The sequence below is a fragment of the Triturus cristatus genome, chromosome 2_2 (genome assembly GCF_964204655.1).
Source record: "Triturus cristatus chromosome 2_2, aTriCri1.1, whole genome shotgun sequence".
Lineage (NCBI taxonomy): Eukaryota > Metazoa > Chordata > Amphibia > Caudata > Salamandridae > Triturus > Triturus cristatus.
The window spans coordinates 567,531,180-568,684,612 of record NC_140582.1 but is presented as its reverse complement, the minus strand read 5'-3'; the positions used below and the strand labels follow the sequence as shown (position 1 = coordinate 568,684,612).

The window sequence follows — 1,153,433 nt, the reverse complement described above, 5'->3', positions numbered from 1 at the left end:
TATCTCAGCCCCTGCTTGACGAATCCCCCCGAGACTTTCAGGGTAGGAACGGAGCGTAGCGCCCCACCTATTTTGAAAAATTCGCGAGGATTCGTCGACCGGCCCCAAAGTTATTCAAAATAGAATGTTGCGGATTTCCTATGGAAACGTGGTCCTAACTATAACTACCTACTGGCGACCGCCAGTAGGTAATATATGTATATATATATATATATATCAGAAATACCACTTCCAACAGCCTTGAGGATCCTTCAACTGCTACAGGAAACAGTACACGAGCCTGGAATCTGTGCTGGTTACTTTATTTGCCCAGAGCGACGGCCATAATTTTTTTTACTCAAAAAAAGCAAAGGTAACAATCCAATACATGGTAACAAGATGCCTTTCAATGTTTACACTAGAATATCAATAGGATAATAAATGTTGGCAGGTTTGATGCTATTGACAACGTGTAGCGCAAACAGTGCATAAGTTGTGGTGAGGATCACTTAGGTCACAAAGTTTCATAATGTGTCTCCACAGTGCCTAAAAAGATTGAGCGTGCACAATTGTAATATAGATGTTGATGCATTCCTGCTTGCTAAGGTTTTTGCATTTTGAAAGAAGTACCTTTCCTATGTCTATGATTTGTGGGGGGTATTTAAGCTTCTGTTAATTTGGTGACTCACTGATTGAGAAAGGCTGTGCGCAGCCGAAACAAGTCTCAGTGATTTTTCTAGGTCCGGAGAGACCACACTTCATTAAAGCAACCAACTTGGAAATCCTTGTGTGCGTGCCCCTTTTTCGAGGGTGAAGTTGGGACTTTGGTTGATATATATATAAACATATATATATATATATTATTTATATGATTATATTATTTATAATAATAATGATTATTATTATTTTCACTAAAAAAAAGCAAAGGTAACATGGACGTTATAGTTAGGAATTAGTATTTAAAAAACCTTAAAACTTCACTGAAAACAGCAAAGGATGTTATAGTTAGGCTGCGGTTTCACTCGTACAAAACCATTGAAATACAACCATTATAGCAATGAGCTAACTATAACTCGCCCCCCCCCGCAATGCACTGCTTATAACCTTACATATTACTTCACTCATGACATGGTCAGTGACATCACTGATAACATCACTGTTGACATCTGAAATGACATCACTGATGACATCATCCACAGAATGACTGATGTACCCACTCACACCCCATATAACCTTTCCTACACCCACTCCAACTACCGCACTACCATTCTCAAACCCTTTCACACACCCATAGCAGTACTTACGCACCCACTCACTGATTCATAGGTCTACACACACATCCTCTCAGTCACCCAAACAGCCACTTATACACTCACTTACTCACTAATACAGCCACTGACTTATCTACTCATTAACCTATACAGCCATTCACACACTGATTTAGCCACGCATATAGCTACTCACACATCTACTCACTCACCTCTATAGTCAATCACACAGCCACCCACTCACCCATACACACCCATGCACTTACTCATACAGATACTAACACATATTTACTCTCCTATACAGTCACTGACATAAACACACACTCATCCATGCAAGCCTTCTCATATACACTCACTCAACCATACAGTTATTCATATACCCCATCACTCACCTATACTGCCTTTCACATATCCAATTACTCATCCACACATGCACCCCCTCACCCTCCCACACTGATACTCAGACACCCATACAGGTAGGCACATAACCAATCACTCACCCATACAGCCACTTACACATGAACTGACAGACTGATACAGACATTCACGCAAACAGTAACTCACCCATACATTCACTGAGACATCTAATCAGTCACTTGTATAGTAAGTCATGCCCCCACTGATTCCTTCATAAAGGCACTCACACACCCACTGATTCACCAATACACGTTGGTATATATATATATATATATATATATATATATATATATTATCTACTGGAGGTCGCCAGTAGATAGTTATAGTTAGGACCCTGTTTCCATAGGAAATCCGCAACATTCTATTTGGAATAACTTTGGCGCCGGTCGACGAATCCTCGCAAAATATATATATATATGTACCCAAATGTCGCTCCTTCCAACCGCCAGGGACCCAAGAAAGGTGGCGCAAATGCCGGCGGAGCTAGCCGGCTGAAATCTCCAAATGTGAATCACAATTCGAAGCGCTCTCAGAAATGCAGAACTCGGCACTCAGATTAATCAGAGGTGTTTATTACAATGCGTTTCAGCTCCCTGCGGAGCCTTGGTCGCGTATACAATGTGTAATGCAAGACCTAGTGACTGATAAAGTTTTTGTACAACATAAACAAAGGACTAGACTGTTGTTGTCAAATTGTCAGACATATTGGAGTGGTTAAATCAACATTGAAAACAAAATATACACAGTTTTGTAAGTACTTTTTGCAAACTGCTCCGTGCCAATATGTCACATTTATATACATATATTATGTACAATTGCAAACTCAAATATTTGGGACCAATGTAGCGACCCGAAAACATGAGGCTAGTGCATATAAATCAACCGACTGCATGGGGTCAAGGCTTCAGCAAATGAAACAATCCTCACATTCTATGGCTAATAATAGAACCATGTCCGGAGCAAAATTACAACGGAAGGCAACTGCAGTTCACCAAAATAAGCGACCTCCAATTAGGGCATCGGCAAATGTAACCCCGTAAAAACTGACAAGGTGAATCTTGTGAGGAAAATGCGAGAAGACAATAATCGCCAAGTGGCCAAAATCTAAAAGAGAGTGCAAGTGCATAAAAAGCTACGGACAAGTGCCCCGACTCCTAACACGCTAGAGTAGCCCCAATACAAAACAGTCATATAGAGTCCAAGTGTTGTGATGTACTGTACCCATCAGGCGCCCGGTATAAGTGATGAAAAGGGGAAAAGGGTAGGTTGCCCGTGAAGCGTGTGTGACGGTGGCTGGGCCCCTTCCTTTCCTCCTAAAAAAATGAAAAAAAGAAAAAATTGTTATAAAGATTAAAAACATAGAGAACGGATAGTACAAAATAATAGCAAATACAATGAAACCTCACGTTCTCTGTCCACCATACACATAAGCAACAAGAAACGAGCAGAGTCAGAAAGAAAACAGTTAATGATACGAGAAAGTAAGGCATACACAGGAAGTTAAATACAGGTCCTAGGATGTTACTCTCTAAGATGTATTGCCAATTCCTCATCCTGATTAAGGCCCCCCGGATGTTTCATTTGGAAATTGACAATATATTTGGATTCCTTTTGTCTCAATTTCAGAGTGCGATTCCCACCCCTGGGACTTTGGTAAATTTGTTCCAAAATGAAAAATCTGAGGAGGGCAGGATTCGAGAAATGTAGAACTCTGAAATGGCGCGCCACAGGATATTTGTCATCGTGGTGTATGATAGCCCTGTAATGCTCGAGAATGCGTTTCTTGGCCATGAGAGTGGTACTCCCAATGTACCACAACTTACACGGGCATTCAATAACATAGATGACAAACGTGGAGCTGCACGTAACAAACTGGGTAATTTCCTTGTTGATCCCATTGTTGTGGGCACTCTTGCAAAAGATGCTGTTTTTGCAAGCCTTGCAGTGGCCACAAGGGAAGAAACCTTGGAGACCATGATCATGTCTGCTAGGATAGATGGTGACATCGCTCTGTACTAGAAGATCCCTGATGTTCTTCCCTTTTCTGTAGGTGATGCTGGGTCTAATGGGAATGTTGGCACCAATGACATTGTCACATTTTAAGATATCCCAATTTTTGGCCAAAATGTGGTGTATCTTGCTCGAATCAGAATTGAATGTCGTAATCAGCCTGGTCTTATTACCATCTTCCTCATTCGTATTGTGAGGCTTGTCTTCGATGGTAGAGGCTCTGCTGATACCATCAGATCTTTCTTTAGCCCTGCGTAATACCCAATTGGGGTATCCCCTGGCCTTGAAACGATCTAGCATGTGGACACATTCCAGTTGATAGGCTTCTGCAGTGTTGCAATTTCTTTTTGCCCTCAGCAATTCTCCAAACGGGATGCTCCACTTGAGCGTGTCTGGATGACTGCTGAGGGCATGAAGAATGCTGTTCCCTGCGGTGGATTTCCTAAACAGGGCAGAGCAGATGGAGTTCTCTTTGATGTCAAGCCTGACATCCAGATATTCAGCCATCGTACTACTGATGTTACTGGTGAGAGCAATGTTATAGGGATTGTTATTCAGCTGTTCAATAAATACAGTGGCCTCGGATTCCGTGCCTTTCCATATGATGAACAGATCATCAATGTATCGTACCCAGGTGTTAACATGTTCCAGATGAGCTTTCATATCAGGGTTCGCAAAAAGTTCTTCCTCCCAGCGTCCCATGAAGAGATTCGCGAAACTGGGAGCGAAGCATGAACCCATTGCAGTACCGATGTTTTGTCTGTAGAGGGCGCCATTGAACAAGAAAATGTTGTTATTAAGACAAAATTCAACAATCTCAAGAATCATGGCAGTATGTTGCTCTCACCAGTAACATCAGTAGTACGATTTAAAAATCGCGAGTCGACTCACGCCTCATTTGACTGACATAGTGCACCCGGACCAGGCGAGCTTCATGCCAGGGAGAAGTACCTCACACAATCTACGACGCTTACACAGTGTGCTGGCCCGTGTGGACCGGTTGCAAGAACCGGCTGTCATTCTATCTCTTGATGCCCGCATGGCGTTTGATTTGGTGGAGTGGCCCTTTCTCTTCGCGGTGCTGTCACACCTGGGGTTTGGGCCGAAATTTTGTGCCTGGATCCGACTCCTCTACACCAAGCCGCTGGCCCATGTCGTGGCCAATGGGCATATGTCTGAGGATTTCCCTCTGGGGCGGGGTACGCGTCAGGGGTGCCCGCTCTCGCCGCTGCTTTTCGCCCTCGTGCTCGAGCCTCTCGCGACTTGGATACGGTGGGAACCTATGATACGGGGCCTCCGCTGGTCGCCGAGCTGGGAAGACCGTGTCTCCCTATACGCGGATGACATACTGCTCTACTTAGCTTCCCCTCGGCGCTCTATCCTAACGTTGCTTAACATCTGCGAGGTGTTTGGCCGGGCATCCGGCTACACGATAAGTCGAAATCGGTCCTCCTGGTGCTGCGGGGCCCCCCCCCTCGACTGCCGGAGGGCTGCCGGATACAGGTGGCGGAGGGGTCGTTTAAATACCTAGGGGTACACATCACACGGGAGCACCAGGAATTTTACAGGCTCAACTTGGGCCCTCAATTGGACCGCCTCAGGCAAGATGTGCAGCACTGGGGAACGTTGCCCTTGACCCTGGTGGGGAGAGCGGCGCTCTTTAAAATGATGGCCCTGCCGAGGTTTCTCTATGTGCTGGAAAATACTCCATACCCGGTGCCCCCGGCCTACTTCCGTGCGGTGGCGGCGCAGGTCTCCAACCTTCTCTGGGGCAACAAACCGGCGCGCATTGCACAAGCAAAACTAGTATGTGGGTGGTACGACGGGGGCATTGCGCTCCCAGATATCCAGCTCTATTACTGGGCGGCGCAGCTTAAGGTGATCAACCAGTGGCTTCATGCGCCCCAGTCAGATCCCGCGTTCAAGGCAGATAGGGACATACTGGGTGAAAGGTGTCTGCTGACTCCACTATATGATGCCCGGTTGGCCCCGAAGCTGATCGGTCCCCTGCGACAGACTGTGTCTCTCTGGCATGCAGCGCAGGCCAGGCTGGGTTGGCGGGGAGTTCTGATGAAACTAATGCCTCTCTGGGATACAAAACGACTGGGGCGACTGAGGGACAGCAAGGGCTTCGATGCTTGGGACGCCATCGGGATCTCGGTGGTAGGCGATGTGGTGCAGAAAGGGGAGGTGATTCAATTCACTCGCCTACAGCAGCAATACGAGCTAGCTCCCTCGGAATGGTTCCGCTATCTACAGATGAAACATGCCCTGACGACGCAGTTAACCCCAGGTGTGCCGATACCGGAGGCCTCCCCACTGGAGGACAGGTTATTGACCGAATACATGCCTAAGAGAGCCACATCCTTTACGTACCGTAAAATGGTCAACAATTTGCCTGACTCTATGGGACTATTGAGGGAGAGGTGGGCAGGCGAGGTCGGCGAATTTGATGACCCAGACTGGCGGGAGGCGCTGGCCTCGCCGCGTGAGGCGGGTATACCCTCGAGGCTGCGGTTGGTGCAACTTCGTATTTTGCACCGCTCATATTACACCAGGAGCTTGCTACATAAACTGGGTAGAGCGCCGCACCCCTTCTGCCAGCGGGGTTGTGGGGAGGAGGGCACCTTCTATCACCTGATCTGGGACTGTCCCGTTCTCCAGCTATTCTGGAGGCGAGTGCTGCGCACGTTGTCACAGGTGTGCGGGGTGTCATTGCTGCCAGAGCCCAAGCGTTGCCTCTTGAATGTGTGGGAGCCCACAGATCTCAATCGTCAGGCGCAGGGCTGGGTGACGCGTGGGAACATGACGGCCAAACGGAACATAGCCCAAAAATGGGGAGCGGTGGAGACGCCGTTGCTATCAACGTGGAAGGGCGAGATGGATAGAGCAATGTTTGCTGAGCGCTCCGTTTTTGTCAGGCGGGGTTGTCCTCGTAAGTGGGCCAGAGTGTGGGGAGCATGGAACAAGTATAGAGGAAACATATGTGATCCACCACCTCTTTCTGATGAGGACTCCTCTGACTCGGATGGCTAGGGAGGCCTTGGGGGTGGAGGGGAGGGTGGGCGGTACGGGTGAATGTCGGATATCCAACCTGGGCCTATTTGAAATAATTTTGACTGTGCACGGTGATTTCCTAATGTACTATATATACGGCCTGATTCTATTTCTGTTGTTTGTCTTTGTTGCAAAAACAATAAAAACGTTTAAAAAAAAAAAAAATCGCGAGGTGCGCGCACCGTGCGCGCACGGTGCGCTTCGCACACCGTGCGCACGCTGTGGGCGCTCGGTGCGCTTCGCGCACCGAGCACCGAGCACCCACGGGTCGCAGTGCGGGCCATGCGCGCTGGGTGAGTGCACCTTGCGATTTATTTGACAAAAAAAAAATGTTTATTTCTCCCTTGGGGGTCCTTCTGGGACCCCCTGACCAAGGCTAGGGGGTCAGGAACTGTCCACTCTGCCCCCTTTTCACGTTCTCCACCTTTTTTTTCACCCACTCAGACTGCGAGAGACAAAATGGCGGCCGACACTTCCTGGTTTCGACCGATTCGAATGTTTATCGACATCTAACAACCAATCAGAATTGCGCTCGCGCACGGCAGGGTGCGCGCACAGTGCACGCACGGTGCGCGCGTATAGATATTGATATGCTTTTAAATGCTATTTTCTCAGGAAATAGTGAACAGATTTACACCAGACCTGCAAAAGGCACTTCCTTGACCTTATGGCTACCTCTCTGCCAAATTTCAAGTAACTCTGTTCAAACGTTCGGGCTGTAGCTGTGTCTAAAGGTCCTATGGAAAAATGCATGGGGAAAACGCGTTTTGGGACCCCCCTTTTTTCTCGGCCCCCGCTTGACGAATTACCCCGAGACTTTCAGGGTAGGAGCTGAACGGAGCGCCCCATTAGTTTTGAAAATTTCGCGAGGATTCGTCAACCGGCGCCAAAGTTATTCAAAATAGAATTTTGAGATTTCCTATGGAAACTAGGTTGTAACTATAACTATCTACTGGCGACCGCCAGTAGATAATATATATTAAATTGGGCCAAACGGCAGGAAGCTACGTTTTGGACTTTTGCCTGAAACTTCACGTACTCCCGGGGAAGGAGCAGCCGTAGCAGCCCCCGGACAGCTGGATTGTTTTTTTCCGGAAGGAGCAGTGAACGGAGCTCGTGTCGGAGGACCCGGGCGAAGGGAATACTACTCCTAAGGTAAGAACCAGCTAGGTAGTCCGGTGAAGGAGTGTGAGCGAGCGAGGTGAGGGTATTGTCCTGCTCACCAGCACGCAAAGTAGATATATTGCCCACACGCATACACCATGTCTGCCGATATGCTGAGGAGTCGGGAGGCAGCAGCGGATGAACTTTTTGATAATTCTCCAAGTGGGGAGACAGCCAATTATACGCAAGTAAACACAGCGTTACCTATGAATTCTATTGCCAAAGAGCTATTAGGAAATTAGAAAAGTTGATGAAAACGGAACAAGCAAAATGGTGGGAGAGTAAGTCTTTGAGCCGCTACTTGGATGCGGGACGGATTCCGAGGGGGCTTTGCATTCTACTGGCCCCAAGTTATGAGAACCCTGACCCCTGTATGTTGGCCGAGTGGGCATATTGTAACTTGGAATCATCACGGAAATTGGTGGTTCTACTAGTGAAATACGCTGACAGCGATCGGTCAGCGCTACAGATAAAAATAGACGAAACCAATGTGGAAATATCAAAATTGGGAGACACGCCCTCAAGACAAAAACTTCGGGAGGATATGCTGGTGCGCCTACGAAGGGAGGAAGATATAATTAAAAAACGCAAAGCATACAAGTTTCAAAGGGACAAGGTAGATTATGAACAAGGCCGCGTGTTCACGTTTGCAAAAACATATGACGCGGTCAATGCTGCCAAACCCTCGGTCGCTTTGAACCTGGTTCAACCAGGGAACAGTGGCACCACACCCCTATCTTCATCTGTCTCTGATTTGAGCTCAGCGGTGGAAAGTGAATCGGAAAATGACCAGCAGGCGATGGCCAGAAGACAGGGGCTTCCAAAACCCAGCCTCGCCCAGGAACTGGATTTTGTCAGGCAAGACAGAATCAGGTCATTACGACCGCGTGCCCAAAATGCAAACATCAACAGGGACTCAACTTTAAAAGACGGGAGCGACGCAAACACCAGCACCTACGTAAAGAACAACAAAAAACCAAATAACAAAAAATAGAAGCGCAAGTGAAAGGACAATCCAATGCGCAGTCAGTAATCAACTTAACGGACTGTGTGCTTAGTGAAAGCGATCGGAATATACTCGCACTTGGATTATCCTTCAGTCCCCCCATTAACTTTGATTACGCGCAGACTAGAATAGAGGTCTACAAATTCGTTCTCAAACTGAAATTGCGGAAATATCATCTTGTCCAAGGCACCCAGAACAAGTCCAAAGAGATCAACCCACAAGTGCAGGGTAGTGGTGCTGCATTAACGGTAGGGGATGCAGACTTCTTTTCCGCCATGCAAGAACTCCAAGAGGAAAACAATGGGGATGATAATGTAATAAGCCCTGAGATGATTCAATCAGGTGGGGGCTCACAAACCAACTTCAAAACTAAATCAACATTTTGCCCGATGATGCTGCGAGACAATGTGGACATTTTTCACGACAATATAACGTCTGAATTGAAAAAACTACAGTGTTCTGTCTCTCATGCCCCCAAGAAGTATACAAAACAGGACAATGCATACTTCCAATTGATGAAGAAATTGCAAGGGGATGACAAGATTATCATTAGACAATCTGATAAAGGGGGCAATGTTGTTTTGTGGCCACGTGCTCTGTATATGGAAGAGGCTCTCTCACACCTCAATGACAGAGAATGTTATAAACGCAGCGACATGCAAGCAGTTAGAACCTCATGGAGCTCGTTTTACACGAAATTGGTAGCCTGGAAATCGGCTGGTTTACTGACTTTGAATGAATTTTAATTTCTAAAAGTTGAACATCCCATCATTCCAGTTATCTACTTTATACCCAAAATCCACAAGCATGCATGTAAACCTCCAGGTAGACCGATAATCTCTGCCCAGGGTAGCATCATGGAGAACGGCTCAAAATTTGTTGATTATTTTCTACAAGAACATGTCAAGAAATTACCTTCATACATACAGGATACGGGGGATTTTCTTGGCAAAATTGAACATGTGAAATGGGACCCCGTATATGTATTAATCTCCTTAGATGTGGCATCTTTGTATACGAGCATTCACTACAAGGATGGATTAAAAGCTGTTGAACATTTTCTGAACACACGTCCCCTAAACAGACTTTCACATAATAGAATGATTTTGAACATGATTACCGATTGTCTGGAAAATAATTTTTTCTTGTTTCATAATCAAGTATATCAACAGGTTAGGGGCGTTGCCATGGGGGCTTGCTTCTCTCCGAGCTATGCTTGCTTGCATATGGGGCTCTGGGAGGAGCAGGTCCTCATGGCAAATCATGGTGACATTGTAAGAAATCAGATTGTTTGTTGGTACAGGTATATTGATGACTTGTTTTTAATTTGGAATGGCACAGAACAGTTAGCACAGGAGTTTATTGTGAACTTAAACATCAACAATTTAAATCTCAAGTTCACGGCTGAGATGAGCAAGAGTAGTATATTCTACCTAGATGTTGAGGTCTTTGTGTTCAATAATAGACTGGAAACACGACTTCATAGAAAACCCACTTCTGGCAATACAGTCCTGCATGCGCGTAGTCATCATCCGCCACACTTAATCAGCAGCATCCCCTACGGGGAAATGTTGAGGATCCGCAGGATTTGCAGCACAGATAAGGAATGTACACTGGCTCAGCGGGAATGCAAAGGGCGGTTCCTTGACAGGGGATACTCAGAGAAGGTCTTGGATCAAGCCATGACCAAGGCAAATAAAATACAAAGATCGGATACATTGAGACGCAAATCCACTTTAAATATCGATCTGGTTCAGCCTACTCGTCTCATAATGACATACAACGTACAACACAAATCAATACGTAGAATTGTCAATAAAAGCTGGCCCTTAGTCTGTAATGATCCTGTTTTGGGCAAGGAAATGAACAAATCCCCTAGTATAGCTTTCAGAAGAGCTCGCTCTATGAGTAATTTCTTGGTCAAGAGCAGCCCAGAGGTCAGGCTTACAAACACTTGGCTCGGGAAAAGAAAGGGATTTATTAAATGTGCTATCTGTAAGGCGTGCAAATATGGTATTAATACACAAACATACCAAGTGCCATTTCAACCTAGCCCCGTGAAAATCAACAAAGCCTTAAACTGTAAAACAGAGTATGCAATATATGTGCTGGAGTGCTCGTGTGGCCTGCGGTACATCGGCAGTACGAAACTACAGGTTCACAAACGGGTGCTCCAGCACATTAGAGCCATAAACAACTGTGATGCGGCATACCCAGTGGCTAGGCACTTCAAGGAGTGCCATGAAAATAACCTGGCACACCTCAAATACTATGTCATTGACTCGGTGTTGCCACTAAGGAGAGGGGGTAACCGTGAACGGTTATTACGACAGATGGAAACCAGGTATATACTCAAATTGGACAGTAAGGCACCACAGGGTTTAAATGCAAGTGAAGACTTTTTTACCTGTCTTTAAAAATGAATATTTATTGGCTGATATCAATATAGAAAATCACTGCTGCTTCTTGATTGTAGATAACTTTCTTTTAATGAAACTGATGATTTTAATTCTGTGTATAAGTTGTGGGAAAATGAAATCATATTCTCATTTCCTTTTTGTATATGTTTACATACCCCAATCACAGCTGTGATAGGATGTAATTTGGTATACTTTGCACAGCACATTTTTGCACTTTATCTTTCCCACGTTTGAAGATCTAGGCCCACTGGGGCAGACAGCTGGACATTCTTTGTATGCAATGAGCTCACAATGCTGTAAGACGGAGACTATTGTTCCCTAATTGTTGGTATTCACAAGGGGCATTCAGGCCTAATAATCGATTCCTTGATAAATGAATACGATGTTTATGTTTAACTGTGCACCCTAGATAGAGATAGGATTGGGCATTATGCTGCCAAACTCTACAAGGTGTAATGGTTTTAACGAGTATAACATTTTAGTAGTGGATCATTTTTAGCATTTTTATGATATTTTATCAATGCTATGATTTTATCCATAAGTATTTATATATATATATTTATCTGTATATATTTACTATGTGCAGCGTCACTTTGCACTTTGGGATTTTATCATGGTACTGTATTACGATGCTTTATTTGCATAATTCTGGGAACACTGCATACTTGGGGACGATCTGTTCTCTATGTCTATGAATCTATGTGGGAGTGTCTAAACACACGTTTTCGCGCACTCGCACTTTAAAAATAGAAAAAAACTCTCTATCAGCATATCATGTGATCAAGGCCTCCGTGAGGCTGAAACGCGTAATGGCGATGGTGCAGGGGCTTTGGAAAATAAATCTCTGAATGAGCACACAAACCTGGGTCTATCTTCGTCTTTTTGGAATGGATATCGACGGAGTAATGGAAATATATATATATATATATATATATATATATATATATATATATATATATATATATATATATATATATATATATATATATATATATATATATGTAACATTCCTAAAAAAATTAAAAAAATATATATATATATACGCACATAAATATAGATGCATATGCATATATTAATATATATACGTGTGTGTGTATACAGGTTACTGGGACATAATAGTTAGGCTCAGATTTCACTCGTACATAACCATAGAAATTCAGCAGTTATAGTTAAATGAGCTAACTATAACTTACATCCAGGTAATGCACTGCTTATGACCTCACATATTACATCAATCATGACATGGTCATTGACATGAGTGATGACATCTCAAATGACATCCCCCTCCTAAATTATTAATAAGCCCTGGGGTAGTGGTGGTCTCCGGCGCTCAAAGAGCCTAAGGGGGGGCCTCAGTGCACCCACTCCTTTTTTTTAAAAATGCCCCTGGGACCTGGCCCATCCAAGGGCCCTTTTCAAAACATGCGTGGGCCCACGCTTGTTTTTTTTAATGTGCTGTGAATTTGTGAATTTCAAGAATTCACTGCAGATTTTTTTTTAAATGCTTTTTTGCGCTTTCAGGGTCTGCATGACCTTTTCATTATTTTCGAAGTCTTTGCAGCCACGGTCTCTCGAGCGGAGGTTAAGGGCACAGACTTCTGTAAAAGCATGGCTTTCATTCTGCTTACAGTATCAAACCGCATTAAAGAAACATTCAGTGAAGGCCATAAGGACGCCTCCATGACTTTATCTGTCGGTGGAAACAATATTTGCATACAACAAGTAACCCTGGAGCTCACGGTTACTAGATATGCGATGCCCGGGAGCATTCCGCAGCAGCCTTGACTGTTCAGCATCAGGTAACTCCCATTCGAAAGTAGCCCAAATGCTGGAGTAATCACTGCAGCTGGGGCGCCCCAAAGATGAGAGGACAAGTTCGCCACAGAAACATTACAAGCCACATGCAGCATTATATCCTGACATATGAGTGATCCACTGAAAGCGTTCTCACAGTTTGTTCCGCTTAGAAACACTTCTCGATCCCCAATGCAGCATTGAAATCTGTATGGTAATTCCCAAGATTCGTTAATGTATTCCTTACTAATTTTTCCATATCTGCCTGCCTGCTTTTGTTCAAGGCAATACTGAAACTGAAAAGTAGTGACCGGTAGAGTAATGTGGCCATGGATTAGCCATTCTGTGAACGGTGATCTACCACTGTAAATGGTAATCTATCCAGTTTTTCGATATGCAGCATTGTACATTTTGCTCCTCTTTGTGCCATTTCTATCTGTTTATCTGTGAGATTGCAATCAGAAAACAGAGACGTGCTGTTGATAAAAGCCAAGGCACATAGCCTGCACGCAAAGATTGTAGCGTCCAGCTTAACAACATAATAGAACGTAATTGAGATTGCCCATGTTTTAATATGGCTAAATCCTCTCCTAGCATGTCTATCGCAGAAGATACAATGTTGCCTAAGGAATATATCCTAGAGGTCAATGTAGTTAACCCACTGTCTACCACTGCTAGAGATGTTTCTAGATTTATACAGTCTATCTACTGTAGTCTCTCTGCGACCTCTTGTTGATATATTTTCCATATTTCATTGTAGGCAGCATAAATACCAGCATAAATGAAACGATTCTGACGTGGCTTCCTGGGACCTAGAAAAAAATCGCTAAGATCCACATCCTGTGTCAGTAAGGATAAGTGTTGTTTCACCAGTGTGAGCGTTGGGGTTTTTAGCCAATCAAAGCACAACTTCCCAACACTGTAGGATGTCACTACCCCTGGATGTTCTCTCTGTACATAACGCGGATCTGGCCTATGGATACTGAACCCTTCGCTCTTACCCATGAATCTAGCTTAACAAATATTGGTGTCTGTGGGCCAAATCAACCATTTCTTCCAATCGGGGTCTGATCTATTGAATTGTATGATGTCATCGAATGTAATCCCTTTGCGTGATGTTTCGTTTCCCTCGGTGTGTGACGGAGTTGGCAGCCGAGGTGTGTTCAAGTCTTTGTTCTTGGCTAGTCCAAGGCAAGACGTCTGCTGCACAGTCTCATTCATAAACATGATCTGTTGAGGGATAAGGTATGCTTTAAACAAAGCTTCCATTCCCTAAACTTGCCATTCTCTCGTACCCCAGACTGGTTTTAAGTCTATAGTGTCTTTCCATAAGTCGTAACCTTGTTCTGACAAGTGAGCAATTAAGAAAGCAGAGTAAATCTGCTTGGTGCTTGTTAACATATTTTTCTGTGCTGATGTTGGTGCAACCTTATAATAATATGAGGCTGGGTCAGACATATTAAACCCTAAAAAATATGGAAACTTTTGTGTAAATGTTTTTGAACTGCCCTTTGGCCGTGTTGGACAATGTTCCCACTGGTGGTATGTTAAGATATTTCTAGGATTAGCAGATTTATGCAGAAAGTGATGACCATAATGTTGATAACAATACATTGTTTCGAAATCTGGTGTGTTTTCCAATGTTTCACAATTAGTAAACGCAGCAGATTTTTCCAAATCAGACATGTTATTTACAGTTTCAAATTCCCAATCATCGGAAAATGTACTTGAGGTAATGATATTACTCAACGATATTTTAAATAAATGTGGAATTTTTTTAAGTTGGGTCGGCCCAATATATCGAAATTAACCTTGTCCCACACTATACCATCCAGCATAGGAACTGCTGTTATGTTCACTGATGACAAGTCTCTTTGTTCTCGATGAGATGATTGATGTGGTTTCAAAATTACATTCACCTTTTGTGCTGCAGAGCTTTGTCGGATGTACTGTCCATTAACAAGCATGCTAAAAACTATTATCAAGCCTACCCAGAAAAGAAAGAAAAGTATCCCGGTGAATACCCATAGTTCTACCCACTGTAAAACCAGGTAAGTCTTTTTAAGACAGGTCAGAAAGTCTTTAACTTGCTACTTGTGTGATTGTTGGACTGGCATTATTTCAGGTTCTCTTGGATCCAAAGAACACATATCAAAGTTTTTTGAAGTAGCCAAAAGCAGTTCAATCAATTGTTGGCATTGCATCAGGATTTGCTAAAATCGTAGTTTGCTCATATTGAGCATGTTGATGTAGAAATCTGTATTTGGTCTTATTGCAATTTGTTTTTCATTTTGAGTCTGAATTTGTACTTCAGGTTCAAGTGGAACGAGTTCCATAGCATTATTGCGTAATCCATCATCCCATGCAGGAGACTCTTCGAATGTGCTGAGTCTTTCCGTTTGAACTTCTTGACTTGTAGTGAGAGGAGTGCGCCTGCTACTTTGGAGTCCACGAGGCCTACTACTTAGTTTTGGTCACATAGTGTGGTTCGATTAGGTCGACTGAGACAAATCTTTTCTCCTTTTTTCCGGCAAGAGGCGGTAGAAGTACAATTCTTGTTTCTTCAACTGCTAGGACCTATACAGGCTTTATGTACGATGGCCCAAATTCTGTCTTGTCCGCTATTTTCTCTCTGACCAGATCCGCGACTTTTGGAATCCAGACAGGCCTTGCCTTGACTGATTTGACTTCCCCAGCGGAGGTAGCTTCAGGTGGACATTACTTTGTTGTGTCCTGGATTCATTTAGATCCTGTAAAACAGCTAAACGATCATGTATGTCAAAATGTTTTCCATCCAACACAGCACCTTCACAATCAAGATCAAGTAGCCACATTAGCCACATTCTTGTCCCAAAAATGACCTCATATGGAGTGATCCCCCTTAGAGAACTTCTTGGCATATTGTATAAAGCTCGCTGCACTCCATACAGATGTTTTACCCAACTCTCACCTGTGCCTAATACTCTAGCTGTTAAAGACTGCTTTAAGTCTCGGTTTTCCCTCTCCACAACCCAATTTCCCTCGGGATGGTATGGAGAGGAGTACCGCAATGCTACACCCAATTCTCGCATGGCCTCCTTGTAAACCCAAGAGCTAAACGCAGGGCCCTGGTCAGAATGTAATGTGCCAATGGCCTATGAAGACTCACATTTCTTTTATAACGGTTCGAGCATCAGCTGAGCATTGGGGCCACACCCATAGGAATCTTGAGCAGGAATCCACTGCAACCATGATATACCTGTAAGCCCCATCTCTATGTAAGGGGCCGCAGTGGCCCAAGTAAACACACGCTAGTGGTTTGTCAGATATTAATAATGGGGTTTGGGCTGGACGTGTTACGGTAGAACCTTTCATCTGCTGGCAGATGTTGCATTCCAAGACATAGTCTTTAGTCTGCTTTGTTAATCCAGGCCACCAATAGTGTTGTTTCAATAATTAAACAGTCGCCGTAACTCCTGCATATGCAGAACCTCACCCTTTGTTTGCAGCTATAATTAAACCGAACCTCCAGAGGCAAGTAAGCCCTGCAGGAGTAGCCAACCCAGCACCAGTAAGAAACCGACAAGAGACCGTGGGAGTAGCCTGGTACCCAGGGGAGCGGGCCGCGGGAGGAGCCAGACAGTCCAGCAGCAGCAGGCACCGCACAGCAGCAGGAGCCACGGCGGGAGGTGCTGCGGGAGGAGCCTGGCAGATACAGGCAGCTACAGGAGCCGGGTTAGACTCCCCGCAGACTCCCTCGCAGCCGTGAAAAGCCACGAAAAAGCCATCCTCACGGCGGCAGAAGCCGCGATACCCACCTCGCAGTCGTGAGTGGTGGCAGCAGTGGTTTGGACTGTTCCCTTCCCTCCAGCAGCCGGGAGCTCCAGCACGGGGGGTGCCAGCGGCGATGAGAGGCTGCAAGAGGCTGTCAGAGGCCGTCGACAGAGAGGCTGCTGTGGTGGGGAGGGCCTTTGTGCAGCGGCCATAAGGAAAAACTAACAGGAGACGAAACAGCCATCGCAGCAGCATTTAGAGGTGCGGGGGCAGCACAACAGCTCAACAGCGGTAGGAGCCGTGATCACCAAACCCCTTGAATCAGTGCCACTGACAGCAACTACCCCTGACAATCCCTGACAATCCCTTGAACCCAACACTGACCCTGTACACCAGCCAGCTTGGGGGTCCTGTGACGTGCTCAAAGTGACAATGCGTTCAGAGCGCGCCAGAACGCGCCCCCAGGCATAAGGCTCATCGTGATTGCAGGAGCTACTCCATTTGGGCGAGATTAAGCACTTCGGCACCTTTGTAACTATCTGTAACCCTCCCTGTTGACCTGAGCAACCAAGACCTGATATGGGGCAGTAGATCTTTGTACTGATCGGAACAGGAGCAAGGCACGGATAATTGGGGACAGGCACAGATTGGACAAGCCCTGAATAGCACTAAAGAGACTCTTTGGTGGAAGCGGAGCGCAGGGGGAGAGTTGGCCACCAACAGATAAAGTAGTATAAAGCACCTGCACTGTGTACCGAGCCACCTCACTCTCACTTCCACCCCTGTTCAGCTCGCCCAGGTAGCTGCCGTACGACATGAAGTCAGGCTGAGTACGGGAGATCGGCCAACCCAAGACTTCAGGGCGGAGAAGAAAGGTCAAGGCAGGTCCCTCTACAGATCAGAACAGTGACGAACCTGCCCTAATTTCGACAGATGGTCACCCAACTGCTGGTGGGTCATTGAGAGAGAAACCCAAAGCCCCCCTAGTTCAACCTAAACTTTTCACAACATTTTATAAAAGACATTGGTGCCGCTCTTTTCTCAAGTAACGCCACGGTGACAAGTCTTCAGTCTCCTTTACTACCAGACCAAGTACCAGTACTGGCACCCACACCAGGTTAGACAATACAGCCAACTCACCAAACCCAGCGGAAACAGCAAATTATAGCACAAGTACTCAAGCATCGGCTGAATTCACAGAGCTTTTTACAACATCCTCATCTACATCTTTATCTACATTTATAACTACACCATTGACAGTGGAATACACCAATGAAGTTCCACACAACAAGACAATACAGAGTAATACTCAGAACAATTCAGGAGCTGAATCCCCTTCAACTAGTCCTTCAGTCAGCCCTATGGTGCAGCATAAAGCGCGGAATAAGCAGCTCATAGGAGACTCGCTATCCCCTGGAGAAATCCAATCCCATTCTGTTTTACCAATAGGCTCACTAGGATCTCAGAAATTTCTGCAAGCAGAAGCTCAGAATTTAATAACAGCAGCCAACTCAATAATTGTAACAACTCCAATCATTACATCAGGAGCACTGCCGACCTTAACAGGAGTAGGCCACTCACTGGCAAAGGAAAAAGGACACCAGATTAACCGGAGCAAGCAGTCCGGGCTAGACGTATCCAGCCTAGAAGATAAGCTGACTAAACATCACTCCCCATGGGCAGCCGAAGGATTCGCCTTTGGATCCCAGGACTTAAAACTCATCTAGTGGCAACTCGATTAATACAGCTAAGTGTGATTTCAGCTCCATCAGCCAAGTCAGTCCTAAGACGACGCCCCGCCAGCCAACCTAAAATCTCCAAAGCAAGATGAAGGTAGGGCTGTTTTATCCTATTTAGGAACACAAGAATGGGAGGACATGCTGGCAGCATACTCCCCAGAACAACAGACGAGTCCTCTCACGGAGAAGATGAAGCACCTGCACCCACCTTCAGCGGTCAATCAGCCCTGGTGGGGTAAGAAGGAAGTGGGTCCAAAGGAGCGGGGGACCCAAATTCGCATGACGGGAGCGCCTGGGCCTCCCTCCTAAAAACCATGCAACTGTCAGTGGAGGTGCTACAATACCAATCAGACAAGATGGACATACAGCTCTCTTTACTAAACACTCTGGCAGTGCTTACATCAGGGATTGACGAAAACCTGGGGGATCTCAATGCACTAATAAGAAGGGCACAGACCGAGACCTATCATCATAGCGGGTGTAGCCAGATTGTGGACAAGCTGGCAACTCTTCCGACTATGCTTTCCACCGTGCTCAACGAGCTAAAGAACAAATCAACCTGCTCCGCCAGCGTTAGTTGCCCTACTGGCGGCTCCACCGCACTCCCGAAAGCGGATAGTAACTTAAAGCAGCTTTATAAAAACACTAAAACCGACATACAACAAAAAGTGGACACCACTGGCAGCAGCGGCAACCTTTCAAAGACAGCTTCAGTTTCTCCAGCTGCGACAAAAACTAATGCCAAACAACGCCGCCAGCTGAAAAGAAAAGGTTGCAATCATAAATTACTCCTTCTCAATCAAGCAGCCACCTATTCAATTTTCAGCAAACAATACCCGAATTCATTCAGTGCACCAAAAGAGGCGGAAATGCAAGATAACGATCTTGCTCAAACAAATAACCATCAAGACACAGCAGTACCCTCCTGTTCCTATCCTATTACCTTGGAGGGCCTCCAGCAGGAACAGAGGAAAGGTTTATGAAGCAAGTTGAGGCGGCCCTGGGTCTGAAAGGGACAAAGTCTCCATCAGTTCAGCTCTCGAACCTCCACTACAAACCACCAGATCTAACTCAAACTGCACGCAGGGCTGGCCGATCATCAAACAATTACGGCCCTAGCAAACGATAGCAACCGGGAGCCCACCAGGCAGGAAATGGGCAAGTCTCCACCTTCCCTCCAGCTGGAAATGACGAAACAGCAACGAGAATGATCTGCACAACTCAGATAGTGGCAACCTCAATGGAAGGGAAGCAAGCGAGGACATTGCTCCTTTCATCCCTGTGGCAACAAAGAACTCAACTAAAGAAGTTGAAATGGAACATTAACAATAATAACAAACAGGACTTCTGGGCAAAACTCTTTTATAATATAAAGCATAAAGCCAGCGATCGTTTCTGGAAAACAGTAAATACTATCATCCACCCGCAGCATGGGGGACGTACTTCCTACATTTTGGAGGAAACCTGGGCAAGCCACTTAAACTCCCACTTCAATAGCCAAAGCAACAATCAGCCCACACCGGAGCAGAGTAGAGCAGACACGTACGGACATTATACCAACATCAGAAGAAGGGAAAGAGGCCAACCAACCAACCAATGGCAAGTGACACATCCAAATCTCCCGACTTAATCTACCATCAGGAGGAAAGGCCACTCATCACTGATAATTTAATACAGATCAGGAAGGGAAGAAAGGAAGGAGCGCCGGGCCCACCAGCAGTATTCAAACAGAGGCCGGAAGAATGGGCAACAATACTCCATCCACTATTTCTGAAAGTAAGACGACTGGGCACCATCCCAGATTCATGGAAAGGTTCAACGATTATTCCGATCCATAAAAGTGGCAGCAAGGCCTTGCCAGACAATTATCGGTTAGTAGCACTGATCGATAATGAGGCCAAATACTTTGAGGGAATACTGCTGGATGAATTGACAACTTGGGCAGAAAATAATGAAATAATCCCGCCAAATCAGACAGGATTCCGAAAAAACTCTGGCACGATATCCAACATCCTGACAATCTCGTTGATAACGGACACGACAAAATTGAGGAAAACACAGCTGCATGTCTGCTTCGACTTCAGCAAAGCATTTGACAATGTGGAGAGGTCCAAACTATGGACTAAGCTAGCCAGATGGGGCATCCCAAACACCCTATTATCAATGATAATGCTTTTACATACTGCTACCTGGGTACAGGTCAAACTAGCATCAGGGCCTCATCTCTCAAGAAAAGTAAAAACAATGAAAGGACTTAAACAGGGCTGCGTGCTGGCCCCTATTTTATTTGACTTATTCATGGCAGACTTATCCCAGACACTTAACACCTCATTGTCCAATTTACTATACGCGGACGACGTAGTACTGCTTAGCCATACGGTAGTTGGCTTGCAACATCTTCTTAACGGTCTGCAGGTCTACGTAGAAGAAAATAGCCTGTCAATAAACTTAAATAAAACCAGGACCATGACAATTAACAGCAAACTAAAAAGAGAGCTACCTATGGCATCTGGGTGGCAAACACATTGAACCAGCAGAGACTTATAAGTATCTTGGTGTCTACTTAGATAAAGAAGGATCATTTATCCGCCAACAAGAAGAGAGCAAAAGGAAAGGGATGATCCTTGCCTTAGCCATGAAAAGTTTATCAGCCAAACTACTGGGCCCTATGCTGAGCCCTCTTTTAGTGGTAGCACGGGCTAAAATTCTACCTAAAATCACCTATGGTAGTGAAGCACTGTGTGGGAGAGATACCAATCTTCTGGATAAAACGCTTGTAATAGCGTACAGAACTATGTTTAGCCTCCCGAATTTTATCTCTCCGACGCAACTCAGACTGGAGTTTGGCCTGATAAAGCAAACTTGGGCCAGATATGGAGCATACATCAACTATTGGAATAAAATCAGAACATCAACCCCTAACTCATTAAACCACCTGCTGTGGCAAGATCTCCAACAGAGAGAGAATTCGCCCGCAAGACTGTATCTTCAGGAGGCACTGGCAAAAACAGGCTTATCACCCTTATGGGATACACAGTGTCACCATTCAACTCTGAAAAGATTAGTGTGGAAGTCGTTGAAAAAACAGTCACTGGTGGAGGATAAAACTGTTTTTTCTGCCAGAGCGCATGCCTGGAGGACTCTGAATTCTTACAAGACCCGAGCCCCGCAACAATATTTTAATCTGGGCTACTCAAAAGCACAGAAACTAAAATTCCTAAAGCTACGACTTGGAGTGATACCATGCACGCAGCATCTTCAACCATGGAAAAGGGTGCAGACTTTCACAGTATGCAGTCTGTGTAAAAACGGCCAGGGGGACATTATCCATAACATTTGTTCTTGCACGGAGATGCTTAAAGAAAGGAGGCAACTGCTAAAAATCCCCTTTAATCAAAGGGGAATTCGGATAAGGAGGCAAGCAGTTTTGGCCTACTTTGACCCAGCATCACCACAATTGAACTCTAGACTAGTTAGATTTCTCGAAGCGGCCAGGGCAAAAATGCCAAACTGTCACTAAAGTTTTTTTTTGGGGCAAAGGAGTCTTTGGACTAATAATTTTTGCAGGGAGAGCATCAATCGATGCATGGGACTGGGTCACTTACATAGGTTGCTCCTGCAGGTTTAAATCTGTATTTTTTAACTTGTAAGCAACAGAAAGTTTATAATATTTTAATTATGATGAAATTTTAACATTGTGGTTGAATATCTTACATATGGTTTTATTTTTTGCACATATTGCAATGGTTTTAAGTAACTCTGCAAAATAAATAAACTGAAACTGAAACCAATCCGTATTTACCAGTGCCAGTATCAAGGATTTTAATTCTGCCAGCTGTGCCGTGCAATCGCCTAGAGACTTCATTTTCGTGCAACTTGGATGGAATTTTCCATCCCACATGCGACCTTTAATTATTGAACATGCCATGCTATATTGTTGCTCACTTCCTATGGCTGGTTGAGCAGATCCGTCAGTTTAAATAATATATTCATACTGATCTACAGGCATTATTTCGTTTGGTAGAGGATATTCTTGTTCTTATTGCAGGAATGCTTGTCTCTTTAGGTTTGGGTCATACCTGTATTTTACATCTGTTGCAGTGAGAGAATTAGCCCATTGTATCCATCTCGGATGTAAGGCTTTATTTAGCGTTAGGAACGCTCGCTTTTGTCTCAGCCTCTAAGGCTGGAACTGGAGTAACTAATATTATTAGTTTCCCGTGAGCCAGTGCCTTTTCTCTCGCTACAGCAGTCTGTACTGCTGTTAGAATCCTTTCTGTGGATGCGAAGCGCATCTCAGCATTTGTGTACAAATGTGATTTGTATGCAATTGGAATTGTTTCACCTTCATTTTCTGTCAGATAGGTTTACCCAGATTGACCCACAACTATATGGATCACCAGGTCGTGTACATTTACGAGTGTCTGTAAGTGATGGACTTACTTTTGATACTATTTACGTCACTTTTTGACCTTACGTTTTTTGGAGACTCAACCTGTGTGCCACGGCATGTGTGTTTAGCATGTCTGTAAGTGCTATCATGTCAGCTTGTTAGGAACAAACTGTATCTGTGTGTTCCTGTGTCCATTGTTTAACTAAAAAGTCAGGTTTTATTAAATCGTAGAAAGGTGTTACTCTTTCTGCGTAATCAAAATGTATGTTCTACCAAAATTTAAGAATCCCAAGATTGATTGTACATTTTAAAATAATTTTGGAGGTTGAAGCAGCACGCATTTTTCAAAAAAATTGTCTGCCAGGCTTTTTTCTTCACTTGAAAGCTCATATCCCAAAAACAGGACACTGAGGTGGGCTATTTTTGGTTTTTTAAAGTTGAATTTGTAGCCCTCCGATGCAAATCCCAAAATTACGGTATTCACTCTGTTTAATGCTTCCTCATCCAAATTCTGAAGTAACTCAGTTACCCTGGCTGAAAACAACCCCAGGCTATTCCTATACCCTTGGGGGAGTCGACAAAATTGAAACTGTGACCTTAGCGCTGAGAATGCTGTTAGATACCTGCTGTCAGGTGCTATATTTTCGCAGACAACATCATTTGAGAAATCAAGTGTTGTTTTATATTTTTTCCGTACAATGTTGCTCATTAATGCGGCACTGTGTGCATTTTAGACTGCAAATGTCTTAGTGCAAGTGTATACATTTCTATAATCAAACACTAAACAATATGAATTGTCAGGTTTCATGACCGGAAAAAAAGGATTGTTCATTGATTAGGTGCAGTTTTCGATCACCCCTTGGTATTCAAGTTCATCTAAGATCTCCCTGACCTGTTTTTTAGCTTATTGCTTTATTGGATATTGCCTATGTGCAATTGGAGTATATTTTACAGGAATTATGTGGTGGGTTGAATCCTCATCCCATCCAGCATGGTTTTGTATAATGCAGGGGCTTAAGCTACCGCCCACTCCTGCGCATATATGTGTTGTAAGTGCCTGGGAATATGGTCTGAGAATGCCGGCAGGATTACCGATTCTCCTTTAGGCAATCCATGACAAATTCTGGTGGCCAATCCTGTTCAGCTAATAAAATGTCAGAGCCAAACCCCAGGTTCTCCCAAAAGAGTCCTCTCACTGTTCCACATTTGTCCCCCTCCATCTGGAGTGTTATTTCCTATACTTTATGTGGGACGCTTACCCTCGCATCGGGTGTTTCTACCATGATATAATTAGTCCGCTGTCACCAGAAATTCCATCAGGTTTTGGCGAACTATTGTTACTTCTGACGCACTGTCTTGCATCGTCAGATCCGATTCCCCATTCAGTAGTCAAGTCCTCAGAATTCTGGGCATGTCTGATCTTTAGACCTGCAACCTTTTTCTTTTTGAACTGTGGCTTTTGCTTTGGTTTCTCTTCTTTTTTGGAAGTGTAATCTTGAGCGTGTTGCTTGTCTCTAGACTTTGTACACTATTCTTGTCTGCCTGACCGTCCTTTCCTCTCTTAGTTTTTCGATGAACTCTTAAAGGAACGAGAGGAACGTGTATCAGTATCCTGATACCTGTCAGGTTTCCTAATATAAACCCTATTCCTAAGGTTGTCCCTGTCTTCGGAGGCTCCTGTTGAGGAGATCTACCTCGAGATTGAGATCTGTTTCCTTTAAAGTTTTGTTGTTTTTATTGTCCCATTTCTTCTCAGTAGAAACAGGTGTCTGCATAGAAATGTCCTTTTCAGGACTGCCCATCAGCTGTGTTTTTAAATCTTTCCCACCCAAACTGTCTCTGCCTAATTCTGCATATGCTGTTTCAATTATTTTAGGTAGTTCGTGTTTCTGTTCTAAAGGACTGAACTCCCTTAGGCGTTGGCGGATAGTCACTGAAGCTGCTTCCCCTTTAATTTGAGCTAATATTATGGCTGATACCTGGGCATAGTTACTCAGTCACTTCATCCCTAAGTTCAGAGCAGGCTCTGCTCCGTACTTGTTTTGTATTTGTCTCAATATATCAGGTATCACTGCTAATGAAGGTATACCATGAGTCGTGGTATAAATGGCAGCAAAGATTGTACCCCAAGTGGTACAATCTTCTATTTGTGGTGTTATCCCATTGGGCAAGCAAATTGTTAGCATTCTGCGTTTTTCATACGGGGTAGTTTTCGGGAATACTGCCCCTACCTGTGTTATTTTCCAAGCTACCCAGAATGGCATTTGTTTACGTTTTTTGGGCATTTTGCCCATCACTGCATGTAATGTGTGTGGTGCAATTTTAGTCACTGTGCCCTGAGCTTGAGTTCCAGTTGTTGCAACTATTGCTGGTTGGACTGTAAGTGTCCTCATGACGAATTGCGTCAGGTTTCTATAGATTTTAATTAAATCTTTGTGCTGTGTGAGTAAGTCTCCTACTGGCATTGTTTCAATGTCAGGATGTGGTGTGTGGGCCGCTAATATTGGCCATGTTGTCCCTTCTCTTCCGAGCGGGCCGAGTCTCACTCTTCTTCTTATGTGGGGTAGGGTGCCTTTAAGTGTTCCTGGTACGTGAGCAGAACCTCAATGTCCTCAAACAGACAATATTCTGCTTGTGCATCTCCTTCTGTGTAGGAGTGAAATGTTTTTGATCTAGCATATGCTGCTGGGAATGTAAGCCAAGAATAAAATACTTCTGTTCTGTGTAATTTGTGTGCCTCAAGCACGAAAACGACTACTCCAACCCTAGGTGTTAAACATGCTCTAGCAGTTTCAGGGTGACCGTATTTCTAAAATTTGGTGCAATGTCTATTGCGTCTGCATCTTCCTCCTCAGAGAGGGGCAGAGCTTGTTGCAGTGGGTCTAATACCTGGTTAGTCATTGTTTTTAGAACACTAAATAACTTTTCAAGGGAACCAAGATAAGGTGTTCATGCACAATTTTTAGGAACACTGTCTCCTTCAAGCTTGATTAACTAACAGCCAATAAATAGGATTTTTTTGCATAACTCGACTGTGGCGGAGTTTGTGCCCACCCACTCCAGACGCCTCTGGTGTTTTGTGAGTAGGGGTCTCTGAGAACAGCACGACTGAACTACTAAGATTTTTCTGTTATATAAGTACCCAACCAATGTTGGCAGCCCCACATTGGGCACCATGGTGTATAGTTCCTATATAACCTGTACAGGATCTGCACATTTGGATAACATAAACTGTGGGTTTGGTGGCAGACTGATTCTGTGCCTCCCCACCGGATACGTTAGCCTGTCTGTATCAGCTGGCTCACAGTGCCACTAGAATCTCCTCTTATCGGGGAAAGAATAGTTCTTGGCAACCTCAGAACATGACAACCCTGATCACGCAGAATTCAGGAAACAATGTACTACTCTTCGCTCAGTCACTCGTGCTCACTTAGTTTATCTCAGAGATACACAGAATAAACATACTGGGAGTTTGTCAATAAGGAGCTATTGAACAGTTGTTATTGTAGTGTAAAATAGATGAGCTGCAACAGCCATTAGGCAGTAGCAGAGATATATAATTAAAAGCACTAAGAAAGTAAATGGATGGTATAGTTCAACCGTCTTGCAATAATTATGAATACGTACAAGTATATAAAACACATGATAAGAAGGTGCGTACTCCTATGATGCCTCCCTAAATGTACCTAGCATCTGTGTAGGTCTTATGCCAAGAATCCCACTAGGATCTAGTCAACACCATTACCTGAGATTGAGAGAATATCGGACCCCGTTCTAGTCTCGAGTTGGACATCCCTCCAGGGATGTTAGACCACTGCGAGTTTCTGCATGCAGGAACCTCAGCGTCTCTGGTCAGTGTGTCAGCGGGAATTCTCTGTCTCCTCTATCATCCTAAGCAAAACATGATGTATATATACCCATCGGTCTCCCCAGGTGTCCTACCTTGCTGTGGTACTGTGTCGGCCTAAAGGATGACGTCGCGCTTGAACTTTATACAGAGATATTATACAGGAGATGTCAGTCCTGCTGTACTTCTAAGAAGCCTCATGCATAATGTATGAGTTTTGAGCTAGGGAAAAATCAGCGCTCAATGCAGTGTCGTATCTAGGTAAAAGGTCAGTCCCTTTGAACCGTTATGCATGTAATGTAGGGAAGGATATAGGTGAAAGGTCGCAATGTTACCTGTGCCTATATAGGGTACCTAGATGGAATATAACAACCTCTGTTAGCGTCAGTTTTCCTGCAAAAACGTCCATTCTAAAGATCGCCACTTCTGTTAGCGATATTGACATGCAAGAGATGTGTTCCCATGCAAAAACGTCTGCTAACCCCACTTCGCGATATTTACAAGGGGTTTCCTGAAGTTTGGAGGCCCAAAAAAACTGTCACTGACTGCAGTTAGAGGCAGTTTTTTAAGACCAGAAAATAGCTGGTCTTAAAAATGGAGATAAAACTTGGGGCCTCTTTTTAGCAGGTTTTGGTTCTGGACAGCGCTGCAAGCAATGTTGCTGCACTGCCCTGCGATAAAACTACAAGGCAGGAATGCACACCATCATCAAGATAGTGCGCATTCCTTGGCCTCAGTCATGAAAAGTGTTGCAGCGCTGCCACAAGACAGCTTTGCAACACGTTTCACTGTGCCCTTCTTGCGACACCATGAATGCGCTGTGTTCACTGGACAGCATTCCATGACGCAAGTAATGACAGACACATCTGGAATCCTGATGTATCTGTCTGCGCCATAGTCACGCATTGCTGCAGTAGTGTAACCAACGTGATGCAACTCCAGTAATGCATGTGGCCAGCCTATCTCTGTGCCACAGGCATCAGGTACTGACGCAGTGCAGTCCTACAATTGTTGCAGTGAAATCTGAGGGATTTCACTGTGCCACTCTTATGAGGTCTTGTCATGTGGGAACGCACACACTGCGTACATCATACCTGATGCAGGTATGATGTGACACAGGTCTTCACAAGGTCACGCATATGCCTACATGCGTCACTTTGCAAATACAGGGTAACATGGTGCTAGATTTGCCTGGTCCATTCTTGAGGGGTGCCAGGGTGTCGGCGCAGTTGGAGATCCTTCGGTGGTGGTTGCGTTCTGTGGTGTCATCATCTTTAAGTATTGGCGGAGTGGTGGTGCTGAGGGAGTTGACGAGACGTTCTTCGGTAACCTTGATACAGCTGCGAAGGGGGGCGATGATGACAGTGGTGTACGGTGGGCATGGTGAAGATGTGATGTATACAATGATGGTCTGTCCAGGAGAGTCCAGTGGTGTGATTGTAGTTAAAGTTCCCGCTGGCGGAGGAGACGTGCTCGACCGTGTGTCCTGCAGTGTGGCTTGTTGTGGTGACTAGCTGCTTGAGTCTGATGTAGGGGAGCTTCCCCAGGAGGGGGTTATGTTCTGGTCTCTGGGGTTGTACAGGTGGAACTTGAGTTCACCGAGTAGGATATCATCGGTGGATGGGAGAGCCTGGGGTGCATTGAGGTCTACAATGGTATTGGAGAATGGGGGTTCATGGAACGGGGGCCTGCAGATGAGGGTGCCACAGAGGATGGGCTTAGGGTTGGTCCGGATCTGGAAGTTGAGATGTTCCATGGTCATCGTTGGGTCATTAGAGTGCGTGGTCAGTCAGAGTGTGCTTCTGTAGGTGATGGCAATACCTCCTCCTGGACGGTCGGGGTGGTCCTTGAAGGTGATTTAGTAGCCATCAGTGATGGTGATGGTGATGTCCGGAGCAGAGGTTGGTCCTGGCAGGGGATGTGGCATCCAGGGTTGATGGCAAAGAGCGTGTTGGTGTCGTATCGGTGGAGTGTCCGAGAGGAAGGGTACCTGGTGCTGAGCGCAGCCCAGGGGCAGACGGACACAAAAGGGCTTGCCCATGGCTTGCCTTTGGCACAGGAGATGTCCATTACCATGCAGGCATTAAATCGTAATGCCTTTACAATGCAACTCCAACAACGCAGGTGCTTTTACATCGCATTCCATTGCAACACATTATGAGGTCAGTAACAGGGTATTTTAAGATTTAGGGTGGGTATGGGTTTCAGGTGAAATTTGGGGTGTATTATGGGGTGAAATTTGAAATTTGGGGTGTGCATTTTAGTTAAATATAAAAATTGGGGTGTGCATTTGGGGCAAATATGAATTTTAGGGTTCAGGGTGTGCTTTGGGGTGCAAGGGTTAGTTTTTGGGTTGCACTCACTAAAGTGGGAATAGTAATTTTTACATCTCCTCTATCCAACACCTTCCCCACTGTTGCCATATGCCTAGTATTAGTATGCTTTGTAATGGAATGCAATGTAATGGTATGCGTTGTAACTTCATATATACCTTTGGTACACCAGTGGTATGCCCGCTGCACATGAGCGCACATCAGCTGCCATTGAGAAGTGCTCCAGGGGGGGACTGGACAGCTGGGAGGTGGGAAATGCCAGAAAGGACACTGGATGGGGCGGGGACGCGGGTGTGTGTGTGGGAGCGGGTGTTGTGAATATTTAAATGAGAGGAACCTTACCTTAAGGCCGGGTCCCCTATCTTCGTTGCTCCTGCTCTCCTGATTCTGCTTCCAGGAACAGAAAGTAGGCAGCCAAGCTCCCTCCCCTAAGCCAATCACAACGCTGCAATGCGGCGTTGGGATTGGTCATTGGCGCTGGGACAAGGCGTCAGCCTGGGACTAAAGGGGTGGGCATGTTCTCCATGCAGGCTGTAATGCAGCCTGCATTGCGAACAGGACAGTGCACATGACTGCTGTGGGTGGCCTGAGCGGGCAGACCAGACAGTTATTGTGCACTTGAGTGGGCATGCCTTTGCAATGTGCTGTGCTGACACAGTATTTGACAATATAGGCAAAGACGCTACAGCTCTACCATATACCCCTAACTTCAAGGAAATTGGCGTGTTTTCCAGTTTATGTTAGTTGTACATGGTATGTGCTGGCATAAAGAGTATTTTTTCCTGTAGAATTAGATGTATCAACAATATATACTGTTCTTTTCTCATTTTGTTTCTCTCCATCACCTTCCATCTTCTCCTATCCATTAGGTGAATGTACATCTCTACATGTATATACCACATATAACTAGGTGATCTTCTTTTGACAAGGGTTTGTGACCAGAAATATTTCTTACATGCACCACACTTCAGGTATTAACACAGGGTACTGTGTTCCTGACTACCATGCACAACATTCTGCACATCAGAGATTGTTTGCACAAGAACTTCCTGGTGAAACTTTGCTCTAGATGACAATACAATGATTTTATGAGCTGAAATCATGAAGACAGTATGCAGACTTTATTTTTTAAAACAATATGATTCACGCTCTATTTTTAGAAAAAAATGTTATTCATATTTTCTGTGAATTTGGAGCCATTGTATGGTTGTCAGAGATAACAGTAAACTGTGCGGAAGAGGCCATTGTTGCTCTCAGTGTTAACAGGTTCCTGTGAAACTAAATAAAGGGCTCTTACTTGAGGTAGATCTGAATCAGTTTGGCCAGAAACATAATCCTTTGTCCAGCTGTGAGGACGTTTGAGATAATCAAACAAGCGTTGACAAAGCCAATATATCTGACATTGACAAACTGTTGCAATGGTTATTCTATTCTTTTATTGCATGTATATATCACACAAAATAAAAAAAAGAAGAAAAAAGAAAGAGAACATGCCACTGCCTAAATATGGTGTCCACGTGTTTGCAATACAAAAAACTTCAATAAAAATAACCTTATCATTGCAAATCATTTTAATAGCTAAAATACGGAGAGAGGGGCCCCACAAACCCAAAGGGACAGGGCACCGAAGAAGACTTAAATGTCAAATGTATAATTCCCTTTGGATGCGCTTATCTTGAAACGCGTCGACACCTTGTTTGTTGTTAAATTTGTATAATACAAAACTAAATTCTGACAAAGAACTGGTTTCTGGCTGCATGTTGGTTTTATGTACTCTTACGAATTAACGTTCTGATGACAAATGCGATTGTCTTTTTTAGAATCCATTCCGACTTTTATATCATCAGATCTGTCTGTTTTATGTTTTTATATCATCAAATCTGTCTGACTTATGTGTTTTAATACTTAATATGATGTACATGTGATTGAAGGCTTTTATTAAATTGAGTTTATAAGTGTTTCGATATCCTACATATCTCTTCTTCTGTTGGGTTTGGCTCCACGTATGTGAGTAGATGTGGAGCGGTTGCAAGATAACCGCATCTAAAGGGAATTATACATTTGACATTTAAGTATTATTTTATAAGAACATCATGAGCAGTGGCGGCTCGCTGAGGGAGGTCTGCGGGACAGTGGGGGCGGGGCAGGTGAGGGGCAGGGTGGGAGGTAGTGGACTCGGACAAATGACGGACAGAACTCAGAGTATGGCTTACTCTGAGTTCTGTCCGTCGTTTGCCCGAGTCCAGTACCCCCACCCTGCCCCTCCCCCGCCTCACCACCCCGCAGCACTCCCTCAGCGAGCCGCCACTAATCATGAGTGAATTCTGACAGGAAGGTGTACTTAGAACAGGTATAGAAACCCTTTTTATAGTTTTAACATAAATCACAAGAAAATACGATTGGTGCAGATAAAAGATACTTTTGACTTTGAATTATAGCAGCCTGAATATATAGTTTAAACACACATGATGATAAAAAAGATGAAGAATGAAAAGGTAATAGCATTGGCAAAGTAACATATTTTCTCGCCAAATCAGACTCTGAAGTACACTAGAATTTAAAGATGTTTAAAAGCAAAATGCCATCACTCACAGTGCAAGAGAGCCAATGGCTGAAGTGGACGGACCAATTTCCCATGCTGCATACTTTGACAGATGGAAGTAAAATGTAAATGACACGGTAACTCTATATATATATGTACGTATGTTTTTTACTTCTGGCTTGAAGGCAGCTTTAGCTGACTTACCAGCCTCAAGTTTTCCAAGTAATATCATTCAAAAAGTACATACACATACAGGGGCTCCCAAATCTCTTTCTCAGTTGGCCTGTTGACAGGTCACTAAAATGATCTCCCTCCCACCCTAGCAGAAGGTATAGATCAACAGACCAGCCCACTCCAGCCATTGGAGGCTTTCTCTTGCAAATGCCCACACACTCCTAAAAAATAGCTCCTCCAAAATAGAAATTGTTAGACACTTGCACTCCCCATTGACTGATAGTCCCTATAAATAGTGGGGTTATATCAACCAATTTCATAATTCTGAAGACGTTTATAGTACACTACAACGTTCATTCCTCACTATGAACCTGCTTTGGTATATTTATTTATCACCCTGAAAATCAGCACAAGTCATTAGAGTAGCTAGATTGTATCTGCAGATTTTTAGGTTGATGCCACACCCCCACGGGTTTGTGATTGACATTTCAAATGTTTGAGAGAACCCTCTAGTAACTACTTGAAGAACTATATTCCCCTATTGTACTTTCAGTATGCAGGAAACACTCCTATCAACACAAAGGCAAAGCTTACACGCCCGAAACATAAACAGCCAAATTAAGTTATCTAACAATACTTTTGCTTCCCAGAGAATAAAAGCTCCTATAAATCGTAAGGTGTGATTACAAACTTTTAAAAAATCAAGAAATATCTTGAAATCTGTAATTTTGACTCATTAGTATGAAACAGCTTTGGCAAATAATTAATCCTATGTAAAACAAGCGCAAATTATTAAAATATCAAAAGTATGTAAGCAAATATATATACTAATGCCATGCCCCCCTTAGCTTAGTGCAGGTCATTTGAAACAGTTGCTTCTGGCTTGAGCCGGACCTCTATTAACAACAAGTGGAACTGCAGCTTCATGAAAATATTTCAATGCTTTATAAAAATATTTAAATGCTTTTGCAGTTGACCTGTGAGGGGCATGTAGTAACAAGTAGTCCAACTGCAGCTTCATGTAAAAATGTTAATGCTTTTGCATTTGACTTGTGAGGAACTCCTAGTAAAGACTACTGGAACTGCTGTGTCATCTAAGAAGTGCAATGCTTTTCCATCTGGCTCAATAGCGACACCTAGCAATAACTTGTGGAATTGCAGCTTCAAGAAAGAACTTCAGTGCTTTTCTTTTCAACTTTTGAGGGATACCTAGTGACAACTAGTGGAGTTACAGCTTAACGAAAGAATTGTAATTTATTTGCATTTGGCTTGTGAGGGACACCTAGTAACGACTAGCGGACCTGCAGCTTTGTGTAAACATATCAGTGCTTTTGCATTTGACTTGTGAGGGACGCTTAATCACAACTAATGAAACTGCAGCTTCATGTAAGAATTTGAATTGTGAGGGGCCCCCAGTAATGACTTGTGGAACTGCACTTTCATGGAAGAATATAAATGCTTTTGTATTTGACTGGATAGGGCCTTGAGGAACTGCAGCTCTGGGTAGGAATTTGGAAGATTCAGCATTTGACTCAAGAGGGACTTCTACTTAGACTTGAGGAATTGCAATTTGAGGTATGTATGTATACACGCACACTCACGCATACACACACATACAGGTTTCAAAGTAATCAAGACATCTATTGAGAGTTACGATTTTGATTAATCAGCATATGCATATATAATTATCCTATTGAAATCAAGCACAATTTATTTGAATTGCTAAAGTGGATATGTACATTTTTAAGGGAAAACGCAGAATGGTTCCCTGGATTTCTATGTGCATCAGGACCATATTTTTTTGTTTTCAGAAACTGCCACACTAAGGGTTTGTTTGCAACAAAAAAAGTGAAGGAGTGGAAGCTATAAACAAGGCACCTGCTCAACAATGCTTAAGTGTCTTCAAAGGAGTCACCGAAGTTGTGGCTCCAGTTAGGGCACAGAGATCCCTGCTTATGTTGTAAGGAGGGTGGTTATCCACAAGGGGAGTAGAGGGCATTTTCTCCTGATCAACCTATTTCTGACTGCAAAAATGCTTCTATGTATGTACAAATGACAAATTACGATTCAGTTTGCCTTATTAAAAAGCAATCACAGACATGTTAGTCTGCTGACCCCAGCAGGCCACCATCCCGGTGATGGCGGAAAGTCCTAATGAGTCGCAAATTGTGACCTACCTCATTAATATTCATGATGTAGGTCTAGTTGTGACTCCATTAATAATCGCCATATGAAATTGATTGTGTTCGAGGAAAAGCAATTTCCTAATTGCGATTTGCAGAATCTGTCAATTAGGTAATCACTATTCCTAAAATCTGTACAAATAGCCCCATTTAATCCCCATTGTTTTTTGAGTGCCCTTTTTAACTACAAAGTTCTTTTCAATCAAGTAGTTTCCCTATTGCATCTACCTTGGCTAGAATGGTATCTTCATAAAAAGAGAAGTGGAAATAGAAATAAAATAATCTGCTTATGTGTGTTTTTGGCTGCTCAAATTGCATTCTTAGTCATTCATAAATTCAAAAGAAGGAAATTTGTTTTACATTCCCTTTTTCAAACAGATTTTCTACACCAACCATATCCCCAAATTAGATATTGGGTTCGTGCAGAGAGCTGCATTTGCTTTCAGAAGACCTTTGCTCTGTCAACAACTGGCTAAGTAAGCCAAACGTTTCCCATATCCTATCAGAACAATACATTTTGCTGACATTTAATAGCATATACTTTAATGTCCAGCATTTGTGGATAATATGCTGCAGCACATATTTTTGGTTGATGATTTAGTGACCAGCAAGAAAAGACCAAGAAAAGACCACTTCCACAGAACTAATGGTGCCCTTTGAGCAATATGTTTAAATTATGTTGATAGAGATTGGAGGAACGCTTTGTTTATGTGGACTTGAGCACAGATGTTTCAGTTGATATCAATGAAGTTGGTAGGTCTTTACATGAAAGCATAATGACAAGGTGTTGATTTATTGAGCCTAGACATATAATTGAGCATATAATTCATTTCTGCCATATTCCCATTTAATGTTATTCATCAGCTGACTTTTCTGAAAGGACAGAAACCTAATGTTTCTTCAAATGAGTGGTTATTGAAAATCCTACAAAATTCATTGAGCTCTGCTGTCTCTGATTTCGACAACCAGTTTCCTGGGACATTTATTTATTTATAATGTTAAATTTATTAATAATCTTATAAAGCACAACAGCTACCCACATAGGGTTTCACGGCGCTAATCAGAAGGTAAGGTGACATAGCTACTGTTTAAAATAACCATTGCAAAAAGAATAGATGATGGACGAAATGCTGAACCATTCAAAAAGTCACTGTCAGTCACAGATCTGGGTTAAATCCATTGATTGTGCACAACACGCCATTCCAGTTTAGACCCAGCCATATGCAAATCAGTCTTGACCCTGCTCCCCATGGGAACAGTCCAGCCCGAATTGTTAGTCCAGGTCCTCCCTTGACCAGAAGCAAGCAAACTAGGACCGCTTTCAGGGTTTTACCCCTCACCAGCCAGGCTAGATCGAATCTGGTGGCGTAGCAAACAAGGGACCCACGTCTAGGGCATACCCTTCCCACTTAGGGTGACAAATGCAAAAAGTGCAGATGATGGCCAGAATGCTGAACCAAATCAAACATTCACCCTCCGTCACAAATCCGGGTTAAATCCATTGTTGTTTTGCATGCCACGCTATTCCAGTTGAGACTCAGTCATATGTAAATCAGTTTTGACCCTGCTCCCCATGGTAACAGTCCAGCCCGAACTGCCAGGCCAGTTCCTCCCTGAACCAGAAGCAAGCATCATGGGACCGGTTTCATCCCTTATCAGCCAGGCTAGCGTGAATCTGGTGGCGTAGGGAGGATCTGGCCTGGCATGTCAGCCTAAGTGACAAAGTGTATGCCCAGACATGGGTCCCTTGCTCGCTGAGCCACTGGATTCAAGATAGTATGGCAGATGAGGGGTGATAGCCCAAAACCGGTCCCAAGATGCTTGTTTCCAGTCCATGGAGGACGTGGACTGGCAGTTTGAGCTGAACTGTTCCCGTGAGGAGCAGGGTTATGACTGATTTTCATATGGCTGGGTCCAAACTGGAGTGGCATAGGGAGCAAAAGAATGATGGAATAAACTCAGATCTCTTGACCGTGGTAAGTGGTTGAAAAGTTTCAGCACTCCGTCCATCATCTTGTTGTGTTTACTGTGTTTGCCTTAAGTGACCAAGTGTATGCCCAGTCGTGAGTCCCATGCTTGCTGTTCAACTGGATTCAAAGTAGCCTGGCTGCTCAGGGGTGATACACCAAAACTGTTTCCAGGTTGCTTGTTTACGGTCAAAGGAGGACCTGGCCTTTGCAGTTGGGGCTGGACTGTTCCCGTGAGGAGCATGGTCAAGACTGATTTTCATATGGCTAGGTCCAAACTGGGGTGGCATAGTGAGCAAAAGAATAATGCATTAAACCCAGATTTCTTTACTTGGGGTGAACGGTTGAAAAGTGTCAGCACTCCGTCCATCATCTTGTGTTTACTGTTTCAAAAAACAAGTCTTCAGGTTTTTTCAAAATGCAAGAAGTGAAGTACACTTTCTCAGGGAATCAGAAAGAGCATTTCACAGTTTGAATCCCAAAACAGTGAAAGAGCAACCACCCATATGGACCTGTCTGAACCTAGGTCTCAACAGGTATTGGTTAATTGATCTTAGCATACATTTCGGCAATAAGGCACCACCAACTCCTGGATATAACGCGGACCCAAACCAGCTTTAGCCCTGTACATATAGCACGAGGCTTTGAATTGAATGCGCTTAGTGATCAAGAGCCAGTAGAGCTAATGGAAAAGAGGAGAAACAGAAGTATGTTTTGGCAGCCAAAACAGAAGTCTGGCTGCTAAGTTCTGGACAAGCTGTAGTTATTGAATCAAAGCCCTAGCAATACTTAAATATGACATATTGCCGTAATTTAGCCTTGATAGAATAAGGGCTTGAATCAGAGTCCTTTGAGATGGTAAAGGGAGTGTGGTAAATAAAATTCCTTTACCTGGACTTAATTTGATACAGAAACATAATAAAATAGCTCAGTAAAATGAGAGGCAGAATCCGTGGTATTAGAGGTTCGGAATGGGCTTTATTCCAGTGATCGATTATAATCGGTTGCTCCAAGTTCAAGTCCTTGAGGTGCGCGTGAGAATTTAAAGCTACGTCCATTTAAACTAAATCCGAACAAATATTGGCTCTCCGGATCTATTGGGACGCTGAAAAAAGCATTCTTGAGATCAATTACAGTAAAGAATGTTGCTTCGGAATCAATGGCTGTCAGTAATGACGAGATATCTGGGACCACAGGGAATTGTGGCACAATGCACTTGTTTAATTCGCGCAGATCAATAACCAATCGATATACTGGCGGGGCCTTTGGATCTGTTCGTTTAAGAATCGGGATTATCGGTGAATTACATACATTGGAGTCTGTTTCCACAACTACTCCTTGGGCAATGAGCTCGTCAATGATTTGTAGTAAAGCCACTACAGCATCTGGTGGTAATTTATATTGTCGCATTCGTGGTAGCACCACTCCTGCCTTTAATGTGACTCGATATGGTGTAATATTCATGCAACCAACATCAGTAGGGCCTTGTGCCCATAGATGTGTAGGTAAAGTCTGCAGTCGGGGATCCATGTCTCTAGACACATAGTGACCTTTAAAATCACGTAAAAACAACCTTACTCCTTCCGGAGAACAACATATTATGGCTCCTAGAGCTTTCAATGTTTTTATTCCTAGCAAATTTTCTGGGCATGATTTAGTAAGCAATAAATCTGTAGTTCGGGTCAGAGGTCCTATCGTAAGTGGAAGAGGCTGTGATACTTCATTAACAATAGGTTTTCCTGAAAAACCAAGGGAAATATTCTGTGAGCCTGAGAGGGGTGCCCCTGGAACTTCACTACGTTTTATAGTTGTTCGACTTGCCCCTGTATCGAGTAAAAATTTTCTATCTTGGCCTAATAATTCACTATGTACATAAGGTCCTTCTTGATCTACAGGAATCTCGATAAGGGGTAAGTCAACTTCCCTCTCTAGGCTAGTTCATGCGTAACGCTGATACTCAGGATATTCATACTGGGCGGTCTGATACATTTGTCGTGTTGTTGTCTGTGTGGCAGCAACAGGCAGCGCTGGTGCAGCTGGCACAAACTGTATTGGCTGTTGTGCGGCTGGCATGGCCTGGGCATGCTGCATAGCTCCTTGTTCATTCTGATCTTGTCTGAGTGGCCGTGATCTTTCTTGTGTTTTACCTATGGCGATATTATGTTTTAAAACTGGACAGTCGTGTACGTAATGACCTGGCTTTTTACAATAATTGCATGTCCCTTTTACAGGTCCTGCTGAATCGGAATGTGTCATACCCTTTTTATGTCCTTCAGCTGGAACTGTCTGGGAAACTAGCATTTTCATTTTCGTGTCTTTCATGCGTCTGTGTTCATGTTCTTGTTCCTCTCTAATTCTATTGTGATGGTACTGTAACATTTGTAACATTTGTGATGGAGTGTTACCTTGCCAGGTACTCTCGAATTTTAATACTCTATTCTTTACTGGGGGCAGGGCATTTTCTACTAATTTTGTTACAAACAGATGTGGGTATGATTCGCTACTTGCTTTTATGCCACTATTTATACCAAAACATTTTTCAAATCGGGCATAGTAATCACTAGTGTCTTCATCTTGCTTCTGTTTACAGGCTGAAATTGTACCCCAATCTTCTTTTTTCGTAGTTAATAAACGTGGCAGTACCTGTACTAATAAACCTGGTAGTGCTTTAGTTTTATCCCCAAGTCCTGCTCCTGCAGTTCGGGCCTTTTCTTCCGCTTCTAACACTGACCATTCTATCTTTTGGTCTCCTACCTCCCACTCTTTTTCCTTGAGTTTCTCATAAATGCCAGCAGGCATCAATACCTTTAATATTGTCATAATGTCGGGATAGGTATACTCTCCCATGAGTAACATGTCTTTAATTTCTCGGTGAAAACCCGCTGGATCTTTGTCATGACTGGGTACCACTTTCTTCATTTGTAACAATTCTATTTTTGATATGGGCGTATATACAAATACGCGCTTAAACTCGTTGTCCTCGCCTTTTATTGGGTGCACTTCTCGTAAGGGATTCTGTCTATCCATGTGATACGTGGTTCTTTCCTTGACGGGCAATGAGACATGCTCTGCGCATACAAAAAGAATATACTGCTTTCTTGATTCTAGAATTTCTTTAATTAATTTAGTACTTGCACCTCTCCATTTATTCATAAGCAATTCAGTCAATATGTCAGGTAAGGGACCAGGGTCCGAATGCTGACTCCGATATAGTATAATGAGTTGTTGAATCATATAAATCCCAGCTAACCTCTGTTCATCTGGGGTGAGATTCAAAAATGTGCGTACTACTGTATCATCACTATATTTTCCGGGACTGTCCACCCAATGGACAGCTGCCCTGGCTAAATCTTGTTCATCCATAGAATCGAGAAAATGATAACCCCTTCGTTCTCGGAGTAGTTTGTCGGCGGTTTGGAACGAATGCTCGTTAGACCTGATGTTAATTATAGGTATTTGGAAATTCCTATTATTATCTGGACATATCGGACGTATCGGGTCAATAGGACATCTATTACTATTACAAGATCTTCCTCTTCCTACATAGGCTAGATGTGCTTGCCGGAACTTGTGACTCGATTTGTTGCTGTAGGGATATGGGTACTGGATCTTGGCGTTGGATCTCCCTGGTATGCGGTCTATGTGGGGCGGAATTAGCATACTCGGGAGCTGCGTCATCTAAATATGAGGAAAGAAAAACATCTTCTGCGGTTCTAGGATGCCCCTTAGGATGTACCTTTATTGGGAATAATGGGGGCGGCAAGTCTTTCGGTATTTCTGGAGTAGCCTTAGGTAATCCTTCGGCCAGAAGGGGATACATACCATTCATAAGGGCATTTCTTTGCCTATCTACTTGTTCTGATTTCACTCGGATACCTTCCTCAATTAATAGATTTTCTCGAACTTTGTTTGAACTCTCTTTACTCTTCTCTTCCTGTCTACGTGCTTTTTCTGTGCGTCTATGAGATTCTTTACGCCATAACTCAACGGCGTCTTTCTGTGACTGTCTGACCTTCCTTTTCCATAACTCTTCCTCGACTTTCATGATGCACTCCGCATCCCAGGTTCCCGCTGTGGGCCACCTCTGACTTTCTGGTAATCCCTTGGTGTAGTCTACCCATAAATCAAGAAATAATATAGCGTCTAAGCCATGTTTGTGATACATGAAGTACCCTGGAGTGTCCCTAGGAGGAATAGGAACGGCTTCTTCGAGTACCCCTTTTCTTGTAGTGATCTGTCTTAGTTTCGAAAAGAGCGGCATATTGAGAACTGACCTTATACTTGATTTTGACCAACTGACCTGATACTTGATTTTGAACAGACTTAATACAATAAACACGATAAAGAACAGTCATTCATACCACAATATGCAGAACGTACTTAAAACATTTAACATTTAACATTAAACCTTTAACTGAAACAACAATGATGATCGTCTGCATAACTAATCACCAAGCTTAATTCTTGACAATAACTAGATACTTCGGAATACTTGATATACTGCTAAACAGTACAGATACACTGCTAAAACAGTGCAGACCGGATTTGTGTACCCAAACCCGTCTTGACCGGCACAACCTATGTGCACGTCAGAAATGCCTCCCCAGTAATGGTACTCACCGGGTAGCTTCGGAAACGGAAGGCCTCGGTAACTTGAACTTGAACCGGACTGGACTCGACTCGATTCGTCGGAAACTGGGCTTGACTTCGAACTGGTGGGTCTCTGTATACCTCGGATCTTGCTCTCTCAGCTAGGCTCTGGTCGGGATACTTCGCACTTCTCACCGCCTCGTCTGGGTGTTGATCGCAGCCTCAGTCGCCCCCGCTTGACCGGAGGGAGATACAGGAAATCCTGCTGGTACGCGTTATTGTCCGTCCAGCTGTGGCAGGAGACCGGGCCTGCAACTCACCGCCGGCGCGTGAGATGAGAAAGTGTCCCTATTCGGGCGCCATTCATGTGGTAAATAAAATTCCTTTACCTGGACTTAATTTGATACAGAAACATAATAAAATAGCTCAGTAAAATGAGAGGCAGAATCCGTGGTATTAGAGGTTCGGAATGGGCTTTATTCCAGTGATCGATTATAATCGGTTGCTCCAAGTTCCATCACCACGGGGGTTCAGGAAGTGAAGTACATACATTATTGACATGAAATGACTTTTATAGTACATACATTACAATGAAGCGAATGCAGTAGGCGTAACAATTGATAAGGAAAATGACGATTTATCTGCGTAACCAAAAATGGGTGGAACAAGGAGTAAAAAGGAACATAATTGGTTATGATGTCATATATAGGTGGATCCATAAGATAATACTTGGCCTAGATGCGCGCGCAGCAGCATGACGTGTAATTGACGTGTAACTAGGGGGTGAAGGGGACTTGACATTTAGCTCTACATGTGGAGACAAGAAGTCTGGGGGGTCAAGTCAACCTAATCCCAAATCATATCTAACATCCTATGTTTAAAGAACTATGTTATCCACAAAAGAAGGACTCTCGGACAGAATCTATTCTATACTGACTGTGCGTGCGTGTACAAGCGTCTAAGTGTCTACACTAAATGCGAGGGGGTAGTAATATTCCATGGTAACAGGACTATGAATTACTTGCATGAGGGCAGAGAAGCCGGGCCTTTTGCTCGGTAACTGGAAGAATGTTTACTTAACTACTAGGCAGGAATGCATCGGCTGAGGGGGAAGCAGATAATTCGAAGGTGAAATACAGTTCTTGGCAGAGAATAGGCTGATGTCAGGCTTCGTGAGCCGCGCAGAGAATGAGACAAAGTTCATGGTCACAAATGCAGGCTCAGACTGGAGCTTTCAGAGGCAGAAGGCAAGAAGAGTTTGATGACAGAATCAGGGCCTACTTGCCTGGACTGCAAAATGGAGTAACTAAGCCATATAAAGCCGGTGGCCTTTCATATTTAGGAATGGAATATCCGGCCTATTCATGGCGGATCTGACAGAGGACATGTTGACGGTGGACGCACATGTGTTTGCGTCTTCATAACTGGAACTGGAGGAAACATACATGTACTTGTAACATGCACATAGAACCGTTGGGGTCCAAGATAGGGGACATAACTGACCAGAAAAATCCATATTTCCACAGGAGCATCCAGAAAATCTTTCTCACCCACTTGAGCTCCTCGGAGCAGGAGGTGACCTTAGCTACCTTAGGCTTCATAACTAGACTATCGCCCAGTAAAAAGTCCAGGTTTTTTACTTTAGATGAAGGATTGGGGAGGGACCCTCAAAAAGATGACCAATGCTGTGGACCCCAAAGAGAAGGATTCTTGTCCACGACCATGACCTCCATATTATCCCCATTGAGCTTGAATCGGTTGTTATACATCAATAAGGAGATTTGTCTCAAGCCGTGGATTCAGTACTGTGGCCTGCCCGAAAGCCCGACTTTGAAAAGTGTAACATATTTTGAGCCTCAGCAACTGAAGTAAGCCATGAATCAACCTGTTTCTTCAAACATTTTGGAAAAAATAGGCAACAACGGTATTGGACAGAACTTTGACCTATTCATCGGGTCAAGATTGGGTTTTTTAAAGAGTGAGGCGATCATAGCATGCTTCCAACTATGGGGTACCCTTCATTCTAAGAGGGAGAGGTTAAGAAGGTCTAGCACCACCTGCAAAGGTTTAGGGTCTATGAGACCAACCTTTTGTGGTGTAAGAGGATCACATGCCGAGCCCGACTTAATCAAATGTAAGATGACCAAGAAGGTCGAGAAATCCAACAAGGGCCAAGAATATTTTAGATATTGAATCCAAAGTGAATAAAATATTATCTTCCACTTCTCAAATGACATGTGAGATGTCCTTACAAGCAGCAGAATCAGTAGAATGGGTGTCGCGCTCATTATCGTTCGAAAAATGGCGATAGATAACTTCCACATTTTAAGTAAAAAAATGGGCAAGCTCATCACTTTGAGACCGCAATAGTAGGAGAAGACATTTTGCTTGAGTCCAAGAGTTCTCTGACCTTATTGAAGAGCATCTTAAGACAATTTTGGGTGTTGGGAATTTTATTCAAGTAAACCATTGTCTGAGCAGTTTTACAAAGCCCATGATAATTTTTGATCACCAACATATAATTTACTTTAGACTCCGCATCTAAGGCGCCAGGAAGTAAAGCCTACCAGAACATTTTGCTGTAGGTGGTAAGACCGTCTCTACAGCATTAGTAATCCACCTATCAACTAGACCCTGATCATCATCAACTATTTATTTTAGAGCAGGCAAAGTGCTCTGAAGTTGAACAATCAAGGGCAGAATGTCTAGTTTGGACCAGTTCCTGGTCTTATTTACAGGGAGCAACAGGTCCCACTCCCAGGAAGACCGGTATACTAATGTGAAAAGGTACCGCTAGATAATCTGAACAAATTCATGGAAAAGGCAGCTCTATACCCAGATCCTTCACTTTAGAAAAGATTGGGTCTAAAAGATGGTCTGCTTCATGTGTAGGTGCTGAGTTACACAGAGGCAAATTCAAAATATCCATATATTCAATTAAAGTGGTAGCATAACCACATTTGGAATCATCCAAATGGACATTAATATCACAGAGCAGGGTGAAATAGCAGATTTTAAAATTTAATGAGCTACTAAGTCAGGAATGGAGGTGCACCAATTCCCAGCATAACCGGGGGGTCAATAAATCAGGGCTCCCGACAGAGTAAACTTATGTGCAAGAGAAAGCAAAAAAAGTAAGTCCTCAAAGACAGGAAGTGGCAGATCTAAAATTTTACATTTATATTCTTTTTTATATGTCTTTTCCTGTCTATCTTTCTTTATTATGGTGTAATTGGAAGGAGTGCCACAATCACATCTGGTGATGACCCATCATGGAGCTATGTCTCCGTCAAGAATAAGGCATCCGGATTGTTATTCCATAAAAAGTTGAAGACATGTTGCAGGTGTCTAGAGAGGAAATAACAATTTATGCTAAAAAAAATGGAAAGTATTAGCACCATCTGCCCCTAGCCGTGACATTCTAGCGCTACTCTCTATTCCTGACACCCCATTGGAACCACTGTCCAGAAATTGGACAGAGAAGTCACATCAGTTGTTTATTAGTGGGTACATCTGTAAGTCTAACATCTGACAGCTTGAACAGCAGATAGATCTCAAGGCTAAAAGTTGAGCGGATGAATACGTCAACCTCTCTGATAAGAAAGAGCCAGGGTTCCAGGCCCCTTGCCCTAGTCGGTCATAGACGGGCTTGCCTTAGGCCTGCAAGTGGCGCGTCCACGCTGACCTGCTCATAAAGTAGGAGTCAGAGCAGAGATCACTAGAGCGCTGACCTGCAAAATGGCAGATACAGGCAGGAAGTGGACAAAGTTGCATGAAGACAACTTCCTCTATGCCCAATCAGCTCCTATTTATGTGGAGCTGCGTTTGCACTGGAGGAAGGTAAGATGACACAATAAGAAAATAAAAGCTAATAAAACACTTCTTCCCAACACAGTCCCCAATCCCCAGACAACTGTAGCAACAGAAGGAATTAACAATTTAAAAAGAAAATGTGCTTTTAAAATGAAGTAAAAACAGGCAGCATGAAGAGCGCCAATACCTGGACATAAGCTCTGCAACTTCCTTGTGACTTTCTCTAGTGAAGCTGCCCTATGGTTGCACACATTTTATTTATTTTGCTCATTCAGCCAATGTGGACATCTTTTTTCTGAGTCCAAAAGAGTCTCATTTTTCATTACTTAACAAATCTCACCTTTCTTGTCCTAGCATTTTTTTTATAATCACTGGCACTTATCTGATTCTACTAATCTGTTTTGTTTCTTATCATATTGGGCCTGCCTTGCCTTCCCATTCAGACTCTATCACCAGGACCTGCTCCCAGTCAACCTGATCCAGGCAATGAGCTGGATGAGATTGCTAAACACTGGACACATCCTTACTCATATAATAATGGTTAGCAGGTTTATGCAGAAAAGGTCATGCAGGGAAGGCTGCATAGCAGGCAATAACAGCGGGCAGGCAATAACCAACCACCTGGGGCCGTATTACAGAAGGTGCTCTGGTGGTGCAATGGGCATTTGAGCCTGCTTTGTACGCCCCCCGGGGCACTTTGGTATTATAGAAAGGGGCGCAGATGCTTGTGTGTCCCCTTCTATAATAACAATTGCGCTGGCACACTTAAAGTGCCACCGCTACCTACAGAGGGTGTTCCCTCATTTGCATAAGGGCGTGCCCTATGCAAATGTGAGAATTCCTTTGACTCTGCGCCTGCGCCCTATATCAGACGCGGGCGCAGAGTCAAAGAAGCTCTCAGGAGGCACACTGACAGTGCGCCATTTAAAAGGTGGCGCACTGTCACGCCCCCTGAGAGCAGCCCCCTTCAGGGGGTTAAGGGGGTCCTATGAACCCCACAGACATCCCCTTACAGGCGGTGCAATCACTGACTGCACCCGCGTGCAAGGAGATCTCTAATCTTTTTGAAAGTGCAGGCGGGTGCCGTCTGCACTGTGAAAACACAGAGCAGTTGCTCTGTATTTTCACATGAGTGCGCTGCACCCAGGGCAGCGGGAGGTCGCGGCTACCCTGGAGGCAGCGCATACACCATAATGGGGCGCATTATCATTGTTTGCGCCCGGCAACCTTTTGAAAGGTGTGCGGAGCGTAACCAATGATAACGTGTAATATGGCCTCTGGTATCCTACTAAGAACCACATTGCTGTATGATCAATTGCCAAAGTTTGATCTTACTATGGTCCACACTTGAACATAACCCTTTTGATACTCCCACGTTTGGGGAATCCAAGCCGAGATATTGGTTTCTATCGGGTCTGTGAGTTTATTTTGCACAGTCTCAGGCAGTTCTCCAATGTGATGCAATGCAGCTGAATAGCATCATTGTCCAGCCTCTCGCACCTCAGACTGACATAATGTGATCGTCCCTCTTCTTTGTTTCAGGGCCACTCTACTTTTACCTTCTGGGGCCATCAACAGGGCTCACAATCCCAGACAGCCGATATCATCAAAGGCTGAAGTTCTGAAGCAGGCTCCTGTAGCTTCAAGTAATCCCTGTATAGACTGTGCAACTTCTAATGTCACATATAAGGATCCACTCAATAGACCTTTCTTTTGTTTACTTTACTTGGCCCTGCTACTAAGGGCTCTTAGCTTGGCCCTCCCGTCTACACTACTGATACACTGCTTCTACAGGCCCAGTTACTACGAGACCCTTGCTTCTTCCATTGTGTAACTACTTGTTGGGAATTCCCACATACCATCATGCTGCTTCATCAAGGTGTTTTCTTCCCGAAAATGTGGGCAACTCTTTAGGATAAACAGAGAATGTATTACGGTTCAGATTCTCATTAAACCTCTGTACATTTTCATCACAACTATTTTTGTGGCAGTCAGTGTTTGGCATATCGTTTATATGATAGTAGAATCATTTTCAAACAGAAACATGAACATTTTATTATAGGCATAGTTTTTTTTTAAAGTATTTAGCTTTTTTAATTATGACTATTTCTTGTGCTGGTGCCAATTATTTAATAACTTTTTAACCATTACTCACGTCATTAGTCCTACCTGAGCCCTAGGAAGCAGTTGTAAACTCAGGGCCTCATTTACAAGAAACTGACGCATCGCAGCTTTAAACCAGCGATGCTTCAGTTGTCTTGCAACAGAAGGAGAAACCCTTGCGCCACCATGGATGCGCCATATTAAAAATACGGCGCACCATGCTGCAGAGTTTTTTGGTGCATTTTTTGGTGCATTGTTGGAGTTGGCGTGAAAACCATTGCAACCACAGCAATGCGTCAAAGTACAGAGGCGATGCATCAGTTTTCAGTGACGCTTTGTCTACTGTATGGGGACCAATATAATGGAGCTTGAAAAGGTGGAAAACTCACCTTGGACTCTATTACCTTGGTCCTGTATGACACGCATACAAATGAGCAGAATGTACTTATGTGTACTACTATGCCCACTTGTACACTTGACATAAGAAAGTAAGGTCGAAAAAATTGACATGTATTGTCTTACCTAACTTATGTATGCACTTACCTGTTGGGGATGTCATTTCCATCGTAGGAACTCATTTCAGCTGGTCAACTTCACTGCAACACCCAAAGCATTGATGTAGCGGGTAGTACAAAATGTTGTATACCCCCCATTCTGCATGTTCATACTAATTAGAATAATCTATTAATTATAATATTATTAATGTGTTTGTGTGAAATGTAATCAACATTACTAATGTATGAAACATACGTGGGATTTGCATTTTGCATGGCTAAAATAATTTGTAATTAACCTATGTATGCATACTAATACTAGAAAATAGAATATCGCATGATATATGTTGCTTTCGTGACGTTATCGTATGTTGCACCAGATTACATCACTGGGTGAGTATGAACGCTTTAAATGTCGCCATATGCTAGATAATTACAAATACATAGGGGAATTAGTGAGGGTTTAACATTTTATTCGTTATTTCTATGTTTTAATTACTTTTTGTGTTTGTTTTGCTTAAGTTATCCTTTGGGCCTAAAGGCAAGATGGCCGCCTGACACACACGACGCGACGGCTACCATTCCACTAGGTTTCAGACCAAGTGCGCATGCACCAACCACTAGTACCAGTAGCTTCAGCCTGACCCCAAACACGATGAGCCTTAGCAAGGTCACGACGGGACACTTGCCAAATGTTCAAACAAAAGACTTATGCAAAGAACCGGATGGATCATGCCTGACAATATGACATCATAGACTGTGTGAAACCGTAAAGGACGATCTCAACCAACCAATCGAAAGAGCCCAAACTAAGCAAATGTTACATTTTGTCATTACTTTTATTATAAAAGATGGTAGAATAGAGAGTGAATAGTTCTGCTGCTGAATGGCATATTTTCATGCTGACGGAGACGACGGTGACGACTGCTGTATTCCTGAATCTTTGACAGACTGAATCGCTGCCCAATTTCTTGATGAACTACAAACTATTGAAAATTCTATGGGCATTGATCGATACTTGCATGTCTCTGGTCCTTGAACCGATCTTTGGGACTGTAGCGTGCTGACGACTAAATTTGATGACTTAGAGGACGAACGATAGCCAGTATAGGTAAATATGGTGTTCTGTGATTTTCGTAATGATTAATAAATTTACTAGAAGGAACTAAATTCTTACATTATATAGATAAACAAAATATTGATTAACAAGAACATGTGTTTGGTCGTTTTTTGAAAGAGAGTAAATCAGGAATTTGAGTATGTTTTAGCTGGACTAAATCACTTCACTCAAAACAACTAATTTGATCCGTCGATCATGTGGAAGGAGTATCTTGATGTTTAGGATGTGCAGTATTAAGGGTATTAGGGTATAGAAGTGTAAATAAGTTTTCTCTCTATAGGTTATAAGGTATTCCTTCCATGTCAGCGCTTGGAAACAGTTATTCTTCCCGTAAGTGCAGGCCAGTGAGAAGCGAAGTGTGAATGTTGGTGTTATGGGCCCCACCAATGATTGTACGAGTGAATGTGTTAATGTGATGTTTGGTCTGTGACGAAGGGAGGATATATTAGGTACGGGGTTTTGTCCTGATTCCCGTTACCCAGGTTTTCCACGCTGCAACAGCATCATTCTTACGCCTGGGTTTGGCAGGCGTAGGGATTGGGACGCATTGGCAGCCCAGCTACAGGCTGCATGAAATAAAGTGGTAAATACCACTGCGTCCGTTTCAAGGTAGCCGTTTCTGATGGAATGCCTACATCGCATAAATTAAAACCCTAGGCGGTGCAGGTGAAAACCAACACAGCCTGTAAAAAAGGGACACATCTGTCTGTATCCATGTAAATATAGAGCAGATGCAGCGCCGCTGTTGCATCAAAAAAAGTGACATAATAGCGGTGCAAGGGGCTTGTAATAAGCCCCTCAGAAGGAGGAATTGGTCATGCTTGTCAAATATCAAAAACTTGTGTTAGTTAATAATAATATGCCAAATAGGAAAGGTCTGGCATTTCTTGGCCTTCCCAATCATCGTTACAAATATCTTTCCAGAGTCATGACCCCCATCCTGAGAAATGAAACAAGCTTCTAGCATTCCTCTATCTTGGAAAACTACTCATTTGATTGTTTTCTTAAAGACTGTAATCTATATCTTTTATTCATTAGGTCAAGGAAATTCAGCTTTCTGAGGATCGTCATATCCAACATCTTACAAAAGTATAAGTTGACTCTGAGAAACTCTACAAGCGACGTCATACAATCCAGGAAGTACATTTTAATAGAAAGATGAGCTAGAGCTTAACAGAAAAGGATCTGGACTGTCATCACCTCTACATTCCAAACTTCCCAATTAGGAATGTCTTAGGAAGAACAAAGAAGTCTAAAGCACAAATGGTCGAGATCACACCCTTTTAACTGTCCTAGCTGAGCTAGGTTTAGATTTTTTAAATAAAAGAACTGCTTACAAAACCGATTGAATTTCTAGCATGGTAAATCCAACAAGTATCATATGACTCCTCAGTTTGAAGGTTTGTAGGAGGCTAGGGGACATGGCTATCCTGAGTAAAACTGAAACGAATTGTGATTTAGGTGGGGAGAGGTTAAAAGTACTAGAAGGGTGTTGTCATGGGCAATAGGGAAACCACTAATAATCAACACTCAAACTGAACAATTTGCTAGAAGTAAGATGCTTGCCTCCTTGTGTTGCTGCTGTGTTGAGTGAAACCTTGCCCTCTGGTCCGGGCCAGCTCTCTCCCCGGCAGCTCCGCATCGCTGTGCTCCTCTCCGCTGCTCCGAGTCCTCCCCTGGTGAGGGTTCGAGCCAGCTATTCGCTCCTGTCTCCTGCCTGACTCCCGCCTGGTTCAAGAAAAAACAGGGGAACCCTACTCACTAAGGAACCAGGGCAATAGTTATATAGGAAAAACAATGGTTCCTGTGGAATAATATACTATGAGGTTATGATACATAAGCACAATCGCGATATAGAGGGTTAGATAATGGCAGAACGCGAAGGAACCACTAACACACCGATTACAGTGTAGTATAATTTATGGATTTTTTAAACAATAAAGTTAGGAGTAAACATTATACATCAAAACAACATTTGTGCATAGTGTCCCAAGTGACAAAGGGAGACTAAACCTAAGTGACAATGTGAATATTAAATACAAGGTTTCCACAGTTTGTACAAGTGAACCATTATCATAATAATTCCATGTGAACAGCAGCTATATACAGTGATATGTGCTGGGGAAATGGTTCGCTTCTTCTGTATGTCGATTTTCAACCCTCAAAGCAATGTGGGGTCTCTTCAGGACTATTGGTGAAGGGACATCTAAATGGGATTGAAATAAAAAGAGAGCATAAGGCCCATATACCGGCACAAATGCGAAAAATAGGAAAAATAAATAGAATAAGGGCATTGGATAAAAGGTACCTGAATATATGGTTGAGCAGCCTTGTGAAAATGATGTGCCACACGTGAAGAAAAGAGGAAAAAGGTTTACTCACATGAGGACCCGTCCGGGTACTGTGATTGTGAGAAGAGAGGTAAAGAAGAATGTTGCAATTACGGATAGTTGGACAATGCGCTATGTATAATAACTTACAAGTTTCACCGAGGTTCTTACCTCAATGTGAGGACAGGCTGTCAATCCAATGGGGTATGTAGATGGGCCAGAGGGGCTCAATTAATTATACACCACAGCCGTAGCGTTGTAGAATCCCTTTGTGGATTAACAGTGATAATGCACTGAGAGTATTTCTGAATATTAAAATAATGAAGGGGTCAGATTACTGAATTAAGGGCTGAGCGCAAGGGCTAAGCGGCCTGGATGTGCCAATTCTTACCTCGGTAGAAGAATGGAAAATCAGGACAGCACTCTGCGTGCAGATTCAGAAAAAGCCGCATCAGTCAGCTTGATCGGGTACAATGACAGAGATCCTCATCCACAGGGTTGCCCGCTCTTTTTGCCAAGGGAAACCGGAAGACCTAATTAGGGCAAACCGCTGCACCGAGCGATCCGGTGCTCCATTTCCGTAATCAGTAAAGAGTGAAAAAAGACCTCAGTGGGAGGTGAAGAGATAGGATGTGTGGCACAAAGGTGGGGCTGTTGCGCTAATGACAGTAGTAAATTCTCTATTAAGGCACAATACCGGTGATGGGTACTAAATAGGGAAGAGCAGGTAAAATGACATATATACTTTATATATTTACAAAATTCCGAATTACACCGGTGTTTATAATATGCAAACACGCATGCTGGGCACTTCATGGAGTGTGGACATTGTATGTGGGCAGCCATTTCACAATTGTAATTCTTAGTTAGTGAACACATATTGCATAAGAGTGATTCTAATATATACAGTTCAAGTGTTACAGCAAATATGAAGCAAATAAAGCAGTTGGAGCAAGCATAGTCGGATGTCAGATGACATACAGGTGTATTCAGGCCACAATTGTTATATCACATGCAATTGTTTAGCGAAGGATAGTGACATATCCTCTCCATTCCTCAGCAGAGTTAAGCCCTTCATTTATTGAATTCACCTTATCTATCCAGCGGCATTCATTCCGTTGGAGTATCTGAAGGATGTCACCTCCTCTTTCTGGAAGAGTGGCGATCTCAATTACTTGCCACTTTAGTTCATCAGCAGTATGACCTTTTACATTATAATTTGACACAAGTGGTGCGTTTTCAACTGATCTGTGTATACGGCTGTGATGTTAGCCAATGCGAGCCTTGACCTGCTGTTGTGTTTGTCCAATATAGGGGATGCCACACGGACACCATATTCAATTAACAACATTCTTTGTATTGCAGTTAGAGAATGATTGTAAATCATGTTTTACACTACCATGTTCAAATGTGTTGGTATTGAACGTGAAATTGCAGGAAACACAATTGCCACATTTGTGGTGTCCCTTCATTTTGGGGAGGCCCCATGCAGTAATCAATGTGTTTGTCCTGTTGGTGATTAACTCTGTAGATGACCTGACCAGATGAAATTGTATATTGTTTCCTCATTTGTAGGCAAACAGAGGTGTGTTTATTGTGGGATCAATACTCTGGATAATATTCCAATTTTTCGTGATCAGTTTGCGGACTTGATTGGTGTGTGTGCCAAAGGTGGTGACACATACAATCTTGTTAAGATTGTGTTTCTCTTTTGTCTTGAGAAGTTCTTCCCTAGGGCAGTGCCAGGCGCGTTTGCGAGACGTTTTTACAAGTCTGTTGGGGTACCCTCTCATGACTAGTTTGGTCCTTAGAATCTCCGCCTCTCGCATGTAGTCTGTTTTAAGGGTGCAATTATAGCGTATCCTAAGGAATTGACTGAAGGGCAGTCCATCCCTTAGTGCACGTGGATGTTGGCTTTGGTATGAAAGGAGGGTGTTCTTTTCGGTGGGTTTCCTATGGAGGGAAGTGTATAGTCTCCCTTTATCATGATTGATGTTTAAATCAAGGAATGCGATGGTGGTTTTGTGTACTGTGGATGTAAATGTGAGATGGGTCTGGATGGTGTTAAGGTACGTAACAAAATTGGCAAAGTCTATCTCACTTCCTGTCCAAATCAGAAAGATGTCATCTATGTACCGCTTCCAACATTTAATGTTGGAGCGGTACACTTTGTCAATGTTGAGAGCAAATGTTTGCTCCACATAGTTCATATAGATATTTGCCAGATTTTCACCCGTCTCCGCTTCTCGCCCCCTTCATTCACTGATCTCATCTCACGCCCTCTCGCTGCCCTCAATTCTTTATTTTCTCTTCCTGCCAGTCCTCTCGCTCCGCCGTTTTTTCCTGCCACTGCGCACCTGCGGCCCTGCCCCCTACTCAGCCCCCGCCTCCCTACCTCTCATCCCGCCCCCTCCCCTTCTTAATGGCAGCCACTGCGCGGTCGCGCAGCAAACGCGTGCAGCGGGCTCGCCAAAGGCAAGCCTGTCCGTGCCCGTCCGCGACCTGACCGCCGCCTGGATCTCCAACCCTCTATCGCTACGACACTACCACCCTCCTCGCACTCAAACCCGGAAGACTCAGAGACTGCCAACAGGCCACGCCGAACATGACCCATGGCCAGTTCTCCTGCCTCCACTGCCACCTGACCTTCACCACCACCCCGGCCTTCAACACCCCAGACTCCAGCACCGGCGACACCCTAAGATGCATCCTTCTCAACGTGCACTCCATACACAAACACGCCATGGAAATCTGGGACCTACTCGACTCTCTCTCGCCCGACATTGCCTTCCTCATGGAGACCTGGACCAATGCCTCCTCCACCGCCACCATCAACACCGCCATGCCGGACGGATACAAGATCCAGAGGAAGGACCGGCCCAACCACATGGGAGGGGTGTCGCCATCACCCACAAGGGCACCCTCTGCCTCACCACCTCCAGCGATGCCCTCCCCCGAACACCTGCACTTCCAGATCCAGACCAGCCCCAACGCCGTGCTCCGATGAACCCTTGTCTACAGACCCCCCTGGCCCCAGACACGCTTTACCACCACCATCACCGACCTCATTGCACCCCACGCCATCGCCTCAATGAACTACATATTCATTGGAGACCTAAACTTCCACCTCGACAACTCTAGCGACCCCAACTCCACCATCCTTCGTGGCAACCTCGCCAACATCGGAGTTAAACAACTCGTCAACACACCGACCCACAGAGCAGGACACACCCTCGACCCCATCTTCGCTGCAGGAAACAGCGTTCACTTCAGCCACACAACAGAACCGCCATGGACTGACCACCACTGTGTACACTTTGCTGTAGACAAACCCAAGGCACCCAAACCAGCCCATTGCCCACCATGAAGAAACTGGAGCAAGGTCACCAATGAGCAACTCAACTTCACCCTCACCCAAGACAACCCCACCTGGGCACCCAACGCAAACATCGCAGCCAGAGTAGTACACACCTGGATCTCCAACTGCGCAGACGAGCTCACCACGCTACGCAACCCTGACAAACAGCACCCTAGGAAAGCCGACTGGTTTACCACGATCTCCAAGTAGCCAGGCGCACCTGCGGACGCCTGGAGAAGAAGTGGAGAAACACCAAGACAACCAAAAACTACTCCACCTAGAAGGACACCATGACGGACCGCCATGAGGAATTTAATTCACAACAAAATCCTCGCCAACTCCACCAACTCCAAGGAACTCTTCAGTGTCATCCAGGAATTCACAAACCCACGCAGTGAAGCAACAGACATCAGCTCATCCCAAGACCTCTGCGACAAGCTTGGAACCTACTTCCACCTCAAGATCAAAAACCTCTTCAACAACTTCGTCAACCATTCACAAGATGCCACAGCAGGACCCCCACTCCCCAGAGACACCAGCCAGCCCACCATCTCCAACTGGACACTGATCACAACCGAAGACACCACCTTGACCGTGAAAGGCATCTACTCGGGGGCCCCCACCGACTCCTGTCCTCCTCACATCTACCACAGAGCCGCGGCTGCCATCGCACCCGAACTACAACGCACCATCAACACCACCTTAAAAACAGGCACCTTCCCAGATGACTGGAAGTGCGCAAAAGTCAGGCCTCTGCTCAAGAAGAACAGGGAACTGGCGCGATTTATTGAAGAGAACGCTGTCCTCTTCCCGTCCCAATCCAGGTACCAAAGCAACCACAGCACTGAGACCGCCCTACTTGCCGCCACAGACGACACTCGCACCCTCCTGGAACAAGGACACTCCGCAGCCCTCATCCTACTCGACCTACCAGCGGCCTTCAACACTGTCTCCCACCGCACACTAGTCACCAGACTACACAACGCCAGCATACAAGTAACAGCCCTGAACTGGATCCGATCATTCCTCACGGGAAGAAGCCAAAGGATCAGACTGCCACCCTTCCTCTCCGATCTCACGAGGACCCCACCAATGCCAAACTCAACTTCCAGAAAGGAATGCAAGATTTGGCAGTCTGGATGACCAACAGCTGCCTGAAACTCAACTCCGAGAAGACAGAAGTCCTCGTCCTTGGAACCACCCCCTCGGCATGGGACAACACCTGGTGGCCAACCACCCTCGGAAGCCCACCTACCCCCTCAGACCACGCCAAAAACCTCAGCATCGTTCTGGACTCATCACTCACTATGAACAGACAGGTCAACGCCGTCACCTCCATCTCCTTCAACACCCACTGCAAGACCTTCAAATGGATCCCCTCTGAGTCAAGGAAGATAGTCACCCACACACTTATCACCAGCAGACTGGACTATGGAAACGCACTCTACGCCGGCATCAAGAGGTCCCTAATCCGCAAACTCGTGACACAACAAAGGACCCAAATACCTCAATGAAAGAATCAACTTCCACGTACCCAAAAAAAACCTCCGATCTACCAACCTCGCACTGGCCGGAACCCTGCGCATCCACAGAGCCACAGCAGATGGAAGATCCAGCTCTCACATTGCAGCCAAGACCTGGAATGATCTACCGGCAGACATCAGACACCCCCTTCCCTGAACACCTTCAAGAAGACCCACAAGACCTGGCTATTCGGTTAAGCAGATCTGCGGACCCACTCCTCAGCACCTTGAGACCCTCACGGGTGAGTATCACGCTTACAATTCCCCTGATTGATTGATTGATTGATTGATTGATTGATTGAATGTTGCCCCAACCTAGCCACCAATCGACGTCACCTGTTAGCCCCTTTGTGCTGGTATAATGGCCTCAGACATTGCAGAGAAGCTTCGGGTCTGTGTTTCTCCACCAACACACCACAGACCATGGCTAGTCTGGGAAAATTCACAGACATTATTCGTTCCACACTGCAAAACGCAACAACAGGGTAAGAATTGCCCACACACTATAGAAAAGCACTGTTTTAAGGTCTCCATGGTTACTTCTGGTTGACCAGGGACACCTACAGATGTAACACAAACCACATGTAGAGTGACTCTGCGGTGGGAATACCCATACTCCTACCAGTTTAAGCACTTTAAATCTGAAACCAAGCTAAGGAAGGCAGCAATGGACAAGCAACAAGACATTTCAATTGAAGTAATACATGGACTGGCCTAGGCTCACAAAGCTCCCAGATGGCCAAGTTCATTAGCAAGAAGGGTTCACGATCAGTAGGGCTAGGGTTCACACGTTTTTATAATAAGGAAGTTTAGAGTACTCTCATTAACGCTACTATATTCTTAAAATCTCATAGATTGTATTGCCTAATTTTTTGCAATTAATAAATACTTTCTAGAAAGGAATACAGGAAGCTGTAGTTCCTGATGCCAACACGCAATGATTTTAAGTATCAATGACAATGGATAAATCACAAATCATTTGAAACACTGTACTACACAGATCACTCCTACTCCACTGAAGCCCCCTGACGGCTATGGTCAAGAGCAATAAGGGCTTACAGACATTAGAGTTAGAATCTGTAATGTCTTTATCATAAGGATTACCAAAGCCGTTTATCAATGCTGCTATCACTTTCCAAAACCTTATAGATTGTTTTACTCAGTGTCATCTATTCACAGGTTTTAGTATGGTATACAGGACACTGTTGTTTTTTCTATCTTTACATGTAATGGTTTTAAGTAATCGAACATGAACAAAACTACTTACTTTCTTACTGCGTTAAGAATATAAACTCAAGAGATATTGACAGCCTTTGAAAACATTGAAGGTAAAATACAAAACGTGTCACTCTAAAAATACAAAATTAATTATGGTGCTTTGATGCCATCCAACTGGAATAATACAAAAAGGCTTACTGCTATTAGTTGAAGATGTAGGTACATCATCAACCAAAATATTAGCTATAGGCAGAAAATACAGGTTTCACATGGTAAAATAAAACTAGCATTGGCAAAGCCAACAGGTACTGCTCTTTGATGTACTGGCTTTGCTAATGCTTTTCTCCAGTGCTGTGCGGCATGCAAAATGCTTTATTGGTGATGCTGTGCTCCCTCAGCAAAAACAAACCAAGAGAGAAAAAATGGCATGATGCTGTGTCATTCTTTTATTACATGCATGGTTGAGTCTATGGAATGACATGAATACTGTAAGAAATTGAAGTGCTAGTTGAGACATGGACTATGGAAATTTCTGCATCTGTTTTCCCATGCCCCACCTCTTCTCTTCTTGACAGGCACCTTGGCCCCTCTATAAGGGTCCAGGTCTATCTGATTCCCCTGACGGGCTGCCATGGACCTCTGGAACTCTCATTTTTCTCTTCCTCATCTTTCTCTTCTGCACCATCTTCCAACATGCAGACCTTCTCCCAGGCTCTGAGGGCTATTAGGTATTCCAGTTTCTTGGAACCTTTAGCTAGTTTTATCACCCGTTCCTTACACAACTTTTTCAGCTATGCCACAGTCAGCTTTCAATATTGACAAGATCTATTTCTACTCCCGCAAAAATCACTGATGAAAAACATGGGGATAGGAGTGAACTTTAGGAATTTAGAGAAAGAATTTACCCAATTAAAAATAAAGGAGAATTTTAAAAATCACAAATTGATTTCCATGTCAGATCATGCAAAGGGATTTTTTGTTTTATACAAATCCCTGAGTAGCATTGCACAAACACAAATACAGAAATCCACTGCTGAACACAATGTAAGAAATTGGAGGATTAGTTGAGTTGGGTGAGAACCCACCTTAATAGGAACAACCATTAGCAGGGCGAACCTCTAGTCACTATATGTAAACTTGTGCTTAATCCTCTGGTAGCTTGGCACAAATCAGTCAGGCTTAATTTAGAAGCAATGTATAAAGTCTTTGTGTAGCACTCAAACAGTAAAAAAACAAAAAGACAGCACAAGGACAATCCCAAGCCAATTTTGAAAAATAGCATAACTTTTACTAAATGAAATGAACCGAAATTACAAAACTCCAATAAGTAGAGACAGAGATATGAATTTTTAACTTTTGGAGTAAAAATATCGCCAAAAAGCGCCAACTCTGGTCATCTGGTCATGCTAGACTAGGTCAAATCAATTGGTAAGGCTGACTAAGATAGCATTCAGGTCAGACATATGAACATGTTTGTTACATCCCAAAGTTTGCCTTCTGGCTTAGAAATCTATGGAGAAAAAGTGGCCATCAATGAGTCTTCAGTCGGGCAACCTGCAAGCTAGATCGAAAGCAAGGCTTGACAAAAGCAGGTTGCTAAAGTTATGTTATTTAAATATTATGTTATTTAAATTTATAGCGCGCACGGCTACTCCAAGGAGTGTCCCGGCGCGAGCAAGGGGCAACAGAACAAAACCTGACTTTAAATAAAGAGATGAGTTTTTAACAAGTTTTTTAAAAACAGCAATATCTTCCACACAGCGAAGAGCCAAGGAAGTGCGTTGCAGGCACGGGCCGCAAGAACGGACAAGGAAGCGCCCCCCAAACGATGCCGCTGAAAACCAGGGATCTTTGCAAGTTTAAGGGATGAGGAGCGCAAAGGCCTCCACGGAACATAAAAGTAGAATTGTTTCTGCAGATAGCCCGGCCCTAAGCCGTGGAGTGCTCGATGGACTATGGTGAGGGATTTAAACACCACTCTCGCCTTGACCGGAAGCCAGTGCAGGGAACGCAGGTAACTCCGCACACTCTCCCTGGGCGGGATGCCCCCCAGGAGGCGGGCGGCCGCATTCTGGATCACCTGAAGTCTATTGAGGGAGTAGGCTGGAATCCCCACATAGAGCGCGTTAGCGTAGTCCAGACGGGACAAGATAAGCGCACGCACCACGGACTCGCGAGCCGCTTGTGGAAGAAAGGGGTAAAATCTTCTCAGGACTCTGAGGAGCCCAAAACAGCAACCTGCCAGTCGTTTCACTTGGCTGGAGAAGGAAAGATTACCATCAAACCAAACTCCCAGGTTCTTAGCAATCTGGCTACTGGACAGAGGGGGCGGAAACTCAGCTGGCCAGATCAAGTCTCTAAACCCAGATGGAAAATCACCAAACAGCAGCACCTCTGACTTGTCTTCATTGCATTTCAATTGGGCCTTCGCCAACCCCTTGAAAACTGCAGAAAGACACGATTGCACAGGGGCCACAGTAGCCATGTTCTTAGTCGTGTAAACAGTAGCTGAGTGTCATCAGCGTAGGCAATCACCTTAGCCCCCAGACCCTCCGCCAACATAACGGGAGGGGTAAGGTAGATGTTAAACAAAAGGGGGCTAAGGGATGAACCCTGAGGAACCCCTGTGCAAACCCGCTGAGGTAAAGAAGCCGCCGGGGGTAGCCAAACTTGCTGAGACCGACCCTCCAAAAAGGACTTAATCCAGCCCCAGGCTGAACCAACCACACCAATCTCCGCCAGTCTGTCCAGCAGTAAGGGATGGGGACTGTATCAAAGGCGGCCGACAGGTCGAGCAGCACTAAGGCTGCTCTCCCGCCGGCATCGAGACACTCCCAAATAGCTTCCGATACTTCCACCAGAGCACCTTCCGTACTAAAAGAAGGGTGGAAGCCCGACTGAGCTGGATGTAAAAGGCCCACCCCCTCCACATACTCTGACAACTGTCTGTTTACTATCTTCTCACAAACCTTAGTAAGGCTAGGGAGAAGAGAGTTTGGTCTATAATTCCCCGGGATCGAGGGATTGAGAGTAGATTTCTTCAAGAGGGGGAGGATTTTAGCCTGCTTCCAAGCACTCGGAACCCTAGCATCATGCAAGGACAGGTTAATGATGTAATTTACTTCAGCATTCACAACCTTTGCCACGGAAGCCAATAATCTTGCCGAGCACGGGTCAGCGGGGGAGCCGGACTTCAAGCCCTTCAATACTATCAACGTGCAGTACAGATCAACCGAGGAGAAATTAGCCAAGGAATGGTTGGAAGAAATAGCCTCCAGGCTGGGACCATGAGATGGGGGCATGCATTCTTGAGCAGCAGAACATAAAAAACTATCTTGTATCCCTTTAATTTTATCCAAGAAAAATTTGGATAGCTACTCGCTCCAAACCACTGAAGTGCGGGTTTCCAGCACCGTCATCAATGAAGATGGGAAAAGTCTGAGCAGGCAAAGTCCAAAGTCTGTGCCCCCAAAGGCCTTGATGTCAATGGGTTGCTGCTCAGCAATGGAAACAATGACGACTATATGTTTGGACTTAAAAACTTTTATGATACTCAGACCTCCTTGTGCGGGGCAAACCAGCAAGCTGAGGCAGTCCAGTGATTTGACGTCAATGGCTGAGGCTTTGATGGTGGTCCAAGTCTTAGATTATTCTCCAGTCAAGAAGATGGTGAAAAGTTTCACTTTTTGTTGTTTGGGGACAGAAGGAGTACACTCTAACACCAGCCGAAAATCCAGGACATGAAAGGATACCACTTGTGAGCTAGGACTCGCTTCAGCAGAAACTAGCAGCATGGTCCAGGGCAGGTTCAGTTGGTACTGCTCAGCTGGGGAATTGCAGGGAAAGGCCTCTGGAAGATTGTTGTGTCCCTGTAGCTCAATCATGAAGTCAGTCAAATGACCCTTGGATTAACATCTGGGGTCCTGGGGTCAAAGCAAGCTGGTCCAGTCTTCCTTCAAGTTGCAAACAGCAGGGCTGTCCTTCTTTTGATCTTCACAGGTCAAGAAGAGTTCTGACGAAAGATCTGTTGGGTTCACTTTTATGCCAGTGCCAGCATGAGGGTGGACATCATGCCTTTCGCTCGACCACCCAAACCTGTTCTGGTCAATTCCTTTACCCCTCCTAGGTTTGGTTGTCATCCTGATTAGAGAGCAAAAGGGGAATCAGGCCTAGGTGTGAGCTTTATCTGCCAGTGACAAGATAGGCATCCCTTGAAGCTCAGGAAGGGGCTAAACACAGCACCTCAGGCCATCCTGTCAGAGGAGGATTCCCCATTCCCCTTCCCAGGACCCTTTGTCAACCCTCCGGGACAACACTCATCTCACTACAGGGGAGCCGTCAGGAGTCAGGTAATAGCTGGACACTGGCAGGAAAGATTTTTGGTTCTAAAAATGTAATTTCCAAAATAGTAAAATAAAAATCCAACTTGATCAAAAGGTTGGATTTTACGTTTTTATTAAAAGGAGCCCAGGAACTATCTTTCTAGCTACCCTCAAACCGAATTTAGCACTAATTAAAGGTAGTAGTATAAACCAGTGTTAACCAACGTTTAACAAACTTACCGGAGAGAAAAACGACTTTATAGGATTCATTATCAAGACATGTAAAACCATAAATGCACATGCCCTACTTTTTGAATGCCAGGCACCATCTCCTATGCATATTTGGGACATGGGGTGACTTATAAGCCTTAAATAGGAAGGCTTAGCCCTGGCAAATGGTTTGTTTTGCCAAACAAAAGGTCAGTTTTAAAACGGCACACCCAGGCTATAGGGGCAGGCCAGGAGACATGTTTTATGTGCTGTTGTAGTGTGTGGCTCGTGGAGTACTACAGCCCACTGGTAGCATTTAATTTACAGGTCCCAGCTGCAGGTCTACCATATACTAGAGAGTTATGTGTAAATTAAATGTGGCAATCACATATAAACAATTCTACCATGTTTATAAATTGAGAGCACAAGCACTTTACCTCTGGGTAGCAAGAGTAAAGTGTGCAGAGTCTTCTCGCTAACAAAAAACTGGTTCAGCAAAAGAAAGCAAAAATCTGGGGTAATGTAACACAAAAGATGGTCATTTCCATCAGACACCATTTTCTTTTTTTTAATTTATGGATCCAAGAAAGCATACAACACTTAGATCGTAAATAATAAAGCTGAAAATCAGCTTTTAAAAAAACGCTTGTTGGAATACAAAGTAGCCCAGCAGCAAATGGCTGCTGCTGGGTCCTCCAAAAAAGTAACATTAAAGCAACATTAATAATTCTTTTGAAACAACTGTGAGCGTTTGGTGGGGCGTGGCCAGGCTGCCGACCGAGATGGCTGCGCAGCACTGAAGCTCCGCCAGACAAACCCAGCAAATGCACCCTATCCGCTGAAAACACGTATTTAGGTGGACCCAGGAACGATGCCATGGAGTTCTAGAAACGTTGTTCCCGGTGAGCCATCGACAGCTGCTAAATTCAAAGAAATAAGCCTGTTTTGATTCCAGCACCAATTCAAGGGAGGAGCTAGCTGTTGTGATGCAGTGAGGCCTGGGAGAGGGCCTGGTCGTTTGCCCATGTTCGAACGGAGGCTCTGGGGCTGCCATGTTGTATGTGCGGTGAACTGCTCTGATCGCGAGCGAGGTGATTGCGCCCAGTGCCCATTCTAAGTGCGCATCTGGCTCGTACTGGCTGGTGTAGGCATGTCCAATCTGCACCTTTCCAGGAAGTCCCGCGTTGGTGGAGGCCATGGAAGAATCTGGAAGGCAGCTATCCGACTGCTTGGAATGGCCCGCTGGGTGGGCACAATTAATAGGGCCCGCACCGCAGAACCTTCCAACACGGGGGCGCATGAAGTGCGAGGTTGTGCCAACAGGAGTGGGGTGGCCCGAGAGACTGATAGCAAAGTTCAGACGCCCCTGGGCAACTCAGGAAGATGGGCCCTGTGTAAAACGACAAGGGTACTCCGGATCGCAGCGCTGAGGGCCTGAAAAATGTGCATGCAGCTGGGCTAGGTAAATGATGATGACCACAGCAGAATAACCTTGTGCAGTACCTGGGACTGTGACACATTACCGTGCAGGGCCTGGATGCTCATATGGTAACCCCATATATCATGCTTTAGCCCAGGGCAGCGGGCTCTTCGCCACTTAAGGCAGAGACTTGTTGTAAGTAGATGCTGTCGCTCACCGGCCATATGCAGGATGACATGGGTCGGAAAGACCCCAAGCAAGTTTGGGAAAGCAGTTTGGGAAAGCCGCAGAGAAAGCGCCAGAAGCAGGCAGCAACATGGCGGAGGGCAGACAAGAGATCACCCCCACAGGCAATCCCTCTTCCCTGCTGCAGGAGCTGAGAGCCAGCTTCAGGGCGTTAGATGGTCGGTTTGATGCCCTGGAAAAGCGCCTGGACAATTTGGGTGCTAAAATAGATGTACATGATAAGAAGCTGGAGCCAGTTGAAGAGAGGGTTTCAGATCTAGAAGATGGGACAGCCCAGTCAACAAAGGACATAGAACGCATGGAAAAGATCCTAGAGGTAGCCATAAAAAGCAAATGATTTGGAGGCACGCAGCAGGTGCAATAACATGCGCATTCTTGGGGTCCCTGAGTCGGCCACCGCCGGCGGAATCGATGGGTTTGTCAAAACTCTGCTGGCTGACATATTTGACAAAGACGCTTTCACTCCTGGTTTTGTCGTTGAGCGTGCTCATTTCCCCCTGGGTCCTCTCCCCATCCTGGCTGCCCTCCCAGACCTATAAGTGCACGCATCATGAACTTTGGAGACAGGAACATTGCTCTGCGCTTGGCAAGAGAGCGATGCGCGATTACTTGGCAGGGATCGACATTGGCCCTGTTCCCTGACTTTACAGTGATGGTTCAGGAGGTGAGGCGCAAATACAATGGCGTAAGCTGCTCTTGGAAATTTGGCGATCAAGTATGGTATGCTTTACCCAGCATACGTGCACATGGATATCGATGGCAAGTCCCAGATTTTCGACATGTCCACTGCAGTACAGGAGTTCTGCAGAGGTTAAAAAGGCAACAGCAGTCAAAAGAGCGCAGACGTATCTAGGGCTTCCCCTCCTCACAGTGGCTTGGTGGCCAGCGTGGAGCTTTTCTCCTCTGAATAATGCGGGGACTACACCATGTGATTCCATGGCACTGTTCCGAATGGTTTCTTCTTATATTGGGATAGGATAATTACTAGGTCATTTCTGTTTAGGGCAATGTTGGGTTTCTGACGGGGCATTGCATCTCCCCTGTGTGTTTAGCACGGAAAAGGTGTTATTAGATTGTAATATATCTTACTAATCTTCTGTTTCTGAATCTAGGATGATTACATGATACATTTTACTTCTGGTTACATGGGGAAGTTCTCGGTGCAGGGTTGCGCAGGGAAGGGTGGAGGGAGGGCGGTGATGTTCCTTTGTTTTGGTTACAGCTATTTGAATACCAGTATAATCACTGTTCAATGAGGAGATTTTGCTTTGATGCACTACATAATTAACTAAAATTTAGGCTAAATGGCAACATTGAATAACCTGCCAACTCACCCCAACCTGACACTTATCACCTGGAATGTCAGGGGCCATAATAATGCTAGAAAAGTGAACACATATTACATTACCTGCAGAGGCATGTGATAGACGTTGCATTTTTACAAGAAACTCATTACCCAAAACAGATGTTAACCAATTTGCGTCTAGCTGGGGCTCACATCTGTACTTCACGAATTACAGCAATTACGCGAGGGGCACTGTGATACTGATACACAAGCATCCCCCTTTCCAACAACACAAAACCCACAGCTCCTCTACCTCCCCTGAAACAAAACCACGAGCACGCCGTGCGCTGTTAGAGCTGTCTGACTCAGTTGGGTTGTGGGATATATGGAGGCGGCGAAATCCGGTTGAGCCTGCATACTCTCACTACTCTACCCAGTATGATACATGGACCAGATTGGATTACTGGTTGAGATCCCCAAGCCTATCTACTTGGTATAAGAGCATTGAGATACTCCCCAGCATGTCCTTGGATCATTCTCCGGTTATGTTGAAAGTACAGGTTCCTAGACCAGAGGGGTGTAAGAGGCATTGGAGGTTCCCAGGGCGGCCCTTTATGGATGACATGTTTAAATAGGAACTTTGTGAAGCAATAGAGGATATTTCGAGTTGAATACCGGATCAGTCAATTCCTGGGCCACACTTTGGGAGGCATTTAAGGCCTAAACACAGGGGGGCAGATTTACAATCCCCTTGCACCACTTATGCGTAATTTTTTATATGGGAAAAGTGACTCAAACGTGGCGCAAGGGGCTTGTAAATCTGCCCCAGGGTGTTTGCATTTCTAAGCATGCTGGAGTGTTGAGGAACCTGAGGGCCACATTTGCTTTCATTGAGCAGAAATTACAACTGATGGACAGGGTGCAGATTGAAATCTTGGATCCTGCCCAGCTTGGCCCACGAATTACACTCTTGACTGAATTCAGGGAAGCTGCGGAGCAGGAAACCCATTTTCTAAGCAAATATGCCATCGCTCGCCGCTACGGAGAGGGCAAAAGACCGGGCTGCATATTGTCATGACTTTTAAGGCCCCCATCTGGACGGTCATGTATTACCGGTATTAGATCTCCGGCTGGTCAGATTTATACAGACACCCAAGGAATTCTAGATGAATTTTTGGCATACTATACCTCGTTATATACGTCCAAAGTGACCCAAAACGCATCTGATCAAGAGGAGAATCTGGCTGAGATAGCCTTGGTCTGGCTGTGGAAATTTATGCAAGAGTTCCCTGCGGAACCATTCTCCACAGATGAGATCATCAGTGCAAGAGATGCAATGAACAGCTCCACTGACCCGGGGCTTGATGGCTTTACGGGTGACTTCTACAAGTCCTACAAGGACCTTTTAGCACCTTGCCTACTAGAGGTGTACAATGAGGCACTTGAGTAGAAGGAGCTGCCTCCCACTCTGAGAGAAGCGGTAATAAATCTTCTCCCCAATCTGGGAAAAGACCCGCTGGCATGCTGGTCATACAGGTCGCTTTCCCTTTTAAATCTAGATTATAAAATCTTGGCCAAGATGATTGTGTTAAGGCTGGCATTGTTGTTAGATAGAATAATCTCCCCGACCCAGTCGGGGTTTGTCCCCCACAGATAAACTTCCCTCAACCTGAGAACTTTGTCCTCGGTGCTACATAGGCTTGCACCTGAGGTCCCAGCTGCAGCAGACCTCCTGGACACCTAAAAAGCCTTTGACTCCTTGGAGTGGCCTTTTTTGTTGCAGTAATGAGGAGGATGGGTATGCCAAGGGGTGTTATTGACCTTACAGCGTTATTATATACCTCCCCAACGGCTAGACTCCGCTTAAATGGCACACTATCGTGTTCATTTAGCCTCTCCCTTGGCACAAGGCAGGGTTGCCCATTATCCCAGCTGCTTTTTAGTTTAGCTATGGACCCTCTGTTCAGACATTTTCAGGAACAACATATGCATAGAGGACTCCAGTTCCGTACCGGCCCTCTCCTTATTTCTTTATATGCGGATGATATCATCCTGTATGTCCAAACCCCACAGGAGAATCTAGAACCTCTTGTTAGAAAGATTATACGGTTTGGCCGGTTTTTGGGCTTGGGCATAAATTGGAGCAAGTCAGTGGTATTCCCCCTTACCAGTAGCACCAAGAAATGGAGCTGCAAATATCCACTTGAGTCGTGTGTGGACTCAGCTAAATATTTGGGCATAAATATCCACAAAGAAATAGAACAAATAATCAGACTGAACTACGGTCCGGCTATTGATAAATTGGAACAACAGTTGGAAAGATGGTTGTGTCTCCCTCTCTTGCTTGCGGGGCAGGGTCGCCTTAATAAAAATGATTGTCCTTCTGAAATTTATGTACTTATTTATTAATATTCCCATTCCACTCCCAAATAGGTTCTTCCTCAGATTGCGCTCTCATCTCGTTAGACTGATTTGGGGAGGCAAGAGGCCCAGGGTTAGCTGGGACATCATGACGTTACCATATGACAGAGGGGGATTCAGTGTTCCGAACATCCATTTATACTACTTGGTTACACAATGCAGTTAGGCGCATTCCTGGAATCACCCTGACGCCCAGATTCCATACATTAGACCCGAGGCAGATTCAGTCTTGCCTGGCTCTCTGAACACGGTGTTGCCGCGAGGTCTCCTGCGGGACCCCCGGGATATTCAAACTGTAACAACTACTAGCTGGGCCTGGAAGAAGTTAACTAGAGTTACAGGTGCTCACATTTTATACTCTCTTGAGATCCTGATTTCCAATAATTCATGGATACCCATCCTGGAGGAGAAATTGGTTCTGCGCACACTTTCCAAATATGTTATAAGTAAAGTTGGGGATCTATTCACTGGGGGCCATGTCTTCTCTAGTACAGAGGATGGGAGATTTAGTGAAGCATCCTTTATGGACCACTTTATTCTAAATAGGGTTCGCTGCGCACTAAGAGCGGTGATTCCAGGATTTCCTCAGGAGGCCGAGCCCTTTGCCCCACTGACCACGGTAATTGGGAGCCCGGGGGGGAGACCATTTTATTTCTAAATTGTACAGAGCGTGCGTTACACTGGTTCCCAGCAGAGATGCTAAGGTCCGAGATGCTTGGGAAAGAGATCTTGGGCACCCCATTCTGGATGATCAGTGGTCCTTTTGCTGCACACAAACTAAAGAGGTCTCCCTGAACAGCCGACGTAAATTGATACATTTAAAATTTTTGCAGAGAATTTATATGACACTTGAGACAATGCACATTATTGAACCAGACAGATCACATAATTGTTTGAAATGTGGGGCTCCACATGCCGATTTTGTGCATCTCGCCTGCAATTGTGTCAAAATCAGGGCCTATTGGCAAGAAGTGTACAGAGTAATTGGGGAAATGACAACTCTAGAGATAACACCAACACCTGAGACTGCACTGTTGGGTTACGTGTTTGCTTTCCAAAAAAGGGGTTTGTAAGTTTATGGCAATTGTGCTACTGCTGGCTAAGAGAGAGATAGCTCTTAAATGGGGCTGTAAATCCTTAAACGGCTGGCTCAACAGTTTAACACATTGCAATACGAATAGTGAATTATATGCTAACATTCAACTGCCGGCGTCCCGGTCGCGAGATATCTGGGGTCCCTCAGGAGCTATCTGATTGCAACAAGCGCATCCCCTGCTGTGCAACAAACTGACGGGATTGTTCCCACTGGAGTGGGATAAGTTGTCCCATGTGCGACTCCGGATGGGTTGCTGATGTAATAGCTCCTTTGATGTTATAGCAGATGCTATGTATGGATTTAGATTGGGTGTGTGAGTTTTGGAATTTTGGGGGGGTCGGGAGACGTGCAGGCTTCACTAAAAATGTAACGGTTTTCAATTGCTGCATCGTGTTTTGTTTTAATGCAAAATTTCAGTGAGCAATCATGTATTGAATATAACTCTTCTAAAACTGGTAAATAAAGTTTTTTTTTTTAAAAGGACCGCAAGAGTGAGTGAATGGGAGTAACAGTCATGCATTGGTGGTGAAAGCAATTGACAAGACTGGGGGTGGGAATTAGAAACTTGCATGTGGAGAGTTGTTTGGTGGATTGAAGCAAAACAAAAAGAAGAGAGTGAGGAAATACTGCAATCTCATGGAATACTGAAATACAAATGAAAAAAGTAGATTGTGAACAGGGTAAAGATCCAAGTAATCCAATCAAAAGGACATAAAAGAAGCTATGCTTTAGGGGATAGGCAAACACAAGAAGATGAAGGAAAGCCATTGAATATAAAGCAAGGAAATGCGAGTAAGAAGCGGTGGGTTGGCTCTAAGCACTGTACATTTTTAATATGATTGACAAGATGTCATTCACACATATCAGCACAACAGGATGATGGACGGAAGGCTAAACATTGTCAAACATTCACCCCCAGTCACAGATCTGGGTTAAATCCATTATTTTTGCTCTCCATGCCACCCCAGTTTGGACCTAGCGGTATCAAATCAGTCTTGACCCTGCTTCCCATGGGCACAGTCCAGCCCTAACTGCCAAGCCAGGTCCTCCCTGGACTAGAAAACAAGCATCCTGGGACTGGTTTCGAGGTATCACCCCTCATAAGCCAGACTACCTTGAATCCAGTGGCATAGTGAGCAGGGGACCTAGTTGGCTGGGTCCAAACTGGAATGGCATGGTGAGCAAAACATAGAATGGATTTCTGCCCAGATCTCTGTACTGGGGGTGAGTGTTTGACATTGTTCAGCATTCCATCCATCAACTGTTCTTTTTGTAGTTGTCACTCTAAGTGGGATGGATATGCCCAGACATGGGCCCCTTGCTCACCAGGACCGGACCTAGGATGCTTGTTTCCAGTCCATGGAGGACCTGGCCTGGCAGTTCTGGCTGGACTGTTCCATGGGGACTGATTTGCATATGGCTGGGTCTAAACTGGACTGGCATGGTGTGCAAAAAAAGGATCGATTTAGGCCTAGATATCTGTACTGGGGGTGAGTGTTTGACATTGCTCATCATTCCAGCCATCATTTGCACTTTTTGCATTTGTCTTTCACAAATAGGCAATGTAAGATCACCTTACCGAAGGCACACCCTACATGCAACTGACCATCAATCACTGTATACTCTCCCTATTCTGTGGCGGTCAGACGAAACACGAGTCAGCTGTATTGCCCAATCAAGAAGACTTCGATTGAACTTACAACAGAACAAAGAATGGACTAAAGATGTAATAACAAGTCTCTATTTGAATCTATTGGCTACATTATATCGCTCGCTCTGAGCTCGAATGAGGTCATTCTATACATGATTAAATCATGGACACTGTTTTTGTTGGACAAATATGAACTTTGAATAAAACATGAAAACAATACCGCGTATGCACCGCCTTCGAGTTCCCAATGTTACAATTTTTGGACATTACACCTTGGTGCGCTCCAGGCCTTTCTTCTATTCAGTACGGCCACTTATTATGCTCTCTTTATGCCATATGTAGGTAACCTGGAAATACCGATTCTTAATTACTGAATTTTACCGAATCGGTATTTAGAATTCGGTATTTCCTATGTACCTAATTTTTCGGTACATTTTACCGATTCGGTAAAAATCGGTAAATGTTTACCGAATCCACAATACCGACCGTAGTTTCAAAATCGGTAAATACCGAATCTGTAAATTCCGAATCGGTAAATACCGATTCGGTAAATACCGAATCGGAGTTAACAAAAAAAGTAATTTAGGAATCAGCCAATTCTGTGCAACCCCCACCCCTCCCAACCAGGAAGTGGCCACACCCAGCCAGGTGCACACAATCAGAACTCTCTGGAGAGGCTGGGAGCGCAGAGGAGAGCAACAGAGCCAGTGCCTGAACTTTCACAACAAATCTTGGCCAGCCAGGACACAGAAAGAGAAGGAGGGGAAAGGAAGAGGAAACTGAAATTCAGTCCGAAGGAACTGCAGGTACTTGTGGAGGAGGTAGTGAGGCAGCACACCAAGCTTTTTGGAAAGCAGTCCATGCAAGTGGCAGAATCTGAAAAAAGAAGGATCTGGCTTGGAATCCAGTCGCAGGTAAATGCCATAGGAGTGACCCCCCGGGACATTGATGTACTTAAGAAGCGGTGGTATGACATCCGGATCATCACCAAGAGGAAGATGGCTGATCTGAAAAACCAGGCCAGCCAGACAGGAGGAGGAAGGAACAGGGCATCTGCCCTGACTGAACTGGAGCAGGTCGTGGAGTCCACAATAGAGCCAGAAAGTGTTGTTGGGATTGGGGATGCAGACAGCTCTGCCAGAGCTGCTCCCAAACAAGGTAAGAAGCATGCGCAGCATTGTGCCCCCCCTTCCCCTATCCCAAATCCCCAATGGGCCATGTGAATCCCACTCCAGTACAGGTTTTTGTGCAGACCAGCAATGCATTATGAGAGATGTAGTCAGTGAAACCTCTATCATGACAGGAATTGCACTGAACGACAAGGCATGTGACACAAATCAGCGATTAGCAGGCAGTGGACAATGAGATAGTGTAGCAGAAATGTATTATGATGTTAGCAATGCAGGGCTGCAGGTTCACTGAGCTAATGTTAAATTTCTGTCCACAGGCGACACATCGCGCAGGACTGCTCAGGGGAAGGGAGAGAGGGCACCCCGGAAGGACATCCCTGAGAAGGCCACCATGAGTGCAGGGCACACAACAGCACCACAGCCAGCCTCACCACCACAGCCAGCCTCGCCACCACAGCCAGCCTCGCCACCACAGCCAGCATCGCCACTACTGCTAGCCTCACCACTACTGCTAGCCTCACCACTACTGCAAGCCTCACCAGCATCAACACCACCTGCAGTGGTTAGACCTAGGAAGCGTGCTGTTGCCTGACTGCATGTGTCCGAGTCCTCCTCAGAAGACTCGAGGGAGGAGAAAACAACAACTGTGCCACTGGATGGTAGCAATGCTGGTTTGCTGTCCACCTTAGAGGGAGCACACACAGGTGCCAGACGCCACCGCAGGGCTCGTGTGAGCAGTCCACCTCCATAGGGTGAGAGCCATGGTGTCTTCGGAGGGCTGGAGGCAACCATGGTGAAGGTGCAGCGACTACAAGGCAAGGCAATCCAGTCAGTACAGCGACAAATGAAGTGCCTCAATGACAAAATGAGCAACATTGACAAGGGCATAAGCTCAATGGCTGAGGGCATGAAGGAGATGGCTGCGGGCATGCGGGACATGTCCCAGTCTGTGATGCTGCTGTGCCGTAAAATGGATGAGGACAGAGCAACACGGCGAAGGGAGAGGCAGAAAATGGAGCACCATACGAGGGCAGTGCACCACCTAGCAACTGCCACTTCTCTGCTCTGCAGGTGCTCAGTGGCCATGCAGGAGGGGCTGTCGCACTGCAGCACTGATGTTTCTAGGGGGCTGGTGAAGGTGACCACTGCTCTTGAGGTGTTGCTTACGAGCCAGTCTGCCACTACTGGTGCTGTGGATGTTGGGGACAGCGAGGACACGACCAGTCGGAGCAGCATTACCCCCCCTGTGACAGACACCCGGAGGAGCAGCAAACGGCATGGGGCTGCCACTGGTTCCACAGCGGCTGAGGACATTCAGTCACTGGCTTCCCGCACTGTAGTGCGTGGCCGCAGACGCTGATGCAGCCCACACTTCCAGGACAGAGTTGGGTGAAGTAACCCATGACTTCCTACTATGGATGTCACATATATGATAGCCAAGTTTGACCGTTTGTGTAGTGGCGTAGTACCCACAAATTAAAACTACGTCATTGCATCCAACAACTGGCTGTGTCTCCTTACTTACTTAAAAATAGTTGCATGTGATCTCTGCACGTCTCTGTCTCCCATCTGTTGCTGCTGGCACTCCTGCTGCGTTGGGTTCTGGCTGTGCAAATTCATCATCATTGTCCTCAAAATCAGTTATTTCCACTTCTGTGCCTTTTTTTGTGGCAAGGTTGTGCAGCATTGCACAAGTAGCAATTATTTTGCAGCAGATGATGGGTGTGTACTGGTGTGCGCCTCCGCTTTTGTGGAGGCAGCGGAACCTGCTTTTCAATAGTCCAAACGTGCGCTCCACAACGTTGCGTGTTGATTTGTGTGCCACATTGTATCGTTTCTCACTCAGGGTTGATGGGTGTAGGTAGGGAGTGAGGATGAATGACCGCACAGCATATGCACTATCGCCTAAGTGAGAAAGAGGCTGCCATTAGTCACATACACCAATACACATTCATCTGCAATAAGTATAAGGGAGTGTCACAGTGATTTACCTAGCAGGTATCCTTCTCCAAATTCTCCCGCAGCCAGGCGTGTGTAGATCCCACTTTTCTGGAAGATGTATGAGTCGTGGGTGCTCCTAGGGAATTTTGCCACAATGTCAGTGATTATATTGCCAGCATCGCAGATTACCTGTACATTTATGGAGTGGGTGGACTTTCTGTTCCTGTAGATATACTCAGTGGCTGCTGGTGGGCAGATTGGAATGTGTGTGCCATCAATACAGCCTATGATATGCGGGAACTGTGCCATCTGGTAAAAGTCTGTCTTGGTTTTCAGCAGTTCCACCTGTGTGTTTGGGAAGCTTATGTAGTGTTGCATTCTCTGCATCATGGCATCCAGGAACTTTCTGAAGAAACGGGACAGGCAACTCTGAGATACCCCGCCTACCGCAGCTATCACCCCCTGGTAACTGCCAGATGCGAGCAGATGTAGGCTACAGAGCACCTGCACATGTGGTGGTATGGCGTGCGCCCTTGTTGTTGGATGGTCCAGGAGTGGGTGCAAGTCCCTTATCAGGTCCATGATGGTTTGGGGGTGTAGCCTGTACCTTTCATGTATCTCAGCCTCAGTCTGTTGGAAGAGTGTGATGCGCTGTCTGTAAATGCGCTCCTCCCGTCTCCAGATCCTCACACCTGCTGCCTGTAGACGTAGGCGCTTGCAATCACATAGAGAGCCACCATGGTGATCACACTGTTGCATTTTGGGATTGCTTATATACACTGTAGCTGATTACCCCCTGCTTTCACTCTGTGTTAATTACCGACTCTTAAATACCGAATTTCGGTATTACCGATTTTACCTACATCTCTTTTCTCGTTTTTACCATTTCTTATTTACCGATTCGGTAAATAAGGATTCGGTAATTCTGATTCGGTCATTTTGAATTCGGTAATGATGAATCGGTATTTACCGATTCATAATTACAGAATCCTTCTTTTTGGCCTCCAACATCTCAATTGCCTAAATACCGGTCGGTAACGGGAAATTTACCGAATTTCGGCCGTTACCGACCGGTATTTAGCTACCTACATATGGCCCTTTGTACCTTATGGGTAGCAATTTTTATTTGTATTTATTTCCTGGCCTCATTTATATTGCCTTATACCTGCCTGGATGTGTGGTTACATTTGACCACTGCTACCAATGGTAATAGTTACAGGCTCGAGTCACTATCATTATAGAGGCGATGGTATAGGGATTTTGCAACATCATCCTGTTTTTAGCACGTTTTTATTGTTGCATTCAATTGCACTGCTTTTTAAAAAAGAGTTTAAAACCTGTCACGAATGCACCATCTCAAGACCTACAATACATGCAGGGAAAAAAGATGTGCTTTTGCAATACATGGCCCTTTGCAGAAATTATGGAGCTTATTTACAAGCCCCTTGCATCGCCGATACTTCACTTTTTGTAACGCACCGGTGGTGCAGTGTGCTACCCCATATTCACAAGGACACATAAAGGCACCCTGCATGGCCTTTTGTGTCCTTGTGAATACAGCCCCTTTTCACGCAGCACTTTGCATGAAAGAGGTGTTCCATGGGTGTTGCTGTGGGTGTTCCCACGCAACACCCATGGAACCTGACACATTCCGAGATTTACGAGAAATCAAAAACCTGGGAATCTGCCAGAATCCTATGCTTCCTCAAGAGAGGCATAGGGAGGGGTAGTGAGGAAAAATGTTTTCATTTCTCCTTGTTTTTTCCTCTTTCTATGCATGCTGCATTATACAAAACACATAGAAAGAGGAAAACGCCTCTTGTGATTGTTTTTGTGCAGGAAGATCTCCCCTTGCATCGGCGCATGGTAGCCAATTGTGCACCAGCGCAGGAGGGAGCACAGGGATACGTCATGTTGCAGATATGACGTATCCCTGTGCTTTGAAAGTGACTCAGTGCGGCACAGCAAAATGGCTTGCGGCACCGAACTGAATCACTTTCTCGTAAATAAGGCCCTTAATCTTTAGGGAATGAACTCTGTGTTTTAGAGAGGAGGAAAACATCAGAAACGGTTTGGAAACCTTCTGGAATGTTCTGTTATGATACTGTAATTGCTAAGGTCATCATTTATCTGCCATCCTCTCCCAGTTTATTAGAAACAAACTATCTATTGATTTCATGCTTACTTAGTAGAAAGGCCTCAAATCATTTGATTGACAATACTTTCAAACAATTTGATATCCAGTTCTTTATTCTCTTTTAATCTATGACCGAAATTTCCTCTCACCACCTCCTTTTTTCGTGTCACCTCTCATCTCCTTACAACCTCCTTTATCCTTCTTACTTCTTTACTCGTCTCAGCTTCCCGGTCCCTCTTCTATTCACGTTTTCCCTCATCTAAGAACGTGTAACTAAGGCTCACCACACCTCATTTGGTTACCCACTCTCATCTTTAAAAAAACTCCGTATCTCAGGTCCCATGTTTCTACTCCCACCTTCCATATTCAAAATATCTCTCATCTGGACCTTTCTGCTATCAACGCTCCCACATCTATGTGCTATCCTCCTCCTCCCCAGTCCCTTTTTTAATGTATCTTTCATTTTCTTGTATCCTAGAACTGCCTCTTACCTCTTTTTCTAGCTCCACTCCTACTCTTTTGATTACCTTTCTGACTCTTATACTGTTAATCTCATTTTCTGTCGCCAGTAGTTTCCCTACTATGTTTATCTCAACAAAATCCCTTCCTTCTGGATCCATCTCATGCTCATAGGCTGCTTAAGATCTAACTTACCAGTTACCCTGAGCCTTCTCCTGAATCAAACTTGAGGAAGATGATTTCCCCTGCCCATTGGACAGGGGATGAAGCTTCTTATTAGTTTCAGCAACTAATGTGTCTCACTAACAGAGCTAGATTACTCTAGGTTTGACATGACAAATCTAAACCACTCACTCTGAGCTTCCTATGACTGACTATCACAATTATCATCATTCTGAGCTACTTGATCTATATCGCTGCTCTGGACATTCCGGCTTACCCTCGTTTATTACATAATGTCAGAACATACATTATTTGCTCAGAATTCTTATCATGACATGATTATCTCCTCCAATATGTGGCACATACAGAAGCTCTCATATTTAATACGATGAATCAATTTTCCTCCAAAGTTTTGCTTTAATGCTGTTTTGCATTGCAATGCTCTCTCTCCATTTTGTAATGACACCAACTGCAAATTGTTCCGAAGACCAGCCTGGACCCTTATCCCAACACAAGGATGCCTTTCCTTTACAACAAGGACATGCTTGCCCTCATTGACTGTCATGACTCCTAGAATCTTTCCGACCTATCAAATCCTTTGTGGGCTACATTGCTGACATATGTGTGGCTGCTTAGTCGGGCACTTGAGGTCTCAGGGATGCTCCCCCCAATGTATTACTCTGTTTTCCTCATTTCGTCTTAACCCCTTCGCTGCGGCAGGAATTCCGCCGCAGCGCTGGGGGGGGGTTGGGGGCAGCGCGGTGGCGCTGTGCTCATGACGGAGCCACTCCGTCATGAGCCACGGTTGAGCTGTGCTCATGACGGAGTGGTTCCGTCATGACTCTGCCCACTGCGCTAATCGCCCGCGCAGGCGGGGAATCAGTGCAGCGTGGGAGGAGCGGCGGCCAACGGCCGCGGCATGACGGAACCACTCCATCAGGAGCACACGGCACCCGTGGCTCATGACGAAGTGGCTCCGTCATGAGCGCTGAAGGGGTTAAACAGCATTTATTGAACTGCAGCTAATAGTGGGTAGTGTTTGCTCTGATGGTTCTCCTTTTAGCCACTTGATGACAGGATACACAATGTCATCAAGCTTCTCTCTCAGCAGTTAGACCAAGTGGACACCTTTGCAACCATGAGGCCTGCGAACGCACCATCTGACTCCAATGTGTGCCTAGATAGCGGGCTGGAGAATAGAATGCTAAGTCCTGCCTCCTTATCCTTAAATCAGGGGCGTAACACAGGCCCCCACATCCCCCGCAGTGCCGGGGGCCCCCATGCTCCATGGGGCCACCTCACCACTGCACTTCAGCCGGGGAGCTCCTGATAGAGTCCGGAGGGTGCCCCTCCACGTACCTTGCAGGGGGCCCCCTCAATTATCGTTATGCCACTGCCTTAAATGCTTCTTTTGTCCAGCTTAAATATGCCCCCACAGACCTGCAGTGCTGGAAGGATCTACTGTCGGGAAACCCTGCACTTCTAACCTGTAAATGTACTATTTCAAATCTATAAATTAAGACCACTATAAACCATGCACGGTACAATTGGCAGAGGCTATCGTTTCCAGTTAAAATATTTAATTTTAAGTACATTGCATTGCACCACCAATTCTTGCAAAGGAAAAACACTCTCAGGGTATTAACAATGGATTTCCCAAAACTGCCATCATCTTTCATTGACTTGTCCCGTGTGTATGTTTGAGTCTCAAGTAGTTCATGCAGAGGTAACAGCATTGTTCGCTTCCCGTTTCAGCTTATGGCCTGTTGTGTGAACGTCACCACTACGTGCTTATTAAAGTGCTTTATTCCTGTTAGATGCTATAAAACAGGAAATATGAGCTAGGCTATCTTCTTTGTTCGAAGTTAAATAAAGCGTGTAATGTTAAGGTCATTGTTATTTAGTAATTAAAAATAATTTACATTCACCTCCTGCAGTTACGGTCATTTTTTGACCTTTGAATTAGGAAACCCCATTGTTATGCACTAACATCTCTATCATGATTAAAATTGCATAGGGACGTCAGAAAACTAATTAGCAAAACACCGAGGAACAGTGGCTAAGAGGACAATCGTTTGCGGTTCTATGTAGTCTCTGTTTCTACACTGAATAGAAGCCTGAGACACAAGTGCCTCTACCGAGGCCCGGAAGAAAAAGAAAGTTTTATTTTGAATTTGTAAAATGACGGGGCACTGCTGCGAACAGTATTTTTTCAGGTCAGCAGATCCAGATAAGAAATGTGAAGAAGTTTACCATTTCTTTGACTCTAAAGTTGAAAGGGTCAAAGCTCTTCTGCCGTCTCTGTCTAGCTTTGCCTGTCCTGCTATGACCAGCAAATATCCAGAACTACTGGTCTCTTCGAAGAAATATATTTAACTGAACCGCTCTGCATTATTTCCAGTTTTAAACTTTGCACCATTTAACTGATGCATTACCTTCCTATTTGCATACACTCTAATCGCGTGCCTTACTTTCCCACCGTTATCAACCTTTCACTTAAACAACGAGTATTTTCAAATCGACTAAAAGTGATAACATTGTTACCCTAAAGATCTTAACAATCTCTGCCCAGCTATCAGTGCTACCCTTTCTCACAAGCATTTTGGAAAGCTGTGTGAATAACCACTTGAAACATTTTGATACTGACAACAATCTGCTACATTATTTCTATTGTGATTTCAATACATAAACCATCACCTTGCAAATGTTTGATGTCGCCTATCATTTTGGACAACATGGAATCAGTGTTTGCTGATGCTTCTGTATCTATCTGCAGCCTCTAATATTATCAACCATGATATCCTTATATGCACTTTGAAGGAATGCATAGATTTTGAAGGCTGATAAAACTCCAATTTAAAAAGTCAATTCCAAATGATCATATTTGTCACTTGGTCTCCACCCCTGCGTAATTCCACTGTATTCCTCAGGACCTGTTTTAGCCCCCTCTCTGTTTAAGTTTGATCTCAAACCTTTGAGTGACGATATTAGAGAGTTTGCCATCTATTCCTGAAACAAATATGCTGATGACACCAGCTATATCTAAATGTCTCTTCTAATTCTGCTTTGGTAGCTTTGACTCTTTTCAACATAAGCTCTTGGATGACTTTGCAAATTGTTGATGAGGCCTATAATTTTGGATAACATATAATCAATGTTTGGTGATGTTCCTGGACCTATCTGCCAGCTCTAATATTGTCAACCATGATATCCTTATATGTACTTTGAAGCAATGCATGGGGTTTGAAGGCTGATATAAGTCCTACGTAAGCAATCAACTAAAAATGATCAAAATGTATCACTTTCTCTTTACTGCTGGTTCATTCCCTTTGTTAGAAATGGGCTTCCTGGTTGTCTGGGGTATTGACCCAGGCCAGGCAAGAACTACCACTCTAGTCAGGGTAAGCTAGACACACACTAAAAGATAAACTGTGCTCACCCTCTAGTAGCTTGGCACAGAGCAGTCACGCTTATCTAAAGAGACAATGTGTAAACTATTTGTGTAACACACTCCACACAGGATTAGAAAAATAGATTATTATATTCTGAACAAAATAAGACCAAAGCTACAAAAATCCAATGTATTGAAGTTGAGATATTGAATAAAACCTGTATTGGAGACACGATGCAAAGCACACAGAGTTATAAGTATAGAGAAATGTCCACTTTCTAAAAGTGACATTTCTAAAATAGTAATGATAAATCCAACTTTACCAGTAAGGAGGATTTATCATTACCATTACAAACATATGAAACATGAAAAATCTGCTCCTCTCTGAGCAGAAATTACAGCTTAAAAGTGTATTAAAGAATTCCCAATGCTAACCTATGAGAGGAGTAGGCCTTACAGTAGTGAAAAACAAAATAGGTTGTTTGTCATTACTAGGATAAGTAAAACATAAAAGTTCATGTTCTACCTTTTACTTGCAGAGCACCCTGCCCTTAGGGCTACCTAGTGCATACTTTTGGAGTGACATAAATGTAATAAAAGGGGAGTGTAAGGCTTGGCAAATAGTTTTAAATGCCGATTTGAAGTGGTAGTGAACTGCACACACTGGCCCTGCAGTGGCAGGCCTGACACAGGTTTGAGGGTACTTCTGTGGATGGCAATCAGGACTGCAGCCCACTAGTAGCATTTAATTTACAGGCCCTGTGTATGCCACTTTACAAGGGACTTACAAGTAAATCAAATATTCCAAAGAGGTGTAAACCAGCTATACCATGTTTAGAGGATAGAGCATGTGCATTTTAGCACTGGTCAGCAGTGGTAAAGTGCCCAGAGTCCTAACGCCAACAGAAAGAAGGTCAGAAAAAGAGGCGGAGGGAGGAAACAAGGTTGGGGTGACCCTTCAGAGAGAGCCATTTTCCAACACCCCTGCATTCCACAGAGACCAGTGTTAGCCCATCCTCTGTTTAATCTTTATCTGAAACCTTTGGGTGACATTATTAGAGAGTCTGTCTTAAACCAGATATGCTAATGACTCCAGCTATATCTGAAGGTGTCTTCTAAATTGTGCTTTAGTAGCTTTGACTCTTGTCAACTTACAATCTTGGATGACTTAAATCATTTCAAATTGAATCAAAACAGCCCAGAGTTCCTGATCATTTTGAATTAACTTGGCTCTACCTCAGTGCAAAATTGGCTGGATGCTTCTACCATCTTACATTGTACTACAAGAATCACTGAGAGCATTTAATACTTGAATTTTACTTTTGCTTCTCAACTCTCTCTCGCTCCAGAAATAAATCAATGTCATGCCAATATTGCCTATCACCAACTCAGACTTAGTCAGGGGATCAAACCATTCCTTACAGATCATGGGCTAAAGGATGTTGTTGAAGCACCATTACTGTCTGGATCAGTCTTGGAAAGTTGTACTCTCCAGCTTTCCAAGTATTTACTTTGCCAATTTCAAGGCATCATTCTATGCAGATTCACGACTGCTGTTAGGGAGGTGCCACTCTGACCATATCACTTCTGCACAACACTCCCTAAATTGTTTTCCTAATGGTAGTAGATCAACATATAAACTTGATTGTTTTGTTCATAAATAGGGAGACAATGAAATATCCCTCTAGTTATCCAAGGCACTGAATCTACATCTTGAAGTAGCATTTCCCTGGTTCAGCTTCCATGTTCTGAAGCTCCCTTCCACCCGCTATTTTCACAAATCCCTGTGTTTCCATCTTCTTGATCACTACTACAGTCCTTCCACTCTTTCATCACCTGATCATTTCAGTTCTACTGTACTACAACTGTGTTCTTTACTATATTGTGATTTGTGGACAATATCAGTATTTAGCTAGACTATTCTGCCCTCTCTTTGGATTTGCTGTCTGCTTGGTTGTGTATATTGGTTTGAGCTTGTTAAATAAATAAATCTAAATTAGGTGTTTGGAAAGCTCGAACTACTCACCTCTAAGGGTCTGAAGGTGCTGGGGGCTATCATGGAGTGTGCTACTGCCCAGTGTCGCATAGTACTGAGCTGAGGTGCCACCGGCGATCAAACCGTAACCCTGTGCTCCGGAGTCAGCTGCTCTGGCAGCTGCGCCACACCTGTCCTATCATTTAGGAATTTTTCACTACCAGGACATATAAAACTTAAAAGTATATGTCCTACTTTTTAAATACACTGGACCCTGCCCTATGGGCTGTTTAGGGCCTACACTAAGGGTGACTTATGAGTATTAAAAAAGTAAATTTTAGGCCTGGCAAGAAGTTTAGAGTTTTACATCAGCACTTTTGTATATCTGGACTCTCTTGATATATATGAGTGTTGTTGTAAATTGGGTTACTGGTTGAGGGGGTGGAACTCTAATCAAATAGTAACCACAATTTGTGTCAGGGTGAAGTCACAAGCAAACCCCAAATTAACCTGTGTTTAACCCTCTGGTAACTTGGCATAGGGAGGTCAGGCTTAACATTTTAGTGCTGCTTAAATACTTGACACATTGCCTCTAACAGTAATAACATGAAATACTACAAAAGAAGGATCCAGCATCCACATTAGAAGAACAGAGTGATGTTTAATAAATAAAACAAGACCAAAACGACAAAGATCCAAATCAGTAAAACCGAAGATATGCAAGTTTAAAGATTTCCACGAAAATAACACCAAAAAGCACAAAAGGGCAACTGTGGATATCTGGTCGAGCCAGGACCAGCTCATGAGTTCAGGCCAAGTGTGACAGAGCACGGATCAGCTACAGGGACCTAGTTAGGCACAGTGAACAAGAGTTCCTTAATTCCTGGTTGTGGAGAATTGGGAGCTACAGCGTCGAGGATGCGTTACGCAGCTGGGGCAACTTGAGGTCCGGGCTGGAGATGTATTGCACAGCATCAGTTACAAGGAGCTGTGAGGCTGTGATGTGAGGTCAAGGATGCCGTCAACAAGGGGATCGCGATGCAAAGTCCTGCTTCGAGGATGCATTGCATAACGACAGAAGTTGCAGTGCTCGATATGCAGAGTCCTGCATTATCATCAAGGATACCTTTGATGGGGGGCTTGTAATGCAAGGGCCGGTGTCAAGGATGCATTGTGCAGCAGCGGTTCCAATGAGGCTGTGATGCTGCAGCAGCTACATGAAGTCCTTGCGGCAGGAAAGTCCACTCAGCAGAGGCAATGCATAGGTTATGCTCAGGGTTGCGTTGCATAGCAGAGAAGCTGTGTCGGTTCTGCTGGGCTTACAGATGAGCTGGCAGATCACCTTCAGGCCCACTTCCAAGGGCCCAGGGCTGGCGTAGGACTCTTAATTGCTTAGTCCAGTTGCTAGGTACAGGAAAATAGCCCTTGGAGTCACTCTGGTGGTCCTGGGTACAAGTTGCAGGACCAATCCTTTTTACCCAGGCAAGAGGGCAGCAGGCCAGCACAGCAGGACTGCAGTCCTTCTTCCTTGCAGTGCCTTCCACAGATCCAGAAGTGTACTGAAGAGTTGGGTCTAAGGTTCCAATATTTATACCTGGTACCGACTTTGAAGTAGAGGAAGCTTTTAGAGGTTTCTACCACCCTGAGGTGTCAGGCATCCCCTTCCTCTCTGTCCCATCCCCAGCCTCTCTGGGTCACAATAGATCAGTGTCAAACCCTTTGTGAGAGTTCTCAAGCAGAGCCTTTGCGATGTACAATTGTGGTAGTTGACTGCTCCTCTCCTTCATTAACTCAGAGTGGCCCACCCTTCCAACACCTTCCATTTGTCACACTGTGTGGGAGCAATATACAAAGACCAACTGCCAGCTACACTAGTCATGTGACCCAGGATCAGGCTACAGGCACCAAATGGTTAGGACAAGAAAATACCAGCTTTCTAAAAGTGGCATTTTCAGAATTGTGACTACAAATCATGCTTTACAATTAGATAGGAATTTTAATTACAATTCTTTAGACACCAAACTCAACATGTCTACCTGCTCCTAATTGGAATTTACAGCTTCTTAAATGTAATAAGGTAACTCCAATGTTATCCTATAGGAGACGTAGGCCCTACAATAGTAAAAAAAGAATTTAGGGGTTTTTCACTACCAGCACATGTAAGACTTAAAAGTACATGTCCTACATTTTAAATACAGTGCACCCTGCCCTGTGGGCTGTTTAGGGCCTACACTAAGGGTGACTTATGAGTATTAACAAAAATGGGTTCAGAAAACAGGAGGGTGAAGACAAAACTTTGGGGATGACCCATCAGAGAGTGCCAAATCCAATAAGTGTATTCCACTTTTGTACTTTTGTACAGCTTATTTGAGTGCTTTTAACCCCTACCCTATATATTGCCCTTATTACTATCATTGTCTCCAGCCACAGTCAGTTTCATTTTAAACACAATCTAACCACTAACATGTGTAGCAGTAAAGTAAAAAACAGAATATAGCCTCTACTATAATACCTGCATGTCACCTAAATCCACAATAAAGCAAACTGTAAATACAAATATAGGCAATATTTGTATGCATTATGTATGTATTTGGTTGACGTACAGCGCAAACATGGCTGAAAGGCAGGAGAGTTCTTTGTAGAGTCAAACACAGAGATGCAATCAGAGAGTGAATATTGGAAGGAGGGTCTGTGGTTTGAGAGAGGAGGTAGACTATTTATTGTGTCATTGTGGGAGGGATGGCGGATATATGGACATGAAGGCAGGTTCAATTTATGAATCTTGCTGTTTTATTTTTATCACAGTACTGAATTAACATGGATGCATGAGATCACACGTAGATATTCTAGGTAGACGGGAGAGAACATCATTATTGATGCAGTTTTCCCCTTCTTCTCTGCAGGTCTTCCATGCGGCTGCCCCCACCAGTAATCTGAGGGAAGGAAAGGGTGGTAAGTATTATAGTCTTCAGTATTTTGGTTTGCATAAATCCATCACCAACACCTGTGTATTTTGAGTCTTCCTGGGTTACTATTGGTCAATGTTTAGGTATTTCCCTGCGACCAATCAAAAAAAAAACGTATCCGTTTCCCCCACATTTTACACCACAAGTCTAACAATGAGTAAATAATAGGTAAAAAAATCCAGAGCGGGTTTACTAAACACATCCCTTTCATGCGTCTCAACCAGCGTACGGATGACTCTTTGTGCATTTTTAAGAAGAAAAACAATGTAGAATGAAAAATAGAGACAATGCTGTGCATCCCATAATTAAAATATTGAAGTGGAACCCAGCGCAAAAAGCATCACATCAGAAGATATGTGCTCCCCACCCACCCATTTTATCACACCCCAGTCAGCCCGTAATAGTACTTTAAAACCTCAGTGTGTTTAAATCCCTCTTCCAGAGTCACCTACCGCGGTGCCACAACTTTCCTGAGTAGTGGGTGGTGAATTAGCATCTTCCAGCAGCGACCACCATTCCTCAGACCACGTCTCTAGAAGCTCCTCAAGGGTGTTGATGTAGCTCATCCGGGCTCCCGACTATCCTTGTCTGGTATCTGAGTATGCCGGCTACTCCAATCCCTCTTGCTGTCTGGTGCTTCCTCTAGATTCTCCACTTGCCTTCTCCTCACTTGCTAGACTCACTTCTATGTCTTCCTGCTGTTCTCCCTTTCGTTCCTGTTGTTAGCCATTTGGAGCTGTAGTGCCGCCCTCCTGCACAGGAACAGAGAAGTCCTTCTTTAGTGTTTGTGTATTTTGACTTAGTCCCCACCCCCCTTACAGTCTGCTTTTCCTTTTCATTTCCATGTTTGCCAGCTATTCCTGCAGACGGAAGATCGGTTAGGGGTGCTTTTTGCCGGTACGTGGTATGGGTGGGGGTGTCTCCACAGTCATTATGTAGTGTTCTTTAAGGAGGTGAGTTCTTCAACTTCTTCCTACATTTAGGAAGGATAGGGGTGCTACTAATCTATATATGGATTTCATTCCAGATCATAGGTGCACAGATGGAGAAAGCTTGTTCCATATTTTTTCTTTCTTACACATCTTGTCCCCAGTCTGGTGGTGTCCTGGCCATGAGTGTGCTGAGAGACACTGGAGTTGGGGAGCTTCCCAGCCAGATTGGTAAGGGTGTTGGTCATGATGGGTTTGTAGGTGATAGGTTTGTGTGTGATGCAGCAGGCTTTAAAAGTGTAGCAGCTAGCAAGGGTAACCAGTGGATTTCCATTAGGCTAAGGTGATGTGGTCATATTTCTTCAGGCCCTTAATGAGGCATTCTGTGGAGCACATCCCTTCCTCATGAGGGGTATGAAGCTCTGTATGAATTCTAAAGTCTAATACAGTACATAGAGGTGTGATTTAGAAGTGACATAAACCACCATATTATTGGCAATAATAAAAATACGCAAAAACATCTTGATATTATACCCACTGAATTGATCTGATTCTTACACACATCTAGATAGAGATGTCTGCCATAACATACATTGACTCATATGGAATTCATTGAAAGCTGGTATATGCAAAAAGAGACTTGCCCAACATCAGCCATTTATCATGGACCCCAGTAATATACATATAGTAATGCACAGCTTCCACTGACATTTTAGTGATCCCATTAGCTACATTCAATAACACTTGTTGATTAACCTACTAGATTGTAGGTGTTATGTTTTTGTGGTTAGGTGAGATGCAAGACGCTCTTTCTTAAGCTGGAGCATATACATCCAGCTCAACAGCTACTTGTAATTAGCTCTCCTCAGTATAGGCCACTCTAGTAAATGAGAAGCTTTCAATTGGCTGACTTAATATATGTAGCAACATTGAAACATATGTATTCAAGACAAAAATGTGTGTTTTTCAGAAATCATAAGGTGATGTTTGGAGAAAAATGGCAGAATTTTCAAAAACAATTTAGGGGTGATATTTGAGAGATAAATCCATTGGAGAGACATATTACTAATATTATTAACTTTTTTACATTACTGCTAGCATCCGTGCCTGATTCACTGTGGTGATCACTGCTGGTAATCTTGCATATGGTGGTTATTATTGTAACACTGTCTGATGGGGTCGCTATTGCAACACTTAGAATATTAGTAGCTCGGGATGAAGCTCATTATACATAAATAGCTCTTATTACAGAAAGAGTTGGAAACCCGACCTAGTATAAGACATTCATCAGTAGTTCCATGATCACTTCATTTTAGGAATTCAAGACCAGTGAAAACCTCCGCAAGCACTTTAGGGTTCAAGACACTTTGTGTCCAAGGGATTGTGTATTGTAATATCCATTGAAATAAATAACGTCCAGCCACTTGGTTGATGGCTAGCCAGAATGAAGCATGCAAAGGCATTGAATACATCCGTATATACCTAGATGGTCAATAGAGGGATCTAGTCGGACAAGTTAAGTGCAGTTTTCTAACCTGAGTCAAGATTGCCATTGCACCTCCGAACAAAAACAAGTAATCTTTTAACTATTTTAAAATCAAATTCATTGGTTGTTTGAATGTTGACATACTCTAGCCTTATAAGTACTTCCATTACTTTTGATGTTGTGAGCAGAGAACAACACAATCCTTCAACTAACAGCATACTAGTGTTCGCAGTTTCCCATGCAGAGTGGGTCTTGTAGTGTTTGGTGTGGTGTGGTGTGTGAAACGCCTTGATAAATACTTACTAGCCATGCAGGCAATTAATATTTTGGGGCCTATCATGATCTCAGTCATAAAGCCTTCGACCTTAGGTGTCGGTTCCAATTCCGACTGGCTGATAACAATACAGACGGTTGGAATTGAAACTGGCCGGTAATTCTGACTGGCTTCTGAAGGGATCCAGGTGCCCCTGCCAGTCAGAGACTGGCCCGTAATCCTCTAGTAAGGCGTTTCCCCCTTCGGGGTTTACGATGCTCGGTTTCCCACAGGATTTCCATGCTGGGCTTTCCGACATGGAAAGTCTGTCAGAAAGTGAGTTTGGGGGCCCCTATCAGGGTCCCCTTTTTCTTGAGGCCTCAGGTTGGGGGCCTAATGCATGCACCATGGCAGGCACCTTGAGGTGCCTGCCACGGACTGCAAGGATTACACATGCTACCATGGGGAAATTTGGGAATGTGACCGCACTTCATGCGTTCTCATCGTAATTACAGTCAGGACCACCGACCAGAGGTCAGTTGGTCCTGTATTCGCCATGGCTTCGGTCAAAGAAAACTTCAGCCGACATCGTTATAAACCCCTAAGTATGTTAAACCAGTTAACAAGATAGATTAATAGAGAAAGTATTGAAAATGAAGGTTCTCAACATGGTCCTAAAATGAGGTATAGCCTGCATCTGTGAACATTAACTTGGAGCATCAGCAAAATAGGATGGATGCTCACAATATAGGACCAGCTTTACTAAAGAGTTGTGTGATTTCAAAGACAACGATTTGCAGAATCACAAGCTTTACAAATCCAAAACACAGGGCACAAAGCAGTTGGTGTACAAAAATACTTACTGCTTTGCAACCATCCATGGCCTGTGCAGGTAAGAGTGGTGAGGCGGAGGGGCAGTAGGGCCGGGTTGGGGAGGATTTAACAGATGACCACTAGTGATAATTAAACAAATAATTATTCCTCATTGTCGTCTGTCGAAACCCCCCTAACAGGCCCCACCACCCCACCAATCTTACCTATACTGGTCGCGGCCGTTTGCAACCCGACCAAGAGGTCCTTAGTTGTTTTCTGTGATGTTCAAGCCATTTTATTCAATTCTTTAAATAGACAGTGATGTTCCGTTGTTGCGAACATTCATATAATTATAAATTAGGTAGAAGCCACAGCTTCATCTCTTACATGAATCTGTGCCGATTCCATTCCCTAACAATGATGAAAAACAATCTGCTCCAAAGAGATTATACAGTTGACAAGATCATTTGTCTTTGGAACATCTGTTTGAGATTATAGAGTCAATGTTATTCTTTTTCTTAAGTGCATTAATTAAAGTTTATTTCAGAATTCTGATAATGAATCTTTCTGTAAATAAACATTGGTAAAGCCACACAGAATGTATTTAGTTGAGTAGTGCATTGCTTGACAGAGTTAAAAGTAGACTGGTCTGGGGGAACAGCTTAGAGCAGACCTAGATGAGCGTTCGCTGTTAGAGCTCTGTGTCAGCCACGTGCCTCCATCCAGCCCTTGACTGACTCACAGATGGTACCTTCTCTCCGGAGATGTGAGCTGATCAAGCAGCCAGCTTTATTGACTGTTCTCAGCACCAGACATGTGTTAAGGCAGCCACCTGGTACTGTGGCCTACCCCTAGTAGCTGTTCTTGACGGTGGCAATTTACCAGTAGGGAGATGTCCCTTTGACATCACCCCGGGGCCTACTCCGTATTTAGCCTGCAGATTCATCAGGGGGTCCGGATTGTTCATGTGAGCCCATTTCTCTAGCGGCCATTTGAGGCGGGAGAGACACTATGCAAGATGGAGACCAAGGTAGGGGAACCAGCACTATGGGGCCCAACTCACACCTAGAGACCACATCGCTGAAACCTGGGGAGAGAGCAGGATTAATATTACAGGTGCCTCCCTGAGAGAGGAACCCCACCCCCTTCCAGATAAGCACCCACCCTCCTCAATGCTAATTCAGCCTCAGGAGATCACAGCAAGGGATTCTGGTTAGGAGTGCTCCCTACCCACCGGGGGGCTCAAACGCTGTTTCTCTGTCTGTTGTCTATAGGGCATAAGAGACTCTTCCATACCACCCTATACCAGACACTCTGTTACCCACTAACCTAGAAGAGACTGACTGTGAGGGCGAGGGTATTTATTGTTGCCAATCCATCTGAGCAGTGTCCCCTCTACCAGGACTCTGGGGCTTTGTATCCCAGGAGGAGATGCAGAGTGGGTACCTCTGCTGCTGTTGTTAAGAGATCCCACCTGGTTGTGTAGAGGCCTACACAAGAGACCTTACCTGCAGCAACTGGTGACATTTTGGTTGGGCATAGATCCTGAGGGGGGTAGCATAAATGTATCAAATGACTCCTACACTGAATTGTCTACTTGTTAGAAATTGGGTTTCTGGTTGACAGAGGTATGAACCCTGTCCAAGCTAGAACCACAATCCTAGTCAGGGTAACTCAAGTGCACACAGTAAATGAACCGAGCCTCACCCCCTGGTAGATTGGTGCAGAGCATTTAGGTTTAACTTAAGAGGCAATGTGTACAGTATTTGTGCAACATTTAAACAACAAAACAGTGCAAACACCACACAAAAAGATATCACACCTGGTTAGAAATAATAGAGCTTAATTTAATTTACAAAACAAGACTAAAACGACAAAAATCCTATAAATAGAAACGGAAGTATGAATTTTTAATAATCTTGAAATGTAGTGCTTAAAAGCTAAAAGTGCCACTGGGCCGATCTGGTCGCGCTAGATCAGTCCAAATCCAAACGTTCAGGCCAACTGTGATGGAGTGCAGGTCAGATACAGGGTCCAGTCTTGGTCCGCTGAAACAGGCCGACCACAACAGAGTGCAGATCGGATACAGGGACCAGCCTAGGCCTGCTGAAATTGTACGTTGGTTCGCAGTTTCATCAACGTCAATGAATGGGATGCAAGGAGCAAAGGAGGTGATGCCTCACTGTCAATCCTGGGTATGTAGGCGATGCGTCGGCTCCGAGCCATGCAAAGTCGAAGACTTATCAGGAATGGAGGCAATGCACAGCACCTTCAGCGATGCAATGGACTCAATCCTTGCAGCAGTGGCAATGCGCTGAGGGAGATACACCGGTTCCGGGCAGCGCAACAGTGTTGATGAGTGGATTACTACTGGAACAGCACTTTATACTCACTTCCAAGGGCCCAGGACTGGACTGGCTCCACTTAGCAGGGCAGTAGTCACTGTTGGCAGAGTCCAAGTCCTATAGCAGGGTTGTAGAGAGATTGGGAGTCTTTTGTGTCCCTGAGACTTCAAACAGGAGGCAAGGCCCTTGGAGTCACTGTTGGTTCAAGTGGTGTAGGTCCATTACTTCTCACCCAGGCAATGTGGACAGCAGGCAGGTCAGCTCGGCAGAAAAACAGTTCTTCCAGAGCAGCAGTCATGCAGAGTGGCAGTCCTCCAGCAACACAGCAGTCCTTCTTCCTGGCAGAGTATCCACAGGTCCAGAAGTGTACTCAGATTGTAGGGTCAGAAGTCCAGTTCTTATAGTCAGTTTTGCCCTTGAAGTGACTGAGACTTCAAAGAAGGGCTTTGAAGTGCACAGAAATCCTCCCTTCCTGCCCTGGCTCAAGACGTACTACAGGGAGTGACGCAGTCCTTGTGTAGAGGCAGCACAGAGCCGATTCAGGTGTAAGTATGAGGATGTGCCCAGTTCCTCCCTCCCATCCTGCCCAGAATGGCCCATCGGGATGTGGATGACCCATCAGTCACACCTGAGCTCCCTTTAGCTGTGACTGTCTATAAGGAATGTACAAGGTCTAGCTGTCAACCATCCCAGACCAATTTTGCAGATAGGCATCAGGCGCACAGGGCTAAGAGCAGAAAAATGGCAACTTCAAAAGTTGTAATCATAAATCCAACTTTACCATTAAAGATAATTTATTATTACAAGTCCATAGGTAGCACACATTATGGATCTACGCCCTCTCAATCAGCAATTTTGACTTATTAGATCTAATAAGAAATTCCAAATGTCAACCTATGAGAGGGGTAGGCCTCACAGTAGTGAAAAACGTATTTGGGAATTTTTCACTACCAGGACATGTAAAACTTAAAATTACATGTCATACCGTTTGGTTACACATCACCCTGCCCTATGGGCTAACTAGGGCCTACCTTAGGGGTGATTTAAAATGCGAGTTTAAGGCTTGGCAAGGAGTTCTAAATGTGAAGTCGACATGGTAGAAAACTGCATACACAGGCTCTGCAGTGGTTGTCCTGAACCATGCTTAAAGGGCTGCTTAAGCTGGTGGCATAATCAGTGCTGCAGTCCCACTAGTAGCATTTAATTTACAGGCCCTGGGCACATATAGTGCACTTTACTAGGGACTTATAAGTAAATTAAATATGCCAATTGTGAATAAACCAATGTCACCAAGTTTAATGGAGTAATCACATGCACGTTAGCACTAGTTAGCAGTGGTAAATTGCCCAGAGTCCTTAAACCAACAAAAACAGTTCAGCAAAAAGTGAGGCAAACAGGCAAAGAGTTTGGGGGAATATCACCCTAAGGCTGACAGGTCTAAAACCACTCATTTTGCCAACTTTGAGGGGAATAAAATCTGGGCCATCCCTTTCTCAGACATTCTTCCTCTGACTTCTGGTGGAACTGAGACTATGGGTATAAATGCCATACTCTGAGTGGATGCAAAGGTTCTGAATATTGTCCCAGAAGCAGCCTGCCTGTCAGCTCCTTTTCATTGTGGCTGTGCAACGCCCTCAACTATCACCGAAATACACCCCCATGGCTTTCTTCAACAATAACATGGACACACACCTTAAGAAGATCTCGACTATTGGCACCACTCTCTCCACGATGGACGCAAAGATTATGAACCTCACGTTGAAGGTGAAATCCATGTGGCAAGGGATGTCTTCCATACATATACGACTGAACTATGTGGATAATATATTGGTTGAGGTAGAGTCTGTGTAATCAACTACCAAACTGGGAGCAAAATATTGGCTTTCTGTACCGCAAAGTTATGGACCTGGAAGATAGAGAGATAACTTCTGGATTTATGGAGTCCTGCAAGGGGCAGAAAAGAATGATATCCTGGGCAACATATTCCAGAACTCTTCCTTCATTTCCAGCTGCATGAACCTCTGGAAATTTAGGGAGCCCACCGAGTCAGGCCTCCCAGTTCAGCACCCCATGACTAATTATAGATTCTGCACTATGCCACCAACACACTAGAGCCTACCTCTTGGCACCCAAAAGGTTAACTGAACCTTTTTGTATTGATGGAAGTCATATCTCTTTCTGTGCAGACTTGTTTACAGACAAATCTCAAGCGCAAGAGATTTCTAGCCCTCTGCAGTCATTTGAAGTGAAAAGATAATAACTACAGACTAATGGAACCTGCACAAATTGGGGTGATCATGGATGGGAAGTGCAGCAGTTTTCTGACTCAGGGACCTCAAGCTTTTCCTGGATACTACAGGAGATAATACATTAGACACCACTGTTGGTGACCCATCAACACTTCAGTACCAGGAGGATCTCTTCCCCTCCTGGAAGACCTCTAGATATCAGCCCAGGCACCTCTGTTTGGGGGTAGCACTGAGGAGAGAATAGGACCAAGCTGGTCTGCATCAAGTGGTGGAAGTACTACAAAAGGACAGAGACAAACCAAGGTATCCCCAGAAGCAGGGAGGGAGCAGTGCCATAAACAGGAGAGACCTGAACATAGCCATTGCTTGCCTGTCCTTTGTGGTGCATTGTGTAATGATTATGTTCCTTACGCATTGTTTTCTTTCCACATTAAATTCTGTTTATGCCAGGTCAACTTTTGTGCCATGTCTTCCTCTTTCCTCGTAGGTCCCACATAGTCTATATAAGCATCCACACAAGGGATCCAGTGCCGGGTGGGCACTCCGGACTGAACTATTCTCTGTCTGAGAGATGGATGGTTTGACTTGCCCTGTGCCTGTCCTGAGGGTCCTGAGATTCAGCCCTGAATGGTCTGATATCCTTCCTTGGTCCCCATGCTGAGTCATACAGGGCCTATTCCTGCCTGCATGGATCCATGATGGTAGGCAATGGTGAGTCCCGCTCTATACCAATAATTCATATAATTACATCTCCTTTCAGTAGAAGATGGAGTTAGTGTCCCATCACCAACGGTACAGGATTAAACCCAGACCCAAAGTTCAGAGGAATATGTTCCCTGGGGTCCATAACCTACTCCACGCTCACTAGATATTCATCCCCCGCAAGTCTCATACATTCCCTCCCTCCCTGATAGTAGCATATCACTACCCGAGCATTCATTGGGTGGAACCTGAACCTTACGGCTATCTGGGAAAGCACTAACTAGTTTGGCACATCATTCCCCTCTTCCTTCACAACCTCTGTGGACTTGGTAACACACCCTTTCTTCTCCTTTCTGGGTGGGCCACCTGTTTACTCAATTCCGGGTCTCCACTGGTCATCTCCGTAGTCTACCACATACTATCACATGTTGCCCACGCCATTGAACCTGATTTCAATGAATGTAAACCGCTTGTCTCACCACATCAAATGGAAGAAGATCCTGAATTACCTCCATATGAAACATGCAAATATAGCCCTGTTGGAGGAGACCCGTCTATCTGAGGCAGAATCATCTAAACTCAAAAAGGGAATGGGTTGGCACAGTCATCAGCAGGAGCAGATCAGCCAATAATCAAGGAAATGCCCTGTCCTTGAGTATTTTCTTGAAAAAATGCAGTGGCTTTCCTTATGGGGAGGTGCTTTCATGCAAAACCTTTAACACTTGGACACATAAGGATGGCCACTGGGTACTGGCTAAGTTATTGATCTTGCACAAGATCATCATTATGGGCTCCATATGCGCACCCACTACAGATAAAACTTGATTTCTTGCGTGACTTCTATCCTCCCTTAGCAAGATACTTTTGCTGTTGGGTGGGATTGGAACTTGGCACCGGAATAAGGATGCGCACAACCAAAATGACATGGCCTTACTCAGAGACCTTTAAAGGACCCGCATTAGTGGACATCTGGTGCTTGATACACCAAAGTGACAAGGAATATGAATTTTTCTCTTGTCCTAATGGAACCCAATATCACATAGATTATTCCCTGGTCCAGGGACAGCTACATTACCCATTGCGATGTCCTGGAGGCAGGCTTAGCGGATCATAACCCAGTTCTACTGAGCCTTGAAAGGGGTCTTTTTGCTCCGCCCCAAGCCAATGGTGAATTAAGACATTTGCCTACAGGTTGTCCGAGAGTAAAGAGCAGCTACACTCTCATTCGGGCAAATCTCTCTGACAACTAGGGTTCAATAGACTCTCAGAGAGTGTAATGGGTTGCCAGTGAAACAACATGATGAATCAAAATGATAGCAGACTCTGAGTAAGAACAAAGACCATTCAGACCTCTGTCTTTTAGAAGCACGCGTGTGCAGCTTTACAGCACAGTACACATCATCCTATTCACCCGCACTTCAGAAGCAACTGGGACTCACCAAAATGCAACTGAATTTGTACATTTTCAAGGTAGCAAGGAATGTCCTGGATAAGCTGAAATGGAGACTGCATGATCCTGGAGAAAAGAAGGTAGACTAGTAGCCACTCTATTGAATCAGAGAGAACTCCACCTGGTCATCTCAGAGATCTGTGACTCGATTGGAAACCCGTTCTATATGACAGAATCAGGAGCCCCACCCACGCAGGTAAGTGCTTTTATGACTCCATGTCACCTGCATGTGTTATCAGAAGAGGGCCAGGCAGTACTGTTGGGGGCATTCACAGAGGACAAGGTGGCCGAATCCATCATAGCTCTCCCAACGTGCAAGTCCCAGAGGGAAGATGGATTTCCTGGGAAATACCTCATTTGACCGAGGTGTCAGAAGCGGAATATAAGGGATCTTTGAGAGCTATACTTAACAAGGCTCCTAAAGAAAACAAGGACCCATTAGAATGCGCCAGCTCTACACCTGACATCACTAGTTAAAGTGGATCTGTGATTCATGGCTATGGTACTGGTGCTGCCCCTGGGTAAATTAACCCTCAATCTTATTTATGAGTCGTTCCAGGATGTAGCTCTCACAACCACCCATGGATGCACATCTTTTATGGCAAATTAAGGAGGACCAATCTGAACGTCTAGTGCTCTCGTTAGATGCTGAGAAGGTGTGTGGACTGGCGTTATCTCTTTCAAGTCATATCTCGCATAGATTTGGGGGAGGACTTAATTTGAAAGGTTTCTCTCCTATGTGATGCACTTGTGACTGACGTTGCATTTGGAGGATTCCCTTGGAACCGTTCCAGATTAGCCATGCCACTCAACAGGGGTGCAAAAACAACAATTGATGGACAGAATGCAGAACAATGTCATACATTCACCCCAGTACAGAGATCTGGGCCTAAATCCATCGTTTTTTTGCTCACCATGCCATTCCAGTTTGAACCCAGCCACATGCAAATCAGTCTTGACCCTGTGCCTCATGGGAACAGTCCAGCCCGAACTGCCAAGCCAGGTCCTCCCTGGACTGGAAATAAGCATCCTAGGACCGGTTTCGGGATTTCACCCCTCTTCAGCCAGGTTAGCTTGATTCCAGTGGCATGGAGAGAACGGGACTCACGTCTGAGCATACCCGTCCCACTCAGGGTGACAAATGCAAAAACAACAATTGATGGACAGAATGCAAAACAATGTCATACATTCACCCCAGTACAGAGATCTGGGCCTAAATCCATCGTTTTTTTGCTCACCATGCCATTCCAGTTTGAACCTAGCCATTTGCAAATCAGCCTTGACCCTGTGCCTCATGGGAACAGTCCAGCCCGAACTTCTCCATTCTCCATTCTTTTTCCTGCTAGCCTTACAACTCCTTACAGTGTTGGTTTATCAGACACAAGAGGTGAAGGATATCCCCCACAAAGCAGGAGGGGTAAAAGCCCTACATTATGCAGTGACATTTTGCTTCTCTTGTTCCAGGCCCGCACCTCCATAGCTGTAGCATGTCAATCATTGAGGATTTCTCTTAGGTATCAGGTTACAAATCAACTGTTCGAAGTGTGAGACACACCCTTTGTCCAGATCTACTACTCACGTGTGCAATCATGGCTATAATAAGTGATGGAACTCTGTGAGGCTCTGCTTTGAGGTCATCAGAATAAGCAGGGGTCTTCCATTATTCAATGGAGGTCAACCTCCTCCCATTGATAGAAAGCATGATTTCCTGGGATGGTTACAGCTTGACCTTTCCCTTTGGGGGAAAGTGCAGACTATTAAAATGACAGTAGGTCCCAGATTCCACTACCCCTTTGGCATGATATCTCTTCAAAACCCTAGTAAACTCCTGGCAGGCATTGAGGCAGATATCCACTCCCACATTTGGAGCGGGCACAGACTGGGGGCCTGAGCATTCCAAATGAGTGCTAATATGGCAACTTAGGGCTTTCAACAACCTCATATGAAATCATACAGCCTAGCCTTTCTTCTCTTGCAGCTGACAGTACTCTTGGGCTGTCCATGGGAGGCCCCCCATGGGTTTGCCTGAAATGACACCTTCTCAATAGTCCACACCTCTCCCTGCCAATGTAGCTGACAATCTGCAACCACGTGCTGGACTCAAATCATATTTTAGCTTTAATGGTGGTGTTCTGGAAAGAGTAATTTCAACTCTTAGGCACCCCACTGTCGCTGAACCATAAAGCACTACTGTGGCACAATGTGAAGGAAAACATTCTTTTGTGCGTCCTGGAATGCAAAGGGCCTCAAGTGGGTGGATCAGATGTATGACAGAACTTCATAACATAGAGTGGCTAGTAATGAGCAGAGTTGGACTGGGACAAAAAATTGGCCGGGCACCAGAATAGAACTAGCCCCTATCAGTAAACCTGAAAAAAAATGTGGCCCGTATTTGCTAATCAAGCCAGTTTTAAACTTGTAATGACACACTGTATGGGTATTTTTGTGGAGTATGGGAGACTGCATGCATTTGTGTTCAGGAAAATCAACAATGAAAAACGGCCCACCTAGCTATAGGGCCTGTCCATAAAGTGCAAAAAATATCTCCACACACTAATCGATAAGGCCAGCCAATCGGGCACGGCCTGATTGCACTATAGGACAGCCAGACCCTCGCAGTGAGTACACCGCATCAGGGCTTTAAATGGGCCAGCTCCTAAAAGCATGTGCTGAGAAGAGTCCCTATCGAGTCCTCCATTTTTCGGCCTCACCCTCAGGGTGAAACAAATATCTTAATTTTGCAGCAGTACCACGGTTCACTGCCTTTGATGTAACTTCAAGGAGACTCGCTATAGTCATCATCATCAAAGAACTTCATTGCGGTCATTTTGATTATAAAAGTGCATGTGCAATACAATACATTTCATTTAATAAAACAATCCATTAGAGCACGGGCCAGAATTGCTCATGAAAGTGTGTGTGCGTTACATTAATATTCCATAAAAACAGTCTGTAATGTCGCATGCCCGAGCCCATTGACCTGGGTGTGGCTTGTCAATACAAGGGGCCATTAAAGTGCATATGCAAGACATGTGCAATGCAATAGCAATATCATAAAAAATTATCCATATGGGCACAGGCCCAGACCCCAAGGCCCTCAGTTAAAGTTACTCGTGAAAAGTGCATGTGCCTTACAATAACATTTAATGTTGCCAAACTAGATAAACATACACCCATGTCCAGAAACCAGGATTTAGGTTGCTAACCCTGGGGCCATCACACCCATGTCAAATTCAAGAAAGTGCACAGATGTAAAACATTCATAACACCAAGTATGCATCATGTTATCATTAATAAAAACATGTTAATAATCATAAAAGTTGGAAACAGGTTAAAATATTCCAAGTCCAGGTAAAAATGTTGTGGGCTAATCAGCCAGTACCTATGGACAAGACTTCAGGAAGGCTCTACGTGCATACCACATAGAAAATAAAAAGTGTGATACTGAGAATACAATGGGCAGATGGGTGTTATATTTCAGTATCCTAAAAGCCTATACACAACTCTTGGTTAACAGGTTTCTGCATGGTTGAATCAACCAACGGTGCCTTGCCTTTTTGTAACCTGAACAGAAACAAATTATGTGGTAATCCATCTCCGCTGCATTGCTACAGGCCTGACAGCCCATAGGGGGTGACCCCACCCATTTGTTTGTAAAAGCATGCAGCAGGAGTACCCCATGGGTGAACTACAGGTATAACTTCCTGGCGAGGACCGGTTGGATATCATTCAGTACAGGCTATGGTCTATATTGATCTTTGATTTCCAAAAACGCTGTGGTAAGTGTGCCAGTTGTACAGCTCCCCTGGAGAAGGGAAAATGTGTTATCCCTATAGCTCCCTATCAAGCCCTGCCTGGATATTGTAGGGCAGGTTTCTTCTGCGTTCTTTCAAAGGTTGGCCCTTCCCATGGCCACACATGTATCCCTGACAATGGCCAACCACAGCAGTTTTCCCACACCCTGGAGGCTCAACACATCTCTCAGCTCTGCCCTGTATTTGGCCAGTTGTGGGGTAACCCACAGCCGACGTCGTAATATGAAAGGTCTAAGGGCAACTTCATCTGCAATTGGTCTAACCCCAAGGTCCAAGCAAAGCGGTGTAAGAGGGGAGCTAGGGGGAAGGTAAAGTAACTATCTGGAAAAGGTATTCTCAATTTTTGCTATATTACCAGATGGACGATGGCCCCAGATTTCAGCCCCGTACATGGCAGCACCCCTGGCTTGCACTTTATATATTTCAACCACAGGGCCAACAGGATTGTGGGTGGAATTCCAGAATACCTTTGTCAGGCCTCTGTTGTCTGAGCCAGCTTTAGGCTAGCTTTCTTGATTTGGGCACCCCAATCCATTTTTTCATTGAGCGTGATCCCAAGATACTCAAATACGGGCACCCTATGTATAATAAGTGCCAGTTCTCAAAACTAGTGGACAATACAAAGGGTGCCAATCCTCAAACTTAATGTGCAATATGATAGGCACTGCCACAAGTGGAATGAGGCACTCTAGTTCCTTATATATATTTAGGGGTACTGAGCCTTCTGGAATTTGGTCAAATACGTACACCCTCTCAAGGGGGCTGCCTTCTAGACAAAGGTTTTGCTGGGTGCTGCTACTTGCATTAAACATCATATATTTTGTCTTCTGAATATTAATCTCGAATTAAATGTATAAAAGGTGTTGAAGTTGTTGAGGGCCCTCTGTCTGCCCATAGGTCTTTTTGAAAGCAAAAGAGTTTTGTCGGCAAACATCATAGCCAGTACTTTGCAATTCGCCAGCTTGGGTGCGTCTATGTCCTTCTCCGCAGTCACAGCTCCACAAGTCCATTTATAAAAAGACAGAAAAGGGTGGGGGCAAGGACGCAGCCTTGTCGAACACCTCTGTCTACAGGTATGGGGGCAGTGAGTTCTCCATGTTTGCCAAACCCTGTTTGGGCAAAGTTGCCTTCATGTAACCGTTTCAACAGGTGGCAAAGATAAGCTGGAGCCCCCAGTACTCTTAAAGTTGCCCACAATTTATCTCTCGGTACCAAATCAAACGGAGATGTTAGGTCCATGAAGATTAGATAGAGGTTGCCGCCCTCAATCAACACTGTTTTCCAATGTAACAGTTGGGGCCCAAAGATTTGGTCTGTTGTGGACATCTTCTCTCTAAAGCCGGCCTGAAATGGGCTAAGGATGTTGTGCTCTTCCATCCAGCTCTGGAGTTGTCCCAACAATACTCGGGTGAATATGTTTTGGCTGACATCGATGAGACTTATATGTTTATAATTTGTGGGGAAGAGTGGTGAGCCCTTTGTATAGACTGGAAGGATTTCTGCTCCAGCCCAGGTACAGGTATCACCATTCCTTGTAAGATAGCATTAAACAGGGTAAACAGATAGGGGGACGAGACAGTAGGTTCGCTTCGAAAGAGGTCCCCCGAGATCTTAACTAGCCCTGGAGCTTTAGATGGTGCTACTTTGCTCCAGGCATCAGTTATCTCCTTGAGGGTTATCACTGGGGCCCGATGCAGTTTGTCTGTGGGGGGTAAACAGATTTGATATTATGCTACCCTAATCCTCTGCCCTTAAATAGACAGTCTCAAAGTGCACCTTCCACACAGTCGCCCCTATGTTAGGCTCTGTAGCCTGTTTTCCTTCAGAGGAATCTGTGTTTACTACATTCCAAAAGGCCCTCATATCATGAGCAGTTAGGGCCCTTCTCAGGGTATCCCACTTGTCACGTTCCCACCTTTTTTTAACCTCTACCATGGTGCTTTTATAGGCCGCCCTCCTTTCTCTAATTAAAAGTCAATCCTTAGCTTTAATGAAAGAGATAAGAGCTTGCTTACACATGTGGCAGCTACCACTAAACCATGACTGCCGGGGGGTTTTGTGCTCCCTTATTCTTTTATTGGGGTAGAAAATGTTGGCCATAATAGTTGTTAGTACTTTATGGTTCTCAGCAACATGCATGAGGGAGAAAGATGTGTATTAACTAAGATAGAATGCTTCGCAGCCATAAAAAACGGAATGACAGTTTGATATAGAGAGGACAGTTTATTCTGAGAATGGTGGATGTCCGTCCATCGGACTCTCTTCCTGCAATTAGTGAGTGTTAATCTATCGTCAGGCTGGGATTCTGGGTCAGAAACACTCTCAGCACTTGGTGTAGCTGCCTCTAAAATCAGAGCTTTATGATCACTATCATGGCGGGGCACAATCTTAAAATCAATCACCCTATACCAAAATCTTGTGTCTACCAGGATGTAGTCTAGGAAGGAGGTGTGTCCTAATCTATTAAAAGTGTGGTTTCCGGGTGAGTCTGATTTAGTTTGGCCATTACATGCCCTTAGTGAATGTTTCAGTGTAAGGGAATTCAGCTGGAGCACCAATGGAGTCCAATCCCTAATTAACGGCATATAAGGTTCGGGGATAGCTCAGTGTACATCCTCTTCACTGGGGTTGCCGCTATTCAGGCCTTCCATGTGCTTAAACTGGCAATTAAAATCACCACCAATAATCACAGACAATTTGTTGGTGGTGGTAGATAAAAAGGTAGTCAACTGTTATAATTACCTGTCTAACAAAGGAATTGTTCAACAGACCGTGTACGGCGCTAATTTACCAAGCGTTTATCAGCATGAGGTATTTTCCTCTCACTGGGAGCACTACTTCACATGGCTAGAATAATAATTATGAATAAGTATTTCCAGAGACCACACCTTAACAAATGATGTATTGTTCCTTATAGATCCAGCTTGCTCACATATGCTATGTCCTGAAGATGATCTCAAGTCACTGAGATCGAATCACCGTCGACCCCCTACAAGAACTCCTTGAATTTTGTATAATTTGTTCATGAGGAGTTCTCTTATGTGTTGTCAATGCGATGTATATATGTAAAAAAGTCACCTTCGCTTATCACATTACGCTTGTTGTCACTGTTTTATGTGAGTACCTGAAAACTTTTTTGCAATTTGTTAAAAATAAATCCCACAGCTTTTTTAATTGAATTTTGTCCCCATGTACACACGTCATTGCTCCCTCTGGCATTAATTGCCTATCCTAAACTCAGACCTAGTGTTCTCACTTCTGATGCAACTCTTGGGCCTTTTTTTGGACCATATGCCCACATAGGAACCATTGTCTTCTAAAAACAAAAAAACTCTAGGACTAACACTGGCATCGCTTTTACCATGTGCGGGGTATGAGGATTGTGAAGCCGTCGGTATGGAAAGGTCAATGGCCTGTGCTATCTCATGGGATGGGTTTAGCGGGAGTGGGCTTGTTATAGCTTAATGCCATTGGTCCCTATCAACTCCTTCCATTGCGTCAATGCACACCTTCCCACCATTTCCCACCAACCTGGGTAACACACTCTGTTGATGGATCTCACTCGGTTGCATGACTCTGCCCAGGACTCCCTCTGACGTTGGAGTTTCCCTACCTGGCGCTAAGGTGGTTTTAGTCAATCAACTGACTCTAAGGCCCCATATATATTTGCTATTGGTATGTTAAAAAACAAAGATCTGGGCTGTTCCTGGCACAAATTGGTAGGATGACAATTCTGCTTCCACATCCCCATCTCCTGTCTGTTTTGTTCTCTAGTTTGCAGAGCTCAGCCTAGAGAATAAAAATAACCCAAAGGAAGGGAACTTATGCCCCCTTCCTGCCTATGTGTTCCCTGTCTAGTAGAGCTCGGACGACCAATGGGTTTCTAAAGTTGATCACAATCCAGTCCCCTTGCACATCTTTCGATTTCTAACCCACCCAGCCAACCCTACATGTCGAAAGTATCTCACCTGCCACTTTATAAGAAAATTACTTGTTTCGCTAGCCAGAACATACATTTATTCTTTAATTCATGGTGTGATTCCCTTTGCCCCCTTTTGAGCTCAGGTACTCCTGTTAGAACAATGACATACCGGGTTGAGGCTGGGGGAGATTAATACATGGCAGGGCTGGTCTCTCTTCACTGGCTTCCATGCAAGTGACGGGACCCTCCCCCTCCAAGTAACTATGCCCCTGGCAATACATATAGACTTGCTCTTTCAGCATATTAGAATGAGCCCTACTTTTGTTTATAACTCCATAGTTAGCCTGGTTTGGAGCAGTGGTGGGAATCTGTCTTTGTGCAGGTAGGGGGTCCGGTCTTATTCTAGGGGGAGGAGCCTGTGTTACAGGGCAACTGGCATGCTCATCCCCCCTTGTAGTTGCTTCCAGATTGCCTCCCCTTGCCTCAAAAAATGTTGCCAGCTTATCCACCCGTGCTATCAGGAAACTGAGCGCATCCTACACAATAGCCTTAACTTGGACCTGAAGATCGACCACCAAGATTGTCACGCATGCTGGGTAATCTATGGCTGCAGGTGAACAACCAACTAAACCCCCCTTCCCAATGTCTCCAATGTCCGGTGACCCATCTGCACACTTTTTCCGTTTTGCCTCAGACCTCACAGCTGGTTTAGATTTCCCTTTTTTGGCAGAGCCTAGTAAAGCAGCCCCCTGGTGCGCGTAGTTTTTAAGAGCCTCCTGGCGCAGGCAAACAACATTGGCGGTGACAGCCACGAAGCGAAGTGCGTGAGGGGGACTGAGTCCCCTTCTGGCGGCTGTGACGGGCTATAGTACTTTCACAGTCTCATCATTTCAAAACTTGCACATTGTTAATATTATATACAACGGAGCAATTGTTGTTGCTTATTTATCTTATGCAACTAACAACCATTGACAAAGCCATTGGTCCTGGCTTGCAGGTATAATGTCACTTGTTGTATTATATAACTGGATGCAATGACAGAAACAGCCAAATGCCAGTCTGGGGGCACACTATGCTAAGCACAGGTTTTTAGCTTAGGTGTTTTGAGCCACACCCTTATCACATAGGCCACCCTTTGAGAGGACACCCCCCCCCACACAGTTTTTTCATCCCACTTAAAGCCCTGCACCGCATACAAATTGAATGACCTCATCGAGGTATGGGGTCCCTTCCTGCCGACGGATGAGACTGCCCCAGAATGAGGCCCTGCATGCATTTCATCCCTCTCGCTGGAAATGAAGCGTTGTCTCTTGATGAATGTATCTATCCTGTATTTGTAAAGCGCGAACGAATCACCCCCAGGGGTCTCAAGGCGCTGGGGGCCCTCAGGGAGATTAAATAAGAGACTGCCTCGTGTCACAGGTTGCTTAGCTGAGCTGCCGCCGGCGCCGGGGATTGAACTGTGAGCCCCGTGCTCTGGCCGCTGCACCACACCTCTCCCCCTTGAATGATTCTCTGACGTATGACTCTACCCTATCCCTTGTCCCGCTCAACCATATGGACCCTACTCCGTCTGGAACCACCCAAACACATACTACCCCTCTTTGTTTACCCCCTGTGGTACTACTCTGTTTACCACTGTTCTTAGTTATCCTGGAAGACAAATGCACCATCTAGAGTCTCCACTTACGACATGTCTTCACAGTGTTATTATTACCAATGATGTACCTCGCCTGTGGCACGGATTTGTTTTCGCTTTATCTTTTCTCTGGTTCGCCGCTCAGGCTGTACACTGGACGTACACGCTCCTGTGACTTGTGACGATTCCAGAAATAAATAAGCAAATGTTGCAAAAACAAAAACAGAACATGGATCTACTTGACCGGAAGTTGAATTGAGATTCAATATGGCACACCTCTCTTCAAATGAGTATCGGCAGGTTGGTCACTATTCCCCAGGCGCACACTTTTTCAGCACTCTCTGTTTGTGGCACCACACGCACGCCGCCCTGCGCCCGCCATCACCCTACTTCTTAAACTCCATCCACATTGTACCTATCTGTATGAGTAATAATGTTCTTTGAAGTGGCAATAGGCAGCATATTGGAATTTCAGAATCCATCGTAAGTTACAAAGTACAGTGCGCCAGATATATTCTTATTAAGTTAGAATATAAAAAAATGGCAGCTGGGTAAAAACTGTTTTATCCGAGATGGTGTTCACTCTATAATGAATTCATAAGATAAAGATCAGTTTCTGATGCTATGGAATCGTTCCCTGTGATAATGAACTGTCTGATATTTGAGATTTTATCATAGGAAAATATTTGTAGAATTTGGCATCGTTCAGACATAGCTCTGGGCTATGTCTTGGCTGTCAACTTTTATATTAATTCTCTCTCGTCATCTTCTTCTGGTCAATCTCGCTGGAAATACCTTAATGTTTTTTGCACTGAAACAAGCAGTGTAGTGAATCACGACTATGCAAATCCAGATGGTTATGCCTTTAACAAAAAGTGGTAACACTGACATGGTCCAATATCTATGATTGGTACTCTGTACATAGGGGCACCCGACAGGGCTGTCCTTTGTCTCTCCCCTGCTGTTTACATTGGTGTTGGAGACACTGACAGCGCAATTATGAGCCAGAGGTAATGGTAACGGTACACGTTAGACACCCAGACACCTCTTCTCCCTCGACCAGACAATATGATCCTTTATCTCCAAGATGCCTACAGTGACCTGATGGACCCATCTGCCATCTTGGTCGCCTTTGGAAAGCTCTCGGGCAAATCAATTACACTAAATCCCTCGTGTTCCCTCTTTCGGAGCATCCTCCCGAGTGGCCGGTCCTGGTTGACTTGGAGTACCTGGCCTTGCGTACCTTTAAATATCTGGGAATCCAGATATACCATGCAACAGACAACCTTCTAGAGGGAAACATCAGTAGGACAATGCGAACGTTTAATTTCCAGATAGCCTCCTGGATTACCCTTCCCCTCTCAGTGGTTGGGCGAGTAGCATGATCTAAAATGGTGACGATCCCCAGACTGCTATACCACTTCGTCAATCTCCCGGTGACAATTCCTGGGCCCACCCTGTTGCGCCTCGACAGGCCCTTGGATGTTACATGGGGCTCCGGGAGACGAAGAGTGGCACTACGCATGCTGTAGTTGCTCCCTGTTGGGTGAGGTCTAGGTGCCCCATAGTTAACACATTACTACTTGGCCACCCAGCTCCAGTGGGTGGCCCGGTGGCTGGCGGGCTACCACATGGACTAAACAGGGATCCCGGGGTGAGTGTAGGGGGTGGCCTCCTTGTTCCACTTCTCCTCCTGGGGGACTGAGTTCTTGCCCCTGCTCCGCCGCATGGGTCTACAGTGCCTGTGGAGTGGTTTCCTCGGAGCCGTCACCACTCGCCCTTAAATTCCACTGCTTCCGCTGCAGAGTATATTCTTGGGGGGAGGGAGCTGACTGGGAGGCATCCAGGGGTGTGGGAGGCAGCGGCAGTTGTGAAACTGGGTGACCTCTTCACGGGGTAGAGCTGATGTCCTTCCAAGAAGTCTGGGAACAATAGGATTTGCCAGAAGGGTAATTATTGAATTCTGGAGTACTCCGGGTGACACTGCAACAATACTGGAGAACGGAGGCCCGGAACTACCACAACATCCACTCCTCCACACATTACACCTTGTAGACCATGGGAGATGCCTCATAACATGGCTCTATAGAGCATACGTGCGATACCCCTGACAGCACACACACACTTACAATCTAGGTGGGAAGACTCCCTAGGACAATCATTCTATGATTCAGAGTAGCTAAGTGTGCTAGAATACCCCAGCAAAATCCCCTGCAAACCTTGCTATAAGCATATACAGTTCTGCCTCCTCATTGGGACAACCTAACCCCCCAATGGCTTCATAGCTCTTATCCCGTGGCCCCAGATGAATGCCCCAGATGCCAAACAGCACCAGTGGATGTGGTAAACATGTTCTGGTCCTGTGTGCCCTTATGAAATTCCGGTGACAGCGCACTTGCTGACGCGACCGACCGGGACCAGGGGCCACGACCGCTGGCCAAAATTCTCCCACACAATACTCCTCCTACACGCTACATCAACTACAAGGCTACACTAATGATCTGTGCCTCGCATCATGGGATCCCACCACAAAACACTTCAACTGCCCACACTGTAAGTATCAAAGCCACCCAGCCACCCCCCCCCCTTCGTTCCGCATGCTTTTGCTTAACTGCAGATCCCTCCCTAAACATGCCACAGAAATATCCCTGTTGATCTCGGACAAAGACCCCGACGCCATTTTCCTCACGGAAACATGGCTCCAAACTGACTCCGACACCGATGTCATTCAAGCACTCCCTGCAGAATACCAAATACTCCGAGCAGATCGCTCTTCTGGAAAGGGCGGCGGTATAGCTATCATTTATAAAAATTGCTACACCTGCCGCTCCTCTCCAACCAACCTATCCAGTTGCGAACACCTCACTTTCTCACTGGACCTCTCCCCCACCTGCACATTTTCAGGGACTCTTATTTACCGACCACCCGGCACTCCAACTAACTTTATAAACCAGCTCGCCCCAGAGGTAGCCAGTGGTATCTGCTCCTCACCTAATTACACCCTATTAGGTGACCTTAATGTGCACCTGGACGACCCCCTGGACTCGGCAGCCGCCGAACTACGTAATAATCTACTAGCACTAGATCTCTCCCAGTTAGTACTGCAACCCACCCATGAAAAAGGGCACCTTTTGGACCCAATTTTTAGTAACTGTACCCATCTCACAGTTAGTCCATCCATCACCCTCCCATGGACGGACCACTTTCTGATCCCATTTTTTTGGGCACCATCAGGATCTAGCCCCACATCACCCCCCGCCCCTGGCAGAGACCGCAAATGGTCGCAACTCAATACTAACTTGTGGACATCCACACTGGAAGCCTCTGCTCCAGAGAACAACCCCGATCCGATTGTCAGCAATGACAACTTTAATAACTGGATCAGCACCTCTTTAGACCTTATTATTCCACTCAAGGACATCAAATCCAAACAGAGACCAAAAAATGCCCCTTGGTACTCACAGGACCTGCGCACTCTTAAGAGAGAATGCAAAAGACAGGAACGGAAATGGCGCCTCGACTATTCACACACCAGCAAAATTGAATATCGGGCGTCCATTAAAATCTATAAAATCGACATAAAAAAAGCTCAAGCCAGTTTCTTCGAAAATAAGATTAATGAAGCAGCATCCAAACCCAAGGAGATTTACCAGATCGCAAAAAGCTTGCTCAAACTCCCCGACAAGCTACCAGATCCTCTGACCGCACAAACTCGTTGCAATGAACAGGCCGACTACTTCTATAACAAAATAGCCACGATCTACTCCTCCTTCCCCCCACCCCCTCACCCCCTATCAGTACAGCAGCACACCAGACCTACCCCTCCCACCTCCCTGGAAACCTTTCCACCTCTGGAACCTACCAGCCTAGAAACTATAATACTACAGGTAAAGTCTGGATCCCCCAGTGACCCAGCCCCAGCTCGTTTCCTAAGAACAATCACCCCCACCATCCTCCCCATCATCCAGAACCTGATCAACAACTCTCTCTCAGCAGGGCTTGTCCCCCCGAAGTGGAAACAAGCTACAGTTAAGGCCCTCCTGAAAAAACCCAATCTAGATCAGATGAACCCGGGGAACTACCGCCCGATCTCCCTGTTACCGTGGATAACTAAAATCGCGGAAAAACATGTAAATCAATGTCTCAAAGAATTCCTGGAAACAAACAACTCTCTGGACTCCTCACAGACGGGGTTCCGCCCCATGCACGGAACAGAAACTGCTTTATTAGGAGTAACAGAAGGAGCTAGAAAGATCGTGGATCAGGGCGGCACTGCGGCCATTATCTTATTGGACCTCACTGCCGCCTTCGACACTGTGAATCATGACATCCTACGCCACAGATTGTCAGAGCTAGGGATAACCTCCACTGCTGCGGCCTGGCTACATTCCTTTCTTTCAGACCGCTCTTTCCGAGTCTGTGAGGGTAATACCACCTCGCCCAGCAAACCTCTCAGTTGTGGGGTTCCCCAGGGCTCGTCCTTGAGCCCCACACTGTTTAACATTTATATGCTCCCTCTTGCAGAAATAATACGCCCTTTTGGCGTTCAAGTCGTGTCCTACGCCGACGATACGCAACTGGTGGTTACCCTGACTCATCCCTCCTCTTACTCCAGCGATCTCAGAGGCTGCATAGAAGCAGTATGCTCCTGGATGAGCCAGTCTTATTTGAAGCTGAACGGCGACAAAACAGAGCTAATGGTGCTGGGCAACTCCCCCCAAAAATCCATTGACTCTTTGTGGCCGCCAGCACTAGGCCCAGCACCCCCAGCCAGGGATACCATCAAGAGCTTGGGTATCTGGCTGGATAACGCATTAACCTTCGGCCACCAGGCAACCAAACTAGCAGCCACCTGCATGGGCATTATTAGACTCATACGAAAGATCCTACCGCTCCTCCCTTTTAAGGCCAGACAGATCATGGTCCAGGGTCCAATCCTCTCCCGGCTGGACTTCGGAAATGCCCTATACCTAGGAGCCCCCGATTCCACCCTGAAAAAACTGCAGGTTATTCAGAACTGCGCTGCTCGCACTCTCCTGCGCATTCCCCGCCGGCAATCAGTGAAATCTGAACTAAGAGTACTTCACTGGCTTCCAGTAAAGGATAGAGTCAACTTCAAAAGCATGTGCATCGCCCACCGTGCTTACTGGAGGATAGGAGCAATCCTGAATCACACCCTGATCACCCCCTACCATCCCAATAGGCAGCTGAGGTCGACCCTCGCCTTCCAAGTCATCAATCCCAGGTTCAAAAGAGAAAGAAGTGGAGGAAGAATGTTCTCAACAAACGCGGCAAGGCTCTGGAACTCCCTTCCACTCTCTATCCGCTCAGAACCTAACATCCTGCTCTTCCGAAAAAAACTAAAAACCTTCTTCTTCAGCCGATAACCTCAACCCGCTTCACCCACCTGTATTCTGCTAAAGCGCTGGGACGCCTGCGGGTAGCTATCGCGCTATACAAAAACCTATTCCATTCCATTCCATTCCATAGTGAGGGCCATGGGTAGGAAGCGTCTGACCACTGCCTGACATTTGCTATTGGGGCTATACCCTCACTCCAAGACTGTGAAGGCCACAAGACGTTTCATGGAGCTGGTGCTCCTCCTGATCAAAAGTAGCCATAGCGATGTGGTGGATGCCTTCCTCTCCCTCCTTCATCCAACATTGGCATGCCGAAGTGTCAAAGGGGGCACAGGCGGAGAACACTGCTCTACACAGAGAGGAATACCGGGGTCTCTGAAAATTACCTACAGCAGATCACTGGGACCTAATCCTCCTTGACCTAATACCCCAGTTAGGAGATGACTCTCAGTCCTCTTAGGCCTGCAGGAGATGATTCTGTGCACCCATCCCCGGCCTTTTACCCATCCCTCTGGTGAGAGTACCAGACCCTGTCCCTACCTGCGCCCCCATCTACCCGGCTGCAGGCATGACGCTTCCCATCTACTTCTGCTCAACCACAGATCCGCTTTCTCATACATTTTCTACTTGACGGTAATCCTTACAACTGTTGCCCTGGGGAGTTTCCAATGGTGGGTGGGGTGGTGTGGTGTGGTGTGGTGCTTTTTTTTTTTTTCTTTGTGTTTGGCTCACTTTCGATACAAAAAAGACACACTTATAGTGGGCACCGAGCTATCCAGACGGAGAGTACACAACTCACTTCTTCCCAACAATTTGCAGACTTGTCCTCCTGCCTACTGTCTGTATGCATAATTCTGATTACTTTTGGATCATGTCTGCTTTTCGATGTATCAACTAAAATTGGTTTTTAAAAAAACACAGTGATATGGTCTAATTGTATTGCAATTGTATTTATATAGTGCGTACTATCCCTAACGAGCCGTTGAAGCACTTTATGATAGATAGTACTTTCCTCCAGTAGTTATTAATTGTTGTAGATTTGTAGTAAGCCTTGCCAAAATTTTAATTATGCTGGTGTAATTGGCACAATTTTTGAAATTCCATGTAACAGAACTTATGCGTATTTACCAAGAATGTCTCATTACTCCACGCTGCACAATGAAAAGCCAGTTCAGGGAAAACGGTAACACGTGATGCACAGAAACAAGACAACAGCGTAAACACAAGTGGCGTCTTCCTAAAGGAAGTGACTGTTCTTTTAACTTGAGCAATTAAGAAACATTTCAAGTTGTTTTTTAGTCAAGCAGACGGTTTGGGTAATTTTTGAGTATGAAACTTAATTTCTGAACACGAGCAGCATTTTTTTAAACTCAAGCAACTGGAAAAAGGAATCCAAAACACATTCGTTAGCTTCAATTTTACCCAAATGGATCGTTCAGGTGTCTTTTTTTTAAACAGGAAGAAAGTACCACTGAGACTGGGAGGCTATTGTACACACAGTAGCAACTTCATATTATTTTCCAGAAGACTCCTTCCCCTGCGTTGTTTAGCCATTAGTCATTTTGAATTCGGATTTTGGAGGGAAAAAAATCACTCATTTTTTTCTGTAATCACTGCTCCGTCGTACTGTAAGAAATGTCAGTATTAGTTGATGCTGATGAGAACCCACCTCAAATAATATTTCACAAGCACTGTCAGGGTGGACCACTAAAGTCACTTATTAAACCTGTGCTTAATATACCAACATGAGAGCACAAATAAGAGAGGAACAAAAGTTGGAGATATTCTAGCAACATCCTTGGGATAATCCACAAACAGCGAAATCACGATGACAGAGGCATTCATTCTTTTTATGTCCTTAATTTCCTTTTATTCATTTTTTGGCACTACACATGTATTTTTATCCCAAAACAGCCAACAAGTTTCGCCCACACTTCAGGCTTCTTCAGGGCGTGGTATTGCAGGATAAACCCCCACTCGGGGTATCCTGGTGTTGACATAAATATTCACTTCAAAATTCGATCCAAATCTTACCACATCTTGTCAATCACTTAATTAATGTTTCCAAAGTATGGGGAAACAAATTAAAAGCGCATCCATGTAGCGCTATACTTAGAGATGCCATGTACGGCCGTCAGAGATTCAGACGCAACGGGGTTACAGCAGATACTCCGAGTGGGGGCTTATCCAGCACAATATCATGCCCTGAAGAATTGCTTGGGGTAGCACTCCAACCCATTGTTCTTTTACTCACCATGCCACCTCTGTTTGGACCCAGCCATATGCAAATCAGTTTTGACCCTGCTCCTCATGGTGTGGCGTGGTGTGGCTTTCATGTGTTCTCCATTTTAGATTCAGCTTCTTGAACTGACATCTCTTTCTTGTGGTGCCCTTTGCCACACTGCTGTGTGTGTATTTGTGATAGGCACTGAAGTCCTGTAGTTTGTACAGTCAGTTCCAGGGTTGCACATGACGAACACAGAGCTGCTGTTTTCTTACTTTTCTATGCTCATTAGGAGGCACTTCATTTTAGCTAGACAAAACTACAAGAGCTGCTCTGCGCCTCTGTCACAGTTGATAAGAATAGCTTTTTTCTTTACATGATCAGCTTCTGTACTAAACCTCTTTGAGAAGAAAATTTCCATGCTGGGAATTATCACGCAACCGCAGCAGACTGTGACTGAGATGCAGCCCTGCTGACTCTGACCTCCATCCTGCTAAGGAAGATAACCGGTGAATTGTGAAAGGCTTCCTGACACCTAAGACCAAGGTTTGGGGATAGACTATCCCAATTGACATGGCAGAATATTGCTATAGCTATGCTCTCTTCGTATAGTGTAGAAACAGATAGGAGTAGGCAAACATTAGCAACTATTAACATGGTTGAATTGTTCATCTTGTTTGCCATTCTAGCAATGCTGATTATGGTAACATGTCTTATCTTTCTGATAATCGCAGCTGTTGCTTTTTATACAAGAATACAATCATTTCAACAAATGTTTGAAAATGCATTGTCGCAGCTTTCTTGTGTTTACCTTGCTTGTGCAAGAGTGACAAACAAAATGATTAGATCTGTTTCCATGGATTCCTTGGGAGTCAGAGTGTCCCATTAGAGGTTGCCAACAACATCTGTTACTCTGTCTGGTTTAGGGATTAGATGTGATATTGTGAACTAGTCAAAACCCACCAACACTCACTGACGATATCTGTGGACTAGGTCCCTAATATTTTGAAGTTCCTCTTGGTCTGATATACAGCCCTGCTATATTTGTAGGAACCGTATAACATGGCACCACCAACGTTTTAGGTCAGAGACTTATTTAATGGGTCTACTGAGTCATTTCCTCACATATATCCAAGGTTCCTTTTCACCTCTACACACAGACATTTGTGGGGAAAGGATCTATACTCCTCAGCTTGATTGAAAATACCCATTTTTGTCTGTAAGTTGCTCAAGGTTGAACCTTTAAAAGGGTTACACCACTATAGTGTTTACCTTCTTTGAATACCAGTCATTAAAATGACACTAGCAGTAAACATTCCTGAAAATTGTAGATAGGCAGTTACTGCACACTTAACTTTACATGCACTTGTTAAGATGGGTGGAGATGTTACTTTCGTTGTTGAGGCACACAAAGGTTACAAATGTGAAGTTTACTATTCCTTGGTAAACTTCCCTGCAGTCAATGCTCAAACATAAACATTTCCCACATGCACTGAAGCAGCAGCTCCCGCTTTATATAGACCTTATCAATACTTAGAAATACCACTAATATACCAGGAACATCAAAATGGGTTCCAAGGTACCCTCCCACATATACCACAAAATGTAAGACTGGATCCTCTCAGGAATGAGGGGGCAACCTTGCCATTTTTAGCCAGATACATAGCATTTTCAAATACAGCAGCACTAAACATTGGTGAAGTGCATGCTATATATAATCACTTAGACTGTATTGAAGACTGATACAATATGTTATGCATACATTGACAACTGCCCCAGCAAGGGCTGCTTATGCTGAGCAGCCACAGTTAGCTGTTCCTGCAATCAGTCCAGTTACTATTAATCCCGTTATGGGTAAAGTACCCACAAAATTTGGGAGGAAATTCCATTTTGGATTACTCAAAAAATTAACCAGCTTGAAGAAGTGTTTCCCTTACGGTACCCAAAGATACATTTAGAATTCTCACCATGTCTTTTCTGTTTGGTAAGGTTTCACCAATTGAAGATTGCACAACATGTGGTACTATAATTTCTGCCATGTATACCCTAACACACTCCACCCAATCAATTGCTTTTTTGCCTAAACTGGAAAAACAAATTCAAAATGAATACAGAACGGCCCCTGCCCGGGACTTGGGGATGAAATTTATTGACAACTTTGCCACAGTATCCTCAATGATTTTAAGTAACATTAAAGGGGAGGTAGCAGTGTTGGCAGTACCCCAGTGACTCACAACTATACCTTCAGCAAATCAGGAACAAGCTACCCCAAAAAAAATTCTGAAACCTATGTTTCTATAGGTTGTGATAACTTGGGAACCAGGCATGGTAAACCACACTTGAAACAAAATCTGATGCAGATACCACCAAGCAGACACCTGTGTCTTCTAAAAAAATGCTGGGATAAAAATACTAAAAAAAGATAAACAGAAAACACGAAGTAGATCTCTGGAACAAGAATCCACTGAAAAACACTATAATTTAAGTTACTTTGATAAAATTACACAGCCTCATATGTATCAGTCTTCTGATGCATGACCCTCTCAGCCTTTCCAGGACTCTTTTGACAGTCAAAGAGAGGAGGACGTGGTGAACAAAGACAGGATGAGTATGTGAAACTGATAAAGGACTCACAAAGCTATTATGATGTCATCATAAAAAAGGAAGAGGCTGGTGAGAACCAAGATGTCATAATGGATGACAGGGGTTCCGCTGCAAGTCAACAGCAAAGTCACATCACAATGAACGTCTGGGCTTCTAAGACATTAAGTTGAATGGTAACTGTGATCCGGCGGTAGGACCCATCCTAGGGGGCATGATCTCCTCCCCATGACAACCAGATGTGAAAAGATTAGGAGCTAAGCGGGAGCAGAGGGAGGCTCTTTTGGTGAGTGACCGAGTCCTGCACCTGGTTTCCTGCCCCATCAACGGTGGGCACTCCGGTCAGACTCCCCTGGATTGAACTGAGAAACTGAGTTGAACATCGGAAGACGACAGAGGCACTCACATAGCGCCACGGGTGTGAGGCGGCAGCTGAGCTGTGTCATTCTGGTGGTGAGTGGTGCAGTGCCTGGAGCACCTTCTCAGCTGTTGGGACCTCAGGTTGGAGGCCCCCATGACACAGTTCAGTAGAGAGGATCGTTGGGGCAGGTGGACTCTTCCGCACTAAACCGTGATCATTCTGGAAATGACCGAGCATGACTGACTTTGAATGGTAGACCCGCAAGACGAAGCCAGCAATAACTGAATTTGGTCTGGAACAAAGATGGGCTAGCCTTACCCACATGCCCTGTGTGAAGAGGTGCCTGAACAGACAATACCTCATTTTAATATTAAAATACATTCTCAAACTTATGCATCACAGCTTCTCCCGGGCCAGTCTGACCCCAGCATGGCGCTGCATTGAGGCACCAGAAAATCTTGTCTGTGAGATGCAGAGAGAACTGCGTGCTGCTACTTCAGTGGCCTATATGAGAAGGCAGACTGTAATTGTTATTCTTTTATACAGCGCTTACTACCCATGACGAGGCTTCAATGTGCTTTTTAGGGGAGTGGCACGCTACTCCGGAACCCAAAAAGAATTAGTGGTGAGTTAGTATAGGGAAATATTACATTAAATTGAGCGGTTATATAGCTCTTGCTACTCCTGATGAGATTTTGAAGCGCTTTTCAGCCGGTAGCACGCTACTCCGGAACCTACCAGGATTGGTGGGGAAATAGTACAGGGGAATATGAAATTAATTTGTGCGGTGGACACGTGAGTTTGTTATTTGAATGGAAAATGGATAGTGGAGTGATAGAAGAGTGAAGGGTTTGCATTTATATAGCACTTGCTACCCCTGTTGAGGTGTTGAAGTGCTTTTCAGCGGGTAGCATGCTACTCCGAAACCCAAACAGGAATAGTGGGAAATTAGTATAGGAGAATATGTAATTAATTTGAGCGATGGACATTTTAGTCTGTTATTTGGATTGAAAAGGATAGTGGAGAGATAGAAGAGGGAAAGGTCTAGAAAGTTTATTTTTGGAGCTCATAGCAGTAGGAGGAGGTTTGGGGTGAGTAAAGGGGAGGTGAAGGGAGGCAAAGTTAGAGGGAAGAGTTTAGAAAGGCTTGTATGGGAGATCTGAATAGTTAAAGAGGTATGAGATGTTGCAAGGAGGGACAGAGGAGGGAATTATTGAGGATCATAGTAGTAGAATGGGGTTTGAGATGAATGGTAGAGTTAGGTAGAGGATATATTAAGAGAGGTATGCTATGAGAAATAAGGGTAGTGCATTGGAAAGAGTAGTTGAATGAGGCTTAAGCAGAGTCAGAGAGTGGAGGTAGAGGATAGACTAAGAGATGTATAGGGTAAGAAATAGGGTAGTGCATTGGAGAGAGTATTAGAATGAGGTTTAGATGAATCAGAGTGGAGGTAGAGGATATATTGCGAGAGGTACAGGGTGAGATATAGGGTAGTGCATTGGAGATGCAAAATTAGAAGCAAAGTAATAAATATAAAGATACATAAGTACATGGAAGGTATATATGTATAAGGAAGGTTATATATTACCTACTGGCAATCGCCAGTAGGTAGTTATAGTTAGGACCTATTTTCCATAGGAAATCCGCAACGTTCTATTTGGAATAACGTTGGCGCCGATTGATGAATCTTCGCGAAATTTTCCAAACTTTTGGCCAGCTCCGGTTCGCTCCTATCCTGAAAATTTCACGGTGATTCGTAAAGCGGGGGCCGACAAAAAAGGGGGGTTCCAAAACGTGTTTTCCCCATGCATTTTCCCAAAGGACCTGTTAACGCAGCTACAGCCCGAACTGCTGAACGGAATTACACCAAATTTGGCAAAGAGGTAGTCCTCAGTTCAGACTCGTGCCATTTGCTTAAATGGTGTAAATCCGTTCAGTAGTTCCTGAGAAAATTAGAGTTAAAAAGATAGATATATCTGGGCGATTGGCTGTCAGTACTTCATCCAAGAAGTGTTGGCAGCCATCTTGGGACCAATATACATGATAGCACCTCATTAAAAAGCATTGCAGTTAATAGAGCGTTTTAAGACTTTAGTTACATTATAAATCATTTGTTGATGGTACCATACTCATTTTAGGAATTGTGGTGTGTTATAAGGTGATTTTACCATGTGCAAAAAGCCTTCTGCTGTGATATCACGAATCATGTTTGAGAGAAAACTATTTTCTCATGCTTTTCCCACAGATGTTTGGAAGGTGATCTATAAGCTAAACTGAGAGCATATTTTCTCTAAATTCACATTATCTTTCTCAGTCATGTGAGAATGAAGTCGGACATTCTCAGTAAAACATGTACATCCAACAAGGGCAGGGACTGTCACTTGATTCCTTTGTCTTCTACTGCAGCTTCCCAGAGTGTTCTAAAGAACAACTAGAGCGCTAACAGTCCTACTTATGACAAACCTATTGCACACCTGAAGCCATCTTGATTGGAATAAAGTGGTAACTCTTAAAACATTTAATTTAAAAAGGAACAAAATGAGGGGGTTCATTTTGCCATAGAAAGTATGATTAGTGCTGCAGAAAGAAAAATTAGGGCACATTTTGAGTGACTTCTCAAATCCTCTTCTATTTCATAAAAAAATTCTGACATGCAGACTGAAACATGCACTTTCAATACCAGCAACAGACTTCCCTGGTGAGCAGTAGCTTTACTACAGCGATCTAATGAGCAACTAGAGTGCTAACATTCTGAATTTATGGCAAATGTGTGACAAATCTGAATGACTTCTTGATGGAATCAAAAGTAAAAAATTGAAAGTATTTCCTACTGAGGAGACTGTAGTAAATGAGGAAATTAGAAAACTTCATAACAAATAAGTCTCCCAAGATGGCCACCAGAGACAAAAGAGCCCAAATGTAGCACAAATATCACCCAGATGTAGCCCAAGTATAGCCCAATTACAGAATGTCCCAGAGTGTTCTAAAGAACAACTAGAGCGCTAACAGTCTTACTTATGTCAAAAGTATTGCACAACTGAAGCCATCTTGATTGGAATAAAGTGGTAACACTTAAAACATTTAATTTGCAAAGGAACAAAATGAGGGGGTTCATTTTGCCATAGAAATTATGATTAGTGCTGCAGAAAGAAAAATTAGGGCACATTTTGACTTCTCAAAACCTATTCTGTTTCATTAAAACATTCTGACATGCAGACTGAAACATGCACTTTGAATACCAGCAGAAGACTTCCCTGGTGAGCAGTAGCTTTACTACAGTGATCTAATGAGCAACTAGAGTGCTAACATTCAGTATTTATGGCAAATGTGTGACACATCTGAATGCCTTCTTGATGGAACCAAAGTAAAGAAATGAAAGTTTTTCCAACTGAGGACGCTTCATAACAAATAAGTCTCCTAAGATGGCCACCAGAGACAAAACTTTCAGGCGCTGATCAAGAGCGCCTACCGGACGTACAGCCGTCAGAGAACTACAACGACCAGAATCCTCGGCTGTACGAAGGAGGGGCCAAAACAGGGTAAATACGCGACTCAGGAGCCAATCGAGGCGCGTAATACTGGATTGTGGAGCACGTTGGTTTCGACGCCCGTCACCAAGCGAGGAAGACGCAAGTGTTCGAGTCTGCGGCATCGGAGTGGAGCTGGTACGTCGCCGTGCAGAGAAAACCGCCGAGAGACACCCGGCTTAGGGATTGTTTGGTTCTGACCTCCCGGAACTCCCATGCGGGACGCTGCTGTAAGCGTCGCCGCGTTCCAAGACCTCAGGATTATCGTAAGGTTCGGGGAGAACGTATTGACCACCGGACTGTGAGGGCGCCGCCTTGGAACGTTTGGATACAGGTATCCCCGGAACGAGAGAGAGAAGGAGGCTGTTCAACTACTGGCAAGTAAGCACGTTAGGCGTGAGGGTTTGCGAGACATTTCCTTTTTCTTCGCCCTCGTTGTTCATAAAAGAAAGAGCGGTAGAAATAGGAAATACGAGACTCTGGTTCTTTATGCTCGCCGTGTGCTGGGAAGAAGGAGAGTTCAAACATTGGTGCCCCTAGTGCTGTCTTTCATATTCTGATAAAGCGTCTACTGGAAATCTGTTCAAGACATTTGTGTTGGAGTACTTAACAGAGAAGGGGACCATAGAGTATCACGGAGGGATTCGCTTGAGTGGGTTTTTGTACATAGGCGAAGGGCAAACCGGGGACAGTAGAGGGAGAAGAGACTGAATAGAAGGTTGGAATTAGAGGGGGAGTGTCCTCTCAGTTTGTGTTGTAATGCTGTGCATGTAACAGTGTGTCTGAGGTGCCACAGTACATTTAGTGAGACCTAATGAGTGTAGGTTGTTATTGTGGTTTATCTTCTTTGTTTTCTCTCTTCCTATCCTTTCAGAACTCCCAATCCCTGCGGTACCCATCCTCTTCCTTTTCCCTCGCCTGATTGTTCTGGTACTCTGTGTTACTATAACCAGAGCCGGAGACGTCGGGAGGTGGAACCCTTGTGCATCACTCAAATCTACTGGAGCGACGGCGGTCGTGACAAAAAGAGCCCAAATGTAGCACAAATATCACCCAGATGTAGCCCAAGTATAGCCTAATTACAGAATGTCCCAGAGTGTTCTTAAGAACAACTAGAGCGCTTACTGTCTTACTTATGACAAAGTATGGCACACCTGAAGCCATCTTGATTAGAATAAACTGGTAACACTTAAAACATTTAATTTAAAAAGGAACACATTGAGGGGGTTCATTTTGCCATAGAAATTATGATGAGTGCTGAAGAAAGAAAAAATTGGACACATTTTGAGTGACTTCTCAAATCCTCTTCAATTTCCTTAAAAAATTCTGACATGCAGACTCAAACATGCACTTTTTATACAAGCAGTGATCTAATGATCAACTAGAGTGCTAACATACAGTATTTATGGCAAATGTGTGACATATCTGAATACCTTCTTGATGGAATCAAAGTAAAAAACTGAAAGCATTTCCTACTGAGGAGACTGCAGTAAATGAGGAAATTAGGAAACTTCATAACAAATAAATCTCCAAAGATAGCCACCAGAGACAAAAGAGCCCAAATGCAGCACAAATATCACCCAGATGTAGCCCACATGTAGCCCAATGAAAGAAGTGTGCAAAACACTTTTTATTTTTTGTGTTTTTGCAGTTTTATATAGTGCAGACTTGTCAGGTATTGGAGTGCTTTACATGAGCATTGGTTACATCACACAAGAACAAATTCATTTTGGTTGTAGACATGGGGAGATAAGTGATTTGACCAGAATCACAGAATGTTGAGCTGAAGCAGAAACTCCAACCTGGTTCCCCAGTTGCAAAGTCTGCAGCTCTGGAAGTAACACCACATCCTCTCCCCTATGTGCAACAGTTAATCAAGTGGTCAACTGGATAAAAAAACATAAAGATAACAAATAATTTAAAAGTGCTTTGTCGCTATTTGAAAACTCCAAAAATATGTCCTCATTTTAGTTTTTTAGAGCACTAACTGTAATTTTGATGCAAATAAGACCCTCTCATATATGTAATTTCTAAAGGAAATGCTCTAGGTATTACAGTTTCGATTACATCAAGATGACGTCAGGCGTTCCACACTTTTGTAATAAATATAGAATGATAGCAATCTAGTTGTTCATTAGGATACTGTTGAGAGGCAGAGGCCAGGGACACGGACTCTGAAAATTGAAGGCAGGTAGGAGGGTGCAGAGGCAACAATTTGACCACACTGGGCAGGCAGGAAGGGCAGTGGCAGCACAACAGACTATGGAGGGCAGTGGAAAGGGGGGCAGGGGCAACAAACCAACAATACAGGACTGGCAAGAGAGGCTGTGGCAATATAATAGACCATTGTGGGCAGAAGGAAGAGGTAGTGGTAGTACAACCATACATGCCAACAGACCCGATTCAGCCAGGAAACTTCCAATGTTTTTAAGCTCAAATGGGCTTTATTTGATCTGTTTTCTGTCTACAATCTCCTCTTTTTCAATGTAACTCAAAGGGGAAAATCAATGCCCCAGTTTTTTTTTCAAAATCTCCCTCTTACCAAGTTCAAAATGTTTGCAAGTATACATTGGATCATGGAAGGCAGGAGGAATTGGGGTAGGGACATGGACCCGGATAACAGAGGACAGGAGGGACATGGAGAGGTGGACCAAACTGACCCTACAGGGCAGGCATCAGGGTTTGCAGCAACACAATACACCACACAGGGCATGCGGGACGGGAGTGCAGCACAACAATCCATAGAAAGCAATAGGGAGGGGACAGGACCATGCACATGGACAACAGACAACAGAGGGGAAGAGGCAATGGTAGCTAGCTGACCATAATAGACAGATAGGAGAGAAAGCTGCAGCATAACAGTCCATAAAGGGCAGGAGGGATGGATCAGGGGCATTACAATGGAACAGACAAGCCAGGAGGGAGGGAATAAGGGTCTGCACATGGAAACAGAGGGCTGAGGGGCAAGGGGGCAGAAGCAGCAAGATGACCATGGAGGTCAGGCAGGATGGGCACTAGAAGCAAGACACACCATGGAGAGCAACAGTGAGACTATGATGGCATACACACAGACCACGGAGGGAAGGTAGGAAGGGGTCAGGGGCAGCAAGCTGACCACACAGGGAAGGCGGGAGGGGCCATGGCAGAACAGAAGACCATGCATGGCAAGCGGGAGGGTCAGTGGCAGCACAATGGCTATGATGAGCAAGAAGGAGTGTGCAGGAGCATGCACAAAGGAGCATGGAGAATAGAAGGGAGGGTCAGGACCTGGGCACAGACAAGAGAGTTCAGGGGAAGGGGCCTCACAACAGACCACACGGGGCAGGCAGGAGGAGCAGTTGCAGCACAACAGACCAGGGAGGGCAGAAGGGTGTGGCAGTAAAATGGACCATGGAGGAAAGGAGGAAGGGGTAGGGGCATGGAGGGCAGGAGGAGTGGACTGGTACATCATGCTAAATGGAGGGCAGTGGCATCACATCAGACCATGCATGGCAGGAGGGAGGAGGCCTGTCCATGGATTCAGACAACAGAGGATAGGGAGGTGGTGGATGGGGCAGCAAGCTAACTGTTCAGAGAAGGTGGTTATTAGGAAATGTATTGTTTTTAAAATGTGTGTCTGTGCGAACTACTTAAAATATGAACATGTATGCAGCATAATCTCACTTTTATTCAGGAAGAAGAGGACGTTTATGACTGTGACTCCGGGCTCACTTGGCAGAAACACCCTCTGACCCTCCACCCCTCATCACAAAATGTAATGCCTGTGAAAAGGGTAGGTGAACGCAGTGTTATATAGAATATAGTCTTGAGAGCATGATTGAAAATGAAAACTAGTTTTCCAGCATTAGGGTATCTTTCATAGATTTACATGCCTGAATCATTCCCCGTCATCGGGATGGGAGTCCCCGGTACATAAATAAAGTAATGTCCCATTAGACATATATAGTAATAGTCCAAGTGCCTCACATTAGTAACTTCTCCATGTCCTTTTGTAAAAAGGACCAAACTCTAGAAAAGAGCCAATCAGCTATCACCACCCTCTGGAACCCTCCTGGAAGGAGTTCTAGTCCCTCAGATTTTCTACCGCACGTCGTGCTAAGGGAGTCTCCCCTGAGTTCTGCTCAGTCTTCCTTGTTTTCTGGATTTCCAGTAATTTTTTATTCAGGATTCCTTCTTCTTTGTGAAGTTCTCAATATCTTCATGGCAGATACTCCTAAGAAAGGCCTTTTTAGGCCCTGTGCTTCCTGTGGTAAAAAGAGGCTTCATGTCGATGACCAACACAAAGACTGCCTCTATTGTCTTTACCCAGACCACTCCTCAAAGGACTGTAAGGTATGTCGTACCTTTTCTTCAAAGACCCTTGAAGATCGGGAGGGATGCCTTCTAATTTGGCTGCAGAGGCTTTAAGATAAGGACCAAGCCTTGTCTTCTGAGGAGAGTGAAGGCTGCTCTACATCTTCAAAATCCTCTCAAAAAAGGCCCAGAGTTGCTTCTCCAGGACCTTCGTCGCAGCCCCCTCAAAAGAAGACGCACAAAAAGTCTTCAGAGGCTTCCCTTAAGGCTTTAACAACAAAGGTTTCTCCACAGGAGATTATACACACCTTTAAAAAGCCTGGTTCCACCTCGTCGACGACGGCTTCGTCGACGGTGAGAAAATCCCCGTCTACAGCTGTAGGGGTAACTTCGTTGACGACGACCGTCTCCACCTCTTTGGCATCTTCTGCCTCGTCCACGTCGACGACGAAGACTTCATCGTCGACAGCTGCTAAACCTGTATCGTCGACGATTAAAATGAAAAAATCATCGTCGACGTCCAAGCCAGCGTCGATGCCACGATCGCTGACGAGTGCATCGACGCCTACGTCGACGATGAGTGTTTCGTTGAAGTCTACACAGTCGACGACAAAGACGACACCCTCGACGAGGGCTCTGTTGACGGGAGCTTTGTCGACGTTTCCTTCCATTTTGCCAGTCGGTGCTTCACCGTCAACGACTACACCGCCGACGGGCTCATCGACGACACCAGAGTCCAAAGTAGAGAGTGCGTTTGTCCATCTCAAAATAACAAAACACACGTTGACACCTGCCCTGACTTCTCCTAGCAGGGTCCTGCCATTACCACGACTCACCTTTTGGAAGAAGAGGAAGATTCAGACGATGGCGGTATGTTCGGAACTGCAACAAGTCCTTCGGAACTCCATGTCAAATACCAAGAGAGTTCGGACTATGACGAACAAGAACCAGAAGATCAGCCATATTATCCTGATGACAGCCATCCTCCCCAACCTCCCATGGTTTGTCTACCCGCGTCTTTGGTTTCTGATCTCCAATTTCTGATTAGTGACTACAAGCAGAGATTTCCTACTTCTGCTACCTCTCCTGCTCCGGTTGTCTCTCCGCCGCCAAGGCTAAAGCCTCCACCGCTTCCTCCACAGTCTGTGTCTGTCACGCTACCACCTCCAACTTCCACAGATGATGAGGATGACGAGCACCAAGAGGAGGGAGAACTCCATGATTCTCAATCGACTCATGATGAGTGGGATGATTATGTTATCCCTTGTCCAGCGTCCCCGGTGCCTACTCAAGCAGATTCGCCTCCTGAGGACATCGGGGGTTTTCATAATGTCTTGGAAAGAGCCGCACAGCGTTTCCAGATCCCTATGCCTTCTCACCAACAGGATTGTTTCCTTTATGACTTTAATGAGCCTTTCAAAAAGTCTGCAAGATCAGTAGCTATTATAGACTACGTCTGGGATCAGGGTGTAAAAATAATGCACAATCCATCTTCGATTCCCCCCAGAGTTACTTCGACTCGACAAAAAATACAGAGCTCCGGACACTGCTCCAGCCTGCCTTACCGGACATCCAAAGCCTGATTCCGTCATCACTCAGGCTGCTCAGAGGAAATCTAGAAACCCTTCTGCCCCGCTGTCCGCTCCTCCTGACAAAGAAGGCAGACGACTTGACAATATTGGAAAACTTTTTACTTCCATGTATGCATTGACAGTGCGTGCGTCAAATTCCTTAGCGTTATTAGGGCACTATAACAGGCAGATGTGGGTGGACATTGCTCCATACTTGGGAGCCTTGCCGGACGACTCGAGGGAAGAAGCGAAGAAGATCTTGCTGGAGGGCGAACGTTCGGCTTCCGAGATCATCGATTGTGCGATGGATATCACCTCTACTGGTTTCCGTCAACTAGCTGGCGCTGCTGTACTATGACGCCAAGGTTGGCTGAAGGCAACTTCATTCCATCCCGAAGTCCAGACAAAAAGTCTGGACATGCCCTATTATGGTCAGCTTCTCTTTGGCATGCATATTGATGAGGCTCTTCAGGGTATAAAAAAGGAAACCAACACGGCTAGGGCTTTGGGTACCCTTCAATTAAAAAAAAAACCTTTTCGTGGCTCAAGGGGTAGAGGTCAATCTTCCACCAGAGGAGGCTACCAAGATTATCGGTCTTCCTATTCCTCCTCCAACCAACAATATCGGCCACAGTACCAACAACGTCAACAACAGCAATCCTCTTACCCTAAAACCTCCTTTCGAGGAAAAGGAGGATGACAAAAGGACGCTGCTCTACCGCCGGACTCCATCTCCTCTCCACCCTTCAAATGGGGAGGAAGGATCTCCCACTTCTTAAGCAATTGGAAACAAATAACAACAGACCGTTGGGTTCTTCAAATGATACAATTTGGACATTCGCTGGAGTTCATTCACAAACCTCCCCAGACCCTTCCTCGACCTATGCTTCACAAAAATCTACGCTTGTTTCTCCTGGAACTTTCCCTCATGCTCCAGAATGGAGCTATAGAAAGGGTTCCTTTTCGTCAACGGGGGAAAGGGTTTTGCTCCAATTTTTTCCTGGTGCACAAAAAGGAGAAGAAATGGAGACCAATCCTGGACTTGAGAAGTCTCAACAAATTTTTAAAGAAACAGTCGTTTTGCATGGTTACCATTCAAGAAGTGCTGCAACTTCTCAATGCAAACGACTACATGGTGTCTTTGGATCTTCAAGCTGCCTACTTCCATATCCCTATCCACAGAAACCACAAGAAATTCCTGAGGTTCGCCGTGGCAGGCAGACATTACCAATTCCGAGTCCTGCCCTTCGGACTCAAGTCAGCTCCACGCATTTTTACAAAATGCCTCTCTCCAGTTGCTGCATATCTCAGGCAGCACCACCATCAGGTCTTTCCCTATCTCGACGACTCGCTCGTCAAGGCACCTTCTCTGGACGGCGCGACCAGGTCTTCCGACGCCTGTCTACAGCTTTTCAGTCGCCTAGGACTCACTCTGAATCAGGATAAGTCCGTCCTCTAGCCTTCTCAGCAGATACCCTTTCTGGGGGCTACTCTCCATACTACCCAGAAAAAGGCTTTCCCATCACAAGAGCGACAGAACAAACATCTTCATTTGGCAAATCACATAAAATCCAAGAAGTCTCTCTCAGTACGCCTCTTCAAATCCCTTCTCGGAATGTTGTTATTCTGTATTCTGCTTGTTCCTTACTGTTGCCTCCACATGCGCCCTTTCCAATAAGCACTGTCGGCTCAATGGATTCAATCCGAAGGATCCTTCGACGATGTCATTCAAGTGACCCCTCAGATGGTCACTGCTCTGCAGTGGTGGACTCATCCATGGAATCTTTCTCAAGGCCTGCCTTTCTTGCTCCAAGCTTCTCCACAGGTCATCATAACAGATGCGTCCCTGGAGGGTTGGGGAGCTTTCCTCCAAGAACTCCGAATCAGCGGGAAGTGGTCTCCTGCCGAACGAAAGCTTCACATAAACCTCTTCGAGCTACGAGCTGTCTATCTGGCTCTCCTGGCGTTCCTTCCCAGGATCAAAGGTTCTCTAGTGCTCGTCCAGATGGACAATACTACGACGATGCACTGCCTGAACAAGCAGAGAGGGGCTCGTTCACTGACACTATCTCACGAATCTCAAAAAATCTGGAACTGGTTACTTTATCACAACATTTCCCTTCGAGCGGAATATGTTCCAGGAACAGACAACGTACTGGCTGATTCTCTAAGGAGGCAACAAACAACATCGGGAGTTGAACCAGCGGACTCTCGACCACATATTCTCCCAATGGGGCACTCCTCTCCTGGACCTATTTGCTACCAAGCAGAACGCCAAATGCCAAAACTTTGCAAGCTGGCATCCCCAACGGGGATCTCTAGGGAATGCATTTCCGACCGAATGTTTCAACAACTTTGCATACGCTTTTCCACTGATTCCCCTGATTCCCAGGGTCCTCAGGAAAATGAAGACAGAACCCTGCACGCTAATCCTGATAGCTCCGGCGTGGCCGCGCCAGCATTGGTTCACGGAGCTCCATCTTCTCTCTCTGGAACCACCGATCTCTTTGAAACCGTTTCCCTCTCTCCTCACAATGAACCGGGAACAAGTCCTGCATCCGGATCCAGCATCTCTCATGATATCCGCTTGGCACCTGAGTTCCGAGAGTTTCATGGCCTAGACATTCCTTCAGGCTGCAGGGCGGTTCTGGCTCGGGCTTGAGCCGACAGTACTAACAAGACATATTCCTTAAAATGGAAGAGGTTCTGCCTCTGGTGTAAGTCATCGAAAATACACCCTCTTTCGTCTTCCCCAGAACAAATACTGCCTTACCTTCTCCATCTGGCAACTTCAGGTCTTGCTCACGCCTCTATTAAAGTTCATCAAGAAGCAATATCCCGTTTCAGAAGATCTTCTGCAGACCCTTCTCTTTGGTCTAATAGGTTGATTAAACAATTTGTCAAAGGCCTATTCAAGACTTTTCCTCCAGTGAAGTCTCTGCCTCCCACTTGGCAGCTCAACATAGTTCTTGCTCAGCTTATGAAACACCCTTTTGAGCCGATACACAGAGCTGATCTTAAATATCTTTCTTGGAAGACGGCACTCCTTCTAGCCCTTACCTTTGCCAGGATGCCAGGAGAGTAAGTGAGCTCCATGCATTCTCAGTTCAAGACCCTTTTCTTCAGTTCAAACATGACAGGGTCATACTGCGGACTAATCCTAACTTTGTGCCCAAAGTCCTGTCAGACTTTCACCTCAATGAACCTATAGTCTTAAGGACATTTTTTCCAAATCCTCAAACGGTGGCAGAAGGAGCTCTACACTCTCTAGACCTTAAACGCTGCCTTAAATTCTACCTTGCCAGGACAAAATCGTTCTGCAAATCCAACCAACTCTTTGTGGCTTACAGTCGACCTAGAAAAGGTCTTACACTTACTAAACAAAGTATCTCTCGTTGGATCTCTGGAGCGATTACTTTCTGTCACCAGCAAGCGGGCCAGTCCTTGCGTTCCACGGTTCGAGCCCATTCCACTAGGGCGATGTCTACTTCCATGGCACTCTATGCGGGTGTCCCTATCACAGACATTTGCAGAGCAGCAACATGGAAGACGCCGCATACATTTACCAATCATTACTGCTTGGATATGGAACTCATGAAGGCTGCTGCAGTGGGACAGGCTGTGCTGCGTCATCTATTTCGATAGAGGTGAGCCCTTTTTTTTTTCATCCCGCCATCCTTTCTTTTATACGCACATTCCTCTATTGTGTTCCATAATGGTTTCTTTGATTGTCCTTTGGTACTTTCTATGTTTTACATTGATATGTTATTATCTGGTGAATTATTATATGCTGTACCATACGAAATGTGCTTATCATTGCTTACTACTCTTATTCAGGCATGTGAATCTATGAAAGATACCCTTATACTGGATAAGAAATGCGTTACTTTCCTGTAACTGAGGTTATCCAGTATTGGTATATTTCATAGATTCACATGCTACCCACCCGCCTCCCCTGGAAGGGCTCACCTAGTTCTCTCAGTGATACACCTTCTTAGCACTGTGCTTACGAAAATCTGAGGGACTAGAGCTCCTTCCAGGAGGGTTCCAGAGGGTGGTGATAGCTGATTGGCTCTTTTCTAGAGCTTGGTCCTTTTTACAAAAGGACATGGAGATGTTACTAATGTGAGGCCCTTGGCCTATTACTATACATGTCTAATGGGACATTACTTTATTTATGTACCGGGGACTCCCATCCCGACGATGGGGAATGATTCAGGCATGTGAATCTATGAAAGGTACCAATACTGGATAACTGCAGTTACAGGTAAGTGACACATTTTATATAGTGTATGGTATAAACTATGCACCAAAAAGTGTGATATAAGATGAACCAGGGCGTGAAATAAAATATGCAATACATTATGCGCAATGACAGATTCATTGGAGAGCGCGAGATAGCATAGGCACTAGCGCGTGCTATGTGATATGCACCTTGGAGTGTAATATGCACAGGGCAGTGTTGTGTAACCTAGCTAGTTTCTAAAGTTGTAATATAAAATATGTACTGGGGAGTGTAATGTTGCATATGCACTGTGACAAAGATATGGATCCCAGATTGTAATATGTATGGCATAGCGCTGTGCGTTATAATATGTGATGGCGGTCGAAAGATGGCAGTTCGAGTAGATGAAGATAACTGCATCTAACATCACGCAGGCTTTATTAAGAAGTTATTTGAAGTCGCAAAAATTCAACAGCCGATCACGAGGCCCCGTTTCATACAAAAACCGTGGATAGTACATCACGCTAAGTATCCAGTACTAGATGATTACCTCGGAAGAATTACACTTCCTTCAGAGAATTCTAAATTTTTTACATCTTGAAAATTTGACAATACCTTGGAGCATCAAATTATTGCAGTGAAGGCCATTTTCCAGTCCCCGTCCTGAGGAGAACCCTAGAACAACTTAGGGTTTGAAACACGTTGACGATACTGAGCTGAAGCCATGACATTTATGGGGCACCCCAAGGAGTTTTAAAACAGATGTATTCCCTTATGGGGTTATGACCCTTTGTACATAGAGTAGCCTTCAGCTCAGCAAGCAGGCATAACGTTTGAATTAAGATACGTCCGCCTGTTTCTTTTGTGTTATACATGGACTGGTCTAAAGACTTGTAGGAGGCAATTGACATTTCATATGGTGTCTATGTATTTGTATATGTGTGTATTAAGTATTTTGTATTTACATTTATATGTATTTTCGTTGTTAAATGTGGAAAATGAGTGTTTCTTTTTTAAGACATGACGAAATGTTTCTATGCATAATAATTTGAAACTGAAAAATAATATAAAATAAATCATGCATGCTTAGGATTTAATGGCTAGGCATTGCTAAATAATTGTTTAACAACCTTTCTGGCCCATTTTTTTGTTTTTTTAAAACTATAGTGGTCTAGGCCAGTAAGTGATAGGACCTCCTCCTTCTTTGTTTTACACGTGCGTTATAACATAGTCATCGAGGAAGGCATGTTAGATGGGGCAATATAAACCGTGCAAAGGCAAGTGTGGCATGACATATTCACGGGGTGGTGTTACAGTGCACATGGGCTAGAGAGTGTCATAGCATACGCACTAGCTGGTGGAATACAACACAGAGGTGTGTGGAACTCAGCGGGCACTGGTGGGTGTAACACAGCATTGGGCTCAGCCAGGAGCGCGCTGTGACTGTCAAGTGAGGTTCGTCTCCTTTCCAGAGAGTAAAATAAAAAGTATTACACATCCGGCGGTGGATATGTGTTTTATTAACTGTGAGGGGGGTTTCTTGCATAGTTTTGGTCGAATTTTTGTCGAATCCCCTTTGAATGGCTTGGTGTGCGTGTGTATTAAATGTGCCATTCAATAGCTACCCATGTTTGTATAAATAAACGACAAGGGTGTCTACTTGGAGAGTACCCACCGGCGGGGGCGCCGGAATTAGGCATGGTAGGGCGTCAGACACGTCAGAGCTTCACTAACGGTGTAAATACATTCCACGTGGATTAATTGTATGCATAGTCGCCTTTTAATGAATATCACGCAAATCGCCATGGTGATAGGTAGGTCCAGCATGTCCTAGGTGTTTCTATAAATCTATAAACAAAAAAAATTATAAAAAACAAAGGCTGGCCACGGGGGATGGGGTCCCCGGGGTCATAAGTGGCCTGAGGAGGGGGGCAACGCAGCCCCTCTCCTAAAAAAAAAAAGAAAAAAGGCAATGCCCCGGGGGTTGGGGTCCCTGGGGCCGATTAAGGCCTCGGGAGGGGGGCCACGCGGCCCCCTTCCAAATTTTTTTTTTCTAAAAAAAAAGATTAGGTGGCAGGCCCTAGGCGATGGGGTCCCCAGGGCCAATAAATTAGTAAAAGAAGGGGGGCCACACAGCCCCCCTTCTTTAAAAAATAAATAAAAATAAAAGTCCGGCATCACGCCGGAGGCCCCGCCCCCTCCTTGCAGCACTCTGCAAACGCGCCCCATGGCGAGTTGTAAGTTGGGGAATTAATTCCCCTTCAATACTGAGGGTCCCTGAGGGCCAACTAGCCCAACAGGTATCTCCAGTATGCGCCAGGGAGCTGCATTGCAGACAGATGTTCTGAGGCCACGCCCCTTTTTTCTCCTCTCTGCAACGCAGCTCTGTGGCGCTTACTGGAGGTACCTAGTGGGCTAGTTTGACCCTAGGGACCCTTAGGATTCAAGGGGACTTAATCTCTCAACTTAGAACGGCCACAGGGCTCGTTTACACAGTGGTGTGACGTGTGCAAACATGCCCTGTGGCGCGTTTTAAGTTGGGGAAATAATTCCCTTTCAATCCTGAGGGACCCTGGGGACCAACTAGCCCACCAGGTGCTTCCAGTAGGTGCCACTGCGCTGCATTGCAGAGAGGTGGTGCAGTCCGTGCCCCTTTTTTACACCTCTCTGCAATGGCGCTTACTGGACGTACCTAGTGGGCTATTTTGCCCCTAGGGACCCTCAGGATTCAAGGGGACTTAATCTCCCAACTTAAAACGGCCACAGGGTGTGTTTACACAGTGGGGAAGGGAGGGGACGGGGCCTGAGATGACTTGTGCAAACACGCCCTATGGCGCGTTTTAAGTTGGGGAAATAATTCCCCTTCAATCCTGAGGGACCCTGGAGGCTAACTATCCCACCAGGTGCTTCAAGTAAGCATCACTGTGCTGCGTTGCAGAGAGGTGGTCCAGGCCGTGCCGCTTTTTACACCTCTCTGCAACACATCTCTGTGGCACTTACTGGAGGTACCTAGTGGGCTAGTTGGACCCAAGGGACCCTCAGAATTCAAATGAACTTAGTCACCCAACTAAAAACGGCCACAGAGCGTGTTTACACAGTGGTGAAGGGAGGGGACAGGGCCTGAGGTGACGTGTGCAAACACGCCCTGTGGCGCGTTTTAAGAGGTAGTTTTAATCCCCCTGCCCTATTATATACTAGGGGCTTACAGAGGAGGTCATGCTAATCACAGGGGGACCCCAACACATAGTGTTCCCTAGTGTATGTAGGTGTTTTCACTGTATTCGAAGTGTCGTTTAACATAACACTGGCTCTAGGACTGGTTAGTCAGACTCAGTTACCACCAGTATCTGTCTGAAAAAGTTGAGGGTACAGGATGATTGTTCAACAAGGCTTCTTTCTGCTCTTCTGTTTGTTCTTTCTCAACGTTATCCTTCTTCCTGCACTTTTCTTCGTCTTTGAGGACTTCTGTTGCTTCTTTTTGCATTTCTTTTTTTTCTTTCTGTGCGTTTTGTCTTCTTTCTTCACATGTCCTATCTCTGTAGACATAGTTAGAAATTAGCATTTAAAAAACCTTTGAAATTCACTGAAAAAACCATAGGTTTCAGGGGAGTTATAGTTAGCTGGACTTTTCACTCGTACAAATCTATTGAAATTCCCCCGTTATAGTTATTTCAGCTAACTATAACTCGCGCGCCCGCAATGCACTAAAAATGACATCACATATTACATCACTCATGACATGGTCAGTGACATCACTCATGACATCACTGATGACATCTCAAATGACATCACTGATGACATCACTGATGACATCATCCTTGTGATAGAGTGGCAGACCTCCTCTCACCCTAATATAACCTTTGATACACACATTCAAAAATAAAAAATACAATTTTCAAAACAATGGACATACCAATACCAGTTACAACAACCTATTCAGTAATCCTAAGATCCACATACACATCTACTCATTCACCAACAGTCCTATACAGTCACTCATACATGTACTCACTCATCATATGTACTCATACACCTATACATCCTGTTACACAACGCCACTCATCCATAGAGTTACTCACACACATAGTCATTCATGCTAATAAAGAATCAAACATCCATTTACTTGCATATACAGTTATACACACACCGCCACACTTACTTCTACAGAAACTTACACATATTTAGTCTTTTAAACAATCACATATAGAAACACCAACTTATTCATACAGGAACTCTTCCAATCTCTCACTCTCACATATACTCACTTATATACACCAATAGTCACATATACTAGTTTAAAACATATGTAGTTACAAAAAAAAACATTGAGACAGTCATTCACACACCCATGCACACACTCATCCACCCATACAGTCCTGCACACATGCTGTCTTCAACACATACAAACAGTGAGTCACTCATTCATGCACCTATGCACTACGTAATACCCCCACCGAACCATACAGACACTCAGACACTCATACTGATACTCAAAAAAACAACTAATAACCTATATAGACACTCATGTAGCTACTCACCAACCCATGCAGCCACTTATACACAAAGTGAGAGACTGATACAGATATTTACATATTTAAACATTACTCACTAAGCCATGTCTTCACTAAGATACACTTAATCAGTGAGTCACGCAATCAATTTTTAAAAACAAAATCATCCCTTTAGACACTTATATACCCATCTATTCTTCCATCGACCTTGGGATATACATATATAGAACAGATTTAATTTTCAGAAAAACGCACATTCACTGGCTGATGTTATCAGTGATGTCATCAGTGATGTCATTGGAGATGTCATCAGTGATGTCATGAGTGATGTCCCTGACCATGTCATGAGTGATGTAATATGTGACGTCATCAGCAGTGCATTGCAGGCACGCGAGTTATAGTTAGCTCAACTAACTATAACCGGGGAATTTCAATGGTTTTGTACGAGTGAAAAGTTCAGCTAACTATAACGCACCTGAAACCTATGTTTTTGCAGTGAATTTCTAAGGTTTTTTAAATGCTAATTCTTAACTATAACGTGCCTGAAATCTATGGTTTTTTCAGTGAATATATATACATATATACACATATATTAGCCAAAATCCTGGAACGATCCCTGGTTAGATCCAAAGCAGGTACGGACCACAACGTGGAGAGAAATTTTCTTTTATTTAATGCAGAATCGAAAGTGCAAGTGCATAATCATTACAAGCTAGTGCCCAGCCTGACGCATTTCGACTGCCCACCGGCAGTCTTGATCACATGACGCGCTGGACCAATCATTGCATATATATAGTGTATCTAAATAAAGGCACAGACTACCATTTAAATGCAGTTCAAACAAAGACATAGGACTGTAAATAATTTAAGCATAGTTGCCACAGTTGTTTCTGCATATTTGTTCGCATCTTATTGTATTTGTTGATTCGTTTTCGTTTATATTATGCGTAACAATGTGCGTTCTTTGTTTCTTGTTGTTACTTGTGAATCCAAGTACAATAATAAGAACCTAGTGTTCCTTATTTTGTGTTTCACAAATACAGATAATCCAAATATGCATAGTAAGCTTTTAGTGTACATTGAACTCCAATACTTAGCATGGTGCTACTAGTCGATAAAAGCTAACTAAAATTGTACTATAAGAGTTGGTCTGATTAAAACAACAACTTTCACAATCCTATTTGAATCATTAACTGCATCAGTTGGCATTTCTGAAATTGTGCAAAATAGTGTAAAAAAAAAAAGTGCTGACATTACAGTGCAAAGTCATATATAACATATATATAAAATAAAATTCATAGCAGCTTATAGTAGACGTCTCTTATGTTTTCCCATGTTCCAATCTCTTTGTCGGTATAATAGTTGTATAAGGTATACACGTCCCAATTTTCAAAGTGTTCAGGTTTGTAGCATCTATTGAGACAAAAAATGTGTGTGTATCATTGGTATTGTTGCAAACCCTAGATGTTGTACTTGATAACAAAGCTTAATGGCAAATAATAAATTTAAAACATTTAAGTACTAAATAGGAAACAACTGTGGAACGATGTCCTACAGTTCCGTGTATATCAACCTAGTGTTTTAAAACCGGCAACAGCCCGGTAACACTCGGCAAACTTGAGGGCAACCCCCCTCAATAAAACCCAGTAAAACCACGGCCTCACCAGGTAAACAAACGCATCCACAACATCTCATAATAGCAGTTAAGTCTCAATAAAACCATATATGTTAGCAGCCATTGGATTAAAGTGCAAAAAATCTTTATGAATTGATGTTAGTAAAATCAGTAAAATCCCAGAACTTAAAACCGGCAGTGTACTCCCCTAAAACCAGATAAAACCTGGAAAACCAGATAAAATATAGCCGAAGATATAGTTAGCTCAACTAACTATAACCGGGGAATTTCAATGGTTTTGTACGAGTGAAAAGTTCAGCTAACTATAACGCCCCTGAAGCCTATGTTTTTGCAGTGAATTTCTAAGGTTTTTTAAATGCTAATTCTTAACTATAACGTGCCTGAAACCTATGGTTTTTTCAGTGAATATATATACATATATACACATATATATGTATAAACCGGCTGGTTGAATAATAAATCTTTTTGAGCCTGGACACAGCGTCGTCATCCTTTGGTTGGTTGCAGAGGACTGGGTGATATATATATATATATATATAAATATATAAATATATAATATATATATATATATATATATATATATATATATATATATATATATATATTTCTTTCCCAGGTGCTCCGGTATGCCTACCACCTCCAAACCAGACGGCGCGTTGACGGGCGGACCGCCAAAGCCCGGCCCGAAAATATCAACAAAAAGGTTCCTTTTAAGAAAGGAAAGTCGACGACTTGTCTGTTGCGCTCAATATTTTTATTGTCAGCACAAACGTTAGACGCGTTTTGCACTCACGGGGGAGTAGTTTTCGCAGCTTCGTTTATTACGGCAAAAACAACAAATGCTAAACCCCTCCCAATTGTGTAAATAATAGCCGTATATCGGCTGAATGTTTCAGAGTCAAATTGCACATCGGTAAAACAGTAAACATTTCAAAAGATATCAGAAAGGATACAACATCATTTGTCTAAATAGTACCACATAATTTGCAGAAAATCTATTTCATTACTATACAATAATGACTACTGGAATACATACTTCTAGGTCCCTAGATGTACTGTTAACATGTGCAATTTGACTCTGAAACATTCAGCCGATATATGGCTATTATTTACACAATTGGGAGGGGTTTAGCGACCTTTACTTCATTGGTTGCTAACTGCCGATCCACGGCTATATCTTTGAGCAATATGGGTTAATGTATTTAAAGCACATGAACGAATTGATCGTTCTATTTGCCTTTAGGAAACCCGGTTCATTTTCTTTGGTATACAACACTTAACGCAAAGTAAGGATTTGACCTTTCCAAGATGCCGCTCGTGATATGCTGGCCGTCATCCCCTCCCCTTTGTTTATGTTTGTTTCCATGTTTATAAAGCGATCATGTGTTTATATAATGGCACCTTGTGATGAATTTGGTAACAACACTGAAAAAGGACTAGCTCCGAAACGCGTTTGTTGGTTTTGCCGTAATAAACGAAGCTGCGAAAACTACTCCCCTGTGAGTGCTCGAGATTCCTTTTTTACAATCTAGGAGGAATTTGGGAGCGATAATGGATATTGCGGGGCACCGCCGCATTTGAAGCACCCACCTCTAGTGTGCCGCGCTTCTGTTGGTGCGGAGGAGCGAGAGATATATATATATATATATATATATATATATATATATATATATATATATATATATATATATATAGTAGGGGTGTGGTATCTGTTAAGTTTGTTGGTGGCTACATAATATGGGACAAGTTATTTATCTTAATTATTAGATAAGAATCCAGTAAGTCTGCTTTGTTTAGATAATACATTGCCACTTTATTGCAGAGGTCTCTTGAAAGTGGGGTGAGTGTTTGATAGGTTTCTGGATTATACATTTCTGATAGAATGCTATGGTTCCTTGGCTAGACATTTTTCATGGTCAACCCTGCCAAAGTAATGCATTTTCTTGCCCTTCTGTAAGCATGATTTGAGCATCCTATTGTGGCTGTGTAGGCATACTTGGTCTTTGGACTGGGCGATCTACATTAAAGTGTTGTTCTTACATTTTTTTCCAGGTCTTTATTCATCCAAGAAGTCCTCTTCTTCATTTTACTTTGTTTCAAATTTGTCTTTTGAATTTGTCAAAGATTGAAAACATCTATTCATAGACATTTTTCACTGAGCTAATGGTTACCAGTTGCGCATTTATTATTTTATTATTAGATGTGTTGCCAACTCCTTCATGTTTAGTTTGCTTGACTCTCCATAGGTTATAGTGGATTAATGGGCTTTGGTTGATATTCTATATGGAAACTTGAATGAGAAGGTGAATCTGTGATGATCTGTCTATGAAATAGGTACATTTTGTTGAATAGTGGTTAGTTTGGGATTGACGAAAATGTCATCCAATGAATAACCTGCTATGTAGGAGGGTCCAAGACAATTCATTGTAAGTTGTGTGTATTTAGACCTAATGTGATAGCATTTGGTTTAGGCACAGTTGGTTTAACAAACTAGATATATAGATCATCATTGGCTCTCATGCTCCATCACTCAAACACTTGTGCTACACTGAAAGGGTGCTTTCCTTCTATAAGGAATAGTTTTTATACTGGAAGGGAATCCTTCCAGTACAAAAACAATTTTTAACACTTTTCATGCTTTTATGCGTACTTTGGATAGTGATTTGCTTCAAAACAAATGGGTGGTTGCATGGGAACACACATGCCCCACCCATTAAACACCATCTTGACACAGTGTAACACAAAGCAGCGTATTGCATAATTTTGTGGTATTGATACAATCCAAATGAAATCTAGATTTGCATTGGACAGTAAATTCCACCGTAACTTTGCTTTGGGATTGTGTTACAAAAGTAACACAAATCTGAGGTAAAGTGTTAGTAAACCTGGGCCACTGTCTGCTTCTGCATCTGTCAGGTGCTTAAATATGTTGCATTTCTTTTTACTCATTGATCAGGCATTCATAAGCAAACAATTTTGATGTGAATAGAAGGGTATGTGTATTGTTAGTCTTCTGCCTTGTGCTCTTTGTGGATATGTGGATGCTATTGGTAAAGATTTGTTCTTTGTGTGTATCGGAAGGTGAGGAGGCACAAAATGCTGCTGAAGTGATGGTGCTGGGATTGTGACATTCATCCTCTTCTTTGTCCGCTCAAATCACTTTATAAGAGATTTGAGGGCTTTATGGGACAGGGAGAACGAGTCAGATTTGTGTGTGAGGTGGCGTTGGGTGCAGGATTTTTTTTCAGTGATGTGTTAAAACAGAGTTGAGTTCCGCTGTGATGTACTATGGGTGACGGGTAGTTTGTGTGATTGGTGGTGTTTATCTTTCTTTTTTGTTTGTTTAAAGTGGAAGGGGTATGTGTAAGAGGAGGTGGGGGAATGTGGTGGTTTTGTTCAAAATCAGCGATTCATAATAGTCAGTGATGAGTGGGTACAAAAGTTGTGGAGGAGTTGTTTTTTGTAGTATTGAGTGGTGTTGAGTTGTGTTAAGTGCTTAAGGTGTTAAATGAAGAAGGAGATTGCAAGGACTGGTTTGTGATATTTTTGGTGCTAAAGTTAGTTAAGCTGTTAGATGAAGGTGGCTGGTGAATAGTAATACATGTGTTTGTGAATGGAAGACATTTTGTTTGTGGGTAAGGGATGTTAAGAATTGAATTAGTCTTGTAGATTAGGTTTAATATTAGGTTTAAATAGGACATGTTAGTGGTAAGTGGAGGGATGGATTATATAAGTTTGAATACGGAGTTGTGGGTTGCGATATGTTAGGATAGGTAAAATCATCATGGGGTGAGTATGGGTGTCTAGGGGTGGGGTTAGCATGCTATGTTGGCAGTCAGATTGGAGAAGGAAAGTAGGAAGCGACAGCAGGGAATCGGAGTAGGATGGGGTTGATTTGATTGGGATGATGGAAAGGGGAGGTGATAGATGGAAGTGATGTATTAGTTGTGGAAATATGGTATAGGTTTGTGGGGCGAGAGTGTGGTTGGGGTACCAGTGAGAGAAACGTTATGGAAGGTGTGAATGTGAATGTGCATAAAGGATTAGGTGGAAAGATTAGATGAGAGATGGGATAAGTAGGATGGGGGAATAGATACATGTCTGTTTACAGGAGATGTGATGTGTTGTAAGGTTATGTAAAGGTATTGAGAGTGTAAGAGGTAGTTGGTTTTACTGTAGGAGTACGTGATTATTGTACATTGTATATGGGGAAGGTATGTTTGCTTATCTGTTGTGAGTAGGGCTTTGGCAGGGTTTCTGGACCTTAGCCCTTTCAGACCCTTAACCTGCCAGCCTCTACCTGGATGCCCAGGCTGCATGCCCTTACCCCTCTGTATAAACAACCCTATTGTTCAGTAAACATGTAGCAATGGAAACCTTAGCCTTAAGAGTCAATAGAAAACCAAGTCCTAAACTCTAACCAAGAGAAACCCTAGTCCTATGGGCCTTTGCCTTGAAGCCAATAGAAACTCCAGGAATGTGAAGCAATACCCAGAGTTAATAGAAGCCTTAGGGCCATATGTAGGAAGCCAAATTGCGATCGCAAATGCTGAAATTCGTTGAATTTAGGCGTGTACTATGTAGCACACAAAAACCCACACGCTAAATAAGGAATCGCAAAATTTGCGATTCCTTATTTTGCTAATGCATTTAAGGAATCCCAAATTGCGATTCCTTAAATGCAATGTAGGAAGCACCCAAGTTGTGCCATTTTGGCTTAAGGAATCGCATATTACCACCAACCTGAATTTGCGATTTCTTTGAAAAATTCACTTTTTTGCATTTTTCAAAGTGCCATGTGGCGCACATACATGCCCTTAGCACATGTATGTGTGCCACATGTGCACACATGTTTATTTCAGGGGTGCAAAAGGGTGTCCTATTGACACCCTTGCAACCTTGAAATTGCATTCTCAATTTGCGATTCTCTAATTGAGAATCGCAAATTGAGAATGTCTTCCTATTCATTCCTAAGGGCCTTCTAGCCCATAGGAATGAATGGCAAGGTATTCCTTATTTGCGAATCTCAATTTGGGATTCGCAAATAAGGAATAGGTAGGAATCGCAAAATATTTTGCTAATCCTACCTACATTCCCTTTTGCAATTCTCTAATTGCGATTCCCTAAAAATTGCAATTAGAGAATCGCAAAACACGTTTTACCTACATATGGCCCATGGTTCTACAGATAAGATGACCTTAAACTTAAGGGGCTGTGCAAGGTAGACGGGGAGGATAAAGGCCAGTCCAAGTGACTCTGAGCTCAGCCCCATCTATGAAACCAAGGTTGTCATTATAAATAGCTGGATGAAGAGATGCAAAATATAGTACAATCTGTGTAAAATCAAGGCAATTCTGGCAAGCTCATCATGAATCTGAAACTACTTTTTTCTCCATTCAGCACCTAGAGCCTCATTATAAGATCTATTTTAATTCAGTTGGCACGGGTAACACAAGTGTCCAGATCCACTGGACTTATGACAACCACGGGAACACAAAGGGTCAGGTTATTTTTAGACTGAAAGCTGCTGCCATGTCCGTGAGAAATTAGCAGTTACATGGAAAATCAGACCTGGTATTATCAATTACCCTGGCTGGTCATGATTGCTCAGTAAACTAAAGGGTTCCTCTACAGGCCTCAGTGTTTGATCCAATGGTCACAGGTCCGAATCCCAATGGGCCCACTCAACTTCTCATCCTCTTCAGGTTGACAAAATGATAACCATTTTTTTGAGATAACAATAAACATCTGTTATTTCAGCACCAAGTTACCCTTTGTGGTGAATGTACATCATAGAAAAACATGTTTTGTTAATTCCTAATTTCTGAAGTATGTATCAGTGTTCCTAAATAATCATGCATCCCCAGAGTTAAAAGAACCATTGGTAATGTTAACTTGAGCAGCGAATATTGGAGCTGGCAACTTTGTGGTGGTCTTCTCCCAAACTTTTTTGCCTACTTACTTCCAATTTTTGCTGGAATTTTGTTTTATGGCCTTAAGACTCTGTCCTCTTTACCACTGGTAACCAGTGCTAATGTGCTTGCGCTCACTCTCCTAAACATAGTTTTATTGGCATATTTAGTTTACTCATACATCCCTTTCAGAGAGGTATACCATATGCCCAGGGCCTATAAATTAAATGCTACCAGTTAGGCTGCAACACTTATTGTGCCACACGCTTAAGTAGCAACTTAAAACATGTCAAAGGCCTTCAACTGCAGCCTGAATAAAGTTTTATACTGCCATGTTGAATTGGCATTTAGACCCACTTGTCAAGCCTTAACCTCTTCTTTTATTACATATATGTCACCCCTAAGGTAGGCATAGGTAGCCCATAGGGCAGGGTGCTGTGTAATTAGGAGGCTGGACACATACTTTAAAGTTTTACATTTCCTGGTCGGGAAAACTCAAAAATTAATTTTTCACTACTGTGAGGCCTACCCCTCCCTTAGAATATAATTGGGAATTTCCTTATTACATTTAAAAAACTGTAATTTCCAATTGGGAGCAGGTGGCTATTTTATGTTTGGTATGTATGGAATTGTAATGATAAACCCTCTTTAATGGTAAAGTCGGATTTCTCATTAAGTTTTGAAAATGCCGCTTTTATAACGTTGCCATTTTCCTGCCCTTTTGTGCCTGGAGCCGATCTTAGGTCACATGACTAGGTGTAGCTGACAGTCAAATTTTGTGAATTCCTCCCAGACAGTCACGCAATAAAGGGATTAGATGTGCCTCAACAGGCCATCTGTTGGCTGGATGGGGCAAAGCTGAGCACAGCCCCACTTGCAACAGAATAGCCTGTGGTCTGCCTCCACACAAAATGCCTATTGATCCCACATTGTCACTGCAGCCAGCTTGGAACCAAGCCAAGCAAGTCAGGAAATTCCGTGCACTTCAAAGAATCTTTCCATAAGCTTCTCCCGCCCTCCAGAAGAAGGGTATAAAATTAAGATCTTCAGACCCACCCTTCAATTCAAGACTGAACCTGCAGAGGGATTCTCAGATGACTGCCTGCTACTGTGACCAGTTGTGCACTCTACCACTCTGCTGCTGTACCTGGAAAGACTGCCTTGAAACCTCAGGGCCAGCCTTGCTGTTGAGCCCTACAACTTCACCTACACCCAGGACTATTAGAGTGACTCAAATGGCTAGCTTGCTGGCCTCCTGTTCAGAGCCACAGGGATATAAAAGGCTCCCACCAACTTGAACCTACACCTAGACCCAGCCGAAGTGAGTATTGAACCTGCAAGAAGTGTCTCACCTGTCCTGGAACCTTAGTTGTGGTGCTAAGATTACCCAGATGGCAAAATCCAATTTTTGGACCCAAAACTGTTCTGAGAACAGGAGGAGACAGGGGCCGACCTGCTCACTTATCCACCCGAGGTGCATCGCTAGTTGGATTGACTTTGTGGCTTCTCCCGCTACATTCTTCTCCACAGCAGCAAATCCATTTCAGCGGTCCTTCACCAAAGAGTTGAAGGTTTTCTGAAGATTTCGACTTCCATTTCGGAGACTAAGTCCAAATGTAGAAATCTTCACCATGGCTTTGACCCAAGATAATCTTACCACAAAGCTCCCTCCTCAGAAACCTCCTGCAGCCTTGCCCCGCTGAACTTTGCCTATTCAGACACTTTGTCTCAGAATTTCTTCCAAGTCCGAAGGCAAGCACTGACCTGACCCAATCCCCTTCTTGAATCCGAACCGCGCTTCATTGCAGTCGGCCATATTTTTCGACCTTGACCCAGTCTCGTGTAAATAGATGTCTGCGGTTGCTGCTTTGATCTTTTGGGTGCTAGTTGTTTGTTTTTTTCTGTCCTCATCTATGCGATTGTTGAGGTATTGGTAGACAAGATCACCTTATCATAAGAAAATTTCTGATTTTAGAAAAAGTTTCTTGTTTTTCCGGTTTTCGGTCTGAGTAGAGACCGCCCTTCTGTGCTATGATGGGATCATGTCTTAAAAACCTCCAAATTCCTTGAAGTGATCAATCTCGGAGCCACCGTGATGATCCTCCCAAATTTGTTGTATCGTGTAGGGTGTAATCATTGGCCATCCCTCCCTACCCTACCTCACGTTCTTATCCCATAGTTCCCAAAATCTGGTCCTATTACTCTTCCCTCTGGACTTATCCGGATTCCTAAACTTCTCTACAGAAAAAAACATTCAGCTACACTAGGAGGAGTTGCAAGTATCCACGTTACGCATATCTCACGTCTGGCCAACAAAATTAACATAAATAATAACTGTTTTTGTTTTTTACTTAATACAGGGGGGAACCATTACTTTCCAAGATACCAAAAATAATAATAAACGTGCTTACCTTAATGTTCACTTCTAAGACTTTATCAATAATCTTACTCACTTCTTCCCAGAATGTGTCAAGTTGCGAACATTGATGGAACATATGAATGTCGTTCGCTTTTGGTTCCCCGCATTTTGGGTGGTTTTTCACCACCTGTTTATTCATTTTGGTTAGTTTTTCTGGTGACCAATAAGACCTGTGTAAAGTAAAAGGATGATTTCTCCTAAAAGGTGCAGAAACTATAATTTGCCATAAAAGAGTGCAGGATACTTGCCATTGATGTTGCAAAACTTGTGCTGGGAAGGGTTTTTTCCATGCATCATCTGGAATGGTGAATTTGTCATCTCCAGTCTGTATCAAATGCCAGTACCACTTCGATATTTCCTTTATTTGGATCCCCTTGTATTTCATTCTCCAATTCCTCTCTATTTTCAAAGATATTCTCTAGGTCCTTTGTCCAACTAGCCAACTGATAGTATTTAAATCTGGATAATTTTCCATTTGTTCCTTCTAGCAATGAGTCCCAACTTTGCAATGCTCCTGATTTAAAAAGTTGTCCCCATTTTATTATACTTGCCTCCTTCAAAGTACCTGCTAAAGAGCCTTTTAAACAATCGGGGGTTCCAGGTGACTTCCAAATAGGTGCTAGTCAACTATAACATGGGATCTTCCAAGCTCTTCTTAATTCATACCATAATTTATAAGCTGTGCGTCGTACCTTTAATTTGATTTCCTTGAAGTATTTTGGATGTCCAAATTTATATAGATAGTGATCTTCCTCTGTGAAGGCTTTCCAATAAGAGGAATAGAAAGGGTGAGCTCTAAAAAGAATTTGTATGTTCTTGAATTGAAAAGCTCTACAGTAGGAGAGAAAATCTGGACTCGCTTTGCCACCTTGATTCTTCCTCCTGCATAGCTTTTTCCAAGCTATCCTCGCGCCTTTCAAGGCCCATATAAACTCAGTAATTTCCCCTTTAATCTTTTTAATCCACTCAGTTTTAAATTCCAGTGGTAAAGCATTAAATAAGAAAGTAAAATTAGGCCGGATGAACATTTTTATAACGTTGGATCTCCCCAGAAAAGAGAGAGATAAACGGCTACTGGATCCTAGGGGCATATTATCAAGCCAGGCAATAAAATTATCGCTGCTTTAGTGGCAGAAAACTGCAGCTAAAATGGCGATAATGGGCTTGATAATATGCTCTATGGAATTCCATTTGAAGCCCATGTTAGATGTCCTTCACATCTAACATGGGCTTCAATTGGAATTCCATAGAGCATATTATCAAGCCCATTATCGCCGTTTTCGCGGCAGTTTTCTGCCCCTAAAGCGGCGATAATTTTATCACCTGGCTTGATAATATTCCCCTTAGTAACTTCCTCATTTCCTTTGCTTTTAGATCCAAATTTACACGAGCAATCTCATCAGTGTTCTTTAGGATCTCTATCCCCAAATATTTGATTATGGGCCATATGTAGGTAAAACGTGTTTTGCGATTCTCTAATTGCAATTTTTAGGGAATCACAATTAGAGAATTGCAAAACGGAATGTAGGTAGGATTAGCAAAATATTTTGCGATTCCCACCTATTCCTTATTTGCGAATCCCAAATTGAGATTCGCAAATAAGGAATGCCTTGCCATTCATTCCTAGGGAATAGAAGGCCCATAGGAATGAATAGGAAGACATTCTCAAATTGCGATTCTCAATTAGAGAATCGCAAATTGAGAATGCAATTCCAAGGTTGCAAGGGTGTCAATAGGACACCCTTTTGCACCCCTGAAATAAACATGTGTGCACATGTGGCGCACGTACCTGTGCTAAGGGCATGTATGTGCGCCACATGGCACTTTGAAAAATGCAAAAAAGTGCATTTTTCAAAGAAATCGCAAATTCGAGTTGGTGGTAATATGCGATTCCTTAAACCAAAATTGCACAACTTGGGTGCTTCCTACATTGCATTTAAGGAATCGCAATTTGGGATTCCTTAAATGCATTAGCAAAATAAGGAATCACAAATTTTGCGATTCCTTATTTAGCGTGTGGGTTTTTGTGTGCTACATAGCACACTGCCCAAATTGCGATCGCAAACGCCGAAATTCGGCGAATTTCAGCATTTGCGATCGCAATTTCGCTTCCTACATATGGCCCTATATTCTTTGTTCCCACTGTTACTGATTTTAAATTCCATTGCATTCCGTTTTCTGATGATTTACTTAGTAGCCGGAGATCTTTCCAAAATCAGTTAACAGCTTTGTAATAATAGGGAGGCACTTGTTTTGGTCTCTTGTGTACAGCATTAGGTCGTCTGTGTATAAAGCCACTTTCTTGAACCATCCTTTGAATTTAAAAGGAATAACTTCTTGAGATCTCCTTATTATATTAGCTAAAGGTTCTATGTTTAAGTTAAATAAGTGAGGAGAAATGGGACAACCCTGTCTCGTCCCTCACTTGATTTGAATTTCTTTCGATAAGTTGCCATTTATGAGTATTTTTGGTACAGGAGCTGCGTATATATTCGTTATTGCTCTTAAAATAAATTCTCCTAGGCCATACTGTGAAATTACTCTCTCTAAAAACTTACCAATTCACTCGGTCAAAAGCTTTTGCAGCGTCAAATGTAAGGACTGCGAGTGGAACATTCTCTTGGGTGGCAATATCAATAGCTCCGATTAACTGGTGAGTGAGGTCATGCAATTGTCTCCCCTTAATAAAGCCTTTTTGATCGAAATGTATGAGTTTATCTGTTCTATTCCATAATCTTGTGGCCAAAAGTCTGCGTGTAAATTTTATAGTCGTTGTTTAAAAGGGATATGGGTCTATACGACTCACATTTTAAAGGGTCTTGTCTTTGTTTCAGAATCAGGCTAATGGTGGCATCATTCCACGATTTTGGGAGTACTTGGCCTTCCAAGAAAATTGAGTTAAAAAGGTCCACTAATCTGGGAGCTAATGTTCCTTTTAAAACCGTATATAGCTCATTTGGGAGGGCGACTGGACCTGCTGCTTTCCCTTTCTTCAATCTTTTTAAGGCACTCAACACTTCCTCAATAGTTATTCCTGCATTTAACCTATCACATGACTCAACCTCCAACTTTGGAATCGCAGATTCCCTAAGATAAGAGTCAACTATAAAGCTAGGGGATACTAAATCTTCCTCATATAAGGATTGGAAGAAATCTGTGAAAGCTTTCTCTATCCCTATCCTATCCTCTACCTTCCCACCCACAGAGCTATTGTATTGCCATAATTATATTTCTGTTAGAGTCTTGATTTTCCATGCGAGGAGTTTCCCACTACCTTCCCTATATTCATAATTAGACAGACTACTGGCTTCACACCTTCTTACTCTTTCATCCAGATAATTGGACAAGTCACACTTCTTTTTGGCTATTTCTTCTTTTGCTCTTTCTTGTTCTGCATTAGAAGCCGTCCCTTCATAAATCTTATATTGCTCTGAGATATCTAACTCCAATTGACTTATTGTCTGTCTGATCTCCTTATTTTTTGTTGCTGATAGGCCAATCAGAGCGCCTCTAACAACCACTTTATAAGAGTCCCATACTACTTGGGTAGAGATTTGTCCATTGGAGTTAATTTGGAAGTATTCCTCCGTTATAGTTTTCAGATTATCAATAACCTGTTCAACCAAAAGAAGTGTACGGTCTAAAGTCAATCTTGCTTCGCCCTGAAGGTGGCCCTGACTTATTTCTATATAGACTAGGGAATGGTCGGAAAATGTGCTGGAACATGTTCTACTTTTATCACTTTTTTACTTAACATTTTATCTATCAAGAAAAAGTAAATTCTTGATGCATGACCGTATTTATGATTTTTATAAGTAAATCTTTTATTTTGGTTACCTTTACTTTTCCAAATATCAACCAAACCCAAGTCTTCTTTAAATCTATTCAACCATTCCTTCATCTTGGGAAGGTTTAAAGCTCTCCCTGGGGGGTGTCTATCCTTTTTGGGGTCTAATAGCAAGTTAAAATCTTCTCCCAAGATAATTGAAATGGATACATTGATTAGTTGGGCATATAAAGATTGAAGCGGAGCTGGGTCATTTGTGTTTGGGCCCTAATACCCAACAACAAAATAAAGATTGCCCTCTAATTTTAACTTAGTCATTGCCCATCTACCCTTTGGATCTACATACTCCTCTACAATAACTATTTTTGATGGTGTTTTAACAATTATTGCCACTCCCTTGATACAACAAGCCTGATTTGTAAAAACATATCTTTCCGCCCATTTTTGGTGTTTTATAATTTCAACCCACTCAGACTTTAAAAGATGTATTTCCTGTAAAATTATAACATCACTTTTTATTATTTTTAGATATTCAAATATTTTTGGGCGTCTTCTCTTCACTCTAAGCCCATTTACATTCCAAGTTATGATCTTTATTTTATTTTTGCCCAGAGATTGAATCATCTTGCCCAGTTATTTCCCCCTCGCCCTCCTTAATGATTACAGCGGTCTTGTGCATTTTATCGGGATCTTGGCTGACCTTATATCTTGATTATCGAACAATAATTTTTTTTGATTCTTTGCCTAATGCTCCCCACCAATGAAACCAACAAAACTGTGTTCTTAAAAAGTAAACTTACACCCCTCACCCTCCCTTGGAGAACCCTCCTTACTATCATTGGACAATACTAATTGCCCTATTTTGAGCTCCGTTGTCGTGAGGCTCTATTTTACACTATAAGTGGCCCTTATTTTTGTGTTTTAATTCGTTCTTGTAGTTTATCTACTTCTTTTGGTCCCCTGATGTTGTATGTTTGGTTATTCCACATGACCCTTAATGAGGCTGGGAATTTCATTTGAACTGTTGCTCCTAGTGACCTCAATTCTTGCATATAGTTCCCTAGCACCCACTGTCTGTCTTGTGTGGTTCTAGATATGTCAGATCGGATTTTTAAAGTTGTAGTCGCCTTTGGAAAAGGTGCCTACTCTTAAAGCATTATTCCGAATTTTTTCTTTCAAGGTATAGGTTTTTAAATTTACAAGTATTCTCCGAGCGTTTTTCCTCAGTTTGTTTAATCTGAATGGGTCTCTATGCACTCTTTGAATGTCTTCCACCAGGGTTTTCTCTTCTATTTCTGGGAAACATTCTTTCAATAAATTTACTATAGAATTCTTTATATTCTGTCCTTCTAAACCCTCCGGGATATTTAATATTCGTAGGTTGTTTCTTCTTGATTGTTCTCCAAAATTTCAATTTTTTCTCTAACCGCTTTTTCGCTTATTCTTAACTTACTGATTTCTCCCTGACAGGTTTTCACCTCCTCCTTGGTTTATTCCACCGTATTCTCCATCGCTGATACTTGGTCCATTAAGGCATTAAACTTAGACTCCAAAGCCTCACAAGTTGCCTGAATTTTTCCCTGCTTTTTTTCTGATTTAGTGAAACTCAGCTTCATTTCTTTCATTAGTGACCCCAGCAAGTCCTCCGTGCCACCCTGCAAGGGTGACTATGAATCTCTTCCCTGGTCACTTGCAGGCGTTGTTTGATATAAATTGTCTTCTATCTCCAGGCTTCCCTGAGCATCTAGAATCCCTTCTTCTTCACAATCTCTCGACATTAGGACTTGAAAACGATTTTGAATCTCTACTCTTTTATCCTTAGGAGGAGATATTGCCTTTTGCATTTTTTGCACCCCTCTATTATCGTTTCCTTCTTTGTGAGTTGAGTTTTTGGCTGACAATTTTTCTTGCACTTTGAAGAAGGAGTGGAAGGAGGGCGTTACTTTTAGGTTAACCCCTTTTCTGCTTTGTTCAATTTTTGCAGCTTTAGCAGCTCTACTTGATACTACGGCTGCGATTCCACCCTTTATTTTCCGAGCCTTCTGCTTCTTGTTATTTTTTATTATGTCTACGCTTGAGGTATTTACTCGTTCTTCCCCCAGAGGTTTAAACCTGACTTCTCTACAGGGTCCGATACAAAGTGTCTATTCCTTAAGGTGTAATTTATACATTGAATTCGGCTTTTGGTAAACTACCAAAAAATGGGTGCTAGTTGTTGCAAAAAACGATAAAGATTCATAACTCCGGTACTACTTATTTGATTTTTGTAATTTTGTTATCAAATAATGTATATACTCTATTTTACAAATTGGTTTGGGATTTTTCTTGTTTTTTATTTTCCCTTCATTAATGTTTGTGTGCCTTATAATATATATATTGGGGGCGCGGCGTATAGGACTATTGAGTCTGTTTCTACGCTAGTGCTTATAATTGATCCGTTAATAATTTAAAGTGTGCCATGGCCGCCGATGCTGATAGGAGCCGCGAGGAGGCGGCGGTTGAAATGTTCGATGACTCACCAGTCACCGAAGAACTTTTGAATGTCAATATGAACCCCACGAAAAATAGAACTGGTGATTCGGAACTTAAAGAAGCATTTAAGCAATTGGAAAAGGCAATGCGTTCGGAGCAGTCAAAGTGGTGGGAGCACAAGTCTCTCTCCCGTTACCTAGAAGTGGGCAGAATCCCACGCGGACTCCGCATTATGTTAGCGCCCAGTTACGAGAATCCGGACCCAAATATGTTATCAGAATGGGCAGAATGTAATTTGGACTCCTCATGTCGACAATTGAGAATACTTGTGAAATATGCGGCGAGCGATAGGGCTGCTTTACAAATCAAAATCAATGACCTGAATGAGCAAATAGCTAGAATTGGTGATTCTGAACAGGAGAAGAAATATTGAGAAGAGATGCATGTCAGACTAACTAAGGAAGAAGACATCATAAAGAAACGCAAAGCGTTTAAATTTCAAAGGGATAAGTTAGATTATCAGAACGGTCAAGTATTCACTTTTGAGAAAAAATACGAGTCCATGAAGAAATCAAGAACACCAGTGCAGGCGCAGCCTATCAGTTCCAATGTGGGAGATACGGTACAATCATCTACATCTGTGTCAGACCTGAGCTCAGCACCAGGTAGTGAGTCCGAAAATGAACAAGCCACGATAAACCCTCGGTTGGGGTTTATGAAATTCTCACTGGCCCAGGAGGTAGATTGCCTACTGCAAGATCGCAGACAAACCCTAAGACCACGGCCAACAAATCGCAGACAAGACAATGAGCCAACATCATACGCCACGAACGCAGACGCTGTCATACAATCAGACAGCAAAAGCAAGGCAAATTACAAAAAGCCACAAAGGAAATGGAACCGCAAATGAAAAGTCCATCAATTGAATCCCTGTCAATCGTCAACCTTACAGACATGCAACTCACCACAAGTGAAAACAACACTCTTTCACTGGGATTATCATACTGTCCGCCCAACAATTTCAACTATGCTCAAACTCGCATTGACTTTTACAAATACATTCGCAAACTCAAACTGCACAAATTCTATCTATTAAACAAAGCCAGACAATGTACAGCACTAGCATCAGCTGCAAACTCCAGTTTTAATCCACCTTTAATTTCTGCTGGTGAATATGAGCTACTATGTGATCTACAGGACCTTCATAAGGAAGGCACACTTGACGATACTATATCGGACATGGGTACCATACCTAAATTAGATATGCCAGGCCTAACAGGCTTTAAACCAAAGTCAACTTTCAATCCCATTTTGTTGCATGATAACATCAACGTGTATAATGATTTAATGACCACTCAACTCAAGAAACTACAGACTACGACTTTGCAGGCCCAACAAAAATGCTGTAAACAAAACAGCTGTTATGGGAGTTTGATGAAAAAACTACAGAGCAACAATAATGTGATAATACGACAGTCAGACAAAGGTGGTAACATCGTCCTGTGGCCCAGGTCCATGTATATGGATGAAGCATTACATCATCTAAATGATCGAGAATGCTACAGATTTAGCGACTGGCAAACAGTTAAACTAGCCTGGAACAATTTCAATACCAAACTATTGTCTTGGAAAAGTGCAGGATTGCTAAGTATTGATGAATTCAAGTTTTTGAAAATCAATCACCCAGTTATTCCTGTTTTTTACTTGATCCCGAAGGTACATAAAGATAAAAAAAAAACGCCGGGAAGACCGATTATTTCCGCTAAAAACAGCATTATGGAAAATACTTTGCGCTACATCGATTTTTTTCTCCAGGAACATATAAACAAATTGTTTACAGGACACGGCCCATTTCTTAAGAAAGATTGATTCAATATCCTGGCAGGATGATTTTTTATTGGTGAAATTGGATGTCACTGCTCTGTATACCAGCATACATCATCTAGACGGTATCAGAGCAGTGGAACACTTTCTACGATCTAGACCTGTAAACATGCTGCAGCATAACAGAATGTTGGTAGATATGAGTTATACTTGTCTACATCATAACTATTTTTTGTTTCAGAGACAGGTGTTTCAGCAAATGCGAGGTGTGGCTATGGGGGCTTGCTTCTCCCCTAGTTATGCCTGCCTGCACATGGGGCTATGGGAGGAGCAAGTCCTCAAGGTCCAGTTTGGCCACATCCTCAGCAACCACATTGTAGCATAGCATCGCTACATTTACGATTTGTTTTTTATATGGCAGGGGTCAGAATCGTCAGTCAACCTGTTCATCGAGGGTATTAATGTAAACAAGCTTAATCTCGAATTTACAGGACATTTGAGTAAAACTTCTGTAAGTTTTCTAGACGTAGAAGTATACATAAACAACCACAATCTGGAGACCCGGTTACACCGCAAGATAACAGCAGGCAATACAGTGTAGTGAAGATTGTTATCTACCTATGTACAACGCTAAGTTAGCATAATCGTGTTAAATGTTAGAAAGCCATCATAGCTGGAATACTGTTGTTGATCTGCGTCCTGCGCTATGGATGCACAACTTGCGTCACACGACAACATGTCCCGGCTGCTCCATCTTCGAAACCGGATGTTTGAATTCTATGGCGCTTTACCGCTGGCGACTCTGAGCGTAGCCTATGGATTGTCCTTCCGGTTTGCCTACTTTACTTGTGTGCAGCCAGTCTTTCATTGCCTAGATTGTCCGTTCCAATGGGCTCTGGATTTGTGTCTGTCAAACTCGGTGTCTCTTGATCCGGATTATAATCGGCTTATGAGCCCCTTAGTGGCTCACGAGTTGGACTGTTCTGGTGTCGGGATTATGGCCTGTGCACCAGCGCATGGAGTTCTTGGGAATTGGGACATCAGAACGGCTGCGATTGACTTCTTAGCGAACAGTTATCTTGAGGAACACGCCAGTTGTCCTCGCCAGGTGCTGGGGGCTCCGGTGGTTGAGGAGCATGTATGTTCCTTCCCCGTTCTGAACTGGATGGCAGATAATTTTGCGGAACGTTCCAATGATTTTCTCTTGGAAGCTGTTGCAACTTATTGTGCCTATACATTGATGGATTGATTTTTTACTTTCATTTCGTCCTACGTCCGTTGATTATGTTTTTTTATACAAATCTACTGGGTTTTTTTTACTCCGTTTTGACTTTTTTCTTTGCTTTTTTTCTTTTTTGAACTTTTTTCACTTCCCTTATATGGACTTATAGTTCATGCCCTTGGTTCCGTTCTATCAAACTTGAACTCTGCGTTCTTGCAAGTGCGCCCCTACTGGTTAGTGGTCCGATCATGGGGGGGTGTAGTGAAGATCGTTATCTACCTATGTGCAACGCTAAATTAGCATAACCGCGTTAAATGTTAGAAAGCCATCTTGCCGCTTTTGCTGCTTTTGCACACGACACTGTAGTCACATGTTATTAAATTGAGAAATGCTTACTCGACTTTGCTTCACATGAGAACTGTCTGTTGTTAACATCCCAAACAGTGAGCAGCGACCTTGGTCTGTACACAGTGTAAAAGAAACAGTCTGGGTCGCTAGATGGTGCATGTTGTTGAGTTCAGGTTGATCGGCCCACTAGTTTAGCCATAACACGCACGCAGCTGCAAATACCTGAAAGTCGAGTGCTTTTAATATTGCAGTGTTACATGTTTTTCATTACATTTGAAAGAAGAGTGTTCCTAGGAGCAGAGCATAGCTGATCCTGTGATGTGAACTCTCTGAGCTGATCTTTACGGTATGGGGTTCCCCATTCAAACCTAGAGACCTTTTATTAGTCTAATAATACTATTAGTGTGTTAGAGAAAGGAAGGTGGCCTAGAGCCACTGTCATTTTAGTATGATTACTCCTTTCATTTTCTATGGTATTGTAACTATGCTGATGGTTTTGATTTTAATCGTTTGTCTGCTAATGTTAGCCAAACTGCTGCATCTTAGGACACGAGGTTTATAAAATAAACACTTTAAACTTTTCCCGTGTCTCTGTTTACTCTGTTGTGGACGGGTACGAGAATAATTACGAAAAGGTATTTCTGATTCCCACCATTCCTGAGAAATATACTAAGTGGCTTGTTCTGGGTTGTCTATACATTGGTACTGCCGAGTTAAACCTCAGATAACGAATGGGACACTGATGCTGGCCGGATGAGGGGTTCTGGGTTCTGAGGTGGGTTTTTTTTACTCCGTTTTGACGTTTTTCTTTGCTTTTTTTCTTTTTTGAACTTTTTTCACTTCCCTTATATGGACTTATAGTTCATGCCCTTGGTTCCGTTCTATCAAACTTGAACTCTGCGTTCTTGCAAGTGCGCCCCTACTGGTTAGTGGTCCGATCATGGGGGGGTGTAGTGAAGATCGTTATCTACCTATGTGCAACGCTAAGTTAGCATAACCGCGTTAAATGTTAGAAAGCCATCTTGCCGCTTTTGCTGCTTTTGCACACGACACTGTAGTCACATGTTATTAAATTGAGAAATGCTTACTCGACTTTGCTTCACATGAGAACTGTCTGTTGTTAACATCCCAAACAGTGAGCAGTGACCTTGGTCTGTACACAGTGTAAAAGAAACAGTCTGGGTCGCTAGATGGTGCATGTTGTTGAGTTCAGGTTGATCGGCCCACGAGTTTAGCCATAACACGCACGCAGCTGCAAATACCTGAAAGTTGAGTGCTTTTAATATTGCAGTGTTACATGTTTTTCATTACATTTGAAAGAAGAGTGTTCCTAGGAGCAGAGCATAGCTGATCCTGTGATGTGAACTCTCTGAGCTGATCTTTACGGTATGGGGTTCCCCATTCAAACCTAGAGACCTTTTATTAGTCTAATAATACTATTAGTGTGTTAGAGAAAGGAAGGTGGCCTAGAGCCACTGTCATTTTAGTATGATTACTCCTTTCATTTTCTATGGTATTGTAACTATGCTGATGGTTTTGATTTTAATCGTTTGTCTGCTAATGTTAGCCAAACTGCTGCATCTTAGGACACGAGGTTTATAAAATAAACACTTTAAACTTTTCCCGTGTCTCTGTTTACTCTGTTGTGGACGGGTACGAGAATAATTACGAAAAGGTATTTCTGATTCCCACCATTCCTGAGAAATATACTAAGTGGCTTGTTCTGGGTTGTCTATACATTGGGACCGCCGAGTTAAACCTCAGATAACGAATGGGACACTGATGCTGGCCGGATAAGGGGTTCTGGGTTCTGAGGTGAGTTTTTGATACACCGCAATTCACTGAGGGCCTGGGTTCCTGCGCATAGTTCTGCGCATATGCAGAATCCCTGCAACAACGGTTCTGCACGCTACCAGCCATCATCCTGAACATCTGATACGCAGCATCCCCTATGGGGAGATGCTGCGTATCAGACGTATTTGTAGTGTAGAATCAGATTGTATAGAGGCACAGCTGTCCAGCAAGACAAGGTGTCTGGCCAGAGGCTATTCTGTGGAAGTAATTGATACAGCAATCAGAAAGGCTAACTTGATTCCTCGCCGTGTAGCACTAGGACTTGCAAATGATCAAGCCAGCTCATTGGAGGGGCCTATGGTAAACACAGAACTACCCAGATTGATAACCACCTACAATCGCCAACATAAACAACTGCGCAGGATTTTTAATAAAAACTGGCCAGTTGTTCAAAATGATTCCATCATTGGTCATCTCTTAATTAAAAACCCTGAGATAACATTCCGTAGGGCAAGGTCTATGAATGACATGCTTGTTAAAAGCAGTCCTGAAGTATGTACCAAAAACACCTGGTTGCAATCTACCAAAGGCTTTATCAAGTGCGCTTCATGCAAAGCTTGCAAATTTGGTAGAAACAAGACATCTTACAGAACACCTTTCAGTGATGACCTTGTGCCCATTTCCAAAAAACTGACATGTAAATAGGATTTTGCGGTGTATGTGCTGGAGTGTACTTGCGGCCTGCAATATGTTGGTAGTACCAAGTTGCAGGTTCACAAACGTATACTCCAGCACATTCGAGCCATCAACAACAACAACACATGGCAGCTGTCTAGAGTTTTTTAGCTACTTTGTGGTGGACATGGTCCCACAATTGTGCCGCGGGGGTGACCGCGAGGCCCAGCTTAGACAGCTAGAAACCAGATATATTCTCGAGTTAGATACAAAAGCCCCGAATGGTTTGAACTCGAGTGAAAATCTCTTTACATGTCTTTAGTAGCAGTACAATTGGGTTCTTTATTGACAGACTTCATATAAACTTAAAAATAATATACCTGCACAGTTCGACTATTCTTGAGAAATCGAGCTCTCAAGATAGTCCGGACAACATTGCAGATGCAACAAAACTCTTTACCACTTTTTTTATCTTCACCAGACCCCTCCCCTCACTTTGCATTTTATGGGGGAGACCTGTGTGGGCAGATTAGACATATATGTAGGTAACACTACTAGGATTTTTTTTAGCAGGGCCAGTATCATTGTGGGTTTCTTTTGGGAGAATGTTGTTATGCCCTTATTTTAGTATCATCACGAGCCACCAGAATATACAAGGCAGTTGTCTTAAACATGCATAATGTGTTGAGTATTTATCCATTACTGGATTAATTATAAGACAGCTTTGGTCTGCCTTGGCTTGAGGAATGACATACACTTGTTGTGGTTTATACACCCTGCAACTAGCAACGGTGCTTTATGGTACTAATATGAATCAGTGAGTTATACAGTAGATTAATTTAGGCATTTAGGTCTAACAAGCGGCTGCAATCTAGTATTTTGCTTGATCAGTTGACTAACTGGATAGTAGAGAGAGTTGGCTCACATGAGCAATATCAAACAATTTGAAAATCTGATACATAAGCTGATCCCACTGTATCCTTATATAACCAATTGCGCAGCCACACATTGCAGTCCAAACAATTTTTAACTATTATGTTTTTAACGTGGATCTGAGTGGCAGATAAGGGAACTCTCAATATGGTTGTGCCTATGTTATTTGCACTTGAATAATTTGCACATTTATAAATGAACTTTATGTATCAGTTTGGGGACAGAAAACTAAGTAAACAGTCAGTATGTATTCTGGACCTTATGCTTATGTCCGCTACATTGTGTATCCTCACTGACTCATTCTGGCGAACAATACATTTTGCGTAACTTTGCACTAATCTAAACCTTGCACATTGTTTTTAGCTGGCACTAAAAAGAGCAGTCTGTTCTACATTAGAAATTCATTTTTTTTTATTTAATTTTAGCCAGCTTCGTTTAAAATCTTTGCCTTGCTAGTTCACCATTTGTTGTTATTATGTGAAATGTGTTTTCTATGTCCATTGGCCCACTGGTCACCTGATTTGCACTATTGCACTTTAAAAGTCATTGGCTGCCTGTATCAGCGTCATGTGATCAAGGCCTTCCTGAGGCCGAAACGCGTCATGGCGGTGTACGACACACTTTTGGATAAAAAATGTATGCACTGATTCGACTGGGTCCGCTTCGTCCTTTCTGCAAGCTTGAATGGTGTGACGAAGTTCCTGCATATATATATATATATATATATATATATATTCACTGAAAAAACCATAGGTTTCAGACAAGTAATAGTTAGCGGAAATTTTACTGATAAAAAACCAATGAAATTCCCCCGTTATAGTTAGTGCAGGCAACTATAACTCACGCGACCGCAATCCTCTGCTGATGCTAATACTGTATTTAGACACTTATTTGCCCATGTCTTCTTCCATAAATTTTTAGCTATACATATATTACAAATATTTTTTTTTCATAAAGACACATATGTCATCAGCAGAAGATTGCGGTCGCGTGAGTTATAGTTGCCTGCACTAACTATAACGGGGGAATTTCATTGGTTTTTTATCAGTAAAATTTCCGCTAACTATAACATGTCTGAAACCTATGGTTTTTTCAGTGAATTTGCAAGGTTTTTTAAATGCTAATTCCTAACTATAACGTGTGTGAAACCTATGGTTTTTTCAGTGAATTTGTACGGTTTTTTAAATGCTAAGTTACTTTACGCCATTCGTGGCGTGCACGCCCACTTAACGCAGTTCGTTCCGTGCGCGCACGGTGCGCTTCGCGCACCGCGCGCCCACTTTATGCAGTTAGTGCCGTACACGCAAGGTGGGCACGCAGTGCGCTACGCGCACCGCGTGCCCATGTTACGCACCGTGCGCACATGGAGGACATATTATGCGCTTCCTGGTGATAGGTAATCTGTTAAATTTAATTTTTAAGTGATGACAATAATATGCCATGCACAGAGAGTGTTTTTTTTTTTTATTAAAATTTTTAGCGTAAGCGTAACTGACGAAATTTTCAAAAAATAAAAATTTACCGTTTTTGGCCTTGGGGGATCTTTGAGGACTCAACTAACATGGCTATGTGCATGGGCGCTGTCTAAACAGCCCCTTTATATGTTTTTTGCCTTTGTTTACAGCCCCCCCCTCAGAGTGCGAGAGAGAAAATGGCGGCCGCCGCTTCCTGGTTTCGACCGATTCGAATGTTTACTTAGATGTAACAGCCAATCAGAATCATGCTCGCGCACGCCACCGTACGCGTACGGTAAGCTTACGGTAAGCGCACCGTAAGCGCACCGTAAGCTGCCACAGATATATATATTGATTTAAAGGCTATTTTCTCAGAATCTACTGAACAGATTTACACCAAACCTACAAAAGGCACTTCCTTGACCTGAGGACTACCTCTCTGCCAAATTTCTAGTAATTCTGTTCAGCCGTTCGGGCTGTAGCCCTGTCTAAAGGTCCTATGGAAAAATGCATGGGAAAAACGCGTTTTGGGACCCCCCTTTTATCTCAGCCCCCGCTTGACGAATCCCCCCGAGACTTTCAGGGTAGGAGCGGAGCATAGCGCCCCACCTATTTTGAGAAATTCGCGAGGATTCGTCGACCGGCGCCAAAGTTATTCAAAATAGAATGTTGCGGATTTCCTATGGAAACAGGGTCCTAACTATAACTACCTACTGGCGACCGCCAGTAGGTAATATATATATATATATATATATTCACTGAAAAAACCATAGGTTTCACACATGTTATAGTTACGAATTAGCATTTAAAAAACCTTGCAAATTCACTTAAAAAACCATAGGTTTCACACATGTTATAGTTAGCTGGACATTTCACTCGTAAAAAACCAATGAAATTCCCCCGTTATAGTTATTGCAGGCAACTATAACTCACGCGACCGCAATGCTCTGCTGATGACGTCAGATATTACATCACTGATGACATATGTGTCTTTCTGAAAAATAAATATTTGTAATATATGTATAGCTAAAGATTAATGGAAGAAGACATGGGTAAATAAGTGTCTAAATACAGTGATGTAATATCTGACGTCATCAGCAGAGGATTGCGGTCGCGTGAGTTATAGTTGCCTGCAGTAACTATAACGGGGGAATTTCATTGGTTTTTTACGAGTGAAATGTCCAGCTAACTATAACATGTGTGAAACCTATGGTTTTTTAAGTGAATTTGCAAGGTTTTTTAAATGCTAATTCGTAACTATAACGTGTGTGAAACCTATGGTTTTTTCAGTGAATTTGTATGGTTTTTTAAATGCTAAGTTATGTATGTCTTATTATTTTTTTTAGATATTTATTTTTCAATAAACTACGTATTAATTTTTTGTAATTTTTTTTATGGTTTTTCACCGCACCCCCGTGATTTAAAAAAAAAAATTGTTTAAATGTTTTTTTCTGCCTTCGGGGTCCTTCAGGGACCCCCTGACCAAGGCTAGGGGGTCAGGAACTCTCTACCCTGCCCCCTTTTCACATTCGCCACCTTCCTTTTCCACTCTCGCACTGAAAACAAACAAAATGGCGGCCGACACTTCCTGATTTCGACCGATTCGAACGGTGACTAACATGTAAAAACCAATCAGAATTACGCTCGCGCACGTAAGGGTGCGGCTATAGATATGTATGTGCTTTTAAATGAAATTTTCTCAGGAACTACTGAACAGATTGACTCCATATATGCAAAAGGCACTTCTCTGACCTGAGGACTACCTCTCTGCCAAATTTCAAGTAATTCTGTTCAGCCGTGCGGGCTGTACCTTCGACTAAAAGTCCTACAGAAAAATGCATGGGGACAACGCGTTTTGGGACCCCCCTTTTTTCTCGGCCCCCACTTGACGAATCACCCCGAGACTTTCAGGGTAGGAGCTGAGCCACGCGCCCCATTAGTTTTGAAAATTTCGCGAAGATTCGTCAACCGGCACCAAAGTTATTCAAAATAGAATTTTGAGATTTCCTATGGAAACACGGTCCTAACTATAACTATCTACTGGCGACCGCCAGTAGATAATATACATATACATATAGCCTAAAAATGGTGTAGGAGTCCTAAAGTTAGGAGTCCTAATTTTACTACTCTTAAACTGAGAAAAATCCTAACTTTAAGACTTTCGGTATTCACAGAAGGCATTTTGGAGTCCTAAAGTTAGGAGTCCTAACTTCTGTGAATACCGAAATGAGTAAGTGCCTTCTGTGAATACCAAAATGAGTAAGTGCCTTCTGTGAATACCAAAATGGTAGTACGTTTAGGATTTTGTCTTAAGTTAGTTCTGTGAATCGGGCCCAAAAAGTCCACCAAATAACTTTATTCCATAATTTTAGTAAAGTAGAACTTTATTCCATTTTTCATGAAAAATCATAAAAGTGGACATGATGAAATTAGGCAAACAAGAAAAATAGGAGGTCTAAATCCCAGCCACCACAGGTTACAGAAACCGATTAATAAAACATGGTATCATTCCAATATCAAAGGATTTTTTTTTCTCATCCAGGGCTGCACAAGGCTAGACTTATGTGGCTTATTCATGGAACTGGAACAAGTGCACCAGTGAGTGACTTTCCTAGCACCCACATGTGAGGCGAATGCAAGTGATTATATGGCTGTCTCAGCGGAAGCACGAAAGAGACACCGAGGGCTGGAGAAGAAAACAGCAGCGTCTCCGGGATCATTAAGTGCCTGTGGGCAGACCCCTGCTGGGGGCCGCATCGACCCTGTAGATGAGCAGTATGGATCACGTATTGGTACAGAGTGCGTACTGCAGAGGCGGCTGGGGGCCTGTGCGTTGGGCACCTGGGCTGTGCTCCCATTCAGGAATACGCTGAGACACACTTAGCCTTGTGCTGTACTTGCATCAAATGAAAATAATAAGTTTTGTTTTCTATACTTTGCTCAAACCCTCCAGTGCCTGAGCCCGGTAATAACAGATGTTAGAATTACCCTCTCTATGTATGCTAATTAGCGCCACACATTTGTTTTGAGTTGCTTCTAATTCATTTTCTTGTTTCCCATGTAGTTCTGTGCCACAATCATGAATGAATGGCTAAATGGGGGCACTTGTTAGCCAGGGGATATGGCCAGAGTTGTCTCATTCTCCCATAAGGCACAAGAGACCACTCAGAAAGAGTACCTGTGTCAGAGTAACAAAGGAGTATAGTTGTTATATAAATGCTGCATCACCCTAACAGAGGAAAATTATTCAGGCATAAGTTGCGAATATAAAAAATACCTATACCAAGAAAATAATTCCTCTTCGGTAGTGGAAAACACCTGTAAACTACCTTATTTGTGTGGGAGGGTGTGCACACACACAGGCTCAGACCAACCATCTCCATTAACCCAGTGCAAGGGCCCAAATGTGCTGAGTCATTTTGTGGTTGCAAACCTTGTGAACCACAAAATTAGATGGTTTGTGGTCACAAAATGGCTTACTTGTATTCCCTAAATGCAGTTTGAGATTCAGTAAAGTCTTAGTAAACTGCAAAAGGGTATTAGAAATGGATAACGAAACACAATTTGAAAGGGTGGCGCTTAGGGCATCCCTTCCAAATTGCAACTCAGTATAAGATGTATCAGTCGTTTGTGAGCGTAATTGAATTGTGACCAGCACCTCAAAGGAGGTGACAACTCATTCGCAAAAGTGAAGGGGTCGCTTGTGACACTTCGAATCTGAGTGAATGCGGCCACCTAAATGGATAGTACACCTGGAACAAAAATTTTAATATAAGAAAATAACTGCAATGGCAAACGTGTTACTTTGGAGGCCTGCACTAGCCCTTATGAATACCAGTGGTACGGAATACCAAGGTTGTGATGTCTTCATACCACTTCATGCCTCTTATTTCTACCCTTAACGTATTGTCTATTTACTCCACTTTGCAGGTTCTTTTTCATCCCTGCTTCTCCCTTTATCACTATTTTCCTCTCCTCCTCCTTCTTCCTCACTTCTTCCTTTTTGCCTTCTCTCTTTTGATCTCCGTTAAAGTTTGATGATGAAAAATAAATCATGGTCCTTACAAATGAGTGCCTGCGCCCCTGACTTGAAACCATTGGCACAAATGAAGACCTTCTTGATACAGGATGGTAACCAAAAAGCATCCAAAGGGGAGAGCTACTTGCTACTGGAGCAAATAGCCAGCAACTGGAGCAAGTAGCCAGCTGGATGAATACATTGTGGCTTAAGCTGAACGGAGCTGAAACTGAACTCATGTTCCTTGGGACCAATTCCTTTCCCTCTAGGGCTCTGGGTTGGCTGGTTTGTCTCGGCCCCCCTCCGACACCGAAACCAGCTATCAAACGTTTGGGAGTGTGGCTGGAAAACACTCTGTCTCTGGAGACCCGAACTACTAAACTTTCTGCCATTTGCTTTGGAATCCAGCATATGCGGTGCAAGATTTTGCCTTTGCTCCCTCGGCGCGCGTGGTTGCTGGTAGTCCAGGCTTTGATTCCCTCCTGACTGGACAATGGAAACTTGCTCTACCTGGATGCTCCTAAGGCAGTTACTCAAAAACAACAAGTCGGGCAAAAAGCTGCTGCATGCACGCTGTTAGGGAACTGTAGGATTGAGTCAGCCTGGCAGGGTTTGATGGAACTCCACTGGCTACCTGTTGCCCAAAGAATTGAATTCAAATCCTGGTGCATAGTTGACAGAGCCCTCCATGCACCTTGCCACCCTATTTCCTGCCAACTTGTTATCCCCTACTCCCCCACAAGGCTTCTTAGATCCACCAACTCATACCTGGCCACCGTCCCACCTATCAGAAGAGCTAGAAATAGAGGATGGTCGTTTTGCTTTAATGCAGCAAAGTTCTGGAGTGCCCTCACTTGGCCATCTGATCCACAATCAATGAGCTGTGTTTTTAAAAATCCCTTAAGACTTTGCTTTTTAGGAATTTGTTTTCTAGGTACCCCAAGCATCATCGCTTAGTCCCATGCATTTCAACATCTACATGGCTCCCCTCGCCACCATTGTCAGACAGCATGGACTCAGCATAGTATCCTACGCCGACGACAGCCTCTCCCTCATGAAGGACCCCGAAGCCACCAGACTCAGCTTCCAGGAAGGAATGAAAGACGTTGCATCGTGGATGAGCAACAACTATCTGAACTCAACTCGAAGAAGACAGAGCTCCTCGTCCTCAGACCCACCCCTCAGCTTGGGACAACACCTGGTGGCCCACCACCCTTGGCAACCCCCAAACTCACAGGCCACGCCTCGAACATTGGCATCATACTCAACTCCTCCCTCACCATGACCCGGCAGATCAACGCTGTCACCTCCATCTGCTTCAACACCATCTGCATCCTTTGCAAGACCTTCAAATGTATTCCCTCCGAATCTAGAAAGATCGTCACTCACACACTCATAACAAGCAGACTGGACTACGGAAATGTCCTCTAAGCTGGAATCAACAAACCCCTGCTATGCAAACTTCAGACCATCCAGAACACCACAGCCAGACTCGTCCTCAGCATCCCATGACATGAGCACATCACCCAACACCTATGAGACCTCCACTTGCTTCCCATCAAGAAAAGAGATTTAGAGAAATATAATGTGCCAATATTACAGTTCCCTTGTAGGCCAGTGCAGGACACTGCGGGGGTTGATGCTGGAGATCGACTGTACTACAATCACCATCCTGGATCAACATCAACATCTTGTCATTACTGCCTTGTATCCATTACAATATGCCTATGAGAGGCTAATGACTTATCGTGCACATTGGTTTGTGAACATCAAGAGGGGATAACGTGGTGTTGCTATATGTATTTAACAACTACAGCCACACAGCGATGGCGGCTGCTAAAATGAAGGTTATGTGGGATGCTGGTAGTCCTCCTTCATTGTTTATTTAAAAAATATGAGCAACTGGAAATGTGCAGTTATAAAGTATAAATGGATCAAGCATTATGGTGCTCATTTTAAATTAACAGGCATTGATAAAGAGATTGCCGAAAGGCGGGTGTCTGTCTTCAATGATAAATGAGTGCAATATTGCCCTGTGAGTGCCCGTCTTTACTGTCAGAATTGTAAAATAAATATTGCGTGAGTTTCACCCTCATGAGCAGTGCACCCATCCTGGAGTTTGGCAGCTTTGGTGAAACTTGTGATATATATATATATATATATATATTACCTACTGGCAGTCGCCAGTAGGTAGTTATAGTTAGGACCTATTTTCCATAGGAAATCCGCAACATTCTATTTGGAATAACGTTGGCGTCGATTGATGAATCTTCGCGAAATTTTCCAAACTTTTGGCTAGCTCCGGTCTGCTCCTATCCTGAAAATTTCACGGTGATTCGTCAAGCGGGGGCCGAGAAAAAAGGGGAGTCCCAAAACGCGTTTTTCCTAATGCATTTTCCCATAGGACCTGTTGACGCAGCTACAGCCCGAAGTGCTGAACGGAATTACACCAAATTTGGCAAAGAGGTAGTCCTCAGTTCAGACTTGTGCCTTTTTCTTAAATGGTGTAAATCCGTTCTGTAGTTCCTGAGAAAATCAAAAGTAAAATCACATATATATCTGGGTGGAGCCTAACCACACATCTCATCGTGAGATCTGATTGGATGTCAGCACTTCATCCAAGAAGTGTTGGCAGCCATCTTACGACCAATATACATGATAGCACCTCATTAAAGCATTGCAGTTAATAGAAGGTTTTAAGACTTTAGTTACATTATAAATCATTTGTTGATGGTACCATACTCATTTTAGGAATTGTGGTGTGTTCTAAGGTGATTTTACCATGTGAAAAAGCCTTCTCCTGTGATATCATGAATCATGTTTGAGAGAAAACTATTTTCTCATGCTTTTCCCACAGAGGTTTGGAAGGTGATCTATAAGCTAAACTGAGAGCATATTTTCTGTAAATTCACATTATCTTTCTCAGTCATGTGAGAATGAAGGCTGGCATTCTCAGTAAAACATGTACATCCAACAAGGGCAGAGACTGTCAGTTGATTCCTTTGTGTTCTACTGCAGCTGCCCAGAGTGTTCTAAAGAACAACTAGAGCGCTAACAGTCCTACTTATGACAAACGTATGGCACATCTGAAGCCATCTTGGTTGGAATAAAGTGGTAACTCTTAAAACATTTAATTTAAAAAGGAACAAAATGAGGGGGTTCATTTTGCCATAGAAAGTATGATTAGTGCTGCAGAAAGAAAAATTAGAGCACATTTTGAGTGACTTCTCAAATCCTCTTCTATTTCATTAAAAAATTCTGACATGCAGACTGAAACATGCACTTTGAATACCAGGAGCAGACTTCCCTGGTGAGCAGTAGCTGTACTACAGTGATCTAATAAGCAACTAGAGTGCTAACATTCTGAATTTATGGCAAATGTGTGACACATCTGAATGCCTTCTTGATGGAATCAAAGTAAAAAACTGAAAGTATTTCCTACTGAGGAGACTGTAGTAAATGAGGAAATTAGGAAACTTCATAACAAATAAATCTCCCAAAATGGCCACCAGAGACAAAAGAGCCCAAATGTAGCCCAAATATCACCCAGATGTAGCCCAAGTATAGCCCAATGACAGAATGTCCCAGAGTATTCTTAAGAACAACTAGAGTGCTTACTGTCTTACTTATGACAAAAGTATGGCACACCTGAAGCCATCTTGATTGGAATAAACTGGTAACACTTAAAACATTTAATTTCAAAAGGAACACAATGAGGGGTTTCATTTTGCCATAGAAATTATGACTAGTGCTGAAGAAAGAAAAATTAGGGCACATTTTGAGTGACTTCTCAAATCCTCTTCTATTGCATTAAAAAATTCTGATATGCAGACTGAAACATGCACTTTTAATACCAGCAGCAGACTTCCGTGGTGAGCAGTAGCTTTACTACAGTGATCTAATGAGCAACTAGAGTGCTAACATTCAGAATTTATGGCAAATGTGTGACATATCTGAATACCTTCTTGATGGAATCAAAGTAAAAAACTGAAAGCATTTCCTACTGAGGAGACTGCAGTAAATGAGGAAATTAGGAAACTTCATAACAAATAAATCTCCCAAGATGGCCACCAGAGACAAAAGAGCCCAAATGCAGCACAATTTTTGTGTATTTGTAGTTTTATAAAGTGAAGACTTGTCAGGTATTGGAGTGCTTTACATTAGCATTGGTTACATCACACAAGATCAAATTCGTTTTGGTTGTAGACATGGGGAGATTAAGTGATTTGACCAGAATCACAGAATGTTGAGCTGAAGCAGAAACTCCAACCTGGTTCCCCAGTTGCAAAGTCTGCAGCTCTGGAAGTAACACCTCATCCTCTCCCCTAGGTGCAACATTCAATCAAGTGGTCAACTGGATAAAAAAACATAAAGATTACAAATAATTTAAAAGTTCTTTGTCGCTATTTGAAAACTCAGAAAATATGTCCTCATTTTAGTTTTTTAGAGCACTAACCATAATTTTGATGCAAATAAGACACTCTCATATATGTAATTTCTAAAGGAAATACACTAGGTATTACAGTTTTGATTACATCAAGATGACGTCAGGCATTCCACACTTTTGTAATAAATATAGAATGTTAGCAATCTAGTTGGTCATTGGGATACTGTTGAGAGGCAGAGGCCAGGGGCAAGGACTCTGAAAATTGAAGGCAGATAGGAGAGTGCAGATGCAACAATTTGACCACACTGGGCAGGCAGGAAGGGCAGTGGCAGCACAACAGACTATGGAGGGCAGTGGAAAGGGGGGCAGGGGCAACAAACCAACAATACAGGACTGGCAAGAGAGGCTGTGGCAATATAATAGACCATTGTGGGCAGAAGGAAGAGGCAGTGGTAGTACAACCATACATGCCAACAGACCCGTTTCAGCCAGGAAACGTCCAATGTTTTTAAGCTCAAATGGGCTTTATTTGATCTGTCTCCTGTCTACAATCTCCTCTTTTTCGATGTAACTCAAAGGGGAAAATCAATACCCCAGTTTTTTTTCAAAATCTCCCTCTTACCAAGTTCAAAATGTTCACAAGTATGGTACATTGGATCATGGTAGGCAGGAGGAATTGGGGTAGGGACATAGACTCGGATAACAGAGGACAGGAGGGACATGGAGAGGTGCACAAAACTGACGCTACAGGGCAGTCATCAAGGTTTGCAGCAGCACAATACACCACACAGCGCATGCGGGACGGGAGTGCAGCACAACAATCCATAGAAAGCAATAGGGAGGGGACAGGACCATGCACATGGACAACAGAGAACAGAGGGGAAAGAGGCAATGGTAGCTAGCTGACCATAATGGATAGACAGGAGAGAAAGCTGCAGCATAACAGACCATAAAGGACAGGAGGGACGGATCAGGGGCATTACAACGGAACAGACAAGCCAGGAGGGAGTGAATATGGGTCTGCACATGGAAACAGAGGGCTGGGGGCAAGGGGGCAGGGCAGGGGCAGCAAGATGACCATGGAGGTCAGGCAGGATGGGCACTAGAAAAAGACACACCATGGAGAGCAACAATGAGACTAGGATGGCATACACAGAGACCATGGAGAGAAGGTGGGAGGGGGTCAGGGGCAGCTAGCTGGCCACACAGGGAAGGTGACAGGGGCCATGGCAGCACAGAAGACCATGCATGGCAAGCGGGAGGGTTAGTGGCAGCACAATTGCTATGATGGGCAAGAAGGAGGGTGCAGGGGCATGCACAAAGGACCATGGAGGATAGAAGGGAGGGTCAGGACCTGGGCACAGACAAGAGAGTTCAGGGGAAGGGGCCTCACAACAGACCACGCGGGGCAGGCAGGAGGAGCAGTTGCAGCACAACAGACCAGGGAGGGCAGAAGGGTGTGGCAGTAAAATGGACCATGGAGGATAGGAGGAAGGGGATAGGGGCATGGCATGTGGACAGGCAGAGTGGAGGTGGCAGGGACAGGTTACAGTCATCTGACAATGCTAGGCAGGTGGGAGGGGAGTAGCAGCTCAACAGAACAATCAGAGTAGATAGGAGTGGCAGGTCCATGGAACATGGTGGGCAAAAAGGATGGAGCAGGGGCCTGCACAAAGACATCGGAGGGCAGGGGGGAGGAGAATAGGGGCAGCAAGCTAAGCACAGAGGCTAAGCAGGAGGTCAATGATGGCCCATAGAATTGGACAATGTAGGGCAGGAGGAGTGGACTGGTACATCATGGTAAATGGAGGGCAGCGGCAGCACATCAAACCATGCATGGCAGGAGGGAGGAGGCTAGTCCATGGATTCAGACAACAGAGGATAGGGAGGAGGTGGATGGGGCAGCAAGCTAACTGTTCAGAGAAGGTGGGTATTAGGAACTTTATTGTTTTTAAAATGTGTGTCTGTGCGAACTACTTAAAATATTAACAAGTATGCAGCATAATCTCACTTTTATTCAGGAAGAAGAGGACGTTTGTGACTGTGACTCCAGGCTCACTTGGCAAAAACACCCCCTGACCCTCCACCCCCCCATCGCAAAATGTAATGCCCGTGAAAAGGGTAGGTAGACGCAGTGTTATATAGAACATAGTCCTGAGAGCACGATTGAAAATGAAAACTAGAAATAGTATATGGTCTAAACTATGTACCAAAAAGTGTTATATAAGATGAACCGGGGCGTGAAATATAATATGCAATACATTGTGCGCAATGACAGAGTAATTGGAGAGCGCAAGATAGCACAGGCACTAGCGCGTGCTATGCGATATGTGCCTTGGAGTGTAATATGCACAGGGCAGTGTTGTGTAACCTAACTAGTCTCTAAAGTTGTAATATAAAATATGTGCTGGGGAGTGTAACGTTGCATATGCACTGTGACAAAGATATGGATCCCAGATTGTAATATGTATGGCATAGCGTTGTGCGTTATAACATAGGCATTGAGGAAGGCACGTTAGATGGGGCAATATAACCCGTGCTAAGGCAAGTGTGGCATGACATATTCACGGGGGGGTGTTACAGTGCACATGGGCTAGAGAGTGTCATAGCATACGCACTAGCTGGTGGAATACAACACAGAGGTGTGAGGCACTCGGTGGGCACTGGTGGGTGTAACACAGCATTGGGCTCAGCCAGGAGCACGCTGTGACTTTCAAGTGAGGTTCGTCTCCTTTCCAGAGAGTAAAATAAAAAGTATTACACATCCGGCGGTGGATGTGTGTTTTATTAACCGTGAGGGGGGTTTCTTGCATAGTTTGGTCGAATTTTTGTCGAATCCGCTTTGAATGGCTTGGTGTGCGTGTATATTAAATGTGCCCGTCAATAGCAACCCATGTTTGTATAAATAAACGACAAGGGTGTCTACTTGAAGAGTACCCACCGGCGGGGGCGCCGGGATTAGGCACGGTAGGGCGTCAGACACGTCAGAGCTTCACTAGCGGTGTAAATACATTCCATGTGGATTGATTCTATGTATAGTCGCCTTTTAATGAATATCACGCAAATCGTCATGGTGATAGGTACATACGGTTTGTCCAGCATGTCCTAGGTGTTTCTATAAATATATATATTTTTAAAATAATAAAAAACAAAGGCCGGCCCCGGGGGATGGGGTCCCCGGGGCCATAAGTGGCCTGAGGAGGGGGGCAACGCAGCCCCCTCCTAAAGAATAAAAAAAACAAAGGCCATGACCTGGAGGTTGGGGTCCTCAGGGCTGATTAAGGCCTTGGGAGGGCCAAATTTAATTTTTTCAACAAAACAAATTAGGGTGCAGGCCCTGGGGGGTGGGGTCCCCAGGGTCAGTAAATTAGAAAAAAAAGGGGGGCCACACAGCCCTCATTCTTAAAAAAATAAAATAAATAAAATACCGGCATCACGCTGGAGGCCACGCCCCCTCCTTGCAGCACTAAGCAAATGCCCCTTCAATACTGAGGGTCCCTGAGGGCCAACTAGCCCAACAGGTATTTCCAGTATGCGTCAGGGAGCTGCATTGCAGACAGGTGTTCTGAGGCCACGCCCCTTTTTACACCTCTATGCAACGCAGCTCTGTCGCGCTTACTGGAGGTACCTAGTGGGCTATTTTGACCCTAGGGACCCTTAGGATTCAATGGGCTTAATCTCTCAACTTAGAACTGCCACAGGGCGCGTTTACACAATGGTGAAGGGAGGGCACGGGGCCTGAGGTGATGTGTGCAAACACGCCCTGTGGCGCATTTTAAGTTGGGGAAATAATTCCCTTTCAATCCTGAGGGACCCTGGGGGCCAACTAGCCCACCAGGTGCTTCTAGTAAGCGCCACTGCTCTGTGTTGCAGAGACGGGGTGCAGGCCGTGCCCCTTTTTACACCTCTCTGCAATGGCGCTTACTGGACGTATCTAGTGGGCTATTTTGCCCCTAGGGATCCTCAGGATTCAAGGGGACTTAATCTCCCAACTTAAAAAACGGCCACCGGGCGTGTTTACCCAGTGGGGAAGGGAGGGGACGGGGCCTGAGATGACTTGTGCAAACACGCCCTATGGCGCGTTTTAAGTTGGGGAAATAATTCCCCTTCAATCCTGAGGGCCCCTGGTGGCTAACTAGCCCACCAGGTGCTTCCAGTAAGCGCCACTGAGCTGCGTTGCAGAGAGATGGTCCAGGCCGTACCACTTTTTACACCTCTCTGCAACGCAGCTCTGTGGCGCTTACTGGAGGTACCTAGTGGGCTAGTTGGACCCTAGGCACCCTCAGGATTCAAATGAACTTAATCTCCCAACTAAAAATGGCCACAGGGCGTGTTTACACAGTGGTGAAGGGTGGGGATGGGGCCTGAGTTAACGTGTGTAAACAAGCCCTGTGGCGCGTTTTAAGTTGGGGAAATAATTCCCCTTCAATCCTGAGGGACCCTGGGGGACAACTAGCCCACCAGGTGCTTCCAGTAAGCGCCACTGAGCTGCGTTGCAGAGAGGTGGTCTAGGCCGGGACCCTTTTTACATCTCTCTGCAACGCAGCTCTGTGGCGCTTACTGGAGGTACCTAGTGGTCTAGTTGGACCCTAGGGACCCTCAGGATTCAAGGGGACTTAATCTCCCAACTTAAAACGGCCACAGGGCGTGTTTACACAGTGGGGAAGTGAGGGGACGGGGCCTGAGGTGACGTGTGCAAACACGCCCTGTGGTGCATTTTAAAAGGGAGTTTTAATCCCCTGCCCTATTATATACTAGGGGCTTACAGAGGAGGTCATGCTGATCACAGGGGACCCCAATGCATAGTGTTCCCTAGTGTATGTAGGTGTTTTCACTGTATTCTGAGTGTCTTTTAACATAGCACTGGCTCTAGGACTGGTTAGTCAGACTCAGTTATCACCAGTATCCGTCTGAAAAAGTTGAGGGTACAGGATGATTTTGCAACAAGGCTTCTTTCTGCTCTTCTGTTTGTTCTTTCTGCACGTTATATTTCTTCCTGCACTTTTCTTCGTCTCGGAGGACTTCTGTTGCTTCTTTCTGCATTTCTTTTTTTTCTTTCTGTGTGTTTTTTCTTCTTTCTTCACATGTCCTATCTCTGTAGGCATAGTTAGGAATTAGCATTTAAAAAAACTTAGAAATTCACTGAAAAAACCATAGGTTTCAGGGGCGTTAGAGTTAGCTGGACTTTTCACTCGTACAAAACCATTGAAATTCCCCTGTTATAGTTAGTTCAGCTAACTATAACAGATATCAGTGATGAGTGATGTCACTGACCATGTCATGAGTGATGTAATATGTGACGTCATCAGCAGTGCATTGCAGGCGCGCGAGTTATAGTTAGCTGAACTAACTATAACGGGAGAATTTCAATGGTTTTGTACGAGTGAAAAGTCCAGCTAACTATAACGCCCCTGAAACCTATGGTTTTTTCAGTGAATTTCTAAGGTTTTTTAAATGCTAATTCCTAACTATAACGTGCCTGAAACCTATGGTTTTTTCAGTGAATATATATATACATATATATGTATATATATATATTATCTACTGGCGGTCGCCAGTAGATAGTTATAGTTACAACCTAGTTTCCATAGGAAATCTCAAAATTCTATTTTGAATAACTTTGGCGCCGGTTGACGAATCCTCGCGAAATTTTCAAAACTAATGGGGCGCTCCGTTCAGCTCCTACCCTGAAAGTCTCGGGGTGATTCGTCAAGCAGGGGCCGAGAAAAAAGGGGGGTCCCAAAATGCGTTTTCCCCATGCATTTTTCCATAGGACCTTTAGACACAGCTACAGCCCGAACGGCTGAACAGAATTACTTGAAATTTGGCAGAGAGGTAGCCATACGGTCAAGGAAGTGCCTTTTGCAGGTCTGGTGTAAATCTGTTCAGTATTTATTGAGAAAATAGCATTTAAAAGCATATATATATGTGGGCGGAGCCTAACCACACATCTCATCCTGAGATCTGATTGGCTTTCAGCACTTCATCCAAGAAGTGTTGGCAGCCATCTTGGGACCAATATACATGATAGCACCTCATTAAAAAGCATTGCAGTTAATAGAAGGTTTTAAGACTTTAGTTACATTATAAATCTTTTGTTGATGGTACCATACTCATTTTAGGAAATGTGGTATGTTCTAAGATGATTTCACCATATGAAAAAGCCTTCTGCTGGGATATCATGATTGAGAGAAAAATATTTTCTCATGCTTTTACCACAGAGGTTTGGAAGGTGATCTATAAGCTAAACTGAGAGCTTATTTTCTGTAAATTCACATTATCTTTCTCAGTCATGTGAGAATGAAGTCTGACATTCTCAGTAAAACATGTACATCCAACAAGGGCAGAGACTGTCAGTTGATTCCTTTGTGTTCTACTGCAGCTTCCCAGAGTGTTCCAAAGAACTACTACAGCGCTAACAGTCCTACTTATGATAAACGTATGGCACACCTGAAGCCATCTTGCTTGGATTAAAGTGGTAACTCTTAAAACATTTAATTTAAAAAGGAACAAAATGAGGGGGTTCATTTTTCCATAAAAAGTATGATTAGTGCTGCAGAAAGAAAAATTAGGGCACATTTTGAGTGACTTCTCAAATCCTCTTCTATTTCATTAAAACATTCTGACATGCAGACTGAAAGATGCACTTTCAATACCAGCAGCAGTTTTCCCTGGTGAGCAGTAGCTTTACTACAGTGATCTAATGAGCAAAAAGAGTGCTAACATTCTGAATTTATGGCAAATGTGTGACACATCTGAATGCCTTCTTGATGGAATCAAAGTAAAAAACTGAAAGTATTTCCTACTGAGGAGACTGCAGTAAATGAGGAAATTAGGAAACTTCATAACAAATAAGTCTCCCAAGATGGCCACCAGAGACAAAAGAGCCCAAATGTAGCCCAAATATCACCCAGAAGTAGCCCAAGTATAGCCCAATGACAGAATGTCCCAGAATGTTCTTAAAAACAACTAGAGAGCTTACTGTCTTCATTATGACAAAAGTATGGCACACCTGAAGCCATCTTGATTGGAATAAACTGGTAACACTTAAAACATTTAATTTAAAAAGGAACACAATGAGGGGGTTCATTTTGCCATAGAAATTATGATTAATGCTGAAGAAAGAAAATGAGGGCACATTTTGAGTGACTTCTCAAATCCTCTTCTATTTCATTAAAAAATTCTGACATGCAGACTGAAACATGCACTTTTAATACCAGGAGCAGACTTCCATGGTGAACAGTAGTTTTTCTACAGTGATCTAATGAGCAACTAGAGTGTTAACATTCAGAATTTATGGCAAATGTGTGACATATCTGAATACCTTCATGATGGAATCAAAGTAAAAAACTGAAAGCATTTCCTACTGAGGAGACTGACTGAGGAGACTGCAGTACATGAGGAAATTAGGAAACTTCATAACAAATAAATCTCCCAAGATGGCCACCGGAGACAAAAGAGCCCAAATGTAGCCCAAAATCACCCAGATGTAGCCCAAATATAGCCCAATGACAGAAGTGTGCAAAACACTTATTATTTTGTGTTTTTGCAGTGTTATATAGTGCAGACTTGTCAGGTATTGGAGTGCTTTACATGAGCATTGGTTACATCACACAAGAACAAATTCATTTTGGTTGTAGACATGGGGAGACTAAGTGATTTGCCCAGAATCACAGAATGTCGAGCTGAAGCAGAAACTTCAACCTGGTTCCCCAGTTGCAAAGTCTGCAGTTCTGGGAGTAACACCACATCCTCTCCCCTAAGTGCAACATTTAATCAAGTGGTCAACTGGATAAAAAAACATAAAGATCACAAATAATTTAAAAGTGCTTTGTCGCTATTTGAAAACTCAGAAAATATGTCCTTATTTTAGTCTTTTAGAGCACTAACCATAATTTTGATGCCAATAAGACCCTCTCATATATGTAATTTCTAAAGGAAATGCTCTAGGTATTACAGTTTTGATTACATCAAGATGATGTCAGGCGTTCCACACTTTTGTAATAAATATAGAATGTTAGCAATCTAGTTGTTCATTAGGATACTGTTGAGAGGCAGAGGCCAGGGGCACGGACTCTGAAAATTGAAGGCAGGTAGGAGGGTGCAAAGACAACAATTTAACCACACTGAGCAGGCAGGAAGGGCAGTGGAAGAACAACAGACTATGGAGGGCAGTGGAAAGGGGGGCAGGGGCAACAAACCAACAATACAGGACTTGCAAGAGAGGCTGTGGCAATGTAATAGACCATTGTGGGCAGAAGGAAGAGGCAATGGTAGTACAACCATACATGCCAACAGACCCGATTCAGCTGGAAACGTCCAATGTTTTTAAGCTCAAATGGGCTTTATTTGATCTGTCTCCTGTCTACAATATGCTCTTTTTCAATGTAACTCAAAGGGGAAAATCAATACCCCAGTTTTTTTTCAAAATCTCCCTCTTACCAAGTTCAAAATGTTCACAAGTATGGTACATCGGATCATGGAAGGAAATGGGATAGGGACATGGACTTGGATAACAGAGGACAGGAGGGACATGGAGAGGTGCACCAAACTGACCCTGCAGGGCAGGCATCAGGGTTTGCAGCAGCACAATACACCACACAGGGCATGCAGGATGGGAGTGCAGCACAACAATCCATAGAAAGCAAGAGGGAGGGGACAGGACCATGCACATGGACAACAGAGAACAGAGGGGCAAGAGGCAATGGTAGCTAGCTGAACATAATGGACAGACAGGAGAGAAAGCTTCAGCATAACAGACCATAAAGGGCAGGAGGGACGGATCAGGGGCATTACAATGGAACAGACAAGCCAGGAGGGAGGGAGTAGGGGTCTGCACATGTAAACAGAGGGCTGGGGGCAAGGGGGCAGGGCAGGAGCAGCAAGATAGCCATGGAGGTCAGGCAGGATGGGCACTAGAAGCAAGACACACCATGAAGAGCAACAGTGAGACTGTGATGGCATACACACAGACCATGGAGGGAAGGTGGGAGGGGGTCAGGGGCAGCTAACTGACCACACAGGGAAGGTGGGAGGGGCCATGGCAGCACAGAAGACCATGCATGGCAAGTGGGAAGGTTAGTGGCAGCACAATGGCTATGATGGGCAAGAAGGAGGGTACAGGGGCATGCACAAAGGACGATGGAGGATAGAAGGGAGGGTCAGGACCTGTGCACAGACAAGAAAGTTCAGGGGAAGGGGCCTCACAACAGACCACACGGGGCAGGCAGGAGGAGCAGTTGCAGCACAACAGACCAGGGAGGGCAGAAGGGTGTGGAAGTACAATGGACCATGTAGGACAGGAGGAAGAGGATAGGGGCATGGCATGTGGACAGGCAGGGTGGAGGTGGCAGGGACAGGTTACAGTCATCTGACAATGCTAGGCAGGTGGGAGGGGAGTGGCAGCTCAACAGAACACTCAGAGTAGATAGGAGTGGCAGGTCCATGGGACATGGTGGGCAAAAAGGATGGAACAGGGGCATGCTCAAAGACATCGGAGGGCAGGGGGAAGGAGAATAGGGGCAGCAAGCTAAGCACAGAGTTTAAGCAGGAGGTCAATGATGGGGCATAGAATTGGGCAATGGAGGGCAGGAGGAGTGGACTGGTACATCATACTAAATTGAGGGCAGTGGCAGCACATCAGACCATGCATGGCAGGAGGGAGGAGGCTAGTCCATGGATTCACACAACAGAGGATAGGGAGGAGGGGGATGGGGCAGCAAGCTAACTGTTCAGAGAAGGCGGGTATTAGGAACTTTATTGTTTTTAAAACATTGTGTCTGTGCGAACTACTTAAAATATGAACAAGTATGCAGCATAATCTCACTTTTATTCAGGAAGAAGAGGACGTTTGTGACTGTGACTCCGGGCTCACTTGGCAGAAACACCCCCTGACCCTCCACCCCCTATCGCAAAATGTAATGCCCGTGAAAAGGGTAGGTGAACACAGTGTTATATAGAACATAGTCCTGAGAGCACGATTGAAAATGAAAACTAGATATAGTGTATGGTATAAACTATGCACCAAAAAGTGTGATATAAGGTGAACCGGGCGTGAAATATAATATGCAATACATTGTGCGCAATGACAGATTCATTGGAGAGCGCGAGATAGCACAGGCACTAGCGCGTGCTATGCGATATGCGCCTTGGAGTGTAATATGCACAGGGCAGTGTTGTGTAACCTAACTAGTCTCTAAAGTTGTAATATAAAATATGTGCTGGGGAGCGTAACGTTGCATATGAACTGTGACAAAGATATGGATCCCAGATTGTAATATGTATGGCATAGCACTGTGCGTTATAACATAGGCATCGAGGAAGGCACGTTAGATGGGGCAATATAACCCGTGCGAAGACAAGTGTGGCATAACATATTCACGGGGTGGTGTTACAGTGCACATGGGCTAGAGAGTGTCATAGCATATGCACTAGCTAGTGGAATACAACACAGAGGTGTGTGGCACTCGGCAGGCAATGGTGGGTGTAACACAGCATTGGGCTCTGTCAGGAGCGCGCTGTGACTCTCAAGTGATGTTCGTCCCCTTTCCAGAGAGTAAAATAAAAAGTATTACACATCCGGCAGTGGATGTGTGTTTTATTAACCGTGAGGGGGGTTTCTTGCATAGTTTTGGTCGAATTTTTGTCGAATCCCCTTTGAATGGCTTGGTGTGCATGTGTATTAAATGTGCCCGTCAATAGCTACCCATGTTTGTATAAATAAACGACAAGGGTGTCTACCGGGATTAGGCACGGTAGGGCATCAGACATGTCAGAGCTTCACTAGTGGTGTAAATACATTCCACGTGGATTCATTGCATGCATAGTCGCCTTTTAATGAATATCACGCAAATCGTCATGGTGATAGGTACGTACGGTTTGTCCAGCATGTCCTAGGTGTGTCTATAAATATATATTTTTTAAAAATAATAAAAAACAGTGGCCGGCCCTGGGGATTGGGGTCAAAAAAATATAATTAGGAGACAGGCCCTGGGGAATGGGGTCATCAGGGCCAATAAATTAGAATAAGAAGGGGAACCACACAGCCCCCCTTCTTAAAAAATTAAAATAAATAAAAGACTGGCATCGTGCCGGAGGCCATGTCCCCTCCGTGCAGCACTCTGCAAACGCGCCCCCAACAGGCATCTCCAGTATGCGCCAGGGAGCTGCGCTGCAGACAGGTGTTCTGAGGCCAAGCCCCTTTTTACACCTCTCTGCAACGCAGCTCTGTGGCGCTTACTGGAGGTACCTAGTGGTCTAGTTTGACCCTAGGGACCCTTAGGATTCAAGGGGACTCAATCTCTCAACTTAGAACAGCCACAGGGCGCGTTTACACAGTGGTGAAGGGAGGGGACGGGGCCTGAGGTGACATGTGCAAACACGCACTATGGCACGTTTTAAATTGGGGATATAATTTCCCTTCAATACTGAGGGCCCCTGGGGGCTAACTAGCCCACCAAGTGCTTCCAGTAAGCGCCACTGAGCTGCATTACAGAGAGGTGGTCCAGGCCGTGCCACTTTTTACACCTCTCTGCAACGCAGCTCTGTGGCACTTACTGGAGGTACCTAGTGGGCTAGTTGGACCCTAGGGACCCTCAGGATTCAAATGAACTTAATCTCCCAACTAAAAACGGACACAGGGCGTGTTTACACAGTGGTGAAGGGAGGGGACGGGGCCTGAGTTAACGTGTGCAAAAACGCCCTGTGGCCTGTTTTAAGAGGTAGTTTTAATCCCCATGCCCTATTATATACTAGGGGCTTACAGAGGAGGTCATGCTAATCACAGGGGGACCCCAACGCATAATGTTCCCTAGTGTATGTAGGTGTTTTCACTGTATTCTAAGTGTCTTTTAACATAGCACTGGCTCTAGGACTGGTTAGTCAGACTCAGTTACCACCAGTATCCGTCTGAAAAAGTTGAGGGTACAGGATGATTTTGCAACAAGGCTTCTTTCTGCTCTTCTTTTTGTTCTTTCTGCACGTTATTCTTCTTCCTGCACTTATCTTCGTATTTGAGGACTTCTGTTGCTTCTTTCTGCACTTCTTTTGTTTATTTCTGTACATTTTTTCTTCTTTCTTCACATGTCCTATCTCTGTAGGCATAGTTAGAAATTAGCATTTAAAAAACCTTTGAAATTCACAGAAAAAACCATAGGTTTCAGGCACGTTATAGTTAGGAATTAGCATTTTAAAAAACCTCAGAAATTCACTGAAAAAAACATAGGTTTCAGGGGTGTTATATTTAGCTGGACTTTTCACTTGTACAAAACCATTGAAATTCCCCCGTTATAGTTAGTTCAGCTAACTATAACTTGCGCGCCCGCAATGCACTGCTGATGACGTCACATATTACATCACTCATGACATGGTCAGTGACATCACTCATAACATCACTGAGTAGTAGAGAGTTGTAGAGTAGTAGAGAGTAGAAGAGTAGTAGAGAGTATTAGAGAGTGAGTAGTAGAGAGTGAGTAGTAGAGAGAGTAGTAGAGAGTAGTAGAGAGTCAGTAGTAGAGTAGTAGAGCATAGTCAGTCAGTGTCAGTCAGTGTCAGTCAGTGTCAGTCAGTGTCAGTCAGTCAGTCAGTCAGTGTCAGTCAATCAGTGTCAGTCAGTCAGTGTCAGTCAATCAGTGTCAGTCAGTCAGTGGCAATCAATCAGTGTCAGTCAGTGTCAATCAGTGTCAGTCAGTGTCAGTCAGTCAGTGTCAGTCAATCAGTGTCAGTCAGTGTCAGTGTCAGTCAATCTGTGTCAGTCAGTGTCAATCAGTCAGTGTCAGTCAGTCAGTGTCAGTCAGTCAGTGTCAGCTAGAGCAGCTCTGCTGACCTGGTTCTCTGGCTCTAAAGCAGCTCTGCTGACCTGGTTCTCTCTCTCTAAAGCAGCTCTGCTGACCTGGTTTCTCTGGCTCTACAGCAGGTCTGCTGACCTGGTACTCTGGCTCTAGAGCAGCTCTGCTGACCTAGTTCTTATGCTACAGAGCAGCTCTGCTGATCTAGTTCTCTGGCTCTACAACAGCTCTGCTGACCTGGTTCTCTGGCTCTAAAGCAGCTCCGCTGACCCAGTTCTATGGCTCTGAAGCAGTTCTGCTGACATGGTTCTCTGGCTCTAGAGCAGCTCTGCTGACCTGGTTCTCTCCCTCTAAAGCAGCTCTACTGACCTGGTTTCTCTGGCTCTGCAGCAGCTCTGAAGACCTGGTTCTCTGGCTCTAGAGCAGCTCTGTTGACCTGGTTCTTAGGCTCTAAAGCAGCTCTGCTGATTTGGTTCTCTGGCTCTAGAGTAGCTCTACTGACCTGGTTCTCTGGCTCTAAAGCAGCTCTGCTGACCTGGTTCTATGGCTCTAAAGCAGCTCTGCTGATTTGGTTCTCAGGCTCTAGAGTAGCTCTGCTGACCTGGTTCTCTGGCTCTAAAGCAGCTCTGCTAACCTGGTTCTCTGGCTCTAAAGCAGCTCTGCTGGCCTGGTTCTCAGGCTCTAAAGCAGCTCTGCTGACCTGGTTCTCTCCCTCTAAAGCAGCTCTGCTGACCTGGTTTCTCTGGCTCTACAGCAGCTCTGCTGACATGGTTCTATGGCTCTAGAGCAGCTCTGCTGACCTAGTTCTTAGGCTCTAGAGCAGCTCTGCTGACCTGGTTCTCTGGCTCTACAGCAGCTCTGCTGACCTGGTTTTCTGCACTCACGATGCACGCACCCGACTTCGCGAAAATATATTTAAAAATAATATAAGTTTATTATAAGTACAAATATATTATTTTGATGAATATCTTACATAATCTCTTGCCTTAACATGTATATTAAAGACACATACATATCATTTTGGAACATAATGTTTTTTTCGCGGGAGTCGCGCACCCAGCACGCCCCAGCACGCCCCAGCACGTATATGATGTTGCGTGGGACCCACAACCGCGCAAATATCTCGTACCAAAATGCGCATGTGTCGCAAATGCGCGGGAGCAGGAGTCGCAGACTGGTCACATACCAATCGCGCATATCACGTGATATTAAATGTATATGATGTACCTGAAAAACACGCAGCCGTCGCACACCATACGCGGATCCTTCATGACTTTTCTAAAATGGCAGCTAGAATGCGCGCACCCACCGTGATGTGTACACTTTGAGTGCACGACTCCAAAAAAAATTGGAATTTTTTTTTTTAAGAAAATAATACAAATATATTAAAATAAAAAATGAAAACTAGAAAATTAATCAATATTTCAGTTTTAATTAAAAACATTTTTTTGTGCAATTTTCTGAAAAATATATAATGTTATTTAATGAATAAAATATTTATAAATAAATAGTTTAAAAAACTGTAGAAAATCATTACAAAAAAATAGATATAACTACTATCACACTTAAAAGTTAGCGTTTAAAAAAAATAAAAAATAAAAAAAAAACCTTTGAAATTTACTGAAAAAAACATAGGTTTCAGAGACGTTATAGTTAGAAATTAGCATTTAAAAAACCTTAGAAATTCACAGAAAAAACCAAAGGTTTCAGGGGTGTTATAGTTAGCTGCCCATTTCACTCATACAAAACCATAGAAATTCCTCCGTTATAGTTAGTTCTGCTAACTATAACTCACGCGCCCACAATGCACTGCTGATGATGTCACATATTGCATCATTCATGACATGGTCAGTGACATCACTGATGACATCACTGATGACATCACTTATGAAATCTCAAATGACATCACTGATGACATCATCCACTTGACAATCTGATACACCTCATCATACACTAGTATAACCTTTCATCACTCACTGTAAAATAAAGAGTACCATATTTGAAACCATTGACACACCAATACCAGTTAATACATACCCACTCACTGATTCCTAAGTCTACACACACAACTACCCATTCAACAACAGAATCTTCTATACATGCAGTCATTAATGAATAGAACACTATCAAATGCACTTATACACATATATAGACATTGACACATCAGCAGTCATCTTAGTCGGTTATGCAGTCATCCTACTCACTCATGAAAAAAATGTATCGCACTTAAATTTACTCACTTACACAATTATCCAATAACACCTCATTTATTCAAACACATAGTAACTCATCGTTAATATGTTAAAAAAGCACCATTACAATTATACACTCATTCATATAGTTACTCTCACAATCACTGACTCTTACACATACTTATTTATATACACCAACTCACACATACAATGCCTTTTATTTTTTTAACTTTGTTGAAGATGTACAGCTAAAACATATATTCGCTCACCAACACACAAATAAATACACTCAATCACCCAAACAACTGTTTCCACATGCACCCTTAAACCCATACTATATATGTAGAAAACAATGGTCCTGAGCAGACACTAAATTTTACATAAAATTAAATATAGACCACAATGGGTTACTATACACATCCAATGTCCAGCCGGATACTAAAGGATATGGTCAAGGATAATGAAAACACTACATTTATCGTGGGGCACAATCCTGCACCCTACAGCATGGGGAACGTGCGGGGGGAAAAAAGGGAATAACAATGCAGACAGTTTAGGACAAACAACAGTTACAGGCAAAGACTGAGAGCCGTTGCAACTTGCAGGCATAAATGAAGTTGTAGCTCGTTTGACAAAATAGAGACCACAACGAGTAAGCACAATGGATATTTGTGGCACTATTTTTAAAAAGTCGACGTTTCGATCCCAAGCTCATTGATTAACGGGATCATCTTCAGGACTAAATTTATAACATTTGCCTGGTTTTTAACGCCTGTCAGAGTAAAGAAAACAAAGAAAATAGCTTGTGTGAACAAGGGAAAACTTAGAACATATTAAGATTACTCGAAAGTTATAGCATGTCAGAAGGTCAAGGTTATCAATTGTGCACATGGAGTTGTGGTTAAAACGACCGTGCTCGGGCCTATTCCGGTCAAGTGAGTGGGGATTTGTTTGTGAGTGTGCTATGGCAAGCAGGATTTAATAAGTGACATTCAATGGGGGAATGATGAATGACTGGAGGTGTTTGGAAGTTTAAGGCATCGGCGGGCTACCTAGTTTCTACGTAAAAAGGTTTAAAAACTAGAACCACGTGAGTTATTAAAGGTGTGTGAATGTGCATTCCGATCGTGAGCAGCATGGGGGACAGTCGTATTTATTAAAAAATAAGAACCGGTATTGGGAGGACGTGAAGTTATGAGGAACACGTAACCGGGGGTGTTAACCATTACGGAATGGCGCGTGACTCAGTGAGAAAAGTAAGTGTAACATGTATGCTTACCCCAATTGAGGACATAGGGGTATCACATATGGCAGGTCAGAGTGGAAACTGACAATGAAGAACAGCGTTGTTGCTTTTGGTTTGGTCGCTGTGAAAAAAGTTACATTGCGGTTGGATTTGGTGTGTCATAATCGATGTGGGGTTGGGATGTAAATGAGTCTAGGGCACATACCTTGCAGTTAAGGTTTCTATAAAACTTAGTGGGCGCTGGAGCGTGCTGCTCCTTGCCTGGATCGGCTGTTGGGTAGTTAGACTGTGGTGCAGATGGGCCACATTTCAATGCGCCAAGGTATTGCTTCAATATACTAATATGTTACAGTCCAAGCTTGAAGGAATTGAAAATAAGGGGAGGTTTCAGTCAAAGGCTGCCTAAGTGAGGAAAAATCCTTAAAACAGTCAATTACATCGGGGTGAGGGGTTGTCTTACCTGTGGAGAGATACAGCAATGGAGATCTCTGTCCTCAGCAACAATGTGCTGTGTAGTAACCGGCTCAATGGCAAACACCTCCAGTCATTCATCATTCCCCCATTGAATGTCACTTATTAAATCCTGCTTGCCATAGCACACTCACAAACAAATCCCCACTCACTTGACCGGAATAGGCCCGAGCACGGTCGTTTTAACCACAACTCCATGTGCACAATTGATAACCTTGACCTTCTGACATGCTATAACTTTCGAGTAATCTTAATATGTTCTAAGTTTTCCCTTGTTCACACAAGCTATTTTCTTTGTTTTCTTTACTCTGACAGGCGTTAAAAACCAGGCAAATGTTATAAATTTAGTCCTGAAGATGATCCCGTTAATCAATGAGCTTGGGATCGAAACGTCGACTTTTTAAAAATAGTGCCACAAATATCCATTGTGCTTACTCGTTGTGGTCTCTATTTTGTCAAACTTGCTACAACTTCATTTATGCCTGCAAGTTGCAACGGCTCTCAGTCTTTGCCTGTAACTGTTGTTTGTCCTAAACTGTCTGCATTGTTATTCCCTTTTTTCCCCCCGCACGTTCCCCATGCTGTAGGGTGCAGGATTGTGCCCCACGATAAATGTAGTGTTTTCATTATCCTTGACCATATCCTTTAGTATCTGAAAAATAAAAATCCCCTGTCCGGCTGGACATTGGATGTGTATAGTAACCCATTGTGGTCTATATTTAATTTTATGTAAAATTTAGTGTCTGCTCAGGACCATTGTTTTCTACATATATAATTGATACCCGTGGTCCTTAGCCATTTTTCGGGTTCCCTTGTTTGTATAAAATACTCTTAAACCCATACACCTAGTCAATCAACCATTCACACATCTATGCATAGAGTTACACACACCCCATCCAACCACACACAAACTCAGTGTCCCATACAAATACTCACCCAACTAATCAATAACTAATATACACACTCATGTAGTTAGTGACCAACTGATGCAGCATGTTATACAACAACAGCGACAGTGCTGCACACATTCACATAGTTTAGTTACTAATCCATGTATTAAGTGAGACACTTTTAATTACTCACTTAAAAAGACAGACAGCTACTAAATCCTCCATCCAGACAGTTATATTTCCACTCAATCTTCAATTCAGATTGGTATATATATAATAAATATTTAAATTTCAAACTAAACCACATTCAGTGGATGATGTCATCAGTGATATCATCGGTGATGTCATTTGAGATGTCATCAGTGATGCCATCAGTGATGTCACTGACCATGTCATGAATGATGCAATATGTGACATCATCAGCAGTGCATTGCGGGCGCGTGAGTTATAGTTAGCAGAACTAACTATAACAGAGGATTTTCTATGATTTTGTATGAGTGAAATGGGCAGCTAACTATAACACCCCTGAAACCTATGTTTTTTTCTGTGAATATATATATATATATATATATATATATATATTACCTACTGGCGGTCGCCAGTAGGTAGTTATAGTTAGGACCCTGTTTCCATAGGAAAACCGCAACATTCTATTTTGAATAACTTTGGCGCCGGTCGACGAATCCTCGCGAAATTTTCAAAATAGGTGGGGCGCTGCGCTCCGCTCCTACCCTGAAAGTCTCGGGGGGATTCGTCAAGCGGGGGCTGAGATAAAAGGGGGGTCCCAAAACGCGTTTTTCCCATGCATTTTTCCATAGGACCTTTAGACACAGCTACAGCCCGAACGGCTGAACAGAGTTCCTTGAAATTTGGCAGAGAGGTAGTCTACAGGTCAAGGAAGTGCCTTTTGTAGGTTTGGTGTAAATCTGTTCAGTAGATTCTGAGAAAATAGCCTTTAAATCAATATATATATCTGAGCCAGCTTACGGTGCGCTTACGGTGCGCTTACCGTACGCGTACGGTGACGTGCGCGAGCGCGATTCTGATTGGCTGTTAGATCTTAGTAAACATTCGAATCGGTCGAAACCAGGAAGCGGCGGCCGCCATTTTCTCTCTCGCACTCTGAGTGGGGATTAAAAAACAAAGGACCAAAACATGTAAAGGGGCTGTTTAGACAGCTCCTAAGCACCTAGCCATGTTGGGGGAGTCCCCAAAGATCCCCCAAGGCCAAAAACGGAATTTTAATTTTTTCGATAATTTCGCCGATTACGCTTACCGTACGCGTACGTTAAAAAATTTTTGTAAAAAAAAATTATCCATACTCTCCCCACCCCATGTGTAAATGGTGCCCGAAGGGCACCATTTGTGCATGGCATATCACAGATGTTAAAAATTAAAATATTACCTTTCACAACAAAGCGCATCATATGTCCTCCATGTGTGCACGGTGCGCGAAGCGCATCGTGCGTACATGGCCCATCTAACGTAACGTGCGTGCACGGCAATAACTGCGTAAAGTGGGCGCGCGGTGCGCGAAGCGCACCGCGTGCTCACTATGCGCGCACGGAACGAACTGCGTTAAGTGGGCGCGCACGCCACGAATGGCGTAAAGTAACTTAGCATTTAAAAAAACGTACAAATTCACTGAAAAAACCATAGGTTTCACACACGTTATAGTTAGGAATTAGCATTTAAAAAACCTTGCAAATTCACTGAAAAAACCATAGGTTTCACACATGTTATAGTTAGCGGAAATTTTACTGATAAAAAAACCAATGAAATTCCCCCGTTATAGTTAGTGCAGGCAACTATAACTCACGCGACCGCAATCTTCTGCTGATGACATATGTGTCTTTATGAAAAAAAAATATTTGTAATATATGTATAGCTAAAAATTTATGGAAGAAGACATGGGCAAATAAGTGTCTAAATACAGTATTAGCATCAGCAGAGGATTGCGGTCGCGTGAGTTATAGTTGCCTGCACTAACTATAACGGGGGAATTTCATTGGTTTTTTATCAGTAAAATTTCCGCTAACTATAACATGTGTGAAACCTATGGTTTTTTCAGTGAATATATATATATATATTCACTGAAACCATAGGTTTCAGGCATGTTATAGTTAGAAATTAGCATTTATAAAACCTTTGAAATTCACTGAAAAAAACATAGGTTTCAGGCACGTTATAGTTAGAAATTAGCATTTAATGAACCTTATAAATTCACTGAAAAAAACGTAGGTTTTAGGGAAAGTCATAGTTAGTTGGACATTGTGAGGAAATTAAAATATTATAAGGCCTATGTGTCCCCGTGTGATCCCCACCACTCATGTGCACATGCATGTAACCTGTGTATTTCCCCTCCATGGCCTGTCTATCATGATGCTTATGCTATAACGTGGCCTGCCATAATCCAGTCTCCCATGAGAGAAACGACAAATCTGCTCTGAGGCCTACACGTTTTGCATCATGTTTTCCCGCATTTCCATTATTGTGGCTCAGCCAGAGCCGAAAAGAGGTTTCAGGCCTCAGAACGCTCTGAAAGCTGCAGCTGCGTATCCTTCGCCTTGCACACTTGGGCCTCAGCCAAAGGGGCCCCGACCGAGGTGCCGAGACAGTATTGAGCACGGTTATCTGCTTACTCCTACCGAAACCACATTCCTGCCTGGAGAAGGAGGGATAAACATGACCCATCTGCAAAGGAGAAAGCCTAGCCTTCCTGTCTCTTTTTGTGCGATTACAAAGCTCACGTCAGTGAAAAGCCCATAGCCCCCATGTAAGACTTCAGCAGTAAACGAAGAAATAAATGCCACATTGGCTCTTGGTGATGGGCAACCTATGTCACGAATCAGTCCCTGCTCCGGACTTTAGATATCAGATAATACAAGATGTGCTGGTCGCCCTGACACTGAAGGCCTCACTTCCAGACTCCAGACTCCCCGGTTGCATAGCAACCCTTTCACACGTCAGTTACACGTCATGCTCGAGTTGAGCACAAGTAAGGCAAAGTTCCAGTAAAGTTCCAGCTGATCACGCAACCCCCTCCAGGCATCCACCCACCTATGACACTTACCTATTATCATCAAGTGGACGCCCACCTTCACGCCTACTTACACACCCACATGCTCTTATCTCATTCTCTCTTGCTCCGCCTGAAGCACTCCTGCTTACGTATATTATTACAAACATATATATATACTGTACTCTGTGAATAAAGTTTGAGAATATATTTTGAGAATCCTGGTCCTGATCCCTTGTGGTGATGGAACTATTCTCCCTATAACTCGAGTTATTTGAATAAAGCCCTTTTGAACCTGATACCACGGACTCAGCCTCTTGCTTCATGCATGATCATATTGATAGATAGAAATTCCGAACGCGTAATATTTTATTTACGACATTAATGGCGCCCGAACAGGGACAAATCTCCTTCCCCATGCGCCGGAGATGAAGGTCCAGTTTTGCCCCCTTCCACAGCCGTGACGGACTTCGAGTGTACACGTCGCGGGTTTTCCCACCAACTCCCTCAGGCCAACGAAGGAGACGGACTGCGACCAGGCATCCATACGAGGCGGTGAGGATTGCGGATCGTCCCGACCCAGAGCCCACCCTACGAGAGAGCTGTGTCCGAGGTTTCTAGAGATCCACCTAAGATACGCCATTCCCTGCGCAGCGTCAAGTGTCCGAGGCCTTCAAGTTCAAGTTCAAGTTCTGCTTCCCGGTGAGTTTCTCATGGGGGTTGCAATAATGACGGGTTCATTTAATGAACACGGTAAAGACGTGTCTCACTTGTGAGACCGGTATGTTCAAGAGCATGCATTCAAGAATTAATGTTTCAAGAATTAAAGTCCAAGTTTTCAGGTGCACCGATATAACTGTATGAATGTTATTGTCTTAGTAAGGTTCAGTTAGGTTTGAATGTGTCAGGTTTTTGTGTAAAGTTTGTTTCATTGTGATTTTTTTTTTTTTTTTGTTCATTGTGATTTTTGTTTTCGGTTACATTCCAACATGCCGTTATTTTCAAAACTGCGTAAGATATGTACCAGAAAAGGTGTACTAGAGGAACCAGTTAACATTCCGCCTAGAGACACACCTGGACATTTCATGTACTGTAAGCATGGTTTAGATGCCGTGTTGTTTTCAGAACTGTGGGTGGATTATACGAAGGATTTAGAGACAAAGTATAAATGGCCCATTACGGGAACGTGGGATGCGGAATGCATTATGAAGGTAGAGGAAGAGATATGGAAGGGAAAATCTAGACCTGCTCAGAAGGATGCCATTGAGTTATGGCGCAAGGAGTCACATAGAAGAACAGAGAAAGAGTTCCACAAAGCAGAGAGAAGTAGACAGGAGTCCGAAAAAGCCAAAGAAGAGAAATTACAGGAAGAAGGGGAGCGGGTAAAAAGAGAGCAGGCTGAAAGAGAAAGAAATACTGTCGTTGCTGGTATTTATCCCGTCCTTTCAGAGGAGCTAGCAAAAGTGGCCCCAGTAGAAAGACCAGTTAGAGTGCCACCGCAAGTACCCCGAAAAATAAAACAAACAGCATCCGAAACGTTCATTAACACCTACCTAGAGGAATCCCCACCAGCATACGTGGACGGATTTTTCCCTGCACCCCCAACGCAAGAACAACTCCAGGAACTCGAGGACGGTGGGGAGGGAGGATCCGGGGCAACATCAGGAGGGGGGCCGACAGTAAAAGTAGACATCTCCGAATGTATATATGACCCAGATCCAGGAAAGGCAGAATGCTCGTGTTTTCACTACGGCTTAGACGAGCAGTCGCAGATTTGGAAAAATTACCAGATATGGATAAACATCTAAAGAAAATGTACACATTCATAAGAACAGGGGAAGGTCCTGAGTGTATAGCAGAAGCTGTACAAAATAGAAAGGTAATTATTAAGAACTATATCCTTCGCTTCCTAATTAATTGTCTGATCAGGGAAAAAGACGAAGGCGACAGGGACGTAGACCGTTGTTATATTGGTTGGAGTGATCGCATAGATGCCGGTCAGCATGATAAATCAGGCCAGACAGACAACATGTTGACCAAAATCCGAAAGGCAATAATAGCGTCACACGAAGGAGGCCCGAACGAAAAAGCTGAGTTATCATCTGATGACGAAGCAGGGGACAAAGACAGAATACATTATGTGGGCCGTGCCCGGCGATTCGAAAGGCCCAAGGGCCTCAATCACCGTAAACAGGGAACTGCCATAAAAAAAAGATATTCCCTTGAAAGTTTGTTCCAGATCACCGAAAAAGCGGTGAATAAATGGCTAGGTAACGATCAGCCCCTCACCCCGACCGAAAATGAATTAGCACGGTCAGCCACCCTGTGGATATCCCAATATGATATATATAATAATGATATCGTAGCACAAACGTTCTTGAGCCTCCCACCAAACGAACAGCGCATAGCTGGTGTTTACATGGTCCAACATTTGATCACGTTATATGAGAGTCAATATTCTAGTCCTGGTCTATTGTATAAGTTGCTGGACGACATAATACTAGACAGGTGGATGAACATGGGTACTGAACTGATTAATGTCATTCTGGATCAGCGACACAAGTATATAGTATACGTGACTAGATCCCTGCTTCCCGCTCCACCACAGGTTAAGGGACAGTCATACGACAAGCTGAACCCCCTACGAGAGGTTCATCCTGTAAAGGATGCAAACAATGAACTGCAACGGGTGTATGTCTACACCCCCTTGTCGAAATAAGAGATACTGGAAATGAAAAAAATGTTACCATCCCATGATAAAGACCCGGGGGGTTTTCACCGAGAACTAAAGGACATTCTTCGCTTAGGAGAATATACATATGCTGACATTCTAAAGTTATTAAAAGTACTATTGCCTGCTGGTATTTACGAGAAGCTGAAAGGACAGGACTGGGAGGTGGGAGAGAAAAGGCTCAGCTGGGATCTGTTGGAAAGAGAGGAAGAGGGAAGAGGCCCGGGGGTTGGTCTGGGTCCCCGAGCTAAAGACCTACCTGAACTCCTTGTACAAGTTTTGCCCAGATTACTAATTACCAAGAAAGAAGACTGGGATGCTATTTCAGCCTGTAAACAGAAACCAGACGAGGACACTAGCGATTTTTACTCTAGGTTTGAGAAATGTTTCACTATCAATAGTGGTCTTAAGCCCGGTAGTGATTCATATCCCCATCTTTTCGTGAGCAAACTAGTAGAAAATTCCCTACCAGAGGTGAAGTATAGGGTACTGAAGGTTGAGAGTACTTGGCAAGCAAACAGCCCTTCACAAATGTTACAGATGTTACAATACCACCAGAACAGAATTAGAGAAGAACACGACCAGGACAAGAGACGCATGAGAGACACAAAGATGAAGATGCTGGTGGCCCAATCGACCCCGGCAAACACAAACACGAACAAGAATAGCACGAAACAAAATAATGGGACCTGTAATTATTGCAAGAAGCCAGGCCACTTCGTAAATGAATGTGCGGTCCTGAAACACAATATAGCGATAGGTAAAACAAAGCCACGTCCTTATCCTCCCAAAGAAAATAACACATCAGACATCAGATACATTTCCACCGCCGCCGCCTGTCCATGCACCTGCACCAGCCCACGCCACAACACAAATGTATGAGCACGCTCAGACTAACTATCCAGAATACCAAGCATATTCGTGAAGAAGCCCTGAGAGGGAATTCGACTTGCCCCTTATTCCAGTTCCTGTGGACCAAGCGGGTCCCTATGTGCATGCACGTTTACTAGGAAAGAATAAAACGTTTTTGATTGACACTGGGGCAAGTAGAACTACCATCAGTCATTCTGAGGTTCCAAGGGCACCCCTCTCGGGCTCAAAGAGTATATCCCTGGGCTTTTCAGGAAAGCCTATTATCAATGAGGTTTCAGAACCAGTCTCTTTAGGAGTTGGTCCACTAATACATACAACAGACTTACTGCTTACTAAATCATGTCCAGAAAACTTACTCGGCATAAAAACGTTAAAGGAACTGGGGGCAATTATCTGTTGCTCGCCAGAAGGAGTGCGACTGTATTTACGTGATTTCAAGGGACATTTTGTTATGAAAGATATTGACATCAGGCTTCGAAATGTACCACAGCACCTATGGGCACAAGGCCCGACTGACGTAGGTTTCATGAACATTACACCATACCAGGTCACCCTCAAGGAAGGAGTGGTGCTGCCACGGATTAGACAATATAAAATTCCACCTGAAGCTGAAGTAGGGTTGCTGAAAATTATCGATGAACTCATCGCACAAGGGGTGGTGATAGAGACAGATTCAAACATATGCAATTCACCTGTTCTTCCTATTCTTAAAAGAACTGATCCCAATGCATCACCTGTCTATAGATTAGTTGTGGACCTGCGAGAATTAAACAAATGTGTGGTGCCACAGTACCCTGTGGTCCCGGACATTTCTTCATTATTGACTGCCATTGATGCGAAGGCTACGTTCTTTACAGTTATCGATCTGAAGAACGCCTTTTTCAGTATCCCAATACATCCGGACAGCCAATATCTTTTTGGTTTCAGTTTAAAAGGCCGCAGCTTCAGATTCACAAGAGCACCACAGGGCTTCACGGAAAGTCCTAGCATCTACAGTCAGGCACTCAAAAGACAACTAGACAGTATTCATATGCCTACCACTACAGCACTGATACAGTATGTAGATGACATTCTCATTACTGCACGATCGGAAACTGACTGTGAAAATGCATCACTCACTGTTTTACATTTCCTAGCTGACAAGGGGCACAAAGTGTCCCCTTCGAAGTTGCAATTCTGTGAACAGCAAGTGGCGTACCTTGGGCACTTGCTATCCAAGGAGGGTAGGCGACTGACACCAGAATGTATTCAATTGATTTCTGGCCTTTCACAGCCCAGGACACAAAAGGAGGTACGTGCATTCATCGGCCTCACTTCATATTGCAGGCAGTGGATTCCCCAGTATGCTCACATAGCCAAGCCCCTAATACAGTTGACGACACAGGAGGTAGCTTCTACTAAAGTCCTCCCTTGGACACAAGAACACACTGTGGCATTTGAAGAATTAAAAAGAGCTTTATGTCAAGCACCAGTTTTAGCGATCCCTGATTACAACAAATCTTTTATGCTTTTTGTGACAGAGCGAGATGGAACAGCACTATCTGTCCTAACACAAGATCATGCAGGAAAACACAGGCCCTGTGCTTATTTTTCTAGTACATTGGACCCAGTAGCACAGGCTTTGCCTGCGTGCCTGAAATCTGTTGCAGCAACAGCCTTAGTCATAAGACAAAGTGACTCGATAGTGCTGGGCCACCCCCTGACAGTACAAGTACCACACGCAGTAGAGGTTCTCTTGAACCGAACACAAACACAACACCTGACTGTAGCGAGACTGACAGGGTATGAGCTGACGTTATTTCAACCACACATAGAGATCAGACAATGCAACATACTGAATCCTGCTACTCTTTTTCCCTCCAGTACAGAAAACGTTTCCCCACATGACTGTGTTGAAGTAATACATACCGTGACTAAACCAAGACAAGACTTGACAGATGTTGCACTCCCAGACCCTGACCTAACACTCTATGTTGACGGCTCATGCATGAGGACGGGGGCGGGAGAATTAGTGGCAGCATATGCAGTGACCACTGCTACTGAAATCATAGAGACTAAAAGAATAGACATACTGTCAGCACAAGCAGCAGAGCTCATCGCTCTGACACAAGCGTGCATAAGAGCTAAGCACCTGAGAGTAAACATTTACACTGACTCACAATACGCATATGGGGTAGTTCATGACTTCGGAGTACTATGGAGGGAAAGAGGTTTCTTGACCTCTCACGGGGCCACGATACAGCATGGCCCCCTTATTCAAGCCCTTCTAGATGCTATACATTTACCAACAGCGATAGCTATCCTGAAATGCAAAGCACACACTAAAGCCACAGATACCATTTCTCAAGGCAATGATCTGGCAGACCGAACAGCTAAACAGACAGCTCAGACCCCACTAGACATGACGAAATCACAGGTACCATCAATGACCAAAGCCATGACAGTCAGGGATCCTTCCAAGGATGTACAAGACATACAGACACATGCTACTCTAGACGAATTGAAGAAATGGTCGGAACAAGGAGGGGTACTGACTGATCAGGGTTGGATGACTAAGGGCAAAGAAACATGGTTTCTTCCTGATGCGATGGTACAAGTGATCATAAATACCGCACATAGTCCTGCACACTTAGGAGAGAAAGCAATGCTAGACAGCTTACAGAATATATGGTTCAACAAGCACCTGCGTGCAGCAGCGAAACAAAAGGTCAGAACATGTATGATCTGTTGCCAATTCAATCCAGGTAAAGGCATTCCAATGGAACAAGGTGGATTCCATCCACCTGACCATCCTTTTGAAGTCCTCCAAATGGATTATATCCAAATGGACAGATGTAGAGGTTACAAATATGTCCTGGTAGTAGTATGTTCACTATCAAGATGGACAGAGGCCTATCCAGTTCCTGATTATACTGCTGTAACTACCGCCAGACAATTGGTACGAGAGTTTTTTCCACGTTATGGATTACAGCGTGTCGTATATTCCGACAACGGTCAGCCTTTCTCCTCTGAACTCATGAAACAGGTGTCCCTTCTGTTAGGGTATACCTGGAAGTTCCATTGTGTACGACATCCTGAGGCAGCAGGCCTTGTGGAAAGACATAATCAGACCTTAAAGATAAAACTAGCAAAGATTTGCGCAGACAAAGGTGTAGATTGGATGGTAGCCCTGCCCGTTGCCCTCTTTTACATGCGAATGGTAGCCCATTCTAGAACAGGCTTATCTCCCTATGAAGTGGTCTTTGGTAGACCACCGAATATGTGGGGCACTCCAATGCCTAAAAAGATCACTGATGTTGATAGTAACATGCTGACAGATTACCTGGCTTCCTTGATGTCTGCACTACTCTCTTGTCGTTCGCAGGTTGCTGCCGCCTTCCCTGACAACACCCAGGTCAAGGAACATTCCCTCGTTCCTGGGGATTACGTAGTCATACGGAACTTTGATAGAACGAGCCCTCTTGAGCCAAGGTGGAAGACGCCCAAGTTGGTATTATTGACCACGAGGACCGCTGTTAAAGTCGAAGGACGGAAAGGATGGGTTCATCTTCATCATTGTAAACGCTACTTTGGAAATAACGATTCGTTTAAAAAGGACATAAACTTTTCAGACTTTGAGCCCCCTTTACTAGAGGAGACTCCCCAGCAGGAGTACAAAGCTAAACTTAGATCTAAAAAGTCAGAACCCGTTTGATCAATTAAGTCCACTAGGTGGTGAAGCGGTTGAACATGTATTCTGGCTTGCATAAGATCTTGGATACTACTGATGAGAAAAAGAGCAAGATGAAAAGCAAATACTGTAAAATATTACGTGGTAGATGTATAGTGACTTTGATTTTTTTTATTTCTTCTGTGCATCACGATGATATGTATCAGCTTAATACTACATGCTATTTTTCCTCCTATTGCCTCACTCTTACACTCTTCTACTAATGATACCATAAAGCACACATTTAGTGATCTGCCATCCCATGAGCTATCATATCGACTTGCCTTACGCAACAATACCTTTATTCAGATGCTGCACCATTCACATCAGACTAGCAATGCTACAGACTGCTGGGTCTGTGGCCGACTTCCCCCGTATCAGAAGGTAAAGGGAGTGTTGCCTCTTTTCCCATTTCCATTCTCCCATAATGGTTCTTGCGGAGCATGGTTTGCCTTAATGACATCCATCAACGGTGATGCCAAAGAATGTCAAGACAAGGAGTGTAGGGGCGACTGGGTATGGGGAAATTTGAATGAAGTCATGAATAAAGCATGTTTCCCAGATGAAGGTTTTCCCCAAAGGAAAGGTACAGATCTAGAAAATGAAGAGTATCTGCAAGGAAATGCGACCCTCGACTTTATAGTGTTGAATGTCAAGCCCATACACAATTTAGGTCCATCCTCAATCACAGTCCTGCCAGTAAAGGGGAACTTGTGTGTCAGAAAAGAAGGCTCTGTACATTTGGGGCACAGCGAGTGTAACACTATACTGGTGTTTAAAGACAAAGGAAAGTCTTACTTCAGAGCATCACGACACACCTACTTTATTTGTGGCCAGACAGCCTATGTACAACTGCCCTTAGACTGGGGTGGGACGTCACACCGTTTTCTTGGCCCCATCGAACTATCATCAAAATCTCCAACTAGCACTTATCAGACACAGACGAGGGCTCGATGCCTCTGGCATTGACCAGACTGAAACAGCTTGGGAGCAATATACAGATTTCAACAAAGGATTCTTTTTCTTCATAGGTCCCGTCCAGAATAGTAAACTTATCCGCAGGCTAACAAGGATTCTAGAAACAGTTGCTAATGAGACTGCATAAGCCCTGGGGAACTTGACCCAGGAACAGTCTGCTATGAGAATGGTCGTTCTTCAGAATCGTCTTGTTCTTGACGTCATCCTAGCGGATAGGGCGGGGCCTGTAGGGTCATCGGTTCCAGCTGTTGCGTTTTCATACCTAATAACGCACCGTCTGTATACAAAGCAATAACAAGACTCCACAAGATTGCCCAAAGCATACACCAAGACCCAGGCACGTGGACTTGGTCCAGTTGGCTCTGGGAAATAATATCAGCATGGGGATGGAAAGTGTTGACAGTCTGTGGACTAATACTACTGATGATATTCAGTTGTTGCCTATGTCTGCAGTGTGGCCCGGCCATTTGCGGCCTGTGTGCTGCTGCATGTGTTCCACATCCCCATTTACAGAGCATTGAAAATGGTAAAATAATGCTGCAAGAACAGATTGACTGTCTCATGAGAATAGATATGACATGAGGGTCCACCAGGGGACAAGGAGGGAATGAGGAAATTAAAATATTATAAGGCCTATGTGTCCCCGTGTGTTCCCCACCACTCATGTGCACATACATGTAACCTGTGTATTTCCCCTCCATGGCCTGTCTATCATGATGCTTATGCTATAACGTGGCCTGCCATAATCCAGTCTCCCATGAGAGAAACGACAAATCTGCTCTGAGGCCTACACGTTTTGCATCATGTTTTCCCGCATTTCCATTATTGTGGCTCAGCCAGAGCCGAAAAGAGGTTTCAGGCCTCAGAACGCTCTGAAAGCTGCAGCTGCGTATCCTTGGCCTTGCACACTTGGGCCTCAGCCAAAGGGGCCCCGACCGAGGTGCCGAGACAGTATTGAGCACGGTTATCTGCTTACTCCTACCGAAACCACATTCCTGCCTGGAGAAGGAGGGATAAACATGACCCATCTGCAAAGGAGAAAGCCTAGCCTTCCTGTCTCTTTTTGTGCGATTACAAAGCTCACGTCAGTGAAAAGCCCATAGCCCCCATGTAAGACTTCAGCAGTAAACGAAGAAATAAATGCCACATTGGCTCTTGGTGATGGGCAACCTATGTCACGAATCAGTCCCTGCTCCGGACTTTAGATATCAGATAATACAAGATGTGCTGGTCGCCCTGACACTGAAGGCCTCACTTCCAGACTCCAGACTCCCCGGTTGCATAGCAACCCTTTCACACGTCAGTTACACGTCATGCTCGAGTTGAGCACAAGTAAGGCAAAGTTCCAGTAAAGTTCCAGCTGATCACGCAACCCCCTCCAGGCATCCACCCACCTATGACACTTACCTATTATCATCAAGTGGACGCCCACCTTCACGCCTACTTACACACCCACATGCTCTTATCTCATTCTCTCTTGCTCCGCCTGAAGCACTCCTGCTTACGTATATTATTACAAACATAGATATATACTGTACTCTGTGAATAAAGTTTGAGAATATATTTTGAGAATCCTGGTCCTGATCCCTTGTGGTGATGGAACTATTCTCCCTATAACTCGAGTTATTTGAATAAAGCCCTTTTGAACCTGATACCACGGACTCAGCCTCTTGCTTCATGCATGATCATATTGATATATAGAAATTCCGAACGCGTAATATTTTATTTACGACAAAACCCATGAAATTCCCCCGTTATAGTTAGTTCATCTAACTATAACTTGCGCCCCCGCAATGCACTGCTGATGACGTCATATATTACATCACTCATGACATGGTCAGTGACATCACTGATGACATCACTGATGACATCTCAAATAACTTCACTGATGACATCATCCAGTGACTGTGTGTTTATGTAAAGTTTAAATATGTTTTATATATATATATACGCCAAGGTGTATTGAAGAATGAGTGGGTGTATAAGTGTCTGAATGGATGATTTAATAGATGCGTGACTGACTGTATAAGTGAGTGATTAAATGTGTCTTACTGAAAGCATGGGTTAGTGATTAAACTGTGTGAATGTCTGTATCAGTCTGTCAGTTGGTGTGTAGGTGGCTGCATGGGTTGGTGAGTAGCTACATGAGTGTCTATATGGGTTATTGATTAGTTGTTTGAGTATCTGTATGGGTGCCTGATTGTCTGTGTGCGTGGGTGGGGTGTGTGACTCTGTGCATAGATGTGAGAGGGTGTTTCACTTGGTGTTTGAGTTCAAGAGTGCATCTGTGAAGGGTTGTATGGGTGGGTGAGTGTGTGTATGGGTGTGTTGGTGAGTGAAGTGATTTCTCAGTGGGACATGTGTGAGTAACTACATATGTAAAAGGCAGTATATGTGAGTGTTGGAGTATATACATGACTATATGTGAGAGTGAGTGATTGTGAGAGTGGCTGTATGGATGAGTGTGTGCTTGTATCAGTGATTGTATAAGAGAGTAAGTATGTGTTAGTATCTGTATGAATACATGAGATGGTGTGTGTATAACTGTATAGGTGAGTAGATGGGAGTGTGATTGATTCTTTGGGTGACTGACTAGGTGTTTGAGTAACTCTATGGATGAGTGGTGATGTGTGAGTGTCTGTATAGGTATATGAGTGCATATGATAGTGCTGTATTGATGACTGACTTTATGTATGAGTGACTGTATGGGTGAATGAGTGGATGTGTGTGTAGACCTAGGAATCAGTGAGTGGGTATGTAGTAATAGGTGTTGGTCTGTCTATGGTTTCGAAAATGGTAGTCTGTATTTTAGAGTGGGTGTATCAAAGGTTATATTAGGGTACGAGGAGGTACATCAGATTATCACATGGATGATGTCATCAGTGATGTCATTTGAGATGTCATCAGTGATGTCACTGACCATGTAATGAATGATGGCGAGAGTTAAAGTTAGCTCAATGTCCTTGAAATCTATGTTTTTTTCAGTGAATTTCGAAGGTTTTTTAAATGCTAATTTCTAACTATGCCGACAGAGGTAAGACATGTGCAGAAAGAGGAAGAAAAGCAAAGAAAGAAGCAATATAAATGCAGAAAGAGGCAACAGAAGTCCAGAAAGACAAAGAAAGGTGCAGAAAGAAGCAAGAGATATGCAGAAAGAACCAACAGAGGTGCAGAAAGAGGCCTTGTTGCAAAGTCATCCTGTGCCCCCAACTTTTTGCTCACTGGTACTGGTGGTAACTGACTCTGACTAACCAGACCCGGACCCAGAGCTATGCTGAAAGACACTTAGAGTACTGTGAAAATACCTACATACATTAGCGTACACTATGAGTTAGGGTACCCCTGTGATTGGCATGACCTCCCCTGTAAGGCACTAGTGCATAATAGGGCAGGGGGATTAAAACTACCTCTAAGTCAGGGGTGCAGAAAGAGCCAAGAGAAGTGCAGAAAGAAGTAACAGAGGTGCCGAAAAAGGCGTGAGAGGTACAGAAAGATGCAAGTGAGGCGCAGAAGCAATCAAGAGAAGTGCAGAAAGATGCATGCGAGGTGCAGAAAATAGCAAGAGCAGTGCAGAACGAACCAACAGAGGTGCAAAAAGAGGCAAGAGGGGTGCAGTTAGAGGTAGGAGAGGTGCACAAAGAGTTAAAAGAGATACAGAAAGAGGCAGGAGGGGTGCAGAAAGAAGGAAGAGAAATGCACAAAGAAGCAACAGAGGTGCTGAAAGAGGCGCGAAGGGTGCAAAAAGAGCAATAGAATTGCTGAAAGAAGCAACAGAGGTGTAGAAAGAAGCAAGAGAAGTGCAGAAAGATGCATGCGAGGTGCAGAAAATAGCAAGAGCAGTGCAGAACGAACCAACAGAGGTGCAAAAAGAGGCAAGAGGGGTACAGGAGGAGGTAGGAGAGGTGCAAAAAGAGGCAAAAGAGATACAGAAAGAGGCAGGAGGGGTACAGAAAGAAGGAAGAGAAATGCACAAAGAAGCAACAGAGGTGCTGAAAGAGGCGCGAAGGGTGCAAAAAGAGCAAGAGAAGTGCAGAAAGAAGCAACAGAGGTACAGAAAGAGGCAATAGAGGTGCAGGAACAGGGAGTAAAGGTACAGAAAGACGGAACAGGGGTGCAGAAAGAGGCAAGAGAGGTACAGAAAGAGAAAAGAAGGGTGTAGAAAGAGGCAAGAGGGGTGCAGAAAGATGCAAGAGAGATGCAGAAACAAGCAAAAGAAGTGTAGAACGAGGCCAGAGAATTGCTGAAAGAAGCATCAGAGGTGTAGAAAGAAGCAAGCGAAGTGCAGAAAGAGTCAAGTAAGGTGCAGAAAGAGAAAAGAGGGGTGCAGATAGAGGCAAGAGGGGTATAGAAAGACACAAAGAGAGGTGCAGAAACAAGCAAGAGAAGTGCAGAAAGAGGCAAAATAATTGCTGGAAGAAGTAACAGAGGTGTAGAAAGAAACAAAAGAGGAGCAGAAAGAAGCAACAGAATTGCAGAAAGAAGCAACAGAGGTACAGAAAGAGGCAAGAGAGGTGCAAAAAGGGATAAAGGGTGCAAAGAGAGGCAAGAGGGGTGCAGAAAGACGCAAGAGAGCTGCAGAAAAAAGCAGGAGAAGTGCAGAAAGAGGCAAGAGAATTGCTGACAGAAGCAACAGAGGTGTAGAAAAAAACAAGAGAGGTGCAGAAGGAGGCAAAAGAACTGCAGAAAGAGGCAATAGAGTTGCAGAAACAGGCAAAATGGGTGCAGAAAGAGGGAACATGTGTGCAGACAGATGCAAAAGTGATTCAGAAAGATGGAAGAGGGGTGCTGAAAGAGGCAAGAGGGATGCATAATTTTGCAACAGGAGCAGAAAGCAGCAATAACAGTGCAGAATGAACCAACAGTGGTGCAGAAAGAGGCAAGAGTGGTACTAAAAGAGGCAAAAGAAGCCGAAGAGGTGCAGAAAGAGGCAAGAGGGGTGCAGAAATAGGAAGGTGAGGTGCACAAAGAGGCAAGAGAAATACAGAAAGAAGCAACAAAGGTGTTGAAAGAGGCAAGAGTGGTAGATAAAGAGGCTTGAGAAGTGCAGAAAGAGGCAAGAGAAGTGCAGGATGAGGGAAGAGAGATGCAGAATGAAGTGAGTGAGGTACAGAAAGAGGCAAGTGGGGTGCAGAAAGAGGCAAGAGAGATACAGAAAGAGGCAAGGGAAGTGCAGAAACAGGCAAGAGAAATGCACAAAGAGACAAGAGAGGAGCAGAAAGAGGCAAGAGAGGTGTAGAAATAAGCAGGAGAAGTGCAGAAAGTGGCAAATGAAGTGCAGAAAGAAGCAACAGAATTGCAGAAAGAAGCAACAGATGTGTAGAAAGAACCAAGCAAAGTGCAGAAAGAGGGCAAGGAAGGTGCAGAAAGAGAAAAGAGGGGTGCAGAAAGAGGCAAGTGGGGTACAGAAAGACCCAAAGAGAGGTGCAGAAACAAGCAAGAGAAGTGCAGAGAGAGCCAAAATAATTGCTGGAAGAAGTAACTGAGGTGTAGAAAGAAGCAAGAGAGGTGCAGAAAGAAGCAAGAGAAATGCAGAAAGAAGCAAGAGGGGTGCGGAAAGAGGGAAGATGAGTGCAGAAAGAGACAACAAGGTTGCAGAAAGAAGAAAAGAGAGGTGCAGAAAGTGGCAAACGAAGTGCAGAAAGAAGCAACAGAATTGCAGAATGAAGAAACAGAGGTACAGAATGAGGCAAGAGAGGTGCAGAAAGGGATAAGGGGTGCAAAAAGAGGCAAGAGGGGTGCAGAAAGACGCAGGAGAGGTGCAGAAAAAAGCAGGAGAAGTGTAGCAAAAGGCAAGAGAATTGCTGAAAGAAGCAACAGAGGTACAGAAAGAGGCAAGAGAGGTGCAGAAAGGGATAAGGGGTGCAGAAAGAGGCAAGAGGGGTACAGAAAGACACAAGAGAGGTCCAGAAAAAACAGGAGAAGTGCAGAAAGAGGCAAGAGAATTGCTGACAGAAGCAACAGAGGTGTAGAAAAAAACAAGAGAGGTGCAGAAGGACGCAAAAGAACTGCAGAAAGAGGCAATAGAGTTGCAGAAACAGGCAAAATGGGTGCAGAAAGAGGGAACATGGGTGCAGACAGATGCAAAAGTGATTCAGAAAGATGGAAGGGGTGCTGAAAGAGGCAAGAGGGATGCATACATTTGCAACAGGAGCAGAAAGAAGCAATAGCAGTGCAGAATGAACCAACAGTGGTGCATAAAGAAGCAAGAGTGGCACTAAAAGAAGCAAAAGAAGCCGAAGAGGTGCAGAAAGAGGCAAGAGAGGTGCAGAAATAGGAAGGTGGGGTGCACAAAGAGGCAAGAGAAATACAGAAAGAAGCAACATAGGTGTTGAAAGAGGCGAGAGGTTGATAAAGAGGCTTGAGAAGTGCAGAACGATGCAAGAGAAGTGCAGAAAGAGGGAAGAGAGATGCAGAATAAAGTGAATGAGGTACAGAAAGAGGCAAGTGAGGTGCAGAAAGAGGCAAGAGAGGTACAGAAAGAGGCAAGGGAAGTCCAGAAACAGGCAAGAGAAATGCACAAAGAGGAAAGAGAGCAGCAGAAAGAGGAAAGAGAGGCTTAGAAATAAGCAGGAGGAGTGCAGAAAAAGGCAAGTGAGGTGCAGAAAGTGGCAAATGAAGTGCAGAAAGAAGCAACAGAATTGATAAAAGAAGCAACAGATGTACAGAAAGAGGCAAGAGAGGTGCAGAAAGAGGGGTGCAAAAAGAGGAAAGAGGGGTGCAGAAAGACACAAGAGACGTTTAGCAACAAGCAGGAGAAGTGCAGAAAGAGGCAAGAGAATAGCTGAAAGAAGCAACAGAGGTGTAGAAAATAGCAAGAGGGGTGCAGAAAGAGGCAAAGGAAGCACAGAAAGAGGCAATAGAGTTGCAGAAACAGGCAAAAGGGGTGCAGAAAGAGGGAACGTGTGTGCAGACAGATGCAAAAGAGATTCAAAAAGTTGAAAGAGGGGTGCTGAAAGAGGCAAGAGGGATGCATAAATTTGCAACATAGGGGCAGAAAGAAGCAAGAGCAGTGCAGAATGAACCAAGAGTGGTGCAGAAAGAGGCAAGAGTGGTACTGAAAGAGGCAAAAGAAGTGCAGAAAGAAGCCAAAGAGGTGCAGAAAGAGGCAAGAGAGGTGCAGAAAGAGGAAGGTGAGGTGCACAAAGAGGCAAGAGAAGTTCAGAAAGAAGCAACATAGGTGCTGAAAGAGGCAAGAGAGGTACTAAAAGAGGCAAAATAAGCCAAAGAGGGGCAGAAAGAGGCAAGAGAGGTGCAGAAATAGGAAGGTGAGGTGCACAAAGAGGCAAGAGAAGTACAGAAAGAAGCAACATAGGTGCTGAAAGAGGCAAGAGAGGTAGAGAAAGAGGCTTGAGAAGTGCAGAAAGAGGCAAGAGAAGTGCAGAAAGAGGGAAGAGAGATGCAGAATGAAGCGAGTGAGGTACAGAAAGAGGCAAGTGAGGTGCAGAAAGAGGCAAGAGAGGTACAGAAAGAGGCAATGGAAGTTCAGAAACATGCAAGAGAAATGCACAAAGAGGCAAGAGAGGAGCAGAAAGAGGCAAGAGAGGCACAGACATAAGCAAGAGAAGTACAGAAAGAGGCAAGTGAGGTGCAGAAAGTGGCAAAAGAAGTGCAGAAAGAAGCAACAGAATTGCAGAAACAAGCAAAAGAGGTGCAGAAAGAGGCAAGAGAGGTGCAGTAAGAGATGTGCAAAAAGAGGCAAGAGGGGTGCAGAAAGACGCAAGAGATGTGTAGAAACAAGCAGGAGAAGTACAGAAAGAGGCAAGAGGGATGCATAAATTTGCAACAGGAGCAGAAAGAAGCAAGAGCTGTGCAGAATGAACCAACAGTGGTGCAGAAAGTGGCAAGAGTGGTACTAAAAGAGGCGAAAGAAGCCAAAGAGGTGCAGAAAGAGGCAAGAGAGGTGTAGAAATAGGAAGGTGGGGAACACAAAGAGGCAGGAGAAATACAGAAAGAAGCAACAAAGGTGCTGAAAGAGGCAAGAGAGGTAGAGAAGGAGCCTTGAGAAGTGCAGAAAGAGGCAAGAGAAGTGCAGAAAGAAGGAAGAGAGATGCAGAATGAAGCGAGTGAGGTGCAAAAAGAGGCAAGTGAGGTGCAGACACAGGCAACAGAGGTACAGAAAGAGGCAAGAGAGGTACAGAAAGAGGGGTACAAAAAGAAGCAAGAGGGGTGCAGAAAGACATAAGAGAGGTGTAAAAACAAGCAGGAGAAGTGCAGAAAGAGGCAAGAGAATTGCTGAATGAAGCAACAGAGGTGTAGAAAATAGCAAGAAAGGTGCAGAAGGAGGCAAAAGAACTACAGAAAGAGGCAATAGAGTTGCAGAAACAGGCAAAAGGGGTGCAGAAAGAGGGACATGTGTGCAGACAGATGCAAAAGAGATTTTGAAAGATAGAAGAGGGGTGCTGAAAGAGGCATGAGGGATGCATACATTTGCAAAAGAGGCGCAGAAAGAAGCAAGAGCAGTGCAGAATGAACCAAACGTGGTGCAGAAAGAGGCAAGAGTGGTACTGAAATAGGCAAACGAAGTGCAGAAAGAAGCCAAAGAGGTGCAGGAAGAAGCAATAGACGTGCAGAAAGAGGAAGGTGAGGTGCACAAAGAGGCAAGAGAAGTTCAGAAAGAAGCAACATAGGTGCTGAAAAAGGCAAGAGAGGTAGAGAAAGGGGCTTGAGAAGTGCAGAAAGAGGCAAGAGAAGTACAGAAAGAGGGGTGCAAAAAGAGGAAAGAGGGGTGCAGAAAGACACAAGAGACGTGTAGAAATAAGCAGGAGAGGTGCAGAAAGAGGCAAGAAAATAGCTGAAAGAAGCAGCAGAGGTGTAGAAAATAGCAAGAGGGGTGCAGAAGGAGGCAAAGGAACCACAGAAAGAGGCAATAGAGTTGCAGAAACAGGCAAAAGGGGTGCAGAAAGAGGGAACGTGTGTGCAGACAGATGCAAAAGAGATTCAAAAAGTTGAAAGAGGGGTGCTGAAAGAGGCAAGAGGGATGCATAAATTTGCAACATAGGGGCAGAAAGAAGCAAGAGCAGTGCAGAATGAACCAACAGTGGTGCAGAAAGAGGCAAGAGTGGTACTGAAAGAGGCAAAAGAAGTGCAGAAAGAAGCCAAAGAGGTGCAGAAAGAGGCAAGAGAGGTGTAGAAATAGGAAGGTGAGGTGCACAAAGAGGCAAGAGAAGTACAGAAAGAAGCAACATAGGTGCTGAAAGAGGCAAGAGAGGTAGAGAAAGAGGCTTGAGAAGTGCAGAAAGAAGCAAGAGAAGTGCAGAAAGAAGGAAGAGAGATGCAGAATGAAGCGAGTGAGGTACAGAAAGAGGCAAGTGAGGTGCAGAAAGAGGCAAGAGAGATACAGAAAGAGGCAAGGGAAGTTCAGAAACATGCAAGAGAAATGCACAAAGAGGCAAGAGAGGAGCAGAAAGAGGCAAGAGAGGCACAGACATAAGCAAGAGAAGTACAGAAAGAGGCAAGTGAGGTGCAGAAAGTGGCAAAAGAAGTGCAGAAAGAAGCAACAGAATTGCAGAAAGAAGCAAAAGAGGTGCAGAAAGAGGCAAGAGAGGTGCAGTAAGAGATGTGCAAAAAGAGGCAAGAGGGGTGCAGAAAGACACAAGAGAGGTGTAGAAACAAGCAGGAGAAGTGCAGAAAGAGGCAAGAGGGATGTATAAATTTGCAACTGGAGCAGAAATAAGCAAGAGCAGTGCAGAATGAACCAACAGTGGTGCAGAAAGAGGCAAGAGTGGTACTAAAAGAGGCAAAAGAAGCCAAAGAGGTGCAGAAAGAGGCAACTAGACAAAGCAGCTATGCGGCTTGCCCAACTATCTGGCGCGATATTAAGAATGGCTAAATATACCACACACAGGGCCCCTGGCCCCGCAGCAGAAATCTATAAAGTGCAAGTAAGAAATGCAGCCCTATATGGGGCAGAGTTGTGGGGCCATTCTCAGTTGAAAGGTCTTTCTCTATTAGAGAACAAGTTTATTAGACTTCTATTGGGCTTACCGCAAAGCACCCCTCTAGTACCGCTACGCCTTGACCTGGCAATACGACCAATAGATGAAGAAGCTGGCCTACGTCCTTTAACATACTGGCGAAGACTTTGGCTGACAGATGAGCTAGGGTCCTATTGTCGTGATCTTAGTTCAATAATTTCAGTTAGCACTTCTAAGAAGTTTCCCTGGCTTGTCTATATTAAGGAGATGTGCTACAGGATTGGTTTGCCTGAACTCTGGACTAGCCCTGGGGTATTCTGTTTGACGCTCTCTCGTGTCAAACTGGTCCAGGTATATAGGCAGCATAAGCTAAGTGCATTACAACAAAACACAACTCTTGGCAGTCTTTCGAGACAGTTTTTGTTAAATAAAGACCAGTATATCTTTGAATCATTCCTGAATGAAGTGCATCCATCTCTGGCAAGGAAACTATATATCCAATTTAGGTTGGGCACCTTACCTCTTAGGGACTTTACTAAGAACTGGTCCAAACAAAGAGAAAAAAATTGCCCAGCCTGTGGAAGGTCGCCTGAGACAATAATCCATGTATTGTTTCTTTGCATTGCATATAGAGCCCCCAGGAAGTATTGGCTCATTCCTTTATGTAGGAATCTAGGATTTACAAGATGTACCGAAGCCTACCGCATCTTAGCCACTGACACAAGTACTGTTGTAGTGTTTGCTGTTTCACGTTTTTTACATGCAATGTGGATTAAGCGTCTTAAGTACTCAAAAATTGTATGCTGCTATGTATATTTTCCATGGTCTATTTTAAAAACAAATCAATATTTTAATCCTTTTTATTATGCTCAAGTTTGCCTTTTATATGTATTTTATGCAACTTTTATGATCTTTTTGATCGAAATAAAGTTTACAAATGGAATGGTACTTAAAGAGGCAAAATAAGCCAAAGAGGTGCAGAAAGAGGCAAGAGAGGTGCAGAAATAGGAAGGTGAGGTACACAAAGAGGCAGGAGAAATACAGAAAGAAGAAACATAGGTGCTGAAAGGGGCAAGAGAGGTAGAGAAAGAGGCTTGAGAAGTGCAGAAAGAGGCAAGAGAAGTGCAGAAAGAAGGAAGAGAAATGCAAAATGAAGAGAGTGAGGTGCAGAAAGAGGCAAGTGAGGTGTAGAAAGAGGCAACAGAGGTACAGAAAGAGGCAAGAGAAGTGCAGAAAGAGGGGTACAAAAAGGCAAGAGGGGTGCAGAAAGACATAAGAGAGGTGTAGAAACAAGCAGGAGAAGTGCAGAAAGAGGCAAGAGGGATATATAAATTTGCAACTGGAGCAGAAAGAAGCAAGAGCAGTGCAGAATGAACCAACAGTGGTGCAGAAAGAGGCAAGAGTGGTACTAAAAGAGGCAAAAGAAGCCAAAGAGGTGCAGAACGAGGCAAGAGAAGTGCAGAAATAGGAAGGTGAGGTACACAAAGAGGCAGGAGAAATACAGAAAGAAGCAACATAGGTGCTGAAAGGGGCAAGAGAGGTAGAGAAAGAGGCTTGACAAGTGCAGAAAGAGGCAAGAGAAGTGCAGAAAGAAGGAAGAGAGATGCAAAATGAAGCGAGTGAGGTGCAGAAAGAGGCAAGTGAGGTGCAGAAAGAGGCAACAGAGGTACAGAAAGAGGCAAGAGAGGTGCAGAAAGAGGGGTACAAAGAGGCAACAGAGGTACTAAAAGAGGCAAAATAAGCCAAAGAGGGGCAAAAAGAGGCAAGAGAGGTGCAGAAATAGGAAGGTGAGGTACACAAAGAGGCAGGGGAAATACAGAAAGAAGAAACATAGGTGCTGAAAGGGGCAAGAGAGGTAGAGAAAGAGGCTTGAGAAGTGCAGAAAGAGGCAAGAGAAGTGTAGAAAGAAGGAAGAGAGATGCAAAATGAAGCGAGTGTGGTGCAGAAAGAGGCAAGTGAGGTGCAGAAAGAGGCAACAGAGGTACAGAAAGAGACAAGAGAGGTGCAGAAAGAGGGGTACAAAAAGGCAAGAGGGGTGCAGAAAGACATAAGAGAGGTGTAGAAACAAGCAGGAGAAGTGCAGAAAGAGGCAAGAGGGATATATAAATTTGCAACTAGAGCAGAAAGAAGCAAAAGCAGTGCAGAATGAACCAACAGTGGTGCAGAAAGAGGCAAGAGTGGTACTAAAAGAGGCAAAAGAAGCCAAAGAGGTGCAGAAAGAGGCAAGAGAGGTGCAGAAATAGGAAGGTGAGGTACACAAAGAGGCAGGAGAAATACAGAAAGAAGCAACATAGGTGCTGAAAGGGGCAAGAGAGGTAGAGAAAGAGGCTTGAGAAGTGCAGAAAGAGGCTTGAGAAGTGCAGAAAGAAGGAAGAGAGATGCAAAATGAAGCGAGTGAGGTGCAGAAAGAGGCAAGTGAGGTGCAGAAAGAGGCAACAGAGGTACAGAAAGAGACAAGAGAGGTGCAGAAAGAGGGGTACAAAGAGGCAAGAGAGGTACTAAAAGAGGCAAAATAAGCCAAAGAGGGGCAGAAAGAGGCAATGGAAGTTCAGAAACATGCAAGAGAAATGCACAAAGAGGCAAGAGAGGAGCAGAAAGAGGCAAGAGAGGCACAGACATAAGCAAGAGAAGTACAGAAAGAGGCAAGTGAGGTGCAGAAAGTGGCAAAAGAAGTGCAGAAAGAAGCAACAGAATTGCAGAAAGAAGCAAAAGAGGAGCAGAAAGAGGCAAGAGAGGTGCAGTAAGAGATGTGCAAAAAGAGGCAAGAGGGGTGCAGAAAGACACAAGAGATGTGTAGAAACAAGCAGGAGAAGTACAGAAAGAGGCAAGAGGGATGCATACATTTGCAATAGGAGCAGAAAGAAGCAAGAGCTGTGCAAAATGAACCAACAGTGGTGCAGAAAGTGGCAAGAGTGGTACTAAAAGAGGCGAAAGAAGCCAAAGAGGTGCAGAAAGAGGCAAGAGAGGTGTAGAAATAGGAAGGTGAGGTACACAAAGAGGCAGGAGAAATACAGAAAGAAGCAACAAAGGTGCTGAAAGAGGCAAGAGAGGTAGAGAAAGAGCCTTGAGAAGTGCAGAAAGTGGCAAGAGAAGTGCAGAAAGAAGGAAGAGAGATGCAGAATGAAGCGAGTGAGGTGCAAAAAGAGGCAAGTGAGGTGCAGAAAGAGGCAACAGAGGTACAGAAAGAGGCAAGAGAGGTACAGAAAGAGGGGTACAAAAAGAAGCAAGAGGGGTGCAGAAAGACATAAGAGAGGTGTAAAAACAAGCAGGAGAAGTACAGAAAGAGGCAAGAGAATTGCTGAATGAAGCAACAGAGGTGTAGAAAATAGCAAGAAAGGTGCAGAAGGAGGCAAAAAAACCACAGAAAGAGGCAATAGAGTTGCAGAAACAGGCAAAAGGGGTGCAGAAAGAGGGAGGGAACATGTGTGCAGACAGATGCAAAAGAGATTCAGAAAGATAGAAGAGGGGTGCTGAAAGAGGCATGAGGGATGCATACATTTGCAAAAGAGGCGCAGAAAGAAGCAAGAGCAGTGCAGAATGAACCAAACGTGGTGCAGAAAGAGGCAAGAGTGGTACTGAAATAGGCAAAACAAAGTGCAGAAAGAAGCCAAAGAGGTGCAGGAAGAAGCAATAGACGTGCAGAAAGAGGAAGGTGAGGTGCACAAAGAGGCAAGAGAAGTTCAGAAAGAAGCAACATAGGTGCTGAAAGAGGCAAGAGAGGTACTAAAAGAGGCAAAAGAAGCCAAAGAGGTGCAGGAAGAGGCAAGAGAGGTGCAGAAAGAGGAAGGTGAGGTGCACAAAGAGGCAAGAGAAGTACATAAAGAAGCAACATAGGTGCTGAAAGAGGCAAGAGAGGTAGGGAAAGGGGCTTGAGTAGTGCAGTAAGAGGCAAGAGAAGTGCAGAAAGAGGAAAGAGAGATGCAGAATGAAGCGAGTGAGGTGCAGAAAGAGGCAAGTGAGATGCAGAAAGAGGCAAGAGTGGTACAGAAAGAGGCAAGGGAAGTGCAGAAACATGCAAGAGAAATGCACAAAGAGGCAAGAGAGGAGCGGAAAGAGGCAAGAGAGGCACATAAATAAGCAAGAGAAGTACAGAAAGAGGCAAGTAAGGTGCAGAAAGTGGCAAAAGAAGTGCAGAAAGAAGCAACAGAATTGCAGAAAGAAGCAACAGAGGTGCAGAAAGAGGCAAGAGAGGTGCAGTAAGAGATGTGCAAAAAGAGGCAAGAGGGGTGCAGAAAGACACAAGAGAGGTGTAGAAACAAGCAGGAGAAGTGCAGAAAGAGGCAAGAGGGATGTATAAATTTGCAACTGGAGCAGAAAGAAGCAAGAGCAGTGCAGAATGAACCAACAGTGGTGCAGAAAGAGGCAAGAGTGGTACTAAAAGAGGCAAAAGAAGCCAAAGAGGTGCAGAAAGAGGCAAGAGAGGTGCAGAAATAGGAAGGTGAGGTACACAAAGAGGCAGGAGAAATACAGAAAGAAGCAACATAGGTGCTGAAAGGGGCAAGAGAGGTAGAGAAAGAGGCTTGAGAAGTGCAGAAAGAGGCAAGAGAAGTGCAGAAAGAAGGAAGAGAGATGCAAAATGAAGCGAGTGAGGTGCAGAAAGAGGAAAGTGAGGTGCAGAAAGAGGCAACAGAGGTACAGAAAGAGGCAAGAGAGGTGCAGAAAGAGGGGTACAAAAAGGCAAGAGGGGTGCAGAAAGACATAAGAAAGGTGTAGAAACAAGCAGGAGAAGTGTAGAAAGAGGCAAGAGAATTGCTGAAGGAAGCAACAGAGGTGCAGAAAATGCAAGAAAGGTGCAGAAGGAGGCAAAAGAACCACTGAAAGAGGCAATAGAGTTGCAGAAACAGGCAAAAGGGGTGCAGAAAGAGGGAACATTTGTGCAGACAGATGCAAAAGAGATTCAGAAAGATAGAAGAGGGGTGCTGAAAGAGGAATGAGGGATGCATACATTTGCAACAGAGGGGCAGAAAGAAGCAAGAGCACTGCAGAATGAACCAAAAGTGGTGCAGAAAGAGGCAAGAGTGGTACTGAAAGAGGCTAAAGAAGTGCAGAGAGAAGCCAAAGAGGTGCAGGAAGAAGCAATAGACGTGCAGAAAGAGGAAGGTGAGGTGCACAAAGAGGCAAGAGAAGTTCAGAAAGAAGCAACATAGGTGCTGAAAGAGGCAAGAGAGGTACTAAAAGAGGCAAAAGAAGCCAAAGAGGTACAGAAAGAGGCAAGTGAGGTTCAGAAAGAGGCAAGAGGGATGCATACATTTGCAACAGAGGGGCAGAAAGAAGCAAGAGCAGTGCAGAATGAACCAACAGTGGTGCAGAAAGAGGCACAAGAAGTGCAGAAAGAAACCAAAGAGGTGCAGAAAGAGGCAAGAGAGGTGCAGAAAGAGGAAGGTGAGGTGTACAACGAGGCAATTGAAGTGCAGAAAGAAGCAACATAGGTGCAGAAAGAGGCAAGAGAAGTGCAGAAAGAGGGAAGAGAGATGCAGAATGAAGCAAGCGAGGTGCAGAAAGAGGCAAGTGAGGTGTAGAAAGACGCAAGAGAGCTACAGAAAGAGGCAAGAGAAGTGCAGAAACAGGCAAGAGAAATGCACAAAGATGCAAGAGAGGAGCAGAAAGAGGCAAGTGAGATGCAGAAAGAAGCAAGAGAAGTGCAGAAAGAGGCAAGTAAGGTACAGAAAGAGGCAAGTGAGGTGCAGAAAGAGGCAAGAGAGGTGCAGATAGAGGCAAGAGATCTGCAGAGAGAAGCAAAAGAGATGCAGAAAGAGGCAAGAGATCTGCCGAAAAAGGCAACATAAGTGCAGAAAGATACAACAGAGGTGCTGAAAGAGGCAAGAGGGATGCAGAAAGATGCAAGAGAAGTACAGAAAGAAGCAACAGAGGTGCAGAAAGAAGCAACAGGGGTGCCAAAAGAGGCTAGAGGGGCACAGAAAGAGGCAAGACAAGTGCAGAAAGAAGCAACAGAGGGGCAGAAGGAGGGAAAAGAACTGCAGAAAGAGATAAGAGAGTTGCAGAAACAGGCAAAAGGGGTACAGAAAGAGGCCACAAGTGTGCAGACACAGGCAAGAGAGGTGCAGCAAGACGGAAGAGGGGTGCTGAAAGAGACAAGAGTGATGCATACATTTGCAACAGAGGTGCAGAAAGAAGCAAAAGCAGTGCAGAATGAACCAACAGGTGCAGAACTGGAGTCAATGGTGCCTGCATCGGTAGGCCAAGGCTGCGGTGCGGGATGAGGGCGGTGCGTCATGTATCTTTACGAGCGGTGCCCTCGAACCATGGTGCAAGCGATTTCGGCGTGGAACGGCATTGTCGGGGATACCAAGGCGTCGTCGTGAAGCGAGGCGGTGCGGAGTGCGGTGCCCACAGGTCGCGGTGCGAGCAGCGGCTCAGTGGCGGTGTCAGCAGGCGTCATCCGTGAGACCAGGGTCACGTTGCGGCGGTGCCCTCTGTGGTGTGGTGACAAGGCATTGTTGTGAAGCGAGGCAGTACAGAGTGTGGTGCCCACAGGTCGCGGTGCGAGCAGCGGCTCGGTAGCGGTGTCAGCAGGCATCGTTGATGAGACCAGGGTCGCAGTGGGGCATTCCAGCAGTGCCCGCTGCGGTACCTTCAGGACACGGAGTCGGCAGCGGCGTCATAGACGTTACTGTGTTGCTTTTCTTCTGTTGCAGCACAAAACACACAGTCCCCAGTGCTGAGGGCAGAAGAGCTTGAAGTCTTTGCTGTTCCTGAGACTTCGTGAACAGGGGGCAAGCTCTACCTCAAGCCCTTGGAGAAATTCACAAAATAGATTGCAGAAAGTTCAGTCCAGTCCTTTCACTGCCCAAGACAGAAGCAGCCACAGTAGGCCAACACAGCAGACCACACAGCAAAGTGGTAGTCCCTCCTCACAGCTTCTCCAGCTCTTCTTCTTGGCAGTCTTCTTGATCCGAAAGAGTTCTAAAGTTCAGGTGTCTGGGCCCCAATATTTATATCCAAAAATCCTCTGGTATCTTAGGCAGAGAGTGTCTGTGCCCATCCAGAACCAGTTCTGACCTTCACTGGTGTGATTTCCTGGCAGGAGGTGGAGATGGCATCGTCAGAGGCAGAGCAGGCCCTTTGAGGTGCAAGGAAATCTCATACCCCTTCCCCCATTGCAGCCCAGGTCTGTTCAGCCCTTTCCTGACCCTACCTAGACTATCTAGAGCCACTCCTGCTCCCCAGCTTCCTGTCATCAGAACCCTAGACAGGAAATCCACATTCCAGCAGAGGCACATGGGATGACTGAGTGAGAAAATACCTACTTTCTGAAAGTGGATATTTTCAAACACAGAATGTAAAAATCACCTTCACCAAAAGATGCATCTTTAGATTCTGAGTTCAGGCAACCTAAACTTTATTTTCCCACCTAGTTCCCAGGACCAGTTATGTTTATAAGATGTTAGAAACAAACTTCTCATTCTGTCCTATGGGGAACAGGTAGCCTTGCAATAGGGAAAAATGGAATGGGTTGTAATTAACTATCAGGACATGCCACACAGACCAGGGTATTTCCTACCTTTCACATATACTGCACCCTGCCCACAGAAGTAACTTGGGTCTACCTTAGGGGTGTCTGACATGTAGAAAAGGGAAGGTTCAGGGCCTGGCAAGTGGTTGCACTTGCCAAGTCGACATGGCAGTTACAAACTGCGCACAGGCTCTGCAAGGGCAGGTCTGAGTTACCTTTTTAGGGCTACTCATGTGGGTGGCACAATCAGTGCTGCAGGCCCACAAGTAACATTTGATTTACAGGCCCTGGTACACTCAGTGCACTTTACTTGGGACTAACAAGTAAATTAAATACCCAATCATGGAAAACAAATCCATAACACAATTTACCACAGAAGCACTCACACTTTACCACTGATCAGCAGTGAGAAAAGTGCGCAGAAACACTACGCCAGCAAAAACCTGGGAGGGCAATAAGCAAATATTCTACGGAAACAAGCCAAAAGATGCCAAGTCTAACAGAATGGAATGGGGTTGCCAGAGGATTCACTTCTAACCCGAGAGGGGATCCAGCTGCTGAGTATGTGAAAACTCTCCAAGCAGGATTATGTGAAGAGCAAGGAGTACAGTCAGTAGCACTAAATCATATTGCATGTAGTTGTCCTGATGTGCTGTATGAGGTTTTAACAGATGTTGCCTGCCATGTCAGAGACCACCCTACCTCCTGTGCTGCTCAAATTAATATTGGGGGTGGGGGTGAATGCAAGTGATGCACAGCAGCCCACCATGAGCCTTTGTCGTATGCAGAGATGGTGTGTGAGCTAGGAGGGTCCCTGGTAGTGTAGTGCCTTGTAGGTGTGACTGAGAACATTGAACTGGAAGTGTGTCTGAATAGGGAGACATTTCAAGGAGGTGAGGTGTTATGTGTGTGCCGCAAGGTAGGCTGAGTAACAGTCAGGCACTGCTGTGTTTGATAGTCTTTCACATGTGTTGCAGCGGTGCAGAAATGCCATAGAAGAGGGTGTTGGTGTACTGCATTCTACATGTGATGTGGGCTATGGCGATGGTGTTGCAGTGAATGAAAAGGAGGGGGATGTGAAACAGGGAATTGCAAAGTGACAGTTTGAGGTAGTTGTCCAGGATAATGGGCAGGTTTTGGGGATAGCTGGAAGGTTACCAGGGTAGGTACATGTTGCAGAATAGCCTCACTACTATCTTGTGAGGTTCAGCATGAGCCATAGCTTTCACAAACAGGTAGGCATGTTGGTCAAGTGCATAATGCAACAAATGTTGCTGGTGTTGGTGTCTCCTGAGAGTTTAAGTGTATAGGAGGGTGGCTTAGTATATGGTGCACACTTATTTAAGTGAAGTACCCTGCACTAATCCAGAATGGGGATTTTTGTAGTCTTTGACAACTCTAGAAAGCTCTCTAAGTGGTAGCTGTGGAGAGCAACCTTCAGGCTTAGTCCAGAATGATTGTTAAGTAGCTAGTTTTACCAGTACTAATCATGTAGTGTAGGTTGACGAAAATAACCACACAGTGTAGTTATAAAAATAGTAATATTTATTATACACACTCATTAACACATTAGTAAATCCCCTACCCTGAGATATAAACACAATACACACACAATTTAAAAAGGAGAGCAGGTAAGCAGCACAAATACCCAGTGGTCTCCAGGGAGAGACCAAACCATTTACTAATAAAGTGGAATGCGAACCATGACCAAAGTCGAGACTTGACCTAAAAGACTTAGAAGCTGCTGGGGACACAAGGAACCACCTAAGGCAAGTACCCAGGAACCCCACGGAGACTTTGTGCAGAGTGGAAACACAGCTGTTTATTCTCAATGCAAGTCAACAGGAAAATCGTGGTTGCCATTTTGCAGAAAATGCACCCTTCCCAGAGGACCTTGAAGTAACCCCGTGGAAGACTGAGGGATAGAGAGTCACCTCACCTGTGGATACCCCAGGAACCAGGATACCTACACCAGGGAAGCCGGGTGCATAGATGCAAAATGATGTTGGAAACCTCCATAGACCACAATGGAGGACTTTAGTGAAGATGCCGCTGGCGAAGAAGGTGAAAGAGCCCGGTGGAATCCAAGGGTGGATTCTAGAAAAGGAGTACCTAGAAGTAGATGGGACGGACTCTTTGCCACTTGGGAGTGACCAGGAGGCACAGAAGACCAATGACCACTGATGTCGGAAGATGCAGGAGGGTTGACAGTGACTTTGTCGCTGCAGCTGTGGGAACCAGGCAATACTGTGGAAGACCAGGAGCTGTTCACGAGCTGTCCCACGTCAAAGGTCAAGATCCAGGGGGACATGTCCGGCGGGAGCGCCAACAAGCCCTTGGCAGCATCAACAGATGTGGAAAACGAGGAAGGTTCAGTGTCGGAACCAACAAGGTCCATGGGACTGTCCAAGTGCAGGAGAGTCAGAGCAGGCCCCGAGCAAGCAGGTGAGCCCACTGGAGCCAAAGAAGACCCTCAAGAGGACCCACAAGCTGAAGGCACAGGAGTCGCAAATGGAACTCAAGCAGCTAACCAAAGATACAGGCCCATGCTGCAGAGGATGTGATGAGGATAAAGATCTTGGCCAAAAGAGATGTTAGAGGTGGGAACTTATGGAGCCTGAAGATCCCTGGAGAAGAGAGTCAACAAGCCTTGGCAACGGCAAGTTGGCGCGGTGCACAGTGGTGCTGTTCCAACAGTTCTGACAAGAGATATTGCCTCAAACTCGGTGAGAAGACAGTGCAGGTCTCGAGGGACGTGCAGAACCACCACCTGTGTTGCTGGGCCTTTTGAAGTCCCGATGACATCAGGAGCAGCAGACCGGTCAGCTTAGTTGCAGAGCCTGCAGATGCTGGGGAGTGACTCCCTCACTCCAAGGGAGATTCCTAAGGTGTCTTGGATGCTCATAGGCCTGGAGAAGAACCTGGATGAAGTGCAGGCACAGACAACACAGAATACTGGCAGCACAATGAGACCAGGAACAGCAGGAGTCTTCCCAAAGCGAAGTCCAATGAAGTCCAAAGTTCCCAGACGGTAGGAGTAGAAGTGGTTTCAGATCTAAATCTGGTCCCGCAACTAATCTGAAGAGCCACCCACAGGTAAGCCCTTAAATACCCCAAGGAAAGGTTTAGGGCGATTTAGGGGTCCCTCCCAGAAGAGGGGCTGGAAGGAGGGGAGGATACTCTCATGTCCTTTGTCCAGTTTCATGCCAGTGCATCTCCCTGAAATGGTTGCAACTGGAGTATGCAAGGAGGGCACCAAATGTGCCCTTACAAGCAGTCTGGTGGCGCTGGCAAGTGTCCCCACCCCAGCCCAATACACTAAGTCCTGTCTGGGATGTGGTCACACCTCCCTGTGACAGGAAACCTATTGTTCTACCTTCCCCTGCTCGAGCCTGGCTCAGCATCAGGAGGGCAGAATGGTGTCTGTGGTCGGCAGCAGCACTAGCTTGATGTAAGAAACTGAAATTCTGGTAACGGGAATACACGGGAGCTCCCTGGGGCAGCCCCCCAGTACATGGCATCCTACTTCCAACACTGGAACCGGTGTTTGGGTGGCATTCCAAATGGTTGATACCAAATATAACTGGTTTCGGTGCAGCCAATATATAGTTAGACATCTCCTAATTGACTTGATGTCCCTTATACGTATAAAATGGCTGACTGCACTTAGAACGCCTGTAGAATCTACTCCTGGGTTTGTAAGGGGTCTCCTGCTCATGCAGGGCACCCTCACACTCAAAACCAGGCACCCTGCCTTCAGGATTGAAAGCCCGACCATAGGGGTGACTTACAGGTTTTAAGCGCCATGACCGCATATATAAGGAAACATATATCTGTTGTGAGCTATGCTAGCAGCATCTCACACAAGCTGCAATGGCAGGCCTGTAGTCTCCGTTTGAGTGGTCTCTCAGGGGTGGCATAATATATGCTGCAGCCCATGGGAGACCCCTAGTGTACCTATGCCCTGTGTTCCTCAGTACCATATACTAGAGACTTAGAAGGGTACACCAATAGCCAATTGGTAAGGTACCAAAATACTTACCATAGTCCAATATAGGGTGAGAGCACAGTGACTGGGGTCCTGATTAGCAGGATCCCAGTCAGACTAGTCAGAAAACAGAATGACACCAGCAAAAAGTGGGGGTAACCATGAAAGCAGGTCCTACTTTCCTACACAGCGTGATCTAGGTGTCATCAGTGTGTGAGATGAAGGAGAGTCCCTGGGTTTGAATTACGTTTGTCAGAGGAGCCATGTATAAAGTGCAAGTGAGTGGGGCTGAGTGAAGCGATTTATGCTACTCTGCAGATGAGCACCTTGGGTCATGAGGAAATGGAATGAGCTTGAGTGGTTGCATATTTCCAAGTGTGATGGTGCCTATCCCCTTCAGAGACAAGTCTCAGTTTCTACTGTCTGGACTCTGGAGATGACTGTGTGTGCAAGGAAACAACTGAATTCCACACAAATAACGTAAACATGGTAAATACATGCCCTTAACCATTTCTGTGGTGTAGAACGGAAGCTTGCTGTGTAGAGTTGTGTAGATGTGTGTCAGATATGAGCCCTTGGCCACAAGATTGAAAAAAGTGCATGCAAGACAGCACAGCAAGGCAGATTGATGTGGTGTACTGTGTGAAAAGCAGAGTGCAGGATTAAATGTAATAGATGAGATAATAACGTTACTTTGTCAGTGCTGTGGGCTAACTGATAGCTGGAGAGAATGCAGGCACCCTGGTGACATGGTGCATTGTTATCAGTAGTGGTGTCAATAAATGAATGTTACATCAAAGTAGCAATAAAAAGGAAGCAAATCAATATGTTCAATGGGGCCCTTACCTGCACTCCCTCTTTCAGGCAGAGCAGGCCAGCAAGCTACCTAGCTGGACTGTATTGTATGGTATCACATAACTAGGCCCCCTTGTCACACAGTGGTTGTGGGAACAATGTAGATATTGCAATGTGAAAGGCAACAACAGTGTAACGTGGACTCATTTACTTGTAGGAAGATATGTTCTACACATCTATGTGTAATACAAAGTGATTTAAAATAAAGTCTGACTGTCCCCTAAATAACTTATGTCAACATCTATCATAGATAATTATTGACATAGTTCTATTTCATTGCAGAGGGATAAACAACACCTTCTGTACAGTAGCTCGACCTTGATGACCAACCTTTTGGTGATGCCATCCTCCCTCCATAGACGATGACTCTTCCAATCACTCCTGGACTCCTTTGACTCTTCTCCTCCGGTCATGGCAAGGGATGACAGCGTTGAAGGGTCTCCAGAGGAACCGCCACCCACAGGACATACCTTATCTGCTAGTCCAAGCTCAGCTGCAGACTCCGAGGACCCCCATGTTGTCTTCCAATGGCGAATGGTAGGAGTCCAGCAACAAAAGACTGCTGAGTTACGGGTGGGCATGGAGACCATAGTGGAAACCATAGAAGGAGTCCATAGTTGTATAATACCTAATAAGGACATGACTCAGGCAATTAGAGACACCTACACTTGACTCCATGGTATGGATGAGTCTCTAGCTAACATTGCTGGTGTCATGAGGCAGAGTCAAGAACAACAGCCCTCCACATCTGACACCAGTGAGATTGATACCCAGGCGGGGGCCATCTGTACGATCTTGGATTCTATGGAGCGCAATTTGGACTTCTACAAAGCAGCAATGGGAGACCTCCATTGTGAGGCTGTTGCCTTGTTGAGAAGCCATCAGACCCTTGTCAGCAATGTGCTGCCTTCCTTATTGGTGCAGAAAAATGCTGGTGGTAACAGGGAAGACTCATCATCTGCCCCTGATGTGTGTGTGCCTCTGATGCCTCCCACAAATACACCATCAACTGATGGCTGTTGTACACATCAGAGGAGGAAGATGTGGAGTTCCCCAGATTCCGTCGGTGAACTGACAGGTAACATTTGTCTGTGCCTCCTGGACATTTTCCTACTGGTCCTGTGTCTATACTCCCACCTCCTTTGTCACCCAGTACTGTACTTTTTTGTTTGTTCACCTGTTAATCCTGTCGACCTTGATGAGGCACACACTTCTCTCTGCTTCAGCGCTACGGGGAGAACGGCGTTTTACAGCAGCTCCTCTCAAGGCGGGTGAAGTCCACTGGTCCTGGGACTTAGTTCAGGGGGCAAGCTCACTCACAAGCCCTTGGAGATCTTTAAGCACAAGTTGGAAAATAAAGTCTTTGTAGTCTTTCTCCTCTCCTTCAGCAGCAAGGCAACTACTGCAGGCCAATCCCCCAGGTCAGGGACAGTATTCCTCCTTACAGCTTTCCCAATTCCTTCTCGTCAGGCAGAGGTTTCTCTTGTCAAAGCAGGATCTAATCTCTTGGGCTCAGGGTCCCAATACTTATACTGCAATTCTTTTGTCCTTTCAGGTCAGGGGGCCTTTGTCCAGTTCAGCCCAGTTCTGGAGTACTTTGTTTACAGGATTCTGGCTTTTCTTTTCAGTGTGCAGGGCAGAGACATCAGACGCTCCCCAGGGGGTGGAGCCAGCATTGTGGTGGAAAGGCACAGCCCTATTCAGAGTCCAGGTGTACTCCTCCCACCCATCTGGATGTAATCTCTCTATTCACCACCTGGCTGCCCAGCCTGTCTCCTGGAATTCCCCAGCCCTGTCACTCACAGAAACCAGACAGCAGATACACATCCTAGCAGAGGCGGGCTGAAATGGTTAGGCAAGCAAAGACCAACTCTCTAAAAGCGGTATTTGCAAACACAGAATATTAAAATAAACCTTACTAAAAGATGTCTTTTCTTATTCTGAGTTCAGGCATACTAAACTCAAATTTCTACCATGTTCTCTGAGTCTGCTGGGATTATAGTGTGTAATAATTCCAGCATCCCATTCTGGCCTATGGAGAACAGGTAGCCTTGCAATAGTGAAAAACGAAAATGGCTGTAATTCACTATTAGGACATGCCACACACATCAGGGCTTGTCCTACCTTATGCTTACAATGCACCCTGCCCTTGGGCCTACCATAGGGGTGACTAACATGAAGTTAAGGGAAGGTTTAGGGACTGGCAAGTGGGTGACTTGCCCAGTCAGCATGACAGTACCAGACTGCACGCAGGCTCTGCAATGGCAGACCTTAGACATATTTTACAAGGCCGCCTCTGTGGGTGGCACAACCAGTGCTGCAAGCCCACCAGCAGCATTTGGATGTACAAGCCCTGGGCACTCCTGGTGCACTGTACTAGGGTATGACAGTAAACCAAATAAGCCAATCATGGAATCCAATCAATACAGCAATTTACAACAGGGAGCACTTGCACTGTGGCACTGGTTGGCAGTGGCACAATGCTCTGAGCAGCTAACAAGAGCAAACACATGAGGCACAACGACAAAAAGTGGAAGGGAGACCCACGCCAAGGTGCCAGGTCTAACAAGGGGTTATTATTTATCTTCTGTAAAAGATTACTGTGGTACATTTGAAAAATTTACCCTCAAGCAAATGCACTGAAATCTGACATATAGCTTCTGGTATACACTTGTAGCAAAACCATGTTGATATTTACTTAAACATATTTCAGTACACTCATTCTCCCAGGGCTGCATTTGTCTGTGCACATTTTAAATAAGACAGTACATGACAGTAGTTTGTGTATGCATGCTGGAGTACTCATCTGTGAAAGAACTGCATGGCACATAATGCAGGGACCCTTGCACCATGATGCAGGTTTACAACATTGGTCCTAGCCAGTCTAACTTAGCCCACCAGAATTTGCATTCCTGCATGTGAACTTTTACATTGGGCAGCAATATTACTATATAACTTGCATTGTATGAATGCCTCCCAGAAAGGGAACATAAGCGATATACGGGGCTTGAGTTTGGCATTTCAATGCCTATCCATGTGCAGACTGTGAAACGTTGGCCTGGTATATGATGTTCACTAATTAAAGTGAGCACCTTGCACCAGTCCAAACAACCCTTATGGCGACCTTAGAAAGCTATCCAGGTGGTATCTGTGGAGAGCAGCCTTCAGGCTTAGTCTTGAAGGAATGTATAGCAGCTTGTTTTACCAGAATGCAATCTTATGGTATTGGTTAAATGAAAGGAGAACCACACAGTAGTTATAAAAATATGTATTTATTAGTATAATACTATCTAGTACGACACAGTATCTCCTAAATGGAGATAATCACAAAGCACCCAATACTTATGTGCAGAAATGACAGTAAATAAAACTTATACACAGTGGGCCCCAGGGGGTGACAAAACCACACATTAAGAAAGTGGTATAAGAACCATGACTCGAGTCAGGACGATGTCGAAAGGACGTAGAATTCTTCAGACCACAAGGAACCACCCAAGGTGAGTAGATAGGGACCCCACGGAGAACGGGTGCAGTGTGGGAACACAACCATGTGCTCCGTACAACTCTATGTGAAAGTCGTGGTCTGAGTTTTAACGGATAAGGACCCTTCCCAGCGGACTACGAAGAAACACCGGGGAAGGCAGAGAGTTAGAAAGCCACCCCACCTGTGGATACCAAAGTACCCAAGTTACCTAACCCAGGGAATCCGGGTGCATAGGTGTGAAGTGACATCAGAAACTGCTGTTGAACCAAATGGAGCACTTCGAAATGTGGATTCATGTCGAAGAGTACCTGAAAGCAGAGGGGACAGAGTCTGGGTCACTTAGGAGTGACCAGGGGCTCGGTAGATGAATACCCACCAATGTTGGGTGCTTCAAGATAGTTGATGGTGCTCTTGACTCTGCAGCCGTGGGGACCAGGTAATGTAGAAGATGACCAGGAGCTGGATGCCAGCTGTCCCGCTAAGGAAGTCAAGTGCTGAGGGGTTGTTGTCCGGTGGGAGCACCAACAAGTCTTGGCAAAAGCAACCCCTGCAGGAAGTCAAGAAAGAGTTCGGTTTGGACGAGCAAGGTCCAGGCGACTCACCAAACACAGGGAAGTCAGGACAAGCCTGGAGCAACCAGCGGAGCCCAAGAAAAGCAAAATTGACCCTTAAATGGACCCACAGGCTGAAGGCACAGGAGTCACAAGAGGACTGCAAGCAATTTCACCAGACAACAGGCCACGGAGCACTTGGTGTGAGGAGGTCGTAATCTTCTTAGGAAATGGTGCCAGAGGTTGGGGCTACTCGGAGCCCAATGCACTTGTTACAGAATTGCCAACAAGCACATGCACTTGCAAGTATACGTGGTGCACAGGGGTTCAGGTACTACAGCCCCCACAAGGGATACTGACCTCAAACTCGATAAGAGGGTAGCTCCAGCCTCGAGGGACATAGAAACCCATGTCCTTTGTTGCTGGACCCTTCGGAGTCTGTAGGAGTTTGGGATCAGCAGATCAGTCAGCAGTTTTGAGGTGCTTGTCAATGCAGGGAAGTGACTCTTCATTCCAAGGGATATTGTCTTTAGTTGTCTTTGATGTTCCACCAGTCCTGTACGGATTCTGTATGGTACACAGGCACAGATGATGCAGCAGACTGAGAGGGAGATGAATTCAGGCCCAAACAAAGTCCAGCGAAATCCAGGGTGCCCAGACGATCGAAGTGCAGTGGTTTCAGTTCTGAATCTTGACCATGACGAATTGAAGGTCCTACAACCAGGTAAGCCCTTAAGTACTCACGGGAGAGGGTTGGAAAGATTCAGGACACCCTCCCAGGGGAGGGTCTGGACAGGGTGGAAGTTACTCCCATGTTCTTTGTCCAGTTTCACTCCAGAGCGGGAGCCAACGGTCCCAAGGACTGGTTTGAACTGGACTATGCACAGGGACACCAAATGTGCCCCTCATGCAGACTTTCAGTCGCTGCCAAGCGCACCCACCCAGCCCTAATACACAAAATCCTGTCTGGGAGGTGGCTGCTCTTCCTTCCTCCTCATCTCTCCTCTGAAGGTACCATGGCGCTCAGCAGACAGCTGATGGGACTCCATAGTTGCAGGCAACAGAAACACACAATTATAAACTTCTCCCTACTGGCAAAATATATTCTGGAGAGGACTTTGGATTCCACAGTACTGTCCAATCATGCATTCATGAGCATAAAAACCATTCTTACTCCTCGGTTGCTAAATAGACAGAGGGAAACCTGCATATGAAATAGAATGGTTTTAATAGTACTGTGCCCAATTACCATTTAGAAGTCCAAATGTTGCCATTCCTCTGTATGAAACTTAATTTGACTGTAGCAAATAGGACATAACTATTTGTCTTTATAGTTTCTTGATTGACAGCTCAAAAGAATAAAGCAGCAGTCCTGCAAGCCACTACTCAGACCATCCCTTAACAGGATTGGCATATATAAAATTTGTAACCACCTCCACACTATAAAGACTCACTGAGGATACTTCTCCAGCTCTGAGAGCCAGAGGACGTGAGGTACTCAAAATCTGGCCATGGCTGATGAAGTTTATTTTGCATGTATCTGTAAGGAAATTCTCATCTGTGTTCTGTCTGCTATGTATAGTCCCACTCTAATCCAAAATGCTGCTTCTCCTCAGCATTGCTGAGGAGGCTTGAATAAGCAGTTTAGAAAAATATTCTGCCCTTTGCTAGTTGGAAAGGCAGTGGACTGATATGACCAGTCATGTGAGAAAAAACTTGAAAGTAGTAAAAATATATGAATGTACTAAAGCCCATCTCTTTGGCAAACACAAAAATAAACAAGAAAGAATAATTTAAAATAATGCTAGGAAATATAATTGACGGGTCCCACCATAGTGAATGCAGAGTCTTTGGAAACCAGACAGAAAAAACAGACTGTTTAAGGGGAAGAAGGATCCTTTATGTGCCAATTTAGGCACAGGTCTAAAATGATTCTGTAAAGAGCAGTGGATACTTTTTTATGTTTCCTGTGTCATGTGATGCATGTGGGGAGGTGGGACACACCTCAGTTTGTATGTACTGGGATGCGGCATGGTTGAGCAGGTAATTAAGTATTTTACACAATGTGAAATACCCCTATTCCAAGGCTGTGTGCTGTGTTTTTTCTCAATTGGAACCCTTCTCTAATTGTCAGATCTGCTTAATTCACACTATTTGATGTTGCAGCAGTGGGAAACAGATGGAAGTGTAGCTCAATTCATTAGGGTTGGGCCTATTATTGGTAGAGTGTAAAACCTGCAGTGCAACCTGTTAAAATAACCCTTTTGATAGGTAAAGACCGCCTTTTAACTATTAGTAAGTCAGGCATAGGAAGGCCTTGCAGCCTACAAAGCAGGATGCATTGTATTGAAAAGTGTGGCATGTAGAAAATGAGTGTTCCCAGGTCCCCACAGTGGTGAGGTCCCAAAAACTATTCTCATTGTGGCAGGTCTAGCTGTCTTATGCAGAAATCAAGAGTACAGATTAAAATAATAATACTGCTATCTCAAAAATGGTGCCAACTTGAAAAATAATTAAACCACTATTTTCAATATTTATTCAATCAGATGTAATGGTGAAGTTGGATTTTTAATAAATATTTAATAACGGTAAGTTTTAAAAAGTTTCCTTTTACGTGCCTAGCTTTCAATGGGCTAAATAGCATTAACCTTTGACAAATGGCCAGCCTGTGTTTGGCCCTAATGAGGTGTGACTGATATGTAAACTTCCTACTAGGATCTACACAGTAGATAAATCTGATTGTCAGGGTGACCTGAATAGTCATGGATGACTTATTGAACTCAGCAGAATAGTCAGGGAGGGTCTGTGGTAACCTCTTGTACACTACAGGGTCAAATGCTGCCTGACAGATCTATCTGAGGCACATGTAAAATGGTTGTGCTCTTGAAAGTGATCAAACAGGAACAGATAAGAATTATTTTGTATCTCTTGTCTGCTCTCTGAGGGACCATGCTTAGATTTACTTGACTCTGTTTCCTGTTTTGTTATGGGTCCAGGGCCTGCTTCAAATTGAATTTTAGTGATAACTGTGGGAGGATACTGATGAGTTCCCTATGACAATCCAATACACACCCCAGCCCTCAGAGCCCAAGATTAGCGTGGCTGAATATTTCAGCCATCTTGTCATTGCTTTGACACTTTAGGGTTTTTTGGCATTTTAGGCGTGTTCGCAGTAAGAAATTACTGCCTGTTTGCGCTATGGCAAATAGGAACTAATGAAAAAGTGGGTCGGGTAGGCCCCTAGGAACTTTGACCCCACTGGTTAGGGAGTGTCCAGGAGTCGCCCTACTACCTAGTGCCAACCAAAAATGTGGCACCCCTATGCTCAATCCTTAGAGAACTTTCTTGACTTGTGGCAGATCAGAAGAGGACTGGAACTGATTTCTGTGACCTGGTAGGAGCCCTGAATGACTGCCATGCTCCCTCGTTTACTAAGGACAAAGAAGTGGGTTCCCAGGGTCAGTTAGCTGCTGGAAATGCTAAGCTGAATAGTGGCAACTTTGCTGTTGTTTCTATCATCTTGATAATCTCTACTTGCCTTTCCTTGAGCTCCTGGGAGTCTTAGACTAGTACTCCTGTGGTTGTTTTGGCACTGTAAACAAATTGGAAACTTTTCCTCCACAGCTCGAGAGTAGCAGTGGGATCTGTGGAATAAATATTTGAATGGCACTTCCATGGCGTGGTATTGAATTCAGTACTTTGGATTGAGCTTCATCCTGCTCAAGGCTCCCAGCACGTTTGTAAAATGCAACTATGTCCTATTTTCAGTGAGAGATCCCCAAGCTCCAATGCACCAATGGGACCAACCTGCTTCAAGTATTCACCATTTGGTTCCATGGCTGCAGCTCCAATTTCAATGCCTGCCCTCTCTGAGAGGAGTTTTCTTCTGAAAAAAGTGACAAAGTTCCTTTCTGCAATGGGACATAGAGGAAATTTCAACACTTTTCTCCAAGATTCCCTACCTGAAATAGGACCGAGAAACGTTTTGGAACTATTTGACTTCCAGACAAATCAATGGGACAAATCCACTTTGAAGATATTTTATCCTAAAACTTTCGAATGTATACCTCTAATTCCCCTTACTGCCTGTTTGCGCTATGGCAAATAGGAACTAATGAAAAAGTGGGTCGGGTAGGCCCCTAGGAACTTTGACCCCACTGGTTAGGGAGTGTCCAGGAGTCGCCCTACTACCTAGTGCCAACCAAAAATGTGGCACCCCTATGCTCAATCCTTAGAGAACTTTCTTGACTTGTGGCAGATCAGAAGAGGACTGGAACTGATTTCTGTGACCTGGTAGGAGCCCTGAATGACTGCCATGCTCCCTCGTTTACTAAGGACAAAGAAGTGGGTTCCCAGGGTCAGTTAGCTGCTGGAAATGCTAAGCTGAATAGTGGCAACTTTGCTGTTGTTTCTATCATCTTGAGAATCTCTACTTGCCTTTCCTTGAGCTCCTGGGAGCCTTAGACTAGTACTCCTGTGGTTGTTTTGGCACTGTAAACAAATTGAAAACTTTTCCTCCACAGCTCGAGAGTAGCAGTGGGATCTGTCGAATAAATATTTGAATGGCACTTCCATGGCGTTGTATTGAATTCAGTACTTTGGATTGAGCTTCATCCTGCTCAAGGCTCCCAGCACGTTTGTAAAATGCAACTATGTCCTATTTTCAGTGAGAGATCCCCAAGCTCCAATGCACCAATGAGACCAACCTGCTTCAAGTATTCACCATTTGGTTCCATGGCTGCAGCTCCAATTTCAATGCCTGCCCTCTCTGAGAGGAGTTTTCTTCTAAAAATGTGACAAAGTTCCTTTCTGCAATGGAACATAGAGGAAATTTCAACACTTTTCTCCAAGATTCCCTACCTGAAATAGGACCGAGAAACGTTTTGGAACTATTTGACTTCCAGACAAATCACTGGGACAAATCCACTTTGAAGATATTTTATCCTAAAACTTTCGAATGTATACCTCTAATTCCCCTTATTGGCTTTTTGTTGTTTTGGAGTTATTTTACTCATAACAGTTTTCTCTTTATGTTAAAATTGGTAGTGGACATCTGTTGCCCGCTTTGTGTCATATTACTAAGGATCAAGCACAGGTTTATTTATATTTAATTTTTATGATATATCTGGTGGTGGTCTTATTCTATTAGGTAAACATTATCTACCTCAACAATAATCCACTTTCCTACATTGGTGGTCAGTGGTGGGATTTGCACATGTGGTTTTGTCGTGCTACACAGTTACAAGAATACATCAAAAATTCCTCTACCAATTTAGAACAAAACATTTCATTATGTGACTTTGAATTGATATTTATGTTTTGGATTGGGTAAATTTTTTCTTCTAAATTTCATTTCTGGCTATGTTTCCACCTTTTTTTCTTTGTGAACATGGAGGTTGATCAGATAATAATCGTTGATCTAACTGTGGTATAGATAAAGGCCATGATAGGGAGAGGGAGATGAAGCAAAGTCACAAGGACAAGAGGGATACTACCTAAAAGCCCTCGAGGCATTGGAACGGCCTGCAAAGCACAAAGCACTCCAGAGGAGAATGAGAGAGAGAATAAAGATGCTCTAGAATAAGAGGATGCAGGTGACAACCTTCCCCAAAATGAAATCTCCAGTGTACATTCTGGGACTGAGAAATGTGTGAGCTCCCCTAGCATTGTCAGCCCCTCAAGCTGGAACTCCACCGGCTGGAGATAAAGGGCAAGCATACAGAAAGAGCACACAAGGCCTAGCTGGAGGAGGGGAGGCTGGCCTTTGAAAAGGAGAACCTTGAAATGGCTCTTGAAAAGTATTAACTGTCTATGGCCGTGGAAAAAAAAGAAGCTAGAACTAGAGATGCAGAAGCGCCTTATAGGAGCAAAAGACTAGTTCAGGGCCTGTGCGGTCTGATAAAGAAGGCCGTAGCAAGGGTGACGTGTATGCAAGTGGGTCTCTCACCCCTCGTTTCAGAAAGATTTACCTTTGTGGTGGGGGTGACATTGGCAAGTAGTTCGTTACTGACCAGAGAGCATTTCAGGTGCAAAAGGGGAGAGCTGTTGTGGGGGTTGGTATCTAATAAGGGGAGATATACCCTCCTAGCTATGGTTGAAGATGTTGCACATTCCTACACATACATGAAGGGCACTTTACTGCACAGGTTTGGTCCAAAACCTGAGCAGTACAGGAAGAAATCGATGGCCCTGAGCAAAACACCACAACAAGCATGGGTGGATTGTGTTGATACCTCACTTAAAGCAATGGTGGGATGTTTTATTTATTTATTTATTTTTGCATATTTATATAACGCGAACTCGACCCGAAGGTATTGGAGCGCTTTACATAGCACCGTATTTACATTACACATTCAGGCACGGGGAGATTACGTGATTTGCCCAGAATCACAGGATGTGGACGCGACCTCGAGGCTCGAACCCTGGTTTCCTGCACCAGAGGCGGCAGCGCAGCCGACGGGCAGTAATGTAAGTTTTTATGCTGGGCTATCTGATTTAATTATGCAAGTGTACCTCTTGAGTAATGGTCCTTTAGAAGTGGACCAGCATCTGCTGGACACGAAGCTGACTGACCCCAGGCAGATTGGTGAGGCAGATAATAGGTGGGTAAGCAATCGGCTGTTTAAAATGTCCATGGCGGGTCACTCCAAGAAAGAGCCATCCAAACCTTACCAGGGAAAGAAGGGGAGTAACAAATATCAAAAGAAGGAGTCCTTTAAAGGGCCAGACATGTCTGAGAAGGGATGGGAATCCACCCACCTTTTACAAACAATAAATAGGTTGGGTACAATGGAAACAAGTCCCTAGACCCCTCAGAGGCCAGGGTGTGCCTAGACAGTCAGAAGCCTGGAGAGAAAAAGGGGGTGTCTGTCTTAGGATACCCCCCTCCTCCCACTGGTGGACAGTCCCAGGGGATTACTTGTGTGGGCATTGAAGTAGAAGTAGGTCCAGGGGAAACCATGGGTAACACTTAAGTCACTTTAGTTTCCATGGGTGGGGCAGAAGTTGAAGCCCTGGCTGTCCTATGTCCTAGCATCAGGAAGTATAGCCGGTGGCCTGTCATGAAAAGGACACCTGTAGAGGGCTTTAAGGGACACTGGGGTCACTGGTACCATAGTAGCTGCTACGTCGGTACCCCCTAGGCAGTTCAGCTCACATACTTTCCATAAGACAACCAACACTAACAATGAAACCATGCCATTGTGATGGACTACTTGGAGTGGGGAGGGTTTACTGGCCCTTGGAAGGAATCTATTAGCCCTTTCATGCCAGTAACATGTCTTTAAGGGAATGACCTGGAAATGTCTGCCTGGTCAGATGTATAAATTAGGACTCATGCTGAAATGTTGAGTCTGCAGAGTGGGTGTGTGAGGTCACAAGGGCCAAAACATCCAGTCAGAGAAGTCAACTGAACTTGGAGTTTTGAACAACGGCCCAAGTACTTGCAGTCAAGAGGAAGGCAAGGAGCACAGGAAACCAGCCCCAAAATTCCCACGGTCCAGGAGCCATCTGAGCTACTTGAGGAGAATCTAAGACCTAAAAAGTTACGTGAGGGATACATACATGGAATCTCATAGTTTCGAGGGGCAGGAGGCCACTGTCGGGAGGAATTCTACATAGAACAGAGAGATAGTGCTCAAACCTATAAGGCATTTGGAGTTAAGTTGAATCCCAAGAACAACCCGATCCAGTAGGTCTCACAAAATCTACTGACAAGATGGTGACCTGTTTAGCGAAGCTAGGAACCCTAACAAGTGAGCAACCAGATGGTTGGTAATTACACAGTGATTCAGAGCCTCCTTGCTAGAGTTATGCCACAACATCCCATTAGCAGGGCATCTGGGACAGAACAAGACTAGCCCCTTATGCATGGAAAGTTTAATGAGTTCTGTCGCTCCTGTGTCATTTGTCAAGCTAGCAGCAAGACAGGATAGCAGTCCAAAGCCCCCCTTACATTACTTCCAGTGGTGAGGACACCATTTTAGAGGGTGGAGATTGACATTGTTGGTCTTGTGGACCCCAAGACTACTTCAGGGAACAGGTTAATTCTGGTTGTGGTAGACCTTTACACTCCATAACCTGAAGCCATACCTCTGAGGATAGTAAATGAGCTCATGGTGGGCAGGGCCCTGATTGATATCTTTTCCAGAATACAGTTCCCCAAAGAGGTGATTTCAGATCAAGCCACAAACTTCATTTCCATATACTTGGAAGCTATGTGGGATGAGTGTCGAGTAACTTGCAAGTTTACTACCCCTTATCATCCCCAAACAAATGGTCTAGTTGAAACATTCAAAAAAACCTTGAAAGGGATGATCGTGGGCTTGGAAGAGATGTTCAGACAGAAGTGGTACGTCTTGCTGCCATGCCTGTTGTTTGCCTCCAGGAAGATACCACATAAGGAAGTGCACTTTATCTGCCTTGTGCTTCTATTAGGACACTCTTTGAGAGGTCCATTGAGTCTGGTCTAATAAAGTTGACAGAAACCTTTAAAAGACACAAACAGGACATTGTGATTTATCAGCCTAGGATTCTGCTCCCAGATGACAGATTACATGAAGAAGGCCAACTACATTTTGGAGGCTAACCAGGAAGTTGTAAAACAGTGACCATAAGAGAACCCTGGTTGAGTACAACCCGGCCAGAACATATGAATGGATGAGCCTGTGGTTTCCAGGCTCTCCAGGAGAAGTCAACTGGGCCCTATCCAATACTTGAAAAAGTGGGAGAGGTCACCTACTTGGTAGAACTGGACACTCCTGGATACCCGCAATTGACTGACGTCCGTATATAAACACAATTGAGGTTGGACATGGGTAAGGCATGTACCTTCCACAAAACCAATAAACACAACAAATTGGTACGGTGTGAATGATACACCAGAAGATGAGGGTGTATCTGAAACGTCAGAGCATGAGCTCTGGTGCAAGTGTGCCCACTATTGGAGCTAAGACCTCGGATGCCTAACTCATGGGGGACTCATCCTTAATGGAAGAGGAAACCTCACACACTTATTAGTGTCATGCTTTATCATAGGAATCCTCTCCCCACCCTGGTAAGACAATGCCACCCAGGTGAACTCAACCTCCTCGAAGACCAACTAGATAGCAGGGAAATGTTGTTTAATGTATTATTATTATGTGCATTTTAAAGGATATTTTATTTTTAATTTTGTTGTTAGTAATTTATATTTAGTAGCAGCTGTTGGCTTTGTAGGGGCATAGGGTGGGAAATGATTGAAGTTGTAATTGTTCTTAATCAATTGTTTATCATATTTAATTAATTAATTGGTAAATATGTATCTTAAATAGTTAAATTATTATGAACTTATTCATGTTTTAATTACTTATTAATTTAGTGGAAATGTTTTGAATAATGATGTTTGTAAATTTAATTTTTTTCATTTAAATTGTATTGGTTTTGTGTAAGAACTACTTTAAATTAAAAAATGTTGTATTTGTTTTTTATTTATTCTTTGGTGTTTGTTGCTTATTTTGTATTTTTAATGTTTTGGTTTATAAAAAAATAAAAAGTATGTCATTTTTATGTACAATATGATTTAATAATGTTCTATTATTATATATTTAAATGTTTTTTCAAAATGATTAGGAGTTTAAATGGTTTATGTAATCCCTCCAAAGTCCAAATCATTCTCTACTGTTACCTATGTGTAATGGGAATAGTAAATCTAAACCTTTCGAAGTCCAACACTTTCCTTACTGTTGTTTACACTGCAGAGGAAATAGTAAATCTAACCTCTTAAAAGTTCACCACTTTACCTACTGTTGCTTAGGTTGAAGTGGGAATAATTCTAACCCCTCTGGAATTCAACACTTTTCCTACTGCTGCTTAGACTGGAGCAGTTGTAGTCAATCTAACCCCTTCAAGCCAGCACTTTTCCTACTGTTGTGGTGACTGGAGTGGGAATAGTAAATCTAATGCCTCTGAGGTCCAACACTTTCCCAACTGTTGTTTAAACTGGAGTAGGAATAATAAATCTAATCCTCTGGAGTCCAAAATGTTACCTACTGTTGCGTAGAGTGTAGTGGGAATAGTAAATCTAACCCCACCAAAGTCCAACACTTTCCCTTTCCTTGTTTGGACTGGAGTGGGATTAGGCTGCTTAGACTAGGGGGGGATAGTAAATCTAACCCATTCAGAGTCCAACAGTTTCCCTACTGTTGCTTGGTTGAATCCAGCCTCCAACCTGGACATCGCTGCAGCCATCCTGCTAACCTAAAAAATCTTATACCAGGAGTAGACCCACAAACCAGGCAGAGGACTCATGGCCGTCTATAAAAACATGATTGACTGCACCACCTCCACAGACACCAACCTCATGGAACACTTCCACTTCAAAATACAAATGGACTATAATACCACTCTTAAGAGAACCCTCACCTACCATTCCCTGGGCCCCTGAGCAGAATTCTGCAACCACATTGCAGACTTCATTGCTCCTCTCTCCATCAGATCAACCAACAACATCTTCCTCAGGGACCTCTATTTCCACCTGAAAGACATCATAGACCCAAACTCCACGGCTCTCCTCGACAGCCTCAGCAACGTCGGACTTACCCAGCCCATCCAAGGAACAACCCACACAGCAGGCAACACCCTCAACCCAATTTTCTCCTCCAACAACAGGATCACCACCACCCATACAACTTCACTAATCTGGTCTGACCACTAATCATACATTTTAAGATACTCACCCACCAAGCCACCCCACCAGGAAAACCCAAAGCACCATCAAGACACTGGGGTAAAATATCCGAAGGAAACTGGACAATTCCCCTTATTGGCTTTTTGTTGTTTTGGAGTTATTTTACTCATAACAGTTTTCTCTTTATGTTAAAATTGGTAGTGGACATCTGTTGCCCGCTTTGTGTCATATTACTAAGGATCAAGCACAGGTTTATTTATATTTAATTTTTATGATATATCTGGTGGTGGTCTTATTCTATTAGGTAAACATTATCTACCTCAACAATAATCCACTTTCCTACATTGGTGGTCAGTGGTGGGATTTGCACATGTGGTTTTGTCGTGCTACACAGTTACAAGAATACATCAAAAATTCCTCTACCAATTTAGAACAAAACATTTCATTATGTGACTTTGAATTGATATTTATGTTTTGGATTGGGTAAATTTTTTCTTCTAAATTTCATTTCTGGCTATGTTTCCACCTTTTTTTCTTTGTGAACATGGAGGTTGATCAGATAATAATCGTTGATCTAACTGTGGTATAGATAAAGGCCATGATAGGGAGAGGGAGATGAAGCAAAGTCACAAGGACAAGAGGGATACTACCTAAAAGCCCTCGAGGCATTGGAACGGCCTGCAAAGCACAAAGCACTCCAGAGGAGAATGAGAGAGAGAATAAAGATGCTCTAGAATAAGAGGATGCAGGTGACAACCTTCCCCAAAATGAAATCTCCAGTGTACATTCTGGGACTGAGAAATGTGTGAGCTCCCCTAGCATTGTCAGCCCCTCAAGCTGGAACTCCACCGGCTGGAGATAAAGGGCAAGCATACAGAAAGAGCACACAAGGCCTAGCTGGAGGAGGGGAGGCTGGCCTTTGAAAAGGAGAACCTTGAAATGGCTCTTGAAAAGTATTAACTGTCTATGGCCGTGGAAAAAAAAGAAGCTAGAACTAGAGATGCAGAAGCCTTATAGGAGCAAAAGACTAGTTCAGGGCCTGTGCGGTCTGATAAAGAAGGCCGTAGCAAGGGTGACGTGTATGCAAGTGGGTCTCTCACCCCTCGTTTCAGAAAGATTTACCTTTGTGGTGGGGGTGACATTGGCAAGTAGTTCGTTACTGACCAGAGAGCATTTCAGGTGCAAAAGGGGAGAGCTGTTGTGGGGGTTGGTATCTAATAAGGGGAGATATACCCTCCTAGCTATGGTTGAAGATGTTGCACATTCCTACACATACATGAAGGGCACTTTACTGCACAGGTTTGGTCCAAAACCTGAGCAGTACAGGAAGAAATCGATGGCCCTGAGCAAAACACCACAACAAGCATGGGTGGATTGTGTTGATACCTCACTTAAAGCAATGGTGGGATGTTTTATTTATTTATTTATTTTTGCATATTTATATAACGCGAACTCGACCCGAAGGTATTGGAGCGCTTTACATAGCACCGTATTTACATTACACATTCAGGCACGGGGAGATTACGTGATTTGCCCAGAATCACAGGATGTGGACGCGACCTCGAGGCTCGAACCCTGGTTTCCTGCACCAGAGGCGGCAGCGCAGCCGACGGGCAGTAATGTAAGTTTTTATGCTGGGCTATCTGATTTAATTATGCAAGTGTACCTCTTGAGTAATGGTCCTTTAGAAGTGGACCAGCATCTGCTGGACACGAAGCTGACTGACCCCAGGCAGATTGGTGAGGCAGATAATAGGTGGGTAAGCAATCGGCTGTTTAAAATGTCCATGGCGGGTCACTCCAAGAAAGAGCCATCCAAACCTTACCAGGGAAAGAAGGGGAGTAACAAATATCAAAAGAAGGAGTCCTTTAAAGGGCCAGACATGTCTGAGAAGGGATGGGAATCCACCCACCTTTTACAAACAATAAATAGGTTGGGTACAATGGAAACAAGTCCCTAGACCCCTCAGAGGCCAGGGTGTGCCTAGACAGTCAGAAGCCTGGAGAGAAAAAGGGGGTGTCTGTCTTAGGATACCCCCCTCCTCCCACTGGTGGACAGTCCCAGGGGATTACTTGTGTGGGCATTGAAGTAGAAGTAGGTCCAGGGGAAACCATGGGTAACACTTAAGTCACTTTAGTTTCCATGGGTGGGGCAGAAGTTGAAGCCCTGGCTGTCCTATGTCCTAGCATCAGGAAGTATAGCCGGTGGCCTGTCATGAAAAGGACACCTGTAGAGGGCTTTAAGGGACACTGGGGTCACTGGTACCATAGTAGCTGCTACGTCGGTACCCCCTAGGCAGTTCAGCTCACATACTTTCCATAAGACAACCAACACTAACAATGAAACCATGCCATTGTGATGGACTACTTGGAGTGGGGAGGGTTTACTGGCCCTTGGAAGGAATCTATTAGCCCTTTCATGCCAGTAACATGTCTTTAAGGGAATGACCTGGAAATGTCTGCCTGGTCAGATGTATAAATTAGGACTCATGCTGAAATGTTGAGTCTGCAGAGTGGGTGTGTGAGGTCACAAGGGCCAAAACATCCAGTCAGAGAAGTCAAATGAACTTGGAGTTTTGAACAACGGCCCAAGTACTTGCAGTCAAGAGGAAGGCAAGGAGCACAGGAAACCAGCCCCAAAATTCCCACGGTCCAGGAGCCATCTGAGCTACTTGAGGAGAATCTAAGACCTAAAAAGTTACGTGAGGGATACATACATGGAATCTCATAGTTTCGAGGGGCAGGAGGCCACTGTCGGGAGGAATTCTACATAGAACAGAGAGATAGTGCTCAAACCTATAAGGCATTTGGAGTTAAGTTGAATCCCAAGAACAACCCGATCCAGTAGGTCTCACAAAATCTACTGACAAGATGGTGACCTGTTTAGCGAAGCTAGGAACCCTAACAAGTGAGCAACCAGATGGTTGGTAATTACACAGTGATTCAGAGCCTCCTTGCTAGAGTTATGCCACAACATCCCATTAGCAGGGCATCTGGGACAGAACAAGACTAGCCCCTTATGCATGGAAAGTTTAATGAGTTCTGTCGCTCCTGTGTCATTTGTCAAGCTAGCAGCAAGACAGGATAGCAGTCCAAAGCCCCCCTTACATTACTTCCAGTGGTGAGGACACCATTTTAGAGGGTGGAGATTGACATTGTTGGTCTTGTGGACCCCAAGACTACTTCAGGGAACAGGTTAATTCTGCTTAGACTAGGGGGGGATAGTAAATCTAACCCATTCAGAGTCCAACAGTTTCCCTACTGTTGCTTGGACTGGTCATGATATTTCACCAGCTAACCCCTAATATGCCATCTCCTACAGTGGAACTAATAAAATAGCTCCATGCCTACCCTGTGTAGCCTGACTGCTGAAGTGTAAAACCTGCACTATAAACTGTCAAAATAACCATATTTGACAAATTACGACCTCCCTTTTGAATATTAGTAAGTCATCCTTATGTAAGGTTTGTAGTCTACAAGGTAGGGTGCATAGGTTGTAAAAGTAGGACATGTAGAAAATGTATGTTCCCATGTCTCTACATGTAGAGGTATACTCTATACAGAAAATGGGGAGTTTGTGAGTGACTGTGTAATTGAACCTTGAGAAGAAATGATTCTCACTGGTTATGCAACCTGCTCTGCAGCAAAAATCAAACATTATTCATAAGAAAGCCTGGAACTCTTGCAACCTGTAGATGAGTGAGCCACTAGAAACCAACTGGGAAAGCCCATCTTCTTCTATATCATATTTTGGTGTGTCCTAACAGGAAGGTGAAGCAGGATCGGACACAGAAAGAGTAGGAGAAGATTACCCAAGGTGTTTTTCCTGGTCACTAATTTTGGCACAGTGAGCACTCCAGTTACAGTCTCTGTCATCATGAACCCAAACAAGCCTTCTGAGGAATTCTGTTAGGGTGGAAACTTCTAAGCCAGACTGTGCTTCTCCTTAACCCAGCCTGCAGTACTAGCAGCCTCATCTTCCCCACTATGGTGTCTCACCAAGCTATGCTCATGCAGTTCTTTGGTGCGGGACATTACCCTGGAAGCATGATTTACACTCAGCATATGAAACGAAAAGCCCATAAAAACGGTGGACAAAATCTCCACACAACAATTTGAGGCCGTCATGCTCAGTTGTGTCACCCCATTCCACTAGTCACTAAAAGAATTCTGCTGCTGTAAAAGTGCACTTGGCAGAATGTCATATGGCCACCTGCTTCCCCATCATGCCAGTGGCCTCCAGTTCCTGCTTGTTCCAGCCTGATCTATTTGCTGTCTTTTGACTAAATGACACCGCTGCTGCCAGGGTTTTCCCGCCTGAGTTTTTCCCACTAACCGTTCTTTCTGACAAAAAAAGCCCCGCCCAACCTAGGACCTACCTAATGCGGGCCGCAGCACAATCTTATCAATGGACACCTGGGCACCTAGCTTGCCACTTGCCAGTGGCCTCCAGTTCCTGATTGTTCCAAGCTGATTTAGTAACCGCCTTTTGACCAAGTGACACCACCATTGCCTGGCTTTTACCGCATGGTTTTTTTTTCGCTCACTGTTCTACCCGCCAAAAGAAGCCTCACCCACCCAAGGACCTACTTAATCCAGGCTAAAACACAACTGCTCCTCTGATATGCCAATGGCATACCATACGCAAGTCTGTCTGTGCTCATCCGTGCCTGGACTGCACCCAGGGCCAGGTAGCCTGGCCCCACAACCATCCAACACAACACCATAACGACAGCTGTAGCCACCACCAGAGCCAACAAATGCAGCCACCACTCCCCCGCCATCCTTCGCAATCTCAACAACACACACCAGCAAACATGCTTCACCCTCGCATCCCCAGCACCCTACAGTAGGACATTTCTACTGCACCCATTGCATTTTCACCTGTAACACCTCAGACACTGACATCACCATCTCCAAACAACCGACACACGCCACCACACCACACCAACTGTCTACTGTACTCCTCAATGTCCGATCCCTCGGGAAACACTCCACCGAAATCTAACACCTCCTCAACAGCAACACACCTGACATTCCCTTCCTGACCGAAACATGGTTGAATCCAGCCTCCAACCTGGACATCGCTGCAGCCATCCTGCTAACCTAAAAAATCTTATACCAGGAGTAGACCCACAAACCAGGCAGAGGACTCATGGCCGTCTATAAAAACATGATTGACTGCACCACCTCCACAGACACCAACCTCATGGAACACTTCCACTTCAAAATACAAATGGACTATAATACCACTCTTAAGAGAACCCTCACCTACCATTCCCTGGGCCCCTGAGCAGAATTCTGCAACCACATTGCAGACTTCATTGCTCCTCTCTCCATCAGATCAACCAACAACATCTTCCTCAGGGACCTCTATTTCCACCTGAAAGACATCATAGACCCAAACTCCACGGCTCTCCTCGACAGCCTCAGCAACGTCGGACTTACCCAGCCCATCCAAGGAACAACCCACACAGCAGGCAACACCCTCAACCCAATTTTCTCCTCCAACAACAGGATCACCACCACCCATACAACTTCACTAATCTGGTCTGACCACTAATCATACATTTTAAGATACTCACCCACCAAGCCACCCCACCAGGAAAACCCAAAGCACCATCAAGACACTGGGGTAAAATATCCGAAGGAAACTGGATCAAGACCTTACAGTAACTAACCCTGGGCGTAATGGGCGTAGTGGGGATATGCGGAGCATCACGGAGTGTGCCCAAACCTACGTGCACCCGCACACTCCGCGTAGCCCCACTACGCGCCCCCCGCCTCCCTCCCGCCCTCATTTTAAAATTACTTAGAACCTTAAAAGTAAAGAAAATTACTTACCTGAGCTGCGGCGTCCCGGGGCTCCATCTTCCTGCTTCATCGCTAACTTCTTCCTCACAAATGTGCATGCGCGGGCGCCCGCGCATGCGCATTTCTTGGGAGAGGCGGGTGGCGGGCAACTCTGCTCCGCCGTGGCGTGTGCGTAGTCTGCCTGCTACGCCTTCTTTGCGAAGCACGAAGTATGCAGCACTACGCACACTCCGCGGGCGGAGCGGAACACTGCGCCCACCCTTAACAGTAACGCCCACTCAACCACACTGAGAACCTCAATGTCAACACCAAGCACTTCAATAAATGGCTCGCCGACTTGTCGCCAACCTCACTGCTTCCAGCAGAAACAAGACCTACAAAAACAACAAGTAACTCAGCTGGTACATGAATTGTCTCAGAGAGTCCATGTGCTGCTGCAAACAACTTGAGAGAAATTGGAGACTCAAACAAAAACACCACCACAAGATCCACATACAAAGTCGCCCTCTACCACCAACACCTATGAGATGCAAACAAATAAGCCCTAACTCCCGGACTCAAGGCCAGCTCCAACAACGGCAAAGAACTCTTCATCATCGACAAGGAGTTCTCCAATCCTGCAGCTGCCATCAATTACATCATGACATCCCTGGCACTCTGCAATGACCTCTCAAACAACTTTGAACAGACGATTAGCAAGATCTACAACACATCTGACCCACAGCATACTGATATGAACTTTTCCCCAAACAGTCGGACAACTCCTTCATCCTTTAACCAGCAGCTAAGTGACTGGATTCCCCTCTGGAACAAAGAAACCACCTCACTGATGAATACCATGCACTCAGGAGTCCCCGCAAACACATGCACCCACCTCATATACAACCTTGGAAGAACTATCATCTCCCCTGCACTCACTGCTCTCATCAACACCTCCATAACCATCGACATCTTCCCCTCTTGCTGAAAAAATTCAAAAGACAACGCCTTATTGAAGAAACCAAGAGTGGACACCAACACCCTCAGCAGCTACAGACTCCTCTCACTATGGCCTTTTCTAGCTAAAGTCATGGAGAAAGACATCAATACCCAACTTGCAGACCACCTACAACTCCATTAACTCCTAGACAGCTCTCAATCAGACCTTTGCACCAAGCACAGGACAGAGACAGCCCTCCTTGTGGCCACTGATGATATCAGAAGCATCCTTGACCAAGAAGAATTGGCCGCACTAATCCTCCTTGACCTCCCCACAGCACTTGACATCGCCTTCCACAAGTCACTTATCAGAAAGCTTCAGCAGCTGGGGATCTATGGACCAGTCCTCAAGTGGGTATCCTCTTGCCTCATGGACAGAACTTAATGAGTTAGACTTCCCCCTACAACTCAAACCCCAAGAAGCTCATCTGCAGCGTCCCTCAAGGATTGTCACTCAGCCCAACACTCTTCAACGTCTACATGATGCCCCTTGCGGACATCGTCAGAGACCATGGCATTAACGTAGTATCCTACACTGATGAATCAAAGCTCATTCTCTCCCTAACTGACTCAACCAGCACCACCAAAGCAAACTTCGCCAACTGCATGAGCAATGTTGCTGCTCGGATGAAAAACAACTGACTCGAGCTTAACACAGACAAAACGAAAGTCCTTATCTTCAGCAACAAGTACTCCCCTGGGATGTCTCTTGGTGGCCCTCGGAACTCGGTCCCCCACCCACCCCTGCAGACCATGACAAGAATCTCAGGATCATCCTGGATACCAACCTCTCCATGAGCAGACAGATCAACACTGTCTCCTCATTATGCTTCCACATCCTGCGCATGCTAAGCAAGATTTTCAAGTGAATCCCACTGAACACCAGACAAACGGTCCCCCAAGCTCTTTTCACAATTAAACTTTATTACGGAAATGCCCTCTACATCAGAATCCCAGCCCATGTCCTACTCTGTCTCCAAACCACCCAGAATGCCGAAAATAAAGTCATCCTGAACATTCTGCGAAATAACCACATCTCTCCACACCTCACCTCCCAGTCCAGGAACGATGGAAGTTCAATCTACTCACCCATGCCTACAAAGCTCTTCACAACAACGGTCCAGTTTATCTCAACCTACAGCCTCATCTTCTACCAACCCACTGGACACCTTCGATCTGAGTCCCGGGCAAGAGCTCACCTCCCTCGCATCAAGAAAACCAGAAGCAGAAGATGCTCCTTCTCATACCTCACAGTCAAGAGCTAGAAGGACCTCCGGCAACACCTCAGAACCTCCCCCTCTGCCATAGACTTCTGAAGCAACCTTAAGACATGGCTCTTCCAGACAAAACAGGCAAGATCTCCTCCACCTCCCTCAGGCCTGCCCTACTCAATGCCTGGATACCCTCACAGGTAATTTGCTGCGCTCTACAAATTCAAGTAACATAACATAACATCGACATGATGCCATGTCCATTACAGTCATCTCAAACCAAGATAGCTGACTCCAATGGGCAGGAGGTCATGTTACTTGGACATTAAAAATGCTGATTTTGCAGACACCAGCATGGTGTGGGATATGGCGATGTTGTGATGATTGACCTCTGCCACATATACTCTTTGTCTCTGCAACAGCAGGCTATGCAGTGATGCCCCAACACTTAAAGGTAGGATTGACTGACTAGGTGTAAAAATATCATCCAACATCTCACTTGGTTGAGCCTAGCACAAACTGAGTGTAGGTCTCAGGCTAGGCTTGATAGGAATTCTAAAGACCAGAACCTGAAGATGTCATAAAAATCCTTCTGGGCTAGTGTTTTCAACCTTCTGTGTTTTGGACAGTAGACAATAGTCCTGCCACCCATTTTATCAACAAGCTGAATGTCAGAAAAACAGGAGAGCTTTAGGAGTTAAAGGAAGAGTCTTCAATAGAACCAACTCATATGAAAAAGGGGAGGAAACTTGACAGCAGAGCAACTGTGTTGAGTGAGGCTTAGTCATTTGGTGGCCATTGCAAATGTGGGAGCAGCACTTTGGCAAAGGGGACAACACAATTTACCCACCCACCCTCTGTCTTTATCTTCTGTGGGACTTATATTTCTCCTGTGTGCCTAGGGCCTAAAACTCATATGCTACTAGTGGGCCTGCAGCACTGATTGTGCCAATCACATGAATAGCCTTGCAAACATGTCTCAGGCCTGCCACTGCATTGCCTGTGAGTGCAGTTTCAAACTGCCTTGTCGACCTGGCAAGTGCACCCACTTTCCAGGCCTAACCCTTCTCTTTTTCTACATGTAAGGCACCCCTATGTTAGGCCCATGTAGTCCCATGGGCAGGGTGCTGTGTATGTAAAGGTAGGGCATGTACTGGTGTGTTTTACATGCTCTGATGGTGAAATATTGCCAATTTCGTTTATCACAATTGCACTACTGCATAGGTTATCATTGGAGCTGTCTTGTAACTTCTAACAAGTGTAACTTTCAACAGGGAAGAGATAGAGATATGGAGTTTGGGGTCCCAAAAGTCACAATATAAAAAACATATTTTAGTGAAGTTTGGGTTTTTAATTGCGTGTTTGGAAATGCCACTTTTCGAAAGTGGGCATTTTCTTGCTTTACTGTTCTGTGCCTTTGCCTGCCTGTAGAATCCACGTCTGAGGCAGGGTGACAGTTGGGCTGTTTGTGCATTCACTCTAGACAGTCATACAAAGGGAGCTGGGGTGTGCCCTGCATACCCTGATGGCCCATCACCAGGCTGATGGGTCTCCGTGAGCTAGAGTGGTGGGAAGAGTTGTCACTGACACCTGAAAAGGGCTGCGTCTGTCCTCACACAAAGCTGTCTCTACCCCCCTGTGGTGTGTGCGAAGCCAGGTCAGGGAAAGGCAGGGTCTTGTGAACTAAAAAGACTTTCCTTTGAAGTTTGCATGCTTTAAAGGCAGAAACTGGTATAAGTACTGGAGCTGTGACACCATAACTTCAGAACACTTCTGGACTAAAGTGAAGATTCTGCCAAGAAGAAGAGTTGGAGAAGCTGTATGAGTGGAATTGCCACTCTACTTGTTGCTGTGTTGCGCTGGTCTGCTGCTTGCTGCTTCTGTCTTGGAGAGTGAAAGGACTGAACTTTGCTTTCTGTATCCTGCTTCCAAGGTTCTCCAAGGGCTTGTGTGTGCTTGCCTCCTGGTAAGAAGTCTCAGGGACTTCAAAGACTTCATCTGCAGCCCCTGAACTCCTCTGCTGGGAGTTCTGACCTAACAAGTGTTACCAATTCCAGTCCTGGGTCCTTGGAGGTATTTTGCTGCAAATAAGCCTGAAAGTCCACACATTGACCTTCAGCACTTGTTTTTCCTGCCACAGTCTTGCTGTGCAGTTGAAAAACCAATGCATTGTGGCGGTGCGGTCGAAGAATTGATGTAGTGCCTGCTGTGAGGCCCAAGTCCTGAGCACTATGTCTCCGAATGTCCAAGGTACTCCCTCTGACTCCAGCGCAGGCCCTGCTGTACAGCTAAAGAAATCAACTCATCAACTGCTTGCGGCTGGAAAATGAATGTAGCGTTTGTTTTGCTGCTGCCGCATCGACCTCAGTGCGTTCAGGTTTTCAATGAATTGCACCTGTGTGCCAAGTTCTTCATCAAACCCCAGCAATAAGGAATTGAGGCCACGTGTCTGGAAACTGATGCATCACCTTCCCTCGCAGTAAGGAATTGACGCATCATCTCCTCTGTCAGAAAGGAATCAAGACATCACCTCCTCCTCGCGGCAGTAAGGAATCGATTCATCACCTCCCCTGGCAGTAAGGAATCGATACATCGCTTTGTTTTCCGTCACTTCACCTCGCCTTCACCTGTTTTCTTTTTTGACTTTGAAGCATCCCCTGTACTTTGTCATAAAAGTGACGCTTCCATAGTTTCCTATAGACTGAACTGTTTTGAACCTTTTAAAAGTGATATCTTTGCTTGTGTATGTTGGACATTTGTTGTTTTGATCATGTTTTATTCAGATAAAGATTGATTCTTTTTCTAAACTGGTGTGGTGTCCATTTGTGGTGCTTTCACTGTGTTACTGTGTTTATGTACAAATGCTTTACACAATGCCTCTGAGATAAGCCTGACTGCCTGTGCCAAGCTACCAAGCAGGTGAGCAGGGGTTATCTTGAGTGTGGAATCCCCTTATGCTGACTAGAATAATGGTCCCTACTTGGACAGGGTGCAAGTCACTGCCAACTAGAGACCCCCCATTTCTAACACTGGTCATCAGCGGTGAGGATAGTACTTGTGTGACATACAGTGATTGATATACAGTAGTACCAGATTGCAGATCATCAAGCAGCCACATACTGTTTTTCTTTTTACCTTCTTGAGTTCGGATACTTTTTGAGCTTTCTACTACAAGCATGTCTCAGTCTAGAGAATCATCAGTTGCCCCTGCAGCTTTAATTATTGAGGAGGACAGATTGGACTCCTACAATGTGCAGCAGCTTAAGCAAATCTGCAGGGAATGCAAGGATCACTTCAAAGGCCTCACCAGAAAGGAGGATCTACCGAAGGTGCGGAGGGCCTGGGTAGCACTCTGAGGATCCTGTTGAGGAGATTGAGGAGCACAACTTGCATGAGGTTGTAGTGATGGTACATGATCTGCCTGGGGGGAAGGGGCCCTCCCTGCAGATAGGGGTATCTCATCTAAGGGGCTGTCCTCAGAGGAGCTGGAAGACAGGCTGGATGCCAGGAGGCATGAGATAGAGATAGAAAGGCTCAAAAGGCAGCCTCAGGAGAAGATCCAGTTGGAGATGGTGTTAGACTTGGCATCTTTGGCTTGGTTTTCCCTGACTTTTTGACTCTATCTCCTGAATTTTTGATGCTGTGCTGGATTTCGTTTTTGTTGGCTTAGATCCTTTGGGCACTTTGCCACTGCTGATCAGTGTCAAAGTGCAAGTGCTCCCTGGGTAAGTTGTTATTATGATTGGTTCTCCCTGATTGGCATATTTGATTTACTGGTCAGTCCCTAGTAAAGTGCACTGTGTGTGCCGGGGCTGGTAAATCAAATACTACTAGTGGGCCTGCAGCATTGATTGTGCCACCCACATGAGTAGTTCTGAAACGGTAAATCAGACCTTCCACTGCAGTGTCTGTGCGCAGTTGTTAACTGCCATGTCGACTTGGCAAGTGCACCCACTTGCCAGGCTCTTACCTTCCCTTTTCTTACATGTCAGTCACCCCTAAGGTAGGATCAAACTACCCCTGGGGGCAGGGTGCAGTGTATGTGAAAGGGAGGACATGCCCTGATGTGTGTGGAATGTCCTGAATTACTGTCTATTTCGTTTTTCACTATTGCAAGGCTACCTGCTCTCATAGGACAGAATGGGGAGGTTTTTTTATAACATCTTATAAACATAACTGCCCCTGGGAGCAGGGTGGGAAAATAAAGTTTAGTATGCCTGGACTCAGAATGTTAAAATGCATCTTTTAGTGGGGGGGATTTTTACATTCTGTGTTTGAAAATACCACTTTTAGAAAGTAGGTATTTTCTTGTTTAGCCATCCAGGTTGCCTCTGCTAGGATGTGGATTGACTGTCTGGGTTTGGAGTATCAGGGGCTGGTGAGGAGCAGTGGCTCCAGAGAGCCTGATGAGTCAGTGCTGGGCTGAATAGACCTGGACTGCATTTAGGGGGAAGAGATTTCCTTTCCCCTGTATGGGCCTGGTCCGCTTTCCACAATGCTGTCTCCACCTCCTGCCAGGAAGCTGCACCAGAGAGGACAGAACTGGTTTTGACTTGGCACAGGGCTTCTCTGCACAAAGAAAACAAAGACATTTTGGGGTATAAGTATTAGACCTAAAACCCTTGAAATGTAGACTACTTCTGGAATCAAGAGGAACCTTTGCCAAGGAGAAGCGCTGGAGAAACTGAGGAGAAGTACTGCCCTTGCTGTGTGTCTGGGGTTGGCCTGCAGTTGCTGTTTCTGCCAAGGAAAGGAGAAGGACTTTTCTAAGTGCTGTGTCCCCTGTTTGAGGAAAGTCTCCAAGGGCTTGAGTAGAGCTTACCTCCTGTTTTAAAGTCTCAGGAACACAAAGACTTTACCCCCAGCTACCCTGAACTTCCTTGCTGGGAGTTCTGACCTGCCAAGAAGTGCCTGTGCGGGCCTCTGAAGGTTGTTTCTGCCGCTGGGAATTGGAAAGCAACGCGACAACAAGAAAATCGACGCATCGCTCTTCTTGCGACAGTTTTCCGGTGCAATGCCGTGGTGTGAGAAGAAGATCCCCAGAACCACCGTGCCGTTGCTGAAAGTGACGCAGTGCCTGTCGCTGCTGCAAGAATTGACGCATCGAGGGATCATTGCTGAAGAAATCGGCACAGCGCGCTCGACGCCACTGCATCAATTGTCGACGCATCTCGGATTTCCACACATCGTTCCTGTGTGGCAAGTTTTCCCGGACGCATCACCTGCAGTTCAGAGTCGTCTCAGAATCGATGCATCGCTTTCCCCCAGAGACCAGACCAGACGCACTGCTCCCCTGTGTCCAGCAGAACTGTTGCATCGCATTGCATCCAGAAAGGTCTCAGGAATCGAGGCAGCTCTTTCTTTTTCAACGCTTCCCATCGCTGCAGCTGTTTGGCTTGGTGAATTTTGTCGCAACGACAGGTAGTTTGCAAGAAATCATGCATCCATAGTTTTCTATGGGCTCAGTTGCTAAAACCTTTCGAAAGTCATTTTTCATAATACTTGTATGTTGGATGTTTGTTGTTTTGGTCTTGTTAACTTTAGATAAAGATATTTTATTTTCTAAACCTGTGTGGTGTCCATTTGTGGTGTCATCACTGTGTTCCTGTGAGAGTTGGTACAAATACTTTACACATTGCCTTTGGGAAAAGCCTGTCTGCTCGTGCCAAGGTACCAAGGGGGTGAGCAGGGGTTATCTAGAGTATGTATCCCCCTTACCCTGACTAAAAGCAAGGGTCCCTATTTGGACAAAAGTACCTACCTCTGCCAACTAGAGAGCCCATTTCTAACAGATGGCCAGGATCACAAGAAGAAACAAAGTTGGCCTTGGATCAGGAATTGAATTTAAAGGAGCTGGATTTGAAGTCCATGTTCAGCACAGATGGTGGCAGTGTTTATTTAGTGCACTTAGAGGGAAAGGTTCATATACCCAAGGATGTAGTGAAGGATTATGTTGTGGGGGTGACATTGACCAGTAGTTTAGGGGCTATGAGGTAGCTTTCAAGGCACACAGGGTCCCTGGGAGAGGTTGGGGAGCTGGTCTGTGGAATTACTTCACTGTGGAGGGAAGGGACATCTTGTTGGACTTACCAATAAAGGATCAGATGAAGTACCCAAATGAAGGAAGCCCTAGTCAGGAGGTATGGTCTCACCCCAGAGACAGGGTAAAGTTTAGGGAGAGTACTAAACTTAGTCCACAAACATGGGTTGAGAATATTGATTTCTACTGCAGAGCAATGGATGGTTGGGTGAAGGGTATTGAGGTAACAGATTATCAGGGGCTCTACATTTGGATTGCATGGAAGCACTTGTCCAATCGTTTTCCAGAGCTGCACCAGCACTTGATTACAATGAGCTTATTGACCCCAGGCAGCTTGCTAAGAGGTGGACCGCTGGATCAGCACCAGGGTACAGAATAAGTTGTAAATGGGTAAACAGCAGGAGTTCTCAATCTACTTCCCAGGGTTAAAGATTCCCGTCCCTCGGGTGATAAAAAATCATGGAACTCTTAAGGGAAGCCTGGAGAGAGGGGGGTCCCAGGATATGTTATGCTTGTGAACAGGAGGGTCACATGAGAGGGGACCCCAAGTATCCCAAGCGGGGACAACCCCCCACTGGTGGGCAGTCATGGGTAATGGCTATTGTAGCACTTGTGTAGGGTTTGGCCCCAGGAGGAGGTGAGGACCCAGTTGTGATGACCCTTGTCTCACTAGGGGACAGTAAGCTAGTCAAGAGAAACATAATGCCTTGTAAAACTAAGAAGTATGATGAGTGACCATCAATGAACAAAGGCTCTGGGAGACACAAGAGCCAGGGTGACTATTGTCAGGTATCACCTGATGTCTGAAGAGCAGTCAGTCCCTGATGTACTTCACCACGTTGTGGTAGTAGACAACAGTGAGTGATTCTGTAAAGTGCCTCAGGTTCCCTTTGAGTGTGGGGGATCTTGAGTGGGGAGGGTTCTCAGGTTCCTTGAGAGTAGCTGTCAGCCCGTCCATGCCTATGGATTGTCTGCTGAGGAACAACCTGGAGCATACCACCTTGAAGGTGGTGTAGCTCAAGTCACACTTGGAGATGTTGGGGTTGCCTGAGTGGGCATGTGTGACCACTCAGTCCATGGCAACCCAGGGTAATCAGAAGGACCTGGGGCCTGAAACAGTGGCCTTGGGGTCTGCCAACAAGAGAAAGGGCAGGGTGCATGGGAAACTCACTCCTGAAATTCCCAAGGTATGGGAGGACGCTGAACCTGAGGGGGACACCCCAAAACCTACAGAGGAAGAGGTGGCTGAACTGGGAGACTTGCCAGAGCTGACCCATTGGCAGCAAAAAAGGGGTCACACCAGGGAAAAGTTCTGCTTGGAGCAGAAGGCATGCCCTACTCTCATGGGTCTTAGACAGCAGGCCGAAGACCAGACAGCTGGCAAAGAGGCCAGATCACCTTTGATTTACTGGGAGAATGGTCTTCTTTATAGCGAGCCTAAGGTTGCAGAGCCTGGGGCAGTACGTGTGCTGGTGGTACCCCTGCATTTCAGAACCTCCCTACTGGGGTTGGCTTATGATGTGCCTATGGCAGGACATTTGGGGCAGGGCAAGACCTTTGACAGGCCTGTCACCTACTTTTAATAGCCCCAAATGAGAAGGCAGTCAGATGCATTTTGCAGGTCTTGTCAAATTGGCTGGGCAAGTGGCAAGAGTGGAGGGAAATGTAAGGTTCCCCTCCAACCATTCCCTGTCATGAGCACCCCTTTCGAGTAGGTGTGCATCAACTTTGTGAACCTCTGGATCCCAATACAGCCATGGGCAACAGGTTCATCCTGGTCTTGGTGGACCATGCCACCTGGTGCCCGGAAGCTATCCCTCCCAGGACAGTGATGGCACCCGTCGTTGCCCAGGCACTAATGGGGATCTTTACCCATGTGGGTTTCCCCAAGGAGGTGGTGTCTGACCGGGGTACAAACTTTATGTCCCTGTAAATGAGGGCCATGTGGAAGGACTGTGGGGTAAACAAGTTCCCCACTCGCTACCACCCACAGAGTAAGGAGTTGGTTAAGAGATTCAACTGCATCCTGAAAGGCATGATTGGGGGCCTGTCAGAACCCATGAGGCATAAGTGGGACGTCCTCTTGTCATGCCTTTTCTTTGCTTCCAGGGTGGTACTGCAGAAAGGGATTGGCTTTAGTCCCTTTGCGCTGCTGTATATGCACTCTGTGACGGGTTCTCTCAGTTTGGTCAAGGAGTGCTGGGAGGAAGCTCCCAGGAATCCACCCCAGGGTGTATTTAGCTACCTGCTAGCCTTCCGAAACCAGACAGCCCACTTCAAGAAACTCGCTCAGGCGAACCTGGAAGCAAGCCAGCAGGACATGAACCGATGGTATGATTCTGAATAAAACTCTGGTAGACTTTCAGCCCGGACAGAAGGAGTGGGTAATTGGGCCAGTAGCTCCCCGTGCTCTACAAGACAAGTGGCTGGCCCATACAAGGTGAAGGAGTGCAAGAGTGGTGTCACCTACCCTGCGAGTGAGGAATCAGCGCATTGCTTTGTTTTCCAGTGCTTCATCTCCCCTGCACCTGTTTTCGTTTTTTAGTTTGACATATCCCAGGTACTTTTTTATAAAGTGGCACATTCATAGTTTCCTATGGACCAAACTGTTTTGAACCTTTTAAAAGTGATAGCTAGCTTTGCTTGTGTATGTTGGATTTTTGTTGTTTTGGTCTTGTTTCATTCAGATAAAGATTGGTTATTATTTTTAACAGGTGTGGTGTCCATTTGTAGCTTTTTTCGCTGTCACAGTGTGTTTCTGTACAAATGCTTTGCACATTGCCTGAGATAAGCCTAGTTGCTCATGCCATGCTACCAAGGGGGTAAGCAGGGGTTTTCTTGGGTGTGTAATCCCCTTACCCTGACTAGAAAAAGGTCCCTACTTGGACAGGGTGCAAGCCACTGCCAGCTACAGACCCTCATTTCTAACAATGTTTATGTTCTGTTGTGTTTTATTTGCACTGTAATAAACATGCCCGCTTACCCATAACCAATCTGGTGACTTCGGGTCCTACTGCCTTTATCTTTGAGGTTGACCCTGTACCCCTGCACTCATTGGGTCTAATTGTGCTCTATATAGATACCACACAGATTTTACACATGACTTGAAGGAGGTGAAACGGAGAGTCGAGTACGGTCAACGGATTATTCCCAGAACGGATGCAACCTTTTTCATACACATCAGTGTTTCTTAGGTGGGGCGATTTTTAACGTGACTTGATATTTCATCTTTCCCCTCCCTTCTGTTTTCAGGTGCTGAACGCGGATGCTGTCATTGTTCACGCTTGGAAAGAGTGCTTGGGGCATTGGATTTCTGTGTTCTAGGCCCTTCTCTTTCTCTCTCTCCGCATTATCGGAGCACCTGTTGCGTGTCACCATTTGGCAGTCTGAGTTTACAGCCAAAGTCAAGAGGGGAGCGAGGAAGGGAGTCCTTGAGTAACTCCCAGCCCATCACTCCTCCCTGCAGGGCCGTGCCCCGCGCTGCCTACGAGGAACAGAGCATTTGGCACGGCTTCAGACCCCCCACCCCCACCCCTCTCACTGACACTTGCACAAGCTAACGTCAAGGGGGAGAAGGAGCGAGCAGAGCTCCTTGCAGCAACTTCCAGTTGTGCATTCCTCTTCCCCACAGGGTTATGCCCGCTGCTGCCTGACAGGAGAATATTTGGCAGGGCAGCAGCCTCCTCCCTCTCCCCCTCTGACCAATGCACGTCTCAGACTTTCTGCTCCGAGCTCTGAGAAATCGAAGGCTGGGTGAAGCCCCGTGTCCCGAAGGCAGCGCGGGCACCGGCGCACCCACTTCAAGGGAGGGGGTGGCAAGCAGCTCAGCGGCCCATATCAGCACGAACCAACCTCGCCAGGGAGGGGCAGTTCGAACTTTTTTGTCGTTTGTTGCGGCGTTTGTTTTTGTTTTGCTCCCGTGCCGTAAGGAGCTGGCGGCGAGAAGAAAGGCAGGAGGTGTGAGAGGAAAGCCCTTGCTTGCCCGCAGGGCATGTGTGCTGAGGGTTACATTCTCCTCCTCCCGGAGGGAGGGCAGCAGCCGCGCTCGAGCTTCCTCATCGCCCAGTGACGACCTACACGTGAAAACTTTGCAGGAGTTTAGTGCCTCTTGGCACTGCGCGCGCTGGCTGACTTCTTGCGGGTTCTCCGTCACTTTGGCCGCTTCAACGTTACTCAGGGGAGCAGAGAGTCACCATCGGGGGAAATCCGTTTGGTGTTTTTGTGAACACTCCGCCAGCTCTGCGCACTGTTGCCGACTGCTCCTGTGACAGGTGTCCCCTCGCAGTAGAAGAGGCGTCCAGTGGCTCTCCGGAATTTGGTGGCCTCTCCCTCGGTGTTGGGCAGCTGACCTGGTGGTCGGACGGGTTCTCTGACCCCCTCTTTTCGCGTCAAGCTGGAGAGAGGAGGGGGCTGCGGGATCGAGAGCGGGGTGGCCTTGGATGGGAGCCCGGCAGCGTCCTGCCCGTCTCCGCTGCCCATGCTGCCAGGCCCGGCCCGGCTCCCAGGGTGACTCTAAGCGTGCAGTCCTCGAGTGCCTTTCTGACCCGTGTGCACCCAGCTCTTCCAAATGACCCCTCTGGCGCCTGCCCTGCTCCTCCTCCTAGCCTCTGCCCTGCGCCTCCAGCAGCATGGATCCCGGGCGGAATCCAACCTCAGCAGCAAGCTGCACACCAGCAGCGCCAAGGAGCAGAACGGTAAGGCGGCTGCCGCCGTGCCCCTGTTTATGTTACAACTTCTGGTACAAATGTATGTGTCCTCAATGCATCATAGAGTGCTTTGTCGGGTTGCCCCATTCTGATTTTAGGCTGGCGCGCCTGTCCTGCGTAAGTTATGCCACAATGGTGTGTACTTCCTATGCACGCGCACGTTCCTCAAATAAAAGGCGGACAACTTGATTCTCATCTCTCCGATATTCCCACGTGCGTTATTCTGGGAGGCTTTATACACGAGTGTTTTCTCTGAATCCCGTTTCTTCTTTGTTTCGTTGGTTTGGGTGTACACTGTTTCAGACCGCTCTAAATGACCTTGCATGCTTTTAAACACCTGGTGTCGGGATGGGGCAGCTGGTGCGACCTACGCACTGGCGAACAGCCAGCCGAGCCTGTTTCCCTCCCCGCCAGGGACTATCCCCAGTTGGAAACATTTCTGATGTTGGATGAGGTCCCAAGAGTTCACTCCTTGTGAGGAATGCAGCCGATGGTTGTGAGGGGAAGGCATGTGCCATGTGCCCGCCTCACGTGGCCCCTTCTTTGTGGGTATGCTTGCAGTTCTGCTGTTTCCAAGTGTTGACCCGCCATCACTCTCTGACACCTCTCTACCTCCCTCGTTTATGGCGTGGACGGCGCCCCCCTTCACCCCGCTCGCACGCTGAATTGGAAACCTGTCTCTCTTGCGTGTGTTTGTTTAAACTCAGGTCGGTGCCCCTCGCCCGGGTCCATTTGAATGAGATGTATGTTGTCCGTGTGCTGGAAACGAGCTAATCCTGCTTAGGAAATGAGAATCGCCCGGCTTTTAAGTGTACCTGAGCTGTGTGGAAAGCCCTCCGATGGCAGCTCCCCAGGGCAGGGCGCAGAAAGGCCCTTTCATACTTTCGGGGCATGCTCCAGGGTGTGTAATTTGTTTAGCCCCTGAACTCGCTATGATTCACATTATTCAGCCTTCTATGAAAACAGCTTTTTGTTCCTTTTAAACCATACAGGCCTTTTTTGTGCAGAATGCATTTCACGCATACCTTGGGGCACAGGGATCACGAGTTTAAAGTGACAGCCTGAAACAAAGGCCCTGCCCCTCACCGAGGCTTACTTTGCAGCGAGGTTCCTCAGCTTGTGCTCCTGAAAACGCCACTGCTAAAGAAGTATAGGAACGTAACTGCCCTGAAAGATGTTCTTGGAAATCTAGAATATTTGGCCATAAACCCTTGGAGAAAGTCAAATCATCCATCAATAAAACATTTTAACCAAGTGGTGGGTTTAATATTGGCTGGGAGTGCTTTAAACAACGTAAAGCAATAAGGTCCAGGCAGAGTGGCCGTTCGCAGGCGTTTTGTGAATGGCGTGGGTAATGCAGATAACTTACGTGAGCTGCGCAGATTAAAGCTGTAGCTCTCTAATGTGGTGACACGCGGCACCTGCAGGCTGCCAGGCCCGCTGATCAAAGACGAGCCCCGGATCAGCCTCTAATCAGAGCCGCGGCACATGGAGAGGGAGGGCGATCAAAAGAGCCCGCAGCCCGGCCCTGCTGCGCAGGAAACCGAGCAGACTGACCTTTGTCCTCACTCAGCACTCGGGAAGCTCGGTACCTGTGCTGCCGCCGCCTGCTCGAGCCAGGCAAACGCCAGGGAGAGGAAGGGCAGCAATGCCCCGCTCTCCAAGCAGTGCGCGCGAACGCGCACTTACTTCATCAGACTCGAAAACGCACCTGCGCCCAAAGCTGCCGCACAGATCCACGCAGGCAACCAAACCCACGCAAACTCATACTACACAAGCGCCAATGAGCGCAAACGTAAACACACAGATAACCTTTCAAGCGCACACACAGATAGACACAAAATCGACAAATACACCGAAGTATTCAGACACATAAATCCAAAATAAGTCACATATGCACATAAATACGCACGCATAAACACACGCATACACACACCTGACAATTACACGCAGACAAACATGCATTAATTAATTCATTGATCAATTTCTGTTAATGTTTATCAGTTCGTGGCACGAAATGCTGCTAAGCAGCACACACAAGATACAACAAACACCCTTATAATGACACACAAAACACAAACACTGAAAATGCAGATCTGTAAATACTGACCCAAGCACGAACAGACACAGCAACCCAAACAGGCCTTACACAGCCATTCAGAGATGTGAACCCACAGATGCATATAACACACCTACCAATAGTGCAGTAGGTGAAATGGCACCAGGGCACAGTGGGTTCAGAGCCGCACCAACACGTAGCTGTGTGTTAGCTACCAAACTGTGTCTAGGGGGGGCGCATGAGGGGCCCAAGAACCCTACCCAAGGCACTGCAAGCACACATTTCATATTGACACATTCCTTTTATTGATGTCTTGAGAAGGTTTGATAATGCATGGCCCTCGATCGAGGAGGCTGCCAAGCGGTAGAGTAAAGTAAGAGAACACACATGCACATGACCAGAGGCGCACGCAGACTTCCATCGAGAGGCACGGAGACACACTAAACACATGCGCAGTAGCATGCAGTGAATCTAAAAAGCCTCGTGACGTGATACCATCCAACTCTTGTGGCATGTTGCTCTGAAGTGGTCTCCATTGCTTCAGCCAGAGTATTTCCTTTGAATGCACCAAGACCACTAATCACAGGCACGCGAAAACCCGAAACGTCCACTGGCAGCCCCTCGCGGTACTCACGGGCGCAGCACCGTCTTTAAGTCGATAGTTCAGCCAGCATGTAGAGAAGTGGGGGCGCCGGCCAGAAGCGCCCGGGCCGGCCCATTACACGCCTAGGCCCGCGAACACTCCAGGCTCCGATACGGCCTTTCTTTAGGTATCTGGTTTCAGACCACGGGAAGGCCTTTTCCCTTATTATGAGTCTACAACAGCAAACAGTTTCCACGGGGAAGCCGTGCTCATGTGTGTCCGGGCCGAGGAATACCAGGCTGCAGGCAGTTTTAAAGAATGTCCCAATACACTCCCAGCTGAAACACCGTGTACCACGAGCAATAAAAACACTGTTTAACGTTGTTATACTCTGCTCGGGTAGTAAACAATGCTGACAGCAGTTCAGCCTGGCTGCGGACTGGTAGGAGGGTTAGAAGCTTTTCAGCCGGCGCTTGAAAAGGCAGTTTTTTCCCCCTTTGTTCACACTTGAGCCTTTCTCGACTATGAAGAAAGGCGTGACCCCCGCTACATAATTGTGTGTGCATTTACACCACAGCGAGTTAAAACCTGCTTTGCTCTTCGCTTTGTTGACATTCCAGAAGCGTGTTTGATAGCAATGGTTACATATTGTGTGTGATCTTCTAAATGAAGGCTGCGTTCCGTGTGTCACTGTGATTCATTGCTACCTGAGCACAGCTCTCTGCAGCCATAAGGCAGAGGCAGGGGCAATGACGAGCATTCTCCCTGCGCGTGCCTGCAGCAGAAAGCCCGGGGACGGGGAATACCTTCAATGCAGCCGGAGCACCTGTCAAACATACTGTCTTACTTTACTCAGGAGAATAGGTATCAGTAGTGCAGCAGGTGCAGTGACACCAGGGCCTAGAGGCCTGAAGGGATCCACTTAACCCTGCCCGTTGCTGCATTTTACCACCTGTTCTGCAACCAGGGGACTCATTTCCCTTGCTTGCAAACTTACTACGCCTTGGTATTTTTATCTTAGTCCCAAATACAGGGAGATGTGTAGATAATTGTCTCAGTCTCAGGGAGATTTGTCAAAGGTATTATCGAATCATCAATTTCAAAATACTCACTAATACTCCAGATCTCCCTGAAATTGATACAATTACCCACAGTGGGCCATGTAATATACCAGAGTCCACAAATTCCATTGAGATTTCTAGAACTACGTGCATAGGTCATGTAAATGGACAGGTTTGCCCAATAATCTCTCTGAAATTGACACAAGCACAAGAAGAATTCCTAAAATGGATAGCCTCAAACACAGAGATGTCCTTGGACTTTGTGATTCGGTAATTACTTGGACTTCCTCACCCCAAAACAAACAAAATCTTGCAGAGGCTGCTGCTGGTGTCCTGGGGTGTTTAAACAACTAAAATGGATATCGGCTGTTTAGAGACTCCAAAGATGAGCTGGAAACGTTCCCCGTGCAGAGGTTTCCTGCTCACCTTCACAGTCACTGTGTGATATCAGCTCTTCACCCTGTGACTGTGTGAAGGTAACAGATATCTCAGGACTCTCGTTGGCACTGCAGTGTGGGTTGGTATCTGTATTCATCATCCTGTGGAATATTTTAGAAGAACAGTTTTAATGCTGGTTCAATTCAGTAAAATTTAGGAAACTGCCTATTGCTAAACAGAAAATGGCTTCACATTAAAAAGAGTATTTAGAAATATTAAATTATGTATTACTAAGGACTATTTAGAACCAATTTACCAGGTAATGTCACGAATTGTTGTAACATTCTGTCAAATAATCTATATATACATCTGAGTAATGGAACCAATGGTATAAGGCTTTTAATTCTCCTAGAATTGCCCTTTAACTTGACTGTTACACTTACTTTATTTACACTCTATCCTGTACCAGCAAGTCATGGTGAATTGAGAATATGGAAATTCATACAAGGAGGCGTTCCAAAATATTACTCTTAAGTCACCAGGATTGTCTAATTAATTCTTTCATTTCCCAGAATCATATAACTCAGCAGTCAGCCTGTGGTTCATCCTTTCTGGACTTTAGTTAATGATTCAGTTGATGTATAGACAGTTAGAGTTTGCCATCCAGCTGCTCTTAAGATACTGTTTCATTTTTAGGTCACAGCAAACCAGTCTCACAGCCTACCAGACAGCACAGCTGTCTGCTTGGCTAAAGACGTGTTGGTGACATTCAGAAAGTTGACCTAGGAATGCATTCTGCTGGTTGATTATGAGTGACTTTGTGGTTTGTAACTCACAATTTCTTGCTTTCTATTAGCTGGTTTTATTTGCTTTAGGTTCTCCGGGTTCAGTTTCTCCCTCCCGTTGCCTAAAGCCTGTTAACTGTATTCTTCCACAAACTCAATTTCTGGAAACAGGCCTTTAAATCTTGTTCCTATCTTGTCATATTTGCTGTGCATTGGAAGACCGAGGTCAAATGTAAGGCTCTGACTTCACCAGAAGATGCTAGTTTACTTTTCTTTCTCTGAGATCAAAGTGAGAGGATTTATGTGAGAATCTTGCTGGGTACTGGGGGGTAGGAAAGAGGTTTTTTCTTGCACAGGACAACATTTAAATGAAGTATGTAAGTATTTCATAATATATCAGAATTCGAACACAAATTAAGCAAGTGGTTTTGTTGTTTCTGAAGTGTGGTGGAAACATATACTTTAATATGATCAAAACAAATAATTGAACTAGGTGATGCAATTTCAACACATTTTCGTTTGTGCACTGTATAGTTTTATTAGTAAAATTGTATGTCTGTACAGATATAATTGTCATTTCAATTGAACATTTGTTGTCTGTAATGGCAGTGTACTACCCTACTGTGCATACACAGCTCTATGCCACTCTACTCTCCACCACTCCACACCACTGCACTCTACTCTGCACCACTCTACTTTACACCACTCCACACCACTGAACTCTGCACCACTCCACTCTATTCCACTGCATTCTATGCCACTTCACGCTACGCCTCTCTACTCTACCCTGTACCACTCTACTCTATTCCAATGCACTCTTTTCCACTCTACACCACTGCACTCTTTGCCACTTCACTCTACACCGCTCCAGTCTAGGCCACACCTATCTACTCTGCACAACTCCACTCGGCACCACTGTACTCTATGCCACTCTGCAACACTGCACTCTATGGCACTGCACTCTTTGACAAAATACTCTATGCCAATGCATTTTACTCTGTAACACACAAGCCTATGCCCCTGAACTTTACACCAATCCACTGTACGCCACTCTAATCTACCCAGCACCACTGCACTCTATGCCACTGCACTTTGCACCACTTTACTCTACTCCATTACTCTCTATGCCATGCTACGCAACTGCTCTCTACCCTGCAATACTTCACACTACGCCACTTCACTCTACTCTGACGCAATCTACTCTATGCCACAGCAGTCTACGCCACTCTACTCCACTCTGTACCACTCCACTCTATGCCACTGCACTTCTACACCACTTTAATCTTAATCACTGCACTCTACGCCAATGCACTCTACACAACTGCACTCTGTCACTGCACTCTATGCCGCTGTACTCCACTCTGCATCACTGTTTTATGCGCCACTCTACTACACTCTACCACTGCACTCTGACACTCTACTCTGAAACACTGCACTCTCACCCTCTGAACTCTATCCACTCTACTCTGCACAACTACACTCTATGCTACTCCATTATACTTCACTGCACTCTAGGCCACTGCACTCTACTGAACTATACTCTACTCTGCACCACTCTATTCTACTCTACTCTGCACCACTGCAGTCCATGCCATTCCACTCTACTTTGCACTCTATGCCATTGCTCTCTATGCCACTCAACTCTACTTTGTGCAACTTCCCTCTGCATCACAAAACTCTACGCCACTCCATACCACTCTACATCACTCTACTCTAAGCCACGTTACTCTACACCACTGCACTCCGTGCCACTGTACTCTGCGCCACTCCGCTCTGCAGCGCTGCACTTTTCTGTGCACTGCTCTAATCTACGTTACTGCATTCTATGATGCTGCATTGTATGCTGCTGAATTCAACACCACTGAACTCTGTGCCACTATACTCTGTAACACGCTATGTCAATGTACTCTACACCTGTCCACTCTACTCAGTGCCGCAACAATGTATGTCACTATACGCAACTCAACACCATGCCAGTCCTATACACAACACTCTCTGCCACTCCACTTTGTAACACCCTACTTCACCATTCCACTCTACGACACTTTACGCAACTCTCCTGTACGTCACTCACTTTTTGGCATGCTGAACAGCAGCCACGGTGGTGAACAACATGGCTAAAACACATTGGCAAAGCTAAAAGCTCTAGCATAGGCAAGACCTATTGGTTTTGCCAATTGTGTTTTCCGCTGTTATGTCAAATCATGAATCCCATAATGTTGCAAGCTTTTAAAAGTAGCGCGGGTGACCAAATCTAAATATCTGCAGACCCAAGTATTAACTGACAATGACAGAAGAGCGTGTTGACCGAGAACTTTTATGATTCTTGACAGTGAAGGCGTGAGATAATCAAATCTGACTACGAAATAGTAATAGTATGGGGCGTCTTTGCATATTGCTTTCTTGCGAAAATGTAATAACATAATGTAACATTACATAACATATTAAAACTGCAATAACACAAAACATAACAGAACATTAAACAACGCACAACATGAAATAGCACATACCATAAAACACAATAAAGCACAAGACACTTGTAATATCACAACACAAAATAACATAGCATACAACATTGCATCGCACATGCCTGAAAACATAATGCATTACACAAAAATAACATAACATAAAAGGACACACCATAGCTTAACATAGTAGAGCACAGCACCAAAATCTATATTTGGATAAGCTGCAAACCACCCGTTTTGGAAAATTCAAGTAACATGGACTTAATGTCCTATATTGTTTTGAAGACCCGCTCGCCACCAGATAGGGATGGAGGTTGTGATCTACAGTTGTGAAAACTTGACCGCATGTTTCTTGCAGCATATTGTTAGTGCCAGCACGTAGTTAGTGTCTCGGCTCTTTTGAGAGTCTGCTGTTTCTGAAGGCCTGTCGCCAAAGAGGTTAATTCAGTTTTAAGCCCTATTGCCCGACCCCTACAGTAACTGCTACGACTCTAGTGTGTCTGCTACATTATCTTCCTTCATCGAGTATGGTCCTGAGGAAGATGGAGGAGTAAAGGAAAATTTCCACCGAAACGTGTGACAGCGTTTTTAAATGTCCACTGTTGGATGTCTTCCAGGGAGGATTTAATATGACTGATACCTTCTACATTATGAAGTCTTTTGTTATACAACAGGAGCCTTGTTTTAAATATGAAAAATGGGCCTTTCAAATAAAAGGTCATTGTGTTTGTAGGGGGTGGTTATTTTGAATTACTCTGTATCTTCTTTATTTGCTATGCATATATCATTAAACTTGATGAATTAAAATATTTTGTATGGCTTGTAAAGAGTTAAGCTATCATTTGAGATAGTGCCACACATAGATAACAGTAGACACATTGTAGGAATGTCATGGAATTATCTGGGGCATAGAGTTTTTTTCCCCCTTAAATTATGAGGACTCTATTACCCTAATCTTCTCTCCCCGCTTGTTTTGTTGGGGTAATAAAATCTGACTACTAAAGGGAAATGGTTTGGAGTACCATAACACAACATATCATAACATAACGGAACACATACATAAAGCGTTACATAAAAAAACAAAATAACATGGCGTATAACATGAAGCATAAATGCACAAATTAGGACATATCATAACGTGGCATAGCAGAGCACAGCACTAGACAAAACAACACAGTATAGAGCCCTTTCTGTTTATTTCTGTTCCAATAATAGGAAGAGCGGCTGATGTTCTGGTAATCCACCAGGTGTCAAAGTATCATTACTAGATTCCTGTTGTGAGCTCTACAAATCCGGCAGCCTATCATGCTGGGCTGTTGCTTTTATGCGGGAGATCCTGTTACCATGATACCGTGTTAATGATTTTTCACACCAGGGTTCTTCTAGCACTGACATTTAGTGACAGTGGAAGAAGGGCTGTAGGAGCGCTTTAAAAACCTCCTAGACATGGAATGCTGTGGACAAGGATGCTCATTTTACTCGGATTTTCTAAAGCATCAAAACTAGTCACTGATGCAGGCGGATCTTACACTGACGCGTGCAATGGGGTAATCTCTCTTACACGGGGAATGTTCTTTGGGTGCAGAGGTAGGCTTTCTATAGTCACCTCGTGCTTCAAAATAATTTATTTAAAATTGTAACTTTTTTTTCTCAAAATATTTTTATTTGATTTTTTGAAAAACATGACAAAATGGGCAAGAACATGTGCCCAAGACAAGCAAATAAATAGTGCGGAAGGGCATTAGTGCAGTGATACTCTTCACGCATATCATCAATGGTGACTGGGGAATATTCAGACAAGCAAAAACAATTTGACAGTTACAGTTGATGTTATCAAGTTGACCATTAGGCCTGGGCAGAAAGGGCATCCTTTCCATTTTTCGACATCTCCAAATCATAGTATTTTATCCACCAGCCCTAGATCTTATGGAATTTACGCGGGCTCCCCTAACCTTTATAAAAAAACTTTTTCAGCTGCCATGTATAAATCCATCCCTACCTGCCTTTCCAGTGCGAATGGTGTTTCAGAAGTCCCCCAATGTTTGGCTACATTTTTCTTTGCCACCACCAGGCCCAGGTTACAAAAGGGTAATTGCGCACTTGGGACTGCCACATCAGTGGATATACCAAGATGGACATATTTTGGTTCAACAGGCAGTGCCACACCGAAAATCGTCCCCATTTCATGTGTTATCTTTTGCCAATATGATTGTATGGCCGGGCTGGCCCAAACGTTATGAAAGAAGTCCCCTCTTAGCCCCCCACCCCTCAGACAGTCTGGGGATATCACTCTCCCAATTCTATGCAGGCGTGCTGGATCATAGTAGACCCGGTGGAGGATTTTGAGCTGGATGAGCCTCAATCTGAATTTAATTGCCACTTTTCTCGGATGCAATAAAGGTGCCACCCAGACCAAATCCTCTAGCTCCCCAATTTTGTTTTCCCATTTAGCTCTCAGTTTCTTCAGGGTATCAGGTACATTATTGTTGAATGTTTTATAAATGAAGGAGACTGCCTTTTCCACTAGTTCCACCATTAATATAGCCTGCCTTCCAGGGGCGCGTATTCGGGGAGATCTATAGCAATGCCTTCTTCTCCCTAAGCATGTCTGAGCTTTAAATATCTGAAATATTGTGTATCGTTAAGTTGATAATCTCATTGGAGGGACTGGAAAGAAATAAGGCTACCCCCCCTTCAAGGAAGTCTCCCACTTTGGGATAGCAAAAAGATCCCAGGCGTCAAAGCCCCTCAGCATTCCCATTTCTTTAAAACTCACTCCTGTCCATAATGGGGTCTCCACAGTGATCCTATTGGCCCATCCTATATTTTTATTTGTCTTGAGTTATGCCTCACATGTCACTTGAGTCACCGTTCATAGTCCCCCCATCCCTCTCCCCCCATAGAGATAATGTTGAAAGGGCCATTTTTGGAATTGGGGTTTTCTAATGCATAGGTGGGGTGATTGTCAGCCATGTAGTCCCAATCATTTATGACAATCAGGTGGGATGCCCAATAGTAAGCTCTTATGGGTGGGAGGGCAATGCCACCATTGTAATGATTTAGTTGTAGTGTCCTAAGGGCCACACTGGAATGCTTGTTATTCCATAACAGCTTTCTCAACACATCATCAGTTTTAGCGAATATCTCATAAGGAATCTTGTAGTAAGTATTTTGCAGAATTTATAGGAATTTTGGGAGGCTGACCATTTAAAACATTGCTGCTATGCCCAATATCATTATGGGTAGTGCCCTCCGGCAGTCTGCGTCTGCATGGAATTGCGACTGTAACATCTTTAGATTCCGTACTAGGCACATCTTCAGGTCTAGTATTATGTGGATTCCAAGGTATTGGAATCCCTCCTGATCTATTCACAGTCTCCCAGGGAGATCTGACAGTTTGAGCTACCCGCCAGTGGGAAAGAGAACCAATTTATCCCAGTCTTATGGTGTATATTGAGTGGACATCATAGCTCTGAAAGACCTGAAATACCGCTGGGATCAACTCTTCTGGTTCAGTGAGATATAGAAGAATGTTGTTTGAGTACAGCAAAATCTTTTGCTCTGCAATGGGAGACCCAGCAATGATGAAGCCCTTAATGTTCTGTGGGCACGGACTATACAAGCCAGAGGTTCCAGTACAGGAGCACACATGAGGGGAGACAAGGGATCTTTGTGGGGAATTCCGCGGATAGACCTCCATTAACCTGCACTGCGACCGCGGGTTTCTGATAGAATAACGCTACCCACGTCAAAAATTGTGGGCCGAAGCCAAACCTCTGCGATGCGTATATCAGAAACGGACAATGAACTCCGTCAAAGGCCTTTTCAGCATTAAAGGATATGAATATATGGGGTCTGAGCGAGTCTGGACCTCCGCTAGCTAATTATGAAGTCTATGAAGGTTACATCTGGTTGGTTGCCAGTGCATAAAGCCGGAATGGACTTTGCGGACAAGGGGGAGATAACGCCTATGAGCCTAGTAGCTAGTATTGTAGCCAGGATATTAGTCTTTACATTAAGTAATGAGATTGGGTGATAGGATCCACAACTTGTGGCCTGTTTCCCTGGTTTATGCATCACCACTATTGTGGCTTGGTGCAGGTCTGGTGGGAGCATTCCTTCCTCTTGAGCTTCTGAGTACATTTTAAGCAGATGGGGAGCCAATATATCCACATTTTTCTTTTAAAATTCTGCCGGGAGACCATTGGGTCCCAGTGTTTTGGCTGAGTTAATCTTTGCTATGGCCGCCTGTACTTCAGTAAAGAAGATCTCCTCCTCCAGGGTCAAGCTGTCCTCTTTTGGGAGGGTCAGCACTGCTACTGTGTTCAGATACTCCTCAATGTGTTGCGACTCAGCCAGTGAGCTTCGTTTGTAAAGGGCTTCATAGTATTTTGCACATTCGACTGCTATTTCCTTGTCAGTTGTACAGGTTTTACACTCTGTCCCCATTATTTGACGCACGCATCGGGCCTCAACCTCCCGTCAGCCTAGCCATCCTAATAGTTTTCCTGCCTTGTCACTGGTACCATAGAGACAGTGTTGCATGGCTAAGATTTGGTTTTGCGCTTTTAAACTGTAACTCTTATTCTTTTTCCTACACCAATATTTGGGGTGGGGGGTATAGTTGTCGTTTTCCTTACTTAAAGGGGTAAACACAACATTATGTAACTTTTTGTTGTTGTTGTGAGGATACCCTGACCGCAGCAGACAAATTAAAACAACTAAAATGCTCTCAGATTTTCAGGCAGTTTTTAGGTCTGGCTTGAGAGCGTCTCTGAGTTTAAGCCTATTCTTGCCAACATTTTAGCATATAAAAACAGCGGGGCAGATTTACAAACCTCTTGCGCCTCATTTGCGCCACCGTTGTGTCACTTCTGTGACGCAGCGGCGGCGTAAACCTTGCGCCACCTTGCGTCCCATTTACAACGTGACGCATCTAGGGAGATGCGTCACGTTGTAAAGCCCTGCTCCACATGAAACCTGCGTCAGGTTTCAAGTGGACGTTACGGCGCAGGGTGGGCGTTCAGGGCCGGACTGGGAACGAAAACCGGCCCTGGCAAAGTGCTCGGCCGTCCCCCCGGGGCTTGGAGGTGCCGCTGAGCTCTTTGCGAGGGCCGGTTTTCGGCCGATTTTTGTTACACGGCCGATTTTGCAGCTATGCTGCAAAAACGGCCCTGTAACAAAAACGGCCCCCAGTGCCCAAAACCGGCCCCCACCCGTGCGGCGCGTCGGGGGATTGCCCGGTGCCCGCTACGGCCAGTCCGGCCCTGTGGGCGTTCCCTCGCAGGTACGCCTCGTAAATGTGACGCAGTGAAATCTACAAGAATTCACTGAGTCACTTTTACGGCCATGCTGCGTCAAAACCCTGCGCCTGCTTGAAGCGCCTGAGTGACGCAGCATGTTAGGCATAGGGCGCCCCGAGCCTTGCTGCAGCCGCGTCGCCTTTACAATGCCTTTACGATGGGGGATGCGACACGCATCTGGCACGGCACGCCGCATTGTAAATGCGACGCATCAGTGGTGGCGCACGGGTGATTTTGCCTGTCGCAAGTGTTCTGGCGCATCCCTGCTGATTTGCAGAGATGCGCCAGACCTTGTAAATATGCCCCAGCGAGTTTTGTCTCCGCCCAGAGGAGTATTACTCTTTCATCTCATGATGTTGACTGGCTGTATGCTTCTGCCGTCTATTGCCAGGCATGAGGAATTATTTTACACCTTCAAAGTGCACTAATTTATCACAGATTGACACATTTGTCTCATCCTGCATGTGGTAACAAACCTACATGTATTTGTTTGAAATAAAATCTCGCAACAGATCCACACATTGCCGTCTATCATACTTTTTTGGGGGTTGCTTACCCCAAAATGGCTACCTGAAGTCTCAGTGAATTCTTTTAGTAGTGCTGCTGGCCACTGCTACTATTCACACCACTTGAAATTCGAGTAACAGAAGAGTCAAGGAGCAAACTCTAGACATGAAGGGCCTGTTAAATAAAAAAAGTCTCGCTTTGATACTCCCATTTCACCTGTTTCACACTCTTCTGAAGCGCGACGAGGCCTCCGGGTAGTTACGCGCTATACAAATATAATTTTTCATTTCATTTCTTCAGAAAAGAAGATCTCAGATCCAGAGATGCTTCATTACGGTTTTTTGGAAATGTGTATAATATTCAGCTCTGGCTGTAGTCTGCTTCCACATGTACACTGATTTATTAAGATGCCAGGGGTATCATGGCCGTTTGACATCTCCAACCTTTGCTGGCGATTCCCTTTATCCACAATCTCTCAACAGCCTCCTATTTGCTGTTTAAGGGCTATGGGAAGGGCCCATAGCTCTGTCATCACTGCTTGTGGCAGCGACAGTCACTGTCAGAACCCCTTTCAGGGGGCTGGGCCTGAGTGTGATGGTCGAGGCCTTTAACTCCTGACATCTTAGGCCCAACCTACTATAAATTCTGAGTAACTGGGTCAAGCACCCCTTATGCACTTGACTCTCAGTGGTAGATATGGACGAGCAGTCAAAGGCCTCCTGCTGGGATGAGTGTAGATACAGGTTAGTGAACACGACTCATAACTCGAAGTGCACTCAGCAATGCCAATAAATCAATATCCTGTCCAATACTCATTTTCATATGAAAAATAATTATTTTATTTCTAAATCTCTGCACTCAAAGAAATAACAACGTTCGTAAGCAACAACACAATCCCCTTGAGGTTGAGGCTGTAGTGTTTCTCTGGCAAATCCTTGTTTCAGCCTCATCCTTGAAATGTGGTTGGGCTTTTTCACCATTCACTGGTGGATGCATCCAGGGAATGCTCACAAGTAGGCAAGAGTTCCTCTTGGGCTCTTAATAATTATTCAAAAGAATCTGTGGTGCCGCATGACCTTCAGCAGCCAGGCCCCTGGAGACAACAGGCCAGATTCAAGTCTTGCCCGCTCCTGCCACACAGAAGCGTTCAGTGTTTCTGCAGCTGCGCGGACGTGGGAACCTGCAAGTTCTGGCTCTAGAAGGAGAAGTTGGGCTGCTCATGGTACACGTGGCAGCACGCAGCAGGTGCATAGTCTATCTCGAATGGTGCTGTCAGCTATCTTCAGTAATAAGAGGTGCTTCCAGTCTTTGTAGATGCAGTAAGTCTGTCTTCTCCACATGCTGGTGGTGGATGATCTTCGGTTCCCAACCGTAGCTCGACGATGAAGCGACATCCTCCTTGGCAGCCTCCCAAAGACCATGGGGTTGGTATGGGGCAGATCTCGATGAGTAAACTCCACCCGCCTGTCACAACTTCTATTCTTCCCAAGCAAAAGGGCGAAACATTTGGCAAACACAGTACTGACAGCCCCTCATGGCATACAAGGTTGATGTGGTACTCACAGGCAAAGCGCAGACTCCTTTGGTGCAATTGCCCACCCCACAATGACACCACCTGGCACACAGGATGACGCTCTGGCACACACAAGTCTTGGAATGCTTTTTGGCACAATTACTTCAATGGTGGCCCCCTCCATGGCATACTGGGTCACCACAACAAGGCGGTATGGGCTTAGCGCTTCCGATACATTACTCTATACATGGCTCAGTCCAGGGCAGCACTCTCTTGGCATAAGTGGGTCGCTGAATCACTCCAGCTCATGGACAACGATCTGACCTGTGCGAAGCTGCATCTTCACACTTCGCACCTCTCAGTAGGGTTTCACACTGGATCTCGCTCCCTCCAACACTCTTCTTTTCTTCACAGGGCACATTGATCTTGGCAAACAGGTAGGTACTGGTGCTCTAGACTCTAGCGCTGGTAATCTTGCTTTTCCTGGGTGATGTCCCCTCACCCAGCAGGGAAACAAGCAGGACTCAGCCCTCAGTCCTGGTCAGAGCCTCTCCTTCTCACACAGCCTGTTTGGCTGCTTAGCAGATGACACATTTTTGAGAATAGTCTCTCCTTATTATAATCCAATTTCAGACACCAAATGTGATTTAGGGTCTGAGTCTTTGAAGTTTTACCCTGGAGTTCTGCTTCTTTTGAAGTGTACACTTTTCTCTCTCTTCTTTCCTCTTGAAATGTTGTCTGTCACAGCAGGAGAGACTCTGAAGCTGACAGTACTACAACACAGGCCATAGGAGTAACTAGAATTCACACCTGGATGTCAGCCACAAAGATATTTGCATCACAAGGTTAATCCCGGGCTCCCAGCCCTATTCTTTATGATTCACTTTTTAGCCCCCTTGTCTTCATGAGATGTGTCCAGGCCCTTTCCTTGTGGTTTATCACTGAATCAAAGACCACCCATTTGAAGTGTACAGTGGGAGTCTCCCTCTCTCTCTTTCTCTCTCTCTCTCTCTCTCTCTCTCTCTCTTTCTCTCTCTCTCTCTCTCTCTCTCTTCCTTCAGTGTGTCTCACTCAGATCGCAGGAATGCAGAAATCCACAAATCTGTCTAGGGGTATTCCTCTACTCCTCATGTCTTCACCAGGCAGGCCTGTGCTTTCCAAAATGGAACCCAGAGTCCTCCATGTAATGTACCATTGCAGGCAGACTTCCAATTAGTGTGCGTACACAGCACACGTACTGTCCAGTACTGTCACATTCATGTATTGTGCCACCTCAGGTGCACACACATCCAGTACACATAATCTGTACAGGACTGCACCCTTTCTGTATTTCACCATGGTGTGCTGTTTGCAAACAAACACCATCCTAGCACACACAGACTCACTATGCACATGCTGCACAACACTTCACCTTTCAAAGATTGTGCTTCTCGCAAGCACACATACACTCAGTACATGCTTTCATTGTGCACACATTACAGAGCACTGCATCTTGCATGTAATATTTTCCTCGCTGGCCTACATACATGCAGTACATGCATTAAACATACAACTGCACAGTACTGCTCTATCCCTGTACTGTACACTTCCCAGGTACGCATACATGCATTGCAGAGTCAATACTCCTGTGCTGTGCAGCACTCTACATGTACTTGATGTAGGCCAAGGGTGAGTTAAGTACATAGCTCCGGAACTTTAAAAAGGTGAGCGAGCCTGGAGGCCTTAATCTAGTGACAGAGGGTAAAAAGGACCTGTTCACTCCTCCTGATCACTACACGGTATGCTGCCACCACACTGCCCATGCTGCCTAGCTCTTGGTGAAGGCGGTGGCCTTGCACCACTATGAGGGTAGCTCTTCCAGTACCCCTCTTGGTCCAACAAAACCGCAATCCGTGAGACTGGCCAATGTCATGGCACACACACTTAATCCATGTTTGCCTGAGACAACAAACATCAGCATTAGGGATGCAGAAAACAGTACAGTTTGGCACTCAGGGCAGGGGTACATGTCTTTTACCATGCAGAGGGCTTTTCTGTCCCAACAATCACTCTTCACTTACTATTTTTGAATGTAAGGAACTTTGTTTTTTTAATGCTAACCCCATTTTGCAATTTGGTGGCATGCTGCCAAATTGCAAAATGGGTTTAGAAAGGCATAGTGAATCACTATTAGGAAGGAGCATGTTTAGGGCATCCCTTACAAATCATAATTCAGTATGGTATGTATCAACGTTTTATAACTGAAATACAGTCTCAAACCATTGAAAAGTTACTGACTCTTGAGTGGGGCTGTACCGCATCCACAAAAGAAAAGGGTTCCCCTTCTAGCCCATTCTCTATTGTGAATGTAAAAAAAAAAATATTTGGTAGGGACCAGGCAGGGATTCAGGAGACTACTGCCAACTATCAAACCAACTCAAAAAAATAATTTTTCCTCTTTAAACGCAGCTCTATCTCTTTTAACTTAAACTGGCTGTATTTAAAAAAAAGTTACTATATGTTTACTTTATTTAAATATGATCACTGACGTAGTCTGCTGACCTAGCAGGTCACCATCCCTGTGATGGTATTCAATTGTAGTGAGCTGCAATTTGTGACCTATCTCATGAATATTGATTTGGAATTTCATGAAACGAGCTACACGTTAGTACATCGGTCAGCTTGCAAAAACTCTTTTCCATTGGAACAAAGCTGATGCAGAGTTTACAACCACATTTTTCCTAGAAATGTCATACTTCTGGTCCTATGTTATGCACATCGCATATTTATTGATAACCAGTTTAAATCTTTCGCTATTTGGGAGGAATGAGTATTGTGACGAATATTGATTACTATTTTGATTAACTTATGTTAAATCAATATTAATTTGTATATAATCGGTACTAACCTATTTGAAATGTTGCAACTCACTTTATGCTGTCTTAAAGGCTTCTGCAACTCACATTATGCTGTTTTAAAGGTTTAAAGTGGGAACCATGATTTAATGTTGAAGATAACTTGTATATTTCATTTGCCTGTGAAGTTTCTGGGACCTGTTGAAGTTCCCCGGCTCAGTGAATTTGTCTGACTGTGAAATCTGTGCTTTCTCTTGAGCCCTGGGTCCAGTGTCGCATCTGTCTCTTGTCATCTGTTGGCGCTCTCCTCTTGTTTCCTGTGACATACTTGTCCCTTGGCCTACCTTCCTAAATGAGCCCTTTGTTGTTCCCGTAAGGCACACCATAAATGAATGTAAACTATTTCCAGAATACTTCACAAAGTCCTTTTGAATGGCATATAATACGTCTGGGCCGAATGCCGGGAACATTGAAATGGAAGCGTGATAAACAGACAGACTGGCATTTCAGCAGAACCTCTAAGAATGCCGTTTAGCGACCTCGGACATTGTAGGGGAATAGCCTGGTCAGTAAGATTTGAGGGCGGGGGGGGGGGGGGGGCGGGGGCGTGTATGCTTCAGAATTACCAACAATCACGCTGGCTTATTTTGTTAAAATACATTATGAGAAGCAGGACAGGAGGGGGGGGGATTAAGAGGCAGTGGAAAGAGAGAGGACTGTGGATTGTTAGAGGTACTTATAACACAATCGTTTTCAAAGGAAGCCAGTTTTAAGGCAGAGATGAGAGACATTGTGTGTATGTGTGTGTGTGTGTGGGTGTTTTTGTCGGAGTCCGATAGTCACCCCACCGTCCCTGACTGAAAGCACATGTACCCATCTATTTACTACAGAATACATTTTTTAGGGGAGTGTAACGCCCCAAACACCCCCCTGAAGCTACATCCCTGTGTCTTTCCTTTGAAGTCAAGTGTGAGGAACAAACTGCTTATGCTGAAGTACTCACTGAGAGCAAAACAACTCAGAGTGTTTCAGTAAGGAGACCTTGACAAATATTGTGGGGAATCCCTAGTAAGACCCTTATTCCAAGTTCAGAGCTAAATTCCGAATTGCAGGATGATTGGAAATCCAAGTTGAGTAATAATGATCACGCATACGTTTTTCCCTGATAAATTCCAGCAGGTCAAATCTGCCAACATTTATTGGGGGGTGGGGAAGGGCAATACATGGGTGAATTGAGGGAGGAGTGTAAAGAAGAAAAAATGTGGAATTCAGTGTGTTAAAAAATGATTATGTTATTTATGCCTAACTCTTCCACACTCAGTGAATAACACACCACGGGTTAATGGGTTTACCAGGTTTGGTAAATACTCCACTCTATTTGACATACTTATAATGAGGGCCTCGGCATGCAGCATTCAGGCCGTTCTTGGCTTGACGCCTCACCACAGCTAAACATTTTATAGTAATATACAACTGTTCTTGCTCAGGGTCATTTCTTGTGCTTGAGAACAGGGCCCACTGCAGGCGGTGCAGCAAACTATGAATATATGTCAAGCATGTAAATATATGTAATTGTGTAGGTAAAATAATGTGTCCTGGGCTGGTCACGTTAACACTCTCCTCCTCATTTTAACCTGGCTGCATTAGTCTAGTCTCATCTATGCCCTGCATGCACAATATATTTCTCTGTGCATCACATCCTCTGCAAGATTCTGCAGTTGTAGCAAGGGGGAGGGGGGTCTGTTAAGTGCTGTGTTACCTATTGAAGCTCACTCTCTACAAAATCAAATAACTTAAATGATAAAGCTTGTTTTTTCCAAGCTTGGACATAGTGACTTATAAACCAAATATTATGTATAGTAGGGCTAATTAATTAAGGCATTTACGTGTATGTGTAGTAGTACACCTGTAGCACTCCTTTGTCTACTCATAAATGCAATTCAAAAAGGTATGGGAAATTACCTATGCCACTCCTGTCTCTTATGTGCAATGTTCTCTGACAAGAATGTGTAGAACTATGTACACGTAGTACTACGTTTTGGTGTAAACTTTGACATGACATGGGAAAATGATTATAAATTGAGCAAGATCTACTACAAAGTGGGTGGAGGAAAAGGAAAATTAAGAAGGGAGACAGGGAGAGATGTGTACATACAAAACCCTTGAACAAAAATGTAAATCCCTTGTTTAAAGTTTAAAGTAGTAGTATTACAGACCAAAACATGCTCAAATCCAAAAGCCTTGGAGTATGTCACACATGACACATGGCCATTCACAGTTACTGCAAAGAATCACTCTTAAAGCAATATTTTAGGGAACAACACTAAAAGAAAATAGATCTACATCATAGAAATTAAAAGAAATACAAACATTAATTGTAAAATAACTTAATATATTTCAGACTCCCATACTAATCAAATCTTTAAAAAGTTGAAAAATGGAAAAAATAAAAAGAAATTAAAATTTAAAAATGTAAATATAAAAGAGACACACACTTAGTTAGAAACATATGAATTTATAAATTATTCATTAAATTAAGACACACGCGACTCATCACACATGTTTACTTGACACACAAAGACACATCACATCATAACACAATGTATGTCCCAGACATACACACAAACACACCCATATCATTTCCATGCGTGCAGCTAGTGTTTGTTTTCCTATTCTTTTTTTATTTGTAGTTCTACAAAGCATAGGCAGAGATATGAAAATCTCTGTAGAATTACCTTAACTGTTGTATGCCTAAAATATACCCGTAAAAATCTTAATAGGAACTTTAAGGTTGAGTCACAAGTGTTCCCACCCCTTTATACAAGGGGGTGGGGGACACATACTTCTACTGCTAGGTGAAAATATCTGCCAAGTTTTACTGAACTGTAACTATGCAGAGATTTACAGCCAGACATAGACAGAGATCTCGTGTGTGACAGGGCCCAAAATGCATAGCCTTGCAGCGTCTTTTCTCTTGCCAAATCAATTTATGGACTGCTTTCACAATTACAGTTTAGAATTACTGCAAAAATTATTTTGATTTATGGGTCTTTACATGTTTGATATATAACATATAAATTGCATTTTTATGGTTCATGGCAATTGGGTGTTTGCTGAACTTTAAAAATATTCGTCTAATTCGTGTGGCTAATATTTGTATTTGTTTATTACATTACTTTATTACCGAAACAACATTTTCACCATTTATGATTTCTGCCTCATTAGGTTTCCCGCAGAACCATTTGGTTCTCGTGCTGCCTTAGAGTGGTAGCATTTTAATAACATTATTCCTAAAGCATTGGCTTGCTCCTAGGTTTTAATGCAACAAAGACGAAAATTGCAAACATTTGTTTGGGTTTAGGAAATCTCTCGAGTTCTTTACTCTATTTACATGCTCCCAAGATCAAATGTGCAATTCCCAGGCCCACATTACATTTCCCGCTTATTTTAAGCAGGGCATGGCTGGTGAGGCGAGTGCGAAGTGTTGCTGAAGCAGTTAGTACAGGGCAGTGTAAGCTAGAGGGAGACAACACATTTCAGATTAACAATTAGCAATATTAAGCCTGCACTTACCCTTTCACTTGGCAGTTGCTACACAATTGACTGGAGTTTATGATCTGTTTATACGTGTATTCTATATGGAAGGTCTGCACACCTCGTAACATCAAGCCCCCTGAGTTGCTTCAGATAGTTGCAAACGGCACCATGCTGCATCATTGCTAACATTTGACGGTACCCCGAAAGACCGTCGCTGGGCTAGGGGGATTGAAGAGGCATTCTGAATACTAGCGCCACAGTGTTCGTAAGGCTAATGCCCCCAATTCTTCTACAGCTGTACTCTGCCCCTGCCTCCCTGATCCTATTTCACAGTTGTCATGAGTGCAACTTTGCACATTAGCTTTACTTGACGATTTCTGAATGTGGACACACGCCTTTTCCCACACATCAACCATCGAATTACAATGAAGAGAGAATTGAAGGAATTCCAAAAAGGCCATGCTCAAAATTCCAGTTGACCATTTTGCGAAAGGTTGTTTTCTTGACCTAGTTGTGGCATGAAGAGTTTTGGATATTTGTATATTGATTGCACACAGCAGAAAAACAAGCGTTGAAAATGCAATAGGTCTCGCCTTTGAGTAAGTTAAAGACATTTGCTTTGCTAATGGTATTGTATAGCAAAACAAATGGCTTTAACTTAATGAAAGGCGAGACCTATTGCATTTTTAATGTTTGTGAAGCAATTGAGAAGAAATTGGATAGCAAAAATGGGAGAAAGAGTGAAGATCCAGGCAGAAAAAAAGAAAGTAACAGGGGAAAAAGATTAAATGTAGTGAGCTGTGAAGAAAACTAGAGGGCGGTGGGGAAAAGAGCAGAAAGGAGAAAGGAGAGTGGTAAGGAACAAAAAGTATGTATAAAATAAAAATAAGAATGAGATTGAGATAAATCTATGGAAGCAAAGCGAGACAGGCTGGGTGAGGAAAGAGAGTCGAGAGATACAAGAGGAGAGAGGGCGAGAGTACAGAGATAGGAGGAGGGGGAAGTGACATGCCCAGCGCTTCCCGGGGGAGGGTCTGTCCTGTACACAGCGAAGATCAATTGTGAACAATTGTGGGAAGTAACCGCATCGTGGCAGAGAAGGTGGAGGCACTGATTGGAGAGTTGTGCTATGCTTCCAATATGGCGTATACCTGAATACATCTTCAAGACACAGGATGGTTATCTTTCCACCACAAACCAAATTATAAAAGAAAATTGATGGGGAGAAAGGATTTCAATGCTGCGTGCTATGTGACACAACACGGTAGAGTTAGCTGTAAATGGGCAAAAAATAGGTCAGAACAAAAAAAGAATTGGTTGAAAAGCTAATGAGCCATCCTTTTGCGCCCAACCATTCTTTGCTGGCTGCCTGAAGTACTTTAGTTATTTCCAAAGCACAACACAAGCCATTTCCAGGCACAGGACATGTGAGCCTCCTGCTTGCAAAGCTAATTAAACTGCAACACAAAATAGACAAAAACGAAAAAAAAATGATCCCCCGATTACGTTTTTATTAGGTCTCGCCTGACCCAGCGCATGCGCTGGACTGGCGAGACATTTTGTGAGGGCTCCAAAAAGTGCTACCAGGCCAGCCTAGAGCTACAGTGCATATGCGCGGGCGCGCGTGTCGCGCTTTTCCGCGATTACTTTCACTTTCGCGGCTGCGCGGCCGCTTTGATGTTCTCCAGGAGGCTTCAATAGATTGCAGCAGTTAAAACAAGCATTGGCATAGCTAATAGGTCTCGCTTTTGGGACCTTATGAGTGTTTAGTTATGCAACTGTTGCATGGCTAAACACTTATGAGGTCCCAAAGGCGAGACCTATTGGCTATGCCAATGCTTGTTTACTCATTTCACTATGTTCCTTAATGAATTCAAGCTGCCATTTGTCAGCACAACAAAAAACAAGAGTGGTTTCAGCTGCAGCACACACAACACATTTAGCTGGCATGGAATAATCACCCGTTTTATTGTTGCTTTTTGGTCTCAGCTCATCCCTTGCTAAGGGTCTGTTTCAACAGAAATGTAATAATGAATGCCTCGGAATGGGTATGTGCACAAGCTACCGGCCAACTTCAGACGAAAACATTGTAAAAGTAACTATGTTGCCATATGTGTAAGCACTTTAGATGCATCTTTTAAAGTGTCCATCATGCCAGAGACCTTGCACACCGTGACAGATAGCACCGAAGATCGTTCCAGCACCTCGTGGCTTCCTTCTACTGTGCTGGGAATTATTTTATCTACACCTGAAGGAGGAACGGACTAGCAGTGCCCAGGCCATACGCATACATGTAGAGCAATGCCATCAACCCACTGAGTTATCCCATTACATAAGCGTCGGATTCCACAGAATACCACAGCAGTGGCAGGATGCATGACAAACACTACATTGCATAGGCAGCTTGCTTCAGCAGGAGTAACCACCCCACCCAGCCCTCCCACCCTGACCCCCCAGCACGCTCATTGATTAATACAAACGCTGGCAGTACGCGGCCGGCTTACCGTACTGGAAGCTGAGGCATGAGAGCAGCTCCTTGGCGACCGCCACCAGCCTCACCAGGCACAGCGTGTGTAAAGCGGGGATCAGCCAGCCCTGTGTCGCTCCGATGCCCTTGGCTCTGACCGTGCTATGCGAGTCATCGCTGCCTTCCCTCCGGACGGTCCTGGTGTGTAAATCGAAGTCAAAGGGGCAGTCCGAGCCAGGGAGAAGCGAGCTCCGTGTGCTGCCGCATGCTGAAAGCTGAGCTTGCAAAACTTCACTAGAGCCCGCCTCTGCCTCCTCCTCTCCCTCGCACTCTCCGTCTCCTTCAGTAACCAGACCACATGTGCACGGCTCCAGCGACCTGAAAGAGGCAAACACGGCAGGCTTGAAAAAAAGCCACGCCACCCAAAAAAAGTGCGTAGCGGCTAACTAAGAGACACTGTCTCCCGCCGCAAGTAAAAGATCCAATCCCAGTAGGCGGGTTCAAAAGCGGGCAGGGTGGCAACCAGGAGAGATTAAAATGCCTCCGGTGCAATCATTACACTCTGTTTAACATAATTACTGATGAGAAACGACGCACGGCAATGAAAATTGAAGGCGGAGCGGACACACGACTTCTGGAACCGTATTGTTTCCAAGAAGCCTTCGCATGGCGAGGGCACCGCATGCGCCCTGCTAACGCCAGGTGAGACCTAAAAACATATAGGATTTTCTAGTCTTCAAAGGAAAATAGTAACGAACACCAACATACATCCTTACACAGTAAATTCCAAGAAAAGTTCATTTTATTACCAAACACCCACCTGCTACTAAGTGGATTAAGGGGAATCTCTGCAATTGGTCAAAGAGATTTACCACCAGAGCACGGGTCCAGCAGCCCAGATCCTTGTTTCAATAGACCAAGGTGCAATCCACATTTTAGTGTCACAGTAGGAGGCAAACCCCTCCCGACTTCTCCCATCACCAAGAACCTTCATCACTAGTCAATGCCTTCCTGCAGCTGGTATGTTTACTGATGATTTATGACGTCAAAATGGATCTCACGGATAGCAAACAGGTGCATTGTGGCCCTGTATGTGTGCTGCCTGCTGATATGCAATTAATGATCCACCCATTCTAGCTTTTAGAATGATTACTTCCAGGGATACCGCATTAGTGCAAATAAAGTTGTTGATATTTATTTATTTATTTATGCATTTTTATATAGCGCGTACTTTACCTGAATGTGTCAGAGCACTTTACAATAGAACCAGTTACATTACATAAGTACTTTAGAGTACATGGATTACATATAAGATACAAAACAGATACATGAGTCTAAACACAAAAGGAAAACGTTACAATGGTGTTCACGAAGGACATGCAATTTAAACCTAAGAGTGTAGATATCTGCTAGTGTTGGCAGGAAGGGAGCGCAAAGAATATAGACATAACATAATGATATTATATAGCATAACATAATGGTCTCAGCTGGTTGGTTAGATCGACGATTAGTCCAAGCAGCATCGAATGGCCCGAGTCGCTAGTCCTGTCCCCACGGTCGCGCTACATAGTTGGGAGCAAGCCAGGCTGTAGTCAACACGCCCCGGGTGGGACAGCCTTCCAGTTTTTTCCCCGGCACTGCATCAGGCATCAGGGAGGTGCAGCAGCCCCAACGCTTAGCTGATACCCAGGGCCACTGGAATTATGCGGCAGAGGAGGACCAAATTATGACCGGGGTGGCTAAATTATGCAGCAAGAAAAGGTGAAATATGTAACGTAATGCAGAACATTTCGTAATAGTATAATTTCATTATTTTCTCATTTTTACTCTTGTTATCACTGTCTGGTCATAGGTTGCACCTCACTGCGCGGAAACCTGCGCCGTGTGTTTTTAGTGACTTATAAACCGTTTGAGATAATTATTTTTGGGGGGGTTAGAATCTGCAGGTAATACAGCATATGATGGATTGCTTGGTAAATGCGGCACATCCATAATTATGCAGCCGCACAATCGCATAATTCCAGTGTCCCTGCTAACACCTTTCTTCATAAATGTGCAGCTAATACATTCTGAGTGGCAAGCCACTGTGTACAGTTGGTGGTTATACGATGCCCGTGAATTCCAAGGGGTGAGTTCACTTCGATGATAGTCCAGCCTCGAGTCCCGTGCTGTACATGTCACATTTCATTTTTAATCCATTTCTGGCCGTGACACAGATTAAGAGTCCTGCTGCGCACTGATAAGCGTTGTAACCTGAGGGAGGAAGAGTTTGCTGCACTGTGGGAGGGGAAATAGACAGGCATGCAGAATCATTTCAATGTGATTGCCAGGGATGCGTAGTTTAGAATTAAATACATTTATAATAACTTCTCCCGACGCGTCTGTCACAGACAGGTAGCGGTGTTCGGCCATTTTGGAGCAATTTAAAAGATTAATCGATAGAGATGTTACAGCATGAAAGAATGTCTCTTTGTGCATCATTTTCCGAGTCCATTGTTCCACACAGGGATAAGAAGTGAACAAGAAAAACAGTCCTATTTTCCCTCCTCCTCTGCTGGATTTATTAATCCTCTCATGATTTCTTCCGCCAATCGTCATGAGCTGTCTCTTAAGAGTGCCTGACGCACTTTGCTCGAATTTATTTAATGTGTTGTTTGTACTAAAAATGGGGCTGTCCACATATGCTATTTGTGGATCTAAGAAATGTTTTTTTCTGAAGACTTAGTTTTACCCCAGACTTTGCAAATACTATGACCCCTGTTGTTCAGATTAAAAAAAACGTATTAGGATTTAATACATTCTTTGTGTCAGGGTCAAAACTAGTGTGTATTCCACTTTGGATGCAGTTTTTGCCCCTGAGATGCAAGGATCCCTCCATAGCGAGCCTGTCGTCTGGGGCACTATTTCAGTAATGCTTGGGACATTACCTTACATTCAGGGCCGGACTGGGAACCAAAATCGGCCCTGGCAAAGTGCTTGGCCAGCCCTTGGGGTTGCCGCCGAGCTCTTTGCGAGGGCCGATTTTCGGCCGATTTTGCTACAAGGCCGAAAACGGTCCTGTAACAAAAACGGCACCCAGGGGGCCAAAACTGACCCCCAACCGTGCGGCGCACCGGGGGATTGCCCGGTGCCCGCTATGACAAGTCCAGCCCTGCTTCCATTACATACATGGCATAGCTCCATGCATTTTGAGGTAGCCCATGGCAGGCACACAGGCTACGAGGCAATAGCGTCACTGTAAGCATCAGTGCAGCTAAAGCTTGGCCCACTGCATTTACGTTGCTGCTGACCCAGCTATTGGATGGATGTACAAAAGGTAACACTGCCCCTGAGTCTGCAGCACAGTTATTACTCTACAGGGAATTTCAGGACAATTTGACCATTGATTGTGGTGCAAGTCAAACCGTGGAGATATTTAATTAGGTAGTCCTGTGATTTCTGAAATCCGAAGTCACCAATACCGTAGCGGCTCCTGGAGGGAGTGCTGCGGGGTGGTGGGGTGGGGGAGGGGCAGGGTGGGGAGTAGCAAACTCCGGTATACAGCCGAACAGAGGTAAGTACATAAATAAATAAATAAAACGAATTACATTGCGCACGCTGCATCGATGCCACCACCACTGTCACCAGCCTCGTGTATTTGATCTGAGGCTTTGGTTACAGTTTGCCCAATCTTTTCTCTATCGTTTTTAGTTTGTCTTTTAGCTTAAAAAAACATTGCTTTAACATGACTTCTCAGGCCACCTGCTGGGTTTCTCTCCTGATGTCTGCTGACAGACTTCTTGAGATTCCCTTATTTTTCCAGCTTTGATACTGCTGGTTGGCTACGCTTGAGGACTACGTATCCATTCTTCTGGAAGTTGTTATCCTTTCCTACTCCTTCTTACTTCTGTACAGCATAGCTTGAATTCTGTCTGGTCTCTCAAAAACAGAGGCAAAAAATCTGACACGCCCACAGAGACCACTCTTCAGTCATTCGTCCGCCTCTCTTTTCTGAGTAGGTGGCGATGCCAGAGATGTTATTAAGACCGGGTCACAGTTGGAAGTAGCCTAATTTGAGGGGAATGTCTGGAACCAGTGGTACATGAGGTACGTCCAACAATTGGACTCATCCGTTTCACCAATGCAGGAGTTTGTCAAACTGCACCTAAGTTGCTGCAGTTTAGCACTAGTTTCCTGTTTTCCAGCATTTTCATAAGTTTCCTCTGACTAGTTCACAAGGGAGGGAATCCAGTTTATAGAATGGATTAGATGTAAAGGTTGTGAGCAGAGAAATAACTGGAAGCTGTATTGCAGGTGTTAGCTTTTTTCCCTTTTTGCAACCCTCAATTGCTAGCATATTTTCTCTCTAAATAACTACAGTGTTGGTGAGTAAGGCCTTGGGAGGCCTCTCTGACGGATAACATCAGAGGTCCATCAGCCGCCTTTAAGCCCTCCAGGTGGTCACACTTTGTTTAGAGTCAGGAACCTTTCACCAAAAACCACCTACTCCTAGTAACCCCTGTCAGGTTCCTCTATTTTTGTATATGCTGAAGAAGCGGGTGGAGGGGTACTTTTTCACTCACCAACAACCTCTCGATCACTGTGTACTTTGTAGGTCACAGACTGAATCCTTCCAAGATTTAAAGTGGTCCCGCTGCTGCCTGGTTCTTAGGTGGGATTATAAACGCGAATGGAATTCATCAGATACTGCAGGAGACCAAGATACTAGGATTAATTTGCCAATGTGGAGCAGAGCGCTGCATATACAATGCACATAAGCCAGAAGTGAGTTCATATGCAAGCAGGTCAGTCACTTCTGGCCACCTTCCTCTGTTTAGTAAAAAGACCACATTACGGATCAGAGAACAAATGTCTCCTACGCTCAAAAGTAAAGGCAATCAAAGCCCTTAAACCTAGTGTGCATCCAAACGGAGGTATCAGGTCCAGGCGCGTGTGTCACTCAGTAAACCTTTTTAATTGGAGTCGTAGGGGAAATTAAAGGGTCATAGGCCCATAAAGGAGTTCTGTTTAGCTTTGATTGTATGAATGCTTACCTTGTTATGTTTAGTTATGTTATTACTATTTGTAAAGCACATGAATAGGTGTCTTGGCGCTGCTTCAGTATTACGGAGATTTGATTATGCTGTGAACAGATGGGTTATTAACAGTTAAATATACCCGTTTTTTTTGCTTTTCGGAAAGACTGTGGGTCTGGGATAGCTTTAATGTGGGCAGGGAAAGCATTCCATTGCTTGGCTGCATTGCAAATGAAGCTCCTACCACCCCATGAAGCATGTTTGCAGGCTGGAACAGTGATATTGTTTTTGTTGAGTGAACGCAAGTATCTGGTTGGGTGGTACCAACTGAGACTCTAATGCAAGTGCTTAGGGCCTGTGCCATGCAGGGCTTTATGAGTGATATACAGGGCCTTAAAAATTATTCACTGGCTGACCAGTAGCCACTGCAGTTGGCGTAAAGCTTGTTTGGCCGATTGGAATTTAGGGATACCCACAAGCAGGTGTGCTGCTTTATTCTGAAGGACTTGAAGTTTGGTAAGGAATTGTTTTTGAATGTTTAGGAGTAGACCGTTACAGTAGTCTAGTCTGGACATGACTAGCACTGTCATGACTGTTTTCTGTAAAATTACTAGAATGTAGGGAAGAATTTTCTTAACCGTTTTAATTATGAAGAAGGCAGATGAGGTAAGGGCTTTAACTTGGTCTTCGTATGCCATTTTATTGTCCACCTGAATTCCCAGGTTTTTTACTTTTTTTGCTCGTTCTGGGCGGAACCCCAGTTCTGAGGGACCAGAAAGAGGTGTCGCTGCCAAACAGTATGACTTCTGTTTTTTCTGACTTAAGTTCGAGATAATATTAACTCATCCATTTGCTGATTGCCTGCATGTAGTTGCTGAATCTGATGTTTGAATTCTCAATATCACTTGCTAGGGAAACCACAATCTGGGTGTCATCAGCATATGATTTTAGGGAGAAGCCAAACTATTGGATTAGAGCTGCCAGTAGTGTCACGTAAACATTAATTAATGTTGGGCTTAGCAAAGACCCCTGAGGGACTCCACATGGGAGACAAAAAGGGTCGGATTGAAATGCTCCAGCTGTTACTGATTGTTCTCTCTTACTGAGAAAGGATTTCAGAATTACCAAGGCTTTTCCTTTGATTCCTAGGTCAGAGAGGCTGTTGATTAAAACTTGATGGTTGACAGTGTCAGACACCGCTGAGAGATCCAGCAGGATTAACACAGCTTTCTCCCCATTGTCGAAGGTGGATCTAAGCTCCTCATACCACAATCAGTGTGCGGTCTCTGTACTGTGTCCACATCTGAAACCGAATTGCGTTGGTCAAGGAGTTTGTTGTTGTTTATAACTGAGTTGTTGGTTCATTAATTTCTCAACTATTTTGGCAGGGGGTGGAATCCTAGAAATAGGCTGGTAGTTATTAAGATCTTGTGGGTTAAGGTTAGGTTTTTTTTAATTAATGGGAGAATAGATACCTTTTTCCATTGTTTCAGGAAAATATCCGTATTAAACATTGTGTTGTCAATTGATTTGCAATTGTATTGGTAGCATATTTTATGATAAATGTAGGGCCTCTGTCAGTTTGAGAACCTGATTTTTCTGCATTTATTAAGTCAGCTGCTTGATTCATTTTGATAGGGGAAAATTGGTGAATAACACATTATTAAATGGTCTAGGATCCAGTTCAAAATGCTTCAGTTGGGAGTTGCTGTGAGCAGAAAAGTTATTGGAAATCGTTTCTACTTTTTTAAGGAAGAAATTTGCAAGAATATTACAGACATCTTGACTGTTGCTCATAGAATTAGTACTGGGAGGGGTGCAGAGTTTGTTCATGGTCAGAAAAAGCTCTTTTGGCATTTTTGGCTAGTTCGATTTTTTGGGTCAACTAGTGTGGTTTTTCCTCCACTATTAATGCCTTCTGTGAATATACCAGAAATCCATCCTGGATTGAACCGTCACAGACCTATGCTAAGCATTCCTGTGAATATGAGCTAATGGGAAACCAAACGTTTGCATCGCTGTGGCTACAATATCCCATGTCTTTAAACTCTTTGTAAGAAACTGCTTATAAAATTTTGGAAAAGAAACATAGATAATGGGAAGAGGATCTTTTAATTTTTATGTGGATCTGTACATCTCAGAAAACAAAATCTCCTTAAAAAAGGACAAATACAAGCACAAAACATCTGCATAATGTGATATTCATGTGCTGTGAAATATTTTGGATATCTGAAACCTATCTGAAATAATATACACAAAGCATTTGAAGTTTTTCTGAAATCTGTTTAAGTAATTTTTCAGAATTATCTGGCTCTTCCCTGAAAATGTTGAGATATGATTTGTCTTCCTATATATGATAGATTGGATTTGGATGCCTCTATCTTTCTTTCTTTCTTTCTTTCTTTCTTTCTTTCTTTCTTTCTTTCTTTCTTTCTTGATGCACAGCTGGTAGCTGTCTCCAAGTGATGTTTTGTGAAAGGAGGACATCCAGGGTGTACATCAGAGATGTCTAAATGTGTTTTGATTCTGACTCATCTTTGGAAGCAGGTGATGTAGAGCAGGATCAGCCCTGGCAAATACCAAGTATGAGATGTAAGGCCAAGCTATGGTGTTGGATTGGTCAACTAGAGTTGACTCTTCTATTAAATTGTCTTTCAAGAGGTCACATCACAGAAGGTAGCAAGAGGGTACGCTTTGGCAGTAAACAGACAACGAGTTGGCAGAAAATGAGGAAATAATCATAGTGAGCGGATCACGGCTGGTGTGCCACAACAATGACTAATAATGGGTGGAATAGTGCCCCCTAGGCATATGCATCTGAGGAGGCAATGCCTTCGGTCCCTTGCAAACATGTGAAATTCTTATTCTACTCACAGATATTTGGGGAAGGTGTTTCAGATTGAGACGCCTTGTATGCTTAGACTCTTCCTTCAAATCTTTCATATCTTGATTGGTTGTATTTGTTTTTAGCCTCTGTCCTCAGAGGATGTCTGAATGGTTGTAACACTAAAAAGCATTCGAAAATTATTCTAGGTGTGACTGTGAATGTGGCTTATGTGGTCCCTTGATGGGAGTAAGTGAAGCGTTTTTAGAGCTGGTGTGATAGGTGCTGGCATTTCAGTCACAAGTTGAATCAGGCTATGTGGCCTTTGACATTTTACAGGCTCCTTTTTGAGAGACATGTAGGTGGCATTGGAAGGTTCAAAAGATTAGTGTGCAGCTCTGCCCTTAGTCTCGAAAGAAGAGGAACTCGCTTCTGTTCTAAGTGTGCTTTTAGTTCCACAGCATAGTCAGAAGCCTGACTGGAAGTCAATCACCATATTAATAGTTTCAATGTGTGCAAAGAGTTGCACGCATGGAACTGTAGTTTGTCAAAATGTTGGGGTCGTCAGCATATGGCTTTTTAAGAGTGTCACAATTATTAAAAGCTGGAGGTTAACAGGTATGTCTGTTTGGATATGAAAGAGTTGATGAGTTGACTGATGAGGGTACAAATGTGGCCAGCCCAAAATTGATTGTTTTGTCATTACAGAGTTTATATCGATATCCTTAAATTGTATACACAATGAAGAACTGGTTTATACAGAAGGTCTTTCTAACTAATTGTGAGATAAAAATATTGTTTTCCTATAACACTCTGCAGTCCTGGAAATGTTCTTTTCTTATTAAACAAATAGGGTGGAAATGTGCCAACCCAATTGGATGTATCAGAAAGAAATATATATGTTCTTGCAAACACCAGAAGATTCAAATTGACCTGTCTGGTTTGCCCTCCTCCTGGAAATTTTAGAGTCATTGTGAATAGTGTAATCAATTAAGGTATTAGGGGATATGCCGAAAAGAGGTAAGATTATGGTCACTTCTATCTGGATTGTGTGGGAAGAAGGATTTTAGGATGAGGAAACCAATCAGCACTTCTCACCAAGTAGAAACCAATTTTGAGATTTGCAAAACAATGTCTCTGCTGTTAACCGGATAAAACAGTTGTTTATATTCTGAGAACAGTAGTAGGTGGTGAGGAAAGGTAGAACTATTTGTTGAAATACCACAATACAAGTTTAGTTTTTGCTAAGGCACCAATATTGAGTCACAAAATCTAGAATTTCAGTGGAGATGCAATTTGCAAGGCCCTGATCAGAATGGAAAATATTCTGTTTGAAGACAATTTGGGATGACCAATGAATCAGTCGAAAGAGGTTTTGTATAATTCCCCTATTGTCTTGGATAAGGCTCTTCCTTTATTTGTATGTGTTTGATTTATGCTATGTTATTCATCCTACAATTAATCCAAACATTGTTGGGAAAGTGCAAAACCCCACTAAACGTTCCAGACAAATGTTGTGAAGAATAATACACTGAAATTGCTTGCTAACGTTTGTGAGCAGGTTTGTGAACAGGTTTGAACACTGAATAGCCCATCTACAAAGACTGATTCATTTAACATGATTAGGTATAGAAGGCTCTTAAACATTTCTGGGCATGATGTGTATTGTTGTGATTGAGAGGAAAGAAGCCTTTGTACTAATAAACAATTTTGAGATTCATGTATTTGATGATTTGAAGATTTCTGGTGAATAATCTTATCTCTTTAACAAACGTAGGGATGCTTTATTGAGTTGTAGCAAAGCCTTTAATTGGGCAGTTTTTTCTATTGGATCCCTTATAAATTGTGGAAATCTGTGTGACATTGGAATATGTGGACAAATAATTTAGTATCTGATGAGTAGACTAAAGAATAGACAACAAACATGCCTCCCTGAATATTCTCACGGAAAGCAGCTGGAATACAAGACTGTTTGTGACAATACATCCAACAGCCTGACATTTCACTCCTGATAGATACATCAGTCAGGGACACCCACATGATTGTATGTGTTGGATTGTGGGGCGGCGCAAAGCCACAAATAATCTCTACACAGAAACAGTAAATTAAAGTAAATGCATAAAAATAGTACAATGCTAAAATCCTACAGATGCAGACTCATTGAAACTAGTCACCAAATAATTCAGCCAAATTAAGGTAAACACTATTCTGCTGAGGAGAATTAAACTTTATATGACACAATAAATATACACAAGGTGGCCTGGCCACTAGGAGCAAATAGTCCAGCTAAATATATTTTTGCATACTCTGCAATAGTCAAAAATGTGGGTGATTCAAATTTGTTTCAAAATCTTGTATTCTCCGGTGATTCGGGTGTGTCATTTAATGGGAAGGCTGGAAGAGTGTTTCAGGTCGTGCTGGGAGTAATAGGCCTGCCAGCACAGAGTACATCTATTTTCAATTAAATAATGTTGTTTTACTAAAGTGGGAATACCTCCCTCGAAAGGCTTCAAAGAGTAAGCAACAAATCACCCCTGGCAACCCAAGGGTAGGTGTGTGTGAGCCGGTCACGGGTAGGTGTGTGTGAGCCGGTCAAGGGTAGGTGTGTGTGAGCCGGTCAAGGGTAGGTGTGTGTGAGCCGGTCAAGGGTAGGTGTGTGTGAGCCGGTCAAGGGTAGGTGTGTGTGAGCCGGTTGGGTTAATGGTCTTGATAATCAACTCCATCTTTTAACCCCTTCCCCGCTCATGACGGAACCGTTCCGTCATGAGCCACGGTTGCCGTGTGCTCATGACGGAACGTTTCCGTCATGACACGCCCGTTGGCGGCCGCTCCGCCTACGCGGCGCTGTTTCCCCGCCTGTGCGGGGGACAACGCAAATGGGCGGAGTCATGACGGAACCGTTCCGTCATGAGCACAGCTCAACTGTGGCTCATGACGGAGCGGCTCCGTCATGAGCACAGGCCCACCGCGCTGCCCCCCTGCCCCCCCCAGCGCTGCAGCGGAATGTCCGCAGCAGCGAAGGGGTTAAGGGTGATAGGGAGATATTTACAGTCACTGTTTTGACTCTGTCTCCAGATCGAAGAAACATTATTGTTTGCTTTTTCAATTAAAGTTCTACGGTTTCCTGGGATGTGAAGTTGTTAAAATGTAGTCTTGAAGTTGAAGGCGAAGTCGACTGACATGAATACAACATGAAAACAGTGGTCTTGTTATATAGCTTTAGTTATGTTCTCAGAGGTGTCTCAGTGTTTACCTGCAAAGCCTTTTGATACAAAAAGGGACAGTGCTGGCTTGAAAGACAGAGCTGCTGCCTGGCTGGTGGTCACCACACAATTCCCATGAAGTGCACTTGGACCGGGGGTGCCGCAGACGGACGCAAACTGGGTTTCAAATGGTTCACCGGTTGTGGTGGATTTATAAGAGGCGGCTCCCTTGTGGGGGATGACTGGCTAACTCACTTGTGGTTTTTGGCCTTATTCAAACACTGACTGCAAAAATAAAGGAAAGGGATGTTAGTCCTCTTTATGGATCAGCCATAAAAAGACTCCAGAGCTATGCAAACAAATAGACTCCTTCAACAGAGGCTGCACTGGTAGAATTCTAGTCAAAGACCTAAGGCGAGGGTTTTGCTTCACAAGCTTCCCAAATAAACTGGGCTGCGACTATGAAGTCCCAGATATAAACTAGCGACTCCTGGGAAATATACTATAACATGCTGGCTCCAGAAACTATAGCAGCCTTTGCTATCGGCCCCCACCATGACAAAAGCAGCTCGCGGCTCTGACACTTGCTTCACCAGGGGCTCCCTTTTATTGAGAAACGAGGCAAGCACTTCAAACTGCAGCGGTTTCCCTTGAAATGGGAAGAATGCATGACATCAGAGCAGCATTAATATCATGTGACCTGGAATCCCAGTGTGCCTTTCCAAAAAGAGTCATAATTACAGAGTTCAGCATCTGTGCTGCTGCATGTCTGGGCTTGTCTTGAAATAATGCGGGTCTTGCTTACTTGAGTGTTTATACAGGATGTGTCTCGGGCACTGAAGAGTAGGGCTGCACCAAGGGTGACCCGAGACCGACGATTTAAGTGTGTAAAGCGGTTTTCGCTACTGCACTGTAAAATACTCGAATGGTCGAATAGTCTGTTAAACACAAAGCATAAGGGGTACACAGACCGGCATGGTGTCTGTGCAGTTAGACACCAACTGTTGCATCGTCTGACAACTGCTTGAACAACATTTGTACAAAACGCATATGGCAACTCTTTTTCAGGCCAGTATTGCAATGTTTTCCCTTCACCAGTGCAAGGGATAGGATCTAGCAATGTTAACCCTCATTTGCACAAAAGAGACTTCCATCTATATATTCAAGCCCAAATCTCTCCATCTTTCCGTGGGGCAGTCTAGAACCTCTTTACCTAAATAACGGCATTTGCAATTTACATAAAAATTCCTATGTTTCTCTGGATTTCCATCCAAAATTAAGATTGCCCTCTAACATAGAAGGTTTTGCTTTTTCATCTTTGTTACTGTTGGAAGTTTTTTTAGGGTCATTAGCGCAAGCAGTTGTGACAATTAGGCCTACTGTGAATATAGTTTACACACAGTAGGGCCACAAATCTACATTGCAACCATATTTTCGGCAATCGAACATAAAAATGAAACAACGCTGCGAACCATTGACTTTGAATTCCGAGGGACTTGCCTCCGGATTCATGCAGAAGGGGGTTAGATTATTTTCTGTTCCAGTTCGTTTAGACTACAATGGAGGTAAACTCATATAAAGAGTTGGATTAGACTGGAGTACCTTGAGGCTTTTCCATGTATCTCAAAAAACCAGACCAACCCTGGAGATCACAGTGTAATTGTGCTCGTGCCCATTTATAGAAAGACGTATTCACAGAAGAGGTATTTTCTCATCTAAAATAATTTGACTTTTGAATGCTTTTGCAGCTTCTGTAAAAAGTGTTACCTTCATACAACATATCCATTACTAGAATGATGATACCTAGGTATCTATCATTCATAACCTAGCTTTTCACGCGAGATGAGGGATTGCTTCACAGACTGCAACAGAGGATTTTCAGTGGCTTTTACTATGGCAGATATGCGCACACACACATATGCTGTACAAAGTACATTTCTGCTTATGGCGTTCTTTTAAACTTCAAGTAAATTTGAAAAAACATATTTCTCCTGCCTTTCAAAATTAATACTGTTTATTGAAATGAACCAGTGTGTGAATAGCAACTAATTCTGTAAAAAATGGAAATCCTTTCGCTCTCAATGAGCTAAACTGGTTAGGACTTTCCCAATCTGTGACTTAAATGGACTTCTTTAAAGTATTTAGAACTACTGATTTTGAGATAGCTCACCTGATTTATTAAACCTAACAGTTGCAAAAGTATTGCCTGTATAAACACACATTTGGAAATATGAACGTCCATGTTTGCATGAATATTACATTAATTCTCATTACCACCAGTTGTCACCAGTTTCTCTCCCGAGCCAGTACTCATTAGGCATAAACATATTCATACGACATATCTTGAGTGCAAGAAAAACAGTAGTCACACCCACCGTACTGATACACCATGGTGCCTGGAAATAGCACATTTCCTATATTCTTCCTAACTTCCATGTAATGATCACCTTTAGGCAACCATCCTACCAGTCTATGCACCTAGAAGACCATGGATGTCAATATAGAAAGTTCTAGCAAAACCCTTAAGTCGCGCTAGGAAGGCATCACAAATTAATTCATAAGCAACCAATCTGACTTGTGCTGATAAAAGTCACTCAAAAGAGGTTATAAAGTGGTAAACTGGGATAATCTGAAAGTACTGGTTAAAAAATGCAATCCATCTAATCATTAATAAATAGTGAATTTTACTGTTGACACTATAGAAAAATATGCTTAACTTACAGAAAAAATACTTTACACAGAGCATAACCAAGGGGATTAAAACATTTTGAGAAGATATGTCAAAGAAGACTAATCAAACTTCTGGGGTTTGTTTCTCATAATTTAAGAACAAAATAAATTGAAGGAATGAATATGCACATTGTATTGTAATTCCATTTATATATTACTACTCCTAACGAGGCATTGAAGTGCTTTAAGGCGGGTAGCATGCTACTGCGGAATCCAGTAGTTATTAGCTATTGTTGGTTATTGTAATTACTTTTGTGCTCTCAGGAAACAGTTCCATGTATTTTCTCCAGGTTCTTTGTAGTCAATTTAGTTCATAGGAGTTTGGTGTGATCATTAGTGTGAATTCATGCAAATAGAAAGTGGGATGAGTAGATGTGCTAAAAGAGGTTAGCTTCTGTTAAATTGCAAGGAATTGTCACACAGAAGGAGAGTCTGAGAGTTATGAGAAGAATTATGACCAGTTTGCAGAAATATAATAGAGAGTAAGTGTAGGAAAGTGGGTTTCTGTTGCAGTAACCCCCTCACTTTTTGCCAGACTACTGATGCACTTTTTCTTGGTGTGCCCTGGGTCCCAGCTAATCAGGTTCCCAGGGCCTGTGTTCTTTCCCCAAAACTAACCCAATTGGTATCTCTGGCCACAGGTCAGCCCCTGGTAAATGGTACCACAGGTACCGAGGGCACTGTGACCAGGGAAGACCTCTAAGGGCTGCAGCACTTATTGTGCCACCCTTAGAGGCCCTGTACCTTTACACACACACACTGCCTTTGCAGACTGCGTGTTTTGGTGCAGAACAAAGTAAAGAGTCGACATGGCACACATCCCTGTGTGCTATGCCTACAACACATTTCCCTGGCATAGATCAGTCACCCCTCTAGCTGGGTGCCCTATGCCAGTGGTGAGGGTACAGGTGCATGAGCCCTGTACCCCTACAGTGTCTAAGTCCATTCTTAGGCATTGTAAGTGCAGTGCTGCCATTAAGAGTATATGGTGCTGGGAGTTGAGAAGTTTGGTATCAAACTTCTCAGCACATTAAACCCACACTGATGCCAGTGTGGGATTTAATGAAAAATGCACACAGAGGGCATCTTTGAGATGCCCCCTGAAAAACGACCAGCCTCTGGTGGGTTCCCTGACTGGTACACACCAGCCTGCCACCACGAGACATGTTTCTGGACCCCAACTGTGGGAGCCTACGCTCCCTGAGCCCAGAAACAAAGTCTTTCCTGGGTGGAGGTGTTCACACCTCCCCTTGGCCAGGAAGAGCCATCTGTGGCAGGGGAGCTTCAAAGGCCTGGCAGCCTTTGTAATGCGACCCCCAGCCTCTCCTGCTATCAGGAGCAGGCCCCCTTCCTGTCTCCCCTCCCCTTCGGCGGGGAGACAGGCGGGAAAAACTAGTCAACCCAGGAGGTGTGCTCACCTCTGCCAACTCCACCTCTCAGGTGGGGGAGGCGAGGTGAAGCCCACTCTCCAGTGTTTGCCATCTTGCAGATGGCAGGCACTCCCCAATCAGGACTAGAGATTGTGCTCACTCCCCCACGTGGGGTGAGCACACCAAGGGTGTAGTCACCCTAAGGTCAGTAACCCACTGGCTACTGACCTCAAGACCCCTAAAACGCCCCCTAAATACAGTATTTAGGGAGCAGCCCTGAACCAAGAAGGCAGATCCAGAAACGACTAGGAAAGAAGATAAGAAAAAGGATGAAGAGCAGTGCAGAGCCAGCAACCTCAAAATCCCAGAGTACCTGCCTGCCTTCACTTCAAAGACTGAATCACCCGTGAACACCGGACTTGTTCAAACTGCAGCTTCTGGTGCCAACCAGAGACCGCGAATCCAGCCCACTCTACACCCGGCCCGAGCTCCAGTGTAAAAACAAAACGAGGAGGTCACCCTGCTGATCCTGGCCCGAGATCCGGCGACCCCTGACCTGCCTCAAGCCTCCAGCCGACGCCTGCAGCCTAAATCCAGAAGGTCCCCCTAACCGTGAACAGGAGCTGGTAAGAAGATCCAACCCCAAAAGGCACCCCTGCACCCGACGCCCCACGGCCTTGTGTGCCCAAACCGATGGTACCTATCCAACCCTTAACTTCCCAACTTACCTCTCCAAGTGGTGGTTGCACCCAGAAGTCCTTCGTCTCCCTGCCTGCAGTGCTTTTGCAAACCGGAGGTTCGCCATAGAAAACAACCGGGCTTCCGACGTCGAAACAGCACTCTGCACCCAGCCGCAACAGTGCCGCTGAGGGTGCACCTTTTGTGCTACTTTGTTTCCCCAATTGCCCTGACCTTAACCCTAGGAGCTTTGCTCCCACAACCCAGTGGCCTGCTTGCCAGCAGCCGCCAACCAGAGGCCCCCTATCCCCCACTGGATAACATTGGGCCTCAACACTCTGCACCCGATCGCCCTAGTGCCGCTGAAGGTGCAACAACAGTGCATCACTGACCCTGGGTGACCCCTGAGTCTAACCCCAGAACCTTAACTCCCACAGTCGTTTACTTACCTGTGAACCGTTAATCTGTTTTCCTCCCATAGGATAACATTGACACTTTTTGTCCAAAAAGTTTCTAAGTGTGGAGTTTTGAAATCTGAAAATATTCTTTAAAATCATGCGAATAACCAAAACGTAATTACTTAACTGTTTCCAGGAAATGTCCCAGTGCTGAATCTAGGTATCCAGCACTGAGTTAGAAAAGTAATGTAAAAAGTAACTTACCTGTAATTTACTGAAAAAGCCTATTCATTTCAATGTACTGTATTTGCTAAGTGTTGCATACTACTGCTTCCCTGTAAATCAAACAAAGTACAATTTCTATTGCATTTTCAAACTGTTCTATATACAGTAACATATTACTGAAAAGTATTTAATGTTTACATGTGCAAGGCTTGCTTAGTTCTAAAAATAAACACCAGTATATTTTTATACAAAAACAACATTTTTGTGTAGTATATATAGAGCCAGTTTCTTACAGTAAGGCAGTCAGACATGTAAGAGAGTAGGCTACACTCAGAGACAGTGAGGAATGAAGAGGATGAAGTGTGAGGAGAAAAGTCATTGGATAGAAAGGAAGGAGAGGACAATCAATAGATTTCATTCAAGATCCATTTTCATGCAGAGTTTTAGAAATAGAGTTTGGGAAGAACTTTTGAAATAGCATGCTACATAAGGGTATAGAAAGAACGGTTGATGGCTGTCACCCGTAGACAAGCTCTGTATATTGTTGCATCCTTAGTTGTTCTGTATGGCAAGAGATCATGTTGAAAAGTTTATCGTTTGAGAGATTACATTAATAGGGAAGATTATTTAATCTTTTTTGACTTCATTCTTTGCTTTTTTAATATGAAGTACTGTGTTGTGTGATATGCCCTGATAGCAGACCACTTAAGATTATCAGATTAGATTTGAGGGAGTAGACTATCTCTGTGATCTGCATCAATTGGCATGTTTATAAGTGGATCCAGTTTTCCCCTTGTACTAGAGAGGGGGTATTTGTAAAGTGAATGTGCTAGTTTGGTTCTCCCTAGATCTTACAAAGTTCGGCAGGGATATCTTGTGATGGCACTCATTTTTTTAAACAAGATCATATAGATGCTTTGATGGATCATATTGTTAATAACCAGGTCTTAATCATTCTTCTGAACTCTAAATACTTCTCAGTGGCTCTAATCTTACTTTGTAGGAAATTTCATAGTTTGGGGTTGAACGAAGATAGTAGTGCTGCCGTTTCCTTCTTGTAAGCAGAAGTTATTGAACGCTGGCCAGTCTGGAATGTAAGTTCCTCTGTTAGGAGTATTTTGTGATTTTTAATTGAAGGAATGTTCATCCTTTGCTTTTTAGCACCTGGTGAGAGGTAAGTGGTAAATACTAGTATGAACAAGGATCTTCTTGCAATGAGAAGCCAGTGCATAGCCTTCATGAATAGAGAGAAGTCATCTCCTGTATTTCTTTTTAGAATGAGTATTGCGGATAAATCGTGGATTCTTTGCAGCCAACTCTTGTTTGAAAGTGGAATGTCATGGTATGTAGTCTGTTAGCATAATGAGGGGTCTGGGATTCAAGCCATCTCCATTGAAATGTTGAGATGTGTCCTTTTTATCTTGTTCAACTCTTCATTTATCCATGGTCTCTTCTTCTTTTTTCCTTATTCTGAAATTTTTTGGGGGGAATAGTTTGTCAAAGGCTGCTGTTACCAAGTTTTTACACGTTTATTGTCTCTAGTTGATTGTTTGTAGGTAGGTGTGATTCAAACCTATGTATGTTTGATCCATTTTGTGTAAGTTGATGTGGGGTGGTGGGATTCAATTGATATTATTAGGGATCTTGCGAGAAGGTAAAGAGGTGATGATCGGTCCATGTGCAGTGCGAGAAGGGTATGCCTGGTTGGAGGTTCGGGGAGGAGTGGCTTGCCCAATGCTGTGGGCCCTGACTCTTTGATCGGCCCTCTGGGGCCAACCAAACCAGTCATGCGCACTCTGCCTTTTCTCTATGTAGGCTGCTAGGCTGCCTGCAGCCTACATAAAGAAAATGGCCTCCCCCTAGGCGCCCGGCTGGGCGCCGTCTCCACCAATCACACCGCTGCCATTACAGCATTGTGATTGGCTATTGGGAGGGGAGGGAGGCTGCCTTCTTCCTGTTCAGGAAACCAGCAGGAAAATGTGGGACCTGGCCAAGAGCTGGGGCGGCGTGGGACTCGGTAAGGTACATTTTTTTAAATTGTAATTTATCCGCCCCTGCATCCATACCCTGTGTACCCGCACGATCCCCCCAACTTGCCCCCCCCCACCCGCGAGTCATCCCGGCCACAACTGGTGCAGTGGACTGCAATATTGAGCTTGAGGAGTAGATACTCAAAATATCTTAAGTCTTTAGAAAAACCACTGAATATAAAGTATTTATTGTGTATGCAACGGGAACAAAGTTGTTGTTCAATACCATAAGACACTCAGAGAGGAGTAAGAGCTGCAGCCAGGCCTGGCGTAGCTCCACCTATTCTAAGCTCTATCCCCCATGATGGAGCTATCTAAGCATTCCAACACCTTCAACTTTGAAATTCTCTTCTCAAAACTTACTTCTTATTGAACTTGTCTAAAATAAATTCCAGTCCTGTTTGAAGTGCTCTGTCTCTATTATCCACCTCCGAGTCATCTCTGGTGCAAACACTGATTTTAGAGTTCAATATTCTGTTTCTATTACAGGTCACATGCCACTTGGCCAGCCAACTTTCAAATTTCAAAAACGATAATGAATCAATAAAATCAATCTGTATTGGTGCATGCATCGTGTGAATACAACCATTAGTATAATGTCAAAGTAACAGTAGTATTTGTTGTTGCTCTCTCTCATTGATCATTTACAGCCACCGAGAATCCAGAATAACAGGGAAATTCTAACTTTTCTTAGGTGCTACTCTGTAGGAGGACAGGTCCCTTTGTATAAGATCTCAGCTCACCATGAGATGTGTCTTTGTGTTAGTGTGAAAACTGCGAACCATTTATTTGAGCTAATAGAGAGAATGATTTTAATCATATAGTTACAGCATAATGGGCTTTCCTAATAGAGAAATAACCCCAGTTTTTAGCATATGTTCGGTTTTCTACACACCTTACAGTTTCCACTTTGGAAAAGGCTTCTGTCCTGCCCGGATGCCAGCACTGAGGACTGTGGTACTTACTGACAGACTGAAACCACCAGGCCTGTGAGTCAGAGAGAAAAGGCCAGACATTTTATGTATGATGGAAAGATGACTGGCGGGGTCGCTTAATACTGTTTGCCTTTCAGAGTGACGGATTCTTTCCCGCCGGAGTACAGTAGCGCAGTTTGTCTGAGTACAGGCCATGCTTGACTTGGTTCCGTCAGTGCCACAGAGGTGGTGATAAATGTAGAAACTACTGGAGGTATATCATGACAGCCACAGTGTGTTTCAAAGATATATTGCATCGCACCTATCAAACTTAATGTTTGTATCTGACTAAATCTGTTGGGCATCACAGCGATATGCAAATTATAAACATAAAAGGTGACATTTATGTCAACAATATAACACAAATAGTAGGAAAGCAAAGCCAAGGAAAAGCTTAACAGACGAAATTAGTTTGACTCAGCTACCACAACCAAAACACACATTGGGCCTGATTTACAAACTCAGGCGTAAGCCATGAGTAGACCAAAGCAAAGTCTTAGGGAATCAGAGCGATAGGTACCCGCCGGCATTCTAAATTCTGAATGCTGTGCTGCGGAAGGGTATGTATACCTAGAGGAAGAAATATTAGGGAAAACTTAGTTGGAAAGTGTATAGGGAAGAAACAGTGAGAGCGATAGGTGTAGAAAGGTAGCAGTACTAGGGCATGGGAATGGGTAAAAGTGGGTATGGGTAGCAATAGAGGCAGTGTAAGCAGGGAAGATGACTTACTGGAGGGAGTAGAAGAGAGGGAGAATGATGAAGAGTGGAAGTGAGGAAAAAAAGTGGTGGGGTCAACAGCGGTTTTCTTCGAGCGCTCACATGGGATGAATTAAGCATCACTTCAATCTTTTTTTACATCGTATATAACCCATCACAGAGCCTCTCATAACAGCTGCATCATCATTGTGGAAAATAAACGTAGACATTTCTTTTAACTGGGTCGCTAATCCTCATTCAAAGACAAATTCCAGTTATAGGTTATTTGCGTCCTGCAGGTGTTGGCCTTCATTTTGTTTGCAAGATAAAAATTGGCACAAATTGTGTGGGCAAATAGCTCATAATTTGAGTTTACACTGGAGGTGTGAGAAATTGTAATTTCTTTCTTAGAAAGGTTTGCAAAATTGCTGGACAATTATGTGTAAGTTTAACGAAATGCACTTTGGGGTATCTCAAGTGAACATGAGGCCCTTGTGTTCAAACTTTACTCAAAATATGGGCAATGGGACTTGTTTGAGGAGGACATTTCTACTATAATTCATTGTCTGCTTGACCTAGTCCTCCACTTAGAATTCCCCATTCTGAGTTGCAAAATGTAGAATGGTGGGCTACCACAACATTAATAAAATACCACACCCTGCAATGTCACCAAGCGACAGTACGTTTAATAATGTATGGGTATTTTAATGATCCCCTTAGAAGGTAAAGATGCAACTTAAGTTTATTAGTAGGAAACTTCACAGTTTCCAACTGCTTGGGCCTATCTTCAAGTGACCACTTGCTTTGTAAAAGAAACATCATTTGTTCACATTCATGAGACACTCATGTGCCTCCACACATACACAATTTGCTTAACTGACCAAAAGGACACAGTAATCAAGTACGTCAGCAACTGGAAATTCAGAAAATTGATATTAGGGTTTCATCACAGCTAGTCAATTGCTGCATACACTGGTACGGTATCATGTTGCTGTGCCCTTTCCCAATGTGTATCGATGGCTGACCTTTAATTAACAACTTTAAGGATCACACGTAACCTTGATCTATTGTATTATATTGTAACATGTTTGGTGCTGAGGTTCGTGCTATAATATAATATAATTATAATTCATAACATCTACAAAGCGTGCACCAAAACTCACATATAGTGTTGCAAGAAATTAATTATTTATAATGTAGAACAACGTGGCAGCTAGGCATGCAGTCCTTCGATTGTTGTACATAAGAAGTTTACATTAGAAGAGACCAGCACAGTGGCTTCTAGAAGAAATTGTTCTGTTTTAGTATTTCGGTCTTGCCTCACAGTGGTCATACTGGGGCAATGCTCTAAGCATGTGATGGTTGAAGCTAGCATAATGTTCAGGTAAGTAATTTGTTCTTCATATCCTGAATTTAGCATCACGTTCTTCAGTTCGAATTGCTTTTGACAGAGTGATCCAGAGTTTAGATCCACACACCAACAGGTTTACACCTCTACCACTACCTGACATCAAGCAGTTGAATCTCGGAGGACCTACACGTGCAGTAGCTAATCTGAGCCCAAGCAGACATTGAGCTCTGCAAGGGCTATTGATAATGTGATGGGTCTTATCCCTAGCAGGCCCTATCTACAATGACACCGTTCAATACAGTGCCATGGATCATAGAAAGCCTGAAGTAGTCATTCCTAGAGTAGGCAGCTTTTCCTATCTGTTTCATTAAAGCGGGGTTGTGATCAAACCAGACTCTGAGATTTTAGAACCTGGAGTTTGAAATTTGTTTTGTTACCAGAAGCTGAAACAATTTGATAGGCATGAGCCATCTCAACGGTGATTCTGCAGTCCTGCATTCAAGCGTACAGGTTTCTGAAAGGCCACCAGCACTTTTGGAACTGCTGAGGATGTTCTCTAAAGATCTGTGGATGCTTGTAACCTTCAAATAGAAAGGAGAAAGAAGTTACTGGATGATTGTGGAGTGGTGTGCTCTTTTGGTGGGAGAAGAACCCAAGTAATTTGCTTACTTCTGTCCTCCATATAGTACTTCACCTATTAGCCTGGTCCTCACTTCCAACCACTCGATTAACACCTGATGTATCACAAAGTCAAAGGCACTTAACAAGTCCATGATAACTAGGATTTAAGCGAGAGCCTATCCCTCACAGCTATCTTTCTTTGACGTCAGTTAGGACTGATTAGTCTCATGAAGAGGACAGAATTCCACATTTTTGGGATTCAATAGACCATTGAAACCTGCACCTGCAAGTCTTATCTCCATGGCAGATAATTCCATCTTAAACCACACTCTGCAGTATACAGACTTTGGCGCACAGAGAGGGATGTGCTGGTTTAATGCTGCACAAAGCACGGCATTGTCACTTTTCCCAAGTTTCACACAAAGCATAGCCAAGGCAAGGGTTTACCAGGTTGCACCTGTAGCACTCGTTAATCCCTTCTTTGTATTTTTAGGACTTTAGGATATTTACCCCTTGCTTCATACAGCTACAGGCAACACCATGAACAATGGAAGTCAGAAATCTTGCATCTACAGCCAATCAGAAAGCCGACACGCCAATGGAGTATATGCTTGACACTAACCAGGAGATAAAAAAGAGAGGGCATAAGAGGGAGAGAAGGAAGCAGCAAGAAAAGAAGCACAATAGTGACAAAGACACCGTCAAGAAGCCAAAGCATTGAATGACCAACGGGTGGATGCTTGAGAAGAACCTTGTGGCAGAGCCTGTCGCCCTTAGTAGGAGCCAGGAGAAGCTGACAATTCTGAAAATTGTATAATAGAGAAACCTGCTTTGACACAGACTCTTGGAGAATATAGTTGCTTTCCCCCGTACTGCCTTGGCCCTGGCACAAGGCCGTTGCTTCAAGCAAGTGTGGCCATGCCGGAGGAAATGGGCTCTATGGTAAAGAGCTCACATTTGGGTGATTACTTTCTTCCTCTACATATCATACCCTGAAAATGAAACCAAGTGCTGGATTACACAGATATTACCTAATGGTTTTCTTCCTTTTGTTAACCACCTGGGGTAATAAAACCAGTGCACCCTTGTGCCTTCCTTCTTAGTGCATATGGAAACTGTGCAATAATTTTACTAAGAGTTACTTACAATTTACATGCACAAAATGCAAAATGAATGTTAATACCACCCAATCATGCTCTTAATGTATGTATATCACTGTAAGTCTTTTCACCGAAGCCTTTTTACCCCCTGTACAGTTGCCCTCTAATATAGGAAACATGTTCGGGTAGCTCTTTCGTTATAAATCCGGTTCAAATTCCCTCCTAAGTTTTCTTAGGTTAAATACTTTAGGGTTCTGCCAATATGCGAAATATTTCTTTTTGAAATGAACTTGATTTTGGCTTCTGCACACCTCCACATTCTTCAAGAGATTACACTATCTTGCATCTTCAGTTGTTTACTTACTGTGAAATTCAAACTTCGAAATAGCCACAGCTTTAGACAACATCAATCATTGGCTCTTTAGCACACACTTTCTGCTGTTTATTTTTCTAACGTTACTCCTAAATGACTCACATCCTCTCTTTCCTATCAATTTTATTTTAGGTTTAAGTTGATAATTATGTGCTTCCACAGATCTCAGCTTTGGGTAAACATGTTTTGTTTGTGTGTGTTTTCTGGTAGGACACATCAATTATGTGACTTAATGTTTAGTCTTTTCTAAAGTGACAATCAAATCTTGCAAAATAGATGTTAATTAGGAAGTTTGGAACGAGAAGATGTATCCTCATTGTTTTTTTGCTAAAGCTTTGAAGAAGTCTCTGTCTCGTGATAGTCTTACGATCAGGTGAAGAAGCATCTTAAGGCGTGGGCAACTGCCGAGGACCCAATTTTCCCAGGGGCATCCTCGGGAGGTGATTTTTCTCTCTATATCAAATATATTTCTCTATTTCAACCTCTTCCATTCTGTCTACTCCTCCCTCACATTCTGTCTCTATTTCCAGTGAGGTTTAAACAATTTTGTGACCCCCCTCTTTAAGGTATCTTTTAGCTGCTTTTGTTTGACTCCCATTTCTGAAACTGTAAAGTACAATTCAATATAGTTTGGCATCTTGGAGGATTAAATGTGCAGAAAATAGTTAATAAAATTTACATTTAATCTGAACAAGGGGCGCCAAATTATGTGCTGCCTGAGGTCCCAAAACTCCTTAAAATTACACTGATCAGGTGGATTGCACTGCCCTGCCATACATGCATTGACGGTTTGCTGGTGGTGTGCCGTTTCTAGAGTCATTAATACCTGCTCTCCGTAGAATGACAGCCGGGAGCACTTGCCAGTGAGAGTCATCGTCTTACTGCTTTTGTCCAGGATCCATCACCCCACTCTAAATCTGACAATCCGCCCACTGGCACTTACAAAAGTTGTTGACGGTAGAAGTGGTGAGGAAGGATGAAGGCGTGTGATCCTCCTACCAGTGTCACCTGTAGGCTTCATTTCAGCTGCCATTAATGAGGTGAGCTCGGGATTTTGGTGGGAGGAGTCTACTCTTCCAACTAAAGTTTGAATAAGGGCATATATTGAATGGTTTCAATAAAACATATGTCATAGAAGAACTTATTAGGTGAGAGTACCACAAATACATTAAAATTGAAACTTTGTGCATTGATCTTTCTCACAAACCCAGCTCTCACACATTTTGCCTTCTGTTGATAGACAATTGATTTGTGTGTGCTCTCTGATTGACTGAGATGCGTTGGCACGGATATTCTCAAAGGGCATCGTTCATGTTTATTGTATGGCTTCAGGAAGCTTTGATGGCCAAGGCTCACGTGGTTCCACCCACATGGGAGTAATGGCAAGTTCTCAGAGCGCCAAAACAGTCAGTTGCCAGCCTCTAGCTCTCGCCACACAGCTAAAGCTTTAGACATAGCAGCACTAAGTGAGCCTGGACTTCATCAGAATTTTCTTGGCAGGTTGTAATCAAGCTGTTGATCGTTTTCTGAGAACCGTGTGCCAGGTCATATATTGTTGGCAGAGGCCAGTGGCATAGCTATCATTATTGCAGCACCTGCGGTAACCTTAAACTACCCACAAACAGGGGAAGAGGACATGTTTTCCTTACTTGGAAAAGTGTCCATCGACTCCCATGCTAAATAACTGACAGAGGCACATGGGGCTCCAATTGTGTCTCTTTACACCTATAAGTAAAGCAAATGGTTTTCCACTTTTCGAAGTTTCTGATTGTACATCAGCTTTATAATGCTAAGGAAACATCTTACCCATTAAATATCATGAACCCATATTATATCTCAAACCTGATTTGAGCAAAGCTTGTCCTGGTTTTAGTCGCTGTAATACATTCAAACATCTATCTGTCCACAAGTAACCTAGATTCCACCTTTACCTAGTTTGTTACATCACATTAGTAGACTAGATAATTATTTTGTCATTTTGTGTGAAACTGAATGTCCTTGGGGACACGTGCTGCTCGTGAAGCCGAAAAAGTATTATGCACGCGTAGTTTCCTGTCACCTACATGTTTGCAGCCTTCTGCCTCGTAACCTTCTAACCCCTCATTAATAGTTCCTGCCTCTGGCTTGCTACAAAGAATCGAGTATTTCCCGCACAGCCCATTCGTGCTTTTATAACTCGGTAATGACTAACTTTAATGGTGTTAATGCTCTGAAGGAATGGGCTTGTGGAGCAGTGGACCCATTCGGAGTCCATTTCACTAGCCTAATCAAAGAGAGCGCGAATGCTTAAAATAGTTGTGTGTTCGCGCCTGCCTAAGGCCAGGCATGAAAGAGCAAATGCCCACAACTTTCCCCACTGCTTGAAACAAATGGCCCGTTGTGTCAGCATGCCAATGCGGAGTTGTTAATAATAGAAAAACGCCTTTGTCTTTTGCTGCTGGACTTGTGCTGTTGAAAGCCACCAGGGCCCGTGCCAGTTTGCACTGTTTTGCTGCATTTTTCAAGCAATTATAGGACATGGTCTTACTGCCGTTCACATACCACACTTTACTGGAATTTCAGGTTGGCAAGTGTGCAAGAATATTATCTTTTTATGTTCATAACCAAAAAAGGCATTTTTCAAGACTAACAACAAATCCAAAAGTAGGGTAGTTGTGGTTTTAGAGAAAGTAAAGTCGCCCAATCCAGAATATGTACGTTTTCTCATTACTACGAATATACAATAGAGATGCATAGTAAGCAGTGATACAGGGTACCAACCTACATCCTTCGTTGTTATCCAGCCCCATTTCATGCATACAGAGACAGGGTCAGAAGATCAAAAAACCCTGAAGCAGCTTGACAGCTTATTCGTTTTAATGTCTGTTCCTTATATATATATTCATGCATGAAACAATTTATAATCAGTTCATTCTGCATACTGCTTATTGCAGCATACATATTCAGCTTGATTCATAAAGGTTTTTCAGTGTGCAAGTGTGACGCAAATGAAAAACTTCATAACTCACCTAAGTCTGATTAGAGTTTGATGAGGTCAGAAATATCGAAATTGCGTATTTACATTTCATAGTAATCTTCTAATTACATTTTTTTGCTTAGTTTTTTCAAATCTGATTAGCATAGTATGGTGTGAAACTCATACCCCAAATACCCTGTTCTCCCTTCTACTACCCATGCTCTCCGTTGTACTGTCCCTCGTAGTCCCCCTACTTTTACTGCTTTGGCTTTGCTGAAATATACAATTTTTCCCTGTTTGTAATGTATCTCTCATTTTCTGTTGTCTGTGTCTAAAGGTATCACTTGTGTTCCTTAACAGTTGGCACCACTTTTCTCCCCCAGTGCTATGGGTACCTCACTCTCATAGACCTCCCTTTCCCTGTTCATCTTTTCTCTCCTAGCCAGCTCTTCACACTAGCTATTAATTCTTTACTACCTGCAATGCTTTTTGGAGTAATTGTGCCCCATTTCTGGATCTGTATAATGTTTTGGCTGAATGGAAAATAAATTGGACACCTTTTCTTAGGTATCCATTGTTGCCGTGTTCATTGTTTATAAGTGCATGCAACTAGAAAAATTCAATTCTAATCAGTGAAAAGGAATAATTGATCCTCGCTGTAGAAAGTAGTAGGAAGTGTATACCAGGGATTACACATCTGAGTAGTTAAGGCTCTCCCTTCCGCCTTCATTTGCGTCATCTGAAGTTTCCCAAGCATTGGTTTGCCAGTAGATGTTACTGGCCTTAATGCGATGTAGGACTTTAGTTGCTTTTTAGGTCTCGGCTAGAGAGCACATGCGCTGTGGATGGAAGAGACATATTGTGTTTAATCTGTAGGCTTCAGCCCACCCAGAGGCTTCCCATTTGCTTTCTCCTTTGTCTGTCTCATATTCTTTGTCACCATTTGCCCTGACATGCATGGTCCTGCCTCCTCTTGTGTTTAGCCTCCCCCCCAGAGCATGAACTAAGTACTTGTAAGCATCCACTACTCCTCTTTTTTTAGGTCTCGCCTACGCAGCACACATGCGCGGAGTAGGAGGGGACCTTTTGGAATCGATCAGCATTTTGGCAAAAAGCGTGCACGTTTTGCATTGCTTCCAATTACAACGCGTGCACGTTTGGCGTTTGGCGTTCCAGTGTGCGGACTGTTTGGTGGAGTCTGGACTAGGGGCAGCGTGTGTCTCAAGGCTACTGTGCTGAAGCAGGCATTCGGCTTCAGAGGCACCCAGGTACTCCAATTCTCTTCCGCTCATTGTCGTGTGCTGCCTGGCATCTCGTTCCTCTTGCCTTTCGTTGTGCACAGAAGGATGTTATAGGGAGGTACACAGCATCACAATGCACAGTGAGTGTGTACCAACTCAGATCGTTGCCCCCCAGTTTGCTACCATTTTGCTTTGTGAAGCATGTGGTGCTGCTATCTTTACTTTTTTATCAGTGCAGTGACTCAGGGAGGCTGTGTTGTAGGATGCGCATGGGAAACTCTGGCACCATTGAGGTGTTTTGCACTTTTTTCCCCTCAAGAGTTATATAGCGTGAACTCGACCCAAAGGTCTTGGAGCGCTTTCAATGAGCACCAGTTAGGTTACACAAGAACACATTCATGTTTTTTTTTCGCAGGGGGGCATGGGGACATAAAGTGATTTGCCCAGAATCACAGGATGTTGAGCCTCCGCTCCAAAGTCAGCTGCTTTGGCCGTTATGCCACACCTTCTCCTTTGCACTTGAAATGTAATTGGGGCCACATTTTAACTAACACCAGGAGCTTGTAGTGCTAAAAAACTCTTTAAAATGGTTTCAGTTACAATCATGACCAATATATGCGCAATAGGGAGCAGTTAATAGTTTCTGTGTTTGACAAGATTTGCCTCTGATATTGTTTGTTTCTGTTTTTTGTACTTTTATATAGTGCGAGCCTGAATTGGAGGAGCGCTTTACATTAGCACCAGTTACATGGGGTCACAGTCAGTTTTTAAGCACGGGGAGACTAAGGGATTGGGCCAGAATAACAGAATGTTTCCCGGGCCCATCCTCGTGACCGAGCATGCATTCTATCGCAGAGTCATGCAAAGGTCTGAAGGTTTGGAAAGCATATCAGCTTAAGGTGCTCTGCTTTGGGCTGATTAGTAGAGGCAGAGCGCAGCAAGAGGTAAACTGGAAGAAGATATATGCAAATAAACTAGTTATGGATGAGCATAAAAGCAAGTTGCTACTAAGCAGGACTGAAGTGTTCTCACCAGTGAGCTTGTTTGTTTTCCTGCTACGCACAACGTTTAAAGTCAGGAATTTGCTTGCTGTATGAGGCTTCAATCAGCCGGAGTTTCCCTTACACATAACATGCAACGCATTTGAGGTGAATAATTAATGCATATATGACAACAGACGCAATGGGAGCTGGGGCTGCAGCAAGAGTGTCTGAAGAGTAGTAGTTTGTCATTTAGAGCATGTGCACTCCGAAAGTGGCAGCTTGCATTATTATTTTGAATATATTGCCGAGTGCCGCCCGCTCTTGTACATAGGTTCCGTAAACTGCCTTTTTCTCTGGTCATCGTTGGATTTGACATCCAGCACAGAGAGTGCTGGCAAGAAGTGAGCCGCAGGGACATTGCACAAATGTGGCATTCTCTCAAAAAACAGTAAAATAATCACATATTGTATGGTAGCAGAGAGGTGCAAAGGAGAAAATTAAACACAAAATGCCAACTAATAATAAGCAATAGTTACACTTTTTAACATTTCTTGTTTAATATCGGCTTTAAAAAAAGAAAAAAAACAACTTGTACGATTATTCGAGAGTGTGTGGGCATGCCAGTGGGGGATAATGTACTGCATTGCTAAACATTTATAAGGTCCCAAAGGCGAGACCTATTGGCTATGCCAATGCTTGTCTTTCTTTTTCAGCACTTTACACAGTGCTTGTATTTTTACCAGTTCTGTCTCCTCCCACCTACCTCATGACCCATTCTCAGATCGCTCCCTTTCCCCGTCACTGCTTTTCCCTTTGTTGCTGCTTTCTGTTTCCCCCACCTCCTCCCTCTCATCTTGGTTTGCTCCCTAACACCTCCCGGTGCTTGCCCTGTTCATAAATCACCCCTCCCCCGACTCTGTCACTGCATTAAACCTCCATTCTAGTGAGTGGTGGTGTTCTGCCTTTTAATGTCCTTTTAGTGTTTAGCTGACGTGCTAATTTGAGCATGTGTGTATGGCTATTATTACATGGCACATGTGTAGTCTCTGTTTATTTTCCGCGTTTGTGGGTACTACATGTGTTTGCGTGTTTACACCTTATGTGGTTTATCGGCAACAGTGTTTATAGATGGAAAATCAGGCCTCCAGTGGGGCAGGTATGCATTATCCAGACCCCCCAGGATATTGCAGCATGGATTAGCAATTTAGTGGCACAAATATGGAAATTAAGCGGCACAAATATGGAATTTTTTTTTTTAATAATTTTTTTTTATAAAGTTTTATTGAAATTAACACAAAATTACAAATCATGGCCAACAAAACAAGCCAGTTAGTGCTATAGCCGCTTTACAATTGTGGTGCGTGACAGAACATTCGTGTACATACATCCTTATCTTTGGGGCTTCCCGTCATTATGATAGATACACGCAGAATATACCCCTCTGTTTATGTTCGGGTCAGAGCGACTGGTGTGTCTACTGATCAACATGTGTACTCCCTCCCTCCTCCATGTCGACAAATCACATATCGTTACCCTCCCAGCCTCACTCATCCGACACAGCCCCCTCACCCTCACCCTCCACATCTCTTTTCTCTTGAGCCCATTGCACAAATGGTTCCCATATGTCACACGGGCGGGAGGCCGTCGGCATCAATTCCCAAAATGTATTCAGCTGCGCATGGCCATAAGTCACATCCGCCAACCATCCCCTCACAGAGGGCACCCGGTTCCTACCCCAATATAGTGCCACCTGCCGTTTAGCAAAGAGAAGGAGTAAAGCATGGAGCTTTCGTGATTTAGGTGGAGTGTTCTTCACATAGCCCAGTATCCCCAACTCAGGGGATGGGGCATCGGTTCGCCCTACTATCTGATTAACCAGAGTAAACACCTGGGACCAAAATTCCGCAAGGCTGGGGCAGGACCACACCACGTGCAAGAAAGAGGCAGGCTCTCCTCCGCATCTCCAACACCCGGCATCCTCCCTGATTCCCATCCTATGTAGAGCAATCGGCGTCCTGTACAATCTATGCAAGTACTTAAAATGTATGAGCCGCAGTCTATAATTTGGAGAGAGCTCCGCCAGCTGTCCACAACAAAAGGTCCACTGTTCTTCCGATAGTGGAGAGTCGAGTTCCTCATTCCAGTGTTGAAGGGATTGAGGTCGGACCGCCGGTGCCACGTTTTGCATCGATTTGTAAAGTCTTGTCACCAATTTCCGGGGAGACGAGGAACCCACCAAGCCTTCCAGCGCCGGGAGGACCGGGGGGGCCGTCGGGAAGTTCTCACTCAGCGCACGCCAGGCCTCCCGCAGCCTGTGATATAAAAATAATTCAGAAAAATGCACCGCCTGCCCCTCCGCTGCCACCGGCGGCCGCACAAAGTTATTGTCTGGAAATAGGTCTGCAAAGGTATGGAGTGGCATCCTCCGCATCAAGGGCGGGCTAATTCCGTCCCTGATGCAGGGCAACAGCGGGTTACGCACCAGGGACAGAGACGGGGCATACAGAAGCGGCACCCCCGCCCTCCGTCGTAGTTCCTCCCAGCGCAGCATCTCAGCAGAGTCCACATCCCCCCGAGGGCGGCGCGCCTTCACACAAACGGCCACTCTCAGCGGAACCGGCGCCACAATGACCCGCTCAACAGCTACATGCGGTTGGAAGGGCGTCGGATGCACCCAGAAGTGCAGAAACTGGGCTTGTGCACACAAGGCGTATAAGCGCATGTCTGGCGCTCCCAACCCCCCTTGTTTTAAAGGCAAGGTCAACATATCCCAGGATGCCCGTGCCTGACCTCCGGCCCATACCAGCATGAGCAGATGCGACCGTAGCGTTGCAAAAAATTGTGATGTCAAAGGAACCGGGATATTCGCAAATAAATATAGAAATTTAGGCAGGATAACCATTTTAACTAGTGCAATCCTGCCTGTTAGAGACATAGGTAATCTCATCCATATCTTTACCTTCTCCTCCAGCCACATAACAGCCCTCCCGTAGTTCAGATTCCAAATTTCCTGAGGGACACGACTCAACCAGATCCCTAGATATTTGACAGCTTCTGTTTCCCACCTTAGGGGGTATTCCGACAGTATCCTCGGGGTACTCTCCGTCAGCGGAAAGACCACCGATTTGGACCAGTTTACCGATATCCCAGCCAAACCTTCAAATCGGATGAATTCGCGTAGGACTATGTCCAGGTTTTTTTCTGGTTTTGTGAGATAAAGTGTCACGTCATCTGCGTATAGAGATATCAGCAGACTACGGGAGCTGAACCCTATTCCTCGCGCTGTGTGGTGCTGCCTAATGCGGGCTGCCAGTGGCTCCATCGCAATGGCGAACAGTAGCGGGGACAGCGGGCATCCCTGACGCGTACCACGCGAGATAGGGAACGGGTCCGACACCATACCGTTTACCCTTACCCTGGCTCTTGGCATAGTATATAACAGGCGGATCTTTTTAATTAATAGTTGGCTAAAGCCTATTCGACTCAGTATTGCAAATAAATACGGCCATTCAAGAGTGTCAAATGCTTTGGTAACATTCAAAAACACCACCGCAGCATGCACGTCCGGATGTAGGTAGTGCAGGATAGAAAAAATCGTACGGAGATTGTGGGAAGTGGAACGCCCCGGAATAAACCCAGACTGGTCCGGTAGGGCTATCAGGGGTAACATTGGTTGTATTCTATTGGCGAGCAGTTTGGCAAGTATTTTCACATCCACATTTATTAAAGAGAGAGGCCTGTACGAGTCCAACTCCTCCATCGGTTTGTCTGGCTTAAGCAGTGTAATAATCAATGCTTCGCGCATCGTTGCAGGAAGTATCCCCAACTCCAAAGCCTCCTCATATACCGCCAACAGACGGGGAGCTAGTTCCTCAGCGTACGCCTTATAGAAGGCAGTAGTCAGGCCATCTGGGCCAGGGGCTTTATCTAGGGGCAAACTCTCAATTACTTGGGCCACATCTTCCGCCGTTGTCGGGAGATCCATATATTCCCTATGGGTATTATTAAACCAGACCAGCGCTATGGATTCTAAGAATGCGTCCATCCCTTCCGGGCACACCTCCTGAGTGGCGGTGTAGAGACCAGAGTAGAAGCCCGAGAAGGCATTGAGGATGCCATCTTGCCCCCTAGTTGTGACACCCGATTTCAAGCGGAGCTCATGGATATATGTCGTGGATCCGGACGGTCGTATCATATTTGCCAGTGTGCGACCTGGTCTATCCCCTTCCCCATACCTCCTCGCCTCGGCATATTTACCTAGAAACTTAACTTCACGGTGTGCCTCTGCAGCATAATCTAAAAGCTTAGCTTTTAGTAGCCCCATGGCGTCAGGAGTGCTGGTTTCATAAAAGATTGTTTCCAGATCTTTTATGTTCGCTTCTAGGGATGCAAGTGTGCCTCGTATCGCCTTCAGCACCCCGGCCTGGCGAGCAATGCATTGGCCCCGTATAACCACTTTAAATGCTTCCCATAGGGAGGACTCAGTATCCACTGAGCCTGTGTTCAACGCAAAATATTCGGTAATGTCCCCCCTGATCTCTTCTTTAAATGCTTCGTCAAGTAAGGCATGCGGTGGGAGGCGCCAAGAGAAACCACGCGGGGGCAGACCAGGCATCGACAGCCGCAGGCACGGCGCATGGTCGGATAGCGAGCGTGGCATATGCTCAGCCTCCGCCGTCCACAGAGTCGCATCACGAGAGAGTAACCAATAATCCAAGCGGGACCAAGCGCAGCGGTGATCAGAGATACAAGTACCCTCCCGCAGCCCACCATGCCTGACCCTCCACACATCAACCAGCCCTTCCTCTGCAACAATCTCCCCCAGGGCGGCGCCAGCCAGTGGGTGAAGGCAACGGGCAGCTCCCTGTCTATCAAGAGTATCTTCCAAAACGGCATTAAAGTCATCACCCCAGATAATGGTATTACACCCAGCTGCCCGCACCCCCACCCAGATGTCATGGAAGAACTCAGGGGAGTCCACATTCGGGCCATAAACAGCCACTATGGTCACCAATCTGCTGCATAAAAGCCCCCGGACTAAGACATATCGGCCCTCAGGATCGCTTTTTGCCAGCTCTTCCCTCCAATCCAGCCCTCGCTTAATCAAAACAGCCACTCCCCGAGCGTAGGTTGAATATGTGGCAGAGTATACATGCCCCCATCTGGCATGACGAAGCCGGGGAGACGGGGCGGTACCCAGATGTGTTTCCTGAAGGAGACAATTATCTATACTATGGCGGACTAAATAAGCATGTACTAATCTGGCCTTTCTGCAGTCATTCAGACCCCGAACATTCCATGTTAAACAGTTTACAACATTAGTTGACTTGTGTGTCATGTCTGTATCAGGTCGATATACCAATTAGCCTCCACATATCCTAAGTTCGGCTGCAACCACATTGCAAATTACATGAATCCTGGCAATACTAACCAAACCAAAACCTCCAACTGCCCGCCCTCCACCCAATCCAACCCCCCAATCAGGTTGTGAATTACCCATCCCAAAACAAACAACATCCAACAAGTTCGGGAACCTTCCCATGGGGACCAGCCTATGCCAGCGTCTACCCCGTATAGGACAGGGTGGCCAGAAGATCTGCAGACAGCGTGGCCCGCCCAGGACCACATTAACAAAGGTAGGTACATGTCAGCGTGGCTAGGCCATATGTGAAAGGGAGCAAACATTTGCAAAAGTTCAGCACGAGTGTACCAAATGGCAAGGGCAACTCAGACAATGTACATTAATACGATACCCATGTCAGTCATTGTCACTCAAATTTCCATCTGCCGCCACTGAACCCTCGGTCTGCCTTTTGGGCCTCCTTCCACCCACGTATTTAGCAAATTTCATCGCCGACTTGGCATCAGCGAAGAAGTGTGTGGTGCCCTCAAACGACACCTTGAGTTTCGCTGGATACAGCAGTGAGTATGGGATTTGCGCTTGAAGGAGCAGTCTCTTAGCAGGTAGGAACTCCCTCCTCGCCGCCTGTACAGCTGGAGTAATGTCCGGATAAAAGGAAATGGTGTTTCCCTGATGCGTGATCTTGCCCTTCTCTCTAGCAAGCCTCAGGATAACGTCTCTATCTTGGTAGTTGAGAAGCTTGGCGATGATAGGCCTCGGAGGCGCCCCGACCGGCGGCTTCTGGCCCAACGATCTGTGCGCCCTTTCCACCACAAAGACCGCATAGAGATGTGGGTCAAAGAGGTCATGAAGCAACTCCGTAATGTAGGTTTCCATTTTGGATATAGCAGTCGTCTCCGGGATCCCCGTGACTCGGAGATTGTTGCGCCTCGATCTGGCTTCCAAGTCGTCATTCTTCGCTCTGATGACTCCTAGCAGTTTATCCATATGCAGGAGCTGCTCCTTGGTTTCAACCTGAAACTCATGAAAGTCTGAGGTGCGGTTATCCAGCGAGTCTAAACGCGACTCATGCGTGGTAACCTGCGACTTCACCGATTCGAGCTGTGATGTGAGGGAATCGAGTTTAGTATCAATGCTACGGAGACTGGATCTCATCTCTAGCATAAGGGTTCTCAGGTCCTCCCCTTGATCCTCCGCGGCATGCTCACGCCTGCTCTCCGACCGCGCATCGGACTCGGACTCCGCTTGTCTCGTCGCACGCTTGTTGTCGAAGGCGAGTTTCGGCTGCTTTGCGTCATGCTTCCCCATCGCAGCGGCCACAGAATCCTCCTCCGAGGCGCGAGACAGAGAACAGCCGTCGTCTCCCAAAGGGCTCACCCTCCGTCACTCCGCCAACCAGCCGCAATGGTTTGCCAGGCGGATCCAGTACGCAAAACTGGGAAGATGGTCTTCCAGCTACACGCCAGGTCCGGGCCAGCAGCCTCCCCTCAGACACAGGCGCTCTGCTGGTACCGCACCGCGTTGATCCCCACACCCCGGGCAGCTCGGTGTAGGTTTCCCAGCAGCGCAGCCTACCGTGGCCAGGGGGGTGTCTACGGGTCACCACCACCGCAGCTGAGAGCCAGACGTGAAGCCTCGCCCGCCTGGTGTCGGATCCTCCAGCGGCACAGTGCCAGAAGCTGCGTGGGCAGATGGGTCCTCAGTCGCCTCCTGCCAGCGCCACGGGCGCGCACTTCACTCACGAGGGGGACCGGCAACCCAACAGCTCAGCCCAGCTCAGCCCAGCGCCGCCCCAGCTCATTACAGGGTCATGCTCCTTATCGGTTGGCATGGGACCGCACCTCAGGCACATCCACACAGTCCCGCTAGTTGCCTCCGTCTTGCCACTCAGCACAATGCCCACATTGGATTCCCTCGTAGCGCCCAATAAATCAATAGAGCCTCAATGACCGTTGCTAGGCCCAGCAGCGCCACCGGAACAGCAGCCAGTGTGAATGGGTCCGCATCAGGTCAGCTCCTCCGCCATAGCTGCCCCGCGGCCGGAGATCACCCGCCCAATCAGGAATTGCAGCCCTCACCTCGCAACTCCGCCCGGGCTCCGATCAGCTCTCCAATCTGTCCCGTCTGTCGCCTCCGCAGGTCCGCAGGGCCGCAGCCATCACGGCAGCCGCGTTGCGGGCCCTATCGGGACCCCCAGCCGAGCCCACACCAAGTCGCGGGCGAAAGACGTTCCCTTCAGCAGCCGGGCTCTCGGCCGTGCGGGCGCCCCGGGCTCTATTTTCGCAGCGCCGTACACCGGTCAGGACGGCGTCAGAGCCCCACACCGCCCAGGGTTCCAGCGGCCGTATCTCCGCCTCCCGGCTCGCCGTGCCTTCAAGCTTGGATCGTTATGCTCAGCGCAGCTCACGCTATCCACACAGTGGGTCCGGGTGGGCTTAACCAGTCCAAAAGTGCAGGATTGTATCAGGATATGATGCCGGCTGGCGGAGCTCGCTTAGTAGGCGGCCATTTCGCGGCTGAGCAAGCCACGCCCCCCACAAATATGGAAATTTAGCGGCATTTTTGCAGCACTTTATTTTACTCCTAATCATTCATTTTCAGCCTGAAATCAATGAAACTGTTTTAGCAGAGTATTCCACTTTGAAATAGGCATGTTTAAAGTGTCTGCAGCTCTACGGAAGTACAGCTCCAGTCCTAACCTCATGGGAGGGAGCTGTATTTCTCCCTGGGATGTTCTAGTGCCCATGTATGCACCCTTCCCCACGCAAATAGAAGAGGTACTGTATGAGCATCAGAAGTGCACACTTCCTGCACACACAAGAATTAACACCACACAGACATCTCCATTGCTCTCATCACTGTCTCAACCTTCTTAGATTTTAATTCCAGATAAAGATTGAGCACAATGGGTGACCTGACCACAATCAATCTATCTATCTATCTATCTATCTATCTATCTATCTATCTATCTATCTATCTATCTATCTATCTATCTATCTATCTATCTATCTATCTATCTATCTACTGTCTGCCTGTCTTTCTGTCTTTCTTTCTGTCTGTCTATCCACCTTCTGTCCGTCTATCTATCTATCTATCTATCTATCTATCTATCTATCTATCTATCTATCTATCTATCTATCTATCTATCTATCTATCTATCTATCTATCTATCTATCTATCTATCTATCTATCTATCTATCTATCTATTTATGTGTCTGTCTTTCTGGCAGTCTGGCTGTCTATCTATATATCGGCTGTCTGTGTGTCTGTCTGTCTATCTGTCTTTCGGCTGTCTGTCTTCTGTCGGTCTTCTACTTTGAGTAGATTCCTTCAGACTGACCCTCTCCTCCTGTGCTTCCAGCTGCTGCTCCATCACTCCTTTGCTGCTGCTGTGTATAAGTCTGTTTATATCCCAGACATTATAGGGACCATATATTAGTAGAATATGATATCTTTATTCCTTTGTTTTTCTCTGTGTTTTCCTTGAGTGTTGTTGCAGGAAGTGCCCCAGGAGCTGCTGTGGCCAGTGGGGGTCACTGGCTTCAGACTGTATCACCAGAGTCACTTACCACAGGTTCCCAAAGGTTACTATTTTTTTAGGGTTTGTAGAGTGCAGCTGTTACCAGAGTAACAGTCCCACTTTTAGACCGAAAACTCACCACCAACTGCACTCTGTAGCTGCTGAGTCTCAGGGTAGGGGCGTGGAGAGGCCGAGGGTCACTCATGCAGCTGGAGGGGGGTTGGGCATTCGGCATTCACAGTCATCGATCGATCAGTAATAAATCGACATGTTTAATGGAAGTTAACACAACAAAAGCACAACCTCTAAATGTTATCCCACAGATTCAGTGCAGGTTTGACTTGTGTCCAGTGTAAAGTCTGGCACTAAATAAGGGCAGTTCTGGGTCCTTACAATGACGCAAGAATACATTTTCTATAGTTATCGTATGCGCCGGGTTATGTGGTACTTTTGTAAGTCTAGCACAACTCCAGTGTCGGCACCAGGGACAAGACATCTAATCTTGCACCACAGTGGGTGGGGGGAGAAAACGAGGATGCTTGAGATGCTAAACATAATTAAAATGAGAGATTGGCAGAATCCGTTGCGCCTTCCCATGTCATGTCTTTTTAGGTTTTATCGGGTTGTTCAGCGGCTTTCTAATGGCCTGGGAACTTTGGATACTATTCCACTATTGAATAGGTCTCAAGTTTTGTCCAAATCCTCGTAATAAAACATAACCTGCAGTTAGTAGCAACACGGTGCAACACTGCTGCCAAGTCCAATTGCAGCCATCTACAGTCAGCAACAAAAAGCAGGCATTCCTTCAATTTTATGGGCACTTTTGTAAAAATCGCTGCATTTTTACAAAAGTGCCGATTCCACGGCAAATCGCAAAATCGCAAGATCCTGGGGGGTCTGATTATCAGAGGGCATGTCAGTGTCTTTTGCTGTTATTGCATAGCCACATTTCTCTCGTGCAAAACGATTTAACTGTTCGTGTCTCACCTTGCTACTTCTCAATTCATTGGATGGGACTCTATTTCTTTAAGTTTCTCCCGTCTGGACACTTTCTTACTTTTTTTGCATTCACCAGTGAAGTGTTTCAGTGCGCCATAGTTTCTTAAATTGAATTATTTTTAAAAGAGCTGGACTGAGTCTTTATTTCATCAATGTCTGCTTGCCCCTCAGTGTCCATGGTAAAAGTAGTCCTTTTAATGTGGTTGCCAATGCAATGTATTCCTCATGTTCAGAACTGTACACCAGCCTAACACTGTGCTTCTTTTTGTTTTTTTGTGTGCAGTGTTATATACCGCCAACACCACCTAAAGGTAGTGGAGTGCTTTACATTAGCACTAGTTACTTTTGTGTGCAGTTTTATATAGCGCCAACACCACCTGAAGGTATTGGTGTGCTTTTCATTAACATCTAAAAAAAAGACAGAGTGAGGGGGAAGCAGAGAGGCTCGTTCGTCTTCCCTAGGGCTAAATTAACAAACAGTAAAAACAAGCTCAAAATTCAACTTGGATAAACCAGAGAATCACGGTCATCAAAAGAAGTCGCCTTTGCAGGGAACCCATTAGGTTTGTAAAAATACCCTCACCTACCAAACTAGTTGGTGGCATGCTTCAGCATAGGGTTCCCACCCAGGGGCCGAGTGCCTCCTAGGAGTGCTTCGACGCCTGACTACAGCAGAGCTGGTACGGTTTTGAGTGGGGAAGTGAATAACGTGAGAGTGAAAATGTAAAACTACCTCCAGGGTACTAGAAGTTTTGTTATGCTGTCCCTGGGGCATTGGTAAAAAGACATATTGGACGTGAGTGAGAAAATATGGTCTCACACGTCACAAAAATCATAATAATTGTCAAAAGTGAAATGGTCTACACGTTTCAGCCAATAAGTTCCAACTAGATTGCCTTTCTTCTGAACCAGTGGCTCAGGGTGAGTTTGCCCAGAGCTCATGTGAACTATGCACACACACTAAGGTGTGCATAGGTGAAATCAGTGCGTAACTTACGAAATTCACCATCAATTTAAAACATATTATGCAAGAAAAAAGGAGACATACGGTATTTAACAGTATGTAAAGGGCACATGGTGGTGGTGACCAATCATCAAAGCATGCACCCCCAGGCCAGTGCTGTTCATCTACAGACTAATGCAATTGCGACTGTTATGATCGCATACTCTGACATGCAGTTTGTGAAATTAGGCGCAAGGAGCATTCAGACCTCATTGAAGTCCTTGCTTGTCTACAGGTGCCCTGAATTTTGAAAGGGCCCCTAAATCAAAAATCCCTATGGAAAGCATGAGCACATACGATGTGCTGGCGGGTGACTAAATCAGCCTGTATTATTTTTACCAGATTTACACACCATATTGAACCGACATGTCGGATATTTAGGCAGGAAAACGCAAGGAAGATACATGAACATACCATTTAAGAATCTTAGAATGCATGTTAAATAAAAGTGTGAAAGATGTTGGTGCTACCTACTTAAAGATTTTTTGCAACATCGTTCCCGGCGGGAGGCGGTGCCTGTTGTCACACTCTATTTAATGTAAAGCAGAATAAAAATGTGAGAGAAACAAGGGTAATGTTTTTCTTTGTTTTCAGGCACTCCATAGGAGTACTTGTGTTTTCAGGCCTTCTTCCTTGTACACATACACACATACCAATATAATGCATGCACATGTACATAAACAAATGCATGTCTTAAAAAGTTGCAAAAACATGAACAGCACTTGTTTATTTTTTTTGCAAGATCCGATGGTATTGGAGTGCTCGCTATGTCCTTCGTCTTACAATAGGGCGAATACGAGCCAATGGATATTTAAGTGTTGTAATTTCTCACCAGTTACATTCCATAACAAAACATATTTTTTTGTCCCGCTGGTCCTGCTTCAATTAAGGTATTTTTTCCCTCTCCATTGTTGCTCTTCCTGCCCTCTCCCATTGTTGCTTGCCCATCTCCCCATGCCCTCCTGCTTCCCTGCTTGACCTTTACCTCCACCACCTTCCCCATCGTTGCTGTTCTTTTTTGTTGTACAATCCAATGGTATTGGAGTGCTTCTTCTGTCCTTCATCTTGCCATAGTGCTAACGCCAGCCGATGGTATTGGAGTGCTTAAAGTGCTCACCAATTACATTACACAATGACACATTCATTGTTGTATGCAGGGCAAAGGTATAGTAGTGCTAGCCTAGACATTGCCTTGTAGGTGAGAGTCAATGTGCTACATTTCATCCTAGAATTTTCCGGCACCAAGTGCAATTCACAAAGTCCTGGGGTTATCTGGTGTATATCTGTCAGTACTTAACTTCACTGTTTGAAAAGGTCTGTAAAATTTGGTGTTTCTCCATGTGTTTGGGCAAGCCTACATCTGTGAGCTTCTTTTGTGGTCGATTATCAGAGTAGCCTTAAAGTGGACAACTGTAGCACCTGTTATTCACAGCACTTAGGATCACAGACATGGAATATGCAGCACTACATTCAAATATTATTACTGTTACATTTATTGCATCACCTAGATTCTTTGGAGGTTTTTAAGATGTCAGGCGGACTCATGTCCGCCGACACCGACACGAAAATAGGACCGACCGACCTCAGGTCGGCGGTCTAGTCCACCTAATCACGAAGCGACCAAACACTGATCGTCGCATACTCTCATTCCCCTATGGGAGCTTGTGTTACAGCTGTAAAACAGCAGTAACACAAGCTCCCATAGAAGAAGGGGAGTCTGTGTTCAATCATGCACCGTGTGGCAGGCACCTCAGGGTGCCTGCCACATGATGCAGGGATGAACAGGGGGGCACCATAGGTGCCTCCAACCGGAGGCCGCAGAGGGAAGGGGGCCCTGCTAGGAGCCCCCATACTCGCTCTCTGACATGCTTTCCATGTTGAGAGCCCGACATGGAAAGCCTGCCGGATACCGAGGATCGTAATCCCAAGGGGGAATGGCTGCCCATTGGGATTACGGGCTGGCCTCCGACTAGCCGACAGGCTCCTTGAGACTGTCGGGAGCCAGCCGTAATGACAGGCCGGTTTAATTTCCAACCGCCAGCATTGTGATGCGGCGGTCAGAAATTAAACCGAGATATGGCACTCTGGGCCGCATCATAATAAGGCCCTTTATGTTTACTTTTCATTACTCTTTGCATATTATAATAATGCTCAATTGAACAGTTAATGAAAACAAATTACAAATGCTAGTTTGTTCTATCTGTTTAGTACAATACGTTCTTCTTTCCATACATTTTTTAAGGTGATTTTTGGTGTATTTCATTGAAATTGTTCCTTTTTAGACTTTTTGATCAATACATAATCCTGCATATTTTACTTATATCTGCTTTTAAGATCGTGTCCGTATTAGATCCTGTTGGCGCTGAATTCAACTGGAATGAACGTGTCAAATAAGTTCTGTAGGATGAAAGCAATATTCACATCACTAAATTTAAACACTGACTGTGTAATCTATGCATCCTTTTGGGGTATATACATACAACTCGTATCTAGAAACTGCACATTGTCTTTGCCATATACTGGAATTCCATTTCTACATAATTCAGGACACATATGGAGTGTACAATTTTAATTATTGCATTTACAACAATTTTGTGTGAACAGAAATTACATTTTGAACTACTTATCGAAGTAATAAAACGTCTGCATATCTTAAAGTCAGGGGCCTGAATTATTGAGGCAGACGAATTCTATGTAACAACCTGTAGAAGGGGATTATGGGAGGTGGCAACGAACCAATGCCATGCTACGAGAAAACATGCTTTAGGCAAAATGTGCTAGGGGTCCATTAGTGCACAGTTAAATTTCCTACCATGTTGGACCACTAGACAGATTCAACTTGCAGTCATCTTATGAGACCGTTTCACTGAACCAAAGCGGTTTGACAGATGCAGACTGAGGCAGCTCCGTGGGCTCTCGCAAGTCAGACAAGCTTTTCCCAGATTGGCGGCTGATGCCTGTCTTTTAGTGGAGGATGCTACTTGTCAACAAACAAGCACAGCCAGAATGTCAGGCATTTCAAGTGACGGTCCAGAAGCAGAAATACATTTGAGACTGGTTTTGTCTTTAGCGGAATTTGGCGGCATGCATTTCATCGTCCAATAAGAACTGTTGGGCCCATACTATCTTTATGGTGCAGCACTATGAAGTACTGGTTCTAGGTGCTGAGTAGGGCTGGCTTTAGGGCAGTGCGACTGGTCTGACTGCACTGGGCTCTGTCCTGCGGAGGGGGCGTGGATGGGAGGGGGCGGGGGAGGCGGCGGTGGTGGTTGCTGTGTTTAGCAATAACTTACCATTTTAAAACACCTTCAGCAGAGTTCCTTCTGCGTCCAGTTTTCAGGCAGCATTAAAAATGTCTAGATAACTCATGATTAATGTTCCTGCTAGAACTTGGGGGAGATCAGAGTTTTGTCTAGTGGCAGTTTTGACTTGCCATAAAGAAGGACAGAAGATTAATGTGCCTGCTGCAAAGAACGCATACCATAGAGATCACAGATATGTTTTTTTATGTGGATAGCTGAGTGGATTACTGCTTTTGTCACAGAGATCCTTTTTTTACTGCAGTTCATAAGATACAACTCTAACATAGAACAGTGACAGTTATGAGATGTCATCAAAGAGTTGCAAGCCAACTGCATAAAAAAGTTTTTTTCCCCCAGTCTTTCATGATCAATTCCTAATATTGCTGAAAAGTGTTTGCCTGGGTAGATATACATTCGTGTTAGTAAAGTCAGCCTTTACTAGTGCTTTAAAACAAATGGAATGTAGGTGAGAGAAGGGCTATGGCGAGATGAGGGGCACTTTTGCCTGGTGGTTGTGAGGGAATCCGAGGAGGTGGTCATGGGTCAGGGGGCAAAAAATGATTGTCAACAGATCCACAGCTGGCCCTTGTGCCAAGTATTATGCAATATAGAGAAGGGTGGCAGAGGTTTATCTCCCAATCAAAAAGAAACGTGAGCTTTTCAAACAGTCAACCACTGAGGAAAGTGGGTGGACATTCACTTGAGCAAACCTGGGATGACAGCTTAACCCAGCAGGAAGGAATGTGTATTGCAGTCCAAAAACAGGTATCTAAAAAGACAAATCCATATATGTCCTTGGAATTTCTGCAAGACGGTCATGGCCATAGACTTGTTCTATAGGGGGAAAACCCTATTACTCATGCAGGCTTTCCTCCATCAGGATTCTTAGCCATTTGAGCATTTAAAGCATATTTGAAGGTTAAAGAGAAGGACCCTGTTACGGGTTACCAAAATACATTTCTCATGGGATGTTCAGTAGATATCTGTCCTTGGTATGCAGTAAAAATGGAATTGTAAAAAACATTACACTGCCTCCAACCAAGTAATGTATTCATAGCCAAGCAAAGTAAGTTTCTCTATCATGTTTTTTAAGAGGGCAATCTGTGAGTCCCATCTGCAGCCAGAGCCAAGACCTCTATTGGAAAACACCTATTCCTGAAACCAAATTCATATCCCCAATCAGAGACCACCATGTGAAAAGAAACAAAGAGAACTTTCCAGAGCAAAAATAAAAACAGAAGATGACCTACAACAAACAGTGCAGGTTTTTGTTATGACTTTTATAAACATCTTTATATTTAGTAGCATCATTACAAAACTTTGTTCATGCAATCGGGAAAAGTTGGAAAACATAGGGCCTGATTTATAGTTGGGCGTATGGCATACCCCATCACAAATGTGATGGTTATCCTGTCTGCCTTATTACAAGCTCATTATATCCTATTCATTTGTAATATGGGGAATGGGATATCAGTGACGTTTCTGGTGGAGTAGCCATCCACCTAACTAAATCAGGCCCTTGGTCTTTCATGAAGATTGGTGAAGTTCATCCGCCTGGAATAAGGCAAAGTGTCTCATAACCTCCAATATACTCCTTGCAAATGGAACTAGTATAGGATTTCCAATGGATGGGAATTATTTCTCACTCATTTATTTGTGACTAGTGTTCGTGACAGCCAATAGTGAAACAAAGGAGTTGCACCCAACATCAACATGAACTACTTAGTTCATCTGGAACCAGTAAACTGCTGCTAGTAAATGCTACGCTCATGTTTATCAGAGAGAACCCCATTTTGTACCTGCCTAAAAAGGGCGTTTCCTTGACTGCCCACATTAAAAACGTATTTCATCTGTTAGTAAGAAGATTGGTTCTAATACCCACAGGGTTGTAGGTGCTCATCATCTTTTGCTGCTGTCTCGACTCTTAAATGCCACAAATCCATTCCAGTGCGAAGATTTATTGAAACCTATTATGCAGTATTAAGCCCTTGCGCAAATTGATATTTTGTGAACAATGAAAATTATTCTATAGAGCTGACAAAGTATATTATTTCTTTAATTGATTAGTATATTCATGTGTTTACTCACTCTGTGTGCCTCATGGCAGACTTGGCACAGTGAGACAAGGCGCACTTAAAGATTTGAGGCCAACACACTTTCCGCCCATCTGTCCCACACCTTTCACACTGACCCATTAAAGACTGTGAAATGCAGGTGTGAAAGTGCACGATCTAACCATTTTCAGACTCTGACCATACCTGGTGGATTAGGATCCAATGTGGCATCAGTATTCGTCCGCTGTGTCACCTCTACGTCATGGAACCAGCTTACTTCATATTCCTCAACAGAGAACAAGAAGTAACTCATTGACCCTCGGCTTTAAGAATGCACAGTTTACACTGATACTTGTAGAGCCTCGCTTTGAACCTACTTGCTGCCCCACCTGCATTAGTGTGGCCATACATTCCTCTATACATGACACAGCTTGGGCCCTCTACTGGAAAAGCAGAACCTGGTTAACTCACTCAAAAGACCACAGTGGCCTGAACCCAGGGCCCATGACCCAAGGGCTTTAGCAATACAATTACCCACAAAGAGAACAACTTGCACACTTAAATGAAAAGGTGCAGACCTTCGCATTCATTCTGGCGGCCTTTTATTTACCACCCGAGACCTCGTCGGCCATTATACATCATAGTGCGCTCACCACGTGCAAATCGCTGCCCCCTCAGTGCAACGACTGGTGCACGGTGGAGGGAAAAGAGGCCTTCGCCTCGGGGTGCCTTCTATGTTACTTCTCTGGGCGCCCCAGATGACGTCACGGTCGGCCCTCCTCATGGCAAAAACAATCGAGGGACCCCCCGCCTTGGCTCCTGGTCGTGGAGAGACTGAGGGCGCCTCTACTGCTATTTGCAGGGGGCGCCTGGGCAGTAATGCAGGTGAGGCAGTAAGTAGGTTCAAAGCGAGGCTGGATTCAGCAATGGAAAGTGGAGAGGAAGTGCACAAGACAATATGAAGGTACACATGCAGTGCACTCGAGCACGGGTAAGCAGAACTACTTCGAATCCTTTTTAATTTGTTTTAAAACCAAGAACGATCAATAAACCTTTCTCCTGTAGCGGCGCTCTTCCTCATCCTTCCTCTCCGAGCTCTATGCCCCAGGGCCCTCACCTCCAAGCTGTCTACGAATGTTAGACTAATTACTCTCTGCACAGCATGCGCTGTAAATAAAGGGACATTTTACCATCAGCTTGGAAAAAAATCAAGGTGGACGCTATTTTACTCTTGAAAATAAAACAGTAAACACGTGAGGGTAATGCAGGTGCTTTACACATAAAAGGTACCCAGCACTTGTATATATTTTTATATGCATGGAAATAAGTGCATAAGCACTCAAGAGAGGAAATAATAGCTTTCTTTCAAGACTTTCCATAAGGCGCATATTTACACTGTAGCTTAAGTGACTGAAGTTCAAATAAAGTCAGTTCTTAACAATTTGGACAAAAGAATCTTTCGCTGCAATAAAAAGCATATTGCTAGCCCCATAAAATAAGGCTAATCTTCGGAGTATGCCCTCGTGCTGAGAATACACAATGCTCTCTGTGCTTTACTAACAGTCTAGCTTCACAAAGAAAGCTACTTTGCCTTTTATCACTTTGCAATAACCAGCATGTTGTACCAAACAAAATGCTGTTTTTATTTAGTGATTAACACTTTAGAAACGCACTGCAGCAGTAGGAGCTTTGCAGTGTTCGGACGAGGGTTCTCCAATCAAACCACTGCGGAGGCAAACAAGGCTGTGTTTGTTTTAACGCAGGCCTGCCTGGGTGTGAAAAACACGGCACATGCATTACATTTGTTAACCTTTCCTGTGGCAAACACTGAAATCATAATGTAATCACGGTGCTGCTGACTTGATGGATGGAAGGAGGCGTGGACCTGTCTTTAGATTCCACGAGCGGATGTAAGAAATCCTTATATTATCTGGGCGGGAAACTCTACTTCCACGTGTCCTCTCAGCCAGCCGAGCAGTAACTAATGTTAGTTCGCCTCGATCCGTCAATCGAGGCGCTAAATCCAGAGCTGCTTCCTCTCCACACTGGGTCCAGCCTGTTCAGCAGAACACACACGGTTTCCAAGTTATAAACTGCATGTGAAAGGCCATGTTGTGATCGAGAATGTGGCACCCAGTGTCAGCCATGGACGACACTTGACACAAGTGCAGGGGTGCCGCCAGGTCATTATGAACCCCTTGAATACCAACAGCAGCCTACTTACTTCTCGGGTATAAGGTCAAGAATTGGAGTTTACAGGACCTAAACATAGTAACAGGGCTCGAGTCGGGGTACCACGCGGGTGGACGGCGTCCCCTCACTTATTTTACCAGGTTTTTCCGGGTGGACGCCGTCCCCCCTGCCCAAAAGCTGGACAGCATTGTGTGAGCAGAGAGCCCGGGTGGGAGGGAAGTTTCCCGTAAATTACCAAAGATATGCTAATATTTGTAATTGGAGACTTTAAGAGGCACCGGTGGTGTGTGCAGGCTGGAGTGATTGGGAGGCGGAGCGAGCAGGCGTTGGCGGTTAACGCTTGGAATGTGTGTCCTTCTGTATCTTGTGCACTTTTGAGCACTTCGTTGTGCAACTGGGGCACCCCCTCGGGGGAGTGGGGGGGAGGGGGGGTTGCAAAGGACATCGAGGAACAGACCAGGGGTAGCAGTGCTGTGAAATGCCCGTCATCTAAAGGCATATGAATACTCATGAGATTCCTGTTGTGACGTCACTTCCGGTGACAGCGTCCCCCCCACTTCTTTTCATGAAATTCCTGTTGTGACGTCACTTCCGGTGACAGCGTCCCCCCACTTCTTTTTTTAGGACTTGTGCCCTGCATAGTAAGAACCCAGTTTACTTTGTTTCGCTGCCTTCACTAAACCTGAGACAGAGGCAGCAGGGACAGCATCCCGTGCACTAAGGGAGAAACAAATGCAGCAACAGCTACCAATGGCTGCCACTCATTGATGTCCATGGAGTCAGCCTTGGGCTCACACCTGCTGAAGGCGTTTGGGGAAGGTGCAGTGCTTTAAATGGGAAAAAATAAGTGTAGGTAATCTTAAAATAGAGGTGTGGCAAGTGGGCGGGGCGAAGGGCAAGATTTGTTCATACCTAATGACTTCTGTACCAGTTGCAGCACATGTCAAAACACAAGAGAAATGCGTTTATGGAAAAGAAACAGATTACACGTAAATACATGCTCCTCGGAAGCAGTGCGGAATCTGCCCTGCACTGAAGGAGAAACATAACCTGCGCCTGCCGTGCTGTGGATCAAGGTACCGGTACTCTCCCTGGCTACAGAAAAGTGCCGGTACTGACGGCAAAAAAATCCGGAAGTGCCGGTACTCAGTACCGGTGAGTACCGGACCATTTAAAGCACTGATCAGTGACAAAACAACTTATAATGTGAACCCTGTGCTCTGCAAAGAAAATAAAACGAAAACATCATTAGGATTCGTAAAGATCTGACATGCCCTACAGCTTCTCAATCCTCCATTTCCCTGTTTCATGAGGTCTGGTTCAAGGTCTTTTCAGGTAAGTGTCATAGGCACTGGGAGGATTAATCTGGAGGGGGGGGGGCTCTACTGAAAGATATGGTCAATGCCAGGCCTGCTACTCTTTTTATTTTTAAACTATTTTATTTCGAAGCAATACGCAACCAAAGACAGTGCCAACCATCTCAGTCGGCATAAGCTTACAAGGGACATGTCCTATACATTTCAGGACATTCCCTTTGCGACTTGCCCCTGCTACTCCTAAACACAATGCCAGACTGCGTTGTGAACTGTGACCAAATGTTGGATCGGCTTGCAAGAGGTGGTTATCATTTTTACAAATTACTTTATCTGAAAATAAATCATTGGTTTACCTAAAATTTAATTCCATTGGTTTCTTAGACGTCTGTCTTCGACTTACTGCATGACCCAGTGTGAAGAACTTACATTCTTTGGATGATAAAAAAAGGTATTTATGTTATACCGCGCACGCCTTTGTCGTGTGCACAGCCAGTGTATTCCCTATGATGGCATACATGTGCAGAAAGCCTATCATTAGACAAAGAGCTTCAAAGGAGTGGGGGTCAAGGAGGCAGGGAGATCTGAGAGGAGTAGGGTAGAGACCAAGTGTTATTTATATCCTGTTCATTTGGTGTCCCACCGTATTTGACTCGCATCATCTCGGAGAGCGGTGGTGGGCTCTGCAGGGATGAATACATTCCCGCTCTCCAGCAATAAACACCAGCACGCAGGTGAACCTGCCCCGGAAGCAGCTCCCTCTAGCTCCAGGGAGGCTCTCCACCTCGACAGCAGGGTCGGGATGCCATCCTTTTAACTCCAAGCAGCACCGCAGACCACCGAGCAGCTGTCATGGTGAAGGGCGTCACTTGGGAATTAGGCAGTGGTGTGCAATCTGTTCACAATTTCCTCCATGTGCAACTAATAAGCCTATTTAGGAAGGTCGGTGAAATTCGACGAAATGAGAGCGATGTTACAGACGTTGGCACACACATTGCAGTTCGATTTCTTAGTTGCAGTTGTATATGGTTTACAGCTTACAGCTTTGCACGCGGAGATTCTTCAACAGTAACGTGTCAGTAACGTGTCTGTCCACATTGCAGTTAGTGAGAGTTGTTGGTCGCTCTCCAGGGGTTTTCCTGACGCTGAGGGCAGCATGTGGAGCATTCGTGAAAGAAAGACGGACATATTCCACTTAAGAACTCTGCCCCAGTCCTTCCACAGTCAACAAGGGCGTGACTTCTTGTGTCTGTGTATATTTAGATCAGGGCATGGCTGGGGCGCACTGCTACTCGACTGAACCCAAACATCTCACTTTATGCATGAAAATAAGCAGGCACGCGGCTTTCTTTCTCTAAGATTTATGTACGGTCTGTAGGGGAACCCCGACTCTGATGTCACGAAATATTTGACATGGATAAAATGGTAAAGGTAATCTCTGTTTCCAAAAATAGCAAGGCAATTCAACAGTCCCGGAGACATTTCTCCATTCTTCCATCTGTCAGAGACTGAACCAGCCGACACAGAAGTCTGGCTCTGGAGGTGCAGTGAACTAACACAACATGGGGCAAACCTGGGCTCTAAGACCTGAGATGCACCTACCCTTTGTGCAGGAGGTGCAGTGGCACCAGGGCCCACCCCACACCAACTATGGCTGTGTTTAACTACCAATCCCGGGGCAGGAGACGCCACTCTCTTCTTGCATAATGGCCGATGGCACACTTGCTGCTCCCCTGTCTACACATTCATAATAATGGTGCATAGTGTCCAAGATTTCTACTGTAAAATGGAACGTCTGGCTTTGGTTGGTTGCAGTGACTGCTTATGCAGTGATTGTTAGCTATGGTTTCCACAGGGATGTTCTTGTTCTGCTGCTTGTTCCTTTTGAACCTTAACTTTTGCACTTCTTTTCTTGTTGACGTGTTATTGTCCCATCTCCACTTCCAATAGGGGGCGTTAGCTGCTCCTAGGAGCATTCTGCCCCATCCCTCCTCCCCCATGGCAGTAACCTGCTCACAGAAACTGAGCTGTTTGCAGAAATTGTGCTTCTCCCCCCTGGAGAACATGTCTATACTCTGTGCATTGCAGCCAGTGAGCTGTGCCCAAAGGAACTCATAGGAAACCGTGGGCATGTATAGGACCTACTTAACATGCACGCTTCATTCAATAAGTGCCCTCATCTTAAAAACGATAATCTCACAACAGCACTGAGCGCCGCCAATCAACTTTTAAAGAAGTTGTTACAAGCCTATGTTGTAGAGGTAAAATGATGTGGGCAGAAATGTCCATCAGGAAGCGGGCAGTAGAAATCCACAAAATTCTGTCCATTTCGCTTCTGTGGAAAAATGACCATTCCGCTGGAGTGACTGCACCACATCTGCTGGAGTGACTGCACCACATCTGCTGGAGTGACTGCACCACAATCAGCCCATACAGCTCTTCTTGTCCGCACTTCCTCTGTAGAAAAGGTGGAATTTTGCTCATTCAGCAGCAAAACCATTCAACTCAGTAGTACACTGAGCGTGAAAGATTCTCAACGATTGCGTTTTTAAAAAGCACGTGCTTCTGCTGATATTTTTCACTTTGTAGCGCTGTAATGATAGGTGTTTCTGTTTTCAGACACAGTGGCGCTCCTGTTATCATCCTCAGGAGGGCGGGCCCTCTTCGAATTCAAACGTGAGACCATAAATTCACAAACTCTGCAAACTTAAATCTGTAAACACGAATCAAAAAGTATACAATGTTTATCCTATAGCTTTGCTTTAGGTTCTAATAATTGTTATCACCGTGCTCAGTATTAGGGCAGCCCTAGTTATATACCTATACCAACCCTATTTATATACCGATGTACATGCGCAACTATGTATATATGGGTAGAAGCACAAATCTTGCCACATGGATGGGAGCCTTATCTTTCTCATGAGTAGTTAGACTGTTCTCTCTTAAATCAGTGAGCTAATATTTGTAATAAAAAATGAAAATATGAGTTTCTCAATTTCCTTATGTCCTTTGGCTTTGTGACAGCCCTTTAGGATAGTTGGGCAAGTTTGAGGACTATTTAACAAGCGGTGCCACCTTTCATCCCGCTTCTTTATCCCTGAATTGGATAAAAAACATAAACCGCTACTCGTGTGTCGTAATTAAATTATTTCCTACAAGTTGTGCAATTCTTGCCCCCTCCAAAGCAGAAACAACAACCCCTTAAAATGTTTCGCCAGTAAGATCGCAATAAGACAATCGAGCTCTAATGGATTTATTGTGGGACAGAAGCAGTCAATATTTGCTGCAGTTCCAGGCTGTGGCGCCCAGTTCCAGGTCACCAAGGGAACATCCGAGCAGGCTGAACCAGCTTTCGGTGTAAATCCTGATTTTGGGCAAGGTACACACCTGCGAGGCAGCAGATTAAGCATTAGTGCGAGTCAAGCAGCGAGGTCGTTTTGCAATTAACTTGGCCTTAAGTCAAGAAAAGCATTATAAGGTGGAAGCACTGCTTTGAAGTGGGTCCCGAGCTGCACTTATAGCCACGGCAGATCATGCAGTCGCATGCAGTCATAACAGATGAAAAGAACATACCTGGAGTACAGAAGCAGAAAGCTGGGATACGCGCATGTAGAAAAACCACGTCTCCTTTCTAACTAAACGTTCCCGAATTTGAAATAAAGGCCAATAAAGGCCAGGGTTAGTTTCCAGGGACAAGGTTAGCATTTGTCTTTGGGTCAGTGCATAAGCTTAGAGTTACTGTGAGGATTAGAATTAGGTTTAGGGTCAGTACTACAGCTATTATGTTGATGTTCAGGTTGTGGGGTATTTATTACTTGTAAGTTTATGTTAGTTCATCACATTTCATTTTTTGTTTGGTATGCATTTTGCTTATAGCTTTTGCAAGTTTGCAGTCATAACCGTTTCACCCAACATTTAGGGATTACAGTAGATCCAGGATGTTGTTTTCATTATAACTGCTTTTATTTATTACATCGTAAGGTCCATGGCCTACAACCCATCCTTTCCTGAAGTTGTAGCTGCACATTTTTTGACATGTGAAAGGATGGCACTTTCCGTGTTCTGTGCCAGCCAATGCTGGGCCATAGTTCTCAAAGGAGTCTCATTGCATGTTGAGGTTACTCACAGTGCTGCTGATCGGTCATCACGTTGAAAACCCTCGGTAGGTTCGGTATATCTGTGTCGAGTGATAGTCTCAAAGGGCCTCGTGCACAATGGCACTTGCACACATTCATTCTACATAAGCCGAGTTGGCGATGGTAAATTGTTTTATTTATTTAATTACTTACCTTACTCCTGTCCGTCGTATGTCAGACTCCACTACCCTTCTCCACTACCCCCCATCCTGCCCCTCCCCCGCTCCCCCGCTCCACCGCCCCGCAGCACTCCCACGGCGAGCCGCCACTGTGCATATTGGGAATCGGAGGTATAGCTGCTAGAGTGTCTGGGAGTGTCGAAAAAGCCTTTCCTGAACTGGGAAACTTCTCTTCCTTGCGGTAAGAAAAGAGTACTGTTTTAATGCACAAATGCACGCTTTCTCATTATTTAGGCATGCACATGTTTACACATGCAGCATTAAATCATGCATAAATGCTTACCAAGCGAGTACTCTTGGAAGGCTGCTACTGTTATAATTCACAATTTTCTGGGAGTGAAAAAAAAGTACATGTATTCCAAATGTACGAGTGTATTTATTAGAGTGAATCAGACTCTTAAGCTACAAAAGTGCCCACGCGCATGTTAAAAAGCTCTTAAACTGCTACCTGATTAACTATTGACTTGGAGCACAGCCGCTGGAACTACACACCAACGAAAGACTACATTACAAGTCGGTTGCAGTGGCATATCCAAAGGGAACCCCACTCCGGCCAGTTTCAAGGGGGCCGATGTTCCTGCACATAGGTTTTTGGATGCTCGATTACTGGCCCCTGTTTTACTGGGTACAGAAAGGTTCCAGGTAAAACCAAAAAGGTTTCACTAGACAGTCTGCACCTGCTTAGAGCAGGTAGCTGCAGGTTCTGCAGGGTATTCTCCATTCCGGGGTCTGCAGCTCGTGAGAGCTGAAAACTCACGCAGAGATACTGCTGGAATCATAAACTCCTACTTCAGTTCCTCCAGTCCCCACACGAGTTGCAATCATCTGGTAATGAAGGCCTATGTGCCAGCTTTGACTAAGATATGCAGTCATAAAAGATACATTATAGTTTATTGCGCTGCAATGTGCTGAGTCACATAATGATAAATATGCCCCAAAATTGCTGCCTCATTTGCACATTATCCAGGATATGGTGGATTATGTGGCAGGTGAGGTAAACGCCTAATTATTCGAAAAAATTATGTAACTGAAAAAACACAGATGTTGTATGACCATGAGTTGGTGTCCAAATAAAATAGATTTGGAGGCAGCGCATGGCTCTGTAAAAGGAAAAAGAACCCGATTTATTACTGCTTGCTCAGAAGCCGGATTGCCTTTAGCATACTGATTGTTGTTGTTTTGGTCAACTCGCGGTATTCTGAGCTTTTCATTTACTCCCTGAATACAGGGTCAGATGAAATGTTTCTTTTCTGTGGTGTATTACGTTTTATTTACACACCATAACGTTGCGATGTTTTAATATAGAATTTGCCTCCCTGCGGCTTTGTAAACCTTAGTCTGGACTCCATCTCAGCATATATTTCATGTCATTATATAATTTACGGCCATCCTCACTGTCTTTCTTCTATCTCTTGTGTACCTGTGCAACACTGTAGACTTATGTATTCGGGACATCTTGATGTTTACTTTCAACACTGTGTCTCCCATGTTCGTTTGCCAGGAATTATTTTGTCTGTTTCCTTGCCAGTTTTCCTATGTAGTTTTTATGTTTCAATAAAACTGCTATGCAAAGGCACACAGGCCACCACCAAAGTTGTAATTAGAGGAGTTTACATGGGTGAGTCATAAAGAACCCCACTCATTCCAATTGAGTTCAGAAACATGGCCGGGCCAATTTTTTGATTGACCGGTATTACCTGGTCCTTGAAAATATATGATGTCATTTGGAACTCTGACCTAAACATTTCTGATCTCTGTTTTCTCATCTGAAAGGTTATTGAATTCCCTTCAACCCAGTAAGTTTTATTTAGGTTAAAACGCCAATCATAAAAACATGCAAGTAACATAAAACTGTCAGATCTGTTCTCATTTCCTCCCAATTTGGACCCAGAAGTGTTGTCCCTGCTTGTACCGGAGCAAGGACAGGGTCTCTGCCGGATTGAGGCAGTGCAATGTCGGTTCCACTGTGCGGGAGCCCATCGACTTGACTGGAAGATTTCACCTGCAGTGGAAAACATTTCAGAGAATCATCAGAAAGAAGACATGCCCCCAGGTCTTAAGTAGTTCTTGGGAGAGCAACAGAAGCTCATGGTTGGAAAGAAGAAAATAATGGAGAACTCTGCAGCAAGAGAGCTGGGTTTGCGCTTTTTACACAAATACCCAAACATCCGTACATACAAACTCAATACTAGCTTCTGATGTGGCCACACGCTATAGAGTGTGATAATGCATTTGGGCTCAATTCTCAAAACTATTTGAAATACCAAATGAATTGAAACAACTAACAACTAAGTTCAACCTAACTGTACAAATCATGCATTTGTGATTGTATAACTCAATTTTTAGGTCTTGGTTAGACAGAGCATGTGCTGTCTCAAAGAGACGTGTTGTGAACTATACGTGGGCTTACAGGCCGCCCATCTCCTACCGTTGGTAAACTTCAGGGTCACTGTTATTTTCTTTGATGCCATTCATCATGATATGCAGGTGTCATGACTTTGTCTTGTGTTTGGCCCTCCCTTAGCCCATGGAACAAGTACATGTCTCCTTATACTGCTCCCAGTTTGCGGAGCTATTTTTTCTTTGTTTTCCAGCACTTCATAAGAGTACTTGTGTTTTCAGGCCATCTCCCTTGTACACATACCACTAAAATACGTGTACATAAACTAATGCATGTCTTAAAACATTGTTAAAATACGAACAGCACTTGTTTGTTTTTATTTTTTGCACGATCCGATGGTATTGGAGCGCTCGCTCTGTCCTCTGTCTTGCCATAGTGTTAACACGAGCCAATGGTTTTGGAGCACTTTAAGTGCTCACCAGTTACATTCCACAATGATACATTCATTTTGTTCACTCATCCTGCAACAATTAACTTCTTTTTTTGCCACTTCAATGTTGTTTCCTCCAGCCCTCTCTCGTCATTGCTTGCCCATCTCCCATCTCCTCCTACTTTTCTGCTTGACACGTCCCCCACTACCTCCCTCGATGCTGCTGATTTAATTTTTTTTGTACGATCCGATGGTATTGGAGCACTCGTTCCGTCCTCCATCTTACCATAGTCTCCCTTGTACACATACCAATAAAATGCATGTACATGTACATAGGCTAATGCATTTCCTAAAAAGTTGTTAAAACATGAGCAGCCCTTGTTTTTTTTTTTTCTTGATCTGTTGGTTTTGGGGTGCTCGCGAGCCTCCATCCTCGATCTTGCCATAGTGAGAACACGAGCCAGTGGTATTGGAGCGATTTAAGTGCTCATCAGTTACATTCCACCATGACACATTCTTTTTTTGTTACTGATCCTGATTCAATTAAGTTATTTTGTTTATCCCCTTCATTGTTGCTTCCTCCCACCCTCTCCCGTCACTGCTTAACCATCTTCCCATCCCCTCCTGCTTTCCTGCTTGACCTGTCCCTCCCTCCTGCGTGGCTGCTGCTTTTATTTTTTTTGCATGATCCGCTTGTTTCGTCCTCCAACTTGCCATAGTGCTAATACCAGCTGATGGTATTCGAGTGCTTTAAGTGCTCACCAGTTACATTACACAACGACACTTTTATTGTCGTATGCAGGAGTAAGCGTAAGCGATTTGCCTAGAATCACAAACTGTTCAGTGACCCCGAGATTTGTAACCTGGTTCTCCAGTTCCCCTGTCGGCAATGCTGACTATAATACCACATACTCGCTTCACTTCAAAGCTCCTCAACTGTTTCTCACTGTCAATTCCACATTTGTTCAGCAAGATCCCATCAACAATGAACAAGCATTGGCAAAACCAATAGGTCTCAGCAATGCACAAGTTATTGGCCTTGTCAACATGAATGTTTTTTAGCCATGTTGCCTAGCAGCACATCTGCTGTTCAGCATGGCTGAATGTCACTGAATAAAGCGATATGAGGCGGCCAGCGCAGGCCACGTCATAGCGCTTTTTTGTGTTAGGAAGGGGAGGACAATAAACTCAACATGGGGGGCAAAGAGACGCAGCGTCGGGCTTTCAATGTCTTTCAGCCATGATGAACAGCAGATGTGCTGCTAGACAACATGGCAAAAAGGCATTCATGTTGACAAGGCCAATAGCTCAGGCATTACTGAGACCTATTGGCTTTGCCAATGTTTGTTGTTTCACAGTATCAGAATGTGTTTACCTCACAATGGGGCTTGCTTGCGCAGATTGTTCTTGCAGTGTAATTCCACCAGAATTTCCCATTATGCGCCAAACCTTTGAAAATAGTTTGTAATATATTAACTCTTGTCCTCTCCGAAGTATATTCCGTTTTGGTTAGGACACAACCCCAGAGTGGATTAGTATGTAGGAGACAGATCGTTTCACAAGAAAACATATTTTTCCTCTGGATACACATGAAACAAAGTTTGCAAGTGCTCTTGAAGTGTGACATTTTCGTAATTCCACCCTGTTCTGTTTCCACACCAATTATCTGCACTTAGCGTGGTTATTGCCTTCTCATCCTTGGAGTTAAAATACAACTTCAGGATTGCTGAGAGCTTAACGTGTTCGAGTACATCATCAGCTTTGCAAAATAAGCTAGGATTATTCTTGTAAATGGTGCATAAATAAAAAGCTTCACGTTTTGGTTGGTACTATCATAATGTCATTCACTACTGATATGGCTCCAACTTTGTGGATATCAACACATAATTTCCATGTTTAGTACTCACTATGGTGTCATTGAAAGCTCTGTGGTGCATGAAGTGTGGTAATATCGACGCCGGTTTTACCAACAGCACAGATATCAGAAATCCCATGAAGCAGCGTTGCTAGAGAATATGTTATTTCATAAACGACCCTATGGGATGCAGACATTAGTGTTATCACACAGATTCTAAGTATTTCAGAAACCCATGCATCTCTGTAGGAGCAAAATGCGCATGTGTGACCCGTGGGATATGCATTATTACCTTATGCAGTAATAATACATGCGGGATGATGCGGCAATACTGCAGGTCGTAATAGACTTCTATAGGTGGAAACTCCTGTGTATGCCTAATCGCGGCACGCTTAATGGTGGCCTAAATGCTTACGTAAGGTTGATTTACAAGGGCAGGTATACGAAGTGCAAGTAAGGATGAAAATGGCATAGGCCACCCCTATTTTTGTGTTGGGAGGGGACGTCATTTCACCATGTACAAAAAGGTTTCCCATTTGTAGAAAAGGCATAGTCAAAATGAAAGTGCATTTACACATCTATTCTAACTCCGTGTTGATGGATTACCCTCTTTGCTGGAAAACTGCAGCTGAGGATTAGAGTTGACACAGTGAGAATTTTTGACAATGTGAAATATTACTCAAATCTTTAACGGATAGCTAAGATCTGTTAGCTTTCCACATTTTCTGGGGAATCGGCCCCAGTAATTGTTCATTCCTAACCAAGCAATGTGTAGCCACGTCATGGTATGCCATGCTTTTAATTACATAAAATAGTTTTCTTTATCCCCCACCACTCGATGTTATGAGACGGTGATGATTTGAAGAAACTGGGTAAGAAACAGTAGCGTAACATAGGCCCCCAGAGCCCCCGCCTGGTTGACTACCTCAAAATCAGTTTTGTTACCGCACTCCTTTTCAGAAAGCCACCTAGTTTGCAGCTTTGCCCATCACCGCAGAGTGTTCCGCACTGATCTAACACTGTGTATTGAACACACTGCTAAAGGCTCATTTGAACAGTGAGCCTTTTGGAGATGGGAACAGCACAAAAGAAGTTGTGCATACAATGGTGTCTCCTAGGAGCAGTGCTGAGCTGCTGTTTGTCTCATGCCATCCTGCACTGATCCAGTTTTGTGTTTTGCAGTTAATTGATGATGTAGTCCTGAACTTTGACATTCTGATGCGCACAGTGGGAGTAAACCATTACCAAGTCAGAATTAGGGGGCACTGGTGCAGGGTAGCAAAACGCTGACCTCAGGTCAGTAGATGTTAGTTATGTATCGTCTGCTCTTTTGTACAGCAAAAATATAAAAAAACTTTGGGATGTACATACAACCATGGGAGTACAAAACAGAAGGCACTGTCTCCACAAAGAAGTATCAGGAGAGCCTGTGTAGGTGTTACTACTCTGATGAAGAGTCCGCAGCAGTGGTTAATTTGTAAAAAAAAAACATAAGTGCAGGGGCTCTTGTCAGGATGCAGCTTGCACCAGTCCATTTCTCCTGTTAAAACCACCTAAAACAGAACCAACTACTAATCATGAAAGGGGGGAGGGGGTGTAGCGTAATGGCCAGAGCTGCCGTCTTTGGAGCTGGGGAACCAGATTCGAGTCTCAGCGTCAGCTCAACATCCTGTGATTCTTGGCAAATCACTTGATTTCCCCGTAATTTAATGTGTCCTTAACTGGTGCTCATGAAAAGCGCCAGTGTTAATGATTAAGTGCCAGCGCTGAGCACCGGAAACCACCGGCTCAAATGAAGCTCTGGTCAGCAGTTTGCAAGAGGAGTTACTTATGCAAATAAGATATAATAGGAGCAGGATGTGTTGTTCCATTCAGTAGTTACAAAGCAGTGGCGCAACGAAATTTGAGGAGGCCCCCCAGCAAGGTGGCCAGAGCGGGTCCCGCTCCGGATTTTATCTCGAGCTCTCGGACGAGAGTACTGTACTGAGGGGGCCCCCTGCAGCTCGGGGGCCTCCCCCTTCACCGCGGGGGCCTGTGTTATGCCGCTGTTCCAAAAGCAACTTCCAAGTAGCTGCACGGATACTGTGGTATTATACTTTTATGGTGGGGAGACCATGGCTGTATTTTTGGCATTTATGTCCCAGAACAACAATACCCCAATAGCTGGAATTTGAATTCTGTATACTATACATATGACATATATACAGTATATTCCAAAAGTTGTATTTTACAATGTTGAGACTCCATGTAGTTATGCAAGTCTAGGTATCTGCTTGTGTATGGTTCAAATATTTTAATTAATGATGGTAACACAATCTTAACCAGAGCACAGATATATATATATATATATATCCCCTTTACATTGCAAAGAGGCCTTGATACATGCATTATAATTGCATGATGAATTGGTGTAGTTTGGTTTATTGCCGGAAAATGGTTCGTTATTGAAGTTGGTAGCATTGAAGATTGGTAGAAGTGCCTCTTGGACCCCTTTTTACTTACTGTTTATGACAAAAGGGAAAGACGGAAGTAGAAGTCACTACCTCTGGCTACCTCTAATTGACATTCTTGTGAGAATACCTCAGTTCCTATTTTGGGCAAAAAAATCGTACTGGCAGACATCAGAGGAGTGTCAGGAACTCACCAGGCAGTTGTTGAGTTAATGACACTCACCTGACTGCCTAAGAGATTAATTAGTTTGACTCTCTACAAAGACAGAAAAGCCTGAGAGCAACACAACTGTGAAGCATAGATCTAGAAGGCCAACGTAGACCGACCCTCACATAGAGCTTTCACAACTCTGTTGTAGAATCAGGGAACCTCTTGTAGAATTCTCTCCAGGCAGGGATGAAATGAATGAGTCCATAGCAGAGATGAAGAGGAGAACGTAGTTTATTCCAACATAAGGAGAGGAAACCCAGCCAGCTGCCAACAGCTTCTCTGGCCAACTGCTCACTTCTCCCCCCAAGATTCCAGCATGACATACATATAATTCCAATGTCTGCCTAGGCATGACATCACCATCTATGACTCAGATACCACATACCTCCCTCCTTTAACAAATCAAACAAAACAAGTTATATACAGAAGATCATGAAACAGAAACAACAAGTGAATACATATTAAATTGCTCAAGACATTGGAGTAGAGAAAACAGAGAAAACATAAAGCATAAGAAAGTATTAAATACAAGACATATTCTAAACAAAATCTTTGAAATATTCTGGTTTTCTCACTTCTCTACTAGACATTCTTGGCCCAAGTTACCCTTGATGGTCAATAAAATCCCCTCCTTTCCTCAAGGCTCTCCCCAAGTTCCCCTTACGCAAAGAGGAAACCAAAGGAGCATTTCACACCACCACTCTTCCAAGGTTCTAAATGTGACTTTGATGGGTTGTGAATATTTTGCTTCTTCACTAACCCTCCTGGGACGTTTGGCCATTACCAAATCACCCACAGAAACCACAGTTTTCTTTACAGCTTTCCTCTTATCAAAATTAAATTTTCTTTTCAACACCTTTCTTTCTTCCTTTTCACCACAGGGCTGTACCACTCCACTCTTTTTATTTCCAATTAAAAATTCTGCACCCAAGAAGGCTCAATCAAGGTAATCGGAAGTCTCCCTCTAAACAGCTCAAATGGAGTCTTCCTCGTTGTACTATGGGGTGTCAACCAATACAATTCAATTTTCTTTTCCACCTCCTCTTTCCACTTCCAGGATTTGGACTTTGCAAGCATAATGGTTTATTTGAGAACCCTGTTTAACCGTTCCACCATGCCATTTGTCTCAGGATGATAGAGTGCATAGTTCTTGTGTGCTATGCCACATGCCTTCAAAGATTCTCCCATATGCTTTGAGAGCAACGGAACCATGTTGTCAGTAAGAAGATTTCAGAAATACCTTCTCTTGTTATGAGACTCCTCTAGAAACTCACAACTTGTTTGGTTTTAACAATCATTGTCAGGCATACTTCAGGCAACCGTGAGTACAAATCCACCACTACTAACACATTGGTTTGATGACCCTCACTATGAATTGGACCAAGGATGCCCAAAGCAAAGCCAAGTGCATCAGTTGTTCACGTAAATTAACAGGAGGCACTAGTCGAGTACCCTGACACAAAACACCACCACAGGTATTCAACTCATCCTTCACACCCTAAAATATGACACACCCATCAGATCCTTGTTTCCTAGAATGCCAACTCTTCCTCACCAAAGACAACACTTCCATGAGTAAGGGATTCGAGTCGTAAGTATTCACGCCATTGCTCCTCACGCACATCTTTAAAATGCAGAAATGGAAGTCATCCTTGCCTTTCACTGTAGAGACTGAAACACTGCATAGGAAACCTTGTTTCTTGGCGGCACAATAGCTCTAAGGAGCTGGAACTGACGAACATCATTAACACCGCTAAAATATTGCAAATATTGTAACAAAGTACATAGAAAATGCGGTATCACCAACAGCATCTGTAGGTTTCGGAGAAAAGCATGGTATTTATTTACCACAGGAGATTAATGTAGTGCAATGTACAACAGTACAACGGATATTTTCCTGAGAGTGTTACTAGAATACCATAGGGGAAAATTTGCTTGGGTCCATTAGGAAAAGCTTGCATGAGTTTTCATATTGCTTGCCTATTACTAATAGTAATGCTAATGTAGATGTGTGCAAAATTTAAGTAAGAGGTGGGGATGTTGGTACACGTTGGGCCAGGACATGCTGAGTTCTTCCATCATTGACAGTGAAACTATGTCCAATCTGCGGTAGAGTTGATGACTTGTGTCTCTGTTTGCTGTTTCACGTTTAGTGTATCATTACTGCGTTATATTGTTGTATATCTTTCGCCATGGGTCGGGTTCCCACAGCAGTATCTCATTAATTGAGTCCCCTCTGTTTCTTTCATTGATGTATGTCATGCAGGGCTACGTTATCTGATGGGGGTACTAATGGCTCTAGTCCATATGCCATCTGTGTTTAGATGATCTTTAATAAATAGTACACAGTTTCATAATGACATCACTGTGTAGTTATTTCTTTCAACTCTTTCCCGAACCAAAGGAGATTGTGCTCTGCTCTCAGTATCAGCCTGATGGTTACCAGATTTTTGGCCCTTAAGATCCATAATTCTATTGTCCTGTGCTTCAGGTATTTGAGTTTTGTTTGACGATCAGGCAGGCATCTGCTGATATGAGGGCTCAAGCTGGTATGTAGTGGGGCACACGCTCCGGGAGCTAGTCTGGTCTCCTGCTCTAACAGGCCTTTTTCACGGTTCACTGACAGCGGTGGGGGGCAGTAAGCCAACTTTAGTGTATTTAAATCTTCAGACTTTGAAGTATAGTGTTGTCTGACTTTGCATCTGCTGTATTCTGTTCAGATGTTTTCTGCTAATGGTTGTTTACACTATATAGCATTAATCCATTCAGATAATCACCAGGGCACTAGTTAGTTCTTTCTGAAGGGTTATTTTAAGAATAGGCTGGACGTAAGCTGAACTCTGATTGCCTGGTGTTATGCTAGCTGGAAGGGTCATTTTATAATTTATTAACCGCTGTGTCCCAAAGTTGAAAGTATTGTGCCAGGGCCTATAGAAATACATCGGATCTAGGGCATTCTCGTGATATTGCACAGCGGCATATTTTGTGGTGGCAGAAACAATTTGTATTGGCATGTTCCTAATGACTGCTCTTCTGTGGATGCTATAGACCAGGCTGACTCTTTTACTTTACAGAAATTCATACAAAGAGAATTCGATGCATAATAATATGCTGTAAAGCGCATACTATGCCTTCTAATGTCTTTCACGGTTGACAGAACAAATGTAAAATTATTTTGGAATGTGAACTCTGTTAGGATATTGTGTGGCAAGGACGCTGTAAGGTATACATCTACGGAAAGAGAAAGTATTTGGGGGGCTGAAAAGACAAACTTCCTTTGGCAGTAACTGGACCCATCATTCAGACTGTTAATAGATTACCTCTTTTAGTAATTCTGCAGATTTCAGAAAACGTACTGCAGCTTCTCGAATATTAACATATGCAGCACCCATAGAATAAAGATATGGAAGACGGACAGTCACCATTCCAGGATAGAGGATAATACCTTCTCTCTCCCTCAGCACTCAGAAGCTACTGCTATATAGCATGTTAGCCCTAGATATGCACTATAAACATTGGATTGGGGTAAAAGATTGGGCAGATTGGGCATGATATGCTTTGATTTGTGATATTAGTAGAGTGATGTGAGTGGCAGGGTAATTTGTAGGTGAAAATGGTTTGATTGTATAATGAGGATGCGTTTTATACCCAAAGAAACACATTTTATATTAGACCCTTTGCACCAGTCACTTAATTACAAAATGTGCAATTACGTCTTTATTCTAGAAAACGCTTCCAATGTTTGTGCAAAATTAAGCTTCTGAATATTTTTTCAAGAATTTATGCTAGAACCTCTCTGTCCAGTAGGCTCACAAGAAGAGCTGGGGGTTTCAGTCTTTGTCTACCCTCTCACCTCAGGGGGCGTTTGGTGCTCCCAACAATGGCCAGTCATTGTTGTAGTCCTGCACATCCTGAGAACTATTGGTGGCTTAGGTGAGGCCAGTGGTGCTGACTACAAGGGACAAAAACAGCTTTAATCCCTCTCGGAATGTCCATTTTTTCTCTGCCTCCTCCAGAGGGAGGCCTTCAAACCAATTCTGTCCTTCAACTTCTGCAGGACAACAGCAACTTACTCGCTGTGTGAGTTCAAATGATGTTGTTGTTAGGTTTCGTCTGAGATAGCGCATGCGCTGTCGCCTAAGAGGCATTTTGTTAGCTTTCAGGGAGCTTAGAGTCATCCATTGCTTACCATTTCTTGGCTTCACCATCACTCTCTTTTCCTTACTTCTCTTTTGCCAGCGCGTGCCGACCTCACTTCTTCTTCACATGTTTGTCCATTCCATGAACCGTGGCCCAAGTACTGCTTCCATGTCCAACGTGTGCCCTTCCACTGCTCAAATCAGAGTACTATTCTTTTTCTTGTTGCGTCTCCAGCCATTGACTGTTGTCATTGCTTGTTCCCGTTTTGTTTTTGCCTGTTCCCTCATCATCGTTGCTTCACCCACTGTTTTTGCTTTCTCTTTTGTTGTTTCTTGTTCCGTAGTCATTGTTGCTTCCCCATCCCACCATTGATGCTTGCTCCTTCGTTGCTTGCCTAATGTTGTGTGCATCACCTTTGTTGCTTACCATGTCCCCCGTCCTCACACCCATGTTGTTGCTTGTCCTGTCATTGCTTTCTCATTGTTGCTTGCCCCATTCTTGTTGCTTCCCCTTTCCCACCCGCTCCCATGGTCGTTTGCCCTGTCCCACCTGCCCCCCCATCCTCGTTGTTGCTTTCCCCATCCCCGCCTTCCTCTCATCATTGGTGCTTGCCCCACACTCTGCCCTCCTATCCCCTCCCCTGTTGTTGCTGTCCCCGCCATGCCACAAAAAACATTGTCAAAGCTAATTGGTCTATGCTACATGAGAGCCATTGACTTTATCAAAGTGTTGCTTAGCAGTGCTGTGCAGCATGGCTAAAAGACAAGAAAAAAAGCACTATGGCGTGGTCAGTGCTGATCATTTCATAGCCCTTTTTTTCTTTACTTTTAACCAATGTACAACAGCAGCTGCCGTATAACATGGTTTAAAACATTGACAAAGCCAATAGCTCTCATGTAAGCGAGACCAATTGGCTTTGCCAATGCGTGTTTCTCCAGCTGGAGGGCAGCTCCTCACCTCATAGCTCTGCCATGCCCATAAAGAGAAGGGACTGGACAGTCACTCAGCTGCAACCACATTAAATTAATGATCACATTAAAAGAAAAAACAGAAACCGGTCTAACCATATAGACAGAAACTATATTTAGTAGTGATGGAAAATGGGAACAGAACATATTCAGTATGTGCCATGCTTTAATCTTAATAATGTAATTCTATATGGCTTTGAGTAAATAAATATGCAAAACTTTAAATAAAGAAGGGGTCTGGGCAGAAGTAAAGATGTGCCTTTTATTCTTTAAAAATCCGATTGGCCGCACTCTGCTCGTCCTACCAGCCTGTTACCCCAAAGCATTGTGGTCCATGAAGTAGCGTCGGCGGGTACGCCTATGCCAAAAGTTTAAAATGAAAATGAGTGTCACGTTAGCCATCCCTGGACATGTGTTTCGAGGTAGTTGCCTCTCGTCAGCAGGGAGTAGGTGTGTGTGTAGGGTTGCTGCGTAGGCTGCCAAAAAATATTCTCAGGTAAAGTACCACTCAAGGCGCGCAGGTGCGTAGCCATGGGCTCGTCAGCCCCACCGGCTCAAGGGAGCCTGAATATAAACAAAAATCCGATTGGCCGCACTCTGCTCGTCCTACCAGCCTGTTACCCCCAAAGCATTGTGGTCCATGAAGTAGCGTCGGCGGGTACGCCTATGCCAAAAGTTTAAAATGAAAATGAGTGTCGCGTTAGCCATCCCTGGACACGTGTTTCGAGGTAGTTGCCTCTCGTCAGCAGGGAGTAGGTGTGTGTGTAGGGTTGCTGCGTAGGCTGCCAAAACATATTCTCAGGTAAAGTACCACTCAAGGCGCGCAGGTGCGTAGCCATGGGCTCGTCAGCCCCACCGGCTCAAGGGAGCCTGAATATAAACAAAAATCCGATTGGCCGCACTCTGCTCGTCCTACCAGCCTGTTACCCCAAAGCATTGTGGTCCATGAAGTAGCGTCGGCGGGTACGCCTATGCCAAAAGTTTAAAATGAAAATGAGTGTCGCGTTAGCCATCCCTGGACACGTGTTTCGAGGTAGTTGCCTCTCGTCAGCAGGGAGTAGGTGTGTGTGTAGGGTTGCTGCGTAGGCTGCCAAAAAATATTCTCAGGTAAAGTACCACTCAAGGCGCGCAGGTGCGTAGCCATGGGCTCGTCAGCCCCACTGGCTCAAGGGAGCCTGAATATAAACAAAAATCCGATTGGCCGCACTCTGCTCGTCCTACCAGCCTGTTACCCCAAAGCATTGTGGTCCATGAAGTAGCGTCGGCGGGTACGCCTATGCCAAAAGTTTAAAATGAAAATGAGTGTCGCGTTAGCCATCCCTGGACACGTGTTTCGAGGTAGTTGCCTCTCGTCAGCAGGGAGTAGGTGTGTGTGTAGGGTTGCTGCGTAGGCTGCCAAAAAATATTCTCAGGTAAAGTACCACTCAAGGCGCGCAGGTGCGTAGCCATGGGCTCGTCAGCCCCACCGGCTCAAGAGAGCCTGAATATAAACAAAAATCCGATTGGCCGCACTCTGCTCGTCCTACCAGCCTGTTACCCCAAAGCATTGTGGTCCATGAAGTAGCGTCGGCGGGTACGCCTATGCCAAAAGTTTTAAATGAAAATGAGTGTCGCGTTAGCCATCCCTGGACACGTGTTTCGAGGTAGTTGCCTCTCGTCCGCAGGGAGTAGGTGTGTGTGTAGGGTTGCTGCGTAGGCTGCCAAAAAATATTCTCAGGTAAAGTACCACTCAAGGCGCGCAGGTGCGTAGCCATGGGCTCGTCAGCCCCACTGGCTCAAGGGAGCCTGAATATAAACAAAAATCCGATTGGCCGCACTCTGCTCGTCCTACCAGCCTGTTACCCCAAAGCATTGTGGTCCATGAAGTAGCGTCGGTGGGTACGCCTATGCCAAAAGTTTAAAATGAAAATGAGTGTCGCGTTAGCCATCCCTGGACACGTGTTTCGAGGTAGTTGCCTCTCGTCAGCAGGGAGTAGGTGTGTGTGTAGGGTTGCTGCGTAGGCTGCCAAAAAATATTCTCAGGTAAAGTACCACTCAAGGCGCGCAGGTGCGTAGCCATGGGCTCGTCAGCCCCACCGGCTCAAGGGAGCCTGAATATAAACAAAAATCCGATTGGCCGCACTCTGCTCGTCCTACCAGCCTGTTACCCCAAAGCATTGTGGTCCATGAAGTAGCGTCGGCGGGTACGCCTATGCCAAAAGTTTTAAATGAAAATGAGTGTCGCGTTAGCCATCCCTGGACACGTGTTTCGAGGTAGTTGCCTCTCGTCAGCAGGGAGTAGGTGTGTGTGTAGGGTTGCTGCGTAGGCTGCCAAAAAATATTCTCAGGTAAAGTACCACTCAAGGCGCGCAGGTGCGTAGCCATGGGCTCGTCAGCCCCACCGGCTCAAGGGAGCCTGAATATAAACAAAAATCCGATTGGCCGCACTCTGCTCGTCCTACCAGCCTGTTACCCCAAAGCATTGTGGTCCATGAAGTAGCGTCGGCGGGTACGCCTATGCCAAAAGTTTAAAATGAAAATGAGTGTCGCGTTAGCCATCCCTGGACACGTGTTTCGAGGTAGTTGCCTCTCGTCAGCAGGGAGTAGGTGTGTGTGTAGGGTTGCTGCGTAGGCTGCCAAAAAATATTCTCAGGTAAAGTACCACTCAAGGCGCGCAGGTGCGTAGCCATGGGCTCGTCAGCCCCACCGGCTCAAGGGAGCCTGAATATAAACAAAAATCCGATTGGCCGCACTCTGCTCGTCCTACCAGCCTGTTACCTCAAAGCATTGTGGTCCATGAAGTAGCGTCGGCGGGTACGCCTATGCCAAAAGTTTAAAATGAAAATGAGTGTCGCGTTAGCCATCCCTGGACACGTGTTTCGAGGTAGTTGCCTCTCGTCAGCAGGGAGTAGGTGTGTGTGTAGGGTTGCTGCGTAGGCTGCCAAAAAATATTCTTAGGTAAAGTACCACTCAAGGCGCGCAGGTGCGTAGCCATGGGCTCCTCAGCCCCACCGGCTCAAGGGAGCCTGAATATAAACAAAAATCCGATTGGCCGCACTCGCATTTTTTATTCTTTAAGTTACGTCTAAATGTCTGAAAGACAATCAGAAGTTTTAAATGAAAATTGGAGCACAGGTTTTAAAGGAAACATTGAATTGAAGACCTAGATTAAACCAATTGCTTTCACATCACTTTCTTTTTTTTCTTAAGATGATAGATGGATTTAACTATTTTTAAAGAGAAAGGTGTTATACCAATCCCCGCCTTTGGTCAAGTTGATTACTGCACTGTCCCAATCTTTGTTTCTCTCACACCACCTTCTCATTTCTGTCTTATTTAATCACAAAACAAAAAGTAACCTGCTTCTAATATAGTGATTTATGCTGCATTGCTGATGATTCAGAGTGCTATGAGTTAAATATATTCCTAATACCGATGAATAGATCTTGGAAGTTTAGAAGCTTGAGTTGGCATTGCTGAGGTGCAAACTTATGATCTGCAGATCACAGCAGATGTTAGTGCTGGGTATTAACTCACTGATCCATGCAGTGGCAAATCTATAGGCTCACTGCAGAGCTAGTGTTAATAAAGTGGGCAGTAAACCGAAGAAAAAGAGGAAAAGGGGGCACAACGAAAATGTGTAAAGAGGATGTGGAAAACTTGTGCTGAAACGAAGGAAAGGGAGGGATAAAAAACAAGGGACAGCTATGACATAGGGGAGATTATAGATGACTAAACCAGTAGTGAAGGGCAAGAAGGATACTGGCCAGTGGAGAGATTGAAAGAAAAATTAATACAGGAATCAAATATGAAACATGGAGGGAGTGATGGCTAGAGCAGGGTCACATTTTAAAAGGAGCAGGTAAGGAATGAAAGTATCCGATTGTGTTTGATTTCGGACTTTCTCATCACCTTGAGTCTAGCTGTTTTGTGAGCTGTTATCTGTCTGTCCAGCGCCTTCCACCGTGCTACTTATAACAGCACTTCTGGTGATGTCACATCTGGTGAAATCGCATGTTTTTAATGGTTGCCGCTTACGGTTCAGGGTGAAAATTCCTCTGGAACAGTGGTCCTTAACCTGTGGCTTGGGGACCCCTGACCGTCTTCAAAGCCTCCTCATAGGGTTTGTAGCTGCTCAGAAAGTGAAATGATATTAGATTAATAAAGTGTATATAAATAAATAAACAAAATGTACAACTCAACATTTTAAACATTCTCTAAATGTGAAGGAATCTGAAATTGGAGGCTGAAAATATCCTTAGATTGATCTGTGGGAGCAGTGTAGGTACATCAAACAGAATATGGTATGGACAGTGAGTGACCTCAACTGAATTTTGAAATGCTCCATCCTTCCTATTGAAACTGAACGTTTGATTTATTTTTTTATATTTGCAAATAAAATACAATGTTTCATCATTTGTGTATTTGTTTGATGAATGCTTATTTCTGTATTTGTTGTGTATTGTTTTGTGGTTCAAATCATTGAAAATGCTTAGACCAGGGTCCCCAGCTTCCATTAATGATGCATTGGTGGTCCCCGGCTTCCAGTAATGATTCATTGGGGGTCCACAGAAGTCAAAAATGTTAAGAACCACTGCTCTAGAAAACTGAACAGCTGCCCTGTAACCTAGACATTCTCTTGCCACCCGCATGGGATTTTTGGCAGAAGTGGCTCTTGTTTCTAATGTTTTAAACACAGAGGATGCCTTTGCTCAAAGAGCGTCCTGGATGAAACCAAATTTGGTGTCCCCTGCCAGTCATCCTATTTAATTGTCTTTGTAAACATTGGTACCAGCATCCTTCAGAAAAAGTGCTTAACCCCTTCGATGCGCATGACGGAGTGGTTCTGTCATGTGCATCGGTTGCACTGTGCGGATGACGGAACCGCTCCGTCATGGCCCCGCCCGCGCACGAACCCTCCAGCACAGCGCGGTAATCGGCGCCGCACTGAAGGGGTTAAATAAACTCTTCTTTGGCCTCGCGTCATAGGGAGATTGCTGCAGCGAGCTCCAGTGCATGGACCAAGCTCCCACACGCTAAAGGCTGGCCCTGGATGAACATATGCTTTCAGTTGACTTTGAAGAAAGCCATTCATTATGGCAAGGAAGATGGGGCCTTTGCAAATGGAGTTCTGTGGTTAAAAATGGAAATCCTTTCACACAGTAGTGCTGGTGCTCTCGCAGCCAGAACCCCTCGATGGGCAGAAGAATGACTCACCAATGTAATAATGAATGAAAATCAATCTGCTGCTGTCAGAGCTCTGCTGTACACTTCGTCAGCGTTTGGCGCTCACAAAGGTCGATTGTGGCATGCCAGGTTCATTGGTCTTGTTTCTGCTGCTGGTGTTTGATCTCTGTCTCTCATAACAGCTACTTCAGCTTCCAGAGGCTTGCTTTCAAGCTGTGCCCATGTGGAATAACCCTGAGGGAAGACTGGCGGAAAAACACACATGGCTCTCCTATAAGTGCCTGCCTCTAAAATTATATGAAATGATTTAACCCACTACCTTGCCCTTCTCAGTGTGTGCATTAGTAATTGAGGTCCTGGTGTACGCAGAGCTCATTCGTCTGGTGCAATGGAAGAGGAAGTTGCCCTCATTCCTAAAAGCAGTTTAATATTTCTTGGGCGTTCACCTACATCTGGCTTCTCGATAGCAAAAATGCATGTGTTTTAATGTATAACAGTATTTTAATGTATAAATGTATTTTAGAGCTTTTGAGAGGCATACAACTATTTACCAAATCCTCTTGCTAGTGTACGCGATGCAAGCTTCACAAATATGTTGGCTTACAAAACATAGAAATCGTGCATTTTGTTAGCATTTTTCCTGAAATTAATTGTTTTCATAAACATGGTATCCCAGACTGTGCACATTGTGTACACATTGTGTAGATGTTTGTAGTTTCCTGCACTGATTTTGCTTGTAAAGCACCACATTTTTCACGTTTTGGCCACTTCACAGTGCTTGTCATTCTTATGTCATAAAGGCCTCAGCCAATATGGACTACAGGGTCTGTACTTGGGGATTGATGCTTTGAGAAACCAACGTGAGAATCCCTTAAGTCTGATTCATTTAAGTAGACACTTCAATGCCCAAATAAGTCAGAATTGCATCCATACATACATTTGAAAACCTCATTTGTAATGCATTACCCTAACCATTTCTTTTACACTCCCATGAGCCCTTCTACTTTTCAAGTCTAAGCCAAAATTCATTTGAACATAGTCTAAACAACCATTTCATGTCCTGGGCATGAAACTGGAACACATCTACCCCATTAAAGAAATAAGAATCTGATCCAAATTTATGGTTCAGTTATCACCTCATGATGACTCTGACTTCCGTAAAGGCTGCATTATGGAAACAGCTATGCTCAAGATTATAATTGACATTCATCACGTGCTCAGTGGGAAAGAAGCTTGGTGCTGAGCCTCTCGACTTAATTCCAACTTTTGTTTATTGATTATCGGAGGTTCATTGAGATCCTCTAATATTTCATGGGGTTTTCAGGGACTGTTTACTCTGGTCTCCATCTTATCTAGAAAGCAGAGGACAAAATTGGAAACTCTTGCTATGAAATCCATTATGTCCTTTAAGGGATTCCATAGGGCTTCATTTTAGGCTCCACAATAATTAACCTATATATGGAGCCTCTTAGAACTTTGATGAATGAATTTGGGGTGTTTTTTTACCAATCTTCGGAAGAGGCACAACTGCATATAAAAAACAACCATGAATACAACAGTGTAAACATCCTCAAGAATTAATTAACACAAATTCAAAAATGGATGTCAGAAGACTTTTTAAGACTTAACCTCCTAAAATTAACATAGACAGGAGACCTGCTCTTAAATGTAATGGTTTTACCTCCAAAATAACTCAAGAAGTCAAATCCATTGTCTTTTAGGTTGTCTCTAAGCACTCCATAAAATGTCACATCGACCACACAACAAATTTGTTTGAACAGTCCTGTTCTCTAACACAGCTTAAACCAATGCACTTACAGTCTTCCTTTGACTCAATCATACATACCAAATTGTTTACACCAGTGATTTACTCATAGGAGCAATGAAAACCTCCCTAGAGCCTTTAAAACCTCTCCTTAATTATTCTGGTCATTTCACAGCTGACACCAGGAAATTTGATCACAAAGTCCCCATTCTTAGAGGCCTCCAGAGGCCTCCACTGGAGACAACTATTACATTCAAACTCATCTGTTTGACTTTTAAAGCCATAAGACTTCAACAAACCATGTACCTTTAAACCCTACTTCACATCTCTGGTTGGACAAGAAATCTGATAAGCAAAGAAGCCCTTCACTTTCAAATCAAGAAATCCAAATCTAGACGTAGATGTCATTCTCCAGTGTGGTCCTCACATTATGGAACTCTTCTCAGATGAGATCCGATGAGAGTAAACCCTTGGCATCTTCACAAAATTTAAACATTTCTTTAAAAAAATCATTTATATGTTCAAAGCACTCATCTTCTTTTTACTTAATCTTTATAACAAAGTATTCCTATTTCAATCCCCCCTTCCCCGTTATCTTCCTCTTACCTTCTTTTTCTCTCCCCTCTCCACTCTCTTTAATGTTCTGCTGAGGCATTTTATTGCTTTCACAATTAGTTTTGTGCAGACCTATGATCCCTTTAAGATAATACATGTGTGCCACTGTAAAGTTCTCTAAGACAGAGAGGTTCATGTAACTCTAAATAAATACATTAATATCAATACATACTGGAAATGTCACTTTTTTAAATTGCCCGTTGTTAGACCTGGCATTTCTTGGCGTGATTACCACTGACTTGTTGAGTCTACCTTCTCTTTTTTTGGTGCTGTGATAGATTTTGTGCTGCCAACTTAGATGCTTTGGACACTTTGCCACTGCTAAACAGTGTCAAAGTGCCAGTGCTTCCTGTATAAAGTGTGATGGTAATTGGTCGTCCATGATTGGTATGTTTGCCTTACTAGTAAAGTCCCTAGTAAAGTGCACAATGTGTGCCAGGGCTGGTAATGCAAATGCTACTAGTGGGCCTGCAGTACTAATTGTGCCACCCACACTAGTAGTCTTAAAAAGGGAACTCAGGCTTGCCTTTGCAGTGCCTGCGCGCATTTTGTTAAACTTCCATGTTGTTCTGACCTTACCCTTTCCTTTCTATGCACATCAGACACCCCTATGGTAGATCTAGAGTACCCCCTGGGCAGGGGGCAGTGCATTTGAAAGGTAGGACATGTACTAAGGTGTGTGCTATGTCCTGACAGTGAAATAATCTCCATTTCGTTTTTCACTGTTGAAAGGCCATCTTGCCCATAGGACAGAATGGGGAGGCTGTGTAATATGTTTTCCAGATGATCTTCCCAAAGGCTTAAGACAGAAAGGTGAAGTTTAGTATGCCTGAACTCAAAATGTAATGACACATCTTTTTATGAAGGTGGTTTTTGCATTGTATGTTTAGAAGCCACTCTTTTAGAAGTGGCTGAGTTTTTGCGCTCTAACATTTCTGTGTGTCTCTGCCTGTCTGTGGATTGACTGTCTGGATTTGAAAGCGATAGGATCTGGGGAATGTCTTGACCCAGGGGAGGAGGTAAGGCAGCAGCAGGCTGACCTGCATCTGGAGTGTAGGGGAAGGAGAAGCCCCTAGAGGTGAAGAGGCCTGGGTTGCTGCTTTAAATCCCATCTGCTGCTGAGTGATTGAGAATCCAGACCCCCACTAATCAAAGGAAGAAGGTGTCACTGGCAGGGAGGCACCCAGAACTGGTTTGAACAGGGGTCAGTTCCCCCTGAGCACAAAGACTTCAAAGCCATTGAGGGGTATAACTATGAGAGCTGAAGCCCCTGAACTTTGGAGAATGGCTTGATCAAGTGTGAACAAGACTGGAGCTACTTCGTGGTCAAGAGGACCTTTGCTAAGAAAGAAACAACTGAATAGACTGAAGGATAGGACTGACCCTTGCTGTGTGGTCTGGGGCTGGCCTGCAGTTTGCTGTTTTAACCAAGGAAAGGCTAAAGGGACTTTGCTGTGTGCTGTGTCCCCCTGCTTGAAGGACTTTGCTGTGTGCTGTGTCCTGAAGTAACTTATCCCCAAGGGCCTGCGGTGAGCTGTCTCCCTGTTGCGGAAACTCAGGAACACAAAAGTTTCCAGGAGAGTCTCAGCGGCACTGTGTGCGTGTGCTTGTTGCAGCCTGAGACCCTCGTAAGGTGTGCCCTGTTGTCATGGGCACCTGGAGTCCAAGCGAGGATCAGCGACGCTGTGTGCGTGTGCTTTGTGCAGCCTGAACCTTTTGTGAGGGTTGTCCTGTTATTGTGTGCACCGGAATCCAAGTGAGTCTCACAGCGCTGTGTGTGTGTGCTTTGTGCAGCGTAAGACCTTCATGAGGATTGCCTTGTTATCGTGCACTTGGAATCCAAGTGAGTCTCATCGATGCGGTGTGCCCGTGCTTTGTGCAACGTGAGACCTTCGTGAGGATTGACTTGTTAATGTGCACCCGGAGTCTCAGTGATGCTGTGCGTGTGATCTTCTTGCAGCCTGAGACCTTGGTGTGGAGTGCCTGGTGATCGTGCACCCGAAGCTCAAGGGAGTCTCAGCAACGCTGTGTGCGTGTGCACTGTGGCAGCCTGAGATCTTCATAGCAGTAGCGGCCCGGATTGGCAGCCCCGGATGAGCTGAGCCGCTGGCCCAGGCCCGCCGTTACCAAGTCCCAAAGATTGCATCGGAGGCCCAAACCGCTGGACGAGGGGAGGAGAGTGAGTTCACACGCCCTAGGTAATGTGTGTCGGCTCCTGTGGCGGGACGTAGGCTCAGAGGTAGACGCTCTCGGCCTCTCTCTCACTTCAGCAGCGTGAGCCTCTGCTTCGGCTCGTATTGTGGCCCGTATTGCCAAGGGAGTGGCAGTACCGGGGCCGGAGCGCGGAGCTGCACTTTTTGTGTTATACCACACCCATGTTGGGGGTAACTATTGTCAGAGGCTACCTGCGAGTCAGCACGAGTGGCAGAGGGATCGCCTAAGGCACCGTGATCGGTGCCAGAGTGTATTACATATTACTCTATTTTTGCATGATGGAGTACCTGATTGTCGTATTACACATTGCATCATTTCTGCTTAACAAAGTACCTGATTAGTGTATTACGCATTGCATCTTTCCTGCATAACGAACTACTTGATTAGTGTATGATGCATGGCATTGTTTCTGCATAAGGAACTACCTGATTGTCGTATGAAGCATTGCATTGTTTCGGCATAACGAACTACCTGATTAGCGTATTACGCATTGCATTATTCCTGCATATCGAACTACCTGAGTAGTGGATTACGCATTGCCTTACATCTGTATAACGACGTACCTGGTGGTTGTATTACGCATTGCATTAGTTTTACATTGCAAAGTGCCTGATTGTTGCATACACATTGCATTATTTTTACATTGCAAAAGTGCCTGATTCTAGCATTACGATTTCCATAACATGGTGTTAGAATTACAGTAGAATGTTTAGAAGTGCTCATTAATATCGCCAGAACTTACAAGGGCTGGCTGGCCAAACAACCGTCCAGGAGGAATATTACAAATACGCATATGTTGGATGTATATTGTGTAGTCTTATCGTATATCTTATTATATATAATTTATACTCGTTTTATAAAACTCGTGTGGAGTCTATTTGTGGTGTCATCTTTGGGTTGCGGTGAGCGTGGTTGCAAATACTTTAAACATTTGCCTTGAACATACGCCTGGCTGCTCGTGCCAAGCTACCAAGGTGGTGAGCGGGGCTATCTCAGAAGGTGACCTTCCTTTCCCTGACGTTGAAATGCGGGTCCCTATTTGACCTAAGGTACCTACATCAGCCAACCAGGGATCCCGGGGCTAACACCCTCACATATATTAGCCTGATCTATGCCTTGAAAACATTTGAGTCGACTCATTTATGTTCATGTTGTAATACTTTGAATTACATAAAACACACTACCATAAATGATATCCATTATATACCTTGTGAATAAGTAAGCTCTATGTAACACCTGTTAATTACAGCTCTTACAAGGGACGATGATGATGATTATTATTAGATGTATCAAATAATACAGCCACTGTCTTACAAACTAGCATTATGAATCCTTGTGGCGTTAAATACGTTTATCAAACCGATTGCAAACTAAGTTCTGAATTTCTCTCTAGTTCTGTCAGCATTATCTCTTACTTCAAGGCAATTTTACAGAATGCCAAAACAAAGGGTTAAGGGAGGCTTGACTAATACCCAGACTGCATGCACCAAAGCCTGTAATTTTCCTGAATTTAGCAGAAACACGATCTGCTCTGTTCCATTGCTTCAGGGCACTCAGCTGCCTTTTATATTGTCACTTTATTCAGTGATCATCTATTCAGAATTTCTACCTTTTCAGTTGGCGAGAAGGTAATCCAAAGGCATTTTTAATAGCAGGAAATATTTGCCATTTCACCTTCAACACAAAACAATTCCTGCTCGCTGTATAGCTGGGCCGTGCATCTGGTCTCAGGTTCGCGGGGTCAGAATTCTCAGCCTGACACATCCCCTTCCTTCTCATTTCATGTCATATTTCTGTCAGCAACCCACCGCCTCTAAAGTCCCAAAAGGCAAATCTTTTTTTTACTTTAGCATGAGACAGGAAAACCAGAGTGCAAAATCGTTGTTTGTTATGTGTTGAGGATCACATTATTATCAGACTTATCAAGAAAATTAGCCATTAATTCATTAGTGCATCTTAGTTTTGCTGATGTACAGGACTCATATTTTGTTAACTGACAGTTTCACAATCAATTCCACAGCAAAACACCACGGCTCAGATTTACTTACGCTTTGCGTTTGGTTTGCGTTGCTTTTGTAACGCAGACCTGATACAAGTGTTATTTTGGAATTTACTATTCACCTTAAATCAAAATTTGCATTGGATAGTTTCCCAAAGTGATGCACAGTTGCCCAATACACTGCTTTGTATTACATTGCATCAAGGGGGCGTTCCATGGGCAGCACATGGGTATTCCCATGAAACCATCGATGGGTTTTGATGTAAATCTCTATCCCAAAAATATCATAGACAGGGATTTGCATCAAAATTCTATGCTTTCTTGAGACAGGCGCAAGGAGGACAATTTTTTTCAATTCTTCTTGTTTTGTCTACTTAGCATGCAGCAAAACCTATTCCGTACAGAATGCACACACCCTGCACCAGCACTCAAAAGTGTGTGCATTGGCGTATGGCAGCCAAGAGTGTACCAGCGCAGGGCGAGAGGAAAACAGCACCACATCCTAGTATATATTCAGGGGCAGATTTACAACTTCTGGCGCATCTCTGCTAATCAGCAGGGATGTGCCAGAAGAGTTGCGACGCATCTGCCCACCCGTGCGCCACCACTGATGCGCTGCATTTACAATGCGGCGCACCGTGGCGCACAGATGGGCAGATGCGTGTCGCATCCCCCGGCAGAAAGGCGGCGCATTGCTGGAGTTGTGTCGCAAGTGTGACGCTGCTCCAGCAAGGCTCAGGGTGCCCCTATTCCTAACATGCTGCGTCATTCCTTACGCCTGCTTCAAGCAGGCGCAGGGTTTTGACGCAGCATGGCCGTAAAAGTGACTGAGTGAAATCTTGTCGATTTCACTCAGCCACTTTTCGGAGGCGTTCCTGCACCGGAACGTCCCCCCCCTGTGCCGGAATGCCCACATGTGGCGCAGGGCTTTACAACGTGACGCATCTCCCTAGATGCGTCACGTTGTAAATACGGCACAACATGGCACATGATTTACGCCACCACTGCGTCACAGAAGTGACGCAACGGCGGCGTAAATGTGTCGCAAGTGGCTTGTAAATCTGCCCCTCAGTTGTTCTGTCCTCTCCCTTTCACGCTAAGCAGGGTCTGCCTCGAGATACTGTTTAGTAAATCCGGGCTCATGTGTCCATATATTTAGAATATCTCAGAAAAGTATGCAGGTTATGAATTGTGGATTAGTCCTGCAGTCACTTTCTCTTCGGCACAAAATGAGCATTTGAACCATTGTGTCTGTAGCTCTTATTCAGACTCTGACTCACATATTGCAATAAGGAGGACATTCATAACACGGAACTCTTAAAATCCGCTCTGCTAAGTGAAACATTTTATGATGTGGGCCGAAATAAGGGAGTGGAAGTATGTGGAATCGTATCTCAAACATTGCAGCTGTTTGACAGCTGTAAAAGTGGAACTATGTACTTTATTGTGTTCACAACTCTCATTCTTACTCCAAGAGATTATACATTTCTGAAGCCCTATGACTGCTTGTCATTTTTATCCACTATGATGAACCCCCCGAGAGAAGTTTGTGTGGTCAAGGGAGTACTTTGTTTACTCTGGATAACTTCTGCTTATATTCAGGGTGATTTTTGATGGCGTTGTTCAGTTTTGGGGCATTTTTGCTTCAAACTCACTAGATGCTTTTTTTTTTTAAATGTTTTATTGCGTTTTACAAATATAGACAACTAGAGCAACAGAGATTGCCGTCCAGCAGTACAGGGCGAATCATCACTTATTGCAATTATACAATGGTGCCATAGCAATACACAGTGCTATTCACCTTGCATACTGAATGTTACAAGGAGCGTGGGGAGATTGTCATCATGTACCGAGGAGTTCAGGCTAAATCCTGCCATTGTGCCGCTAACTGTGGGAAACATAGGAATTGGGACAGGGGGCGGGCAGCTGGCTGGGGTAGCGGTGGCAGGCCGAAGCTGTGGAGGATAAAACATATCAACTAAGTGGGATAGTTCATCTTGGCGAGATCACGGAGTGTGGTCAGCGGTAACATGAAAAGGGAGGGAGGCGGGTGCAGGAAACGCAGGCCTGTAGGGAGATTCTCCACCTGTTTTCTAAGAGAGGGAGGGTAGGAAGGGATGTGGCATTCTGGGTGCTGTGAGAGAGAGCACAATCAAGGTGCACTTCAGGCAACATCTGCTAGTAAGATAGCTGAGTTCATGGGGGACGATCGTCATTCCTATTACCTGCAGAAATTGTGTGAGAAGGGTAGCCCTCTGGGGGGGATTGGACCCCTGCAAAGATGATCGATCTCCTCATAAAAGAGTGTCTCCTCCTCCGCCCCCCCCGCTTGTGCATCGGCTCCTGCCAAGTCGTCACTGGTGGTGCTGTTGGCGATTGCCATTGGAGGGCGAGTGCATGTTTAGCAGGAGGAGCGCTAGAGCTGCTAAGCGTAGGCATACCTTGTACTGTTTTTTACTTTTAAAGATGCCCAGGGCACAAGCTTCCCATGTCCGGCAGCTCCGTGACCTCCCGCAGGGTGGAATGAGCAGACTGCCAGTAAATTTGCATAGCTGAACAGGACCGCAACATATGCATGAGGTCAGCATCAGGGGTGCAGCAGCGAGGGCAGCTTATCTGTGCATCAGGAAAATAACGGCACAGCTGGGCAGGGGTGAGGTAAGCTCTATGTAATAGAAAGAACTTGATGTTTTTTAATTTGGGAGCGCTGGGAGACCTGTTGCAGGAGCTCTAGTGCCTGCTCCCATTCCCGTTGTGTATTGAGGGGATCAGGCATAAGGATGTGGATGGCTTTGGATAGCCATGTGATGAGATGATGTCTGTCACCCATGGTGAGAATGGCCTGTACTACCGGGTGAGTAAGAAGTTCCATCTCTGGCATGTCCCAAAGAGTCCAGTAGGTGGCATGAGCTGCCAATGAATAAGAAAGTGTGCCGGCCGCAGGCCATGGTCTGCAGTCAACTAATCAAAGGACATGGGTTGAGCATCAGAAAATAATTCTCCCATCATCAGTAATGAGTGTACGGTCCAGGCCCGCTAGTCCCTAAAATTAGAAGAGCCAGAGCATATGCCAATATCCCATGTGTGCAATGTATCGCCACCTGTAAGGGACAAGGAAAGGAAGACAGAACCTTTGGAAGGAGATAGACACATACGGTAGTTGTTGACATGCCTGCCTGCTCATCACTTGTTTCGCCCTTGTAACTTCCAGCCGTCCAATGCAATAGTCGCTGCAACTGGGCCACCAGAAAGTATGCTTGGAAGGAGAGGACACTCAGTCCATAATCGGAGGTGGAACCCCGGTTGTCGGAGGCTGATCCAAGACTGGTTTACATGGAGACCCTAGAGTGCTCAGTGGTGGCCAATACTTTATCCAGCTTGTCTGACATGAAAAGTTGAGGGGGTAGCATCTAATAACAATTAAATAAGCAAGGGTGGAACCGCGGTTGTCGGAGGCTGTGTGGGAGTTGTGGAAAGTAGTCAAACCATGGTGTATGGTGCAGCAGGGCTAGAGAGAAACATCGGCAAAGAGTTGTGCAGGTTGTGAGGCAAGAACAAGCAAACAGCGAACCCTCTATGTGGTTCAGGGTAGGCATTGAGGCAGAGAGGTGGGGGAGATAAGGTTTGGGAACTCCTAAGTGTCAGCACAAATAGCGTGAGGTGCATCCCAATGTCTGCTGCCACTTACATGTGAAAGCAACTCCATGTGAGTCCCATGTGCCCTTCTAGGGGACTCAGCGATTAGGAGCGCCGAAGTCCGATTCCTGTCAGCAATACGTGCAAGAGCAGCAAAGTCCAGAGGTACTGTAAGGGAAGTGGGGGCCTGGCCTGAGCCTAGCAAATGGGTAGTGAAGGGACTGAGTTCGAGGCTACCAGCACTGTCCCCCAGGCTGTGCAAGGTTCAGAGTGTGGTGCAGTCAGGTAGTGTCCACCCCCACACACCCCAGTCAAGTGCTGAGGCAGAGAGTGTTGTAGGGCCCTCTGGGAGTAAGCAAATCTGGAAGGTGCCGGGTGAATGATCAAGGTGCACAAGGAAGAACTCAGGGGAACCTGAATAATGAGGAATTGTGAAATGGGAGTCCTCCGGGTGTGCGATAGGGGGAATCCACGTGTGAGCAGGAGAGTTTGTGTTGCCACTCACCTGGAGCTTCAGCAGGGGGCTAGCGGAACTCAAGGAAATGTGGGCTAAAGTCTAATTAAGGCAACAGTGGGTTCCAGTCTTTGTGCAGCAGCCCCCCTCAACTCCTATGAGGGTGCGCCGAGAGCTGGTGAGAAGGCCCAGGCCCTGTCAGCAACCACCACAAGCTGGTAGGGATCACCGCTACAAAGCAGTTAGTTAGGTGTTGCGGTGGGGCCAGACTTCAGGAACCAGAGCTGTCAATGGCCGTCTTCAGGCACTCTGTGGATTGCATGCCCCCCAATCTAGGTGCTGGTTCAGGGAGCAACAGTAGATCAAACGGATCGAAGGGAAGCACCTCTCATCCTGATGGCAGTGGTAGCAGGGCATTTCCCAAGGCTGGCTCCTCCTGGGTAGTCCAGAGATGTTAAGGTCACCTCAATGTCAGTGAGTGTTGGGTGTTCCTCAGGGCCAGCTCCTTCTGCAGCATATTGGTAGTTCGTAGTGTCCTGGCCCGGTTTTCAGTATGGGCGGATGGCAGCTGGAAGTTGAAGGGTACCGCCGAGCTCTATGCTGTCTCCGATGCGTTTCCACCAAAAGGCCTGCTCCCACAGTGAAATTCCGAAGGTGCAGCGCGGATCTCCTACACAGCTGTCCTGGGTTCATCACTGCACCCTCTCTGGCAGAGGTAACGATCCGGATGCCAATGGGAGCGGCACGCTCTAATTACCATTAGGGTGAGTTGGGGAGCAGCACCAGCGTAGCTTGGGGGCAGCGAATGATGTCTTCACAGGGACACCCAGATTGCGCTGCACCCCACAGTCTAGCAGCCAAGACCCAGAACCACGAGCTCGGCAATGTGGTGTGGCCGAAGGCTGATGTCGGGCCTTGCGGGGACCAAAGTTGCAGCACGTAGTGGTGTGGGGGTCTCTGGGCACCCTCGGTGGCCACTAACAAGGAACAGTGGTCTTGAACCATGATGAAGGCTGATGTGTGGGCTAGTTGACAGAGCATTAGCAAGGTGGGTCTGCCATCTTTGCTAGCCTGGCACACCCTCCCCCCTTCAAACTCACTAGAAAAACTGTCACAGCATTCCAGTATTTGTGAGGAACTACCTATTACCTTTGATAATTAGAAATTGTGAATATTGAATCCAAAACCTCTTTCTACTATCGCAAACTTTGAGTATAATGACCTAGTCCCACTCACTTTGAAAATTATAATGGATGTGAGTACCTTTTCTGCCTCCATAGGGCTAATACAGTGTAAGTTGGCATACCCCTTCACCGCAAGCATGATCTTATCTGCTGGTCTCCTCATCCCTGTGTGGACTCCTGTATTGACACATTGGACTACGTCCTAGGCTACTTCATATGGCATTTAAAAAAAGCAAAATCCACCATTTGTATCCATATTGGAGTGTTTGAGCATGAAACAAGAAGGTTAAGGTCCCTAATAAACAGCTTTTTTCACTGGCCAACAATGTTGCACAAGGAAAATTTGTGACATCTTGGCAAACTTGAAGGTAGCATAAGCCTGCATACACAAAGTCCTGTCAACCTACTCTGGGGTCACGTTCATGAATAGACCCCCAAACAGCCTGTAAATCAACAGCTAGAACATGCTCACCATTCCGACCTGTCGCCTCTCCCTATTCTTTCAAGGCTTCTCTGAAGAACCAACTGCTGTTTATTGACCATTTAAATGTTTGATTATGTCTCATCTTCCTCTATTGCATGATACATATATCTTCATCTCACCCTCCCCCACACCCAGTGTCTAATTTGCAAAGGTATATTCTGTATCTAAATTCATAATTCTATTATATTATCAATGTCGATATTTGACTACTCATGCAATACCTTCACCAGCTTCTATTTGCAACCACTCAATACAACAATTAGGCTACATACTGCATGATACCCTTGCCTTGTCAACACTGTACCCCATGTTTATTATCACTTAGTTTGAGCCCTTCTAGAACAGTCTCTGTGTCTCCGTTTTAGGTCAAAAGCCCTATTATGGAAATACCAAACCATACAGTGGGTTTTGGAACAGCCCTTTGCATACCATTGGTTAATTTCCATGACAATCTAATTTGCTGACTTCTTTTTCGATGTTTTCCTTCCTTCCTTGGTGTTAGTCCCTGTAGTATTCAAATACACTCATACACGCGAAGTGTGGTTGAAGTATTTATTGAAGCTCACCACATAAATCTTCTATGATACATCAGGGCCCAGGGGATCCTAGCAACTGACTTTACATTCAAATGAAAGAACCTATAAATTCAAAAGTAGAATGAGCACACAACCCATCATATAACAGTGGAACTATACATCATAGTAGTGCACAGATAGGTCGAACCTGCAGGGTGCCAACATGCAGGATGCCACACATCTCTTCCCCTTTTGTTTTTGTAAAACACAAACAAACAAAAAAACTAAGCAACAAACTACTGAATAAAGTTTAAAGGGGTATGTTAACAAAATTAAAATCAAAGAAGAGTCAAGTCCAGTACCAAGCAAAATAAGGAGAGTTCCTTTTGAGGTTAAAGAAGCAGTGCCTAGAGAGTTGGTGAAACCGGAAGTGGCGTGTGTGATTGAAAAGGCGGAGGGAACCAAATGGTTTTCTCTGGTGGGGATGGCAAGAAAGCAGATTGGAAGTATTAGATTATGTGTGGACCTCAGGAGTTTGAACAGGGTGGTGATTGTTGATAGATTTCCCATACCTGGGACTCATGATTTGGTGTGTATGCTGGGGAATGCTAAGTGGTTTTCCACCTTTGGTCTAGCCTTGTCATATCATAAAATAAGGTTTCATGAAGCGTCTATGGATGTAACACTTTTAATGGGACTTGCAATGGAGGAAGATGCAGTTTGGTTTAGTTTCCCCACCCTCTGTTTTTCAGAGGGGGATGGACAGTATTTTAGGTGAGTTGTCTGGGGTGAAGGTGTATCGGGAAGACATCTTGATTTTTAGGGACACTCAGGAAGAGCATGATTTATTAGGAATATTACGTGACTACGGATAAATGCTTAAGGTTGAGAAGTGTAGGTTTCATAGAAGCCAACTTGATTTTGTGGGGCATACTTTGACTAGGGATGGGTTAGTGTCCATAGTGGAACATATGCAAACTATTAAGTTGATGCAAGTTCCTAAAAATAAAGATGAATTGGCTTCTATTTTGGGGTTAGTAGAGTTCTATAGCAAATTTATACACATATTTTCGGAGAAAATCTTCATGTTGCAGATTCTATTAAGGAAAAATGTGGAGTTCAAATGGAATAAGAAGTGTACAGATTAATTTTAGCTGCTAAAAGAAGGACTACAGAACATTCAAAGCTCGAGGAGTTATTGCCTAGATGTGGAAAATGTGATATGCACAGATACTATCAAGAAGGGTTTAGGTGCAACCTTCATACAGTGTTGTGATGGTGTTGAAAGAACTGTGACATTTATATTATGTGTTCTTAGACCAGCAGAATGTTGGTATTCTGTCATCAAAAGAGAGACTCTTGCAACCTTTTAGGCAGTAACAACATTCAAGAACTTCTTATGGAGCAGAGAGTTTACGGTGAGAAAAGTTCATAAGCCATTGAAGGAAGTATTTATGAAAAAAGGAGTTGATAATGTGTCGAGTAGGATTGCTAAATGGGTGGTGGCGTTGCAAGAATATGAATTTTAGGTTGTGCATGTGCCAGGGGAAAGCAATGTTGTAGCCGATTGCTTGTCAAGGATGGTTAATGCAGGTGATGTGGAAGATGAGGGAGATGTGATTGATGAAGAGAAGGTATTTGTTGTAAATGAGGGTGCTGTTGCAAAAGAGGAGGGAGGGGCAGACTGAGTCTCACAAGATAAAGTGTTACAGAATGTGTTAATGAGAATGGAGAAATGGTGGGGAGATAAAAAGTTGTTCGATGAAGAACTTCAACCATTTTGGAGTGTCAAGGATGACTTATCAGTGGATGAAGGCATGGTATTCAGGGGAATTATACCACCACTGAAAAGCTGAATAACTGCTTAAATATACTCCCTCATGTATTATTGCACCAGACTCAGTAGAAGTGCCTAAACACTAAGCTGCCGATTCCGATCCGTTAAAAATATTCCCCGTACGAATCGTACCTGGTTTTTCCAGGATCGGAATCGACACCTAAATAGCTTCACCACCCAGGTCACCGGGAAAGCTGCAGCAATCAGAGAACATGGGTCCCTCGGACCCGTAAATAAAATGAACGCAGTATCTTGTAAAGTCGATAAAGAAGCATGAAGACTGTTACCCAGCTTGTCGCCATATTTGTAGTTTTCAAATACACTCCAACACGCATAGTGTGGTTGAAATATTTATTGAAGATCAGCAGATACATTTTCTATGATACATCAGGGCCTAGGGGATCACAACAACTGACTTTACATTAAAAAGAAAGCACAAATAAATTCCAAAGTAGAATGAGCACACAACCAATCATATAACTGTGGAACTATACATGATAGTAGTGCATGGAAAGAGAAGACACGTAGAACCTGCAGAATGTCAACATGCAGGATGCCACAGTCCCTCTCCTGGGACACAGCCTTTTTACCTTCCTTTTGAATGAATAATATGTGTTCTTCTGCTACTCACATGCACACTTCACATTTTCTGTTTGTTTCAGCACTCCACAAGAGGGCAGGAGCTTTCTTGCTCCTGCTCTTGTGTGCTGCTTCCCCCTCAAATACCCATCTCCAGTACAGTCCGTGATCTTCCCTTCTCCCACAACCCCTAGCGCGTCCTTTGCTTTCAGCATCCCAGTGTTTATTTGATTTTGATTTTTCATCCCACCTCAAGCTCTTTCATTTCTCCACCGATCCCATCCTCTTTCCACTCCCTATAATGACTTCCCCCATCTGCTCCCCCATGCACTTGTCCATTGGCCCGCCAACCATCCCGTCCCAATGCTTTAAAAAAAACATGTTTTTAAAAGGTGCTTTCATGCATATTTAAATTATTTCTTTTTATTTTCCATTCCAAGTATATAAAAAATAAACACCATAAATAAAAAAACTTAAAGCAAGTGTCTCATGACATGTGCAAACATCATCATCAAGCATTTCTCTTTGCTTATACTGCACAAAATGAGGAAATAGCACTGCTGGTCGATGGAGCAAGACCTCGAGGCTTTGCCAATGGTTGTCCCTCATACACTATGTCTTTCTTTATCGTTCCACCCACAGCCTGCTTCCAGTTAGCACGCAATGCAATTTTTCTTATGTATTTATAATGGAACTTTCAAAAAGGATTATCAAAATCCCATTTCAAATTCATCACAAAAATGGCGTATTGCTTAGCTTAATAATTTGCTAACGTCACAATAAAGTAGTAATATGAATGGTAAGTGGCATAATAAACAAACATTTTAAAGTCAGAAGAACGAATACTTTTTTGAGTATGTTCGTTTAAGAGGTTTTATCTTGCAGATGTGACCAGAATTTGGGGCAGAAAGTATACAGGTTTTTGGAATCACAGATTCCAAAAAAGAAACCTCCCCTCTTCATAGTAGGTTATATGCGGGTGGTATTTATTTGAGTCTGACTATGTTAAGAACACTCGATACAAAGGGTATGCAGTTCCTGACTGTTAGTAAGGGACGGAGGGGGTTGTTTTGTCATGAGATACAGAAGGAACGGGGGGTTCCTCCTGTTGGAATTAGGGCCTTCACACACCCGGCTGGGTGTCATGCTTCATCATAGGGCTTTTGCTCCTCGTCAGGTCGGCGCTGCAATACCTGACGGGCTCCCTAGTAGGGGCTCTTGGTGGAGATCTTTTATTCCAATTAGCCGTATGGTGCTGTGGGGGTAAGGGGCCTAAACAGTGTAGATGAGGTGTGTGGGGGTTTTGTGAATCTTTAAGGAGATAAAACAGGAAATGGAAGTTCCAGAGAAAATAACCTTAATCAATAGGCCTTCCAACCTGATTAAAAACTGAGTAGCGTACTGCTGAGGTAATGTCTCTGATTAGGCACGTATTTATAAATGGTCAACATGTTTCTCACCTATCATTCGAAGGATCTAGCGGCGATTCGTCAGGACCTAAGTGAATAATTCTATCTACACAAGGGTGGTTGTCTGGTGCAGTGTCCCTGATTAACCAACCTAAGAGAACTTGTGGTGAAATACTTGTTAGTAAAATGACCAACCCTATTTGGGTGGTCAATTTACCACATCGCACCCCAGCCGGTATTAGCACATAGAATTCCGTTGAGTCGTTTGCTTAGTCACAACCCAACCAGCTGACCTACCCTCTTGCTGCCGGGGACCCAGCAAGAGGGTAAATCTTGCTGCTGGTTGCAACATGAAGATGAAGAGGACAGAGGAGAGGCGGTGGCCGGCCAGGCAGCAGTTAAAGGTAAGTCCGTTTTTTTTATTAGCTTCATCCCCCTGACTCACCACCCTCATCCAGTAGCAGCCGCTACTGAGTATGAGCAGTAGTGCACAGCTTCCTGACTTATTTTACTGCCACTACTTCTCGCCTTGCTTTCTGAGTTGCTTTCCACCGTGGAACTCTCGAGGGAGGGATTCAGCACTTAGCTGGAGAGAGCTGTCTTTTTAAAAGGCACAGGGTTATGTTCAGGTTGGACATTCCTTTCACAGAAGCTTGTACTTTCTAAGTTAACCGTGCACAACAACACTATGGAAGGCTGCACAGGAATTGTGTGGCTCACATAATTATTGACTTAAACAAGTACAATCACTTTACTAGGAATGTACAGGACTAAAATAGCTACCCACTGTCAGTCAGTCAAAAATTCTTTATTCGAGTGAAAGCCATAAAAGATATTACATCACAGGTAAGATTTATCAATAATACTGAACAAGAATAAAGATAAACCTATACAATATAAAATCCATAAAATAATATTAACGATATAAATGAAACGCAAATTAACAACACTAAAATATCATAATTAGCTAAAAAGACATCTGTCCTTGAATCTTTTTCTGAGTTACAAGCTTGAGATACAAAGCTTATTGCAACGTGGCAACACTGTGTTTTGGCTAAAAGTTGGAGATAGTGCAAACAATCTTTATAAGATCTGAATCCAAGGGTGCGTATATATGGTAATACGTATTGTAGTCTAGGGTGGTTATAGAATTTACAAAAAAACAAAAAATGTGCCATGGATTGTTTGGAGATGTTTTCACAGGGACGGGGGGAGGGGGGCAAAGATTGAAACCATGTGCCCTGGTAGGGGTAGTCTACCATTAAGTGCAAGGTGCTGAGTCTAAAACGAGTTAAATAAATTCTGTGTTCGTTATTTGTGACCCATGTTAGGTCGCGTCCATTCCTACTTCCTGCTTTAGATCTAGATAGTACTGTACAGTCCTCAGTTGTCGGTTTTTATCAGATCTGACTTGGTTTTTGAATTGACAAAAATGGATTTTCACCGTACACTTAGATGAAATGTCTATTTCATTTGGGGAGAGAAAAAGATTAGAAAGGCCTATATCAGTGAAAGCCCTTTTAACATGTGCGAGCCAGGGGTGTAAAAAAGCTCCATCTTGCCTCAGACAATCTTCTATAACAGAGCTTGAGAAGTTAGTGCGCCTTGAGTGCCAGATCTTGAGCGAAGCATGAAGGGGTGCCAGCTGGACTACATCGTCTTAAGAGGGAAATTGCGGCCTCCAGGTGAACAATAAGGCTGGACATACTTTTAGGTGTCACAAGCAGCCTGTGTAAAAATGTGTTCTTAATTTTCTGGAGGCTTGCCGTAGAGTTGTACCCCCACACACCTGCTCCATAGCATCCTAGAGAAAAGCTTTTGCTTTTAGACAAAGTTAGTAGCTCCTTTATTGGCTTTTGACATCGTTTTTTCAAATAGCTAAAAATACCATCAATAGCCCCTGCAAATTTGCAGGCCCTCTGTTTTATAAAGTCATCCCATTTCATTTTATGAGAAAAAAATTATACTGAGGAAGTTAAAACTCTGAACTTTTGTGATGGAAATACCATGATGTGAAAAGAGCCAGAGGGTTGGTTTTTTGGACCACAGGTCATAATGTGTGATTTTTGGTGATTAATTTTTTGGTAAAGATTGCTCGTAAAAATATTAAGTGTCAAGGAGAAGTTGGAGACCATTGGCAGTGCGGGCAATCAAAACCGCATCGTCTGCGTATAATAAAAAGGGTACCAAACGGTTGCCGACTTTAGGAAGATCTTTTCCTTTTGCAATCAAAGTGGTCTCGAGGTGGTTTATGTAAAAAAGAAATAAAAAGGTGCCAAAATGCAACCTTGTCTCACACCCTTGATTGGGTAAAAAGGTGTAGCACAGTCTCCATTTAGATTATAACGGACTTGAACCTTAGTATCACTGTGAAAACGTGCTAGAAAGTCAACTAGGGCCGGGTCAATCCCTGCACTACACATCATGGACCATAACTTGCCCCCTTTTGGAAAAAAACACTGGTTGAATTTATGCAGAGCCCGCATTTTGTGGTAGGAAGTCAGTTGCAGGAAGTGGTAACTGAAGATTGTGGTCACAAGTATGCTGTGTGTGCTGTAGTGCACTGCTTCCTGTCTTATTTTAGTGCCAATACTTCGTGTCGCCTTGCTTTCTGGGTTGTTTCCCAAAGCGGAACTCTCGAGGGAGGAGTTCAGCACAGCTGGAGAGAGCTGTCTTCTTAAAAGGCACAGGGTTATTATGTTCAGGCTGAGCATTCCTTTCACAGAAGCTTGCTCTTTCTAAGTTAACCGTGCACAACCACACTATGAAAGGCTGCACAGGGATTGTGTGGCTCACATAATTATTGACTTAAACACGTACAATCACTTTACCAGGAACGTACAATCCTAAAATAGCTACCCACTGAAAAACAGGTCCCTTAAAAGAATTGTTCTGTGCCTATAGCAATGCCTAAATGATGCCTATTCCTGTGAGTAAGTTGTGACTTATTGCTAAGCAACAAACCTTTCAGTTCCCAGGCCGTTTATGCTTGTCTGACAATGCATTACCGACAACACAGGTAAAATGTAATTTAGCCTCAAAGATTTATTTCAGAAAGGTATTTCTGTAACCTTACTGAAGCATGAATTCTGATTTGCATGCATAGCTCATGCATACCGTTAGATATGTCACCCATTGGGATATGTATTTCAAGTATCTACTTCTTTTCTCCCAACTAAACACTTTTAGTATACCTAATACCTCTGTCCACACTCGTTGTATTCATACAATGACGGGTGCATTCGTCCTCTTTTTTCACGAGACCTGTAGAGCTTTATTGAGAAGTGTAAGTTATGAGCTCTCCCTATCGGGCCCATAGGGCTCAGCATTTTAGGGATTCTCTTGGAACGCAAACTGCAAGGCTCTTGCAGACTGCGCTAACGCTCCTCTTTTTTGCATCTGTGCAATTCTGGGGCTACCCCCACTTTCCACCGGCTCACAATTTAAGAACCCGACCACAAGTGAGGAAGGTGGAGATGGGGTATTTTCTGCACCAAGGCTAGACTGCCACCACGAGGTGGTGCAGCACTCGTTGCGGAAATGCCTCCTATTGTTTCTTACTCCGAATATCAGGCAAAACATGAGGAATTTGCTACAGAATACACCGAACTCCACATGCAGGTGTAATTACCTTGCAGTAGCCACCAGGTGTGATCTGCCAACATTTATTTGGGGGAAATTGCGGCGAGTAATAGTGACTGTGATACTCAACATGTGCTGTAGCTGCCCCCGTGAGAATGTTACCCTCCACTCGTGATCAGGGCCTAAGAACTATCCGTCTTTATTTATATTACAATTACTTAGCAGAGCAGTTTCAGACTCCACAGATTTGCAATTTCGATTCCTGGCTTTGTGAGTTGGGCCTAAATAAATTACAGCATTTTCCATGCATAGGTCAAACATGCGGAACATGTGTTGTGAGGTGACTTTTGTGAATCAAAAATATTGCGTGGTTTCCCCCAGAAGACCTGGTGTGGCTGCTAGAGGTGTGTAAATTGGTTTGATGACCCTGGTCAAAAGGCTACCAGAAGGTGTTTGGAAAGAGAACAAAAGGAGAGGAAACATGGGAATAGGATCACGGAGAACTCTTGATGCCAAAGATTGGAATGACATTCTGAACATGTCCCTTGCAAATTATCATCTGCTAAAGTTCAGAAGGGGAGGTACAGTCAGTGCTTAGTTTGTAAATGAACGAGTGTCTGTGCTAAAATCTCAGCGCGGAAGCCCGTGGCCTTTTAAATGCATGCTTATCTTACCCTTGCCCCTTCTGTGTTTTTATCCCTGCTTTCTCCCTTTGTTACTGTTTTCTTCTCTCTCCCTTCCTCCTACATTCTTCTTTTTCTTTCTTCATCTTTCCTGATCTGAGTCAAAGTCTGATGATGGAACTCAAGCCACTGCCCCCAAAGATGAGTGCCGGTGCCTACCTCCTGCAACTTCCACCACACCTTACGTATTGGTGATCAGCTACCGAAAAACAGACTTATTGCGAGATGGAATAACTTTACTGTAGGTTTTTAGCTGAAAGAAACGTTACGCAACAAACAGTTATAATAAACATACATTTTATAGTTAGGGGGATAACCAGTGAATATGTCCTTTTAAGAATCATCATCTTTGAGGACATAGATTCGATTTGGAAGTAGAAGTAAAGTGTTCCTTGGACCAAAGAAATTAAAAAAAGAAAACTCCTGTATGCGTAAGATATGCATGTAGTGCTTCTTTGAACTATATTAAAAGCACTACATACAGAATACAGCAGAACACTGTGAGAAGACTCAGGTTAAACGGAGAGGGCCGGTAACGATTCCGATGTTGTATTTTTAACGCTATTTATTTACACAAATGTATCGCTTTGATTTGTATGAAGTCGAACCTAGACCCAGCTCGAGACTTTTGGCGCTATTTGCGATGTCACCTTGACTCAGTCCACGCGGGGAACAGGTCTGCAGACGCCTGGATTTGTTTATCCAAGTCAGTGGAGACAGCTACTTGCCCATGACTGACACGTAAAGGTGTTGAAGATGTAAACAGACGGCTACTAGCACAGTCCTGGAAAGTATGAGCTATTTCAGCCCCGCAAGTCATGTTTTCCTCCACTTGACTTGCAAACAGGGCATCTTTTTCCATACTCGGAACTCAAAACACTTTATTTCAAGTGAACCTGAACAACGGATAGTAGTTCTGTAACTATTTTCCTGGCTTTCACATGCCACTAAATGATGGTACCTGTGCTCCGAGTGCACCAGGCATTGACTCGCATCTATTTGCAGTTACCCACTTGCAGAAACTGGTGCTATTGCAAAGCAAAGCAAGGCTGGGCGCCTGTCTAGTGCTCAACCAACTAGTGGCGCCAGAGAGCCTCTGGCAACACTGAACAGTAGTTAAATGGAGAGAATGAGGTGACCTACCATGGGCACGACCAGTCTAGCCACCAGCCCTGCCACTTGGATGCTCAGGTCTGCTCACCTATGCTTACAGCACATGAGCACTGTTATGCTGAGGGCAGTCTGGCATTGTTGAATGGCTACTTTCTAAATCAGCAAATTAGGTGGTTACACCTGCATTTGTGTCGGACACATTGTGTTATTATGTTTGACTTGTTCTGTCAGTGAAAAACCTCTAAAGTTTTCACTGCAGCAAGGTTGGCTCTCCCATAGAAAAACACTGGTGTACATTATACTTCGTTATGAGGCATAACTTCTGTTTGGGTCTAGCTAGTGTTGTAAAGGGCCTTTTCTGAATAGTCATTCCCCCTCTTGTTGCTGCTAGATGCTATGGTAATTGATCTGAAAGTGTGCTTGGCCCTGCTTACCAAGCCCTAGCACCAGTGCTCTTTCCTTTAAACTGTAAATGTGAATTGGTACACCAAATTGGCATGTACTTTTACCCCCCAGCATGTAAGGTCCAGTGGCATCTGGCATGGTTCGGAGTTGGGGGGATGGGGGCGGGGGCAGGACTTGGGGGGAAGCAGGTATGAATAAATAAATAAAAACATACCTTCTCGCCGCTTCCTCTCTGCGTCACTCCTCTGTAGTCCTCCCTGGCACAGCCTCAACAGGAAGTACACCCAGGCTCCCAGTCAGTCAATCACAACGCTGCCTTAGCAGCATTGTGATTGGTATGAGTGCCACGTTTCAGTGCTCAGACGCTAATTGGGAGCCTGGGCATGTTCTCCATGCAGGCTGTACTGCAGCCTGCATGGAGAACATGCAAAGTGGGCAAGACTGTTTTGGGCGGCCCGAGAGGACCGGCCAAGCAGTCATTGTGCACTTAGAAGGGTGCTACCACTTCTCCCCTGCCCCCTCACACAAAGCTGCAGAAGTAGAAAAAAAATGATAATAACATGAGTTATTATCATTTCATTTTCCCTTTTCTTCACTGCAAAAAAGCAGTGGGGCAACGCTCCTCTGCCTTACCGCAAGTGACTGACCCTCCTTAGGCTAACATGGGCTGGACAAAGCACATCCCCAGATGTCCAGCTTCATTATGGAATGGTCGATTCCCTTTGTGTTGGATGCAAAACACCGTCCTTTTTAATCCCTGACCCAATGATGGTGTTGAGGTTTAACCAACATGTACCTAGGCGCCACTTTAGACAATGCCCACCAAGTTAAACCAGTCTTCTCGAGCCTCGGCTGGCTTTTTCAAACATTTGCCACCAAGACTCTCCCAGAGGTCAGGAACAAAGACCTGTGTGTGCAGGATGTGACACCTCCGCCCAAACAGGGATGACTAGTGAATGGAACCACCATGACAGTGAGCCTCAAAGGCTTCATCGTTGCTGGCGGACAAAGGAACTTGTCCCCCACTCAAGGACAAAGCCTCCCCCTGCTCCAGGTAATGTTTTTGGTGGGCAGGCAGGAACATTAGCTATTCAGGAGGCGGGCACTTTCACAAGGGGGACCACAACTCTAGGGTGATGCAGCTGAAGGGTACAGTCGAGGATGGTTGTGGCCGTCTTGAATTTTCTCCAAAAGATAGGTTCTGGCTAGTTTAGTGATGTACAGGTTAAGCACAGGTTTGTTTAGGGACTTTGGGGGTTCACAAAGACAAGGATCATAAGTGGGTTCTCAGCCCTTCATCCAATAATCACATTTTTTACACCACGCAACCTTATTTAAAAACTCAGGACAATTGTGTTGGAAAAAGTAAATAGGGTACTGACCTTAAATAAGTTCCTCTGGATATTGCAGCTCTTTCACTATCATTCCAAGACCATTGCTGTGAACAAAGTTGTGTAATTTCTGTAATGTTGATTACCACAGAGGCACCCACAGACCTCCCATACCTGATGCACCACACAGCGAAGATGTGGGAATAGGCGATGTGCTAAGTGCACAGGTGTTGCCCCTTTTCTAGGGTGCTGGAGCTAAAATGGCTACAACCTTTCCAGAAGATAGCAAGGGACATGACTATGGTCTATTGACTTGCAGGGGTCTGTACGACACTGGGGGACTTGTTCCCGGGAGAACAGCTTCTGACATCTGCAGAGGCGCAGGACCAGTTTGGGGGGGGGGGAGACTGGGACAATTCTTACGGTATGCATGGCTTACCAAGGTGACGAGCAAGATCCGGCTGGGATTCCCTGCTCACCCTGACCCCCTAGTTTCTAGGACCTTAACGATAGTCTGGAGACGGGTACAGTTGCCCATGGGGAGTCCAGATTATACAGGCACTGAAGACTGAGAGACAGAAGGAAGGACTGCCAGTCTGCAAACAATTGGACAGAGTTGACTTCACGCTGCTAACAGACGCAGTGTGGGGCGGGGGGGTTGTGCACACTAGTAATGCCAGATTCCAGCTAAAACATTTTCACTTTCTGCACCAAACTTACTATACACCATTGAGACTGGCCAGGATACTCCTGACCAGACAGTGTGTGAGGTTCAAGGCCGCCTCCAGTCAAGATATTCAAACAAAAGGAGGCCTGATGGCCCCTTAACTTCAGCCTGGCTGGAGGTAAAAAAAAACCCTTGCTGCCTGCACGTTGCTGCTGGAAATGGAAAACCGACAACGTGCAAGTTCAGCTGATTTCTGTGGGGCCCAACTTCTTAGCAGGGGGAAGGCGTCCACCCTGTGAAAATAGTGGGTGGACGCCGTGTACCTGTGTGTACCCCCGACTCGTGCCCTGGACTTTTAGATGGTTACAGGGCTACTGGGCGGCTGTGAACTTACGCAGGGTCACTAGACTGTCCATCGATCGGTCCCCCCTGGGTATAGGGCACTATACCATTGCCCAAGGGGAAGAGAATACAGTACAGGTTTGCACTGTTGGGGCTGGTGCTGGTGAAAAGTTGAATAGCTATCTGATGTTTGAGGGCGACAGCCCAGACATTAAACCCTGGGAGCAAGACATGATGGAATGGGCCGTTTCAGACTCAGAGGAAATACCGATAAAAACGGTCCGCGGGTACGAGTATATGGCCGATGACTTGGAGGACTGTTTATCAATGATCAGAGATTTGATGGTGGGATTGGGGGGAGGAACTGAGGAGGCTATTGAAGTCATACATGAGTAGCAACGGTGCGGTAAACGAGTCATGGGGTCCATATGATATAATATGACATGCTGCATGTCGCAATATGTTTTTGCTTCTGTTTTATGTCAAAAGCATTAGCAAAAATATTTGTAAAAAATATTTTGATAATCACATGAACGTATTTTGCTCTAGTTGGGATGTTTTGTTCTACTTGCGATAAAGGGTCACTCGTAGTGTCGCACATAATGCATGAGAATGTCAAACAGGAGCGCACTGAAACGTGGAAATGCCATCACACATAATCGAGTGGAAGTCTTGACTCTATCCGTTGGCCCCATTGAGTCCCACCCAGACAGTAGCTGTCCTGATAGTGCACTTGTGTGCGTGTCACTGCCACCCAGTGAATAGTACCTCCTGTTTCAACTGCAAATCTGCCCTTCTCAGGAATGCAACCAGTAGATCTGATGTTGACTGGAGCCAAATTCCTTTCCCCGGGAGCCATGCAATCAATATGTACCGTGCCCTAAAAGGACTTCGGTATAAAATGAAATGTTATGAAGAAAAATGGCTAGTCCAGACCAAAATATTTGCAGGCTTTCTGTGACTACGCGCCGCATCTATTCCTGGGGAGGAAGTTCACAGCTGCGTCACACGGAACGTAGCCGGAAGAGTACTTTATCGATTACCACATTGGCCTGCTCCGTACAGTGTACGCCCCATGAAAGCGATTAGCTGCCGGTCTCTGCGGCGCACGGATGCCTGGCCGTAAATTACCCGGCAGCGCGGGCGCATTAATTTACGATGTGCTGTATACTTCACATGTGAAACCGGAATTATACACCAGCCACTGTTTTCGCTCTCAAATGAGCTTCTCAAACAGGAGCAGTTAATAGTATGCTGGGGAAAATCAAATCTGGTTTTAATTTTGGGTTTGTCAGGGTTTTGTGAACAGTTATCCATTCAGAGGGAAGGCGGATCCGAGACTGACAGAGCACAAGTTACGCCAAAGGTAAACAAAGGCGCGCAGTCTGGAGGTCGTGTAGCTGCTTGCCCCGGGTTCCCGCTGCACAGCGTGCATACCATCAGTGGAGCTGTCTGACTGCAAGCAGAAGCAGGTCACACTGTGTGAAAACACATGTCTCCTTACCCCTTCTGGAATGCAGGGCTGCGCTTCATACACAGAATAGTAGTACTGGCCTTCCGAACACGCTTTTATTTAACCCACTTGACTGATTCCCTAGCAGCGTTCCAGCTATCGACGCCGGCACTGCGGCTTTTGTTTGTGATCCTGCCTGGAAGGTGTACAATCAAAACGTGATTGTGCGAAATGTTGCCTTAGTGTATCACCGAGGCTGGCCCGCCGCGATTCCTCGTATTTGTAAAGTGAACTGCGTTACAGTCTGTTCTGTACCATCGTACACTCTAATTCTAGCTCGAGGATTACAGGACAAAGATGTTTTTTTAAAAATAAATATACCACGTGCCTTTGATAAACAGCTGCGCAAGACACATTGGGGCAGATTTACAAGCCCCTTGCGCCACTTTTACGTCACTTTTAAAATGGGAAAAGTGACGTAAAAGTGGCGCAAGGGGCTTGTAAATCTGCCCACTTGTGTCATACTTAAAAAATAGGGCATCCCTGAGTTTGCGACCATATATGTCCTTTTCAAACAGTTCAAAGTGTTCTTCAAACTGTATTATGCTGCACCAAATTAGCAAATTCCTTTGGAGTCGGGCCTCTTCAGACTGAGTGAGTAGAATATAGGTAGGTAGGCGTGGGAGGGTGAAGGCAGGTAGCCTTGAAGGGAGACATCTTACTAAACCAAGTATAGGTGTATATGAACGCATATGGGCACTAGCTATATAGTACTGTTCACTGCACCCTTCCACGCTTTTCATGTGTTTATGTGTTCCTCTCTTCTCATTGCCGTCTCTTTCTCCTTTCAATGTAACTCACAAACCACTCTCCTGTTTCGGCTCCTTGTGTTCTTATGCCCACATCTCCTGTCAGTGACTGCATTACAGCCGAGACCTCCGTGCGGTGTCCCACTCTTAAGGCCTGGCCACAGATTAGTGGGCAGTAACTACTGTACTATGCAAAGCTTGCAATAAATGCCGCCCAATCATTTCTACTTTTTAGAGAAAATATTCTTGCCAAATTTGGGGCCACATTTAAATGTAGCATTCTAGGAGACACAAAAAGCCCCCCACTTCAAGAACCCCATCTATCTGGCTCAAAAACTAGAACTATCAGGGGGTTGCAGAGCGTCACGAAGTGCAAGTACAATGCTCCTGAAACCACAGCTTTTCCACAAAAAGAGATCGAGTAATAGAGCCTTCTCTGGCATTGCCCCAAAGAATTCTCTTCCTCCAGAAATCCATACAATCTCCTCGACCGCTTCCTTAAAAAAAGAAGTACAAAAATCCTAATGCTGAAGTTCCTGCCTGAATAGGCCTTGACTAGTAGACTACATTGCTGCCCTCTATTCGCTCACCTTGATTGACTAGGGACATGATTATATACCTGGGAATACCATTGTTTAGCACGCATTGCTGTATCCACCCTAACCTTATGTGAAGGTTTCCGACACCTACTGGATTCTTGCACGCGTCTTGTATAATTATGTAATGAACAAATGATTTTGCTTCCCAATACTGTATCCCTCGCACCCAAAATTGTGAACCGCTCTGATACCCATAAGGGTCATGTTCGCGCTATACAAAACTTTACAAAAAAAAAGTTAGCCTGCATGATCTTTTCATCCTGTCTCTGTCACCTGTCCCTAGTGCTCGCCTCACATCATTATTCACCTGATGTCAATGCCCACCTCTCCCGTCTTCACTCCCTTTGGTACCCCTCCCATCCCCATCCAGTCTTTCCGTCACAGACTACCTCTCATATGTCAGTCTCCAGTTGGGCATCGATGCCCATTTCTCCCATCACTGTACACCTCATTTCCCCAGTTGCTGTTCCCTACTGTCATTGGTCACCTTTCCCTTCACTCCGTTTCTCCGCAATAAGTAAGCGGCTCACCCTGTTAATCACAGTCCTCTCACATCCTTTCACCCTATTTGCCATCACTCACTGCATGTCACTCTGAATTGTTTTTCTGTCTCCTGTCAGTGGTCACTTTCACTACTTCCATGTGGAAGAAATAGCTAGAACATTTCATTATTTCTGTTCTTGTCTATAAGTAAAGATATATGGTGACACCCCCTGACAAAAGATGCATGGTATGCATTCGCCCTTTCTATATAACACAAAAAAACGTGATTCATTTCTCTTAGTTTCGTGCAGTAAAAATAGGGAAACCAACACCACCGGGTCTCTGAGGTGGTGAATCTGGCCCCTATCTGCCAAGCCTAGCCTCCTGGTGTCTTCCCTTTACACTGGGTACCGAGCCCTGATTCAGGCCTCTTTCTTTCTCATTAACCGGAGAGCGTGGACTCTGCCTCCTCTTGGTGTTATATCTTCAGTGCTTGGCTTCTAGGTGTTTTGTCGGTGACAAAGGTTGCTACGTCAAACAAATTGCCTGCCGAGCCTGACTTTTCTAGCCATCCCGCTTGTCACAGTGGCTGCAGTGTGCGGCCTCTATCTCTCTCACATGTCGCAAGATGGCATCGGATCCTTGTCTCTTGGTTTATATATTTTCAGGTTTGCTGCTTGCATTGTTTCCTGTGTTTCTTTGCTCTCATTCTGGCTGCAGAGCGGCCTCAGTTATCTGGTTTCAGAAATCGGATTTGCTACCGCTCATCCTTCTCCCCAGCTGCAGTCCTTTGCCCCTCACTATATTCAGTGCCACAGCTCGTCCTCTTAGCTCTTCCTGGACAACACTGGCAGGAACTTGGGGGCATATCAGCAACAACTGGCGATAATTATCGCTAAGCGCACTTAGCGCTAGGATAATTATCGCCGGCTAGCGTGGATTTTTATCGCTGAGATAGCGTGCTATTAGCAACGCTTATCTCAAAAGCGATAAAAATCCTAGTGCTAACTGCCAAACGTGAGATTATCGCTGGAAACCCAGCGATAATCTCACAAAGTATGGCGTTAGCTTGATGATAGGGCAAGGCAAACTTTGCTATGATATCAAGGCTAACTCAGTCCTGAAGCAGGCGTAAGGAAAGTAGCAATAACAGGGGTTATCGCTACTTTTCTTGCCGCTATGCTTCATAGCGTGGGGCTTGATGATAGGAGAAATGTCGCTTAGCGACATTTCTCCAGTCATGTCAGGGCAGGAACGCCCACTTTGCATCTCATTAGAGATGCAAAGCTGGACGTTCAGAATTCAGGCGCTAATGCAAGGTTTCACGCGATAGCGTGACCTTGCTGAAGAGGTGATAAAATTATCGGCGCTTTTCGCCCGAAAATGGATGCAAAAGCGGCTATATATTTTTATCGCCTTTTTGCTGATATGCCCCTTGGTCTCTTGGTTTTACCTCTAAGGCACATTGGCAGCAAATTGTGCCCTCCTGGTTTCCTCCATGTCACACTGGCTGCTGACCTGGGTGCTGGATTTCATTTTTCTGCGCACTGGCAGGAGGGCAGTACTTCAGGGTTCTTCCCCTGTCACACTAGCGGCAGAGCCTCTCCACAGGGTTTCTCCCATTCTGGCTGCAGATCCTGACATCTGGGCTTTCATGGTGGAGAGTGGTTTGTTGCATGGGACTCAAGGTTGCAAATTAGTGTCTTTCAAATGTAATTATTAGAATACACCCAAATTAGTAAGGAAGGTAAATCAAATGTTGGATGTTTAGAGGAGTGAGAAAGGCAGAGTTCTGAAGGTAAAATGTTGCAAAAAAAAGAAAAAGCCCTAGTCGCAGAGCTTAGAACGTATTCCATAATAGAAGACCATATACCATCAAAGACAGAAATTGGCTTAACTCAAAATATTAAAGTCAACATTTTCTTATGACTACCGGCTTGATGCTGCGCAGATGCCTGTTTATGAGCTAAGGAAGCAGAACATGTATGACTCACTCACCACAGGGCAGAGTCAAAGAGTTTATTGTTCTCCGCTCGGAACTTCAATTTTCCTTCTAGAGGGGAAACTGGTTTCTTGGAGGTCAACAATTTTTCCTTGAATTATGGCTAATAAAAGATTAACTGGAACTCTAGCTACTCTTTGGTGAGTCCTGCCAGCATTTGTGTAGGGCACAAGCACTGCGTCTGGTCTCTAGACTTTCCTTTGAGTTGGCAGGGTATATGAAACCAGGCATGACAGGCAAGCTTTGTTAGAGCTGACCTGACAACATTTTGGCCTCAAAGTTGCCACCATGGCAGGCTATGGTGAGGCTAAGGGTGAGAATTTGCTTCTTAGGACTTTGGCATAAGAGAGAATGTGTAATTATTAACATGATTGCGTAATTTTGTATAGGTAAAGCAATGCTAGAGTCCTGCTAGATGTAGATGCCTTTTATATGTCTAATGATCTCACTTTGCCATCTTCTCCTCACTCACTGGGCTTCATAGTCCTAGCACAAAAAAACCTCTTGCTTCTGATCTCTCTGATGGTTCTTTCTCATTCTCTTATGACTCCGAGTGTTCAATGCTTACCTCGCTCCAAGAAGGTGTCCCACAAGGCTCTGTCTTTGGCCCTTTCTTTTCTTACTATACACTACCTCCCTAGTAGACACAATATCATATGTCATACCTTCTCTTTGCATATGACACCATAATATTCTTTTGATATATCTAAGGTTTTATACTATGCATCTTCCCTGTTTCTCTGCCTCTGCTGCCAGTGTGAATGTGTTGGGTAGAATGCTGGTGTGGGTGGTGTGGGTGGTGATGTCATTGGAATGTGAGGATTGCTGTGAGGTAGAGTGCCAGTTGGATCCTGGGCTGAGCAGCAGAGAGGCTGCTCCTGGTGCGGCCTTATTTTACATCTTTACTGGAAAACCTACTTAACATCTAAGAACAGTAAACATATTCATCTGTAACCTAACCACGTCTACTAGAACTCCTTACTACTACACAAAATAAATTGGCGAAGAGTTGGATCAAAACTACGTGTGAGGATTTTCTTCAAGCTTCATTCATGATTATACTTAATAAAAGAACCCTCTCAAGGATTTTGCGCCCTGCTGCCCCACCAGTGTCCAGATTCACCGGACAGCCCATAGACAGGGTGTATGCCTCCTGCTTCTGTGTCATCCACTTCAAGTCAAGAGATAAACCTTCAGACTTTTCTCTACCAAGGGTTGGACCTGGCATCTGTGAAGACTGGTGTTACACCAAACAACCCACTTACTGGGCATGATTAGGGCAAGAATTGAACTGAAGTAAAGTCAGCCAACAGCCTCATCATGCAAGTACAATATTGTGGCGTATGGTGACTGCTAGGAATTGCTACATTAGAGCCTTTTGTCTTACTATTTTCTGTTGTGATATCTGCTGATGCAGTTGGGGACCTACAGTGGGCATTGTGTTTAAATTTCTACCAAGCTTCTGGTGGAGCTGCTGCTGTGTGCACTTGGGCATAGGCTGAGGATTCCTGTGGCATGTATTTCCACAAACGGTGTGTGGGTTTTTGAAAAGAAAAAGGACATTTTTTGGGCCAGCGCGTGAACTGTGAAGCCAGCGCATCTTACACACCAACAAGCTTTTACTGATGGGCAAGCGAGTGAACTGTGAATCCAGCGCATCTTACACACCAACAAGCTTTTCAGACTGTTTATTTCATTTAAAATGGTACCCGTCATAGTGACGCATGCCTCGACTTTCAAAAGATGCATCCATGATGTATCCAGCCTGTTGCTGTGGAGCCACGAGCAGAGAGTACGGCTTGAAGCTCGTGTGAAACTTTCATGGAGCGCGAGCTGTTCCACGACGTTGCGCTGTCTTGTGAAGTCAGCGGAGCACGTCTTTGCTGTGAGCCTCCCGACACTGCCCACTCTGGCGTGCTGCCATCTTTGCTGCCTGAGGTTGCTACTCTAGAGCGCTGCCTGACATTCCTTACTTATGTGCAATTTCCAGCTGCTCCTAGACGTTTTTAGGTCTCGGCTCGAAGGCTGCGCTTGCGCAGTCTCGATCCGAGATTTAGGGCCATATGTAGGTAGCATACAATTTACCACTTCTTAAATACCGAACTTTACCGATTCGGTATTTAAGAAGTGGTAACTTGTATGTAGGTAATCATTCGGTAAATATTACCGAATCGGAGAAATTCGGTAATTACCGAATCGGTATTTACCGATTCGGTAATGAGGCATACCTTCCCAATGATTCCTATGGGCCTGGAGGCCCATAGGAATCAATGGGAAGGTATGCCTCATTACCGAATCGGTAAATACCGATTCGGTAATGGGGGGAGCACATTCAAGGGTGGCAGGGTGTCACATTGACACCCTGTTGCACCCCTGATACCTGCATGTGTGCACATGTGGCGGACATACATGCCCTAAGGGCATGTATGTCTGCCACATGGCACTCTTTTTTCAGCAAAATATTGCTTTTTGCTATATATTCGGTATTTAACACCAACCTATATTTGGTGTTAAATACCGAATTTCAATTCCCTCACAACACTCATTAGAGTGTTACCTGCATTTCATTTCAGGATTCGGTATTTACCGAATCGGTAAAATTACCGAATCGGTAATTTTACCTATTCGGTAAATTACCGAATCCTGAAATGATCCCCCTACATAGCACAAGCCTAAATACCGGTCGGTAACGGGATATTTACCGAAAATCGGCCGTTACCGACCGGTATTAGGCTTCCTACATATGGCCCTATGTGTCGATGTTAATTTCTTTAGTGTAGTACTGCCAATATATTTCTGATATTCCTGCTTTAACTTATTTCATTATAGTGTGTTTTTACTACTTTAACATTTACATATGACAGTACTATTAACATGTATCTTTCCTGTATTGCAGGTTTTTCATTTTCTTTCTCTTGGTTGTCAATGGGTACCTTTTACTCCTTACTTGATCTACTTTTACTCCGCATTTTTGCTGTTGTGTACTACTGGTTGTATGAGCATTTCTCTTCATTTTCTTTCCTGTGTGGTCTCATTTTGAGAAGTGTCTGCACCATTTATTTTCTGTGGGGTGCGGCCCATCTAGATCACTCTCTTCTTTGCCTGTTCTGTTTGGAGATTTCCCTTACTTCTGTGGGGCGTAGATCTCCCTTACTTGATGGTTGGGTGTATTCCACCCGTTGCTCGCTTTCTTATTTCTCTTTCTTATTGGGTGTCAGTCACGTGTTACTTGCTTTTTGTTTGGGTGTCAGTCACCCGGTACTTGCTTTCTTGTTAGGTGTTAGTCACCTATTATTTGCTTTCTGTTTGGGTGTCAGCCACCCGTTGCTTTTTTCTTTGTTGGGTGTCAGTCACCTGTTGCTTGCTTTCTGTTTGGGTGTCAGCCACCCGTTGCTTACTTATGATTGCTTTCTGTTTGGGTGCCAGTCACCTCATGCTTAATTTCTGGTTGGGTGTATGTCACCCTTTGCTTGCATGCTGGTTGGGTGTATTCTCATTCTGTTGGGTGTTATTCACCCCTTGCTTGCTTTCTGTTTGTGTGCTAGCCACCCATTGCTTACTTTCGTTTGGTTATAAGTCTTTGTCCTTTCTTCTTTCTTTTGCTGTGTTCTGTGTTTCCCATTTTCTTTGCCAGTCTGGCCAGCTGGTGTGATTGGGGTGGTAATTTGGAGCACTCTTTCCTTGTTTGTTTTCGTGGTATACTTTTTTTCTTATTTATGTATGTCTCTTTCTCTTTGGACAGTTTCCTTCTTTTTTAAATGTTCTGGCTTCAAATTTCTCTGCTAAGAAAGAGATGTGTGTCTTATTTTTCATGTATTTTTTTTCCTCCTCGCATCTTGCTGCACTTAAGTGCCTTGTGTATTTCACTAAATGTTGTTTGCATTTTTGATATCTTCTTATGCAAGTTTCTTTTGGTTGTAACTGTAATTTTTACTCATATTTTAGTCTTATGCATTTCTTGTGTAATGCTGTTTTCTACTTGCATTTTGCGACATTTTCTCTTGCAAGTTTCTTTATACTTGATATGTTTTTGTCTTATTTAAAGGGGGAAGGTGTGTTATATCTAAGGTTTTATAGTATGCATCTTCCCTGTTTCTCTGCCTCTGCTGCTCAGCCAGTGTGAATGTGTTGGGTAGAATGTTGGTGTGGATGGTGATGTATATTTGTCTTCTCTGCCAGCATCCATATAACTGGCACACGTTTCTCACCACAAATGGTCACTTTGGCTTAAAGTCAACCATTGTAAGTCACAGTGCTATGTATACTAGTGATTCTCTTGTACTACATTTGTGTTTAAATGTAACTAAAGCTAAACATTAGCATATTTAAATGCAATAAAGATGGGGCAACAAGGAAAAAAATTCAAGATATTCACAAACAGCAACAAGAATTGAACTAAAGACTATGAGAAACCAAAGATGAGGATCTGCATGTGATACAGAACGGATCTGCTTATATTTTTATGTCATAGCCTGCACTCCTCATCTAAGATATATCACTCTGCCCCCTATAAAATTACATTGCTGTCCCTCATTTATGTGTGTGTGCAATATCATATCTATAATTCCGTAGAATAGGCTATTTTGCATGCCCCATGTAATTAGAACTTTGTTTACTTCTATTTCCCATTAAAACTCATTGCTTTACTGCTATTGAATGTCCTTGTTGTAATATTAAGCTCTAGTAATACATTTGTCATCATCTGTACAGTACAAGGTTCCATTAAAGGACTCCTACTCACCATTTGTTTTTATTTACTGTGTTGTAGCAAAGAAAAGGGTTGGCGACCCGTTGGCTAGACTAAGAGAAGTATACAGAATTTTCTGGGGAAATGCTAAGGCTGCCCTTGGTACTTTGCAGATGGTGACCAATTCAAAAAAGCTATCCCAATCTAGCCAAACTGACTATAATGAATCAGATAATAATGGCATGCACTTTGGATATATTGTTTCAAAAGAGTTAGGTCATTTTGCTATTCCTTAGTAGTACTTGGAAGAGCCCAGGTTGCTTTAGAAGCATTTCTTTATCCACTATATTTTTCCAAGGCAGACAGAGGTGGACATCTATGTCACTATTATGTGTATAATACATGAGATACTGCAAGCTCTGTATTAAAAACCGACCACTAACGCCTTTATAATCACCAACTTGGGATTCATCTAGTCGTCAATTATAAAGAATTAACATAACCACTCAACTCTAGTAACTTATTAAAGTTGAGTTTTGATGTCACAATGCATGGTGCCAGAGCCAGCAGCTGAGGGGATAGGAAGGTCAGGTCACAGAGAACAATTAATGCAGCTAGTTAATGAACAAAAATGAAACATGTTTTTTCTTTCTTCTGCTCTATTTTCCAGCTGGACATTGGAAAGCATAAAGGAGGTATTTATGGCAATATGTTTCTTTTTTGCACTCCTTAAGTAATTATAGAAAAATTGGAATTGTTCCGCATGTTTCTATACATTCCGAGCTACTGCGCCTTTTTATAGGAGTGTGTAGTAGTAGCTGTATGGGCTAGTGTGTGGCTGTGCGAGTGGCTGTATGGGCGAGTGACTGTTTGTATGAGTAGCTGTATAGGTAAGTAAGCGGGTTTGTGAGTGGGTCTATGGATGAATGAGTGGTTGTGTGAGTACTCGTGAGGCCTTGCCTTGTGGGGTTCTGCAGGGCTCTGCGTTGTCCCCCCTGCTTTTTAATATCTATCTCCAGCCTCTGATAGGAGCATTGGCCAAACTGGACTGTCAGGTTTACAACTATGCTGATGACACCCAGCTAATCATTTGCATTGATAATACCCCCCAGGCACAGCTTAAGATACAGAACATCCTTCGGTTTACCATAAACTGGATGACCTTGAATTCACTCAAAGTAAACTCAGACAAGACGGAGGTCCTTGCTGTTGCCACAGAAGCTAACCCCTGGTCTAGCCTCTTCTGGCAACAAGAGCTCCGAAACACTCCGATACCGGTGCCAGCTGTGAAGAGCCTGGGAATTAGGTTAGATTCCATGCTAATGATGGATAAGCAGGTAGTTGCGGTGGTGGGAAGTTGCGTGGGATTGATGCCGCAACTACGGAAACTTGTACCCTTGCTGTCTTTTATGACTATGCGTACTGTGGTGGCGGCCTTAATACTGTCGCACTTGGATTACTGCAATGCAGTATATATAGGACTCCCTGATAAACTTCTGGGGAAACTCCAGGTGGTCCTATATGACGCAGCACGACTGATTCTGAAATTTCCGAGAAGATCTCACGCCACTCCCTTGTTACAGTAGATACACTGGCTACCTATTAAGCAGAGGATCAGATTCAAGGGCCTGTGCATTGCACATAAAGCTAAGTATGGAGCGGCACCCAGCTACATTAAAGACTGTCTGATGCCTTATGTGACTTATACAAGTAGTGCCTATTTCTCCAATGATAACTCTGACCTTGGTTAGAAAGAAGTCCTGTATCTTGTCATAGTCCTCCTGATTAACGACCGACCTCAATTCCTTCTTTTTGCTCAGCTCCCTGAGTACTTTAAATGTCTCCTTTTGAGTGTCAGTGGCTTCCCTAATCTTCGAATTCTAGTAAGCAGAGTTTGTGGCTATCAATGAGGCTTTGTAGAAAGCTATTTTGTTTTATAGTTTTCCCGAGCTGATGGTGCATATGATTGCCGCCAATGCCTTTCGCACTGGCGATGGTCCTGTTTTTCCCTTCTAAGTGCTGCAGTATAGCAAAGGGCACCCTTTGTTCTGTCCATTATCCTTTCCCGTTGAGCGGGGGCCACCACATTAATGGCTGTCCTCAACCGATGAGTAAGTTCTTCGTGCACTAGGTCCGGATCACCGGACTGTGTCTCACGGTGAGCATTCTCGTTTAATGCTAGCCTCAGACTATCATCCTCTATCTTACGCCAATTCCGTACCGGCCGCCACAATGCAGAGCGATGATTTGATTTGATCAACAGCATGGCGGCAGTTCAAAGCTGATCAGGTGGTGATCTGACCAGCTACAAGGTCTACACTCTGTTGGTATCGTAGATGAGAAGGTAGTCCAAATGAGGTCCAAAGTGTGGCCTTTCTCGTGCGTAGGTGTGTCCACAATTTGTTTCAGCCCTAACATGGTCATATTGTCCCCAAACCCACTAGCCACGCGGTCTCTTGGTTTAGAGTCCCAATGATAATTGAAATCCCCTAAAACAAGGATCTGTTGGTATTTTGTACAGAGATCACTGACTACTTCATGGAGCAAGTCATTAAACAGTGGGGTAGACCGCGGAGGACCGTATACCACCACTATTATCAGGCACGATGAATTCAGCCAGAGCTTGATCCCTAGGACCTATTCCCCATCAAGGCTCTCTTCCACTACCTTCTCAGTGGTCAATGTCCTTCCAAAAAACACTGCCACCCCACCCCCTCTCTTGTTCCCCTGTCAGTTGTAAGTCAGAACGTTGTACTCCTGGGGGAGAGCTGCCACTATGTCAGGGCCGGAAGCATCATCAAACATGTTTCCGTTAAAGCAAGAATACCAGGTTTTTCCTCTTGGAGTAGCGTAAAGATTTCTAAATTATGTTTTTGGAGGGACCGAGTGTTTAATAGAATGACCTTTAGACCGGGAGGCTCATTCGGGCCAACTGCTCTCCTCCTTTGCACCTGCGTGTCGCCCGTCTGAGGTTCCCCATTAACTACCAGCAGGTTGTCCAGTATGAGTTTCTCATTTAAGGAATCTGTTAGAACCATCTTGTGCAATGTATTTTTAAAATTGTGGAGGGCTTCCATGTAGTAAGTCTGCAGCGGACCAGGGTTCCTGGCCCCTGGACCCGGTTGGGTGCGGACGGGCGCAGGCGGGCTTGCCTGAGTAGCTGTGTGAATGTCTCAATGAGTCTGTGAGTGGGTGTATCAGTGTCTCAGTGGGTATGTCAGTAGGTGTATGAGTGCCTCAGTGTGTGAGTGGGTGTGTAAGTATCTATGTGGGTGTGTGAGTGACTGGGCCTCAAAGGAGCCACACCTGGCCCTTTATGCAACAAGAGTCCACAGTTTTCCACAAAATATCTACACAAGTGGAGTACTTTCTACTGGTTAACTACTAAGTACTACCTTCTTATGAAAATGTCCAGTACGTATTCTACACTACATCTGCGTAATGCAGCACAAGGAAATTTCACCAGTGAGTGACCTTGTGTGCATTTTGGCAATGTGATTGTTCCTGGTGAGTCTTTTTTCAGAATGTGTGGTAACATAAATCCTCCTATAGAGAAGACAACAAGACTACAAAGAGGTTAATTCCACTAAACAAGGGTCTTTCTTCTTAACTATATGCAGTAAGTTCTTCTTTGTTTAGTGGAGATGTCCTCATATTCCTTGGCATCAACAACGCCTTACCAAATCAGCGGAAAATGTGTTGGGGGGCACTTGTTAAGCTGTCATTATCCCGGCAAAAGGTGGGAAGACCTTTGCATGCTACTAAAGTGGGCCGGGCCAAACGCCAAAGCGATCTGTGCATTTGAATACTCATAGCAATTTAAAGGGAGAACCATGGACTCTGCTTTCAGCAGATAAGGACTAGAAAGGACCCACTCATCACTGTCACTACAGATTGCGCTCTAATAGATCAATGATGCATTCACCTCCACAAAGCATTTCAGATCGTCTTTCGAAATGGAATTGCCCAGAAAACAGACTTGCTTTGCCAAGCCCAGGAGTTAGGATAATTTGTCCTTTGCAGAAGTGGCGCTTCAGCTGGCACTAGCTATGTTTATGTTTGTAAGAGCATCCTGATGAGGTTTAATTTCTGTGAAATGAGTATCAAGGCCAGAATGGCCCCGGGGACCCCATTCCTTGGCCCTGTCCATAACTTAATTGGGTAGGAGCCCCCCCAGGCTGATTTCTACTCTGGGTTCCTCATCCCCCAGGGCCAGGCCAAAACTTATTGGGGGAGAGGGGCCTCATGGCAACCCTCCTCAGGTCTATTTTGGCCCACGGGATCCCATCCACTGGGGCCCGGCTATTATTCAATGGGAAATAGAGGCTACGCAGTCCCCACTCCCTGAGCCGATTTCAGTCTCAGGGACACCATCCCCAGGGGCATGGCCATATTTCCCTGGGTACCCTGAACCCTATCCAGATCACCCAGTGTACATTTTGGGGACTGTGGAGGGGCTTCAAGGCCTCTGCAGTCCCAGCTGGGTCCCCGAAATCCTGCGAGAGTTGGCATTGCTATTCCACACAGGGAGGGTCCACGGATCCAAGTCAGAAGTTTGAAAAAGGGATTTGAAAACAAAAAGAACAGTGTTTGGGCAAAAGGTTGGTTCTGAAAACAGCCTTTATATTTATGATGTATAGATGATAACTACACATAGAAGAGAATGCAGTCTTTTAAATTGTTGAGGAACGCCATGTTGCCTGTGTCTGTGAAATACACTCTGTCTTTTCGATATATTTCCTCCATGTCGAAGCGTAACTTGTTATGGTATATAGAGCTCTTTTTATGGTCTCAGAGAAATGCAGAAAAAGCTTTATTGACATGTTTCCTCGTTTTCTCTATCTGCGGACAACATTCGGTTGACCAGTGCAACTCCCGTCTTTGGCAAATGTTGGAGTACTCCAAGGCAGTATATGGGAAAAGTGACATTAATTTACTGAAGGTATCCTTCATTCGGATTTCCAGTCTTACCCCAGTAATTGCGCCTAGGTCATTGCCATCACAGTACACAATCATGAGGTCTGTATGTTGGCAATCTGCAATGCTTTCAACCAAACCCAGCAATTGATGCCACTTTAACCCTCTCTGGTCCACCCAAATAATGTCTATATTGGGTAAACCTAGGTCCCTGCCAATGTCACTCTTTCCAGCACTCTCTCTGACCCAGAACACAAAACTATGACCCACAATCCAGACTGTGACCATTTTGGAGGCAAGTAGTAGTAGTAGTACGCAGGAAGAGCCTGCAGCAGAATCAGGCAGTTTTGAAGATGAATGGCAGTTACAATGGAGGACAACAAGTAAAATATTAAAGAACATATTTGATTGGATGGTGGAGATGTGCATGGAACTAAAACTAGGCAGTGACTTTAAGAAAAAAAGTAACTAACTCTGTGATTGGCTTTGGAAAACTAAAAAAGTAACATTGTTTGGGATATGCATGGAATTGCAAACAGCCAACTACACCTGCAACAGTTAATGTGATGCTAGTATGCTGTTGAGAGAAAGTCTTGTGAGCATTTGACCTACTGGTAGGCAGAGACTATCAAAACATGGTTACTATGGAATCGGAAATAAAGAGTGTGGGGGAAGGGAATAAAAAAGACAGCAGCATGAAACTGAAAAGCAGACTGGTGTACATAAATTGTTCAGTAGGGAGTGTATGTCTTGTAATTGGCAATATTTTACAAAATAAAATATTAATGAAAAGCATTAACAGCAGATTGTTGAAATCTCTTAATGGCGTTTGTGTGGATCTGCTGATCTGCCGTTGATTCACCTGGGAGGCCTCACTGAGTGTACCAAATTGTGCTTCTTTACAGGAAACATGGAAAAGGTTCGAAAATAGTGATGATTTAGAAGTGATATAACAAAAAAATTAAACGAAGTCTGTGATTGCTAAGTACAAGAGTATGAGTGAGAGCACGTGGGTAGGGTAGCCATTGTTGGTACTTTTCTAATGAAAGTAGATGAGTATTACCATATTTCTGACTTGGGATTTGCAGTGGAAAACAGATGTTAACAGAATAAAAGATGGACCAGAGCAAAGAGATTTTACAGGTATATTAATTAGGTTGTACTATAAAAAAGTATATTAAAAAAAAACTAGAAGTGTATATAAGCTGAAGGAAAATGTGTAGGTTCTAGACACTACAGTAAAAGTCAAAACAGCAGAGAGGTTAGATGAGAATATTATGAAAAAAATATAGTGAGCAGCAAAAGAGTATTTGCTATATTGAAAATATAGTTATTTTATTAAATCAGTATGAATGAACGTGTTTGCAATGAGATGTTAGTGATTGCATATAGTATGTAATATAACAGTTTATAATTTGCACCCTGCACCCGCTCAGACAGTGAGGCAGACACTTACACACCCAGTTACACTTCCACAAAATCACTTAAGTACCCATCACTCATATAGCCAGACAGTGACTGACACACTCACACACCCATAAAACCATTCACAAACCCATTTACACACCTATGCATCAACTTACATAGTCATTCACACACCCATATAGGTACTGTCACACTCACTCACACCCCATACAACTTCTCATATGACCACTCACACACAATCCCAACCACTCACATGCCCATTCATAAACCCATTCAACAACTCACACCCACTCACACTTGTAAAGCCACTAACATGGCCAATTCACCCACCCGTGCAGCCACTCTCATCTCCACTCATTCACCCATACAGCCACTCACACTAGCACTCACTCACCCATACAGCTACTCACACAGCCACTCACTTACCCATACAGCTACTCAACATCCATTCACTAATCCAGTTTACCACTTACATACCCATTCACACATCCATACAAGCAGTCATACACCCACTACCTCACCTACACAGCCTGTTGCAGACATTTACTTTGCAAACCAGCCCTTCAAAAACACTCACTTACTCATACATCCATTCAAACAGCCACTAATGTACCCATATAGCCACTAAAAACCCCACCCACCCACCCATACAGGGACTCACACAGCCATTCAGCCACCAAAACAGCCACTCACACGCTCCCTTATCCATATAGCCGCTAACACAGCCACTCACTTACCCATAATGCCAATCACACTTAATCACCAATACAACCACTCACACAGTCACTCACACACCCATACAGCTACTCACATGCACCCTCATTCACCGATAAATCAACTCACACTCCCACTCACACACATACAGCACTCAGACACCCAAACTGTTACAGTCACACACCCGCTCAGATGCATTATATTAGAAACAGTATCATTCATTACTAGATTAGAAAGAATATTAATTTGACTTATGCAGTAGCTTACTATGTATATTTAAGTCTCAGAAACATTTACGAAATACTTCCACACACTGGCTGATGTCACCAGTGATTTAATCATTGATGTCATTTGAGATGTCATCAGCAATGCCACTGACCATGTCATGAGTGAGATATAATATGTGAGGTCACTAGCAGTACATTGCGGGGGCGTAAGTCATAGTTAGCTCAGGTAACTATAACTGCTGAGTTTCACTGATTTTGTACAAGTGAAATCTGAGCCTAACTATAACGTCCCTATAACCTTTGGTTTCAGTGACTACTTATATATATACATGCATGTGATCAAGACAGCGTTCTGCTGTCGAAACGCGTCATGCCGGGCACTTGCTGTACGATTTTAGCTGAATAAAGATGCAATAAACCTGCACTGAAAAACGCACGCTGTGGTCCGTACCTGTTTTCTCTGCTGATAAGGAGCGAGCCAGGAACGCTTATCTTCATATATATATATATATATATATATATATATATATATATATATATATATATATATATAGAGAGAGAGAGAGAGAGAGAGAGAGAGAGAGAGAGAGAGAGAGAGAGAGAGAGAGAGAGAGAGATTCATGAAGAGATATAGATAGCCATATATGTAGATAGGTTGATAGATATACAGATAGGTAGGTAGGTAGATGAGTAGATGATAGATAGATAGATAGATAGATAGATAGATAGATAGATAGATAGATAGATAGATAGATAGATAGATAGATAGATAGATAGATAGATAGATAGATAGATAGATAGATAGCTGACCACAGTGGAGTGCGAACTTGCTACAGGAACCCAGTTAGGCTAGGTCCGACGCCGAGAATGCATCGGGCAGCTGAGGAGATGTGTCGGTTCTGAGCAGCTGCGGAGCTGTGATGTGAAATGCTCCGTTGTTGTTGAGGATCCCACCTATGAGGGCTTGCAATGCATAGACCGGTGTTGGGAATGTGTTGCACAGTCGAGGCAATGCGTTGATTCCGAGGAGCTGTGAGGCTGTGACGCGAGAAACTGCATCATCGCCGAGACTGGTGTCTACCAGAGATTTGCAATGCGAGGGCCTGTGTTGGGAAAGCTTTGCACAGGTGGTGACTCCAGTGTGGACTGTGAAGTCGATGCGGAGTCCTTTGCATTGAGAGAAACCTCGCAGCAGAGGTGATGTGTTGGTTCTGCTCGGGTTTGCCCCACGTGGCAGAGGAGATGCATCGGTTCAGCTGTGTCCACAAATGGGCTGCAAGAGTACTTTCATTCCAACTTCCAAGGGTCACGGACTGGCGTAGAACCACTTGGCTGGGTAGACTCACAGATGGCAGAGTCCAGGTGCTGGGTGCAAGGTTGTTGGAGTCTTCTTTCACTGAGGCAAAAGTTAGGAAGCCAGCCAACGAGCCCTTGGAGTCACTTTGGGTTCCTGGGTTTAACAGATGCAGGCCCAGTCCTTCTCACCTAGGCAAGAGTGCAGCAAGTATCAGGTCAGCACAGCTGAGCAGCAATTCATTCCGAGCCGCAGTACAGCAGAGTGGCAGCACAGTAGTCCTTCTTCCTGGCAGAGTATCCCCAAGTCCAGAAGTGTAATCCAATATTTAAACTTGGTGCCCTTTATGTGGAAGGTGGGAGGTGCTTCTCTTTGAAGTGCATAGGCGTCCTATCTTTCCTGGGTCCACACCAACTACAGGGGGTATGTAGCACTTTGTGTGGAGGCAGGACATATTGTTTTCAAGTATAAGTAGGGCTGTGCCCAGCTCCCCCATTCCATCCTGCCAGTGATGACCCATCCAGGTACACCTACTCTCTCTATTGTGTAGGGCTGTCTAGGAGGAGTAAGCAAAGCCCAACTGCCAAGTAAACCCAGTCATATGGCCCAGAAACATGAAACAGGGACAAAATGACTAACGCTGGACAATGTAAACTTTCTAAAGGTGCCATTTTCAAAATTGTAATTTAAAATCTGACTTTTCCATGACAGAAGATTTTTCATTACAACTCCAAAGACACCAAACATGAATTGGTTCCCAACTCCCATTTGCAAGTTTACTTATTAAATGTAATAAGGCAACTCCAATGTTAGCTTGGAGGATATAGAAAACTAAAAAAGTACATGTCCCACTTTTTAAATAAACTGCACCATGCCCTCTGGGCTGTCCAGCGACTACCGTAGGGGTGACTTATGTATTAAAAAGGAGGTTGGGGCCTGGCAAAAGGTTTATTTTGCCAGGTTGAAATGGCAGTTCAAAACTGCACACACAAGCTGCAATGGCAGACCTGAGACATGTTGGGCTACTGAAGTGGGTTTCACAATTAGTGCTTCTCTTGAATGCCATGCTAAGCATTAACATTGAATGAAAGAACAGTGCGTCTCTCGTTACACTTCTAAAACAGTTTTGCTCAGTTAGACAGAAGATTCAGAGTTGGGTTATCTCATTTTATCAATGTTATTTTTAAGGAGATTGAAGTTCCTGTCATCTGCTGGTGATCGCATGATATCTCAGAGATCACACGAACCCGGCTGCTAAGTTAAGATGAAAGACTTGACGGAGAGAATCTATGAACTAATTTTAATGACGCGTGTTTTTTGTTTTAGTGAGTTTCACTGAAAACTAAATGTGACAGGTTAATGCGATCATATGGTAATTATTGGGAGTGGAGGTTGTGGTCCTGGTTGTATCATGTGAACGTTTAAAACCAGAATATCTTATTCAAAATATCATCTGACATGAAAATCATGTCCTTGATCACATTTACCAAAAGAAGGCCCCACTGGAACTAATTACAGAAAATCTACACTCAATGGAGTGATATTTTTATAAACGATATTTAGGACTCAATGTGTATTTCATACAATAATTATATTTGCAACAGTCTTACATGCAACCCTTTGTGATAGTCATACTTCTGTCTTTCTCAAAACGAAAAATTCAATTTCTCATGAATCCATATTTCCTGCCATTTTTTCGCACGGATTGGTGTCGGGATTGGGTTATTTTAAATACAATGCCAGCAAATAATCTAGAAGTGTGTATCCCTCCTTCAGAAATGTTATGAATACCAGGAGGGTCCTACATAATGGGGAGCATGCATAGTTTGATATTTGATGCTAGGATAAGAGATTCGAATCTTTGCTGAAACAGTTCCTGGTAGAGGTTGTCTGTGCCCGTCCTCAAAACTCCCTCTATTTCTTGTTTTTGTGGACCCCACCTTTTGTTTACTGAGAAGGAAGACTTGATCTACCTTGCTTCTTTCATGATCCCAGTGAGCTACATAATAATCATACACCTTTCTCCTCTGGCATTGGCAGATAGTGCCGGGCCATATAGAACTTTGCTCAGATAAATGTGCTCAGAATTATGGCAAATTAGTCAGCAGTGGAAAATGAAAAGAGTTGAAGCCTAAAGATAAAGTTAATGATGACTACAGTATTCACTGGAAATGCTTCATAAGCCTACAGAAGCAGCAGACACTCTACTGTAAACTCATGTGCATTGCAGGGTTAGATGGTCAACTTCTTGTTCTAGTACAATCATAGTAAAATGCTCATAAATACATACATAAGTCCATTGCTATAAGGAATGCACACTGATAAGCATTTGTAAAGCTGCAGGCATAATTATGTCTCTACTGTAATCTGAGGTGATACTGGAAAGCCAAGATCCTTTATTTTCCTCTACCCATGTAACACTGTCCCACAATTACTGAGTGTAGCTTGAGAAAAAGTACCTGTTTTATGTCAGTGAATGGAAACAATTAAGTTAATCACATGTGGTTGGTCGCGACAGTGATTGTGGGTCTAGCTGAAGAGAACCTGATGGATGTACTGACCCCTACAGCCACTTTAGTTGCTGCAGAACTGATAATCACCAATGATCTATGAGGCAAAATATGGAACAACAAGTATAAATTTGGCATATATGTTGCAACCCTTGACCCTTTTACAGGCAGGTCACTTCCCACGCCGCACAGCACCACCTGTGTGACCGTGTTCTGAGCCCCAGCTGCTGCAGCGATCAGAGATCGAGGCCCTCCTCCACCCGCAGGCTACCACCTGCGCCTCATCCCTGGTGGCCAGTGGTAGGCCCTAGGTCTGCTATTCTGTTCTCTAATTGTATTTGCACTGCAATTTGCTTTATTGTTGTAATTGCTCGCTTTATCCTGTGTTATCGTTTTTTCCTTCCCCTCTTGTACCTCACTGTGCCCTGTGCCCTTTTCCTTCTGTATCCTTCGCCGCTTTCCGTCCCCTGTGGCCCTGCCCCCTGCTCGCCCATTCATCCTCTCCCACCGCCCAGCTGCTCCTCCCACCTACCTCCCCTTCTTATGGCAGGCGTTGCGCGGCAGCGCCGCTGGCGCGCCAAAGGCTCGCCTTAGGCAATCCCATCTGCGCCCGTCCAAGCCTGTACCACGCCCAGTGCCAGAACCCCTGGCCCCCGCGAACGCCACGACACCCGTCTCCGCTACGACCCCAGCACCCTCAACGCCGGACGATCACGCATCTGCTGCCTGGCCGCCCCGAAGCGCACCCAAGGACCCTTCTCCTGCTGGAACTGCAGCTTCACCAGCATCCGGCCCGCCAACCCACCGACCAGGATAGTTTTGTGGTATCACCCCTCATCAGCCATGATAGCTTAACATTCCGCCCCGCGCAGATGCCCCTTACTAGACGTGGAGGGAAACCTCCCTCACACGAGCGGACAATCCCAGACTGCGAACACAAGCGCTGCGGACCCTTGGCCCCCCCCTCCGAGGACCCTCTGGCCCTCTCCCTCTCCCTCCCCCCCCCCTCTTCTTCCCCCCCCCCTCGCGACCAGCCACTCGAAGCGCCTCCCGCATGGCCCGGCTCCGCCCCGCTGGGCAGCTCCTACCTCCTCTCACACTGCTGCAGAACGATCTCCACTGCCCCCCCCCCCCACCCCTCTCACTCTAGTCCCCACCCGAAATTTTTCGACCCTGGCCCGGACCCCTACGTTCATGTTGCACGCACGGGGAGCAGTTCGGCGACTGGTTACGCTCCCTGGCAGAACCCGTGTTACACCACAGCAACGGTTGCTATGAGCATCCTTGCGAGCTATGCTGCAACCTCCTTGTCACGCTCCAGCCTACGCCACGAGCGGGCCACCGGGACTCCGATGCCCGCAGACCAGGGCATCTGGCGGAAAACCCGGCGCCTAGCGCACTTCCTCCTGTGAGCCTAGGGACTAGTTGACGGCGCTGCGCTGCGAGCTGGTACACAGCGCCCCCCTCACTTGCAGGCAATGCGCTTTAGATGAGACACGACAAAAAACAGAAAAAGCACCATCGACTCGCTTATACGCAATGTACGTACCCAATTCCTCTGCATATGTTCAACTGAACTCCGCCGCCGGACCTCCGGGTTGTCGGCTAAATGGCTGTGTCTAACCATCTGAACGTGTGTATGCTAGTATTGCCGAACTGATGCTTTGGCGCAGGTCTGTACATTGCCAATTGATGCAACTACGGTTAATAAAGGTTTTAAAAAAAAAAAAAAAAAAAAAAATCAGCCATGATAGCTTAACTCCGGTGGCAAGGTGAACATGGCACCCACGTCTGGGCATACCTGTCCCACTTAGGGTGACAAATGCAAAAAGAACAAATGATGGACGGAATGTTGAACAATGTGAAACACTCACCCACAGAACAGATATCTGGGCCGAAATTTAAGGCTTAACTTAGAAGCATTAGGTTAAGTATTTATGCACAAACAGTAATCAAGTGAAAACAAAACACAAAAAAGCCAATGTACACAAATAGAGAAAACATTAATAAATAATTTAACATCAAATTGATCTAAATCCAGTCAGTAGAACAGAAGTTATGAATTTTTAAGCTTTTTAGTGAAAAATAGCACCTAAAAGATCTAAGCGACAACCACTGTTGAGAAACTTTACAGGCAATAATGCATTTCCTCCGGCAGTACAGTTAAATCAAACGTATGTTATTATTGCTCCAGTTTTCGATTTTAAAACAATCTCTCTATCCTTCCTCCCCGCATCTCCCCTTTTTTCACTCACCCTGCCAGTCGCCATACCCATTCTGCTCTCCCTCCCATACCACCCACACTAGTGAAGCTTCTAGACCGGTGTTGGTACTGATGGTGGTTAGTGCAACCTCCCCACCAGCTTGAGCCTGGTCTTGATATTGAAAATCACTGTAAGATCTCCTTGACTGTACGGAGCATCAATAACCCAAATTGAAAAAGAAAAGAAAAGGAAGTGAAAAGTAAGAAAGAAAACCACACAGGTTAGAAAGCCTAAGCCTTTGCTACCATTGATCCTTGGCGGGGGTCTACAAATAAGCACTAAACTAATCAAGACTCATTAATTTTAACAGCAATACCCAGGCTCTACTACAACTTCCCCAAGTCATTCAAGCATCCCTATTGCAATTGCCCTCAAATCAATTCCACCAGAAATTCCTTAGCTGTGATTTCAGAATCAGACAAATGGGTTGATTTTAAGCCTTGCTAGGTTTATCAAATATGCTTGTCCCCCTTATCTTGAAATGGCTTAATCAACTGTCTAAGCCATCATCTTCTCTCCACAGCCACGTGGTAGAAGTTGGGTCTGGCAAAGAAAGAACAGCCGTCAGTTAGGGCCAAATTATGAGTCTGGTGGTCCGAGGACTGCCAAACCCATGGTGGAGCAGCGGTGGCAGTTCAGCCAACACCGCACAATCGATCCAACCACCCTGGTAGGACTTGGGCGATCGGACCTTAATTGATTCGCCGGCTTCACTAGGGAACCGCTGTTCCCTGGTGGTGGTGCGGTGGTCAGGGGCTATGTAATATTCAGGTGGTGCTGCTGTGGCATTGCCATGCATATTACAAGTTTCAGGACAGCCAGCAGTTTCATGGGGGTCATTCCTCCATGAAAAGGCTGGCTGTGCTGAAACAGAGAGGGCCCTACAGGGCCCCCTGTGCCCCCTCAGCCTGTGGATGTATGCAGGGTGTCACAACACGTGCTCCCCTGTGTGCAGGAGCACAGCAAGGGCTTTCAAGTCCATGCTGTGCAGGAACCATGTGTGGCTTTCCCATTACGGTGCCCCTTTCAAAGGCACAGCCACCTTTAAAAGACGCACTGCATTGGGCCCGCCACTCTTCCTGCCCACCAGACCACAAGATTATTTGTAATCTGGCGGGTGGGTGGCAGCAACTCTTGGCAGTGCGGTCACGCAGCGGTGGTGGGCCGCACTACCAAAAGTTGTAATTCAGTCCTTAAAATCTGGTTGAGCCTTTGCAAACATGGCATGTCTTAGGAGAAAGTCACCAAAAAAAGACTAGTATTGCTCTTGGTTTCGCCATTCCTTGATCATGTTGCTTTCTCATCAGTGGGAATTTAGGAGAACTCTGGATTTCCCTTAACCAATTCCAGCCTTCCAGTTCATGGAGGACTTTCTGGAACAAGTTTATTATAAATGTCCTTGTGTCATCCTTCCCCTTCCCCAGCACTCTCAGGTTGTTACACCATTGCCGGTTTTTGAAGTCCTCAAACTTCCAGTGTGTTTCTCTAAGCTGTGCCTCGTGGGCCTCTACTTGCCCCTCGACAGCTACATGCCGACTTCTGCAGTCATTACCCTGCCTTTCCAATATCTCAGACAAGTCATAGTTAATTTTCGGACGGCCCTCTGCACTTTCCTAGTTGTGGCCCTAGTCTTGGGACTATCAGCTTGCATCTCATCCCTGTGCGCCATTATGCCCTGGTAAATCGCCTCTAGAGTTGGTGCCTCAGTTGTCAGGCCATGTACTTGTGTACCTTGGGGATCTGCACTACCCTTTAGGCGCAGAGTGCATGTGAAGTCCCATTTCAGCTCTCTCACATAGGTTTCTTTCATATCGCTTTCACCACCTTTGATTCTTGCCTTTCTTATAGTTAGCTGAGCACTGTTTACCAGGGTTCCACTTATGTTGCTAAGTGCACTATTGCTTAAGTCATCCACAGAGGAGTCCCTTTCTTCGGTTGACCACTTCGTCTTGCCAGATAGAGAAAATAAACAATCAGAAGTCTCTGAATCTGATCCCCTTTTCCAGGTACCAAGCTTCTCTCGTCTTGAGGTTATGCCACCCCCTTTACAGGGATAGCATGGTCTCGCGCCAAGGAGATGAGATTATGTTGAGGAGCACTCTTTGTTTGCTTCTCCCCCCCTTGATGACAGGTTGCCCCCTAATGGGGAGTAGAGCTAATGAGAGCACCTTTACTAGTCATCCAGTAAGGAGATATGACAAAATTAGTACCAGGGGGTGGTGGTATTGCAGCTTCAAGTGTTGCGCTTTCCACAATTTGTTGATCCTCCACCTGAGGTCCCACCAGTGGTGTCTTCCCTGTAGCTTCCTTCTCTTCTGTCGTTTCACTGAGCTGCAGCTCCAGGGGGCTGTCCTGTGCACTTCTGGCAAGCCTTTGCTCCCCACTGATTTGCTTAAATAATCGAGCATTAATGCCCCATGTAGAGCCAGTGGGGAGGAGGGCACCGTGTCCAGTTTCCCATTCCCATCATTCCTCTCGATATGATTACTTATTGAGGCGCCTCTCTGGCAACTGCCCCCTGATTTTACTCACCCGCTGATGGAGCCAGTCCCAGCTGCTGCCATGGTTTTAGAGCTCACTCTGGCTTTCAGGGTGCTTGCCATCTTAGGGGCTACAAAATGGAGGCTAGCCTTCGTTCTGCCATTGTCTGCCACTCTGTCCATCCGTCTAAAACTCAGTGCTTGCAGAAGCCATTTCGGCGCCACCAGCCAACTCGGCTGCCTGCAGTTCTGACAGCGTAGAGCAGAACCCAAAACAAGGAGTGTTGTAATGGGACACATGCTCTGGAAATGCTTGCTTCACTCGCCCCGTATGTGGTGGCCTGTTCTTCTCCACTCAAGGAGGAGGGCTGCACACGGCCGCTTCGAACGGCTGCCATCTTGTTTCTCAACATATACAACTGGTGATTTCCTGTGGTTTTAGGAGTTGAAAATTTTATATTCTAATTAACATTTTCAGCTAACCATAACGTCACATTAAGCTTTGGGTTTTTTCCTTAAATTACTGAGGTTTTTGTAACTTAAAGTAAGGAATTATTACGATACCTAACAATAACGTCACTTTAAGGTTTGGGCTTTTCAGTGAATTTCTAGGGTGTTTTTAATTTAAAGTAATATCTTATTACCATACCCAACCCCCAACAGGTGGGCAAGCCCCCACTGCTCAATGACTTTTGGCCATGTGTTGCATGGAGTTAGGCTGTGGTCAGTCTCTGTGCCTAACCCCCTCTTTGTTCACGGCCAAAGGCCCAGCCAGCGTAAAACCTCCCTGTGGGAGCAAAACCCCCTTGGACACCAACCTCATATGTTGTTTTTATAATTAATTTCTTTCACTATGGGCCTGGGGATGGACGGGCATCTATCTGGGACACTCCCTCACAAGAGTGTCAGAGTACCCCTACCCTTCCCCATTATATGGTATGAGGAACCAACTTCAATATAATCTCTATTTTCTTAACCTTGATTTCTTCAAAACTATCTGACAGATTTACATCACATCACAAAAAGCACTCTTTCTGGTTAAATATACAGATTTCTGACAAATGTGGTTTAATTGTCAGTTATTTTGTCTGTATTGTTGTCAGATTTTCTCTATGGAAATTGCATGGGGACATTTTGTGGTGATTCATCAAACTGTGCCAAAGTTATTAGCAAAACAAAAAGCACTGTTCCTGTGAAAAGTCGGACACATTTTAGCTACACAGTGGCACTGGCACCGTGCAATATATAACTACACAGTGGCCCCTGTGTCACATATAAAATATATATGAACTATATATACTCTTGCCCTAAAGTAACTATAAATGTTGCCCTTGCCATGCACTGCTAACTACATCCCATATTATGTCACTCATGGCATGTACTATGACATTAATAAAATCACGTCTGAAATGACATTATTGGTGATAGCACTGCATGGCAGAGGTGCAATTTATATGGATATTTCAGTGAATTTCTAAGGTATTTTTTATTTAAAGTAAGATAGTATTAACATTCTTAACTATAATGTCCCTTTGACCTTTTTCTCCCCATAGAATATATATATATATTTTCATTGGATATAAATATTCAATGAAAAAAACTAAAATAAAAGGATGTCATAGGAGGGTGAAAATGTTAGTTAAAACAACTATAACTCTTGCCCTAAAGTTACTATAACTCACGTCCCAGCCATGCACAGTGTTTTAATCAATTATGTCATTTCAGATGTTGCAGTGATGTTATCAATGATGTCATATAACATGTCATGAGTGATATAATATGTGAGGTAATTAGCAGTGCGTGTCAAGAAATAGTGATGTGCAGTACATCCAAAACAATCTAATTTTCTAAATGTAATATAACACTGTGAGTAAAATGGTGACGTTGTTTACACAATCTTTTATGTGTGTTCTTATATCATTACTATTGGATGCAATGTGGTGTTTTCAGCCTGTTTACACCTGCAATTCTTCCAGACCAAAACTACATTATCTGTACTGTATAAAAATGGACAACATCGCATATTAATGCTAGTAGTTTTAGGTACCTACCATTGTTTAGTTCTGTTTGCTGTTTTTCTTTCAGAAGTATAAAAAATAGGAAATACAAAAAAGTATCAGAGTAGTTTGCCCTAGGAATGTGTTCCTTTCTGAACATCTTCCACCATCTATTTAAAATAATAAGATTCCTTTATTAACCTTTCAGACACACATCCAAATTACTTGCCTACCTACACAAAAGAGTGTCCTCATTACAGCTGTTTGCGCCCCAATTGGGATTACAAATTGGATGCAAGTACCCCTAGTTTCTGTTTAGTTTCTCCTTGAATTAAGGAAAATTCTGTCAATCAATCACTAATCCTCATCTAAAGGTCTACAATTGAGAATTGACTGTAAATTGCACACTTGATAACTATCACACCCTACAATAGTGGTAAATAGCTGGGCTGGATTACAGATAGTGTCCCAGGGGCGCAATGGGTGTGTGCGCCCACTTTTTGTGCCTCCGAGGCACTAAGGTATTGAAGAAGGGACTGAAGACGTATGTGCAGCCCCTTCTGTAATACTGATAGTGCTGGCTCACATGTAGTGCCGGCACAATCTGTAGATGCCTCATTTTCATGGGGGCGCGATCCAATGAAAATGAGGGAATCACTGTGACTATTATGGACGCGGGAGCAGCGGGAAACATGTCACTGTCAGTCCGCCACCTGAGGGTAGCCTTCTAGAGTGGTGAAAGGGGATCACATGGACCCCCTGCTGATATCCTCCGGGAGGCATGTGCATCTGCTTGCATGGCGATCTCTCTCCCCTCTTCAAAGGGCAGGTGGGTTGCCGCCTGCACTGTGAAAAATGGGGCCACTTAGACGCTCCAGATTTTCACAGAATGCACTGCCCTAGGGACAGCTCAAGATCGTGGCTGCCCTCAGGGCAGCACATTTATTGTAGCAGGGCGCATTGTTGCTTTTTGTGCTCTACGCACCTGTGTAAAGGTGCGCCATGGTGCAAACAAAGACAGTGCACCCTGTCACAGATATAGTCCTTGGTGCGCATTTTGTGCACTCGATTGTGCTCTGTTTGTAATTGTAGCCTGAGTACTAAGACTGCCCCCACTGTAAGGTACTGTTTAAATGCACCTTGCCTGTCAAGGCGTTATTGCTTTTCTCCCTACCTGGACTCAAATCTCTGATCTGCAGCACACACCGATATCCATGAAAGGAGTTTAACCCATTCTCCTGCCTTGGCATCTTACAGTGCAGTGTATCACTCTAGCTTTCCACATACATATGAAACCGCCTTAAAAAGTGATTGCAATTAGTGAAGTCAAAACAACAGCCTCAATTGGCAGGACTCTCTGCTAAGAGTGTTAAGGACACAGTCTTCCGCGGCTTTCACATCAGAAAAGACTTTGAATTTCAGAAAGCTGAAACACTTGTATCTAGTTTTGTCCCCGCTCTGGGTGCAGTGCGCACATCTGCTTTCAAGTCTGCCGAACACATCTGCTTTCACACAATTTCAAGGTCAATGAAACAGCTAACAAACCTGCGACGGCTTATTATCTTCCCGAGTAGTCGCAGCTCATATTTTTCTCACGAGTAGGTCCTTCAGAGCGCGCCTGCAGTTTTTTTCCCTTTTTCGTCAGATTCTGCTGCTGTGCGTCGCGGTGCATTCAGTGTCATGTAGTCTCAATTAACGAGAATGAAGGCGGCCGGCGTGGACAGCGGCAGACGGCTGCCAGGGCACAGGGCCCTGCGATGGGCACTGCCGCCTTCGTTCTGCTGGTAGTGCCTGGCATTGCAGTTTTCATACCGATCGTGAGTTCATTTTTCATTAGATTTTGTACACCGTTTTATCCCTTACATTTTTGATTTACTCACCAACGAAGGGCAGTATAGATTGACCATCAGACGTCAGAAGCAGAATAATCATATTTCATATATTTTCTGAATCTTCCCACGAGCCATGTGCACGGTCAGTGGGAAGCATGGCTGCCCCTATCAATACTCTCTGCCCTTTACTTTAAAACAAATGCAGAATATAATAACCATTTCTCTTTGTGCAGTACAATAGGAACGTATTGAGGTGTTATTGATTAGAGTTAGACGGCGATTTTCTCTATTCAAGGTGCAAGACACTGATAGAACATATATGTGTATCACATTGAGGCAGGCACTTTCTTTGAATGTATTTCACCTGTATCTGCAGAGGCTAGGGGCTGGGGAGGGGGGATGCTTTGAATAAATCTCTCTCTCTCGCTATTGCTGACATGGCTCCCCAGGGCTCTCTCTAGTTCACCTGCTTGTAGAAACTGAGAAAGTGGAACGTCCTTCTAAGATCAATAATGTTGACATTATTCTTTTTTTCCTTTTTTAATTGAAATGCTAGCCTCTGTTCCCTAAGAACTAAAAGGGTATTGTTAATTGTCAATTGCCCCTTTTTCCCCACAGCTCAAATTAATAGTAGTCACCAAAACAAACCCTATCACTCCGGCATTGCAACAGTAGTGAAAAAACATCCAACGATTCAAGGACCCACATCATATGTGTACTGTTGAAGACAGGACATGGCTGTCTGTGGTGACCTCATTCCATATGTGCCATTGCAGAACACCTACATAAAGCGTAGGCCTGCAATGATATGACCCTATACAGTAGTCACAGCCTCTGTTCTTCACTGACTGACCTTAGGCAGTGCATGCATCTCACAACATGGTGGCAAGGTTTTGAATTCTTAAGAATTGCAATAGTGTGTCGAGTACCTGCGCCCTCACAAGCCACCAAAGGGCTCCACTTTACTTGGTGTAAGACAGCCAAAAGGCAGTAGCGTCCGCTTGTATTGCGAAGTGGTGGGGTGGAGGGAGGGGGAACACAAACAAAAAAAACCTGAATTATAAATTAAGAAGATTGCACTTACCGGCTCCGACTGCCACTGCCTTGCTCCCGATCCCCGCGTCCCGTCCAGGAATGGCTGCACATTGCACAAGCTCCCAGCTTCCAATCTCTGTGCTGCTCACATACTGAGAATGGGATTGGTCTGAGCGCCTCAGTTTGGCGCTCAGACATAGACTGGGAGCCTGTGTTGGTTTCTCCCCCAGCTCTACGTCACAGCTCAGGTGGAGAAATGCTAAGTGCACCTGATGGTTTGGTCGGCTCCTGAGGGCCGGGCAAACCGGCATGTGCACTTGGCAGTGCCCTCCTCTCCCCCCTCCTTCCTGGTGCTGCAGCGTCATTATGGGTGACACGCCGCTCCCTCGGCTCGCAGTCACAGCCTGCAGGACAAAAATAAAATGATAATAAAAATGTTTTATCATCAGTTTATTTTTGTCCTTTGCCTTTGCTGGCTTTCAACAGGGGAGGTGACGTTCCTCTGCCATAACGGATGAGCGCCCCTACTAAAGACAGGGAACACCCACAAATAAGAGGAACAGGGAGAAACACAACTGCCACTCCAGGGACCGAGGGACGAATAGGAACCATGACTTGAAAAGCTAAGGCAAAGCGTTGACCAATCGACGCAGATGGATGGTGGGCCGCACTTAAACCACTGAACAGTAGCGCCTAATGAGGTCATTGCAGGTTAGGTGGGTTTTCTGATTAAAAACAACTCTGTCTACAAAGACAGCGAGACTTCAAAAAACCTTAGTTTACACTTTTGGCACTCTCCATGCAAAGTTCCCATTGGCACACTAAGAAGCTATACATTATGCATAGCACAGGCATTTACTTAGACGAGGCAGCCATTCAGCCTTCTTTCTGTTGTTGATGAACAAAATGAAGACTCATTTGTGGTAAAAGTATTGATCTGTAGCTGTCCATTTCACACAAACAAATCAATTGCCCTGTCAAACACAGTAAATATTCTCTCCGCATTCGATTGCTTGAGACCGAGATGGTCTTCTTCTAGGGCAGTGAGTGGTTAACTGTGGTCTGTCTTTCCTGCTCATTATGGGAGCACGTCGTGTGTCAGTGTGCGGTACTTTTGGGGCCGGATGGCACAGAGCACTACATTGGTTGATCAGCAGCACTGTGCAGTGTGATAAGAATGTGAAGAAAGTGTGTTGTTCAGCTGTTAACTCTACCCAACCTAAACGCGTAGTCTCAGTGATTTGGAATTTGAAGTTCTCAGAATTGCACTGTGAATTCTATGTACAAACTTTGCATCCGGGTTTTTTCTTTTTTGCAGACTTTGGCGCCTGCTTTATTTGAACCGTGACCACTGCTTTGAGTATTGCCAGTGATGCATTTGCATTAAGCCTTTTCTCTGCAAGTGAGAGATTCTTTCCAATTTTGACAGTACATTTATTTATCACAATTAGCAGTTTTGCTGCCTTAGAAACGATTATTTAAAGGCCATGCCATTCCACATGCTTTCAGAGCGAACATCAAAAGATGTGCAATATGCCAAGGATTAAGCCACAATGTCGGCGCAGTGAACCATTTCAATTTAATTTGAAAAAGCCCATTTTATCTAAGCTTTTTGTGGCAAAAAGTACAAAAAGCTAGAGTTGAGTGAATTAAAACATACACCCGATGACTGCTTATAATAATGGGAAAAACTCTGGTGCCAAAACCATGATGAAACGAATTCTGTGTCGTCCAACCTTCAAAGAGGAACATGTGCCCCTCTTTATCTGTTTTAAAACATCATTGTGATCATAAAAAAGTGTTTTTAAGCTGCAAGACATTTCTAATCTTAGCCTAGCTACAATATTTTACACTCTTTAATTCATCACTTTTTTGTACTTCCACGAAGCTGTGCCTGTTTTTAGTTTGGCGTGGGAGTCCGTGGAAGCCTTAGTCATGGTTTTGGTCAAACGCGGGAATACTGTGGGCGAACAACACCTTTTCTTGTTTTATGGTCTTTAAAAAAAAAGAAATTGACTTAAAAAAAAAACAAAATCAGTGTGTGCCACAAGGGTTACTGTTAAATATCACTTCTGCATGCGGCTCTCACTATACATATCTCAGTAATCTAACAACTGTCCATGTGTTACCAGGTCTCAAAAACAAGCACCAGGACCTCCGCAGAAAAGGAGCAGAAGAACGTATAGTAATAACTAATGCAACAAAATAAGCTGAACGCCCCTGCAGCATAGGCTATATCACATGAAAATAATGCTTTTAATATACCATCCTTGGGCCAGATTTATCGAGCCTTTGTCCCAATGCTACATCACAAAAAAGTGACGCAAGCGGTGTAAAGGCTTGAATTGGGATTTACTTTCCTGCCCAAATCCTTGTTTGCATTGCTGGGTGTTCTTTTATGGGTTAACCCCAGACATTGATGTAGCAGTGTTTAAACAATAGCTGCATATCCAACAGAAAAGTACTTGTTGACCAATAGTTATAAAAAGACAGTATTCAAAGAACAGGTGCTGCCACAATGACATATTCCCTGCTACCTAAGTGAAAGTTTAAATCACCCGGCCAACAAGGCCTTGGATAATAACAGAGAAAAGATATGGCAGCGCACTCAAAGCATTTTGCACTGTAATCAACTTACACACTAATTACATTGGACATTGATTTGAGTGCTCCAATATACAATTTCTCTAACTGTGTTTTAGGAGGTTACCTATGCACCTAATCCCATGGATTTTGATGAAAAGCCCTTTCTTTTAAAGTAGGTAGGCAGGACTTTGCACCAAAAAAGCAACGCACCCTCGAGGGAGGCATAAAGTTTGATAAAAGTTGTCTTGTCTCAAAACCTTTCCAACTTTGAATGTGTGCTGCACTGTACAGCACACAAACAAAATGAGAAAAGTGTTTAACTTTGTCTAGCATAATATTTTGTACTGGAGGAGTAGCCTTTCAGTACAAAATCTATGTTTGACATCATCCTCACATCATTGCATTATGGTGCAAGGTTGTATGCATTGGCATAAGGCAGATTAAAATGCAGCAGCACATAGAGAGAGAATCAGCACCATATTTTAGTAGATATGCACTGTTCTACTCTCCCCCTTTCACGTATCGCAGTGCTGAAAGTGTGATCACATACTCACTGCGACCCTGAGGCACTTTGTGTAATCCAGCACCTGCAGTACTATATAGCAGAACTTTCAGACAGAATAAACTATCAAGCTTAAACAGACTCTTCAGGTTGGTCCTGGGAATAGGCCACCTGGACCAATGGGTAGACAGTGATACATGGAAATTCAGGGCGTCATCTTCAAGCATAACATGGCTGATAAAGGCGTTTCAAGCCAAATACTGGATTTTTGTGCACGAAGGTACCAGCCAGAACCTGCATGCATTTCATTGGATAGATGGTAAGTAGGATTAGGAAGGCGCATTAAAGGTGCCTGATTGGCTGGTTTTCAGGCAAACATTTTAGAAATATTCTTGGGATTTTACACGCAGCCCTTAATTAACAATTCATAACCCAATTGAAATTTACAAAATAATGTTTGGTTACATTATTTTTTAAATTAAAAAAAGGTGATTCATTTTATGTATTGTTAAATTACCTTTTAAATTCAAAATAGGTTATTAAATATTTTACAATTTAAAAATAAATATGTGTTATTTGCATACAGGCCTGTGACATACATTTTTTTATTTTCATTTGTAACTATTTTAAATAATTTAATTTAGCGATATTTCCTATGGGGTTTTATTTTAAGTCACTACCACCATTATTTTATTTGCAAGGGTGTTGCAGTTCAACTGATGGGCCATGTGTAGTGCTTGACTTCCTACAAAAGTGTAAGCTACTACAAAAAGTGTAAACTACCACTAAAGGGCAGCTTGAAAATTCTGAACAGTACTAAACTTACTCAAAAGTGTAAACTTACTCAAAAGTGTAAACTTACTCAAAAAGTTGTTACCTTTGTGAGTCAGGCCCATGGTACAGGGTCAATTGATGGACTGTTGCCTCACAGAGTTTTACGTTTTTAACCAGGCAAGTCCAACAGAGGTATGGTTGTCAGCAATCTGTGTGACTTAAACTGTCCCTTAGATGAAATGTATTTGTCTGCCATTCTTATGCCATTCAAACCTGGTAGCATACTTTTTTTGTTCTGATGAGGATACACTTGCATCCATTGTAGCAAGATTGCAGTGCCACTCTGTTTACGTGTAGTTGCAATTTGGTCAAAAACTTTATAGCTCTTTTTTGGTTCAGGTTAGTTGAGAATTAAGGTTTGACAATTTATTGGTAGTATTGAACAAGCAGGGTTTGCATGCTAAAACCTGACAGACCAATGTAGTCATGCCATTTTTTGGTGAGAATGAGAATAGTTGGCAGGTAACAGTGGACATCTTTGGGTATTTGCGCTCTAGAGTGATTTGGTTTCCCAACAATCATGTCAAAGTCTATGAGAGTTATGTATTTAATAATTTTAAAATAGTGCTAAATTGTCACTGGCATACACATTTTAATTTCTGGCACATGTTGGCCATCCTTGTTTGTTCTGGCTGAGTGTTGGGGATTCTTGGCATATTGTTGACTTGTAAGGCCTGATAATATCAGCCTCTGGCATACTGCTGGACTAGGTATAATGGTTGTTTTAGCTGGCATATTTTAGGTGGACCATGCAAGATGGAAGCCTTAGCAGTATCATTGTAATCCTTACCATGATACCAGAATCAACTGCACAATGTAAAATTACTCTCCTGGCAATATGACAATTATTTTAACTTATTTTGGGTATACATTGCAGAATTATGTCTACATCAGGCAAAATGTTTACTGTGGTTCTAATGTTATAATTATAGTCATATGCTTATGTTTGGGGGATTTATAGAGCGCAACAGCTACTCAAGAGTATCCCGGCACTATGGTATGCACAAATCCTTGCAGTTAAAATGCAGAGCTAAAAAGCCAAGTCTTCAGCAATATTTTAAAGACAGAAATGTCTCTCACCATCTGCAAATGATGTGGGAGCACATTCCGGTTTTTGGCTGGAAAGATGAGAGTAAGAGCTACCACCCCAGCATTTCTTTCTAAATTTAGGAATTACCACCAGGAGAGTTAGAGTAGTGAAGGGATCTGGTGGGAAGATAGGGAGTAGTCCTCTTGGCTAGGTATTGGGAGCCAGAGTGACAGAAGGCTTTATGAATGATGGCAAGTCCTTTGAACCTCACTCGTTCTTTAATAGGAAGCCAGTGCAGTTTTCTTAGGTGTGGCTGGATGTGCATCCTTCTGAGCAACTTTAGCAGAAGATGCGCCACAGCATTCTGCATCAATTGCGGTCTTCTCAAGAGATAGGCCGGTAGCCCTAAATAGAGGGAATTAGCGTAATCCAGCCTGGAAGTGATCAGTGCCTGGATCACTGTTTCTGTTACGGGGTGGGGAGAAGATGGAGGAACTCTTTTTAAAAGTCTGAAACAGACACCAACAACACTCGCTATCAGGGGGACTAAGGTGGCAGCATTGTTAAACTTCACTACCAGGTTACATGCCTCTGAGGCCGGAGCAGGTGGAGGAGCAACCTCATTGGGCCAGATGTTATTGTCCGAACATAGTGGAGGGGTCTCAAATAGCAGTATTTCATTCTTACTTGCGTGACACTGGAGGTTGCTATTGTGCATTTAGTGAAGCACTGCGGCCATGCAGGCCTTGAAATTATTCAGTGCATAAGGAACTTTTTTTTATCAAGAGTGAGGAGAAGTTGAGTATCGTTGGAGTAAGAGTCTATTTGTACGCTGGACAATTCAACCAGGGATGCCAAAGGAGCCATATAGATGTTGAAAAGTGCAGGGTTGAAAATTGACCCTTAAGGTATCCCGAAGCCCAATGTCTTTGGTTGAGAGGTAAATGTGGCCATCCACACAGATTGAAACTTATCTGTCAGAAAGGACCTCAGTCAAGTCTTCACTTGGCCGCTCACATCTGTGTCTCTAAGATGTTGTAGAAGTAGCAAGTGAGATACCGTATTTAATGCTGCAGACTGATTCAGGAGAATCAGGGCTACCTTATTCGCCAAATCCACTGACTGCTTCGTAGTGTCAGCAACCTTCAGCAGTGTGATTTCGGTGCTAAATCCGGAACAGAAACCTGACTGTGAGGGATGTACCAGCTTGTTTCTTTCTGAGAAATCTGATAGTTGCCAGTTTACCAGTTTTTCCAAAATATCTTGGCAAAAGCAGGCAGCAAAGATAATGGTCTGAAATTGGCCAGGTTTGATTTTTCTGCTGTGGGCTTTTTTGGTAGTGGAATTAATTTGGCCTGCTTCCAACAGCTGGGAACCGGGGCTGACTGTCGAGACAGATTTCGTTGCTGATTTAGGATGGGATTGATTGCCACAATGTTTACATCCAGGATGTGGGAACGAAAGGGATCATCTTAGGAACCAGACTTACAGGACAACATGGCCAGCACCAATTCTTCCATGGAGATAGGATCAAACACTAGTAGAGAGAGACTCTCATGAGAAGGCGGAGTCTCTCGATGAGCCATACCCTTGCAATTGTCTGAAGAATCAGACAAAGACAGCTGAAAGAAATCAACTATCTGTTTAATCTTAGAGTAAAGAAACTCAGACAGTTGATTGCACAGTTTTAGCTATGCCGTCAGTTGCTGGAGTAAAGCATCAGGGTTTATGAAGTTTTTGACAATTTTAAATAATTCACCTGCTTTATTTTGGGTGGTATCAATTTGAGTAATAAGAAAATCTGCCTGTGTTTTCTGGATAGCCTGATGGTATTTATGAAGGGCGGTCTTATAAATTACCTTGATCTCAAGTTGGTACTAATGTCTCAAACCTCTTTCAAGTCTCTTACAGGTTTTACATAGGGCTTTTAGTTCCTCATTAAACCAGGGTGTAGATTCACGTTTAGTCATTGAAGGCCTGATTTGGAGATTCGCGGTCTGACCACCGGACCATAATTGCGGTGGTTGGGATGCCATCGTGCTGGCGGTGTTGTGTCAACAGTGAAACAGTGGCAGCATGCTTCGGCTCATAGAGAGCCTGAAGCATATGCTGCGACTGTGGCAGTGGCATTTGCATGTCGGGGCACTGTGTGCTATGCACCATGTCGTTCATGGCACACAGTGCATGCACGACAGTGCAAGCAGAATGGGCACAACATGCGCCCCCATGCACACATCCCTTGGGCTAAAATGCCCTGGGGCCCTGTTTGGGGCCCCTTTCCCTGCCTTTTCTGCCGACATGTTCATGGCGGTGTCCCCCCCATAAACAGCATGCCGGAAATGAAGGTCATAATCTGCACGGCAGTGCCTGCATCGGCAGTACTGCCGCAGACCACCGCTTTCATCACCGCCACCCCTTTGGGATCCAGGAACCGACTGTCAAACTCATAATCGGGGGGTCAGACCACCGAGGTTGCATTGGTCGGACCGCCACAGCGGGTACAGTGGTCTTTGGACTTCCATACTCAGAATCAGGACCTGAGTTTAGATCGGAGATTTTAAAGGAGCGACAGTGTCAGCTCCCTGGGAGAGCCAGGTGTTAATCGGCTGAGTGTCAACTTCAATGCCCCCAGACATATATATTTGAGATGTATTTTAAGCATTTCTGAATTCCATGTGAGAAGTTATCGTCCACCTTCTACGAGGATGTTGGTGCACTGACAGCAACCACAAGGGCAATACAGTTAATTCCAGGATATATAAGATAAATAGATAAGAGTGTGATCTGACCAAAGAGAGGGAACTATGGCAGATACTGAGAATAACCCATTAGAAAAGATTGTGTCCAGTGTATGTTATGTTATGTTATGTTAAAGGACTTTTATATATGAACTGCTACATGACTGGGCTGTGACACAAATTGCTGCTTATTCCACAAGGTCATGTTATCGAGAAGGAGGGTTTCCATGGTGGTTGAAAGAACATCCACCTGATGATTCAAATCTCCTAAAATTGTGCAATTAGTATATTTCACCATGAATTGCAAGAGCCATTCATCTAAGGAGGCTACAAAATTGATTGCAGGTCCCAAGGGCTGGTATACCAACACACCTGTCAGGATTATATTGTCAGAGCGTGTAAAACAAAAACTCATTGACTCAGCTCCCAGGAGCTCCCGCGTATCGAACAAGGTATACAGTCTAGAGTGTGTCAGTAAACAATTGCAATGCTGCCCTCTCTTTTGTCTTCTCTGTCGCCATGTAATGTAGCAAACCCTGACAGTATAGCCTTTGCGATATCAGGCGCAGAGCTATCCGACAGCCAAGTTTCAGTGAGGGAGAATATAACCACTTTATCTTCACTTAGAATGTCATAGATATGTTGTGCATTTTTATGAAGGGAGCGTAGGTTACATAGAGGGTCATATAACTCCAGACCTTTCGAGGCTTTTGTAGGATAGTGGAATGCTTACAAAAGCTAACCACTGATGCCCAATTTGCCTCCGGGTTCTGTGTGGACTTGGACATGTAGTATCCACTGTTTGACCTGGCCCTTTTTGCAGGTTTATCCCCAAACCTTTTGCCTCCTATTTCCCTGACCCTAATTTTGTTGGCTTTAGGACTCTGGGCACTTTACCTGTGCTAATGAGTGCTAAAGTGCATATGCCCCCTGTGTAAATTGTAATTGTGATTGGTTTATCCATGATTGGCATAATAGACTTACTGGTAAGTCCCTATTAAAGTGCACTATGTTTGCCCAGGGCCTGTAAATCAACTGTTACTAGTGGGACTGCAGCGCTGTTTGTGCCACTCACACAAGTTGCCCTGCAAGCATGTCTCAGGCCTGCCATTGCAGTGTCTGTGAGTGTAGTTTTAAACTGCCATGCCAACTTGGCATGTGCACTCACTTGCCAGGCCCCAAACTTTCTTTTTAATACATATAAGGCACCCCTAACGTAGGCCCAAGGTATCCCGATGGGCAGGGTGCAGTGCATGCGAAAGGTAGGACATGTACTGATATGTTTTATATGTCCTGTTAGTGAAATACTGCCAAGTTTGCTTTCCTTTATTGCAAAGACTACCTCTCCCGTAGGCTATCATTGGAGCTACCCTGTAACATTTTACAAGTGTAACTTTCAATTGGGAACTGCTAGAGATTTGGAGTTAGGGCTCCCTAAGCTCAGAATTTAAAAACACATCTTTTAGGTAAGATGGTTTTTAAATTGTGTGTTTGAAAATTTCACTTTAATAAAATGTACATTTTCTTGTTTAACCATCCTGTGCCTCTGCCTGCCTGTGGAATCAATGGTTGATTTAGACTGACAGGGGTCTGTTTGTGCATTCACTCTGGACAATAACACAAAGGGAGTTGAGGTGTGCCCTGCGTCTGCTGATGGCCCATCACCAGGCTGATGGGCCTTTCATAGCTAGAGTGGTGGGAGGAGCTGTCACCTGCACCTGAATAGGGCTGTGCCTGTCCTCTAACAATGCTGTCTCAACCCCCTGGAGTGGGTCTGGAGCCAATTCCAGGCAAGGCAGGATCTTGTAAAATACAAAGACTTCAAAGGCAAAAAGGGGTGTAAGTATTGGGCCTAAAACCCCAGACTTTTAGAACACTTCTGGATATAAAGGACCCTGCTAAGAAGAAGAGTTGTCAGGAGGAGTACTTTCCCTTTGCTGTGTGTTGCTTTGCTATGTTGGCCTGCAGGTGTTGCTTCTGTCAATGTGCAGTGGAAAGGACTGGGCCTTTACTTTGCCATATCCTGTTTGAGAAGATTCTCCATGGGCTTTAAGTAGAGCTTGCCTCCTGTTAAGACGTCTTTGGGGCACACAGACTCCACCTGCAGCCTCCTTGAACTCCACTGCTGGGAGTTCTGACCTGCCTTGTGGTGCCAATCCTAGTTCTGGGCCCTTGGAGGTTGTTTCTGCTGCAAGAAGTATCAAAATGACATTAAAATCGATGCTTACCCTTTCCAGCACCTGTTTTTCCAATTCAACACTGCTGTGCGGGAGAAATTCCACCCACAATCGCCATGCGGCCAAAGCAATCAACACAGTGCCTGTCAGCTGCCAAAAAACGGCCACAGCCAGAGTTCAACACATAACGTCTCCGAAGTCCGAGACCCCTCACTGACTCCAACGAAGGCACTGCTGTGCGGCAGAAAGAATCGATGCATCGTAGGACTGCGGCTGAAGAAATTGATGCAGCGCCTCTTTGCCACCACCACATCGAGCTCCAGCACGTCTGGATTTCCACGCATCGCACCTGTGCATCACGTTTTTCTGATGCAGCACTCGCAGACCAGAACCATCTTCGAATCAATGCATCACTTCCCCCTAGAGTCCAAATTCAAAGCTTCACTTCTCCTGCGTGCAGCAGAACTGTTGCATCGCCTCTCCAAGGACTCATGTACTGAAGCATCGCTGTGTTTTCCGATGCTTTCCTCCTCTGCGGCTGTTTTGCCTTGTGGATTTTGATGCATTTTAGTTACTTTGTGTAAAAATCATGCATCCATAGAGTTCCATGTGCAGAATTGCTTGAAACATTTAAAATGTCATATTTTGAGTGGTGTATGTTTGATTTTTGTCGATTTGGTCTTGTTTGGTTTAGATAAAGATTTCTTATTTTTCTAAACTGGTGTGGTGTTCATTTGTAGTGTTTTCACTGTGTTACTGTGTGTGTTATATACACATACTTTACACATTGCCTCGGAGATAGGCCTGACGTCTCGTGCGGCTACCAATGGAGTGAGCAGGGGTTATTTTGGATGTGTAATCCCCTTATCTTGACTAGAAGGAAGGGTCCCTACATGGACAGGGTGCATACTACTGCCAACTACTCACCACCATTCCTAACACCCACAACAGGAGAATCCATACCACTAGTAGTGGGAGATGGCGCTAAATATAACTTCAGACTAGAAACAATATGGAGAGCTCTTCACTAGAACCTGTCATGCCTACTCCATTAAAAGTTTGCGATGAGGACCGCAACTTGTTGGTGTACCCTGGGTCCAGCTGCACTTGCCTACAGTACTAAAACTTCCTGCGTTTATATTTTTCATGCATTTTACACCATGCACAATTCCAGTATGTGGTCGGTCAGGTTTTCTGCAACTGTTTGGGCATGAAGTCTCACCTGTACTGGGGTTCTTTCTTGGCATCTGTGCCTTCTTTTTCTTCTCAACATATATATATATATATATATATATATATTCACTGAAAAAACCATAGGTTTCAGGGGTGTTATAGTTAGCTGGACTTTTCACTTGTACAAAACCATTGAAATTGCCCCGTTATAGTTAGTTCAGCTAACTATAACTCGCGCGCCCGCAATGCACTGCTGATGACGTCACATATTACATCACTCATGACATGGTCAGTGACATCACTCATGACATCACTGATGACATCTCAAATGACATCACTGATGACATCACTGATGACATCATCCAGTGAATGTGTGTTTTATATATGTATATCTCAAGGTCGATGGAAGAATAAATGGGTATATAAGTGTCTAAATGGATGATTTGTTTTTGAAAAATTGATTGTGTAACTGACTGATTAAGTGTATCATAGTGAATACATGGCTTAGTGAGTAATGTTTAAATATGTAAATATCTGTATCAGTCTCTCACTTTGTGTATAAGTGGCTGCATGGGTTGGTGAGTAGCTACATGGGAGTCTATATAGGTTATTAGTTGGTTTTTTGAGTATCAGTCTGAGTGTCTGCATGGTTCGGTGGGGGGTATTACGTAGTGCATAGGTGCATGAATGAGTGACTCACTGCTTGTATGTGTTGAACACAGTATGTGTGCAGGACTGTATGGGTGGATGAGTGTGTGTATGGGTGTGTTAGTGAGTGAATGACTGTCTCAATAGTGTCTTTATGAGTAACTACATATGTTTTAAACTAGTATATGTGACTATTGGTGTATATATGTGAGTATATGTGAGAGTGAGAGATTGAAAGAGTTCCTGTATGAATAAGTATGTGTTTCTATAAGTGATTGTTTAAAAGACTAAGTATGTGTACGTTTCCGTAGAAGTAAGTGTGGTGGTGTGTGTATAACTGTATATGCAAGTAAATGTATGTTTGATTCTTTATTAGCATTAGTGACTATGTGTGTGAGTAACTCTATGGATGAGTGGCATTGTGTAACAGGATGTATAGGTGTATGAGTACATATGATGAGTGAGTACATGTATGAGTGACTGTATTGGACTGTTGGTGAATGAGTGGATGTGTATGTGGATCTTAGAATTACTGAAGAGGTTGTTGTAACTGGTATTGGTATGTCCATTGTTTTGAAAATTTTAGTCTCTATTTTTGAATGTGTGTATCAAAGGTTATATTAGGGTGAGAGGAGGTCTGCCACTCTATCACAAGGATGATGTCATCAGTGATGTCATTTGAGATGTCATCAGTGATGTCATGAGTGATGTCACTGACCATGTCATGAGTGATGTAATATGTGACGTCATCAGCAGTGCATTGCGGGCGCGCGAGTTATAGTTAGCTGAACTAACTATAACGGGGCAATTTCAATGGTTTTGTACAAGTGAAAAGTCCAGCTAACTATAACACCCCTGAAACCTATGGTTTTTTCAGTGAATTTCTGAGGTTTTTTAAATGCTAATTCCTAACTATAACGTGCCTGAAACCTATGGTTTTTTCTGTTAATTTCAAAGGTTTTTTAAATGCTAATTTCTAACTATGCCTACAGAGATAGGACATGTGAAGAAAGAAGAAAAAATGCACAGAAAGAAACAAAAGAAGTGCAGAAAGAAGCAACAGAAGTCCTCAAATACGAAGATAAGTGCAGGAAGAAGGATAACGTGCAGAAAGAACAAAAAGAAGAGCAGAAAGAAGCCTTGTTGCAAAATCATCCTGTACCCTCAACTTTTTCAGACGGATACTGGTGGTAACTGAGTCTGACTAACCAGTCCTAGAGCCAGTGCTATGTTAAAAGACACTTAGAATACAGTGAAAACACCTACATACACTAGGGAACATTATGCGTTGGGGTCCCCCTGTGATTAGCCTTACCTCCTCTATAAGCCCCTAGTATATAATAGGGCATGGGGATTAAAACTACCTCTTAAAACAGGCCACAGGGCGTTTTTGCACACGTTAACTCAGGCCCCGTCCCCTCCTTTCACCATTGTGTAAACACGCCCTGTGTCCGTTTTTAGTTGGGAGATTAAGTTCATTTGAGTCCTGAGGGTCCCTAGGGTCCAACTAGCCCACTAGGTACCTCCAGTAAGTGCCACAGAGCTGCGTTGCAGAGAGGTGTAAAAAGTGGCACGGCCTGGACCACCTCTCTGCAATGCAGCTCAGTGGCGCTTACTGGAAGCACTTGGTGGGCTAGTTAGCCCCCAGGGGCCCTCAGTATTGAAGGGAAATTATATCCCCAATTTAAAACGTGCCATGGTGCGTGTTTGCACACGTCACCTCAGGCCCCGTCCCCTCCCTTCACCACTGTGTAAACGCGCCCTGTGGCTGTTCTAAGTTGAGAGATTAAGTCCCCTTGAATCCTAAGGGTCCCTAGGGTCACACTAGACCACTAGGTACCTCCAGTAAGCGCCACAGAGCTGCGTTGCAGAGAGGTGTAAAAAGGGGCTTGGCCTCAGAACACCTGTCTGCAGCGCAGCTCCCTGGCGCATACTGGAGATGCCTGTTGGGGGCGCGTTTGCAGAGTGCTGCATGGAGGGGGCATGGCCTCCGGCACGATGCCAGTCTTTTATTTATTTTATTTTTTTTAAGAAGGGGGGCTGTGTGGTTCCCCTTCTTATTCTAATTTATTGGCCCTGATGACCCCATCCCCCAGGGCCTGTCTCCTAATTATATTTTTTTGACCCCAATCCCCAGGGCCGGCCACTGTTTTTTATTATTTTTTAAAAATATATATTTATAGACACACCTAGGACATGCTGGACAAACCGTACGTACCTATCACCATGACGATTTGCGTGATATTCATTAAAAGGCGACTATGCATGCAATTAATCCACGTGGAATGTATTTACACCACTAGTGAAGCTCTGACATGTCTGATGCTCTACCGTGCCTAATCCCGGTAGACACCCTTGTCGTTTATTTATACAAACATGGGTAGCTATTGACGGGCACATTTAATACACATGCACACCAAGCCATTCAAAGGGGACTCGACAAAAATTCGACCAAAACTATGCAAGAAACCCCCCTCACAGTTAATAAAACACACATCCACTGCCGGATGTGTAATATTTTTTATTTTACTCTCTGGAAAGGGGACGAACATCACTTGCGAGTCACAGCGCGCTCCTGACAGAGCCCAATGCTGTGTTACACCCACCATTGCCTGCCGAGTGCCACACACCTCTGTATTGTATTCCACTAGCTAGTGCATATGCTATGACACTCTCTAGCCCATGTGCACTGTAACACCACCCCGTGAAAATGTCACGCCACACTTGTCTTCGCACGGGTTATATTGCCCCATCTAACGTGCCTTCCTCGATGCCTATGTTATAACGCACAGCGCTATGCCATACATATTACAATTTGGGATCCATATCTTTGTCACAGTGCATATGCAACGTTACACTCCCCAGCACATATTTTATATTACAACTTTAGAGACTAGTTAGGTTACACAACACTGCCCTGTGCATATTACACTCCAAGGCGCATATCGCATAGCACGCGCTAGTGCCTGTGCTATCTCGCGCTCTCCAATGAATCTGTCATTGCGCACAATGTATTGCATATTATATTTCACGCCTGGTTCATCTTATATCACACTTTTTGGTGCATAGTTTATACCATACACTATATCTAGTTTTCATTTTCAATCGTGCTATCAGGACTATGTTCTATATAACACTGTGTTCACCTACCCTTTTCACGGGCATTACATTTTGCGATAGGGGGTGGAGGGTCAGGGGGTGTTTTTGCCAAGTGAGCCCGGAGTCACAGTCACTAACGTCTTCTTCTTCCTGAATAAAAGTGAGATTATGCTGCATACTTGTTCATATTTTAAGTAGTTTGCACAGACAAAATGTTTTAAAAACAATAAAGTTTCTAATACCCGCCTTCTCTGAACAGTTAGCTTGCTGCCCCATCCCCCTCCTCCCTATCCTCTGTTGTGTGAATCCATGGACTAGCCTCCTCCCTCCTGCCATGCATGGTCTGATGTGCTGCCACTGCCCTCAATTTAGTATGATGTACCAGTCCACTCCTCCTGCCCTCCATTGCCCAATTCTATGCCCCATCATTGACCTCCTGCTTAAACTCTGTGCTTAGCTTGCTGCCCCTATTCTCCTTCCCCCTGCCCTCCGATGTCTTTGTGCATGCCCCTGCTCCATCCTTTTTGCCCACCATGTCCCATGGACCTGCCACTCCTATCTACTCTGAGTGTTCTGTTGAGCTGCCACTCCCCTCCCACCTGCCTAGCATTGTCAGATGACTGTAACCTGTCCCTGCCACCTCCACCCTGCCTGTCCACATGCCATGCCTCTATCCTCTTGCTCCTGTCCTACATGGTCCATTGTACTGCCACACCCTTCTGCCCTCCCTGGTCTGTGGTGCTGCAACTGCTCCTCCTGCCTGCCCCGTGTGGTCTGTTGTGAGGCCCCTTCCCCTGAACTTTCTTGTCTGTGCACAGGTCCTGACCCTCCCTTCTATCCTCCATCGTCCTTTGTGCATGCCCCTGCACCCTCCTTCTTGCCCATCATAGCCATTGTGCTGCCACTAACTCTCCCACTTGCCATGCATGGTCTTCTGTGCTGCCATGGCCCCTCCCACCTTCCCTGTGTGGTCAGTTAGCTGCCCCTGACCCCCTCCCACCTTCCCTCCATGGTCTGTGTGTATGCCATCACAGTCTCACTGTTGCTCTTCATGTTGTGTCTTGCTTCTAGTGCCCATCCTGCCTGACCTCCATGGCTATCTTGCTGCTCCTGCCCTGCCCCCTTGCCCCCAGCCCTCTGTTTACATGTGCAGACCCCTACTCCCTCCCTCCTGGCTTGTCTGTTCCATTGTAATGCCCCTGATCCGTCCCTCCTGCCCTTTATGGTCTGTTATGCTGCAGCCTTCTCTCCTGTCTGTCCATTATGGTCAGCTAGCTACCATTGCCTCTTGCCCCTCTGTTCTCTGTTGTCCATGTGCATGGTCCTGTCCCCTCCCTCTTGCTTTCTATGGATTGTTGTGCTGCACTCCCGTCCTGCATGCCCTGTGTGGTGTATTGTGCTGCTGCAAACCCTGATGCCTGCCCTGCAGGGTCAGTTTGGTGCACCTCTCCATGTCTCTCCTGTCCTCTGTTATCCAAGTCCATGTCCCTATCCCATTTCCTTCCATGATCCAATGTACCATACTTGCGAACATTTTGAACTTGGTAAGAGGGAGATTTTGAAAAAAAACTGGGGTATTGATTTTCCCCTTTGAGTTACATTGAAAAAGAGGATATTGTAGACAGGAGACAGATCAAATAAAGCCCATTTGAGCTTAAAAACATTGGACGTTTCCTGGCTGAATCGGGTCTGTTGGCATGTATGGTTGTACTACCATTGCCTCTTCCTTCTGCCCACAATGGTCTATTACATTGCCACAGCCTTGAAGGAGGGTAGATTTTGTATCACAGGGGGCCCCTGGCCCGTTCTGTCCACACCTGAAGTATGAGACCCTTGTCCTTGCCCTGCCAGCCGCATTTGTAGGCCGTATTAAATTGACCAGCGGGTCCTGTGTTGCTATATAATTATCCTGAGACATCCTTACCACTCAGCCAGCATAAAACCCCTGTGTAGGCCCTTCTGTTCAATATGTAGGCCTCTTTGTTAAATTGACCATAGCTCTGCAATTTTAGTGTATAGCAGTCTGAAGGCAGGTCTGCGAGGCCTTCTGCTCCAAACTAGTAGCCCCCACCCTACCCGAGTGCTCCGTGCTCGGTATCAAAGTTCAACATCCCCCTGAAGCTGTCGACATACAGTAGGCTGCATCCTGGACTGGTACTTGCTTCCTGGGCAGGTTTCCCGCTTTTAAGGAAGTGGCAACCGCAGAGCGTCAAGTTAGGAGAACTGAGGAGATTTTATACATGAATATATTGAATTCCTGTACAATACCCATTATTTTCTGCTTGCTCTATGGAACTTACGATAAGCGATTGGCCTGAGAGACTGACCTTTTCACCCAGTCCATTGTCAGCATTAAGTGGGTAAATGACGAAATGTCTGGTAAAATCTGCAGACGAAGCTTTTGGGTAGCATACGTAGGTAGATGTAGCGTGCAAAGGAGCCCACAAAATGATATAAAAAGGGAGCACCCACAGATATCGACGGACAACCTCGCCGTCTGTATGTAGGTTAACAGGCTGTGCAGGTTTTCCCCAAGAACTGGGAGCTCTTGTCTTCCTTTGCTTAAAATGTCTTGCTCTGCTTTGCTTGAAGTATCTTATTCTATTTTACCTATATGAAATGTCATGTTATGTTTAACCATTGTTCTCTTTACTTTTGCATTTAAAAGATGTTGTATTGGAATTGCAGGAATGCTTGCTCTAAGAGTAAATGTGAGTTTCCCTAGGTAACATTTTCCTTGGTGTAACTTGTTTCTCATGATGCATTTATAGATGTGTTTTCTCTCTCTCTCTGTCAGTCCATTAATTGAGATACAGAGAATATCATGACAGCTGTATGATTATCTGGATTCTGTATTTTGTACTTTATGTCTCTATTCTGCGGTTTCTTTGAAGTTGCATCTTCTCATTAAACTGCCATTGTATTCTGCCTCCAATTCCATGTCTCATATGTCTGTTTTCTTCATTTTTGGAGCAAGCGTTCCTAGGCACCCCGGCTCAAATTAAGGTGCCCCTTTTGTCCCTGACTCACTCTCCTGCTCAGTTCTGTGGTGGCTCCCGGGGCTCTGGGGACCGCCCCTAGCTTCCTTGACCCGTAATAGATCTTCCCTCCAACAGCCTCTCTTGCAAGTCCTGTATTGTTGGTTTGTTGCCCCTGCCCCCCTTTCCACTGCCCTCCATAGTCTGTTGTGCTTCCACGGCCCTTCCTGCCTGCTCAGTGTGGTTAAATTGTTGCCTTTGCACCCTCCTACCTTCCTTCAATTTTCAGAGTCCGTGCCCCTGGCCTCTGCCTCTCAACAGTATCCTAATGAACAACTAGATTGCTAACATTCTATATTTATTACAAAAGTGTGGAACGCCTGACATCATCTTGATGTAATCAAAACTGTAATACCTAGAGCATTCCTTTAGAAATTACATATATGAGAGGGTCTTATTGGCATCAAAATTATGGTTAGTGCTCTAAAAGACTAAAATAAGGACATATTTTCTGAGTTTTCAAATAGCGACAAAGCACTTTTAAATTATTTGTTATCTTTATGTTTTTTTATCTAGTTGACAACTTGATTAAATGTTGCACTTAGGGGAGAGGATGTGGTGTTACTTCCAGAACTGCAGACTTTGCAACTGGGGAACCAGGTTGAAGTTTCTGCTTCAGCTCGACATTCTGTGATTCTGGTCAAATCACTTAGTCTCCCCATGTCTACAACCAAAATAAATTTGTTCTTGTGTGATGTAACCAATGCTCATGTAAAGCACTCCAATACCTGACAAGTCTGCACTATATAACACTGCAAAAACACAAAATAATAAGTGTTTTGCACACTTCTGTCATTGGGCTATATTTGGGCTATATCTGGGTGATTTTGGGCTACATTTGGGCTCTTTTGTCTCCGGTGGCCATCTTGGGAGATTTATTTGTTATGAAGTTTCCTAATTTCCTCATGTACTGCAGTCTCCTCAGTAGGAAATACATTCAGTTTTTTGCTTTGGTTCCATCAAGAAGACATTCAGATGTGTCACACATTTGCCATAAATTCTGAATGTTAGCACTCTAGTTGCTCATTAGATCACTGTAGTAAAACTACTGTTCACCATGGAAGTCTGCTCCTGGTATTAAAAGTGCATGTTTCAGTCTGCATGTCAGAATTTTTTAATGAAATAGAAGAGGATTTGAGAAGTCACTCAAAATGTGCCCTCATTTTCTTTCTTCAGCATTAATCATAATTTCTATGGCAAAATGAACCCCCTCATTGTGTTCCTTTTTAAATTAAATGTTTTAAGTGTTACCAGTTTATTCCAATCAAGATGGCTTCAGGTGTGCCATACTTTTGTCATAATGAAGACAGTAAGTGCTCTAGTTGTTTTTAAGAACATTCTTGGACATTCTGTCATTGGGCTATACTTGGGCTACATCTGGGTGATATTTGGGCTACATTTGGGCTCTTTTGTCTCTGGTGGCCATCTTGGGAGACTTATTTGTTATGAAGTTTCCTAATTTCCTCATTTACTGCAGTCTCCTCAGTAGGAAATACTTTCAGTTTTTTACTTTGATTCCATCAAGAAGGCATTCAAATATGTCACACATTTGCCATAAAATCAGAATGTTAGCACTCTTTTTGCTCATTAGATCACTGTAGTAAAGCTACTGCTCACCAGGGAAAACTGCTGCTGGTATTGAAAGTGCATGTTTCAGTCTGCATGTCAGAATTTTTAATGAAATAGAAGAGGATTTGAGAAGTCACTCAAAATGTGCCCTAATTTTTCTTTCTGCAGCACTAATCATACTTTTTATGGAAAAATGAACCCCCTCATTTTGTTCCTTTTTAAATTAAATGTTTTAAGAGTTACCACTTTAATCCAAGCAAGATGGCTTCAGGTGTGCTATACATTTATCATAAGTAGGACGGTTAGCGCTCTAGTAGTTCTTTGGAACACTCTGGAAAGCTGCAGTAGAACACAAAGGAATCAACTGACAGTCTCTGCCCTTGTTGGATGTACATGTTTTACTGAGAATGTCAGACTTCATTCTCACATGACTGAGAAAGATAATGTGAATTTACAGAAAATAAGCTCTCAGTTTAGCTTATAGATCACCTTCCAAACCTCTGTGGTAAAAGCATGAGAAAATATTTTTCTCTCAATCATGATATCCCAGCAGAAGGCTTTTTCATATGGTGAAATCACCTTAGAACATACCACAATTCCTAAAATGAGTATGGTACCATCAACAAATGATTTATAATGTAACTAAAGTCTTAAAACCTTCTATTAACTGCAATGCTTTTTAATGAGGTGCTATCATGTATATTGGTCCCAAGATGGCTGCCAACACTTCTTGGATGAAGTGCTGACAGCCAATCAGATCTCAGGATGAGATGTGTGGTTAGGCTCCGCCCACATATATATATTGATTTAAATGCTATTTTCTCAGGAACTACTGAACAGATTTACACCAGACCTACAAAAGGCACTTCCTTGACCTGAGGACTACCTCTCTGCCAAATTTCAAGTAACTCTGTTCAGCCGTTCGGGCTGTAGCTGTGTCTAAAGGTCCTATGGAAAAATGCATGGGAAAAACGCGTTTTGGGACCCCCCTTTTTTCTCAGCCCCCGCTTGACGAATCCCCCCGAGACTTTCAGGGTAGGAGCGGAGCGTAGCGCCCCACCTATTTTGAAAATTTCGCGAGGATTCATCGACCGGCGCCAAAGTTATTCCAAATAGAATGTTGCGGATTTCCTATGGAAACAGGGTCCTAACTATAACTATCTACTGGCGACCGCCAGTAGATAATATATATATATATATATATATATATATATATATATATATATATTTATATATATATATATATATATATATATATATATTACCTACTGGCGGTCGCCAGTAGGTAGTTATAGTTAGGACCCCTTTTCCATAGGAAAACCTCAACATTCTATTTTGAATAACTTTGGCGCCGGTCGATGAATCCTCGCGAATTTCTCAAAATAGGTGGGGCGCTACGCTCCGCTCCTACCCTGAAAGTCTCGGGGGGATTCGTCAAGCGGGGGCTGAGATAAAAGGGGGGTCCCAAAACGCGTTTTTCCCATGCATTTTTCCATAGGACCTTTAGAACGAGCTACAGCCCGAACGGCTGAACAGAATTACTAGAAATTTGGCAGAGAGGTAGTCCCTAGGTCAAGGAAGTGCCTTTTGTAGGTTTGGTGTAAATCTGTTCAGTAGATTCTGAGAAAATAGCCTTTAAATCAATATATATATCTGAGCCCGCTTACGGTACGCTTACCGTACGCTTACCGTAAGCGTACGGTGGCGTGCGCGAGCGCGATTCTGATTGGCTCTTAGATCTTAGTAAACATTCGAATCGGCCGAAACCAGGAAGCGGCGGCCGCCATTTTGTCTCTCGCACTGAGTGTTGTTTATCAAACAAGATGGCCAAAAACATGTTACGGGGCTGTTTTGACAACTCCCTCCCACATAGTCATGTTGAGGGAGTCCCCAAACATCCCCCAAGAGCAAAAACGGTTTTATTTTTTTTTCGGCAATTTCGCCGAGTACGCTTACCGTACGCTTACCGTAAGCGTACGGTAAAAAAAAAAAAAAAAACACTATCCACACTTACCCCACCCCCTGTGCTTTTGGTAGGCCACCAAATGTACAGGGCTTACTAATAGGTAAAAAAACCTAAATTTTGGCAACATGAAATTATAAAATCGAAATAAAAAAAACACTATCCACATTGACCCCACCCCCTGTGCTTTTGGTGGCCGAAGGCCACCAAATGTACAGGGCTTATTAAAGTTGATAAAAACCGTGCACGGAACGAACTGCGTTAAGTGGGCGCGCACGCCTCGAATGGCGTAAAGTAACTTAGCATTTAAAAAACCGTACAAATTCACTGAAAAAACCATAGGTTTCACACACGTTATAGTTAGGAATTAGCATTTAAAAAACCTTGCAAATTCACTGAAAAAACCATAGGTTTCACACATGTTATAGTTAGCGGAAATTTTACTGATAAAAAACCAGTGAAATTGCCCCGTTATAGTTAGTGCTGGCAACTATAACTCACGCGACCGCAATCTTCTGCTGATGACATATGTGTCTTTATGAAAAAAAAATATTTGTAATATATGTATAGCTAAAAATGTATGGAAGAAGACATGGGCAAATAAGTGTCTAAATACAGTATTAGCATCAGCAGAGGATTGCGGTCGCGTGAGTTATAGTTGCCAGCACTAACTATAACGGGGCAATTTCACTGGTTTTTTATCAGTAAAATTTCCGCTAACTATAACATGTGTGAAACCTATGGTTTTTTCAGTGAATATATATATATATATATATATTTATATATAAGAAAATTTCGCGAGGATTCGTCAACCGGCGCCAAAGTTATTCAAAATAGAATTTTGAGATTTCCTATGGAAACACGGTCCTAACTATAACTATCTACTGGCGACCACCAGTAGATAATATATTAATATATATATATATATATATATATATATATATATAGATATATTTTATCTACTGACGGTCGCCAGTAGACAGTTATAGTTAGGACCTAGTTTTCATAGGAAACAAATTTTTTGTTTTCGCAATAACTTTGGCGCCGGTTGACGAATCTTCACGAACTTTTCAAAACTTATGGCCCTTTACGGTCAGCTCCTATCCAGAAAGTTTCTGGGTGATTCGCCAAGCGGGGGCTGAGAAAAAAGGGGGGTCCCAAAACGTGTTTTCTCCATATTATTTCCCATAGGAAACTTTAGACACGGCTACAGCCCGAACTGCTGAACGGAATTACACCAAATTTGGCAAAAAGGTAGCCCTTGGTTAAAAAAGGACTCTTTTTGTTAAATGGTTTAAATCCATTCAGTAGTTCCTGAGAAATTCAAGAAAAAGAGGTGAAAAAAACAATTTCCCATAGGAAACTTTAGACACGGCTACAGCTCGAACTGCTGAACGGAATTACACCAAATTTGGCAAAAAGGTAGTGCTTGGTTCAGAAAGCACTCTTTTTCTTAAATGGTGCAAATCAGTTCAGTAGTTGCTGAGAAAATCAACACTTCAAACCAGAAAGTGTGGCAGCCATCTTGTGCCTCAGTAGAACCGAGGCACAAGAAAACAGTAAAACTAGCACAAAAAACAAGGAAAGGGGGCAGGGTAGAAACACCCTGACCCCCTAGGCCTGCTCAGGGGGTTCCACAAGAACCCCCAGGGCCCAAAAACTCAGAGTGCGCGAATCCGGCCGAGAAGATAAAAAAAAACTCCCGGGGGCAGTAAAAAAATGTGTGGGGGGCCCCAATCCCCCAACACTGCCCCGGGGACCGCCACCCCCGGGGCTTTTCATAAATATATGCAGGGGGACTGCCAACCCCTGAGGCTTGTTTATTAATCTCTGGAGTTGTGTCGGAAGCCTGACGCAACTCCAGCAATGTTCCTTTAACATGGGGCAAGCCCCATGTGAAAGGGCCTGCGTCACCATTACGCCTGCCATGAGGCAGGCGTAAGGTTTTGACGCTTTGGCGTCCTAGAAGTGGTGCAGCAAAATCTCATATATTTCGCTGCGCCACTCCTACGACCCTTTCTTGCGGGGGTACGCCCACCCTGCATACATTATACCTGGCGCAGGTATAATGTAGCGCAGGGGTTTACGAAGTGACGCATCTACCTAGATGCGTCACTTCGTAAATATGGCGCAACATGGCGCATGTTTTACGCCACTGGTGCATCACAAAAAGTGACGCACCGGTGGCGCAAAAGTGACGCAGGGGCTCATAAATGAGCCCCTATGAATTTCTGATTGATAACATGTTTTCATATGTATGCACTTTGGTCCCTCTTCACTGTTTGATGTTACAACATATTTAAATCCACAGAGTAACTGCCCCTTGGAAATTACATATAATTATGGCCCAGTTGGGTTGAAATGCGTTATGCCATGCTGTTGGGCCAGCTGTTACCTGCCATTTGCCACAATAAAGAACTTACCTGTAACCACTCTCGACTGGAGAGCTTGTCTTCACAAGCAGAGGAGCGTGTGGTTTCCTTGGTGCTAAAACAAAGATGGCTGCTTTCCTATGTTTTTCCTTCATGTTATCCCATTTCAAGATGGTGATGATGAGAATTCTGGTATCGCTTCCTGTCTGGGAGTTAAGCAGCAGAAGCCTGTGCTGCGTTGTTTTTTGAGTTCTTTTATTGCGTTCTTCACCCCTTTTGCTCCTATCATATTCACTTTAATTTTTTCTGGTTCTTCTATCCAGTTTCTTAACCTGATACCTTCAAACTGGAATTTCTGATTACCTGAACTTCATCCTTCAGCCTCAGTGCCACCAGAAGGTTTTTTGCTGACCTTATGACTTTTTTCCATCTTGGGGGCTCATTATGGAAGGGACCCTTTGTCCTGTGAAGTTTTACCCTGCACTGAGGCTACTGGAGAGAGACACCCATATCTCAGTCAGTCCCAGTGGATGAAGAAGAACTCAAGAATCCAGCGGCCATCCCATAACAGGCCCAATGCTTGGCAGAAAAGCTGACAGATGATATTCTTTGCACGGCGTCCCCAGGGACGTGAGGTACGATACAAAATACTGTATAGGTGTCACTATGTCCTGGCGCACCTTCACTTGACTGACCACTTGATGTCACATTTCTCTTAGTGGGCTACGGTGAGGTCCAATTGATTACTCACATTTTGTGGTCATGTTCTAGATTTAGTGGCTTTTGGTGTGCGGCTGTGTCAAATATATCCCAGATTTTTGGGCTTGACCTTATTATGGACCCAAGGTCAATCCTGTTGGGTATCCCCTCTGAGGACTTTTATCCTTTGCATTTATGATGGAAGACAATGGTATCCCAACTCCTCCTAGTTGTAAAACAAATATTGGCTAGACGGAGGCAACATGGCTGCTCACACTCATCTGCACTGGCTCCAGCGGCTCTGGTGCTTTCTAGGCCATATAAACCTGGCTTATGATATGATTAGCAAAGGGACCAGCTTTATAGAAAATGAAAGTCCATTATTGAGTACCTCAAGAATGATTATATTGGGCTTACATGCCTACAGATTCTTAGGGTAAAAGCCATGTATATGACACACTTTACCTTAGATTTTGGAATACCCCTGTAACTTCACCGGGAGGTGAATGATCAACCATACATTTTAATCTCTATCCGGATGGTGGAATGGGGAGGGGTCCGAGTAGTCAGGTTGGGGGGAAGAAGAGGTTTCTCTTTTTTACTTTTCTTGATGGTGGGAATGCCTGCCTTCTGTTTTGTACTATTGCTTTCAAAATCCTCATTAAAAATCAAATGAAATGTACAAATTACCCCACATCTTCAATCAGGTGTGTGTAAGCGAATGAAGGGGGTGGAAATGTCAATGGATGTGCAAATACATTATTTCAGTCTTGGAGGGCTTAAACATTTTGCAGTATGGCTGCCTTCCACTGACTGCATAGCAACAGATTTCTAAATATGACAGCCAACTGATTTGCCTACATTTCACCATGGGGCAACCATCACCCCACTAGGGGGCATATTTACAATCCCCTATCGCCACCACTACATGACTTTTCACGAAGTTGTGGTGGCGATAGGGGCTTTGCCTTATTTACAAGGCAGTGTTAAGCCACTTAACGTGGCTTAACGCCGACTTGTAAATAAAGCACCCTTTCACGCTATACTTAGGGTGAAAGGGGAGGGCAATGGGTGTTATAGTGGGTGTTCCACTGCAACACCCATTGATTTTGATGCTGCCCCATATTTACAAGGGTGGCGTAAATATGGGGCAGCACCAAAATTAAGAACAGGGAAAACCTAGTCTTACCCTGGCGCAACAAGGAGAAATGTTTAATTTCTCCTCATTTTTGCTGGTTCCATGTGTGCTACATTGTGCAGCACACATGGAAACAGCAAAACGCCATTGGAGGGACACCTTCCTGCACACAAACAATCATTCAAAAAATGACGTTTTGCACCTTCTATGTGTGCTGCATTAAGCAGCACACATAGAAGTTTCAAAACCCCATTCAAAGATTGTTTATGTGCAGGAAAGGAGACATTCCTGCTCATAATTAATCTTCCCCTTTAACGCAGACACCCTTGCACTATGGTGCAAGTGTGCCTCTGTTGGTGCTAGGCAGCTAAAGCGCCAGCGCAGAGGGAAAAGCAGGGCTGCACCTTATTGTTGTAAATAGGGTGCAGCGTTCCAGCAGTGGTGGAGCGCAGCTTTAATCTAAGGAGGCTAATGCCGAGCTCCACCACTTCTATTGTAAGTATGCCCCTATGTATGCTGGTGTTGCCCTTTGGTAATTGTAGTTTTATTGATTTTTTCATGGGGCTGTCTCCCTACCACCCAACACCCCCCCCCCCCCCTATCCCCCCCAACCCACTACCCTCTCCAACCTGCCCACAGCCATTTCACCACTTCCTACTGCAGCACTGTTTAATTTGGCGTTGCAGTACAGGCAGAGAGATGTCTGTAAGTAAAATACATTTTGCACAAAGCCTGCGCACCGATCCAACCCACTAATAAAAACTCAGACTGTGGACAGGTGTCGCAGGTTAAAGGACTCCAGTGCCCCTACACAGTAAACATAATGCAGAAAGTGATGCAATACCCAAACAGACTCCATTGTGGCTGTGCGGATCCCATGACCTTTCACACACTGAACAGGACTCTCTGACTGGTCTTCCCAGCTGTTGCAGGTTTGGTATCTGCCTTTCCAAGTTTACTGTTTGGCAACTGTGCTGTTACCAGGTGTCTAACAAAACTTTCAAAAGGAGCAAACACATGAATTCTAACTAAAGGTTAAATGTGTAGTGCTTAACAGTATTTCATTGCTTCGCTCCAACAATGTTGGACTGTTTTCTATTTTCCCAGAAGTGAACAGAAGCAAATTGGCATGATTTCCCTGTCGTACCTAAAACATTTTTAATTGTCCTAGATTTAGATTTGATAACATTGTGGAAAGCCGATATTTATATAGTACACAAAAACCTGGAAATCACAAATAAACGTGGGTGAAGCTTTCATTTGACCCGTCCTTTCAAATGGAATGTGGAGAGGAGTTCTTGTTTTATTCCCATTTACAAGTCAAAGTGGCTAGGTGTGCAAATTCTGTCTTCAATCCGAAATACAGATTTCTCTGGTCAGATGGCATAATTGGACCTTCTGACTTCCGAGTCCACTCTATTTGTGCCTTTGGGTAATGGCATCTAGTTTGAAGCAAATCCATCTGTTGTTTTCCCAAAATGCAACTCTGAGGTTAATTTCAGCCCTACAAGCCAGAGTTTCAAATGATTCTATCATATTTTTCAAACCGAATGTTCTTCTTTGTTCTTGTGTCCCAGTATAACAGAAGCATGAGTGGTTAAGCTCATTTTAAATCTTAGGAGCTTTTGCTAGGTTTGCACATCAAAGAAATGTATGACTAAGGTTTCAGATCATATAGTGCACAGTTGAACCATTAACATAATTACAAAGGACATACAATCATGTGTAAAAAATATGTGATATACGAGTCCTTAATAGCATATTTTAGCGATTTGCTATAAAGGACTCGCAAAAGGCAATGTAAGTAGGATTCACAATATTAATTGTGATTCCTACATATTCCTTAATTGCGAATCGTAAATTGTGATTCGCAATTAAGGAGTACCTTCCCATTCATTCCTATGGGCCTAGTGGCCCATAGGAATGAATGGGAAGACATTCGCAATTTGCGAGTACCCATTAGGTACTCGCAAATTGCGAATGCAATTTCAAGGGTGCAAGGGTGTCAAAAGGACACCCTGTTGCACTCCTGAAATAAGCATGTGTGCACATGTGGCGCACATACATGCCCTAAGGACATGTATGTGCGCCACATGGCCCTTTGAAAACTGCAAAAAAGTGCATTTTTCAAAGAAATCGCAAATTATCACCAACTTGAAGTTGGTGGTTATTTGCGATTTCTAAAGGCAAAACCGCACAACTTGGGTGCCTCCAGAATTGCACTTAAGGAATCGAAATTTGCGATTCCTTAAATGCATTAGCAGAATAGGGAATCGCAAATTTTGCGATTCGCTATTGTGCGAGGGCCTTTTGGGAAGATACATCCCAAAAGGCTGTTTCCCGTTCGCAAACGGGCTGATAAAATCGGCCCATTTGCGAATGGGAAAAAGGCTTCATATATATGCCCCATAGTATCTAGTGTTTTACACTAACTATTAACATCTTTCATAGTGATTGTTAAACAAAGAGTGTGTTGTTGCTGCCCATGAGAACTTTTTTTTATTGACTCTTCATCCACATACAGGAAGAGTTAAATTAGTATTTGGCTGCAGATCTCCAAAATGTTTGGGTTAGTGAATCAGTCAAGCAATCAAGGATTTATAAAGCACGGCAAATCACCAGTGAGCAAATCACCAGCGAGCGTCTTAAGGTGCTGGAGTTTCTACCTGCTTTTCTTTTTTTTTATTTTATTCAAACGAGGGGACAGCAAGGAGAAGGCACTCAAAAACAGGAGGAAAACAAAGAGATAGCATGGAAACGAAGGGCAAGCAAAGAGAAAGCACTCAAAACAGTGAAAAAAGCAAGGGGAAGACAAGAGCAAGAGCAGTGCAGCAGCACAGGGAGAGCTAGGCCTGGTGCCTTCTCAATGAAGTCGCACTGCAGCTTCCATTGAGAAGGTCCTGGGAGGAGGAAATGGTGCTGGAGGCAGTGGGCGGGGCTAGGCAGCAGGCTTGAGCAGCAATGAGGGAAAAAACAAGTAGAAAGCAATGAAAACAAGAGGAAAGCAAGGAGAAGGCACTCAAAAACCGTGGGGGTAAAGCGATGAAAATGAGTTTTAAACTACGTAAAGTTGATGTGGCCTTTCTCCTCACTAAGTTCGACATGTGTGTTTCATTTATATGAACTTTACAGCACTCATGACCCCTGAGGTTAGGGGTAGCAAGTGAGTGTCAGGGGTATCAAAGGTCACGCCAAGGGTGTCAACGTCTCTCCCTGTCTACCACTAACTGATGACAATTACTTATCACGTCACAGGAAACCAATAACGAGCTTTGTAAAAGGCACACTTCTCAAATCTCTCTCCTCGGTAGGGGATTACCGTCTCAGACAAGTGATTTGAAGAGCAGTGTTTAAGGGTGTGATATGTTTGTTTTACATTGGTTGTAACAAAATCTATACGTATATTGAACACTTACAAATACTATTGTGTATTTATTTCCAGGAAAACTCTGAGTGTGTCACAAATATATTTGTGCAATGTTTTCGGGTTTCAAGTGAAAGCCTAAAATTGTAATACAGATTCTACTGACATTTCACCATACACCAGTAGCATAAAAACACACAACTATTACATGTTTCCAATATCTTAAAATGTTGCAGTTTCTTTGTTTTTGGTGTTGTTGTGCATGCAAGCTTGCCTTTAGGCATTTATTGACACTTGTTCTGTATCAGATGGCACTTAACTGAGTACATTTCAGATTAGTTAATGCAAGGCCGCATTAGGTGGACATGTCCAATTACTATTATACCTAAACACAGCTGAAATATACTGCCATTGATCCGAAAGTATACATGTAACATTTCCCTGATGTGAAGTTTACAGTGCAAAATAGGAAAACATGTGACATACAATCGACTAATATTTAATCTAACTACAGTTTGAAGTCCCTTTAATTCTGGGCCACCACCATCGTTCCCTCGGTCCCCCGCCAAACCCGGGGTCACCACCAAGAGCTCTGATTGCTCGTTTGTTCAACTTTAGAGATCGGGATATGATCTTACAATTTATTCGTACAAACGGTCCTCCTAGGTTTGAAAATCGAGACATTCACATCTACCCGGATTACACAAACAAAAGTGCAAGACTTGCGGAACGACATCCTAGGAGTCAAACGACGATTGAGAAACCTCAATGTTAAGTACAGTTTAATGTTTCCAGCCTGGCTCCGCGTACAGCATGCAGACAAGGTCCACTTTTTCAGTACTCCGCAAGAAGCAACGGACTGGATGGACTTGTTGGGCCTGGCTGGGCAGGACCAAAACCAAGGCTGGAAAGAACAGAGGAGAAGGAGTGGTTGGCAATGGAAAAAACGTAGCACCACTGGAGAACAACGATCCAGACCGCAGGACTCGTCGGATGGGGGTCAAATCATGGTGGGGCCGGATGGCACCCTAAGAACGGAGGTAGAAGAGATTCCGATGCAGAACCAGTTTCCCCCATTGTGTCTTGTCCAAGAAACTCAATGGGAACAAGAGGGCACTGCCAGCCAAGCCGGTGGCAGCTCCTGAGACACTTGAGGGCAAGTAAAGAGACTGAAGCGTTGGGAGAATCGGTCATTGGAACTGTAAGTACGGGGCTCGATCATGATGGGATTTGACTCTGATACTGAACACTTGAGAGGGGTCTCCCAACCCCTGAGACTACGGGGGGATTAGAACGTCACTGATGGGGTGAGATACTACTCCACCAATCTGAATTTCAAACACTCCAACTGTAGTGCGCTGAGGCGACCTTGGCCGGGGTTGCGTGGTGCCGGACACCTTGGGGGTATACCAGAGATTGGGGGTGTCTTGTTGAAGTCTTTTTGGTTACAGCTGTTCACTATCAAGTTGCAGGGAGGGATTTAAAGGGGGCGACGGTTGTGAGTCCTCAGACCAGGGTTGGGTTATGAGAATGAAGTACTACTGCCTGAGGGAGGGGGAGGCGGGATTGGGATTTCACAGAGTTATGTTATACAATTTAATACTGGGAATACACAAAGCCGAGTCACCAGAGGTCCTGGGGGATTTCAGAACGGGGGTTCATGACACAACACTTTTGGGTTTCTCCCCCACATAAGACTGGTCTCACCGCACCATAGGGTGTTATGCTCGTGCCAGGTGATAAACAGAATTATAAACTCATAACATGGAATGTTAGGGGGCTTAATAACATGGGTTTCAAATAAGGGGGATAAAGGGGGCTTTTTCCGCTCACAGGGGAGTGAGAGGTCCAGTCAGGTAGAGTGCCCCAACAGTGAGACTACCAAGAAGAGTATTACCTGCTGTTCCTCAATTAAAGGAGAAAATATAGGTGAATCAACAAGAGAGCTGGATTGGACTACATGCACACTGTATGCGAAGTGGGTAATCCTTTTGTTGGATATTAATGCCCTCACACACCCTTTCAGGTGTCATGCTTCATCATCTGGGCTGCTCCTCGTCGGGCCGGCGGTGCAATGCCTAACGGGCTCCCTAAAAAGGGGCACTTTATCGGAGTTCTTTAATCCAACAGCCGTTTGGTGAAGTGCGGGTATGGGGGCCTGGTTAATGTAGATATGGAAAAGTGATTTTAAAACAGGGTTGATAGTACCAGTGTGGGAATTCAATTTTATTCTAAAGGTCTCCTTCCCTGATTAAAAAAGTGTATTTGGCACTCAGTAGAGTATAATGTCTCTAATTAGAGTGCTTAAGATTAGTGTTAATGGTCAACATGTTTCTCGCTCAGAGCTCGTGCACTCGCGATTCTTCAGGACCTATGATGACTATCTACAAAAAGGGGGAGGACTATACGGTATTTTAAGTCTCTCAATCACAACAAGTTTGAATGTGAAATAATATCATTTAGCTAAAATACCTGTCATGGTCTGGTGCTACCCTATTTAGTAGGACTGCGGACCACAACAGTACTTGGTGGACTCACCAGACTTGGTGGCGCGGGTAGGTCCAGAAGTGCAGCGTGAGCGGGGCAGACACCTACTTTTAGAGGATCCTTGGCTCATGCTGAGTCCACCAAGTACTGTTGTGGTCCGCAGTCCTACTATTCCCACACTGGTACTATCAACCCTGTTTTAAAATCACTTTTCCATATCTAAATTAACCAGGCCCCCATACCCGCACTTCACCAAACGGCTGTTGGATTAAAGAACTCCGATAAAGTGCCCCTTTTTAGGGAGCCCGTTAGGCATTGCACCGCCGGCCCGACGAGGAGCAGCCCAGATGATGAAGCATGACACCTGAAAGGGTGTGTGAGGGCATTAATATCCAACAAAAGGATTACCCACTTCGCATACAGTGTGCATATAGTCCAATCCAGCTCTCTTGTTGATTCACCTATATTTTCTCCTTTAATTGAGGAACAGCAGGTAATACTCTTCTTGGTAGGCTTAATAACATGGTCAAATGGATCCGGGTGGCGACGTATCTCAAACGATATGGAGTAAGTGTAGCCTTTCTTCACGAAACGCACCTATGGGGAGATTATCTTAAATATGTCCAACACAGGTGGCGAGGCCAGTTTTTTGCGACTTCTTATTCGGGGTATGCTAGAGGTGCACTAATCTGGATGGCACCAGGAGTCCCCTTTAAGGCAGTAAAATCTAGTCTAGATTCAGACGGGAGATATGTGGTGGTGGAGGGGACACTAGCTGGACGATAAATGTGCTTGATAAACATATACGCTCCGAATAGTGATGATGGGGAGTTTTTGGGTGCGGTCCTGGGGCAGTTAGATCTGGCTCCGGACGTAGAGCTGATTATTGCAGGAGATTATAATTGTGCCCTTGATGGGGCATTAGACAGACCCCCCCCCCAAATTAGAGGCCAAACCTAAAACAAGAGTGGCTATGCGCCAGATGCTCCGCAACTACCACTTGATGGATATATGGTGACACCGTAACCCCTATCATAGAGTGTACTCTTGTCATACACCTGCAACTAACACATATAGCAAATTGGACTATTTCTTCATCCAGACAGTGGCAGCTAATCGGATAGAGGAGGCACAATACCTGGTCCGATATCTGTCAGACCACACTCCCTTGTTGATAACATACACTTTAGGCCATCCGAGAACCAAGGTACCGCTATAGAGAATAAACACTGAGGCTTTAACAGATCCAGTATACAAAGCTGCAATAACAAAAGGGTTAGATTATTATTTTGACATGAACTGGAATACGGCCAGCACTAAAGAGTTTGAGTGGGATGCGATGAAGGTGGTGTTTCAGGGGGTGTGTATGTCCAGTGAGGTGGGGGTTAGGAGAGTGCTGGAACAGGATTTACAATGCCGGGAGAAACACTTGGCGGTCCTGGAAAATGCGCTTCCCACAGACACGGAGGGTCCTGCTAAATGGGCCGGACAATGAAAAAAGATAGGGGACATCTGGCATACACTGGGCAAATATAATAGAAACACAAGTAGATGCCGATGGTGCACGGAGGGTGACAAAGCGGGCTGCCTACTGGCTGGAGACACAGCCTCAACCGATTATGGAACTCAAAACTGATCAGGGAGAATGGTCTACACACAACATGAGATCAATAGGGCATTCACAACCCATTTACAAAAGATATATTCGGAATCCCGACTCCCTACCCCCACCCAAGCTATGGAAACCTACCTTGCCGATGTAGAACTACCTTGCCTCGACCCAGAGAGTCCGGTGTCCCTGGGGGCTCCTTTCAGAGGAGAGGAGGTAGGGATGGCGATCTCCCGTTTGAAAACCACTAAATCCCCTGGTATGGATGGCCTAGTGGCGGAATTTTACAAAGAATATGGGGGGGTCTTGGTCCCTAAGCTCTTGGAAATTACTACGGAAGCCGGCGAGAACGGCATATTGCCAGACTCAATGCACGAAGCGCTGATTGTGATGATCCCCAAACCGGGGAAGGACCCCCTGCTCCCCAGTTCCTATGGAACAATTTCTATGCTGAACGTAGATCTTAAAATTATTAGCCAAGTGCTTGCAAGTAGACTGCTTCCGTATCTCACACAGCTGGTTCACGACGACCAGTCAGGCTTTATGCCAGGTAGGAATGCATTAAGAAACATCCGCCGTCTCGCACACGTCATGCAATTGCTGGGGGGAAATGCCCAACAGAGTACCTTGGCATTCCTGGATATAGAACAAGCGTTCGACTCGATCCAGTTATGGCAGGTGCTTCTAAAAAGTGGGATAGGTAAAGGGTTTGTGAACTGGGTGAAACTGCTCTATGCTCAGCCTGTGGCGAGGGTTCGCACAGGTCGATATGTCTCGGATGCAATGGCAATAGAAAGGGGGACGCGGCAGGGGTGTCCACTCTGCCCCTTGTTGTTTGCCTTGGCAATGGAGTCATTGGCGTGTAATCTTCATAAGGTGCTCCAGGGGCAGGGAATTGTAGTGGGTCGTACAGAACATATTGTATCACTTTATGCCAATGATGCATTGGTGTATTTACACCAACCGACCCAATCAATTCCGATACTGCTCGCAGCTTTGGATCAGTGTGCCAGGGCCTCCGGACTCTGCATTAATAAATTAAAATCACAATTATATGTGATTGGGTCGAAAGCTGAGAGGGGCAGAGTCCAGCTCCCTGAGCTAGGGCTCCCGTGGGTACCAGACTCACTATGCTATCTCAGGATATGGATAGGTAGAGATAAAGACACCTTTTACAAGCACATTATGGGGAGGATATTCAAGGGTCTTCAGGGCAGCATCACCTTCTGGAACACACTCAAACTCTCATTGATGGGGAAGATTGCCTTAATAAAAATGGTGGTCCTGCCTAGATGTCTCTTCACCATGCAGAGCTCCTTCTTCGAACTCCCACATCAGATATTTAAAGAATTAGACGTACTGCTTATACAACTATTATGGAATGGGAAACGCTGTCGGGTCAGGCTAAAGGTCATGAAACGCAAGTGGGGCAAGGGAGGATTGGAAATCCCAGACTTAGAGCTTATTATTTTGCGCCACAATTGCAGCATGCTATAGCCTGGTTGGACACGGACCCCTCCTGGGAACGGTCGCTACTTGCAGACACATATGGAGAACGCCAGTTAGGAGCGCTCCTTTGTACTACAGGGAGGCAACGAGAACAATGCCCTCCTTTGGTTGGACTACTAGCTGCAATATGGAACCGAGTGGTCAGGAGGCTGGTTCGGGAACGGCCATATGCCCCAGAGGCAGATTTCTGGCTTATGCCACCCTTCTCTCAAATAGAGCGGGTTATGTCAACTGACAAATGTAAGCTAGGGGGCTGCCTAATGCTGCCTGACCTCTACCCGGAAAATAGATTCATTACGTATCAGGAAGCGGTGGATACCTAGAGTTGGGACTGGGGCAATTTTTGCAATATACCAAAATAGCGGTAATGGCTCGGCAATTATGGCCGACGGTTCCAGAGGCCCAGGGGCACACCCATACCTTGGTCACTATGATTGCCATGGCCGGCGGGAGAAAACTTGTCACCCACCTATATAGGGCGCTAAGGGATGATAAACAGTGTGGACCCTTAAAAGTAGTGGAGAAATGGCAAATGATGTGTCCACGGGAGATTACACCACAAGATTGGGAGAAAATTCACAAAAGCGTACGCAAGGTGTCAGTATGTAATAGATTCAAACAGATTCAGTATATTAGAGTTCATATGACCCATTAATAGATCTAGAGATCCAAAGTGCCCTAGATGTCAATATGCTCAGGCAGATTTCCCACATATGGTGTGGACTTGTCCAATAATTCAGACATACTGGACGGCGGTCGTAGAGGAATTGAATAGAATAACGGGGTGGACGATTGCCTTGGATGTGCGTACTTGTCTCCTCGGTTTAATTCCCCGTGACTCTAAGCGCAAGACGAGCAGGCGGTTCCTGGTTTTAGGGCTTATAACAGCTAAGAGACGCATAGCGATCCACTGGTTAACTCAACGGGGCTGCTGCTAGCACACTGGAAAACAGATCTGAAGGAGTGGGCACTGGCCGAGGAGGGGCATATGCGAAGCACTAGAAGAGATGATAAGCTCCCGAAGTGCTGCTAGCATGGGGGATGATGGTACAAGAGATAGAGGAACATGCCCCTAATTCCACACGTAAATCACAAGACGATGAACATCACAATAGGGCTGTAACCCATAGTCAGGAGGGAAGACAAGTGGAAACCCACGACTGATTTTAGGATAGACGGACCTCGAGTTGGTTGGACCCGGTAGGGGGGAGGGTGGGGAGTTTTGGGGATTGCCTAGTTAAAGATTTGAAAATGTCGGATTTGGAGAGAATTTTCAAGGGAAAGTATGTACCAAAATTTTCCTTGAGTTTGTTATGGGATGATCATTGTGTAAACTGTTGTCTACGGGATATGTAGTTGGATGTGAACATGGACTGTACTCTTGAAATAGCAATAAAGAAATTTATAAAAATAAAAATAAATTCTGGGCCACCGATCAATGTATTTTGCGTTAAGCCACTTATTCCTAAACATTCAATACTGAAGTCATGTTTTAACTTATTTGACTTCTCTGCACTTGCATATAAATCAAAATTGATGTTTGTATGTATGCATGCTTGTGATATTTCTATAGCGTGAACCTTGCCAAAAAACAGCAGAGCCCGGTACAGGGCAAGATGTAAGGATATATCCAAGATATAGAATTATATGTGGCTCTCTATCAACAACGGGGATGTGCCCTACAAAAAGTGTGCCCTCGTTAATAAGAGCAATGCTTTTCATTGGCTTCTTTTATGTGTACTGGCTGGTTCTGCAGTTTACCACAAATAGCAGGAAATGAGCTTGGCAATATTTGATATAATGCATGGACGGCTGAGTGAACTGCAGCAGCTGGGAGAAGAGATACCGCTGCCTCAGCCATTCATGCACTCAAAAATCATCTTACTCACCCATTCACCCAATGATCCATCAGTCCTTCATAAATCTTTTCACTCATTTACCCATCCGTCCATGAAATACATTTTCATTCAAACCTCTGATCACACTAGATCCACGCTATGCTGTCCTTGTTATTAATTATTTATTTGCCCCCTCGCTTTTAATTTTTTCTATCATGTATCTTACTTGTTTACTTTATCTTCGTTTCATTATCTTTGGCTTTTCCATTCCTTTGCTGTCTCACATTTCACTTGTCCTTTCCACACTTCTGAGTCATGGCTCATTAACACTTCTCTAGTTTTGTATTTTGAGTGAGCCCCTATCACTAACCAGGAAGATGCTGCTTGTTTCTCATGCTTCCTCCTCCTACATGTTATGCTTTTGCTGGCCTTTAATATTATTACACTTTTTGAGCACCATTAAAAACTGTAAAAAAAATTCGTTTGACAATTTATTTGTCAGGCGGTCTAGAAGTGGCTCCTCTTTTTATGTCTTCACTCCTAGTGAGTCTTTCAAATGTAAGACTTATTGAACATTATTTACTATTAACATTTCTTTCTGGGAATACAGATTATATTGCCACCCACGTCCTCAAAAAAGTGAAGAAAAAAATTGGTAAAAAGTGGGGAGTGGCAGACAGACCATCACATAGAATATGGGCAAAGGAATTAGACAAGTGTATGATTGCCGAGAAGGAGGTTTTTAAATCTAGAGGGTGCCCCAAGAAATGGGATAAAAATGGGGCAAGTGGAATGTGCATTGGAGGGTCCTGTGTATTTCCCCAACTGTAGAAATGGATCTGCAACAGAATAGGGCGCAATCAATGGAAGTACTGAGATTGAATTTTGTATATTCTTCTGATGATATGAACATGCTTTACAGATGGCCGTACTGTAGACTAACCCCAATTGGTGACTTTCAATGTTTGAAAATAATAAAAATATATATATATAAAAAAAAGTAAGAAAAATCTGGAGAGTGATTCTTCAGAGGAAGCCTTTTTCCTAATAATAATATCTCCCGCAGACATCCATCTTTTAAATCTAATAACAATAACACTCACATGCTAGGCCTCTGCTTTGCTCTTCATTGTCTAAACAAATCACGTTAAGTCTGGGTAAAGGGAAATGGGCAACAATTAAAGCAAGTCTTCAAAATCAAATTCAGTAGCTTCATTTGGATGGTTTTCATCATAATTTCAGTGAACTGGAGTGGTAACTATTAAAACTGATTATTTTTTTTCAAAGATGGTAGGCGCAGGGATATGAAATCCCGAGTGTATTAATACATATCTTAAATGAGAAGCTGTGTTAAAAAAAATTGATCTGTTAACAGACTCAACAGCACTCTTAAAGACTGATTAAGAAGTGTTTAAAAGTTGTGAAGTCTAAATTAAGCTTAGTGATTGAGATTCAACTTTTATCGGGTCTGAAACTGACTTCTGACTTATCTAGTCGTCATACCAAACTAACCTTTCAAAGATATATAGGTTTGTTAATGCCCCATACCCATAGGCAGATTTCAAGCTTGGAATTAGAAATATTCATGCCTCCACACCCTACCCTGACAACATTGCCAATAGGCAAAGTGAAATAAAACAATTGCCCAGTATCACATGGTGTGGTCAAGTGTGGAAGATGGGATTGATCCCAGTTGCAGTTCAGCCACTAGATACACAAGCATCGCTTCCCATACCCCTACATTACACCTCCCACGTCCCGACCGCCACCATGTTGGCATCAATGCAGCCCTCGGTCATACCACAGATTAACTTTTTGCCCTCTGGGAAAATGTTGGCAAGTACCCAGCGCGCATTACGAAATTCGTTTTATTTATTTAATTGTTTACTTACCTCCAATTATCCATATTCCGTTTTTTAGTACCCCCCACCATGCCCCTCCCCCGCCCCGCCTTTCCGCCCCACGGAACTCCCTCCACGGGCCGCGGCTGCTAGAGATGCTTCCATTTATGGCAAGAATTATTTTGTTGAGAATTCTTCTGCAAACACAGCATAAGCAGGTTTTTTTAAAACACACTAATGCTAGTTGGCTGAAATCATATACTGTCTGGTTGTTTTTTTGTATTTGCGAAGTAAACCTCAAAAGTGAGGATTGTTTCTAAAATATAAAACAAATCTCCCTAATGTGCAGGGAGTTTTATCCTTGTGAGTCAGGAACTTTTCTGTCTAATCATGCACCATGCCTCACACAGCAAGTTCGAGCAGGAAAAATGTACATCGAAAGGCCTGCTAAATGGGGCGGGCCTGTCAGTGTTTAGTAAGTGGAGGCGCTGTGGCAGACAGGCTACCTGTCAGAGATTGCCAGAGAAAGAACCAGAAGAGTCTTCTCTATTGGAAACTTGGTAATCCTGACTCTAAATGAGGTGGCGGAACAATAGGCTTGACCTGACTCCTGCTCCACCTAACTATTAATTACCTCCCTATGTCATTTTATTCTGCATCAGCCTGCCTAAATACCTGGGGCAAGATTTATCATTGTTTTGCATCAACCATGCACCACGCAAAGCGACGTAGGGCAATGCAAAGCTTAGAATCAGATTTACCAAGCCACGCAAGGCCACCTGCCGTGGTCCTGCGTGGCTTGGTAAATCTTATGTAATGTAATGCAGCACATAGCGCTGCCTTGCCTTACACTGCATGGTGGAGGCGTTACATGGGTGGATCATGGGTGTTCGGACACATTCCCAGACTTACCAACACTGGTAGACCTGGGACTACGTCAGAATTGTATGCTTTCCCACCAGAAGCGCAACAAGGAGAAATATCTTTATTTCTTCTCGTTATTTCCTCTTCCTAAGTGTGCTGCATTGTGTAGCAAACTTAGAAAGATACAGTTGCCTCTAAGGATTTTTTTTTGTGCAAGAAGGACTCCCTTCCTGCACAAAACAATCCTGCTTGCAATGGAGGAACCCTCACACCATGATGCAAGGGTGCCTGCTTAGGTGTTAGGCTGCACTGAGTGCGCCAGCACAAAGAAAGGACAGGAATGCTCCATATAATGGTAAATCTGGAGCATTCTTGCCATCTCCCTTTGCACAGAGCAGCAAGATTTCTTGCTGGGTTGCGTGAAAAAATAATAAATATTGGTTCATATCTCACACCTTTAATGGAACCAGAAAGCAGAAGCTAGAATGGTAGCTGTCAAGAAGAATTGGGGTGTCATCTCTGACTCTGAAATCACTACACTGGCTGTTAGTGAATGCCTGAGTAACTTTTAAGCCTCCATATGCAACTCACAAGTGCATTCATGGAAACGCCCACCATACTATCACAATAGAATACAGCAATGCACAACTAGATGGGCATGGCTTGGAATCCAGACGTCATGGCACAAAGAAACTTGGAAGAAAGCATGTTTGTGGAAAGTGGGCTACTTGTCGAGGGGGTTGAAACCCTACTCAAGCAGCAACAATCTCTGTCAGAGTGAAACACAAGAAAATCCCAAATTACTCTGTACTTCCCAAATCACTCTGTACTTAATGCTCTGGCAGCTTGCCACAAAAGCAGTCAGCCGTAACTAAGAGGCAATGTGTAAAGTATTTATGCAGCACTCCAAACAATAATAAAGGGAAAACACACCACAAGGAAAATCCCACACCAATTTAGAAAAATAGAGTACATTTAATAAATTATTGAACACCAAAATGTCAAAATTCCAGTCAGTACAACCGAAGATATAATTTTTTTTTGGGGGGGGGGGGGGGTAATCTAGCGCCTAAAAGATCAAAGCACCAACAGCAGACATATAGTGGCATGAGACCATGTCAAAGTCAAAAGATATGGCCCACCCTGATGGAGCGCTGGTCGGATACAAGAAGTGGATTGTGCCAGCTCGGCACTTACATTTGGGTTTAGAAGAAATTTTGAAGAAACTTTTCTTAGAAGGTAGATTTCAGTGGAGCAAGGCTCCAGGCAAAGTCCGAGGAGGAGGCATCATTGTCGGAGAGCTGCTGGATGAAGTTGTGCTGAAGCTTTTTACATTCTGACTTAATCTCTTTTTTGGAGGTCAAAAATGTTCAGCAGGACACAGCTGTAGGCTGTAGCTGACAAGAGTTCCAGGAGGCCAGCTACCCCTTCCCCAAGGGACTGCTGACTAGGATTTGGTGTGGCAGAGAAGAATGTAGTGGGAGCTTCCGCAAAGTCAGGCCAGCCAGCAATACACTTGGGGCAGATAGATGAGAAGGTTGGTTCAATTCTTCCCTCTGTTCTCATGCAGTTTTTAGGCAAAAATCTTTCCAAGTCACAGGTTTTTGCTATCTGGGCATCTGTAACACCACAACTAGGGTTCCAGGACTGGAGGGGCACCACTTGGAAGTTCAGGACTCACTCAGGCTGGGTCCATATGCAGGTTCAAGATAGTGGGGTATGTTATGTCCCTGTTGCTCTGCACAGGAGGCCACCAAACTAGCCCTTGCAGTCACTCTGGTAGTCTTGAGTTCAAGTGATGACACAGGGTTCAAGCAGCAGGGCAGGCCTCTGGTGGTTCAAGGCAGGCTCCAGGCTGCAAAGCAGTGCTTTCAGGGGCAACAAAGTGGTCTTGTGGAGTACACAGCAGGCCACAGCAGCAGGCAGTCCTCTGAGAGTCCTTCCACAGGTTCAGAAAGTGAACTGAAAAGGGGGTCTAAAAGTTCCTTTTTTATACATGGTGCCTTATTTGAATTAGGAGAAGTTTCTAGAGGATTTCCTTTGCAGTCCTTGGAGTTTCCCAACAGCCCGGCCCTGGCTCCAAACCGGCTACAGGAGCAATGCAGTGGTGACAATTTCTTTGTGTGAAGACAGAGCACAGCCTATTCGGTTGCAAATAGGGCTGTACCCCCAGCCCCGCATTCCCATCCTGTCAGCAGGAGGTCAGTTCAGGCACACCTAATCCCTCTGTTGTGTGGCTATCTGTAAGGAATAAACAAAGTCCAACTGCACCCACTTGTAACCTGCGCCACTCACTTTGTTTTTTTCTCATGAGCACCAATATGCGCAAGTTTGCACAGGTTACATTTACATCTATTGTAATACAGTGCCACCATTGATTATCTCTCCTTATTTCAAATATAGACTGCTTTGTGCATTTGTTGCAATACCATAATTGCCTCCCTGTATCCTCCTTTTTGCAAATATTGTGCGTGTTTTCTAAAATTGTCTTATACCATTACCTGTTGAGACATTGTTATTTTATTTTTATACTAATTACTAAGGGTGGGCGTAGTGGGCGTAGTGGGGCTACGTGAAGCAGCACGTAGTGTGCCCAAATCTACGCACACTACGTGCTTCGCGTAGCCCCACTACGCGCCACCCGCCTGCCGCCCGCCCTCCTTCTAAATCAAACCCCCGGATTTACAATAAATACTAAATTAAAGAAACTTAACTGAAACGCGGCGTCTCCGGGGCTCCCTCTTCCATTTCAAACTTCTTCTGACAAATGCGCATTGCGCGGAAGCCAGCGCATGCGCATTTCTTGCGAGAAATGCGCATGAGCGGGCATCTGCGCATGCGCATTAGTCAGAAGAAGTTTGAAATGGAAGAGGGAGCCCCGGAGACGCCGCGTTTCAGGTAAGATTCTTTAATTTAGTATTTATTGTAAATCCGGCGGTTTGATTTAAAAGGAGGGCGGGCGGGAGGCGGGTGGCAGCAGTAGGCAGCTACGCTTCACCCTGGGTGTGCGTAGCGCTAGCCTGCTTCGCCTACTTCGAAAACTGCGAAGCAGGCAGCGCTACGTACACTACGTGGGCGAAGCGTAGTGTCTCGCCCAGGGTTACTAATTACCCAGGTCCCAACGGGGTCTATGCGTATACTCCTGTGGTTCGTTAAAACACTGGATATATGGTTGGCACTCTACAAGGGATGTCTATGTAAATTAAATATGCCAGTCAGGTGCAAGACAATGTTACCATGTTCTGGAAAGTGAGCACAACAACTTTAGCACTGGTCAGCAGCTATTAAGTGTACAGAGTCCTAGGGTCAACAAAATCGAATTTCAACAAAAATAGTAGGGGTGAAGGCAAAACGTTTGGGGTGACCATGCTAAGATGGTCAACTCCAACATAGGTACTTCCATGTTTAATATCACCGGTTTGGAGGATGCTCTCCGTGACCAGTCATGCAGAGAACAACCACTTTGCATTCAGGGGAAAAAAATAAAACTATAATAATGCCAAATACCACATGGATGTCATCCTCATTGAAATAGCATGGGTAGCTGAGGTAATATTACTCATCACTACTCTGAACCCTGACCTCTTCCCTGAACACACATCTCCTGTTCTAAAGACCTAGGGGTAACCAATGAGTGTAAAGTACAGAAAATCAACAAAGCTCCTAGAGTCCCACTCACTTTCTCTTCTTTGTGCTGCCTTCATGACCCATACTGCTAAAATGTAACACTGTTTTGAAATCAGTCACTTCAACAGATGAGATATCAGTAAATCTGCTTGTATATCTGCATGTTTGTGAAGAAGGGTGCAGCTTGCACTCTGTTATCGGTACATAAGTTGATTATATTATGATTGATGCTGTGCATAAATCACTTTCCTGGTCTCTAGCCATTTATTATTCACCAATATCCTGTAAAGACATTTTGAACAACTGGTGCTGTTAAGTTCTGAAGGATACACTGCAGCACTTGATGTCCCACAGAGCAATTCGAGAATGTTTGGCGGATTGAACTTAATTACATCAGCACTGTGGTCACCACCCATCTTGAGAGTGAGTCACATGGTATTTACACAGAATATTGGAACCAAAATATTGTGGGACGAAATATTGTGAAGGTAAGTTTCTATAGGTAAGTACATGTTTACTATATATAACACCAAATATATGTACCTTGACGACATATATACTTCAAGGTACACAGATGTGGAGTTAAGAATAGCAAATCTATACTTACCTATTTGCACTTACCTTTTCGATATTTTGGCCGTCCATATTTTTGACACAATATTCTGTCCACACACGATTTTTCGTTCCGATATTCTGTCAGTGATTCAGTCACAGGGATTTCGTAAGGCTCCACAAAGTAACACCTCTTCCTCGTCTGGGGACAAGTGAACCATTCCTGTTTACTGAAAGACACCCTTCATTATATTTACAGATTATGGGAAGTTTGGACCAATACAGCATAATTGTACACCAATATTTGCAATTGAAGACCAGCGCAAAATGACATTTACACTGACCGACTAATGAAAAACATTTTGCATCAACAAACTGGTGTAAAAATTGTGTTCTTGCGAATGCCATTTTTGTACTCGTTGATAGACACAAATATTGGTGCATAACTAGTTTTCACTGATACAATACCTAGTGTGTCAAACACCTTCAGTGTAGATTAGACTTGCACACTGCTGCTCAGTTTCTCAGGAAAAGAGTGTTCTTTGGGGGCTACAGTACACTTGAACGTATGTTTGTAAGGTGCACATACACGATATGGGTTTATTGGTTCAATATCTCATACATTTATCATTAGCCAAGTAAATGGTACTCATTTTTTAGATCTTGTGAGGTAGGAAGGCTGAATGGTTCTTTCGTTGCCAGCATTTGTATCCGTGACCATTGGGGTATATACATATACTTGAAGTGAATCATTGCACACGGTAGTTGATGGCATTGTTAATATGTTTATTTAAATGTTATATCTTGTTTTGCGCTCTCCTGCCACTCTATTGGCTAGTACGGAGGAGGCTATCTGCGAATACCCTAAATAAGACGCAATGACGTAGAGAGATACAATTACGAGTGAGACATCGGTTGGGTTCCCTCAGACACTGATTGTAGAATTTACTTTCCGGACAGCGATGTGGGAACTATGCACACATAAAGCACGTGCCATCTACATTTGCGTTAACATCTGTAACGAACGTTGAAACACATGAGATAGTGGCATGTGGCTGGAAAAGTGTGTATCGTAAGTCAATAATCTGTAATATGTACCCGATGCTGCGTTCATATATTTACTTAACTGTAACTCTGGAAAAAGTTTGAAAACATGCAATAAGGATATCTAAAAAAAAAATACTTGAAGTGAATCATTATTCCAGAGAATTATTAAATCCAATTAAACTTTGCTGCATAGAGAACGAACATAATATGCCCTTTTTTTTTTTACAAAGCTATAAAAAGGTATGTCTAAAAAATGATCAAGGCTCTCATTACCCTCATCTCTAAAGGAGTAGCTCAGCGTTTCCAGAGCTCAGAGAACTACACCTGCTGCACCAATGGTAGCTACAAGAAGATTAGGGGGTGTAGCCACTATTGGTGCAGCAGGTGCAGTGGCACCTGGGTGCCAATCCACGAGGAAGTCACTGAATCCTTATATTTGTTTTATTTCACTACCCCAACAGCAGTCAAAGTGGTCATTTTCCCTGCTTGCACCAGGGTCCCTAGCATCCTTGCTGCGCAGATGGTGGAGCAGCTAGGACTGCAGCCATATGCAGGGCTTGGCCTCTGCCCATCCTGTTCCTTGTGGCAAACTTCAGCAAAGAAAGGCCCAATAATTGATATGGAATCAGGAATATATGTGAAAAGGAACTTGTAAAAGTGGGTCTATTCAACGTTTATTATCTCCAAAAAGCGGCATTTTTGTACAAGGATACCATCGGGAATCGGAACTTTTGAGCCCAACACTTACCCCCCACCCCTGCCGCGCCCCTTTCAATCCCCAAACCAAAATCGACATTGCTTGCAATACACTTTAGGTGACCAGGCGTCCTGGATTTGAGGCAGGTTTATTATGTTTGCCAAAGCAGGACTAGCTATCAACTTATCTGAAAGGAATTACATTTACCGCAGCTAACCCCCCAAATGGGTGGCAGGCAAAGGGCATGGCAGCAACAGGGCGCGAGAGTGCAGTAAAGAAAAGTCCAGTGAGTGACCAGGAAGTTTGGGTTCAAAGGGCCCAATCAAGAAAGAGGGTCGTGGTCGCAAGAACTGCCTAAAAGGAGACTGGGACAAGCATTCCCCAGCTTTGTTGCTGGAGGAAATTAATCCGGCCCACCCACACCAGAGAAGGCAAGCATTGCAGCTGCAGTATGACGAGGTGGCAGGGAGTCAAGAGGTTTAACAAGAAATATCTCCTTATAAGGTCGTAAAAGTGCAATTGCTCAAGCAAGGTCCTTGGGATGCCTTACGGCTGAGGCTCTTGAGACTAGTGCAATTGCTCGAACAAGGTCCTTGGGATGCTTCACCGCAGGGATACTTGAGGGCAGACAGAAGGGTAAGAAATGGTCAGCGCTGGGTGGACACAGCACTTGCAGCCCAGGCATGGCCATGGGGCCACGGACGCCAGACTTTCTGTAGCAAGTTGAAGCCTTGACCCGCTGTACTAAGTAAGCGACAGAAGTAGAGCTGTCATGACAGTTGGAGGGTGATGTATGACAAACTTGAAGAGACATTATGACTGGAATGATGATGCATGGCAGGATTAGGCAAGTTATGGATATTGATATGCAGTAAATTATAGGATGTTGTCTACTAGGGGTAGATCAACGGAATTAGGTGCTCACGACACAGTACAGAAAGAGCTGTAGCGTGTTATATATGTGCCGTGCTAAAAGAGAAGGGATGTCATCCCTGCATCCCTAACTCAGAGGGTAGATACTTAAACTTAAGTCTCTTAGCACACACAATGTTATAGAAACACAAATAAGAGCCATCCCATCATTCTTATGTTCTTCAGTCTTTTCTTTAATTGAATTCAGATTCTTCTGTCAGCCAACACTTGTTTCGTCAATGTGCATCCACCCACAAACGCAAGGTGGACACGCATGCCAAGAGAACAGCTGTGGATTTGCCGACCCGCACTCTGGTCCAGACGCTTATGGCGAGAGACAGGCCATGGGCACTCTGGCCCATAACTGGTGCTGATGATAGCAGAATAATATGCTTTTATTCCGATCAGGAAGATTACACAGTTTTGATTAATTCCAAATTTTTACTCATGTTCAGACTATTTACTTTTAGAGACTACTGAGTACAGCCCAGAGGAAGTCGTAGGGTGACACTCTAGGGGAGACTTAGAGAGCGCGAGCATCGCAGCGAACTATGTTGTATGTTTTCTGAAGTGCTTTTAATTAAGTTTTAAGCAGTAAGAAAAAGTACTTTTAATTGTTTTTATACTGTGCTCATTTTAACTAAGCTCCTGCGTATTTGCACATGTAAAGTTGTATTGTGAAGCCGCAAGCTTACCGTTCTTTCGCCCGCCCCGGTCCATCCCGGCTATGTGCCGTTTGTTGTGGAGGGCGTGGCAGAACGGAATAGGGCACATCACTTCCGGGCTGGGCGGCAGAGGCGGGGCTTCCGCCGGACTGCCTTTAAGATACCAATGTGTTCGCGACCGCGCAGAGACACTCTAGGGGAGACTTAGAGAGCGTGAGCATCGCAGCGAACTATGTTGTATGCTTTCTGAAGTGCTTTTAATTAAGTTTTAAGCAGTAAGAAAAAGTACTTTTAATTGTTTTTATACTGTGCTCCTTTTAACTAAGCTCCTGCGTATTTGCACATGTAAAGTTGTATTGTGAAGTCGCAAGCTTACCGTTCTTTCGCCCGCCCCGGTCCATCCCGGCTGTGTGCCGTTTGTTGTGGAGGGCGTGGCAGAACGGAATAGGGCACATCACTTCCGGGCTGGGCGGCAGAGGCGGGGCTTCCGCCGGACTGCCTTTAAGATACCAATGTGTTCGCAACCGCGCAGCGGACGCGCCGCTGGCTTGCCGAAGGCGCGCCTAAGGCAAGCCCGTCAGCGCCCGTCCGCGCCCGACCGGGACCTAGGGCCATAAACCCTGTAACACCGACATCTATTACAAGGGTACAATATTCTAAAAACGCATTACTGGCTCTACGAACAATGGTTAACACTGTATGTAGGCACAACTCTAATGTAGAAAATATGGAGCCCGTATGCGCTCACTGTAATGAGAGATTGCTACATAGAATGCCCTCACATACAAAAGCTACAACTCAACTTGCTCTTTTAAACTGCAGGTCGCTAATCAAACATAAATATGAGATAGGTGATCTCATTACGGATAAACGCATTGATTTCCTATTCCTAACAGAGACATGGCTCAATGAACATGCAATACCAGACATTAAAGATGCTGCCCCTAAGCATTATCGGATAGTTAGACAGGATAGAGAGGGCCAAAGAGGAGGAGGGATCGCCATTATTCATAGAGAAAACATATCCTGTGAAATCAGACCAGCAGGTTTAGAAAAATGCGAAGCTCTCTTTTTCACCCTGTACTCTGAAATAGGTAATACCTTGACGGGGTTCCTCATATATCGCCCCCCGGGCCAGTCAAATCAGTTTGTGGCCAGCTTGGAAGAAAAGATAGTTCACCCAGCGCTGAGACATAATAAATTGCTGGTTCTTGGAGACCTCAACTTACATTTTGATGATACGGACAATAAAGAAATAAACGATATCTGCAGAGATATGTTGACTCTGAATTTAACTCAGAAAGTAGAATCCCATACTCACCAAGGAGGCCACATATTAGACCCTATTTTCACCAATTCAAAGGAAATCGAAATAGGAGCACCCTGGCCGGTACCATGGTCAGATCATTTAGTAGTCCCGTTTACGATGCCAGTACACAGAATAAGAGCACTACCCGCGAAGGAGGCAATCACTACCAGAAAATGGAAAATGTTTGACTCCGTATCCTTTGAATATGCATTAAAGGAGACGATGCCTATACTAGACAATAATATGGATCTAGCGAATGAGCAGTTTGAGACCTGGATCTCAGGGGCTTTAGACAAAGCTGCTCCTTGGAGCACCAGAACCCCTCAGAGAACAAAAGCCACGGCACCTTGGTTCAACGAAGAACTCCAGACGGCTAAAAAAGGGTGTAAAAAAGCAGAACGAGCCTGGAGGAAAACCTATTGCACTGTGTCCAAAAATAAATACAATAAGGAACTAAAAGCCTACCACGCGTTAATAAAGACAACTAGGCGTGATTTCTATACAGACAAAATTGTCAGTGCAGAAAACTCCCATAAGGAACTATTCACTATATTAAAATCCCTCAAAAACAAGGAGGAGGAAGAAGTAATAACCTCCTCCAAAGAGATCTGCAATGAAATAGCAGGTTTTTTTGCGGATAAAGTCACTAAGATATATGAGTCATTCCCGACTGAGGCCCAAATGGGAGGCAATCAGCACCTCTGCAGCCAGGAGGAATTTATGGGAACAACACTAAATGAATTTACAATACCAGAGAGAGATGAATTGATAGTCACGATCAAGGGTATAAAATCGGGATCCCCCCGTGACCCAGCAAGGCCTGACAGAATAATGATGGGTATCAATACTATCCTACCATATATCTCGGAACTTATCCACTGTTCCCTTAAGACTGGGATAGTTCCTTTGAGAGCTGGAAAAGGGCCATTGTTAAACCTTTGAGAAAGAAACCCTCTCTGGACTTCTCCGTATTGGAGAACTTGCGTCCCATTTCATTATTACCACTGACAGCAAAGATAGCAGAAAAAATCGTAAATAAACAAATAGTGGATCACTTGGATGCTAACGCGATCCTTCATCCCTCGCAGTCAGGCTTTAGAAAGGCACACTCCACGGAATCAGCCTTGCTGATGGCTACCGAGACCCTGGGAAAACTGGCGGATGAGGGGAAGACAGCTGCGCTCATCCTGTTGGATCTGAGCACAGCTTTTGACACGGTCTCACATCCCCTACTATTACAAAGATTAGAGGCTTGTGGCATACGGAGATGTGCCCTTCAGTGGCTAACCTCTTTCTTAGCCCAACGGAGTTTTCAAGTAGCACAACTCTCACACATATCTGACAGCCATCCTTTAAGACAGGGAGTCCCTCAAGGCTCTACTCTAAGCCCAACCCTGTTTAACATATATGTTGGACCTCTGGCTGAATGTGTACAAAAGTATGAGGTATCGATTGTATCCTACGCTGACGATACCCAACTAATTGTGCTACTATCTCAAAATAGAGATCAAGCTGCTATTCGGTTTTCTGAATGCCTGGAAGAAGTGGCAGTCTGGATGAATAACCACTGCCTCAAATTGAATGGAAACAAAACAGAGGTATTAGTAAACGGTAAAACACCTAACATCTGGTCCTCGGCTTGGTGGCCAGACACATTAGGACAGGTCCCTCTCCCTAAAGAAGAAGTGAAGAATCTCGGTATCTGGGTCGACTCCAATTTATCGTTCGACAGCCAGATACGAAAAGTTGCTGGAAAGTGCTATGGAGCAATGAAAACTTTGAGGAAAGTCATTGACCTGCTCCCTGTAAAAGCCAGGAGAACGGTAGTTCATGCTGTAATTACATCCCAATTAGACTATGGCAATGTATTGTATCTAGGAGCCTCCAAGAGAGGACTCATGAAACTACAGAGAATACAAAATGCGGCCGCCCGCTTAGTCCTCAGCCTCCCGAGGACTAATACTAGAAAAGCTCTGGCCACCCTACACTGGCTACCTATAGAAAAGAGAATTCTGTTCAAGGCTATGTGTTATGTACACCGCATTCTGACAGGTAAAAGCCCCCTTTACCTCAAGTCATTGGTGTCTAGATACACCCCTGGTCGGGATCTACGATCTAGGGATATGGCCTTACTGACGATCCCGAGAATCTTCAGAGCCAGAATGGGAGCTCGCTCCTTCAGGTACCTGGCGGCAAAACTATGGAACACGCTACCTATAACCATGAGAACTGAATCTAGCGAACGCGCTTTTCGCAGTCAACTGAAGACATGGTTATTTCTGAATAAAAATCTCTGAGCGAGTGTTCAGCCTCTTTTTTGATCTACTCTTCTCGATGTCTCAGCGCGGGGACACACCGATAGGTATAACCATGCGCTTTACAAATGAATAAATAAATAAATAAATAAACACACCCACTGACGAAACACGTGTTGGCTGGCAGAAGAATCCAAATTTAATAAAGAAAAGATTGAAGAACATAGGAATGGTAAGATGACTCTTATTTGTGTTTATATAACATTGTGTATGCTAGGAGACTTACGTTTAAATAAATTATAGTATGTACACTGTATAACTGGTCATGAAAATACCTTATGTTGAAGACCAAGATAAGCCAGAAATGAGCATGCTGATGACCAATGTCATCATGACAATGGTGGACCAACTTATGATGTGAATAAACTGTGGCCCTTCTAACACAACAAAAAGGTCTTGGTGTACATAATTGATGGGAAAGAAGGAATGGCGGGAGGGCCCCTGAGTTGCTCCGACAGCTGGGAGGGAGTGAGTGGAGGGGGGGTCAGATTTGATTCTGGGTTTAAAACTTGCAATTAATTTATTTCCTTAGTGCCTTATTGTCTACTTCTTTGATGAGCGCTGTCATTCTATGCCCCTCGGCTTGTGTAAAATTGTGGTCCTTTCTTTTTTAGGTCTCGCCTACGCAGCGAGCATGCGCTCCTCAGGAGACCTTTAGCCGTTGTTTAGCTCTTTTTCAAGCACTGCACTCGTGCTTGTGGCGGCATACACCTTACAGGAGTGCGCAGCGGCGCGCCACAAGCACAAGTGCGGTGCTTGAAAAAGTGAGGCCTGCTCTCCCAAGTGCTCACGTGCCTACTGCTGCAGCCTGCACGTCTTTCTTTTTTTAAACTTTCAGCGCGAGACGCGTGCGCGCTTGTTGTGCTTGCCGCTGCTTGATCTCGACAACAATGTTCTTCGCGCTTATCTTGTTTAGTATTTACAGAGTTTAGGGATTTCAACCATTTCTGGCTTCCATCCCTTTTTCAAGTCTGCCATGGTTTAATTTTAGTGTTACGATCGGCATTCGCTTTGCACTGACCTTGTTTACTATTTAAAGGGAGTTCAACCATTGCCTCTAAGTCTGCCATTGTTCAATTTTATATTTACAATTGGCATTTTTTTTTGTAGGCACAGAAGAGCCGAGACTCAAACCTGGTTCCCCAATCACAAAGTCGGCAGCTCTGTATGTTAAGCCACATCTGTATCATAATAACGTCATTTTGGGGGTGAGCTTGTTCCGGTTTCTTTCCCTGGGTGCAGCTTATTGTGAGCTTGTTATAGTCCACAGATGTGAGGATAGGAGCCAGATTATAAAATACAATCTCAGCACTCTGGGATACTATTTAGATAGTGTTGTGTTTAGCTACAGAGCAGCTGTGCATTGCTAAGCTTAATAGGTATTTTGGCAGTTATTTGTACCACTATGCAGACTTATTATATGTTACTTCCCGTCATCACTGCCGCTTTGCCGTTGTATTTGCTTTCCCGTCCACCCTCACTCCTCTGGCGCAATTGCTTGTTTAAATATTGCCTTTACCTCTACATCAAATTATGTTATATTTGTTAATTATGTGGGATCTATATATGCTTGTTTGCACACAGAGAGGCTATGTTGTTAGTATTGTGCGTAGGGCGCTTACTAACTAAAACAGGCTAATAGGCAGAGGGGAGGAATACATTGAATTGAAAACATCCTGCATGGTATTTCTAATAGCATCGGAATGTTGTTTACTTCTGCATTTGTAATATCAAATGTTTGTTTTGGTTTTCACAACTGAAGCTGGTTAAACCGCCACTCACAGGCTTTCAGGCGGGTTTACCGCCTCTTGGAGAAAGATACCCGTGGAGCCTGAAACAATGGCACGCGGGTTCTTATGTGTTTCTACAGTACCTGTTGCATCTTTAGTGCGTGGTGTCATGGCTTCCTAATCCAAGGGATGCTTCAGCAGCCCTGTAAAACGTCTTGGTCAGGGGCGTACTTTTTCCAGCTCAGGTATTTAACATTGCCGTCAGTGGTTTGTAATCCTTATGACATGGGTACTATAAGTCCCATGATGCAAGGAAAATACCTGGCCTGGATGAGCTATTCAAGTATGCCCTGACATAGGAAACTTTGTCAGAGCTCTGGCAGTGAAAGCACGGCCAGCTAACCGGCACAGCAGTTGTTAACAACATGGTGCCACTTTTGGTAAAAAAAGGGTTTTCGTGAATATAATGATGCCCACCATAAGCGTATGGCAATGGCGCGGGGTCGTCTTCCAAATGTAAACAGACTACAATCCGCGTTTATAACCTTATCTGTTCCTGAAGTAGAAGTAAATTGAAGAACTAATAATATACAGAATATAGCATTACCGACGAGTAGAATTTGCTTGTATTTAGTTTAATTATTATAAAAATTACTTTAGAGTATTTCAATAACTTCAAACATAGCGAGGATGATGATCTGCATACGGAATTAGCACATAATAGAGAGCGGGTTTTACACTTTTAAAATGGATGCCTACTCTTGACTATTAGGGAACGTGCAGCTCGATATCATGTTGGTTTCCTATCTCTTCCATTTCTGTGAACGCGAGGCTAGGTGATGTTAATTCCTCATGATTGGCGCCACAGCGCAATGATACAAGGTAAAGCAAGGGGCGGACGAGAACAGCATTGTTTCTGTGCGAAAAACGGGTTGGTGATTTGACGAGTTCTCTAAATAGGTTTGCAGACACGTTCAGTTTTTCAATTGTGTTCCCCAAAGCATTTGAAATTATGGGCCATAGCCATATGCCAAGTTTTGAGCTTTCTCACGTGTGACATTTCCATGTTTGTATAGTGCTATGGTGAGACGTTTCAATCCCTTCTAAATGACACATTGAGTGACACTAACTAAATTGTGTCTAGAACAGAATATTAATCTCTGTTTCTTAGCTCACCATAACGTATTTCTATACATGCTTTTTTAAAGTGTGTTTATGTGTATCTGTGGCTATATTGTTATGCATGTATCTGTGTATGCGTGTCTGCACCAAATTAGAACAAAAATAGATACACAAGTGTGTAAATAGCGCCATCTGTGCATAGCTGCATTTTTTTGCATCAAGTGGAGGGGGTGGTTTCCAGTCACGAGAGATCTGAGGCGCAGTACTCCGTCTAAGGTTTAAAGCCAAATAAATCAGCTGTGTGCTCCCACACATGCATGAGACTTTTTTTTATCAGGAAAAGAACTTGTTATTAGCATGGGCCATCTTGGTGAGTTACCGTTTCTGTAACACACCACATACATACAATCCACACCACATAGTTCTACATCACACCACAAAGTTAAACAGCACAGCACATAATTAAATTTCACTGCATAACACTCCACATCACAAAATACCATACCACATAATTACTCTCTATAAAACACAGTCCCATTCCATATAATTCCTATACACTATATACCACATCATTTCTATCCACATATTTCTACCGCACCACATACTACACAATTCCAATACCACTGCATACATCTACTCCACTCTAAAACACAAAAGTAAAAAACATTTACAACGCCAATAGCACTACGCTCTACTCTAATTTACAAACCTTCACTCAACATCCCTTTACACCAAAAAGATTTAGCCATACTACGTAGCAACAATAGAAATCTTCCACAAAACAAAACAATTTTTGGTACAAAGTCACAACAAGCACATCTATAAACTGTCCAACCGTTATACGTTAGTCAGAAATGCTTATAACAATTGTTTATTATAACTTTTCAGGGTGCTAGACAGCAGCCACACTGCTCTACAACATAACGTTACCACATTACCACAGCTAGTATCTCTAGCTAAAAACTTAAAGGTCCCAAAGGCGAGACCTATTGGCTATGCCAATGCTTGTTTTTTTAAATGCCCCGGTTTTTAGTTTCAAAAATCTGATTACCCTAAATAAACTCCCTATGCCCGAGGAGGAGTTTACATGACGAAGCGCTGTGTTCTTCGCCGTGTTACCATTTAAGTGACTGCATGAAGGTAATGTGCTCACTGATGAGACTTTACATCTCTTTAGATTTGATAATGTTCGGTCTCAATTTCAAAGACGCCTGAAATGAGACGGCGCTGATGGAGGGGCCCGCACCGCTCGCGCCGAGGGAGCGCGGCTCCTCGAGGCTTCGCACACCGGCGCGAGGGTAGCTTTGTTTTGTCTACCTCGGGAGACGTAAAGGAGAGAAACCAAACACTTGACAGCTATCAGCTTTCCTGTTATTGGTTTTGTTTCACGTTTGTCTTTAAATGGCGTGTCTCAATTACAAAGCCACAACACGGCTATCAGAGGACAGACCGAGACGGACGACCCAGCTAGGATTGCTTTCACACATAAATCTGCTGTATGACTTACATCTGGAGATATGCTGTCATGCTTAAAGGCAGCTGGAAACGAGGCCTCCACGCGAGAAATGAACAGTTTCTGTTCTGTATGTCCTGTCAAACAAGACACAGATGTCTGTGCTGTGCACACATGCCTGTATGCTTGCAGCTGGCTCCATGGTGGGTTTCAGGCCAACCCCGGTCACTAGTGAATATTCACCTGCATGTTAATTGCTAGCCCTGCGGGCCACGCATGTCTCCCCCAGGCCTTGGTTTACCCCTCAGGAGCCGCTGGTTGGCTGGCCGCAGGCGGAGGACGGAAGGACATCTCTCCAACAGCTGTTCCTCTTGTTGATGCTGAACTGCTAGGTCTTAAATATAACATACATCTATCTGTACAACATACTTTTCGCCTATGGTGATCTATGGTACAATCTCAAGAGATGAACATTATGTGCCTGGTTGGTAATCTACATGCACAGCACCTGGTGCTCGAGGGCACACAACATTCTATAATTGTCTGTCTGCTCAACTTATAAAACACTTCATAGGACCCCTCAGCTTTGGATTCCTTTAGTGATCTCTCTCTTCCGAGTTCTTTACCCAAGCATGGTTGGACACCCGCAAGTAATTTGCAACGGACTACAGCACAATCGCTTTACATTCTGGCAGGCTCTCATGGGTGGTAAGTGCTTATTCGCGGGGGTTAGCCAGGTCATTCCCAGGAAGGCGAGCTGTGGTTCAAGTTAGTGACCCTGTGGTAGATGAAGAGAAGTCAAAATGGCTGAGCCTATGGTGAAGAATGGAAATCTGGGGTCATATTCAGAATTATTTTTAAGTGATTGTAGCACTCCAGACCAATTCTTTAATTCCAGGAGTAAGATGGGAGTACCAGAGTGAATCCCAACAAATTCTTTGTGAATCTGCTCCTTGAGGTTTCTGCTCAGGGGTGTCTCTGGTGAAGTGCAGAGCAGCAGGTTTTCCAGTGGGCGCTATTGAGAGGAAAGTGTCACTTGTTTACAAAGATAAGACCAATAAGCCACAAAGCAAGGTCAACTAACATGCATGCTCACCCATCTTTTGACCTTTGCATAGCTGTTACAGGAAGTTCAAACTTAACATAGTGAGTGGCCAGCTTTAGTTCCAGGTAGTAAAGTGGGATCATGGATTTTGATGTCAAGCCCTCTGGCAGCAAAACATATTTTTGAAAAAGATTCCAACGAGAATAAGCCATCTTCTGTAAAATGCTATTGAGGACGAAAAGGCATTTTGTCTTCACAATGTTAAAAATATGCACAGTGAGACAAGTGCTCTATTGTCTGCTAACTTCACTGAGCTAATCGGATAGTTGTTTCTCTGCCCTTCTTGTGACCTGACCTCTTAGCATCTACAGAATTTGAGAAGGTTTTTAACAGTTATCAATTGCCTGCATTACTTTCCCCAACCTCTGTCTGCTTCTGTCTGTGCGAAATTAGGAATCTTCATTGACAAGCCCTAAATCTGTGAAATTCCCAGAAACAGAACACGGGACCACTCATAATGGGAATCTGTGCGGGAAAATCCTATTTAATTTGTGCATGTCAACTCCCTGAGGCTTTTAAGGCAGACACGTAGGGCTAATAGTGATGTATTTCATGTCATGGACACATCCTTATGGACGCTGACAGAATAGTTATTGTTTTAAATGGATCTAGAAATCTGTTATTAAAGTATCAACCGTGGGACGCATATTGATGAACAGAGCACAAGCGCAGAATGGGTGTATGTGCCTGTTTTCAAGAAAATCCCACTATCTACCCCGTATACACTAACACGATTACACTACGAGTTGGTGCACGAGCTGCAAACAGCTCAAAAATGAGGAGCAGTGGTTGACGTTCTATATTACCGCGCCCTCGTGCACACACGACTGAAGGCCCCGTAAGTCTTAATACAGGGTGAGAATGTTGCTATTTGTTCACATCTGGTAGAGTATCTTGAAGATATGCGAACTTTTGATACAGTTTTTTTTAATTCCCAATTCCCTGAGTTAGTGCATGAGCTGCAGACAGCTCAAAAACAGGGAGCATTGGTTGCAGAGTTGCGCTGTATGCAGTTCATGCACTAACTCAGAGAATTGCAAAGTTATGTGTAGGCGCTTTAGAAATAAAATATCTTAAGAACAGATGCCCAGCTTTGGTCTGTTCCAGCCGTGGCTCAAGCAGGTAAGAGCGGTGGGGCCGCCGCTTGGGGGGTATTTCTACAGACGACTTTGAGGGAAAATGAATTATTTATTTAATTTCCCCTCATCGTTGTATGTCGAAATACCACCCCACCCCACCCGGCCCCACCGCCTCACCCCTTTTACCTGCACAGGCCGCGGCTGCCCAGTTTAATGCCTTTTACTAGCTTATCATTTACAATTTGCTGAGGATTGACTACAAGGTGTGGTTTCAACATCGCAAAGATATTTTTGCGTAATCATTTGATCACCCATAGCTATATTCATTCGCAGGGCTATCTGTTAAAAAGATTTTTGTGTTAACTGCAGAACAGTTTTCAGTTACAGTCATACACTCATTCTTTGATCAGCAGCCTATGACTTGTGATTTTTCCACTGCATTTATGATATTCTCCAGAAATGGAGGTTTGTTTTTCAAGAGTTTTTCGAGTACATATAGAGAAAGTAAATATGATGCATACAACGTTATGTTACTACACCTAGTTTATTTAGCAAAAAAGGACCCGTAGGAATCAACAACATCAGATCTTATACTGGTTTGCAAGATTTCCTACTCTCTCACACACAAACAGAACGGCAGAATGAGCACTCTTGAACTTAAAAACGGAGAAAAGTGGCACCGAATGCGCGAGTCCACGAGGCAGGTTAAGAAACATTGTTCAAAGAGCTGACATGCCAATGGGGGCACTGGTTCATCATTGTGCATTGGAGAACCAAGAGAGACAAGCATTTGCAATGCAATCGGTTTCGCCTTTGGGACCTTATTTGTATTTAGCTATGCAGCTCATTATCCTGGGTGCTGAAATATCTACTGTTCTTTAACATGGAGGGAAAGTAAGCACCAAACTGCGTGACACGCCAGGTATGGGAACACACAGAGAGAAATATTGCCTTTCAGCAGGAAATTGTATAAATTCTCTGTTTTTAATATAAAATCAGGGCCTGCAGTGGACATATCGCTGAAAATACAAGATTTGAAAAAAATATTGGCTACGGGTGCTCATGGAAGACAATTTCTATGGACTGGAATCTAGAGAATGTTAAAGTGATTCTGGTATTTTACAGACCTCTGCTGATCGTTTTCTATCAAGAAAGTTAAATAGAGGCAGTTGCCAGAAAAATTAAAAAAAGAAAGTCCCTAAGCAGAAAGCAATTCTGGTATTTTACTGGCCTCTACTGGTCATTTTCTATCATGACAGCTAAATAGAGGCAGTTAAACAAACAGAAAGCAATTCTGGTATTTTAATGACCTCTGCTGGTCGTTTTCTATCAAGGCAGTTAAATAGAGGAAGTTGAACAGAATAAAGTCCCTAAACCAGAGGTCTTCAATCTGTGGGGCGCGACCCCGAGGGGGGTCGTGGAGTCCTGGGAAGGGGGTCCCGCAATCCCCAGATTCACTTGTGCCCGCAACTGAAAATGTCTGCTTTCCTTTTGGAAAAAGACAGCTGTCCTGGGGTGGCTAATTTAGATCGTTATCAGATGAAGTTTCGTAAATTGAGTGTCTTGTGTGTGAAAAGCCATCATGCCAGGGTGCCTGCTCACCTGAATGAAATGCAAATGTAAAGGGTGCTTGGGAGCCAGCTCTGACTTTAATTGATGCAATCACTCCAAGCTCCGGGATGACAAAGATTTGGGTTTTTTGAGTGGTAGTGCAAAGAGTTAACAACTGCGCTGTGAAGTGCTTGCTTTTAACTGTAACTGCATTTACATAGCCCTTAGTACCCGCAAGGAGGTGTTGAAGGGACAGTTATATAAAAAAAAATGTAATTACATACGCACTGGTATTACTAAAATCTACATTTTGGGAGCACCATTTGAACGTAAAACCTTTTGCGCATTTTGTAGCAGTCTATCTTACACTGTGTGTATTGCAAGTATAAAATAATTACTTAAATATTCACAGTGCTTTCTGTCACATGCTGTGACCTCAGAGCACAAGGACCACAAAAAATGCACGTCACTATTCTCCACTGCACAATTCAAGATTTAATTCTGTGTCTCTCTGGTTACACACAGACCTCTACAGTGCATTAACTAATAGAGGTTTCATAATGTACTAAAGTGCATTTCCCACTGAGTAACAGCTTCTAAAAATTTATTTTTAATTTGCGCTGGCCATTATTTTATATGTAGATATCTGATGGTGAAAGACCTAAAAAACATGCAGAATATTTTGGTGCTTATTTATGAGAGGCTTGCATTGTCAGAGCATCTCTTTTTTAGAGCCTTCGGCGGCGCTAGCGTCTCAACCATACCTACAAGGCAGTGCAAAGCCACCTGCATGGCTTTGCATGGCCTCATAGATATAAGACATAGCAGCGCAAGTCACTGCGCTGTCGTACTCTGCGTCAAGGAGGGGTTTCATGGGCTTTGCGTGGGGTTCCCACGCAACAACCATGGATTTTGATGCTGCGCCATATTTACAAAATCGTGTAAACCTGGGGCAGCTCCAAAAATTGATGCCTCCCCAGCGGAGGCATAACCAGAAGAAATGTTTTCAATTCTCCTCGTTTTTTACTCTTTTTGTGTGTGCTCCATTCTGAGGCTCACATAGAAAGAGGAAAACGCATCTCAGAATTGTTTTTGTGAAGGAAGGTGCCACTTTCTGTACAAAACAATCTTTCCTATGTTGGTGCTCCGCATCAATGTTGTGCACCAACGCAAGGGAAAAGGACAGGAATGCATCATATTTTAAAAATACGGTGTATTCCTGCCCTTTCACATTAGTGTAGGGCTACGCCAATTTCTCATAAATGAGGCCCCTTTGTTTTTAGCTACACCTTTGACTACACCCCACGCTGACTGACCTTTGGTTTGCTACACACGGTTTAATATTATTCCCCCACGTTAGAAGTTATTTGCTGTGGGAATTGAGGGCGTTTATGTTTGTTAATTGTTGTCAATGATGAGGAGTACTGGGTTCTAGAAATTTTTGTCAGAAGGGGGTCCTTATGCCTAAAAAAGTTTGACAAGGGGGTCTCGGCATCAAAAGGTTTGAAGACCTATGACCTAAGCAGAAGCAGACAAGTCCTAGGGCTGATATCCAGAGCTCACAAAGTACACACACATATAAGTATATACTAAAGTATATACAAGAGGTCTCAAATGCTCGACCTAAAAAATGGTGGAAAACATGGTTAAAGGTCCACCGGAAAAGTGGTCAACTAAGTGAAGGATCCCCCAGTGGTCAAACAAAATAATTAAATGCTATAAAGAGTGGAATTTAAAGTTATACAATAATAAAGAGGGATATTAAAGGTATAATACAATAAAGTGGGGTTTTATACGTTATATGGAGCATTTCCTTTCTCACTGAAGAGCTTTGTGACATTTATAGCATTGTGTTGCTCGTGTCATCATTATCCGTGATGTAATTAACAGTCTAGTTTGTTGCTATCCATTTCTTAAAATAGATTTGTCTGCAGTAAGTAAGTGCTAAACCACCCACCCCCAAGACTTTCCTTCATAGCAGTGAATACATTCTGTTTGGGCTGATTCAAGGAGAGTAGACAGACAAAGAGTGAATTAGAAAGAGAATGAGCAACTGATAAAAGAGTTTTGAGATGGTAGTGATTGGAACATGAACTGAAGGAAGCTGGCTGAGAAGAGCAATAAGTAGAATTTTAAAGAGGAAGAATCAATATAGGTGAGCTTGTATTGTATACAGTTGTGCGTTTAAAGACCTGTAAATGATGAAAGCGACATATCGCCTGATTAAGGTTGATTAGGAAAAACCTCTGATTTCTGGATGTAGAGCTAAATCCAGAAACCACTGAGGGAATTTCACTCTCACTTGGGACACTATGGCAGAAGAAATTACACTGGTAAAAGAAAATCCTAAGGTTTCCTGTGGGAGGGCCTGAACCAGAGGAAGATCCACCAGTGGAATGTTCCCTGCCATTGTGGTAATGTGGTTAAAGAAATTACACAAGTGGTTTCTTTTCTAAATGTAGCACTTCCTTCAGAAATCAGAGAATTTTCCATTACCACTCAACTTTAAAGAAGGCACATTCAGAGGAAATTAATTAAATTAAAAAGAAAACACACAAATTGGAGTGAGGGCAAGTGTGCATTGTACATTAGGGTGTCCATTAAGAAAACTTTGAATCTTCTTCAGTAACATTTGTATTTACCAATGCTGGTCCTTGGCCGGGCTGGAATATTTATAAGCCTGCGGTGCCCGGTATTCTTTATGGGTGAAACAGGATCTTACACAGCCTGCTTTGGCAGATTTATCCAGGCTTTTTTCAAGTTTTGAAGTGTGCTGCGGAAGCTCAACGAGTATGGAATGGAGTCAACAAAATGTGCCTATTTCTAAAATGTGGTGTGCAGTCTCTGCTGCAAATGTTATGTGTGTACACACCACTGAAGCTGCTATTAGGTGGGAAGCGCTCCAGAATTCTAAGTGAAGCTCTGTGCCAACTTTTCTAAAGACTTCCTTGACAAAGAGGCGCTGCCAAGTTATTGTAGCTGGGAGGCATTTCCACAATTCCAAACTCAGGTGAATAAAAAGGGTTCTGTTCAATTTTCCTGTGACCTCCCATTGCTTCCTGTGCCAAGATAAGTATGTGAGCATTAAATCTACGATTTAAAAAAAACCCCTCAAGATCCTTATCGTGCAGTACAGAATGAGAAATTAGCTTGTTTTAACAAAGGAATGCATGCAGTAATATCCTGGAGTAGTTACAGAAAGCATAAGGGAGTGAAAGTTCATTTCGGGGTTTAAGGAAATATCTATCTTTAATTTAAGGAGGTAGACAAAAAAAACCCACAAAAATGGATGGAGAACGGCCTATCTAGTTTTGTCAGAATGAGAACTATCCCTACAGTAAATATTCACTTTTCATTTTATGTGTAGTTAGTACTCATGGTGTGTTATGTGCCATTTCCTTATCAAAATAAATTATTTTGAAGTTATTCAGTCAGTGTGACACTTTAAGCATTATGTGTTTAAAATATATTATAACTATATATTATGACTATTACCTTTGTGACACTTCTATTTTTTATGTTTTGCTTGCTTTAAAATGAGCTCTTTCTAAGTCATTATTGCTTCGCCATTATTTAAGGGAGGCCATTTAGAGCTGTAGATGTGTGTATAGAAAATCACCTGCTAGGATGAAGTCCAATCACCATGATCGTTGTTCATCTTTACAGTTTTCCTATTTGCAAATCCTTAATGAAGCAAGACATACTTTCCTAACTCTCTGGTACAATTCCTGTTGCCATCGTCGCTGAATCCCATACCACCACCACCACCCATATTTAATGTTTGTGAAGCTCAATGAAGAAGGAGCTGCAACCTTGCACTTTGATAGGGGGATGTGGAACCTGAACAGAGAGAGAGGACAGAGTTCAGTGCTTCGAGAATGGTGAGTAGGAGAGGTGTGAATTACCTGTGAAAAGCTGAAGATGAGAGGAGCCCTCGGTGCATTGTAAAGAGTTGGTTGAATCCCAGATACAGACCTCTATTGTGAAGAGCATCTTAAAGAAGGTGGGAGGAGAATTTCAGTTCTACTATGTGATGGTGAAATAGACTCCCAAGAGTGAAGGAAAAGAAATGGAATTAGACTAACATACAGCCTCTGAAGCATGATAAGGACATCAACTATTTCTGGATTTTAGGAGACAAAGGGGCATATTATCAAGAAACGGCGTTAAAATTATATTATTATTATTATATTATTAATATTATATTATCAAGCCCATTATCGCCGCTTTAGCTGTAGTTTTCTGCCGCTAAAGCGGCGATAATTTTAACGCCGTGCTTGATAATATGCCCCAAAGTTCTTGAGAGGGTTGTTAAGGAAACCCAGGTAGATTGGCTGTGGCAGAAGCTGAGATTGGAGAGGTGTGAAAACTGAGCACAGTTGTGGTGAAGGCGTGTGTGGAAGTGGTTCGTTCTGAAATACAGGTATTTAAGGAATTGGAGAATGCATGATACAATTGGCCTATCTAACTACAAACTAAAGGCAGTCTACTTTATGTCAGATAAGGTTTATCTCAGTTTTGCGTAGAAATATTTCCCTCATTAGCCTATACCAGAATCTCATGTTAAGGCCTGTTCTGAGTACTTTATATATTTAGCCGAACAAAGTTTGTTTATCCAAAGCAAAAGTGCATTACCTTTTCACAAACAGAAATAGTTTACCTCTGTAGTATATTGGAAGATCATCTCTATGGTGCACCATTTGATAAAGGCATTCAAAATAATGATATCATAATTGGGAGCCTGCATCGACCTCAGTGATGCTTCCTCACTCAACCCAAAAGTATTTTTCACTACATTGCCTAAAAAGTTGAATTTCTTGTGGAGAAATCCTGTTAACCCTAACCCTCTTCAGTATTCCCTTTTCACCACATTCAGAGTTGCATCACAGTGAGATCCATGCTGTCTCTGTATTTGGGCAAACACCCTAAAACGTAGCCTATGTGGTACTAAAGCAAAGAACATGATATTTTCAGATCTAAGTGCACGATGTGGGTACCCTGGGCATGTATGAGTTCATAGTCATCTGAAGAACTGAAATAAGTAGGCAGCGCTTCCTTCCAGCTCCAACATGGCCACCAGGCTTCTTCAGTCAAGTCATCAATGGCCTAGTGCTGGATGGACCAGCAGTGCTTCCAGCAATGGGCAATGCACTTATGGAGGCAGCAAACTGTGATGGATCAGGTACCCCCCGCAGAGGGATCTGTAATAAATAGCCTTTCTAACATGTTGGCCTAACGGCACTTACAACTAGTGTACCTACATTTAACAAGTTATAGTCATTATCGACAGCATGCTTCTGCCCAAATACAAACCATGTGCTAATGACAGTAGTATTTTTGGTGGTGGAAGAGCATTAGGCCTTAGAATGATCTGCGGATTTTGTAAATGTGATGAATGTCCTGGTTTCTCAATGAAATTCCATGCTGTGTAGGATTTGACAGGCTCGGCTCTCTCGTCATTACTTTGAACATGCTTTTTAAAGTCTGGATTACATTCCTACACTTTGGAGTGTTTCCAGATCGAATACAAGGCTCAGTGACATGAACACTTGCATAATAGAGACACCTTTTTTGAGGCGGAGCTGCCCGTCTCTCAATACTGACACATCCCTCAGTGTATACGGTAGTGAAGGGCTTTTGAGGCTTGCATGGTGAGGTCAATTGGTGGTTACATGCAAGCAGGAAAGCAGTTTTGTTGTGGCTAATGTCCTAGCAGCTTGTAGTATTACATCTGGAAATAACGAGGCAACTTGTGTGTCCTGAGGAGTCGCGTTTCTTTTTCATTGTAAACATTAGAGTAAGCATGAACCTAACTCCAAGGATACCTTTTCACAGGAGGAGTGCTACACCGAACACGAGGTGCCCAGTGCACAGTAGAGACCAGACTATTGGTGCCTGGGTGTCATGGGGTAGCATTAGGCAAACTGGGACACTACTAGACTTGGCATGCTTGACATCACATATAGGTACACATGTATACACAAGAGGCACACGCTTTTCTGTAAAATTTCCAATCCTCAGATTAAAACCTATGTATCCAGCTTTCGAAGGTCGTCACCAAACCTCTAGCCCACATCTCATCCGACTTCCCCATTGTTGATGCTAAAGGCTTGATATGTCCTCCATAAAACTGCATTACTTACAATTTTATGCGTCCAAGTAGCATGCATAAAAGTACATTATAAAAGTATACGGTAACATACACTGAAAGCCACATTTGACAACTCATATGTTTAAAAAAAGAAGAGAAGAAAACTTGTGACCAAAATGCCTTCTCTTTTTGTTTGACCATGGCTGTCTTCCAAACGTTAAGGCCTTAGGCTGACATATATTAGTTGGCTTCGTCCTTTCACCACCTTGCCAGAAATGTGTTTTCATTGTGCTGCTGCTTTGAGCATGCCTCGTCGTACTGAGAAGTTGTTTTATTTACAAAGCAACAAGTCACCTCGGTAGGAGACTAGTTGGCAGAGGCAGCGCCATTTGCATACATTTCCTTCTAGCTGATATGAGGATAGTACACGAGTTCCAGGGATATGCAAGGCTTCTCACTTCATACTCATCATGTATGAGCGCAGAGTGCCATTTTGACAACTTTCAATGGTCTATTGAAATGTCTTGTCACTAGTTTCTAGTTTATTATTTGCTGTTAATTTATATTTCTATTTTTATATTTTTTTAATCATAATATGTTATTATTTTTACTTTATTGCCTAGACGCACCACTGCTAAAAATGTCTTAGAGGTGCAAGACAACCCGCTGAATTGTTACATTTCACTGTGTGCCTACTAGGAGCACCAAAGAGTGAGAAAATGCCCGGTTACTCACTGGTAAATTTCATTACTCCGACTACAGGTCTTTCTCGTCTCAGTCCTCACTGCATGAGCAGTGCTCTGCTCCCACAGACATAGATACCTGAACCAGACAAACTTTTTTACATTGATCTATTTTATATCTTTGGGATTTATAGAGCACCTGGTTACTCCAAGGAGTGTCCCCGCGCTAAGCAGTAACCTCATATCATGGTCAGACAGAGTCAGAAAACAGTTAGGCCCCCTGATTCTCAAACATGCACCCAATACGGACACCCCTATCCCAGCATTCCATATAACAAAAAGCCCCACATGACCACATCCTGACATATACAAGCCAACATCAATCCAAATAGGGGATGGAACTAGGGAGGGTGGGAACTCAGGCCTGAGACAAGCAAGACATGTACTCGGAGTAATTGGGCATTACCTCCTCGTACATCTTCCTCATCCAGTTCTTATTGCATGAGCCAATACCTAAGCAAACATATTTTGGTTCAACAATAACATAATATCATAAACTCTGAACAAGAACGAAATTGCAACAGCAGGTGTTTAATAAAGAAAAAGTGTATTGAAAGCATCAAACGCCATGCTCTTCAGGTAACACATGATCAGCGAAAGAGGTAGTTGACGAACCCCCAACCTGCATACAATCATGAGACATAAAGGTCTGGGGAGACGCCCAAGTATCAGCACGACAAAGACCACGAAGCAAAGTTCCCTTGAAAACTGCCCAGGAAGCAGACATCCGCCTGGTTGATTTGCCCTGGACAGAAGAGGGCAGTTGCTGTCCCTTAGAGCCTTAAGCATCTGTAATTGCCAACTTAACCCACCTGCATAAAGTAACAGAAGGGGGGGTGCAGATCCTTAGTAGACAGACCAATGTGATGACCAATGAATCAACTTTATGCAAAGACTCAGTTCTAGACAAATAAATGGATAACACCCTATGGACATTCAGAATATGCATCCAGACTTCTTCTTCCATGGAAGGATCCAGGGAAAAAACTGGAAGGATAATATCCTCCAAACAATGAAAGGACGTAGGCACCTTAGGCAGGAAAGAAGGATTGGGTCTGAGAATAACTTGATCAGAACAAAACCGAATAAAAGGAGGAGATGATAACAATGCTTTGATTTCCCCAATCCTTCTACCTGAGCAGATGATTACAAGAAATACCACCTTGGCAGACAAAACTTTAAATCAGGAGATTCAAAGGGTTCAAACGGTAGACTTTGCAAAACCAGGGGAACATCCCATGAGGAAACATGAGAACGCAAAACAGGCTGCTTGAGAAAGAAAGTCCTCAAAAGGCGGGAAGCCAGAGTAGAAATAGCCAAAACCTCTGGACCACAAATAGTCTGGATTGCTGCCAAGTGGCTGTGAATGGTTGGTATTGCCAGGCCCATCAAAAACCATCTCTCATAAAATCCAAGATATTACTGGGATCGCACACATATGGAGGCAAATATTTAAACAGGCACCACTTTTCAAAATTCTCCCAATGATGCCCATATGTCTGCAACGTAAAAGGAGGCTGAGACTGCTGAACAGTGTCTGCAGCTACAGGATAACATCCATGCAAAATGAATCTCACCATCTCAAGTGCCAGACTCCCAATTTCAGTCTCCTAGCTGACTCCAGAGACAGGCGGGGAGATTTCAGCAGAGATGAGAGATAGTGAAACTGCCAATGGAGAGAGACTTATAATTAAAGGAGAAGGGGAAACTAAGATCTCCTTCTCCAACCAGGTGTTACCAGGAGAACCTTTGTATGATCCAACTTAACTTGTCTTATCTTAACCTAACTTATAAAGCGCATAGCTAACCTAAGGCTTCCCAGCGCTGTGAACGTTGAAGTGAGCACCTATGCAACTACAGAATGCCTACATTTGCTGGGAAAATAACCAAGTTTTAAGACTCATTCTGAATCTGACTTCGTCCAACTCCATCCTCAGACTGATTGGCATTGATTTGCACAATTTGGGGGAAAGGTAGGTGAATGATCTTCCACCCCATTTGGTCTTTAGATCCATGGAACTGTTAAATGACTTGTGTGAGAGGATCTTAACATCCTGTTCGGGACATAGCAGGTCAAAAGGAATCTGACGAAATGAGGGCCTTTGCCATTTACCGCCCTGTGATAAGACACAGAGCCTTGAATTTGATTCTCTGCTCCACGGGAAGCCAGTGTAAGGAAGACAGGGCTTTCTTAGCAGATTGATTTTTAGGTATTTTATAGATAATTCTGGCTGAGGCATTTTGCAGTATCTGGATTCTATTTTGGACTGTTTAAAGTAAACCCAGATAGAGGGAGTTTCCATAGTCCAGGCATGAGGAAATCAAGGCCTGAACTACCACTCTTCTGCACAACATTGGTAGTAGTGCCAGCATTTTCCTCAACATCCTCAGCATGACAAAACATGCACTGGTGAGTTTTATAGCCTGGGTTTCCATTGAAAGAGAGCTGTCCAGCCACATCCCCAAGCTTTTAGTTGGGGAGGACGGAGCTGGCCGAGCCTCTAGACTATCTGGTCAGCCTAATGGTGTTACTGGGATTGTTCCCTAGAACAATTAGTTCTGTTTTGTCCTCATTTAGCTTCAAAGAGCACTTTGCCTCCAGTCTGACACCTTCTCCAGGTAAGGGCCTAACTGAGGCTGAACTCCCTCACTTGAAGAGCTGGAAACAACAAGCTGTGTGTCGTCAGCATAGGATACAATTGAAACTCCAAATTCTTTGACAATAGGTCCAGCGGTCTCACATAAATATTAAAAAGAGTGAGACTGAGCGCTGAGCCCTACGGAACCACCCATTTCAGTGGCACCATCTCCGAATAGCAGGGGGGTTCGAAAATGTGGAATGCTCTGTCTTTTAGAAGAGACAGCAACCATTCTAAAGCAGAACTCCTTATGCCAATTTCCCTCAACCTGAGTGCCAAAGCCTCATGGTCGACTGTATCAAATGCTGCAGTCAGGTTGAGGAGGGTAATGGCTGCCTCTCCTCCTTTGTCTACAATTAGTTTTAACTCCTCAGCTACGCTACCACAAGTAGCGCCGACTCTGTACTGTGCTTTAGATGGAATCTGTTCTGGGAGATGTCCAAAAGCCGATTGTCTTCCAGATGTTTAGACACATGCTGATTGATATGTTTCTCCTAGACTTTCCGGAACACAGACAGCATCGATATTGGTCTGAGGCTCCCTGGACATGTGGGATCAAGATTTGTTTTTTTCTACAAAGGCTTGACCACTGCATGCTTCCATTCTTGTGGTACTATTTGGTGGAGATAGACAGAATCTGCCTTACAATTCTGGAGATCAATTGGAAAGGAGGAAAACAACGTAGAGACCCATCGGCCATTGGACAGGCAGAGCATTCATCATCCTCGCCCTCTGAGATGGAATCATGGAACAGAAGAAGGGGAGGAGTGTGTTGTCCTTCGTGGCGAATAGATCCAACCAAGGTGTTCTCTACCACACTGTGATCAGACAACTGTGATCAGACAAAAATGGTGAGGAAATAGCTAGAGGAATATTGAAGGTAGGTAATCACGGCTCATGATCCGCAGGCCCATTCTCCCTCTCTGTCAGATAAACTGCAGACAGAGATAGGAGATTCTTCTCTGCCCAACTGCAAATCCTCCAGGCAAGGAGACCATGACCTGAGGACCCCATTCTTCCTGTCTATTGACATATGTCTGAACCACTGGGTTGTTGGTCTGGAAGCAAATTGCCTGCAACCTGATCAGTGGGGCAAACTTGAGAAGGGCCATCCAAACAACCTCTAACTCTCTCCAATTGGAGCATCAGGAGGCCTGAGCTGGCAGCTACCTTCCTTGAGCATGTTGTTGTTGGCAAATGACACCCCAGCCCATCCTACTGGCATCTGTGGTCACTATGCAAATAGGATAAGGATTCAGAAGGATCCCGTTCGACAGGTGTTTAATCACCATTGGAGATCCTACTTGATTTCCAATGCCATTGGAATTAGAAATTCGTATTCCTGTGACATTGGATCCCAATGTTAAAGAAGATAGTGAACTAGAGGAAACAAATGCAAATGACTCTAAGGGATTATGACCAGAGTCAACGCATTTCTCCTTGCACAGGACAAGAGAGATACCAAGTGAGTCACTAATCTGATCTTTTGCTCTTTTGAGAGAAGCACTTGCCCCAATGCTGTTTGAAAAGAGCCCCAATTAATTTAAGCAGCTGAGAGGGACTGTTTCAAGCTGAGAAGAAACCCGCTCTTCTCCGGGACTGCGCTCATGTGCTGAATATCTTCCTGCACCTTAAAGGAAGATGGAGAATCAATAGGCCAATCATCCAAAAAAAGGGTAAGGCTGAATTCCTTCAGATTTAATTCTACCTACCAGAGGAGCAACCACCATGGTGAACATCCTGGCAGATCAAATGGTAGGTCCTTGAACTGGTAGTTGACGCCATTGACTGCAAACCGGAGGTGTTGTCCGGAACTTGGATGGATGGGAATGTGCAGGTAGGCAACCGGCATGTCTATTGAACACAAAATTCTCCCGGTTTGATCAATGGCATGATGGACTGCAGGGAAACTATCTTGAACGAGGGGTGCGCAATGAACTTGTCTACGCCCTTCAAAATGTAGCACTACAAGGTATGCCCAGAGGGTTTATGAACTAAAAACAAGATATAGAAGTAGCCCTGACCTTCCTCCTCTGGGTGAACTACAGACATTGCTGCCTTGTCCAGAAGCAACTGAATACCCTCCAGCAAACCGAGTCTTTTCAGAGGGTTTAGTGGAACCGGAGTCACTTAGTAATAAGGAGGAGGAGGGGAAACAAGCGGAATCCTGTAGCCACAAGATATGAACTCCAGAGCCAAAGCATTTGAGACTGTCATCTGCCAAACATGACTGAAAGCTTGAAGATGCCCCCTGACTGGTAGATCGTGGCATAGTCATGCCTTTAGAGTGGGCGGAAGGGTTGGATTGCTGAAACTGGCTTGGTGCTGGAACCAGGATTTGTCGAATTCAGGGCTGTCCCAGCCACGACCCATGCTTCGAATGGGCTGAGAGTTACCCCTGACTGACCCTTGACTAAAAGCCATTCAATAGCCAAATCCACTAAACCTACCAAAAGGTTTAAGTAAGGTGGACAATTTCTTGTTTTCTACCGTTTTCTTTACCAAATCTTTAAGTTCTTTCCCAAAAACCTTGGAACCTGATTAGGGTAACTTTAAACGTACTGCATTCTGAGAGACATCAGTCCTCCAGGAACTCATTCATACATTTGTGTGTGCTAAAATAGCCACACCTGAAGCAGCTACGGAAGAACTTAAGTTATCAAAGGAAATTCCATGAGAGATAACAGACCTGTTGTTCCATGGCCCCCAGGAGAGACGAGCAATCAGCCCCAGCAGTCATCTTCCCTGCTAACATCTTGAAACCCTGCAGCAGGGATTGTGTGGCATACATATTGTAAGCGTTAGCTCTGATAGCAAAATTAGAGGCCGAATGTGGTCTTTTGACTGCTGTCTTGATCTTTTTTGACTACAGGGTCTGAGAGAAGAGCATCCTCTAATACCACTGACCCCTGTGTGGAAAGTCCCACCATAAGGCTGTCCGCTTTAACATTAGAGGGAAATTTCTCTGAGAAACCCTCTAATAGATATCTTTTTAGAAGAAGGCGAGGAAAGAATTTACACTCCAAATGTTTCCACTTATTAGTTAACACTTTTCTCACAGAACTGTGTAATGGAAGGGACTCTGGTTCTGCGCCCTGATAATGAGGCAGGAAAACCTCCTCTGTAGCAGTCACTACAGTTGCAGAAAAACCTAGATTTTCCATGATGTGAGATAATACCTCCATAAGGTCCATTCCCTGGACAAACCCACCTCTAACAACCTCCTCATCTGCATCAGGCTCAGGATCCAGGTGAGGTATTTTATGAGGAACAGGGCCAGAATCTCTGTCCTTCATCACAACTTCAACTGCTGCTGTAACCAAGAGCTGCAGCACAGCCATAGTGGGAAGGGCAGAGGAGGGTCCAGCCTGTTCCACCACGCGGTCGGGATATTCCGACTCCATTGTGCCAGTAGGAAACACACTCCTACCCGACACGTCCTGAATTGCTTTTGTTGCCAGCAATGAGGCCCAAATCACGCAGCACTCGCGATGAGATGTGAGGTGGCCATCTTTAAAAAGAGCACTGGCTTAATGAAGAGTGTGCACCACTCCTAGGTCTCCGAGAAAACCAGAAATAACAACCAAAGCAATGGGCGCCGCTTCACGCCCAGTATATTTACAGAAAATACAGCCTATAAGCCCCTATATGTGTATTAGAGGTCGAACACCCATTGCTTCGGCAACGACTCAACTTAAAAAATAAAAAAAATGCCATGGCAGGCTTTTAAAATAAAGAAAAAGAGAATGCGAATAATGCAATAAAATATACGAAAACGAGTGTGGAGACAAGAAAAAAATACCCTCACCTTCGGCTGGCCAACAGGCATCAATACTGCTTTCACAGAAAAACAAAACCGGATGTGCGGTTTCATTTTATATGGCATGCTGGCATGGCGTGGCCATATTGGGGTGTATGTTTTTTTGGCTGGTTCAGGTAATCAAAATCTGTGGGAGCACAGGACTGCTCATACAGTAAGAACTGGATGAGGAAGATGTACGAAGAGGTAATGGAAGAGCCTATATGACTAGTTAACATGTACGCAGCTTTATAGTGCGAACTCAGCCCAAAGGACTTAGAGCGCTTTACATTAGCACCACTTACATTACACCAGGTCAGATTCATTTTTTAGGCATGAGGAGATTAAGTGATTTCCCCCGAATCACACAGAGTGTTCATCCGACGCCGGGACTTGAACCTGGTGTGTTTGACCCTCGTGTTCTTCTGTTTCAAAGTCGGCAGCTCTGGCCACAGGCCACAGTCTCTCCTGGCCCCTCATTGGCAGAGAATGCGGATGAGATAATCAGCTCCTAATATGATTCATATTTTGACCACCTCGGCCCAGTCTGAACATTCCTCGGATGGAGTCTGTGCTTCTTTCGAAGGCCGTGAGTGTAGACCTAATCTGCTGCTGGAATGCGGCAGTTTACACAGCCACCCAGGGAGATCAGAGATAGCTCAAATAAAGTTCCTCCAGCCTTCATTTAAGTGGCAGTCAGCTGCCTCGGCTGAAGAAACAGTATCCTTTCTAGCGGGGTCGTTACGATGGAAGTTTATGTGCACTAAAAGGTGATCTTGACTTGCTACAGATGAAGACGCATGCCAGGTGTTCCTCTGCATATAAAGCATGCAGTGCGAATCTGCCAAAAAGCAAGGGTGCAGACATTTGTATGGTACTGTGTAGATATGGCTGGTGCTTACACATATGTAAGCTTCAATATTTCAAAGGAGTAAAAGCGGAGAACAGACAATTGAATTTATTATTAAACAGAGACTCAGCTTAAATGCGATTCTGGTTCCTATGGATGTTCATTTTATATTACATTTGTATTTCTTTATTCCCATGCCCTAAGGGTCAGGGAGTGCCTGACCCGTTCCCTTATATGTACTTTTTATCTTTTTCTTACAGACATGGGGATCAGTCTTGTCATTCTCGAATGCATGCCAGCAGTCCTTCATTTGTAAAAACATTAAGTGCCAGGGTCCAAAGTTTTACAGATAAACCAGCGGCCAGTGCTGTTGATGGTTGGGGTGCCGAAATCCAAGGCTGTGTGCTTTTGATTTCACCTCTTGCTTCCGTCATCAACTATCACACACTGCCTGCTTATTTATCTGACTCTTGCAGGTTCTTGTTCATCCCTTGCTTTCTCCGTTTGTCACTAGTTTTCAATCTTCTTCTTCCTCATTCTTTCCCCTTTTATGTTTTCCTCCCTTTTGCTATGGATCAAACTCTGTTAAGCAAAACATGTGCCAGTACCCAAAGTGAGTTTTGCTAGGCCCCACCAGCTTAAATTGAGCCTTGACCCCTCTCCCCCCAAGAGCTTTTTTTAGGTCTCACCTAGCAGCGTGCATGCGCTGCACTGCGAGACTTATTGTAAGGGCTTCAAAAAGCTCATCACACACACTCTCATGCATGTGTGGCCTATTGCTTGCGGTTACCCGCACGGCGCTATATGTTTTGAATTATCGTGCCCAGACACGGGCACGATAATTCAAAACATATGGCCTGGTGCTCGCTCTCGGGCACACCACTCACAGGACGCTGCAATCCGTGTGTTGCTGGTTACAAATCACCCGTAGCTAGCCTTCTTGACCAGTCCGAGTGACGTGTGACTGGTTTTATTTCACATTATGAAGGAGGCTTGTTGGTGATTGCGGTAGTGGGCGCACATGCACCACTGAAAATCACTCGGATTTGCTTCCCGCCGTCTGTTCCTTTCATGAGGAGGAAAGAATTGCAGAAATGAGATCAATGTGGGGGCCCCTCGACTCCTTCCTGCCCTGGTGTGTGCTGCCTTCCTCCCTGCCCCCTTCACAACCTCCTCCCTTCCCCATGTGCCTCCCTCCATGGCGCAGCGTGTGCAGCAGGCCCCTTTCTTGGAAATCTGCGACTCTACATGCCAGTGTGAGGCCGTCGCGAGGAGAGAGTGGAGAGGGAAGGGAGGAAGCGACTGCAGCTCTAGTGGAGGACGCCCTTCTGCAAGTCACTTGACTTACCAGGCTCGCATAAATCAAGGTTTTGTTTTTCTCTGCCTTGGACTCGGAATTAAAGGGACCGCTCCCCTATTTCCCGGGGATCCTTTACATAGAAGAATACGAAGTCTTCCCATCGTTTTCATTACAAAAATGCGAGTTACATTTTCTACCCCCAGCTCCTGCTCAGTTTCTTTCTCTTCCCTAATGCATCGCTCTCTCTAATACTGTAACCTCACCCCCCCCCCCCCCACAGTTTCGTTTCCTCTCTCTGCATCTCTCCTTGAGTTTCGTTTCTCCAGCTTTCTACATTCAGCGGGATGGGCACTCTTTATTTCTGGTCTAAGACATTCCTCCCCGTTATCCGCCTTCGGGCCCCACCCCCATCCTGCACCCATCACAGCTCTACAGCGAGCCCTAAGGTTACAGTGCACGGACTCGGAGCTCTCTCACCACCACTAACCCTTTAATTCCACTTAAAACGTTCCCTTTCCAACTGCAGGAATATTGCAGTTTAACATTTACCAGTGTCCTCTGACCAAGAAGAGGTAGAATTTTTCAGTTTTCGAAACCACAAGTGAGAATAACGATGACATCCCTGAAATCATTTCAGATGAACTTGGCCGATGATGTCATCATATAGCAAGCATTGGCATAGCCAAACACTTATAAGGTCCCAAAGGCAAGACCCATTGGCTATGCCAATGCTTGTTCTCTTGGTCACCGAATAGGCTCAATCAAGATATGCAGTATCAACTTTGAACTTGCGGATTTGAAGGGAACATTGGGAGAAGAGGCTTCATCATCCAATCAGATTCCTTTTTTTGGATTTCTACATAAGTTACACAAAAGTGTTAACCATTTAAAGCCCAATTAGCAACTTTCTAAAATGCTTGCTTCTTCAAAGCCACTGAACGGATTTACACCAAATCAACAAAAGCATGCTTTCTAAGTCAAATCAACTTTCATGCTAAGTATGCTGTAAATCCGTGCAGGGGTGTTGGCTGTAGAAAAGAGCAAAATGTCCCTTGGCAGCTAAAATATTAAAATGCATCATTTCTAGGTCTCGCCTGACCCAGTGCATGTGTGCGGGCGCGCGCGCCTCACTTTCGCGGCCGCTTGATGTTTGATCGCAATCGCACGGCCGCTTTGATGTGCTCCGTGAGCCAGTTTTTTTCCCCTGTTTATTACTTCTTTGTAGTAATGGTGGCACCCGTGCTTTAGCTTAAACATCTTAGGCTAAAGTCGGGTGCTGAGATTGCTTCAAGAGTAAAGAAATAGACAATTCTTTACTTTTGAAGCAATCTCGGCACCCGACTTTAGCTTAAAATGTTTAAGCTAAAGCACTGGTGCCGCCATTACTACAGAGCAGTAATAAACAGAAACAAGCATTGGCATAGACAATAGGTCTCACTTTTGGGACCTTATAAGTATTTAGTTATGCAACTGTTGCATGGCTAAACCCTTATAAGGTCCCAAAAGCGAGACCTATTGGCTATGCCAATGCTTGTTAACTCTTGCCACCACTTTTCCCCCCCTCATGGATTTGCATGAAAATTGTCAAGCTGGATCTTAATAGAATACACACTGCTTTTGCCAAATGTGGTGCAAATGCATCTGTGTGGTTAATTATATAGGAAAATCAAACAAGTGATTACCAAATTTGGTGCAAATCATCCACAAGTCCAAAGTTCTAGGCAACTCATAAAACACTTTTTCAATGGAAAGTGTTACTGAACCATAACAGAAGTGTAGCCAATATACATCCCCTGTCTGGGACCTGATATTCTGACCTTGACTTATAATTTTTAATTGTTCCCTCTTCTTTCTTCCTTTTGAATAACTCCCTCCTTTCCTCGATCCTCTGCATACTTTCTCTCTAGTCCACTCTAAATTGCATGCCTGCCTCCCTTAATCTCATTCACTGTTTTTTTTTAATTGTCTATACCTCTTTCATAGACCACAAAGTTCCGCTCTTTGAAACCATATCCATGAAATCTAACAGTACCTATGGTCTTCTAGCACATTCATTTATTTCACCAAACCTTTGCATGAACTCAGATCATTAGCACTAATGATCACATCTAACTCCTATCAATCTTATCTAGCACAAATAAACGAAATGCATGGAATAATCTCTTTAATTTGGAGTGCAAAACTAATCCCAATAACCAACAATCAATAACCACTGGATTAACTACTAATCTTTGGTTCCGGTACAGGGTGCAACTCATCGTAAATCACTTTAACGCCTCATTAGGGGTAGTAAGCGCTCTATATATCAATTTACAATAAAACACAGAGGCCTGACTGTATCATGATCATTCTGAATCTCTGTTCCCAGCTGACAACTGGGTTATATTTATAATAAAAAACATGATTTCTATTAATTACTTCATGTTACAGTTTTTCCTATTTCAAAGTGCCGTAAACAGTGGTTGTTACTATCACCTAATTTAATGGCACTGAGTATATAAACCAGGGAAGGATGAAACGATAAACTGACTTTGTCAGGATTAGAACTTGTGACCCATAGTGTACACCAGATATGTTGCAGCTGAAGTGGCCTGCAATTGCATGGAGCAGGTGGTTTAGTTGTGATCTCTTTGCTTGCTTCTCTGTTTTGCCCACAATTAAAATGCATCAATTTTAGAAAGCTATATTTGTAGTGCAGCCTGGATTTGATATAATCAGATGCTTATGTAGCACGTATGCAGACAGGGCCTGTCTATATAATTCTCAAAATGTATGTGTTGGAAATTGGGCTTCTGATTGGGGGGGTGAAGCCCTACTCAAGCAGCAACTACAGTTCTTGTCAGGTTCCAACAGAAGCAAGCCCACACCCTCTGGTAACTTGCCACAAAGCTGTCAGGCTCAACTCAGAGGCAAGGCGTAAAATATGTATGCAGCACTTCAAACAGAAATAAATTAAAAACACAACATAAGAAAAATCACACACTAATTTAGAAAAAGAGGAAAATGTAATACATTATTTGACACCATAACTACAAAAATCAAATCAGTAGATCAGGAGATATGCAAATTTTAAAATGCAGGTCAAATAGTGCTTAAAAGCACAAAGCGCCAACTGTGGTTATCTGGTCCTGCCATACCGGTACAAAATCACAAGTTCAGGCCAACTGCGAGGAAGCGTGGGCTGGGTACAGGGACAAAATTAGGCTCAATGCTTTAAAAAAGTACCTTAAATCTGGGTTGTGGGATGGTGCAAGAGCCTGCTTTAAGGTTGTGTGTTGCAGCAGTGGTTATGATGAGTTGTTGACTGCAATGCAAGGTCCTGTGTCGAGGATGTATTTCGAAGCAGTGATACCGGGGAGCTGTGGTCTTAGGTGTGAGGTCCTGCGATGAGGATACATCATACAGTGGTAGCTACTAGGGGTTGCGGGCTGTGATGGGAGTTCCTGCGTCAAGGAGGTGTTGCACAGCAGTGGTTCTGAAGAGCTGTGGGGTTCTGTGTTGAGGATGCATCACGCAATGGCAGATTTTATGCGGATCTGTGAGGTGATGCATTGCCCTGCGTTGGTTTTGGCCTAAGGACCACAGCTGGACTGGCAGAGTACCTTCAGGCCCATTTACAAGAGTCTAGCACTGGGGTGCCTCCAAGTGGGGGGAAAAAGACTCACATCTGGCAGAGAATATTCAGAATTGTCACTTAAAATCCAACTTTACATCTAAAGAGGGTTTTTATTACAATTCCTTAGACACCAAAACTTGACTTTCCTACCTGCTCCCAATTGAAAGTTACCACTTTATTAAATGTAATAAGGTAACCCAGTGGTATCCTATGACACATGTAGGCCTTCCAGTAGTGAAAACAAATGTAAGAGTTTTCTCTACCAGAAGTTGTAAAAGTTACACGTACATGTCCCACTTTTTAAATACACTGCGCCCTGCCCTGTGGGCTCCTGAGGGCACACTCTAGGGTGACTTATATGTATTCAAGAGGAAGGTTTAGGCCTAGCAAATGTTTATTTTGACAATTCGAAAAGGCAGTTTAAAACTGCACACGCAGGCTGCAATGGCATGCTTGAGAAATGGTGAAAGGGCTGCCTAAATGGGTGGCACAATCAGTGCTGCAGACCCACTAGTAGAATTTAATTTACAGGTCCTGGGTATATGTAATACCACTTTACTACAGACTTATAAGTAAATTAATTGTGCCAATTGGTTGTAAGCCAATGTAAATTTTTTTGACAGAGAGAGAGTACACGCACTATAGCACTGGTTAGTAGTGGTAAAGTGCATAGAGCCCTAAGGCCAGCAAAAACGAAGTCAGCAAAAACAGGAGAATGGAATGCAAAAAGTTGCGGGAAACCATACCAAGAATGTCAGGTCCAACACTATAAAACAAACAAACTCCATTACAAATCTGAACTATTGGGACCTTGTGTAGGTCTTTGTTTCATTAAGAAAAGGTGAAGTGTTGCTGTTGGGGATCTTGGTGCGCAGACTGCCATGCTCAGAGTTGTGGGCTATTTCATGGTGAGGGCTCAGTGTGTGTGTAGTTGGCCGTGCATGCTAATCTGCATGTGTGGTGTGCATCCAGTTGCTGGCGGAGTAGTGACATTAAAGGAACTTGAAATTACATGATATTAATGGCTAACTTACCTCCAGAGATTTATTTAGTATTGTGATTGCATGTTTTCCTCATTAGACTATACTGCAGTAAAAACGCCAGCGTCTTTTGCGAATACATTGATCATTTAGGTGAGGGAATTTTGTTCATCCAAAACAAAACTGCATTACCTCTTCACAAACATTCTAACTGTTAAGTATATTAGATGTTCCTCTATGTGGCACATTATTTAGTGAAAGTATTTAAAACAATGTAATCTGAATACATTTATAAATATACCTGAGACGTTCAGACACTGAGCTTGAGGGCATTCATCAACTTCAGTGACACTCCCTCAAGCCAAAATTATTCACCACCTCCTTGTTAAAAAGTGGAGTTGAATTTCGTGAAATCCTCCACACCCTAATCATCATTCTGTGCCCTCTTCCCACCACCCTCATAGTTACACCACTCTGATTCTGTGTTGGAACAAACATCCAAAGCCTCAGCCTGATTGGTGTCCAACAAAAAGAACATTCATTAATTCAGAAACAATATTTCTACATTTTAAAACTATAAATTAACAAGCAAATACGATCATACACATTTCAAGTCTAGCACCAATTCTATTTTCATTGCCAGCATACAAAATGCTAATGCACTTTTACGTCCTCCCCTTGCCTTTTTAGGTCCCGCCTGGTGTTAGCAGCGTGCATGCGCTGCTCTCGCCATGGAAGGACTTTTTGGAATCAATACGGTTCTAGAAGTTCGCTTTGTGCTCCACCCATGTTTCCCATTGGTGCGCGTCATTTTGCGTCACCTATTATGCTAAACGGGATGTTATGATTGGCCCGGAGGCTTTTTTGTCCCTCCTGGTTACCAGCTTGTCCACTTTTTTCCCCACCCACCCGGACTGGATCGTTTACTTGCGGCTTCATACACTCTCCTTTAAAAGGCCGTAAGCTCTCTTTTATTTTCATTTTGAACCCGGTCTGCTTTGGCTGCGTTTGTTTCTTTAAGCGTGGTCCGCTTTGGCTGGGCTTGTTTTCACTGCATCTCTCTCACGTCTTGTTAGCCCCCTCCTCACATTCCGTCCATTACCCCTTTATAGCCCCCTCTTCACATTCCGTCCATTGTCCCCTCCTCCCATTCCATCCATTGCTCCCCCAGCCCCCTTCTTTACAATCGTCCATTGCGTCTCTCTAGTCCCCTCCTCACATTCCATCTATTGTTTCCCTCTATCTGCAGCTGTTCCTCGGCCAGACTCCGCCTCACATTGCCTCTTCAGTCTGTGACTGGGCTTCACCGTGGCAAACCCCTGGAAGCTTCAGACCCATCCATTCACGTGCAGACTGAGTGGGGGGGGTAGGGGGAGGGGGTCTCGAGGTATGTGGGAATGTGTACAGGGGTGGAGGCAGAGCGCGTGGTTTAATGTGTGACCATGTGAGAAGTGGACACGTCTTGTCACTGAAAATGATATGTGTGTGCGAACTTGAGTGAGGTGTTGTGTGTGCACATTTCACTAGTGCTGTTCCCCACTGTGTGCACAAACAGGCCTCTGAATATTGTTCATTCAGCTTCATGTGGAGTGGAAAAAAGTCTGCATTACGGTAAAGAGTTGAAGAGTATATAGTAATCATACTGTGAAATATGACCGAATTGTAATAGAAGATGTGAGAGGGTGTGGCCTAGCGAGCAGAGCTGCCGATTTTGGAGCTGGGGAAACCAGCTTCGAGTCTGGGCGTGGCCTAAACATCCTGTGATTCTGAGCAAATCACTTATTCTGCCCGTGACTACAAAAATGAATGTGTCCTGGTGTAATGTACCTGGTGCTTGTGTAAAGCCTCCAAGATCTTCGTCTCGAGTTCGATCTATGTAAAACAGTGAAAAAACAGCCACACAGCTGCAGCTGTGAGCATCACCAAAGCACCCCGTCCTCCCTGTATTCAGAATTCATTAGTGTGTGAAATCCGCGCTTCAGAGAACCTTTGAGAGGTGTCAGCTGTGTGGAGGGGTCAGAGAGGGAGGGTCATAGGAGTCACTGCAGCACTACTAACACCTGAGGCTAATTTATAAGGGAGAGGCAGACCTGGGTCCCAGCCATGTTTATTAACAGGGTGAATGCCATGGTGAACAATATCTATGCGTGTAAATATAAAAAGTGCTGCATGCAGAACCTCGAACCCCAAGAATGCCCATGCACCTGTGCCACCCTCACTTCTGCCAGCACTCAGTGTGATCAGTGCTTTGCCCTCCTCTCTGTGGTGTCAGACCTCCCTCATGTATGAGAGTGTCCTGCAGGAGTGTGTCAGGTTTCCCAGCTGTGTATGGGGCACACCCACACTCTTACAAAAGACAACAATCAGTTTAACTCAGACACCTGGTCCCTGAGGAGGTGAAGCAAACTCATACATTGTGCGTGGAGCTCTCTCAGCACATATTAACAATATCAGCAACGTGCTTTCTTATAGCGCTTCATACCGTGTTTCTGCAGATTCTAGGTGCTTTAACTAACAAGTGGTGGTACCTTTATTCCCTCACGGTACCCCCTTGGTGAATTGGGCACAAATCTCAGCTATACAAATGAAAACATGGAGAAAAGCTGTTAATATTGAAAGTCTCTTTATTGAGCTCTGTCATTGAACAAGTCAAATTTCCACAGATTGCAACAAGTCCCCTAATAAAGGATAACAGTGAACAATGACTAGACACATTGTCACATCAATGTCACAGCAGAGACAGAGGATAACAAGCATTTGCAATGTAATAGGTCTCACATTTATGCGAGTTTAAGCTATTGCCATTGTAAATGACAATGCCTTTTTTTATGTTTAAAAAACGAAAACAAAAATAAAAGGCATTGTCATTTGCAATGTCAATAGCTCAAACTCACGTAAATGCGAGACCTATTGCATTGCAAATGCTTGTGTGAATTGGTTTCTCATCAACTAGACAAAGACGGCAACCTTTAAACAGCTCAAAATGTATGCTCTAGCATCTCCAAATACAAACCACGCCATCCACAGGTTTTGTTTACCTTGAGCATACCACCCACCTGCCCCATTTAATAAGTCCTTTAGATTCATTTTGAAATATATTTTCAGGGACATATTGGTTCCCTCTTCTTCACCCCCAAAAATGAATACCCTACTGCGGTGGTCTTCAAACTTTTTAATGCTGCGCCACCCTGTAAAGAAATAAAGTTCATCGGGCCCCCCTCAGATTTTTCACAATTATTTTATTAAACTGGCAACGTTTAAATATGTCTTGACTTATTTGAACATGAGGCATATTTAATAATTGCAGTTAATTTCTGTTACCATGTTTCCCAGATAGGATATAAATGACAAAAGATGTTCGTGGTGGCCCATTACAGGGTGACTTACTGCTGCTCCCCTGGGGGGGCCCACCCACCAGTTTTAAGACCCGGAGACCCGGAGACCCGGAGGGGCCCACCCACCCGTTTGAAGACCCATGCCCTAGTATGATTCCTCAGTGTCCTGTATATCACTCTCTTTCCTATGGACCCCTATATCAATATAGAAGTCAGATCATGTTTATATATCTTAAAAGTAGTGTAAAGCGAAAACTCTCCCTTTTCTCAAGAACATTTCACCAATACCACTAAAACACTAGTCACACTGTCCCAGATTTACTATTATTTAGCATGAGGCTTGCATCCATTTTGTGGCGCAGCCCTGATGCAAAATCCTTTTTGGCATTTATTTAACCAGGCAAAGTCGAATTGCGTGGCGTTGAGTGGTTTAGTAAATATAAAGTAGCACAATGCAGGGCTTAGTGCTGCCTTGTGCTACTTTGTGTCACGCGTTACATAGGTGGAGCATGGGCTTTCCCATACATCCATTCATGTGATTGGATGCAAAGTCAGATTTACAAAGACTTGCAAACCTGTATTTATGGCACAATGGTGCACCTACCCGATAGAAGCATAACAAAGAGAAATTCCAGCATGACAAAGAGAGAAAGGAATATGCCGCTAAGGATAATATAGCCCCCCATGGCAGGCCCAAGTGCATCAGCGCAGAGAGAGAGCTGAAGAGTGCCACATCTTAGTAGATATGTTGCTTTTCAGCTCTCTCCTGTTCACGCTACGCAGTGCCACAACTTTTCTAGCTTTCCTGCGTTGCGCTAATGTTTAAAAAATATGCCTCACTACGTTTTGAGTTCTGCAGCCCGCTCATTTATTTATTTGTTTATATGTTGTATGAAGGGATGTCCTGTAACCAGCACCCACTCCATGTGTTTTTGATAAGGTAACATCAGTCCTTTTACTATATACTGCACAATCTGAATCTGTAAAAATATCAACTTTTTCAGCTTGTAGTGAAATCTAATCGTCTCTGGGTGGAATCTGCTCTCTAAGGTCCTGTCCCCATTTAGAAATGGAAAGGGATAGTTACATTGGATGACAGAAGAGTTTTTGCTGAACGTTAAATATTGTAATTGGCCGAAGTAGGTATTCCAGTACTACTGATGTCTAAATTGAGCTGTCTTTTCAGGTTTTACACTTAAATTATACCCAAGTAAGCACTTCAAATGGTGGAATTAAGGATTCAAAGAGACACCCAATATATGAAGACTGGATGTAAGAACACATACACCAGCATTGCAAATAAGCTGCAATCGACTTTAAAAAAAAATCTGCCTCATATACATGGTCCCGTACATTGCACATGACTTACTGTTGCTCATCATTCTTGGCAAAGCCTACTCATCTCTTTAATCTTGAAACAGACAAATACCTGAGGCGGCAAATTCTTTTCACGTCTAATCAGAAACATAGGGAACTCCCTTCTGGAACACATTAAACTAGCATAGCATTTTTTCAGTGTTACAAGTTCTACACCCACCCATACAAAGCTTCTGTCAGCTACATGGCCCACACCTTCTTCCCACCCTCTAAAAAATGTAAGACAATCTCTTTTTTTATCTGACATCACGTTCAGGAGGGCAGGCACAGCCACTGTTGAGTGACGAATATAACACAGTGTGTCATCCACATACAAAGATATGACATGGGTACAACCATCTACAAGTACACCCCAACGGGCCATGTCCCACCACAGCCGAATTGCCAGCAGCTCCATCACCAGTGCGAAAAGGAGCAGGGACAGCAAACATCCCTGTATCATGCCCCGCTCTATAGAGATGAGTGCAGAGACCACTCCACCACTGCCCACTCTAGCCGTTGGGTGACAGTACAGTAGACAACCCCAGGAGATGAAATCTAGACTTAGGCCCATTCTAGCCAAGATCTCCCATAGACAGTCCCACCGCAGGCGATCAAAGGCTTTCTCGATATCCAAGGCGACTGCAGCTGCCTGCATATCCATGTCTGCCTTGGAGTGCAATATATGAGAGAGTCTGCACAAATTGATGTGAGTTCCCTGGCTTGGCATAAACCCACATAAAGACAATCTATTCTCTAGTGATTTGATTTATTGCAAGTAAGATCCTACTTAGGCCACCAACCTAGCCATAACTATGAACCTTGTTGTCAACTCTGAAGGTGTTATGTGCCATACAAAAATGTAAAGAAAAGGCTTGAGTTTTAAATGCAACCAAAATATATTCTTCTTGTTTAGAGCAGAATAGGAATATCACCTCCTCTTACTTTTAGATGTTGAATTAGAAATGGCAAAGTCAGCTAGTAAATCATATGGGAGAATTCACTTGGCTCAAACAGGCCCTCACATCAACATGAGAAACTGTGCGCTTTTATGATTGTAAATATATTTATTTTACTATAGTATTGCATATATGCATAGTAATCTTCTGCCAGAATAATAGATTGTCTCAGTATTGACTCCTATTAAACCACAAATGAAAACTAGATGAAAAATAAATTAGCCACAGAAGTTTGGATGCATCAATTAAGGGTGGGTGAAATAGTCCATTCTTCTGGTGGAACTGGCTGAATTGTTGCAACTCATCTTGTTAGACCTGTCATCTTTAGAATGCTCTTCCTCAAAACTTTTTGCCTGCTTACCTCTACTTTTTGTTGTATTATTTTGTTGGCCTTACGGCTCTGAGCACTTTCCCACTGCTAACCAGTGTTAAAGTGCATGTGCCTCTCCCCTGAACATGGTGACATTGATGTATACCCAATTGACATATTTTGTTTACTTATAAGTACCTTGTAAAGAGGTATACCATATACCCAGGGCCTGTAATCTAAATACTACTAGTGGGCCTGCAACACTGGCTGTACCGCACACACAAGAAGCCTTTCAACCCTGTCTCAGCCCTGCCATTACAGGGCCTGTGTGTGCAGTTGCTGCCACCTGGACTTGACAATTGAAACTGCTTGCCAAGCCTTGAACTCCCATTTTATTACACATGTCACCCCTAAGGTAGGTCCTAGGTAGCCCTAAGGACAGAGTGCTGTGTAACTAAAGGTAGGACATGTACTTTTTAGTTTCACATGCCCTGGTAGTGGCAAACAGCTACATGTGTTTTTCACTGCTGCGAGGCCTACTATTCTCATAGGCTAGCATTGGGAATTCCTTAAAACACTTTTAAGCTGTAATTCCAAATTAGAAAGGCGTAGCTACATCATGTTTCATATTTTTGGAATAGTAATGAGAAATCTTCTTTAAGGGTACACTTGGATTTAACATTACTGTGTTAGAAATGCCACTTTTAGAAAGAGGACATTTCTCTGCTCTTACTGCTCTGTGTGCCTGGCAGCCTGTCTCCAATACATGTCTGCGGTGGGTGACAGCTGTACTTTGTGCATTCCTGGTAGTCAGCCAAAAGCACAGGAAGGGTGGATGTGACAGAGAACTCAACTGCAATCATCTACACTCTGATAGCTCTTCCGGGGCAGGAAGAGGGAGGAGGAGCTGACACTTACACCTAAATAGACAGTGTCCTGTGTCCCACCCAAACAGCTGATTAACCCCCACAGATATCGTGGCAGGGCTTGCTTTGAAGTCACCTCCACTTCAAAGGCACATTTGGGTATATGTATTGGGGTCTGACTTAACCAATACAGTACACTACTGTACCTGTGAAGAACTCTGCCACGGGTAAAGGCTGTTGTGTTACAAGGATTGCCAGTTTGTCTGACTGCAGCTCGGGTGGAACTACTTTCTGCTTTGCTGAGCTGCCCTGCTGCCTGCTGATCTCTGCCCTTCTGCAGACAAAAGCAACACGAGGCATAGGAGAACTGAATATATCAAAAGATCGCCTACCACTGTATGGAAAATAAGGGAAATAAAATAGTCTCGAAGATTCATTCCACAGTTACGAGGTAAGGGCAGGGTAACTAAACTTTCAGAAATGCAATTATGTGCATGTGTCTTAATGTTCTGTTTTTGAAATCGTGTCTGCTACCCTAATCTCATAACTGTGGATTGAATTTATGAGGCTGTTTTCTTTTCTTCTTCTTTTCCATATAGTGGTAGGAGATCTTTTGATATATTCAATTCTCCTTGGCCTCTTGTTGCTTTTCCCAAAAGGACAATTGTTTGTCTGTATCATAAGTTACCCACGTCCTTTGGGTTAATTTTGGGTTACCCCATTGTTCTGTGACTACCTCTGAGGACAATGACTAGACCCACCTCACTTTAACCCAGAGAGACTCCAAGGGCTTGCTGGCTTGCCCCCTGTTTCTGAAGTCTCAGGCCATTAAAGACTTCCTACAACTCTGCTGCTGCTGCTGGACTCTGCCATTTGTGACTCCTACCCTGCCTGAGATGCCAATCTAGTCCTGGGAAGTTGGTTCTGCAGCTGTTTTGCTATAAAATCGATGCAGTGATGTCTTTGCGCCAATCGGAACTGACACAGTGCAAACCTGAGGACATCCCTGCGTGGCTCGGTGATGACACAGGACCCGACCGCGAGGTTCTACAATGAGGCAGCACCTGCATTATAAGTGGTTCAATGCGGACGCGGGACCCTTCGGCGAGGCTTGACGATGACCCGGTGCTAAATCACAGCGCGAGCAGAGCATCGTGCCTATTTCCGTCCCATTGGTGGAACTCCACGAGAACTTGCAGTTTTTATGTACCTCTGTGGAATTCCGCAGAGTTCAATTCAACGTGTTTCGCCCACTCCTAGCACCAATAAGAATGCTTGACCGACTGGCAGAGAAATCATTCATAATTACTCTGTTATTATTTGGCAAAAACTGTGGATTAACTTTGGGTGACCATGTAAAATCATAGAATAAATATGGCCAGCTGTAGTCTAGACTATACCTATAAGCATATGCATGGCAGTGGTCATGTACTTTTGTTTTTACACATTTTTGTTTCTAATCTGTTTATTGGAGATTTTGGAATTTTACAAGTTCAATTAATGACACACAATGAAAACTAACCTGCAAATATGTGGTATTGTTTTTTGAGTTCTACATTAAATTATTCATGACCCCACATACATAAATCCATTTCTCAAATATAAAATATTTTATTTAATGTTTCAAATTCAAGAACAATACCTGTCCTTTTCAAAGGTGCTCAAAATATGGGTGCCCAATGAGGCTCAGCAGTCCATCACATGCACAAATGCCGGGTCAGGAAGGTAAATAAATACTTCTCAGACTCAGTTGGGCAAGATCAGACCAAATCTCTTTGTGTTCTGTGCTGGGTGTTATGTCCTCTCACATATTGCCATCACAAAACTGCTGATGCACCATCGACCCCGCTTGTAACAATGCCCATGGTTGCCAAGATGTATTTAGGAACACAGAATTCCATACAATAAAGTAAGACGTCCACTCTGTAATATGGTACAACAAATGTAAAAGCATTTTCATGTAATACGACTCATTCAGGGTCAACACAATGCCTTATTCTTTGTTGTGGCCCTCTTTTTTTTAATTGCTTTTCAGGCAGGAGCTTTCTCATTTATCCCCACCATGAAAACTCTTGTCCTTTAATTGCCTCTCTAGAGCACTGCCGTCCTGGATGAAATCATCCACGTACAACCCTAGTGTTCACTATTAATTTCATCACGGTTCTGCAAACAATGAGAGAAGATCATCAGTGGCAGGTTCAGCACGCCATATCTGTGCTTTTGGTCATTTGTCTTTATAGCCTGCACTTTATTTCTTGGAAGAATTAGATGACCTAGGTGTGAATGTTTTCTATTTAATCCAGGTGTGGCATGTAGAGAATTTGACCCTTTTCTGTCCAATAGTAGAAGTCTATTGGTTGTAAACAAAAAATATAACTACAACCAATTGCCACCAACCCATCAGTTTCAAAGTAATTGTTTTAAAGTTAAACCAACTAAAACACTGAACACAGAAGTTCAATTGTTATATTCCATATAGGTACCATAATATAGGCCTCTGTAATTTCATTGCCCTTCACCTATATTCTTCCCTACATTACACTTGTCACGGTTGACAGGGACTGACCTTTTACCTAGATACGACACTGCATTCAGAACGCAGGTTTTCCCTAGCTCCAAATCTCATACATTATGCATGAGGATTCTTGGCAGTAACAGCGGGACTTCCATCTCTTGTATAATATACGTATAATATCTATGTATAAAGTTCATGCCTGACGTCATCCTAAGGCCGACACAGTAATACAGCAAGGTAGGTCCCCTGGGGAGACCTATGGTATATATACATCACATCTTGCTAAGATAGACAGAGGAGACTGAGAGTTCCCGGCTGACACACTGACCAGAGACGCTGAGGTTCCTGCATGCAGACATTCCAGCTCGCAGTGGTCTAACATCCCTTGCGGGGTGTCCAGCTCGAGACCAGGACGGGGTCCCATAGTCTCACACTTCAGGTAATGGGGTTGACTAAATCCTAGAGGGATTCTTAGCTTAGCACCTACACACACGCTAGGTACACTTGGGTACATCTAGTTAGGGAGGCATCGTAGGTGTACGCATCTTTTATCATGTGTTTTATATACTTGAATGTATTCATGATTATAGTAAGATGGTAGAACTATACCATCCATTTACCTTTATAGTACTGTTAATCATTTATATCTTATACTGTCTAACGGTTCTTGCAGCACATCTATTCTGCAACAGAATAACAACTGTTCAATAAATGCTTATTGAAAACGCCCAGCCTGTTTATTCTGTGTATCTCTCTGAGACAGAGTAAGTAAGCACAAGTGACTGAGCGAAAGGTAGTATATTGTTTCCACGGTCCTGAGGGATCAGGGTTGTCATGTACGAAGGTTGCCAGGAACTATTCACTTCTTGGTAAGAGAAGATTCCAGTGGCACTGTGAGCTAGTTGGTACAAAAGGCCAACATACCCGGTGGGGGTGATCAGAGTTTGTCTGACCTCAATCCTACAGTGTATGTTGTCTAAATGCGCAGATACTGTTTACTTTTTATAGGAGCTACACGACACAATAAATGTCCAAAAATCTATCAGTTACCAGATGTACCCAGTAAAATAAATTTGTAGCTGGTCAACTGGAATTTTATTCAGAACAATAAGAGAGTAAGGAAAAATAGAAAGGCTACTTACCCTGTTCCCTGGGTAATTATTGAATAAACAAAGTGGACAAGTCCTTGGTAGGTGTAAAGGTCATGGTTCGCGACCTGTACGTACGCAAAAGGAGCGCAAACAACTGTTTGTTGTTTAAGGAAACCCCTCACCCACCTACCTAGTAGATGGCATGCTTCATCATCAGGGCCCAGCTGGATTACCGAGTGCAATCCAGCTGTGCTTCAACACCTGAACTACAGCGGAGCGGGTTCTTGTGTGGAAAGTGCACAGTGCTATGTGAAGTGAAATTATGTGCTAAAAATGTCTCTAGGAAATGCCCTTATGAAAGTTTTAATGAAAGGGTCCTAGGACATGGGTAAAAACATCGTCAGGATACACTGGAGGTTTTAAAATAAACCTCTGTATCTCTTAAAAAAGTGTAGGTCTACTAGTTTCAGCCTACAGAAATGTTCAAGAGGCTTTCGTCAGGACCATATGAGAGTGCGTGACCCAAAGAAAAAGGGGCATGTTGGTGTGAATATGAGCACACACCCTAAAGTGCACTGTGAGTGTTTTGGGATCTTGTTACTTACAGATCCTATGCAGTGAATACTTTGATTCTGTAAGCAAGTTGCCTCATGGATCCGGATTACAATGTTACACCCATTTTTGACTGTTTGTCTTTGGGCTGTAATGCATTCTCCTACGTTGCAGTCCGGATCCCGCCATTTGTGACGAAAGCCTCTTGAACATTTCTGAAGGCTGAAACTAGGTAATCCAGCTGGGCCCCGATGATGAGGCATGCCACCTACTAGGTAGGTGGGTGAGGGGTTTCCTTTAACAACAAACAGTTGTTTGCGCTCCTTTTGCGTAGGTACAGGTCACGAACCACGACCTTTACACCTACCAAGGACTTGTCCACTTTGTTTATTCAACTAGAATTTTCACCATTATACATTCGATAAATGCACCAAATATACTTGGTATTTCCTGCTAGTCCACCCAAAAAAAATGTATTGTTGTGTAGAACTGTTGAAAGGTACTCAATATATGAAATGCTGTTCTTGTGACGTTTTGATTCCCAAAGTGCTGTGGAAATGAAATTGCCATTGTAATTTAAATGTCAATTTATTATCACAGTCTAATTATGTCTTTGAAATATACACATATCTGTAAGTGAAAAGTTGTCCACTTCTACTCCTTGATATATTATCCTTGTCCCAATGAAAAACTCTACTTAAAAAGAGCAATATCTACTGCCTTATACTTGATCCCATATTTGCAGTAGATTTCCAACTGTCTGGGGACTGGCATCCATAGGAGTACTCCTGGAAATGTAAAAAACTGTTTACTTAAAGTTTTTCAAGAAGCCACTCTTTACACTTACAAATTAGGTGAAAATTGTGTATGAGCATATCAGGAGCAAATTCGTATTTTCATGTTTCACGTTTTTCTTTTTCGAATCCTTTTTCCAACAATGTAAACACAATTAGTTCAACCTTCTTCAGAAACTACTTCATTAGTGTTTCCAGAGTGGGAATGGCCATGCTTGAGATGCATCGACAAATAGATATATACTCAACAGTCCTCATTGAGGCAAATTATACCACATCATTCATTACCCACTGTTCTACCACTTCCTTCAGCTATGCAGAGAAGATGAAGGATCAGCATCTGTCAAATGCTTAATTTGGAAAACAATAACTGCCGGTGGCCAACGTTTTTTTCAGAAGCCTACTATTGAATGTTTAGTTGATGAATACCAAGGGTGTCTAATCTTGATTCCAACTCATGCTTGTTTCATCCATCACCAGAGGTTCTTTGCCCATATATTACACTCTTGCAGGTTCTTTTTCATCTCTGCTTTGTCGCTTTAACACTGTTTTTCAGTCATTCTCTACCCCCATTTTTCCCTCATTTCTAATTTCTCTTTCGTACTCTGGGGCAAAGGCATATGGTTAAACATAAGTTCCAGACCACAAAAAGGAGTGACGTGGCCCTACCTACAAGTACTGGGTCAAATTACACACCACCTGTAGCCCTAGTGGTGGTGATTAAAACAGGGACAGCAATTATTGTACCTCCTTGCAGCATTTAGATTTCATGACAGTTAAAAATAAATTGGTATTGTCACTGTAATAACGCCACAGGTAGAATAGCAGGCAACCAATTTTAATAGTGCTATTAATGGCTTCCAAGCCATACACAACTAGATCACTCGTGTGTGTTTTTTTAGGTCTCGGCTGCCGAAAGCAGTGCGCATGTGCTGCTCTCGGCGTTGGAGAGCTTCTTGAAATCAATACGGTTTGGGAAGGGGACTTGAAGCCCCGCCCCCTCTTCTCATTGGCTCGCATCATAGCTTAGGCTAAACGCTGGCATTCTATTGTTAAGGAGGCTTTTTAGTCTCTCCTTGTTGCCGCCCTGTCCACTTTTGACCCCGCCCACCGGGATTGGATCTTTTACTGGCGGCAGTACACAGACTTAATCGGCCCGCTTCCTTTCTTATCCTTTAACTGGGAGCTTTAAAGCCAGAGGCGCTAGAGTCACATGTTTATAATTCATCTTCTTGAGATTTTCTCTACACTACCATCCTCAATCTGCCCATAAAATGGCTCACTATCAGGGCATTTAAACAATGGTGGAGTTTTCCATTCTTTTATCTCAGAGTAATACGACCTCTGCATCGCAGACTTCTGTTTATTTCTGCTGATTTGCTTTGAACCCACATTTCGAATAAACTTTTCCCTTGTGTCGATAGTCCATTTCACCATTTCAATACGGCATCATTGTTTGGCTCCCGGTCTCATTTCAGTCACTATCACGCGACCGCAGGCGGTTTACGCGCGTATACAAAGTACAGCTTCTATAAAGATCTGATCAGTGTGATCCGTCCACCACCACGCTGGGTCACCGTCTGGACCTCATGCAGTCGATCTATTGACGGTCTTGCGGACACAACACCTGGTAGCTCTTTGACCTGGCCTACACCGTGCGCTTCTTAAAATTGGAGTTTATCCCCGTAGTTATCCTGGGCACTCCACTCATTTACTTACTCGGACAGGCCTCTCTCGGTCTATGCGTTCGCCCGGTCAGCTGTCTACGCATATAAAGCACTTTGATTATGTGAGCATATGTTTGGGTGCACTAGAATAGATGACATTGTGTCACACGCGCACCTAGGGCGTACACTACTACATTTCTTGGCAATACCATTTTATCCTTTTAATCCACGTTTTACAACAGTCCCCTCTTATGAAACATCTTTCTTTTTTGGCATACACTTGTATAGGCTCAGACGCCCACCCCCCCGAAACAATCGTGAATCTCTCCTCATTGCATACGGATATTGTCATAAACTAAGCCTATGCATACAATCACTCAACAGAGTCAGCATGTTCCACGCGTGTTCCCACAATTCTCTTTCGACTACAGAGATTTAGAATCCATGCTTTTTATGTTGTTTTCCTGTAGAAGAATCCAACTCCGCATTTCAAGTACTCCCACATGAATGAGGGAACTTTTGTGAAATTGTTTGGCCCAGCGCGACCCTAACATAAGCATCAATTTAAATAGTGCTTGGTCATTTCCTAACAGGTGGGTGTCTTTATGTGGCTCCAATATACATGGAGTTATGCTAGCATCGACTTTCAGTACTAGTCACTATCGGGTCTTCTTTTGTTTTTAGGACATCCCTCCTTGCTGACATTTTTTACCAAAGCACTTTCCATCCAAGTGCCCACTGCACGAGAGAATTCGGTGTAAGTTATAATCCTCTCTCCCTATTAATAACCTTGGTTCACGAATGACGGCACTCGTCACATTCTGTGTGCCCTTCATCCTTATAGAACGTGCACCTCCAGCACCAACAAGGCCACATTCCAATTTGACAACCAGTGGCTTGTCCCGCTGCTACATATACCCTTTTAGTGTTTAAATTTCTAAGGGGCATATCAACAAGGGCTTTATCTCTGCTTTTTTGGCTTTAAAAGCCAAAAAAGCAGAGATAAAACTAGCACCCTATCAACAACAGGGTGCTAACATGCAAATTGGCATGTTAGCACCCTTTTACTCTACGCTTCCCCTTGCATCTCTAATGAGATGCAAAGGAGGCGTTCCAGAGTAAAATAATAGGAGAAATGTCGCTAAGCGACATTTCTCCTATTTTCAAGAATATCGCTAACCCTGTTAGAGACAAAAAAAGCAGTGCTAACCTCGGTTAATGCTGCTTTTGTACGTCTGGTATTTTTCTGACTTAGCCATGATATCCTATGGAAGGAGGATATCATGGCTAAATTTGTCTGTCCCTATCAACAATCTAACGTGAGATTATCGCTGGGTTTCCAGTGATAATCTCACGTTAGCCACTTAGCGTGAGGATTTTTATCGCTATTGAGATAAGCGTTGCTAATAGCACGCTATCTCAGCGATAAAAATCCACGCTAGCCGGCGATAATTATCCTAGCGCTAAGTGCGCTTAGCGATAATTATCGCCGGTTGTTGTTGATATGCCCCCAAGTACCTAGTAAAAAGTTCACTTCCTTAAGCTAATGATGATTAATTCAAGTCAACATGCAGTCACCTGGTGGATCTTTACTCTGTTCTCTGAAAGTGAGGGTTCTTCTCTTCTGTCTCTCCCTGACTATCCTGCCAAATAGGTCTCGCCTTTTATTAAGTTAAAGCCATTAGCTTTGCTATACAATATCATCAGCAAAGCAAATGGCTTTAACTTAATCAAAGGCGAGACCTATTGCATTTTCAATGCTTTTTCCTATAAGAGTGGACTGAGCAAATTTATAATGTAAAATTTACAGTGAACTCTGTCATATTCATAGTCTCTAAAGGAGAGGCAAATCTCCCGTATTGTGTTTGTGTGGTGAAGAGCTCTTGGTGAAAAATGATCATGCTTTTTGGAAATTTAAATTATTTCCTCATGCAACCCATAGATTAGCCTCTGGAGGATGAGTGAAAGGAGGTGGAGTCAGGAAGAGTGGCCCATTTAGGCCAGAGTCACGAGTGACTGCCAGTCCGTGGTCTCCCAGCACGTACACAATATGCTTGCAAAATCTGCAGCAAAAGAGGTTTGCAATTTAGAGCAACGTGACAGTAAATCTGTTCTGGCTTAGTTTATTGGTCTCCAATACTTCACATGTTGCTATTTGTTGCAGAGAGACGTGTGTAACTTGTAAATCATATATTCCGATCCTGGATTAAAATACGTGGCTTTTGCATCTACTGAAAGCCCTTGAATGTAATCCACAGGGCATATGCTTGAGTCTTTTGGGGTTTTAACTGTTTAATTATACAAAGGCTGATAGGATGAGTGACTCTGTGTTTGATTATCATAAATAATTATTCCAGGCCCTAAAGACTTTTTGTTCCTAATGTGTGCGATATTAGTAGTCATAGCATGTATAAGTAGTAATCACTCACATAGACTGACATAACTACAGTAAATTCAAGTGAATGTGCTTTCAGCAGACGTTATTTTCTTTTCCTGTCTAACACACTGGATTCAACATGTCTTGCAGCAATTTCTGCTGTCCATTATTGTTCACACATTTCCTACTTCTCCCTAACTTTATATCTTTACTAACATACTGTGGCGCTCCTCGCAGTGGCAGAGGAGCGTCGCCCCACTGCCTGGCTCAGAACCAGTACATGAAAAATAAGAAGATGTCATCGCTTTATTTTTCATTTTCTGGTTTTGAGCCAGCCAGCAAAGGGAGGTGCGGGGCAGGGGGAGGAGGAGTACCATGTGCACTCCTTAAGTGCGCATATGTGTTTGGCCGGCCGCCCCCGGCCGTCCAAAACACATATGCGCAGGTAGGTTTCTCCAGCCCGGCTACATTGAGCAGCTGGGCTTGAGAAACCCCACAGACTCCCTGGTCTGAGCAGGGCATCTTTTCTGCCTGCTCAGACCAATCACTGCGCCGCTGTTCCATGAGAGCAGCATGGAGATTGCAGGGAGTCCGTGGCATGGCCCCAGTGTTTGCTGGGACCAGGAAGGACTATGCCGAGTGCGCCGCGGGAGGCAGCTCCAGGTACGTTTTTCTTTTTAATTCCCCTCCCACGCGCTCCCCCTCCCGCATTACTGCACACCCCCGCCAATGCATGTGGATTGACAGAGGTGTAACGCAGCCCCCTACAGCCTTTGCAACATAAAAAGGCCCCCCAACCATTCAGGTGCCCCCCTACCCTCAGGCCAATTAATATTGGTGAGATGTGGGGTACTCAGTGGCCCCTCATCACATTCTGCAGGGGAGGGAGCATTGTTGTGAGTTACGCCACTGTGAGGTGACAGGGAGACCTTGAGTTGCCCTGGTGGAACCCTGAGTCCCTGTGACGGCAGTTAGGTCAGCTTTCTTTGACTCACGTCCACTGCTCCGAGCTCGGATACTCTGCGGAAGTGAATCACTGATTAATTTTGAAGTGAGACATTTCCTTCTCTTGCAATGTAAACAACCCTGCTGCATCTTCCGGCTGTAGCAGTGCTTCAGCATAGTACAATACACACACTTACGTGGGTAATGCTGCGATGCCTCCTACTGTTTGTCCCAGAACACTGCATGTGACACTGCGTGTAATGCAGCGGGGACAATTCAACCTGTTGCCGTCACACATTGTATACTGTGAATAAATATATCATTTTTTGCAGAGATGCTGATGGGGTAAATTAGACCGCGGTGCCAGTTTGAGGCCAGAAAAAAGTCTCCAGCACAGGTAAAATGTGCACCTGGTGATTGCTGATTCGCACTTAATCCAGTTTTGTCATTTAAAATACATAATAACACGCCCGCACTTTTTGTGTTCATTTTATTACTTTACATACAATAGTAATTTTTTTTATAGAGTTTTGCACTCGGTTATAACTAAGGCTCCCTGTTTTCCGTTTTTACTGATTTTTACAGCTAAATACAGGCAGAAAAACATTTGTTTCCTTGTCTGTATTATTGTTTAATTGTGGATAAAAATGGAAATTGGGTTGCTTTTGGGTGATTCTAAATATTCACTGCCATGACTGCCTGGCCAATAGTTCTGTAGATTGATAGGTAATGGGTTAATAAAGAAAGGACGTTTAGTAGAGAGGTTTAAAGTGCAGTAGACATGCACAAGATTGATACCGAAATTTGCATATTTTCACATAGGCCCATTGATTTATCTTCTTCAGATGTTCATATCTCTGAAACTTGGCAGGCATTCAAGCATGATTTCATATTTGTCGGCAAATAAATGTGGAAATATACCAGTTTCAGCCTCATTTATTTTTTTACAAAACTCAAAATAAATATGGATAAATACAGATAAAAAGACCAAAAAATAAATATGGATAAATACAGATGGAAATGTAAAAGAAAAAAAAAATACCATCAAACCGCGAGCCGTAGTTATAACACGCGTCTATAACTTGTGGTAAAATAGAGTGCATAACCAGAGTGTGTGCACTTTTTCCCCAAAGCCTGATCTGTGCAACAAGAAAGTGTGGTTCTCGTGCAGCTATCACTCACCCAACCTTCTGGTTCAATCCGTGCAGACCTCACCTGCTGGGAAAGCCGTTAATCTCATGAACGCCGACCTCATCTTTCATCACGCGCTTAATCACAATCTCACAGAAATGGTCACGGAGGCCAATGTGTTGAATATCACTTTACCAGAAACTTCCACCGCATCCAAGGCAGACCACCTATGGGGAAAGCAGCTAATCTAATCAGAGCGCAGTAAATCTTGTTAATGCAGTCAGCTGTCGGTGACGCTCATTTCACCACATGCTGGACCCAAATAACTGCCACAAAACACGCAATGTGCAGGTTTTTAAACGATAATGTGTTTTTTCGTAACATGAAAAAAAGTATTTTGCACCTGCGTGTGGGTCCCAACGTTGGTTCAAAAGTCATCGCACACTGCTTTCTCCACGTGTCCGTCGGGTTGATATAAGAATAAGATGACCTGGTATGATTTGTATATACAGAAAACGGATGCCACCCTCTTATCTGATCATAATCAGTGATTAATTTGAGCTCGGGGTGTTCAGGGATGGGAGTGGGGGTGGGGGGCATCAACGCTTATTTTTGAGGACCGGCACTTATTTCACGCATCAGATATTTACCGAGAACAAGAGAGTAAAACACACGGAACAACGGAGGAAGAGACAGCGAAAAAACTGTCACTAAGGGAGAAACGCAGGAACCTGCCTGCGACAGTGACATAAAGGTGCAGGGTGGGGTGGGGGTGGGTCTGGGGGTGGATTAAGGAGGCATGAGGTGGATTTAAGACTACATGGCTTTGGTATTCGGTGCACCAATAATTATTTTTTTGAACATGTGCGATGGTGCTTTGAGGTTTTCTGTTGACGGAAAAATGGTTTATTAAAACTTGCATGTGTGAATTCGGTCACTGGGTGGCAGCTGGTTAACTTTACAGCTGGTGGGCATAAAGGAAAATATCAGCTCATATATCATAGTGCTTGAAAGTGTATTAAGTGCACCTGAACCTCTCTGGGGTGGTGTGTAGAGGCATATAACCCAATGTTTTTATTATTAAACAGAGAAGTAGAGTACATTTGGAAGTCAAATTATCCAAAGGGTCTGACTCACTAAGCGTTTTCTGTGAGAATGTAAGTTCCTGGAAATAAATGAGTAAATCACACCTACGCTTGCAGTAAGGCATGACTAATCACAGAAAGTGCTTTGTGAAGCAGACCTGGATATTGAGGAGCAATTCAAACGCAAGACAGCAGAGGGGCAAAACTAAATTCCAACTTCGAGAGGGGCTAAAAGGCAACCAATGGAGGTTGGGCTAACAGCTCAAACAATGGGGCAGAGCGATCCTTAGAGTCAATGCAGGAAAACAGAGTGATAAACTCTACATTTCAAACATATTGGTCAAACCCGATAGGATTACAATAAACACGTTAAAGTGCAATTGACTACGCTTATAGACTACTGACAGAGGTAATTGAAAAGGGAAGTTACTGTTTTGATGACTAAAATGAAGCTTCTACTGATTTCAATACAAAGAGTTTTAGAGTCAGTTTTTGCAAAATTATTTACAGATTACAACCCTTTTCACCAATTCTCTGAAAATTCCTTCTGCCAAATGAGAATGAGCTCATAAAATATTTTAAATTCATTCATCATCAAAAAAATGCTCTTTTCTGGTTGTTGAACAAAGATACATTTTCAGGCTGCTCATTGTACATTACAACATATGCATGCTTAACTCCGCATACATGCACAGGTTTCAGAATACTGACCTTAGTGGGTTAATGCACCTGATTACGGAATGTGTGACTGTCAAGTCTTGGGTTTGATTCCTGATGCATCTTCCTAAAACATCTTCCATTCCTCCTGAGATTGAGTAACTGAGTACCACTGAGCTGGCAATAGAACCACATGTTAATTACTATGCAAGGAATCTGCAAAATAAAATCGTTGTTGTTAGCGCAATACATTGAGCAGTTCTCATATGAGATATCTGAGCAATGTCCTATGGAGGAACTCACCAGGACTAAAGAACCAGCTAAGAAAGGTAGTTGCCTTGAAATAATTTAGCCATCTCTCTGCTCCCCATAGGTCAGGGGTCAGACACCTGAGCTATCCCTCTGGTGACAATGCCCTATCACCAAAGGGCAAGAACTACAACTCATCATTGCTGCTGGATTTATTTTAAAAATGCCACTGGTCCTGTGTTTAGTGCCCGAGAGCACCCATTAAATATGTTGAAAACCTATATATACAAGATATGATTTGAGTTGTTACATAGAAAGTGCAACAAACTCCCTAAGGCATTTCAGTTCAGGACTGACTCACAACAACAAAAAAGATATGATGAAAGTTAGGAGTCTTCCTAAACATAGGAGTCGCCTCTATTTTGCGCAGATCAAGATGGAGCGCCTTCCAAATAGAGTAAGTAACTGAATCATCCCTTTCTGCCTCACCCCCAACAGAGCATTTTTAAATCGGGGGACTGATAGGCGGGAGGAAGAGCCAAACATGAAGGGATCACTTAAACTTCTAAGCAAGCACATAACATCCATTGCACCTGTTTCCGAATAGGCTGTGTGGGCATAGCAGAGGGTCTTATAATGGAGCCTTCAAGAAGCTGGCAGCCACTGGAGCTTACAGCAAGCTTCTGCCCTAGGGTCTACGTTTGACTTCTTAAAACATGGTTTGACAACCATTTCTTCCATCCACTCAGGGCAGTGTCAGAGGAAAACGTGTTATGGATGAAGGTAAGGTAAAATCATATGTAAAAACTTCAGATAAATATTTTAGAGTCCTGACTGAACACATACATCATCTGAATGGTCTGATGTTAGGGAGGTGAGCAGTGATCCAACCTCCTTCTCTTCCCTAATCATTAGGAGAACTATGAGAGGAGTGATAGAAAAGGGCCAAAACTTGTAATAAGGCTGCATGACACAGGTCTAAAGTAGAAGTTTGCAATGATGTATGGCCGTGATCGTCTCATAGAGAAAGTGAGGCCACATTGTCACTGACAACTTGGAAGGGGGACAATCATTTTGATATAAGGAAGATTGATGAGATTCAAGACTTTCTGGAAAATAGAATTTGAAATAAAATAAGTCTTAGTATCAGGTAGAGGCAATTTGTAATGCTTGCGTTGTTGACATTTATGTGGTGCTTCCAAATTCTGATTGTGTGTGTGAATGTGTACGCACAAGTTTGTGTTTATAAATGCAAAATTATATATTTTTACGCTGCAATGGTGAAGGGGTTTCAGCCCTCTTTTTCCCCCGACCTCAACCAAATATGCCCAAACGACCTCCAGACTGTCCTATTCTCTAAAGAACAGATCTTTACAGTTTATCAGATAATATTTGGTGTTTTATTACTATACATATGACCGCATCAAGGCATGAGGAGCAAAGAAAGAGATGGCCCTCACTGCCTCATTTAGAGTTTGGTGGAGCGGGAGCACCGCCGTAACTCTGCAGTGCTTCCACCCCCAAAACTTGCTGTTCCTCTGCTTTACTTGAGAGTTAACAAAAGAGCTATGTTTCCACTGGTTGAGCCTTCACTGGCTCTGCTGGTGTTAATGTTTGAGCTGATGGCCTACCTGCCAAGGACCCACCAAGTCACAGTGATGGTCATCCTACCGTATGGCGGATGGGGCTACCATCACTTATTTGCCTTGCCCAAGGGATAATGGATATAGCCACGGAACATGTAGAATAGCCCACAAACTCAGGAAGAAAGCTTTATGCATATCAAGTCATCTGTATTTTGTATCGAGAAAAGAAATCCCACTTTGAAAGTTTATTTTCACAATTCAACAAAGTAGGCCAAGTGGGTGTCTTAACAATTGTACCCACTCAGCAAACCTGCAGTTCTCAGAAGGAGGTGATGCTGCTGCCCTCACAGCATAGAAATCTTAGCTGAGTAGGTGGGGATCTATCAATGGGGCAGACAGCCCTCTGCCTGAGTGGGAATTTCATGTGCTTATCTCCCATGGCAGGTCTGCTGGCTGTTCACCAGGTTCTAAATGACCCACTAATCATGGTCCACAAAGGTATAGTAGGCAGTGCATTTGGCATATCTATTGAGTGTGATAGTCTTTGTGTATCATCTATATCTATGCACGATCGTCATGATCTATTTAGCTATTATCTGTATATGTCGGAAACACAGACCTGGTGACTGCAGACAAATGGACAGAATAAATGGGTCCATTCACTCCCCTTTCATCCCACCACATTTTTATCAACAGCCCACACCCCCTCCCCACCTCCTCTGTTTATCATATATTTGTATTGTGAAGGGCAGGCGCAGAGATTGAGATTTATTAGAGGCTATGAAGTTAAGGGAGGTAAATAAATAGGCAAACTAGATGGGTTTGGTGACCCCAAACTGACACTGATATATTGTAAGCTATGTACTTATATGGATTTCATCACGATAGAAGATCATGGTTCCAAGTTATGTAGAATTTGGGTAATAATTAATGCACACTGTGATTGCAACTACTCAGGTGCTGGGTATTGAATAGATAAGATAATTAACTTCTCTAAGCTCCCCACCTCGGAATGAGGCCTAACATGTGGAATTGGTGTCTACCAACCAATTAATGCCTGCTTTGTGTTTATGCCTTAGCATTTATCCTGATATATTTCCTCAGGCTTTTTCTGGTGAAATCTATCAGGAGAAAATTGAAAAATGTGGCACTTGATGTACAACTCAGAATTATAATCTGTGTGCAAATATCCATTTGTACATGGATCCGAATTTAATAAACAACTTTGAATCAGAGACTAAGTAAAGTCCATAGGTTTATAGAAGGCAGGGGTAAGTTATGTCAATAGGGATTTGATTATCTCTGTATTGCTATTATTCTGGCCTTGCGGTGAGGCTGGGTTTGAGTATATTGTAGTGCATTGAAATTGTATTTTTACAGTGCCTCATATTCCTGCAGAGGCACCACAGGTCATTTTGAGAGGGGTAGCATGCTACTCCGTGGAGTGCCATAGATGGACCAGTACATGTTTGTTGTGCAGCCAATACGGGGAGTTTTTTGATGTCATGCACCACATCCAGTTATGCTCTTATTAAGTTTTATTTCTAATGCATCAGTGTGAATTTGAAGTCAAAATGAGTGAGTGATAGTTTGCTTATGCATTTAATTCCAATTTATGGACAGAAGTGTGGGAGTGCAGTCTGGATTGAAGTGTTTTTTTGTCTATGGATATGGTAATAACTGCTGAAACTGTGCCATAAACATGCATGTAGATGCGCTTAGTCATGTGTGCAGAAGAGAAATGTGAGGATAGATGCAGCCACGCCAGCCCAAACCTGCAGTCTATGGAGTGGTCTCTGCATGTAAAGTCCATCCCACATAGAATACAGGGCAAAGAAAATGTACAGCGATAACAGGAGCTACATTTGGAAGATGCAAAGTCAGAGATTCAGGTAGTTACAAGGCTCGAGAGTGCATCCAGTCAACCTCAAAATAGCCTCTGTGGAAGGAAAAAGCCCTATGAACTTCACAGAACAATAGTGCATGCAGCATCAAGAGTACGCTTTGCTTAAGGCAAAATATCTGGGATCAGGAAAAGGACAGCCTGGGGCATTCATTAGAATCATTGCTAACACTTGATGACAGAATATATCATTTTTTCTTTTTGTTTCTGTTTACATTTTGCCTGATGTTATAAATGGACTCAAAGCATTTAGTTATTAAAACAAAGCAATGTTTCTTTCAGATCTGTACATTGGACCATTCAAAGGTCAGGAAAGTGCTATACAAATAGAAATACGTTATATTATCACTGCCTCTTCTGATGGAATTGCTGGGTGAATCAAGGTTAATAATTAGAACAGGAAGATACAAGAACACCATATTATAAACAAATGCAAAAGTTAGTTTTATAATACAATAAATACTGGTGATAAAAACAGTCCACAGGCATACTACAATCGTGTCAACATTCACTCTAACATCATTCTATGCAATATTGACAAAAATACACAGACATGAACAATGGCAAAAAACTAAGAAGGATGTCTGTTAATTTCTCATTTACAATACATATGTAATCCTAAAAATCTGATCTGTCAGCATGACTTATGATATGGTCATAAATTACTAAGGGCCAAATTCTTTTCAACAGCAATCGAACGTCTGAAAAAGCTGCTTGGTACATCTGGCCTTAAATGTCTTTGCATATTCTGCATCAGCCTATCTTACTTTGTGTGCAATACATTTGTTAAATAATGACTTGCATATTCAGTGTTTCCAGTCGCAGACGTAGACAGTGTAGCACTATAAATGCACATCAGTGTTAACCAGTGCACCAGCAAGGATCCTGTTCTGTGACGGTGTGGTGACACACACAGCACCTGCAGTGTGCGCATTAACCAATTGAGCTTTAATAACATGAAAGAATACATTTCTCATCAGCTATTTTAATTTCCATTACATTTTCATTGAAGGTGTGTGTATTATATTTTTATAGGTAATTACCTGAAGGTGGGTCATTGTGGGCCCAGTGCAGCCCAGCACACAACAGCCACATATTTGCGTTTTTTCATGGAAGCTGCAGCAGTAGTCAGGGCTAAGAGTCAAGACGGGCGGGTGGGGGTGGGTGTGTGTGGTCGGTAGGGGGATAGGGGTGCTGAAGCCCTTTGGCAGGAGCAGGATACAGTATCTCATAGTAAAAAAAACGCCGTGAAGCGACTTCAAAGTTCTAAAACCAGCACGGCCTGCATGCAGTTTTGAGGGGCTGTCTTGAAATGTTTCATTATTTTATAATCTGTTTGAGTTCAACCAACGGCAAACATTGATAAAGGGAAGAAGTATTCTCTCACAAGAAAACTTAATGTCACTAAGTGATACGTTTTGCTATACAACTTTTTAAAATTAAACTGAGCTGTTTTACGGAAAGCTCCGAAGGAAAAAGTCAAAAACATTTTAGTACTCTCTGACAATCGCGACCATCCTCATGGTGGTTTACAAGGACGTCCCCCTCCTCAAGAATATTTTGAAAGAATATGGTCCCAAAACTGCATTTTCGAGCCTAGTTGTAAAAGTTCATTGACTAAAAGCCATGGGATTTAAGGACAGGTTTACAAGGAGCTCATAAAATATGCCATTGGACCAGAGCTTGCAACAGTGCAGAGGAGCAGTGTTTCTACACAGATGCATACCATGGAATGCACAGCTTACAATATGCTTGCCAAAGGGGAGCTGTGCCTACTAGGAACACTGTGCCCACTGGAAAAGGGCCATCATTATATGGAATGGAAATACATCATCCCCTTTAAATAATCTGTCAAGAGAAGCAATGCCAATCATCGTTCCTTTCGCAGCTGTTGTATGCCAGCATAGTGCCTAACTAGAGCTAAGTATCGCAGTCATGTCCCTTGATGCTAATAATAATATATGATTCCATGCGCCAGCCTGCGAGTGCGGCTTACGCGCTAATCACATACACCAGGGAGCCTCCCTTCGATGCCAATGTGCCACTATGCACCAGTATCTTGACTGGGGGTGAATGTATGATTTATTCAGCGTTCCGTCCGTCATTTGATTGCGTAGCACTACGCCCCAGCCTGTCAGGACTCCTGCTGTACTAGGACAGGGCTGATTCATGTGTCAATGACTCTCTTCAAATATGACTTTTCTGCTCAGCGTGCCAATGGTGGTGCTTGATTTAGCAAGGGTTTGTGTAAATATTTGTGGGGGTCTAATTATGTCCGGATGTTGATCAGTTAGACTAGGGCTGCTTATTGTGCCGGTGCTGTTCCCGATGCCCAGGCTGGTGAAAGTCCATTAATGACTCAGGCAGCAAAGAAATCCGACAGGATACATGTCAGTGTCTTCATTTTCCCAATACACAACACATTCCTGCACCAGAATTCAAACTGACACTTTGCAAATTCCTACATTTCTCCAGATGGGGGATATGGAGTGAAAGCACTTCCTGATGATGCTGTTTAGTGGCGGCTTGTAACTGGTGAGGGAGCACCATTTTCTCTTTGCAGTATTCTTTTGTTTTCAGTTTAGCGATGTGCTGGCTACTGCCGTGGTGCTGCAAAGTCTGGAAAGATACCTTGTTGTTATTGAAGGGTGTCTGTTCTGGTGACTTGTGTGCAGTGCTTAATTTGCTAAAGAATAAGTCCTGGGACCCAAAGTTTTGCTCAGAAACTTGTGGCCATCATTATTAAAGATCAGGCTTCCAAACACCAAGGCAGCATAGCTTTACTTCATCTCATGCCTCTTTAATCCACCACAGGACACTCCCTGCCTCTTTACCTCACTATTGCAGGTTCTTTTTCATCCCTGCTTTCTCCCTTTATCACTGTTTTTCCATCTTACTCTTCCTCCTTCTTTACTCCTTTTTGTGTTTTTCTGTCTTTTGCTTTGTTTGAAAGTTTATAGAGGAAAAAGAAGTTTCAGACAACAAAGATAAGTGCTGGTAGGCCTGACCTGCAACCACTGGCTCAAATTAAGCACTGCTTGTGTGTATTATAACTTATCTTTAAGATGATGTGGGATAGTACAGTTCCATCATGGTTTGAGTGATAAGGCCTTTGATGAAATGAAATTAAATTAAATGTGAAATGTGCTTCTGCATGTAGGAAGCCTCTCAGGGGACACAGTTTCATGTGAAGGTGGCTCCAGGGCAATGTGTTGCCTCCATAGATGTTGTTGGGATGTACACGCCAATTAAAACACTCTTTTGCAAGGTAAAGACTGGGTTATTTATCTTAAACTCTTTGAAGATTGATGAGGGTGAGTGATTTCAAACTTAGAGACTAGAGTGGTAGCAGGATGCCCAAATGCTTTGTGCCCATGAACGTCATTTAGGTTTGGGTATATGATCTTGTTTTTCTTGTAAAACCTATGCTCAAGAAACTCAGTTTTGAACTGAAGCATCTCTTCAGTTTCAGCTCAGACATGAATGTAGATATTGGGGCTTAGGTGCCTCATCTAGCCTCATAAACTATGGAGAAACTACAGAACAGACATCACTTTTAAAATCCTCACTCACGCCTACAAATGCCTACACAACAACGGACCTAAATACCTCAACGACAGAATCAACTTCCATGTACCCAAAAGAAACCTCCGATCTTCCAACCCCGCACTGGCCGAGACCCCCGCGCATCCACAGAGCCAGAGCAGGCAAAAGATCCTTCTCTCAAATTGCAGCCAAGACCTGGAACGAGATACCGGCAGACATCAGATGCGCCCCCTCCCTGAACACCTTCAGGAAGACCCTCAAGACCTGGCTGTTCGTCTATACAGATCTGTGGACCCCCCCCCCCCCTCAGTGCCTTGAGACCCTCATGGGTGAGTAGCGTGCTTACAATTCCCTGATTGATTGATTGACATTATGTGGCACAGTAACAGAAGGCACTGACATCAATTAAGGTCACTCACATCTGCAAATCCAACCCATGTGCTCTTCCTTGTGAATCTTATGCCTTTATTTAATGGACTTTTGTGAGAATTTGAAGTTCATTATTTTAAATGTTTTTTATTTAGATCCTCTGAGCCAGTCAGCTCAAAGTGAATATGTCCCCAGTTCACGTGACAGAATAAGAACCTTAAAGGACCTGTGATTTTACTTTCTTTATGTAGGACCTGTGCAACAGTAAGTCATTTCTAGACAGTCACCATGGGCTACACCAGCTAGGATGTTCCACTATGCCCGTAGAACCACTGACAAGAAAGGGGGTGGCAAAATATCACTTTATATAGTCTGGCAAGTTTTACATCAGGTCATGCTCATGCCCCAATGATTTAATTGAAATGACACATGTGGTGTACCATACATCATTGTATTCTATATGAGTTCCAGTAATTCAGTAAGATATGCCATGCCCTATTGCTGGGTCCTTCTCTAGACTGACTTCTGCCTATGGGAATGATCTGACATCTGTCTACTGATGTCTCAGTCAAGGGACCATAGCTATCAAAGACAGGTGTCACCTGTCCGGGAGAATGAACTGCCCTGTACCCTTTAGTGAAGGAATAAGATATATGGTAGAAGGGGCTTTCTGGAGTGGACATGTGCGTCATGTTGCTCAATGTCGCTGACATCCTATGACCCTAGCTCCCATCTAATGTTTGGCTCAAAAACTGCTGCTCTATCCCGTAACCAGAGCTGGGTCCTGAACACCAGTAGTATGCACCGGTCAACATGTGATTATTGTATACCGTGGACCCTGCACTGTTCACTGGCCTGCTTTAATGCTCTTTGAGAGTGTCCTCTCCTGACCCACTGAATGAGGTGCACAGAGTGGAGAGAATAAAATCTACATCTGTGTTATGAATGCAGCTCATCAGTTAATGCTGATTGTGGAGATTAGGTCATGGGCTCACAGTAAGCTGTTCCATGTACTTGCTTCCATTGTGCATCTATGCACTTGGATCTGTGTGTTTTTTTCTTTTCTCCTGAAAAAGCATATCCAATGCACTACCCTATTTCTCATCCTGTACCTCTATCAATATCTTTAATCTACATATACTTACTTCCTTTATGCATCTATATACTTTCAATGTACTTATGGATCTATATATTTATCACTTTCTTCTAATGTAGCATTTCCAATGCAGTACCCTATTTTTCCGCCTATACTTCTCTCAATATCTCTTCTAGCCCAACTTTGACTCATCTCAAACTTCTTTCTACTACTCTTTGCAATGCACTGCCCTGTTTCTCACACTATACGTCTATCAATATATCCTCTACATCCACTCTCATTTATCCCAAACCCCATATCACTACTATGATCCCCAAAATAACCCTTTCTAGACCCTCCCCTACTCTACCCCTCCTTGCATCATCTAACACCTTTTTACTTTACTGATCCTCCAAAACAAACCTTTCTAAACTCTTCCCTCTGACTCTTCCCCTCCAAAACCCCTTTTTACTCATCTAGAAACCTCCTCCTACTGCTATGACTTCCCCCCCAAAAAAATCCAAATCCTTCACTCTGCTATCCCTTCACTATCCCTTTCAATCAAAATAACAGACTAACATGTTCACTTCTCAAATTCCACATTCCACTATACTAATTCACCACTAATTCTTTATGGGTTCCAGAGTAGCGTGCTACTCGCCAATAAAGCATTTCAACACCCCATCAGAGTTATAAGCACTATATAATTTCAAACCGTTTTCCCTTTTCTACCTCTTCTCAATCCAAATAATTGACTAACATATCCACCACTCAAATTACTTTCATGTTTTAATTCAACACTAATCCTTATGGGTTCCAGAGTAGCGTGCTACTCACTCAAAAAAATGCTTCAAAACCCCATCAGGGGTAGCAAGCGCTATATAAATACAAACCTCTTTCCCTCTTCTATCCCGCCGCCTACCCTTCTCTATCCAAATAACTGAATAACATATCCACCACTCAAAATACTTCATATTTCACCATACTAATTTTCAACACTAATCCTTTCTGGGTTCGGGAGTAGCGTGCTACTCACCAGAAAAGTGCTTCAACACCCATCAGGAGTAACAGGTGTTATATGAATGCACACCTTTTTTCCCCTTCTATCCCTCCGCTATCCTTCTCACTCCAAATAACTGACTAATATCCACTGCTCAAATTACTTTCATATTTCACCATACTAACTCACCACTAATCCTTTATGGGTTTCCGGAGTAGCGTGCTACTCGCCAAAAAAAGCCCTTTAAACTCCCCATCATGGGTAACAAGCGCTATATAAATACAAACCTTTTTTCCTCTTCTATCCATCTGCTATTCTTCCTAATCCAAATAACTGACTAATCTATCCACCACTTAAAATTACTTTCATATTTCACTATCCTAATTCAACACTAATCCTCTGTGGGTCCCAGAGTAGAGTGCTACTCGCCGAAAAAGCGCTTCGACGCCTCGTCAGGGGTAGTAAGCGCTATATAAATGCAATTACAATACAATACAATACAATAGACCTCCACCTTTCAACATTCAAGTGATACATGTGCTTTGTGGCTCGCCTCCTCACAGCACTTTACAAAGCACTTCACCCAAGCCAATGGTGCTCTTTCTCCCGAGTATTCCGCTTTTTTCCTTTAAATCTCATGCAATTAATATTTCCTTTGGTGAAGTTTCCTTGGCTTTGCCAAAAATCACCCGGGTTCTCGACGGTAAATCTAAAATGGCTTCTTTTCAGGTATTAAGCGGTACTTTTTGTGTGACTATCTCTTTCGTGCGGGATTAGTCCAAGGTTTAACTTTTGCAAAGCTGCGAGCAGCATTTCTGGCTACTGAAGGCTAAGGCTATGTAAACATGTTTGGAGGATGTTACGACGGTAGCATCAGATTTCTTACGTTTGCAGTTGACTTGCCGGGACCATTCGCGCCATCTTGGAAGAGCACTGTGGCGCATCAAACCCTCTGCGAACTCAGCAAGCAGCAATGGTACAACACATTGTTATGCGGGCCTGTTTTTTTCTCCACGCTTATTGCTAGTCGACCTTGCTGATCCGGGCTGTGAAAGTGAAGGCATGCCAAGTCTTATTTCTTCAACAGTTGGCAGGCCCTCATAAATTTAGCTTGATATGAGTAAAATGGATTTAGAAATGAATAGCGAATTAAATCATGTGAATTCCAGGTAGCAAATAATCGTGTGCTAATGGGCTGAAGCTGACAACAGCAAATCTGTGCTACATGTCATCTGTACTAAAGCCATGCTAACCTTTTGCTGACGGGCAAACTGTCTGAGGTATGCGCATGTCTTTTTATTAGGGTTTTGGCAGAGAGGTGAGCTGGCTTTGATAGATTTGTTCCATGCTTTGACTTGCTTGAAGAGGAACTGCCAGCTACTCAGATAGGTTAATCAAAATAAAGGTTTGTGATGTGTGTCTTTTATGAACACTTTGTACGGTGTAAAAAGAGTTGTGTTCAAAAGTCTGTTTTATTCATGTTTCACCAATAGGCACTCTCTCTCTCTCTCTCTCTCTCTCTCTCTCACACACACACACACACACACACGCACACGCACACGCACACGCACACACACACACGCACACACACACACTCTCGACATCTTTAGAACGGAATACTCTTTTCCCTGTATTATTTTCTTACTCTTTTCCCTGTATCATTATCTTAACACTAACTGTGATTGGTGAGTAGGTTGCATGTGAGCACACTTGTGATAAAGATGCCAAGGAACTTTAGATCGGATGGGCGAGGAATCTTCCTGGAGTTGTGCTAGTGAGAGTTTTTTTGTTGAGCTCCGACTACTGTGATAAGGAGAGACAGCATGGCATTGGGAGAGGATGAGGGTGACAAACCGTCTAGGATGCAGGGAAGATTGTGAATTGTGATAAGGAGTGTTTTGAGATCTTTCCTGAATTGCATAAACCGAGGTGGAAGCCTGAAGTGAAAGGACAGTTGTTGGAGTCTCTGTGAGAATGTAAAGAAAGCACGTGCATTCTAGGTGGGACTGCTCAATGTTCAGCCGCCCAAGGGAGGAACTCCAGATTATAAGGGGCACTGCACGACCTGGAATGCAAGTAATGCATTGTTCACACATGGTCAGCTCTGCAGTGTCACACACCACTGTAGACCAATGCCCTGCAGGGTACCTACAACCCTACAAAAGCAGCGCCCCCCCTCATAGCCACTGAGTCCCGGACACACATATCCAACAGTGTTCCAGTCCCCCAAACATTTAAGAATGGCTTGGGCGGCAGGTAACAGTCATTTTTGATGTGTATTGAATTAATTATTAATTAACTGTTGTTATGGTCTTCTTGGAATTACCCAGACTGTCACAAGCGCCAGTGTTGGCAATAAAGTTCCTGTGCTGAGCACCGGAAACCACAGTCTCAAGTTAAGCACTGGTTCAATGACATATTACAGCATGCATTGTAGGAGGCATATCCATCCTTGTTCCAGAACATCACATACTCCGTGGCAATACCTTCATCACTAAGGACAGAGTACTGGACCCACTAAAAGATGCTGAGACTGTATCTTTTCTCCTGAATCCCAATACAAACCAAAAACCCCATCCATCTAAGGGGGAATATCTAACCTTGTATTCCAGAGAAAAATCTTGGAACGCGGCGACCAGGCAACTCCACAAGTTTGAGGCACAGAACTACGTGCTCTATACACACCAGCCAGGAATCTGACTGACATGGAGAACTTATGCAGCACAGCCTGCGTTAAAGAGAATATTTTATCTGTGCTTAATGAGAATATCCAAACAAACAAGCGCTGAACTACTCAGTTAACCAGGAGTCAATTCTCCAAGTGATTAATTAGTGAAATTGAATGTATCTAAAGTTTTCTCTAATACTTAATGATTTGGAGGTCAGGTCTATCAGTGATATGGCATACTACATGGTTCTGACCTATAACCCCTTCTAAAAGATTAAAAAAATTCCAACAGGATAACAAAAATCTAGAAACAGGGGTTCAGCCTCAAACGCAACTTCCATCAACAAACCAAAAAAAAACGATCTCTAAATATTTCTATTTGGCACCAGGAGGAAAAGAGTCTGACTCTCATACACCACAGTCAAAATGTATTGTAATAGAGACTCATAGTAGCTACAAAATCCAGCCTCCCATTTGTCAGACCACTTTCAGAGAGTCACAGGGCACTTAGGGGCTCTTGGGCCCAACTGTGGGGGTTGAGGCCTTTTATTCCTGATGTCCCAGTGCCCGGCCTACTATGGATTCTGAACAACTGGGTAAATTACCCCTTCTGCACATTACTGTCAGTGGTAGATGTGATCCAGAACTCCAAGCTCCTTTGGGCAAGAGGTGTATATACAGATTAGTAAACACGGGCTCACAACTCAAAATACACACAGCAATAAATCATTGTTCTACCAAATACTCACTTATAAGAAAAAGAGAAGTATTTTATCTCTACTGCTTACACTGAGTTCAGGGTTCTAGGGTCTCTCTGGCTAATCACTGTCCAACTCACTCCTCGCAATCTTGGTTAATCCCCATTCACTACTGGTAACATCCAGGGTATGCCCCATTATTAGTCAGATTCTCAAGAGTCCATTACAACTCTGATTTAAAGTCAATAGTGGTCCAGCACACATGCAATCGATTTCGTAGCAAGCTCTACTGGGGCTGTCAGGCTTGAATCAAGTCTCACCTGCTCTGTCACAAGTGAAACGTTCAGAGTCCTGGAGAGCACGCCATCCGTGGGCGCTCGCAGCAGCTCCAGTTTAAGTCAGGTGAGTTACTCGCATACAGACTCAGTGGCTGAACTCAGTGGCTGAACTCAGCGGGTGCAGGCTCTCTCTCGCTTGCAGTAGATCTTCTTTAGCGATTTGAGGTTTTCTGCAACTTCTCCTGCGGGATAAGTGTTCACATGCACATGATGGGGGAAAGGCTACGACTATTCTGTTCTTGATCCCACTTGGTTGATGGTACTCCCATTGCATCCTCACTCATCCAAAGGGGTAGAACCAGTAGTAGTCCCTGTTACTTCCAGTGACCTACTGATCACCATCGCTCACTGTCCAAGGGCTCCAGCTCGGTCAACACAACAAGGTTATCTACTGCATCCCTTCCTGGCATACAGGTTGCCACACCACTGCCACACAAGGCTTTGGCCCTTGCCGCATGGTCTTCTTTCACCATGGTGACCCCTCCTGGCATATGGGGTTGCTGCACCACTACAGCACAAGGTTTTGGCTTTACCACATGGCAGTCTTTACAATGGATATCTATGCGGATTGCCCTTTCCTGGCATATGGGGGTCACTGACTCTGTCCTGCACTTGGACAATGACCCGATCGGTGCAGAAGCATCTCTCTATATTTCGCACAGTTAGCCCATTTGACAGGGCTCCCAACTGAAAGTTGCTCTCTCCAACAATTTCTGCTTTGTGACATTGCACACTGGTCTTGGTAAACAGGCAGGCGTTGGTGCTCCAGGTTCCAGGGCAGGGAGACTTGGTACCCAGGGTGATGTCCCCTCTCCCAGCTGGGAGTCTAGCAGGTCTTGTCCCCCAGGCGTGGGCATAAGCAGAAGTCATGCAGAGCTTTCCCCTCTCACACAGCCAGTCTGGCTGCTTGGCAGATGACACATTTTGGGGTCTCAACTTCCTCTTCTTATAGTCCATTTCCAGACACAAATATGATTTAGGGTCTGGGTCTTTGAAGTTTTGTGTTGAGGTCCTGCATCCTTTGAAGCACATGTCCCACTGCCCCCTCTTCCTCTTAAAAAGTGGTCAGTCACAGCAGGGATGTCTCCAAAGCTGACAGGCTCACAGCAAAGGCCATAGGAGTGACCAGACTTCACACCCGGATGTCAGCCCCAATGATATGTGCATCAAAAGTTTAGATCAGGGCTCCCGCACTACTCTTTTTAATTCTTTTATCAGGGCTCCCAGCCCTACTCTTTATGATTCTTTTGTCAGGCCATCCCCTTCCTGAAATGTGCCCAGGTCCATTCCTTGTGGCCCCTCAATGAATCAAAGAACATACTTTGTAATGTACAGAGGAGGACTGGTCCCCCCTCCCCAGTATGTGTCTCACCCAGTTTACAGGAATGCAGCAAGCAACATATCTGTCTGGGGGAATCTCTCTACATCCACTTCATGTTTCAGCATGCAGGCGTGGGTCAGGCAATATGGAATCCACAGTCCTGCAAGTGTTCTACCTTTCACAGGCACACATATACCCAGTGCATGTATACAGCATACATGCACTGTCCAGTACTGTATCCTCCACGTACCATACCATTCAGAGGCACACATACATACAGCACTTACATTCTACAGACGCATACTCACCAGCACTGTATCCTTTATGTATTGTACTTCTCACAGGTACACATACATCCAGCACATGCACTTATCCTGCATGAACTGCACAGCACTACACCATTCAGGTACTGTACCACTCTCAGACACATGCACCTACAGCACATGCATACACCATGCATGCACTGCTCGGTATTGCATTGTCCTTGTACGGCACCCTCCCCAGACACATACAACCAGAGCAGATACAACACTTCTGCGCTGCACATCACTTCATATTATTCTGATGTAGCAATGGGTAGTTAAGAAAACAGCAGCAGAGATTTCAAAAGAGTGTGAACCTGTAGGCCTCAGTCCAGTGACACAGGTTCAAAGGACCTATTCACTTCTACTGATTACTACACAGTATGCTGCTACCACCGCACTTGGGCTGCTTAACTCCTGGTGAAGGCAGTAGCCTTCCACCACTAAGAGGGTAGTGCTTTTGGTGCTTCAATCTGTCAGATAGACATATTTAATGGCGTACACACAGGATCCGTGTTTGTCTACGACAACCAAAATCAGAATTAAAGATCCCGAAATCAGTAAAGTTGGGCACTCAGAGCAGGTGTGCATGTCCATTACCATAGAGAGGACTTTTTTTTCCCAACACCATTATATACAGCTAGTGTTTTGAGATCAGCATATTACCACAAGTTGATCCTGGCAAGATTCAAACAGCAGAAAGATGGAGACATTCCTCCCTCAAAGCAGGTGGCATAAATCTCTGGAACATATTTGAGAGTAGAAGCTAACCTTTTCAGATCCTGAGAACATCCAAAAATCTAATTGTTTATGGGAACCTTCCTCTAAGTTTGCTTGAAGCAATAATGGACAGCTATTGTTCCTCTTAAGAAAAACAGATCCACACAAATGATTTCAGACCCAACATTGGAAACTAACAGCAAATGTACATGTCCTTTTTAAAGCACCAACTCTGTGCAAGTTAACTTGGAAACTAGACCACCGACTTGGTCAGTGTGCCTGCTCTCCCCCACACAGCTTCACCAGTAAGTGGGGCCCTGAGAGACCTGTGCTCTCTGTTCTGCTGCTGATTTGAGCTACTCCTCCACCTGCAGGCTCCTGCCTGTGCCTCATCCCTGGTGGTCCAGCAGGAGATCACTCTGCTCTTCTGCTGTTAGGCCTCTCATGGCTTTTTTCTGTGCCCTCATTTCTCCTTTTGCTCTCTCTTTTCTTCCTTTTGCTCTCTCTTTTCTCTTCTTGCTCTCTCTTTTCTCTTTAGCTCTCTCTTTTTCCATTTTCGCACTCCCTCCGCTGCTGCCCCTGCAGCCCCTTCCCTTCTAGCATGTCCTTCCCGCTCCCACCGCGAAGCTGACCGCCCTCCCCTGACTCCTACTTAATGGCCACCACTGTGCGGCAAAACGAGCTAGACCACTGACCTGGTCAGTGTGTCTGCTCTTTCCCCGTGCAGCCCCACCAGAAAGTGCATCCCTGAGAGACCTGTGCTCTCTGTTCTGCTGCAGGTTTGAGGCCCTCCTCTACCCGCAGGCTCCTGCCTGCGCCTCATCCCTGGTGGTTCAGTGGGAGGGCACTTTGTTTTTCTGCTGTTCCATCTCTCTTGGCCTTTTCTGTGCCCTCTTTTCTCTTTTTGCTCTCTCTTTTCTTCCTTTTGCTCTCTTTTTGCTCTCTCTTTTCTTCCTTTTGCTGTCTCTCTCCTCTTCTTGCTCTCTCTTTTCTGCTCACTCTTCCGTTTTCGCTCTCTCTGCTGCTGCTGCCCTGTGGTTCCTCCCCCTTCAGCGTGTCCTTCCCGCCTCCCAGCTGACTGCCCTTCCCCGACACCTACTTAATGGCGGCCGCTAAGCAGCCAAATGCAGCATGCACTCTGCTGGTGAGCCAATGGCAAGACTGTCTGTGCCCGTCCGCGACACTACTGCGACCAGCGCCAAGGACCCTGGTCCTCCGACCCACCTCTTTTATGACTCCTGCACCATTCACGCTCTCAACCCTGGACGCAGCAACAATTGCCAGCTTTTGACACCGAGCGACACCCCAGGCCCGATCTTATGCTGACACTGCACCTTCACCCACCTCCAGACCCCAGAAGCAGCCCCCAGCCTACCGGACATCATTGCACACAAACCACTGAACTGCAACCTCCTCAATATGTGCTTCCTACACAGGCATGAAATAGAAATCTGGGACCTGCTCAACACCCACATGCCTTAGTCACCGTTCTCACAGAAACCTGGAGCAACACCAACTCGGCACCCGCCATTGGTACCGCCATTCCCGCCAGATACAAGATTCTGAGAAAAGACTGCCTCCCCGACCCAGGAGGAGGCATCGCCATCGTCCACAAAAACTCCCTTGCGCAGGACAACCACCCATCCGGACGACGCTACAACCCTCAAGGAACATTTCCACTTCCAGATCCTGACCAACCCTAAAACGACTCTCTGCAGAATTCTCATCTCCAGGACACCTGGCCCTCTCACTCCTGTCACCAACACCATTGCAGACATCATCGCACCACACGCCTTCACCACCACAGACAACATACTACTTGGAGACCTAAACTTCCACCTGGACAACCACGACAACCCCAGCACCACCACCCTCCTAGAGAACCTCGCCAACAAAGGACTGAAGCAATTTGTCACTGCCCCCACACACACAGCAAGACACACACTCGACCCTGTCTTCACAGACGGAAACAGCATCTCCTACAGCCACAACCCAGAACTCCTCTGGACAGACCACCGCTGCATCCACTCCTCCTTCAGAAAACCAACCGTACACAAGTTTGCCCGCCGCTGCCCCTGTAGAAGCTGGAACAAAGTTACAGAAGAACAGCTCACCTCCGCCCTCACCAGCACCCCACCACCGAGGATGCTAGACGCCAACACCACGGCATGCTGTCTCCACTGCTGGATCACGAACTGCGGCAACACCCTCGCCCCCCTTAAGAAAGCCACAGGGCAACACATCAAGAAAGCAAGCTGGTTCACCCTTGCACTCCAAGAATCCATGCACTCCTGCTATCGACTCAAAAGACATGGAGGATCAACAAAACCCCAGAAAAACACACCTTCTACAGAGCAGCCACTACAGCACATCACCAACTCATCAAAGCTACAAAAAAGAACTTCCTCCAAGAGAGAATTCTCACCAACGCCCACAACTCTAAAGAACTCTTCTCCATCATCAAGGAATTTGCCAAACCAGGCAGCAAAACAACAGACGTCCCACCCTCCCAAGACCTCTGCAATCGACTCAGCACCTTCTTTCACTTCAAGATTAAGATGATCTATGACAACTTCAACAACCAAGACCTCTGCACTGCCCCATCTCCCACCCCCAACAATGCCATGAAGAGCATCCATTCTGGAGCATCCTCAGACCCCTGCCCACCCCACTTCTTCCACAAAGCTGCCATGGCCATCGCACCCGAGCTATGCCAGATGATCAACCCCTCCATCAAAACAGCCACATTCCCCAATGACTGGAAACATGCTGAAGTCGGCCCCCTACTGAAGAAACCCTCTGCAGACCCGACAGATCTCGAGAACTTCAGGCCTATCTCCCTGCTCTCATTCGCAGCCAAAGTCGTCAAAAAGGCCGTCCTTACCCAGCTAAAAAACTTCATTGAAGTCAACAATGTCCTGGTCATCTCCCAATCCGGATTCCGTAGCAACCACAACACAGAGAATGGCCTACTCGCCGGCACAGACGACATCCTCTGCCTCCTCAACCAGGGCCAAACGGCAGCTCTCATCCTCCTGGACCTCTCAGCTGCTTTCTACACCATCTCCCACCGCACACTCGCCACCACACTACACACTGCCGGCATCTGTGGAAAGGCCCTTGACTGGATATGTGCATTTCTCACAGGCAGAACTCAGCGAGTCAGATTCCCGCCTTTTCTCTCGGAACCAACAGAGACCAGATGTGGAATGCCCCAGGGACCCTCCCTCAGCCCCACCCTCTTCAACATCTACATGGCCCCCTTTCAACCATCGTCAGAAACCACAGGCTCAACACCGTCAACACCCAGCTCATCCTCTCCCTCACCCAAGAACCCAACATCATCAGGCACAACTTTCAAGAAGGGATGAAAGCCGTCACCACCTGGATGAAGAGGAGCTGCCTGGAACTCAACTCTGAGAAAACTGAAGTCCTCATCCTCGGCTCCACCCCTTCCACCTGGGGCGACACCTGGTGGCCCTCCGCCCTAGGAAACCCCCCCACCTCGATGGACCATGCACAAAACATCAGCATCATACTAGACTCAGCACTCACGATGAACTGCCAGGTCAATGCTGTATCCTCGGCATGCTTCAACACCCTCCGTATACTTCAAAAACTTTCAGATGGATCCCACCCGAATCCAGAAAAAAGGTCGTGCACGCCCTCATCAGAAGCAAACTGGACTACAGCACCGCTCTCTACGCCGGAATCAACAAGATACTACTTTACAAACCCCAGACCGTCCACAACGCCGTAGCCAGATCAGTCCTAGACATACCCCACCACCACCACATCACCCAACACTTCTGCGATCTGCATTGGCTCCCCATCGAAAGAAGAATAACCTTCAAGCTCCTCACTTACACTTACAACACAAGACCAGCATACCTAAATGACTGCCCCTCCTTCCACGCACCCAACAGACACCTCCGATCAGCTGACCGCTCTCTGGCCACCATCCCATGCAGATACAAGACCAGAACGGGAGGGAAGTCCTTCTCCTCTGGCAAACCCCCACCCTGCCCCAGTTCAGGAAAGGCCACAAGACCTGGCTCTTCGGATGACCCCAGCACACTTAGGAGTTGCCCCCTGTCTTAGCCCCTTGAGATCCCGTGAGTGAGTAGCTGCACTTTATAAAATCCTGATTGATTGATTGAATGCTTATCCAGTTCAATCTGGGCCTACCTAATTATAGGAGTTTCTGGTGCAGCACGCAGCCTGTTTTATGCACCTGCAGGGCGTAAAGTGAATTAATTTAACTAGATATTTCTCTAAGATAAATCTCTGAGTCAGTGCTTTATGTTTAGATAGTAAAGTTCAGAAATAGTGACCAAGGTTTGTCTCTTTCTGTTTCAGAGGTGTACTGTCTGAAAATAAAGCACAAACCATGGGAAATATTGGGCTAAACAAATTTACTTTATGCCCTGCACGTGCTTAAATCAGGCTCTTGGTCTGTGCTGCGTTAGAAAAGGCCACCACGATACGGCTCCTGGGGTTTAATAGAATAGTGCTGTGTGAGGCTATATACAGCCACAGTGATCAAAGTTGGCCGAGGAAGGTTCCACACTATGTCTGGACCAGACTATACCTACCAACTTCACGTCATATCAGCATCTACTCCCATGGCACCTACTTTATAAATCTTACCTTTTGGATACCCTGGATTTCGACTCAGGCATCACATTGTCATGGCTTTTACCAGGAATCCAGATCTGAGGGTTGTAGGACAGGTAGTGTGTCCCTGGTCCCAATTATAACAACTGGGGCTTTTTTCCAATAGTGTCCTGTTGTCCTTGCACTGTTGATCTCTTACCTAAGAACTAAGGGGCAGATTTATGATGACTGGCGCATCCCTGCATATCAGCAGGGGTGCGCCAGTTATTATGCGCCACAGCTGCGCCACCATGGATGCGCCGCATTTATAATGCGGCGCACCATGGGGCAAAAACGGCACAGATGCGTGACGCATCTGTGCCGAAAAGTGGCGCATTGCTGGAGTTGCGTCGCAAGCGCGACGCAGCTCCAGCAATGATCTGGGGGGCCCTATCTCTACAATGCTGCGTCAATCCTTACGCCTGCTTCAAGCAGGCGCAGGGTTTTGACGCAGCATGGGCCTAAAAGTGACTGAGTGAAATCTTGTAGATTCCACTCAGCCACTTTTAGGAGGCGTTCCTGCGCCGGAACGCCCCAACCTGCCCTGGAACGCCTACATGTGGCGCAGGGCTTTACAACGTGACGCATCTGGGAGATGCGTCACGTTTGTAAATACCCCGCACCATGGCGCAGGATTTGCGCCGCTGCTGCGTCACAAAAGTGACGCAACGGCGGCGTAAATGAGGCGCAAGTCAAACATAAATCTGCCCCTTAGTACCCTTCTCTAGCATTTGACTCTCAGGGCAGTGACGTAACTAAAACCCCAGCAGCCCCTGTGGTGCGGGGGAGGGTCTGAGTTCTGGGTGGCCCCCGCCAACACTGGCAGGGCGCTGGCCTGAGAGTTCTGGACTGGGTCCGGAGCGTGGGGGCCCCCTGCATGTAGTTTGAAGGGGGGCCCCTTCTAGTTTCGTTACACCACTGTCTCAGGTTAACATGTTAGAGCAGTCCATGGTTTACCAAGGGAAGGTGGTGTATACTAGACACTCAGCAAACCAACAAACAACAAAATATCACTGGCCAGTAAGTACCTTATTACACACACTACTAAGTACTACACACAAATTAGAAATTATATACAGATTTGCAGGTGAAATGCTTTATTGTTAAATTCTCCTATGAGCCTAACGCCCACCCCTGTGAGAAAGCTGCAGCACCGCCCCCCTGCCATGGATTACACTTTTAATCCGGCAGGTGCTCTACGGGCTTGGCTGTCCTCCCGTCGGCACGGCAGTTGCAGGCCGGCAGGAGGACCGCCAGACTCTAAATAAGGCCATTAGACTTTGACAAATGGGTTACTCTGTCACAAAAGTGACGGATATCCCATCTGCCATATGACAAGTGTCATAGTCTATAATACACGTGTAGTACGGTGGTTGGGATACTCCGTCACAAAATCCATTTATTCAGTCTGTAATTGTTGTTTTACTCTGGTCTTCATTAGTGCCGGGCCACCCATTCGAGGTAATCGTGTGCTTTATAAATGGCTATTAAGCAATCAATGTCTGGCCCCTGTGAAGATCATTGTTCCAATTTAATGTCCTCCTGCGGCAAGATTGCCACTATCAACGTGAACATTGCATCTCAAAACTCTAAATCAGGACCCCCTTCTTTCTTGAAATGGTATGATTCCCATGAATTATCCAAACACTTTTCTGCCCTGACATAATTGTGCATTTTACTTATATGTCTGTAAACTGCAATTTCACCTCTACCCAATATAAGATTCACCTCACTAGAGATTTTCATGAAAAACCTCACACTTTCCTTTTTTCACATTCTCCTCCTGCTGCCTGCTCCCTTCTCACCTGGGATGTTTCTTACCAAGTTCACATTCGAAGTGGAGACGGATGGCACTTGGCATGCGGCACTTCACATATTTTCCACCGCCGCGCTTTGATGTGGAGATAATGAGCTCCTGTAATGTGGCCCATTCAGATCCCTCCTAACAGCCTTCAATTTCAAACAGCTTTCATCGCAGCTTCTATTTTTTTTTCTTCACTTTTACAGTTTGCTACGTGTTTATAAATTGGCTGGCGAGGTTGATGTTGCGGAAAGAAAAACTGTTGATTAAAATCAGAGTAGGAACTATATGCATTCACTTTTCATGACCTAGCTTTTAAGCCCCTTTTAGTGGCGCGTGTGTGTTTTTTCAATGTAGCTCCACAGTGGACATTCTTATATAAACAACCACTCCATAAAAAAAATGTGTCAGTGAATAGAGTTATTGCCAAATAGCTGTAGCTGGAAGTGCCAAGCAAAACATATACGGAGGAAGCGTTTATTGCCAGTCTTCCTTCCTTGGCAACATGGATGTACTTTACAGAAGTTCATCAAATGGGCAGAAAAAATACCACAAAAGCATTAAGGGATTCGCTGGCTTTAAACCGTGTTAACTGTGTAGGGCTAATTAAAGAAATGGGTGGGTGGTCTCTGCTTTTGAGTGATGGATTTGTTTTAAGTCGCGAGATGGTAATTGAGTTTGGATTATTTCTATAGTAAACGCTAATCGGAGTGACATCTAAAAACAGAAGGAAATGCGCCCCGCCGTCGACCGGGGCACACTCAGCATCTGTGAAAGCACCAAGCCATGCAGGAGCTCAGTCGTTGATGTGTGTGTGAGAACTGTATAGAGGTCTGATGACCATACAATGCAGCCAGTTGCACTATAAATTATATTAACAAGACTATTTTTGTGTTAAGGGTGTGCTGAGGAACATTTTCCAAAAGAGGAAGAGGCTCTGTTCAGCGAGAGTCATATTTCCATCATCCTCGCTAAAGCTTCTCCTGTCTGGTAGAATCCTTGCCAAACACATTTGGAACATTAAACAACTGGCTTTTCCGCTTGAGTAAACAGCTCCTTAACAATATATTTTCAAAACATACATTGAGTTTGCTTCTGATGGCCCACTTGTATATTGTCTTTTTTCAGGGCTTGTTTTTTCCTCATAAGCACTTCACTATTCATCTGTATTAGCTTTCGCTCTTGCCCAGAATTCCCCTCCTTTAAGAAGGGGCTTAAGAGTTGGTTGTTTTAAATTCCCTCCATTTCTCTTCTTGTGCAGCATAGCGCCGAGATACTCCTCCGGGAGTGAGTCGTTCCCGATATCAAATGACCAAATAATATTGATATTAACAATAATGCCACCCAAATTCAGTTGTATGGAGTATTGCTAACCCCACTCCACTATTGCGACGATTGCGAGAGAGTGGGAGGGCACAGTGGACATGTGATTGGTTGCATGTCCTACAGTGACATCCAAATGTATTCTAATGTTTTTATAAGACCCTTATGGGGCCATATGATGCTACTGTGCACCAGAGGCGCACGGAGAATGAAATGAGGAGCTAAAGCCTAATTAAACGTCAAAAGAGCAGACACTTGCAGCCGAGATGAGGATTCAGTAATTTGGGAAAGATCCATTGTTGATAATGTAACAAAGATGCAATGGTAGCGGGTTCAAGATGGAAGGGTGGGGGGCATTGTTGATGCAGAGTCCTACAACCAAACAGAGTAATTCTTGATAGGAATGTTGAGAGACTTCCCTGGGAGGCCGAGGGTAGGCTCCTGGTCTGTACAGGGAAGCAATAAGGAATACGTAGTTCCCTATTAAGAACATATCCTATGACATCAGAAAAGCAACTAACACTCAGTGGACAGAGGGCAATAGGAAACTACAAGTGTGGTTCATGCTCTATATGTCCACACTTGTTTTTTGTATGTAACAACAGGAGTATAACCCGTAGACGACGTTGAGATGTGGGTAGGTACGAGAGGTAAAGAACAAAAATTCTCAACTGGTATGATTATACAGGACAATTAGAGATGCATGTACAACACATTGCAAGGTAAAACAAGCATTTACAATGCAATGGTCTCGGCATTGGTAAAGTTAGAGCTATTGGCATTGCTCATGACATTATTTTGTTTATGTTTTTAAAACATGTAAAGAAACGGCATTGTCATGAGCAATGACAATAGCTCTAACTTTAACAATGCCGAGACCGTTGCATTGTAAATGCTTGTTGTGCCTTGTTATCGCGGAGCTCGGACACACATACGGATCTGGCATCTCGCGCATTTTGTAATTATTCAGTAACATACCATCACCAATCGCATAAGACGCTAGGTAAAACAAGCGTTGGTTGCTAATTTATCACCTCACATCTCAGTGCCAATCTCTTAAGATCTGGGGGCAGCAGTCACAGCTATGCGGCAAACGGAGCACCGGCCCTGGGGCACTGATTGCAGGAAGGGTCGTGACTTAAAAAAAAAATGCTTGTGCTAAGCTTCTTTCGGGTTCTCCGCCCCTCGCTCCATGGCACTCTGCTGGGAGAGCCTCCCTCAGTTCCCGGGTCACGAAACCGGGGCATTACAGGGTTCGGGGATCGCCCCGTGCTATAACAGTGGCATGCAGTAGGGTGCACGAGAAAAAAAATAAAAAATAGTGCTTTTAGTGCCACCCTGAGGCGGGCATTAGCGTCAATGAAATATGTCGTTATTTCTAAGTGCCGCCCTGGTCAACACAGCATTTCTCTCAAGCGGCCTTTACACTGAGCTGAACATCACCCTGTATTTAAACATGCGTGTCCCTCCTCAGGGTGCTAGATAAGCAGAATTGCAGCCCAAAAAAGTAGTGTATTGCTGTGACTCACCTTACTGTTTTGCTTTTTTCGCTAATGGAAAATAAATTAGGAAATAACAGTTCTGGTGACTTGTGGTGTCTCACAATTTCTTAGAATGCTAAGTCGGTTGTGAAACAGACATCCGGTCACTCACAGCAACGAGTCGCTCTTTTCAAGAAAGTTCAGCGAGCTGTGGCTGTATAAATCCGATACTTTGGAATGCAAATAATGCTACGCAAGCTCGTACAAAAAATGGCCGGCGAGTCACCAACATTCCCTGGATGCGAAGTACACTGGCACAATGGCACATTACAGACTCGGAAACCCACTGAAATGCTTTGTTCCTTTCCGAAACACTGGGCAGCCTAGGCCACAGCAGACCCGTGACTGTTTTCCGGCATGATATGCTGCCATGTTTCAGAGCTCACCGCCGCCTTCCACCCCCCAGTCTGTGACATGCCACATACGGCATAGTTTGCCGATGACCCCGAGCCATGGTCAGATCGACGCGTGCTTAAGATGCGGAATAGACTTATTTCTAAAGGAAGTGTACACCCCAAGTAGAGAAATAAAGGCGAGCTCTGTGCAAATGCAAAGATGTCTTGTAGGGTTACTTTCATTTTCACCGCCTTTCCCTTCGCCCCGGTCGCTGGATTCCAGCTTGCTGACGCAATCTCCCCCGTATACTCTGACCCGTTCGAAGACCTCGCTGCAGGTCCCAGGACAATCAATGCACTATATATAGACCGCGGCTGGAGGGAGGAGTCGCTAAAAGCCAGGAACATGCATTCACAACAGGTGAGTGGCAGCAACCGACATCTCTCAATTCATACAGTAATGTTGACAGGATCTGATCCAACAAAGCGTGAGTAGCGCACGGAGAACAAAGGGGAAAACATCTCGCGCTACTACGGGCCGGGATGTTTTTTCATCGCAGTCTGTAAAGAGGGAGAAAACAAGGAGATCAGGTAAGGGAGCAACGCCGGGACACCACCGCCTTTCTCCGAGGCACAGCAGAAAATGCCTCGGAGAAAGGGAGTGTCCTTTTCGGATTGGGGGGCGTGTTTTGCTGTTGTCTCCTCCCTGAGACTTCTCGCAAAAAACACGCCCCCCGATCCGAAAAGGACGGGGCAGGATTAGAGTGACGGGACCTCTTCTCCAATGGCTGGCCAGCATTTACTAGGCCAGCCAATGGAGAACAGGGAAGAAGAGGGGCGGGTTCAAGCCCCTCTTCACCCAAGTCATTATGTCTCGCGAGCGAGACTGCGCAAGCGCAGCCATCGCTAGCCGAGACCTAAAAAGGGAGACTCAGACCAAATTTTTTAATAGTGCACTTGGCATCATATATTTACAAAACGCAATAAAGTACAGTTGTAGCAGCACTGTAGGCATGAAATGCGAAAAAACAACCCAAATTGGACTTGGTGCTCAATTGTTGTAAGTGACACAAAAAGTGGCAACGCAAGTGACAATGTATAATCAGCGGAAGACGGCACCACATAAAATTGGTGGATAGATATATACAGTGAGTGTTGGTGGTTATAGCAATTAATTAACAAATTTGTTCAATGAAGACAATTATTTGGTTGAACCACAGACAGTGATGCGCTATTATTTGCGCTGAACGATCAACGACGTTTTGATCCTTTAACTCAGGATCATCTTCAGGACCGGGTTGTTGAAATTAGAGCGGTGCTGAGGAGGACACAGTCCCGTGTCCCTGGAGGGCAAGATGGCTTTTACCAAACCGCTGTGGGTCGGATTCCCGGTCAGGATATCCTGCAATGGAAACACAGTGTTGGTAGCGTGTAGAACAAGGTGCCGTGTCAAGGAGGGAACATCGGCAGGTACGAAGGTTCGGGTGGTGAAAACTCTTCGTTGTACCGTGGGTCGGTACAGGTGCCATGTCATGGAGGGAACATCAGCAAAGTACGAAGGTCGGAAACTTCTTGGTTGTACCGCGAATCGGTACCCATAGGGGAGCTTTCGTCGATTTGAAGTGAATCCAGGTACCGCGGGGACGTCGGGGATGACTGCTCCTAGCTGCGTGTGTGTGTCGGTGTCCACACTGCATTGAAGCAAAGAGCATGACATTTGTGAGCAAGACAATGACAGTTACAACCTTGAACAATTGCCGCAGCAAAAATGTGGTATACCTCCTGATCTGCCCCTGCGGGCTAGGTTATGTAGGTGAGACAAGTATAGAATTACGCACCCGCCTGCTGGAGCATAAATCTGCGATAAGAACAAAGAAGGAAAATGCCCCCTTACTGATCATTTCTTGAGACTGGGACCCAATTGTGACCAGTTTCAATGGTTTATACTTGAAAAAATGAATATGAACAGAAGAGGAGGTGATTTGGATGTGAGAAGGAGGAAAAGGGAACAATGGTACATGTGCCATTTGAATACCGTAGACATGGGCTTAAACTCAAGAGAAGACTGGATGAGGATATTGGCGAGTTAAGAGTAACAGCAGTACTGAGGTAGTAAGTGGTTGTGTCCCCTGTGCGCGATGTACAGAGTGAGCATTGCAACACAATAGTGGATGAGTCAGTGACAGATAGTCTACCTCTGATAGACGCAGCTACACGTAATGAGTGCTACGGGTGTCAGGATGATTGGTACAACATTATTATGTCCCTCGGGACCATTTTAGTAGAATTCGGGCGACTGACAGTTCGCTCTGAAAGGAGACGATAATATGATAGTAGTGCTGGAATTTTAGGGATATCGAGGATAACGTGTGCTTTTATAAATCACAGGGAGAGTGCAAAAAGAACAGCGCTATAAATTAAAAATAAGGCATTGAATTGAATACCGGCTGTTTAGTTTCCGGGTTACAATAGGTAGGGACAGCACAGGTTGCTTACTTGACACTTGAGGTTCTGGACGGCCAATAGGGAAAGAGTTTGCCCTATTTAAATCGTAGCAGCGTTTGGGGCAGATGTTGAGTGATACCAAATAGAAGAACATACCTTGAGGCGAACCGCTGCATGTAAAGACGTGATCACATAGATTTTAGAGTGTAGGCGAGCCGGTAAGGGAGACGGGGTGGCCATGATATGTACACTGGCCGATACTCTACTGGCAAAATATCATACTGGCACATGTAACCCGCCCCCATCGTGCATATTTTATTGTTAAGAATGACACAACGGCCGCTGTTTGCAATTTGTTTGAAACTGGGATAAAACAAGAACCAATGGGTTTACGAGAGATAAACTCACGGAACATGCTTGTGTTAGTTCTGTGTCATTTATTTATTTAGAGTGAAGCGGTAGAGGAGGACTCTATACCCCTCGCCTTTTGGAAGACAACCAAATCAGTAATCTGGGGAAAATAACGAAGTTGGTAGTCCTGTTCATACATATAACAAGAAAATAAGGTACGCTAAAGGGATACAGTGAGCGTAAAATACATAAAAGAATCATATGGTTTTAAAGGGTGGTTATGTAATAAGTACTACAATCTTTATCTTAGAAGTCTGGAATACTGCAGGCCCAAGGTTTGAATTTTAACTGAGGTCGGGCAATCAAAAGAGGGATATCCGAGGAATACCAGACTGAAAAAAACAAGGTAGGGGTTTAACATATATCCTTAAAAGATAGGGTAGACTGCACCGAAATTAGAGATGGGAACAAGGTTTTATAAAGACTCCCGATTGATTGATTCATAGCATGCAATTCAGAATGGAAATAGGATTTTAGATTGAAGGATCTGATAGTGTACTAGGCTGAAATTCTAACTTACTCGCTGTGTATTGTTTTAATGTGATTAAGGATTGTAAAATGCTACGGGTGATGAACTATTTGTGAGAATTAGGGAATGTCCTGGGGGGGGAATACATTTACACATGAGATGGGTATGTTCTCCTATACATGAAAATTGGGTAATGTGAATAATGAAATGACCAGGACAGTGGGAATAATTTAGGGTACATCTACAGAATGCGTTTGGTCTGTATAGAAATGTTTTTTCAGAATAAATGTTTTACAAATGTATAGTGAGCTCACAATGGTATCAAATAAGCTATGTAGGAAAGGAGACAAGTGTTAAAGGTTATTTAGGTTAAAGTGTGATAAATCAGAGGCCGTTATCTAGCAAATGTCAATGTAAACATATTCTTATATATGTGTGTTTCATGCAGGACCCATAAATTCGAACGACTACAGAGAAATATAAAAATACTGTCTTGATAAAGATGGATAAAAATTGAAACCATCGAAACGTGTCGACACAAACCTGTTGACATAATCCTATCGTGGATTCAGTCCTGTATTTGTGAGATAAGCAGGACATCCAGGCTGAGTCCCTAAAGAATTATTTTAGGATGTGTCATTTTCAATGACAGAGTATATTGTCTAAAGCTTTCTTTCTCTCTTCTTTTATGTTAGTTCGTATTGTGATTTGTGTCCTGTATATGATTGGTACTCCTGTGATTAAATGTATGAAATATAGGAGTAGAAAATGTTTTTATTGAATTGTGAAATGATCTGTTGATGACAATATTTTAATAAAATATGTTTTTTTAAATGCAAAAAAAAAATATTTGTATGTTTCAGTAAGTTATTTTAATATTTGTGTTATGTGTTATGTATAATTATAGGGTGGGTGCTGTTAGGAAATAGATAAACTCTTACCCATTAATGGTTAAGGTGGGATTGTTATTTCTTTCCGAGGGATATTTTGCTTCACTTGCATGTCCTACAGTGACATCTAAATGTATTCTGATGTATTCTAATGTTTTTATAAGATCCTTATGGGGCCATATGATGCTACTGTGCACCAGAGGCGCACGGAGAAGGAAATGAGGTGCTAAAGCCTAATTAAACGTCAAAAGAGCAGACACTTGCAGCCGAGATGGGGATTCAGTAATTTGGGAAAGATCCATTGTTGATAATGTAACAAAGATGCAATGGTAGCGGGTTCAAGATGGGGGGGCATTGTTGATGCAGAGTCCGACAACCAAACAGAGTCATTCTTGATAGGAATGTTGAGAGACTGCCCTGGGAGGCCGAGGGTAGGCTCCTGGTCTGTACAGGGAAGCAATAAGGAATACGTAGTTTTGAAATCCAGTTCATGGTTGTACCTTGCAAGGCTCTATGTACCAAACAGGGGGGTTTTGTATCTGATTCTTTGTTAGATGGAAAGACAGTGGAGGGATTTTTTGACAGAGTGAGCTGATTTCAGCTCTTCAAGCCTAGTATGCCTCTTATAGCAAGGTTTTGTGTTCTTCTTTGTTTGAGTAGCTGTATGGGTGATTGCATGGCAATGTAAGTTGTATGAGTGAGTAAGTGGTTGTATGAGTAGCTGTATGAGTGAGTGGGTATGTGACTGGCTGGATGAGTGGGTGAGTATGGGTGAGTGAGTGGGTATGTGAGTGGTTGCATGGATGAGTGAGTGGGTTTGTGACAAATTATACGGATATGTGAATAGGTATGTGAATGGTTCTGTTGGCATGTGAATGAGTGTATGAGAGACTATATGTGGGTGTGAGTGGATGTACGAGTGGTTATGTGGATGATGATATCAGTGATGTCATCAGTGATGTCATTTGCAATGTCTTCAGTGATGTCATGTCATGAGTTATAAAATATGTGATTTTATAAGCAGTGCATAGTGGGGATGTAAGTTATAGTTAGGTCAGGTCACTATGGGGCATATTTACAAGGGCCATATCTCCGCTTTTTTGGCTTTTAAAGCCAAAAAAGCAGAGATAAAAATATCGCCCTATTTACAAGAGGGTGATAACATGCATTAGCGCATGTTAGCACCCTTTTACCCGACGCCTCCCTTTGCATCTCTAATGAGATGCAAAGTGGGCGTCACTGGTCAGTACAACCTTGTAAATATCGCTGATGTACACATCACGATATTTACAAGGCTACCCACGCATTTTAGCAGACGTTAGTTTTTGGAGAAAACAGTTGTTTTATCCAAAAACTAACGTCTGCTTAAATTCAGACTTAGCTATCCTTACCATTGGGGGTGGATTATGCTGATACGACCACAGGGTCATATCAGCAAGGTTATCGCCATTTTCCATGGAACATCGCTGGAAAACCAGCGATGTTCCATGGAAAACATCGCTATCGCTGGGAAATTATCGCCATTGCGCTATGCGTTGTTAATACAACGCTAGCATGGCGATATTTTTCTGCGATAGCCAGCGATAACATTTTTCACGCTAAGAGCGGCCAGCGATAATAATCGCTGCCGCTTGTTAATATGCCCCCAAAACTGCTGAATTTCATTGTTTATGTATGAGTGAAATCTGAGCCTAACTATAACGTCCCTGTAACCTTTGGTTAGGGCGAACAAAACAAATCGAGTGTTCTCCAAGCCATTTCAGTTCTCCAATAAATGGAATTGTAAACCCTGTATCTGTGAGTGCGACTCGTTTCATACTGTTTTCAGTATCATGGGATTTTAGCTGCGTGGTCCTGCCGTGATTGAGGACGCACCACCAAACTATGAAGAGCACCACAGCGCACGTAACAGTGGATCCTGTGGAGGATACATATGCACATACACACATATATATACAAGCAATGAAATGAAGTGCATCTTTTATGTTGATTAACTTTCAGTATTTGAATGTAGCACCAACATGGTAGCTTTTATATTGACAAAGGCAGTTGGCAAGTCTCCCTTTTTATTGCCCATCACATTGAGGATGTGAAAAGAGTACCTGGATTCTGTGTGCATGCCCTCTTCTTTTAGGGAAGTAGGTTTTGTGGGATGTCTATTGGGGCATAGCGATGACGCTCCTGCATGCACCACCAGTCGATTTGGGCCACCAAAGAGCCTAAAAATGGAGGTGGCATGGCAAGTGCTGGATTGGAGGCTCCCAGATGGCACACCTGGAAGAGGCAGTAGAGGTATGGTGTGTGGAAAGCGAGAAGACTCAGCGCAGGTAAATCACAAGAGTTTCAGTGCAGATGGCCCATCCTGAAACCACAGACTGGCAATCCCACTCAGAAGGCTGGCTGCAATCTGGTGACTGGGCACCATGTAAGAAATACTTACATGGTGAGATCCGTGGATAAACTATTCTTGTCATTTATGGGAAAGTTCCCCTCTCGATTCAGTACAGTAATTAGCGGTGTTGCACGGAAATGTGGATTTACATTAGCACTGATGGAACACAATGATAGATTATGGGACTGGTAGCACTTTGAGTGGTTATTAAAACAGAAGAGGCAAAAAGCCAGATGCATGGGACTACCGGTCAGCTTGGAATGATTAATGTGACAGCAATTCAAAAGTTCCTGGGTGCTTCAGGAGCAGTAAATACCCAAATCCCCAAGTTGAAAGGCAGGAGCCAGTTGGTGGTGTAGCTTCCAAATGACACACAAACATAGACAATGGAGAATAAAGAAGAAACATTATTTACAAATTAATCTTTCATCTTTGTCACTTAGAGTTGGAATATTGATGGATATTTCTTCATATATACCAGCAGCTAACACAATAGGGGAGTATATCTTTCAAATGGATGGACTGCAAAGCAATGAAATGAAGTGCATCTTTTTTGTTGATTAACTTTCAGTATTTAAAGGCTGTACCAGCTTGGCGGCTTTTAGATTTACAAAGGCAGTTGATCTGCCGAAATACGTCTCCCTTTTTAAGTCGAGCCTGGGCAGTGCATGCGCTGCTCTGGGAGGTATGCTGTATTCAGGTAGGGACTTGAAGCTCCGCCCACTCTCCGCCCATATTTTTCATTGGCTTGTGTCATTGTCCATTGTAAACTGTGGCTGTACATTGGTGAATAGGCTTAGTCCCTCATTAGTACCGCCTTGTCTCCCATGGCGGCATCCCCTGATACGTGTCTTACTCAGTAGGCTTTAATTACAGCCTCCTAGCACTATTTTCTGAAATAGCTTTGTCCTGCCTGCTATTGCAGGCAGGACACGCACTTTCCCAGCTTTTCTTTTATTTTGCCATGCAATAGGTTCCACATTTTCAAGTGTGTAAGCTAATCCATCACAAAGAATTGCTCCTCCCGCTGCACCTTCAGTAATGGAGCGATGTACTTACAAGTGAGGCTTTTTCCAAAAGGAGCAATTCTTTGTGATGGATTTATATACGGCTGACTCAGTCGTGGAAATTGCCCGCCGCTGAACCGCAGATCAAAGCCCATGATGTCGTGGTGCCTGTGACTTGTGAGATCCCCTCTGGAGGCATTGTTATTGGCAGAGGGTGTGTGCGGACTTCTAAAAGCCAACCCACTGTGGTTTTTTAATTGTGCATGAACTGGGGACTAACACGAAACCCACTGGGGTAGTAATGTGCTAAACTACAAGTAACAGAATTCCCGGAAACCTGAATGGGCGGGGCTAATTTGAAAATAAAATCATGTGACAGCATTCTTTGTGTTTAATCCCCTGCTGCCAGTGAACAAGGGCGCAAGCCCGAAACGCGTATGGCTGAGTACTTTGGCATTTTGCAGCTGCCCCTCCCGCTGCACCTTCAGTAATGGAGTAATGGAGTGTTTTTTTTGTAACGCGTACTTACAAGTGAGGCTTTTTCCAAAAGGAGCAATTCTTTGTGATGGATATATATATATGATCATGTGATCAAGGCAGGGAGCTGTCGAAACGCGTCATGGCGACTTACTAATGGAATGAAATAAAGAAAACCAGCACTCATTTCGGGTCCACTCTCGTTTGTTGTTGTGGAGAGACTTGATGAAACGGGACTGTTTCATATATATATATATATATATATATATATATATATATATATATATATATATATATATATATATATATATATATATATATATATATACATACAATATACATACACACATACTCCTGTGGGTTCTCTTCATTAAAGTTATTGCTTTAAGCCATCGTGTCTCACACCAAGCAAGGAGTTTCGACTGCCAAGTCTTTTTCAGAGTTTCAAACTATACTTAAAAAAATTAAAAAAGCAAATGTTATCGTCGGACTAGTACCTTATAATTATACAGAAGAAATATAAATTAAAATATTTAAACAATTATATTTTATACAACTATATTACAAAAAACATATATTATATATAGCAATTTAAAAAAAATGCTATTAGATTTTTCTTGCTAGTAACTTTTCAGCACACATTGCTGTCCTTAGTTCCACAGAATGGTTTCGAAATCGGCCTTTCCGATCATGTAAGGTCTTACAGGAGGACATGCCTGTCTCTAAGCACGTATGTCACTTTCTTTTAATAATCGGCTTGGGAAAAAAAACATAAGCACTTCAGCTTTGTATTACTTAAGAACTGATTAAAAGTGGGGCTTTGTCAGACAAAGCCCCACTTTTAATCAGTTCTTAAGCCCCTACAAGGATATGTTTGTTGACTTTTTAAGCACATGATGGGTGTTCCTCGGTAAATACTTGCATGCCTTCACACGCAGGTTTCAACATAGGTTCTTCATGTAATAGGGAGGGAAGTGTGATATTTGTATGTAAAGAATGTGAGATTTTCTAATCCCAGTAAGGCGTATTTGAAATCGTGTTTGCCACAATTTGAATTTACCTTGGTCCTGTTTGTGTTACATAAAGTCGTGCAGCCATCCGGCCACTATCGTATTCTGAAAGCTAGATTTCCTTCTCCCTGAAAATGAGCATTTCCAATGCCAAACATGGGTTGCTTAGACAATCAAACTTTTTCTTGCACACCCGAGGTTGTATGTTTAATGTATGACTGCAAAAAAATTGGTTGGCACACTTCTGCTTCCATTCGTTTTTGTGATTTATACATGTAATGATCAGTTTGTGCACATGCACTCGACTGTGACTAGCGCAGTTGCACATATTGAATTTTTTTTCATTTGTTGGTGACATTTATGAAGTTGTGCCAACTGAGAATATGCAGGGGCACTACCTTCAGTGCACATGATGGTTTGGCCGGCCTTCTGAGGCTGGCCAAACTGTCATGCACACTTAAGCTCTCTCTAACCTAGATGGGCTGCCGGGTTGAAGAAAGCTGGCACAGGCTTCCAGTCTCCCTTGGAGGACAAATCGAGGGTGCTCTAGCCAATCCTGACGCTGCTCTCATGCTGTGAGAGCAGTGTCAGGATTGGCTGCAGGGCAGGCTGTGAGCCTGTGCCAGCAGTGCAGCCAGAAGATGGACGATGCGGCGATGCGACAGGATTCAGGTAAGTGTTTTTTGTCTTGTCCCCCCCACCCCGCTCCACCACTTTCCCCCGACACTAGCCGTGACAGAGAATATGTTAAAAAACTTAACATTGCATTTAGTTAGTGCCACAAATAGGTTTACATCTTTTTCCGTTAGACACATATGCATACAATGTGTGCAACCTGATAAAAAACATAATACATATATATGCACTAATTACATGAGAACATCGGTGATGATGGGATACTTTTTCACCCACCTTTTTCAAAATATTGCTATGTAGAGCTCTATCAAAATAGAATCAGAACAGAGAAATGTACCTATTTCCAGGTAAAGAGGCCCAAAATTATTAAGACTGGGTGTTGGATGGTGGTCATGAGATCTGCCCAAGGCCTAGAGGAGGTTGAGCCAACAAATTAAGAGTGAGAGCCAAGCAAGAGCCTAGCCAAGGGTCTGGCTGCGGTCTGAGAGCGCATGCACAAGCCAAGCCGTGAACATGTTTGCCATGTAAAATTGTGCAACAAACACCATACAAAAATATTTAAAGTTCAAAAAAGTGTATTTCTTAAACACTCAGAAGTGTTTCAAATTAGTATATCAGATAATATTACTGCATTGAGTGGTATTTATTAAATGTCACAATTTTTAAACATGAACTTAAATACAATACATTACACTGCAGTAATCATGGTGATTACAATGACATCGAAATATTTTACTTAATGGAAACTTTACCTAGCATTTTAGGAGTTAAGTAGTATTTTTTCGGTCTCCACTGTGTAGTTATAATTATGACCAAGTTGCCATAGGAGATGGAGTTTTTGGCTTATGAATAACTTTGACTCTGTTTGAAGAATCTTCATCGAACTATCCAAACAAAAAGTTCATCCACCTCACCTCCTTCCTGTAAAGATCCATCATGCAGGGGCAGAGAAAAAGGGGGGGGGGGGTCCCAAAACACAATTTCCCCAAACAATTTCCTTGGGGATTTTTTAACAGTGCTTCCTCCAAAACAGCTGAATGGAATTACACCAATTTTAGCAGAAAGCTAGTTCTTTACCCAAAAAACAGGATTTTTGTGAATTGGTTTAAATACATTCAGAAGTTTTTGAGAAATTAGGGTTCAAAATATATGGATATCTGAACAGTAGTGCACACAGGATTCCCCTGGCAGTCCTGTGAGCACACAAATTCAAATAATAGAGTGATTTGATTGGCCGAGGGGGCTTTTTTCCTGCCGGCTACCTTGCCTCCCTGCGAGTCCCATGAGGGTTATCGCTCTAATTGGCAGGCAGCACCATGAAGAGAAATGTTGTGGCTACAATCATGTGCAGCTGCTATTACATGACATGAGAACTCGCTCCCTGTATCTTGGAAATTGAAAAAACAATAAGATATAAGGGGAAAGGGTAGGGGTACCCTGACCACTTGGACATTAAGGGTGTCCCAGACCTCCTTGGGCCAAAACAAAAACAAAAATAATGTGGAATACCACAATCCCCCAACTCCTGCCAATCATGTATATTGTAAGCCAGTGATACTCAAAGTACGGCCCGGGGAACGCTTGCGGCCCTTTTTACCTTTACATTCGGTCCCCCTGGTGAACAGCAGCATGAGCTGCTGTTTAGTGGCTTAGCGCTAATGTTCAGAAGAAAATGTTAAATAAACAGGTAAGCATTTATTAACCTGCAAATAAATGCTTGCCCGTTTATTTAACAATTGTTTATACCTTACACAGTCCCTTACCATCCCAGATCCCCTAACGCCACCCTGCTGGCATCAGTGCGACCCTCGGTCCCTCCACAGACTGTATTTTGTGGCCCCTGGGCAAATGTTTGCGAGTACCCATGGTGTAAGCAAAGGATAAATTGGTGCCTTATTGGAGTGGAATAGGGCCCAATACATGGAAAGCAAATAATGATATGAAATAAAGACCTACACAAAAAGAGGCACTTTCTTAAATCAATGATGTAATCTGAGGTGGAGAATTTTATTCTTGAAGATCTCCAGAAGTCTGTGTGCGGTGGGGGTTGGTTGGCTTTACCTTATGACAATACAATATTACTTTATGTTAACATAAATCCTAGAAATTTCCTGAAAAAATATTACTGTATGTTAACATAAATCCTAGAAATTTCCTGAAAAAAAGAAAGGTTAAAGTAATGTTATAGTTAGATTAAATGTTCAGTAACAACTTAATATTTTAAACTCTAGAAACCATAGAAATCCACTAGTTATAGTTATAGTTATCTCAAGTAACTATAACTCATGCCATAAGGTAACCATACCTCACTCCTTCTCCATGCACTGCTCTTACCCCCATATTACATGACTCATGGCATCTTCTATAACATCATTGATAATATCACAACAACATTTGCAATTAAATCATTGATGACATAACTGTGCAGGGCGTGAGTTATAGTTACCTTTGGGCACGAGTTACTGTAACTTGAGATAACTATAACTACAACTAGTGAATTTCGATGGCTTTAGAGTTTTTAAAATGTTATGTTGTTACTAAACATTTAACCTAACTATAACTTTTCTTTAACCTTTGTTTTTTCAGTGAAAATAAATACATAAAGACAGAGACAGATAGAGACTGTGTGAGTGTGTGTGTGTGTGTGCATGCGCACACACACACATAGAGAAAGAGAGAGAGAGAGAGAGAGAGAGAGACTTGTGACTGGCATTCAGTACTGTGGTAATTGTGCCAGTATGTAGAAATGACTGTAGTATAGTACTGTAGTTTCCCACCCGCTGAAAAGCTGCATAAATTTGCTATTTGCAAAACAGGAATTTATGCATTCTCAGAGCAGAAATGGAAAGCAACACCCCATGTTTAGTGAGGTTTCCTCTATGAACATAATAGATCTTCCATTGGAGAAAATTAAGTAACATGATCTCATAAATGTTTAGTTCCATTTATGCATTTGTGTCCAGTGAAAGGAAAAACCTTGAGCATGAAAGTTCGACAGTGGAATACTCGAGTAAATGTACAACTGTGGCAATGAGTACCTCTAGGAGAACCCATATCACACAATCTTGATTGACTACCATTTGCTGCCAGCTTTCAAGTCAAGGCATCACAACGGCACACACATCTCTGGGCAGTAAACTCCAATACACTTGAGACTTAAGTCTGTACCATACTGTCTAGCTCACCTTGATGTCAGCAGACAGGAAGCTGCTTGCTCAGCGTAATATCCATGAAGAAAGGTGGGTGGACGTGCCTTCCTGGCAGAGTCCTTCTTCTGCTGCAATTCGCTGCTGAATGGATTAAGGCACATCGAAATGTAGCCGTTTAAAAAGGCTTGACAGAGTCATCTGTTTTAAACAAGTAGGCAGTGCTCTGACAGTAGCAGTTAGTGGCCCTTTTGTTTTTAAAACTCTGCATATGACTTTTGCATTGTATATTTCCTGGTGTACTCGTGTCATTTTTTGCGAATCCCTAGAAAGAAGGGTATTTGCGCCATAATTAAAATCACTTGACAGATTTTTCAAAGTTGGGCTTTAGCCCATCTACCATGCAGGATGTTTACCAACCTGAAAATACAGTCCAGTAAAAGGAAGGAGAATGTTTGTTTCTAGTGTAAAATTGGGACGGTCGGGAACATGCGTAAGGGTGGTCGCCACTTGGACAATATTTTCCTATGGAGTTGTGTCTTAATATTAGGAGTAAAACATTATACTAACTGAAAAATAGCTTTTCTTCAATGAATAAGCATGATGTACTATTGGAAAACAGGAGTAAATCACACCTAAGCCTAGGAATATTACACATCCATTCACACAAAAGCCGTGGTCTAGATATTCAAGCCTAATTCACGCTTAGGACACAATTAAGGCACAGCTATTCTTAGACAAAGCTTTGTGAATTAGGCATGCAGGTTTTTCTACCAGGTGAAAAATGTGCTTGCATAAATATTTATTTCCAAGAAACCTTCCATTTATCATAGATTTACCTCGGGACTCACGAAAATCCAACAAAGTCTGAAATTTGCACCAAACATAGGCCTAATCCCATAGAATAAAATGTTTTCAAGAGTGAGCATTGTGCATTTAGATCCTTGAGGATTTAGCACTCAGTTTATAAAATCTAGCTACAAAGGTATTTTAATGGCAATAATAATCTGAATGCCTCATAGACTGTGCTCTTTTCAACCTGTGGCACATTTAAAAAAATGAAAAATATAAAAATATATATTAAAAAATTAAGATTTAGGGAAGGATTAAGCATAAGCAGTGGATGAAATAGAGGGAGCAGCAAAACTGTGTGAGGGCTGTCCTGCGATGGCAGCTTTATCTAATCCAGGCTTCTCCAAAGGGTAGCTTTCCAGCTACCTGTAAATAGCTGTCCTTTGTGTAGGCCAGTCTTCTAAATATGAAACCTTTGATCAGTTTAGGAGATTTAGTACTAATATTATTTATTTGGTGCAATGGGTATTGCAGCTATGGCTGTTATGTATCCCATGTAGAGGCATTCCACATTGACAAAGCATTTTTACATTACTGCTGGGAACCTTGCCTGATGCACTGAGGTCTTGCAGGTCCCTTCCCGTTCAGTGTTTTCTGCTGTCCTCAGGCACTGGATAATTACTAACTAAATTAGTGTGTGCAGATAATCTACCCTGCAGCCCGATGAGAAGACCATGAATTCCTCTTAAACACAGCTTTGGAACATTTAAAGTAATAGTTATAGGTGGAGTTGGGAAGAGGAGCTCTTTCATCTTCACTTGCGATGCTACCTGCCACTTGTTTTCCCCACACTGATGAAAGTTCTTAGTGGGTGGGAAAGTTAAAGATTCATCAGATGCTCATGTGTAGGCATCAATTTGCACATTTTTACTTTCTTTAATTGTACAGGAAACAGAACTGCTCTACCATGTTAAAAGCTCCAGAAACCTGGTAAATTCCATCTGCTGTCACTAAATCAACAATTATAGACTTGCAACGCTTCAGGTTCTAGTTAGTCAGGAAGCAGCCTTTCCAGTTCAGTGGTTCTTTTCATATGCACTTCCTGTAAATAATATGATTGCCTTTTAATTGGACATATGGGACTTGCTGTTCCATCAGACGATGAACTATAATATAGAAGAGCAATGAAAAACTTGAAGGCGCTGAACTGGATTACCTTTTATGCCTAGAAGAGTCAATATTACATTCATAAAAATATTTATTCAAACAAAAACATTATTCTGTGTATATCTACTTACAGAAAGAGTGCGGAAATTTGGCGTGCCAGGGAGAGAATACGGTGTGGGTTTTTGCATATGAATAATTGTATATAGGTAATGGGATATGGAAAAAATATTTCCTCTGAGGAGAAAAAAAATAAAACAAATAAATGCATTCACGGGTATAAGAAGGCAGTCCCGCATTACCAAAAGTATACTATATAAAATACTTATGTGGTTTCCTCTTGTGATCAGAATCACAAACATTTCCTGAAGTTCTACTGGGAATCTGTAACTATCAAATTTTTTTTTATTTATTTTATATTTTTTTATTAGGATCCAAAAATTCCATTAACATAAATATATATTCCAGGTAATTTTCATCATGAGCAAGATATACGAGTAATAGATTTAAATACATATTTCAAATTATATACCTTAATAGATGCTCAGATTGTACCAAATAACAATAAGCAGCTGTCAGCTGAGCACAAAAGCAATAAATAACATAAATACAGTCGCCCTAAAAACAAATAGAAAAGTAACTCATAAAGTGCTTAAAAATATAATATGGGACAGGAACCTAAGAGATTTAATCAGTCCCTTCAGTCTAACCCTGGTTCTTCAGGCAAGAAATATTGTCCTCAGAGTTTTTCAAACGTCGTCACTCCCCCAATTCGTATTGCATATACTTGTTTACTAATTCTAGCTCGCCTAATTTTCTGTAGCCTGTCCTTCATTGTAGTAATCAACTGCATTCACCATTTTTGAAGTAAAAGGGACTGAGCCACAACTGTTGCTATATATACTAATTTTACCCATTTATCGAGCAGGTTCAGTGCCAGATCGTACCCCAAAACTCTCAGCCAAGTGGTTGAAGCCAGATTGACTTGCCATTCCCTTGCAAGATAATGGAATATGTCATCCCAGAATCCCTGAATGGATGAGCAATTACAGATCACATGCACCCAATTGGCAGGAGATTGACCTATGCATCGAAAACAGTTGCCTGGGAGACTGGATTTAATATGTGTTAAGAAAGCCGGGGTTCTATATAGGAGCCATTTGGTGGAAAAAAAGGATTTGACACCAATTGGCCCAACTCAGCACACTAATGTTCAGCATATTGACTTACTTCCACATCCTACATATTTGTCCCATTTATTTGTGGGTTTTTGAGCGAGTTCGGGCCTTTAATAGAGGAAACCATCATTTTCCATTCCCCTGGTTTTTCCAGTGCCACATCTTCAATTAGAGCGGAAACCACCTCTCTGCTACTGAGAATCTGACCTAAATCTAGGTTAGAAAATAGTTTATTGAGTGTTCTAAATAAACCCAGGAGCAGAATGTCATCCTGTATATGCTGTTGGACTTCCACTATGTTTAGCCATCTATCCCCCAACAGGAAGTCTAAAATGTTCTTATAGGCCACTTTTTCCCACTTTTTGACAATTTCGGATCCAAGCTTCACCACAGGTTCGATGTCTAAAACGGCCAGGGGTGTCGATGCATTAATATGGGGAATTGAATCTCTCCCATAGAGATCCCCAGGCTTCCTCAAGAACCACTTCAAGCTCTCATAGCAAACTCTTTGGGTGACTTAACAGACTTTAGCACATCCAAAATATGAAACTCTTTAAAGATCAACTGCATAAAATTATTCATAAAAAAACGTGTGCAGCTTAGAATTAAAAGTAAACATATATTGTGCAAAATAGTCAAAGTAGTAAGATTGGGAAGCGCCAACCCTCCATCCTCCCGCATTTCTGTATAATGTGCTTAGTGCAACTCTGCCTGCTGTTTTTTTTGCCAAATAAATGATGAGAACCTGGAGTCTTCGGATTTAAATAAGGGGCAGATAAAACACAAGGAGTAGCAGAGAACAAAAAGTTGAATAATGGAAGAACCGACATTTTAATCAGGGAGATTCTTCCTAGAATAGTCAGTGGGAGAGAATTCCACAGAGAAAATAGATCTTGAACTTTTAAAAGGAGGGGAGTGAAGTTAAGGGCATAGATATCCTCAATCTTGGATGAGAACCTGATCCCAAGATATCACTTCGGATGTGAATTAACACATGAGACCATATCGAAGTGTAAGACATCAGAATTACATCCACACAATATTATTTCTGTCTTCTTCTTGTTAATTTTATACCCTCCAAGCTCCTAATATTGAGCAAAAATCTCAAAGACCTTTTCTTGAGTCTCCTTCCTACTATCCAAAATTAACATAATATGATCAGCGTATAGTTATATCTTATTCATCTGTGGGAGATACTGTTATTTCCTTGGATCGCTCTGGGGCTCAATGAAGAAGGCGAATAAAACAGGGGATAGCGAGCACCCATGCCTTGTTCCACGCTGCACCTTTATTTCCCCACTTCTATTGAGTTGGTGATAATACTGGCTTTGGCTTTACAATACATTTTATATTTAAGCCCTGTGATCCGGGATGGAATACCTAATCTAGTCAGGATATTAAATACGTTTTCCCAGACCACAAGGTCAAAAGCTTTTTCCGCATCTAGCAGAAACACCAGAGCCTGTATATTATTGACTGCAAAATAGTCCAAAGATTCCGCCAAATAGTTTGTATTTGCCCCTAACTGCTGTCTGGCTATAAAGCCATTTGGATCTGTATGAATCAACTCGGAGGCTATTGAGTTAAGTCTCTTGGCAAGCAAATTTGGATAATTTTATAATCGGTGTTTAGTAATGTAATAGGACGATCCGAGTTTGGATCCTCTGCATCCTTGCCTTTCTTCAAAAAACTTACAACATTCCCTTTAAAAAAAGACTGCAGTATAGTGCCCCCTTGTAGCATTGTATTAGAGAGTAATAAAAGGTAATCAGTTAGAACATCTGAAAAAAGTTAAAAAAATTCCCCCGGGAAGCCATCCGGGCCACAGGCTTTAAAATTCAGAAGATTCTTGATAACCGCCATCAATTCCTCTTTAGAGAGGGGTCGAGACATGTTAACCCCCTCTTCTCTAGTTAATGTTGGAATATTGTAGTCTGCTATAAATCTGCCTAGGGAGACTGTGTCGACCGACTGACTTTGTGTATACATCTGTTTATAATGCTCTAACATAATTTCTCCCACCTTTTCTGGTTTCCTATTCAGAAGCTGAGCATTTCAAGATGTTTATCCTGTTATCGGCTGCTTGTTCTCAGTGAAGATACTTTCCTCAAACTTTTTGAGAATGGTCCTGATTTAAAGCAGCGCACTTTGCATAATATGCTTTGCTCAATACTGTCATAGCTCTGTTGTGCCTTTAGTTTTAAGAGTTGCTTTTGTTTTTTTAGCTTTTGAGCTATTTTCTGCATCTTTGCTTATCACTCTTCCTCTAATAAATGCCTTCAAGGCTTCACATACAATGCCTGGTGGGTGGTCTTATTATTAATCATCAAAAATTCCCTTATCTCTGCCTTGGAAATTTGCACCCATCATTACTCCTGCAGATATTTTTTATTAAGCACCCAGCGTCTGAAAACCAGTTAGGTAAGGTTCTTTGAGTTTTATAATTCAAGGCTCTGGAAATAAAAATAAATCTATGCGTGAAGAACTACAGAATCTCCCTGAAAAGCAAGTATATATAATTTTTGTAGGACAAGCTGCCCTCCAGGGGTTGACTAATGCAAGCATTTCCTGGAAGTTCCTAATGACTTTTAAGGATTTGTTTTTTTTTTCTTAACCAAGGAGTCCACTTTTGAGTTCTGCAGCACATTAAATCCCTCACGATTATCAATTCACCAGGATTTTGTAATAGCGGCTGGAACAGGTCCGCGTATGGTGTAATATTATCTTCAACTGGGACATAAAAACTAACGAATGTTATAAGCCTTGACCACACCGAGCAGCTCACCCAGCTCCAGTGACCCTCTTTATCGCTGGCACTGTTAACATCTTCAGCACTCAGCCCTTTTGCCAAAAAAATAGCCGTGCCCCGGTGGACAGCTTGGAAAGACAAAAGCCCTCTATATGCTGCCCAGTTTTTAAACATTGAAAATCCTAACAGCTTTCTCGCCGGGATATGGCTCTCCTGAACCAAGATCGCTGCTTGGTTTTTGGCTAAAATCCAACTTTCTATTGCCCGTAGTTTCTTACCATTATTAAGGCCATTTGCATTAAAGGAAACTACCTTCAGGGAGTTACTCATACTGATAACCTATTCTTGAATAGCCTTTAAGGAAAACTTTTGTTTTACTGACCCCCCTACTGCACCTGCAGATCAGAGTTATGCCAACCATAGAGCTGCCTTTCACCCAGGTAGAAACACGAGCCCAACCTTTAGCCCCTACTTTGTCTTGCCATAAACTAATGTCTATTGGGCAGTTGGTCCTCCCTTCAAACAAGGTTAAAATGCTACCCCGCCACCCTTAATGCAAGAACTAAACAACTGCATACTTGGATCCATTTTTATCAACCTTTTCACCCCAACCCTCCACCAGCCCCCGTGTCTCCGCAATTCTAGCTACCTCACCCTCTGTCCCCTAAGCTGCAGTAAGTTGTGCCCCATCCCACTCACACTTGACATGCTTCCCCACCCCCAGGAATCTGGCACCCTGACTTGGGCCAAGGATTGAGAGGCCAACCCATACCCCCCACCTTGTCAGGACAGAAAAACAGGATAAGTGAGGACCCAGCCCAATAAGCCAACCATAAGTACCTAGCAAAAAATACTAATCCAGGTCCCCAGCCCAGAAAACCCACGCTAGCGCTCGGTGCCTCACGGACTGGGAAAAATATTTTATGATCGCAATTACTGGCCCAGTTAGCCCAAGATAACAAGAGTCTAATTTCTGGTCGCTCAGTGTTAAGCTTAGGCTTATTCAACCAAAAGTACAGAGCAAAAGAAATACTAAGCCAAGCCTTGAGCCCAGAAAGTCGTCACCAACGCTTAATGCCTTATGGAACATGGAAACATTATATGATCACTGTCGCTGGCCCCAGTTAGCCCAAGATTTCGGTGACCCAGTATTCAGCCAAGGCTTATTTGAGATTTGCTGTAGTAGTTCCAGAGCCTCAGAGACGTCACAAAACACAGGAAATCACCCCTTTACTGGCACTGTCAGTTTAGATTGCTGCACAATCATTGCCTGGGCTCCCTGCACCCTTAAAAGGTGAAGCATCTTTACAAATTAATTTCTCCGTTTAGCTGCAGAGGCAGACATGCCTGAAAATAGACAACAGAGAGGAATTTATGGTGTACTGAACTGTCTCTGCTTGATCGCACTCAATAGGACTTGCTCTTTCACCCGGTAATCTCCGAAATTCACGAGTATTGTGCAAGGAAATTTCTGATTTGTTGGCTGATGTGCTGGTACTCGATGAGCTCTTGGGAGAGTAAGGTTACCAGAATATTCAGGGAGAACATGTGTTTTGATAAAAGTATTCGCCCACTAAAGCCCTCACGGAGTTCCAGCAATGCGTAAATTAGTGTGTCAGGAATGATTTTCCAGTTCCTCCAGCTTATACTCGATTGAATATTTCTGTTTCTGAAAGGTTGCCGCTTTTTCTTGCAGAATAGTTACCTGATCCTCTAGCTGAGAAATCCTTACTTCTGCTTCTTTTAACTTCTCCGAGTTCAGGGCAACAGTCTCCTCGATCTTAGAGAGACGTACATGTAAAGCTGCAATTTCTGTCGATTGTGAGGAATTCAGGTCCCTTGTCTCCTCCAGAATGAGGTTTAGCATAGTCTGAGCATCCCATTGCATGATAGATGGAGCATTCCTCTGAAATGCCTCATCACTTGCGAAATTTAAACCTGGCTCCTCTTGCGTCTTTCCGCTTCCTAAGCCCTCCTGCTCAACATCTCATGAAAGCTTGGCTGTTGCATGGCTGGATTAGAGGCACCAATAGTTGGGATATCTCCAGATTGTCCATTGGGGAGAGAGCCAAGGATGATTGTGGGGGTTGTGGCTCCTCAAACAGGTCAGCCCCAGAGCATGGGCCTGGACCCAAACCCGATTTGTCCTTCACAAAGAGGATATTCCATAACTTCTCTGGCTTTTGGTAGAATAGCCTCCCGTTCCCTGCTAATCTCCACTGAGATTTGTTCTAAGATCTGACTGGGTGACGTCATCCCAATTTCTAGACTGTTAGGGCACTGGATATGGCTCATAGAAACTTCCTCCAAAGTCCCCTTCTGGTGCTGCTGGCCGTCAATAATGCTTACGCCTTCTTCATGCTCCTTAGGATTACTACGGAGGGCGTAATTTTTACAGGCTGTAGCAGTGCGGTTTGCTTGAGCTTTGGACCCATTGGGCCAGTGTAGATGTATCAAAGTGGGTTGTGGTTGTAGTGCCAGAAACCTTAGAATGGCTTCGCATTTTTCACCCACACACCAAGTCTTTAATCTTGCCTCTTACGCCCTCCTTATCCACTGTATTGCAGTGTATTCAATTCACAGCCTCCTATAAGAGCTCCTACTGCTGTGGCACTTCCCAGCGACCCTCTACTGGGTAGCACCCCCAAGCCCTTCAGAAATAGAAAAAACAGAGTGCATGCACTTACGCCCTGGTGAGAAACCTAGAGGCCACAGCACAGCAAAGAGGAACCCAGTCTCTCAGAGACTTGGTACCACTGGTCGTCAAGGCCACAAACATTTTTGGTTATGCTCATCCACGCCGGGAACTTCTTCAAACTGTTAAGTCAGCAAAGGAGGAGGGGACACCAGAGCTCCCTTTTGCCCCCCAATGGAGGCATAGCGAAAAACGGAGGAAAAAAGGGGCTCCATATGTCTCTTACAGCCGTCTGCCACCGAGCTAATTCTTGTATCCTCGACTTTCCGGGCATTGGTTGCAGCCAAGAAATGCACAGCCGGCAGCCGAGCACCGTAACACTACGACGGTGCGATTATGTGTGTTTACGTGACAGGGAGGAGGAGCGCTGGCTCTTCAGCCACTGATCATCCCCGCCTCCAGGGACCTATGTTCTTGAAGGGCTGAAACTATCAGAGGTGACAGAATAACATTGGAAAATGTATGTTTATTCCAAAAAGAAATTAATCTGCATACACGCGAGGTCAAGTACCTGTTATTGCAGATTTTCCAACTTTTTAAAATAAGTCTTAGGGGACAATTCACAAAAAAATAGGAAATCTACTCTTGAATAGTTGTATTTACAGCTGAGTGTAGATTTCCTAGTTTTTTGGAATTGACACACTCCTCAAAGAATCTACATGGAAAACTGTGCTTGGCACAGGTTTCCATATACATTTCTTGGGACGTTATATATTTCCTAGTTGGGAATGCAATCCTTCTGTAAGAAGCTCTTCCTGTCGGAAAACTCTGCGCAAGGGGAATGAATTTCCTGTACAAATGCACATTATTTTTCTTTTTGCTACCCAAGTAAAATAATTTTCCCATGAAGAAACCCCTTTTGTTACTCTCCCATGAAAATTTAAGGTGATCCATTACTCTTCCAACCCTGTTATGTTATCTTATGTGGATTTGTAGAGTGCAACTTATCACATTAAGGGTATCGAGAAATGGCATTTACATTCGCACTTGGCTGAAGTAAATATATAATCCTTTCTAGGCAGGTACGGGAAGTCATAGTAGTTTGTGAATGTCGGCCAATGTAATTTTTTTTAATGTACTAACTTTCAAGGATAACCACACATTGAAATGCCCAGGAGCACCCTCAGTCACATCCCTTGAGTAGGGTTTATGGATGTGTAGATTGAAGTAATCTTGGAAGAAATCTCTCCCCCTGCAGAAGGACTCACACTTACCGGGAATAACTCTGTGAGTTCCTGGCAGGCTTAACCATGATACATTTGATACATTATTGGTGTTTACAAAGCTTGAGGAATGCACTTCTACAATTAACTGAGCCCTTAGTTTATACACAGTGAACGCCAAAAATCATATTCAGTGATGAACAAAATATTGTAAACTGCACCAATCCATGCACTATTGTCAAAAAGGTTCAGGAGTAGGTAGCTTTACAAACATGATAATCTTTAGGGAAAAGTAATTATTGAGGTGCTGTATTTTACTCTATGCCTGTGGTATTATCACAGAATATTGTGGACAAAAATAGCATTTGCCAAAACATTGTGTCCAAAACATTAACTGCCACAATATCCTGATATATGTAAGTACACGTCGAAGAGCATAGATTTATTATATTTAACTCCACCTCTATGGCCCTTGAAGTTATGAATGTTTATATGTGTAATAAAGTAAAGTAGTAAATCAATCCTTAAAAATTCACTGAAAAAATCAAAGGTTAAAGTGACGTTATAGTTAGGTCAAAATGTCAGTTAAAACATAATATTTTAAACTGAAAATAACCACTGAAATTCACCAGTTATGGTTAACTGAAGTCACTATAACTTGCTCCTCCGCCATGTACAGTGTTGTCATCTATGAAGTCATTTCAGATGCCATATGTGATGCTATTAATTATGTCATAGAACATATGTGAAAAGTGAGGTCATATTCAGTGCATGGTGAGGCCACAAGTAACATTTTAACATATATTTTCACCTAACTATAACAGAGATTTTATATTAGTTCTTTTCACTGAATATCTAGGTTTTTAAAAATGAAAAGTAACCCGTCCCCCCACCCTTGCAGGTGGCCAAAACTCTACGGTCAGCATGTCAACATACAGAAGACAGAACTATTGGCTTTCATGTGTTAAAGAATGAGCACAGCGCTTGGGCAATATGGGATTGCTCTATTTTAAAGTTTACTTAAAAGAATCCTTTGAACTCAGCTCCAATTTATTGAACCATTGCCACTTTGTTAAGTAGGAATTGGGACAATCCCCAGTTCTACTGTTGCAGATAACTGCATGGCACAGAGGCTTCTAAATCACATACTGCTCCAGATCCTTTTTTCAGTTGAAGAGCTTCTTCCTATGTATAGCTATATGAATTCAAGCCCCTCTTACAAGTTGCATAGTACTGGTGGGGGTGCAAGCTCTGCATCTGTAATTACCTGTACCACGCTTTAACACCCCCCAACTACATACAATGATGAATTATATCCTTTGGAAGCGGAGTAATTGTGGGCATGGAGTTACCATGTGCATTCTTCATGTTATGGCCTATTTTGAGGGGTGTAATGCTCTCATTTACCACCTGTTACAAGAAAGTGGTAAATGGGAGCAGATGTCTTTCTGCAGAGTAAGATTGGAGGGTGATTGGAAGTGTAGGTGAAGGATGTGGAAAAAATCCCACAAAAGCGGGGAACATTGCATGCTTCTCCCTTGCTATGGAATAAGGTTGGGCAGAGATAGGAATTGCAGCTGAAGTCTTAAGCACTTTTACGTGCTGGATGTTACGGCAAGTTAAATCAGGTCCATTGTTCCTGCAACCAGCACAACTGGGGGGCATATTATCAAGCCAGGCGATAAAATTATCGCCGCTTTAGCGGCAGAAAACTGCCGCTAAAGCGGCGATAATGGGCTTGATATGGGTCCGGCAGAGTTTAATTCTACATAGGAGCTGCACTACTACTGACTCCTACGTATGGATTTAGTCTTTTAAGGCTATTATGAAGCTTTCTAAAAAATATGAAGTTGGAAGATGGATCATACTAATCAGACTGCAATATTTTATTGAAGTTAATTATACAGGCTGGTTGGTCCAAGTATTACAGATGGTGCCTTTCTCAAATGTACAAGAAAGGGGCCTATATGGAACCAAAGTGTTCATAAAACCTGTTTTTAGACATTACCTCGAGATGTTTTAATGCATGGGCAAAGTGGGCATTTTCCCAGGGCCCCCACCTTCAAAGGGACCCGTGGTAAAGTAGATTTTCTGTTTAGCTCACTTCTGTGCATTTCTGTATCTCAACCTTCAAAGTATCACTCGATATTAAACAACAAAGGGCTAGAATAGGCAGAAACTGAGTAACAAAATTCACAGTTGTTCGAAACAGGGTGTTCTGAATATATTTCTTGACTTGTGCCCCCAAAATCCTTAACATTACTTTGAAATTACCAATTAGTCTAACTGCTTTTTGGAGGTAATCTTCAACCAGGGGCTGAAAATAGCATGTTCCTGAACTGTTTTCTGTTTAGAGACAGGATACCAAAAGTAGTATTATGAACCTAAGCTCACTGCAGGAGTGTGCATATTCCACCAACTGTAGGAGGGCACAGTGGAATTACGCTAACATTAGGAACTGTGGTGGAAGTGTGGAATTTATAAAACAAGGGAAAGTAGGGAGAGAGAGAACAACTCCAGGATATGGAGACAGTGGGTCAAAGAAAGGAAAGGAGATCTGTGTACTGTGTTTACTAGCTTTTTGTAACTATATAACATCTATCCAAAACCTGTCTCTGGGTACCTGTGAACGAACAACAGTTTATTTATTAGTGCTGTTTCTTCTCATGCCATCTGAGTCTCTATTTATGATGCATCACTAAGGCACACATTACATTTAGTCCTCAAACTCACTGTTCACCGTCGTCAAGAGCACTTGTATCGTCCATGCACTTCCCACCAAGTTCTCTGTTTGAATTCAAACGATCATGGGTCAATAATATCTTTATTCTTCCAAATTCAATAAAAGCCAACGTTCTACGATATTTGCCAGTATTAAATGGCCACAATGATGTGACGGTTTCTAAGAGTAAAATTCAGTATGTCGTCTAATATTTGAAAGCTCCATTTTCACAAAGCCTTTTCAGATTTCAAGAGTCAGTGTCTCCAAAAGGATAATTGCGTAACATGTGGTGAAGCACTAAACAGTTGTCTGTTCTGTCTCTGATGGGATGACTCATTTTGTTCCTAAACCTAGGCATCTATGAAACTGGGCTTTAATAATGGAGCAATACCATTGCATAGATGTGAATTTTATTATGTGGCAGCCAAGTATAGATCATTAGGGATGAGGTTTCTAACAACATCCAACTAATTAGCTTCTTTGACACAACTATATTAAAAAAAAGGAATTTCCCTATAAAATATCCTAATGGACACACTTTTATATTCACATAGCAACATTTTTCATTTCACTTACACAAAGGTGTGAAAATTGAGGTGTTGGTTGAAGGAGGTTTGAGCCCTACTCAAGCAACAGCCACAATGCTAGTCAGGGTAAACCACAAAGTCATTAACTTAACCTGTTCTTAACAAACTGGTAGCTTGGCCTAAAAGAAGTCATGCTTTACTTATAGGCAATGTGTAAAGTATTCATGTGTGTGACAAATATACACCACTTCACAGAAAAGTGGAAAAAAGGAAAAATAATACTTTTTCATTTACAACACTCACTCACTGTAATAGTGACATACTTCATTATCGGGTTCACGCTGACTCGCAAAGGTCAGGGTGGGCTCAACCATATTCCAGGGAGCTCCTTGTATATGAATAGTCAGGGGAGCTAACATTAAAAATTCCTCATCCACTCCCAAGGTGCCCCTTTATTCACTACCAGGACATTTAAAACTTTAAAGTACCTGTCCAAATTATTAAATAAACTGCGCCCTGCCCTAGGGGCTGTTTATGTCCTACTGAAGGGGAGACATATGTATTAGAAAGGGAGATGGCTAATGGTTTATTTTACCAGGTCAAAATGGCAGCCTAAACTGCACACACAAGCTGCAATGGCCATTTTTTAAAGGGCTACTTAAGTGGATAGCACAATATGTGCTGCAGGCCCACTAGTAGCATTTAATATACAAGCCTTTGGGACCAAAATAACAACTATACTAGGTACTTATAAGTAAATTAAATGTACCAATTGGATGTATGCCAATTTTGCCATGCTTAAAGATGAGAGCATGGGAACTTTAGCACTGGTTAGCAGTTGTAATGTGCACCGAGTCATAAAGCCAACAAAAACAAACTTGGCGAAACAGGAGGGGTGAAAGCAAAATGTTGGGGGACTACCACCTAGGGGTGTCAGGTCTAACTAAAGGAATTGGCGGTCTTCGGCCACATCATCAGATATCACAGAATTCGTTTTGAGGCTAAGCACACCAGCATCTTTTTCCTGTGCTAAGACATCATTCAACACCACTCTGCCAGGCAAATATATAGAGAATGTAGAACGTGCTACATAAATACTTCTCAAAGACCTGCAGAAATTCAAAGGAAGACAAGTTTATCATGTGCTCCTTGCCGTCCCATACTATACAGCAGTAAATTCAGTGAAAAATATCATACCGGATCTTCAGCAAATGTTTGTACAAGACAGGAAGTTAAGTGAAATATTTCCGCTTCGTCTGGCATTTACATGTCTGTGTAGAACCACCTAACCTCGAAAACCTGCGTATTAATAAATACATTCTAAACATCCCCACTAAATGAAACAAGACGTACCAGCCTGTGTGGAGAAAAAATATGCACGTTTATTGCCAAACATCTGCCACAGTTATTAATAATGTAACTTTCTATGTCAACGGGCCATTCAGTTGCAAATCCTAAAAGATTTGTTATATCATCCATTGCAAGAGAAGCTATTCTAAAAAAAATATTTAGAGGAAGATAAACAATCGTTAGAAACAAACATAAACGCTCACCGTTTGAGCGACATACCTGCAAACTGAAAACGATTAACATTAATTTGTATCTCTAGAACTGTAGGGCCTAAAGTGCATTATGGCTCACTGAAGACCCATGCAAAGACCCATGGAGACCTGCCTCTTAGAGGCTGCTCTTTTTAGGTCTCACCATGTGAGGGCTTTTTGTAATCAATTCAACATGTGCACGCGTACGGAGGGACAAAGATGGCGTCGGGCTGTCCACATGCGCGTGCATTTTTTGTCCCCCGTACGCGTGCACATGTTGAATCGATTACAAATGTAAATGCACGTGCATGTGGACAGCTCAACGCCATCTTTGTTTACCTTAAATGAGAACAAAGCATGGGATCTTGCTTGTCATGTGCACGCACCACTCGCGTGAGGCTGCAGCTGCATTCTATTCAGCTGAGTGAGCATCACACAAGTTTTCAATAAGACTGATTCCTGCCTTTGTCACGAGGTGCACATCTGTACTCCTTTCACTGTCCCGCTGAGGAGAGGTCGTCCAATTATATAATAAATATGACTACCCGCGGTTTGTGCGGGGTGAAGCTGAGCGCACTCAGCTCCAGCGGAGTCACACGTGTGTTACCGGGCTCCGTGAAGGGAGCTACACCACCGCAAGCGCTAGTCATTAATCCAACAACTCAAGGAGTACACGTTCTTATCACAGTGACAGCACCAAAACAGTTAAACACGCGCACTCCTGAGGTGGAGAGGAAAGGTCACTCGGTGGCGATGGACACGCTTCTCCTGTGACTAGTGTGCCAGATAATTTGGGACCACGATTCAATACAGACGTCATGTTACCAACTAAATCATGTAATTTCACAGTCAGTACAAAGTAAACTGACATCTCCATTCAAACAAACATTCTCACATGGTTTCAGCAAAATTAATGCACTGCCACACGTGACACATATCTGTTACATCTCTGTCATATCACACAAACAGACACACATACAGTTACACATACATAAACATACCCCCACTGTATCACACACACTCTGTCACTTCATAGTTCTCAAACCAGACACATTCAAACAACATACACGATCATAAAAGCTCTTTTTTATCTTTCCCACAAACTGACATTCACACACATACCACTACTTATGTTCTTGCACGACTTACCTTTCTCAAATACTCACATGCATACCCATACGCACAGCCCACTATCAGACACCAAACACACACAACGACCCACAAGGCTCACAGAGGTGCAAAAAAACCATCTAGTCACCCATAAACACACTAACATAATGGACACATGTACCAGCACCATTTTAGGCAACACACATTCATACATTACAAAATAAGGCATACAAGCAGTCGCTATCTCTCATAGACATACCCCCCAACTCGCATACTTAGTCCCCTTTTATGTATTGGCTCTATCATACATGCACTGACACTTTCTCACCCTCATACATGGTCTCCCCATCACAGTCAAGTGAGTTTTTGTTATGTATGGCAACTTTAGGCATACCTGGCTTTTCATCAAATAACACATTTTTCTGGAATTTTGGAGCCTATGATTACAATGACAACAAGCATTGAAAATGCAATAGGTCTCGCCTTTGCTTAAGTTAAAGCCATTTGCTTTGCTAATGGTATTGTATCGCAAAGTAAATGGCTTTAATTTAATAAAAGGCGAGACCTATTGCATTTTCAATGCTTGTTTATAATGTCATAAGGAATGTGACCGCAGACGTTTGCACATCAGAATTATTGCCTAATCCACCGATCAAGATGAAACCGACTTAAATCTGTATTCAATAATTACTTATCTATTCACTTTCAAGTAGCATTTCTATCCTGATAGCATCAACACCTCCACCTCTAAAAATATTTACAGCCAGTTTTAGAGATCTCATTTTCCACAGCCTTATTTAATAAATCCATGGGTGACCAGAGCAACATTTTTCACGCTCATAAAAAACATTTCTGTTTACTAAAGCAGTAATCTCTATTTCAATTTCTTCTCTTTTTTGATATAAAATGCATGTGTTGCTAAATCATTTGATTAATTAATTAATTTATTTATAACTTTTATATAGCGCCAGCTAGACCCGGGGGTATCAGAGCGCTTTACATATACAGGGGAACACAAGTTGCATTATATAGCAGGACATTGGGATGCATAAAGATATAAGTTAAACATAATAATTAGGCATATGCTACATAGCAGGACACAAGGGTGCAAGAGGATAGAGCAAAACATTATGAGTGGGCATACAGAGAAGGGTAGGGAGGAAGCTCAAGAGATTGAAAACAGTCCCGTAACCAACTATCCTTGATGGACAAGTGAGCTGGGAGTCAGCTAGGTTACTGAAGTCTAGGTTTGTTGACTTGGCCGGTGAAGTATTTCTTGAGTAGAAGGAGTTTCAGGTCCCTTTTGAAGCAGGGGAAGGAGTGGTTGCATCTGAAGTCAATTCGGAGTGAGTTCCATAACCTGGGTACGTTTTCAGAAAAGGATCGGGACTGAGTAGTTTTCCTTAACAATTTCGGAGGGATGAGAAGAAGTGAGTTGGAGCTTCTCAGGGATCGGGATCTTCCAGCTCTAACCAGTTTGCTGTTTAGGTAGTTGGGGGAATGTGAGTGAAGGGCTTTGTGTGTGATGCAGGCCAATTTGTAGATAGATCTACCTTCAATGGGCAGCCAGTTGAGGGAGTGGAGGAGTGGAGGGTTGGGGTGATGTGTTCAAACCTTTTTACCCCAGTTATGAGACGAGCTGCCATGTTAAGGACTGACCTCAGTGGGGCTAGGTGAGCTTTTGGCGTCCCTGTTAGGGTGGCGTTCCCGTAGTCTAGTTTGGAGAGGACTAGGGATTGGACAATAGTCTTGAAATCGTCTTGGGGAAGGAAAGGTTTCATTTTCTTAAGGTGTTTTAGTAAGTAAAGCGCACTTTTTGTAGACTTTAATATCTAAGCAGATGCTCTGAGTGCACGGAACAAGTCGTCACGTAACTGTAACTGTAACATTGTAAATGTGCTCGTCCACGTGTACTAAACGTATACAGATTTAATTCCAAGAAAATAAAATAAACTCTTTCTTTCAATGCCTTCCACACAGTGATAGAACTACCAATGTTTCGGTTGGTGGTATTATACTATGTATTTCAGGGCAATTTCAAAGAAACAATCTTGATAAATGATGTAATTCTCGAGCTTTTTCTCATCCAGCTTTGTTGGCAATAGGAGAATGTCTCTCTGGTAGCTTTCCATGAATTTAATAAAGATACTTTACTGCATGACTTCAGTTATAAAAACAGGTTCACAGTAGCGTTACCCTATAAGGGTTTCAAGTTGATTTTTACACTGCAATGACGAGGAAATCTTAATCTGGAAAGGTGCTTTTTCTGTTGCACATATGTGAAAGAGCACATATGTGCATGGTTGGATGGAAAAACACTGCTTGCAGCTGAATTGTGCAAGTGATGTATAGCATGCTTTAAATTGTGCATAAGCCAAGGGAGGACCACAAAGTCCCTTTAGGCCGCCTTTTATTCTATACCCATGATCACAACTTGGAATACAGGACATGTCACAGTGGCAGATGTGTAATGTTTTTTTTTAATTCACATAAGTATATCATCATTTGCTATATAAAATATGCTTTTCGTCTCATGTGCTGCAATATTACCAGGATACAACTGTACAACTGTGTTTATTGAACATACTTTAAGTAACATTTCTTCCTTCTATTATTTCTGGAAGAGGGGTTTGCAGTAAAATGCTTCCTTAAAATTGGAAAGGAAAACATCGACATACTTGAAATGCTAGCATGATGGCTCTTGTCAGATTTGACTTCAGATCCTCCAATCCACTGGAAAAGCTGCCTTTCATCTATTCTCCCTTGGAAACCCAAGAGTTCAGTACCAGCCAGATGTCTATGTTTCATGCCAAAACAGGAACTGGATGACTTGAAAATGAAATTGACCTTGGGAATAAATGATTGCTAGAAAAATATTTTAACACTGAGTTCTCATAGAGATTACAGAGACTTGTTACAGTTGAAAAAACTCACTGCTACCGGTCTAATATTTGCGGTACATTTAAGGATGATTATTCAATAAGAAAAAGTAGCTAAGACCTAGGACGATTTTCCTAATATATTGTATCGAACGTATGTTTCTGAAACTGTGAAGAATGAAAGAAAAGCATTGTTTTTAGATAATGCCGTAAATTATATTCAATAAAAGCGTTCCTCTACACATTTAGTAGCTGTCCGCTTAATGATATGAATTAAAAACTGCAAAACAACATTTTAGATAATGTACTACAATAAAATAGCCCACAGTGTAATAAAAGTAGGAGTTCTGAAACATCTAGGCATATACATCATTCGAAAACGCTGGGGCATATCTACAAGACGGCGATCTAAAATTATCGCTGCTTTTGCGGCCGTTTTCGGCCGAAAAGCGGCGATAATTTTATCGCTATATTAGCAAGGTCACGCTATCGCGTGAAACCTTGCCTTAGCGCCTGAATTCCTAATGCCCATCTTTGCATCTCTAATGAGATGCAAAGTTGGCGTTCCTCCCCAGGATAACGGGAGAAATGTCGCTAAGCGACATTTCTCCTATTATCAAACCTCACGCAAAGCAGCATAGCGACAAGAAAAGTAGCAATAACCTCTGTTATCGCTACTTTCCTTACGCCTGCTTTGAAACTGACTTAGCCATGATATCCTATGGAAGGTGGATATCATGGCTAAGTATGTGAGGCCCTATCGGTAAACTATCGCCAAACTTCGTGAGATTATCGCTGGGTGTCCAGTGATAATCTCACGTTTGGCAGTTAGCGCTAGGATTTTTATCGCTTTTGAGATAAGCATTGCTAATAGCACGCTATCTCAGCGATAAAAATCAACGCTAGCCGGCGATAATTATCCAAGCGCTAAGTGCACTTAGCGATAATTATCGCCTGTTGTTGCTGATATGCCCCCTAGTTCCGATGAAATTCTCCTCTCTAATGCGCATGCTCTGTTATTTAGGTTCTAAGTCCTCAACCATGACTGACAAACACAATGAAATATACAAATCAACAGCACCCCAACTACTTTACTCCTTTAGCAAGTATTATGCCCATTTAATATTAAAATATCATCGCTTTAGTCCTGCACCCAGACTCAGAACAGATTTGTAATCTAACCCTCCTAATATACAGAGGATTCATCCTGTCTCTTGCTGCTTCGCAGTCATCAAATAATCATTGTGTCTCTCTACTGTGAGCCATTTGTTGGATCTGCCTTTTGAATTCGTTAATATCTCTAACTTGATTTTGAATGTTCGTTCCTTTCGTGAATCCAACTTGTTTCCGCTCTCTTTTAATCTCAACATTCTAGAACATTTTCTCAGTCCTGCCTCCTATGTTTTTCCCTTTCATTCCATTATCACTTGTTTTTTCTGCTCTTTCTCATATCTGTGACTCTGACACTGTGGCTTGATCACTTATCCTTTTTAAATAACCTGTAATTTTTCCTTATCATCCTGGTATCTTTACTACCTGTCATCTTTACTGCATGGTTTAAATCTGCTGTAGTAATTCCACTTCTTGAAAATCTTGGTTTGGAATTATTCTATTCATATTTGACCCTACGTGTCACTTAGAAATCATTAAGTAAATAAGCCATGTATATCGTTAGCAAAATCTATTATCAACCTTGATTTTTCTACCTTCACTGATTCCTTACATGCACTTCTATATGCAGTGCATTTTGGATGGGTGACTTCTTTTTTCAATATCTTGAAAACTAAAACATTATTTGTCTAGCATTTCCTTCTATTTCTCTATGCCTGTAAAACAAAATTCCTACTCATATGTAGATATGCGACAACACCAGTTGCTAATTATTGTGGTATTGATAACATGCCATTTGAAGAGATACAACTATTATTGGTCACAAAACATTGTTCCCAAAGAATGGTTCTTTTTAAATTGTTTAACCTTCACCATCTCGTTCAAGAACTTGATGATAAAATCCAGGTAAAACGTATCTCTCTGAGATATTTACTTCACAAATTCCCAAGTAATTTATTCTGCTTGGGTAACACTATGTAACACAATATATATAGCATGCATAGTGCAACTCCTATTGGTCATGTATAAGAGCAAAACACATTGATTAAGTTTGGGTGAAATTGTTGTAGGGGTTTCATTGTTGGGAGTAATCTCACTCTAGAATAAAAGATAATAGTTTTAGAACCAACATGGAAATGTGTATGTGCTATTTCCAGCATAAAGTTAATGAGTAATAGGAGAGGTAGTTGGTTGGTGGACTGTTAATGCATTGTGATGTTGTATTCCTTATAGAGTTGGGTCGACAACTCTCTCCTAAATTAGAGCAGCACCAGGGCGGTCATAATGTGTAGAGGGATGTTATTCCACATCCTGGGTTCATAGATAGAAACGGCCTGTTGCCTTCAACACTTATTAGTCTGTAGTCTAATGAAGAACAGGCTGATAGTGTGCTGTGAACTATCAGAGATGATGAGCTTATCGGAAAGATAAGCAGGGGTGCTGCTCGTGAGGACTTTGCAAAGGATGCAACTGCATTTGAAGGTGATTCCAGTCTGAAAGAGGAACTAGTGGAGTTCGATCAGGATGGGGGTCTGGTAACATATTTCTTCAGACTCTTGATGAGACATGCGGTTGCCTATAGGATGCTGACGCTAGAGTGGAGTCTGCGAGGCCATGAAATCGGGCTTTACCACCATTCAGATGTGAGAGTATGAGGGCTTGAATAGCAGTTCTAAAGTCACTTTTTGGAGGAAATGGTTTGACGTTCTTTAGAAGAGTATGCTGGTACTAGGCTGTCTTTGTCTTTTTGGCAATGTGTTCCCTTAGCATGAGACTGGAGTCCAGGGTCAATCCAAGTGACTTGGGATTCAGTGGAAGTTGAGGTTTGAAGCTGTGATGGTTCATTTAATTGAGACATATTTGTACTGTTTCTTATTTGTTGTTTTCGACAAACAACATGAATTATATCTGCGTTGGGTTCAGCTTTAGGTAGGCACTGACCATCCAGGTCTGGAGGATTTGAAGGCAGTATTTGAGGCACTGAATATCTGAAGCAGAGGAAATGTTTAGGTAGAGTTGTGTATCATCAGCATATTGGTGAATCAATGTTATTATTTGCACAAAAAAAGGATTATTATTTAAGGGTATTTAAGGGGTAACTGCCCAGCTGAAGGAATCATCACAAGCCTTGTCAGGGTGAACACTCAAAGTTGCTAAAGTAACCTGAGCTCAACCCCCCAAGAGCAATGCACAGAGAAAACAAACTTAAATTCTTGCAATTTGTAAAGTATTCATCGAGCACGAAAGCAGTAAGCACAACAATAACAGTCCCAATCTGGATTAGAAACATAGAGTAACATTTAATAAACAAAATGACACCAAAATGACACAAATCCAATAATTGGAACCAGAGATATTACTTTTTATTATGTAGGAATAGCACTAAGAAGTATAAACCGTCAGTGATAGTCAAAGGTCGTGGTAGACCAGGACCGAAGTGCAATTTGAAGCTGACTGCAATGAAGTGCAGGTGAATTAATCAACCAGGTTTGTTCTGGTCAAATATTTTAACAGTCTGACTTTAGTTCTTTAAGTCCCAATCCACCACATGAGTACACTTGTATGCCTGCCAGACCATTAGATGAGGCACTTAGACTCTGAGGATGTGAAACAGAGGCCAAATGCAGGGTCCAGTTAATTTCCACTTGCCACTGATCAACTGGGCAGTTCAGCAAAGACTTGTTGCATCCCTGTAGCTTAAACAGGAGGTCAGCCTTATGGCCCTTGAAGTTTACTTCTTTGCTTTGGGTACAAAAGAGAGCAGTTCCAGTCCTTCAGAGCTTTTCTTAGACCGCTGACATGAGCTACATTCCTTTTCTGATCTTCCTTAGGTCCAGGTCTGTTCTGAAGACAGAGTCTAGAAATTCCAAATGTATTCCTATCATGAGCTGTTTATTGGGAATGATTCCTTGGCGTGCCATGACCAATGAGGTAAGAGTTTGCAGGGACAAATCTACCCACGTTGGATTTGTTTCTAGATGGTTAAAGTCTTCGGTCACACTCAACTTGGGCTCTGAGGGCTGGGTGTGTGGGGAGTGTATTATGGGAATCCTAGCATTGTCCCACATCTAACACTAGAATTTAATTTGAGGTAGCCACTGTACTCACAATAAAATGGGAGTTAGAAGTCTGGTAGAAAAAAGCAGGATTCATCAGCAACCAGACAGTGAATGCACAAGGATTTACTTGCCATGTTGTTCTCTGCCTCTCAAATACACCCACAAGTGTTATTTGCAAATCCTGTTCTCTTCCTTTCAAATCCACCCCAAAGTGTCGTATGTAAATGCAGCAAACCTGTCGAGCAGGACTTGATACTCAAGTAGGTTTTGACACTGTAATGTCAAAAGGAGGCTCATAACCCCCACCCTGCATATTCAGAGAAGTTCAGAGAAGTCTTCTCTTCCCATTCTGTTAAGCCTATTGTTTGCTTCTGGGGAGCATTTCACACATTTTTGATCCAAATTCAAATGCTCATCTATGTCTTGGAGACGTTTGAGAGCAAATGCAAATTTGCCACCAGAAACTTCAGGCAAGGAAAAGGTAACGTTCTAAATGTTACTTATCCTTATTATTTATAAAAAATCTGAATTCAACATTGAAATTGACTTGTAACAACTATTTAAATAGGTGTTTAATTTTGTTTTTAGCTAGTCCCATTCCCGAGATACAGTATTAGGATTTTAATCTGTACTGGTTTTGTACATAGGACAGCTCGACCTGCTGCAGTGAAAACACCTTTTGAGTGCTTGTAAGGGCATTTTAACATTGATTTTCTACTTGTCCCACTTTTAAATACCATGTACCATGCCTTGGGGACTAGAAAGCCTACACAGGGGTAAGTTATTAATATGTAAATAGGCCATTTCTGACATGCCAAATGAGTTGAAATCAGGTTTTTCCACTGATATTGTCAGGCTGCACAGGGTGGCCTAAAGCCATGTCTTACACTGCATCTGTAGTGGGTGGCACAATAGGTGCTGCAGTCCACTAGTGACATTTAACCTACAGGCCTGGGTACATTGTGTCCCATAAACTAGGGTCATATATGTAAGTTAGGAATATGCCAATTCAACCATGCTTAAAGGGGAAGCACATGCCCTTTACCACTGGTTAGCAGGGTTAAAGTGCATAGAGGTCTAACACCACCAAACATATAGGGTCCAGCAAAAGGCAAAAACTATAGGGTTACCAATCAGAAAGGTGGATTTCCTACAAGCACCAAGTGGCTACATGTGGAAGATGACATGGGACAATATGGAAAACTAGGGCACTCCTTAGGTGAAATGGATCTTTTTGGGACTTGGAGGTATCCATGTGAACAAACTAGTGTCCTTTGGAAAAGTAGGAGAATCAGTAAAGGACACTTTAGGTGAATCGGATTTGAGGCTCCAGGGTGAGTATGAGGGTGTGATGGTGGACTGTATTGAAAGAAACTAAGAGGTACTACAGCAACAGGGGGAAGAGGTCATCATTTGTGGTCAGGAAAACATTGTCTATGAAGTGAAAGGTAGCAGCCTCCTTGCTGCAACATTATCTGATACCAGACTGTAGTTGTGCAGGAGATGCCTAGCATTAATGTGATATAGAAGTTGAGCATAGACTGCTTTTTCAATGATCTTGCAGATGAACTATAGGTACGTGATGGGCCTGGAGTTGGTGAGGTCATCAGGGTCTTTTTTGTTTAGGAGTGGAAGAATTTAACCTGTCTTGGAAGCTTATGAGAAGATTCTATGAGTAAGGGAAGTTTTACAATGATGAGAAGGGGTGAGAGATTGTACAACTGGGGTGAGCACTGAAGAAAAACTAGGGAGATATATAATATTTGTAAGAAGTGGTTTTGAGGGAATTGAGTAAGTCAGTGAGATCTACTAGAGATAGGGTGTTGAAGGATTGCCATTGTGGGATTTGTCTGGAAGGGGTGGGCCTAAGAGATTGCTTGGTATTGTAGATGTGATGTTGACTCTTCTGTCTTTTTAACTGAAGTAGAGGTTGATGGCATTGTACTTTTCTGTGGAGTAAGGAATAGGACTGATGGACCTGGCCTATTCTGCAGGGTCACCCCCAGATATGCCTGCCTTCTATTGCTGAATCCATGTTTGCTGTAATTAGGGCTCTGTGTACTTTCCCCCTGCTAAACAGTGGTATAGTGCTTGTGTTCTCTCCCTAAAACATGGTACAATTGGTACCTACCAGATTAGTACATTTAATTTACTTGTGTGTCCCTAGTAAATGGTACTACATGTACCCCATGTCTGTAAATTAAATGCTACTAGTCCGCAGCACTCGTTGTGCCACCCAGTAAAGTGGCCTTTTTAAACATGTCTCAGGTCTGCTACTGAAGCATATGTCTGCCGTTTTAAACTGCTATTTCAACCTGTCAAAATGAAATATTTTCCGGGCCTAAACCTTCCTTTTTAATACTTATAAGTCACCACTTAGGTAGACTGCAAATGCCCATAGGAGAGGGTGAATGACATTTAAAAAGTAAGACATGCATATTTAATTATTTACAAGCCCTGACGGTGAAAAACACCAAAGTCGTTTTTCATTGTAGCAAGGCTGGTTCTCCCATAGTAACACATTAAGTTACACTATGTCAATTGATAGTGCTTAATATCAGATTGGGTATATAAGAAAATGATTGAATTAATCTCAGCCACAAATAATTACAAGGCCCGTTGTTATTTTGCTTGCAATGCCACCTCAGTTAGGACCCAGACATATGGAAATCAGTCTTGACCCTGCTCCATTGGGAACAGTCCAGCCCAAACTGCCAGACCAGGTCTTCCTCGAACAAGAACGCAAGCAACCCAGGACTGGTTTTAGCCTAGTTAGAACTAATCATACAGGTATAGCTCACAGTGTCACAGGACACAGGTCTGGGCACACCTGTCAATGACACTTCCAACCTTAGCTAAAAGGGGCATTTCTGCCAGTGTCCAGTGTCAGTTGACTGCTGATGGCTCCCCTATGGGGAGATGCTCTTAGATAGTGCAAAAATGGCTTGAATGTGGGGAGTGTTTTTCTTCCTTGAACAAGAGGGTTTGGAAGGTTGCTTCCTGCCCCGTCCTAAGCTTCAAAGGATGCCTACCCTGTCACTAGCAAATATATCTGACACCTAGGCCTTCCTTCCCTGTGTCTTGCTATTCAGCTTGCTTCCAAACCCAGTGGAGGCTGCCCCAGAAGTGGTTAGGAGTAATCACAAGAGAGGCTTTTCCCATTGTCATAGCCACACCTCTGAGTCGGCACTGGGAGCACTGATCAAGGGAAGAAAAGTTCTGCCATGTTAGGGCACTGTGGGATAGTTTACAATAAAACTCACAGGACGTGCTGCAAAAGTGAGTAGGGTAACCCCAGGGAACTTTTACACCATTGGCAAGAGATTTGCCAGAAGTTTCTCCTACCCACAGGCTGGAACAGAGCATAAATGTGGCATCCCCAGTACCATCCTTGGAACAATGTTGAACCTGTAAAGATCGGAAGACTGCCCTGCTGTCTTGGACCTGAAAAAAGCCTGGACTTGCTTGCATTGAATCTAGGATAACAGAAGTGTCAGAGGATCTGTTGATTGACCTCTTGGTTGAGGTACAGGGACATAACAAGCTTCCTTAGGCCTTTCACTGCGGCTACCCAGCTGTCCAGTGCCAACCTTGTCTGCCCTGGAGCCTGCTGCTGTCCTTTGTTGGAGTGAGTCCTAACCCTCCAGTGGTGCCCTTCCTAGGTCTCGGACCCTTGGCTGGTGTTAGTGAGTACTCCTCCTGTCCCCAAACTGCAAGATCTGTGACTTAGAAACTTTTTGTCTGACGAATCGCAGAAGACTAGGAACAGTGTCAAAGCTGCAGTCGTTGATGTTGTATCGCCGGTCGGCTTCAGCATGCTGGTTTGCCACACTAAAGAAGATCTGAATTCCAGAAAAATTGCCTCATTCGAATGAAGATGGCTTCATCGGGACTGACACCAAGAAGCAAACGATTGACGGTGAGGCCTTCCTGGGCACCAACCTCAGACTTTGTGTGCTCTGAGCTTTCCCACCTTCATCGACGACTGCATTGCACCCTGTTGTTCAGCAACCCGCCATCGCCGAGCACTGCTTTAGATACAATTTGAAGTTTGGCCCATCGACGACTCATCTCAACCACTTTTTCTTCATAAACATTTCAAAGTCAGAAGAAAAACTTTCCACAGGGACAAACCTAGTCACTGTAACTGACCGGCGCTACATCGCCCGACCTAGTCTAGCGTTACCAAATAAACCACTTTTGTAATTTTGTGCATTTTGACACCATTTTTAATTCAAAAGTTCAAATTCATATCTCTGGTACTACTTAATAAATGTTTGTCTTTTAGTGTCATTTTATTTATTAAAATTATTCTAAATTCGTGTGTGGTTTTTTTTGTTCTGTGTTTTCACTTTATTACTGTTTGTGTGCTTCATAAATATTTTATGCATTGTCTCTAAGTTAAGCTGATTGCTTTTGGACAAATTACCAAGGGTATTTAGCAACTTTAGTCGTTCACCCTGATGAGGATTGTTACTCCTGTTTGAGGAGGGTTCCCACCCCCGTCTACTAACACTCCCAATGTCTTACAGAGACAATCTGATCATGATGCCTCAGACATTTGCTGAATGTTCTAAATGTATAGTATAATTTTAGTTCAGGAGCTATGAGTTTATGAATTTATCCTCAGTAACCTGTTTTATAATTATAACAGAACTCCTAATAGAATAGTAACGATGTTTATGTATTTATTTGCATGTTACAGGAGTGCACGACCCACAGCACGAGAGGTTTGTTGCCGTCCATGGAAATGGAAGCATCCATAGTCCCAGATTTCCAGACACCTATCCACGCAGCACAGTTCTGGTGTGGAGACTGGTGGCTGTAGAGGAAAATGTGCGGATACAACTTACCTTTGATGAAAGGTTTGGGCTCGAAGACCCTGAAGATGACATTTGCAAGTAAGATATTTACATATTTACTCCTGTGAGATGAAGGAGCATAGTAGCTTCTATGTTAGCACATATCTGGTTGTGTTGCTTTAGAAAATAATCTGTTTGAGGTATTTGACATAATACAGCCCATGTAGCTTGGTGGATGCTTCTAAATACTTTGCTTCAAATTCCGATGTAAGGACTCTGACACCTCAAATATAATGCAAATATCTAGACCTGCTTTTAGTGATGGCATGGCAGCGGAATCATGGAGATGTTGACTAGAATGCATTTAATCTGTCTAGCCCGGATATTCTTAACCTGTGGGCCATGGAACACATTTTGCGGGGGGTCCTTGGGCTAGAGTTCCTAGCGCTATCTCAAGCTGTCTGGGGATACTAGGGTCTAACGTTCAGCTGCAAAATGTAATCAAAATGAGGTAATCCATGACAGTGAGAAAGCTCATGATTGCATTTCTCATGTTTTACTTAATTTGCTTCCATGAGAGTATTGGTTTCTTCCAGTGTGTTGTTTTCCTGCAATGTTTTTTGATAATGTATATTAATCTTGCACTGTGCATGCTGCGGCCTGGGTCATTTGTAAGTATCTCTGTGAGTTCAGGTTGTGGGTCAGTGTTTCTATTGGGACATAATTGAGAGGTTTGGAGGTGAATCACAAGGCAGTGTGAGTTTCTCACAGTGCCTAACTGTAGGTCATTAAGGTGTTCAGACTACTTGAAAAACCAGATCCTTCAACATTTTGTAGAGTTCACAAAGCAATGGTGGCATGTGCCAATTGTAATTATGATTACATGTGTGTTAGAAACTGGGTTACTGGTTGACTGAGGTGTGATCCCTAGTAAAGCAGCAACCAAAAACTGAGTCAGGGTCAGGCACAATCAAACCTCAAACAACCTGTGCTCAACCCCCTGGTAGCTTGACACACATCAGTGGGGCTTAACTTAGAGGCAATGTGTAAAGTATTTGTGCAAGATACCAAACAGTGTACTAGTGGAAACACCAGACAAAATATACCACACTATGTTAGGAAAAAAGAGCAAAATGAAATAAATAAAACAAGACTAAAATGATAAAAAATCCAATTATTAGAACGGGAGATATTGAATTTAGAGTAAATAGCTGTGAAAGACATAAATCGACAACTGTGGATATCTGGTCGTGACGTACCGGACCAAAATCACAAGTTCAGGTGATGGAGTGCAGGCTGGCTCTAGGGACACAGTTAGGCCCACTGAACAGAGTACCTTAAATCCTAGTTTGCGAAGCATCATGTGGATCCGCAACGAAGATGCGTTGCACAGCTGAGGTAATGCTTCAGTTCCCAGGTGCGGCAAGGCTGCAGTTAGATGTCCTGTTTCATCATCATCGTGGATCCCTTCGATAGGGGCTTGCGCTGTGAAGTCCAGAGTTGGGTTGCATTGAGCAGTCGAGGTGATGCAACAGTTCAGAGAAGCTGCCAGGCTGCGATGCAGAGTCTAGTGTCGGCGTCAAGCTGGCCGTTGACTGGGGATTCTTCGTGCTGCTCAGGTTCTGATGCAGTATCAGGCTGCAATGCGGGTGTTTTACTGCAGTTCCGCAGTGCAACGATGTGTCATGCTGCTCAGGTTTGCGGAGCGCAGCAGAGGAGATGCACCTGTTACACTGGTTCCACAGAGGCTGGCAGAGCACTATGGGCCCACTTCCAAGGGCTCAGGACTGGAGTGGCACCACTTGGCTGGAAAGACTCACACATGGCAGATTTCAGGTGCAGATGCAAAGTTTTTGGAAGTCTGTTATGTTCCTGAGGCTTCAGATCAGAAGTCCAGCTAACTAGTCCTTGGAGTCACTCTGGGTTCTGTGTTCAAGTGACACAGGTCCTTCTCTCCCAGGCAAAAGAGCAGCAGGAGAGCACAGCAGCAGGTCTTTCAGAGCAGCAATACACCAGAGTGGTAGTCCTTGTAGTAGCACAAAAGTCCTTCTTCCTGGCAGAGTATCCATAGGTCCTGAAGTGTACTGAAGAGGTGGTGTCTGAGGTCCCTCTTTTATAAACAGTTGTGCCTTTGAAGAGGGGAGAAGCTTCTAGAAGCATGTGTTTGAAGTGCACAGATCCCGTGCCTTTACAGCCCTGGCTCGAGACTAACCACAGGGGGTATGCAGCTCTTTGTGCAGGGACAGGACATAGTTATTCAAGTGTAAGTGAGGCTATGTTCAGTTACTCCCTTTCATCCTGCCAGTGATGTCCCATCCAGTCACAACCAAGCTCCCATTGTGAGTGGCTGTCTAGGAGTAATACACAAAGCTCAACTGTCAGCTACACCCAGACGTAATTTTAAAAATCCAACTTCACCATAAGTTAGGATTTAAAATTACAATTTCAGAGGCACCAAACATAAACTGGTTATTTCTTCCAATTTGGAAATGGCACTTATAAAATGTAATAAAGCTACGCCAATGTTATCATATGAGAGAGATAGACCTTGCAGTAGTGAAAAATACATATAGGAGTTTTTCACCACCAAGACATGTCCAACTTTTTAAATACATTGTACTCTGCCCTCTGCGCTGTCCAGGGCCTACCCGAGAGGTGACTTATATGCATTAAAATGACAGGTTTGGGCCGTGGCAAAAGCTTTATTTTGCCAGGCCATAATGACTATGTAAACTTCACACACAGGCTCTGCAATGGCAGGCCCGAGATCTGTTTACAGTGCTACTCAAGTGGGTATTACAATCAGTGCTGCACACTCACTAGTAAAATTTAATTTACGGGCCCTCGGCGCATATGGTGCCACGTTACTAGAGACTTATAAGTAAATTAAAGATATCGATTGTGCATAAGCAAATCTAACATGTTTCAAGGAGACAGCACACATGCCTTAGCACTGGCTAGCAGTGGTAAAGTGCACAGAGAGCTTGGGCCCAAAAAAGAATGAATATAGCAAATAATAGTAGGAGGTAGGCAAAATGTATGTGAATGACCATACAGCAAGGGCCAGGTCCAACAATGTGAAAGTGTGTGAAGGAGGTACAAAGCTGCTGAATTATTGACAGGGAAAAAGGTTGAAAGCGAGTATTCTGTTCTGTTGTGTGTGGGGGTGGTGAACTACGTGCTGAAGGAGAGAGTATAAAGAGGATGCAGAAGAAGATAGCATTAGGGTCCCTGACTTACTTTAGTGATTTAGTAGGGGGCCTCAGAAGTCAAAAGGTTAAGAACCACTTGCATAGAAAATACATTGAGGCTGGGTTTGGCATTTTGTTGGCATAATGTGAAGAAACAAATGTCTAAATATACTTAATGATTGAACTAGAGTGGTGTTCCTTTTTGGCCCTACCTGAGTGATACTATTAGTAACATAATGGGGCTAGAGTTTCATGAAGGATGTGTGCATTGAATTCCGGGAAAGTACTGGGCCTAGTACATTAACTGGCATACTGGGGGGGCATTTTTGGAATGTCGACTTTCTTACCTTTACTGTTTTCTACACAAGAGTTCAAGCATGAAAGAGATCAAAAATAGGTGGTTACATGGCTAATATTATCCTATCTCACTCATCATACTAAAACATAAAGACACTAGCTATATTGATTTGCAAAATACCTGAGCTATATATTAACAAGCATTTGCTATGCAATAAGTCTCGTATTTGCGAGAGTTTAAGCTACTAGCATTGCAAATAACAATGCATTTTATTTGTTTTATAAAAAACCAAAACATAAATAAAAGACATTGTAATTTACAATGCGAATAGCTCAAACTTGCGTAAATGTGAGACCTATTACATTGCAAATGCTTGTTACCACCAGTGTGTGGAGTTTGATGTATGTGATAGCCGCGCTCGCAGGTTGTACATTGCTGTGTTGACTCTAAACGCGCGCGAGAGACTGACTCACCCGGCACAGAATTTAGCGGCCGCACGCGCTGCCTCTCATTAGAGGGCGTTCCAACAAACAAATGATGGACGGAATGCTGACAATGCAGGCATTCTCCCCCAGTCAAGAGATCTGGGTTAAATCCATCGTTCTTTTGCCCACTACACCACCCAGTTTAGACATGGCCATATGCAAATCAGTCTTGACCCTGTGCCTCATGGGAACAGTCCAGCCCGAACTGCCAAGCCATGTCTTCCCTGGACCGGAATCAAGCATCCTAGGACCGGTTTCTGGCTATCAGCCGTCATCAGCCAGGATAGCTTGACTCCAGTGGCATAGTGAGCACGGGTCCCACGTCTGGGAATACCCATCCCACTTAGGGCGAAAAGCGTTACAACAAACAAATGATGGACGGAATGCTGACAATGCAGGCATTCTCCCCCAGTCAAGAGATCTGGGTTAAATCCATCGTTCTTTTGCCCACTACACCACCCAGTTTAGACATGGCCATATGCAAATCAGTCTTGACCCTGTGCCTCATGGGAACAGTCCAGGCCGAACTGCCAAGCCATGTCTTCATTTGTTTGTTGTAACGCTTTTCGCCCTAAGTGGGATGGGTATTCCCAGATGTGGGACCCGTGCTCACTATGCCACTGGAGTCAAGCTATCCTGGCAGATGACGGCTGATAGCCAGAAACCGGTCCTAGGATGCTTGATTCCGGTCCAGGGAAGACATGGCTTGGCAGTTCGAGCTGGACTGTTCCCATGAGGCACAGGGTCAAGACTGATTTGCATATGGCCATGTCCAAACTGGGTGGTGTAGTGGGCAAAAGAACGATGGATTTAACCCAGATCTCTTGACTGGGGGAGAATGCCTGCATTGTCAGCATTCCGTCCATCAATTGTTTGTTGTAACGCTTTTCGCCCTAAGTGGGATGGGTATTCCCAGACGTGGGACCCGTGCTCACTACGCCACTGGAGTCAAGCTATCCTGGCTGATGACGGCTGATAGCCAGAAACCGGTCCTAGGATGCTTGATTCCGGTCCAGGGAAGACATGGCTTGGCAGTTCGGGCTGGACTGTTCCCATGAGGCACAGGGTCAAGACTGATTTGCATATGGCCATGTCTGAACTGGGGTGGCGTAGTGGGCAAAAGAACGATGGATTTAACCCAGATCTCTTGACTGGGGGAGAATGTCTGCATTGTCAGCATTCCGTCCATCAATTGTTTGTTGTAACGCATCTCATTAGAGGGCGGCTTCACGTGCACGGAACAAGCGATGCTGATTATTTACAGAGTATGCATATAGTAAATGGTATTGTCTAGCCAGCCTCGTCTGTATGCATGTCTAAGAGCACAGCCCTGGCGGGAAAAACAGTCTCAGAGCCCTGTTGAATGGGATAAGTGCTGGTAAGTAGCTTTGTCACATATGTAAAGTAAGCACAGCTTACTACGCAGCCGTTTCTCTAGTGCAACCTGTGGTTTATGAGCCACCCAGACTCTACCGCTGCACGTCGTGTTGACAACCTCCCCGGTTCTATGCATGGCCGCTGGCGTCCCGTGACCACACGCACGCAGTCTGATCTCCCCGGATTTCTTCGCATGATCTTTGCAGCTGTGACCGCTGTCAGTGCACACACTGCCTCCCACCTGTGGAGAGAGGCTGCCCGAGGAGATTACCTGCCAAGAGAGGTCGCCAAGTGACATTCCAGGCAGCGCCGAGGTCTTCGCTCCTTCCACGGCTCGAGTGGGTGGCCAATAGCTGAAGCCTGAAGCACGAGTTTGGATATATGGGGCGGGTCCTTTCTGGGTCAGACCCGGTAGTAACAAGCCCTATGCGTGCACATCTGCTGTCCATGCATGCACATCCTGATGGAGACAGGGAAGGAGCGAGCAAGAGGGTAACGCTGCAAGCCGTACGCGTGCACATCTGCTATCCCCCTTCCCCCGAGAAACCAATGACAATAGATCTCGCAAAGGCGTGTAGCGCATGCGCTGCGTCGCTAGGCGAGAACTAAAAAAGGACTGGTTTTCCTTAATTTGGTATTATGTTTCTTTTGCTTGAAGAACACAATAGAAGGTGTGATTTGCCCCAAGTTCTAGAGTTTTAATTAAGACTCTGATCTTTTTCATTTAGAAAAAAGGTGCAAAGGTAAAAAGGTGCATCACCATTGCAACCAAACATGAATTAGGAAATGAATAAATTTGCAGCATATTGTTTTATGAATGCACTACTGATAAATCAGTGAGACGTTTCTTTTTCACTGAAATAACTTTTTTTTTCTAAAAACACTTTATTAGTTTTATTATAGACACATAATATTCATACCCAAAACAAAACCCCGCAGAGACTACGCAATACATTGCTTATAATTAACCCCATTCAACCCACTTCACACCTTGGACCACTGCAAATGCAGTCTCCAGTTCGTAATGCTCCCACCATGTCCCCTATATCTTTCAGTGCTTCTTGCTGCAACCATGGGCTAAATAAGCTAGTTCCTCCAATTTTGTGGAGTGGCCCATACTCACCCTCCACTCTTTCATTGTTAGTGCTTCTGGTGACCTCCCGTGTTTAGCCATGCCTCTTTTTGCGATCAATGTACCCAGCCCCACTAGGGTCCGACCCACCCCTTGGGACTTCCATTTCGTCCACCAGACCGAACAACGCAACCCTTGTGGTTTTGGTCCAGAACTGCTGATAGGGCCGCAAAGCTAGAGAGCCAGTTTTTCTGGATGATGGGACACTTCCACACCATATAATAAAAATCTCCTATGTCCCTTCAACATCTATTACAAGCAGGATCGGAAAGTTTGTGGGCAAAGCATTACGCTACGCTCGCGTAGTTTGCGAAGTTCGCGCTACTTCGCACTACGCGAATTGCACGCAGCACAGTGCGAACACGCGTAGTGTAGTGTTGCGTAGTGCTGCGGTCAGATTTTGCTTGCTCGCGGTCCTCAACGTCAAGTTGGCGACCGCGAGCAAGCAAAATGACATCCCGGCGAGACTTTTTCCTTCTTCGCGATCAGCAACATCAAGTTGGCGATCGCAAGCATGGAAAATAAACCTCCCGGTGAGATTCCCAACGCGAGGAGGTCAGGTTTCTGATTGCGAGTGGTCGCGTATGCTCGCGACCGCTCGCGATGAGAAACTACCAGTTCGCGTTGAGAAAGCTGCCGCTCGAGTAAAAATCAACTCGAGCAGCAGAAAACTACAGCTCGCACTGTGCAAGATGCCATTTTCAATGATTCCACAGTGCCGGTTGCTTGTCCGCACTGTGCAATCATTGAAAACGACATCTGACACAGCGCGAACAAGGTACTACGCAGTTCGCAAAGTGCTACGCGTAGCTCGCGTAGTGCAAACTGCACTTTGCGTAGCTTCGCAAAGTGCTACTTCGCGAACTACACCCAGGGTTGGTGTATAGTAGGGGCATGCAGGTATTTCAATTGAACCAGATGCAGTTGGGCTGAAATGGCTACGGTTCAGGGTGCCATGCATTCCTACCTTCATGCCACCTCATCAAGTGAACCCACCCACGCATCCCAAGGTTCCCCTAATTGCGTCAGTGCACATGGGAAGTACTTTCCCTGGGATTTGAAGACCTAGAAGATGCCTCCCTTGGCTAGAGGGCCCATTAGTAGTCGGGCCTCCAAGGAGTTACATTTGGGAGGTTTTGCTAATGCCTCTTTGTAGCCTGAGAGTGTATGGCTAAGTTGAAGATATCAAAAAAATTGTGATTTGTGGAGGGAGAGTTCTGTTTGAAGGTCTTGAAAGAATTTCATGTGGTCACCCGCCCAAATGTCACAATTGCTGATGCTGTTCAAACCCCTGAACCCTTCAAAACGTGTCACATGATTCAGCCGTCTGCCAACCCATAGAGGGGTCTTTCAGCATCATTTGCTGTTCCCAGCCTGTCCAACATAAGGCAGGTCTCCATGACAAAATAACTCCTCTAATCATTTTGGGGACTTAGTGAGGGATCATTGTGCCATAAGGCGTACACACATGATTATCGAAGCTGATCCATGAAACATCTACCCTAAGTGTGGGATCGGTTCACCTCCCACATGCCAATCATTCACCATTACATTGTGCAATGCCCAGTAGTAGAGGCGGATATCAGCCATTGCTAGGCCTCCTTCCTAAGTGGATAAGACACACTTATTAAAGGAGATCGTGGGAGGTTTATTAGCACAAAGAAATTTCCAACTCTGAGAATTCATAGCAACGAACCATTGATTAGGATGGAGAATGGTAAATTCTGGAGCACATAAAGGAGTCAGGGGACTACCATAATTTTAATAGGTACACCCTCCAAAGCACGTTGAGTGGCAGGTTACCTCATCTATCTATCGGCCTGGGAGTGCAGGTTGAGACTTCAGGCTTAGAGTGGCACTCATGGCATCTTGATTGCCATGAAATGGAGGCTTAAGTGCTGTATTGGTAGGGCTGGGTTCCAGTTTTTGTTGTGTCTGTCACTTTGAAGAGGGATCAGTAGTGATTTAGGCCAGATCACTATCAGTACCGATACCTCTGTGAATGTGTCAAGAATGGATATGAGGCGGGGTCCAGTTTTGCCCAAGTGAACCATAAACAAGAGGACATCATCTGAGTAGAGGGCTATTCTGTCCTCTAAAGCCATGCCCCAGTCAACCCCCCCCCCCACACCTGGACATCACAGTGTGTTCACAGTGTGTTCACAGTGTGTTCATGAAGCTAAGGGTTCTATTTCCAGAGCCAAAAGAATGGGGGACAGGGGACATCCCTGTCTAGTTCCCCATGAATTGGTAATCAGTGGGAGACTGCACCGTTCACCCAGCATACAAAGTGTGGACATAGGCTCAGAAGCTAGGAGCATTCCCCTCTTGACCAATATATGTTGAAGAAAAGTCCAATCCAAAGAATTAAAAGCCTTTTTGAAGTCGAGAAGCATCAGTGCTGTGGCCTAGTGCAGCTCCCTGAATCTTGGCAGGGCTAGATAAAACCTGCGGGTGCAGTGTCTGGTGCCACGCCAGGGGACAAAGCCGCACTGGTCGGGTGAACCAGGCAGTCAAGCACATAAGTAAGGTGTCACATCGGATGTTTAGTGTGCAGTTTAACCTTGGTGTTGAGAGAGATGGGCGGGTAAGAAGTACATTGGTCCGGGGGCTTGCCAGGTTTCATCAGGACAAAGATAGTGGCTAGGTCCTGTTCGAGTGAAAAGCGACCGTGGTCAATCGCCTCAAGGAGCATAGTGAAAAGAGAATAAGTTAAAACAGTCTGCGAAAGTATTCCACAGGGAACACGTGTGGGCCTGGGGTTTTGCCTGGGTTAAGTTCCCTTAGACCGTCATTGAGCTCCTCCCATATCAAGGGCTGTTCATGGGCCTTCCTTTCCCTGGGAGCCAGAGTAGGCAGGAGAATATCTGCAATGAGTGGGCTCCCCAATTCTTGGGGAGGGTGAGGTCTCGCCACCTAAAGAGACTCGCAATAGTGGTGGCTCGTACGTCATCCAGACCAGTGATACTGGGGACTACACTCACTGCTAACTCTCTGGTGGCCAGTCAATGCAGCAACCTAACAGACTTGTCTCCCTATTCATAAAATCTACCAGCAGAGGCCTCTCAGCATCAATGGGCCTCATTTAGGCACAGTTGGCGTAGGTCATCCCTCTCCACTACCAAGCTGAGGCTTAAGAGTTCCAATAGATTACTCCCTCTCTGGGTCTCAAGCTTTAAGATCGAGAGCTCCAGTTGTCCATAGTCTGTATCTCATGGGTCACCCCTCCTAAAGAGTTCACAAGGAGTCAATTGAGCCTCAGTTTATGTTAAGGTCTGTCTCCAGAACCTGTACAAGTCTTCTGTCAGTTAGGAACCAGGCTCAAACACCACACTTGTCTTTTCCTTTCCCTCCCAGGGTTTCGCACATGAAGGGTGATTGGTGCGTGGTCTGATATTCCTCTGATGAGGATGCAAGAATCCTTCATATAGAGGTGGTCAGTGACTGGTGATAAGAAAAGATCTATAAGGTAGTGGGAGCTGTGTGCTTGCAAGGCATGTGTGCATTCCCAGAAGGTTGGGTTTCCAAACCAGCCAAGTGTTACAAAGCCCCAAAGTGGAGGCCCAGCTGGCTAAGCCTCTACCTTCTCTAGGTTCCGTGTCCAGGGCCCCAAGAGAATCCATAGAAGCCAGGATGTCATTAAAGTCACCCCCATAATTAACCTACCAGCTGAGAGAGAGAGCACTGAGGGCCATATGTATCAAGCCTTTTTCCACTTTGCAAACAGGCTGATTCTCAGAATCGGCCTGTTTGCGAATTGGAAACAGCCTTTTGGGATGTATCATCCCAAAAGGCCATCGCAAAATATAGAATTGCAAAATTTGTGATTCTCTATTTTACGAATGCCATTAAGGAACTGCAAACTGCGATTCCTTAAATGCAATTCTGGAAGCACCATAAATTTTCTTTTTGGCCTTAAGAGATTGCAAATTAACACCAACTGCAAGTTGGTGATAATTTGCGATTTTATTTAGAAAACACTTTTTAGATTTTTTTAAAGTGCTATATGTCGCACATACATACCCTTGGGGCATGTATGTGTGCAAAATGTGCACACATGCATATTTAAGGGGTGCTACAGGGTATCCTTTTGGCAAACTTGCAACCTTAAAATTGCATTCTCAATTTGCAATTCTCTAATTGGTAATCGCAAATTGATAATGTCTTCCCATACATTCCTATGGGCCTCCTAGCCCATAGGAATGAATGGGAAGGTATTCCTTATATGCGAATCTCAATTTGCGATCGCAAATAAGTAATATGTAGGATTCACAACATTTTTAGCAAATCCTACATACATTGCACTTTGCGATTTTCTAATTGCAATTTGCTAAAAATCGCAATTTGATATATCGGGCCCTAAGTCTCTGAGTGACAATAGTGCAGTGGTGGCAAGTTGCGAGGGAATGTATACGCTTAGTAAAGTATACAGGGAGCCCGCTAATGAACCCTCCACTAGCATGAAACTCATCAAGGTGTCCCAGTCATGTGGGGTACTGCCATTGGAATAGAGTTGTAGAGGAAAATCCCTACTGCCCAGGACCTGCAGCCGAACCCCTCATGGCAAACTCTAGAGTACCCATACCTGGTTAGGAGGGAGGAGTTTGTTCCCATGAGGTGTGTTTCTTGTAGCATTACTACCCAGGGGCCATGTCTGTAGAGGAACCGCTGGACCACGCCCCTCAATGTGATCAAACAGGCAGTTCACGTTCCCTGTCATGGCCATGAAAGCCATCATGGTGGGTCGTGTGGGGTCCTGGGGCAGGGTAGTAAAGTTCTGTGCAAGAGTCCTGGGGGTCGATAATCTCTCAACAAGCAGTGATTTGTGGTTGTAGCCTACAATGGGTCTTCAGGATGACTACAGTAAATTAAATACTATAATAGATCAACCAAAACCCCATCCCCCCTATCTCCCCCCTCCCTATACTTCCACCTAATAGAAGCAGCTGTCTCCCAAAAAACTGTCCCCATTGTGATCATGGACAGCAGAGGAATCTGATCACATAGCTCCAATGCTGATGCTCTTGGCCTTTATCGCTATACCAATAAGGTGGTTCCGGCCGTGCATTAGTCCTGGAGAGCAGGTAAGGGTCCAATAGTTGCCCTTAATATTGGGCCAGGTGTGGCTTTTCGGAAACCGCATTAACAACGTGGTAAAAATCACATGTTCCGTTACCACACAAGCATTACCACACTTGCCTTTACCACATATGTGCATTTACCATGCATGCCTTAACAATGATTTGCATTGTAAAGGCGGTAATGGCATATGCATGGTAAAGGCAGGCAGCCTGGAGTAGAATGGAAGGAACGGGAAAGATCAGTACGCTGTTTGGTGAGTAGTTTTCGGTTTTTAAGGGCAGGGTTGGTGGACGGGTTTTAGGGCTCAGGGTGGGGGGTTGGGATAGTTTTTAGAGCTGGGTCCAATTCTAGGGCTTAGGGCAGGGGGCTGGTGTGTTTAAGGGCTACAGGCTGGGTTTAAGGGCTCAGGGCATTTTGTCGGGTAGCTTTTAGGACTGGAGGCTGGTTTTAAGGCTCAGGGTCGGGGTCTGGGGTGTTTTTAGGGCTGGGGTCAGGGTAATTATTAGGGCTAGGGATTTTAAGGGTCAGGGCGGGGGCCTGGGGTGTAACCTTCACCACACATATGCCTTTACCAATCAAGCCTTTACAATGAAATTTGTTGTAAAGGCATGCATGGTAAAGACGTGGTCATGGTAAATACCGCATTGTTAAGGCATACGATGTAATCGCATGCTTGGTTCCGTCATACAACCGTGGCTTTCATCATCCCGGGTCAAGGGTTCCATGGCAACGCTAGTCCCCATTTCGGGCGGGCTACCTGTTCCTTCTTTGTCAGAGTCTGTGGCCCCAGGTAGCTTCACCAGGCCGACGCTGTTTGTCTGGGTATCCTCCGGTCAGGAGGCTTCCTCGGTGGCCAAAGTAACTGCCAACACCGCCATCAGCAATTGTGTGCCAGGAGCCAAGCAGGAACTCAAGAATGAGCGACCGCCATCTTGGTCATTCACACAGTAATCAACTAAATTTGAACAACTGGAAGATGTCTGTACTGGACCAGTAAAACATAATTGGCAGGGAAACAAACTAGCATTGTGTTAAGTAAACTCTGATGTTATGAATTCTGAATCACGGTTTTGAATCGGCCAACTCAGCCTTAGATCATTCTGAGATTCAGACAGTAAGTGCAACTGAATTGGGCAGTACATACACATATTTTATTTAAAAATAATGCTATTATTTTCAATCTAGAAAAACATAAGCTCCAGCTGTACAGAAAAAAAGGTTTGCTCAGTCAATGCATATAATAAATTGGTTATAAATAATAATGTAGATTTAAATTGACAAGTAAGCATATGCATATGCGCACCTGTTATTTTCAGTGCTTTGATATGATAAATTTGTGGTTTTGTGATTTGAAATTTATTTATTATCTTTTTGAAGAAGTTGAGGTCCTTTGAGTCTTTTACACATGATAATTAGGGGTGGTTGTAACTCTCGTAATTCAGTGTAGTGTAATCACGTGGAATTACCTAGAGATTTCGTGAGATTACTGATAATTATGTGAGAAGAGTAATTCTGCAGTTAGTGCTATTTTTTAAACAAAAATTGACCCCTCACGTCCAAAATGGGTGTGAGAATGCATTTAGTGCTTAGAAATAGTGTTGAATGTGACAGAACACAAATGAAAAGTGCAAACAGCCATTTTGGCTTACTAAGGGGCATATGATCAAGACAGGCGATAAAATTATCGCCTCTTTAGCGGCAGAAAACTGCCACTAAAACGGCGATAATGGGCTTGATAATATGCTCTATGGAATTCCAATTGAAGCTCAGGTTAGATGTTCTTCACATCTAACATGGGCTTCAATTGAAATTCCATAGAGTATATTATCAAGCCCATTATCGCCGTTTTAGCGGCAGTTTTCTGCCGCTAAAGCTGCGATAATTTTATCGCCTGTCTTGATAATATGCCCCCAAATGTGCTGTTTGTATAGGATTTTCCCCCAACTTACTCCTGGTATTTAGCGCTATTTTCTTAATGCAAAATTCCATGCATGCATCCAAAAGGGACACGAGAATACATTTTGTGCTAAGAAGTAATGCTAAATGTGCTTTTGGGGAAGTATTCCACCCCAACTGAGTCCTGGCATTTAGCTCTATTTCTTAATGCAAATTGAACCCTTGCATTCAAAATCGACACTAGGGTGCATTTTATGCAAAGAAATAGCACTAATTACAGCAGAACATCAATAGCAAGTGAGAGCGGGCGCTCGAGGTTGCTAAATGTAGTCTTGTTTAAGTATACAAGCAGGAGTGAACCCGTAACTATAAGGAATTCCACCTCAAAGAGTAACACAGAATTACCAAAATTACTCCGATTACTCCAGCGTAACGAAAAGTACGTCTTCGCCTAATGATAATCCACTTCTGCTGTTACTGTCAGATTAAGACATAAACTGTGTTGTGTGTGCAGCACAGTATTTTCTTAACTTACTAGGCAGTTTTATTTTATGATTTTTAGTTATGTGCATATTGACATAAACTTGCATTTCCAACAATAATTATGATATTTATAGTTCATGATGATAATGCTTCTTGTGATCTATTAAAAAAGAAATCCACCAATTTGTGTTTTCCGCTTTAATAAGTAGTGTTCCTTTAAATTCGTATTTTCTGTTCACGAGTATACTGGCATGTTAGAAATCGCGGATTGTTAACTCCAGATTCTGTACTGTATGATTTTGAATTTGCTTAACATTTTGAGTGTCATGGTCAAGTTTAAAGGGTTTTAATGAATGTAAAACACATTTTGTTATATAGAACATGATTCAAGCATCATTCAGATGACTCTGTCACTGATTTGAAAGTCTTCACATAATTGAAAGAGAAAGTGAAGCACCAAGATAAATTTCCTTGCAAACGTTTTAGTCACGATATTTTTCAATTTCTATTTCTTTGAAACTCCGCGTGCATAATACTATATGTAAAAAGATACATTGTTGCTGCATTATACTCCATGGGATTCTGCAATCACTGTGTAAATTCCTTTTTTTCTAATTTCTTTATCATAGTAAATATATGACACACCCGTTACCTATTAAAGAAATGACATAGTCCCTCAACTGTAATAATTTATTACAGTTGAGGCCTGATGTCACAAAGCCTGCCGCCAAAGCCAGTAGCCGAGGGTAAAGGCAGGTCAGATCATGGAGCTTAAAGAACATCACTTTTCTTCCTTCTACTCTGTTTTATAGCTGTACAGTGGCAAGCAAGATTTTAGCAACATGTTTATGTTTCCACACATTCGGAGCTATTGTTCTTTCTTAAAAAAATATGACTTGTATTAAACTGATTCTAATCTTTTTACAGCAAATATCTAATAGCTTTTTGAATGTGTTTACTTTTGCACTGGAGATTCTATTGTCATTCTTCATGTTTGCAAACATTCTTGCTCTGTTATGTGAAAAAGCTACACACCGAGTATTTATGTGGTTTGTGGGAAAGGTGATAGTTTGACCATGTATTATAAGGAATAATGTACCCTCTCCTATACATGATAAGGATATTGCAAGTAATCTCGGAGTTCCATAATTTGTAAAGAATTTGGCCTTTAGCATTGTTCCTCTATAGAGTCATGGAACTCCTTGGTGACTAGCAATATTCTTATAATGTACGGCAGGGTGTACTATGTCCCATATATCAAAAATGTGATTGTGCAAGGAGTACAATCTCATCTGATGTGATCATCAGTTTGCTGAGGCGAGTCTTCCCTTTCATCCCAGAATCTACACAGAAAACCCTTATCCAGGCTTTGGTATTAAGCAGGCTGGATTACTGCAACGCTCTGCTGGTATCAGCTAATGAGTCTTCGTTGGGCCGTCAGCAGGTAGTCCAGAATACTGCGGCACGTCTGGTCCTAAATGTCCCCCCAAAAGCCGCCTCTCTTCCTCTTCTCCAACAGCTTCACTGGCTCCTGGTGCGTAAACGCAATAAGTTTTAAATCTGCTGCACCGTCCATAAGGCGGTGTATGGCATGGGCCCTGCCTACCTCGCCGAGAAATTCAATCATTACACCCCCACTTGTGGTTCCCCGGGTTAAGAAGTCAAGGATGGGTGGGAAAGCTTTTTCGCACCTCGCTCCTCTGTATTGGAATCAGCTTTCCACTCCGTTGAGGCAATGTCCGAATAATCTCCAAATCAGAAGGCTTCTTATAACTGTTCTGTTTTAGACGCTTTACTCCTGTATTTCCATAGCACAGAGATACCCCTTCGGGGGTGATTCAGGCGCTATACAAAGCTCATAAATAAATCAATGCAGTACATGATCTTCATCAAAAGACATTACAAGTCAAAACGCATTTACACACAGCACTTTAATTTAAAATTTGTGGCGTTTGGAGCACAACTCACCTACATTTTCAGAACATTATTACCAAGCAATGTGCCATTCGACAGCCTCCTGAATGTAACTCTTCGCATTTCAACATTATTACATATTATCTAAAAAGAACCACAATGGCTAAGGCAGTAGCAATACCATCTAGAAAGGCAGATCGTGCACACACACGCTAAATTTAAGCACTTTTCTTCAGGCAATTCATACAGAATTTATAACAGTGACAAAAATTACCTATCACTCACAAACACCCCCTCACTCGTACATAGCATGGGCATGTGCATCTGACATCCAGAGCATAGCAAGAGATTGGCAACTATGTGTCTCATCTCATACATGTCTCTGGCCGTAGAGCCTACAACGACATTCATGTAGTACAAAACTTGTACCAAGCATCGAAGAATTAGCAACACATATTCTTATATAATGTAACACACCAACACCACCAAGGCACATTCAACAATGTGATGCAACAGCATAAGGATACAGTGCACACAAGCAGCAAAAAACATCATGTGGTGATTGCAGTAACATACTTCAGATGCAGAAAAAAAGAAGGCATTGACTAAGAGCTATGATAATTCAAGTAGCCTTGGGAATTATTGCCCAAAATGTCCAAATCATGAGTCACATATGTGCTAATCAGCAGTTTCACATGACTTGTAATGTGTGGACTATTTCATCCAATTGGATTCCAATCCTCCTAGTTTTCAGAGGGGAAAATAAAAACAGAACACCAACAAAACTCTTGAAGGGGGCAGCAGAGCCACATGCCAATGGTGGAAAGGCCGCTTGTCTTTCAGAAGGTGCTAACTTTGAGACTGCAGAGAGTGCCACACAAACACCTAAGACCTCATTCGTTAAATGAAAGTGCAGCATAAGTGCAAAATGTGTGCTAACCCATCTGTGCTATTGGAGCATTTTGATAACATTGCCACATTCTTCCTGTAGTGCTGTCATATTATTGTTGTATATAATACCTGACTAACTACTTGCTGCTGAGAAAGTATTGCACCTCTGCTGAGAAGTGTATGTACTTTCCCTCGCAAAATAAAGAAGTGTAGGTATTCAGTACCTGACCGTACCAGCCCATTCAAAGCACTGAATTTATTGTATCAAACATACAGATAACAACTGGATTGAGCTTGTCAGACATCTGCAAAGGATCAAAAAGGCAGACATCATTATACAGCTTTTTACAATAATAGTGCAAGAAATATTTTCAGATTAATAATTGCATTACCGATGCTTGCACAAAAAATGGAAAAGCATTGGCAAAGCTGTGCTTGAAAAGTTGGAGCAAAGGATAATATTTTATTTTCTGTTGCAAGCATATGGCCCAAAAATATAAACGAGGACAGGAAAAATATGAATAGCACATAAAAACTGAAAAAGACCTTCGCTTAAAATATGAATAGGTTATTGAGTATGTTTCCTCGCATGCAGATGTGCTAAGAAAAGGTATTGAAATCCTATTTAGAAAGATTGTATGTCACAGGAAAATATGATACAACACAATTAATTTTACTATTAGCCCTGATTTACTGTAACCTGAGGACATACTTTAAAAGCAGATGGATGTATAAAAAAAAAGTAAAGGGAAGAGAATGGAAAGAATGGAAAGAAAAAAGCATTGGCAATGTAAAGTATTGACTTACTGCTGTAGTACTGAAGTGCATTTCTTTTTAGGTGAATGCGCACATGCAATATGAAAAAATGTCATAACCCACAGATCAACAGAGCCAATGTCTGAAGTGGGCTGACTCATTTCCCCAAGCTCTATGCTTTGGTGGGCGGAAGAAAAATTGGAATGGCAGTTGAGCAGGTAAATCGATGACAAGGATTTAGTCAAAGCCCCATCTACACTTATCTATAGGTATGTCGTTTTTATTGATACATTTGTTTGATTTCATGAGGCGGGCGAGACATCTGCAGCTGTCTCTAGCCCAAACCTAAAAAAAAGAATAGTGAGGCAATAACATTTCAGTAGTGCAGGTCTTAACATTAAGTCTTACGAGGCAGCTAAAAATAAATATATTTCTCTGGAAAAAAGTTTAAGTTTCAGGTCTTAGAAATAATAACATTGCAACTTTGCATATGTGGAAAGAATGGCAAACGTACAGGTGCATAGACATTTCGGGGAAGCAGCCTAAATTAGAATTCTGCAAATATGTTGGAAATCTACAGCATTTGACTTATTGCACATTTATAGCAATTTTGCAGAGAAAAGCACTAATATTGCATTACCTTGTGGAAGTACAGTAAATTCAATGTGGCATCAGAATGCTGCTGGTAATCCATTAGAAACCATGGGGCTCATTTATGAGCCCCTGCGTCACTTTTGCGCCGCCGGTGCGTCACTTTTTGTGACGCACCAGTGGCATAAAACATGCGCCATGTTGCGCCATATTTACAAAGTGACGCATCTAGGTAGATGCGTCACTTTGTAAACCCCTGCGTCACATTATACCTGCGCCAGGTATAATGTATGCAAGGGGGGCGTTTTGACGCAACAAAGGGTCGTAGAAGTGACGCAGTGAAATCTACGAGATTTCACTGCGCCACTTCTAGTGTGCAAATGCGTCAATTTCTTGCGCCTGCCTCACAGCAGGCGTAAGACTGACGCAGGCCCTTTCACATGGGGCTTGCCCCATGTGAAAGGACACATTGCTGGAGTTGCGTCACTTTTGTGACACACTCCAGCGATGCGTCACTTTTGCGCCTACAGATACGTCAGAAATACTGACGTATCTGTGACTCCTTGCGACATGATGCGTCATACTGTAAATATGACGCATCATTGGAGTCGCAGGGAAGGCGCAGTGAAAAGTGACGCATCACTGTTTTCACGCAGTGATGCGTCACTTTTCATAAATGAGGCCCCATACATTTAGTAAAGTGCTCTAGATTATTCTCCAGGTTTTGCTGCATTTATTTCCTACTGGATTGTGAGCACAAGAAGTTCTCCCACACCTGCATATTTTTTGTATCCTTATTACAACATAGGATTTTTACTGATTGATATAGCACGTAACTTTGAAGGCCAACATAATTCAATCAGAGGCAGAAGAAGACTGCTGCAGGCAATTGATTTTGTTTCATTTATTAAAAATTTAATTTCGACCTCAATATGGTCATGGAACTCCTCAGTGACTTGCATTATAATGTACGGTAGGGGTTATTCTATTTCATACATAAGGGAGCTTGCAATTTCTAAATAAAAACTGGTCACTAATCTCCTTACTGCAGATGACTTTTTTGTATTTGTGATGTCTCTAGTATCATGTACTAATTAAATGGTATATAGCTGCTCAGCTGCAATAGATTACTATAGTTGAGTTGTGATGTAATGTCTCTTGCCAGAGCCTGCAGTCAAGGTGAAAGGCAGGTCCTGGAGCAGTTGTAGTTTAACCCGTCATGCGCGGCCGTTGCCATATAGCCACTGGCAGCACTCCCTCTCCAGTGCATCTGTCAGCCATTGGCTGACACTAGGGAAGGTTAGAAAGGCCAAGCACCACAGGATTTCTTAATTTTTCTCTTAGGTAGGAAGACACAGCTTTTTTTTTGTTTGTAACGATGATCACGCTGCTGTCATTGAATTACACTAGGGCATGGGTACTCACAAACTTTCTCTTGGGGGCCAAATTTACAGTGTGGTTTGTGGCCGAGGGCCGCACAGGTGGGGGCGGGGTCAGAGAGGGAGGGGCGGGGCTAAAGCAAAAATAAATTGTGACCATGAGGTTGAACACAGGTCTCTGCAGCAGACGCCGTCGTCCACTGAGCCACCAGACCCGGCATACACAGATCTCTCTCTCCCTCTCCCCCTCCCTCTCTCTCCCTCTCCCTCAACCTCCCTCTCTCCCCCTGCCTCTTTCCCCCTGTCTCTCTCCCTGTCTCTCTCCCTGTCTTCCCTTGTCTCTCTCCCTCCGTTGCCCTCTCTCTCCCTCCGTACGTCTCCCTCCCTCCGTCTCCCTCCCTGTCTCCCTCCCTCTCCCTCTGTGTCTCTCCCTCCGTCTCTCTCCATCTCCCTCCCTCCCTCCGTCTTCCTCCATCTCCCTCCCTCCGTCTCCCTCCTTCCCTCTGTCTCCCTCCATCTCCCTCCCTCCCTCTCCCTCCCTCTCCCTCTGTCTCCCTTTGTCTCCCTCCGTCTCCCTCCCTCCCTGTCTCCCTCCGTCTCCCTGCCTCCCTCTCTCTCCCTCCCTCTCCCTCCCTCCCCCTCCTTCCGTCCCCCTCCCTTTGTCTCCCTCCCTCCGTCTCTCTCTCTCTCTGTCTCCCTCCCTCTATCTCTCCCTGTCTCTCTCCCTCTGTCTCCCTCCCTCTCCCTCTGTCTCCCTCTCCCCGTCACCCTCTGTCATCTCACTCATGTGTATGTCAGCCCTCAGCCTGGGCTGAGACAGCTTCCCTGCGACATACACAGCCGCCCTGAGACAGCTTCCCAGCACTCACACACAGCCGCACCCGAGTACTTCACAGGTCTTTAAAAGACCATTTACATGTTAAAAAAGCTTTGTTGTATTTCACCTCTTAGGCCCCTGCATCTCCACTTTGACAATCACTGGAATCCCCCGGCCCCCACAGAGCAGAGTCTGAGTCCCGGCTGCTGCAACCGGCAGTGTTTACCCTATTTAATTTTGTTTTAAAATACATGTAGGATGTCTGCAAGGTCCGCGGGCCGCCGAGGAAGGCTTGCCGGGCCGCTGGCGGCCCGCGGGCCGTACTATGAGTAACTCTGCACTAGGGGAAGTAAAACGAGCTGAAGACCTTGTTTCACATTCACTGAATCAGTGATCTGGGGCATATCTCAGCCCGAACACTGACTGTTAAGGGGGAGGTATTGTTGGAAAGGGGAGAATGTCCCCTTTCCAACTGTATCTCTGTGCAGTGAATCCCTGCTTGGGGATTTCCACAGGAGACAATCACCAAGCAGCGATTTACCCACTAGCCATCAGGGATAGGGGGAGAAGCCCCTAAGGCAAGGGTTTCTGCTACCCAATCCCCCACCCATATTTCAATCTTTCTCTCACCCTTGGGGGTCAGATGTGGGCAATTACCCCATATCCTTTCTGGCAGAAGACCCACTAGACATCTGAGATTTTTATATATACAAAAATATAGGTGTGGGCTGCCCGCAAGGGAATGGCCATGCACCTATCCCAATATGCATGCAACAGGCTAATGGGGGCAATTACCCCCAATGTGACTCCCTGAAAGGGGGTCAAAAGACCACTAGACATGAGGGATTATTTTATATATAAAAATATAGGGGTGGGGGCTGCCCACCAGAGCATCGCTATGCCCCCCCACCAATATACATGCAACAATCTTTCTGCCCCCCACTAGACACCAAGGTTATTTTTAAATAAAATAATGATGGTGGGGGTTGCCCACAATTGGCATGGCCATGACCCCACCAATAAAAGGTAGAAGTCTTTCTGCCCCCTGGAGGGCAGCTGGGGGCAATTATCCCAGATCTATGATTTATTTTCCCTTGTCCTCTCCTTTGTTTCCTGCTTCTTTTCCACTTGTCAGTCTTTTCTGTGGCATGTGGTTAGTTCTCTGATCCTACCTTGAAAGATGGAATGCATCTGCAATTGTTGTTCGGGTTAGTGTACCCGATGCCCCTTTACTCAGATCATCCAGTGTACTACCGATCCTATGTTCAAACTCATATCGCTAACTGATTAATCCTGTTTGGTCCTATTATAATCTCTAATATGCTTTTTCCTGACAGATTCAAATTTCTCGGTGAATGTATATATTTGTCCTTTCCTATGATCAACTCCATCGTGTTGAAACTTCACTGCTTTTTTGTCTTTTATGGACTATTCATATTTAATGATTCTCTTCTCATTTCACTGTGCAATTATGTTACGCTTTCTTTACTATCATCTTTGTCGATTAATTTATTAGGTTCTTTTATTTGTCAAAGGAGATCATTCATCGATATGGCTGCATATTTGATTAATATTTTTAACATGCCTAATGAGCTCAGTTCATAATGTTCTGCCCATTCTTTAAGGAGGTCTGGATGGGGATGCTCAGAACTGGGTGTAATCATTATGCTTAAGCCCACATCCACATATTTTTTTTAGTGAGGCACTTTCCCAACGTTGCTTTTGGAAAGTTTTCTATTGTTTGGAGATTTCTCCATGAATTCTCTCCCAAGCACACTTTACTATTAACATTCACGCCATTAATTGGAGCAACACAGTCTTGAGTACCATTAAACAATGCCATTGCTGCTTGTTCTGTTGCTGCACAAAAATCTTCAGTCATATTTCACCACTGTAAAGGAAATTCAACCTCCGCTGTGAAACGCCCCCCACCCACGTGCATCTCTATTTAAAGTCCAACTCATACACCTTGCCACCTGACTTACACAGGGGAGATTGCCTTGAAGTTGAGGGTCCTTTGATTTGCAGCTCGTAGTCCTCAACCTCCGTGTATCCTCCTTCACTTCTAGTGTAGGGGCCTTCCTGGCCAAAATACTCCAAATGAGTTGCGGTGCCAGCATGCTTCCAAATCGTCAGCAGTGCCGTAGAAGGACATGCCGGTATGCATGTTTGAACTTCAAAATCCCCACACTTCCTATGGATGAGACCGCCACGCCAGGGCTGTAATTTCTATTTCTTTTATTTTAAAGAAGATGTGTCAACACGACAAAGACGCTATTTCTCATACTCTACATTTGAGTCGTTCTTGGATTATCAACTCAGACAAAGGACAAATTCATTAAATGAAAATCAAGCCCCATATTGTAACACATAGAACTAAAGCAATATCCAACTATGGACCCAAAATGTATCCAAATATATCCTCATCATCATTATGACAAAAGCAAAATCACAGATAATCATGTTTGGCAGTTTGGGCTGGATTTTATCCATTGTACCAGGGTCAAGACTGATTTACTTACAGCTGCGTCCAAACTGAGGTGGCATAGTATGCAAAATAACAATGGATTGGGATACAGCCCGGGTAATTACCAGTGGCTGAGATTAATTCAATCATTCCAACCATCACTTTTTGTATACTGTAGTATTTTGCCCTAAGTGGGATGGATGTGCCCAGACGTGTGTCCTGTGCACACCTTGTCACTGGAACCAAGCTATACCCAGCTGATGAGCCCATAACAAGGGCAATGCTGGTCCTGGGTTGCTTGTGTTCTGGTTCAGGAAGGACTTAGTTTGGCAGTTCAGGCTAGACTGTTCCCATTGAAGCAGGGTTAATACTGATGTGCATATAGCTGGGTCTAAACTGAGGTGGCATGGTGTGCAAAATAGCAATGTCCTGGTATGCGGCCTGAGTAATTACCAGTGGCTGAGATGAATTCAAGCACTCCAGACATCGTTTTTGCATACTCCTGGTCTGAGGGCAGCATCCACAGTGCTCCCTTTTAATTGCTGCTGAGTATGCAAAGGCACCAAATAACCTACAAGATCCAGCCATTTGGCCCCACCACTTCCACGTCAGTAGTAAGCAACATTATTGTCTCCGGCTGAGTTGGCCAGAGGTCCTAGCTGCGGGCCAGCCACTGTTGCCAAGCCTGTGCTGTGCACGGCCTAAGGCTGTGCACAGTGTGAGGTTGGATACCTGTGAGGAGTTTGCTGCCGGGCCTGGCCACAGACCAGGGAGGGTTGGATTTACGCATGGTAATTAAATATTACTGTACGTTTAAAAAAAACTAGAAAGGCACTAACCAAACGTTAAAGTAATTATATAGTTAGTTGTTTTAAAAAAACTTAGAAATTCACTGAAAAAAACAAAGGTTAAAGTAACATTATTAGGTGCGTATTTCATTGACAACATAAATGTTGTGAACTAAAAAAAACCTTAGAAATTCACCCCTTATAGTTAGCACAGCTAACTATAACTTGCACCCCCACTATGCACTACTTAAGACCTCACACATTGTATCACTCATTGCATGTTCTATGACATCATTTATGACATCACTGATGACATCACCCAAGCTTCTTTTGCATACATTACTCTATAAATTAATTTTTCATTAGAAGCCTGAAAGTAAGCACAAAGTAGCTCAGAATATTATGAAGCATCATTGATGCCATCACAGATACAACTCCCGTAGGTGTAGCAAGCATGTGCTATGTGCAACATTGACTGTATACCTTGCACTTCACATTAGCAAACAACCACAGATATGTAGGTATCACTCAGTGTACACAGTGTTCAATGTGTATACAGCTGTTCAGAGAAAGCCAAGTTGTGCAAGATACTAAATATATGTTAGAAAATGAATGCCCTACAATGGAGAGCTTTTATCATTATCACACCCCTCACAGTCATTAAACCAACATTGAGAAATGAAGTTAATATGAGTAGAAAAATGCGACTATAAACAGTCTTTACTCTATGGAGAGAGGTTACCACACTGCTGCACTGCCCTACGCCAAACTGAAAGGGCAGGAATTCTCTATATTTATGCAATACGGTGCATTTCTGTCCTTTCTCCCTGCGCTCGTGCCATTTTGGCTGCCAAATACCAGTATAGGCACCCTTGCACCATGGTGCCTCCGTTGCATGCCAGATTGTTTTTTGTGCAGGAAGAGGCACCTTCCTGCACATAAACAATCCTAAGAGGCATTTTCCTCTTTCTTCGTGTGAAGCAGAATGCAGCACACATAGAAAGAGGAAAGAAACGGGGAGAAATACGAATTTTTCTCCTTGTTACGCCTCACCTCGGGATTTGGTACTTCCCTGGGTTTACATTATTTTGTAAATCTGGGACAACATTAAAATCCATGGGTGGTGAGTGGGAAAACTCACTGCAATGACCATGGAGCGCCTCCTGGGCACCTAATGTGGCAACGCAGTGATTTGTGCTGTGTTGCCCTACTCAAGATTTATGAGGGCATTCAAAGCTACGCAGGGTAGATTTGCATGGCTTCATAAATCTGATTCAGAACCCTGCATCAGGCATGTACCACTTTATTTGGCGCAAAACTGATGCAGGGCTCTCACAAATAAGCTCCACAGTGTCCATTCTGTCATATTGGTGTCAAATTTTGAAAAATCATTTCTGTCAGTACTGTTACAGCATAAATCTTCTTATTCTTTACATAACATACAAACCAATCATGACAATCAAACATCGCAACTGTTTAGAAAAACAACCCATAACTGAGAAAAGTTCCAGCATCGTAAAAGTGTGCCTGAATATGTTGAAATAGCAGGATTAATAAAATAATGAATTCAACATGTTTATTAACTGATTACCTTATATGTTTAACAAAGGCGTTAAGAAAAATGAATGATGAAACGTAGCATTTTTATTGCCTTCATTATAATGCATCATAACAAAATGAAAAGTGGTGCAAAAATTATGCAATGTGGTATATGACTGAAGCTTACAGTATACGTGCCTGACATTCTTAGGATCTTATATTTCTTAAAATAAATGTATTTCAATGATTTTTCGGGATAGTTTGCACGTAGGTACTTTTAAAACTTTGGTAGTAGGCCCTGATAAGAAATTAACCTTTTTTTGTAATAATCGCTTTAATTTTCATATATGATATGTTTGATTTATTTTGTTATGATTAAACTTAATTATGAGTTTATTTGAATAGATATGAAATGCTAACTTTAAAATGCATTGAATTGCCTTCTTTTCTTAGGCTGCATTATTTCATAGTTTGGTGTATTGGACTTTTGTTACGTATCTTCAAATGTTGCTTTGTGTGTTCTGTGTATGTAACATTCTTTAAGCAATGAGGCACTTTTTTCAGTACTTCATTCTGAATTGGTGGGAACTCGCCTTTCTTAACTTAATCCATGAAGAGAAACAAAGTAAATAAGCTCTTTGTCAACTAACCTGTGAGGACGGAATGGACAGTCGTTTCTCATGAGCAAGATGAGAAAATTTGTTGTAGTATCAATTTTGTACCTGGTGAACAGGAGAACGGTCACATGATGGTCAGACCATTGTATGTTGACAACTGATGTCACAAATAGATGGTTTGGAGTATAAAAAGTGAATTTCCCAGGAGGGGTCTGGCTTCTTCTTTTTAGCTGAATCCTTCTCGACTGACTGCCTGATTATCTTTACATGCCAATTGTCTTTTTCCCTTTGCTGATGAATGTGCCTACTGGACTATTTGGAGCTGTCTGGTGGGAGTCCAGACCTTACCTTTTCTGATTGGTGCTCCACTCCCCTTGCCCATGCCCATGGATTTTTCTTTAGTAGACTCTAACTTGATCCCTTTGCCCATGCTAAGAGAACTCTTTTGCACCATCCTCTTGCCTTTGTTGTTGGAAGGATTTCTATCCTTAACCTTCCTCTATGTGATTCTTGTTTAGAAATAGAGTTACTTTGACACAATTTGTGGTGTTATACTATGAGCTGTAAAACTCATGACATAGCTAAATTGTTACTTATATGCATTGATTTGGCATCTTTAAAAGAATAACCAAATTATCTAAATGTGTTTAAGTCTTTTTCTTATGTCTTAAGGTTTTTTCCGTAGAAACTGTACTTAAAACTATCTGATTTATAAATGCATGAGAGTGATAGATTATTTTCAGAACACGAGGTTATTTTGCTCTTGTTCTGCGTAGCCACAGCAGGGCTGCTGGTTTGTGTAATTCTTGTTATATTGAACTTCTTTAGAAGGTAGGGTCTTCCAATTGCAATACTCTATCTCTATAGCTTTGTTCCGAGAGAAGCATATTTGAACCTGATATTTAATTTGTGAGTTGGCTACCAATTATTGATCCTCATTGGATGGCCAACAGTTCGACACCCTGACACCTCACTTCGACCAAGAAAGATTAATCTGAGGACGAATGCCTCTGTGGGTAAAGTATAGAATCCGAGTGAAGGGACTAAGTTAGTATAAACTAAACTGCTTGAGCCCAATTTTAGAAAAGAAAAAAGAAGCTTCCGTTGCAACAGTCCCCTATCCTTGACTAAAATACACCTTGCGCCTTTAGGGTAGCCATAGATGTTAATCCTTGGTAGGCTTCTTTTAGTTTTAATTGCATTTATTGCTTCTTAAGTTACAGTTCCTTTTAGTACCCAAGTATTAACAAGGCCTTATTTATCCTTCTATGCTTGCTTTGGAAAACCACCAAGGAAGGTTTTTTCTCAAACTGTCAAATCTTTTGTTTAAGAATAACTCTGTAATCTGTTGTGAATGTATTCCATTTCGAAAATGTCAGCATTATGCTATTAAATTATTGCAAGACTCTATTTTCAGTTCCCTTGAGCTGGCACACTTCCATATTGAAGAGAGAGACATACATTTGTCATATTGTGTGCTTGTTTTCATGTAATATAGTTATTAAATCTTCACAACATTTCCTTAATCATTGCGAAACGTGTAGCTCTCTATTGTCATACACATTTAATTCCCTTAATTATGTTGTCCTCTTGCTCTCTATGGCTGTAAAAAAAAATAGTTTAACAATTAAACACATCGTAATTTAAGCTGCTGCTGTATGTGGACAGGCAGTGTTATGGAAACAACGGAAAGTACATAATTTGTCATTTTTCTGCTGTGACTTACTCTGCTCTTCCTGATTGTATTTTCCATAAACTATTTTTAACTTTCTTAGTATCTGACATAAACTGTGGCTGGTGTCAGACAATCCCACTGTGCCATCATAGTGGTTCGTCTCCTCCCCCAAAAGTGGAAAGCCGCAAGTGCAGTGAAAGCACTTTTATCACAGTTGAATACTGATTTGATCAACATTCTGCTGCAGTGCTGTCAATGTTCTCTTTGGCTTTTGCTGTTCAGCTACAAACTCCGAAAGCAACAAAATAATGCTTCTAACATGCATTACGTTTTCTACTTGCATTTCAGGGTCATTGTTACGTTTTCCTGTCTTGGACGGCCATACATATAATGGCAGTTGCAGGCAGAAAGAATCAGTGGAAGTATCCATGCTTGACATGGAGTGGGCCTACCGTCACCATGATTTAGTTGTCCTACCTGTGGTGGTAAAGTTGTTAAATCAAGGGTCTCTGATTATAGAGCCATCAGATTCCTCATCAATGTAAACCCCTCGATTTTGCCACCTCTTTGTGTGACAGGGGAACTGCAAAGATCAAGTACTTGTTCCAATTTATACTAGTGTTCCTGCTCTGCTGAACTTTAAATCACCCTCTTATTAGCTGAGCTAATCTATGGTGGAAGAGTTTTCTTCCCTATCCCCACAGTTGTGTTTGCCTTATATATCTGGAAAACTAATTCTTCTTCAATAGGATCTCTGTGATAAAAGTACATTCATTGGTGTGTTGGCTGCACTGTCATCTCAGACAATCGCCAAGCAGAACACTATATTGATATGTCTCACAGAGCATATGTTTGAGCTTTTCTGGTACAGAACCCCAAGGCATGATATTGAGGTTTAAAAGAAAAAGAAAAATGTCCCTGAAGCATAGAGTTTTTTTTCTACACATCAGGGACATTTTTACATTTTTCCCTAGGACTTCTGTCCATTGCATGGTAGTCCCAAGCACGAAAATCAGTGATGGTACACCTGCCCTTAATGTGGTGGGACAACTACTACTCTGTTCCAGCAGCCATCTGATGGATGGACTGTTAGGTCAAGACTTTCCCCAGGCAGGATCAGCTAAGGATCCACCTGTGAAAGCCAAGCAGGTACACCACTTCTAAATGGGCTGGGAGAACTACGTGTTAGGTAGGCAGGAGAACTGCAAATTTACAGGGTGGCTTTATCTCGTCATAATTCTAAATTAACTCCTGAATCTGTTGTGATACTCAATAAGTTCATAAAGAAAATTAATACTTAGTATATGTTCACTAATAAATGCACCATTTCAATCAGAGAGGGCAGTGAAACATATTGTTCATTGCAGTTTATTTTAAGTTAACTTTAAAAAAGTTCTTCATACCACTAGTGCGGCCCCGGATCTGTCTTGCACAATAAATTAGCATTCCTATTGGGATTTATGTCTATAGTGTGGACAGTATGAGAAGCATTAGGTGTTTTGTGCGAGGTCACTTGGAGTGTTCAAAAAATGTCACTGTTGACTTGGGTTATGCATATGCATTCCAGTGATTTAGAATGAGGTTGATGGAGCCATGACTAAACTTTTATACCATCCTCCTTTGGTTTAATAGTTTGATAATTTATCACAGAGGAAATATATTTTGTTGGCTATCATTTTTGGTTGGTACCTCCATTTACTGGTAAAAATGTCCTTCAAGTCAGAATTTCTGAACCTGGAGATGATCAGAAGTAGGGGCAGCTTTCATAAGATGATCATTTTGGACAATCAGCTCACAATTTCCTGTGCTGTACATGGGAAGAAGACTACCTTGAAGAGGATATGTCTTTCAACTCTTAGTCAGTGAAGGGCTTATAGAGCAGAGGTCCTATAATCATTGAAGATAAGTATATAAACTAGTGGGTATGTCTTGAATGCACTGAAGTCTGTGGATTGTATAGATAGACAAACCTAAATAAAGTACATTCAAATGGCCTTTTTATGTCAATGAATTTCAGATCTTACTATGTACTTTATTGGGGCACTCATAATAATTAATCCTTAGATATATTTTAGTAGCAAAACAAGCTATTCAATTAACATGCACTTCCTAAGTAAATGAATTGATCTGAAATGGAAAATATATCATTTTTATTTTAAAGTTGATTAAACCAAGCAATTATCACAAACATGTTGTTGGACCTGGCCCTCTCTGCAGGGTCACCTCCAAACCTTTTGCCTTAACCCCTCTTGTTTTCTGAACCCATTGTTGTTGATTTTAGGACTCCGAGCACTTTAACTCTGCTAACCGGTGCTAAAGTACTTGTGCTCTCTCCTTTAAAGATGATAAAATTGTCTTACACCCAATTGACACATTTTATTTACTTCTAAGCCCCTTGTAAAGTGGTACTACAGGTACACAGGGCTTGTAAATTAAATTGCGTCTAGTAGGACTGCAGCCACTTATTGTGCTACTCACTTAAGTAGTCCTTTAAAACATGTCTCTGCCCACCATTGCTGCCCGCATTCAGATTCAAACTGCCATTTCAACCTGGCAAAATAACACGTTTGCCAGACCAAAAGCTTCCTTTTTAATACATACGTCACCCCAGGATAGGCACTAAACAGCCCATAGGGCAGGGTGCATTGTATTTAAAATCTTTTATAACTTTTGCATGTCTGATTGTAAAAAACCCAAAATTCATGTTTCAATATTGCAAGATCTACCTCTGTGAGAAAATGCATTTTGGTTATCCTATTACATTTAATAAGTGATAACTTTTGTTTGAGAGCAGGTAGGAATGTCATGTTTGGTGTCTGAGGAATTGTAATTTAAAATCCTCTCTAATGATAAAGATGGATTTTAAGTCACAATTCTGAAAATGAAAAAAGTTAGTATTTTCTTTTCCTAACCACTTGGTCCCTGCAACCTATAGCTTGGGTCACATAACTTGGTGTAGTTGGCCTTTGGGTAATCCTCTCAGACAGTATCTCAATGGAGGGTCTGAGTGTTGGCAGGATATGCCCTCCTGACATGATAGGGGGGTGATGCTGTTACCTACCGTACATGCACTTCAAAGGCACTGGCGCAGCTCACACACAAAGCACTTGGCACTAGCATATTGTGCCTGCAGATAGACTGGGACCAGGGGAGGGAGACTGGAAATTCCAGACATCTCTGTAGGTGGAAAACTCCAGAAGCTACTCCCACCTCAAAGGGGTCACCAGGTATAAAAATGACCCACTCTTTAGTGCACTCATGGATCTGTATATACTACAGAAGAAGGGCTGCCTTACTGCTGGAGGCCTGCCATGCTGTCTGGGAAGAAAGAATGGACCTGCACCCTTCATTCCAGGCTGAAGTGACTCCAAGGGTCGGCTGACTGTACTCCTATCCTAAGTGACAGGGACAAAACAAGCTCCAGAGGCTCTGCTGCAACTGCCCATCTGACTTGCTGCAACTGGACCTGCAAATCGGCCAGCCTGAGCCCTGCTGGCCTCTGCTGGAGTGAATTCCTGTTCCCCAACAGGTGCCTCCCAGGTCTTAAGTTGAGCTCCTCCATGAAGGATTGAAGAAATCCAGAACTTTTGGGCTCTTCATGAAGGTGAACAGGTCAGTTTGTGCAAAAATCTTACTGCCTGAGATGGCTGTCAACTCAAAGTGCAGGTGAACCCAACTCTTTGTGCTACAGCAACCGCCAGGGATGACTGGCAATGCAAGATCTGCACATCGGGCAACAGCATTGACAGACCTCAGTGACCGCCAATGCGAAGCTCCAGCAATGACAATTTGCAAAGCCTGACAGGATCTTCGCCCTTCAGCGACCACCATCCATGATGTCCAGCCTGCTCTTTGCCCTACAGTGACGACCTGCCACAATGCTGTCCCCACTCTTCATGATCTACTCAACTGCAAACGGAACTCTTTGCACTGGACTTTAGAAAGTTACTTTTTCAGCTGTACTAACCTGGTACATGCATCTGGTTGTCCAAATGTATGTAAGGGTAGTGTTTTGTTAATCTGTATGTTGATTCTTCCCTAAACAATATACAAAAAAGTAAGTCACAAATTGCTCCATCCTCTGAATCCTTTTTCTTATTTAAATTCTTTTTATTGATTTAAAACATCAAATAATCACATATAATGATATATATGCATTTCAATCGGATGATAACAATTACTTATAAAAGAACAGTGCACAATGACTCAGTCAGTTGTTATCAGTGAGTGCCCATCCTTTTTCGACATTCCATCTCCACAGTAGGGGAGACACATAATTCCCCTCTATGTGTATTCCACCCGCTCCATTTCTTATCCCATTTCTTAGGACAGCCCCTAGATTTATATACTTCTTTTTCTGCTATCATACATTTGTCCATTTCCGCTGCCCAAATCTTTAGCGATGGTCTTCTGCTGCCCCCCATTTCACTGCAATTGCTCTCTTAACTAAAATGTACCCTAGGGTGGCTATTTGCTGCTCCACTTCAGTAAGATCGGTGGCCTCCCAAATGTTAAGAAGCCCCATTGGTGGTGTTAGGGTTATTTGTTTCCCAAGTGTGTCCTGCCTTTGCGTCATTGCCCTGTCCCACAGGGGCCGTATTTGAGGACAGTCCCATATTATATGATGGAAGGATACTTCTTGATGACATCCGTGCAAACAGAGCCCGTCCTGTCTTGTTCCTATTTTGGCTAAGGTGACCCCAGTAAGGAACAAATGATTTATGGCTACTTACCTTGGACATCAGTGCAGTTTGCCAGTCCTCATCTTCAATGCGTCCGATGTCGGCTAGCCAGTTATCTCGGAGGGTTTGAAAGGGATCTGGCAAGTTATTGCATAATTTACGATATGTTCGTGATATGGCTTTTTCTGGAATGGGCTCAAAAAGCAACCGATCTTCTAAGGGGGATGACTCTGGCAAATTACCTAAGTCTGGGAGTGATGCCATGAGTGCATGGCGGATCTGCAGGTAACGAAAAACCTCTCCTTGTGCCAAGTCATATGTCTTTTGTAGTTCACCGAGTGTAAGGATTGTGCCCTTCTTGACCAGATGGCCTACTGTGGACAGTCCAATTGTGTCCCACTTATAGAATCCTAATTGATGACACAGTAACCCCATTTTTTGAGAGGACCACAACGGTGTGGCCTGAGTCAACACCCCTGCCCAGCCCAACCGTTTAGTTGCCTGTTGCCAAATTTCAACCGTTCGAGCAATAGGGCCAAGATATCTCCCTTTCCGGATCTTTGTGTACAAGGCTCCCAGACACCCCTCTCATCCCATCTGATACCTGTCCAACATGTATGCTGGGTCTGTCAGAGAACGGTATAGCCAGTGATTTATCACTACTAATTGCGTGGCCCAGTAATAGAGTCATATATCTGGGAGTGCAATCTCCTCATCGTACCACCCTTTAGTCAATTTGTGTAGTGCTGTGCAAGGCATACCCCGACTCCACAATAACGTGCGGACCTCCCCTTCAATGCTTTTAAAATATGAGTCAGGAATCTGGTAGGGGCAATTTTGGAAGATATATAAAAATCGCGGGAGAGCCAACATCTTAAACAGGGCAGCTCGGCCTAGCAACGAAAGCGGCAGTGATCTCCAGTGTTTAACATCATTTCGGAGTCTATCTAAGGGGACAGCCCATTTCTGTCATAAAAGAGCTGGGGGGTCTGGAGCAATAAAAACCCCTAGGTAGAGGAATCCATTAAGGGCTATCTCAATTTTGCATCCCATTTGGGAACCGGGCCCCGCAAAACAAACAGCACTGATTTAGTCCAGTTATTAGCTAGCGTATTTGCCGAAGTTTGTAAATTTGTTCAAAAGTTGACATATGGAGGTAGAGGGGGATGCTAGAAAGAGCAGAATATCATCTGCATACAACGATATCCTGTCCTCATTCCTTTCTTTCCATTTCAGTCCTCGGAGTACTACATCTCGCCTCACCCAGGGTTCCAGTGGTTCCAGCAACAAGGCAAAAAGTAGGGGGCATAGGGGACAGTCTTGTCTAGTGCCTCTGCTTAATGTTAATACTCGGGATGTGCGGTTATTGATCTTTACTTGACCACGTAACTCCATGTAGAGTAGTCTAATCCACCCCATGAATCGCGGGCCGAACCCCAAGCGTCCCAACACCTCAAAAAGATAAGGCGATTCTATAGAGTCGAACACCATGGAGGCATCAAGGGAAAGCACCACTGCGTCCTCATTTATACAATGTTGAAGCCCCAAGACATTGTGAATGCGGCGAATATTCAGTGCCGTGTTGCGCCCCGGCATTAAGCCTGATTCGTCAGCATGGACCAGTGAAGGGATTATTGCCACTAGACGGGAAGCCAAGAGCTTTGCCAGAACTTTAGCCTCGACATTAATTAGGGATATCGGCCGATAAGAGCCACAGTTGTCAGCAGGCTTTCTGAGCTTTCGGGTAACTACTATAGAAGCCAGATGTTGGTCTTCAGACAGGATGCCTTTCTCAAAGCTTTCAATTATACATGTTTTTAAGATGGGGCGAGACTCGTACGGCCAAGTATTTAAGGAATTCAATGGGAACCCCATTGGGCCCCATTGCCTTCCCTGATTGGGTACTATTGATTGTTTTTCAAATTTCTTCATCGGTGGGATCTGCCTCCATTACATTTCTGTTTTCCTCAGCCAAGAGGGGTAGGTGCATATCTGCCAGCAATTGTCATGAGTCTTCAGCTGCATATGTGGTTAAGGAGGTATAAACTGTTTCTAGATGGTCTGTAAATGCCTCCGCAATGTCTTGCAGATCTGAGAGCTGTCCTGACCCCTTAATAGACAGTGTGGGTACCCAGCGTTCCCCTTGTTCCCTCCTCTCCAACCAAGCAAGCATTTTCCCTGCCCTGTCTCCCAGTTCATATACCTTATGACGTGTGTGCAATAGTCAAGTCTGAGTTCCCTCTCTCGCCAATGTTTTATATTCCAGTTGTCTAATTGTTCGGTAGTGTGTGTTGGCTTCACTGGGTGAGGAGTTGTTTTGTGCCTCCAGCTGCTGGAGTTCGCTCTCCAGTTGTGACAGTTGCTGGCTTTGTTGTCGTATATACCCTACCTTTAGCGCCAGTGCCTGACCTTTCACCACCACTTTGTATGCCTCCCAAATTGTCTGTGCAGAGTCCACTGAGCCAACATTGTCAGTAAAGTAGTGGTCTGTCTGCATAAGCAGGTTCTCTCTGATATCTGCAACTGTTAGGAGCCATGGATTAAGGACTATGGTATTGCGTTGCTGTATATTGTAATAGGTAAGCTCGATCCATACTGGGAAATGATCTGAAATTCCTCTTGGTAGCCCCCGTGAGTATCAAAAATAGACTAAGTCTGCCAGATGTGTGAGGAAATATTCTATGCGGGACATGCTATTGTGCACGTTGGAATAGTAAGTATAGTAGGTGATGTCTGGTCGTAGAGCTCGCCACATGTCAGTCAATCCCATGGCCCGAGGAAATTCCTCCATCTGAGTGCTAGGGCGCATCTTGGGCCTCCGGGGATGCCTATTCATGCGGTTGTCCATAGTCATATTGAAATCCCCACCCAGGATTAAAGTGCCCACTGGGAGATCTACAAGAACCCTCGCAAAGTCACTAAGTGGCTCTTTGCCCAGCGCTGGGGGAAGATATACTGAGACTACATTGAGCGGCTTCCCTTCCCAGCTGGCCTCCACAACTGCAAATCGGCCTTGAGGATCCACCCATGTGCGAGTGGGAGTAAGTGCCAGACTTCTCCAAACCAGGACACCGGTGCCTCTTGAACCTGAGGTAAACCCTGCATGGACCAGGAGCTTATATCCCTACCTGTTGAGGGCTTTACACTTGTTGCCTACCAAGTGTGTCTCCTGCACCAGGACTAAATCTGGGGCTTGTCTTTTAAGATACTGTAATACCACTCCTCACTTTATTTTGTCCCCCAGCCCGTTTACATTCCATGTTAAAACAGACAATGATGTTTCTACGGTACCCCCATCTTGGATTATGTAAAGAGATTAGAAGGGAGCCTACAGGAGCCACTGAAGTGGCAACTGTCACCCCCAACAGCACTGCAACCAGTTTTGTGGGCATGAAATGACCTTTGAGCATGTGACGCTTCACGAGCCACATATTTGCATACCATATACTCAAAAGAGGACAGCAATACTAATGACTGATAGGTAACATTGTGCGATTTAAGAACAAACAAATAAACTAACCCTGAAAACTCCACATCCCACCCACTCCTCCCCCCTCCCTGCCAGTGGATTTCAAACTACCCACTTCCCAACAAGGCAGAGTGCCTGTCGCCCACCCCTCCCATTTAAGAGGTACTTGGTTTACAGCCTTGTCCCCCTCGCCGTATGTTATGGATGGCTTCCTGGTATACTTAATAATGGGGATAGGATCCTGACCCCCTCTTGTGTCTATGGCACTGCATTGTCACAAAACAGGCAACCCAACACTGGCTTGGCATACTCAAGTCACCAGTGCCAGCCATGAGTCGGTGGGGAATATCTCGTTACAACCCCATGGAGCCACAGTCCCACTACAGAGCCAAGTTAGTTCCTACCAGCACCACAAGCACCCTCCTCTCAGATATGTGATTTTGAGTCTGTCTCTTTCCAGAGAGGTTCGTCTTTTTGTCTGGTGCTGCTGTCCGGTCTGCTAGCTCGGGGGCCTCCGTTCCGGTCTTTATTTGGTTTCTCCACCCTGCGCCATCCCTCCAGCCAGTCCCAAGCATCTTCTGGAGAGGAAAAAAACACACTTTGCCTTTGGATTCAATACGGAGTTTCACTGGAAAGAGCATGGCACACTTAATCTCCTTATCCTGCAGTGCCTTTTTGACTGCCATAAAACTGCGCCGTTGAGCTTGGACTTTTTTGGTAAAGTCTAGAAAAATGTGACCATACTGTCTTCCAATGTGATCGGCGGGTTAGTACGCGCAGTCTGAAGTATCACGTCGCAGTCGCTAAAATTGAAGACTCGTGCTATGTTCGGCCTTGGAGGGGCTCATGGTTTAGGCCTCCCCCGGGGACCCCGTGTGCGCATTCAATGGAAAAGTAACTTGAAAATCTCTTCGGTTGGCGTTGTTTCAGGATTAGGTACTCAACAAATAAGTCCACAGCAGGACCCTCCGCCCTCTCCGGAACTCCAAGGATGCGTATATTATTTCTACATGCCCTACCTTCATATTCATCGAGCAGCCCCTCCATTTTAGTCTGTTGTTCCTGTAGCTGACACACTTGCTGCTTTAGCCTGGCAGTGTCCGAGTTCAGTTCTGTGGTGACGACCTCTATCTCCTTCACTCTGGAATCCATTTTCCTAAAGTCGGCTCTTATGAGGGAGACCTCGATATTCACAGAGTCAATACGAGTCTCTAGGGAGGTCCGCACTCCCGTAATGGCCACCATAATATCTTAAAGTGTCAAGTCTTGCGGAGGCGTCTGGTTTTGGTGGCTCTCCGATCCCCCCTGAGCTGCAGTGTTATCATCTTCACTTGCCTTTGACCAGGCAAATTTGACCTGCTTGCTCTGAGCAGGTGTCTTAGTTCCCTTCCCACTTGCTATGATTGAACTGTGATGCTTCCTGTATGCCTGAGTGTCCGAGGAGCAGACCCAGTACTCGCCGCTGCCTGCGCAGGGGAAGAAACTGGCCCCCGCCGGCTTGCCGGGTTTTCCGGTCTACTGACCACTCTGCAGTTCGGGGGAGGGAACGGGCTGAAACCCAAACCATAGTTGTTGTACTCTGGGTGAAAGTTGAGAGGCAATGAGGCCGTCCGTAGGAGCAGATATTTTCGCAGTGAAAAAGTACTGCCCTGTCATGCACCCTATTTCAACCAGCATGAGTTGTTGGGCCGGAAGACGCTGGGGCCGGGCACCTCCAAAGCCCCCCCCCAGCGCAATCGGGCAGTCCACTCGCCCGCCATCCGCTGTCTTCACCAGGCCTCTGGGTCCTAGGGCTGTAATGGAGCGCATTGGTTAGTACTCAAACGTGCCGGCACCCCCACGCAATGAAACTGCTCACCGTTACCGATGGTCACAGTTGTACAGCCAGGGTTCGGCCAGAAGGAAGGGCTGGATTTGCCGCACTCTCCGCTGGTCAAGAGCGGCTGCTGCTGTCACTCCCAGTCGCACAGTACAGAGGCCCACAAGGCCCGTGAAGCCTGGGCCTCAGTTAGGTGCAAGGCCGAACTGCGGGCGCCGCTGTTGATGGTGGTTGGCCCCGTTGAAGGCTGCAGCACTGCTAGCTCCCTTACGCCGTCACTACACTAGACAGTGGAGCAAGGGCACGCCGCCATTTTCTCATACGGAGCTCTGGCCGCAGAGGAGGCGCTCCATCTTATAGCCACCTTTCCGTATAGAATTCGCCCAAAGCCGGAGCCTGTGTTTGCCACCGGGGGTAGATTCAGGATTGTAGCCAGATTGCTGCAGGATAACCGTCGAGGGCTGCAGAGCCACGTTAGAGTGTGGCCATGTCCGTCGGCTGCTAGCCATGCCCCCCCTCTGAATCCTTTTGAGGAAATCTATTTACAACCTTACTAATTTCAAACAAATTGCTCCCCTCTTGTTGGCTAACTTTTAGTGGATAGGCATCGCTGCCTGCGCTCAGTCAAACAAACGTGAACTTACCATCCCTGTGCCATACCTCCTTTTTTGCTGCAGAGGAGGACCAGCTTAGTCGTACTGTTCCCAGGGAATATGCAAACATATATCTAAATAGTAGAAGAAATGCAATTTAATTGCATACGGTAACTTCCTGTTTCTAAACTTAAAAAATAACTAGACTGGACAGAACGCTATACATATACACATTTGTTATTCATCATCGTTGTTGGCTCTAAGAGCTCCTGCAGGAAATAGATAAACCCTTAGTATGAATTTAGCTATGCCTCCAACTGCAGAACGTACACATTTATAACTAAAACAGGCAGCTAACAGACAGCTACCAACCAATAATATATTTATGAGCACTCATGCTTACCAGTTGTACTGGGGTGATAATAGAAAGCAGTGCAAACAGAATATCTTCAAAATCCTGCAAACGACTAAAATAGAATCCGATCGTGCAATGTAGTTTCATTGACTTTTTCATTCCTGTCTGTTAACTGTACTGCCCAGAGACTTAGATGAAAATAATGTGAGCCTGAATTAAATTGGAACATTCATAGCTGTGTCCTCAGAGATAATCCAATTCGTGGAAAGAAACTGCACCAATAAATGTATGCCAGAGAGAAGGGCTTGCAAACGAGGAGAGTTCCTAGCAAACAACCAAATGGTTAGTTTCTGTTTAACAGTATGAAAAGTCAATATGTGGTACCTGTGATGAACTCTATTACCTCACCTTATACAGTATTCTCTGCTAACGACTCCAGGATATGCGTGTTTCAAGGGTTCTAAATGCTTATAATTTGTGCTCATGTTAACCTTACATTTACATGTTGTCAGATCAGTAGAATGTAGACACTATTTTAATAAAAACCAACTAAATCATCTGGTTTGTAACTGAAGCAACATTTTGTTTCTGTACACATAGTACAGAACACACATACCTCTTAAACAGCACAGCAAATAATAACATGCAAATCATACCGGAGCAGAGCATTACATAATCTTGTGACAAGCCAAGAAAGGCAATACAACCAGATCACCTAATATCACATGCTTAAGTTGAACTACTCCATCTGCTCATAATGAGAAGTATAGCGCCTTACTGACTGACTTACTGCTCTGTAGTGTTCTCTGCTCTGCTGGTGGTGCTTTACAATGGTCTAAGATCCTACCTTTAACCAAACAGAAGTGTTTAACTTTTTATTAAACACAATCAAAGAGGGAGATAGTTTTATATGGAGTGGGAGGCATTCCCTGATAAGAGGACTGTCCACTTTCACTCAGCCGCGGCCCGTGGGGCGGTAAGGCGGGGCGGGGGGGGCTCTAAAAACCGGAATATGGATAATTACAGGTAAGTAAACAATTAAATAAATAAAATGAATTTCGTAGAGCGCGCTGCATCGCATTTTGCGATACAGCGTGCGCTACGAAATTCGTTTTATTTATTTAATTGTTTACTTACCTGCCATTATTCATCTTCCGGTTTTTAGAACCCCCCACCCTGCCCCTCCCCCGCCCCGCCTTACCGCCCCACGGAACTCCCTCCACGGGCCGCGGCTGCTTTCACTATCACTATTATAGGGTGAGGAACTTTAAGCTAGGCCTTATTTCTACATTGCAAAATAAGCAAGAGCTGGTAAGGAGCTTTTTTGAGAGTCAAAGAGTTAAAAGACCTCTTCTGTTGGCACTTAAAGGTCGCAAAGAGGCAGTGTGAATATATCAGTACATCATCAGGGCAAACCAGCAAGTTCAGGTTGACCAGTGATTCGACCTCAAAGGCTGCAGCTTCGATGGCAATCTTAGTCTCCAATGATTCTCTAGACAGAAAGTTGGCAAAAACTTTCCAACACCTAGTTGTTGCAGTTTGAGCAGGAGTACACTCTATCCTCAGCCATGGCTTCCAGGAACTCAGAAACGGCACTTGGGGGTCAGGATTCACTTCAACAGGAACCTCCAGAAGGGTTCAGGTGAGGTCAAGTTGAAAACTGATCAGCTAGGCTCTTTCAGAAAAGAGGTCTTCTTGAAGCTTCTGTGTTTGCGTAGCTCAACAGGAGTTCAGCCAGCTGACCTCTGGAGTACACTTCTTTGTCCTGGGTTCACGTCAGAGCAGGTCAGCCTCTCTGGTCTCCTTACAGGTCACAAGAGCAGGTGCAGATCTGCTTCTGTCTTCCACAAGTCCAGTACTGTTCTGAAAAAGGTGCCCGGGCCATATATATACCTTGCACTAGCCTGTGAGGAGGGGTGTAGCCAATTTCAACCAGTGTAAGGAATAAGAGCCTAGTTAACAGAGTCCCAGTGAACAGAGTCAAAAAATGTGCAGCTTCGGTCTAAAAAGAAAGGGGGTGATTATGTTACAAAGAGGCATTGTCTTACAGTAGGATAGTGTTAAAGTTTACAGCGATGCCCACACCTTTACTTTGTTCAGGTGTATTTTATTCTGGTCCTCTACTGTAATATCTTCGAAGAGGAATTTATTACACAGCTTTCAGTTTGAAAAAATATATAATTTTTTCCCTTGGTCGATGAACTTGGATTGCCCTACTTGGTAGTCCGTCAGAGATCTTCTATTCAGTGGCCACCAGCGAGGTTTACAAGCCCTCCACTGAGTAGCAGATTTTCTTTCGCCTCCTCCATCAAAGAGCTGCAGCTTCATTGGAAGGCCCATGTTCAAAAATACTTCACGAAATAATTTCACATTTTTGTGAATAGTTTGATTTGTGTTTTTTTAAGTATGAATACAATATAACATAAATCCAAAAACGTGTGTTGTGGCTGCAACCTTTTTCCCGCGGTTACCTTGGTTTTATACTTCCTTCCTCTTTTTTTGCTTTACATTTCTGTTATTGCCATTGATGTTATTAGCACAGTAACACATTAACCTACTGTGCTGTAAGAATTATGCTTTGTGAACATTTAACTACAGTTTTCTGATGAGCTCCAAACTGAGCTAATATTAGATGCGTTGGAGCAAAACTTGAAGAAATAGATTACGCTGTGAATGACATAATGAATGGGGACGTCAGAACTATTGGAACCGACAATTGTGGCTTAACAGATGAACTGTACAACTACAGAGTTTAGTCGAAGACCTCAAAGATAAGACGAGCTGTCAGTGACAAGGTACACACCAGAAAGGTGGCGAAGCTGGTTTGCTTAAGTTCAGCCACAATACATTTTGTGGGATACAAAATAGTAAGACAGCCTTAACTGAATTCACCTTAGTGATTCTAGCACTTCTGACAGCCTTAACTGAATTCACCTTAGTGATTCTAGCACTTCTCGACAGTCTTAACTGAATTCATATTTGTGGTCTAGCACTTCTCGACAGCCTTAACTGAATTCACCTTAGTGATTCTAGCACTTCTCGACAGTCTTAACTGAATTCATATTTGTGGTCTAGCACTTCTCCCCATGGGATAGTCACAGTTGCATGTTCTAAACAGGTGACTATCCAACAGTGAAAATGTCCACCCTTTTAGTTTCCCTCACCCAATCCATCTGCTACTTTTTTAAATAGATTTTTCTGCTCTTTCTCCTAATTTGTTTGTTTTCCCGGATAGATGCTCTTCAGTTTTTAAGCAGTAGGGAGTCTAGATGTGAATCTGTTTTTGAACTTCATGGCCCGTCTCTTCGTTTTTGCAATATTTTCAAACAAGGGGGTTCTCCCCCTTATCTTCCCCTTTTTTATTTGACTTTTATAGCGTGCCCCATGTGCCCTTTCTTCAAACCTGTCCATGGTTCCTCCATTTCTTTCTTTTACAGGATGATCTATACCTGTTGCACTGTGGTGAGCCACATAACAGTGCAGGTGTGGAAACGTCCTGACACTGAGTAACAAATCTAATGGAACATTATAAGAAAGCAAACACCCTTATCTCCTTGCCCATATACGTCTGACACACTGCTTGGTAGGAACCTAAAACACAATCTGTGGCCCTCCTAATGAATTGTGGTGAAGGTTGTGATTTCTGGTAGCTCAAACCAGAAGCCCTGACAGTAAAAATAGTGGCAGACCAACCGCATGTAAGTATACAATAAAAAGGAGACATTAGCTTGAAGTGATAATGTAGATACTGACCAGAAACAGTGGCACATAACAAGAACAACTGTGCTTCATAACAGCACATTTAATGATTGGAGGGAAGATGGGGCAGGCATTGCCTATGGCACTCTGCTTCTTTTCCTTCATGCACTTCCAGATGCTGGGGCTGCTGTGGGCAATGTAGAATTTGCGGCCCATTGGAGTAGGAAAAGTATATTTTTTACGTGATGTGACTGTACATATGGGCCCAGATTTACTAATAGTTATGCAACGCAATGCAACAAGGCAAGTTACTGCTGTGTATGGCTCGAACAGGTGAAAGCTGAACTGCTCCATAATTACAAAGATATGGCTCTGTCCAGCCTTCTCGCTGTGCTGGTGCACTTGTGACTGCCTAGCGCCAATGCAGGCACTCCTCGAGCCACAGAGCAATGTTGTCTGCTTTGTGGGAAGGATCATTTTAGTACAGGAAGTGGTACTTTCCTGCAGAGAAACTATCCTTAGAGGCATATTCCTTTCTGTATGCATGCTGCAGAATGCAGCACACTTGCAAATAAGGATATGTCTATTTGTTTTGCCAGCCTGGGGTAGTCACACCACTTTTGCTCAAACCCAGATTTACAGACTGTACTGTAATCCAGATCTGCATCAAAATACATGGGTGGATGCATGGGCACGCCCATGCTCTACCCTTGTAGCACCACCCTTTACAGAGTAATGCGAGGCAGTCCTTTGCTCTAACTTGCTTTACTTTTGTTTTGCAAAGCCCCTGAAAGCCACATGAATAGGGCTTTGCATGGCTTTGTAAATCTTGAAATACATTTTGTGTCATGGCTGCGCCAAAAATTTTTTCGCGCACCTACAATGCAAAATGTCAGTAAATCTGGGTCATGAGCTTAGAATCTAATAGATAATAAAAAGCACACCCTGCCCCATTTATGCATGTTACCCTATGAGAAATAGTGGTTTATTTCATGCTGCATTCACTCACAATGTCAGACACCAAACCATTAAATGTTGTGTTAAAATGTACTTGTAAAGTGAAATGTTTGCCAACGTTTGTTACTGCTCTGAGGAAATAATATGCTGAAGATAGGAAACACACACTTCAGAACAGGGAAAGCAGCGGGGTCTTTAGATGATTTTGAAATTTGACCCGGTGCGATTTAGATTGAAATTGAGGGGGAAGTAAATTCTGCATTTAGGAAGTGTTTTTTTGAAGCCCCTACCTTCTGATCTCACAGGTCTAACAGCAGGAACAAGCAGCAGAGCCTCATTGTCAGATGTTGAGTATGCCACTTGAACTCATATCATGAGAAAGAGAACTACACTTCCTCAAATATTTACTAAGATATGAGAAAACTCTGATTCCCATTATGAAAAACACCACCTTCTGAACATTGATGTCCTAGGTTGAAAGGATAAGCGCCTAAGTGCACACTGCTGGGGATAAAGCAGAGCTAGAAAACTTCAAATCCTAGCCTCTACTATTATGTCTCTCATGGCTCTTCCCTGAGCCTAACATTATTACATGTGTATCTAAGACTTGTGGCCAAGCTAATCAGAAATCATGGCATAAAGTTGGTAAATTATGCAGATGAAACTCAATTAATTCTAACTTTATATTGTACGTCTCACTCCCCAATGGCTTATTTTCATGACTGTATGTGGGATATTTTGCAGTGGCTGGTAGCCAGCTCACTTAAATTCAATGGGCACAAGACCGAGGTTATAAATTGTTTTCAGGGATTACTCAGCAGCCATTGGCTTGGGGATTTTTGGCCACCTGAGTATAAGTCAGTTCCGATCGCTGGGACATTTCTCCAGAATTTGTGAGTCTCTCAGGATCATGATTTATCACTCTCTAGTCATGTCAATAAACTCTCCTCCACTTTCTTTGGAGCAATGTGGTCACTTTGCAAAATATTACCATTGATGCCCTTTCGTGGTGCAAAGTATTATTCTGTTCAGGCTGGAATATGCCAACGCCTTGCTGTAGGTGCACCAGGTTACCTTGCTCAGCGCTTGTATTGTATACAGGATGCAGCAGCAAAGTTTACGTTTTCCTTGCCATGGTACTCTTCGACTATAGCTGCTATGGGTTCTCTTCATTGGTTTCCAGTAGCCAAGCAAATTCAGTTTAAATTGCTGTGCATAGTGCATAGAGTTTGCCAATCAGTTTTGTCTTATCTGCTTTGCCATAGATTACATTATACCTAGGTTTCCCGCTTTTATGGTATTTATTTTCTTGACATTTCCGTCTGTATTTATCCGTATTTACTTTTAGATAATTTTATCTGTTTATCCATATTTATTTTGGAAATGGTTAAAAAAAATTAAACAGAAATTAGTATATTTCCACAATTATTCACCCAATAAATGTACACTCATACGTGGTCACCTGACAGGTTTCAATGAGAAGACTACCCCTAAATGATAAATTATTATACTGGTATAAAAACATGTATAAATCTACAGCTGTTTAAGCCTCATTAAGAAATGTTCTCTCTTGTTTGACTCTTTTATCTGTCAATCTGCACAGCTATTCGCCTTGCACTCATGACTGACATCCTTTAGAATCACTCAAAAAGCAACCAAATTTCTGTCTTTATCAATATTTGAAAGTAAACACAGACAAGAAAATAGTTAGTTTTCTGTCTGTATTTATCTGTAAAAATCTGTCAAAACTGAAAAACGGGAGCCTTAATTATACCCCGTCCAGATCTTTACGCTTAGCTAATGCTAACCTCCTATATGTTTTAAATTAAAGAAAGGTCTTATGGGTGGCTGAGTGTTTTCTGTGCAGGCGGCCAGCCTCTGGAATAGTGTATGTCCTCGCACTGTCCCATCAGCAGCCTCTATGCCTGCAGGAAATCTTTGAAAACCTGACTTTATAATCTATTAGGGGCATATTATCAAAAAACGAGCGATTTCTCTTTATCGCCGTATATCGCCGGATCACATCACCATGTTAGCGGCGTATTTGCAACGATTTGCTAACAGGCGATGTGAAATCCGGCGATATACGGCGATTGTCATCAACATCGCATGGAAACCGGCGATGTTTGAACAGCGCTTAGGAAAATGTTGTTAATAGGGAGAAGTGGATGTAACCTTACAATCCACCTCCCATTATGTACATGGCGAAGTCGAGAATTTAGCAGACGTTAGTATTAGGCGATATCCGCGCTTATCGCGGATTTTTACATCGCTGAGCTTTTTCAAGGCCGGCTTGTAAATACAACGATGTGCGATCAGCGATCATTTTCCTGTTGTTTCCTGAAGGTACGCCTACTTTGCATCTCATTAGCGATGCAAAGCGAGGCGTTACTTAAAAGGCAGCAAACATGCGCTAATGCATGTTTGCGCTGCCTTGTTAATAGGGCGATGGCATTATCTCTGCTTTAGCGGCGAAAAGTGCCGCTAAAGCCCTTGATAACATGCCCCTAAGTTTTGAAAACCGGTCTGGATTTGGTTTCTGATAGCTAGCGCTGGGATGCCTCCACGTGAGGCAGTTTGCACCCTATAAGTTTTCTCAATAATAATTTTAATAATAATGACCGAATAGACAGCAGACTACCTGCACTTATCAGCTTGCGACTCCATTTAGAGACACTCAACCCCTTGTGTGAATTTGTATAAAATCCTTGGAATCCTCAAACGTGTAGACAACCGTTGCTAACCCTGAAATCATCCGAATAAAACAGAATTGTATTTTGTGGTACTGGATCTAGAAGGATTATTTACAATCAAATTAAAATGTAGGAAGTGTGCATCCTTGTACAAAGGAAACATGTCTATGCAATGCCATGCTCTTCCCTTATGTGAAAGACGTTCCCAGTCTAGGCCAGTTTTATTAGCTGTTGAGAGAGCGAGAGGCCTTCACCCGAATCCTAGGCGGCTAAGTGATCTTCCAAAAACAACTTTTACACCCTTTGAAATTCCTCACTCCCCCTTTTCATCTCCGACAGAAGAGACTAACAATGTTCACAGCTTCCAAATCTTATTGCCAAATGACCCTAATCCTAATTTATAGCTTTTTGAATTCTTTCATGTTACTCGAGTTGGCTCAGTTTCTTCGGGCTGAGTTTATTGAAGCTGAGTGTTCAGCTGCTATATTTTGTTTCTTTGTCAGACAGCCCTGGGAAGACGGCAGGAGACAATTTCTGATCACTGCATTTATTAAAGCTTCACATCGGTTGATACAGCTCTTCTGTTCGGAAGGCAAACATTCTTTCTCGGCATATTATTGGTCCCAGTCACTCTCAACCGCTCTGGAATTTTTTGTCGCGTTCTTCCATTCGAGCACGCGTTGGAAAGCCCCCGTGCACAGCACAGGCAGAGCTTTTATTCACAGGTACACAGAGTTCTGTAGCGCAGTAGGTTCCCATTCGGTTTTTAAACAACGATCTCCCTCCCATTTGTTCAGAAAAAGTGGCAGCTTGAGAATGACCCTATTTCATGTTCCAGAACATTGCATTTATTTACTACTGTTCAAAACGTTTTTAGGTCTCGCCTGACCCAGCGCATGCGCTGGTCTGGCGAGACTTATTGAGAGGGCTCCAAAAAGTGCTACCAGGCCAGCCTGGAGCTACAGTGCATGTGCGCGGGCGCGCACGCTGCGCTTTACCGTGATTACTTTTACTTTCGCGGACGCACGGCCGCTTTGCATAGCCAATAGGTCTCGCTTTTGGGACCTTATAAGTATTTAGTTATGCAACTGTTAAATGACTAAACACTTATAAGGTCCCAAAGGCGAGACCTATTGGCTATGCCAATGCTTGTTCTCTTTTTTGTTTTGTTTTCTGGCATGCCCTTGCACACTCACAAATAAGTAAAATAAATGCTAGTAAGCAAAAGAGAATTGGGGATGGGATCGCCATCAATTTTTGACAGGGTTTCTGAAACTCATATTTACATGCTTTGAAAATGTTTAAGGATGTAATTGATGGGTAGTTTTTAAACATACGTTTTTTAACAAAATCTTTAAAAAGCTTTGGCAAAGCCACGTGCTCGCACCTTTTCCACTTATTGCATTTGCCAGGGCATTTTGCCAATGCTGTTCAGTATCACCAATAAAAAACAAAAGATGAACAAAACCGCTATTGCCATATTGCCAATGCTGAACAGCACTGATAATAACAATAAACAAGCATTTGCAATGCACTAGGTCTCGCATTTGCAAGAGTTTGAGTTATTGGCATTGTAATGACAAGGCTTTTTATTTGTGTTCTGAAAACCTGCAAGTGGTGTGTAAACACCCACTGTAACACCCACTTTGTACTTATAGTCCTTGCTTACGAGAAGCAAGGCTGCCATTAAAAAAGAAGCTGTTATCTCTAGCCTTGCTTCTCGTAAGCAAGGACTATAAGTACAAAGTGCGTGTTTACGCACCACTTGCAGGTTTTCAAAACACATAATTAAAAGGCATTGTCATTTATAATGCCAATCGCTCAAACTAAATGCGAGACCTATTGCATTGCAAATGTTTGCTTCCTCTTTGTGTCCTGCATTCTGTAGCACACATAGAGAGGACAAAGCCTTTCAGAATTGTTTTTGTGCAGGAGGGTGTTCTTTTCTGCACATACATAATGCTGCATGCAATAGATACACACTTGCACTATGGTGCAAGGAAAGGTGCCTGCGTTAGCGCTAGGCTGCCTAAATGGCACCAGCGCAAGGGAAAAGGGCTGAAATGTGCCATATTGGATTAATACGGCATATGCCTGTCCTTTCTCTGTGACACAGGGCAGCACAGCAAGGTGATTTACTGAACTTCCCTGTACCACAAAAGAAATAAATCTGCTCCAAAGTGTTTTGCACCGACGGAGAAAGAAGAAAATGGCCAAGAAAAGGCAGTTTACATCATGCCATGCATCCGAAAGAACGAGGAGACAGGTGAGAAAGAAGCGAGAAGATGCACAAAAAGCCAAATGCCTTACCTACAAGACCAGTAAGGGGCAAAGGCACAATGTACAAATGGAGCAAGTATTCAGTATGCAAAGGATACACACGTCTACACCAAAAAAACACATCAACTTCACGCCATGACCCAGAGAGTGCCCAGTAAAGCAGTTAAGGTTACACAAAAAGCTGTAACACCTGAAGTTTAGCTTCGAGATCATGGAATGCTCCGAAATAATAAAACTTTCAAGGGGAATATAAGGCTGGCCACTCCAACAGGACAAAAGCGCCCCACCCGTTGTAAGATCAAGTCCAAACAAGAAGCATATTGGGACAACTCCCCACCAAAACATATGTGAAACAAGCAGGACAGGGTAAAAAAAAAAGAAACAAGGCCTCACATTTTGCCTGTGTTCTCTAGTAGGCAGACCTGCTCAGTCTGTGCAGGATGAAGCCCTGTGCAACCTCGAGGTGAAAACGTGGCGTGCCTCTGTCTGCCCAAGCATAGGGTAGCCTCTTGTTCTGCCAGTTTGTGTTTGGTGCTGCATCAAGTACTGCTCTTTGGGAACACGCATGGACACCAGTACTAACCAGGCTGTGTTTGGGATCTAAGGGGCTCCTGCTATGTCTGTGGCGGGGTGGGCTCCTCTGTCTGTAGGTGCCCTGCTGTCAGTTTTGAAAGAAGTGGATTGTATCTGAGAGCTGAAGTAGAACGGACTTGTCTGTGTGTTCAGACATTGGCAGTCATGCCCTGTCTGTAGGACAGGAGCTATACCTGCAAGTGCAGCCTGAGCTCTGGTCTGTGCGGCATTGCAGCCTGGCTGTGTGTACAGAGTATCAGTTACTACAATGCCAGTCTGTGTGTGCCTCTGAGGTGTGTGTATGCAAGCTTGTAGCCCTGCATGGTCACTCTCTGAAGATACACACAGTCATTCTCTGCAGATACACTACTGCTGTATGTTCTCTCTATGTAAGCAAGCATGGACAGTCTCAGGTGCACAAGAGAGCAGAACGCTACACTGCCAGATTGTGTGTCTCTGTGGTGTGTGCTTGTAGCCCTGCAGTGTATGTATGTGCAGCAGGAGCACTGCTGCTCTACTTGTGTAGCACGGGTGGGCAGCCCTGCTGAGTGTAAGAGAGCAGCAGTTCTGCACTACCTGTGTGTGTGCCACAGGTGCAATGCTGCTCTCTGTGTGTAAGCACGGGTGGGCAGTCCTGATGTGTGTAAGAGAGTAGCATCTCTAGGGGTTGGGGTGTGCGAGCAGGAGGTGCAATTCTCTAATATGCTGTGTGTGTATGAACAGTCTAGGTAGGAAAGCATCGGGGTGACGGTGTGGTTTAACTATGTTTCTCCAGGTCCACCTGCCCTCCGCTTATCCCAGGCACTCTCACAGTCCGGGTACAGCAAAGCAGGCAGGATCATCTGCAGGTCCACGCTGAGGGTGATGGGGGTGTGAGAGAAGAAGTAGAGGCAGAAGATCCACTCCAGCAGGCGGGCAAAAGAGGCTATGGCTACGGATCGGAACGCACTGCTACTGGCTCCTACTGCCTGCAAGAGCCTGATCTTAAAACGAGCCCAACGTCCTCTAAACACACACCGAAAAGAAGCCCAACCCAGGGACTGACGATGATTGGTTAAAGCACACACAGCACCTATAGCCTGCAAGAGCGTGATCGTAAAACAAGCCCAACCTTTCCCAAACACATACCAAAAAGAAACCCAACCCAGGGACTGATGACGACTGGTTAAAGCACACACTGCACCTATGCAGGAGAGAGGTCTCCTCCTTCGCATATGGTGGATACATCTAGAATATTTATCAACGGCATGTTTTTGCTTGTGACTGAAGTGGGCGCCATGGGAATAAATAAGTTGTTGGCACCCTTAAAAAACATATGTGCGTGCAACTGAAGCGGGCGCCATAGGAATAAATAAAATAGGACCCCCCCATAACAGAAGCGGGCGCCATGGAAATAAAAAAGTAGTTGGCGCCCATGAAAACGTATAAATATGCGTGCAACTGAAATGGGCGCCATGTGAATAAATAAGTAGTTGGCACCCGTGAAAACATATGCACCATAGCAATAAATAATGTAGGTCCGTGCAACTGAAGCAGCACAATAGGAATAAATAAGTATTCCCCCAAAACATACATAAAGCCCTACAGTGTAGGGAAACTGTAGTTGGCCAGTGCTCCTGCCGTGAAAACGGAAGTGATGTATCAGGAGCACCAACCAGTAAGAAGACAGGAAATAAAAGTGACGCAGTACTAAATGAATGGCAAGTAGAAGGTGGGATTACACTCAGTACAAGTGATTACAGCAGGTCTTGCAGACAGCGCATGCACGCTGATGCTCGACTTAAAAATATTTGATGACACATACGTGTGGATGCGTCATCATGACAAACGTTTGATGACTCTACAGGGGTCCTAGCATCACAACAGATGTGCAATGATACGCAAGCCATTTTGTTTTTTTGTTTTATATACTAGTTAAGGCTTCTCCAATGGGTAGCTCACGAGCTACTTGCAGCTCTCCAGCTACATTTAAGTGGCTCTCATGTGTCCAGCCCAGCCTACTAAATTAGAAGCTTTTGCTTGGCTGAATTAATATGTGTATACTAAAATTGAAAAGTGTACATTCAAGACGAAGATGTGTGTTTTTCCAGAACTCAACTGATGTTTCCTGAAAAATTGTTTATTCCCCAAATATATTTAAAGCTTACAAATAGTATTACCTTGGTAACAGGGGCATTCAAGATAAACCTATTATGTAGTTCATATGTAAAAACATTCCAAACTGGCAAAGCCTTGTTTACATTACTGCTTACTTGCCTGAAGCACTGGCTAGTAACCTTGAATGGGGTGACTACTAATATAATCTTGTTTTATGTGGTCACTATTACAGCACTAATAATATTAGTAACTCAAGATGATTTCATTGATCATAAGTAGCTCTTATTACAAAAACGGTTGGAGACCCCTGTACTAGTCCATGACGATAAACACCCACCGGCTGAAACACTTATTTTAAAAAGGAAGGGCCCTGCTGTAAATTGTAGATTTCAGACCATCCAAGAAAGATTTTGGTTTTTAAAATAAACAAAAATAGGCAGATAGGCAGTGGTGGAACAATGGTGGTGAGGGTGCAGCAATATTGCAAGGGGGGAATGGAGTAATTGCTGACAAGCAAGATGAGCTGCTGGGGGAGTGAGATCAATTGAGGAGCTGGTCAATGAAGGAACATTATAGAAAAGGACAAAACCCATCAAGGATATGTGGGGGATGTACAGACAAGCTGCATGCTTTATCAATCAATTTACAAACATATACATTTGCTCTGGTGTTCAATACCACAGTAATATTATGACTAAGGGTCTTATTATGACTTTGGCGGTCCTCCAGTGGTGCCATCACTGCGCGATCCGTGCTATCTGCTGGAGGACCACCAAAGCCATGGTGTGCCTGCCCATTGGATTAGGCGTTTAATCCTGGTTGGGTGGGCGGGAGGTGCTTCGGCGGTCTCATATCAGTGGGCTGTTAGGCTCATAGGAGAGTCTAACATGCAGCCTGCTGCTGTGACAGTGCCTGCAGCACGTTCCTGCACGGTGTGGCATGCATGCCACACCATACAGGAAAAGGGGTGCAATTCTAGTGGGGCACCACCAGCATATTGCAGCATCCCTGGATCGCTGGCCGACGCAGCGGTCCTTTGGCAGTCTGACCCGCCAACTCGTAATACTGCGGGCCGACTCAGAGTGTGGCAGTGGTCAGACCACCACCGCGAGTTGTACTCGTAATAAAGCCCTAAGTCTGCAATTCTATGATGTTAATATTACAGTATTTCAGCACTATTCAGAGGCTATATTGCAGTGTTGATGAATTATTTGTATACCTGTATTCAAGGGAAGCCAACCAGTTAATAATAGAGAGAGTGCAAGTATCATGAAAGAATACTATTGTTTTGATCTGGTTCCCATAATAGACTGAACACTTTGCCACTGCCGTGAGCTGTTTGGGCATTAGTCACTGTTGCTTGCAGAAAAAAGAGGTCAGAAGCAGTCATCCGCAAACAAAATTCAAAAAGTGAATTGGCCACACAACTGGTTGCGTCTTTCCATCTTCTTTCTATTTTAGCATGCCACAAACAAAAAGTAAAACAAATGCTAACCTTATAATGCATAGTCGAGGATCGGGAAGACAAATCACAACCTGTGTTAACAACACACACATACTGATTTGTTGCACAACTCAACTCTCCCTTACTTCAGGCAAAAGAACCCAACACATCTTCTCTGTTACAAAATAAGGTATAAAAACAACAATCATAATTAAAGAAACCCATACTGAGGTAATAAATTATAAATACATATAAAGACTGTTCACTCTTTCAATTTAAGTGGTGGCCTGTGAGTGGAACCACTGCGACATCTGCTCTGTTGAGCAGATTTAGATTGCTTCTTTCATCCTTCTTGAATATGTTGCAAACCAATGTTTTGATGATTAGATTTAGCAGAATCAAACATTAAAAATGTATTGACTACTTTCTTTTCTTCAGGTTTATCCACTTGAGAGAATCTTTCAGCATGACATTGTCCACACCAGCAATGCTACATTTCCTTTAATCTCTTGAATTAAATACAAAAAACACAGTATTTTCAAACCACTTTTTCATCAGAATGAACTCCCAGGTTCAACTCAAATCAACTACTCAAAAAGACTGAACATTTTACTGTTGCACACCACCTTGTAAGAACTGAAATTAGCATCTACTTTAAACTCCTTCCTTAATTCATCAGTTGCCTTCTTTTTCTCAAACATCGAGTAACTCACAAAAGACACAACAGATTACATCAATAGTGATCTACCAGGGTCAAAATATTGGCTAATTCTGTAGGCCAAAAGATTTTTTTCTGACAATATCCACACCTTCACTTTTGCTTCTCCATGCACTTTGGTATGTTGTTATGTTATGTGTATTTATAAAGTTCACTATCATCCCAGAGAGTATTCTGACACTGAGCAGGTGTGTCCATGCCTAGCCCTGACTACAGTAGGTTGGTTAATTGAAAAGGCAGGTGTTGGACTTGACATCCTTAGTGTGGTATTCCCCCAGACATTTTGTCTTCTAACCCTTATTGTTGCTAAAATAATTTTTGTTAGTTTTATGACTCTGTGTACCTTACCCCTGCTAACCAGAGGTAAAGTCATTGTGCTCTACCCTTGAACATGGTAAAATTTGTATACACCTAATTGGCACATTTAATTATAGGTCTGTAGTAAATGGAACTACATGTGCCCAGATACTGTCAATTAAATGCCACTAGTGGGCAGCAGCACTTATTGCGCAACCCACAACACTTTCCTTTTTCATACTTATAAGTCACACCTAAAATAGGCCCTAACCCTCATAGGTCAGAGTGCATGGCATTAAATGTAGGACATTTTTGCTTATGTTTTGAATGTCCTAAAGTTGTTTTCACCGTAGCACTACTATCTCTCCCACAGACCGGTTTACCTTATTACACTTAATTTGTGATAAATTCAGTTTCAGATTTTAAGTTACTATTCTGAAAATTCTACTTTTAGAAAGTTGGCATTTTTCTGCCTAAACCAAATGCGCCTTTCTGCCAGTGTCCAAGGTAACATGACTGTGAATGGCTTACCTGTGGCGTGTTGTGTATTTCTTCCGGACATAGGGACAAAACAGCCTTGGGTGCGGGAATGTGAGTTTCTGTTCTGAGCAAGATGTCCTGGGGGGTTATGCTCAGCTTTTCTGCACTTCAAAGTGTAGCCTGATAGCTGTGCCTACCTGCTTCTTGAAATCGGAAGCTGTTTGCACTGCCTCTGACCTATGCAGCTTACACCTGGGCCTGGTTTGGGGCCAAGAACAGTAGAGGGGAAAGGTTAGACAAAGGAGGAATCCCCCCACCCACAGGGAGTCCCTGGGTATACCAATGGCACCCTCAGAACCTCTCATCAGAACCCTCCTGACTCTGTGGAGGTTTCAGAAGAAGGACTGCCCTGCTGTCTGAAGCAGGAAGACAACCTGCTGGCCTTAAACCCACGATGACCAGAAGTGACTCCAAGGGCTGTTGGTTGACCTCCTGTATGGGCTACATGGACACAACAAGTTTCCAGAAGCATTCACTGGAACTGCTCAGCTGACCAGCTCCACTTGGACCTGCCTGTACTCCATCTGATTAAAATATACACAAATCTGCATTCCAAGTGAAAATCCAAATGTTTGGCTCTCTTTGTGACCATGAACAGGCTCCACACATCAGCAACGGCCAATGCATCTCCACCAATGTGAAATTCTGATGACGACCTGCTCTTCATGTTAAACCACCACTGCCCACGTCTCCCACCAGCACTAAGCTCCAGCGACGACTGCTCCTCCTGCTGACAACTATCTCCATGGGGCCTCCGGCATTGCAAGCTCCAGATAAGGCTGCTCACATGGACTTGGACATTGAGAAGGTAAACACTTCACTTGGATGAATCCGGTCCCTGTTTCTGTCCCATGCTCCATAGCAGTCGGCTTGAGCTTGTGTCTTTGACCCTGTCCAGCACGACCAGATACCCACGAGTGGCACTTAGTGGTGCTTTTTGGTGCTATTTTCACCTGAAACTTTAAAAATTCATAACTCTGTTTTTTTGTGATTGGATTTTTGTAATTTTGGTATCATTTTATTTATGAAACTTTATTCTATTTTTTCTAAATTGTTTTGAGATTTTTCTTTTATTGGGTTTTCACTTTATTACTCTTTAAGTACTGCATACATTCTTTACACATTGCCTTTAAGTCAGGCATGACTGCTTTTGTGCAAAGCTACCTAACCAGAGAGTTAAGCACAGGTTTATTTAGTGATTTTGTAGTTAACCCTGACAAGGATTGTGTTTATTATTGGAGTAGGGCTTTCACCCCTCTCAACTAATAACACAATTTCTTACATCAGGTTGTCAGCTTTTGGTGGACTTCAAGAAGGGAGGAGGAGTGGGAGGGCATTACATGCTTTAGGAGCAATGTAAGAAATCACCTATCCTCCTATTCTGGTTCGGTGTATGCGTTGGATGTGTGGAAGTAGGAGCCCAGCAGAGCAGGTATGTCTGTGTGGTTGGTGGGAGGATGTGCAACTCTTCAGGTAGGTGGAGCCTAAGTTGTGTATTGTCTAAAATGTATTTATGAGGAGTTTGAAATGGACGTTTTTGTGTATCAGTAGCCAGTGGAGCTCACTGAAGTGTGGTGTGATGTGAGTTCTGTGTGGGAGGGTCAGGATGAATCTAGCTGCTGAGTTCTGGATGGTTTGTAATCTTCTAGTGAGTTGCTTGGTGATCCAGGTGTAGCGGATGTTCCCGTAGTCCAAGTTGTTGGTGACTAGTGTGTGAGTAATGGTTTTCTTTTGTTGCTTGTGAGCCATTTGAAAATCTTCCTCAGCATCTACATGGTTTGTGAGCATAATGCAGTGACTTCTTTGACTTGCACAGTCATGTCCAGTTTGCTGTTGATGATGATTTAGAGGTTCCTGGCATGAGTGCTGGGTGTGGGGATAGGTCAGACTTTGACTGGCCTCCAGGTGGATTCTCATGGTGAGGTGTTCTTCCTGAAGATTACTACTTTTGTTTTTTCGGTGGTTGTCTTGTGCCAGTTGTCTTTCATTAAGCTAGCAACTTCGGTCATGCAGGCAGTGAACATGTTTCTTGTGTTGGGGGTCTTGTCGTAGAGGGAGATTAACACAAAACTTTCTGAAGTCTTTCAGCAAGTACATTACTTTGAGGAAAATGAAACACACTGCTAAATTGTCTGATTTGACAATATACTAAGATGCTTTCATAATATTAGCTATATAGTGATATCATAACCCATCAGAATTATTGAGGTAATCTCTTTCTTGGCAAATGCTCTCCTAAAATACCCTATGAAACACTCTGTGGTGGATACAGCTGTGAGTTTCAGGTCAGATCAGTCATGGCATGACCAACATATGTCTTAAGGGATGTGATAAATTGTAGATTTGCGCTAAAACTTCATCCGATCTTTTACCATAATGTGAACAGACAGACCACAAGAATTTCTGGTGGAGTAACTTTGACCATGTTTTGTCACTCATGCTACATTGTACATCATTTCTTACTTTCATTTTCACCTTACCATACAGTCTTGGCCACCCAAAAATATCTCTGACTCTTCTATTCATAGAGTTAATGACAATATGTTTATGATGAACAGTCTTAATGATCGAGGCTTTCAAATTTTTTATGGGTAATCATGGATGTCACTAAAGGGTCATTGCAACCACCTGGCTTGCCTCATGCAACCCCTGGCACTGCCTTTGTGACCTCTGGCTTCAAAGGTGGCAAAATCAGTGCCATAAATAAAGGGATAGCTCACGATATCAGTGTTAGGCTCCAACCTCCTTATTGTGTGCTCATTATTATTATATTAGCAGTAAATAATAGTCTATCATTCACTATTAGAGTAGTAAAATGTGGAGCAGTTGGATCTGCAATGGGACCTTAACTGGCATCTTAGGTAAATAAAATAAAATTATTTTAAAAGCATGTAGTGTGCGTGCATATGTGTGGGACTTTGGGTGAGAGAGCATGTGTATGTCTGAGCATATATGTATTTGGGATCATGTGTGTGGGTGTGTACATGGGTGTAAGTGAGTAACTGAGAAAGTATAAGTGAGTCAGAGTAAGAGTGAGTGAGAGAGTGTGAATGAGTCAGTCAAGGTAAGAGTGAATACAAGGAACTGAATTAAAATTAATGGGTTCGAATGAGTGGGCAAAAATGAGTGTGAGTGAATGAAAGTCAGTGTGAGTGTAAGAAATTTGGCTATTTTAAGGGGTGGAAGCCCCACTTAGTCAACAACCACAATATTTGTTAGAGTGAACCACAAAGTCACTAAATTAACCTGTGCTTAACCCTCTGGTGGCTTCCCACAAAGTAATCAGGCTTAACATAGAGGCAATGTGTAAAGTATTTATGCACCACCAAACAGTAATTAAGTGAAAACACAGTGCAAGAAAACTTCTAAACTAACTTAAATAAATTGAGTCAATTTTAATAAAGATGATGATACGAGAATGGCAAAAATACAATCAGTAGAGCCTGAAATATTACATTTCAAATTGTTTGTGAAAATAGTACCTAAAAGGACAAAGGGCCACTTATGGTTATCTGGTCATGCTAGGGCAGGACAAAGTCACAAGTTCATGCCAACCTCAATGGAGCACGTGTTAGATACTTGGAGGAGTGTATCTTGCTCAAAGGTCACCATCGAAGTCAGAAAAGTTGTGTTCGAATTGGAAGAGGCTGCGAGGAGCATTGTAGCTGGACGTCTCTGCAGTGTGAAGAGCAGACCAGCCGTTTCAGACAGTCATTGCTGGAGCTTCACATTGGTGGTGACAGTGGCCTGTCATTGCTATAGCATAGTGTGCATTTGCCATTGGCAGTTATTGTAGCATGAAGAGCAGGTCCCACTGGAACTTCGCAATTTTGGTTGCCACGGGTAGTAGAGTGTCAGTGCAAGGTGGCCCATTAGTGGTTGTGAAGAGGTCAAACTTCAGGATTTCACCTTTTCTTCTTTGAAGCAGCTCAAACTGATGCCAACCAATGATCCAGGAGCTGGGGAGCATCTCTTGGGGATCAAGAACTCACTACCGCAGAATCCAGCAGGGCTTAGGCAGGTCCAGGCAAGTCCAGTGCAGCAGGTCAGCTGGGTAATTGCAGGCAGGCCTCTGGCACTTGTTATGTCCCTGTAGATCATGGGTACTCACAAACTTTCTCTCGGGGGCCAAATTTACAGTGTGGTTTGTGGCCAAGGACTGCACCTGTGGGGGCAGGGTCAGTGGGGGGTGGGGCTAGAGTAAACAAACTGTGACCATGAGGTGGAACACAGGACCCTGCAGCGGACGCATTAGTCCACTGAGCCACCAGACCCAGCATACACACACATGTCTGTCTGTCTGTCTCTGTCTGTCTCTGTGTTCTCTGTTTGTCTATGTCTGTGTGTCTCTGTTTGTATGTCTCTGTGTTGGTGTGTCTCTGTGTGTGCGTCTCTGTCTCTGTGTGTCCATCTCTGTATCTGTGTGTCTCTGTGTGTGTCTGTGTGTCTCTGTCTGTGTCTCTCTCTGTGTGTCTCTGTCTCTCTGTGTGTCTCTGCCTCTGTGTGTCTGTCTGTGTGTGTGTCTGTCTCTCTGTGAGTCTCTGTCTCTGTGTGTCTCTGTCTCAGTCTCTGTCTTTGTGTGTGTGTGTCTGTGTGTGTGTCTGTGTGTGTGTGTGTGTCTGTCTCTGTGTGTCTCTGTCTCTGTGTGCCTCTGTGTGTGTCTGTCTCTGTGTGTGTGTCTCTGTGTGAGTATATGTGTGTGTGTGTCTGTGTGTGTGTGTGTCTCTGTATCTGTGTGTTTCTCTGTGTGTTTCTCTGTCTCTGTGTGTCTCGGTCTCTGTGTGTCTCTGTCTGTGTGTGTGTCTGTCTCTGTGTGTCTCAGTCTCTGTGCCTGTCTTTGTATGTGTCTCTGTGTGTGTGTGTGTGTCTGTCTCTGTGTGTGTCTGTGTGTGTGTCTCTGCCTCTGTGTGTCTGTCTCTGTGGGAGGAGTAGAGGCTGCGGGAGAAGATAACGTAGAAGAGGACGTTGTTGGCAACACGAAACAGGAAGCTTCCCAAAAGGGCCTTTAAAAGTCACCTGTTAAAACGCTTACAGCGGAGTTTTAAAGGGCCTTTTAGTGAGCTTTCCGACTGTGCCATGTGGAGGTCACAGAGGCTGGCAGTAAACACAGAATATGGCTGCAGGAGCATACATAGTGAATACGTATTTAATACGTATTCACTACGTTTGCTGCTGCGGTCATCTTCTGTGTTCACTGTCAGCCTCACTGGCAATGTAAAAATGGCATGGCAAGGTCCGCGGGCTGCCAATGAAGGTCTGCCGGGCTGGTGGCGGCCCGCGGGCCATACTATGAGTACCACAGCTGTAGATCAAACATGAGGACAGCCAACTGACTCATCGAGTCACTCAGGTTAGCCTGGGATGAAGGTAAACAGGTTCAGTCTTGCTTCTCAGACAGCATGGCAGTCCTCATGCAGCAGGGCAGTCCTCTGGCAAAAGGGAAGTTTTTCTTCTGTAACTTCCAAAGGTCCAAGAGTTATTCTGAACATCTAATATTTATACCTGGTGCCAGCTACTGTGTGTGGGGGACACCATGTTCTACCCCAAAACCGGTTCTGGAACGTTATTCCCTTTCCCTGTCAAGGATCCAAGACATCTGGGGTGACAAGAGGCTGGTGTCTGGTTCTGCTCTGTGTGCTTGAGGCAACCTCTTTGAAGTGCAAGTGGGGAAGGGCACAGCTCTGCCCCTAAGTATTCTGACCCATCATGCCGACTCCTAGTCTCCTTTGTGTCACTGTCTGGAAGGCATTTTCAAACGACAACAGCAGAACCATTCATAGCAATGTGTCCCAGGACATGGGCAGAAAGCACAAATGTTAAGGACAAGAAAATGCCAAATTTTTAAAAGCGGCATTTGCAGAATTGCGACTGAAAATCTGACTTTACCATTAAAGAGGATTTTAAATTCATTTACATCTATACAGCATATATCTATCTACTCCGAATCTAAAGTTAGCAACTAATACATGTAAAAAAGGCAACCTAGTGTATGCCAATGGGAGAGATAAAACAGCTTTAGGAGTCTATCACTATCAGGACATTTAAAACTTAACCCACATGTCCTACTTTTTAAACACAATGCACCCTGCCTATGGGCATTTAGTGCCTACCTTAGGGCTTACTTGTATGTAATAAAAAGGAAGTTTTAGGCCTAGCAAAATGTTTTTTTTGCCAGGTCAAAAACCAGTTTAAAACTGTTACTACAGGCTGCAGTGGCAGGCCTGAGACAGGTGTCAAAGTGCGATTGTAGTGGTTGGAACCAGCAGTGCTACAGTCCCACAGTAGTAATTAATTTTCAGGACCGATACATGCAATACCATATACTAGGGAATTACAATTAAATTAAATGTGCTAATTAGGTGTAGCCCTAATGGAAACAAAACTGGACTCATCAACAGAAGGCACAATACCGGGGGTGACCCTATTAAAAGGGCCAGGTCCAACAGTGAGTATGGGAATGTTCGTGACCATGATTGAGAATGTGTTGTTATGCTTGCAAGTCTGCTATTGAACCTGGCATATTTCTTGGTTTATAGGGGCACCCAGGGCCAAATTCTGGCACAGGCATACTGGAGGTAAATCTTGGCATGGTCCAACTGTGGAAGAAATGCTGGCATACTGAAAGTCATACTTGCGTATGGGATACCCTCAGCAAATAGCTGATGTTGGCACATTGCTGGTAAATCTTGGCTAGGGCAACTGTGGAAAAAATGCTAGCACTGGCAGTCTGGAGGAGATTCTTTGCATAGGTGACATCTGTGGCAAAATGCTGATGCTGGCACATTGGAGGACATTCTTGGTATAAGGGGAGATAACAGTGGCAAGATCGCAGACATCTATGACAGCTTCAACAACCAGACCCCCCCAACGGCCACCGACACCTCAGACTCATCGCCCCCCAGAGACATGACCTCCTGCTCTCCTGGACCCACGTCAACAACGACGACACCATCAAAATCATGAACACCATCCACTCCGGCTCCCCATCCGACCCCTGCCCGCACCACAACTTCAACAAAGCAAGCTCCATCATCGCACCCCACTTCCGGAAGATCGTCAACACCTCCTTCGAGCCCGCCACCTTCCCGGAGAGCTGGAAGCACATTGAGATCAACACCTTACTCAAGAAACCCAAGGCTGACCCAAAGGACCTCAAGAACTCCAGGCCCATCTCCCTGCTCCCGTTCCCGGCGAAAGTCATCGAGAAGATTGTCAACAGGCAAATGACACGCTTCCTTGAAGAGAACAACGCTCTGGACTCGTCCCAATCGGGATTCCGCAGCAACCACAGCACCGAAACCGCCCTCATTGCCACCACCAACGACATCAGGACCCTGTTGGACAGCGGCGTAACCGCGGCCCTCATCCTCCTGGACCTGTTGGCCGCCTTCGACACCGTCTGCCACTACACCCTACATACACGCCTCCACAACGCAGGGATCCACGACAAAGCCCTGGACTGGACCACCTTCTTCCTCACCGGCAGAACACAGAGGTGCTGATTACGATCCGGTAAAAACCGGGTACGAACCGTCGGTCGGAGAGTTTTCTCGGTCCGACTCGTACCCGGTCGGAAAACTTTACAAACATGGAATTACGATTCGCACGGAAACACCATTTCCGTACGAATCGTAAAAACCACCGACCGACGAAAATATATGTACGAATGTGATCCGGGAATGCTGCGACGTGACGTTGGGACGCTTTCAGGCAGCGTTTCACGACCCAGGAAGTACGATTCGGACCGACAGCAGTCCGGACGGCGATATTTTCACGGCACCCAAAAAGTGCTGGAAAAGCGAAGTACGGCGCGAAACGACCAGAGTAGGTGGCCCGGTATGCACCGTCCCCCCCCCAGCCCCCGTATGTACGCACCGTCCCCCCCCAGCCCCCGTATGGGGGTACGCACCGTACATACACGGGTGGGGGTACGACTCGAACGTACAGGGGTGTACATACACGGGGGAGTACGACACGTATAGGGGTGTACATACACGGGGGAGTACGACACGTACGTACAGGGGTGTACATACACGGGGGAGTACGACACGTACAGGGGTGTACATACACGGGGGAGTACGACACGTACGTACAGGGGTGTACATACACGGGGGAGTACGACACGTACGTACAGGGGTGTACATACACGGGGGAGTACGACACGTACGTACAGGGGTGTACATACACGGGGGAGTACGACACGTACAGGGGTGTACATACACGGGGGAGTACGACACGTACGTACAGGGGTGTACATACACGGGGGAGTACGACACGTACAGGGGTGTACATACACGGGGGAGTACGACACGTACGTACAGGGGTGTACATACACGGGGGAGTACGACACGTACATACAGGGGTGTACATACACGGGGGAGTACGACACGTACATACACGGGTGGGGGTACGACTCGAACGTACAGGGGTGTACATACACGGGGGAGTACGACACGTACAGGGGTGTACATACACGGGGGAGTACGACACGTACAGGGGTGTACATACACGGGGGAGTACGACACATACGTACAGGGGTGTACATACACGGGGGAGTACGACACGTACGTACAGGGGTGTACATACACGGGGGAGTACGACACATACAGGGGTGTACATACACGGGTGGGGGTACGACTCGAACGTACGGGGGCTGGGGGGGTACGACTCGAACGTACGGGGGCTGGGGGGGGTACGACTCGAACGTACGGGGGCTGGGGGGGTACGACTCAAATGTACGGGGGCTGGGGGGAGTGTTGGGCGCGTATGCGGGCACATGTCTCCATGGTTGCAATGGGAGTTCGGTGCGGACGGTGTTTTTTCCATACGGTTGTGAGATCGGACGCACGGGTAGGATCGTGATTCCTCGGTCGGACTTCACTTTTCACGTTTGTACGGTAAATCGTCCGAGGACATGTCGGACACATTTTCCGACCCGAGGACGTGTGGGGAATGATTCCCAATGCGGTTCATATGGACTTTTTACCATGCGAATCGTGATTGCCAGTTTGTACGGCACTTTTACGATTCGTACGGTAAAAAGACCGGATACGAGTCGTACGGGGAAATTTTTTACCGGAGTGTCCGCCTCCCCCCTTTCCGCTCCGAAGCCACCAAGATCATCTGCGGCGTACCCCAAGGATCATCCCTCAGCCCGACACTCTTCAACGTCTACATGGCATCACTCGCCAACATCGCCCGTATGCTCGACCTCAACATCATCTCATACGCCGACGAGACCCAGCTGATCTTCTCCATCACCAAGGGCACCACCACCACCAAAACCAACCTCCACGAAGGAATGAAGGCTGTCGCCGAATAGATGAAGTACAGCCATCTGAAACTGAACTCTGACAAGACGGAGGTCCTCATCCTCGGCCACACCCCCTCTGCCTGGGATGACTCCTGGTGGAAGGCCACCCTGGGAGCTGCACCGACACCCACCGACCACGCACACAACCTGGGATTCATCCTAGACTCATCACTATCAATGACCCAGCAAGTCAACGGGATCTCATCCTACTGCGTCAACACCCTCTGCATGCTCCCCAAGATCTACAGATGGTTCCCCACCGGAACCAGAAGGACGGTCACCCAGGCCCTCGTCAGCAGCGGACTGAACTACGGCAACGCCCTCTATGTGGGAACCATGGCCAAACTCCAGAAACGACTCCAACGTATACAGAACGCCTCTGCACGCCTCATCCTCGACATCCCTCGCCACAGCCACAGCCCCATCACAGATCACCTGAGAGACCTGCACTGGCTCCCCATCAACAAGACGATCACCTTCAAGCTCCTCACCCACGCGCACAAGGCACTCCACAACATCGGACCAGCACTCCTCAACAAACGACTCACCTTCTACACCCAGAACCGCCAGCTCCGCACCGCGGACCTCGCCCTCGCCACCGCCCCACGCATCCGGTGACCGACCACCGGCGGTAGATCATTCTCCCACCTTGCCGCCAAGACCTGGAACTCCCTCCCCATCCACCTACAGCAGACCCAGGACCTGCTGACCTTCAGGAGAATCTTCATGACCTGGCTTTTCGAGCAGTAGCAGCACCCCCGCAGCACCTTGAGACCCTCATGGGTAAGTAGTGTGCTTTACAAATGTTTTGATTGATTGATTGATTGGCATATTTTGGGGTTGAGGCATCCATAATAAAATGGTGTACCCATGGACACAGTATTGGCAAAATTCTAACACTGGCGTATTATATGTTATAGTTGTACAAAAGGGGAATCCATGAAAAAAATGTGGCCATAGCAATTGAGGTAATTTTTGATACATGGGTTCTCCCATAGGATATTCAAAAAAGAAATGTCAACACATGGATACTGTCAGGTTTTGTAGGAAAGTGCCCTTTTTGACATGGTCAACGCCCACTTTTTGCCTAGTATTTTATGTGATTCCAACTAGAAGTGCACTGGGTTCCTGCTAACCAAGTCCAGAGTGCCAGATCTCTTTCCCACAACTGCAGTTGTTTTCCCTAATTGGAGATACCTTTAGAGCCGTCTGTAAGTCCCTAGTAAATGGTACCCCTGGTACCTAGGGCCTGTGGTACAAATGAGGGAAGCCAAGGGATCCCTCACCAAGCTCATTCAAACTGCCACTGCAGGCTGTGTGACTTGGTGCAGACAAAAGTGAAAACACAACATGACACAGCCTGTGTGCCGTGCCTGCCAACACTGCATGTAGTATAAGTAAGTCACCCATACAGCAGGCCATACCACCCTAAGACAGGGTGCACTGTACTACATTTGAGGGTATAACAGTATGAGCAGATATGCCCACAAACTGGTCAGTTCCATTAATGCCAGTACAAGTGATCAGGGAAGCCATTTTAAAAGCATGTGTTGAACACTGATGAAAATGAATTGCCCAGACACATGATGGCTTTACTGAAAATAGGTATGTTTGGTATTAAAAATCATGTATTAATCAACCCACACTAATGTCAGTGTCAAATTTAGTAATACATGCACCCAGAGGGCACCTTAGAGGTGCCCCCTTAAACCAACCAGTTACTGGTGGGCTGACTGACTGGTTTTTGCCAGCCTGCCACCAGAGATCGGTTTCTGACCCACAAGGTGAGGGCCTTTGCTCTCTGGATGCCATAAACCAAGCCTGCTCGATCATGGGTGTGCTTTGCACCCATGCCCATGAGATGACCTATAGATTAGCATTCCAAGGCCGGGGAGCATCAAAGGGGTCCACCACCTTTGGTATGTGAATCTGGCTTCTCTCACAGGAGAGGAAACCAACCCCCTCTGTCCAGTGCCCTTGGCACCTGGACAGGAGTGGAAAGTAGCTAGGTGTGTCCAGCCTCAGCTAAACGCCACCCCTGAACTGGGCTCCCTGAAGTAGATGTGCTTTTCAGAAATGGCCATCTTGGTGTTGGCAAATTTAGGATCTCTAGGACAGGGCTAGGCCCACTTTCCTCAGGAAGTGGTAAAATAGGAGACATAGTGACCCCAGGGGTAAGTAATTCATTGGCTACTACCCTATACCTTCCTTACACCCCTATATTCAGTATTTAGCGGAACCCTGGGACCAGGAAATGAGATCATGCTGACCAAAAGAAGAAGAAGGGCTGAAGAGCCGCGAAAGCAAGAACTGCAGATGAAACAACTGACTTGGCACCAGCTCTGTTGGCCTGTTCGCCTATTCTCGACTGTTGCGCCAGAGTTGTCTCACCCTGCAAGCTGCTGATCCTCTAAAACCTGGGAGGACCGCTAGCACCTCTCCAAAGACTCAGGAACTCCCATGGAACAGCAGAGCTGTTCCCCTGCATCTTGCAGACACCAAAGGCTGAGTTGGGAGGCTCCAAGACCGCAAAAAGCCAACACCAGAAAGCATCACTACACCCGAGCCACTTAGTCCGGGCTGTAGGGGGCCAATGGTGCCAATGTGGTCCTGAGATCCTGACAACCTATGAAGAAGAAGGACACTGAAGAGCTGCATAAGCAGAAGACCGAGGAAGAGCAAATGAGTTGGTAATAGCCCAGCCGGCCTGTCTGGTATTCCCAGTCGAAACTACGCTAAAGACATCTCTTCCTGCAGCTGTTATGCCTCCAAATCCTGAGTGGACTGCCTGTCTTCAATAAAGACTCGAGAATTCCTGTTAGCAGCAGAACTGCTTCCCCCCATCTGGCAGGCACACCAAAGAAGAATGTGAGTGCTCCGGGCGCAAAAACCGACACTGCAAAACACTACTGCACCCATGCTTCTCAACCCTAGCTGAAGTGAGCCAAAGGTGCCAGCTTGGATTCCTGGCCCTTCAGAGACAAATTCCACCTTGGACTTACCCCTATGGACTTCATGATGCCGCCTGCATCCTCTGTTTGCAGGCCCCCTCTACCGCAAGGGCTCCAAGTGACGAAAATCTGATGCTTAAAGACACCTCAACAACCATTGCCATGGCTCCTGGAGATGAGGACCAAAGGTGTTCCCATTTCCCTGTGCATTGCAAGAGTTGAGCCCCACTGGTTGTTCCCTAGTCTGAGCCTGTTGCCTCTTTGCTGACAGACCGATGTCCATAGACTTGATAGGGGTCCCTGACGCTGTAAGGCACCTCTGCCCCTGCCCGAAGTGACCTTTCAGTGCTGCCTTTGACCTCGCACCAGGCTCACCTTAAGTCCAGAAGTTTGGGCCTGGAAGTCGCTGCTGATGGTCCAAATGTAATTTCAAAAACACACCTCTACACCCAGACGCCCCAGTGCCTCCTGAGGTGACATGTTGGTATTGCTTGGGACGATGCCACATACTCACCTTAAGACCAGGGAAATGGTCCCATAAGTCATTGCTAAGTAATCGTATCCAGCGTATGTTTTATGATGATGATTTAAAGTATCAAAAACCTGTTTCCTTCAAATCTGCTATTTTATAAAAGTACTTACTTGATTCTGATGATCTTGGTGCCTAAGGTTATACAGAGATAAGTATTATTTTTATAAATTGGTGTGGAACTCCTTATTGAGTCATGTGTATCATCTACTGTCTGTGTGTGCAGTGGATGTCTCCTCTGTGATAAGCCTATGGCTGCTCAAACACACTACCCCCTTGAAGAGCACCTCGGGATTGCTAGAGCAAGCCCCTGTCCACTAGTAAGGGAATAGATCGACTCCTTGCATGGTGTACCTCTTTTTGGTATACCATATAAAGGGCCGGCTTCCTACAGGTTTCATTAGCTTGGCACACCATCAAAGAACTTCAATATATAAAGAGTGTATTCTTAAAGTCTATGGCTTTTGAGCACATTTAAGTTTTGTTTATTATTTATTAATCTTTAAAGTGCTAACACATAAAAACTGCAGACAAGTAAAAAACAAATACAATACTAAATCTAAAAAGTGCACAAGATAATTCAGTACATCAGTATATAGAAATCATTCAACAAGAGGAAATATTTGAATACAAATCATAAAAAATAAATCACAGTTAGATCATTAAAATGCAAGAAACGTTCCAAAATACCTCATCAAAAGGTAACAAACATTCAATGTGGGGCATTTAACAATAGATAAAGTGTTTCCTCATTTGCTACTATAAAGTGCTTGGAAATAACTGGATTAATATATTTTCTCTGGAGATGTAGAAGGCCAATCCTGTTTTACAGCGCCATAATATTGACAACCAGGATGAAAGAAGAAATCCTGCTTTACAGCACCACATTATTGACAACCAGGATGAAAGGACAATCCACACATTTTCACCTTTCGGTATTTGGCTGAACCTAATTTTCATAAATATCTGCGTACCGAGGAACTTAAATTGGCCTTTAAATAAAAATTAGTTTCACCGCATCTTACAAAAATACAACCTAAGTGATATCTTTTTATCTGTGAATGGTGTTACAAGTCTTAATCAAAGCTTTTTGTTTTAGCAACCTTTTTTAAATGAGATTTTAAGACACCAGTACTCAGACACATCTCATCACTATTCACATCCTTTGGGCCGATTATGATGTCGGTCAGAGTTGCCTATGACCGACATCATTGCAGAATTAGGACTGACCGCCTAGTTGCGATGCGACCGCACATGATCCTCACAATTCCCTATGGGAGCTTGTGCTACAGCCGTTAACCGGAAATAGCACAAGCTCCCATAAGGAAATGGGAGGTTGTCTTCATCCCTACACCGCGTGGCATGCACCTCAGGGTGCCTGCCACATGGTGCGGGGATAAACAGAGGGGCACCATAGGTTCTCCCTTGGCCCCCATACCGGAGGCCACAAAGAGAAGAGGGCCCTGCTAGGGGATCCCAAACTCGCTTTCCAACAGGATTTCCATATTGGAAAGCCCAGCATGGAAAGCTTATCAGACACAGAGCATCGTAATCCCAATGACAGAAACGCCATCCATTGGGATTATGGGCTGGTCTCCGACTGGCCGAAGGGCTCTTTGAGCATGTCGGAATCCATCCTGAATGATCGGCCAGTTCCCGTTCCTACCGCCTGCATTGTTATTATGCAGTCGAAATTTAAACCGACGATCTCATTCGGAAAGCCGCCGACCTCAGGTCGTAATAGTCACCCATGTGTTTAAGACTGTGGGTGTAAACATTCCCAATTAACTTTTTTCAACATGTTGTCCAGGCTGCTAAAAAGAATAGCGAATAGCCTGGGAATAAGCTTAATCAATTATTCCAGTCAAGCCCAGCTTGATACAAATTATTTCAATTTCACCAGAGGAACTAGCACCAAGGTAACATTTCCACAGAATAGATTCAATATTAGTTGTATCTTTAACGAGGAAATCGGCCTTACAATGCAACAGGGGGAATATTGTCTTTTTACACCTTTAACACCGAATGCACATCTCTCCTTCCCTATGCGTTAAAGAATTACAAAAAGCTGATTCCTATAGACTTCATTTTAGAAAACTGTATGGTGTCTTGTGACACCAATGATGGTTCACTGACAAAATATCCTCTCTCAAAATATCGCCCTACCAAAATATTGTGACCAAAATATTGTTGTAAATAAAACGTCATCCTATACTTATGATGGTAAATGCATAAATATAGAGAAAAAATATATTGTTTTCATTAAAATCGATGTATTAAATATCATTAAAAAAAATATATATATTCATTTAAATATTAAATAGTAACATTAATTTAATAAAAATCAGATAGATTTAGTTTATACTTAAACAAGTATAACAATTAAACTTCTTTAAAAAAGTTAAACATACATATATTAATATCTATCTATCTAACTATCTATCTATCTATCTATCTATCTATCTATCTATCTATCTATCTATCTATCTATCTATCTATCTATCTATCTATCTATCTATCTATCTATCTATCTATCTATCTATCTATACATATTCACTGAAAAAAACATAGATTTCAGGGACGTTATAGTTAGTTGCACATTTCACTCGTACAAAGCCATAGAAATTCATCTGCTAACTATAACCCACGCCCCGCAATGCACTGCTGATGACATCACATATTACACACTGATAACATCTCCAACACTACAACACGGACAACCGCATCCAGTGTTGTCAGATTTTTTAAGCTTTCTATAGCGCAAAGCCAACCAAAAAGTAGCCCAAAGTAGCCCAATATTGCTTTAGGGAAGGAGTGGCAGGGACAGCGTCAAGCAGGCGGTAAATGCATTGGAATTGATGTTGCAGCAGTATGCCAAGTAAATATTTGTCTAATAAAGCGCTTTAACATACTACTTTGCTGGAGCGTTGTATATATATTTATAATCTGGCAACTAGCACAAACCAAAATTTTACCACACAACAGGAAAAATATAGCCCAATTGTGCGTGATCTATCCCAATCTGGCAACACTGATGCTACAGCCACTCCCTCACGGCTGGTATACACCCACACCACACCCATCCAGCACAGGCATCACAGGACACGTGACCCTGCTAAAATAAAAGACTGGGCGCACGTGCACTATGCCATTGTAGAGTTTAGAATACATGGCCTCACCTCTCACTGAGTTAGTAGCACCGCAAGCACTGAGCGGGTGTACAACCTGCGATGATGATAGGTGCACTAGTATGTCCTCTGCCATGGCCATATCAAGACTCAGTACCCAATGTGAGACCTATTACCTTCCAGAACGGAGCTGCATGATGTGGAGGGTGCTGTGACCACGAAAAGGTGAGCAGTGAGGGCTGGGTGCACAGCCGCGGGCAGAGACCTGTGGGCGGCGGGAGTGCATGTGGTACAGCAGCCTGGATGCAGAAACGCTGCACAGCGATTTAGGTATACACAGTCGTATATACCATGCCATTAGCCTTTCTTATTGCAATTTGAACAAGTTTTCCAATAGCAGGACAGTTTTTATAGCTGGCCAAATGTCCATCGCTCCTACATCTGTAGGAAAGTAGTTGAGTTTTTTTTTATTCATACTTTGCACCCTTAAATTTACCATCACATTTTTACGAACTTTCCTTTCTCTGTTTTTTATTTTTAAAGAGGTAAGGTGTGTTGGGATCATCGAAGCATGCAGACACGAGTGTGACATTCGTCTCAAGGCTCGTGGCTGCCTCGCGTCACTTTGGGAATGTTATGTTTTGAATGTGAGAAGGTTGGGAGGTAGAAGTTAACGGGGGTTCAGTCATTCTTGCTTTATACTTGCTGCTTACAAAACATGTTCTGAGGATTTAACCACATCAAGAGAATTACCGTCTCTGTCTTTTCATTCCTGCATACTGGTCTTTCCTACAATTACTAATTCTGTACTATCTTTCAGATGTGGGAGATTGAGGGTGCACTATGTCCCGGCACGTGGTTGGAGACACACTGGTGACACAAAGGTGAGCTGCGAAGATTTTCTCCAGTGTCACTCTCTCACTCTCTCTCTCTCTCTCTCTCTCTCTTCCTCTCTCCTTTGATGGATGCATGATGTACAATCTTATCTTGCTTTTTATCTAACAGACTCTGATTCACAAATTGATGTCCCTCCCCGAACACCACCAGAGCTGAACACGTGTAGAACCTGAGATGATGCATGGCTATCCTGGCAATCAACACCCATTCTGAATTGTGAGCTCAGTTGACCGCGTGTACTGAGGAGGTTCCTTCGACACGTGGTCGACTCTCTTCGACACACGCTGGTGGCGGAAGGTGAGCAGAGAGGCTTGTTTGCGCAGCAGCGGGCACTCACCTCCGGCCAGGGGGAGTGGATGGGATGCAGCAGCCTGGATGCGCAGTGGCAGCTCCGGATAGCGGGAGTGCATGGGGTGCAGCAGCCTGGGTACGCAGCAACTGTTATACACCTCTGGGCAGTGCAAGTGTATGGGCTACAGCAGACTGGGGACCATAATATCAAGAATGGGAGGAAACTGCTGCTAAAGCGGCGATAAGTGGCTTGATAATATGCCCTTGAGAATTCCCATAGAAGTCCAGGTTCTGGTGTGAACGACATCAAACCTGGGCTTCTATGGGAATTCACAAGGGCATAATATCAAGTCCCTTATCGCCGCTTTTGCAGCAGTTTCCTGCCGCTAAAGCGGCGATAATGTTATCACCGTTCTTGATTATATGGCCCTGGGTGTGCAGCGGCTGTTAGACACCTCTGGCAGTGGAAGTGGATGGGATGCAGCAGCCTGGGTGCGCAGAGCCAAAACCGAGAGTTACGTGTGTGCACTTGTATATAGTCTGCAATTACTAATTCTATATTATCTTTCAGATAACTAAACTTGAGGGTGCAGTATGTCCCGGCACGTGGTTGGAGACACACCGGTGACACAAAGGTGAGCTGCAAAGATTTTCTTCAGTGTCAAACTCCCTCTCCATCTCTTCCTTTCTCTCTCTCACACACTTTCTCTCTTTCTCTGTCTCTTCCTCTCTCTCTCATTCTTTCTTTCTCTCACTTCCTCTCTCTCGCTCTTCCTCTCTCTCACACTATTTGAATCGTTTCCTCTCTCTCAGACTGTTTCTTTCTCTCTTCCGTGTATCTCTTTCTTTCTCTCTCTCTCTCTTCTCTCTCACACTGTTTCTCTTTTCCTTGTATTTCTCTCTTCCTCTCTTTCTCTCCCTCACTCTTTCTCAGTCTTCCTCTCTTTCTTACTCTGTCTTTCTGTCTTCCTCTCTCTCTTTCGCTTTCTCTCTTCCTCCCTCTCTCACTCTTTCTCTCTCTTCCTCTCTCTCACACTGTTTCTCTTTTTCTATCTTCCTTGTATCTCCTTCTCCCTCTCTTTCTCTCTCCTTTGCTGGATGCATAACGCACCATCTAATTTTTCTTTTTGTCTTGCAGGCTGTGATTCTCAAATTGTCGAGGAACATAGTTTTATTTATTGTTGTTTTCTTTTAATAAAATATTTTACACACATAGTTTTTTTTTCTTTTTTATAAAATGTTTTATATGTAAATCCATACATGACTAAGATTCTTATTTGTCCAACCTCACAAGCATCTTTTTTATTAAAACTGAAACAGCATTTGTTAGGCTCCACATTTAAAAACGTTCCTGTCACATTTGTTTTTGGGGGTGAGCGGGAATGGCGGACAAGCAGCTGCTGCTCGGGGATGTCGGAGTACTGTTGGGTGTCTGACCAGCATCGTTGTTGCCTCCATTGCATCTCTTCTCAGAGACCTGCAAACCGGCGGCCTGGCTCGTAAAAGTGCGGGCCCGAGAAGTCGCACCGGAAGAGCTGCAATCCCACCAGTGGGAGACTTGCGCCCTCAAGAAGGTTGTTGACGGTATGCTAGTGCTGTGGGAAGAGGGTGCTTTACCTTCTGATGTGGAGAGAGGCAGCGTCAAAGGGGTATTTCTCACAAACAGAGCTCCGGTATGTTTTCAGAAATGCCTCGGACTGATGCCAGCTGACGGACTGAATCACAAAATGGCTTTTCAATGCCCATATAGTAAGACTTATGAACAGTTCATACCCAGGCTCGCAGAGGGACAACTGCGGCCCGTCCGCTCAACTCACAGAGACAGAACTATGAGCCATCCGCTCCCAAAGAAACAGCAGCGTAGTAGCTCGCAGAGGTACAGGCACAGCAGCGTACTAGCTCGCAAAGGTGGACAGCTGCGAGCCGACGGACTTGCTCCTAAAGGCATACCTCCGAAGTGGTGATGTTGGGCACAGGTAGCGTGAAAGGGTTATCTTCCTGCTAGTGTCCTGGAGTGGAAGTTGTGCTACTTGGCGCTCACCTATTTCTCCTTTATTGTTAATAAATGTTAAACCTTCACTGCGTCCAAATCATCATTACACAGAGCTCCGCTATATTAAATTGCCGCCGGAACCTTTCTTTTATATTTTCACTCGATGCGAGGAACCAAAAGATGGCTGCTATCACCTCCTGGTTTCAAGTGTTAGCAGCCAATCAGAGAACACTTCCTGCTTAGAAGAGGCAAGCTCGTGCTCGAGAGTAAGGCAGCGACCAGATATATATATTTTTTCCCTTTAATATCTCAAAAACTACTGAACGGATTTACACCATTTCAACAAAACCGCGCTTTCTGGACCAAGACCTTTCTCCCTTCCAAATGTGGCGTTTATCCGTTCAGCAGTTTGACCTATAGCCTTGTCTAAAGTTTCCTATGGAAAATCCATTGAGAAAACACGTTTTCACACCCCCATCTTTTCTCAGCCCCCCCTTCACCAATCATCCCTAAACTTTCAAGATAGGAACTGATCAAAAAAGAGAAACTTTTTGGAAATTTCGTAAAGAATCGTCAAACGATGCCAAAGTTATAAGCAGATGGAGAGCTCCAGGAGGGGGGTCGCGCAACCCACCTCCCAACATGAGTGAAGCCCCGAGACTACGGAGACTCCAGAGGCACCCGCAGACCCAGCGAGCCCCCGCTATTCTTTTTTAAGAACTGCCCCCGGGACTTAACGGCCTGGGGTCTCATTAAAATAAAACATGGAAACCCGCGACCCCAGCACGAATTACGCCGATTTAAAAAAAAAAAAGTGGGGGGCCCTGGGGGTCCTTCTGGGACCCCCTGAACAGGCCTAGGGGGTCAGGGTGCTTCTACTCTGCCCCCTTCTCTTGTTTTCTACCTTTGTTTCTCTGTTTTCTAGCGACTCGCTTCTCCTGAGCCACAAGATGGCTGCCAACACTTCCTGGTTTGGAGTGTTGGCAGCCAATCACAGTGAAGCTTGTGCATGGGACTTAGGCTCCGCCCAGATATTGAAACTTTTATTTTTCTAATTTCTCAGCAACTACTCAACAGATTTACACCATTTAAAAAAAAGTTTGCTTTCTGACCCACGCGCTACCTTTGTGCCAAATGTGGGGTAATTCCGTTCAGTAGTTTCAGCTGTAGCCTTGCACAAAGTTTCCTATGGGAAATTGATTTTTTCACTCTTTTTTTTTTATTTTTCAAAAACTACTGAACGGATTTACACCATTTAAAAAAAAAGGGTCACTTTCTGAACCAAGCTCTACCTTTCTGCAAAATGTGGGGTAATTTCGTTCAGCAGTTCGGGCTGTTGCTCGTTGCAAAATTTCCTATGGAAATTAACATGGGGAAAACGTGTTTTGGGACCCCACCTCTTTTCTCAGCCCGCGCTTGACGAATCACCCCCAAACTTTCAAGATAGGAGCTGACCTAAAAAGTGCAACTTTTTGGAAAATTTCATAAAGACTCGTTAAACGACGCCAAAGTTATTAGCAAATCAAAAAATGCTTTTCCTATGGAAACTAGGGGGCATATTTACAATGACTGGCGCATCCCTGCATATCAGCAGGGATGCGCCAGTTATTGTGCGCCACAGCTCCGCCACCATTGATGCGCCGTATTTACAATGCTTACTTATGACAAAAGTATGGCACACCTGAAGCCATCTTGATTGGAATAAAGTGGTAACACTTAAAACATTTAATTTACAAAGGAACAAAATGAGGGGGTTCATTTTGCCATAGCAATTATTATTAGTGCTGCAGAAAGAAAAATTAGGGCACATTTTGACTTCTCAAATCCTCTTCTATTTCATAAATAATTCTGACATGCAGACTGAAACATGCACTTTGAATACCAGCAACAGACTTCCCTGGTGAGCAGTAGCTTTACTACAGTGATCTAATGAGCAACTAGAGTGCTAACATTCAGAATGTATGGCAAATGTGTGACACATCCGACTGCCTTCTTGATGGAACTAAAATAAAAAACTGAGAGTATTTCCTACTGAGGAGACTGCAGTAAATGAGGAAATTAGGAAACTTCATAACAAATAAATCTCCCAAGATGGCCACCAGAGACAAAAGAGCCCAAATGCAGCACAAATATCACCCAGATGTAGCCCACATGTAGCCCAATGACAGAAGTGTGCAAAACACTTATTTTTTGTGTATTTGCAGTTTTATATAGTGCAGACTTGTCAGGTATTGGAGTGCTTTACATGAGCATTGGTTACATCACACAAGATCAAATTCATTTTGGTTGTAGACATGGGGAGATTAAGTGATTTGACCAGAATCACAAAATGTTGAGCTGAAGCAGAAACTCCAACCTGGTTCCCCAGTTGCAAAGTCTGCAGCTCTGGAAGTAATACCACATACTCTCTCCTAAGTGCAACATTTAATCAAGTGGTCAACTGGATTAAAAAACATAAAGATTACAAATAATTTAAAAGTTCTTTGTCGCTATTTGAAAATTCAGAAAATATGTCCTCATTTTAGTTTTTTAGAGCACTAACCATAATTTTGATGCAAATAAGACCCTCTCATATATGTAATTTCTAAAGGAAATGCTCTAGGTATTACAGTTTTGATTACATCAAGATGACGTCAGGTGTTCCACACTTTTGTAATAAATATAGAATGTTAGCAATCTAGTTGTTCATTGGGATACTGCTGAGAGGCAGAGGCCAGGGGCACGGACTCTGAAAATTTAAGGCAGGTAGGAGAGTGCAGAGGCAACAATTTGACCACACTGGGCAGGCAGGAAGGGCAGTGGCAGCACAACAGACTATGGAGGGCAGTGGAAAGGGGGGCAGGGGCAACAAACCAACAATACAGGACTGGCTAGAGAGGCTGTGCCAATATAATAGACCATTGTGGGCAGAAGGAGGAGGCAATGGTAGTACAACCATACATCTCAACAGACCAGTTTCAGCCAGGAAACGTCCAATGTTTTTAAGCTCAAATGGGCTTTATTTGATCTGTCTCCTATCTCCTCTTTTTCAATGTAACTCAAAGGGGGAAATCAATACCCCAGTTTCTTTTCAAAACCTCTCTCTTACCAAGTTCAAAATGTTCGCAAGTATGGTACATTGGATCATGGTAGGCAGGAGGAATTGGGGTAGGGACATGGACTCGGATAACATAGGACAGGAGGGACATGGAGAGGTGCACCAAACTGACCCTACAGGGCAGGCATCAGGGTTTGCAGCAGCACAATATACCACACAGAGCATGAGGGATGGGAGTGCAGCACAACAATCCATAGAAAGCAATAGGGAGGGGACAGGACCATGCACATGGACAACAGAGAACAGAGGGGAAAGAGGCAATGGTAGCTAGCTGACCATAATGGACAGACAGGAGAGAAAGCTGCAGCATAACAGACCATAAAGGGCAGGAGGGACGGATTAGGGGCATTACAATGGAACAGAGAAGCCAGGAGGGAGGGAATAGGGGTCTGCACATGGAAACAGAGGGCTGGGGGCAAGGGGGCAGGGCAGGAGCAGCAAGATGACCATGGAGGTCAGGCAGGATGGGCACTAGAAACAAGACACACCATGGAGAGCAACAATGAGACTATGATGGCATACACACAGACCATGGAGGAAAGGGGGGAGGGGGTCAGGGGCAGCTAGCTGACCACACAGGGAAGGTGGGAGGGGCCATGGCAGCACAGAAGACCATGCATGGCAAGCGGGAGGGTTAGTGGCAGCACAATGGCTATGATGGGCAAGAAGGCGGGTGCAGGGGCATGCACAAAGGACCATGGAGGATAGAAGGGAGGGTCAGGACCTGGGTACAGACAAGAGAGTTCAGGGGAAGGGGCCTCACAACAGACCGCACGGGGCAGGTAGGAGGAGCAGTTGCAGCATAACAGACCAGGGAGGGCAGAAGGGTGTGGCAGTAAAATGGACCATGGAGGACAGGAGGAAGGGGATAGGGGCATGGCATGTGGACAGGCAAGGTGGAGGTGGCAGGGACAGGTTACAGTCATCTGACAATGCTAGGCAGGTGGGAGGGGAGTGGCAGCTCAACAGAACACTCAGAGTAGATAGGCATGGCAGGTCCATGGAACATGGTGGGAAAAAAGGATGGAGCAGGGGCATGCACAAAGACATCGGAGTGCAGGGGGAAGGAGAATAGGGGCAGCAAGCTAAGCACAGAGGCTAAGCAGGAGGTCAATGATGGGCCATAGAATTGGGCAATGGAGGGCAGCAGGAGTGGACTGGTACATCATGCTAGATGGAGGGCAGTGGCAGCACATCAGACCATGCATGGCAGGAGGGAGGAGGCTAGTCCATGGATTCAGATAACAGAGGATAGGGAGGAGGTGGATGAGGCAGCAAGCTAACTGTTCAGAGAAGGTCGGTATTAGGAACGTTATTGTTTTCAAAATGTGTGTCTGTGCAAACTACTTAAAATATGAACAAGTATGCAGCATAATCTCACTTTTATACAGGAAGAAGAGGACGTTTGTGACTGTGACTCCGGGCTCACTTGGCAGAAACACCCCCTGACCCTCCATCCCCCATCGCAAAATGTAATGCCCGTGAAAAGGGTAGGTGGACGCAGTGTTATATAGAACATAGTCCTGAGAGCACGATTGAAAATGAAAACTAGATATAGTATATGGTATAAACTATGCACCAAAAAGTGTGATATAAGATGAACCGGGGCGTGAAATATAATATGCAATACATTGTGTGCAATAACAGATTCATTGGAGAGTGCGAGATAGCACAGGCACTAGCGCGTGCTATGCGATATGCGCCTTGGAGTATAATATGCACAGGGCAGTGTTGTGTAACCTAACTAGTGTCTAAAGTTGTAATATAAAATATGTGCTGGGGAGTGTAACGTTGCATATGCACTGTGACAAAGATATGGATCCCAGATTGTAATATGTATGGCATAGCGCTGTGCGTTATAACATAGGCACGTTAGATGGGGCAATATAACCCATGTGAAGGCAAGTGTCGCATGACATATTCACGGGGTGGTGTTACAGTGCACATGGGCTAGAGAGTGTCATAGCATACGCACTAGCTGGTGGAATACAACACAGAGGTGTGTGGCACTCGGCGGGCACTGGTGGATGTAACACAGCATTGGGCTCAGCCAGGAGCACGCTGTGACTCTCAAGTGAGGTTCGTCTCCTTTCCAGAGAGTAAAATAAAAAGTATTACACAATCGGCGGTGGATGTGTGTTTTATTAACCGTGAGGGGGGTTTCTTGCATAGTTTGGTCGAATTATTGTTGAATCCCCTTTGAATTGCTTGGTGTGCGTGTGTATTAAATGTGCCCGTCAATAGCTACCCATGTTTGTATAAATAAACGACAAGGGTGTCTACTTGGAGAGTACCCACCGGCGGGGGCGCTGGGATTAGGCACGGTAGGGCGTCAGACACGTCAGTGCTTCACTAGCGGTGTAAATATATTCCACGTGGATTCATTGTATGCATAGTCGCCTTTTAATGAATATCACGCAAATCGTCAAGGTGATAGGTACATACGGTTTGTCCAGCATGTCCTAGGTGTTTCTATAAATATATATTTTTTTAAATTAATAAAGAACAAAGGCCGGTCCCGGGGATGGGGTCCCCGGGGCCATAAGTGGCCTGAGGAGGGGGGCAACATTATAAAATAATTTAAAAAAGAATAAACAATTAGAAAAAGAAATATGCATAAAAAATAAATAAAAATAAATGTTATATTAAAAATTAGATAAAATAAAAACATATTACAATGTTAAATAAATAATAACTACACATATTCATATAATTAAATACAAAATATATTCTCAACATCTAACAAGTAAAATATTATTTACATTTAATAAACACAACACAATGAAAACATACAATAATAAACAACATACTTAAAAAAAATGACTTATATTTAAATTTGTTATAGCTTAAGTTGCATTCTACCCTAAACAAAAATACAACACATTTCTAAATTTTTTATTTTAAATAATATTATTTACACATTAGACATATTTATTACTTAAAATATAAATAATATAAATGTATTCCTAAAATAATTATACTTAATCACCACCCCACCCTTTATCCTTAGAAAAAAACACAATGCACATTATTTTCAAAATGGTCATAATTAAATCTTAAATAAACAGATATTTAATAATAGGTTAATGAAATTTAATTAACTTCCCACCATTCACTCACACCTAATATATAAATGAAAAATATGATATATACATATTTTAAATACATATTTTTCATTGAAATAATTAAGATACATTTCAAACCCAATTAACATAATTAACTATTAAATAATTAATATTAATCAACAACTAATTAATCACTAATTATCATTAATTTACTTCCCACCTTGTACACTGATAAATCCCACAAGCCGCAACAAAAATGGAAATAAAAAAAATGAATTGTATAATTAGCATAATTAATTATGAATTACATAAATAATATTAATTAAATACAAATTATTAATTAATTATGATCAAATTACTTCCCACGCTGTATCTCTATAAACCCATAAGCTGCTATGGTACTAAAATATCAGAAAAAATAATTAAAATAAATTTAATAACTACTAAAAATGTAACAACTACATTAAAGAGACAAACAATTATTGCACTTTTTTTTTACATTATATTCGTTTAAAATATGTACTAGAATGCATAGCAATTTTTGAAAAACTATATTATTAACAACTATATTTTTGTAAACGATATTAATGACTTTATATTTTCAAAATCGATGTTACTTACCTTAAAATCTATATTCTTGACAGCGATATTCTTGCAGAAAATATTTTCATATTGCAATATTTTGTACACTATATTTTGGTAGGACGATATTTTTCTTTCGATATTTTGTCTGAATACCACTCATGACTAATTATTGGAGATAATCAATGCTATGTATTTACATTCATTTACCACCTCTTATTTTACCCTGTTAAAGAACCAGAACCTTGGAGATTTATTACCTTTTGCCCTCATTATCATAATTTTAGTTTTCCTCACATTAACTGAAAGGTTATGTGCAAGATAATAAGAAGCTAAAATGTCAAGTTGGTTTTGTAAACAAAATCGGGGCAAGTGATATTAAGACACAGTTGTTGGCACACAACAAAAAGAAACTTTCCACTCAACTCCTTTTTGGATTCGGTTCTGACCGACTTGCAATCAGCGGTTCTGCACGACCGATTACAATGCTTCCAGACACCATTCGGAAGGACTCCCATTGACTTCAATGGAAGCCTGTGTTCTGACCAACAACACAGGCTCCTATGGCGAAAAGGGGTGTTTCTGGAAAACCTTGCATCCTGTGGCGGGCACCCCATGGTGCCTGCCACAGAGTGCATGGTTTTACAGGGGGGTCCCTTGGGTACCCCCTCGACCACAAACCGGAGGACTCAGGATAAAGGTGGGCCTGCTAGGGCCCCCCAAAGTCAGTTTCTGACAGTCCTTTCGCATCGGACAGACCGAGTCAGAAAGGCTGTCAGAATCTGACATCGTAATTGGTCAGTTGGAATTGCGGTCCGTAGAGCTGTATGAATTGGCTCTGACTGACTCGGATTCTTCGATTGCCGGTCAGAACCGATTCAGAATGGCCGAACGGTTCCCCTTCTGACTGCGAGCATCGTAATCGGTCGGGCGGATGGTTCCGACACGGTTTAGGAGACTCCGACTATCTGTTGGAGGCTTTCTGCCCGACATTGTAGTGAGGCCCAAATTTAAAACCTCCCTACATCCAAATTTAGGGATATCTGTGACACCTTTGTTTAAAATAGACAGAATATCAGTCAAGTAAAGAGAAAATAACAAAGGGGGCAATATGAAACCTTGTTTAAAGCCATCATTTACGTGGATTGTATCCAAATATGCATTGTCAGTGCCCAGACATACGTTTAGCCCATTATCCAAGTGAAAAGATAACAAAGGGAAAAATAACTGAAATAGAAAGTCGAATCTCAAAAAGTTAATCAATCAGCAGAGTCAAAAGCATTGATAAAAATCAACATTCGACACATACATCTTCATTTTCCATGATTTCACATACTTTTCACCCAGCATATACAAACACACAATATTGTTTATTGTGGAACAAGTCTTCCGAAAGCTTGACTGTTAGATAGTCAAGAGCTGAATGGCGTTCACCCAAGCGGCTATATGATTTGGTAAACATTTAGCGAAAATCTTCCACGTGACATCCAAAAGTGCAATTGGATGGTAATTTTTCAGAACATTACGATCCCTTTTTTGTAGAGGGTGGTGGCATTACGAAATTCAAGATGGCCAGAACTTCCATCTGGAAATAACAATCTAGGGTCAGGGAGATCAATAATAATTTATGCATACAGCTCACAAAAATACGAGTACAAGTGTCTTCATCCTTCCCTAGACTTTTGGCTATTAAAAACCACAATTTACTCATATCGCAAAAAGTAAGAGCAGATTGAAGATCAAACCAGACCTTTGCCTCTTGACTCTTTTTAATCATTTGTCATTCAACCTTGGAGTATTTGATAGATCTAACAATAGGAGGCTTATTCGGCAACTTCAAGACTATAAGTGTATCATTTGCTACATATTTCTAAACACAAACATGGTTGGAGTAAGTACTTATATGAAAACTAGAAACCTTGGCATACTTCCTTTTAACCGCATTGAGATCAAGTGTAACATACAGCTGTGAATGATCACTCCTTGAATTGGGGCATATTTCTAAGTTGGTAATAACATTGCTGCCCCAATGTTGCATAAAAACATATACAATCAGAGAGCACTGCAGGTCTCCTTGTTAAGTAAAATTTGGAATAAATGATTGATCAAACCGTCTATCTATCACAGCCAAATTTGAAACCAAAGCCCAAGTTAATAAAGAAGAGGAACGGATGCAACACTTCTTATTTGGAAAAATGGGGGCCAGAAGTCCCCAAAGGGTAGCTAATTAATAAATACAATTTTCCTATACGCTGAGGTTGTTATTCATGCATTAAAATCACCAGACACAATTTGAATTGATTTAGGATACTTAGCCAATACACGCAGAGAGATTAGACAATAATTATCTAAAATTAATAGTAGGCCCACAATAGACATTCCAACTAAACAAACATTTCATCATTAATGATAAATCCCCTACTTGGACGACCTATGATTGAAGATGTGGCTGGGGAACAGAAAACTGAATACTTATCTAAATCAAAAATATTTGTTAACCAAGGTTCCTGTAAAAAAATTATTAACGCACTATTAAAATAAAATCCTAAATTAGCCAGTGGCAAAAATGCCTGTGACCGAGCCACATTCCAGCTGCCTATTTTCCACGAAATACTTGGAGGAACAACTACAGGTGAGCACAGTGGAAACCATGCACAGATTTTATCCTCCAATGATAGGTCCTCACATAGTTTACTTTCTCCTTAACCTGCCTATTGCCATTGCAATTGACTACTGTTAAATTGGCAACAAGAGACTTTAACTTTCCAGGTTACGTAATTTGAGAACTGTGTTGATGCAAAAAAGATTGAGAAATAATTGAAGTGCAAAGGCCATTGTTCACATCAGTGCCAAAGACAGTTACAACATCTACACCCATTTTATAAAAAAAACACGCTATAAATTTACATGACAATTTTACTTTAAAATGCACTACTACAAGTCATTTCTTTCAAACTTCTCTCAGGGGGGAGAAACCCCCTCCGCCATGCCCGCCCTAGAAGATGTCAGACGAACTCGCTTTGCTCGCTTACTACAAATCAGATGTTCCCTTGATATATCATATTGACATCTTAACATAAATTATATCTAAAATACACATTTCTATGCATTGCTATCTTAATCATGCAGTTATTATGGAGCTTTAGCAGATGTAATTATTGTGATGTTGTCAGGGTTAAGGTCATATGACATCACTTCCTGGAAAGATTCAGGGTCCACGGTCATATGATGTCACTACTGCTACCGTTAACATTTTGATGAATCAACACCCATGGGGCAATCAGTTTATCACATCTAATGATAAACAATGCTCTTCTGAGAATTCACTTCTAATTATCCTATTTGGTTATAATTGTTATTTCAGCGACTTTCCTTGGGCCAACCTGATACTACAAGCAATAAAGCCTTGTGTAAAGCACTGTTCTTACTGATGTGTGCGCACCACTTTTGCCTGCCATGACAAATAACAATAAACCTACATCTGCAATGATGCACTCCTCAATCTCTTCTGTATATTGTAGTTCTCTTCCTCATCTAATGGCAATCTAGACAAAACATTTGTTTGAACATGCTGGCCATCAAATATATACTCGAATTATAAAGTAAACTAAGTAACGATCCTCGTTAACAGAGCTATAGACTTCAAAATGTTAACAGGAACAGAAATAGACAATGATCAGCTTTGAAAATAAACACACTAAACCACAGTTATATCTTTATTTTTCAAAACTCTAAACACATACTAAAATGTTCCTTTCAATGACTGCATACCATCATTCAACCAGTCACCCAAATCTTGAAGCATATCCCACTATCACGTTTCTCTGAGCTTCCACTTGACTCAATCCTGCCACTAAAACCTATGCAGCTTGCACTTATTTCAATACATCACGCAGGGTTAAAATGTACTATTCCCAGTGAGTGTAACAGTAGAGAAAGTGTTGGATAGGGGAGAGGTAAAATGAATAATCCCCACACCATTTACTGCAGCAGTAGGGAAGCTGTTGGATTGTGGAGGGGTAAAACTTACTATTCCCACTCCAGTCAGTGCAACAGTAGAGAAAGTGTTGTATTGCAGAGGGGTATCATTTTCTATTACCAGTTCAGCCTGTGCAACAGTAGGGAAGTTTCTTCCGAGATGGTAGCAAAACCGTTTTCACAATCAGTTCACCACAGAAAGTGAACACCATTTTTTCAGTCATTTTTTAAAACGTTCATTCATTTTTGCAACATCATTCAGATACGTGGACTAGAATTTACATATTGCTTGGAATTAAACCATCAATCCTCTAACTTTGGGTGATGAATCTCTAATGCCAGTGCTTAGTTTGTAAAAAAACATAACTGCCAGGCCCTTGTCGAGAGGCCATTGCCGCTTCCACAACCCATTGCCCTGAAGGCGCTTCCAATTATAATACCAACACAACTACCAACCATCACACTCCCACAAGTGTGACAATTCAGACTTTTACTATGCATCAAATGTGACTTATACCCGAAGCCCATGCAATTCTTATAGGTTTGAGTTGCAGGTATTAGTCTTTTTTATGTTTATTGAATTATTGAAGAACTGTTGTGCTCCACACAAAATTAGACAAACATTGCCACCATGTGGCGGGATCTCATAAGTGCTGGTGTTGTCAATTGAATGTTGCTGAGCAACCACTGGCTCAAACTAAGCACTGTCTAATACAGTACTTTCATCTTGATTAGCTGGTGCTTTCCTCTTCCACAGGTTAGTACGTGAGATTAAATACTCCATCTCATTGGTCTGAATATAAAATTGTCTTTTCTAAGAGGGCTACCTTTGTCTGCCAGGATTCTCCATTTTTTCCCATTATCCCATAATGTTTCTGTTCAGTTTTGTCAAAAATGTTTATATCATCTTTGTGTGCCACTACTAATTCATGCTCACTCTACATCATCGCCAACTGACGCATAGTCAAGAATCAGAAAGACATATCATGAGCTGTATAATTAACATTGAGTTAGTGACGTATAGAAAACATCTTATACATAGCAACCTGGATGGGTATTAGGCCCACTCAACTGCTATAGCGTAGAACTCTCGCTGTGTGTGTATTGCAGGCACAAACAAAATTCCATAATAAAACACACAAAGAAGACACCCCAACATACTTTATGTTATGTTACAGAATGTGGCAAACACAAGGAGATGATAGACGAAGTGCTGACACCTTTCAGATACTCAGCCCCAGTCACAAATCTGGTTTGAATCCTTCACAGTACTTTAGCTCACTTTGCCACCCCAGTTCAGACCCATCCATATTCAAATCAGTCTTGACTCTGTGCCTCATGGGAACAATTCAGCCCGAACTGCCAAGCTAAGTCTTCCCTGGACCGAAAACGAGAATCCTGGCACCGGTTTTGGGGTAACACCCCTCATCAGCCAGGCTAGCTAGAATCCAGTGGAAAAGTGAACAAGAGACCCACGTCTGGGCATACCCTGCCTGCCAATTTAGGGTGAACAAAGCAAACACAAGAAAATGGACGGAGCACTGAAACATTTCCGTCACTCACCTCCAGTCACATATCTGGGTTGAATCCATCATCATTCTTTAGCTCACTTTACCACCACAGTTCAGACCCAGCCCTATGCAAATCAGTCTTGACCCTGTTCCTCATGGGAACAGTTCAGCCTGAAGTGCCAAGCCAGGTCTTCCCTGGACTGGAAACACGCATCCTGGGACTGGTTTTTGGCTAAGGCCCCTCCTCAGCCAGGCTAGCTTGAATCCAGTGGCAAAGTGAGCAAGGCCAGCAGGGGGAGGAGTGGTATGTGCACTTAAGTGCGCTAGCCGTCTCCGGCAAGCCAAACAATCATGCGCACTTAGCATGTTCTCCACTCGGCTGTAATGCACAGCTGGGAGGAGATCATGCACAGGATTGCAGTCTCCATCTGAGCACCGAACCTGAGTGCTCAGGCCAATTATGAAGCTGCTGTGATGGTGACAGCAGCATTGAGATTGACTTAGGGGAGCCTCGGTGCTTCCTGTAAAATAAACAGAGGAGAGAAGGCATGCAGAGGTAAGTCATTTTTTCTTTTTTCCCCCTCTCCCCACGTCTTCCACCCCTATTCTGTACCGGCTGATACTGGACATGCATGCTCAAAAGGCATACTGAGTGGCAGAGAAGTTTTCCTAGAGGGGGACATTAATTTGTGTGTCATCATCATCGAACATAATCTCAAAGCTGAAGGAGAAGGAATGAACTAGTGAGGCAAAGAAAGTGAAACAGACATTGAAAAAAGGTAGGCTTAAAGATGAGCCCTGAGGAACTCCACGGGTAATCAAGACTGAGGATGAGTGGAAAAGTTGAAGGGAGACAGATTGTGTCCAGAAGCATTGTATCCAATTGCTCCTGTTTGCAAACTTCTAACTTAAAACAATAGCAGATGAGAATGGAGTGACAGACTGTATCAAATGCAGCTGAAAGGTCCAATAAAGCCAGTTTTCCAGAGCCCCCTTGATCAAGAATCAATCTGAGAGGCATGTGTGATAACACTAACAGTGTGGTGTCTGTGCCATGGTATGGCCAAAAGTCAGACTGAGCAGAGTCTAGAAGAGAATGAGATTCTATGTACAGGGATAATTGTTTGCTTGCAGTTGTTTCAAGGACTTTATTGAGGGTAAAGTTATAATGGGATATGTGATATGATAGTAGTTATTAAGGGAACAGAGATCAGCAATCAGCTTCTTGAGAAGGTGAACGTTCAAGGCAGGGAGAGTAGGAGAGCGCAGAGGGATATTACATTGTTTTTACTGAACTAGTATGGCAATTGTTACCTGTACGAATTGTGCCCAGTCAGAGGATTAATTTACGGAAAATGATTGTACATATGTAATCCAATCAGCCAACATTTCACAGTATGCTGTCAATCTTAATATCATTACATTTAAAGTGATTTAACAAATAATTTAATAGAGTGAATTGTAATCTTGATTTTGTTCAAATGAAACCCTGGTCTTCTGTGGCTATTGATATTCACTTTATTTGTCTGAACATAATTTTCTTCTGTATTATCTTCGGCAGGAACTTGAGGGTTAAAGGTTTTGACATAAGATTGGTGTTTGTTTCTCACCATTGCTGATTGTATGGAAGGTTCTCCTGATAAAGTGTCTGAGGTGAGATAGTACACTCCTTTTTTACCTCAAAGGGGACAGGAGGCACAAGCATAAATTATCAGTGGCAGAGGTGACCCTGAAGAGGCAGAAAATCCAGATCAAGAGATGCATGTTTTTTGCTGTGATAGACTGTGATACATCTCAGGCAAAAATCTGATAATTTCATTTATGTTGGCAACTGTGAAGTTTGTAAAATTCAAAATAGTCAAATCAGCTGATAAAATGTTCCACACTATTTCTACTCTAATGGAATATTTTACAATCTGTTTTGCATTAAACATACAGTATACAGTGTGGTTATATTAGAATAAGATGTAATTACAAGGTGAACGTGTTTCTGATAGATGTTCTTATGAGCGAATGTGAATAAAAGAGAATTTAAGGTCAGGTTGTTTTTTTCAGTCTGCTCTACAACACTTACTATACTTTTGTTGTTCTATATTTGCCATTTTTCTCTATTGATTGTACTTCTTGAGGAACAATTTATATGCACACCACATTGTGCATTTATGATGTAGCCATAGGGCACGGCTATCTTACTAACATAAATGTATGAGTCTGCATACGGGAGCCTGATAACTACAGCAAGCCATGTAGTTGGAGACAGTGGAGAACCCTAAACAAAGTTCTCCTCCAGGTAGGGTAGGAAGGAAGGATGCAACATGAGCTGATGAAGTAATGAGTTCCTTAAGATAGGGGACACTGCTGTTTTGTTACTGACTTAATATGTGTGCATGAATGGAATAGTTGAGTAGCTATTGCCAGTTGGAGTTGAGAGCGGCCGCAGAGAGAAGTGGAGCCACTGCACCTGAGGCAGTCTTGTAGAGCCTTTGCTCTGCCTTGCCCAACCGGCTTGACACTGACCTAATATCAGCCCTTAAATAAGGGTCTTTGTTACACTTGGTCCCTTAGACTCACAGGAGGGACTGGGACTGGAACTGAGGATGCTCAAGGGCTAGATAATGAGGTCAGTCCACCTGTAAAAAGATTCCGGGAGACATTCCGTGTTAAGCAGAGAGAAACTTTCAGACCAGGACCTGCAGTTCCAAGGCTGGAAGTATGTGTGTGAATTTTAGCAAGTTAGCACTCAGGGCTTCCAATCACTTGAGTAAATCACTGGGCCACAGGGAAGAGCTTAGATTTATTAGGAGTCTCCAAACAGACATTAGCTATCAGTCATTGACAGCTGACTACACTTCTCTGCTAAGGATACTTTGTAGAGCCCAGAACACAGGCAAAATGGAAATTGAGGGATATCTCACCCTATCTACTTTTTGGATTGATGATGCCTCATTTGTTTTGATCTGCTATTCAGTTTAGGTACAGGTCAGTTCTGGAAAGCTTTATCATCACCCAAGCACGTTGAGGTACCCAATTCCAGGATGAAGTAGGAGTATAGATGCAAGCGCACTAGTGTGTGAGCCACTATCGGCCAAGAGCGTGGACTACAGACTGTAGAATAGTTTACCCTGAATGCTTGTTTTACCTGGCTCTGCAGAAAAACCCAGAAGGCATTTCTTATATTTTTCACTGCTGCTACAGTGTTGGATTATAAATAAGGCTCCCTGTTTTCCATTTTTACGGATTTTTACAGCTAAATACAGACAGAAAACAATGTGTTTTCTATATGCATTTATTTTTTAAAGTGTATAAATGCAGAAAATTGTGCTTCTTTTAAGTGACTCTCCAAGCTGTCTTTCATGTATTATAGGCCAGCAGCTGAGCAGATGGACAGCATGGGAAATTAAAAAACAGGATGACATTTCTTTAAATAACGGCATATGTCAACATACATTTATGGTATAATGCTAGTATTTACCAGTGGATGTATTATTATGTAATATTTGGCTGCTTAAATAGCTAAAACATGACAGAAATCAAAGCATGAGTGTGTGTCTATCAGTCAAATAGGTATGGAAATGTACAGTTTTACAACTTTATTTATACACAAAACACAAAATAAATATGGATAAATACAGATAAATTGGCCAAAAAATAAATATGGATAAATACAGACGGAAATGGGCAAAAAATAAATACCATAAAACCGGGAGCCCTGATTGTAAATAAACCTTTTAAGTGTGGCAACCAGCCAGCTTATGAGAACTGCCACCAAAAAAGAGATACTAAGGGCATCATTAGGATCCCGACTTGAAAAGGGACCGCCCGCCATTAGTGCGGCGGTCCCGTGGTGGTGATTAGGATGCGCCCGCCACATTGGCGGACGCATCCTGCATTTTTAACATTGCGACGGATGGTGCTTTCAGCCTCACCCGCAGCAATGGCAAAAATGCATGTTGTGCATTTGCATGCACAACGTAGCAGGCACTGCGCGCTACCTGCCTCTGGTACCCCCCATGCGCATCCCCCCAACTTCCTGGGAGCCCACAAAGGGCCCCCAAATGTGATTCCCGCATGCCTTTCCATGGAAAGGCTGCTCCCCGCCTGCATACTAATATGGATGGTGGTGTCTAGCAGACTCGTTGACCGGGCGTAAAAGCGGCTGACGGTCTTCCCGTCTGCCACGGGACCCCCCACCATACTGATATGGCGGTGGGAAAAAGGAAGGCGGGCGAGGGGTAAATGTCAGGCGGATCGCCACCGCCATGCGGGCGGTGGTGATCCACCCGACATACTAATGGGCCCTTATGAGTGTATTTTAGTAGACGTACATCCCTATAGTAGACCAAAATCCATTAGCGAATTTGCCTGTCCCTATACTGATCAGGAGAAGATAATGGATTAATAGTACATTAGTGGGAAAACGTGGGCTACAATAGACTGCCTAAAAATTAGATTTAAAAAAAAAAGAAACTCTGTGGGGTCTATTCACATAGGTAAATTGACATGTGAGTAAATTTACACAAGTAAATTTACTGTTACACTTGTGGTAAATTTACTTTGGCTATCCACCGTTTCCAAGTGCATATTTACTACAAAATATGTAGACTTACATGTCTCCATTTCCTGAAACAGGGAGTAGAGCCAAATTTACAAGTCTAAAATAATTTGGTAGCTTTTCACACTTGAACAGAGTTCTCTGCCACCAATGATTTCCCTATGGCAAAGTACAGGTAAACTTGAAAGAGCTTATTAAACTTAAAAAAAGAAGTAGAAATATGTCTATAATATGTAAAGTTATTTTATATATTTTTAATTTAAATGTAGTACAAAATATTAAATGCTACAACACTGTTAACTTAATTTAAAATAAATAGTTAATAATTTAAATACATGTTGAATTGAAATAAAATATATTTTTAAGATGTATTTAAAATACCACCTAAATTAAAGTATAAACATTTATTTATTATATACTAAAAATTTCAAATTATGTATAGAATTAATTTAAGTTAATGTAAGTATGTTTAAAAAAATAAAGGATACATGATTTTTAAACAAAGGTTATTAAAGTATGTGATTATGAAATACAATATTTTTTACTCACACACACACACCCGCACAGCACAAACACACATGCACACACACACACACACACATATAAAACACTAAGTGGCTGATTACAATCTGGCGGTCCTCAGACCTCCAGACTCAAGGTGGGGTGGCGTTGGCGGTCTTGCCCTCCCTGATTACCTCCTGACTCTTTGAAAACCCCCTCCTGTATAGATTTTAATATTCTTAATTTTCCACCGACTCCCCAGTCCCTGCCACAAAAGAAATAAACTTACATGTAGGAGGATCTCCCACAGAAAAGATGTGAGAGGAGGAGGGGAAAAAGTCCACTTGTAGATTTGTGAACCGCATTTTGTAGTAAGTAAATAGCACTAATGAGTGCTACTTTCCAAAATTGTGTTTGTGAATCATGCTGTGTGTGCCAACATCTTGCTGCTGTTGCTTGCATATGTACTATGCACCCTGTGAAATCACTTATTGTTATAGTTAGCTACCCACAGCTGCAGAAGTATCCTTAGCACAAATGTTTTTTTAATATACTGTGTATGTGTTCTCAGCTGGAAACAATTAGAGGGAATAAATATTAGAGAATTATTTTTCAAGAATATAGCATGGCGCTTGTATGCATCCACTTGAGTATGACTAATCCACTTCCAGTTCTGCACTAGAAAGAAAGAGAGACAGATAAAATCTAGAGTTTGGGCTTAGCAAGAGCTATTGTTTACATCTGAGTCCAGTACTGGCAGGTTAAATGGGCATGCATGTGTTTTCAATTTAACAGAAGCTCCGCTTGAACCGTTGTACTTAATCAGCATTGGCTGCCTTCTTTTCAGCTGCTGGCTGTAAATGATCTGAAGGTTTGTCTGAGACACTGCAGATACTTTTCACACATAGCAAAGGTATAATATGCAGTTCTACTCCTGGCAGCCATATGAATGCCACAGTTTCAAATGTGGCAAGCCTGAGCTCTAGGAACCTTTTGGCTTATGTCTTCTAAAGAATTGTAGTGACTATATCAACTAACATTTTTAGCAAAATAAGACTACAGTTTTTTTTATGAAAAAGCACCCATTACTGATGACAAGAATACTGGCCTGAGTAATCCTTCAATATTCATGCCACTTGCATCAACTATACCCATTGAAGTTCTGACCTTTTAACAGGCTATTTTGAATGATATACAACTACTTGGCAATAAACAACCATACAGAAACATCACTTCAGCTGAAAGAGAGGCCCTTTCCTCCTTATCCAAAGATAAATCTATTATCATCCAGCCAACAAATAAAGGGGGAGCAGTGGTTATCCTGGACATGGAAGATTACAGGCAGCAATGCCCCGCCTGCTGGGAGATGAAAGGAACTACAAAATTGTCCTCCATGATCCCACAACTTCCTCGAGAAAGCATATACATAATTTGGTCTACAAAGAAGAACTCAATGAGGTGATTACCAAGAACAAGGCAGAATTTCTGGTGAGTTTATATCCTGGATTCCATATTTCTATATCTTACCTAAAAACCACAAAGAGAAAATCCCTTCCAACTGGGTGCCAAATAGCCTCTGGAAATAATTCTGTTTTGGAACCTCTCTTAAAATTCTGCAATTATTTTCTTTACCCAGTTGTATTGGACAGTGCTGAATTTGATTAAATACATCAAAGAGGATGGCACCACTGACCTTCTGATGACACTGGATGTGGAAGCTTAGGGTACTGGCATACCACAAAATGCGACCCGGGAGTTATTGAGAAGCTGTTATGAACTACAGATTAGGATTTTTAAACAGTAATTGAGTTTATTATGGACTGTGTTATCTTGGCATTGAACGAAAACTATGTTCAGTCGGAACAGATACTCTATCAAATTCAAGGGACTTCAATGGGCAGCACCTTTGCCCCCAGTCTAGCCTGTCTCTATATGTACCATTTTCAGAAAGAGTTTATCCTGTCAGAAACCATTATAAAACTGAAATCCATCTATGGCGACGGTACATTGATGACATCTTAATTGTTTGACAAGGTTCTAAGGACCGAGCGGTGGAATTTACAACTTGGATCAATTCTCTTGACTGTTGTTTTAAATTCACACATTTTTCCTCCATTGATGAGATCTCTTACTTAGATCTTCTGAGTGCAATTGAGGATGGTGTCATAAAAATGAGGAGCTTTCTAAAAAAGACGGATTGTAATGGCCTCTTATTATACGAGAGCTATCACCCAAGAGCTTTACGCATTTATTTACCTTTTGTTCAATTTCTTCAGCTTCGAAACTGCTGTAATCCGAATGATTTTGAAGCTCAATCAGTGGATCTAACAAATAAATTGGGAAATCAAAACAACCATGAGGAGATTATCGGAAGGGCAAATAAGAGGGCCAAGAATAATAACAGGGTCACTTTACCTGAAACATACCTAAGAATACACAACCTAAATGAACTTGAGTCACAACATCCACCCCAAAATCCAATGAGATCACTAAAATCATCAAGAAGAGGTGGGGTATTTGAAACTCGGAGAAACTATCTTTCCAAGCCCTCCTTTTTTCTTTTAATAGATCTAGCAATCTGAGAGACATTTCAGTTCACACGGGAACTGTAAAAGAGGTCATAGACAGAATTACACATTTGTGAGGCCTCTCCCCTTTTTAGGACCATTATTCCTGTGGCCAGTGTAACATATGTAATGTTTCAGCACAAATGAAAGAGATTGACATTGGTGTATGGGGGAAATGGCGCCTAAGCAGGCATACAAACTGTAACATGAAGAACCGTATATACCTAATCATTTGCCCATGCTAACTTCGTTGTGTGGGAAAGAAGCAACATCAGATGTGGATGGGCCACTACGAAGTCACCCAGCAGCTTTACTAGTTTCCCACATTCCCCAAACAATATCTTTTTGGTGATCCTTGAAACCTTGAATAGCAGTGACATTGCTAGGGAGAGACTTTTCAAAAGGAACTGAGATGGGTCTTTCGACTGTATACAAACACTGTTGGACTGAATGATGAGATACCCTGGGCCCTCCATGTGAACAAATGAACACCTTTAGTGTCTGTCTTTGTAGTTCCTTTTATATTAACATAATGATAATGGTATTACCACATGAAGCATTTTATATCCTGTACAATCTTTCTTTCTCTTATACAAGTATACAGATAGATGTTACTGCAAAACCAATATCTGATTGACAAGTTATCTTTTAAAGATATTCCTTTCTACATTTGTAATATTGATTATTATGACCAGTGAGGAGCACTGGCAATTCAGTATAGTCAGGACTCTCTCATGTGAATGCATTAAATGACACAGAGGTAACACTTGCCCTACAGCGCCACCATACCCCGCCTCGTCTCGCCATTTCTTTTCAATCCTCCAAAATCTTTAAGGGTCTTAGTTAATAATGTTTAGGGCGTTTATTATTAAAATTATTTTTTCTGCTCTGCATTAGATTCAATTAATTACTATGTAGAGACTTGTTATTACCCTGACTATTAGATTTTTTTTAGTAAGAATGACGCAGAATTTTTAAATACGGTTCAACGAACTTACCAGGAATAAAGTGCCACCTCGCTAAATGGATTCGGGTCTAGCTTTTCCTGCTCCGGTAACGGCTCACACATTGACGTGATGACACTATGGATCCCGTTTCAGATTACTCAAGTAAAAACAGCATGTTGCAAGAAGTCCACTGTTTCATGGGCCATGGTTTATGTGTAGGCTAACGTGCTACCATCCTTAATGCTGCAAGTATTTTGTATTTGGGCTCTGATAATGGAGCTGCAGTGGCTTTTTGTGAAAATGCTAACTTTTCATCTTGACTCATGCCCCCCATAAGGAAATAATTTGTGTTTGACCTTTCATGGGTTTCCGTCTATGGAATTCCAAGAGGCCGTTTTCTCAAAACCAAATTGGGTGAGATTATTATTGGGGGAAACGGGGTGTGCAAGTTATTGAGCACAACGAATTTCACGCCCATATAAATTAGAGGATATCTTTTTGCACTAAAAATGAATAGCACAACTGGCCTGTGCATGAATTGCAGTATGTTGTGTGTCGCGGTCAATGCTCATCTTTTGCATATTATTGTCATTTGACATTTTCCATCAATATATTTGTTTTCTTATAGGTTTCCTATGGCAGTATAAGAAGTCACCTGAATAGGGGTGACAACTAACCAGTATCATGTATGATTTATACTCACAAACCACTATTTACTTAGTACTCCTCACATTTTAAATGCAACATTTTTTGTAGATTAGGCAGTTTTACTCAGTCCTGATGAATTGCCATTGGGATAGCTTGAAGAAAGAAATATGTCAACCATTTTCAGACCTTTAGGAACATTGACATCCATAAAGGCCATACTTTGGGCCTGATTACGATGGTGGTCGGATGCTCGCTTTGGGTAGGTGATAGTCCGACAATGTGTCGCCAGTTTCACCTGCCCAATTATGATAGGACTGCCATGCAGGTGTTCGTAAAATGCCTTTTTCAACTGCGGCTTCTGCTGTAGCTCAGAAAAAGGGCAGTTACACAAGCTGCTGTTAATAAAGGCACTTTATGCACATCCATGCACCGAGTGCCTGGCACCATGTGGTATCATGTGTACCATAGGTACCCCCTGGGCCACTGTAGAGTGGCCCAAGGAAGTGGTTGGCCCTACTTTGGGCCTCCAAAGTGCTTGTCTGACATCCTGCACATTACGGTCAGACTGCCATGAACAAGCTGTCAGAAAGGGACTCCCTAATCCCTATGGCAGTACCTGCGCATGCACCGCCCTGTTTGTAGGGAAAGGAGTCCGACCGCCGCACCCGACAGGATCCTTGAATTTCAAAGGTTTTTTAAATTGCATTTCTAAAATATTATGTTCTTGTAATTTTACTCTTTTATTAGGTCTGGCGCCAAGCGTTGCAGTGCGCAGCGTTGCTCGCGCAGGGCGAGACCCCTTGTACGGGCTTCAGAAAGCTAACCACATGCTTGTGCTTGTGGTTTTGCTTTTGCAGGCTTCAATTGACTTTAGCGTGCTTTTTTAAATACAGCACGCAATTGGGCAAAGGCGGGCGCATGTCCCGCCTTTCCTCCGCCCATTCCCACCGGGTGTCTATTACTCACATCAGCGCGGCACAGACAACAGGCTCCCTCGCCCCCGCTCCTCTGTGGTGCGCGCGCACCACTGGTTCCGGCTAGTACAGAGTAAGTGCTATGTGCTTCTCTTATTTATCTGTGCCTGACCTGTCTTATCTTTGGGCGTGCAGACCACACAGTCATCACACCACCTGCCTGCTCTTTGTGATAATTCTTAGTATTTGGAAAAAATCTATTATGGATGTCATTAATGCATACCTAAATATTTTACTGAGTCCTGCCTTAACGTTCGCTTAGATTCGGGTCAAGTTTGTACTAAAACTACAACAACAAAAAACTCAGTGACACTCGTGAGCCTTTTCTAACCGGTACAGGATGAAACAAGTTTATGTTTTTTCAAGACATTATCTTGCTTGTTGAGTTGGTACTTCGGTGAAAAAGGTCCCATAAAGTAAAACGACACAAAAAACTTGTGTTCGAATTTATTTCAAACATGCATTAGCACATACATATATGTATTTCTCTGTTAGCGACTTGATGGCAGTGTTGTGCTGAACTCTGCACGTTTAATTTAACAACACTTTACAAGACTTCTGTGACTTTCAGTAGCTCTCGCTGTTAGTACTGAGACAAGGATCTACAGTGGGAGGATTTTTCATGGACGTATAGGGCCCCCACTGAGCCTAATACTAATATCTATGACTTATGGGAGAGTCAGGGGCCCCTCATCACATTCTGCAGGGGAGGGCATCAATTTGCCTCACGACACACTGGGCTACGGTTGGTACCCTTCCGCACCCCAACCAACCACCCTCTTCGTCTTCCCTCATGTGCTCCTCTCGGCTGAGGACTTAGGGTTGCCAATGTGAACTCATCTCCATTTATTTCTCTAAAGGTTCCTTTTATTAATATTTCAGTCAATTCAAATATAGGTGTACATACTGTTACACTTAGAAAGCCCTAAATATTTTTACCATTACTTAACTTCATCTTAATTATTTATGTAGTCTGCTGACATTTTTCGTATGGTTGCTGTTTTATATAGCGCGAACTCGACCCAAAGGTATTGGAGCGCTTTTCATATGCACCAGTTACATTACACAAGGACACATTCATTTTTGGTAGGCACGGGGAGATTAAGTGATGTGCTCAGAATCACAGGATGCTGAGCTGACGCCGAGGCTCGATCCTGATTTCCCAGCTTGCGGTTGGGCCACATCCTTTGTTATGTCATGTTCACTGCAGTCCTATCCAGGAAGGCTCTCTGTGATCTATGCTGTCCACGCCAGTGGTGCCAGGCTTGGTTTCATGGGGAGAACAAGCATTTACGATGCAATAGGTCTCGCATTTTTCCTCTTTCATACGCGCATTTTTCCCTTTTCAATATAACATCCTGCCTTACTCTCTTACAGACTCACAATTCTTTTTTTTCTTGCTTATATAGTTATAACCCCATTACCACACAATAGCGCTTTAATGCACGACAACTACTCTTGCTCGCTCCCTTCCTCCCTGTCTCTAAGGCCCTGCCTGCTTTGTCTCCATCACTACTATTTGCTTTCCGTCTAGCACGCTCCTCTCTCCCTGTGTCCTACAAGCTTCTTTTTTTTTTCTAAATTCAATACCGGACCATTTGCATTATAAAATACCCACCCAACTGCCCTTTTGTTTTTTTTCCCTCAACCATACACTTATTTATACTTTTATAACATGCAATACAGTAATGTTGCATTAATATTTGCTACACCACAAATTCAAACTTTTACTAATGTGAGACCTATTGCATTGCAAATGCTTGGTTAGTTTGTAGGGTTAATGTTTAATGCTAAGAATATTACACATTACTTAATTTGTTTATACATTTTTTATACTGTATATATTTTTTTGTACAAATAAAGGTGCCGATTCGGATCCTGGAAAAATTTTCCCCGTACGACTCGTATCCGGTCTTTTTACCGTACGAATCGTACAAGTGCCGTACAAACTGCCAAGTACGATTCGCATGGGAAAAACTCCATACGAATCACATTGGGAATAATTCCCCACACGTCCTCGGGTCGGAAAATGTGTCCGACACGTCCCCGGACGATTTACCGTACAAATGTGAAAAGTGAAGTCCGACCGCGCAAGTACGATCCATCCCGTGCGTCCGATGTTACAACCGTATGGAAAAAACACCGTCCGCACCGAACTCCCATAGCAACCATGGAGACATGTGCCCACATACGCGCCGAACACCCCCCCAGCCCCCGTATGTACACGCCGAACCACCCCCCCAGCCCCGTATGTACGCGCCGAACCCCCCATGTATGTACACCCGTGTACATACGAGTCGAACCCCCACCGTGTACGTACGAGTCGAACCCCCACCCGTGTACGTACGAGTCAAACCCCCACCCGTGTATGTAAACCCGTGTGCATACGAGTCGAACCCCCACCCGTGTATGTACACCCGTGTACGTACGAGTCGTACCCCCACCCGTGTATGTACACCCGTGTACGTACGAGTCGAACCCCCACCCGTGTACGTATGAGTCGAACCCCCACCCGTGTACGTACGAGTCGAACCCCCACCCGTGTACATACGAGTCGAACCCCCACCCATGTATGTACACCTGCGTACGTACGAGTCGTACCCCCACCCGTGTATGTACACCCGTGTACGTACGAGTCGAACCGCCACCCGTGTACGTACGAGTCGTACACCCACCCGTGTATTTACACCCGTGTACGTACGAGTCGTACCCCCACCCGTGTATGTACACCCGTGTACGTCCGAGTCGAACCCCCACCCGTGTACGTACGAGTCGTACCCCCACCCGTGTATGTACACCCGTGTACGTACGAGTCGAACCCCCACCCGTGTACGTACGAGTCGTACCCCACCCGTGTATGTACACCCGTGTACGTACGAGTCGAACCCCCACCGTGTATGTACACCCGTGTACGTACGAGTCGTACCCCCACCCGTGTATGTACGGTACGTGCTGGGGGTACGCACCGTACATACACGGGTGGGGGTACGACTCGTACGTACACGGGTGGGGGTTCGACTCGTACGTACACGGGTGTACATACACGGGTGGGGGTTCAACTCGTACGTACACGGGTGTACATACACGGGTGGGGGTTCAACTCGTACGTACACGGGTGTACATACACAGGTGGGGGTACGACTCGTACGTACACGGGTGTACGTACACGGGTGGCGGTTCGACTCGTACGTACACGGGTGTACATACACGGGTGGGGGTTCAACTCGTACGTACACAGGTGGGGGTTCGACTCGTACGTACACAGGTGGGGGTTCGACTCGTACGTACACGGGTGTACATACACGGGGGGTTCGGCACGTACTCACGGGGGCTGGGGGGGTACGGCGTGTACCGGGCCCCCTAATCTGGTCGTTTTGCAGCGTACTTCGCTTTTCCGGCACTTTTTGGGTGCCGTAAAAAATTGCCGTCCGGACTGCTGTCGGTTCGATTCGTACTTCCTGGGTCGTGAAACGCTGCCTGAAAGCGTCCCGACGTCACGTCGGAGCATTCCCGGATCACATTCGTATGTATATTTTCGTCGGTCGGTGTTTTGTACGACTCGTACGGAAATGGTGTTTCCGTGCGAATCGTACTTCCATGTTTGTAATGTTTTTGTCCCGGGTATGAGTCGGACGGAGAAAACGCTCCGACCGACGGTTCGTACCCGGTTTTTCCAGGATCGGAATCGGCACCTAAATGTTTATCCTTGATCCCATCAGACAAGGCAGTCTTGACCCTGACAGTCGAGCTCCGACGGCCTGCATCGTAATGCGGCGATGACACAGCTGGGCTGGATGTCGGTGGGATCTACTTGACAATACTGATGCTAGATAGAGTCATTTGAGATGTCATGAGTGATGTATCATGAGATGTCATAAGCAATGCATTGCAGGAGCATAGATTATAGTTAGCTCAGGTAGCCTTAACTCCTGAATTTTAATGGTTTTGTAAAAGTGAAATTTGACCCTAACTATAACGTCCTTGTAACCTTGGGTTTGTTTCAGTGAATTTCAAAGTATTTTTCTAATTCTATTTCCTAACTATAATGTACCTCTAACCTTTGTTTTTTTCAGTGAATTTCTAAATTGTTTTAAATTCTATTTCCTTATTATAATGTCCATGCAATCTTTGTTTCTTTGAGTGAATTTCAAAGGTTTTTTAAATTGCATTTCTAAAATATTATATCCTTGTAATTTTACTTTTTAAGTACATTTTTAGGGTTTATGTTTAATGCTAAGAGTATTACAAATAATGTATTTATTTTTTTATCTCTTTTATACTGTAGATATTCTTTTTTTTACAAATAAAATGTTTATACTTTTAAAAATATAAAAATCACATATGCACTTAATGTAAAGTAAATAATTTTTTTTAAATGTAATTAAACACATTTGGTACCTTCGCTGGTCTGGAAATATAGACGGACTGCTACTCTATGGTTTGTACTCCCGATCGTGTGATTGTAATGAACCCTCGAATCCGCGGATTTGACAAACATTTTACAAATTGCTGCACATATATACACCCTTCCATTGTCATTAATAACATCATTGTGAACATATTTACAAGTATATATAAACCACCTTATATCTGTTTTTCAAAAAATGTACTCATTTTACCAGTTTTGCAAATCTGTGAATTTATAGACCGGATTCACAAATTCACCAGAAAACACACTGAAACCTTGCCTTTTGATTGGATACATTAGGACCCCACCCTTCCACAAGAAAAACCACACCCAAAAGCAGTTGCTTCTCCAGTCAAGTCTCTTGAATGAGGATTGAGAAGTAGCAGTACTGTGCTTTTAAACAATTGCTGAACTTACATCTTCCATCCAAGATGAGAAGCCACAACTTCTTGAGGATGAAGAAGAAGGCACAGCACCTCACAGAAAAGCAAGTGATGTGTGGAGGAAAGGAAGGTATCAGTAAAATATGTCAATTGCACAATTTCTGGCAAGCAGTTATCCAGAGGCACTGCAAATAAATATTTGCATGGACAAGTTCTATTTGGAAGCACCTGATACCAATTAATGAGAGGGTCTAAAACCATATGATGTGAGAAAAAACAGGTGCAACAGGACAGACAACATCTACAGCAGCCTTGGGAGAACCATCTTCCGCTGCACTCCTTACAATACCAGCTGCCTGTGAGTAATTAAGTGACACCACCATCTACTCATACAAACTGGTAACTGTGTTTTTAATGTGTCCATGACTGTATTGGTGTGAGAGTGGGTGTTTCAGTATGTGCATTAGTTTATGTGTTAGTGTATGCATTAGTGAATGCAAGGGTGTGTTATTGAATGAATAAGTGTGTGCCCCAGTGTGCTAACATATGCATCACTTTGTGCCTGAGCGTGTTATTGGACACATTACTGTTGCGGTGGGTGTGTCAGTGTCTGCATTGTTGTATGCCTGGGTTTGTCAGTGTCTGTATTGGTATGTCCCTGGATATCTCAGATCAAGCGTCAGTGTATGCCTGGGTGTGATATTGGATGCATTAATGTTCCATGACGGGATGAAGGCCATCACCATATGAATGAGAGAAAGCTGCCTCAAGCTTAACTCAGACAAGACCGAAGTCCTAATCGTGGGGCACAACACCTCCGCTTGGGAAGACTCATGCACAAAACCTCAGCATCATCCTGGACTCCTCGCTCACTATGAACCGCCAGATCAACGTTGTCTCCTCATCACGTTCCCACACTCTTTGTTTGCTTTGAAAGACCTTCAGATGGATCCCTACTGAGGCCAGAAAGTCAGTTTCCCACGCACTTATCAGCAGCAGACTCGACTACGGCACCACACTCTACGCAGGCATCTCCCAGAAACTCCTCAGGAAACTACAGAATATTCAAAACGTCACAGCCATACTGGTTCGCAACATCCCCTACCGCAGCCACATCTTTGAACACCTGCGAGAACTCTTCTGACTCCCAGACAACAAAAGAGTTACCTTCAAGCTCCTAACAGACGCTTACAAAGCCCTCTACGACATCGGACCAGCATACCTGAACCACCGCCTCTCATTCCACATACCCGCCAGACACTTCCGCTCTGCCCAACTGGCCCTTGCCAACGTCACTCAGATCCGTAAGACCAGGACCAAAGAAAGATCCTTTTCCTACTTCGCTGCCAAAACCTGGAACACCCTGCCTCTCCACCTCAGTCTTTCCCCGTTGCTGGCCCAATTCAGTAAGGATCTCAAGACCTGGCTCTTTCACTGAACCTCAGTGCCCCATTGGTCCTGCAGTCCCCCTCCCCCAGCACCTTGAAACCCTCACAGTTGAGTAGTCATGCTTTACAGGTACTGATTGATTGATTGATTGATTGAGTAATCGAATATTTGCCTGGCCTGTCAATGTCTGCATTGCCGTATGCCTGGGTGTGTAAGTTTCTGGGCATGCCAATATGCATGAGTGTATGCCTCAGTGCCTTATTGTGTGCATTGGAGTTTGGATGGGTGAGTCGGTGTCCGCATTGCTGTATGCCTGGGTGTGTCAGTGTCTGCATTGGTAAGTCTCTGGGTGTGTCAGTGTGTGCATCAGGGTGTGCCTGGGTGTGTTACTGGATGCATTACTCTTTGGCTGGAAGTATCAGTGTCTGCTTTAATGTATGTCTGTGTGTGTTAGTGTCTTCACTGAAAAGTCAGCGTGTACATCAGTGTGTGCCTTAGTGTGTTATTGGATGCATTAGTGAGTGCCTGGGTGTGTTAGTATATGCATCAGTATGTGCCTCAGTGTTTAAGTATATGCATCAGTGTGTGCCTGAGTGCATTATTGGATGCATTAATGTTTGGCTTACTGAGTCAGTGTCTGCATTGCTGTATGCCTGGGAGTGTAGGTATCTGCATTGGTGAGTCTCTCGGTGTGTCAGTGTATGAGTGAATGTATGCCTGGGTATCTTCCTGGATGCATTAATGTTTGGATGGGTGTGTTAGTGTCTACATTGTTGTATACCTGGGTGTGACAGCGTGTGGATTGATACGTCTCTAGGTGTGTCAGTGTGTGCATCAGAGTGTGCCTGGTTGTGTTATTGGACACATTGCTGTTTGGCTAGGTGTGTCAGTGTCTGCATTGCAGTTTGCATATGTGTGTTAGTGTCTGCATTTAAAAGTCCCTAGGTGTGTCAGTGTGTGCATCAGTGTGTGCCTGGGTGTGTTATGGGATGCATTACTGTTTGGGTGTATCAGTATCTTCATTGCTGTATGCCTGTGTTTGTCAGTGTCTTCATTAGTATGTCCCTGGGTATGTCAGTGTATGTGTCAGTGTATGCTGTGTTGTGTCATTAATGTTTGCTGGCTATGTTAGTGACTGCATTGTTGTATGCTTGGGTATGTCAGTGCCTACATTGGTAGGTCTCATGGTGTGTCAGTGTATGCATCAGTGTTTACCTGGATGTGTTATTGGATGCATTCATGTTTGAATGGGTGTGTCGCTGTCTACACTGATATATGCCTGGGTGTGCCAGTGTCTGCATTGGCAAGTATCTGTGATGTGTCAATGTATGCTTGAGTGTATGCCTGGATGTCTTATTGGATGCATTTGTGTTTGGATGGTTGTGTTGGAGTCTGCATTGTTGTATGGTGGGTGTGACAGAGTCTGCATTGGTAAGTCTCTAGGCATGGAGCAGTGTGCATCAGAGTGTGCCTGGGTGTGTTATTAGATGCATTACTGTTTGGCTTGGTGTGTCAGTAGCTGCTTTGCTGTATGCCTGTGTGTGTTGTGTCTGCATTGAAAAGTCCCTTGGCATGTCAGTGTGTCGATCAATGTGTGCCTGGGTGTGTTATTGGATGCATTAGAGTTTGGCTGGCTGTGTCAGTGTCTGCATTGCTGTGTGCCTGTGTGTGAATGTCTCCATTGGTGTATCCCTCAGTGTGTTAGTGTGTACCTGGGTGTGTTATGGATGCATTAGTGTTTGGCTGCATTTGTCAGTGACTGTATCAGGGTGTAGTTGGGTGTGTTAGTGACTGTATCGATGTGTCTAGGTGTGTCAGTGGCTCTATCGGTGTGAGCCTGTGTCTGTTAGTACCTCGGTCTGTGTGTAGCTGGTTTTGTGAGTTGATGTACCAATGTGTGCCACGTATGTTAGAAACTGTAGCAATCTATCCTTGGGTGTGCATCCTCAAAATTCAAGTTATGGAACTATACTACAAGAAATAAATAGTAAAGTACATTATCCCAAAAAATGGTTCCATTGATCTGCATAAAAAGGAAAAAAAGAAAATATTTATTAGTTTTACAATTAATAAAATTACAAAAGTAACTTACAATTTCAAAAATACATAAACACATAATTCAAAAAACAAACTAGACATTTCTCATAATGTAAAGGTATGCATTAATATAAAAAAGTATTTTATTTTCTCTCTTTACTGATCTCAGCTACTTTACTCATACATCATAAACAATATACTTTTTAAGCGGACATCATTGAACAGTGAGGAAAAGCAATTAAAGAATGTAGAATTTGCCCCCACATCTACACACTATTTCATTGCAATGAAGAAAAACTGTGGTTATGCACTCACTACAAATAAACAAATAAACGTAACAGAACTAATTTACCTACTATTAACCATTATTAACTATTTACAAACATAGTTTTCTACACAATCACTTCAAACACATGCATGTGTATCTCTGCAATAGCACAAAAGAAAGTGATGTTTGGAAACACTTTACTATACCTTCTGGGGAAAAGAAGGTAACAACTAAACATGTGCAGTGTAATATTTGTGGCATATAGCTACCCAACAGCACTGCCAAGAAGTATTCACATGGGACAAGTTCCAATTAGAAGTCCTTAAAAGCAATTCATGAAAGGGGGTGCAACTGAATAATGCACAGGAAACTAGGTACACTAGTATATTCCACCACTAGAGCACATTTGGGAGAACATTCATCTGCTGCGGTCATCAGAATACCAGCAGCCTGTGAACATTTGAGTCACTGTGCGAAATGTCACATGATTGCCACTGTTAAAATGTCTTATGTGGCTCCATTTACCCTACTAGTGCACCTGTGTGAATGACTGTATAGGTGTGTGAGTACATGGATCAGTACCTGTATGGGCGTGTTTGCGATCCTTACATTAACTTAATAATAAATATATTCATAACTTTACAAGTATATTTTTTTAACATATTACATTACAATTTAATCCAAACAATTAACTTACTTAATTATTTACAAATACAGAAACACACTAAACCTTGAATTTCTACAACAAAACGTAGCACCATAGGAAAAGAAGAGATCATTCCTAGAAATGTGCAATAAGGAATAGATGTAGAGGTATAAGGGAGGTGTTGATATGCTCATGTATATAAATGGGAGTGTAGTAGTATTTGTATTTTTTGCAAGGAATAAATTGATATAGTAGGATCCTACCCACATATTTGCAGTGCTGCTGTCTCTTTACTTTACCTCTGCAAATTTTGGGACAAATAAGTACTGGTCCCATCGTCATGTTGAGCTTAAGTACATTAAATGAAATTTAGAAACATTAGATTTGTTTCTAACCCTGAGTTGTGCAGAATATCCCTGGGGTTACTTACATTACTTTCTGAGAGAAGCAAACTCTAACATTAAAGGTATCATCCACTCAGCTTCTAAAAGGACTTAAAGGTGCATTTGTGTATTTTCCTTTAGATGTGAAACACTATATTGAAACTGTGGGTGTTAAGACAGATTTGGAAGAACCACTTGTTATTCCAGTTAAAGTTGTGCCCACGAAAAACAACAAAATCTGTCAAGAAGTAGTGGATGTTATAAGGGGAAAAAAGCTACATTATATCTTTAACACAATAATGTGTACTATAAGCATGTAGATGTTCTCTAAAATGGAAGTTGCATGATGAAAGAAATGTTGCCTACAAGTGGGCAGTTTGAAAAAGTGCATCAAAGTTGATCTGAATAAATATATGAGCATTACACTATCCACCACCTACATTCAAAAGAGATAATGGGGATGCCACTGAACTGTATCAAATCAACAAGCTAAAAGAACTCCAATAAATGCCCAAAGAAAAGGTTCCTCAAGTTGCTTCTTCTCAGTCCTCTTTGAAAAAAAAGAAAAAGTATAAAATTGTGGAAACATCTTTTTAAAAAATACCAGTACTTTTAACAAACATTTCAAAACAACCCCACAAAATCCTCCCAGTAGTAGTCACACAGTTTTGGACTAACATTGAATTTCAAACTGCACTCCTCTGGGATTAATTCAAATTTACTAGCAAGGACCTCCTTTATAGTGGGATACCTCAACCTCTTTAACTTCTCTAAAGCCAGCATGTTCCCAATCCCATCACCACAAATATGACTTCAAATCAAAAGGATCTCTACAACCCTCCTAAGATATCCTCTGTACCACTACAGCTACTTCTTATGCCGTCTATATTAAACCCCTACTTAAAGAGAGGTTATGGCCTAATGGCTAGAGCATCGACCTCGAAGCTGGGAAACCGAATACGAGTCTTGGAGGGATGCTCAATATCCTGTGATTCTAGTAAGATCACTTAATCTCCCCATGCCTAATAAAAATTTTAAAAAATAATGTGTCTGTCTATAAATGCAACTGGTGCTCATGTAAAGCACTTTGATACCTTTGGGTCCAGTTTACGCTAAAAAACTATTTTTAAAAAGTCAGCCACCAAGTCTCTGACATGAACTCTATATTCTGCACTGGACACATTAATGGTGCTCACACCTTTTCATCTTAAGTGTATCACCTATTTTGCCTTCAAGTGCACCTTCTTAACACTCCAGCCAGCACAACCCATTTCTACTCCAAGGTTCTTTTAACCTCGCCTTTTCTCTCCCTTGCACCCAACTAGCCCAGCTGTGGCCTCAGGTCCCACTCAGCCTGTCTGTCCTTGAGATCCTCAGGGGACTGGATTTGAAAGGAGACAATACTTCCTGCACCATATCTAATAGAGAGGTCCGCACCCGGGGGATCCCCTCTCTCTTCAGGAGACTCTACCCATTAATTTTTCCACTCCTCTCCCTCCTTCTGAAACCCACTACACTTTGGTGCCCTCATTCTGAGGTTAACTACAATCAGGGTTCTTCCTTTTCAAGAGTGCTAAAGTAGTCATTCACAAACTCTTCTTGTGGTGCAGATTTCATTCAGTACATGTCCTCCCAGGATCTAAGGACGTACTTGTAACGAGACTTTGATGTATAGGTGAGTATATGGGTGTGTGAATGATTTTATGGTTGTGTGACAGAGTGTTGCAGTCACTGTCTGGCTATATGACTGGTGGATACAAATGTGGTTTTGTGAAAGTGTAACCGGATTTGTAAGTGCCTGCCTGCCTGACTGTGTGAGCCTCTTACAAATTGCATGCTATTAAATAACATACTGTAAGCAAACACCTAAATCTAATTTAAAAAATATTCATACATACTGGCTTAATAACATTACCAAACTTTCAGTATACCAATTTGTCTTTCTTCTTTCCTGCTCATTGTATTTTTAGTATATGCTCTCAACTAAGATCCGTTCTGTTTTCCCTTCCAGTATAGTCTCCAGAAGGTCCACATTTTTTCTCAACTTACATACACTCACAATGTTTATATCTAAATATACTTTTATATACTACAACCTAATTAACATACCTATAAAAGCTCTTTGCTGTTCTTCTAGTTTTATTTCTATCTCTGATCTGTTTTCATTCTAAATGACCAGTCAGAACTCCTGCAAACCCCCTCCTCTCTCAGTAGTAAAGCAGGTAAAATGGCTACCCTTCACCATGTCCTCTTCCTTATTCTGCCCTAGTTAACAAATCACAGCATTTCTTTCATCTTTCTCTTTTGTTATACCACTTTTAAATTGTCAGTATTTCCTTAACCCTTTCCATGCTTTCGGCAAAGAAGCCCAATTGGTTGTTTTTTCCGCGAATCTGCTAATCGACTGTGATGCTCATCACAACCCCCCCGTGTAACTTCAAGGCGGGGTTCACGGATTTACACTGGGGGCCACGCTGCATGTCACAGTAGATTTGTGGATTTCGCGAGAGACCCCAAAAAAATGTCTTGGGCATTTTTCTGCCCATTAAACATGCTTTCACCTCATTTATAACACACCCATAGCAATAGAGCACCGCCACCCTGACCCCTTCATCTGTTTTACATGCTTCTTTTCAGCACTGACAACCATTTACCAACACATAAAATGGTAGCCGCAACTTTTCTCTTAGGGTGCCGCCAGACAATCAGGGTCATCCTGTGTTGCATGGAGCTGCGAATTTACCCTGGGTGGATCAGTGAAGGGCCAGGGGGTCAGGGTGTTTCTACCCTGCCCCCTTTTTCTTGTTTTTTTTTATCCTGATGGTTGCCAACACTTACTGGTTGGAACTGTTGGCAGTCAATCAGAATTCAGGCACGAGATCGGGAGGGTTCGCGGATCCTCTGTGGGGATATATTTATATTTGAGAAATGTTCAAATTTCTCAGGTACTACTGAACGGATTTAAACCATTTAGCAAAAAGAGTGCACTCTGGTCTAGGAGCTACCTTTTTTGCCAAATTTGGTGTAATTCAGTTCAGCAATTCGGGCTGTAGCTGCATCAACAGTTTCCTTTAGAAGTTAACATGGAGAAAACGCATTTTGGGATCCCCCCTTTTTCTATGCCCCCGCTTGAGGAATCACCCGGCAACATCCATCACAGGAGCTGACCTGATCGCCCCATTTGTTTTGAAAATTTCGTGAAAATTCATTAAACGGCGCCAAAGATATTGGCAAAAGAAACAAGCATTTGCAATGCAATAGGTCTGGCATTTGCGAGATTTTGAGCTATTGGTAATATAAATGGCAATGCCTTTTATTTATGTGTTTTGAAAACCTGCCATGACTATAAATACAAAAGTGCACATAAATAATAAGTCTTGTCTTTTACAACGCCAATAGGATAAAGTTTAGAAAATGCGAGACCTATTGCATTGCAAATGCTTGTTTGGTTAGGCTATAACTGTTAAATTAAAAAAAAAGGTCACTTTTATAAACGGCTCACTTTCAAGTATAAACGAGCGCTGGTGACAATTTATGCTGTGTAATTACATTTCACACAATATGAAGCAGCAAATGACAAGTAAATTATGAAGGGCCTGGCATACGATTGCCTTTAGAGCATTTGCATATATATGCGTCTGTATAGGCCAATATTTCAATTCTGTTCAGACTGAAACAGACTTTGGTGATGAGGGGAAGACAACAGAGGACAGAGGCTCAAACCCATGGGACTAAATGTGCAGCAGAAGTCGGGGGCTGTGAACAGAAGAAGGAGTGGAGAGCTGGAGTAGCTGAAGCTAGAGGGAGAGGCCAGGATGTTCGAATGAGACCCCGAAGGGTGAAACGCCACACCTTTTATAAATTCTGACGGTCTGATTAGCTGGATAGATTCTGCCATGCTGCTGTGGAAGCTGTCCCCTATCATCATTGGGGCAGCGCTTAGAAGTCAGGCCAAGCACTTGAACCCTGGAGCTGGCCTGACTACTAGGGGCTGTAGAGGCTGGCGTGGCTTCTATATCCCACCCAAAGATTCCTTCCTGCTCTGTTTATAATACTGCTTGGACCCCGCACTCTTCCTGTGACAGTGTAAGGGGAAGGAAGCTCCGGCCTGAAGAAGGCGGCCCAGAGATCCGGCCCCATGATGAGTACGGGGGACTGCAGAAATGAGGATTTTCGATAAGGGATGAGCAGCGAATAGAAATAATTGTGTAGCTGGTGTGCTGGGTTCACTGGCACATCATTTCAACACAATGGCAATAAACAAAAAAACGGTAGAAAAACAAAGCCATAACAATTGCAGGCGCGATCACACCATGCCACACACTTGCATCCCGCGGATGCGGGTGTCACCTCGGAATGCCTGCTAGGGGGAAAGTATCAGGATGCATATTTGAAGGGGGGGCCTTTTTAAGAACTCCAAGTAAAAGGCGGAAAACAAGCCATAGGGAAAAGGCAACGCTACTTCAGCTTGAACTTGTCAGCCGAAGCCAGCAACCCCTCAAAGATGTTCAGCAATCACAGGCATAGCTATGATTTGTGGCCCGGTCGTGACAGAAGTGATTTGCTTGGAAGGTGATTAGGTCTGGCTAAGAGCAGACAATTTTATCGATGCTGTGAATACAGAAAATAGACAAAACATCCGCTGTTTTGGGCAAATGAAGGGGTCATTCTCCCTGACAGCCCCCTACTGCCAAGACCAGCACTTTATCGAGGTGAGCCACAAAAAACACGAAGACAAAGTAGCTGTCTTTTAGCATTTTTTTAAAACGAAGAACGCCCTTATTTCAGGTTTCCATATTTATTTACGACTTTCATAAAGCACCGCGCTTCACCATGTCGACTCCAGAGCACCAAAAAAGCAAACAATGGGTTAATTGTACCAGCAACAGCTCATATAGTGAATGAGTCAAAGACAGACATGTCTCAAAGATTATGAACAATCACAATCTTATCTGGTGTTGTATGTACCAGACCGTACACACAATGGTCAACAATCACATGCATCTTTTGCCCTCCTTAGAATAGATCACCTGTTTCTCATTTTGAATTCTTGATCCAAGCTCCCGTTTTTACTTTATGAATCAAGTTTTACTCATTGTCCACTCTACACAGAGAAATGAAAGGGAATATACAAAGTGCAATTGGTTACTTTTGGCAGAAAATACTCAACTGTTTTAAAGCTAAAATATTGTTGGTTATGGCTTGTAAAATTCAGTGAAAAATAGCGCTGCTTTGAGATTTTCCTCTTTATGTCACTAATCAATTGGGTAAAGCTTTCGTACTTCAGATTTAGAAAAAAAAACCCTAGGAGGAAACATATATCTTTTCTTGCTGTTTTCTAGTTTAATTGTGTTTTATCTTATAATGTTCTCAGTTCTACTGCATGCTTCCATTAGCACTACTTCAATGTAAGCCATACTTCGAAACCCAGTGTCACGTGACAATCTAAGCAGAGCGTTTGGAATCTACGTACGCTACCGGTTCTCTATACATAATTTCGACATTTAGCTCCCTCAGTTCGAGCAAATTAAAGACAGGAGGGCCACCTACATATGTTCACGAGAACACAGGATTTGACATGTGTGGAAGCCGAGTTAGCATGCAATAGCCACAGTACATAGATTCAGTATTCGATCGCGTTTCCTTCTCAAAAGTATCTCTAAAGTTGTGCAAAGCCGTGGGAAGGAAAGTCTGGAGAAGTTTCCTGCTGTCGAGCCCTGCAATGTTATTGTTTCTCCAAGAAAGTCACCATGCTCGTTGCTAATGGTCTGTAAAGCAAAAGCTGACCCAGGTACCAGCCGAAAAGTGCCACTGGGTACAGATCTACAGAGAGGCATCAACTTCCACCTCCCAGTTCACAAACAAATGTTTTTTGGGAAAAGCACCAAATGCCCTGCTTTCACTTTAATGGTAAAAAATGCAAAAACAACAATTGATGGACAGAATGCAGAACAATGTCATACATTCACCCCAGTACAGAGATCTGGGCCTAAATCCATCGTTTTTTTGCTCACCATTCCATTCCAGTTTGAACCCAGCCATATGCAAATCAGTCTTGACCCTGTGCCTCATGGGAACAGTCCAGCCCGAACTGCCAAGCCAGGTCCTCCCTGGACTGGAACCAAGCATCCTAGGACCGGTTTCGGGGTTTCACCCCTCTTCAGCCAGGATAGCTTGATTCCAGTGGCATGGAGAGCACGGGACTCACGTCTGAGCGTACCCGTACCACTCGGGGTGACAAATGCAAAAACAACAATTGATGGACAGAATGCAGAACAATGTCATACATTCACCCCAGTACAGAGATCTGGGCCTAAATCCATCGTTTTTTTGCTCACCATGCCATTCCAGTTTGAACCCAGCCATATGCAAATCAGTCTTGACCCCGTGCCTCATGGGAACAGTCCAGCCCGAACTGCCAAGCCAGGTCCTCCCTGGACTGGAACCAAGCATCCTAGGACCGGTTTCGGGGTTTCACCCCTCTTCAGCCAGGATAGCTTGATTCCAGTTGCATGGAGAGCACGGGACTCACGTCTGAGCGTACCCGTACCACTCGGGGTGACAAATGCAAAAACAACAATTGATGGACAGAATGCAGAACAATGTCATACATTCACCCCAGTACAGAGATCTGGGCCTAAATCCATCGTTTTTTTGCTCACCATGCCATTCCAGTTTGAACCCAGCCATATGCAAATCAGTCTTGACCCTGTGCCTCATGGGAACAGTCCAGCCCGAACTGCCAAGCCAGGTCCTCCCTGGACTGGAACCAAGCATCCTAGGACCGGTTTCGGGGTTTCACCCCTCTTCAGCCAGGATAGCTTGATTCCAGTGGCATGGAGAGCACGGGACTCACGTCTGAGCGTACCCGTACCACTCGGGGTGACAAATGGCACAGGGTCAAGACTGATTTGCATATGGCCATGTCTGAACTGGGGTGGCGTAGTGGGCAAAAGAACGATGGATTTAACCCAGATCTCTTGACTGGGGGAGAATGTCTGCATTGTCAGCATTCCGTCTATCATTTGTTTGTTGTAACGCTTTTCGCCCTAAGTGGGATGGGTATTCCCAGACGTGGGACCCGTGCTCACTACGCCACTGGAGTCAAGCTATCCTGGCTGATGACGGCTGATAGCCAGAAACCGGTCTTAGGATGCTTGATTCCGGTCCAGGGAAGACATGGCTTGGCAGTTCGGGCTGGACTGTTCCCATGAGGCACAGGGTCAAGACTGATTTGCATATGGCCATGTCTGAACTGGGGTGGCGTAGTGGGCAAAAGAACGATGGATTTAACCCAGATCTCTTGACTGGGGGAGAATGTCTGCATTGTCAGCATTCCGTCCATCATTTGTTTGTTGTAACGCTTCACTTTAATGGTATGCACACCCCTATCTTTAGACACGGCTCGCTGTGACCTGAATAAGGCAGCAGTGTCTAAAGAAAGGGGCGGGCCACTATGTAAGATAAAGCATGGTATGTGGGCTTTCACTGAAAGAAAAAGAAGTTGATTTGACTTTTTATTTTGTAGATTTATATAGCGCAAACTCGACTCAAAGCACTAGTTACATTACATAAGGACACATCTATTTTTATTTGGTAGGCAGTGATTAAGTAATTTTAGCCGAATCACAGGATGGTGAGCCGACGCTCGAACCCGGCTCCCCACCTCCAAAGTCGGCAGTTCTTGCTGTAAGGCCACATGCTCACCCCATTGACATTGCAGAATACTGTCTCTATTAAAAGATGCCCGAAAAATATGAAAGCGGTGCCGTGCTTTCACAAAGCACAGCACCCGTACAAATAAATAAATGTTAGCAGCATGTCAACCCGTAAAGCCGGAGCCATTGTGAAACAAGTACTAGCTCACGCCTGCGACCTAAGGAACATCTTTAAGCCAGGAACAGCCACCTCGATAAACCTTTAACACGAACACATAAGGGCATCTAGAAAGTTCTCGACGACACTTCCCTCCATTATAGAGGAAGGTTCGAGACACTATGAAACAATGGCTACTGCAATTCACCACATGGAAATTCTTAATGTTTTTTTGACACAGTTTTCAGTGAATTTGATCAAACTTCTCTAAGTGTTGCTGTCCCAAACCAATTCTATAAAATAACAAGACAAGCCCGGCGCTGAAAAAAACATGAAGCTGACGAGGAGGGAGTGGGAGGGGCTTTCACTGAAAGTGACACGGCAGTGAAAGGAAAACAAACAAGCCCGGCGGAGAGTGGCGCGCGCTTGGCGGGCCGGGGGAGCGCATTCCAGGTGGGGGAGCGGACCCTTTGAAGTGCTCCCAAAAAGCGGAGTGCATGGCGGCACCAAGCGCGTGATTGTGCGCGTGCTAGCAATGCAATCTGCTTTTTGGGAGCACTTTGAAATGCCCTTTTACAATAGTCTCGCTCGCGATCGCTTATGCGATAGCAAGTCGAGACCTAAAAAGGCTTTTTGAATAGAAACAAGGTCCTAACTATAACTACATACTGGCGACCACCAGTAGGTAATAAATATATCCCAAGAAAAGTGTGCTGGTGATTCTTGTTGTGCATGGAAAGTTTTGGGGTGATCTGCCAAACGGGGGCCAAGCAAAAAGGGGTGTTTTCCCATGTTAATTCACATAGGACTTTTGAACACGTCTACAGCCCAAACTGGTTGATGGAATGACACTAAATTTGACAGGAAGGTACATTTCGTTTCGCAGATTGTATTTTTTGTTCTTTGGTGTAAATCTGTTCAGTAGTTGTTGCTAAATTTCAGAAACTATAGTTAGTGATATCTGTAGCCGTGATGACTGCAAAAAATAACTAGCTTGTGCAGGGAAATGCAGAGCTCTGATTGGTTTCCAACACTTCAACCAGGAAGTGTTACCACCATCTTGGGACTCGGCTTTAGCCAAGTCTCGAATAAAAAATGTTTTAAAAAGAAAAGGGGCAGGGAATAAAATACCCTAACCCCATAACGTTGGTCCTGGGGTCCCAGTGAGACACCAACAGGGAAAAAAAGCAACAACAGAAATGAAATGCTGTAAAATTGCTATATTCACACATTGTCTGTAAACATTTATGTGCTTGTTTTTAATTAACCCCCAGATGGACCAGGTCCTGGTGGCATCCATATAAAATAGGAGAGGACACACGGGCCCCCCTCCTATGGCTTATAAAAGCCCCAAGAACCACCACCTCCCCAGGACATTGGTTTTAATGTATTCAGGGTTGGACACAGTGCACCCACATGCCCCGGAGCCACCACCACCTCCCTGGGGCAAATGTTTATACTAATGTGGGTGGGCCCATGCAGCCCACCTGCAGACCCAGGAACCACCACCTCACATGGGCACTTAATAATATGTATGTAGGCAGGCCCATGGGCCTGCCCACACCCCAGGGACTGCCACCTCCCCGTGGCAAATGATAGTAAAATAATGTGGTTGGGCCTGCATGGCCCCCCTGCATCCCCAGGGACTGCCACCTTCCCGGGGTTAATCTTAAAATTAATGCAGTTCGTCAATGAGCCTACCCCGCAGCCCTGGGGGACTGAAATCTAACCAGGGCTACAGATCAGATTAATGCGGGAGGGCCTGTATGGCCTCCCCTGCAGGCCCGGGGGCTGTGCCACCTCCATGTGGTTAATTGTAAAATAATGTGGTTGGGCCTGCATGGCCCCCCTGCATCCCCAGGCACTGCCACCTTCCCGGGGCTAATCTTAAAATTAATGCAGTTCATCAATGAGCCTACCCCGCAGCCCTGGGGGACTGAAACCTAACCGGGGCTACAGATCAGATTAATGCGGGAGGGCCTGTATGGCCTCCCCTGCAGGCCCGGGGACCTCCACCTCCATGGGGCTAATTGTAAAATGAACACAGGGACCCATGCTGGCCCCCTGTAGCCCCAGGGGCCACCACCTCGCAGGGGCAATTTATGGTAAATAAGGAGGTGCCACATGCCCCCCTGCAGTCTAGGGGACCTCCCTGAGGCTGAAACACATTAATGTAGGGGGTGCGTTGGGGACACCCCGGAGATCATCATCTCCCTGGGGCTCAATTCTATGAAGGGGGGGGGGGGCTTACAGGGATCGCCACCCCCCAGGTCTGGCTCCTGCTACCTCTCAAGGTGCCCACCCTCGGGAGGTAGCTGTTTGCGTTTGCTTGGTGGGTGCTGACATCTCCCACCAAGAAAAAGAACCAACAACTCTGCTTTCTGCAAGCTGTCAAACAACTCCGGCTTGCAGAAAGCAGAGTTTTCATTTGTTTCTCTACACACAAATATGTATGCAGAGAAAAAGATGAAAACATTGCCATGACAGACAGGGTGCTCCCTTTCAGCAGCCGCCTGTCTGTCACAGAAACGCCGACTCCCGCAGGGGCCTTGAGGTTCCCCCCATGACCCTCAACACAGATCACTGGGTGCCTTAGTGTCACCTAGAATAAACAGGCTGGGCCCCCTGGGCATGGGTCTACAGGCCTAAATCGGCCCGCGGAGGGGGGTCCATTTGAAAATAATTTACATTTTTTTTAAAAGAGCACTGGCTTGAGGAAAGTCACCGGAAGCCTGTCCCCTTTCTCAACCTCTCTGCAAAGGGGCCTCCTGGTGCACAACTTGTTGGGGGGATGAAATCCACTTGGTTTTTGGGGACATAAAGCTCCATCGCTCTGTTACCTCCAGTAAGTCCCAAACAGCAGGATTTCATAGAGGTCACCCAAGGCCCCACCCCCTTACTCCACCATAATGCAAATGTTCTTCCTGGCGCACTGCTTGTTGTCATGATGAAGGCCCCTTGAATGCTGAGGGTCCTTGGGGGCCAAGAACCACATCTGTTACCTTCAGTAAGTCCCACCCAGTGGGATCGATGCCCCCTTTCTCCATTAGTTAATAAATAGGATTAAAAAACTTAGAAATACACTGAAAAACCAAAGGTTACTGGGACATTATAGTTAGAATTAAAATTAAAAACCTTAGAAATTCATTGAAAAAGCAAAGGTTATATATGTAGGCACTGAGCGAAGAGTTACTGCAACGCTGGAAGGGATTTGGTGTGGATGACTTCCGGCACCAATCGTTCTGGGGACGGGAGCTTTTTTACCGGGACATTTGTATATTCAGCACTTCTGGCATACAAACTGCCGTGACTGTATTCCACTTGGTTTTATTTAATGTGTAATGCACGGGATGGCTGCCATGAGCAAAGGATTAACAATTGCCAGAATTATGAGAACTATTCTTCTAATGTCAGCACTTACCTGTATCCCCCGTGGCATTCTGGAAGTTGTATGCTTTACAGTCATGTGACCTTAAATACACCTATAAAATGCAGGCACGTACGCACTTGGTTTCCCGCTTCCCAGTCCGTGATCAAGGCAAATGCCGAAACTAGTTGGACGTTTGGAAGAATTTGTGCTGCATTTGCCTGGAATAAAGCGCTTTGTCCTCAGAAATGGGCCTCTGTTGTGTTCTCATGTTGTTGAAGTGACGGGCTTCTCCGTGCCCGCCTTTGAGAGGCCGCCCTGAAGGGTCGGGGGCTCCTTTTTCGGAGGTGTTACTGTGGATATATATATATATATATATATATATATATATATATATATATATATATATATATACTACATATTGTTGTTAGTTCACTTTATACTGCAATAAATCCCAAAGCTATATTGCTCCTCCTAGGAAGAGCCAAGAAAAATGTTTCACATTTTTGCCTGCTTAGTTTTAAAAATATGACTTAATACTGAAGTCAGATTTTTGAGAATCCAAGCAGATACGTATCTTTGTAAAAATCTACTTTAGACTGAGCCAGAACTGACTTAAAACCAGTTCTGCCACTCATCACACCTCCAGAGTTGAAATACACAGCCTTGGCTGGCAGAGATGATACTCTGATTCAGAGGACAATGGCTTGTTTCTGGGCACAGAAATGGCCAACAGATGTTAACTGCTGGCCACTTATCAGGGGCTATCTAAATGGGAATGAAAAGGAATAGTTTGCAAAGCAAGTCATAGCTCTAGTACAATCTTTTTGTTTTTTTAACTCTTTTTTATTATCAAACAAAATCGACATCTTCACAATTCACATCATATTTGGGAGTCAGTATACAAATCAAATAGTTATACATGTTTACACAGGTCAAATACACAGTGACGAATGCGAGATGTTTATAGTACAATCTTTTTTGACTTGAGATTCCAGTGAGGGGTTCTTCTATTCATCCCGCAGGACAATCCTAGACAGTCAGACGTCAGCCACAATAAGAGACAAATGCTGTTTTGACCGTGTCTGGTTAAAAAGTGGCCAAGAGGCTGAAGACAGGCATGCCTGGTGGCGACTGGATCCGCCATCTTGGAAAAGAGGCTCTTGATTAAATTTACAGTAACACAAAGAAGTGCAGCAAAAGGAGGTGGGGGGCTGTGACAAAATTGTTAGGAATGTGCGGAACACTTTTTCCTGTGCGCAGGATAAATATGGCACCTCCAACACCACCTCCTCAGAACATAACTGGACCTGAGACCACTTCATATGAGGAAGACAGGCCTGTTGGAAGAAGAATCCTGACTTCTGACTCCCCGCTCTTGGTTCCTGCTTAAAAAATAAGGACTCTCACAAGGACTCAAGAACCACTGAATTGGTGGAGAGGACAACTTTACTGTTTTCACAGTACAAAATCCTGTTCAAGGGAGAATCCACAATTTAGAAATGTATTCTATTCCGGAAACATGTATAATCAACCCTCAACACATTGAAATCCCACCTACTTTAGTACAACATTCAGGACCACTGCCTGGTGCATTAACCGATGAGTTATGAAGAAGAGATACTCCAACCAGCACGCTGTGACATAAGGGACTTTTTAAAAACTCTTGGAGGTAATTGCTCATCTTTACAGATCATAAAGCATAGCATTCCCACCACTTGTGTTTATGTGTGACTTAGTGCCTTGCTGTGAACATAGTAAGAGTACATGCATTTATCTGTAAGGGGTATTTTAGGGAATTAAATCTATAATACATAATACGATCTTCCTATTTCAATACCAGGTTGTGCGATATAAAAAGGTCAACAATTGTAAACATATTCTATTTTTTATGCTGCTGTGTGTGTTAGAAACGGGATCTCTAGTTGGCAGAGGTATGCACCTTGTCTAAGTAGGGAGCACCACTCTGTTCAGGGTAAGTCACAAACACCACTTAAAGTAAACCTGTGATCACTCTCTGGTAGCTTGGCACAGAGTAGTCAGGCTTAACATAAGGGCAATGTGTAAACTATTTGATCAACACTTAAACTACAGATCAACACTTAAACTACAGTAAGACAGTGGAAATGCCACAAAAATAGAGAATATTTATATGATTAAAAAAAGACCAAAACAACAAAAATCCAATGAGTCGAACTCAAGACATGAATATGTTAAGATTAAATGTGAAAACAGTGCTTAGAAATCACTAGCAGTCAAAAGGTTACTTGAGGTCACAAGGGACCAGTGCATAGCCAAAGTTTAGGCCAGCTACAGGACCCAGATGGGTTCTTGTTAACAAAGTAGCATGGTTGGAGCGTTTGTCGAAAATAATTTGGGGCGAAGAGTGGAGGAGGCACCATGTCGTCATCGATCTATGGATGGAGGTGAACATCTGTGCCAATCTGCTCCTTCGATGGAAGCTTCGGTGTCAAACCCATCCTTCATCCAGGCGTTGCTTTGATGTTGAGCCACCCTGCGGTTGTTGGACGGTTTCACCGGTTGGATTGCTGTCATCATCTTGGTTGGAAACGCTCTCGTCGAACAGTGGCTGCGTCGATGTCGAAAGTCAACGTGTCGGTGCAAGGCAGCGCAAAGTCGCTGCTGCGTCAATATCAAGGGTTAAAACAGCTGCAAAACCCACTTCTGAGGCCCATGACTGGAGAGGGCTCCTTAGACAAGGATAGGGCTCCCAGAAGGCACAGTCAAGCAGCACCAGGAGAGTTGCAAGATGCCATTTGTGACCCTAAGACTTCAGAGAACAAGAGGAAATTCAGCAAACCTTTGGAGAATCTTGGGTTCAAGGATGTAGAGAGCTGATCCGGTCTCGCTCACTCCCAGGGAAAATGCTGCAGGCCAACATAGCAGAGCAAGTAGCAAAGTGGCAGTCCCTCCTACAGCACAGCAGCTCTTTTTCCAGGTAGAATGTCCTTGGTTCCAGTAGGGTTCTGATTTGGTTTTGTCAGGGGTCCAGTACTTATATCCAAATGTGCCTTTGAAGTGAGGGAGAAATCGAAGAGGCCTTTGAAGATTACTAGGTCCCTGCCTTTCCTGCCCTGGCTCCAGACAAACAACAGGGGGGTATGCAGCTCTTTGTGTGGACACAGGCACACCCCTATTAAGGTGCAAGTGTCAGCTCCTCCCTCCCAATCTACCTCATGAAGGCCCATCAGCCTGGTGATGGCCCATCAGGATGCAAATGTCACACTCCAGCTCCCGCTGTGACTGCCTAGAGGAAATTAACAAAGCCCAGCTGTCACCCTAACCCCAGACGTGTATTCAGAGAAGGGCAGAGGCACAGTATGGTTAAAGTCAGGAAATGCCAACTTTCTAATAGGACCCCGAAGTTGTGAGTTTGGGGATCCCAAACTCCAAATCTAACTCTTTCCAATTGAAAGTTACACTTGTAAAAGGTTACAAGGCAACTCCAATGATAACGTATGGGAGAGACAGTCCTTGCAATAGTAAAGAACAATTTGCAGTATTTTTCTATCAGGACCTGTAAAACACACCAGTTCATTTCCTATCTATTAAATATACTGCACCCTAGCCATGTGGCTACCTTGGGGCTACCTTAGGGGTGCCTTACATATAGTAAAAGGGAAGGTTTTGGGCTGGCAAGTTGGTACATGACTGCAACAATGCGTGACTTTTGTCCCAACAGATGTGTCAGAATTTCTGACGCATCTGTAAATCCTTGTGCCATGGTGTAAGGTATTATAAATAGTACATGTACATGTAGAAAAAGAGATGTTTTACACTAGGCAAGTAGATGCAATTGCCAGGTCGATATGGCAGTTTAATACTGCACTCACAGACACTGCAGTGACAGGTGTGAAATATGGCTGCAGGGCTACTCGTGGGTGGCACGATCATTAGTAACATTTGGTTTACAGGCCCTGGGCACTCACAGTGCATTTTACTAGGGTCTTACGAGTAAATCAAATGTGCCAATCGTGGATAAACCAATCGCCATTACAATTTATACAGAGAGCATATGCACTTTAGCATTGATCAGCAGTGGCAAAGTGCCCAGAGTGCTAAAGTCAGAATAAATAGGAGGAAGAAGGCAGAAGGTTTGGGAATAACCCTGCAAAAAGGGCCAAGTCCAGCACAGTATTTTGCTGCTGTAAAGTGCCCAGTCTCCTGAAGCCAGAAAAAAATGAAACAGGAGGCAAAAAAGTCAAGGGAAACCATGCCAAGGGTGCCAGGTCCAACAGTGTGGAAAGTATGAGGATAGGATTGCAATTTCTAGGTCATTTGGTTTGGTGCCAAGGGAGCAAAATTACTGATAATAATACGTAGTGCTTAATTTGAGCTAGTAGTTACAGGTGTGGCCCACCATCACTCATTTTTATGGAACACTACATATTTTTCATTATCTGATTATGAGCCAAAACAAGAGAGAGGTGTTCAGAAAATGGTTGAACGATGACGGAAGAGAAAAACTGGGAAACAGCGACAAAACAGGTATGAAAAACAACCTGAAAACCTGAGGTAAAAAGGCATGGAGTGTCCGGTAATGGAGGAAAGAGGCATACGGTGGAATGAACACTAGACAGCCTTGGTATTTGGCACCCTGGCATTCAAGGAAAACTTTAGGTGTAGGCTCTTATTCTTTTACTAATTATCGCTGGTAACATGGCATCCGTCATGTTGTACTCATTCAGTCAAGCTAAAGTACTATCGAGATGGTACAAAGAACTTGCACCTGCTTTTTTCATGACTCCCTTATTTTTTTACAGAAAAAATCGAAAACATGACATTTACCATCAATACTAATATTACAGTGACTACAACTAGTGCGAGATCTTTGCTCTGGGAATAATTGTGCTTTCAAGCATTTATTTCGCCATTCTAGTAGCGAATCATTAATGCTGCCAGTAAAGGTACTGCTGTTGTGGCTCCACACATGTACACGCACTGAAATGATTTAAGGGTTTTCAAGTGGCAGCGTGCTTCCAAGTCTAACTGGAAAACCTCCAAATACGACAGCAAGCTTTGTTTTGCATTACTGCTGCTCTGCCACGTCTGACACTCAGCCCAATTAGCACAAAGGGTCAGCGTTGTGCAGTATTCAAGCTCAGTGCCCAGCGCCGAGGGCCCAGGGAAACGGCAAGGACGCCATCCTGCCTATTGAGTTGTCTTGCTCTGCACTGTATCCTTCAGTTAGCAGACCAGGGCGAATAAATGTGCAGATCCGCACCTGATCCATTTGGCAAGGTCGCGTGGAACTGTGTACTTGGTTTAGATCATTAGAAGCATTGCAGATAATTGGCAAATTGTGCAAGCAGTGCCCGGTCCCCGCCTCAGTTCCAAGAACCTTCCAGAAGGCTCGCTCCTGTCGGTCTGGGTAATGCTAGGCGTTGTTGCTGCCACAGCTGTTCTGAGCAGCGCAGGGGCACGTCTTCACAGCCTCACATTCTTTTCCGAGGACTCCAGTGGTGGCTCGAACTCCAGACTTACTGCACATAAATCCTCTATAGTTCCCTGAGGAGATGCTAAAACGTGGATATTCGTTATAAAGCACTTACAGCTGTACGTACTGTATCGAGTTGCCGTGAGAAAGTTATGTTTGATAGGCTCATAAAGGAGGTTTAGCAAATCCTTTCAGTGGTGATTTGATAATTGCGCGCAGTGGAATACAATACTCGCAACCATACCATGAGGATTACCGGATCCCCTGAATGGTCACCTGAGGACGCCTAAACTTCCAATTGAAAGAACTATGGTACTTGTTTTCCATGTCTACATTTCAGCTATCAGGTGCTTTTGAAATGATCTGTTTTATGAACCAGCAAACCCTCCCTTGCTAAAGAACTTTGCATAGCAGTGTCTTTTCGCTTGTCTTTCTCTGTCAAGGGTTGTGTGTACGGAGTGTACGCAAGTTGGATTTTTGTCTGGACAGATCAGAAGTTTTTCTTGCGCCCTTACTGGATTCACTCGTTTAAAGCTCAGTTGCTTTATTCGCATTTTGTAAAGACAGTCGCATTGTATTTGCTGTTCCTGTCACCCAGCTGCAGGTTGCACTAGTCATATATTCTGTGAGCATTGTCAAAGTCAATCAGTCTTGCGCTAAAGCAAAGAGCTCACTGGAGGCAACGTTGCAGCAGTGGAAGGCGTTGGGAGCACAAAGGAGACTTAAAATCAGGAAACAAGTGGTCTTGCTCCCCCTTCCCAAGTTGCAGGTGACTCTTCGTACATTATCAGCAAAGTCACCTGTATAAAATGGCACAAACTGTCATCTGCAGTGACTGCCACCTGAACAACATCAACACACAGTGGCATCTGTGATGTAGCCCGATTAAATACCAGTGGCTGAAATTCGATCAATCTTTCCATCCATCACTTTTTGTATTCTTCATTGTGATGCCCTAAGGGAGACAGGTATGCCCAGGCATGGTTTCAATGCTCACTGTGGCACTGAAACCAAGTTTCAGCCAACTGAAGAGGCCCAACGTGGTCGATACTGGAGTTGGGTTGCATGTGTTGTGGTTCAGAGAGGACCTGGTTTAGCATTTCAGGAAAGAGGCCGGACTCTTCTAAGGCTAATATACAAATGGCTGGATTTATGTGAGGTGTCATGGTGAGCAAAAAAGCAAAAAACACAATGAACTGGGATGTAACCTAAGTAATTACCAGTGATTGAGAGTAATTCAGAAATTCCATCCATCACTTTTTTCATATTTTGCTCTACAACCAGTAACCTATGAGATTCACATTGAAGCAGAGGCAAACAATGAGATCAGAAAATATTTCCACAAAAGCAGGGAGAAGCTGACACTAGGCCTCAATAGGATGTCGGGCGAACTGCCACCGACAGGCTGTCGGTGGCAGCGAACCTGACATCCAGAGAAATGGTCAGACCACCGGATTAAGATACTGGTGGTCGGAGTGTGGTGGGAGGGAAGAAAGACCACCGCCTCCAGCAGGCTCAAGGAACCCGTCGAGGTAGCAGTTGGAGAGTAATCCCTACTAAAAAGGCAGGGCCTACGCAGGCATTGCCGTAGGATTACGATGTCCATTGGGGCAATAGGAGAGGGAAGATTCTAGAAAGTGTTTATTGTGAGATCATAGCAGTAAGGTGAGGTTTGGGATGAGTATGAGGAGAGATGGAGGAGGGAAGAATCTCTAGACATACTTAGGGAAATCATAGTAGCAAAATGAGTTCTGGGATATGTCAGAGGAAGGATAGGTACATGCTTTATCTTTTGTATAACAGTATTCTGAAGGGAGGCCTTTTCTGAACTCACTTTGTGAGGCAACAGTTGCATGCTTTATAAAAAAAAAGATAACAATACAATTGAAACAGTGGCCAATAATTTTGCAAAATACTCATCATTAACTTTTGCCCAAACGTTTGGCGAATCGTCCTGTTCCAGTCATTCAAGATATGGTACACACTGATTTGTAACAGGCAGATAGATAACAGTCAATGCAAACTATTTGATTGGAGAAAAAGACAATTTTTCTTCAAACTTTCACAAAACATCACAGATAATGAACCCCAAGAAGGCTTTTTCGATTTACTAAGCTGGGACGATCTATTGTCCATTTTAGATATATTTGGCATACCTAACATATTTTTAGTAATGCTAATGAAATAGTATTGGAAACCCACAGCAACTATTGTAATCAATTTATGAAAGATTGTCAAAATTAATGTTACCACAGGAACCCACAGGGCTGCCCCCTTTTTCCAGTACTCTTTGCCTTTTATATGGAACTATTAGCGATCAAACGTTGCATTGATAATCAAATATTATCACCCCTCCAAAACATGGCAAAAATGTAAGTGGTTGATTACGATGGCGAACAGACTTAAGTCTGTATTTGGGACTGCCCACCTAAAAGGCAGCAGTCCCACATACTGTATTACGATGCAACCGCCACCACGGTAGTCACATTGCCTATATTTTGTATTGCGGAGGGGTTGCGGTCAGCAGCCCCCTTCGCAATACAAAAAATAGGGTGTTGATATAGCCCTGCACTACATGGCAGGCACCATGCGGTGCTTGCCACATGGTACAGGGATATGTAGGTGGGCCACCAGGGCTGATATCCCAGGCACAGTGCGTAAGATGGCCAGCTTTGGGCCCCCAAACTTGTTTCCGCCAGCTGTTTTAAGGCGGGTTGACCGCCGCGGAACGACCGGGGGAAAGGGAAATTGTAATCCCTATGGCGGTGCCTGACACGCACTGTCACCATTCAGGGACTTCAGGGAGGTCCGACGGAAGCTCGGATAACATCTGCACATCTTTCTGACCGCCACATGTCCACCTGCCATTGTAATCTGGTGGGCGGACATCCCTATTATGATTGTAGAGGGACCACCACTGACAGCCTGTTGGCGGCGGTCCCTCCTCCATCGTAATGAGGCCCTAAATTATTTGCAGATATGGTTTTATACTTAACAGTAGATTATGAAAATATTGAATGCACAATTGATCAACTGCACCAATTTTCTCAAATTACTGGATATAAAATCAATAAGAGTAATACTAAAATTGTTCTAATAAATGCTTCTAGCAATGAGCTTCTTTGGAAAATACAGCCAAATTACTACCTACAACATTCAATTAGATATCTTGGCATTTACGTCACAGCAATTCATGAATTATATGAATTGAGATATGCAAGTGCAAAATCTTCTTTTTATTATCATTGGTCAAGTTGCCCTCATCAAGATGTATATTCTGCCTGCGATACTTTTCTTATTCTCATTTATAAATTAAGCAATACATTTGTTGACCTCCTTGACAGATTAATTACCCAATTTGTATGGAAACAAAAAAAGTCCTCACATTAAGGTATCTAAAATCCAGATTCATAGTCAAGAAGAAAGTCTAGCCCTTTCCAATTTCAGGTTATACTATTTGCCAAGTCTATTAAAAAACAATTATTTGACAATTCTGTGATAATGATTTTGAAAGAATTATCTATTGATCCATCTCTGTTTGCCAAATCTCCACAATATCCCCCAAAACATTGATATAAAACCTTACATATGATATGATTGGTTTATATAAAAAAAATACTTCTTTTCCTAAATTAGTTCACCACCTTATGACAATGCCAAAATTTGGCTTAAGGATTGAAGCAAAAGTGGGATGATGCCAGCTTCTGATGGATTACAGATGTTTTGAATGTCGGGTTATTCAAACCCTGGGAGGTAATTTAGTATTAATTTCATAAGATTTGACTATTGTTTTTTATCATCTTCCAACAGAAAAGAGGCTTTAAAAGCCATATCTTTATAAAGTCAGGCCATATTCCTTTAAAACATCTAAAGCAATTTTACAGACTCCCATTTTTGGCATTGCAAAGTGGTAGTGTATCCTTTTACAAGCTAACCAGAGAGATGTAATTACCGAGCTCTGTACTAAATAGGATAGTGAATATGAGATTAAATTAATTTATATTATGTGAAAGGAAATATGCCAGTTTGGAAACAAATCCTTTCGTGGTGCCAACACTTGACCAATTAATTCTAACAAAGGGAGGAGAACGAAAGCTGTTGCAAATGCTCTGCCCCAATATATCACTCTTTTATTTTAGATCTCAAAATATGTATGTGGGTGATAGGTGGCATGTGGTAGAATTCTAAAATACAAGAATTTTGGATGTAGGTTTTGCATGCCATCAGTATGTAAATAGTTCATTACAATGATACCAGGTTATTACATAATTTTGACTACATGGTCTTTGGAGCCATAAAAGAAGATTTATATTTATAGTTATGTCTATTGCTCTTTAATTAAGTATGCTGAGATGGATGTCTTCATCAGCAGCATTATTTATACACTGGGAGGAAAAAATGCATAGTGTAAGTCAATGAGTCATTTTATGCATTGAGACTAAACTCTATTGATAATTTTCATAAAGTTTGAAATGTATATGTGTGTGTGTGTGTGTGTATGTGCATGTGTATGTGTGTGTTGGTGTGTGTATAATGCAGTTATTAAAGTGATCCTGTGGATATTCTCCATTTGAATTTGAATGACATTCTCACATCTCAGAGATATGTTAGTCTGTCTAAGAAAGGATGGCAACATATACCACTGAAAGAGATCATGTAAAGTTTTGATTGGGCAATACATCTGAAAAGAGACGTTTTCTTCTTCGTGTTTGTTGGTACTCTGCATGTAGTTTGCTCTTTTCTGAAGAAACATAGTTATCATAATTACTAACTTCATCTTCATTAACACTAAAGGAAGAGCATTTTGGGCCAGATGTATCAAGATTACATTTTGCGAGTCTATAATAGCGAAATGTACCGATTCGCTATTATAGACTCTCAAAATGCGATGTTTGTAGGTTTTTGCAAACTTTTGCGAATCCTACATATTTCTTAATAGCGAATCGCAAATTGCGATTCGTTATTGAGGAATGCCTTCACATTCATTCCTATGGGCCTGTAGGCCCATAGGAATGAATGGGAAGATATTCGCAATTTGCGAGTACCAAATAGGTACTCGCAAATGGCGAATGCATTTTGAAGGGTGATAGGGGGGCCAAAAGGCCACCCTTATGCACGTGGTAAATTGCGATTCCTTAATGCCAATTCACAATTTGCAATAGCTACAACAATTTAATTTAGGGAATAGCAAATTGCGATTTCCTAACTGCATTCGCAATTGAGGTAATCGCAAATAATTGCAATGACCCATATTGCGAATTACAAATGTTTGATACATTGTAAAACACCATATTGCAAATGCAAAAAGCGTTGATACATCTGGCCCCCTCATTTTTATCAAAAAGTGTTATTTAAATATTTCTGAACGAGGCATTTTTTTTATATACTTGTGATTTTTCTTGAATGTGGAACAAACAATTCAGGAATTGGAGAGCGGTATGTAAGGAGAGACAACTCACTAGCTAGATACTATAAATACGTACTTTGTGACATTGATGCCACAAAAAGCTACAGCAGCCCAGAACTAAGTTACAAATCTATACCACACCTTATGTGATGTGTGTATTTTGATGGAAGCCTATCTTTTGCTTCTGAGTTGTTTAACAGTCCTGTGTCTGCAATGTGTTATTATTTAGTGGTAGCAAACAGTCAGGTGACCCGCTGGTCTTTAAAGATCCATATTCTAGAGATCCATGCAAAGTTGGTGTGGATTGTTTTGGTGAAAGATGTTCCACTAATGTGTCTGGTACACTTTTGTTGAAACTTTGAAGCCAGCCATGGCATGGTCGCCATATTGTTTGTATTTCAGAAACAAACCCCCAAAGTTGAAGTTTGATTCTGAAATAGAAAAAAACAGGTCTCGCCTTGTTGAGCTATTAACTTTGACAGTGCATTTTGCCTATGCTGTGTCAACTTCCACCCATTTGCACCTTATTGGCTAGTTTTTGTCATTACTTCACTGTCCCAAGAAAACGTCCCCAGTACCTTGAAGTTAGGCCAACTGTCACCTATCCTCAAAAAGCCTAAAGCAGAACCTAGTTTCGTAGACAATTACAGAATATTATGAACCCTTCCCAGGCTTGGCAAAGTCATTGGGAGTTGTGTTGCTATCCAATTGAACAAATACCTTAATGATGATGCTTTGTTATCTCCCTGTCAGTACAGATTCATAGAGGACCAGCACTGAAATTGCAATGCTAAAAGAACTAAATGACGTTAGTTGGATGCCAGATGAAGTAGAAGTTTGACTTATGGACCAGTTGGACCTGTCGACAACATTTGACACAGTAGATCACAATATACTATTGGAGACAGTGGAAGTCAGGTCTTTAATGACCAAGTACTAGATCAGTTCAAACCCTTCCTCGTGAGTCATTCCCAATTAGTCAAACTGAGAAACCGCACGTCATTATCTGAACAGGTAACTAGAGGCATCCCACAATGAACTGCTCTTCCTCCTGTACTGTTCAATTTCTATGGCAAACCTCTCATTCTGCTTCTTAAAGCAAAAATCTTTACACTTTTTAGAAAGTTTAATACACTTTTGACATTTTTCCTATACTATACCATGGGGTGACCTCAGCCCCATTGTTGTGGTGAACTACACCTACAAGTGAAAAGTTACTACTAGTAAATTCACAGTAATACATTTGGCTCCAAACCCATGTTATGTAAGTATACACTTTGTATTAAATTTAATCTCAGAAATGGTAAATAACTAAAAAGTAGTAATTTTCTACAAAGTGTAAGAGTAAATCTACATATGTAAATTCACCTTTGTGTGAATCAGCCTCTCTGTTATTAAGCTCCACTAATATGCAGATGACATTCAATTGTACATTGAGATGTATTCAATCTGTTACTTACATACACTTCAGACTGGCAAGAAGAAATTACAAGAGTGGATGACAGCCACATTCTTGAAATTTAGTCCACAAAGTACTGAGGGTATGCTTATATCCCTTAAATTCAAGAACAAAATCAAAATCAACCCTAGTCTGACTACTGAATTAATAGGTCTTTGCTTTGTATCCTACCCTTGGTATTTTGTCAAATCTCTTGGATACTGGATAAACTCCATACTATTAATAGCACTTCAAATGTACAAACTAGCCAGCTCAATTAATTGTTACCTTCATCAATTAAAGATAATATAATTACTCCTCACCAATGAGCAGCTGAGAACTATAATCCAGGCCTAGATCTTCTTCAGGATCCATGCAGGAAATGACATCCTATCAGGCCTCACTGTAAACTCCCTACCACCTGTCAAGGCTATCCTCCACCCCACAGCTCAGCTAATTATAAAATAATTCTGAACACATTACCATTATTCTGAGAAATGATAACAAACTTGAATAATTCTTCATATATATTCCCATAGAGAGAGCTCTATCTCAATGGTAGAGATTGATGCTAACAGATGTAACGTTACTAGTAGTAACTTTAACTTTGTAAATTGGGCTATAAGAGACTCCATGCCCTGGGTGAAAAAATGGAGACATTCAAGTGTACACCTAGGTGTAACTCTCCTCTCAAAAGTCTAGAATAGCAAATATGTGGAAAGTTCAACCTAGGTATGTACACATGAATAATTATACATGTGTATATATACTTGTTGAATTGAGCTCTCTGATTTTACCAAACCACCCCTCTTGCATTGTCTCTTGAGTTTGCCTTCAGTTAAACTGATTGGAGACAAAGAGCCCTCTATATTCAGCTCTCAGGTCTTGTGGGTCTTGTTGCACAAGATTGCACAGTGTCAAAAGTGCACAAGGCTGAGGTATTTTTAGAATTTCGTTTTAGCATGCTACCACAGGTTGCAAATGCAAGACAAACTACTTGCTTATATATTTCGCAACACTTGCAGGATTTCTTCCAATTTTTTTCTTGGACAGATGTCAATCTATGTGTTTATATCAAGTTCGCTGGTTTGCAAAAAACAATCCCTCCCTTTTATGCAGAGGTTTAACATTTTTCAGAGTATGACATTTGCATGATATAATTTCTTTGCCCAAATTCAGTCTCAGGCATGAGATTTACTTACTTCCCTTATGCTGCCCACATCACAAACACACAGAAAGCTCTGCCATGCCAGAGAGCCCAAAGGGGCTTATAGTAACATTGGCAATACCTTCCACTGCCACTGTCACAGAGGATCAATGAGCTCTGTAGGCTTCATGCCAGCAGACATCAATCATTTCCAATACACTTAGTCATGAGGACTCATTGTTGCAAATGATTAATAGGGAAACAAATTCTTAGAAACTTACAAACACATACATACATACATATACACACACACACAGCCAATCAGATCGCTTGGTCCCAAGAAAGCATCCTGGTCCCATGGAATCGAAGTGGCCAATCGGAAAAAAAAGGCCTGTCAGTCAATCTTTTTTAAATTAGCCGTACAGCAGAAGTCTCGCAGAACCAACTGTCAATATATCACTAACTTTCGAACCTTAATTTCTCAAAAAACGATGAACTGATTTACAGCAAATCCAAAAAGCATGCTTCCTGTCAAATGTGTTTTGGGACCCCTTCTCTCTTGTTCTCAGACCTCACTTGACGAATCACCCAACAAGTTTTCAGTAAAGAGCTGAGGTGGATGAACTTTCCTTGGGAAAGTTTCAAGAAGATTAATCAAATAGACCTAAAGTTATTAGTGAACCAAAAGAATGTGTTTCCCATGGAAACTCTGGCCTAACTGTAACTACACAGTGATGACTGCCACTGTGCCACTGTGTGTGTGTGTGTGTGTGTGTACGTGTGTTTATATATATATATATATATATATATATATATATATATATATATATATATATATATATATATATATATATATATATATATATATATAGGACTAAGAATAAAAAAAGTTTTATTTAACACAATCCTGATGTTCTCCCACAATATTGTGATAAAAAGAAAAAAAATAATGGAAGCCATGAATTGTTCTTAAAATAAATGAACCCCCAGGTGTGCCAGGACCCAGGGATTGTCTTTTTCGTATTTTTGAGGGGTCAGTATGTGGTTCCCCTCTCTGAACCTTCCTTAGGCCCCCTAACCCCATCCCCTGGGGCTGCTTTATTTTATGTTTGAGGGGGGTGCATGACCACTCTCCCTGAGTTTTATTTGGCCCAGAGAAAACTGGGGACCCCATCCCCAAGGCAATTATTTTTTTCAGGTGAGGGGGCGCATGCCTCACCCCCAACAAACATCATATTGAGAGTGCGATGGGTGGGCACAGTGGCACCCACCGTGGGTGCTCCCACCAGCACCCACAATAGATGTCGGCTGGGGAGCCCCCAGGGGCTGCTGGAGCTTTGGGCCTCCTCCCAAGGGCCGGAAATTAAAATAAAATAGCTGTGGAAGCCCCGAGTGAGCACCCGGATACCCAAAAATATCTATTAAAAAATAAAGTGAATAATAAATGAGCACGAGAGTTTGAGAAGGAGCACCCCATAATGTCCTGCAAGGACTTTTCAGTTATATTTCTTTAGCCTATTTTTCTTTGAGGAAGATCACCCCATAATGACCTGCAAGGACCTTTTTGCTATATTTTTTGGAGCCTGGTGTTGCCCCAAGAAGTGGGACCACTAACCATTTTTTAATGTTGTGGAGGGGTGCAGAGAGTGCAGCAGCTCCCCCAGCAACATTAAAAAAGTAATTAAATCCCTTGTGGTGGGTTGTATGGCTGCACTTTATGGCCTGAAAAATGTTTTTAAACATTTTCAAAGACATGTTTATTTTTTTTTAATAAGGCTTTATTAAACATTGCAATCTGTGATTTAATATAATGTACATTTGATTTTATAAAAAAACTGTAAAATGTTGACAAAGATAACAGATCTGCTATATATATGTTGTATGGTCTAGAAGCCAATAGGCCCATGTTTTACATTTTGGTATTCTAACCCTTTGGCAAAGTTAGTAAGTCTGCCTTACTTAAAATGACACAGTTTTATTGTAACATTACATAGTCATCCATGTGTGCTGTGGGGTTTTGAGCAAAGGGCCTGGTCACCAGTCAGACCCTGCTCCCAACCCCCACCTGCCCACAGCAGAAGGTCATACGTTGTGGGGGTTGGTCACCAGCGTGCAGTTGGGCAGAGGACAGGCTGTCTCCCCAATACCAAGCTGCGCTGGCCAAACGCCATATACCACATGTGTTGGGTCCACTGGAGTGTTGGGCACAAGCCACCAGGCCCTGATCCCACCCACTCAGTGCGCGGCAGGAAGTTGGACACCAGTGTTGTGTTGGACGCAAGGCCTGGCTGGCAGCCAGGCCCAGCGCCCAACCCCACACTGCTCACAGCGATGGACATGATCTTAGTTTATGTTAAAAAAAACCATAGAAAAGCACTGATAAAATCAGATTAAAGTGACTATTACTTGAGCCCTCGCTATGCACTGTCAATTACTTCCCATATTACATCACTTATGACATGTTCTATGACATTGGGGATAGCATTACTGCAACGTCTGAAATTACATCATTGACTATGCATGGCGGATATTTGAATTATAGATAGATAGAGAGATAGATAGAGAGATAGATAGATAGATAGATAGATAGATAGATAGATAGATAGATAGATAGATAGATAGATGATAGATAGATTAGATTAGATAGATAGATAAAAGTAAAAGAAGGCAGGTATTCTATTTTGTGTTGGCCTTCTTTTTCCCTTTGGCTGAAAGTTTTTAATGGTGGAGATATTAAGAGACATGACTTGCTGCCGTTGGTCTTCAAGTGCATACTCCGCCAGGGCTCTGACTTTCCCAAAGCAGCATACTATCACACTTTCGATTGAAAATACATTTTTGACTACACTAAAACTTTTGACCCCATTGATAGGTTTCCCGCAAATTTGGCACTCACTTGTCATGGATCAGCTAAAGTCCAGCAAGCCATTTTTAGTGTGGGTCCATGTGGGGGAGAAAAAAGGTTAACGGGGTGAAATGCCGTATTTCCAATTTTAGCTCCCATAGAAAATGTTATCTTCACCTACCATCCAAACTACTGAACTAATTTATACCTTACTTGTCATGAAGGTGGAACTCAGAAACCATGTTTTGTTGGTGTGTTGTAAATACATTCAGTAGTTTTAAGTAAATAAGCATTTTTAAAAGTTGCTTTGAAAAGTTAACACGTTTTTATATCAGTGCCGTTTGGTATGTGTAAATCCTTTGCTGATCCACAAATTTAAAAACAAGTGTCCTATGGGATGAGGAATGCTTTTCTCTCATGGTCCTTTTTGGATCCGAGGATCCAGAGTTGGTACAAGGATCTGAGTGATCTGATTAGTTGCTACAAAAAAAACATTTCTCTTTTAGGTCCATTTCAAGATGCAGAGCACAGGCTCTGTATCCTGATCAAAAAATTGAAAGGCCATATAATGGGGCAGGGTAGGCACATCCTGAACCCCAGGCCATAGTGAGAGGAGCTCGAACAGTTCCCCTTGGAGTAAGTTGAAATGAGTTTCAGGATCAGTAGATCCTCTTTAGAATTTGCAGAACCTGACACATAAAAAGCAGTCCAGGCTTCAGGGAACTGAGACAGATATTAGGGAAACCCATCACCAATTTAGGGACCACTGATCTACTGATCCTGAGAAGGTACTGCGCATTCAGGGTGAGCTTAATGCTGGATACCACAAACCCAGTAGAAGCTTCTCTGACCCGTGCATCACCTGAATCAGATTCACAGATATGGATTTGGAACTGCAAGGCTCAGAAAGGAGAGTATGGGTTGTAGAAGCGTGCCTTGGGCTCACGGAACCTAGGCAGAACTCCTAAAAAAATAAAAATCTATAAATAATAGCAGGAGTCATTGTTGTGAAATTGCATTTATTTAAAGCATCAAACAGGAAGTTGATGCGTTTAGGATAGGACAGCCTTAATCACAAGCAGTCTTGCTTGAAATGTATTTGAACCCTGTTAAGTGAATCACGTTGTTTGTCATGCGCACTGAGCAAATGCTCTGGAGTTCAATCAGCTTCATTTCATACATAGCAATAAAATGTATCTGTGAGAGGCTGGGCTAGTGTATGATGTCCACTAATGTAAGTGGGCAGCTTGCACCAGTCCAGATAACCCTTATGGTGAGAGAGGTCTTAGACACCTTAGAAAACTATCAAATTGGTAGCTGTGGAGAGCAGCCTTCAGGCTTAGTCTTAAAAGGAGTGTAAAGCATCTTGTTTTACCAGAGTGCAATCTTATAGTATAGATTAAATGAAAAGAACCGCACCCAAGTATTAAGTATATAAGAGATAAATACAATGCACACAATACTTTTGCAAAGTAACACAGTAAAAAGGCACAAAATACACAGTGGGCCCAAGGGGGGAACCAAACCATATACTAATATAGTAGTATTAGAACCACGACTCGATTCAACACGATGTTGAGAGGATGTAAAATGGCTGGGGACCCATGGTAAGTAGATAGGGACCCCACAGAAAGCGTGTGCAGTGTATGAACACGACCACGTGCTCCGTACAAGTCTATGTGCAAGTTGCGGTTGGATTAAGGACCCTTCCCAGTAGACCCTGAAGAAACACAGTGGAAGACAGAAGGTTGGAGAGCCACCTCACCCCTGGATACCATGGTACCCAAGGTACCTATCCCAGGGAAGTCGGGTGCATAGGTGTGAAGTGGCGGTGGAAACTGCAATCGAACCCAATGGAGGACTTCAGGAAAGTGCCACTGCTGGAAGACGAGAAAGTGTCCAAACGTGGATTCTTGAAGAGGAGTACCTGAAAGCAGATGAGACAGTGTCTATGTCACTCAGGGGTGACCAAGAGACATGGAAGACGAATGCCTTCGATGTCCAGTGCTTCAGGGAAGATGTTAATGACCTTAACTCTGCAGCTGTGAGGACCAGTTGATGCTGAAGAAGACCAGGACCCAAACTCAAACTTTCCCATGAAGGATGTCGAGTGCTGAGGGGTTGGGGTCCGGCAGGAGCACCAACAAGCCTTGGCAAATGCAACCCACGCAGGAAGTCGAGAAGGTGCAAAGTTGGGACCAGCAAGGTCCAGGGGACTCACCACAAGCAAGCGAGGTAGGGCAAGCCTTGAGCAATTAGGGAAGCCCAAAAGTAACAAGTGTGACCCTCAAGTGGACCCATAGGCCAGAGGCACTGGAGTCGCGAGATGACCTCAAGCAGCTACCCAAAAGATGCAGGCCATGATGCACACAGTGCGGTGTGGCTGAAGATTCCAATCACTAGAGGTGCTTGAGGTTGGGGCTACTTGGAGCATGAAGATCTTCTTGCAAAGAAGCCAACAAGCCTTTGCTACTCCAAGCTGGACGCGGTGCACAGGGGTTCAGTTATTGCAACCCCCACGAGGGATACTGGCCCCAAACTTGGTGAGAGGGCAGGCCTTGGGAGCTGTGGAAAACCACCACCTGTGTTGCAGAACCCACAGAGTCCAGAGGAGCTCAGGATCTGCTGACCGGTCGACTTAGTTGGGGTGCCTGCGAATGCAGGTGAGTGACTCCTGCATTCCAAGGGAGATTACTTCAAGTGTCTTTGAAGCTTCACAGCCCTTGGAAGGTTCCTGATTGATGTACAGGCACAGATGTTGCAGCAGACTGGTAGGGAGACAAAGTCAGGCCCAAACGAAGTCAGAGAAGTCCAGAGTGCCCAGACGGTAGAAGTGCAATGGTGTCTGATCTGAATTTTATCTCACGGCGAATCTAGGGACCTACACCCAGGTAAGTTCTTAAGTAACCCAGGGAAAGGGTTGGGACGATTCAGGGGACCCTCCCAGGGGAGGGTCTTGACAGACGGGAGGTTAATCCCATGTCCTTTGTCCAGTTTCGTGCCAAAGCAGGAGCCAACGTCTTCCAGGACTGGTTTGAACTGGACTATGCACAGGGACATCAAATGTGCCCCTCATGTAGACTTTCTGGCACTGGCAAGTGCATCCACCTAGCCCTAATAGACTAAATCCTGTCTGGGAGGTGGTCACACCACCCTGTGACAGGATGCCTATTGTTCTACCTTCCTCTGCTCAAGCTTGGCTCAGCTGCAGGAGGAAAAATGTTTCTCTGGTTGGCAGCAACCATTTTGTGCTGTCCGGGACTAGAAGGCCGGTACCGGCAACACTGAGAGCCTAAAGAAGGGCTCTTCCAGTGCTTGCAATCATACTTCCCACACCATTTACAGTGTGGGAGGTATGATTCCAACCTGTTGTATACCAAACATGATAAGATTCGTTACAGCCGTTTTCGAGATGGTCATCAAGCTATTACATGGTGCCTCTCTATAGTATATGGCTGCCTTACTGACAACGCAGGAGAATGGACTCCGTAGGCTGCAGGGGTGTCCTGCTCATGCAGGGGCACTGTCTCACTTAGAACCAAGCACCCTACCTTCAGGATTGCAAAGGCCTGCTATAGGGGGGACTTATAGGTTTTAAGTGCAGTGGCCCTTAGGTCTAGTAAACCTATATCTTTAGTAAGTGGTAGAAGTACCAATGTACAGAGGCTGCAATGGCAGGCCTGTAGTTCCATTTTGAATGGTCTCTCATGGGTGACATAATACATGCTTCAGCCCATGGGAGGCCTCTGGGGTAGCTATGCCCTAGGTACATGGGTATCATATACTAGCGACTTATAAGGGTACCCCACTATCCAATCTGGGAGGTACCTAAGTTCTGAATACAACAATTTAGGGATAAAGCAGATAGACTGGGGTCCTGATTAGCAGGATCCCAGTTAGACTAGTCAATAACAGCATCACATCAAGCAAAAAGGGGGGGTAACCATAGAAGTACATCCTACTTTCCTACATTATCCAATTAAATAAAAGGTCAAATATAAGTAATAGTGAGTCAACATAACTTGAAATTTGTGTCTTTTGTACAACCAATCCCCAGTTTGTTTTATAAGTATTCATCAAACTATAACTATTCATATTCCATTTTTAGTGTAGCTCCGGTGGGCCTCATATTCTCCATTTTCAGGTATATCTGCACCACATGTGCAGGGTGCCATTCTGGCTTGGTTCTGAGCCATGACCTTACTAGGGTTGGAACTTGACAGGGGCTTGAGGCGTAAATGTTGGGTGAGCATGTATGGATTCAGTCTTGTGCACTTTTGGGGATTGTGTGTATTCTGTTCTGGTTGCAGGTGGAGATTGCTCTTCATCTTCCTTCTTCATTCATGGGGTGTGTTTGTTCTGCAGTAGGTGGTGTCTACTTTGAAAAAAAAAAAAAAACATAATGTGCATTGCTTCTGACCATTTCCCCAGTTCTGGTTAATTTCCTTATGGTACCCATTTATTCATTCGTTTTCAATTGTGATTTGCATGCCTATCTCTTGTCTGCTCTCATCCTTCACACCACCACATGCAGTCACAGGCCTCACTCTACCTGCAGGGTTCAAGTCCAAATCCCTCAGTTTCAGCTTGCAACACCTTAAGACACACCCTCAAGTAAGAGGAGTACCTTTACTCCTCTTAATCTGGGCTTAGCACAAGTCTGACTGCTTGCAAAATATGACACTGTGGAACGCCTGTTACTTTGTGATTTCTGGTAACACTCACTCCACCATTTGGACTCTGATATCTCTGTTTTCTCTAGTTGCACAAAGAAAACTAATTTTTGGTTTCTGAAGTCCATAAAAGTCCTTTTCTTTCTCTTTTTTCAACTTGTATTTTCCTATCATTTTTCTCTGCCTTGTGCGCCCATTTCCTCTCCCTCTGCATTCTTCCCAGGCATGATTACACCAGGCCCCATAGCACTCACGCACATATCCTGGCGCCATAGTGCAAGCGTGTGTCTGTTTTCTCAAGCATAGGTTATGTACTGGAATGGGTCCCTTTCAGAACAAAAACTGTGCATTAATGCTTTTCGCTTTGTATGTGTGTTGTAGAATGCAGCACCCATGCAAAGTTTGACCAACAGAAGAGAAATTAAACCATTTCTCCTTGGTACACATGCTTTGAGGAGGCATACAATGTTGACATAAATCCTTGTTGAAAAACAGGTGGGCCCAGTTTTACCATTCTTTGAAGCAAGGCCATTCTGCACCAAAGTTTCTGTGCTGCTTTGCTTCAAATATGCCTTATTTACTAAGATTGTCTCTCCCCAGCGCTGGTGTACTTTTGGCAGCCGTGTTCCAACATACACATCCTTGCGCCATAGTTCAATGGTGTGTGTGTATTTTATATAGCATAGTATTTGGACTGGAAGGATTCCCCACCAGTACAAAACTGTGCTTTAATGCTTTTCCCATTCTGTATGTGTGTTGTACAATGCAGCATTTAAAGTTGGAAAAATGAGGAGGAATGAAAACATTTCTCCTTGTTGCGCCAACCACAAGAAGGTGTAAGATTGTGGCAGAAATCCATGTCTACCTATATTTTTTAGACAGGGATTTGTGTCGAAACCCATGGACCGTTGAATGATAACAGCCATGCACCACCCCTAGAATGCCCCCTTGATGCACAGTAATTAATGCAAAGCAATGAAAAGCACAACTTTATGTTACTTTGGGATACTTTGCAATGCAAATCCCGATCTGCCTTGGATTGTAAATCCCTCCAAACTCTTTGTGCCGATTTTGGGTCACAGAAGTGATGCAAGCCCTGTGCAATGAGTTGCTAAATCTGGGTCATGGAATCCATGTTATAATGTTTTATTTTGCTTATTTTCTGGACAACAGGAATTCTGGAAATAATATGACTTGTTATTTTTAGTACAGTTCTAGTATTATCCCTAGAGTTAGATTAGGTGTCTACTTAGGGGTTTTAAAAGAAAATTAATTTGCTATCATGGGTGTTGGAGCTTTCATACTAAACTATCCCAATAGCCTTTTCTACTATTACTCCAAGTGTACACATGTATTTTCCATGTGCCTATGCTTCAAACTACAATGCTTCAAAAAAAAATCTCAAAACTGCTTCAAAGAATAGGACAGCTAGATTTGGCAGATCTATGTGAAAATAAAAGGGTTCATTACGATATCAGTCAGAAAGCAAACCGACCGAGTCCTTGTCGGATTCGGTTCCGATCGACTTGCATTCGGCGAGTCCGTATGGCCAATTATGATGCTTCTGAACACTATTCAGAAAGTCTCCCATTGACTCCAATGGGAGTCTGTTTTCCGGACAACAACATAGACTCCCATTGAAAAAAGGGGTGGTTGCAGAAAACCTTACACGCTGTGGTGGGCACCCCATGTGCATGTTTTTACAGGGGGGGCCAGGTGTTCCCCCATGGGCCCCGACCAGAGGCCTCAGAATGAAGGGGGGCCTGCTGCAGGCCCTCAAAGTCAGTTTCTGACAGCCTTTTTGTGACGGACAGACCGAGTCGGAAAGGCTGTCCGAATCTGAAATCGTAATACTTCAGTCAGAAATACGGTCTGTAGAGCTGTACCAATCAGCTTATACTGACTCAGAGTCTCAGAATGCCAGTCGGAACCAATTCAGAATGACAGAACAGTTTCCTTTCTGACCGAGAACATTATAATCGGTCGGTTGGAGTTGTTTCCAACAGAGTCGGATGGATAGGTTCAGACGCGGTTTAGGGGAATCTGATTGCCATTTGGAGGCTTTTCTATTGACATAGAAATAAGTCCCTAAATACACAGAGCTTTATAAAGAACTATGTAATAGTTTAAATTGTACAGAAATTACAGGTGTCACTTTGTGGGTTAATGTGTGTGAAATGAGAAAAATGACAAATCAATGTAAGTCAGGCAAATAATACGTCAGCACTTGAAGGGATCCATGCAAACACGTTCAAGTCATTTTTAGTCATGGACATTCATATACGTTCCTACAGCTGGATAATGAATAATTACATGGACATTAATTCACCAAAATTCCAGATGGTAGCCTGAGAGGCATCACGCTCCCTGCAACTATGTTCTTGTGTGCCTCTTCATGTTTTGATTCCATGACATCACATGCCCCACATATAGGCATCAGCAACCTCTTATTTGTGATTCTTTGGGAAAGAAAATGAGTGCAAAGTATAGAAAATGAACATGGCTTTAATTTCTAGTTTTGCCATTGTCTTCATGAACCCTGAGAACAGTGGTAGAAAAGGAAGTGTGAGGGGTTCCCAGAGACAAGCCAGTGGTAGCCAATTGTATCACCTGTGGACCTGGCAACCCTCTATTGACCCCCACCATTATTGTTTTCCATGCGCTTTGTAGGAGAAAAAACCATGTCCCACATTTTGGACACCCCAAAATCTTTCATCCCAACATTTTATCTTATGTGTTTCTCCCACAGTTTGAAATGGGCATCAAGCCACCTCTTAAACACTGATTAGCAGAGTAAACAGTTCAAATAAGTAATGGGGCCTACTCAATAATTGAGTTCTAGATCAGTGAAATGTTAAAGGGTTTTATTACAAAATTCTAAAATAAGTGACACAGGGTAAATGCCATCAAGGCTCGCAAATACAAAGTATACAGAGAATGAAAAATCTGAATTATTTGAATTCCCAAATGAGCAGCAAAGTCAAAAAGTATTCGCACACCATTCCTAACAGAAAAGTCTTCTCGCTCACGCCCAAAGTCAAGGGTTTCTCATACACAATTCTTGCATAATAAATTAGAAAAACTATGAGATCATCATGGTGTGAGCACAAGTTTCATTTATTTAGCAGAACCCAAGGAAAATGACAGGTCAAATCCTTAACAAATAAGCACCATCCCATTTCTAAAAATCTTTTCTTCTGCACCCTCTGCTAATTCTATCTCGCGAAATTGTAACTAATATGAAACTCTTAAACAATGTAGCTTTCATTGAATGAATGGACTATTATGCACAACAGAAAGCAGCGAAAGGGATGTTGATAATGTTTCAAACCATAGGGAACAGCAGAAAGTTCATCTAAAGCAATGTAGTCATCGCTGTAGAAATAAACAATACATATCAACTTGACTATGGGGAGAAGATCATAGGGGGAGGGGGAATGGAACGGTAGCATGACATCCATCTTGTTTAAAGGCCTTATTAGGAGTTTGGCAGTCTTGGAGTGGTCTGCCATGCCAGCGCCCCACTCCAAGGCCTCCAAACTCATAATGAGACCACCCACCAGATTTCGACTGGAATCCAGGTTGAGCGGTCCTGCAGTAGCTGGCTAACAGTGGTGCCATGCTAATGCTCATATGTGAGCCATCGCAAGGCACAGCAGTGGGAATCTCATGGCACGTTTCTGCAGGGCATGTACTGTTAAGTCCATGCCCTGCAGGAACTGGGAGTGCATGTATTCAGGAGGCTCCACCATGTTCCCCCGTACATGCATCCCCTGGTGCAGAGGCATTAGGGGACCCTGTAGGGCCCCGTTAGTTTCCTCACTGCCACAGTTTTCATGGTGGTATGACTGCAATGATAACTGTGGTGGTGAGGAAACTAGTAATATTCTTAGTAGCACAGCCCTCATATTACCAGCCTCACACCGCTGCAAGACCAACAGGAATCGCGGATCCCTGCCGATAGCAGCTGTTCTGTGGCATTCTAACCACCTTAGTAAGAATATGGTGGGTGGAAGCCAGTCTGGCAGTCCACGGACCGCAACCATGACTTTGGCAGTCCAATGGACCGCTGTAGCCATAATAAGGACCTAAGATGGTGTCTAGCAGTCAAAATGCGGAATAAATGTAACACATTAATAAACACACTTCTATGGATTATGTAAAATTCGGTTCAACTGTAATTCAACTTGCTTATGCAGAATCAATCATAAATAGGCACATTAATTTTCATTATAAATGCACAAAATATAAACACTCCAGAAACACTATCTAGTGGCTTTATCATAAATACAGTAACAACTGACAAATTGAGTGCTTGTCATCTCTTTAGGAAACAGTCATATATAACAAGAGTAAAACCTCTTTTAAATTCATTACTGTGGTTACAGTTATTTGTTTGGAATACTTTTCTGCAGAAATATCGGAAGTCCTACTTACTTTAACTCTGTTATTCATAGGAAAGCAGAGGATGAAGGCAGAATTATGAACTCTTTCTTTCCCTGTGATTAACTTCAACAGACAGTTCATTTGTAGTATAAATATAAATTTTTTTGTTAACCAAACTTTTTGGATGTCTATTCGGCTGATTTAAGCACTGACATTACACGTGTTTTGGAATTTTCCACTTGGCGCTACTCCCAGATCATCATCGTTTCATATTTTTAGATCCAGTGATGCAGATTTGTACTTTTTATTAAATTTCTCGTCACGCACTGTAAAATTAAGTGATCAACATGACTGACATCTGAAACTAGGGTTCAGCGAACATCATCCGATAATGCTTGTAGATGTCCATAAGAAATAGTGTTTATTTTTAAAAGCTTTATTTTTAATTTAATCAAATATCACAAAGATTATAGCCTGATGTCAGCCATCTTGGAACAGTAAATGATAAAACAAAATGTTGGTTGCTTCATGGCGTATGTGCATGCATGTATCATTAAGGATGCACACACATTATAATGCATGTATCATGATGCAGGCATGTGAATTAGTCACACAAGAGTCATGATGCATGCACATGTAGGTGGTTTTCATTCAGATGCTTCATGACACATGGAAATTATCTTGAAATGGGTTTCCTTTAACAGGAAAACTATTCCAAGACTGCTGGACGTGTGTCCACATGTTTCTTGATGCTCATCTTCACATGACAGTACAAACAAGCATTGGCAAAGCCAATAGGTTGGCTGTTTAAAACCATGACCTAATGACTTTGCCAATGCTTTTTCCCTCTGGGTTCCAATGGAGGTTGGTCAAGTGGTATTTAATTTACATAACCACTTGGGGGAGTTGAGAAGGTGTGAGGGAGTATTTTGTATGATCTGAAATTGTGAGATGCTTAGGGAGGTTCAGGAAGAGGGCAATCCCATAATCAAGCATTTGATTAAGTTGCTCAATCAATTACAAGGTTTGTTCCCACAAAGCGTAAGAAGGGGACAACGTTCTTTAAAGGTTTGAGGAGATGGAAGCAGGTGAATGTTGCTCTGTTTTTTTGGAAAGAAGGTAGAGAATTATCCAACAGGATGCCTAGAATCCTAACTTGTCCTACTGGCGTAGGTGGATGGTCAAAATAGTAAGATCCTCCAAAGACAAGAACTTCTGCCTTGTCAGCCTTTAGCTCAAATAATTTTCTGACATCCCATGACATGTTAGGTTCAGTAGAGTTGTCCAGCTGAACAGTTATTTGTGTATCAGTGCCCTTAAAAACTCAAGGATTGAATAATAGCTGTTAGGGTCACCAATTAAGTGGCAAAAAGACAGGTATGGACTTGTGAGAGACAGCTAAGAGTTTGATACGTAGAGTGGATAGGATGACTTAGTATGGTCATGGAAGGCTTAGGGCCTTATTACGAGTACAGTGGTCCTCAGGACCATGGTACTCATGGTGGCTGTACAAGCACACCACACTGTGGGTCCGCCTGCAGTATTTTCAGTGTGAAGGCCAGACCGCCATGAGACGGCCGGCTCTGCCGGGATCCAAGATCCCACTGGGCTGGCGGTCTGAAACCGGCCTGAATATGCTGGTGGTGGTGCTGCTGCTGGCACTATCGAGCATATTATGAGTTGCCTTTTCACCGACCTTTTCATGGCAGTGAGCCCAGCATAAAAAAGATGATGGAGGGGTAACTTAGGGGACCCTAACAGGGCCCCTGCTGGATCTGGGTCTGGTGGTGTATGCGGGGGAGGCACATGTTGTGCCCCCTATAATTGCACCCCTCTTCTTGCCCAGACTGTTGGGGTGTCCTGGGCCCATACACCAAAAGGAGAAAATAAATCAAGATTTGGCTGGTGCATAGCGGGCACAGTTTTACCAATGTGTGTGGATGTATGTGATGTAGAATGAAAGATGTGTGAGATGGTAGTGTGATACAGGCGAACATGTGGGATGTTGTGCTTTTGTTGTCAAGGTGGCTGGTTTTAAACTAATGTTTTTGTCTATTGTAATAAGAAGAGAAATCATGCTTTAGTTTAAATAATGCTTTAAAAGTTTGAAATAAATATTTTTGTAAGAAAATGTAAAAATCGGAATTTTATGAGAATAACATTTTAAAGTCAATCTGGACTAGTTCACGGTGTAATTTTTCCAGTAGTACAAGTTAATCAGGGTAGTAGAACCTTTCTTTGTAAGTAATGTCATGATGGTGGTAGCAATGTAATATTGGTGCTAGTATTAGGGGATATATTGGTATTGTTGTGGTGGTATTAGTGGTAATGCTAATGATATGGTAGTGGTGGTGTTATTGGTGGTAGTGTTATTGGTGGCTGTAGAAAATTAGGTTATAAATTGTGCAGGATTTGAGTCCTGCGCAAGTAATAGGTCTGCAATTGTTTCCTTAATGGGATCCAATTACCCCATTGTAGCATCTGACTACCTCAGGATAGCGAAGCACAGCAGTCGAAGACCTACTAAGGGGAGGTGGTGTGGGCTAATAATCTCCGGCGACTGGCATGCAAAAACCCTCAATAAAGAATTTTTCAGTCAGTACTTTTCCATGAAAAAGGTAAAACACATTTATTATATACACACTACTCAATAGTATGCATTTATTAACATATTTATAGATGAGGAAGATGGAAATACCTTTGAAGAAATTCTGAAATTACATTTGATCCCAACCAGGTCATGACCCCCGACATCACACCAGCCTCAGTTATACCTTAGACAACATCACAATATAAGGGAGTTTCATTTGAAATAAAGTAGGTCTATTTGCTTTATTAAAGGGTCAATGTGTAAGGCAGGCCTATAAGCTTTTTTATAGGGGTTACCACATCAAATTGGTGTGCTGACAAAATATCAGGTAAAGAATATCGTGTAACTTAAATATCGTATCACAAATGTCGTGGCACAAGTATATTGTTGTCTTTAATATTATTGTCAAAAATATAATTGTAGGTGTTGTATTTAATATCAATGTGTTTTATATTAATGTAGTTAATATTGTTATTTGTAATATCTTTTTTTAGTAATAGAGTGGTATATATTGTATTTTTGTTTGTATATGTTTTTTATCTATAGTAATTGTATTAATGTTTGCAATTTTTTTAAGAATGTTTTTGTAATTTGATTTGTTTAATTTTTTAATTTAACAAAATTATATTTTTAGGAGTGGGATGTTGGGTTTACAGGGGATAAGGGTGGGGAATATTTTCCCAAAAATATGTATTTAGTGTTTATTTTTGGATGTGTTTTACTAAATTTAATAAATCTAATTAAAAATAAATTTTGAAAAGGGTTGTGGCATTATTATTCAATTAGGGTGTGGCTATTTGTTTTTGGAGTAATATAAAAACATTATTTTACACATTTAAAAAAAAAATATTTACAAAAAAAGTAAAACAAATTTCAAGGCATTTATAAATTATCATTATTTATAAAAATAATTAAATACATTTATTTTCAATTGAATAGTGCTATGTGGTATTTAATATTTGATGAGAAATTATTAATATTACTTGAAGTTTTTTTTATTATTATTTGTTTTGTAAATTCTAATAAAATAGTTTTTGAATGTTGTAAAAATGGATAACATGTTTGAATTTGTTTTATATTACAGTAAATTTGAGAGAATTATATTTAGGTAGAAAAACAAATATTTTAATATTTCATTGTATAAATAGGGAAACATTAAAATAATATTAAGACTGCAATTTCTTTAGGTAAATTTCATCAATTGAAAAAATCTAAAATATGTTATAGATTTACAAAAAAAAATAAACTATACTATTTATAGTTATGAATATAATTTGAATTGCATTTTGATTATGTTTTCAAATATTGTACTGTGTTAAAATGTTCATATGTAAATATTTTATTACATTTTGTATGAAATATATGAAAATGTTGTACAAATAATAAACATTTTAAATGAAGAGGTTTCATTTAATTTGGAGTAAATAATACCTGTTTACATAGATGTTTGTTCAGCTTGTTGACATTATGATGGTCATAGTAAATGTTAACTTTATAGTGTGCTATATTTTGGGTTTCTTCTTCTGTAGTAGTGGGAGTATTGTAATTTCTGTCTCTTTAGTGTCCAACATCTGAATGGTGAATGTTGCCTCTTTAGTGTGCAGCCCCTTCCCTGAGTTAAGTTAGATTTGAGTGGCAATAGCAAAGGTAGCCCCTTTAGTGTCCAATGACTTCTCTGACTTATTTCATCTTGGAGTGCGAATAGTATATTTAACCCTTTTAGGGCCTGATTACAATGGAGGAGGGACCACCACCGACATGCTGTCGGTGGTGGTCCCTCCACCATCATAATAGGGATGTCCGCCCGCCAGATTACTATGGCGGGCGGACATGTGGTGGTTGGAAAGAACAACCGTCACAGTCCAGACAGGTGGTCTTTATCCGACCGCCTGTTGGACCTACCTGTAGTCCCTGACTGTAGGGACTATGATATCCTTTTCAGCCATTCGTTTTGCGGCGGTCAACCCACCACTAAACGGCGGGCGTAAATAGATTTGGGGGCCTGTAGCGGGCCCCCCAACCCCCTGGGCCAGGGACAAAGGCCCCAGAGGGCACCTATGGTGTTCCCCTACATATACCTACACCATGTGGTAGGCACCGCATGGTGCCTGCCACATAGTGCAGGGATATGTGTGGGGTGTTTGTTTTGTACTGCGGTGGGTGCTGCAGAGTGCACTCACCAGAATACAGAACATGGGCAGTGCAACAGCCGCTTTGGTGGTTGCATCATAATTTGCCATGTTGTACCGCCGCCTTATAGGCGGATGGTCCGAAATACGAAACAATGGCGGACTGACTAAAGTCGGCACCCTATCACAATCTGGCCCTTAGTGTCCAGAACCTTCCCTGAGATAAGTTAGATTGGAGTGGTAATAGTAAATATTGCCACTTTAGTGTCCAACACTTTCCCTGACATATTTTATCTTGGAGTGGGAATACTATATTTAATCCTATTAGTGTCCAAAACCTTCCCTTAGATAAATTGTACTGCAGAGTAAAAGGTCAATATTACCTGTTTAGTGTACAGCACCTTCCCTAAGTTAAGTTAGATTGGCATGGAAACAGTAAATGCTGCCCCTCTAGTGTCCAACACCTTCTCTGACTTAATTTTCCTTGGAGTGGAAATACTATGTTTAATCCTTTTAGTGTCCAAAACCTTCCCTATGATAAGTTGTATTGCAGTGGGAATGGGGAATGTTGCCTCTTTAGTGTGCACCAATGCAAATGCACAACATGCCTTTTTTACATTGCGGCGAGTGCTGCTGACAGCACCGCCCGCCGCAATGTAAAAAATGCGGGATGCGCCCGCCAGTGTGGCGGGCGCATCCTAATTTGAATGGCGGGACCGCAGCACATATGGCGGACTGTCCCTTTTGCTGTTACGGTGTCCACCCGCCATCATAATGGACCCCTTAGTTATTACTTTAGTGGTCTTATCGCTGGACTGCCATTGCGGCGGTCCCAAGTAGACCGATGTGCCGGCAGTCTCAGCCCCGCCGTATTACGATGTTACCATTGTGCTGGCAGTTTTGCTGCCGCATCCTTCCAACAGATGGAGACCTTTGTGCTCAGAATCTCACTTTTTTTTTTGCCACAGTGCAAATACATATGTGTGTATTTTCACAAAACAAGTCTGTATATACACACATATGTTTTACACCTGTGGAAAACTAACCTCCTACAGCACAGGTTCACAGACATTGCAACAGTGGACAAATGGACAAGGGACGTACCTGTGATTCTGGTGACGATGGTGTGGATTTTCCTCATGGAAGAGTGTCTGCAGAAAAGTGGGGACCTGAACTAGGGGCTCCATGATGGAAAGAGGAGTGGAAACAGAAGAAAAGGTAAGCTTTTTCCCTTAAATCTTGCATTTCTAGAAGGTTGAGGTTGAAGGTCTTCGTGCCACAGCTGGCTTGGCAGTAAGGCATATCATAATCTTGAAGGCAGTAACAGGGGCTGGACTCACTCCATCAGCCACTGTTGCCTGTGTCAGCCATCGAGGCAGGAAGAGAAATCCTGGAGGAGACAGCGTTTTTTTTGTCTGGGGGACTGCCAGCATTGTAATTTGACTGTCTGGCTGCTTAGTCGGTGGGTGGTGAATCCAAAGCTGCCACAACGGTGGTCCCAAGACAACCAAAGTCGTAATCAGGCCTTAAGTATTAGTAGAAGACAATACACTTATCATTTTTTATTATTTTAATGTTGAAGGAAAAAACACTTATTTCAATTTTTTCATATTTTTGATATATATTTATTAGAAAGAAAAAATGTCAGTTTTGTATTTAACATTTAACACATTTTTTAAAAGTTGGTATATACAGAACAATCATTTCTGAATACCTTTTTTAGTAATATATATTTTCATATTTTTCTAAACATTGAACATTTTGAAATATTTTCCACAAACCTATTTTACAGACATTTTTATACTGTTATTTTACATAAATATTTGTAATATGTACTAAATAATATTATATATGTTATAATATTATTTAAAATATAACACATTTTTTTATAGTTTTTAAATACATACAGAACAACTATTTCTGAATACATTTTCAGCAATATACATTTTCATATGTTTTGAAACGTACATTTTAAAATAATTTTCAGAAACCTATTTTACATACATTTTGATACTGTTATTTAACATAAATATGTTTTATATATTATAAAATATTTTATAATATTATTTAATATACACTTTAAAATTGTTGTATTAACTTTTGGAACATTGTTGCACATGTTATTTTTTTAACACTTTTAAACATTTTAATCAACATTTTTATAATATTTTTGCTATTTTTCTCATTGATTCCTATGGGTAGATTGTCTTTTTTTGGTTTTATTAGGTGGCAATTTTTTTCACCCACAAACTGAATTTAGTAGTCTATTGCTGTTCTTTTGGGTTGTGGAAAGAAGTCATGGTTGAGTGTTGTGGTTCGTTGGTAAAGGGAAGTTAATTTTGACCTATTTTTAAGATGTTAGTAAGGCAGGGGGATGTAAGACAGTTGTGTATATATGTGTGGTGTTATTTATGAGTTTATTGTGTGTTTTACTGTATTTTTGGATGCTATTTTGTGTTGGGTAGTTTTATTTTTTGTTGGAGGAAGTTTATTAATGTAAGTTATTATGTGTAGAGTCTGTATTGTGTAGAGTAATATTATGTATGTATATATTTGGGAATGTAGACCACAATGGAAAATTTGATGTTTCCGACCACCTACACAGTGGTCGCATTATAATCTGGCGGGTGGGACCGACAACTACATGTTGGGCAGCCCCAATAACGCTGTAATGGCAGTCGGACCTTGTATTAAGGGCCGTAGAGTTTTGTGTGGGAGGGTATTTTATCTATTTGTTGTAGGTTTCATTTTCCTGGACCTTTCTAAGGGTAGTCGAATGCCATTAAAAAAAACCAATTCAATTAGGGCCTGCTTATGAGTTTAGCGGTCCACCTCCGCTGTCGTCACCTAATACACTGCCGCCGACCAGGTGGTGGGCACGCTGATTAATGATGTTGTCAGTTTGCTGTTCAAAAAACTGCTGGAGCACCACCAACACTGACAGCCATTTGCATACCACTGCTGTGTCATTCAGGAAAAGCATCTGTCATAGTGCGGTACAGAGACGTTTCACCGCCATCCAATTACGAGTTGGCTTTTCGACGAGCCGACCATGGCGGTGTGTTCTCCTGCTTAGAATCATCGGAGTCAAAGGAATTCTCACCGATTTCCTTTTCTTCCCTTTAGTCTCTGACGTGGATCCCTTTCTCCAGGATCCTTCTTCACAGCTGCATCTTGACCCCGAAGAACACGACCCTTTTGGAGCTGAAAACCAGGTAAGTTCATTTTGCACTATTTACCCATTGACTGGACTGGGCACATTATGCAGACTCCAGCTATGGATAGTAGGTATTTTTTTCACATGTGTCATACATATGTGTACATTCAACACTTATACAGTCAAAATATGTACGCATGTATCGACAAACATGAAAAAATTCTCACCGCTGTCAGAAATTCCTCGGCGGCCCATCGGGAACATCGTAATACAGTGGGCGGGAGACTGCTGCTGCTTCAATCTTCTTGGGACTGCCGCCACGGTGGTACGGCAGTAAGACCACTGTACTCGTAATCAGGCCCCTCGTTTTATATGAGCACATTTTTTTAAATAGTTTTCCTTGTTTTTCTGGATTCCATGAGTGGTTCTTTGTTAAAAATAATTTTACGTTTTTAATGGAACCTATAGGCTGTGGATTGCCTCGAGGATTTGTTTGTTTTAAACTACATTTTTGCATTTTGAGCTTTGTATTATCATTTTAACAACTTTTATCTGGATTACTTTTGGGAAGTATTTGGATTTTAAGAGAGATATGCAGCAACAAAATTGTAAATTCATTTTATTAATTTACTGTGGGTGGTAAAGTTATATATTTATAATTATGTCTTGTTGATATATTTATTATGTTGTTCTGTTGAAACTATGTGATGTATTATAAAAATTATGTGTAGATAGTTTTTTTATGGATCAAATAATGTAAAATATTTTTAAATATTAGTATTAATATTTTATTATCTCAGTGAGTAATGAAACATTTTGAATTAATTATTTTTCAATGATATAATAATAATATTTTACTAGTTTGAAATACAAATATGTTTAAATTATTTTGGTATATTATGTTGTAGTTTCTTAGATGCCTGGTAAATTGTATATGTGGTTTAGACTAGAGGATAGATTTAGCAATTAATTCTAAGTAGTCTAGTCCTTTGTTGTAAATATTCTGTCTATGAATTGTAGCATTTCATACTTTTTTCTTAATTGTTTGGGTAGTGTAGGACAGATTTCTGGAACAGATTGTCCTATTCTAAGTTCATGGTAGCTTTGCTCTTTTTGTAAGGCTTCTAATAATTTGTGTAGCATAGATTGAGTTCTGCCTTATGTAGATTGGAAAGCTGTATACCATCCTAACAGTGCGTTGTTTTTTTTGCCTTCTGTGGTAAGGTGCTGTCATGGACATTTCATCATGTTATCTGGACTTTTGACTGGCGTCTGTGTCCTCACGTGTATAAACTGCCTACCCATGTGCCCTCAAAGTAGTCCATAAGGGGAGCAAGTTTATCTTCATTGTTTTGTTAATAGGGACTTTCTATTAGTTTGAGGCTCATTACGATGTCAGATGGACCGTATAGGTCTAGAACCGCCCGACCTTAGGTCGTCAGTTGAGACCTCAGTATTAAGATGTGACCGCCCTGTGGTTGGTTAGAAATATCCATTTTAAAATGGCAGTTTGTGCAGTGGCCTGCAGCATGAACTGCCATTGTAAAATGGATGTTTTGAAACATCCCTGCACTGTGTGGCACGCACCGCACGATGCAGGGATGTTTCAGGGGGTCAGACTCTATAGCAGAGAGCCAGGGGGAAGGGGGCCCTGCTAGGGGTCCTCAAAGTCATTTTCCAACAGCTTTTCCATGTCAGAAAGGCCGACATGGAAGGGCTGTTGGAAAATTACATCATAATCCCAATGGATCATAAGCATTTCAATGCTCTGATAGGCTCAAGGAGCCCGTTGGAACGGCTGTGGATGGTCCCTCCACCCGCTGCCTTTGCCCACCACATCGTGATGCAGTGTATGGACCGCAAGGGTGGATGTTGGATGGAACGGTTGCGGTCCCTCCGACATCATAATCAGCCTCCATGTTGTAATGGTTGGCTACTTCTGTCACAGGGACATAGGCTAGTGTAGTCTTTTTTTTACTTCAAAGGCAAATTGACTGTTTGTGGCATATTCTGCACTGCAGATTTGCATAGGTATACTTTGATTACAAAAAATAGTAACATCCCTATATGGCTGTGGGGGGTACATTTGTAGTATATATTGGATCATAGCTTGCTCAAAGTCAATAATCATTTTTGGGGGATAGTAGTTGTTTGTTTGTTGCTTAATTTGTTTTAGCAGTTCCATGTAGGTAATGCCTTGTTTGTTTGGGAATAATGCATACACAAAAGGTATATTCATTTTTTTTAATTCACCATGTATGGTGTATAGTTGATGGAATGCTTTGACACACATTTTAAATGTGCCATCCATCATCTATTTTGACATTGGCCTAGTCTGAGTAAGTTTGTAGGGGTAGCAAATAGAAGTATGCGTTTGTTGGGACTTTTATTATCATATAATAGGAACTGTTTATCTCTGTGGGTTATTGTAAGTTGTGGTGGGATGTCTATATCTTTGAATGTTTAAGGAGCATGTGGGATGTCACTGGTGGCCCTTTTAGTTTGTGATATGAGGTGTTTTAAGGTGGGTATTGATCGTACCTGGCTTGCTATATGTTCTGGTACATGGGGTAGTATATTTTTAAGTATTTGTGTTGTGAGTTCTTGGGAACTAGTGCTAGCTTCACTTATATTTTCTAATACTTCTCTCACTTCTATTTCTGTTACATTGTGAGGGTGGTTATGCTCTTTTACACTAATTACTACAGTTTCTTTGGTAGTTGCCCTTCCATAACATGCATTAGAATAATATTTCATACATTTCCAAATAATATGTCCAGCAAACCATTTTCTTAACTGTACGTGTATCCCATGTAACACAGAAAATGTTTCTTCTTATGTGATGTTTTAAATTTTGCACCGTCTGTCATTATGTCTTTATTTAATGTAATAACATGAATATAGAAAAATAGATATTAATAAATGTTTTTTATTATCATACAGTTAAATGGTCATTTTCTTTTTTTTTAAACTTACGTGTCTCTTCTTTAGCAAAGTTTTGTCTTTTTGGAAACTTTTTCTTCAGCAAGCTTCTTCTTGAAACAGGTGTTTTTTGTCTGTTGGAAGAGAAAGGGTAGTTTTATTTATTGCACATAATATAGTTTTGATGTTTAACCTCTTAAATGCCCATGACGAGCTGGTCTCGTCATGGGCCGCGGTTGCGCTGTGCCCATGACGAGACCAGCTCGTCATAAACCCTGCCCGCTAATGCAACGGCCGGCACAGGGCGGGGAAAGGGGCGGGCACTGAAGGGGTTAACAACGTTTAGGTTATTCTGAAATGTAACTGTTGCTGTTTTTGTATATTTAAAGCAGTTTTTAGATATACTAACTTTTTTCGTGGTCTTTGATGTGTACTTGTTGATGGAGTTTAGTTGAAGGTTGAATAATCTGTAGAAAAGGATAAATGTTAAAATCTCTGGGCCTTATTACGATGCCAGTCAGATCGGCTTCGGAATGTCCTGTCAGAGGTGGTCAGACTATCAAAGATATGTATTTATTTTAAATAAAGAAATAATATTGTTTGTAAGTATAAATATGTGTTGTATGTAAGTGGGATGTAAATATGTGTGTTGTATTACTTGGAGGAGTTTTATGTTAATATATTTCAAATTTATTATTTTGGGAAAGTAAAATATTATACTTTATTTATAAATTCTAGTTGTTATTGTGGGATATATTTTTTGTTGTTTGTTTAAATATTGAGTTTTTCATTTTTCTTTACTGCTACTTTTTTGTTTTAACAATATTTATGTAGTCGATATTGTTGATTTAAATATTTTTATCTATAGTTAGTTATGTCACAATATTTTTGTTACCGATATTTTTGTTTTCGATATATTAGATTAGATATTTTTGAAGTAGATATTTATTTATACGATTTAAGTGATTTTTTAAATTATGTAAAGGGTCTTGATATTTTTTTCATGATATGGCAGTTTCGATAATTCCGTCAATCAATATTTGTTGTCTTAATATTATGCCAGTGAACCCATCAAAATATAAGGCAGGCCTTGTGGCTTTATTAAGGGGTCACGACATTTAAAGATAAGGCAATGCTCACATAAAATAATTCACCTATAAAACCAATGGATTCGGTAATCATGATTGCATGCATGCAGTATTATTAAGCATTGCATTATTCATCAACAAAATTGCCAATAAAGCATTTGTCTTCAAAACCACATAAAACATGTGTTGAGAGGTATTCGTTAACTACTTTGGGCCACATAAAAAACAATCATAGGATCAACTACTAGGTGTCCCTGCACCCAAAACTGAAGAGCAGAAGCTCAAGCTCCGGGAGTGTTATAAATAATGATCAAATTGTCTGGTGGTCATGTTTTCCATTAGCTCTCAGACTTAGGGAAATATTATTAGATGTATTTAAAGGAGGCTACTGCATACCCTGTGGCCACCACAACTTTGGAAAATAATGTTGGTGGTGCACCTGTACCTCCCTGGGGTACCATTGTCAGTTCTATAAGTACCACACACCAGAAAACTTGCCTTCCACAGGAGCAGAAGAGCAAGTCCCAACTCCCAGGCCCCACTTCAAACTAATTATATAATCCACTAACAGTAGAGGGGGAAAGGGGAATGGGATAACAAGAGAGACTGCCACTGCTGTGCTACTCCTACCTGATGCCTTGCAAGGGTCTTAATGAACACCTGTAAGCACAAACAAGATTTGTACATTAGACTGACCCCCCCCTTACATACTCAATTCTTCTCTCAAGAGTACTCCTATTACCTGAATTTGACAGTGGATTTGCTGCTCTCCTTTTAGTAATAATTATAATAATATCAAGGAATGCCCTAATATGAAATCGTTTTTTTAATTTTCACAAGGCAGCTGTTGTTCTCTTTATTTGATATACTTCTGCAAATTAATGCCTTGATTAGATTTCGTTAAAGTTCTTGTATTCTCTTAAAGATTCAGGAACCAGACTGCTGGAGGTAAGTATAAATATATATTTATTTATATCTACTATTAGTTTTGACGATTGCGACTTAACAAGTCACTCTCTGCTGACTTCTGTATACAAATGTAGCTCTAATGCACATCAATGGGTGGAATTACAGTGCTAGTCCACAGAAATCATCTCATCAAAATACAGCCTGCGAGCGAAAAGACTAAAGCCTCAGTTAAAAAAAACTGCAGGCCTACTAGAATTTCAATTGTTTCCTTCATAAAATGAAAATGTCACTGACATTTAGTCACTCACCCAGCTTGTAATCCAATACTACAAAATACCTGGATATCCTGGAAAAAACAGTCTTCACTACCAGATACTGAGTGGGGAATTCACAGAGGTTGGCAGGCAGAGTAGTGTAGGAAAGAAAGACGCTACTCTCCTGATGAGAAGTCAGTCAGCAACATGCGTGGGAACAAAACACTGCTTCCCTCATTTAAAGACTGTTGAAGTGCGTTGCACGCATAAAGCGAGCGCGATAGAATCAACACTTCTCTCTAGGCAGAACACTAGACCGCCCGACCACTGTGGCATTTTTGGCAGCTGCCACCTTGGATTTCTGCCGAGAGCGCAAATGAAAAATCTTGATCATCAACTGCAGGTACCTGTGTTAAATGTATAGATGTTGCTTGCCCAAATGAATCCTGAATAATTTTTTTATATTTTGCCCAGTAAAGGGGAAGAAACAAATAGATTTAGAACTACAGTGTCTAGTCCTGACAGTACCCCCACCAAAGCCCCTTCTCCACACTCCTTAGGCTTTTTAGGATGAACCTTGTGAAATTCTCGAACCAGTCTAGGGGCAGGAACATTTGAACTGGGCTCCCAAGAACTTTCCTCTGGGCCAAAACCCTTCCAGTCTACCAAATAAAACAGCTTCCCCTTCTTTATCTTAGAATCTACAATTCACTTTACTTCAAATTCCTCTGCAGATTGGAGCTGGACAGGGACAGGTGGTGGATCTCTTCTCAAATCCGGAGGATTGCTCTTAATCAAGGATACATGAAACACTGGATGGATTCTTAGCTTAGGGGGAAGTTTTACCTTAACACTGACTGTATTTACCATCTTGTCAACCAGAACTTGATCCACAAATCGAGGTTAGAATTTCCTGTTCCCTTTTAAACGCATATTACGAGTGGATATTCAAACCTTTTCACCTGACTCATAAACTGGGTCCTCTCTCCACTTTTTGCCTGCCTGCTTCTTATAGGACTCTTGGCTTTCTCTAAATTACTGGTGGCTAACTGATAGGCTTTTTGCAGATCTCTTACTACTTCCTCCACTGCCAGAACTTCACTCTCCTGTTTACCTACCAACATGTTAGGATGCCTGCCTGAGTTAAAAAAAGAATGAGGAGTAGCCAGTAGATTAATGTACAGCATTGTTATAGGCAAATTCAGCAGCCTAGATCAAACTTGGCCAATCACCCTCCTGATCCATCAGATACAGGTGCAAATATTGTTCCAGATCCTGATTTACCCTCTCGGTTTGTCCGTCGGTGGAAAACAGTAGACAAACGAGAATCAACTCCCAATCTGTTTAAGAAGGCCCTCTAAAAATGTGATATAAACTGTGAATCCCGATCGGAAATAACCGGGAATCCCATGTGTCTTAACAGTTTGTTGAGTGAATAATGTGGCCAACTGTGTTGAATTGGGGAGGGATTTCAGCGGGACAAAATGACTCATCTTAGAAAAATGGTCAACTCCACCCATATAGTTGTAAACCCCTGACGAGAGGGCAGATCAACAATGAAATCCATGGAGACTGTATGCCATGAGTAAGGGGCTATGTGCAAAAGGCTGAGCTTCCAACTCCGGCCACCAAAATTCTCGTCTTATCAGTTCCAACGTCTTCTTTACCCATTTGTGTCCAGCCAACATATTGTCATGACAATGCTCAATGACATCTTTACGTAAATCCTCACCAGGAACATAAAGGAGTCCTTGGTAATTAAGCTTTCCATCCTTTAATTCTCTTCCTGAACCTTCTTTACTTCAATTTAACATTTCTTTTTCAGAAAGGGAGTTCTGAGTTTATCCTCCATATTTGTGTGCCGAATTGTTCCCACAATCTTTTCTTCAGGGATATTCAATTCCACCTTAGAAATCTCTCTTCCTTCACCAGTATTTACTCTGGATAAAGCCACTGCTTTTCCATTTGCAGTTCCTGGTGTGTAAGTCAAAAAAAGTTGTAATCTGCAAAGAAAAGTGACCATCTCAGTTGCCTTGGGGTAAGAGTTCGAGCCAACAACAAAAACTGCAAATTTCTATGGTCTGTGAAGACTGTAACCACATGCTTTGTTCCCAATAAGTAATGCCTCCATTCTTGAAAGGCATCCTTTACTGCCAACAGTTCTTTATCCGCAATTGCATAGTTTACTTCTGCAGCGGTCAGTTTTCTGGACCGATAGGCAACCGGATGGAGTTGGCTAGTTTTCATATGTCTTTGGGACAGAATTCCGCCGATGGCCAGATTAGACGCATCTGCTTCAACAAAAAAAGGTTCTTCAGGATCCGGGTGCAACAGAACCGAGCTGTGGTAAAGGTTTCTTTCAATAATTGGAAAGCCTCCTCAGTTTCTGAGTCCCAAACAAACATCTCCTTCTTTTTTAGTAAGCAAGTGAGGGGACTAAACTTTTCCGAAAAATTGAGAATAAATCACCTGTAAAAATTGAAAATCCAATAAAGCTTTGAATTTCTTTCACATTTCGAAGAGAAGGCGAATCCTTGATTGCTTTCACTTTTGCCTTATCCATAGTCACTCCTTCAGGGAACAAAATGAAACCCAAAAATTCCTCTCGAGTGGAATGAAAAACACACTTCTCCAACTTAACGTATAGCTGATTGTGAAACAATCTCTACAATACCGACCGCCCATGCAGAACATGTTGCTCCAGATTTGTAGAGAATATTAGAATATTGTCAATATATACGACTGCAAAGAGATCCAAAAACTAATGCTGAAAAGCAGAAGGAGCGTTGCATAGGCCGAACGGCATGACCTGATAATCAAACAGGCCAAAACGAGTTCGGAAAGCGGTCTTCCACTCATCGCCCTCTGCCATCCTCACCAAGTAGTAGGCCCCCCTCAAGTCTAACTTGGTGTAAACCTGAGCTTCCTTCACCTGATCCAAAAGCTCAGAAATAAGTGGCAGTGGATAACGATTCTTCGTGGTGACTAGATTCAGGGCTCTATAATCGATGCAAGCCCTAAGTTTCCCATCCTTCCTAGAAATGAAGAAAAGAGGAGACGAGACGGGAGACTGGGAAGGATGAATGAACCCATTAGCTAGGTACTGGTCCAAATATTCTTTCAAACGATGATTTTCTACTTCCGAAAGGGCATAGATTTTGCTGCATGGCAAGAAAGTTCCTGGTTCCAAATCTATCTTGCAATCGTATTCCCCACGCAGGGGTGATCTCTGGGCTTCTTGTTTTTCAAAGACAGACATCAAATCATGATATTCACCGGGAACCTCTTGGACTTCTAAAGCACAAAGCATGTGAGACTGCGAGGCCAATAGAGATGGTGGCGAAGGTTGTTGTACTGGGAGATACGAGTTGTTACAGTGTTCCAAACAGTAGTCAGAATTCTGTTCCACAGTTCTTTGGCCCCAATCTATCTTCGGATTATGTTCTGTCAGTCAAGGTAGTCCTAGAATGAGCTGAAATTGCGGGTCATCAATTAGGCTGAACCTCAACAAGCTTTGATGTTGACCAGGCCCTCTCAATGGCATTTCCTCAGTATCGTAAGTAATGGGCCCCGAAGAGAGGTTGGTTCCATCCACTGCTCAAACTGGTTCTGACCTTTCTTTCCGAACAAAATGAATTTCAAGCGACGTGGCAAATTTTATATCGCAAAAATTTCAGTGGCTTCAGAATCGATCATGACTGAGACTTCATCCACTTCTATGTCCCCAAATTTGATCAAGCTGGAAATCATTAGATGAGGGGCAGATAAATGCAATGTATTAGCAACTAATTGAGTAGCTGGAGTTGTCTTATCTGAAGCACCCTTCAGAGCAACTCCTCTTACTGGTGGGGCCTGTCTTTTACCCAAACATTGGTCTTTGGCTTCTTAGGACACTCCTTGACAAAATGGCTGGAATTTCCACAATATATGCACAACTTCCCACTTCTTCGCTTTTCTCAATCTTCCTTAGTCAATGGACCCCGCACCCTGCCGATTTGCATTGGTACTTCTCCGGGAATAGTGTCACTAGTCTTAGTGATGTCTGACTTATTCTATCAAATCTAGGAGGGAAATGTTGAACATCTCTTCAGCACTCGCTCTTCCTCTCATTTTGTCGTTGATCAAACTGTAACACCAAATCGATTAACTCTATAAAAAATAGTGACTCTCTTGACTTCCGGCCAATTAGTTTAGACAATTAGCTTATTAAATTGTGCAAGATATGCGATCAACTCTAGATTCCCTAATTATCTGTAGTCTGTGAAATGGTCAGTCGATCAAAAATGCGAAGAAACTTTACCTTGAATTCCTCAAATTCATACAAGATATGATCATTACTATTTACCAGTGGCATCGACCGGGTTGCTGCATTTCCACTCAGGTAAGACCATATGAAAACCACCTTAGACTCGTCTTCCTTAAAAATTATGGGCATACATAAAAAATGCAAAGAACATTACGTGAGAAAAATTCAAGCCTTGTGGGGGTCTCGATTAAACCTCTCAGGGGCCTGCTAAAGGAAGAGTGGGAGAAATTGCAAGAATTATTTGTTCAGTCAATTCTGCATCGGAAGGGGACAGGGTAAATTGTTGAGGTTTTTGCTCCTTAGACATTGGGTTAGACCCTACTACCAATTCATCATATCTCTGTCAAAGATAATGAGCTTCATGACTAGACTTCCTAATCTCCTCCCTAAGGGTCTTATTCTTTTCCATTGTCTCACTCAGCTGTTTCTGCAACCCCTCCATTACAGTCGCTAAAGCCTTGACATCTATACCCTCAGCCATTACGCCCGGGTGGACGTTTTGGTAAATGGCATTTCCATCTGTTAGTTCTATAAGTATCATGCACCTGAAAACTTGGCTTCCACAAGGGCAGAAGAACAAGTCCCAACTCCCAGATCCCACTGCAATATAATTATATAATCCATTCACAGTAGAGGGAGGAAAGGGGAATGGAATAACAAGACAGAATGCCACTGCTGTGCTACTCCTCCCTGATGCATTGCAAAGGTCTTCACGAGCACCTGTAACAACAAACAGAAGATTACTACATTCAACTGACCCTCCCCCATATATACTCAATTTTTCTCTCAAGTGTACTCCTATTACCTGAATTTCGCAGTGGATTTGCTGCTCTCCTTTTAGTAATAATTATAATAATATCAAGGAATGCCCTAATATGAAATAGCTCTTAATTTCCACAAGGCAGCTGTAGTTCTCTTTATTTGATATACTTCTGCAAATTAATGCCTCAATTAGATTTCGTTAATGTTCTTGTATTTCCTTAAAGATGCAGGAACCAGACTGCTGGAGGTAAGTATAAATATATATATATACATTTATATCTATAATTAGTTGTAACGATTGCGAGATGACTGAACAAGCGGAGTTACTCTTTGCTGACTTCTGTATACATTTGTGGCCGAAAAAATGTAGCTCTAATGTACATCAATGGGTGGAATTACAGTGCTAGTCCTCAGAAATCCTCTCATCAAAATACAGCCTGCGAGCCAAAAGACTAAAGTTTCAGTTCAAAATTAAAACTACTTAAATTTCAAGGGCCTCCTTCATAAAACTGAAAATGTCACTGACATTTAGTCACTTACCCAGCTTGCAATCCAATACTTCAAAATACCTGGATATCCTGGAAAAAAACGAGTCTTTAATACCAGGCACTAAGTGGGGAATTCACAGAGGTTGGCAGGCAGAGAAGTGTAGGAAAGAAAGACGCTACTCCTCTGATGAGAAGTCAGTCAGCAACATGCGTGGGAACAAAATGCTGCTTCCCTCATGGAAAGACGGTTAAAGTGCGCTGCGCATAAAGCGCGGGCGTGATAGAACCAACACTTCTCTCCAGGCAGAACACTAGACCGCCCGACCACTGTGGCATCTTTGGCAGCCTTCATCTTGGATTTCTAATGAGAGCCCAAATGAAAAATCTTGAGTATCAACTGCAGGTACCTGTGTGAAATGTATAGATGTTGCTTGCCCAAATGAATCCTGAACAACTTTTTAATCTTTTGCCCTGTAAAGGGGAAGAAAAGAACAGATTTAGAACTACATTGTCTAGTTCTAAAAACCACAAGGAAGACAAAGGCCCTAAAACAGCCCTTGGGGGGCATTATAAGGTCCTCCTCACTGGGAGCTTGAACATTTAATGAGCAGGTCTTTGACAAAGTGGCTTAGCAAATGTTCTTCTTTTTGTATTTTGTTCTGTTATGGGTATCCTAGCCTCATCAGGGACATGCATATGTATTATTCCATGTTGGCGGAGCCCCTTAGAGGGAGCCACAAGTGAAGCCCTGCAACCCCACTGGCCCCTCACGATCACCAGGAAGCGGCCTCCCGCAAATGCTCCTTCCAACATGCGGGAACACTTCTCTATTGCTTCTGCAGCAGGAAGCATCGAGCTTCCCTCTGTGGTCTTCAGTTCTGGAGGATGGGGACAACGGGGACAATATTAACAACCACAAGCCCTGGGGAAGGGTTCCCAGGCCGAGAATCAGTCTGGGAATGTGGTCCAATGCACAGCGCCTTACAGAGCATTTTTAAAAAAAATATTCTTCATGCGTCGATTCCTGGACACTGGCTCACCTCTGGAGCATGTTTAGAAATTATGGTCAAAGGTCAAATTCTTTTAAGCTGCATAACTCGGGCTCCGATGGGTCGATTTCAACATTTTGAGGTCATTCTAATTCTGGTAGTGAGCTCTGCCCACTAGGTGCAGTTTTAGTAAGCCTTCTAGCCTCGAAAGGGGCATACGTAATGGGGAGCAGTTTTTATTGGCACTATGTGTCAGTTTCCTCCTCTCTCGGCTCCTGGTGCTCCTCTCCTACAGATGGGATCTTCTTGCATAGTCCCTCCAGTCTCAGTCAGCAGAGCCCCCTCTTGCCCACACTCTCATTCCTCAGAGCATCCTACCTGTCTGTCAGGGTTCCAGGGAAGCAGTGTAGTCTAGATCGTCCCCCAACTTGTCCTCAGGGGGCATACAAGGGCCAGTGTCATTGGTTGTGGAGAGACCCATCTGGTCCTGGGAGTCAGCTGTAGGCAAAGGTATCAGGTGGATTCTCTTTCCAGCTGTCCATGATTCTGCTGTTGTCACCTTCCAGGTCCAGGGTCTTGTTCTCTGTCTCTCTCTTGTGGAGGGGTTTATAGATGTGTGTGGAAAGTTCTAGATGTCAGGGAGCCCTTGTCAATCTTAGGAAGCACAAAGAAAACACAAGGACGGAGTGCTGAAACTTTTCAGACACTCACCCCCAGTCACAGATCTGGGTTGAATCCATCATCACTCTTCAGCTCACTTTGCCATCCCAGTTCAGACCCGGACATATGCAAATTAGTCTTAATCCTGTTCTTCATGGGAACAATGCAGCCCGAACTGCCAAGCCAGGCCTTCCCTGCACAAGAAACAAGCATCCTGGGACCGGTTTCAGGGTAACACCCCTCATCAGCCAGGCTAGCTTGAATCCAGTGGCAAAGTGAGCAAGGGACCCATGTCTGGGCATACCCTGCCATCCTAGGATGCCACAGCATCTCTCCATCCTTGTCCCAGCCCTTCTGCACACCATTCTTGGACAATCCAAGTGGAAGATCCCCCACTTCAAAGGTTGGCACCAGATATAAATATTAGACCCTCAGATCAACTCTTCGCTACAGTCTGCTGAAATGAGTCCTAACCCCCCAAGCCTGCAGCTTTATCCCACAGAGATTTTTGACTTCCAAAAAAGTGACAAGGTCCAAAGGTAGGTAGAAATCTTCACCACAACTCCACCCAGTGGCTCCCCAACGATGACACTTCCTCCTCAGACACGGCTAGCTGCCTTGCCCCACTGAACTTCACCGTCTCAGGAACTTTTCTTCAAACTGTCTTTTAAATACGAAGGTAAGCCAAAATTGAACATAATCCATCTTGTGTATCTGACATGCGTTTTATCGCGGGTCGCATTAACTTTTGACTTTGTTACGGTCTTGGGGACCACATATCTGTGATTGGTGCTTTGTTCTTTTGGGCATTATTTTTACTAAAATCTTTATAAATATTCATAACTCCAGTCCTATTGCCTGAATTTAATTTGTATTTGTGTCATTGTATTCATTAAAAGCTTCTCTATTTTTAAAATTGGTTTTGTATTTTTCTTGTGCTGTGTTTAAACGTTATTACTGTTTGGGGTACATTCATAAGAACGTGTGATAACTACCACAAGAGTAGCTTAACGCAACTCTCAACATCGCAGCCTATCGTGGGAAAATAACCCCGTGTCAACGTGGAATTCACAACAAGGCGGCGCCATGCGATAGTTTGTCAAAACTGCGGCCAATGCCCGCGATACAACCACCTCAATGGAGATAAAAACCCAAACACCAACGCCAAAAAACCTGCAACGGGCTAAAGTGCGATAGGAAAACAGTGACAACCAGCGCGAGGGCAGTAATACTCACGCATAATGCAGGAAAAAGCACAAGAACAGCATACAGAAAATGCCACAGAAAAAAATACATCAACAGCGGAGTACCACGGATGCACCCTGACTGACTGCAGAGGACAACATGTACACCACAACATTCAAGCACCGTGGAAAAACAGAACCGACAGGCACACATCGCATCAAAGAGACAAGTGTCAGACAAATCAGAGCCGCAGGAGCAACTCGCCCCCCGCACCGTGCAGCATACACTCATAAGCAGAAGTGCACCTCAACATTGACAACATCCCCGTACAAACAGCAACCCCTCCACAACTGAACAAAGGACACAACTGGTTCCGCAAATGTGCACAACATGGCAAATCACATCTGAAACCGCATGATAATGTAACATGACAATGTACAAGTACAACCTGTAACGTGCAAATATGTTTAATCACACATGCAGTGCAATTGGACATCTTCTATTGTCCCATGAGTGCCATGGATGGCCACAATGTGACGTGCTCATGAGAAGTGTCAATGATTGAGTTCCTATGGGCCATACCTGCTGCAGCTGCAGTGGGATGTGGGCCACCTGCCCCATCATCACCATCATTGTCCAGTACCTCTGGAACTGGGATCCATGGGGCATTGGTGCGAACACAGATGGTGTGCAACACACAACATGCAGTGATCATCTTGCACATGATGTCTGGGCTGTACAGGAGCTTTCCACCTGTGCCGTCCAGGCACCTGAAATGTGACTTCAACAGGCCAAATGTGCGTTCAGTGATGCCCCTGGTGCTTATGTAGGCTGCATTGTACTGCCTCTAGGCAGGTGTGTTTGGGTCTCGGAGGCGTGTCATCATCCAAGGGCAGAGTGCATATCCTTGATCACCTGTGACAGTGCATGGAGAAAAGAGTCAATACTTGGTTCAGCAGGATGTGATTGCAGGCCCACTAATGCAGTGATGCCTGTGCTGGCTGTGTGTGGGGTGAGTGTAAGTCAGCCCTCGGGGTGTAGCTGGTGCTGGCAACAACTCCAACAGTCATCAGGCACTCAGAAATACAATGTCAGTAGAACAAGGGGGAATGACGCGAGTAGCCAGGGCTAGTGGCCCTGGATGCACAGCGGCCAACACGGGCCCACCGCCACAGGACTCTGACCTGCGGGAGACCGGGGTAGGGTCATGAAGGCAGAGCAGGGCCTCACATGTGTCATGGGTGCCTTCCGTGGATTGTCAAGGGGGAGAATGGGAGGCCTACCCCCAGGGCATGCTGCAGGTGCTGCACGCCAGCTGTGTCCGGCAACATGGCGGATATGAATGCCACACACCCAGGCCAGACACCAAGTCTGTACTTGTCCGTTGCTGATGACAACCCCCAGGCCACAGGCTCAGACACCAACGATGTTCCACCGGAGGATGACGGTCACTCATGGCGCACAGGGTTAGTGGCACCACATGTCGCAGGTTTGCGATATGGAATTATGCCTCACTGATCGAAGGGAGTCTTGTGCTATGGCCGCTGCCACGTACTTGGGGTCACTGCCATTCAGGACTCAGGACACTGTTCCACATATGGGACCTACTGGGCTGAAGAGGATGCCGGTGGGACATGTAAATTAGTAAAGAGGGATGTGGACCAGTGTCGGAGGGCCAGTGATGGTCTGCGGAGGCTGCAGTGGTTGCGAGACTGGGGCTTGGTGCTTGCACCGGCATGTGTGGGGCCCTCGTTGACACACGACAGTGTCGGCAGGTGAGCAGTGCGGCACTGGTGTGCTGGGGCGGGCAGGCGTGGTCTGTGCATCAGCATTCTGGGGTGCAGCAGGCGCACAGGGTCGCAAGCCCCGCTGCTCACGGCGTCGGCCTCATGGCAGGCGGCGCTGCACTGTCAGTGATATTGGCCTTCCCGGGAGAGGACCCCACCCTGCGCAACGGGGTTTGTCACCACATCCCTGCGCAGCCCTGGTGTACTCAGGGCCAACCCACTATGTTCACGCACATGGGGGGACGCAGCGTGTGACACTTCCGCTATCTGTCCCATGACCTGGGGTGACATGGTTGCATCCACTGCTCACTACTCTCCAGTCACCAGCAGTTGTGGTCTGCATGGCCATATCAGTTGTTTGCATTCCCATATCTGTCCTACACATCCAGGCCTCACTTCTTGTTGTGTACATTCCCACTCACGGGTCACTTGCATCCTCGCACATGGCTGCATTCCACTTCTCCACATGTTCAGCTGTTGTGTGGCTGTGCTGCCATGAAATGTCTGTGTTGGGTGCAGAGGTATCCCAGGATGACCATGGAGTGGTGTTGTCATGTCTGGTAGGTGGTCGTGTAGTTTGACATGTTGTATGTGGTTTGGTCATGTGTGCATTCCCATAATTGTGAGTTGTGTGTAGGTGGCTTTGGGGTGTGTGATGTGTTGATTTGGCACTTACCAACGAGCAGTCCCATTCCATATGTGCCATCCTGGAAGAGCTGATTGATGACAGACTGTCGGAAGATGAAGGAATCATGCACACTGCTTGGGTAGTTGGCGACGACATTGGTGAAGAGTGCCCGGTGGTCCACTATTGCCTGCACATTAATGGAATGCTGATGCTTTATGTTGCAGTAGTGGTATGCAGTATCCACAGGGGGCACAAGCGGGACATGTGTGCAGTTGATTGCCCCCAACACGGCCGGGAATCCGGCTATGGCGTAGAAGCCTTGCTTTGTCTCCAGCTGAAGTGAAGGTACTGGGGTATGAAGCTTAGGATGGCATCCAGGACATGTGTGATGAACTTTGATAGGGCTGGCTGTGAGACCCCTCCAACTCTGGCAGTTGTTGTTTGGAAGGTACCAGAGGCCAACAGGTGCAACACAGCCAGCAGCTTTGTCTGCGGACGGATGATGGTTCTCCGCTGTGTTGAGACCGTCAGCCTGTGGGCGATGTGGGTCATGATGCGGAGGATGGTTGCCCTTTTGAGCCTGTAATGGGCAATGACTTCCTCGGGCGTTAGGTCTGTGAGAGTAGTGCGTTTTCGGTACATCTGCTGTCTTACTCTGCGCTGCCTCTGTGGTGGTCATGGGGCGTGGGGGTCCGGGTCCTGGTGGGGGTGGTGGCAGTGGGTGTTGTGGCCCTGTTGGTGCTCCAAGCTGCATGATGAGTAGCTCCATGGCGTCGTTTGTTCTTCGGTGTGGCTGTGCGGGGCCCAGTTGCCTACAGCAGGTAATTGTCCGTCTTTACACCTGCTTGAGGCAGGTTTTAAATACCTGCGGCTACCGCGGCTTATCGCCTGTTTTTGGTTTGCTTCGCAGATCTGGCAGTTCGTTGTGAAAGTGGTGCTGGGGTTTTTTCTGGTGTTTTTGTGCGGGAATGCCTACTCTGCATCTCATTAGGGTTAGTTGGTGGTGTCCGCCGTGGTGATAAATTTTGGGGCAGTTATCGCGGGAATACTGGTGATGTCTGCTGTTTGCACCAGCTTGTGAATGGGGTGTTAGGTCTATCTCCACTTTTGATGCGTTAAGGTGGAGATAAATCGGAGATAAGTCCTTGTGAATATCCCCCTTTGTGTGCTGCATAAATACTTCACACTTTTTGCTTTAGTGGGGCTAGGCACATTAATCGCTAAGAGGGATGTGGCCAAATATTGGAAGTCACCGGATGCCCCACCCCTAAGGGAATAATTTTTAACACAGACAACTCTAGCTGGACCTATACTGCTTCTGCCATTGCATTTTATTACCTTTTGTACACTGTAAGGAAGTTGCGCTTTAGGGAGCTCCGGCTTCTGTACTAGAAATACTTTAAGCTACCAGGTTGCTTCTAGGTTGGAGGAAATTGCTTTTTAACTTCATATTTTAATTACTATTTGCTCCCCAAATTGAATTTGGATTGTATTCAGCTATTTGTACTCTGTATTTAAATCCCAAGAGAATGATCACTAGGCACTTGCACTTTCTGTTTTAATTAAACTATTGTTGTGAAACATCAAAATCATTGTCATCTAGCCACCTTGGTTAAAATATGCACTGTTTCTGGAAATATGACCCATTCCAACTAAATTGTGGATCTGGTGGCTTGCAAAAATATATTTTTTAATTCTTGTTTTTAACCTTGTAGTCTTTTTATGTTTAGCTTATCTAAACAGTCAAAACGAGGTAATACTTGAGGTGGCCATATGACATGTTAATCTTGTTGGTTCATCAAAGCATGGTCGTTGGTTTTTGTGATTATTTAATGTTTGGTTGTACTTTTATGATCATGTTGATCGAAAACAAGTTATTATTACCCTTTATGTGTAAACAAATGATGTTTATTTGTGGACACAGTGAAAGAGGAAACTGAGTCAATGATCTCTGTATGTGTGCTACGAATGCATATTTCTCTAAAACCCGTTTCCCTTCGACTCCCGCCAGGTACGACTTTCTTGAGGTCCAGGAGCCAGCGGATGGCTCAATCCTGGGCCGCTGGTGCGGCTCCCATGCTGTGCCAGGGAAGCAGGTATCCAAGGGGAACCAGATCCGAATCCGCTTTGTATCCGATGAGTACATCCCCTCCGCTCCCGGATTCCTAATTCACTACAGCCTCCTCATGCCAGTAAGTAAAGCAATGTCACGTGGGAGGCTATGAACGCAAAGAACAATCGGAAAAATTGTGCTTGTATATAATGAAGGCATTAAAAAAAATACTTGAACTCCATGCATGAAATGTAGGGCCTCTGGACAGCAACGTATATTCCAGCTGTGTTGCATTCTAAAATAAGCTGCAATGATAAATCTCAACCATCTCCACCGAAAGACATTTGGGGGCAGATTTACAAGAAAGTGACGCATCTGTAGAGATGCGTCACTTTCCCTGCGTCAACATGCAAAACACTTGCGTCACAATGGATGCGCCGTATTTACAATACGGTGCACCATAGCGCAAGGACTGACAGATGAGTCAGAAATTCTGATGCATCTGTTGACGGAAAAGTCACGCATTGCTCGAGTCGTGTCGCAAGCACGACGCAACTTCAGCAATATTCAGGGGTGCCCTATGCCTAACATGCAGCGTCACTCCTTACGCCTGCTTCAAGCAGGCGCAGGGTTTTGACGCAGCATGGACGTAAAAGTGACTCAGTGAAATCTTGGGGCTTCCTGCGATGGAACGCCCACCCTGTATACATTAAACCTGATGCAGGTTTAATGTAGCGCAGGGCTTCACAACGTGACGCATCTCCCTAGATGCGTCACGTTGTAAATGCAAAAGTGACGCAAGGGGCTTGGAATCTGCCCCTTGGTATTGAATGAGATTACATATATATATTTTTTTAAATAGCAAATACTTCTTAAATAGTGCACATATTGAATGTCCCGTTATAGGGAACTTGAAAGTGTTTTACAAAGTTGAACTTTGTCAAAGGGATATATAAATAACTTTTAAATAATATGCCTTTCTATTTAAGGAAGCGAGGAACAAGTGCTTTGTGGGCGGGTTTCTAAGACGGATACATACTCCGTGCACATTAGAGAATGAATGTACATAACTTGTACGGAGAGTAAAACAATGCTTTCTGGGTATGTGGTTATCAGGAGAAAAAAAAGGTAACGCTGCCTTCCCTGCAGGTAATGTGATATCCTGGTTTCAGTTACAGTTTCCTTGAACGAAAATAAAAGGTAATGAAAGATAAACACGCTTCTGGGGGCAGGGGTTGCCTCTCTGCATCATAACTTACCAAGTGTTCCTGAGGTGGTTGACTTGACCGGTCGTGAGCGTGGGGACGGTGCTGACGCGTCAGTTCATTCATGTGGAACGTTAATAAAGCTGGCTTTACTAATTCACTGCATACAGATGCCCTTTCTGCTCAAATAAGAATTCTGCAATCGCAAACCACCAAGTTCCTGTTTGCTAAAATGGACGGGTCTCCCCAGAAGGCATTGGGAAATCCTGCCCGGAACCGTAAGCCAGTTCCCTGGGGATGCATTAAACTAATGAAAGTGACTGAACTCAGGAAATTCATTGCCAAATTTCAGTGAGCTGCTCAGATATGTTTTCACACTCACGGCTGTGCGGTTTCTCAGAGCTGAACAATGTGTTCCATGGCTGTGCGTATATTATGAATGCAGGCCACTTTAGTACTTTATGTTACTGTCACAAAAGTTACACGTTTCTTTAAACAACAGCTATTTTGCTTTCTTAGGCCTTGAAATGGCGTTGGGAGAAAGAAAGTGCCAGTGATGACTTGCATTTATTTAGAGCTTGAGCAGTTAAGAGCATTCCCTTGCAGGGACATTTTAAGGCATGGGTAAAGTGGGCTCTGGCCCAGGACCCCAACCTTTCATGGGGCCCCCTGATAGCGCCAGCTCTGTTCTGAAGATAATCTTTCCTTGATTACCTTAAATAATTCTTAAACAGATTGTTTTAACAGCTGTTTGCCTTTAATTTGTTTTAAATGTGCGTGATGTGTGAATGTCTATTACAGAAATGTTGCAGAGAAATGTTGTGTTTATGTTTCCTGCAACATTTATAAAAAACTTTGTTTAGATCAAAACGGAACCTAAAATGGGAGGGGGTCACGGAGTTTTTTTGTCGTAGCATTAGTAAGCTGCTGCTGTTTTACAATATTGAAAACACACCTCAATATTCCTGAATATTATATGAAAAAACATTTAGAATTTGGACGAGAGTGCCTGTGCACTCTCAGTGACCTAGCCACAGAGGGCATAAAAGAGCTGAAATGGATCATAAATTCAAAGCTGTTCCGAAGAGGGGCCCCAAAATACGTGTTGCCCAGGGCCCCCCAAATCCTTAAGATGTCCCTGTTCCCTTAAAATTGGAATTCCTCCCCACCACTCACGGCCTTTCTTCAAATTGAATGTCTTCCTGGTGCCACTGCCATGAAAGGGGTGGTGGACAGGCAACTCGTAATATGCATGGCGGTGCTGCAGCAGCACTGCCACCATATTGCTGCCCTTTCCACTGCGCGACCTCTGCTGGAACGCGGATCCCTGGTGGATGCGGCAGTCTTGTGGCAGTCCGACCACCACACTCTGAATACTACAGGCAGACTCGAAGTGGTGGCAGTGACTGGACCGCCACCACGAATACGGCAATCCTGTGGCTCACCGTACTCGTAATAAGGCCCTTAGAATTCATCCATAACTAAATTGTTTGTTTTACCAAGCCATGAAATAGTGCAGCCTAAGTAAAAGAATTTCAATGCATTTAAAATCATTATTTCTTTTAATAAATAAACTCATAATTCAGATTCAAACAGAATCTAGTATATCGAAATATTTCATGGAAAAAAATGTTAATATTGTCAGTAATAATTATATAGAACGGGTCAAGACTAAATATGGTAGTCTCATACAATTTTCAAAAAGTAGCAACATGTGAACTATTTCCAAAAATCATTCAAACTAAACTGTCTTCATTAATAAATGTTGTTTATAATGTTAGGTATTCATACTAAATGTTTCACACATAAATATTTGCAAAATAAATTTGCACAAATACTGAGTTTGCCATGACACTCTACAAAGAAATCAGAAGAAATGCTAAGCTTCTCATTAGTTTTCATGACATGCTTGTTAATATTATAAGGTAAACAGTTGCTAAACATCTCAAATGTAGTAGTTGATTAATCCTAATGTTTATAGCTAGTCGTTCACACTTTTACAGTGCAGGTGCTTCAACTTTTTTCTCATTTACTGTGCTGTGCTTGTCAGCGTGTGTAAAGTGCACACTAGGATTTCAGCGTAGAATCTGATTTGTATGTCGTGTAAAGATTAATCAGTAGTTACGCTGTAACAAGCCCCCTTCTGATGGCAAATTAAGCCATCAAAAACTATCACATCAAATCATCACAAATCACTGTTTTGTCTTCTTTGCCCTTTTTCTTCCAGACTCCTCTATAATTTTCATTTCATCATAGTATTTTCATTGTTCATCTTCCAGTTCAAGATCAGATCTCGTTCTTTTCACTCCTCCTTTGTCCTTTTTAAGCCTACAGAATTTGATAGCCAATATTATTAGCATTATGCACAAAGAGATTGCCACTAATGGTCTTAAGATAGAAATCACTAATCCATTTCCTAAGTTACCTAACCAATTACTAACAGTTGAAAACCCTTTACCTATCACTTCCTAGACCACGTCTGCTTTTAAGTCTTTTTAAGTCCTTGTTTAAGTCAGTAATGTTTTTAATGAAGGCTTGTAAGTCTTTGCTCTTGTCTGATATGCAGGCTCAACAATGTTTAACCTTTAACAACCAACAGACGATGCCCTTCTTCACAAGAAGGATGTTAATGGCAAGTCGATTCTGTATCACCATTTATTTTATTGAAATAATTTCTACATCTACAACAGAAAATCCTCCAGTTGCACTGGTGTATAATTTAACAACTATAATAGACAGCTTTCTAATTTCCTGAGAGTTTAGTGCTACTCCTACAGAAGGTATCAAACCCCTAAAATATCTCCCACTATTTCACTTGCACTCACACTACTCTTTGTTCTCCCCTAATAATTCTCCTTCAATTTCTTTCAGATGATACATTTTCGTAAAGGCAATTCCCAGGTGACAACTACCATACCATCCTATCGGTAACTTGTAATTAGCATCCTTTCCACAAATATAATAGACTCCAGGAAAAGATAGGTTCAACTCCTTATTAGTATTTTCCCCAGTTTTCATAGACATCAAAACTAGTTTCATATTCAGTAAGAACTACAAATCTTCTATTAATATTTGATCTTTTTCTATATATGCAAAGTTTTCCCTTATGTTGCCAGTCTAAAGCTGATGCAGCCATTCCCTCTATAATGTTATTTTCTTCTTGCGGTAATATCCAAGGAGTTAGTTTCGATTTTGCACTAGTACTAATTCTCGCATTAACTCGTCTACTTTCTACAAAATCTATGAAATTCTTTTCGGCTCTCCCTATTTTACATTAGGTTCTTTGTATGTGCATAAGCCATATCCAATGATTGAATAGGTCTAAATATTAGCCCGTATTTTCAGCTTGCGAAGCTTAAGGATGTGGACTTAAGCGTTTTATCACAGGACAGGAAGCTCAGAAAAGTACCATAAAGCAAGCTGGTCACTACACTACAAGAAATTCCAATAAGTTAATGGCAAGCTATGGTAAGTCATGTCTTCAGCAACTAATGTAGGTATTTGCGTACGTCTATAGCAAACACCAACATCTATAGTATTTATATATTCATTCAGCAGATCAGTGTTAGTGTTCAATGAGGAATCAGTGTTTGGAAAATCATGATGTAAAGACTTGTCATTCATAAATGTAAAATCAGTGCTGCTAATTTTTGCAGTTTCAGAAGAAATTGTATGCTTAAAATCTTTTTTGGATACATAATGTGGCAAATTCAAAACAATAAGCAATGCGAATAGAGATAATTCCAGTATAAACACGTTTGCATCTAAGAGACATTTCAATGTTAGAACTCATGGCATCTCAAGTTTCAGACCATTACCTAAAACTATAAAAAATAAAAAAATAGGAAATATAGCAGCAAGTGGTTTGAGTAATTGGCCAACGTTCGGCACAAAAATATCAAGGCAGAGATCAGTAACTTCATTTAATATGGACAAACACACAGATCAGCTTTGTTGATGAGTATATTCAGAATAAATTGCGTCAGTCCCTCAAGCGGTACACCAAGATTGAAATTTAAATCCACAACAAAGTTCATTTCAAGGAGGTTTAGGTGGACTCATATTGTTAAAGCAAAAGGCAAAAAACTCCTGCTCCCATTCATTTGCAGCCAGATAAGTCCATTCACTCTTTGAATAATCGATTTGCTCCAATTTTGAGTTCGTCATGACCATCTGCAATGAAATCAGTAGGAATGCTAAGCTTCTCATTAGTTTTCATGACATCCTTGTTCAGAGTATAAGGTAAACAGTTGATAAACATCTCAAATGTATTATTTGATTAATCCTACTGTATCTAGCTAGCTAAGCACACTTTTATGGTGCTGATGCTTCAACTTGTTCTAGTTTTCTGTGCTGTTCTTGTCAAAGTGAGTAAAGTGCATTTTAGTATTTCAGTGTAGAATCAGGTTTGTATGTTGTATAAAGAATAATTAGCATTTACGCTGTAACAAAGGAAACTCCCTATTCTAAATAGTATTTGGAATAAGAGTAGAAAGGTGTCAGTGCAGTGCAGAAACCCATAAAGAGTTCTGATGAGAAAACGATCAATTCGTAGCATAAATCCCTTGCATTATAACTGAAAAGTATTCTCAGCTCAAAATAACAGCAGACAATTGAAGGAAAAATCTAAGAAAGCAGCCTCACATGAAGAAAGGCATCAGAAACTCAAAAGGTGAGTCTACGGCCAGAGAGTTTGGGAAGGAATCCATGAGATCCGCCTATCAGAGGTCTGGGATCTGTCTAGGAGCACGCACTAGTCTAAACACACAAATTCAACGTTGCAACGTTATTTTGTTTCACCTTCTTCATCCACCAATGGAATATCAGCAGACTCCTGGGAATGGGTTTACTCCCCATACTCTCACCAGAGCATAATAGAGTTTCAGACAATAGTAATAGGAAGGTTTCAAGGTTGTTTTCCTACTGTCCAAACTTCTTCCCATGAATCATTCTCCCTGCCGTTTTTGTGATCTCCTGATGAGAACCTTACTATCAATTGTCTAATTCAAAGCAATAGTCTATTGGCTAGCTAACAGTATGCTTCTGAAGTTGCAACATCTACAGCAAAAAGAAGAAAAACACCTTTCACAAACACCTATTCAGTGTGAAAAACAGGCCTTTCAGTGAATTATTTTCCATTTATTTTGGCATCAAAAATGAGGGTAATTTAGTCCAGCACTTTATTTACGTGCAGGTCTATAAAATTCAAGTACAGTTAGTTACTGCGATTTGTGTTATTTTACCATGTATTATTTTAAACATAAACTTGTGCACATTATTAGTATAGATAGAAGATAAAATTCACTGCAGCAATTTCATGTCATTCAGAAGATCCCCGTTATTCACTGTTACACATTTATAAATCTATATGCTATATATGGTGCAGATTCACTTTTGTCAGTGCATAGTAGGGTAAAATATATGTTATTTTTACTGCTATGATGCCAGTAGAAAAGGTGCTCACATCTCCAGAGTTACATATACCTCACTTAAGTCTTGAGAGACCGGAGAAAAACTGGAAAATAGCAGATGGAGTTATGCTATTTTATCCCCCATTTCCCACTTATTTCAGGTCCCTAGAGACTATAGAGAAGGCAAGATGTTGATGGTGTACTTGCACTATCAGTGGCAATTTTCCCTTTAAACTGTTGGTTTCTGCAGATCACAGGGGAATGCTGTCCATGCTGGCAGCAGCTTTCACACAGATGTTGCTTGCTCTCTGCTGTTGCAGTAAGAACAGAGTATGACTGCAGTTTTGTATGAGGATCCAGACATTGGGATGGGGTAATGACAAGATCAAGATTATTTTTTCAATTATTGGACAGAGTAAGAGAGCTTCTGAAAGTAGTGTGGTGGAGGACAGTGGCATAATGTAGGTAGTTACTTTTATTTTTTAAACTATTTTAGCCGAGAGGGTGTATTTGGTGAATCACTAGGCTAGTCTGAACCTCCACATGGCCACTGTCTCTAGTAACCTGAGCAAAGCAGTAGAATTTGGAAACTTGCTAATGGTTGTCTACTATCTTCCCTGATACTTCACTAACCCATCCTCTCTCCAAAGACGTGAGAAGATGTAGGTGGCATTCTTACTCCAACCAATATCTTCCCTATGAGCCCCACTTCAGCTGCGTACTGCAGTCGAAGGTAGCAGATGTTCTCCCAAATTTCATATAGTGAGGAGGAGATCATGTTCAGAGAGTGTCTGGAGAAGGTGCCAGGACACCGTGCATATTGTTTGCAAATATTGCTTGGGCAAGGGAGGGATTAAACAGATGATCATGGGAGAAGGTGGCAGATCACCAAGGACTAATTTGTAGTTCTTGAGCAAGACAGAGAGGATTTAAATTTTGGGTGGATGGAGCGCTTGGCACAATGCAACTTATTTTTTTAAGATATATTTGAGTGAAGAGATGGTTTTACCACGATTGGTGGGGAAGGTTAGCAGAACTCCAGGTATTTTTTTCAATGTTACTGGTAGATAGATGGGCTGAACTGTTAGTGACAGTTGAACAAATATAAGCTACTTTTGACATTTAGCTAGGGCCTGGGGAATGGAGGTGAGGACCATGTTGTGCATGGCTCCCCCATTGCCTCTCCACCACTGCACGTCTGATTCATAGGATCAACTGTACAGGCGGAAAGGAGTTGTAGCTGTACACACAACTGAAAATAACATAAAGCTTTCCACCAGGTCAGCTATCTATCTATCTATCTATCTATCTATCTATCTATCTATCTATCTATCTATCTATCTATCTATCTATCTATCTATCTATCTATCTATCTATCTATCTATCTATCTATCTATCTATCTATCTATCTATCTATCTATCTATCTATCCATATATATATATATATGTATTGAGCAGGGAGTAAACATAGAGGGTTGTACAGGCCATGTTAGGGATGGGTTCGCCATTTCTCCACCGCCTCGTTGCAATTGAAGAAGGCAGATGATTTGGGGTGCCGTATATAATATAACATTATAGATGGCTAAGAAGTGAATTATATGGACGTTTTCAACCTCAGGGATCTGATTGACATAGCCAATTTGAGTTTCATTCTTGTTGTCTGTTTGATGACACTCAGGACCCCTCTGTGAGAAACTTCCTCTTTATTCACTTTTTTCCCAACGATAATATGGTATTTATATTGCAGTTTATTTTCTGCAGGATGCACACCCCTTTGGCTAGTAATGGAATTAGAGCGGGATAGTCTGGAGGAAGGCCTACCGTCAGCTTCCACATTGTTGATCTTACTGCTTGCATGGTAGGAAGTTGACAATTCTCCCTAGCTGATCTAATTGAAAGGCTTTCTGGATAAACACTTTTTATTATATATTTTTAATTGTCTGATTTGATCACTTTGTTGTGGTAGGTGATCATTGGGGCAGACAGACAGGTGAAAGAAGACAAGCAGAGGAACGGTTTATGCACGGTAGAGGGGGAGACGGAAGCGATTCACGATTTCTTGTCATTGTTTGCAGAGTTCAGTATGATTAGTATTACAGTGCGTAATAAAAGAAACATCCCTTTGCTGATTGAGGTCTAGCATAACCACGTCCCTTGAAGAAGTATTTTTATATCTGCTATTCCTCCAATCAGAGTTCAGTTTAAGGCAGCACTACAAGACTTATTAAACGCCTACACCTGTCTGTGTCGGTTCAACTTCACTCTCAAGGTATCTGCATCGACAATGCCGGCATCTTCAAACATTGTTATGTTCCTTAGTGGAAATCACGACTAGTTGGGCACGGACATTTTTTGGAACCCTCAAATCGTCACATCTGCTACAGAAACATCCGTCCAAACTCTGAATATTTGCGAGTGTAACAGCGGCCACATATCACACTCTCGCCTCTAACTGGTGGTGTGTGATTCACCATGGCCGGTATTAAGGATTTTATTTTAGTTTGACATGTAGGGGAAGTTGCGCCTCTCTGTCTCTAGTAGATCGGTGGGGGTTTTCGTTTATTTGTGTGTGTCCTTTTGAGTAGAAAGCTCAGTTCCACACGGCAGTTCACTTTTTTAGGTCGAGGACTACCGGTCTGCCGAAGGCAGAACCGGAAGTCGGAGATTTAATGTTTTCTAGAGTGGCTCCTTCGCCCGCCTCTCTTTTTGCCTCTCCTCCATTGGCTGGCTTCCTAAACGGAGGCCAGCCATTGGAAGAGAGAGCCGTCCCTCCAAATAGGCTCCGTCTTTTTCAGATTCGGGGGCGTGTTCTTGCTGTTCTTTCTACTTTTTAGCCACGCCCTTTCTCAGGCGTGTTTTTCTCTCCTCCAGCCAATGGCAAGAGGAGAGAAAAAGAAACACGCCCCCGAATCTGAAACCGCCGCTGCGTTTCTCCGAGGCATTTCTGCTTCGCCTCGGAGAAAGACAGTGGTGGTGTGCTTGCGCGAGAGAAATAACCGTCCTCTGTACTTAGCCTAGACATCAGGTTCCTCAGACTGCCTCAGCTAATACGGCGCCCCAGCCTTGCCAATTTGCTGGGGCGGTGTGCTGCCACACACTGTGGCCAAACGGAAGGGCATGATTACTCTGACCCCATCCGCGGCTGCCGACCGATCGGGTGCCTTGCCAGCGCACCCGGTTGACCTATGACCTCGTGTGCCGTTCACCGTTGCAAATAGCTGGGGTGATGTGCGGCAACAGCCAAGCCCCTTCAGGCCATACCACAGGCGGTTAATGGGACAAACGTCCGCCCCACAAGACCCAAGCACTGCTGTGTGCAGGTAGCTGCGGCTTACGTTACGCACTACCCACTCAAGGCACCTCACGGCAGTAACAGAGGGCAGCCGCAGACACCGCATCTTCACAAGATGGCTGACGTAGAGCCGACCCAGGACAACCGACCTGTAAGTTAGCTAGTCCGTCTTCAGTTTCCATGAGAGAGCGAGCCCTGGACAGTTTGAAGATGGCGGCGTCCGTGGTGCTGAGCCTGGACACACTGCCCCTTTGCTGCTCATCCTGTCCTTCCTGGACTATCGCGACCTGACCAGGTACCTGGGGGCGGGGAGCTTCTGCCATCGGGGACAGGCCAGCTTCTTTCTTCTGAGGTAAAGTGAGCGTAACAAGTCGTGCGACAAGCACATGGCCTGCTCCTTTTGGAGGGTCTCCCTTGGACCCTTACAGTGTGCTTGGGATGCCCAGAGCCCCGGTGGCGTGAGGATCAGTACGCATGGTGCAGCCCGAGGTGAGGCTGAAGAGGGAAGCTTAGCTCCCTCCAGGCTCTCCCGGCCAGGGAGGGGGCACTGTGAGCCTCGAGCTGCCGGGGGAGTGCGGAGTCAGAATGAAGAGGGAAGCCTAGCTCCGGAAGGGGGGGGCTGCAAGCCCTAAGCTGCAGGAGGGCGCGGGGACAAGTGAATGAAGCCCCTCGCAGGCCATCACTACAGCGCACATTGCTCTTCCCTGGGGCACCTACATTAAAGGCTCCTGGGTACTTAGTATGCCACCTACTTACTTACAAGGCCCTGCCGTGCAGTAGGATATGAACCTTTCTAGAAGCCACATGTTTGTCCAGCTTCCGAGTACCATAGATACCAAGCGAGTACATGTATATACCATTTCCAAGTGAACTTGCGTACACTGCAAAGCTATGGATAGATCAAGGCCACGCCCAAGCACTACAGTTCCTCACTCTCCCAGCCCAAGACACTAGATATCGTATCCAGCTGTACGCCTCACCCACTCCCCCACGACGTAATGTAAAGCGGATCTTTGTAAACGCCCAACGGAACCCTTGCCCTGTTGGGAATCAGACTCTGGCGGATCTATATAGCGCCGACCTCAGAGAATAATCGACTCCTGGGCACCAGAGGCGCAGCTAGAGCCAAATTTCGGGGGGGGGGGGGGGCTAAGAAAAAATTTCGGGGGGGGGGGGCTGAATCTTTTAAGCCATAGGCAGAGTGGAGCTGCAGGGGCTCTTAGAAGGGGTGAAACAACAGCGAGGCCTCATTAACATGCAAATGGTCTTTTAAAGACCTGTGAAGTGCTCGGGTGCGGCTGTGTGCGCGCCGAGAAGCTGTCTCATCCCGGGCTGCCACACACGATGGGGGGGCTGAAGCCCTGTAAGTCCAATGGGTGTTGCGCGCCTGCTGGGCACTATACTATGTCTTCAGTCGATTGGAGCCCCTGGCCTGCCATGATTGTCAGGCTGTTGTGTAAGTAAGTAACATTTTATTGTTGTCATGCACCGCAGTGACGGTAGGGCAGGTGTGGGGGCAGAGGTCGGTCTGCAAGTATGCCCCCCACCTTTTGCCTACAGCCTGCACCCCTCCTTCCTGTGAAGAACAACGTAGCGAGAACGTATCTCTCTCCTGTCTCTAGACTGTACCCCCCCCCCCCTTTGTTTCTGCTCAGTGCGATGGTAACTTTCGCAACCTCTGAATCACGACCCCAATTCCCGTTAAAAATTGCTCTTGCACCGTCCTTCGGACTCCCCTGTCTAGATGTATGCTATAATAGGGTGTTTCACTGGCCCGTACCCACAGACCCCGTTCGTTCTAGATGCAAGCTGCAGTAGGGTGGTGTCTCCTTTGTCCCCTGTACCCACAGACCTCTCTCTAGATGCAAGCAGTACAGTGGCCCCTCTCCCGCCCCTTTGTACCCACAGACCTCTCTTCTCTCTCTAGATGCAGGGCACTACAGTGGCTTCTCTCCTGCCGCCTATACCCACAGATCTCTCTCCTCTCTTAGATGTTGGGTACTACAGTGGCTTCTCTCCGTCCTCCTGTACCCACAGACCTCTCTCCTCCTCTCTTAGATGCAGAGCAGTACAATGACAAGACTGCAGAAAGGTGTGTTATGAAGGAAGTTCATTACCCTTATTTTCCAGTCTTTTACTTGTCAAGTAATGTAACAGTATTTGTTAGGGATAACATTCTTTAAAAGTTTGAATTTGGTTTCAACGGAGCCGGCATAAAGAATGTAGCTTTTGTATTTTTCTTCATGCCCAGTACCAAAACAATACACTTCCTGTATTCCAGTCTAGAGGCTAAGATTACTGTGTATACTGTGTATCCCCAAGTCTCCCGAGGATCCTCCTTTCCAAAGAATGTACATGATGCCACCATATTTCTATCCACTTTAAATATCCCACTCACTACCTCAATCACTCTCTATCTCACTACCTCACTCTTTCTATCTCACTAACTCACTTTCACTCTCTCTTTCACTACCTCTCTCTCTATCTCACTACATCACAACATCACTCTATGCTTATATATCAGTACCTCACAACATCCCTCTCCCTCACTACCTCACTCTTTCACTACCTCACTCTCTCTATCTCACTACCTCACTCTCTATCTACCTCACTCTCTATCTCACTACCTCACGCTCTATTTCAATACCTCTCTCTCTCTCTCTATCTCACTACATCACTCTCTCTCTGCTAATGCAATAGGTATCACATATTCCAAAAAAAGCTAATGCCAATAGAAATGACAATGCCATTTATTTAGGGATACAAAAATGATAAAAAAATAATGAGCAATACCAATAGCTCTACCTATAATATTGCCGAGACCATTGCATTGTAAATGCTTGTTTATACTTGTTCATAGGAAGACTTCAGCATGCATTTATAAGCTTACTGTCAAGTCCGTTTTGTCCATTGCACTGTCTGTCCGACGTAAAATGGTGCAATATAGTTGTTGTCTTAATATTGTCACTTCTTTTGTGGATACAAAACCCAGAAAAGATTAAAACTGAGAAATTGTCTCATTCAAAATCAAAGCAAACGTCCATTGAAGTGTTGCAGGCCTTTTAATGGAGACCACACACAGTGCGAGTCAGTTTTTGCACTTGAAAAGAATATTCTTCGTTTTATTTTATTGTCCTTTATCATCGCCCAAGCTTCATACTGTCTACTTATTTATAAAGATGTCTGGCTTTCAAATGATGATTTTACACACATGGAAGGTTCTTGTCTAAGCTTTCTTTCTTTTCCACCTATACAGAAGGGCACACTTTCATAAGCAGTGTGTCTGCCCTGTCGCTTGTTGCAACACCGTGTACAGAAATGAATAGATTGTATGTCTTCAAGACTTCAAGGCCTTCTGAGTAGCCAATGAAAATGCACAAACACGGAGGCGAAAGCCACAAGCATTTAAGCCCCAGGGATCAACATATATCATGTTGCTTTTGCTACCCAGCACTTAGGCTGTACACGACTTCTGCCCAAAAAGGTAATTTACAGTAATGTCCTGGAATTAATTTGCAAAAGGCACTTCAGAGGCTCAAAATGAAATGCTGCCTGAATAGTAGACCCATGAAATTAAAGCAAACTTCAAAAGCCATTGCAAGTTATGGTTCTTGTTTAACATTCTTCCTAGGTGCGTCTGTAGCTAAAATTAAGTCAATTACAGGCTTGGCAAGGGCTATTGTGACTGAGAGCTCCCCCGCCGTCAGCCTCCACCGCCCATTTTGTCTAATGTGCCATCATGGAATGCATAACTGATTGCTGAACGGTAATTAAGATGCAGAAAGGGAGAACAAAGTTTCTACAGCTCACATTGGAATGAGGGATAATATTTCTTCCAAATTTTTGTGCACATTTTTATGTCCCTTGACCTGAAAGATCAAGGCAAACGGTTGATTCAAGAACCAAACACATTTTAGGCACCCTAAAGCTATTAGTTTCATCGCTTTTTACATAAGAAAAAGTCCTCATCTAAGACATTTCTTTCCACAGTGAAATTTCAAATTTTCCCTTTGCAATGTAATACCCTACTATATAATATGCGGAAGTTATACAAAAAAGGTTCAGTGTAGAATGATCGGGCACACTACATCACCAATAAATGCAATGCACGTGCACTGTACCATTGATCAAATCCAGTGGCGGCCTTCATGGATCGGGGTGGTGAGGCGGGGGTGTAGTGGTGGGGGTGTAGTGGAATGGAGGTGTAAAACAAGAAAAAAAACATACCTTATCAATGCGTCTCTCCTTTGTTTCTCGGGCATGAACAGGAAGCAGGCTCCCCTAAGCCAATCACAACACTACAATGTAGTGCTGTGATTGGTATCAGCGCCTTGGTACGGTACGGTGCTCATGCAAGCAGTAGGAGCCTGGGCATGTTCTCCACCCAGGCTGTAATAAAGCCTGGGTGAAGAACATTCAAAGTGCGCATGACTGTTTGGCCTGCCCCAGACAGCCGGCCAAACTGTCATGCGCACTTACAGTGCCACTACTCCTACCCCTGCTCCTGTGCCATCAGCGCAGCCCGCCATGCACGCAAAGTTGCCACAGCAGGAAGAAATAAAATGTAATAACATTGAGTTATTATAATTTAATTTTTCTTTATTTCAGTGCTGCAAAGCAAGGCGACGCTACTCCACCTTAGCGGAGGAGCCGCCACTGATCACATCAGGATCTGTCCCGTTTTTGCTCCAGCTTTCCTAATCTGTGTTACCCAATCAAGGTATTGCTTAAAAAAAAGGAGCTAGAGGATGTATTTATCAGAAATCAATTAAGCATTTCTCATGCACAAATATCAGACAAACAGAACAATTGTCACAGTGGTTTCCCATTGAGATAGGGTGACGAGAAGCAGGGTAAGCCTATGTTGTGCTTCCGTGCAGAAGTTGTTCCTACTTATCTCTATCTGTCACTCACATTGGGAGAGGAAGATGATGAAATTCATCCAAAGTCATATAGATGCTAGGCAACTTTTCAGCTATGAGTAGAAATGGGTACTGGCACAGACCAGCAACAATATCTTAGACAAGCTAGTAGGTGCTTTCCTGGAAAGTAATCAGGCTCCTCACAGATCACCAGTGTTAGAAATTGGGTCTCAAGGTGGGAGAGGTTTGCACCCTGCCCAAGTAGGGACCACAGTCCTAGTCAGGGTAAGTCATATACACAACCTAAATTATCCTGTGCTCAACCTCTGGTAGCTTGGCATAGAGCAGTCATTCTTAACTTAAGAGGCAATGTGTGAAGTATTTTTGCAACACTTAAATTACAGTAGCACAGTTAAAACACCACAAAAAGACTCCACCCCAGTTTAGGAAAATAGGGAATATGTACCTGAGTAAAACAAAACCTAAATGACAAAATCCAGTAAGTAGAACTTGAGATATGAATTTTTAAAGAATAGCTGCAATATAGTGCTTAGAAGTCAATAGCGCTTAGGGGTTACTTGAGGTTGCGCTGTACCGGAGTATATTCAAAGTTTCAGGGCGACCGCGATAAGAGTAGGTCGGCTACAGGACCCATGCAGGGCATGTTGCAAAAGTAACTTGGATGGAGCATGCATCTGTGTCGAAGACTCGATGCGAGGAGTCGATGAGCTGCCGTGTTGTCCTTGATCCTGCGGATGGAGGCAAAGCATCGGCGGTGATTCGCACAGTCAAGGAAGCTTTGGCGGTAAACCCCTTTACCATGCAGCTGTTGCATTGATATTGAGTCATTTTGTCTGTTGGCTCGAGCTGCGCAGTATGTTTTGATGGTTCTAGACAGCAGAAGTCGCCTTTCAAGAGCCTAGGACTGAGTAGGCATGCGTGGCAGGGTAGGACTCAAAGTTTGCAGAGTCCAGGTGCTGTTGCAGAGTTGAAAGAAGTCTTTGATGGCCCTTAGACTTCAGAGCCGGTGGCGAGCCAGCAAGCCCTTGGAAAAAACTTGGATTCAAGGATTCAGAGAGTAGGTCTAGTCCTTCTCACTCCCAGACAAGAAGCAGCAGACAGCAGGCCAACACAGCAAAGTAGGTAGAAAATTATTAGTACTTCCTGAAGCACAGCAATTGACAAGCAGCAAGCCAGCACTGAAAAGCAGTTAGCAGAGTGGCAGTCCCTCCTATAGCCCAGTAGCTCTTCTTCCTGGCAGAATGTCCTTAGTTCCAGCAAAGTTCTGTGTCAGAGGTCCAGTAATTATATCCAGTTGTGCCTTTGAAGTTGAGGAGACTTCAAAGAGGCCTTTGAAGATCACAAGGGGCCTGCCTTCCTTTCCTTCCCTGGCTACAGGCTCACTACTTGGGGGTAGGCAGCTCTGTGTGAGGGGTCAGGCACAGCCATGTGCAGGTGCAACTTCTCCCTCCCTATCTACCTCAGGAATGCCCATTAGCCTGGTGATGGGCTATCAGGATGCAAATGTCATTCCCTCAGCTCCCTTTGTGTGTGGCTCTCGAGAGGAAATGCACTAAGCCCAGCTGTCACCCAGCCCAGGCATGTATCTATAGATGGCACAGGCACAGAATGGTTAAAGTAAGAAAATGCCAACTTGCTAAAAGTGTTATTTTCAGACTTACTATGTAAAATATGACTTCACCATCAGTGGTGATTTTAAACTGTGAGTCCAGAGGACACCAAACTCCTAATCTCTATCTTTTCCCCAATTGGACATTACACTTAAAAGATGTTTTAAGGCAATCGCAATGTTAACCTATGGGAGAGATAGGCCTTTCAGTAGTGAAAAATTAATGTAATAGTTTTTGACTACATGGATATGTAAAACACAAAAGTACATGTCCTACCTTGTAAGTGAACTACACCCTGCCCATAGAGCTGCCCAGGGCCTACCTTAGGGGTGACGTATATGTAATAAAAGGGAAGGTTTGGTCCTGGCAAGTAGATTAACTTGCCAGGTCGGAATTGCAGTTTAAAACTGCACACACAGGCTCTCTAGTGGCAGTCCTGAGACATATTTAAAGTGCTACTGAAGTGGGTGGCACAATCAGTGCTCTAGGCCAACTAGTAGCGTTAGATGTACAGGGCCTGGGTACATACAGTTTACTTATCAAGGGACTTATAAGTAAACCAGATAGGCCAGTTGTAGATAAGCCAATGTTACCATGTTTTGAGTACAGATTATGAGCACTTGAGCACTGGTTAGCAGTACTAAAGCCCCAAAAATGAAGTCGGCAAAACAGAAGGTCAGAAGGCAAAAAGTCAGGGAAACCACGCCAAGGATGCCAGGTCTAACAACCAGTCACTTCAATCCTTTACAAGTTTTTTGTACTTACATGACAACATTGACACAAGTGAGATGTAATGTAAACCATGTCTTCATGAACACACTGGGGAAGTTACACCATGAAAGTTACCTACGTAGAAATTCCTGGACTGTGCCATGAACTGATAGCAGAATAGCCCCATAGGGGAAATTACTCAGCACATTTCCATGTAATTTGAAGGTAAGGACGGGGAAAAGTCTTTGAATACCACAGAAAAACACATGAGTAGGTGTGACTTATATCTGGCTTAAGGATCACTTACTCTTTATTTTCCTGGAGTAAGATCATAACTACTCATGGAAAAGAACTTTGTGGATAGAGCTATGTCTGACGTAGTGAGTACTACAGTGAAACACACAGAATGATTTCAGGACTGTAAAATATTCGGCTTACTGGAGTTACACTTCAGTGCATGAAGCCATCTGGAGGTACACTTAACTGTGACAGGGTATTTCCATTGGATGGTAACTATTATATAGCTTTTCCGTCATGTGGTCTAGAAGAAGATACATAAGACACGTAAACTGATGAGACACTGAATGCATGGTGTCTGCATAAATAATGATCTATGGGTGTAAGCATAGACATATTTGGGCAGCATTATTCGACATAAAGATCACCCAGTGGAAGCATATCAAAATGGCTACATCAACATGGTATAATGGACAGAGCAAAGTTAGTGAAAAGCAACTGTCAGACAAACAGCTGCAAACTATCTTTATCTACCTAAAAATGTAATCTTTCTCCGTGGATATCTGAGAAAACACAATCAGATGTTCTCTGTGAATGGAGATTCATTTTAGGTCTGGCGTGTAAGGGATTTCAGCCATCTCTCTTTATTTATTTGTCTGTTGTTGTGTCATTCACATTTTGCTGCCACCTACTACCAGAGACGTTTTAAGGCATAGGCAACGTGGGATCTGACCCAGGGCCCCAACCTTCTTTCAAGGGGCCCTGTGATGGAGCCAGCTCTGTTCTGCAGATAATCTTTCCCTGATTACCTTAAATTATTCTTAAGCAGATTGTTTTAAATGCTGTTTTCCTTTAATTTGGTTTAAATGTGTGTAATGTGTGAGAGTCTATTACAGAAATTGTGTTGAGAAATATTGTCTTTATGTTTCATGCAACATCCATAAAAAAGTTTCTTTTAGATCAAAACGGAACCTCACATATGAGAAATGGGAGGGGGGTCACAGACATTATTTGTAGTACCATTAGTGAGCTGCTGCCATTTTACAATATTGAAAACACACCTCACTATTCCTGAACATTAGATGTAAACACATTTAGAATTTGGACAAGGGTGAAAGTGCACTCTCAGTGATCTGGCCACAGAATTCATTCAAGAGCTGAAATTGGATCATAAATTCAAAGCTGTTCCAAAGAGGGGCCCCAAAATACATTTTACCCAGGGCTCCCAAAATCCTTAAGATGTCCCTGCCCACTACCGCATATAGCATGGGACTGTGGGCCAACCTACTTAAGCCACTGGTTAATTTCACTGTGATTGACAGCATTGTGCTCTCCTCACAAAGGAAAACATCCACACACAAGCTAGTTTCCTTCAGTGCCAGAGTTTTTGTTTTGTTTTTGCTTTATAATTAATTTAGTGTCGCCTTTGTGTTTAGAGCCTGATATGATAGCAGGATGCTTCTCTTGCACATGTAATTTTTTTCACCGGATCCCACCTCCCTCAAATGCTGTTGTAAATTACTTTCAGAGTGTTTATCTTTTTTTTCTTTCTTTCTGTTTTTTCTTTCTTTATGTTTTTCATTCTTTCTTTTTTGCCTTCTTTCGTTCTTGCCTTATTTTGTCTTTTTTCTTTTCTTCTTTCTTTTTTCCTTATGTCCTTTCTTTTTTCTTTCTTTTTTCTCCATCTTTCTTTCCTTCTCTCTTTTTTCCTTCGTTCTTTCTTCCCTTCTCCTGTTCTTTTATTCTCTTGCTTTTTTCCCTTCTTTCCATCTCTCTTACCGTCTTTATTTATCTGATTTCTTCTCTTGTTCGCATTTTCTTTCTTTCCTTCTGTTTCTTCTTTCTTTCCTTCATTCCTTCTACCATTCTTTATGTCTCTTGCTATCTTACATTCTTTCCTTCTTTCATTCCTTCTTTTCCTTTCTCTTTCCTTTGCTTCTAACTACCCTCTCTCCTTCTCTCTTTCCTTCCCTCTATCTTTTCTTATCTACTTCCTACTCTCTTTCTCACCTTCTGTCTTTCCTTCTCTTTTCCTCATCTACCCTTCTCTCTTTCCTTTAGTTTCTTACTCTTTCCTTTCATTCCCCTTCTGTCTCTACTTCCCTGCTGTCCCTCTTCCCCCTTCTGTCCCTTATTCCCCTTCTGTCCCTCTTTCCTTCTGTCCCTTGTTCCTTTTTTCCTTCTGTCCCTTTCTCCTTCTGTTCCTCTTTCTCTTTTTCCTCCTGTCCATGCCTCTTTTTCTTTCTCTTTATCCATCTCTCTCTTTGTCTCTTTTTTCCTTCTTTCTAAGTCCCTTTATTTGCCATTTGCTGACTACTCTATGATTTTTGGCATGCCACCATTCAACGAAGAACACATCCACCCACAAAATAGTTCTCTTCATTGCCACCAGGGAATACCATGGTAATGTGTGTGTTTTTTAGACCAATATAATATTTTTATCCTTTGCAAATGATCTTTTTTTTAGATTGATGAGGGCCAGGCATATTGCCAAACAATATAGTTTTGCAAAAATCATGACAAAATAAAATAAGAATTGCCAGAAGGCTGGCAGCCAATGCCAGCAGCCAGACATAATGGCTCTGCCAATGCTTGTTTCATTGTTGTACTCAACACTTTGATCTTCAGTATTTCACCAGTTTTATCATACAAATTAAGTGACGCTACCTTGTAATATACAGGAACCCTGTCATGTCGTTGTGATCCTTTACCATCAAGGCATGTTGAGGGCAACCAAGTTGTAGGTGAAGATCCTACATCTCATGGTCTCATGCACCCCTTGTTGTGCTTTCTATACTTGGTGTTTCATTATCTGTAGGGGTGGGCATACCTGACGTTACTCCATGTAGCGTAATCACATGGAACTACCTTAGAATTCATCGCTATTACGCGGACTTACGCAAAAAGAGTAATTCTGCATTTAGCACTATATCTTAGTGCAAAACTTGCCCCTGGCGTACATTTTGGAAGCAAAAGGGCATTTTTCCACAAAAAATAGTACTAAATGCTGCAAACAACATTTAGCGAGCACAAACAGTCACTCACGCTTGGTAAATGTGCATTTGGGGTAGGAGTTTTCCACAACTTATTCCTGCCTGTTAGTGCTATTTTCTTTTAGCGTAAAATGCACTCTTGAGTCCAAAGGGGACACGAGGATGCATTTTGCACTAAGAAATAGCACTAAATGCAGCAGAGTACAAATAGCGAGCAAGAGTGCCCACGTGGTAAAATGTGCTCTTGTCCTAGGATTTTTCCCCCAAATTGCAAGCGAATGAGTAATCTGGTAATTATCGATTATTCTGCATCAAGGAGTAACGCAGAATTACCAAAACTACTCTGATTACTCCATTGTCATTGAAATTACACCCAGGCCTAATTACTAGTTGAATATAGTTTTGCTTCACTCTGTCTATAGCTGTTGCTGTTTGAATCAGGAAATGAGAAAGAATGTTGGGGGCTACAGGAACAAATAGTTTACCTTTGGAATGCTATTCATTCACAAACTAAAAGGCTTTTTTCCTGGTCTCTTATTAAAATTCAGCCTTTCTAACGGTCGAACTTTAAGGGTTGGTGCCAGTCTCTCCAGCCATGTTCACACAGATTAGTGCATTTCCATGTAGGATGCTTGTAGTTCTTGTCACTGCCATTTTAGTTGTGAGTCAGTTGACAGGTCTCTGTTGTTAACTAAAGTTTATGATATAAGTGCACTAGTTGCAGACGCTTTCTAAATTCCATCCGCAGATGAAATAAACATTAAAACACTTAGGGGGTCATTAGTATGGTGGGCGGACTTTGTCCGCCCGCCATACCCCCGGGAATCGGGACCGCCCGCAATGCCAGTGGCGGTCCCGCACCCTCTATTAGGCTGCGCCCGCCACACTGGCGGGCGCATCGCACATTTGAAACATTGCGGCGGGCGGTGCTGAAAGCATCGCCTGCTGAAATGCCACAAAGGCAGGATGTGCCTATCAATGCACAACGTGACAGACACCACGCGGTGCCTGCCACGTTGTACATTGAAATGCAGGGGGTACTCTAGGTACCCCCCATGTGCACCCCCACCCCCCAGAGTCCCTGGGGACCCTCAACAGGCACCCGCAAGTAAACTCCGCATGCCTTTCCGTGGCGGCGAAAGGCATGTTTCCGCCCCCATTGTAATATGGCTGGTGGTGTCTAACAGACACCGCCACCATATTGAACCCTTTCCACATTTTCTATTAATTCTAGTAGAACAGTTCTGGTACCATTCCAGTGGAAAGCAGCCTTACACCTTTGGGTCATGTTTGTACTGTATGAAACTGCATAAATAAATACATTTTTCTTAAGCTCTATTGTTTTTGTAAGACACGCACCTGCAAAAACAATTCTACCAGACACTTGCAAATCTAGGTCTTTGAATTCATGTCTAACAGATACATTTGACGAGCTATTTATTGTAATCTTTTCACTTGTCTTCCTTTGGTTTAGACCCTTATCAACTTCCAAAATATCTTCAAATTAATAATTAGTCCTCTGCAGTTGGTAGTGACCAGTAGTTTGAGGAAGGTAATAAGGAATTGCTCAACTTATTTATGTGATCTCCACAGTCCTGTTGCATGTCTCTGCTGTTGTATTGTGCAGGGTGCTTTGAATCGAAATATAAAAGTGCTCACTATTTAGAGTATTTGTTTGCTGTTTAGAAGTGCAGATACTCTGCCATTAAATGTATTACAGCATTGCTGAGAAGTGCTGGCACACAATCTTTCAAATTAAAGAAGTGCGGGTATTCAGCACAGGTCAGTACCTGCCCATGTAAAGCATTGTGTTTGTGCAGCATTTTTTACAGTGTTCAATTTCCATAAATGTGCAATGAACATCATCAGCCCTTTCACAATGGAGAGACGTTCCCGGCTTAACATTGGGTTCTTGCTTCTTCTAAAGAAACACATGCTGTCTGGTTGCAGCTTTAGAAGACTGCAGACCAGACACAACCACCATACACCTACAATCCACGGATAAGCTCGAGGTCCACATATTGCAAGTGGCTGGTTGGGAATGCCAGCGCGCAATGGTATCATCAAAAGAAACAGCGTTCTAGGTCTAGGAGGCCGACAAGTGCTTCTTAAATGAATTTACTCATTTAAAGGCTAACTAAATATACAGCATATGTCAGCATTTTCTTAAATCGATATAGGAAATATTGCATATGGTGGCAAATTGTGAACAAGAAGTGCAAACAGTGCACCCATAACTGATTCCAAGTGAATCAATAAAAAGCCCATTGAAAGCGGCGCAATTAGGATCAGAAGATAAATCAGCGTTTAAATGACTGCAGGTGTCTTCAAAAGTCGTAATTCCTCATTCACGATGGGGCGTGATAAGTGCTGGCGTCGATGTCATTAATTTAAATGCCTGTGATAATTGAAACACTCATTTGTTTTGGAACCAGTGCACAGCATTTGCCTACGAGGAAGGAACTGGGGCAGACTTTCGAAGGAGGCTGGTTTACCCTTCTTTGCCGATGATGACATCAGCAATGAATCACGAATGGACTCCACCTGTCGCCAATCACAAGAACCTGAACTGATGTTAACAAAACTCTTTTGAATTGGTTTTGAATTTATTTATTCCTAGAACAGCCAGCCCCTTGTACATGTTTAACTATAGTTCCGCTTTTAATGTTTATTTTTTATTTTTTCCCCTTCAATTACTTAGCTGTGCGACAATTGCACTTCTTGTTCAAGTTGACATCAAATGCATTATTTCATATTCTGACTTAAGAAGTATGAATTATGAGTCATATATGCTTAATATTTAGTTACCATTTAAATGAATACATTAATTTAGGAAGCACTTTCTGGCCTCCTTCAATACCACCTCATTTTTGGGTCACAGGGTCGCTTTTTGGGGGGGGAGGGGTGAGGTCCCTGGCCTGAGAGCTCCAGACTGTGTTCGTTGCATGGGGGCCCCCAGCATATACTTTGCATGGGGCCCCCTCAAGTTTTGTTACGCCGCTGCGAGTTTTTGCTTATATAAATAATAAAGTTTCCATGCCATATGCTACCAAGCAGGAATGACTTAGAACCTTTATATAGATTGGGGGGCTTCACCTGCACACTTCCGGTGTCGCCGTAGTTTCCACAATGTATACACAGGTTCACGGCGAGTTGCCAGCACCAACATGGAGATTAATTTCTAAACACATTTCGATTACCATACTCCTCTCACTTTACTTCAACAAGGGGTATTTCATATTGGCTTGGGGTAGTGATTTTAGTGCTTTTTCTCACAGTACACTTCCCCTGTCTCTTGGAAAGGCTCTTAGACAGCAGTTATTCTAATAGTGTATCGTGCCCCTCAAGTTTCTGTTCTGTGTATTACTGTTTTCTCTTCAAATCACCCTTCTATAATATTTTGTCGATTGAATTTGATTTTTTCATTTCTGTGCTGAGGATTCAGTTATACTTATTTTATCTTTTATTGCCACATTTACTCGTGACATTCTGCATTGACATGGATGCCACCTCACTTTTTTAAAATTCAATGCAAACAATATGGAAGTCATTTTCTTTCTTGAAGCTGCTCACACATCGCCCTCTTTTTTTTCGTACCTATTAATTTATATTTCACTTCTTCTGCTTATGAAGCTAGTTGAAATATTCTTACTAAATCTCGTGTGGTATGAGATTTATGTCTTTAACATGAAATTACTCCTTCTAACTCTTGTTCTTTTGCATTTATTTTATTGCCTAACTCCCTAAATTGGTATATGGACATTTTGCTGTGGAAACTCATTAGGTGGGGAAATGCTGCCCAAGTTAACTCTTTTTATGCAGCACCTGAAGAATAAAAACACAGTGCTGTTCATTTGTCAGCCACACTGAAAACCCAGGAGAAAATCCTACAGTCTGCAGCACTTTTCATCTCACGCCTGAAAAAGTTCTACCACATCACCACCACAACAACAAAGGGACTTTCTATTGGTCCCCGCAAGCCCACATGATTTGATTTTATATTTTTTAAAGCGCTCGAATGCCCTTATGCATCTTGGCGCTGCTTATGCCACAAACTATTGCTGATAAGTAATGGCCTATAAAAGATTTCCAAAGCACCAGGTTTTCTATAGTTTCATAAAGAAGGTTAAATTGGGACTATTTTTTAAATTTAAAGGTAGGGTGTTCCATAGCTTGGCTGTTCCTGCTATGAAACTTCTCCCTCCCCAATTTGCTCTCTTAGCTCTGCGGATCACCAAAAGTTTGTATGCGGATGATCGAAGGTTTCTTTTCAGAATGTACCAAATGAACTGTTTTTAATGTAGTCTGGACCTAACGTATGCAGTGCTTTATAGGCTAGACAAAGGGATTTAAATTTGATCCTGTTGGCAACTGGAAGCCAATGAAGTGTGACTAGACCGTGCGATGCTGACTGATGCTTGGGAATATCCAAGAGCAGCCGGGTCGCTGCATTCTGTAAGGCCTGCAATTTCTGTAAGAGTCCCTTTTGTATGTTCAAATATAGGGCATTGCCATAATCCAATCTTGGACAAGGCTATGGCACTCACAACCGTTTTTTGCAAATCCCTATTGATGAAGGGGCGTATTTTCCTAATTAGTTTGAGAAAAAAAAAACACTGCTGAAGCTAAAGCGTTTACCTGATCCCCAAATGTCAATCGGTCTTTGAAAGTAATCCCTGGTTCTTCACCTTTTTCACTGGTGAAGGGAGAGAACCCAGCTAATTTGGATACCAAACTGGAGGCCCAAGAATCAGGATCATTGCCCAGTAAAAGCACCTCCGTTTTCCCGGAGTTCAACTTTAAACTGTTGGTTTTCATCCATTTATTAATCTGAGTCATGCATTGATTAAAATGGTCGCTAGTTTCTTTTACATTGCTGGACAGTGACACAATTAACTGTGTGGTGTCAGTATATGAGACAGCTGAAAAGCCAAAGGACCTAATAAGTTTGGCTAGCGGTACTACATGTAAGTTAAACAAAGTAGGGCTCAAAGATGAGCCCTGGGTTACTCCGCATGGCAGCCTAAACTGTTCAGAGGAGCATGCTCCTAACTGCACCAATTGGACTCTATCTGCTAAAAAAGGTTTAAGAAGTTTAACAGCTTGGCCTTTAATTCCAGATTATGAGAGTCGGTTGGCAAGAATGTTATGATCTACCGTATCGAAGACCGCTGAGAGGTCTAAAAGTATCAGCACGGCCTTCCCTCCCGAATCTAAGATGCCTCTTAATTCTTCGGAAGCCATAATAAGGACTGTTACCGTGCTGTGTGCTTTTCGAACCGCAAATTGTGTTGGATACAGAAATTCATAAGTTTTGATAAAAGTGGCTAGCTGGACATTCAGGGATTTTTCTAAGACCTCTGCCGTAAATAGCAACTTAGAAATAGGTCTAAGATACTGGGTTCCTGCACATCCAGATTTGGTTTTTTTGCAGAGGAATACTGGAGGCCATCTTCCAATTCTCCGGAAAATGGCCTGTAACAATAATTTCATTGAATACATTTGTCAGATACTCACTGTTAAGTATTGGTGCCAGATGAACTATTCTGGACGGGCATGGATCTAGCGGTGAACCAGATGTAGTTTAGAGTACTAGCTTGTATACCTGTTCTAAACTCAGAAGGGAAAAGTTATCACATCCTTTAATGTCTGGGCAGCTTTCTAGAGTTGTTTGAGCTGCTATATAATTAAGACACTTGTTGACAAAAGAATTATATACGTTTTCCACTTTTCCCTTAACGAACTTAGCAAAGATCGGACCGCCATTACTGCACATGGGTTCTAGTGTTTTTGCTAAAGTTTTCACTGTGTGGAATAGTTCTTTATGCGAATTTTTGGCCTGAGCTATCTTTTCAATAAAATACCTCTTTTTCTCTTCCAAAATATTTTTTTAAAATATATTATAACTCGTGAGTACTTCTCCCTGTCAACTAGATCGTATTTGGATCACCACTGTCATTCTTTCCTTCTGCAAATCGGTTGTTGCAATTTAAGCTAGTCTGTGAACCGCGGTTTTAAAGAGATTTTTTGTCGTTGGGTAATCAATTTTATGGAGGCTAGGGAGTAAACCGTGGCCTTAATCCAACAGGAGTATGAGGAGACTGCCAATTCTACATCCGAACTGACGCTTGGAGTAGAATTTACTAAACAACATTCAAACGTTATGGGTTGGTGTTCTTCCAGACCGACCTTCAAAAGCAGGTAATGACTTGACCGATCTTTCTTGGGGTAGCTCAATGCTAATACTAAAAGATACTTCCTTATAGACAGTCCATATTAATGGTAATTCCTTAATTAGCTTTATTGACAAATTGTTTGTAAAAATACCATCCAGAGTATGACCTGCTTTGTGCATTGGGCACCTCACTAGTTGATTTAACTCAAAGTTGTCCATAAATTCATCTAAAGATGCTGTATCACCATCAATTAGTTTTAAAATCTTCTGAAACCAAACAGTCAGCTGCATCATTGCTAGCTTCAATGAAAAGACTTATCTTGTGGAAGAATGTGTTTCTTGGGCCCGGAGGTCGATAGATCAGGATACCTCTACAAGTGTAGGTTTTAGTAAGTTCAATTTGAAATGAGAGTACTTTGCAGTCCAACTCACTGCCCGTTGGGGATCCTGCTACCACCAAGTTGTTCTTACAGAAAATAGCCAATCCCTCACATCAACTTGAATACCAACAGCACCTAAAAGGCCATCAGAATTTGGACCCCTGCATACTTGGCTGAATAGTTAATAATACCAGGTGGACAACGTCACACTGGGAGTCAGAACATCACAAGACTGGAGTTTAAGAAACGAAAGAAGGAAAAAATCGAAAGACAGGCATTCCCCACCTATGTAAGCACGAACTGGTACAACATCCACAGATATATTGGAATGGCTCCTCTCTTCCTGCAACTGAGAAAGGAAATGCACACCGATCTCTTAATACAGCACTACCTGCTCAATCTGTAGAAAACTACAATCAGCCGGCCTCTTGTAAACAATTGTACATCATATCTCAGACCCATACCCTATTTTCATTGTGCTGTTGCTTTACTGCTAGGTTTGTGCTATATAACTACCATTACATGCATATGCGGCAAATAGTACGCCTTTGTGGTGAGTGCGTAGACCTATCATGCACTATTTTCTTTTGTAACACCTAATAGTGATTAGATGTCTGAGGACTCGCTGCTTAAAATGTGAAAATCCCACTGCAATTGGTGGAATGGATGCATATATTGCTATAACCTTTTTGACCTTCAGCCACTGATCTTTGCGGCGCTTTCCTTACACATACATACCGCTACTGCCATCAATTCTGTATTTATTTAAAAAGAATGTGTTGTGTTCCATACTACCTACAAACCAGGCTGGAAATCTTTAGACCCTCGTTCATCATGATGCCGAGCTGATACACAATAAAAGGCTAGAAGCGCTTGCTTAGCGCTAGCTGTGCCCACTACCCTCTAGTGTGATCTGTAGAGTCGCCTGGATCTCACCACTGACATACCTCACTCCTTGTCTTTACACTCAAGCTGACCCAAGAACACTATCAATACTGCTTCCTTGGAGATGAGTACCTTAACCTGTGGTCTAATTGGGGTTGGCCGATGTACTTAAGCAGTGTGGTTCTCGAGTTGCTTTTCCAAACACATAGGGAGAATCCATGGACACTTGAACTTATGGGATACTTTTTGAAGGAATTTGGCCTTTAGCCCTGCTGTTCTACATGGTCATGCAACTCGTTTGTGACTTGCAATAACGTCACGGTGTACAATTGATACAATTTAAATTGAATTTTAATGATAACAATAGCACATTGCCATATTGTCACGAGGCATGTCCATAATCAATACAACGCACTGTAACTACCAGCGAAACAGGGAGGATGGCGCCTTCCTCAGGCACTCTCTGAGAATATTTTACAAAAAAAATCATTCGGTGGATCTCATGAGATTTAAACCTTCATATTGTAGAACCTGTTTGAAGTGTGGATGTCAACCATGCCATCACGTGCCCTCCCAATGTTTGCTTCTTGTGGTCTAAATAATTGTCTAGTGATACAGATTACATTTAGGATGTCACGGTAAATATGGCTGAAAGTATTGTCACTTTTTAGCCTTTTTAATATCTTTCCCATAATTGCACATACAGGGGAAGAAACCTAATTCCCAGAAACACTACATACACAAACAGGAATATAGAACTGACAAATTAAAAGAAATGAAACGCTGAGGTGAATCAACTAACAACATATATGCCACAAAAGGAAATTTATATTTGCTGAAACTAACAAACTCGCCGTCTGCAGCTGGATGCGATGGCACCTTCAGACGGCACCGCTGGAATAATGGAAGGCTCACTCTTGACAGAATAACAGCGCTGTTCAGTGGCTGCAGGGCAAACGTCTGGCCATAAAAAAGATTGACGCTTAAATATTGCTAGGCACGCTGGAAAAAGATTCCTGCTCTGCTGAGAGCCTGAAACGCGATGGATAGGATGCACTGCAGAACGCCTAGGGTGCACCTGCCCTTGCTGGACGCGGCCTGTGAAGACAACCCGGGATTACCAGCTGTCACTCGCTCACCTTTCATTAACGCTCACAGTTCCAGGGAAATAAATCACCGGGCGAGCTATGGCGGACGCAGCCAGGGGTTCGCACACAATGTCTGTCTTCGTGAGAGCAACGCGTGCCGACTGCGCAGCCCCTGCACCTGTGCTGTCTGTCGTTCGTTTCTAAATAGCCATTGTGGTGTTTGTGTGGAAGGAGATTTCTGGAAGGCTGGCCGCGCGAGGCCCGCTTATGCAGATGGCTAATTAGCACAGCTGAAAGATGAAAGGACAAAATGCGGAGCGTGGGTGGTGAGGAAAACGGCGAGCTACTGCAGCAAAGGAATAACCGGAGAGAATTTCGAATCCAGCGATATTTAAGCATATATTTCAGTTTTGTTACGAGCTCATTACAGCCCGTGGCAAGCACACAGTTAGTTATCAGTCTTTCAGAAGGGCTTGTTGAATTTGTTTTGTATGAAAATAATGGGCACAGAAAATCTTCTTGAATGATGGAGTCTTGGCTATGGTGCTAAGGCTCGAGGCTGAATGAGCCAGCGGTTTAAGTACTCAGATAGACTGTTGTGATTTAACCATAAACCAGCCACACATGGCACGTGGTAAGCACCTGCCATGCACAGTAAATTCCCATGACCTCACCTTCCCTCTCCCACATCCCTTCCTGGCAGTACACTTCTGAGTGCTGGGAAGCGAGCTAATAATTCCTTTTAAGCTGACGCTACTTTTACAGGACATCATTTACTTTTTAAGGAAACTTCATGTTTTCCGGTAGTCAGAAGTGCACACAAAGGGTAACCGAAAGACAGAGTTGTAACTTTAGGCACGTGCCTGATTATCTCTTTATAGAATACACTGTAAACAGTCATACAATAAAAAGACCTGACTTTGACCCATTTCGTGTAAGTGCAGGTGCACATTTGTGAGCGCTAATTTACTCTCGCAAATGTACAGCTGCATTAAGACCTCAAAGCCAGGAGGAAGATCCCGCCTCTAGAACAGGTGCTCTTACATATGCAGAGTATTTCACAATGACAAAATTACATTTTCAGTCGGTTTGCTACCATGTAGAGATTGCAAAAGGGGACTTTCATTCTTGCTTCCCATAGAAGTCTTCACAAAAAGTTTCATACGAGCAAAGCATGAATATAGGTCTAAAAGATGAGGATGAGTAGACTTTGAAAGGACACAATCTGCCGTGCACGTATTGGAAACATAAGAGGAGAATGTGAAAAAAAAAAGAAATGACTTTTAGGTCTCGGCCAGGCATCACATGCTCTGTCTTTTCAAGACATGCTGTATCTCCTCTGTGTTGCCTCTCTGTTCAATGTCTTGCAATGCTGACTAGACAAACCTTAGTCTGATAAATGACAGGCCGTGTGTAACAATTTATCATCGGGACATACGCTGCAGTCTGTGTCATAGACGATTGTCATTGGGGTCTCAAAGTTCCTCTCCTAGACTTTTATTTATGAACCCAGGGAGTAATGGGAACTGTAGTCCTCATTCACCTCGGTGTGTCCCAAGTTCTAGACTACAAGGACTTTGTATTATGCTGGCACTGCCAATATTTCATTTGGGAGTACTTTAAAGACAAACAAAAATTGTGATGGGGGGTTGAGTTCTGAGCAATCATTTATTTAAAATATTTAATATTAACAGAAAAATGCATGTGTCTGCTTTCTGTGATATCGAATATATGTGTACGAGTTTTGTTCCTCTTCCCGTCCACCTGCACTCTCATCCCTGTCTCTCCTCCCCTCGCGCTCCCATGCCTACTTCTTCTCCCCCTCCTTTCTGTTTCTCCCTCCCCATGTCTGTTTCTCCCTCCCTGCCCCGTTCGGCACTCCCACTCGACTGCCAAAGCCAAAAGCTTGCCCATGGCCTTGCCAATGCTTGTTTAAACATTGTGAAGACTTATTATGGAAATGTCTGTTGTCAGCGGATATGCATCTGTGCAATGGATGTGCTTGTTGGTTTGAGGCATCAACAATAGAGGCAGGCTGTATGAGGAGATACTCAGGAATGTGTGAAGGAAACAGAGGCTAATCATATAGTTGGGAGAGATCATGTGGATGAACCTTGGATGTGGAGAAGAGTTGAGCACTGTTGCTTGCTGGAAACTTTTAATACTTTTGATTCCAAGTAAAGTATCAAGAGTTGCAAAAGGGCAAAATAACTTTTAGGCTTAAAATGTGAATTGAAATGAGTGAGAGGGTCTTACGTTTTAATAAAGGAGATGAAATAAAATACACTGAGGGAAATATCAACACTTTGCACCTTCACAAAGTGATGTAAATTGGAACAAACAGCTTGATTTAGAGTTTGGTGGACGGGTACTCTGACATAAACATGAAGGATATCTCGTCCACCTAATTAGAAGCACATTATATCATAATGCACTTCTAATTATATAGACACAAAGCTCTATCTCCTAAAATTGTCAAACCATACTTTTCTCCAGTGTACATATTTTATGGGTGCTGTGCTGTACAGCTCTCAAGCAATGTGTGAATGTTTTAAAATGTGTCTATACCCAGGATTTTGTACTGGCAGGATATACTTCAAGTACAAAACCTATGCTAGACATCACACAGTAACCTTTGCACCATGCTACAATGGTGTGTGTTTGAAGCACCAGGCAGTTTTTTCACCAGAGTAGGGCAAGAGAGCTGCATGAAGCAATTATTGAAAATGCTCTTTGTGTTGCTTTTTTCCCCTTGTGCAACGCCGTGCAGCAACTTTAATTGCTGAGCAGCGTTGCACTACATTTTCGTAACCTTGCCCAGTCGTGTGTTAGGGACCGGATGTTGATGTGAGAAGGTTGTATCTGAGGAATGACATAGGAAATGTAATGGATCGTGTTATACATTTCATTTGACATATTTTGTGAATGCTACATTTGGGGTGAATCCCTAGAACCTTGTATTTCAATTTATAAACCATACATGTGAATAAGGAAGGTGTGTCTGATTTAGAGTGTGGCGTGTGGGATACTCTGTCACAAACATGATGGAGTATATAATCCACCAAACTCTAAATCAGGCCATCTGTCTCTGCCCTAGAAAAGCCACAACCTAATTTTGCCATATATTGATTTTATGCCCTAAAGTTAATTATGCAAGTTGATAGTACTTACATCCAGTGCTAAAACCTAGTGGAGTTAATACTGATTCTCATGGTTGCAAGCTTCTATTTGCATTGAACTTCCCTTATGGTTGCCATTGTGGTGGTTTGTTGTTTAAAGTATTTTATGCTTTAAACTCTTTTGTGACACATTTTTAATATTGTATTGTACATGATGAATTGTATAGTTGTTTATCCATGTAAAGTGTATGTGGATATTTATGTGTCTTAATAAACTACAATGTGACAATAGTATATTGGTTAGATATCACTTAAAGATTGAACAAAGAGACAGTTTCAATTGAAAACGCATATTGTTACAGATTCTCACACACTAGAATATGAAGTCTGTTGGTGCTCTTTACCAGAATTTCTTTCCAATCAACATTCATCTTGATCACATAAGCTGGATAATTATTTTATTCTTAATCACGTTCTGTCCAAACTTCCAGCATCCATTGATCTCTTATTCTTATAGAAGTGAGGGGAAAAGACCATTCCCAGTCTGCTCTGAGCTATAAGATTGAATTAGCTAGTGATGGAACTTCTATTCAGATGGATGATTGCAGCAGTGTCTTCTGTGCTGAAACACTACTTAAAGGGACTAGGCAAGTATAAGGACGCTCTGCAGTGCTAAAAACAACAACACCAAGGCCCTCATTTACAAGAGGCCTGTTCCCCAGACTGCCACTTTTAATGATGCTCCGGTGGTGCAGGCCTTTAAATCATATCTGTGAGGCCACGGAGAGCCACTCTGTGTGGCTTTTCATGGCCTTGTTGATATGGTGTAAAACAATGCTATGCAAGTCACTGCGTTGCCTCACACTGCCTCGGGGAGGTGTCATGGGCATTGCAGTGGGTGTCCCCACTCAATGCCTATGGTTTTCAACACATTCTTAGATTTACAACATAGCAAAAATCTGGGAATGCGCTAAAACCCTGAGCCTCTCAGGGGTGGTGTATGTGTTGTTTTTGTGCAGGAAGGCGTTCTTTCCTGCAGAAAAACAGCCTGACTTTAATGCAGACACCATTGGTGCAAGGGTGCCTGCATTGGTGCTAGGCAACAATTTCTGCACCAGCACAGTGTGAAAGGACAGGAATGCGCCGTATGTCAGAGATACAACGCATTCCTGCCCTTTTCTTTTGACGCAGGGTAGCAAAGGGACGTGCAGTGCTGCTCTGCATCAAATTGTTGTAAATGAGGCCCCAGGTGTGTAAGGTTAAGCAATTTAATTTACACACATGTTTATACATGGAGACCACAACCCAGACAGAATCATGGGTCCATTATTAATTCTTCTACATTCCTGCCAAACCTATCCAAAAATCTATTACATTACCCAAATCAGAATAATTTGCTCAATAGTCCACTCCAGTTTCTTAATAACTCACTGCATTGTTTTGAGGGTATTTGCAATTGTTGGGCTCATAGTTTTTATATGTTTGATAGGGAAGTGACTCTTCTTTGAGTACTTTACAGACATCCGGTGATAATATGCTTGTTTTAACATTTCGTGTATATTTGCACTTTAGTGTTGTGGCGTTCTTTCTGTCTAGTAACATGGTTTTGGCACTCTAGTTGCCTGAACCTATATGCAGGGAGGGCTGTTTAAATCACCCTTATTTGTATCCGTGCAGTAGATGCATACAGTGAGCACATCAATGGCACACTGAGCACACGCCAAATGCAAGCCTGTCTACTCCCGTCTGTGCCTAGTATGCCGCCCCAGCCTCAGCCAGGAATTCTGCAGTTTTGCCTTCCACAGAACATATTCTAAAGAAGCTCTTCGTTGACTTGCTCCCTCTAACACTATCTTTTTGGGTAAGTTTTGCAATTTTAAATAAGGGGCCTCTGAGGCTCACCAAGAATACGTCCTCTAAAAGATGGTTATACTCTGCACTACTCATTGTACAGTCGCTGCTGAAGCACAGCTAATTCATGATTTTATTGACACTCAGGGTCTGATTACTATGTAAGGCCGACTTGCATCTGTCCGACACCGTATCGGTCTGGAAACACCCGACCATAAGTCGTCGGTTCCGACATCCCAAATTGGATGTGACGGCCCACAGGGCAGTTGGAAACATCCATTTCATTATGGCAGATTGTTCAGCAGGTGGAAAAGGCCTGCAGCACAATGAAATGAATGTTTGAAACATTCTTGCAAGGATGTTTAGGGGGGTACCATACGGCCCCCAGGCCCCATAGCGGAGGGGACCCTGCTTGGGGACCCCAATGTTACTCTCTGACAGCCTTTCCATGTCAGAAAGGCCGACATGGATAGGCTGTCAGAAATCGACATCATAATCTCGACAGCCGAACCGCTGTCATTAAGAGATTGTGTTGTCTTTCCCATGCACCGAGGGGCCCCTTGAGCCTGTGGGATGCGCCACGGACAGTCCCTCTGCCCGATGCATCCGCCCCCTACATCGTAATCAGCCCCTATGTCTCTTGATGTCTTATTTTATTATTGAAACATGGATGTCTCTCTTGCTTTACCTGCTGGCTATAAAATAATTTATTACGATCAGCATAATAAAATAAGAGGGTGGAGTGACTGTAATTTTTAGGGAAAAATTGCATTTTTATCTAAAATTCAACATCTCTCTTCCATGTGGAGACACTCTCTTTCTCTTTCACCCCAGAGCATCATCCGCTGTTTCTAGCATTTGGTTTCTTGGCATTATGGCTGTCCATCAGGATTCTTTAATACTTTTGCAGAGTATGCATCAAATTCGACATTGGAAACATCTACAGTCATTTATGCTGTATGATTTTATTATCTGGTTTGAAGATGATTCTTCAACATCTTCAGAAAATGTGACCTAGATTTGTAAGGCCATGGGCCTCCCGCAACTGACCCGGGTACCCACTCACTCTGGTCATTTGTTACATCTTGCTTTAACCACTGACAATCACATAACTGATTTAGTAGTTTTTTCTGTTCGTGTGGTCTGCCCATTCTACTCTGATGTTATCTATTATGTAGGAAGACAGAGGCTTGAAAGTGACTTCTTCTCACCATAGTGGTAAAAACACAGATTGAAAAACATCTCAATAGACAAGCTAAACGGAGAGCTTTCTAAAAATATCCACTCGCTGAGTGTTGATACCCAGGCTAATGATGCTGTGTTGAATCGGTGGAGCACTTCAGCCCTTGAAATAGTTGCCCCTGAAAGCATCTTTCGTTCTCACCTCAGAGTTCCACCGCCCCCCTGCTACTTCACTGAACTAGTTAAAGATAAACTGGCATGTTAAGTCGTGTAAAAGGGCCTAGCACACGAACTATGCCATGAGTGATAAATTAAGATAAAGGAGAACTAAACCTTTATAAAAACCTAGTAAAGAAAGGTCCGATCTGAACATTATGGCAATAAAAGTTTGAATAGCAAAAATGCTTCTCAGGAAATTTTCAAGACTGTGGCTGCATTTTCTAATGGTGGTCAATCTCAAACTACTTTATCTCCTCTCCAGAAGCTCGCTTACTCTCTCTATTTTTTAATGTGGAAAATATTCCATTAATTTATCAACACTTAAGTAACTCTAACATACTTATTTCGCTGAATCCAGCACATCTAGAAGACAGATGTGGTTGTCTTACTGATATTTACCCATGCTTACCTGATGTATTAATTTGACTGATAAAATCACTGAAATATGGATTGCCAGGTGTTCCTTTGTGCAGTTAATATATTCCATTTGATCACCCCACACATCAGAACATTTTTCTGCCAGCTAATTAATTCTTCCTTCAGTATTGAAGTAGTTTCTTCTGAATGGAATGGTGTATGTGCTGTTTGATTATTAAAATGTCTTCTTTGTCTACTCCTTCTACCTTTCTGCCTATTTCAGTTCTTCTCTGTACTGCCAAAGTGGGAGAAAGGCTAGTGAATGAACAGCTTAGTGACTTTAGCCAGAACAAGTCACTCTTGCACTCCACCCAAGCTGGGTGCCGCCCACACCATGGTACCAAAGTTGCATTGGCTGCAGTTCTAAATGAGCCGTGACCGATAATTGACCAGGCCAGTGTAGCTGCATTGATCCTACTTGACCTCTCCACCTACCTCGGCACAGTCTGTTATTCTCATCTGCTAAGAGGGCAGCTGCAGTTGGGGATCAGGGTCCTATGTTGCAATGGTTAAGCTCCTTCATAGTGGGCAGGAGCTAAACAATTTAGATCAACTACTCGAAGTTGCTTGCAGAGTCTGTCAGGCGTTGCCTCAGAGCCCCACCCTTTTCAGATTGTGTGTATCACCACTTGCTGAACTTCTGAAAGCTTACCATCTTTCATGCATGTGCTACACAGATGAAACTCAGACTGTTCTGAAAATTGACGTCAATGGAGAGTCTACTCATGCAAACGTTTAATCGGGGCTGAAAGCAGTAGCAGACTGAGAGACTATAAACTGATTAATGTTGAATACTGACAGGACAGAGGTACTGATGTTATGGTCATCTAAACCCGAGCAATGCCCTGCACCAGCTGGAGCTGCCTGGGACCTTGTATTCATCTTTGATGACATTTATGTCCCTTTCCCCACAGAAAGATAAAGCCACAGCATCCTGCTTTCACCATTTGGAGATTGTCCAAAACACTTTGTCTCACACTCCATTGTCAGCTCATGTTTTAATCATTCGAGCATTGGTTTAGGTTAAAATATGCCAGCACATTCTATGTGAATTTTCCTGATTATCAACTTCAACAGCTTTAGTTGGTGTAGAACTGTGTGGCTTGACTATTATGTGACCTCCCTCCTTCTGCTCACATTTCTAATCATCTATATTTGCTCCACTGGTTGCCAATGAGGAAGCATATCATATTCAAAGTCTCTGTACTTGCTTCAAGTATCTTCATAATGTAGGCCCTGCGTTCATCTCTCAGTTGTTTTCATGGCATTCTCCTTCATGAATTCTAAAATCTTCAGCTTTTCTGTAAAACTCTAGAAAGCCTGTCAAGTGGGAAAATCCTTTCTTTTTCAAGTAGCTTCTAGATGGAATTCCCTTCCCCTATATTTAAGTAGCTGGACCAAATTGCTTGTCTTCATGGAAAAACTGAAAACATGGTTGTTTGCTCAGTGAATATGTGTTATAATGCAGTTCTTTCAGCGCCACAACACTTTTGGGTATTTGTGTACAAATTTACAATAGTAATATTCCCTCAAATCATCATTCAGTCTCATACCTACCAACCCACTTTATCTACACAACATTACCCCACTCCTTAAAACTGGGTTGGAGAGAGCTTCACTGCGCACGTTGGTTTGGCCAGCCTGAGACGGCGGGCCAAACCCACATGCACAGTGTATGTAGAGCTCACCACTCCCCCTCCAGCCTATCATCCACCCGGCCTTGCACCAAGCCTCGGCACAAGCTAAATAAAACAATAATAAAACGGTTTTTAAACCCGTTTTATAAAAGAAAATGTAAAGTGCTGGTGGGGGGGGGGGGGGGTTAGGGGGGTGGAGATGCTCCTTCGCCATAGTGGAGGAACCGCCACTGTCACCCATGATGGTATCCTGGTGCCGAGCAGGGGCCGAATTACCTATGCAGCCGGCACTAACCAGGAAAATGTGCTGCATTATAGTGAATGCGCTGCCCCAAGGGCAGCCGCAAGCTCACGTTGCCCTGGGGACAGCGCATTCATATGAAAAACAGAGCGGCTGCTTTGAAGCCACTCTCTGTTTTCACTGTGCAGGCGGCAACTTGCCTGAACTTTTAAAGGGGATGAGAGATCCTCTTGCAAGTAGGTTCAGTGAGTGACTGCACCCGCATGCAAGAGGAGGTCTCGGGGTTCCACAGGACCCCCTTTGCCCTCTCCAGAGGGCTGCTATAAGGGGTGCACTGACAGCTTCTTTGCCTCTGTGCCCGCGTCTATAATGTTGAGCAGGCGTAGAGGCAAATGAATACCCTCACTAGCATGAGGCCACCACGCCCTCATGCAAATGAGGGAATGCCCTCTTGAGGAAGCGCTGGTGCTGTGTGTGCTCCAGTGCTTTCAGTATACAGAAGGGCAGCACAAGCGTCTGCAGCCTCTTCTGTAATACCAAAGTGCCCTGGGTAGCGCAAAGTACGTGCAAATGCCTGTTGAGCTCCTGGGGCACTTTGGTAATACAGCCCCAAGTGTGTGTGCCTAGCCCTACCTAAAGTACGTTAGTCACATTGAAAAGTCAGGTCTTCAGTTTCATGTGAAATTCAAGAAGAGAGGAGGAGGCTCTGATATTCAATGGGAGGTTGTTCCATGCTTAGGAGTGATGTAAAAGAAATCCCATCCTCCTGATATAGTTCTGTGTATGCTTGGGGTGTGTGCGAGTAGGAGTCCTGCGGAGCAGAGGTGTCTGGGTGGTTGGTGGAAGGTTATGTGACCGTTCAGTTAGGTGGGGCCTGAGGTTCTTTTTAAGACTCTGGAAGATGTTTGTGTCTGTGTCAATCTTTCATGGTCAATTGTATAAAATATGACTCACAGATCTAGAGACAATATTAAGTAGGAATTGGCCTTGACCGAATATGGAGAATAATGTCCAACACTTTAAAAGTAGCTGTATAGTTGCAGTAATGTGCTCTGAAACACGACTGATAGTTGGCCAATAAGCACTCTTTGAAAATGGCATTGTTTAGTTGTTTTTTAAATTTTATTTTGTATGACTTTTGCTGGCCCTCATAGGTTGCAGAGTGGCTGGAGGATTGATATCGGGGTGGGATTGAGGTTGGGTATTCGATTATGGGATTGAACTGGCTTGTCTTCAATTAATTTAGGAGTATACCTTGGTTTTGAAAGGTGTTATTCTAATTACACCAGGTAGAAATAGGACATGATTCTTTTGGCTTGAATGGGGCTAGGAAAGCAGCTTTTGGGCTTTAGATGTTTGATGGAGTTAAATAATTTCTCCATTGTGGCTGGAATAGAGTTTTAAGTGTGAGAACATTTGGAGAAGAGGTGCTGTGAATGGAGCAGTCATATTGAATTTGCCTCTTATAAATCGGATATTCGCACTGAATTCATTATTTAAGTCCTCACATTTTTTCTTTTAATGGGGATCTCAGATAAACTTCATAGCATGTGGACAGGTTTTTGATGTTCCATAATAGTAATCTGTCATTATTTGCAGTAGGATACAGGCGGAAGAAAGAAATACACGCACTGTTGTGGGGGTGTTTAAAGCTGAAAAAAAAGAATCCTCTCAAGTCAGATGTAGAAGAATACAACTCATCCAGTCAGAAAACCAGGAGACTGAAATGCTCATGGGTGGGACACACACTACACTATGGAGTAAAGCAATTGAATCAAACGCACACACATGAGATCGACATAGCTCCAGTACTGCCTACCGCCACCAATGACGCGTGCACACTTTCGGGATTTAGATGATATTCCCTCTGATTACTCCTCCACTGGAATGAACATACTATCACCTTAAGGCTTGCAATCACAGTTAGCACTTTTCATACAACCCTGAAGGTATGCATCCTCAAACCTTGTGCTCTCTTGTTGCATGTTGCCCAAGATAATGACCGGCAACACTCGGACAGAGTACATGATGGTCATTGTGATTCTTGCTCTGTAACTGATAGTTATGCAATAAAAAGGGTACAGTGTCGCTATCCACCATCCGTGCAACAACATAGTATTTCTTATCAAGCACATTAGATATTACCCCAAAGAATACCTCAAAAACTCACAAACTCAAATATTGTACTTATTAGAATTATTTCCACTTTTTTATTAACCAAAACACCATGCTGAAGAGAAAAATGTATTCACAGTATATTTACTTTTCAGAGGGTGAAAGGGGTGAAGTGGAGCGTTGTGCATGTTTTAATTTATGTAGTCCTCAACATGCAGTTGAAGTAAGGAATACAAATGTAACATTTTGAAAGTTGCAAAAGGTGGCAATATAATCTACTGATTAGGGGTTCTGCGTTTCATACAGTGCATTTGTGTTTTCCTGAAGCAACATTGTCTTCTACTGTACTGCAATAATAAGTGACCCCTGCATGCTTCCTCTTTTGTAAAAGATCTTGTGATTTTATGTGAGTACTTTGGTAAACAGAGACTTGTGAGAAAAAAACTTCGACTTTTATTTTTGTCTGTATTATTCACCAAGGGCTTTCCTGGAACTGGGTTGGAGGATGTGACCTGCACATCCGCCACAGTGTGGAAGCCATGGATGTCATGTCCACCACAATTAAATGGTTAACACATATCGATGGCTAATGTGCTTATATAGGCTTACAGCATATTACACGCTTCCGAAGGCACTTTGAGATAATTGGTAAAGCGAGAAACATTTGCTGACAGTGCAAAAGATTATACTTTTAAAGTTAACCTCAGGTTGCCTTATCTGAAATGCAACAGACTTTTGTTCATTTACAGACGTGGACTTCTGCTCCACTTAAGTTGTTTTTAAAGAATGCAGGCCCCAGAATAAGTTATGAGTGACATTGCTCACTGCTCAGCCTTGAAAATATACAGACATTACTCTGATACAGTTTGTTTTAAACATTCTCAATAATATTTATCATTCTTCTTGAATCACAATGTTAGACGAACAACACTTATGTTAAGATTGGGTATATTACCCTTGAATGATTATAAAAGGCACTGGTCTGATACTGCTAATTTGACAGGAATGTGTGACGGCGGGGTCCAAGATCTTAGGGCCTGATTTAGAAGTCAGCAGAGGGAATACTCCATCATGGCGGACGGATATCCCGTCTGCCGTATTACTATCCCCATAGGATAGGATGTGATCAAAATTGGCGGACGAGATATCAGTCATGTTTGTGACATAGTGCTCCCCTCCACCGACTTCTAAATCAGGTCCTTAGACATGTAGGCCTTCATTATGGTGGACGGCAGCCCCCCACGACAGGCCATCGGTGGCGGCCTGGCCGCCATCCAGGGCATCAGTACGACTGCTGCATTACGATGAGCCGGTTGGACTGCAGAGATGAGGGGGAGGACCACCGTCTCAAGAGGATCAAAAATTCCTAATCCTACAATGGAGGCGGTGCCTGTGCAGGCACCACCGTACGGATAAGGATATCCCTTTCTGACTGTCTGTTCATGGCGGTTCCATTCCCATGAAAAGGCAGATAGAAAGGGACTTTGGGGGCCCCAAGCAGGGCCCTGTCTCCCAGAGGCCACTGTTTAAGGACCCTGGGGGCACATGAAGTGCCCCCCACATATCCATGTACCATGTGCCAGGCACCAAATGGTGCCTGGATTTGCACAAAGCGCCTTTTTTTACTGCGGCTTGCGTTTCGGCCCCTTTCCTTGGGCCGCAGCACAAGCCACAGTGGAAAAAAGCCTTCACGACCGCCTACACGCAGTCCTATCGTGATAGGGCAGGTGGGACCCCTTACTCATTGTCGGAAAGCCTCCTGCCCGATACAATGGTAGTCCAGCCCACCACCATTGCAATTAGGGCTGTATTATTAATATGTCAAACTGCAACCATTGTCAATGCTCGAAAGCTTTCTTAACACCATTATATTCTAAATGCAAAATAACTAACAAGGTTTAACTGATTTATGTGGTAAATGCTCCTCCATATGACTTATTCTGATATAATGTTTTTACATTTCTTAAGTCTTTTTACAATTGATTGAATTGTTGTTGAAATGCATACAATTTCAAGTATTGTTGAGGACATTTTCTGTGCTGCAGCAGCCTCTCCCAATGACAAAATGAGCATTTCCATAAGTATCATGAATAGAATGTGACATCCCCTCTCCCCCATTATTTAAACCACCAATAAATCTCCCTACCACTGTTAGCCAAAGAGCCCTTCCGATCCTTCTCTAAGGTGTATACCACTGTGGAACCTAGTACTATTAACATTTTTATTGTAATAAGTAATTAACAGGCTATCCCAAGTGCCCTCAAGATTAATACTAATGATCTGATAAATTGATAATATGGTGAGTGTTAGAAATGGGGGTCTCTGGTTGGCAGAGGTATGTACCTTTGTCCAAATAGGGGCCCTTGCGTCTAGTCAGGGTAAGGGGTATAAACTCCTAAAATAACCCCTGCTCACCCCCTGGTAGCTTGGCATGAGCAGACAGGCTTTTCTCAGAGGCAGTGTGTAAAGCATTTGTGAACACATGCAGTAATACAGTGAAAACACTACAAATGAACACCACACGAGTTTAGAAAAATAAGTAATCTTTATCTAAACCAAAACAAGACAAAACAACAAAAATCCACAATCTAGTAATAAAATATGACTTTTAGATGGTAGAAATAGCTCAGTTCAAAGCAAATTGTAAATGCAACACTTTTCACACAAAGTACTTTGGATGCGTAAGCAAACAAAGAAAATAGGCCGCAGGAAAGGTGATGCATCGGTTCCTTACTGCTGCACAGGGGAGTTGAGGCATCTGTTCCTTACCGGAGAGGAGTTGATGCATCAATTTCCTACTGCGTGGAGAGTTGATGCATCTGTTTCTTACTGCAGCCCCCAACGCTGCAACAGAGTTGGCAACTCAATGCGATGCGACGATCCGGGACGATGTGTGGATTCTTGCAGCTGCACAGCAGGGCCTGCATAAGGATCTGTGCGGTGATCTCGGACTTCGGAGATCGTTGCACCGTGCTGCAATTTCACGAGCCGCAGCAGGGCTGTGACAGTTTCTTCAGCGGTGTGTCGGAAATAGGTACGGATGCGTCATTCTTCTCAACGTTGTGTTGATTTTCCAGCTCCCAGCAGAAAACAGTTCTCTAGAGGTCCAAATCTACAGCAGGCAACTCTTGCAAGTCAGAACTCCCAGCAAGGAAGTTCAGGGGAGCTGGTGTTGAAGTTTTTGTGGCCCTGAGACTTCAGAACAGGAGGCAAGCTCAGTTTCAAGCCCTTGGAGATCTTCGTCAATCATCTTGACACAGCAAAGAGCAAAGTCCTTTCTCCTTTCCTTGGCAGCAAGTAGCCACTGCAGGCCCACCCCAGACAGCAAACAGCATTGGGGCAGTATTCCTCCTCAGCTTCACCGGCTCTTCTCCTTGGCAAAGGTTCCTCTTGATTTCCCAGAAGTGATCTAAAAGTCTGGGGTCTGGGCCTATCTTTTTATACACAAAAATCCTTTCTTCTCTGAAGGCAGAGTGTGTCTGTACCCAGCCAAAACCAGTTCTGTCCTCACTGGTGCAGCTTCCTGTCAGGGGGTGGAGACAGCATTGTGGACGGCAGACCAGGCCCATTCATGTGAAAGGAAATCTCCTCCACCTACTCTAAATACAGCCCAGGTCTATTCAGCCAAGCCCTGACTCATCAGGCTCTCTGGAGCCCCTGCTCCTCCCCAGCCCCTGTCATCCAAAGCCAGACATGCAATACACAAAGCTAGCAGAGGCACACTGGATGATGGCTAAGTAAGACAATACCTACTTTCTAAAAGTGGTATTTTCAAACACAGAATGTAAAAATCACCCTCACTAAAAGATGCATTTTAACACTCTGAGTTCAGGCATATCTATCTTTATTTTCCTACCTTGTTCCCAAGGCCAGTTATGTTTATAAGATGTTACAAACAAATTCCCCCTCCCCCCATTGCAATGGTGAAAAATGAAATTGGCAGTATTTCACTATCAGGACATGCCACAAGCATCAAGGCATGTCCTAGCTTTCACATACGATGCACCCTGCCCAAAGGGGTACCTTGGGCCTACCTTAGGGGTGACTAACATGTAAGAAAAGCAAGGGTTAGGTGTTGACAAGTGTGTGCACTTGCCAAGTCGACATGGCAGTACGAAACTGCACACAGGCTCTGAAATGGCAGGCCAGTGTTACATTTACAGGCTGCTTATGTGGATGGCACAATCAGTGCGGCAGCCCACTAGTAGCATTTAATTTACAGGCCCTGGGCACACACAGTGCACTGTACTAGGGTCTGACTAGTAAATCAAATATGCCAATCATGGAATCACCAATCCATAAAACAATTTACAAAGGGAGCACTTGCACTTTGGCACTGAACAGCAGTGGGAAAGTGCCCAAAGCATCTAGACCAGTAAACCGGAGTCCAACACACAGCAAAAACACAGGAGGCAAAGGCAAAAAATGCAGCGGAGACCCACACCAATGGTGCTAGGTCTAACAGTGAGTTTACAACTTTTTTAGTTACTTTGCCTGGAAATGTCACAGATAATAAAATAGCTACCCCCTCTACCCCCCTTTAGCCCTGCCGTGACTTGCCCTATTAACTGGGGTGCAAAAGGAACAGTACCCTTCCAAATAAATGGGATCTATAGCCCATGTTTCTTGAAAGCATAAAACAGGATACATCTATATAAAACGTAACCAGTCTGGATTTCCTTTTGGAGCAGACGCTGGCGATATTCTGGCTTAGGATCATGACCCTTTCTTTTGATGCATTTATTTTTACTAGTATGTATGTCTAGAAAGGGTTCCACCCCACCCCATCACCCTGGTCAATTCTCACCTCCCCCTTTTGTACACAAAGTATAGCATGTATATTTGGTTCCAAACATGTCTTGCCTTGAGCAGTGTTTAACGGCTGTGTGTACTCACTATCATGTGCGAAGTAATAGGGGCTGAATAAACACTATTTTGAGCATCCACTATGTTTCCCTTTTGTACCCAAGGGACCAGGTCCTTTTTGCTCGTGACTAGAGATTGATAGAAGATATACTAATGGCACCACAGATATCCCACTATCTTTTGGGGGAAGGGAGGATAAAAAAAGGACCTTTTCTGCACACTGTACAGAGCTAAAATTTACCACTATGCAATCCTCTTTAAATACTTTTGGGTCCGGCCCAATCCATGGCACACGGCAAACCATTATGATTCCATCCAACATTTGCTACATTCTGCCCACTTTTGTACCCAGCCAATGTCTTATTTTATCCCTTAGCTCACTTCAATGCTCTTGTTGAAATGACCTGAGGTGAGGAACCCCCTTTAAAATAATCACATATGGGGTTACCTCCGGTAGCAATTGTAAGAATGTACTCGAATTGACCCTGGGAGTTTCTGTCTTGGAATATCAAGATCCATGGTCGGTATCATCTGGTTGGCCGAAATATTCCCCCTCATGAGTAACCCTAACTTTATTCCTTCTCTCAGTCACTGCCTTGTGCCTAACAATTTCTTTCCTCTGCGTCCCCAGAGCATCACGATCTTGGTTGTTATTAGAGCAACAGCTCAGCACCCCATAGTCTTCCTTCCCTTGACTGGGTACTGTTTGTTTAATAAACTTTAGACTTGCAGATGCCGTAGCTTCCAGGCACTCGATTCTATGTAAAACCAGCTTAAAAGAGTCTCTTACAAAAGTTTCCAAGGAATGTAGTTCAGTGCCCATGATTTCTTTCAACATTTGTTAAAGACATAATGTGTCTGTTAACTTAAGATCAGAGACCCCAGCTCCCTTTTTGCTCTTCATCTCATCTTTCTGTGAGCGTTTAGATATAGCTGCAGCCATTATCTCGACTTTGTGTCTTGTTATGGATGCACCTTTCAGCGTCTTATCCGGGGGCAGCCTATGGTTATCCCCTGATGATGCTGGTTCAAAGGACTGTGAGTAAAATTGCACACAGGGATGATGGGCCACTAATGTATGGCATGTGGGGTATTGCGCCATACACCTTTCCTCCAGGGAGGGCAAGCAGTCATTCCTATTGGCCACCTTGTTCACTGCCCATTGGGAATTTACCAGTCTCTCTTCCACATTACTGATCTCCTCATTAATGACCCCCGTAGCATTAGTCAAAAATTAACAATACTGAGTGTCATAGAAATCTCTTTAACTGGTTGGAAAGCCAATAATTTTCTTTTCCTCATGATACCAACAGCAGTCACCACACATGGGCACACATAATAAAAAAAAATAAACAGAAAAAGCAAGAGGGGTGCCCCCATCCTACAACAGCCATTGATGAGCACAGGCAGACCCACTCTTGGCCCGGTCTTTGTTCAGACACTCTGCATTTTTAAAAAGCACCCATCCGGTGCTTGTGCTGGTAACTCTGTCTCCCCTCCACAGGTAGAACTGGACAAGTAGGCCAGGCCCCCAGCACCACTAAACAAAATTGTGTCCCCTTGCCAACTTCCTTATCATCCCGATTGTCAATGCCAGATCTGACTCCTTTGTGTAAGAAAGCAGGTGAGGCTATTGAGGCTGGTGGAGCTGCACAAGAGGCACACCATTAGACTGATCAAGCTATCGTGCAATTGAAATGTTATGGGGTTAGATGGCCTTCAATACAGAGCAGATGTGTGCAGACATTCCAGGCAAAACATCTCAGGGATGTGCAGGTTGACCTTTCAAAGAAAAGGTGAAGATCCCAATGTTTGGGCTCCTTGTGACTGTGAACGGGCCTGTTTGTGCTGAAACTCTGCTGCCCACGATGACTACCAACGTGAAGCTCCGGTGTACCTTGCTCTTTGCACCAACAGCGACCGGCAATGCGAGACCTGCATTTTCACCACAGTAACAACAGTCCACAGTGACCACCAATGCAAAGTTACAACAGTTACCGTCCACGACACTTAACCATCTCTTTGAGCTACAGCGACAACCGTCTGTAACACTTGACCGTCTCTTCCTGCTACAGAGATGACCATCCGCGACACTCAGCCTACTCCTCGTGGGTTTCCCCAATGCGAACGGAACTCTTTGCTCAAGACTTAGAAGGTAACTTTCCAGCAGGACCAATCTGTTCCCTGTATCTGACCCATTGCGGTTGGCTTGAACTTGTGACTTTCCCCCGGTCTATTGTAGCCAGATGACCATGAGTGGTTCTCTGTGTTTTTAAGCACTATTTTCACAAATAATATTAAAATTGCATATCTCTGGCTCGGCTGATAGAGGATATTTGTCATTCTGGTATCATTTTAATCATTCAAATTTACTCTATTTTTCTAAATTGGTTTGGGATATTTCTTTTATTATGCTTTCACTTTATTACTGTCTGTATGCTGCATAAATACTTTACACATTGCCTCTAAGTTAAGTCTTACTGCTTTGTACCAAGCTACCAAAGAGTTAAGTACTGGTTAATTTAGTGACTTTTAGTGGTTCACTCTGACAAGGATTGTGATTGTTGCTTGAGTAGAGTTTCTATCCTTCTTAACCAATAACCCAATTTCTTGCAGTCATATAATCAGTGAGTAGGAAACTGTGATGTTGCCACAATTTAATGATCTGCACAGTTACATCCTTGATTCTGCAGACCACATGCATGAGATAACCTACATAAGCATCCTATTTCCAGATTCCGGACATCCAGGGTAATTTTTTATTAGATAGTGTACCAGGATATATTTTAATCCATTTGAATAAAGCAAATGTGTTTTTAAAATGTTTTTCTATTTTAACCTTAAGTTGCTTTGAGATGCTGTAACACTGGTTGCATCAATACATAGCTCTGAATGTTTTGAAAAAAGTATAGTTTGTGTGGGTGAAGAAAAGTCCGAAAAGGTGCATGTGTTTGAAAAGCTTAACAGAAAAGCACTGACAGAGAGGATTTGAAAGGGTTCAAACAGCATGGACATATGGCAAAGGACAGAGAGTACTTTCAAATGGTAGATGGCTGGGGAGAGGGTGAGCATTTAAGGAAAACGGGTTACTATGTTATAGCGTGCTAGGAAACTCTCAATGAAGATTCATGCTATCGTTCATTTTTCACTCTTTGTTAAACAAAAAATGACAAAGTTATAAAGTGATAACAGCATGCAAGCAAGATGTTGAACCTGCCACACACAATATTTAGTGAATAACCTCTAAAAATGCAGTTCTGCTACACATGACCCTCATTACCTTCCAGAACTGATTTTGTTTTGGTTGAAACAGAGAAACGCATTTTCAATTTGCTAAATCGTTTGTTTTAGTACTTTTTCTTAGAAGCATCTCATCTCAGGACTGTTGAAAGATCTAGATTTTCTTCCTGGATTCAGTTGTAATCCTGTCTTAAGGCACCAGAAACGTGGCAATCATGCATGTAAGCTTACTGCAATATGGGCATAGTGTCAAAATTGCATAGCATTAAAGATATACATCCTGTTTAATTAGAGTTTTATTGTGGATCATGGGGCCTCTTGCCACAGCGATCTTCTTGCTTGAATTGTTTGAGAAAAAACATGTGATGGAGCGCATTCTTGTGAAATACTTTTAGTGAGGGAGGCAGTGTTATGTTTGAAGTCATAAACTTGCAATGTGATTTATACATTGAAGTTACATAACGCGCTCCAAAGGATTTTTCTCTGTTAGACTGGTGTGATTCAGTTGAATTTTGGAAACTTTCGCAGGGAACAAAATTAAATTTGTGTTAAACAGTCTCAGTAGGAATAGAGATAGAAATTTACTTAGGGCCGCATTTACATGAATGTGCCCCAGCGCGGCGCCGCAAGCCCTTTGGCTGCGCCACGCTGCTGCACTTTCAAAGCACAGGAATGCGTCATCTCTACAAGGATATGATGGATTCCTTTGCTCTCCCCGGTGCTGTCGCACAATTAGCTGCCATGCGCTGATGCAGGGCACCCTTGCATCATGGTGCAAGGATGCCTGCGTCACGAGGATGATTTTTTATGTGCATGTCCTTTCCTGTACAAAAAGAATCTGAAATGGTGTTTTTCAACTTCTATGTGTGCTGCATTAGCCCACATAGAACTTGTATCTCTTCATTTTTTTGAATGATTGGTTATGTGCTGGAAGTGTTGCAGGGATTCTGCACATACACAGAACTATGCACAGGATTATGGGACCTCGGCATATAGGGACTGTGCCTTCCTACCACCTTAGTGCCCACGCACCCAGGACCAACTACCTATTGTGTCTCACTCGCTTTCCTACACACTCACAGAGAAGCAAATGCCTAGACACCCCAGAACACAACACTCCCGGATCTCTCAGGAATCGCGGTAAGAAGACACACCTTTTCGCTCACACTCTCGTACCTGTCCACAATAAGATCTGACTGAGACACGAATATAGTTTAAAATGTTTATTTTAACTAACGTGCTCCAACATGCAGTATACGTGCCACAACAAGCAGAAAAATGCATAACACAAATATGGTTAGCATTGCAGCTAGGCCATACATCATAAATGGAGATGTCATATTATAAAGACTATGGAGAAAGGACTATAGTGCCTAACCTCCCTCCCCTTGGTTAGAAGAAATATTATTATGTAATAAAAGATCTCTGGGCTTTGTCAGCCGACCCCATACCTTAGACCATAGATGGTATTTGTACATCATAGGTGCGTGTTGCTCTTCTCCCTGGAAAGGTCCCTCTCCAAGTGTTTGTTATCTAAACATGTATCCCTGTAATATCAAAGCACGAGCTTCCAGCAGCAGCTGCGTTAGTGTGTTTTGTCTAGGTGCTAGGGCCTGACCAGAACAGAATAACAAGGGGCATTGTTTATCAACCTTGCTCACAATGTTCCGACTAAACTCCAGGAACAGGCAGAGACCGAACACAGCAGACAGTTCTCATGTTAAAGGCATAAACTGAGTCTTGCAAAAATAAAGCTATATAGTAACATGCGTGAAAGCTACATCATGGCTGCAGGGCTCATGCTAACTTAGTAATGTCGACAATGTACCCATCGCCCACGTGACAGAAGGAACAACTTCTTGAACATTAACAGCCATTAGAGGTGATTTCCTCGCTTTATGTGTGCTGCAGAATGCAGCACGAATAGAAAGAGATAAAAGAAACAAGGAGAAATAAACACATTTTTCCTGGTTGCGACTCCTTACGCCTCCCTTGTGGAGGTGCAGCATTCAGACGCATTTGCAGGTTTGCGATTTGTTGTAAATCTGAAAATATGTCCGGTTCCATGGGTGTTGCGTAGGAACACCCACAGCAACACCAATGGAATGCCCCTTTCATGCAAAGTGCTGCGTGTAAAGGGGCCGTACTTACAAGGACAAGAAAAGCCACAAGGGCAGAAAAATGCACCGCCGGTGTGTCACAAACAGTGATTCACCGGCGGCGGTGCAAGGGGCTTTTAAATAAGCCCTTAAGTTTTCTATAACTTCGTTGCGTCTAGTGGCTCAGTGGACTAATGTACCCACTGCATAGATACGAGTTGGACACCATGGTTGTAAATTCAAAACCCTCTGTGTCTACTCAGCCTTTTCTCCTTCTGAGGTCATTAAAATGGCTACATTTGTGTTGGGTTGTGATAAACATCTGCTATTCAGTGCCAAGATGCCCTTAGGCACAAGCTTCTGAGCAAATACCTGTTATGATTATGTTGCACTTCTGTGGTACATCAATTCCTTAGTTCTACAAACAGACAAGTGGACGCTTACTACTGAACAACAGCCGAGTACACTTGATTATACTTTCACTCCAGTGAGGTCATTGATCTGGAGCTGAGCAACCTCAATTCATCTACGGAATGAAGCAACAAATGGTACAACCCTGACCCGCAGAAATGAAGAGTAGTTGGCAAATTTACAGATGCTTACATCAGAAGATAAAATGAAGCATGCAATAGATACACTTCAGCAGATAGCATCAATCTATAACACAAAGTAAATCTAATATGCATCACATCTCAAACCCAATTAAAAATGGTCACCTGTAGAGTTTGGTGGATACAGGTCATCCGCCTGAAAGTTGTAGTCTGGAATATAATGGAAGGAGCACTGAGTGGCCATAATATTGTAATCAAAATATCAAAAATCCCAAATATCAAAAAGTAAGTGCACAGAGGAGAGGGAGATAGATTTACTATTCTTAACTGCGCACCTAGGTACCTTGTATATATATATATATATATATATATATATATATATATATATATATATATATATATATATATATATGTACTTTCACTGAAAAAAACATAGGTTTCAGGCACGTTATAGTTAGTTGGACATTTCAATCGTACAAAACCAGAGAAATTCGGCCATAACTCGCGCCCTCCCAATGCACTGCTGATGACGTCACATATTACATCACTCAGGACATGGTCAGTGATATCACTGATGACATCACTGATTACTTTTCAAATGACATCACTGATTACATCATCCAGTGAATGTGTATTTCTGTAAAGCTTAAATATGTTTTATATATAGATATATGCCAAGGTGTATTGAAAAATGAGCAGGTGTATAAGTGTCTGAATGGATGATTTAGTAGGTGCGTGACTGATTGTATAAGCGAGTGATTAATCATGCCTTACTGAATGCATGGGTTAGTGACGAAACTGTCTGAATGTCTGTATTAGTCTGTCAGTTGGTGTATAAGTGGCTGCATGGGTTGCTGATTAGATACATGACTGTCTATATGGGTTATTGATCGGTTATCTGAGTATCTGTATGGGTACCTGAGTGTCTTTGTGGGTGGGTGGAGTGGGTGTGACTCTGTGCATAGATGTGTGAGTGGGTGATTCACTGGGTGTATGGGTTCAAGAGTGCATCTGTGAAGGGATGTATGGGTGGGTGAGTGTGTGTATGGCTGTGTTGGTGAGTGAATGGATGTCTCAGTGGTACATGTGTGAGTAACTACATATGTGAAAGGCAGTATATATGAGTGTTGGAGTATATAAATGACTTTGGGCCCGATTTACAGAACTAAATTAACACAAAATCCTAAACTTACTACTTTTGGTATTCACAGAAGGCATTTAGTAGTAGGAAAGTTAGGATTTTGTCTTAAGTCTGTCTTACGTCTGTCTTAAGTCTGTCCTAAGTTTGTCTTAAGTTTGTCTTATGTTTGTCTTAAGTCTGTCTTATGTCTGTCTTAAGTATGTCCTATGTTTGTCTTAAGTTTGTACCCTGTCCCCTTTTCTTGTTTTTCACCTTTTTTTTAACTCTTTTCTTGTGACTTGGTCACAAGATGGCTGCCAACACTTCCTGGTTTGGAGTTTTGGCAGCCAATCAGAGTGAAGCTCGTGCTCGGGAGGAGTCACGACTCCTCCTTGGTGCTCAGATATCGAAAGTTTTCTTTTTTTAATTTCTCAGGAACTACTGAATGGATTTACACCATTTAATAAAAAGGCCGCTTTCTGGACCAAGACCTACCATTTTGCCAAATTTGGTGGAATTCCATTCAGCAGTTCGGGCTGTAGCCGTGTCTAAAGTTCCTATGTAAATTAACATGGAGAAAACGTGTTTTGGGACCCCCTTTTTTCTCAGCGCCAGCTTAATGAATCACCCTGAAACTTTCAAGGCAGGAGCTGACCGGTGCGAGCCATTAGTTTTGAAAATTTCACGGAAATTCATCAAATGCCACCAAACTTATTGGCAAAAAAAAAAGGTTTTTGAATAGAAACAAGGTCCTAACTATAACTACGTACTGGCGACTGCCAGTGGGCAATATATATATATATATATATATATATATATATATATATATATATATATATATATATATATATATATATATATATATATATATATATATATATATATATAGTTAGGACCTAGTTTCCATAGGAAAAGCGTTTTTTTGACTTGTTTAGAACATTGGCGCCTTTTGATCAATCTTCACAACATTTCCTAAAAATGTGCCCTTCTGATTGTGGTTGTGCATGGAAAGTTTCGAGGTGATTCGTCAAGCAGGGGCTGAGGAAAAGGGGGGGGGTCAAAAAAGTGTGTTTCCCATGTTAATTCCTATAGGGATTTTGAACACGACTACAGCCCGAACTGCCAGACGGAATTACATCAAATTCGGCAGAAAGTTAGCTCTTGGTCCAGAAAGAGTGCTTTTTGTGATTTGGTGTAAATCCAGTCAGTAGTTTTGGAGATATTAAAGAAAAAAACAAATTTGTATATGTAGAGGCACCAAATCTCAGTGAATCTTCCTGATCTCCTGCAGAGATCTGATTGGCTGCCAATACTTCACCAGGAAGTGTTGGCAGCCATTCTGTGACTCAGTCTCAGCTGAGTTCCAAACAAAAGCTAAAAAAAAGAGAAGGTGGCAGGGTAGGAATTCCCTGACCCGATAGCCCTGGTGGCGGGGTCCCACACGGACCCTGCAAGGTGTCAAAAAATATTTTTCTACATTTTGCCGCAATTTCACAATGGATTTTTGTATTTGTGGTGGAATTAACAAAAAAACATGCGCAATCTCCTATGCTTGTTCCTAGTTGAGCCCCTGGGTTGGACAGGTCCCATGTACTTATATTATAAATAATATGGGGAGGGGGTGCACGTGGCTCCCTCCCCATTGCAAATCATGGTACATGGGGCTCCCTCCTGAGACCCCTTGGGGCCCCATGTACCACCACCTCCCTGAGGTTTTATAAGTATAATCTGGGTCCTGCTCATACTCCTCTCCTAAGCCATAAATTAGTTCCTGGGGACCACCACCTTCCTGTGGCTTTAATACTTAATTGGTGGGGGGCGCATGAACCCCCACTTCTTTGGTCCTATAGGCCCCCAGGAGCCACCATGTCCCAGGCCAAAAGTAGAGAAGAAAGTGTGAAGGGGCCATGCGTTCATCCTGCCAGGCCAATTTAGGCCCCTGGGACCACCACCTCCACATGGCAGGCCCTAAAATAACAAAGGAGGGGGTCCTTGTGGCTCCCCTCCTGGAATCTTTAATGGCCATGTGCCCACCACCCCCAGGGAGTCTCCACCCCTGGGATATAGCTGTTTACTCTTGCTTTGTGTGAGCTTTGAGCGCTCCCGCCAAGCAAGAGCACACAGTAACTCTGCTCCCAGAGGGAGGGAGTAGGAAAACTGCCCACAAACTCGCGGGGATCAGGTGTTTCATCTTTTTCCTGTCTGTTGTCAAAATAGGCCGCACGGCCCTCCCTCCATTGATTTTTGGCTGGGATCCAGTAGATGGGGCCTCAGGCTTAAAGTCAGCCCTGTGAGGTGGCCGTGCGGCCCCCCTTCGCCGCTGGAAAAATATAAAAACAGAGACCATGATTCTTCCTATTAATTTTCCAGAGTATGATAATGCCCAAAATCATCTGCAAGCTCTGCACAGTGGCACCGTCCACCTCATTTTCTTTCCTAGAATGCAAAGGTCTTCCCGTCTTTTCCCACATTCCCACTGATTTTGGTGATGCGTTCTTAATGCAGGGGAATACAAGGCCATCTCCACCAAATAGTTTGGTGGAGATTCACTTCTTTGTAGCCTTATTGTCTTCTCTTGATGAGGATTCATGTTATCACAGATTTGTGGATTAAGACATTGGAGGATCAATCATATTGCCAAAATGACTGGTCACTGGAGACATTATCGCATGGACCTTTATGCAGCTGTAGTGTAGACTACACACTTGACATTTACCCAACAAGGTAGCACTTATTAATTAACCAGTAGAATGTACTCCAGTTGGGTAGACAGTTTCACCAATATTGTGGAATCTTCATGGAAGAAATGAAGTTCCATTATGCTCATTTCACAGAAATTAACCCTCAGTGGGAAACACTTACAATTAGAAACATAGCAGGTGCCCCAGTTGAAGGTCCACCTCTTTAAAGCACAAATGATCCTTACGTCTTGAGCTTCACAAAAGCAAAACAAGTGTGTTTCCTCTCTTATTCCACTTTGAATTGGTGAATTCATCATTGTCCATGGTTCTCTCTTTTCAATTCTCTAAGTATGCAAATGCCCAGACTCCATAGCACCACTCACACACCCACTCACAGACACACACAGGCACTCACACACCCATACACAGACCCAAACAGGCACTCACACACCCACTCACAGACCCACACAGGCACTCACACACCTACTAAGGCACTCACACACCCACTCGCAGACCCATAAATCCACACACACACTCACCGACTCATACAGCTACTCCCACACCAACTCACAGACCCATACAGCCTCTCACCCATCCACTCATATGCCCTAACAGCCACTCACACACCCATTCAGAGACCCATACAGCCAATCACACACCAACTCGCACACCCATACAGGAACTCATACACCCACTTACACACCCACCAAAACTCTTACACCCTCACTCACAGACCCAGACAGCCACTCACACACCCACACACTGACCTGCACAGCCACTCACACACCCACTCTCAAAAGTGACAGGTTACAGTTAAGGAATAAAATTTTAAAAAACGTAAAATTGACTGAAAAAAAGAAAGATTACAGGGACATTATAGTTCGAAAATAGCATTAAAAACACAGAAATCCACTGTCAAAAACAAGGGTTACAGGGATGTTATAGCTATCGAATAAAGCATACAAAACCTTTGAAATTTACTGAAAAAACCAAAGGTTACATGGACGTTATAGTTTGTCTCAGATTTCACTCGTGCAAAACCAGTGAAATTCAGCATTATAGATACCTGAGCTAACTATAACTTATGCCCCTGAAATGCACTCCTTATGACCTCACATATTACATCACTCATGACATCTTGGAGTCATTTATGATGCCATTTGGAAAGCATTCCGATCGAATTGGTCTCGGAATGTTTTCAGACCAAATCCGATCAGGGGAGTCCGACCGACCGATTATGATGCATCCGGATGCTTCCGGATACGATTTGGTCGGACTCCCATTGACTTTAATGGGAGCCTGTGTTCCGACCGAATGCTCAGGCTCCCATTGAAGAAATGGGTGGATGGGTAAAGTCGTGCACCCTGTGGTGCGCACCCCATGGTGCCTGACACACTGTGCACGGTTGGAAAGGGGGGGTCCCTTGGGTACCCTCATGAGACCGATTTGGAAAGTTCTGGGTGAAGGGGGCCTGCTATGGTCCCCCAAAGTCAGATTTTGACAGCCGATCCGAGTTGGAACAACCAAATCAGATAAGCTGTCCCAATCTGACACCTAATCGCTCGATCGGAAAGCTTTCGAGTCATTTGGAAACATGGCCCATAGACACACACGATTCGGCTCCGAACATCTCTGACTTTCTGAATGCCTTCCGGTTTGAATTCGGAACCGAACCGGAAAGTTCTATCATCGTAATCAGTCATTCGGAAAGGTTTCACAGCTCCCAAATCCGATTCGGAGCTTTTCCGAATGGCATCGTAATCGACCCACTTAGTACACAAAGAGGCATTAAACACTCTATGTCTGGTAGGAAATGTTTCCTCCACTTTGTGTGGATGTCCCCATCCACAAAACTCTAACAGGTACATGCATCAACCATGAGCGCAAATGGTGCGATTCGCAAAAATCGCCCGTTAGGGCCCGCAAAAAGGGCTTCTGCGATGCATCAACCTGTCAGCCTCTCGCAATTTAAGAAATCGCAAATTATTGAGATTTCTTAAATTGCGATTGCATTAAAGGAATTGCAAATTGCGATTCCTTAAATGCAATGCATGATGGAATTGCAAATTGCGATTTTGCTAATAGGGGGCGCAAATTACCATCAATTTGTACTTGATGGTAATTTGCAAAAACTTTGAAAAATGTACTAAAGTGCATTTTTCAAAGTTGTGGGTTACACACACACATGCCCTTGGGGCATGTGTGTGCGCAACATGTGCGCACAGATCAATTTCACAGGGTGCAACAGTGTGCCCTTTTGTCACCCTTGCACCCTTAAAATTGCATGCACAATTTGCGAGAACCTGTTGGTACTCGCAAATTGCGCATTCAATCTCCCATTCATTCCTATGGGCCTGTAGGCCCATAGGAATGCATGGGAAGGCATTCCTTAACTGTGACCTGCAATTTGCGAGTCGCAATTAAGGAATGTTTGGGAATCGCTAATTTTATAGCGATTCCTAGATGCATAGGCTTTTGCAATTCCTTAATTGTGATTCCTTAATAATCGCAAGTAAGGAATCGCAAAAGCCTACATTGATGCATGTACCTGTAAATAAGCTCCAAGGTCTTTTGTTATATAAAGAGAAAATAATTCTATAATGTGCACCCAACGAGGTCCTCCTTTTTTACCTCCAATTAAAAACGTTGAAGTGGCAATAATCAAGGGCACACACCCAGCTCCTTTTCCAAGACCCTCCCCAACCTCAGCATCATTCTGGCTGCAATTAAGCCAATAAGCCTGAGACAAGCGCTAGAACGAGCTGCAAATTTCAATGGGGCATATCAACAAGGGCTTTATCTCTGCTTTTTTGGCTTTAAAAGCCAAAAAAGCAGAGATAAAACTAGCACCCTATCAACAACAGGGTGCTAACATGCAAATTCGCATGTTAGCACCCTTTTACTCTACGCTTCCCCTTGCATCTCTAATGAGATGCAAAGGGGGCGTTCCAGAGTAAAATAATAGGAGAAATGTTGCTAAGCCACATTTCTCCTATTATCAAGAATATCGCTAACCCTGTTAGAGACAAAAAAAGCAGCGCTAACCGCGGTTAACGCTGCTTTTTTATGTCTGGTATTTTTCTGACTTAGCCATGATATCCTATGGAAGGAGGATATCATGGCTAAGTTTGTCTGTCCCTATCAACAAGCTAACATGAGATTATCGCTGGGCATCCAGCGATAATCTCACGTTAGCCACTTAGCATGAGGATTTTTATTGCTATTGAGATAAGCGTTGCTAATAGCACGCTATTTCAGCGATGAAAATCAACGCTAGCCGGTGATAATTATCCTAGCGCTAAGTGCGCTTAGCGATAATTATCGCCGGTTGTTGTTGATATGTCCCATAACCTCCCAAAATGCCGCTTTCGCTGGATTTTTTATCACCTAGGCGGTTAGCGTTGTTAATAACGCCATAACCAGGCGATATTATCCAGCGTTAGCGGGCGTTAAAAAAATTAACGCTAAGCGCCCTTAGCGTTAATTTTCCCTGTTCCTTGTTAATATTCCCCATTGAGAGCAAACAGCTTTTAATAGGTCACATAATGGGCTTAGCTCATGGCCTTTCCTTTTCAAATGTTCTTTTGAGTGGGGTTTGGGGATGATATTTGTGATTTGATGTACTTTGCAAGTGTATGCAGGTGTTCGTGTAACTGTGCGGGTAGAATAGTATTCCCTTAATTTGAACAATCCTTTCTTTTCATTTTTGTTAATGCCTCACATTGCATTTCATGTGTGCTCAGCTCATAATGCACAAACGGAGATCTGCGTCTGCTCATCCCCTTTCATTGTAAATTGCTTTGTGTTTGTTTGTAATTTGATTAACAGGGCTACTTTGAAGTGATTTACATTTCAAAACTATAAAGATCAAAATGTGATCCTGCGAGGTTTATTTACTTGTCTTTGTGTCTTTCATTTTTTTCCTTCATTACAGACTTCACTTTGCTTGTATCACTTGAGCATGCACACATATTTATCTTTGGAGATCTTTGCTTCCTAGTTGTAATGCCAAGCACCTTGTAATCAGTAAAGATTTTCCTGTGTATTGAATGTGAGGTATGCATTTTGTGTTTTATTACTCTGGCTTTCGGGAGCGTCTTACACTTTAATTGTGCAATTCCAGTTTGCTCTGATCTTGAAATCAGGGATAACATTCGGAATCAGAGTTGCCACACGCATTTTGCCTACTTGCGACCACTTATGCGCACTCAAATCCCTCGGGTAAGCGCTGAAAAAAATTGGGAGGCAGAAACCACAAACTGCAAAACTGCCACAAAACTGAGAATACCGGCACTGGGTGAAAACTGTGTTTTTGCCAAACTGCTGTATTTCCCGTGGCACTCAGAAAGAGGTGTCTACGCTCTAGAAGGCGTTACAACAAACAAATGATGGACGGAATGCTGACAATGCAGACATTCTCCCCCAGTCAAGAGATCTGGGTTAAATCCATTGTTCTTTTGCCCACTACACCACCCCAGTTTAGACATGGCCATATGCAAATCAGTCTTGACCCTGTGCCTCATGGGAACAGTCCAGCCCGAACTGCCAAGCCATGTCTTCCCTGGACCGGAATCAAGCATCCTAGGACCGGTTTCTGGCTATCAGCCGTCATCAGCCAGGATAGCTTGACTCCAGTGGCGTAGTGAGCACGGGTCCCACGTCTGGGAATACCCATCCCACTTAGGGCGAAAAGCGTTACAACAAACAAATGATGGACGGAATGCTGACAATGCAGACATTCTCCCCCAGTCAAGAGATCTGGGTTAAATCCATCGTTCTTTTGCCCACTACACCACCCCAGTTTAGACATGGCCATATGCAAATCAGTCTTGACCCTGTGCCTCATGGGAACAGTCCAGCCCGAACTGCCAAGCCATGTCTTCCCTGGACCGGAATCAAGCATCCTAGGACCGGTTTCTGGCTCTCAGCCGTCATCAGCCAGGATAGCTTGACTCCAGTGGCGTAGTGAGCACGGGTCCCACGTCTGGGAATACCCATCCCACTTAGGGCGAAAAACGTTACAACAAACAAATGATGGACGGAATGCTGACAATGCAGACATTCTCCCCCAGTCAAGAGATCTGGGTTAAATCCATCGTTCTTTTGCCCACTACACCACCCCAGTTTAGACATGGCCATATGCAAATCAGTCTTGACCCTGTGCCTCATGGGAACAGTCCAGCCCGAACTGCCAAGCCATGTCTTCCCTGGACCGGAATCAAGCATCCTAGGGCCGGTTTCTGGCTATCAGCCGTCATCAGCCAGGATAGCTTGACTCCAGTGGCGTAGTGAGCACGGGTCCCACGTCTGGGAATACCCATCCCACTTAGGGCGAAAAGCGTTACAACAAACAAATGATGGACGGAATGCTGACAATGCAGACATTCTCCCCCAGTCAAGAGATCTGGGTTAAATCCATCGTTCTTTTGCCCACTACACCACCCCAGTTTAGACATGGCCATATGCAAATCAGTCTTGACCCTGTGCCTCATGGGAACAGTCCAGCCCGAACTGCCAAGCCATGTCTTCCCTGGACCGGAATCAAGCATCCTAGGACCGGTTTCTGGCTATCAGCCGTCATCAGCCAGGATAGCTTGACTCCAGTGGCGTAGTGAGCACGGGTCCCACGTCTGGGAATACCCATCCCACTTAGGGCAAAAAGCGTTACAACAAACAAATGATGGACGGAATGCTGACAATGCATACATTCTCCCCCAGTCAAGAGATCTGGGTTAAATCCATCGTTCTTTTGCCCACTACACCACCCCAGTTTAGACATGGCCATATGCAAATCAGTCTTGACCCTCTGCCTCATGGGAACAGTCCAGCCCGAACTGCCAAGCCATGTCTTCCCTGGACCGGAATCAAGCATCCTAGGACCGGTTTCTGGCTATCAGCCGTCATCAGCCAGGATAGCTTGACTCCAGTGGCGTAGTGAGCACGCGTCCCACGTCTGGGAATACCCATCCCACTTAGGGCGAAAAGCGTTACAACAAACAAATGATGGACGGAATGCTGACAATGCAGACATTCTCCCCCAGTCAAGAGATCTGGGTTAAATCCATCGTTCTTTTGCCCACTACACCACCCCAGTTTAGACATGGCCATATGCAAATCAGTCTTGACCCTGTGCCTCATGGGAACAGTCCAGCCCGAACTGCCAAGCCATGTCTTCCCTGGACCGGAATCAAGCATCCTAGGACCGGTTTCTGGCTATCAGCCGTCATCAGCCAGGATAGCTTGACTCCAGTGGCGTAGTGAGCACGGGTCCCACGTCTGGGAATACCCATCCCACTTAGGGCGAAAAGCGTTACAACAAACAAATGATGGACGGAATGCTGACAATGCAGACATTCTCCCCCAGTCAAGAGATCTGGGTTAAATCCATCGTTCTTTTGCCCACTACACCACCCCAGTTTAGACATGGCCATATGCAAATCAGTCTTGACCCTGTGCCTCATGGGAACAGTCCAGCCCCAACTGCCAAGCCATGTCTTCCCTGGACCGGAATCAAGCATCCTAGGACCGGTTTCTGGCTATCAGCCGTCATCAGCCAGGATAGCTTGACTCCAGTGGCGTAGTGAGCACGGGTCCCACGTCTGGGAATACCCATCCCACTTAGGGCGAAAAGCGTTACAACAAACAAATGATGTTACGCTCTAGAAGGCAGCATGGGGCTACACACAATAAAATTAGATTTTGCTGCTGCTTCTTTCACTAGACTTGTTAAAGCAAGTTTGTGCTGTAAAAGTAATGCCTTGTGAGACTTGTCCAGCCACTTCATGACACTTTCTCGCTGCTTTTTAGGTCTCGAAAAAAACAATTAGTTAGGGGGTCTCAGGGAGTTTAAAGACCTGCGCGGACAAATCCCCATATCACTTAGACTTAACACAAGAGTCCGCGGGTCTACAACAGTCTACCTGAAGCACAGAAACGACAAACCAGCCTATTCAGACATAAAGAAGTCCTTCTATAAGGGACCAAGTCCCATCACCCACCGAAGTGGCATGCTTCATCATCTGGGACCTCCCTTAACCGCACCTGGTGCAGTTAAAGAGCTACAACTCCTTTATTTACTGTAACAAGGAGGAGCTCAAGGATGTTTAATTGATGTAACATGGAGGATAAAAATCTCCTGGTGAAAAAGACTGCCAATAGTGTGGTGGAGCTAAGTGCAGTGTGTGAACTAGAAAAAGTGGTTTAAAATTGATTACCAATAGAAAAATATATTTATTCAATATCCAGTGGTATCAAAATAAAAAAGCAGGAATTTGGAGGAAAACGTGTACACAAATGCTATAGGAACACGTCCTCAAAGGTCTACATGTTTCAGCCAACCTGTGTCTAAGCAATATGATAGTGGCTTACGTCAGGACCGTGTGATAACACTACTGCAAAGATTAAGAATGTGAGAAACAAATCAATGAAGGAACGATACAACCTACATTTGTACCTGCTTATCTGAAGATATGCGGCACCGTAGGGATGTAAATTTATCACCCGTAATGAATCGGGGATGCGTCCTACACTCCTGGTAACAACTCAGGGCGTGAGGCAACGCTCTGTCCGTCGTTACCCCGGACCTTCTTCCCGGTTGTTCCAAGTTTTTAGGTCTCGCCTGAGTCAGCGCGCATGCGCTGCCCTGCTAGGCTTCTAGTAAGGACTTTTAACTCGGAGCATACACTCGTGCTTTTTTTTTTCTCACACACTATTGGCCTTTGCTTGCGTCTTTCTAAGAATGACAGCAGGCAATTGGCAAAAGGCGGGTGCATGTCCCGCCTTCTCTCTCCCCTGGCCTAGGGAGCTCAGGAGCGAGCAGCAGCGCGGCCGGGTGCCAGCTGCATACCAGACATTCCTTGCAGTGCACGGGCACCGCACTTGTTCATATGTGCGGTGGAGACGGGTTCCACGAAACCCGGGCCGAGCAGCCAGATGTGCAATGCTGCCTGCGTTCTTTATTTCCATTTGTCTAGACTCAGTTTAAAAAAGCTTTGAAAATGAAGTGATAATCTCTGCAAAACTTCGAATAGGCTCTCAAACAAAATAGGAAAAAAAAACAGAAACGGAAGGGCTTTGAAAAATGTAAAATTCAAACAGGTTAAGAAAATAATAGAATATACAAAACAAGGAAGGCTCTTGCAACTTGTTTCTGTGTACGAAACAAACGTTTTGTGAACGTTACCTGTTATATAATAAGGAGGTGTGATGGGAAGCTCCCGCATAATCGTCACATATGTGGAATGTAGCGAGAACTCCATTTCTACTATAGTAGGAGTTTGTTTGTGACGCATATCTAGGCCATAGATGCAAAGAAGTATTTTCGTTTTTCATTAATTTAAATGTTATCACTGGCAGCAAGTGAAACCACAGCACGTAGCATGGCGGCCGCACCGGGAAACATTCTGAAATGCATACTGCCGCAGTGAGCGAAACCACAGTATGACTTCCTCATCGGGGAGCATTCTTAAAGGTACACTACCGCAGTAACCGGAACCACAGCAAGGAGCATGGCTGCCTCATCGGGGAACATTCTTAAATGTACAAAATGCAGTGATCTGAACCACAGCACAGGGCACGGCTGACTCACCAGGGAACATTCTTAAATGTACACTTCACTACTGCACTGCATTCTTAAATGTACACTACCGCAGTTAGCGGAACCACACATCGGAGCAAGTTACCTCACCAGGGAGCATTCCTAAAGGTACACTACCGCAGTGAGCGAACCACAGCACGTAGCATGACCGGCTCACCGGCGAGCATTCCTAAAGGTACACTACTGCAGTGAGCGAAACCACATCACGTAGCATGGCCGCCTCACCGGGGAACATTCTTAAATGTACACCATTGTAATTGCACTACATTCTTAAATGTACACTACAGCAGTGAGCGGAACCACAGCACAGAGCACGGCTGCCTCACCGGGGATCAAAGCTGTGCACACTCGGTGCATCACGCAATAGTGTCTGGAATAATAAACACAAGCAACCGATAGACATCAACAGTCAAGAGCTTTGAAGGGCCGTCCTCGTTTCTGGGAGCTGCTATTCAGGGCACGTAACATACACATTGTATCCACTGTATAGTTTAATCTGTAATGGTCTGCGTGCTTCGCATATCTCACCATTAATGCCCACCAAAAAACTAGGCATGTGGCGATCACTCAGAAAACAAATAATTGACGGCGAGGAGGTGGGCAGCCTCCCTGAGAAATAGGTTTACTCAGAGAAACGCAAAAAGAAACTGCAAACCGAAGATGCCTGTGCGTGTGTGTAAATCTATCTATCTACACACACACACACTCTATATACGTGTGTATACATTTTATGTGTAAACATATATTTATAAACATATGTACCCGAGTGGTTTTTGTACGTATAAATATGCAAATGTGTGTATGCTGGTGTGTATGTTGAAAGATACAATGTTCATACGTACTTAATAAATTTAGTGTTTTTCATCTTCACCAGAACCCTGACATATCAATGTAGGGCCATAAAGCTTTTAACATAGAATGTATTTTTGGATCGCATGTTGGGGCTGCACATATAAATATGTTTTTTTTCTAACAGGGATACACGCACAGAAACAAACAGCAAACACTAAAAAAACACAGAAACACAGAGGCAGGCAGGCACGGGGTAACATAAACGTACAGAGAAAGATACAGAGAGATACATGCACAGAAACAAACAACTATTCACTCACAAAAAACACAAACACAGAAACACAGAGGCAGGCAGACACGGGGTAACAGAAACTTAAAGAGAAACATGCAGACAGATACACGCAAAGAAACAAAAAGGCATTTTCATTTACAATGCCAATAGCTTAAACTCGCGTAAATGCGAGACCTATTGCATTACAAATGCTTGTTTAAAGTTATGTCTATTGTAGCAGCAAATATATCTCTCTAGAATTTAGGTAGTTTTGACTCCCTCCATGACGTTTTCTTTCTGTCTACTGTGACAAGGTCACCTCCCACCTAGGTTCCTCTGAGGATCCTTTTTGGTAGCAAACAGCTAAAAGTGTTCTTCGACACCTAAGTTTAACCGAGCAACTTGAGTTGTTTTACGTAAAAGGGTGATTGATAATTGGGTTACCCAAAAGATTCATGCATTCCTGAGGGGTACATCCAGGCACTATGGGGCATATGTATCAAAATCTCCATTTGCGAATCTCAAATAGCGATTTTTTGAGAATCGCTATTTGAGAATTGCAAAACGGGATGTATTTAAAAATTCGCACATATTTTGTGAATTCTTAATATTCCTTAATTGCGATTAGCAAATTGCGAAATCGCAATTAAGGAATACCTTCCCATTCATTCCTATGGGCCGGGAGGCCCATAGCAATGAATGGGAAGTCATTCTCAAATTGCGAATCGCAATTTGCTAATCGCAAATTGAGAATAATTTCAAAGGTGCAAGGGTGTCATGATGACACCCTGATGCACCCCTGAAATTAGCATGTGTGCACATATGGCGCACATACATGCCCTAAGGGCATGTATGTGCGCCACATAGCACTTTGAAAAATGCCAAAACCTGCATTTTTCAAAGAAATCGCAAATTACCACCAACTTGAATTTGGTGGTAATATGCGATTTCTTAAGGAGAAATCACACAACTTGGGTGTGTGCTACATAGCATTTAAGGAATCGCAATTTGCGATTCCTTAAATGCTTACGCAAAATTAAGAAATCGCAAAATTAGCGATTCCCTAATAATGCGATGCTAAAATGGCTCATACATCTCATTTTGCGATTTTGTATTCGCAAACGCTGTTTTTTTGCGAATCGCAGCGTTTGCGAATACAAAATCGTTTAATACATATGCCCCTAAATGACTTAGGAAAGTAATGAGGCATCTACGTTCTGCTCCAATTCAGTATGTTTAATCACAGAGGATGCCAGGACCTCCTGCATGTCAATGTTGTAACCAGAATGGCTTGTCCTTTGGCTTTGAAATGCTGCAAGGTGTCTCCTTAATTAATCTTTGACAGTTGCTTTTGGGAAAGAAGTGATGTCTCCTGTAGAGCTCCGTTGAAGTATTTAGTCTTGTGCCAAAATGAACATTCCAAACATGTAGAACGCATATTTGATTGTTCCCCCATTGTATATCTAAATAGGAAGCTGAGATCCAAAAACATCGATCATAAAACACTTCTTAATGCACATGCTCTTCAGTAATATGAAAGCAATCAGTTAGTAGTGAACTCGGCTTGCAGGTTTATAGATGGAAAATATCAATGGTTGAAGCCATTAGAGGAATAGCGCCATACCAGGCCAAAAAAGGTGAATGTCAACATCCTAAGCAAATAGGATAGAAAATCTGTCTTGATGATAATATCATAGAATGTTCAACATACGGAGCTAGAACCATCCTTGCGAAATGGATGCCGACAAAACTTCATCAATGAACTCCAAATTCTAGCTCATTCAAGCAATTAATAGAAAAAATTGCACATAACTATCTTCATTACACCCAATCTAGTGGTCTCCAGGCCTGGAGCGGCTGCTACCGGACAGTGGGTGATGGGGCGGGGGAATGAAAAAAACGGGGAAAAAAGGACTTACCTGTAACGGTCGGCCGCCGCCTCTCTTCCATCCTCTTCCATCTTCCTTCTTCCTGTCTCCAGTCCCGGCCAGCAGCAGGAAGCACCGGGACAAACAGGCTCCACTGAGCCAATCACAATGCTGCAATATAAAACTGTGATTGGTCTGAGCGCCTTGCTTCAGCACTCAGATGGGGACAGGGAGCCTGTGCATCCTCACCCTGCTCTGGTCAGCCCCGCCCTGTCACTGACTGCAATAAGAAAAATAAATTGATATTAACGATACGTTATTATCATTTTATTTTTCCTTTTGAGCAGTGGGGCGACGGTCCTCTGCCTTAGCGGAGGAGCCGACACTGCTCCAGGCACAAAAGCACACTGGGAACAAAAAAAAAGCTTGAAATGTTAGCTTACCATAGCTCTGTACCATAGCAGGCAGCACCCAGAAATGGATTGTTGGCAGCTGTGGGGCTGAAACTCATGTCTGTTCACCCTGGGAGTGACAGTCCATGTCTGGAGTTCCAGACTATCAGCCAAGCAAATGGTTTTAAAACGATGACTAATTCAAATTCGTGGAAATGTGGTTTATCACACTGTTGAAACAGCCTTTTGTTTAGCAGTTCTGATTGGTCACAGTTCAACAAATAAAAATATACCTCTCTGTTTACACCATTTTATCTGATCACTGGAGAACCATGCAGCATATCTCTGGTCAAACTGCATCTTCCTGAACCCGCAGCCTGAAAACAAGGAGCTTTCATAGTCAGGGCACATCATCAAGACCATCATCTTAGCCTACGTGCAATATGAATTATGGCAGTTTGCCAAGACAAAATCCGCTCCATGGGTGGATTTAGAGACAGGGCTTTTTTTGTAGAACAATTCTCTAATATCAATACATACGCTTTACCACATGGGTTCCGTATGGTGCAAATCAGCTTTTAGGACCGGAATCAAGTGAATTACTAATGGGGCAGATTTACAAGCCCCTTGCGTGACTTTTGCGCTGCAGTTGCGTCACTTTTTTGACACAACAGCGGAGCAAACAATGCGGCCTATTTACAATGTGACGCATCTAGGGAGATGCGTCACGTTGTAAAGCCCTGCGTCACATTATACCTGCGTCAGGTATAATGTATGCAGGGTGGGCGTTCCCACACAGGAAGGCCTCGTAAAAGTGATTCAGTGAAATCTACAAGATTTCCCTGCGCCACTTTTAGGACGCCACTGCGTCAAAACCTTACGCCTGCTTAAAGCAGGCATAAGTAGTGACGCAGTGTAGTGGGAATAGGCCTCAACACGCATTGCTGGAGTTGCGTCGTGCTTGCGACACGACTCCAGCAAATGCGTGACTTTTCCGCCAACAGATGCGTCAGAATTTCTGACGCATCTGTCAATCCTTGCGCCATAGTGCGCCGTATTGTAAATACGGCGCATCCATGGTGGCGCAAGGGTTTCTAAGGGTGGCGCAGGGAAAGTGACGCAGCTGTACAGATGCGTCACTTTCTTGTAAATCTGCCCCAATGTTTGCATGTGTTCTGTGCTCTGTATGCAGGACAGATGAAAATGTATAGAATTTAGGAATGTTTTTGGTAATGTACGTGTAAAGTGTGCTGTCCATGTTCCCTCAGCGTTTCTGTGTTAGTTTAATTGTTCAGCTTGTAGAAGGCCTCTATTTCAGTTCTTACACACTCACTCACCTCCATAGAATCAGAAACAACTGTACATGGTCTGATTTATCACACAGTGTGCAAAAGCATAATCTGTACAGAATGGAAATTCAAAAGTGTTTGCCAAAATGACATATGCATTTAGTTGCTTCAAGTCCAACCCAAACCGAAAGTCTCTAGCTATGAACTCAATTTAATCTTACATTTAATCTTAATGCCCGGCTTGCCTTGTATTCCTCTTTTGAGATAGCTAGCTCGACGTCCATCTGAACGTAGTACTCTTTAGAGGTGACGGCATCATACATTTTTTCCCATAAAAGACCTCTACTGTAACACGGGGCACATACTATTTGGCTTTGACAATGCATTTTATGTTTTGCCATATTTTATAGAAAAAAGGATTGGAAAATGGCTGTTAATGCCATCTTAGAATGTTTGTACCACCACACTGGCAACTTCAGCTCTAAGACGCCCAGGCATTCACGAGCTTTATAAAACTCTTCATTCAATCATTCAGTCATTCATTCACACGCATACAAGTTAAACAATATTTGAATGGTCTAAAACATTTTAAAGATGGTCCCCATGATACAGAAGCAGCCCGTGGACAGAGTGTTGGGGGCAAGCAGACAATGGGAGGGATAGATAACTTTTCAAATAAAGACAGGAGGCGGTGGGTAACAAATAGAAAATAGCCCGTCATCCTCTGCAATTAAAGCTCCTGACTCTCCACACTAAACACAGTTTAAAGATTTACTGGACACAGTAGGTCTGTTGCCAACAAGTGAGAACTACAAATGCTGCTGGCAGGTTAAATAGCTGCATCCCACAAAGCCAATGTTTGCGGAAGCAGCGGAAGCCAGGCTTACACTATTGCTACCAGAATTCCTTAATATCTCATCAAGCATTAAAATATGGGAATACACTCCACTTTCACTCCAAACCCTGTCAGAGAGCCATTCACCATAAGATAGGCTTCGAGTGCATGTTTAGAGTATTACTTAGCATTTGAAATGACAAGTACACAATGACTTCAGTCACACAATGACTACAGAAAGTGTCTGCAAGAAAGCACGTGTGGAATTCTAACTGAACAGTTTTTCTGATTAAGGCTCCAAACGTCGACTTAATATGTCTTGCTTCAAAATACATGTGCATTTTATTCCGTTCAGAGATTGGGACATGTATTTGTGACCCTGTATTGAAGAAGGGTAATTCCCTGCACTCATATACTTGCAAAAGTCGCTGTTAGATTGAGAAACAGCTGCGATTAAACCCCCTTGGAGTGCAGGGCATTCGTCATCTTTTATATTTTTGCAGGACCTTTTTAACAGTGTATTTATTCGATGTATTTTTAAATTGTTGTTATCGAGGATGATTTTGCTGTGTGTCTCATGGATTGTTTTAATTTGTTGTTTTTATTTCAAAAACCGAATAAAATTTATATTGATTTATTGATTAAAACAGTGTTTGAAATGAAAGGGTATCAAGTTTGTAGTCCCCTTTAGGAGCTCCAAACTCCCCATCCTCGATAATCCGAGACGACACCCATGCTTTCCTCTCACAGAAAGCATTAGGCATCGACGCCACAGGACCGCAGGCTACTATAAAGTCCTACGGGACGTATTTACAAATACGTCACGCTGCGCTGCATGACAGGAAAAGGACGGGAATGCACCGTATTTAAAAGAGTACAGCACATTCCTGTCCTTGTCCCTGTGCTGGGGCTGTTTTTCTGCCTAGCACCTGTGGGTGCCAGTGTTGTGGACAGGACTGTGTTGTTTGCAGGAAGGGACACCTCTCTGTTTATGTGTCCTACTTATTCAAGACTAGACTATTGGCTCCACGGTGTACTGCAGAGCACAAAGCACCAGTCTTAGATGTGCCAGTGAGTTTGTCAGCGGCCTTTTTCAGCAGTCCATTAATACATGGATTTTAGACAAAGAGTCAAGCAGTTATCAGATTAGCTCTCTTGGGGGCATATCAACAACAACCGGCGATAATTATCGCTCAGCGCTCTTAGCGTGAGGATAATTATCGCTGGCTAGCGTGAATTTTTATCGCTGAGATAGCGTGCTATTAGCAACGCTTATCTCAATAGCGATAAAAATCTACACGCTAACAGGCTAACGTGAGATTATCGCTGGAAACCCAGCGATAATCACACGTTACCTTGTTGATAGGGACAGGCAAACTTAGCCATGATATCCTCCTTCCATAGGATATCATGGCTAAGTCTGAAAATTAGCAGACGTAAAAAAGCAGCGTTAACCGCGGTTAGCGCTGCTTTTTTTGTCTCTAACAGGGTTAGCGACATTCTTGATAATAGGAGAAATGTCGCTTAGCGACATTTCTCCTATTATTTTACTCTGGAACGCCCCCTTTGCATCTCATTAGAGATGCAAGGGGAAGCGTAGAGTAAAAGGGTGCTAACATGCAAATTTTCGTGTTAGCACCCTGTTGTTGATAGGGCGCTAGTTTTATCTCTGCTTTTTTGGCTTTGAAAGCCAAAAAAGCAGAGATAAAGCCCTTGTTGATATGCCCCATTGTTCTTTATTGGTTTTCTATTCTTCAGGCTTCTACTGAAGGTTAGTGAGTACAACATGGTGTTTTAACGAGAACATATTAGGAATTCATTGGGAGGTGTCTGACAACAAGCCATCCTTAATTTGCCCTACTCCCTGTTTTACAGAAAATTAGTATACACGAAAGCCTGTGATACATTAGACCCAAAGTGCTCATTCCATTCATAGACTGTAAGTGACCTGAAAAGATTGTTAACAAAAAAATCATATAAACATTTATTTAAATGCTGAATAATAAAATTATTTGCAAATCAAACATGTGTCACGTACAACAGCAGTTGAGATAAATATGGCCTTGACCTGAATGATGCATCACATCTCCATGGTTTATGCTAACTCTTCCAGTCAACTATTGCATGAGTTTATGCTTCTGACCTATGGGTGAATGACGTTGACCTTTACTAGAATGCAAATCGCTTTACTCAGACTGTCCTTGATTGCAGAAATGGGTACAATTTATAAGAAACACGTTTAGGACTAAAGTGAGCAGCATCATGGTAGGATTAAACAAGTATTGGCATTCGTTATGTTTTTTTATTGTGTATGCCACAACATAAAAATTAAAAAACAAAAAACAATGCCACTACCTAACCTGAATGACAATATTCTTGTAATAATAATTTTAATTTGAAAAAACATTGGAAGCAGATGTTTTATGGGAATAAGAACACGAGAACACATATTGCAAGGAGGGGCCGAATGCAAGCCCCTGTAGCCAATGTGGTGCAGGGAGTCCCAACCCTTGAGGGGGCACAAATCCTTCAAGAGGGTCCCTTCTGCTCCAAGGCCGATGACTATCTGTGCGATATGGGAGACTCAGGGGACTAGCCTAACATTCTGCAGGGGGGACCCACCATTTTATGTTATCCCACTGATTGCAAGAGTTTTTTTCGTTTATTTGACACACTCCCTTCGGCTGACAATGGATACATTTATTTCCTAAGCAGATGTGAAAAAACCACCATTTTATGACTGTATGCCAGTTAGACAAGATGATGTACACATGCATAACACCGTAGATACAGTGATAAGGTACTGCAGTTAGAGCAGATAAGATCTAATTTTAAGTTAGGTCTTGCCCAGGCCTGGGCCTGGACGTAGTACGCAGAGTTTTGCTACGCGGAACTCCACTAGGTGACAAAACACCTCTACGTAGTTCCACATGTGGCAGAGTGCAGTGCGAACTGCTGTTTGCGCTGGTATTTTTGACGCTCGGGTAGAAATTATACCCTAGCAGCAGATCGTGCTCGCAAACTTACCGAACGGGAGCGGGAAAAAAACTCCGCTGCACTACGCAAAGTGGAGTTTTCGGCACTCCACGAGCTCCACGGAGTCTCATCTAGGCAGCGCTTGCGTGTCTCTTCGAGACATGCTGTCTTCAGGATATGTGCAAAAACAACAGTTGATGGACAGAATGCAGAACAATGTCATACATTCACCCCAGTACAGAGATCTGGGCCTAAATCCATAGTTTTTTTGCTCAACATGCCATTCCAGTTTGAAGCCAGTCATATGCAAATCAGTCTTGACCCTGTGCCTCATAGGAACAGTCCAGCCCGAACTGCCAAGCCAGGTCCTCCCTGGACTGGAGACAAGCATCCTAGGACCGGTTTCGGGGTTTCACCCCTCTTCAGCCAGGATAGCTTGATTCCAGTGGCATGGAGAGCAAGGGACTCACGACTGAGCTTACCCGTCCAACTCGGGGTTACAAATGCAAAAACAACAGTTGATGGACAGAATGCAGAACAATGTCATACATTCACCCCAGTACAGAGATCTGGGCCTAAATCCATTTTTTTTTTGCTCACCATGCCATTCCAGTTTGAAGCCAGCCATATGCAAATCAGTCTTGACCCTGTGCCTCATGGGAACAGTCCAAGTCGAACTGCCAAGCCAGGTCCTCCCTAGACTGGAAACAGGCATCCTAGGACCGGTTTCGGGGTTTCACCCCTCTTCAGCCAGGATTTAGGATGGATGGATTTAGGCCCAGATCTCTGTACTGGGGGGAATGTATGACATTGTTCTGCATTCTGTCCATCAATATTTATTTTTTAATTTGTCGCCCGAGTGGGACGGGCATGCTCAGACGTGGGTCCCGTGCTCTCCATGCCACTGGAATCAAGCTATCCTGGCTGAAGAGGGGTGAAACCCCGAAACCGGTCCTAGGATGCTTGTTTCCAGTCCAGGGAAGACTTGGCCTGGCAGTTCTGGCTGTACGTTTACCATTGGGCACAGGATCAAGACTGATTTGCATATGGCTGGGTCCAAACTGGAATGGCATGGTGAGCAAAACAACAATGGATTAGGCCCAGATCTCTGTACTGGGGTGAATGTATGACATTGTTCTGCATTCTGTCCATCAATAGTTATTTTTAGGTCTCGGGACCATCCGGTCGGCAGACCGGAAGTCCGGAGATTTAATGTCATTGAGAAGAGGGGCTTGCACCCGCCCCTCTTCGCTCCTGTTCTCCATTGGCTGGCCTCTTAAATGCTGGCCAGCCACTGGAGAAGAGGTCCAGTCACTCCGTTGAAGCCCCGTCTTTTTCGGATCGGGGGCGTGTTTTTTGCGAGAAGTCTCAGGGAGGAGACAACAGCAAAACACGCCCCCAGATCCGAAAATGAGGCTCCCTTTCTCCGAGGCATTTTCGCTGTGCCTTGGAGAAAGGCGGTGGTGTGCATTTTGCTCTGCCTTGGTTTTTGAAGGTCTCTGGAGCAATGGTGCACCGTTAGTAGGCTCAGACTCGGGCTCGGGTGTAGATGTGTTTTGTCTGGCGGGCAGCTTGTGTTGTAGGCTCGCACTTTTGGGGTTGACCTGGAGATGGGAACAGGACAGCTGGACTACTCTCGTTGGTTTTGAGGTACACAAACCTCTAGGGCGCGGATTGATCAGCATTTTCTGCGACAGGGCTGCCTCATTTCCCCACGTCCTGCAGCAGACCACTGCCAGAACCAGCTAACACACAGCTGCCAGTAACATTAAAGGAATCAAGTACGTTGGTGAGCAGAAGCAGACCCGTCAGCCACAGGACAGACACACAAGACGTGATACTGGTCCAGAGGCACTCTACAACAGAGACCCGCTGCTGCAGCCGGCGCACTGCTTACGGCGTGGCTGGCTCTGGGCGACGGGAGAAACACGGGGGAAATACAGAGGTGCTGGTGGTCTCCCTGTTGGTTGTTCGTTGGCGGGGCTGAGCCGGGTGGGCTCCGGAATGCGCAAGAAGATCTGAAGTCAAGCGGGCACCATTACTCGACCTCCAACGCTCCCTCGGATTTTGGAATGGACTCGGGAGGTTTCCGACCATCCAACCATGCTCAGAGCGGTGTTAGTTTGGCATATGCGGGTCATCATCCAGCAAAAAGCGACGGGTGTCCTGCCCGCCCTGTTTAGAATGCAGTCATGTCTAGGCGACGGGACAGCTGCCACTTTGCGGCACGTGTCCTGTATCCACCAAAATGTAAACGAGGCCTTCTTTTCGCTCTGTGGGTGGCATGCACGCAACACCCATTGGGCTCAGCGGGCTTCAGCCCCCCCCCCCCGTTATGTGTGTCAGCCCGGCTGAGACAGCCTCGCGGGCTGGCGTCCGTCTAATTGCAGCCGCACCCGAGTACTTCACAGGTCTTTAAAAGACCATTTACTCGGTAATGAGGCTTTTGTTGCGTTTTAGCCCCTTCTTACAGCCACTCTGCCTATGGCTGGAAGACTAACCCCCCCCCCAAATCTTTTTCAGCCCCCCCCCCCGGAATTTGGCTCTGGTTGCCTGCCTGGTGGGTGGTATGTTCCACCCAGCAAGTATATATGATTGGAGTGGAGGCGGGGCCACCGGTGGGAGTGCACGTGAAAACGGGAAGGCGTAAAGGGGTAGAGGGCGGGGGCGAAAGGCCGGGCAGTGGTGTTATGTGTGACTTTACACCTCTTGCTTTTTCAAGTCCTTTCACTTTCAGAACCCCTTCTGTGTCTTGTTTAACCCGTGGTAGACATGGTCGGTGTATACATGACGTCACGGATGACAGCCGTTTAATCTTTTTTTAATGCTCATGTGGCCCGTGCATACGGTATCCTAGATTCCCTACAGAGTATCACTTAACGTTTGACAAAAATGTCACAGCCTACATCGACGTAACCATACATCAGTGTAACCACTAAATTGCATGGTGCGTAGATGTGTTGGCAAATATATATACCTAACCTGAGATGTGGTGGGCACTGTCGTGGATGTGGTATTTTTTTGGATCGATTTTGTCGATAGTCCGCACATGAGGTCCACCACTCGGTCTCATTCACACTGATGCACTGCGCCTCAGTCTGCAAAATGTGAACCCGGGTGACGTATTTATACCCTTTCCACTTGTGCAAGGCTCGTGATAGTGTTGCTTTCGGCTCCCAAATCCAGACCAATAAAATCGTGTATTGTTGTGAGTAAATGTTTACTTGCCTGTACAGGATAATGCATTTTCCATGTTCAAGGCAAGCAACGCGAATAGCATGTTCGAAGGTCAGGTTTTAAATTCTCCCTAGGGTGTTTGCGTTGTCTGCTGTGGAAATTAGCGTTTTATTATAATTTACAAAAAATGTTGGCTTTGGCTTTTGCATAGCACAACAGCTCCCTGTGCTTCAACCCACTGAAATGTCAAAACCTAGCGCTCATGGAAAAATGAGCATGCCTGATATTAGGCGCTATATTTAAAGAAAACGGCTAGAGCTTTTAAAGCCGGGAGAGAGTAAACCCATTGCAATCATTAAACAATAGCTCATCGGCCCCCTCCTTCCCCCCCCAAAGTGCAAAATCTGCCGCTGTGTAAATAAACGCGATGGGTTCGACTACAATATGGACAAGTTTTACATTTAAAAAAAAATCTAGGCAGACCAAACCCTCGAGAGAAAGTGAATAAAGGACTTCCACTGCACGTTGAAAAGCCAACTTCGGCTCCTACCAGAGACAGGAGGGAGAAGAGGGCAAGCGGGTGAGACAGACATTTAAAGAGGCACCGCTTTTAACTGCATGTCTGCTGGTACCTTTTGAACCCTTGTGAGAAACCTGAAGCCTGCGCATACTTTGAAAGGATGGCCCTTTAACTTGTGTTCATTCCCTCGTAACCCCGACAGCTGGTCTGCTCTACATTCCACTGACAGCATGGGAGGGAGCAGCCTGGAAGTGGCTCATATGGACACGGCTTTGCACCCCCGCCCTCCGTCACGTGTGTGAGCCTTGCCTCTGCATAAGAAGCTGCCATGGAAACCAAACAAGGATGCCTTCTCTATTTACCAAACCATGTTCGGAGCAGCGTCTGGCAAGTTATTCTAATAAAAAACAGGAAATATTTTGCGCTCAGATTTAGGATCTGCCTCCCTTCAAATTATACTTCACTTCCTGTTGTAAAAAAAATAATTATTCATGAAATCGTAATCTTCATAGAGCCTGTTGAGGGGTTTGTCAGTTGATCCAGAAAAAAGTAAATATGTGTTAAATTATGAGGTTACTGTGTGGCTGTGTGGGGGTGGCTCTGTGTGGGGGTGGCTCTGTGTGTGTGTGGCTCTGTGTGTGTGGCTCTGTGTGTGTGGCTCTGTGTGTGGGGGGTGGCTATGTGTGTGTGTGGGTAGCTCGGTGTGTGTGGGGGAGGGTCTGTGTGTGTGTGGGGGAGGGTCTGTGTGTGTGTGGGTGGCTCTGTGTGTGTGGCTCTGTGTGTGTGTGTGACTTTTTTGGTAGGTGGCTCTATGCGTGGTGGGTCTGTCTGTGTGTGGGTAACTGTGTGTGTGTAGGTGGCTCTGTGGGTGGCTCTATGTGAGTGGCTCTGGGTGTGTGGCTCTGGGTGTGGGTGCAAATGCAATAGGTCTCGCATTTGAGAGTGATTAAGCTATTGACATTGTAAATAACAATTCCGTTTCTTTAAATGTTTTAAAAACAAAAACATAAACAAAAAGAATGTCATGAGCAATGACAATAGCTCTAACTTTAACAATGCCGAGACCATTGCATTGTAAATGCTTGTTGCATTTGGCGCCCCGAGTGGGACGGGTATGCTCAGACATGAGTTCCGTGCTCTCCATGCCACTGGAATCAAACTATCCTGGCTGAAGAGGGGTGAAACCCCGAAACCGGTCCTAGGATGCTTGTTTGCAGTCCAGGGAGGACTTGACCTGGCAGTTCGGGCTGGACTGTTCCCATTGGGCAAAGGATCAAGACTGATTTGCATATGGCTGTGTCCAAACTGGAATGGCATGGTGAGCAAAAAAACAATGGATTTAGGCCCAGATCTCTGTACTGGGGTGAATGTATGACATTGTTCTGCATTCTGTCCATCAATAGTTATTTTTGCATTTGTCGCCCCGAGTTGGACGGGTATGCTCAGACGTGAGTCCCTTGCTCTCCATGGCACTGGAATCAAGCTATCCTGGCTGAAGAGGGATAAACCCCGAAACCGGACCTAGGATGCTTGTTTCCAGTCCAGGGAGGACTTGGCCTGGCATTTCGGGCTGGACTGTTCCCATTGGGCACAGGATCAAGACCGATTTGCATATGGCTGGGACCAAACTGGAATGGCATGGTGAGCAAAAAAACAATGGATTTAGGCCCAGATCTCTGTACTGGGGTGAATGTATGACATTGTTCTTCATTCTGTCCATCAATAGTTATTTTTGCATTTGTCGCCCCAAGTGGGGCGGGTATGCTCAGACGTGAGTCCCGTGCTCTCCATGCCACTGGAATCAAGCTATCCTGGCTGAAGAGGGGTGAAACTCCGAAACCGGTCCTAGGATGCTTGTTTCCAGTCCAGGGAGTTCTTGGCCTGGCAGTTCGGGCTGGACTGTTCCCATTGGGCACTGGATCAAGACTGATTTGCATATGGCTGGGTCCGAACTGGAATGGCATGGTGAGCAAAAAAACGATGGATTTAGGCCCAGACCTCTGTACTGGGGGGAATGTATGACATTGTTCTTCATTCTGTCCATCAATAGTTATATTTGCATTTGTCGCCCCGAGTGGGACGGGTATGCTCAGACGTAAGTCCCATGCTCTCCATGCCACTGCAATCAAGCTATCCTGGCTGAAGAGGGGTGAAACCCCGAAACCGGTCCTAGGATGCTTGTTTCCAGTCCAGGTAGGACCTGGCCTGGCAGTTCGGGCTGGACTGTTCCCATTGGGCACAGGATCAAGACTGATTTGCATATGGCTGGGTCCAAACTGGAATGGCATGGTGAGCAAAAAAACGATGGATTTAGGCCCAGATCTCTGTACTGGGGTGAATGTATAACATTGTTCTGCATTCTGTCCATCAATAGTTATTTTTTGCATTAGTCTTCAGGATATGGACATGAAGCTCTTTCACTTTCCACCTATATTTTAATTGGCTCCTGTCACCGTCCTTTGTAAGTGGTGGCTTTTCATTGGTCAAGTTGGCTTAGTAGTCCCTTCTTAGTACCACCTTTTCTCTACTTGTAACCTCCTATGAGGACACCCCCTTCTACATGTGTTTTTACTCAGTACATTTTATTTACAATCTGTGAGCACTACTTTCTTAAATTACTTTCTCCTATAGCAGGTGCGACATACTGTCCTGCAACTGCTTGCTTTTTAAGCAGCACAGCACCCACGTTTTAAATTATCTTTTTTTGCTTTAACAATGGCGCAAGTAAAATGGTGCTCCTGCACGCACAGCCTCCCCAAGTCCCCATAAATTAAACTGTGCACGCACGCCACGGTGACGGCCTCTAAGCCTCCGAGTCTTCCCTCACTTTCTGTCTCGCTCCTCAGTTAGAGAAAACCGAGACTTCAAGAAACGGGTATTACTTTCTCTTTCCTCCTTTCGTTTATTTGCTCCCCTGTGAAATGGATCCAAAACAGAAAAACATTTTTGCTGGAAACGTTGTCTTTTTCTGACACAAGTGCAGCCTCAGGGTGGAGAGAAATAAAACATTCAAAATGTGAAAAATAAATAACTAATTAAAGCAAGACAGGTGGTTGCAAGGTGGCCAGATTGATTTATTTACACCTAAACACATTAGCGCCCCTTTACAGTGTTTGCCAGTGAAGTGATACTTTTGTTTTCTCCTCTCTCTTTGAACAACATTGTTTTTCCTGTGTGGGAAAGTGCACTTTGCCTGGAGGTACTGAAATACCTGCTTGATGGGTGAATTGGAAAACAAAATGTGTACAGCGACTGTGTGTTTACGAATGTGGTCTTTTTAAACCATACTGCCTATGTTTTGAAAGGATATAAGCAATGGGCACTGAAACGGGTCCCTTCCGGGCCCTGTAGTCATGGCCTTACCTTTTCATGCAAAAGCACTCACTAATTTCAGAATTATGAGTGTAAAAGGAAAAAGGTAACATGTTGCTCCTGCTTACATTTCACATGCTTTACTTAATCTTGCATTCCCTATGAGTGTTTGCTTTTTCTAGGATGTTGTTAATTTTTTTTAGGCAGCATATAGCTCTTGTCCAGTGCGTAATTAGAATTGAGTCACATCCAGGTGCATATAGCAGGTCAGTGCAGTGCACGTTTCTCTACGTGGGGCAGTAGGGTGTTCAGTGGGGGAGAGGATGTGGTGCTATGGTCAGAGCTGCTGAAGTGGAACTGGTGAACCAGGTTCAGCCTTAATGATCAGGCTCCCAGACCACTCTCCTGAGGGAGCACATTCCTGTGCTACACCTTAGAAGGCGCCGAAAGATCTTAAAGGTGTCTTAGCACTAGCAGGTGGACCCTAGCGGTGGCAAGTGTGGATTAACCTTGAAGGCCTGTCCACCACTATCCATGAAGTTCACCTCTAGTTTTGGGGACAGACCTACGAAGCAGCACACCATAGAGTGGCAGTGACTCTGTCACTGAGGTCACAGGACCCTTGAGCAGGGTGGCTCTAGGGAAGTACAACCGCACCGGGCGCTAACTTCAGGTGGGGGTGTCGTGTTTGTAGGTATAATATGGTTTTAAAAGCACTTGCTGCCTCCTTCCTGGCCTCCAACATTTTTGGGCAACAATAAAAATGTCTTGATAACTCCAGTGATTAATGTAATTAGTAGAGAGAGATGGTGTTTTGTCTAGTGGAAGTTTTGACTTCTGAAAAGGAATGGCAGAGGTGTAATGTGCGTGCTGCTAAGAACATGTGCCATGCAGATCACAAAGTGCACATACTGTGAATAGGTAAGTGGGTTACTGCTTTTGTCAGAGAGACCCTATTGTTACTTGCAGTTAATTTGTTAAAATCCTAACATAGAACAGTGAGCTATTAACTCTCATGTAAGAGCTGCATGCAAACTCCAAGGTATAAATTAGAGCGTTATGTTTTTATCCCCAGTCTCCGATTATCCTAATGTTGCAAAAAAGGGTTCATTTGGGTAGAAATTCTGATTATTAAAGAGAACCCCCAACCATGGTATTATGTTTTTAATTCTGAGTTTGTGTTTCTGCAGACCAATCACTATTAAATTATGCTGCCTACTAGTATGGTTGTCATGTGACTCCTACACCTTGTAGTCCTTTGTCTTATGTAACATTTCCTGCACAGTGATTTACACACATATGAATGATTGTCTCTGTGTAATATGTGTGTTGGAATGTGATCTGACACCCTACACTGGTATTAGTGGTGCTGTACATTTTCTGATAATTTATTATTTTGAACTTTTTACAGATGCTAACAGTCTCTGCAAAGATTTTTCCTTATTATTACTAGTGGAACATACAACTGCAGCAATGAGAAAGGTGACCAGTCAACCTTTGCAAAGGGCCCTCCACTTCACAGCAGCACGTCACATTTTTTAGTAACGTTTGATGTGTTTGAGCTATAAACAATTTATTAGTTAAAATCGTCAAATTATGCAGCAGATGATGTATTATGTGGCAAATATGGCAAAGCCATAGTTATGTGGAAGACATTTGCAAACTAGGATATTTTGCCAGTCATGTTTGAACTGCTCTTGTGGAAAAAGGGAGGAGAAGTGCAGATGACAGAAATTCCATGGCTGGGAGACAAATGGCTTGCGCTTCCACTTTTAAGGATATTTGGGACATTCTGTGATTGGAAACGTATCCCACTTTGTGAATGTATCTTAATGTCAATAACACATATTTAACCTTAAATAAACATGTGTATCTATCAGTTAAATTAAATAATCTAATAAGCTGTAACCAGTTAGTGAAATGGAAAACGAATACTAAAAATTGGGATATTTTGCTCTTTCTGCCACACCTCTCACTCCAACCACTGACCCAATCCATTGGTTATTCTCGCCCTCTGATTCTCTTCCCACAGTTCCCCTACTTTTTTTCCCCCACTTCGACCACTGCCTGGCACTAACATGCATTAGAGACAACTGTAGGCTATTACCACTGGGTCTCTTAGAGAATGACACCTCAGGTCCATACACGGGGGCTAAACACAGCACATTTCTGGGTTCTCCGCACAACATGTTTGCTATTTGACGCCAGACTTCTGCAGCTTGAGTTGAGGAAATTAAACATCCCCTTGTGCTTGTATAAAACATAGATGCCAAGTGTCATTGGCACCATGTCTTGTCCATTCGTAGCTTTTATCCAACAACACTTTGCATGCTGGAATGTTTAACCCCTTACTTAGATGGTCACAGCACAACTCCCAGAATGCAAGGTGCTGTTGGCTTAAAATCCAGGCCTGGCTGGTGGTGTCACACGTGACGATAGAGCCATTTGGAGCAATGGTGAATCTGTAATTTAGCAGGCGTGTCCATACTCTCAGTAAATTGTAAATACCGCCAGTGTTGACACACTTGAGGTCTGAGGCCTCTGTTTGTTATGAAGTAAGGCCCAGTCTGGTGGTTCAGGGCAGTCCTTGTGAGGGAAGCTGCTGTACTTGTTTTTACCATGCACTTTGAAAGTATTTTCACCTTGATGCAAGAAGAAAGTTGGATTGTTTTACAAAACATGCTTGATTTTTGTATATTGCTGGACTGGTGATTGCTTTATTTTGCACTTTGAAAGTATTTGCACTTTTTCTTTTGCTTTACCAACTACAGTTTGTATAGATTGTCATTAGGTACTTGCTGATATGGTTTGTTTTTATTCTACATGCAGTGTTATTTATGGAGTTGCTTCCACTTGTCTGTAATACGTGTACCTTAACCCCTTGTGTGCCCATGACGAGCTGGACTCGTCATGGGCCGCGGTTGCGTTGTGCCCATGACGAGTCCAGCTCGTCATGAACCCCGCCCGCTAATGCAACGCCCGGCACAGGGCAGGGAAAGGGCGTGGCACACAAGGGGTTAAATCTTATATTTAGCATTGTTTACACTACAGAAATGATAAATTAAAACAGACAAACATCTGCATCAATGTTCTGAAGCATCCAAACAGTTTTCTTCCTCAGCCTTGTTTGCCTGCCTGTTTTGCAGTGCTTTCTAATAAAGGCATTATGATTGAAATTGCTTCCTCAGTTCACGTTATTATCATGCACAACCCTTGACAGTCGCTAGTGAGTGGCATGCAGATAATTCACCAGTCTATTTCTCTTGACTTTCGCAGGATACTGAGTTATAGCTTGTGTACTTCTCATGTATATTGTCAGTCGAGATTTTATGGAATTGCAGGTTTGGGTTGGGCTTTCAAAGTTTCAAGGTATTGTTAATTCTATTTCAGACCCTTCATAGTTGTTCTTTGTTCTTCAGCCATAGGCAGTTCATGAGACAATAGGACCGCTCCTTGACATTGTTCTGATTGCTGCCTCAGTTAAATAATCTGCTTTTGACAGTATTGTTACAAATGGCATAGCTTGTATGTTAAGAGTGTTTCCCACTTTCTCATTAGAACTTAGAGAAAGACAATATAGAGGCATTTCATTTAAAAGTTGGAGGTTTCAAATCAAAATATGCTAGATTTCTGGGTGGTAGAGCAAAGTGGTAGATGGTGGGCCGCGCCGCCGGGGGAGGGGGGCCCCCTCCATGTGCTCTGCAGGGGGGCCCCCTCAATTTTCGTTACACCACTGCTGAAGAGGCTTGCTTGCAGGCGCAGCCGTCTCCCTCCGCTGAGAGTGAGGGGGCCCTGGAGCGTGGGGGCCCCCCTGCACCGCAGGGGCTGCGGGGGCCTTTGTTATGCCCCTGGTTCACCCCCTGGCAAAACAGGACTTTGGGAAGGTGGCGGTGGATGGCACATGATCACCTGTGTGGATTGTGTTGCTGAGTCAGTCTCAGTTGATGCTTGTGGCGGGGCAAGCTGTTTTGGAGATAAATTGAACAGTTGTGGAGACAGCCTGCTGACTTCTTGCACTGCAGCCCTGCGCGCCTGTAATGAAGGGAACAGAGGGTTTGGTATAAAGCTTGAGTCTGTCAGGAGAAGACGAGCAATCCATTTTGCACGCATCTATGAAGTTGCTGGCCATGTTCCTGTTGGTGCTAGCAGCAGGTAAGTGCCGGAGTTATACGGATACACCAAAGACGTCAGAGCGCTTTACAATGGCACTGTAACATTAAACAAGCATTTGCAGTGCATTCTTTCTTTCATTACTGAGAAATGTAGTTATTGGTGTTGCATTATTATTTGACCACTTGCTAGACTATACTTTAGAGCTTGTTACAGTGGATGGGATAGGCATGCCTTATGTTACCCTGATTGTGTTCACTTTTAATTAGGTTGTTGACCTTAATGGTCTTTTCCTATGTTTGGAGGAGGCAATCCAGCCCCAGCTTCTTATCTTTCAGCACCATAAGAGTATATGACATGGAGGGGTTATACTTTTTCATAATAAAGAGTACCAAGCCTGTTTTGCAAGAGTTGTTCAATAAGTAACATGGCACTTGCATGGCATTAACGGATTCCCTGTCTCTGAAATGACCTAATTAATTGAATGGTCCTTTGACTCTTGTCCTAGGACTGCAGCAAGCCACATGGGTAAATGGATAGTGAACATTCCTCATGATGAATGATGATCAGCAAGCCACATAGTAATTTTCCAAAGGCCAGTGCTCGAGCATCTGCTGGTGCCTTGATTCGTGGATACGATTTTCTTTCTAGTGATCGTAAGGAGAAATGTGCTGTGCACAGGTTTGTGGATAATGTTCTGCACTGAACAGTAATTTGTATGCACAATTGTAAGCTTAAGCTTGAGAGCAGTAGCCTTCCCACGGCGTTGGCAGCTGTGTAATAATTGCAGAAGTACACTCATATTTATTAACCTAGCTTTATTGTTATAAAGGCGCAGTAAGTGCAAACTCATTGCGAAAAAGCACAAAGGCCCCCATATCTCGGGAGGTAGATGGTATTTCTCCACATGGAAAATATTTCAATTGTTAAGAAAAAAGAAAAAAAGATACTTGTTCTAATGCACATTCTTGATTTATAGGTATCATTGGGTGATCGAGAGGTTAATGTAAGGCACACATGGTATTCATGCTATACTGCTGGTAATTATATGAATCCATTTAAATGTGAAAATCTATGCCAATTGAGGTTGTTAATTTACAATTTGTAGCCTTCTACAATTTGTTTCTGTGCAGCATGACCTAATGGACTCTTTTGCATAAGGAAAGAGGCATTGCATTAAAGCCACAACCCTTCTATCAAGTTGATTAAAGAAACAGCTGGGCAAATGGTTGATGGATATGAGCAATGGCAGACATCAGCTTGGCAGGGGGAGCATATCCATGTTGATGCCAATATCCCCACGGTGGCCCTACAGGGCAGCCTGGCAGGAATTGCTGATCACTGAGGCACCCAGGCATTAACTAATCCTTGGGAATTCTTTGCTGGAAATGGGCACATGCAGGAGTTCCATGTGCACTGATAATCCCAATTATTACCTTCCCAGATGTCACACCTTTCTGAGAAAAATCATTGGTTGACAAGGTATTAATTGGGATTCCCTTACCAACACTGCACATTTGTATGATACAGGAGCGACATCTTTTTTGCTCAATTGGGTACCCATGACTCGCTTTATGTGAATTTGATACACTTCATGGAAGGTATAGGATTATGATACACCTAGATATGCTGTGGTGACAGCAGCTATCTCTCACTCTCATCACAAAGATTCCCCTTTCCCACAATGCCTGTGTGGCTGACCACTGGGGGAACCCCTTTACATTTTTTGAGCCCTAACATGGGGGAGAAAGAGGACTACCACAACTGTAATTGGGCGACTCCCACCACATCCCCAAACATCATTTTTCCATCCAACCAAGGCATGTGAGGATTATGTGGTAAATGCCTCCACCTGAACCAGACATGGTGAGGTTAGGCATACCTGACACAGGGGCAAGTAAATCACCATGTGGTTGGTCCAGTCTTTGCCTACACTGCTGCCATACAATTGATGATCTTGTGGCAAGCGGTGGTACCTCCCCATCCAACAAGGTCTTTGTTCCTAGCCATACAACTTTACTTCACTACAGTTTGTGAATTTATATATGCGACATTCATTCAAGAAAGCATTGGCCACATTATAAAATTAGGAACCTAGCTTTCATCTGTACTACTGATGTGTTTTTGAATGATGCAAAAAGTAAGGAGAAGTGAGGTTTTTTAACATCATATAAGGGACGTTGCAGCTATTTTTGTGGTTTTCAGGCAGCACTTAACCAAAAAGGATGATTGATTGACAGTAAACCTTAAATATATTTTCGCTCTCCGGTATGCTGTCAAATTACTCTAATGAATGCACTAAGTATGTACATTTCAAGTCATGTGCACAAACTCTTTCACCCGAATCAAGTTCATAACAAGCCCGGATTTGAATGTAAAATAAGCATATAGTGTGATGTTAAATTAAAAATGTACATCCAGAAATGCAAGTTCATACAAAGTACTAAATAAGAGTAGCCATTGATCATTTGATCAGTACTGGGCTGTAACTGCCTGGATGTTTTCTTTTCATATGAATTATCAAACGTACAATCAGGGACCAATTCTTAAAAAATATGTAGCCAGATTTAGGAGGTTTACAACTTTGAATGAAAACTGCTAATATGAATTTAGGGGGTAATTACGATGGCGTACGGACTTCAGTTCGTCCACCATCGTGTCAGCGAGTGGGACCGCCCACCTACAGGGCGGCGGTCCCACAGAGGGTATTATGATGCCACCGCCACCATAGCGGTCGCATCTGCAATCTTTAACATTCTGGCGGGTGCTGCTAGCTGCAACACCTGCCACAATGTTGAAAATGCGCTGTTTACATTTTCCTGCACTACGTGGCAGGCACCACACAGCACCTGCCACATGGTGCAAGGAAATGTAGGGGTCCAAGTGCAAATCCATACTGCCACTGCCCATGGGGGGCCACAACGGGCCCCCAAAGTCAATCCCCGCCAGCCTTTCCATGGTGGTGGAACCGCCATGGAAAGGCTGGCAGGGATCCAGCATCCAGCATCCAAATCTGGCGAGTGCTTCCTGCTAGGCACTGCCACCATTCTGAGGATGCTGGGCTTTCCACCCGCCAGCACACCGCCCACCATCACAATCGCCATCGACAGCCTGTTGGTGCAGGGTTCACCGCCATTGTAATCAGGTCCTTAATTATAAGGCCAAATGTAAAAATACAAAATGTGCGTAAATATGAAATATGTTTAATGTACAAACTGTAGTAGGTAACCATACTAGGAACCTATAAGCCGGTAACCTAGTAATAAGGTCTGGATTTATTTTGAAGTTGACATATGTAATCACTAATTATACATCAGAAGGTCCCTGTAATATTCATAGAAAGGGGAAGAGAAACAGGGAAATACAATCAAATAAACAACACAAAACCCCTTCCGGTTATAACAAAACACTGTCCCACAAAAGAGCTAACAAATTTCTCTCACGAGTTTATATTTTATTATCAAAGATATTTTTCTTTTTCATACAATAATATGCATCACTAAGTCAATAAATACATATAGCTATATTCTTCATTCATATACGATGAATCTCAGAACACGACGAAGCAAAACAATTAATCCAGGTACATGACTCAACAACAAATGACATACAATGAAAAAATATATACAATTAATCAGAACAAACACAAACAATTATAGTGCAAAATACATATAACAATAATATACCTCAAAGACAATATACAAAACAAAAACAAAAACAGACATATGTAATCACACCATTTTTTAACACTAACTGAAATGACAAATTGTGCAGGTTGTTTATCTTCTCTTTGTGGAAGATGTTACCTTTTCATAAACTACTGTGTATTAGTTACTGAATAAACATTTGTTGACTGTAGATGACACTGTGGATGATTCATTTGAAGACGATATTACAGACAAGAAAAGATGTGTTTGCAATATTCATGGGCACATGTTTGAAAGACGATTGCAATCTGGTGAGAAGATGGGAAGTAGACCTGTTCCCAGGAGTAAGCTGAAATCTTATTGGTCAACATGAAGAAAAAAGCACATTCATGTTGCAACATAAAAAACATGAGCTTGTATTAGTGCATTTTCCTAGAGTAGTTGGCGGACTTTTTCTGTAGGACTCCCTATTTGCAGCAGTTGGTATTTGTCCTTTTCTTGACTCTCTGAGAATAGAATCTGTACTGAGATTCTTGGACATCTCTTAATGAGAAGTCGTAGTTAATTTCTTACTTTATTATTATTTGAGCTGAGAATATTTTCCAGCTTGTTCTGCTATGAAGCGTTATGCTTATGCTATATTCTCTCATCAGAACTCTTTATTGATTTTCTAAATTGACACTTACAATCTTTTTTGCATTTATATTAATGCTAGCTTAGAATAGGGATGTTTCTTTAGGGAACACCCTTGTTACATTTACTTAATTAATGTTTATATTGGATTACTGAATTAATTAATCTATTTATTAAACATTGATTGGGTACTAACCTTTACTGACGAATCTTGGAGAATAATACTTCATTAAATAAATGATTAACAAAAAGATTTACATAATACCCTTTAACTCAATTAAACTCTCTTTATTGACTGAACTAAAGTAATGATAATTGGTAATGATTTATGTTTAGATTAACTTTGATGTCTCAGCTGACAACAAAGATCCATCGTCCTGAAATGTACGTGGGGTTCTTGGTGAGGAGTAAGTGATGGCCTGAACCCTGTGCTCCAGCAGTGGGTGTCAGAGGATGGTTCCCCGTGCACCAGCACATGCATGTCGATTTACTCATTTGCAAAATTCACAAAGGTTTCGAGGTTATGACTGGAACCATTAAAACTGGTATATTTCCAAGTGCACTGCAGGATGCCTTTTGTTAATTTGCAATGATTACTGTGAAGATGTATTTCGGCATGCACAATTGTAGATGTCACACTCAACAACAAATTGCAAAATGTCACTGCCATTCTGCAAATTTCTTTTGTTCAACAGTGGGAAAATATTTTTCCTTGTGGAGAAACCCCTTTCATTATTTCCCCGAGGGTTTTGGAATATGTCCTTCTCTCCCAACCGTGGAATACATCTAGGATAACATTGACCTTTTTCTACCATAATTCAAAGTTTTTTCTGTGAATTGTGTTAGTACTAAGAAATGATGCCTTCACATGAAAAGCTTTGTGAACCTCGCTCCTTGACGTCTTCAGAGTCGGAGTGCCAATTTCAGCAAAAGCGTAAACCGTTTACATAACTAATCACTTGCGTGATTGCTATTTCTAACAAATGAAAATAAACAAGCTAAGAAAATGTAAATGCTAACAAGTACAATCAAACAGGAGATTCAAACAAAAATCCATCCTAATGAAGATGAAAAAGGAATCTTAAAGAAAGAGACAAAAAGTGTGTATAGAAATGCCTATGTTCCCAATATTGTAGCATGATATCATTGTTTGGGGTATTTGATAAGTGAACTCCTTTGTTCACACAACACTAAATGTATCTCCTGTTTATAAGCAGACCTAGAAAACTTTAAGATATTGGAATAAGAAAATACCTTTGTAGTGGCTTCATTAATTCTGTGCTACGTTTGGAAAAGCAGACAAAAGAAACAAAAATTTAACATGAAAGCGACTCCATAGCATGCAGATTGTACTAGTATAGTAGAGATCAGTTATTTAGAATCGTAAACATCAATTTCTGTTTGAGGGAACATTAAGGAAAGGTTTCTATTTTTAATTCAACATGTAATGATAAAGATGGCGGATTAGCAGAGTCAAGACACATTTCACCACCTCTGTAAAACTTACAGCTAAAATACCTCATTCTCGTATTATTTGCGCTCGCTGTACGTGAGCTCAACTCAACCACCATGGATCAGGATAAAGTTTCAATTTAATGTCAGCCTTGATCAAATACATGGGTTACCCCTTTAGTGCAGGTTAAGAAACAGCTGGCAATGACTATTTAATTACTTTTATTCATGAAAGAGAAAAAGAGTTCCTATGAGACATACAAACCAATAGTGTTGATCACAGACTTACTTTCAACTTCTGTGAATTTCGATCTAGGTTTATAAGTTTTACTGGCTAGTTTGCCTCTGACTTGTATACTTTATACTAATTATAGATTAATGCATTTTGTAAAAAACTAAAATAGCTTGCATTGGCCAGTGACATCATTACCAATGCTTCCGTGACACTTGGTTTCAATGGTGTCAACTAAAATTGAATAACCAATCACCTTTCAGGAAGATTTTAATATTTGAACTCTAGTTCTCCAGTTATTATTTCGGGCAGGTTTTGTTAGTTTCTGGCTCCCATTTACATTTTGGCCATCAGTGGCTGTATCAAAACCTGCAGCATATTGCATCATTGTCACAACAGTATTTATTTTATTTTATAGGATTTTTTTATTGGGGGCATACTAAACAATGTGTCTACAAATTAAATAGAATAAGTGACCAGTCTAGTCATGTGGCCATAGTGCCAGATTCACCTTTTATTACATCAGGCATTTCCCGTAGGTGCAGCGACGGCCCGTATAGGGCGTGTTACCGGGGCGGTGACGTGGGGCAGAGGAGGGGCAGGGTGGGGCGTTGCAAAATGCGGAATACGGGCAATTGCAGGTAAGTTACGAAAAAAATAAATAAAACGAATTTCGTTGCGCGCGCAGCATCGCCAAATGCAATGCAGCGCGCGCAACAAAATTTGTTTTCTTTATTTTTTTCGTAACTTACCTGCAATCGGCCGTATGCCGCATTTTGCAACCCCCCACCCTGCCCCTCCTCTGCCCCACGTCACCGCCCCGGTAACACGCCCTATACGAGCCGTCGCTGCCTAGGTGCCAGAGCCATTGGAGACTGTTATTTGAGGGTCAAGGGCAATTGCTTTTGTCTCCAGCTCCCACAGTGTATGACTGGAGGCAGAGAAGGCAAAAAGAGAGAGAAATTGAGAGAGAGAGAGAGAATTGCAGAAATAAAGACAGAGAAAGATTGACATAGAAATAAAGAGAAAGAGATGATGGAAAGAAAGTGACAATAAATTAACTGGGGCTGATTTGAGCATGCCAGGGCTACTTCTGGTTACCAGTCCATCCCTGGTTATTCATGAATGGAGCACATAACTCAGTATCTATGCATTCTGTACCTTCATGTTGTAGTACGATGCAATACATTTATGAAATTTTGTATTATGTCTCGGACCTACAATGAAAAAGTCCCCTTTACTTCCACTATACGCTTTTCTGTCTTGATGTCATGGGCCATTACAAGGCCAGATATCCTTGTTATCGTCTACTCTTGGAAACTGTCTCTCATATTCTCTGAATAGCACGGAAGAGCATTTTATTTCTGCAAAAGGAGCTTATAGACTGTGTAAGAAATTGGGTTATTGGCTCAGGTGGATGGAAATCCCACTAAGGTAACAACCACAATCTGGGGTGAACCGCAAAAGGCCAGGGTGAACTGCAAAAGTCACTAAATTAACCAGTGCTTAACAGTCTGGTAGTTTGTCACAAAAGCAAAAAGGATTAACTTAGAGGCAATGTGTAGAGTATTTATGCAGCACACAAACAGTAATAAAGTGAAAACACAAATCGCAAACCAATTTGGCAAAAGAGCACATTTTATTAATTAAATGGTACCAGAACTTCACAAATCGAATCAGTAGAACCAGAAATAATCAATCCTAAATGTTGCAGTGAAAATAGTGCGTAAAAACACAAAGCGCCACTTGCGGTCATCTGGTCTGGGGCAAAGTCACAATTGAGATCAACGACAATGGAGATTGGGTTGGATATAGGGGTCAGGGTAGTCCCACTGAGAAGGTACCTTCTCAAGTCCAGCGCAAAGGGAGAGGTGTGGCTCAATGATTAGAGCGGCAGACCCTGATGCAGAGGTCTAGCCCGGGACCAGGGTTCAATTTCCCACCTCGGCGGGTCTTGGGCTCAAAAATTCCACGGACCTGATAATTCTCGCCTCGGTGCCTATTCCAATCATGGAGTCCAACTCTGCAACTCTGGGCAATAGCTTGCTTAATCTCCACAACGGCCCCCACAACGCTAAGGATGCCTGGCCTCCACCTTGGGGGTGCCCAGGAGTGGACGCCTCACAGGAAAGCCAGGATGGGTTCCACAGCGGTATTCATACAAGCGCCTTGAGACCCTTGCGGGTGAGTAGTGCGCTATACAAGTATCAATTTACATTTACATTCACTATGGAGGAGGCCATGAGGAGGAGACTTTCAGCACGAAAAGCAGATCAAACATCACAAATAGTCATTGCTGCAGGACAAAACCTCGGGTTGTCAGTTGTCAGGGTTTTCACATTTTCTTCTTGGAGGAGTTTCCACTGATGCCAGCCAAGGGACCAGACCCTGGGAGGCACCTCTTGGGGGTCAGTACTCATTCCCACTGAGGCAAGCAGCAGGGCAGAAGCGAGCCCAGACAGGTCCAGTTCAGCTGGAGATCTGGGAAGTTGCAGGGAAGCCTCCAGTATCTGACATAGAAGGGCAGCCAACTGACCCTTGGAGTCACTATGGTTAGCCTGAGATTAGGGCAGCAGATCTAACGTTCCTTATTCAGATAGCAAGGATGTTTTAGAAACAGCACCGTTGTCCTCTTGCATCAGGACAGTCCTTCTTCTGAATCCTCAACAAATCCAGCCCTTGTTCTGATGAATGACTCTGGAGGTCCAATATGTATACCTGCTGCCAGCTTTTGTGAGGGTATTCCCTGACTTACCCCCAACACTGCTTCTGGAACATCCTTCCCCTTCCCCTGGTCAAGGCTTTAAACTGTCTGGCATAACAAAAGACAGGGGGCCTCATGTATGAAAAGTGACGCATCACTGCGAGAAAACAGCGATGCGCCACTTTTCAATGCGCCCTCCTTGCGACACCAATGATGCGTCATATTTACAGTATAATGCATCATGTCGCAAGGAGTTACAGATACATCAGTATTTCTGATGTATCTGTAGACGCAAAAATGACGCATTGCTGGAGTGTGTCACAAAAGTGACGCAACTCCAGCAATGGGTCATCACACATGGGCAAGTCCCATGTGAAATGTGCCTGCATCAGTCTTACGCCTGCCATGAGGCAGGCATAAGATATTGATGCATTTGCATCCTAGAAGTGGCACAATGAAATCTTATAGATTTCATTGCATCACTTCTACGACCCTTCATTGCGTCGGAACGCCCCCCCTGCGTACATTATACCTGATGCAGGTATAATGTGGCGCAGGGCTTTACAAAGTGATGCATCTACCTAGGTGCGTCACTTTGTAAATATGGTGCAACAAGGCTCATTTTTTATTCCACTGGTGCGCCACAAAAGTGACGCACCAGCGGCACAAAAGTGACGCAAGGGCTTTTAAATAAGCCCCAGGGAGTTTTTCACAGCTAGGACTTGTAAAACATAAGTACACATGTCCTACTTTTTAAATACAGTGCACCCTGCCATGGAAGCCTTTAGGACCTACATTAACAGTGACTTGCAAGTATTAAAACCAAAAGTTTAGTCCTGGCAAAATATTTATTTGGCAGGTTGAAATGGTAGTTTAAAAACTGCACACAGAGGCTGCAATGAAAGCCTGAGACATGTTCACGGTACTATTTTAGTGGGTAGCACAATGAGTGGTGAGCAGATACATGGAAGATGGTTTTGGCAAAGAGAGAGTTGGAACTTTGAGGACGACTAGCTACTCCTTAGTTGAGGAGATGATAATGGCTGCATGCTGGAAATGAAAGTGTGAGCTAGATGGTAATGTTTGATTCTATCTAGACAGGCGAGTTGGTGCCAAAGTATGTCGAATGTACACTCTTTGAAATAGAGGAATCAAGAATATGCAAAAAGGCTCTTTGCATTGGTAGGGGAGGTGAATGGGGTGATGTAGAGAAATAGTTAATCTGTATGGCATGGACAAATACAGTATCTTGGGGCAGAAGAGTGCCCTCACGGATAGCCGCTAAAGATATTTAGATAATAGAAGTTAGTACTTTACAGTAATCCCAGTAAGTATTCATCTGTGCAGATAGACACGTCCTATAACAAAATAATTGTTTTTCATGGCAAGAAACAATATCTACTTTGCTAGTCTTCTAAGACTAGAAGCATCAATTCCAGTGACAAAGCATTGATCTTCTAGTACAGTTGAATAGCTGAAGGGGTGCTAGTTAAGATGATGGCTGGAGAGTTCACTTCACAAAACACCAGAACTTAGTCAGTACAAGTCAGTAGAAAACCATGTATCTTAAAGGGCCTACTTGGTTAAAATAGAGCCAGCAACTACTACCCAATGCTCTGTATTTATGTATGTATGTATGCATGTGATATTTGTAACGTGCAAACCTTGCCAAAGGACAGCAGAGCACTGTACAGGCTCAATAAGAGCATATAGTCAATGAGCGATAGGAAAGGTTGCTAGTTTGTGGACTGTTCATGCATTGTGCTGTAAAGAGGTTCATCTTGAGCACTCATTCACCGGAGCAGCGTTGAAGAATGAAGGAGATGTTGTTACAGTGTTCATAGCTCTTTTGTATGTAGTAAGTGGGTAATGGTTGAAGATGTAAGGGTTATATGCAATACACATCATACAAATATTCCAGACAGGAGCAAATAAAAGTTATGGTTACAGTTTCCATAACCTCTTTTAGAAAAAATTGTACCTAAATATTTAAATCATGAACTGTTGCATTTCAGACCATGTTTGACAAAGCTCGCGAGCCAAGCAATATTTTCTACTTGGCAAAATAATGTGCTATCGCAGCAATTCATATCATCTTGGAAATAGTGATATTTGATAGCCATCTCCTTACATAGCAAAAAACATTATAAATTGCATGCTGAGAACATTCACATTATGTCTCTCTTTCCTGCCGAGTGTAATACTGGCACTCAGTATGTGGTTGTTATCCCTATATGTGCACTCCAGTGGAAAACGTTCTCTAATAAAGTTAATCTTTTTCTGCGTCCAAAAGGTATGACCGCCTTAGCCAAGAGATTATGCTGAGTACAAAGCATGACTGCAGTGAGTGTGCACTCTCACTGCTGTGTTCTAAACAAACGCCTTATTATAACTAGGGGCCAGCTTGCGAGTTTAGGTGTTATTTATCGCACCTGATATTTTAGTTTAATGCACCAAAATCTGCATGATAGGGCTAATACTGTATGCTTTTCTCCTGTTAAATTTCGACAGATTTCACCGTTTGAAGTGTAACAAAGGTTGAGTGATTTATTGTACCTGATAAATATTGGATACATTAAATACCTTAAAGAATTAGTAAACAGGGATTAGCACATGAGTCATAATTAACCGACCCACTTGTAATCAGACCCTAATCATTTTGTGTATTCTTAATGTATCATGAAATGTATTTTAATCCAAGAGATCACATCAATTTTGGATTAATGCATGCTTTGTCTTAAAACATCAATCATACTACTGATTATGCTTCTATGAAGACATTATCAATTATTTTATTGACCCATATCCAAATGCATTTTTTGGGAAGGAGCGAATTGCTTCTTCAAAGGATAAATAAATTAGCATTGTGAATTTTGATTCCTAAGTGAAATTAATAGAAAAAAACAGTCTGGATCACTTGATTTATGATTCATCACCCTATATATTACTATTGGCAATTTTCTTTTTTTCAGTTTATTATTTTTGCAGTTTTCAATAGTGCAGACTAACTACCTCAGGGTAACAGAGTCCTTTCACAATACAATCAATTCTACTCATATCAATAATCACACGTACTACAGTAAATATTTGTGTTTCTGTGTGGTCCATGGATGTTTAAAGATTGGTGGAAACAAAACTATATAGAGTAAAGACTTTCCAAATTGATCACAGAGGCTCCAATGTGTCCTGTATTCACATCAGTGAGGTTTTCAAGTCAATCCATCAAATCATTGTGCATTTTTGCTTAAGCGAGGTCAACTCCAATGTGTGTGTGCATATATATCTCTTCTTCTGGATGTATATCGGCCCGCTCTGGCCAAGAGGCGCCCGCTGTTTATTAGGGCAGGACCGCGCCGGTGAACCAAAGGCGCTAAAGGAATGGCGTGAGCAGTTGGTTGTACGGAAGTATGCAGAGTCCAGTCCTTGCCTATCACCGGCAACCCACTGGGGGTTGGAAAGATATTTTAAAGACATTTGAGGATACTAAAGGAATATCTGACTGCATATTCCAGCATGCAATTGCTTGACATGCCCATGAGGGTGGTAACTATTTAAACGCTACAAGCGCATTTGAAAACTTTGTTGCAGTAACCTACCTGTATGCCAGTAATCAAGGGCAAGAAAGCCCGAAACGCGTTTGGCACTATAACTTTTGCTTGGGAGGTATTGATTTGTGTTCTGCAGTCCAACCAAAAAAAGGTCGTAAAATCACGCTGGGTGTGGCGCCTCAAGTGAGAGCTTCTCTTCTTCTGAATGTATATCGGCCCGCTCTGGCTGAGAGGTGCCCCGCTGCTTATTAGGGCAGGCCCGCACCAGTGAACTAAAGGCGCTAAAGGAACGGTGTGAGCAGTTGTTTGTACAGAAGTATGCAGAGTCCAGTCCTTGCCTATCACCAGCAACCCACTGGGGGTTGGAAAGATATTTTAAAGACATTTGAGGATACAGCAGGTCCTACTAAAGGAATATCTGACTGCATATACCAGCATGCGTACTGTTTGACACGCCCATGAGGGTGGTAACTATTTAAACGCTACAAGTGCATTTGAAAACTTTGTTGCTGTAACCTACCTGTATGCCAGTGAGCAAGGACGTGAAAGCCTGAAACGCGTTTGGAAATAGAACTTTTACTGGGGAGGCATTGATTAGTGTTCTGCAGTCCAACCGAATAAAGGTCTTAAAATAACGCTGGGTGTGGCGCCTCAAGTGAGAGCTTCTCTTCTTCTGGATATATATATATATATTACGCTCCGTAGGTTGCCCCTCACTTAAGCAGCACTCGAGACACCAGTGTGCTGTTTTCAGCCTTTATTGGTACGGAGGAAAATGCGCTTGCCGGTACATTCAACAGCTGCCCGTCGACTGCCTTACGCGTTTCAAAGTTTCCCTTCTTCATCAGAGGCTGGCAGGGTAAGTGCATAGCGGTCTCTACTTCCTGATTTATGCATTATGGTACGCCCCCAAATGGGCTGCTCGTATGAGTCTGTACACGGCATTCTGGTAGTTAGAGTCCCGATCAATTAACCCACAGATGGATGCACTTAAAATCTCTGTGCGATTAAAGCCCTGGATGGGCCCCAGCAAACGCCTTCCTCCTCAATCCATCACTGGTGCTCCATTATGGCTCAGTGTTTACCAAGCCCCATGGCCCCCGCCGAAGGGGTGGTGCAAGCTCGGCGGCAGGACGGCCGCCTTATAGATTACTTTTCATTGGTTTATAGTAGTTTTAGTTCCAGAAACTTCCAACACCACACCCACTCCCCTCATTATTTCTTCTGATTCGCAGGGAGAAGGAGCTGAGCAGCTTTTCCAGTACTCCAGTACTTGAGAATGGGAGAGCAGCAGTCATCTTCTGGGAGTGAGCAGGAGACCCTTGTGAGACAGAGGAAACAGAAAGACTCTTTTATCTGGCAATTTTTCAGATTTCCAGAGGGGCAGAAGAAGGTGAATGCTCCAAAAGTCACCTGCACTATTTGTGGTGTTGTCTTATCAAGAGGAGATCCTAAAAAGAAATACTCTTTTAGTATCTTCACTATGATCAGGCACGTTAAAGGAGTACATCCTGTGGCTTTTGCTCGAGCTGCTAGAGACAACCCTCCAGCAGCTCAGCCGAGCACATCCGCAGCAGCTCAGCCGAGCACATCATCGGCAGCTCAGCCGAGCACTTCATCTGCGGCGGCAGCTTCACCTGCTTCTGTTCCTCTGGATATACATCCTCTTTTCAAGAGGGTGCATATACGGTGCAATGCGTGCAATGCACTTCTCTCTTATGGGGACACCAGCATTCCCCTAATAGAGAGCAAGCTACAGCAGCACACATGCGGCACCCTATAATTTTTTTCATTTTTTTGTTCCTCTGTTCCTCAATTAACACAACGGCTCTTTTTAGAGCCACCTAAACACTTACATTTGATTTTGAATTCTATTTTTTTATGATTTTTTTCCCGCCGTGCGTGCTTCGTGCGCGCACCTCACGACGGTGCGCGCACGGGGCGCGCACCCCGCGATTTTTTAACGCAAAATAAAATGTTTTTGCACCCTTCAGGGTCCTTCAGGGACCCCCTGACAAAAGCTAGGGGGTCAGGAACTCTGTACCCTGCCCCCTTTTCACGTTCTCCACCTTTCTTTTTTACTGTCACACACAAAATGGCGGACAACACTTCCTGATTTCGACCGATTCGAATGTTGACTGACATGTAACCACCAATCACAATTACGCTCGCGCACGTTAAGGTGTGCGCACGGTGCGCGCACGGTGCGTGCACGGTGCGCGCATAGAGATATTTATGTACTTTTAACTGCAATTTTCTCAGGAACTACTGAACAAATTGACACCATATATGCAAAAGGCACATCCCTGACCTGAAAATTTCGCAAGGATCCGTCAACCGGCGCCAAAGTTATTCAAAATAGAATTTTCAGATTTCCTATGGAAACACGGTCCTAACTATAACTATCTACTGGCGACCGCCAGTAGATAATATATATATATATATATATTCACTTAAAAAACCATAGGTTTCACACATGTTATAGTCAGGTGGATATTTCACTCGTAAAAAAACAATGAAATTCCCCCGTTATAGTTAGTTCAGATAACTATAACTCGCGCGCCCGCAATGCACTGCTGATGACGTCACATATTACATCACTCATGACATGGTCAGTGACATCACTCATGACATCACTGATGACATCATCCTTGTGATAGAGTGGCAGTCGCGCGAGTTATAGTTATCTGAACTAACTATAACGGGGGAATTTCATTGGTTTTTTTATGAGTGAAATATCCACCTAACTATAACATGTGTGAAACCTATGGTTTTTTAAGTGAATTTGCAAGGTTTTTTAAATGCTAATTCCTAACTATAACGTGTATGAAACCTATGGCACCCCGCGATTTTTTTAAATTTTTTTTTTTTTTCAAATGTCTGCCTTTGGGGTCCTTCAGGGACCCCCTGACAAAGGCTAGGGGGTCAGGAACTCTCTACCCTGCCCCCTTTTCACGTTTGCCACCTTCCTTTTTCACTCTCGCACTGAAAACAAACAAAAGGGCGGCCAACACTTCCTGATTTCGACCGATTCGAACGTTGACTAACATGTAACCACCAATCAGAATTACGCTCGCGCACGTTAGGGTGCTCGTATGCTGCGCGCACGGTACGCGCTTATAGATATTTATATGCTTTTAAATGCTATTTTCTCAGGAACTACTGATCAGATTGACACCAGACCTGCAAAAGGCACTTCCCTGACCTGAGGACTACCTCTCTGCCAAATTTCAAGTAATTCTGTTTAGCCGTTCGGGCTGTACCTTCGACTAAAGGTCCTATGGGAAAATGCATGGGGAAAACGCGTTTTGGGACCCCCCTTTTTTCTCGGCCCCCACTTGACGAATCGCCCGAGACTTTCAGGGTAGGAGCTGAGTGGAGCGCCCCATTAGTTTTGAGAATTTCGCGAGAATTCGTCAACCGGCGCCAAAGTTATTCAAAATTGAATTTTCAAATTTCCAATGGAAACACGGTCCTAACTATAACTATCTACTATGGATACCAAAGTCCTGAAAAATTGCAAGTCACGCAAATCAGGTACAGACCACTCGAATACGTGAATTGAAGATGAAAGTGCTTTATTCCTCCATTTATAGCAGCATGACGTGTTTCGACCGGGTAAACCCGGTCTTGATCACATGACATGACTAAAGAACAACGAGTTTAAATGCTGACACACAGTTAAAGCTCCTCCTACTAGCCACAAACAGTGAAAACATACTGCAAAAAAAGTCGGATTTAAACAACTTCAAAAGACAATTAAGCTAGCATAGTAGCAAGCTAAAATTTCAAAGAACCACTGCAGATTATAAAATAAATATATAAATATATAAATATTTAAGAAAAATAACAAATGCTAGAATCTTCAGACAGTGGTAAATCAATCAAGGGCAAGTGCCCAAAGACTATAATATCCAAAGTAATACCGAGATGATAAAAAATTGCAGTAAAAATCACATAGAGGCCTGGAGTTCAATAGCAATGTGAAAATACAACAGAATATTATAATAGTGAAAAAGTGCAATGTACAACATATATATTCATATTTAATGTATATGTTAAGAAATTCATAAAAGCAGATGCTAAAGTGCAGAAAAGTGTAGGTGCATAGTGCAAAAAAGATTTGTTTGTGAAAAGTTCACCGAAATGAACTTCAGAAATAATAACCGTAAATCCATCTATGCAACTAGGTACAAGTTAAATGCAACACATTAGAATAATCAATGTAGAAAAAACGCACTTTTAAGTCCATCCTTGAAACCAAAGAGAATTAATCCATAGATGATATAGTTCTGTAAGAGTAGTGCTAAAAGCCAACTATTGTCAAATAAATAGCTACCTAGTCCCTGTATCTCATCTCCAACAAACAAAAACCATAAAACTAGAGAACTAGTAAAATCAGTTAAAATTCGATAAAAACAAGACATAAAAGAACATAGATAAAAAATTCACTTAAAACAAAAAAGAGCATAAAATTCATTAATAGCAGCAGATTCGAACATTTCATGGCCTGGGTAGCAGATATCACAATTAAAAGATAGTGGCACAAGCCTGGCCCATAAAAAGATCCAACAATTCAGATTGACCCTATAAGCAATTATATTAAAAATATAAATAGTTATGGAAAATTATAAAGACCTTCCCCTGTGTTAAGGCCGTTAGGAATCTTTGTGTCCAGAAGAAAAATATATTGGCTCTCCAACTGTCTAAGTTTCCTCTCTATAGCCCCACCTCTTCTGGAAAATGGGACCGCGTCAATAACAAAATAACTCAAATCTTTAAGATTATTCTGATGTACCAGTTTAAAGTGACTCGCCACAGGATAGCTGGGATCGGAGTTAACAAAAGCCCGAAGGTGCTGCAAGATACGGTTGAAAACCTGGAGCTTAGTGCTACCAATGTATTGAAGATGGCAAGTGCATTGTAGCACGTAAACAGCGTAATCACTTTTACAGGTAAACAAACCATTAATCTTGCAGACATCTTGGGTAAAAGCATCATGATATTCCAAAGTGTTAACTCCAAACTTACAGGCTCTGCAGGAACTGCACTTAAAAAAACCAATTCGAAGACTTAACTACTTCTGGACTAGTCTTAACAAGAGCATCACTCATCGGGGGTGCCCTCCTAAAAGTAATCGATGAAACCTCACTAAGATGTGGAGCCAATGTTAAATCAGTTCTCAAAATAGGCCAGTTAGACTTCAAAATATTTCTGATCTTTTTTTCATAACAACTATAAGTCGTGATCAGTCTAACTTCACTATACTCTCTCTTAGGAGAATTATCTCTGTTAGAGATAGCAATTTCAGTATTAGGGGCCTGTGGGGATTCTTTAATATTTAAAATCATTCTGCTCAATGCATTTTTTAGATCAACCTCTTTGTAACCTCGGGCCAAGAATCCTTGAAACGATTCATTCAAACAAGTATTAAGATCAAAATCATTACTGCAAATTATTTGAATTCTTAAAAATTCCCCATAGGGAATGCTCTTAATAAGATGACGGGGATGAGCACTAGAGGCATGGAGAATTGAGTTACCCGCTGTAGTTTTCCTATATAATCTGCTCTGAATAGTGTTGTCCTTGATGTAAATTTCAACATCCAAAAACTCAACTTTCTCATTGCTGATGGTAGCTGTAAATTCCAAATTGAGCAAATTCACATTGATGCTAGCCACAAAATCTTCGGCAGTTTCCCTAGACCCATGCCATATTAGAAACACATCGTCTATGAAACGCCACAAGTGAACTATGCCAATTCCTTGAATTCCAGCATTAGTCAGGGCGTGACCCAGAACATGCTCCTCCCACCAGCCCACGTGTAAACACGCATAACTGGGGCAAAAGCACGCTCCCATTGCCACGCCCTGCAACTGCTGGAAAACTTCATTGTTAAAAAGGAAAAAGTTATTGTACAGGCACAATTCAATCATTTTTACTAACATCTTACTGTGCTCATTAAATTTGATGTCTCTGTTTGATAAGAAATGTTGGATAGCATGTAAACCGTCCTGATGATCAATAGAGGTGTAAAGAGAACAGATATCCATCACAATAAAATGATATTCTGAACTCCAAGAGACCCCCTTCAATTTTGTAAGAAAATGACCCGTGTCTCTAATGTAGAAGAGCCTCCATATAGCTATGCAGAAAAAAGTCAACGTATTTGGAAATAGGTTCAAGTAACTCATTCTAGGCATAGATATTACGTCGCCCAGGTAAAGGAAGTACACCCTTGTGGACTTTTGGTAACAAATATAATGTGGGTGTAATTGGATGGTCATTTTTCAAATAACAAAATTCTTTTTTGCTAATAAGACCTTTATTCAATTCATTGAAGGAGGCTTTCCAATAACAAAGAGACTCATTGAGTTGCCTTTCTGCCTCTGTGATATAAACATCCCGGGGCCATAAAACAACATTACCCCCTTTGTCAGCCTTATTCACAATGATATTCCCATGGTTATTAATTTTGCGCATGAGCGTAGAGTACTGAATCTCTGCAAAACTCCTCCGCCTCTGACGATGGGCAATCGATCTACTAAGTCAGTTTAAATCTTCGACCATGCGATCACTAAAGACGTCAATATAATATGCTATATATATACATACACATATACATATATTTATATAATTTTTTTATCCACGAGTATATAAAACGATCACAAAGAGGTTTTATCCACCAGCACTTGTTTAATTCTCAGTCAGTAACGCGTTTCGCCTGACACAGCAGGCTTGCTCAGCATCATAAAACAACCGCACCCTGGAAGGAAACAAACAGTGGCAGATTTACAGGGTAATGTGTGAGGCATGAACAGTTAACCCATTATGAGAATGGAAGTTTACTTCCAAGGTCAACATGGAAATTAAATAACACCACTATGGGACTGAAATGTAATTTACTCACACTCAATGATGGCGGTGTGAAAAAACAACAAAAGGACTATGATGAAAATGCAGTCCTTTATTGCTTGCCACGGCAAAGAGGGGGAGCGTAATGAGCTACTTAAACATTGGAATACTAATGATCGGTCTCATCATACAGCATTTGATAAAGGTCTGGCGACTGAAACGCGTCATGCAAGATGAAATAAATGTTTTAAATCAAAGCCTGTGAGTGCTCCCATTGCGCTCAAGGATGGAGGGACATTTGTTGAATAATTTATTGCATGCAGGCCAAATGCACGAAGGAGGAACCTGTCACGGAAGGAGTTAACTAGTCTTTTTGGCATTTGTTGGAACATTGAATGTAAACTACCAGAACCGCCCCAGCCAAATGAATAATGTACCTGCTGACTATTGAGTTGGGACATGACTACATGGAAGAGCGTTGATTACTTAAACCAGCGCTTTCAGGTACAAGAATTCTGATGTGTACTGAGTGGCTGACGAGAGGCTTGTTACATCAATAGCATTAAAAGACAACCACACCCGGAAGGAAACAAACAGTGGCAGAACTACAGGGTAATGTGTGAGGCATGAACAGTTAACCCATTATGAGAATGGAAGCTTACTTCCAAGGACAACATGGAAATTAAAGACCACCACTATGGGACTGAAATGTAAATTACTCACACTCAATGATGGCGGCGTGAAAAAACAAAAAAAGGACTATGGTGAAAATGCAGTCCTTTCTTGCTTGCCACGAGGGGAAGTGTAATGAGCTATTTAAACATTGGAATACCAATGATCAGTTTCATCATACAGCATTTGATAAAGGCCTGGCGGCAGAAACGCGTCATGCAAGATGAAATAAATGGATGGGGGGACATTTGTTAAATTATATATATATATATATATATATATATATATTATCTACTGGCGGTCGCCAGTAGATAGTTATAGTTAGGACCCTCTTACCATAGGAAATCCGCAACATTCTATTTTGAATAACTTTGGCGCCGGTCGACGAATCCTCGCGAAATTTCCAAATAGGTGGGGCGTTGAGCTCCGCTCCTACCCTGAAAGTCTCGGGGGGATTCGTCAAGCGGGGGCTGAGATAAAAGGGGGGTCCCAAAACGCGTTTTTCCCATGCATTTTTCCATAGGACCTTTAGACAGAGCTACAGCCCGAACGGCTGAACAGAATTTAAAGAAATTTGGCAGAGAGGTAGTCCTCAGGTCAAGGAAGTGCCTTTTGTAGGTTTGGTGTAAATCTGTTCAGTAGATTCTGAGAAAATAGCCTTTAAATCAATATATATATCTGAGCCAGCTTACGGTGCGCTTACGGTGCGCTTACCGTAAGCGTACGGTGACGTGCGCGAGCGCGATTCTGATTGGCTCTTAGATCTTAGTAAACATTCGAATCGGTCGAAACCAGGAAGCGGCGGCCGCCATTTTGTGTGTTTCACTCAGGAAAAAAAGGGTGATAACTTGAAAAGGGGGCAAGGAATAGAGTTACAGACCCCATAACATTTAAAAGGGGGTCAAAGAAGGACAGAAAAGTACAAAAAAAACATTTATTAATTTTAAAAAAAAATCGCGGGGTATGCGTACGGTAAGCTCAACGTACGCGTACGGTAAAAAAAAAAAAAAAAAGAAATGAAATGCAGATTTAAGTGTTTAGATATTAGGGGGCTCTAAAAAGAGCCGTTGTGTTTATGAAGTGATTTTTTATTGGTACCTACAAGTAAGTACCGATGCAGAGTCTAAGGTTCAAGAGGAAGACTCTGTTCCCTTCATCATTGAAGTGCACACCATCTCCTCTGTAAATGTCTTGCATGTCGTAACGCAAGTTGTTGTGGTAAATGGAACCCATACCATAGTCTCGGAGGAAAGCAGAAACAGATTTGTTGACGTGCTTTCTTGCTTTGTCAATCTGTGGACAGAAATGATTGGACCAGTTCCATTTTTGCCTTTGGCATATGTTAGAAAACACAAAGGCAGTTTTAGGGAAAAGTGAAAACAGTTGTGCAAAGGTCTCCTTCATAAGCATTTCCAGACCTACCCCAGTCAAAGTGCCTAGGTCATTGCCACCACAGTGCACTATTATGAGGTCAGGGTGTTGGATTTGCATGAAGGATTTCACCAATGGCATCAATTGGTGCCACTTTAACCCTCTCTGACCAATCCATTTAATGTCTACATTTGGCAAAGCAAGGTCTCTCACCATACCTGTTTTCTCTGCATACTTTTCACTCCAGAAGACATAGCTGTGCCCTACAATCCACACTGTGAACATCTTCAAAGGAGAACTGGATGCACTCAGGAGGTGTAATTCAGTAGAATGGTAAAAAGAAATGAAAGACAGTTTGGAAATGGAGGCATACATATATATATTTTTTTTTTAAACTGATTGGCTGTTTCATACCATTCTAGAATAAAAACTAGGCTGTATGTGTAAATTTATAGAAGCATGTTTTGTATTGGTACAGAAAAATGTGTTACCAAAGAACAGTACTATGGATTTGCTGTTAGGTTTGAAAAGTCAAGCACTCCTGCTCTTTGGAAATGAAACATTGTTTGGTGAACTTCTGACCTAACTCTGCACAGCAGTGTTTCAAGAGCTGTTGCTATGGTAGCAGGCAGAAGTCAAGTTGGGGGAAGGGTACTAGGCAGAAGTCAAGTTGGGGGAAGGGTACTTTTGGAAAAGGGTTGGTTTTCAACCAATAGAAATGTGTGATTACATTTGAAAAAAAGGGGGAAGCACTGAGATTTGAAACTTACATGTATATGTGTGGAAAAAGAGAGGGAAAGTTTGCCATTATCTGGTTCTGCTGAGAGGAGAGAGGTGTACAGAACAGAGATCCTGGCTCTGATAATCTGCTGTTTGAGTGCCACATGTCTTTCACAACTAACTAATTTTAAAGGTGAGTTTAGAGTTTGAGAGGGGATGTATATGGTAAATTAAGAAATTAATAATAGAAATGGAATTCGTTTTGTTGAAGTTGTGTTTATCATTTTCTGTTTTGGGAGAAATTTAAATGTGAGGAACATGTAAAATAATATGGACTATGTTTTCACGATAAATTAAGGTGTACTGGTATAAATAAGGAATACTTTAAGGGTTTGAGGTTGCACTCAGTAATGCAAATACATTCAGCATCAGTAAGGCTGGTTGCCCTTGCTGGAGTGTAGTCAGTCACCCAGGCTACACATGTTGTTGGTCTCAGAAAGCTGTTTGGTATTGCTCTGGTGATTTTACATTTGCATTAGATGGAAAGGGGAGGTATTTTTTTCTGCAGAAGCAGACTCTTAGCACACAGCCAGCTGCATATCCTGTGGAATCATGCATAGTATTCACAACCGAGTGGGGTTTGAGGTTTCAGTCAGTAATGCAAATACATTCAGCATCACTAAGGCTGGTTGCCCTTGCTGGAGTGTAGTCAGTCACCCAGGTTACACATGTTGCTGGTCTGAAAATGTTGTTTGGACATGTTGTTTTTTAAGAATCTGAAAAGTGGATTCATAATGTGTCAGACTGTAAAAGTACTTATCACTTGCCAAAAAAAAGAGTAGTAAGTGTGCTTTGAAATTGGCAAAGAAATTTCGTTTTTTGACTAATATGAAAACATGACTCTGTGTGCAAATAGGAATTACAGGCAGAGATTTATTGCGTATTGCTCTGGTGATTTTACATTTGCATTAGTAGGAAAGGGGGAGCTATTTTTTTATGCAGAAGCAGACTCTTAGCACACAGCCAGCTGCTTATGCTGTGGAATCATGCACAGTATTCACAACCGAGTGGGGTTTGAGGTTGCAGTCAGTAATGCAAATACATTCAGCATCACTAAGGCTGGTTGCTCTTGCTGGAGTGTACTCAGTCACCCAGGTTACACATGTTGCTGGTCTGAAAATGTTGTTTGGACATGTGCTTTTTTAAGAATCTGAAAAGTGGATTTAAAATGTGTCAGACTGTAAAAGTATTTATCACTTGCCTAAAAAAAGAGTAGTAAGTGTGGTTTCAAATTGGCAAAGAAATTACGTTTTCAGACTAATATGAAAACATGACTCTGTGTGCAAATAGGAATTATAGGCAGAGATTTATTGCGTATTGCTCTGGTGATTTTACATTTGCATTAGATGTAAAGGGGGATCATTTTTTTTATGCAGAAGCAGACTCTTAGCACACACCCAGCTGCTTATCCTGTGGAATCATGCACAGTATTCACAACCGAGTGGGGTTTGAGGTTGCACTTAGTAATGCAAATACATTCAGCATCACTAAGGCTGGTTGCCCTTGCTGGAGTGTAGTCAGTCACCCAGGTTACACATGTTGCTGGTCTGAAAACGCAGTTTGGACATGTGCTTTTTTAAGAATCTGAAAAGTGGATTTAAAATGTGTCAGACTGTAAAAGTATTTATCACTTGCCAAAAAAGAGTAGTAAGTGTGGTTTCAAATTGGTAAAGAAATTACGTTTTCAGACTAATATGAAAACATGACTCTGTGTGGAAAGAGGAATTACAGGCAGAGATTTATTGTGTTATGCTCTGGTGATTTAACATTTGCATTAGATGTTAATGGGGAGCTATTTTTTTGTGCAGAAGCAGACTCTTAGCACACAGCCAGCTGCTTATCCTGTGGAATCATGCCAGTATTCACAACAGAGTGGGGTTTGAGGTTGCAGTCAGTAATGCAAATACATTCAGCATCACTAAGGCTGGTTGCCCTTGCTGGAGTGTACTCAGTCACCCAGGTTACACATGTTGCTGGTCTCAGAAAGCTGTTTGGTATTGCTCTGGTGATTTTACATTTGCATTAGATGAAAAGGGGGTGTTATTTTTTTATGCAGAAGCAGACTCTTAGCACACAACCAGCTGCTTATCCTATGGAATCATGCACAGTATTCACAACCGAGTGGGGTTTGAGGTTGCAGTCAGTAATGCAAATACATTCAGCTTCACTAAGGCTGGTTGCCCTTGCTGGAGTGTACTCAGTCACCCAGGTTACACATGTTGCTGGTCTGAAAATGTTGTTTGGACATGTGCTTTTTTAAAAATCTAAAAAGTGGATTCATAATGTGTCAGACTGTAAAAGTACTTATCATTTGCCAAAAAAAAGAGTAGTAAGTGTGCTTTCAAATTGGCAAAGAAATTTAGTTTTTTGACTAATATGAAAACATGACTCTGTGTGCAAAGAGGAATTACAGGCAGAAATTTATTGCGTATTGCTCTGGTGATTTTACATTTGCATTAGATGTAAAGGGGGAGCATTTTTTTTATGCAGAAGCAGACTCTTAGCACACACCCAGCTGCTTATCCTCTGGAATCATGCATAGTAGTGTTTTAAGTGTTACCAGTTTATTCCAATCAAGATGGCTTCAGGTGTGCCATACTTTTGTCATAATGAAGACAGTAAGCGCTCTAGTTGTTTTTAAGAACACTCTGGGACATTCTGTCATTGGGTTATACTTGGGCTACATCTGGGTGATATTTGGGCTACATTTGGGCTCTTTTGTCTCTGGTGGCCATCTTGGGAGACTTATTTGTTATGAAGTTTCCTAATTTCCTCATTTACTGCAGTCTCCTCAGTAGGAAATACTTTCAGTTTTTTACTTTGATTCCATCAAGAAGGCATTCAGATGTGTCACACATTTTGCCATAAATTCAGAATGTTAGCACTCTTTTTGCTCATTAGATCACTGTAGTAAAGCTACTGCTCATCAGGGAAAACTGCTGCTGGTATTGAAAGTGCATGTTTCAGTCTGCATGTCAGAATTTTTTACTGAAATAGAAGAGGATTTGAGAAGTCACTCAAAATGTGCCCTAATTTTTCTTTCTGCAGCACTAATCATACTTTTTATGGAAAAATGAACCCCCTCATTTTGTTCCTTTTTAAATTAAATGTTTTAAGAGTTACCACTTTAATCCAAGCAAGATGGCTTCAGGTGTGCCATACGTTTATCATAAGTAGGACTGTTAGCGCTCTAGTTGTTCTTTGGAACACACTGGGAAGCTGCAGTAGAACACAAAGGAATCAACTGACAGTCTCAGCCCTTGTTGGATGTACATGTTTTACTGAGAATGTCAGACTTCATTCTCACATGACTGAGAAAGATAATGTGAATTTACAGAAAATAAGCTCTCCGTTTAGCTTATAGATCACCTTCCAAACCTCTGTGGGAAAAGCATGAGAAAATATTTTTCTCTCAATCATGATATCCCAGCAGAAGGCTTTTTCACATGGTGAAATCACCTTAGAACATACCACAATTCCTAAAATGAGTATGGTACCATCAACAATTGATTTATAATGTAACTAAAGTCTTAAAACCTTCTTTTAACTGCAATGCTTTTTAATGAGGTGCTATCATGTATATTGGTCCCAAGATGGCTGCCAACACTTCTTGGATGAAGTGCTGACAGCCAATCAGATCTCAGGATAAGATGTGTGGTTAGGCTCCGCCCACATATATATATGATTTTACTTTTGATTTTCTCAGGAACTACTGAACAGATTGACACCAGACCTGCAAAAGGCACTTCCCTGACCTGAGGACTACCTCTTTGCCAAATTTCAAATAATTCTGTTCAGCCGTTCGGGCTGTACCTTGGACTAAAGGTCCCTATGGAAAATGCATGGGGAATACGCGTTTTGGGACCCCCCTTTTTTCTCAGCCCCCGCTTGACTAATCACCCCGAGACTTTCAGGGTAGGAGCGGAGCGGAGCGCCCCACCTATTTTGAAAAATTCGTGAGGATTCGTCAACCGGCGCCAAAGTTATTCAAAATAGAATTTTCAGATTTCCTATGGAAACACGGTCCTAACTATAACTATCTACTGGCGACCGCCAGTAGATAATTATATATATATATATATATATATTCACATCTTACGTTGTAAATACTCCAATCCTCCAGGAAAAACAACGCTTCACGGCACCCAATGCTTTTAAGGCAGAGTTTATTGGCAACACAAAACTCTACGCGTTTCGGGAAAACTAGGTGCTCAAAACTCTACGCGTTTCGGGAAAACTAGGTCCCTTGTTCACGAGCATAACGAATAATGAAAAAAATGACAACTAAGTAACACTTGTCATGTGACCTTAGATTTCACAAATGAAAAAGAGTGAAGACAGACTAATCACCCATGGTCAAGGAAGTACAAATTAAAGCAAATAATAGCTTATGCTTAATTCGGAATCTGTGTGAGACAATAATATATCCATTTCTGGTTTTTAACAAGCCCTTCACACACCCCTTGAAAATAAATTGGCACTTGAATGTGATCGGATCCTATTTACACAATTGCAAGGCAAAAACTTTATTGATCGCCCTGCTTAACATGCTAAACATGCGGCATGCGGGTACTAGAAGGCGCGAATGCATCGCGCTGCATGTTTGATCGCACTCGATAATAAAATGTCCCGCAGCTTGTAATAATGTGCGCAAAGTCTTAAGCCCAAGTGGGCTTTTAAGTGCTCCCGTCACAGTAAAGCCAAATGCCAGTTAGGTAACCAAATAATCATCATATAGCCCCAGTGGGCAAATAATCTTTTCAAGGGTTCATTTTACAATGCTTAGGCTGTATTGAATACATTCAACCATAAGTTTTGTTGCAGTCTTACACAGGTGAAATCAATACTGATCATTCCTCTTCATTGGTTGCTTTGAGCTTCAGATCTTTGTTTTCACAAAACAGATGAAAATCTGCAAAAATACATATAATGCAAAGGGTCACAATCAAAGTTTACAAACTTACATTAAAAATGACGTACTAAACATCACAGACTAGGCATGCCTAATGATTAAAAACAATCAAAAGAAAGGGAGGGAGAAGAGAAATATGTGAAAAAGTAAGCGCTAAAAAGGATTTGTCCATAAACATAAGGAATGATTAATTGCGCTTAGCCTAAATGAACTGATAATTCCTCATCTATATTATGGCCCCAAGGTTTGATTGTCTGAAACTGAATTATCATCCTCGATTCTAGTCGTCTCAGCTCGAGGACTCTGTTCCCCCCCCCTCCCTCAAAGGGACTGTATCTAGAACACAGAAGGAGAGCAGACTAGTGTTTTGGCGATGTTCAGCCTTGAAATGTCTGGCCATCGGGTATTGTCTATCATTTTTGCTTATGGCTCGCAGATGTTCAAGTACCCTCTTTTTAGCGGGATGGATTGTGCTACCAATGTAGTATTTGTTGCATGGACATTTGAGTGCATACACTGCATGGTCGGTATTGCAAGAGACATGTTTGGTAATCCGGAAGGGTTTAGTATTTTCAGATAAGGTCACCACCTTGCAATTGTTACTGTATTTGCACGCTTTGCAGTTACGACAAGTAAAAAACCCTTGAATCGGATTCTTGATAATCGGTTGTTTGATTGTACTTTGACACAACGTGTCTTTCAGTGACTTAGCTTTCCGAAATGTCATCTGTGGAAAAGCTTCGATAGTGGGTTTTAGGTCTTTATCCGTTTTGAGAACATCCCAGAACTTATAAAGACATTCTCTAACTTCCCGTGCTTGATTTGAATATGTGGTGATAAATCTGATTTTACACTCCCCACTCTCTGTCTCGGGGTCTGCTGACTTGATTTGGAGCAGTGTCTGTCTAGTTCTGTTGTCAACTTCATTACTGGCTTTGGCTATGTCTTTCATATTGTACCCCCTTTCCCCGAAGCGTTGGAACATGATCTCCTTTTCTACTGCGTAGCTTGCCTCATTACTGCAATTTCTTTTAGCTCGCAATAGCTCTCCCAATGGAATACTTCGTATCAGATTACTGGGGTGACAACTCTCCGCATGTAGAAGGCTGTTGCCAGCCGTTTCTTTACGGAACAGTTGACTTTCTAGTCGCTGTCCGCAGACTGTTATTTTAAGATCCAGGAAGTCTATAGTTTCTTTTTCAATTCGTTGAGTGAATTGAAGGTTAAAATCATTTTCATTGATGATTTCAACAAATTGGTTGACCTGCTCTATGCTCCCCTTCCAAACCACAAAGATGTCATCTATGTATCTTGTCCAAGTGGCCACACACTCTTTGTACAGTGGTAGCGAGGTGACGACCTGTTCCTCCCACCAGCCGAGATACAATCCTGCAAAGCTGGGAGCGAAGCAGGTCCCCATCGCGGTCCCAAGCACTTGACGGTAGATGGTCTTATCAAAAACAAAAAAGTTATGTGTGAGACATCTAAAGATCATATCTAAAATCATCTCCGTGTGGAAAAGATGAGAGACTGATCTGTGTTTAAGAAAATGACGGCAAGCCCTGATACCTGCCTCGTGGGGAATGCACGTGTATAGACTTGTTACGTCTAAGGTCAATAACAGGAAATTGTCTTGCCATACTATCTGTTCAATGAGTCTCAAAAAGTCACTTGAGTTTTTGATAAAAGATGGAAGTTTCTGAACCAAAGGCTGCAGAAAAAAGTCTACATACCGTGATGTATTCTCCAAGGCACTACCCCTGGAGGATACAATCGGTCTTCCAGGGGGATTGAGTTCGTTTTTGTGTAGTTTGGGGAGTAGATAAAAAGCCGGAAGTTTTGGATATCTGCAAAAAAGGAAATCATATTCCTCCTGTTCAAGCAGACCTCTCTCTTTCCATTCACCCAAACGTTCTTTGTATTCGTTGTTAGCTTGTACATATTTATCTTTGGTGGTGACCTCATAATTGTTGGTATTATGCAATTGGCGTAGTCCCTCCCGGAGATACATCTCTTTGGACAAAACCACCACATTCCCACCTTTGTCAGAATTTTTGATTACAATTTTATCATCATTTTTTAATGTTGTGATAGCATCAAATTGTTCTTGACTTAAATTATAGTTTTTGGGAGTATTTTTGTACCGCTCTTTTTTTCGAATTTATATATATATATTCCCCAACTTGGTTCACGGTTGCCGTTTATTTTAGCACTCCTCATGGGTGCGTTGCCCCGCGGCTGAACCACGCCGCTATAAATCTCTTGCAATCCTCCCCAGGTTGAGGAGGAAACATGGGCCGCACTCTCATTGAGTTTTTTGCAAATAGGGTTTATTTTCTCCCTTCCACTGTGGGGAACATAGGCATCAAAAGATTGACGCGTTTCGATATTACACAATACCTTGTTCATGATCTCAACGGGTGCACTTGTGACTGTTGTTTAAATCAATTCAAACCACAATTGCATCACTTCCTGTTGCGAAACAAAAGATCCCCTGTGATTTCTGGGAGCTGTAGTTTTTTTGCATGTTTTGAGTATTTTTTTACCAATTTTATCATTACTTTTTTTTTAAAACCAAACTTTAGTGAAAAACAAGGAAACAGATTGTGCAATTCAGTGAAATTAAAATAATCAATGTAAAAGCATTATGTGTATCAGTTCATTTATTGTCCAATTTTTCTTTTCCTTACTATATTTGTCTTTGTGCTCCCGAGGTAACAAAATCCCATTTAGAGTTGTTCCATCTGAAATCGGAATTTCCCAATCACTGAGATCTTTTGTTATTTACACTTATTTTAATTTTAACCCTCCAGTGGGTATCGTTGTCATTTTAATATATTTCTGTTACATTTTCCATTCATTTCTTTTCCTATTGGTTTTTTTATATTTCTGTGTCATTTCTCATTGTTCATGTATTAATGATTTTTTTATTTTTTCCTTATTTTTTCCTTTCTGCAACTTCATTTGCTGAGGGACAGTCAATTATTAATTCATAAATGAATGTAAAGTTCTTCTGATTGGTTGAGGCCATACGGAGTCATTGTTCGTAAGTTGAGTATATGGCGTGATTCTTTTTGACGTAGGAGTCTTTCTCAATTTCCTCCACGTTCAATCTGGGGTACAGTCTCAATTCAGTAGAACTTTAGTGTCTTCCAGTCACTATGATGGTATTGTTCCATGTGTTTAGCAATTGTGTTTGATCTGTCCTTGTTGGTGGTAGCTCTGACATGTTCCATTATGCGTTTTTTCAAAGCACAAATTGTACTGCCCATATATTGCAGTGGGCAGGGGCATTCTACCACATACACTGTAAATTGTGTCTTACAAGTTATCAGTTCTCTTATTTCCCATGTTTTGTTGTTGGCTAATCTCACTTCCTTCATGGGTTTGGCTATTTGACACACCTTGCAGGAATGGCACTTGACAAAGCCTTTTGTGTTCAGCCATGAGGTATCCTTCTTTTTCCCTTTAAAATGGCTGTGTATCAATTGATCTTTCAAGTTCTTTGCTCTGTGATAGGTGATTTTTGGATCATTTCCCATTATGTTACCTACTGTTTCATCCAATCGAAGTATTTTCCAATTCTTTTTCAGAATATTTCTTATCTCATTATTTTCCTGAGAATAATCGGTGATTAGCCTGATGGGTTCGGAGATTGCTGTCTCTTTTGCCTTTACCTCATTTGATATTAAGCAATCCTCTCTCGATTTTGCATTTGTTTTTGCCAACATCTTTTTACGATTTTTGGATTGTATTTTCTATTTTGAAATCTTGTCACTGTTGATTTTCTGTCTCTTTGCCACTCTTTCTCTTCACTACATATTCTCTGAATTCTTAAGAATTCACCATATGGGATACTTGATATCACAGTCGCTTGGTAGAAACTGGTGGCTTCTAAGGTGGAATTTGTTGCAGTGTTTTATAGATAGATAGATAGATAGATAGATAGATAGATAGATAGATAGATAGATAGATAGATAGATAGATAGATAGATAGATATCATTCAAAGGTGTCCACAAACAGAGATGCACTTAAGCATAGGCAGAAAACCGCAACTTCCAGCAGGGTCCTTTATTTAGACAGCAACCAGCAACATTTCCAGAACAAACATAGCCCTACGCGTTTCGGAGCTTCAATGTTCCTTGTTCACGGGCTGTATGCAAATTGGCAGTTCTGCGCAAGCACCTGTCGTGTAATTGATTGCTTTTCCACTCTCTGGTGGGTGGATGACAACAGCCTCCTGGGACTTGTAGTGCTTGCCCCATTTCTCTGCCTCGAAACATACATTATATTTAAAAAAGCCCCAACGAGCCTACGGGTGTGTGGCCAGTTAAATAAATGTCCAACCTGTGCTTCTGCTATCGTGATTCCAGTGTATCTAAAATTAGCAGTCCACTTGATTATCGCTGACATTTAAAAAAAAAAAATCCTTTTTGGGGGGTCAGAGTGTTTCTACCATACCCCCTTTTCTTGTTTTTTATCTTTTTTTTGTACTGTTTTCTTTACCGAGTCACAAGATGGCTGTCAACACTTCTTGGTTTAGAGTTTTGGCAGCCAATTAAAATGAAGCTTGTGCTTGGGAGGGTTCGCCAATCCACCGTGGTCACCAGATATCAATATAATTTATTTTTTTATTTCTCAGGAACTACTGAACGGATTTACACCATATTAAGCACAGCGTGCACTCTGGATCAAGAGCTACCTCTCTGCCAAATTTGGCGTAATTCCATTGAGCAGTTCCGGCTGTAGCCGTGACAAAAATGGAAATTAACATGGAAAAAATGCGTTTTGGGACCCCCTTTTTTCTAAGCCCCCGGTTGACAAATCACCCAGAAACTTTCAAGACGGGAGCTGACCTGAGCAGGCCATTAGTTTTAAACATTTCATGAAGATTCGCCAAACGGCGCCAAAGAAATTGGCAAATCAAAAAACGCTTTTACTATGGAAACTAGGTCCTAACTATAACTACCTACTGGCGACTGCTAGTAGGCTATATATATATATATATATTCACAGAAAAAACCATAGGTTTCAGGCACGTTATAGTTAGGAATTAGCATTTAAAAAACCTCAGAAATTCACTGAAAAAACCATAGGTTTCAGGGGTGTTATAGTTAGCTGGACTTTTCACTTGTACAAAACCATTGAAATTCCCCCGTTATAGTTAGTTCAGCTAACTATAACTCGCGCGCCCGCAATGCACTGCTGATGACGTCACATATTACATCACTCATGACATGGTCAGTGACATCACTCATGACATCACTGATGACATCTCAAATGACATCACTGATGACATCATCCTTGTGATAGAGTGGCAGACCTCCTCTCACCCTAATATAACCTTTGATACACACATTCAAAAATAGAGACTAAAATTTTCAAAACAATGGACATACCAATACCAATTCAATTTTATTTATTATGTTTTGGCTCTCAAAAGAGGGCCACATAGAAGTTTACAATGATAAAAGCAGAAGACAAATACATATCAAGATTATGACATTTAAGAAACATATTTAAGTACAAAAATAACATACAATGACAGATCTACAGCAGGAAGCAATGTCAAACATCTCCAGAGGCATGTTAATAAATAGCTAAAAAACCTTTAAAAAAGTTAAAAATATAGAAACAGAACATTTCATTAGGAGGCCAATAAAGTGCTTGGAGAAAGCCGTTCAAAGTGGAAATGCCCAGACGGATACAAATAGGTTTTAACCATCTGAGACGCAATATACGGAGCGCAGGGCAGGTCAATAAAACATGCATACAATCCTGGGTACTCAATTTACATAAATTGCACATAGGAGAAGAACCGTACCATTTGGATAAAAGTAGATTTAAAGGTACTAGGTCGTAACGTAAAAGAAACCAGAATCTACGAATACCATGCGGCAACTTCCATGTGACATAGGGTTGGGCCAACTTCATCACATAAGAATTAAGGAGAAGGTCTACATCCCTTTTTTCACAGATTAACTTCTTATCAGACTGAAAACATAGTTCCCACGAGGCCTGTTTTAATACGAGTTTTAACTGTAAGGGAGAATACAAAAACAAGGTGTTTTCATCTAATTTTAGAAGGGTTACGGCTTTTCTAAAATTCCTTACAAGTTGTGAAAACTCTTTAAAATTACCCAGTAATTCACTTCTGAGGAGAGCTCTCATCGTCCCTAGTTCAGCTCTAGCCAGGCAGGCCACCCATTTTACTAGGGCACATAGTCCCTGTACCCAACTGCTCCTGAGACCGAAATCGAGCCTACAAGCGGCCAAAGAGCACGCAGTATTTAGAGAAGATAGGGATCTTAAGAGTTTCCCCTCAATCTTATGGCAAAAGTCCCAATATTTCACCTCTATAAGTTCTATACCATACAGTATCGTTGCGGGGATTTTAGACCTGTACACCTCCAGTAAACACGAAAAGTGCCTTTTCCCCGTAGCCTGATAGAGGGAGTTTAAACCTTTGCCATGGGCGAGGGCTTTGCGTGAACTATGCTCAATATAGGGCCTCTCACTCAAGTTAGCCGTGATAATTTTCCCCAGGAAGGTATAGGAGTTAACAACCTCCAGTTTTTGGCCGCCGATATACCATCCAAAATTTACAGATCGGCACTTCTTCTTACCGGCTATGCACATAACTTTACTTTTAGATATATTAATCTTCATGCAATGGGCAGCAGCAAAAACATGAAGGGCATGTAGCCGATTTGTAAGTCCTTTAGGAGTCAAGTCTAGAATAAGGACGTCATCGGCATACATCAAGCAGGATATTGGGGTCCCCCCCATCACCGGAGCAATACCCTCACTGGCAGACAAGGCGGCGGGTAGGTCTACAGTATATAAGGAAAACAAAAGGGGAGCCAATAAACAGCCTTGTTTAAGGCCATTCAAGGACGAAATTTGGTGGGAGAGCCCCCTTTCGCCCCCTTGCAAGACACTACACCAAGTCTCTGTATGGAGAGTCCGAACAAGCTCCAATAGATAAGCTGGAACACCAAGAGCTGCCAATTTTCTCCACAGCGTTCTACGATCTACTTTATCGAACGCTGTGGAGAAATCAATAAAAGCCGTATACACCACCCCCCCTCTCACCTGCACGTATTTATCAGTAACCACCTGGAGAGCGGTGAGGTTATCTAAAGTACCATGCCCCCTACGGAAGCCAGTTTGTTCAAGAGGCAAGATATTATTCTCCTCGACCCAGTCGGAGAGGAAATTTAAGAGACATTTCGCAAAGACCTTTCCGATAGAGTCGAGGAGGGCTATCAAACGATAATTGCTGGGGCTATCCCTGGTTCCCTTCTTAAAAATAGGGACCAAGATACTTCCCCTCCAGGAGGCAGGTACCGTTTTAGACAAGAAACAGGCTTTAAACAATGGATACAGGATTTTACTCCACCTTAAAGGATCCTGCTTCAGGAATGTCATAGGGAGTTCATCAGGACCCATTGCCCCAGAGGCACGCATATTTTTTATAGCCATCTCAATTGCTTCCTCTGTGGGATAATTAATGAGTCCTTCGGGCGTTGCATCTAGGACAATATCTTCACCTGTAATACCATTCCCTGCATAGAGGTCCCGAATATAAGTGATCCATACCTCTTCAGCTATAGGGATGGGGCAAGGGCTTATTCGAGTACCACATCCCTTCCCAATTATTGCCCAAAATTCTCTAATCCTACCATGAACAACTGATTCCCTCAAGTTGATCCAAACTGTATCTTCCTTCTCCTTTTTTATTTTCGCCTTTAGTCTGCATCTCTTTCTTTTTAGTCTAGAAATTTCTTTTTCTCGTTCCATAACTCTATCTAGATATTGCTCACGGACTAGTTTATTTATTTCCTTGTTCAGGATGCGTAGTATACTAGGCACCACTACCCCTTTTCTAGGGCGGGAAGTCTTTTTTACATGTAAAATAATGTTTTGCATGAGTTTTTCAAAATTAACTATTTCTAGACCACGCCACTCATTTAATTCTATTAAAGTTTCACATAATATATCCTGGACCCCATTAATGGCAGAAGGATTCCAAAAGCACCTTCCCGTGGAAGCGTGGAAAGCAGCGTCCCCGCCGTTAAGGGACCATGGCGCAGTGGGCATGGGATTTAAAGAAATAGTTATGAGCATTACACTATGGTCGCTCAGAGATGTAGGAATAATCTTAAAATCCTGAATACACGGAAACAAGCCATAATCCGAGATTGCATAATCCAAGATAGAAGACCCAAAAGGAGACTTATGTGTAAATTTGGCAGGCACATCGGACGGGAATCTCCCATTTAATATAAGTCCCTCAACGGCCGCTAGTTCTTTTAGCAGAATCTTCCCTCTTTTGTTAGTCACTAACTTATCTGGGAAGAGGGGTTGGGGAACAAAATGCGCCTCTTCTTTAGATTTATTTCTAAAAAGTTTCAGACTAGCATTGGAAATTTTGCAGTTCAGATCTCCTACGAGGATGATTTCCGGAGGGGATGGAACATTTTTAATTTGATCAATATATCGAAATACCTGCTTCAATATGAGATTAAAACGCTCTTCTGGAGGAATATACACATTAAGAATAACAATGGGTGACTTTTTAAAATTACTAAACAGATTTGCTATTGTTATAGCGTGAAAAAATTTACTTGGGTCGGTGTAATGGGAACATCTCCACTGCAATTTATTTGATAATAGACAAGCGATTCCCCCCCTAGCGTGACCTTTCTTGGAAGGGGCAGCTGGCACTTCCAAAACATAGAAATCCTTCGAAACGTCCAGCATATTAATACACCAGGTTTCCTGTATACAAATCACATTTGCTCCTAAAGAGAATAAAAGGTCAAATTTCTCTGGGCTACTATGAATCCCTGCCGCATTCCAAGAAATAATTTTCAATGGGGTGTTAAAGATGGTGAAACAATTTGGGGTTATCTGTGGTCTTAGTAGATAAAGCACTGTGCAGCCAATTCCACCGATTATTATCCTCTATGAAGGAGGAATTCTGAGGCAGAGGGAGTGGCTTTACCTGAGAGACCAAACGTTTCCCCTTAGAGACCCAAATCTTCAGGTCTCTAAGAGGGGAGGCTACCCCATTTTGTTTATCGCCCTTTGGTGCCATCCCAAGGGAAGGGTTGGTATTACCAAGGTTAAAAATAGGGAGAACATCAATACCTGTGCGTTGAAAATTCTCAGCTTGCTGTAATATCAAATTTACAATGATAGGTGAATAAAATTTAACCCTTATACTCAAAACCCTGTCTCCACCAGACAAAGAGACTAGCTCAATGTCCCTAGATTGAATAGGGTGAAGACTTTCAATCTGGCTAAAACGCTTAAGTAGCCATGCTCTGTTTAGGGGTATATCTGCATCGAATAAAGGTAAAAAGTCTAACACGAGAGTGTCCACATGAGCCTTTGAGTTTTTTGGATGGCGCGCAGGAAGAGAGCGGTCTCCAATCTCTGGGGCAGGAGAGAAAGAAGAGGCCAAAGGGTTAAGGGGCCCAAGTTGATATAGGATTGGGGCTCTTGTCGCAGTCGATGGAGAGGAACTCGGAAGAGGGCCCTCCATTTGCGGCAAAACTTCCAAAGACATTGGTGGGCAAAATTCACTTTCCACCTTTAAAGACGTAGAAGTTGGATCCAAGTCTATTTCTTCGTTCTCCGATGCAACTAGAGAGTTTTGGAAGATTATCCGTCGTTGTCTTTTCTTCCTGTATTTTCGGATTGGTTTCCTTTTATTCCCTTTATTATTTCTATGTTTACCGTTTTTTACCTTTATCTCTTGTTTATCTTCAGAAAGTTCTTTTTTATTTTCAGACATGAAGATTGGGAATAAATCTTGAACCACTTTAGAACCGGAAATAGATTTGTTTTCTTCCTCAATCTCTAGAACAGAGTTCTTAACACAATTGGGCACTGCGGTTAAAGGCTGAACTGTAGTATGAATTTCATGAACTATTGCTGCAGCCTTTATGCCAGTATCCACTATGGGTGCATTTATTTTCCCCTTTGGAGAACTGGGTTCAGCCTTGGAGGGGGAAACACTCCTCGTATCTGGTGATTTTTGTAACAATGTCTTCAGTATTTGGGTAACTGAATCCAGGATACAATCCGAGCTGCCTACAAATTTCCCCAGGAGAAATAGAATGGAGGCTAATAATTGTTCCAAAGCAATCATGGATTCTGATATCGGTTTATCACTAGCTTCAGCTGGACGACAAATACCAGAAAGATTGAGACCCGAGCTCCTGGAAACATTTAACAGATCAGACATGTCCTGTCCGTTTAACGAAGGGGTACTACTATATAACATTAGCCCAGAGGGAGTAGCACCCCCAGAAGGCTTAATAGGATCCAGAGTCTCCAAATTAGCTGTATTTACATAGCAGCCGCAAAGTTCAAGATCAATGGATAACGGTGAGGAATCCCCACCTAACCTGTTATTCAAAGTAACAGCTTGAGGCATAGGTGGTTGATTCTCTAGTTTTCCTTCAGATACAAGAACTCCGAGATTACTCTCCCCCTCCCCTTCAGGATGTACAGGGCAGGCATTCACCGCTGCTGCTGTTTGCGGTGACGCGGTCAGCAAGGATGAGGACAAGGAGTTTGTAACAGCTTGAGTAAGATCCTCCTGAACTGCGGAGCGGAGAGCTTCCTTTACAGCAGAATTAGACTTCTTATCCATAGGAATGTCCCATAGCTCAAAGAGTTGGCATTGACCCTTCAACGGGGGATTATTCACAGATTTATTTCTTGTGCGGATGGTATCTATTTTAGCACCAGTTTTTCCTCCCACTAACCTTCCTGAACGGAGTTTTTTAGACATCTTCTGCAGACTTTTCCCACAAATCGATGTTATACAAGTAATTTACCTCCAGAAGAAAAAGTCACAAAATAGTACAAGGTTCATAGGAGAATAAATATAGTTCTGGAGATGCAGCAGTAACTAACCGGTAGTAGATAGCAAGGAAGCGACTTAATAATTTCACAGAATGTTCCTTCCTCTAACTGCCCGACGTATATAATATGAATAGCGACAAGGACAATGAAAGTAACAGGGCCCAGCCCAGCCTACCTCAGCCACTGAGGGCCACAGAGGGCCCGCCCTTTGCCCGGGCTTAGCCCCGGACGCTCCCGCGACGTGGATGTCAGACTGGATTTATGGCGCCTCCGGGCGCGTAATGCGACGTGCGCGCCGCTAAGCCCCCTGGGAGTAGTAGTCCTCCCCTCGGCTGCCGGTCCGATGGTAGTGCGGCAGCGGGAGGACTACGGGGCTTTAGGAGCAAGTGGCAAGCAGGTAGGGCTTACAGGCAGCAACAGCGGGTCCTCGGGGTCCGCAAACAGTCACACCCGCTCCACCCTCGGGGTCCGCAAACAGTCACACCCGCTCCACCGATGTCAGACTGGATTTATGGCGCCTCCGAGCGCGTAATGCGACGTGCGCGCCGCTAGGCCCCCTGGGAGTAGTAGTCCTCCCCTCGGCTGCCGGTCCGATGGTAGTGCGGCAGCGGGAGGACTACGGGGCTTAAGGAGCAAGTGGCAAGCAGGTAGAGCTTACAGGCAGCAACAGCAGGTCCTCGGGGTCCGCAAACTTTACACCATTACACTCTTGTGTGCTGTGCGCTTTCCGGCGCCTTCTCCGAGAACGAAGCTCCGGCGCCGATCCCTCCGTGAGCTCGGAGGAGGAAGAAGAAAGACAGCCCCAGCAAGGCCGGAAAGCGCTACCAGTTACAACAACCTCTTCATTAATTCTAAGATCCACATACACATCCACTCATTCACCAACAGTCCTATACAGTCACTCATACATGTACTCACTCATCATATGTACTCATACACCTATACATCCTGTTACACAATGCCACTCATCCATAGAGTTACTCACACACATAGTCACTCATGCTAATAAAGAATCAAACATACATTTACTTGCATATACAGTTATACACACACCACCACACTTACTTCTACGGAAACTTACACATACTTAGTCTTTTAAACAATCACTTATAGAAACACATACTTATTCATACAGGAACTCTTTCAATCTCTCACTCTCACATATACTCACTTATATACACCAATAGTCACATATACTAGTTTAAAACATATGTAGTTACTCATAAAGACACTATTGAGACAGTCATTCACTCACTAACACACCCATACACACACTCATCCACCCATACAGTCCTGCACACATGCTGTCTTCAACACATACAAACAGTGAGTCACTAATTCATGCACCTATGCACTACGTAATACCCCCCACCGAACCATGCAGACACTCAGACTGATACTCAAAAAACCAACTAATAACCTATGTAGACACCCATGTAGCTACTCACCAACCCATGCAGCGACTTATACACAAAGTGAGAGACTGATACAGATATTTACATATTTAAACATTACTCACTAAGCCATGTATTCACTATGATACACTTAATCAGTCAGTTACACAATCAATTTTTCAAAAACAAATTATCCATTTAGACACTTATATACCCATTTATTCTTCCATCGACCTTGAGATATACATATATAAAACATATGTAATTTTCAGAAAAACACACATTCACTGGATGATGTAATCAGTGATGTCATCAGTGATGTCATTTGAGATGTCATCAGTGATGTCATGAGTGATGTCACTGACCATGTCATGAGTGATGTAATATGTGACGTCATCAGCAGTGCATTGCGGGCGCGCGAGTTATAGTTAGCGAACTAACTATAATGGGGGAATTTCAATGGTTTTGTACAAGTGAAAAGTCCAGCTAACTACAACACCTCTGAAACCTATGGTTTTTTCAGTGAATATATATATATATATTATCGCTACCAAGTTGCAACAAGGGCCAAGGCACTCGTAGGCGGGTGCTGTAACGCGGTGGTGCCCGCGTTTAAAATCCACGCTACCAACAATGTCCACGCTCACGGACAAAGCACAGCACTCGGGAGTATTCCGTAAGTTAGTTTATTCGGCAACAAGCAATAGACAGACGCGTTTCAGGGTATCCTTCGTCAGTGTCTAATTACGTTAGCCACGCGAGAACTATTTAAAATTCAAAACCAATGACGTCACTTCCCCACCCATACGTCCGATGCAATATTATCTATCACATGGCGGCCATCTTAACAGGGTGAAGATAACGTACCGGTCTATATAGATAAACACTATTTCTCGTTTATCGCTCGACATTCAAGAAATCCATCAGCATCGTCGAGACAACACAATTGTAACTTTTTGTAAATGAAATCAATACAAATTAACTAAACATATTGTACATATCACTGAACAATTGTGCCTCATAGGAAGCTACACAAGTTAATGCAATTAAGCCGTGGATCGGCATGTATATAGTAGCAAACCTCATGATGTGCAATTAATACCTTGCTGTATTAAATGATTCATACAATGGTACATCAGACAATTAAAGCCGTGTATCGGCCTAGGCACCTTGTAGTAAAGTAGTCCACTACAATCCATGAGGTTAAATCCCCACTGATGTAAGAAAAAGTCAAAACATACTTCATGGAAACAAAATGGGTGACAATCATTGTTCCTACCCCTTATAGTCCCTGAGTTACATATATGTTTAAAGGGAAAGACGACAAAGAAAAGAAAAGAAGAGAATACAGTTACGTTTGCAAGGTCTTTCTGATTACCTCCCCAGATGCACGGCTAATTCCTCTCCACTATTCAACCCAAAGGGTGTTTTAGTGTGCAGATCTATAATATAACGGGATTCAAGTCTCCGTAAGCGTTGTACTCTATCCCCACCCCTTGGGTTGACATGTACACAGTCCAATCCAAAGTACTGTAACAGTTCTCTGTTGCTATTATGTTTGAGGGCAAAATGTCTGGCTACAGGGTAGTTACTATCTTTATTCATGATCGCGCGCTGGTGTTCCAAGATGCGCATCTTTACACTATGAATAGTGCTGCCAATATACTTAAGTCCACAGGGACACAATAGACAGTAAACTACATGTGTGGTAGTGCATGTGATAAATTTATCTATGGGTTTAGGTTTTTTTATCCCATCAATTGTGTAGCTTAAGGTTCTTTTACTGTTACAACAGGCTTTACATTTCCCACATGGGAAAAAACCTTTCATGTCTTTCAGAACCCCTTTAGGTTGACTTACAGGTGGTAGGTAGCTCTGAACTAGTTTATCCCTCAAAGACCGTGATTTTCGGAAGGTAATCAGTGGTACTGCCGGGATATCTTTACCCATTACGGAATCGGTTTGCAATATATGCCAATTCCTTTTCATTATATTCCTCAAAGTGTTTGCATCATCTGAGAAAGTTGTTATCATCCGCAGTTTGCTACCTTCTGAGTTTGTTCTAGTTATCCTGTTCAGCTGGGTATCGTTACGGATCAACAGATCCTTCCTTTTGATCTTATTGACTCTCGTTAGTGCTGCATTCAAAACTTCCTGGCTATAGCCCCTGGTTAAAAATCTTGTGAAACAGTTTGCAGCCGCAGATGCAAAATCGGCCTCTCTGGAACAATTTCGTTTGAGTCGGAGAAGTTCCCCATAGGGTATACTATTTATCAAATTGGGGGGGTGGTTGCTGCTGCCATGCAAAATTGAATTACCGGCAGTGGGTTTCCGATATAGATCTGTTCCCAGATTACCATCCCTCACCTGCACCTTTAGATCTAAATAATTGACTTCCGTGGTGCTAATTTCATGTGTGAACCCAAGATTAAGATTGTTCTTGTTTAGTTCAAAAATGAAATTCTCCGCTTGTTCGATTGAGCCCCTCCAAATTATAAAAAGATCGTCGATGTAACGATACCACACGACTATGTGTTCGGCCCATTTTTGTCTTTCATCACTAAGGGCCACCTGCTCCTCCCACCAGCCTACGAAAAGATTCGCATAGCTGGGGGCGAAGCAGGTGCCCATAGCTGTTCCAGAGATTTGTTTGAACAACTGCCCCTGAAATAGGAAAATGTTGTTGTGAAGGCAAAATTCAATAAATTCTAACAGCATAGTGCTGTGTTCTGCAAACTTAAGGGGCCTTTTATTTAGGAAGTATTGCATTGCCATTATACCCTGGTGATGATCTATACAGGTGTATAGGCTGGTAATATCCATAGCAATTAATTTGAAGGTTGGTTCCCAGTGCATGTCCATCAGATGAAGAATAAAGTCTTTCGTGTCCTTAACATACGACTTCAGTTGTGTGACAAATGGATGGAGAAAACTGTCTATGTAGATGGACATGTTTTCTGCTAAGCTGCCCTTTGAAGAGACTATCGGTCTCCCAGGTGGATCAATTTTATCTTTGTGTATCTTCGGTAATTGGTAGAACGTAGGTGTAACTGGTTCATTGTTACGTAAAAAGAGAAATTCGTTGATGTCAAGCAAACCTTTTCGTAGGCTGGTGGGAGGAGCAGGTGGCCCTTAGTGATGAAAGACAAAAATGGGCCGAACACATAGTCGTGTGGTATCGTTACATCGACGATCTTTTTATAATTTGGAGGGGCTCAATCGAACAAGCGGAGAATTTCATTTTTGAACTAAACAAGAACAATCTTAATCTTGGGTTCACACATGAAATTAGCACCACGGAAGTCAATTATTTAGATCTAAAGGTGCAGGTGAGGGATGGTAATCTGGGAACAGATCTATATCGGAAACCCACTGCCGGTAATTCAATTTTGCATGGCAGCAGCAACCACCCCCCCAATTTGATAAATAGTATACCCTATGGGGAACTTCTCCGACTCAAACGAAATTGTTCCAGAGAGGCCGATTTTGCATCTGCGGCTGCAAACTGTTTCACAAGATTTTTAACCAGGGGCTATAGCCAGGAAGTTTTGAATGCAGCACTAACGAGAGTCAATAAGATCAAAAGGAAGGATCTGTTGATCCGTAACGATACCCAGCTGAACAGGATAACTAGAACAAACTCAGAAGGTAGAAAACTGCGGATGATAACAACTTTCTCAGATGATGCAAACACTTTGAGGAATATAATGAAAAGGAATTGGCATATATTGCAAACCGATTCCGTAATGGGTAAAGATATCCCGGCAGTACCACTGATTACCTTCCGAAAATCACGGTCTTTGAGGGATAAACTAGTTCAGAGCTACCTACCACCTGTAAGTCAACCTAAAGGGGTTCTGAAAGACATGAAAGGTTTTTTCCCATGTGGGAAATGTAAAGCCTGTTGTAACAGTAAAAGAACCTTGAGCTACACAATTGATGGGATAAAAAAACCTAAACCCATAGATAAATTTATCACATGCACTACCACACATGTAGTTTACTGTCTATTGTGTCCCTGTGGACTTAAGTATATTGGCAGCACTATTCATAGTGTAAAGATGCGCATCTTGGAACACCAGCGCGCGATCATGAATAAAGATAGTAACTACCCTGTAGCCAGACATTTTGCCCTCAAACATAATAGCAACAGAGAACTGTTACAGTACTTTGGATTGGACTGTGTACATGTCAACCCAAGGGGTGGGGATAGAGTACAACGCTTACGGAGACTTGAATCCCGTTATATTATAGATCTGCACACTAAAACACCCTTTGGGTTGAATAGTGGAGAGGAATTAGCCGTGCATCTGGGGAGGTAATCAGAAAGACCTTGCAAACGTAACTGTATTCTCTTCTTTTCTTTTCTTTGTCGTCTTTCCCTTTAAACATATATGTAACTCAGGGACTATAAGGGGTAGGAACAATGATTGTCACCCATTTTGTTTCCATGAAGTATGTTTTGACTTTTTCTTACATCAGTGGGGATTTAACCTCATGGATTGTAGTGGACTACTTTACTACAAGGTGCCTAGGCCGATACACGGCTTTAATTGTCTGATGTACCATTGTATGAATCATTTAATACAGCAAGGTATTAATTGCACATCATGAGGTTTGCTACAATATACATGCCGATCCACGGCTTAATTGCATTAACTTGTGTAGCTTCCTATGAGGCACAATTGTTCAGTGATATGTACAATATGTTTAGTTAATTTGTATTGATTTCATTTACAAAAAGTTACAATTGTGTTGTCTCGACGATGCTGATGGATTTCTTGAATGTCGAGCGATAAACGAGAAATAGTGTTTATCTATATAGACTGGTACGTTATCTTCACCCTGTTAAGATGGCCGCCATGCGATAGATATTATTGCATCGGACGTATGGGTGGGGAAGTGACGTCATTGGTTTTGAATTTTAAATAGTTCTCGCGTGGCTAACGTAATTAGACACTGACGAAGGATACCCTGAAACGCGTCTGTCTATTGCTTGTTGCCGAATAAACTAACTTACGGAATACTCCCGAGTGCTGTGCTTTGTCCGTGAGCGTGGACATTGTTGGTAGCGTGGATATATATATATATATATATATATATATATATATATATATATATATATACACATATATACATATACACACATTTTATTTTATTTTTTGTTTATTTTTTTTATCCAATGGCCCACGCTTTTTAGAAGACACTCAACAGCTCCCCCATTACTCAGCAGTACGATGTCTGATATTCAGCCCTACGCGTTTCGGGGCCATCCGCCTCTCTTCAGGGGCTCGCTTCACAGTTCTGGCGCTTGCGACGTCTCTATGGTGCATGTCTGATATTCAGAACTGTGAAGCGAGCCCCTGAAGAGAGGTGGATGGCCTCGAAACGCGTAAGGCTGAATATCCGTCATCGTACTGCTGAGTAATGGGGGAGCTGTTGAGTGCCTTCTAAAAAGCGGTGGGCCATTGGATAAAAAATATTACACGGCCAGCCGTGAAGAAGAGCACTATCTTGAACACAAAGAGGCTGAGGCTGGGAACAAAGCCCGACCGAACAGCACAGTGAGCCCAACTACTAAAGGAAAGTGTACCGGCAGACGATCTCCTACATAGGAAGAAAGTGTCTTCAACATGTTTGGCGCATGGAGCCCACTAAGGGTAACAATATATCTCTAAGGGACCACATGTCCCAGCATGCAACTACAGTTCACAACGTACTAACGTCATTAATTGAATAAATTGCATGCACCATAGAGACGCCGCAAGCGCCAGAACTGTGAAGCGAGCCCCTGAAGAGAGGCGGACGGCCTCGAAACGCGTAGGGCTGAATATCAGACATCGTACTGCTGAGTAATGAGGGAGCTGTTGAGTGCCTTCTAAAAAGCGTGGGCCATTAGATAAAAAAAAAAAAAAATATATATATATATATATATATATATATATATATATATATATATTCACTGAAAAAACCATAGGTTTCACACATGTTATAGTTAGCGGAAATTTTACTGATAAAAAACCAGTGAAATTCCCCCGTTATAGTTAGTGCAGGCAACTATAACTCACGCGACCGCAATCCTCTGCTGATGCTAATACTGTATTTAGACACTTATTTGCCCATGTCTTCTTCCATACATTTTTAGCTATACATATATTACAAATATTTTTTTTTCATAAAGACACATATGTCATCAGCAGAAGATTGCGGTCGCGTGAGTTATAGTTGCCTGCACTAACTATAACGGGGGAATTTCACTGGTTTTTTATCAGTAAAATTTCCGCTAACTATAACGTGTGAAACCTATGGTTTTTTCAGTGAATTTGCAAGGTTTTTTAAATGCTAATTCCTAACTATAACGTGTGTGAAACCTATGGTTTTTTCAGTGAATTTGTACGGTTTTTTAAATGCTAAGTTACTTTACGCCATTCGTGGCGTGCGCGCCCACTTAACGCCACCAAAAGCACAGGGGGTGGGGTCAATGTGGATAGTGGTTTTTTATTTCGATTTTATATTTTTATTATAATTTAATGCAATTTTTTTTTATTTCATTTTTTGTAAGCCTTTTTTTAATAATTTATGTACTATATCCTGCATTATCGAAAGGTTTTTTTTTATGCATTTTTTTCCGTGCGCGTACGGTAAGCTGACGCTACGCGCTTGTAAAATACGCGTACGGTAAGCTGACGCTACGCGCTCTGGACGTAATTAGTGCAGCGCGCCTACGTGATACGTGCGTGCCGTACGCGTATACCCGGAAGCAACGTCGCGGTTACGCAGGGGCGTGTAATGCACATGCGCGATACGTGATACGTGCGTGCCGTACGCGTACACCCGGAAGCAACGTCGCGGTTACGCAGGGGCGTGTAATGCGCATGCGCGAAAGTGACGTAAGCGCTGCGTAAGCGCACCGTAAGCGTCACGTGCGCGCACGGTAGGCCATGTGACTTACAAAGAACACTTTTTATTGGTTGAAATTACTTTCACTTCCAGAAACTTCCCACACCACACCCATTCCCCTCTTTACTGCTTGAAAGAACACTTTTCATTGGTTGATACTACTTTCAGTTCCAGATTCTTCCCACACCACACCCATTCCCCTCATTTCTGCTTGTGATTCTCTAGGAGCAGGAGCTGGATTGACATTGGGATACAATGGCAGAACAGCAGAGCTCTTCTGAGAGTGAGGCCAGCAGCACCACCATGATCCAGAGAAGGAGGAAACAAAAGACTTCTTTTGTATGGGAGTATTTCACTTTTCCAGAGGGGGAGAAAAAGGTCAATGCTCCAAAGGTCACTTGCATACTTTGTGATCGTGTTTTATCAAGAGGAAATCCAAGTAGGAAATATTCCTTTGGAAATCACTCTATGATGAGACACCTTCAGGACAAACACCCAAGGACCTTTGCTCGACATACTGGAGAAAACTCTTCAGTAAGTCACCAGAGCCCAGCCTCAGATGCTCAGCCGAGTACATCATCGGCAGCTCAGCTGAGCCCTTCCTCTGTTGTTGGAGCATCACCTTCTTCTTTTCCTTTGGACATCAACCCTCGATTTGCGAGTGTTGAAATGAGGTGTACAAAATGTGGTGGTCTTATTGTTTTTGGGGAGGTCAGTCTTCCCCTTATTAACAATAAGATAGACCAGCATGTTTGTAGACGCTCATAATACTCCCATTCTTTCTTTCCTCCATCCCTGTATGAACCCAACGGCTCTTATAAGAGCCAACCTTACCTCACAATTTTTTTTATTTTTTTTTAAGCTTCCCTTTTCGCAAAATTTTTTTTTCCGTGCGCGCACGGTACGCGTAATTCCGCAGGTCGCCGTGCGCGTACGCTACGCGCATACGGCGATTTTTCAAAAAATAATTTTTTTTTATTTTTGCCCTTGAGGGTCCTTCTGGGACCCCCTGACCAAGGCTAGGGGGTCAGGAACTGTCGAGCCTGCCCCCTTTTCACATTATCCACCTTTTTTATTCACCCCCCTGACAGTTCGAGAGAGAAAATGGCGGCCGCCGCTTCCTGGTTTTGACCGATTCGAATGTTTACTAAGATCTAACAGCCAATCAGAATCGCGCTCGCGCACGCCACCGTACGCGTACGGTAAGCTTACGGTAAGCGCACGGTAAGCGCACCGTAAGCTTCCACAGATATATATATTGATTTAAAGGCTATTTTCTCAGGATCTACTGAACAGATTTACACCAAACCTACAAAAGGCACTTCCTTGACCTGAGGACTACCTCTCTGCCAAATTTCTAGTAATTCTGTTCAGCCGTTCGGGCTGTAGCTCGTTCTAAAGGTCCTATGGAAAAATGCATGGGAAAAACGCGTTTTGGGACCCCCCTTTTATCTCAGCCCCCGCTTGACGAATCCCCCCGAGACTTTCAGGGTAGGAGCGGAGCGTAGCGCCCCACCTATTTTGAGAAATTCGCGAGGATTCGTCGACCGGCGCCAAAGTTATTCAAAATAGAATGTTGAGGTTTTCCTATGGAAAAGGGGTCCTAACTATAACTACCTACTGGCGACCGCCAGTAGGTAATATATGTATATATATATATATATCACCTACTGGAAGCTGCCAGTAGGTAGTTATAGTTAGGACCTAGTTTCGATAGGAAAAGAAAAGCGTTTTCTGATTTGACAAGAACTTTGGCACCATTTGAAGAATCTTTGTGAAAATTTTCAAACTCATGGGCCACTCCAGCTGTTGCGTTGAAAGTTTTGGGGTGATCCGTCAAGATGGGGCCGAGAAAAAGGGGGACCTCAAAACGCTTTTTGCCTTTGTTAATTTCCATAGGAAACTTCAGACACGGCTACAGCCCGAACTGCTGAATGGAATTACACCAAATTTGGCATAAAGGTAGCTCTTGGTTCAGAAAGCACACACCCAATCTTGTGCCTGAGATCTGATTGGCTGCCAATACTTCAAATCAGGAAGTGTTGGCAGCCATCTTGTGACTCGGTTCAACAGAAAAAAACAAGAAAAGTGAGCAGGGCAGAAACACCCTGACCCCCAGAGACAAAAAAAAGCATTTTTTGTGTTTTTGGCTGGATTCCCATGCTTCATTTACTTTGTGTCCCCGGGTGGGCCAGGACCCGAGGACAATAACAAATAAAGGCCACGCAGCCCCAGGGACTGTCACCTCCCCAGTGCTTTATTACAGATATAATGCATGGGGGTTCCAGCCCCCCATGCAGCCCTGGGACAGCCACCTCCCTGGGGATTTTTTTTTTAAATGCGTGGGAGGCCACGTGGCCCCCCCACAGCAACGGGGACTGCCACCTCCCCGGGCTATATTAAAATTGAAGTGTGAGGACCTCCATCTCCCTGGGGCTACTATACTTAAATGCAGGTGCCATGTGCCCCTGCTGCTCCAGGTACCACCACCTCCCTGGGGCTATTTTGCAAATGGGAGGAGGCATGCAGCCCCCCTCCTGGAGCCATAAATGGCCTTGGGGATCGCCACTCCCTTGGGATGACTCCAGCAATGTCCCGGGGTGCCCTCCCCTGGGACATTGCAGTTTGATATGGGATGGCAGGAGCACTGCTCCTGCCATCCCATAGCAAACAAGTGCTGCACTTTGAACAAACAAGAGCATTTTGTATCTTAGCAGCTCCCTGCGTTAAAAAGCAATGCCAGCTCCTGCAGGAGGTGGGAGCTGGCCAGGACCGTATGGGCCTTCAGGCTCCCCTGCAGGCCCAAAAAACATGGCCATACCCTGGGGGATGGGGCCCCCGTGGCTCAAAATGGCCCAGGAGGGAGGCCGCTTGACCCCTCCCTTTTTTATCTAAAAAAATGTCTGGGCCTGGGGATGGGGACCCCGGGGCCAAAATCGGCCTTGCTAGAGGGGTTGTGCATGCTGCACAACCCCTCCCTTAAAATAAATTAAAGAAAGAAAGAAAGAAAGAAACGGCCTAGCCCTGAGGGATGGAGTCCTCTGGCCGTAAATGGCCTGGGGAGGGGGGGCGCTTGGGAGCGCTAGTTGGCCCAAGGAACCCTCAAGAGACAAGGGGACATCATCCCCCAAATAGAAGTGTGCCAGGAGATGCGTTTGCAGATGAGGTGAGGGGACTTTATCCCCCAAATAGTAATGCCCCAGCTAGAGGTTACAGTACCACCTCCATAGCAAAAGCCAGAACTAGAGCCAATGCTATACCCAGAGACACTCTCTTGGCTCCAAACCATCTCAGTGAGTCCACTGATGACAGCTGCCACTCCACCTGATTATCACCTACAGTAGAGAGGAACAGGCTATTAAGTCCATCATCAACCGACAATGGCGCATTGTCCAATCTGACCCGGTCCTTGGCCCCTTGGTTGCCAACAAAGCCACCATTACTTATCGGCGGTCTTTCCCTAGCCCTGAGAATAACTGGCTATCTGATGTCAAGGGTTTTCGCAAATGTAATACCTGTAGTCCCTGTAAATTTGGCGTTAACACTACTCAGGTCACTGCCAGGTTCTGCAACAAGCCCATAGTACTGCAACATAAATACACATGCAGGACAGAGTACGCAGACTACATCCTCCAATGCAGTTGTGATCTTAAATATGTGTGCAGTAGCAAACTCCAGGTACACATGAGGATTCTTCAACACTTCAGGGCGATTGCTAACAACGATCCAAGCTATCCCATAGCCAGGCACTTTAAGGAGGTACATAGCAACAACCTCGATCACTTCCAATATTATGTGATTGATAGTGTGCCTACTCTCAGGCGAGGGGGTAATCGTGAGAAGAAGCTTAGACAGCTTGAAACTAAGGCACCTAACAGCCTCAACAGTAGCGAGGATTTGTATAACTACCTATGAGCTAGTTTGTGTATCGTTGTACCACCTCTGCTGTTTTGATTCCCCTAAGTCTAGCCTGTCATGTTTGTTCTGTGTCAATCTGCATTATTCTCTGCTTTATCTGAGAGCCATCTTCTGCATTTTCTTAAATAGATACTAATTCTGGTTGTGTATACAGTTGTATGTATTTGATATGTTTCTCTATCTCTAATCTTTATTCTACTTCTATCTTTACATGCTTTTCTGTGGGTAATTCTACCCTCGTTCCTCCCACTTTGGTACGATCATTCACACATTAAGCGGTTAGTATATTTTTTTCTGTCGTGGCTGGGATTGGAGCCTAGTTCCTATCTGAACTTTGTCTCTTCAGGGCATATTATTTTTGTCTTACTATTATTTTTATCGCATCTTTGCATATAGTCACTGTTTATAACGTTGCACCACTTTGCACTTTTAGATCTTTTTTCTACTACATTGTAACCTGTTGCACAGTGGCCGTTTTTTTCATTTGCATTAAGCATTTGCTTGCATACTTTTTTTAGGTCTCGCTGAGCCCCAGCGCTTGCGCTGGCTCGAAGAGACATTTTGTATGTGAGATTTTCAAAGTGCCTGCTGGCTGGCCTAACGCTTGCGTTCACGCGATCGTGCACGCGCGCAGCCGGCCGCCAGCAGCACTTTGAAAACTCGTGTGCGTCATCGCGATCACTTTCGCTTTCAGAGCGATCGCGATGATGCACGCGCACGCACAACTGCCGCTTCTCCCCCTCCCCCACCACATTTTGCGTCTCCGGCCGCTCGCGCGCGGCCAACGCTTGTTAATATGGTTGTCAACAACCTGAGCACTGCCTTGCTTTTCAGGCCTCAGCCTCTGCCACACATCTGAAGTTTCTGACACATGGATTTAGGAACGGTAAGGAAGATAGCTTGCACGTAACACATACTGTTTTATAGGGTGAACAGAATTCAGGAGAAAGCCATCCTGGGATGTAGACCGGTGAGTTGGGTTTAAAAACCATGCTGAAATTCTTGGTGTTAAAAGTTGCGATTTGAGCACACCTTCCATGAACCCTTTTCTATAGTCTGTGAGACGGCCATTTTGAAGGTACTGTTTTGAGAGGAGGAACCTGGGAGCGAGTAGATTTTGTAGAAATCTGGCTTTGTGGCCATCTCTTAGTTCTGAAGGTTAAGGTAGAGCAGTTAATGAGTTTGGAGCCAGGGGACTTTGGAAGGTTGCGGCATGGCCACGTCTTTTAGTTGGTTGACCAGTTTATGGGCAACTGCCTCCTCCCTTTTACCGCTTTGCCATCTCACCCCACTCCTACCACAAGGCATTATTTCCAACCATCACACTCGACCCCTTTCACTATCACTCCTTTGTGCCCAGCACACCCTCTCACTCCTTATTGTCCCCTCTTGCTCTCTTTTCTACCCATCATCGTTGCTACCCGACTTCTTTGCTGCTTTCGCTCTCATGTTCTACCCATTTTTCTGACTCCTTCCTTCACCATGTGTTCTTCTGCCCATCACACACACCAGCTCTCTCCTGTCACACTCTCAGTTTCTCTCCTTCACTACTTCTCTGCCTTTTGCTTTTAGTCTCACCTTTCTCTCTTGAATGTCCTACCCATGTCTCCCGTTCTCTGTTGCTTTCCTTTCCACGTCTGATTCTGCCTCCCCATTCGACCTTTCCTCTCATCTTCCTTGTCTCTGTGCATCTCTCTCCTGTCTCTGTTCCCCTTCAGACGTTTCTTACGCCCCCTTAGCTCCCTCTCTCCCGCTCATTCCATGTATCTCCTTTTTCACAGATATCCAAGCGGGTGTTTTTTTCTCCTTCTCCGCCCTCTCCCTGGCTCTCTGCCCCCATTGTTCCATCTCCTTCCATCCACTTAACTCGTCTTCTCCCTGAGTCACTCTCTACCTGTCCCCGCCTCACCGCCTGCCCAACCCCTTCTTGCCTCCCCTCCGTCTCACGCTTCTATCCTTCCATTTGCCTGCTCTGCACGTTCTATACACCACATCACTTTCTACCTTACTGCCTCCTTACTTTGAAATGCAATCTCCGTTCTGTTTTTCTTTACAATATGTATGTAAAGCGCTCTGATACCTACGGGTCAAGCTAGCGCTATTTAAAACTTTTAAAATAAATTTAAAAAATATATATATCTGCCACCACCCCATACGCATGTGCACGTCCCATTTTCTTACCTTCACCCTATTCCTATCTGTCCCGAAACACAATCTTCGCTTCCCAGTCTCACTTCGTCTCGCCATCTCCGTCTGCCCACCCTTCACTTTTTATCACCCTCTCATCCGACCTGCTAGTTCGACCCCTCTCTTTCTACTTCTGAAGTCTGACCGGCTCTCTCCCCATCCATCACCCTCCTAGTCCCCCCTCCACCATGTCAGCTCGCCCACTCCACGACTGTCAAATCCCCACTTCTATCTCACCATCACCTTCTACCCACCTTCCTCCTCATGTATAGCGCTCACTACTAACAAGACCCTAAAGCGAGCCGTAGTCCCCCTCGCCTCACCTTACAGCCCTCCCATGTTGCATCTGCCACCGCCATCGCCGGGTCATTAACCTTTAAGTCCCGACTTTATCCAGTTGCAAATGATTGCCATGCTGCGCTGTGGTCCATTTGGTGCCATTAAAGAAACGATCACTACAACTCCCAGAACCCACCGGGCTATCAAATCCAAGGACTCGTGCACTCTAGCAACCCCACCACTCGTTTTGTGCGCCATCTCGCCCGGAGGGGCTATTCTAGTCTCCAGCTGTGCCTGTAGTCTTCCCCCCTCACTTCCTACTTCCTTGTCTCCCACATCCTCCCACTCCGCCTCCGCTCTCCCGGAATTTGCTTGCATGCCCCTGTATTTAGCTTATATCTGCTACAGCCTCGTTTCTTCCCTGGTCTACATACACTACCGCATTCTGCAAAACCACCCCTCCCAGCCTCAAACTTCAGGTCACAATACGTCATTGCCCTAAAGCCTTATAATCGCTCGCATCCGGACCGCCCCCCCCGGTGTCGATCTTCATAGACCACGTGCAGCGAAGGCTGGATGAGGGAGAGAGGCAGTGCAGTCATTAAGTGGGTGTGGGGGGGCCTGTGTAATCCGGGGAGGGGGGACGTACCCAAGAAACCTGCAGTGTGAGAGGCGGGAGCTGTGCAGTAATCAAAAAAATGCAACTGCTAAAGGAGGAGTGAAGAGCAGGTAACGAAAGCGGCCTCCTGCAGAAGTTCTGCAGTACCGGGGGATTATCGAATATGGATTACATGTAAAAAAAAAAACAAGCATTTACAATGCAATAGGTCTCGCATTTACGCGAGTTTGAGCTATTCACATTGCAAATAACAATGCCTTTTATTTGTTTTCGTTTTTCAAACATACATAAAAGGCATCGTCATTTACAATGCCAATAGCTTAAACTTGCGTAAATGCGAGACCTATTGCATTGCAAATGCTTGTTTTATACACTGGCATTTAGAATTGCTGTCTAAACTTACCTACCCCTTGGATGTACATTTTTTCGACATTCCAAATGTTTTAACTCTTTCCACCCACTCTTAGCTGCCATCGCATAGCTTGCCCCATCATATGCTGGGTTTCCGATTGGACTGTTTTCTGTTGGGATGGCTCTGTGGGGTTACATTGCGCTTTAGTCTGTTCATAAGAGCCACTGTGCTTAAACTTGTGGGATTCCCTCCATCAGCACTGCACTGTTATTAGGCCATATGCCTCACCTTTCTTTGAGATTGCACTTGCATCTCACCGTATTTTTGGCTTTTAACTCCCATGTTCGCATCACTCTAGCGCGACTACAGGCAAGCAACGCGTTTCCTTCTCAATTCTTTCCCACACCGCACCACCACTCTCATTTCTTTTGATTTTCACTGTCCTTATGAACCTCTTTCCTGTCGCCATCGGATATCTATCCATGACTAGGAGCACTGTGGTAAATATGCATGTCATTCACTACAGCAAAGCTACAGTAAACCAGTTTGCACTCATTTTTTTTTACAGTTACCATAAACCACATGCATTTGTGACTTTGAACGTAATGCAATTCACTTACCTGCCTATAAAGCTGCTACTTGTAAATAGCATGTCCATGTGATTAAGGCCGCAGATCGGCGTCTGAAACGCGTTATGTGGACCTGTTGAACTTTTGAATAAACCTCACTATTTCACCTGCAGCTGTGGTCTGTGCCCGTGTGTTCTTTGCTGCCTGCAACCGCTACGGGACTTGCTGTTGAGATATATTATTTATATATATATATATAAATATATATATATATATATATATATATATATATATATATATAAATGTGTATATATTACCTACTGGCGGTCGCCAGTAGGTAGTTATAGTTAGGACCACGTTTCCATAGGAAATCCGCAACATTCTATTTTGAATAACTTTGGCGCCGGTTGACGAATCCTCGCGAATTTTTCAAAATAGGTGGGGCGCTACGCTCCGCTCCTACCCTGAAAGTCTCGGGGGGATTCGTCAAGCGGGGGCTGAGATAAAAGGGGGGTCCCAAAACGCGTTTTTCCCATGCATTTTTCCATAGGACCTTTAGACACAGCTACAGCCCGAACTGCTGAACAGAATTACTTGAAATTTGGCAGAGAGGTAGTCCTCAGGTCAAGGAAGTGCCTTTTGTAGGTTTGGTGTAAATCTGTTCAGTAGATTCAGAGAAAATAGCCTTTAAATCAATATATATATCTGAGCCAGCGTACGGTGCGCTTACGGTGCGCTTACCGTACGCGTACGGTGGCGTGCGCGAGCGCGATTTTGATTGGCTGTTAGATCTTAGTAAACATTCGAATCGGTCGAAACCAGGAAGCGGCGGCTGCCATTTTCTCTCTCGCTCTCTGAGTTGGGCAGCAAAAACGATGCCAAAAAATGTCTAAAGAGGCAGTTTCTTGAGATCCTAACCACCCAGCATTGATATAGGGGTCCCCAAACAACCCCCAAGCCCAAATAAAAAAATTTTTTTTTTTCGGAAAATCGCCGATTACGCTTACCGTACGCGTACGGTAAAAAAATTTTTTTTTTAAAAATTATCCACACCCTCCCCACCCCGTGTGCAAATGGTGCCCGAAGTGCACCATTTGGGCATGGCTTATTACTTATAAGAAATAAACAAAGAATACATTTCACAAAGATGCGCATAATATGTCCCCCATGTGTGCACGGTGCGCGAAGCGCATCGTGCGTACATGGCCCATCCCGCATAACGTGGGCACGGCACTAACTGCGTAAAGTGGGCGCGCGGTGCGCGAAGCGCACCGCGTGCTCACTGTGCGCGCACGGTGCGCGAAGCGCATCGTGCGCGCACGGAACGAACTGCATTAACTGGGCGCACACGTCACGAATGGCGTAAAGTAACTTAGCATTTAAAAAACCGTACAAATTCACTGAAAAAACCATAGGTTTCACACACGTTATAGTTTGGAATTAGCATTTAAAAAACCTTGCAAATTCACTGAAAAAACCATAGGTTTCACACATGTTATAGTTAGCTGTACATTTCACTCGTAAAAAACCAATGAAATTCCCCCGTTATAGTTAGTGCAGGCAACTATAACTCACGCGACCGCAATCTTCTGCTGATGACATATGTGTCTTTATGAAAAAAAAATATTTGTAATATATGTATAGCTAACATTTAATGGAAGAAGACATGGGCAAATAAGTGTCTAAATACAGTATTAGCATCAGCAGAGGATTGCGGTCGCGTGAGTTATAGTTGCCTGCACTAACTATAACGGGGGAATTTCATTGGTTTTTTACGAGTGAAATGTACAGCTAAGTATAACATGTGTGAAACCTATGGTTTTTTCAGTGAATATATATATATATATGCACACACATATATATATATATACATACACATATATATATTACCTATATATATATATATTACCTACTGGCAGTCGCCAGTAGGTAGTTATAGTTAGGACCTAGTTACTATAGGGAAATGGCAACATCCTCTTCACAATAACTTTGGCGCCGATTGACGACTCTTCGCGAAATTTTCAAAACTAATTCTTTGTTGAGATCAGCTCCTATGTTGAAAGTTTGGGGGTGATTCGCCAAGGGGGGGCCGAGACAAAAGGGGGGTCCCAAAATGTGTTTTTTTATGTTAATTTCCATAGGAAACTTTAGACAAGGCTACAGGTGGAATGGGTGAACGGAATTACCCCAAATTTGGCAGGGAGAAGGGTATTGGTCTGGAAAGCACGCTTTTGTTTATTTGATGTAAATTCGTTCAGTAGTTTTTGAGAAATATTTAAATTTACAGATATCAATATTTGGGAATTCTGCCATCTGATTGGTTGAGGTGTTACGAGCACGAGCTTGTTGCTGATTGGCTGCGAGCGGTGTGAGCGATTGCAATTAGGAAGTGTTGGCCGCCATTTTGTGATTCCGCGGAAGCGAGTAAAGTGAAAAAAGGGGTGGATAAGGGGGCAAGAAGTGGGAAATAGGAGGGTAGGAGCACTGTAACCCCTTTGGGGTGTTTAGGGTGTGCTATAGAGGGGTTCGAAGCAAAGTATTTACCCCTACTGGTGTGTAAGTGGTGGGCTATGGAAATTAAGTGAGGTATTGGGTAGAGTCTTATGCGGGTAAGGTGAGCTGGTGCGGGACTCGGGGATTAAAGCGTGAGCCCAAATTGTGTGTCTTCTGCTGTGAAGTCCTGGGGTACGGAATATATGTGAGGTATTGTCTAGGGTCTCATGTTGCTAAGCTGAGCTGCTGCCGGAGTCGGGGATTAAAGCGTGAGCCCAAACTGTGTGTCATATGCTGTGAAGTCATGTGCTCTGGCCGCTGTGCCACATCTGTGCAAGTAGTGTCAGCATGTAGTTATAGGTACTTGGATGAACTTTTGTTTAGAACATTGTAGCTTGTGTATGGTGCTTAGGTGGTGTTGTATAGGGAGTGCGAAGGTAAATCAATATGGTATTTGTAGAGCGCAAACTACTCACCCCTATGGGTGAGTAGAGCTGGGGATCAAAGCGAGAGGTCTGTGCTGCAAAGTGAGATGGTCTGGCTGCTGCGCCACAGCTGTGTGGAGAATAAATTTCGGCAGGAGTTGGCGTTATCTGGCCCTAAAATAGCGGGCCTAATTTGTAAGTTATAGGGTGGCTCTAAAAAGAGCCCTTGTGTTCATTAGTTGGAGCTACATATAAGTGCGGATGCACAGCTTCAAGTTATTCAGGAAAACTCGGTTTCCTTGATCTGTAAAGTGTACTCCATCACTTCTGTATATATCCGCCATATCAAAACGTATTTTGTTGTTGTATATGGACCCCATTTTGTGGTCTCTGAGGTATGCAGAGACAGCTTTGTTGACTTTTTTCGAGATTTTTCAATCTGAGGACAAAATTGTTTGGACCATTTCCACTTCTGTCTTTGGCATATATTGGAATATACAAAGACAGTTTGAGCCAAAAGTAACATCAATTGTCCAAAGGTGTCCTTCATAAGCATTTCCAAATCTACCCCAGTTAATATGCCTAGGTCGTTTCCACCACAGTGCACAATCATGAGGTCAGGGTGTTGGAGATGCAAACAGGTTTTAACCAAAGGCAACAATTGGTGCCACTTCAATCCTCTCTGTCCAAACCATTTAATGTCCACATTTTGTAAACCTAGGTCTAAGTCAATACGTCTCTGTTCTGCATACCTCTTGCAACAGAAAACATGTCCTATGATCCACACTAGCATTTTGAAGGTATGGCTGGAAGGTATGGAAAGATGTCTGTAGCTCAGGCAGTTCCTTCGTAGAATAAGAGATATGTTTAAAGATGGGGAACTAGTTTCTTTTCGCATACAAAACAGTACCTGATTGGGAGATGAAAAGCATTGTTTTTTAAAAAGTAGGGTGCACATTCGTTTTGTGGAATAAGTATGTTTGTGATTGGTTAAGAAAAAGCAATTTGCACGTACATATTATAGTGCATATGATAGAATTGCTCAACTCAACCACACCTGCTACTTGCAGGCACTGTTCGAACTTAAGACAATTGTGAACTTTTAACCAGCACGTGCCGTTAAATGTTCGAGAAAATGTTGCAAAAAAATATAGTTTTTTGGATGAACTTTTAACCTCCACGTGTTGTAGAATGTTCTAGAAAGTGTCATTTGAGATGTCATCAGTGATGTCACTGACCATGTCATGAGTGATGTAATATGTTACATCATCAGCAGTGCGTTGCGGGTGCGCAAGTTATAGTTAGCTCAACTAACTATAACAGGCGAATTTCTCTGGTTTTATGAGTCAAATGTTCAACTAACTATAACGTCCCTGAAGCCTATGTTTTTTTTTGTGAATTTCAAAGGTTTTTTAAATGCTAATTCCTAACTATAATGTCTATAAAACCTATGTTTTTTTCAGTGAATATATATATATCTATATATTCATATATACATCCAGCTCAAGTCCACCCTTAACGTACATGAAAACTCGGGGCGGGGGCAGTCTTAACGTGGCAGTGGGCCCACAGAATTCATCCAGCTCGATCTCCAAAAGAAGACGCCGCACTCACAGATGGTGTAAAACTCGGTATTTATTTCACCGAATTCAAAAGAACGGGACGCGTTTCGACTCGCGCCTTTTTCAACTATCATGTTCACCGGAAATAACGCCTTAATATATACAAATGCGCATTTGCCAATGCGTCATCATTGTCAACATCAAGGACAGACTAATGTCATGATATACTCCAATGTGACCGCCATTTTCGAGTGATATATGCCATGACAAAAATGATTTATACTTAAACAATAATACGTTTCAGAAATACGATCATGCTCTGAATGAGCGCTGAAACTTACATATTTGCATGTATTCATCCACAGTGAGTAATTCCTTTTTACTGGATATGCATAAAAATTAAAGTAAAACTGCATTTTATGAGTTCGTGTATGCAGATACATACAAACATAAACAGTGGAGCACAGACTGATATCGCAGTATACTCTCATCCATTTCGTAGTATTTTGAGTACAGTTGGTCAATGCACACAAATACGATTAACCTCTGAATGAGCATATATATATATATATATATATATGAAGTGAGATAATTTTGACAAAGTGTGAATATACATAAACCATAAATACCATTAGAAGATACACTAGAACAGTAGTGCTTAAGTGCCTATTTGAGGCAGGATAGATCTGGGGGTCGTGCTTTGGAAGTAGTGCAATCTTGGACGAGTCTGAAGTGGTTATTATTTTTGTATGATTTAATAGAAGATCATATTGCTTAAATCAGCTCTGATTACCATTTCATAAACTCCCTTTGTTGGTTATTAGGAAATGCTAACCAATTACTGTGCTGCTTAAATATATCCATAAATCTATATACAGAAATATAATTTGATGCATTTTCCTCAGGTCAAAGATTAGCTAAATTCCAGCCTATTTTACTTAGACTCAAGTGCAGTCATTGACTTTGCATTTAGGTATTTCAGGACCACAGTGATGTATTTATTTAATTATAAATCTACACTCTTTTAACTGCTAAGGCTGTATAGAAAGCGTTTGCATACAATGCAGAGGGGTAGTAAAAAGGTAAATGCTGTGGCTTTCAGTGACTAACGCAATAGCAGGCTGCCGTTCCTTAGTGTTATTCTGTCTGAGAGTATCATTTTAATCTCATCTGACAGAACTGTACACATTTTGTATGTAATTATCTTTCCTCTAATTTGCATTGCTTGGAGTGCAAATCTAGCAATTGACTCCAGGGTCAATGTATTCCTGCCTGCTAACAAGACATGAATTGCAGTGTGAGCTATTTGTATTTACTGATTGTAATGGTATAATTAGCCACTGTGTTGTGAAGCCCAAGAACATTTAGGCATTACAATTTATTGCTTCTCAAGCAAGTCAATTACATTAATATTGATAAGAAGATTTTGCTTATTTGTTTCAGTTAGGGACAATTATTTCAATTTTAGCCTAACTATAGTGCTGAATCAAAACTCTTCTAATTCTTTTGGGGAATGAAAAAACTGGAAGGATTTGAAACTGAAGACAACATCATTATAATGCTCCAAATTGCACAGTGACCAGTCTTCTTCAGGCAGTTTCACTACCACTCATAGTCATTTTTCCACGGCCTGTATTTCTGCCAGGCTCTTAAATCTCCCTGACAACCAGAGAGTCTCATTATATATATGTGTGCAAATTTTTTAAACCTATTAACATCTTAGCATTGAGACTTGTGAAAATCACTGTTACATACTTATTAAACTCATCAGTTTAGCATTCCGTACCTTGAAAAGAATGCTCTGGTGCCTGTGTGCTCCCTATTTATAGCTTGTGCGTTAAACTCAGAAAGGAATTGCAATTAGTGACATCCATCAAAGTGGCCTTTGACAAACTCCTCAAAATGGTAAAACATTTGTCAGTGGTGTACAGAATTAATATAGAGGCTGTCCCCTCCTTTCTTAACCCCTTCGCTGCTAGGCCATCTCCTCCCCCCATGCTAAACCTTTTTTTGGCTATTTGGTGTAGTTCACGCTTAGGCCCCTGTACCTTTTGTCGACATAAGGTATCCATGCCAAATTTGCGTCATTTTCTTCCAACATCTTGATTATTCTAAAGGTACCCAGGGTTTAGTGGATTCCCCTGGAGGGTCCGAGATATTGGACGAAATACTGCCAATTTTTTTAGAAAAAATGGGAAAAAGTCCTGCAAAAAGTGTCTGGGTTTTCTCTGCAATACGTATCAACAAAGAGTTTCTGTTGCTAAAATAACCATATTCCCTGCTTTCAGGAACATGCAGACTGTTAAAAAGCGAAGATTTTCTACACAGTTTTGGCATTTTACTGGGACATAGCCTATTTTTGCTATTTTTTGTCCTTTCAACCTCCTTCCAGTTAGTGGTAGAAATGGGTGTGAAAGCAATAATGGATCCCGGAGTCTCTCGATAAAAATGGTACCTCACTTGTGTGGGTAGGCCTAGTACTCGAAATGGCCCAAATCGCAACATGGACACATCACATTTTTCCTGTGAATGTGCAATGTGCCTAGCGGTGGATTTTGGACCCTAGCTCTGCCAGCACCTAAGGAAACCTAGCAAACCTATACATTTTTTAAAACTAGACATTCAGGGAAATCCAGGATGGGGTGACTGCTGTGGCTCTCACCAGGTTCTGTTACCCAGAATCCCTTGCAAACCTCAAACTTTGTAAAACTAAACAACTAATTTTCCTCACATATCTGAGATGGAACATTCTGGAATCTAAGGGATGCAACAAACTTCCATTAAAGTCTCCTGATACAATTGGTACCTCACGTGTGCAGGTAGGCCTAGTGCCCGCGACAAACAACGACCCAAAACATACTGTGGAGACATTATCGATTACAATAAGGGACTCACCTGCATTTTGGTCCCGGGCTCGGGAGTCATCTAGAGAAACCTATCAAACCCACACATTTTTTTAAAATAGACACCTGCGGGAGTCCAGGGAGGTGTGGCTTGCATGGATTCCCCAATGTTTTCCTACCCAGAGTTTCCTGCTAACCTCACATTTAGCTGAAAAATCAAATTTTTCTAAAATTTCTTTGTGGGAAAGTTGTGGGATCACCGTGCTGACATAAATTTCCTACCACTCAGCATTCCCCCAGGTCTCCCGATAAAAATGGAATGCCACTTGTGTGGGTAGGCTGAGTACCCACGACAGGCAAGGGCCCAAAACTTATTGTGGAGACATCAAAATTATCTATCACAAAACGAACTGGTTCTGCATGGGGGCACATGCGCTTTTGGTCCCGGTATCGGCGAGGATCCACGGAAACCTACCAAACCCAGACATTTCTGAAAACTAGACATTCGGGGAGTTCAGGGACATATGGACTCCAATGATTTCATACCCAGAATCCCCTGCAAACCTAAAATGTTGCTAAAAATAAAATCACATTATCCACATATTTGTGTCTGGGACAAATGTCCTACCACTCAGACTGAAAATGCCCATTTCGAAATGAGGGGCCGCTCTCCCTTCCCTGGTGCGTAGTGGGTTGATTCCTGCTTGGGAGATTCTTACCTTTCCAATGATATCTCTCCCATGTGTTTCGGTGCTCCAGGGGGCTGAGATAGCCCAACGAGCACTGAAGCACCAAAACTGAAACTAGCCAATCAACTAATTTCAGTTTAATTTTCAATGTCAGCGTGCCATGTGCACGATCGTCATAACATTGAAAAAAAAGCCTCTGGAGGTTTAGAGCAGATGGCTTCAGTGTGCTTGTGCACATGACGGAATGGTTCAGTTATGAGCACACGAGCACTGATTCTCAAGATGGAACCATTTCATCATGAGCACCGAAAGGGTTGATATCCAGAGCAAATGCATACACATTAGCTCAGTGGAGTCCTCCCCTTGTGCAGTACCATGCAGAGTAACCTCTGGTCCTCTCTCTTGCCCATGCTCTTTAATAGCTATATACACTCACTGGCACATATATTGGAAGATTATTGGGGGGCTCTTCTAAACAGACAGAAATCATAACCAAATTCAGTTCTGACAATAAAATGACCATATAATTTATTTAAATAACCAAGTGTCTACATTATGTATTTTAATGCAAGAAGAAGAGAATAATTTCATAGAAGTCAAAATGGAAGAAGTAACACCCCAAAACAATCGGTTCAACTTGACCTTCAAATACGTCATTCTGCATCTATGCAGCTGTCCATCCTAATGAAGTCCTTCCTGCTCCTTCAAACCAATTATTGCATGAAGGTGACCAAAGAGCAAAGTTGATGGAAAGCATGGACTAATGCATTACTGTTTAACCAGCCTTCCTAAAATGCATTGCCTGAACCAAGTGGTCAGAATTGTTCTGAACCAAAGAAGAAATAGACAGAAATGGACAGGTGAAACCTTCACTAAAAGAAATCATCGTCTGGCTACTTCTGGGGAAGAGAATCCAATTCAAGGTATATTATTCCATGCACAAGGAATATAGGAACAAAAGCTGATGATACTTAAAGAAGTTGGCTACCCACTCCAGTCTAATAGCTTAAGCTTTTTTAATTCAAATGAACTATAATGTGATGGTAGAACACATTAACCATGCTTTAGAGGCTCTTGGAAATGGAACAGTTAATATCTTAACTGAGAAACAACAGAGAAGATAGCACATGAAGACAATTGGATTGGAGGTCCATATCAGGTTGGACTCTATCTATTGTTCACTTCCCTTAACTAATGTTGCCAGAAGTCCCAAAGCAAACCCTGTTGCTCTGAAGTGATCATAACAGGTGCCATGCAGTAATAAACAATACTCCTCAAGTAAATAAATACATATGTTGACTAGTAACCAAGTTGATGAACTTGGAGCTCTGAGACTTGTGTTCTTAGCATATTTTAAAAACCATGTCAATAGGAATCATAAGATTTTGAGGAAATATCTCCACCTCCCTGTGACCAGCTTCTAAATGGATCCAGTGTAGTAAATATGACGTTGGATGGAATAGATATGGAAATATAACTTTACATTGTGCTCTTTAGGATTGTCCGATAACATGCCCTCCATGACTTCAGATTCTGTTTCTTTCCTCAGAGGGGCATGCAGGAGCAACTGGGTCCAACCGTGAGTGTTGATGCGTTTTACTCTTGATGTCCTGGGGCTCAGCCTTCTACCGATCCCGAGCAACTGTGCCAAGTGCCCCTTCAGTTCTTGACTTTCAGTAGTAGATGTGAACGAGCTGTCTTAAGCTTCCTCAGGAAGAGGTTTGAATATAGATTAGTGAACGCAGTTCATAACTCAAAAAGCATGCAGCAGCAGCTGTGTCAATGTCCAGACAAATACTTACTTTTATAACAAAAACAAGCATTTTATTTTTAACTCTACTCATTCAAAGGAAAGTTAAGGTGTTTACAGCCAAGAACACATTTCACCTTTAAGGTTGTGGCTCTAGTGTTTCACTCCTCTTAATGTGATCAGGGTTATACCCCATTCACTAGTGGAAGCATTCAGGAAATTCTCACTGAAAATGCCTTAATTCAAAAGTCTACTCTGACTCGTCAATTACAGTCAAAAGTGTCTCAGCACTGCAGCGCTTTTAGCATCAAGTCCCCAGAGGAAGTGTGCAGCGTTTAAACATGCCCATCTGCCCCATACATGCCCGAACAGGACCATGGGCCAGGAACCCTGTTTCAACAAGTATAAGCAAGTTGGTACACTTTGTCTTACTTCTGCGAGAATTAAAGGAATTCATCAAAAAGTACTGATTCCACCCTATTGATTTATATAAAGGAAATCTGGAACATCGTAGATGCACCTTCTTCCCCCTATGCAACCCCCCCTAAGATCAGCAGCAGCACATCGACTAATTGACACCTGCATATGATAAATTGCAGATCATTGCCTGGCCACAAGTTTGAACTCTCTACCTTCCTAGAACAGGAGAAACCGGAGGTACTATTTTTGATGGTAACCTGGCTGCATGCGGAGCCAGGACCCGACATTCAACAAGCCCTGCCCCCTTGTTTCTATATATACATGAGAGACTGGCCAAATAGGGAGGGTCGGAGGATTGTCCTTATCCCGAAGGAAGGATTTGAATGCTTCCACAAATCCCTGAATGAGAAAGCATAGCATTCGCTATCTTTCTGACCCCAATGTTTACCTTCTCATGGGTGCTCCTTTACCACCTCCCTGCCCCATAGGGCCAGTTTATTCAGTCCCTCCCCGGGGCTATTGCCAGATGGGAAATTAAAAAAATAAACTTCACCATTTGGATGACTTCAATTTACATCTGGAAGATCAAACGTGACTCACTCCCAAATGGCTGTTCAGAAAACAAGTGCACTTTAAAACATTCATGTTTTAGCTATATCTTGAGTTTAATAAAATCTAATCAGGCTCGGATATGGAAAGGATATTTGCTACAATGAAAAGACACCAAATGAAAAAGGGTTCTGCCACCAAATTTAGAGGTGTGTGAATGTGGAACCTGCAGGAGGGCGTTATTTGTGGACCTTAGCAGTCTGGTGGGCTGATACTGGCGGGCCTAGAACAAAGATAGGCAGGAAGGGCCTTGTTTAATGTCTTGCGCGTCAGGCAGCATAGCTTAAATATAGTTTTTTCCTGATAAGAAGTCAATGCAGGGTTTTTAGAATAGGTGCAGAAGACCATGCGGGACGATTACGAATTAGCTGTGCAGCAGTGATCTGTACATCTTGAGGTTTAGCCAGTGGGGTATCATTACCTGCAACTAACAGTGCATTCCCATAGCCCAAGCAACTAGTAATAAGTGCCTGGACGAGGGTTTTCCTGGGAGTGGAAGGAAGCCAAGGAAAAATCTTTTTTACAAGCTACAATGTGGCAAAGTAGATTCCACATGTTGTGATGACATGATCTTTCATTGATAGCATTTGGTCAATTTTTATTCAAAGGTTTTTTATCACTTGTTTAGGGGAAGGGACCGAACCAAGTTCTGCAGGTCACCAATCTGTCAACCAAAGCTCCTGTGCTTTGCCAAATAGCACTATCTCAGTGTTCTCGCCATTTAATTGAAGACAGCTGTTAGCCACCCAATCAGCAATTTCCCTCATGCAACTTGCAAACTGTGTTTTCCCTTTCACTAGGTCAGGCCCGAGGGACATAAGAAGATGGATATCATCAGCATATGATACAATCTCAAAACAGCATGATTTCACAATTTCTGCTAGAGGCACTATATAAATGTTTAATAGTGTTGGGCTCAGCCACAAAACCTATGAGACTACTTTGTTGGTAGACATCTTTCTAGATTTAAAGGAGCCAAGACAGATCGTTTTGGTTTGATTGTTAAGGAAGTTGAGTCAACGTAGCGCTCTACTATATATTCCTGCCTCGTGTATTTTACGGATTAAGATTGAGTGTGAAGCTGTATCAAAGGCCGCGGATAAGTCCAGCATGACTGGCGTTCCTGCATTTAGTGATAATCTAATGGTATTAATGACTGTCACTAATGTGGTCTGGATGCTTTGTAGCTCTCTGAAACTTCTAGAAAGGTTTCCAGCTGTTTATTGAAATAGTTTCTAGAGTTTTTCCAAGTAGAGATAGCAGTGAGATCGTCCGGTAATTAGAAAGAATTTCAGGGCTTAGGAGGCTCACAAGCCTCTGCACATCTGCAAGGTCTCTCTGTTATACAAATGTTTCAAAAAGTATAAGGGTCCACACATGAAAAAGGACACCTGCTAGACTCTTATCTTTTCGTGCTGGTCCTGCTTCCTATAGTATAGTCAAATCACTTCATCATTCACATGACTCTGAATGCCACGAGTCTTAGCACTCTTCCCAGACTAACAAACCAGAGAGACCACAGCTGGTCAAAATTAAATAGTGACTAATGGAATCTCACCCTTAGTGCAACAAGACCTAACATGGGCTTGGACCCTCAAGTGGTAAATGATAAGATATGTGGATTAAACTATCATTGGACCTAGCTATTCCCATAAAAACCCTAAAAATACATACAAAAAATGTATCTACTCCATTCTACATTCCGCACCTACTGACACTTAAAACAAGCATTGGCATAGCCAATAGGTCTCGCTTTTGGGACCTTATAAGTGTTTAGCCATGCAACAGTTGCATAACTAAATACTTAGAAGGTCCCAAAAGCGAGACCTATTGGCTATGCCAATGCTTGTTTCTGTTTATTACTGCTCTGTAGTAATGGCGGCGCACGGGTGCCACCATTACTACATAGAAGTAATAAACAGTAAAAAATAACCTGGCTCACGGAGAACATCAAAGCGGCCGCGAAAGTGAAAGTGATCGCGATCAAACATCAAAGCGGCCGTGCGGCCGCAAACGTAAGGCGCGTGAGCCCGCGCACATGCACTGTAGCTCTAGGCTACATTGGTAGCACTTTTTTGAGCCCTCACAAAAAGTCTCGCCAGACCAGCGCATGCGCTGGGTCAGGCGAGGCCTAAAAATGGGCAAAAACGTCAAAAGGAATTGGAGGAAAGACTTTGGGAAATCAAGTAAACTACACTATCAAGAATCCTGAGGAGTTAGCACTCTGAAATCAAAAAAGCCAAGCAGCATATTATGAAACTAAAGTTAATGGTGCATTTCACAAGTCAGTTAAAGATTCAGTCCCCAGTTAACCTATGGTAAGCAGGAAATGGAGGTGAGCAGTCTCACAGACTTTCCCCGCCTGACTTCAAACAGCTTTGCAAACCTATTTAGCAAAGTAAAATCTGGATCCCCTCTTGACCCCCTCCACTGCAAATTCTTTCCAAAGTGGCTGAGTCTATTCTCCCCAGAATGCTAGAACTGGTCAATCGTTCCCTTGCAAAGGGAACAGTACCTGCTTCATGGAAACATGCCATGGTAAAAGCCTTCCTGAAGCAAACCAACCTAGATCCTCCTTGTCCAGGAAATTAAAGAACCATCTTGCTTTTTCCTGGACTGAGTAAAGTACTAGAAAAACTCATAAACCAGTACTTATCAGACTTCTTCAAAGTAAACAATGTCGTCCATCTCACCCAGACTGGGTCAACTCTGAAACACAGCACAGAAATCACACATTTTGCGGTGATGCAAGAATCAAAAATGCAACTTGATTGAGGCCGTATCGCAACCTTCATACTCCTCAACCTAAGTGCAACTTTTGGCATGGTAAACCATTACATCCTCATAGAAAGGAGTAACCGGGGTCTCAGGACTAACATTAAATTGGCTCATATCTTTTCTGGAAGTTAGAACTTTTCAGGTATTTGATAAATCATGTTCATCAGATATCTTTGCCCGAAGAATGGAGTACTAAAGGGCTAATCACTGAGTCCTACTCTTTTCAATCTATACATGCACCCTCTTGCAGATGTTGTACTATCAAACAGCATACCCATTGTATCATATTCGCGATGATACCCAACTGGTGTTCTCTCTTATCCCTGGTCATAATCCCCAATCTCCCACATTGGGACCTTGTCTTGAGAAGGTTTGATGGCAAACTCTTGGCTCAAATTAAATGGGGACAAGAGTGTAGCTCATGATAATAGGCAACAACATCAACTCCTTTCTAAGTTCTGAGGCTAGCCTGCCCAAACTCCCTGGGTCTCCTCCAGGTCCCAAGACTGTTATTAAAAGTCTGTGAGTATGGCTGAACAAATCTTTGGCAATGGAAGGACGGGCAACTAAACTGTCTGCCAGCTGCTACAGCATTCTTAGAACACTTTTTCGAATCTTACATTTGCCACCATTCCTTTCCAGAAGGCTTGTGGTGTAGGCATAATTCTCTCCAGCCTGGACTATGGGAATTCACTATACTTAGGAGCACCAAAAGCAGTAACTAAAAAACTCCAGGTACTGCAGAATGCCAATGTTCAAACCTTGCTCAATGTTTTCAGACACAACTTTGCTCGGATGGCAGTAGCCACCCTCCACAGGCTTGCAGTTGAGCAGAGAGGCATATTCAACCACTGTCCATAGTCCATAGAGGACTTCTAACCAAAGGCCCTTTCTCCTCCGACCTCCAGTCATACCTTACACCCTAAGCAGAACTCGTAGATCCACCAATTCTAGACTGGTCACAGTCCCATCTATGCGAAGAGTGAGAAGCGGAGAGCGGTCATTTGACAACAGTGTGGCAAAGCTATGGAACTCCATTCCTCACAATATGCGACTTTTGGACAATGAACAAGTGTTCTAAAAACATGACTGTTTGACAGCTAAAAATCCCTGAAACCCTTTTAAACATAGTGGTGTAATCTGTGTTACGTTTCCAGCGTAGGGAAGCCCAAGGGTAGCTGTGCATTTTATAAAGGTGCATAGATAGATATATAGCTCAGGTGAGTTGGCTGCATGTGAGCATCACAGCAGCACTCGTCAGGAGCAGGGTCTTCTCTGAGCATACGGGGTCTTGCTCCGGCAGCGGTCAGAGGTATTTCCACGCTTTCCTTGCAGGGTAAATGTCCATGCTTCAAAAGAGCAGGGATGTGATTCCGATGCTCTTGATCTCGATCCTGTCGAGGCAGTGATGCTTTCAGTGTGTCTTCACTGGATCCACTATGTCAGGTCAGATGCAGTAGTTGTTGCTCCTGGTGACACACAGGTCACTGCTTCTCAAAGTTTGTGGGCTCCTGCTTGATCCACATGGCACAATTATTCCTGGCAGGCCCTCTGGGTGGATGAGGTTGCAGTGCCACTGCTACTTTAGGCTTGGACCCTTACTGCATGGCAGTCCTTACCATGGCAGCCCCTCCTGGCATGTGGGATCACCTCTACAGTGTTACACAGGCTTTGGCCCTTCTCCAAAGACAGTCTTTTACACAGCAGCCCCTCCTGGCACACAGGGTCGTCACAACAGTGCTGCACAAACTTCCGCCCTTACTGGATGGCAATCTTCATGCAGCTATCTTTATGGTGGCCCTCTCCTGGCATGCATGGGAAGCCGTCTCTAATCAGCAAGTGGGCAATGACCAGATCAGGGCAGCAGCAGTCTCTTAACACCTCACAGGGCTCCCCACTGGACCTCGTTCCCTCCAAGGCTCTCCTCTTCCTTACAGACACACTGTCTGGGAAAGCAGACAAGCACTGGTGCTCCAGGCTCTGGAGCCTGGCGCTGGTGTCCAGTCAGCGGAGTCTGGTGCTGGTGCGCCATGCTTCAGAGCAGGTAGTCTTGGTTTCCCTTGGTGATGTCCCCTCCTTCAGCAGGGAGACTAGCAGGCACTGGCATCCAGTCCTGGTCACAGGCAGAAGTCTTGCAGAGTTTCTCACCCGCACACTGCTCATCTGGCTGCTTGGCAGGTGACAATATTTGGGGTCTCACCTTCTTATTGTCCATTTTCAGACGCCAAATGTGATTTAGGGTCTGTGTCTTTAAAGTTTTACATTGAGGTGCTGCTTCTTTTTAAGCACATACTTCTCCTCTCCCTGTTACTCTTGAAAAGTAATCTGTCACAGAAGGAGACACTCCTGCTAAGGGAGTGACTAGAGTTCACACCAGTGATCAGTGCATCAAAAGGTTAATCACAGGCTCCCAGCCCTACTCTTTATAAATACTTTATCAGCCCCATCTCCTTCCTGAGATGTGTCTGGGCCCCTTCCTTGTGATATCTTACTGGATCAAAGAGCATCCTTTGAAGGGTACAGGGGGGCCTTACTCGCCAGTGTGTCCCACTCATCTTACAGGAATGCAGTAATACACACATCTGTATGGATTCCTCTATGTCCTCATGTCTTCACCATGTAAGCGTGGGCCTCCCAAATGGAACTCAAAGTCCTCTATGTAATGCCCATTACACACACACTTGCACTCAGAGTATGTACAGAGCACATACTGTCCAGCAATCTTATCTCCATGAATTGTGCCACAACAGACACACATACACTCAGCACACAATGTCACTCTGCATGCACTGCTCAGTGCTGTAGCCTTTCTATGTTGGCACTTGCAGGCACACATGCAGGTGGCACACACATTCACCATGCGAAATGCACAACACTACATCTTTCATGTACTGTACTCCTCACATGCACACATAAGCCCAGTACAAGTACTCACCATGCATGCACTGCACAACACTACATCCTTCATACACTGTAACCCTGACAAGTACACATACACCCAGTTCATGCGTTCACCATGGACGCAGTGCACAGCACTGCTGTATCCTTGTACTGTGCCCTTCCCAGGCACATATTAAACCAGTGCAAAGTCACCTCTCCCTTAAAGCACAGCACTTTCCAACTAACTAATGTAATCCAAAGGGCAGCAGCTTAACTTTAAAAAGTGAGTGGGCCTGTAGGACATGCTTCAGTGACACATGTTAAAAAGGACCTATTCACTCCTACTGATCACTACATGGTATGCTGTCATCACCATGCTCATGCTACTTAACTTCTGGTGAAGGTAGTGACCTTCCATCACTATGATATTAATCAGGCCCTTTCCCCTGGATACTACATCTGTAGACAAGATCGGCTGCACAAAAAGGGTGGCGGTATTGCCTTCAATTTAAAAGAGGCCTACAAAGGCATGTACACCCCCCTTAACATACCCAACTGTGTGAACATTTGGGCTTTCCCATCAACCTCTCTCCTACCTTCTCCTTCCCACGAATTTTAATCTATGGATCTCCTGGCCTTTCACAGGGTTTGTGGGAGTCCTGCCAGAGATAGTAGCTAGCCATACCACAGAAAAAACAAATTTTACTTTGCTAGGAGACTTCAGTCTGTGCCCTGGAAGAAACCAATAATCCCTTAGTTTCAATCATCCTCCAGGATCTAGGTTGTATGCTTCTTACACAAAAGGGTGGAATGGCCTACTCATGTAAAAGGTCACCTCCTAATCCAGTTTTCAGCAATGAGCCAGTCTTAAAATTTAGAGTCCTCACCCAATGTCCTGGACCAACCACGCCCTTATTTTATTCACTCTGGAGGGTCCCCTCCCTCTGGCAGGTGCTAAACTTGCTATGTGTCAAGGCCGGAAATGGTCAAAAGTTAGGAAAGACACCTGGCTATCCACATTTGCTCGGTCTGCTTATGCGATGGTGAGTGAGTGAAATAATAACTCCCTTGATGGTCTGATCACCATCTGTACTCTAAAAGGGAAGCAAAGAAAAATCTGCACCTTGGTTTAACATATCTTTAATTTCTCTGAAAAAGGGGTGCAAAAAATTGAAAAGAAAGTTGCACATTAAAACCATCATAATGCAAAACTTGCCTCTCTGGCAGCCACCTGGCACTATTATAAAGAGATAGAAAGCGTGCAAGCCGCTTTTATAAAGAACTACTGGGTAAGGCAGCCAACACTCCTAGGGAGATATTTCATATTGTAAAATTCCTAACTGTTCCTAAAAGTGGAAAGTCACTGCCCAGTCTCTCAGAAGGGCACTGCAATGAATTAGCAGCCTATTTTCAAAACAAGGTGGCCGATATCTACAGTGAATTACTAAAGTATGGGAAAGTCATATAGACTGGTCCAGAAATACCGCCATTGGTAGAAGAGACAGACTGTCTTCATAAGTTTCCCCTTATCACAGAAGAAGCACTTCCAGACCTATTTGGGAAAGTGAAATCAGGCTCCCCTCTAGACCCCACCCCTGCCCACATTCTTTCACATGGGAGCCAAGAAATTCTTCCTATAATTCGGAAACCTTTAAATCTTTCAAACTCCACAGGTATAGTTCTGCGTGGATGGAAATACACGGTGGCCAAGCCTCTGATTTAAAAAAAAAAATGAATCTTATTCCTGCTTGCCCAGGGATCTTTAAGCCTATATCTCTGTTTTGATGTTTGGGGAAGTCCTGGAGGAACACATCAGTCAGCATCTCTCTAAGCATCTAGAAAAGAATTTCCTTCTCAATGGCTCCCAGAATGGTTCCGCCCGAAACATAGTAAGGAGTCGACACTACTGGTGGTAACTGAGGAAGTAAAGCAAAAAAAAGTGGAGGAGTGGCAACCGTTATCCTACTCAACCTGAGTGCAGCATGTTACACTGTTGATCATGAGACCTTGGCTTGCAGGTTGAGGGTAATTGGCATTAGGAGTACCGTTCTAGAATAGCTGGTGTCATTTCTTGAAGAAAGATCACTCCAGATCTATGATTCACCCTGTTATTCTGATACTATTCCTTTGAAGTGTGGGGTTCTGTAGGGTTCCAAACTCACCCCCACTATTTTTACTATCTATGTCAGACCACTGGCCTCCATTGTCAAAGACTTCAAAGTATCTATTGTGTCCTCTGCTTACGATACGCAGCTTCATGTGAGTGTTCACAGCCTCAGTTAGGCCAACGCCTTGAGAAAGTGGCCCACAGGATGGCAAGCTGCTCACCAAATTAATGGTACTGGGAAACAACGCTCCCCCAGTATCATTGTTGGGTTAGATAGTCTAGAGACTGTACCCTTCCTGCCCCTCTACAAGTCTTGGGAATGTGGCTCGAAAGTTCTCTTTTGATGGAAGCCAAAGCCAAAGAATTGACTAGCTCCTGTTTTGTCATATTGAGGACCCTGAGAAAAAATGTGGCTCTACTGCCTATTTCTTGCAGAAGAGTTGTAGTCCAGGCACTGATCTTATTACGCCTGGATTACAGAGACTCCGTATATCTGTACTCCCCCAAATCAGTTTAAAAAAGTCTCCAGGTGTTGCAAGACGTTGCTGCCTGAACCATCTACAAGATACTGTAGGGTTCGTATGCTAAGAGATTTGTAACCTCTTTACACTAGCTTCCTGTGGACCATAGAATAAAATTCAAGTCACTGTGTCTGATACACAGGGCAATAAAAGGGAAGATGCCCCATTTGATTAGAGCCTTATTGACCTCCTACATTCTTAGCAGGACTGTAAGATTTTCTAACACGGGTCTCTTCACAGTTCCACAAATCCAAAAGGGCAAATGTGATGGAAGATATTTCTCTTACCTCTCCCCAAACTCAGTTTGAGAACTGAGTTGGATAAGCCCAGATTCAGAAAGCATCTCAAAAGTTTGCTATACCCCAAGTAATTCTCAGGCCTAACTGTAGTTCTTTAAGCGCATGCTCTGACTCACATAACGCTGGGAAGTCTTAGGGTAGCTATGCACTATATAAGTCAAGATAAGATAAGATGAGGGTAAGGCTTTGGGTACCACTTCCCGGTCCAACAAGACCTCAATCCTTGATTCAGGCCTATGTCATGGCACACACGCATGATCTGTGTTTGCCTGTGACAACAAAAATCAACATTAGGGATCCAGACAACAGTACAGTTGGGCACTCAGGGCAGGGGTAAACATCCATTACCATGCAGAGAACGTTTCCGTCCCAACACTACTTTACGCATTGCACAAATAGGGATGATTTATGTCTCTTGCAAAACGTGTGTTAATCATGAGACTGCTCTTTGCCTTCATTGCTTTTTCATAGGGTTTTGAAAGAATTAATCTGTCTCTTCCATAAAAAAATTATATTTAGTAGATTTACCAAATGGCCTGAATTGAATTTTCTATCTATAATGGATATATTTACCTGAATATACCCACCATTCCCAATATATAACAGTAAACCACACAGTATGCCAACATTATTTACCATCTGTCTTTCTGACCTTAACAAAGCCTTTAAATGTTCCACCCATTTTGAAAGGGTGTTAGGATCAATGCCCTTTATAATGTTGATGATTTATTTTTGGTTGATTTTACATCAATTGGGATTTAATTCATGTTAGGAGAATTCACAAATTATGCTCAAGTAGATATTTAATTATTAAAAACAGACAACTCGTGAGATGAGGGTTCAAAACCCCGCAGGCCATGTTTCTCTCTCAAAGAATTTACGCACAAAATGAAAATAATTGGTGAAATTATTTAATCTTTAACATCTAACATAATAGTTACTTTCCCATCTTTGCCCTGCACAGTGGTCTGGGCACCAGAATTTGGCAGCAGGTGGCTGAGAGCCCTCGATCGCTACCAAGAGCCTGGCAGTTACCTTTTGTGAACAGGGTGGAAAAAAGGTTGTGATTCCGAGTCTGGGGGCAAGGGTAGGAGAAGTACCTTGAATGAGACCTGGGCTATTAGAGATACCCCTGAAAAGGATGTCAGCAAGCTGGGGGAATTTATTTCAATGTTCAGATGTTTGGACAGCAATTGGAAGAGAGGGAAAGAGTCTGGAGGAGGCCAGGAGGGAGTGAGAAATTAGGTGCAGAGAGGGAATTTGATGGAAGGATGGATAAGGTAGGGTCAGACTTTGCCATTTGCCCTGATTAAGTTGTAGGTCAGGGAAATAAAAAGAAGACTTTGGAGACTGTGGTCTGGAGAGTGAGGAAGATTGGTCTCATAGGGTGAGATTTGTGTGAGGAATGGTAGACATGCTGATATGGTTGACAGAGACTCTCAAATGAAGTCAGAGTCAACAAGTGTTCTGGGGAAACAAATGAACCACGAGGAGACAAAAGTTGATGCTGATGTGTGGCCTAGTGGTGGCATTTTAGAGGAATAGGGAGGAGAAATATTTATTTATATTTTGCTTTACTAATAATCCTGAATGCTGCTTGTTCACATCCAGCAATCTTTGCCATGTTCCCACTTGTTCAAAGCCACCACAGTGACAAATGTAAAGCACTAGGCAATGTGCAGTGTTCAGAGCAGCAATAATATTCTAGCATCACCTTAGGCCTCCATCATATAGTTGTACCCCAATTTAAAAAGATCAATGTAAGCACTCATAATACATAATGTACTGTGCATGTCTTTATGTGCACCTTGTAATTGAGGCATGTTGTATCTGTGGGCTAGGCTTGTTAAGCTGCAAAAGCCCTGCATAAATGCGCACGTGGAGAGCCCAAGGCATTGCAACAATTTACATGCAAGACAGCTCATGTCAAGGGCGACCAAGGATGCTTAGACAACCCACAAGTGTTAGGAGGCAAAACTAGTGTTAGAGAGTGTTAGACGAGTGTGATACAATACAAATGCTGAAACATTAAAAACACACTCACACGTGCAAATACACTGACACACTGACACAAAGCAACAGTTAGTTATACATGCAAGCACAGACAGTGCACACAGAAATACATACACAAATACTAATATATAGCCAGTCATGTCATGTGTCACAACAACAAGAAACTCTTTGCACATACAGACACCAGATAAAAAGGCACACATATTCACAAAGCAAACACACCCAAATGATCCACAAAGCAAACACATAAACATGCATAAATGTAGGCTCGGAGACAAACTCATGTAAACATAGACCAATGGAAATGTAGCCAAACATATACACAAAAGCACCCACATACATATTGACGACACGCATACAGGTATCCATGCGCACAGCAATAACACATATAGGATGAAAACAAGTCATTATTATTTGGAAATGTACTTGGGTTGGATAATGGTAGGAACTGCACCTACATTAACTACTTGGTCGTAATAATTCAAGGAGTAATCGGGCAGCATAACTTGAGTAGGACAAATTAATGCCACTCAAAATGGGCAGAGCTTTCACTTTCGAACATTGCATCAATACATGTGGTTTTAATATTTATGTGACATGCCATAACTGCAAAATTGCTCCACTTTGAACTCTGTCTCACATTGATCAAAGTACATTTATTGCTGCATTGTGCAACATAAACTTTGGTTAAAGCTTTATAAGGTCCTACAGATAAATAAGATTCTGTAGGATAAATGGACACTGAATAGTGTTGTATCTTAGGACCGAATTTACGAGAAAAAGAAGTAGTAAGTCTGTACCTATATATTTATGAGTATGTGTGGGTGCAGACTAACTACTTTTTGGTAAACATCAATATTTCCCATTAGTGCAGACACTGCTCAACATGACCTGACACAACAGCACCAGGGTGAGTACCGAACAGCGACTGGGGGTACGGGGGAGATGGGCACAATGGCACACATGCACAATTAAGTAGAGCACACGGCACACCCACAATGACTCTGGATCATGTCCCTTATCCCCTTGGCAGATAGCAGCACACATTTAAACAGCAAGTAGGCCCCTGTCCACTATGGGCACAAAGGGGTCCCTCCCCACTCAGCACCAATCTCACTACCAATCCTTGCACATGTGTCAAAACCAGCAAAGCTGCATGTCTGTGAGCCACACTGACAATGCATGTGACACTGCATGACGAATAGCATGGCTGCAGTCCAATTATCATGACATGGTGCACGCCACAACACTGAGGTGGCTGTGTGGAAACTAGCTGCCATGGCTGTTAGCATCAGCTGAAGCCATTTTGTTTGTGGCAGCCATTTTAGTTAGCCATGTGCTCGCCATGTGCTTTCTCCCTCTTCACTGTTGACTGCCCTTGTATTCTTCTTGTGTCATGTGATATAGTTAACTCCTTCAGCACTGAGCCAGAGCCTTGCACATGCTCAGAAAGACCTGTAGCTGCCACTACACCTGCTCCGAGTGTATAACTGTCAGGCTGTTCTTACTGATGTAAGGAGAAATGTCTCCCCTCCCACTTTGTTGAGCAAGCAATTTTTGTATACCCATATGAGTCAATAACTATTCTTGTATGTGCCAGTACCTCCCCTTGGTCTCATGCTGACTATTTAACAAATGCATATATAATGCCCCTGTTCTCTGTAATCCTTAGACTGGACTGCCTCCTACAGTGGCCTTAGGGTACCGTATTGACGCAGTCTCCCTCAAGTGAGGTTAATAAATGCATTCTTTTGATATTACAGCTTCCGTACCAATCTCTTGTTTGTTGGTTTAAGGACCAGGTGCATCAGTGAACCCCTTAAAAGGTTTTTAATTTCTACAGCTGAGTGTGGAACACATCCGGAAAGGAGCAGGTCAACCTCTAACACATCCACGCGCACAAACAACCCCTGACGTTAACAGCACATCTGCGGATAAACCATGCCCAAGAGTCCAAAATCCGAACAAGAGCCAAAATAGCCAAGTCAGCACTGTAGAAGCACAGAAGTCAAAGGCAGCAAAATCACAGCTGCAGGGGCGACTCTCCCACAATACAGCACACACACATAGCAATAAAAGCACATCAACATTGACGACAATGTGGTACAAAGTGCAACAATTTCACTACAGAACAGAGTACACAACTGGTTTGACTTGTGAGTAGAAACTGGCCAATCACATCTGGCACAGCAGGAAACTTTGAGATGATAATGTACGTGTACAGCCTCACACCTGTGATGTAGTCCAAATGTCCACTGTCCCGTATCAAATAGTCAGCTCCTCCCAAAGAGTCACAATCAGGCACATGCATCAAAGCTATTTGCGATCGCAAACGGCGCGAATCGCAAAAATCGGCCGTTTGCGATCGCAAAAATAGCTTTTGCAATGCATGAAACAACTTGCCACTCGCAATTTAAGAAATCGCAAATTATTGTGATTTCTTAAATAGCGATTGCATTTAAGGAATCCCTAATTGAGATTCCTTAAATGCAATGCATTACAGTTTAAAAAATAGCGATTACGCTATTAGCGTGAGCAAATTACCATGAGGCTGGACCTCATGGTAATTTGCGAAAACTTAGAAAAATGCACTTATTTGCATTTTTCTAAGTTTCATGTTGCCCACACACATGCCCTTAGAACATGTGTGTATGCAACATTGGTGCAGAGTGAACATACATGGGTGCAATAGGGTGTCCTTTGGACACCCTTGCACCATCGAAATTGCGGGAGCAATTTGCGAGTGCCTACTGGTACTCGCAAATTGCTCCCGCAATCTCTAATTCATTCCTATGGGCCTGGAGGCCCATAGGAATGAATGGGAAGACATTCCTTAATTGCGACTCGCAATTTGCTAGTCGCAATTAAGGAATTTGTGGGAATCGCTATTTCTTTAGCGATTCCTACATGCATAGGGTTTTGCTATTCCTTAATTGCGATTCCTTAATAATCGCTATTAAGGAATCGCAAAACCCTATAATGATGCATGTGCCTGTATGTACATTGTTATGCAGTCTGTCTGTAAACTTGAACAATGCGTCAACATACATGTCAACACAATGTTAAAATGCATCTCCCCTTCACATTGCACAGGGACAATCAACACCTCCTGCAGAGCAGACCAGACAACTCTTCAGTGATGATGAAGAGGACCTCCACACCTTCGACACCGATGCCCTACTACAGCTCATGGACATCTTAGGCAACCCACCTCCAGGAGCAGGGCAGCCCAGCTGCATTGAGGAGACCCCACACCCTGCACAGACAACACAGCAGGAAGCACCCACCACCACGGCTGGCTCCCAGCACCTCACTGAAGCACACATCGCATTCCAAGGCCAGGTGTTAGACTGCCAGAAGGAGGTGGTTGAACAGGTGCAGGAGGGTTTGACCTCATGGCAGCCGAACTAGGTCACATATGTGGGTGTCTAATTCCCACCAGGGACCACTTACACTCCCCAATGGACACCCAGACAGAGACAGAGGCATTTGCACATTTCCAGTACTGATCCACGCCCAGAGCCCCGGGATAATCATTCACACCCCTACGCTGGAATTGCGTACGCCGGCCCAGTCCACTCCGCTTACGTATAAAGGGGGGATGACAAAACTACATGTTCAAGGTCTTACTCACTGCCTGAGGTGACATGGTTGCATCCGCTGTACACAGCACAATGTAATGTGGTAGGGCCCGGGGCCATCATGCATACGTAATGAGCACATGGACACACTTTGATAGTTAGTTGAACTGGCTACGGTCACGTGCACCCGGCCACTTTTTATTACCTGGGTCACCTGACCAGTGACGCCTTTGCTGGATGGGTGTGGGGTGAGTGTGAGCCAGCCCTCAGGGAGTGGTTGGTGCTGGCAACAACTTGAACAGTGATCACTAATAAAGCAGAAACTGAAAACACCAACATAAGACAAACAACTGCTAAGCATCATGGTGGTAGCCGGAGCAAGTACAGAGGTCACCCAATATTCAATCACAAGGGTCCATGAGTGGTGCTGCACTGAGTTAGTGGCATCTGAAGAACTGAGCAGGCTATCAAGCTGATGATGGCATCGAAGACAGGTGTAAGTAACTCTGATAGCCTGTCTGTAAGACTCCTTCGACTCTGGCAGTTGTTAGTTGGAGGTGGTCCTGGTGGTGGTGGCGTGTGGGCATGTCTGTGGTCTGCATACCGCAGTCTGGCCAGCAAATTCACACCACACCTGGCAGTGTGTACATTCTCATTCATGGGTCACTTGCCTCCTTCGTACATGCCTGGTTCCCCCTCTCCCCACATTCTGCTATTGTGTGGCTGAGGTGCCGTGCCGTTGATGGCTTGTGTACATGGCTAGCCCAGGTTAGCACATTAAGTTGTGCTGTCGTGTCTGGTAGGTGGGCATGTTGTTTGGCATGTTGTATGTGAGTTTGTAACATTTGCATTCCCAGAGTTGTGAGTTGCATGATTGTGAAGTTGAGGTGTGTGGTGTGTTCATATGGTACTTACCAATGAGCAATGCATTCCCATAGGTGCCAGCCTCAAAGCGCTGGTTGATGATGGACTGTCGGAAGATGAAGGAATCATGCACACTGCCTGGGTAGTTGGTGATGACATTGGTGGAGAGTCCCAGGTGGTCCACTATTGCCTGCATATTGATGGAATGCATGTGCTTCCTTTTGCAGTAATTGTGTGCAGTGGCGGCAGGGGTCACGAGGAGTACATGTGTGCAGTTGATTGCCCCCAGCACGTGCAGGAAGCCAGCTATAGCATAGAAGTAACCCTGGGCGTAGTTCGCAAAGTAGCGCTACGCGTAGCTACGCAAAGTGCACTTCGCGAACTGCGTAGTACCCTGTTCGCACTGTGCAAGATGCCGTTTTCAATGATTGCACAGTGCGGACAAGCATCCGGCACTGTGCAATCATTGAAAACGGCATCTTATACAGTGCGAGCTGTAGTTTTCTGCCGCTCGGGTAGATTTTTACTCGAGCGGCAGCTTTCTCAACGTGGACTGGTAGTTTCTCATCGCGAGCGTCGCGAGCATACGCGACCACTCGCAATGAGAAACCTGACCTCCCCGCGTTGAGAATCTCGCCAGGTGGTTTATTTTCCATGCTCGCGATCGCCAACTTGATGTTGCTGATCACGAACAAGGAAAAAGTCTCGCCGGGATGTCATTTTGCTTGCTCGCTGTTGCCAACTTGACGTTGAGGACCGTGAGCAAGCAGAAAATGACCGCTGCACTACACAACGCTACGCTACGTGTGTTTGCACTGTGCTACGTGCAATTCGCGTAGTGCGAAGTAGCGCAAACTTCGCAAACTACGCGAGCCTAGCGTAGTGCTTTGACCAGGCTTACATAGAAGCCTTGCTTGGTCTCCAGCTGTCCCTGCGCAGTGTGTGGGAAGCAAAGGTGCTGGGGTACCAAGCTGATGATGGCATCCAAGACAGGTGTAAGGAACTTGGATAGGCTGGCTGCGAAACTCCTCCGACTCTGGCAGTTGTTGGTTGGAAGGTCCCAGAGGCCAACAGGTGCAGCACAGCCAGCAGCTTTGTCTGCGGAGGGATGTTGGTTGTCTGCTGTGTTGGTACCATCAGCCTGTGGGCAAAGATGGTCAGGATGCAGAGGATGGTTGTCCTTTTGAGCCTGTAGTGGGCAATGACAGCCTCTGGTGTTAAGTCTGTGAGGCTGGTGCGTTTTATGAAGGTCCGCTGTCTTTGTCTGCGCTGCCTCTGTGGTAGTCTGAGGGGGGGGGGGTGTGGATGTCTGGGGGGGTGGCGGGCTGGGGTGTGGTGGCAGTGGGTGTTGTGGCCCTCTTGGAGCTCTGAGCTGCATGATCAGTAGCTCCATGGCATCTGTTGTTCTTCAGGTGTGTCTCTGGGCTGAGCTCCCTTTTATGGTGCAGGTTGTCGTCAAACTTAACACCAGGTAAGAACAGGTGTTAAATCCCTGCTGCTAATGCACCTATCCCCTGTTTTGGGATCTTATCACCGATCTGGCTGGTCATTGAGAATATTGCAAAGTGGTGTTATCGTGGCTTTTTGCACAGGAACGCCTACTCTTCATCTCATTATCGTTAGTTGCCGGTGTCATCCGCGGCGATGTTTTTTGCGGCTGCTATTGCAGGAAAACTGGCGAGCACCAGCTTGTGAATAGGGTGATAAATCTATCGCCAATTTGGCTGCGATAAAGTGCACCTAACTTGGCAATAAGTCCTTGAGAATATGCCCCATCATTTTTAAAATAAATGTATTAGTAAATATGGCCATCCCCCAATGGAAGCATTTTCCCAATATTTGTTTGACTGGAGTTAGAATAACAAATCTGATGCCCCCCCCCATTATATATACTTTCCCAATGTTTGTTGGAGTAAAGTTAGAATAGTCAATCTGAGGCAATAGGTCTATGTATTTTTCCCATTGTTGCTTGTAAATATATGTGCTTTCCCCATAGTTTGGTGAACTGGAGTTAGAAGAGTAAACCTGCCCCAACCTCAAACATATTCATTCTTCTCAATGTTCGCTAGACTAGAATTAGAATGGTAAATCGGTCCCCAACAAAGTTCCACTTTTTCCAAAGTTTGTTGGACTTGAATTGGAGTAGTACACCACCTGACCCTAACTCTCCATGAATGCATTTTTTTCGAATGTTTGTTGCATTGGATTTGCAATAGTGCCTCAGTTTTTTTTAATTCATTCAGGGGTATATTCACAAGAACGTGTGCTAAACATCACAAAAAAATTTAAAGCAGCTTTACACATCGCAGCCTATCGCGGGAAAATAACCCCGTGTCAATGTGGAATTTACAACAAGGCGGCCCCATGCGATAGTTTGCCAAAACCGCAGCCAATGCCCGCGATACATCTACCTCGTCGGAGATAAAAACACAAACTCCAACGCAAGAAAACATGCGATGGGCCAAAGCGCAATGAGGCCTGCAACACACACCTGGCAGGTGGGAAAAATCACCATAAAAGTAGAGGATGAGCGCAACCCCACAAGCACCCCGGACGACCAGCCTGGGACCTCAGGGACAGGGAACGGCAAGGACAAGAAGAAGAGGAAGACGAAGTTCAGTGCGCAGGCGAACAGGATCATAGTCACGGAGGTGACGGAACACCATCAACAACTGTTTGTCACCTCTAACGTGTCATTGGGCACCAAAAACGGAAAATGGCTGGACATCATGGACAAGGTGAATGCCGTTGGAGAGCACAAGAGGACAATGGACGAGGTCAAGAGGCAATGGAATGACATCAAGCGAAAGACCAAGGAGAAAATCGCAGCCAACCAGAAGGCAGCAATGCAGACCGGAGGTGGGGGCCCAGCGCCACAGGCCGTGCTGGATGACATGGAGGAGCTGGTGTCGACAGTCATCAGTGTGAATACTGTGACCGGAGTCGGGGGACCGGACACTGCTCGACAGGACACAACACAACCGCAACAGGGTGAGTGACCACCAGGTACTGGGGGATGGGTGGAGATGGCCACGATGGCACACATGCACAATCAAGCAGAGCACAGTGCACACCCTCAATGACTCTGGGTCATCACCCAGATCTATAGACTGTCACAATGTACAATGCCATGCTGTCTAAATGTCAACATGTTCCATGCGGCTACATACATGTGGACACATTGCAATGCACCATCTCCCCTTCACATTGCCAACACCCCCTGCAGAGCAGTCCCAGCCACTCTTCACTGATGATACGGAGGACAACCCCAGCATTGACGCACAAGCCCTTCTAGACATCATTGACATCATCCGTGACTCACCTCCAGGAGCACGGCTGCCCAGCTGCATCGAGGAGACCCCACCCACCACCCAAACCACCTGGCAGGAGGCACCCACGGACCCAGCAGTCTCCCAAGACCCCCAGGAACAACACACGGCCTTCCATCGCCGTGTGCTGGAGGGCCAGAGGAAGATGGCTGAGCAGGTGCGGGTGGGGCTTGACCTCATAGCTACCAAACTGGATGCCATCCATGGGTGTCTAGGCCCACTCCATGGTCTCCAATGAGCCCTGACTGACATCGCTGGAGTCATGACGTGGAGAGAAGAACACCTGTCTGCTCAGAGGGGCTCCAGCGATACCAGCCGTGAGCTGGCACACATGCGGAAGTTCATGGAGGACATGGTGCGCATGGAGGCGGAAAGGATGGCAGTCACCGCTGCACACCAGCGAAATGTAGCTGGGATCTACCATGCCCTGCAGATCCTCATCATGGCATTGCTGCCACAAGGCGTGGCGATGATGAATGCTGCTGCCCCCACTCTATCCACATCTCTTCCCCCTGGTGTGCCATTTCCTCACAGTGCGGCAGACGTATCCACTCCGGCACCTGATGTGTCAGTAGCACACAGTGCCTCAGCCGGTACTGCAACACCCACAGGTGGGGCAGAGCACATATCTGGGGACGAGGGCATAGATGGGTTTGTGATCAGAAGGAGGCACTAGCATTCATTTCTGCCACCTGGCCTGTTTGTGCTTGGTACCGCACATGGCCCCATGACCTTCCAGTGACCCCCGATACACTCTGATGCACTCACTTTGGACAGCGACATGGACTGCCATATCCTGTTTGATGACCAAAGACACGGCGAGCAGACTGCGTGCTGTACCCTTCCTCTCGCGCAGTACTTGTCATCCCCAGATGGACTCTGGCTGGCCCTCCACGGGCCTATATTGTGTAGTGGGCTTGTCATTGCCCTGTACCGCTCAAGCTGAAGAACTGCACTGGATGTGCAATAAACATCCAGTAACGCACTGCTGTGTTATGTCTTTCATCATTCATGTATGAATGTGTGGATGAATGTAGGGACAGTGATTTCCCTTGCGTCAATGATGCTCATCTTGTGGGATGCCAGTCAGGGGATGCTACATTGCATATTGTGTTCCGGGTGCCATGGACACTACAACAGGGACACACGCATCAGTCACTTCCATGTCCGGACATGGACTGAACCACGCCCAGAGGCCACGAGTCATTGTTGCAAGCCCTGCGCTGGTCCGGCATATGGCAGGCCAGACCACTCCGCTTATGCTCCGAGGGGGGCCCTCATTGCTACCCATCGCAGGCGTACTCGCTGGTGATGTGCAGGTCACTGGTCTAGTTGTCAGCATGTCACAGCCACTCCCTGAAGGCAGGTTCGCACACACACCACACCCATCCAGCACAGGCGTCACAGGCCATGTGACTCAGCCAACATAAGGGGCCGACAACGTCACATTCCCCTCTGCCAGTGGTGACTGGATGACGGATGCTCGACAGTCCTCATTCATGAAGGGCCCATGAAATGTTGCGCACAGGGTTAGTGGCACCCAAGGCCTTGCAGCCGTCACAGGCCTATCACCACGTGGCGCTGACTGGGGTTGCACAGGGTTAGTGGTACCCGAAGCTTTGCGACCGGCACAGGCACCCCGCCACGGGACGGTGACTTTGGGTGCACTGAGGTAGGGGCACCTTAAGTGCTGAGCGGGTGTGCAGCCTGCGATGATGCCCTGTCCCGGCGGTCTGGACCGCTCAGGTTCTGTGTGCCCTGCTGGACCACAGTGTAGGCCAGAGACAGCGGGCAGCGCGGGCCTACCACCATGTGGCGTTGCTTCCTGGGATCACAGATTTAGTGGTATCTATTGGGCTGAGCAGCTGTGCAGCCTGCAATGAGGTCGGGTGCATTGGTATGTCCTCTGCCATGGAGTAATCAAGACCAAGGACCAAACGTGAGACCTGGTGGCCTGCGCAGCGGGGCTACATAATGTGGAGGGTGCCATGCCCCCGGGCTCCGGGCTTGTGGCTTGCAGCGGCACATGGTGGGACCTCTTGTCTGCACGCCGGTGGCAGAAGGTAAGCAGTGAGGCCTGGGTGTGCATGGGCGGCATGCTCCGATGGGTGGCGGGAGGGGCTGGGGGGCCTCTGCCTGGGTGTGCATGGGCGGGCATGCTCCGATGGGCGGCTGGAGGGGCTGGGGTGCCTCTGCCTGGGTGTGCATGGGCGAACAGGCGATGTTGTCTTGTGCAATTGTGTGTACTGTGCCAATCATGTATCTAGACTCTGTTTCAGATGACAAGTCTGTCTCAGATGTATGACCTGGTGAACTGCAATACATACTGGCAAGTGGTTGGAGACACACCGGTGGCAGCAGGTGAGCAGTATGGCCTGGGTGCGCAGAGGCGGCACTCTCTCTCTCTCCCCCTCTCTTCTTCTCTCTCTTTCTCTCTCCCCCTCCCTTCTTCTCTCTCTCCCCCTCCCTTCTTCTCTCTCTTCCCCTCTCTTCTTATCTCTCTCTCCCCCTCTCTTCTTATCTCTCTCCCCCTCTCTTCCTCTCTCTCTCTCCCCTCTCTTCCTCTCTCTCTCTCTCTCTCTCTCTCTCTCCCCGTCTCTTCCTCTCTCTCTCCCCCTCTCTTCTTCTCTCTCTGTCTCTCTCCCCCTCTCTTCTCCTCTCTCTTCCCCTCTCTTCTTATCTCTCTCTCTCCCTCTCTTCCTCTCTCTCTCTCTCTCCTTCGCTCTCTTTCTGTCCTTTGATGTGCGCAGGACACACCTTCTCATCATGATTTTTGTCTTGCAGGCTGTGACCTACGGATTGTCCCGAGGGGAGCCGCCATGCGTCTTCATTTCAGTTCAATGTTCATTTCAATAAAGTTTCATTTGTTGCTTCGAAAGTGAATGTGTGATGCTCATTTTTGTGACGACACATGCATGGCACCAGTTGTGATTGTGCGACGTCATGCAGAATATTTTGTACATGTTTAGGTTTAGCTGATGTGGCATGTCTTTGGTCGGTGGGTGCCGGGGAGGAGGGGTCCTGGGGGTGGTGGCGGTGGGTGTTGCCCTTTCGGCCCTCCGGGCTGCATGTTCAGTTGCCTGGGTGCATTTGTTGTTCTTCAGATGTGGCTCAGGGATGGGCTCCTTTTTGTGGTGCAGGCTGTCGTCTGACTTTGCACCAGGTCAGAGCAGGTGTTATTTTCCTGCTGCTAATGCACCTTATCGCCTGTTTTGTGTTCTTATCGCAGATCTGGCTGGTCGTTGAAAATGTTGTGAAGTGGTGTTGTCACGGCTTTTGGTACTGGAACACCTACTCTGCATCTCATTAGCGATAGTTGTGGGGGTCATCTGTGGTGATGTTTTTTGCGGTTGCTATCGCGGGTAAACTGGTGCTGTGGAATGTTAACACCAGCTTGTGATTGGAGCGATAAGTTTATCACTACGGCTGCGATAAAGTGCCATTGACTCGGCGATAGATCGTTGTGAATATGCCCCTCCGTTTTTAGTAAAATTGCAGCTATATTAATACATTCTACTTTCTAATTTATTTTAAATGTTTTGATTATGCAAAATGTTAATTAATATTTTTATATATCGCTTTACTTTGATTCATTTTTTGCGGTTTTGTCTTTGTTAATTATCTATTTGCTGTAATATATTTCAAACATTTTCTAATGGTTAAATAATCTAAGCATTTTTAATAAAAAATATGATAATTATATATATGTATTTTGGAAAATGGTTGGCCATTTTTTAATTCTAGTGTATTTTTTTTTTTAAATGAAATAGCTAGATTTTACCCCATGGCTGTAGTTTTAGATAGTATTGTGCTTCCCAAGGAAAAACATTTTTCTGTTTGATGAATCTTCACAAAAGTTCATGAAAAAAAGTCTAATCCACCTCAGGTCCTTCTTTGAAAGTTTTGAGGAGATCCATCAAGTGAAGGCTTAGAGAAAGTGAGAGTCCCAAACCACGTATTCCCCATTAATTTTTCCATCTGCAATTAAGACATAGCTTCAGCCCAAACTGCTAAACGGATTTTAACCAAATTTGTCAGAAAGCTTTGTGGGGTTTGTTGTGAATCTGTTCAGTACTTTTTGCGAAATGAAGGGCCAAAACTGTTGTATATTTCACATGAAGGATCCACTGAGCCAAGAGATCTCGAGACAAGATCTGATTGGCTGTCACGTATCAACAAAGGTTGTGACAGCAACCATCTTAGGACTTGGGATTCACTCCCTTGTCCTGAAACAAAGCAAAAAGAAATTATATAAGGGAGCAGATTAGGGATACCCTTCAGTCAAGATATGGTAGCGGGGGTCCCACAGGCCAAAAACACAGTTTAAAAAAATATTTTATTGCTAATTTTTGGTGGATCGGTGAATCTACTGTAAAATAAATAAAATACAGACAGCGCACCTCATCCCCTGAGGCTGGTATGTAAATAGTGAGGGGAAGAGGTACACGTTCCTCCTCCCCAAGCCTTTTGCTGGCCCCAGGGACCTCAGCCCTGGAGGCCACATTGATTGCTAAGTGGCACTGGTTCTCAGCCCCACTCCCTGAGCCCTAAACATGCCTCAGGGACCCATTCCCCTGGGGACATTAATTAACAAAAGAGGTGGAGGCATGCGGCAACCCCCCAAGCCTTTTACAGGCCCCTGGAATCCTGACGCCTATGGGCTGCTTTGAATTTTAAGAGGAGATGGGCCCATAGCTCCCCTTCCTGGGCCTCATAGAGGGCATGGGGACTCCATCCCCCAGAACTGGTGTGTTACTAAAGGGGAGGGGGGATGTGCACAGGTCCCCCTGCCTGAGAATTTTATTAGGGACACCCATTTCCTGGAGCTGGACCCCTATTCCCTGGGACACTTATGTTTCCTGCCCAGGAGAATGCAGGCATACGCTGCCAGCACTCTACCATATGGAAAACTCATCTTTGCTTCTACCTGGCGGAAGCAGTGTAAAATGCTGCTCTCACCTATACAGGAACAAAGAAATGATGCTGGCTCAGGAGTTGGTTGGGCTGCAGTGGTCTTGGGGCTCTCCCCCATTAGCCACAATGAAAGCAGCATTGTGGGAGCCCCAGGTTTGCACCGGTGCAGCGACCTAAAAAGGAAAAGATAGACAGATCTCCCCATGCCCCCCAACATAAAAATATGCTGCAGGGTGGGCACCGGGGTATCCCCAGCTGTATAATTAAATTAATTCACATAACTGGTTTCTTCTTAGTCCATGGGGATGTTTGTTTTCAGGACGTTGGTAGGACTGTGGGGACTCTGGGGACCCCCCATGGCCCCCAACAAAGATTAAAGATATGGGGTATCTCAGATTGGCACCGGGACACCGACAAAAGTTACAAAAAGAAAAGAAAAATTGATTTAAAAATTTGTGGCGAGAGATACTCATTAATTGTTAATTGCTCCGGCAAGGAGCACTTTATCATGTCATAGGGGCTTTTTACTTCATATTTTCTTGCTGGCTGCGTCCCTGGAAGAGACAGGGGCACCACCAAATGTTTTCAATATCATGGAGTCTGTAGGAATGGCAGCAGCCCCCCAGCAACATTATACAACAGTAATTCTCTTAGGTCGTTTCATGACCCCAGGAGAGCTTACCAAATGTTTTTAAAGCACTCCTAGCTGGAACTCGATGCCCTTTAGCTGGAGTGCAGAGTACCCTTGTGGTTAGTTCAATGGCTGCACTTTGTAGCTTGAAAATTAATTTTAAAAAGACTCAAAGACATGCTGATTTTTTAATAAAACCTTATAAAAATGTTATTATGACAATCACTTTTATTAATCATAGCACTGCTTGAATTAATGAAACATACATTTCATTATAACTATTGGTGATTTTTTTTAAAGATGATAGGTGTGCTTTTTAGGTCTCGGCTCGAAGGCTGCGCTTGCGCAGTCTCGATCCGAGATTTAATGACTTGGAGAAGAGGGGCTTGAACCCGCCCCTCTTCTCCCCTGTTCTCCATTGGCTGGCCTCTTGAATGCTGGCCAGCCATTGGAGAAGAGGTCCGTCATTCCAATTAGGCCCCGTCCCTTTCGGATCGGGGGCGTGTTTTTTTCAAGAAGTCTAATTATCTCCTCCAGCCAATGGCAAGAGGAGATAAAAGCAAAACACGCCCCTGAATCCGAAAACGCCACTGCGTTTCTCCGAGGCATTTCTGCTCTGCCTCGGAGAAAGGCAGTGGTGTGTTTGTTAGCAGGATGTCTCCTTTCCTATGTGATTTTTTTGGGGGGGGCTTGGTGTGTGCACGATTGTGGCTCCGTGTTTGTGCACGTAGACCATGCTGCCTCCCACTTGTTTTGGGGGGCTTGGTGTGTGCACGATTGTGGCTCCGTGTTTGTGCACGTAGACCATGCTGCCTCCCACTTGCTGCCTTGTGTGCTGCCTGGTTTGCCCAGTTGCTGCCTGCGTCCGCGTTTTTAGCAGGATGTTACATTTGCTGTGTGCATGCCTCCTCAGCAGCTGTGTGAAAGTTTTTGGTGGGCTTGGTGACGTGTGCACGATTGTGGCTCCGTGTTTATGCACGTAAGAACAGGCTGGCTCCCAGTTGCTGCCTGGCGTGCGGCCTGCTTTGCCCAGTTATTGCCTGCTTTGCTTCGTGATTTGCCTACACGTCTATTTGCAAGTGACGTGTCTGAAACAGAAGTGCTTGTTCCTCCTCTGCAAAGCGAACAGCGTCGAAGCTTGTGGTTTTAAGACCCAGAGGCTAAGTCGGGGTTGGTGCTTGCTGGCGCGCGGGTCTCTCCTGTCAGCGCGAGGAACGCTCAGCTGATTGCCTTGCGTACAATCCGTCGCAGACTCTGGAGAGCCCACGTCTAGTATTTATCCGTTTTAGATTACACTAAAAGGATTTCAAGATTCCTGAATAGTGCATGAAAACCTCCTCTTGGAAACCACTGCCATGTTCTCTAATCGTGCTTGTGAAACCTTGAGCGGAATATTTCGGTGTCTCACCAAATGATGCCTTTGAATTTCCGTTCGTGCATCGGACGAGGTGTTCGCAGCTGCCGGCCACTAGGTACCAGCAAGCCTCCAGCCTGAATCGGGTTAAAATTCATATTCTTTGCATGTATATTCTGAGCAGTTTTGTTCTGTTCGCTGGGGCGTATCTTATGCGTTCCCCCTTGTTTCAGTACACGCAGAGCTTGGCATTCACCTCATCTCCCCTCCTCTCACTTCCTGACTCCCTCCGTCTAGCAGACTCCCGATGCGAAAACTCGCTTGGACTTGGCTCTAGGCAGCCACCTGAAGACTCAGCTAACCAGATAGCTCCGGATAGCAAGTCTAAACGATATTTCGAAGAGTTGGGAGAGGGCTCCTGCCCTCCTCACATCATCCGAACTTGCTAAGCACTTTGTGTCGTCCTTAAGTTTGGGCAAAGCTCTTCACAGGTCACCAATATAAAATATTTGATTCTAGGCAGTATTTCTGAAGTCTGTCCTGTCACATTTAGCATCACTGCCCAGTTTTCTAAACAAACATTTCTAAAAAACAATCGTCTACTTGTACTAATGCAATAGGTATCACATATGCAAAAAAAAAGCTAATGCCAATAGAAATGACAATGCCATTTATTTAGTGATACAAAAATCATAAAAAAATAATGAGCTATACCAATAGCCTATCGTACGATGCTGACGTCATAATTTAATGTGTAGCTGGCTGCGCAGATGGGATTTGAAATAAATAAATGGTTGTCTGACGTCTAGATCATGTAGTTTAAAACGTGCTAACTGTTTTGTAAGGTAGTTCTCTCGGTTCCCTAGTTTCGGCTTAAATTAATGGCCCTAAAGCGCTACATGCAGGGAGGACGTGGTTCCTTCGAGGCGCATGGCTCTTAAAAGGTTTTTGGGCCCTGGTTTAGTTTTCAGGGCTCCCCCTCTGAGGGCTAAGTACACTTTAAGGGGCTGGGAGAGGGCTTCCCTGGGGGGGCACATTATCGCCCCCAGGGCGAGGCATGCTGGAGCGTGCACCGTCGGTGCCAGTCTCCGCCTCGGCGCCCTGCAGCGCTACCTGCGGCTGGCCGTGGTCTGGTGCCGGCGGCTCCCCGTGGGTGCCTTCACAGCTGCTCCCTAAGTGGTTAATTGACTGGGAATGGGCGGCTGCGCCCTGCTCCCGCCACAGGCCCGGATGTTTGCCCTACGCCTAACCTGCTCTGTTTATTTGCAGCCAGAAAGCTAATCCCTGGGGGTCATCTGGACAGCGGTGTTTGAAGTCCGTACAAGGAAGTCGCTGCTATATTTTCATTTTTTAAATATTTTAGCAATTGTACTATTTTTACCCCAGCCTTGTGAGTTATGTGTAGATTACTTTTACCTGGTTGTAGAAGGCAATGAGTTGGTTGTGAGGGTTTGTAATGTGACACCCTCCGCTGCGAACACGAGGGTTGTTTTTGTTAGCTCGAAGCCCTGCTGTGAAGTAGGTGTTCGTGGAGTTAAGGTCCCATGAATTAGTTGACACCTCTGCAAAGTACTCTTTTTGCCTACATAGTAGGGGCAGGTGAAACCAGTTGGTTACAGTAGTACGTTTAAACCTTATATTACAGTGCAGGAATGATATGTTTTAAGTTTTTCCCACTAAAAAAGGGTGCATGCCCAGGTATTGAGCAGTGACCATCAGCTAACAAGCATTTACAATGCAACTGTCTCGGCATTGTTAAAGTTAGAGCTATTGGCATTGCTCATGACAATGCCGTTTCTTTACATGTTTTAAAAACAAAAAACATAAACAAAAATAATGTCATGAGCAATGCCAATAGCTCTAACTTTACCAATGCCGAGACCATTGCATTGTAAATGCTTGTTATACACTGATATGATGACCCCTTCATAAAGCTAATATGCCCGCTTTTTGGTTGTTCTGACTCATTGAGAAAGTCAGTGGGTCTGCCTTACTTAAATTGACACCTTTTATATTGTAAAATCACATAGTCATGTGCAGCCACAGAGATTTGGGCACCAGGCCCTGGCCCAAACCCCCACAAGTCCCAACCACCCTCCCATCCAGGCTCTGTGTCCACCCCCACTCCGCACACAACCTTTGGCCTGCGTGGCGTGGGATTTGAGTTATGCATGGTAATGAAATATTACTTTACATTTTTTTTTAAACTAGAACTTCACTGAAAAAAACAAGGTTAAAGTGAAGTTAAAGTTAGCTATGGTAATCATATCTTACGTTGCATTAGAGAAATTAGAGAAATTTACTGGAAAAAAAAAGAAAGGTTAAAAAGACGATATAGTTAGGTGAAAATGTGCCTTTGCCACGCACTGCTAATTACCTCGCATATTACATCATTCATGATATGTTCTATGATATTATTGATAACATCACTGCAGGACCAGCAGCATCTGAAATGACATTATTGATGACAATACTGTGCATGGCAGGAGTTTGAGATATAGTTACTTTAGGGCGGTGGTCTTCAAACTTTTTTATGCCCCCCCCGTAAAAACAAAAATCACCGTGCCCCCCTTCAAACATTTTCACAATTATTCTAATGAACTGCCACTGTTTAAATATGTCTATACTTATTTAAACTTTGTACTTAAGTTCTGTTACCATTTTAAAAAAGTCTATCAAATAAATGATTTCTAAACATACTATTCTTTTCAGGCCGGCCGTACTAACTGTAAAAGTATCCACAGTGTGAATATTAGAAATAGGGGTGGGGATTTTCAAGAACATTTGGAGTCCCTTCCCTTTTGACACCTTCTACCAGCCATAAATGAGAAAAGATGCTGAGATTGGCCCGTTACTGCAGCTAATTGTTTTCTGCTGAAATCAAAGCATTGTTATCAGCATAATTCTTATTTTGCCCCCCCCTGGGATTACATGAGGCCCCCCCTAGGGGGTCACTCCCTAGTTTGAAGACCCCTGCTTTAGGGCATGAGCTCTAGTTGCTTGAGATAAGTATAGCTGGTGAATTTCAGAGGTTATGTAGATTCAACATGATATTTTTTTAGCTGATGTTTTCACGTAACTATAAAATCCCTTTAACTTTTGTTTTTTCAGAAAATATTTGGGCTCTTTTTTGAGGTGCATAGATATCTCCATGATCTGCACAGGTTAAGTGGATTAAATGGAGCCTCCTTTGCAAATGCAAACGTTTATGTTCTCTTTGTGGAAATACATTTTATGGAGAATACACTTTCTATACATTGCCACCAAACACAAGGGTCTTAGACTAGATTACATCTCTCATTGGTTTTAGGATGAAAAGAGGTCAGACAAGAGTTTGGGAATGCCAACAAACATTCATGTTTTTGAGAGTTCCCAATCTTCCAAGTATAACTGTGCCTATTTTCCAGCCGTATAGTGGGATTTAGGAGTGCAGATTTCTCCTCACTTGATTTGTGATACCAAACCAGTAAATACACAAATCCCTTTGTGAATTCCTAACAGATGCAACAAAGTACATTCAAATTCCCCTTTTTGAATTTGGCCCTTATTATTTGGGTTAAAATCATCACTTGATTGCTTACAAGCTGGTCTGCAATGAATCATAGGTGATTATCATTTCAAATCATTATTCTGTGTTTTTGCATTTATAATAGTTCTCACTGTTTGCACAATTGTTAAATTATGTTTATACCAAGGACTGCATGCCTAAAGAATACGAGCAAAGATTTCAAGATAGGTACTGCAATACCTACAATTTAATGTATCACTAGAGGAAGGGTGTGGAACCAGCCACTGTTCTGGACTCTTCAGAAGACAGAGGCATCTGACGTTCATAGTTAACAGCACCATCATGCTATAATAATGCTGTCAATAAGGAATGTAGGGCCTCCAGAGAGTACCTGAAGGGCTGTTGTATGGCCAGAACTTGTGTCATAACCAGTCTCCCAGAGGTGGGGAAACATCAAAATCACCTTTCTGCTGGAGGAGCTCAAGATCCGCCTTGTCTAGAAGGCTTCCTGTCTGTTGTCAGTGGGAAAGAGTTAGGTTGGCCCTTCAGTGGGCAAGAGACAACCAAGGTGATGTAGTCCAGTGTGTTCCCAGAGTGTTGAACACCTAGTGAAAGTGGACTACTGAGAGAGTGAAGTAAATACGAATAGTGCTGTGAGTGGGTCTCCCCATCTTTCTCCATGGTTCCAACTGAGGACTGCCCTAAAAGGCTGTACAAATTCAACAACTATTGTGCTGTGGTGCAACCTCCACTAACGGCGGAAGGAGCTGTACCACCACCAAGGTTGAGCCAGTTGGCTTTCAAAGGGTGCAACTGTGTGGACACATTCATGCTGACCATTCAGTCTGGTGGACAGTGCAACTGAATTGCCGTAGGACCTGTCTTAATTACGCCAGTTGAAAGCTGCGACTGCTGAAGATGCTGTGCTGCATTCACCTGTGAATTATGTTATGAACGGAGCTTACAATGCACTATGAATCAATGGGCTGCACCTGACTCCTCCTTCCAAGGACCGCTGCAGAACCACAAGCAGGTAACACTGACCTCCATATGGATTTGGAACAGAGCATCTGTGACACCTGCCGGAGACTCGAGTTTAAGGACTTGTGACTTTCTATCCACATCAATCAATCAACTTCACTTTATTTCGCCAGTGAATAAAGCAATGGCATAAAAATTATACTACATAAATACAAGATAAAATAGAGTACATTGATCATTATTTCCATATAAGCAATGTTAATTACAAATCATGATAAAAAAGACAACTAGTTAAAAGAGAGCAAAGAAAAACTCTAAAAGCATGCACAAAATAGCACACCATGACAGAGTATTTTCCCCCCTTTTTAGAGCACAGATGAAGGAAGCCAGACAACAACACATAAAACGATCTGGTAAACTTTTAAAAAAGTATAGAGCTGGGTGACAATGTCTAAAATTCATTCTGCGCAAGATTGGCAATATATATCTCTTCCTTTCCTCCTGATAAAATCTACAAAAGAGTAAAAAATGTAACTCACATTGGAATGAACGGAAGTCACAAGGGAAGAGTGAGGATGCCTCCATAGAAAATGTATTAGGAGGATAGCCCAGCATTAAGGGAATAAAATTCAAACGAAACCTGACTAATAGAAATCTGTGTTTAAGATTCTTCACAAAGTTCAGGTACGTGTGATCCTGCATGCTAGGTCTGGGTGCTAGAAGATATAAATAGGCCCTAGGCTTTTTAGCATTAAGGTCATTTCTTTCATTCTTCTCTTTTGCCAAAAGAAGGCCCTTCAACTTGCTTCTTGATATAGCTCTACATGCAAGGGGATCATCGAATAGATTGGCTTCCCCAACCGAATAAAAACTATTCTTTATCCACATCAATAACATGGGTAAGAATTAGCAAACTAATGACGGTGTAGTGACCAAGGGAAAATGTAATCAGGGGTGCCACCCTATAGTCAATATTGTAATTGCATTGTATAGTATTTAGTCCTGCTGCGCCACTAAAGGTTCTTTCTTTTACAAAAAAAAGCGAGCCATGGGAGGGACATCCAGTTATTGTGTCTGCTGGCTGGCTGTTGAGTTTTGAGCTCTGCTCCCCATGTTAGACTGGGACTGCTTGCCCTCGCTACCCTGAGAATGAAATGCAAAGGTGCTACAGTTGACACAGTTCGAATGTATGACTTTACAATGCAAACATTTACAACGCATGCCTTTACAACGCAGTATTTATATTGCAACATCCATTACAATACATCTTTTTACAACGCATGCCATCACAATACATTTTTAGAAACTACGTTTACAAATCATTCCATTACAACGCATAACATTACATCGCATATTACTTTTAGGGCAACAGTAGGGTAAGTGTTGGATAGTGTAGGGGTAAAAATTACTATTCCCACTCCAGTGATTGGAACAATAGGGTAAGTGTTGGATAGTGTAGGGGTAAAAATTACTATTTACCATTACTTACCTTATAATATGTTGTAATAGCATGCGTTGTAGTGGCATGCTTTGCAATGACATGTGTTGTAGTGACATGCAATGTAATGGCTGCGTTGAAAGCAGGCCCGGTTCTAGAGGGTGGGCCGGGTGGGCCAGGCCCACCCAAACATGAGCCTGGCCCACGCAAACATGAGCCTTGGCCTTCGCAGTGAATCTGCCACCAATGTACAACAACAATAAAAAAAATCAGATAATGGTGATTTATGATCCTGCTGCAGCTCAACCATTTGACTGTTGATATTTTTTAAATGCTGATAAACTGAATTTTATGGGAATAGCTCAGTGGGTTACTGCCTTTGTCACAGATGTCCTTGTGTTACTTGCAGTTCAGAAGTTACAATTCTAACATAGGACAGTGACCTATAAACTGTCATCAAAGAGCTGCATACAAACTTCACTTTTTTGTGTTGTGATATAGTTAGAACTTCTCCAGTCTTTCATTATTCTAATGTTGCTAAAAAGAGTTTGTTTGGGCAGTTATACATTTTTATCAGTAAAGCCAACCCCCAACCACTGGATTACTCTTTAAATCCTGAGTTAGTGCTTCTCCAGACCAAACCCTCGTAAAATATATTGCCCACTAGTATGGATGACGTGATTTCTACACCTTGCAATCCTCATTGGCTTATGTGACATTCCCCGTAGACTGATTTATTGTCCCTGTATAACGTGTGCTGTTATGTAAAGTACTGTGACACCCTACACTGATATGAGTAGCGCTATACAACAAATGAAATGGATATGAGAGAGGGCAACAGAGAGATGAGGGGCACTGGTGGAGGGTGGCAGTGAGGGAATCCGAGGAGGAGGTCAAGGGGAGGGGGGAGCTACGGAGAGAAGAGGGGCGCTGATGGAGGGTGGTAGTTAGGGAGTCTAAGGAGGAGGTCATGAGGGGGAGGGGCTACGGAAAGATGAAGGACAATGTTGGAGGGTGGTAGTTAAGTTATCTACAGAGAAAGAGGTCATTGGTGGGGCACCAAAAAAGACTTCCACATCAGCACTGAAGCCGGCCCGGCCATGGCCTTTCTGTTTTCGTTTATTTCATTAACAGTCAGGTGATTAGGACAACTGTGGAGCATACTTTAAAGTGCGTGCTAATTACATTTGCTGCTATATTCAATGCTTTAAGTTTGAAGGTGATTTTACTGTTGCTTTCTACTGGGAATAATGAAAGTGGAACTGAATGGTGGCTGATATTGGGCAGGGGCCCAAGGTCAGCTGTGAGATAAGGTGCAATGGATAGGGGTAGTAGAAAAGTGGATAATCAAGCCTGTAAGGGAGTGCGCTGCAGAATCAGGGGTCAGGTGGAGGTAGTAATGAAGAAGGTTTCTCCCTGAAGGCTCGCACAGAGGGAGCCTGAGTAGTGTCACTTGCTTGATACTCCCACCTTAGAAACCTCCTCTTCCCATCAAAGGGACATTACATGGAAAAAACACTTTTTGAGAGTGATAACATTTAGAAAGAGACTTGGAAAAGAGTGCGTTTTACTGTGCCTTGTAAGACTAAGGAGAGATAAAGGAGGGCCCAGAAGCAGGCCTGGCTAGATATATAAGCGATACATCGGGCCAGCAATGGAGCACCCGAATGCACCCTTGGCCCACCCAAATACAAATTCTTGGGGCCGGGCCTGGTTGAAAGGTAGTGCGTTGTAATTACTACATTGTAAAGGTTGTTTCCCCACAGTTCGCAAAGCCACAGTACGACGAACCCTAGGAGAGTCTAGTAGTAGTTTCTGTGTGCCTGTCTAGAAACCATGATTATTTTTTCTTTACTCGTTGTACAACAAAAGTTATTGTGCATTATTCATCGACATGTGAGGATTAACAAAGAGGACATTTTATCAGTTGGAAAACACTGTGTGAGTTTGGACAACTCTGAGAGCAAGTGGATAACAGTGTTTGGCACCGTTGCTAGGCTAACAAATGGAAACACGATTCTACTACGTTGTTAAATCCGTCGCGAATACTGTATACTGACTCCCAAGCTAAACAGAATCTTGTGCGGATTTCAAACATCAGCTATGCCTTCTCATATATGGACAATGTCTTTCCTTACGTGCCAGTGTTTTCTGGTGCACTATCAATTAGCGCGCAGATTAAAGTATGGCAGCGCGCTCTTTGCACAAAAGAAATACCGGGAAATTCAGCAGAAACCCCTCCTCGCTGCCAGGAGTCTCTCCCACTGATTCACATCTGTATGCGTTTTGTTTAGCTCCTGAGACGCACACATCAAAAGAGGGCCTTCTTTATGCGAGGTGCATTAATTACGAGCGTCGGTGTCCTCCGTCATCACGCTGAGTCTGCAAGAGTGGGTAATCCACCTGCTTTATTCTTTTTGAAGTTTTTGGGTCGGATAATGAGCCGTCTTTTGTCTCATCCTGACACGCGGCGGCTCTCTCCCTTCCTTTATTTGTGCGCGTGACGCCTCCCTGCGGAATAGCAGTTAACGCCGGCACCTGCTCTGTCGGGCAGGCCTCAGCAGATGAAAGACTCCGACCAGCATGTTTTCGTGGATGTTTGATCTTCCCCTATCTGTGCGAGGATGGGCACTGACTGCTTCCCTCACAAGGTCGTGACAGCGGGGAGCTGCTCACAGGCCGGCCATGTGTTTCCTCTTTTGAACGTCTGTCAGCGGATCACTGTCGACGAGGGCGCGCGGTCTCCCAGTGTTTTTGTCGGAAGGATTCCTATACTCGCAGTTCACAAAATAGACGCCAGGCAATATTAGTGTGCTGGGCGACACCTAAACAATACCACTTGGCATACATTTAAAGAGAGCTACTAGAATCCGTCTACATTTCCTTTCAAAACATCGTTAATCCGGTTTTATATGATATATATACATCTATAGCATACATATATAGTGCTATGGGGCAGCGTTTTAGCATTATCTTGCAATTAAGTAGTAGGTGTTTTTGTCACCCAGCTCAGTGATTTATATTTTGTCGGCTTTAGAAGGATGACAAGCATATTTGGATACAACAGACACCGACCTTGTTACATTCAATCTGCCCACACATTTTCTGACTAACATTATTAGCTTACGGAACTCTATTAATGGCCCTTTTAGCTGGCCAAAGAAAGCTGGTAATATAGATCAATGGGTTATGACACCCTTTGCAGAGATTTATGTGTATTCATCATGTCTTACTATTCCAAGTTGCATGGAGCACGTTTTTAAATGACGTATATTGTTACATGGAGTTGTATTGTGTGTGGAGAGGAATGTTAAATGCAGCGAAATGCTACATGGATTAAATCATTGGACAAAGTAAAATGTTTCTCAAAGCGGAATGATGGATAGAGTGGAATTGTTTGTGAAAGGAAATGTTACAAGGACTAGAATGTCACATGGAGTGCTAAATTGCACTCAGGAATGTTGTATGCACTGGAAGATTACACAAAGAAAATGGTACATTAAGAGGCAAATGCACAAAATAAAAAGTTACATGTTTAGGAATGTTACATGGAAAGTTAAGTTTCATGAACGGTAATATCTTAACTATACGAGTTGAATTTAGCGTTAAGGGGCGTGTTAAATGTTGAAAATTGTTTCAGAGAGTGCAATACAAGAAAAAACAACGCATGGAGTGAAACGGCACATAGAGCTGGATACAGCGTTTACATGCTTGTGACGTGGTGGAATAAATGGAATATTACATGATGTAAAATATTGCATAATGTCGTAGAGAGTGAAATGTTGCACGGAAATGAATGCTACTTCTCTGTGACACACAGTAAATAAAAGGGGGGAAGGAGAGACTATACTAGTGAGTCTTTCCGTCTCCAACTCACATTCCTCAATCAAACAAGGTAAGGTGCCCGTAGGTGGAATGAGTCAAGAGACTGTAATTCTGAAACCCTGCATGCATAATCGGTAAGGTTATAAAAAAGTTATAAAAAGGGACTTCACCCACGGAATTTCGTGGCATGCATCATCAATGGATCCTTACACTAGAATGACTGCATCAGGGTGAGCTCAACTAGAGCTCTGTGAGCTCCTTGGTGTTGTAAGGATCGAAGAAACTAAGTCAGTAATAGGTTACTGACTCGCAAAATAGGGTTGGTACATAGCAAAATGCATTTTACAAGTCGGAAACAGCCCAATGGACCTTTGTGACCAGTAAAATGCGTTTAACATCTTGCCCCAAGTACGTCACCCAAGGATGTTTTTGCTTATATTATTAATGAAGCAGCATTCCTCTGTGAATCTTTCCAAATATTTGTGAATATAGGTGAAAAGGCTTGTGTGTGAAAGTAAGCTTCCCTCCATGCATTTATATTTGAAGTCTCTAAAATGTAAAAATAAAAAAACATGATGCAAAGTGACAGCAGGGGTAGCACAACCTGGCTTAGTGCCTGTTGCTTTCACTGTCCGTTGCTGTAATACATAAAGTGGAAACTGTCCCTAATTTACTGCTATCACTTTGCAAATACTCTAACAGCCATTTGAGATGCAAGTAATCAATGAAATAGTTGGCAAGCACAAAAGCGGGCAGAAACTATTGCGACATATTGATACTTATCATTGTGTTTACAAACACGGATAGATACCCTGTTCATGCTCCTTCTTCCTGAAGTAGGGTGAAGTAGTCGCAATATAGACACTGTAGATAGTAAATCTATTTGCGGATCACTGTGTCCCTCTAGAACATTACCAATGAGGGATTTGTACTCACACAACTTTCAATTTTGTACAACTAATTTTTTGCGAGTGCACAACATGCTAGTATGTAGGCCCGTAGTCAGCATCAATGCAATCAAATCCATTAATTGAGCACAAATTATGGTTGCAATCATATATATAGTCATTGAAAATAGGTTTGCCAGGTAACATTTGTTAAACATTGATGTACAATCCCTGTTCAACACGCATCCCTCCAGAACAGACTTCAACAAAATGTTCTAACTGTGGTTCTCCTCCTTCTAAAACAACAGATCGCAGATGAATCAAATGAGCTTCGGGATCTTGGAAAGTATCCCCCTAATCAATCATTTCTCAAACAATTTGCATTAAATATTACTAAGGATCTGACCTGTCAAATAGTACTAGGTTTTCTGATATTTAAGTTCATTGGATTGATCAATGTCGTACTTTAATATTCGGGACCGCGTAGGGGACGGGGCTCTACCCCTGTCTATCTTGGTATTAGCGAACCGCAAATGGTAAATGCGGCATGTACGAGTGTTTTATATATCGTTCCAGCTATGAATGCACTGTGTACACGTTATTCTGCTTCACTACGCGGGTTCCATTTTGGAAGCAGTGGCCATCTTGTCATTGCCCTCACATAGGCTATAATGGAGTAAATACGGGCCTCACAGTACATGGGCTTTCCCTCTGACTTCTCTGTGACCTGGGCAGCTGGCTCTGCTGCCCCAGGTCAAACCGGTCTCACGAGCTTCCCTTCCTCCGTCCACCTGTGATTAGCATCAGGGCTTGACCCGTCATAAAACCCTTTCATTCTATACAATCCCCCGGCTAATCTCTTCCACACCTGCTTGTTCCTGCTTTATGACTTGTTTCCCAAAACAGGAGATGCTCATGTTTATTGGGGGGTCTATTGACATCCGATGTGGGATCTGAACCTTACTGTGTAAATCATTGTGGGCTGGCCGAACTGGAATGTGGGATGGTCATCATGACTCTGCTTTTTCGTTTGTAATGTATACCTTTATATGGCCATATCGTAAACCAAGGAATGTGTGCCTGGAGCATGATATTTTGTACTTAAGGAGAAGCCCGTTCCTATGATTTTCAGCAGTCTCCTGAGAACATACACGCTGTTGTACTTCTAGGATACCTGTCATTGGTCTGCAGCCAATAAACGAATCTTTGACTTCACCCAGAAGACTCTGTGTTTCTGTAGGTCTGGAACAGGGTGAACCCAGAAGTCATAGGGTGTGTGCCCCTGCACCGCTGGGTCTAAAATACCCAGTACTTCAGTTTGGCGCCCAACGTGGGGCGATTTCAGCGGTACCAGTCCAAGCCAGAGGTTCGTGAGGAGCTTCGTGTGGAAATTCCGGAGGAAGGCCGCCACTTCATCGACCCCTGCATGTCGACGTGGTCCGAAAGTCTTTTCTGCGAGGTTCTCCGCGTCCCGACGGCTACGAAGGACTGCTGCCCTGATTAATCGACCTGTTTTGGACCCTTGACGAATCTGAGAGAGCGAAACAATCGAGAGAGTCTTCTGGTGACGCCATCGATCAGCAATATTCAGTTAAGTATAAGTGGAGCGTCTCCCATTTGTTTTTGGTATCCTTCGGGATCGTTTGATTTGGTAATTTGGTACTTTGCAGTTTGCAAATGCCAAAACCAGAGGACTCGTGTATTCACGAGGATATCGTATTCGATAATCCTTTGACGTTTGGATCTAGACTAGTGAGCAAAGATGCCTGGTTCTGGACTATTTGGTAGATTATTCTGTTTGGGTTGTGGAAAAGATTTCCAGCTAGAGGAATCATGTCCGGTTCCTCCGGTTGGAACTCCAACTTATGAGCTCTATGTAAAACATGGCGTAGGCCCCATTGCATATAACGAAGTGTGGATCCACTACACCAGGAAAGATGGTGTTTTAAAATGGCCCCAAAATGGTAGTTTTGATACCGATATTTTAGATAATTTGGAAATTAAATTGTTTAAGAAGAAAGCCCGGCCGGCGATGTTTGACTCTTTCCGCTTATGGCGAAAGGAAGCCAAACAAAAGGAAATTAAGTTAGCGAAAAAGAATAAGAGAGAGAAAGGTATGACAGTGATGCAAGCAGCTGTACAATTTAAAGACAATGAAGAGGAGCAGATGAGTGAGCAATTGCATAGGCAGCGCAAGTTAGGGATTGACAAATGTTACCCAGCTTTACCATATTCTAAGCAGAATGAGTCCGAAGAAAAAGAGAAAGATCCCCTGATGTCACATTTGTTGAGTTCGCCACCCCCGTATGCTCAAACTGCCACGGCGCCTCCCCAGCTTGTAAATATGCCACCTCCAGTGAATATACTGCAAGCCTTGCCGCAACCGCCAGTTGCTTTCCAGCCGGCTCCTATCCCTGTAGCGCAGCCCTCTCAAGGGCCGCCAGCTGTGTTTCCAACTGCCCCCGCACTTCCTGCGACTTTGCCTAATACAGCAGCTGCCTCCGCTGACACTTTTCCTTCCACCACTTCAGTACCTGTCTCTACATCCTCTTTTCTTCCCTCTGTTTTTCCCCCTGTTCTCGCCTCAGCTTCTCCTTCAGCGCGACAGCGCTTAGCTAATGTGGTTACTACATTAATGTCTCCTCTCTTTGAGTCATCTGGTGCGACTCCTGGTTTACAGCGTAAGCAATTGCGTAGCCAATTGCCTAACCCCGATGAGAAAAAGGTAATAGATAACATGGCGCGTAGATGGATCGTTTTTCCTTCACTGTTTGATGTGGAATCAGTTGTCAACGTTTTCCATCAATGGGATGCCCCGAAACAGAGATATGTGTTCGAGAAAATGTGCGAAATTCTCTGTGAAGAATTGGAGGATAGTGGTAAAAATCAGAACCCGAAGGAATTGTGTAGAGTGAGGTTCGATTTTGGAACTGGTATAATTGTGGACCGTGGAGTAGATAAAGCAGTTGCGGTTGTATTGTCCTTTAGGAATGATGATTGCCAACAATCATTGTTTGAACAAGATGTCCTTGTGGGGAAAAAGGTAAAAGCGCGACAATACCCTATGAGAGAAGTTCCCCCGGTATGGAAGGAAGCGGTTGCAGCTGCCGGTGGTAACCCCGCTGTGGCAGCGCATTTCCAGCGTGTTTGGGTGCATGTTCTATGGAAGCGCTCTGAGGTGTTAGCGCTTAAGCAGTCCTTGCCTGATCCCCGTAAAAACCCAGCAGGTTATTATAAAGAGTTGTCGCAGACGGCAGGGTCATGCATTATGAATCTGGCCGACATAGACATGTTGTTTGGTAATGTTGTTCCACAGCCTCTATGGGGGTCAATTCGTAATGAAGATCACAATGCAGAACTAGGGGATACATGGGCTAACATTGTTGCTGCTGATGCTAGACAAACTGGTGGTGCGAAACCAGAACCTTTAGTAGCTGAACTGCCTGGTAGAATCATCACGTATATGAAGACAATAATGCCTGCGATGCGCGTAAATTGGGACAAGTTATCTGCATGCAAGCAGAAGAAAGATGAGACAGTGTCGGACTTCTTTACTAGGTTTGAAGAAACGTTTATTGATCACAGTGGGCAGGATATGAGTACTGAGGGTGGCCAACGGTTATTTGTGGACTAGTTTGTGCAGAATTTACTTCCTGACCTGTGTAAAAAGTTAAAAGATTCAGAAAGTTCTTGGGCTGTTTCTTCTTCAGCGCAAATACTGGCTACTGCACAGTATTATGAAAATAGAGATAAGGATGAGAAAGATAGAACAGAAAAGAAAACGAAGGAACTAAAGACAAAGGTCCTTTTACAGCAGGCCTATCCGCCACGTGGAGGTCAGAATAATTATAGGCAACCCCAAGGTGTCTATCACCAACCCCAACAGTTTCAAAACAATCAGCAAATGAATGGGTATTATCAACCACGTGTCCCTGTAGGTCCCAACCAATGTTCATACTGCAAAGAGGAAGGTCATTTTAAATATAGTTGCCCTAAATTAATGCAGCGGAACGGTAATGTGTATGGCGCCAGAGGTAGGGGTGGTCAGCAAGCTCCTAGAGGCAGAGGGCGTGGAAGTGTTCCCCAGAACGCGCGTCCTCTGCCGCCTCAGAGTACCATCAATAGCTTTGATCAGCAAGCTAACGCGACTAGTAATACGGCCCAGTATTACAATAATGATTATTATGCAGAGGACGGTGATGCAGAAAGTAATGATTACTAGGACAGCCATAGACAGAGAGAGGGAGTTGTTTCAGTGCCAGTGGATCAGAGTGGACCGTATGTTGAGGTGACTACAGCAAATGTAACGGAGCCTTTTCTGCTAGACACTGGTGCTGCAAAGAGTTCAATCATGCATTCAAAACTCCCTGGCGCACCTTTGTCTGGCGATATAAATGTTTCAGTAGGTTTTTCTGGCGCCCCAGTTAGGAACCCGATTTCCAGTCCCATGTCACTTTCTGTTGGACCTTGCGAGCTGAAAGCACCCCTGATCCTGACAACAGGTTGTGGTGAGAATTTGCTGGGATTAGATTTGTTGAAAAGGTTGCACGCTACACTGTATTGTTCTCCTTCAGGAGTACAACTTACATTAGGCAAGAAAGTGATTTCCCCAATGTACTTGTCTAAAAACACAATGCCGCCTGAATTGTCATCCCTTCCGGATGCCCTTTGGGCTACTGGTCCCAATGATGTGGGCCTCTTGGAGATACCGCCATATGTGGTGACTTTAAAGGCTAATGTCAGACTGCCACGTATTCCCCAGTACAAGATCTCTAATGAAGGGCAGAAAGCATTGTTAGACATTGTCAGCGACTTGATTAATAAGGGTGTGATTGAAGAGACAAGAGGCAACGTTTGCAATAGTCCGATTTTACCTGTCTTAAAACGAACGGATCCTTCACAGCCACCTGTTTACAGATTTGTGATCGATCTCAGAGAGGTTAATAAGATTGTTGTGCCACAGTTTCCGGTTGTCCCCGATATAACCGCCTTGTTAACAATGATTCCAGCCTCTGCTGCATGGTTTTCAGTGATCGATTTAAAGAATGCTTTCTTTAGTATCCCAATTGCAGAAGAGAGCAGAGATATTTTTGGTTTTAGTCTGGGAGGCCGAAGCTTCCGCTTCAAACGCGCTCCCCAGGGCTACTGTGAGAGTCCATCCATATACAGTCAGGCTTTGAAAGCGCAGCTTGATGCACTTGTTTTACCTAGTGGCGCTATCCTGATTCAGTACGTGGACGATTTACTAATTGCCGCGGATACTGAGAAGATTTGTAAAGAAGCCACATTATCATTGTTGCGCCATTTATCCGCTTTCCATCACAAAGTGTCTCTCTCTAAGCTGCAATATTGTCGACAAGAAGTGACCTACTTAGGTCATCTCTTATCGAAGGAGGGAAGGAAACTGACCCCAGAAAGAATTCAAGCCATTGCACAGTTGAGTGTGCCAAAAACACAGAGAGAAGTGCGTGCTTTCTTGGGCATCACTTCATACTGTAGGCATTGGATCCCTAGTTTTTCTTTATTGGCAAAACCTTTGTTAGCCTTAACATGCAAAGACACACCGAAGCCTATCCCATGGTCTGAAGAGTGCCAGAAAAGTTTTGTGGAATTGGGTAATGCATTATGTTCAGCACCTGTGTTGGGTACCCCCGACTATAGTAAGCCTTTTACATTGTATGTTCACGAGAAAGATGGATGTGCATTATCAGTGTTAACACAGCCTTTTGGCGACAGACCGCGCCCATGCGCATATTTTTCATCAACCTTGGACCCTGTAGCGAGGGCATTGCCAAGCTGTCTGAGAGCGACAGCTGCTGCAGCGATGTCTATCCGACAATCTGCTGGTTTGGTAATGGACAATACATTGATTGTTATGGTTCCACACGCTGTAGACACATTATTAAATAGGACCAAGACACAACACTTGACTAGTGCGCGATTATCAGGTTATGAACTTACACTGTTAGCAAATCACATACACATAAAAAGATGCAATACACTGAATCCAGCCACATTGTTGCCAATTCCAGCAGACTCAGATGAGATTGAGCAACATGACTGTCTGTTCAGAACAGAAGAAGAGACGAAAGGGAGAGTAGATCTAAAAGATACTCCCCTGACTGAGTGTGATGGCACTTTATGGGTAGATGGTTCATGTTTCAAGCTCCCTAATGGTGACACGACTGCTGCATATGCTATCACGACTTTGCACACGGTCGTGGAAACTGCACGAGTGCCACATAATTCGGCCCAAGCAGCGGAATTAATCGCCCTCACGAGAGCATGTGTGTTGTCTGAAGGAATGAGAGTGAATATATACACAGATAGCCAGTACGCCTTTGGCGTGGCTCATAATTTTGGGCGACTGTGGAAGGAGCGTGGGTTCCTGACGTCGCATGGAGCTAAAATTCAGAATGGCAAGTTGGTGAATGATCTCCTTGAGTCACTGACCCTACCTTTGCAAGTTGCGATCATGAAATGCAGTGCGCACAGGAAAGTCACAGATGATGTTGGACGTGGGAATGCGTTTGCTGATGAGACCCCGAGAGAAACAGCACAGAATGTGAAGACTAGAATGTATGTTGCAGGCCCCGCAAGATGGGTTAATGATGTGGGAATGTGTGAGAACACAATAGAGAGTGTGAAGTCGCTTCAAGCTGAAGCCACAGAGGAAGAGTTAAGCAAGTGGAGAGAAAGTATGGGTAAGTTGGATGAGAATGGTTGTTGGATTGATTTGACAGAACATAGGCGATGGTTGTTGCCTGACGCATATGTGCTCCCAGTGGTTACAATGGCACATGGAATGGCACATATCAGTACGAAAGGTATATGCAAGTTGTTGGCTCCAGTGTGGCAGAATGCTGGGATTCCCAAGTGTGCAGAGAATGTGGTCAAGAATTGCATAGTATGCTTGAAGTACAACCCTGGTAGGGGAACCCCAACTCCAGCTGGTCACTTTGCACCCCCATCATGTCCATTTGAAGTTTTGCAGCTGGACTTTATTCACATGGAAAGATGCAACAACCTGAAATATGTACTGGTGGTTGTTTGTGCTTTCTCAAAATGGATAGAGGCTTATCCTCTGAAAGATAACACTGCCCTATCCACAGCCAAAGCCCTTGTGAAAGAGTTTTTCCCTAGGTTTGGGATGCCAAGAATGGTGTGGTGTGATAACGGAAGTGAGTTTGTGGGTAAAGTGATGAAGAATGTATGTGAAGGGCTAGGGATAAAGCAGAAGTTCCATGCTGCAAATCACCCCCAATCAGCTGGATTAGTAGAACGCTACAATGGAGCCTTAAAGCTCAAGCTGGCCAAAATTCAGGCGAGCACTGGTCTTAAATGGCCTGACGCTCTGCCTTTAGCACTCCTGTCCACCAGAATGACCATACACTCACGAGTGGGGCTTAGCCCTTACGAGGTTGTTTTTGGCCGTCCGGCCAACGTATGGGGTGTACCGAGGCCTACGAAATTCAGTGAGATAGAGCATCCAGTACTGCTCGATTACCTGTATGATTTGACTGTTAAACTGCGTGTTTTGCACCAACAGGTACATGATACTCTTCCCCAAGCCTCTGAACCTCCTGGACACCCTATCAACCCTGGTACGTGGGTGCTAGTCCGAAATTTCCAGCGCAAGAGCAACGACGAGCCTCGCTGGATCGGCCCTCATCTTGTTCTTCTTTCGACAAGATCAGCAGTGCGAGTGAAAGGGAAGAAGCACTGGATCCATGGTACCCACTGTAAAGTAGTCCCTTTGCCTCTGCCATTTGACCAGTGGGTCAAGGAGGGTATCGCCGACTCTGAGACGGACACTGTACCTCGTTTTGTACCATTCAGTGACGCACGCATAAGAGACACAGTTTCAGACCAAGAGAGTGACAATATTCTGCAGGAAGCTGTGCCACCATCAAATCGACTGGACACCACTGAGCCTGAACTTTTGTTTCAAGACCAAACAGCACCTGGCCGTCTCCGCTATAATTTGAGACCTAGGCCCATGGACAAATAAAAGATTTCCTCACTATTTCCTTTTTAACATTTTTGCTCTCCCATCTGAAGGACTTTCTTGATTTTTGTTTTTCGAACCACCATCCGGGTTCTGCCGCAGGGTCGCGGTGCCAAGACTTTGGGGTACAGGCCGAAGACGCTAGGTCAACGGTTCTGGTTGGTCTAGGGCGTTTCCCTGGACTGACAGGCGTACTCCTTAGCAGAAGAAACTCATCCACCGCGAGCGGCTCGAGTAGAGGATGGAGTTTTTTAGGATGGAGAGACCGATTGAGGAAATGAACTTTAACGCAAGGATATGTAAAATTATGAAAAGTAAATGTTTTGTCTTTTTGTGCCTTTTTACACTGTGTAGCATAACAATGTTTATTGTAGGATTTGTGTTTTTCTCCGCTCAAAAGCCCATTGCACCCACTGAACAGCCTATACCTCCTTCTACTGCCTCCTCTCACTCTTTTCACCCTTTACCTGAGCACGAACAGACCAGACGATCAGAGTTTGTAAATAACTCGTTTATCCAGCTCTTGCACCAGCACCAACTGGTAATGAATACGACCAATTGTTGGGTGTGTGGGTTAATGCCCCATACCATTAACAAGGGTATTCCCTACCTGGTGCTGCCGTATAGTTACAATGGATCGTCATGGGCATTCCAGACCATGTTTCTCTATGCTTTAGATACATACTCCCCTCGCCAACCGCGTTCCATCAGACCTATCACCAATAATAAGGCTTTGATGAAAGGAGTTGCCGATATGAGTAGGGATATCGATGCATACTCATCCATTCCCAAAGAAGAGTTGAGACCTTATGTAGGATGGAACGCGACGGGGTATAGTATTAGTCTGGGTGAAAGACAGCGAAAAATCTCATCTCCAATCTGGGTCGTACCCCACATGGGTCGGTTCTGCTTACAGGGTAATGGTCAGAATCCTAGAGCTCAACTGGGAAGAAGTGACTGTACTGAAACGTACACCTTCCCGTCACAGTTTTCCCCTGCGTTTTTGGCTGCCAAGGGCACATATTTCATCTGTAATGACCGAGCATATACATGGCTGCCCCCTGATTTCTCGGGCACATGTTATATTGCGAACTTGCTACCGCCGACATTTACTGCTGCCTCTGACTATCACAAGACCAGAGTTGTGAGAGGTGTGATTAGTAAGGAGGATACTGCCGGTCAGGAAGCAGGAGACTTCTTCCTGGGTTTCCTGCCGTTTTGGGGACCTATGGTCAATAGTAGGAACCTGAGACAGCTGACTCGTGTGGTTGAATCCACTGTCAATGTAACGGCTGGTGCCCTTAGTAATCTGACAGCTGAGCTCCAAGCGGATCGCCTCATGACTTTGCAGAACCGCATGGTTCTAGACGTTATTCTTGCAGACCGCGGTGGGGTATGCAAGGTCATCCAATCCAGTTGCTGCATTTTCATACCAGATAATGCTCCAACAGTGTATCAAGCCATCTCCAAACTCCATAAAATATCTGAATCCATACACGTGGATAAGGGAGACTGGTCACTGGTGGGGTGGTTCTGGGAATTGATATCTGCCTGGGGTTGGAAAGTTCTGATGGTCATTGGAATGATCTTAGCCTTTCTTTTCCTGTTCTGTCTGTGCATACAGTGTGCTCCTGCGATATGTGGCCTCTGCGCTACCTTATGTGTAAGGAAACCTGTATCGAGGGACGAACTAAGTAATAGGATGATGCTACAGCAACATCTCCATGACTTTGCGGACATTGACCTAGACTCGGATTAAGATGAGTATAGTGATTGCCTATGTAAGGGCAAAAGGAGGGTCTGTCGTACTTTAATATTCGGGACCGCGTAGGGGACGGGGCTCTACCCCTGTCTATCTTGGTATTAGCGAACCGCAAATGGTAAATGCGGCATGTACGAGTGTTTTATATATCGTTCCAGCTATGAATGCACTGTGTACACGTTATTCTGCTTCACTACGCGGGTTCCATTTTGGAAGCAGTGGCCATCTTGTCATTGCCCTCACATAGGCTATAATGGAGTAAATACGGGCCTCACAGTACATGGGCTTTCCCTCTGACTTCTCTGTGACCTGGGCAGCTGGCTCTGCTGCCCCAGGTCAAACCGGTCTCACGAGCTCCCCTTCCTCCGTCCACCTGTGATTAGCATCAGGGCTTGACCCGTCATAAAACCCTTTCATTCTATACAATCCCCCGGCTAATCTCTTCCACACCTGCTTGTTCCTGCTTTATGACTTGTTTCCCAAAACAGGAGATGCTCATGTTTATTGGGGGGTGTATTGACATCCGATGTGGGATCTGAACCTTACTGTGTAAATCATTGTGGGCTGGCCGAACTGGAATGTGGGATGGTCATCATGACTCTGCTTTTTCGTTTGTAATGTATACCTTTATATGGCCATATCGTAAACCAAGGAATGTGTGCCTGGAGCATGATATTTTGTACTTAAGGAGAAGCCCGTTCCTATGATTTTCAGCAGTCTCCTGAGAACATACACGCTGTTGTACTTCTAGGATACCTGTCATTGGTCTGCAGCCAATAAACGAATCTTTGACTTCACCCAGAAGACTCTGTGTTTCTGTAGGTCTGGAACAGGGTGAACCCAGAAGTCATAGGGTGTGTGCCCCTGCACCGCTGGGTCTAAAATACCCAGTACTTCATCAACCTAGTTATTGGCAATAATGTGAGAGTGCAAATGGAGCTTATTTTTCAGTCGACATATATTTTCTTTGAAAACGTATGAAATATTCATGAACCCTGTGTATTAGTTCTCATATGGATGAAGAGAAAATGCAATGCTCCTCATCCTTTCTAGCTCAGAAACAATTTCAAAATACTCTGGGGCATATTTACCATAGAAGTGACGGAGCGCTGCGTTAGCCTTCTTGGCTTAACGCCGCGCTCCGCCACTTCGGAAATGCAGGGCTACACCATATTTACAACAATATGGTGCATCCCTGTGTTTTCCCCTGCTCTGGCGCCACGTTTAGCTGCCTAGCGTCAACACAGACACCCTTGCACCATAGTGCAAGGGTGTCTGCATTGCAGGGGAAGATTGTTTATGTGCAGGAAGGTGTCCCTTCCTGCACATAAACAATATTTGAATGGCATTTTGTAACTTTTATGTGTGCTGCTTAAAGCAGCACACATACAAGTTGCAATCGTAATTTTTTTAATGATTGTTTATGTGCAGGAAGGGACGCCTTCCTGCACATAAATCTTCGATGGCATTTTGCTGTTTCCATGTGTGCTGCACAATGCAGCAAACATGGAAACAGCAAAAACAAGGAGAAATGAAACAATTCTCCTCGGTGTGCCAGGGTAAGACCATGCTTTTACTGGTCTTAATTGTGGCGCTACCCCATATTTACACCACCCTTGTAAATATGGGGAAGCATCAAAATCAATGGGTGTTGCGGTGAAACGCCCACCAGAACACCTATTTCCCGCCCCTTTCACACGAAGTATGCCTTATTTACAAGGCAGCCTTAAGCCACAATAATTGGCTGAATGCTGCCTTGTAAAAAGTAACTGTGTGCATTACAGGTTCTTTGTATTGTATTGTATTGCTCTCATCATTTGCTAGAGCCCATCCCTTCTTTCTCTTTCTCTCATTTGTGTATGTATTGAAGATACCACTTCACTGTTTTAAGAATTGTTCAGGTATTTGTTTTATTACTTGTTTCATAAATTGGGCTCTACTGTTCCAGTAATTTCAGTTCTGAAAATGCACTTGCAAACAGGCAAAAATCATTATAAGTTTATGTAGGGGTAGGATATCTACCATTGAATGGAGGAGCATTTTTTTGTCAATGAAAGCCACATAGTCATAAAAGTGTGACTATACACAAACAATTCACAAACAATTACAGGGTTGTTTCCCAACTTGGAAATAAACACACTACAGCTATAAATGATTGTGGGTCATTTAGACACTGTCAGGTGGACTGCCAGCTTGCCAGATTAGGAAGCGTCATGTCACAATATGAAATGCTCATCTCATATCTTGCTGCCTTCTATGCATCTGCCAGTGTGGCGATTGCACAGAAGGCCATGCAGTTTTCCATGTGGGCATCATGCAGGGAACTTACTACCAGGGTATGGGCGCTGCATAGGAGGAGACCTCTTGATATCGATTCGCTTTTTGGTCCAAAAACATGCACACGTTGCATTACTTTCAATGGCAACTCGTGCACGTTTGGCGATTCCCTTGCGGGAAAGAGCTTTGAAACCATTTGTTTGTAATTAACAGATGGTTCCTGCTGGCTCCCGCAAGGGAAACAGGCGCAGGCCCCCTCCTCTCTCCCCTCCCCCTGCTGCCTCCTCCTGTCCTCGTAAAAAAATGTTTTTTTACTTTCAGCGCGAGGCGCGCACGCTTGTTCTTGTGCTCTAATGTCCTTAATCTCATCCTTGTTCTTTATCATTTTGGTAAGTTTTAAGAAAGCAACCTTTACATATTCATGTATATTAAGTTCAGATTTTTCTTTTGAAAGTATTTCATATTTTTGAAACAATTTCTACTAGATGAAAATCTATGTGGCTGAGTTGCACGGTTTTGATTATACAGAAGAACACAAAGGCAGTTTTAGTAAGCTTGCCCTCTAATCGGTGTGCTTCTGCTTGCTGGCGGCAGGGAGCCTAGGAGGTGGGAAATGGCTTACAAGAAAAACCCTGCAGACTGCCCATTATCCTGTCTACACAATTCACAGCAATTTTCTCTTCAGCCGCACTGTGAAACTGTGTGCAAACTGCATCTATCTTTAGAACGGGCTGTTCGATATTTGCCAAATTTACTAGTCTGAAGTTTAAGCAAAAGAGTGACCGAAAAAACACACCCACTGATATTTCAGAACAAAAAAATGACTCTTGAGCATTGCACAATCTATATCAGTCTGTTGTCCACTCACTATATTTTTGGTTATGGTAAAATACCCATTGATGACAGGCACATGAATGCGTAACAACACAAAACAACTAAATTCTTCTCACATTCCTCGTGAAAACAGGGAAACGTTGCACTCTTGGATTAAAGGAAATGTAACCGTGTCAACACGGGCAAGTGGCAGAGCAAATGGTCGCTAAACACAGGCCTACCAGAGATGAGAAGAACTCGTTCAGAGTGTACCCGCCACCAAACACTGCATGAGGAGCAGCAAAACAAGGCCAATGCATCAGATGCAGCTTAAAAAGGGTTTGCAGAAGTTTGCTTTCCTTTCTGCACACGGACAGCCCTTCCGCAAGAACACACACTGCGCAAGACTCGAAAAAAGAAAAAGAAACTTACATTTGTTTCTGCTGCGTCTCCACATCTGCGGACCCACCTTCTCAATCAAGGAGCTGCAGTGTGCCCTGCCAAGGCATACTTGTGAACCCAAGAGCCAGGGCAGCTCTCACTAAAGCTGCTCTGCTTGAAGACATCCCGGCTGATTCATCCCAATTATCCTTGAGGTTGCAGAGAGCAAATGCAAAAAAAGTTCTGTGACACATAATTATATCTGAGCTGTATAGGCAGCCACATAGCAACACGCCTTTGGTTTTGGCAATTTCATAAACCCTCTTCTGTTAATACGGTTGGTGTTATGCCAATGAAAGACGGTCTTTTCTGGATGAAGTGGGGCTTTGTGGTAGCCACAGTCATTCTGTTCTCGCGTCAGTGGTGACCAAGTTTAATGTTTAGATGGTGGGAATTAAGTTGGCCTGGTATATGCTGTCCACTAGTTATAGTGGCCACCTTGCACCAGTCCAAACAGCCCCTTATTGATGATAGGTTAAAGACAACCTTTATTGAAAGCTATCCCAGTGGTAGCTATGGAGAGCAGCCTTCAGGCTAAGTCTTGAAGGAATGTAAAGCAGCTTGTTTTACCAGTCTATAATCTCGTGAATGACCAAATGAAAGGCAACCACACCAGGTATATATATATAAAATATATGTATTTATTTCTAAACTTACCCTAGTAGTCTCTTTATGAGGCTAGAGGTCCAAACACATAAGTTACACTTCAAATATTACAGGTAAGTAGCACAAATACACGTTAAGCCCTAGGGGCGAGTCAAACCATATACTAAAATAGTGGTATAAGAAACACAACTTAACTAGACACAAGGCCTAGAGCCTGTAGAGTCACTGGGACCCCAAGGAACCACCCAAGGTAGGGACACAGGGGACCCACGTGGGCCGTGTGCAGTGTGAGAACACAGCCATGAGCTCCCATTAGCTTCTATGGGGAAAGTTGCGGTTAGATTTTTAAAGATTAGGGACACTTAGAATTGAGCTAGGACCAAACTCTTTTGGACTTAGGAAGTTCTAGGGTCAACACCCACGGGAGCACCAGAGTACTCACGTTAACTCACTCAGGGAAGCCGGGTGCATAGGTGTCAAATGGTGTCGGGTTGCGTCGTCGTTTTCAATGGGAGCTGGCTAAGAAGTGCTGCTGCCAGGAAGATGCGAAGTGTCCGCAGAGATCCAAGCCTGGATCGAAGTCAAGAAGAACCTGAAAGTAGAGGAGACAGAGTCTGGGTCACTAGCTAGTGACCAGGCGCACGATAGGCGAATGCCCACCGATGTCAGGTGATTTCAGGTGAAGAGGTGAAGCTTGGCTCTTCAGCCACGAGGGCCAGGAGGCATCGAGGACAACCAGGAGCTGGATTCGAGCTGTCTCATGAAGGATGTCAAGTGCTGCAGTATCGGTGCCCGTATTGGCCTCAACAAGCCTTGGCAACAGCAACCCACGCAGAAAGGAGAAAGATGCTTCGGTGGAGAATAGCAAGGTCTGAGGGACTCACCACTTTGTGGAAAGTCAGGGCCCATCTGGAGTAACCAGGAAAGCCCAAGGAAAATCAAAGTTGTCTTCACAGGGACCCACCAGTCGACGGACCAGGGATCACGAAGGGACCTCGAGAGGAATCACAAAACGGCGGCCCATGGGTCACTCGGGCTGACTAGGCTGACAATCTTCAGTGGATTCTTTACTCGAGGTAGGGGCTACAGGTAACCCAAAGCACGACTTCAAGAGATGTCAAGAAGTCAATGCACTTGCAAATGTGCACGGTGACCAGGAGTTCCGGTTCCACGTTACTCACAAGGGCTGTGGGTCTCAGCTTTGATGGGGACTTGGATCGGCCTCTGAGAAGTCTGGAAATCCTCTTCCTGTGTTGCAAAGTCTTCGGCATTCAGTGGGAGCTTCGGAGATGCAGACCGGCAATTGCTTTGTTGGTGCCTGCCAAGCAGGGGAGTCACTCCTTGAGCCCAAGGGAGATTTCTTCAGTCCTCTAACCTTGAGTAGAGCATTTAAGTTCCAGGATTCAGTTGCAGAGTTTCGTCCAGGGATATCTAAAGTCCTGTTGCCAGGGGTTCCTTACTTATACCTAAGGAAGGGGTTAGACTAACTCAGGGGACCCACCTATGGGAGGGTTTGGAAAGAGGGGTGGCTACACCCATTTCCTTTGTCCAGTTTCATGCCAGAGCAGGGGTTGGAAGCCCCATGACCGGTTTGAGGTGGACTATGCACAGGGACACCAAATGTGCCCCCAGTGCAGGACTTCAAAGCACACTGAGAGTGCTCCCACCCAGTCCCAATACACATCAGCCGGTGTGGGCGGTGGTTACACCTCCCTGTGACAGGAAACCTATTGTCCAGGCCTCCCCTGCCGGAGTTTTGGTCAGCAGCAGGAGGCCAGACCCTTGTCTGTGGCTGCAGCATCCATTTTGTGATGCCAGGGCTCTCTGAAGTTGGTACCGGGTATACCGGTGCTGTCATGTCTCTCCCTCTAGAAGGGTGGGATCATATTCTGGCATAGCCAATAGGTCTCGCCTCTAGGACCTTATAAGTGTTTAGCCATGCAACAGTTGATGTTGTTGCACCAAGAATATTGTGCTGCATAACTAAATACTTATAAGGTCCCAAAAACGAGACCTATTGGCTATGCCAATGCTTGTTCACATTTGGGACAGCCATAGCTTTCCTTTTCGGTCAAAAGCATAAACATTGCTTGTCAGAAGGATCATCCTAACAGGGCAGGCATTCTAACATACACTGAACGATGATACTGAGGAAGACGGTCTTCTGTGAGAGGTTTTTGATAGTGGAGCCAGCTGATGCTCCACTGTCAGAATACTGGTGCTTAATCTATATCTGAACCATGCAAGCAAATAGAGAGTTTGTATGGAAGGATGTCCCACTTCATTAAACTCTAAATGAGGCTCTAAGGACCCCATTTGTAAAAGGGTGGAGGGCCCGCTGTCCTGCCAGGGCATTGAGTAAATTACTCTGCTTGCCAAGCAGGTGGTCATTTATAATGCATTTATAGCTCCCTATAAGTTCCTGGCAATGCATTGCGTTATTTGGTGCAGGGCTTTGTCAGCAGGATGGAGCCCTGCACCAAACAGTTTTCTTTATTTTATTTTATTTTTTAAAATAAAAATGAAAATTCCCCCCTCACAAAGGGAGTCATCTCCCATGGCGAGGGGGGCATTATTACTATTTTACTATACCTCACTACTATAGTTTGACTGGAGGTGACAGACAGTAACAAATGGCTAATCTAATTGGGTGGGGGGACATATAACCATTTCTCTGACATCCCTTACTCTGTTGGACTGTTGGAGAAGTTTGGCTAAGACAGTGACAAAATAATCACCACCTTGGACAAACCTATGGTCTGTACACCTCAAATCTGGCAGTCGGACCATTATATAAATTGGGTCCTAAGATTCTTTTGTATAATGCAGAAGAGGCAGCAATATCACAGTACATATTGGTGTAGTGAAGAGGTTTCTCCACAGGGTAAAACATTTTGTTTTCGAGAAAACATGTTACTTTTGCGAATTCACATTTATGATTCATTTACTGTAGAATTCTTCCCATGATGGAACTTCTGGATGATTACATTTTGTGTATAGGAGTTTTCTTCGAAATGTACAACAGTCATATATTTCCAGGGCATTCCAGGAGGGCTCTTGGAAGACAAAAGCATTTCACTTAGGCCATCAATCCATAAGAGTAAAACCTCCTACAGTGGATTCTCACTTCTCAAAGTTGACTCTCCACCAACATGCAGCATGTTTCTACCATCCCTGTGATTTGCTTACTTCCTATACTCGAATGTTGAGCAAAAGTGCAAAGTCCTGCAATCTCCACCCCTTGTGCCAATCCCAGGCTCATTTTTCAATGCTGAGGAAACATTTTTCATCCACAGAGAATGAGTAGGTAAACATTAAATTCGAACAAAGCATTGAAGTGTTCTTTGTGTGAAATGAGCTTTGGTTAGGTGCTCTCATTTTAGTTACATATTAACAGCAAACATGTAACATTTAATTGAACCACTTCCTTTGATGGAATGTGCCAGGCTAATGTTGTTCTATTATTAACACATAAAATCATTTGTGTGCCTAGTTACTTAGTCAGGCACAAAGCTTGGTACAATATCAACCCTCTATATTGGCCACAATAGACATTACTGTGCATGGCATGATTTTCATGCACCTCTTTTTCACAATTTATTGTAAAGCATTTGCAACTTAGATGTGAGTGTTTTGTACCCATGTGTTTCATTATCTGTTTTATCAGTAGTTGTTTTTTGCTCACTAAAATGGTGTCAGCCCCTGACTTCGTTATAAGTGTATCAATAGAGCCTAAGATAGGAAACTGTATTGTTGTAGAGTACATTGAAAATAATTGAACACCTATAAACTCTGTTATAGGAGTGCTGCTGTCAACATTACATACAACCTCTGACTCTCGGCCGCCTGTCCCCCCTCTTGATATGTGGATTGCACAGGGGAATGTTAGAGGCAGAGGCAAAGGTTGCAGGAAAGGAACCATAGTGTGAATCCCCCGCCCCTTCTCTTTTAAGACATAGTGTCACTGGAGCCGACAGAAAGAGGTGGGGTAATTGGCCACAGCTCCCGTGTCTCCCTCTGCCTTACCAAATGAAGAGAAGTAAATTGGTAGAGCAGAAGGAAAGGGGGAGGCTGACAATTCTTTTCTCAGCCTCCTTGGACAGCTCCTACTCTTACTTCATGTCAGTTACTATGGTGTTGCTCTTTCTGATGTGGACAACCCTGCAGTAACTGACATGAAGGGACAGTAGGAGCTGGCAAGGAAGGCAGAGAGCAGCTGCAGAGGAATGGCATGTTTTAAAAGTCTTGTGTCTCATGGCAGGAACATTTTCAATTGAACATTCTACCTCATTGGGAGGAATGTTCTAATCACCTTGTAGGCCTCATCTGTGGGCCTTTCCAGCCATCAAAGACCCTCTCCCATGTTATTGGCCCTCACCTTAATTTCAGACCAATTATACTGTAGCAGGCCTTTAATGGCTGATATAGCCTACTGTGGCAGGCCAGCTTTAAAATTGGTGGCAAATTGTGTAGTAGTCAAATCAGGAACAACCGGTAAATTGTAGAGATATTTATTGAGATTACAGCTGAGCCACCAAGCAGAGCACCAGCAGTGATCAACGAAAACACCAAACCTGAGCTGGAACTCCTGGTTTAGAACCCTCATGGAGTGGGGTTCTGTGCCAGTGACATTCTAAACAAGCACAGGCTACTACATGGGTCTTCCCTCAAAATAAAATGGCAAAAGGAAACTTACAACAAAAGAAAAAGAAAAGAAAATAGATAAAATGAAAGCAATGCAGGTAAAGAAATACTGCACCTATAGGGAGAAAAACTATATAAAGAAAAAACAGAGCAACAGTAGAAAAATTAAACTCTATAACGAAAAGGAATCTTTCTAACTCGAGCACTATGCCTCAGGGCCGGTAGGCCTGCACAATCTAAACTCCTTTCACCACTCTCACGTCCAACATCCTTGCAACGCAAACCGCTCTTCACCAAAAAAACACTTGTTCCACCATTGTCCACTGATAAGTTTCACAGAATTCTCTCTCACATCTACAACTTTGACAGGTGGACCAAACTTGGAAGAACCCTTCCTCACATGCACAGGTTTCTTAACACAGACATAATCAAACTGATCTCCATGGTTTTAACACACTTCTTAGAGTCAAAGTAAGTTTTCTGTTTATTTTGAGCCAAACTCACATGACCCCTGACACCCTCACCCGTCCATTGTCTCCCTTTGACCCACTTTCTCATCCAACTAGGACAAAAAGCAGTGGCAGCTTTCTGACCACGTAACAGCTCAAAAGATTAAAACCCCGTGGTTGAATCAGGGGTGGTACGGTAAAACCAAAGCATGCTTCTCACGGAATTGACAACAACACATTTGTTCGCAATAGCCCACTGTATGCACTCACCAAGCACCCTATTCATGCGCTCAATGAGACCATTTGTCTTGGGGGGGTACAGAGAACTTTTGAGGTGCCTAATACCACAGGTGTAAAGAAACTCCTCAACCTCACAAGCAACAAACTGAGCACCATTGTCTGTCACTAAGGACTCAGGAAAACCGTCTTTCATAAACACATCATTTAGGAACTCAACTACAGTTCTAGAGCTCACCTCCCTCACAAACTTCACCTCTGGCCGCTTTGATTACTTGATTACCTAGAATAAACATACGTCCTGGCACAGCATTTAAGGAGTCATCTTTCATTTATTGGATGTTACACTGGCGACGAGGGTGTGATACGAACCCATGCGTGCAAAGCACAATGGATTAAAAATGAATCCTTAAATGCTGTGCCAGGACGTATGTTTATTCTAGGTAATCAAGTAATGAGGTACAGCATATATAAAGGGCAGTAATCCAGGTTTCAGTAAAGGTTAAGGTAAAGGCCCCACCGGGAGCAGCTGCCCTGCTGCTCAGCCTCCAGGATAACTGACAAATCCACATAGACTCACACAGATAGAACAGTACGTGAGTCTATGTGGATTTGTCAGTTATCTTGGAGGCTGAGCAGCAGGGCAGCTGCTCTTCGATGGTCAGTTCATCTACTACCTGCAAAAATGTTTTGAAATCAAAATTCAAGTTCCTCTCCTTGGGCCACCCTTTTTCAACATATTTCATAACCAGAGCCAAAGAAGCATCCCTACTGAGGGCCTGACGCCATTCACATTCAGAAATTGCACACACCTGTGGAAGGTCCACAGCAGCCACAATGAACTCCTCCTTGTCCTCCTCACCAATGTCTAGTTCATTTTCCACAGTGTCAGAGGAGCGAGAGAGAAAGTCCGCACACCCATTTTTACTTCCAGGAATAAATTCGGCACAAAAATCAAACTGAAGAAGTTTTGAGGACAAACGTGCAATCTCCTGACATTCTTCCCACTGAGAATGAAGACTAAAGGTATGTGATCAGTCTGGAGACAGAACTTCCTTCCCCAAATGAAGTTTCTAAACTTCATCACTGCCCACCAGCATGCCAGCAACTCCTTCTCGATGACAGAGTACTTCCTCTCTGAAGGAGACAAAACGCTGGAGGGAAACCCAATAGTCTTGACCTCCCCCTCTTTCTTCTGAGATAGAACAGCTCCTACACCGACATTACTGGCATCAACAGTGAGCGTGCAAGTAAGAAAAGGGTCATAGTATTTTAACACCTTAGTTGTTGCTTCACCCACTCAAAAACACTTTGACATTCACCACTCCACTCAAATGCAACACCTCTCATCAACATTTGTGACTAAGGCCTCAACTCGCTAGCAAAATCTTGATTGAACCATGAATAAAATTCACAAAGATCAAGGAAGGACTTGAGACTGGTCTTGTCAGCAGGAGGTTTTGATTTGACAATCGAATCAACCAAACTAGCCTTGAGAAGAATCCCATTTTCATTAACTAATTGCCCCAAATATTCAACTTCTTTGGTCAAAAAAACACATATGTCCCTTCGTAATACCACACCGTTAGTCTGGAATCTAGACAAGACTTCCTTTAAAATTGTATCATATGTAACTCTATCAGGTGCAAAGACAAGGACATTGTCCTGGAAAACAGATAGCCCTTCGATCCCCTTCAGCATATTGGACATGCGTCACTGAAAAACTGATGCAGCTGACACAAGCCCAAATGGCATTCGGACATACTGGAAGGTGCCAAAAGGGGAAACTAATGCAGTGAGGTGTCTAGACTCAGGGGCTACCTCTACCTGATGGTAGGCAGATGCTAAATCAAATTTAGTGAATATCTTCGCATCCTTCAGACCTGCCAACATTTCATTATTATTCGGTAGAGGATGGAAATCCACCCAGATTTCTTTGTTCAAACAGCTGAGGTAAACACAGACCTTAAGCTCACCGTTCTGCTTGCGCGTGGCAACCAGTGGAGGTAACCATAGGGAGGTTTCAACTGGTTCAATTATCTCCTTAGTACACAAAGAATCAAGTTCTTTTTCAAGATCATGCCTAACACTAAAGGGGACATTTCTCAGCTTATGTTTGACGGAACTGGTGCCATCTTTCACAATAATTTTGTGTTGGAAATCCCTAATCTTGCCCAATTCACCAGAAAACATATGGGGAAATTTGTTGATAAGATCTTCAAGATGTGGATTGTCCCTTATGGCAAGAACCTGTTCTGTGGTTCCAGGCTTGAGCACCATACCAAATAGTCCCTGGTGGAACTAGCCCAAGATGTTCTACCCCTTGTGCGCAACATACAATTTCCCAGCAATCCTCCTCCCCTTGAACTCCATAATCTCCTCAATGTAGCCTGACAGATTGATCTCTTGTCCCTCGTATGAGACAGCTTTACGATCAGGAGGTAGCAGGGGCCTATTTGCCCAGGTCGCATCATAGAGACTTAACGTGATCATAGAGATACAAGCGCCGGAGTCAACAAGAAGTTGATCTCCCTCTAATATCTCTACAAAAGGATCAACACACATTTCAGGATTATCCCTAATGACCCCATCATCTTGTACAACCGCGACCATGTTACTGAGGTCTTTAGTGACTAACTCTTCGTCGTCAACGAGCATACCTCCATCAACGACACATTTTACTGAAGAGGGTTGAGAGACTGATTTGCTTTTAGTAGCCTGACATACTTTAGCAAAGTGGCCTGTTCTGTTGCAAATTTTACAAGTCACAAACCTAGCCGGGCACTTCCCACCTCCCATGTGAGTCTTATAGCCACATCTGAAACAGATGTTACTCTGTGAAAAAAATTAGTTCTGCCGTTCCGCAAAACTTGGACGAGGTCTGTCTGAAGATTTATTGTCCTTGACTTTATTTTCCTTTACTTTCACAGCAGAGACAGTTTCACTGTTTTTATTATCAAGTTCATTGGCTGACAACTGTGAAGTCTCTATGCTTTTTGCTACCTTGATCGTCTCATCCAGAGTGGGGTTCCCCATAGAATGTAATTTTTGCTTGATGGTTTTTTCTGTACAGTGACAGATAAATTGATCACGCACCAGTTGGCCTGCAAAGTTTTCAAATTGAAACTCTGCTACTAGCCTCCACAGAGCAGTGATGTAGTTGTCAACATCTTCCCCTGTGCTCTGTGTTCGTAAAAATTATGTGTGGGGGAGGACAACTATGCTAGGCTGAACATCAAATCTTGTTTTGAGCCTTTTAATTGTGTCTTGGTATTCATCAAGTGCGTTTTCCCCATCAACAACTGGAGGAGGATGGTGTTTTAAAATAAACATTCCTTTAAAAACCTAACGAGTGTAGCAGAAGGTACTTCTTGCGCTCAACTCTAAATCTGTTCCCACCAATCGCTTCAAGGTACGTTTCAAACCCATCAAACCACTGCTTCCATTTGATGGGTGACAAATGCAAAAAGAACTATTGATGGACAGAATGCAGAACAATGTCATACATTCACCCCAGTACAGAGATCTGGGCCTAAATCCATTGTTTTTTTGTTAACCATGCCATTCCAGTTTGGACCCAGCCATATGCAAAACAGTCTTGACCCTGTGCCCAATGGGAACAGTCCAGCCCGAACTGCCAGGCCAGGTCCTCCCTGGACTGGAAACAAGCATCCTAGGACCGGTTTCGGGGTTTCACCCCTCTTCAGCCAGGATAGCTTGATTCCAGTGGCATGGAGAGCACGGGACTCACGTCTGAGCATACCCGTCCCACTCGGGGTGACAAATGCAAAAACAACAATTGATGGACAGAATGCAGAACAATGTCATACATTCACCCCAGTACAGAGATCTGGGCCTACATCCATCGTTATTTTGCTCACCTTGCCTTGTTCAGTAATGGTTTTAGAACCCGCCAATAGCTTACCATTCGTTGGCATCATTGTCACTTTTCTTTGCTGCCTTCGAATTTGGCAGTGCTTGCCATGCTTTTTTCTGTGATGCATGGACCAAGTACAGATTAATTATATTTGATCAGTGTCCTTCCTCTGGCCATTCGCTGCTCATGATGTTATTCAGGTACTATTTAGTCTGAAAACAAGTGCTATGACGTGGTTAAAGCAGGCCGTGTCATAGCACTTTTTATACCTTCTCCCCACCCTTTCCTGTTTCTTCTTAAACTGTCCTTGTTTCTTCTCCCCCAAGTCACTGTCACTGTTTCTCCGATGGTCTCTGTTTCTCCTCTCAATTACTACCCGCCCTCCCATCCCTGTTTCTTTTCACGCCTCCCGACAGAAGTAAAGAAAAGGTGCTATCAAGTGGCCAGCGCTGACCGCTTCATAGCTGTAGCTATCGCGTTATCCACCACCACCTGCCCACCTTTACTCACACCTACCCAATTGCCAAAGCCAAGAATTCACCCATAGGTAAGACGTATTGGCTTTGCCAAAGCTAGTCTCTTCTGATGTCTTATGAGTGAAATATGCATTTTGTCACTCTGTACATATGCTAGGCACAATTCTTCTGTGGGTGAGGTGGGTCATCTTCAAAACTACTCAAGAAGAGGAGGTCTTTGGATGTTACAGATGCAATTTGTGCTAATTGTGATCACAAACTCCATGATTGACTGATCTATTCTTTTGTCAATGTTAGCGTTTTTTGGGTTCCGTTGATCCTTAACATGCACTATTGAATGCTATTCACTCATTTGGCATTCTAGTTAATGTGCAGGCCTATGGGAACAATGGCAGATCAGATTTGTTTCTATTAGGTTAAATTTCATGTACTTTTATGAGTTCTTTTACACCAGTTTAAGAATATGAACTGCATGCAAATATACAGAAGAGCAATTATTATAACAGGGTTTAGGTCGGTGGTCTTAACCATTTCTGTAATAAGAGCTACTTATGCTCATTGAAAATTGTTTTGACCTACTAATATTATTAGTGTGACAATAGTTCCCACGTCAGACAAGAGTGTATTAGTGCACATTTACCAGCAGTAAGCACATCAGTGCATCAGGCAGGGTTGTACAAAAGGCTATGCCAATTTGGAATGCTTTTACGTGGGTAATATATAACAGCCATAGCTGCAATGCTCTGGCACCAAAGTAATTGTGGTAGTAACATGTCACCCACTGACGCATGATTTAGCACCCTTTCAATATATTTTTGAAATTCAATAATTTTACCCCAAACCTCAGCTTATGAGCTCTGAAAATACACAGTTTAACCACAAATACACACTTTTAGATTTGTTAGACATATATTAATTCAGCCAAGCAAAAGCTTCTAATTTATTAGGCTGAACTGCACACAGGAGAGTTACTTAAACGCAGCTGGAGAGCTACCAGTAGCTCACGAGATACTTTTTGGTGAAGCCTGGTTTAGATATTTCTTGTCTAGAGACACCAGGCGTCCTGCCTACACATATGAGTCATTGTCTTTCTTTGTCAGAACTAATTTTCATAAGTTTTTCAGTGGGCGGATTCTGTTATTACTAGTTGTGGGCAGGAGGAGTGCCCTCAATATTAAAAGAATTGTTTTTTACTATTATTAGAAGATGCAGCTGGACTGCTTCAACTGACAACTGGCAATTTTTAGTCCTCCATTAACATGGACTCTACCCCCCCCCCCCCACCCCTCCCCCGCAAAAGATATTATCACTTGCTTCTTATAAATATTTTTCCAGCTGCTCTTACTTTCACAGCAGTATGCAGCTCATACTATCGAAAGTGGCAGCCACCTCCCTTGTCGCGTGCATAAGCCAGAGTTTTTCTCCTCCACTAGCAACCCTTCCGCCCATTGTATACTGTGTTTGTCGCAGGCCGCGCCTCCACGCCTGTTCAGCAAGCGAACATATTGAATGTTTAGGCCCCTGTCATGCTCTCTTTGCCCAGTGTCTATAGTCGCAGTGGCCATTTATGCAGGGTCCACTGTGCTCATGGGCACCCCACGCTCTTGGAAAGACAACTCCGCATGTTCATCTGGAAACATTCTTTTTCGGAACTATTTTTTTAAATATAATGGCTAAACTACTCCACGCCCAAACGCATCGTTGCAAAATTCTGCTCATTACCTTTACTATATGAATACCTATATGTTTTTTTACCACCTCATAATGAAATATACTTCTGAAATAAAATTTAAAGATGTAGTTTGAGAGGATTCAGTAATATTAACCTGATAATACCTGCTTCTGAAGCCCAAATCTTGCATTCATATTTCTTACCTTTAACAACTAATTAATTTCTTCTTCTGTTTTTTGAGGACGAAGCACACCTGAGTTTTGCAGTTTTTATTCATAAGTTAAATGTGACTGTCCTGCAGTTATATTTCTCACTCTCTCATAAGTATCCCCATTGTTTTCATATCAAAATCTAGAATGATTGATCCCCTCAAGTGGCACAAAGGCTGACTTCTCCGTCTGCTTTTGTAGGTCTCGGCTACAGACAGCTTTGCAAATGTATTGTTTCCAATTCTTAGGGCCTTGTTTTCAACATTTGGACGAAGGGCAGTGCGTCACTCTGCTGTTGAGCCCTGCATCAAAAGGAAAAGGCAGGAATGCACCGTATAAATGAGATACAGCGCATTCCTATCATCTTTCACTGCGCTGGCGAACAAACGGCTGCCTAGTGCTAGTGCAGGCACCTTTGCACCAAGGTGCTTTGTTGGCACAATTGTTTTCATGCAGTAAGGGGCACCTTCCTGCATAACAAAATTAGTTATGCCTCCCCTGGGGAGGCGAAAAGTTTTGACTCACTCCCAGATTTACGCTGTGTTGGAAATCTGGGAATATGTCAGATACCATGGGCGTTGAGTGCGGACACCCACCGCAACCCCTATGGCACACCTCCCCGCGCAGTGTGAGGCAAAGCAGCGACTTAGGCTGAGTTGCCGTACACTAGATCTACGGGGCCAGGAAAAGGCACCCAGGGTTGCCTTTTCGTGGCTTCGTAGATATGGCTTTGCAATTTGCACCCCTGGAACATCAAAAAAGTGATGTTCTGGCAGCGCGCATGACTTGTAAATAAGCCCCTAAATATATACTTAAATTGGGCTCGGCCCGTTGCTCATGATTGGATCCTTTTTGTCTATCACAGTGTTTGCTCTTGATTTAATGACGTTCCTCCTTATGCTTCTGTTTGTCGTGTCCAGGAGTGTTCTGGTATCACAGTGTTTAGATCAGTGAGCTGTGTCTTTTGACTGCGGATTTAACAGGATATTTTTCTCCTTTTGCACTGAACCGTCCATAGAAGTGCATGTGTTTCCTTTCTCCCCTGCTTATTCTTATGCCATTTCCCATACACATTTATCTTCTTTCCTCCGCTCCTCAATGCTTCGCATTGTTGCCCCCCATTTTAAATATGTCTATTTATTTAGATTATGAGGTGCTGGCTGCCGCTAAATGCTACTGCGCCACTCACTATAATTTTTTGTTTTTTGCACAGGTGCACACTTGTTCGTTGTTTTAAAACATTCACTATTTTAAAGTGGCCGTTCACCATGTTGGAACAGGAAATCTAAAATGGCTTTTGTGCTCCATGACACATCCACATGAGTCATGATGAATGCGTCCACACTGTGGCCATTTCGAAATTGATTTACTTTTATTGAAAACCCATTGCAAGATCGCCAGTCATGTGTCTGCATTGCTCATCTGTTTGCATGCAAATGCCAATGAGAAAAGCACTGGCAAAGGCAAGACCTACTGGCTTTGCCAATTCTTGTTGTCTTTGCTTGACACTTTGCTTGGAAATGAAAGCTATAGCAACAGTGTCAGCATTCTAAGCATTATGAGTGGCTGAGCCAATTACAACATTGCATACAGGATGCTAATTCAATTTTTGACTACCAAGGATCATTACTTTATCTGAGTAAATCCTTGTACCATTTCCAGTTTATGCCTTATATCAGTTTTACATATTTGTAAATTTGTGCACCAGTATGTACATTTGCAAATGTGGGTTATCTAGACTAATCATGGAGTATCCAAGTAAAAAGGTGAAAGCATATCAAAAACAATTTGAATCATTGCCTTGCACTGGCATTTTGTACAAAAACCTTTGTTGCTATTGTTATTGTATATTCATGCCCAAACTATATACTCGACAAAATGTAAACATCTACTTTGGCATTCCCCCATTATTCAGATCACTTGGAAACCGTCCATGTATGAAAATAAATGTGGCACTGTTCAGCAAGGAAAATTACAAAGCAAAGAAAAACAACTAACAGTGCTTTGCTGCTTGGCAGCATGCCTATTTCGCTACTGGAAGATGATTTCTTGAAGTGTTACTGACTTATGAGCTTTTCAATTTGGCTAGCACCAAGAAGTATAGAGATGAGTGTAATGCTGGCTCTTCACATGCAGCTTTTAGGCTTTTGTTGACATCAGTCATTGCCAAAAGCACAAAATGTAAAGCCCTGGAGGACGGAGGAGAAATGAGGAAGTAGTTGCCAATGTCAGTCAAATCCAGAAGAGTAGCACTAAGCAAAATCCTTCCTATTAGTCTGCAGTTTTTTTGTGCTCTGATAAGCTAAGGTCAATGCTGATAAAAGTTTACACTTCATAAATTAACAAAAATCTTTTTTCAGGAATTACTCTTTTTGAATAGGGATCATGACCATTTACCATTTTCTTCAAAACCCAAATCTGCAAATTTCACAAAATTGACTCATAATGAATGGTGTGTGGATAAAAGTTTGTGGTCCTCCGATCTGGGGGGCACTTCATACTGCAAATTTGTGCTCCTAGGGATGCCCCTTTCATGTGCTTTGAAGGAGAAGTCCTTCCATTTGCCTCCCTCTCCTGTAGACTTAAGGGGGTTGGCACACACGACCCCCTCTGCACAAGCCCTGGCTGCTGGCAGCATCTTATACTCTTTGAGGTGCAGTGGGAGCCCACTAAGAGCTGTCTACTGTCTTTTGTGTAAATTAAGTCCAGACACTTGGTAGATTGGACCCCTTATTTCTTGTGTGTTTGATACATTTGCGGACATTGTGACCACAGCTTTGGCACTATTTATACTAATCATTGTGACATGTGTAGTTTGTAAATACTTCACAAACAACAGTGCAACTGTTGATAAGGTTGCCTAATGTTATTTGTAATCCTTCATTTAAAAAAAAATGATGATTGAAAGAAGGAGGATGGATGCTGCCCACAGAGGACAACTCCATTTCCTTCTTCTTTGTTTGTTCTTTTCTTGTGTCCAAGGGTCTCTGAAAGAGACAGAAAGGTTTTCCAGTACAGCAGCCCCCTGAAACTAAGTAATTGGTAAATTGCATGTAGACAGTGGACCTTTTAGTGCATTCTGGGAAGTGGGCACCCAAAGTATGCATACAAGATGACATATATGTATATCAACATTTTCAACAATGATATAGTATTGATTTTATTTATTTATTTTATTTATCTAAATGGTTTCATATAGCGCTGGCTAGAACTGAGGGTATCAGAGCGCTTTACAATGGTTAGGTGAGAAAAACAATTGCAACATAACATTTGTACAAAAAGGTAAAATGCAGGACAGTAAGAACAGTATGCATAGTACAATAATAACATGGGCAAGAAAATAAGAAATAAAATTAGGCCATAACAGGTATTGGATAGTTAAGCTAGCGTGGGAGGTCAGGGATGGGGGGGGGGGAATATGAAAGAAGGAGGGAACTGAGGAAGGTGATGGGAGAGGTGATAGCATGCAGTAGTAGACAGTAATTATAAGAGAACTGGAGGGGGGAGGTTAGAAGTATATGAAAAAAATGAGACGGGGGAGTGAGTAAGGTATATGTGGCAGGAACATACTACAGTCAGGAGCAGGTTGAGACACCATGCTAGGCGTCAAGGATTAAGAACCCCAGTATTTGTTGACAAGGTGCAGCTTGAGTTTTTTTTAAGCTGAGGTAGGAGGGGTTGCAACGTAGATCTTTAGGGAGTGAGTTCCAGATAGTAGGCGCATTTCCGGAGACGGAGCTTCATTGAGTAGATTTCTTGTTTAACAAAGGAGGACCTAGTATGAGAGCATTGGTGCTCCTCATTTCTCTAGAGCAGCCCGCTTTGTGGAGTTTATCTGAGAGATACAATGGGTTGTGATGATGCAAGGCTTTATGCGTAATGCAAGCGGTCGTGTAGGTGGATCTGCCTTCGATGGGAAGCAAGTTGAGACCTTTGAAGACGGGGGAGGTGTGGTCAAACCATCTACAATCAGAAATAAGCCTGGCCGCGAGGTTGAGGACTGATTTGATTGGGGCTAAGTGGACGCTCGGTGTTCCAGAGAGAACGGCATTACCATAGTCCAATTTAGACAGTACCAGTGATTGAACAACTAATTTAAAGTCATCAGCAGAAATGAAGGGTTTAAAATTCTTGAGGTGATGAAGAGTGAAGAGAGCTCCTTTGGCCGAATTTTTTATGTGGGGAGTAAGGCTGAGGTTTTGGTTAAAGTTAATTCTGAGGGATTTAGCTGAGTTAGAAGTGGAAAGAGAGCAGTTGAGAGCTTTAAGGTCAGAGATCCAGTGATGAATGGGGAGCCGGTTGTTTTTAGGAGCGACGAGAATGATTTCCGTTTTTTTAGGGTTGAGTTTAAGGTGATTGTGATGGAACCAGTGTAGAATATTAGTCAGGGCATCATTGAGGTGTAGAATGTCAGCTTGGGATTTGATTTTATAGTAAAGTTGGGTATCATCAGCATAGAGAAGTTGATTCCTGCTTGCTTAAGAATGAGGGTGAGGGATTCCATGAAGAGGCTGAATAGAGAAGGTGAGAGAATAGAACCCTGAGGAACACCCAAGGAGACAGGAATAGGTTTAGAGAGGCAATTGCTGATTTTAATTTGTTGGGTTCTGTGCTGAAGGAATGAGGTGAACCATTTGAGGACAGGACCATTGAAGCCGAAACGATCTTTGAGGGTATTGAGTAAGGCGGAGTGGTTAACAGTATCAAAAGCAGCAGAGAGGTCAAGGAGAATGAGAAGGGAGGCCTCCCCCTTGTCAAGGGATTGGTGGGTGTCATCAATAATGTTGAGCATAGCAGTTTCAGTACTGCAGCCCTTTCTAAAGCCTGACTGGAATGTGTCCAAAAGGTTAAAAGAGTCAATGTGCTTGTTCCAATTGGAGCAAGGTGCATTTTACGAGGGCCTTAGATAGAAGCGGAAGATTAGAGATAGGTCGCAAATTGTTGAGGTCGTTGGGGTCGGCTGTAGTGTTTTTGAGGTAGGGAGTGATTTGGCCAAGCTGGAGGGAAACCGGGACACAACCCATGGCCAAGGAGTAGTTCATGATTGTGATCCAATATGGTGCAATGATGTGTTTTAAGTCTTGAACAAGTTTAGAGGGAAGAGGGTCCATGGTATGAGAGGAGGGTTTAAGCTTGGTGATGATGTTGAAGACTTCAAGCTCTGTAACTGGGCGGAAGTTAAGCCGAAAAGCATTATTTTTTAGCTGGGGGTTGGTGAAGAAATGTTCAGGAGGGGCGACAGCGAGTGGGAGATGAACAGAGTCAGGGGGGGGTGAAGGTGTGAAAGGAGACTTGGAGGGGAGGTCATAGAGGGGTGATGAGCAATGTGGAGGGGGTTAAGCTAAAGGATTGATGGATCTTGGAGATTTTTTCGGACAAAAAGTTTGCAATTTCTTCACATCTTTCGATAGAGGCCATCAATTTGGGGGGGGGCTGAAGCTGTTTGATTTCTGATGATGCTAAATAGTTCCCTGGGTCTATTTTTAGCCCGGTCGAGTTGTGCGCAGAAGAAGGAGGCCTTCTCATTAAGGATGTGCTTTTTGTAATTAGCCCTTGCGGCTTTAAGGAGAGCAAGATTTGAGGGGGAAGGGTGTTGCCTTCACATGCGTTCGGTCAGCCTAAGCGAGTGTCTCTCATTGTTGAGTTTAGCATTAAACCAGGATTTGTGGGGTTGTTTTTTGCAGTTTTAGTTTGGCTGGGGCGATTTGATCAAGGACTTCGATGATGGATTTGTTGTAGTGTTCGGCAAGGTCATTTGCATTTTGTGAGGGAGGTGTAAATTGAAGTTTTGCTTTAATATTAATCTCCAGCTTGCCTGGAAGAATAATGTGAAGATTTCTGGTTAATTTCCTGTTTGATGTATTTGGAGGAAGGGGGAGGCCTGGTGCAATTAATGGTGAAGAGGATAAGGTGGTGGTCAGACCAGTCAATTGGGACAATGTGGGAAAGGGAAGCCATTTCTTTGCTAGTGATGATAGCGTCGAGAGTAGCCCCTTTGGAATGTGTTGGCGAATGGCAGAGATGATTCAGGTCGTCAATGTAGTGTAGACCATTTGGGATGTTAACCGAGGGATCATCATTTTTATTCCAGTGAATATTAAAGTCTCCGAGGAAGAGGTTTTTGGAGTTGGAGATCGAGGATAGGGAAAGAAGGTCAGACAATTTCTGCACAAAGGGCAAAGGGTCGCCAGGTGGATGATAGATGTTATGTTACCGAATAGGAGGGGAACCATGAACCTTAAGTTCTGCTCCGATGTATTCAAACGTAGCATGATCAGGGTTCTGAACAAGGGAGAGTTGGAGTTCATCTTTATAGATAATGGCTAGGCCTCCTCCAATTTTGACAGGTCTGTCTTTTCTGAGGATGGAGTAACCCGGGGGAGAGAGCAGGTCAAGAATAGGTGAAGAGTGAGCTTTGAGCCAGATTTCCGTAAGAAAAGCGATGTCAATTGCTTCACTAAGGATGGTTTCCGAGATTTCTGTTACATGTTGTGTAGCTGATCGACAGTTGACCAGTATGCAGTTGAGGGGTTTAGGGTTGTTTTTAGGGGGGGAGCAAGAGTGGATAGTGCTGAGATGCGGAGGAGGTCTAGGCGAGCCTGGGTAGGCAGGGATATGGCTTCTCCCCAGGATCACCGGACTAGTGGAGTGAAGAGTAGGAGAGTCAGTAGTCATGGCAATAGGGTGGTAGGTATTATTTAGGTCCAGGAGGTCTGGGGAGGGGAGATCGCTCGAGGCTTGAAATGGACTAAGAGAGCAGTTACCAGGAGGTGGTCCACCTGAAGAAATACCGCAAGGGGTAGTACTCCCTTGTTGAGGGAATGTAGTGTTAGTTTGTACGGAGCTCATGGTATAGGTATGATTGGCGAGATTAGAAGCGATGAGGGTGGGAATAGTAATTTGTACCCACCCGCTATCCAACATATTCCAAACTTCTCCACTTGTTGGTGTGTGAATACTATTTTTATTCATTATGCTCTGCAACATTTTTATTATTGTTCCATTTAATGTAGTGTAAAATATTAATTTGCATAAAAAATAATATTATTTTGATTATTGTATAATATTATTATTAAATTTATATAATATTTTTATTTATATACATGTTATTATATTTTTAATAATGTTTTAAATATTTTATAATTAAGAATATTAATTATTTTTTAATATTATTAAGTTAATATATATATATGTTAAAACAAACAATTAAACATTGTTTTACATTACATTTATTATTTTTACATTTTAAGCTTTTTTACATTATTTTTAAACTATGTTTTACTTAATTGTGTTTATTATTTAGTTATTTTATATTCGTTTTAATACATTTAAAAAAATCTATATTTTAGTTACCTATATTTTGAACAACGATATTTTGTGCTCGACATTTTAGTACTTACCTATTTGTAGATAGGGACTCGATATTATGTCCCTCAATATTTTTGCTTCGATATTGTGGACACTCGATATTGTGTCCCTCGATATTTAGTCACTGATCCGTTGAGAAGTGATTGCGTGAAAATAGAGGAAGGTAAGGAGGAAAGGAGGTCAGGGGGGAGAAGGGCATGTTCCAAATTAGATGGGGAGAGAGGACTAGGAAATGGACGTGGAGGAAGCCCAGGTGGTGGGTAGTGAGGGGTGTTCTGGATGCTAGACTGAGGGAGAATTGTAGTGTGAGAGCCAGTATACCCAGTGGCCAGATGGGTGCTATGAGAAGATGAGGGGGCATGGGGCGCATGAGATGGAGTGCCATCTTGTCTATGGGGTGGGGGTCATTAAGATTGCAAGAGATTGGTGTCCTTAGTTGAGCAGTAGGGGGACCAGTGTGAGAGGGCGCAGTGTGTAGGGGGTTTGTTATAGGGGGATCAATGTGAGGGAGGAAGGGGATGATTAGGATTGAGTAGGAAAGAGCCAAGAGGAGGGGAGAGGGTATGGGTGGCCAAGTGGGATGAAGGAATATCGGGAGAAGGAGGTGAAACAGACAAGGTGAGGGGAGAGAGGGCTTGGGTGGCTAAGAATGAAGTGGAAATGTCATGCGAAGGAGAGGATGCTAAGGGGCGGAAGGATCAAAAGTCTGGTATTGGAAGGCTTCATAGGTAGCAGCAGGATTCAGGAGCGGAGGAGTTGACGTCAAGAGGAGCGACGCCGGGAGGACTTCCTGTGATTGAGAGGCTGAAGGGGTATGGGAAGGAGAAGATAGTAGATAGGATATGGTGCTGAAGTGGTGTTAAAAGATGGTGAGGTGGTTTTCAATGGCTTGTATGAGGATATTTCCGGATTTGAAAATGGAGATGTCTATTTCCCCTTGAAAAGTAGAGGAAGGGGTGGTGGACAATTTCAAACCATAAGGAATTTTGCAAGATTTCATTATGGTGAGGTGGTGGAGGAAGATACTTTTCCATTTAGAGGGGCGTTTGGAGTAAAAGATGTAGTTGGTTTTAATAATCGAGTTGAGGCTAAGATAGTTATCAACGAATAAGGTTTCTCAGTGACGAATTAATAGTTTGCATTCAAAGCTCTTCTTAGCATTTTTAGAGAGGTTGGGAGGGTAAAGGATGGTCCAAGAGTTGGGGCCACGCCTAGTGATGAGTGAATCCGGTGCTGTAAGGGTATGATTGAGGGGAGGATTGGTAATTCAGCGAGGATGAACAAGGGGAAGGAACAGCTTAATCATACAAAGGATAAATAATGTCTTGATTTTAATACTTTGCTTTCTTATGCATGCAGTCCAAAAAGTACAATAAGCAATATGACTCTAATACTAGAAAATATTTTATATTTCTTATCTAGGCTGTCATCCCAAATGTAAGGGAGCCCAAAAGATAAAGATATGGGCATCTATAGTAAGCATGTTTGCAGAAAACAAATATGAACCTGATGAATGTATGATGTTACCACACATACATTTACAACGCATGCCTTTTCAACACAGTTTTTACATCACAACATCCTTTACAACGCATACATTTACATCACATGCCACTACAATTAATTTTTTAAAACTACATTTATAACGCATTCCATTACATCGTATTATACCTTTACAATGCATACCATTACAATGCATACCATTACATTGCAACAGTAGGGTAAGTTTTGGATAGTGTAGGGGTAAAAATTACTATTCTAACTACAGGGGGTGCAACAGTAGGGTAATTGTTGGATAGTGTAGGGGTACTATGTCTTGTAATGGTATGTGTTGTAATGACATGCGATGTAATGCCTGCGTTGTAGTGACAGTCATTGTAGTGTCATGCGTTGTAGTGACCTGCAATGTAATGGCTGCGTTGTAGTGACATGCATTGTAAAGGATGTTGCGATGTAATGACTGCGTTGTATATGTAGTGCGATGTAATGACTACGTTGTAAAGGTTGTTCCCCAAACCTGATGTGCCTTGCCATGAACAGGCCTTTTAAAATCATTTTTGCTGTACAATTTTACGGCCCATCTTCAGCTCATGATTGCACAAGCATAATTTAAATGTTTAAGGCATAGTCAGCACGATCTTCCCATGGCTGCATTTTGGTAGCTTGGAAATTGGCATACCCCACTCACAAAACCATCATTACTACTTTTTTTCTCATCTGACAAAATAAACTGCACACTACCTCAGTTGAGCCGGAACAAAATGCTGCAGCTGATAATGCTGGTTAATACCTCCATGCCACTTGACATCGATACCCATTGTAAGATTATACAGCAGAGACAGGTAAAGCTACAAGTGTTTAGGACAGTTGGCATTATACAGCACGTTTCTAGTGCCTACTCAAATCCACTTCGAATGTTTTAAAAAATATATATATAGTTTTAAAGCTTTGCTAGATCCTTGGGTGTACTTAATTTTGAGAGGAATGTGTTTTGTATCTTGGCTAACGTTTATGCTTAAATATGTGTGACATGGTCCCAATTCTGTTCCAAAATATTTGGGATTTAAATATAATCTTGCTTCTGTTTATATGCAATATCCATACTCAAGCAAGTGTGCTTGAGTATGGATATTGCAGTCTTACTTTTTTGAAGAAACCCTTTGTCAGCCCAGCCCCCAGTGGTCTATGTAACACAAGGACATCTGGACAATTCTCCTCATGCAGGGGCACCCTCTCACTTAGAACAAAGCACCGTGCCCTCAGGATTGTAAAGGCCTGCTAGAGGGGTGACATAGGTTTTAAGTACAGTGGTCCTTAGATATAGTAAACCTATACCTTTAGCAAGTGGTGCATGCATCATCTTACAAAGGCTGCAGAGACAGGCCTGTAGTTCCATTTTGAATGGTCTCTCATGGGTGGCATAATGCTTGCTTCAGCCCATGGGAGACCTCTGGGGTACCTAAGGGGTACATGGGTACCATATACTAGGGACTGACAAGGGTACCCCAGTATCCAATCTGGTATGTAACTAGGTACTGAACACAACAATGTGGGGGAAAGCAGATAGACTGGGGTCCTGATTAGCAGGATCCCAGTCAGACTGGTCAAAAACAGCATCACATCAAAAAAAAAAGTGGCGGTTACCATAAGAAGCAGATCCTACTTTCCTACTCCCACTATATCCAAATGTGTCTTAGCCAAGCCACAAAAGGAGCTATCTGACCTGAACTGCATAGCATTCACATTCCACTGAGCAAAAAAGCAAACAAAGCCAGAACAATGTGGGCATTCCTGGTCGACATCAGTTGCATGTTGCTCCCATTCCTATAACATGACAAACACATTAGCCGTATCTGGGCATATACCTACATTTGTGAATACTCACTTTGCCGAACACTTTCTGCTGAACTCCACATATTTTGGCAGGACCAAAACTGCTTAGCACATGATGCTTTTTACTTACAGAACAACTCAAAGTTTGTGTATTCAGTGAAAAAAACAAAAAATAATTATAAATAGCAGATCATTGTAAAGCATAATATTGTGGAATGATCATACATACCACCAACTAGCAGTCTCCTGAGAAATGATTTACCCCTAATGCAGATGTATATTTTTTGAACCTAAATATATTTTGAACTGTCAATGCTATAACATTTTCATACCATTCAGTAATTGACTTTTACTAAATATTTATGCTATTGCTCACGTAAATACAATAGTCACTCATGGACTCCTGAAACGGAAATGTTTGGAGCACTATAGGTCAATATGTTAAATTAGCATTGTATTGGTAATAGAACACTTTCTGCACTTATAGTTATGTTTTTTAGAATACATAAAAACACATGCACAGTTTAGAGTTGCAGGACTGCCAGATCTCAGGTTACTAATGAGTACTGTAAGCGTATTACTTTTAAACAATCACTTCTCAAAACATTGGCATTGATATCACCCTTATATCGATACCTCTGTAATTACTAGTCCCACTGTTGATGTGATTTCAATGTCGTTAATCACAAAAGCAACTTGCAAAAACTTGTAACTTGCAAAAAAATGACATATGAATGACAACGATTGCCAATACATTAGTAACATAGCTATTGATAAGTGGCTGCTTTGCTGACATTACTGCACCACCAGCGGTAACGATAGAATGATCTGAATTATGGGCCTGATTACGATGACGGTGGGAGCACCACCGACAGCCCATCGGTGGCGTTTCAATTGCCGTCGTAATACTGATTACCGCCCACCACATTAGGATGGCAGGCAGATGGTTGATGGTCGGAGAGACTGACCGCCACGGATCTGATGGTCCATCAGAGGAATGTGTATCTCCACAACAGGGGCGAGGTACCTGTAGGATTACAATGTCCCTTCCAGCCAGCCGTTTCATGGCGATTTACCCACCATGAAAAGGCAGGCGGAAATGGACCTTGGGGGCCTGTAGGGGGCCCCCCTTCCTCCCTAGCTCTCCGACTTGGCCCCTGGGGGCACCTTTGGTGCCCATCAACATATCCCTGCACCATGTGGCAGGCACCGCACGGTGCCTACACATAGTGCAGGGGTATGCACGAGGCGCATATTTTGTACAGCGGCTTGTGCTGCAGAGCGCAGCACCTGCTGCGATACAAAATATACTCTTTCCGATCGCCTTGAAGGCGGTCACATCGTTATTCAGGGTGCGGGACCACCAACAGCTTGTCTGGCTGCCCATTTCCCACCAGCATGGCGGTCAGGCATAAGTCCAACTGCCATCCTAATCAGACCCTATGTTCCATCACTAGTGGTATGAAATTACTGCAGGTAGTAGATACATTAAAACCGCTTGGGATAAAAATGTACTATTGGTGGTAAAAAAATTGGGGAAGATAATATTGACTTCCCATTTTAAGGGCAAAGATAGAGAGACACCTGCAGCAAAAAACTGAATTCCATCGTTGTCAGAATTCAGTGATGACATGTAAACCAATCCTTACAATGTAGCAGCTGGTCTTTAGTTTTATCCTTTTTTTTTTTTTAAACACTTTTATTGACATTTCGTGTATCATAACAGTACCTCTACTTTTAAGGAGCAGTTGAGTGTTCAATATAATGTGGATTTCTGAGCAGCATTGTGGTCTCTAATTGTAGTTACCAAGTGCATGCAATCACCACCAGCATCCATACATTTGCCAATGTCAGTAATTTTACCATTGTTGGCCATTGCAGCTAGGTGTTTTTTTCTCCTCCAATGAGAGGTAGTTCACTAGAAGTGGTAATCACACATTATTTTCTAGCGGTTTTCCAATTAGCCATCCCCTAAGCATGCCATTGGTTTCTAGAAAAAAGTGAGAAAATTATTTTGCCGCTTTTGAAACCATAAAGATTTGCCAACGTCTGATATGCTCTCATGGGCAGTAAAAAATGTAATCCTCTAATAAAGTTCCCAGATTCCGTTCTGAAATAACCCTGTAACCGACTACAAAATGGTGAAATTAACTAAATTACTTCTGTGCGTGATATTCGGTCCTGCTGCTCTTTTCTCCTTTGACAAACGCTCTAAGCAAAGTTTTATATCCCATTAGGGTTCTCTGCTTGTAAAAGTAACATTTAATTGGGAAGCATTGTCTGGGGAAGGGATTAGAGTTGTCTGGAAAGTAAGCATTAAAAATAAATAATTACCTTGATAAATGAGTTTTACCCAACCTGTTTTTATTTTTTAATCACACCCCCCCTCACTTATTTGCAAAAATGCAAGAATACACAAACATTATCTCTTTCTATTAAAAGCCAGTGTGATCACATTGCGAACTGGGTTAGCTTTTAACATGCTGCTATTCTGATTGATAGTGGTGTAGTCCGAATACCGGTCCAGAATTTCACACCTGATATTTTTAGTTAGGACATTTTCACTCAGTAGATCAGTAGACTTCTAAAATTACATGGTGCAACATAATTATGAGGGCATATTTACAAGGGGGTTGCCCCACCGGAACGTCACTTTTTTTGACATTCTGATGGCGCTATGCCCTTTACCATATTTACAAAGTGGTGTTAAGACACTTTTTGAGGTTTAACGCTGCTTTGTGAATATAGTACCTTTTCACCCATTGCTTTGTGATGCTGCCTCAGATTTACAAGGAGGTATAACGAGTGAATGAATGAATACATTTTATTTGTTTCAATTAATAAAAATTGTTACAAAAAACGTGCACAATATATCCTTTTGAGAACCTTATTAGTTCTTTAGTAAAAACATCATTGTGTCATTTCATTTAGTTGATTTTGAATTATTACAAAGAAACATAAAAGTAAAAAAACATTAAGATTTGATATGTGACAACAGAACTTAACCTTTGGTCTGCCTTTAGCCTGGGGTTTGGCCTTTGCTTATGAGTCGTTGAAGTTGTCATGCAGATTTTGCTAGCCTTGCCAGTTCCATCATTGTCTCCAAATTAAAAATAATTACATTGTATCTAAGCAAGTGCAAATGCCGTGTTTTAAAAACAATGGTTTTAACAAAGTGCAATGTGCACAACTCAAATGTGTACAGATACAGACTTGGTGAGCCAAGTTTTCCTCGTACCGGTGACACAGTATACAGAAGGTGAACATCTCGAGGGATTTCCAACGAGCATTTATATATTTTATTGGCATGACCATAAGTCTGACTGGCAAAATTTGTTTTAAAATGTATTTATTCAGTGCAGAGTTTAAATATGTCTGGCTTAATTTGTCCTCGTAGGAGCTGGCTAAGATCCGAATATTACTTCTAGAGGTCTCTATAAGCCCAAGGTCGTCTTGCTTAGATAAAAGTTTCTTTAAAATGGTTTTCGAGATTTCCGGTTGATGAATCAAATTTCCCCCGTTGAACAAGCTAAGATGCAGTTCAGTACAGGCAGTAGATAAAACATTTGACCAAGGGATTTTACCTTTTGTAAAGAATTCTTGCAGGGTTGCTTTCATAGTATTTGAGGGTGCTCCACTTATTCCTCAATAGTAGCAGATGATCAGTGCCCAGTGTTCGTAAGATTGTTTACTTAGGCAGGACTCCAACCATACTAAGGCATTCCGTGCGTGGGCAGCCAGCACAAGGTAAATAGTTTTATTTATTTATTTACTTACTTTTCTGCTTTCCGTCATATGTCCGACTCCACTACCCCGCCACCTTACCCCTCCCCGCCGCACTGCCCTGCAGCCCTCCCTCTGCGAGCCGCCACTGGTGACACCTAAGGACTTTATGGAGTTGTAAAGTGAAAGAGAGCAGTCTAATGCGTTCAAGTTCTTGAGCCATTGGATTGGTAGAGGATTGTTTTTAGGTAGAGAGGAGTAGCAATTCAGTCATGCTGGGGTTCAATTTTAGGTGGTTGGAACTTAACCAGTTTTGTATCATGTTTAGTGTTGCACTTAGATGGAAGATGTCGCTAAGTGACTTTATTTTGTAGTAGAGTTGTGTGTCGTCAGCATATAGGTGATGTTTGACCCCTGCTTGTTTCAGAATAATAATGAGGGGTTCCATGAAGAGATTAACCATGGCAGGAGAAAGGATTGAATCTTGAGGAACCCCTTGTGGCACTGGAACAGGCTGCGGGAGACAACTATTGATTTTTATTTGTTGAGAACAAAGTTGCAGGTAGGATGTGAACCATTTCAAGACTGTGCCGTTGATACCAGAGTGACTCTTGAGAGTCTCAAGTAGAGCTGAATGGTTTACTGTATCAAAAGCCTCTGATAGGTCAAGTAGGATAAGGAGGCATGACTCACCATCCTCTAAGGAGTAGTGAATCCCATCAGAAATATCGAGCAGAGCAGTTTAGCAGTTTCAGTGCTGCAGCCTCTCCTGAAGTCTGATTGGAAAGTGTTGTGAAGGTTGAATTCATCTATATGCTGGTTGATTGTAGGAAGACACATTTCTTGATCATTTTGGCTAGGAACGGAGGGTTGGGGATCGGTCTGAGGTTATTGAAGTCATTAGGGTCAGCACCTAGTTTTCCAAGGATGGGTGTGACTTGTCCTAGTTGGAGGGAATAAGGAACTCTGCCAGATGAGAGAGAGACATTGACTATCTTGGTCCAAAAAGGAGAGATGATATGGTTCAGGTTCTGTACTAAGGTGGAGGGTAGAGGGTCTGTAGTGTGGGATGTGGTCTTGATGTTTGCAATTATTTTGAAGACTTCATCTTCTGTCATCAGTTTGAAATCTGTCCACTTAGCTTTCTTTTTTAGTTGGAGGGGTTTACTGTTGGTATTGGTATTTCTTGGGTCTCCCCGGTCCTTGGTTGAGTTATAAGAGGCAGTCTCCATGAAGTTTTGCATGTCAGTGGAGTAGTCTTGAGTTTGGGATAAGCAAAAGTTTGATTGAGCAACTTTGTTAGACAGGGTTCATCAGTGACAATTGTTTTTTGTTGCGAGGTAAGGGTAGTGATGATATTGAAGAGCTCCCTTTCTAAATATGTTTTTTTGTAGGAAAGAAGTTCAGACCTGAGGAGTGCACGGTGTGCCGGGGAGGGGTTCTGTCTCCATAACCTTTCAGTCACTCTTAGGTGTCTCCTCTTATCATTAAGGTCTGAGTTAAACCAGGATCTGAATTGGACTTTTCAAGAACTCTTTAGTTTGAGAGGGGCCACTTGGTCAAGAACATCAGTCGTCACTGAGCTATAGAGGGTGGTGAAGTCATCTACGGAGTAAAGGTGAGGTTGGAAGTGTAGATGGGCGCTGATCCTGGATTCCAGCTCCATTAGTGGGATTTGCTTGAATTTCCTTGTCCAATGCATGAGTTTATTTACTGATGCTGGACAAGGACTGGGGTTTGCCTTGAGATAGAACCGTATTAGGTGGTGGTCAGACAGTCAATGGGTAAGAAGATGTCTCTTAAATAATGGCGATTTGCTATTTCTATGTGTGCTGCAGACATCCTTTCATTATGGTGCAAGGGAGTCTGCGTTGGCCACAAGTGCTAGGGAAAACATAGGGGTGCACCGTATTGTTGTAAATATGGTGCATCTCTGCGTTATGGAAATGTCAGAGTGTGACGCTGCAAATTTTGCCGTAGCTCCATGCTCCATCATTTCCATGTAAATATACCCCAAAGTGTGTACTGTCCTTAAAAGAACACAGCTCTTGCATTTACGGTCATGCCACAATGTGGCAGTAAGATTTTACAATAAATGCGACTGTTTGCAAAAAGTGTGACATGAGCATATTTAGTTTTAAATGGAAAGTTCAATGTCTTTTTCCCCATGGTAATTTAAGATACACCACTGAGCGTATCAGTATTTTGTATTTTCTGGCCAGTGTCCTTTTGGTTGGGTAGGACCAAATGTTTAATTAATCGTGGCTTACTGCCAGAACTGCAAAAAACATACTAAATGAAATACCACATCCAATAATGACAATTTAAATATAAGGTGCATTCTAGTGCTAACATCAACCGCTGGCCATTGTCCCAATGGCATTATCAAATACTGCTGACACTGATTAACACTTTCACTGTTGTGATATTTGCATTCATCAGTGCTGTATTTTTTGTTGTTAAATCACAAGTACATGTGCGGTCTCTTGGTGCGTCCATACACATAAAATGTTTTTCTCCCAGCATGTTCAGGGCTTCGTATTGGTGACAGACCTGCATTGATTTCCCACTGGAGTCTGGAGCTATAATGAAAAATATGAAGCTATGTTCACTTTGTTAACACATTTCCTCAATAGTTAATTGCATTTCTCGAAAGATATAAATCCTGGGATGTTAACCAAGGATATGTTGCTCTGAATTTCTAGAGTGTGTCAATACCAGAAATGTGTGGGCGTTCCTAATCAATTTTTGTAATATTAGTGCAGATCAGTAAATTGTGGCAGAATAACTGTTTTTGTTGCATTGTTTATTTGATGACAGGTATTAAACTGAGGTCTGTATGGTAAGTAGAAACTCTATATATTGTGCCATTCTGTACTTCCTAAGGAATCAATCCGTTTAAGCCAGACTCCCTTGCCATGCCTGAGTGCCAGGACATGCTCAACATGAGTTTGGTGCGATTTGTTTAAAAAACATGATAATTCATTCAGCCTTTGTCTGCCAAATCTTAACCCCATCTGTATTCTTCTGTGTCCCCTAAGCATGGTGCTACCAGACATGTATGGAGTTTCTTTGAGTTTGTGGTGTCCACAAGAGGTAAACCGGGTGCGGTACATTTGGGAAATACCACACTGAATTCACCTTGGAAATTTGAATAACAACTGAAAGCACAAAGCGTTTTTGCTTACCTGTCTTTTGGTCCCAGGTTATCAACCCGGAGCTGTATGGAACCATACCGCAACCATATATTCTTCCACATTATACATCGTACGGTTTCTATAGTTCGATGCCAATCCATCCTTACTCTGATTGGTTGGGTGGGAGAGCACACTGAATAAGATGTTTGTTAGATATTTTAGCAGTTGTTTTTGAAAACATTATATTTTCCATCATTCTCCCTTGCAAAGGAACATATTCCTACCAAGGCTTTACCTCAAGCATGTGTTTGTCTTCTTGCGGGGGGGGCACACACACACACGCGCACGCACGCACGCACGCACGCACGCACACACGCACGCGCACACACACACACACTCACACACACACACACACACACACGCCCACACACACACACACACACTCCTCTCACTTCTTTGCATTGAGAAGAAAGAGCTGCATGTCTATACCCCAAGCTCGACCTAGATACTGCATTGCACTGCATCATTTAGAAAATGCAGCGATACATCGTATTTACAAGAATATGGTGTACCCCTGTGTTTTCCCCTGCGCTAGCGCTAAAAAAAGCTGCCTAATGCCAACACAGGCACTAGTCCCATAGTGCAAGGGTGTCTGTCTTGTAGGGATGATTGTTTATATGCAGGAAGGGACACCTTAACCTGCGAGTTAAATTTGATAAGGGACACTTTCCTGCAAATAAACAATCTTTAAAGGCGATTTGCTCTTTCTATGTGTGCTGCAGAATGCAGCATACATTGAAAGAGCTAAAACAAGGAGAAATAAAAGTATTTCTCCTCGTTGCACCAATCTAACGCCTGCTATTCAGTGGCATTAGTTTTTGGTGCTGTCTCAGATTTACAGATCCTTTTAAATCTGGGGCAGCGTCAAAAAGCAATGGGTGTTGTGGTGGAACGCCCACAGCAACACCCATTGCCCGCCCCTTTAACGCAGATACATGCGTGAAAGGGGACTATATTTACACAGTAGCGTTAAGCCATTGAAAGTGGCTTTAACGTCGCTTTGTAAATATGGAGCAGGGCATTGCGCCAATGGAACGCTGGAAAAAGTGACGTTCCAGTGGCACAATGCCCTTGTAAATATGCCTCCCAGTGCCAGTCCTACCCCCACATGCACAATGGCATTATTACCAGGTGACCACTTAATGCATGTTTTAATATCATGTGATAGTTTATTTTAAGGTGTTATAAGATGCATTGAAGGCACATGCTGAGAATTGACTTGTTTGTTTTGGAGACTTAAGATTAATAACATGTAACTGTCTTTGACATGTATAGCATGGACATATAACCACAGCATACATATTTTGCTGTGCTTGATTTCAATGTAACATATTGGCAAGCGGTAGATGAATACTGTGCTGGCGTAATTGTCAAGTGTTTCAGTTACATGTAAAGGTGAGACTGATCATTTATGTCATTAATGGAGACGTCCTTAATGCTGGAATTCTACATTGCCTACAACACCCCATAAGAACTACAAATGTGCAACTCATGTCCATGCAAGGACATCGCTTCGCCTAGCGTAGCTTGTCAGAATTGCCACAACGCATCTCCAAGTTAGGACATCTCCTCTTCCAGTGTAGCCCATCAAAACTGCTGTTGCTCAACGCCTCTCCACACAAGGACATCGCCTCACCTAACTTAGCCCATTGGGATTGTAGATGTGCAACACATCCCCACACAAAGACCTTGCATTGCCTCTGCTGCGCAGCACATTGTTGATGCAGGACTCAGCCTCTCTTTGTAATGAGGATTCAATTACTGTGTGAACCAGACCTAAGTATGACCCTGTAGCCAGTCAACGCAAACTTGTGAATTTGTCCCGGTCCTGCACAACCAGATAAACACAGTTGACATTTTGTGCTTTTTGGCATCATTTTCTGATAAAAAAAAGTTTGGAATTCCAGATCTGAGTTTCTACTAATTTGTTTTTTGACATTTTGGTCTTGTTTTATTTTAAACCTACTGTATTTTTCTAATTCGGTGTGGGATTTTTCTTGTGTTGTGTTTTCGCTTTATTGCTGTGTGAAGTGCTGCATAGGTACTTTACACATTGCCTCTAAGTTAAGCCTGACTATACTATATGCCAAGCTGCCAGAAGGTTAAGCGCAGGATAATTTGGGGTTTGCTTGTGACTTCATCCTGACAAGGATTGTGGTTGCTACTTGAGTAGGGATTAACCACCCTCAACCGGTAACCCAATTTCTTTACAAACAGCTTTCAATTTTTGAAGATCCATGTGTGCTATGATACATCATGCATTGCCCAGCTGCATTGACAATCAACACACCAATCAGCTCTCCTCCTTCATAATTTACAGTGCTATCTCTTCAGTATCTAGGTTGTATCTTGGGAATGAGTCCATGCCACCTGTGCCTTAATTCCTAGACACAGTCTCTCTGACTGTGTATGTCATCTTCTATGCATTTGGATGATCCAGCTAAGCCTTCAGAAGTTCAGGAGTTTTTCAGAGATTCAGCTTATCCTCTCAAAACACATTCTTGTGCCCATCTTTTTCTTATGCAGTACCACTTTGTATGCTCATTGGGTTCTTCTCCACCCATATCCCTATTCGTCGGTGGGTACTGCAGTTGATATGCCCAGCAGAACTGGTGGTGTCATTGCTGCCACTTCTAGCTGTTGACACTTGTCTGGTTCCTCCTTAGGTTGTTTGTAAACAGAGGCCTCATGCATCCATTGAACAGACATGGGTAAAGGGCGAGCCTTGCAGAATGCCTTAATGTAGGATCATAGTAATGGAAGTAAGGGCCATATGTAGGTAAAACGTGTTTTGCGATTCTCTAATTGCAATTTTTAGGGAATCGCAATTAGAGAATTGCAAAACGGAATGTAGGTAGGATTAGCAAAATATTTTGCAATTCCAACCTATTCCTTATTTGCGAATCCCAAATTGAGATTCGCAAATAAGGAATACCTTGCCATTCATTCCTATGGGCTAGAAGGCCCATAGGAATGAATAGGAAGACATTCTCAATTAGCGATTCTCAATTAGAGAATCGCAAATTGAGAATGCAATTTCAAGGTTGCAAGGGTGTCAATAGGACACCCTTTTGCACCCCTGAAATAAACATGTGTGCACATGTGGCGCACATACATGCGCTAAGGGCATGTATGTGCGCCACAGGGCACTTTGAAAAATGCAAAAAAGTGAATTTTTCAAAGAAATCGCAAATTACCACCAACCTGAAGTTGGTGGTAATTTGCGATTCCTTAAGCCAAAATCGCACAACTTGGGTGCTTCCTACATTGCATTTAAGGAATCGCAATTTGGGATTCCTTAAATGCATTAGCAAAATAAGGAATCGCAAAATTTGCGATTCCTTATTTTGCATGTGGGTTTTTGTGTGCTACATAGCACACTCCCCAAATTGCAATCGCAAACGCCGAAATTTGGCGAATTTCAGCATTTGCGATCGCAATTTGGCTTCCTACATATGGCCCTAAATGTTTCCATCTGTACTATGGTCATAATATTTTCTAAAAATGGAATTACATCAAAAAGTTCCTGCTTATGTCAGCCACTGAGCCTAATCAGTCAAAAATGATGGCTTTTTTACAGTGTTTAACCCTGCCAACAAACCCAGCAGGATTAGTATTCTGTCCGATCAGTGACAGAATATCGGAAACACAAATATTGCGTGGACAGAATATTGTGTCAAAGATATCGAGGACAAGAATATTAAGATGGTAAGTGGAAATAGGTAAGCATAAATTGACTATTCTTAACTCAAGATCTACGTACCTTGAAGTTATATACATCATCATGGTACATATATCTGGAGTTATATGTATATATATATATATATATATATATATATATATATATATATATATATATATATATTTAGTAAAACTTTACTTACCCATAGAAAATGACCTAAATGATATTCTTGTCCTCGCTATTTTTGACACAATATTCTGTCCCACGATTTTTGTGTTTCCATTATTTTGTCCAAATTCCAAGCTGTCACTGACATTGTAAGTAGATTTTGTTTTATAATACCCAATGACACTGTCTCTAAAAAAACTGTTAGAAATTGAAGTTTTGTTTTGCTGAGGTATAAACCCAGGCCAGGCAGGAACCACAACTAGTCAGGGTCAGTTTTGTACACACTAAAGGATAACTTGTGCTCACCCTTTGGTAGGCTGGCACAGAGCAGTCAGGCTTATCTAAAGAGGCAATGTGTAAAGTTTGTGCAACTGTTATCCCCTCAACAGTTGTCCACTCTCTCATTGGCCGGAAAATGGTGGGAAGGCCTAGAGGGAGTTAGGGTATGGTAGCAGGGTGGCACGTACTGTATTTTCATATTTGTTATAATGTGCTAAAGAGGGAGGTTAGAGAGGATGGCAGGTCACCATTTTGTACTGTATTATGAAAACGCCATGGCCAGAGAAAGGTGGTGGAGGATGGTAAGGTTATTTTCCTGATACCTTAGGATTGGAAATTACATCGTTGACCACTCAACTTTCAATCTGATTGTCTATGGTATGACAGGGAACTGGTAGATGGGTAACAATCCAGGTATTGATATCCTCATTCATATGTGTTCTACGTACCTTCATTTGAGGTAAGTCCCATGCAAATAGTTTTTTTACATTAGTCCCAAGAAAAACATTAATTTCAAGGAGATTCTCATACATTTATCAAATTGTCAACAAGCAGTAGCCATATGCTAGATTGATCCAGAGGACAATTACCCCCCAAAAACGTTAAGGTTAAAAACACATCTTAGTGTTGCCATCACCTGGATGGGACAATGGGCACCCCCATAAACATATATTGGAGTGGTCTCTGGTGGAGGAGAACCATATGAAAATCAACAGATGGGACGAAAAGGTGACTGATGACCTATCTGACTGGAGAGACTTGTGTGACACACTCCTAGATCTGGAATTGGATGTCACTCCAATGGATAGTGACAACACTGACAATAGTGGGAGTGAATACACTAGCAGGAGGTCCTGTATGTTTCTGTGGTGCGAGTCTGGCTGTTTCCTCTGGGGTATTGTGTGCCAGTGTAATCGAAAATGTATACTGTAAAGCTATAATTGAACTATCTATACCTCATCTTCCACCATATGCACCATTGCTTGCTACTACTAAGTTGAAAAAAGAAAGGTTTAAAAAAGAATGTTAAAGACACCTTTTCATATGAAAGTTGTACCAAAAGTGGCAAGAAATCCAAAGAGTTGGAATCATTTTTTAGATGTGATTGGCTTCCAAGACCCTGTGAGAGTAAATCGACATAGTTGAGCTACATTTTCGTATTGAGGTTTACCGTTCAATTTAGTCTAATTATTTCAGACATATTATTCATCACTGGATAACCTTTGCCGAAAGACAGGTATAGGAGTTTTTGCTGCTTAGATTGGAGAGACGAAGATGTGAGAATGAACCAAATTCGAATAAAAACATTACATTAGGGAATGCATTCTGCATGTATCTGTCTTCTCATTATCTATCTTAGATAAGAGGTACAACCAAAATATTGTTACTATCCTGCTGTACATTCACAACAGTTGATTTTTTAGGTCGAGGACCGTCCGGTCTGCCGAAGGCAGAACCGGAAGTCGGAGATTTAATGTTTTGGAGAAGAGGGGCTTGAACCCGCCTCTCTTCTCCCCTCTTCTCCATTGGCTGGCCTCTTGAATGCTGGCCAGCCATTGGAGAAGAGGCTTTGTCACTCCGAACAGGCCCCGTCCTTCTCGGATTCGGGGGCGTGTTTTTTCGTTACTTTTCTAATTATCTCCTCCAGCCAATGGCAAGAGGAGAGAAAAAGAAAAACACGCCCCCGAATCTGAAAACGCCACTGCGTTTCTCCGAGGCATTTCTGCTTCGCCTCGGAGAAAGGCGGTGGTGTCCCGGCGTCCGGACGCACAGTAGAGCTCGAGAACAACAGAACGTGAGGTGCAGCAGCTGAAGGAATTTTAATTGCTCACAGTCGATTTGTTTTCCAAAAAGGCAACAGCCTCAGTACTAATGAATTGAGGTTCGGTGTTCTAGCACACGTAGCGTGACTGTGTAACACTGTTCCATTTGCAGCGCCTGTAGGGCTTGTTATATATCAGCAAACTGTTCCGGGACTTCTGGAGTTACCAACACCCCTGGCAGTGCCCTGCGTGCACATCTATCCGAGTGGCGCGCAGGTACTCGCCCCCTCCCACGGACGCACTCCCTCTCCCTGGAAGGACGGGCTTTGAAATGCAGAGCTGACGTGTAGTCAGTCACCTCCGATGCCTGGCTAGGAGGCTCCGGTATGTCTCAGCCCCTCCCCGGCAATCATCGGCCGCAGGCCTGCTGGTACAGCTGTCGGACCTTCACCTGCACACAGCCGAGGACACTGGGCGGCGTGAGTAGATGTGTTATTTTAGGCAGCACATACGACCTCAAGAGGTAAGCTTTTAAAACTGGAAAATAAATGTCAGACTGCGTACTCTCCGTAATCTCCACAGCAGCTAACTAAAAGGACAGCCTCCCTTGCGGGGTGTCTAAAAGTCCATCACTTCAAGGGATCGCATTAGACTTTGATGGGGTAATGAGTGGATTAGTGCCCCTCTTGTTCTCTCTGGTGTTGAAGTGTGAAGCTAAGTGGAAGTCATAACACAGCGCTGTAGCCTGTTGTGGGAAGTGATGGGAAGTGGGACGGGGGTCCGGCCGGTAGATGCCATCCCCCACGGCTCTGTGGAAAGCGGATAACGGCGCTGCTGCCCTGGATGGTCAGCAGAACCACAGCTCCGATGAAAGGAAGGGGAAAGCGCACCTCTAGCCCTGAACAAAGGGAAATTACAGCTTTCGCACCCAATAAAAGGAGCAGCGGAACTCGAGCTCTGGACAAGTTGGACAACTGGCTGCGAATATTGCAACTGGTGCTCATGTAAAGCGCTCTGATACCTTCAAGTCGAGGTAGCGCTATATAAACTGCAACAACAACAAAAAGAGGAACATTAGAAACTCAGCCACGAATAGAAGGGGGCGGGGGGGGGTGCAGCGCGAGCTCTTAATAATGAGACAGTAGAGCCCTGGGTGTAACTAAGGGGGATTCATAGGTTCTAGCTCTGGTTAGAGGGTATACTAAGACCCATCTCTGATTCAAAGCACAGTGGAACCTCCACTCGGAATATTGTTAATGGAGTGCTAGGTCTGAATACAGGGCATCAGAACGGCATGTTTGAGGAGAAGAGATAGTGGAACTCCATGCCCGAATAAAGGGGCGATTCATCCTTAGTTTTGACTGAAGAAGTTATAAAGGAGAGCCCCAATTCAAAATACAAGGCCCTGAGGCTACCACAAGGCAACCTAAAGTGCTCAAATAAGCACGGGCAAAGTCGGTAGTTCTACTGTTTGGCTGCGGAAAATTTGGCTTGGCCAGTGATTGTTTTCTTTTTTTTTTTTAAACTGTCTGTTCATCCATGTGCACACATGTCAGCCATTTTGAATTTTTTTTATTGTAAAGTTTTATAAAAACAATCGAAGATGAGCATCACACATGCACAGGAAGGAGTGGTTTTTTTCAATGTTCTTTGGAAAAGTCAAAAGCATTCAAATATGACAGTCAGCACTTGCAAAAGTGTAAACATATGCACCCCCTGGTTGTCATTTTGAATGTTTTCAAACCCTATTAAAAATGGGCTCCACTTGCAGTGCTCAGCAGGATGCTGTGCGTTGCATGGAGTGGTGAGGCCGGCAGTAATGACTGGGGGGCACCCAGGCCCTCGCTAATTAAAAAAAAAATTAAAAACTAAAAATGGGAAACAGACACTATGGCCCACAAATCCCTAGCACTTGAGGGGACTATTTGGTGTGTGGGTCACAACAGTGTGCATCTCAAAGAAGTGAAATAATGGCTACAGTGGGCTGCCTCATTGTTCCTTGCAGTAGAATGTAGTGGTTGGAATAAAAATGTGAAAGACACAATAGCAGACCAGTGGATTCACGAGGCAGGGAGACTGAAAGCCACTATATGTGCCTGTACATAAATATATACTTTTACTAATTTCAGAACGTCTTGGATAGAGCAAGAAATAAACAACCCTAAATAAAACGAAATGAAGGAAAAGTACTGGTCTGGCCAAACTTGACACGAAAAACAATTCCTGGTTGACTTCACGGCTTCAGCAGGCGCTAAAGGGATCAAGGCAACAGCATATAATGTTCTATGGCTGCATAAAGCTATTGACATTGTAAATAACAATGCTGTTTCTCTACATGTTTTAAAAACAAAAACATAAACAAAAATAATGTCATGAGCAATGCCAACAGCTCTAACTTTAACAATGCCGAGACCGTTGCATTGTAAATGCTTGTTTTTCATGCAGCGCTGACAATGTTTTTTTTACCTCTCTATAACTGGAACTTTTTCTTTTTCAGCACCACACAGAGCCTGCGAGCCCTTCTGAGCTACCCCCTTCAGCCTGGCCAATAGATCGGCTGAATGAAGCAGTTTCTGGTTTTGGTACTGTGGAGGAGCTTATAAGGTACCTTGAACCAGATAGGTGGCAGCTGGACATTGAAGAATTGTATAGACCAGCATGGCAGCCAGTCGGGAAGGCCTTTATCCAAGGAAGAAAGTCCAGAGGTACTCCACTTCTGTGAACTATGATCATGTGTATCTAAAAATCTATGGTTTTACAAATGGAAGTACTGTTAATTACATTCACTTTTTAATCTTTGATTTTGTAAGCAAAAGAAAATGTTAATTTTGTTTTACATTACTTTTTTATTCAATATTCCATTTTGACACTTCACAACTGCATCAAAATATCCTGTCTGATTGGTAATTGCTTAAATGCTTTAACATTGTTGTTTGGCTAGTAATTTCTCTAATTTCCAATGAACGCTGATAGCCATTTACCAAATATTGGTTCACTACATAGTGCATTTTCTTCCAATGTGCTTAGCAGTTATCTATTATTTTTATGAATTAGGTTGATCCACATGTTTGGGTTCAATGGTTCTCAATGTTCTCTGTATTTCAGCATAATATTGCCAGGTCTCTTATCTTTGGTAACCTTTGGTCTCATAGAAGGTGTTTAAAGGGCATTGGCTAATGCTTCTCTTTGTAATAGATTATCAAGCACTCATAACAATGGCCCTGGATGCAGGACTGTTAATCTGGTAATTTTTTATTCCTCGAATTAACCATACTTGGAGTCCAGCTTAATTCCTTGGGTGTGATTTCACTGGTGACATTGGTTGTTCTGAGTCTGAAGCCTCTGGTAATTTCTCATTCACCCCCAACGCTCTCCTTGCAGATTCTGACTGCTTTTCATAGGGAATCATTAGAAGTGGGCAGTAATTCTCTGAAATCCATAATATCAGATGGGCTCAGTAGCAGGAATAGAGCCCTATTAGGAATGTGCAGCCTCATATAATGCAGGCCTAATTGATGCTCTGGATCCCTGAGATTGTTTTCCACAAATGTGTATAGTTTAATGGTTCTCATACATTATTTTCACTGGTTCCTAATGCAGACAAGCTGTGCCAACACCAAGTTGGGGATTTTTGGCTGCTAAAAGTTACAAATCAAAGAAACATCTATAATTTAAAAATGTGTCTGAATATGACAAACATTTCTACTTATGTTTTAAAAAATAGATTTGATTCTGGTTTTGATCTTACATAGGTATGAATTCCTTAATAGCATTATCACTTTAGATCATGGACCATAACTCAAAGTAACTGTACTATGTTGACAATTTCACTGTAAGTGCAATGGAATTACCAACATAAGAAATTAAATGAAATTGTATTTGCAAACTGCTTGTGCCATCATGCCCCCATCATAATTTAATTTATAATAATATTTGAAGTCTTAAAGAATTAGAATTACCATCTAAAAAAATAAGACATAATCTCAATTTGCTCTAGGGTCTCAGACGTCTGAGGTGCTTTGCATTTTCCTTTGAATTCATGCCAAGTGGTATTTTGTATTAATCCGAACAGAGAGAAAAATTAAGTGATCCCCCATGAGGATTTCCAAAGCAGAATGGCCGTCTGGTCTTGCTCTTCATTATTATGGCATGGGATCATATGATGAAGGAACTCCACTGGGCACCTGAGAGTATGTGTTTTTATCCGTCACTGGGCCCGATATGGTCATGGCTTCACCCACTTACAGGACGGCAAGCCAGTAGCAGTCGGTGAACCATATGCCTGCTTGGAAATGGTACCTCAAGTTGGATGGTTGCTGTTGGTACCAACACTGAGATCTCTGTAGAATTTGAGATGCCCAACATTGGCTCTGTCTTGCTGTATTAAAGGGGACTAACCTGGATATCCCTTTCATCACTTACACCACCCTATTCTCAATTGGGATCTTTATACCATTTCATTTGCTCTTCTCTGCAGTTCTCGTGGAGCCTTTAGTCTGTTTGCACTTCATGTATTCAAATTCCTTGTAGACCCATCTGGAGAACAATTTGCAACTTATTCCTAGCTGGGACATTCACAGTTGTCTAGTTATCTGGACTTACGGCTCACCAAATGGCACCTAGGATCAAGGGCCAAGTAGCAATATGTAAAATTAGATTTTTCTCTGTAAGGCTATGCTGGTTGACTTTTCCTGCAACAATATTTCTTTTGAACAAATTAGTTTTTTTAAGGCAGTGTTCTTATCCCGCAGGACCTGCTTATCGTCATATAGGTAAAGGTCAGTCAAATTAACTTTGTCAGGTATTAATGTAAGAATTCACAGCTAACCAAACTCTTGGGCCTGGTCAGCTGGGTTGCTCTAGATGGTATCTCTTTTTTGGCTACACACATTCCTAGTATTCGTGTTATCATAATAATTTGCAGTAGTTTAATTGGATTTTAGTTTTGTAGCAATATACTTACATTGTATTGTGGTGTTTCAGTTTATGCTGTTGACTGTTCGTGTTTGAACGAGTGAACCGCCTGTGTGCAGAAATAGTGGTTATGAATTTTTTTTTACATTTGTTATTCATCTTGTATCTAATTTAGATAGGCATGCTACCATTTAGAATATTAATGCCATTAAGACCCTGGGGATAGCTCACTAGGCCAACAGACTGGCAAATACCAGTGTCCCCACCATTCTGATACAGGACCATGTGCCCAACTGACAGATCCCAGCCTGCCTGGTTGGGGTTTTGGGGCTGTGAAGGTAGTTGCCTCTGCAGCACCTCTCTTCTCAGCACTGAATATTTGCTGAATCGGTGCATTGTTTAAAGTGCCTACTTGGCATATTTTTTTTGTATTAGCAGAATAATTTTCCAAACAAGGAGTTTGCTTTCTCAATACAAAACAGTTGCCTTAATGTACAGGGAGGTTTGCTTCTACGGACAGGAGCAATTTCACATGTTCCCTGCCCATGTCCATAATGTCCTGCATGGCAGCCATGGGCAGAGAAAATACATTTTGGTTGTCCTACCCCAAGAAGGACAGGATGGCCATAAGTGTGACAAGGCAGCCTTTTGGAGAATGAGCCGCCAGGTCAGAGGTTTACAGTGTCAGAGCAAGAGACTCTACCAGTAAAAGCCTAGAGCTTCCCCAATTCAGAATCTTTGTGGCGGAACAGCATGTCCTCCAGCTCCACTACATCTAAATCAGGCCTAACATCTGACTTGCACAATTGGTCTGATGTACAAACCTTTGGTAAAATGGCTCTGCTGATGTTGCATTTCTCTGATGTGTCCATAGAACCTGTATATTAGATCAAAGGCTGATGTAAATTCCAAAGCTCTCTTTCTCCATTGTTATTACATGAATGCTATTAGAAATGGGAATCCTGGTCGGCTGAGGTATGCACTCAGACCAGGCAGGAACCACCACAGTAGTCAGGGTAAATTAGCTACTCACGAATAGATAACCTGTGCTCAACCTCTGGAAGCTTGGCACAGAGCAATCAGGCTTACCTAAAGAGGCAATGTATAAAGTATTTGTGCAACACACTTACACAGTAACACAATGAATTCACCACTAAAATACTCAACACAGGTTTAGGAAAACAGAGAATATTTATTTGAGCACCATAAGACCAAAACAACAAATATTCAATCAGTAGAAGTCGAGATATTAATTTTTTAAGATTAAATGCAAAAATAGTGCTTAGAAGTCACTAGCAGTCAAAAGGATACTTGAGGACTTGAGGGACCAGTGCAAATCCAAAGTTCAGGCCCACCGCGATGGAGGGCAGGCACGCAGGGCCAAACTGAGAAAGTACCTTGTATGGAGCAAAGCGCTGATGCTGAAGGTTCGATGCGTCGATCTTTTCCACGCAGTCGAGTTGAGGTGCTGTCGCCGAGATTCACTGAAGAGAAGGCAATGCATCATTGTCGAGCAGCGCAGTGTGCTCATCGGGCCACGCAGGCTGTAGAACCACTGAAGTCGAACAGTCTCTGCATTGGCGTTTAAGGGCAATGCGTTGGTTCTGAACTGCAAAGTGGGGACAATTTGAGGGAAATTTGATGATTTTAGGCTGCAGAACCCACTTCTGAGGCCCAGAACGACAAGGGGGCACCTCAGGCAAGGGTAGGACTCACAGAAGGCAGAGTCCAGCAGCACCAGCAGATTTGCAGGAAGTCTTTTGTTTCCCCGAGACATCAGAAAACAAAAGGCAAGCCAGCAAACCCTTAGAGATCAATTGGAGGGAAGGCAGATTCCAGCGCCCCTTCAGTAAATTCAGCAGGCAGCAGCAGCACAGCAACAAGCAGAAAAACAGTCCTTCCAGAAAAGCAGTCCAGTTGAGTCCTTTAAGCAGCACAGCAGTCTTTCCGACAGAGGTACAGTTCAGGATCAAGAAGTGTCTGATTTTAGGGAGTCAGAGACCTAGTACTTATACCCAAACATGCCTTTGATGAAGGGGGTGACTTCAGGGCAGTGCTCAGAAGTGCACAAGAATTCCTTTAAACCCAGTCCTGTCTGCCAAGCTATCTGTGTGGGGGAAAGTCAGTGCTTTGTGTGTGAACAGGATACAACATATTGAAGTGTAAGTATCAGTCCCTCTCATTCCTCCCTGCCCAGGAAGATCCATCAGAATGCAGATTAATGCAGATGAGTGCTCAGAAGGAAGATGAGCCTCACCTTCCTGTACTTGTGGCTCACTAGAGGGAATGCACAAAGTGAAGCTGTCACCTAATCCAGACATTAATTGGAGCTCGGCTGTCAGGCACATAGAGCAGTAAGTGCAGAGAAATGTCCATTTTCTAAAAGAGGGATTTCTAAACCGGTAATGTTAAATCCAACTTCACCGGCAACGAGCTTTTATCATTACCATTAAAAAGATCTGAAACATGAAAAGCTACTCCCTCTGATCAGGAATTGCAGCTTAAAAGAGTATTAAGGAATTCCCAATGCTGGCCTATGAGAGGGGTTGGCCTCACAGTAGTGAAAAATAACATTTGCTGTTTGTCACTACCAGGACATGTAAAACATAAAAGTACTTGTTCTACCTTTTATGTACAGAGTAGCCTGCACTTAGGGTTACTTAGGGCCTACCTTAGTGGTGACTTGTATGTATTGAAAGGGGTGTTAAAGGCTCAGCAGGTAATTTTAAATGCCAAGTCAAAGTGACAGTAAACTGCACACACAGGCACTGCAGTAGCAGGCCTGGGACAAGTTTGAAAGGCTACTTCTATGGATTGCACAATCAGTGCTGCAGCCGTGGAGTACACAGCCTGGGTATATGGTATATCACTTTACAAGGCACTTACTATTAATTCAAATTAATTCAAATATGAAAATCAGGAAACACTAATGTCATCAAGTTTATGGAAGAAGCACATGCACTTTAGCACTGGTTAGCAGTGGTAAAGTGCTCAGAGTCTTAAAGCCAATAAAAGTACTTAAGCAAAAAGAGGAGGAGGAAGGCAAAACGTTTGGGGTGACTCTTCAGAGAGGACCATTTCCCCCAAAATGTCACATAAAAACTCACTAAAAGTAATCCTTTTCCCGTAAACAGAGCCAGCATTTATGAGCAAACCAAGACGATTACACGCCTATGTTGAAATGTTTATGTACTGCAGAAATAAGATCTCCAATTCATTAATGTACCACATTAACATTATTGCATGCAAGAAGCATCAGCATATCTTGTGCACCAAAGACCTCTTTGAAGTAGCTATTTTGAGCTGAGGTCTGACTGGTTTTATCTGCAATTCGTCACAGAGTCACGCTTGAGCCAATAAATCATAGTTGTCAGTTTTTCATGTGGAGGGAGTAAAAAGGTATGAAAATAAAAATGTTAAAATTGTGTGCCAAAATGTGAGTGCTTTGTAAATTGCAAATCAGAACTGGTGGAGTTTAAATTAAAACAGCAATTTTAAGGAAGTTTTCGTTGCATAATCAGGCCACTGCTTCCTAGCACACCATTGAACTGGGGAAAGATAAAGGGTGCAAACATTAAAGCTGTGCTCAAAGTTTCTCACACACATGCAAAGGAAGGCAGGTTACAGCAGCAAGAGAAACAGTAGCTGAGTCAATTGCTTACTGAGGGAGATGGGTGGCCAATGTAGTGTGCTCCAGTTCTCTTTGTCCTGGTCTCCTTTGGGTCCCTACCACAGCTGCTGTGCTGGTAGGCGAAAAAGAAAAAACACGCCACCCCTTGCTACATACATTAACCCCTTGAGTGCCCATGACGAGATGATCTCGTCATGGGCCGCGGTTGCGCTGTGCCCATGACAAGACTATCTCGTCATGAGCCCCGCCCGCTAATGAAACGCCCGGCACAGGGCGTGGAAAGGGCGGGGCACACAAGGGGTTAATAAGTCAAATTATCTTTATTTGTAAAATAACTATTGGTTGAGGCAATGAATTAACCTATATGGGGGCATATTAACAACGCCCAGCGATAATTATCGCTGGCCGTGATCGCAGGCTATCTCTGGTATTTATTGCCCTGGTAGCGCGTTATTAACAACGCGTTACTCCAGGGCGACAAAAATTCCAGAGATAGCGAGGTTATCGCCCTTTTGCAGGGAACATCGCTGGTTTTCCAGTAATGTTCCCTGCAAAAGGGCGATAACCTTGCTGATACGACCCACAGGGTCGTATCAGCATAATCCACCCCCTATGTTAGGGATGGCTAAGTCAGGATTTTAGCAGACGTTAGGTTTTGGCGAAAACGTCCGTTTTCGCCAAAATCTAATGTGTGCTAAAATCATGTGAGCTGCCTTGTAAATATCGCAATGTAAACATCAGCGATATTTGCAAGGTTGTCCACCTTGGGTACGCCCAGTAACGCCCACTTTGCATCTCATTGGAGATGCAAAGTGAAGCGTTGGGAAAAAGGGTGCTAACATGCGATTGTGCATGTTAGCACCCTCTTGTAAATAGGGCGCTGGTTTTATCTCCACTTTTCTGGCTTTGTAAGCCAGAAAAGCGGAGATAAAGCCCTTGTAAATATGCCCCATGGTTTCTTAAAATGTTTAAATCTGACTTTGTATGTGTTTGTTTCTCCGTATATAAACACATTCTCAGCCACTCCTGTGCTCTCGCACCCATGCTGCATACTTGCCCTTTGTGGCCTCACCAGTTTTATCTGTAAACCATTGTGTGCCACCCCCTTAAAAATTACTTCTAGAAGCACCACTGCAATCACTGCCTCATATATACCATCAGAGAAAATCACAAAGTCCTAAAAACTTCAGGAAATGGCTAATGAAAGCTGTAGTCGGTACATAGCAGCACCTTTTAATGTATTGCAGAAGTTACATGTTTTGCAAGCCACGTGGTCAGTAAGTGAAGGACTCATCTGCAGTTCATTTGCTGTGTAATTGCATGCACCGTGTCCAATGCACCCCAGTGCTGAATTGGAGCAGGCTTTTGCCAGTGCTCAGCACCAGCACTTAATAGTCAACACCAGCACTTATGACAGTCTGCCACATGGTGCTGCTGTTTGTTTAATTTAGAGATTAGCACAATAACAGCTGTTTAATAACTCAATATTCATTGACTAATTCTTGCCTCCCAGGCCACTCTTGTAGCTTTGAGTGCTGGTGATAGTCTGAACTGTCACACTTGTAGGAGTGTGATGGTTAGTAGTTGTGTTTGTGGTGTCATTGGCTGCGCTGGCAGGGGCAATGGGTGGCACAAGCTGCAGTGGCCTCCTGACGAGGGCACTTATTTTTTTTTTACAAATTAAGCACTGACACCCACTCCATACCAACATGGCCCATTCCATGGATATAGGGTTCTTGCGGACCCCTCTCACCTACTCCTCCCGCAATGTCTCCTCCCCCTCCCCTAGTTTAAACCTGTGTTACACCCCAGTTCAAGTGACATATTATCTATTAGAACCCATGGGATACACACATTGTTTCATATTTGATCAGTTCAGTTCCTTGCTGATCCTACATCAGTTTCTGCCGACGAAGTGTGATACCACATACTGTACTATGTGCCATAATTGCCGAAAGATCTGTATAATGTACAGTATATAATCTCTGAAAATGTCAATAAAAATATGTTACAAAAAAAAACAAAAAAAACCTATGTAGTTCTATTTCACTGCACTCCTTTTGAGTTGGCCTGGATGTTGTCTTAAAATAAAGCAGTTAAATTCCTTTCCCATGCTTCCTATATTGTTTTTCACTTTTCAACTTCAAGTACTGTGCTTGAAATGTTTCCCCGTGTCCTGAAGCAACCAGAGTTGTTTGATCCAGCACATTATTTTTAGATTTTATGTGCACTCGTCGACGGGCTTTAGATAACATGTCAACAAATAAGAACAACTCGTTTGTGACAGTTATCCCATGAAAAGAAACAATCCACTTCGACATTGACATAGACGTTGTGCTGTGCTGGATAAACATATTACAGCGTTAGCACATTTATCTTAGCAGGACCCCCCTCACGCTGCATTACCAGGGTGCAACGCGATAGCTAAGAGTTGAAAATGTGTCCCAGTGCAATCATGAAATACCATTTGCTGTCGGAAAAGCAAAATATTAAGTTGAAGTGAATTTTCTTGCACCAGACTTAGCTGTAGTTCTGTTTTTTTTTTTTTACATATGTCTCTCGTTTCGTGGTTTGAATTTAATTGAACTGGACACAAGAGATTTTGATATCAGGGACGGGATGCATGTTCAATTTGTAATGTGAATCTGCACTTTTCAAGCAGCTACAAAAGTTGAAGTACTTACTTACAGAGGAATATTAGCATCAACATTCGATTCGGTAGAAAAGCATACCGCAATATACATAAAACATATTGATTGCAATTCACCTCTGTCAAATAGGTGATCAGAGGGATTCAGAATTCAGTTTCAAGAACTAAGAAGTCCTGTTTTATGTTATGCAGTTTTTTACTAAAAAGGATTTTTATTTCTTGGGTTTCTTAACTTGAGATCTATTTTTATTATTAAAACTTTAGAGTGCACTTCAAGGAACAGGTCAAAAACAAATGCTTTAAATAATTATTGCTCTTTTATAGTGTTTTTCTTCTGTTTTTCACAACCCATCATTATCAAAATCATGGTAGTAGTTTTCTGATATCGACAGTAGCATCACATATCTCAGTGCTATAAAGAACACCATGTTCTTCTTCTTTCAGTTAGCTTCAAGCCTCTCAACAGACTTTACCCCCCCACATTGAAACTTCCCAAAGGCCGACACATTCATAAAGCGACAAAAGATAGCTGCATTATGGTACAACCAGCAGTGGGCAGCAAACAGTGAATTGTTGTAGCTGGCATTTGCAAACACCATTTAGCTTGTAGGGTAGACAGTGTACCACACAAAAAATGCATTTTTAGCTGTGATGCTGATAATCATTACATCGTTCATGAGTCCCCTCATTATTTTCACGCATTTAGAATTTCATTATATTGCAGGAAGAGCACTTCAGTACCCCAGATTTCCTCTCAAATCATCATCAGTAGCCATTTGAGTGTGTGCAGCAGACAGTGTGCATTTTTAGGTTGATCCTGCGATAGCTTGCGCTAGGGCATGTGCTCTCGCTTGCAAGACTCTTGTATTCAATAATGGGCTTGAAACCTGCCCATAGCTTACCATTCGTTGGCATCATTGTCACTCTTCTTTGCTGAATTTTTATTGGGCAGCGCTTCCTAGTTGTCACTTCCTTTGCTTGCCCTGGCCATGAACCAAGTGCAGATGAATTAGCTATTGATTAGTGAGTAGCTTGCCATCTGCTGCTCCCACAGGAATTCAGGTACTATTTATGAGGTATGACACAGTCAATGTTGGCCGCATCATAGCTCTTCTTTAAACTTATTTAAGTAATGCCATCCTCTCCCTGTTTCTTCTCCCCTCCCTCTCGTCCCTGTTTCTTCTCACCCCTCCCACCTGCTCATCTCTCTTTTTTTTATTTAACTTATTACCACCCCCTCAGTCCCTGTTTCTTCTCATCCTAAAATTCTTTCTCACAGATTAGGCTCTTGCTCACCATATTTCTGCCTTTCTCCCAGTGCTCTGTTGTAAGTGCATGAAGACAGGTAAAAACTTCAAATAAATATGAAAAAAGGCTGGAGTAGGTGCCCAGACATCTCTCTTCTGCTTTATTGTGACCTTGTACTCTACTTGACCTGCTGACTTGTGTTGGTGTCTGTCTCCTGCTGTTTTTCCTGTTAGCTGCACGTTCTGCCCTCGACTCAGTAGCAACACTCCCTTTGTCTGTGCTGTTGGGCCTATCTGCCCCTGTCTTTGTTTAAATTTTCCTTTGTTCATCCTCTGTTTCTCTTAATTGCCCCTTATTGCATCTTTTGCACCTCTTTCTGCTCCGTTTTGTATCTTGGTCTCTTCTGTCAGTTTTTGCCCCAGACTTGCGCCACTGATCACGTTTTCCGACCTTCCCACTCCCACCAGACATTCCCACTCTCCCCACCCTACCCCTTGCTCCTCCCACTCTCCATGGTTCTTATTAATGGAGGCTGCAGCCCGGCTGTGCAGCGTTGCATCAAAGACAAGCCTAACTGAGCCTGTCCGCAACTGTTCAGTGCCAATGCCAGGAACCCACATTCTAAACGCCTACCACAGCTATATCACCAATCAACTCCACCCGCTCAACCATGGACACCACCACAAAAGCTGCTGCCAAGCTGCACCTCAGTCCACAGTGCTCGAACTGCCACTTCACTTGCCTCTACACACCTGCTCCGAGGACCGACACGCACACCACACCCCTCACCAAGTCAGAACACAAGATCTGCACTCACACAGCACCTTAAACCCAACCCGCACAACACTCACTCACATGCATGCTCCTGAGCACATGCTCACTCAGCAAGCACTCCACTGAGATTTGAGATCTCATTGACTCCAATCCACCAGACCTCCTCTTCCTCACCCGAAACCTGGCTCAACCGCATGTCGGCACTGAACATCGCCCTTGCCATCCCTACTGGTTACAAAATCCTGCACCAGGACCAACATCACAAACCAGGAGGAGGACTTGTCATTTTTAAGGGCGGGCGGGCGGAGCTGGCTTAGTGCCTCTATGCGGAGTTCCACAGAGTTTTAAAAAAAAAATCAGTGGAATTCATCTCAGCTCCGCTCCCTCCCCCCTCACAAATTAATTAAAAATGAAAAAAGAAGGCACTTACCTGCGTGGCTGCCTCCTCCTCTGCCGGGCTGCTCTCCTTCCTGCTCCTCGCCGTCCTTTATATGAAAAAATTCCTACATTGTATGTCTTGTGCAGGTAAGTGCCTTCTTTTTTAATTTTTAATTAATGTGGGTTGGTAGAGGGGCTGGCTAACTCTGCTCCGCTACAGAGTTGGAGTTTTGCCTAAACTCCATATTCACAACGGAGCGCGGAGTAGGCAAACCTCAGCAAACTCCACAGGCGGAGTGGAGTTTCCCGCCCGGGATTAGCCATTATCCACAGAGATACCATCAAGTGTACCTTTTACACTGACAACAGAAGCCACTTTGATGGACCATATGCACTTCAAGCTTCAGAAAGACAGTAAAACCACTATCAAAGGGACCCTAACCTACCCCCCCCGGGCCTCACACCCACTTTAGCAACCTCCTCACCAACCTCACCACACTCCTCCCCATGGGCACCAAAGACTTCATACTCCTAGATGATCTCAACTTTCACCTCTATGACCCCAATGACTCCAACTCCACGGACCTGCACGAAATAGTACAGAACATCAGGCTCGCCCAGGTTTTAAAAGGCCCTACCCACATAGCTAGACAAATCCTGGACCCCATGCTCTCCTCCAGCAACAAGATTATATTCAGCCACATCAGTCCACTCACATATACGGAGCACTCTATCGTCCAATTCCACATACCAGGGCCACCAACCACCTCAATGGAGTCTAGCAACACTCCAAGTCACTGCTGCAAGAAAGTTATAGAAACCGAATGCCTCCAATGAAACTACCCAGACTCCACCAGCAACCTCACCAAGGACAAAAACAATTTCAACTGCATCACCACCTGCTCTAATACCCTGGCACCCCTGAAAAACACCAAACCTAAAAGATTCAACAAACAAGCTAGCTGGTGCAATGTAACACTCTAAAAATCCAATATAGTTTGAAAACAACTTGCAAGAAAATGGAGAATCACCCGAAGAACCACTGCTGGAAACACCCACAAGGCCTCACTTGGACACTATCACCAGTCAGTGAGAGAGACCAAGAAAAAGGCACTGACCCTGAGAATAAAATCTATCTCTAATAACTGCAAGAAACTTTTCATCATTGTCAAGGAATTCACCGACTCAACAGCATCTTCGAACCATAGACACCACCATTGGCTTTCACAGCCTGCTAACCTCATCAACCAAAGACTACTAGCTGACAACATTGAACACTCTAGCCATCAAGAACACTAAAGTAATAATGAAAAAGGTCCTCTCAGGGGCGCCCACAGACCATTTCCCTCACTATATCTACAACCTGAGAAGAGCCACAATTAGCTCTGCACTCAATTCCATCATTAACACCTCCCTCAATACAGCTACTATCCCAGATGTTGTAAAGATACCCTCCTCAAAAAAGCCTCAGCCATCCCCGAAGTCCTCAGCCATCCCCGAAGTACTCTGCAACTGCTGACCCATCTCGCTGCTTCCCTTTGCAGCCAAAGTCATCAAGAAGTCCATCAACAGACACCTCTCCGACCACCTAGAATGCCGAAAACTCCTGGATGATTCACAATCAGGACTCCAAAACAACCACAGCACTGAAATAGCCCTCCTCACTGCCAAGGATGACTTACGCACCATTCTCAATCGTTGACAGACTGCCACCCTCTTTCTCCTCCAAAAACAACAGTTTGCACAGAATGCAGAACAATGTCATACATTCACCCCAGTACCAAGACCTGGGCCTAAATCCATCGTTTTTTTTCTCACCATGCCATTCCAGTTTGAACCCAGCCATATGCAAATCAGTCTTGACCCTGTGCCTCATGGGAACAGTCCAGCCCGAAATGCCAAGCCAGGTCCTCCCTGGCCTCAAACCAAGCATCCTAGGACCGGTTTCGGGGTTTCACCCCTCTTCAGCCAGGATAGCTTGATTCCAGTGGCATGGAGAGCACGGGACACACGTCTGAGCATACCCGTCCCACTCGGGGTGACAAATGCAAAAACAACAGTTGATGGACAGAATGCAGAACAAAGTCATACATTTACCCCAGTACCAAGATCTGGGCCTAAATCCATTGTTTTTTTGCTCACCATTCCATTCCAGTTTGAACCCAGCCATATGCAAATCAGTCTTGACCCTGTGCCTCATGGGATCAGTCCAGCCCGAACTGCCAAGCCAGGTCCTCCCTGGACTGGAACCAAGCATCTCCTCGACCTCTCCGCCGCCTTCGACATAGTCTCCCACCACACAGTCATTGCCAGACTACACACAGCAGGGATACAAGGTCCAGTTCTCAAATGGATAGCCTCCATCCTCTCTGAAAGAACTCAACAAGTCAGGCTCACTTGTTCTCATCAGAACCCAAGGACCTCCTTTGCGCAATCCCAAAGGGATCATCACTCAGCCGCACACTTTTTAACATGTACATGACTCCTATGGCTAACATCATCAGATACCATAGAATCAACATCATTTCCTATGCTGAGAACAGCACATCTTTCCCCTTACAGACGTCAAACAATGCATGACCAGCATGGCCAATTGGATGAAAGAAAACTGCCTCAAGCTCAACAATGTCATAAAAGAAGGGCTGATGTTCGGGAGTAAGAGCTCACCTTAGGACTCCACTTAGTGACCAGCCAAACTTGGACCCACATCCACCCCAACTGACCAAGCTAGGAACCTAGGCCTCATCCTGGACACCAAACTCACTATGAAGTCCCAGGACAGCACCTTCACCTCTTCATGCTAGCACATCCTCCGCATGTTACGTAAAATCCTAAATTGGCTCCTACTGGACACCAGATTTACCAGCTGCCAGGTTTAATCACGTGCAGATTGGACTACGGCAACACACTCTGCACTGGCATCTTAACCCATCTACTTCACAGACTTTACATCCACAACACCACTACCAGGTTTGTCCTTGACCTCCCATACAAAACCCACTCCACACTGTTACTCAGAGAGATCCACTGGCTTCCCATCCAGAAGCGCTGCTAGGTCAAATTCTCACACACACTTTTAAGTCACTACACAACACAGGACCCGCTTACCTCAATCACCGGCTTCACCTCCATCAATCCACCAGACAACTTTTCTCAGCATCACTTGCATACACACCATGCATCCATAGATGCAGAACATGAGGTCTATCATTCTCCTACCAAGCTGGCAAAACCTGGAACAATCTTCCCTAACACATTCGGGCCTCCTCCTCACTCCTTGAATTCCGCAAAAAGCTAAAGACCTGGCTTTTCAAGTAGTTCGATTGCAGGATCACCGAGGCTGAACAAAATCAATAATCCCCACAATGCAGGCACCCTTGCAACATGTGACAGAGACCAAGTCAGCCTATGTACTGGCTGCAGCGCCACACTTAACAGGGTGAGTCCATCCCTGTCACCTCAACCAACAGAAGGTGGTGATCATGGTGAAAGTACACACTACAATTACCTGCAAGTATAAGTTACTACAGAAAAAATCAGTAGTAAGTCCAGCACCAAAAATTGCGAACCCCTGGAACTGCAACACCATACTATAGAAAATAATGGAGTTACGGACATAAATTGAAACCCTACAGGAAATAATGTTAAAATAAATTAAATTACATTCTTTAGAATAGTTACAAATATAAATAAATATAATTTAATGGGGCACACAAAGCTTTACCGTCAGAGGTAAAGGGCTAAAGCCCTCACCAAGATTTCAGTGGCATGAGCGCGGTGACGGCAGCATACCGTTTTTGTAATAGTGATCTGCAGAGTGAACAGATCTTCTTACCCGTGTCACTGGAGAGAGGCCTACCAGACTACTAATGTAAAATTCTGTAGCTGTGAACTTAACTTGCCATTGGCCTACATCATGTAGTATGTAGTATTGTGCAGCACATGCATGTTTGCTTGTGCATGCTGTAATGTATGTGTGTCTTTGTGTGGTACGGTACATGTAGAACTGTGCGTTCCATATTGGAAACCCAGGGCCTTAAAAAGACGTGGAGTTTGAGGAGCTATCCCAGACAGATTTGTGGATTGTCTACATGCCTGAGAACTAAACGGGGCACATACTGGAGGAGGAGAGAGGCACGATCTTTTAAGCAGTTCAAAATGGTTATTGGTTGAAGGGAGTGAAAGCCTCACTCAGGCAACAACCACAATCCTTGTCAAGGTGAACCACAAAAGTCGCTAAATTAACCTGTGTTTAACCCTTTGGTAGTTTGGCAAAAGCAGTCCGACTTTTTCGAGGCAATGTGGGAAGTATTTATGCAGCACACATACAGTAATATAGTGAAAACACAACACAAGAACAATCTTCTCAAGCCAATTTAGACAGAGTAAATTATATTAAATACCATGATACTAGGACAAAAAAGATCCAATCATTAGAACCGGAGATATTCAATTTTAAAGTTATAAGTGGAAAAGGCATTTAAAAACACACATCGCCACTCACTGTCATCTGGTTGTACTACACTAAGGGAAAGTCACAAATTCAGGCTGAACGCGATGGAGTGTGGTTCAAATACTGAGACCAGGTTAGTACAGCAGAACAAGTTGCCTTCTCAAAGACCGGCACAAAGTGATCTGTTCATGTTCTAGGAGGCCATGAGGAGCAGGCAGAGTGTCACAAATGGTGGTCGCTGTATCGCGATGAGCAAGCCGAGCATTGTGGGCTGTTAACGCTGAAGGCAGTCAGGCTTAGCAGGTGATCATTGCTGTAGCATCGAGTTGGCAGTCACCGCGGTCTGTTGTTGCTGTAGCACAAAGTGTGGCTCTCATGTTGCTGGCCGTTGCTTGCGGTCACTTTAGAACGAGCAGGTCTCACTGGAGCTTCATGTTGGTGATCATTGAGGGCGGCAGAGTCTTGGCGAAAGAGATCATTTGCACTCGCACGGTGTCCACATTTCAGAGTTTCCCCTTCTCTTGCAGAGTAGTAGACTCTGATGCCAACTAAGTTTCCAGGACCTGCAGAGGCACATCATGGGGATCAAGAACTCCCTCCAGCTGATGCCAGCAGAAATCAGGCAGATGCCTTTGCTGTAGCCCAGCTGGGCTATCGCAGAGAGGCCTGCAGAGCTTGTTGAGTCCCTATAACTAATACAGGGGTCGGCTAAGTGACCCTTGGAGCCACTCAGGTTAGCCTGGGATGAAGGTAAGTAGGTCCAATCATTCTTCTCAGGCAGCAAGGCAGTCCTCAGCAGCAGGTCCAGGTGTGTTTTAATGAGTGAATTTGGAGGTCCAGTGTTTATACCTGATGCCAGCTTTTGTGTGGATAATTCCCCATATTACCCCTATATCTGGTTCTAGGAAATTCTTCCCTTCACCTGTCAAGGCTCGAAGACCTCTGGGCTGAAGAGAGGCTGATGTCTTGTTCCTTTGTATGTGCTGGAGGCAAGTTCATTGAAGTGCAAGTGAGACAGGACACAGCTCCGCTGCCATATATCCTGGCAGGATGATCCATACTGCCACACTAGACCCATCCCACAATGGCTTCCACCCCAAACATAGCACGGAGTCAGCTTTATTAGCGGTAACGGAACAACTAAGAGCCTCTATGGATGAGGGCAACTTGACTGCACTCGTTGTGCTTGACCTTAGCGCTGCTTTTGATAGGGTCTCACACACTATTCTGATCCATCGGCTGCGTGAGGTCAGTATCCAGTATCATAGGCAGCGCCCTTGATTGGTTATTCTCTTTTCTGTGCGACAGGTTGTTCCTGGTCATTGCTCCTCCATTCCACTCTCTGACGCACTCTGTGCGCTGTGGAGTCCCGTAGGGGTCGGCCCTGAGTCCGACCTTATTTAATATTTATGTTCGTCCGCTGGCCATGTTGGCCAACACTCGTAATATACAGTTGGTATCCTATGCGACGATACGCAACTGATTTTTTCTTGCACCGAAGACTCCGTTCAGTACATGACTAAATTTCAGGAAGACCAGGCAGCTATAGCCAGGTGGATGGAGGTGAACTGCCTCCAATTAAATTAATCCAAAACTGAGTTCCTCTTGCTTGGCAGAGACTCACACCGGTGGGGCAATAACTGGTGGCTGCCAATGATGGGCAATCCCCCTACGTCCCAAAACCGTGGTAAAAAATCTACGGATAGATACTGGACTCTCGTTTGAGGAACATGCTAAGTCTGTGGCAGGGACCTGCTTTGGCATCCTGCGCGGACTTAAACCTATCTTGGGTCTGTTTGACCCTTATACGCGCCAGCTAGTTGTTCAAGCCATGATCCTGGCCAGGCTGGATTATTGCAACAGCCTCCTGTTAGGTGCTTATAAATCTGTGATCAATAGGCTCCAAAGCACCATGAATGTGGCAGCTCGCACTTTATTTGCATTGCCGAAGTACAGCTCGGTCTCAGGGGTGCTACGCTGAATCCACTGGCTTCCCGTGGATCAAAGAGTCCGGTTCAAAGCATTTTGTGTCATCCATAAAGTTTTGACGGGCTCCGGCCCGGAGATCCTCAGAAACTTAGGTTGCCACTATGTTTCCTCCCGTGCTCTGTGCTCTGCAGATCTTTATCTGATGCGGGTGTCTCGCTTCCGTAGAGCCAGAGCTGGAGGCTGCTCCTTCAAAGTGTTAGCACCGACTCTATGGAACTCACTGCCTCTCGCTGTCAGGAACACTCACAATCTCTTGGTGTTTAGAAAGGCAGTAAATACATGGCTATTTCAGTAGCTTAATCATCTCGCTCTTCTCTCTCCCTGCTCTTTAGTGCTGGGACGTCCCTTTGCTGGGACAGCCATGTGCTTTATAAATCACATAACATAACAACACCTACTCCCCTTTGTGTCACTGTCTGGGAGTAATAGATAAACCCCAACAACAGAGCCAATTACAGTCATGTGACCCATGACACTGGCAGAAGACACACGTGGTTAGGGCAAGGAATGGAAACTTTCTAAACCTGTAATTTTCAGGATTGTAACCTAAAGTCAGACTTTATATTACAATTTATTTGAGTGTAAATAGCATGGGTCTGATTCACGAAGGTACTTATGAGTAGTAAAGTTACGAGTGAGGAGTGTCCACACTTGTGGCGGAATCTCCACACTCAGGGCAGAATCTCTGCATGGCGGACTGTAGAGAGTGCACTGTGTGGAGATTCTGCCCAAGAGACTCCACACTCGTAACTTTACTACATGCAAGTACCTTTGTGAATCAGACTCCATATCTCTATCTGCTCTCAATCAAAATTTATCACTTATTAAATATAATAGAGAATGCCAGTATTAGTCAATTAAAGGGATCAGCCTTACAAAACTGAAAATAACATTAGGAGTGTTTACACTGTAACGACGCGTAAAACTTGTCCTACATTTAAATACAATGCCCCTTATCTATGAGCCTTTGGGGCCTACCTTAGGGCTGACTTATCAATATTAACAAGAATTGGTAAAGGCATTAAGGTTTCACCTATGGAATTAGTAATAAATTAAGAGGTTTGGAAGCAGTGTATGAGTGCAGTGAGAATTGTGTGACTGCTCTCTATACAGGCTGAGTGGTGCATGAATGAAGGTTGGGGTGACAGTGCCTTAATACATGGTGATTGATATATGTTTAGTGCAAAATGAGAATTGTGTGAGTGTACAGGGTGAGAGATGTTACCCTGTACAAGGTAAGTGGTGTGTGAGTATAGGGTGAGCTGTATGTCAATAGTATGCACAGAAAGCTAAAAATAGAGATTCTGAAAGGAGCTCAGCCTGTGCTTCTGAGGCAGAGCAGAGACTCCAGCCAGAGACAGTTGCCTGGGCACCGCTCACCTCATCCGGCATCTGACGGGGCACAGCTTAAAGCTTCAGGGCTCCTAGTTCTGGATAGCTTTTCTACAAGTCTGAATAAGAAGACATTATTTCACAGTATCTGGCTTATGACAAGTGTGTCAATTGTTACAGAAAGCTTAAAGACACAAAAGTATAAAAAGTAACTGTTTCAGATGGATCTGCTCATAAGCTAGACACAGTTTGCTAAAAATATTTTGACCAAAAGACCAAATTAAATTACCAGTTTTAATGAAATCGCTGACCAAGGAGTGAGAAGATTGGCTTTTTGGCAAGTAGCTTATGTAGGCTAGTGACCTACACCCCAGGACAAACCTGTAAACCTTTAAAGCTTTCACAAAGTGCAGGGGCTTGTTTTGTTTGGTCATGGCTGCATTAAATCATCCCTTAGAGGGGCGAGGGAGTGGTGGGGTGCATTCACAATGTACCTTGTTGCATTGATTGTTGCAGCTTCTGTCGATTGAAAGCTGCATTCAGAGATTGTTCTCTGGAGCGAGAGTTGTAATTTCTGGAGAATGAAAGGAAAACACACTTGTCGAATTCGGTCTCGGGGTGAGTGTGCGCAAGAAAGTAGTATTGTGCTGAACCTCATCTGAAACAAAAAGAAGCACATCAGCATCCTTTGTACATGGAAAACAGTGTGTGCACATGTAAGTGTGTTCTAGAGGGAACTTTGCGCAGATGCTAACGTAGCCACTGAGCATTACATATAGATCAGTCTCTCTCCTCCAAGGTTGAGCAATCACTCTGCTGCCAACTCGGAGTCCGAACTGGGAAACAACTAAACTAATAGGTTCTTTAAAGGTAACTAAGACATTCAAATGTGTGTCCCTAGTCTTTGTTACCTCTTTGCGTTCAGCATAAAGAGAGATTTGTGTAGACGCAGTACTGTGGGATGTTTACAAAGAGGGAGCTTTCTATGTTTGGGAAAGAAGACCTTTCAAACAATAATAATGACAGCTTCATAAGGCGGAATGAAAGAGCTCTAAAGAGCGGTTGTTAACATTACCTAATTTAGTACAACATTGCTTTGCCTGGTCACTGAGATGCGTGTTGGGTCAGGAGCTTTTTTAATGATGAAAGTAGTGAGTGCTTCATATAGCTTTTTTTTACCGGTCTCCTTGGAGGTGGAAGTGTAGATGGTGTGCAGGCACTGGACAATCAAAAATAGAATGGAGCCGAAAAGCACTCTTGAAATGCATGTAGCAAGGGGGAGATTATGTAGACAAGCACATCGCAAGTGCTGTGCAGGCAAAACATTTTTAAAAATTCACCAAAATTGCACAGAAACAATACATGGGCAGAGGGATACTGAAATAAGAAGCACACATGGAATAACACAAGGAACAACAGGGGACAGTATGCTACAGCAAATAGAAATGGAGGAAAATTAATTGGCAAGCACAGGAACCAATGAAAAGCAAGGGGGCTGGATGTAAGCCTCTTTTAAGATGTATATTGACTACAATAGATTTCACGCAGGCGAAACCTAAAAAGGAAGAGTAGGGCCTGGAAAAAGATTTATTTTGCATTGCATCACCTTCCCCCTCTGGGATAGTGTTGAACTCCAATAGCACTGCTGTTTGGGTGGAACTCAGGATGTTACCTGGATGATGCTAGTGGGCTGGCTTTATGAAAGGTGGGCATATTATTTGTGGTGTGCTGTATTTCACTTTGTGTTTGGCTATACTCAGTTTTTTCATAAAAGCAAGTATTTAACAGGACATTCATTTACTGGAGTAATTGAGCATATTTTGAGTCTTGTGCCTATGTACATTTTCCACCTACCTCCCTTTGAAAAGTTCTTAATGAAAAGTACTTGGCCCAGTTACTGAGAGACGATTGTAGGTCAGGTCCTGGGACATCAGGAGTAAAAGCCATCGACTACTGTAGTTGAGCCCAGAAGCTCCTGCTTGCCCTGTGAACCTCTGAAAGGGGCTCTGACATTTATTATATGATTATTAAAATATTTCAATAATTATTTTGAATTTAAAAATTAAAATAATACCAAATAATATTAGATTATAATTTACTTACTTTTAATTAATACTCTGCATCACTTTTAATGCTCATGATTGCATAATAGACAATTTAATTATTTTATGTTATTTGGAAATGTATTATTTATTTAAACTTCAGAAACATTAGTTACATTTATTTCAATAATTCAAATTTAACAAATAGTGTTGTAGCATTTTTCTTTTAGTTCTACTTTTAAAATGAGCAATTACATTTAATTCACATTAATATTTTACATACAAATATCTTCACAAATATTTTCAAAGTTTAAAAAAACTTTTTTTTAATTTTCCTTATACTTTACCATGCGAAGATCTCCACCTTGACTTGCTCATTCTTCCTATGGTAAAGTGTTGGGTAAATACAAAAATGTTTATTTAACTCCCAAAAAATGAGGTAAACTGTTTTTATATTAGCTATTAACAGTGCCAGTGGTTGGCAATGTTTGGTGCTGGACTCATTTACTACTGTTTTGAGTCCCTTTTTGGCTGAAGTGCAATTAGTGAATAGCAATGAGCTTACTCTTTTTGAGTGGGTGGACATCCCTCTCTAAATCACTCCCTGACCCTCTGTGGCCTTTGCTAAACCTCTCCTAACTCCTCCATAATCCCCTCCCATTTAGACATCAGTATTCCCCATTTTCCAGCCATTCCTCTCTGTCCCTTCAACATTTACTACTAAAACATATACATACATGTGTGAAAACTCCCCACTTGTGGTTGAAAAGTACTATAAAGCTCACTTGCGCTCAATAACTTCTACAACAACAATTAAAATATCATAATTTTTACCAAAAAACAAATGGTTGCTATACAAGATATTAATGTTATGTTATGTTATAAAGCACTTAAAGCGTGCATGGATACAGTGTCCCGGCGTGAAAGCCAACTACAGGAGACTAAGAACAGAGCATTAGGAGGAGCTACAAATTAGTTTAAAAAAGCCTGAAATCCTGAGTGTTTCTCAATTCATAAGGAAGGGCATTCCAGGCTTTGGCTGCCTTGGAAGAAAGAGAGCTACCCCCCATATGAGTAAGGTAAAATCTGGGAATGACTGCAAGACATAATGCGGCTGATCGCAAATGTCTTCGGGGCACGTACAAATCAAAGCGTCTTCTGAGATATGGCGGCCCGGATTTATAAAGGACACCGTGAGCAAGAGTGAGGGCCTTGAACTGGACATGTTGCACCACGGGTAGCAAATGCAGGTCCCGAAGATGTTGCTTTGTACTTGATCTGCCAGGGATACCTATCAGCACTCTTGCTGCTGCGTTTTGGAGGGTTTGCAGCTTTTTCAGATGGTATTCAGGAAGGCCGATATATAATGCGTCAGTGTAGTCAATACGCGACAAAATGAGGGCCCGGGTCACCATTTCCTGGCCGGTCTGGGCAGCAATGGCAGGAATTTCCTAAGTGATTTCAGTGTGCCGGAGTACACTCCGGCCAATTTTTTTATCTGCATAGAGAACTGGAGTTAATGATTAAAAACTCTGAAATGTCAACTAGCATATATAATAAAACACATGCAACTCCTTGACAGTAATTTGTGTACAGCTATCCACTAGCACTTTCGCAGGGTATTTCTGAAAACTCATGTTCTGAAACTTTATTGTAGCTCATTGCAGCCGCACATCATACAGTTATGTTTAAAGTGTTGTTTTTAAGTATAGTATCTATTTTGTAATTAATATTTTCATCAGTTTATCTGAATGAAAAAAAGGTCATGCAGTACTTTAACATTCCTTTATTTCTTTGATGAAATAGAATGTCTCATAATTTACTGTGTAGTTATTGATTTTCTTTGGCTTGAGAATTGTATTAGGTAATTTTCTATAACAGTCTAAGCAGTCGCTGAAAAAATTCAAACTCATTCCTAAAACTTGCTTTCTCCAAATTAGTTTTACTGCATTCACAGTGCTAAGCTGACATTCTACAGCTATTATTACTTCATTGATGAACAGTGTATAAATAAACAATATGCATGCAGGTGGGACATATGTGAACATGTGGGAGCGCAAATAGTTTGATTCAAGTCTAGAATAAGTTGTGATGATCTCTAGCTTTAAATGTTGTTATGCCTCTTTATTCAATCTTAATGTAGACTATTTCACAATCTAACGTTTTCCTTCAGTTGGCTCTAATCATGTTTATAATTATCTGAAACCAACTTACTCTGAGGTTGATCTAATGATATGTAAACAACAATTAATGGGACAAATGGCACGCCATATAGTCTCTTCAATATAACTTCCTTACTGTCTTCAGAAGAAGAGAACATTTGCTATCCTTACTTTGGTTATCATGGTGACTTAACTGTTTGATTCAGGAAGCAGACATTGTCCTTGCCTTTCAAATGTAGGGAGCAGTGATCTATTTTGCTCTGATGAGATATAGAAAGTTCTTACTTCTTGAATTTGCAAACAAGAATGAAAGCTAGAGGACTACTCAAAGGGGAAACATATAACAAATAGTAGTCAAGGTCAAAATATAATGTGAATGTTCTATATTTCCTCTGTTACTAGGACTTTTCTGTTCCAAAGAGAAAGTGCACACCTCTGTCATATTTAATTGATAAAAATATGAGAGCTTTGAAAAGAGCAGAAAAGAATTAAACAAAGTGATGAATATGACTTCATTTCTTCTTTCTTAGTTGTAGATCTAAACCTTCTGAAAGAAGAGGTGCGACTGTACAGCTGCTCTCCACGCAACCATTCAGTGTCACTGAGGGAGGAACTAAAACGAACTGACACCATCTTTTGGCCACAATGCCTTCTGGTTAAACGTTGTGGAGGAAACTGTGCCTGCTGCCATCATTCCTGCAATGAATGCCATTGTACTGCAACCAAAGTAACAAAAAAGTACCATGAGGTAGTTTTGAAAACATCTTTATTTTTAAGCTTTTGGTTCCTGCTTTTTCCAGTGACTGTTATGCTGTCTCAACTGGAATACCCAAAGTAAAATCTTTACAAGTGTTTTATGCTGTGTAGAGCAATACTTACCTCTGGAAATTAATATCCTCTTAGCCAGATGACCTCATAAGCTATCAGACACAATAGAGCACTTCCTCATAAGAAATTGCTTGGAATCCTCCTCTACCTGGCAATATCTTGTCTAACAAAGTGTTACGAGACAATATACATGTAATGTAAAAGATATCACCTCCTAGTTAGCTTATTTCACAACCCACAAATGTCCCAGATCCCCAAGTTACACTGTTTCTTGAAATTCTCAATACTACACACACACACACAAATTCTCATAAAGATTTGCACTACGTGCTTCACAATGTTAATGCCTATTCGTACATTTTTGACACAATTATTTCTAAAATAACATTCGATCTCCGTAGTTATACCATAAACTGTAACCATGCAGCTAGGCACCAATGGATTTGGAGAAGCTGTAGTCCCTGAGTCCCTGAGCAAATTAGGCATCTAACCCTCACATAAAACAGACATATTCCCCACTCTGCCTAAATGGACACCCTAAACAAGAAGTTTGAAATGTCACTTAGACTGCACTTACTCCTGGTCCAATATGTTGCAGTCAATAAAGTCTTTTACTGTTCTCTTTCTTTCTCCAGGAGTAGTGATGAATTGGTTATGTTATTTTCTGAGTGCCTGAGTACAGAGGGGCTTGGTATATTTTTTCTTATCTACATGTATTCCTATCAACTCTTTTATTCATGAACTAGAATTTCTAATATAACCTTAAATTTCCATTCTGATGCAGATGATACTCAAATTTATCTCAGGGTTGTTTCTCCTCATTATCAGTCCTCAGGAATATCCTGAGGCTGAAACACCATTGGAAGAGAGGATGCAAGAAGTAAATCAACTCCATGGGTTCAAGGACAAAGCCCCTTTGATGCCTCCCAATAAGCATGCTGGAACATGCTCCACTTATCTATGCACTTCCTTTCAACTCTATGTACTTTTGAGTACCCAGAAACCTTTTCAACATCAGTGAATCAAATGTAGGTCTTCCTAGACAATAACATATTTATGTCCTTTGCTAAAAGCATTTTGATTGATGTATTCTTCTTGCTGAGGTAACACAATAGAGGTCTCCATTAATCCAGAACCCAATCAATCTCATAATCAAACTTATTACTTTCACAGTTATTCTCTGACATCTGTGAGACACTTGTTTGAAGTGATCTCACTAGGCCAAATTCATTTTCAAATATTTGCAGATTATACGAATCTTCATATCCATCGTGGTAACAATATTAAAAAGCAACTCAAGGATGCTTAATTCTCATGCTTATGACTAGTACAGGACACTGAGTGTGCAGGTATCTTTTTCTTCTAGATCTATTTTTACAAGAGACATGGCAGTATCTGTAAACGTAGTCTCAAAGTAGGATCCACTTAGCTAGTATTTAATTCTCTGTCACACAATTAACCCCCTACATGGGCAGAGGTAGGCAATAAGCCCATCCAAAGAAAGGCTGTGGGTACAAAGGTTGAGACACACTGTGTCTCAAGAACCACATCCACACACCATGCACTCCAGCCATTCCCAGCTGCTCTCCACGGCATGCACTAACTTGAATATTAGTTCATGTACTTCAAAGAACACATTGTTGTTGCTGACAAGGTGCATAGTCCTGGTCCAGTCTGAACATGAGCCGTAAGTTTCCACCAACCAGTTAAATAATTTATTTCCATCCCCCATTTATAACTAACAAGAAACAATAGGTTATTCAATCATATTGCTTCAGTAAGAGGTGTAGCTGCTAAGGACTTCCTTATGGTAGTAGTCAATCTGTATTGGAATATTTCTGTCCACTAACTTAAAGGAACAGAAATAAAATTATAGTTGTCCACAGATTTTCTAGACTTTTAACTCTTATGCAATATGTACAGCCACAACATTGTTTCACAGGGTGCTATCTAAAACAGCTTTATTCCTTAGATTCTGACCATCAAACATATTATTTACAGCTCCCTGCACTGATCTGCCTCGATGACCACATCGGGCCCTGGTGTTAAATGGTAGCGGCAGTTTCAGTCGATAACCTTTCAAGTATTTGCCCGGCGGTAATCGCCTCTTATACCACTCGATAATTTACCAATGAAAGAGGCAGGCGCCGGAGACTGGAAGGCAGGAAACAAAGTTTTATTCCGTCGGAGCAGAACACATCAGATCAGACAGCAAGGTATCGTCACGAGGTGCTCTAACCGCATCTCTGAGACCTGGTCTCTTATACACCGGTTTATTGCTTTATTACATATAGTACATTCTTGAGATTCTCTTGATGCCTGAAAGAACATCCCCTGAAGCCCCGGCTCAGATCCGATCCCACACATAGTTACAGTAGAGGTTCCCACCCTACCCGCAGTGGGAGATGGCTATCGCGCAGCAGGGAATTCCGCTAATTCCCGGGGGTGTGTGCAACCGGCCGGGTCTCAGGGGGTAGGGGCTTTGATCTACTGTAATCCCTTTGATGCGGGGTGTTTCCCTTACAGTAGGGGCAATAAACTGCATCCGCAGGGCTAGGTGATGGCCTGGGACCAGTTCGGACAATGGGGCGCAGAGGAAGGGGGTTATCAAAGGAGAGGCATGACCATGTATGGGATGTCGGTCGGATGTGGTTCCGTAGCAGGGTCGCGCAGAAGGAGAGGGTTTATGGCCTGTATGAGAGAGCGGGGGTGGCCGGCGCGCGGGGGATGCTCGCAGCGCCGGGGGAAAGCGCTGGCGATCGAGAGTGAGCGGGGAGAGAGAGTGGGGTGCCTAAAATGGCGGCCGTGCATTTGCTATGCGTGGCGCTGGGGAGAGGCAAGATGGCGCAGATAATGTTCAGTTTGCACGCTAAATTTCCACAGTCCTCCCTTTTAACATGTCTCGCCAGCTTGCCTAGTTTGGATCTATCCCCATAATACCCCGTACCTCCACCTCATTCAGAGCTTTCATCCGCTCTGTTTCAAAGTCCAAAGTCTTAGGGCAGATGCAGTTCATAAAAAGCGAACATAAAGGTGGCAGACACTGAATCCCCAAGCAACATCCACATAGTATCACGATTGGTATGAGGATAAATGAAAACAGCCTCCATCCCCAACCTTTAATAGTGTCCCAAAACCAACTCCCCAGTGACCATTCTTCTTGCTCTTGATGGACCTCTGTGGACAGTCTGTGGAGGTGTTCAATTGCTTTGTAGACTGAGGGTGAGTTATCCGGTACGTAGGTACAACAGCTGGACCCAATGATGCGGCATGCTCCTCCGCGATCAGCCAGAACCACATCTAGAACAAGGCGGTTCTGGAGAGCCACCAGGCGGACGGCCTGAAGCTCAGCGGTGTTGTTGGCGAGGGCGCCAGCTGTAATGTTCATTGCTGTTTTGACTGCCTGGGTTAAGTGGCGGATGGCACGGCTGTTTGCCATCGGACCCCAGAGCGGAACAAGACCCTTTACTGCGTCCATGAACTGTTCTCCGGTGGAGTCGGCTTGTACAATGTCTTTGGCACGTTTCTGTCGGTGATGGTTTGCTGGAGCCACATACGTCGGAGGAAGGACAAAGGCGATGTAGCAGGTGCCTCCCCAACCTTTCGGGAGCCAGGTGTAGGCCTTAGTACCACAGACGAAGTACATATTCGGGGAGGCAACAAAGGAGGGTGGGTCAACTGAGTCCAATGTTCGGGTGATGAGGCAGGAGCTGTGGCCCACCAGCTGTGCCCCCAGGCCTTCGAGGCATACAGATCCAGTGATGTTGATGACGGACAGGGCCACTGTTAGGGTGGCGGCTGTCCGTTTTCGGAGGTAAGAGAAGGTGGGTCTGGCTGGATTGTTGAACACTTGCATTTCGATTCGTTCTTTGGCGGGGATGTCCATGTGAAAGGAAGTGTTCGATCTCAGAGGGCAGAAGAGGGCGGAGGTTCTACCAGTTTTGTTCAGCCAGAACCCATGGTAGAAGTGTGACATGGTTCTGCCGGAAGTGGCATTGTCCTTGTAGCTCTCCTGCAGGAGGATCAGCCAGGCGAGGCAGGAACCATGGACAGAAAAAGGTGAAGGGATGAAAGGGATTGAGTGCCCAGTGGCATGGGGCAGCAATCCACAGATCCAGCAGTTAGTGGCATTGGTGGCAAGATTGTGTTGGTGGAGCAACTGCACAAAAGAGTTATTCCAGAACTCCTTACGCCTTTCTCGGAGTTGGGGTGAAAGTGAGATCAGATGGTGTTCTTTCGTGGTGGTAGGTTGAACGGTGGTCAGCAATGTCTTATGAGCGGGTGTGCTCTCCTCCATGATCCAGAAGGTGACCACGAGGAGAAGGCAAAAGAGAAGGGAAATGAAAAGTGCTATTGTCTTAAAGCTGTGCATTTGGTCAGTCTTTGGGTTTTTGTAGTGGATCTTCGGACGTCCGGTTGCTTCCATCATCTTCATGTCGGGCGCTTCCATCACCTTCAAGAGACTCGGTAGCGGGCAGAACCACAGACTTTGTTTTAGTTTCTCTCCTGGTGGCCTTTGAGGTGACTAGGCTACCGTTCTGAGATTTCCACTTAGCCTGTGGTCTGCTTAGCCGAAGTTCTCTCCTTTCGTCGCAAGTTATACCCTTCTTTGGATGGCACAGTGGGATCGGGATATTCAATCAATTCAAGTGTCTCTGTATCCGGGCAGCGGCTCAGGGATGGTCGGTCTTTGTCCAGAAGTTCCTCTTGGGCGGTGATGTTGTCCGTGGTTGTCAGGGTCGGTGATACCTTCTTGCAGTGGTGTGCATGCAGCCAATTGCGTTTCCCCTCCACTCGAAGAGCTGTTCGGGTGGTGATCAGGACTTGCAGGGGGCCCGTCCACCGGGGCTCCAGACTCTTGGTGCGCTGGAAGTTACGCACTAAGACGAAGTCACCGGGTTGGATGTCGTGTCCCGGGCCCCTGGAAACATCGGGAATGGCGTGCAGCACCTGCTGATGGATAACAGACAACGTCTTAGTTAGGTTATACAAATAGTCAGACATGAGGACGTCCGGGACGTCGTGGATGGATGTTGGTTTTGGTGCAGTCCAAAGGTTCATGGGCCGCCCAAAGACGACCTCGTAGGGGGTTAAGTGGTGTTTGGTGGGGGTGGAACGCATTGATAGCAATGCTAGTGGGAGAGCGTCTGGCCATCTTAGTCCTGTGGTGGCGACTATTTTTGCTATCTTAAGCTTCAATGTGGCATTGTGTCGCTCAACCAGGCCTGCGGATTGGGGATGGAAGACCGCATGGAATTTCTGTTTTACACCCAACCCCTTTAAGATGAGTTGGATAACTTCGGCTACGAAGTGGGGGCCGTTGTCGCTCCACAAAATTCGACAAAGGCCGTATCGGGGGAAGAATTCCTTCAGTAGTACTTTTGCGGTAGTCATAGCGGTGTTGTCATGGGTTGGGTAGGCTTCCACCCACTTGCTGAAGGCACACACAACGACAAGTACATACTTTAAACCTTGGCACCTTTCTAGCTGGACATAGTCCATTTGTAGGACTTCAAAGGGGTGATTGGGGACCCCAAACCCTCCCCGGGGTACAGCAGTTCCTTTCCCAGGGTTGTGTTGGAGGCATACTAGGCATTGTTGGACCAGACATTTGGCTGAGTCTGGTATTCTGTCGTTGTGCCAGACTTTGGAGATGAGTTCGATCATGGGGGCAGACCCTATGTGTGCGGGGGAGTGTGCCATGGTCAGCATGGGGATCAAGTATGAGTCGGGTAGCAACCATTTGTTCGAGTCTTTAGTTCGCCAACAACCGTCATCGTCCTTCAATCCCACCCGGGCCCATTCAGTTAATTCGTGTGGTGTGCTGGCTAGTTGGATATCCCTAATCGTTTCCCTAGCATCCTTCCATTTCTCAGTTTGTGACCTGGTCACATACATGCGGGTCGTGGACCTATTCTCGGCTGTGGTTCGGGCAGTAATGTCAGCTAGTGCATTTCCCTGACCTATAATGTCTGTCACCTTCTTGTGTGCCTGGCATTTGATCACAGCTAACCGTGTGGGGAGGAGGACTGCTTCGGTCAGGGCAGAGACTAGATCTCCATGCAGGATGGGTGTGCCATGAGAAGTCAAGAATCCCCTCTCTTTCCATAAGAGCCCAAAGTGGTGAACTACCCCAAAGGCATACTGACTGTCTGTGTAAATGTTTGCGGTTGTCCCTGCTGCCAGGATGCAGGCTCGTGTGAGGGCAATTAGTTCCGCCGCCTGTGCGGATCGCTGTGTGATGCGGGCTGTCTCAACAACTGTTCGAGCTGTGGTGACTGCATAGGCAGCTGAGGTGGTGCCATCAGGGAGCTTGATGCATGAGCCATCCACCCACAGTTCTCCGTCAGGGTCCGGGAAGGCAGTATCCCGGAGGTCAACCCTACTCTTGGTTTGTTCGTCGGTGATGGTCACGCAATCATGTATAGGGGATGCATTGGGGTCAGGGAGAGGTAGTAGAGTAGCTGGATTCAGAGTGGTGCATCGTTTCAATGTGATATGGGGTGCAAGCAGAGTCAGTTCATAACCAGTCAGTCGTGCGCTAGTCAGGTGTTGAGTCTTGGTTTGGTTCAGGAGGGTATCAACAGCATGGGGTACCAATACTGTGAGGGGGTTCGAGAGCACGATCCCCTCACTTTGCCGGATAGAGACAGCAGCGGCGGCTACTGCTCGAAGGCAGGCGGGCAAAGCTCTGGCTACGGGGTCAAGAGTGGCAGAGAAGTAGGCACAAGGGCGTTGCTTAGGGCCTATGGACTGGGTTAGGACAGACAACGCACATCCCTCCCTTTCGTGGGTGTAGAGGGAGAAAGGTTTAGTGTAGTCTGGGGTTCCTAGGACTGGGGCCGAGCAGAGGGCGTCTCGTAATTCTTTGAAGGAGGATTGGCATTCGGGTGTCCAGGGGAGGGGGAAGGGGGTATCTTTAGCCAGCAGGGAAAGCAGAGGTTTTACGATAAGACTGAAATTTGGCAACCACTGTCGACAAAAGGAGGTGAGGCCCACTAGGGACCGCACTTGCTTCTGAGTTTTGGGAACAGGGGTTTCTAGAATGGTTTGAATTCGGTCAGGGGTAAGTTTCCTCCCGTCTTTGGATAGTAGGTGGCCTAGATACGTTACTTGGGGCTGGCAGAATTGCAATTTCTTTCTGGAGACCTTGTGACCGTTCTCCGCAAGGAAGCGGAGGAGGTGAATGGTGGCTGTGACGGCAAGTGGAGCGGTGTCGGCCGCCAAAAGAATGTCATCGACGTACTGTATCAACACCACCTCATCGGGTAGTTGGACTGCATCCAGTTGCCTCTTGAGGGCTTGGCTGTAAATACTGGGACTCTCAGTGTAGCCTTGGGGTGCCCTGCAGAATCTGTATGAACGGGCTTTTAAAGTGAATCCGAACAGGTAGCGGCTGTCTGGGTGGATGGGGATGGAAAAGAATGCGTTCTTGAGATCAATAACAGTAAAGATGGTGGCAGTGGATGGAATCAGGGTGAGGATGGTGGTGATGTCTGAGACCACGGGGTACTGGGGTATGACTACTTTGTTAACCTCTCGCAAGTCAACAATGAAACGGTAGGCTTTCTCATCCCCCTCGCCTTGCTTCTTTACAATGGGTAGGATAGGGCTGTTGCAAACATTACTCACTACTTCTTCTACCACTCCTGCCTCGACTAGGGACTCGATGATTTCCACCAATGCCTTCTCGCCTTCGGGTGATATCCGATACTGTGGAAGCTTTGGGAGCACTGCGTCCGGTCGGACGGTTATGTGTACCGGGTCGATCACCATGCGCCCTACATCTGAGTCGGTTTTAGCCCATAGATGTGAAGGTAATGTGTCGAGTAGGGACATGTCAGCATCGGTTATAGAGAGCATACGCCGTGTGTGACAGGGTCTGGACAGATCTGGGTTATCGTGTAGGATGACTCGAACTCCGTCTGGGGAGCATCTGATGGTAGCTCGAAAATGTTTTAGCAAATCAAGTCCCATAATAGCATCGGGGGTGTTGGAGGAGAGCAGAAAGGTCGTGTCAGTGGTGTTATCTTCTAAGTCAAAGGAGATTGGTGCTGATAAGGGGTTAGTGGAGGGCGTTCCATCGAAGCCTATTGAGGTTACATGTGAGCCAGACAAGGGTGCCCTAGGGATCAGTCGTTTGGATAACGCACTACGTGTCGCCCCAGTGTCTACCAGGAATGGGGATTTTGTGCCCAAGACCTTAGCAGTGACGTAAGGGCCTTGCTGGTCAACACGGAGTTCGACTGGATCCCTCCCTTGCCCCTGGCGGTCCTATGCGAAGTCATGGGTGCTTTCATAGTCGGACTGCTGACACTGGTTTTGTCGGGGGCGGTCAAAGGTGTTTGGTTTGCCTGGCCTGACGTTGGTTGCGTCGTTCGTGTGCCCTCGTCCCTGTCCTCTGTTTCTGGGGTCATATGCTGTGTCTCTGGGATCCCTATTTTTGTTTAGTTCCAGAAGGACCGGGCACTGGGATTTCCAGTGTCCGAACCCTCTACAGAACGCACATTGGTTCCCATCTAAGTCTCTCCGTCCGTTGTAGGGTGCAGGTGTATGGTCTCTAGGGGGTAGCTTTCTAGGGGCGGTTGGGTGGTAATTCTCTTTCGGGGGTTCCCTTCCTATGGTCACCCCTTGCAACTGTGCTATCATTACCCTCTCCTTCAGTTCCTTTTTCTTCTTCTCTGATGCCCTATCGTTCTCGCTTTTCTGATTTTCGTAGTATTGGGCCATCTGGAGAATCGCTGCGGGTTTGGAGGCTGCCCAGCTACTCTCGCTGGTCTGTAGTTTCTGGGAAATTTCTTGTGTCAGACCCTTCACATAATTCTGGACAAAGAGGTGATGTCCGGTTGCGGTGGTCATGTCTTGGCCACTGTAATCGGAAAACACAGTCTCGAATCGGGAGAAGTATTCAGACACATCCTCCTGGGGTTTCTGGCGGCAAGCCGTTACTATCGACCAATCTACCTTTCTTTCTGGGATTAGAGTCTTCAGTTTTAGTACAATCTTGTCTGGGAGCTCTAATATGGCTTTTGGGGGTTTCTGTCCTGGTTCTCGCTGCTTATCTATGGTATCGAGTTGTACCCAGGTGTATCCGAACGGCTCAGCGTGGTCAACTTTCCGGATTTGTTTCCACACATCAGCCGGCAGACATAGCCCAAAGAACAAGTCGATATCTGCTAAAGTCATAATCGTAGAACCTAAAGCTGTACCCAGTTCAGTGTAGAAGGCAGTCGGGTTCTTTCTTAAGTCGGGTAGAGTTTTTCTAAAGGTCAAAATGTCTTGCCGGTCCCACGGCTGGTAGACCCAGTTATATACAACCCTTCCCTTCGCATCTTGGTGGTTGATGTCATCATGTGTTCCCAGACCTCGTGGGGGGACCCAGTAGGGGGCAGCTTCTTTAATGGGCATCATGGCATCAGCCCTCCCTTCCTGGGGCTTAGTCGCTATGGGGGTTTCTGCTTTGGTGGTCTGTCCATGTTCTTTAAGGTGTCGGTAGACCTCGAGTGTACGAGTGAAGAGGTTCGTAACGTCGCCCTCTCTTTCCTCTCCGATGTCTACCTTCCTATATAGGGCTGCTAAGCCTTCGGGACCTTTATCGTGGTATCTTTCCTCATACGCATTCAGGGCGTGATAACAGAGCCGTACGACGAAGTGTCGTCTGCGGCTGTCGGCATACGAGTTATACACGTCTGTTATATACTCCTCACTTTCTTTTCGCTCCACCAGTGTCCCTACTATCTTATCAATTCCTGCTCGTTCATCCTTTGTTAATCGATTCAGTCTGGTGGACTCTTTCTTTCCCATCTCATGGTCATCTAGCGTTGTAACCGACATTGGGTTCAGTACAAGAGGCTCAGCCGGCGCGGAGGCCGTGAGGACCGAGGCCCCTGTACTGCTTTCGCTCGTGTTCGGGGGTTGTAGGTGTTGCACTACTGACTGGGAGGGTGCATATGGAGGGGGCATGTAAATGATCGGGGGACCTAACAGTAATTCATCATTCGTTCGCTGCTTGGAGGACAACTCAGGGTAGAGCAAAGAAGGGGTCCTAACAGCGTACTGTCCTGATGTTTCGGGTTCCTGTCTTAATTTAGTTTCCCTTCTCTCCTTTATTTCTTCTTCTAACTTTCTAACGGCAAGGTGAGCTGCCTTTCGTAATTCCTTTTCTGCTTTTACTTCTTCCCTCTTTTTCCGTTGCGTTGCTTCTTTGCGCCACATGCCAATACTGTCAAGCATAGTAGGCGTCGTCTTATTGCTACGCAGAGCTATTTCTAGCGCTTCTATCTTATGGTCGTCGAAGGATCCCATCAGTGGCCACTGACTCTCGGGGTCCTTCTTTGTATATTTATGCCATAGCTTGGTATAAGCTACGGCGACTAGTCCATATTTAGTGAACATGTCCTTATTAGGGGTGCCCTCCAGTGGAGCCGGATGGTTCACCTCTAATAAGCGGTCCGGGCAGAACCAACTACCAATCAGTGGGGAGAAGATAGGCATGACGGGTTTCAACGGGGACAAAAGTCAGCACTACCTATCTTTTCACTGCTTGCAAAGACTAGACAGAATATCTCTATTCTTCGTTATTTGCAAGCAGAGAATACCTCCAAAGAACCAATATCGAACAACTAGTGTTCGGACAATCAATCAATCAATCAATCAATTGGAGATAAAGATAGGCATGACGGGTTTCAACGGGGACAAAAGTCAGCATTACCTACCCTTCACTATTTGCAAAGACTAGACAGAATATTCCTATTCTACGTTATTTGCAAACAGAGAATATCTCAAAAAGCACTATTCTCCAAAACAATCAATGTTCGGACAATCAATCAATGGGGAGATAAAGATAGGCACGACGGGTTTCAACGGGGACAAAGGTCTGCGTTACCTACCCTTCACTATCTGCAAAGGGAGAGAGAGAGAGTATTTCTACTCCTCCCCGTTTGTAGACAGCGAATATCTCAAAGAGAACAATCAATGAGCACAATCAATGAGCAATACTAGTATTTCCAAAGCTTTAAACAATCAATCAATTATTTCGCATTTTGTCGTGTATCACGACCTTACCCGGACCGCGTGGACAGTTTCTCGTCTTCCGCCTCCAGCGCCCGATCGTCCTCTACTCTCCGTATTTGCCGCGGCACTCCTGATGGTTCCCAGTCAGGACCGTAGATCACTCGAGAGAGGTCTGCTCGGAACCAGTGAAGTTCGGATGATCGGCTGCCAGACGAGGGTCTATTGGGCAGGAGCTCTCCCGATCGTTGCAGTCGTTCACTCTGTCGTCGGGACCTCTCCCACTGGATCCACGTGTCGCTGATGGGCCCCACGTTTGGGACGCCAATTGTTAAATGGTAGCGGCAGTTTCAGTCGATAACCTTTCAAGTATTTGCCCGGCGGTAATCGCCTCTTATACCACTCGATAATTTACCAATGAAAGAGGCAGGCGCCGGAGACTGGAAGGCAGGAAACAAAGTTTTATTCCGTCGGAGCAGAACACATCAGATCAGACAGCAAGGTATCGTCACGAGGTGCTCTAACCGCATCTCTGAGACCTGGTCTCTTATACACCGGTTTATTGCTTTATTACATATAGTACATTCTTGAGATTCTCTTGATGCCTGAAAGAACATCCCCTGAAGCCCCGGCTCAGATCCGATCCCACACATAGTTACAGTAGAGGTTCCCACCCTACCCGCAGTGGGAGATGGCTATCGCGCAGCAGGGAATTCCGCTAATTCCCGGGGGTGTGTGCAACCGGCCGGGTCTCAGGGGGTAGGGGCTTTGATCTACTGTAATCCCTTTGATGCGGGGTGTTTCCCTTACAGTAGGGGCAATAAACTGCATCCGCAGGGCTAGGTGATGACCTGGGACCAGTTCGGACAATGGGGCGCAGAGGAAGGGGGTTATCAAAGGAGAGGCATGACCATGTATGGGATGTCGGTCGGATGTGGTTCCGTTGCAGGGTCGCGCAGAAGGAGAGGGTTTATGGCCTGTATGAGAGAGCGGGGGTGGCCGGCGCGCGGGGGATGCTCGCAGCGCCGGGGGAAAGCGCTGGCGATCGAGAGTGAGCGGGGAGAGAGAGTGGGGTGCCTAAAATGGCGGCCGTGCATTTGCTATGCGTGGCGCTGGGGAGAGGCAAGATGGCGCAGATAATGTTCAGTTTGCACGCTAAATTTCCACACTGGCGCTTTCTGAACCTGCCCAGTATGCTGCCTGACTCGTTGGGCTGGGGGTCCCCCACAGCTGGGTGAATGAGCCTCATTAAGGATTCCCCTGCAGGCAGTGGCTACAGATCAGTGTGGGGTGAGGCCGGGCTGGTTTGTCAGCGGCCTGCCGCAGTGGAGTCGGGACCCTTGCGCTGCGGCGCTGCTGCCAATTGGGCACATGGGGGGATGCCTGCACTGCATTCTTGAGGTACAGCCCACACCTACACAACTGCTAATTGGAAGAAGTAACGGCGGCGTTACTGCTTGGAAGTACGATCATGCCTTCCACATTTAAGGGTCTGGCCCTGTGTTTCACTCCCTTTGTTGCCGCCCTTGGGCCTGCTGACGCGGTACACCGTAACTGATCCTGCCCCTGCCTACTTGGCCCTTTGTGTTGCGATGGGTGTGTCCTAGCCCACCGCTGCGGTGTACGTAGAGGGCAGATGTTAGAGGGCTTTGCCACAGGCATTGTGTGGAACTTGGTCTGCAGGGTAGAGTCTGTGCCTCGACGGTTGCCTAAAGTTACTATGGCAGCATAGCCCTGGTCATTTGTGGTCTGCGCATTGGCCCCCCTACTGGGCTGTGAAATCTATGTAGGCGCACTGCCTGCTCGGGGCCCTCACTTTGGTGGCTCCCTCCCCTTGAATCTCAGGGTCACCCGTCCCTTCTGGCCCTGCTCTCCTGCTGCCCATTGGACTGGCGTGGCCAGACAAACGGAGCGACACCACAACATGTCTAAAGAAAAAACTTCAGGCTCTTCAGCCCTACAGAGCACCCTGGACAAGTTTACTGGCACGACTGCTCAGCCGCCTGCACTGGGTGAGGCACAGACGAATATGCCAGACAACGCCGCTATTTTGGTCGCTATCACGCAGTCCTGCGACATACTCAAGGCTAAGATTGGGGCGGTAGGTTCTGATGTGATACTCATCAGATAAGACCTCCGCTGCGCTGTACAGCGCATCACAGAAACCGAGTCCAGGATATCCACAGCAGAGGACTCGATCACAACCCTCCAGAAGAGGGTCTCGGCCTTAGAGTCCATCACCAAGGGGCTGGCAACGCGGGAAGAGGACACGGAGGGATGCTCCTGCCGCAATAATCTATGGAGGGGTGCGTAGGTAGAGTTGTGGCTGACTTTCTGGCCAAATGGCTGGCAGACTGGCTTCCTCCTGGTCTTCTGTCTTCCTGCTTTGTCATTGAAAGGGCACATCAAGCCTTGTCACAGAAGCCGCCGCCGGGCGCATAGCCCAGACCAGACTGAGGAATCATAAGGTCCAATATTCTTTGCTATTCTCGGCCAGACTATGGATATCGTATGATGAGCGGACATACTTTTTTGACTCCCCTGAAGAGGTCTTTGCGTGGACCGTTGAACATGTCAAGCTTCGGCCGCACACTCCGCCCAGACTCGACTCTGACTCTTCTTCAAGCATGCCGAACCGGGAGCGATCTCAGGCCCCGGGCGAACAGTGCCGACGATCTTTATCGAAGAAACGCTCCAAAACACGCAATAAATCACATGTATGACCACATTGTTTGACATGAGAAGCTTCTCTCCGTTTGGGACAAACCTTCTTTTGGATTTATAACGGCTCGTCCAAGCCGTGGAGAAGCCCCGCCGCACAACAGCGGACCCAGGTGACATGAAGAGAATGAAACATTGCCGCCGTAATGGGAGGTATTTTGCAACTTGCATGCAAAAGAGAAGCAGTCTCGGTGATGCGAGCCTGAACATCGACCCACTGTAGTTATTTTATCGAGTATATGCAGATTAATGAGACGTGCTCACAGAGCAATACCAACCGCTGAACTACATTAACCAGAAGGCAAAGCGGGCCACGCCTACATAGGCGATGAAGTACCTTATAAAGAAATAAAGACTGTCTCACTGTGATCAACGCCATTGAAGAAGGGAGACTTTAACCCGAAACGCGTCTGGCGTCACTGCTGGTGCTCCGGTTCTCATTTTGCTAGTCTGCTGCTGCAAGTAAATCGATGCAAACAATACTTACCTGTGTTGGCTCTCCGTTTGGGACAAACCTTCTTTTGGATTTATAACGGCTCGTCCAAGCCGTGGAGAAGCCCCGCCGCACAACAGCAGACCCAGGTGACATGAAGAGAATGAAACATTGCCGCCGTAATGGGAGGTATTTTGCAACTTGCATGCAAAAGAGAAGCAGTCTCGGTGATGCGAGCCTGAACATCGACCCACTGTGGTTATTTTATCGAGTATATGCAGATTAATGAGACGTGCTCACAGAGCAATACCAACCGCTGAACTACATTAACCAGAAGGCAAAGCGGGCCACGCCTACATAGGCGATGAAGTACCTTATAAAGAAATAAAGACTGTCTCACTGTGATCAACGCCATTGAAGAAGGGAGACTTTAACCCGAAACGCGTCTGGCGTCACTGCTGGTGCTCCGGTTCTCATTTTGCTAGTCTGCTGCTGCAAGTAAATCGATGCAAACCATACTTACCTGTGTTGGCTCTCCGACAAACCTTCTTTTGGATCTATATATATATATATATATATATATATATATATATATATATATATATGTATATATATATATATATATATATATATACATATATATACACAGTCCACAAATATCGGTGCAATAAATCGGGCTGTCGTGGGCGGTCCGAGGTAGGATACCGACACTCCACAACTCTCCACCAATCCAGGAAGAAACTCAGACGCTCAGAATGCTGCAAATAATTTTAATAGCAGGGTAAAAAACGACCCGTTTCAGCATTATGCCTTGTTCACGCTCGTATGTATACACATTCACCATGTTTAAATACAGTTCCTGGTTACATGTACAAAAAACGAACTTATCATATCAATGCCTCCACACCATTGTTACTATGGCGGCCATCTTGGAAAGGTACAGATATCCTCATTGCTAATCCATTTAACATCCTTAGTGCAATAAATAACAACAAAAGAATCAAATACTCTTGCGAACTAAATTCGAGTGTCATCATGAATACGAGTCCACAATTTGAACCGCTTGTTACATATGATGTTATAAATGTACGAATAAAGATCGCATGATGCCCAATTTTGCTTCTAACAAAGTCATACAGCTCAAGCTAGATTGATATGATATATGTATGGACAATAGCCTTCTATATGCCTGCGCTGTCATTCGGTATACACCATCCAAATATATTCACTGGTACGTGATGAGGCAAATTATCTAAGCGGATGTCAGTGTCAGCGAGTAATAAAGATACACTATTCAATCTTAGTGACTTAACCTTATTCCCAAGTGGGTTATGGCATAAAAACGATATATCCACATACATTTGCATTTATTGCCCCAGTGGGCATATTACACATATTTTCGTATTCTTTCAATAAACAGAATGAAATTTTCTCAATAAATACGGGCATCCATATGCGATCCAGTAGGTCAATTCCATTCATCAACGTAACTTCTCACACTGTAATAGGACAGTAACAAGAGAAGTGCAAACCTAGGAGAAAGTATATGTTAAAATTAATATTATAAACAAACTGCGGACCAATGTTCTTAGTGAACACTTAATCATATAAATGAATTGCCAATTCCTCACTTAGGTTCAACCCCTTTGGTGTCAAACTTTCCAAATCGATAATGTACTTCGATTCCAATTTTCTCAAGGACAGCTCTCTATTGCCTCCTCTCAAACTCAGATTCACATTTGTCAATAACCACCATGCGTACTAGTGTGTCATCTTGCATGTGGCTCTCAAAAAAGTGCCGAGCTATGTGGCTGTTATTGTTTCTAATAGCCCGCAGATGTTCCAATACTCGCTTTTTTGCTTGATGTTTGGTGCTGCCCACATCCCATCTGTTACATGGGCACATCAAAACATATACACAATATGTTGTATGGCATGTGAGACTCTTCTTAATTCTGAACTCCCTCTTGGGGTTGGGTACTGTCAATGTGTCACAATCTATGCTCCCTCTGCATGTTTTACATTTGTGACAACATCTGAAGCCTGGTCTCCCTCTGAATTTGTCGGATTCAGTGACATAATTCTGACTGAGCGCATCTCGAAGTGAGCGACCTTTTCTGAATGTAATCTGAGGATTATACCCCACATTTTTCTTGAGATGTTCATCAGTCAGAAGTACATGCCAATGTTTTTTGAAAATTTTACGTACCTCATTGGCCTGGCCAGAAAATGTTGTAATGAATCTAATACAATCACTACTCTCATCTTCTTTCTTAGAGTACAGCAATTCATTTCTAGATTTCTTTTCTACTCTACAAATAGCATCCTGGATATTCTTTTTACTGTATCCCCTGTCCTTAAACTTTTGACACATGATAGTCACTTCACATTTGTAATCCATATCAGTGCTGCAGTTCCTTTTTGCACGTAACAGTTCCCCATAAGGGATACTGTATACTAAGTTGCGGGGATGGCTACTGCTAGCATTGAGGATGCTATTTCCTGCAGTCTCTTTCCTGAATAGTTTGGTCGTCAAGATATTGTCTTTGACTTCCAAACACACATCCAAAAATTCCATTAGTTTCTTACTGATATGTTCAGTAAACCTCAAATTGAGATTGTTGATGTTCAATTTCTCAATAAAGACTCTAGCGTCCGAGTTTCTTCCTGGATTGGTGGAGAGTTGTGGAGTGCATATACATATATATATATATATATATATATATATATATATATATATATATATATATATATATATATATATATATATATATATATCTGTATATGACTGGATCCTGGCTATGAGGATAGAGCAGAGCTTAAATTAACGATATGAATTAGAACGTGGAAGCTATCTTGGGCCCCAGCATGACTTAATTATGCTAATAATATTTGTCCCTATTGCAAATCTACTTTTTTAAGTGCTATTTATGAAAAGGATTTTGTTTGAGTATTTTTAGTAACTCCAAATAGTCATAGACTAAGATAAATCAGTTTTCCTCGGGCTGTGTAGTGCCTTTGTCTAGGATACAGAAACTGCGATCCAGGCCACCATTAGTCAGTCAGCCACAAAAACTTTATTCGGCTAATTGCGGCCATAAAAGCACAGATGATAAAAACATGACATAAATTAATTGAACAATATTACAAAATTCAGGGTACATCCAGGGGTAATGCAGTAATTTTCAATTATTTCATTAATTCTAACACACCTGATATTTCTTCGCACATTAGTGATATGATTCTTAATAACTACACTTTGGAAATCAGATAAATTTCACCTTTTTTCAGAATAGCGCCAAACGATGTATCCTCTGTTAGTGTAATAATTTTTCCAATCAATTAATCAATCAATCATTTGTAAATCTCACTACATACCCGCAAGGGTCTCAAGGCGCTGGGGGGGGGGCGCCACTGATCGAACAGCCAGGTCTTGAGTATCCTCCTGAAGGTCAGCAGGTCTTGGGTCTGTCGTAGGCTCAGTGGGAGGGTGTCCCATGTCTTGGTGGCGAGGTGGGAGAAGGATCTCCTGCCGGTGGTTGTTCTTCGGATGCACGGGACGGTGGCTAGTGAGAGGTCGGCGGAGCGGAGCTGGTGTTTGAGGATGTAGAAGGAGAGCCGTCTGTTGAGGTAGGCTGGGCCGGTCTTGTGGAGTGCTTTGTGTGCGTGGATGAGGAGCTTGAAGGATATCCTCTTGTTGACCGCGAGCCAGTGCAGGCTTCTCAAGTAGGGGGTGATGTGGCCGTGTCGTGGTACGTCGTGAATGCGTTGTAGTCATTTGATGAGCTTGGTTGGGGCTCCCGCGTAGAGGGCGTTTCCGTAATCGAGTCTGCTGCTGACGAGGGCCTGGGTGACTGTCTTTCTTGTATCTGCCAGGATCCATCTGTTGATCTTGCAGAGCATGCGGAGGGTGTTGAAGCAGGAGGAGGAGACAGCGTTGACTTGCTTGGTCATTGAGAGCGTTGAGTCGAGGATGATTCCCAGGTTGCGTGCTTGGTCGGTGGGTGTCGGGGCTGCCCCCAGTGCCATCGGCCACCAGGAGTCGTCCCAGGCTGAAGGGTTGGAGCCGAGGATGAGGACCTCCGTCTTGTCCGAGTTCAGCTTCAGACGGCTGATCTTCATCCAGTCGGCGACGGCCTTCATTCCTTCATGGAGGTTGGCTTTGGCGGTGATGGGGTCCTTGGTGGGGGAGAGGATCAGCTGAGTGTCGTCGGCGTAGGAGATTATTTTGAGGTCGTGCTGTCGGGCGACGTGTGCGAGCGGGGCCATGTAAATGTTGAACAGTGTTGGGCTGAGGGAGGATCCCTGGGGTACGCCGCAGATGATCTCGGAGGCTTTGGAACGGAATGGGGGGAGGTGGACGCTCTGGGTTCTGCCGGAAAGGAAGGAGGTGGTTTATTCCAGAGCCTTGTCTCGGATCCCTGCAGCATGGAGCCGTGTGCGTAGTGTGCGGTGGCAGACGGTGTCGAAGGCAGCGGAGACGTCTAGGAGGATGAGTGCTGCGGTCTCACCGTTGTCCAGCAGGGTCCTGATGTCGTCGGTGGCGGTGATGAGGGCACTCTCGGTGCTGTGGTTGCTGCAGAACCCTGACTGGGAAGGGTCCAGGATTCTGTTTTCTTCGAGGTATCGGGTTAGCTGTCTGTTGACGATTTTCTCGATGACCTTGGCCGGGAAGGGGAGCAGAGAGATAGGCCGGAAGTTCTTGAGGTCTCTTGGGTCTGCCAATGTCACAACCATGGATACAATGACAGCCTAATATGGGATGTATCATCCACAAGAAAGAACACCTTCTTCACTCCCAACATGGTGCCATCCTAACCAGTTACCCCGCTAAATATTAACCCACATTGGAATGTGCTCCCTTCCCAACCTGACCATTGTCCATCTAGTTTGAATCCATTTTTGAACTTTACAAGTACGCACATAAACAGGTACAATTATGAAAACTACAACATAAAATATATTGGTGTGTTTAATAAAGAAAACTAGCCATATCTGGTAATGGTTTCTCATGGAATATTTTGTAAAGTTCTGTATTGCATTTCGTATCTATTAGTGAAGAAGTGTCTTATTATAATAGCTGTTATTTGTTGTCTTGTCATTTTTTAGGTTCTTCAGCTGAAGCATAGGAGTGGGACTAAAGGCTTGCATAAATCGCTGACAGATGTTCCCCTGGAACACCATGAGCAATGTGACTGTGTTTGCAAAGGGAATACAGAAGGCTAGACGGCATTCGCTGTCTGTACAATGCACAGTCAATTTCCCACTCTTTCACAACTGGTCCTTGTTCATTATGTTCCGGCTTAATCTCATTCGATGTGGGTACGTGACACCGCTCGGAGCTGAAGTGAGTTCAAGAGAAGAGACACTATGTGCCTATATGTCCAGTTTGGTTTACACCGTGCAGCATAATGTGACTGTTCTCCTGGAGGCATTACCACAGACAATACCAAGAATAAAACTGTTGTTACTGTCTATATGGAGAAATGATTGCTGGACTACTTCTTGAACATCATCACGGTGTACCTGCAATGAGAATGATGCCACAAAAGTGGTACGAAGACTTTTCTTGTAAAAATAAAAACAAAGTAGTCTTAAGACCTTGAGCTTCGTGCCAATATGCAAGAAGGATTTAAACACATTCATGCCAGTCACGAATGAACTGGAATTTGGTCTGTGTTTTTTCATCCTGAAAGTCACATCCATGTTTCTTTGCCTTTAGGTCACACAAGCTGACCGGACCAAGATAGCAATTTGTGGGACAAACGGCAACCCTGTCCTCCCATAAAGCATGCAAACTGTCTTTTTTTTAAATAGTGTACATTTTATACTCATTCATTTTGAAAATATAACTATTTGCTTTTCTAATCTTGTTGAATATATCTATTTTTACCAAAGGTATTTAATATTCTATCTTTTATTACATTTTAGATCAGCTTTTTCTAGTTTTTATTACATTTTGCAGAGTGCATTTGTATGAGGAGAAAAATGGTTGAAAAGATAGGTAGTCAGTATTTGTATATGGTGCTAAATTATGTCATAATTGTCATGTCCAGGTGTTTACATTTGGAGACTATATTTACTTACATGAAGAAATAGCCGCAGAAAATAAGGCTCAAAGTCTTAAACGTCCCTCAAAAATGATATCACATCCTCTACAGTTTCACTTTAGACTATCTGCTCGGTCCTATGTTCTTCCTTTCATCAGCCGCCTTGACATATTCTCTGATAGCCTAGGCTTAGATTTTGAAATCTCTCAGTTACCTAGTATTGATGGCTATAATCAAAATCAATTTCTTGAAGCCACTTGCATACTACGTGGTCTTAAGAAGCCATGGTATTTGTTATTTATTTTTCATATTCACATTCCTGTAGCTTTAGAAACCCTAATCAAAGGCTAAAGTGTTCAAAAGTTATACGTATTTGATATATATATGTGTGTGTGTATATATATATATATCTATATATATATATATATATATATATAGTCTCTAAATGCATTATTTCTTTGTGTAAACACTTTCATTGGAAATCCCAAAAGCGATGGCAATTCATTTTAATGGTGAGTGCTGAATTCATTTTGGTAATTAACCACAATACAACTATTCATACAGTGCATGAGGGTTTCTGCAAATGATCTATAGAACAGTAAAGTCACCTTTAATTTGTTTTGGCTGCAAGATGACCACTAATGGTAGAAAGCCTTTTTGGAAGCTATTGACTACTAAGTGCTCGCTTCAAATATCCTGCCTGACCTAAGTGCATCTACTATGGAATTAATAGAGGTCCGAATTTTCTAGAACCAGGTATATGTCAAGCACTCCTTGTTGCACATACTGGAGGTATGCAAATCTTATAACTTCACTTTCTAATCCACACGCCTTACGAAATTCAAATTTAAAAGATGTGTGATAGGCCCATGAAATTGCAGATTATTTTTTGATTTTAAAAAAACAAACCAAATTAGCCTCTTTTTCGTTGTATGCTAGAGTCTATTTACCAGGTGACCTTTAAAAGGAAGCTATTCACTACCAATATGAGGATTCATACAGGCTGTTATGTTACAGGAGATTCACTTGTTTTTCCCATGTATATATTAGACAATGCACTTAACCCAATTTGGTAAATTGGAAGGAAACAATAAAATATTGTGCTTGTAAATTGCGTTGGCATCCTGATTTGTGTGATAGTTGTCTGAGCCTTGCCATTTTGATATTCAGAAGAGGCCCCGAACTCGCAAGCACGATGGGCCCGTTTCATAAAGGTAAAGTGTGACGAAAGTCTAACCTTAGGACTTTTGGTATTCACAAAGGGCCTTTACAAGTGGTAAATGCCCTTTGTGAATACCAAAAGTTGAACTTTACAACTTTCAGTATTCACAAAGGGCAAATGCTCTTTGTGAATACCGAAAGTCGTAAAGTTGGACTTTCGTCTCACTTTACCCTCGTGAATCGGGCCCTAAGTATTTAATGTTCTGAACAAAAGTGTAATTGAGTTTATCATACACAAAGGTGTTATTTATAATAGCTGCTATGGAGAGTACTGTGGTTTCAAAATGAGCAACCAATAAGTAAATCATCTACTTTCAAATTAATTGAATGAAAATACAAATCAATCAAATCTTTGTGAGTATATTGAATACTCAGGCAGATTTCTCAATTCAGCAGTGTACCAAGTCTAGCCCTCCCAGTGGAAGACACATTCAAATGTGTAGGGTAGATTTACACCAACAATAATTTGAGGCATTAGGCGAAAGAAGAAAAGAGACATTGGTTGATGGTTAAGTCGGTAAAGTGTGAACAGGATGTTTTAACAGCAGGACTGTCCAAACATCTTACAGTGCCCTCCCATTGTATCAGGGCAACAGGTGAAACTCGGAAATGATAAGTGTGTGCTCTATCAGTGAGTGGAAACTGAGTAACAAAAGTGACACGTAGCTCAGACAACTGTAGCTATGTAGGTGTCAAAGTTGAAATCGTATATTAGTTCAGAAACTTCTTATATTTATTAGTGCTTGCAACTGCAATTCAAAAATAATATGTAACTGGGTTCATTCTGAAAACTTTTCATGTCTTGATTTGCATACAATATCTGAAGCACCAAAGAAACCCGCGAGACCATCACCACTTTTGATTGTATGACAGAATATTGTACACCAAAGTATCATCTGACAAAAATATTGTGTCCTAATTATTGTTTGAAAAAATAGTGTTTCTTTGGGTGTAGATTGTCTATTTTTAACTCCAGTATGGTGACATTTTGGTAGATGTCATTTAAGCCATAATATTCATGTCAAACAATACTCAGATTACCACAACCCACCTTGTCCTACGAGTCTGGCAGAGTCTCTCTTAGTTGTTTAAATGTCTCTTTTCAGTGTTCATTGACCTTATTGTAAAGTCATAGAAAAGTCCATGTTCACAGCACATCAGTCTCAAGTAAATATTGAGTATCATTTTATTTTCAATTTGGTAAAATGTTTCCATTTTGCTTAGAATAAGGTTCACCAAATTTATAATACATACACACAAGTTAAGATAATATATCAAACAAATAAATTAAAGTAAATTCTAAATGGGAGGAAAAGGTATAATATAGTTTAAAAACTGTGTTTACCTGAGTAGCCAATGCTATGGGTTGTTCTGCATAAAAGCATCATTACTTTGTTAGTCATTAACCTCATGACCCCCGATAGCCTAAATTCCCACATTGCTGTAACACTGGTTCTAGTAACACTGAAAAGACTTTTACTTTAATAGTTTCAGTGTGTCGAATATAACATAGCACTCCGATAATATATTCTGTTTGTCCAACTGCTTAAGTCAACATGAAAGTCACCATAGCGGGTATAGATTGAATTTCCCTTAAGTAATACTTTGAAATAGCGAGTTCAAAGCGGCAAAGTACACTAAGATTCCAGAATTTAAATTACATATTTAAGATGTTATGGTATGCTTGGGGTCTCACCTTTCCAATTAGCTGTAATATCCAGTTTCCAAAATATAAATTTGTTGAAACCATAGTTTCATAAATACAGATTGAATCTATGGTTTTAAACGAGAATTTAAATGCCCCAGACATGGTAATGTTTTATCAACAAACGTTCAATTTTCAATTACAAAACAAATGTCATCTCCTTGAGTGTGAGGTCAGTTTACAGGGTGAATCTAAGTGACTTGGTTTTGGCTGGAAGTTGGTGTTCAAATAAATCCAGGATCATGCCATTGACCCATTGTTCCTACTTGTTGTTTGTTGTTCTGAATGAATAGAAGGTCATTTTAATTGGGGGTGTGCAAAATTTCCATTCGTGTAATTATATGACATTTCTAAAAAATGATTATGAGAACTGCAAAACCGGCATTTGGCACTATATTTTATCATAAAGATTGCCCCTCATTTTGGATGCAAGGAAGCATTTTTCACAAAAAACAGCAGCAGCTAGCATTCTGGTAATTGGGGTTAATCCTGTGCGCGCTTGGTAATTCTTTCGACGAACTGTGCATAATTATAAAATGTGGTTTAATAGTGCAATTTCAAAGAATGTCTAATCACAAACATAACACACAATTACAGAGATATGTGAAATTATGTTAGTGGAGCTAGATTTTAGCTTGAGCCTATCTTAAAGGAGTATTAAAATGATGTGTTATGGGTACCCTTTTGGGTGGATGTGACTCTGTTTCAAAATATTCAAGTAGAACTTTAACTTTAGCTTTTTTGCTAGCGTCAAATGTTTTTATTATTTGTTTTTGAACCACTGATTATGCACACTGTCTCGTTTTAGCAAAGTGGTGGTGTGTTGGTATAACCGAGAAGTCTGATAAAGGTTTAAATATGGCTGGCTTGACAATGAAGGTGATGGTCTCTGTGAAAGTCCTTTACAGAAATAAGGGTGAGCCGAGAAAACCAAAGCAGGGTATATGGGCAACATCAGTCAATGAAAATCAAATCATGATTCTTAAGAACACCTTCCACAGTTGGGAGATAAAGCTATCCTTTCCAAGGAAGGAACCATACCCAGCTCTCCTGGCTCAAACAGAAAACATAACAAAAGAAGCCCATGCATGGTTCTGATACCCAGCAATGTAAGCAATTATGGGGGGTGAGACCCAGCTTTAAAAGCAGGGATGAATTAGGTAATTTCAGAGTAAACCCGGATTACACAGCAATCAAAAGAAAATTGCAGTTCACAGTAGCTCAAGAGCAATTAGTAGTGGACCTGCTTAGTTAATACCTAGCAGGATCCTTCCAAAATTCCCATCAGGAATCAACATGTGCCACAAATCCAAAAAATGGTAATGAAAATGAGTTCAAGTGCTACTTTAGTGTTTAAGTGACCACTCGTCGGGTACATAGTTGGAACATTGCTGGCCAAGGCAAAACTATTGAGGACTAAGATGGGCAATGTTACATTAGAAACAATGACCTTAGTTATATTTAGGAAACTTGGGCAACTAAAAAATCTTCATAGATGGATTTTTATTTCATTGTGAGTCAGTCATTAAAAGCTAGAAGGAAAGACTGAGGTTTGAATTAACAAGATGGCTCTTAACAGACCTGCCAGTTAACAGAAAAATCTTCCTAGCTATGAACAGAATTATTCAGCATTTAGGATTGAAGGGGCTGGCGCCTGAGCTCAGTCAACATCTTTAAGGTATATGTAACCAGGGTCGGAGTGGCCCACATGGCAATTAGGTAGTGTCCGATGGCCTGGTCTGACAGATAAGTGAGGGGCTGGTTTTTAGCAGTTTGTGGGCCTGTTTTATGGGCAGGTGGGCCATTTATTGCTGTTGATTTTCTTGATTTTACGACAGACATTTCCTGCAGCAAACACACATGCATTCATCCTCTCATAGTTGCAAATAACCATACAGAGTGTCCTTACAAGTTCAAACCTGGCCTGATATGCAAATATTGGCCACTATTTTAGCTATTTGATTCACCAATGGGGAACACTTTTATTTTGGTGCCCAGGCCTATTTTTTGTCCCAGTTCGACCCTGTATGTATCACACCCAGAGCTAGTAGACGGAAAAATAATAGCATTACAATATGCAAAATGTAAGGTAAGGAGGGACAAACATGTTATATTAGCACGTGGCGACCTTAATGCCTGCCCTGAGCAGGATATGAAAAAGCACTGAGATTCTTAAGGAAGAACATGCATGCAGAATTCTAGAAGGAAACATAGAGTGGGAGAAAAATGTTTTAAAAGGAAGATCAATTGATGTCCATGGAATTAACCTGCAGACTCCTACAGATGAATAGCTGTACACAATTGTACACATCAACATGGAATGCCTCCTGGGTGGGCACAGGATCACGCTTTATAGATCACATCAATATAAATATGGAAGCTTGACCAGTAATCATGGACATGATGGTGGTACGAAGGGGCGGAAACGACCATGGGCTGCTTTTAACAGGCTTGACATTTTCCAGATTAAAAACGCTTTAACAGAATCATTGATGGAACAAGTGCACTCTGAGATGTCAGAAAATCACCCTGTGGGGACCTGAAAACCATTGAGCATCGGCCCCTCAAATAAACAGAGTTGTTGAATCTGAACTAAGTAATCTGATCAAGGGAAGATGCAACAATGGGCAGGTTCTAATATAGGTACCTACAAACACAATTCAGCAAACATCACTGTACTTTGCTACAACATAGGAACATTGAAAATAGGATGACGTGCAATAAAAATACGTTTGAACGGTATGACAGAAAATATGGGGAGAAAATAATTACAGCTGTATGGAGCTCTGTGGTTAAGACATTGCAAGGCTTTTGGGGAATAGTCTTTGAGATCCCTAAAGAAATACAAAAAACGAAGCCCTAGGGAATACAAAAAATGTAAAGGATCCAAGAAAAGACAGGCACAGATTAGAGTCTAGTAGGCATTGAAACAGCTGTGCATAACAAAAACCACAAATCCTTCCAGGAGATCAGAACATGGGGACTACATTGGAATGAAGTCGGTGTAGAAGAATGTGAAAAATATTTTAGGCAACTGTATTGGACAGAAGAAATTGATATTTGTCACGTCAGAGAGCAACTGCTTTCGCTCAAGCGCAAACAATTCATTAGGCCGGCAGAAGAAATCACAGTAGCAGACCGTGCAAACCCAATATATGTAGACACCGGTTCTCACTGCTAGGTTTAATGGAGTCATAAACAGTGGCTATGGACTCGGTTCCTGAAGAGCACCAATAATCATCCCAATATTTAAGAAAGGCATGTGCACTGACTCTGCAAACTGCCAGCTGATTTCTTGCTTGATGGAGACAGGGAGGTCTTGCTAACCCGTATCCAGGAGTGGGCCGCTGGTGACAACATTTTGAGCAAACTCTAGGCCAGATTGAGAAAAGGAGCAGGTACAATAGCGAAAGTCCTAGGATATGCTTGCCAAGTCTTAAATATGGCCAGCTTTCTTGTTTGAAACCTTAATTGGCTTGAAGGTTGCTTTTCATTCTGTAAATCACACCCAGCTACAGCTAGCCTTAAAACAAGAGAGGACGCCAGAGATTTTGTTCACTGCATGACATTTGCATCAGCCAATAGTAGCCAGTGTCAGATTTGGAAGTCAAGAAGCATGTATGGATGAAATCCAGATAACTACAGGGCCTGCATCCTGTATACTGTCCCCCTACGTTTTAACCTGTATGTACATCAATGATTTTTATGGATATGATGCAAATCTTAACCTAGATACACTGAAACTGGGCGGTGAAAAAACTGTCAATCCTTTATGCGAATGATACTGTCCTATTAACAACGGCTGAATCATTTATGCACTCACAGTGGGAGGGCTTCGAAGCATACTTCCCCTATAAGAAATTAGTCATCAATGCGGCAAAAACTAATTTATGATTTTAAACAAGGGAGAGGATTTGGCCTAACGGCTAGGGCAGTCAACCTCAAATCTGGGGAACCGGGTTCAAGTCTGGGCAAGTAAGCGCAACATCCTGTGATTCTGGGCAAATCACTTAATCTCCCCGTGCCTAACAAAAATAATGTGTCCTGATGTAATGCAACTGGTGCTCGTGTAAAGCACTCAGATACCCGATACCTTCGGATCAAGTTCGCTCTATATAAAACTCTGTAAAAAAAATAATTAAAAAAAACTGATCAAACTCACATTTTCTATCAAGGGAGATCAATCTGAATGAGTTTTTCATTCAGACCATCTAGGCCCCAGAATCAACCATAGGTTGATAAGGACACAGCCAGTATAACAATCTGCTCTCACAGTGAGACAGTGTGTGGGGTCTGACATATAAGAATAAAATTGTCTGTGACCTGATAATTGTAATCATTCAGTTGTGTACAATGAAAGCAGTTGCAGCAACAGTATATGGAGCTGAACATCGGAGGTTCAGCAATGCAACACATATCCAAAAAGCAGAGACTTTATTTTTTAGATGAATAATGCAGCTGTGACTGAAAATAAAATTGCCCTTCTTAAGGGTAGACTTTAATATGATCTGCATTTCTGATATAACTGCTTTATTTGCAGTGGATGTTTGCATTAAACTCTATTTGAACCCTTCATCCAGAAACTTACTGTAGATCATTGTGTAAATCTTATTTTACACAAATGCAAAATATGTCAATGGCTGGCCTAAATTTTAAATTAAGTGGCCTGTAGCAACTACAGGTTGATTCTAGCTGGTTGAACATGTTAATGTTTTCGGAAGATCGAGGAGTGATAGTCAAACAAGGCTAAAAAATAGACTACTTCAAAAAAGCTAAACGGAAGGCCTTGCTAACCAAGTACCTATTGATAAAGAAGGAGTCTGTCTTTGGATCCTACCTATAGAGAATATATATTTCTATAGGAAACTTTAGACACGGCTACAGTCCGAACTGCTGAAGGGAATTACACCAAATTTGGCAGAAAGGTAGCTCTTTGCCCAGAAGCGCCCTTTTTGGTAAGTGGTTTAAATCCGTGCAGAAGTTGCTGAAAAATGTTAAGATTTCTCAAATATAAAACTGAGGCCACGGTGGATCTGCGACCCCTCCCGATCTCGTGCCTGAGATCTGATTGGCAGCCATCTTGTGACTTGGTTGAACTGAGTCACAAGAACAAACGTTAAATAAAACAAAAAGGGGGCAGGGTAGGAACACCCTGACCCCCTAGGCCTCCTGGGGGGCGGTCCCATGGCCCCAAAAACACTTTCTTCAAAACTTTTTTGGCAAGAGTCTCATTGGATTCACTATTCCCATCGAAAATGTAAAAAAAAAGTGGAGGCTCCTGTGCTCCGTTTAATTAGGCCCCCAGGTGAGCTAGGTCCCAGGTGCATTTGAAAATATAGGAAGGGGGTGCATGGCCCCCCCTCCTAGAATACCTAAAGTCCCCAGGACCCCCAGCTCCCCGGGGCATTTTTTAATAAATATTTATAGGTTGTCCTAGCGGCAAATCCCATGCCGTGGGGACCGCCACCTCCACAGGCCTCAAAAATTGTTTTATATTGATGTGGGGGGCCGTGCAGGTGCAAGTGAATCCTTGAGCAGATTTAGACAGAGGTGATATCAGAATCACTTATTGCATGATACGGCGATGAGGGTACAATCCACTGAGAGACAAATGCTATTAAGTCACAAAACGATTGAAGAGTCTGAGACTGGCAACGATACAGAAGTTGTGAGAGTAATCTTATGCTTCTCCGCCAAATCTGGAAAAATCAGAGAGTTAGTTGAAATGAACTGGAAGGTACTACAGACAGACAGTGTTATCGGTAATCTGTTACCTAACAGTCCCGATATCACATATCAGAAAAGCAAATCATTAAAAGACATGCTAGTGCGCAGTCATTTCATTGAAACAGACACCAGCAGTAGGAATTCTTTCTTTGCACCTCTTGCAAGGCATGCAAGAACAGTGTGAAAGTGAAGGAATATTGAATCCCTGGCAGGAAAACAAAACATGCAATTGGCAAACTAATGAATTGCAACACTAGTTTTGTGGTGTATTGTTTGGTGTGCCCGTGTGGTCTCCAGTACATTGGGAGTACAATCCATCCTGCCAAAAAGTGGATACTGGAGCACACACGGGCAATAACCAACCATGATAGTGCTTACCCAGTGGCTAGGCACTTTGCAGAAGTGCATGAGTCATGCAGTGATAAATTGCGTTATTTTTGCCTAGATCATGTCCCTGTAACTGAAAGGGGATGAGACAGGGTAAAGTTGCTGCGCCAGCTGGAAGCTAGGTATATGATAGTGCTGCAAACGCGTGCGACCTGGGGACTTAATAGTGAAGAGGAACTTTGGTCATTTGTAGGATAAGATGCTGTGCCAGTCACCAACGCATTAAGGGTAACAGTGATTGAAAGCAACCTAGAGATGGTCGCTTGAAGTTCTCCCTCTTTTCTCTTTTTCTCTTTTTTCTCTTTTCTTATCCCTTTTCCCTCCTCTCTCACAACCATGTGAGAGTTATTAGGGAATACAAGATTGTCAAATCTTTGAAAATAAAAATGTAATTATTTGTTTATTTGGTGAATGTCTTCTGCTTGTTTTGAAAGTTAAAAAATGAAATGTTTGATCGCAAGCTATGATTCGAATAGACTTGGCTTACTGATTCTGGGTTGTGATTGTAACAGTATTCTTATGATTTTTTTTAAGCGCTTTGTTTGCCTAGCTTGAGGGGTTAAACCCGATAAATTCTCCGAAGTTGAATATTGAAAAAATGTGATTAATGAATTGCGCCATGGACAGTGCCTTGGCATTTTAAGTGTCACTGATGGCGGGCTTGCCCATTATGGGCTCAATTTTGAATTGCATGATATAATTCTGCTTTGGATGAGTTTGGATTACTGTTCTTGAATTACTTTATGATCAGCGCCCCGTAATGAGAAATACAAATATATGGACTGATGATGAATTGTTTAGCTGTTAATTGTGGAAAACAATATGCTAAGATTTCCAATCAACGTGGCAAATCGTTGTTCATTATAACATAAGACTGTTACGCCAGCCTGGCAAAGATGGCCGCCATGGAAGCACAGATAAGCGATCTCTATATTCTGAAAGTCCTTTGTTTGTCTACATGAATTATTTTCTTAACAAATGAAACAATCTGTTATTTAAAGGTTATGTTTTATGGCTCAACTAACACTGTCGAAGGCCAGGTGGCTGGAATGCGTGTGTTAGCTTCCTTATTCCTGGAGTTGGAATAAATTTAATTGAATATATCAAGCCTGAGTGCGCAGCATTCTGTTACTTGTGTGGAGACATTGTGGTGAAAAATATATATATTTATATCTATATATATATATATATATATCTATATATATATATATATATATTCACTGAAAAAAACATAGGTTTCAGGAACGTTATAGTTAGAAATTAGCATCTAAAAGTTATAGTTAGTTGGACATTTCACTCCTACAAAACCAGAGATTCAATGCACTGCTGATGACGTCACATATTACATCATTCATGACATGGTCAGTGACATCACTGATGACTTCACTAATGACATCTCAAATGACATCACTGATGATATCACTAATGACATCATCCAGTGACTGTGTTATTCTATAAAGTTTAAATATGTTTTATATATATATATGCCAAGGTGTATTGAAGAATGAGTGGGTGTATAAGTGTCTGGATGGAGGATTTAGTAGGTGACTGTATAAGTGAGTGATTAAATGTGTCTTACTGAATGCATGGGTTAGTGACTAAAATGTGTGAATGTCTGTATCAGTGTGTCTGTTGTTGTGTAAGCTGCTGCATGGGTTAGTGAGTAGCTACATGAGTGTCTATATGAGTTATTGATTGGTTTCCTGAGTAACTGCATGGGTGCCTGAGTGATTGTGTGGGTGGGTGGGGGGGTGTGACTTTGTGCATCGATGTGTGAGTGGGTGATTCACTGGGTGTATGGGTTCAAGAGTGTGTCTGTTAAGGGCTCTATGGGTGAGTGAGTGTGCATATATCTGTGTTGGTGAGTGAATGGATGTCTCAGTGGCATATGTGTGAGTAACTACATATGTGAAAGGCAGTATATGTGAGTTTTGGAGTATATAAATGACTATATGTGAGAGTGAGTGATAGTGAGAGTAGCTGTATAGATGAGTGTGTGCTTGTGTCAGTGATTGTATAAGAGAGTAAGTATGTGTTAGTATCTGTATGAATAGGTGAGGTGTTGTGTGTATAACTGTATAGGTGAGTAAATGGGAGTGTGATTGATTCTTTACATGACTCATTAAGGGGCATATTATCAAGCCAGGCGATAAAATTATCTCCGCTTTAGCGGCAGGAAACTGCCGCTAAAACGGCGATAATGGGCTTGATAATATGCTCTATGGAATTCCAATTAACATTTAACATGGGCTTCAATTGGAATTCCATAGAGCATATTATCAAGCCCATTATCACCGGTATAGCGGCAGTTTTCTGCTGCTAAAGCGGCGATAAATCGCCTGACTTGATAATATGCCCCTAGGTGTGTAAGTAACTGTATGGGTGAGTGGTGTCGGTGTGTCTATGGTTTTAAAAATGGTACTCTGTATTTTAGAGTGGGTGTATCAAAGGTTATATTAGGGTTTGATGAGGTGCATCAGATTATCACGTGAATGATGTCATCAGTGATGTCATCATTTGAGATGTCATCAGTGATGTCATTAGTGATGTCACTGACCATGTCATGAATGATGTAATATGTGACGTCATCAGCAGTGCATTGCGGGGGCGTGAGTTATAGTTTGCTCAACTAACTATAATGGCGGAATTTCTATGGGTGAAATGTCCAAATAACTATAACGTCCCTGAAACCTCTCTTTTTTTCAGTGAATTTCAAAGGTTTTTTAAATGCTAATTTCTCACTATGCCTACAGAGGTAGGACATGTGCAGAAAGAGGAATACAGGCGCAGAACGAAGCAAGAGAAATTCAAAAAGAGGCAACAGAAGTCCAGAAAGTCAAAGAAAGGTGCAGAAAGAAGCAAGAAATGTGCACAAAGAACCAACAGAGGAGTAGAAAGAGGCCTTGTTGCAAAGTCATCCTGTGCCCCCAACTTTTTGCTGACGGGTACTGGTGGTAACCGACTCTGACTAACCAGGCATAGAGCCAGTGCTATGCTAAAAGACACTTAGGGGCATATTAACAAGGGCCGGCGATGAATCTAGCAAAGCGCGCTTAGCGCTTGCATATTTATCGCCGGCTATCTCTGGAATTTATCACCTGGTTAGCACCTTATCAACAACGCGCATCGCCCAGGCGATAAAAATTCCAGAGATAGTGTGGATATCGCCGTTTTCCATGGTGGAAGACGGCGATATCCTAGATGATAGTGCCTGTGGTCTTAGCAACAGAATCCACCCCCCATGTTAAGTATGTCTTAGTCAGGAATTTAACCCCTTCGCTGCTAGGCCTTTTCCCCTCCTGTGCTAAGCCTTTCTTTGGCTACTTGGGGTAGTGCGCGCTTAGGCCCCTGTAACTTTTTGACCACATTAGGTATCCACGCCAAATTTGCGTCCTTTTCTTCCAACATCATGCGGATTCTAAAGGTACCCAGGGTTTGTGGACTCTCCTAGAGGGTTCCCAGAAATTAGTCAAAATACAGCAAAAGTTTGTTTTTTTGTGAAAAATGGGGAAAAGTGGCTGCAAATGAAAGTGTCTGAGTTTTTCTCTGCAAATGATATCAAAAAAGGGTTTGTGGGGCTGAAATCACCATTTCTCCAGCTTTTAGGGAATGACAGATTTTTGTCAGAAATCCAACTTTTTTTACACAGTTTTGACATTTTTCTAGAACATACCCTATTTTTGCAATTTTTTGTGCTTTCAACCTCCTTCCAGATAATGGTAGAAATGGGTAGAAAAGCAATAATGGATCTTGGAAAGCTATACATTTTTAAAAAGTAGACAAAATTCTGAATTCAGCAAGGGGTCATTTGTGTAGATCCATCAAGGTTTCTTTATAGAAACTAACAGTTAAATATAGGAAAAATTAAAAATTGGTTGAAAAAAGCAGCCTTTTGTGTCAACGTTTTCACCTGTAACTTCTTCTAATTATTGGATTATATGCCTCTTAACCGACCTATCTTATTTTAGTGGGTAGAAAACTCTCAAAAATCAATGTAACAAACACCACAATGTTCCCCATAAATACAATGTCTTTACAACATAGATGCTTTTTCTTTGTTTTTATTATTTAGTCAGAAGCAAACAAAGTTTTTTTTGTATCAAAAATATATCTTCATAGAGCATTTTCAATTTTTTCTTTTTTTGTTTTGTGCTTTACATAAATTCTGAAGACAAATGAATATACGTGATCAATAAATGTGAACACCAATTAGATTATTATCTAAAGCAAAACAATGCTTAAATAATTAGCAGTGCCCCTCAAAGAACAACAAAAAATATATACATAAACATCTTGCTAGCTAATCTCGCATACCAACATCCATACCACATGCCACAAAATACACAAAAAAAGGATTATAAAACATATATATTGCAACTGGAAAGGTCTTCTTTTGATTATTGTTATCAAAGTATTATTCTGATGACATTTTTTTCCAGACTGAATTTCTTTTTTCCATTAGGTTTAAGTTGATCCATAAGAGTTCGTTTTCCAGTTGTGAGATAGTTGGTCTGGTCTACGTACGTTTCGGTGATAGTATAACTAGGATCACCTTCCTCAGGACCATCAAAGAATTAAAACCGTAGAGGGGCTACTTTTATTCTGAAAATGCAAAACCACTGTATGTCAGATATAGGGAACATTGAGGTACTTAATGTATTCTTTAAAAAGACTGTTATTGTCTATTTCTTCTAATAAGCTGGTACATGCAAGTCTCAGGGAGGCAAAGGGGAAAGAACCATTTGAAGTGGGAAAATGAAAAATTCTATATAACCCTTCTACAGAGTGACGAACTGTGCAATTCATTATGAAAATAGCCATAGAGATCTTGGTGGTGTGCCTATAAGTTAGAACAAGCAAAGAGCCAATCACCTTGTGTTAGAGATAGAAGAACAGGATTAACTCCGGAGTACCTGTTTGAGCATAGAATATATGCATAATTAAATCGCTGTACTGGTTCCTCTGGGGTAGCTATTTAGTAAAGCTAGAGCCGTTGTTTGCACTCTCTGAAATAGGCTAGAGAGGAGAATAAAAAAACTAATTGAAAAGAGGATCTTATAAGACAGATAAATTTGGCTAAAAAGAGCGGGGTAAGTGTTGTCTCTTACTATGCCTGCTTGGAAGTATTCAGAGTCAGGAAGTCTTGTTTTGGTTAAATTTTGTCCTGTGTGACCCGTATTAACCTTGCACATATGGTGTCTCTTAAATAAGAGTGTAGCTACAAAGGAAAAACATATAGGCAAAGGTCCGTATGTGCATTAACATTTATCACTGGCTGTGTACAAAAAAAGTCTATTATTGTTCTTACCTCTCAGAGGGGTGCAAAACGCCAGACAAGTGGGTTTTCTATTTTGTATTGGGGTATCTGTTGTCCACGTTTACCTCATACATGATGTTCAATGTATTAGTTCTAGAAGATAGATTTAGCAGCGTTACAAAAATGTTTCAGTTGGTTTTCAGGCCTTATTTGGACAGTAACACACTCAAAAATTAGAGATAATTATTTTAGAAAATTTCTGACAAAGGAAATCTCTTTATGTTTTCAAATGATTTATTGAGTTTTAATAGTCGCACTAAGCTTGCCTAAATATTTGCTGGTTCGGTATGGCCATAGTTGATATTATATTAAGATAATATATATCTGGCACTTGTTTGGGCAGACGGAATGGCTCGTCCTTTTTTAAAAAAAAGGAAGGATCAAATCGATATTTTAGGCTAATTCAATTTTTCGACACGAGAAAGCAAAGGCGTTTTAAACTTAAACTAGGCTTGAACTCCAATGGGTCTAAAAAAGGAAAACAAACGCTTGCTGAGGTCAAACAACAATTTAAAGCATGGAGAAAATCTGAAAAGTCGCTACAAATTGATTTGAAACAAGGCGAGAAAGGGGTCTTCTTGTACTGTGGCTCAATGTAAATTAAGCGGACAGAGTAAAACTAGTTTCGTTACGATTAGTGAACCTAACAGTCGGTATCAGCGTGGATGGTATCCTCTTACCTTTCGTGATTCAGTGGAGCATAACCCTCTTGTTGCCCGATGCCAAGTTAGTGGCGGATGATTGCAGACGCGTTTAAATGTCTGCCGATTGTAGCGTAGTCTCGCGATATTTTCAGCATAACCGGTACTATACTCCTAAGAGCATTGTAACCGTGGGTGACATGTTGGAATGGGTCTATCACAGACAAAAAGGAAATCTCTATATGTTTTCAATTGATTTATTGAGTTTTAATAGTCGCACTAAGCTTACCTAAATATTTGCTGGTTCGGTATGGCCATAGTTGATATTTTATTAAGATAATATATATCTGGCACTTGTTTGGGCAGACGGAATGGCTCGTCCTTTTTTTTAATAAAAAGGAAGGATCAAATCGATATTTTAGGCTAATTCAATTTTTCGACACGAGAGAGCAAAGGCGTTCTAAACTTAAACTAGGCTTGAACTCTAATGGGTCTAAAAAAGGAAAACGAACGCTTGCTGAGTTCAAACAACAATTTAAAGCATGGAAAAAATCTGAAAAGTCTCTATAAATTGATTTGAAACAAAGCGAGAAAAGGGTCTTCTTGTACGGTGGCTCAATGTTAATTAAGCGGACAGAGTAAAACTAGTTTCGTTACGATTAGTGAACCTAACAAACGGTATCAGCGTGGATGGTATCCTCTTACCTTTCGTGATTCAGTGGAGCGTAACCCTCTTGTTGCCCGATGCCAAGTTTGTGGCGGATGATTGCAGACGCGTTTAAATGTCTGCCGATTGTAGCGTAGTCTCGCGATATTTTCAGCATAACCGGTACTATACTCCTAAGAGCATTGTAACCGTGGGTGACATGTTGGAATGGGTCTATCACAGACAAAATAAGATCTTGTGGCACCAGCAGTTATAAGAAACCAACAATAATTTAGCTTGGGTGACATGTTGGAAAAGGCAACTCTCTGCGAGCAGAGTTAACAGTGAGAGTATCTTGCTGCGATGTATGCTAGATCTACGGCGCTTGTATTCAAAGTTAAGAGGTATGCACATAAAGTCTGTATATTGTGTTGCATGAATTGCGAGGACAAAGTCATCGTAATTGACAGAGAGAGTATTATATTGCTACGTGTTATGATTATCAAGACACGTGAACAGTGGAGATACAAGTAGTTTAATGCTCTCAACCACTGTTTTGAATAGATAGAAAAACGCAAAGGCGTAGGTTTTAGATATTCGTATTGGCTGTGAAATGGTCTCGTGGGTTTATGGATACGCCTGTCTGAGAATGAAACAAAACAGGCGCCATCTTGGAATAGTGAAATATGCTAGTTTATTTTCCCTGACGAATTTGTAGTTTGTGTTCTAATTATCTGTAATACAGAGATTGACCTAAATAGGCATAATCTATGAATTCTTAAGATCAAAAGTGCCTCCTAAGTGTAAATTAGTATATGGTTATTTATTTTAATATAAACGCCAATCCATGGAGTCTTGGTCAATAAGGAAGCCTGCTTGTGGGGTTCTAAAATTAATGAGAACGATTGAGACTGATGTTATAGGCCAGTTTATCAAGGGAGAAACATACATGTTACACTGTATCTAAATACCACAACACTGTTGCTTACTTTTTAAGCCAAAGCATAGCATTAAAACTAATGACAATAATGTTAGTATGGGCAGATGTACCAGAGATTCAAGAGGTCACTAGCCATGTGATGTCTTCATTAAGGCCTTGGTTTACTGTATCCAAGGAAAAAATCCAGAATGTTTCACGTTGTTTACGGGTTTTGGTTGGATCTTTGCCTGGTATGAATCTCACTCGTTCCAAAATTAACCAACGAAGGTCTGTTTCTGTATGTTGATTTTCTACGAAATGTCTGACTAGAGGTGCTTGTAGTTTGCCTGTTCTTATGGCAGATTTATGTTCAGACAAACGTATGCGAAATTCTCTAGATGTTTCACCTACATATGCTAGGTCGCAAGGACATAGTATCATGTAGATTATATTGGAACTCCTGCAGTTGGTCATGGTTTTTAAATTCCCTTTTCTGGTTCTGTAAGACCAGGTCTTGGTGGTGATGGCTGATGCACATGCATGACAATTTCCACAGCTGTAGTTGCCTATTGGTGGAGGTAAACCATCCATAGTGGTTTGTATGGTTTTTCCCTGAGGTTGTTCTCTGCTGTGTACTAGTTTATCTCTCAGGTTAGGGTTTCTTCTAAATGCTACCAACGGTTTCTGTGTGGGTTCTTCATCACTAGCATTGAGAATTTTCTAATTTTTATCTAGGACCTGTTTAATCTTGTAGTTCAGATTGGAATGGTCTATGACACAGACTAACTTGTCTTGTGTAGGTTTTGGTTCGTTATTGAAGAGAGTATCTCTGTTATAGTATTTGGCTCTCTTGAGTGATTGTTTTATGAGTCTTTTTGGATAGCCCCGAAGGAGGAGACGCTCTTGTAGCTGTTCTGCATGTATCATGTAATCTTTCATGCTAGTGCAGTTCTTCCTGATTCTCAAAAATTCTCCGAATGGGATCGAGTCTTTTTGGCATGGTGGATGGTAACTGCTGTGATCTAAAATCGTGTTTTTTGCGGTAGGTTTTCTGTACAAGCTAACTGAAAGCTGTCCTTCTCTGCCCATAATCCATATATCTAAAAACTCTACTTTGTCAGATGAATAGTGACAAGTAAATTTGAGATTGTTATCACTAGAATTGAGCCAGGATATGAATTCTAATAGATCTGGTTCTGTGCCTGACCAGATGAAAAAAATATCATCTATGAACCTTCGCCACAGTGTGACATTTTCAAAAAATGGCGCCGCCTCATTATAGATGTGTTTCGTCTCATACTCCCCCATGTAGATATTGGCTACACTGGGGGCACATGAAGCCCCCATGCTGGTCCCTTTAATTTGATGAAAGATATCTTGTTTAAATTCAAAATAGTTATGTTGTAATACTATTTGTAAACACTCTAGAATGAAAGCATCTGGTCTTTCCCCAGGGACTCTAGCCAGGAGGGCTGCCACTGCCTCTATAGCTAGGTCCTGAGGAATGTTAGTATATAGAGACTCTATATCTAGAGTGACAAGAAATTGCGTTTTCTGGTCAAAGGGTATGTTTTCCAGTGTTGATATCATGTGCCCTGTATCTTTGATGTATGAAGCATACTGTGTGGTAAGGGGGCAAAGAAAGATGTCAACATATTGTGATAGGGGCTCCGTGCATGAGTTGATGGAGGAAACTATTGGTCTTAACGGAGGATCTTGGATATTTTTATGGGTTTTTGGTATCCCGTATAGAGCAGGTGTAACTGTGTTTGTTTTGTTGAGGAAATCTAGTTCTTTTTGGCAAATATAGCCATCTATGAAGGCTTTAGTTGTAATGTTATTGATAGTGTCCTTTAGGCAGGTGATCGCTCTCATGTTAGATGGCTGATAATGTTCAGATATTGCTAACATGGATTTAACTTTATCAGTGTAAAGAGTGGTATCCATGATAACGATTCCTCCTGCTTTATCACAAGGTTTAATAGTGATAAGCTAGTTATTCTGTAAGGATTTAAAGGCCTCTCTTTCTTTGACGGTTAGATTGGGTGCCGGTTTAGGGATGTATTTAGTTATTCTCTTTATCTCTTTTACGACTGTTTTTTCAAAAATAGCCACTTCCGGGCCAACCATGTCTAGAGTTGGGGTAAAGTTGGATGGGGGTTTGCAACCTGAATAATTGATGTCTTGTTCATCTAGATTTACTGTAGAGAAGTATTTTTTCAATCTTATTTTTTTTTTTTTTTTTTATTTATTTATTTTTTAGTCACTTCTTCTAATTATGACATCTCTTAGAAAGCAATGTTCCGTTACATCCGCTAGACCTTCCTGGTTGTGGGGATATATAGGACTTGTAGGTTCACCAAGAGCCCAACGAACCCAGAGTAAAAAACTGAGCAGCATTTTGTAATGTTTTTTTTTTTACTTCCGGGTATAAAGCAATTATAGTGTGAAAACGTATACATGGAAAAATTGGTATTAAAGACACCTATGTATTTCTGAAATGGGAACAAATTACAGAGTTTAGAAACAGTGCATATTTGCACATTTTCGAAATTGGGAATACTCATACTTGCATGACAATTATTGGTCATTTTTCAAAATGACTTTTTTTTTACACAATGTCTTTCATTTGGAAGGGAGAAATGCATCAAAAATCAATAGGTAATAACAGTTGCTTTACAAATCTGAACTACCCTAAGTCTCCCGATAAAAATGGTACTTCACTTGTGTGGGTAGGCATAGTGCCCACGACAGGAAGTGGCTCAAAACCTAAGGTGAACACACCACATTTTCACACTAAAAATTTACACATTTTTTGCGAAGAGTCTAGCTGTAGTTTTTGAACCCTAGCTCTGCCGGCACCTAGGGAAACCTAGCAAACCTATACATTGTTGAAAACTAGACACCCAGGGAAATCCAGGATGGGGTGACTTGAGTGCCTCCCACCATGGTCTATTACCCAGAATCCCTTGCAAACGTAACAAATTGACAAAAAAAACACATTTTCCCCACATTTCTGTGATGGAAAGTTCTGGAATCTGCGTGGATCCACAAATTTCCACCCACCCCGCGTTCCCCAAAGTCCTACAAGAAAAATGGTACCTCACTTGTGCGGGTCGGCCTAGTGCCCGCGACAGGAAACGGCGCAAAACGCAACGTGGTCACACCTCAATTTTGCAGTGAAAAATGACCCTTTTTTGGTAAAGTGACTAGCTGTAGTCTAGCAAACCTATACATTTTTGAAAACTAGACACCCAGGGGAATCCAGGATGGGGTGTCTTGAGTGCCTCCCTCCATGGTAGATTACCCAGAATCCCTTGCAAACACAAAAAAAATTGACAAAAAAAACACATTTTCCCCACATTTCTGTGATGGAAAGTTCTGGAATCTGCATGGATCCACAAATTTCCACCCACCCCGCGTTCCCCAAAGTCCTACAAGAAAAATGGTACCTCACTTGTGCGGGTCGGCCTAGTGCCCGCGACAGGAAACAGCGCAAAATGCAACGTGGTCACACCTCAATTTTGCAGTGAAAAATGACCCTTTTTTGGCAAAGTGACTAGCTGTAGTTTTTGAACCCTAGCCCTGCCGGCACCTAGGGAAACCTAGCAAACCTATACATTTTTGAAAATTAGACACCCAGGGGAATCCAGGATGGGGTGACTTGAGTGCCTCCCACCATGGTCTGTTACCCAGAATCCCTTGCAAATGTAAAAAATTGACAAAAAAAACACATTTTCCCCACATTTCTGTGATGGAAAGTTCCGGATTCTGCGTGGATCCACAAATTTCCACCCACCCCACGTTCCCCAAAGTCATACGAGAAAAATGGTCCCTCACTTGTGCGGGTGGGCCTAGTGCCCGCGACAGGAAGCGGTGCAAAACGCAACGTGGTCACACCTCAATTTTGCAGTGAAAAATGACCCTTTTTTGGCAAAGTGATTAGCTGTAGTTTTTGTACCCTAGCCCTGCCGGCACCTAGGGAAACCTAGCAAACCTATACATTTTTGAAAATTAGACACCCAGGGGAATCCAGGATGGGGTGACTTGAGTGCCTCCCACCATGGTCTGTTACCCAGAATCCCTTGCAAACGTAAAAAATTGACAAAAAAACACATTTTCCCCACATTTCTGTGATGTAAAGTTCTGGAATCTGCGTGGATCCACAAATTTCCACAGACCCCGCGTTCCCCAAAGTCCTACGAGAAAAATGGTACCTCACGTGTGCGGGTCGGCCTAGTTCCCGCGACAGGAAACGGCGCAAAACGCAACGTGGTCACACCTCAATTTTGCAGTGAAAAATGACCCTTTTTTGGCAAAGTGACTAGCTGTAGTTTTTGTACCCTAGTTCTGCCGGCACATAGGGAAACCTACCAAACCCACAGATTTATGAAAACTAGACACCCGGCAGCTTCCAGGGAGGTATGGCTTGCGTGGATCCCCCAACGTTTCCTTACCCAGAATCCTCTGTAATTGGCGTCCAGATTGAGGGCTACTGCCCCTATCTGCCCCCCCGGGGGGGCAGAAAGTTCACTAGATGCCAGGAATTTTTTTGGTCAAATTTTAATTAGGGTGGGGGCTGTTCAAAACGGACATGCCAATGCCCCCACCCTAATTAAAATTTGCCTAAAAAAATCCCTGGCGTCTAGTGGGCTTTTTGCCCCCCGGAGGGGCAGATTGGGGACTACTGCCCCATCTGTCCCCCAGGGGGGCAGGAAGGCTGTAATTTTTGCGGGGAGGGGGTGGGGGCATGGGCATGGCCGTTTTGGGCAACCCCCACCCTAATTAAAATTTTCCCCGAAAAATCTCTGGCGTCTAGTAGGCTTTTTGCCCCCCGGGGGGGCAGATTGGGGGCTACTGCCCCATCTGTCCCCCACGAGGGGCAGGACGGCTGTAACTTTTGCAGAGAGGGGGTGGGGGCATGGGCATGTCAGTCTTGGCCAACCCCCAAACTAATTGAAATTTGCCCCAAAATAATTCCTGGCGTCTAGTGGGCTTTTTACCCCTCCAACAGGGCAGATTGGGGGCTGATGCCCCCAATCTGCCCCCCAGAGGATGCAGAAAGTCCACTAGACGCCAGGGAGTTTTTGGGGCAAATTTTAATTAGGGTGGGGGCTGCCCAAAACGGGTATGCAAATGCCCCCACCCTAATTAAAATTTGCTTAAAAAAATCCCTGGCGTCTAGTGGGCTTTTTGCCCCCCGGAGGGGCAGATTGGGGACTACTGGCCCATCTGTCCCCCGGGGAGGCAGGAAGGTTGTAATTTGTGCGGGGAGGGGGTGGGGGCATGGGCATGGCCATTTTGGGCAACCCCCACCCTAATTAAAATTTTCCCCAAAAAACTTCCTGGCGTCTAGTGGGCTTTTTGCCCCCCCGGTGGGGCAGATGGGGGCTAATGCCCCCATCTGCCCCCCAGGGACTTACTGCAGGTAACAAGAGGGGTAGTTGGCCCCCAACGACTACCTTGGGGGCCAACTACCCCTCCTATTACCTCCAGTAAGTTCCACACAGCAGGATTGCTAAGTTCTCATAGCAGGCCACGCCCCCTTTGCCCACCACTCTGCAAATGGGCTCCCTGGCGTGCTTTTGGATGGCGATTGAAGTCCCCTTCACTGCTGGGGGTCCTATAGGGACCAACAAGCTTACATCTTACCTCCAGTAAGCCCCACACAGTGGGATTGCTGAGAGGTGGACAAAGGCCACGCCCCCTTTCCCCACCACTCTGCAAACGCACCTCCTGGCACGTTCTAAGTTGGGGTATTAAGTCCCCTTCATTCCTGAAAGTCTCTTGGGGCCAACTAGCCCACTAGGTACCTCCAGTATGTGCCACAGAGCTGCATTGCAGAGAGGTGGTCCAAGGATATGCCCTCTTTAACACCACTCTGCAAACGCAGCTCCTGGTGCACTGCTGCTCAGGGGATGAAGTCCACTTGTGTGTCCTGAAGTCCTCAGGACACAAGAGGACCTCGTCACCCCACCACCAGTGCGCCAAGAGGCACGTTTGCAGAATGGTGTAAAAAGGGGCGTGGCCTCAGACCACCTCTCTGCAACCAGCTCTGTGGTGCATACTGGAGGTACCTGGTGAGCTAGTTGGCCCACAGGGACCGTCAGTATTCAAGGGGAATTAATTCCCCAAGTTACAACCCACCAGGGGGTGCATTTGCAGAGTGCTGCAGGGAGGGGGCGGGGCCTCTGGCGAGATGTATATATATATATATATATTCACTGAAAAAAACATAGGTTTCAGGAACGTTATAGTTAGAAATTAGCATCTAAAAGTTATAGTTAGTTGGACATTTCACTCCTACAAAACCAGAGATTCAATGCACTGCTGATGACGTCACATATTACATCATTCATGACATGGTCAGTGACATCACTGATGACTTCACTAATGACATCTCAAATGACATCACTGATGATATCACTAATGACATCATCCAGTGACTGTGTTATTCTATAAAGTTTAAATATGTTTTATATATATATGCCAAGGTGTATTGAAGAATGAGTGGGTCTATAAGTGTCTGGATGGAGGATTTAGTAGGTGACTGTATAAGTGAGTGCTTAAATGTGTCTTACTGAATGCATGGGTTAGTGACTAAAATGTGTGAATGTCTGTATCAGTGTGTCTGTTGTTGTGTAAGCTGCTGCATGGGTTAGTGAGTAGCTACATGAGTGTCTATATGAGTTATTGATTGGTTTCCTGAGTAACTGCATGGGTGCCTGAGTGATTGTGTGGGTGGGTGGGGGGTGTGTGACTTTGTGCATCGATGTGTGAGTTCGTGATTCACTGGGTGTATGGGTTCAAGAGTGTGTCTGTTAAGGGCTCTATGGGTGAGTGAGTGTGCATATGGCTGTGTTGGTGAGTGAATGGATGTCTCAGTGGCATATGTGTGAGTAACTACATATGTGAAAGGCAGTATATGTGAGTTTTGGAGTATATAAATGACTATATGTGAGAGTGAGTGATAGTGAGAGTAGCTGTATAGATGAGTGTGTGCGTGTGTCAGTGATTGTATAAGAGAGTAAGTATGTGTTAGTATCTGTATGAATAGGTGAGGTGGTGTGTGTATAACTGTATAGGTGAGTAAATGGGAGTGTGATTGATTCTTTACATGACTCATTAAGGGGCATATTATCAAGCCAGGCGATAAAATTATCTCCGCTTTAGCGGCAGGAAACTGCCGCTAAAACGGCGATAATGGGCTTGATAATATGCTCTATGGAATTCCAATTGACATTTAACATGGGCTTCAATTGGAATTCCATAGAGCATATTATCAAGCCCATTATCACCGGTATAGCGGCAGTTTTCTGCTGCTAAAGCGGCGATAAATCGCCTGACTTGATAATATGCCCCTAGGTGTGTAAGTAACTGTATGGGTAAGTGGTGTTGGTGTATCTATGGTTTTAAAAATGGTACTCTGTATTTTAGAGTGGGTGTATCAAAGGTTATATTAGGGTTTGATGAGGTGCATCAGATTATCACGTGAATGATGTCATCAGTGATGTCATCATTTGAGATGTCATCAGTGATGTCATTAGTGATGTCACTGACCATGTCATGAATGATGTAATATGTGACGTCATCAGCAGTGCATTGCGGGGGCGTGAGTTATAGTTTGCTCAACTAACTATAATGGCGGAATTTCTATGGGTGAAATGTCCAAATAACTATAACGTCCCTGAAACCTCTCTTTTTTTCAGTGAATTTCAAAGGTTTTTTAAATGCTAATTTCTCACTATGCCTACAGAGGTAGGACATGTGCAGAAAGAGGAATACAGGCGCAGAACGAAGCAAGAGAAATTCAAAAAGAGGCAACAGAAGTCCAGAAAGTCGAAGAAAGGTGCAGAAAGAAGCAAGAAATGTGCACAAAGAACCAACAGAGGAGTAGAAAGAGGCCTTGTTGCAAAGTCATCCTGTGCTCCCAACTTTTTGCTGACGGGTACTGGTGGTAACCAACTCTGACTAACCAGGCATAGAGCCAGTGCTATGCTAAAAGACACTTAGGGGCATATTAACACGGGCCGGCGATGAATTTAGCAAAGCGCGCTTAGCGCTTGCATATTTATCGCCGGCTATCTCTGGAATTTATCACCTGGTTAGCACCTTATCAACAACGCGCATCGCCCAGGCGATAAAAATTCCAGAGATAGTGTGGATATCGCCGTTTTCCATGGTGGAGGACGGCGATATCCTAGATGATAGTGCCTGTGGTCTTAGCAACAGAATCCACCCCCCATGTTAAGTATGTCTTAGTCAGGAATTTAACCCCTTCGCTGCTAGGCCTTTTCCCCGCCTGTGCTAAGCCTTTCGTGGGCTATTTGGGGTAGTGCGCGCTTAGGCCTCTGTAACTTTTTGACCACATTAGGTATCCACGCCAAATTTGCGTCCTTTTCTTCCAACATCATGCGGATTCTAAAGGTACCCAGGGTTTGTGGATTCTCCTAGAGGGTTCCCATAAATTAGTCAAAATACAGCAAAAGTTTGTTTTTTTGTGAAAAATGGGGAAAAGTGGCTGCAAATGAAAGTGTCTGAGTTTTTCTCTGCAAATGATATCAAAAAAGGGTTTGTGGGGCTGAAATAACCATTTCTCCAGCTTTTAGGGAATGACAGATTTTTGTCAGAAATCCAACTTTTTTTACACAGTTTTGACATTTTTCTAGAACATACCCTATTTTTGCAATTTTTTGTGCTTTCAACCTCCTTCCAGATAATGGTAGAAATGGGTAGAAAAGCAATAATGGATCTTGGAAAGCTATACATTTTTAAAAAGTAGACAAAATTCTGAATTCAGCAAGGGGTCATTTGAGTAGATCCATCAAGGTTTCTTTATAGAAACTAACAGTTAAATATAGGAAAAATAAAAAATTAGTTGAAAAAAGCAGCCTTTTGTGTCAACGTTTTCACCTGTAACTTCTTCTAATTATGACATCTCTTAGAAAGCAATGTTCCGTTACATCGGCTAGACCTTCCTGGTTGTGGGGATATATAGGACTTGTAGGTTCACCAAGAGCCCAACGAACCCAGAGTAAAAAACTGAGCAGCATTTTGTAATGTTTTTTTTTTTAGTTCCGGGTATATAGCAATTATAGTGTGAAAATGTATACATGGAAAAATTGGTATGAAAGACACCAATGTATTTCTGAAATGGGAACAAATTACAGAGTTTAGAAACAGTGCATATTTGCACATTTTCGAAATTGGGAATACTCATACTTGCATGACAATTATTGGTCATTTTTCAAAATGACTTTTTTTGTACACAATGTCTTTCATTGGGAAGGGAGAAATGCACCAAAAATCAATAGGTAATAACAGTTGCTTTACAAATCTGAACTACCCTAAGTCTCCCGATAAAAATGGTACCTCACTTGTGTGGGTAGGCATAGTGCCCACGACAGGAAGTGGCTCAAAACCTAAGGGTGAACACACCACATTTTCACACTAAAAATTTACACATTTTTTGCGAAGAGTCTAGCTGTAGTTTTTGAACCCTAGCTCTGCCGGCACCTAGGGAAACCTAGCAAACCTATACATTGTTGAAAACTAGACACCCAGGGAAATCCAGGATGGGGTGACTTGAGTGCCTCCCACCATGGTCTATTACCCAGAATCCCTTGCAAACGTAAAAAATTGACAAAAAAAACACATTTTCCCCACATTTCTGTGATGGAAAGTTCTGGAATCTGCATGGATCCACAAATTTCCACCCACTCCGCGTTCCCCAAAGTCCTAAAAGAAAAATGGTACCTCACTTGTGCGGGTCGGCCTAGTGCCCGCGACAGGAAACGGCGCAAAACGCAACGTGGTCACACCTCAATTTTGCAGTGAAAAATGACCCTTTTTTGGCAAAGTGACTAGCTGTAGTTTTTGAACCCTAGCCCTGCCGGCACCTAGGGAAACCTAGCAAACCTATACATTTTTGAAAATTAGACACCCAGGGGAATCCAGGATGGGGTGACTTGAGTGCCTTCCTCCATGGTCTGTTACCCAGAATCCCTTGCAAACGTAAAAAATTGACAAAAAAAACACATTTTCCCCACATTTCTGTGATGGAAAGTTCCGGAATCTGCGTGGATCCACAAATTAACACCCACCCCACGTTCCCCAAAGTCCTACGAGAAAAATGGTCCCTCACTTGTGCGGGTGGGCCTAGTGCCCGCGACAGGAAGCGGTGCAAAACGCAACGTGGTCACACCTCAATTTTGCAGTGAAAAATGACCCTTTTTTGGCAAAGTGACTAGCTGTAGTTTTTGAACCCTAGTTCTGCCGGCACATAGGGAAACCTACCAAACCCACGCATTTCTGAAAACTAGACACCCGGCGGCTTCCAGGGAGGTATGGCTTGCGTGGATCCCCCAACGTTTCCTTACCCAGAATCCTCCGCAAACCTCAATTTTAGCTGAAAAAAATCACTTTTTTCACACATTTTGGTGTGGGAAAGTTGTGGCATCACCGGGCTCACACAAATTTACCACCACCCAGCGTTCCCCCAGGTCTCCCGGTAAAAATGGTGCCTCACTTGTGTGGGAGGCCCAAGTACCCGCAGCAGGCAAGGGCCCAAACATTTTTTTGATAGGCAATGTGGATTTCGCCTCACAACGTTTTGGGCCCTTGCCTGCCGCGGGTACTTGGGCCTCCCACACAAGTGAGGCACCGTTTTTACCGGGAGACCTGGGGGAACACTGGGTGGTGGTAAATTTGTGTGAGCCCGGTGATGCCACAACTTTCCCACACCAAAATGTGTGAAAAAAGTTATTTTTCCAGCTAAAATTGAGGTTTGCAGGGGATTCTGGGTAAGGAAACGTTGGGGGATCCACGCAAGCCATACCTCCCTGGAAGCCGCCGGGTGTCTAGTTTTCAGAAATGCGTGGGTTTGGTAGGTTTCCCTAGATGGCCGCCGAGCACCGGGCCAAAACCCAAGTGACCCCCCTTGCAAAACAAGGTGGTTTTGCGATAGGCCATTTTGATGTCGCCTCACTACGTTTTGGGCCCTTGCCTGCCGCGGGTACTTGGGCCTCCCACACAAGTGAGGCACCATTTTTACCGGAAGAGCTGGGGGAACGCTGGGTGGTGGTAAATTTGTGTGAGCCTGGTGATGCCACAACTTTCCCACACCAAAATGTGTGAAAAAAGTGGTTTTTCAGCTAAAATTGAGGTTTGCAGGGGATTCTGGGTAAGGAAGCGTTGGGGGATCCACGCAAGCCATACCTCCCTGGAAGCCGCCGGATGTCTAGTTTTCAGAAATGTATGGGTTCGGTAGGTTTCCCTAGATGGCCGCCGAGCACCGGGCCAAAAACCCAAGTGACCCCCCTTGCAAAACCAGGTGGTTTTGCGATAGGCCTTTTTGATGTCGCCTCACAACGTTTTGGGCCCTTGCCTGCCGCGGGTACTTGGGCCTCCCACACAAGTGAGGCACCATTTTTACCGGGAGAGCTGGGGGAACGCTGGGTGGTGGTAAATTCGTGTGAGCCCAGTGATGCCACAACTTTCCACACCAAAATGTGTGAAAAAAGTGATTTCTTCAGCTAAAATTGAGGTTTGCAGGGGATTCTGGGTAAGGAAACGTTGGGGATCCACGCAAGCCATACCTCCCTGGAAGCCGCCGGGTGTCTAGTTTTCAGAAATGCGTGGGTTTGGTAGGTTTCCCTAGATGGCCCCCAAGCACCGGGCCAAAAACCCAGGTGACCCCTCTTGCAAAACCAGGTGGTTTTGAGATTGGCAATTTTGATGTCGCCTCACTACGTTTTGGGCCCTTGCCTGTCGCTGGTACTTGGGCCTCCCACACAAGTGAGGCACCATTTTTACCACTAGACCTAGGGGAACACTGGGTGGTGGGAAATTTGTGTGAGCCTGGTGATGCCACAACTTTCCAACAGAAAAATATGTGAAAAAAGTGATTTTTTTCAGTTAAATTGAGGTTTGCAGCGGATTCTGGGTAAGGAAACGTTGGGGGATCCACCCAAGCCATACCTCCCTGGAAGCCCCCGGGTGTCTAGTTTTCAGAAATGTGTGGATGTGGTAGGTTTACCTATGTGATGGCTGCGCTAGAGCCCTAAATCCACAGGTAGGCATATTGCTAAAAACAACTCTGTGCCTAGTTGACTTTCTGCCACCCGGGGGGGCATCGGGGGAGAGGGGAATGCCCCGATATGCCCCCAAGGCGGCCAGAAACACTGTGGCTATTTTTTGGGGGGTGGGGGCATTGGTATGCCCATTCTGGGCAGCCCCCACCCCCACACATAAAAAAAGCCTGCGTAATCGTTGGCGTCCAGTGGGCTTTTTGACCCCCAAGGGGGGCAGATTGAGGGCTACTGCCCCTATCTGCCCCCCGGGGGGGCAGAAAGTTCACTAGATGCCAGGGATTTTTTTGGTCAAATTTTAATTAGGGTGGGGGCTGTTCAAAACGGACATGCCAATGCCCCCACCCTAATTAAAATTTGCCTAAAAAAATCCCTGGCGTCTAGTGGGCTTTTTGCCCCCCGGAGGGGCAGATTGGGGACTACTGCCCCATCTGTCCCCCAGGGGGGCAGGAAGGCTGTAATTTTTGCGGGGAGGGGGTGGGGGCATGGGCATGGCCGTTTTGGGCAACCCCCACCCTAATTAAAATTTTCCCCGAAAAATCTCTGGCGTCTAGTAGGCTTTTGCCCCCCGGGGGGGCAGATTGGGGGCTACTGCCCCATCTGTCCCCCACGGGGGGCAGGAAGGCTGTAACTTTTGCGGGGAGGGGGTGGGGGCATGGGCATGGCCGTTTTGGGCAACCCTCACCCTAATTAAAATTTTCCCCAAAAAACTCCCTGGTGTCTAGTGGGCTTTTTGCCCCCCCCCCCGGTGGGGCAGATTGGGGGCTAATGCCCCCATCTGCCCCCCAGGGGAGGCAGAAAGTCCACTAGGCGCCAGAGAGTTTTATGGGTAAATTTTAATTAGGGTGTGGGTTGCCCAAAACGGGCATGCCAATGCCCCCACCCTAATTAAAATTTTCCCCGAAAAATCTCTGGCATCTAGTAGGCTTTTTGCCCCCCGGGGGGGCAGATTGGGTGCTACTGCTCCATCTGTCCCCCACGAGGGGCAGGAAGGCTGTAACTTTTGCAGAGAGGGGGTGGGGGCATGGGCATGTCAGTCTTGGCCAACCCCCAAACTAATTGAAATTTGCCCCAAAATAATTCCTGGCGTCTAGTGGGCTTTTTACCCCTCCAACAGGGCAGATTGGGGGCTGATGCTCCCAATCTTCCCCCCAGAGGAGGCAGAAAGTCCACTAGACGCCAGGGAGTTTTTGGGGCAAATTTTAATTAGGGTGGAGGCTGCCCAAAACGGGTATGCAAATGCCCTCACCCTAATTAAAATTTGCTTAAAAAAATCCCTGGCGTCTAGTGGGCTTTTTGCCCCCCGGAGGGGCAGATTGGGGACTACTGGCCCATCTGTCCCCCGGGGAGGCAGGAAGGTTGTAATTTGTGCGGGGAGGGGGTGGGGGCATGGGCATGGCCGTTTTGGGCAACCCCCACCCTAATTAAAATTTTCCCCAAAAAACTCCCTGGCATCTAGTGTGCTTTTTGCCCCCCCGGTGGGGCAGATTGGGGGCTAATGCCCCCATCTGCCCCCCAGGGACTTACTGCAGGTAACAAGAGGGGTAGTTGGCCCCCAACGACAACCTTGGGGGCCAACTACCCCTCCTATTACCTCCAGTAAGTTCCACACAGCAGGATTGCTAAGTTCTCATAGCAGGCCACGCCCCCTTTGCCCACCACTCTGCAAATGGGCTCCCTGGCGTGCTTTTGGATGGCGATTGAAGTCCCCTTCACTGCTGGGGGTCCTATAAGGACCAACAAGCTTACATCTTACCTCCAGTAAGCCCCACACAGTGGGATTGCTGAGAGGTCGACAAAGGCCACGCCCCCTTTGCCCACCACTCTGCAAACGCACCTCCTGGCACGTTCTAAGTTGGGGTATTAAGTCCCCTTAATTCCTGAAAGTCTCTGGGGGCCAACTAGCCCACTAGGTACCTCCAGTATGTGCCACAGAGCTGCATTGCAGAGAGGTGGTCCGAGGATATGCCCTCTTTCAACACCACTCTGCAAACGCAGCTCCTGGTGCACTGCTGCTCAGGGGATGAAGTCCACTTGTGTGTCATGAGGTCCTCAGGACACAAGAGGACCTCGTCACCCCACCACCAGTGCGCCAAGAGGCACGTTTGCAGAATGGTGTAAAAAGGGGCGTGGCCTCAGACCACCTCTCTGCAACCAGCTCTGTGGTGCATACTGGAGGTACCTGGTGAGCTAGTTGGCCCCCAGGGACCGTCAGTATTCAAGGGGAATTAATTCCCCAAGTTACAACCCACCAGGGGGTGCATTTTCAGAGTGCTGCAGGGAGGGGGCGGGGCCTCTGGCGAGATGCCAGCTTTTTTAAATTTCATTGTTTTAGAAGGGGGACTGTGTGGCCCCCCTTCTTTTACAATATTTGGGGCCCTGGGGACCCCATCTCCCAGGCCCTGACCCGTTTTTTTGAGAAAAAAATATGGAAGGGGCCGCGTGGCCCCCCTCCCAAGGCCAATTTCGGCCCGGGGACCCCATTCCCCACGCCTGGTCACATATTTCTTTTTTTGTTTAATTTTTTTTAAGGAAGGGGTCTGCGTGGCCCCCCTCCTGAGGCCTCTATTGGCCCCGGGGACCCCATCCCCCAGGGCTGTGCCTTTTAAAAAAATATTTTATTGAGGGAAGGGGGCTGTGTGGCCCGCCTCCCAGGCCACTTCTGGCCTCAGGGACCTCATCCCCCGGGGCCTGGCCTCATGTTGGGGACTGTGGGGAGAGCCCCAATGCCCCCATGGTCCCGCTGGCTCCCTGCCTCCTGTGGGAGCCGGCATTGCTTTTGAGCACGGGGAGCTGTTGACATGCAGCTTCCCTTGCTCAAAAGCAATTCTGCTTTGCTTCCTTGAAGCAAGAGTAGGTTTCCCTGCTCTCGCTTCAAGGAAGCAAAGCAGAGTTTGCTGTGGCAGGGCGGGAGCCGTGCTCCTGCCCAGCCATAGCAAACAGCAGTGTCCCATGGGTGGGACGTGAGCAAGGCGCAAGCCGAAATGCGTCGTTTTCTTGCCATTAAATAACTTTATTCAGCATGCTGGAGTGTCCGAGTATTTTCTGCAACTAAACGGAGGATTTTCTAACGGATATATCGCCAGTAGGTATATATATATATACATATGTATATATATATATTCACTGAAAAAACCAAAGGTTTCAGGGGCGTTATAGTTAGCTGGGCTTTTCACTCGTACAAAACCATTGAAATTCCCCCATTATAGTTAGTTCAGCTAACTATAACTAGCGCGCCCGCAATGCAATGCTGATGACGTCACATATTACATCACTCATTACATGGTCAGTGACATCACTCATGACATCACTGATGACATCTCAAATGACATCATCCAGTGAATGTGTGTTTTTCTGAAAATTACATATGTTTTATAGATGTATATCTCAAGGTCGATGGAAGAATAAATGGGTATATAAGTGTCTAAATGGATGATTTGTTTTTGAAAAATTGATTGTAGAACTGACTGATTAAGTGTATCTTAGTGAATACATGGCTTAGTGAGTAATGTTTAAATGTGTAAATATCTGTATCAGTCTCTCACTTTGTGTATAAGTGGCTGCATGGGTTGGTGAGTAGCTACATGAGTGTCTATATAGGTTATTAATTGGTTTTTTGAGTATCAGTATGAGTGTCTGAGTGTCTGTATGGTTCGGTGGGGGGTATTACGTAGTGCATAGGTGCATGAATGAGTGACTCACTGTTTGTATGTGTTGAAGACAGCATGTGTGCAGGACTGTATGGGTGGATGAGTGTGTGCATGGGTGTGTTAGTGAGTGATAGACTGTCTCAATAGTGTCTTTATGAGTAACTACATATGTTTTAAACTAGAATATGTGACTATTGGTGAATATAAGTGAGTATATGTGAGAGTGAGAGATTGAAAGAGTTCCTGTATGAATAAGTATGTGTTTCTATAAGTGATTGTTTAAAAGACTTAAGTATGTGTAAGTTTCTGTAGAAGTAAGTGTGGTGGTGTGTGTATAACTGTATATGCAAGTAAATTGATGTTTGATTCTTTATTAGCATGAGTGACTATGTGTGTGAGTAACTCTATGGATGAGTGGCGTTGTGTAACAGGATGTATAGGTGTGTGAGTACATATGATGAGTGAGTACATGTATGAGTGACTGTATAGGACTGTTGGTGAATGAGTGGATGTGTATGTGGATCTTAGAATTACTGAATAGGTTGTTGTAACTGGTATTGGTATGTCCATTGTTTTGAACATTGTAGTTTCTATTTTTGAATGTGTGTATCAAAGGTTATATTAGGGGAAGAGGAGGTCTGCCACTCTATCACAAGGATGATGTCATCAGTGATGTCATTAGTGATGTTATTTGAGATGTCATCAGTGATGTCATGAGTGATGTCACTGACCATGTCATGAGTGATGTAATATGTGACGTCATCAGCAGTGCATTGCGGGCGCGCAAGTTATAGTTAGCTGAACTAACTATAACGGGGGAATTTCAATGGTTTTGTATGAGTGAAAAGTCCAGCTAACTATAACGCCCCTGAAACCTATGGTTTTTTCAGTGAATTTCTAAGGCTTTTTAAATGCTAATTCCTAACTATAACGTGCCTGAAACCTATGGTATTTTCAGTGAATTTCAAAGGTTTTATAAATGCTAATTTCTAACTATGCCTACAGAGATAGGACATGTGAAGAAAGAAGAAAAAACGCACAGAAAGAAAAAAAAGAAATGCAGAAAGAAGCAACGGAAGTCCTCAAAGACGAAGAAAAGTGCAGGAAGAAGGATAACGTGCAGAAAGAACAAACAGAAGAGCAGAAAGAAGCCTTGTTGCAAAATCATCCTGTACCCTCAACTTTTTCAGACGGATACTGGTGGTAATTGAGTCTGACTAACCAGTCCCAGAGCCAGTGCTATGTTAAAAGACACTAAGAATACAGTGAAAACACCTACATACACTAGGGAACACTATGCGTTGGGGTCCCCCTGTGATCAGCATGACCTCCTCTGTAAGCCCCTAGTATATAATAGGGCAGGGGATTAAATCTACCTCTTAAAACGCGCCACGGGGTGTGTTTGCACACGTCACCTCAGGCCCAGTCCCCTCACTTCCCCACTGTGTAAACACGCCCTGTGGCCATTTTAAGTTGGGAGATTAAGTCCCCTTGAATCCTGAGGGTCCCTAGGGTCCAACTAGACCACTAGGTACCTCCAGTAAGCGCCACAGAGCTGCGTTGCAGAGAGATGTAAAAAGGGGCACGGCCTAGACCACCTCTCTGCAACGCAGTGGAGTGGTGCTTACTGGAAGCACCTGGTGAGCTAGTTGGCCCCCTGGGTCCCTCAGGATTGAAGGGGAATTATTTCCCCAACTTAAAACGCGCCACAGGGCTTGTTTGCACACGTTAACTCAGGCCCCGTCCCCTCCCTTCACCACTGTGTAAACACGCCCTGTGGACGTTTTTAGTTGGGAGATTAAGTTCATTTGAATCCTGAGGGTCCCTAGGGTCCAACTAGCCCACTAGGTACCTCCAGTATGCGCCACAGAGCTGCGTTGCAGAGAGGTGTAAAAAGTGGCACGGTCTGGACCACCTCTCTGCAATGCAGCTCAGTGGCGCTTACTGGAAGCACCTGGTGGGCTAGTTAGCCCCCAGGGGCCCTCAGGATTGAAGGGGGGGGGGTATTACGTAGTGCATAGGTGCATGAATGAGTGACTCACTGTTTGTATGTGTTGAAGACAGCATGTGTGCAGGACTGTATGGGTGGATGAGTGTGTGCATGGGTGTGTTAGTGAGTGATAGACTGTCTCAATAGCGTGTCTATGAGTAACTAAATATGTTTTAAACTAGTATATGTGACTATTAGTGAATATAAGTGAGTATATGTGAGAGTGAGAGATTGAAAGAGTTCCTGTATGAATAAGTATGTGTTTTTATAAGTGATTGTTTAAAAGGCTAAGTATGTGTAAGTTTCTGTAGAAGTAAGTGTGGTGGTGTGTGTATACCTGTATATGCAAGTAAATGGATGGTTGATTCTTTATTAGCATGAGTGACTACTATGTGTGTGAGTAACTATGGATGAGTGGTGGTATGTAACAGGATGTATAGGTGTGTGAGTACATATGATGAGTGAGTACATGTATGAGTGACTGTATAGGACTGTTGGTGAATGAGTGGATGTGTATGTGGATCTTAGAAGTACTGAATAGGTTGTTGTAACTGGTATTGGTATTTCCATTGTTTTGAACATTGTAGTTTCTATTTTTGAATGTGTGTATCAAAGGTTATATTAGGGGAAGAGGAGGTCTGCCACTCTATCACAAGGATGATGTCATCAGTGATGTCATTAGTGATGTTATTTGAGATGTCATCAGTGATGTCATGAGTGAAGTCACTGACCATGTCATGAGTGATGTAATATGTGACGTCATCAGCAGTGCATTGCGGGCGCGCGAGTTATAGTTAGCTGAACTAACTATAACGGGGGAATTTCAATGGTTTTGTACGAGTGAAAAGTCCAGCTAACTATAACGCCCCTGAAACCTATGGTTTTTTCAGTGAATTTCTAAGGTTTTTTAAATGCTAATTCCTAACTATAACGTGCCTGAAACCTATGTTTTTTTCAGTGAATTTCAAAGGTTTTATAAATGCTAATTTCTAACTATGCCTACAGAGATAGGACATGTGAAGAAAGAAGAAAAAACGCACAGAAAGAAAAAAAAAGATATGCAGAAAGAAGCAACAGAAGTCCTCAAAGACGAAGAAAAGTGCAGGAAGAAGGATAACGTGCAGAAAGAACAAACAGAAGAGCAGAAAGAAGCCTTGTTGCAAAATCATCCTGTACCCTCAACTTTTTCAGACGGATACTGGTGGTAACTGAGTCTGACTAACCAGTCCCAGAGCCAGTGCTATGTTAAAAGACACTCAGAATACAGTGAAAACACCTACATACACTAGGGAACACTATGCGTTTGGGTCCCCCTGTGATCAGCATGACCTCCTCTGTAAGCCCCTAGTATATAATAGGGCAGGGGATTAAATCTACCTCTTAAAACGTGCCACGGGGTGTGTTTGCACACGTCACCTCAGGCCCCGTCTCCTCACTTCCCCACTGTGCAAACACGCCCTGTGGCCATTTTAATTTGGGAGATTAAGTCCCCTTGAATCCTGAGGGTCCCTAGGGTCCAACTAGACCACTAGGTACCTCCAGTAAGTGACACAGGGCTGCGTTGCAGAGAGATGTAAAAAGGGGAACGGCCTAGACCACCTCTCTGCAACGCAGTGGAGTGGTGCTTACTGGAAGCACCTGGTGAGCTAGTTGGCCCCCAGGGTCCCTCAGGATTGAAGGGGAATTATTTCCCCAACTTAAAACGCGCCACAGGGCTTGTTTGCAAACGTTAACTCAGGCCCCGTCCCCTCCCTTCACCACTGTGTAAACACGCCCTGTGGACGTTTTTAGTTGGGAGATTAAGTTCATTTGAATCCTGAGGGTCCCTAGGGTCCAACTAGCCCACTAGGTACCTCCAGTATGCGCCACAGAGCTGCGTTGCAGAGAGGTGTAAAAAGTGGCACGGTCTGGACCACCTCTCTGCAATGCAGCTCAGTGGCGCTTACTGGAAGCACCTGGTGGGCTAGTTAGCCCCCAGGGGCCCTCAGGATTGAAGGGGAATTATTTTCCCAACTTAAAACGCGCCACAGGGCTTCTTTGCATACGTTAACTCAGGCCCCGTCCCCTCCCTTCACCACTGTATAAACACGCCCTGTGGCCGTTTTTAGTTGGGAGATTAAGTTCATTTGAATCCAGAGGGTCCCTAGGGTCCAACTAGCCCACTAGGTACCTCCAGTATGCGCCACAGAGCTGCGTTGCAGAGAGGTGTAAAAAGTGGCACAGCCTGGACCACCTCTCTGCAACGCAGCTCAGTGGCACTTACTGGAAGCACCTGGTGGGCTAGTTAGCCCCCAAGGGCCCTCAGGATTGAAGGGGAATTATTTCCCCAACTTAAAACGCGCCATAGGGCGTGTTTGCACACGTCACCTCAGGCCCCGTCCCCTTCCTTCCCCACTGTGTAAACATGCCCTGTGGCCGTTTTTTAAGTTGGGAGATTAAGTCCCCTTGAATCCTGAGGATCCCTAGGGGCAAAATAGCCCACTAGGTACGTCCAGTAAGCGCCATTGCAGAGAGGTGTAAAAAGGGGCACGGCCTGCATCACGTCTCTGCAACAGAGAGCAGTGGCACTTACTGGAAGCACCTGGTGGGCTAGTTGGCCCCCATGGTCCCTCAGGATTGAAAGGGAATTATTTCCCCAACTTAAAACGCGCCACAGGGCGTGTTTGCACACGTCACCTCAGGCCCTGTCCCCTCCCTTCACCACTGTGTAAATGCGCCCTGTGGCCGTTCTAAGTTGAGAGATTAAGTCCCCTTGAATCCTAAGTGTCCCTAGGGTCAAACTAGCCCACTAGGTACCTCCAGTAAGCGCCACAGAGCTGCGTTGCATAGAGGTGTAAAAAGGGGCGTGGCCTCAGAACACCTGTCTGCAACGCAGCTCCCTGGCGCACACTGGAAAAACCTGTTGGGCTAGTTGGCCCTCAGGGACCCTCAGTGTTGAAGGGGAATTAATTCCCCAACTTACAAATGGCATGGGGGCGCGTTTGCAGAGTGCTGTGTGGCCCCCCTTCTTTTTCTAATTTACTGGGCCTGGGGCCCCCATCTCCCAGGGTCTTCACACTAATTTTGTTTGTTGAAAAAAAAAAATTTGGCCCTTCCAACCCCCGGGTCATGGCCTTTTTTTAATTTAAATTCTTTAGGAGGGGGTGCGTTGCCCCCCTCCTCAGGCCTCTCATGGCTCCGGGGACCCCATCCCCCGGGGCCGGCCTTTGTTTTTTAATATTTTTAAAATATATATATTTATAGAAACACCTAGGACATGCTGGACAAACGGTATGTACCTATCACCATGACTATTTGCGTGATATTCATTAAAAGGCGAATATGCATAGAATGAATCCACATGGAATGTATTTACACCGCTAGTGAAGCTCTGACGTGTCTGACGCCCTACCGGGCCTAATCCCGGCGCCCCCACCGATGGGTACTCTCCAAGGAAACCCTTGTTGTTTATTTATACAAACATGGGTAGCTATTGACGGGCACATTTAATATACACGCACACCAAGCCATTCAAAGGGGATTCGACAAAAATTCAACCAAACTATGCAAGAAACCCCCCTCACGGTTAATTAAAAACACATCCACCGCCGGAGGTGTAATACTTTTTATTTTACTCTCTGGAGAGGAGACAAACCTCACTTGAGAGTCACAGTGTGCTCCTGGCTGAGCCCAATGCTGTGTTACACCCACCAGTGCCCGCCGATTGCCTCACACCTCTGTGTTGTATTCCACCAACTAGTGCGTATGCTATGACACTTCTAGCCCATGTGCACTGTAACACCACCCCGTGAATATATCATGCCACACTTGCCTTCGCGCGGGTTATATTGCCCCATCTAACGTGCCTTCCTCGATGTGTATGTTATAACACACAGCGCTATGCCATACATATTACAATCTGGGATCCATCTCTTTGCCACAGTGCATATGCAACGTTACACTCCCCAGCACATATTTTATATTACAACTTTAGAGACTAGTTATGTTACACAACACTGCCCTGTGCATATTACACTCCAAGCCGCATATCGCATAGCACGCGCTAGTGCCTGTGCTATCTCGCGCTCTCCACTAAATCTGTCATTGCGCACAATATATTGCATATTATATTTCACGCCCCGGTTCATCTTATATCACACTTTTTGGTGCATAGTTTATACCATATACTACATCTAGTTTTCATTCTCAATCGTGCTCTCAGAACTATGTTCTATATAACACTGCATCCACCTACCCTTTTCACGGGCATTACATTTTGCGATGGGGTGGAGGGTCAGGGGGTGTTTCTGCCAAGTGAGCCCGGAGTCACAGTCACAAACGTCCTCTTCTTCCTGAATAAAAGTGAGATTATGCTGCATATTTGTTCATATTTTAAGTAGTTCGCACAGACACACATTTTAAAAACAATAAAGTTCCTAATACCCACCTTCTCTGAACAGTTAGCCTGCTGCCCCATCCACCTCCTCCCTATCCTCTGTTGTCTGAATCCATGGACTAGCCTCCTCCCTCCTGCCATGCATGGTCTGATGTGCTACCACTGCCCTCCATTTAGCATGATGTACCAGTCCACTCCTCCTGCCCTCCATTGCCCACTTCTATGGCCCATCATTGACCTCCTGCTTAGCCTCTGTGCTTAGCTTGCTGCCCCTATTCTCCTTCCCCCTGCCCTCCGATGTCTTTGGGCATGCCCCTGCTCCATCCTTTTTGCCCACTATGTTCCATGGACCTGCCACTCCTATCTACTCTGAGTGTTCTGTTGAGCTGCCACTCCCCTCCCACCTGCCTAGCATTGTCAGATGACTGTAACCTGTCCCTGCCACCTCCAACCTGCCTGTCCACATGTCATGCCCCTATCCCCTTCCTCCTGTCCTCCTTGGTCCATGTTACTGCCACACCCTTCTGCCCTCCCTGATCTGTTGTGCTGCAACTGCTCCTCCTGCCTGCCCCGCATGGTCTGTTGTGAGGCCCCTTCCACTGAACTCTCTTGTCTGTGCCCAGGTCTTGACCCTCCCTTCTATCCTCCATGGTCCTTGCACCCTCCTTCTTGCACCCTCGTTCTTGCCCATCATAGCCATTGTGCTGCCACTAACCCTCCCGCTTGCCATGCATGGTCTTCTGTGCTGCCATGGCCCCTCCCACCTTCCCTGTGTGGTCAGCTAGCTGCCCCTGACCCCCTCCCACCTTCCCTCCATGGTCTGTGTGTATGCCACCATAGTCTCATTGTTGCTCTCCATGGTGTGTCTTGTTTCTGGTGCCCATCCTGCCTGACCTCCATGGTCATCTTGCTGCTCCTGCTCTGCCACCTTGCCCCCAGCCCTCTGTTTCCATGTGCAGACCCCCTATTCTCTCCCTCCTGGCTTGTCTGTTCCATTGTAATGCTCCTGATCCGTCCCTCCTGCCCTTTATGGTCTGTTATGCTGCAGCTTTCTCTCCTGTCTGTCCATTATGGTCAGCTAGCTACCATTGCCTCTTTCCCATCTGTTCTCTGTTGTCCATGTGCATGGTCCTGTCCCCTCCCTATTGCTTTCTATGGATTGTTGTGCTGCACTCCCGTCCCGCATGCGCTGTGTGGTGTATTGTGCTGCTGCAAACCCTGATGCCTGCCCTGTAGGGTCAGTTTGGTGCACCTATCCATGTCCCTCCTGTCCTCTGTTATCCAAGTCCATGTCCCTACCCCAATTCCTCCTGCCTACCATGATTGAATGTACCATACTTGCGAACATTTTGAACTTGGTAAGAGGGAGATTTTGAAAACAAACTGGGGTATTGATTTTCCCCTTTGAGTTACATTGAAAAAGAGGAGATTGTAGACAGGAGACAGATCAAATAAAGCCCATTTGAGCTTAAAAACATTGGACGTTTCCTGGCTGAAACGGGTCTGTTGGCATGTATGGTTGTACTACCACTGCCTCTTCCTTCTGCCCACAATGGTTTATTATATTGCCACAGCCTTTCTTGCCAGTCCTGTATTGTTGGTTTGTTGCCCCTGCCCCCCTGTCCACTGCCCTCCATAGTCTGTTGTGCTGCCACTGCCCTTCCTGCCTGCCAGTGTGGTCAAATTATTGCCTCTGCACTCTCCTACCTGCCTTCAATTTTCAGAGTCCGTGCCCCTGGCCTCTGCCTCTCAACAGTATCCCAATGAACAACTAGATTGCTAACATTCTATATTTATTACAAAAGTGTGGAATGCCTGACGTCATCTTGATGTAATCAAAACTGTAATACCTAGAGTATTTCCTTTAGAAATTACATATATGAGAGGGTCTTATTTGCATCAAAATTATGGTTAGTGCTCTACAAAACTAAAATGAGGACATATTTTCTGAGTTTTCAAATAGTGACAAAGAACTTTTAAATTATTTTTAATCTTTATGTTTTTTTATCCAGTTGACCACTTGATTAAATGTTGCACCTTGGCGAGAGGATGTGGTGTTACTTCCAGAGCTGCAGACTTTGTAACTGGGGAACCAGGTTGGAGTTTCTGCTTCAGTTCAACATTCTATGATTGTGGTCAAATCACTAAATCTCCCCATGTCTGCAACCAAAATGAATTTGATCTTGTGTGATGTAACCAATGCTCATGTAAAGCATTCCAATACCTGACAAGTCTGCACTATATAAAACTGCACACTTCTGTCATTGGGCTACATGTGGGCTACATCTGGGTGATATTTGTGCTGCATTTAGGCTCTTTTGTGTCTGGTTGCCATCTTGGGAGATTTATTTGTTATGAAGTTTCCTAATTTCCTCATTTACTACAGTCTCCTCAGTAGGAAATGCTTTCAGTTTTTTACTTGGTTCCATCAAGAAGGCATTCAGATGTGTCACACATTTGCCATAAATTCTGAATGTTAGCACTCTAGTTGCTCATTAGATCACTGTAGTAAAGCTACTGCTCACCAGGGAAGTCTGCTGCTGGTATTCAAAGTGCATGTTTCAGTCAGCATCTCAGAATTTGTTTATGAAATAGAAGAGGATTTGAAAAGTCAAAATGTGCCCTAATTTTTCTTTCTGAAGAACTAATCATAATTTCTATGGCAAAATGAACCCCCTCATTTTGTTCCTTTGTAAATTAAATGTTTTAAGTGTTACCACTTTATTTCAATCATGATGGCTTCAGGTGTGCCATACTTTTGTCATAAGTAAGACTGTTAGCGCTCTAGTTGTTCGTTAGAACACTCTGGGACATTCTGTCATTGGGCTATACTTGGGCTACATCTGGGTGATATTTGGGCTACATTTGGGCTCTTTTGTCTCTGGTGGCCATTTTGGGAGACTTATTTGTTATGATGTTTCCTAATTTCCTCATTTACTGCAGTCTCCTCAGTAGGAAATACTTTCCGTTTTTTACTTGGTTTCATCAAGAAGGCATTCATATGTGTCACACATTTGCCATAAATTCTGAATGTTAGCACTCTAGTTGCTCATTAGATCACTGTAGTAAAGCTACTGCTCACCAGGGAGGTCTGCTGCTGGTATTGAAAGTGCATGTTTCAGTCTGCATGTCAGAATTTTTTAATGAAATAGAAGAGGATTTGAGAAGTCACTCAAAATGTGCCCTAATTTTTCTTTCTGCAGCACTGATCATACTTTCTATGGCAAAATGAACCCCCTCATTTTGTTCCTTTTTAAATTAAATGTTTTAAGAATTACCACTTTATTCCAACCAAGATGGCTTCAGGTGTGCCATACATTTGTCATAAGTAGGACTGGTAGCGCTCTAGTTGTTCTTTAGAACACTCTGGGAAGCTGCAGTAGAACACAAAGGAATCAACTGACAGTCTCTGCCCTTGTTGGATATACATGTTTTACTGAGAATGTCAGACTTCATTCTCACATGACTGAGAAAGATAATGTGAATTTACAGAAAATATGCTCTCAGTTAGCTTATAGATCACCTTCCAAACCTCTGTGGGAAAAGCATGAGAAAATAGTTTTCTCTCATACATGATTCATGATATCACAGCAGAAGGCTTTTTCACATGGTAAAATCACCTTAGAACACACCACAATTCCTAAAATGAGTATGGTACCATCAACAAATGATTTATAATGTAACTAAAGTCTTAATACCTTCTATTAACTGCAATGCTTTTTAATGAGGTGCTATCATGTATATTGGTCCCAAGATGGCTGCCAACACTTCTTGGATGAAGTGCTGACAGCCAATCAGATCTCCCGATGAGATGTGATGTGTGGTTAGGCTCCGCCCAGATATAAAAGTGATTTTACTTTTGATTTTCTCAGGAACTACTGATTAAGTAATTCTGTTCAGCCGTTCGGGCTGTACCTTCGACTAAAGGTCCTATGGGAAAATGCATGGGGAAAACGCGTTTTGGGACCCCCCTTTTTACTCAGCCCCGTTTGACGAATCTCCCCGAGACTTTCAGGGTAGGAGCTGAGCTGAGCGGAGCGCCCCATTAGTTTTGAAAATTTCACGAAGATAAGTCAACCGGCGCCAAAGTTATTCAAAATGGAATTTTCAGATTTCCTATGGGAACTCGGTCCTAACTATAACTATCTACTGGCGACCGCCAGTAGATAATATATATAAATATATCATGTATCATGTGACCAAGGCTCCTAGAGGGCTGAAACGCGTAATGGCGGCGTTGCAGGGCACGAAATAAAACTTTGAAGCACTGAATCTGGGTTCGCCTCGTCTTTTCCTAGCACACGGATTGTGGGACGAGTACTGGATATATATATATATATATATGTATATTCAAACAATTTTCTCCACATTCCTGGACAAATGCGAGCCGCACACGCAACACTGATGCTTGAGGCATTTATTGAGCAGCTACGGGCAGTCCTGACGCATTTCGTTCATCCTTGAACTTCTTCGGAGGTAAGCCCAGGCAGCAGGAACCGATTACGAGCCACAACAAGCGATTGCAATATTAAACAATTTCGGCCCTCTGGTGGACACCATGGTGGGTGTTTATTTGGTGCATGCTGGGTTTCGTGGTTTCGTAAGCAGTCATGATAAAAAAAACCCTCGGTGGGCTGTGCCAATGTTCTTGTTTGCTGTCTCATAGGAAAGATTACATTTCCAGTCAGTGTTACTCCATTTGCAGTCCTATTTTCGAGGCTGACTGGATCCATGCCATATATGGTGTATGGCGGCGGCCGTCACCCACAGTCGTCTTCACGAGGTTTACAAAGTTGGTCCAAGGTCGGGTGATGATGGCGCACTTGCTGGAGGTGCGTAGCTCTGCGGCGGGACCAACCGCTGATTATTCAAACAATTTTCTCCTCATTCCTGGACAAATGCGAGCCGCACACGCAACACTGATGCTTGAGGCATTTATTGAGCAGCTACGGGCAGTCCTGACGCGTTTTGTTCATCCTTGAACTTCTTCGGAGGTAAGCCCAGGCAGCAGGAACCGATTACGAGCCGCAACCAGCGATTGCAATTTTAAACAATTTCGGCCCTCTGGTGGACACCATGGTGGGTGTTTATTTGGTGCAAGCTGGGTTTCGTGGTTTCGTAAGCAGTCATGATAAAAAAAACCTCGGTGGGCTGTGCCAATGTTCTTGTTTGCTGTCTCATAGGAAAGATTACATTTCCAGTCAGTGTTACTCCATTTGCAGTCCTATTTTCGAGGCTGACTGGATCCATGCCATATATGGTGTATGGCGGCGGCCGTCACCCACAGTCGTCTTCACGAGGTTTACAAAGTTGGTCCAAGGTCGGGTGATGATGGCGCACTTGCTGGAGGTGCGTAGCTCTGCGGCGGGACCAACCGCTGATTATTCAAACAATTTTCTCCACATTCCTGGACAAATGCGAGCCGCACACGCAACACTGATGCTTGAGGCATTTATTGAGCAGCTACGGGCAGTCCTGACGCGTTTTGTTCATCCTTGAACTTCTTCGGAGGTAAGCCCAGGCAGCAGGAACCGATTACGAGCCGCAACCAGCGATTGCAATTTTAAACAATTTCGGCCCTCTGGTGGACACCATGGTGGGTGTTTATTTGGTGCAAGCTGGGTTTCGTGGTTTCGTAAGCAGTCATGATAAAAAAAACCTCGGTGGGCTGTGCCAATGTTCTTGTTTGCTGTCTCATAGGAAAGATTACATTTCCAGTCAGTGTTACTCCATTTGCAGTCCTATTTTCGAGGCTGCCTGGATCCATGCCATATATGGTGTATGGCAGCATCCATCACCCACAGTCGTCTTCGCGAGGTTTACAAAGTTGGTCCAAGGTCGGGTGATGATGGCGCACTTGCTGGAGGTGCGTAGCTCTGCGGCGGGACCAACCGCTGATTATTCAAACAATTTTCTCCACATTCCTGGACAAATGCGAGCCGCACACGCAACACTGATGCTTGAGGCATTTATTGAGCAGCTACGGGCAGTCCTGATGCGTTTCGTTAATCCTTGAACCGATTACGAGCCACAACCAGCGATTCGGCCCTCTGGTGGACACTATATATATATATATATTCACTGAAAAAACCATAGGTTTCAGGGGCGTTATAGTTAGCTGGACACATATTACATCACTCATGACATGATCAGTGACATCACTCATGACATCACTGATGACATCTCAAATGACATCACTGATGACATCATCCTTGTGATAGAGTGGCAGACCTCCTCTCCCCCTAATATAACCTTTGATACACACATTCAAAAATAGAAACTAAACAATGGACATACCAATATCAGTTACAACAACCTATTCAGTAATTCTAAGATCCACATACACATCATATGTACTCATACACCTATACATCCTGTTACACAATGCTACTCATCCATAGAGTTACTCACACACATAGTCACTCGTGCTAATAAAGAATCAAACATCCATTTACTTGCATATACAGTTATACACACACCACCACACTTACTTCTACAGAAACTTATACATACTTAGTCTTTTAAACAATCACTTATAGAAACACATACTTATTCATAAAGGAACTCTTTCAATCTCTCACTCTCACATATACTCACTTATATACACCAATAGTCACATATACTAGTTTAAAACATATGTAGTTACTCATAAAGACACTATTGAGACAGTCATTCACTCACTAACACACCCATGCACACACTCATCCACCCATACAGTCCTGCACACATGCTGTCTTCAACACATACAAACAGTGAGTCACTCATTCATGCACCTATGCACTACGTAATACCCCCACCGAACCATACAGACACTCATACTGATACTCAAAAAACCAACTAATAACCTATATAGACACTCATGTAGCTACTCACCAACCCATGCAGCCACTTATACACAAAGTGAGAGACTGATACAGATATTTACATATTTAAACATTACTCACTAAGCCATGTATTCACTAAGATACACTTAATCAGTCAGTTATACAATCAATTTTTAAAAAACAAATCATCCATTTAGACACTTTTATACCCATTTATTCTTCCATCGACCTTGAGATATACATATATAAAACATATGTAATTTTCAGAAAAACACACATTCATTGGATGATGTCATCAGTGATGTCATTTGAGATGTCATCAGTGATGTCATGAGTGATGTCACTGATCATGTCATGAGTGATGTAATATGTGACGTCATCAGCAGTGCATTGTGGGCGCGCGAGTTATAGTTAGCTGAACTAACTATAACGGGGGAATTTCAATGGTTTTGTACGAGTGAAAAGTCCAGCTAACTATAACGCCCCTGAAACCTATGGTTTTTTCAGTGAATATATATATATATATATATATATATTCACTGAATAAACCATAGGTTTCACACATGTTATAGTTAGCTGGACATTTCACTCGTGAAAAACCAATGAAATTCCCCCGTTATAGTTAGTTCAGCTAACTATAACTCGCGCACCCGCAATCCACTGCTGATGACGTCACATATTACATCACTCATGACATGGTCAGTGACATCACTCATGACATCACTGATGACATCTCAAATGACATCACTGATGACATCACTGATGACATCATCCAGTGAATGTGTGTTTTTCTTCAAATTAAATATGTTTTATATATGTATATCTCAAGGTCGATGGAAGAATAAATGGGTATATAAATGTCTAAATGGATGATTTTTTTATGAAAAATTGATTATGTGACTGATTCAGTGTATCATAGTGAATACAAGGCTTTGTGAGTAATGTTTAAGTATGTAAATATCTATATCAGTCTCTCACTTTGTGTATAGGTGGCTGCATGAGTTGGTGAGTAGCTACATGGGTGTCTATATAGGTTATTAGTTGGTTTTTTGAGTATCAGTCTGAGTGTCTGCATGGTTCGGTGGGGGGTATTACGTAGTGCATAGGTGCATGAATTAGTGACTCACTGTTTGTATGTGTTGAAGACAGCATGTGTGCAGGACTGTATGGGTGGATGAATGTGTGTATGGGTGTGTTAGTGAGTGAATGACTGTGTCAATAGTGTCTCTATGAGTAACTTCATATGTTTTATACTAGTATATGTGACTATTGGTGTTTTTAATTGAGTATATGTGAGAGTAAGAGATTGAAAGAGTTCCTGTATGAATAAGTATGTTTTTCTATAAGTGACTGTTTAAAAGACTAAGTATGTGTAAGTTTCCGTATAAGTAAGTGTGGTGGTGTGTGTATAACTGTATATGCATAGAATTGTATGTTGTAATCTTTATTAGCATGAGTGACTATGTGTGTGAGTAACTCTATGGATGAGTGACATTATGTAACAGGATGTATAGGTGTATGAGTACATATGATGAGTGAGTACATGTATGAGTGACTGTATAGGACTGTTGGTGAATGAGTGGATTTGTATGTGGATCTTTGAATTATTGAATTGATTTTGTAACTGGTATTGGTATGTCCATTATTTTGAACATTGTAGTTTCTATTTTTGAATGTGTGTATCAAAGGTTATATTAGGGTGAGAGGAGGTCTGCTACTCAATCACAAGGATGATGTCATCAGTGATGTCATCAGTGATGTCATTTGAGATGTCATCAGTGATGTCATGAGTGATGTCACTGACCATGTCATGAGTGATGTAATATGTGACGTCATCAGCAGTGGATCGCGGGTGCGCGAGTTATAGTTAGCTGAACTAACTATAACGGGGGAATTTCATTGGTTTTTCACGAGTGAAATGTCCAGCTAACTATAACATGTGTGAAACCTATGGTTTTTTCAGTGAATTTGCAAGGTTTTTTAAATGCTAATTCCTAACTATAACGTTTTTGAAACCTTTGGTTTTTTCAGTGAATTTGCAAGGTTTTTTAAATGCTAATTCCTAACTATAACGTTTTCGAAACCTTTGGTTTTTTCAGTGAATTTGTACGGTTTTTTAAATGCTAATTTTTGTATTATTTAATTAAAGATATATTTTTTTTATTAAAAATACAATTCCTATATATTCATTTATATATTATCTGTATCTTTTTTTTTTTTTATTTATAAAAAAATTTCAATTAGGATAAAGTTTTTTTTTTTTATTAATTTTTTTAATTATTTTTTGTCCACTTTTTTTTTTAATATAAATTCTTGGGGTGCGCGCTCCTAGTACTATTTCGTACGTTTTTTATGAATTCCGTCGTACGTTATTTACGTACACAAATATACGTCATAGTGCGCGCTGGGAGCGCGCACCCAGTACGTATGTGTGCGTACATACGTACGCATGCGTGCATGCGTCCTTCGCGCTCTACGCGGTTTACTTCCGCATACGCTAAAATTACGCGCAATAACGGTCGCGTATACGCGTGTTCAACGTATGCACGCTAGGTATGCGCATATGACGTATGCACATGCGCTCTTACGCGTTCGCGCATACGTAATCACGAGGTGCGCGCTCGGAGCTTGCGCAGTGCGCGTACCTCAGGTTTATGCATAATAAAACAATATTTCTTATTGGTTATCATTACTTTCAGTTTCTAATTGTTTCAACACGACACCCAATCCCCTCATGGCAAGTCATGTGATCAAGAATCATCACTTTTGATTGGTTTGAAGTACTTTCAGTTCCAGATTCTTCCCAAACCACACCTACTCCCCTCATTATTAGTTCTGATTCCTTTGGAGAAGGAGCTATTCTGTTGTTGAGAGACAATGGCTGAACAGCAACCAACTTCAGACAGTGACCAGGACACTCTTGAGAGGCAGAGGAACAGGAAGCAGAAAGACAGCTTTATATGGCAGTTTTTCACTTTTCCAGAAGGTCTGAAAAAGGTAAATGCACCGAAAGTTACATGTGTACTTTGTGATAAAGTCTTATCTCGTGGGAATCCTAACAAGAAATATTCTTTTAGCATTCACACTATGTTGAGACATGTTAACAAAATGCATCCAGTAACTTTTCGTCGAGCTTCTGGAGCAAACCCTCCACCTGCTCAGCCGACGACATCTGCAGCAGCTCAGCCGAGCACATCTTCGGCAGCTCAGGCGAGCACTTCAGCTGCGATGGTGCCTTCACCTGTTTCTACACCTCTTGTTGGTCCACCTTGTTTGGCGAGGTTGTCTACACGGTGCACTGATTGCGGTTCTCTTATTTCTGTGGGGGAGACCAGTCTTGATCTCCTTCAGAGAAAATTTGATGCGCATCCGTGCACTAGGCCATAGATGTTTTTTCTTTTTTTTCGTTTTTCTCTTCCTGTTTCCCTCCATTAACTCAAGGGCTCTTTTAAGAGCCACTTATAAACTAAACCCCCCAAAAATTTTTTGGAGATATTTTCTTTTGAAATTTTTTTGAGGTGCGCGCACCCTGCGCTCACCCAAGGTATTTTTTTTTTACATTTTTTTTTTTTTAATTAATATACAAAAAGAGGTGAAGAAATGGAAGCATGAAAAGGGAGGATTGATTAATACTAATATTTTTCACTTATTTTTTAAAAAAAATATTTTTTTTCTAAAAAAAAAATTATAAAAAGTATTTTACAAGGGAACAGAATTTTTTTTTTATTTTTTGTTTCCAGTTCTGCAAAAAAAGAAAAAAAGTATTAATATTCAATCATACATTACAAAAAGCATTACATGTTTTTACAGATTTTACAAAGCAATTTTTTGCCCTTTTTTTGCTGTTTTCAGAATTTTTTTATGTTTCACTTAAAATAGTGAAAACAATTGTATTCATCATTTAACAGCGGTCAAAAAAAAAACAATCTAAAAGATTGCTTAAAAAAAGCCCCAAAACTATCCTCACTAAAATATACCTTGTTAGAAAAATTAAATATATAATACAAGTACTTTTCTAGAAGAATAAAATTGTTCTAGACAAACCGTCTTTAAACCTTCTCGCAAAAGCACACAGGCCAAAATAATTTCTGTCAAAGGAGTCCACAATTGTTTTTATTACTTTTCCTTTAGGCCAAATAGTAATTTCAAAATCCTTTTTAAGTGATATCTTCAATTATAAACCTTTAAAATTGCAAAAAATGCTTTCTTCAGATGCAGATTTTAGTTTTCAAAATTTAGGTTTCAGAAAAATTAAGTAAGAATTGGGTAAATCATAAGGCAAACGTTGCTTGAAAATCAATTGGGAATCATTACACAGTGTCCAGCCTTTTTCACATTTAAGATAAACTGTGTAATGTCCAGAAGTTACAGTAGGTCCTTCATGAAAAATTATTGCAACTGTAACAAAAGTTTTTCCAGAAATTGATAATTGCTGTCCTGTAAACTTCTTTATTAAAGTGTCCAATTTTGAACCATCACTTCTACAACGTTGCATCATTAAAATTACATACTGACCATATTTCTGTAAAAATAATGTAGAAAACATGTCAGATTTACATTCAGAACATTCCATGTTGTGATTGGCATCTTTAACTAATTTACTAAAAGTCACTGATTTACTTTGTGGTAATGGTAAAAATATGAACCTTTCGGAATCAACATTACTACTACATGTGTTCATACAGTTTTCACAGCAATGTTCCCACTTGTAAGAGACACCAAATAAGTTTTCTACTTCTACTCCTTCATCTTCTAGTACACTCAAAATAAATATTAAGAATTCCTGAGCATCTTGCTGGATATTTTCTTTAAACTGTGTAGAACCAGAACATACATCTAAAAGATTTCTAACATCAGTAGCACTTTCTATTTCAGTTTTATCAGTACTCAGCTTCTCATAATGGAGACTCAGCGGTGAACACAATCTTTTTCCATGATTTACTTTTATCTGTTCTAGCAACTTTTCAAGATAAAATACAACATTCAGCACTACATTTGCATAGCAGTTGACACCAGAGCTATTTTCAAAATGGCAACCAACAACCTCTTCAACACTGTCCTTTTTCTTTTTCCTTGCTATCACATCACTGTCCATTTTATTTTGTTCTGTTCATCCACATTACAGATATTTTCAAATCTCCTTTTCCGAGAAACAACATGTTTTTCAAACACAGGATACTGACCTAAATGAGGAGCATAGGTTCTTCTTAATCTATTGTACTCCTTTACACAGTTTGTATCAGCACTAACTTTTGAGTCATCAAAGTCTATCATAAATAAACCAGATAAGGTTTTCACTCGTGACAAAGCAACATATGCCATACCTTCTTTGAACACAGTAGAACCAATGTTTACAAAAGCACTATCTACAGTCAATCCTTGAGACTTGTGAATAGTTACAGCATATGCTAGAGAAAATGGAAACTGCTTCCTACGTACATATAAGTCTTTTACAAGCATGAAACGAACTGAACAACGACGAATGTCTTTAACTTCTTCTATCTGATCAAATTTTATTTTTAAACATTCAATTCCTTCTTTTTTCTGATAATTAATAAAACCCACAACTCTTCCCATAGCTCCATTCACTAAACCTTTTTCTACATCCAAATTTCTCCTTAAAATCACTCGACAATTCATGCAAACATATAGATTTTTTTCTAATCCAGCTGTTTTGGAAATATTCTTCTCTAGTGAATCCAATTTATTTTTCAGTTTGCCTGTTAATGTGATAGTAATTCTTCCATCCTCAATTTTGTCCACTGCTTCCATTTTCTTAATCCCTTCGTTTTCCAATTTCAAAAGATCCTCATTGAATATCGAGCACTCACGTAGTGTTGGCATTAAGCAGATTACAGTATTTTTTTCTGCAATGTTCTGGTATATTTTCTCTGCAACTATTTCTTCATTTGGAAATAAGTTATGTAGCAACCGACTCTGTAATGCTTTTTTGCCAACTTCTGTGAGTAGTCCAATTCTGATATCTTTCAGAATATTTGCATAATCTTCGTCGTTTGCTTGTCTCATATTGGTAGTGAGTTCTTTGTACTCAAAGAATGACCAAATATTCGCATTACCAATGCTTCCTAATGACTTCTTCGTGTCTTCATGTGTCACAGTATTAAACACTGGTTGTCCTTTAACTGGAGTGAGCTGCAGAAGATCCCCAAAAACTATGACATGTTTACCTCCAAATAACACATCATAGTCTCTCTTTAGAATTTGCTGCATTCTTAAATGCACAAAGGCAAGCATTAAATTTGAAACCATGCTCACCTCATCAATAATGAGAACTTGCATCTTCTTCAACACTCTTGAAACTTCGAGGCATGCTTCTCCAGTTAGTTTGTGGTATTCTATTTTGTTCTCATGCTCCACTGGTAACATTAGCAAGCGATGTAAGGTAATTCCTTTTATGTTATAGGCTGCTAACCCAGTTGGAGCAGTTACCACACAAGACAAATTTGAAGCTGTTTTTTGCTGTAGGTAGCTTCTGATGACTTTTATTAAGAAACTTTTACCAGTTCCAGCTTGTCCACTCACATACATCCTTATTGTTTCAAATGATGTGCATGAGCACTCTTTTTTTTCATGTAGAAATCCATGATCAATTTTTTTGATGATTTCTTCATAAATTTCTTTTTGTTCTTCATTCAGTTGTTTTTCCAGATTTAGTAAGTCAATTGAATCTTCCTGTGCTTGATTCATAGCCGTTTCTACTTCAGTCATGGCTACTGCAGCTTCATTTTCTATGATCGGTTGTCCGAGGGGATCTTGACTAAGTGTTCCTGAACTTTGGCTGTCTTGAGAACTGTCTCTAGCTACTTCAGCTGCAATTTTTGCTTCCTGTTCATTTTCTTCATTTAACATTTGGACATAAGTTGTGAAAGTACTGCATTCTATGCTGTCTTTGCTAGCATTAAAAGAATCTTCATAGCTTTGAAATTCTCCCAGTAGTTCGTCCTCTGAACGCCATGGTTTAAAGAGCTGTAAAAGAGCCAAGTAGTAAAATTCCTTTTTGTCAGTAGTGTCGCAACTCAGCTTCCTGTGATTTATCAAACTTCCTTTTGTTTGCTTCACCAAACATCCTTCCTCACCAATGACTTTATATTTTCCATGGTTGATGTCTTCTGTGGCTTTCCGTGAATAAATGTAGTTCTGCAGCACTTCATAGAGACACATGTTCTCAAGATGATGACTTCTCTTTGGGTAATATGTGTCCAACATGTTTGATTTCAAAATATCTGTACTTTCTGGGTCATTCTCGGCCAAATATTCAATTTCTCCAACAGATTTCAGTACCCGATTTCTCATTCCTGCAAGGCCTAAGCTTACCCAAATTATTCTTCTGGATTTCGAGTAAAGACTTGCAGATGATAACCTATCTGAACATTCGTAGGATCCAATTTCTCGATGCGATAACATCTTTAAACTGAAACTGTACAGCTTCTTACTGACAGTCTTCTCGTGAGAAATCTCTTCCCACATTTCCTTCAATTCTGTTTTCTCAGATTTAGTGATGTAAGATGTCACATACCGAGCAACAGCAATAGAATTGTCTGCCACATACTGAATATCCATGTTAGCATTCCACATTGTTAAAATCACTGGGTTGAAGTCATTTATAAATTTTGACTCTTCATTTCTTTTTAGGTTATAGGTATTTTTTGGAGACTTTCTGGTTATAGTATGTCGCACAGCTGACATAAAACTGTTGACTCTTCCTTTTGAAAGAACAGGTCTAGGAAATCCAAATCGACACTTTGTGTAGAATTTATCTTTGGTCTTGTACTTCCGTCGACAGTATTTTCCACACCGATGACTTTGGAAACGTAAAACTTGTTCTTTTAACTTTTTCTCTTCTGTGCTTTTAGGTATAGCACATGTTGCATATTCTTCAATGAAAGATAACACTGCTTCATCAGTATCTGTTCCAAACTTTGGGGCATCCTTGATCCACAACAGCATATGAATATGAGGAGCACCTCTTGCCTGGTACTCTTTTCTCCAAAAGAAATCCACTACTTCTCCAAGAGGTGGATTTTTTTTATTGCAGATGAAGGACATCATAGCCTCAAATCTATGATTGAAATATCTGCAAACATTAACCGGATCCAAAGAGCACAGTTCTCCAGCTGTCTTGTATTCAATGTTTTTAATGTTTGAATTTGCCTCTCGTAGAAAATCCAATAAATCATCCCAAGCGTACTCGGCACAGCTTAGGGTTACAAACCATGTAGGAGTTCCTAAATTCCGTAACATGCATTTTAACTCACCATGGCGTTGGTACCAATATTCATTTGTCCCACGCTGACAAGCCATCAGATTGATCAGTTGTGTTTTCAAATGATCATCTCGGTGCTGCACTTTCTCCATAAAATCCTTAGCAGACACATTATGTAGATGTACTCCACTTTTCAAAATGTGATTTACTGCATAAGATAATGCAGACAAGTCGCTTTCAAATAAAAGATGGAACAAATATGGAATACTTTGACGAAATCTAGGATCTTCTGCATATAGTCTTGTAGTCCGATACTCAGAAGCTGGAATCTGTTCTGGGCGTTCATCGTATCGACCACCTTTTCCTGTAGGAAACAGCTGAGGAAAACATCGAGCTTCCAAGCTCTCCTCCCATACACTCACAGGAGTTCCTTTTGCTTTCTTCATCTGAAACAGATCAATAGTGTCTCCCATAACTTCTTTCGAATGAAGAGGATGTATGCTAAAATGTTCATAAATTTCTTCTTCCTTTGACTTGTCCACTTTTTCAATTTGACCAGTTGGTGTTTCTGTGTCTTCTTGTAAATCTTCTTCTTCTATATAAATTGATTCATACCATTTATTATTTTTTTTCAAATACAAATTTGCTCTTTGTACTTTTCGCACATCCACCAGCTCTTGCCAAATCTTCTTATTCTTTGTAGGTACACCATTAACCAGAATTACTAATGGTTCAGTTTCCAAAGTATCTGCATCAATAGTTTCCATATTTTTTTTCAAATCCAAGGGCAAATACACCACTCTTCCTTTTAAACCTCTCAGTAAATCAGAAGGAGGTAATTTTCCAGTTTTGAGCTCCATACGTACTATGGTCTGGAACGGATGAACACATTGAATAAGTATAGACTCATATGTATTTAATTCAGAAAGTTCGGCAGGAATAGCATCCAATTCTAAATTATTATGTACAGCTCTGGTCGGCATTCTATTTTGTTCTAATTTATTATAACAGTATTTACAAATACGCTGATCTTCACCCAATTCAAAACAATTTTCAAGAAATATATATGTTGCAAAATCCTTCCACTTATAATTATCTTCATTTTCACTTTTTTTATACAGATCAACATTCCTTGTTTGATTTTTATAATGACTTCTGCGGCAACAAATACAAGTAATATTTGGTGTTTCATTAGAGGTGATAGTAAATTTTGTCATTTCATCCTCAAAATTTTTAGTAATAATGAGTTCTACATTCTGTTCCTCATTTTCCTCATTTACTGTGTCATTTTCTGCACTTTCTTCTTCTGGACCAAAGTAACAAAACTGAATCTCATCAGTAACCTTCACTACATCTGATACAGATCCACGGAACAGAGCATTATTCAACTCATTCAACTTTACAGCTGGACTTTTAGCAAAATACAATGTTCTCACAAACTTTCTCATTTCAGTATGATGAACAGCCAGCATCCTAAAATGATGAAAAACACTTTTACACACTTTTCTAGATAGACAAGTCAGAGAATGTCCCTGCAAACCAGTATTTTCTCTCACTCTGCATGGATCTAGTGTTTGAAGCACCTTCATCTTCTGTTTTACACTCTTTTTACTATATTCTCTTAGAAAGTCACGTAATTTATCAATAGATTCCTGACGCACAGTACAAATACTACTACATTTCCAAGTATACACTGGGGCTTTTGGACGTCTCCCCATAGCCTCAGCAGCCATTACTTCTTCCTCATTTCTAGGGACCATTTTCTCTTTTTGCATCACACAACCATCCTTCACTTCATATGCTCTACCATTAGTGTCAACTGCATGCAACAAAATATTACTTTGAAGATAACTCTCTTCATTAAAAAATGGTTCAGTACTTGAACTGTGTTTCCATTCTCCCAAAAACACTTTACAAAAGTTACTTTTTTTCACTTCTCTTTTCCTTTTGCTTTGTGACTTCATTGCATTCACTAATTTTTCTAATCTACGCATCCTAATCAAAATTAGAATAAAAAGTTTTCTTTTTATTTCCAAAGCCTTACTTACAATTTTTTCTATAAATTTTTTTTTCTTAATAAATTTAGTTTTTTTCTTATATTTTTTCACATCCTTTAGCAAATTTAACATCACTCTTCTCTGAAACATTTTTCGACGAATGTTTTTAAAATCTAATTTTCGTGTTAAATCTGTTTGACATACTTCTGATTGTACATTAGCTTTTTTTTCTGTTGTTGAGTGTGTTGTGGCTTTGTACATAAAACTCTCTTTGTTTTGCAGTTATTTTTGCCATTTTTTGTTTTTTGAAAATCTGTTTTATGAAATCTCTGCTCTGCTTACCAGTAGATTTTTTCTTTTTGCCTTCACCAGCTTCTCCTGCTATTTTTTTTTCCCCAGTTTTGTCCAGATATACTTGTTGTTGCTTTTCTTTCCTTTTTCTTGTCCTTAAAGGCATTTTTTTTTCACTGTTGCTCAGCAATACCCGCAAGGAACTAAAAAAAAAATCCTTTTTGTAATTATAATTCATTTAAATATTTTTTTTTACTTTTAATTTTTTTCAAATGTTTTTCCATTTGTCTCTCATTTGTCATTTACTAATTTGTGCACAGTACTAACCACCACAGTTGAAAAAAAACAAGCTGCCCCTTTCCCGCAAGTGCATTTTTTAACAGAACAACTGCAACACAAATTATATCTGTGGCCACAATTTCTGTGCACACACAGCCTCATGGTGTGCTTCTAAGCAGAAAACAGAATTTGATTTGCAAATTCAAAGCACATTTACTACTCTGTTAGATCAAGTGATAATTGCTGTTACAGCCTTACACATTTTACCTGGAAAATCACAGAGGCAGAAAAGAGCACATTTCCTAACAGCTACTTCATACCATAAGTATCTGCAACCTGGCTGAGTGTTTAGAGTAGAGCAAAGAAAAAGAGGCCTTGATGACGTTGAATGTGTTTGCATTACACACAGACCTGAGTACTACACATGAGAGTGTTGGAGAAGCTGCTGCGTGTGTGCCAAGAGTGTGTTTCTGGAGACTGTGTATTCTCTGGTGCAACAGAGATGAGCAAGGAGATTTCCAGAACTGCATGAAGACTACAGGGATGTACGTAACAATGCATGTGTGCTAAGGGATAATTTTTGTAAACACAACAGGCTGCCCCTTTCATGGGACTGCATTTCTTACTGAACAACATCTTCACAAATTAAATCTCTGCCCACAATTCCTGTGTGCACACAGAGTCATGCTATGTTTTTTGAAACAAAACAGTGTCCCTGAATAGTACCAAATTACTGTTACAGCCTGATACATTTCCCTTATTATTTACATAAGCAGCAAACAGCACATTTCCTAACAGCTCCTTAAGACCATGTCCATATGTTACAGAGTGAGTGATTACACTAGATCAATTTAAATGAGGCCTTGGTGACGTTGAATGTGTTTGCATTACACAGTGCTATCTGAAACAGCACACAGAGCTGAGTACTACACATGAGGGTGTTGGAGAAGCTGCTGCGTGTGTGCCAAGAGTGTGTTTCTGAACACTGTGGATTGTCTGTTGCTTGACAGATGAGCAAAGAGACTTCCAGAACTGCATGAAGACTGCAGGGATGTATGTAACAGTGCATGTGTGCTAAGGGATAATTTGTGTACACACAACAGGCTGCCCCTTTCCAGGCACTGCATTTCTTACTGAACAACATCTTCACAAATTAAATCTCTGCCCACAATTCCTGTGTGCACACAGAGTCATGCCATCATTTTAGGCACATAACACAGGCTGCCCCTTTCATGGGACTGCATTTCTTACTGAACAACATCTTCACAAATTAAATCTCTGCCCACAATTTCTGTGCGCACACAGACTCGTGCTATGTTTTTTGGAACAAAACAGTGTCCCTGAATAGTACCAAATTACTGTTACAGCCTGATACATTTCCCTTATTATTTACAGAAGCAGAAAACAGCACATTTCCTAACAGCTCCTTAAGACCATGTCCATATGTTACAGAGTGAGTGATTAAACAAGATCAATTTAAATGAGGCCTTGGTGACGTTGAATGTGTTTGCATTACACAGTGCTATCTGAAACAGCACACAGAGCTGTGTACTACACATGAGAGTGTTGGAGAAGCTGCTGCGTGTGTGCCAAGAGTGTGTTTCTGAACACTGTGGATTGTCTGGTGCTTGACAGATGAGCAAAGAGACTTCCAGAACTGCATGAAGACTGCAGGGATGTATGTAACAGTGCATGTGTGCTAAGGGATAATTTGTGTAAACACAACAGGCTGCCCCTTTCCAGGAACTGCATTTCTTACTGAACAACATCTTCACAAATTAAATCTCTGCCCACAATTCCTGTGTGCACACAGAGTCATGCCATCATTTTAAGCACATAACACAGGCTGCCCCTTTCATGGGACTGCATTTCTTTCAGAACAACAACTTCACAAATTAAATCTCTGCCCACAATTCCTGTGCGCACACAGACTCATGCTATGTTTTTTGGAACAAAACAGTGTCCCTGAATAGTACCAAATTACTGTTACAGCCTGATACATTTCCCTTATTATTTACAGAAGCAGAAAACAGCACATTTCCTCACAGCTCCTTAAGACCATGTCCATATGTTACAGAGTGAGTGAATAAACAAGATCAATTTAAATGAGGCCATGGTGACGTTGAATGTGTTTGCATTACACAGTGCTATCTGAAACAGCACACAGAGCTGAGTACTACACATGAAAGTGTTGGAGAAGCTGCTGCGTGTGTGCCAAGAGTGTGTTTCTGAACACTGTGGATTGTCTGGTGCTTGACAGATGAGCAAAGAGACTTCCAGAACTGCATGAAGACTGCAGGGATGTATGTAACAGTGCATGTGTGCTAAGGGATAATTTGTGTAAACACAACAGGCTGCCCCTTCCATGGGACTTCATTTCTTACTGAACAACATCTGCACAAATTAAATCTCTGCCCACAATTCCTCTGTGCACACAGACTCATGTCATCATTTTAAGCACATAACACAGGCTGCCACTTTCCTAGCACTACATTTCTTACTGAACAACAACTTCACAAATTAAATCTCAGACAACAATTCCTATATACACACAGACTCATGCTGTGTTGGTAGGCACAAAACACAGGCTGCCCCTTTCCTGGGTTATCAATTCTAACAGAACTAATGCTTTTTTCAAATGTGCTGCCATTTTCCTCTCTTTTTTTTCAAAGTGATTTCTGCTAAATGCTAACCATCACAATTAAAAAGAAGCTGTCCTTTTCTTTCAACTGCAAGTCTTACTTTTCAACAGCAACACAAATTAAATCTCTGCCCACAATTCTTCTCTGCACACAGACTCATGGTTTGATGGTAGGCACAAAACAGTATTCCTCATTGTTACCAGTACACATTATCTTATGTTGAAAACATTCTCCATAATATTTTACATATTCAAAACAGTTAAATATCTCGCAAAACAGAAAATGTAAATCACAACTTTAAACAAATAATCATAATTTTTTTTTATATATCAAAATTAACCACAAACACCCCCTCTCAAACTCATAACTCACCTTTAAAATTAGTTAGTTGTGAAAGAAATGTGGCAGTCACACAGCAGTTTATCAGACCAGAATCACTGAGCTCCACACCTCTCTCCTCTCAGCAGAACCAGTTAATGGCACAGTTTCCCTCTCTTTTTTCACACATATACATGTTAATTTTCAATCTCAGTACTTCCCACATTTTTTCAAATGAAATCACACATTTCTATTGGTTGAAAACTTCAACCCCTTTCCAAATGTACCCTTCCCCCAACTTAACTTCTGCCTGCTACCATAGCAACAGGTCATGGAACACAGGTGTGAGCAGAGAGGTCAGAAGTTCAACAGACAATGTTTCATTTCCAAAGAGCAAGAGTGCTTGACTTTTCAAACCTAACAGCAAATCCAAACTAATGTTCTTTTTTCACACTTTTTTCTGAACCAATGCAATACATGCTTTTTAAAATTTAAACATACAGCCTAGTTTTTAGTGTAGAATGCTTTGAAATAGCCAATGAGTTCTTTTTATAAAAAAAAGTATGTGTGCCCCCTTTTTAGGTCTCGCCAGACCAGCGCTTTAGCGCTGCTCTGGCGAGACTTATAGTAAGCGCGTTTTGGAAGTGCAAACAGTGGCTTTGCAGGCCTCCAACTACAGTGCATGTGACCCGTCCGGGCGCGCGCACCATTTGGAGTCCTGCAACCACTTGTTTGCTTTCACTTTAGCCGTGATTCATCGCACCATTTGGCAGCCTGCGTGCCCGCCCCCACTCCCCCTCCCACTCCGTCAGCTTCAGTGCGCGCTTGTTTTCTTTCTTCCTCTTTAACTTTGCATCTTCTTTCCCCGTTCTCTTTTTGTATCTTACTCCATCCTCTTTCCGTTATATTCCACTTTCTCTATTTCTTTCCTTTCTCCGTCTCACGCTTTCTCTTCATTTTGACCCCTATATTTCTTTCTTCGCTGGTATTCGTTGTTTTTCTCTTTGGTTGTATTTCACTTTCTCCATTTTACTCTTTCTTCGCTCTCTGTCTCACACTCTTTCCTTTTTCTTTGAGCTCTATATTTGTCTTACTTCCCTTGTTCTTTTTCTCCCATTCTTTTTGCATGCCTCGCTCGTTTTTTTCTCTCTTTTCACCTCCCCTTTCTACCTTGCTTTGTTTCTCTCTCTGCCCTTCTCTGTTTAACCCATCCAGGCCCCCGTTGCCTCCATCTAAGCCTCTCTCTTCCTATTTTTTAAGTTGTGCGTCGTTGCAGTATCTGACTTCTCCCACACTCGGATACATCGCCAGGTAGGAGGCAGCACGCGCCTCCCGAGGACGTCTCGTGACCATCTCTTTGTTCCATGATATAGTTGAAATTGATATGCCTACAACAGGCTTCCTGGAAATAGCATATATTTCCAAATCTTCCTGAAATAAGACGGCATCCGCCTAGGCGCTGCATTGAACTGCATTAAAATTACAGTTATGTAGCGCTTGGCACCCCTGACGAGAGGCGGCAGCGCTATATGTTGTGTTAAGTAAATGAAGCACGTGCCGTGCTGATCAGTGTTGATCAAGGTGGGATAATGGCATTTTAATGGCAGCTGGTGTGTGACAAGTGTATGACCGGTCTCAGTTTGTTACAAACACCGATGTCGTGGTCCAGGTATATCCACACAGTGCGCACAGCCCGGCTGCCCGGGGGAGGGGTGAGGAGGGGGTGTGCTGAGCACGGCTCTGCAGCTGAGTTCTCCGTCTCACATTATCAGGTACAACATTAAACTAGGGGAAACCGTACATTAGTGCAGCCTACCAGCTGTCCTTAATCACGTGCGCCCCCTGCGTGCAACAATTCACTGCCCCCCCCCCCCCGCCCCACTGCCCTCGCGAAAAATATTTCGGAGTAAAAACCTAGCACAGTGGTCAGATTTCTATCCTTGTGATATAGATTTGCCCACGTTTAATGCACACACGAGTGAACTTTTCTTACTGACTCCTGTGGGTACGTGTAGTTTCTTCCTTCTTATGTAATCACCTCACGTGCAATATTGTATATATCTTGTTTCACATATGTTATTGGGGTATCTGTCTATTAGGAAACAACTGATTCATAAAATGATAATTTATTTTTCACTGAAACATTTTAAGTGTATTAATGAGAAGAACTAATTAACAGATATAAAAACACTCTGTGTAAGATCTAGGCAAACGCAGGCGCAGAACAAAACTCTCAGCAACACCCAGGCTTCAGACAAGTCCATACCTTTTTTTGGAGAAAACCACTCCATCCCTAAAGGTTGCACTTTCTTCCTCAGTTCCATATCTGTTCTTTTCCCCTGTCTCTGTTCCTCTGTTTCATTTCGCCTGTCCCTTCTGAAGGCTTTGAGTTAATCTTACAGAGTGCATAAAGTGCTGGGCAAACATTCAGCATAACTTAACTAAACACACACACACGCAATCACTCTCTCTTTTCGCTCCCTCCCTCCATCTTCCCTCTCTCTCTCTCGCCCTAACTCTCTCTCTCTTCTTCTTCTTGTTCTCTCTTTCTCCCTGCCTCTTCCCCCTCTCTCTCCCTCTTCCCACCTCTCTCCCGCCTCTCTCCCTCCCCCCCCTCTCCCACTCCCCCTCCCACTGCACGCCTCACACTGCTGCATGCCGCACACTGCTGCACACCGCACGCTGCTGCACGCCGCACACTGCTACACACCACACACTGCTGCATGCCACACACTGCTGCACGCCACACACTGCTGCATGCCGCTGCACGCCACACACTGCTGCACGCCACACACTGCTGCACGCCACACACTGCTGCACGCCGCACACTGCTGCACGCCGCACACTGCTGTACGTTGCAAACTGCTACACGAAACACTGCTGCACGCCACACACTGCTGCATGCCACACACTGCTGCACGCCACACACTGCTGCACGCCGCACAATGCTACACGAAACACTGTTGCACGCCACACACTGCTGCACGGCACACACTGCTGCATGCTGCACACTGCTGCATGCCACACACTGCTGCACACTGCTGAATTACTCACTGCTGCATGCTGCACAACACTGCTGCACGCAGCACACTGCTGCAGCCGCACACTGCTGCACGCTGCACACTGCTGCACGCCGCTGCATGCCACACAGTGCTGCATGCCTCACACTGCTACACGAAACACTGCTGCACGCCACACACTGCTGCACGCAGCACACTGCTGCACGCCGCACACTGCTGCATGCCGCACACTGCTACACGAAACACTGCTGCACGCCACGCACTGTTGCACGCCACACACTGCTGCACGCCACACACTGCTGCACGCCGCACAATGCTACACGATACACTGCTGCACGCCACACACTGCTGCACTGCACACACTGCTGCATGCCGCACACTGCTGCACGCCACACACTGCTGCACGCCACACACTGCTGCATTACTCACTGCTGCATGCTGCACGACACTGCTGCACGCAGCACACTGCTGCACGCCGCACACTGCTGCATGCCACACACTGCTGCACGCCGCTGCACGCCACACAGTGCTGCATGCCTCACACTGCTTCACGAAACACTGCTGCACGCCACACACTGCTGCATGCCACACACTGCTGCACGCCACACACTGCTGCACGCCACACACTTCTGCACGCCGCACACTGCTGCATGCCGCACACTGCTGCATGCCTCACACTGCTGCACGCCTCACACTGCTGCACGCCACACACTGCTGCACGCCGCACACTGCTGCACACCGCACACTGCTGCACGCCGCACACTGCTTTTATGCAAGTTTATGCTACTGACATTATAAATGACAATGCCTTTTATTTGTTTTAAAACCAAAACATAAATAAAAGGCATTGTAATTTTACAATGCCAATAGCTCAAACTCTTATAAATGCGAGACCTATTGCATTGCAAATGCTTGTTTCAACTGTCCTTTCTTTTTGCCTTTCTACTGAAAGACACCTCCTGAGTGCATCCAGATCTCCTTTGAAGATGTTCACAGTGTGGATTGTAGGTCACAGCTGTCTTCTGGAGTGAAAAATTTGCAGTAAAAAGAGGTATGGTGAGAGACCTTGCTTTGCCAAATGTAGACATCAAATGGATTGGTCAGAGAGGGTTAAAGTGGCACCAATTAATGCCTTTGGTGAAAACCTTTCTACATCTCCCACAGCCTAACCTTATTATTGTGCACTGTGGTGGAAATGACCTAGGCACTTTAACTGGGGTAGGTCTGGAAATGCTTATTAAGGACACCTTTGTGCAATTGATGTCGCTTTTTCCACAAACTGCCTTCGTATATTCTAACATATGCCAAAGGCAAAAGTGGAACTGGTCCAACCAATTTTGTCCGCAGATTGACAAAGCAAGGAAGCACGTCAACAAATCTATTTCTGCTTTCCTCAGAGACTATGGTATGGGTTCTATATACCACAACAACTTGCGTTACAACATGCAAGACATTTATAGAGGAGATGGTGTACACTTCACTGATGAAGGCAACAGAGTCTTCCTCTTGAACTTTAGACTCTGCATCGGTACTTACTTGTAGGTACCAAAAAACAAACAATAAACACAAGGGCTCTTTTTAGAGCCATCTTTTATCTAAAGACTTAAATGCGATTTATTTTTTATTTTTTTAATAAAGTTTTTTTTCGGGTGCGCGCTTGGTGCGCGCACTCGGCGATATTTTTTAACAAAATATAAATCTTTTTTTTTGCCCTACAAGGTCCTACTGTGACCCCCTTACAATGCCTACTGGGTCAATTTCTCCCCACTCTGCCCCCTTTTCAAGTTCTCCCCCTTTGTTTATCACCCCCTCTTTATGCGATAGACAAAATGGCGGCCGCCGCTTCCTGATTTCCACCGATTCGAATGTTTACTAAGATCTAACAACCAATCAGAATTGCGCTCGCGCACGGCAAGGTGCGCGCACCCAGCGCGCACGCTGCGCGCTTACAGATATATATATTGATTTAAATACTATTTTCTCAGGAAATACTGAACAGATTTACACCAGACCTGCAAAAGGCACTTCATGGACCTTATGGCTACCTCTCTGCCAAATTTCACATAATTCTGTTCAGCCGTTCGGGCTGTAGCTGCGACTAAAGTCCCTATGGAAAAATGCATGGGGAAAACGCGTTTTGGGACCCCCCTTTTTTCTCGGCCCCCGCTTGCCGAATCACCCCGAGACTTTCAGGGTAGGAGCTGAGCGGAGCGCCCTATTAGTTTTGAAAATTTCGCGAGGATTCGTCAACCGACGCAAAAGTTATTCAAAATAGAATTTTGAGATTTCCTATGGAAACTCGGTCCTAACTATAACTACCTACTGGCGACCGCCAGTAGGTAATATATATATATATATATATATATAAATATATATATATATATATATATATATATATATATATATATATATATATATTCACTTAAAAAACCATAGGTTTCACACACGTTATAGTTAGGAATTAGCATGTAAAAAACCTTTGAAATTCACTGAAAAAACCATAGGTTTCACACACGTTATAGTTAGGAATTAGCATTTAAAATACCTTGCAAATTCACTGAAAAAACCATAGGTTTCATACACGTTATAGTTAGGAATTAGCATTTAAAAAGCCTTTGAAATTCACTGAAAAAAACCATAGGTTTCACACACGTTATAGTTAGCTGGACATTTCACTCGTAAAAAACCATTGAAATTCCCCTGTTATAGTTAATTCAGCTAACTATAACTCACGCGCCCGCAATCCACTGCTGATGACGTCACATATTACATCACTCATGACATGGTCAGTGACATCACTCATGACATCACTGATGACATCTAAAATGACATCACTGATGACATCATCCTTGTGTAAGAGTGGCAGACCTCCTCTTATCCGAATATAAACTTTGATACTCACATTGAAAAATACAAACTAAAGTTTTGAAAACTATAGAGATACCAATACCAGTTAGAACAACCTATTCAGTAATTCCAAAATCTGTGATTAGCATGACCTCCTCTGTAAGCCCCTAGTATATAATAGGGCAGGGGGATTAAAACTACCTCTTAACTCAGGCCTCGTCCCCTCCCTTCACCACTGTGTAAACACGCCCTGTGTCCATTTTTAGTTGGGAGATTAAGTTCATTTGAATCCTGAGGGTCCCTAGGGTCCAACTAGCCCACTAGGTACCTCCAGTAAGTGCCACAGAGCTGCGTTGCAGAGAGGTGTAAAAAGTGGCACGGCCTGGACCACCTCTCTGCAATGCAGCTCAGTGGCGCTTACTGGAAGCACTTGGTGGGCTAGTTAGCCCCCAGGGGCCCTCAGTATTGAAGGGAAATTATATCCCCAATTTAAAACGTGCCATAGTGCGTGTTTGCACACGTCACCTCAGGCCCCGTCCCCTCCCTTCACCACTGTGTAAACGCGCCCTGTGGCTGTTCTAAGTTGAGAGATTAAGTCCCCCTGAATCCTAAGGGTCTCTAGGGTCAAACTAGACCACTAGGTACCTCCAGTAAGCGCCACAGAGCTGCGTTGCAGAGAGGTGTAAAAAGGGGCTTGGCCTCAGAACACCTGGCTGCAGCGCAGCTCCCTGGCGCATACTGGAGATGCCTGTTGGGGGCGCGTTTGCAGAGTGCTGCACGGAGGGGGCATGGCCTCCGGCACGATGCCAGTCTTTTATTTATTTTAGTTTTTTAAGAAGGGGGGCTGTTTGGTTCCCCTTCTTATTCTAATTTATTGGCCCTGATGACCCCATCCCCCAGGGCCAGTCTCCTAATTATATTTTTTTGACCCCAATCCCCAGGGCCGGCCACTGTTTTTTATTATTTTAAAAAAATATATATTTATAGACACACCTAGGACATGCTGGACAAACCGTACGTACCTATCACCATGACGATTTGCGTGATATTCATTAAAAGGCGACTATGCATGAAATGAATCCACGTGGAATGTATTTACACCACTAGTGAAGCTCTGACATGTCTGATGCCCTACCGTGCCTAATCCTGGTAGACACCCTTGTCGTTTATTTATACAAACATGGGTAGCTATTGACGGGCACATTTAATACACATGCACACCAAGCCATTCAAAGGGGATTCGACAAAAATTCGACCAAAACTATGCAAGAAACCCCCCTCACGGTTAATAAAACACACATCCACTGCCGGATGTGTAATACTTTTTATTTTACTCTCTGGAAAGGGGACGAACATCACTTGAGAGTCACAGCGTGCTCCTGACAGAGCCCAATGCTGTGTTACACCCACCATTGCCTGCCGAGTGCCACACACCTCTGTGTTGTATTCCACTAGCTAGTGCATATGCTATGACACTCTCTAGCCCATGTGCACTGTAACACCACCCCGTGAATATGTCATGCCACACTTGTCTTCGCACGGGTTATATTGCCCCATCTAACGTGCCTTTCTCGATGCCTATGTTATAACGCACAGTGCTATGCCATACATATTACAATCTGGGATCCATATCTTTGTCACAGTGCATATGCAACGTTACACTCCCCAGCACATATTTTATATTACAACTTTAGAGACTAGTTAGGTTACACAACACTGCCCTGTGCATATTACACTCCAAGGCGCATATCGCATAGCACGCGCTAGTGCCTGTGCTATCTCGCGCTCTCCCATGAATCTGTCATTGCGCACAATGTATTGCATATTATATTTCACGCCCGGCTCATCTTATATCACACTTTTTGGTGCATAGTTTATACCATACACTATATCTAGTTTTCATTTTGAATCGTGCTCTCAGGACTATGTTCTATATAACACTATGTTCACCTACCCTTTTCACGGGCATTACATTTTGCGATAGGGGGTGGAGGGTCAGGGGGTGTTTCTGCCAAGTGAGCCCGGAGTCACAGTCACAAACGTCCTCTTCTTCCTGAATAAAAGTGAGATTATGCTGCATACTTGTTCATATTTTAAGTAGTTCGCACAGACACAATGTTTTAAAAACAATAAAGTTCCTAATACCCGCCTTCTCTGAACAGTTAGCTTGCTGCCCCATCCCCTTCCTCCCTATCCTCTGTTGTGTGAATCCATGGACTAGCCTCCTCCCTCCTGCCATGCATGGTCTGATGTGCTGCCACTGCCCTCAATTTAGTATGATGTACCAGTCCACTCCTCCTGCCCTCCACTGCCCAATTCTATGCCCCATCATTGACCTCCTGCTTAAACTCTGTGCTTAGCTTGCTGCCCCTATTCTCCTTCCCCCTGCCCTCCGATGTCTTTGTGCATGCCCCTGCTCCATCCTTTTTGCCCACCATGTCCCATGGACCTGCCACTCCTATCTACTCTGAGTGTTCTGTTGAGCTGCCACTCCCCTCCCACCTGCCTAGCATTGTCAGATGACTGTAACCTGTCCCTGCCACCTCCACCCTGCCTGTCCACATGCCATGCCCCTATCCTCTTCCTCCTGTCCTACATGGTCCATTGTACTGCCACACCCTTCTGCCCTCCCTGGTCTGTTGTGCTGCAACTGCTCCTCCTGCCTGCCCCGTGTGGTCTGTTGTGAGGTCCCTTCCCCTGAACTTTCTTGTCTGTGCACAGGTCCTGACCCTTCCTTCTATCCTCCATCGTACTTTGTGCATGCCCCTCCACCCTCCTTCTTGCCCATCATAGCCATTGTGCTGCCACTAACCCTCCCACTTGCCATGCATGGTCTTCTGTGCTGCCATGGCCCCTCCCACCTTCCCTGTGTGGTCAGTTAGCTGCCCCTGACCCCCTCCCACCTTCCCTCCATGGTCTGTGTGTATGCCATCACAGTCTCACTGTTGCTCTTCATGGTGTGTCTTGCTTCTAGTGCCCATCCTGCCTGACCTCCATGGCTATCTTGCTGCTCCTGCCCTGCCCCCTTGCCCCCAGCCCTACTCCCTCCCTCCTGGCTTGTCTGTTCCATTGTAATGCCCCTGATCCGTCCCTCCTGCCCTTTATGGTCTGTTATACTGCAGCTTTCCCTCCTGTCTGTCCATTATGGTCAGCTAGCTACCATTGCCTCTTGCCCCTCTGTTCTCTGTTGTCCATGTGCATGGTCCTGTCCCCTCCCTCTTGCTTTCTATGGATTGTTGTGCTGCACTCCCGTCCTGCATGCCCTGTGTGGTGTATTGTGCTGCTGCAAACCCTGATGCCTGCCCTGCAGGGTCAGTTTGGTGCACCTCTCCATGTCCCTCCTGTCCTCTGTTATCCAAGTCCATGTCCCTATCCCATTTCCTTCCATGATCCAATGTACCATACTTGCGAACATTTTGAACTTGGTAAGAGGGAGATTTTGAAAAAAAACTGGGGTATTGATTTTCCCCTTTGAGTTACATTGAAAAAGAGGAGATTGTAGACAGGAGACAGATCAAATAAAGCCCATTTGAGCTTAAAAACATTGGACGTTTCCTGGCTGAATCGGGTCTGTTGGCATGTATGGTTGTACTACCATTGCCTCTTCCTTCTGCCCACAATGGTCTATTACATTGCCACAGCCTTGAAGGAGGGTAGATTTTGTATCACAGGGGGCCCCTGGCCCGTTCTGTCCACACCTGAAGTATGAGACCCTTGTCCTTGCCCTGCCAGCTGCATTTGTAGGCCGTATTAAATTGACCAGCGGGTCCTGTGTTGCTATATAATTATCCTGAGACATCCTTACCACTCAGCCAGCATAAAACCCCTGTGTAGGCCCTTCTGTTCAATATGTAGGCCTCTTTGTTAAATTGACCATAGCTCTGCAATTTTAGTGTATAGCAGTCTGAAGGCAGGTCTGCGAGGCCTTCTGATCCAAACTAGTAGCCCCCACCCTACCCGAGTGCTCCGTGCTCGGTACCAAAGTTCAACATCCCCCTGAAGCTGTCGACATACAGTAGGCTGCATCCTGGACTGGTACTTGCTTCCTGGGCAGGTTTCCCGCTTTTAAAGAAGTGGCAACCGCAGAGCGTCAAGTTAGGAGAACTGAGGAGATTTTATACATGAATATATTGAATTCCCGTACAATACCCATTATTTTCTGCTTGCTCTATGGAACTTACGATAAGCGATTGGCCTGAGAGACTGACCTTTTCACCCAGTCCATTGTCAGCATTAAGTGGGTAAATGACGAAATGTCTGGTAAAATCTGCAGACGAAGCTTTTGGGTAGCATACGTAGGTAGATGTAGCGTGCAAAGGAGCCCACAAAATGATATAAAAAGGGAGCACCCACAGATATCGACGGACTACCTCGCCGTCTGTATGTAGGTTAACAGGCAGTGCAGGTTTTCCCCAAGAGCTGGGAGCTCTTGTCTTCCTTTGCTTAAAATGTCTTGCTCTGCTTTGCTTGAAGTATCTTATTCTATTTTACCTATATGAAATGTCATGTTATGTTTAACCATTGTTCTCTTTACTTTTGCATTTAAAAGATTTTGTATTGTAATTGCAGGAATGCTTGCTCTAAGAGTAAACGTGAGTGTTCCTAGGTAACATTTTCCTTGGTGTAACTTGTTTCTCATGATGCATTTATAGATGTGTTTTCTCTCTCTCTCTGTCAGTACATTAATTGAGATACAGAGAATATTATGACAGCTGTATGATTATCTGGATTCTGTATTTTGTACTTTATGTCTCTATTCTGCGGTTTCTTTGAAGTTGCATCTTCTCATTAAACTGCCATTGTATTCTGCCTCCAATTCCATGTCTCATATGTCTGTTTTCTTCATTTTTGGAGCAAGCGTTCCTAGGCACCCCGGCTCAAATTAAGGTGCCCCTTTTGTCCCTGACTCACTCTCCTGCTCAGTTCTGTGGTGGCTCCCGGGGATCTGGGGACCGCCCCTAGCTTCCTTGACCCGTAATAGATCTTCCCTCCAACAGCCTCTCTTGCAAGTCCTGTATTGTTGGTTTGTTGCCCCTGCCCCCCTTTCCACTGCCCTCCATAGTCTGTTGTGCTTCCACGGCCCTTCCTGCCTGCTCAGTGTGGTTAAATAGTTGCCTTTGCACCCTCCTACCTGCCTTCAATTTTCAGAGTCCGTGCCCCTGGCCTCTGCCTCTCAACAGTATCCTAATGAACAACTAGATTGCTAACATTCTATATTTATTACAAAAGTGTGGAACGCCTGACATCATCTTGATGTAATCAAAACTGTAATACCTAGAGCATTTCCTTTAGAAATTACATATATGAGAGGGTCTTATTGGCATCAAAATTATGGTTAGTGCTCTAAAAGACTAAAATAAGGACATATTTTCTGAGTTTTCAAATAGCGACAAAGCACTTTTAAATTATTTGTTATCTTTATGTTTTTTTATCCAGTTGACCACTTGATTAAATGTTGCACTTAGGGGAGAGGATGTGGTGTTACTTCCAGAACTGCAGACTTTGCAACTGGGGAACCAGGTTGAAGTTTCTGCTTCAGCTCGACATTCTGTGATTCTGGTCAAATCACTTAGTCTCCCCATGTCTACAACCAAAATGAATTTGTTCTTGTGTGATGTAACCAATGCTCATGTAAAGCACTCCAATACCTGACAAGTCTGCACTATATAACACTGCAAAAACACAAAATAATAAGTGTTTTGCACACTTCTGTCATTGGGCTATATTTGGGCTACATCTGGGTGATTTTGGGCTACATTTGGGCTCTTTTGTCTCCGGTGGCCATCTTGGGAGATTTATTTGTTATGAAGTTTCCTAATTTCCTCATGTACTGCAGTCTCCTCAGTAGGAAATGCTTTCAGTTTTTTACTTTGATTCCATCATGAAGGTATTCAGATATGTCACACATTTGCCATAAATTCTGAATGTTAGCACTCTAGTTGCTCATTAGATCACTGTAGTAAAACTACTGCACCATGGAAGTCTGCTCCTGGTATTAAAAGTGCATGTTTCAGTCTGCCTGTCAGAAGTTTTTAATGAAATAGAAGAGGATTTGAGAAGTCACTCAAAATGTGCCCTCATTTTCTTTCTTCAGCATTAATCATAATTTCTATGGCAAAATGAACCTCCTCATTGTGTTCCTTTTTAAATTAAATGTTTTAAGTGTTACCAGTTTATTCCAATCAAGATGGCTTCAGGTGTGCCATACTTTTGTCATAATGAAGACAGTAAGCGCTCTAGTTGTTTTTAAGAACATTCTGGGACATTCTGTCATTGGGCTATACTTGGGCTACATCTGGGTGATATTTGGGCTACATTTGGGCTCTTTTGTCTCTGGTTTGGAGATTTATTTGTTATGAAGTTTCCTAATTTCCTCATTTACTGCAGTCTCCTCAGTAGGAAATACTTTCAGTTTTTTACTTTGATTCCATCAAGAAGGCATTCAGATGTGTCACACATTTGCCATAAATTCTGAATGTTAGCACTCTTTTTGCTCATTAGATCACTGTAGTAAAGCTACTGCTCACCAGGGAAAACTGCTGCTGGTATTGAAAGTGCATGTTTCAGTCTGCATGTCAGAATTTTTTAATGAAATAGAAGAGGATTTGAGAAGTCACTCAAAATGTGCCCTAATTTTTCTTTCTGCAGCACTAATCATACTTTTTATGGAAAAATGAACCCCCTCATTTTGTTCCTTTTTAAATTAAATGTTTTAAGAGTTACCACTTTAATCCAAGCAAGATGGCTTAAGGTGTGCCATACGTTTATCATAAGTAGGACTGTTAGCGCTCTAGTAGTTCTTTGGAACACTCTGGGAAGCTGCAGTAGAACACAAAGGAATCAACTGACAGTCTCTGCCCTTGTTGGATGTACATGTTTTACTGAGAATATCAGACTTCATTCTCACATGACTGAGAAAGATAATGTGAATTTACAGAAAATAAGCTCTCAGTTTAGCTTAAACAAATTCTTTGTTCATATCAGCTCCTATGTGGAAAGTTTGTAGGTGATTCGTCAAGGGGGGGCCGAGAAAAATAGGGGTCCCAAAACGTGTTTTCTCCATGTTAATTTCCATAGGAAACTTTAGACAAGGCTACAGGTCGAACGGGTGAACGGAATTACCCCAGATTTGGCAGGGAGAAGGGTCTTGGTCTAGAAAGCACGCTTTTGGTGTAAATCTGTTCAGGAGTTTTTGAGAAATATTGAAATTTACAGATATCGATATTTGGGAATTCTACCATCTGATTGGCCGAGGCGTTATGAGCACAAGCTTGCTGCTTATTGGTTGGGAGCGCTGCGAGCGGTTACAACTAGAAAATGTTGGCTGCCATTTTGTGATTCTGTCGAAGTGAGTAAGTGGAAAAAAGGGCAAAACAAGTAGGAAAGAGGAGGGTAGGAGCACTGTAACCTCTGTGGGGTGTTTAGGGTGTGCTATAGAGGGGGTGCGAAGCGAACTACTCATACCTACCGGTCTAAAAGTGCTGGGTATGGAAATTAAGTGAGGTATTGCGTAGAGACTGATGCTGCTAAGGTGAACTGCTGCGGGAGTCAGGGATGAAAGCATGAGCTTAAACTGTGTGTCTTTTGGTGTGAAGTCATGTGCCCTGGCCGCTGCAGCACACCTGTGGAAGTAGTGTCAGCATGTGTTTATACTTACTAGGACGAACTACTGACTCTTACTGGTTTGAAAGTCCTGGGGTATGGAAAATACGTGAGGTATTGTCTAGATCTTCTTGGTGCTAAACTGAGGTGCTGCCGGAGTCGGGGATGAAAGCGTGAGTCCAAACTGTGTGTCATATGCTGTGAAGTCCTGTGCTCTGGCTGCTGTGCCACATCTGTCAAGTAGTGTCAGCATGTAGTTATACCTACTCGGAGGAACTTTTGTTTTGAACATTGTAACTTGTGTATGGTGCTTGGGACATTCTGTCATTGGGCTATACTTGGGCTACATCTGGGTGATATTTGGGCTACATTTGGGCTCTTTTGTCTCTGGTGGCCATCTTGGGAGACTTATTTGTTATGAAGTTTCCTAATTTCCTCATTTACTGCAGTCTCCTCAGTAGGAAATACTTTCAGTTTTTTACTTTGATTCCATCAAGAAGGCATTCAGATGTGTCACACATTTGCCATAAATTCAGAATGTTAGCACTCTTTTTGCTCATTAGATCACTGTAGTAAAGCTACTGCTCACCAGGGAAAACTGCTGCTGGTATTGAAAGTGCATGTTTCAGTCTGCATGTCAGAATTTTTTAATGAAATAGAAGAGGATTTGAGAAGTCACTCAAAATGTGCCCTAATTTTTCTTTCTGCAGCACTAATCATACTTTTTATGGAAAAATGAACCCCCTCATTTTGTTCCTTTTTAAATTAAATGTTTTAAGAGTTACCACTTTAATCCAAGCAAGATGGCTTAAGGTGTGCCATACGTTTATCATAAGTAGGACTGTTAGCGCTCTAGTAGTTCTTTGGAACACTCTGGGAAGCTGCAGTAGAACACAAAGGAATCAACTGACAGTCTCTGCCCTTGTTGGATGTACATGTTTTACTGAGAATATCAGACTTCATTCTCACATGACTGAGAAAGATAATGTGAATTTACAGAAAATAAGCTCTCAGTTTAGCTTATAGATCACCTTCCAAACCTCTGTGGGAAAAGCATAAGAAAATATTTTTCTCTCAATCATGATATCCCAGCAGAAGGCTTTTTCACATGGTGAAATCACCTTAGAACATACCACAATTCCTAAAATGAGTATGGTACCATCAACAAATGATTTATAATGTAACTAAAGTCTTAAAACCTTCTATTAACTGCAATGCTTTTTAATGAGGTGCTATCATGTATATTGGTCCCAAGATGGCTGCCAACACTTCTTGGATGAAGTGCTGACAGCCAATCAGATCTCAGGATGAGATGTGTGGTTAGGCTCCGCCCACATATATATATGCTTTTAAATGCTATTTTCTCAGGAAATACTGAACAGATTTACACCAGACCTGCAAAAGGCACTTCCTTGACCTTATGGCTACCTCTCTGCCAAATTTCAAGTAATTCTGTTCAGCCGTTCGGGCTGTAGCTGTGTCTAAAGGTCCTATGGAAAAATGCATGGGGAAAACGCGTTTTGGGACCCCCCTTTTTTCTCGGCCCCTGCTTGACGAATCCCCCCGAGACTTTCAGGGTAGGAGCGGAGCGTAGCGCCCCACCTATTTTGAAAATTTCGCGAGGATTCGTCGACCGGCGCCAAAGTTATTCCAAATAGAATGTTGCGGATTTCCTATGGAAACAGGGTCCTAACTATATCTACCTACTGGCGACCGCCAGTAGGTAATATATATATATATATATATATATATAGCGCCAAACAGTTCCATTTTACCGGGGGCCCCGACCCTGCAGGGCGGGCTCTTGAAACAGGAATGGAAATCCTGTCAATGTGAAACATTACCACCAAACAGAAAGAGCCCAACTCCGATTAATGGAACAAGCTGACTTTAATTCGTCGTCTGCGCTGCAGCATACATCGCACTCAAGTCCTTACGCGTTTCAGCATATCTCTGCCTTGATCACAGGTGAGTGCGTTTATAAAGTCCATGTGGTCACATGCCTGTAGTCCGTATTCTTGACTGCAGGCCCCAGAATGCATCTGCTGGGTGTCCTTGCGTGTGCACTAATGATTAATTAATATATATATCCATATCCATATCCATAGGTAGTTTAAGTTAGGACCAAGTTTCCATAGGAAGATCATTTTTTGTTTTGCTTATAACTTTGGCGTCGTTTGATGAATCTTCATGACATTTTCGAAACAAATTCTTTGTTCATATCAGCTCCTATGTGGAAAGTTTGTAGGTGATTCGTCAAGGGGGGGCCGAGAAAAATAGGGGTCCCAAAACGTGTTTTCTCCATGTTAATTTCCATAGGAAACTTTAGACAAGGCTACAGGTCGAACGGGTGAACGGAATTACCCCAGATTTGGCAGGGAGAAGGGTCTTGGTCTAGAAAGCACGCTTTTGGTGTAAATCTGTTCAGGAGTTTTTGAGAAATATTGAAATTTACAGATATCGATATTTGGGAATTCTACCATCTGATTGGCCGAGGCGTTATGAGCACAAGCTTGCTGCTTATTGGTTGGGAGCGCTGCGAGCGGTTACAACTAGAAAATGTTGGCTGCCATTTTGTGATTCTGTCGAAGTGAGTAAGTGGAAAAAAGGGCAAAACAAGTAGGAAAGAGGAGGGTAGGAGCACTGTAACCTCTGTGGGGTGTTTAGGGTGTGCTATAGAGGGGGTGCGAAGCGAACTACTCATACCTACCGGTCTAAAAGTGCTGGGTATGGAAATTAAGTGAGGTATTGCGTAGAGACTGATGCTGCTAAGGTGAACTGCTGCGGGAGTCAGGGATGAAAGCGTGAGCTTAAACTGTGTGTCTTTTGGTGTGAAGTCATGTGCCCTGGCCGCTGCAGCACACCTGTGGAAGTAGTGTCAGCATGTGTTTATACTTACTAGGACGAACTACTGACTCTTACTGGTTTGAAAGTCCTGGGGTATGGAAAATACGTGAGGTATTGTCTAGAGCTTCTTGGTGCTAAACTGAGGTGCTGCCGGAGTCGGGGATGAAAGCGTGAGTCCAAACTGTGTGTCATATGCTGTGAAGTCCTGTGCTCTGGCTGCTGTGCCACATCTGTCAAGTAGTGTCAGCATGTAGTTATACCTACTCGGAGGAACTTTTGTTTTGAACATTGTAACTTGTGTATGGTGCTTAGGGGGTGTTATACAGGGAGTGCGAAGGTAAATTTGCGCATATCAAATCATTACGGTATTTGTAAAGCGCAAACTACTCACCCCTATGGGTCTAAAGGCCCCCGAGGCCGGTGTGGAAATTATGTGAGCTATTAAGTGAGCTATTGCCCAGAGTCACATGGTGCTGAGCTGAGGTGTCCAAAGGTGTCCTTCATAAGCATTTCCAAACCTACCCCAGTCAATGTGCCTAGGTCATTTCCACCACAATGCACAATCATGAGGTCAGGGTGTGGAAGATGCTAAGAGGATTTAACCAAAGGTAGTAATTGGTGCCACTTCAATCTTCTCTGTGCAACCATTTATTGTCCACATTTTGTAAACCTAGGTCTAAGTCAATACGTCTAGGTTCCGCATACCTCTTGCACCAGAAAATATAGCTATGTCCTACGATCCACACAAGCATTTTGAAGGTATGGCTGGAAGGTATGGAAAGATGTCTGTAGCTCATGCAGTTCCTTGATAGCATAAAAGATATGTTTAAAGATGGGGAACTACTGTTTTTTTGCCATACAAAACAATACGTGATTGGGAGATGAAAAGCATTCTTTTTTAAAAGTAGGGTGTACATTTGTTTTGTGGAAAAGCATCTTTGTGATTGGTTAAGAAAAAGCAGTTTCAACATGGAGTACATATCATAGGATAAAATATGCTCAACTCAACCACACCTGCTACTTGCATTTGGAAGGCACTGTTCGAACTTAAAACAATTGTGAACTTTTAACCTGCATGTGCCATTAAATTTTCAAGAAAATGTTGCTAAAAAATATTATTAAGTTTAAAAAAAATGATGAACTTTTAACCTGCAGGTGTTGTAGAATCTTCTAGAAAGTGTGTTGATAGAATACGTTGCACTTCTGACTTCTATGTGTTGTTGAATATTAAAAAAATGGTTTATATGGAAAATTAAAAAGACACCAATAGAGAGAAGTTTTGAAACCTAAAATAATCAAGGAACTATTCTAATTTGTTCTTTACATGTATTTATGTGTGCAGCAACAAAGTTATAGACACAACAGCACAGAGGAAGAAGCAGGGAGTGGGGGGACGGGGGGAGATGAGCAGAATGGCACACATGCACAATTAAGTACAGCACAAGTACAGACAAACAATGGCCAAAATGAAATACACCAACAAGGAGCACAAGTCACACAATCCGCCAACATCACACCACTGAACGAGCATAGAAGTGAAAACCACGCTGCATTCATACAGGATGTGTACAAAGGCCGGTCGTTGGTGTTGTGGGATGTCTGCGACCGTGATCATCATGGATGAGATGCCCAGCATATGGCACATAGGCGAGTTCACTGTGTGTTACGTTGCCAAACAGCTGCTCCTCCCTCCCATGAGCCCCCACACTTTTGTACGGTGCGCTGTTGTATCTCGTGCACTCGTACAGCACACCATTGTAATGCCTATTCGCGCATGTCCTGCTACATTCCAACTACACCATCACAGTGCCGTTTGGAGGTGCAGCCACTACCTCAGTGCAATTCAATAGAGGATTTTAGTATTTAGAATAAATCGCAAAGGTGCACCTTGTGTCTTTTTGCATGGGAACGGCTAGTCTGCATTTCATTATCAGAACTTTAAAGGGAGTAAATCTAACACACTATTCAGAAGCTGGTGCAAACTGCAGACATCACCAGTATTCCCGCGATAACTGCCGCAAAATTTAACACCATGGCGGACTCCATCAAATAACAGTAATAAGAACAAGAAAGAGTCACACAGCCATTAAGAGAACAACCAAAAACGTTATAAAAGTGTTTTTTTTCAAACCTTATTTTTTTAGAAACATATATATGTAAATGATAAACTATTTTCAAACTTTATTTTTTTATTAACATATATATATGAACAATAAACTAATAAACAAAATGTATCAAAATTAATACAAAACAACAAGGCGGACCACTCCTGTGGGGACCATGGATGTTGACGACAGAGCCTGGAAAATAAAGCACAAAATAAGGACGTGTGTAATGGGCATATCAAAGGAGAGAGAAACAGAGAAACAGAGAAGGAAAAAAAGGCAGAGAGAAAAAGCGAGGGAAGGAAAGAAAGGGAGTGAGAAAGGGAGAAGGAAGAGAGAGATAGAAGGAAAAGAAGGAAGAGAGAGAGAGAGAGCGAGAGAGAGAGAGAGAGAGAGAGAGAGAGAGAGAGAGAGAGAGAGAGAGAGAGAGAGACAGACACTGCCGCCCCTGCGCATCCATGAGCAAATAATTACCTGGTGCCACCGGAGTGCGCAGCAGTGGGCACTCCACGTGCCTGTCAAAACTCCGCGCATCCCAGGTATGTTCGCTGAGTCATGAATGGGGAGACCACATCAGCTTCTCCACGGCCCGGCAGATCTCACACATTTCGCTGAGTCCTGAGTCATCAATGACGGCTATACAGATCAGGGTGAGACTAACCTTCTGCGCAACTTTTCAAAGACTCTTTATGGTTGAGACATGTGGGGCGTCCGCCATCTAGTCGGCATCGGCAAAAAAGGGTGTGACTTTATTGATTATTATATTTGCATGGTCACATGGCCTGTGACGCATGTGCCGGATGGGTGTGGTGTGTGTGCAAACCTACCCTCAGAGAGTGGCCATGAGATGTTGAGAACTAGACCACTGACCTGCACACCAACTGCGAGTACGCCTGCGACAGGTAGCTATGTGGGGCCAATGCCGTAACGTAATCAGAGTGGCGTGGCGTACGACGGAGCAGGGCAGGAATAGCTACAATGACGCGGACGGCTCGTAGTACTGCGTCTGTGAGTCGAGCGGATCGGCCACAGATGTCCCTCTGCGAGCCTGGGTGCGAACTGTTCATAACTCACACTATATAAGCATTGAAAAACCATTTTGTGATTCAGTCCATCAGCTGGCATTTGTCCGAGACATATGTGAAAACATATCGGAGTTCTTTCTGTGATAGATACCCCGTTGGCACTGCCTCTCCCCACAACAGCAGGTAACGTACCCTCTTCCCACATTACCATCATACCCCCAACAACCTTCTTGGGCCTGGAAGTGTCCGGTGCGGTTGGACAAGGAAGAATCTTAGTAATGTATAGATTTACATATAAAAAAAATTATTTAAAGAAAAGAACAAATAAGACTGATGGGAGTCTGATGCTGTGGTCGCTGCCACGAAGTTGGGGTCACTGCCATTCAGGACTCAGGACACCGTTACACATGTGGGATCGGCTTGTGTTAAAGAGGGTTAGTGGGCCTTCTTGTCGGCGGCCTTGCATATCGAAATATGCCTCACTGATCGAAGGGAGTGTGGTGCTGTGGTTGCTGCCATGGACTTGGGGTGACTGCCATTCAGGACTCAGGACACAGTTACAAATGTGGGATCGGCTTGTGTTGAACAGAGTTATTGGCACCATGTGTCACCGCCATTGCATATGGAAATATGCCTAATTAGTCAGAGGGAGTATGCTGCTGTGGTCACTGCCATGGACTTGGGGTCACTGCCATTCAGGACTCAGGACACAGTTCCACATGTGGGATTGTTCGGCTTGTGTTGAACAGGGTTAGTGGCACCACGTGTTGCCGCCGTTGCATTTGAAAATCTGCCTCACTGATCGAAGGGAGTCTGGTGCTGTGGTTGTCTCACGGAGTTGGGGTCACTGCCATTCAGGATTTAGGACACAGTTCCACATGTGGGATCGGCTTGTGTTGAAGACGGTTAGTGGCACCATTTGTCGCCGGTCTTCCACAGTGTTGGCCAGAGGTAGCGGTGAGCAAGGGCCCACAGCCACATGCATACATTGGTGGCCCCACCGACCTGTGTAGTGCAGGTTCAGTGGCACCACGTGTCGCCAGCCTTCCATATGGAAATACCTCTCACTGATCGAAGGGAATCTGGTGCTGTGGTCGCTGCCATTCAGGACTCAGGACACAGTTACATATGTGGGATCGGCTTGTGTTGAACAGGGTTAGTTGGCACCATGTGTCGCCGGTCTTCCACAGTGTAGGCCGGAGGCAGCGGTGAGCAAAGGCCCACAGGCAGGTGACGTTGACTTGAGCTGCACAGATTGGGAGCATTTGGTCTTCTTAACCCATTATAGTTTCTTACACAATTTGCGTCGCTACTAATCTTGAATTGTGGACCGTGTAACCCCAGTGTAGGGCGGAGGCAGCGATCAGGATGGGTGCACAGCCATGTGGCGTTGAGTTGAGCTGCACAGTTAGTAGCACCTGGAGCACTCAGCGTGTGCGCACCCTGCGATGAATCATGGTCCCGGTGGGCCACACTGGGAGCAATGTGTTTTGTCTAATGAATTCTGCCTTGATGAGGCCATGTGGTGATGACTTATGGTGCAGTGAGTTAGTAGCACCTGAAGCACACAGCGTGTGCGCACCCTGCGATGATGCGTGGTCCGTTCGGGCCGCACTGGGAGCAACGTGTCTTGCGAACTGGACTGCGACATCTGAAATCGCCACTGCATCTGAATTGTGAGCCCTGCTGTCCGGAGTGTAGATCGAAGGCAGTAGTCGGTACAGACATAAGTCTGCGGGGCTGTGCTGCTGTGTTCGTAGGGGGCCTGTGTCGAGGAGGCCCGCGGTTATGGCAGCAGGCACATGCCAGGGTGAGGGCTGCCACTGTGACAGATTCGTTGGTCTTCCCACAAGTGAACCACACCTAGGGCCTGGCCTATTTATTCATACTCCTATGCTGGAGTGGCGTACGTTGTAGCAGGCCACTCCGCTTCCGCTTCCAGGGGGGACAACACAGCTACATGACCGAGATCTTCCCCACTGCCTGGGGTAACATGGTTGCATCCACTGTACACTACACTACAAGAATCAATAGTATATCTCCACATGGAGAGGTTTGTGCTTTGCATAGTGAGGTCTGTGCAGCACATCAGCGTTACACTTGGCATTGTGTGCTTTATTGTTGATGGGTGACTTGCCTCCTTCATATATAGTTGGTTGCCACATCTCCCAACATTCAGCTATTGTGTGGCTGAGGGGCATGGCGTTTTGGGAAGGTCCGTTGTCCTGTTTTGCGGTGCCTCGGTGGTAGTGGTTGGGGGTGGTGCGGGGGGGAGTTTCTGTTGGTGGTGGTGCTGGGTGTTGTGGCCTTGCTGGGTGTCGGAGCTGCATGATCAGTAGCTCTATCACATGTTGGTCTTTAGATGTGGCTGTGAGTTGGGTCCAATTCACGGAGTAGATAGTCGACCTCCTTACACCAGTTAAAGGTTGATGTTAATTTGCTACTGCTAACTCGGCTTATCGCCTGCTTTTTTTATCGCATTGCAGATTTGGCTGGTCATTGAAAATATGGGGAAGTGGTGTTTTCTTTTTTTTTTTTTGCACGGGAATGCCTACTTTGCATTTCATTAGCGTTAGTTGTGGCTCTCGTTTGAAAAAAGATAGGTTTAATGAACATTAGAATTAGAAATTAGCATTTAAAAAACCTTTGAAATTCACTGAAAAAACCATAGGTTTCAGGCACGTTATAGTTAGAAATTAGCATTTAAAAAACCTTAGAAATTCACTGAAAAAACCATAGGTTTCAGGCACGTTACAGTTAGAAATTAGCATTTAAAAAACCTTTGAAATTCACTGAAAAAACCATAGGTTTCAGGCACATTATAGTTAAAAATTAGCATTTAAAAAAACTTTGAAATTCACTGAAAAAAACATAGGTTTCGGGAATGTTATAGTTAGTTGGACATTTCACTCATAGAAAACCACAGAAATTCCCCTGTTATAGTTAGTTGAGCTAACTATAACTCGCGCCCCCGCAATGCACTGCTGATGACGTCACACATTCATGACATGGTCAGTGACATCACTGATAACATCTCAAATGACATCACTGATGACATCACTGATTGCATCATCCACGTCAAAATCTGATGCATCTCATCAGACCCTAATATAACACTTGATACACCCACTCTAAAATACAGACTATAATTTTCGAAACCATGAACACACCAATACCAGTTAGTACATATCCACTCACTAATTTGCAGGTCTACACACACATCCATTCATTCACCCATACACTCACTCATACATACAGTCAGCCATCAATACAGCATTATCATATCCAGTCACATATCTATACAGACACTCACACCACACCTTTCATTCATAGAGTTATTCAAACACCTAGTCAGTAATGGAAATAATCAATCACACTTTCATTTACTCACCTGTACAGTTATACACATACCACGTCACTTATTTAAACATATACTAACACATACTTACACTCTAATACAATAACTAATACAAGCACATACTGATCCATAACGGCACTCTCACAATCACTCACTCTCACATATAGTCATTTATACAGTCCAACACTCATATATAGTGCCTTTCACATATGGAGTTACTCACACATGTACCACTGAGGCATCCATTCACTCACCAAGACACTCATACACACACTCACCCAGCCATACAGACCTTCACAGATACAGACTTGAACACATATGCCTAGTGAATTATCCACTCACACATCTATGCACAGAGTCATACCTCCAACCCACCCACACAGACACTCAGGCCCCCATGCAGGTACTCAGACAAGCAATCAATCGCTCATATAGATCCTCATTTAGTTGCTAACCAAACTATGGAACTGCTTACACACCAACTGACAACCTAAACTGTGTGATTGTCTGTATCAGTCGCTAGCCTGTGTTAATGTGCATTTGCTCTGTACTCTAAACATGAGAACATTGGACTATCCCCAATTGGCATATTTAATATACTTATAAGTGACTAGCAAAGTGTACTATATGTGCCCAGGGCCTGTAAATGAAATGCTAATAGAGGGCCTGCAGCACTGATCGTGCCACCCATTTCAGTAGCCCTTTAAAAACGTCTCAGGCCTGCCACTGCAGAGACTGTCTGTGCAGCTTTAAACTGCCATTTTGACCTGGCAAGTTAACCTACTTACCATGCCCAAACCTTCCTTTTTATTACATGTATGTCACCCTTAAAATAGATTTTACCTAAGGTTAGGGTGCAGTGTATTCAAACGGTAGGGAATACACTTTTCAATTTTACATCCCTGGGAGTGAAATACTCTTAAATTAGTTTTCAACTACTGCAAGGCTGCCAATCTCTCCCTTAGATTAACATTGTGATTCCCTTGTTCCATTTTAAAAGTGTAATTTCCAGTTGGGAAAAGATAGATATTTGAAGTTTGGTGTCTCTGCACTCACCTTGTAAAATGTCAACTTTTGATGAAGTTTAATTTTAAGTTACAAGTCTGAATATGCCACTTTTAGAAGGTTATCCTGTTTTTACTTAAATCATTCTGTACCTCTGCCTGTCTCTGAACACACGTCTGCGGTTAGTGACAGCTGGTCCTTGTGCAATCCCTCTAGACAGTCACACATAAAAAAATCTGAGGTGGGCCTGATAAGCCATACACATCCTGGTGAGCCATTAACATCCTGATTGTTCATCCTGGGCAGGATCAGAGGGAGGAGCTGACACTTGGACCTGAATAGGGCTGTGCCTGTCCCCACACAAAGAGCTGCATACACCCTTGTAGTTAGTCTGAAGCCAGTACATGAGAAGGACGGACCTGCAGCTCTATATCCTCAAATAACTTCAAGCTTTTACTGAATTGCCTCCTGTTCTGAAGTCTCATGGACATCAAAGAATGATATTGTGTAGTTCCTACCAATCTGTAGGATCTGCACATTGTTTGGATAACATAAACTGAGGGCTTGGTGTCAAGACTGGTTCCGGACACCCCCACAGGACATGTTGGCCTATAGACCAGCTAACTCACAGGTCCACCGTAAGCCACTCATGCTCACTTATTCTCAGAGAAATATACAGAGAATACACAGTGGGACAGTTTCAATAATATTTATTGAATCAACGTTATTCTTGCATAACATATGTTCGCTACCATGATTCATAGACAGAAGCAGATAAACATGATTACAAGCACCAAAAGAGTAAATAGTAGATATAGTTCTACCATGGTGCTAAGCAATGTATATATGCAGGCATATAAACAAGGCAGTAATCTATCATACTCCTACTATGCAAATTCTACTCTAAGTGTACCTAGAGTGTGTGCAGGTGTAGAAACCCCCCAAGGGACGGTCCAACCCCCTTACCTGATAAGATAGAATGAAGGACACTGTCTTGGTCATGAACTGGACACCTCTCACGAGATGTAAGACTGCTGCGTGGTGATTTCTCAGCATGCAAGGACTGTGTCAGCAGAAGTGTCTCCTTTGCTAATATTTTGGATTGCTCATCTTTTATAATAAGAAGCAGCTTTGTGATTTGAGCATAGATTAGAGATGTTATGGATATATAGATAGCCCTGTCGCCCTATGGATGAAGATAGTGATGACATTTGTACGAAACAAGACCTTGTACATGATGGTTAGGGCGTTGTGATAATATTTTGCGAAGCTAGATGTAAAAAAAAAGAAAATTTAGAGAAACTAATCCAACATTGTCGTGCTTACAAATGTGTGCAAAAGGTCACAGCTGTACACTTTATTTGTGAGGACAAAGTAAGAAATAAAATGCTTTGCTATATGGGCCTAACTCGGGAATATAACACTTCCAGCAACCTTTTTTCATTTTCTGGACTCCATCTGTGAGTCCTGCCCTCCCAAGAGGTGCCAATCCAATCCTGGGACTGGAAGTTCTTCAGCTGTTTCTCTTCAAAATCCACACATCGTTTCTTTTGCGCCAGTTGGAACCAATGCACTTTCCTCCCGCATTAACACAGCACTGCTTCGAGGACACCACAGTGCCGACTATGCGGCTCGACGACGGCCCACCACCCAACTATGAGGTTCGAAAACAACACATCAAATGCATCCCAAGAGCAGAGATACAATGCCGGCTCCACGTGTTGACACTACCGCTAACAAAGTCAAGGATTGTTTGGACAGTGTGCAGCTTTGCCAATCTATAGAACAGCATACATGCTGTTCTAATTAGCTGTCACGAATTCTGACCTCAGATTATGTGAACATTATCTACTGCCATACCCACTTACCTATACCTATGCCTTGAAAAAGCCCCAGTCCTGTGCGCCGAGAAGGGGCAAAACACGTGTTGGCTTTCCATTTTGTTTGCGCTGCTGGATGAACAATATAACATGGAATAAAAAGCATCAAAACTTGTGATTATTCAGTATTTTCCTACCCACTTGGGAATATTGTCCAACTAGAAGATTTAGCTTCCAGCTCAGTCCTTATTGAAATCTTAGCCTTTGTTTCAATAAGTTTGGAGTTTACCATTTCTGGATATCTGGAGCCAGTTAAGTTTCACCCATTAAACTAGGGTGGATACCACATGGACCCATTACCCCTCTTTCTCTCATCAATCCAATCCTGGGCCTTGGATGTGGGGTCTGCAGATGTTTCTCTTCAAAACCCACAGATCGTCGCCTTTGCGGTAGTTGGAACCGATGCATCTCCCTCCGACGCCTTTGCAGCACTGCTTCGAGGACACTACAGTGCTGACTGTGCAGCTCGATGACAACCAGCCACCTGACTACGAGGTTTGATGATGATGGATCACCTGTATGCCAAGAGGTTTGCCAGTGACGCGGCTCCTGACTGCGCAGCTCAACCACGATGCATTGCCTTCAGCACAAAGGATTTGGGGACAAGGCAACTCCTGACTGCATGACTCTGAACCAATGCATCTTGCTTCTCGTCATCGATGCTTCCTCCAGAGAGGTCCTGTTTTCAGCTGCACCTATTTGACTCCTGTATCGGATCCGCACTCCATTGCGGTCAGCCTGAACTTATGGATCTACCCGAGTCAAGTGCGACCAGATGTCACCGTTTGGCGCTTTATGCTTTTAAGCACTATATTGCAGTGTAATCTTTAAAAATGAATATCTCTAGTTCTACTTATTTGATTTTTGTCATTTTGTTATTCCTTTACTCACACAACACATCTTTATTTTTCTAAACTGATGTAGTTAAAGTGGTGCAAAACTACTTTACACATTGCTTCTTTAGTTAAGTCTGACTGTTCTGTGCCAAACTACCAGACTGGGAGTACAGGTTAATTTAGGTTGTGTATCTGACTTACCCTGACTAGGATTGTGTCAACACTTGGATAGGGTGCAAACCTCTACCAATTACAGACCCAATTTCTAGCAAGATAGATTTAATTTTAATCTCAACAATGGTCCAAGTATGTTTTTTATGTTTTATCATTATTTATAGTAATATTAATTTTATTATTGCTGAGTTATATGCTGATTTGTACCTTTTCTTGCAGAACACATAATAAAGATAGTAGATGCCCTATATTAAGCCTTTCAGAGGAAAAATGTGGGCTATTCCAAGTATAGGACCATTTCCAATGGTAAAAATCCCCAGTTTCTCTAAAGCTTTGGTACTACTAGATCTTTACATCTGCTGTGAAATTAGTAGTGCTAATGAAGCCTTATGCTTTATTTACTATGGGTCATATTCTCAAGGAGCTATCGCTGAGTTAACGGCACTTTAACCCAGCCAAAGCCATGATAAATTTAACGCCCCATTCACAAGCTGGGCCAAACATCCGATATCACCAGTTTCCCGGTGATAGCATCCGCAAACCTCGCCACGGATGACCCCGCAACTATCACTAATGAGATGCAGAGTAGGCGTTCCCAAGCAAAAAGCCGCAACAACACCACTCCGCAACATTCACAATGACCAGCCTGATCTGTGACAAGATCACAAAACATGTGATAAGGCACGTTAGCACCAGGAAACTAACACCTGCTCCGACCTGGTGCAAAGTCGGACTACAACCTGCACCACAAAAGAGATCCCAGCCCAGAGCCACACCTGAAGAACAACAGATGCCCCCGAGCAACTGAACATGCAGCCGGAGCCCCAAAAGGGCAACAACACCCACCACCACCACACCCAGGACCACAACCACCCCCAGAACCCCCCCTCCCCGGACCACCACAGAGGCAGCACGGACAAAGACAGCAGACCCACAGGAAACGCACCAGCCTCACAGACTCAACACCAGAGGATGCCATTGCCCACTACAGGCTCAAAAGGACAACCATCCTCCGCATCCTGACCATCATCGCCCAACAGGCCGACGGCACCAACACAGCGGACAACCAACATCCCACCCCACACAAAGCTGCTGGCTGTGATCCACCTTTTGGCCTTTGGTACCCCCCAACCAACACCTGCCAGAGTTGGAGGAGTCTCACAGCCAGCCGCATCCATGTCCCTCACACCTGTCCTGGATGCCACCATCAGCCTGGTACCCCAGTATCTATACATCCACCACAATGCGCAGGATCCGCTGGAGACCAAGCAAGGACCATATGCCATTGCTGGATGCACGCACATGTTGGGGGCAATCCACAGCACACATGTCCCACCTGTGCCCCCTGGTGACACAGTACACAATTACCGCAACAGAAAGCGCACGTCTCACATCAATGTGCAGGCAACATCCGAACACCGCGGAATCTCCACCAAGGTCTCCACCTGTGCCGGCCGCTGTGCATCTGGGGCCACCAACTCTGTGCAGCTCATGTCAGGGACCCTGTCTGAATGAATATTAGATGACCTCTGTGACGGTGGTCTTGGGGTCATCGACGCCATGTGCATGTGGCCTTGCGCTGTCTGCTGCCTCCCGTCTCAAATGCGGCCCACCAGGGCTCACACATCAAATCGAGTCCTGACCGGCCCGGACGTCGCATCACTGCAGGAGGCACACGCCACCACCGCCAGGACCAATTCCAACTGCCAACTGCCAGTGCCGAAACGGTCGTACTGGCAGACTGACGGAGTTGCTCGCACCTTTCGTGGATGCCATCTTCTGCCTGTTCTCCTGCTCAGCACTCCAGGTGCCACTAACTCAGTGGACCACGAATCATTGTCCATTACTGTTTTGTTATGTGCTGTGGAGAGCTCACGCAGCAATGCCACCTCAGGCAGTGTGGGAGGCCTGGGACAGTGATGAGGAATATGATGCAGGTGTGACACCCCCCTACTGCAGCTGCATCAGGACTAACCCGAAGGGTCACAATCCTAGCAATTTCTTCATATGAGCGCACTCATCTTTAGTGCCCCAACCTCAGTGCACTGCAACTCACGGACACTTCTGTTTACATGTTGGGTGACCTCTGTATTTGCTCTGGCTCCCTCCATGTTGCTCAGCAGTTGACTCTGTTATGCAGGTGTTTTCTGTTTCCATTGCACTGGTGTCCACTGTTCAAGTTGTTACCAGCACCAGGCACTCCTTGTGGCCTGTCTTATACTCACTCCACACACATCCAACACAGGCATCACCGTACATGTGGCCCTGCCAATAAAGGGGCTGGGTGTACATGCCCGTAGCCAGTTCAACATGATATATGTGTGTGTCCCTGTGGTCTTGTTGTATGCATGAGGGCCTGGGGCCCTACAACATCGCATTGTGCTGTGTACAGCGGACACAGTCATGTCACCGCAGGCAGCGGGTCAGAGCTTGGACATGTAACTTTGTCGTCAGCCACTCAATACCTAAGCGGAGTGGACTGGGCCACCGTAGGCAGAGCCAACGTGGGTGTGTGACTGATATGTGCATGCCCCTTGGTGTGGTTCGATACTGGGAATGTCCATCTGCATGTGTCTCTGTCGCAGTGTGGGTCTCCTTTGTGGGGTGTAGGTGGGCCACCTCCTTTTGGCATTCTGACACCTGGTGTTGAAATGCGATGTGTGCCTCGGGGAAGTGTTGGGAGCCAGCTGTGGTGGCAGGTGCTTCCTGCTGTGTGGTCTGTGCCGGGGCTGTGGTCTCTTCTATGCAGCTTGGCTGCCCTGTTCCTGGGGGTGGTTTGCCTGTGATGTCCATGAGCTGTTGTAGGGCGTCGGTGTCGAAGGTGTGGTGGTCTTCTCTGGCATCACTGCTGGGTTGTCTGGTCTGACCTGCTGGAGGTGTTTTTTGTCCCTCTGCAATGTGAAGGGGAGATGCATGTTGACATGTATGTTGGCGCATTGTTCTTGATGACATGCAGTCTGTGTGACAATTTACATTGTGACTGTTTGGGTGGTGCTGGCAATTTGAGGGGAGACAGTGGACATTTGGACTTCGTGACGGATGTGAGGTTGTACACGTACAGATTCATCTCACAGTTTCCTGCTCTGTTCAATGTGAGTGGCCTGTTTCTGTGCATGTCCGGACCCAGGTGTGTCCCCTGTTTTGCAGTGTCGGTGTTGCACTTTGTGCCACATTGTCATGGGATGTGCTGTTATTGCTATGTGTGTGTGCTGCAGTGTGCCACTGGATGGGGGACATGATCCTTGGTCATTGTGGGTGTGCACTGTGCTCTACTTACTTGTGCATTTGTGCCATTGTGCCCATCTCCCCCCGTCCCCCAGTCCCTGGTCGTTACTCACCCTGTTGTTGTCGTGTCAGGTCCTCTGGAGGTGTGTCCGTACTCCCACCTCCTTGCACCGTCTCCACACTGATGACTGGCCTCCCTTTCCTCCGGCTCCTCATGTGGTGCAGGACTCACACCTCCTGTCGCTACTGCTGCCTTCCTGTTCGTGGCATCCTTGTGCCTGGTTTAGGTTTTCACGTCATGCCAGCGCCTCTTGGCCTCCTCCATTGGGCTCCTCGACACTCCGGCTGCATTCCAGGTAGTCTGATTGTGGGTCATTTGATGGTAGTGTTCTGTCACCTCCGTGACGCTGGTCTTGTTTTCCTGCGGGCTGCACCCCGTCTTCCTCTCCCTCTTCTCCCTGGCCTTCCCTGACCCATTGTACCTTGCTGGTGGTCAGTGGGGCTTGTGGGGTTCGCGTTGACCTCTGTGCTCGGTCAAGGTGCATCCATGTTGCTGCACACTTTGGATTGTTTCTGGTGTGTTTTTCTTGTTCTGCTTTTATGGTGCATTTTCCCACCAGACGCGTGGGATTTGCAGGCCTGCCGCTGGTTTTCGCAGCTTTTGGTATCACGCTTGGCCTCATCGCAGCTTTTTTTGCGTTCTTGTTTGGCATTTTTGCGGCGTGGCGTTGGTTTAAATGCGGCCATTTGACGCGTTATCTGGTGACTATCGCATGGTACCGCTGTGTTGTGAATACTTGGTTAACACGGCGTAAGTTTCCCGCGAAATTTATTTCTCTTCATTACTTCCTCTTTCTATGTGTGCTGCATTCAGCATCACATATATAGAAAGAGGAATATGCCTCTCAGGATTGTTTCTGTGCAGGAAGGTGCCCTTTCCTGCGCAAAACAATCCGACATGCAATGCAGGCACCCTTGCACCACAGCACAAGGGTGCCTGTGTTGGCGCTAGGCTGCCAAAGGTGCGCCAGTGCATGGCAAAAAGCAGGAAGGAGCCATATTGCCTTAAATATGGTGTATTCCTGCCCTTTCCATGTCATGCAGTGCAGCGCAGCAAAGTGACTTGCTGCGCTGCACTGTGTGACTTTTTCATAAATAGGCCCCTTACAGTGTTACATCAAACACACAAAAGGTGATGGGAGGAATGTTTGCAATATATCGCACAACTGGCAATCACTCAGGGTAACATTCCAACCTATCGTTCTTTTGCTCACTATGCCACCTCCGTTTGGACCCAGCCATATATAATCAGTTTTACATAAGTATGTCACTTTCACAAAGCAGCCAAAAATTTCTTTTTAGTTAAAGGGCAACAACAAGGAATAGGCATTAGTAACCAGTTTAACCAGCAGATCGAAGAGGAAATACTGGAAATAAGCCTCCTATTCGCAATGTTATTTTGCTTAAATGGATTCCCTTTAGTAGGGGGGCCAGTGTATTCAGTATCGCCAAAGTCTCTTACAATATTGACCCAAAAATCCAATCCATTGAGTCTCTATTTTCATCTGAGCCTGTAACAAACATCTTTGAGTCCAGGACCATGTATAGAAATTATCTTTCAACATAGGTACACGTCAAACAGTGAGTAGAGAATTGCATGCCATATATTCAGAGAAGAAAGTAAAGAGGGGGAGCATGGCATTAAATAAACAGTGCCGATTGAGCTATGTTTGAGGTCGTAGTGTGAATACAGTCACAAACTAAAATTATTCTGTGGGATATATTTCGAGGAAATATTGACAATTTAAGGAAGAGGTTTGTAAAGGGTCCTCTTCTTCGCAAACAATGAAAGCAAGGTACGCACATAACAGAGTTGTTAAGTAAGGGTCAGCAATATATTTGATCTGATATCAAATAGAATATTATATTAACAAGGTTGGTGTTCTACAATTCAGAATAAGTGAAGCAGCAAAGTGTGTGGGAGTTGAAAAGAAGGTGTAAAAATAAATAAAGGGCAAACAACGTCTGATTATGACAAATCAATTAGTAGTAGCCTGCGGCAAGCTATGCGATTTCTAACGCTATTGCCAATTGACCAAAGCAACATCCAAGCATTAAATACAATAAGTGTTGGCATTTCGACTCATTGAATTAAAAAAGAAAGAGGACTTCATCAGGACAAAAATTGAATACACTCTTCATATGGTTTGTAGGCAAGGGCAGTAGGGTGAACGAATCACATGTGTCCTCTGGTGGGTGGGGCCAAGAGCTGCCCAGGATCATACATTCAGGGACGGAAACAAATTCATATTCATATAGGATGGGGACGATGAGGGTAAAGTACTTCATGATAGCTATGTGCTCACTGTGAATCAAATCAAGAGCAGCTTAATTTTTAGCTTCGTTTTTGTTAATATTTCCTCCAAAAATATCCAACAGAATAATTGTTGTTTATAACTGTATTAGATTCCCTGATTCTGAGGAATGCAGGGTTACCTCACTTTGGACCTAGCCCTTGTTGCAGGGTCAGCCCCCGCTTTTTGCCTTCTGTTGCTGTTTTTATTGGCATTAGGACGTTGTGCACTTTTTCCCCTTCTAATCAGTGGCAAAGTGATTGTGCTAGCTCCCTAAAAAAGGGTACAATTGGCATACCCCTGATTGGTACATTTAATAGATAGCACTACATGTACCCAGAGCCTTTAAATGCTACTAGTGGACAGCAGCATTCATTTAGCCACCCACTAAAGTGGCATTTTAAAACATATCTCTGTCCTGCAACTGCAGCCTCTAGTACAGTTTTAAATTGAAATTTCACCTGGCAAAATAAATCTTCTGCCAGGCCTAAACCTTCCTTTTTAACTCATATGAGTCACGTCTAAAGTAGACCCTAAAGTCCATACGGAAGGTGCATTTTATTTAGAAAGTGGGAAATGTGTACCTAAGTTTTACATCTCCTGGCAGTGAAAAACTCCTAAAGTCGTTTTTTACTGTTGTAAGGACTATCTCTCCCATTGACTAACCATGGGTTACCTTATTACATTTAATAAGTGACAACTTTGGATTGGGAGCAAATATATTCTTACACTCAAATAATTGCTATTTAAAAATCAGTTTAATGGTAAAATTTGAATTTAGGTCACAGTTTATGAAAAGCTGCTTTTACAAAGTTGTCATTTTCATGCCCTAACCATTTGTACCTTCTGCCAGTGTCCTGGGTCACATGACTGTGAATGGCCCTGCTGTTGCAGTTTGTGTATTCCTTCCAGACAATGACTCAAATGGGGATGATGTCTCTCTCTCTCTCTCTCTCTTTTTCACACACACACACACACACGCACACACACACACACACACATGCACGTACGCACACATACACACAAACACACACACACACACTCTCACTCTCTCTCTCTCTCTCTCTCTCTCTCTCTCTCTCTCTCTCTCTCTATCTCTCTCTCTCTGTCCCTCTCTCAAAATTAGGAGCCATAGTAATGCAGATATACTTATGGAAGGGATAACATAATGACAACAATTTTGTGTTTGTCTCTTCCATGAGACAATGTTCCTCTCTTACACTCCTCCTCCAGGGCCTACACCAGGGTGAAGTGATTGATGACGTAATTTCTGCCAGCTTAGATGCCATAGACAGGAGAAATGACAATTCCTTCAATCCAGTTATTTTTTTGCTTACACACAGGATGTCCTTGCTGCAACTTCCAGACCAAGCATTCTATCGGTACAGGGCATTGCACATATTGCATTATTGAATAAAGTGGCAAGAATATCTACAAAATAGACATACATCATCTACATATTAACAGAGACATTCCTCCCTCCTTTTCAGGGACAGAAGTCAAAAACAGCCAAGCATAAAGAACACAGCTGACTCTAATCAACACAACTAACCAGGAGAGAAGGAATGTACACTTATGAAAGAACATTGATAAATAAAGCATTTGTGACATGCCCTTGCTCTGAGAAACAAGTTTTTGTTTTAGAGTTCAGAACAAGGAAGGGCTTGCTGGGGAATCCTGAATGGTCTCTGGAGTCTTCTGTGGACTGGTCCTGCAGCTGGGTTGCCCTCATCAGAAAGGTTGACACTGACTCTGCTGACATACAGGTCCCATGCAAGACCCACAAAGCACAGAAACCAGGTAGGGTGTCCTACTTGTTAGCTGCAGAGGAGCTGTGCAAGAAACCCTACCACGCATGAGAGAGCACCAGGAACCTAGGAAGGAACAGGTCTGGCACAGGGAGCTAAGCTCCCACATACATTACCACTTTAGTGGCCCATGAGGCATGAGGAGAATGCTCATTGTAGCTAGGACTCACCACCAATAGCAAAATGAGCCAACTAACAACAAACTCAGCCCTACTTGGCCAAGATACCACCTGGTCCCCTGGTGGCATCGGGTGGAGAACACAGAATGTGGGGCTTCACGGTTGATTTTCAAAAATCCCCCTGGAGAAGACCAAGCCCCCAGGGGTCAGTCAGCTTTAATTTTATAATTCCCTATGGAGGGGGCATTCATGAGGCTTCACCCACGATCTCTGACAGAACAGAGACCCCATCTACCGTGGATTGATGCACCATTCACTGGGAAAAGAAATGAACACAAGTAGTGTTGGGCGCATTGCTTACCCGTGCCTGTGTTTGGGGGAATGGGGCTCACCGGCACACAACCTCCTATCCATGGCCTTATCATTTTCGCCTCCGAGAGGGAGCCTAAAAAGATTCTGTGACAACAAGAAGAGAATCGCTAGCTCCCTCCCTTGGCAAGTGCTGCAAAGATCCTTGACTGCTCCTGCACTGGGCCAGGAATAGGTGAGGAGAGCTAGCAGGGGGTGAAGGGCCTTGGGGTCCTCCTCTCAGCCCCCAACTAAGTGGCAACACCCGGGTGCCCAGTGGACACTGTCCCCTGTTACCTAAACAAGAAGGATGGTGGTGCAAGGCCACATTTGAAAAGGAAATGAATGGTGAAAGCCTCTGCCATAATATTCATACCTGGGAGCAAAGCTGCGTGTCATACTTCAAACTTGCATATTAGCCTTGCAGTGCCTCAAGAGTGGTCAAGGGCACCATCAACACTGTTGTAGTCTTCCAGGGGTAACAGTTATGCACCAAAGAAACTTTTACCCAGAATGCAGGCACCATCATTAAAATGGAGCTTTTGTTCATAAGCTGTGTAGTGTGGGAAACCCTGTTGGTTGTTCCTAAAGTTGCAATTGCAGCACCGTAGAAAAAGGCACATGCTATTCAATTCAATATTTCATTGATAATATGATACTTGACAGAGCAAGTTCTTACCATTTAATGAAGGCTTTCAAATGTTCAAATTGTCTCGATTGACTTCAATGGTGTCGCAATGGTGGGTGATGACATAAATTGCATATTAGTACTGCCCCTGTTGATTTCAATTGTACTGCAGTGTTGAAAAATAGATTGTTGCTAATTTCAATAATGAGGTGACACCCTGACAAATCTAGTTGGCCTGCCGTATTGATCATGACACCTTATATTGTGATATTGCTTCTAGTCTGGATTGGTGTATTTTGGTTATAGAGTTCAGGACCCACAAGTGGTGTAGCATGATATTAGTGTGTCACCAAAGATATTTCCATTTCCCTAATTGAATATATTTGTAAGATAATGTTTATTATTTAGTAATGTTTACATCATAAAAGTGTTTTTCCTTTTCATAAGAAAAAACATTGACTGTATAGTGATTTGTTGAGTGTTGATGTTGCGTATCAGTGAGCAATGGTTACTAGTCCATACAACTTCCCCTGAGTAGGCCTTGAACTGCTCTGTTTCACTACCCTGAGAGATTCAAATGCTACAATGTGGTACTTGGTTCCCAGTAAAAATACAATTGCAGACTTATAACTAACTTGTGAAGGACTCACATTGTTCACAATTAATAACTTTGTTCCTAATTCAAGAGAGTTACGCTGCAGAACAATAACTTTCATAGCATGAATAACCATAAATACTTTAAGTTATTCCATAGCAATTTTCAGAACTGTAGAACCAAAATTACCAGGATCTCTAAACTTTAAATGGAAGACTTTTACAAAAAGTGTGTAAGGAAAATCATGTTGCAACTCTGTAAATTTTAATTGGAGAACACCAGTGTTTCTGTCAAGGTTGATGTAACACCCCAGGTAGATTTTTTTTTAATGCAACCCAGAACCTGTAGTGGCATAGAGGCATAGTCTTTTAAAATAACCTGACAAACCCATCTACTAAGAGAAACCATTGACAGCTTTTCCCCCTTTTTTGTTGGACCAAAAGAAACAAAAAGAGCACTGTACCTCCTGAGGTGTTTTTTTATTTCATCCAGGTAAATCAGGAGAGCCCTTTTTACATCAATAAAAACAGAACTGATACACTGATTGCACCACCTCTTGTTTCCCATGGAACTGGCACTGAAATTTAGGTTTAAACCTGGAGTCCAGTTTTACAATAACCCTGTTAGGAAAAAAACGAATGGCTTTGTAAACAGCTAATCCTCCCAATCTCCTAAATGATATGATAGGCATACTCAATAATACTTCGGGGTCAACCACTGCAAACTTGATAGCTCTAAATGCTCAAAATGGGACCCTTCCAAACCTTTTAGGGCTGTTGGTAAGTCCCAAGAGAGATCCACAGAAGGTTGGATAGGTCTTTTAAGAGATTTTTAATAAGTGTTAACCCTAAGACTTATTAACAATCTCCTACAAGAGGGAAAACAATTAAAAGATCTGCTAACAAATTGCTAAAAACCTTAAAGGGTGCCAATTGTGAAGATAGAGTAGGAGGGAGAAAAACGTTATCCATTAACCTCTTCAAAAAAAAAAAAAAAAAAAAAAGGTCCTAGGAAGAAGCTAGCAAATTATTCTACTAACATTATTTTTCAAAATGATTTCAATACTGCGAGTAAGCAGCGAAGATAAATGGCGTTCTCTACACCTGAATAGAGATGGCCACTTCCTTAGAGCATCCTGAAGTTTGGAACACCTTCTTTTAACTTCCAGGTCCAAAGATTTAAGAACCTTGTAAGACAATCAGGGAAACCTGAGTTGAGGAGATTGAGGAAAATAAATACACTGTTGAACTGCTCACTTCATGAGCTTTGGAAGTCATGTTCTCCTGGACTAGTATGAGATCAGCCTCTCCTCTCGAATATTCTCTAGCACTCTTTGTGGAATAGGAATGGAAGGAAAGGTGTACAGAAGACACATTAGCCACTTGAAGTACAGGGCATCCACAGCCAAATCCTGACTCTCCTCTGATTGTGTGAAATGGTTCTAGGCAAGAGCACTGTAGGGGGAGACTAAACGATCCAGCAATGGGTGACTAAATATTGTCACCAACTATTAGAATGCTTAGTTCCTCAGATGAAAATTCACTGAGAATGGAAAAATTCTGCTTAGACTTTCTGTCTGATAATTGCCTTGACCTGGCACTTACATTGCTGATAGAGGCAGCATGTGAACCTTTGCCAATAGGCACATTGTCTGAGCTAACCCATCTATCCCATTTAGAGTGGTTCGATCCTTTTGATTTATGTAGCTCTTGCCTACTTGGTTGTCTATTCTGACTACCACTGGCCTCCAACGAATACAAGGAGAAAATAACTGCAGGGTACTGCCTATTGCTAAGAATTCACTCCAATTAGAGGAATGAAGGATGTCCATAGGAGACCAACTGTCTCTCTCTTCCATCTTCTCCTGAGCCACTCCCTAATCACCCTGACTTGCATCCGTTGTTACCATAAGTGGAATTGGGGGAGTCAGGGAAACCCCTTTGAGAGGATTCTCTGTGTTCAACCACCACCTGAGATTTGGGATTAGGGCTTGTGAAACCAGCAGTTTGATGTTGCAATTCTTGGAGTATCGGGACCATGGGGCTAGAAGGTGGTGAAGAAGAGCCTTGAGTTGGAAATGAGCCTGATGCACTTGTCATCAATAGGGTGGTCTTTCCCCAAGTTTTTGTCTGCTACCCTCCACTTTTTCTGTACCTTTGTTTTAGTCTGAAGACTCCGAGCACTTTACCACTGTTAACCAGTGCTAAAGTGCATATGCTTCTCCCCTAAACACATTGGCATTGGTGTATATCTGACTGGCACACTTAGTTTACATGTAAGTCCCTTGTAAAGCAGTATACTATGTACCCCAAGGTCAACTCAGAGAAGACAGAGGTCCACATCCTCGGACCCTGCAACTCAGCCTGGGACAACAACTGGTGGCCATCCGCCTTCGGGAATCCACCGATTCCCACAGACCACACACGATAACTCGGTATCATACTCAACTCTTCCCACTCCATGAACCGCCAGATCAACGCCGTCGCCTCCACCAGCTTCAACTGCCCTCGCATCCTCCGCAAGACCTTCAAATGGATCCCCCAACTGCAGAAAGACCGTCACACACACGCTCATAACCAGCAGACTGGACTACGGCAATGCCCTATATGCCGGAATCAACAGAACTGTACTACACAGACTCCAAACCATCCAAAACACCGCCGCCCAGACTCGTCCTCGAGACTCCGCGTCACGAACACATGACCCAACACCTACGAGACCTTCACTGGCTTCCCCTCAATCAGAGGGTCACCTTCAAACTCCTCACCCCTGCCTACAAATCCCTCAACAACATCAAACCCAAATACCTCAATGAGAGAGTATCCTTCCACGCACCGAAGAGGAACCTCCGCTCCGCGGACCTCGCCCTGGCAAAGGTCCCCCACATCCGCAGAAACAGAACAGATGGGAGAGCATTCTCCTACATCACAGCCAAGACCTGGAACGAGCTCCCTGTGAACATCAGATGCTCCCCAACCCTGCACACTTTCAGGAAGGACCTCAAGACCTGGCTCTTCAACTGATCCGGAGCTGCCCCCGAGCACCTCGAGACTCTCACGGGTGAGTAGTGCGCTATATAAACCTCTAATTGATTGATTGATTGATTGATTGATTGTATACTGTTAGACTTGGGGGTCTCTAGTCGGCACAGGTATGCACTTGTGACAAATAGAGATCCCCAAGTGTAACATTGGTGGTCAGCGGTGAGGATTCTGGACTTGCATTTGTGACTCATGTACAGTGATTGGTGAACACTACTAGTGAGTGCAGACCAAAACGCAACCACATACTTTTGGTAGATTCTTTTTCTGGGACTTTCTATTTTTGAGTACTGCCAATCTTAACCATGGTGGAGAAAGCAGCATCCATAGCATCTGATGAATTTGAATGCGAAGAAAAGAAACTAGAAAGCTACAAAGTTACACACCTGAAGTACTTCTGCAAGAAATGTAATGTTTCCACTGCTGGGTGCAAAAATAAGGCAGAGTTCTACAAGGCGCTGAGGGCCTGGGAAGAATTAAGAAATGCCCTTGATAATAAGAATGCAGAGGAGCAGCTGGAAGGGCCATTGGGCCCAGGAGGAAGGAAAGCAGTCTCCCCAGCAAGTAGCAGTGTTTCTTCCAGAGGCCTGTCTCCAGAGGAGTTGGAGGACAGGGAGAGATGTAGGGTGCATGAGATGGAGCTGACCAAGCTCAAGTTAAATGGGCAGTTAGAATTTGAAATGCAAACTAGAAAGTTAGCCCTAGAAGAGAAGAAAATGCAGTTTGAACATGAAAAGGTTTTGAGGGAGTTGGAGTTGAAGGCCAAGAGCTTAGATATTGCTCCCTCTGATGGCAGTACACCATCATTGCCTGTTGAATCTAGAGTGTATATTCCTAAGGATGTGGTAAAAGAATTTTGTTTAAATTATGATATTGGGCAGTGGTTCAAGGCCTATGAGGTAGCCAAGTCTTCCCACCGGGTCCCTGAGAAGGATTAGGGAGCGGGGTTGTGGGGACGGTTCCTTAGTGAGGGGCGGGACACACTGCTAGATTTGCCTGCTGATGTCTATAATTCTTATCCCCACATGAAAGATGCATTAATGTCCAGGTATGGTTTAACTCCTGAATTGTACAGACAGAGGTTCAGGGGTTGCAAGAAGATAGAGAACAGTACCTGGGTGCAGAGCATTGGATGGTTGGGTGAAGGGTAGCAAAGTTGGTGATTTTCAGGGACTTCTTGATTCGATTGCATGGGAGCACTTGTCAAGTAACTGTTTTCCTGAGCTACGCCAGCACCTGATTGATAGTAGGCTGAGTAATCCTAGGAAGCTTGCTGAAGAGGCGGACTGCTGGGTCAGTACCAGGGTCCACAAGGGTCACGTGGGAGACTCAGCCAAGAGTGGGCAGGGTCCCCAGCAGAAGAGTGGGGGGGACAAGGGAGTTCTATAGAAGGTCCCAAAGTAGTCCCCAAGCGAACCAAGGGAAAGGTTCTCAGACTCCCCCCCCAGAAACCGCGAGGGGCCCTACAGGTCCACCTGTTCAAAGAGGGCCCCCGAAATGCTACAAATGTGGAGACCTGGGTCATTTAGCGAATGATCCCAAGTGTCGCCTGTTTGGGAAACCACCACCCCCTGGTGCAGCTCCCCGGCAGATGGCTAGTGTAGCCCTGGGTGAGGAGATGGGTGCCCAAAGTGTGTGGGGTCTCGCAGAGATGTCCCTTGTCTCATTCGGAGATTGTGAGGTGGTCCCCAGGACCCAGCTGCCTGATAACACTAAAAAATACAGGCAGTGGGTGACCATCACTGGCCATAGAGTGGAGGCTCTTAGAGATACAGGGGCCAGTGTGACATCTGTCAAGTGTCACCTGGTGTCTCAAGAGCAGGTTGTCCCTGGTGCATTCTACCCAGTTGTTGCCGCTGACAACACAGAGAGTCACTGTGAGGTGGCTCAGGTTCTCTTGGAGTGTAGGGGGGTCTCTGATACTCTTCAGGTAGCTGTGAGGCCCGCCATGCCTGTTGACTGTTTGTTAGGGAACGATCTGGAGAGCTCCCCTTGGGCGAAGGTGGAGCGGAGTGCTCATTTAGAAATGATGGGTTTGCCTGACTGGGCATGTGTGACCACCCGGTCCATGGCAACGAGTAAAGGTGCTCAAGAGGACCTGGAGACTGAGAGGGAGGCCCAGGTACCTGCCGTCAAGAGTAAAGGCAGGGGATGTGGGAAACCGGCTCCCAAAGTTCCCACAGTCCAGGTGGGAGCAGACGCTGAGGGGGATGCCCTGGAGCCTACAGGGGAACAGGTAGCCGAACTGGGGGACTTGCCTGAGCTGACCCATTGGCAGCAAGAAAGAGGACCCTCCAGGGAGGAATTCTGCAAGGAGCAGAAAGAATGCCCTTCTCTTGTGGGTCTGAGGAAATTCGATTTTCGATCTCGATCGCATTGAGCCGCCATTTTGTGTTCCGCCGCCATTTTGTGTTGCCCTCACTCAGGCAGCACGGCGAACGAGGTCTTTTCTGCTTTTCCTGCGGCATCGTGTCAAAATAGCCTTCTGCCTCTGTTTACGAACTTGTGTCAGTCTACTAATCCCTGTCTGGTTTGACTAATCCCTGTCTCAACTATCTGTTGGTTCACACTATTCTCTCCTGACTTTATCTTATCTTCTGGCCTTCGCTGTTCTCTGCTCGTATTCTCTCGGTTCACAACTGTCCTCCAAAGCACACAAATGTATCTTGCCACCTGCAAATCAGTTGCGGACACGGTAATGAATTAACCTGCGGGGAGGGGTGACAAACACAGTTGGAGGAGACACTTCTTCGGGTTACTCGATACCTTATTTCCCAAGCTCTTTCCATTGGTAATGCCTTGTTTTCGAAATTTTCTTATTGGCTCTTTATGTGTGTATTGGGAGTGTTCTTGGTTAATCTGTATGTCATCCATGTACTATAAAAGATTGTGCGCCACGGAGTGAAGTGGCAGTCTCCTGAGAACATACCGAGTGTACTTCTGGGACAACTGTACTTAGCTGCAGCTAATAAACCTGATCTTCTACGCCCAACAGAGTGTCCTGTGTCTCTGTTAGATAAAGCAGGTGAACTCAGGAGATTAAGGCGTACCCTGCGCCGCCAGACCCATAAGGTTCTGGTTCTTCAACTGGCGCCCAACGTAGGGCGGCTTCAGAGGTAGTGGTTCTGCCTGAAGGTCGTGAGGAGCCCCGCAAGAAAATTCTGGAGGAATCGCGAACCACGTCAAGCGACCTCTATATGTCGAAGTGGTCCGAAGGTCTTTTTCAGCGCGGTTTCTCCTTCCTGATGGCTGCTGACGACTGCTGCCCTGACTGCCGCCTTGCTTTGGCCCTTTTTGGTGATGTATGGTAATGCGAGACGTTAGACGTGCCTCTGTTGGTGTAAGAAGACACTTAGTTAAGTATTGGTGGTGGGTAGCTCCCACTATTTTGTTTGGTCTTTGGGTCTTTGATTTGGCTATTGCAAAAGCCGAAGCCGAGGGTTGAGTACATTTGTGCTGTGTTAATTGATTTAACCCCTTGATGTTTGTGAACAGTCCAGTGAAATAACGATGCCTGGTCTGAGTAAGTTTAGGAAGTTTTGTTGTTTTGATTGTGATAGGGACTCCCGGCTGGAGGACTCTTGTACAATTCCTTCCGTTGGAACTCCCACTTATGAGCTTTATTCTAAACATGGTGTTGGCCCCATTGCCTTTAATAAGGCATGGATCCGATACACAAAGAACGATGGTGTTTTACAGTGGCCACAGAATGGTAGCTTTGAGCCTGACATATTAGATAATTTGGAAGCAATTTTGTTTAAAAGAAAAGCCCGGCTGGCAATGGTTGACTCTTTCCGCCTTTGGAAGCCAAACAGAGAGAAATTAAGCAGGCAAAACGAGATAAGAAAGCACAAAGTATGACGATTATACAGGCTGCCCAGCAGTTTAAAGATAATGAGATTGATCGTGAAATGGAAATTTCAGAGAGACAGCATCGTATGGCGATAGATAAATGCTATCCGGTGTTGCCTACTTCCCCTCCTGATAAAAGTAGGGAACTGGAGGAAGACCCTTTGATGTCTCACCTATTGAGATTGCCTCCTCTCTATGTACAAGGTGCTAATGCACCCCCATTATTACAACCAGTTCAGCCATTAGTTGCGCCTCCGCCTGCTCCGGTTCTTCCGCATTTGCCCCTTCAAGCATTGCCACCCCCACTTCCTTTGCCACCGATTGCCTTACCTCCATCTCTTGAACCACAATCTCCTTTGCCTTCGGCTCCTCTTATAACTGCCAGTTCCTCTCCTATTAGTTCGCCCAATACCTTGTCCCCTGTCCTTATGTCCAATTCTCCTACTGTCCGTAAACGGATCACAGATACTGTCTCTGGGTTTCTGTCTCCTTTCTTTGAGACTCTTAATATGTCTCCGGCTTTTTCTCGAAGACAGTCTCGTAGTCAGCTTCCAGCCTTCGATGAACGGGTGGTATTGGACTCTCTCAGTATGGTGTGAATTATATTTTGGCCACCTTTCATCAGTGGGAAGCGCCCACGCAGAGATATGTTTTTAATGTTATGTGTGACACTGTTGTTAAAGGATGGGAGGATATGGACTTGGGTTCAGTTCCTCAGGGTCTATTGGATGTTCAGGCTAATTTCGATAAGGGACTCATCGTGGGTCCTAAGGTTGAGGACGCCGTAAAGACACTTCTCACTTTTAGATCCTTATTTTCCTCGCAGACTTTCCTTGATTCCGATCCTGCTGTTAAGCTGACATCGAAACATTATCCAACGAGAGAGGTTCCTCCAGTATGGAGAGAAGCGGTTGCAGCAGCAGGTGCTAATCTAGCTGTTCCCGTGCATTTCCAGCGTATATGGGTACATGTCCCCTGGAAAAGATCTGAAGTTTTGGCTCTTAAACAGTCTCTACCGGATCCCCGTAAAAACCCTGCTGGTTATTATAAAGAGTTGTCCCAGACTGTTGATGCCTGCATTATGAATTTAGCCGATATTGATATGATGATGGGGAATGTAGTTCCACAAGCATTATGGGCTCGAATTCGGAGAGAGAATCACGCCCAAGCATTAGGTGGTGATTGGAATGCTATAATTGCCGCAGATAGAGCCCAAGTGGGTAGTGCTTAGCCTGATGCTTTGATTTCAGAACTGCCTGGTAGGATTATTACTTTAATGAAAACGATGATGCCCGCCTTGCGAGTTAATTGGGATAAACCAGCTGCGTGTAAACAGAAGAAAGATGAGAGTGTCTCTGATTTCTTCACTCGTTTTGAGGATACGTTTATTGATCACAGTGGTCAGGATATGACTACGGAGGGTCGACAGCGATTATTTGTAGATAAATTCGTATTTAATTTGCTTCCCGAGCTGTCACATCAGTTGAAAGACTCGGAAAGTTCATGGGCTGTTTCTTCCTCTGCTCAGATATTGGCTACTGCTCAATATTATGAGAACAGGGATAAAGAGGAGAAAGATAAGCAAGAGAAAAAGACTAAAGAATTAAAAACGAAGGTTCTTCTGCAACAGGCTTATCCTCCTCGTCTTGCTCAGCGCCAGTTTCAACAGCCTCCACAGTTTCAGAGGATGTACCAAAAGCCCGAGCCTTTTATTCCACGACCTTTATTAGGTCCTAACCAATGTGCCTATTGTAGAGAGGAGGGTCAGTTTAAGAATAGTTGCCCGGTTTTATTACAGCGTAGTGAAGGACTATCTGATCCACGAGGTCGAGGTATTTATCAGTTAGCACCCAGGGGTAGAGGTCGAGCTGTGTTGACCCAAGAACAGTGTTCCCTTCCCCCTCCAAATTCTATGAACTACTTTGATCAACAAAATACTCATTCTACACAGTATTACAATGATGATTATCATGTTGAAGGAGAAAATGAAAGCCTTCCCATTAACTAGGACAGCCATGGACAAAGTGAGGGAGTTGTATCGATTCCAGTAGATCAGAGTGGACCTTATGTTAATGTCACTACAATGGGTGCTTCAGAGCCATTTCTTTTAGATACTGGTGCGATGAGAAGTTCTATCATTCACTCTAAACTCCCTGGGGCACCTTTGTCTGGCTCAACGAATGTATCAGTAGGATTTTCTGGCGCCCCAGTTCGTAATCCGGTCTCTAGCCCTCTGCCTATTTCAATTGCCCCTTATGACTTGGAAGCTCCTCTTCTTTTAACAACTGGTTGTGGCGAGAATCTGTTGGGTTTGGATCTATTGAAAAGATTGCATGCAACGATATATTGTTCTCCTTCTGGTGTACATCTTACTTTGGGGCAGAAATTGACTTCTCTAATGTATTTGTCTAAAGATCAATTCCCACCTGAATTGCTCTCTCTTCCTGCAACGCTTTGGGCTACGGGTCCAAATGATGTTGGTTGTCTTGAGATCCCGCCCTATGTTGTTACTCTCAAGCCCAATGTTAAATTGCTACGCATTCCTCAATACAGAATTTTCAATGAAGGTGAAAGAGCGCTTTTGGATATTATTTATGATTTGGTTCAGAAGGGTGTGATTGAGGAAACGAGAGGAAATGTATGTAATAGTCCTATTCTTCCTGTTCTTAAACGCACCGACCCTTCTCAGCCTCCTGTTTATCGTTTTGTGATTGATCTTCGGGAGGTTAACAAAATTGTTGTACCACAGTATACTGTTGTCCCAGATATTACTGCCCTGTTAACTATGATACCTGCCTCAGCGGCTTGGTTTTCTGTTATTGATCTGAAAAATGCTTTCTTCAGCATTCCCATTACCGAAGAGAGTAGGGATATTTTTGGTTTCTCTCTAGGAGGCCGAAGTTTCCGGTTCAAGCGCGCACCCCAAGGCTATTGTGAAAGCCCCTCCATTTATAGTCAAGCTCTGAAATGTCAGCTTGATGCTCTCCCTTTGCCCCCAAGTGCTACTCTTATTCAATATATGGATGATTTGTTAATTGCTGCTGACTCAGAGGATGTCTGCAGGAATGTGACTGTTGCATTGTTACGTCACTTGTCTGATCTTAATCATAAGGTTTCGCCTTCTAAACTACAATATGTCTGCCAAGAGGTTACCTATTTGGGTCATCTCTTATCAAAGGAGGGAAGGCGATTAACCCCAGAACGAATTCAAGCAATTGCACAAATGTCTGTGCCATCCACACAAAGAGAGGTGCGTGCCTTTCTGGGCATTACCTCTTATTGTAGGCAATGGATCCCGAATTTTTCTTTGCTGGCCAAACCTCTGTTAGCACTCACTTTGAAAGACACACCCCAACCCCTTCCTTGGACTGACGAATGTCAGAAGAGTTTTACTGATTTACGTGCTGCTCTGTGTTCTGCTCCTGTGTTGGGTACTCCGGATTACAGTAAGCCCTTCACGCTCTATGCCCATGAAAGAGAGGGTTGTGCATTGTCAGTCTTAACACAACGATTTGGAGATAAACAGCGGCCATGTGCCTATTTTTCAGCTACATTAGACCCAGTAGCCACGGCATTGCCTAGTTGTGTTAAAGCTACAGCAGCAGCAGCGATTTCTATTCGTCAGTCTGCTGGAGTGGTGCTAGATAATACTCTCATTGTTATGGTACCACATGCAGTGGATACCTGACAAAAACGCAGCATCTTACAAGTGCTCGCTTGTATGGATATGAGCTGATGCTCTTGGCTAGTCATGTGCACATCAAACAATGTAACACTTTAAATCCAGCCACTTTGTTACCTCTTCCGGAAGGGAAAGGTATTCAAGAACAACATGATTGTTTTCTCCGTACTGAGGAGGAGACAAAAGGTAGAATTGATTTGAAAGATACGCCGCTAGTGGATCCAGATGGGATCCTATGGGTGGATGGGTCTTGTTTCAAACTCCCGAATGGTGAGACAATTTCAGCTTATGCTGTTACCACCTTGTATACAATTGTGGAGACAGCACGCATCAGACATAATTCAGCTCAGGCGGCCGAACTGATAGCTTTGACCAGAGAGTGTGTGTTATCTAAAGGAAAGAGAGTGAATGTGTATACCGACAGCCAGTATGCGTTCGGTGTGGCGCATAGCTTCGGATGTTTGTGGAAGGAAAGAGGACTCCTTACCTCCCACGGTACTAAAATACAGCATGGTAAATTGGTGACTGATCTTCTTGAGTCACTTACCTTGCCTACCCAGATAGCAATTGTGAAATGTAGTGCGCATAAGAAGATTACTGATGATGTTGGTCGCGGAAATGCTTTTGCGGACGAGGTAGCGAAAAGGACAGCCAGAGATGCTACAAGTCGCATGTATGTTGCGGGCCCTGCGAATTGGGTCAGGGAAAGAGGGATGTGTGAGGACACAATAGAAAGTGTGAGATCGATTCAGGAAGATGCTACAGAGAAAGAGTTGAGAAAGTGGAAAGAAAGTACAGGATTGTTAGATGAGACAGGATGTTGGATAGAATTGTCAGAACACCAACGTTGGTTGTTGCCAGACGCCTATGTACTGCCTGTAGTTACTATGGCGCATGGTCCAGCTCACATCAGTGCGAAAGGAATATGTAAACTTCTGGCTCCAGTGTGGCTGAATGAAGGGATTCCAAAATGTGCAGATAATGTGGTGAAGCATTGTATCATTTGCTTGATGTACAATCCGGGAAAAGGAACCCCAACTCGGGCAGGTCATTTTGCTCCCCGACATATCCTTTTGAGGTGTTGCAAATCGACTATATTCACATGGAGCGATGCAACAATCTCAAATATGTTCTGGTGGTGGTATGTGCCTTTTCCAGATGGATAGAGGCTTACCCTCTGAAAGACAACATTGCTTTGTCCACTGCCAAAGTTCTTCTGAAAGTGTTCTTTCCTAGATTTGTTTTGTTGCGCATTGTCTGGAGTGACAATGGGAGTGAATTTGTGGGCCAAGTCATGCAAAAAGTTTGTGCAGGTCTTGGTATAAAGCAGAAGTTCCATGCGGCAAACCATCCACAGTCAGCGGGTTTGGTAGAATGTTATAATGGCACTCTCAAACTTAAACTTGCAAAGATACAAGCCAGCACAGGTCTTGCCTGGCGCGATGCTTTACCTTTGGCTCTCTTGTCCACTAGAACAGCTGTGCATTCTCGTTTGGGACTCAGCCCATACGAGGTTGTTTTTGGATGCCCAGCTAATGTATGGGGAGTCCCTCGCCCTAAAAAATATTCTGACATACCATACCCTATGCTGATTGATTATTTGCACGACCTTACAACTAAATTGCGTGTTCTTCATCAACAGGTTCAGAACGCTTTGCCAGAGGCCTCCACAGACCCAGGTCATTCCATCCAACCAGGTGACTGGGTTTGCGTGAAGAATTTCCAAAGGACAAAGAATTTGGAGCCTCGTTGGAGAGAGCCTCGAGAGGTTCTCTTGACAACGCGAACAGCAATAAAGGTTGAAGGAATGAAAAACTGGATACACGGCGTGCACTGCAAGAAGGTGCCTTTGCCTTTACCCTTTGATCAGTGGGTCCGTAAGGGTATAAGTGACTCTGAAAGCGAAAAGGTTCCCCAGTTCATACCTTTTAGTGATGCACGGCTGAATGGAACACTGTCGGAAAATGAAGATGACGATATTCTTCAAGAAGCTGTACCACCACATCTTCGATTAAATACTACGAATCCACAAACATTGTTTCGAGACCAGACTGTACCTGATAAAGTCCGTTATAATCTCAGACCAAGACTAATTAAGAAAACTTGAGATTCTCTCTTCCATGTAGTCTCTATCCCGGTTACAGGGTCACGGTAGGAGTCTTGGTTGTGACCTGAGTAGTGGCAATAGGCCTGTAGGACGTGCAGTGTCATAGGACGGCAGATAATCATAACCAAGTGATTGAGGAAGATTGCCGTGAGCATCCACTTAGAAGATGGAGACTACATTAGGAGAAAGAGAGAAAAAGAACAAGATGAGAGAAAAGTATTGTAAACTAATGTACAGTCGTTGTGGTGTAACGTTATGTGTTTTTATATTATTGTGTATTTTATTGGCGTGTATAGGTTGGATTGTTCATGCTATGCAGCAAAAAGTTGTCCCTACTTCTATCTCTTTGCCTTCTTATTCTACTGTCTCTCCACATCTATTTCATACACTTCCTCAGCATGAATTCATGAGAAGAACCGAATACTACAATAATTCATTTGTCCAGTTATTGCACCAGCACCAATTAGTAATCAATACAACCAACTGTTGGGTGTGTGGACTTATGCCTCATACCACAGATAAAGGGATGCCATATTTAGTCCTTCCGTTCTCTTATGAAGGTTCTGCTTGGGCTTATTTTGTAATATTCTCTAATGCATATCAGAGCCGATTTAAACGACCTGTCAGTTCATATATTGGTGGACCAGATTTTAGTCATAGTTCGTTGATAAAGGGAATGGTAGCTATGGCTAAAATCATGGAGAATAGTAAAATTTCTGTTGATGAGAGAAAAGCATATACTAATTGGAACGTCACTCATTACATCACTAGCCTTAGTGATAAGGTTAAACAAGGAAAATCTCCACCAATTTGGACTGTACCTCATCAAGGTAATTTCTGTTTGCAGATAAATGGCCAGACTACCAACACTGGACAAGGAAAGAGCTTATGTTCCCATACATACATTTACACGTCTCAGAATTCGCCGCCGCTAGTACCATCTCAGGGCACGTATTTTATCTGCCACGATCAAGCCTATACGTGGTTGCCAACTGGTTTCTCCGGAACATGCTATATAGCTTTCCTTCTTCCCATTACATAGACTGCCTCTTCAATTCATCATAGAAACAGATATGGCAGAGGAATTATTGATTCCAAAGACACAGCAGGACAAGAGGGAGGAGATTTCCTCAAAGGATTTCTTCCTTTTTGGGGTCCAATGGCCAACAGCAGAAATATGAGACAACTGGTTTGTGTTGTAGAGACTACTATAGACATCACTGTAGGAACCTTAAGTAATATCACAGCAGAACTACAGGCAGATCGTCTTATGACATTACAGAACCGAGTTGCCTTAGATGTTGTTCTTGCGGACCTTGGTGGAGTCTGTAAATTGATCAGATCTAGTTGCTGTATTTATATACCTGACGATGCTCCGACGGTATACCAAGCCATCTCTAAATTACATGTAATCTCTGAGTCGATTCATCAGGACTAAGCAGATTGGTCGTTATGGGGATGGTTTTGGGGACTACTGTCAAAATGGGGATGGAAGGTATTAACATTCCTTGGAATGGTTTTGGCCATCATTTTCTCCTGTTGTCTCTGTATGCACTGTGGTCCCGCCATCTGCGGCCTTTTTGCTACTGTGTGCATCCCAAGATCTAAGTCACAGAGAACAGAGAACATTAAAATGATGTTACAGCAACAGCTTGATGACCTCATGGCCATCGACATCGACTCAGATTAACGTGAGCTTGTGTATTTTGCCTGAGTTCTGGCAAAAGGAGGGTCTGAGGAAATTCGATTTTCGATCTCGATCGCATTGAGCCGCCATTTTGTGTTCCGCCGCCATTTTGTGTTGCCCTCAGTCAGGCAGCACGGCGAACGAGGTATTTTCTGCTTTTCCTGCGGCATCGTGTCAAAATAGCCTTCTGCCTCTGTTTACGAACTGGTGTCAGGGACTGGCCGAGTCTACTAATCCCTGTCTTGTTTGACTAATCCCTGTCTCAACTAGCTGTTGGTTCACACTATTCTCTCCTGACTTTATCTTATCTTCTGGCCTTCGCTGTTCTCTGCTCGTATTCTCTCGTTTCACAACTGTCCTCCAAAGCACACAAATGTATCTTGCCACCTGCAAATCAGTTGCGGACACGTTAATGAATTAATCTGCGGGGAGGGGTGACAAACACAGTTGGAGGAGAGGCTTCTTCGGGTTACTCGATATCTTATTTCCCAAGCTCTTTCCATTGGTAATGCCTTGTTTTCGAACTTTTCTTATTGGCTCTTTATGTATGTATTGGGAGTGTTCTTGGTTAATCTGTATGTAATCCATGTACTATAAAACATTGTGAGCCACAGAGTGAAGTGGCAGTGTCCTGAGAACATACCGAGTGTACTTCTGGGACAACTGTACTTAGCTGCAGCTAATAAACCTGATCTTCTACGCCCAACAGAGTGTCCTGTGTCTCTGTTAGATAAAGCAGGTGAACCCAGGAGATTAAGGCGTACCCTGCGCCGCCAGGCCCATAAGGTCCTGGTTCTTCAGGTCTGCGGCAACAGACTGCAGATCAGGCAGAAGGTGATCTGTCTGGGTCACATTGGATTTACTGGGAGAAGGACCTCCTGTATACTGAGCCTAAGGTTGCTGAGCCTGGGTCAGCCTGTGTGCTGGTGGTACCCCTACGCTTCAGAGCATTCCTACTGGGGCTGGCTAATGATGTTCCATTGGCAGGACATTTGGGGCAGAACAAGACCTTTGAAAGGCTTGTAGGACATGTCAGACTTGCCAGGCAAGTGGAAAGAGTGGGAGGAAGCACAAGGCTCCTCTCCAGCCATTCCCTGTGGTCAGAACCTCCTTTGAATGGGTGGGTATTGACATTGTGGGGCCACTGGAGGAGATGAAGCGGTGATACGACCAGAATGCTACTCTGGTAGAGCTTCAGTCTGGTCAGAAAGTGTGGGTCATGGCCTCAGTAGAGCCCCGCACGATCCAGGATAAGTGGACCGGACCATTTGAGGTTGTGGAGCGCAAAAGTCCGGTTACCTACTTGGAGGACTTGCGGTCTCCCAGGAACCCCTTGAGGGTCCTGCATGTCAACCGCCTGAAGCCCCACTTGGAGAGGTCCCAAGTGGGCATGCTCTTAACGACAGATGGTGGAATGGAGGAGGAGACCGAGCCTCTTCCAGACCTCCTGTCGGCGACAGAGCAAGATGGGTCAGTGGATGGTGTCAACCTCTCTTCCACCCTGATCCCTAGACAACAGAATGACTGCTGCCAGTTGCTGGGACAGTTTTCTGATCTGTTCTCCCTGGTTCCCGGTATCACTGATTGGTGCGTGCATGATGTAGAACTGGGGATAGTACACCTGTGAGGCACAAAACCTACAGGGAGACTGACAGGGTGAGAGCTTGCATCAAGGAGGTGGTCTCCAAGATGTTTGCGTTAGGGGTGATGGAGTCCTCTAACAGTCCTTGGGCCAGCCCAGTGGTCTTGGTCCCAAAGGCTGCCGCGCCGGGCGCCACACCAGAACTCCAGTTCTGTGTGGACTACTGAGGGCTCAATTCAGTCACCAGGACTCACGCGCACCCCATCCCCAGAGCTAATGAGCTCATAGATCGGCTAGGGGCTGCACGGTACCTCAGCATGTTTGACCTAACGTCTGGGTACTGGCAGATCGCCTTGACTGATGGGGCAAGAGAGAGGTCAGCATTCTCCACACCAGATGGGCACTACCAGTTCCGGGTGATGCCCTTTGGAATGAAGAATGCCCCTGCCACCTTTCAGAGGTTGGTCAACCGGGTGTTGGCTGGACTGGACTCGTTCAGTGCCGCCTACCTGGATGACATCGCAGTGTTCAGCGCCAGTTGGGAAGAACATTTGTGCCACCTCTGGGAAGTGTTCATGGCGCTGCAGAGGGCAGGCCTCACGATAAAGGCGAGTAAGTGCCTGATCGGGCAGGGTTCCGTGGTGTACTTGGGACACCAGGTAGGGAGCGGCCAGGTGGCGCCCCTACAGCCCAAGATTGAAACCATCCTGGCATCCGCACAAAACCCAGACAGAGGTGAGATCCTTCATAGGACTCATGGGTTACTACAGGAGGTTTGTCATGGGGTATGGCAACATTGTTGCACCCTTGACAGCGCTGACTTCCAGGAAGCAGCCAAAGAGAGTGATTTGGACTGACACCTGTCAGAAAGCTTTTGAGGCTCTAAAAACTGCTATGTGCACGGCGCCTGTGCTCTTGGCACCCAACTTCTCCAGAGAGTTCATAGTACAAATGGACCTTTCAGAGCATGGTGTGGGGGCTGTTCTGGCACAGATGAATGAGGAGGGCCTAGATCAACCTGTAGCCTTCATCAGTAGGAGGTTACTTCCACGGGAACAGAGGTGGAGTGCTATTGAGCGTGAGGCATTTGCTGTGGTCTGGGCACTGAAGAAGCTAAGACCATACCTGTTTGGGACTCACTTCCGGGTTCAGACAGACCACAGGCCCCTCAGAAGGTTGATACAGATGAGGGGTGAGAACCCAAAGCTGTTGAGGTGGTCCATTTCCCTACAGGGGATGGATTTCACGGTGGAACATCACCCTGGTACAGAACACGCCAATGCTGATGGTCTGTCCAGATTTTTCTGCCTTAGTGCTGAGAACTACCAGGAGGTAGGGTAGGTCTCCCCACATTTCAGCTGGAGGGAACACGTGTTAGACCTGGCACCTTGGCGTGGGTCTCCCTTCCATTTTTTGCTGGTGCCTCATGTGTTTTTGCTGGTGTTAGTTGCTCAGGGCACTGTGCCACTACTGTCCAGTGCCACAGTGCAAGTGCTCCCTATTGTAAATTGATGTATAAATTTGTGATTCCATGATTGGTTGGTTTGGTTTACCTGTGCAATCAGTCCTTAGCACTCGCCCTCTTGTCAAAATAAAATTATTTCGTGTTTTCACATTTACAGTACATATCAGTTGGCAGAAGAAATAAGTTAGTCTCCTCTTATGGATGGTTCTTTATTCATTAGGTGTCTTCAGTACGGTACACAACAGCCAGCCAACACGTGTTTCGTCGCAACAAGGGAATGTAGTCCCGCGACTTTTTCAAGGCTGTATTACAAAAGAAATTGAACACCTATATAGTACATAACTTGAAAACATGTACTCAATGGTAATGTCAAAGCAACATGGTGGTGAAACTCAAGAACCGACTAAAAGCGGGTGAGCTATGTGGTCCATTGCAATAACAATAAGTGTGAGTAAGCACAAACCATCATGATTCAAGAAATCATAATATAACCATAAAGTTTCTATGATTCTAATAATAGTGGAGAGAGCTGGAAAGTCGTGCTAAAGTGTGGAAAAACGCCGAAAAACAAAGCTAATCCTAATTGTGAATGGCAAACCCACGTGAACATAGTCGTGTTGTGACGTGGCGGGTTCGATTCACTATATTTAAGACTATACGGTGTGCGTTTCCATATGTGCTCATGTGAAGAACGTTTTTGTGCCATATATCGGTGAAGAAAAACGTGAGCGTAAGACTGAAAGTCATCAGGTCATAGCTACCTATTCTTGGCTTGGTAAAGTTATTCTGGAAAGAATGAACATATCTATATTTAGTTCTCGTGAAAAAGACTCTGAGAAACCAAAACCGATTGTACACATGGGCAGTATTTGTTAAAGTAAAAACACCTACTTATTAGGTGGTGATAATTCCAAACCACCTATGGTTTCTGCAGTAATGGCATCACCTTCCTCATGAGTTAGTGTTCTTTGATCAGGTTCAATAATTTTTCAGTACTGTGAAAAATAAGTTAAACGAGTTAATTTACCTACATCTCAGACTATAAACTATTTAAGCTGATTGTGGTACGGGGTAATGTGCTAATGGGGCAAAATGCTGAGCGTGGTTTAAGAACTCTGTATTTTACTATGAGCAGGATTAGTCAGATGTTATTGAAATCCGACGTGCAGCTATGATAAAAATTTAACATCTGTCATGTTTCGAGTAAATAACTATAGCATAATGAAGCGCGTTTATAAGTGCAGGCTCGTATTAAAAAGTCCCTGGCTTTAGGTCTGTTATCAATATACACCATTGTATGCTCATCATCCTATTGCAATGATGGTGTGATTTATAGAAAATATAGTCGAGTGTAACCACATGTAAAAAATGTAGATGCGGAATACAACCATGACGAAATCTCTATCTGTCACCAATCTAAACTGATCCTGTGTATATGCCAAAACAGCGTAAACCACCAGTTTGTGCTAAACAGCCCTGTTATTTCAGCGTGACACGACTCATAAAAATAATCAGAAATGAAAACCTAAATCCAAAATAATGGAAAATGTTTCTCAGCTATCCTCTCTGTTATCTGGGTAAACAGTCCTAATATACTACGACTCGTAACGTGCTCGAGCAGCGCTTACCTTATATAACTGAAAGTGGAGCCGAAGTGATGCCCGTCTCTGGTTTCCCGGTTTGGAGTGTTTGCATGCGAGTGGCTTTCCTTGTGATTATATTTCCGGTTTGGAGACGTGAAGCGTAATCACGTGACTAGTTCTATCACGTGCCTCTTCCCATGCCGTGAATAGAAAAAGGACTAGGACGAATTTGCAAATACGGCGGCCATTTTAAAGCTAATTCATTGTATCATAGTGTTAGTGATAATACCTAATATATAGGTCTCTCCAACTATTAGAAACAGTACAAGGAATTTAAAGTAATATTGTGAAACAAAAATTAGACAGTGTGAACTAAAGACATATTGTAAAACATCAGTACCATAAGTGTCCATACAGTTATTAGACATGATGTGTTAAACAACTGTGAATTAACAGAAAAGTTGCAAATTGGAAAAACATTCTTTTCTCCTGTAGTATTGACATAAGAATATAAATAGATCTGTCATCTGTATCACATTAGCATTAGAATTTCTTATTAAGCGAACACATGTGTAGTAGTATTGTAGGAGAGTAATCCCATAGCCCATTGTGTGTTAGATCTTGGCAATACGGAACTCTTGAATAAGTCTGTGGTTACGGTAACTTGAATTCAGATACTAGGGGTCTCACCTTCCTAGAAAGTAGTGTAATTCATGGTCAATGTTAAGACCATGTTCCACACTACGCATTTTTAAAATCCATTGTGCCTCTCTTTGTCTCAGTGTAAGTTCTCTGTTCCCTCCTCTAGGACTACTTGGGACATGTTCTATTCCATAGAATTTAAATGTGCGGTTAACTGTTTGAGCAGGGCAAATAGACATGTGCGCCGCTAATGGGTATCTCATGTCTCCCTGTTTAATTGCCCTGGTGTGTTCCCCTATGCGGTCCCGCAAGGGTCTGATTGTGCTACCAATGTAGTATTTTTCACATTTGCATTGTATTATATATACTACAAATTTAGTTAGGCAATTGATGTTGGAGTTTATTTTGTATTTCCTTTCTCCTGGTCCCAAGAATTCAGTCTTACGATCATCAGCCCATTTGCACGAGCTACAATGACCGCATGTGTAAAAGCCACATGAATATTGGCTAAACCAATTGGTTGTGGTGATTGTTTTTGGGTAGCTTGGACTCAGTAGGTTCCTCAATGAGACCCCCCTCCTGTACGTTATGTTGGGTTTGTCTGTAATGAACTCCCTGAGAGTATTGTCTGCCTTTAGTAGGTGCCAATGTCTATTAAGGCTCCTTTTTAAAACTACCGACCAATTGTTGTAACCGGTAATCAGTCTGATTTTTTGATCGTTATCTTTCTGTTTGGGTTTGTCCCTCAGTGTTTCAAGTTGGGTTATTTTTTCTATTCTTTCTTCTGCTTTCTTCAGTAAAGATTTACTGTAACCCCTCCTTTTGAATCTGGTTAGTATTCCTTTTTTCTGATCCATATCACAAACAGTGACACATGCTAGCGAATGGGAACAACTCTCTGAGTTGAAGAAAAACCGTATCCGCACAATTCTTCATGGCACGATCCTGACGGAGTACTTACGGACCAACACAGCCCCAAGGGGCTTACTAGTTACCAACGCCCCACGCATCTTTCTGGAGGATGCCACTTTCAGAAAAGACTGGGCAATGATAGCATGGCACTGTACTAGAGACTGGTTAGTCTTAATCATTAAAACAGCCGTTCGACTCTCTGAGGCGATCATGATTGAGATTACTCAAACTGAAACACAATTCAAAGCCACACTCACTGGTTTCAAAAAACGACTTGATGAACTTAATAAAGACATCAACGAGTACAAAGACAACCTCACACAGAGTAAGGTTAACCAATTTCAGAAAGACCTTAAAAAATTTGAATTCAACAAAGTATACCCCTATGCTGACCCGTCCTTTGTGTCCACACGTAGGACCGAAACTAACTCCTACGGGACAGACGATGATTCCTCAAACAGCAGTGGCTCAAGCAGCGGCAGCACCAGACCATCTAGAAGGGGTAGACAAAGAGGAAGGTCACGTCCCTTCCCTAACCAAGCGCCCTGGGCAAGCTTCCCCCAACAACAAGGTGCTATGGGCCCACATCCCATACCTTTCAATTACCCATTTGGCCCACAGATGGGTTGGAATCCAGGGTTTACTTCCCCAATGTACCCCCCCAACCCCTTTCCACAGCCTCATTTTTTAGAGAGGGGCCAAAGGGGAAAAGGCCGGCGGAGAGGGAACAACCAAAGAGTACACTGGGTACAAGACGATCCAGTGGGCAACCACACACGGAGCAAACAAGCTCAGGAACTGCTGACCGCGGGACCGAGCACTTCAACAGCCTGATCGTCAATTTGTCGAACAAGACATTGACAGACCCTGAGAGGTCGGTTTTGGAAAAGGGATTGGGCTTTGTTCCTACAGCCCGCACTGACAAATTTCGCCTTCACTGCGAATTGGCAGCATTTTTTAGGAAGCTCAAACTAAAAGCTTTTTTCGAAAGTCGAGTGAACGATGGTAACGACTTGGACGTAGGGGATACCCCCTTCCGACCACCGTCGACTTTCATTCCCCCTCCACATACCATTCCTGTGGAGATCACGACCTTCGAAAGAGCGGTCTTTACTGAAATTGAGAACACTACCATCCCAACTACTTTTAAGAATTTGAGAGCGGAAGAGTATAGAGCGATCAACTCTCTCCGTGCGGACAAAACCTTGACTATCAAACCCGCAGACAAGGGAGGCGCGGTGGTGCTACTCAACACTACCGATTACGATCAGGAATGCCTCCGCCTATTGAACGACCGCCACAACTATACACCACTCCCCAATGATCCTTCTGAGGGGCTCAAAAGCGAGATCTTTAGTGCGGTCGAAGAGGCACAAACACAGGGTGTCATTACCAGAGCTGAAGCACGATTCCTTACAGAAGGCCCGGGGAAGATCCCCTACTTCTATACACTCCCTAAAATCCATAAAGAGAGAGTCCCTCCACCCGGATGCCCTATTGTTTCGGGTATCGACTCTCTGCTTGAACCTCTTTCCCGGTTTTGTGACCACTTTCTAAAACCTTTGGTCCAAAAATCGACCACCTACCTAAAAGATACAAAGGACCTTCTGAAATTACTCAGCAACACCACGTGCTCAGATCACACTATACTGGCGACATTGGACATAGAGAGCTTATACACAAGCATTCCCCAGGACGAAACCATCAGGGTCCTGGAAGAATCTCTCGACTCGATTCCCTGGGAATACCACACAACTAAAGAGTTCGTGCTACAATGTGCCACTTTGGCCTTGAAGAGAAACTTCTTTGAGTTCCAGGGCCAACTTTTCCTCCAAACCACGGGTACTTCCATGGGGAGTACCTTTGCTCCAAGTGTAGCGGGACTGTACGTCTATGCTTTCGAACAGAAGTTCATCCTCCCAACTTCAAACCCCTATCGCTCTTCCATAGCCTTATGGAAGCGCTATATAGATGATGTGCTTCTGATCTGGCAAGGTAGTAACAATACCCTCCAATCCTTCCTACAATGGATCAATACTCTGAACCCACATCTGAGGTTCACTTATACATATGACGACACTGAGGTTGTATTTCTGGACGTGGTGATAACAAAAGTACGAGGGTCCTTTCAAACCAGGACCTATTACAAACCCACCTCAAGAAACAATCTCCTTGAATTCACCAGTTTTCACCCGCGTCCATTAAGGGAAAATCTACCCTACGGACAATATCTCCGCTTACGACGGAATTGCACCACCTTGAGCGATTTCAAGAGCCAATCTCAGGATCTAACTACCAAACTTAGTATGAGAGGGTACCCATCACCCCTCCTGTCCAGGAGCTACAAACGTGCGAGGAATCAACCGAGGGATGTACTCCTAACAGACTACACAAAGGACACTGCCTCTATCCCACTTACCTGTGTCACAACATACTGTTCCCTTGCGAATCAACTCAAAAAGACCATCAACAAACATTGGGGCATAATCAATAGCGCAAACCGCAACTGGGACAAACCCCTTTTTTCATTTAAACGCGCACAAAGCCTCCGCAACAATCTAGTACACACACGACCACTGCTGCCACAAGGGACCCCACAGAGATCTATAACGGAAGCTTGGGGCCTCCCTAAGGTCACCGGGCATTTCCCCTGCTCAGACTGTAGTGTATGCCACCTGACCACACATAGCAAAACCCTTGAGCTAGAACCTAACAAGACCTGGACCCAAAGAGGTCACACGAATTGTAACACTATGAATGTGGTCTACCTCATTACCTGCCCCTGCGGTCTACGATACGTAGGGATGACAACACGAAAGGTGCGACTCCGGATTTGTGAGCACCGAAGTAACATTAGGTGCAAACGCACTACAACCAGAATGAGCGAACATTTTCTCTCTGCAAACCATACTACCAACGATCTGAGATGGACAGTGATAGAAGAGATTTCAAGCGGTTACAACATCCCAAAAGTGCTTTTTGAAAGGGAACAGAGGTGGGTGTACCGTTTGGGGACTAGCCTCCACGGACTCAATGATAATGTCCCTTGGGGTAATATCCTTTAATTGTCCCCAACCTGCTTGTTTATCACCACTCACTGCTTAAAAAACCCCCCGCCCGCCCCCCCCCTTTTTTTACCAATATTCTTCACCATCTGCTAACACCAATTGGTCAAGGGGTTTATGTCGTCCTGATAGTTTACTATATGGTAATCTCCCTTGCTGTATATGACACACCACAGGCTGTCCATGCACGCATTACTAGGTCTCTCCGACCTCTTGCGCGTGCCCCTAACATTACTCCATTCGATTTCACCTCCGGGCGCTAGCTAAAGCTCAGTTGCACACGTACGGGGTTATGTGCTTGGTCTGCCTAGACTCCCTCAGTTCTTGTGCCAATAAAGTTTTACGGAATCTCACTCTGATTCCCTCGTTGCCATCGCTACCAAGCGCAACGAACTCCTCTGTTTTTTCTCTTCACCGTTTTGATTGGCTCCCTTTGGGCCAATCAGTGTGCGAGCTAGAGCTATCCATCCTATCAGGGTGAAGCTCTAATTTCTCCACCTCACCAGGGATTTCCTTGAGGTCCTTTTAAGCACACGCCCGTCCGGGGTGAATTACTCTCCGGGCCCGGCAGCAAGAGGCTGTTTAGGCATAACGCGGGTTGAGAGCAGCAAGGGCGTAAGTAATTTCAATCCGTTCCTCAACCAACAAGGTAAGCGATTTCTCGCTTTCTCACTCGTTCGTGACATTGACACGAACTCTGTTTTTCTCCCTTTTCCACTTTGATGCAGGGTGTGCCATTTTGCTCCTACCCCCCTACCGGGACCCATGAGGCTTCCAACGGACAGGCCTCGTTGTAAGACCCGTCCCCCTTTCCTGCACATAAGCATCGCGTGCAGCCAACTTAATCCCTAGCGCGATTTTTCGCATTTGAATGTCACTTTTACATTTCACCTGCGATCCGATCATTGACTATTAGTCACCATTGAGAGGACAACGTTCCGTTGTCCTTACACCGATATCCTACTATACCTAGGTGCACAGTTTCTCACATATTACTGCACCTGTGGTAGACATAAAGGCACTCACTTGTCCTTCGAGCACATCAGTTTTATTGTGCTGATCCATTGAGCACGTTCTGTGTGACAGACATTAACACTTCTTTTATGTTTTGTCTCTGTGTTTGTTTGTCATTTTTAATCATCAGAGTAAACTCGTTCCTCTCCCCATATTAACTTTTCTGGCGGAGGTCACACTATCCAGTGTGTTTCTTTTTGACTTTTCACACATTAGCCCTCGGCTGGGTGTACCTTAGAGCGTGCACACCACCGGGTCTACGCACATCCCCCTCTGGTCCTGACGAATGCCTGATTAACAATCTGTGAGGCAGAAACATGTTGACCGCCACGGAGTGAACCAGGTCTTTTATTTTTTTGACCCTCACTCCTTTTTATTTCTTGCCTTTTAAGCAAAATTAATAAAGTTTCTTTTTTGACTTGATTGGTTATTTTAAATTCACTTTCCCCACACAACCAACCCAGCTCCGCAGTAACCTGGCGTTGCAGCACACTGGGATGACATTCGGTCGTCCCAGTGGAAGCCCGATGATGAAGCATGTCACCAACCAGGTTGGTGAGTGAGGGCTTTTCATACCCACTGGGTACTGTTCTGATGTTGCCAAGCTGACTTCCTATGAACATAACGGTTCACAGGGAATCTGAGGCTCGTGGCTCGATTGATTGATGTACCACATTGATTAGAGTGCCCCCTTATTTTACACTGGCTTCATTGTTTATTGATTCCTTTTTTCTGAGTCTGAAATTCATCATCCCTACTGCAATTACGTCTGGTTCTAGTCAGTTCTCCAAATGGGATAGAACGTATTTGGTGAAAGGGATGTGCACTACTTGCATGTAAAAGGGAATTGCAAGCTGTTGCCTTACGGTACAGTTTACTTTCAATTTTACTGTTGTGTATATACAGTTCCACATCTAGAAATGATATGTGCGTTTTGCTGTGTTCCATGGTGAATTTTATGTTGCATTCATTGTTGTTAAGAAATTCAAAAAAACTTAAGAGTTTAGAATTCGTTCCTGTCCAGATCATAATACAGTCGTCTATGTAACGACCCCAAAATAGAATAGAGTCGTTATATTTGGCACCCAATGAGCCCCAGATTCTCGTCTCCTCGAACCAACCCATAAACAGGTTGGCATACGAGGGAGAAAATCTGGAGCCCATTGCTACTCCCTGTGTTTGTCTAAACCATTGTTGTTTGAAAAGAAACACATTGTTGTCCAATATTAGTTCTATCATTTCAATTAGCATTTCTGTATGGTTCCAAGAGCTGGCAGCCCTTCTATTCAACATCCTCTTGACTGCCCTTATGCCAATGTCTCTTTTTATACTGGTGTACAGAGCGGTTACATCTAGTGTGACCATAGTCATGTTTTCTTCCCAGTTTAAATCAGCTAAGGTGCTCAAGATATGTTTTGTGTCCCTTATGTATGAAGCTAAGTTGTTTACTAAAGGCTTCAGAAAAATGTCTACGTATTCAGATATCCTTTCTGTCGGTCCACCTATGCCTGATATTATAGGTCTTCCAGGTGGGAAAGGAAGATTTTTATGTACTTTCGGTACAGTGTAAATACAAGGATATCTTGGTCGGTCAACTTTTAGATAGGTGAATTCATTGTCATCAAGCAGTCCCTGTTCTTGCCATCTTTTTAGTTGAGTGTTTATGTATTTGGTTAGCGTCCAAATAGGATTGCCTGTTAAGGTCTCATAGCATTCAGGGTCACTCAGTTGGGTCAGTATTTCTTGTTCATAGTCTTTGCTACGCATGACCACCATATTACCTCCTTTGTCAGCCTCCCTGATTGTTAAATCTTTGTTGTTACTAAGTGTTCTGAGTGCTAGTCTTTCTTTTTGTGTAAGATTATCTTTCTTCATACGGGAAGCTGTGTTTTTAATGTCGTGTTTGTCCAATTCAGCCGTGACCAATTTATAAAAAAGGTCTATGTTGTTGCCTGCTGTAAGTGTAGGTGTCCATTTTGATTTTTCTTTTAACTTGCTAGTGATACTGTAATCCGGGTCGATGTTTAAGTCTCTCATTATCATGTCAGTTGAAACCACTTCGTCTTCACAATCAGTTAGAGATAGTAACAGTCTGGTATCTAATAGATCCTGTATTGTTTGTTCATTAGGTAATAATAGACCAAGATTTTGCTGCATGTCTTTATTTGCCACTTTGTTCAATTCGAAATGCTTCTTCAATTTGATACGTCTCATGAACTTAAACAAATCAATTTTGGTTGCACATATGTCACCAATGCTGCTAGGGCAAAAGCTCATCCCTTTGGATAATACGGACAACATATCATTAGTAAGCTCTATATCAGACAAATTCATAACAGATAAATCATTCATTTTCTCACATTCCATGATCTGGTCCTCACCCCGGGACGTTCCGTTTCTCTTGCCCCCTCGTTTTCCCCTCCTTGTTTTTCTCCCTGAGTTGGTCTGCGATTCTCTCTGTTGCCTTTTTTTATACGTCTGACCTCTAATAAAAAACTAGTTTCGTTGGAGGCATTACCCGTAGCTTCTGCTCTTTCCGGATCACTATCACTAGTCAGATCTGTGTCTAATGAGGTAGTGCTAGAATGGACTGATTTGCCCTCCCCCGTTTTGGTGGGTATTGTTTTGGGAATCAGGTGATCATACTTTTTAGCAAAAGTAAAAATTCTACCGCTAGCGTAGTCCCGTTCATCTCTTTTAATTTTTCTCATTTTCCGCTGTTTGATATCTGCGACATGTCGTTCTATGATCTCATTTAGAATTACGTAGTTTTTGGTCATTACCTCTGGTAGATTGAGGTCTTTTATTTCCGTTTCTAACGCTTCAATGTCTTTCTGCAATTTAGCAACCTTCCTATCACAGTTTTCTATTAGGATCTCCATCAGTCTGTTTGAATTATTATTGAGTTCCTTCTCCCAATCTGCCAATAAATCTGCTTCCAAATCTTCGTAGGTAGGTATTATTTGGGATCTTAGTCCCCTAGGTACCCTTTTTACTTTTATATATTGTCTCAGGGTCGCTGCGTCCCACCACCTGGACATTTCATTAAGTCTCATTTTTTCAAGTTTCAAGAATTTTTCTTTCATACCCTCTTTTTTGGAGGATTGGCCACTTGATTGTGGTGTGGTATTTGACCCCTGATTAGTTAGGTTGTTGAACAGATCATCTGCCTCTTTGTCTCTCTTCCCCTTATCACTCGCAAAAGTAGTCATGATGCTTTCCCGGCTGCCACCTAGATGTATAAGCTAAAATGCTGTCACTGGGGTTTTGGGTTTGGTTTACCTGTCAGACCCTAGTACAGTGCACCCGGAGTGCCCAGGGCTTGTAAATCCAAATGCTGCTGGTGGGGTTGCAGCACTGGTTGTGCCACCCTCAGAAGCGTCCTGTAAAAGTGTGTCTAAGGTCTGCCATTGCAGAGCCTTTGTGCAGTCTAGTACTGTCATGCTGACTGGGCAAGTGCACCCACTTGCCGGTCCCTAAACCTTCCCTATTCTTCATATCAAACACCCCTATGGGAGGCCCAAGGGTAGGGTGCATTGTAAGGATAAGGTAGGGCATGCCCTGGTGTGTGTGGCATGTTCTAATAGTGAATTACAGCCATTTTCGTTTTTCACTATTGCAAGGCTACCTGTTCTCCATAGGCCACAATGGGCAGTTTGGTTAATACATCTTATAATCCTAACTGACTCAGGGAACATGGTAGAAATTCGAATTTACTATGCCTGAACTTAGAATGATAAAATACATTTTTTAGTGAAGTTGGTTTTAACATTCTGTGTTTGAAAATACCACTTTTAGAAAGTAGGTATTTTCTTGTCTAACCATTCAAACCTGCCTCTGCTAGGCTGTGTATTCATTGTCTGGAGTTTGAGTGACAGGGCTGGGGAATTCCAGGAGACAGGGTGAGGTGGCCCAGTGGTGAATAGAGAGATCTGCATCTAAATGGGAGGAGTTGCACCTGGGATCTGAATAGGGCTGTGCCTTCCCTCCACAATGCTTGCTCCACCTCCTGTGGTGCGTCTGATGTCTCTGCCCTGCACTCTGAAAGGAAAGAAGAAGTCAGGTAAACAAAGTGCTCCAGGACTGACCAGAACTGGTTTGAACAAGGCAAAGGCCCCTCAGAGGACAAAGGATTTTGGGGTATAAGTATTGGGACCCTTATCCCAAGAAGTTAGTTCACTTTGGGAAACAAGAAGAAACCTTTACTGAGGAGAGGAACCAAGAAGAAACTGAGGAGAGACTATCCCTGAAACTGGGGGATTGGCCTGCAGGGGTTGCCTACTGTCAAAGAGAGGAGAAAGGAACTTTGTGTGTACTTTTGCTCAATTTGTGAAGGATCTCCAAGGGTTTGGAAAAGAGCTTGCCTTCTGCTGATTTCTCAGGGACAACAGACTTCAACCACCAGCTCCCCAGAGTTCTTTAGAAGTGCCTGCTGCTGCTTTGGGCCTTCTGAGGGACTGCGTGTCACAAGGAGCTGGAAACGCGACTCATGGAGAAGAAGCGTATCGCCGTAGCAGCCACTGCCGTCGCATCACTTTACAAGGGTGTCGCCGCTGTAGCTGTCGCATTGCACCGCATCACGAGAAGCGCCCCGCAATACCGAAGAAGCGTGTCGCCGTCGCAGCCATCGTAGCTGACGCATTGCACCGCATCAAGAGAAGAGTCTTGCATTGAGGAAGAAGCGTGTCGCTGTCGCATTGCACCGCATCAAGAAAAGCGCCTCGCATCCATGGAGAAGCGTGCCGCCGTCGGAGCTGCTGCCATCGCATCTCTGAACAAGGGTGTCAACGCTGTAACTGTCGCATCGAGCGGAAGCGTCTCGCATCGCTGGAGAAGAGTGTCGCTGCCAAAGCCGCTGTCGTCGCATCACTGGACAAGGGTGCCACAGCTGTAGCTGAAGCATCGAGCCGAGATCTCTCGCAACATCGGAGAAGCTGGCTGCATCAGGAAGATCTTCAAGTCTTTATTTCTTTGCACCAAACTTTCGTTGCCCTGTGTTGCATTTAAGAACTAAAGAGAACTATGCGAAAAACTACCATTTAAAGTAACAGTATTGTGGATTTTTGTTGTTCATGGTCTTGTGGTAAATCTGTATAAAGAATACTTATTTTTGATGTAAAACCTGTGTGGTGTCCATCTGTAGTGTTGTCACTTGATTACTGTATGTGTTCACAAATGTTTTACACACTGCCTCTGAGATAAGCCTGTCTGCTTGTGCCAAGCTACCAAGGGGGTGAGCAGGGGTTATTTTAGGAGTGTACCCCTTTACCCTGACTAGAGCCGAGGGTCCCTATTTGTCACATGTGCATACCTGTGCCAACTAGAAACCCCCAAGTCTCACATATACTAAATGCTACTAGTCGGCCTGCAGCACTAGTTGTGTCACCCACACAAGTAGCATTTCTAACCTGTCTCAGGCCTACAATTACAGGGACTGTGTGTGCAGTTTACTGCCACTTCGACTTGACATTTCAAACCACTTGTTGAGCCTTAAACTCCCTCTTTTTAACACATAGGTCACTTCTATGGTAGGCCCTATGTGACCATATGGGTAGGGTGCTGTGTATTAAAAGACAGGACAAGTACTTTTTAGGTTTGACATGTCCTAGCAGTGACAAAGGGCTACATTTGTTTTTCACTGCCGTGAGCCCTACTCTTTCCATGGGCTAGCATTGGAGATTCCTTAAAATACCTTATCAGTTGTAATTCCTGATTGGAAAGGAATAACTACTTCGGGCCCGATTCACAGAACTAACTTAAGACAAAATCCTAAACTTACTACCATTTTGGTATTCACAGAAGGCACTTACTCATTTTGGTATTCACAGAAGACACTTACTCAGTTCGGTATTCACAGAAGTTAGGAGTCCTAACTTTAGGACTCCTAAATGTCTTCTGTGAATAATGAAAGTCTTAAAATTAGGATTTTTCTCAGTTTAGGAGTCCTAAGGTTAGGACTCCTAACTTGTGTGAATACCGAAATGAGTAAGTGCCTTCTGTGAATACCAAAATGGTAGTAAGTTTAGGATTTTGTCTTAAGTTAGTTCTGTAAATCGGGCCCTTCATATTTAATATCTTTGGAATGGTGGTTGGATTTGACCTTACAATTTAAATTAAGGCCACTTTTATAAAGTGGACAATTCTCTGCTCTTAACTTTGCTTTGTGTGCCTGCAGCCTGTCTCCAATGTACAAACAGGACTGGGTAATAGCTAAATGTTGTGCATTCTCTGTAGACAACACAGAAAGGGCTGGGTGTGACAGGGAAATCATCTGCAATTAGCTGCATACTGATAGCCTTCCTGGATAGGAAGGGTGAGAGGTGGCTCACAATTACATCTGAATAGGGTCTGCCCTGCACTCACACACAGGGCTGACTTATTCCACACTGGTAGTCTGAAGCCAGGGCTGGGTTGGAAGGGATCCTTTTGCAATTCGAAGAGTTGCTTTGAAGATGCCCCCTACAGCAAAGGCACTTTTGGGTATAAGTTCCAGGGCTGTGCCCTATCAAACCGATTCACTACTGGACGTGGGAAGAACTCTGCTGGAGTAAAGACTGATGTGCTGAAAGGATTACCAGTTTGCTGTTACTGACTGTTCTGAGGAAATGCTTCTCTGTTTTGCAGAGCTTCCCTTCTGCTTGCTAATCTCTACCCTGCTTAGGACAAGGACTGGACCCTCCTGTTTTCTGAAGTCTCAGGGACACTAAAGACTTTCTACAATCCTGCTGGTGATGCTTGACTTTGTCATCTGTGAGTCCTACTCTTGCCTGAAGTGCCTGGGCCTCCGAAGTGGGTTTCAGCAGCTTTTTTCAACATCAACATCGATGCAGTTGTGAGTTAGTGCTGATCAAACCGATGTATTGCCTTCAATACTGAAGCAGCAACTGCTCGATGACAGCGATCCTACAGTTGGTGCGGCTTGGTGCCGATGGACAGGGCAACTCGACATCGACACAGTGCCTGCATTGTAAAGGGGTTTGACATCGCAGGTTCCATTGACAGCGGTGCCGACGCTCTCCTCCATTCATGGACTCCTTGACCAAGTCTTCGTCGTCGACACTTTTTTCTATCCAAGGTACTTTGGTAATGAGACCTGACTGGGGCGTGTAGCCAGCCTGCCCTTAATCGCGTTCAGACCAAACTTTGACGTTGCACTGGTCCCTCACGACCTCAAGTAAATGTTTGACTGCTAGTGAATTCTAAGCACTATTTTTGGTTTATTTATTAAAAATTCATATCTCAACTTGAATTATTTGATTTTTGTCATTTTGGTCTTGCTTTACTTAGATACATATTCTCTATTTTTCTAAACCTGTGTGGAGTCTTTTTGTGGTGTTTTCATTGGGTTACTGTAATTTAAGTGTTACACAAATACTTTACACATTGCCTTTTAAGTTAAGACTGACTACTCTGTGCTAATCTACCAGATGTTGAGTACAGGTTAATTTAGGGTGTGGGGCTGATTTACAAGAAACTAATGCAGCGCGATGCTGCAAGCCATTTGGCTGTGCTGTGCTAGTTTCGAGGCACAGGGATGCGACATATTCACAACAATATGTTGCATCTCTGTGCTTCCCCCTGCGCTGGCACACAAACTGCTGCCATGCGCCGGTGCAGGCACTCTTGCACCAAGGGGCAAGGATGCTTACGTTGTGGGGAGATTGTTTTTCTGCAGGAAGGGTTACCTTGCCTCATAAAAACAATCATTTGAGGTGATTTCCTCTTCCAATGTGTGCTGTAGAATTCAGCACACATTGAAAGAGGAAAAAAACGAGGAGAAATTAATACATTTCTCCTCATTGCACCTTGCTACGCCACCCCTGGAGTGGGTAGCATTCTGATGCATTTCCAGATTTACGCTTCCTCGTAAATCTGGAAATGCATCAGTGGACATGGGTGTTGCATGGGAACACCCACAGCAACACCCATGTCAGACCCCTAACACGTAAAGTGTTACGTGAAAAGGCGGGATATTTACAAGCACAGGTAAAGTCACGCAGGTTGGCTTTACCTGTGTTCGTAAATATCACTCAGCAGTTTGCGCCGCCGGTGCATCGCGCAACGTGACGCACCGGAGGTGTAGAGGGCTTGTAAATCTGCCCGTGTACATGACTTACCCTGACAAGGTGGGGATCCCTACTTAGACAGGGTGAAAACCTCTGCCAACTAGCGATCCCATGGCTAACAGAGCCCATGGAACCACTGCTGTTTTTTCTGTCATCAACCACAGCACCTGCAAGAACATTCTTGCAGGGGCTCTCTGACAAGATAGAAGTGGGCATATTTAAAAGAGTTGGCCTAACGGCTTGGGCGGTCGACCTCGAATCGGGGGAACTGGGTTCGAGTCTCGACAATGACTTTGAACACCCTGTGATTCTGGGCAAATCACTTAGGGGCATATCATCAAGGAGAGGCGATAAGCTTATCGCCGCTTTAGTGTCCGTTTTCGGGCGAAAAGCGGCGATAATTTTATCACCTCATCAGCAAAGACACGCTATCGCGTGTTTTGCTGACTTAGCACCCGTTACATCAACGCCCATCTTTCCATCGCTAATGAGATGCAAAGTGGGCGTAACTCCGAGAAATTACCAGGAAAATGTCGCTAAGCGACATTACTCCTAATATCAATCTGCACGCTAACCTGTGCAGTGATGATAAAAGAGCGCTAACCGCACTTATCGCAGGTTTTTTTACGCCTACTTTTCTTTTGACTAAACCATGTTAGCCTATGGGTGGTGGATCATAGGGCTGAGACCACCCAGCCCTATCAACAAGGATTTCCCGCGATAATCGCACCTTTTTGCAACTATCGCTGGTTTATATATCGCATCGGTGATAAGCGTTGCTGATAGCACACTATCGGCGATATAAACCAGCGATAGCCGGCGATAATTATCCTCATGCTAAGCGCACTTAGCGATAATTATCGCCGGCTGTTGCTGATATGCCCCTCAATATCCCCGTGCCTAACAAAAAAAACAACAAAAAATTAATGTGTCCTCATGTAGTGCAACTGGTGCTATGCAAAGCGCTCTGATACCCAATTCAGGTCAAGTTTGCACTATATAAAACTCTGTAAAATAAAAATAAAAAAATAATAAAAACGCTGCTGTAGCGTCACTTTTTTGACGTTATGGCAGCTTTTTTTGTGGCTGTATTTACAAGTTGCCGCTAACTGCAGTTAGCTGCACTTATTCAGTGTAAACGTGAATTTTCAGAATCGCCACTTCTGTTAGTGGGAATAAACGAAAATTAGATGCAAAGTAGATATTGCTGTGAAAAATTGCCACTAAACACATTTTGCGATATTTAAAATGAAATTCACGTACGTCGATAACCCCCCAAAACTGCCAAAAGTTGCCATATGCCAGAATGGCATCTGTGGAAATTGACTGCTCTTTGATAAGTACAAACTGAACCCACACTTCAAGTCACCAATCATTTAGCTCAACAATGTGAGAATGCACATGTAGCAAATTGAATTCCGCATACATTGTAACTGGGCCAACTACTATTCACAAACACCTAATGCCAAAGAACAACATATATGTAAGTAGTTCCAACAACGGAGTAGGCTGGGAATACTCTCACAAACCACTACGTCACTCAGGAATACAGATCTTGCAGAACTCCTCAGACAAAAAATGCAAGGAATAAATGCAGCATGTGCAACAAGACATATGCTTACGCTGTACTGCATTAATTCTGAAACAAAGACATGTGTCATATGTACAACAAGATGACAGACCACTCTGCTATTCCCTGCACTGGTCCACAATTAGCTGACATGCACTAACACAGGAAAGAAGTAGAGATATCGCGTCAGGATCCACATGATTATCCTCACTCTTTATTATCAGGTAGATACCCCTGCTTCCTATGATCCGTTATCTTTCTTTTTCCTCCCCTTCTTTCTCTGTTTCCTCTGTTTTTCTTTTGTTTCTTTCTCACTTTTCACCATTTTACTTCTCCTCTTGTTCCGTTGTTTTTTGTACTCATTTCTTTTGTCTCCCCCTTTTTTCTTCTTCTTTTCTCCTTTTCTCTTCCCTTTGTTTTCATTCTGCCGTTATTTTACTGACTCGTTTCTGCTTTCTCCTTTTTAATCTTTTCTTTAGATCTCTATACAATTAACCACTTTTACTCTTTTGAGTTATTTGCACTTTTCTATTCTTCCTTTGTGTGACAGCCCTTTGCAAGAAAATATATATATATAAACCATGATACAGTGTACTCCACTATGTATATAGATGTATATATACATGACCTATCATGTTTTCTGCACAGACCTTTACGTTATTTTTATGAAATAGAGCTTATATCTATTTATGTATTCATATTTGTTTATGTACACCACTTATGTGTTTATACTTGTCCATGTACACTATCCTCTGTTTCCTTGTTTAGGAATTACCTTTGCTTTTACTGAAGAAGGCATTTTATATGCCGAAACGCGCGTATAAAATTACATCTCTCTACTGAAACAATCATCTCTCACTGTTTTTCAAGCCATTACATGTTGTATTTTATATATATTGTTAAGTATTTACTTAATGTATTACTTTTTGTCATTATGATTGATTTATGTCGTCCTGTTGATGTTTCATTTGACCTGTTTGCAGTATATCCATGTATACACAGTCAGACTTTTATTCAAAATTAATAAAAAGATTCATATATTTTTATCTATGTGAGAGTACACTGTTTCAATTGAATAGATTTTTATGTTGATTCCAACTTATTACTGCCTAGAAATGTTACTACTTTCATGAATTATTTCCCTGTTCTAGGAGCACCTAACATTTACAGGGGGCCCTTCTTTATGCACTATATGCACTAACACATGCACCATGGTGCAAGGGGGCCTGCGTCATGGAAAGGAAAGTATTTTTGCACGGAGGGACACCTATTTGTACACAAAAAATCACAAAAGTTGAATTACCCTTACTCTTGGTTGTGTCAGAATGTAGCATGCATAGAAAGAGCATACAAATAAGATAAATGTAAATCTCACTACCATGTTGTGCATCCCTACGTCTCCCTACGCCTCCCCTGGTGAGGTGTATCAATCTGATTCATTTTCAGGTGTAAAATTAATACCCATCCCAAACAGTGACCCACCTGGGTTGCAAATGGGATGTAGCTAACCCACAATGAGTACAACATTTAGCATTCAAGTACTTCGGGTGCCAGCTACCCTTCAGTACAATAACTCACAATGATGGAAATTTCTGATGCACATACATAGTAATGTACAAAATGTCAATGGGGCTTCTTTACAAGCCCCTTGCGCCACCGGTGCATCATTTTCAATATGTGGAAAAGTGATGTACCAGTGGCACAAGAGGCTTTTAAATAACCTCCAAGGTGTTCTGAGGTACCCATACATGCTGACAGAAACAACATGGAGGTAATACACAAGACCTGGCCAATGGCATCATATTGATGTGTAGGCTGTAAAGTATAGGCAATTCAATGTCAGCGATGCAGGTCAATTGTATGTACCACAACACGAGGAAGTAGAAAGTACAAAGCTACACAATGGACACAAAATAAAAAGCCTACTCTGCAAACACATCCAGACAAAATACTAATGGACACTTCTCTCCATTTTCTGTTTCAGTCGATCAAGGATATGCACTGTCAGCGTGGGTGATGATCCCCATCAAAGTGCCCCACACACCGGCCCAGAGAGACTATAATGTGGCTCTGGGACGCACAAGGGCCATCGTGGAACGGACCTTTGGAGTCCTCAAATCCAGGTTCTGGTGCCTTGACATTTTGGGGGAAGATTCCTGTACAGGCCTGATTTGGTCTGCAAAATAATACTGGTGTGTTGCATTTTGCACAATATCTGTGTACGGACCAACACACCTCTGCCAGAAGACCAGGAAGAGCTGGACAATCCGGAGTATGGGCAGGATGAAGAAGGTGAGGCAAGACATGCAACAGCTCCTGCAGCTGCAACAGCAAGGAGGAATGCCATCATCTGGAATTGTTTTCTAATCCCTATCAACAAATGTCTTGTTACAAACATTTCTTTCAACAAAAGGTTCCAACTTGTGATTTCGCATAATAAAATATCAAGTCAAGTCAAAAGTCAAGTCAAAAAAGCTTTATTTCGATAAAATTATATCATAAAAGCATTGGTGTACAGGCATATAAAGTGCAATATATCGAAAAGAGGGGCATAGCTTCTTGACACCGACGTGCAAATTATAGCAATTTGGGAGATGTACGTTAAAAATCAATTTAAGATGTATTCATTAAAAAGTGGGGAATGTTACATTTCATAGTAAAAAGAACAATTTCACTAAAACATTTATACAATAAAAACATGTTAAAAAAGAATTCATTATTGAAAGTGTAAACATTTAGCCCTAATATTCCAAGACCACCCGAGGAATTTTGCCACACCCCAAAATATCACAATGTATTGTATGCTTGGTTTGTGGCTTCAGAAGGGGAAGAATCATGTAAAGTAATGTCAGCAAAACAACAGTGTCACACAGATCACTCACCTAGCAGGCGATATGAGACCAACAAAGTAAGACTGGGAATGGGACAATGTTTTGGGCATCTGAACTTCTGGCTGCATATGGTTTTTCACTGAGAATTAAAAAGGGCATATTGTGTGTTCTTCTCAGCACAATCAGGTCCGTTTCCACACAAGAGCATAGTACAACATACAATGTGTCTCTGATGCATCAGTGTAGCTGGAGCTGCACAGTTCTAATGCATTCTAAATTTTGTTAACACAACATCTCTGTGTATTCTATGCCACAGGAAAAAAGGTGATAGACAAAAGTCACAAAAGTACATGACAATGGTGGACTAGACCAACTTGCGTGTGTGGAGGATGAAGATTCAAAGGATAGTAGAGCCAGACTAATGGATGTAACAATACAGTACAGGTAATGCTTTCAACAACAAACATACCCGTTCATTCAACATTAGCAAGTGACATTAACTCCCTAGCTGACACATTTATCACTGTAATGACAAATAAGCACATCTTGCACCACAAACACTGTGCATAATTCATCCTACAACTCTGCACTGATCAAACAATGCTATAATTTCATACCCACGAACAATGACACCTAGGTCAGCCATGGGACATCTGCCAAGGCATCAGAAATCAACAATGTGTATGTAGTGGTATAGATATGGCAATGAGATGGCCAAAAAGTGTTGATTACACATGCACAACAACATGAGAGTGGCATGGCAATGAATGTGGAGAACAGGCTATATCTTCATCCCATCACACTTACTCCATGTTGACAACCCCAAGATATAGAACCAATATACACATGCGAGAAGTGCAACAGGGAAAACAATACGTAAAGCCATTGCCCATGGAAATCTGTGTGGTACAAGCAGCGTGCCCATGGCTTTCAGCCAGATACCACCCCTGGGCTTCCTCCACTCCACACTCAACCATGTCCTAACCTGGGCATAAACACCAGGCCTCAAACCGACCCCCTCTTTGAATCAGTGACCAAGCCAGCTGAATCCTCTGTCAGTCTGGATCTCACAAGCCTGGGTACAGCAGTGTACTCTGAGTATGCAGGGGAACCTCTGCCCCTCCGGGCAGGTCACCCCCCGAGCACACTCCCCGTGAGTGAGCCCGTCCCTTGGTGCCGCCTCTGCCCTGAGCTGTGCCCTGTGTATCTCTGCTGTGCCCCGCCCGCCGGATCCGCTTGGTCCGCGGATCTCCTGCGCCTCCTGCCACCAGCTGTGCCCTCTGCTGTGCCCCGACCGCCGGATCCGCTTGGTCCGCGGATCTCCTGTGCCCCCTGCCACCAGCTTGCTTCGCCGCCTTTTTCGTCTTTTTTCCCGCCGTTTTGCCCTAGCCCCCTGTGCTCCCCCCTCTCTCGCCCAGCCCCGGCCGCGTTTCCCGCCACCTCCCCGCCGCTGCCCCCCTGCGGCCCCGCCCCCTTCCCTCGCTCGCCCTCCCCATTCGCCACCCCGCTCCCCCTCCCAGCTGCCCCTCCCTCGCTCCGCCCCCCCCACTCTCCTCATATGGCAGAGTGGCCAACGCGCAGCGTGCTCGCGTAGCGGGCACGCCGATTGTGCGCCGAAGGCGCACCAAAGGTAAGCCCGTCTGCGCTCGTCCGTGCCTGGACCGCGCCCAGCGCCCGAACCCCTGGCCCCCGAGGACCCCAGCCCACCCGCCAGACGTATGACACCGCCACTCTCAACGCACTCAACACCGGCCGAATCCCGGGATGCTACCGAGCCACCCCGAGACGCACCCACGGACCCTTCAGCTGCCACGCCTGCAAGTTCACCTGCATCCGGACCTGCCCCGCACCAGCACCCGTCAAGCCGAACACCAGCAGCAACCACCTCAAGTGCATCCTGCTCAACACCCGCTCCGTCCACAGACACGCCATCAAACTCTGGAACCTCCTCGACACCACATCTCCAGACGTTGCCTTCCTCACGGAAACCTGGATGAACGACTCCTCAGCACCCGACATCGCCATCGCCATCCCAGAGGGATACAAGATCACCCGGAGAGATCGCGACAACCAGACTGGAGGAGGCATCGCCATCATCCACAGGGACACCATCCGCATCACGGCCAACACCGACGACACCCTGACTACCGCCGAACACCTACACTTCCAGATCCACACCGACCCTAAGACCACCCTCAGAGGCACCCTGATCTACCGACCCCCGGGACCACGCACACCATTCAGCGAAGACATCGCCGACTTCATCAGCCCGCACGCCCTCCCCTCCGCTGACTACATCCTCCTGGGGGACATCAACTTCCACCTGGAGAACAACAACGACCGCAACACCACCACCCTGCTTGACAACCTCGCCAACCTCGGACTCAAGCAGCTGGTGTCCACCCCCACCCACCTCGCCGGACACACACTCGACGCCGTCTTCTCATCCAGCAAAGACATCGCCTTCAGCCACGCCACTGGACTCCACTGGACGGACCACAGCTGCGTCCACTTCACCTTCAGAAGAACCACGATCCACCACCACCAGCAACAGGTTGCTCGAAGAAGCTGGAACAAGACCACAGCTGACCAGCTCGCCGCTTCCCTGAGCCAGCACCCTCCCGCCAGCTCAGCGAACCCCAGCCAGGCTGCCGACAACCTCACGAAGTGGATCAGCACCTGCGCGGACGGACTCGCCCCACTGAGGACCCCACCCAGCAGACCCGGCAGCAAGAAGGCCCCATGGTTCACCGACGAACTCAAGAGCTCCAAGAAGAACTGCCGAGCCCTCGAGAAAGCCTGGAGAAGGGAGCCAACACCGGACAACATGACCACCCTCAAGCTCGCCACTCGGAAGCACCATCAACTGATCCACGCCACCAAGAAAACAGCATTCAAGGACCGGCTGAACAACAACGCACACAACTGCAAGGAACTCTTCAACATCGTGAAAGAGCTCTCCAACCTCAACGCCGGAAACAACGACATCACCCCATCGCAAGACCTCTGCAACTCCCTCGCCTCCTACTTCCACAACAAGATCGCTGACATACACAACAGCTTCATCCCACAAACAACGCCCCCCACGACCGCACCAACGCCCCCCACCACCACCCTCAGCGCCTGGACCCCGATCAACACAGAAGACACCATCCGCACGATGAACTCCATCCACTCCGGATCTCCGACCGACCCCTGCCCTCACCACGTATTCAACAAGGCCGACGCTGTCATCGCACCCCACCTGCGGGACATCATCAACACCTCCTTCGACACCGCCACCTTCCCTGAGAGCTGGAAGCACGCCGAACTCAGCGCTCTTCTAAAGAAACCAACAGCGGACCCCACCGAACTCAAGAACTACCGCCCCATCTCGCTCCTCCCGTTTCCAGCCAAAGTCATCGAGAAGACCGTCAACAAGCAGCTGGCCGCCTTCCTCGAGACGAATGGATCCCTCGACCCCTCACAGTCTGGCTTCCGAGCCAACCACAGCACCGAGACCGCCCTCATCGCTGCCACCGATGACATCCGAGCCCTGCTGGACAACGGAGAAACAGCGGCCCTCATCCTCCTAGACCTCTCCGCAGCATTCAACACTGTCTGCCACCGCACCCTAGTGCAGCGCCTCAGCAACGTCGGAATCCAGGAGAAGGCACTGGAATGGATCATCTCCTTCCTCGACGGAAGGACACAGAGAGTCCGCCTACCACCGTACAAGTCAGAGGCCACCGAAGTCATCTGCGGCGTCCATCAAGGATCCTCGCTCAGCCCCACCCTCTTCAACGTCTACATGAGCCCCCTTGCGGCCATCGCACGCCAACACAACCTCAACATCATCTCCTATGCCGACGACACCCAGCTGATCCTCTCCCTGACCAACGACCCCGCCGCCGCCAGAGCCAACCTCCACGAAGGGATGAAAGACGTAGCCGAGTGGATGACGACCAGCCGCCTGAAACTGAACTCAGACAAGACGGAAGTCCTCATCCTGGGCTCCTCGCCCTCCGCCTGGGACGACTCCTGGTGGCCCCCCGCCCTGGGCACCGCACCCAAACCGACAGACCACGCACGCAACCTGGGCTTCATCCTGGACTCCTCCCTCTCCATGACCAGACAAGTCAACGCCGTCTCCTCGTCCTGTTTCAACATCCTGCGCATGCTACGGAAGATCTTCCGGTGGATCCCCACCGAGACCAGGAAGACGGTCACCCAGGCCCTCGTCACCAGCCGACTGGACTACGGCAACGCCCTCTACGCCGGAACCACCGCCAAGCTCCAGAAGAGACTCAAGCGGATACAGAACGCCTCAGCCAGACTCATCCTCGACATCCCCCGAAGCAGCCACATCTCCGGACATCTGAGAGACCTGCACTGGCTCCCCGTCAACAAGAGAATCACCTTCCGTCTCCTCACCCACGCACACAAAGCCCTAAACGACCAAGGCCCGAGCTACCTCAACAACCGCCTCAACTTCTACGCTCCCAAACGCCATCTCCGATCAACCAGTCACGCCCTCGCCGCCGTCCCCCGCATCCGAAGAGCGACAACAGGAGGAAGGTCCTTCTCCTACCTGGCCGCCAAGACCTGGAACTCCCTCCCAACCGACCTGCGCCTGACCCAAGACCACCTCTCCTTCAGGAAGAAGCTCAAGACCTGGCTGTTCGAGCAGTAGCGGCAACCCCCCCCCCCCAAGCGCCTTGAGACCCTCCGGGTGAGTAGTGCGCTTTATAAATGTCTTTGATTGATTGATTGATTGAACCTACAGGTGCAGGAGATGCAACTGGCCCCTCTTAGTTGCCTAGTCACAGGTCCCCTGCCACACAAGATGTGTCCAGGTCAGGGGCCTGACCCTCCACAGCTAACAGGGAGCACAACCTCCTCCGGCTTGATGATGTTGAGAGGCGCAGCACAAAATAGGATGTTTTCCATGTAACCCCAGTGTAGTGTTGGTGCGTGTCATGCAATGCAGACTCCCCTTTGTTCCTGATCAGGAGCACCTTGATTGATCACTACTACAAGGTGCACCATGCAGGCTTTTCATGTCAGCAAAGTGTCTACATCTGACATGCCAGACTTTGCCACCAGGGAAGGGTCATTGCTGATGCTTCAATGTCTACAGGCTGGGCCCACAGGCTCATGCATGATGCAGGCACTGCTTTCAATGTCATTCTGAAGTAACTCTGCAGTACCTGTGTCTACCACCCCGGGTCTCATACAAAAGCACAGAGTGGTCTCAAGTCCATGGGAACTGTCTGCGCTTACTAGCATTTGACGCCATGCTGTTGCAAGGAGTGTGCAGTGTAAAGTGCTGCATTGCTGTCACCAGCCAACAATGTCCTGTTCACTTGAGACTCTGGGTCTTCAACATGTTCGTACATGGCTTGGTGTGGCTTGTTGACCTCTGCACAATTTGGTCATGGCTGCTCATTCTGCATTCTGGTGCATATATTCATTAATACATCATCAGAGTTGTCTCATGTAGCCTTCAGAGGCAAAAAAGTCATGCAGTGCTTACTCACATCAAATATTTTGTCCCCTACCTGTCCAGCTGCCATATCATTTTCTCTCCTAGCTTCAAGATGTGTATAGCTGTAACACTAGACTGATGGGCAATTGTGTCTGACACAAGCTGATCCTTATGCCATGTAAGAACGTATTGTACATATGTCGCTAACATGACAATGGATCAGGTTGATAGTCCAAAAATATTTTCCGCTTTGCAACCTCTCAAAGGTATACAGCAGCCTCTTAAAATCATGCCCATGAGTGCTTTTGCACAGCCCATCGTAAATGTGCACATCTTTACTTCCAGCTTAGCAAATACTCAAATGTGAATTTGTGGTCAAGCCTTCGCATTGTATGCTGCATCATAAATCTGCAATTCAAGTAGTGAATGCCTGTCGTTCATGCTCATGTGTGTTGCAAGCCCGTTAAACAGGTACAGACATCACAGCAATGTGTAATTTGACAGTCACATAAGTAGTCACACATACAACCTATGCTAACCATTATGACTACCACTGATGCATACATTTACAATCACACATGACTAGATGTGGATAAGCATCAATGTGAGGAACAAGTGCATGTTGACAGCTCTGGATTACTGATATCATGACATATCAGAATGACTGAAGTCACCTACACAACACAGATCACATCACATAGCCATATGGTGTTATTAGTCATGCAATATCATGAAATATGATACATCTGATGATCAACTAGCACGTAGCATAAAAAAAATTGCAGCGTAACATGTAAGCGCCATTGAAAACACTCACAAAATACATCTTACAACAATGAAAATTACTGCTTACCCCTAGCGGGTAAAACTTTCTTGCCGAGTCCAAAAATGTGCCGCAAACGCCCAGGAAGTGATGCCAGTGTCATGGAGGAGTACTGTATACTTTCACTTTCTCATTTAACCACACGGTTAGTGTCCGTGGCAAGTAGTGGAGGTGTTTGGAGTTGTGTGCTGGTATTGTTGTGGAAGAGAGTGGTTTTGTGTCGAGTGTACTGTCCCTAGTGTCTCTGTTAAGTCCTGTGTCTTAGTCTTTACGTGTTTTTTCCGTCTTGTTGATTATCTTGATGGTTGTCCGTCCAAGGCCTATATTTGTGTTTCTTAAGGTGTTTGGGAAATTTACTTGGGTTTTTATTTTTCTATAGTGGGTTTAATTGTGTGTCTGGAGATGTTGGGTGTGGGTAGGGAGGGCAGGATGTCAGAGGGGGATTGGGGGTCTTCCTGGATTCCTCTGGCTTGTTAAGTTTTCATACCCCTGATGGTGGAGAGTGGGGGACAGGTCCTGCAGGGCTATGATTCCCGGGTCCGAAAGGTGAGGTGGGAGCACCACATGATGCCGATCTTTGGGGTGGACAGGACTGTCCACCAAGGGAAACACAGATAGTAGGATTGTTTGGGACGTGACGAGTCCTCCTGAATCACCTGGGAATCATCATTGGCAGGCAAGGTGGTAAGTACATGACAAAAGTGTCATTAAATCACAGTGTGTTTTCTCTGTCAACAACTGTAGTTACAGGATGATGCCATCCATTTTTTACTAAAGCAAAGCTGCAAGTGTGCCTGTGTTGATGTGAATGATTGACTATGTGCAGGAATGTGTTCCTTCCTGCTGTATTACCTTTTGATGTGTGCTGCACAGTGCCCTTTCCTTCCCGGCCCCCGCTCCCTTGGGAGAGGCGCGTTCATCACGTACAACCCATACCCAGCCACTGCATGTCGGCGCACTTTCAAGCGCGCTTTTGTAATTCACTCTCCTACACTTCTACCGATCAATATACTCGTGTATTCTACCTGCTATATGTGGAGTTCCTATATACATAATCAATGTTTGTCCAGCCACACCACCCCGTTTTTAGTTCACGGACATGCTGCACGTTCGACTCCCCGGGGTGCCGCAACAGTATAATTTCCTCCATAGACCATTTATGTACGTTACCGTAGCTATATGCATGGTTCACACGGTGTACACGTGCACCGTTCCTGCATGGACTATCTGGTCCCTTGTGTGTTTTCTTCACCAGGCACTATGCATTATAGAGGTGTCCAAAAAACGACTGCACATTTATCCCTTAGCACCACCACCATCATCATCACGGGATAATTCCCACAAGTAGTTGGGATGACGCTCTCGCTTCCCACCTGTACTTGCATCACCATGCTTGTTATACACTATGCCTTCCCTACACCTTCACTACTTGAGGCATGTGAGCTTTTCCTGTTTTTCCTGTTGTTGTCATACACTCGTGTTTGCCTTAATACCAGCTTACTCATTGTCACGTAGTGAACCCGTTCGAGTGGTCGGGTCGTCCTTCCTTATCTATGAGGCCTTCCGCCCCACTCCTGGGAGGTAAGAATTGTGTATATCCTCTTTTTTGGCATGTTGTTGGATTTATCACATATATCATAGAAGAAAGTTTTTAATGTTCCTAATTCCGTTTCCCTCCTAGCGTTAGTTCATATATCTATTTTAACCCCTATTTATCCCTAACTAATTGTTACTAGAGAAGACCGGTTATTTTCTGGTTCTTACTATGGTGATATACCAGTTTTGATTATGCTGGATAGTCTCACCGTTACCAGTCGCTGATGGTATCCCTATTCCCCCCCTTTTTGTTCCCTGACTCTATCTCTCTAGGTGGAGCGTCCTTTCAAGAACCCTAAATTAGGGCCTTGTAATCAAGAAGGGTAGATCACATCCCTTGTCTGACCATCAGAGGTCATTACATATAGATGTCTACCCCTTGGTCCTGAAGAAGTGTCGCTCTATCTTGGAGAACAAAAGACACGAAACATGTTGACCCAAGTCAACTAAAGGCTTCCTCAATACCTTGACTCATTAGAGTAGCCTCACTGGTTTTTATCTAGTCCCAGCCTTGAACACTTATTAAAGAGAATCAATAGGGCCAGGGCCTATTTTAAATCACTTTTCTTACATATCAGAAGACATTGTTTTCCAATAGCCCCACACACCTCACTCACAAAACGGCGTTCCCAGATCAGAAGATCTCAGATAAAGATGCCACCAGGCCCGTTGGATATTGCAGCGCCGGTCCGACGAGGAGCGCCCAATGATGAAGCATGACACCCTAACAGGTGTGTGAGGGCATTATGATCTGAAATTCAGATCTCCCCAGATACCATTAATAGTGTAGGAAGCCATTGATACTCTCTACCTTGGCCCCAAGAGAGGAACTGTTCATTTTTGATGTATACAAATACGCCTAGGAGCACAGGAACAGGACCCCTAAAAATAACCAGCTCTGACGTCCCCCTTTTGATTTAACGCTTACATACGGCATAACTGCCGAGGGACTACTACCATTTCCCTATGAACTAACGCTACCCCCCCTCCACTCACTACTGCTAGTGTGAACACATTAATCACACTACTACATCCCTTATACCTCAATTGACCATGGACAACCAAGGCCTTAGCTTTTCAGATGACATGGTGTCAGAAATTCTACGCACCCCTTCTCTGTTGCAAAATGATGGTAGTCCTCCATCCTGCAGTACCTCAGATGATTGGAATTCTATAGCCACCCAGAAGAAATTACAGATGAAAATAGCACTTCACGGTGCCATGATGACAGAATACCTTAGGGCAAATAGCCCCAAATGGACTCTTAGTCACAAACGCACCAAGAATTTTTCTGGAGGACATTGGCTTTAGGAAGGAATGGTCCCTGGTGGCCTGGAAGTGCACCAGGGACTGGCTCATACTGATTATCAACACAGCCAAATGTCTGGCTGATAAACTACTCATTGAAATAACGATTGCAGAGAATAATCTAAAATCCTCAATCAACATTACGGCATTCAAAAAGCAGACTCGCAGAAGTTAACACCGAGATGGATGCCCATAAGAATCATCTGATGGGACAAAAAATCACGAAACTGCAAAAAGACATCAAGAAGTTTGACAAGGAAAAAGTATATCCATACACCAAGGATGACTATCAAATACCTACTGGCGAAGATTCATCAGATGGGAGTTCGGTGGAGAGTAGACCACGCTCTTACTCGAACAGCAGCACATCTAGCAATGACAGTAGGTCTAGCTTTAAGAAGAATTGGGGACCACCACCACCCCCCCTGTTTGGTTATCCTATTAACCCTTACTACGGCCAACAACCACCTTGGAACCCCATATACCAAATGCCCCCACCGATGTACCACTACAACCAACATCAACAACCTTTTTTAGGAAGAGGCCGGCGCAGGGCAAGAGGCAGAAGACGAGACGGAGTACCCAAACAAGTCCAATGGCAAGATCCACCGGTCCCCCAACAACAAGACCGTATGGAACTGAGGAGCAGGAAGAACAACAGGACCTAGTGGTTAATCTATCCACTAGAACACTGACCCCGATTGAAAGAAGAGTACTCAACAGAGGCTTAGGATTTGTACCCACACCACAACTGGATCGATTCCTCCTACATAAAGAACTTCATAATTTCTTTTGGAAGCTACGACTACGAGCATACTTCCAAGATAAACCATCCCAGGAAACCACTGATACTGGTCTACGTCCTCTTCGACCTTTACTCCACATGATGGCATCACCCCAAATGAAATACTGACCTTTGAACAAGCAGTGATCAAAGAAGTGGAAAGCGTCACGAAGACATCACAGTATAACAACTTACCGACAACCGAAAGGACTGCGATAAAAGCCCTGAATGACAATACTACCGTTACTATAAAAGCAGCAGACAAGGGAGGAGCCATTGTAATTATGGACACATCTGATTACGATCTGGAATGCCTACGACAACTTTCCGAAGACAAGTATTACACCAAGATTAAAGGAGATCCAACAGAGAGATTGATGACAAAGATCAGATCTATTGTGGAATCAGCAGAAACACAAGGATGGATCACTAAGAATGAGGCAAAGTTTCTTGTGAACACACAGCCCAGAACCCCCGCTTTCTACACCCTGCCCAAAATTCATATGGGGACCAATCCACCTCCCGGACGCCCAATAGTCTCGGGTATTGGATCACTATTAGAACCTCTGAGTAAGCTCTGTGATTACTTTCTCCGCCCTTTGGTGAAAAGAATACCTTCATTTCTGCAGGACAACAGGGATGTCCTCAATTCATTAGCTGACACCTCCATAAGTGGAGATATTGATCTCCTGCTGACACTGTATGTAGAGGCCCTCTACATGAATATTCCCCAAACAGAGACACTGAGGGTTATAGAAGAACTCCTACTGAAAGAAGAATGAAAGTCGGACACTTTAGTCTCCTTCATAATGGAATGGGCCACCATAGCCATGTGCGAGAACTTCTTCCAATTTAAGGATCAATTTTTCCATCAGACCCAAGGAACTTCTATGGGTAGCACTTTTGCGCCGAGTCTGGCCTGCCTCTATGTCGCAGAATTTGAACGTCTCCACATATCAGACAACAACATCTATACTAATAACATCATCCTTTGGTAGCGTTATACACTATATGTGGCTTTTAAATATTTCTGGCAACATCAGCTTTTTCTTGTTTTTGCTTTTGGGAGTGTGCCCTCTTATTGGGGTCAGTTGTCTCTTTAGACTTTACTGTATATTCACTGTTGGTCTTTGGTGGTGCTTGCATCTGTGAAAACCCCTTTTTCTCTCCAAGACTGCCCCACTCTTTTTAGACTGTGGTACTTGGGGGAGAGGAGTGATTGGAAAAATGGACAGAAATTGCCTAGCATTTACAGATGATCAGATTGCGGCCATTCTGTCAGGTCCTTCACTCTTTCCTGATTCATCCCTGTCTAGTACACTCTCCGCTAGAGAAGAATGGGAGAAGTTAAGTGGTCTAAAGAAGCGGCAGGTGAGGGTGGCACTACACGGGGCTCTCATGACCGAATATTATTGGGCAGGGGCTGCTCCTGCGAGTTTATTGGTCAGGATTGAACCGAGTATCTTCCTAGAAGATAAGCAATTCCGGGTTGATTGGAGTTTCATCGCAAATAAGTGCACCCGGGATTGGCTTATCTTAATTATTCAGATGGCTAAAAGGTTGAGTGATGCCCTACTGAAGGAAATTGTTGACTTAGAAGAAGTAATAAAAAATGACACAACTCTCACTGACACTAAAGATCATCTACAGAGAATGCAAGACGATTTGACTGAATATAAAAACAATATGGTCAATCGTTTCGTTTCAAAAATCTTTATTTCGATCACAGATCATAAAAGGTACATAACAAAATATACACAGTTATAAACGTATTAAACATGATGTGATCCAATAGTTAAGACATTAAAATACATTAAAAGGAGAACAGAGGGTACAGTGTACTGTGCTAAAGTCTATCAGGGGGTCTGTTATACAAGTCTTTTCAGCACGCGACTACGAGTAAACCACAGGGAGGTTAAAAATTTTGAAAGTGCAAAGACAACAATAGGAGAAAGATCTGTCTTTAAGACTCTATAGGCAGGTTGGAAGGATCTGAAGCCCAAGTTCCTGAGTAACGGGACTAACCAACGTTTCCTGCTCCTCTCGTAGCCCTTGCAGAAGAAAACAGCGTGAACTTCATCCTCCTTCGGATGAGCACAGACAGGGCAAGTTGCTATGGTGGAGCGAGGAGACCAAGACGCTGTAAAAAATGCTAGAGGGAGGCATCCGTATCTCCATTGAAAGAATAGTTTCCTCGTTAGCAGAGGGGAGATCGCATCAAGAGTACTTTCGAGACAGTAAGAGTCTTTCGCTTTCAGGAATAAGTGTGTCAGGGATCCTTCACGGCTGTCGTTGATAGCTCTTGTGAGCATCAGTTCGTAGTATGCTCTCACGAGTACCTTCTTTGAAATCTTTGTACAGGAGTTGGAAGGATCCGTCCATAGTTCCGGGTAGCCCAGATCCTCGAGCCTTCCCTTGACATAGGTCAGCCACGGGATCCTCGTGGCATTCCGCAGCTGCAAGAATTCCTGGAGTTCCTCTCTGTAATTTAAGAGATCGGGGCTGCACCACAAACGCCTCCAAAAGGTTAGGGGTTTAAGACCTAGCTCCTCTGTTATTGGTATTACTCCCAGATCTAATCTGAGGGGGAGTAATGGAGTGCTCTGGGGGAGGGCAGTGACCTGTCTCAGGAATTTATTTTCGGTGGACTGTAACTTTGGGAGATGAGTGTGACCCCAGAGCTCACCCCCATATGTGACACCCGCCCGTGCTTGAGTTTTATATATGTGAATAATTGGGGTTAGTGGACGATAAAAGGATTTGTTCGCCAGGCGCATAGTGCCACCCGCCAACTGTGCCAGTTTGATGGTCACTTTGGCCTGATGAGACGTCCACGATAGATGTTCGTTTAACGTGATCCCCAAATATTCAATATTGTGCACACGTTCCAGTTGTGTTGTGCCTAGCCTGGGTGGGGCTCGATTCTGGGGGTTGGGGTTCAGGATCATGAACTTAGTTTTTTGGGGGTTGATTTCCAATCCCCGATCATTACAAAAGTCTAGAAAACCGTCCAAAATGTGCTGAATCCCCATGGGGGATTTAGACAGCAGCAGGGTGTCGTCTGCAAACATGATTGCAGGCACCCTGCTGCCGGTCAATTTTGGGGCATCGGAGTTGGGGATCCTGTTTAGGTGGGCAACAACCCCGTTCACAAAGATGCAGAACAGGGTCGGTGCGAGCACGCAACCCTGTCTCACACCTCTGCGAACGGGGAACCTTTCGGTTAGTTTGCCACCTTTGCCACACCTTACGCGAGCGTAGTTGTTGTGGTGGAGTCTCATCAGGATTGTCAGGATGTCAGTAGGGACATTCAACTCTACCATGACTCTCCATAGCCTCGCTCTGGGAACCAAATCAAAGGCGGCACGTAGGTCTACAAAGATGGTATATAGACTGCCGCCCTCGATTGCAGCTGTTCTCCAGTAGAGGAGATTTAAC

At 43.8% G+C, this 1,153,433-nt stretch overlaps 1 protein-coding gene across 1 annotated transcript; it reads left to right on the top strand.

Moving 5' to 3' along the window:
• Positions 1–248,001: 248,001 nt before the first annotated feature.
• PDGFC (platelet derived growth factor C) lies at positions 248,002–1,009,011 on the top strand. The gene is made up of 6 exons (XM_085641717.1): positions 248,002–249,126; positions 562,174–562,369; positions 729,304–729,484; positions 963,783–963,990; positions 987,389–987,606; positions 1,006,960–1,009,011. The coding sequence occupies exons 1-6, from the start codon at positions 249,000–249,002 to the stop codon at positions 1,007,074–1,007,076; spliced, it is 1,047 nt and encodes a 348-aa protein (XP_085497843.1). The 5' UTR covers positions 248,002–248,999; the 3' UTR covers positions 1,007,077–1,009,011.
• The last annotated feature ends 144,422 nt before the right edge of the window (positions 1,009,012–1,153,433 follow it).

Bases quoted from the DNA above. Each gene is read 5' to 3' on its own strand.
- PDGFC (XM_085641717.1), top strand. From the start codon at position 249,000: ATGACCCCTCTGGCGCCTGCCCTGCTCCTCCTCCTAGCCTCTGCCCTG. The intron at 562,370-729,303 runs GTAAGATATTTA...GACTCCCGCCAG, and splicing joins CCTGAAGATGACATTTGCAA to GTACGACTTTCTTGAGGTCC. The intron at 729,485-963,782 runs GTAAGTAAAGCA...TTTCTTTTTCAG, and splicing joins ACTACAGCCTCCTCATGCCA to CACCACACAGAGCCTGCGAG.